At 45.8% G+C, this 1153433-nt stretch overlaps 1 protein-coding gene, 1 long non-coding RNA gene and 1 pseudogene across 2 annotated transcripts; all 3 read right to left on the bottom strand.

Annotated features, from left to right (window-relative positions):
- Positions 1–132463: 132463 nt before the first annotated feature.
- Positions 132464–133484, bottom strand: LOC138246142 (uncharacterized). Its single transcript, XR_011194229.1, has 2 exons — positions 133232–133484; positions 132464–132572 (listed from the first exon to the last, which is right to left on the bottom strand). It is a non-coding gene; the product is annotated as an uncharacterized lncRNA (long non-coding RNA).
- A 27238-nt stretch (positions 133485–160722) lies between these two features.
- Positions 160723–915089, bottom strand: GLP2R (glucagon like peptide 2 receptor). The gene is made up of 13 exons (XM_069200419.1): positions 914515–915089; positions 603382–603478; positions 524871–524975; positions 486085–486206; positions 471869–471975; positions 398746–398902; positions 329953–330112; positions 308504–308564; positions 290114–290183; positions 244562–244650; positions 215064–215202; positions 194062–194103; positions 160723–161218 (listed from the first exon to the last, which is right to left on the bottom strand). Exons 1-13 carry the CDS (start codon positions 914626–914628, stop codon positions 160889–160891), a joined length of 1593 nt encoding a protein of 530 aa, XP_069056520.1. The 5' UTR covers positions 914629–915089; the 3' UTR covers positions 160723–160888.
- Positions 316417–329019, bottom strand: LOC138245884 (cyclin-A1 pseudogene; annotated as a pseudogene).
- Positions 915090–1153433: the final 238344 nt, after the last annotated feature.

Below are 1153433 nucleotides of genomic sequence, written 5' to 3' on the forward strand. Positions count from 1 at the left end.
TGTAGAAATTAATCCATGTGGGCCCTTGAAATGGCGGCTGCCTGACCTGTGAAGTGTGACAATGGGATGTGAGGTCAATGCGCTGGCGTGGCACACCGTGGCGGTAGGCGGTCGAAGACCGCGGCGCAAAGCCCCATTGGTTAACATTGAACCCTATGGGTTTCACGAGCCAATGACGATGTGCGCCGGCGGTCACGGTACGCACCGCCACGGTACGCACCGCCGCGGGCGTGACCGCCATTTTCTATCTACTTAATCACTCGATACCTGATGTTCCACAGGACAGGACCTACACTGCAAGTGCTGCTGTGACCTCGGTCTGGAAGAGACAATGGCTGCTGCGACTGGGGAAAGGGCCCCTGCCTTCACTTCTGAAGAATTGGAGAAACTCGTGGATGGGGTCCTCCCCCAGTATGCGCTACTCTACGGTCCTCCAGACCAACAGGTAAGTACACTGGGACCATGCTTTGTGGCCAATGCCTGGGTTGAGTCGGGTGGATGAAAGATGGTGGGGAGGGGAGCGATTGAGGCATGCATCAGACGACAGATGAGAGCATGTGCCACATGGCAAGGGTGGGGATGGGGGGCCACTCACTTCGAGCATGCAGAAGGTGATGACAATTTTTCTCTCCCTGTACATGTCACATAGGTCAGCGCCCACCAGAAAATCGCGATTTGGCGTGCCATCGCCAAGGACGTCCGGACCCTGGGGGTCCATAACAGACGGGGCACCCACTGCCGGAAGAGGTGGGAGGACATCCGCCGCGGGAGCAGGAAGACGGCGGAGGCTCTGCTTGGGAGGGCCTCCCAACGTAGGAGGGGTGCCAGTCGTCAATTGACCCCCCTGATGTCCCGGATCCTGGCGGTGGCCTACCCCGATTTGGATGGGCGCGTGAGGACATCACAGCAGACACAAGGGGGTGAGTACACTCTCATTCTGGTGACTTTGCGCGCAGTGGAGGTGTCTGGGTGGGGGAGGAGGGCTGTGGGTCTCCCTAGGCCAGGGCGATTTCTGTAGGCTAGGCCCCTCTGTAAGGCATGGCCCTGTGCCCCCGCCCCCCACCTCTGTAGGGTGCCAAGTTCAGGTATCCATGGCCCTGTGTCATCTATGTGTGCAGTTGTCATCCATAGGCTTGTAGGCCATGTCCCACTGAATGAGTAGTGGACTCCAAGTGTGCGGCGTAGTGCAGGGGGCTTCAGTGTCTGTCTTGTCCGCCAACGGTAGCGGTAATCCATGCACTCAACATTTCTCTATTTTTCCCCACCATTAGCATCATCAGGCGGAGGAGAAGTGGCATCGGAGCACGAGGGAGCTGCATCTCACATGGCCATGGCGGGCCATGCAACTGACTCGGAATTCACCAGTGAGACGGAGGGCGAGGGGAGCTCCACAGCGGGGACTCGTGCTGATGTCAGTGGCAGCGACTCGTCCTCTGAAGGGAGCTCCCTTGTGGTGGCGGCAACATCTGTGCCCCCCGCAACTACAGGTACAGCCGCCACCCAGCGCACCAGCACCGCCCTCCCAGCAGCCCCTAAGCGTCTGCCCCGTGCCCGCTCACCCAGGAAGGTGGGCATCTCCTTCGCCCCAGGCACCTCAGGCCCTGCCCCTGTTACCCCTGCTGCCCTCAGTGAGGAGGCCATTGACCTCCTGAGGACCATCATTGTTGGGAAGTCTACCCTTTTGAATGCCATCCAGGGTGTAGAAAGGGAGGTGCACCAGAGTAATGCATACCTGGAGGGCATTCATTCGGGTCAGACTGCCCATCAGCGATCGTTCAGCGCTCTGGCCTCAGCACTGACGGCAGCAATTGTCCCTGTCTCTAGCCTCCCCCCTCCAACTTCCTCCACCCAGACCCAATCCCCAGTACCTCTGCCTATCCCAGACACACCATCAGACCAGCCTGCACACACCTCAACACCCAAGGGAAGCTCATCCAGACATAAGCACCACACATCACACAAGCATTCACACAAGCAACATCCACATGCAGACACACCGACAGCCACTGCCTCCACTGTGTCCCCCTCCTCCTCGTCTCCCTCCTCCCTCCCTGTGACATCTCCACTCACACTTGCATGCACAACATCTTCAGCCACTACGTCCATCACCAGCAAACCCACCCGAACACTCCGCACACGTGCAGTCACCACCCCCACTACCATTTACACGTCCCCTGTGTCCTCTCCCAGTGTGTCTGTGACCCCCTCTTCAAAACCACACAAACGCAAGCAGCCACCCACCCAACAGCCATCCACCTCACGACAGCCTCCAGCCCAAGCACCTGCACCCAAAGACACCAGACTTCACACTCCTACAACCACATCCTCTTCCTCCACTCCCATACCCACTACACCTACCCGTCCCTCTCTTTCCAAATTGCTTTTCTTTTCCAAACTTGACCTCTTTCCTACAACTCCCCCACCCCGTCCATCTCATAAGACTGCAATCAGCACCTCAGCCACCACCAAACCAGGACCTATCAGGACTGTTGTCCAAGGACTGTGGAGTCCCCCACCCTCAAGGGCAACTACTCCTGCTAGGAGCCAAGGCACGGCCAGCCCACCCCCGGAAAAGCACCCAAAAATTAGCAGTGCCCGGCGCGAGAGGCCACGGACACCAGGGACCAAAATCCCTACCCTGGCTCCGGCTGCAAGTGGGGTGCCACCTGGCACACCGCCAAAGGTGGCAAAGGGCCACAGACGACCAGAGAAGGGTGGGAAGGGCAGCACGCCCGACAAGTCCGGCAGCAGGCCAGCTGCCCAGGAGGGCCCCACCAGCCCCATCCCAGGTGTGCAGGAGGACACCCAGAGGCCCGGGACGGCAGCCCAGGAGGGCCCCGCAAGCCAACGGACAGATGGGCAGGAAGGCCCCGCCAGCCACATGTCAGGTGGTGAGTGACATCCATGCCTGGGCCGGAACCGCTGCACTGGACACTCATCTCAAGCACCGCTGAATTGGGCCCTTTCACTCAAGCACCGCTGAACAGGGCACCACCGTCTCAAGCACCGCTGAACAGGGCACCGCCGTCTCAAGCACCGCTGAACTGGGCCCTTTCACTCAAGCACCGCTGAACAGGGCACCGCCGTCTCAAGCACTGCTGAACTGGGCCCTTTCACTCAAGCACCGCTGAACAGGGCACCACCGTTTCAAGCACCGCTAAACAGGGCACCGCCGTCTCAAGCACCGCTGAACTGGGCCCTTTCACTCAAGCACCGCTGAACCGGGCACCGCCGTCTCAAGCACTGCTGAACAGGGCATCGCCGTCTCAAGCACCGCTGAACTGGGCCCTTTCACTCAAGCACCGCTGAACAGGGCACCGCCGTCTCAAGCACCGCTGAACTGGGCCCTTCCACTCAAGCACCGCTGAACAGGGCACCGCCGTCTCAAGCACCGCTGAACAGGGCACCGCCGTCTCAAGCACCGCTGAACTGGGCCCTTTCACTCAAGCACCGCTGAACTGGGCACCGCTGTCTCAAGCACCGCTGAACAGGGCACCGCCGTCTCAAGCACCACTGAACTGGGCCCTTTCACTCAAGCACCGCTGAACAGGGCACCGCCGTCTCAAGCACCGCTGAACAGGGCACCGCCGTCTCAAGCACCGCTGAACTGGGCCCTTTCACTCATGCACCGGTGAACAGGGCACCGCCGTCTCAAGCACTGCTGAACTGGGCCCTTTCACTCAAGCACCGCTGAACAGGGCACCGCCGTCTCAAGCACCGCTAAACAGGGCACCGCCGTCTCAAGCACCGCTGAACTGGGCCCTTTCACTCAAGCACTGCTGAACAGGGCACAGCCGTCTCAAGCACCGCTGAACTGGGCCCTTTCACTCAAGCACCGCTGAACTGGGCACCGCCGTCTCAAGCACCGCTGAACAGGGCACCGCCGTCTCAAGCACCGCTGAACAGGGCACCGCCGTCTCAAGCACCGCTGAACTGGGCCCTTTCACTCAAGCACCGCTGAACCGGGCACCGCCGTCTCTAGCACCGCTGAACAGGGCACCGCCGTCTCAAGCACCGCTGAACTGAGCCCTTTCACTCAAGCACCGCTGAACAGGGCACTGCCGTCTCAAGCACCGCTGAACTGGGCCCTTTCACTCAAGCACCGCTGAACTGGGCACCGCCGTCTCAAGCACCGCTGAACAGGGCACCGCCGTCTCAAGCACCGCTGAACTGGGCCCTTTCACTCAAGCACCGCTGAACAGGGCACCGCCGTCTCAAGCACCGCTAAACAGGGCACCGGCGTCTCAAGCAGCGCTGAACTGGGCCCTTTCACTCAAGCACCGCTGAACTGGGCACCGCCGTCTCAAGCACCGCTGAACAGGACACCGCCGTCTCAAGCACCGCTGAACAGGGCACCGCCGTCTCAAGCACCGCTGAACTGGGCCCTTTCACTCAAGCACCGCTGAACAGGGCACCGCCGTCTCAAGCACCGCTGAACTGGGCCCTTTCACTCAAGCACCGCTGAACAGGGCACCGCCGTCTCAAGCACCGCTGAACAGGGCACTGCCGTCTCAAGCACCGCTGAACAGGGCACCGCCGTCTCAAGCACCGCTGAACTGGGCCCTTTCACTCAAGCACCGCTGAACTGGGCACCGCCGTCTCAAGCACCGCTGAACAGGGCACCGCCGTCTCAAGCACCGCTGAACAGGGCACCGCTGTCTCAAGCACCGCTGAACAGGGCACCGCCGTCTCAAGCACCGCTGAACAGGGCACCGCCGTCTCAAGCACCGCTGAACTGGGCCCTTTCACTCAAGCACCGCTGAACAGGGCACCGCCGTCTCAAGCACCGCTGAACAGGGCACCGCCATCTCAAGCACCGCTGAACAGGGCACCGCCGTCTCAAGCACCGCTGAACTGGGCCCTTTCACTCAAGCACCGCTGAACTGGGCCCTTTCACTCAAGCCCCGCTGAACAGGGCACTGCTGTCTCAAGCACTGCTGAACTGGGCACCGCCGTCTCAAGCACCGCTGGCCCATTGGCAGAAGGGGCAGTGCCGCATCTGTGTCGGGCAGGGCTGCACGAAGCACTCTGGGCACCAGTCCCCCTCCAGAACCAGTGGACACTGTCATCCACTTGAGAGACTGTGGCTTTGCACTCCCCAGGATGGTACAGTGGGCAACCCACCCACTGTATGGACTTGAGAGACTGTGGCTTTGCACTCCCCAGGATGGCACAGTGGGCAACCCACCCACTGTAGAGACTTGAGAGACTGTGGCTTTGCACTCCCCAGGATGGTACAGTGGGCAACCCACCCACTGTATGGACTTGAGAGACTGTGGCTTTGCACTCCCCAGGATGGCACAGTGGGCAACCCACCCACTGTAGAGACTTGAGAGACTGTGGCTTTGCACTCCCCAGGATGGTACAGTGGGCAACCCACCCACTGTATGGACTTGAGAGACTGTGGCTTTGCACTCCCCAGGATGGTATAGTTGGCAAGCCACCCACTGTATGGACTTGAGAGACTGTGGCTTTGCACTCCCCAGGATGGTACAGTGGGCAACCCACCCACTGTCTGGACTTGAGAGACTGTGGCTTTGCACTCTCCAGGATGGGACAGTGGCCATGGAGGCCCCTCATGGATCTGGCGTTGTGTACTCATGTGGCTGAGGTGCCCCCCCTTCCCTTCCCCCTGAGGTGCCTTTGTTTTTTCTATCTGATGCCCCTGCAGTGTTCTCCCCGTTGGTGTCAGGTATCTTGTGTGGGCCTTGCCCATGTGATTTGGGCCCAGTGGTCCACGGATAATGACTGCTAAAATTATCGGACTTTTAATATTTATGTATATATTAGTTTTAAATGTGTGATATTTTTATAAGCCAATAATACAATATATTCGACTGTTTATGATCATTTCCTTTTGTCTTTGCATTCTTCCGGGGGGGTTTGGGGGTTGTAACAGTGATGTATTGCTATGCATTGATGTGTGTGTTGTAGTGGCTGAGGGTGGGGGTGGGTGTGTCGCGTATGTGTGTCCCCGTAATATTTTCTCCTCCCCCCTCCCCTGCGTCGTAGGTGCAGTACTCACCGTTGTCTTCTGTGCCGGCGTTCGTGCTCCTGGTAGAGGAGCAGGAATACAATAGCTGGTAGGATGTGTAGTTCGGGTTCCATGCTGTCCAGATTCCTCGTGGGGTGTATGGAGGTGAGCGTTTTCCATTTCAAATGTCTGTTTCCGCCGTGTTTTTATCGGCGGGGCTACCGCCCCGGAAAAGGTGGCGGATTGGTGGGTTGTGATAGGGTGGGCGGTACTTTGTCTCCTGCCTGTCTGTTGCCGGTGACCGCTGCGCTGTTTGTTTGTCCCGCCATGGCGGTCGGAGTGTTAAAGTGGCGGTCTCTGTTGGCGGTTTCCGCCAGGGTCAGAATTCCATTTTTTTTACCACCAGCCTGTTGGCGGCTTAGCCGCCGCTTTAACACCGACTGCCAGGTTTGGAATGACTCCCTAATAAAACTACTGGGCTAGCCCATGGACTCTCTTAGGGTTCAATGACTCCAAAATCCAACATATTTTTGACTTCTGCTTGTATGCTCTCCCTGCCATGGTCTGACCGTCTATAATTTTTGTTTTTGACAAGCAAGCTGTCACCAGTGTCCACATCATGGATACACCAATTAGTCTTCCCAGGGTTCAGGGAAAATAACTCATCATAATGATTGAGGACTTGCCTGCAATTAGCCCGCTGTTGTACTGAGAGGGTGTCTGAAAAGACCACTCCATCCACAGAACCATCTTGTGGGTTGCTGGAGAGGAGATCAGAGAGAGGCTCACTCTCTTCTTCTTCTTCTTCTTCTTGTCCCTCATCTGTAACTATGAGCATGGTCACATCAGTTCAGTCATAATGGGGTTTTAGGCAGTTGGCATGCATATTTCTTTTGGGATTTTTGCAACTGCCTAAGTCAATCAAGTAGGTAACTTCCCTTTCCTTTCAAACTATTTGTCCTGGAGAACGCTTGGAGCAACAGACTCCAACCCCCAAACTTTCTGCACTGGTTGGAACTTCACCATAGCAGCTTTTTGAGCTTTTTGGTTATACCAGAGATTGTGCAGCTCCTGGCTGGCCCGAAGATTTTGGCTGGCTTTTTCCATGCACTCTGCCATCCTAGAACATAGGCCAACTATATATATGTTTTGTTTTGGTTATTTGAGGGGTCTCTCTCTGCTTTCCCTTACAAGACTTAATGGTCCCCTGAAAGGATGCCCAAACAAAAGTTAAGAATGGAGAAAATCCTGCTCCCTTTTGTGACACTTCCCTGAAGGTAAAAAACAGACATGGAAGTAAGACATCCCATCTCCTCCTGCGTTTTTCAGGGAGGAAGTCCTCCTATCATGCCTTTTAGGCTCTTGTTGAACCATTCAACCAATCCATTTGTTTATGATTATGTTTATGAGTGGCATGGTGTTATGAACTTATAAGTCACACCACATTCCTTCCACATGTGTTTTAGGTATGGAGACATGAAGTTAGAACCTCTGTCTGATACTACCTCCTTAGGGATCATGAAAAGTGCGGTACCTCTTATGACAATCTGTAAACAATTTAGTTTCTGTAAATAACAGATACGTTTATAACTTTTTATAGATCAAACACTCAATTCCTTGTAATTCATCTACCAAATTCCATCATTAATTGTTGTGCATAGTATCATACATATATTTTTACATAAGTCAGGCCAAATTGTAACAATCAATTTATTATAGTTTGTCCATATTGTATATGTGATCAAGCCATGATTCAAATCAGCCAACACGTGTTTCGTCTCGGGACAATGTTTCCTTATATCCCCAACGACTTCTTTGGGGCTGAAAAGATTTTTGAATATATATTGATACATGAAACCAAAATGCTCCAACTTGAGATTGAAAAAAGCGTCATAAAAGGTCCCAAATAAAAAGATATTTACATAATCTAGTATAATCAAGAAAGACCACCTTATATTCCAAAAGGCTAGATGAGACAAGTGAAAAGAAGGCAAGAAATGTATGTCCACGAGGCATTCCTAACCCCAAAACAACTATGAAGTATCCCTAAAAAAAAAAAAAAAAAAAAAAAGGGGGGAATTTTTGCTGACGTCATGCATTACTCTTTCACCGTGATATAAAATACCCAATACACACCTCCGTGTAAAAAGTGAAAATCCCTTAGTGTCTAAATTTCACCTCTGTGTAGCATGCCATTCACTAAATGAATCCACTCGAATGGCCCAATTAACCAATACTACTGGTGCCTTGATTTAAACACAAAAGACAGATTTAGTTTCATCTGTCTTAAAAATACATGAGGTAACTTACCACTCGTCTTTATCAATATGATTCTATTACAAAAACGAGAATAAACAAATCCCAGTGAAATAACAACCTCTTATAATCCAATCCTTGGTAAAATAATAGCACAAAGAATATATAATGCCTACATTGAGTCCTCCAATCAAAAAAAGAAATCCATCACAGCTTAAACATGAAATGCTCCAGTGTTATTCTAAATGTAAAATATATAATAACCATTAGTTGTCATCCAAGGTACCAGTAGTTACTCAAAATGAACTGTCCTAACTTAGTCGCTCACCTGACTAGTGCACGTGAATAAATAAAATCAATAGTCAATGGCGCAGGACATCAGCGTGTCGAGTAAAAACAATGTATCAATTAAATCACCGAACAGATCTGCATAGAAAAAGATATACTGTACTTTTAACATTACTCTCAAGTCAACAACCTTCAAGTGTATAAAAGCGCAACATAAATTTACCTTGGAACCACCGATACGAGTTCAATGAGACTTAGGGATATTTTAATTATTAGTGCAGAAAGGAAAGTGAATAAGTTACAAGCTGAAATCAAGGAGCTTGAAAAAGAGATTGAAGACTTGAATTTAAAGGATGCAACGAATAGAAATTATAAAATTTTAGAGGAGGTCCTACTTAGATTCCAAGAAGACATTACACAGAGAAAGGCTCGTAAGCTCAAACGAGATGAAAAAGATTATATGACAGGAAGAGTTTTTACTTTTTCTAGTAAATATGACCATCTGATACATACTAATCCAATATCCAGTAAATCAAGTATGTCTAATGTTTCGGATACGACATCAAATAGCACTTCTTTGAGTGATAGTGAAACAGAAGGGGCAGCAGGTACGTTGACTCCTGGTCGGGATACTTTGCATGAGAATACTTTTTTACAAGAACTCATGAGAATGAGACGGGGCAAATTTATACAAAACAGAGGGACAAGAAAACAAGGAGAGGAAATAGAGGAACAGGGAGAAAGAACAAAAGAGATGGACGGAGTCCAGACGAGATCAAGGTACAAGAAAACTTAGACTGTGAAAAATCCTCTTCCATAGGAGTGATCAATCTCTCTAAAATGGATTTAAACTCAGGAGCTTTGAGCCTTTTAACCAAGGGACTCAATTTCTGTCCAAGTAACTTCGGTGATTCCTGTAGATCCAAAATAGATCTATTTAAATTTGTCCGGAAACTCAAACTTAAAAGGTTCTTTCAACTACATCCCATGGATAACCCCTTAGATGACACAACCACTGCTTCTTTAAGTACTCTTTCAATTGAGGATGTGCGTGATACTGCAGTTATTGTATCTATAGCTGAGAGAGATCAGGACCCAGATGTGTTCTCTAAAATCTTACATGAATTAGAAATTGACCCAAATAGGAGCATGTCAAATGGATTGAAAAACAAATCAGGCTGGACTCCAAGATCTTGGGTTCTGAACCCCTTTGATAAGTTTTTTGACTCGGTCTGTAATGATTTTGATAAACACTTGATAAAGAAGAAATTTAGATATACGAGTAAACAAAACCTGAATTTTGAAGAACTAACAGCACTTAAAATGCTTAAACAAAACAAGGACATCATTATTAGACAGGCTGATAAGGGTGGCAATGTGGTTCTCATGGACAAGATAGATTACGACAATGAGATCTTGTCACAATTAAATGACACTATGTACTATGAGAAGATCACTGGCAATCCCATTCCAAATCTAATATATACTATTAATAGAAAGCTATCTGTCTGGAGAGACCAGGGATTACTTAGCAAAGATGAATTTCTATACTTGAAGGTGGATCATCCTAGATACCCATGTCTGTATACTTTACCAAAGGTACACAAGAATCTACCCTTTCCTCCGGGTAGACCAATTGTATCAGGTATATCAGGCCCTACTGAGAGGCTTTCTGAATTTGTTGATGGTTTTTTGAAACCAATGGTGTGTAATCTTCCGTCTTTTATTAAGGACACTACACACATTTTGAGCATCTTAAATGATTTGGAATGGGATAGCAATATGCTATTGGTTACACTGGACGTACAGATCTGTTCGGTGATTTAATTGATACATTGTTTTTACTCGACACGCTGATGTCCTGCGCCATTGACTATTGATTTTATTTATTCACGTGCACTAGTCAGGTGAGCGACTAAGTTAGGACAGTTCATTTTTAGTAACTACTGGTACCTTGGATGACAACTAATGGTTATTATATATTTTACATTTAGAATAACACTGGAGCATTTCATGTTTAAGCTGTGATGGATTTCTTTTTTTGATTGGAGGACTCAATGTAGGTATTATATATTCTTTGTGCTATTATTTTACCAAGGATTGGATTATAAGAGGTTGTTATTTCACTGGGATTTGTTTATTCTCGTTTTTGTAATAGAATCATATTGATAAAGACGAGTGGTAAGTTACCTCATGTATTTTTAAGACAGATGAAACTAAATCTGTCTTTTGTGTTTAAATCAAGGCACCAGTAGTATTGGTTAATTGGGCCATTCGAGTGGATTCATTTAGTGAATGGCATGCTACACAGAGGTGAAATTTAGACACTAAGGGATTTTCACTTTTTACACGGAGGTGTGTATTGGGTATTTTATATCACGGTGAAAGAGTAATGCATGACGTCAGCAAAAATTCCCCCCCTTTTTTTTTTTTTAGGGATACTTCATAGTTGTTTTGGGGTTAGGAATGCCCCGTGGACATACATTTCTTGCCTTCTTTTCACTTGTCTCATCTATCCTTTTGGAATATAAGGTGGTCTTTCTTGATTATACTAGATTATGTAAATATCTTTTTATTTAGGACCTTTTATGACGCTTTTTTCAATCTCAAGTTGGAGCATTTTGGTTTCATGTATCAATATATATTCAAAAATCTTTTCAGCCCTGAAGAAGTCGTTGGGGATATAAGGAAACATTGTCCCGAGACGAAACACGTGTTGGCTGATTTGAATCATGGCTTGATCACATATACAATATGGACAAACTACAATAAATTGATTGTTACAATTTGGCCTGACTTATGTAAAAATATAACGATGTATGATACTATGCACAACAATTAATGATGGAATTTGGTAGATGAATTACAAGGAATTGAGTGTTTGATCTATTAAAAGTTATAAACGTATCTGTTATTTACAGAAACTAAATTGTTTACAGATTGTCATAAGAGGTACCGCACTTTTCATGATTAGTTTTATGGTTCCTTTGGAACCAATTTGAGGGTTGGGTGATTACCCTCGTGCAGGCATCCTCTTTTCTTGAGATCTGTGGTCCTTTTGTAACTTGAGCGCCTTGTTTTCCCTAGCTTTCTCACCCCATTATTAAGTTTACCTCCTTAGGGATACCTGCCCTGGTAAGGCTTTTTCTACTGCAGAATCAGTGATGGTCCTAAGGGTTATAGTCCCAGGGTAGCTAGTGGCATATCCACTACCACCAGAATGTATCTGTGCCCTGATTGTGTTTGAAGGTCAAGGGGGCCAACAATGTCAACCCCTCTCCTTTCAAAGGGAATCCCAACCACAGGTATTAGCATTAAGGGTACCTTTAAGTGTCCACCTGCCTTGCCAATGGTTTGGCAGGTAGTATAGGACTGACAAAAGTACTTCACTTTCTGGGGCATCCCAGGCCATTATCAATGGTTTATCAACCTACTCCAGGTTATTTTGGCCCAAATGCCCAGCTAGGGGAATGTCATGGGCTAGAGTGAGGAGAAACCCTCTGAACTGCTGATGTACTACCACCCTCCTGGATGCACCAGATTTGAGGTCTCTAGCCTCAGTGTACAATCTCCCAATAAACCCTGTAGGTACCACTGATACTACCTTTTTCTTTTTGGGCAGCTTGCCACCTCAGACCTTCAAGAGTGAGACAGGTTCTGTGCCCCAGGCCCAGATGCTCCCTAGGGGGTTTCCCTGGGCCCAGGAGCTCTGGGTGGTAAGGCCCAATCTCTTCAGTCTCATTTCCCTCTGAGAATGGCACGTCCTCTTCCTGGGAAGATGGGTTCTGATTTGTGATCTGTTGGGAATCTGGTTCCCCAGTCTTCCTGCCAATTCTCTTGGGAGGCTGGTCCACTATTTCAGGATCCAGCTCTCCTTTATCTCTCTGAAATTTACTCTGTGCCCTATCTTGACACGGGCCCATTCTGGGATCTGAAGCATGGCTACATTGGTCTTCAGTTCTGCTTCAGCCCAGGGGAAAGACTCCAGGTCATTTCCAATCAGGCAATCTACTTGGATGGATGAGGACACAAACACTTCTTTCTGCCCTACTAATCATCCCCAATCATAGGTTACCATAGCTATGATATGGAACTTTGTCTCATTGTGAGCGTTGGTAACAGGATAAGACTTTCCTACCAGGAACTGATTTGAGTGGACCAAGTGTTAAGTTACCATGGTAACACTAGCTCCTGTATCCCTCAAGGCTTCAACTTTCTCCCCATTAATCAAAAGGTGCTGCCTGTATTTTTGCATATTACTAGGCCAGGCAGCACAGGATATCTCTACCCCTCCTTCAGTGACTAATATTGCCTTTGTGGATTCACTGACATGGTCAGGCCACAACTGAGATCCCATCTGAAGATTAGCAACTGCATTTACTGCAGGTTGGCTAGAGGCATATTTTTTGTTTTTACAGCTAGGGTCCCAAGCCTTGTTGGGATCAAAGTCCTTTCCTTTGTACCCACCCTTAGACTGTGAGGAGTCCCTGGGCCCACCCTCCTGTGCAGATATTTGGGGTCCTTGATGAGTTTCTTCATTTTTGTTTTGGCTTTCATCTTTCCCTGGGGGAGACTTTTTGGCCTCTTTCGTTTTAAGTCTCTTTCACTAGTGGTAGTTTTGGTTACCATTGTTTTGACCCAGTCGTCTGCCTTCCTCCTCAACTCTTGAGGGTAAAGTGTACCTTGGTCTACCATCTATTGAGTTAGCCTCTCATTGTAACAAATACACTGCAGATGTTCCTTCACGAATAGTTTGCACAGCCCATCATAATCTTGTACTTTGTTAACAGCTAACCAACTACTTAGCACTTTTATTGAATAGTCCACAAACCCTACCCAAGTTTGGCTAAGGGTTTTTTGAGCCTCCTTGAACTTTATGCGGTACTCCTCAGTTGCAAATCCAAAGCCCTCAATCAGGGCAATTGTCAAGTCCTGGGTGCAGCAGGCAGGGTTTGGCGCCTTTTTTATTGATTCAGCAGGACTTCAGTTCTCGAGCCTTGGGTTTTCTTTGTTGCTGGTGTTCTTGTGTCCTTGGAATCAGAATCTTTGGTCTAAGGGTGCCCACTACCACTAAATACTGTGTTTAGTGGGTGTATATGGAAGTACCTAGTAGTGACCAATGGGGCATCTACCTTAGGGTGGCTACACCCATTAAGTGATCACTTCCTGTGGACAGAGGTCACTTCCCCACACCTGATTGGGAATTGTTCTTCCATGAAAGATGGAGAAAAATGAAATGGAGGGGTCACCTCGCATGCAACACCTTAGGGGTGGTGCAAGCGGGGGCTGATCACTACTCCTGACCTTTGTGTGCTTTCCCGCTGCAGCTCCCACCAAAAGGGGGGGTTTGCAATGTGGACAGCCATCTGCTGCTAGCAGCAGGCTTGGGGGTTGAGTTTCATGAGCGGTAAGCCCTTTAGCGCTTGCTAACAGGGCAGTGTACATTCCGGAGGAGGGAGGTGTTACACCACCACCCAGGAAAGGCTTCGTTCTGGGACCCAGAGAGCAGGATTTCTCACCCTAGGGTTCCAGAATCGTGTCTGGTGGTGGCAGGCTGGTTGTGACCGGCCAACAACCATGTCTGGGTAGTTAGTTTTCACAGGGACCACATCTAAGGTGATTCCTGGGTATATTTTGTAATAAGCCCCATACTGATACCAGTTTGGATTTACATTCTGAGTTGTTTGATACCAAACAACCTAGGGTTCAGAGTAGCCATCATGTAGCTGTGAAACTCATACTGACCAGTGTCCAGAACATGCATTTAAAATGGCTACTCTGTACACTTACTATGTTACAGGATTGGCAAGGACACAGTACGGGCATATTACTCATGTATCTATGCCCACACATACACTAAAGGTGTTGCCAATTGTGCCAATGCATCACAATAGTTTTGGAAAATAGATCTGGCCCAGAGAACCTAGCTAGCGGGGGCCCTGAGCACTAACAGCTTTGAGACCACATCAAATACCAGGCAAGAAATGGGGGGCGAACCATGAAAAAAGAGGCCTTTTCCCACAATGTGCGGTCACCAAGCTTACGTTTAGCTATGACGTACCAGCCTTTTGGGTCAGATGAGATCTTGAGGACAGTGAAAGGCAGGGATCTGCACAAGAGGATGGGCACCATTTCAGAGGCCCCAGTCAGACAGCTACTGTGCAACACTCGACCCACCCAGTCTCTTTGCCGCTTTTTGTACTCTCTGTGGAAGAGATGGGTTTCTGTAGGATAGCTATGTCCATGCGGTAGACTCCAGGTAGGACAACACTTTTTTATGTTTCATACAGCGAGTCAGTCCATTAACATTCCAGGATATGGTGTGCAGAAAGTTGGAAGAAGGGGGATCCGTGGAGGCAATTGAAGTGGCTGAGGATGGAGTGGTCACGTAGCGCGTGTACTGTGTAGGTCTGGCCAGGAGACAGCAGAAAGTCAGGAGAGGGGGTTAAAGGGCACTTAGGGGGCTAGGGGGCAGGAGAAAGAGTGGAGGGGAGCAAATGGGGGAACAAAGGGGAAGGGGAGAGGGAAGGAAAATGCAAGAAAAAAGCACTCTGGAGATCCCTCGGCCAGTGTAGAGGAGGATGTGTCTACTGTTACCAGGGTCTGGAGTGAGGGGGGAAGGAGTAGGAGGGGAGGAAGGGAGAGAAAACCATAAGAATAATGGCATTGTACTGAGAAGGTCCTCACTGGGGGCCGAAGACTGTGAACTGCTGGATTATCAGCTGGGCAAAGCCACATAGACAGTGAAGAAGATTTGGCCAGTCATCATGAGACAAACTAACACCAGAGCGGCGGGTACACCAGTTCAGAAAACAATGTTGAACAAAAACACTAACAATACCCTATAGGACAATAGGTCACAACATAACAAAGCGGCATGTATGAGCAAAACATTAGTCATTGTTACAGCCTGGGAATAAAACCTGCGGGTAGCTCTTATTAAGAATCAGCAATTGGTGAGACAATGAGGATCGCCAATGGGAATTGCCAGCGGGGAGGAAACCACCCAGTACTCCCTCCTTCATGGTCTAGCAAATGGTCACAGAGGCTTGGCCATACTGAGGGGCATAGAGCCACATCCCAATAATAAGGCAAACAGTAGTCCCTCCTAAAGAGGCACCATGGGTACTAGTGTGAGACACAGCAGTATCACTAGACAGATGTGTTCAAAGGAGGGACCAAAAGGAGTGGCTGTAACCAAGAAGTGCAAGGCAGGGAGACCCTTTGCATTTAAGAGATGTAGGGATACATTACTATAACCATGAGTACATCTCAGGAAGATGCCATGCGGAAAGAGCTCATGATAGATCATCAGGAGGTGAGACAGTGTGAAACAATAACAAACCTAAATAGCCCAATGGACCACCCAACATTGTCACAAATGCGTACACAGAGGTTTAGTCACATCTAGCACTGTTTTATTGTGCCACAAGCTAAGGCGGGGCGCACCCGTGAGGAAACAATAGCAGGACCGACAGTTTAGGCATAGTGGGAAATCGACAAAAACATTCAAAGGATATACTCATCCGCTCCTCCTGTGGGTGACAGGGGACACTATCTGTTGCCTGCTAAGCCACAGGACTGGAGTCAGGCTGCGGGATCAGTCTTAGCCCTCGGTAAACAGAGGTTTCAGTGATGATCGGAACTTCTAATGACTCTGGTCCTGGGTCAGGGCCGCCACATCTTGGGGAGCCATTTCTCTGCCGTCTTGGGATCTCAGTGGTCGATCTAGGACCCTGCCTCACTTGAAGGAGCTTTCTGAGTCCTGGTTGCCTTTGGAGGCAGGAGGAGATGGGGTATATTCACAGGACGTAGGCGGAGGACGGGTCCGGCAGTGTGTGATCCATTGCCTGGTCCGAGAGGCTATCCAGAAAGAGCCGGAGCGCACCTGGATTGAAGAAGTCCCTGGAACTGCTGTCCCTGGTTATCCACATCCTGGATGGCTCAAAAAGTCTGAACCTAATACCCAGCTTGCTCAATGGGGGCCGTAGGGCTAGGCACGCCCTTGGCGTGATATTAATCTAATGGAAAATGTCAACGACAATGCGTATATCGTGTCCTTTGTAAGCACACGGACCATGGGTGTGGGTTGCAGTCAGGATCTGCCATACCTGTTCATGCCGAAGGAAGCATGCTATTATAGGGCACGCCCAGTCCATCGAGCTTCTGCACATAGGATCCATTCTGTGTGCTGGTTGGAACTCCAAAGAGGGAGTAAGCTTGAGTGCCGTGAGGGTGGGTAGAATGTCCTGAAGAAAGTTTCTGACATCTGTTCCTCAGCCCATTCCAGAATGCCCAAAAAACATATGTTGTCCCTGACGCTTCTATACTCGAGGTCCGTGATTTTGTTCCTGAGGCGCAGAAGTTCCTGGTCTCTAACTGGGTGTGCATTGAGCTGATCCTCCACTGTTGTGAGGCGGCGTTTGACCCCAGTCACCCTGTCCTGAAAGCCTGCGATATCAGATTGAATTGACCTGGATTTCACAGCAAGGTCTGAGATCTTGGAGTCCATGCCTTTTAGCTGTTCGCTAAACTCAGTGATCTCCTGTAGGATCTGCTCCATCATGGTATCTTGGACCTGGCTTTCAGGAGGCTCTGCAGGGCCTGATCATGGTGGCGCCTGTGGTGTGGTCATGGCAAGTGTCTGTTAGATAGCCTCCGACAAGAGCAGTTGAAGGGTGTGTTTCCCAGAAGGCCTGCCAGTAGGCATTACCAGACCAGTGATATGAAAAAGTAGCAGCGTCAATGAGCTCAATGGAGGGCAGTGGAACGGGCAGTGAAGGAGATGTTAGCGCCTGCAGAAAGAGGGCCGTTGCCCTTTATAAGGCAGTCAAGTGAGTGGTGGCTGTCCGAGCTGCCCGGAGTTTCTAGCACTAGTGCACGGTCCAATGGATCTTAACAAACAGGGGCCTCAGGTCCTGGCCCAGTCCCCTACCCCAACCAAAATGGGAGTGAGGAAAGCAGAGTCATCAAGCAAGGTTCCCACCAACATTCAGTTTCAGGGGGGAGGAGCAGGGCATGGTCACTCACCAAAGTGGGGATCAAAGCTCAATGCAGGTCCCAGAAGTTCCTTTATCCTTGGCCAGTGTTCCCCCAATCCTTGACCCTTGTGGGGCATAGGGGAGGAAGGCAGATCCGGCCATTCTGGGCCCTCCCCGTGTGAAGGGGGGTGCGTGGAAGAAAGGAAGAGTGGCCCCACGTTCCAGGTCCCTGAAATCAGGGTGAGGATATCCAGAGGGAGGAGGGGCAGTCGATTGCCCCACCTCAGCTGCACAAATGGTGCAGTTGGGCCCAGCCAGGCTGGTAGTGATGAAGGGCGACTGCAGAGTCTGAGGTCCCGAGGCACCAAAGTCCGTGTATGTTGCCCCGTTGACAAAAGTCGTAGGATCACATAGCAGTGCTTCTTTCGGTTGGCTGGGTGTGTGGGGGAGGGGGGCATGTCAATTGATCCAAGTGCGTGGCAGCGGAGCTCCCTCTGGGCGGTGGGCCAGACCTCATGTGCAGCCTGGAGGGCCCTGATGGGGACAAGTCTGAGGGTCCATGAGAGAGAAGGGTCCCCAGAGTTCAGGAGTCCCCCTCGCTGCATGTTGCTGCAAGTGGGCAGGGGCATTACTTGGTGATGCCATCGTCCTCAGAAGTCCGTGCGGGGAGTCAGCAGTGAAAGGCAGCAGAGTCCACTGCTGCACTCGCCGAGGTAGGCTCCATGCGTGCGCAGGACGTTATGCACGTTTCACGAGGGATTTCACGTTAGAAGCCATTTTTATTTGTGAAGTGAACTGTGTGCTATATGAATAGCGTAAAAACCCATGCTTAGATGGTGTTTCCTCAATGTATACGAATCAGTAGCATGCTGTAGTACATCATTGTTTGTTTATAGAATGGCCTGAGTTCGCGGAATTTCTGCTGTTTCTCTACTGTTCTCCAATCCCGATATATTGAGTCATTATAGATGTTGAAAGAGAAGGTGCTCTTCAGTTGACCAGAGGGTATCAATTTTAGATAGTGGCGACACAATCCGTCCTTCCCAAGAGTTCCTTAATCAGTACTGGAGGTTGTGCAGAGGTCCCATCAGAGATTACTGCTAATATAAGAAATACAAATTGAATATTAGGAAGCAGTAATGTTTTATTTTGATTATTTGTCTAAAACCTTTTTTTCGGATTCGCAAATCCTTCGCAACCCTCCCATCAAGTTTTTCAGGATCTGTGGGAGGTTTGCAAATCTGGTGTGTATTTTAGCCGTAACTAAAAACAAATATAGATGCTTAAAAATTATTATTTGACTTCAGTGGTTTACTACAAAACCAATGAAACTTGAAAAATTAAGGAGAAAAAGGTTTCACAATCTCGTTTAAATAGATTTTCAGGATTCGAGACGATGTCACAATGACGTTGCGTCTCGAATCCCATTTAGCACAGAAACAAATGGATTTCACTGGTTGAAAGGCATTTCACCACTTGCACAGGAAGTTTCCATCCTCATTTCCCCTTCTTTGGGTGTGTTTGTGAGATTTTACACTTCTGCAACTAGAGCAGCAGTTTTGTTTTATTGTTGGTGTTTTCCTTTATTTTTTCCGTGAAAAGATGGCATCTACTGCTGAAAATGTTCATCCTGAAAATAACAGCTCTTCGTCTGAGGTAGAAATAACTCCGAAGGAGGAGAGTATTGTATGGATGTTTTTTAGAATTCCATCAGGGCAAAAGAAAGCTGTGACCCAAAAGGTACAATGCATGCTGTGTAAAACAATTCTATCAAGAGGTACTCTAAAGAAGTGCTCATGGGATACTTCAAGCATGTTGAAACACCTCAAAATCATTCACCCAAGTTACCTAGCTCGTGCGGAGAAAGACTGTGACCACATCACTGCAACAAAATCTGCAGCAGGTAAAGTGTACCTAGAACATCAACATCTGCTACAGCACCATCAGATATTCCTCCACTGCTCCACAGTTTGCAGTGCTAGGCCCGTTTTGCTTAAAGTGTAAGAAAGTTCTGAGCATGGAAGAGCAGGCGATCCCTCCCCTCACTGACATTTGTTATTAGCAAAAATGTAGATTTTTTTTTTTTTTTTTAAACTGTTATTGCCTAACTTTTGTGCGTTTTGATGTTTCATACCATGTTTTGCACTTTTTGTTTTAAAAAAAAAAAACATAAAAACAAAAAATACTAAAAACAAAAAAATGACGTTCTAAAAAATGTTTCTTGTTAGAACCACCCCTTCTGGTTGAAGCAAAAAAAATTTATATGTTATATGTATGTTTGTAAAAATCTGAATAGGTGTTTTTATCTGTATGTGTGTATTAGTGGGTACATGGGTGTGTAAGTGCCAGTGTGAGTAATTGTAGGAGTGCCTAGGTGAGTGCCCAAGTGTGTTAGTGTATGCATGAGTGTGTGCCTGGTTGTGTCAGTGTGTGCCTGGGTATGTGAGTGTATGCATCAGTGTGCGCCCGGGAGTGCCAATGTGTGCATGAGTGTGTTCCTGGGTATCTGAGTGTATGTATGTGTGTGTGCCTGGGTATGTCAGTGTACGTATCAGTGTGTGCCTGGGTATGTCAGTGGTATGCATAGGTGAATGCATGGATATGTCAGTGTATGCATTACTGTGTGCCTCGGCGTGTCAGTGTATGCATGGCTGTGTGTCTGGGTATGTGAGTGTATGCAGTGCTTAATTTGTAAATAGAAAAGTGCTGGTGCTCAGAGCTCTCCTCTGAAACACGCGGCTGCTGCAGTTAAATGTGTGAACACGGAATACTGAGGCAGCATAATCCTGAAGCCATCTCGGGCCTCTTTAATCCATTTAAAGCCACTCTCAGTGCTTCAGCTCACCCCTGCAGCTTTCTGCTTTCTCCCATTGTGACGCTTTTGGGTTTTTCTCTTCCTCCGTATTTCCCATGTGTGTCTTTTGCTCGCAGCAAATGCTTGAGGCAGAAGACTAAGCCCCGGCCCTCAAAAATAAGCGTCGGTGCTCAGCACCAGAAACAACAAGCACAAATTAAGCACTGAGTGTATGCATGAGTGTGTGTCTGGGTGTGTCGGTGTATGCAGGATTGTGTGTCTGGGTATGTCAGTGTATGCATGAGTCTGTTCCTGGATGTGCCAGTGTGTGCATGACTGTGTGCCTGGGTATGTCAGTATATGCCTGAGTGTGTCTCTGGGTGTATCAGTGCATCCATGAGTGTGTGCCTCAGTATGGAAATGTATGCATCAAGGTGTGCCTGGATGTGTCAGTGTATTCATGAGTATAAGCAGGGGTATGTCAGTGTATGCATCAGTGTGTACCTAGGTCTCTCAGTGTATGCTTCAGTCTGTGCCTGGGAGTATCAGTGTATGCACCAGTGTGTGTCTGGCTAGGTAAGTGTATGGATCAGTGTGTGCTCACATGTGTAAGGGTATGCGTAGGTGTATGCCTGGGTGTATCAGTGCATACATGAGTGTGTGCCTGGGTATGTAAGTGTATATGTCACTGTATGCCTGGGTGTGTCAGTGTATCCATATGTGCATGTCCAGGTAGGTAAGTGTATGCATGAGTGTGAGCACAGGTGTGTCAGTGTATGCATGAGTGTGTGCCTGGATATGTCCGTGTATGCATGTGTGTGTCTGGGTGTGTCAGTGTATGCATCAATGTGTACCTGGGTGTGTTAGTGTATGTATCAGTGTGTGCCTGAGTGTACAAGTGTATATGTCAGTGTATGCCTGAATGTGTCAGTATATGCATAGGTGTATGTTTTGGTATTTGTGTGTATGCATGAGTGTGTGCATGGGTGTGTCAGTGTATGCATGAGTGTGTGCCTGGGTTTGTCAGTGTATGTATTAGTGTGTGCCTAGTTGTGTCAGTGAATGCATCAGTGTGTACCTGAGTATGTCAGTGTATGCTTCAGTGTGTGCCTGGGTGTCTTTGTGTATGTGTCAGTGTGTGACTGGGTGTACCAGTGTATGCATTACTGTGTGCCTGGCTATGTTAGTGTATGGATCAGTGTGTGTCCGAGTGTGTAAGTGTACAGAACTCTGGTTTTCGTGTTAGAAGAAATAGAAACTAACCATACTATAGTAAACATACACCTACATGGGACTCGCCAAGTTCCCCAAAGTACCCAGCCATTCTTTTTTAAACATCAACGGAACTGAGCTAAAGATAAAGGTGAGCTTAGGCAATGTAGACATCTTAATTATATAGACTCTCCCTAGGATAGTGAGGGGTAGATGTCCCCAACTCCCCATTAGTTTACAGGACTCTATCATAACCTTTGTAAAATTGGCTTCTGCACTTTAATTTATGTCCTGAGTAATAATTACACTCAAGTACCTCACCTCAGTCTTTACTGGAGCTCCCTCCCTAGGCATATTCCAAGCCATGACTTTTGTTTTATCATTATTAACTTCATGCCCAGCCACCTTTCCAAACTCTGCTGTTAACTCTTCCAAGGCTGCCATCATACCCTTTAAGTCGGCCTTATAAACCATTAAGTCATCCGCGTAAAGGGAGACTTTCCTTAGCCACCTGAAGGGGTGTATCCTCTGCTCCCCTATGATTTTAAATGCTAGAGGTTCTACATATATATTAAACATAGGATTGCCTTTTCAAAGAGCCCAGCCTCACCAGTCATCCCCGTAAAAATGCCTTTAAGGCATCCCACACCATACCAAGAGGGGCTGAGCCTAAATTTAAATGAAAAAACTTCTATGTATCAGATCGCAGCTCTGCTACCACTTTCTCATCTAGAGTCCATCTACTTCAACCAATTTCTCCCATTAGCTGGATAAACAAACTGATCTCCCAATGATCTGACAAATGAGCTCCCATATGTAGCACTTCCTGCACAGTGGGGGTCATTACACCCCCAGCGGTCGGCGTTAATATGGAGAAAAGTACAGCCAACAGGCTGGCGGTACTTTTCTCCATATTATGACATTGGCAGTTTGGCTAAAGCCAAACCGCCAATGTACCACACTGACCGCCACAGCGGTAACGACCACCAGGCTGGAGACTTCACTATCCAGCCCGGTGGCCGTCACTTGCCAGCCTGCAGGATTACCATGGTTTTCGTGGCATCCTTACCGCCATGAATCCCTTCCCTGTCACTAATAGGGGTCTTCCCTGCCCCTCTCCCCCTCCCCATGTTCCCCCAACCATCTTTCCTCTCCAGCCCCCCTTCATACACACCCCTCCCTTCACACATGCACACACGCATACACACACCCATGCCAACATTCATCCACACATGCATACATCCATTCACACACACATCCACACACACTTACATACAGACACGCATTCACACAACTCAACATACACACACACACATCCATACATGCACACACACAACATGCAACACACACCCGCATACACGCACGCATAGACATACACACAACGCCTCCCTCCCCTGTCGGAGCACCCAACTTACCTGTAGTCATTGGGTCCTTCTGCAGGAGATGGGACGGGGAACTGCCGCCAGCAGAAGCATCCACAAGCAGAACACCGCCAGGCCGTATTATTCTCATAATACGGCGGCGGCGGTCTACTGGCGTGGCGCTGCTGCTGGCAGCAGAGCCACTTTACCGCCATGGCGGAAATCAAGCTGTAGTCATAATCCGGCGGATGGCTGGTAGCCACGGCAACGGTCTTTTGGCATCCGTCACCACAGCGGTAGGTGGTTTTTACCATTGGGGTCATAATGACCCCCTGTATCTTCTAATCTCCTATCAGAACATAATTTATCCTTGACTGATGCCTATATTTTTATTGCTGTGAGTGTACCAATGCAGTGACCCAATCCTTTCTCTCCATATATCATATAGCCCCAGCTCAGTCATTATAAATATCACTTCCAGCCACATTTTTTTTCCTGTACCCCGACCTACTACCTGAGGATCTATCTAATTCGTAATTCACCACAACATTAAAATCCCCCATCCAAATAATAGGGTTGGAAAACTGCAACAGATGTTGAAACAAATCTACCAATGGTCCACTATCTTTGTTATTAGGTCTGTAGTATCTTACTATGGTGAATATGCTTTCATGCATTACCAACTTCCCAATTACCCACCTCCCAGTCTTATCCACTACACTCTCCCGAAGGGTAGGGTGAGAATGTTTTTTAGGTAAGATAGCTACTCCCTTACTTCAAACATTCTTGCTAGTACACACAACTTGTCAAATCCACCTGCAAGGTTTGAATACCTCTATAAACTCTTCCTTAGTCAGGTGAGTTTCATGTAAAACCAACACATTTGCCTGGGAGTTTCTCAAATACTGCAATAGCTTCACCAGCCTATTTCTTACCCGTAAACCATTAATATTCCACAACAGGAACCTCAATAACTCTAACCTGTTTATCTGATGTGGATTTTATCTCCTGGGTGACCCCCTGAACCCACCTTTCTGATCCGGAACCCATCCTGTTTCCCACACCACAAGATCTCATCAATTTCTCATCCACTTCTGAGGACGTGCTTTTTTTTCCCACATGCTTCCCACACTGTGCCTACACACCTACCACCCTCTGACATCCCAAGCCACACCCTAGGAAAACCTTCCCTTCCTCCTTTCTCATGGCACCACCATCTTTTGGAGGTCCTCCATTGAGCACAATCTCATTTCAATCTTCTGCCTTCTATCCTTGTTAACCAAGATCAAAAATGATTATTGGTAGAGTTCAAACCAAACATCAAAACTCCCCCCTCCCAAAAAAAAATATGTCACATATCACTGTACCACATCATTGGGGAAGGGACAGGGGCAGGGGAAGGGCAGCAATAGGCCTCTTGACTGCCCCTTTCCAGATCCTTAACTAGATCATCCGCTCCTTTGTAGTACATGCATTTTGTTGTTTAACATGATTCTCAAAGTGGAGGGAAACTTCAACTGGGCTGTGACTCCCAATTTCTTTAATGAATCAATTCTCGTCCCCAACTCCCATTGCCTGTTAAGAGTTATGTTGGAAATGTCGATCTAATTTCAAAGGAGGCCCCTTCCACAGATAACACCTTCTGCTTCAGGGCAGCCAATAAGATACGCTCTTTAATAAAGTATGTGTGGAAATGAACAAAATCTTCCTCAGCTTATCTATTTTGGGGGGCTTCCTGAAGGGGTCACCATGTACCCTTTGAATGTCACAATTTCCTCCTCTGATTCCCTCACTTTGACCCCTGCTTTAATCAGGCGGACCACTTGGGCTTTCAAATCTCCACCCTGCATCCCCTCGAGAACCTTTATTGTTTGATTATTTTCCAATGATTACAATTTTGTTATGGTTCCCTCCTCAATGACTAGTCAACTTCCACTGCTATCTTCTGATTCCCTTCCCTTTTTCTCTAGCACAACTGTCCTACCTGCAAGACCATACATCTTTTTACCAAGGTCTTCACACAGGCCTCTTTTCTCTTTCTGATTTATATTAGAGATCTCAAACCCGTTCCTAAATTCCAGAGACACAGACCTTAGCATATCCTCAATAGACTGGCTAAGAGGGTCCCATCTAGAGGTTTGCCTCTGCCCTGTTTCTTTTTGTACTGGGGCCAATTGTGGTGTCACCCTCATAGAAACTGCAGCTGCAGGATCTAAGTGGGTAACACTGCCCCCACTTCCCACTCTACTCTCATCTATAATGTTCAACCGTTCTAGAGCCTGGTACTTATTGGGGCTGCACGCTATCTGATTTTTCTCAGGATCCATAGTGACCTTAGACAGATTCTGTGCCTTTTCAAATGCCCCAATGAGGTCTTTGTTGCCTTTTCATTTAAAATCTATGTTTTAGACAGAACCCTGGAGTATTTCCTCAATGAGGGGGGTGATCTCTTACTTAATGCCTCTAGTTGTTGGCTCCTATTGCCTTTTGTGGCTAGTATGTATAGCCTTAGTTCTGCTTATTGCTCCTTGTATTCTTCAACTGAGCTCACCTTTTACACATACCTGTGGATACCATCTCCTAAGGCAGTCTCTGAATATTTTTCTTTAGCAGAACCATATACTGTGTGCTTCTCTTTTGATCTTACTAATTTGCTTCCTGCCCAGTTTGCTCACCCCAGCCACCTCGCCACCCTTTTTCTTATTGACAGCTTCCCCCAAGCTTCTGACCCCTGCTTCCCTACTCCAGGCAGCTTGTATTTTCCCTGAGCCGAACCAATGCTGATTCACCCAACTTCTCTCCAGACCCAGGACCCACTGTGCTCCGTTTCCGACTTGCCTCCTACTCATCCACAGACCTCTGGTGGTTGCTGCCATATGTGCTGCCTCTGCCTCCTTTTCCCTGGAAGGGGATTCTTGTGACAGCGTCTCTTTCACATTGGAGGCCAAACACCAGTCAAGACCATGGCTCATACGGCTCCGACTCTCTGCTGAGCAGCAGCCCCTCCACCATGCCTGACACCACAAAGGGCCCCCCTGAAATGGGCATCAGCTCATAGAACACTAATCAAGGCAACAGTGGTAAGGGGCTCTCAGGGGAAAAAATCACCAATATAGCTGCTACACATTGTCTCTCACACACTCTCAAATAGAGTGTTCTTCACCATTGCACACAGCTCTGCGGGCATTCGCTCCTGCAGCCCACAGCTAACCGGCCACCATGTTCTCCTCTCCCTGATGATGTCTTTTTAAAAGAATCATCATAGAGCTGTGGGGAAAAAAGCAATCATAACGATTGTACGAAAAAACCCAGAATTGCACAGGATGTCACTGTAAATTAGCGACTCTATGCATTACACTCACTACAATTAATTAACTAATTGTTGTAGCCCTCCTTACTCAGCTAGTCTAAAGAAGCTTACACTATAGGTACATGCTTTTTTTATTAAAAGTGTTACAATACAATTAATTTCTAGAAAGGGCACTAGCATTTGGAGATCCTCAAAGTCATCCACTCCGGTAGGTCGTTTGATGTCATAAAAACTGTTAAACATAAACTATAAGTAGACTATTTCACTTTTCCAATTGCAATCCTTCGTGTAACTTGGCAGGTCATGTTGCAATATCTGTTTGATTGTGAAGTTATTCTCATTATATTTTGTCTATATGGCTTAAGTTTTTAAAAACAAAATGTAGGATCCAGAGGTAATAGTAACTCCTTTATAAAATATAGTAACCTTAGAAGTATTTCTTTCCCCACAAAATAGTGTTTTGTCCTGGTTTTTAGTTTATAATGACTGTCTCCAATTTACTGCCATCTTCTTTGTATCATTCTATCATTAACTACATTTCAATATTTCAAATCTCTTATATAAACGGCACCTCTGGTAGGCCATATGATGTCATAAATAGTTGTATTACCACTGCCACAAGTATATTATTACAGTTTATCAGTTGTAATCTTCCTTAGAACTTAGGTTCAAGAAACAGGTGATAGTAATTTGGTAGTTTAAAAGGTATTTTTGTCTTGAACTTGAGGTTGCTGTCATTACATTCTGTCTATCCAGAGTTTTTAAATAGGTGGTATTGTATCCAGATGTAATACTTACTCTTTCATGGAAAATAACAGTCATCGTGATGTATGTTTTTTCCAGAAATAGATATTTGTCCTGCTTTAAAACTTGTAATTTGTGTTTCCAATTTACTTTCATCTGCTGGATATTGCTTTAGTATTAAGATAAGGTATTTGCCACTTCTTTGCATATGCAAAGTTGATAGATGATCTGACTGACAATTTTCTGCACTCAGGGTTCCATGAGTAACCAAGTCCAGATAAGTTGTCAATAGGTACAATCTCTTCTTCTAAAATACCAAAGATTACCATTAGAAATTCTTGTGCCTCTTCTTGAGTGTTTGAGTAAAGTGTATACATCTACAAGATTTTTCTATCACTACACAGGCATTCTAACAAAGCAAATAGTGCAGAGCACAATCTACTTTATTTTCTCTGTTCATTCAATTGCATGAACAAACTGAGGTAAAGAGAACAATGCATTGAGAACCACATTGGCAGAGCAGGTGACGCCACAGGGGTTTGACAACTGGTAACCAACAATATCACCAGCATTGTCAATTTCTTTTTCTTAATTTAATTATTCTCTTTTTTACACTTCTCAACAACATCATCACAATTCTTCAAATGCTTTCTCTTCGGGCAGATGGTAGATTTTTCATAAACCGGATACTGTGCTTAATGAGGAACATAAACACTTCTCAATCAGTTGTACTCTTTGACGTTGCTTGAATCAGCATTTACTTTGCCATCATCAAAGTCTATAAAATACAAAACGGACAATGTTCTAACTCTTGTTAAAGCTACATATGACATATCTTCCTTAAAGACAGTAGTACTAATATTAATAAATGCTGCATCTACCCTTAAACCTTGAGATTTGTGAATAGTCACAGCATATGCTATAGAAACTGGGAACTGCTTCCTCTGAACATTCAAGTTTATTTATAAGCAAGAAACATACAACAGACCTTCCAACCTGTTTTACACCATCAACCTGATCAAATTTAATTGCTAGGTATTCAACCTCATTCATGTTAGGAAACAAAATGAAATCAATTACATACCCCATAGCACCATTAACTAATCCTTCATCATTTAAATTATGCTGTAAAATTATCTTAAATTTTTTGCAAACATGTAAACACTTTTCTAATCCTGCAGTTCTGAAAACAGATGTCTCCAATTAATCCAATTTTACTCATAGTTTTTCACCTAGGAGTAGTATTAGATCCTGCTGTTCCATTTTGTCCATTGCAGTAAGTTTCAAAATTTCTTCTTTCTCTAGGTTTAGTAATTGTTTGTTAAAAGAGGGCACTCTTGAAGCATAGGCGTTAAGCAGACAATGGACCTCTGTTTTTCAATGAAACTGAACTTTAGCTGTGCTGCTGTCTTATCTGTAGGAAATAGTTTCTTTATAAGTTGACTTTCTAAGCAAGTTTCCCCTCTTTTCAGAGAACTCCTACTCTAATATATATCAGAATATTTCTGTATTCTACATCAGATGCTCAATGTATATTCCTAAGTAGCTATTTGTATTGGAAACTTAGGCAAATGTTTACATTCCCAATGCTTCACAAGGATTTGTACGTTTAATTGTCCACAAGTGTTTTGAACACACACTGTCCTTTAACTGGCATAAGTTGTAGTAGATCGCCAAACATAATTAAGTGCTTTATTCCAAACAGCACATCGTAGTCTGTCTTTAACATCTGTTGCATTCTCAAATGTACAAAGCCAAGCATTAAGTTTGAGACCATACTCACCTCATCAATAATTAAAAGTTTCTGTTTTTTCAGTATGCTTGAGATTTCACGACAAGCTTTACTGGATAACATTTGGTACTCCAGTTTGTTGTCATATTCTACAGGTACTATAAGTAGTTGATGTAAAGTAATTCCTTTAATGTTTTGTGCAGCTAATCCAGTTTGTGTTGTTACTACACATGACAACCCTGGGTCTGTAGTCCCCCATAGGTAAGCAGTGAGAACCTCAATTCAAAAGATTTTCCAAATGCCAGCTTGACCACTGATGTATTATAGCATTGGCTTAAATGATAAACATTTACACTCAATCTTCTCATGGAAGAATCCATGCTCTATTTTCTCTTTTACCTCCATATATATTTCCTTACACTTATCGTCCAGTTGTCCAATTAACTGTTCAAAATCAAGACTTTCTTGTTTTGCTTGTTGCATTGCAGTCTCCACCTCATTTATGGCTATGGCAGCTTCATTTTCAACAGTTGATTATCCAAGAGGATCTGGACTTAGAGGTCCTGAACTTTGGCTGCTTTGTGAACTGTCTTTAGGTATCTCATCAGCAATTGCTTCATCCTGTTCAATCTTATAATTTAACATTTTCATGTGGTTGGAAAAGACTGAACACTGAATACTGTCTTTGAGAGTGTTGAAAGAATCTTCATAGCAATAAAGTGTCGAGTCAGTCTGATTCAGAGTACCAAGGCTTGAACAGCTGCAGAAGTGACAAATAGACAAACCCTCTTATATCAGGAGTTTGGCAACCAAGCTTTCTGTGGTTTATTAAACTCTCTTTTGTGTGTCGAACTGTTGTGTAGCCATTTTAGTTATAGCTCCCTACACGTCATATTTAGCATACTAGGCATGCCACTGTGCACTTTAACCTAGATATATTTTATTCGGCTTCATTTTATTGGTATAATAGCCACTTTTATAGTCTTGTTTTATTTCTATCTATCTAACTGTTTTTGCCTAGGCCAGCACTCTGTTCCCAAACAAGACATTCTTGCTCGCTCTGTGCTTTTTCCGAGGCCGCAGTAAGATAGGTTGCCAGTGAACGTGGTGTAAGTTTTGTCTCTGACATTCATAGAAAAACATATCCTTACGTAGGGACATTTTCTCAGAACATCAGCTGTTTTATTATAAAAACACCTTCCTGTCCCTTACACGTTAGAGGGAGATTCCAGCCAGGGAACCACAACTGTATGTTGATTGCTGAATGCTTCGCTACAGCTGCTTATGCAGACTTCAGGATTTTGCTAAGGTATGGGGGATGATGTCCTCCCAGGGGAACCTGAAGGGCAGAATTAGAGCTTAATACGCTGTGCTGTATTATAGCTTAGGTAGGAATTAGTCCATTGACTCTAGTGACTATATGGTAGGATTAGTTCTATGCTTTACTCTCCTTGTCACAATTTTAATCTTGTCTTGCTGTATCGTCCTGGTTATTGCAGTCCATGCTCTGCTACCTCAGATTATGCCTCTGTTTGTCATTGTGTATGTGAGACTAATGCAACTGTGAGAAACGGATGAGACCTGAGTGACCACGATTTCCCTGAGAAATCAACTATGTCATGCGCTTGGCTGCCCAATCATCCCTGCCCTTAGGTAGAGATGAGGCACTGCTAGTAAGCCGGAGCAAAACCCGGATTGGAGCAACAGTTGTCACCTGTAGTGGGTCAGACTCAGTCTCCCACAATGCAGGTAGTTCTGCCACTCAAAATTCAGTAGTCTCATTAGAATAATGAGATCCTACGTGACAGAACCAAATAACTGTCACAACCAACTACTGCATATTTCCCTTCATCTACATTTTCTGTTCCATCGTTTCTACATCTATAGTTTTTAAATACTTCAAAAAGACACACATTTTCAAGATGTGGACTCTATCTTGAACAGTAAGGGGCTTATTTTCAAGCTCCTAGCACCACTTTTAGTAGCGCTCCAGTGCTGCTGTGACCTTTTCCACATTTACAACGCAGCGCTCAGCCAGTTTTTGTGGCTTGATGCCACCTTGTAAATATGGGCCCATGATGCAGTTTTCTGCAGCAGAAGGATGTGCAATAGGTGTTGCTGTAGGAGTTTCCAAGCAACACCAATTTCTTTTGGCACTGCCCCAGATTTACGAGAAATTGTAAACCTGCGGCAGTGCCAAAAACTAATGCCACCCTTTGGGTGGTATTTGAGCAGCACAATGAGGAGAAATACTTTTATTTGTCCTTGTTTTGCTTTTTCTACGTGTGCTGCATTCTGCAGAGCTCACATTACAGTAACAAATTGCCATTATTGATTGTTTTTATAGGCAAGAATGGACACCTTCCTGCATATAAAAAATAATTCCCTGCAATGCATGCACTCTTGCGCCATAGTGCAAGGGTGCCTGTGTTGGCTCTAGGCAGCTAATTTTAATGCCAGCGCTAGGGGTGCACCATATTTTCATAAATACGGCACATCCCTGCGTTTCTGAAGTGACACATCTCAGCGCTGCCAATTTTGGCACTGCGCCACATTGCGCCACTTTCTTGTAAATGAGTCACAAAGTGTCAAACCTATTTGTTTTTACAATGTCTGTACTTTCTGGATCGAGCTCTGCTACATACTGAATTTCCAAGAAAGACTTCAACACTTTATTTCACATGCTTGCAAGGTCTAGACTTACCCAAACAATTTCCCTGGACTTCGAGTTCAAACTAGCTGAGCTCAGCTGATCGCAGCATTCATAGGAACCTATCTCCCTTTGTCAAAGCATTTTCAAATTGAATCTGTACAGTTGCTTTTAGACTTTTCAGCAGAAATCTTCTCCCATGTCTCCTTCATCTATGTCTTCTCAAATTTATTAATGTTAAAAGTCACATAACAGGCAACAGCGATGGAGTTGTCAGTGACAAATTGTATATCCTTATTCACATTCCATATTTTGAGAATCACAGGATTATAGTCATTAATATACTTAGAGTCTTCTGTTCTCCTGAGGCTGTATGTGTTTTTCAGTGATTTTTGTCTCAGTGTTTGTCTCACTGCAGATAAAAAGCTGTTCACTCTTCCTTCGAAAATCGAAAACAACACCTTGTGTAAAATGTTCCTTTACACCTGTATCTTCAATGCCAGTACATGCCACATCTATGTGATTGAAAGGACAGAACTTTTTCTTTTTCACCATTGTCTTTTGGGATGGCACGTCATATACTGTTCTATGAAAGAGAGTGCAGAGTAATCACTGTCTGCTCCAAATTTTGGTGCGTCTTTTATCTATAAGAGCATGTGAACATGAGGAACACTTCTTGCATGAAAGCCAAAAGAAATCTGTAACTTCCCCAAGAGGAGAATTTGTTTTGTTGCTGATGAAAAACAGCATGGCTTGAAACCTGTGGTTAAAATATTTACAAACATTTGTGGGATCCAAAGAGCAAATTTCTCCTGCTTTCCTTACATTGATGTCCTTGAGGTTTGTGCTTGCTTCTCTCAAAAAGTCAAGTAAGTCATCCCATGCGTGCTCTGCACAACTGAGTGTCATAAACCAAGTAGGTGCACCTATGTTTGGCAACATACACTTCAGTTTTCCAGGACAATGATACCAATACTCGTTGGTTCCACATTGACATGCCATTAAATAAATCAAATTAAATTTCAGCTTTTCATCCTTGCCCTGAACTTTGTCAACAAATGCTCATGCAGAGAGATTTTGTAGATTAACTCCTGTCTTCAATATGTGGTTTACAGCACATGCTATTTGAGACAAGTCGGTCTCAAATAATAGATGGAATATGTACACAGTGGCAAAATCTAGGGTCCTCTCAACATAATCTAGTTGACCTGTACTCAGCTGCTGGTATTTGTACGAGGTGGTCATCATACCGCCCACCTACTTGTGTTGGGAATAGTTGTGAAAAATAGAGAGCCTCTAATATTTTCTCCCACACACTCATTGCAGCTCCTTTAGCTTGTTTCATTTGATAACGATCAATAGCATCACCAACAATTTCTTTGGGATGGAGTGGATGGATGCTATGGTGTTCATATATATTTGATCTATTCACTTTTTCAGTCTGTTCACTTAATGGTAACATTTCATCCTCCATAGAAGTTACATCTCTAACAACATTGACATTTCTGTAATAAATAGCATTTTGTTTCAGGTATAATGTAGCTTTTTTTACTTAATCAACATCCATCAACTCTTGCCTGATTTTCTGTTTTTGGTAGGCACATCATTTACTAGAATGATCAGTGGTTCATCAATTCGCTCTCTTTACACCCACAGTTTCAATATTCCACTACACAGATCTAAAGGTAAGTAGACAACTCTTCCTTTAAGGCCTTTCTGTAGCTCTGTCTGTGGTAATTCCCCAGTCTTTGAGCCATAACAACTATTGCTTGAAAGGGTTTATAGATTGTATGAGAAATGATTCATAAGTATTTTATTGTTGAAGTTCTTCTGGAATTGATATCATTTCTAACTTGGTATGTGTTGCTCTAGCTGGCATTTTGTTCTCATCTAACATCATAACTATACGTACATACAATTTTCTGTATTGACAAATCAATGCGTACTTCAAATAAATATACAACAAATTCTTGTCACTAATCTCTGTTCAGTTTTTGAGAACAGAACAACATTACAAGTTTGTTTTTTGTAGTAAGTGTGTAGACAACAGATACAAACACAGTTTGGTTTCTATGAACAAACTGTGTTGAAATTTTCAATTTCTTGAGTAACGACTTCAGTATTAATACCTGCATACTGTTCTTCTACATCTGCACATACCAACTCCTCATTTTCCCTAGACTCCTCTTTAAACTGAGCATCTTCACAAGCTTTTTGTACCTCTGCCAGTGCACCATGCAATAGAGTTCTGTTTATCTCAACTAAACAGAATGCAGAAGTTTTCACAAAGTACAGTCTCCTAACGAAATTTTGCATTTTAGAATAATGAAAAGCCAACATTCTCAAACAATAAAAGATGCTTGCCCACACTTGTTTGGACAGACATGCAAGTAAATGCCCTTGTAAATTTGTAAATTTCCCTACTTTGCATGGATCTAGTCGTTACCAAATTGCAATTTGCAATGTTTCTGTTTCAGACATCTGCATGGAAATAAGTTTTCAATATATCAATTGATTCCTGGCGAACACTGCAAATACTACTACAAATGTATTTGTATGCAGGGGCCGGATTATGCCTTGTACCTCTTCAGCTAGGACTACCTCCAACCATCTCCTCTTTTGCACTGGGGGTACCATCTTTGACCTCATTACAATGACCAGTTCTTTCAACTGCATCCACTAATGTGTTATCTTGGAGGTAGCTTTCTTTATTAAAGAAAGGCTTAGTACCAGATGTATGCTTCCATTCTCCTCTGAAATTGTTACAAAACTTACTTACTTACTTTGATTGTTTCACAAGTCTTTTTTTTTGGCTTCTCTTCTTCATAGACAACACTGTTTTATCCAGTGTTCTCATTCTGTTCAGAATCAAAATAAACAGTTTTCTCCTCAGGGCAAATGCCTTCTTAACTACAGTCTGAATATGTTGTTTTAGTTTGACTGCTTCTCTTCTCCTTTTATACTGCCTCATATTTTATATCAAATTCTGTACTAATCTACTCCAAAACATTCTGAGTCATATTTTCTTGAGTTGCTTTTGTCTTCCTGTTAAACTATCTGCTTTCTTGTAAGACTTATAACTTTTAATGTAACTCACTCCATCTACTTTCTTAGCTGATTTGAAACCTTACTTTTTATTTGTATTGTTTTCCTCACTTTGCATTTTTCCACATTCTATTTTAAGAACCTTCTTAGTTTTCTTACCAGCAGATCATTTCTCTTTAACCAAATTCTCCACTCTATGTCCCTTTTGTCTGTCAGTGAAAAGGATATGGTATTCTTCCCTCTGTTTCTTTCTGCTTTTTTTTTACATCATAAGTGCCTGTATTTAAGTAGATGTGTAAAAAAAAAATCAATAGATTTACATTCTCATTATATACCATTAAATTAAATAATTTAAGCATTTACAGACCTACATGAAGCGGTATGTCAGTATATTACAGCCACTCTAAGGTCCTCATGATGACATTGGCGGTAAATCCCGCTTGCCGCCACGCTGACGGCCGTCAGCTTACCGCTGCGGTGGCAGATATCCGTTCACCATATTATGACACAGACACACCAATCCGACAGAATTCCGCCACATACACAAATCCGCCAGACCAAAGGTCAGTGCAAAAGTGGTGGTCCCAAAACCCATACCGTTACACCAACAAAACAACGCCCATCACATTATGACCCACGAATCACCACGTCGGGCATTCAATGGCAGTAAGCCATTGGCGGTACATACCGCCACGCCCAAAATGGACATCCAGATACAAAACAACACCGCATTGGCCAATACAAAAAACACACACCTGATACCCATACACACACCACACCACTATAAAACACACACCCCATTACCCACATCCCTTTACAAACAACAATTGCCGCCAGGACAATGAGAAGAACATAGAGACAACTAGACACACACACCACTTACACCCATACACCCCTCACACACGCCACATGACACACCCCACCACATCACCCAACACCCCCTCACCAACACACATCACACAACATCCATGGCACCACAAAGGCACCCCTGTTTCACTGAAGAGGAGTTAAGGGTCATGGTGGAGGAAATTGTCAGGGTAGAGCCACAGCTCTTTGGAGCACAGGTAGTGCAGATATCCATTGCAAGGAAGATGAAGATATGGAGGAGAACCATGGACAGGGTCAGCGCCGTGGGACATCACCCAAGAACAGGGGACAACATCAGGAAGAGGTGGAACGACCTCCGGGGAAGGTACGTTCCTTAGCAGCAAGGCACCAGCTCGCCAAACAGAGGACTGGTGGTGGACTGCCACGTCCTCCCCCACAGCTCACAGCATGGGGGGAGCAGGTACTGGCAATACTGCATCGTGAGGGACCCGCTGGAGTAGCCGGAGGACTGGACACTGGTAAGTCAATATTTACTAATCATCACCCCCCCATACCTGCATGCCATCACACCCCCTCATCCTCACTCCCATCACTCCACACCATCCCACACACTGCACCTACATGTATGACTAACCCTAATGCCAAGCCCTGCCTGCTATAGCAGTGCATTGTCACCCCTCCCAGCCCTGCATAGACACCCATCACAAAATCATGCACAGCATGGAGAACTAACAATCACACAAAACATCACCATACACAAGCAAAAGCTGGCAGGGTAACACCAATCATAGAGGGGAAGTTAGGGAAGTACAAATGGCATACACTTGAAGCATAATACATCATTTACATCCCCACAGGTACCCCAGCCAACGTCAGTGGAGAGGAGGTGCCACTACTGTCCAGTCCTCCAACAGAAGAAGCCCCTAGTAATGACAGTAACTCAGGATCTGGAGGACCTACCTGGCCCATCAGGGACTACTGGACAGTTGGTCACCCAAGCCCACTCACAGACTACCACAGAGCCTCCCCCATCAGGAACCAACACCAAGCACCCACCCAGCGTACCCACACCTCTATCCCCAGGACACGTCAATCAGCAGTGTGCCCACCTGCACAGGGACCCCAGGCCGGACCTTGCCCACAAGACAATCCAGGACCTGGGGTCAGTGGCACTAGGCACACAGTTCAGTGGACAGAGGCTCAGGCCAACAGGGACACTGGGAGGACTGCTGTGTGCCAGGAGGAGGATAGAACTAGGTAACTGACTCTCCAGGAGGCACTCTGCAAGATCCTGGGAGACTACCAACATTCCCAGGACACGATGGGCAAGATCCTTTACAACGTGCAGGAGAACAGGTGGCTGCAGGAGGGTCAAAATCAGGGAGTACTTGCAGGCCATTAACAACACCCTGATCTCCATAGCAGGGGTGCTGGCAGACATGGCCAACATCATGAGGGAGGCAGCAGCGCACCAGCGGGCCCCTACCACTAGCCAGTCAACTGAACAGCCCTCCACTTCCACTGCCGCTAGTGGCCAGGAGGCCCCGCCACAGGACCCACAGGCCACCAGCATCCCTCCCCCTGCAGAAGGTGAACCACCCCACAAACGTTCCCTGCGACCCAGACAGAAGCCAGAGACACTTGCCACGACCACCACCAGGAAATGAGACTCTCCTGTTTGTCCCCCTTGTGTCCCACTCAGTCACCTTGTCCACCTTGAACTGCCATTGCTCCCCTTTCTATGTCCCCCTTGGACACTGCACCTGTGCTATATATAGACTGGAACAATACCCTGGACTTTCCTCCATCATCACCCCAATTCCATTGCACTTTCCCATCAATAGCTAAGCATTACAATAAACACCCTTGGACAAACTTCAACTACCAGTTTGTCATGTATTGGAAATGTGTATTAATTGAAACATCTACATCCATTGCAAATGAACTGTACATACTGAGAGCATAGAATGAATTACCTGTTGCTGGCTGTTGTGATCACATCAGGGCATTGTTGTCATTTCACCAACACCTGTAAAATGACAATTCATAGCTGACAGTAAGTAGAGGAAACAAGTGGGTAATGCCAGCATGCCAATGCCACACAGAATACACCAATAGTCATAGACCTGTGAAGTTTCACTGTCTCACCTGTGTGTCATTGGAAGTACTGATGGATCGCTAATGTTCTATTTTCCACATTCTCATCCTCTGCCTCCTCATCCTCACTGTCCTCAGGGTCCACTGCTGCTACAGGGGCATTTCTAGTCTCCTCCTCCTGTGGAAAAGGTACATGGCATCTGATGGCCAGATTGTGCAATATGCAGCCTGCCACTACTATCTGGCAGACCTTCTCGGGTGAGTAGCACAGGGATCCACCTGTCAGATGGAAGTACCTGAACCTGGCCTTCAGGAGGCCGAAGGTTCTCTCAATTATCCTTCTGGTTCACCTGTGTGTCTCATAATAACGTCCTTCAGCCCTTGTCCTGGCATTCCTCAAAGGGGTCAGCAGCTACAAGAGGTTTGGGTAGCCAGAATCACCTGCAAATATTGAGGGTCAACATTTAGCTACACACTATCCTATTTGGCCATCAGCATAGGCATACACCAACATACACTGTGTGGGGACCAAGGCTCACCTATAAGCCACACCCTGTGCCTCTGTAGTTAGGCCATCACATTTGGGATACTGCTATTCCTTAGGACAAAGGCATCATGCCCCTACCCTGGATATTTAGCATTGACGTGGGAGATGCACTGGTCCACCAGGCACACCATCTGCACATTCATTGAGTGGAAACTCTTTCGATTCCTGTACATCTGTTCATTCTGCTGGGGGGGGGGCAAACGCAATATGTGCAATGTCAATCGCCCAAATAATATTGGGGATATGTCCCATTGCATAAAATCCAGCCTTCACAGTGACCAAATCTACCACCTGAGGGAAAGCAATGTAGCTGCACATGTGTTTCACCAGGGCGGACAAGACTCTTGCCAGCACAATTGAGCACATTGGCCATGACATTCCTGCTGCCAAGCCCTCTGTCACTTGGAGAGAACCTGCTGCCAGGAAATGGAGCACTGCACAAGAAGGGGGATCCCAGTGGGATGACAGATAGCTGATATCTGGTCAGGCTTCGAGTGAGCACACAGCTCTGTGATTGTGGCATGTCCAGTCTATAGGTGAGTATTATGTGCCTGCCCTCCAATGAAGCTAAGTCCACCAGGGGTCTGTACACAGGGGTATGTCTCCATCTCCTATTAATCCACAGCGGTAGGTATCTAAGGGACACAAGAGTGAGTAGGCTGTCACAATTTGAAAAACTATACCACAACAGCAGTCCACGTTGTGCAATCATGTTTTGGGACAGTGGAATTAAAAAGTATGTGCCAATTCATCCTGTGACACAGCAATCATCGATAGGCCTGTCCCCCCCCTGAAATGGCGACTGCCTGTCCTGTGTGTTGGGAAAGGTGGAAGTGAGGTACTTCTGCCAATGTTGTGGGCCGTGACAGTAGGTGGTCGTGAACCGCCATTCAATTCCTCATTGGATAACAGTGGGCCATATGGAGTACAGTGGCCAATGGGGATGTACGCCGGCGGTGCAGACCTAACCACTATTTCCTATCTCAATCCTCACTTGTTACCTGACCTTCCACAGGAGGAGACCTACACTGCATTTGCTGCTGTGACCTGTGTATGGAACCTACCATGGCCTGTGTGAGCGGGGAAAAGACCCCAGCCTTCACTTCTGAGGAGTTGGAGCGACTGGTGGATGGAGTTCTCCTGTATGTATTACCTCTGCAGGTCAGCGCCCATCAAAAGGAGGGATTATGGTGTGCCATCGCCAAGGAGGTGCACAGCCTGGGGTCTATGGCAGGATGAGCACCCACAGTCATAAACGGTGGGAGTATCTGAGATGGTGGGCACGAAGGACTGAGAGAGATCCAATGAGGAAGGGGTGCCCATCAGACCCTGACCCCCCCGATGGCCTGCATACTGGTGGTGGCCTACCCTGATCTGGATGGATGCTTGAGGGAATCACAGCAGCCACAAAGCCTCTGGCGATCACCATATCCACTGGGAGAATGATCTCCTTTACAGTGAGCCTAAGGATCCCGCCATTGGGGCAGCACGTGTGCTGGTGGTCCCCCAGTGTTACCGGGCCTTCCTACTGGGCCTGTTTCATGACATCCTCCTGGCAGGACATTTGGGCCAAGACAAGACATTTGCCATGCTTGTCTCCCACTTCCATTGGCCCAGAATGCAGGTAGACTCAGGTAGTTTTTGCAGGGCCTGTCCCACCTCCCAGGCTAGTGGGAAAAGGCTTAAGGCCCCCCCGATCCCACTCCCCGTCATTGGCCCCCCCTTTGAAAGGGTGGGCATCAACGTCATTGGTCCCTTGGACCCCAAAACTGCCTTGGGCAACAGGTTTATCCTGCTTTTGGTGGACCATGCCACCCACTATCCAGAGGCAATCCCTCTGAGAACAATGACCGCACTGGTGGTGACCAGAGCCCTGATGGGAATATTTACCCGTGTGGGGTTCCCAAAGGAGGTTGTGTCTGACAGAGGCACAAACTTCATGTTGGCGTACATGAAGTCCATGTGGGATGAGTGTGGGGCAACCTACCGGTTTACCACCCCTTACCATCCTCAATTCAATGGCCTTGTTGAGAGATTCAACAAGACCCTAAAAGGCATGATCACTGGCCTACTTGAAGACATAAGGCGTATGTGGGACGTCCTCTTGCCATGCCTTCTCTTTGCGTATAGGGAGGTGCCCCAGAAAGGGTGGGGTTCAGCCGCTTTGAGCTTCTCTATGGTCACCCTATCAGAAGACCACTCAGCATAGTGAAAGAGGGCTGGGAGAAAGCTCCCAGGACACGTCCCAAGGATGTGGTCAGTTACATGCTGGCCCTCCGCAACCAAACACAACGCTTCTGGAAACAGGCAAAAAGTTACCTTGAGGCCAGTCAAGAGGTGATGAAGGAGTAGTATGACCAGAAGGCCACCCTGGTTGATTTCTCACCCCGAGACAAAGTTTGGGTAATGGAGCCAGTAGAGCCTAGAGCTCTCCAGGACCGCTGGACTGGGCCATTTGAGATCGAGGAGCGGAAGGGGGAGGCAACTTACCTAGTGGACCTCAACACCCCTGGCACCCTCTAAGGGTTCTCCACCATTTTGAGAGGTCTGAGGTCAGTATGCTCCTTGTGACAGATGAGGGCATGGAACAGGAGAGTGAGCCTCTCCACGACCTCCTCTCTGCCAAAGAAAATGATGGGTCATTGAAGGGTGGCAATCTCTCTGACTCTAGACCAGAGAGGAGACTGCTAAAAGTTATTGGAGCAGTTCTCTTCCCTGTTTTCCCTTGCTCCTGGACTCACCCACTTGTGTGTCCACGATATTGACATAAAGAACACATGTAAAGAACACATTTTACAGGTTGTCAGATAAGGTGAATGCCAGCATCAAGGAGGAAGTCGCCAAGATGCTGGACCTTGGAGTTATTGAAAAGTCCTGCAGTCCCTGGCCAGCCCTGTGGTGCTGGTACCCTGCTGCACCGGGTGCCAAGCCAGAACTCAGGTTCTGTGTGGACTACCGGGGTCTCAACTCAGTCACACTGACTGATGCTCACCCCATCCTTTGAGCTAATGAGCTCGTAGACACACTAGCCTCTGCCAAATTCCTCAGTACTTTTGATCTGACATCAGGGTACTGGCAGATCGCCTTGACTGAGGGGGCTAAAGAGAGATCTGTATTTTCCACACCTGAGACCCATTACCAATTCCAGGTGATGCCCTTTGGGTTGAAAAATGCCCTGCTACCTTCCAACGGTTGGTTAACGGGGTCCTAGCTGGCAAGGATGCCTTCTGCGCAGCCTACCTAGACGACATAGCTGTATATAGTTCCAGCTGGGAAGAACACCTGCTCCACCTCAAGGAAGTGCTTCAGGCTCTGCAACAAGCAGGCCTGACCATCAAGGCCAGTATGTGCTAGATTGGGCATGGTTCTGTGGTGTACTTGGGACACCTAGTAGGTGGTGGCAAGGTGCAACCACTCCAGGCCAAGATTGAAACTATCAAGGCCTGGCAAGCACCTAGAACAGAAGTGAGAGCCTTCTTAGGCCTCACTGGATACTACTGTAGGTTTGTCAAGGGCTATGGATCCATTGTGACACCCTTGGCAGAACTTACTTCCAAAAAGCAACCTAGGTTGGTGAATTGGACAGAGGCTTGTCAGAAAGCCTTTAAATCCCTGAAGGAAGCCATGTGCACGGCCCCATGCTCAAGGCCCCTGCCTACTCCCAGGAATTCATTGTGCAGACAGACGCTTCAGAGTATGGCACAGGGGCTATTCTAGCACAGCTAAATGAGGAGGGCCTAGACCAACCAGTAGTCTTTATTAGCAGAAGACTATTACCACGGGAAAAGAGGTGGAGTGCTATTGAGAGAGAAGCATTTGCTGTGGTCTGGGCACTGAAGAAGCTGAGACCATACCTGTTTGGGACTCACTTCCAGGTTCAGACAGACCACAGGCCCCTCAGATGGCTCATGCGGATGAGGGGCGAGAATACTAAACACTTGAGGTGGTCCATTTCCCTACAGGGGATGGACTTTACTTGGAGCATCGCCTGGGGATTGACCACACCAACGCTGATGGTCTCTCCAGATAGTTCTGCCTTAGCGATGAGAGCTCCCAGGAGGTTGGGTAGCTGTCCCCACTTTCAGCAGGGGGGGGACACATGTTAGACCTGACAGCCTTATGGTGGTTACCCCTAACTTTTTGCCTGCCTCCCTCACCTTTTTCAATACTGTTTTTGCTCGTTTTAGGACTCTGCATACTTTACCACTGGTAACCACTGCTAAAGTGCATATGTTCTCTCCCTTTCAACATGATGACATTGGATCATACCCAATAGGATTATTTAATTTAGTTATAAATCCCTAGTAAAGTGCACTATGTGTGCCCAGGGCCTGTAGATTCAATGCTACTAGTGGGCCTGCAGCACTGATTGTGCCACCCACTTAAGTAGCTCCCTAACCATGTCGGAGGCCTGCCATTGCAAGGCCTGTGTGTGCAGTTTCACTGCCAATTCGACTTGGCATTTAAAAGTACTTGCCAAGCCCCAAACTCCCCTTTTTCTACATATAAGTCACCCCTAAGGTAGGCCCTAGGTAACCCATAGGGCAGGGTGCTATGTATGCAAAAGGCAGGAAATGTACTTGTGTAGTTTAATTGTCCAGGTAGTGTAAAACTCCTAAATTAGTTTTTACACTGCTGTGAGGCCTGCTCCTTTCATAGGCTAACATTGGGGCTACCCTCATATACTGTTTGAGTGGTAGCTGCTGATCTGATAGGAGTAGGAAGGTCACATTTAGTATGGCCTGAATGGTAATACAACATCCTGCTGACTGGTGAAGTTGGATTTAATATTACTATTTTAGAAATGCCACTTTTAGAAAGTGAGCATTTCTCTACACTTAAATCATTCTGTGCCTTACAATCCACGTCTGGCTGGGATCAGTTGACAGTTCCCTTTTGCATTCACACAGACAAACCCCAAACACAAGATGCTCAGCCTCACTTCAATACATCAGCATTTTGAATGGGTCTTCCTGGGCTGGGAGGGTGGCAGGCCTGACACTTATATGTCAAAGGACAGTAGCCTGCCCTCACACAATGGACTGCCACACCCCCTACTGGGACCCTGGCAGACAGGATTCAACTGAAAGGGAACCTTGTGCACTTCTAAGCAACTCTTTGAAGACTCACCCACTTCAAAGGCACATTTAGGTATTTAAAAAGGGCCTCTGCCCCTACCAACTCAGACACTTCCTGGAGAAGAGAACCTGAACCAGAACCTGCCAAGAAGAACTGCCTGGCTGCCCAAAGGACTCACCTGACTTCTTTCTGTGAAGGACTGCTGCCTTGCTGTTGCCCTGCTGCCTTGCTGCTCTCTGGCTGTGCTGAGAAGTGCTCTCCAAGGGCTTGGATAGAGCTTGCCTCCTGTTCCCTGAAGTCTCAGGACCATAAAGACTTGGGGGGTCATTACGAACCTGGCGGCCGGCGGTAAGTTGGCGGTAACACCGCCAACAGGCTGGCGGTGTTCCACCAGCTATTATGACCGTGGCGTAATTGCCACGGCCATACCGCCGGCCCCTCCACTATACCGCCAGGCTTCCGCCTGGCGGTCATAATCCCCACGGCAGCGGTGCAAAGCACTTGCCCTGCACTTGGCATGGGCAGTGCAGGGGCCCCCAGGCATAGCCCCGTCGCGCATTTCACTGCCCGAATTTCGGGCAGTGAAATGCACGACGGGTGCTACTGCACCTGCTGCACATCAGCATTGCCGCCAGCTCTATTACGAGCCGGCAGCAATGTTGATGTGACTTTTCCGCTGGGCCAACGGACGGTAACACTGTTATTCTCCGCTGGGCCAGCGGAAAAGTCATAATAGGGAGCCAGGAGTACCGCCGGCAATGGCGGTATTCTGGCTCCCACAGCCTCGACGGTCTTTTTAAAAGACCGCTGAGGTTGTAATGACCCCCTTGATCTCTTCAAGAAGAACTCCTTGTGCAGCAAAAATCGATGCACAGCCTGGCAGAAACGATGCACAGCCTGCATCACGGTGAAAAATTCACTGCACGCTGAACTGGAATGATGCAGCTCGACTTTGCAATGAGAAGATCGATGCAGCGCCAATGTAGCGACCGGAAATTCGCTTGCACTACCCACTGGATCAACGCACAGCCAAGCCAGAACAATGCACCCTGACTTCCAGTGAGGAATCGACGCAGCGCCTGACGTGCTTTCGAAATTTCCATGCAATGCCCACCAGACCGACGCAGCCCCTGTGACTTCGTCTTGTCAGCGCCAGAATTCCACACATCATCCCCAGAGCATCGGAAATCCCCGAAACCCAAAGAGGATCCGAGACTGAGTGCCGGAAATTGCTGTAAAGCCTTCCCTGAGTGAAAAATAAACGCTGCATCGGCGTGTGCGGCCCGAGAAATCGACGCACACCTCCTTGTTTTCCACACATCTCCTCCTCTGCGGTTCTTTAAAGAGATTTTGAACTCAAACCAGGTACTTTGTGCTTGCATGAGACATTTATTGCTTTTAAGAGACTAAAGACACTTTATATCATTTTTACAGTGATATCTCAACATATACCTATTGCATTTTAATCGTTTTGACCTGCATCTCATCAGATAAATATTATATATTTTTCTACACACTGTGTGGTGTGTTTTTATGGTGTTCTACTGTGCTATTGCATGATTTATTGCACAGATAATTTACACATTGCCTCCTAAGTTAAGCCTGACTGCTCAGTGTCAAGCTACCAGAGGGTGGGCACAGGATAATATGGATTGTGTGTGACTTACACTGACTAGAATGAGGGTCCTTGCTTGGACAGGGGGTAACCTGACTGCCAACCAAAGACTCCATTTCAAACACATGTTAATAAAACTGTTTATGCATTCCTCAGAGACCACATGGGTTTTATAAACCATAGTAATTTGCGCTTTGATATGGACGGTATCTGTAGAAATGATGGAGTTAATTTGAAAGAGAAATGCAACACGGTCTTCCTCCAGAACTTGAAACACTGCATCAAGTTTTATGTGTAGTTTTCACCTACACACCATAAACATAACAGTTATTTTCATAGCCAATCCTTTCACTAAAGACAGATTATTTTTCCAATTCCAATTTTTTGAATCTCACTAGGATCCGCAGATCCATCACGGATTCACAAAGCAAAAGCACTCATCCAATACACACCAGGAACACTATTGGATTGCTCAAAGAATATCTGAGTGGTTCATCACTCTAACAGTTGGTGTAAGTGAATATGTGGGTATGTGAGTGGGCATGTGAGTGTCTGAGTGTGTCTGTCGGGGATATCTGACTGTCTGTATTGGTCTGTGAGTTGGTGTCTGAATGTTCTACGAGTCTGCAAGCAGGTATGTCAGTGTCCAAGTGGATCTGCCAGTGGCTCTGTGAGTGGGTTTGTGAGTGGGTGTGAGAATGTCTCTATGGGGTCTGAGTGGGTGTGACAGTATCTGCCTGGGTGTGAGAGTGGGTGAGAGTGTGCCTGTGTGGGTGTCTGAGTGGATGTGAGAGTATCTATGTGAGTGTGTCAGTGGCTGTCTAAAAGTCTAAGTAGGTCTCTGAGTGTGTGTGAAAGAGTCTGCCTGGGTGTGAGAGTGGGTGAGAGATTGTCTGTGTGGGTGTCTGAGTGGATGTGAGACTATCTATGTGGGTGTGTCAGTCGTTGTCTAAAAGTCTGAGTGGGTCTCTCAGTGGGTGTGAGAGTGTCTGTGTCTGAATGGATGGGAAGAGTCTGTCTGGGTGCATGAGTAGGTGTGAGAGTGTCTCTTTTGGGGTGTGAGTGGGTGTGTGAGTGTCTCTGTGGGTGTTTCAGCGGTTGTGAGAGTGTCTGTCTGGGTCTGTGAGTCGTATGAGAGTGTCTATGTCACTAGGTGATTGGGTGTATCAGTGTCTGAGTGAGTCTGTGTGTGGGTGTGTGAGTGTTTGTGTGGGTCTGTGAGTGGGTGTGATATTGTCTGTCTGGGTCTCTAGCTGGGTGTGTAAGTGTCTGAGTAGGTCTATGAGTGGTTGTAAGAGTGTCTGTGTGGGTGTCTGAATGGTGTGAGAGTGTCTGTTTCTGTTCAAGAGTGGGTCTGTAAGTGTCTAAGTGGGTCCTTGAGTGGATGCCTGACTGTGTGTGTCTGTGAGTGGCTGTGGGAATGACTCTGTGGGTCTGTGACTGTATGTGTATGTGTCTGTGTGCCTCTGTGAGTGGATGTGAGAGTGTCTATGTAGGTCTTTGGGTGGGTGCAGGAGTGTCTGTGTGGAAATGTGAGTGGGTATGTGAGTGTCTGTGTTGGTCTGTGACTAGGTGTGAGAGTGTCTCTGTGGTGTCTGATTGGGGGTGAGAGTGTCTGTCTGGGTGTGTGAGTGGGTGTGAGTGTGCCTGTGTGGGTCTGTGAGTTGGTGTGAGACTGTCTATGTCAGTGTCTGAGTGGGTGTAAAAGTGTCTGTCTAGATGTTTTAGTGGGTGTGAGAGTGTCTCTATGAGTGTGGGAGTGGGTGTGAGAGTGTCTCTGTGGGTGTGTGAGTTGGTGTGAGAGTCTTTGTGTGGGTATGTGAATAGGTGTGAGAGTGTGTGGGTCTGTGAGTGGGTGTGCCAGCATCTGAGTGAGTCTGTGGGGGTCTGGGGGTGTCTCTGATTGGATCTGTGAGTGGGTGTGAACGTGTATGGGTGGGTGTCTGAGTGGCTGTGAGAGTGTCTATGTGGGTCTGTGAGTGGTTTTGTTAAGTTCTGAATGGGTTTGTGAGTGGGTGTGTGAGTGTTTGTGTGGATCTAGGACCGGGTGTGTGAGTGTTTGTGTGGGTTCTGTGAGTGGGTTTGTGAGTGTCTGTGTGGAATTATGAACGGGTTTGTGAGTGTCCAAATGGGTCTGTGAGTGCCACGGTGAGTGGGTGTAATTGTGTCTATGTGGGTGTTTCAGTGGGTATGAGAGTGTCTCTCTGAGAGTGTGAGGGGGTGTGGGAGTGTCTCTGTGGGTGTGTGAGTTGATGTGAAAGTCTCTGTGTGGATCTGTGAAAGGGTGTGAGAGTGTCTGTGTGGGTCTGTGAGTGGGTGTGTCAGTACTTTAGTGAGTCTGTGAGTGGGTGTGTAAGAGTCTGTATGGGTCTGTAAGTGGGTGTATAAGTGTCTGGGTGTGTCTGTGAGTTTGTGTAAGAGTGGGTGTCTGAGTGGGTGTGAGTGTCTGTGTTAGTGAGTGCATGTGTGAGTCTCTGAGTGGGTGTGAGAGTGTCTGTGTGGGTGTATGGGTGAGTGTGAGAGTGTCTAAGTGGGCCTGTAAGTGATTGTGTAAAGTGCTGAGTGGGTTTGTGAGTGGGTGAGGACCGGTGTGAGTGTGGGAGTGTGTATGTTTGTGTGGACCTGTGAATGTATCTGTCAGTGTCTGTGTGAGTAAGTATCCAGGTGGGTCTGTGAGTGTGTGTGAGTGTTGCTGTGGGTCTGTAAGTGGTTGTGAGAGTGTCTCTGAGGGTCTGTGAGTGGGTGTGAGAGTGTCTATGTGGGTTTGTGAGTGAATGTGTTTGTGTCCAAATGGGTCTGTGAGTGGGTGTATGAGTATCCAAGTTGGTCTGTGAGGGGCACTGTTAATGGGTCTGTGAGTGGATGTGAGAATGTCTGTGTGTGTGTGTGGGTGAGAGATAGTCTTTGTGGGTGTGTGAGTGAATGTCAGAGTATCTGTGTGGGTCTATGAAGGGGTGAGAGAGTGTCTATGTTGGTGTTTGAGTGAGTGTGAAATTGCCTCTGGATGTTTGAGTGGGTGTGAGAGTGTCTTTGTGAGTGTGTGAGTGGATTTAAGAGTGGCTGTGTGGGTCTGTGAGTGGTTGTGCAAGGTTCTGTGTGGGTCTGTGAGTGGGTGTGTGAGTGTTTGTGTGGGTCTGGGAGTGGGTGTGTGAGTGTTTGGGTCTGTGAATGGGTGTGTGTCTCTTCGTGGGTGGTTGTGTGAGTTTTTATGTGGGTTAGAGAGCGGGTGTATGAGTGTCCAAGTGGGTCTGTGAGTGTCACTGTGAGTGGGTCTGTGTGTGGCTATGAGAGAGTCTAGGTTGGTGTGTGAGTGGGTGTCAGAGTGTCTGTGTTTGAGTGGGTATGAAAGTGTCTGTCTGGGTGTATGTGTGGGTGTGGGAGGGCCTTCTTGGGGGTGTGAGATGGTGTGAGAGTGGCTGTGTGATCAGTGAATAGGTGTGAGGGTATCTGTGTGGGTCTGTGAGTGGGTGTGTAAGTGTATGAGTTTGTCTGTGAGTGAGCCTAAGTGTCTGTGTTAGTCTGTGAGTGGATGTGAGTCTCTAAGTGAGTCTGTGAGCAGATCTGACAGTGTCTGTGTGAATGTTTGAGTGGGTTTAAGAGTGTCTACGAGGGTCTGTAAATGGTTGTGTAAAGTTCTGGGTGGAACTGAGAGTTGGGTTGTGAGTGTCTATGTGGGTTAGTGTGTGTGTGTGTGTGTGTGTTCAAGTAGGTCTGTGAGTGTCACTCTGAGTGGGTGTGAAAGTCTATGTGTGAGTGGGTGTCAGAGTGTCTGTGCCAGAGTTTGGGTGTGAAAATGACTCTCTGGGTGTTTGAGGGTCTGTAAGAGTGTCCGTGTGGGTATGTGAGTGTGTGAGAGTGTCTGTGTGGGTCTGTCGTGGTAGTGTAGGTGGCTGAGTGTGTTTGTGAGTGGGTGTAAGTGTGCCTGTGTGGGTATCTGATTGGGTGTGAGAGTGTCTATGTAGGTGTCTGAGTGGGTGTGTGTGTCTGTATTATTCTGTTAGTGGGTGTGTGGGTGGGTGTTAAAGTGTCTGCGTCAGTATTTGAGTGAATGTCAGAGTGTCTATGTGGGTTTGTGAGTGGTTGTGTATAGTTCTGTGTGGTCTGTGAGTTGGTGTGTGTCTGTGTGGGTCTGGGAGTGTGTTTGTGTGTGAGTGGGTTTGTGAGTGTCTGTCTGGGTTGGTAAGTGGGCGTCTGAGTGTCCAAGTAGGTCTGTGTGTGGCACTATGGGTAGGTCTGTGAGTGGGTGTGAGAGTGTCTGTGGGTGTGTGAGTGGGTATCAGAGACTCTATGTAAGTGTTTGGGAGTGAAAGTGTCTCTGGGCATTTAAGGGGCTGTGAGAGCATCTGTGTGGGTCTGTGAGTGTGTGTGAGAGTTTCTGTGAGAGTCTGTGAGTGGGTGTAAGAGTGCCTCTGTGAATCTGTGAGTGGGTGTGAGAATGCCTCTGTGAGTTTGTGAGTGGGTTCGTTAGTGTCCAAGTGGGTCTGTGAGTGGGTGTGGGTGTGTGAATGTCCACATTGGTCTGTGAGTGTCACTGTCAATGGGGCTGTGAGTGGGTGTGGGGATGTCTGTGTGGGTTTGTGAGTGGATGTCAGGGTGTCTGTGTCAGTATTTGAGTGGGTGTGAAATTGTATCTCTGGGTGTTTGAGTGGGTGTGGGAGTGTCTCTCTGGATCTGTGAGTGGTTGTGAGAGTGTGTGTGTGGGTCTGTTAGTGGGAGTGGGAGTGCCTTTGTGGGTCTGTGAGCGGGTGAAAGAGTGCCTGTGTGGGTCTGTGAGTGGCTCTGAGGGTGTCTGGGTCAGTAAGTGAGTATGACAGTGTCTGTGTGGGTCTGTGAGTGGGATGTGAGAGTGTCAGTCAGGGTCTGTGAGTGGGTGTGAGAATATCTGTGGGTTTCTGTGAGTGGATGTGTGAGTGGGTCTGTGAGTGTATATATATTTTTTCAAATGCACGGCAAGATCCGTGAATCCATTGTGGGGCGCAGCGTCGTCCCCCATGTAACCGCAATAGATCAGTGGATCTCGCACATGGCAAAAAAAGGTAGAAGATAATTTTTTGTACATCATACATACTGTTGGTTCCTTTAACCCTCCCTGGTGCGGGTCACGACCAGTGGCCGACACCAGGAAGGGCATTAATAAATCCTCGGGTGCGTCGCACCCGAGGATTTTTTTTTTTTTTAAACTTCCCCTGGGAGACACGGAAGCTTCCGTGTCTCCCCCCGCCCCCGCGCTGACATTTCAAAGGTGTTTTCCCCTTTCTTACGAGGCCATCTGAAACTGTTTCCTGGCCCCCGATCGCAGCACAGCTGCGATCGGGGGCCAGGAAACACCACTAGACACCAGGGATTTCACTTTGGGGGGCGGCCCCCCCGGAAAACGGGCCGCTCCCCCCCCCCCGGCATAATAAAAAAAAAGGTAGGTGCCCCCTGGGGGGGGGGGGGGGGGGCGCGATTGCGCACCCCCCAGGGGATTTAAAATAAATAAATAAATAAATACAAATAAAATAAAATGAAATGACAGGGGGTCGCCCGTGGGCAGGGTGACCCCCTGTGGGGGCAATATTTTTTTTTAGATGTTGTAGGGTTTCCCTGGGGGCCATTTTGGCCCCCAAGGAAACCATACAACAACTAAAAAAAAATATATGTATATATAGATCTAAATATATCTATGTAGATAGATATATCTAGGTACATGGATATATCTATAGATATATCTATGTAGATAGATATATATATATATATATATATAGAGGTAGATCTATATCAAAGAGATTTATAAAGCGCGCTACTCACCTGTGAGGGTCTCAAGGCGCTGGGGGGTGGGGGGACGGGGGGAGGGAAAGGGGCTGGGAGGTTCACTGTTCGAAAAGCCAGGTTTTGAGGCCCTTCCTGAAAAGAAGTAGGTTTTGGGTCTTGCGAAGGTGGGTTGTGAGGGCGTTCCAGGTTTTGGGTGCAAGGTAGGAGAAGGATCTGCCCCCGGTGGTGGTGTGTTTGATGCGGGGGACAGAGGCGAGAGAGAGGTCAGCTGAGCGGACGTTTCGTGTGGGGGTGTGGAAGGTGACTCTCGTTGAGGTAGGCAGGGCCTGTGTTGTGGAATGATTTGTGTGCGAGGATGAGGATCTTGAAGGTGATCCTTTTGTCAATGGGGAGCCAGTGGAGGGATTTGAGGTGTGGAGAGATGTGTTTGTGTCGGCGGAGGTCGAGGATGAGTCGTGCTGCTGAGTTCTGGATGCGTGTAGTTTGCGCTTGAGTTTTAGAGTGGTGCCGGCGTAGAGGGCGTTTCCGTAATCAAGCCTGCTGCTGATGAGTGCGTGAGTGACAGTTTTTCTGGTCTCTGTGGGGATCCATTTGAATGTTTTTCAGTATACGGAGTTTGTTGAAGCATGAGGAGGTAAGAGCGTTGATTTGTTGGGTCATCGAGAGGGAGGAGTCTAGGATGATGCTGAGGTTGCGTGCGTGATTGGCGGGGGTGGGTGCAGGGCCTAGCGTGGTGGGCCACCATGGGGGGTCCCAGGTGTTTTTGTGTGGGCCAAAGAGGATTATTTCGGTTTTGCTTGAGTTGAGTTTCAGGTGGTTGGCTGTCATATATATATCACTTTTGTCAATATATGTGTGGTTTCCCTGGGGGGAAAAGGGTCCGACTTGTCTAGTGGCAGTTTTAGTGCCATAAAGAAGCGCAGAAGGTTTATATGCCTACTGCAAAGAGCACATCTGTATTTTATGTAAATAGCTGAGTACATTAATAAAGTCTATGGAGAGATGAAGGGCACTTTTGCTGGGTGGTAATGAGGGAATCCGAGGAGGAGGGAGTGGGAGCACCAATAATGATTGTTGGACTGGGCGCAGGAGGTGCTAAAGACTGTGACGAATGGTATGTGACAAGGTGTTTTTTGAGTGTCTTGAAAGTACGTGCTGATTGAGGGAAGAAGCGCAGGTAAGGTGGCCTCTACTGTTGCACGTATCTCACACACACCATCGATTTTGTGACTGTCAACGTAGGCTAGTGTTTTAGACCTACAGTTTAGCCAATAGCAGAGATGGCATCTTGATGGATGACTGCTGCCTGCACTCGGGTTATAGAGGACCGCTCTGACATAGGATCAGAGACTGAGACATCAGATACTGAGACAGCATCTGAGGGCGCAGACTCTGGGAGTGATTTTTCAGTCAGAGGAGTCCCATTCGAAAGCTCCTCTTCCAGTACATTATGAGGGAGGTGATGAGGACAGTCCTGCTGTCCCTTCGCAAGCTGTTCGTGCAACTGGGTAATAGTGGGTTAGGCCAACCCAGAGAGCAGGTGAATGCGGCGGCAAGCAGAGAGAGAGTGCTCTCTTGGGAGCTCCCCAATTTAGTTCAGCCCCAAATTCCACCACCCAAATCATATTGTGGAGACATCAAAATTGTCTATGGCAAAATAAACTGGTTTTGTAAGGCAGGCACCTGTGTTTTTGGTCCTGGATTCGGCGGCCATATAGAGAAACACACTAAACCCAAACATTTCTGGAAACTAGACATTCGGGGGAGTCCACAGAGGTGTGACTTGTGTGGATTCCCCAAAGTTTTCTTACCCAGAATACCCTGCAAAGCTGAAATGTTGAAAAAAACCTCAATTTTTCTCGCATTTCTGTCACACAAACTACAGGAATATGCTGGGATCCACAACATTCCTACCACCCAGTGACTCCTCACCTGTCCTGATAAAAACACTACCCCACTTGAGTGCCTACACCTAGTGCCTGTGTCAGGAATGGATCACCCCAGGGTCAACAGCTGCCTCACGTAAGGACCAACATTGACCGTTGTGTGATCTATTCCTGTCGCAGGCACCAGGCCTAACCACACAAGTGAGGTATCATATTTATCGGGAGACTTGGGGGAACGCTGGGTGGAAGGAAATTTGTGGCTCCTCTCAGATTCCAGAACTTTCTGTCACCGAAATGTGAGGAAAACGTGTTATTTTAGCCACATTTTGAGGTTTGCAAAGGATTCTGGGTAACAGAACCTGGTCCGAGCCCCACAAGTCACCTCATCTTGGATTCCCCTGGGTTTCTAGTTTTTAAAAATGTGCTGGTTTACTAGGTTTCCCCAGGTGCCGGCTGAGCTAGAGGCCAAAATCCACAGGTAGGCACTGTTTTCTATGAAAAAATGTGATGTGTCCACGTTGTGTTTTGGGGCATGTCCTGTCGCGGGCGCTAGGCCTACCCACACAAGTGAGGTATCATTTTTATCGGGAGACGTGGGGGAACGCTGGGTGGAAGGAAATTTGTGGCTCCTCTCAGATTCCAGAACTTTCCGTCACCGAAATGTGAGGAAAACTTGTTTTTTTAGCCACTTTTTGAGGTTTGCAAAGGATTCTGGGTAACAGAACCTGCTCAGAGCCCCGCAAGTCACCCCATCTTGGATTCCCCTAGGCCTCTAGTTTTCAGAAATGCACAGGTTTGGTAGGTTTCCCTAGGTGCCGGCTGAGCTAGAGGCCAAAATCTACAGGTAGGCACTTCTCAAAAAACACCTCTGTTTTCTTCCAAAAATTTGGATGTGTCCACGTTGCACTTTGGGGCGTTTCCTGTCGCAGGCGCTAGGCCTACCCACACAAGTGAGGTATCATTTTTATCGGGAGACTTGGGGGAACGCCGGGTGGAAGGAAATTTGTGGCTCCTCTCAGATTCCAGAACTTTCTGTCACCGAAATGTGAGGAAAACTTGTTTTTTTAGCCACTTTTTGAGGTTTGCAAAGGATTCTGGGTAACAGAACCTGGTCCGAGCACCGCAAGTCACCCCTCCTTGGATTCCCCTAGGTCTCTAGTTTTCAGAAATGCACAGGTTTGGTAGGTTTCCCTAGGTGCCGGCTGAGCTAGAGGCCAAAATCTACAGGTAGGCACTTCGCAAAAAACACCTCTGTTTTCTTCCAAAAATTTGGATGTGTCCACGTTGCGCTTTGGGGCGTTTTCTGTCGCGGGCGCTAGGCCTACCCACACAAGTGAGGTATCATTTTTATCAGGAGACTTGGGGGAACGCTGGGTGGAAGGAAATTTGATGCTCCTCTCAGATTCCAGAACTTTCTGTCACCGAAATGTTAGGAAAACTTGTTTTTTTAGCCACTTTTTGAGGTTTGCAAAGGATTCTGGGTAACAGAACCTGGTCTGAGCCCCGCAAGTCACCCCTCCTTGGATTCCCCTAGGTCTCTAGTTTTCAGAAATGCACAGTTTTGGTAGGTTTCCCTAGGTGCCGGCTGAGCTAGAGGCCAAAATCTACAGGTAGGCACTTCACAAAAAACACCTCTGTTTTCTTCCAAAAATTTGGATGTGTCCACGTTGCGCTTTGGGGCGTTTCCTGTCGCAGGCGCTAGGCCTACCCACACAAGTGAGGTATCATTTTTATCGGGAGACTTGGGGGAACGCCGGGTGGAAGGAAATTTGTGGCTCCTCTCAGATTCCAGAACTTTCTGTCACCGAAATGTGAGGAAAACTTGTTTTTTTATCCACTTTTTGAGGTTTGCAAAGGATTCTGGGTAACAGAACCTGGTCCGAGCCCCGCAAGTCACCCCTCCTTGGATTCCCCTAGGTCTCTAGTTTTCAGAAATGCACAGGTTTGGTAGGTTTCCCTATATGCCGGCTGAGCTAGAGGCCAAAATCTACAGGTAGGCACTTCTCAAAAAACACCTCTGTTTTCTTCCAAAAATTTGGATGTGTCCACGTTGCGCTTTGGGGCGTTTCCTGTCCCAGGTGCTAGGCCTACCCACACAAGTGAGGTATCATTTTTATCGGGAGACTTGGGGGAACGCTGCGTGGAAGGAAATTTGAGGCTCCTCTCAGATTCCAGAACTTTCTGTCACCGAAATGTTAGGAAAACTTGTTTTTTTAGCCACTTTTTGAAGTTTGCAAAGGATTTTGGGTAACAGAACCTGGTCCGAGCCCCGCAAGTCACCCCTCCTTGGATTCCCCTAGGTCTCTAGTTTTCAGAAATGCACAGGTTTGGTAGGTTTCCCTATGTGCCGGCTGAGCTAGAGGCCAAAATCTACAGGTAGGCACTTTTGAAAAAACAGCTGTGTTTTCTATAAAAAAAATAGGATGTGTCCATGTTGTGTTTTGGGGCATTTCCTGTTGCGGGCACTAGGCCTACCCACACAAGTGAGGTATCATTTTTATCGGGAGACTTGGGGGAACATAAATAGCAAAACAAGTGTTATTGCCCCTTATCTTTCTCTACATTTTTTCCTTCCAAATATAGGAGAGTGTGTAAAAAAGACGTCTATTTGGGAAATGCCCTGCAATTCACATGCTAGTATGGGCACCTCGGAATTCAGCGATGTGCAAATAACCACTGCTCCTCAAAACCTTATCTTGATCCCATTTTGGAAATGCAAAGGTTTTCTTGATACCTCTTTTTCACTCTTCATATTTCAGCAAATGAATTGCTGTATACCCAGTATAGAATGAAAACCAACTGCAGGGTGCAGCTCATTTATTGGCTCTGGGTACCTAGGGTTCTTGATGAACCTACAAGCCCTTTATATCCCCGCAACCAGAAGAGTCCAGCAGACAAAACGGTATATTGCTTTCAGAAATCTGACATCGCAGGAAAAAGTTACAGAGTAAAACATAAAGAAAAATGGCTGTTGTTTTCAGCTCAATTTCAATATTTTTTTTATTTCAGCTGTTATTTTCTGTAGGAAAACCTTGTAGGATCTACACAAATGACCCCTTGCTGAATTCATAATTTTGTCTAGTTTTCAGAAATGTTTAGCATTCCGGGATCCAGCATTGGTTTCACACCCATACCTGTCACTAACTGGAAGGAGGCTGAAAGCACCAAATATAGTAGAAATGGGGTATGTCCCAGTAAAATGCCAAATTTGTGTTGAAAAATTTGGTTTTCTGATTCAAGTCTGCCCGTTCCTGAAAGGTGGGAAGATAGTGATTTCAGCACCAGAAACCCTTTGTTGATGGCATTTTCAGGGAAAAAACCACAAGCCTTCTTCGGCAGCCCTTTTTTCCCATTTTTTTGGAAAAAACAAACTTTTCACTGTATTTTGGCTATTTTCTTGGTCTCCTCCAGGGGAAACCACCAACTCTGGGTACCATTAGAATCCCTAGGATGTTGGAAAAAAAGGACGCAAATTTGTCATGGTTAGCTTATGTGGACAAACAGTTATGAAGCCCTAAGCGCAAACTACCCCAAATAGCCAAAAAAGGGCTCAGCACTGGGGGGGAAAAGGCCCAGCAGCTAAGGGGTTAAAAAACAAACATGGGATAAGGGAACCTCTACCATGACACCTTCATATAAAATGCAGCCCACATTTTTGCCCCAGCGACTGTTTACCGATATAGAAAATGGCGACCGCACCTTGAGAGGAAAGTTGTGGCTTGCCAATCAGGGCCTTGCTGTGGTGCATGGATCTGTGACCTGTCCTAGATTAATCTGTGGAGGCTCCGCATCCCTAGACATACACATTTGTTGTCCCTTTAACAACTTTAAAAATACTGAACAGATTTAAACCAGATAACAAGGACCAAGAGCTAACTTTCTGCCAATTTGCTGTATTTCCATCCAGTGGTTCAGGCGTTAGTTGTGTTTAAAATCCATATGGAAAGTTTCATGGGGAAAAAGCATTTCGGTCCTCCCCACCTTTTTCTCAGTCCCGCTTGTTGAATCACCACAAAACTTTCAAGACAGCAGCTGAACTGTGGTACTAGTTTTGAACATTTTATGAGGGTTCGTCAAACGGCACCAAAATTATTGTCAAAACAAAAACACTTTTCCTGTGGAATAAAGTCCTAACTATACCTACGGGCGACTGCCAATAGCTAATATATATATATATATATATATATATATATATATATATATATATATATATATATATACACACCATACATACTTCACCAAGGTTCTTGGCAAAACAAAAAATATATATATATATATTACCTACTGATGGTCGCCAGTCGTTAATTACAGTTAGGATCTAGTTTCAATAGGAAAAGCATTTTTTTGGGGGGGGAATTTATGAAATAGGAATCTCGAAGTTCTTCATCAGGGGTTTCACCTTGGTATTGAGATGTTTAGTATGTAACAAAGGTGTGGCATACTGTAAAATGCAGATTGGCTCATTAATCATGAACTTCACGTTTGATGTTACATGTCTAAATTGATTGTATCATGTAAGATAGAATATGGTCCATCTTCCTGCATTGTCATAATATATTACAGTTGAGTATAACATTTTTCTTGCACCCTCTACAATTAGTAGATGCTCAAGTACTTTTCTAGGTTCACATAAGGCCTGAAATGTCCTTGCGCTACAATTGATTTTATACTGCGGTTCTAATTCGTATGTCTGGGGCTCTAATTCTAGTTTTTTTGCTGCTCATCCATATCGATAAGCCGATGTGTGGGAAATAAGTTCCACCCACAAAACTGCATTTGGTGCATCGCAAGTAGTATTGAAGTTAATCAGTATTATTTTCACTGAAATAAAGGCATATTGTAGCGATGGTCCCTACATTCTCGAATGCCCCTATGTAATCCTCACGTCCGTGACGAGACCATTGCTACATAGGGAAGATATGTAGCGATGGTCCCTACATTCTCGAATACCTCACGCTTGTGTTCTCTTCCCGGACGTGAGGATTAAATAGCGGCATTCGAGAATGGAAGGTGATTGGCTAGCTCTGCCCGTCTCCTTGATTATGCGAAGTTAACTATAAATATATATAGAAATTACAAAGTCTCTACACCGCATCTTTACAGATTTGGCGATGAACTTTGGACTCACCTGTGGTGATAGAGGAACTGAGAGGACACAGAACCTCTCGGGGTCAGGCGAGGATCTACGGGAGTATCTGGCTTCCGGCGAGGTAACAGAGGACTCTGACTGGTGGTGCCACCTGGTGGTGAGTCCGTCCGACTTCTTGGGAAGGGCCTCAGGACTCGTAAACTGTTTTCCCACAAACGCTGGTTGTCTGCGTTTCATAGACAACTAGTGGTGCTACATCGTTCTGATGTGCAGCGTGCTGCCATTTTGGACCGGTCTAAGAAGCACTGCCGGTTCAGGAAACACGTTGTTCTGACGTGTTAAAACGCAATTTTAAATTGGATCTCAGCGTTTTAAAAGAAGCTTCCTCTTTACATTGGAAACCTTACTGAAATGAATACAAAATATAGTGGATTTCAAAGCATTCTCTAGACTGGCACATGATGTTTTTTGGTTTGTGTTACAAACATGTATATGAATATAAAAAAAAGAAGAGTATATAACAAATAATAACAAAATAAACTGACAAGGAGACTGTGCAGGGATGACATGGCTTCGGGCAATCCATGAAATCTAACACCTCCCAAACCATTTATATCTGTTTCCGGCACACCTATTTTGAAATGAGAGGAGTGGTGTGAATACTTCAAAAATTATATTTCTGCAATTGACGACAAAGAAGAACTTTCTGCTGCTATTCTACTACATTGTTTAGGGCCTGGTGGTCTGAAGGTTTTCAAAAATATTAATTAGAAACCAAGACAAGAGGGTCAAGGAGACTTGTATATTAATGCGCTTGAGGATTTTGACAATTATACAGGCCCAGGGTCTGTGTAGCGGTGGATTGCTATAAATTCTTCCATCGGAAACAAGGAAAGGATGAACCTGTGGAGGATTATGTTTCTGCCTTAAAAAATTTAGCAATCAATTGCAGATTTGGTGTTCTGCATGACGAGCTTATACGAGATCAGATTGTTATGCAATCGTCTAACTCGAGTAGTCAAGACAATCTATGGGCCAAAGGAGAGAGCTCGTTGCAAGAAGTTATTGTTATTGTGAAAAGGGCAGAATTACGGGAAGGTGTGCCAAGGGGGTTTTAAACGAAAATAAGAGTGATGAGAATATTGTTGCAAGAGTGAAGGGGTAATAAGCCTCTAAGGACCATAAAAATAAATGGTTGGGAAAACCAGAAGCAGAACAGAAAAATTATAGACTGGACGAAAAAAGGAAATGTTACAGATGCGGCAGTTATGACCATTTGGCAAATGACAAGTTGTGCCCAGCTAAGAAGCAGAAGTATTTGAAATGCGGTGTTATAGGGCATTTTCAAAGAGTATGTCAGAAGAAAATGGGAAGCAGCAGCAAGGTGTTGGAGCTGGAAGACACCAACTCATCTAACGATGAGGATTTTAATATGTGTGTTTTATGTGTGGACACTGCTCATGAACACACAAATGGACATAGCATTTTGTACACAGGGGAAGAAGACAAGAAAAGGAAAAAGAGACCAAGTTGTGAAATACATTTGGGTGGGGTGACCTTATGTACTGTTGTAGATTCAGGGTCTCCTTATACCATTGTTAATAGGAATGTTGGGGAAATGAGTTTTAAACATATTGTGGGTGAGGAGTTATGTGTGCCAGACATAACAATTAAGACATTTGCTGGTGAAGTCTTTGAATTATTAGGTTTCAAGAAGTTTAAATTTCAATACAAAGAAAGAGAGAAAGTAGGAAAATTGTATGTGGCTGTAACGGGTCCTTCTGTTTTGGGTTGGATTGATCAAGGTAAATCAGGCATCGTCTTAGATCCTAACAACCCAGAACCAGTATTAACTGTGCAAACGGAATTGGATATTGGCAAGTGAGTTTTGCAAAAATTTCCAAGAGTATGTTCTGGATGAATTGGTAAGATGAAGGGCTTTATGCATCTCATTCATTTAAAAGACAATGCAGAGCCACAGGTGTACAAAGTAAAAAAACATTCCTATTCCCTTGAAAGAGAGTGTTAAAGTGCAATTGGATAAACTGCAGGAAGAAAAAATCATAGAACCCATAGAATCATCAGAGAGGGTTGCCCCATTGGTGGTAGTGAAAAAGTCTAATGGGAATTTACAACTATGTATAGACTTGAGGGGTCTCAATAAGAACATACTAGTAGACCAATTTCCTTTACCTCATATTAATGAAATGCTATCTCGCACAAGGGGTATGAAATGGTTTTCTTCCATTGATTTGAAAGCAGCCTATCATCAGGTACGATTGCATCCAAATAGTAGGAATTTGACTGTTTTTGTTACACCCTTTGGGTGTTATAGGTTCAGACGGGTGCCATTTGGTTTGGCGTCAGTGGCTGCAATGTTCCAAAGATTAATGAACTCAATTTTAGAAGGGAATGATGTTGGTGTTTCAAGATGATATTCTCATAAGGGGAAGATCGAAAGAAAATCATGATCAAACGCTATTACGGGTACTAAATGTTTTAAATGAGAAGGGTCTGAAGGCAGAATTCAGCAAGTGCACATTTGCATGTGACCATGTTAACAATTTGGGGCATGTAGTGTCTGCTGATGGTATCAAACCGAAGGAGGAGTTATTGTAAGCAATACGTACGACGCCCAGTCCTCAGAACGAGGATGAGGTTCATGCTTTTCTGGGGTTAGTAGAGTTCTACTCAAAATGTGTAAACAATTTCTAAAGTAAAACATATTGTTTGAGACAATTGTTCAAAGTAAGGAACAAGTTTGAGTGGACGAAAATGGGTCAGAATGCCTTTGATGTGTTAAAAAATGATATTTGCAATGCATCTCCATTACAAGGTTTTGATGGGAATATTAAGTGTATTATCACTACGGATGCCAGCTGTAAAGGTATTGGAGCAGTCCTGACACAGATAAACATGGAGGGCAATGAGGATACTGTTGCTTTCGCTTCACGTTCATTAACTTCGACCGAAGAGAAGTATTCAGTTATTGAGCGTGAAGCACTTGCATGTGTGTGGGCATTAGAACATTTCAGACAGTATGTGTGGGGCACTACAGTCACTTTGAGATGTGATCACAAGCTGTTAGTGAAGGTCCTAACGATAAAGGGGTTGCATAAAGCTTCTCCTAGGTTAGCAAGGATGTCAGTACGTCTGTTTGAATATAATTATATTGTGCAATATTTGCCTGGTGTTAAAAACATTGTTGCAGATTTTTTAAGTCGCATGCTTTTACCAACCAAAAATAGGGAAGAAGACATGAAGGAAGATGTGTGGGTGGTTATCGTGGAGGAAGGTGTGTGTCTTGGCATTACACTCAGTGAATGGAAAATAGCACAAGAGGATGATGAGGTGCTAAGAGATTTGAGTGTTTCAATTGCGATGGGATGGCCATTAAAAAAATTGGTTAAGGAAGCCTTGCTGTCTTTCTGGGAAGTGAGAAATGAGTTGTCCATGGAAGATGGTTTGATTCTTAGAGTGGGAAAGTGATACCTCCTGTTACGTTCAGAGAGAAAATTCTTGACATTTGCCATGAAGGCCATCTTGGCATAGGGAAAACAAAGAATAGAGTAAAGTTTTGGTGCTGGTGGCCTACCATAGATTAAGATTGTTAGAAACTGTCTTGCATGTGAGAACGCAGATAAAATGCAAGTAGCTTTGAGACTGCCTTTACATCCCATTTCTTGTTCCAATATGGCTTGGGAAAGAGTAGGTATTGATGTCATGGGGCCCATTGATGAGGATGAAAGGTTCCTGCTTGTGCTGGTGGATCATTGTTCCAAATTGCCGGAGGTAGGAATTGTACAAAAGCTTACATTTATGGATGACATATTTGTGAGAGAATGCCTTCCAAAATGTATTGTGTTGGACAATTGCTTGCAATTCTTGTCTTCAGCTTTCCAAGATTATGTAGGAAGCAATGGTGTTCAACATAAGACTACCTCGATATATCATCTCGTGGGTAATGGTGCTGTGGAAAGATTCAACCGAGTACTTAAAGGAATGATCCAATTGTCTAGTTGTAACCATTTAGTGTGGGAAACAGAATTATGGAAAACTTTATTGGCGTTTAGGGTTACCACATGTGTTAGTATTAATGCTAGCACGTTTGTACTCATGATGGGAAGGAAACCTATGTCAAAGGACAATGTAGGTTGGCTCAAAGTCTCTAAAAGAGTGAAGTGGAGTCCTGAAGAAGTGAAGAAGAATATTAAAAGGGCTCAGTTAAATACAATAGATATTTTGATGACGTCCACAAGAGTAAAGAAATCAAATTATGCATGGGAGATGTAGTGAGGGTTAAAGACAGTAAGTACACAGGTAAATGTCAAAGTAGATTTTCCTCTCCCCTGAGAGTAGAGGCAGTGTATAACAATTCTGTAAGACTAAGTGATGGCAAAATACGGCACATGGCTGCATTGTGATTGTGTAAGAGGTCAGGTGTCAACATAAGAAAAGAGAATAGTGTTCAGGATGGTCAGAATTGTAAAGAATGGCTGGAAAATAAAGATGAGAGGAGTGAGCAGGAATGTTTGAGTCAACATAAGATTATTCCTAGTGGTCCTAGTAATGCAGACAACATGCCGGTAACAATGTCTTCTTGTAATGCCACTGGTCCACAGGGAGTTCTTAGTAGGAACAAGAAGTGGAGTAGTTCCGGCAGGAGAATTTTTAGACCTAAAGGGTTGGAAGACTATTGCGCTTAAGAGAATTTATGTCTACAGTGTTCTCTTGTTTTAACTTTTTGAAGTGTTTTATTTTTATGTGTATTACATGTTTGTTATTTTCCTCTTATATTATAAAGAGGGAAGATATGTAGCGATGGTCCCTACATTCTCGAATGCCTCACGCTCGTGTTCTCTTCACGGACATGAGGATTACATAGCGGCATTCGAGAATGGAAAATGATTGGCGGTTAGCCCGTTGGCTAGCTCTGCGCGTCTCCTTGATTATGCAAAGTTAACAATAAATATATATAGAAATTACATAGGGGGTCATTACAACATTGGCGGTAAATGGCGCTTACCGCCGTGCAGAAGACCGCCAACACACCACCGCTGCTGCGGAATTCCGCCACGGTCATTATGACCCAAAGCCCGGAATCTGCCAAAATCTAGACACCCACACAAGTCCGTCACACCAAAGCTCAGTGATAAAGTGGCGATAACAAAACCGACATTGTCACGCCAACAGGAATACGCCCACACTATCACGACCCACGAATCCATGCGGCGGTCTTTCAACCACGGTAATCCATTGGCGGTACACACTGCTGCGCTCAAAATACACACACACTTACAAAACACTACCACATTGGACAATTCGAAAAACACACACCTGATACACATACACACACCACTCCCTCACACCCAATACAATATAAAACATACACGCACATCACCCACAATCCCTTACAACCACAATTGTGACAGAAGGCCAGAGAGAGACACCACCATCTCCAAACTAGCATCCACAGGCACTCAACACCATCACCCACATAACATCCACGCACCTCACACAACACACCTCTAAATATCACCCCACACATCACAACACACACCACCCCACACATCACCCACACCACCCCATGGCACCGCAAAGACACCCCAGGTTCTCTGAGGAGGAGCTCAGGGTCATGGTGGAGGAAATCATCCGGGTAGAGCCACAGCTATTCGGATCACAGATGCAGCACACCTCCATAGCTAGGAAGATGGAGCTATGGCGAAGAATCGTGGACAGGGTCAATGCAGTGGGACAGCACCCAAGAACTAGGGATGACATCAGGAAGAGGTGGAACGACCTACGGGGGAAAGTGCGTTCTATGGTCTCAAGACACCACATCACGGTACAGAGGACTGGCGGCGGACCACCACATCCTCCCCCACAAGTAACAACATGGGAGGAGCAGGTCTTGGCTATACTGCATCCCGAGGGCCTCACAGGAGTAGCTGGTGGAATGGACTCTGGTAAGACAAATCTTTACTACTTCATCCCCCACCCTAACTGCATGACATCACATACCCCCACCATCGCCCTCACCCCCATCACTCCAACTCCTCACACATGTCCCAATATCACAAACCACACATCCCAAACCCAAGCCCTGCATGCAACAGCAAAGCATGGACACCCATCACCAAAACATGGCCACTGCACATACCCATACACCCCCCTAAAACCATTATCACACAAGGTCCTACACAGGAATGCAAGCACTGGGGTACATGGTCATCCACCCATTGCACACCATGGCACACACAGATGCAATAATCATGCTTTTACACCCCTGCAGGACCCCTACCCAACATCACCAGACAGGAGGGTCCAGATATGTCCACTCCACCCACAGAAGAGGCCCACAGTGATGACAGCAGCTCTGTCCAACTGGATCTAGATGACCAGCCTGGCCCATCTGGGACTACGGGACAGTCGGTTCCCCTCACACTGGCACAAGCCACTATAGACCTTCCCCCCTCTGGAAACACCAGCACAGCACCCACCCAGCGGGCCCACACCTCTGTCCCCAGGACACGTCAAGCAGCAGTGTGTCCACCACTACAGGAAACCCAGGCTAACCCACCACCCCAACAACACCAGAGACCTGGTGGCATTAGCAGTGGGCACACAGTTCAGGAGACAGAGGCACAGGAACACAGGGGAACTGGGAGGGCTGCTGTGCGACAGGGGGAGGACAGGCCCAGGGAACTCACTCTCCATGAGGCCCTCTCCAACAACGTGGGAGCATACCACCACTCCCAGGAGATGATGGCAACAGTACTGGCCAAGTTTCAGGAGACCCAGCGGCTGCAGGGGGAACAGTATTTGGGCTTCAGGGAGGAACTCAAATCCATCAATTCCACCCTGGGCACCATTGTAGGGGTGCTGAAGGAACTCGTCAACACCAGAAGGGACACTGTGGCACTACAAGGGGCCCCTGACACTAGCCTGGACGGTGAACTGCCCACCACCTCTGCTGGCGCTAGTGGACAGGAGGCACCGCCACAGGACCACCACACCAGCACCCCACCACCTGCAGAGGGAGAACCACCCGCAAACGGTCCCTGAGATCCAGGTCAAAGACAGAGAACGATGCCGAGACCCCCGCCAAGAAATGAGACCACCCTGATTGTCATCCTTTTGTCCCACCTTGTCACCCTGTCCCTTATTAAACTGCCCCACCTCCACTTCCTATGCCCCTTTGGACAATGCACCTGTGAGACTAATAGACTGGACTCTGCCATGGAAATTCCTCCACCATCACCCCTCACCATTTTACAACCCCCTCCAATATTGAGCACTTAAATAAACACCCATAAAGCACAAACAATCAGGAGTCTGTCTGTGATTTCGAAATAGTGTATTAGCAATTAGAGTGGCAAAATGCTCATTCAAATGTAATGTCAACATACCTATGTCACACAGCTATAGTCCATGAGGACACAAAGCAGATGTCACATCTGTGAAATCGTAAGGGAAAGTGACAACTCAGTGACCAAACGCTGAGTGAAAATGACAGACAGTAGAGAGGTAGTACATTTAAATCAGATGTAGCAGGCCGTGTTGTCTTCTTACCTGTGTCTCACTGGAAGTATTGCAGGATCACTGTGTTCCTGTTGTCGATGTCCTCTTCTTCTGCTTCCTGGTCTTCACTGTCCACAGGCTCCGCAGCTGCCACAAGACCTCCATCTGGACCATCCTCCTGCAGAAAAGGCACCTGTCGTCGCAAAGCCAAGTTGTGAAGCATACAGCAGGCCACAATGATCTGGCATACCTTCTTTGGTGAGTAGAATAGGGAACCACCTGTCATATGGAGGCACCCGAACCTGGCCTTCAGGAGGCCGAAGGTCCGCTCTATAATCCTCCTGGTCCGCTCATGGGCCTCATTGTAGCGTTCCTCTGCCTTGGCCTGGGATTCCTCACTGGGGTCAGTAGCCATGACAGGTTGGGGTAAACAGAGTCACCTGCAAATGGCGAGGGACAACTGCTAGACACACACAAACTCATAGGGACATCCACAGACCCAGACAACTATTCTCACTGTATTGGGTCCATGTGCTCACCTAATAGCCACACCCGGTGCCTCTGGAGTTGCACCATCACATAAGGGATGCTGCTATTCCACAGGATGTAAACGTCATGCACTGAGCCAGGGAATTTGGCATTAACATGGGAGATGTACTGGTCTACCAAACACACCATCTGCACATTCATGGAATGGTAACTCTTCCGGTTTCTGTACACCTGTTCACTCCTGCGGGGGGTACCAAGGCCACATGTGTCCCATCAATGGCACCTATGATGTTGGGGATATGTCGGTGCCTATGGAGAACAGCGAGCAGAGAGTCAACTAACTCTGAGGTACGTAAACACAGCTTACTCAGAAATTATTAGCAATTCAAAATTCCCCTGTATGAGTGTTTAGGCAAGGCCTACATATGTGTGACACAGTCAAAAATAATGCCATGTGGGGCTATGAAATGGCGGCTGCCTGACCTGTAAAGTGGGACAAGGGGATATGAGGTAACCGCATTGGTTAACATTGGACCCTATGGGTAGCAGGAGCCAATGACGATGTACGCCGGCGGTGACGGTACGCACCGCCGCGGACGTGACCACCATTTTCTCTCTGTTTAATCACTTGAAACCTGATTTTCGACAGGAGAGGACCTACACTGCAAGTGCTGCTGTGACCTCAGTCTGGAAGAGACAATGGCTCATGTGTCTGGGGAAAGGGCCCCTGCCTTCAGCACGGAGGAGTTGGAGAAACTCGTAGATGGGGTCCTCCCCCAGTACACGTTAATCTATGGTCCTCCAGACAAACAGATAAGTACACTGTGAGCATGATGTATGGGCAATGCCTGTGTGAAGTAGGGTGGATGAAAGATAAGAGGGGTGAGAATGAGGCATGCATGAAAAGACAGTGAGTGCATGTGCATCATGGCAAGGGTAGGGATGCGGGCCAATGACTGTGATGGTGCGGGCGGTAATATCTTCTCCTTTTCCCCTGTACTATTGCTGTAGGTCAGCACCCACCAGAAGAAGGACATTTGGTGTGCCATTGCCAAGGAAGTCCGGACCCTGGTCTACCACATACGGAGCACCCACTGCCAGAAAAGATGGAAGGACATTCGCTGCTGGAGCAAGAAGACGGTGGAGGCCGAGCTGGGGATGGCCTCCCAACGTGGGAGGGGTGCTCGTCGCACCATGACCCCCCTGATGTTCAGGATCCTGGTGGTGGCGTACCCAGAGTTGGATGGGCGCTTGAGAGAACACCACAGCAGCAACAAGGGGGTGAGTACACTCTCATTCTGCTGATTCAGCGCGTATTGTAGGTGTCTGGGTGGGGGAGGTGGGCTGTGGGTCCCCCTAGGCCAGGGTGAGTTTAGTAGGCAAGGACCACTACTTAAGGTAGGCCCTGTGGCACCCCATCCCACCTGTGTACAGTGCCAACTACACCTAGTCAGGCTCCTGTGACATCCATGTGTGCATTAATCAGCCATAGCCTTGTAACCCATGTCCCTGGGATTGAATAGTGGACTCCAAGTGCGCGGCGTAGTGCAGGGGGCTTCTGTGTCTGTCGTGTCCGCCAACGGTAGAGGTATTGCATGCACTCAACATGTCTTTCTTCTGTCTCTCCTCCCTATTGTTGTGTGCATTAGTATCATCAGGCGGAGGAGCAGTGGCACCGGAGCAGGAGGGAGCTGCATCCCACATGGCCCTGAAGGGCACAACTACGGAGTCTGAATTCACCAGAGGGATGGAGGGCGAGGGGAGCTCCACGGCGGGGATAAGAGCTGACACCAGTGATACGGACTCCTCCTCTGATGGGAGCTCCCTTGCAGTGGTGGGCCCATCTGTGCCCCCCGCATCTACAGGTACAGCCGCCACCCCCCTACCAGCACCGCCCTCCCAGCAGCCACTCAGCTTTTGCCCCGTGCCCGCTCACCCAGGAGGGTGGGCATCACCTTCGCCCCAGGCACCTCAGGCCCTGCCCCAGTCACCCCTGCTGCCCTCAGTGAGGAGGCCATTGACCTCCTCAGGTCCCTCACTGTTGGGCAGTCTACCATTTTGAATGCCATCCAGGGTGTAGAGAGGCAGTCGCAACAAACCAATGCATACCTGGAGGGCATTCACTCTGGTCAGGAAGCCCTTCAGCGAACATTTCAGACTCTGGCCTCAGCACTGATGGCAGCCATTATCCCTGTCTCTAGCCTCCCCCCTCCAACTTCCTCCACCCAGACCCACACCCCTGTACCTCAGCCTATCCCAAGCACACCATCAGACCAGCATGCACACACCTCAACACACAAGGGAAGCTCAGGCAAACATAAGCACCACACATCACACAGGCACTCACGCAAGCATCACACACATGCAGACACACCAACATCCACTGCCTCCACTGTGTCCCCCTCTTCCTTGTCTCCCTCCTCCCTCCCTGTCTCGTCTCCACTCACACCTGCATGCACTACATCCTCAGGCACTACGTCCATCACAAGCACACCCACCACCACACCCCGCTCACGTGCTGTCACCACCCCACTACCATTCACACATCCCCTGTGTCCTCTCCCAGTGTGTCTGTGAGGCCACCTCCCAAGGTACACAAACGCAGCCACACACCCACCCAACAGCCATCCACCTCACGACAGCCTCCAGCCCATGCACCTTCACCCAAAGTCAGCAAATGTACACCTCCTACAATCACTACCTCTTCCTCCACTACCAAACCCTCTTCAGCTACCCGTCTCAGTGTTCTGAAGAAACTTTTCCTGGCCAACCTTGACCTCTTTCCCTCACCTCCCCCACCCCTTCAGTCTCCTAGGGCCCGACTCTCCAGGTCCCAACCTAGCACCTCAGCCACAACATCGGTGGGACCAGTGGTGCCAGTAGTCACCGGATTATGGAGTGCACCAGGCAGCAGGGCAGCCAGTGTGGCAAGGAGCCAGAGTACGGACAGTCCCCCACCTGTCAAGCATAAAAAGTTGGCCAGTGCCCGGCGGGAGAGGGGAAAGAAATCAGTCACCAAAGCCGCTCCCAGGGGTACAGTTGGGAGTGTAGAGACAGCTGCGCCACCATCCAAGCTGGGGAAGGGTCACATTAAAACCGGCAAGTCTGGGAAGATCAGCACGGCGGACAAGACCGCCAGCAGCAGCCCCGCTGCCCAAGACAAGACTGCCAGCAGCATCCCGCTGCCCAATGCCCAAGACAAGACCGCCAGCAGCAGCCCCGCCGCCCAGGACAAGACCATCAGCAGCCCCTCTGCCCAAAACAAGACCGCCAGCAGAAATCCCGCTGCCCAGGTCAAGACGGCCAGCAGCCCCGCTGCCCAAGACAAGACCTCCAGCAGCAGCCCCGCTGCCCAGGACAAGACCGCCAGCAGCCCGCTGCCCAAGACAAGACCACCAGCAGCAGCCCCTCTGCCTAGGACAAGACCGCCAGCACCACCACAGGACAGTGAGTGCCAATGACTACTATGCTACTGAGGCTGCCACAGGCAGGATGAAGCACTCTGGGCACCAAGCCCCATCCAAAACCAGTGGAGAGTTACATCCACTACCTCTGTCCTTGGCAGGATGAAGCACTCTGTGCACCAAGCCCCCTCCAGAACCAGTGGAGAGTTACATCCACTACCTCTGTCCTTGGCAGGATGAAGCACTCTGGGCACCAAGCCCCCTCCAGAACCAGTGGAGACTGTTATCCACTTGAGGGACTGTGGCTTTGCACTCCCCAGGATTGAACAGTGGGCAACCCACCCACTGTAATCGACTTGAGAGACTGTGGCTTTGCACTCCCCAGGATTGAACAGTGGGCAACCCACCCACTGTTATCGACTTGAGAGACTGTGGCTTTGCACTCCCCAGGATAAACCAGTGGGCAACCCACCCACTGGAGAGACTTGAGAGACTGTGGCTTTGCACTCCCCAGGATACATCAATGAGCATGGAGCCCCCTCGTGGAGCTGGCGTCGTGCACTCATCCGGCTGAGGTGCCCCCCCTTCCCTTTCCCCTGAGGTGCCTGTTTTATTTCTATCTGATGCCCCTGCAGTGTTCTCTCTGTCTTGTTCAGGTATTAAGTGTGGGCCTCGCCCATGCCTTTTGTGCCCAGTCTTCCACGGACTATGATGGTGGAATCCCTTGGACTTGTGTTCTTGGTATATATAATTGTTCATGGTGTAAATGTGTATATATGTAAATATTTTTGATTACTGTATTTTAATTACAATTATTCAACTCATTTCCTTTTGTCCCTGCATTCTTCCAGGGTGGGTTGCGGTGTGTAACTGTGATGTATCAATATGTATTTGTGTGTATGGTGTTGTGGGTGAGGGTGGGGTTGTTGCGTGTGTGTTTCACTCTCTTTTCCCTCCCCCCTCCCCTGTGTCGTAGGTGCAGTACTCACTGTGGTCTTCGCCGCCGGCGTTCATGCTCGTCGTAGAGGAGCAGGAAGATAAAGGCTGGGAGTATCTGAAGTTCCGGTTCCATGGCGTCCTGGTTCCTCGTGTGGTGTGTAGAGGTGAGCGTTTTCCCTTCGAGGTCCTGTTTCCGCCGTGTTTTTGTTTGCTGTGAATCCGCCCCGGAAAAGGTGGCGGATTTGTGGCTTGTAATTCTATGGACGGTACATTGTCTTCCGCCTGTCTGTTGGCGGTTACCCCCGCGTAGTTTGTACAGCCGTGGCGGTTGGGGTGTTAAAGTGGCTATTTATGTTGGCAGTTTCCACCACGGTCGTAATTCAATTTTTTTTACCGCCGGCCTGTTGGCGGTTTTACTCCCGCTTTAACACCGACCTACAGGGTTGTAATGACCACCAAAGTCTCTACGCCGCATCTTTACACCTATGGCTTTAGTGAAAGGTTCTCTCAATTCCACGTCATGAAATGCTGTCTCGTTGCAGCTCCAAAATTACTCTTTGTGAATGGTGGGAAATGGAATGCCCGGGAACTGGTAGGATAGAGATCCTGTGCCTATGTCAATTGACAGAAATAATTAATTAATTTATTTTTTTACCAAGAAGAAGTCAGTCTGTACTCGAATATGACTTGTGAACGTTAGAACAGTTTGTAAAGTCGGTTTCTTGGAAATGTTGTAACCGCCACATATCATAAAGCCTTAAGCCATCAAGTTCCATTAATAGAAAGTAAGGCTTCTGCAGAGCTCTGTTTTTGGGTATTGGCCTGCCCAAAGGGTGATCTAGGACCACAATAAACCTGTCCCCTCAGTTCAATCCCTATCAGTACCCTCTGCATAAAGCCAGAAATCCTACTGAAAGGTGATGAGAAGAACTTGTTTCTGTGATCATTAGGGCATCTTTGGAAAATATTGCCATGGCTTGAGTCTTTAGGTTTTCTCTTAATCCCACCATCTGCCTATGCCATCACCAAACCGACCCAAGTTTGAACTGCAAACCTCTTCTCGTTAGGTTTAATATGCCTCTTGCTTTAGAGGTGGCATGTGCATTGAATTGACTGGGTAACCGGTATTATTTTAGAAGTGGCCCATCTTTTCTGATGGGTGGGTTTCGAGTATTTCGAGTAACAGCGCAATAAAGGATTCTGGGCCTGATTCTGACCCCGGCGGTTCCTTACCGCCGGGGCCAGGGTCGGCGGGAGCACCGCCAACAGGCTGGCGGTGCCCCGCAGGGCATTCTGACCGCGGCGGTTTTGGCGCGGTCAGAAGTGGAAAACCGGCGGTCTCCCGCCGGTTTTCCGCTGCCCATTAGAATCCTCCATGGCGGCGCAGCTCGCTGCGCCGCCATGGGGATTCTGACAACCCATGCCGCCATCCTGTTCCTGGCGGTTCTCCCGCCAGGAACAGGATGGCGGTATGGGTTGTCGTGGGGCCCCTGGGGGCCCCTGCAGTGCCCATGCCAATCGCATGGGCACTGCAGGGGCCCCCGTAAGATGGCCCCACAAAGAATTTCACTGTCTGCATTGCAGACAGTGAAATTCGCGACGGGTGCCACTGCACCCGTCGCACCTTCCCACTCCGCCGGCTCAATTCTGAGCCGGCGTCCTCGTGGGAAGGGAGTTTTACACTGGGCTGGCGGGCGGCCTTTTGGCGGTCGCCCGCCAGCCCAGTGTAAAACTAAGAATAGCCGCAGCGGTCTTCCGACCGCGGTGCGGTATTCTGGAGGGAGGAAGTCTGGCGGGCGGCCTCCGCCGCCCGCCAGACTTAGAATGAGGCCCTCTGTGTCCTGTAGCTACTTACGAATTGTCTGTCTTTTTTGAGGGAGTTCAATCCCAGTACGTTCAGGGAGGCCACAAGAAGTTCAGCCACTATGAAAACGTACAGTCTGGTGGATTAAATAAATGTAAACCCCCAGCCATTCCCACACCCGTTTGGTCTTCAGGTTGGGTCTCTGCATTGAGCTGGATATACAGAAGCTGTCACCATAAAGAAATTTGCAAAGTTTGCCTCTTGCAATAAACTTCATCCTGACATGAACAAGGGTAGGAAGATACCCACGGTCGTAGCTTGGTCAGTAAGAGCGGGGGTGGTGAGCTTCAGATTTTCGAACAATCACCCCGCCATATAAAGTTAAAATATATTATACAAAAAGCAGGGTGCATGAGAGGGGCTGAAGGGGAAGTGGAAAGGGGGAGGAATGTGGATTGGTAAGGGTACTAAGCGAGTGAAAGGCAGCATTTTGTAAAATAACCAACACTTTTGAGGACTTTCAAAACCAAGAGGAGAGAATGTGAGCGTTTTCGTCTGTGTGTATGTAAAAATTGCTGGTGAAATCCGACAGACACCACCCCATTCCCTACTGAAAGCATCCGTACCCAACTATTCATCAGAAAATATATTTATTAGGGGGTGTAACACCCCAAACACCTCCCTAAAGCTACGCCCCTAAACATACTTACACATTATTATAAGCAATAGATAAATAACTTTTAAACAATATGCACCCAGTAACACAATCTGTGTGGAAGGACTGCCTTACCATCAGTCCTGGGTGGCCAGCCTCAGAAACAACATCTGTAAGTACAGAGAGAGATGGACAGCGGCCAAGCATTAGAGCCTAATTAGAGCCTAATAGCTTAAGGCATGCAAAGGGTTAGTACTGAGACTAACAACACGATCTCATATATTAGAGCAAGGGGGGTGCAGGAACCTCCAGTGAAAAAAGGAACATAAGAGAAATGGAAATTAGTAGACTCCAGCAAGGAGTGAGTTTAATCTGTCCTCTGCTGAAGGTTTGAGGAGCATGTCTGATGGTTCTTTCATAACTTCTTCCAAAATTGATTCCTGGTCCAACCATCCCCTAGAGTGTTGTTGTCTCTCCCATCACTGCTGGAGGTGCTTGACCCTCCTTCGTATAAGGTCATGTTGGGAATGAGAATCCATTGGGGTGGGCCGGAGCAGTGCAACTGTTGGGGCACGTAACGTCACATTTTGCAACAGATACTTCGGGTTTTCAGAGTATGGGTTGGGGGTGTTGTATATCAGTTGTTCTTGTGGCACATATTTCAAGTCTAATGTTTCAGTAACACTACCACTAATGTTATTTTCCAAGGTTTTTCATTTCCTTTTACCTCTTCAGTGGTACCTGCCAATAATCCACCCCCTCACGTACCCAACAAAGAGACATAGTAAGAAGACATAACCATGTGTTCCCTACAGAAGATGAGCTCCTCAGATTTAATCAGATTAGTGTTGTGGAATGTAAATGGCGTGATAGGGTGAAGAGAGGGGCAGTTCTGAAGCAGGCTAAAAGGATGGGGGCTGACATTCTACTAGGGCAAAAGACTCACCTTATAGGTAACAAGGTCCCAGGCTTGGCCAGAAGGAGGTACACACAGGTTTTCCATTCGGGTTTCACATGAGACTCAAGGGGCACTGTGAGCCTAATTAAAAAGAAAGTTCCCTTTCGGCACCACAAAACATGGGCAGATAAAAATGGGAAATACCTAGTGACCATGAGACTGCTCTACGAAGAAACTATCACATTGCCGAGTGTATATGCTGTGCGCCCCGGCACACTCCTTCATTGAATTAGGGACATAGCTGTGGGGGAAACTACCAGATGGACTCATGGTAATGGGGGAAGATTGGAACTGAGGTATTTCCCCAGAGGTGGATAGATGGCACACACAGGGATTATCTCCAATGTCAGGCCAGACTTCTCTAGCCTCCTTTTTTGCATGCAGGGCCTAGTGGATGCGTGGTGGACTCACCTCATACCTTCTATTCTGCGGCACATGGTTCACACTCTCATCTAGATTTGTTCTTGGCCTGAGGCAATCATTTACATCAGGTGAGGGACATCATAGTGCACCCCAGAGGCCTCTCAGACCATTCCCCAGTGGCACTGGATCTTCAGATGGGACGCCTATGCCCAGCGTTCCATTAGTGCCTATTGCCATGGCATCGTCAGAGCCCAAAGTATCGCAAATGTATGGAAGATTACATAGATGGACATTTTGCTCATAATATAGGCACAATGCCTATAGTAACCTCGGAATCACAAATAAAGGATTTTGTTTGGGCACTGCTGCTGTGGTCCCTATCCCCGCTGACATGTGAGTCACTGGACTCTAAGCTCAAAGGGCATGAACTCCTCACTGGAGTAGCTGACATAAATTCAGGGAAGGCCCCCGGGCCCAATGGTCTACCCCGACCAATCCAGTTTCATGCCCCACAGGGTGACTTGCCACAATATACGAAGAGCCTATAATGCATTGGCGAGTTCGATGGCCTGAGGGAGTCAGCAATGCTTCTTTTGGACAACATAGACCAGGCCTTTGATTCTGTGAGCTGGACATATCTGTTTATCCTCCTACAGTGCCTCAACTTCGGCCGACGTTTCCTCCCTTATCTCAGATTGTTATACATCGACCATATCGACCTGATGGTGTTGATAAGGGTGGCGGGGGCTAAGTGGGAAATCTCCTCCATACAGCAAGGAACGAGGCAGGGCCACCCCCTCCCCCTACAATTGACTATGGCTATTGAGGCACTGGCGGTCTAAGTGCGGATGGATGAACAAGTGCGGGGCTTCAAGTGGGGTGGTGGGAGGTTAGATAGGATTGCACTATACACCAATGATGTTTTGTTCTTTATCACAGCCACCGACAAGACGGACCACGGCTGCTGCAAATAACGCCCATATTTGGGGAAACCTCCGACTTCTACCTGAATCCCTCCAAGTCCACAGAATATAGGTCAAGGCCTGTATAGACTTGATTGGGCAATTGGTATACAGGTGACCACTGACTGGTTCAAATACTTTGGCATTTCCAAATCTACAGAGGTGACTCTTGCATGGAATATCAATATAGAACCCTTGTTCTGAAGTCTAAAAAATGACATAGAGATTTGGTCAGGGCTCCTACTGTCATTGACTGGACCAGCGGGGCTTTTTTAAGATGGTTTCATTTCCCAGATTCCTCTACCAACTGCAAAATTTCCCTTTTAATATTCTGCAACAACGGTTCCATTCGTTAAACTCTCTTCTAAGTGCCTTTTTATGGGAGAGGGTACTCCCCGCTTGACGCTCAGTAAATACTTCCGTCAATATACTGTGGGGGCATTGCAGAGGTGGATATTGAGTCATATTACCTAGAGGCCTACATTCAGATCAGACATGATTGGTGTTATACACAGGGGGTACGACACATGCACTTGACAAAATGGTGATTGGGGCACTTGCACTGCAAGTCCATTTATATGTGGGGGAGTGATGCTACACTTCCACCGGTGACAAGGGTGGTCCTGAGATTGTGGCGTTCGACCCTCATCCAGATGAAATGGTGGGGCAGACTGATGGACAGACACCACTGTGGTGTGGGGCTATGCTCCAAGAAGTAGCCGCATTACAGTGATTCAAGAAATGTGATCTTATACGGATCTCTATGTTGGGAGATGTCATGCACGGCACAGTTCTGACGTTCTATCAGGTATATCAGCTGGAGTTCCAGCTACACCGCAGCCAGTTTCACAAGTTTTTGTAGCTCCATCACACACTGACCCCTCACATAAGGGCATTGCTAGACCTCCCATAATTAAGGGCCAGATGTATGAAAAGTTTTTGCACTCGCAAACGGTGCGAATCGCAAAAATCGGCCGTTTGCGAGTGCAAAAACGTAGTCTGCGATGCATGAAAGGCATTCGCAGACCAAAAAAAGGAAATCACAAAATTTGCGATTTCTTGCGTTGAGACCTGGTTTTGCGAGTCGCATTTTGCGATTCGGTATTTCCAGTAGGAAATTGCGAGGAGCAAAATGCGAATCGCAAAATCCGAATCGCAAAGAGATGCATCAAAAAATCGCAATTAGCGATTTTTCGCAGAATGGCATTTTGCACATGCAAAATACCACTAAGTGAAAGCAGGTGGTAACCAGGTGCAACCTATATGAAGTGGCCCAGAATGCCTCAGACCCCCCACCACAATGGCTGCACTCTACGTCATGGCGAGGAGGATGAGGATCCTGGCAGGTTTGAGGAGAGGGAGGAGGAGACAGGAGCGCATTTCTAGAGTGCGCATTGCACTATTTGACCTGACAGAGGAGGACATATTTGAGAGGTATAGGGTGAACTCAGCCATGATTCATGATCTCATAGCTGAGCTACAACCCATACTGCAGCGCAGAACACTAAGGACACATAGCATACCCACCCATGTGCAAGTATCATGCACCCTCCACCTACTTACCTCAGGGAGCTATCAAGGGGTCATATCAGCGGCTGGGGGGGTCACACAGAGCACCCTCTCCTGAATTTGTCAATGCATTTATTAATGCCATGCTAAGCAAACTCTAACAGTACATCCGATTCCCCCACACCCCACAGGAAATACAGCAGCCAAAAATGGACTTTTATCAAATTTCACACTTCCCCCACGTCCTAGGTGCCATAGATGGCACACATGTGGCAATATGTCCACCATCAGTCACAGAGTACCGTAAACACCAACATTCCATGAATAAACAGGAGATATGCAATGCCACCTACATCATAACTGATCTCGTGGCCAGGTAGAATAGTGGCTACTTGTGCAATCTTGCACAATATAGCTACAACCAGGGGCATACCTATAGAAATCAGTGACACCGAATCAGTTGAGGATGATGATCCCATACCACCTCTACAGTCAGCAGACAGGACCAGTGCAGCAGAGGGACGGCAAAGGCCTGCTGACATCACACACAACCATTCCAGACGTGAGTATGTACAATCAAACTCTACTGACTACTGTAGCTATAGTGAGAAATAAAATGTATTCCTTTACGGCAGGTTATGAATTGTGATGTGTAAAATAAAAGGGGGATTTTCAAAACGAAAATGAACAAATGAACAGAGTCCCACACTATTACTCCATAGTGGGGACACCAGAGTCAATGAGGCAGAAGACACTTCCTCCTCCCTCGCACACCACTGGGGTACCCAGTTGCATCACTGGCACCCTGAATGTCAGGCTCTGTGGCAGTGTTGCGCCTGGCACTGCGCTGTCTGTGGTCTGGAGCTGGTAGGTGCACACTGCTGAGGCTTGAGGTATCCTCCGTGTCACCCAAGGCAACCTCACTCGGAGTGGCCGACCTCTGTCCCAATACCTGTTCGATCACAGTGGTGATCTGCACAAGGGCCTGGACCACATCCCTACTGGTGTGTGAAGCCTCAACCTGGGCCGCCACAGCACGACGGGCAATGAGGGCGGTGGAGTTGGCCATGCGATTGGATGACCGGCAGTATGTCGCAAACATGGTGCGGAATCGGTGCTCATGTCTGCGTCTACTCAGGCGTTCTTGTCGCAGCTCCTCGCACAGGTCACGCACAGCAGTTGTCAACTCACGAGTGTCCTGGGAGGCCTGTACCTGTCCCTCACGCAGCTGGTTGATGTTCTCATTGAGGGTGTCCAGTCTCCGATGCAGTCCGACCGTGTTCCGATTGTGGACTCTGAGGCTCCTGTCCAAACTTTAGATCCTTCTATTTTGCTGCCGTTGTTGCTGCAACGTTGCAGCCTCCAGTCCACCGAACAGGGATGTACCCTCAGCTGCCTCCTGCAATTGCTGTAGTGACACTGGGGCACGTGGACGACGCGCTACAGGACCCCTGTCCTCCGGTACCTGGCTGCGCATCCCGGATGCGGATGGTGTGCCGGAACTCTCCTGCTGCACATCGGAGTCACCACTGAGGTCCGGTAGTGGTAACGGCCTAGGCCTGCGGCGCACAGTAGGAAGATTGCTGGACCCACTGGTGTTGTTGTCTGAGGGCAGCTGCGTGTCCGTGTCCGCTACACCTGTCTCTGCTGTGGCTGCTGTGCCAGGCCCTCCTGCAACAACAATATGCAGCATGTCAGTTCTGTATGTTACATTATCTGTCCAGAAATGGCAATAATACTATACATACTGCTGTACATGGTGTAGTGTGTGTTGTGTTACCTTGGGTGTCCCTATGCTTGCTAACATTATCATGCCACTGTCTGTTCTAGTTTGTGGACCGCGACTCCCATAATGCATGTTTTGGCTGCTAATGAGATGTGGAGTGGACTACTTCACACACTACTTCACATTACATGCTAATTCCTAAGTGGCTTGTATGCATGCACATACAGTGTTCACACAATGGATTTGGCACTTACCTTGGCTGGTACTTGGTTGGGCCGAGGTGTCTATCTCAGTGACCCCTGTCACTGCTTCTGGTAGGAGGGTTGATTCCACCAGGTCCTCCAGTGGTGTGGCAGGTGGCTCCGTTGGTGGTCCACCTCCTGTGCTCCTGGCCTCTGCAAGTTGCCTTGTCACCCTCTCCTTTGCCCGGGACCGCAGGTCATACCAGCGCTTCTTGATTTCATCTATGGAGCGCTGGGCCACTCCAATGGTGCAAATCTTCGTTTGGATGTCCAGCCAAAGTCTCCTTTTCTCGCTCTCTGGCACCTGGAGGGAGGATTTGCCAAATAGGCGGTCATGGCTCCTCACCACCTCCTCTGTTAGGATCTCCAGCTCCTGCTCACTAAATTTGAGCTTGCGCTTCCTCTCCTGCTTCTCAGCTCCAGGATCTTGGGGCTCCATGGTGGCTCAGATGATGCTGCTCCTTCACAGTGCTCCTCACAGTGGCTGGGCTGCTCTCACTCTGGATGCTGGCTTGGGTGTGGCTTTTATACCTGCCTGGGATGACTCATTTCCTGCTGATGAGTCATCAATCACCTCCAGGTGTGCATTCTCGAACTTTCTCGCATTTTGCGATTTTTTTACAGAATCGCAAAAAATCGCATATTGCGAGAATGCAAATTGCGATTCGGAAAATGGGCCTTGCAAACCACAAATAGCGATTTTTAAGAAATCGCTAATTCCGAATTGCAATTTTGTTACATGGCCAATAGCGACTCGGAAATTGCGATTTCTTAAAATTTGCATTTTGCGATTCGCAGACCCCTGTTTTCATACATCTGGCCCCTAGAGAGTAAACTTATTATGAGGAATTTGGTCAATCATAAAATTGCCAAGATTTATCAGACCCTTATATCTAACCAGCTGGATGCATTTTGAGCCTTCTGAGCTCTGTGGGGGGCAATTCTGGGTTCTTCCAGAGAGGCAGCTATAGCAGCAAGTCTCAGGTTGATCCAATTCAACTACATTCACAGAGTGTATCTAACATGCTACAGGTTCTGGCATATGGGGTAATTGCCTCTCCTACATGCCTCTGATACAGTGCTAAGGAAGTCACCTTCATCCATGCAGTGTGGAGCTACCCAGAATTTAATGAATTTCTCGCTGGGGTGGTCACATGTCTGGGGGAGGTCCTGTTGTGGTAGATCCCAACTGAACCACGGGTGGCCCTCCTACACCTTAAGGAGACTCTGGGTAGGAATAAGTATTAACAAGCTCTACTTATTCTGGGTCTGATGCTCGCTAAACGCAAAATAGCTAATATGTTGAAGGCGATAGCCCATCCTTCATTATCGGTATGGAAAAAGGGAATGAACCACTGCATGGTCATGGAGACTGTAGTGCATACATTTAGAGGTTACCCCCCAAAACACCCCAAAATATGGAAGAGGTGGGTGTAATATAGAGGTATTGTCCTAGCACCAGTCCGCCAGATCCACCAACTCATGGACGAAGAAATGAAGACATCCCACGGCTGAAAAGAAACAATCCCACACTTAACTGAGGAACGTCATGGGTTACACTGTCGAGAAAGGGTTTTCTTCATTGCTTCTTTCTCTCGGACTGTACCAGTGAATTGGTGGTGGGAAGAGATTGGCAGGACAGTTGTTTTTAAGTATATTATATATTGGATGTATTTGCTTATTCAGAATATGGGTTACCTCGGTCATGTTCTAAATTTTACATATTCCTCGATAAAATATATTCCAAAAGAAAATAGAAAGTACCATAAAAACAGCAAATAGGCATGTTGTGAACGACAAGAATAAAACAAACATTTCTAACAGACAATGGCCCTCATTACAACCCTGGCGGTAAATCCCGCTGACCGCCGTGCTGACGGCTGCCAACATACCGTGCCCCGGGCAGAAATCCGCAACGGGTAATATGACCCACACCGTCCCTATACAGGCACCCAAACAAGTCTGCCAGACCAAAGGTCAGTGATAAACTGGTGATAGCAAAACCCACACCGTTACGCCAACAGGAATACACCCACAGTATCACGACTCACGAATCAACGCAGCGGTCATTCAACTGCGGTAATCCATTGGCGGTACGCATCGCTGCGCTCAAAATACACACACACTTACAAAACTACACCACATTGGACAATTCAAACTACACACAGCTAACACACATACACACACCACACCCACACACCCACACCACTATAAAACACACACCCACATTACCCACAACCCCTAACACTGAAAATGTTTGAAGAAGCAGAGAGAGAGAAAAACAAAGACCACACCAGCATCCAGAGCCACACAACACCTTCACTCATACACCATCCACGCACATCACACCACACACCCCAACACATCACCCCACACATCACATCAACCATCACCTCACACATCACTCACACCACATCATGGCACCCCTAAGACACCCCAGCTTTTCTGAGGAGCAGCTCAGGGACACGGTGGGGGAAATCATCCGGGTAGAGCCACAGCTATTTGGCTCACAGGTGCAGCAGACATCCATTGCAAGGAAGATGGAGCTATGGCAGAGAATTGTCGACATGATCAATGCAGTGGGACAGCATCCAAGAACAAAGGATGACATCAGGAAGAGGTGGAATGACCTACGGGGGAAGGTGAGTTCCGTGGTATCCAGACACCAGGTAGCCGTATGGAGGACTGGTGGTTGACCCCCACCTCCTCCCCCACAACTAACAACATGGGAAGAGCAAGTCTTGACAATAATGCATCCTGAGAGCCTCGCAGGAGTAGCAGGAGGACTGGACTCTGGTAAGTTAAATCTTTACTATTATATCCCCCACCCTACCTGCATGCCATCACATACTCCCATCCTCACCCTTACCCTCACTCCCATGACTCTACCATCTGCCGCACACCCCACCATCACGCCCCACCACTCCCACACCCAAGCCCTGCATGCAACACCAATGCATGGACACCCATCACAGACATGGGTGGACACCCATCACCAAAGCATGTCCAATAGAGAGACTCACCCAGGGCCCACAATCACCACTCGCACAAGGGCCAAGGTGATAGTGCAAGCACAGTAATTGAGGGAAACACACCCATTGCACAAGATGGCACACACAGATAAAACAACAATGCATGTACACCACAACAGGACCCCTACCCAACGTCACCGGACGGGAGGTGCAGCCATATCCAGTCCCCCCACAGAAGACCCACACAGTGACAACAGCATCTCTGCACGCCTGGATCAAGATGACCAGCCTGGCTCATCAGGTCAGTCGGTTTCCCTGCCACAGTCCCAAACCACCACAGAACCTCCCCCTTCAGGAAACACCACCACAGCACCCACCCAGCGGGCCCATGCCACTGTCCCCAGGACACGTCAATCAGCAGTGTGTCCACTACTACAGGGACCCCATGCAAGCCCACTAAGACAGGACGATAAGGGACCTGGGGTCAGTGGTAGTGGGCACACGTTTCAGGGGACGGAGGCACAGGACAACAGGGAAGCTGGAAGGACTGCTGTGCGACAGGGAGAGGACAGGCCCAGGGAATCGACCCTCCACGAGGCACTATGAAACATCATGGGAGCATACCACCATTCCCAGGAGACCAGGGGCACGGTACTGGCCAAGTTTCAGGAGACCCAGCAGCTGCAGGAGGGACAATACATGGGGATCAGGGAGGACCTCACCAACATCTACACCATCCTGGTTACCATAGCAGGGGTGCTGTCTGACATAGGCAAGACCATAAGGGAGACAGTGGCACAACAAAGGGCCCCTGACACTAGCCAAATCGAGGAACAGCCCTCCACCTCTGCCGGCGCTAGTGGACAGGAGGCCCGCCACCTACAGAAGGGGAACCACCCCGCAAACGGTCCCTGCAATCCAGGCAGAAGGCAGAGAACATTGCCAATACCCCTGCTAGGAAATAGGGCCCTCCAGATTGTCACCCTTCTGTCCCACTCTGTCACCCTGTCCACCTTGAACTGCCATAACTCCCTTTTCTATGCCCCATTGGACAATGCACCTGTGATATCAAGAGACTGGACTCTACTATAGACCTTCCTCCACCATCACCCCAGCTCCTTCCATATACCCCTATACACATTAGCCCCTAAATAAACACCCTTGAATCACAAACCAATCTGGAGTCAGTCTGACCTTTCACAAATGTATAATGACAACATTAGTAGAAAATAGCAATGTAAATGTTAGTTTGCTCATACCAATGTATGACAGTTGTTGGGCAGCAGTACATATAGCTGAAGGCAGATTGGGGTACCCAGATCTGAAAAATTGTAAGCCAAAGTGAAGAGTCAGTGTCCATAGACAGAGGTGAAGAGGCTGACTTATACAATGTCCTACAGTATTCAGAAATGTGAGGAGGAGTTACAGTCTCTTACCTGTGTGTCACTGGAAGTACTGCATGATGATGTTCGTTTGGTTGTCAATATCTTCTTCCTCTGCCTCCTCTTCCTCACTGTCTACAGGCTCCACCGCTGCCACAAGACCATCACCAGACTCATCCTCCTGCAGAGAAGGCACCTGGCGTCGCAATACCATGTTGTACAACATACATCATGCCACGATTATCTGGCATACCTCCTTCGGATGAGTAGTATAGGGAGCCACCTGTTAGATGGAGGCACCGGAATCTGGCCTTCAGGAGACCGAACGTCCTCTCAATATTACGCCTGGTTCGCCCATGTGCCTCATTGTAGCAGTCCTCTGCCCTTGTCCTGGCATTCCTCACTGGGGTCAGTAGCCATGAGAGGTTGGGGTAACCAGAGTCACCTGCAAATGTCGAGGGATAACTGTTAGACACACACTAACCCTTAGGGACTACCCCATACCCAGACACCTACTCCTACTGTGTGGGGACCTGGGCTCCCCTATTAGTCACACACGTGCCTCTGGAGTTGGCCCATCACATAAGGGATACTGCTATTCCTCAAAATGTAGGTGTCATGCACAGAGCCAGGATATTTGACATTCACATGAGAGATGTACTGGTCAGCCAAACACACCATCTGCACATTCATCGAATGGTAGCTTTTTCGATTTCTGTACACTTGTTCATTTCGGCGGGGGGACAAATGCCACATGTGTACCATCAATGGCACCAATGATGCTGGGGATATGTCCCAGGGCACAATAGTCAGTTTTCACTGTGGGCAAATCCTCCATCTGGAGAAACACGATGTAGCTGCGCATGTGTTTCAACAGGGCAGACAACACTCTGGTCAACACGTTAGAAAACATTGGCTGAGACATCTCAGATGCCATGGCCACTGTTGTTTGAAAGGAGCCACTTGCCAGGAAATGGAGCACTGACAGGACCTGCACTAGAGGGGGGATTCCTGTGGGACGGCGGATAGCTGACATCAGGTCTGGCTCCAATTGGGCACACAGGTCTTGGATTGTGGCACGATCAAGTCTGTAGGTGATAATGATGTGTCTGTCTTCCATTGTCGACAGGTCCACCAGCGGTCTGTACACCAGAGGATGATGCCATCTCCTCATCTGCCGCAGCGGATGTGCCCTATGGAGATGAAACAGTTGAGAAAGCCGGCAGGATTAGGCGCTACAATGTTGCTGGTAGTTGTCTTGCTACTTTGTTGTGGTTTTGCAGGCCTCCTGGAGCAGTCAGCAGTCGATCCTTGGTAGAAGGCAAAGAGGGAGATGCAGAGGAACTCTGGTGAACTCTTGCATTCGTTATCTGAAGAATTCCCCAAAGCAGAGACCCTAAATAGCCAGAAAAGGAGGTTTGGCTACCAAGGAAGGAGGATTGGCTACCAAGAGAGGTAAGAGCCTATCAGAAGGAGCCTCTGACGTCACCTGCTGGCACTGGCCATTTAGAGTAGTCCAGTGTGCCCCCAACACCTCTGTTTCCAAGATGGCAGAGGTCTGTGACACACTGGAGGAGCTCTGGCCACCTACCCTGGGAGGTACTGTTCAGGGGAGTGGTCACTCCCCTTTCCTTTGTCCAGTTTCGCGCCAGAGCAGGGCTGAACCGGTGTAGACTAGCTTATGCAGAGATGGGCACCATCTGTGCCCATCAAAGCATTTAAAGAGGCTGGGGGAGACTACTCCTCCCCAGCCCTTCACACCTATTTCCAAAGGGAGAGGGTGTAACACCCTCTCTCAGAGGAAATCCTTTGTTCTGCCTTCCTGGGCAAGGGCTGCCTGGACCCCAGGAGGGCAGAAACCTGTCTGAGGGGTTGGCAGCAGCAGCAGCTGCAGTGAAGACCCCGGAAAGGCAGTTTGGTAGTACCCGGGTTCTGTGCTAGAGACCCGGCGGATCATGGAATTGTCCCCCCAATGACAATTCCATGATCTTAGACATGTTACATGGCCATGTTCGGAGTTACCATTGTGACGCTATACATAGGTAGTGACCTATGTATAGTGCAAGCGTGTAATGGTGTCCCGCACTCACAAAGTCCGGGGAATTTGCCCTGAACAATGTGGGGGCACCCTGGCTAGTGCCGGGGTGCCCACACACTAAGTAACTTGGCACCCAACCTTCACTAGGTGAAGGTTAGACATATAGGTAACTTATAAGTTACTTATGTGCAGAGGTAAATGGCTGTGAAATAACGTGGACGTTATTTCAAGAAGGCTGCAGTGGCAGGCCTGTGTAAGAATTGTCAGAGCTCCCTGTGGGTGGCAAAAGAAATGCTGCAGCCCATAGGGATCTCCTGGAACCCCAATACCCTGGTACCTCAGTACCATATACAAGGGAATTATATGGGTGTACCAGTATGCCAATGTGAATTGGTAAATTTAGTCACTGGCCTGCAGTGACAAATATGGAAAGCAAAGAGAGCATAAACACTGAGGTTCTGGTTAGCAGAGCCTCAGTGATACAGTTAGGCACCACACAGGGAACACATACAGTGCACATACTATGAGCACTGGGGCCCTGCCTGGCAGGGTCCCAGTGACACAAGCACTAAAACAACATACATACAGTGAAATATCGGGGTAACATGCCAGGCAAGATGGTACTTTCCTACACAACCCCCCCCCCCAAACGGAGGACAATAAGACTAGCCATGACCTGATGAGTCTTCATTGTCTAAGTGGAAATATCTGGCGAGTCCATCTGCATTGGAGTGGATACTCCCAAGTCTATGTTGCACTGTTTAGTCCATTCCCTGTAGAGATTTGGACCACCTCAACAATTTAGGGTTTTCACCTTTCATTTGTTTTAGCCAAAGTAGAGGTTTGTGGTCTGTCTGAACAATAAAGTGAGTGCCAAACAGGTATGGCCTCAACTTTTTTAGTGCCCAGACCACAGCAAAGGCCTCCCTCGCTACAGCAGACCAACACTTTTCTCTAGGGGTCTACCTTCTGCCGATAAAAGCAACTGGTTGATCCTGGCCCTCAGAATTCAGTTGTGATAAGACTGCTCCTACCCCTAATTCAGATGCATCAGTTTGAACAATACATTTCTTGAAGTAACATGGGCTTTTTAGGACAGGTGCAGAGCACATGGCCTGTTTGAGCTCCTCAAAAGCTTTCTGGCAGCTAGCTGTCCAGAATACCTTTTTAGGCATTTTCCTACTTGTGAGATCATTAAGAGGGGCTGATATGGAGCCATAATTTTTAATGAATCTCCTGTAATACCATGTGAGGCCTAAAAAAGGCTCTCACCTGGGTCTGAGTTGTAGGGGGAACCCAATCCATGATTGTTTGGATTTTCCCCTGTAGTGGTTCAATCTGCTCTCCACCTACCAGGTGGCCCAGATAAACCACTTTTCCCTGCCCTATCTGGCACTTTGAGGCCTTGATAGTGAGGCCTGCCTTTTGCAGGGCCTCCACAACTTTCCAAAGGTGGACCAGGTACTCATCCCAGGGTGAGCTAAAGACAGCAAAATCATCAAGATATACTGCACTGAAAGCCTCCAACCCTTTCAGGACTGTTTTCACCAACCTCTGAAAAGTGGCAGGTGCATTTTTCAAACCAAAGGGCATCACTGTAAATTGGTAGTGCCCTACTATAGTTGAAAATGCAGTCTTTGGTTTAGCATCTTCTGCCAATTTGATCTGCCAATACCCTGCAGTCAGATCAAAAGTGCTAAAATACTTGGCAGAAGCCAGTGTATCAATGAGCTCATCTGCCCTGGGTATAGGGTGCGCATCAGTTTTTGTTACCTGATTGAGACCTCTGTAGTCTACACAAAACCTCATCTCCCTCTTTCCATCTTTGGTGTGAGGTTTTGGTACAAGCACCACTGGGCTAGCCCATGGTCTTTCAGAAGGTTCAGTCACTCCCAGATCTAACATTTTCTGCACCTCTTGTTTAATGCAGTCTCTGACATGGTCAGGCTGCCTATAAATTTTACTTTTGACAGGCAGCCTGTCTCCAGTATCAATTGTGTGTTCACACCAGGATGTTGTACCTGGCACAATTGAAAAGAGGTTTGAAAATTGGCCAAGGAGATTGATGCAGTTGTCTTTCTGTTCTGCAGTCAGACAATCTGCTAAAACTACTCCCTCCACTAAGGCATCTGCTTCAGTGGTGGTAAAGAGATCAGGGAGAGGGTCACTCTCTTCTTCCTGTCCCTCATCTGTTGCCATGAGCAGGGTGAGATCAGCCCTGACATAGTAGGGTTTCAGGTGGTTGACATGAATCACCCTAAGGGGACTCCTGGCAGTGCCCAGGTCTACCAAATAGGTAACCTCACCCTTTTTCTCAACAATTAGATGGGGTGCATTCCATATGTCTTGGAGTGCTCCTGGGGCCACAGGCTCCAATACCCACACCTTCTGTCCTGGTTGGTACTGGATCAGAACAGCCTTCTGGACATGCCATTGCTTTTGCAGTTCCTGGCTGTCCTGAAGGTTTTTACTGGCATTTTTCATGTACTCAGTCATTCTGGATCTTAGACCAAGTACATAATCCACTACGTCCTGTTTAGGAGCTTTTAAAGGTTGTTCCCAACTCTCCTTCACAAGAGTGAGTGGACCTCTTACAGGGTGCCCAAAGAGGAGTTCAAAAGGGCTGGAGCCCACTCCTTTCTGGGGTACCTCCCTGTAAGCAAAAAGGAGGCAAGGTAACAGGACATCCCATCTCCTCCTGAGTTTTTCAAGGAGTCCCATTATCATACCTTTGAGAGTTTTATTAAACCTCTTTACCAGTCCATTAGTCTGTGGATGGTAAGGAGTGGTGAACTTGTAGGTAACACCACACTCCTTCCACATTGCTTTCAAGTATGCAGACACGAAGTTGCAACCCCTGTCTGATACTACGGCTTTAGGAAAACGCACCCTGGAAAAGATTCCCAGGAGGGCCTTTGCCACTGTAGGAGCTGTAGTGGTCCTTAGAGGAATTGCTTCAGGATATCTTGTGGCATGGTGCACAACCACCAAGATAAACCTATTGCCTGAAGCAGTAGGAGGGTTAAGGGGGCCAACTATGTCAACCCCTACCCTTTCAAAGGGCACCCCAACCACTGGAAGTGGAATTATACGGGCCTTTGGAGTGCCACCAGTCTTGCCACTGTCTTGGCAGGTCACACAAGACTTGCAAAAATCTTTGGTGTCCTCTGACATCCTAGGCCAGTGAAACAAGGTGACAAGTTTTTCCCAAGTTTTATCTGGTCCAAATGCCCAGCCAAAGGAATGTCATGTGCAAGAGTGAGAAGAAACTCTCTGTACTGCAGGGGAATGACCAATCTCCTGGCAGCTCCAGGTTTTGGGTCCCTTGCCTCTGTGTACAAGAGGTTGTCTTCCCAGTATACTCTATGACTGTCAGTGACATCCCCATTTTGCTGCTTGACAGCTTGCTGTCTGAGACCCTCTAATGTGGGACAGGTTTGCTGTGCCACACTCAGCTCTTTCCTGGCAGCCCCCCCTCCACCCAAAAGCTCAGCAGTGTCTGCTGCCAGCTCATTTGGTGAAGGTTCTGCACAAGGAGGAAATTCCTCTTCTTCAGAAGGGGAATCATCTGTAGAGGGAGGGATAGTGGGTAGGGATTTACCCTTGCTATCCCTAGCTCTAGGGAGCACTTGGTCCATTGTTCTAGGATCCAAGTTACCCTGTCCTTTTTGCTTTTTGGCCTGAGCCCTGGTTAAAGCGAAAATATGCCCAGGAATGCCCAGCATTGATGCATGAGCCTTCAACTCCACTTCTGCCCAAGCTGACGTCTCTAAATCATTCCCTGGTAGACAGTCTACAGGTAAATCTGAGGTAACCACAACTTTCTTTGGACCAGTAACCCCCCCCCAGTTGAGATTCACAACAGCCATGAGGTGGCTAAGAGTGTTGTTATGAGCATCTGTCACTTGGTACTGCTGACCAAGTAGGTGTTGTTCAGGGTGGACCAGTTTTTCTATCACCACAGTTACACTGGCTCCTGTGTCCCTGTAGGCCTGAACCTCAACATCATTTATTAGGGGAAGTTGCTTGTACGTATCCATATTAAGGGGACAAGCAACCAAGGTGGCCAAATCAAGGGCACCTTCAGAGACTAAAACAGCCTCTGTGGTCTCCCTAACAAGACCAACCCCAAATACATTGCCAATAGTGATCCCAGCTACACCCTTGGATTGGCTATTAGTAGGTTACCCACCACCACTGCTATTACTAGGGGCACTAGAACTTGCAGCAGGGGTTGTGGTGGTGGGAGGTTTGGTGTTTTTCTTTGGACAACTGGAATCAGTTGCCCAATGGCTTTTGACTTTACACAAATAACACCAATGCTTTTTAGGTTGATTATTGGAAGAAGATTTGGACCCACCACCCCCAGAGGATTTTTGTGGGCCTGATGAAGACTCAGAATGTTTACTTTTGTCCCCACCCTTGTCAGAAGACTCACCATCCTTCTTCTTGACATCATTGTCACCCCCTGTATGAACTTTTCTGTTTACCCTTGTTTTGACCCACTTGTCTTCTTTCACAATTCTTGGGGAGAGGTCAGATCCGAGTCCACTAGGTATTGGTGCAACAAGTCAGACACACAGTTGTTAAGAATATGCTCTCTCAGAATAAGATTATACAGCCTTTCATAGTCAGATACCTTACTGCCATGTAACCACCCCTCCAAGGCCTTCACTGAACAGTCCACAAAATCTGTCCAGTCTTGAGAGGACTCTTTTCTGGTGTCTCTGAACTAAATCCTGTATTATTCACTGGTTAAGCCAAATCCATCCAAGAGTGCATCCTTCAATACTGTGTAGTTGTTAGCTTCACTTTCTCTAACAGTAAGGAGCCTATCCCTACCCTTTCCAGTGAAAGATAGCCACAAAATAGCAGCCCACTGCATTTGAGGGACCAACTGTACCATACAGGCCCTCTCAAGTGCAGCAAACCACTTGTTGATATCACCCCCCTCCTTGTGAGGGGGGACTATCTTGTGCAGATTCCTGGAATCATGCTCTCTAACAGGATTATTATCAGGCATACTGCTGCTGCCACCATGGGGTCCTAACCCCAACCTCTGTCTTTCCTTCTCAATGTCTAGGGATTTCCTATCTAGGGCCAGCTGTTGCTGTTTAAGCTTCAGTCTGGTCTCTTCAACCCTCAACTTTTTGAGTTCCCTTTCTAACAGGTTATCCTCAGGGTGGGTGGGTTGGGAATGCTTTGAAACAGATGACAAATTGGAAACTTCAGAGGGGGACCTGTCCCTAACTGTCTGGACCCTGGTAACCTGGCCTCTAAGAATAAAGGATGCCCTACTGTGATGGGAACCTCTATCAATACCAGCATTACTAGGTGCCCTGCTAGGGGGCAGACCCTTATCAGAACCCTCCCCAGCTTCCTCAAGGGGTTCCTCTGAATCAGACTGGGAAGCTTCTACTAACCTCTCATTTGATGGGCCAGACTGGTTCTGGTCATCCACCATAAGCATGTTTTGTAGGGTTCTTTCCTATAACTAAACCTCCATCTAAGCAGAGAGGTTTATTGATAGGGAGAAGAGAGAAAACGTTTTATAACTTTTGAAAGTACAGAGAAAAAAAAACTTTTTCTAACTTTTAGAAAACTTTTAGAAGTTTTAAGGAACGTTTCAGAACTTTGTAAAAAGTTTTAGGATAGAAAAGCAAACATTTTGGGTTATGTGTACATACACTAAACTGTTTGGTATATGATTCTCTTATGAAAAGTACAAAATGACAAAGTGGTAAAGCAGTTGCAAGTTCTTATCCCACCGCTGCACCACCAATGTAGGAGGCTGGCCTGGCTTTTAGTGGGTACCACGCAGAAATACCGCAAACAAGCCTTGCTAGCTGCAAGGGTTGCAGTAGAGGATTTTGGGTGCTGCTGAGGACCAGGAAGGACCAGGATTTCCCCACTTGGAGGAGGAGACAGAAGGGGCACTCAGCAACTCAGAGAGTGCTCACAGAAACAGGCAGCACCGGCAGAAGTACCCCAACAGGCACTTAGAAGATTAGTGAACCGGAGTCTACACGAAGTTACAAAAGAGGGTCCCACGATGTCGGAGGCCAACTCAGAGGGTTGTGCACTGGAGGAAAGAAGTGCTGGGGACCCAGGCTACGCTGTGGACAAAGGAAATCCTGGAAGAGTGCCCAGGAGCCGGAGCAGCTGCAAATCACGCAGTACACAGCTTTGCAGTCTAGTGTGGGGATGCAAGGACTTACCTCCACCAAACTTGGACTGAAGAGTCACTGGACTGTGGGAGTCACTTGGACAGAGTTGCTGTGTTCTAGGGACCACGCTCATCAGGATGAGAGGGGACCCAGAGGACCAGTGATGCAGTCTTTTGGTGCCTGCGTTAGCAGGGGGAAGATTCCGTCGACCCACGGGAGATTTCTTCTGAGCTTCTGGTGCAGGGTGAAGGCAGGCTACCCTCAGAGCATGCACCACCTGGAAACAGTCGAGAAAGCCAGCAGGATTAGGCACTACAATGATGCTGGTAGTCGTCTTGCTACTTTGTTGTGGTTTTGCAGGTGTCCTGGAGCAGTCAGCAGTCGATCCTTGGTAGAAAGCAAAGAGGGAGATGCAGAGGAACTCTGGTGAGCTCTTGCATTCATTATCTGAAGAAATCCCCAAAGCAGAGACCCTAAATAGCCAGAAAAGGAGGTTTGGCTACCAAGGAAGGAAGATTGGCTACCAAGAGAGGTAAGAGCCTATCAGAAGGAGCCTCTGACGTCACCTGCTGGCACTGGCCACTCAGAGTAGTCCAGTGTGCCCCCAACACCTCTGTTTCCAAGATGGCAGAGGTCTCGGACACACTGGAGGAGCTCTGGGCACCTCCCCTGGGAGGTACTGGTCAGGGGAGTGGTCACTCCCCTTTCCTTTGTCCAGTTTCGCGCCAGAGCAGGGCTGGGGGATCCCTGAACTGGTGTAGACTGGCTTATGCAGAGATGGGCACCATCTGTGCCCATCAAAGCATTTCCAGAGGCTGGGGGAGGCTAATCCTCCCCAGCCCTTCACACCTATTTCCAAAGGGAGAGGGTGTAACACCTTCTCTCAGAGGAAATCCTTTGTTCTGCCTTCCTGGGCCAGGGCTGCCTGGACCCCAGGAGGGCAGAAACCTGTCTGAGGGGTTGGCAGCAGCAGCAGCTGCAGTGGAGACCCCGGGAAGGCAGTTTGGTAGTACCCGGGTTCTGTGCTAGAGACCCGGGGGATCAATTCCATGATCTTAGACATGTTACATGGCCATGTTCGGAGTTAACATTGTGACGATATACATAGGTAGTGACCTATGTATAGTGCACGTGTGTAATGGTGTCCCCACACTCACAAAGTCCAGGGAATTTGCCCTGAACGATGTGGGGGCACCTTGGCTAGTGCCGGGGTGCCCACACACTAAGTAACTTGGCACCCAACCTTCACTAGGTGAAGGTTAGACATATAGGTGACTTATAAGTTACTTACGTGCAGTGGTAAATGGCTGTGAAATAACATGGACGTTATTTCACACAGGCTGCAGTGGCAGACCTGTGTAATAATTGTCAGAGCTCCCTATGGGTGGCAAAAGAAATGCTGCAGCCCATAGGGATCTCCTAGAACCCCAATACCCTGGATACCTCAGTACCATATACAAGAGAATTATATGGGTGTAGCAGTATGCCAATGTGAATTGGTAAATTTAGTCACTAGCCTGCAGTGACAAATTTGGAAAGCAGAGAGAGCATAAACACTGAGGTTCTGGTTAGCAGAGCCTCAGTGATACAGTTAGGCACCACACATGGAACACATACAGGGCACATACTATGAGCACTGGGGCCCTGCCTGGCGGGGTCCCAGTGACACAAGGACTAAAACAACATACATACAGTGAAATATGGGGGTAACATGCCAGGCAAGACAGTACTTTCCTACAGACTAGAGCTGTGTTACATCAGTATGTTGACAATACGTTCGACATTGCTATATTCCATAGTTATTGAAAATACACATTAGTGAAAGCACAGACTGACTCCAGCTTGTGATTCAAGGGTGTTTATTTCAGTGCAAAATAGTGGAGGGGGTTGTAAAATGGGCAGGGGTGATGGTGGAGGAATGTCCATGGCAGAGTCCAGTCTATTTGTTTCACAGGTGCATTTTCCAAAGGGGCATAGGAAGTGGGGATAGGGCAGTTGATGGATGGACAGGGTGACGAAGTGGGACAGAGGGATGACATTCAGGGGGGTCTCATTTCCTGGCAGGGGTCTTGGCATTGTTCTCTGTCTTTGTCCTGGATCTCAGGGACCGTTTGCGGGGTGGTTCTCCTTCTGCAGGGGGTGGGGTGCTGGTGTTGTGGTCCTGTGGCGGTGCCTCCTGTCCACTAGCGCCGACGGAGGTGGTGGGCTGTTCATCATCCAGGTTAGTGTCAGGAGCCCCTTGTTGTGCCACAGTGTCCGTCCTGGTGTTCACAAGGTCCTTCAGCACCCCTACAATGGTGACCAGTGTGGTGTTGATGGACCTAAGTTCCTCCCTGATCCCCAGATACTGTTCCTCCTACAGCCGCTGGGTCTCCCGAAACTTGGCTAGTACCGTTGCCATCGTCTCCTGGGAATGATGGTACGCTCCCATGATGTTGGAGAGGGCCTTGTGGAGTGTGGGTTCCCTGGGCCTGTCCTCCCCCTGTCGCACAGCAGTCCTCCCAGTTCCCCTGTTTTCCTGTGCCTCTGTCCCCTGAACCGTGTGCCCATTGCCACTGCCCTGATTTGCTTGGGTTGGTGGGTTTGCCTGGGTTCCCTGTAGTGGTGGACACACTGCTGCTTGACGTGTCCTGGGGACAGAAGGATGGGCCCGCTGGGTGGGTGCTGTGGTGGTGTTTCCTGAGGGGGGAGTCTCTGTGGTGGCTTGTGCCAGTGCGGCGGAACCGACTGTCCCGAGGTCCCATATGGGCCGGGCTGGTCATCTTGATACAGTTGGACAGAGCTGCTGTCATTACTGTGTGCCTCTTCTATGGGGGGAGTGGACATGTCTGGAACCTCCTGTCCTGTGACGTTGGGTAGGGGTCCTGCAGGGGTGTAAAGGCATGATTATTGCATCTGTGTGTGCCATCGTGTGCAATGGGTGGGTGACCCTGTACTCCAGTGCTTGCATTCTTGTGTAGCACCTTGTGTGATAATTGGTTTGCGGGTCTGTGTGGGTATCTGTAGTGGACATGCTTTGGTGATGGGTGTCCATGCTTTGGTGTTGCATGCAGGGCTTGGTGTTGGGATGTGTGGGTTGTGATCGTGAGACATTTGTGAGGTGTTGGAGTGATGGGGGTGAGGGTGGGGTATGTGACTGCTACTCCTGCAAGGCCCTCAGTATGCAATCTAGCCAAGACCTGCTCTTCCCATGTTGTTAGTTGTGGGGGAGGAGGTGGGGGTCCGCCGCCAGTCCTCTGAACTGCAATCTGGTGTCTTGAGTCCACGGAACGCACCTTCCCCCGTAGGTCGTTCCACCTCTTCCTGATGTCATCCCTAGTTCTTGGATGCTGTCCCACTGTGTTGAACCTGTGTACGATTCTGCACAATAGCTCCATCTTCCTAGCTATGGAGGTGTGCTGCACCTGTGATCCGAATAGCTGTGGCTCTACCCGGATGATTTCCTCCACCATGACCCTGAGCTCCTCCTCAGGAACCTGGGGTGTCTTTGCGGTGTCATGGTGAGGTGTGGTGTGGGTGATGTGTGAGGTGTTGTGGGTTGTGATGTGTGAGGGGATGTGTTTGTGTGTGTTGTCTGAGGTGCATGGATGTTGTGTGAGTGATGGTGTTGTGTGCCTGTGGATGCTAGTATTGTTGATGATGGTGTCTCTCTCTCTGGGCTTCTTTCTCAATTCTTGTCGTAGGGGTTTGTGGGTGATGTGGGTGTGTGTTTTATATTGTGTTGAGTGTGTGGGAGTGGTGTGTGTATGTGTATCAGGTGTGTGTATTTGGAATTGTCCAATGTGGTTGTGTTTTGTAAATGTGTGTGTATTTTGGATGCGGCGGTATGTACCACCAATGGAATACCGCAGTTGAAAGACCGCTGTGTGGATTTATGGGTCGTGATAATGTGGGTGTATTCCTGTTTGCGTGAAGGTTTCGGTTTTGTTATCGCCAGTTTATCACTGACCTTTGGTGCGGCGGACTAGTGTGGGTTTCTGGATTTTGGCGGATTCCGTGCTGTGGGTCGTAATAGCTGTAGCGGAATTCCGCCGCCACAGCGGTGTGTTGGCGGTCTTCTGCACATCGGTAAGTGTGATTTACCACCAATGTTGTAATGAAGGCCTGTGTGTAGAAAGTTTGTGGGAATATTGAGTTGTTAGGTGGAGGTGTGTGAACGAGGAAAAAGTTACAGGAGGAAGTTGGTGTGGGGTAGCATCTGCTGAGGGGGGCCTACCAACCTGGAATGGAAATGCTGTCTGTTTTACTGAAATTGATTGTTTGTTTGAATATAATAGCTAGTCCACCTCCTCTTTTGCCTATACGGTTTTGCGTGATAGTTTGAATGCCCAGAGGAACAGCTTCATATAACACTGGGGCCATGTCATCTTCCAACCATGATTCTGTTACGAATAGTAAGTCAGGTTGTGTGTCAGTGAGCGGGTTGTAGATGTGGTGCTTGTTTTTTTTGTGTGATTGAGTGTTTATGAGTAGACAGTTTATAAAATGTTTGTTTGTGGTGGTGTCATTTTGTTTTGGAGAAGGGTGAGCAGTATATTTTGAGCTTGTAGCAGGTGTGTTGTTAGTTGTGATAACTGTATGAGGGTCATTGTTTTTCTATACAGTGTTCCTCGTCCATGAGGCTTAGGAGGCATTTTGTTGGTCTTTGTGTGTCGGTGGTGGACTTGGGGGCTAAGAGTGTCATGGTGAGTGTAGTTTTGTTGTAGAGCAGCCTTATTGTTTAACAGACAAGGGGATGCTAAGTTGTTAAGAGTTGTGTGTTGTTTATTGTGTTTGCATCTGTTTAGTGTGGAAGGAGCATGGGTTGGGGTGGTGGAGGAGCATGCAGATCATAATGTAAGGCTCTAAACTGTGCAATGGGTAAGATGTGGAAGAATTAATGTTGCTGTGTTGGGGTGTTTGTGGTAGATGTTTGTGAAGAGTGAGAATGTAGGAGTAAAAATTGGTCAGGATTTGCATTATATGTGTAGTCATGAAGTTGGGAATGGGTGTGACAGAAATTATGAAACTTGTGTTTTTTTGATGTGCTGATGTGTGTGGTTTGTTTTGTTTTCGTGGAATAGTGAGAGGATATATTGATGTAGTGGTTTCCTGTGAAGGATTTGTATGTGAGTTAGTGCTGGTGAATAGTATTAGTATATTACAAGAGGTATTGATGTGATTTGGTGTTGCCAATTGTACTAATATGTTTCCAATTTTCAGGGAAAGAACACTGGCACTGGGGACATGGTTAGCAGGATCCCATTGCACTCCTGTCTAAGTTGCATCCAGAAAGTAGGTAAAAAGTAGGGGGTACTGCAACAGGGTGCCAGTATCCCACAGAACTTTGCCTGAGCCCACAGGCCTTGAGACTCAGCCAGGGACTCAGCCAATGTCTGGGAGAGGCTTCCTAGCCTTTCAGGTGAGGAAGAGAATGGGAACAGTTGCTGGACCTACTCTGCCTTACATCCTACTGTCCAGGTCATTTCCTCTGGGGAACTGACCCACAACAATAGCTATAGAACTCAATCTGAAATGTCTCACACTTGAAGCATCAGTTTCTGCACTTTTCCCTTCAGTCTTTGGGTCAGAGGTGTCCACCTCTGCTATCCCAATCTTAGCCAATGCAATCCCTACCTTACCCAAAGAAGTCACCCACAACTTGAGGAACGTCAGTGAAATGTGAAATGCGCGATGGGGCTGTGCCTGGGGGCCCCTGCACTGCCTATGCCAAGTGCATGGGCCCCCAGGGGCAACCCGAATCCCCCTTACTGCCTGCCTTTCCATGGCTTTGTTTACCACCATGGCCAGGCTGGTGGTTTGGGACTCATAATCCCCAGGACAGCGGTGCTTGCACCGCTGCCCTAGGGATAATGACCGCCAGGCGGAAGCCTAGGGGTATAGTGGAGGGGCCGGCGGTATGGCTGTGGCTATTGCGCCATGGTCATAATAGCTGGCGGAACACCCCCAGCCTGTTGGCGGTGTTACCGCCAGCTTACCGCCGGCCGCCAGGGTCGTAATGAGGCCCTATGTGTGGCGGGCATGGAACTACAGCTAGTCATTCTTATGAAGATGGTAAACACTTTGTAGCAGTCGATGAACCAGTTTGCTGACCAGTTTTAGGCATCCCCCAGGGACTTTCTACACTTCCCCTGTTTGTTATATATATTAATATTTAAGCATAGCTTAGGATAGGTTGTAGCATAGGGATAGGTTGATTTAATAATAGTAATTTTCAACATTGTATTAGTGATTTGTTGTTAGGTGCGGATTTGGATGGGTAGGTTGTCAAGTGAGTGGGGGTGTTGATGTTTAGGATATGTTTTATAAAAAACAAAGCAGTTTCCAAAAATGCAAAAAATGTATACTTGTTTAGGTTTCAGTGTTCAGGAAGTCTGTGTACAGGTGTAGTTTATGTTGGTATCATGTGAAAATGTGTATTAGCCCCTTCGCTGCCAGGCCTTTTCCCCCTCCTGTGCCGAGCCTTTGTTTGGCTATTTGGGGCAGTTCGCGCTTAGGCCCTCATAACTTTTTGTTCATATAAGCTACCCACGCCAAATTTGTGTCCTTTTTTTCCAACATCATAGGGATTCTATAGGTACCTAGACTTTGTGGTTTCCTCAGAAGGAGGCCAAGAAATTAGCCAAAATATAGTGAAAATTTTGTTTTTTTCAAAACAATGGGAAAAAGGGGCTGCAGAAGAAGGCTTGTGGTTTTTTCCCTGAAAATGGCATCAACCAAGAGTTTGCGGTGCTAAAATCACCGGCTTCCCAGCTTTCAGGAACAGGCAGACTTGAATCAGAAAACCCAATTGTTTAATACAATTTTGCCATTTTACTGGGACATACCCCATTTTTACGATTTTTTGTGCTTTCAGCCTCCTTCCAGTCAGTGACAGAAATGGGCATGAAACCAATGCTGGATCCCAGAAACCGAAACATGTCTGGAAAGTAGACAAAATGCTGAATTCAGCAACGGGTAATTTGTGTAGATCCTACGAGGGTTTCCTACAGAAAATGACAACTGGAAAAAAATAAAATGAAATTGAGGTGAAAAAATCTGCAATTTGTCTCTACGTTTTACTCTGTAACTCTTTCCTGCAATATCAGATTTTTTAAAGCAATATACCGTTACGTCTGCTGGACTCTTCTAGTTGCGGGGATATATAGGGCTTGTAGGTTCATCAAGAACTCTAGGTACCCAGAGCCATTAAATGACCTGCACCCTGCCTTGGGTTTTCATTCTATACCGGGTATACAGCAATTCATTTGCTGAAATATAAAGAGTAAAAAATAGCTATCAAGAAAACCTTTGTATTTCCAAAATGGGCATAAGATAAGGTGTTGAGGAGCAGTGGTTATTTGCACATCTCTGAATTCCGGGGTGCCCATACTAGCATGTGAATTACAGGGCATTTCTCAAATAGACGTCTTTTTTACATACTCTCTTATATTTGGAAGGACAAATGTAGAGAAAGACAAGGGGCAATAACACTTTTTTGCTATTCTATGTTCCCCCAAGTCTCCCGATAAAAATGATACCTCACTTGTGTGTGTAGGCCTAGCGCCCGCAACAGGAAATGGCCCAAAACACAACATGGACACATCCCATTTTTTGACAGAAAACAGAGGTGTTTTTTGCAAAGTGCCTACCTGTAGATTTTGGCCTCTAGCTCAGCCGGCACCTAGGGAAACCTACCAAACCTGTGCCTTTTTGGAAACTAGAGACCTAGGGGAATCCAAGATGGGGTGACTTGTGGGGCTCTGACAAGGTTCTGTTACCCAGAATCCTTTGCAAACCTCAAAATTTGGCTAAAAAAACACATTTTCCTCACATTTCAGTGACAGAAAGTTCTGGAATCTGAGAGGAGCCACAAATTTCCTTCCATCCAGCGTTCCCCCAAGTCTCCCGATAAAAATGGTACCTCACTTGTGTGGGTAGGCCTAGCGCCCACAAAAGGAAATGGCCCAAAACACAACGTGGACACATACCATTTTTTTTTATTACAGAAAACAGAGATGTTTTTTGCAAAGTGCCTACCTGTAGATTTTGGCCCCTAGCTCAGCCGGCACCTAGGGAAACCTACCAAACCTGTGCATTTTTGAAAACTAGAGACCTAGGGGAATCCAAGATGGGGTGACCTGTGGGGCTCTGACCAGGTTCTGTTACCCAGAATCCTTTGCAAACCTCAAAATGTGGCTAAAAAAACACTTTTTCCTCAAATTTCGGTGACAGAAAGTTCTGGAATCTGGGAGGAGCCACAAATTGTCTTCCACCCAGCGTTTCCCCAAGTCTCCCGATAAAAATGGTACCTCACTTGTGTTTGTAGGCCTAGCGCCCACGAAAGGAAATGGCCAAAACACAACGTGGACACATCCCAATTTTTTTACAGAAAACAGAGGTGTTTTTTGCAAAGTGCCTACCTGTAGATTTTGGCCCCTAGCTCAGCCAGCACCTAGGGAAACCTACCAAACCTGTGCATTTTTGAAAACTAGAGACCTAGTGGAATCCAAGATGGGGTGACTTGTGGGGCTCTACCAGGTTCTGTTGCTCAGAATCCTTTGCAAACCTCAAAATGTGGCTAAAAAAACACATTTTCCTCACATTTCGGTGACAGAAAGTTCTGGAATCTGAGAAGAGCCACAAATGTCCTTCCTCAAAGCGTTCCCCCATGTCTCCCGATAAAAATGGTTCCTCACTTGTGTGGTTAGGCCTAGCGCCCACGAAAGGAAATGGCCCAAAACACAACGTGGACACATCACATTTTTTCACAGAAAACAGAGGTGTTTTTTGCAAAGTGCCTACCTGTGGATTTTGGCCTCTAGCTCAGCCGGCCCCAGGGGGGGCAGAAATGGCCTAAAATAATTTTACCCCCCCCCCCCGGGGAGCGACCCTTGCCTACGGGGTCACTCCCCTTGCGTGACGGCGCAAAAAAAAGATCCCCAGTGCCTAGTGGTTTTTGCCCCCCTTGGGGGCAGATTCACCTAAAATCGGCCAATTTGCCCCCAAGGGGGGCAGAAATGGTCTAAATACAAATACAAATACAAAGTGACCCTTGCCGAAGGGGTCGCTCCCCATCTGTAAAAAAAATAAAAAATCCCCGGTGCCTTGTGGTTTCTGCCCCCCTTGGAGGCAGATCAGTCTAATTAAAATAGGCTGATCTGCCCCCCTGGGGGGCAGAAATGGCCTAAAATAAATTTGTCCCCCAGGGTAACGACCCTTGCCTAAGGGGTCGCTCCCCACACCTAAAACAAAAAACTAAAAAAAAAAAGAAATTATCCCTGGTGCCCAGAGGTTTCTGCCCCCAGTGGGGGGCAGAAAAGGCCTTAAAAAAAAATGCCCCTCCTGGGAGCGACCCTTGACCCAGTGGTCGCTCCCTTATGCCAACTTCCTTTTTTAAAAAGACATCCCTTGTGTCTAGTTTGCGTTTTGACAGCCGGATTGCTTTCAATCCGGCTGCCAAAACGCAGAGAGAGACTTCAAAGGGACGGAAATACATTTCCTTCCCTTTGAAGCCTCTCTCGGCCTCCCCCAGAAGAATTTCTCGTCCGATCGCATGGGGAGGCTCTGTGACAATCAGCGCGCACTCACGTGCTGACATCACAGGGGGGGTGGGATGGGTCGGGGTTGAAGGGGAAGGGCTTCCCCTTCCATCCCTGACTTGCGGGGGTGGCGGGGAACCCCAGAGAGGGAGCGCTAGCGCTCCCTCTGGGCTGTTGTCCCAGGACGCAATGGTTACGTCCTGGGCACAGCAGCACTGTGCCGGAGGACGTAACCATTACGTCTGCGGCACAGAAGGGGTTAAGGAGGTGGAGGGCTGATGCTTAACCTGTCTGTCGTGGTATATGTGTACAGTAATATAAGTTAAGGTTAAGTAGGTTAAAATTGATTTTTGCTAAGTTTGTGTAGGTTAGTCAGCATAGGTTAGTTTAGTCATAGTTTAGAAAGCATAAGTAAGGTAGTGTAGTTAATTTTAGATTTTATTTTGTCATAGAAAAATAAACAATATTTTCTACTTTCACAACTGCGACATGATTTTTTGCATAGCAGTTGTCATATATTGTTAGGTTGTGTTAAGCATGTGCTGTGGGATTTCCAGGCAATGCTTATATACATGTATAACTAGGTGAAACACCTAAGAAGAAGATCCTTTCAAGTTCGCAATGAGTCACTTAATACATCTTCAAACATGATTGTACAATGTAAGTGGCACTCTTGCTGTGAATGGATGCACAGTCCAAAACAGGTATTCCCATATTCTTGCACTGTGTGTATAAGTTATGATACATGTATTGTAGGGATGGTTATTTCAAATAATTGTCACTAATCAAGGAGATTTTGGATTATACAATGATGCTAGCCACTTACACACTCAGCCTTGCACCATTTTACTGTCACGTCAGTGTTGTTTGCTGGCTATTATCCATGGAGGTGGCCCCCACATGTGCTGAAACTTTATTCATCCTCACTATTGACCGATTGCTAATTGGTGCACTTCATGCTTGTGACCTTGAGTAACTACTTGCTAGCTTGGATGCACATAGGGTTCACATAAACTATTCCCCTTGACCTAAGTAGATTTGTCAATTGCTCTATGAAACACAATTCCCTTAAGATATTAGGTAGTGTCTTTAGGGTCAGCACATTCACCTTGGTCTACTTAGTTCAATCATCAACAGACATACACCATGTACGTTGAAGTGTATTGATTTACATCACAGTTGCAGTTATTTCAGCAACAACTCCAGCATTGTTTTAAAATTAAAGGATGTACAGCAGAGTGCATGGGGGATAAATGTCATGAGACGTGGAGGAGAGGAGTATTCTACTGTGGAGGAGAACCAATTTGTCATTAAAGAAGGGAGGCCACATTGACAGTCCACAATTTGATAAGAGGAGCAGGTGCGCAAACAAAAAGTAGGCAGTACCAGATGACAAAGGTGATGAAATGTTACTCAACACAGATCCAATGGAAATCTGGCCAAGGGCCACAGACAAAGGTTACTGGGATGTTCTCCACCTGAAAGTGGGGAAATCCACTTCTTCCTCCTCTGATGTGTGGTGTGTCTACCCTGAGGGTAGTAGTGTTTGTACAGGAGGCATCTGAGACACACACACATTAGGGGTGAAGATGCGGCTCCCTTGTCCCCAGCAGCATTTGCCTGTGCCAACAAGAAAGGCAGCACAGCACTGAGAAGGGCCTGCTGGCTTGTTAGCACAGCAACAACATCACAGTGGAAGGTATTCATTGTTGTAATATAGGAGTCCTGCTTTCACTTCATAGATAGAAGGATGGTGCATACAACCCCCAGCTAGGTGGAACCTCTCTAGTGTCACATTGGCAGAGCTGTTGTTGCCTCTGCCTCGTGACACCTGCAATGTCAGCAATTGACTGTTCCAATATCTGGAGTAGAGTGTGGGTGCATCTAATTGCATTAGAGGTGTTCTTTTTGGGACTGAGGCACATACAAACTCCCTCTAGGGTTCCCACAATAGTCTCCATCGACTACTGCACCTCATCTAACATCTGTCACTGGACTCACAATGCTTGGCTTTGAAATACAAACTGTGGGCTCTCAGACTCCAGATCTGGCCTGGGATTTGCTGACAGTGGCATAACAAAGGCCCCCACAGCTCCTGCAGTACAGGGGGGTTCCGAGCTCCAGGGGGCCCCCTCAGCACAGTAAACTGTACTGTGCACATGTGGCTGGTCCATGACTGGGTCCAGTGGTAAGGGGGCCCCCTTCCAGGTACATTGCAGGGGCTCCCCTCAAGTTTTATTATGCCACTGCTTGCTGGTAGGGTAGGTTAAGTTGTAGGTGGTTCCTCTGAAGACCCAATGACGTTGTCAGCCCCTCCCACTCCCAGAGAAGGTGAGCTAATGTAGTTTATGATTTGCTGACATGTGCCTTCATCCATGGAGAGCAGGATGTCATTGGCAGCAGGTTGGTCATCCTGGACAGGCAGCTGGCTAGGAGTTTTTTCTCCCTCAACAGACAAATTGATATATGTCAATGATGATCAATGCTAGATGTTGACAGTAGTTACCTGGCTGACAAATAGTGTTTATCCTCATTCACTTTCATCTCAATATTGATATATGGTACCTATGTGACTTGTATGTATTGAGGGGAGATGGCACATTGGCTGCTTTTCAGGTGGCAGTATCTGTACATTGTTCACATGCCACTGTGTGACAACGGTGTTTATTTGTGTCATTCCACACATTGCTACACAGTTACACAGCTTACTGGCCTGATCTTCCAATGTGGATATGTTGAGGTAAGTTACAGATCGACCTTGGTTATTGCCACTTCTTTTCATGATGTGTATGCCTAATGTGTGTTCATGTATTTACAGCAATACTGTGTACATTGCACCAACTTGTCCCACGCCACCAGTGTGGCAAGTATTCGCTGTGGCCACTACTCAGGCCACAGCTCCTGTGAAAGTAAACAGGGCTTGTTGATATATTCAATTTAATTTTACTGTTCGTCTTACATATGCTACATCATGTCATTCTGCCCCGTTGTGCTGTCTGGAATGCACATTGTGCATTCATTTGGCCAAGGATCATATTGGTCATGCATCCACACTACTCTACACAGCTAACAACCTGCTACACTGCAGGAATGTATAAGTGCATATACTTACCATGGGTGTGATAGCTGTGTAAACAGTGGCCAGTGTGTGAGATATACACAGTAAAACCGTAAAGATAGCTAGCATTGACTCACATTATTACATCATTGCCAGAGTTAGTTATCTGCTGAGTATCACACATTGTTAGACTGAAACCCACTCACTTGAATGTGCACACAACTACTCTGGCAACCCTCATTTAGGCACAATGACTTAACTCACTGTCACACAGAGATGGCACCCTGATCATACATTGACTCACATGTGATACCAAAGCCAACATTTACATTTACCACTCTCAATTACCTAAGATGTCTGTGTGTATCTGTGAGCTATGTATCTGGCTGGACCCACACATGCAAGTAGTCTTGATAATGCATGAAATGAACCTACCCTGGTTTGCCACACATCTTTACTCATACTTCTCTGCCTCAAACCATCACAGATTAATGCCTTGTTTGTCATCCTCCTGCTTTGACATATGGATCTTAGTATGAGTTTTCTTCTTTCATCTCCCTCCTGACACGTGCTACATATTTCCCCTGGTGCATATCACATGTAGGATGTAGTAAACATATGCCCTCTGCTATGTCATCCCTTCCCAGCTACAACAGATGTGTGACACTATCAAACACAGCAATGCATGTGTATAGCTCAGTCTGTCTGGCAGTACACATATCACTTCTCACCTCCTTATAATGCAATGGCCCCCATTCAAACACAGTGACAGTTCAATGTGCTCAGGCACACCTACATTAAACAGTGCTACCAGGGGTCAACCTGTCTTATACAGCATCTATTGTTTGGCAAAACACAAAGCTCACTATTTTATGCAGCATTTGCTTCTCCCAAACCCTGAGATATTTTACATACCAGGATTTAGGGTGTTGGTTACTCCTGTGTACTTACACCCCACACATCCATGCAGCTATGTGCAACTCTTATGTAGATGCAATAGCGGCACAAATGGCAGACTCATATCTATGAGGCCACTCGAAGGCTACCCCTAGCCTTTGATTGGCTTCATATATATGGAGTAAGGTAAGACAGTGAAAATGACTGCGTTGCCGCAGTCTGTGTCATGGGGGCATTCCATGGGTGTTGCAGTGTGTTTTCCAATTCAAACCCCCATGGCTTTTGACTCGTTCCCCAATTTACATGGACGGGTAAACCTGGAAATGCGTTAAAACCATATGCCTTCCCAGGGCAGGCATAACTTTATTTCTCCTCCTTTTTGTCTCTTTCCATGTGTGCTGCATTCTGCTGCATAGATGGGAAAAGGTGAATGCCCCCATGGATTGTTATTGTGTAGGAAGTTGTGCCTTCCTGCACACAAACAACCCTGCGTGAAATGCAGGCACCCTTTCAACATATTGCAAGTGTTCCTGCATTGATGCTAGGCAGCCATAAGGCACCATCACTGGGGTAGAGAACAGGAATTGACCACTTTTTTCAACCACAGTGCATTTCTGCAATTTCCCTGTGGCACAGGGCAGCACAGCTTCTTTTCCTCCTCTCTGTCTCTTCCTCCTCGCTCCCCCTCTGCAATCTTCTTCTGTGTTCTTCTGTTCTTCTCTTCTGTTCTTCTGTTCTTCCCTTCTGTTCTTCTGTGTTCTTCCGGTCTTCTGTGTTCTTCTTCTCTGTTCTTCTCGGTGCTTCTGTGTTCTTCTTCTCGGTTCTTCTGTGTTCTTCTGTGTTCTTCTCTGTTCTTCTCTGTTCTTCTGCTCTTCCGATCTTCTGTGCTTCTGTCTTCTGTTCTTCTGTTCTTCTGTCTTCTGCTCTTCCGGTCTTCTGTTCTTCTGTCTTCTGTTCTTCTGTCTTCTGTTCTCCTGTCTTCGGCTCTTCTACCTCCTCCGTCTTCTTCCCCCGAGCCTGCCCTCCTGCTCCTTCCTCATCCCCCTCCCTCACTCGCCTCCCCCTCTCTCTCCCCTAGCTAACCCGTTCGCTATCTACCTCCCTCACTCCTCCTATCTTCCTATCTCTCTAGCTCCCTATCTCACTATCTAACTCCCCCACTCTCCACCTCCTCCTACCTACCTATCTGTCTATCTATCTATTTCCCTATCTATCGACTTCTCTATCTATTTTCTCTATCTATTTCTCTATCTCTCCCCCCCTCCCGCCACCCCCTCTACTACCTATCTCCCTATCCTCTCACTCTACCTCTCTCCCTCACCCACCTCTACAACCCCCCCTCCCCTATCTTCACAACCCTACTCCTATCTCTCTCCCTAATCTCCAAACCTCCTAACACTCACCCTCCTCCACCCTAAACCCCCTCCCCCAGCTCCTCTCACTCTACCTGTCCCCCCCCTCCCTCGCGCTTTCCCGCCGCGACCTCCTGCACGCCCCCGCCCCCCAGCTCCCATTCGCCCCCAGCTGACCCCTCCCCCCCCTCCTACCTCTTATGGCGGCCGCTGCGCAACAGTGGTAGCGACCCTTGACCCAAGGGTAGGTCGCTCCCCCTGCCGCTGCAGCTCCTCCAAGTTCCCGAGTTCCTGTGTTCCTGAGACCCACCCAACTGTAAGTACCCCCCACCTCCCAGCCCCTCGCCCTGCCCCGCGCCACTCACCTTCTCTCCTGCTCCTGCTTCTTTTCCTCCTCTCTGTCTCTTCCTCCTCGCTCCCCCTCTGCAATCTTCTTCTGTGTTCTTCTGTTCTTCTCTTCTGTTCTTCTGTTCTTCCCTTCTGTTCTTCTGTGTTCTTCCGGTCTTCTGTGTTCTTCTTCTCTGTTCTTCTCGGTGCTTCTGTGTTCTTCTTCTCGGTTCTTCTGTGTTCTTCTGTGTTCTTCTCTGTTCTTCTCTGTTCTTCTGCTCTTCCGATCTTCTGTGCTTCTGTCTTCTGTTCTTCTGTTCTTCTGTTCTTCTGTTCTTCTGTTCTTCTGTCTTCTGCTCTTCCGGTCTTCTGTTCTTCTGTCTTCTGTTCTTCTGTCTTCTGTTCTCCTGTCTTCGGCTCTTCTACCTCCTCCGTCTTCTTCCCCCGAGCCTGCCCTCCTGCTCCTTCCTCATCCCCCTCCCTCACTCGCCTCCCCCTCTCTCTCCCCTAGCTAACCCGTTCGCTATCTACCTCCCTCACTCCTCCTATCTTCCTATCTCTCTAGCTCCCTATCTCACTATCTAACTCCCCCACTCTCCACCTCCTCCTACCTACCTATCTGTCTATCTATCTATTTCCCTATCTATCGACTTCTCTATCTATTTTCTCTATCTATTTCTCTATCTCTCCCCCCCTCCCGCCACCCCCTCTACTACCTATCTCCCTATCCTCTCACTCTACCTCTCTCCCTCACCCACCTCTACAACCCCCCCTCCCCTATCTTCACAACCCTACTCCTATCTCTCTCCCTAATCTCCAAACCTCCTAACACTCACCCTCCTCCACCCTAAACCCCCTCCCCCAGCTCCTCTCACTCTACCTGTCCCCCCCCTCCCTCGCGCTTTCCCGCCGCGACCTCCTGCACGCCCCCGCCCCCCAGCTCCCATTCGCCCCCAGCTGACCCCTCCCCCCCCTCCTACCTCTTATGGCGGCCGCTGCGCGACAGTGGTAGCGACCCTTGACCCAAGGGTAGGTCGCTCCCCCTGCCGCTGCAGCTCCTCCAAGTTCCCGAGTTCCTGTGTTCCTGAGACCCACCCAACTGTAAGTACCCCCCACCTCCCAGCCCCTCGCCCTGCCCCGCGCCACTCACCTTCTCTCCTGCTCCTGCTTCTTTTCCTCCTCTCTGTCTCTTCCTCCTCGCTCCCCCTCTGCAATCTTCTTCTGTGTTCTTCTGTTCTTCTCTTCTGTTCTTCCCTTCTGTTCTTCTGTGTTCTTCCGGTCTTCTGTGTTCTTCTTCTCTGTTCTCGGTGCTTCTGTGTTCTTCTTCTCGGTTCTTCTGTGTTCTTCTGTGTTCTTCTCTGTTCTTCTGCTCTTCCGATCTTCTGTGCTTCTGTCTTCTGTTCTTCTGTTCTTCTGTTCTTCTGTCTTCTGCTCTTCCGGTCTTCTGTTCTTCTGTCTTCTGTTCTTCTGTCTTCTGTTCTCCTGTCTTCGGCTCTTCTACCTCCTCCGTCTTCTTCCCCCGAGCCTGCCCTCCTGCTCCTTCCTCATTCCCCTCCCTCACTCGCCTCCCCCTCTCTCTCCCCTAGCTAACCCGTTCGCTATCTACCTCCCTCACTCCTCCTATCTTCCTATCTCTCTAGCTCCCTATCTCACTATCTAACTCCCCCACTCTCCACCTCCTCCTACCTACCTATCTGTCTATCTATCTATTTCCCTATCTATCGACTTCTCTATCTATTTTCTCTATCTATTTCTCTATCTCTCCCCCCCTCCCGCCACCCCCTCTACTACCTATCTCCCTATCCTCTCACTCTACCTCTCTCCCTCACCCACCTCTACAACCCCCCCTCCCCTATCTTCACAACCCTACTCCTATCTCTCTCCCTAATCTCCAAACCTCCTAACACTCACCCTCCTCCACCCTAAACCCCCTCCCCCAGCTCCTCTCACTCTACCTGTCCCCCCCCCTCCCTCGTGCTTTCCCGCCGCGACCTCCTGCACGTCCCCGCCCCCCAGCTCCCATTCGCCCCCAGCTGACCCCTCCCCCCCCTCCTACCTCTTATGGCGGCCGCTGCGCGACAGTGGTAGCGACCCTTGACCCAAGGGTAGGTCGCTCCCCCTGCCGCTGCAGCTCCTCCAAGTTCCCGAGTTCCTGTGTTCCTGAGACCCACCCAACTGTAAGTACCCCCCACCTCCCAGCCCCTCGCCCTGCCCCGCGCCACTCACCTTCTCTCATGCTCCTGCTTCTTTTCCTCCTCTCTGTCTCTTCCTCCTCGCTCCCCCTCTGCAATCTTCTTCTGTGTTCTTCTGTTCTTCTCTTCTGTTCTTCTGTTCTTCCCTTCTGTTCTTTTGTGTTCTTCCGGTCTTCTGTGTTCTTCTTCTCTGTTCTTCTCGGTGCTTCTGTGTTCTTCTTCTCGGTTCTTCTGTGTTCTTCTGTGTTCTTCTCTGTTCTTCTGCTCTTCCGATCTTCTGTGCTTCTGTCTTCTGTTCTTCTGTTCTTCTGTTCTTCTGTTCTTCTGTCTTCTGCTCTTCCAGTCTTCTGTTCTTCTGTCTTCTGTTCTTCTGTCTTCTGTTCTCCTGTCTTCGGCTCTTCTACCTCCTCCGTCTTCTTCCCCCGAGCCTGCCCTCCTGCTCCTTCCTCATCCCCCTCCCTCACTCGCCTCCCCCTCTCTCTCCCCTAGCTAACCCGTTCGCTATCTACCTCCCTCACTCCTCCTATCTTCCTATCTCTCTAGCTCCCTATCTCACTATTTAACTCCCCCACTCTCCACCTCCTCCTACCTACCTATCTGTCTATCTATCTATTTCCCTATCTATCGACTTCTCTATCTATTTTCTCTATCTATTTCTCTATCTCTCCCCCCCTCCCGCCACCCCCTCTACTACCTATCTCCCTATCCTCTCACTCTACCTCTCTCCCTCACCCACCTCTACAACCCCCCCTCCCCTATCTTCACAACCCTACTCCTATCTCTCTCCCTAATCTCCAAACCTCCTAACACTCACCCTCCTCCACCCTAAACCTCCTCCCCCAGCTCCTCTCACTCTACCTGTCCCCCCCCCTCCCTCGCGCTTTCCCGCCGCGACCTCCTGCACGCCCCCGCCCCCCAGCTCCCATTCGCCCCCAGCTGACCCCTCCCCCCCCCTCCTACCTCTTATGGCGGCCGCTGCGCGACTGTGCAGCGCGCGCGCGCAGCGGGCACGCCGCTGGCGCGCCAGAGGCGCGCCAGAGGCAAGCCCGTCTGCGCCCGTCCGCGCCTGGCCCGCGCCCAGCGCCACGACCCCTGGTCCCCAGCTCCCCCAAGCCCCGCTGATCCGCTACGACCCCACCACCCTCCACGCCCTCAACCCAGGGCGCTCCAAAACCTGCTTCCTAGCTCACCCCAAACGCACCCATGGACCCTTCGCCTGCAACTCCTGCAAACGCAACTTCCACCACGCAACTACCACGACCACAAGCCCACGCGCCATCAACCACCTCAAGTGCATCCTGATCAACGCTCGTTCCGTCCACAAGCACGCCGTTGAACTTTGGGACCTCCTGGACTCCACAGCCCCGGACGTCGCCTTCATCACGGAGACATGGATGAACGCCTCCTCTGCTCCAGACATCGCTACCCGCCATCCCCGAAGGCTACAAGATCTCCAGAAAAGACCGCACCAACCAAGTAGGAGGAGGTGTCGCCATCATCTTCAAAGACTTCATCAGCGTCACCACCTCCACCGAAGACCCCCCCCCTCGCCGCTGAACACCTGCATTTTCAGATTCGCACCGACCCAAGGACCACCCTCAGAGGATCCCTCGTCTACCGTCCTCCCGGACCTCGCGCCTCTTTCAGCGACGCCATCGCCGACTTCATCTCCCCGCACGCCCTCGCCTCACCGGACTACATCCTCCTAGGCGACCTCAACTTCCATCTGGAACAAAACAACGACCCCAACACCACCACCCTGCTCGACAACCTCGCCAACCTCGGCCTCAAACAACTGGTGAACACCGCCACCCACATCGCCGGACACACGCTCGACCCTATCTTCTCCGCCAGCAAACACGTCTTCTTCAGCCACACCTCTGCCCTACACTGGACCGACCACAGCTGCGTCCACTTCACATTCCGACGCGAGACCTCCCACCTCCGCACTCAACCCATCCCTCATCGACAGTGGAACAAGATCCCTGAAGAGCAACTCTTCTCCGCTCTCGCCGCCAACCAACCCACCCTCACCACCGACCCCAACGACGCAGCTCTCAACCTCACAAACTGGATCTCCAACTGCGCTGACAACCTTGCTCCCCTCAAACGCACGCATCGACAGACCAACACCAAAAACCCTCTCTGGTTCTCTGACACCCTCAAAGAATCAAAGAAAACTTGTCGTGCCCTTGAGAAGGCCTGGCGCAAGGACCACACCGCTGACAACATGACCGCCCTCAAGAACGCTACACGCGAACACCACCACCTGATCCGCACTGCCAAAAGGAACTTTTTCACCGACAGACTAGACAAAAACAGCCACAACAGCAGAGAACTCTTCAGCATCGTCAAAGAGTTCTCCAACCCCAGCGCCAGCGCCAACGCCGTCACGCCCTCACAGGATTTGTGCGAATCCCTCGCCACTTTCTTCCATCGCAAGATCAGCGACCTCCACGACAGCTTCGGACACCAGACCCAACCATACACCACTGAACCCGCTTCCCCGGACATCACCCTCAACAACTGGACCCACATCAACACGGAAGAAACCAAATCCATCATGAACTCTATCCACTCCGGCGCCCCTTCGGACCCCTGCCCGCACTTCATCTTTAACAAAGCCGACGACATCATCGCCCCGCACCTCCAGACCGTCATCAACTCTTCTTTTTCTTCTGCTACCTTCCCCGAATGCTGGAAGCACGCTGAAGTCAACGCCCTACTAAAGAAACCTACGGCTGACCCAAGCGACCTGAAAAACTTCCGCCCCATCTCTCTTCTACCTTTCCCAGCCAAGGTAATAGAAAAGACCGTCAACAAACAGCTGACCACCTTCCTGGAAGACAACAACCTGCTCGACCCTTCACAAACCGGATTCCGAACCAACCACAGCACGGAAACCGCCCTCATCTCAGTCACAGACGACATCAGAACCCTGATGGACAACGGTGAAACAGTCGCCCTCATTCTCCTCGACCTCTCGGCTGCCTTTGACACCGTCTGTCACCGCACCCTAATCACCCGCCTACGCTCCACCGGGATCCAAGGCCAGGCCCTGGACTGGATCGCCTCCTTCCTCGCTAACCGCTCCCAAAGAGTTTACCTCCCTCCGTTTCGCTCAGAACCCACCAAGATCATCTGCGGCGTACCTCAAGGCTCATCGCTCAGCCCGACACTCTTCAATGTCTACATGAGCCCCCTCGCCGACATCATACGCAAGCACGACATCATCATCACCTCCTACGCCGACGACACCCAACTTGTACTCTCCCTCACCAAGGACCCCGCCAGCGCCAAGACCAACCTACAAGAGGGTATGAAGGACGTCGCAGATTGGATGAGGCTCAGCCGCCTAAAGCTGAACTCTGAAAAAACGGAAGTCCTCATCCTCGGCAACACCCCGTCCGCCTGAGACGACTCCTGGTGGCCCACGGCCCTCGGCACCGCACCGACCCCCGCAGACCACGCCCGCAACCTCGGCTTCATCTTGGACCCTCTTCTCACCATGACCAAGCAAGTCAACGCCGTGTCCTCCGCCTGCTTCCTCACTCTCCGCATGCTCCGTAAGATCTTCCGCTGGATCCCCGCCGACACCAGAAAAACCGTGACCCACTCCCTCGTCACGAGCCGCCTGGACTATGGCAACACCCTCTACGCCGGGACCACAGCCAAACTCCAAAACCGCCTGCAACGCATCCAAAACGCCTCGGCCCGCCTCATCCTCGACGTACCCCGCAACAGCCACATCTCCGCACACCTGAGACACCTGCATTGGCTCCCAGTCAGCAAAAGGATCACCTTCCGTCTTCTCACCCACGCACACAAAGCCCTCCACAACAAGGGACCGGAATACCTCAACAGACGCCTCAGCTTCTACGTCCCCACCCGCCCCCTCCGCTCCGCTGGCCTCGCACTTGCTGCCGTCCCTCGCACCCGCCGCTCCACGGCGGGTGGGAGATCTTTCTCCTTCCTGGCGGCCAAGACCTGGAACTCCCTCCCCACCAGCCTCAGGACCACCCAGGACCACTCCGCTTTCCGGAGACTCCTAAAGACTTGGCTGTTCGAGCAGCGATAACCCCCCCTTTCCCCCCTAGCGCCTTGAGACCCGCACGGGTGAGTAGCGCGCTTTATAAATGTTAATGATTTGACTTGCTTTCTTGCCCTGGGCCACTATTGGTGTACTCATGCCCCTCTGAACGTGGCTCTGCACATGATCCTATGTTGGGATATTTCACATGGCGAATTGATCTTCTGAAACTCACATTCCATTCCATTGTTTTGAAGTCTGCATGGCCCCAGGAGAAACCCACTAGCCTCATGGTGCAAGGAGGCATGCATTATCCAAGTCAGGGTGGTCAGGATTCCAGTGTCCTGAAACTGGACTGGTGCAGCACATCCCACATGGACTGACTAACCCACATGACAGTTGTGGAGTGGGCTGTGCAACATGCAAGTGTATTTCTTAAGTTACATTTCAATGATGTGTGACTGGACATGTGGCCATTTCCATCCATTTCTCTTACACTCAGTGCAGTGCAACACAGAAACATAACAAGCTGTGCCGCTGGACCTGACATATTTGGTGATATTACCCCTTATTGCCACTTACCCTGTGTGTCTTGTTGGTCCTCATAGGCTGCACTGTCATGTCCTTCCACTCCTGCCACCAATTCAGCTGGGATGACTGCTCCTCCAAGGACGTTAGCTCTTCCTGAACCTCAGGTCCTCCTCCTCTGGTCTGCATGGCTGCCTTCAAGTTGTTGGCCAGTTTCTCCTTGGTACTGCGCTCGTAGTCATGCCAGTGCTTCTTGCAGTCTGCCATAGTCCTTTTGAATTTCCCTACTATAGGAAACTGACTCTCTATATAATGTACGAAAAAAGACGTGCACTGTGCAGAGAGTCTAAGCAACCCCACTTTGCATTCAGAGGTAAAAAGCAGATCACCTAATACTCAATCAATTAATCAATCAGATATTTGTAAAGTGTGAATTATCACCCAGAGGGTCTTAATGTGCTGTTGGGGGGAGACAAATCAGTCAAAGCACCAAATCTTGAGGTCCTTCCTCAACTGAGCCGTGAGGGTGACTGTCTGAGGAAGTGGTAGAGTGTTCCAGGTCTGCGTGATGAGGCAGGAGAAGGATTTTCCTCCAACTGTGTTCTTGTCGATCCTAGGGGTGGTGGCAAGGCCCAGTTGAGTAGAGCAGAGTTGCCTGGGGGTGCGTAGAAGTGGCGATGGTTGAGGAAGCCAGGTCCGATGTTGTGTAGGGCCTTGTAAGTGTATGTCAGGAGTTTGAAAGTGATGCGTTTGTTGATGGGAAGCCAGTGTAGGTCTCTCAGGTGGGATGTGGCTGTGGCGAGGATGTACAGGATGATTCTGGCCATGGCATTTGGTATTCTCTGGAGTCTTGCTTGGAGTTTCTTGTTAATGCCGGCATAGAGTGTGTTTCCGTAGTCAAGTTTACTGACAAATGCATGGGTGACTGTTCTCGAGTTGATGGGGACCCACTTGAAAATCCTCTGGAGCAGGAGTTCGGAAGCATGAGAATGAAACAGTGTTGACTTGGCAGGCCATAGAGAGTGAGGAGTCAAGAATGATACCGGGTTTCTGTGCATGGTCAGTAGGAGATGGGGCAGTTTTGAAGGCAATGGGCCACCAGGAGTTGTCCCAGGCTGTGGGAGTGGGGCCAAGGATGAGGATCTCCATCTTATCCGAATTGAGCCTGAGCCAGTTCTCTTTCATCCAATTGGTGACTGCCTTCATTCCATTGTGAAAGTTACTTTTGGCTATTGATGGCTCATCGGTGAGGGAGAGAATTAATTGTGTGTCATCAGCGAGTGAGACGATGCTGAGCCTGTGGTGTCTGATGATCTTGGCAAGTGGGGTCACGTAGACATTGAAGTGGGTGGGGCTCAGAGAAGACAGGCAGACAAAAATTGGCAGAGAGAAAAGACAGAATGGCCACCACTGGGCCACAAGCGATGAGGAGCAGGTGGGAGCCTGCAAATGAAGGAGGACCTCAAACTCAGATCCAGCAGGCTCAAAATCACACAGAGGGCAGCAGCATGTGGCTCTGCACAGGGGGAGTGACACAGATGTTGACCAAAGGTCAGTGAAGAGTCTGTTCCTGTAGTAGTGTGAGTGAACAGTTAGGCTTATTTTGGAGATATGCTAAACATTTGTGGTACTCACAGTATCAATAACGGAAGAATAACTAGAGACCAATTTACGAAAAATAGTTCTGATTTTTATAAAATCTTTAAGACCAAGATCATCAATGTATAGTTAGTACTTATTTTGATATGACTTTTCAAATTTTAGAAAATATATGCTTTTTGTGTGTAATTATGCCCCATAGGAATGAATCAGAACAGCTTTAAAATGCATGTAAAATTCGGCAATGTTCTCACAAGTGTCACCTTCTATTTTTAGGTTGAGGTCGTCGAGATGTTCTGTGGGCCAGCCGGAGAAGTTTGGGCATTTCCCAGTTCGAGCAGGAGCAGCGGCTCAAAAGTCTTGGAGCTGATGCACAATGGAGGAGGGGACCACTTGGAAACACACTGCACAGGAGGACTTAACTGTGATTCTGGTGGGTCCCCTTGGAGGGTAGAGGTCGCAATGGTCCAGAGACCGCTAGACCATAGCTGGTTTGGTGTTGCAGGGGCCATGGAGGCCAGGTGCAGTGCAGATAGGTCAGCCACGAGTTGTGCATCAGGGAGTCCTTGGAACCAGGAGCAGGCCAACTGGAGTGTAGATTGCAAGTCAGCAGGGCCACTCTGGGGGGTGGTTCTTGGGTGTCCTAGAGTTGCTTGACTGGTGCTTACTTCTGGACTTTTGAGAGTCTGGAGTGGACTTTCCTTCTTGGTGTTCGACATTGGAGGACAAGCCCCCAGGCAATGGTACATCTCAGGCCCTGAAAGTAGCAGTGCCACCAAACTTGGCACACTGGTAAGGTTTGTCCTTTGAGTCTGTTTTGTGGATTTTAGATGCGCTGCTGGGTCTGGTTCATTGGTCAGTGGCCAGTCAGTGAACTGGACTTCACTGGTTCTTTGCTTGCAGGTTGCAAGAGTGATACCTTCACTCTGAGGGAGGTTCTTGGTGATTTTCAGAATGTTAGAGGTGCTCAGGTTTTCAGGTGATACCTCAGTGGTGAGTGTCGAGTCCTAGGAGCAGCAGACAGGGTTTGACAACTATTTCTTTGTGCAGCAGGACTTCTGCTCTCGTGCCTCAGGTCTTCTTTGTTCCTGGTTTTCTTGTGTCAATTGAATATGATCTGCAGGTCTAGGGATGGTCACTAAATACTGCATTTAGTGGGATTATGGGAAGTACCTGGTAGTGGAAATTAGGCCACCTACACTAGGGTGGCTACGCATGTTAAGTGACCACTCTCTGTGGGAAGGGGTCACATCGCTAACCCTGATAGGCTATTTACTTGCCATCAAAGATGGAGGGAAATAAAATGGGGTTGTCACCTTGCCTCCCACACATGATGGGTGGTGCAGGCTGAGGTGGCCACTCCTCCTGTAAAACCATTGGGCGGCCATCTGCTGCTAGCAGCAGAGGTGAAGCCTTTGAAGCTGACCACTCGTGTGGGGTACCTGCCTAGGGAGGAGGTGTAACACCTCCACCCAGTAAAGGATTTTTGTTCTGGGTCCTGAGAGCAAAGGCTCTCACCCCAGGAGTCTGGTGGTGGCAGGCTGGCTAAGGCCAGTCAGCTATCATGCCAGGGCTGTTAGGTTTTGCAGGGGACACCTGCAAGGTGCCCTCTGGGTATATTTTAAAATACATCTGTGTGGGTTTATTAGTCTGAGTTGTTTAGTACTCAACAACCCTGTATTCAGAGATGCTATCATGTAACTGGGGATCTCATAATGACCAGTGTACAGCACATGTATTTGCTATGGCTTTCCTGTACACTTACTATGGCGGTCATTATGAACATGGAGGTTTGGCCCGCCATGCTGGCGTTGGCGGGTGAAACCGCCAGACGGCATGGCGGGCCAAACCGCCACACAATGAATCAGGTGAGGGCAACCATCGGCCTGGCGGCGGGTGGAAACATTATCTGACAGGGCAGCGGTGATGTTTCCTCAGCCTCCAGCCTTTCCATGGTGGGTTTCCCCTCCAGGGAAAGGCTGGTGGAAGGGGTGCACTCGGGCACCCCTCGGGGCCCCTGCACTACCCGTGCACTTAGCATGGGCAGTGCAGTGGCCCTGGTGCAGTTCCCCGTTGCGCAGGTCACTGACCGATTTTCGGGCAGTGATCTGCACGACGGGTGCAGCCGCACCCGCCACACAGAGGCATTGGCAGCGGCTCCATGTGGAGCCGCCGTCAGTGTCCCGGCCAGGCCTTCCTGTGGGCCGGCGGGCAGAAACAATGTTTCCCCCCGCCGGCCCACAGGAAGGTTCTTTATGCGGCCGGCGGTGATCCGGGGACGCTGGTGGTCAGTGTTTTGACCACCAGCATGAACACGGCGGTTGTTACCGCCGTGTTCATTATGAGGGCCTATGTCTTAAGGGTTCACAAAGACACAGTAGGGGCATATTAGCTCATGCACACATTTACCCTCACATGCATTAATTATAGTGCATCCTGCCTTAGGGCTGTAAGGCCTGCCAGAGGGATGACTTTCCTATACTGCATGCAGTGTTAGTGAACATGGCACTCTTGGTGAGTGTCATGTAATTTGCATCTTTCAAATACACCTTGTCAAGCACTTGCAATGGCAGTCTGCATGAGGCTGAGGTGGGGCCTCTCAGAGTGGCACAGTTGGTGCTGCAGCTCTGGGGGTGCCCTCTTCAGTAGCCAAACCCTAGGTACCAGCGGTACCATTTACTAGGGACTTACAAGGGTGGCTGAAGTGCCAAACATAGTACAGTTTTGAGGAAAGAGATCTGACCCTGTTTAGCAGGGGGTCAGGGCACTTACAGTTTGAAACAACATCATTTCCCAGGCAAAAAGTAGGGGGCTACCATGTCAAAAGAGGCCCTTTCTCACACCTGTACTGTTGATTGTATCCACTATGGACTTCCATATGGCTCTTTTTTTCCTAATGGCAATTTTGAAGTGACGAAGAGTTGATCTTTATGCTTTGCCACCTCTGTTATGAGTAGCTGATTCTCTTCCTCACTAACATTACTCTTCCTCCTACTCTTCCCCTGGGACTCTGCCTGAACATCCTGACTGGTGTGGGGGCTGTTGGGGTTGCTACCCTGGCTGCTCCTGCCTGCTCCCCATTTCCCTTTCAATGAATGAAGAAAACTGTTATTTTAAAATGTGTCACTTTTTAAAGGATTTCCTATGCTTTATGCACTCAGAAGTGACACAAGACTAATTTGCCTTGCTTTACATGCTGCAAAAGAGCCATGCATCACTTTTGCAGCACATGCATCAGTTTTCCAGTACGACATCCCTCCCACGGATGTGTCAGTTTTTTGATGCATCATGGTGTGCCGTGTTGTGAACATGACACATTCATGGCCTAGAAAACTGTCATATTGCAGCACAAGATTTTTTTGTGCATCGCTGCCACAGTGCAACGATACATCACTTCTTGTAAATATACCCTACAGTTTCTAAGCACTGCAATTGCAGATATTCTTTAAACATTCATATCTCAACTTCTACTTATTGGATTTTTGGTCTTGTTTTGTTCATTTAATTGAGATCTATGTTTCTAACCTGGTATGGAATGTTCTTTGTGTCATGTTGTCACTGTTTTACTGTTTTAAGTGTTGCCCAAGTACTTTACACTGACGTAGGACTGCTACCATGGGGGTAAAACTGCTGGTTTTGGGCGATGAGGAGGATATTGCTCTAATACCACAGACATCTCTGTATAAGGTGATTAGGATGTCTGTAGCATGTAATGATTACAGAGATACATGAGAGATCCATAAAATTAATGCGTAACCAACGTCGGTGGTGCCATGTCCTAGGGCTTCAACCATGGAGGTAAGACTGCTGGTTTTGAACGGCAGTACCTCCGTGTGAATGAGTCAGTTGCACACCGTCTTGCAGCTATTAGCCTTACCCTTTCAGCTAACTAGCAGCACCTCACCCAAACCTAGAAAGTAAATGTGATTTGTAGTAGCCTGACATATGACACTGGCTCCTCAGGGAAGTCACAATAGTACAGATCTCACCCCTTTGTGACACAGTCTCATACATGCAAGAGAGAGAGATAAACGCATGACAGGTTTCAATATATTTTATTGAAGGAACTGCATTCTATGTAAACAAAAGTGTTGTTAGACCTGAAAACCTTAGGGTGGTCTTCCCCCAACTTTTTACCTGCCTCCTTACATTTTTCTGATCTAATTTGTGCTGGTCTTAGGACTCTGCACACTTTACCACCACTGACCATTTCTAAAGTGCTTATGGTATCTAAACATGATAACATTGGCTCATACCCAATTGGCATATTAAATTTACCTGTAAGTCTCTAGTAAAGTGCACTGGATGTGCCCATGGCCTGAAAATTAAATGCTACTAGTGGGCCTGCAGCACCGATTGTGCCACCCACATAAGTAGACCCTTCACCATGTCTCAGGTCTGCCATTGCCAGACCGTTATGTGCAGTTTCACTGCCACTTCAACTTGGCATTTAAAATTACTTGCCAAACCCTAAATGTCCTTTTTCTCACATATGTCACCTCTAAGGTAGGCCCTAGGTAACCCCCTAGGGCAGGGTGCTATGTAAGTAAAAGCAGACATGTACCTTTATGTTTTACCTGTCCTGGTAGTGAAACCCAACCCAAAGTCATTTTTCATTAAGGTGAAGCCTGCTCCTCTTATAGGCCATCATTAGAAATTCCCTTATATGCTTTGAAGTGGTCATATCTGATCTGAGAGAAATCAACTTGTCATGTTTGGTATGGTTGGAATGGTAGCAAGAAATACTGTTAACTGGTCAAGTTGGATTCTACATTAATTATTTCAGAAATGCCACTTTTAGAAAATAGGCATTTCTCTGCACTTACTGCTATCTATGCCTTATAGTCTGTCTTCAATCCATGTCTGCTCTGTGCTGGTTGACACCTCCCCTTGTGCATTCCATCCAGACAGCCGTAAACACAGGACACTCTGCTGCATTCATCTGCATACTGATGGATCTTCCTGGGCAGGAATGGTGGAGGGGCTGTCACTTACACTTTAAAGGTCAGTGGCCTGCCATCACACAACAGACTGATAACTCCCCACAGAGCTCCTGGCAGACAGGGCTGGGTTGAAATAGGAACTTGTGCACTTCAAAACCACTTTTTGAAGTTAATCCACTTCAAAGGCATTTTTAGGTATATATACTGAGTCTGTGACTCCACCATATCAGACACTTCTGGACCTAAATCTGCACTCTGTCAGTGGGCCTGCCTAGCCTCCGAAAGGACTCATCTGGACTGATTTGCTGGAAGAACTGGCATGTTTGCTGCCCTGCTGCCGGCTAACCCCTGATTCTGCTAGAAGGTTTTTGCCTTCCTCACAAGTACTCTGTAAGGGCTCGAGCTTGCCTCCTGTTCTGAGTTCTCAGGGCTATCAAAAACGCCACCAGAGAGAGGAAAATCCAGTACATCAGAAAATTGCCACAACACCTGCAAAATTCACTGTATCACCTGTTAGATCAATGCAGCACCTTTTGCTTCTTCTCAACACATTCTGGGTTTTCCATGCATCGTCCCTGGGTTTGAAAATATCCCTGCATCACCGTGAGGAACTAAGGTGTCGTAGTTTGGACTCTTGCTCTGGGCAAGACTGCTGGTTAAAGGATGACAGTACTATTGCTTGTAGGTGACTACGTCCTTCCTACAACAAGTTGCAACTGTTGTCCCAACCTTACTGGATCACTAGCAGCACCTCACCAGAAACACAATAGTAAGAGGTGATTTGTGGCAGCCTTTACGCATGGACTCGAGAGTAAGACATCTCAGGGAATGTTGTGGTTAAACGTAGATTACCCCTTTCTCACAGATGTATCATGTCTCATAAAAATGTAGGAAATGACAAAGATGCAGTAAAGTTTCAATAGTTTTTATTCAACATAACTGCAATTTGCGATAAGTTGCATGGGCTGCAATGATTAGGATAATGAATAATGCAAGTAACAGAATTGTGAAGACCAGAGTCATTATTACAAAGACCTCCACCATCTTGCAATGCATAAAAAAGACACACGGGATGTAATATGCCCTAATACCCTAATGTGAAAGGCCTAACATCCTACCTAAAGGAGAGCTGGGTTTGTTAAACCTAATCTGCCAATACCATGTCCATGAAAGCATCCCCCAAACCTCGTTACCTTGGAATGAGGTATTGTTGGACCTGGCTCCTTTACAGGGTCGTTCCCCAGACTTTTTGCTTTTTGCCTCCCTATTTTTCTGACCTTTGTTGGCTGACATTTTGACTCTGAGCACTTTTTCACTGCTAACCAGTGCTAAAGTACATGTGCTCTCCCTTTCAAAATCGGTAAGTTTGGATTATACCTAACTGGCATATTTAATTTACCTATAAGTCTCTTTTAAAGTGGTATCCCTATACCCAGGGCCAGTAAATTAAATGCTACTAGTGGGCCTGCAGCGCTGCTTGCGCCACCCACTGAAGTAGGCTGTCAAACCTATCTAAGGCCTGCTAGCGCAGAGCCTGTGTGTGCAGTTTTCTGCCACAGGGACCTGGCATCTAAATGTACTTGCCAGCCCAGAACTCCCCTTTTACTACATGTAAGTCACCCCTAAGGTACGCCCTAGCTAGCCCTTTGGGCAGGGTGCAATGTATGTAGAAGGAAGGACATGTGCCATGCTGCGTGGCCTGTCCTGGTAGTGACAAAGAGCCTAACTTGGTGTCTCACTGCTGTGAGTGCTGCCTCCTCATAGGATTGCATTGGAAATGCCCTGCCTTATGTGTAAGGGGTATTGTCTGATTTATGAGGGGTAGCGTAGGCATGTTTGGTATGGTTGTGATAGTGGTGAGAAATGCTGCTTACTGGTGTAGGTGTATTTTTATTACTATCACAGAAATGCCACTTCTAGAAAGTGCGCATTTATCTGTGCTTATGACTTTGGTGTTTTGCAGCTTGCCTCCAATCCACGTCTGGGCAGACTGACAGTTGGGGCTTTGTGCATACTTCTCAGACAGCCTGGACACAGGGAGGTGGAGGTGTCACAGAGGTGCATCTACATATTGTAAAGCCTTCCTGGGCTGAGAGAAGGGAGAGGCGGGGCACACCTGCATTTGTAAAGACTGTGCCCTGGCCTCACACAATAGGGTCGTTTACCCCCCACTGATGTTTGGAGCCTCTGCTGAAAGGAGTGAGGGGGCACTCCCAGAACCAGTTGTAACTGGCTGGAACCTCCTCTCCCTCCCATTGTAAGACACATTGTAAACCCAGTATAAGTGCAGGGGAATTTTCCCCACAATTTGAACATTCTTGGAACTTGAAACTGGACACAGAACGCTGATGAATGGACTCACCAGGAAACCACCTTGGACTGCTGCTACAGTGATGACCTGTGACCTGCCTGGTCACCAGGAGGAACTGCCACCATCTGCACCCCTTGTGCTGGCCTGTAGCTGGGCCCACCAGCTCTGTGCTCCTTCTTACCTTGCTGTTCCTAGGGGCAGGGTGCTGTGGCCCCTGACCCCTGCAACACTCCCTTCAGCATAATTCTGAGCATTGAGAGAGTGCCCCTTTTGATGCCCAGGTGCACTTCCAAGCACCTTCTTGTCTGCAGGATTCACCGCCGCAGCCCGGGCTTATAAAATAGCCCTTGCGCTTTCAAAAGTGCTCCTTCGTTGCTGGGGAAATCACCGCCGTGACCCGGGCACCGCCTCTGTGCCGAGCGCGAGGATCGTGCTGTTTGTAGTGCCCCCGGGGCACTTTCCGAACAGAAGAAAGGAGCCAGCCCGCTCCTATTGTGTCCCCGGGTGACATGCGCTTTTTAGAGTCCCCCCGGGGCACACAGCCTCAACCATCTCTACTCTGCCTCCCTTGCGGACGAAGGAAGGCAGCAGAGTGTCTCGCACACCGGACCGGGTGCGGCCGCTGTCGGAAGCAGGTGAGGAGCCTCAACGGAGGCCCCTGCTCCCGATACCTCCTTTGGGGCAGCCGCACCGTGGACAAGGGCGGCTGCCCTCCCTTCTAAGCAGGACGCGGGGAGAAAAGGGAATTCCCTTTCCCCCCAGTCACTGCGATAGGGGCGCGATCACCCCTACTACCGGTATCTTTGGTGCATTGGGCCCCCCCTTTGGAGAGGACTATTAGAGGCCAGGGGGGGCCCACAAGGATCACGGGTCCCCAGAGGGGCCTGTTCTTTTCGTTGTAGAGGGGGTGCAGACCACTCCTCTCTCCCAAGAGACCTCAGAGGCCCCCGTTTTGCACAGAGGAGCGCCGGGGGCCCTGTTGTCCATCTTCTAGGCACAGGGAGTGCCTCTACCACAGAAATCAGGTACTTTCTAGGGAATCTGTTTTTCTACCACTACATATATGTGCTAATGTTCCTTTTATGGGCATGTCTAGCTGATATGTATTTAAATGACTAGTGAGATATTCTCTAATGTTCCTTTTATGGGTATTTAGGAATTGTTCATGACAAGTGCATATAATTCTTATGGTAATTCCTGACTACTGTTTATGTTGCAGAATCCTGAGTACTTACGTGTTCTAATGTGACAACTGCATATTCTTGCAGAGTATTAGTAACTTGTGTAACATTCTGACAACTGCTAAGGTAGCAGGGTATTACTTATGTGTAATGTTGGTCTAATTATGTTTTGTGCAATACAGATTATTTTTACAAAGCTCAGTGTTGTGTTTACTTTGTGGTGTACATTCTGCGTCACGTTTCTTGTGTGTGTTGTGCAAACGCTTTACACATTGCCTCTGGGATGGGCCTGACGGCTCGTGCCAAGCTACCAAGGGGGTGAGCAGGGGTTATCTTGGACGTCTAACTCCCTTGCCCTGACTAGAGTGGGTAGGTTCTGCCTGGCTGAGGTGCATACCCTAGACAACCAGAAACCCCATTTCTAACAGGTCTCTATCTCAGACTCCGTAGGGACACGAAGACTGGGTCAGCGTCAAGACGACTGCAGCATCGATATCAGCGATGGTGGCGATGCCCTCTGGTCGTAATCCCTCTGATTATCTGTCCAAAGTGCGATATATTTATACAGATCTTCAAGGACACCTGACGTAGGTGTGTTCCCAAACAATAGATAACAGACATGCTTGGGGCGGCAATTAATATAAACAACCCCTCGAAAGTATAGAGAGGGAAAATCCCTAAGTGTGAACACCTACTGTTTGTTTGTGTTTGGTGCTTGTTCTTGACGCCTTAGCACGTTGACACTGATATTGTAACTCATAACAAGTGGCCTAACTCTAAACAAGGCAGCCATTTTAGAAGAAAAAAGTAATTAAATGTGCTACGACAGAGCAAGCTAAGTAGGTTAAAAGTCACTAGGTGACGGGTGCACGAGTCTGCAAGCCAAATGCTAAGCTAACTCCTGTTATCCCATTAAAATGAAGTAGGATTCACTACAAAGGATGCACCCCCAGAAACCGATGCATCGCCTTGCAGCATGGAAAGAAACAACTCATCATCTTTGCTACATCAGAAAAATCAACACATCGCTTTACTTTTCAATGCATCACCTCCTCTGCGGCCCTCTTCGGCATTATTTTTGACTCATCCCAGGTACTGTGTGATAAAAGGATACAACCACTGATACTTAATGATTAAAAATCATCTAAACTTTTAAAAAGTGATATCTTGACTTGTGCATATTGGAATTTTGTTGTTTTGGTCTTGTTTTATTTAGATAACTATTATCTACTTTCCTAAACTGGGTAAGGTACTTTTTGTGGTGTTTTCACTGGGTTACTGTATTTGTTAATGCACAAATACTTTTACACATTGCCTTCTAAGTTAAGTCAGCCTGCTCTATGCCAAGCTACTAGATGGTGAGCACAGGATAATTTAGGTTGTGTTTTGATTTACCCTGACTAAGATTGTGATCCCTACTTGGACAAGGTGCATACCTTTGCCAACTAGAGACCCAATTTCTCATAAGCATGAGCTGTGATCGTTTGTAAAATGAAACATATTATGATTATTAATGTCACCAAGAGTGTGAAACAAACAAAAAGTCCCAGAGTCCTGTCACACTAGCAAATTTAAATTCCTACCAACACTTTTAGCTTCTGTATGAGAGCATAGCAGTGATAGCCATTCTCTGCCAGTACTAGTCTCTGAAAGGAAGACCCATGCCTAAAAAATAAGCAGGGAGTGCCTGTGATCTGATGGCAGTCCTCCCAAGTGGCTGTAGCAACACGTTCAAGCTTGGCAGAGCTGTGATGACAAGGTACAGCATAAGATGGATGGCTGAAATGGCCCCTCTAACCTAATGGTGCCAATGTGATGTTTTTATAATTAAATATTTTGTTCTCTAAGAACTGGTATGACGTGATAATGCGTCTTTTCTGTGTAGGGTAAACTTAGTTCTTTTGGATAGGGAATACTTGGTAGATAATCATAAACAGCTTTGAGCAGAGGACAAAATGAACTAATGACAATCCCTGCGTGAAAAGGCAACTAATAAAAATAATAAAACACCACTGCTAAAATGTAGCCATGCTAAAACAATAAAAAGTAATACATGAAAATGAGCTAGGTAAAAGGCCCGAAGCTAAAAATAAATGTGCCCAAGCAATGCGCTAAAATGGACCCATGACAACAAATTGCCTACTAAGTTAAGCGTGCCTGCTCTGTGCCAAGCTACCAGAGGTGAGCACAGGTTAATTTATGGTGTGTAACTGACTTACCCTGACTAGAATTGTGGGCCTTACTTGGACAAGGTGCATACCTATGCTTACTAGAGACCCAATATCCAGCTTTGGTGATTAGCGGTGAGGATAGGATTTATGTTTGTGCAGGGTATTTCAGTAATTTGGTGCATACTCCCTTCCACCCAGACAACCAATTTAAATTAATTGTCATTGATCCTCTTTGAATTTTTTTTCCACACTCTCTGATTGGCATTATTTATCTTTCTATGCTGCCTGATTGGCATTTTTGCTTTTTCTGAAACTCATGTCTCAGACTAGAAGTTTAGCATTTGCACCTGCAGGAAGCAGATTTCAAGCTAGCCAAAAATAAGGGGTACACTGTGGCGCAGCTCAGACATTTCTGGAAGGACTTTGGACTTCCTGTAGAGAGCTCCACCAGGAAGGTGGAGCTACAAAAGGCACTGAGAGCCTGGTTAGAAGCCCATGCAGTTTTGAATATGGACCCAGAGGAGGATGAGGAGGAGCAGCATGATGTAGAGGATGAGTTGGACAGTGTGTCAGAGGAGGGTCTTGGGCTGCTAAGTGTGGAGGAGAAGGAAACATCCTTTCAGGATTGGAGATTCCAACCTGGGCAGGTAGCAGTGTGTCATCCAGTGGCCTGTCCACAGAGGAGCTGAAGGACAGGAGGGAGGAAAGGAAATTAAGATTGGAGCTGGCTAACCTCTGATTGGAGAAAGACTTGGAGGAGAAAAGTTTGGCCATGGAGGAGATGGAAATAATGTTGGCTCAGAAGTTAAGCCTCAAAGAGCTGGACCCCAAGGCCAGAGCAGAGTCCAGCCAAGATGGTGGCAATGTTTCTTCAGTGCCCTCTGACAGGAGGGTCCACATAACCAAGGGCCTAGTGTCTGACTTTGTGGTGGGAGAGGATGTAGATAGATGAGATTGCTCTGCAGATGCACAAGTTCCCTGAGGAGGACTGGGGATCTAGTCTGTTGGGGCACATTTCTATTGGGGGAAAGGACACTATTGGCCCTGGAAGAAAGGGACAGGATGAGGTATCTCCCCTCCCCCCCATGAAGAAGGCAGTGATCAGGAAGTTTGGTTTGACCCCAGAAAAATACAGGTAGAACTTCAGAAGGTATCTCCACAGACCTGGGTGGATTGTGTGGATTTCTTTTGCAAAACACTGGATGGTTGGTTGAAGGTCGGTGAAGTAAAGGATTACCAGGGGCTGTGTAACTTGATTGCAAAAGAACACATGCTCAGTCTTTGTTTTCAGATCTGTGCCAACATCTTGTTGATAGTAAGCTCTCTGACCCAAGGGATTTTGCTAAGGAGACGTACCACTGGGTCAGCACCAGGGTCCAAAGGAATATGCCTGAGAGTGACACCACAAACGGTGGTTCAGGTTCCCTCCAGCAGAGTGAGGGGGAGGTTAAGGGAGACACAGACAAGTTCCAGAGTAAGGGGGGGAGGAAAGGGTTCCCTTTTGAGAAACAGGGAGGAGGTTCTGGTGAGCGGTGGCCCAGGGTGTCCCATTTCAAACCCTGTTGCTTCGATTTTTCACAGGTAGGACAAAAGCAGAGGGGCTCTGTCTGTCCTAATAAATTACCTACTAGAGGGAAATCTACAGGCATGGCCAATGTGGCCTTAGGCATAAGTGGCCACTAGGGGCAGGTCAGGGGGGAGAAAAGGGTTCCAATACCCCTCCTGAGAAACAGAGAGGAGGTTCTGGTGAGCGGTGGCCCAGGGTGCCCCATTTTAAACTCTCCTGCTTTGATTGTTCTCAACTAGGCCAAAAGCAGGGGGACTCTATCTGTCCTAAGAAAGTACCCACTGGAGGGAACTCTACAAGAATGGCCAATGCGGCTAAGGGGTAAGTAGTACCAGCGGCAGGTCATAAAACATGCCATGATCTCCCTCAGTTGGGAGGTGGACTCAGATGGTAAGGGTAGGAGTCATGATTTCCAGTAGGTGAAAGTGAATAGGGTCCCAGTCACTCTTCTGAGGGACACCGTGGCTAGCCAACAATGGCAGTGGAAAAGCTAGTTTCCGCAGAGAAGTACACTGGCCAGGTGTGTAGGGTGACACCAGCCTACCGGCAGGAATTCTTCAACACTATGGCCCTGGTATCCGTAGAGTAGGTTGGGCATGTGACCCAGAGGAGGGTCATAGTTAGTCCCCAGATGCCCATAGACTGCCTTCTGGAGAATGAGTTGCCCCTGGTGTCACGTTCAATTTTCTGAGGGTATCACTTCCAAGTAGAGGGTACAGGACCCACAGATGGATGAGCCAGGTGAGGGAGAGCCTGCCTCTATCTCCTGTTCAGCCTCAGGGTGCAGACCCTATGCTAGGTGGCCAGTTTCAGGATACCACCCCTGAACTGGTGGGAGGTACAGGGAGAAAATTATACAAGGCATCTGGGGCTACCGCTCCTCACTCTGAGAAAGCACAGAGGTCATAGACCCCAGGATGGCCTGATAACTGGTTGTTGACACATACAGTTGTCAGTGGCCTCTGGTGGCTGTTGTCCTTATGGACAAAGTTTCCCCTGGGTTGTGGACAGAAGTCAGACCAAAGGAGTGTAATGGGCCACATCACCTTGTAGACCTTGGTGATACTGTCTGCCTAATGAGATGCATCTGTGAGTAAAATAGGGTTAGGTGCTACACAGAGTTCAATCTACAGATAAGGAGAAGGGTTCCCCATGGGTCGGTGTTTTGCTTTCACTAATGACCGAGCTGACAAAAATCTCTGGAATGCACTTCTTAGTTTAAAGAAGACATTTATTATTACTTCACCACAAGGTTCCTGAGAAAGGAGATTAGAAGGTCGGAGGCACACGTTTAAAAATAGTAACAGCAATTAAAGGAAAATATATCAAAGTGATTCTCAACTGCAATGTACACAGCAAATATATGTGATTATATTATAGCATAATTGCAAAGCAAAGAATAAAGTCAAAATTCATCACTGTAGGGCCTGTCACTGCTCTTCATCTTTCTCATGCCAGCAAGTTGATGACCCGTGTTCAACTGCGAGAAAGAGTTTTCCAACCTCACGAGACAAGTGTCTGTTTCAGGCAGTTGATGTCCAATCCTGACTGAAGTCTGGGAAATTCCACTCGCTGCTGCCCAGGGACACCTTTTATAGGTTACATAACCATGGGAAAAAGCCTTCTGAAAGGCCCTTCCCTCTGAGATGGGAATCATTCAAAAATGCTGGCTTGTTTAGGTAAACCTTGACAGGAATGTGTTGAAAGCTGGACATCGTTTCGAGACACGCCCCTCAAGGTCAAACTGGTTTCTGCACTAAAGAAAAAGCCAAAATATGCGCTTCCTTATCATGCTATTGTGTTTGGTAAGAGAAAATACAAAAAACATAAGCTTAGTTTACCATATAGAAAAACACAGCTCATCTGCAATGTCTCAACTGCAATGTCTAACGCCACGATAAAGCCAATAGGCAGCTAAACTGAATACAAAATGTAATGTCTAATGCCACAATACCAATCTAATCCTGGCCCTTTTGAAGTGCATTCTTTTGAGCTACAACCTCCCCCGTTGATGGATCCCCACTGCTGTGCTGATCGGATCCACTGCATCTTTTCTTTACCACTATGCATGACACCTGAAGACAAATACTTCACATCGTTAACTGTGCAGCTTTGTATCGACGCATCACCATCATCCCTGATGCATCACTTTCACATCTCCGGCTGTGTGGCTTGATGAACACACATCACCTTCACCACAAAGGAGTTTGACGCCATTGCTCAAGGATCAATGACTGCACAGCTCAACTACGACGCATCGTCTGACTGGGCAGATTGGATCAGACGCATCAACTTCACATAGCACCCTCTGCTTCCTGCATCAGATCTACTACAATGGTGCAAACCTCCACACAAGGTATTGTTTCAGCAGGGCAAGGTTGGTCCCTTTAGCAGGTCTGTGCTCCATTTCAGTCAGTCTGCACTTTGGATTTTTCCCGGATCTATTTTTCTAACTTGGTGTATTTTTGTTATTTGTGTGGTGTTTTCACTGTTTTATGTGCTGCACAAATAGTTTACACATTGCCTCCTAGGCTAAGCCTGCTTGTTCTGTGCCAGGCTACCAGAGGGCAAGCACAAGTTCATTGATGGTGTGTAACTGACTTATCCTGACTAGGAGCGTGGTCCCTACTTGGACAGGTTGAATACCTCTGCCAACTAGAGACCCAATTTCTAACACAAAGCATAAAACAAAACTTCCAAAACCAGAGACTTTTAAAGTCTCTATAATGCTGATAACAGTCACACTGACTACCAAGGAAGAATCCCCAGGCCAAGTCCTGCAGAGAAGGATTTATAGTCTGGTATAGGATGACTATTTCCTATGCCTTTTTCTACAGCAGGCACTTACTACAGGCATGGAAAGTGATTTATTGATTAATCCCTGACTGGAAATAGCGTGGGTCATGGAATCTAAATAAGACATTCCCAGAGTAGAGTTCTCCCAGTATAGGACTTCTAAAGTGAGTAGAATATGTACTTAATATATGTAGGACAAATCCAACCAATCCTCCCCCTGCTACTTGGCTTTTGTGTACCTATATTTCTGACACTTTTGGACCACTGTTCAGTGAGCAACGGTTAACACTCTGCACATGTTATGGTAAAATCAAATACAAATATAATGGGAAGCATGTTTAATGCAAAAACAGCAAGCACCACAGCAAATATTCAAGAAGCAGTTGTCCTGTCAGCCAACCAGAATTTTCACCCACAAGGGCCAGTAGGAGAATGCAATGCTAAGATCAATGAAATGTGAAAGTTTTTTCCTGCATTTATCCTCAATAGAAGTCTATGGAGCATAATTGTGACAGAAATGTGTTATTTCAGTGAAATGTATCCAATGAGCAGGTGGCAGGATCTTCTTAAGAAGAACATGTGAGACATCCTTATATTCTGCTAGTTGTCAATATTTAGGGTGTGGCTCTCCTTCAACCCCTTCTCTGTCAGGTCTTTTCCCTTCCTGTGCTGAGCCTTTTTTTTCGCTATTTGGGGCATTTCACGCTTAGGCCTTCATAACTTTATGTCCACATAAGCTATCCAAGCCAAATGTGCATCTTTTTTTCCAACATCCTAGGGATTCTAAAGGAACCCAGAGTTTGTGGGTTCCCCTAGAGGTAAATGTGCTGAAGTCATCAGATCGCCAAGGGGCAGGGGTTCAGGGGTGGCAGGGGAAGTGCTTCCCCTGCCATCCCTGACCAGGGGGTGTGAGTGGGTGGCCCATGGGGGGAGCGCTAGTGCTTTCCCTGTGGGCCGGGTGCAGGACGAGCTGGTCTCGTCCTTGACACACGGCAACAGTGGTCGAGGGCGAGACCAGCTTATCCATGGCACCCATGGGGTTAATACATAATGTAGGAAGTGTGGAAGTGTACTACTTTGAATAAAATGTCTTCTACATCTACTAGAATCATGAAAGTTAGCATTCAGGCAGAAGGTAAAGGACACTTCAAGTTAGTACAAAATTATATTCACATTTTTAAGTAAGTATCTTTATTGTTTAGTTAATAAAAACAATAACAAATTACACACTGTAAGAAAAATACACAATCATGTAAAATAAATTGTTATTAAAAGTCCAGTCAATCAGGTATGTCTGAGATTATGATTACAGGACTGAAATACGGCATGTGGGTTTCTGACCAATTCTAGTTCTAGGCTTTAAAAGGACAGGATGTTAAATAGTTAAACATCCAACTCTTACAAATCTTCTACACCAGAGGAATGTTAAGATATTACATACTAAAAGCATCTGTTCATGCTAGACTATGAAGTTAATTTTGTTCACTTAATATTCTATACTAGACCAACATGAATTTGTGCAAATTTAAATATTTGTCCTGCTATGACAGTGGCAGAACACAGATTAAAAATACTTATATAATAATCTGGTCAAAACTACAGTGGACCTACTGTATTTAGCATGAAATAGCCAGCATAATTGCCTGTCTTAGTCTTGCTGTAATGTCAATGCAGCAGCATTACCAGAATGAAATGTGTAAAACAGAGATTGGCTGCTCAACTCTAAAGTAAATTTGCTTGAATTGCTTATTAACCACTATTCTGCCACGTATTCAGTCCTTACTGCTTCAGTTTCCACAATTTGAGCAGCACCCTAGGGTCACTAGTCAACTAGCTCTTCACTGCTGTGGGTGCTAGCTGATACAGGTTCAGTTTTGTGGTCACTGTACTTGCGTGCCACTGGAGGAATGTTATCAATTTGCAATTCAATGTAGTATCTTCTGGGTTGAGACTGAAAATAATTGCTGACCTACACAAACGTACCCATCTATCCAAGAACATTTCTTTCAATAAAGTGACCCTGGCTTGCTTTAACATGGGACAAATGCATATTAAATGTTATACGATCCTCTTTTCCAGAACCACATATCTGCAATTTACTGGGCCCTTATGCTTCCAATGTGGCAAGTCTGCTAGGGCTGGAATGTTGCCAAAGCTTAGCCCCATCAGTTTTCACATGATAAAAGGGGAGAGTGTCTGGGTTAAGTTTTGAGCAGGTTTCATCATATCATAATTATTGATGACCATCCATGCATAAGATTGTTTACTAAAAATATTTTTATCATATATGACCGAATGGAATTTAGCTGCTCTACTAATTGCTTTTTTGAAAGATGGTACAGGTAAGTTCTTTTACCAAAGTTCACGCGTATTTGTTTGTTATAATGCAGAAAAATGGTATTTATGATGACTGGAGGTAGGATCATTTACTAAAGCTGGCCTTAAGGCAGTGTTTAACAAGCTGTTCTGTGTTACTCTAATTTTATACCAAGCCTTTATTGATGTATACTTTCTTCCTAGTGATTGAGCAATAAGGCCAAATTCCAAACGAACTTGAGTCGGGGGGCGTTTTTGGGGAAGCCAAATACTACCTTATATATCTCAGTTTGCAGAGTATTCAAGAGCAGTGAATCCAGCTCAGGCAAGGCAACACTTAGAATATGCCACTGTCTGAAGACATCCTGCAGCTTTTATGGACAGTAATTGCTTGACAGAGGGCCCGTCCAGTCTTTTGCAGAGGAAGTAAAAAGCATGGATTAGTGCATGTGCCTTCTTGGTTGCATAACGGTTGTGCTCTAAGGAGTTTAACTTGTTATCCAGATAAAGCCCCAGGGATTCATAATAATTCATTTCCTCAAAGAGGTCAGCATCCAAGTAGAGCTTAAATGGCTGGACTAGACCTTTAAAGATGAAATTATTTTTGTTTTGGAGGTATGTATTTCTAGGTTGCTAACTTCAACATAGGTTTTTAACTCAGTGATTGCTCTCTGCATTCCTATTTTGGTGTGGCTCAGCAACACAACATCATCTGCATAGGCAAAGTGAGATAAAGTCAACAGCCCCAAACGTGGTAAGTGTGAGTTTACACTGTCCAGCCCGGTGAATGGGTCAGCCATAAACAGATTAAAGAGATGAGGAGCCATCATACACCCTTATTTTCAGCCCCTTTTCGGTAGGAATTTTCCTTGATAACCTAGAACTGTCACCTAGTTTGATCTGGATCAATGTATTAAAGTAGAGATCTTAGATGGTTTGCAGAAGAGTGGCAGGAATACTCATTTCTTTTAGCTTACGCCATAAGATCCCTCGATTGACTTGGTCAAATGCAGCTTTAAAGTTGACAAAACACAGATACAGTTTCTCTCTCTGACTCTTGCAATTGTCAGCCAGAATTGTAAGTGCAAGAGTATTGATGCACGTTCCAAAGCCACTTTCTAAATCCAGTTTGATTGATTGGCACCAATTTATTAGTATTCGACCACTGCGTTAGTTCTTGTAAAATCAATGAGGCATAATACTTGGTTTTGACATCTATTGGTTCAATAAGTCTATAGTTAATTGGAGATAATCAATCACCGCTGTAACAGGGTGGCGCAATGAGGACAAATAGCCAGTGGTCAGATGTGGTAGGAATTTTTATTAGGTATAGGAAATGTGCAGGAAGTTTTAGTTTTTCCTTGTGGTTGGTTAACAGTTCTTCTGAGAGTCTTCTCTTCGTCTTCTCTTCTAGGGCTCCCGGGAGGCGCATGCGGGAAAAAGAGCGAAATAGATAAAGGTAAGTGGATTGTCCTCTGCTTAACTCTATTTCTTCCCCTCCCCCCTTCTTTTCCTAATCCCGGTCCTGCCTTCTTTCTGTTCCTCCATTTCCTGTACTCACTGTCTCCTCTTTTCTCCTTTCTTCTCCTCTTTCTTTGCTTCTTTTTTTCTTTCTGGTTTTCCCATAGGTTTTCTCACTTATAAGGGTTTCCCCGTTTTTTTTTTTTTTTACTTCCCCACGTTTTTTTATTTTTCCATTTTCAACACAGAGTCATTCTAGTTGCCCTGTACCCTTTTCCTCTCTCTCTCTCGCCTATGTGACTGTTTTTTTCTTCTGCTTGTGGCTGTCTTTGCCCCTGGTTCGCGAGGAGATGTCTTCACTGTGACCCTGCGTCTCCCTTTTGCCTCACTGGAGCCTGTATATTACTGTTCATATACCCTCCTGGTCTGTTTCTGTCCCCTGATGTGGTCACCAGAATAGAAGAAAATACACAATTTTAACCTGAGTAAATAACCCTGAAACAACACAATACCAATCAAACAATACCTTCTCCTCCCCTTCCCTCACTACTCTGTCTTGTATTCCCTTCCTTTCCTCCCCCTCCCTCTTACTTATGAGAGCCACGCACCTGAAGAGGCCACGATTTTCCCCAAGCGTGGCCGGAGCTTGCGCTTGGTGCCTCCCGCGCCGCTGGTTCGAGTATTCCAGTCATTGGGAGTGTCACCTCTTGGGTCATCGGTCGTTAGCACACCACCACCTTCCTGGTCTTCTCCGTCTTCCTTCGTGGTATCCCAGTTCCGTCTTCGCCACTCGTCCGCTCTCCTCTCATCTGAGCCGTCTCCGTTAAGAAGCTGGGTGACGGCGCAAAACTGCTCACTCTGTTCCCTGTTCCCCGGATGTAAACGGGGATTGGCTGATGTACGCTGCACTTCCGGGTCAGAAGTGGCAGCAGAATCCAGTTCGTTGGAACATGGTGGGTCCGCTTGCAGCTGCAGCGGCCTGTCACAACCGCCTTTATAAATTGGATGTATTATTGATCCTCTCCAGCTCATTGGAACAGACCCTACTACTTGTTTGAATAAAGGCGACAGGAAACTTGCCCAATACCGAGGGCCCATTTTAAAAATGGCCGGTGAGATGCAATTTAGGCCTGGGACTCCATTAGACCGTCCTTTTATAATCTGTTCCACTTCTTTCAAAGAGTACGTTGCACTAAAGCAGGTTTCTTGTGAGCTACCACTCTGATGCAGTGTTACTGCTTCATTTTACCTGCTAAGTAGTTGAGTAGACAAATTAGGCTGCAATTGACTTGCCTTGTTTGCAAAGTTTTGATACTTTAAAGGCCTTAGGGCCCCGGGGGCAAGATCTTTAAAAAAAAGCACTATTCAAATTCATAACCCAGGATTCTTCTGAAACTTTTGAGCTATTTGATATTCTGGGGGGCGTACTAAAGCATTTACTGTTTCTCAAAACATGCTGATGTTTGCTTTCTTGGAGCTATAGATAAGCCTTAACCAAAGCAACTTATTCCTGAGCCTCCTCTTCTCCCAAACCTGTTTTTTATATTGCTTTCTAAGCTGCTTTATTGACTCCTATGTTATTACTTGGGCAGTTGCTTTCTTCGACCTAATAATTACCTTTTTGAGATCTTTCTTTAGCATTTTGCTTTTATTGACAGGGTTAGAGTACATCTGCCAGTTTGCTGGTGTGTTACACAAGGGGCCATTAGCTGCACGATCCCAAGAAAGGCATTCCAGTGATCCTTATGGTTGGATACTCATGTGCTTGTTTGTTCTAGCAAAATCTTAACCCAACTGGCCAGACCGGCTATTGTGTCACTGGACCACTGTGGTCTTTTTAAGTTGATTGATTTGGGAAGGCACTGTGTCGGCCGATGCTTGGGGTTGCTTTGACGGATTAAGAGTAATTTGCTGGAGTACATGGTCACTTAGGCCCATATTTATACTTTTTTGCGCCACATTTGCGCCACTTTTTGACGCAAAAACGGCGTAAACTTACAAAATACAATTGTTTTTTTCAAGTTTGCGCCGCTTTTGTGTAAAAAATTTTTCAGAAGCGGCGCTAAAAAAGTATAAATATGGGCCTTATCGTGGTGTAAGTCATCTCGAATTTGCATAACAAAGGCATTAGCGCAAGTGAAGGAGCAGTAAAGTCCAAATATGAACGTGCTTTTGGACCAAAGTAGGTGTAATTTGGAGGGACATCACCCTGTGACCTACCATTAATTATCCTAAACCCAAGGTGCTCCAGTGAAATGACTATTCACTCGCTTTGACATTACGGCGTTTACTTGCTGGGCAATACTATGTACTGTAGTTATTTTATCATCGTCTTCTATGTGATGGAATGGGTGGGCGTTCCATGTGGGTTTATGAATCTTTACTCTGTTAATGCAGTTATCAATTTAAGGTAGAGTTGCTGCTTCTCCTCTAGATTGGGACATGCATAAATGTTACATAGCACTACTCTAGTTATTTTATGAGATTACTAGTTGCTCAGTTTTATCACCTGGATACCAGGGTATGGAGATAAAAGTTGTTCAATCGCGATGTTCAGTGACATTGTTATCTAAACTGCAAGTCCACCCTGTGATCTGCCAAAACATTGCAGTTTTTCTGCCTTTAGATGGAAGTGTATGCATCCATCTGATGGTAGCCGCTCCCGCACCCATGTTTCTTGTAGTGCAATTATGTCATACAACTGCCACTTTTTTGGCATTGATCTGTCTTGAATTACCATTTTGGCACCAGCAATATTCCATGAAAGAATGCGGAGGAGGGCCTCTGGTATAAACTCCATGTCTTGGGGGATCGCAATCACCCTCTTTTTGGTGGGTTGAGCGATGGGGCCATCCATGCCCATTGATTTTGATACAAAATGGCAGATGATCCTGATTCTACTGGGTCTTCAATACTAATACTAATACTAATACTTGCAGCCTGTGAGATTGAGATGGCTGACGTTGAATTAGAAATAAATTTCGGTGATCGTATTAAAGGAGTGGGATAGTGCACTGCTGTTTGTTCTGAGATATTGATGCTCCCTGATTCAAAAAGATCTGCACTTGTTAAAATTGAGTCGGCTATAGCTTCTGATCGCCATTGTGTTAAGGTGTATTCCGGGCTATTTGCATATTCATCAAGACGAGTTTTAACTGAGACCAAATCTGCAGAGTTTACTTGCTTCATTGACAGGATTTTGGCCAGTAAGCACATTATGACCCTCATTACAACCCTGGCAGTCAAAGACCGCTAGGGCTGTTTTGGAGGTTGCACCGGCAACAGGCTGGCGGGGCAAACTCGTGGATTACGACCGTGGTGGAAGCGCCGTGGTCGCACCGCCGGGACCGGCGGTTTTCAGCCACGTTGGTCCCGGCGGTTGTAATCCGCCAGGGCAGCGCTGCTTGCAGCGCTGCCCAGGGGATTACGAGTCCCCTTCCCGCCAGCCTTTCCATGGCGGTAGGATCCGCCATGGAAAGGATGGCAGAAAGGGGAGTTGTGGGGCCCCCTGGCACAGCCCCACAGAGCTTTTCACTGTCTGCACAGCTCTCATGTTGCAGTCCACATCCCCACTGGGCCGGAGGGCGGAAACAGAGTGAGCGGGGATGTTATAATGGGCACTGCGGGAGTCGCCCGCCAATGTTGTAATGAGGGCCTATATTTCCTCTGTTCAAGCTGTCATAACTGCCCCTTGAGATGTATTCAGGCTCCTTTAGGATGCAAGCATTGGAGGGAGTTCTTATAGGCAAACGTTCCATTTGATTTGATTTGATTAAAATCTTTATCAGTGTTTGATATACAGGTGCCAAGGAACAATAGCTTGAAAACAATAGAAAAACATGGTTATATTTCCACTGCTCTTTGCAATAAATCATGTGGAGTAATTATGAAGTTTGAATTGACATTGTTGACAATTAGCTTCATTCACAGAAAAAGCATACAAAGAATGAACACAAAGTACAAAAGTGACATACGTAATGTGTGACAGAGCGGAACTTCATTGTACCCATATGAAAGGCTAAAATCATGGCAAGTGTACTGGCAAGCAGCCCCATAACAGTTCAGACAAAGCTGTGGTATTTTAAGGTTACATACAAAAAAGGTGTACACTGTTCCAAATGGAAAAATATAATCACTAGGGGAACATTAAAGTTCAGGAGCAAGAGCCCTCACACATCCGAGAGGATGTCATGCTTCATCATCGGGTAGCTCATCGTCAGACCGGCGCTGCAATGTCTGACGGGCTCCCCGTAAGGGGGCTCTTTGCCGGAGATCTTTTAGGTAGCAGCCGTGGTAGCGGACACTACAAGACCTGGTGTTGCGGTCAGGCGCTCATCCTGGCAGGAGAGTGAAAGCTAAAATTGGTTCCCAGTCTTAATAGGAGCGAGTCAATTTAATTAATCAATGGAATAAGACTGGGACCAAGATTAAAAACAGAAGGAAAGTGTAAAATGAAGAATAATGCTCAACCACTTTCTTCATGGTGCTGGAGCTTAAGGAGATTATCATCGGGCTCCCAGGACATGGTCAACATGTTTCGCGTACAGTGGTCTAACAAGATCCTATGACGGATTATGCGGAGAGGTTACTGGCATTGTTCTAAAACTCTGCATCTCCTCACTTCCCCTTTGCCTGGTTAACGTACCATCATTTGGTGGTTAGCGGACTAGTTGCTGTGCAGCTCTCTTACTCAGCACCTACTTAAACCTCAAGGAGCCCAGACACACAGCAGACCCTGGCTTCTGGCTTCCCACACCCAGTAAGTAACAACTGCATAAAATTATTTTTAACCTCTGATTTGCTCTTACCTTCATTTTGTGACTGTGTTGGGTGGATGGGACTGTCCTCTTCCTTGTTTTTTGTTCAGCACCCTATGGTCTGCCACAGCTTCTTTGGCTGGTTTTGCAGAGGGGTGCTGGCATTCTTCTAAAACTCAATGCCTCCTTACTTCCGCATTGCCTGATTAATGTACTGCCATTTTTGTGGCTAGCAGGCTGATTGCTGTTCAGCTCTTTCACTCAGCAATTACTGAAGGCACAAGGCAGCACGGACATTTAGCAGATGCACTCAGTGCACGTGCGACTGGCACAGCAAAGACACATAAATGTCTGTGCCCGTCCACACCTGGATGGCGTCAGGGGCCAGGGATGCTGCCAGTTTTGTGCTCACCCAAAGCTGTGTCATGGTAAGATGCTATTCCCATAACCAGCTTTTGAATCTCTGGCAGCGGGCCCCAAGGCAAGTTTCCAATTTACCTGATGTTTGTAACCACAATGTTAAGCACTGCCTGGGCTGTAATTGTCACTTTAATATGGATGAGGGGCCTGTGGTTCCTTCTCCTTTGCATAATGTCACTAGTCCTAAACTAGCACACCAGGAAAGATTCCAGGGTGCTCTGTTGAATATGTGTTCCCTAATTAAACACAAGATTGAAACTCGTGAGTTGATTTCAGCACTGGCCCTTGACTGCCTCTTTATTACAGAAACTTGGGCCAGAGAGGACTCTGGTCCTGACCTGGTCATTGCCATCTCTCCAGGTTATGCCATTTCTAGACTCAATCACAGGGCTGTGAGGGAGGTGGGTTGGCAGTCATAGCACAGGATAAATTGGGCTGTACTCTAGACCCTATAGATGCTACGGAGGCTGCCTTTTTTAGGCTTAGGGTCTTGGTTAGTGACACCTTTTCTGGCCTTCTTGTCTATAGGCCTCTGGGTTCAGGGGTCAGTTTTTTAGAGATCTGGGGCCAGAAGATTGAACCTTATATAGGTCAGAAACATATGAATATTTGGCCTGGTGATGGGCCATCAGGATATGCAAGGCACACCTCAGCTTCCTTTGTGTGACTGTCAATAGCGAATGCACAAACAGCCCAACTGTCATCCTGACCAAGTCATGTAATCAGCAGGCAGGCAGAGGCACAGAATAGTTAAGCAAGAAAATGGCCACTTTGTAAAAGTGGCATTTTCAAAACTCAAAGTTCAAAAACCAACTTCACCAAAAGATGTATTTTAGATTGTGAGTTCAGAGGCCCCAAACTCCATATCTCTTTCTGCTCCCAATCGGAAATTACACTTAAAAGTTATTTCAAGGCAATCCCCATGGTAACCTTTGTGAAGATAGGCCTTGCAATAGTGAAAACCGAGTTTAGCAGTATTTTACTGTCAGGGCATGTAAAATGCACCAGTACATGCAATACACTGCACTCTGCCCATGGGACTGCCTTGGGACTACTTTATGGGTGACTTTCATGTAGTAAATGGGAAGGTCTGGGCCTGGCAAGTGGGTGCAGTTTCTAGGTCACAATGGCAGTTTAAAACTGCACTCACAAACACTGCAATTACAGGGCTCCTCATGTGGGTGGCACAATAAGTGCTGCGGGCCCACTAGTAGCATTTGATATGCAGGCCCAGGCACACACCGTGAACTGTACAGTACTTACCAGTAGATCAAATATGCCAACCATGTTTAACCAATCACCTATACAAAGTAAACATGTAGCACGTGCACTTTAGCACTGGTCAACAGTGTCAAAGTGCCCAGAGTCCTAAAGCCAACAAAAACAGGTCAAACAAAATAGGAAGGGGAAGACAAAAAGTTTAGGGGATAGCCCTGCAAAAAGGGACAGGTCCAACAAGGTGCCAATATCTGAGTGACTTGAAACTTTAACAGATTCTTGGAAAGATAAGGACAGATGACATATGTGTCAAAGGTAGATATTTCGATGCTTGTGCAGAAATAGTTGAAGTTGTGTCTCTGCCTGTTCATGATAGAGTATGGCATTAGGTAGTTTGCAATATACCAACCATACACTAGCTTAGTATATGAGGACCGTAAAGACCACAGCAGTCAGTGTGCACACACATGCTTATTCAAATGGCAGGATATATAGACGCATTTTGCGAGTAACCAACTTTGTGATCTTTTACTGTCTCTGGCTCTGTGGGTACTGGTCAGGTTTGCAAGAGCCGTCAAACAGTCTTTTGTCCAATTAACTAGGGGTCAAAGGAGATACAACAGAAGAACTAGTAGGATTTAGTTTAGGATTAATTTTATGGAAAACCTCTGCTAATCTTTTTTGTGGGATCTATTTTTGGTTGGCACTCATTTGCAGCTTGAATATCTGAGGAGCTCTGGAATATTTCTGTTACCTGAGTACTGTAGGCCTGGCAGTGAGTCTGGTAATTGTTTCCTTGTTTCCATTTCGGAGAAGTAGTGTTTCAGAAATGCTAGGGAGCAAAGGTGAGAGACAGTCGGTATGGCGACATACAGAGCTAACAACCAAAAATGGCAAAATTAATTGAAGAATAGGGCAGGTGTACTAACATTGCACGCAATGCAGCACATGTAGGCAACTGATTGCATAGCAGTGAGTGAAATGAGGACATCAGAAATGCAGCATACTTACAAAGATATGGCACTTTCTGGTGGTGCACTGTGAGCTACATAGGGCCAACTGCCTGCATTACAGGCAGGATTGTTTTGTTCAGGGAAGGTCACCTTCCTGAACAAAAATAATCCTAAAGGCGTTTTTCCTTTTTCTGTGTGGGATGCAGAAGTATCACACAAAGAAAAAGGAAGTCACGAGGAGAGGGTCTGGGGGGAGCACCATTTTCTGCTTTCCCAGGCTTATAACTCTTTGTAAATCTGGGACTGCGCCAAAATCCATGGGTGGATGAATGGGAACACCCATACTCCACCCATGCACTGCCTCCCTGACTCAAGGCAACGTTACTTTGGATTTACTAAACCACTAAGGCCCGTATTTATACTTTTTTTGCGCCGCAGTTGCGTCGTTTTTTGACGCAAAAACGGCGCAAACTTGCAAAATACCATTGTATTTTGTAGGTTTGCGCCGTGTTGCGTCAAAAAGCGGCGCAAATGCGGCGCTAAAAAAAGTATAAATACGGGCCTAAGTGTCACGCAATGTGCCTTTGTGTGGCTTAGTAAGTCCAACTAAAGGACTTGTTTTTCCTTGCCCAAGGGCAACACAAGTCCATAATATTTACTTGAAATACTTGGGATGAACACTTGCAAGACAAATTGCAGGTATAAGTAAGACCCTACTGAAGTAATTCAGCAGTATTTAAAGACCAGCAAATTCCTCTTCTCTCTTGCTGTCCCATATAAAATAAATGTAGAGGTGTCAGATTCGAGCTGCCAAGGCCGTTATACTAACAATATGATGATTACATGCAGGCACAAAGTGGCATAGTAGGTGTACAAGGGCATCGGTTCAATCAAGGAATTTGGCTTGCATGTGTACTGGTCGGGTATTAAAATACAGCCAAGACTGGAGTTCAGAGGGCTCCAAAGCCCATGGCTGAGGTTCCACTGCACCTACTGCACTATTGATAGGTTCTCCCATGTTGCCACACCAGGCCATGGACACTGCTGGCTGATTTCCCATACTGTCCTTCACCGCAGTTTACCGTATGACTCCTCTCCTGTTCCCTGGGAAGGCTCCTCAGTTTCAGTAATTTCTATACTCTGATTTTCTCCTTTCAACCAGCTCCCAATACATTTCCATAAATGTTCGCAACCGCACATCTCGTGTAATTTAAATAACGTTTTTCTTACCTCACTTCATCAAACGCCTTTGCAAAGTTCAAGGACAGCAGGCCTTCAAGTGTGCGCTTTTCCATGCAGATGTGCTTCTCAAGTACACGTTGCTTCTAAAGTATAAGTATTCCCTGATTCTACGGTGTATCTACAATCTAGATTTTCTTGATTTCTTCGTGCTTTTTATGGTAATTGTTTTTTTTTTTTTTACAAGCACAGAGATCGTAGTTCTGGTATTGCCGCGTGCGCAGTAATTGAATTCGAACACTGACTGTCAGCAGAATTTGCACCAATGAAAACTGGTTATGCAAACAGTCCTTGCACTCATAGTTTGATAATGGTAATTTTTTAAAAATAATTTGCAAGTTATAATTTTCAGCGTTCATATGTGAGCACCACACGTTATGGATATTGGTAATTAACATGCTATTTTGCAGATCACTAGTCATGCACTCCTAATAAGAGGATTCCTGGTACGAAAGTGGTCTGCTGCAGGGGTGGCTCCTCCATTTGGGTGGAGGAGCATCACCCCCCCGCCAGCAGCGACACCTGCAAACCTTTACAGGGAAATGATAATAAACACTGTTTATTATGTTTCCTTATAAAAGGATGGGGCCACAGGGGTGACGAGGAGTGAGGGGAAGTGCACAGCACTCCCCCTCAGAGCCCATATGCGTTTGGCTGGCTGTCTCGGGCCGGCCAAACACACATGCACTCAGGGCTGTCTCCAGCTGGGCTGGAGAGAGCCTGCACAGGCTCACAGTCTGCCTGGGAGCACCCTGGCTGGGCACTTCCAGACAATGCTGTCGCTACTCTGAGCAGCGTTGGGTTGGCGCAGGGCAGGCTGGGAGCCTGTGCCTGCCTGGAGCGACGAAGGAGAGAGGAGTGGCGAAGAGTGAGGTAAGTGTCTTTTTATTATTATTTTTTTAATTTAATTTTTATTCCTTCTGGAGCCCCTGCCCCATATCTTCCCCCAACACGCTGCCCTGCTCCTTCCATGCTGCGTGAGCCGCGACTGGTCTGCTGCAATGCAACACCTAAACTGGCATGGGGTAACTGGAGGTTTAGCCGAGAGATGATATGGGAGAGATGTCTCCCGCCTATCATGCTAAAAATGTAAGCTGGAGTCTCAATAACCAAGTAACCACGGCCTAGATGGGACGGTTCGCGATCCCCAAAGTATTTCAGCAGTCTAAGTGTTAAAATCCGATCGAGGTAGGTGTACAGCGGCGAGCGGGCCCTTTTGTGGATATTAAGGCACTGAAGACGCTGCAGGGAGAGGTGTGCAGCTTGATGCACTTGGGGAGCGAGAGGCCATCCAGGCTGTGCTTCGACCTGGAGGCCTATCCCAGGGTCTAGAAAAAAAGTGTGAGGGCCCTGGGGCGTGCTTATGAGGCTGTAACCGATATATCACTATCTGGTGCTGGAGGGTCTGCTTCTGAGCCCTTGATGTCCTAACGCAGGCTGGGGGTATGATGGACACTGATGGGGAGAAAGCTGAAAGTAAGGATGATTTTTTTCAATTAACAGTGCATGATGATATTGGAGCTGATGGGTAGAGGGTGCAGACTATGGTGGTCGCATGCTTAAACAATTGACTCGGAAAAGGCCCTGAAATCTAACCTCCAGTGCTTATTTGACTGGGGCTGTTGGTGAAGAACAGTACCCTCCTGCAGTGCAGCCTAAGAATCTCTAATGGCTTGTCTGAACCCGTCCTAGCCACAGGGTCACTTCTCTTGTCTTTTTGGGTATTCAATGTTCTGAGCACCTCTTGAAGCAATTAGTACACCAAGGTTTGACACGGATACCTGTTTTTGGCATTAGGTGAACCCATCTCCAGGAGAGAGATGTTTTGTGACAACCAATTTCATAATAGTCCCCAAAGAGAGAGACACTACTAGCTAACAAGAGAGGAGAAGTTGAATAACATCAATGCGGCTAATGGCCCAGAATCGCACAAACATCAAGGATTTGGTATGAGCCCTCTGACAATGATTTACAAGTCTCTCTGAGGGTGTCTTCTCAGGTATAATGGGTCAAACACCAAATCAGCTCTGGGAGGGCATCATGAAAGCTGCGGCAACCAAAGCAGACATTCACTCCCTTATTTTAAACTAAATTGAGAGATAACTATTTTGAGACAAGTCTTTACCCAAAGGGTGTCTGAGTTAAACTACTTTCCTCAAAAAGGGTGTCTGAATTTACCTACTCGCTTCACAAAAGTGAATTCAGAGTGGTACAGCTGGAAGAAGCTTCAAAGGAGGCACCTCATTCTTTATAGAGATAACATGGAAATTAGAATCCAAGAGCAGAAAAAAACACCATCAGCTATTACTCAACAAAAGTGATGATGGGGAAAACAGATCCCGTTGTAATATCATACACATCTGGGGAATCACTGACACAGTGTCATATCAAGAACTAGAAACTTAGGTCTTTATCAAGAACTCTTTTTAACTTCCTGTCAGAGAAACCAGAGGACAATCACATGAATCTTGATTGGACACATTGAATACATACTGCGTTTCAAACAAGAAACAACCTCACCCTGGACACACTAACATGAATTTCTTCAAAGTAAAAAAAGATGTATTGACAGCTGATCGTTTGACATTCATATGTGCTTTCCTTTCAATATGTTTTAATGTGTTATTTTGACTTTGTTTGCTTTTACTTTAGCTTGATTGGAATTCTCATTTGTGTCCTGTCCTGCATTAGAACTTTGGAGCTGGTTGGTAAGCGAGGAGAGTTTCTCTGAACTCTACACTGAAGTGACAGCTCTGACCGTGGGTCTTAACCTTTGGACCACTTAATTTAAATACTCTTCAATTTGTTCTCCTCTGCTTCCCCTTAGGTTCCACAGAGCAGCAACAAAATTGGACCCTAGTGTATATAAAAGCTCCATTATCTCTCTTTTCCTAGTTAGCTTTGATGCTCGTGAAAAGTGAGTCACTCAGGATAGCGACAGAATATCTTCAAAACAAACGAAGTAAATCGATCCTATGTAAATGTGTGTTCCTATGTATGTTGATCTTCAGTTTGAATGGCAGATCGATCGCTATAACATTCATAGAGAAAGGGATAAATATCTTAATTTTAGAAATTAATGAAATAGGCCATTTTGGCGTCCTTGTTTAAATTAGCCTATATTGCTAATATAAACAAGGATGCCTCGGCAGAGCATCTAAGGACGCATTACCAAATGACCTAAGTGCTGTCAGCACGAAATGATGAACACAACGACGACTGGGCGGATCTTAGACAAGAAGAATATCTGCCAGTTACAATAGTCCCCTTGGCTCCTAGAACAGGCCATTCACCAGTGTCCACAAGGGTGAAACACACACTCATTAGATATTGAAATAAAGAAGAGCCGAGCCAAGTCTCCCCGGTACTAACAGGGTTTCACTTGCCCTCTTCTGGTTTTGGGCAAAAAAATCCTAACTCTTTGCAGTGTTGTGAGTTTGCAACAGATCATACCCGACTCCTGGCGTGGAAGCCTAATCCATCTAATTTTTAAAGGGCGGATTAGGAGCGATGTCTCAAATTACTATTTGATCGCATTGCTAGATGTGCAATCTAAGGGCCTCATTACAAAGACCGCCAGGGCTGTTTTGGCGATTGTACCGCCAACAGGCTGGGGGTACAACCTGCCGTATTACAACCGCGGCGCTACACCATGGTTGTCCCGGTGGTTTTAAGCGCTGCCCAGGGGATTACAACTCCCCTTTCTGCCAGCCTGTCCATGGCGTTAGAGACCGCCATGGAAAGGCTGGCGGGAAGGGGAGTCCCGGAGCCCCTGGGGGCCCCTCCACTGCCCATGCACTTGGCATGGGCAGTGCAGGGGCCCCCAGGCACATCCCCCCCTGCTTTTCACTGTCTGCACAGCAGACAGTGAAAAGCGCGACGGGTGCAGCTGCACCCGTCGCACGGCCTCAACACCCCCGGCTCCATTAGAAGCCGGCTCCAATGTTACGGCCAACATCCCCGCCGTCCCAGCGGGGATGTCGTAGTGCGGCTGGTGGAATGCGGCCACATAGGCGGACGCTCGGCGGTCCAACCTTGGCGGGTGGCCTCCCCCGCCCGCCAAGGTTGTAATGAGGGCCTAAGTACTTTCCTACTCTGGTACTTCAAGACCTGCCTGCCGGGACAGACAACCAAAAGCTCAGCTCCTGGAATCAAACCTGCTTCCGCGCACGGCAGGGAACCTTAATCAAATTAACTGCCCTAGAGATCTTCATGAACAAAGTACTTTGCAACAAGTCTACCCTACCTCGACTTTCTTTAATGCCCTGACAGGGTCTCATGCGGCCTTCTTTGGAGAAATGTTTAAACAGCTGGGATTCCGTTAACATTACTCAAGGCCATTCAAGGCCTTTCAGCCTTTACGTGCTAACACTTGAAGACCGGGGATGGCACGAAACTCTAGATTTATATGACAGTTGGGATGAAGCAGGGTTGTGTCCTTGTGGCCCTCCTGTTCAACATTTACATCTCGTGCCTCTCCAGAGATCTTCACCTAATAAACACACACCCACAAAAACTCGAGAGTTATGCTCTTACCCACGTTACCCACATTCTACATATCGATGATTTACTTTTAATGAACCAGATCACCGTAGGTCTACAACATCTTTTAGGTGAACTTTCAGTATTTATGTCATTTAACAAACTAGAAGTCACTCTCCAGAAAACCAAACTTGCCCTCTTCTTTAGGAAAAATGAACGATTGGTTCTTGTTTCATCAATGGCAAATGGGTTTCCTTGATCTACAATATAAATACTTCGTGCGCCTTAGGTCAGGAGACCATCCAACTCACTACGCACAACCCCTTGGGCAAAAATGTTGAGAGTGAATCGGGCTGACTGTGAGACTCCGGGAAAGAAAACATGACTCGCATACTTTGCATCTGTCTTACTCTGATGCCCGAAGGAAGAGAGCAGTTAAGAGGGATTTTTAACTAAAAAAAGTGATCATGCAGACCAGCTGTCATCATAGCACTGGACCCGGAGCATACGCAACTAAATATGCAATTTGTTAAATTGCTGGAAAGTTTCAGTGCAAAGGTAAAAACCATTTGGGAAAATTACATAAGCACATTGAAGACTGAATAACCGCTGTCACTTTAGCCCCCGCTACTCGGCTAGCAAGGAGGCTGTATCTACATGCGTGTCCGGCTCACAACCACTTGCTTGTGCGTCGGTCACTTTACTACAAACTAGCATTTTAGTTCCATTGGTCAGACAGCAAATTAATCATATTGATTTGTTTGGCAATTTTAGTATTATTAATTGTTTCTGAATGCTTGTTGGGGGAGAGTGTGCTTGATAGGCACGACCATACCAGTACTCACTAGCTGGCTGGCAAAGATATTCTCAGTCACTTTCATTTCTACAATCGCTTACTGCCAACAGTCCTTGCATTGTTGAAAATCAGTTTTACATTTTTATCGTCGGTTTTAAATAATGTGTGTAATGTTTTTATATTAGTTGAACCACAAGAATATGTAATGGTGCTAATTAACTATGACGTTTTTTAAATAAATTGGAATTTGAAACTGGAACTGGCCTCCTGATCTGAGCGTTAGGGAAATAAAAGGCTTCCCAACATCCTGCAACATCCCCTGGACTCAGCCGGGGTGAGTTCCTGATCCCTAAGTGGTGCCTATCAGGTCCTGGTACCTTGGTGTGTCTCAGTGAGCTGAAGTCAAGCTTTTGGGCTCTTTACGACCGTGAACTGATCCATTCGCACCGAGACCTTGCTGCTTGCACAGCGATTCAGAGCAAAGCTCTGTCAGCCTGACTAATTACAATATAGCATCAACTACTTCTAGGACCACTAATGTGAAGCTCCAGCAATGCCCGCCCGAGACACCTAGCATGGCACAGACTCTGAGGAGGTATACTGCAGCAGGCCTAACCTGGTGACAGTATCCAACCGGCACTCCGTTGTAATTGACCCAAAGTGTGGCTTTGACCCAGTCCAACGTGCCCATGTATCATGAGTTGGCCCTTTGCAGTTTTCTGGCACTATTTTCACCCTAATCTTCAAAGGTTCATAACTCCAGTTCTACTGATTGGATATTTGTTGTTTTGGTTTTGTTGTATTTATTTACCAAATTTTGCTCTATGTTTCTAAACAGGTGTGGGATTCTTTTGTGGTGTTTTTTTTTTTACTGTTAATGTTTGAAATTGTTGCACAAATACTTTACACATTGCCTCTAAGTTGAGTCTGACTATTCTGTGCCAAGTTACTAAAGGGTTGAGCATAAGTTAATTTAGGGTTGGTTTGTGGATGTTGCTTTTGGATGAACTGAAGTAGAAAAACCAGCAGGTAATATTCTAAGTTGAGCAAAAAAGTGAGTGAGGAACCTGCAAACGCCTGTTTCCTTACATTCACGCAAATCTTTAAAGATTCATGGCCCCGGTTCTACTAATTGGATGTTTGTTGTTGTGGTCTCGTTTCATTTATTATATACTGCTCTATTTTATTACATTTTGCTCTATTTCTCTAAACTGGTGTGGAATTGTGTGGTGTGTTTTCACTGTGTTACTTTTTAAAGTGTTGCACAAATACTTTATACATTGCCTCAAAGTTAAGCCTGACTAATCTATGACAAGCTACCAGAGGTTTGAGCACAGATTAATTTAAGGCTGGCTTTTGCCTCATCCTGACATGGATTGTGGTTGCTGCTTGACCAGGGCTCACACCCCAGTCAACTAACAACCCAATTTCTTACAGACACAATTAACTTTATGAATCTAGCGATCATAGAACTCAAATTGTGGAAGGGTGAGAGCTGAATATAAGGATACTTATCTTGATCTGTCTCTATCAAATAGTGTATGTGAAGGTCAGGCAGGTACTAAAGCTGCAACCCTTACTGCATTGTCTTTATAGACACATGGTACATGGTTAAAATGGTATAAATAGCATTTCTTGCTGGGGAGGTGGCCTTACTTTTTTATCTGTGTCTCTTATCCACTTCCTTCTCTTTTCATTCTCCCTACACTTTTATCTTTGCTTTATTTTCTTCTGTGGTCCCCCTCTTCTGCTTTTGTTTTTCTTGGTTTCACATGGAGGATATGGAGCTTGTCCCCATGTTTTAAGAGGATAATTCTTATGATTGTACTATGAGAACAAAAGTTTACTTTGCTAATCTTGTGGTTCAGTTGCTCTTTGTTGCAAAACTCAATGTTAATTTACATGCATCTCTTTAATTGACATTGTGATGGGAGATAAATAGACAAAGGAGCAACAGTGAGGTGGATTGCAGAACTGAGGGATTTCTTGGAGAACTTCTTTATAGGATGAGAGGAAACCGAGAAGTGACCCCACTACTTTACTTAAATACATAAGGTATGACCTCCACTGTCTTCCCTCTGATAACATTTCTATCGCTTAGTACCCAGGGATTAAATTCCCATTAAAAGGTAAAGCTCTTTTGATTCCACATGGAGGGAGTGGATGTTGTATTACTAAAGGAGACCCCCCTTATATGTTTGTTATTAAGGGACTTAGATCTCAGTATTTTACCCATTCCACTGCTGGCTGTAAATGTAGAGTGTGGCTATAATAATCCAAATGGATGTTCTACATAGCATTCATTCCACATATAGAGACAAATAGAGTAGACAAATAGAGTAGAGTGGTGTGTTGGAGAGAAAGGTTATATAGTCAAACATACTTGATTGTTTGGTATACTAAGGGAAGCTTCAACAATTTATTCTACAGATTGCTGCTTTTGCAAATGACGTCTGATCATTGGTGGTGAGTGCAGTGCAATACTGGACCCTACCATGGATAGGGCCATGGCTCAGTGGACTTGCCCACTGTCCCCCCCTTATTTGCTAACTATAGTGGCAGATTTGGGTAACAGAGAAGTTTGGTGTTCAAACCATGAGACTGAGAGGGGTTATTCTTTTATTCTAAAGTGCACAAGTCCCACTCTAACACCTGGTACTGTATTCTGAAGTAGGAAAATAGATTCCTTCGAAACCTTGCAAGTGGTGTCTGAGCATTTGACCCCCTCAGTGAATGTGGACACTCAGTGAAATAGCATAGAGGAACTGTTCCTGGGTAAAATACTATTGAAGCTCTAGAAAAGTTACTTATGTGAAAACAAGACCCAGGCTATGATTTGGTCGATATTTTAGGAAGTGGCTAAAGCAGTGATGAGAGGCAAACTCATCAAGCACACCACAACCTTGTTTAGGATGGCCATGATAAAAAAGGTTGGAGTTAGAAAGCAAAATAATTTTTCTGTAGGAAGAATGTAAATAGTGTTGAAGCATACATAGAGGGATTTGAGAAATCAGAGCGAATAACAGGTGTCTCTTTTGGTTAAGGGTGCAGCTCAAAAGTGGTTAAACATCAAACAGGTATTGTTGCACTTTTTCCCTTATGTAGGGTGATCCCCAATCTGATTGCCTCCTATTTTTTCTGCCCTGTTTTTGTTGGCTTTAGATCTCTGAGCACTTTACCACTGCTAACCAGTGCTAAAGTGCATATGCTCTCTGTGTAAATTGTATTGTTGATTGGATTATCTTCATTGACATATTTGATCTGGGCCTGTAAATCAAATGCTACTAGTGGGCCTGCAGCACTGGTTGCACCCCCACATTAGTAGCCCTGTAAACATGGCTCAGACCTGCCACTGCAGTGTCTGTGTGTGCAGTTTTAAACTGCCAATTCGACTTGACAAGTGTACCCACTTGCCAGGCCTAAACCTTCTCTTTTCTTACATGTAAGACACCCCTAAGTTAGGCCCTAGGTAGCCCCAAGGGCAGGGTGCAGTGTATGTTTAAGGTAGGACATATACTAATGTGTTTTATATGTCCTAACAGTGAAATACTGCCAAATTTGTTTTTCACTATTGCAAGGCCTATCCTTCTCATAGGTTAACATGGGGGCTGCCTTTAAATATAATTAAAGTGTAGATTCCCTTTGGGAGCAGATAGACATGTGGAGTTTGGGGTCTCAACGCTCATTTAAAAATACATCTTTTAGTAAAGTTGATTTTAAGATTGAGTGTTTGAAAATGCCACTTTTTGAAAGTGAGCATTTTCTTGCTTAAACCATTCTTTGACTCTGCCTGTTTGTGGATTTTCTGTCTAGGTCAGTTTGACAGTTAGGCTGTTTGCACCTCTCTCTAGACAGTGACACAAAGGGAGCTGGGGTGTAGCCTGCATATCCTGATGAGCCATCTGTGCTAGGAGGGAGGAGAGGAGTGGTCACTCACACCTGAAAGGGCTGTGCCTGCCCTTACACAATGCAGCCTCCAACCCCCTGGTGTGTGTATGGGGCCTGGCCTGGACAAGGCAGGATTTCACAAACAAGTAAGACTTTTCCTTTAAAGTAAGCCTACTTCAAAGGCCAAAATGGGTATAAGAAGAGGACAAAAAAACAGAGACTTTAGACACTTCTTGGGGTAGACACTCTTTCTAACAGACACTTCTGGACAAGAAACCTGCTGGGGAAGAATCCCTGAACCAAACCTGCAAAGAGGAGCGGCCTGGATGCCCAAAGGACTCACTGGGACTGCTTTTATGACAAGGACTGCTGCCTTGCTGTTGCCCTGCTGCCATGCTGCTCCCTGGCTGTGCTGAGAAGTGCTCTCCAAGGGCTTAGATAGAGCTTGCCTCCTGTGCCCTGAAATCTCAGGACCAAAAAGACTTCTCTCCTGCAACTGGACTCCTTGTGCGGTGAAAATTCAACGCACAGCCTGCTAAAAATGACGTACAGCCTGCCCCGCAGTGAGAACTTCACTGCACGCTGAACCGGAACGATGCAGCATGACTTAGGAAGGAGAAGATCAATGCAGCACCTGCGTTGAGACCAGAACTTCGACGCACGGCCCACCGGATCGACACACAGCTGACCCGGGACGACATAGCCTGACTTCCAGAGAGGAATCAATGCAGCACCTGCCGTGCAGGAGAAATTTCCACGCAACACCCACTGGATCGACACAGCGCTTGTGACTTCACTCCGCAAGCCCAGGACTCCACGCACAGTCCCTGGGGCACCAGAAACCCCTGCAGCCCGAAGAGTCACCAAGTCCGCGCACCGGAAACCAACGCAAAGCCTTCCACTGCATGGAAAATAACGACACAAATCAGTGTGCGAAGGGGCAAAACCGACGCACACCTCCCTGTTTTCCACGCATCGCCTCCTCTGCGGTCCCTTGCGGAGATTTTGAACGTGAACCAGGTACTTTTGTGCTTGCACAAGAGACCTTTATTGTTTTTAAGAGACATTTACTTGTTTTGCAAAGACTTTATATCACTTTTACAGTGATATCTCAACATCTACTTATTGTATTTTAATTGTTTTCACTTGCATCTTATCAGATAAATATTATATATTTTTCTAAACACTGTGTGGTGTATTTTTGTGGTGCTATATGGTGTTATTGTATGATTTATTGCACAAATACTTTACACATTGTCTTCTAAGTTAGGGCTGATTGCTCAGTGCCAAGCTACCAGAGGGTGGGTACAGGATAATTTGGATTGTGTGTGACTTAACCTGAGTAGAGTGAGGGTCCTTGATTGGACAGGGGGTAACCTGACTGCCAACCAAAGACCCCATTTCTAACACAGGGGAAAAAAATGTAAACTACCCCAACTACGCAACAAACTATCCTACCCCTAGACAAACCCCCCAAAATACAGTGACAGATACAGTACAAATACACTACAAAAGACTGATAAAAAGCCAAAAATACACAACATCTACAGGACACAGCACAAAAACACTCCAAAAACTCCAATCCACCAACAACAGCAGCTCCACACACCCTCACACACTCACAGACAATAAGATTGTGAAGTGAAAGTGAAAGTGAACTCACTGTACCATGTATGCAGGCAGTATGTCCTGTTTCATCACTTCCTGGACCTGTGTGTCATGTTTTCAGTTATGCGTCTTTTTTTTGTGGATACATGATGTTCATGCATTGATTTTGTTCCATTGTGCATGATAAGGCCTGTGGACTTGCTATAGACGCTCAGAGGCCAGGTGTCTTTTTTGCTGCATAGGAAAGTATGAAGTTTAGGTGTTTACATAAACTTTTTTGATGCATAATGGTCATGTGTCGATTTTGTCCCATTGTGTTTGAAAAGGCCTGTGGACTTGCGATTGCCGCTCAGGGGCCAGGCGGCATTTTCCTGGCATTGCGGAGTATGGAATTGAGATGTTTGTGTCAAAATAATTTGATACTTGATGGGAATGCGTGAACATTTAGGGGCAGACTTAAGGAAGCTGAAAAAAATGGCGCAAGGAAATCTCCTAGATTTCCTTGTGCCATTTTTTTGGTCACCCCAATGGGGGAACACCCCTTTTGCATACATTATGCATGGTGCAGATATAATGTGGAGCAGGGGTTTACAAAGTGGTGCAATGCATGCAAATGTACATGGTATATGTAGTGGAGAATGAGTAGACCAAGGAGATTAAGGTGATAATAATTGTACAGTGACTATGTGTAAAAGTTCTGTACGATTTGTAGTCTCCTGCAAACTCTTGCAGCAGCGTTTTGTAGTTTCCCCTCCAAATGTGTTGTAGCATTGTCATCTTCGTCCTCATTGGGGACATCTACCGGTTCATCCCAGGGAACATTTGTCTGTCTACATATATTGTGCAGGATTACACATACCAGTATGATCTTACATACCAGTGGTGGAACATACAACAGGCTTCCTCCTGCCATGGCCAGCACCTGAACCTTGACTTCGGAAGCCCAAACGTCCTCTCCACCACATTACTTGTTCTTCTGTGCCCTTCATTATATGCCTACTCTTCCACCATTGTGGCATTGCCAAATGGAGTCATGACTCATGGCTGTATGACGTAACCTTGGTTGGCTGCAAAGGAATGAGAGAAAATGTGTTTGTAAAGCTTGATAGTGGTTTGGTATATACCTTTGCAGTTGTTAGTTTTAGGTGGAGTGGTGACTCAGATGTGCTTCTGGTATAGTGTATGTTCCTGTTTTGTGATATGGTTTAATAGGTCTGTGTTGATGGACATGACAATCTTGGGTTGTGGTTCAGGGACCTCAGGATTGTAATGTTCTATCCAAACAGATGGTTCTGCCTTTGCAAATGTGTGTTGTGTTGTCCATAATTGTGCCAGTGTCCTATTATTGGTGGATCCTTTCACCTCCTTGCACCACAGTGGTGTCATATGTAGAGACACCATAATAGCCCTAAAAAGCCAAACTCTGGCCTCCATGTTACCATGTGGCACTACGCATGCAGTGCAACACATAGTGACCCTTTATGGCAGTTGATGGATGTGCCAGCCATAAAGTGTACTAGGGTGTGAATCACACATTTGTAGGATGATCATGTTGGTATAGTTGAATCTCAAAAATTCCTATACATGATTTATCACTGACATTTTCAACACATGCACAGTACAGGGATTGGGGGGGGGCAAACCATTATTTTACATGGGTCCCTATGCACGGTGCATGAAAGGTCAGGCATGTCCACTATACTCCTACAGAGTCCTACAAGGGCATCCATGATCTTTACAGTATTGCGCAAACTCTGTGCCATGCCAGACTATTTCTTGTTTATGGGACACACATGGTGGGGTTATGGGGTCCTAAGGAGTGCATTTGAGGCGGCAGTGGACTAGGTGCTGCACGACTTCTCGTCATTCTGCCCCACGGTCTTTCATGGCAGGTAGTGTTGAATTCATATGTGTGCATCACAATGCAGCAGACAGGTGAATGTGCACACTACATTTATGTCCGGTATGTGTAGGTGATATTTAGTTGGTTATGGCAACACTTGGGTGGCATTTGATATTGGTGCTTCCAGATGCTTGTACCCCATAACTGATGTGGGGCAGTGCCTATGTGTGACTTTCTTTCATTAACATGGCTTATGCCATTCAAATTGCCAAGCTAAACACTGTGAGGTGCAATGTGTGCGTGATCTGTATTTAGTTGTCAACCAGTGGACACTTGTAGTGGTTTGTGCCCAGCTTCTGTTTGCAAAGGGAACATTATTCCACCTGTCCTCATGTGATGTGTCAGTCAGGTTGTGGCTGCATTATGTACATGTGGATGTATACATGTGAGTGTGATGTGCAATGATTGCGGTGTAATGTGGCATGTGGCATATGTGTTGTTGCATGTACATCTATGTTCCCATTCCTATGTGTGTTTAGTGTGGTGTATGTCTTGTGTGCCTTACATGAAAGGTGTGTTGTCTGTGTACTGTTTGGTATGGTGGCCATCGTTCGGGAGCACTGAGGAGATTTAGGTGGAACCGCGGCGGGTGGCAATTCCACAACCCTGTTGGACCAAGCAATCCAGGTGATTCTCCTAAGATGCCCATCCTCATAATTCATGGAGGGTTCCTTAACCAAAATATTCTCTAATGGGGACTACTAAGTATTTAAGGATTAGGTAGGTGTTTTCGATCCTGAAGAATCACACTAGATACATTTTTTGACTACTAGCGAGAAACATGTTGACCAAGATATAGGAGTAGCACAGTGGTTCCTCTGTCTATGTGCTCTAACCTTTATATTAAGAGATTAAGGCCCTGATTCTAAGCTTGGCGGGCGGCGGTAGCCGCCCGCCAAGCGGGAACCGCCAGAAGACCGTACCGTGGTCAAAAGACGGCGGCGGTCATTCTGGGTTTCCCACTGGGCTGGCGGGCGACCGCCGAAAGTCCGCCCGCCAGCCCAGCGGGAAACACCCTTCCCACGAGGAAGCCGGCTCAGAATGGAGCCGGTGGAGTGGGAAGGTGCACCGGGTGCAGTTGCACCCGTCGCGAATTTCAGTGTCTGCAAAGCAGACACTGAAATTCTTTGTGGGGCCCTCTTACGGGGGCCCCTGCAGTGCCCATGCCATTGGCGAACCGCCAGGAACAGGATGGCGGTATGGGGTGTCAGAATCCCCATGGCGGCGCAGCAAGCTGCGCCGCCATGGCGGATTCCCATGGGCAGCGGAAAGTCGGCGGTACACCGCCGGCTTTCCGCTTCTGGCCGCGGCTGTACCGCCGCGGTCAGAATGCCCGGTGGAGCACCGCCAGCCTGTTGGCGGTGCTACCGCCAACCTCCGCCCTGGCGGTATTTACCGCCAGGGTCAGAATGACCCCCTAAGTGACTACCAAGAACTTTTCTTGATTATTTATGGGGAGTTTAGACATTGTTCCATTGCCTCCCCGATATATGTTTTTAATTATGTCAGAGGTCAAATACCTAATTAAAATATGTTGCACCTCTAGGCATTTTTAACAGTTTTTTCTTTCGTTATACCAATCCACTCATATTTTTTTTACCGGGTTGTCATTATCTGCAAAATATCTCCGGCAAAGAGCCCCCTTGTGGGGCAGTGCAGTGCCGGCCTGACGAGGAGCAGAGCCCTATGATGAAGCATGTCACCGAATGGTGAGTGAGGGCTCTTGCTTCAAAGATTTTGACTCTCAGGGACCTGTGATTTATGGTTACATTTTGTATATTGGAACTGTGTATATACTTTTTTGACTTATTACCTACGAGTAGGCCATTGCCATATTGGCCATCCTGGAACCACTCGTTGATGGTGAAATGCCGGAATATGTAGGCATCATGGTCGCTGTCAGGGTATTTGGCAAGGATGTTTGAGATGAGCCCACAGTGGTCTACAATGGCCTGCACATTTACGGAATGGGTGAGCTTGTGGCTCCTGTATAGGTGTTCAGTTGCTGCAGGTGGCACCAGTTGGACATGGGTGCAGTCCATTGCATCCAGCACATGCGGAAACCCAGCGATTTGATAGGAACCATGCCTGGTCTCCTGCTGCAGTTGCTGGGTGTTGAGGAAGCAGATATGGCGGGGTGTGAGGCGTATGATTGCATCCAGAACCTTTAGAAGGAAGACCGAGAAGAATGGCTGGGAGATACCAGACACTTGTGGGCCCGTTATTTGAAAGGATCCAGATGCCAGCACACCCAAAGCAATTTCAATATATTTTGCATGTGTGCCCATTAATATATTTCATTTATTCATAGGTAAATGTATCATAATTTACTATTAACTGCACAAGTTTATCCTACAATACTTTAACATAGGTCGCGAGAGCAGCAATTGCTCATAAATCATAATCTGTGTGTCAGTGTGAATTACAGTGTGTATTATAAGTGTTACAGAATTTAATAATTGCTCAACAGAATTCTTATGCTCATTCTTGCATTTTACATCGCTAATCATAAGTATTGGCCTTTTCATTATAGAAAGAAAAGGGTATTTTAGTCTGGTGCAATGGAATCTTTGGAGCGACACATATTTTTCCAAAGTTTTGAGTTATTTTCCTGCTACAGGCATCTTAGCTGAAGGCCATGGACTGGTGGAGCATGTGTTATCTGTGCTTTTCACAGCTTGTAACAGGATCACAGAACTGTGCTACTACCCTCTCAAACCAAAGTAAATGATTGAAAACAGGTTTATTGTTCACCAAAGGCATGTGTTTTAGAGGCCATCTGGAGAACTCATATAGGCGCTTTGGTAATAAGAAAGATTTATTTAGTGGCTAGACAGGAGTTCTTACAATAGACTGGTTTAATCAGTGACTTGATTTAATGAACACTATCTAAAAAGTTGACCTTCTTTTTTATATATTGTCTAATTCCCTTTTTTCCACAACTATTAAGTTTATCTTTGTAGCAAAATCTACTTGTGTAATCTGCACTTCATTAGGGCGTTAATTAACAATAAAACCTTTTAAAATATATGTGTGGATTTCTTTGTATGTTCATCCACGGGGAACGGAGATGCAGAAACTTACTATGAACTGACAAATTATCCTGTAGTCTCACAGGACTAAGGGCCAGATGTAGCAAAGGTTTTTACCCATTCTGTGTCTATGGGAAAAATTGTTCGTACATATGGCCCTAAGTGTTAGCCTAGACACTTGATCACCAAGTAGGTTGTGGGAGGTATATGGGTTAGATTTTGCCCGACTCTCTGCCTCAAAATGTACACTTGCCCTAAGCCTCTACTTTCCTGTGTCTTTCAGAGAGTTTTGGGTGTCTAAAACCTTGACCTACTCATGTTTTCAGTTTGCCAATTTTAGGTGAGTGTAATTTGCAGAGCATGACACCACCTCATATTCCTATCCCTATCTGTGCATTGCAGTACCTCAATTGCGACCTTCACTGTTTAATAAAGTGCAAAAAATTCAGTTAGCTCAATGATCTTTGTAACATTTATGAAATGTAATGTTTTGTGTTCCTGGTGTTCCTAGATAGGACATATTTTACTACTATGGAAATTGAAGGCTACTTTCTTAGGCTGAACGGAGGTACTATTTATATTCTCAATGTGGTATTGTTTTCAGTGTAAAGCATGGTACGGTGTGTTCATGAGATTTAGAGCAGAAGTCAACATTGCCATATGATGTGTATTCTATTTAACTATTGGTTGTGAGATCTTACTTTCTTTGTCACACCACAGCATTTGCACAGTTTCTTAGTCTAATAGTCTAAAAGCCAATATTACTATGTAGTGGGTATTCTATTTAACTATTGGTTATGAGATATTACTTTCTTTGTCACACCACAGCATTTGCACAGTTTCTTAGTCTAATAGTCTAAAAGCCAATATTACTATGTAGTGGGTATTCTATTTAACTATTGGTTATGAGATATTACTTTCTTTGTCAAATCACAGTGATTGCACAGTTTCTTAGTCTAAAAGCTTAGAGAGCAAACTCCATTATATTCTGTTTATCTCTCTGTACTTAGAACCGTTTCATATTCTTGGCTTTTCTCTTACCTTATTGAGCAGTCGATTGAATTCTCATATGTCTAATGCTGAACCGTAACATATTCTGGCTATTGAATAGATTAGGGCTTAGTTTCTGCTACCAATGATACGTATGTTTATTTGCATTTAGAAATATTTTGAATTGAATTGACTGACCATAAATGTTTGCCTTCTGTATAAATACAGGCGGAACCTCAAGCAATTGCATTGGCTCACACTAAATAAAAGGATTATATACAAGGCTCTAATAATCAATTTAGAACACTGCATCAAACAGATTCTCTTTTTGCAGAGAGGATTCAGGAAATATGTCCCTACTATGGCACTTTTTTCTTTTAATCAGGGTCTGGTACACATCCCCAAACGATGGAAGGAAAGATTAGGAGGACGGTCCTTCTCCTTGTTGCAGCCAAAAGATGGAACTCTCTGCCAAATGCTCCGAGAGGCCTAGAGTGTGAGAAGTCTTAAATTGGCATTAAAACAGATCTGATTAGGGAACTCTGAGAATAGGCTAAGCCACCAGTCTTCCTGTCTAGCTCTGAGACACTGCTTTGCAAGAAGCTGTGCTCTCTAGAAATCATTTTCATCATTTTCAGGGCTCTAGATTTTTAAGACTCATACGTAGCCCTGATGCACCAATCAGCTCTTTTGATATAAAAAGCAATGCCACTGGTGAACCTGCAAAAACATATCAAAGACTTCTGTAAAGCATGTCTGGACTTTCCACTATGGAAGCTTGCTGGTCATTCAGTCCACAGATGAGTGCATATGTGTGTGTGTGCTCAGCCCAGTGCCTCTTACCCCAGCCGAGCATCAGTGCATCCTACCTTTACATTTGGACAATGGCAGTTAGCCCTTGAATCCAGTTTAGCAGAGCATACTGTGACTCAGTTTGTAAGACTCATTCATAGCGGAGGTCCAAAAACTACGAGGAATGAAAGGTGTGGCCCCTTCTTAGTCTGAGTTGCAATAATATGTTTGTGACTATAAATGCAGTCTTAAATCACTGATTCTGAAACCTGAGTTGGGATGGTATCTGATTCACAAAGGAACGGCCTTACCTTTTTGTGAATCGTGTTGAGTGGCATTAGGAGGACAAATTACTGTTCTGGGGGACCACCACATGATCCCCTCAATGTATTACAAAACAGGAAATCTTTTTCTAAATCAATACCTTATCTCTTTAATATACAAAACCTTCTTTAAAAAAATGCCATATGGAAATCTAAATGGAAGAACAGAGGTCTACTGTCTCTTGCAGGCCACCATCTCATTCGCAGACAATTCCAGCTGGTAGAAAAATATGACCTGACTTATTATATTCATTGACCTGGACACTTTGTTACCCTCTCCGAATGGACAATTTGCAATATAACACCGTTGTACATAGAATGCATAGCACATTTCATTCCTGTTTCCAGGCCTTTCGTTTGTAATTTGCACCTCCTGGATTGCGAACATGAATTTGTAAATTGGGTTCCAAATCTATTGGCAAGTTTTCCTGCAATTATTGCAACAGTACTTAGTTTATGACAATCCACTCAACTCCAAAAACAGAGCAACACATTTCAGATCTATTAATTGAACTTGAAAACAAATGAAACGAGTCATGAAGATCAGTGAAGACTGGTCCTTATAGCTTTAAAGATATAGACTCTACCACCTATTTACTTGGGGTTCATATCGTCCCTGTAAAGCGCTTACATGAGCTGATGATCTGAATAAACTTTGAATGAAGGTGCAAAAACAACGATAAAAGCCACATGTGATATCATTCTGATAAAAAACAAAAAGCCCGGCTCTAACAATTATTGCTTCACAGTGAGTGCTGAAGACATAGAGGGGCATATTTAAAAGCCCGTAGCGCCACCTTGCGCCACATTTGCATTTTTTTTTTTTACGCTAATGTGGCCCAACAAAGCCAAAATATTCATGCCATATTTACAGTGTGCAATGCATGCATTGCGCCACTTTGTAACCCTTTGCGCTACATTATGCCTGCGCCCGACATAATGTATGCACAGAGGGTGTTCCCCGTTAAGGGGGCTGAAAAAATGGCAAAAGGAAATCTAACAGATTTCCTTGCATCATTTTTTATGGCACTTTTAACACCTGCTCAGAGTAGGCGTTAATCAGGGGCTTCCATTATTTATAATGGGCCCCTATGTACTTTGCAGGAGTAGCACTAATATTTTGGCACTACTCCTGCAGAGTACCTCACTAGCGTCAATAAAAATGACACTATTGCCCTCTTCCATGTGCCATGGTTCACCGTATCTTAGACATGGATCACACATGGTGGCGCTGCAGGGAGGCTAAGGGGCACAAGGAAAGTGGCGCTGCACTAGGTGCAGCGCCACTTACCTTAAATATGCCCCAGAATCCCTCAGTTGATGCGCTGGTGATTGTGTCAGAGTCAATGTGTGGAATCCCTCCTAGAAACTGAGAAAAGTGTATGTGACAGCTGTGTCTCACAAGGGTGTAAATCATTGGTCATTGGTCAGAATCTAACTGAGATTCATTGATGCATCTTCACTTGCAGTTCTGAAAATCTGGCAAGGATTGTTCCTTTACGACTTACGCTGGACACTACCACTATAGGAGGTCCTAACACATATTGGATAGGATTTGGGACTCCTGAAGAAAAGAAAAAATAATAAGTGGAAATAATCATATAATATTAGGGTGACAAGGAAATACAGGAGATACCAGAGCATAGTCACAACCATCTGTTTTTAGTTTGGGTTTTACATAATATTTTTAATACCGTTACAGTGCAGACATTACATTTTCTCTAAAAATAGTACATTTTGTGGGAGTCATTTTCAGCAAAAGAACACCTTAGGCTTTTATCACATATTTAGCATTAACATATTTATAATCAATCAATGTACAACAGAATGAGAAATTACTTTAAAATGTACTTAATTATAGTATTTATGTTTCGCTTTCCTCAAATACTTCCTCTGTCGTCTCCCCACAAGTTAAGCCCCCGTCGCTGCTTTCAGACAAACTTCTCCTGCTATAATACTGGCCAGGAACATTGTTTTGAGTATTGAAATCCGAAACCACATTCACGGTCACATGTATGAGCTGGACGCTCGAGGTGCGCTTTACTTTTAAATAAAAAATGCTGCTATCGAAATATTTCTTTTTCTCATCGGAGCATTTCTTCAAATGACTGATTTTCTTCCCAAGAAAGCAATCCGTATTTGGAAAATAGTTTGACAGTAAAAGTGTCCATTGCTTTCTGAGTTCAGCCTTCACCTGTCAGAAGGAGACAACATGTTATAGGATATCTAATATTTTGTGGTACACGGGCCGACAATAATTACAGTAATTCAATAGGAACCTATGATTGAGTCCCTATGTGAGAATCTCCATCCAAGATTACGGTAAAGTAATTTTTCCTAGTTGGACACGAACTGCAATTACATATCACTAAATATTTTCTTCTGTAAGAGTGTATTTCCTCAGAAAATATATATTGGCAAACCAAGTACTGGATAATACGTTTCACTGTAATACTTCTGCAGCAGTTATCAAAGAACGTTAAACTGTCAGGACATATTGACGGACGTTCATGCACCTACACCTTTTTATTATACTGCATATTTAATGCAATAGAATTACAAAAATTCACAACTTCATAATCGAATGCAATGTGTTCAAGTTCATTTCTCCATTTACAACCGTTTGACTACACACACCCAGCATGGATCCAGCCCAAAAGCCGCCAGAGCATCACAGCATACTCCTCTACGAGCTCATTTGAGCCTGCAGATTCACGAGCATTGTAGTTCTCCTTTTCGTACATAACCAAGCTTATATGAGGTCACAGCAGATATCGCATTTGTAACCTAAACCGCCTATTAGGCCATACTAGTGTTAGCAGTGTTGTCAGTGGGTGCCTCTCTGGTCCCCCGAAGAAGATAAGCCAGCAGAGAGGCTGAGATGTCTTTGGGTCTCTATCAGGGAGACATTAGCGCTCAATACGCCTCCACCTATTCATTGCAATACAACAAATCATGATTGTGGAACCAGCCCTTAGTTCTTGGAGGGGCCCCGTCTTCTGTAACAGTGTTTCTTGTTTTTGCCAGTATTAGCCCCACTAGTGCAACTAAACAGGTGGCCGTGCATCCAGTCAAGGTGGATGAATGCAGAAAAATAAAGTGATAATAGAAGTATTTTATTATCACTTACATTTTCTGCTAGCTAGGGCGGGGCCCGCATCCTTCGTGTCAGCAGGTAGAGGAGGAGTGATATGTGCACTTCTAAGTGCGCATGTTAGTTTGGCCGGCCGTCTGAGGCTGGCCAAACAGACATGCCCACTTAGAACTCTCCACCTGATTGTGCTGCACAGCCGTTTGGAGACCAAGCGCAGTCTCTTACTCCCTCCCTGAGTGGCATTTCAGCCCGCTCAGGCCTATCTAGATGCTTCTCTCATGCTGAGAAACAGCTTGAGAGAAGCATCGGGATTGGGTGGGGAGGGGGCGAAGAAGACAAGAAGAACCGAGTCGGTGGGAGCGGCGGAACACAGAGGCATCAAGTATGTTTTTTAAAATTATTACTATTGCCCCCACTCTGTGCGCTGCCCCCCACCTCCCCACCCCTTCCTGGCAGCAGCCGCTATCGGTTGGATGCTCTATTTTAAGTCTGCATGCTGCAATCAGCGATCTTCAGACACTGACATGTAGAGCTCCACAACTAGTGCATTTTCCTTCCACTCTGAGACCAAGCTAATATAGGGATTTTGGTTTTTAGTTTACCCTGTGGATGGATTTTATGTGACTAAATCTATATTTATTGTTGGGTGAAAGGCCCTTGCTTTGCGTACAACAGAGCATCCATTGTTCGTCGGTGAGGGGTAGCAGCCCATTTCAACAGTGCCACCGCAGGGAGGGAGTTTAGAGTGGGGTGTCCTTTTACAGTATGGTATATAAACTGCGAGCTCGCCATTTAGATGAAGGAGAGAAATTTTTTTTAGGTGGTGGAGCCGGGAATGTGTCATTTGTACGTTTCCCAGAATCAAAAAATTTCTGCATGTCCTAGTATCTTCTCAAGGGAGATACGTTTATCACTAGGCTACAAGTCGCCACGTTTCTTTTGATGCAGGTTTTCAAGTTATTTACATGCTTTCTGATTCTGGGGTTAGATTGAAGTGCTAAGTTGGAGCGTTATGTTTTAGGTTGGCTCTTTGCCACAGTCTGTTCTAAGTCCTTACTTGGAATTTTACAGGACCTATTTCATCCAACAGGCAGTGGGCAGAGTAACATATTACCATATCAACCCGATCTGTGCCTGTGTCGGCCAGTGGCCGACACACCCTCCCTGGTGTGGGCCAAGATCATTGGCTGACACCAGGGAGGGGTTTTAAAAATTCTCCGGTGCTTTGCACCAGAGGATTCGTTTTAATTAAAAAATCCGTGGGAAGACACGGAAGAGCATCCATGTCTTCCCCCACCCCCTCATCAGCCCATCTCTGACATCAACACGCCACAAGGCACGCTGACATCACAATTGATTTCCCCATCGGAACATTAAGCAGCAGGCAAGACCGCTTTCTACTCCAGTGGGAAAAATGGGCCTAAAAAGGCCTCCCCAGCTTTCAGGGAGGCCTTGTTTGAAAGGGGATATTCTCCTCTGTCAAAAAAGGCCTTCCTGTAAGGGTTTCCTAGCCATGGATCATAGCCCACTAGACACCAGGGATTACATTTGGGTTTTAAGCCCTAATGGAAATGGGCCACCTCCTCCGGGGACATTATTTAAAAAAAACTAAATATGCTGGTTTACCCCTGGGTGGTGAGATTGCCCCCCAGGTGAGAAAAGTGTAAAAAAAAATATATTGTTTTTTTTAAAAAGAAGGCCTGTGAGCAAGGGGCAATTCTTTATTATAGATGTGTGGTTTCGAAACCACACATCTAGAAAAAAAAAATTATATATATATATATATATATATATATATATATATATATATATATTTATACATATGTGTATATATATATATATATATATATATATATATATATATATATATATATATATATATATCTTCAAACAAAGATGGTCTAAAAGTTGCTGGGTGGTGCACTCCACTGCCGGTGCCAGTGACGGAGAGGGCGGAGAGGACTAATCTAGAAGAATACAAATCACCAAAAGTATTCACTGCACTCCATGATGTTTTGATAGTGCATATTTATTTATATCAAAATAACAAATAAATATGCACTATCGAAACTTCATGGAGTGCAGTGAATACTTTTGGTGATTTATATATATATATATAGAGAGAGAGAGAGAAAGAGAGAGAGAGAGAGACTCTCGAGAGAGGGATAGAAATCTCTCTGCGATTGGCCCCCAGGGAAACCACTCTCACATATAAAAGTGATCTCTTTACGTATACAAATGGAGAGACAGAGAGAGAGAGAGAGACACTCTCTCCCTATATATATCTGTAGCAATAAAAATTTTGAGATAACTCTTGTGATTACGTTCCTGCTAGAGAGAGATATCAGACCTTTGTCTAGTGGCAGTTTTGAAGCCAAAAATTAGAACAGAAGGGTTATATGCATGCTGCAAAGAACAGATCTGTATTTTATGTGAATAGCTGAGTGGATTAGTATAGCCAGCCATTACCTGTACTTTAAAACAAATGAAACGTATGTGTGAGGGGGGCTATGGAGAGATGAAGGGTAATTTTGCTGGGTGGTAGTGAGGGAATCCAAAAAGGAGGTCAATTCAAAGGGGATCAGCAAAAAGCTTGTCACACTTGGCGCCACCAGCGCTAAAGGCTGTGATGATGGGTATGTGCAAGATGAAGTAATAGCTGGTCTTTTTTGTTTTTTTTCAGTGTCGTCAGATAACCTGCTGATTGAGGGAAGAAGCAAAGGTAAGGTGACTGACATTTACTGCTGCACACCAAACACAAACACATCCACTAACAATTTTGGTAACTTACCTGACTTCTTCGTAGACTAATGTTTTAGTGGGGCAGTTTAGCCAGTAGCTGAGATGGTGTCTCATTGGATGACTGCTGTTGAAGCTGAACTCGGGTTATGGTGGACAGCTCTGAGGCAGGATGAGAGACTGAGACAGCAGATACTGAAACAGCATCTGAGGGAGAGGACAATGGAGCAGAGTCTGGGAGTGATTTGCCAGTTAAAAGAGTCCCAAACGACGACACTTCTTCCAGTGATCCTGAGGGAGATGATGAGGACAGTCATGCCATCCCCATCGCAGACACAGCCTGTGCAGTGGGACAGCAGCGGGTTAGCCCAAAGCAGAGAGCAGGTGTTTGCGGTGGCAAGCACAGACAGAGTGCTCTCTTGTCAGCTCTCCAATTTAGTTCAGCCCTAAATTCCATCTTTTACTGGTGACACTGGATGTAAAGTCGATGGGGCCAACTTTTTGTAAGTTGACTACATCCATCTCTTTCTGGATGTTGACTTCCTTCAGAAAATTGTGCAGCAAACAAATTTGTGTGCAGAACAATTTCTGTGGGAGCATGGATGCACTCTAGGGCCCCATTCTAGGGCATGCCAGTGGAATCCCACTTCTCTGGTGGAATTGAAGATATTTTTGGGCCTTACACTCAAAATGGGGCTAGTGCAGAAACCCACCTTGCAGTTCTATTGGACGACTCACACGGTTTGGGTAACCCCCATCTTTGCACCATATATGAGAAGAGATTGTTTTTTCCTATTGCAGCACATGCTACATTTCAATGACCATTCTACTGCATTGTCCCAGGGCCATCCAGACCATGACAGATTGTTCAAAATTTGGCCTGTAATGTTTGTCTGTCAGGTTTCCTGAGATCTATACTCCTGGAAAGAATATAGCCGTTGATGAGTCCTTGATCCAGTGCAAAGGGAGGCTGCTTTTAGGCAGTACATTGCAAGTGTATACAGGGAAGAACTCCACACTAAAGCCTGTAGGTTGCCCTCCCACATTAGGGGTGACAGGGAAGATTGTAAGGGATCTTGTCCAGCCACTCCTTTACAAAGATTATAATCTTTATGTGGACAATTTCTATACAGCAGTAGAGCTGTTCACTGAGCTCTACAAAGCTGACACTGTGAGGTGCAGTTCATTGTAACCGCAAAGGATTTCCACTGGTGCTTGTTTGCAAGAAGCTCCAGAAATCCCAGAGTACTGAGTTGCATTCCAACTAACTGCTTGCAGTCAAGTTCTCAGATATTCATGATGTATATGTGCTGACTACAATTCATGATGAGAGCACTTCCCCCATCATGGTTTGGGGTCAGATGACCGAAGTCCACAAGCCCACCTGTATACTTGATTACAAATAAGTACATGGGCAGAGTGGACAAGAACAACCAGGTTCTTCAAACATGCAATGTGTGTTGTAAAACTCACACTTGGTACAAGAAACTGTTTACCCACCTGGCCCAGGTGGCAACATACTCATGTTGTTCAATGTCAGACAACTACAGGAAGACTCATGTCTTTCCTTGACTTTCATTTGTCTGTGATTGAAAATATTACTGCTGCTACAGAAGCAGCAGCCTCCTCTTCATATATTCTGGAGGATGTGACAAGGCTGCAGGAGCGACACTTTGCTGATCGCATTTCTAAAAAACCCAAAAAGGATCGTCCATGTTGTTGCTGTAAAGTGTGCTTGAAGCATGGAAAGTGTCAGGAGAGTCATTATCACTGTCCGGAGTGCCCATCTCAGCCAGGCCTCTGTTCCCCTACTTGCTTTCCATTGTATAATACTAAAGCAAAGTTCTGGGAAATTGACAGAGGTGGAGCTGCTGTTGGTTAGTCGTTTCAGTGGCTGTGCATGGATACCGAACGTTCATGGGCCAATGCTTAATTAGGCAAGCAGCCACAGAATTTTAACTCATCCACTTCAGGAAATTATGGACTTTCTCATAGCCTGCTCAACTCCTTTATCTGCCCTCACAAAGTGGTAGGTGTTCTGTTCAATTAACGGGCATTATAGTCCCGACGCTGCACATACTAGTGGAGAGAACATATGTCACATTTTCACGGAGTACCCTGTGTGGCAAAAAGTTAAAAGCGTGACTGAATTTTAAAGTGCTTGTTAGGGAATTATGTATGCTACTCAAAGATTACCCTGATTGCCATTGAGAACCAGATTAAGTGCAATAAGTCAAACAAATGTCCTATTGTACATATTCACCAACATTTCTACTTGTTTGAAAGTGTGCAAACTCAATTTGTAACTTCAAGTTCAAAGTAAAGGTGTTGATGAATGAGTCTCACAGGATATTTATTTGGCTTTTTACTTTAGAGACCTTAGGTAGTATTCACCACCATGTCTGCCTTAATTTCAACTATAAATATGCTAGCTCAGTTTGAGGAATAGGCCTCACAAGGCATACTCGGACACCCCCAACTTGCAATCAGAAACTGGAGGGAGTTGGATTTAGCACAGTAGGTGTCCTGACAAAAGACATGTTTTCTTGAGCTTCAAGTAGCTAATATCAGAAGCCATTAGTATAGGTTCTCTTGGCAATTATGCAGGATTAGTCAGGACTCCAATGAAGAGAGAGACATAAATGGGTAAGAAGAGCTTACAATAGGTGTGCTTTCCCAGGGATCTTGCACAGGTAGAAGGCAGATTGTAAAGGTTGCATGCTACTGCTATTTAGCCAGTTGGCTGACCCAGCAACAGCAGCCCTGAGATGGTGTTAGTTGATTGTGATGTTGCAGCAATACTTTCACGCCACGCACAATGTGGATTTTACTATTAAATGCTCGATGATGTTGCACATGAGAGATGATGAACTGTACAGGACTTGCTGAACACAAGAGCAGATGATGATTTTGTTTCAGCTGTGGCTGTTTTGAACAGACATTTTGACCCTCAATTGAACCCATATTATGAGAGCTTCAATCTTCGACAAGCCCATTTCAAGTCTACGCAAGCTGGTGAATACATGTACCAGGATTGATAGACAAGACAAAATCAGTGCACAGCTAATTCAGGGGTGCCAGTCATCCAATCTCCAGAAACTAATCTTACAGAAGCCTGGCATCACACTCGACTACATCTTGATCCTGGCCAGGTCACATGAACTTGTTGCAGCCGGTCAAATGGAATCAGCCCTTGCCTACAGTTGAACTGCACCCACTCCCACCAGTGTCGTAAAGGTCAAAGAGGAGCAGGTGGAAGCCATCCAGCGAAGACCAGCATGAGCTTGAGAAACTGGTCCCACTAAACCATGCAAGAGGGTGTGTTAAATTGTGTGATGGCCCGGCACCCCCCAGATGATGCCCCATCCAATATATGTGATGTCTCAAGAGTGGTCATCTGAACCATTTTGCAGTAGTTTGTCGGAGGTCTGGTGCAGGGTCTGGCCCAAACACAAAAGGAAAGAGAAGCATGAACATTCTGCAATTGTCGCTCAGTGAACGAGAGGAGAGCAGAACAAGGTTGAGTGAAGCAATAGTCAACCAGCTGAAAGAAGAGGGAGTGTTCACAATCTCGTTCGCAGGATTGGACAGCCAGTGCCAGAGACCTCCTCCTATGTGCCAGGTGGATGTCGGAGGTGTGCAAATCACTGATGTTATCAACACCAGAGCATCTGTAAAGGTCATTGACAATTTTGCAAACTGAAACCTAAACCCAAGATCTGTCCAACAAAAGCCAAGATTTACACCTATGGAGGGATTGAGCCTTTTCCATTAAGAGGTGTCAGTGATGTGGAAGTAGCCCACGGGGACGTGAAGACATGAGCCAAGTTTCATGTGACAAAGGAGAGCACAGGAACTCTACTAGGATGTCACACTGCCAATGACGTAGGTTTTTTTTTTTTTTTTGCAAAGCACATTCATCAGTCCCATGCTGACAATATTTTGAGCAATTTCCCAAAACATTTTAAGGGGCTGGGGTGTTTGAAAGGAGTACAAGTCAAGCTCCACATTGATGACACCGTACCTCTATGCCACAGATGGGTGGCCTTCCATGTTTGCCAACTGGTAGAGAGTTGAAACAGCTGGAACAAGCGGGTGTCATAGAAAAGGTGACTGGACCCACCCCCTGGGTCTCACCACTGGTCATATCTCTGAAACCTAAGTAGCCTGGAGAAATAAGACTCAGCGTTGGCATGTGATAATCCAATAAGGCCATCTGCACACAGAGGCACGCCATCCACACCATAGATGAAAAGAATGGCTGATTTGAATGGAGCTAAATGGTTCTCAAAACTCAACTTGAACTCTGGTGAGTATCAGTTGACACTGGAAGAGTCCAGTGGATATGCAACAATGTTCTCTGCACACATGGGGTTGAGGCATTTTAAACATCTAAGCTTTGGAGTGTCGTCAGCGACTGAGGTTTTCCAGGAAGTCATACATGAAGCACTGTCAGGCCTGGTGGGGGCACCCAATGTGATTCATGACTTTCTGATATTTTCAAGCACTCTGGAAGAACATAATGCTAGACTCAGAGCTACTCTACAGCGACTGGTGTAATGTGACCTGACCTTTCATAGTCAAAAGTGTTTGATCTACACTAATGAGGAAGAAGAAGTGGAATTCTTCAGGTACAAGTTCTCTACTAATGGCTTGCAAGTGGACGCCATCTGGACAGAAGTCATAACTTGAAATCCTTCCAAAGTCCGCAATTTCTTGGGGATCACCAAATACTGCGAAAGATTAATTCCCATTTAAGCCATGCTTTCAGACCTGTTACTATCACACTGACCAAGAACAGTCTCCTCTGGGAATAGGACAGCAAGGCTGCACAGACGTTCAAGGACATAAAGATGGCACTTCTACATGATACCACAAGACGTACTTCAGTCCTACACCGGGGACAGAACCAATTATGGGCTCTGTAGGGTTAGGTGCTGGGTTGCTGCAGATGAAAAGTCAGGGCACGTGGGTCACCACTGCATACGCAAGTAGCACTCTCACTGTTGTGGAGATTTGATATGTCCAAATTGAAAAAGAAACATTGGCCATTTGTTGGGCCTGCAGGCATTTCCATCTTTATTTATGTGGGCAAAGATTTCAAGTCATGATCAATCACATGCCACTGGTACCATTGTTTACAGACACAGCTCGTAATGGTATGCCAAGGATTGAGAGATGGGCTGTTCAGCTCCAACAATATTCTCTTGAGGTGGTTTACAGACCAAGGATAAACAATCCGGCTGATTATTTGTTGTACTATCCCATGACGATGGATCCAAGAACAGACCAAGAGGATGATACTGGAACTGGGGGGTTTGTAAGGATGATAATGGAGGTGGCGTGTCCCAGAGCACTGTCTCTACAAGAAATTGTGTAAGAGACCAAGGTCAATGTCTGTATAAAACAAGTAACTGAGGCCTCATTCAGCGGGGGTGTCAGATTGTCATTCCTCATAGCTTGTGGAACGAAACAATCGAGTTGCCACACCAAGGGCATCAAGGGATTGCCAAAACAAAATCGGGTTTAAGGAGCAAGGTGTGGTTCCCAAGCATGGACCGTTTAGCTGGAGAGAGGGTGAAAAATTGTAAATCTTTCATTATCACAGGTGGTGAACCAGCTGTAGCCTCCATGATCACTGAAGCCTTGGTCATCTGTGAGCATGGACTTTGGCAGTTTTCTGCACAATAGACTCACGTTAGTCTTCAGTGATAGCTACACCAAATTCTTGGTGGTCGAGCTGGTAGGATCCACCACCTTTTAGTGCAGAATATTGGCCGTTGAGAAGATTTTTGCATTGTTAGGATTACTAGAAGAAATCAAAACAGAGGATGGCCCGCCCTTTTAGGGAGAAGGGTTTTGGGAATACCTACACCACCTGAACATACAACATTGTCAAATAACCCTTCAGTGGCCAGAGGTGAATGGGGAGGTGGAAAGATTTATGGGAACACTCAACACAGCCCTGAGAATAGGGGTAGAAAAAGGAGAAGACTTAGAGGTCTGCTTACAACAGTTCCTGAGAGCATATCGGCAAACCACTCATGGGACCATGGGGTGGGCTCCCTGTGAATGTTTGATGACAGGATCAGCAAGAGATCTACTACCCCCAGCCCTAACTGGAAGCTGGCTATCCTGGATGTCAGAGCTGAGCAAGAGATAAGGAGAACCAATAATGACAAGGCCATAACAGCAGAGCTTTGGAGCCAAGCCTACGAGTGGGCAAGTAGTGGTCATCAAAGATCGTCATCAGGGTGGAGGTTTTCCATAACTTTCAAGAAATGTGTATGGGAAGTAGTAAAGGTAAGAGGGACCATAATTACAGCTATGAGAGGAAGTGTGGAGATCTCAAGAAATGTGCCATGGTTCAGAAAGGTTCAGCATGGTAGACGGGGTGAAAAAGGAGAAGGTGACCCATTATACGACCAGACCAAGGCCACTGCTGAGCTGCCTCAGGAAGATGTTGTGCTTTGCGCATCGATAGGTCATCATGGTGAGGAGTAGCACCCATCATCAGTGGCACCGTGACCATTCGTACTAACTGACAGTCAATCCCCGTCCTAGTCAGAAACTAAGAAACTTTGGCCCTTATTACAACCCTGGCAGTCGGTGTTAAAGCGGCGTTAATGCCACCAACAGGCCGGCAGTAAAACAAATGGGATCACGACCACAGCGGAAACCGCCAACGCAGACAGCCACTTTGACACTCCGATTGCCACAGTCGTAGCAACAAACACCGCAGCGGTAACCGCCAACAGCCAGGCGGAAGACAATGTACCGCCGACCCCATCATAATCCACCATCTTTTCTGGGGCGGTACCAACGCCATCCAAAGCACGGTGGAAACTGTGTTTGGAAGGGAAACCACTCACCTCTCGACACTCAACGAATAACTAGGACACCATGGAGCCCGAGTTACAGGTCCTGCCCATGCTGGTCTACCTCCTCATCTACCAGGAATACCAAAGGTGGCGGTGATGGCCACGGTGAGTACTGCACCTAGTACGCAGGAGAGGGGGGAAGAGAGTGACACACACATGCAACACGCAACACCCCCACCCTCAACACCACAGACACAAACACATGCAGCAACATTACATTTACACCCCATAACCCCTTGGAAGAACACAAGGACAAAAGGAATAGAGTTAAATCATTGATATTTTAGAAATATGCATATATACGTAAAGATTATAAAAACAGTATCTACAAAAATATACAATATGTACGTAAGGCCATACATTGTCCTTTCCAAATGTCCGTGGGTCACTGGGCCAAAAATCATGGGCCAAACCCACACTTGACCCCTGCCTCAATACGGAGAGCACACTGCAGGGGCATCAGGTCGAAAACACACAGGCACTTCAGGGGGAGCACCTCACCCAGAAGATGGAATAATGCCACTGCTCCTCGAGGGGGCTCCATGCCCACAGCGATGTCCTGGGGAGTGCAAGGCCACTGTCTCTCAAGTGGGTGGTTTGCCCACTGCTTGGTCCTGGGGAGTGCAAAGCCACAGTCTCACAAGTGGGTGGTCTGCCCACTGCTTGGTCCTGGGGATTGCAAAGCCACAGTCTCTCAAGTGGGTGGTCTGCTGACTGCTTGGTCCTGGGGAGTGCAAAGCCACAGTCTCTCAAGTGGGTGGCTCCTTCCACTGGTTCTGGAGGAGGCTTGGTGCCCAGTCTGCTTCATCCTGCCAAGGATAGGGTCAGTGAATGCCTTTCTCCATTGGTTCTGGAGGGTGCTTGGTGTCCAGTCTGCTTCATCCTGCCAAGTATAAGGTGACTGGATGCCTTTCTTCACTGGTTCTGGAGTGGGCTTGGTGCCCAATCTGCTTCATCCTGCCAAGGATAGGGTGAGTGGACGCCTTTCTCCACTGGTTCTGGAGGGGGCCTTCTGCCGAGTGATTCAGCACTAGGGTTGTGGCAGTTCACATTCTCTCACCTGGGTGTCTGAGGCACGAGATTTGCATGGACCATGTTGCATGATAGTCCATGGAGGCAGGGCTACACTCCATCCTGGGGCGCCTAAGGCGTCAAACTGGTGGTAGTGCCAGTGCTGGTGGGGATGCTGCCAGTGGTGGTGGGAGGCTCCAGCCCGTCTCCTGAAGCCTCGGACGGCTGCCCACTGGGGCTGCTGGTGCTGGTAGTGGTCCTACTGTCAGCGGTGCAGGTGGAGGTGCTTGCGGCGGGGCTGCTGGCGGTGCTGGCTGTGGTGCAGGTTCCGGTGCTGCCAGTGGTGAAGGTAGGCCCCAGACCTTCTCCTGCAGCCTCAGACGGCTGCCCACTGAGGATGCTGCTTCTGACAGTAGTGGTGGCAGCGGCGGTGCAGGTGGCGGTGCTTGTGGTGGTGCCTGCGGCGGGGCTGCTGGCGGTGCTGCCCGTGGTGTAGGTGGCGGGCTGGCGGTCCTGCTGGTGGGCACCAGGCCTTCACCTGCAGCCTCCGATGGCTGCAGTGCCTTGCCTTGGGTTTTCTGCCCCTTCCTCACCTTGGCAGATGCTGTTGTGACCTTGGCTCTGGCAGCTGGAGTTTTGGAGGAGGCCATGTGGGGTGGGTCGTGCTCCTTGCCCTTGCTGCATGTTGTCCCCTTCTTCACCTTGGCAGGTGGCAGAATGATTTGGTCCTTTGCAGGGGTTGGTGGCACACTGGCTGGCCTGACGGGTGCCCCCTTTGAGCCTCTGGGAGTTGCAGGTACCACAGCAGAGGCCGACTTGGTGGCTGAGGTGCTTGTCTGGGTTCTGGACACCCTAGCCTGAGGGGAGGGACGGGTAGGGAACAGGTCAATGTTTGCCAGGAAAAGCTTTTTAGACACACTGGGCCAGGAAGAGGGAGAGGGTTTGGGAGTGGAGGAAGAGGGAGTGGTGGTAGGAGGTGTCTGTCTGCTGAGTTTGGGTGAAGGTGCATGTGCTGGATGCTGTTGTGAGGTGGATGGCTGTTGGGTGGGTGGGTGCTTGCATTTGTGGACTTTGGGAGGAGGGGTCACAGACACACTGGGAGAGGACACAGGGGACATGTGAATGGATGTGGGGTGGTGACTGACAATGAGGTGTGAGTAGTGATGGGCTTGCTGGTGATGGAGGTAGTGGATGAGGATGTAGTGCATGCAGGTGTGAGTGGAGACGATACTGGGAGGGAGGTGGACGAGGAGGAGGAGGGGGACACAGTGGAGGCAGTGGATGCTGGTGTCATTGCATGGTATGGTGCTTGTGTGAGTGCCTGTGGGATGATGTGTGGTGCTTGTGTTTGCCTGAACCACTTCTGTTTGTTGATTTGGGTGAATGCTGGTCTGAAGGTGTGCTTGGGATAGGCTGGGGTTGAGGGGATTGGGACTGGGTAGAGGAAGTTGGAGGGGGGAGGCTAGACACAGGAACAATGGCTGCCATCAGTGCGGAGGCCAGAGCCTGAAATGCTCTCTGTTGGGCCTCCACACCAAGGTGAATGTCTTCAAGGTATGCATTTGTTTGTTGCAAATGCCTCTCGACAACCTGGATGGCATTTAGAATGGTTGACTGCCCACCAGTGAGGGGTCTCAGGAGGTCAATAGCCTCTTCACTGAGGGCAGCAGGGCTGACTTGGGCAGCGCCTGAGGTGCCTGGGGCAAAGGAGATACCCACCCTCCTGGGTGAGCGGGCAAGGGAAACACGCTGAGGGGCTGCTGGGAGGGCGGTGCTGGTGGGGTGGTGGTGGCTGTTCCTGTTGTTGGGGTGGGCACAGAGATGTCCGCCTCCGCCAAGGGAGCTTCCATCGGAGGAGGAGTCGCTGTCTGTGGTCTCCCCTCCTATCCTCGTCGTGGTGCTCCCCTCACCCTCCATACCAGTAGTGTCGTCACCCTCGTTGGATGCTGCCTCCAGCCCATGTGGGATGCAGCTCCCTCCATCACCGGTGCCTCTGCTCCTCCGCCAGATGATGCTAATGCACATAAGGGCAGGGTAACAAAACAAAAAGAGAGGGGGGAGACAGAGAATACACTTGGTCAATGCCAGCACCAACACTACCTTTGGCGTACACAACTCACAGGGAGCAACCCTATGCACTAAGCCATGCCCAAACAGTTACTAAGATAGTCACCAGCACATGGGGTAGAATGCCTAACTTCATCAGCTGCACACCAGAAACCCAGAGGACCGCGCCCAGTAGTAGATACCCACTAACACTATTGGGGTAGGAGTGCTTCAGAGCCTGCCCAACAAGGGACCTACTCTGCCATCTTCACCCTGGCCTAGTGGCACCCATAGCCCACATCCCCCACCCAGGTACCTCTTAACGCGCGCAAAGTCAGGAGTCAGATTCTGTACTCACCCACTTGTGGCTGCTGTGATGACTTCAAGCGCCAATCCAACTCCGGATAGGCCACCATCAGGATGTGGAACATCATGGGGGTCATGGTGCTACGGGCACCCCTTCCTCGTTGGGAAGCCAGCCGCAGCTGGGCCTCGGCTGTCTTCTTTGCCCAGCGGTGCAGGTCCTCCCACCTCTTGCGGCAGTGGGTGCTCCGCCTGTCAAAGACCTCCAGGGTCCGAACCTCCTTGACGATGGCACGCCAAATACCCTTCTTCTGATGGGTGCTGACCAGTAGGGAAAAGACAGCAGAAAAGGGAATTAGTCAACTGTCCGGACTGTCAAACTCATGGCCCACCAGATCCCTCCCATCCCCTGATGCACATACATTGTCCACCTTGCATGCTGCACACTGGCCAGGACGCATGTGCCCTCCCCCCCTACATGTGGCTTACATACACAGCACTCCATACATTCATGGCCCACGCATCATGCTCACAGTGTACTCACCTGTTTGTCTGGAGGAGCGTAGAGTAATGTATACTGGGGTAGGACCCCATCCACCAGTTTCTCCAACTCCTCCACAGTGAAGGCAGGGACCCTTTCCCCAGACACATGAGCCAGATAGCAAGTGTGTGGATAGATAGAAAATGGCGGTGGTGTCCGCAGCGGTGCGTACCGTCACCGCCGGCGTACATCGCCATTGGCTCCTGGACCCATAGAGCCCAATGAGAACCAATGCGAAGTTGCGCGGCGGTCAACGACCGCCTACCGCGAAGGCGCACAATGCCAGCACAATTACCTCATTTCCACTTGTCCGTCATCCCAGGTCAGACATCCGCCATTTCAGAGGGGCACAGGGCATGGCACCTAACTTCGTCACAGCAGACATTGGCACTGCAAATGATTGTCTGGTTCACATTTTGTTTCTGTAAAGTAAACAAGTCATCATTAGTGCAATAGATGTGGGAATATGACCCTCTGCTCGCCATTCTCTTCCATAGGCTTCAACCGCTGAGGCTGAATATGAGATGGCAGCATCCTCCGGTGTACAGACACCTGGTGGACCTTGCGACAATGGAGGACAGACTTGATCGGGCCACCATCTATGAACTGTGTGCCCAATTGGAGCCAGACCTGATGTCAGCTATCTGCCAGCCCACAGGTATCCCCCCTCTAGTGCAGGTCCGGTCAGTGCTCCATTTCCTGGCATGTGGTTCCTTCCAAACAACAGTGGCCATTGCATCAGGGATGTCTCAGCCAATGTTCTCCAACGTGTTGACCAGAGTGTTGTCTGCCCTGCTGAAACACATGCGCAGCTACATCGTGTTCCCCCAGGTGGAGGATTTGGCCACAGTGAAAGCTGACTTTTATGCCCTGGGAATATCCCCAACATCATTGGTGCCAGTGATGGTAAATATGTGGCATTTGACCCCCCTGGAGAAATGAAAAAGGTTTCAGGAATAGAAAAAGCTATCACTCTATGAATGTGCAGATGGTGCGCTTGGAGGACCAGTACATCTCCCATGGAAATGCCAAATATCCTGGCTCTGTGCATGACGCCTTTATCTTGAGAAATAGCAGCATCCCATATGTGATGGACCAGCTCCAGAGGCACCGGGTGTGGCTAATAGGTGAGTCAAAGCTCCCCACACACAAGGAATAGGTGTCTGGGTATGGGTTTGTCCCTAAGGGTTAGTGTGTGTCTAACAGTTGTCCCTCGATATTTGCAGGTGACTCTGGTTACTCCAACCTCTCATGGCTACTGACACCAGTGAGGAATGCTAGGACAAGGGCAGAGGAATGTTACAATGAGGCAAATGGGCTTACAAGGAGGATTATTGAAAGGACCTTCGGCCTGCTGAAGGCTAGGTTCTGGTGCCTCTATCTGACAGTTGGATCCCTGTACTACTCACCCAAGAAGGTGTGCCAGATCATCGTTGCATTTTGCATGTTGAACAACCTGGCCTTGAGACGCCATGTGTCTTTTCTGCAGGAAGATGTGTCTGGAGATGGTCTTATGGCAGCGGTGGAGCCTGTGGACAGTGATAAAGAGGAGGCAGAGGAAGAAGATGTTGTCAACAGAATCAATATAATTCAGTACTTCCAGTAACACACAGGTAAGACACTGTAAGTTCGCTTTACATTTGTTATCTTTTGGACATTGTACAAGGCAGCCTCTTACCCTATGTCTATGGCCACAGACTTTACCCTTTGGCATCTCTATTTTCAGATCTCTGTGCCCCACTCTGGCTCCTGCTATGTGTACTGCTGCCCACCAAAGGGCATTCCAAAGTATATTTCAATGTACATTTGAGTTGCAATGCTTTGATAATGTTGTACTAATACATTTGTGAATCATTTGATAGACTCCAGATTAGTATTTGTTCCAAGGGTGTTTATTTAGGTGCTAATAAGTAGAGGGGGATGTGCAATGGCCTGGGGTGGTGGTGGAGGAAAGTCCATGGTAGAGTCCAGTCTCTTGGTATCACAGGTGCATTGTCCAATGGGGCATAAGAAGGGGGAGTAATGTCAGTTCAAGGTGGACAGTGTGACAGAGTGGGTCAGAAGGGTGACAATCAGGAGAGTCTTATTTCCTTATTTCCTGGTGGGGGTCCGGGCAATGTTCTTTGGCTTCTGCCTGGATTGCAAGGACCGTTTGCGGGATGGTTCTCCTTCTGCAGGGGGTGGGGTGCTGGAGGCCTGTTGGTCCTGTGGCGAGGCCTCCTGTCCACTAACGCCGGTGGAGGTGGAAGACTGTTTATCAGTTTGGCTAGTGTCAGGCGCCCGTTGTTGTGCCACTGCCTTCCTTTTCGTCTTGGCCATGTCATCTAGCACCCCTGCAATGGTGACCAGGATGGTGTAGATGTTTGTTAGGTCATCCCTGATCGCCAGGTACTGTCCCTCCTGCAGCGGCTGGGTCTCCTGCAACTTGGCCGGTATCTAGCCCATCGTGTCCTGGGAATGGTGGTATGCTCCCAGGATGTTGGAGAGTGCCTCGTGGAGAGTGGGTTCCCTGGGCCTGTCCTCCCTCTGTCGCACAGCAGTCCTCCCAGCTTTCCTGTTGTCCTGTGCCTCTGTCCCCTGAACCGTGTGCCCACTACCACGGACCCCAGGTCCCTGATCATCCTGTGTTTGTGGGGTTGCCTGGGGTCCCTGTAGTGGTGGACACACTGCTGATTGACGTGCCCTGGGGACAGTGGCTGGGTGTTTTGCTGGTTTTCCTGAGGGAGGAGGCTTTGTAGTGGGTTGGGACTGTGGCTGGCTACCTGACTGTCCAGAGGTCCCTGATAATCCAGGAGTGCAGAACTGCTGTCGTCACTGTGGGCCTCTTCAGGGGGGGACTGGATGTAGCTGGCACCTCCCCTCCGGTGATGTTGAGTATGGGTCATGTGGGGATGCAAATGCAGTCTTAATGTATCTGCGTGTGCCATCTTGTGCATGGGTGTTTTTCCCTGTATGGTTGTGATTTCCCTGTCAGCTTGGCCTTGTGTGAGTGGTGATTTTGTGGGCTGGGTGAGTCTCTCTACTGGATATGATGTGGTGATGGGTGTCCATGCAGGTCTGTGTTGGGGGTCCATGCTTTTGTGTTGTATGCTGGGCTTGGTATCAGGATGGGTGGATTGTGATAGTGGCGTATATGTGAGGTGTTGGAGTGATGGGTGTGAGGGTAGGGATAGGCGTTTGTGATGGCATGCAGGTAGGGTGGGGGAATAAAGTAGAACAGATTTGACTTAATCCGGACTCCTGGCTCTATCCGGATGATTTTCTCCACCATGACCCTTAGCTCCTCCTCAGAAAACCTAGGGTGTCTTTGGGGTGCCATGGATGTGGTGTGCGTGATATATGTGAGGATGTATGGGGTGATGTGTGGGGTGATGTGTTGGGTGATGTGTTGGGGTGTATGCTGTGATGTGCGTGGATGGTGTATGGGTGATGGTGTTCTGTGGCTCTGATTGAGTGGGTGCTCCTGGCTTGTGTCTCCCTGTGTTTTTTTTTTTGTTGAAAGGGTTGTGGGTAATGTGAGTGTGTGTTTTATAGCGGTGTGAGTGTGTGGGTGTGGTGTGTGTATGTGTGTCAGGTGTGTATAGTTTGAATTGTCCAATATGGTGGTGTTTTGTAAATATGTGTGTATTTTGAGTGAGGCGATATGTACCGCCAATGGTTTACCGCGATTGAAAGACCACTACAGTGATTCGTGGGTCGTGATACTGTGGGCGTATTCCTGTTGGCGTAACGGTGTGGGTTTGGCTGTCGCCAGTTTATCACTGACCTTTGGGCTTGCGATCTTGTGTGGGTGTCTGTATTGTGGTGGAATTCTCAGTGTGGGTCATTATACCTGCAGTGGAATGCCGCTGCAGGCTCGGTATGTTGGCGGCCATCAGCACGGCAGTAGGTGGCATTTACCACCACAGTTGTAATCAGGGACTTTGTCTGCTGAGCCCCAGATGTCTCCAACCATTCAACAAGGTCCCGGTTGGCTGCAGTATTCAGAGCATGCAGTTCATCTTGTATCATTGCTAGACCTTGAGTTGTGTGTGAAAGAAAGGCATGCTCATTCCTGTGCATCTGGGTGTTTAGTGCACCATCCATGAATAAGATTGTTGTCAACCATGATTTCAATCAATTGTTGTTCTGTGGGTTGGCCGCCACCACGCTGTGTTTGATCTGTGTTGAAGCAGATATGCTAATTAGAAATGATTAATTAATGTTTATGTGTTTTGACTAACAAAAAGTCCATAGAAAAATTAATCGTAGAGAAATTAATGTACACGTTTAAAAATGTGCCCACAGAGAATGACACCCACTTATACCAATTTGTACCAAAATGATAAAAAATGAGTGAAATAATGAAAATGTGTAATAATAATGTAGTAATGTACCATAATGAGACTATAATCTATGTTTTGCATTATATTGTAGAACTAACTTAGCTGAAGTTGTGGCCTAGTTTTTGCCTGGCCTCATGCAGAAGTTGAATTATTAGAGCATGCTGGAGGAAAGCGACCATGATAAACTAACCTTGAACCACCCAATGTTAAAGCCTGCGTAGCTAGAATTTGGCTGCAATGGACGGACAGGAGATGATGGAATCAAATTGCTACAATTATGTGTAGATTAGACGAGATGTACTTTCCCAGGACTCAAACAATAGAGACACTGACTGAAGAGGAAGATGCAACATTTTTGATAACTGATGAGCCGGATTATGAGGACATCGTACAGTGAACCAATCAATGAACTGAGAACGGCGAAATACTAGAATTCATAGATTTGTGGAATTTAATGTATTGGGTAGCGTCACATATGGTGATTAATTGACCAACTAAGAATTAGGGGGATGGACTGGAAAACTTTAATAAAAAGTCACGACAAGAGTCTAAAACTTCAAATATGAGGGGATAATTGATGACATCCGGAGAACCGATTCGAGATTCCGTCACTGGGCTTATGCGCTTGTGAGCTCGATGCATTGCTGATCGATTGATGACCTGAAGACGAAGACCGACTTTGTTGCTGATCCATTCTGTGGGTAAGTAGCTAGGACAATGTGACTGATTAATTTTTGTGCCTTTCTTTCTAGGTACCAGATGCGCTGTTTTATACTTTTCTTTAAGTTAGATGTTTTCCAAATTCATGTTCCTAAATTGTTTTCGCATGAAGTCTCACATGCTGATGCTAATCTTGGTTAGGGAGAGTTTTCTTTGGGTGAAGTTGACAGTAACAAATGATTGATGAACTAATTGCTGAACTTTACTATTAATGTCGATATATTCATCTTTGTTGGCTTATGCTGAAGTATTAGAGTATTTGTTTTCTCAGGTTCTGATTAGATTGTGTTATTGGTAGTCGCTAATAAACTAATTCTGAGCTGATTGAATAAAGTTGAGTTAACCTTATGCACTAGAATTTTAACTAATAGGGAAATAAAAATTGTTAAAACGTATATTGAGTTGTGGTTATTCATGAAGTATTAATATAATTGTCTAATGATTAATGATTCACTTAGTGGTTATTGATGTGTCATATTGAATATTGATAACATTTGTCACTACATGGCTAGGATACTCCATGCAATCCAAAAGGTTCATCGGCCTATACGCGTCCCCTTGTAAGTTTACTTACTAAGGACCAGGCGCACTAGCAGTTTTTGGTAGGAGCTTCATGGTTAGTTTCCTTGGAGAAGTAGTTGTGTGGTGATTAATGGTTATGGTGGTAGTTTGAGTTAGGGTTAGTTGTTCATTTTATGAGGTTTGAATTTTGTTTTTCATGATGGCAATTGTAGCAAAGATGATGTCCCTCTAAGCCCAGAAATGACCTTCCCAGATCCTGTATCCCGCTAGGAAAGGTGGGTATGTTCCCAGTGTACTTGTCATAGTGTGAAAGTGGTAGGTTACACTTGCAAAGGCTTAAGCAGACCGCAGTTGATCTTTAATGTATGAGAGCAAAAGTAGGGAGTTTGCGTACTCCCGTTGAGGTTTAGTAGGAGTGTGCGTACTCTGAAGTATGAGAGTAGGGGAGTCATCGAACTTCATATGTGTGTGGAACTTTGTGCTCAAAAATTGTTCACATGGTTGTTGGTGATGTACGGACCCTGCCTGGTCTAAGACTCCGGAGTATATTGACAAGTGTAGGAGACACTTGGTTATATGTTGTAATCTGTCTGGTTTAGTAGGTTGATGGGGCGTGGTCAACAAGTCGGTGTATGAATTAAGCGAGTAAGAGAAATTTTTCGACTGAGATGAGGCGAGTCCTATGTGCACAAGGACAGACCCATTGATCAGTTGAGAGTGAAATTAGCGGGTTGAATTTTGCTTGCAAATGTGGGAGACTGAGAAAGAGGAATAGCTGCATGAGCGAAAGGGCCATCAGTGAAAATCCGTAAGGTTTCTGTAGCGATTGTGCACCTTCCTGTAGTAAACCAGCAGGTTTGTTTTGGTTATTGGTTTTTGGTTAGTGCTCGCAATAATTTGCATTAGTTCTGTGTGAACTGGAGTTTAGGAGGACAAGCCGCAAGACTTTGTTAGCCGCAGTGTGTGAATGTGACGTCAGAAAGAGCTGCACTGAGATAGGTTGGTTAGTAAGAAGAGTCGCGAGCCGATTGGCAATTGGTTGGGTAAGCGGTGAAAGGAATCTTGGGAGTAAAAGTAATTTCCTTATTGAATAGAAATAAATATAACAGAGAAAATGAAGTTTTTCAAAGCGTTCAGAAGTGCTATGAAGGGTGATTCTTACATTAAGGCGACAGTTGGGGAGCCTACCCCACTGGAAAAGTCTCTGGCATTCATTGTAATGGAGGTGCGAGGTGTCGTGCCATGTCTTTGGTCAAAGCAGTGGTGCAAATTGACAGAGAAACAGGGAGCTTTAGCATTTCCGGAGCATGGAATGTTAATTTGAGAATTTTGAATCAGTTGCAAATGACACTATATGAGACAAAGCCACTTCCGAGACCAGCACAGTTTGAGGCTTTAGCAGTTGGGAGCTTGTAGCCAGGCAGCAGCAAGAGATGAAATTTCAAAGGAGAATAAGGAAGGTAGAGAAGTCCTTGGCAGAAGCAAGATGGGATTGGGATCAGTAGACGTGGAGAATGACAATGTTACAGGGTGTTAGGTTGATTCCTGCGATTGCAGAGGAAGATGAGTCAGAAGCAAAAGAGGATACTGTCAAGAGTGATAAGAGTTCAGAGGATAAAAAGAAGAAAAAGACTTATGTAGATGAAGAAGATTCAGATGTTGAGCATCTTATTACACAGATATTGAGGGATCGACCTCCACCATATGCGGCGCACGAGGAAGTCCAAGTACTAGTTCTGTACCCACTGCTCCAGCTCAAGTGACGGAACAGTGGGACCAGTGCAGGCAAATAAAGGGCAGGTAGAAGGGGTAGTGCAGAGTACTCCTAATGCAGTAACTACATCAGTGGTCCAAGCACAGATGCACCCACCATTGATACAGAGAATTTATCCAGACGTACCAATTCTTCAGACAACTTCGAACTTAGTGATGCCGGTGAAGCAAGAGTAGCCTTTCCACAAAATGCGGGTGTCAGAGCAGCACCAGATGCAATATTGTTGCCAATTACAGTTGGACTTGCGGTACCATTATTTGCACAAAAAGAAAACGATTGCAGGAGAACAGGGTGAAATGTCACAGAGCCTTGTGAGAAGGGGAGTGAGTGATCATGGGAAGGTGATATCATCTATGGGTCAGACTTTTGGTGGATCTAGACCGGTAATGGATCTTAGTCTACTTGTTGCACTTCCAGATGCGGTGAATGGCCTGAGTGTAAGTCAGAGCTTGAAGCTTTTGACACCACAAACTCCAGGTGCAGTGGTACAACAGGTGCCAATGCCGAATGCAAGCAACATTTCATTATAGGGATTGACAGCACAGCAACTGAATGAGTGGTTGGATAGTTTGAATACTCCTCGAAATACATCCAAGAGCAAAGAGCAGATTGATCGTGTAAGGCTAGCTACAGAAATAAGTGAACTAGTCGAGGGATGAATGGGAGTAAATAGGTTAGAATCCTATACAGAAGAAGAGCTGAGGTACTTTAGTCCGAGGATTACAAGAGAAGTGGGCAAGATATATCAGAAATTGGCAGACTTAGCAGACAAACATGACATAGAAATTGAAAGAACAAAGCACTTGAAGAGGAGTTACAGGTTAAGAGGTAAATTACTTTGAAAACATGAGGTCAGCAGGGATAAAATTGCATCTAAAAGAGTTACTGCAGAGTGCTCAGATTTGGGGAGCATTGGAGAAGTGGAAAGGCAGATGGGCAAAGAAGAAGGATAAACGGAAACGAGATTCCCAGGAAGGGTCTGAGGGTGTACAGAAAGAAAAAGATCCAGTAAAATGTTTACCGATGAGGGTAATTACAGGGGGGCAGTTTGTTCCTGTTCCATGGCACAGGAGTGATGTTCTGTCATTCACAAATGATTACCCAAAACTGAGAGAGAAACAGGGTGAGTGGTACCAGCAGATAGATAGATTTGTGAAGCTCTCTAAATGTCTGTGGGAAGACTTGAATAACTTGTTGGAAATAGTGGTTCCAGCTGACTTGTGGGTTGAGTGTAAGAGAGCAGTGGATTGGCAGACAAGTGAACCGGAGAGGGATAGAGTCACAGGTGCACCATCACCTGAAGTGATGAAACATTATTATACGGTGACTGAGTTCCTAAAGACGATAATTTCACCTACAAATATTGATTGGCAGAGGATTGACAGGACAGTGCAGAAGGCGAAAGAGTCAATACACACCTACTATGAGAGATTGCTGAAAGCGTTCAAGGAGTACTGAGGTAAAGAAGCAATTGAGGGCGAAAGAGTCAATACACACCTACTATGAGAGATTGGTGAAAGCGTTCAAGGAGTACTGAGGTAAAGAAGCAATTGAGCCGAAAGACGTTGCATTTTGTGTTCAGGTTCGTCGAAGAATTGAGACCTGAAGTAGGACAGATGAGTAAGAGTCATTTGATCTGTTGGCAAGCGAAGTCAATTGATGAGGTGTTGCAGTATGCAAAATACTGTAGTGATGAGACTGAGTTGAAGCACAAAAAGTTGAAGGAGAAAGTGAAGGTGATGCAAATTAAGGCAGCTCAAACAGGAGTGCAAGGAGCTTTAGTGCAACAGATACCGCAGCAGCATGGAACTGTCATGTTCCAACCTAGGGTGAGAGATAGAGGTCATAGAGTTAATATGAATTGTGGTCCGGATTTGAGTACTGTAGTGGTTCAGAATGATGTGCAAGGAATAAAAAAGAAGTTACTGTGTCATCTGTGCGTAAACGTGGGACACTGGAAACTGGAGTGTCCATTGATTGTGCAGGATGGTGTTGTTCAGCAAAGTGGTGATGTCAATACATTTCAAACTGTGAAAGTCCCTAGAACGAGAGGACTTAATCCAAACATTCAGAATCAAGTGCAGAAGTTTCAACTCATGTGTCAGGTGCAAGTGCCCTGTGCACAAGTGACACAGTTACAACCAATACAGCAGCAGGTTCCTGTGGTACCTAGACAGCAAATGCAGGTACCTCAAGCCCCAATGGAACAGCAACAGATGATGCTTACTCCACAGTTCACAGGTCAGAGGCAAGACAGAAGTAATGACACAGTGCACCAATTCCCTTTATATACTGAGAATGAAATAAATGATGAATGGATGAGTATTAGTTTGGATGAAGAGCCATGTATGCTTTCAGCATCCTTAGAGGTAGATCAGAGAGGACCTTTTGTGAAGGGAAAGGTGATGGGTCACAGAGTCTCATTTTTAGTGGAGACGGGAGCTACATGCTCTACAGTGAAAAGTGCAGAAATTCCGAATTTACCTCTTTCAGGCAGAACAGTCCAAGTTGTGGGAATAGCAAATAGACATTTAACTAATCCGATCACAGATCCAGTGCAAGTTGAGATTGGCAACTTTCAGGGACTGCATAAGTTTGTAGTTTGCAACTCAAGTCCAGTATCTCTATTGGGAACAGATTTGTTGTACAAAACCAAATGTTCCATTAGTTGTTAGACTGCAGGAATAGAGGTTCAAACTAATAGTGATGATGAGAAAGAAGAGACATCTGAAATGGGGAAAGAAAATGTTTACTAAGAGTACCCGTTGATTGAGTTTTTCCCGATGTTTACTGTGAAGGAATTGCATGCAGACTTGCGGGGAACAGTACAGGAGAACGTGTGGGACCTGACAGGTAAAGAAGTGGGCTTAATCAAGGGAGTGGAGCCAATTATGATTACTCGGAAGCCAAATGTAGTGATTTCGCAGCTTCCACAGTATAACATGGCACAAGATGTTCTGATGAAAGTGGCGCAGATAATTGGAGATTTTCTGAAACAAGGGGTTTTGAAAGAAGTGTTGAGCAGTCCATGTAATTCACCGATAATGAGCTTGAAGAAACGATGTGGGAAAGTGCGTATTGTGCAGGACTTGCGAAAAGTGAATGACATGGTGGTTAAGTGTTGTCCTGTAGTGCCGAACCCAGCAGTGATACTGTTTCAGATTCCATGCGATGCAGAGTGGTTCACAGTGGTTGATTTGTCACAAGCTTTCTTTTCTGTGCCTCTTCATTAGGATAGTCAGTTTCTTTTTAGTTTCAAATTCCTAGACAGAGTCTACAGCTAGTGCAGGCTTCCACAAGGGAACACGGAGTCACTGTCTATGTTCAATCAGATCTTGAAAAATAGCTAGGAGTCATTGGAACTACCATACCAATCGACTCTAGGGCAGTACGTTGATGATTTGCTAATTGCATCCAAGACAAGGGACGAGTGTAAGTAAGTCTTGATTGCCCTGTTGAATGGTTTGGACATAAAGGCGGTCATTCTGACCGCGGCGGGCGGCGGTCGCCGCCCGCCATGCGGTCACCGCCGAATGACCGCACTGCGGTCAAAAGACCGCGGCGGCCATTCTGGCTTTCCCGCTGGGCCGGCAGGCGACCGCCAAAAGGCCGCCCGCCGGCCCAGCGGGAAAGACCCTGCAACGAGGAAGCCGGCTCCAAATGGAGCCGGCGGAGTTGCAGGGGTGCGACGGGTGCAGTGGCACCCGTCGTGATTTTCAGTGTCTGCAAAGCAGACACTGAAAATCTTTATGGGGCCCTGTTAGGGGGCCCCTGCACTGCCCATGCCAGTGGCATGGGCAGTGCAGGTCCCCCCAGGGGCCCCACGACACCCGTTCCCGCCATCCTGTTCCTGGCGGTAAAAACCGCCAGGAACAGGATGGCGGGAAGGGGGTCGGAATCCCCATGGCGGCGCTGCAAGCAGCGCCGCCATGGCGGATTCCCTGGGCCAGGGGTAAACCGGCGGGAAACCGCTGGTTCCCCTTTTCTGACCGCGGCTTTACCGCCGCAGTCAGAATGGCCCTGGAAGCACCGCCAGCCTGTTGGCGGTGCTTCCGTGGTCCCCGGCCCTGGCGGTCCATGACCCCCAAAGTGTCACCTTTGAAATTGCAGTACTGTCAGAAGTCAGTAAAATACTTGTGACACCAGATTGAGAAAGAGTCAAGGAGAATCTCCAGAGGGAGGATTACAATGATATGGAAGAGAAGTCCTCTGACTTCACAGAGAGATGTCAGAATGTTTCTGGGAATGGTAAGTTATTGTCGTCAGTGGATTCCAAATTTTGCTGAGCTTGCCAAACCATTGCAGCAACTGACACATAAGGAGATTACTGACCCCATTACGCTAGATGAAGATCAGATGAAAGCGTTTATTGAGTTGAGAGAGAGTTTGTGCAGAGCTCCAGTGTTGGGAATGCCTGATTACACGAAGCCATTCACATTGTTTTGTCATGAACGTGATGCTTGTTTTTTGTCTGTCTTGACACAGGTACATGGCGGTGCTTATCGCCCAGTAGCCTATTTTTTTTAGCTACCTTGGACCCAGTCGCAGCAGCTTTACCAGATAGTCTGCATGCGGTTGCCGCAGTTGGTCAAAGCCTTTCTCAATGTGAGGGAGTAGGGATGGATACCCTTTGACGGTAATGGTACCTCACTCTGATGAGATTTTACTGACAGGGATGAAAACACAGTATTTGACTGGTGCAAGACTGACAAGGTATGAGACGAGCATACTAGGTGCTCCAAATGTAACAGTGAAAAGATGTACAGTGCTGAATCCAGCAACACTGCTTCCAAGTGATACTGTTGAAATTAAAAAAAGAGGAACACATCGAGCATGATTGTCTTGAGGTAACTGAGTTGTGTACAAAACCAAGGCCTGATATCAGAGATACCTGATTGGAAGAAAATGACCAAATTGTCTTTGTTGATGGCTCATGTCTCAGAGATGGTACAGGAACATTGAGAGGAGGATATGCTGTATGCAGAATAACAGGTACATCAGAAGCTTCTTGACTTTGAGGTGTATATTCTGCACAAGTTGCAGAATTGGTAGCTCTTACGAGAGCGTGCCATGTTTCTGCGAGACTGAGAGTTACAATCTATACTGACAGCCAATATGGATTTGGAATTCTTCATGATTTTGGCCAATTGTGGTTGCAAAGAGGGTTCCTGACCTCTACTGGTACACCAGTAAGAAATGGCGACAAGATAAAAGAGTTGTTGTATGCAATACAGTTACCTGAAGAAATTGCTGTGGTGAAATGCAGTGCGCATCAAAAGGCACAAGATTACATCTCACTGGGAAATGGATATGCGGATCAAATCGAATGGTTTTGCACATTGAACTGTATATTGTTCAAAGACAAGTGGGAATTCATGTCAGAAGAAGATAATACATCTACATTTTTTGCATTGATTGCGGTCGATACTCTAGAAGAGTTGAAAACATTGCAAAGTAATGTTGACAAGGAAGAAAAATGTCTTTGGGCCAAATTAAAATGTGTCCAACGTCCCAATGAGATTTGGGTTTCTGAGGAGGGTCAGATGGTCCTACCAAATAGTTTATTGTCCCAAATGGCCAGATATTATCATGGACAGGCACATATTGGGAGGGATGCCATGGTTAGATTGTTCAAGATCAACTGGTTTAACCCTAACTTCAGGCAGGCAGCAGAGGCAGTATGTCATCGCTGTATAATTTGTCAGCAAATAAATGTGGGAAAAGGGACAGTGGTGAAATTGAGCCACATTGGAAGAGCAGAAGGTCCATTCAGCAGAATGCAATTGGATTTCATTGAAATGCCTGAGGGTGGAGGTTTGAAGTACGTGTTAGTGATAGTGTGTGTCTTGAGTCACTGGATTAAAGCATACCCTACAAGAAGGAATGAGAGTCTCACAGTAGCAAAGTTGTTGCTTAGGAGTTGATACCACGTTTCGGGTTTCCGATCTCCTTAGAATCAGATGTAGGAACTCACTTCAATAACAAGGTGATTAAACTCTTATGTGCAGCACTAAACATTGAGTAAAAGTTGCATTGTAGCTATCGCCCTGAAGCATCAGGACTGATGGAACAGATGAATGGTACCTTGAAATCAAAAATTGCAAAGATGTGTGCAGCTACGAATCTGAAATGGCTGATACATTGCCTTTGGTGTTGATGCTGATGAGAAACACACCTGACAGGAAGACAGGGCTGTCGCCCCATGAGATCCTCATGGGCAGAGCAATGAGATTACCAGCAGTTCCAGCCAATGCACTTGTAAACATTACAGAGGATATGGTGTTGGACAACATGCATAAAGCATGTTCGCAAAACCTGTTTGGAGCCACGTTGGAGGGGTCCTTATCAGGTGGTGTTAACAACTACGACAGCTGTGAAATGTGGAGGACTCCCAAACTGGATACACATGAGCCATACAAAGAGAGTGGTATGTCCACCAGATCATGAAGAAGCGTTGTTGAGAGCACCAACAACAGGGAAACAGGTCACCACACCTAGGCCAGAAAAGGAGCCAGCAGAGCCTGAAGTTGAACTAGAGCTTGTGGAAGATGGTTCCATTACACCTGTAAGAGACGAGAGTGAAGAATTATTACAGGAGGATACAGCAGGAGAGCCTAGCTCGGCAAAGGTTCTTCCAGAATCAGACGGTGCTGAAAAGCAGACAGAGCAAGTGCCAGACCAAGAGGGGGAAAGAATTGAGACGGGTCAAAGTCAAAATGATCCGACTCCTCCTGAGCCTGTTGCAGGTCCATCAAGAGAAAACACCATAGAGAAAGAGAAGGAGAAGAGGCCAATCTTGAGAAGAATATTGACGGAAGGAACAAGAAAAGGAGATAATTGGCCTGAATCGCAGATAGGGAAGAAAAATGAATTGGTCATAAATGAAACAATAGAGGAAGAAGTGGATAGTATGAGAAAAGAAGAATTAAGTGAAGCAGAACTAAGTGGTTATCAAAAGTTGAAAAGAAAGAGAATAGCAAGTAGATGCTACGCAGGTCCTGGATGGGTGTATGCAACTACCAATGAATGGCAACACAAGTTATGTCTTTTTGTTTTGATAGAGAAGTTCTGAGTCAGTACTTCGATGTAACCTGAAGGTGATGGAGGAAGCTGAATTGTTGTGCTAATCTGAAAAACCTAAGAAAGAGACTGTTGAAAATAAAACTGAAAGAGACATAGATAACCTGATCTGACATTGAAAAAAAAACGGATGTGACAAGCTTCTAATCGATTTTAACAAAGGAAAAGGGTCCCTGGATGTGAAACTGAACTGTGAGAGAAGAATTTTTCTTTATTTTTGATTTTTACTGCACTTGATCAAAGAGTTACTTCTGCTTTCTGATTCTTTATAGATCATGGCTGAGCTAAATAATCAAGACAAAATTGCTAGGCGCTGTAAATACATGAGTGTTGGATTGTCAGTTATGTGTGGAATAATATTTATAGTGATGATTGTGGAAATGTCTGTTCATGATATGAAAAGAGCTACTATTACTTCTGATCCTAAAACTACTACACTAACAACTTTAGAGAGGTTTAAGTTTGATGAGAAATATTTGCATGATTATACTAATGTACAAGTAGAGCTTTCTTCTAATGTTTTCTATCGCTTGTTGAGTGAGTATGTTGAGACATTGGATGCGAAGAATTGTCTTGTGTGTACGCAAATTCCTTTGTCAGTAGAGGAAGGAGTTACGTACCATAGTTTACCCTTAACCTATGGAATAAGTTGTAGCTTGCTACTAACAAGGTTCTATTACCTGGAGTACATACAGTATTTTTATTCCAACCACGATGTTGTGTTCTCATTTGTTCCTATTATTAGATATCAGAGTAAAATAGCTAGAGAGCATGATATAGTCCTAGATAGAGGATTCTTTGAGCCTACACTAACATTTGGGAGAGCTTATGTGCATCGTAATAACCTAACGTGAGGCATGTGTTTTTGTTTTAGAGTAAGTGGACTTTTATGCTGAATGGTCAGGACGCTGCGATTCCTGGGATCTATTATATTTGTGGACTTAATGCTTATTACAGTCTTCCAAGAGGATGGTATGGGACATGTTATTTGGGGATAGTTTTCCCTGAAATTTATCAGATAGATGACTTAAAGAATTTTCCGAAATTGAATGAATTACATCATAAGCGACAGAGGAGGGAAACCTCTTCTGCAATTGTGGGAGATATATTTGGTACAGTGATTCCTTCAGTGGGAGTCATTCTGAATTCGATCAAGATACAAAAGTTGTCTACTATTGTGGATAACATGCTGACAAATTTTACAGGAGCAATACTCCTGATAGATACGGAATTAGCCGCGGATAGAGCTATGACGCTTCAAAATAGGCTTACTTTACACATTCTTTTAGCGAAAGATGTCAGAGTCTGTAAGATGATTAATGCCATGCATTGTTGCTCGTATATTCCAGACAGCAATAGGGAGATAAGAGACTTACTCACTAATCTGACTAACTCAAGTAAGGATTTAAAAGAATTGAAAGAGCCAGGTGTTTGGGAAAAGGTTGGAAAATGATTTGCTTCAGTAGGAAATTGGCTTAGTCAAATTTGGAATGGGGTATTATTAAAAATCAAACAGGGAATATTAATTGTGATTGCTTGCATATTAGAAATATGGGGTTCATGTAAATTATGTCAAAAGATACAACTGAAAAGATCTCAAAATAAGGAGGGAAGAACAAAATAGAGAAATAATTCATAGGGAAGATTTGAGGAGGAGACAAAATACAGCAGAAACAGAATTATGAAATGATGGTAAAGAAAGGTGTGATGACATATTTAGTCTTCAGATGAGGGACTGTTGAAGCAGATATGTTAATTAGAAATAAATAATTAATGAATGTTTATGTGTTTTGATTAACAAAAAGTCCATAGTGAAATTAATCGTAGAGAAATTAATGTACACGTTTAAAAATGTGCCCACGAAGAATGACTGCCACTTATACGAATTTGTAGTAAAATGATAAAAAATGCTTGAAATGATGAAAATGTGTAATAATAATGTAGCAATGTGCCTTAATGAGAAGTATAACCTATGTTTTGCATTATATTGTAGAGTTAACTTAGCCGAAGTTGTGGCCTAGTTTTTTGCCAGGCCCCATGCAGAAGCTGAATTATTAGAACATGCTGGAGGAAAGTGACCATGATAAACTAAATCTGAACCACCCAATGTTAAAGCCTGCTTAGCTAGTATTTTCTGCAATGTACCGACTGACAGAAGATGATGGAATCACATTGCTAAAATTATGTGTAGAGTAGACGAGATGTACTTTCCCAGGACTCAAACAATAGAGACACTGACTGAAGAGGAAGATGCAATATTTCTGATACCTGATGAGCCGGATGATGAGGACATTGACAAGTGAACCAATCACTGTGCTTATGCGCTTGTGAGCCCGATGCATTGCTGATCGATTGATGACCTGACGATGAAGACTGACTTTGTTGCTGATCCATTCCGTGGATAGGTAGCTATGACAATGTGACGGATTAACTTGTGTGCCTTTCTTTCTAGGTACCAGCTGTTTTCTTTAAGTTAGATGTTTTCCAAATTCATGTTCCTAAATTGTTTTTGCATGAATTCCCACATGCTGATGCTAATCTCGTTTAAGTAGGGCTTTCTTTGGGTGAAGTTGACATTGACAAATAATTGACAAACTGATTGCTGAACTTTGCTATTAATGTTGATATATTCATCTTTGTTGGCTTATGCTGAAGCATTAGAATATATGTTTATCAAGTTCTGATTAGATTGTGTTATTGGTGGTCACTAATATACTAATTCTGAGCTGATTGAATAAAGTTGACTTAACCTTATGCACTAGAATTGTAACTAATAGGGAAATAAAAATTATTAAAACATATATTGAGTTGTGGTTATTCATGAAGTGTTGATATAATTGTCTAGTGATTAATGATTCACGTAGTGGTTATTGATTGGTCATATTGAATATTGATAACATTGGTCACTACATGGCTAGGATACCCCATGTGATCCAAAAGGTTCATCGGCCTATACGCATCCCCTTGTAAGTCTACTTACTAGGGACCAGGCACGCTAGCATCTGTCATGTATGGAGTCGAACAACACATTAAGGTCACTCCCCACAGATGATGAGCAAAAAAACCTCAAACCAGATCTCACAAATGTTTAACCCATATCTGTAGACCAGTGTCACAGTTTCATTCTGCAGCACTCCTTGGATCAGAATATAGCACCCCTCACTATCCAAGATCACCTTCAGCGGTCAAAGTGCAAATCCTTTCCTAAAGATAATAACTACTCACTGGGCATAGGAGGAATAACATATTGTCAATTTTGTATCCAACCACTTGGCGTGCAATCTGATTTCAGTGTTATGGGTCTGGTGGGATCCTGCATAAGGCCAATGTTTGACTCATGTCTGTGGAGACCTGCCGAGCCTTCCATGAGTCGTTTAACCCCCAGATGTTCCAGGTCATTCGTCTAATTGTGCACATCCACTTATTGGATAATATTATGCTTGACATTATGTAGGAGTGCTGAAGCCATCACAGTTATTCAGAGGACACCATCATATCAAGGTAGTGTAGTAGTATTACATAGTAAAGTGAACATATGGTGTTATGTTAAATGTGAACTTTATTCATGTATAACAGGAGCGACTGTTCATCTCCTCTTCCAAAAGTAACTGTTTCCAATAGAACCTTTCTTCACTAAATATAAAGCAAACACAGTGCTAACAAACCAGGTTTTATGATCCATTACAGTATCTTGTTATGTAGGAACACTACTGTGGAGATAGTTTTTTTTTGTACAGCACACTACATTTTTACTCTCTCTCGCTCCCCGATTAAGTACAAATAAGGACAATGAGTTAACTGCTAGTGACATCATGTTTTTTGTTAAATTTCGATACAGGTATTTATTCTACAATAAAACAACTCACTGTTTGACATTTTTCTCCACAAAAACATAAAAGAGGATTCAAGAGCAAAGAGCGAGACTGGTTAATAAAGCACCGCAGCATATTTATTGCATGAGTTAATGATGAATTCACCGAACGATTGAGGCCATATCTTACCTCTTTATTAGCAAAGCAGTACAATGTGGCTACAACAGAGCCCTGAGAAGATAAAAAAGATATAAGGCCTATTAAAGGATACACTTACAGCATTTAATGAGTCTGTGTTATACAGGTAGTAATTCATAACTCCATACTCCTTGTTCCTAACTGTTGAAAACTGCAAGCCCCAAATTGATAAAACAAGTAATTTGTTATATAGTCTCTCCATTCTAAGAGTTGTTATGATTACTCAATTAAATATTATCCAATGTACCCAGCTCAGAAGAAAGGAAGAATGAGGGTTATTGCTGGGATTCACACATACAACCTGCATGCTTCAGTCATGACCATTCAGACCACTAAACTATGCTGCCCACTACTTCAGTTCTCAAAAAATATTGTGCTTGCACAGGTTCTCAGAGAACTGTCTTGAACCAGATCTGAAATATCTATTTTCATTGCAAGACATGGCCTACATGATGAACAAATATACTTAGGAGCTATGCTAGCGTTTCTCTGTAACAAGGTGCAAATATCAGTTTATGTAGTGTAATTGAATGAAGGTGAATGAAAGAGTGATGTTTGTGGTAGTTATTTGGTTGGTACTATTTGAGTTCGATTTTCTTAAACCTAAAAAAAATGATAATTTTAACGTTAATAATCTCGAGCTTCAATAAATAGAAACTCGTTCCTCCTTCAGGCAACCTGTGCGGCCTGAATACCGCTGGTCCCATTAAGAGTTCACAGCAGGGCCTTAACATTCACATCGGCTCCTAATGCAGCCGGTGCCAACGTGGCGGTGCGGCAGGTGCAGCAGCACCCATTGCGCATTCCACTGCCCGTAATTCGGGCAGTGGAAAGCTGAAGGGCTGTGCATCGGGGGCCCTGCACTGCCAATGCCAAGCGCATGGGTAGTGCAGTGGCCCCCAGGGACCCTCCTGATGCCCACATTCCGCCAGCATTTTCATGGTGGTGTAAACGGCCATGGAAAGGCTGGTGGAAAGGTGACTCGTAATCCACAGGGCAGCGCCGCTTGCAGCGTCGCCATGGCAGATTACAACCGACGGCAGCCTGGCGGTGTCGACGATCGGGTCATGGCACATCTGCCACGGTCATAATAGGGGGGCAGAAAACACTAGACACCAGGGATATATATATTTTTTTTTTTTACAGGAGGGGAGTGACCCCTTAGACAAGGGTCCCTCCCTTAGAGCCACATTTATTTTAGGCCATTTCTGTGCCCCTTGGGGGTAGATTGGCCTATTTTTATAATGCCAATCTACCCTTCGGCGGGGGCAGAAACCACTAGACACAAGGGATTTCTTTTTTTGTTTATTGACATGAGAGAAGCGACTCTTTACGCAAGGGTCGCTCCCCAGGGGGACAAAATATTTTTAGGCCTAGTTTAATAAGGCTGATCTGCCCCCATGGGGGGAAGAAAACACTAAACACCTGGGATAATTTTTTGTTTGTCTTTTTACAGTAGGGGAGCAACCCCTTAGGTTGTTCTGCCCACTGGTGGGCAGATGGGGCAATTACCCAGGATCCACTTCACAGAGGGGCAGAAAACCTACTAGATGCCAGGGAATTAAAAAAAAAGAAAATAGTGGGGTGGTGATTACCAACCAGCAGGGGCATGGTTATGCCCCCATCCCAACTGAAGTGGGTAACAGTCTTTCAGTTCTCCCCCCACACACTAAAAGATCTTATCCAAACAGCAAGCAAGAGGACATTTGATGTTTTGGGTTTTGGTTTTACATTTGGGCCATGAGAGCTTATCTAACTCTCAAAATCGTCCCACTTGGAATGGTGAGGGCTGCACTTTTCAGACTTTGGGATGCTGTCATGCAGAAAAATCTATGAGACCTAAACTCTGGGTGAGTTCAGGACGGTGTGCTTTATATTCACCCGCACAATTTTCCTACCCACAATGCCCTACAAACCTCCAACTTTGCTTGAAATAACACATTTTCTCCACATTTTTGTAATAGAAATTTCCGGAACCTGCCGGAATCCACAAAATTCCTACCACCCAGCATTGTCGCATCTATCCCGATATAAATTCTGCCCCAATTACATCATAAAAATGTTTTTTTTCAAACTCCCCTTTTGGACCCTGTTAGACGTTTCATCCTTGGGGTGGTCTCCCTTAACTTTTTGCCTCTGTTTCCCAGGTTGTTGATGTGTGCTGGACTCTGCTTTTACTGTTTGGGATACTCTGGGCACCTTACCACTGCTAACCAGTGCTAAAGTGCAAGTGCTCCTATACAAAATATGTATGTAATTGGTTCATCCATGATTGGCATATTTGATTTACTAGTAAGTCCCTAGTACAGGGCACTAGAGGTGCCCAGGGCCTGTAAATCAAATGCTACTAGTGGGCCTGTAGCACTGGTTGTGCCACCCACATTAGTAGCTCTGTAAACATGGCTCAAACCTGCCACTGCAGTGTCTGTGTGTGCAGTTTTAAACTGTAAATTTGGCTTGTCAAGTGTACCCACGTGCCAGGCCTAAAACCTCCCTTTTCTTACATGTAAGGCACAGCTAAGGTAGGCCCTAGGTAGCCCCAAGGGCAGGGTGCAGTGTATAGTTAAGGTAGGACATATAGAAATGTGTTTTATATGTCCTGACAGTGAAATATTGCTAAATTCATTTTTCAATGTTGCAATGCCTATCCCTCTCACAGGTAAACATGGGAGCTACCTTTAAATATGATTAAAGTGTAGATTCCCTTTGGGAGTGGATAGACATGTGGAGTTTGGGGTGTCTGAGCTCACAATTTAAAAATACATATTTTAGTAAAGTTGATTTTAAGATTCTGTGTTTGAAAATGCCACTTTTAGAAAGTGAGCATTTCCTTGCCAAAACCATTTCTGTGACTCTGCCTGTTTGTGGATTCCCTGTCTGGGTCAGTTTGACAGTTGGGCTGGTTGCACCTCTCACTAGACAGTGAAACAAAGGGAGCTGGGGTGCAGTCTGCATTTCCTGATGAGCCATCTGTGCTAGGAGGGGAGGAGTGGTCACTCACACCTGAAAGGGACGTGCCTGCCCTCAAACAATGAAGTCTCCAACCCTCTGGCCTGGGCAAGGTAGGATTTCACAAATAAGAGAGACTTTCATTTGAAGTAGGCCTTTTTCAAAGGACAAAATGGGTATAAAAAGGGCACCCAAAGCCACAGACTTTAGAACACTTCTGGAAACCAAGAGGAACCTCTGCTTGGAGAAGAGCTGAAGAGCTGAGGTAGAAGAGCTGCCCTGCCTGTGACTGTGCTTTGTGAAGCTATCCTGCAGTTGCTGCTTCTGCCTGTCCTAGAGGACAAAGACCGGACTTTTTGTTGCCTTCCTTCTAATGAAGAACTCTTCAAGGGCTTGATTGAGAGCTTGCCTCCTGTTGTTTGAAGTCTCAGGAACAGCAAAGACTTATCTCTGCCAACACCAGGAGCCTCTGCTGAGACTCCTACTCTGCCAAATGGTGCCCATCCAGTTCCTGGGACCCTAAAAGGAGAAGCTGGGAGCCCAAGAGTGAGAAATCCACGTGCCGACCGCTGTGCAGGGAAAAGATCAACGCAACTCCGATCTGCGGCTGAAAAATCACTGTGCCGCCGGCTTTGCGGCTGAAAATCGACAATCGCCTGCAATGCGAATGGAAGATCGATGCCCGTGGCTAGAGAAATGGCACGCAGCATCGCTGACAGAGGCTGGTGAGATAGCAACCTGTGCTGCATGGTTTATAGATCATCGTGAGGTAGGATTTCCGATGAAAGCGTCTCTGGGTGTGTAAAAATGACACAAGGCCTGCCCGGACCCGAGAGTGCGGTTCAAATTGACACATCACTCTCCTGCGGAGAGAAGGAACGATGCACACCGACTCGACTGAAGAAGAAACGGCGTACGGTCTCGCTCGTGAGTGATATTGACGCATCGCAAGCCCTTTTTGACGCTCACTCGCCCGTGCGGGGTTATTTGTGACACACACAGGTACAATTCCACGCTTACAGCGGTAGAGTAGTGTTTAAAATTACATGAAGACTCTTTTTGATTCTTAATTGATAACTTGACTTGTGTATTGTGGATTTTTGTCGTTTTGGTCTTGTTTTGTTTAGATAAATGTTTTCTATTTTTTCTAAACCTGTGTTATGTCATTTTGCAGTGTTTTATTTAGTTAGTGTGTGTGTTGGAACAAATACTTTACACCTAGCACTCTAAAGTTAAGCCTGTCTGCTCGTGTGAAGCTACCAAGGGGGTGAGCGGGGGTTAGCTATGGGTGATTCTCTTTTACCCTGACTAGAGTGAGGGTCCTTGCTTGGTAAGGGGGTACCTGACTGCCAACCAAAGACCCCATTTCTAACATTGGTGATCAGCTGTTGGGATTGGACTTGTATTTGTACTTGATATACAGTAATTAAGTGTACACCACTGTTTTGAGTGCAGACCACTACGTGCCCACATACTACTTGTCTTGTTATTCTTGCTTTTTCTCTTTTTCTTGGATTTTTCCCTACATCCATTTTTGTGGTAATCTTTGATTGACTTCTCATCTTCATTGGGAGCTTGTTTTTTGCCTTTTGGAACTTGTTTTGACTGTCCCATTAAGAGCTCATCCAAGAAGGAGGAGCTGCAAAAGGTGCTGAGGGCCTGGGTGACAGCCAAGAGCACTGCAGGACACACAGAGGATGAGGAGGATGAGGAGGAAGAAGAGCATTCCATAAACAATGGTAATGTGGGTTGGCCTGTTATACCCAGGGAGAGGGTCTCCAGGGCAGGTAGCAGTGTCTCATCTAAGGGTCTGACCCCTGAAGAATTGCAGGACAGACAGGTAGAGAGGGAGCACCAGAAGGAGTTGGACAAAATGAGGATGGCCACAGAGGAGAAAAAGTTGTTGTTGGCTCATGAGCTCAACTTAAGGGAGCTGGATCAGAGGAACCAGTCTAGTAGGGATGGTGACAGCCACATCACAGTGCAACCTGAGAGGAGGGTACACATTCCTAAAGATCTTGTGAAGGATTACAAGAGGGAGGATGACATATACTTGTGGTTCAAGGGGTATCAGTCTGCTCTCCACATGAACCTGGTCCATGAAACTCATTGGGGGGGCGGGTCTGTGGATGCACTTTGAGGTAGAGGGGAGGGATACTCTGACAGCCTTAGGGGATGCATAGAATCTCACGTACACTATCATAAAGGATGCCCTACTCACAAGATATGGTCTCACCTCTGAGACGTATAAGGGTAAGTTTAGGTTCTATAAGAAGAAGGAATCCCAAACATGGTTGGGATGTGTTGATTCTTTTTACAGGTTACTGGATGGTTGGGTGAAGGGCAGTAAGGTAACTACCTATGAGGGGCTTTACAATTTGATTGCTTGGGAGCACATGTACAGTTTATGTTTTCCAGAGGTGCGCCAGCACCTGATTGACAGCAAGCTGACTGATCCCAGGAAGCTTGCGCAGGTAGCAGAGCACCAGGGTCCATAAGAGGTATGGGGGAGACCATGCCAAGGGTGGGCAGGTTCCATCTCAGAAGAAAGGGGAGCTAAGGGTAAACAGGGGGAGTTCTTCAAAGGCCCCAAACTGATTCCCAGGGTAAGGATTCCCAGACCCCCAGTGAGAAGAAGCCATACTTCTCCAAAGGGATGCCAGTGGCAGGGGGATTCCCACGTAAGTGTTATGCATGTGACCAGGTGGGCCATGTGAGGATGGACCCCAAATGCCCCAAGAGTACACCAGCACCCACTGGCGAACAGCCCCATGGTTTGGCTAGTGTAGCGCTTGGGGAGGAGTTGGTTCCAAGTGGGTGGGAGCCAGATGAAATGACCCTTGTCTCACTAGGGGACAGTGAGATGGTCCAGAGAACCCTCGTGCCAGAGAACACTAAAAAGTACAGGCAGTGGGTGAATATCAATGGACAGAGGGTAGAGGCTCTGAGAAACACAGGAGCCAGTGTGACTGCAGTAAGGAGTCAGCTGGTGTCTGAAGAGCAAATTGATCCCCGGGTACTTCACCAAGTAGTTTCAGAGGACAACTCAGAGCACCTGTGCTGAGTGGCGCAGGTTCCCTTTGAATGGAGGGGGGTCTCAGGTTCCTTGAAGTTATTTGTGAGTCTAACCATGCCTGTAGAATGTTTGCTAGGCAATGACCTGGAGGATTCCATTTGGAAGGAGGTGGAACACAGGTCTCACTTGGAGATGATGAGTCTGCCTGAGTGGGTATGCATATCCACCCGGTCAATGGCAGCCTGACAGGGTGGGCAAGAGCCCCTGGAGCCTGAACGGTGGCCCAGGGGACCACCAAAAAGAGGAAGGGCACGGGGTGTGGGAAACTGGCCTCAGAAGTTCCCACGGTCCGGGAGGAGGCGGAGCCTAAGGGTAATGCCCCGGAACCTATAGAGGAACAGGTGGCTGAACTGGGGAAAGTCCCTGAGCTGTCGCAGTGGCAGCAGGAAGGGGAACCCACCAGGGAAGCATTCTGTGCAGCACAGAAGACATGCCTTACTCTGGAGGGTTTGCAACAGTAGGCTGCAGACCAGGTGGCTAGCAAGGAGCCAGGATCTCACCTGATCTACTGGGAGGATGACCTCCTGTATAGTGAGCCTAAGGTTCCTGAGCCTGGGTCAGCCCGTGTGCTGGTGGTACCCCAGTGCTTAAGTGCCTTCCTACTGGAGTTGGCTCATGATGTGCCTTTAGCTGGATGTTTGGGGCGGGACAAGACCTTTGAGAGGCTCGCCACCCACTTTCTCTGGCCCCTAATGCACAGGCACTCAGATGCCCATTGCAGGTCTTGCCAAACGTGTCAGGCAAGTGGCAAGAGTGGGGGGAAATGTAAGGCTCCCTTCCAACCTTTACCTGTTGTTAGTACTCCCTTTGAGAGGTTAGGTATTGACATTGTGGGTCATCTGGATCCCAAGACAGCCATGGGCAACAGGTTCATCCTGGCCTTGGTGGACCATGCCACCTGGTACCCAGAAGCCATTCCTCTGAGGTCAATCACTTCCCCTGTGGTGGGTAGTGCTCTGATGGGGGTTTCTACTCACCTGGGGTTCCCCAAGAAAGTGGTATTTGACAGGGATACCAACTTCATATCCACGTATATGAAGTCTCTGTGGAAGGAGTGTGTGGTGACCTTCAAGATCACCACCCTTTACCACCCCCAAAGTAATGTTCTGGTTGAGAGATTCAACCGCACCTTGAAAGGCATGAAGATGGGCCTGTCAGAGCCTTTGAGGCGGAAGTGGGACGTCCTCTTGCCATACCTTCTGTTCGCTTGCAGGGAGGTGCCTCAAAAGGGATATGGGTTTAGCCTCTTTGAGCTGATTCATGGCTACCCCTGTGAGGGGACCTTTAAGTCTGGTCAAGGAGGCTTTGGGAAAAGCTCCTAGTAAACCCCCCCAGGATGTATTCAGTTACATGCTGGCTTTGAGAAAACAGACTGCCCGCTTCAGGAGTCTCGCACAGGAGAACCTGGAAGCAAGCAAGGAGGACATGAAAAGCTGGTATGACCAGAATGCCTATCTGGTCGAGTTTCAACATGGACAAAAAATTGGGATAATGGCACCAGTGGAGCCTAGGGCACTCCAGGACAAGCAGACTGAACAATTTGAGGTGGTGGAGTGCAAGAGTGAAGTCACCTACCTGGTGGACTTGCAGTCTCCAAGGAACCCTTTAAGGTTCCTGCATGTTAACAGCCTCAAGCCATACTTTGAGTGGACTGAACTGTCTATGCTCTTTGCAACTGATGATGGGGTGGAGGAGGCTCTTCCTGACCTCCTGTCTGCAGGAGAGAAAGATGGGTCTGTGGAGGGAGTGATCCTCTCCCCCTCCCTGACTGAGGAGCAGCAGAGGGACTGTCGCCAGGCGCTGGGACAGTTCACCTCACTGTTTTCCCTGATCCCAGGTGTCACACACTTGTGCACACATGATGTGGACACCGGAGACATCCCACCCATTAAACAGAAAGTTTACAGGGTGACTGAGAGGGTCAGGGCTTGCATTAAGGATGAAGTATCCAAAATGTTAACCCTAGGGGTTTTTAAGCAGTCAAGCAGTCCTTGGGCCAGCCCAGTGGTATTGGTCCCAAAGGCTGCTGAACCTGGTGCCACTTCAGAACTCAGGTTCTGTGTGGATTACCGGGGACTCAATACAGTCAGCAAGGCTGACTCACACCCCATCCCCGAGCTGATGAGCTCATAGATCGGTTGGGAACTGCCAAATACCTCAGCACGTTTGACTTAACGTCTGGGTACTGTCAGATTGCCTTAATTGAGGGGGCAAAGGAGAGGTCAGCATTTTCTACCCCAGATGGACACTTTCAATTTAAAGTGATGCCGTTTGGGATGAAGAATGCCCGCCACCTTTCAGAAGTTGGTCAACCAGCTGTTGGCTGGGCTGGATGAGTTCAGTGCCGCCTACCTGGATGACACTGCTGTGTTTAGTTGCACATGGGAGGAACACCTGCAACACATCTGAGAGTGTTAGAGGCCCTGCAGAAGGCAGACCTCAGCATTAAGGCAAGCAAGTGCCAAATAGGGTAGGATTCAGTGGTGTACTTGGGACACCAGGTGGGGTTGGCCAGGTGGCACCCCTACAGCCAAAGATTGATACCATTCTGGCTTGGGAGCCTCCCAAGACCTAGACTGAAGTGAGAGCCCTCTTAGGTCTCACAGGATACTACAGGAGGTTTGTTAAGGGATATGGTACCATTGTTACCCCCTTGACTGAGTTGACTTCTAAGAAGCTACCCAAGAAGTTGATCTGGACAGAGGCTTGCCAGACCGCTTTTGATTCCCTGAAGGCTGCCATGTGCACAGCACCTGTGCTAAAGGCACCTGACTACTCAAAGGAGTTTGTTTTGCAAACAGATGCCTCAGAGCATGGGTATTGGAGCTATACTCTCACAGCTTAATGAAGAGGCCCTAGATCAACCTGTAGCCTTCATTAGCAGGAGGTTACCTCCCAGGGAACGTAGGTGGAGTGCCATAGAATGTGAAGCATTTGCTGTGGTCTGGGCGCTGAAGAAGCTAAGACCCTACTTGTTTGGGACTCACTTCCGAGTTCAGACCGACCACAGGCCCCTCAGATGGGTAATGCAGATGAGGGGTGAAAATCCAAAACTGTTGAGGTGGTCCATTTCCCTGCAGGGGATGGACTTTATGATGGAATACCGCCCTGGTACAAAACAGGCCAATGCTGATGGTCTGTCCATATTCTTCCGCCTTAGTGATGAGAACTCCCATGAGGTTGGGTAGTTGCTCCCCACTTTCAGCTGAGGGGGACACGTGTTAGACTTTCATCCTTGGCGTGGTCTCCCTTAACTTTTTGCCTCTGTTTCCCAGGTTGTTGATGTGTGCTGGACTCTGTTTTTGTTACTCTGGGCACTTTACCACTGCTACCCAGTGCTAAAGTGCAAGTGCTCCTATACAAAATGTGTATGTAATTGGTTCATCCATGATTGGCATATTTGATTTACTAGTAAGTTCCTAGTACAGTGCACTAGAGGTGCCCAGGGCCTGTAAATCAAATGCTTCTAGTGGGCCTGCAGCACTGGTTGTGGCACTCACATTAGTAGCTCTGTAAACATGGCTCAGACCTGCTACTGCAGTGTCTGTGTGTGCAGTTTTAAACTGTAAATTCGGCTAGGCAAGCACACCCACTTGCCAGGCCAAACCTTCCCTTTTCTTACATGTAAGGAACCCCTAAGGTATGCCATAGGTAGCCCCAGGGGCAGGGTGCAGTGTATGGTAAGGTAGGACATATAGGCCCTCATTACAACTTTGGTGGGCGGCACCCGCCGCCTGCCAAGTTGTATCCGCCGTGCGGCCGCCAATGAGGCAGCACTCCCATGGTGGCCATTAAGACATCCCCGCTGGGCCGGCGGGGATGTCGGCCGCAACACGGCACCCGGATCCAAATGGAGCCGGCGGTGTTGCGGCGGTGCGACGGTGCAGTTGCACCTGTCGAACTTTTCACTGTCTGCTATGCAGACAGTGAAAAGCTCCATGGGGCCGTGGCCAAAGGCATGGGCAGAGCAGGGGCCCCCAGGGGTCCCGCGACTTCCCTTTCCGCCAGCCTTTTCATAGCGGTTCCTACCGCCATGAAAAGGCTGCCGGGAGGGGGACTTATAATCCCCTGGGTAGCGCTGCAAGCAACGCTGCCCTGGGGGATTACAACCCCCGGGACCAATGTGGCGGGAAACCGTCGGTCCCGGTGGTGCGACTGCAGCGCTTCCACCGCTGTCGTAATCCCCGAGTTTGTACCACCAGCCTGTTGGCGGTACAATCTCCAGAACAGCCGTGGTGTAATGAGGCCCATAGTAATGTGTTTTATATGTCCTGACAGTGAAATACTGCTAAATTCGTTTTTCACTGTTGCAAGGCTTGTCCCTCTCATAGGTAAACATGGGAGCTACCTTTAAATATGATCAAAGCGTAGATTCCCTTTGGGAGCGGATAGAGTTTGAGCTCACAATTTAAAAATACATCTTTTAGTAAAGTTGATTTTAAGATTGTGTGTTTGAAAATGCCACTTTTAGAAAGTGAGCATTTCCTTGCTTAAACCATATCTGTGACTCTGCCTGTTTGTGGATTCCCTGTCTGGGTCAGTTTGACAGTTGGGCTGGTTGCACCTCTCACTAGACAGTGACACAAAGGGAGCTGGGGTGTAGTCTGCATTTCCTGATGAGCCATCTGTGCTAGGAGGGAGGGGAGGAGTGGTCACTCACACCTAAAAGGACTGTGTCTGCCCTCACACAATGCAGGCTCCAACCCCCTGATGTGTGTCTGGGGCGTGGCCTGGGCAAGGCAGGATTTCACAAACAAGAGAGACTTTCCTTTGAAGTAGGCCTACTTCAAAGTACAAAATGGGTATAAGAAGGGCACCCAAAGCCACAGACTTTCGAATACTTCTGGAAACCAAGAGAAACCTCTGCTTGGAGAAGAGCTGAAGAGCTGAGGAAGAAGAGCTTCCATGCCTGTGACTGTGCTTTGTGGAGCTATCCTGCAGTTGCTGCTTCTGCCTGTGCTAGGTGACAAAGCCTGGACTTTGTGTTGCCTTCCTTCTTGTGAAGAACCCTCCAAGGGCTTGATTTAGTGCTTGCCTCCTGTTGTTTGAACTCTCAGGGACAGCAAAGAGTTCTCTCTGCCAGCACCTGGAGCCTCTGCTGAGACTCCTACTCTGCCAAGTGGTACCCATCCAGTTCCTGGGACCCTGAAAGGAGAAGCTGGCAGCCCAAAAGTGAGAAATCCCTGCAATGACCGCCATGCGGGGAAAAGATCGATGCAACTCCGATCTGCGGCTGAAAAATCAGCACGCCACCAGCTTCGTTTTTGAAAATCATCACTCGCCTGCAACGAGACAGGAAGATTGACACCCGCGGCTGGAGAAACGATGTGCAGCATCTCTGACAGAGGCTGGTGAGATCGCAACCCTTGCTGCATGGTTTTCGGATCATGGTGCAGCAGGATTTCCGACGCTAGCATTGCTGGGTGGGAAAAAAAGACGCACAGCCTTCCCTGACACAAGAGTGCGGTTCCAATTGGCACATTGCTCTCCTGTGGAGTGAAGAAACAACGCACGCCAACTTGACTGAAGGAGAAACGATGCACGGTCTCCCTCGTGAGTGATAACGATGCATCGCAAGGCCTTTTTGACGCACACCGCCTGTGCGGGGTTATTTTTGACGCACACAGGTACATTTCCACGCTAACAGCGTTAGCGTTGTGTTTAAAATTACATGAGGACTCTTTTTGTTTTTTAATTGCTAACTTGACTTGTGTATTGTGGATTTTTGCCGTTTTGGTCTTGTTTTGTTTAGATAAATATTTTCTATTGTTCTAAACCTTTGTTGTGTCATTTTGTAGTGTTTTCATTGAGTTTCTCTGTGTGTTGGTACAAATACTTTACACCTAGCACTCTGAAGTTGAGCCTGCCTGCTTGTGCCAAGCTACCAAGGGGGTAAGGGAGGATAGCTGAGGTTGATTCTCTTTTACCCTGACTAGAGTGATGGTCCTTGCTTGGACAGGGGGTAACCTGACTCCCAACCAAAGACCCCATTTCTAACAGACTCGCTTTGGTTCCCCCTCAATTTCAACATGTTTTTGACTCTTTCCTGTCACAGGCACTTGGCCCACCTACACAAGTGAGGAATAATTTTGATCAGGAGACTGAAGGGAACAATGGGTGGTAGGAAATTGGTGCCCATGCGGTGATCCCACACAGAAATGTGGGAATTTTTTTATTTTTTGTTTAGCTAAATTTGAGGTTTGCTGAGGATTCTGGTTAGGGAAACACTGGGGGATCCACGCAAGTCACACATCCCTAGACTCCCACAAGTGTCTAGTTTTCAGAAATATCTGGGTTTGGTTGGTTTCCCTAGATGGCTGCTGAGAGCCCTGGGCCAAAAACACTGGTGCCCCCCCATTTAAAAATACGGTAGTATTGTATTTGATCATTTTGATGTGTTCACGTTGTGTTTTGGGGCATTTCCTGTCGCAGACACAAGGCCTACCCACGCAAGTGAGGTTCCATTTTGATCAGGAGATGTGGGGGAATGCTGGGGAGAATTAAATTTGTAGCTCCCCTCAGATTTCAGAACTTTCTATCAACGAATATGAGGAAAAAGTGTTTTCTTGCCAAATTTTGAGGTTTGCTACGGATTCTGGTTAACAGAACCTGGTGAAAGCGCCACAAGTTACCCATTCTGGGTTCCCCTAGGTGTCTAGTTTTCAGAAATGCACAGGTTTGGGAGTTTTTCTAGGTGCCAACTGACACTAGGCACTTTCCAAAAAACACGTCAGTTGTCAATGTAAAAACTTGATGTGCCCATGTTGAGTTTTGGGGCATTTCCTGTTGTGGGCACTAGGCCTACGAACACAAGTGAGGTACCATTTTTATTGGGAGACTTGAGGGAATGCTGGGTGGAAGGAAATGTGTGGCTTCTCCCAGATTCCAGAACTATTACTGAAATGTGAGGAAAACGTTTTTTTTATTGCCAAATTTTGATGTTTGCAAAGATTCTGGGTAACAGAACCTGGTGAGAGCCCCACAAGTCACTCCATTCCGAATTCTCCTATGTGTCTAGTTTTTAAAAATGTGTAGGTTTGCTAGTTTTTCCTAGGTGTTGGCTGAGCTAGAGGCCAAAATCCACAGATAGGCAATTTGCAAAAAACACATCCGTTTTCATAGGAAAAATGTGGTGTCCACGTTGTGTTTTGGGGCATTTCCTGTCGCGGGTATTCCGCCTACCCACACAAGTGAGGTACCATTTTTATCAGGAGAATTGGGGGAATGCTGGGTGGAAGGAAATTTATGGCTCCTCACATATTCCAGAACTTTCTATCATCGAAATATGAGGAAAAGTGAGTTTTTATTGCCAAATGTTGAGGTTTGCAAAGGATTATGGGTAACAGAACTCGGTGAGAGCCCCACAAGTCACCCCATGCTGGATTCCCCTATGTGTCTAGTTTTGAAAAACTGCACAGGTTTGGTAGGTTTCCCTATGTGCCGACTGAGCTAGAGGTCAAAATCCACAGTTAGGCACTTTCAGCACAAACTGCCCCAAATAGCGAAAAAAAAGGCTCGCCACAAGAGGGGAAGAGGCCTGGCCCCAAAATGGTTATATATCTAGGCAATAATGCCCAATACCTTTACTTTTTGCACACCTTTGCTCATGAAATATGAAATGTCATCTGATCACTCTTAAAAGAAATACACCAGATAGGAAAATTATGCAGACCCCATAGTCACATTTTTACAGTCACAGAATGGCAAAATGTGGTAAGGAGATTTTTTGGAAAAAGGGACAGCACTCTAGATATATTGACAGTCACCTTCATACACCAAGTCTAAGGCAGATCATCTCAACCTCGGTGAAGTGGGAAGTTCAAAGCAATAGTACTACTATATCAAAAGAGATAGAAATTTATTTTTAAAACAGTTTTCGTATGAAAGCTCACCTTACATTTGGAGCAGACATGATGGCTACACAAAATACAACGGTCTTTGTCAAAACAGTTACATATTCTCGAACATCAAGAGAGTAAGGGAATAGGGAAATGGAGGTTGTGACTCATCCTCCTAATTAACAGTGTCAGAATCAAGAGAGATAGTCAACTTCAAGTCATCTACGGTGGGCCCACTGTATGTAGACAAAATACCTTATTCTGAAAGGAGCTCTCATTCACTGATTGTTATCCAGTGACATGTTTCACCATCAAGTTCTTCCTGACCCTCTGAGGGTCGGGACATCCTGCAACATCTTTCCTTACAAGGGAGCACTTTTTAAGGAAAAAAGGGTGTGGGATTTATTTGAGGGATTCCTTAAAATTGCCTGACAGTGCCCAAATCATTATTTATTCACAGGTCCCTCTGACAAGGTTAAAAACTGGGGACAACGGACTAGATGGAGCTATTATGACTTGTTGGCCCGTAAGGGTGATCAACTAGTTTCAGCCACATACTCCAGTCCAGTGGCTTTCATCAGTATCAATATATCCTTATTAATATCCTTTTGGGAAAGGGTGGTTGTTTTTTTAATTCAATTATTCATACTATGCCACATACATACTGGGCAAACTACCCTCCACAGATCCCTACGGGGCACCAAGATCCACATTACAACTTTGGTAGACAGAAAAGCCCGTCCACCTAAGCCATGTGGTCAGAAAACCGCTGTGGGTGGCCTGACTGCGAGGGCTTTTATTAGTTTCCGACTTGGTTGGCGGGCGGAAACAAAGTTTCTGCTCGCCGTGTTGTGTAGCCATTTTAGTTATAGCTCCATGCAGGTTATTTTAACACACTAGGCCGCTGTGCACTTTAACCTAGATATATTTTATTCAGCTTTGTCTTATTATTGATACAATAACCATTTTTACGGTCTTTTTTTATTTTCCGTTTATCTAACAGTTTTTGCCTATGCCAGCACTCTGTTCTCAAACAAGGCATTCTTGATCACTCTGTGCTTCTTCGAAGGCTACAGGACGGTACATTGTGGGTGAACGAGGTGGAAGTTTAGTCTCCAACATTCGTAGAAAACGCACATCCTACGTAGGGACATTTTCTCAGATCATCAGCTGTGTTATTATAAAAACACTTCCTTGTCCCTCACATGTTAAAGGGAGATTCCAGCCAGGGAACCACGACTGTATGCTGATTGCTGAATGCTTTGCTAGTGATGCTAACGCAGACTGCAGGCCTTTGCTCAGGTATGGAGGTTGATGTCTTCCCAGGGGAACCTGAAGGGCAGAATTAGAGCTTAACATGCTGTGCTCTATCATAGCCTAGTTAGGAGCTAGTCCATTGATTATAGTGACAATATGATAGTGTTGTTTTTATGCTTCACTCTTCTTGTCACAATTTTAATACTGCCATGTTGTGTCGTCCTGGTTATTGCAGCTCATGCTTTGCTATCTAAGATGCAGTTATTTTATTAAACTCATTATTGAAACATATACTGCTTCTGTTTGTCATTTATATGTGAGACTGAATTGTAAATGAGAGAAACGGATGAGACCTGAGTGACCACGACTTCCCTGAGAAGCCAAGTATGTCATGCGCTCGGCTGCCCAGTCATCCCTATCCTTGGGTAGAGATGAGGCACTGCTAGTTAGCCGGAGCAAAGCTCGGATTGGAGCGACTGGTGTCACCGGCAGTGGGTTAGACTTAGGGGGTGATTCCAACTCTCCGCCGCCCGCCAGACGGGAACCGCCATTTGGCCGCCATGCGGCCAAAATACCGCTGCCCCCATTCCAACATTCCCACTGGGCCGGCGGGCGCTACCCATGTTAGCGCCCGCGAGCCCAGCGGGAATGAGGCCTGCAACACAGGAGCCGGCTCCGAATGGAGCCGGCGGTGTTGCGGCCGTGCGACGGGTGCAGTTGCACCCGTCGCGCTTTTCACTGTCTGCTAGGAAGACAGTGAAAAGCTGGCCGGGGCCCTGTTAGGGGACCCCTGCACTGCCCATGCCAGTGGCATGGGCAGTGCAGGGGCCCCCAGGGGCCCCAGGACACCCCTTACCGCCAGCATCTTCCTGGAGGTGAAAATCGCCAGAAACAGGCTGGCGGTACGGGGGTCAGAATCCCCAGGGCAGCGCTGCCCTGGCGAATTCACCCAGCCGGGGCAAAAACGGCAGAAAACCGCCGGCCCCGGCGAGGCGACCGCGGCTTTACCACCGCGGTCAGAATGGCATGGGAAGCACCGCCAGCCTGTTGCCGGTGCTTCCGTCATTCGTCTTGGACCGCCAGGGTCAGAATGCCCCCCTTAGTCTCCCACACAGCGGCCGATTCTGCCGCTCAAAATCCAGTAGTCTCATTAGAATAATGAGAGCCTACGCGACAGCCGGACCAGCAGAAAACAGCCCACAACATTGATGTCAGCTCATAATAGAGCAGGCAGCACTGTTGCGGTGCCTCGTTGGAGCAGCACCAATCGCACTTTTCAATGTCTGTCAAGTCTGGCTCTGCGGGTCTGGCGGTCCTAGGACCACCAGACTCGTAATGAGGGCCCAAGTTCCACTAACTAATTGCCATTTAATTTAAGTATTCATAGGGGTATATGTCTGTAGTATGCATTGAACCTTTCACATAATGCTTGTGTTTGCAGTGTTTTCACCTCATTTGTATCAACGTAGAATACACTAACACCTGCCCCACCTTCTGCTTTAACGCTGTGTCCTCATGGTAAACACTGTACTTTTCAGTTTTTTCCCTCTAATACAGGTCATACCAGAACTAGGTTTGGGACTGTACTTATGGTCGCCTGCTGTGATTAAATGTGTTTCTTATCCTCAGGTGGACCCTCTTCTAAGAAAGGTGATTGTGTTAGAGTACTGTGCATGTGAGCAGCATGGTATGAATGATTAAATATATAACCAGTCTCCCTTTCTGAAAAAGGCCTTAATAGGGACATACTGATCCTGATGAAGCCACTGGATTGGGGTACATGGCAGATTGCCCTGGTAACCATCCACTTTAAAGGTTTTGAACAACTATTTGCAGACCATTTCAATGCAGCCGGAGCAGCCTCTCAGAATCTAACTGGTCTCACACCCTTTGCATGAACCAGCCTTCTCCACTGGCGACCTCAAACCGGCAACAGTGACATCAAACAGCTCAGCAAGTGGGTCAGAGAAAGCTCCCATTCCTTGACACCCCACAAACAGAAGAACTAAAAGAGTACCTGGAAGCAGGCTAGCTGTTACACTGAGGAACTCCTTTCAACCAAACAACACTGAAAACAGCCAGAAAGAAAATGGAGAATGAACCACAAAGAAACTGACACTAACCAAATCAAGCAGAAGGCTCTAGCTGAGCACATAGATAACAGCTCTAATAGCTGTAAAGATTTTTTTTTAGAATCGTCAAAGACTTCAGCACACCAGCTTCCACCACAAACAGCTTCACCTCTCAACAAAACCTATGCGATAACAGAATATTTTAGCAAGAAAATCAAAACTATCTACAATAACTTTGACCCTCAACGCATCCCTTGCAACCTTGCCTCCAGCCTACTCACCTAAGAAAAACCCTGACAAGATGGGAGAACCATCAATTAACAGGCACTAAGACACACTTGCCCCACCACATCTACAACATGGGTGTCTCTCCAATCAGTGAAGTACTCATGCACATCCTGAATACCTCCATTAATAACACAACATTTTGTGAGGCCTGGAAACACACAGTGGACAACACAATTCTAAAGAAACCTTCAGTAGACTCTACCCAGCTGGCCACCTACCATTCATTCTCCCTACTCAGCCAAGATCATTCAGAAAGCCATTAACAAGCAACTCACTCACTACCTCAACACATTCCAATTCCTAGACACCATGCAATAAGGTTTCAGACTCAATTCCAACACCAAGACAGCTCTCATTGCAGCAACGTATGACATCAGCATGATCCTTGATGGAGGAGAAACAGAGGCACTCAATCTGTTTGACCTCTCAATGGCATTCAACACTGTCTTAGACCTCACCCTGATTGGAAGACCACATGAAGTAGGCATCTAAGGACCTGCCCTCAATTGGACCTTCTCCTTCCTCACAGGAAAAACACAAAATGTCACCATGCCACATGACACATCAGAAACCAAGAACTTCATCTGTGGAGTCCCCTCAAGAATTATCTCTCAGTCTGACCTTGTTCAACAACTACATACCCCACTGGCCTACCTCATCAGATCGTACAACATCAACATACATTCCTAGGAAGACAACACCCAATTGATACACTCCCTGAAGGACAAGACCCTAGAGGCAACAAAACTTCACCAGCTGCATGACCTAGGTAGCCACCTGGATGAGATTTGATTGTCTCAAGCTCACTCAGTCAAAACTGAAATGTTGATCTTCGAAAGGAAAACTTGTGCATTGAATTCAACCTCATGGCTGGCAGACATCAGCTCCTCACCAACCCCCACAACCTAAATCAGACACTTAGGAATCATCCTAGGCGGCAAGTTTAACATGACAGGCCAGGTAAATGCAGTGACCGCCACCTGCTACCACATTCTGAGGACACTGAACAAAATCATCAAGTGGTCACCAGAGAACAGAAGCAAAACAGTCACACAGGCCCTGATAACCAGCAGACTTGGCTGCGTCAATGGCCAGACCTTATTGTACATCTCCCCCAAGGCATTGAACTACCTCCCACATCACATCAAAGGCCTCCTCATCACTTCTTGAGTTCCACAAGTAGCGGAAGACTTGGCTTTTCGAATAATCTCACCCTAAAGACAGCTGCTTCCCAACCTGTGTAGGGCCTGGATACCCTCATGGGTGATTAGCACACTATACAAATAGACATAAAATACCTTAACATAACAACAACATGAGTGCTAACCACCTTGAGGACAGAAAAGACTGGGATATTTAGCTACACTCAAGAGGCAATGCCTGATGTGTATACAATAAGCCTTGCTTCATAAGTAAGCTTTTTTGTGTGGGTGGTTCAAAATCACAGAATGATGCAATCCCTGGGTGTGCTTTTTAGGCCCGATCTCCTTCTGGATGTTATTTCTGAAACACTCAAGGTGTAGTGGAAGTGAAAATAGCCACCATGAGAGTGAAAGACATGACAGTATTCTAATGTGGGCTGCCTATGAGTTCCCAGAAGCAAAAAAAACAAGGGCCAGATGTACAAAGAATTTTTCCAGTTGCAAACGGCCCGATTCACAGAGTCTCGGAATAATGTTTTTTCAAATGTATAAAATGCAAAAGGTGATTTGGTAACTTATTGCCAAATCACATTTTTCATTTATTTGTGATTCAGTATTTGGAAGGGCATGTTTAGAGTGTCCCTTCCAAACACCAAATCAATATGATATGTATTACTTTTTGAGACTGAATTCCAGTTGCAAAATAATAATACATAACCACCTGTTTAAAACTGGTGGTAAACCATTCGCAAAAGGGAAGGGGTCCCTTGAGGACCCCTTCTCCTTTGAAAATGTAAATCAAAATATTTTTAACAGCATGCAGCTAGGCCCACCGCCCACTGTCTACTCTTAAGTAATGAAACTTCTAGGTTTCATTTCTCTCTTTTTAACTGCATCCTGCTTTCCTTTAAGGAAAATGGCTGCATTAAAAAAAGCTTGCTTTATTAAAAAGCAATCACTGACACAGTAGTCTGCTGACCTGAGCAGGCCACCCTCTCTTTGATTGCTGTGGCTCCTAATGGGTCGCAAACTGTGACCTACATCATTAACATTCATGAGGTAGGTCAATTTGCAATCCACAAGGAATCCCTAAATGAAACTAAAAGAGTTTCATATACTAGGAATACCAATTTCCTCATTGCGATAGGGAGAGAATCGCAATGAGGGAATCGGTATTCCTAACGTTTGTACATTTGGCCACAAGTGTTTAAGGGACACAGTTGAGTTCTGTTTATTCTTTAAAAATATTCTAGGCAACTTTTCAAATTCCAGTATGGGTTGAAACACTTAGGGCCTCATTATGACCCTGGCGGGCGGCGGAGGCCGCCCGCCAGGATGCCGCCCTCCAAAATACCGCGCCGCGGTCAAAAGACCGCGGCGGGTATTACAAGTTTTCCCCTGGGCTGGCGGGCGGTTGCTGAAAAACCGCCCACCAGCCCAGGGGAAAACGACCTTCCCACGAGGATGCCAGCTCGTAATCGAGCCGGCGGAGTGGGAAGGTGCGACGGGTGCAGTGGCAACCGTCGCGTATTTCAGTGTCTGCAAGGCAGACACTGAAATACTTTGCGGGGCCCTCTTACGGGGGCCCCTGCCGTGCCCATGCCATTGGCATGGGCACGGCAGGGGCCCCCAGGGGCCCCGCGACCCCCCCTACCGCCATCCTGTGGCGGTAGGGGGGGTCAGAATCCTCATGGCTGCGGAGCGCGCTCCGCAGCCATGGAGGATTCACACGAGCAGCGGAAAGTCAGCGGGAGACCGCTGACTTTCCGCTTCTGACCGCGGCTGAACCGCCGCGGTCAGATTGCTCGTTGGAGCACCGCCAGCCTGTTGGCGGTGCTCCCGTGGTCGGTGGCCCTGGCGGCCACCGGCCGCCAGGGTCAGAATGACCCTCTTAGGGCCTGAATTGGACAAATGTGACTGATGTCCATCTGCCCTATTAGCATTGCCATATAAGGTGGACTGATAAAGGTCACGCTTGGGAGGAGTAACACTTACACCAAACTCTAAATTAGACCCTTATTTACTTGTTGTTTACTAGAAATAAATACTACTTTTGTAATCTCTATTCTTGCATATTAGCACTAAAATGCACATCATGTTAGAGTGTGGACTGAGGAAACATAGCACTACCTCCGACACATTCCACTTAAATGTTTAAAGGTATAGGCAGTGTTTTATAGGACATTTGTCTGACTAATGGAATGAATTGAGAGCTGTTGATTTTCACAAAGATTAATTCAGACTGGCTCGCCATGTGAAGAGTTTACCTTTTTTCTGTCGTTTAAAATAAATATTAGACGGTATAATTCACTGCTATGATCAAAACATACGAGGATGAGTTTAGTCACTTCAATACAAAAATAAACTATACCTGAAAAGAGCTGAGGGTTAATTGCACGAAGAGTCTGACATGCTTGGAGTGCCCATCAATCTGATCATCCGTGATGAACGTATACACAATTTCATGTATACCCAGCAATGGAATTAACACTAGTGTTGATCGAGCGAGCCTGGAGAAATGGATGAATACAATGCAATGTCACAGAACATATTTCGAAATATCAAGGCAAACCAACATAACACACAAAATAATGGAATTATGTACATTGCAAATAAGACAATTATAATTCAGTTTCGAAGTGAAACGGTGTAGCAGTTTTAAACATTTTATCATGGCAAGCCTCTGGAAAAAAAAAAAATTGAGAGCTGTAGCAATGCAGCATGCAGATGTCAGAAGCCATCAACTAGGAGGAGTGGCAAACCATGAATGGTAGATCAGTCATGCAGATTCTGGAGACCGATGATTCGGGTTTTGCGGGCAAACTGGAATGCAGGATAGACTGATCCAATTTGACATTCACTACGGAGAGTGTTCTAGTGACAAGACTAGCAATTCATTGGACCTGAAAATGGTTAAGATATAGGGTGGTATAATGTTTGAAAGGTTGCTGAGATTTCTAGAGTATAGCACACATGTTGGGAAGCAGTACGAGAGGTTCCTTAATGAAGGAAACTGAGGTAGTTGGCACGTCCTTAAAGTCAAGGATTGGACTTTTACTGAGGGTTCTTGCTTTATGGTATATTATGTTACTTACTTCACGCCCATGCACAGAACATCATAAAACCAAGAGCTGGTGGGGAAAGTAAACAAAATAGCATCAGACCCTATTTATTAAACAAATTTGGAAAAGTCTACAAGTTTCACATTGCAAATGAAAGTGCAGAGCTATTGGCATTGACAATCCTCGGTGATTTTGGCATATTTAAAGCCAAAAACATTCCAAGATGATCTCCTATGTGTGCACTTTCATGATCGCACACAGACGGATATCTTGGAACGATTAATTTCAAAGTATAAAAAAAAATCATTCAACATGGCCCTTCTGTATGAACATGCATGCACACTCACCAACAGCCACCTTGTAATGATTTTTGTTATACTTAGAAGAAAATCATTCCAAGATGACACGTTGCATGAACATGCATGTGCAAATGCAGGCAACCATCTTGGAATTTATTTTATAGCAAAACAACAATCAATCCAAGTTGGTGCAGATGGATGCATTTTTTGTATGCTCATGCACAATGGTACACAGCAGCAGTCCTCGGTAATGCCACTTTGGCAGCTCGAGGAGGAGCAGCGGCTTCAGTGGTGGTATGCATGAGAGCAGGATGGCTGGCTGACTACAGGTCGGAGAGAGCATTAGTGCCTGGGGCCCCGCTACAAGCTGCTTGCGACCTACACCTCCCCAAAGGAGCTACGTGCCATATCAGATACCATGTCGGTGGTGTGGGTCCGGACCCAGTTCCACTGTCTGGATGCCTTCATGGTGAAGAGGAGTCTGAGCAGCAACCTAGGAGATGGATGTCTCTGCCCCAGCCGGGCCTACGCGACACAGCCTCCCTGGCAGCAGGCACAACCCTTAAGCATGGAGGCCAGGAGGCCCGTAATAGGAGACATCAAAAGCCTGGGGATGGACTGAACTGTTTGGAAGACCCAACAATGCCGGGATCCCTCCTCCTGGTTTGCAGGTACCCAGGTGCTGTGCTCCCTGCTTACCCCATAGTCGTTTATATTTGGTGCTTCTGTGCCGTGACTCTCGGTCCTAACGACCAGAGGCCTGACTGGGACCTGCCGCCTCCCTTCTGCCGCAGTGAGGAGCGTGCTGGACGAGGGGGTTTAACAACTCAGGGATAACAGTTGACGAACCTGGGGAGTGGGTGGTGATGGCCCTGAGGCCCTAGACATCACAGGTGGAACCAAATGGTGGCCACTCTGGAGCAGAGGTCGGGGGGCCATATTCAGAAGTGACTTGCTCACAGAAACCTTGGGAGACACATAGCCTTCACCCTTGAGGACAGGTTGGAGTGGAGGATCTGGGGGATGATGACCTACATGCTGGTGATCCCTGTGGATGGGTGGTTCACCCTGAGGATTAGCAAAGAGGCCGCTTTTGTGAAGGACCCTACAGCATCTGCATCCCTGGGCATTACTCCCTGTCCTGCGGCATCCCTGGAGAAGGCAGGTGCTCACATAGGTGACTTCCCTACCATTGTCACAGAGGCACTGTCTTTTGCAGGGAAGGTGTGGTCGGATTGGGCCAATCTATGACGGGCCAGGAAGAGTCGCTGGTGCTCTAGACTCGGTGCAGGGGGCCATGGCTGCATTCTGGGGGAAGTAAGATCACAGCATGAAGGACATGCTTACCTAGTCTGCTGGGGCCCTTGCTGGGGACTGCCGGGCTTGATGGTGGAGAGAAGGAAGCCCCAGAACCCGCTCCTTCCAAGAGGTTCTCTTTACCTCCCTGAGAGAAGACCTCCAATCTGTCAAGAAAGAACTATCCTCTGACCTCCGAGAGGAGCCCCGTGATCCTCTTCTGGAGGATCAGGGTATCAGCTTAAAAGAGGTAATTGAACAGCTCCAACAGGAAATCGTCAGGCTCTGAGACCAACAGATTGACTCGCAGACACAAGAGGAGGACTTGGGAAAATGCTCAAAGCAAAATAACATTTGCATCAAGGGTGTTCCCACTGGTGTGTAAGGCAACAACATTGCGGCATATGCAAAAGATCTGTTGTGGATGCTCCACCTGAAGCAGACATCCATCTGGACAAAGCACACAGAGTGGGTCTGCCACGACCTGACTCGGCATCTCCTGCATATTTCTTGGTGTGCGTCCATGACTTGCAACTCAAAGAGCACATTCTTTGGTCTGCTAGAGATCCCCATCCGGTGCTCTTTCCAGGCCACAAGCTGATGTTGTATCAAGAATTGTCACCCTCCACACTTCAGAAACACCAGGGGTTCAGTCCAATTATGGCGATCCTCCAGGACAAAGGTATACCACACACATGGGGCCACCTCTTCTGAATCATCTTCCTCCTTGACCACAAGAACCATCAGCTTTGCTTCTTTACAGAAGCCTGCCCGCTTCTTGACATCCACAAATTCTCTGCATCAGTGTTGCAGGCTGATCCATGCAACAGGAGGACCCGCAGATGACAGCGATGACAGGGGGGGTTGGGTTTCTCCGGTAGATCTTCATCCTGATCTGGAGACCATGGCACAGGAGCAACGAGTGGTACTGGAGAATCTCAGGTAATGACACTGGTGCCGCGGACATATGAATGTCTGAACCTCCTCGGACGATTGCTCCAGTGAGGGCGGGGTGGTGGTGAAGGTAGCAGGGAATGTTTTGCTTGTGCCACCATACACACTTGATTCCTTCACTACCATGACCCCTTTGGATTTCTATTTGGCGTCTACTCATGGACTATGTTGTTCTTACAGTTTTATTATGTTTTGTTTGTCTGTTTGAATGGGGACTTGGAGTCCAAATGTAGGAATTCAATGACTCATCCAGAACATCCCCGACATGCATGACATACTCAAGATCCTTACTCTGATTCTGAAGGGTCTGAATCACCCCACTAAGAACAGGGCTATGCTCTCTTAATTTGAACGGTCTCAAGCTGACTTACCTTCTTCAAGAGACTCACTTAGTTTCCAGCGACTGACAAAGACTACGATCCCGAGCCTTCCCATTCCGATATTTTTCATCCACTCCAACTAAGAGTCAGTTGTTTTCCCACTCGGTATTGGTAGGCACATGTACCTTCACCTTAACAACTATTTCTGCCCCTAATGAAGTCCAGAAACGATTCATGTGCCATGCACTGGCAGAAGTCATGTCTACTCAGGACTGCATGGTGCTTGTGGGAGGGGACCTCAACCCGGTCTTTGACCATGTCCTGGACAGATCTACACAGCGACATGGGCAACCAGGAGCACTTTCTGAGAAGGCACACTTTGGTTGCGGAACCTGGGGCTGGGGGACCTCTGGTGCAGTTTATACCCAAATACTAGGGACTATACATTTTACTCTCACATGCACAAATCAGATGCCCATATAGATTATCTCTTAGGTACCAGGGACATTCAATCCCTGGTCGAGGCAGTGGAGATTGAACCCCGTTCCATTTCAGATCACACAGAGATCTCTCTCGCATTGAACCTCCCCTCTCTGCGCTGCCCTTCAGTCCATGGCAGCTGTGAGACACATTGCTACAGCGACCTGAGGTAGTCACCCAGAATGCCAAGGCACTGAACACTTTCCTGAAGTTCAACAATATCTCAGACGTCTCAGTCTCTAGTCTCTGGGATGTCTTAAAGGCTGCCATAAAAGGAGAACTGATACCCATTTTCCAAGCGGAAAACAAACTCTGTTGTGAAAAGCGGGGGCATCTGGGTCTAAGGGTAAGGGAACTCAAACACATTCATCAGCGTATGGGAGCACCGAGAGTCTGGCCCCAACTAGAGGCTGAGCTTAAGCAACTGGCAGGTCTCAATCTGGGCAGGGTAGAATATGCGGCCCTCAGACTTTGTCACTCTTTCTATGTGAGAGGTGAAAAGTGTGGGTGCCTTCTGGAGGATCAGCTGGGGGTACAACAGGGAAGGAGGGTGCAGTCTCTGGCAGCTGTGGATGACTCCGATCTCAGAGAAGACAGTTCTATTTCAGACGCCTTTTAGTATTTCTACTAAGGGCTCTACATGACAAGTCCTTGCCACAAGACCATCCTGACCTCTATCTCCGGGAGGTGTGGGCCCCGTGTCTCACACAAGAGGAGACAGATGCCTTAGATTGTCCGATTAGGATAGAGGAAGTAATTTCAGCAATTGGCCAGCACAGGACCCTGAAATCTCCAGGGCCAAATGGGTATTCTGCTTTAGTCTATAAAACCTTTTGTATACAGCTAGCTCCCATGCTAACCAGTCTCTTCAACACTATCCAGCGCCCGAGTTCAATGCCACCCTCCATGTTGGAGGCAGCCATAGTGGTCATCCAAAAACCCAGGAAAGATCTGAGGCAGTGCACCTCCCATCATCCCATATCTCACTTGAACGTGGATATAAGCTATTAATTAGCATTTTTGCTGTTCAGCTCCAGCCCCCTGCCAAGGTTTTGCCTCCCAGGCCAAGCAGTGTTTATCCCCAGCCACCAGTGCAGAGACAATACGAAGCACATTCTTCATTTAGTTGTTAAGTCCCATCGCTCCTGCCAGGAGTTAATGCTCCTGAAGTTGGATGGAAAGCATTGACCACCTCCAGTGGCCATACATAGAAGCCACTCTCCATCGTTTTGGCTTCAGCAAACGATTTAGCTCCTGGGTTCTTAGCAACTAAGGCTAGCTCCCTGCATCAGTCTGAGTAAATGGCCAAACCTCCACCTCATTCCCCATCCTCAGGGGCACAAGGCAGGGACGCCCCTCTCGCCCCTGCTCTTCACCCTCTACGTGGAGCCCATGGCCTAGTGTGTCTGGAACAATCCAGCTATCAAGGGGGTGTGTTTTGAGGGCGAGGAACACACCATTAGACTCTACACAGATGATGTATTAGTGACCTAAAAAGAGTGACTACCTCCCTGCCAGCATTCCTAAAGTAATTGGAGGCTTTTGAAATAGCTGCCAGGTTCAGTATTAATGTTTACAAGACCCAGGCATTGGACTTGTCACTGTCCCCATCCTCGAGGGATGTAATAACTCGGGAACACCCAATCCAATGGGCATCGCCTTCTCCTCCCAATCTAGGAGTTCAACTGACCACCACAGTGCAACGGCTCTTCTCAACTATAAAGCCCTGCGCATACAAATCGAGGCGGACTTACGTCACTGGCCCCCACAATGCCTCTCTTGCCTCGGTCAAATAACCTCCTGGAAGATGTCGGTACTGCCAAAAGTTCTGTTTCTCTTCCAGACTCTACTGCTGGAACCCCCCACAGGTCTCATCCACACTCACCAGTGAGAGATTAATCCCTTTGCCTGGGCTCGGACACGGTCTTGGATGTGCAAAGACCTGATGTACAGACCCCTGGGGGAGGGAGGTCTTGGTATGCCAAACCGTCAACAATACTACCAAGCGACGCAGCTCTGGTTCCTGGCTGAGGGGGAGTCTGAGAAGCCCTGGCTCTTCATGGACTGTGTGGTCATTAGGACACCTTTGTAGAAACTCCTCTTTTCATATAAGGCAGCTCGGCCACAGAGTCTCTACCTCTACCCATCACAAGATCGATGATGAATATCAGGAACCAGGTGAGTGAGAAAAGTGCATTCACCTTATTTCCCTCCACTCTCACGACCATTATTGGCCATATAGACTTCACCCGGGCCTTGATCATGCAGCATTCTAACGCTGGTGGAGAGCAGGGTGTGGTTCAGCTGGACATATGTTTGACGAGTCTGCCCCCCTGACCTCTGCACACATTTGTGCTGAATACGAGCTCCCTGAAGTGGAGAGGCTGAGATATTTCCAAATCAGACACTGGGTGAGCCAATCATCAGTTTGTCCGGGAGTACACTGCTCTCTCACCACATTTGAAAAATGGCTGATGATGAAAGCATGAGACAAACACCTGATCAGTGAATTATATGGCCTTCTATGCCAGCCTACTCTGCGAGTAAAATCGACGGGACAGCAGCAGTGGGAACTGGAACTTGGGTGAGAACTGACTCAACGAGAGTGGCGAGACACATTGCCCATAATGCAGCTAGTGTCAAAACTGCTACTAAAATAACTTCCTTATGGTACCTCACGTCAGCATATCTCCACAGAGGCAACTCCACACGCAGCACTGATTGTTGGCACAAATGCGGATCCTCTGGGATCCTCCCACACCTCTTGTGGGAGTTCCCAAAACTTACATATTACTGGTAAAAAATCCTAGATGACATAGGCACTCATTTAGAAATGCGGCTACCCCATTTCCCAAGATGCATTGTCCAGGGTATACGTGGTGTTCCTAACTTTCCCCTCAAATCATGCAGAGGCCAACAGATAGGGCTGGGTCCTGGGACAGCATTGCAGAACATTCCAACGCATTGGGGCTCCAGCGGGACCCCCACGCATCAGGGCTGGCTCCACCGTCGATGGCACATTTTGGGGATGGAGAAACTGACCTTGTCACTCACGGCACAGGGAAACTCATATGACCAGCTATGGTGTCCCTTTATCACACTACTCTCGGCTGTATTTTGTGAACTCACTTGTCATAGATATCTCTGGCTACTCAGACATACAGATCTGGCAGCACACACTCGGCCCGCGGAACCTTCGGTGACACAGGATGGCTGACTTGAGGTGAATTAGGCCATGTTTACATTTTGGCTTAAGCCGGTCCTGTGGGTAAGGAGGGAGGGGTTGAGGGAGTCCGTTTGTTTGTTTGGAGTTATTATTTCAAAATGTCTTTATGAAATGCCAGAAAGAGATGTGAACCATAAATAAAAAAACAAGGAGTAGGTAACAGTAAATGGAGCAAGGGAAGCAATGTACTCCTATGCAGTGCTGAAAGGCAAATAAAACAATAGTCCCTTCATGTTAGAAGTGGAATGATATTCATGCAATCAGAAACAATGTAAAGATGAGACTCATCAGATTAGCGATAAATAGGACATTAAGGAAGAAGTCCATTTTTCAACTACAGGACACTAAAACAGAAAAAAAAACATAAATTCATGAGCAAGGGGCTAACCAAAAGCTCACTTTATCTATAAATGTATAATTAGGATGTCATGTTTTCAGTGTGTATTTTTTCTGGATGTCAGTGTTGTTTTCTCAGTGTTTTCCAACTATTTTGAAAATAGTGCTTTTAAGGGTTTATTTAGCTGCCTAGGCCACTTTTTAAAAGCACATATTTAATTTCATGGAGAAGTAAGGCAGGGTATGTCGTGTTTTGTGATTGGTGGTGTGCCCAATGAATTTATGTTAGACTGTTTTAGATATCAAAAGTCTTTTTATTGCACTCTCACTTACACTCACATGTCATTACCCTCTCTCACATCTCATTACCTCTCACACTGTCAGGAATCTGTCTGGTTTACAGGGCTATAAATGGATTTAAAATGTAAGAGTGCTATATTCAAATGCTTTAATACATACATTCCTAAACACAGTTGGGCTTCCTTCACCTACTCGTTATTGAAATATTATAACACTGTATGGTTGGTCAACCTTGCCAATAGCATAGTGCTTTATGAAACCGTTGAAATTTTGAATTACATCAGATTCATTTTTAGCTCTGCATTCTAAGGCACTTAAGGCATCTGCAACTTGATGCTTTAGGCATGCTCGCTGCTGCTTTTCTTCAGTCTTTGCTTAACTGCATTAAGGCTACATTAAGGTGATGCTGATGTTTGGTGGACATTCATAGTTCCCAAGTGTCCCCATATGAATGTCTCACTTTATTTAAGCCCTGATCTTTTAACAGACATCAAATTGTTTTCTGGGAATTGACATTTTGCTAACAACATTGTAACATCGTCACAACACCCCAGCAGTAAGGTGCAGTTGGATAAAAAGCACAGAATGAGCTGAAGGTATCACACGCAACAATGGGGCACCTTGAGGCTATTAATTTTGTTGGTATATGAAAAGATTTGTGGAATGTTTTCACCACTATCCGATGTGCCTGGTGACAGCACTGTTTTCACTGGTACCTGTCACTGCGCTTCACGTTGAATGTTTAAAGGCTGGAGAGTTTGAGAATTCACCTGCTATCAGTACTGGCTTGTTGGAAAAGGGACTAATGTATCAAAGGGTGATAGCCCTTCTGTGTAAATGTGACAGTAGGGGTAGGCATAATTTTTGCAATGTGCTGTAGCAGATATAACAGCAAAACTAAGGTGAAATTATGCAGAAATACGCAAACATTACCTGGCATTTGCAGCTATTTTAATAGCGCAAAATGCACCCTTGTGCTCAAAATGCTCAAAGGTTGCATTTTGCACTACAAAAATATGGCTACATGTAAAAGAGGATGAACAGCAGCAGCGAGCAGCCAGCAGCCAGCAGCCAGCAGCAGCTCACACTCACTAAATTAATTGTTCCTGTGTTATCACTCCTGCAGTGGAACTTTTGTGCCAAATTACTCATAATCACCAAACAGACGAGATTGTGCAATTTTCAAATTTCTCATCATAAGACTGACACAAAATTATAATGATTACTCCAGCATATGTGGCATTTTGCCCAGGCCTGTGTGACAGTACATATCAGCAAATATTCTTATGAGCCTGCCATTTCACCAGTCAGTGAAAGAATGAAACACTGCAAAAAGATAAAATATAATTTTAGTATTTCCAGGTTTTTTACAATGTTTAAAAATTTAGATCAGACCTAAAGCACGCTCCTAAACTAGGCACATTACATCCAAACACACAAAACTGTAAGCAATACAAGACCAAATGGAAGAAGAAACAATATTTTAGTGACATCCCTAAATGACAAAACTCAAGGAGAATGATACTAGGCCAATCTTTCGTGCTTCTACTTTGTATAACAAAGTTTCATTCTGTTGGCTCCTTCATGAAGAAATAAAAATGACTCATTCGCTCTCAGTGTCTTTTCTTTTTCAATAGCTTTTGAGTTTGTGGCTGTGCAGGTATTTTCCAGTGTTTATATGTTTACAATGATGAGTACCATGTCCCTTTCAGTAGGGATGTATCAGTTATTATAGATTTTAACCTAAAACTAAGGTGGTTTTTAGTATATAATTATAATGCAGTGTTAGCATAGTTTTTTCTGGAAAGAGTGATATGCTACCACTTTGTTATACTTATTTATTTAGAGTAAAAACAGAGAGAAAGAGAGTCAAAAGCCACGAATTCAGATATAAAAGGGTCAAAATAACTGTAAGATCCAAGAACCAAGATAGTGAACAGGGAACCATCACTAGGATGTGATCAGGAACAGTATGATGACACAGGGAACCACAAGGACCGCAATGCATCAAGGAAGTGAAACAGAAACTAAGACTCGAATACGATGAGGAAATACAAATGATAAGTAGAGATGTGTGTATTTTTCTATATTGAAGTAAAGTCTGGTTTCCAAGGGTTCCTCATGAGGGACATCTAGGATGGTAGAGTTCTGACACAAAACCTGACATTATTCCATCTGACCATTGTAATTGGAATAAAAACTGTGGCCCAGATTTATGGTGGCCTTGAGTCATTCCAACGCCATTAGCGTTATTTTTTTAATGCTAATGTGGCATTGGAAGGGCAAAAACACTGCACCATATTTACAAACTGGCGCAATGCTTGCATTGTGCCACTTTGTAACCACTTGCACCACATTATGGCTGTGTGCAGGCATAATGTATGCAATGGGGGCATTCTGGCGCTAGGGGGGCTATAAAAATGGCACAAACAAATCTCTGAGATTCATTTGCGCCATTTTTATCGACAGTTTTCAAAGCCTGCTAACCGCAGGTGTCAAAAAGAGGCTCCCATTGGTTACACTGGCCTCTGGGTGCTTTGAAGCATTAGCTTCCTATTATTTTTACGCTAATCCTGCAAAGCACCGGACTAGCGTAAAACATTCTGACGCTAGTTTCCCCTGACTACCGCCATGGTGCGCCATATTTTAAATACGGTGCACACACATGGTGGTGTTAGGGGGGTGCTAAGGGGCACAAGAAATGTGGCGCTGCACTAGGTGTAGCACCACTTTTCATAAATCTGCCCCTCTGTGAGCAAAATGCTACAGTACAAGATGTGGGACGCCATGTCATTTAGTTCTTATCCATGTCAATGTAAACAGAGGGCCTGTCTACATACTGGAGCCTAGGCTCTGCTGTATCCTCTCCTCCACAAATTGTTCAGTGCACCGAAAGACTTTGCATAAGGGGATCAACATCATAATATGCATCTACATGTTGAAAGTGAATCCCAGAGAAGAGGAAACTCACTCAGCTGCAACAGAACAACGTTTTCAGACGGAAACAAGACAGCAAGCTCTCATGGAAATTATGTGCATGTACACTATGGGCAGCAGAAGTATCTACCCAAGATGGAAGGGGTACATTGCGAGCTGTGAAGTCTTTATGCTGCTGTTACACATGGGGTCCATGTTAATGTTGAAGGCCATTATTGATGTCTCATATGAGGAGGGGCAGGTGACATCCTACTGGGTGAATATTGCAAATAAAGCAGTTGTAGTTTCATTTCAGAAGTGAAACGATGCAGAAATGTTAACATGTTTATCACAGCAAACGTCTGGCAAAATAAATACCAGAGAGCTCTAGCAATGCAGCATGCTGATGTAAGAAGCCAATAACTGTGGATAAGCAGTAAACAATGAATGATGAATCAGTCATGCAGGTCCTGGTAAATGATGAGGTTTTGATTGCAGAAAAGACTGATCCAATTCAATGTTGATAACTGGCCAAACTCCCTTTCCTCTTATCTACTGCTTAACTGAGCTGAAGAGCATTGTCCCAGCCTTGCACGATGGTTTTCACTGATGCAGAAACAGAAGGGATGCCATCTAGCACATTATTATCTATCAGCCTTCAAACAGTAGCACTAGTACAGAGTATGCCCTCATTATTTACCCCTTCTTGGGTCTGGTTCTCCTTCTGTATGGCCTCAATGATGTTGACAGCTGCAAGAGGAGAAGCACAAAGGTAGGACAGCACACCGCAGTAGACCCTGCTCAGCAGCCCATTTTGGATAACCAGAAAACAGTGGAAATAAACACTGGCAAATTATGTGGCCATTTCATGAGATCTACAATAAGCAAAAAATGAAAACATTTGCGATAAGCCATGGGATGCACCCAAGATAGAAGGAAAATGCAAGTTGGCCAATGCAGAAGTGGCTCGCCCAAACAAGACAATGGCGGTCATTATGAACATGGCCGAAAAGACTGCTGACCGCCGTGTCGGCGGTGAACAGAATCCTGCTGGTGGCGGCGAATGGAAACCCGCTATATATTGATATAAAAACCCAACCCTGCCAAAAATTCCCAGACCACCACTCCCCGCCAGGAGCCTGTCGGCAGGAATCCCGGCCCACCCCACCCCACCACCGCCAAGCACACCCACATCCCGCCCTCCAAATAATGATGCACAAATCACCTCGGCGGACAGTGGAGGCCGGACGACCATTGGCGGCTGAGACGGCCACGGGCGGCAAGTGGGCACAACAGCAACAAGTGCACACATTGGCTAGGCCTAGCACCCACACACCTGACACACATCCAGAACACCATAAAATACCCCTATACACACCCCACAATCCCTTGCAACGAAACCAGGACCAGAAGACGGAGGGTACCAGAGCCAGACAGAGAACGCCAGCAGACAGGACAAGCATTTCGACTTACACAGGACCACCCATACCCCGTCCCCAGTCCCGACGCCATCCACCACCCTAACCATGCCCCCCCCAAAAATCCACGCTTCACCAAAAGGGAGCTAAGGACCATGGTGGACGAGATTCTGAAGGTGGAGCCACAAATATTCAGGTCAGAGGTGCAGCACACACCCATTGCGGGGAAATTGGAGCTGTGGCAGACCATTGTCAACAGGGTGAATGCAGTGGGACATAATCCACGCACCAGGGACGACATCCGCAAGAGATGGAATGACCTACGGGGGAAGGTCTGGGCCAAGGCATCCAGAAGACTGGGGGAGGACCACCACCAACACCACCTGACTACACCGACTGGGAGGAGAAGGTACTCGCCATACTGCACCCAGAGGGACTCACTGGAGGAATGGACTCGGGTAAGCCATCTACAATTACCCCATATACAACACATCTGCAATGCATGCACCACCCCAAGACCCCCACCCACCTAGAACCACACCCCACCCAGCCATTACCCACCACATCCACTACCCTGCATTACCCACAATTCACTACCAGGCCCACATCACTCCCGCTGTGCACAGCCACCCACACCTGCACATACCCACAATGTAATAACAACCCCCACCACAATGTAACCCCACCACTGCCACTAAATGCAATGTCCACCTCACAAAGGCACCCTGGAAGGCCACTGATAGTCACACCAGCACAAAATTGCACAGTTCTGTACACCTCAAACCCTCATGCTTATGTAACAGACATGTCTATGTCCCCCAACAGGCACCACCACCCATGCAACCATAATGGAGGGGACAAGGAGTGCCACAGCACTCCAGGGAGACAGGGGCACATCACAAGACCTTGGCGAAGGACGCCTGGACACTGATGAGCAGGCAGGCCCCTCACACAGCCCTGGATGCTCACATGCAGCAGCCCCACCCAGGAAACCACTGTCACCCCTAACATCCAGTCAAGACCAACAGGCCAGGGGAGGCGTACCCACACCAGTGGACCCAGGGGAGGGACAGGTGTAACACAGCTACAGAGGCCACAGTCTCCCACTCCCAACATGCAGGAAGGCGAGGGCCTCAGTACAAGTGGCACGCCAAGACCTGCACAGGGGACACAGGCACAGGGGGACAGGGCAAGTTCAAGTGCCCCAGTGGGTCAGGGGGTAGGGCACCGGATGGATGCAGCAGCCCAGGACGTCATTGCAGAGGTATTGGGGGCCTACCAACATACCCAGGACAGGTTAGCACAGATTGTATCCACCCTGGAGCAAAGTCAGAGGATGCAGCTGGAACAACACCAACAGGCCATGGAGCAGTGGAAAGAACACAATGCCACAATGGCCACCATTGCTGGAGCACTGCTGCAGTTGGTCAACAAACAGTCAGACACCCACACCGGATAAGAGGCCTCCACAACAGCCCTTGACAACCAGCAACAGACGAACCAAGCAGCAGAAACAGCACAGGAAATACCCTCCCAGGAAACACAAGGGCCAACCATGCCACCCCAAGAAGCTCCACAACAGGCACCCAAACGTAGTCTCAGGCCAAGATATGGCACTGGAAACCCAGCTAAGAACAAGCCCCACTCCAACAATTGACACTGCCACTACTGAAAAGCAACCATCCCACCCACTCACCAACTACACTTAGCTGAGGGCAAAATGAAGTACTATACTACAAATAGGACCCACCTATGACATCCAATAGGGCTGCCACCAAGTCGGTTTTGAGGACACCCAACCCTAACGACTTCCATCACTGTACATAGCACATTTCACTGTATTCGACCAATAAACAACATTTCTCACCTGTAACACTGTCCCCTGTCTTCAATGTTGAACAAAGTGGAGTATGGATGCAACTGGCAGGGAACAACTTTATTGTCAATTTGTGCTTGGTGGTGGTAATGTGTGTTTCAAATTAGGCAAGGAGGGAATGCATATCTTGTCTGTCAGTACCATGCTGAAGAGGTCCATGTCTCACCTATCATGACCAATCCCCCCTATATGACATGGCACACTTACAGTATCAGTACCTAACCACAATTACAGGCTTAAGTCCCAGACAGTGATTGGAAGTAGAGTTGTATCAGTTGGTTCCTGGAATTGACATCTTCCCCTTCCTCATCCTCACCATCACTGTCCTCACCTCTCTGAGGTAACTGATCAGGATCTATAGCCTCTCCACCTCCAGAAGGAGGATAGAATGTCTCACAGCCGTGTTGTGCAGCATGCAGCAGGACACCACTATTCTGTACACCTTATCAGGCCCATAGGCCTGGGGCCCCCCAGAGATATGTAGACACCGGAATCTAGCCTTCAGGAGACCTATAGTACGCTCTATCACCCTCCTAGTACGTCCATGGGCCTCATTGTATTTCCTCTCTGCATCCATCCTGGGATTCCTCACTGGTGTCAGGAGCCAATGCAAGTTTGGATAGCCAGAATCACCTGGAGAAATGGTCAATACAGAGTTATCATTGTAATGTCCCTTAGTCAGACAAGCTGGTTTTCTGCAATGTGTCAGTTAGTGACAGGTAAACTTACCTATGATCCACCCTCTGTCCTCTTGTAGTTGTTCCATCTTCTGCGGCACACTACTGTTCCTTAAAACAAATGTATCATGGACTGAACCTGGAAACATGGCATTCACATGGGAAATGTACTGGTCTGCAGTACATACCAATTGGATGTTAATGGAGTGAAAGTTCTTCCTGTTTCTGTACACCTGTTCCCTCACTCTTGGGGGGATGATAGCTATGTGGGTGCCATAAATGGCACCTATGACATGGGGAATGTTTGCAAAGGCATAGAAGTCAGACTTGATGGCAGGGAGGTCAGCACTTTGGGGGAATCGCACATAGGACTGCAGATGTTGTACAAATGCATTCAGAAACCTTGTCAGTACCTGGCTGAACATTGGCTGTGAGAAACCAGCACCCATGCCCACTGTCACTTGAAATGAGCCTGTGGCCAGGAAATGGAGTGCGGAGAGCACCTGTACCTCAGTTGGAATGGCATGCTGATTACAATTTCTGGGAGTTAGTGCAGGATCCAGTAATGCACATAGGTCCTGAATAGTTGCACGTGTGAGTCTGTAAGTGATAATGATATGACGCTCCACCATGGTCCCCATATCCACAAGTGGTCTGTACACCGATGGTGCCCTTCCTCGCCACAAGGGTTGGTACCTATGAGGGGTAAGAAAAAGGAGTGATGTGCACACATACATTGGCATATTTGCTAAATACATGCAGTGCATTGTTCATAGTAGTGTCAGTATAATAACTGCAACTTGACAGATGTACATGTACATCACTAGGAGGGAACAGAGTTAATCATGTGTGATAATATGCGCAATGGATAGAGGCCTCAGTGCTTCATATGGCTAGTAGGCCCAGCATTGTGAGTATTATGAATTTCAAGATGCGTAGGTGATGGCAAAATGTCTGCCCACTTTAGTTCTGCCCCTTCATTGTGGAAGTGACCTAATACCGCTAGCGGTTGACGTCACAGCGTACGGCAGTGTTGACTGCTGTTCGCACCCTCATTGGTTAACATGGATGCCAATGGGGAATCCTGGCGTATCATGATCGCCACCGGCGGTGATGGTGCATATGGCCGCGGAACGTACGCACGTTCATCATCGTTTGATCACTTGACTCCCTGATCATGTGCGGAGAGGTACTCCACTCTGTGTACTGCTGTGGCCTGCCTCTGACTATGGATGTTCCACGTGGTGCAGGGAAACGGGTCCCTGCCTTCACCCTGGAAGAACTGGAGAAACTAGTGGAAGGGGTCCTGCCCCTGTACGACAGACTCTATGGCTGGCCAGAGGTACAGGTGAGTCCGGGTTTGGGGGGCACTGTGTGAGTAATGGATGGAGTGGATTGCACAGTGTCAGCGCCCACCAGAAGAGGGCACATTGGCATGCCATCGCCAAGGAGGTATGGACCCTGGGGGGCTACAACCAGCAGAGCACCCACTGTCGAAAGAGGTGGGAGGACCTGCGACGCTGGGAGCGAAAGATCACTGAGGCCCAGCTGGGGAAGTCCTCCCAACGTGGAAGGGGTGCCCGTTGGGCACCGACCCCCCTCATGCGAAGGATCCTGGCGGTGGCGTACCCAGACCTGGATGGGCGCTTGAAGGCTGCACAGCAGTCACAAGGGGGTGAGTACGTAAGACCACACTTCAGCCTGGAAAGATGAGTGTGTGTGCGATAGGGCTCAAGGTGCTTAGAGCAGGGAATTTGACTGGTGTCCATCTACTGTCTGTTCCCCAAAGGGTGTAGGGGTGTCCCTGTCAGGTTTCACCTACCTCAGCTCCAATACTATTTCAGGGGATGGGTGTAGGTCAGTATACTGCTCAGTAGTCAGGGGGATGGCCATGGGCATAGTGCAAGGTGCTGCCTGTTGGGTATGTCTGCTGGGTAGGTGTATGTCTGGCCATTGTGTATCAGCATTCAGCTATTTACAAGTGTCTCTCCTGTTTTGTCTCTCCATTCGTGTTCTCTTGGGTTTGTTTGGTACAGCATCAACATCAGGCGAGGGAGCTGCGGCACCGGCAAGTGGGGAGGCAGCAGCCCACGGATCCTCCGAAGCAGAAACAACGGATGCCCAGGGGACCAGTAGGAGGGAGGGTGAGGGGACTTCCACGGGGTAGGCTACTACAACATGAGGTAGTGACTCTGAGACCTCCTCGAATGGGGTTCCTCCGGCGGTGGCAGACCATAGTGGACACACCACTACTGTGAGATCTTCCGCCACTGGCCATACCATCAGCGCCCTCCCTTCTGCTCCCCACTGAGTTGTCCGTGCCCGCCCACCCAGAAAGGTGGGCGTCTCCTTCGCCCCAGGCACCTCCTCCCCTGCCCCAGTCAGCCCTGCTGCCCTCACAGAGGAGGCTATTGACCTCCTGAGAACCATCTCGATAGGACAGACAAACATCGTCAATACCATCCAGGGTCTGGCATCTGAGGTGCAGCAGACCAATGCCTATCTGGATGGCATTCACGGTGCCGTGTCTGCCTTACAGAGATCTTTTCAGGCCCTGGCCTTCTCTTGGATGGCAGCCAGTTTCCCTGGCCATTCCGTCCCCCCTCCAGCCTCCCACTCCCTTCACCCGTCCAAAGCACACAATCAGACCCGCTTACAGGCACATCAACACACAAGAAGCACACTTCCAAACACAAGCACCACACCTCACAACACTAGCATTCACACAGCCAACAGACACCTGCACACACAACAACGTCCACTTCCCCCAGTGTGCCCACCTCTTCCGCCTCCCTTTCTGTCCCCTCTACATCCACACCCTCATGCACTGCACCTTCACTCACTGTTACTGCTCCTCTTGCTGCACTCACCACGATAGCAGACAGCCATACATTCACCCTATACACCACACCTGCACTCACCACCTCTACTGTAGTTGACACATGCAGCACACTCACTAGACTTGCAGACACCCACCCAACATACATCCACACTAGCTGTCTGTCTTCTCCCACTGTGTCCACCTCCCACCTCCCAAAACACACAAACGCACCGACACCCACCCATCAGACATCCACCACACCACAGCATACTGAGCAGTTACATGGCACCCACTACACGCACACCTACACCTGTCATGCTGCGGCGGACGCAAGCACGGGCCGCCGCGGCGCGGCATTTGGTAAACACCGCGGCCTGCATGCAAGCTGCAGGGGAAGCCGCGGCTTGCAGGCGGGCCGCGGGGGAAGCTGCGAGGCCAGCCAGGGGTCGCGGCACTCGCCGCGCCCCCTTCTTTCCTTTCTGCCACAAGAGCAGACGCGGCGGGAGATGAGACCCCGAGTTGGGTCTCGACCGTGCCACGCATAGCGCATTTAGTGCGCTTAACCTTCTGGCATGTAGGAAATCTTCTTCTTCACCACTTATCGGTCACAACAGGCAAAAGCCGGATACCTGCACATGGTGGTGTTTTAATGCATGCCTTTTCCCTTTCCCAGCATGCTGTTCACTTCCTCTCTTCACAGCATGCATTGTTTCTCTTAGTTTGGACGCATGTTCTTTATTCATTGTTATACTCTCTTCCCCAATCCAAGATGGTGGTGTTTCTACTTCCTGTTTCCTACTTCCTGTCTAGGGATATATAAGGGGAATTCAGCTTCTTGCTCATTGCGTTGCAACACTCCTTTGGTGGTAGTCACGCTCCGGCTGGTTTCCTTTGTGGATCCAGTTATCCTGACCTATCTTCGTCTCCAGTTTTCTTGTACTCTCGGATCTTCAGTTCTAACGTCCTGGTGTCCTCCTTCTGTTTCAGGGAGTTCCTGTTGGAGGTTTTTTACCCTTTTGGGGTTTTTCCTCTGGGACTCCTTCTGGAGGGCACGGACTGTAGTGGCTTGCTATTGTCAAACAGCACCGTGGCTACCGGAAGGGGTCGCCCCTACCTCGGCAAGAGCAGAACCTGCCGGAATCGGGGTCGTTCCCCAACCCTCATCAACCTCGACGGTAAGCCCAGTGAAAATCGTGACAGATTGCAACGCCCAAAAATCCAGTTGCAGTCCAGAACCATGGATAATCCAGTGGCAAATACGGAACCCACCATCCAGACCCTGCTCATGACTATACAACAACAGGCTCAAGAACTCCAACAGCTACGTACTGAAAAAACCGTCTATCGACAAGCCTTTGCATCCAGGACCACTGATGTCCCCTCAGTATCTGCCACTACACCTCGTTTCTCCGGGGATCCTAACAAGTTGAGAGAATTCCTGGATGCCTTGACGGTTTATTTTGCCTTTCACCCCGCACAATTTGTGCAAGACAAGACCAAGGTGGGGTATTTGATTAGCGCTTTATCGGGGCCAGCCTTGGCTTGGGCCACTCCTTTAGTGACAAGAAATTATCCCTGCCTGTCTAATTATTCCAACTTTGTCACTACCTTTAAACAGATGTTTGAGCACCCTGGACTTGAGTCTTCAGCAGAAGAAGCTCTCTGCGATATCCAACAAGGAAATCAAGATGTATTACAGTACATCACCCGTTTCAGACAATTAGCAGCAGAAACATCCTGGGTGGAACGTACCTTGGTGACCCTGTTCCGCAGGGGTCTCAGAGAGGACATTAAGGACGAACTGGTGCACTCTGCTAGAATAGAGAACCTTAAAGGATTGATGGATCAGATCCTGACAATAGAATATCGATTGAATGAGCGAAGAATGGAGAAAAAGAAGAGTCGTTTGCCATCACACTCAGTAACGTCTCGCACCTTCCCTCATCGTACCGAAGAAGTCCGTCCTGAACCTAAGGGGGTTACCGAGGAAGAGCCGATGCAAATTGATACGGCTCAAGGACCTTTATCAGCTAGTGAAAGAGAACACAGACGAAGGAAGGGACTTTGTCTGTATTGTGGTGCAGCTGGTCACCTAATTCGGACCTGCCCCGTTCGTCCAGCCAAGCCTTTGGGAAACGCCAACTCCCATACTCAGTGAGAAGGGTGAGGACGGGATATCGTGAAATACCTTCCATTTGCTCTTCCAGGGAAGAAGGAACTGCTTTTTTTCTTTTACCAGTTATCCTTCACTTAACTGATGGCCGGGAAGAAAGAACCCTAGGTTTATTGGATTGCGGAGCCAGTGGCATCTATTTAGATGAAGCATGGGCCAAGGAACGACAGATAGCACAAATACCTAAGGAAGTACCAGAACAAGTCCACACGGTGGATGGATCACTCTTGGCCTCAGGACCCGTACAGTATACCACCCCTACTTTCTGTCTACAGTTTGGGAAACACCAAGAAAATCTTTCGTTTGATTTGATTTCATCACCACACCACGTCATGATCCTGGGAATTCCATGGCTCACACGGCACAATCCTTACATCAACTGGGAAACAAAAACTATCTCTTTATCCTCTCACTTTTGCCAACAACACTGCTACCTAGCAGGGGATTATTGGTTCCCCAAAAGGTCTCTTAGCAGCACCCCCTAAGGTGGGATGCTCTATTAACGTCCTACAGGGAGTTCCCAGGCATTATCATGAATATGCTGATGTATTCCAGAAGCCAGAAAAACCTGAACTGCCACCCCATAGAGAATATGATTGCGCCATTCCTTTAGAACCAGATACAGTGGTTCCTTTTGGGCGAATGTACTCTCTAACAGAACCTGAGAAGCAGATTCTTAAGGAATACCTTGATGAGACCCTACAGAGCGGGTTGATTATTCCCTCCTCTTCACCTGCAGGGGCTCCTCTCTTCTTTGTGCCTAAGAAGACAAAAGATTTGCATCCCTGTATTGATTTCAGAGGATTAAACAAGATCACTATTAAGGATCGGCACCCGTTACCCCTCATTAAGGACATTCTAGAAGCAGTCAGAGGGGCAAAGAGATTAATCAAGCTGGATCTCAGAGGAGCCTACCATCTTTTGAGGATCAAAGACGGTGATGAGTGGGAGACCGCTTTTAGAACACCTTTTGGTCACTACGAATATCCAGTAATGCCATTCGGACTCACCAATGCCCCTTCCATTTTTCAAAGGTTCATGGATTCTATCTTTTCCGATCTTTTGCAACAAACAGTGGTGGTTTATCTCAACGACATTTTAATCTTTTCTGTCCACCCAGAGGAACACTCTAAGCATGTTAGCCAAGTTCTAGAGAGACTCCGACAACACCATTTATTCTGCAAACCCGAAAAGTGCGAGTTTGATCAGACAGAAGTAAAATACATGGGATATTGCATTAACCAAACTGGAGTCGCCATGGATTCAGACAAGGTGCAAGCTATATTGGATTGGCCATCTCCTTCTTCCATCAAGGAGACTCAGTGTTTTTTGGGATTAGCCAATTGCTATCGACAATTTATAGTAGACTTTGCCCAGAGAACCAGCTACATTACTCAAACCCTTAAAAAAGACCATCTAAAGAAGGGCTTTTGTTGGACACAAGACGCAGAATTAGCCTTTCAAGACTTAAAGAAAGCCTTTATTCAAGCCCCAATTTTACGACACCCAGACACCAGCAAACAATTCATTGTTATCACAGACGCATCCGAAAGAGCCATTGGGGCTGCCTTACTACAAAAACAAGACGATGATGATTTAGAGCACCCTGTATTCTACCTGTCACACATTTTATCCGATTCAGAACGGAACTATTCCGTACTCGAACGTGAATTACTCGCCTTAAAAACCGCATGCACAGAATGGAGACACTTTCTGATGGGCTCGAAAGAACCCTTTGAAGCCCGGACAGACCACAGAAATCTACAATGCTTAAGAAACTTTCAGTGTCAGAATAGCCGGCAGGCTCGATGGGCTTTCTTTTTCAGCCAATATGACTTTTATATCACATACATTCCTGGTTCTCAGAACATCCTGGCGGATGCCTTGTCCCAACGTTACCCTGAGTGCAGTGATTCTCCTGTACAGAACCTATTTGACAATAACAAGATCATTGGTTTAGTACAGACTTTTTTAGACCAAGTCAAGTCCGAATATGCCCGTCTAGAAGACACGGAGCTGAATAAGTTGCGTCCGCAACTTCACATAGATCAGGGGTATTATTATCATGATAAGGCCCTGTTCTTACCCACTAAACTAGTACAGACTGAAGCCTTACGTATGTGCCATGATTCCCCCATCGCAGGTCATCGAGGAATGAAAGCTACCGAAGAACTTCTGCTTCGCTCCTTCTGGTGGCCAACTCTCAAGACAGATACTGAAGATTATGTATCATCCTGTCCTATATGTGCTCAAGCCAAGACACCCCGTACTAAACCAGTAGGATTACTTCGCCCACTACCAGTTCCCCCAGGTCCATGGCACACTATCTCCACAGATTTCATGTGCTCTTACCCTCTTCAATGGGAAATCACGTAATTATGGTAACCGTGGACTCCTTCACTAGGATGGCTCACTTCACGGCCTTAAGAAAGTTACCAACGGCAAAAGAATTAGGTCAAATCTTTACACAAGAAATCTTTCAACTTCATGGATTACCTCAGGTCATTATATCGGATAGGGGTCCTCAATATATCTCCCGATTCTGGAAACAATTCTGTAAGACCTTGGGAATCGAAGTGGCCTTATCCTCAGGGTTCCATCCTCAAACTAACGGACAGACGGAACGACTCAATCAAGGCCTCAAACAATATTTACGTAGCTTCTGCAATGCGACGCAAAGTAATTGGGCTACCTATTTACCACTTGCAGAATTCTCATACAACAACTCAATACACAGTGCCTTGAAAGTCTCCCCTTTCTATGGCTCCTACGGTTTCCATCCTAAGGCCTTTCCAACTCCCCTGAAAGATACTTCCAATCTTCCTGCCATCTCCTCCTATGTTCGACAGCTACGAGGGGTGGTCCAATGTGTTATCCATTCCAACCTTGTGACCACTAAGTCACGCATGAAAAAGATGGCTGATAAGAGACGTTGTGAGGCTCCTCACTATCAGGTCCATGATAAAGTTTGGCTCTCCTCTAGATTCCTACCTCTCCGACTTACTCAGAACAAATTCAAACCCCGTTATTATGGTCCATTCCTGATTCTCAAAAAGATTAACCCAGTGTCTGTGCGTCTTCGCCTGCCCCAGACTTGGAAGATACACCCTGTGTTCCATGTTACTCAACTTAAACCTTACCTTCCTGATCCTTTTCACAGACAATTCTCCTGTCCTCCCCCTCGGTTGATTGATAATGTGCCCGAGTACGAGGTCCAGGAAATCTGTGACTCTCGGTTTTTCCATGGACGCCTCCAATACCTTATTCATTGGAAAGGCTACCCTATGAGTGAGTGTTCCTGGGAAGTTGCCCCTTCAGTTCATGCCCCTCTTTTGGTCCGTCGCTTTTTTCGTCTTTTCCCTCACAAACCTGGGGCCTCGGGGGGGCCTCGACGGCGGCCGCCGCGGACGCAAGCACGGGCCGGCGCAGCATTTGGTAAACACCGCGGCCTGCATGCAAGCCGCGGGGGAAGCCGCGGCTTGCAAGCGGGCCGCGGGGGAAGCCACGAATCCGGCCAGGGGTCACGGCACTCGCCGCGCCCCCTTCTTTCATTTCTGCCGCAAGAGCAGACGAGGCGGGAGATGAGACCCCGAGTTGGGTCTCGACCCTGCCGCGCATAGCACATTCAGTGCGCTTAACATTCTGGCATGTAGGAAATCTTCTTCTTCACCATTTACCGGTCACAACAGGCAAAAGCCAGATACCTGCACATGGTGGTGTTTTTATGCATGCCTTTTCCCTTTCCCAGCATGCTGTTCACTTCCTCTCTTCCCTGCATGCATTGTTTCTCTTTGTTTGGACGCATGTTCTTATTCATTGTTATACTCTCTTCCCCAATCCAAGATGGTGGTGTTTCTACTTCCTGTTTCCTACTTCCTGTCTAGGGGTATATAAGGGGAATTCAGCTTCTTGCTCATTGCGTTGCAACACTCCTTTGGTGGTAGTCACGCTCCGGCTGGTTTCCTTTGTGGATCCAGTTATTCCTGACCTATCTTCGTCTCCAGTTTTCTTGTACTCTCGGATCTTCAGTTCTAACGTCCTGGTGTCCTCCTTCTGTTTCAGGGAGTTCCTGTTGGAGGTTTTTTACCCTTTTGGGGTTTTTCCTCTGGGACTCCTTCTGGAGGGCACGGACTGTAGTGGCTTGCTATTGTCAAACAGCACCGTGGCTACCGGAAGGGGTCACCCCTACCTCGGCCAGAGCAGAACCTGCCGGAATCGGGGTCGTTCCCCAACCCTCATCAACCTCGACGGTAAGCCCAGTGAAAATCGTGACAACACCCCATACATCAACTCCCTCTGCCTCCACTCCCACCCCCTCATCCACAGCCACCCCAATTGCTCCCAAGAAACTTTTCCTCTCCTGTGCAGACCTGTTCCAACCCACTGGCCCACCCCGTCTTTTCCCGAAACGTGCCCACCTCCTTGCCCTTTCTGCTCCTTCCAGATCACAGCCCACCCCGGTCCAGCCTTCCCATTCCCGTGCCCCTTCTCCGGTGAAGAAGAAGGCTCGCTCAGAGCCTAAGGCATCCAGCTCCATCCGAGGCAAACAGCCCCCACCCCCTTCAAAGGAGAAGCCCACCCCCCATCCAACCTCCTCACGCAAGTCTAAGTCCCACACCCGTCGGAAATCCCCACCCCCACCCCTTGCCCCCTTTCCGTGAGGTGCCTGGATCCCCATATGGTGCCCAGTTCAGTGGAGTACCCAGCACTTGTGGGTCAGGTGTGGCCAGTTGTGGCCAAGGACAATTTGCTTTTTATGGACTCGCCATTGGCACTGTTTTGCTCAGTGAGCTACAAATTAAAGTTTCTGTGTGGTCTATGTTTGGGCTTCATGCAGTTCCACCCCGGTGTTTGTTTTTAATTTTTTATGGGTGTGGGGCTATTGTATGTACTATGGTCAAGTTGCATTGGCCTTCGGTCAGGCATGTCCCTCTTGGTGTGGGGTGTCTGACTTGTGCTGCTGGGAAGGGTTGGGGCGGCGTTATAGAGTGGGTGGAGTGGGTGGGTATGTAACTTTGCCCTTTCCTCCCTTGTGTCGTGGGTTGCGGTACTTACCGTCATCATCTTCGTCGGCGGTCTCATTGGTGTAGGTATATGGCAAGGAGCAAGGCTGGCATGATCAGCAGCTCTCTGTCCATGGCTGCTGCTGCACGTTTTGTGGAACTCCAGTGAGTCTTTCCTTCTATTTGTTTCTTTTCCGCCTGGCTTTGTGTGGCAGTGGTTCCTGCACCGGAACTGGCGGCGGAATGGTGGTTCATAATTTGATGGGCGGGTTGGGCCTTTATGACGGCCTGTGGGCGGACTCTGCCGTCGTCAGTGGGACTCCTTTCCTGGTGGTGGGTGGTGCACGGGATGCGTGTGTTCGGTTTGGTTTATTATTTGGCAGTTCGGCCCGCTCCTCTGTTGGCGGTTTCTACTGCCACCTCCGGCAGAGCGGAACGGACCGCCATGTTCATAATGAGGGCCAATGCCTGAAGAGGTCTGCCCAAAACCCCTCTTGGTGTTTTATATATTGTGTGATTGTGTTTGGTTTATGTATTTGTTGTGTGGATTTCTTGTGACATAAGGTGTGCTAGACAGCTAATGTTCCCTGTAATGAGACTTAACGTTGCACCTTCCTTAGGAGCTTCCTGAAATGGGCTAGGTTAGAATTGACTCGCAAATTATATGGCAGCGAATTTCAAAGCTTTTCAGTGGACACAGGAAAGGATTTAGTATTCATCACTTCACATCAATACTCCCCTCATCATGTATACATACCTTCAAGATATTGTGGTGGGTAATATTCAGGATATAATATTTATGTAGGGCAATAACTTAATCTTCGTATTCTAGGAGTAAAGCATCAGGGAAGAGCCTGTGGCTCTTGTGATGTGATCTGATGTGATATGCCTATTGACATAATTTGGGGCAAAAAAGTCAACTGCAAGCACACAGGGAGTGTGAGTGGCTGCTGACAGCTGCAGTTTGTGTTTTATTCCATTTAGTTCTATTTTGTAGTGCTGAATGCATCCTAGTGTCCATTATGGGCCTAAGGGTGCATCTTACATAAAGAAAATAGTGCTAATGCCAGGGTACATTCCTTTCATAATTCCACATAGTCTTGCATAATTTTGTGTTATTACGCTGCAACAAATTATGCAAGTTACACCCACCCATAACGGTGATGTGTTCTGTTATTTTGTTTTTGCTGTTGTTTTCATGTTACTGCAATGTGATTTCGTTTGGTTGTGCTGCCGTTTCTGTGTTGTGTTCTGTTTTTACTATTTTGTTGTGATTTGCCATCTTATGTTTTAGTTGTGGTGTAATGTTGCTTTGTGTATGTCAATTTGGTGTGTAGCTGTTTACTTTAGATATGTCACCAAACGCTGCTATATTTCCAGCCAAAAGCAGCACATGCCTTGAAAGTTCCTTTGACAAACAACCATTTACCACTTTTTAATAAGTTCAAATAGCGCTACTCAATTCATCAACAACTTAAGACACACGTTACAGCCCCTTCACCCTTTAACTATTTGTCTAAACACCCATGTGTCTAGGAAAAATCCAACTATCCTTTAACCCCTTGGGTGCTGAGGAAGAGGCGGTTATGTCCTCTGCTGTGGCGCTCAGGCTCCAGGGACTTAACCACCTAGTCCTGGATTCGGCCGCTCCCCCTGTGGGCCTCCCACCCCACTCCCATGGGCAGGGATGGAAGGGGAATTACTTCCTGCTCCACCCCGACCCCGTCCCCCAACCCCCAGTGACATCTGAGGTTATCAGAGGTCACCTCCCATTGCGCTGGGAGCATGCTTCAAGCGTAATCCGAGGAGAAACAGATTTGTTTCTCCTCAGTACGGGGGCAGGGGAGGTCTCTCTGAGCATTCCTGCAGCACGATCGCATAGTGATCATGCTGCAGGAATACCAATAGACACCAGGGATTTTTGTTTCTTTTGTCATTCACATATAAGGGGAGCGACCCTTTTGGCAAGGGTCGCTCCCCAGGTGGCAATTTTTTAATTAGGGCTTTTCTGTCCCCCCTGGGGGCAGATCAGCCTATATCAATTAGGCTGACCTGCCCTCAGGGGGAGCAGAAGCCACTAGAAACCAAGGATTATTTTTTTTAAATTGGCATAAGGGGAGCAACCCCTTTAGCAAGGGTTGCTCCGGTAGGGGGGGGGGGCATTTTTACTAAGGCCATTTATGCCCCCCGGGGGCAGATCTTCCTATATTAATTAGGCCGATCTGCCCCTAGGCAGGGCAGAAGCTACTAGGCACCAGGGATTTTGTTGTGGTTGTTTGTATTGATAAGGGGAGCAATCCCTTAGGCAAGGGTTGTTCCCCGGGGGCAATGTGTTCATTAGGCCTTTTCTGCCCCCCTGTGGGCAGATCCGTGTATATTAATTATGCCGATCTGCCCCCAGGGGGAGCAGAAACCACTAGGCACCAGGGATTTTTTTGTTTTCATTTTTTACAGATGGGGAGCGACTCCTTAGGCAAGGGTCACTCCCCTGGGAGGCAATTTTGTTTTAGGCCATTTCTTCCCCCCTTGGGGGCAGATAAGCCTATTTTTCTTAGGCCAAACCACTAGACACCAGGGATTTTCAGAAAGCCCACCGGAGACCAGGGAAGATTTTTTTTCAAAAAAGAGGGTGGGGGTATGGCCATACCTTCACCCCAAATAAATGGGGACAAAGTTGTTCTGCCCACCGGTGGGCAGATGGGGCAAATAAAAAAAAAATAGTGGGGCGGTGGCTACCAAACAGTATGGGTATGGTTATGACCCCACCCAAACTGAAGGGGGTAACAGTCTTTCAGCTCTCCCCGCACACTAAAACTTCTTATCCCAACGGCAAGCAAGAAGACATTTGATTATTTGGGATTTTGGTTTTGCATTTGGGCCACAATAGCTTGTCTAACTCTCAAAATCGTCCCACTTGGAATGGTGAGGGCTGCACTTTTTAGACTTTGCGGCACTGCCATTTCGAAAAATCCACAAGACCTATACACATCTGAAAACTAACCATCTGGGTGAGTCCAGGGTGGTGGGCTTCACATGTACCCTGCACCATTTTCTTACCCAGAATGTCCTGCAAACCTCCAACTTTGCTTCAAATGACATATTTCTCCCACATTTTTGTGATGGAACCTTCCAGAATATGCAGGAATCCACAACATTCTCACCACCCATCATTGTTGCATCAATACTGATAAAAATTCTGCCCCAATTTTAAGCCTAAAAATGTTTTTTTTTCAAACTGCCCTTTTGGACCTACTTTGGTTCCCCCTCATTTTCAACATGTTTTTGGCACTTCACTGTCACAGGCACTTGGCCCACCTACACAAGTGAGGTATCATTTTTACCGAGAGACTGAGGGGAACGTTGGGTGGTAGGAAATTGGTGCCGGTGCAATGATCCCACACAGAAATGTGGGAAAAATTTGATTTTTTTGCTAAATTTGAGGTTTGCTGGGGATTCTGGGTAAGAAAACACTGGGGGATCCACAAAAGTCACACCTCCCTGGACTCCCTTAGGTGTCTAGTTTTCAGAAATGTTTGAGGTAGGTTTCTCTAAATGGCTGCTGAGCCCAGGACCAAAAATGTAGGTGCCCCCACCTGCAAAAACAGGTAGTTTTGTATTTGATCATTTTGATGTGTCCACATAGTGCTTTGGGGCATTTCCTGTCGCGGCACTAGGCCTACCCAAACAAGTAAGGTATTTTTATCAGGAGCCCTGGGGAAATGCTGGGTAGATGTACGTTTGTGGCTCCCCTCAGATTCCAGAACTTTGAGGACCGAAATGTGAGGAAAAAGTGTTTTTGAGGTTTGGGAAGGATTCTAGGTAACAGGACCTGTTGAGAGCCCCACAAGTTACCCCATCCTGGGTTCCCCTCGGTGTCTAGTTGTCAAAAATGTCCAGATTTGCTAGGTTTTCCGAGGTGCCGGATGAGCTAGAGGCCAAATCCACAGCTAGGCACTTTACAAAAAACAGGTCAGTTTTCTTTGGGAAAATGTGATGTTCATGCTGTGTTTTAGGGCATTTCCTGTCACAGGCACAAGGCCTACCCACACAAGTGAGGTACTATTTTTATCAGTAAACTTGGGGGAATGCTGGGTGGAAGGAAATGTGTGGCTCCTCTCAGATTTCAGAACTTTCTATCACCAAAATGTGAGCAAAAAGACATTTTTTTGCCTAATTTTGAGGTTTACAAAGGATTCTGGGTAACAGAACCTGGTGAGAGCACCACAAGTCACCCCATCCTGGATTCTTCTAAGTGTCTGGTTTTAAAAAATGCACAGGTTTGGTATGTTTCCCTAGGTGCCGGCTGATTGTTTTATTCAGCTGTTATTTTCTGTATGAAAACCTTGTAGGATCTACACAAATGACCCCTTGCTGAATTCAGAATTTTGTCTACTTTTCAGAAATGTTTAGCTGCCCAGGATCCAGCATTGGTTTCACACCCATTTCTATCACTAACTGGAAGGAGGCTAAAAGCACAAAAATAGTAAAAATGGGGTACGTCCCAGTAAAATACCAAAATTGTGTTGCAAAATGTGGTATTCCCATTCAAGTCTGCCTGTTCCTGAAACTGGAGATACGGTGATTTTAGCACCATAAACCCTTTGTTGATGCCATTTTAAGGGAAAACCAGAAGCCTGAAATAGGAAGAAAGAGTTTATGAGCATTGGAAACACAAAACGGAGGACAATTGAAAGAGTGGAGGCTTTACATACCTGCATTTGTAATCATTAAATCTCATTTTCCTAGCTTTCAGTTTTGAAAGAAGTAGCCAAATAATCCTTATGAAAATGTAGAAATTCACCTAAAAAATATGAAATAAAACAATTGAAACAATAGATCATAAAAGGGTACCTCTCGAAATATTCCAAAATACATGACTTGATATTTGTTTTAAAATGTGTATTTTGTAAAATGTAATATTAACAGCAAGAATGTTTTGGTGCACACGACTTTCAAACAGTTGTATATTCGTTATAGCGAAAGAAATATGATACTGGAAATGTATACACGCTCTCATATGAAAATTAGTCGTGAACCCTATCAGACCCAAACATCTCCCCATTTCTCCATGAACACACAGAATCCCAGGCATGCTCTGCCTGCTTGGTGGTTATCAGTGGGTTGCTGCTTGAGATTTTGAAGCATTGGTGGTTAGAGAACCCACATCTTTACATGCAGCCCACACATCTCTTCTTTTGGCCTCAGTGACCTCCAACTGACTGCCCTTCCTAGCATGAACAAAGGTAGTAGTTTTGCTTCAGCTGAGATATCATCCGTTTGTTAAACAGCTTGCTCAGGCTTTACAAGCCTGGTTTCTGCATTCTCAGGAATTCCTAGACAGCCACCCTTCCATTGTAGGTGACACTTTTTTGCATTCTAGTTGATTTATAAAGCACATGGCTGCCCGAGAGCTTCCCATCTCAAACAACGTGAATAAGGACAAAGGATCTATGATACATTCAGTCCAGCTAGTCTCAAAATCTATTTAAAGAACAGCCATGATTTTAATTGCTTCCTAAAGCTATTCTCATTTTGGAGTTTACAAGTCCTAACTGGGAGGGCGTTGCAGAGTTTTGCAACAAGGTCTGAAAAAGACCTGCAGCCGGCCCTTGCTCTACTAGTTCTGGGAATTTTGGAATTGCGTTGCGTTGGCAGACCTTAGCACCCTGCTTGGGAAGAACAGCTGTATTACCAGGTTAAGCAGTTGTAAGCCTCTTTTGTGGTATATCCTTCGAGCTATGCAGAGGGCCTTATAAGTTTTATTCTCTGCTCTACTGGAAGCCAATGTAGTGAGGCCAAAGCGCCTATGGCAGATGGATGCCTGGGGACTTTTAGCAATAGGCGAGCAGCATGAATGTTGTTCTGTCTGCAATCTTTTTATCACATATTGTTCGGAATCCATGTAAAGGGAGTTTCTGTAATCCAGTCGTGAGAGGACAAGTGCCTGTACAACCATCATTCTTGTGGAGAATGGGAGGAGGTCTAGTATTTCCCTCGGCATCCTAATCATATTGAAACTGTTTGCTGCTACTTTCCTTGCTTATGTGTTTTAGAAGTGAGGGAACTGTTGAACTAGATGCCCAGATTTATTGTTGCGGGTTTGGGAGACTGAGATCTTTCTAATGATTCTGGCCAGTTGACTTGAGACCAAGCATCAATGTTGTTTCCCACCACCATATCTTCAGTTGTTTCAACGTTGTTTGAGGCAGCAGTGTGCTATCCCGTCGGCCACTTCTTTAAAGTACGTGGTTCTTTACCCTGCTTACCAGGAGTAAGAGACAATGCCAATTGTGTGTCATCTACATAGCTAATAATTGAGAGGCCAAAAGTGTGTACTATGTCAGCCAATGGGCAAATATTGAGATTGAGCAAAGTGGGGCTCAGGGAAGAGCCCTGAGGGACCCCCATTTCAGTGGAAAGACCTCAGAATAGCAGGCACTGTTGCATACCTAAAAACACCAAGAAAGAGAAGAGCCAGTCCAGTGCAATACCACTTATTTGTGTGCTTTCCAATCTCTGTCTGCCAATTGAGTGATCTACGGTGTCAAATACCACCCTTAGATCCAGTATTATAACTGCTGCTGAGTTATAGCCCCACAGTCCAAGATCCTTTTTAAATCTTCTGTAAAGCCTGTTTGCGATGGATGAAGGATTTAATCAATTCTGGATGGTGAGGGTGTGCAAAACTTTGAACCAAAAAAATATTTTAACTTGTACCCAAAGATTAATAGACTGTTATTATATAATTTATGTTAGAAACTGGGTTTAAGAAAAATATTTAATTATTATTTTTGTTTAGAGATGTTTTATAAGATTAACAGAGGGCACTTTTATGGAACACATGTTTATTACTGACGTTTACGATTGTTTTTATGGAAATGGCTGTCAAGGATAAATATCCTATTGCACATTCTTAAAGCAATTAGGTTGCTGAATTGGTGATTGTTAGAAAGTGCCTCTTTTTGTTTGGCCACTCTCATTTTTTGTTGACTTATGCTACTGGTTTTTTTGTCTTTATGTGCCTTGACACTGCTTAATAAGTTCCAGAGCATGTTCTAAGACTCCTAGAACATGTTGAAATTGATTACCTCCTAATTGGCACACATTACTCTCTAATAAGGCCATTGTATATGGTGGCCAATATATACCGATGGCAAGGAAAGTAAAATGTCACCTATGGACTACAGCAATACTGTGTCATCCACTAGTGTCACCAGGCAAACATGATTTCAGGCCTACCACTGTAGCCTGGCAGCTGTTATATGAAACCTGCATCCCAGCCTATCAAAATAAACCCTTTTTGACAGGGGAAAACATTCCTTTTAAATATTAATAAATAAACTCTATGCACACCATGTAGCCCACAAGGCAGGATGCATGGTATTTCAAGGCAGGACCAGTGGAAATTTAAAGGTATTATGTGGGTCATTATGACCCCGGCGGTGGGTGTAATAGTGGCAGTAATACCGCCAGCAGGCTGGCGGTATATACCGCCGCTATTATGACATTGGCAGTTTGGCCAAAGCCAAACCGCCAATTGAAACACACCGACCGCCACGGCAGTAATGACCACCGGGCTGGAGACTACAATCTCCAGCCCGGCGTCCGTCACTAGGTCGCCCATGGCATTATGACCCCACCCACCGCCATGGTTTATGTGGCTTCTGAACCTCCACGAAAACCATGGCGGTAGGCACTATCCATGCCAGGGAATTCCCTCCCTGGCACTGATAGAGGTCTCCCCCGCCCGCCTCCCACTCCCCAGATGCCTCCCGCACCCTCCCCCTCCCAACTCCCCCTACATACACACACCTACACGCACACACATACACACTCATACACACACGCATACCCACATTCACCCACGCATGCATACATTCATGCACACAAACAGCAACACTCACAAACATACATATTAGCACAAACGCCATCACACAACACAACATACACGTACACTCACACTCATTCATGCACACACACATTACACACGCCTCACACCCGCATGCACGCACACAAACACAGTCACACACACCCCCACACACACACAAAACACCCCCAGCCCCTCCCCTGTTGGAGAACCCGACTTACCTGCTGGCAGGGGGTCCTCCAGCTGGAGACGGGACGCGGGGTTGCTGCCAGCAGCAGCGTCCACCAGCAGAACACCGCTAGGCCATATCATGGCTCATGATACGTTCAGCGGCATTTTGCTGCCTTACCACTGTCCGCCGCCATCACCGTAGCCGGAATTCCTCACGCCTTCTGGTGGAATTCCGGTTATAGTCATATTTTGGTGGATTGTTGGTAGACACATCGACGGTATGTTGGCGGCCGTTGCAGTGACGGTAGGTGGCATTTGCCATTAATGTTATGATGAGGGCCTATGTCTTTACAGTGGCTAGGGTCCAAAAGCTATTTTGATTGCAGCAAGGCTGGTTGGCCCATAGAAAAACACTATACAGTTATATTGAATATTAATTCTGCTATCTTTGTATTGTACCCAGGTACAATTACGATTAAATCGCTATGTTTAATAGTTCATAAAACTCAACTCTATAGTATAGTTAGATTTCTAACAAACATTAAGATAACATGTTTAGGAATGTTACCTTTTCCCTGGCTGAAGGTCTCCTGCAGTAGCCCAGTGGGGACTGGACCCCAACAAGGTGTGAAACCTATTCCCAAAGCAGAGAACAAATGGATTGGGGAAGTGTTTATTTGCCTGGTAGGAGTACCAGTTAGTGTGGGACTTGGAAGTCAATTTACTTCAAAGGAGCCTTGTTGGACTTTTTTGCTTATGCAGGGTCATCCCCAATCTTTTTGCCTCCTGCCTCCTATTTTTTCTGACCTGTTGCTGATGGCTTTTGAACTCTGAGCACTTTACCACTGCTAACCAGTGCTAAAGTGCACATGCTCTCTGTGTAAATTGGATGTAATCGGTTTATCCATGATTGGCATTTTTGTTTTACTAGTAAGTCCCTACTAAGGTGCACTAGAGGTGCCAGGGCCTGTAAATCAAATGCTAAAAGTGGGCTTGCAGCACTGATTGTGCCACCCACATACATAGCTCTGTAATCATGTCTCAGACCTGCCATTGCAGTGTCTGTGTGTGCAGTTTTAACTGTAAATTCGACTTGGCAAGTGTACCCACTTGCCAGGCCTAAACCTTCCCTTTTCTTACATATCAGACACCCATAACGTAGGCCCTAGGTAGCCCCAAGGGCAGGGTGCAGTGTATGGTTAAGGTAGGACATATAGTAATGTGTTCTATATGTCCTGACAGTGAAATATTGCTAAATTTGTTTTTCACTGTTGGAAGGCCTGTCCCTCTCAAAGGTTAACATGGAGGCTACCTTTAAATCTGATTAAAGTGTAGATTCCCTTTGGGAGTGGATGGACATGTGGAGTTTGGGGTCTCTGAGCTCACAATTTAAAAATACATCTTTTAGTAAAGTTGATTTTAAGATTGTGTGTTTGAAAATGCCACTTTTAGAAAGTGGGCATTTTCTTGATTATACCATTTCTGTGACTCTGCCTGTTTGTGGATTCCCCGTCTGGGTCAGTTTGACAGTTGGGCTGGTTGCACCTCACACTAGACAGTGACACAAAGGATGCTGGGGTGTAGCCTGCATATCCTGATGAGCCATCTGTGCTAGGAGGGAGGGGAGGAGTGGTCACTCACACCTGAAAGGGCTGTGCCTGCCCTCACACAATGCAGTCTCCAATCCCCTGGTGAGTGTCTGGGGCCTGGCCTGGGCAAGGCAGGATTTCACATTCAGAAGAGATTTTACTTTGAAGTAGGCATACTTCAAAGGAGAAATTGGGTATAAGAAGGGCACCCAAAACCACAGAATTTAAAAACACTTCTGGAAACAAGAGGAACCTCTGCCTTGAGAAGAGCTGAAGAGCTGAGGAAAAAGAGCTGCCCTACCTGTGCTTTGTGGAGCTATCCTGCAGTTGCTGCTTCTGCCAGAGTAAGAGGGAAAAGACTGGACTTTGTGTGCCTTCCATTTTGAGAAGAAATCTCCAAGGGATTGATTTAGAGCTTGCCTCCTGTTGTTTGAAGTCTCAGGGACAGCAAAGACTTCTCTCTGCCAGCACCTGGAGTCTCTGGAGAAACTCCTACTCTGCCCTGCGGTGCCCATCCAGTTCCTGGGTCCCTGAAAGGAGAAGCTGACAGCCTAAAGAAAAGGAAATCCACGCACAGAGCGCTGTGCGGGGAAAAGATCAACTCGACTCCGATCTGCGGCTGAAGAAACGACGCGCCACCGGCTCCGCAGCTGAAAATCGACACTCGCCGGAAACGCGACCAAGGGATCGACACACGGAGCAGGGGAAACGATGCGCAGCATCACTGACGGAGGCTGCGAGATCGCAACCTGCGCTGCATGGTTTTCGGATCATCGTGCGGCTGGATTTCGACTCAAGTACCGCTGGGCGTGTAAAAACAATGCAATGCCTGCCCGGACCCGAGAGTGCTGACCGGATCGACGCATCACTCTCCTGCGGAAAGAAGAAATGACGTGCCCGACAGGACAAAAGGAGAAACGACGCAAGGTCCCGCTCGTGAGTGGAATCGACGCATCGCAAGCCCTTTTTGACGCCCACTCGCCTGTGCAGGGTTATTTTTGATGCACCCAAGGTACTTTTTCATGCAAACAGCGTTAGTGTGTGTTTAAAACTACTTAAAGACTCTTTCTGCATTTCTATTAATAACTTGACTTGTTTATTGTGGATTTTTGTTGTTGTGGTCTTGTTTTGTTTAGGTAAATATTTCCTATGTTTCTAAACTGGTGTTGTGTCATTTTGTAGTGTTTTCATGAAGTTACTGTGTGTGTTGGTACAAATACTTTACACCTAGCACTCTGGAGTTAAGCCTACTGCTCTGCCAAGCTACCAAGGGGGTAAGCAGGGGTTAGCTGAGGGTGATTCTCTTTTACCCTGATTAGAGTGAGGGTCCTTGCTTGAACAGGGGAAACCTGACCGTCAGCCAAAGACCCCATTTCTAGCAAGCCTTCTCTGTCACAAACACATGATAGTTGACACCTGGAAAGGTCTCAACCTTTGTCCTCCCAGACAGGCAAGCACCAAACCCAGTGGGGGTAAAGCTGAATCCAGAATTGGTTTGAAATGACCAAGGAGGGGGGCACTGTCCATTTCCCTAGCCACACCTCTGGTCAGGCACACAGTCTGTGCACATAGGGAGAATGCTTTTCCCATTTTAAAGTTTAGGAATGAGGGGCACTGTGGGATTGTTGCCTTAAAGGTGGAAGGGTTATCCCTGGGAATGTTTACCACATTGGTTAGGGAGGGGCCAGGTGTCACTGTTAACCATTAGCTAGTGCAGGCATAAATGTGGCATCTCCAAGCACCCTCTTTAAAACTCTTTCTGGACCTGTGGAAGAACAAAAGCGTCTGGACCTGCTATTTGTGACCTGAGAGGAGCTCTTAAGGACTGGACATGCTACTCCTTGTTCCCATGACAATGAAGTAGACCCCTAGGGCCAGTTGGCTGACCTCCTTTGTGGCCACAGGGCTATCAAATGCTTCAAGAGGCCTTTTTCTGAAGTTGCCAGATGACAAGTAACTGGACCTGACCTGTACCCTGCTGATGTAATTTGCTAGTGTCCGTCCCAAGCCCCCAGTGCTGTTTCTGAAGACCTAGGACCCTAAGGTGTTTATCTGAACTTCTCCTACCATTTATGACTTAGAAATGTTTGGACTTCTGGACCTCTGAATGACCGGGGCAAACCACCTCAGACTATCTGACCAAGGTACAACTTCACTTGGCTAAGAAATCAGGTGTCTCCTATTAGAAGCTTCTCTGCAGGATCAAATCCAGTTCCGAGATTCTCTCCGAGAAGGTATTCAGCTTTGTGAAGCTCAATGTCGGATTCGGAGCACCACAAAGGAGACTGAGTACGAACGTAAAAATCTTGTTCACTATTATTTTTTTTTCGTACCTAACAACATTATAGGAAAATAAGGGGGAAACGTGTGAACACCTCCAGGTAGGAAAAAGACTATATATGTAGAAGGCAATATCTCTGTACTCTAAGGAATGTTGCAGTTTATTTTCAAAGTTTCCAGCATTATACATTAAATAGTTAAATACATTTTAATAGAAATGGGCAAATAATCAGAAAAGATAACTTGTTAGGCCTTAAAGCTACAAAGATAATGCTTTGAATTGCCATAACTGTGTCAAGTACACTAGTCAGATTATTGATTGTGCATGTGCATAATTAATGTATGTCTTTCTAGAGTTTTGATAAATAGAATGTGTTGTATACCTTCTGAAAGCTAGTAAATAAATAATAAAGCCATTTATTCCTCTCCAATCCATGTACTATGTGTTTCACCCCATTTGATTTTCAACTACGGGAAAAATCTACACTGTCCAGTGTCCACAGAAATTAGACCACCTCAAACCTCCAGATTTTCAAATACAGGTTGTAATACTTGTTAACCTAGCATCTTCCAAACTGAGCTTTAGATCAAATAACTTCTAAGTTGCACGTTGTTGGAAATTTCTACTTGCTATTATCATTGTAACATGACCTGCTCCCTGTGCTTAGTTTGTTTCTATCTATCTGTCTATCTATCTATCTATCTATCTATCTATCTATCTATCTATCTATCTATCTATCTATCTATCTATCTATCTATCTATCTATCTATCTATCTATCTGTATTTACGTCCATCCGTGCGTCCGCCCACCCGTCTGTCTGTCTGTCTGTCTGTCTGTCTGTCTGTCTGTCTGTCTGTCTGTCTGTCTGTCTGTCTGTCTGTCTGTCTGTCTGTCTGTCTGTCTATCTATCTATCTATCTATCTATCTATCTATCTATCTAACTATCTAATCTATCTATCTATCTATCTATCTATCTATCTATCTATCTATCTATCTATCTATCTATCTATCTAGGTATGTCCTCTGAAACATGTTTATTCTGAAAATAACATGAGTATACTGTATTTTCCATGGCTTTGATCATCTGTATATAGTATGTGTGCATCATGTTGGAGAAACTCTTCTATATTAGCCTCCCCACTAATGTTAACTCACTTTACTTGAACTACAGTTTATCAGTCGCGGCTGGTGACTGGACAGAATGGCCGGACGGGGACGGGAGGAACAAAAAAATAAATGTATAGATGTATTAAAAAAAAGCTTACCTGAACCTTACTGTCACACCGCCGCTCTCTGTCGCTTTCCAGGCACAGGCTCCCAGCCTGCCCTGTGGCCAATCCTGATGCTGTTCAGAGCAGCATTATGATTGGCTGGAGCGCCCTGGCTGGGTGCTCCAAAGCAGTCTAGGAGCCTGGGCCTGCTCTCTCCTACCCAGCAACATAGTGGCGGGTTGTAGAGAGCCCGTGTGCGCATGTGTGTTTAGCCGGCACGAGACGGCCGGCCAAACATATATGCGCACTGAGGGGAGTGCTCTGTTCATTCCCCTCACTGCTCGTCACCCCCATGGCCCCGCCCCTTTAAAAATTAAAGGATAATAAATTGTATTTATTATCCTTTTATTTTTAAATGTTTGCAGCTCCTGCTGCTGGTGGAGCGCAATGATCCTCCACCCTAGCGGAGGAGCTGGCCCTGCAGTTTATTTTATACAACACTCATATTTGAACCTCTTCATTACTTGCAAATTACTCGGATGAAGCGTGACGTGAGAGGCTACCTCACTAAAATATCCATGTATCAGTATGATGAAGAAAGGGAAACTAATTCACTTAAAGCTGATTGGCTTCTTTTTCGTTTTGGTCAAATTTAGAAAAAATATGTTTCTGTTGTTTCCTTCCAATAACAACTTTTCTCTGTGACGTGAGTAGTAGTTCATCGCCTATGCAATAAAAGCTCATTATATTTGTCTTATCTTTTGAGTTCACTTTCCATGGTCACTGCAGTCAAATCACTTGAGTTTTTTTCTCAGTTCTAGTTTTTGAAGTCAATAACATCTTGCAAAACAGGTTCAGTCTCTCTTCTCTAAGCTCCATTAGTTGCAGAACCCGAAGAGCTGTTTCTCTCCCGTGAAATGCCTGAAGAGCCTGAGGTAAGCTGTGGACCTTTCATGTTTCTGTGTATATATGCTGCAAATGTTTGCAAACAATGCTTGCATACATTAAAAAAATTATTGCCAGCAACAGAACGCGTGCACACATAAGATAGTTTCAAGGTTACCCTTGACGTTATGGCAAACATTTTTATATTTGTGAGAATGGCTATTACAAAATGGAAAGTGGATGCTGCCCACAGGGAGCAATGAGTTCAATCTTTCATCTTCGTCACTTGTTGTCTCAAGATCTGTTTGAGAGGACCACAAAGCTTTCCAACAAAGCAAATTCAAGGAAGGTGTAAATGGTGAGTAACACATAGACAGTAGCAAACACACTGCTTTCTGGGAAGAGCACAATAACCTGCTCTGATAAGATGTTTGTGTTCTAATAAGATTAAATATATTTTAAAACGATGAAGGATGCACTAATGTTAATTGGATATGGGACACTGCTCCTCAACCAGAACTTGAAAAAAGGTGTACATAGGCCATTCTCCAGCTTATCAAACACCATCTTTGAGCTAGATTTTTAGTTGGTCCTGTCTACACAATGCTAACATCAACATCTTACCTACTGTGCTTCATTTGTCCCAGGGAATATCCTAAACCCTGTTTGACCCAACCACAGTGTCCATGGATACGATGGTGGTGTGCCTACTTCATCTTCAAGAGCGGCTCACCCTCCTCGTCTTGGGCCCACAGGTCTTGAGATACTCCCACTTTATGGGCAAATCTAAACTATGAGATAGAGTTAACTTTTCAAACATTGCAACTCATTTTCCCAAACCCAAGACACTTCCCATTTAACTTGGAGAGTTACTGTTGTCCCTTATTGTGACTGCCACTATTTTTCCCCTTATTGCAATCTGTTTCCGGTGTTCAACATTATTAGGATCGCAAACTGTAAGGTTGGGAACTGTTAACAAAGCAAACCTACTTGGCCAGGAGGATAGGGATTCTTCATTTTACAATTCTGTGTTTATAATCCGTGAGCACTCACTAATGTTGCATGTTTGTAAACTTTGTTTGGATCGTGGTAACTTCTTTAGTATCGTAATGCATTTTTGTTTTCAGGAGAGTTCTGTTTTTTGTGATCATCTGTTGATGATAAGCAAGTAAATGGACAGAGCTTATTCAGCTGGGGAGATTTAGGATGGAGTGAAGCTGCCACATAATACTGCTGAAAGACAATAAAGCACAACAGTGCTAGGACATAAGCCCACCATTTAAGTCAAAAAAACGTATAGCACTGGTACTATTATGGAGACATTTGCACCAGACTGAAGACAGGAATGACAACTGAGTGGCACTCGGCACATCTTCATAAGACACCATATTAGTTGTGGTAAATTAATCCATCCATTCATCAGTTGACAAACAAGAGAGTGCAGAATCATATTGATACCACGGACATAAAGAGGTTATGAATAGAGTACGCCCTTCAGTGACACAAAATAATAAACGAGATACCCAGCCAGTGGACATAAGTGTCCATTACAAGAGACCTTCAGAAAAGGAAATAACATCTAAGACTTGAGTCATTAACTGGTAGTTCAAAAGTACATGAACCGGTCAAACGGGACCACCCTTTCCAATTTATTGGACAGTATTTATCAGGATGCTATGGTACATGATTTCAAACATCTGTTGAAAGGGCACGTTGAAAAGGCAAAGGATGTGACAAAACTGCCTTTATTGTGCAGGGAATGATTGACATGGCATCTGAGCAGGTTAGGGACTACTACCTCGATTTTTAATAATGGTGGTAGCAAAGACGTAGACTCAAAAGTCTCAGAAGGGTCAAATGATAGATTTTAATAAAGGCTGAGGCAAATGTTTATTTTCGAGGAGCCGGGAACAGACTGACTGAAGATATTCAGCAACACATAGGCCAATCAAGTGTGCAAATGTTACAAAAATAAAACATATACAGTCTAATGGATTAGTAAAATCAGCTATCAGCTTCAAGAATTAATCAAAGTCAATCAGTGAACAGTAGCAGCTAAAAGAGGCCAAAATGATGCACAGCATAAAGGCTAAGAAGAATACAGAAGTCTTTAGATTTAGAACTTATAGTTAAATGCATTCAGACATTTAGGAGCATGATTTTTTAACAAAATAACCTGCATACTTCTTGCCAATGTGTCTCCTCTACTTGTTTACAGCATAAAGAATCTTATTAGAGAACTAAAGACTTGCAGCATTATTTTTTCCAGGTATATCCGCTCTTAAATGAGGCTTTGCAGATAGTTCGTGATTCAAGTGTCACATCTGCTCAGTTGCTTTGTTGGAGGTGGCCAGCTAAAAGCTATGCAAGGTGCTGCCTTTCAACTGTGGTGGTTACTCTTATGTTGGACTGGAGCAACCCTATCAAGAGGAATGTTAAACAAAACGGCATACGTATGAAGGGTGCAGGTTCTTCTCTGTCTCTGAGATGGGTTGTAAATAGCTGGCTACTAGGGGCCATTAAATCAATTTTGGCCCAGCTTCTGATCGCAGTTTTGCATCAAAATGTTTAGCGCTGGCTAGCATGATGCACGACGGTGCTAAAGACAGGTTAGAGTCAAAAAGATTTACGTTAACATTTGCACCTTGTAGAAAGGCAAAATGACATTAACGCTGTAAAAATGACTCTAAACTGTTATACTGCACTTAATATGGCGCAAAACATATATGCACCATTTTAAACTGCATTAGTGTCAACTTCAGACGCTAATGCAGAAAACATTGCAAAGGAGAGGCAAAATGGACCCAGCAAGCCAGGAGTGACCCCAGGGTGACCCCATTCAACCAGGAACCAGCCAGGAGGACACACACAAGCCCCATGTGAGGTAGAAGAAAAAGGGCAAGTGTTGTTTTAGTGCGGGCGAGCATGAAATCCTTTTGAGAGGTGACTGAGCACCAGCAACAACAATTCATCACCACCAAATTTCCAATTGGCATGAGAGAGGCAATATGGCAGCAGATAGTTGACAAGATTAACAGTGTGGCAGAGGTGAGGAGAACCGTAACTAAGTGCAAGAAACGCTGGCATGATTGTAAGTGAAGGACAAAGGAGAACATGACAAGGCACAGGAAGGCAGCACTGCAAATTGGAGGTGGAAGTACAGCACCACAAGAGGACCTGCACAAGATGGAGGAGATGGTTGCGGTGGTCATCCCAGAGGAACTGGTCACTGGAATCTCAGGACAGGACAGTGCAGACTACCAGGAACCACCACAAATGCAGGGTAAGTTGCATGGGGGAAATTAATGCAAAATTGTCAAGTGCAAGAAGGGGGAGGCATATAGGACACACACTCAATGCATGTGAAAGGAGCGCAAAGAGACACATTGCACATGAATCAAGTTGCACCATTCAAACGTAAGCAACGCATGTACATACACCTTGGTTGTGCCATGCACCACAGCACATACACAACCTGGACATATGTTAATCACCAGGGCTACATACCTACATGTACATATGCAGCACCTAGGATGAAAGGCATGTCTAATTACTGTGCCTTTGGTTGTATTATCACAATATCCCTTGCATATAGTCAAACAAACCCTACCAGCACGACAAGACATAGTAAACTAGGAAGTCAGTCAATATCATTCCTGGGGTCACGTCATGGTGGTGTCCCTTGCAGAAACACCTGGCAACTGCCTTGTCCCATTGCCAAAACACGTGTGCTGCATCTTACAGCACACAATTAAATGCAACCCTTCCCAACATTACCCAGACATGTGCCTAAAGCACCACTACCCCGCACGTACACAACACATCCTCATAAGGCAGCCACTACTCCATCATGTACCAAGGATGCCTCTCTGGGTGCAGGGAAAAGTAATCTGGGCAGCCGCTGGGGGAATTGCAGGCTGGTCCAATATCACAGGACACATGACCCTACCCAGTGTAACTAAAGTGGTGTAGTGTGGAGCCACACATTTTGACGCTGATTAGAACTGTGCCAGCAGAGAAAATATGTACTACAGATTGCAATCTGTAGGTCATAACACATACAGGCTGAGTCCACAACTACTCTGACACAACCATGTGAGACACATAGGAATGGGAAATAATCACGCAAGCACAACACACGGTGTATGTCTTTGAACATAATTGTGTACAATTTCACATTGAAGGGCGGGGAATGGTGCATGGGCAAATCTGGTGTTGGTAAGACTGTAGTGCAGTGCTCCCTTTGCGGTTGGCAGTATGAGTTACACACTGGGATGGTGGGTGGAAATCTGTCTGCTCATGGCAGCTCTGTGGGGCAGTTACCACTACATTGTTGATGGATCAAATAGAGTCAGCACCAACCTTGGGGTGCATTGACACGCTATTCTTAACCCTGCAAATCAGGCAATGGAACGCACAAAGGGCCTTGGAATGGGGCCCCCTGCACTGCCCATACAAGGTTCATGGGCTGCGCAGGGGCACCCAGGGGTACTCCACATCACATCACATCACCCCCAAACTTTGCATGGGGGTTTCACTGCTATGCAAAGGCTGATGGAAAAGTGGGAACATACCTAGAGGGTAGCACTGATCGTAGTGCTGGTTTGGTGTCACAACATAGGTGGCACTGCCAGTCTGTAAGCTGCTGGCAACTTGCCAGTGCCAGTCCATTGGCCCATGGGGCATTCCCCATGGACTATGAGTATAACGTAGTTTACTCTCTATTAACATAGCAAACATAGGAATGGAAATCTTAAATTCAAATATACAACATAGAATATATTTCAATTTAGATATTTATTATAGCTAATTAAACATTCAGTTCGCACATAATATAATCAACATAGAATCAACCCAAAAAAATATAATACAACCCCCTACCCTAAATGAAACATACATATATGAAAACATAAATAACATACCAGTAAATACGCAAAAATAAACAAATAACACAGAACCAACAAAATCACAAAAAAGTATACATACAAATTTACAACCGCCTCATACATGAGAGGATATTTAAACAGCACAATAAAGTTACTGCTTTGATGCTACAATTATGCGTTGTAGTTTGGATTGTATAAAGTTCAAAATAATAACAGCCAATTCTAGGTTATAATTTCCTGATTCAAATTCTCGTGTTACAGGCCTGATGGTAGCCAATCCTGGTCAGGGCTTCAAATTTGCCAATTTCAAACACTTCATGCCAATGTTCAAGACATGCCAATTTACAAGCCAACGCGCGTTTCGGTGAGTGAAGAAAAATATAAATACACCTTCATCAGGACTTTATGATTCAGTATAATTGGCATAAGTACATCTTGTAATCTGCCTATCAAAGAAACATCAGAATTATTCATTACAATTCTTTGCATAGGGGGAAGGCTCGAATCATGTCAGATTTGCAACCAGACCAACTCAAGTGACTTAATTAAGAAAAAACACAGATAAAGTGCCCAAGATCAAAATCTATAAAACCAATGCTTAATAAAGGTAAATAAATCTAAAGATCCAAGGAAAGCACCATTAGTGTCCAGCAAAATACTAGATAAAGTGCAGAAATAGAATCACCTATAGCATAAAAGTGTTGGATTACCACCGAGAGAATCTAGTCAAGAATAGTAAAAGACTTGTTTGGTTATATTAAAATAAGATAAAATACCTTAGATATGAAAGAACTTAGATATCCCTTACAGGCTGGATTAAACACTCTCCAACTTCAAATTTGTAGTCCAAAATGAAGGACTAACACATGGATATAGCTAAATGAAGCTATGCTTTCTCACTCTAAAAGCAAACATAATGAAATCATTAGCTTGCACAGGGCAGGAAAGTCCACAGGATAGAAAAGAAAAAATCTGCTCATATGTACAATCGCTAACTACAGACTTACCTACAAGTTCACATGGTTTAAAAAACGGAATCCACAGGGGAAACCCACAAGGATACCAAACTGGTGGGGAACAACTTGCTAACTGCAAGGGAACAGGGGGGAGTCATGAGCCAGATAGAAATGACACAATCCAGACGGTATAAAATAATTCAATCCACAAAGGTTCAGCAAAGCTAGCCTACCAGTATCAGCAGGATCCAGGACATATGACCAGCACGATGATCTCTCGAGGAGCAATAACCCGTACTTCCCCATGGACAACATGTGCCACTACCACCTGCGCTGTTGGGGTTGGTCATAATGATAAAGGCAGTCTGGTGGTCATAGGAATGCCAGACTTGAAATGAGGGTCCATGAATGCACCAGTATAACTACCTGCAAAATCACCATCAAACTAGCTCGGGCCCTGATCTAAGTTCAACTTTAGTCAACTGGCTATGTCCATTAATTTTTTGCCATCAGGCACTGTCATTTAGAAAATGATGTACACATCAACAAATGATACCCATGCTGGCCATCCCTGGGTCCACCCCTGTGCCTGTGTTGAATTAGCTGCACTGCCACAATGCTGCATCTTTTGCACCATAGTGCAAGGATGGCTAAATTGAGGGGGAGATTATAGTTGTGTAGGAAGGAGCACCTTCCAGCACAAATAGAAACTGAAATGGCAATCTGCGAGGTCCTTGTGTGCTGTGCAATATAGCACACATACACATATATCAACATGAGGAGCAATCAAAGGAAACAACAACATAGTGCCCTGGTATTCCCATCCGTGGAGTGGTGTAAGGTTTCGGTACTGCCCTGGTGTATGTGAAACATGTAAAACTGGGACAGGGGCATATTGCAATGTGTGTTGCTGTGGCTTGACGACTGCAACACCCATTGCAAGTCCCTACCATGCAAATGGATGCATAGGAAAGGTGCACAATAACAAGATGGTGTCAAGCCACCAAAAGGATATACATCACACCTAGTAAATATGACGCAGCCAACTGTGCTACCTGAGCTTCCCCTCATGTGACACTCAAGTGGGGCAAAGGGCTGATAGACTGCATGCATGATGTACAGGAACAATGTTTGGGCTGTAAGTTGTCACTGAGCCTCCAATAGCAAGTCAGTGATGTGACATGTTAACTGCCACAACATTGAAAGATTGATGTTACACCATCTCATTGCAGAGGATGAGGGCACTCCTGATGATCTGCCTGTTGTGGAGTTCCCCGATGACCTGGATGGCCAGCTGACAACCATCAGCCAAGAGACCCTCCAAGATGTCCTAATATCTCTCCAGACCCCACCTCCAGCTGCAAGGAGGCCTAATAATATATCAGCCATTCTGGATGCCTCACCCAACACCCCAATAGTACAACCTGCCAGCACCAATACAGCTGTGGACTTCAAGGACCCAGGGACAAAATTTGAGAGGACAGTGATAGGACTCCAGCGGGAGCTGGCCAAGCAGGTGCATGTGGGGATTGAGACAGTAGCAGCCAGCCTAGAGGGAATGCGCACGTGCCTCGTGATGGCCAATGAACATACAGCTGCCAAATGAGGCACACACTCCCCACTGTCTGGAGTCCAGCAGTGTCTGAGGGACATAGCTGCTGCCTTGAGAGAGAGGCCACAACAACTGCCCTCCCAAACTGGCAGCAGCATGATTGAGAACAAGCTGGACTCCATGCAGCAGGAAGTGGCCTCCCTCAGGGTAGACATGGCTGCCTACCACCGGGATGTTGCTGCTATTCTGAAAAATCAGCTGCTCCTCCTTGCTGCAGTGTTGCTATTGGACCTGGCCCTTTTACAGGGTCATTCCCCAGACTTTTTGCTTTTGCCTCCTTATTTTTCTGACCTTTGTTGGCTGACTTTTTGACTCTGAGCACTTTTTCACTGCTAACCAGTGCTAAAGTGCATGTGCTCTCGCTTACAAATTTGGTATGATTGGATTATAAATGATTGGCATATTTAATTTACCTATAAGTCCCTTGTAAAGTGGTATCCCTATACCCAGGGCCTGTAAATTAAATGCTACTAGTGGGCCTGCAGCGCTGCTTGCGCCATGCACTGAAGTAGCCTGTCAAACCTATCCAAGGCCTTCTAGAGCAGAGCCTGTGTGAGCAGTTTCCCTCCACAGGGACCTGGCATCTAAATTTACTTGCCAGGCCCAGAACTCCCCTTTTACTACCTGTAAGTCACCCCTAAGGTACGCCCTAGCTAGGCCTTTGGGCAGGGTGCTATGCATGTAGAAGGAAGGACATGTGCCATGTTGCGTGGCCTGTCCTGGTAGTGACAAACAGCCTAACTTGGTCTCTCACTGCTGTGAGTGCTGCCTCCTCATAGGATTGCATTGGAAATGCCCTGCCTTATGTGTAAGGGGTTTAGTCTGATTTATGAGGGGTAGCGTAGGCATGTTTGGTATGGGTGTGATATTGGTGAGAAATGCTGCTTACTGGTGTAGGTGTATTTTTTATTACTATCACAGAAATGCCACTTCTAGAAAGTGCACATTTATCTGTGCTTATAACTTGGGTATTTTGCAGCTGTCTCCAATCAACGTCTGGGCAGACTGACAGTTGGGGCTTTGTGCATACTTCTCAGACAGCCTGAACACAGGGAGGGTGGAGGTGACACAGAGGTGCATCTACATATTGTAAAGCCTTCATGGACTGAGAGAAGGGAGAGGCAGGGCACACCTGCATTTGTAAAGACAGCCCTGGCCTCACAAAATAGGGTCGTTAACCCCCCACTGATGTTTGGAGCCTGTGCTGAAAGGAGAGAGGGGGCACTCCCAGAACCAGTTGTAACTGGCTGGAACCTCCTCTCCCTACCATTGTAAAACACTGTAAGAACCTACTAAAGCGCTTTACTTTTGCCCAAGGACACCGCCGCAGCCCAGGTCACAAAATTTGATTTAGCGCTTGGGAAGCGCTGGATTTTCTCCCCCGGATCACCACCGCAGCAGGGTTCAGTAAATTGCTCGCAGAGCAGGGATCGCGCTTCTCTCAGTGCCCCCGGGGCACACCAACAAAGGCAGCGGAGCAAGCATGCTCCTCTCGGCGCCCCCGAGGCACCTCCCGCTCGTGGGAGCGCCCCTGGGGCACCAGCTGCCTCCAGCTTCTCACGGAGCCTCCCGGCGGCCCGGGAGCAGCTCCTTGTACTCGTGCACCGCATCGGGTGCGGGCGAGTGTTTCCTCGGACCCCCGGAGAGGTCCGAGTGCCTTCCAACGCTGAAGCAGGACTCGGGGAAGGCGCAGGGAGCGCCCCCTTCCCCGGTCGCTGCACTAGGAGCGGGACGCTCCTGGTTTTGGGCATCTTTGTTCTTCCAGCCAGAATCGGGAAGGGAGACCTCACCGGAGGTTCCTTCCCGCCTTTTACCCTACAATTGTTGCTGGGCCACGCCTGCCCCCCACCCCACGGACAGGGTGTGAGGAGGCCGAGGCAGGCCCCCACGAAGAACGCAGGCCCCCGGAGGGGCCCGTTCAGGAGGAGAGGGTGCCGACCGCCCCTCTTCCTTCCAAAACATCGCGTGTCCCCCGTTTTGCGCACCGGAGCGCCGGGGGCCCCCTACACTGGAAGTGCCTCTCTACTCGCAACCAGGTACTCTTTAGGGAATCTGGGCTCTAGGAGCCTAATACAGACTTGTGGATGTTTTCTATTTCCTACCTGGTTACTGTTTCTACATATATGTGCTTATGTTCCTTTTATGGGCATGTCTAGCTGATATGTAACTATATGACTTGTGATATATTCTCTAATGTTTCTTTTATTTAGGGATTGTTCATGACAAGTGCATATATCTTTTACTCTAATTCCTGACTACTGCTTATGTTGCAGAAACCTGAGAACTTACGTGTTCTAATGTGACAACTGCATATTCTTGCAGAGTATTGATAACTTGTGTAACAGTCTGACAACTGCTAAGGTAGCAGGGTATTACTTACGTTTAATGTTGGTCTAATTATGTTTTGTGCAATACAGATTATTTTTACATAGCTCAGTGTTGTGTTTACTTTGTGGTGTACATTTTGCGTCACGTGTGTTGTGTGTGTTTTGCAAACGCTTTACACATTGCCTCCAGGTTAAGCCTGACTGCTCGTGCCAAGCTACCAAGGGGGTGAGCAGGGGTTATCTTGGACGTGTAACTCGCTAGCCCTGACTAGAGTGGGTAAGTTCTGCCTGCCTGAGGTGCATACCCTAGGCAACCAGAAACCCCATTTCTAACAGTTGCCATATGTTGTTCCACAAATGGCAGTTGCCAGGAATTGGGATTCCACATCTTCAACCACTGAAGTGTGTGAGGCCCCCTCTACCTCCCCACAACCACCATCAAGGGCAGATGAGACACCACACACATCGGAGTATGAAGATGTGGAACAGATCAGCTTCACTCGTAAATAATCATAATCATATTAAAGATTTTGTAAAGCGCACTACTCACCCGTGAGGGTCTCAAGGCGCTGAGGAATGGAGGGGGGGAAGGAGGGGTGGGGGTGCTGCTACTGCTTGAACAGCCAGGTCTTGAGAAGTTTCCTGAAGGTAAGGAGGTCTTTGGTCTGGCGCAGGTGGGTGGGAAGAGTGTTCCACGTTTTGGCGGCGAGGTGCAAAAATAATCTACCGCCGGACGAGTGGACAGTTGCAAGGGCGAGGTTGGCGGTGCGGAGATGCCAGGTCGGGGTGTAGAAGGAGAGTCGTCTGTTGAGGTATTCTGGTCCGGTGTTGTGCAGTGCTTTGTGAGCGTGGGTGAGGAGTTTGAAGGTGATTCTCTTGTTGACTAGGAACCAGTGCAGGTTTTTCAGGTGGTCTGTGATGTGGCAGTGGCGGGAGATGTCCAGGATGAGGTGTGCGGAGGCGTTCTGGATGCGTTGCAGCCTCTTCTGGAGTTCGGCCGTGGTCCCTGCGTAGAGGGCATTGCTGTAGTCCAGCTTGCTGATAACGAAGGCTTGGATGACTGTTCTTCTGATTACAATGGGTATCCATTTGTAGATCTTTCGGAGCATGCAGAGGGTGTTGAAGCAGGAGGAGATGGCGTTGATTTGCTGGGTCATAGATAGTGAGGGGTCCAAGATGAATCCAAGGTTGCGTGAGTGGTCGGTGGGAGTCGGAGTGGTTCCAAGAGTGGCAGACCACTAGGAGTCATCCCATGCAGAGGGGGTGGAGCCGAAGTTGTGGACTTCAGTCTTGTCAGAACTGAGTTTGAGGCAGCTGTCCTTCAACCATTCAGTGATGGCCTTCATTCCTTCATGGAGGTGGGTCTTGGCGGAGTCCTTGGTGAGGGAGAGGATCAGCTGGGTGTCGTTGGTGTATGAGATGATGTTGAGGTTGTGGGATCGGGCGATGTTAGCGAGCGGGGCCAAGTAGACGTTAAAGAGGGTCGGGCTGAGGGACAAACCCTGAAGTATGCCGCAGATGATTTAGGTGGCCTCCGAACGGAATGGGGGCGAGGCGGACTCTCTGGGTTCTGCCGGTAAGAAAGGAGGTGACCCAGTCCAGGGCTCTGTCACGGATTCCAGCATTGCTGAGGCGTGAGGGTAGGGTGTGGTGGCAGACAGTGTTGAATAAGGCCGAGAGGTCAAGGAGGATGAGGGCCGCAGCTTCACTGCTGTCCAATATGGTTCTGATGTCGTCGGTGGCGACGATGAGAGCAGTTTCAGAGTTCCCATTAGCACCAGCCCATGCCACATGGGCAGTGTTCTCCTTTGTCCTGTGCTTGAGATCATGCCAGTGTTAGCACAGTTGGATATGTGCACTCTTCACCCACACACTGTTGACCTGTCTGCTATGGACTGTCATTGTCTCTCGCTTAACAATTGGCTATTGTTCCTCTGCACTTAACAACACTTCTCCCAAGCATGTCCCATAAAGTGTCCCTTAACCCTGGACTTGTGCTGTGTCACAAATGTGTGGATTTCACAAATGGGGTCACTGACCTGGAAATTGTAAATATCTCACTAAAACACTTCCACTTGTAAATAAACCCCTTCTACACAATCAGCATGTCTACGTGTATTGTAATCCATCAACTACGCTAAATGATTATGATGTGTATATCTATGTAATTGGTCACAGAATATCAGTACAAGAGTACAGGACTGTGGGAGCACAAAGCTACACACAACTTCCCTAACATGACAAATGTATATGCTGGTCTCATCACCTACAAGCAATTCACTGAGTATGTCACAAATGAAGAACACATGTATGCTTCCCTCACTATATACAGCAGGAATGGCTGTAAAGCAAGTCTAGGGCAATATTGTCAGCTGGGAGTACCAGTAGAACACAATGGTGTATACAGAGGTACCTAACTACATTAGTGATTGCCACTGGTTAGTTTTGCAGGATAGAGTTCCAATTTAGACTGTTGTGCCACGGTTTCCAACATTCCTACACAGGATCCCAACACAGCTGAAGTACCAGACCTACCTGTCCTATACAAAGTAAACATAGTCATCTTAAATTGGTGGGTACACTTGATGGCAGATGCATGGACTAGTAGAAGCGATGTTGCTGCCAACGTGACAGCTCAGTTGTCAATAGGTAACTCACATGTCATGAGAGGTATTCGGAGGCAGGACAGAATCCCTAGGCCAACCCCCAATTTGCCCTGTGCACTCATGGGAAGACCCTGAGATACAATCATATAACACAAAATGTATGGGAGAATGCAAACATGTTTATTAAAATTTCAAGTAACCTCAAAAAGAACTAAAACCTACCCTAGCCTCAACTAACCTATTTTAACTATACTTATCCAACAACTAAAGCTATCTACCCTATTCTAAACTTAACTTAGAAATTGAACACCACACTCTAAACATTGCCCCTCCCACCCCCCTTAAGCTACAAGACACATGCAAGATAACAAATATTAATACTACACATATACAAACTAATCCTAAACAAATATATATTTTGTTGGTATTTTTTTTATTTATATATATTTGTCATTATTACATTAATAAAACACAAGATACCTCAACATGACCCCCCCGCCCAACCACCCACAAATTAACACACAAGAAGAAAAAACCCACCCCAACTACATTTATTCTAACTAATCTATAAACCTAAAACACTAGCAACCAGGAAGAAAGGACATAGTACTTGGGCGCTCACAGTGAATCCACATATTAACAGATAAACATAGAAGGTAAGGCACGGTGCTCCTGGCAAGAGGATCTTCCCTTGTCCTCTAAAGTTTCCGAAGAAACTGAACAGAGATAAGTCAAAAGTCAGGGCACTCAGGAATCACAATCGTTTATGTTAGAGATGTTGAGAGTCCATATTGTAATAGTAAAGAATTTTGTTGTGAAATTGGAAATCATGAAAACAGGATCTTCAATTTATTCTTGAAAGATAAGTTGCATCACAGTGATAAGAAACGATCCTTAAGGTCAACACTTCTGTGACCATAACAGCCGATAAGTAGTCATGTAGCAACAAACGCCAAGAAACGATCCTTAAGGTCAACACATATGCCTGAACCCAGAAACCACTGCCAGGATGTGGCGGAACCTTACTGCCCTCTTTTGAAACTCATGCTTCTCCTCATTGGTCATGTTGGCAGCTATAATATGGAGATAAGCAACCATCAGTGTCAGCATTGTGTGGAGTCTATATAGATTACTAGTTTACACTGCTACATCTAATTACACATGCTCTAAAACTTGCATTCTAGATAAGACAAAGACCCTGATAAATGTAACGTCAATGTTGCATTTGCATCATATTTTTGATGCTAAAGTGACAAAAACCTACAAAAAGAACAAACATTTTGTAAGTTTGCACCACTTTTGCGTAAAAAAATGTATGCAAAGGCAGCACTAACTTTACATTGATCAGGCCCACATTTCCTCATCATCTGGGTCTATTTCCAACCATACATCACTAGTAACTTGAACATGTCATTGGGAGGATGGGATGCTGTTGGTAACCATAAGGGGTCGGAGCAGATAGGTACACATGCAAGCCTGATCAACATGACTGTCACCTACACTGTGAACATCACATCTGCCTACAAATTTGGTATTCCTCTCCCCCTGAACCTCTGGGGGGATGGCCATACTATCCATCATCTCAACAGTCCTGGTCATCCACGATGGCCTGACCACTCATACATGGAATCAAGGAGTGGACCATATGTCAGGAGGGCTGGCAACTAGGAAGCTGGTATCCATAGGTCAATCACATCTACATTCATGTACCCAGGTGTAGACACCAATCAATACGGGATCTGCCACTACTATTCCTTTCACACACAGTTCCATGCCAGCACACATTGGGCCTTGCCCTGCATGCAAGCCAAAGACATTCCACAAAAGTGAAACATACATGGAGTGCAAAAGACAGAGCGCAATGCTGGGGGACAATTGCCAGCCCAGTCCACCACCTTCATGCTAATACTGGGATGCACCAAATTAGGATCAATATGATGCACTCCTGTGTAGTTACCTGTGTCTGGGCACATATTGCTGACAAACGTCAATCCATGGGAGCCTTGCCCCATGGTGCATGGTTGGCTGCGATGAGGAGGAGTTTGATCATGTGCCACAAGGGACACCTTTGAACACATTACAGTAATCGAGAAAGAGGACATACAATAAATGTGTGCTGCCTCATGCACCAGCCATTGAAAGATCCCAATCGGAGGATACATGAGAGTATTCATCCTTATTGCACAATGCTAAGGCCCCCCCCTTTGGGGGGTGCGGAATTTGGCACTCTGGTGTGAGCAAATCTGTTAATCTGGGACTGCGTCTAAATGCAATGGGTATTGCTATGGTTGTTCCAAAGCAACACCCATTGCAGCTTATCACGCAGCCCCAGACATTGAAGTCTACTCACACCTAAGTCAAAGCAAATTTGGCTTAGCCCATGCCAGTGGTGGGGTTAGCAGGGTGCAAGGGGAGAAAAGTTGGCATGTCCCCTTGTTTGTTGCTCTTTCTATGCATGCTGCACTCTGCAACATGTTGAGTAAGAGCAAATCACATATGGAGATATTATTTTGTGCAGGAGGGAGTCCCTCCTGCACAACGACTAACCCCCCTCTCAACGCAGCCATCCATGCACCATGGCACACGGGTGGCTGTGTTGAGGCTTGGATGCAAATTTAGCAACAACACAAAGGGACAACACAAGGGTGCATTGTATACAATTAAATACGGCGCATCCCTGTGTTGTGAAAATGACGGAGTGTGCCACTACCAATTTTCTCACAACGCTGCACTCTGTTTTTCTTAGTTACATATGGCCCTACATTTGGCGTGTTCCCACCTTCTATACACTATGCTGGCCATTGCGCACCACAAGCTTCACAAGATGTGACCCTCTGGTGGTCCTTGGGGCTCTTTAAAATGGACCATGATATCACCATCCAGCCTACTACGATATCTGATCATTGGAAGGTTTATCACATCTGCCATTGAATTCAACACACATGACTTACTCACATCAAACCCTGGATTACTTCACAGGACACACATTATCACACTTACAGGATACATCTGAGTCTTCGAAACGCACCACTTCACCAATCATGTAGGGGGCAAGTCCACCTGTAAGACCTGAATGGTAAACCATGCTTAGTGTCAAATCATAGTCTCTGAGAGTGGGCAACACATTTCAGTGTGAACAAGTTAAGAGGAGTGAGCTAGTCATCCTAGTGGAAATCAGTACAACAGACACACCACTGTGATCACACAATGATACATACACTCAGGTGAGTTAGATCCACACATCTGAACACTAGCACTGGGCCAGAGACTCGTCTGGTGCTACACCCTGCAACGTTTATATGTGGCATTGTCATGCAGCTGTCTGTGGGCATGACACCTCCATTGCCAAATGGGACTGTTTGAGCATGTATTTTCCAGCTGAGGGCCATGTTATGGTTGTAGCAGTGGCAGGACCATTGTCACACCTATGGCATTTCTGCCTGCAACAGATGTAGGAAACAACTATCTCATCATCATAGCTCACAGACATGCTACTACCCAGGGACTGTGTGGGCATTGCAAGGTGCTGGGGATTTGCATTACACACCCTGCAATGTACAGAATTAAGGGCCATATGTACGAACACATTTTCTCATTGACACAGAATGGGAAAAACCCTTTGCTACATCTGGCCCTAAATGTGTGTGTCATCACAAGGCAGACACACTGAAGGGATTGCTATGGCTGTGGACTCATGTGCAGTTTATCTATTTGCACATTGTTAGAAATGGGGTTTTTGGTTGGCAGTCAGGTTGCCCTCTGTCCAAGCAAGAACCCTTACTCTAGTCAGGGTAAGTCACACACAATCCAAAATCAGCCTGTGCCCCCCCTCTGGTAGCTTGGCACGAGTAGTCAGGCTTAACTTAGAAGGCAATGTGTAAAGCATTTGTGCAATAAATCAAACAACACCATAGTATAACACCACAAAAATACACCACACAGTGTTTAGAAAAATATTTAATATTTATCTGGGTATTTTCAGGTCAAAACGATCAAAGTTGCAATATGAAGTTGTAAAGATACCACTGAAAAGTGATAAAAAGTGTCTTAAGTCTTTAGAAAGCAAACAAAGTCTCTTTCAAACACAAGGTACCTGGTTTCTGGTGGAAAATCTCCTCAGAAGGCCACAGGAGAAGAGATACGTGGAAAACTGGTGTGTGCGTCGATTTCTCCTCAGCACACATGGACTTGCGTCGTTATTATCCACGCGGGGAGTCGTGCGTCGTTTTCCGGCACGCGGACAGTCTCTTTCTGTGGATCGCGGGGAGTACCAGATGTCCCGGGTCTGTGCGTGGATTTTCCTGCTTGTTTTTCGGCTGCGTGTCGTTCTGTGGGGCTGCGCGTCGAAGTATCGATCTCACGGCAGGTGTCGCGTCGATTTCTCCTGGGGAGTTGGGCGGCGTTGTCCTTGCGAGGCCGTGCGTCAAAGTTTTGATCTCACGTCAGGCGTCACGTCGATTTCTCCTTGGAAGTCGGGCCGGCGTTGTCCTTGCGAGGCCGTGCGTCAAAGTTTTGATCTCACGGCAGGCGTCGCATCGATTTCTCCTAGGAAGTCGGGCGGCGTTGTCCTTGCGAGGCCGTGCGTCAAAGTTTCGGTCGTCCCGAAGGCGCTGCGTCGATCAGCGTCGGTGTGCGGCGTTTTTCTTGCCACGGAACAAGCTGTGCGTCGAAAATTTCGGCGCACGGAGCGTCCAAGTGGAAGAGAGAAGTCTTTTTGGTCCTGAGACTTCCGGGAACAGGAGGCAAGCTCTATCCAAGCCCTTGGAGAGCACTTTTACAGCCAGACAAGAGTTCAGCAAGGCAGCAGGCCAACAGCAAGGCAGCAGTCCTTTGTAGAAAAGCAGACAGGTGAGTACTTTGAGCAGCCAAGCAGTTCTTCTTGGCAGGATGTAGTTTCTGGTTCAGGTTTCTTCTCCAGCAACTGCACACACCGGCCTTGCAATGGCAGGCCTGAGACAGGGTTAAGGGGCTACTGAAGTGGGTGGCACAACCAGTGCTGCAGGCCCACTAGCAGCATTTAATCTACAGGCCCTAGGCACATATAGTGCACTCTACTAGGGACTTATAAGTAAATTAAATAGCCAATCATGGATAAACCAATCAATAGTACCATTTACACAGAGAGCATACGCACTTTAGCACTGGTTAGCAGTGGTAAAGTGCCCAGAGGTCAAAAGCCAACAACAACAGGTCAGAAAAAATAGGAGGAAGGAGGCAAAAAGTTTGGGGATGACCCTGTCAAAAAGCCAGGTCCAACACACATTGACTGCATTGTGACGTGTATGCATTGCAAATAGTGGTTGGCCTGCCACTGTTGCCATTGTACACTATTGTCAATCCAGTAAGGATGAAGTACATGGGCATAGACATAGCATTCAACACAGACACACTTGCTCTGTGGTCAGAGGAGGCGTCTGGAGTTGCAGTTTAGTGAGTGATGTGGCAGAGATGAAGCTGATGCAGTGCAACCTCATACTGTCAGTGAGGAGTTGTAGGCCACTGAACAGACTCTGCACATGTGTGTGGTATGGGGGTGGTAGAGGCTGTCTGTGACAGAACATGAACTGGAACATGGAACTGTCAGTATTCTCTTCCCAATTCATGTACAATCTCCCTAACATTGCCTTGCCTAGTGACACAAAGGGGCCAATAGGACAACAGTGGTGCAGCACCTAGGACTTGAGTGATGAAAAGTGAGCGCCACATTTGCGCCATTTTCCGACGCATAAGCAACGCTAAACTTCAATTCATGTGTTTGAGGTTAATTTTGTGTTGCCAATGCATCACACAATGATGCAAGGGTGGTGCTAGCCTCTCATGAATCCGGCCCCTAGTGCTGCCCCACATGATGTGTTCCCCTTAGCACACGCCTGACAACACCATGTGTGGGCTGTCTAAACAAAACGGCGCTACATGTTATAAGGGGGAGTTGTGTGGTAAATACATGACACTACCCCGGTGCTTTGCAAGACTTACAACTCAAGTACTCAAGCTTGTCCTGCAAGGCACCCAGATGCGCTTTGTAATAGAAATGCGGCTCAATTGAAAGTCTGCAATGATCAGGCGTTGATTTTTTCATGACTGATGTGGCAAAGTTGTCCCATGGAATCAAATGTGCCATATTCATTGCCCTCTAAGGTGGGTAAACCCCCTTTGCAAACATAATGGCTGGGGCAGAGGTCATGTGTATGAAATGTTGCCAAAGTTACGCTATGTATACATTGCACCACTTTGTTGATACAATCCTGGAAAAATGGTAGGGTGGCGGTACCTTGGCGTTTCATACATGACACTATGCCGGTGCACAGGTGTCCTATGGGCTCTGACTTGTATGACTTTGTAATGGTTGTGCAGGACTCATCAGACATCTGACCTGCATTGGTATCATTGTTGTACGTGTGAACTTCAGGCCTAAACTAGCACAGATACTCTTCATACCGGTTGCATACAACCTGTTCACAAGCAGTGCAATGAGCACTCCAACTTATCTGCTACTGTCATTCAAAAGCAGTGAACAGTCAATAGTATTCCAGTGGGAGACTTACCAGCAGTCCGCCAATCTTGATCCCCAGGTGATCTAGCAGATCCTACTCCCTGGCCACAAGATCTGCCCAACGATGCTTCAGCTGGTGGTCATTCTAGCCTGTTTGGTAAATATTTCTCAGATGGTGGAGCCGTCTGGCCGCTGTCTGGTAGCTGAGGATCACCCGGCCACCCATTTCCAGCATCATTGGCAGGTAGTGTGCAACCAGACAAACAAAACCCTACCAAGCTCCTCTGCAGACATTCTGGACATCCTCCCTTTGCCAGACATGTTGGCTGATGTTCAAAGTTGACCCCAATAAGTTATTATACAAAATAAACAGAACTGTAAACCCACTAATTTAGCCCAACTAGCCCAACTAACTAACAACCTTGGACAGACACCTCACATTACAAATACAAAACTGGGCAAAAACTACACAAAACCATAACTTCTAGGACAAAATTTACACAAAATTCAACAGGACACGGCACACGGAACACCACAAACTTCCATTCACATCCAACAATCAACCACCAGCTCCAATACTCAACCACACATAGGCCCTCATTACAACCCTGGAGATAAAGCGGCGGTAATACCGTCAAAAGGCCTGTGGTAAAAAAATTGAATTATGACCATGGCGGAAACCGCCAACACAGACAGTCACTTTAACACACGGACTGCCACGGCAGTAACCGCCAACAGCCAGACGGAAGACAAGGTTTCGCCCACTGTATTATGAGACACCAATCCACCACCTTTTCCGGGGCGGTACCAATGCCATCAAAAGCTGGGCGGAAGCAGTACACAGAAGGCAAAGGACTCACCTCTGGCGACTCAGGGAAGAAGCGCAACGCCATGGAGCCCGAACTGCAGGTGTTCCCCGTGCTGGTCTACCTCCTCCTACAACAGGAATACCAACGCCAGCGACGATGACCACGGTGAGTACTGCCGCCTAGCACACAGAAAGGGGGGAGGAAAAAGAGAGTGACACACACACGCAACACGCAACACCCCCACCCCCAACAACGTACACACAAGCCCACTCCTCAGGAATAATGCAAGGACAAAATGATTTGAAGAAAGTGAGTGTCATAATATAAAATACTAGAAATACGTCCACAAAAATCACAAGAGTATTTACAGATATACAAATGAAGGGACACTGCTCAGTCCATAACGTCTGTGGGCCACAGGGCCATATCACATAGGCCAAGGCCCCACTTGAGTCCTGCCTCAGTACGGAGAGAACACTGCTGGGGCATCAGGTCAAAAATACACAGGCACCTCAGGGGGAAGGGGAAGGGCTTTGTGCCCAGTGTGCTTCATCCAGTCAAGGAGGGGGTGAGTGGATGCTTTCTTACACTGGTTCTGGAGGGGGCTTTGTGCCCAGAGTGCTTCATCCTGGCAAAGAGGGGGTAAGTGGATGCCTTCTTACACTGGTCCTGGAGGGGGCTTTGTGCCCAGTGTGCTTCATCCTGGCAAGGAGGGGATAAGTGGATGCCTTCTTACACTGGTGCTGGAGGGGGCTTTGTGCCCAGTGTGCTTCATCCTGGCAAGGAGCGGGTGAGTGTATGCCTTCTTACACTGGTTCTGGAGGGGGCTTGTGCCCTGTGTGCTTCATCCTGGCAAGGAGGGTGTGAGTGGATTCCTCCTTACACTGGTTTTGGAGGGGGCCTTGTGCCCAGTGTGCTTTGTGCCCAGTGTGCTTCATTCTGGCAAGGAGGGGATGCGTGGATGCCTTCTTACACTGATTCTGGAGGGGGCTTTGTGCCCAGTGTGCTTCATCCTGGCAAGGAGGGGGTGAGTGAATGACTTCTTACACTGGTCCTGGAGGGGGCTTTGTGCCCAGTGTGCTTCGATCTGGCAAGGGGGGGGGATGAGTGGATGCCTTCTTACACTGGTTCTGGAGGGGGTCTTGTGCCCAGTGTGCTTCATCCTGGCAAGGAGAGGGTGAGTGGATGCCTTCTTCCACTGGTTCTGGAGGGGGCTTTGTGCCCAGTGTGCTTCATCCTGGCAAGGAGGGGATGAGTGGATGCCTTCTTACACTATTCCTGGAGGGAGCCTTGTGCCCTGTGATGCAGCACATGGGAGTGCAAGGTCACAGTCTCTCACCTGGGTGTCATATCCACTAGATTTGCTGTGGATAGGATGCAGGGCACTCCATGGAGGCAGGACTAAAGTCCATCCACCGGCAGCGACAGCTATACGGCGGGGGCAGTGCCGGTGCTGGTGTCAGTGCTGCCAGTGGTGGGGTGAGGCTCCAGCTCATCCCCTGCAGCCTCGGACAGCCCCCACTAGGGCTGCTGCTGCTTCCAGTGGTGCTGGTGGCGGTGCTGCTAGCGGTGCTGGTGGCGGTGCTGATGGCGGTGCTGCCAGTGGGGGGGGGGAGGCTCCAGCCCATCCCCTGCAGCCTCGGACAGCCCCCACTAGGGCTGCTGCTGCTTCCAGTGGTACTGGTGGCGGTGCTGCTAGCGGTGCTGGTGGCGGTGCTGATGGCGGTGCTACCAGTGGTGGGGGAGGCTCCAGCCCTTCCCCTGCAGCCTTGAACGGCTGCCCACTGGAGCTGTCGCTGCTGCCAGTGGTGCTGGTGGTGGTGCCGGTGGAGTTGCTGGTGGGGGTGCTGCTTGCAGTGCTGCCAGTGGTAGGGTGAGGGTCCGGCCCTTCCCCTGCAGCTTCAGACGGCTGCCCACTGGGGCTGCTGCCAGTGGTACTGGTGGCAGTGGCGGTGGTGGTGCTGGTGGTGGTACTGGCAGTGGTGGGGAGAGGCTCCAGCCCTTCCCCTGCAACCTTGGACGGCAGAAACGGCATGGATGGTGGTGGGGGCTCAGATCCTGTCACAGCACCAGGCCTCCCTTCCCTCCTGTCTGCCCTTGGCAGCTGGTGGTGCCTCCTTGCCCTTGGCAGCTGGTGGTTGTTCCTTGGCCTTGGCAGCTGATGGTCCCTTCTTGCCCTTGGCAGCTGGTGGTTGTTCCTTGGCCTTGGTGTCTGTCTGCTGTGTTTGGGTGCAGGTGCATGGGCTGGATGCTGTTGTGAGGTGGATGGCTGTTGGGTGTCTGAGTGCTTGCGTTTGTGTACTTTGGGTGGACAGACACAGTGGGAGAGGACACAGGGGACGTGTGCATGAATGTGGGGGTGGTGACTGCCAGTGAGGGGTGTGTAGTGATAGGTGTGCTGGAGGTAGTGGATGAGGATGTAGTGCATGCATGTGTGAGTGGAGACGCTACTTGGAGGGAGGTGGAAGACGAGGAGGAGGGGACACAGTGGAGGCAGTGGATGTTGGTGTGTCTGCTTCTAGATGGTGTTTGTGTGACTGCCTGTGGGATGATGTGTGGTGCTCGTGTTTGCCTGAGCCACTCCTGTGTGTTGTCTTGGGTGCATGCAGGTCTGATTGTGTGCTTGGGATAGGTTGGGGTTGAGGGGAATGTGACTGGGTAGAGGAAGTTGGAGGGGGAGGCTAGAGACAGGGACAATGGCTGCCATCAGAGAGGAGGCCAGAGCCTAGAATGATCTATGTTGGGCCGCCACGCCAGAGTGAATGCCCTCCAGGAATGCATTTGTATGTTTCAAATGCCCTGCTAGCCCATGGATGGCATTCACTATGGTTGACTACCCAACAGAGATGGATGTCAGGAGGTTAATAGCCCCCTCATTCAGGGCAGCAGGGCTAACTGGGGCAGGGCCTCTGGTGCCTGGGGCAAAGGAGATGCCCACCCTCCAGGGTGAGCGGGCACGGGAAACTTGCTGAGAGGCTGCTGGGAGGGCACTGCTGGTACGGGGGTGGTGTCGTGTCTGTACCTGTACTTGGGGTGGCCACAAAGGTGTCCGCCACCAGCAGGGAGCTTCCTTTGGAGGAGGTATCACTGGCAGAACTGTCTCCTCCTGTCTCCGCCATGGCGCTCCCCTCGCCCTCCGTCCCACTGGTGCCCTCACGGTCAGTGGATTCGGCCTCCAAGGCCATGTGGGATGCAGATCCCTTCGTCCCCGGAGCCTCAGCTCCTCCACCAGATGAGGCTAATGCACAGAAGGACAGCTTTACAAAACAAAAAGGGGGGGGGGAGAGACAGAGGATACACTTGGTCAAAGCCAGGAACAACACCACCATTGCGTACACAACACACAGGGGACAGCCCTACGCACTATGTGATGCACTACCACTCTCAATGCTAGTCACCAGGCCATGGACAGTAATACTTACTGCCAATCGCAAAATACCTGAGACCCACAGATCCCTGCCCAGTAGTAGATGCCCACTAGCATGTTTGGGGGTGGAGTGCATCATCCCCTGCCCAACATGGAACCTACCCTGCAATGTCTGGCCTGGCCTAGGGGCACCCACAGGCCCACATCCCTGACCCAGAGACCACCCCTCCAAGCGCAAGTAGTATATTGGGAAATGTTCTCACCCCCTTGTGGCTGCTGTGATGGCCTCAAGCACGCATCCAACTCTTGATAAGCCACCGCCAGTATGCGGAAGATCAGGGGGGTCAGGGTTCGGCGGGCACCCCTTCCTCTTTGGGAGGCCATCCCCAGCTGGGCCTCTGCCATCTTCCTTGCCCAGCATCTCAGGTCCTCCCACTGTTTCTGACCGTGGGTGCTCCACCTGCCGTTGACCCCCAGGGCCCGCATGTCCTTGGCGATGGCACGCCATATACCCTTTTTCTGACGAGCGCTGACCTGCAGAAAAATGAAAGTGGAAAAAGGGATCAGTCATACCGTTCGTCCCGTTACACCCATGGCCCACCACATCCCTCCCATCCCCTTACATACATACATTGCCCACCATATATGCTGCACGCTGCCCAGGACCCCTCCACCATCCCCCCTTACACGAAGACTTCACACACATCACACCATGCATTCATGCCCCATGCATTGTGCCTACAGTGTACTCACCTGTTGGTCTGGAGGCCCATATAGCAATCGGTGTTGGGGTAGGACCCCATCCACCAGTTTCTCCAACTCCGCAATGGTAAAGGCAGGGGCCCTTTCCCCAGTGACTCGAGCCATGGTTGCTTCCAGACACAGCAGCACTTGTAGAGTAGGTTCTCTCCTGTTGAAGGTTAGGTAGCAAGTGAGTGAACAGATATAAAATGGCGGTCACGTTGCGGAGGTGCGTACCATCAACGCCGGCGTACATCACCACTGGCCATTGTAGCCCATAGGGCCTAATGATATCGAATGAGGAGTTGCACGGCGGTACTCGGCAGCCTCCCTCAACAACGTGCAACGTCAGCAGCATTACCTCATTTCCACCTGTCCCTCCACACAGGACAGGCGGATACCATTTCAGGAGGGGCAGGCCATGACACCTAACTGCGTCACAGCCGACATAAGCACATTTTCGGAATAAACATAAAGATACTGTTTCTGTCACAACATGCAATGCATTGTACATTGATGAAATGTCCAGATGCTCATCATTTTGCCCCCTAGAGTACAACCGCTGAGGATGAATAGGAGATGGAGACATGCCCCGTGTACAGGTCCCTGGTGGACTTGGCAACAATGGAGGATAGGCACATTATCCTCATCTACAGACATGATAGGGCCACAATCCAAGAGCTGTGTGCCCAATTGGAGCCAGACCTGATCTCAGCTATCCATCAGCCCACTTGGATCCCCCCTCTTGTTCTAGTCCTATCTGTGCTCCATTTCTTGGCGAGTGGCTCCTTCCAAGTGACAGTGGCCATGGCAGCAGGAATGTCCCAGCCAATGTTCTCAAACATGCTGACCAGAGTGTTGTCTGCCTTGATGAAACACATGCGCAGCTACATTGTTTTCCCCCAGGTAGAGGATTTGACCACAGTGAAAGCTGACTTCTATGCAATGGGACATATCCCCAACATTGCTGGGGCAATTGATGGTACACATATTGCCTTTGTCCCCCTCCCCGGAGAAATGAACAAGTGTTCAGGAATCAAAAGAACTTTCACTCTATGAATGTGTAGATAGTGTGCCTGGCGGACCAGTACATCTCCCATGTGAATGCAAAGTATCCTGGGTCTGTGCATGATGCCTATATCCTGAGGAATAGCAGCATCCCATAAGTGATGGCTCAACTCCAGAGGCAGCGGGTGTGGCTAATAGGTGAGCCCATGGTTCCCATCCAGTGTTTGTTGGTATATGGGTGTGGGGTTGGCCCTAAGGGTGAGTGTCTGGCTAACAGGTATCCCTCGATATTTACAGGTGACTCTGGTTACTCCAATCTCTCATGGCTACTGACCCCAGTGAGGAATCCCACGACAAGGGCAGAGGAACGTCACAAGGTCGAACAAGACGAATTATAGAGTAAACCTTTGGCCTCCTGAAGGCCAGGTTTCGGTTCCTCCATCTAACAGGTGGATCCCTGTGCTACTCACCCAAGAAGGTGTGCCAGATCATCGTGGCATGTTGCATGTTGCACAACCTTGCCTTACGTCGCCAGGTGCCTTTTCTGCAGGTGGATGAGGCTGGAGATGGGCAGGTGGCAGCAGTGGAGTCTGTGGACAGTGATGAAGAGGAGGTAGAGGATGAGGGTGTGGACAACAGAACATCTATCATTTGACAGTACTTCCAGTGACACACAGGTAAAACACTGTAACTTCATCTTCCATTGCAGTTTTGTGTTGTAAATTTTCACTGGTAGGCTGCTATTCCCACTACTATGGCCACTTACTGTACCCTTTGACATGTCTATTCACAGATATCTGTTCCCTACTCTGGCTCCTGGTGTATTGACTGCAGCACAATATAGATCATACCTATGTATACATTACTGTACAGTCTACTTGCAATGTCTACAGATTGTTAAAGGAAAACATATTTAAATCATTTGACATGCTACATACTTGTATTTTTTAAAGTCGTGTTTATTTACTTGCTGAAAATATAATGGGGATGTGCAATGGGCAGGGGTGATGGTGAAGGAATGTTCAGGATAGAGTCCATTCTATGTGGATCACAGGTTCATTGTCCAAGGGGGCATAGGAAGTGGAGCAATGGCAGTTCAAGGTGGACAGGGTGACAGAGTGGGACACAAGGGTGACATTCAGGAGAGTCTTATTTCCTGGTGGGGGTCTTGGCAATGTTTTCTGGCTTCTGCCTGGATCGCAGGGACCGTTTGCGTGGTGGTTCTCCTTCTACAGGGGGAGGGGTGCTGGCGGCCTGTTGTTCCTGTGGTGGGGCCTCCTGTACACTTGCGTCAGCGGAGGTGGAGAGCTGTTCATCGGTGTAGCTAGTGTCAGGTGCCCTTTGGTGTGCCACTGCCTCCCTCATGGTGTTGGCCATGTCTGCCAGCACCCCTGCATTGGTGACCAGGGTGGTGTGAATGTCCCTCAGGTCCTTCCTAATCCCCAGGTATTGTCCCTCCTGCAGCCAGTGGGTCTCCTGCAACTTGTCCAGTATCTGGCCCATCATCTCCTGGGAATGGTGGTATGCTCCCAGGATGTTGGTGAGTGCCTTGTGGAGGGTCGGTTCCCTGGGCCTGTCCTCCCCCTGTCGCACACCAGTCCTCCCAACGTCTCTGTTGTCCTGTGCCTCTGTCCCCTGAACCGTGTGCCCACTGCCACTGACCCCAGATCCCTGATCGTCCTGTGTTTGTGGGGTTGCCTAGGATCCCTGTAGTGGTGAACACACTGCTGATTGATGTGTCCTGGGGACAGAGGGGTGGGACCACTGGGTGTGTGCTGTGCTGGTGTTTCCTGGGGGGGCCTCTGTGGTGGTATGGGACTGTGGCTGGGTAACCGAATGTCCAGAGGTCCCTGATGGGCCAGGTTGGTCATTCAGATCCAGGCGAGCAGAGCTACTGTCATCCCTGTGGGCCTCTTCGGGGGGGGGCTTGATGTTGCTGGCACCTCCTCTCTGGTGACGTTGGGTGTGGGACCTGTGGGGAGGTAAATGCAGTGTTATTGTTTCAGCGCGTGACATCTTGTGCATGTGTGTGTTGGCCTTTATGGTTGTGAATGCCCTGTGAGCTTTGCCTTGTGTGAGTAGTTATTTTGTGGGCTAGGTGACTCTCTTGAGTGTGCATGCTGTGGTGATGGGTGTCCATGCCGGGCTGTGAGTGGTGTCCATGCATTGGTATGGCATGCAGGGCTTAGCATTCGGATGGTGGGAGTGAGGGTAAGGGTCGGGGTATGTGATGGCATGCAGGTAGGGTGGGTGATAGTAATAGAGAGTTGACTTACCAGAGTCCAGTCCTCCTGCTACTCCTGCCAGGCCCTCAGGATGCATGATAGCCAAGACTTGCTCCTCTCATGTTGTTAGTTGTTGGGGAGGAGGTGGTGGTCCACCGCTAGTCCTCTGTACAGCTATCTGGTGTCTTGCAACCACAAAATGCACCTTCCCCCGTAGGTCGTTCCACCTCTTCCTGATGTCATCCCTCGTTCTGGTGTGCTGTCCCATGGCGTTGACCATGTCCACAATCCTCCGCCATAGCTCCATCTTCCTTGCAATGGATGTCTGATGCACCTGTGTTCTGGATAGCTGTGGCTCTACCTGGACGATTTCCTCCACCATGACCCTTAGCTCCTCCTCTCAGAACCTGGGCTGTCTTTGTGGTGCTATGGGTGTAGTGTGTGTGGTGTGTGTGAGGGTGTGTGAGGTGATGTGTTAGGGTGTGTGCTGTGAGGTGCGTGGATGGTGTATGGGTGATGGTTTTCTGTGGCTCTGGTTCTGTCGGTGTTCTTGGTGTCTCTCTCTCTCTCTCTCTCTCTCAGTTGTCAATTTCTTTGAGTCGTAAAGGGATGTGTGTGCTGTGGGTGTGTGTTTTATAGTGGTGTGGGTGTGTGGGTGTGTTGTTTGTATGAGTGTCAGGTGCGTGTAGTTTGAATTGTCCAATGTGGTGTTGTTTTGAATGTGTATGTGTATTTTGCGCGCAGCAGTATGTGCTGCCAATGGTTTACCGCAGTTGAATGTCCGTCACAGTGATTCATGGGTCATAATGCTGTGGGCGTAGTTCTGTTGGCGTAACGGTGTGGGTTTTGCTACCACCAGTTTATCAATGACCTTTGGGGAGGCGGACTTGTGTTCATGTCCGTATAGTGACGATTGGTATGTGTGGGTCATAATATGGGTAGCAGTATACCGCTGCGGTATGTTGGCGGCAGTCGGCATGGCGGTAAGTGGGACTTACCGCCAAGGTTATAATGAGGGCCATAGTCACAAAGGCACAGACTGTAAAGAGAAAGTGAAACTACAACCACTGTACCATGCTTGTAGACAGGATTTCCTATTACATCACTTCCTGGGCGTGTCCATCCCATTTTTCAGTTGTGCATGTTTTTATTTGATGCATTTGGCAGATGTGTGGTTTATTTTAGACGCATAATACGCATGCGTCGTTTACATTGACGCATGACTGTTATGCATCGATTTAACAGAAGGCTGCATTAAGAGGAATGTGAACGTAGAATTCACGCTAAGGGCTCATGTGTCATTTTCGTAACGTTTGTGGGTGTTTTTGACACATGTGCGTCATATTTTTTGCCTTATTTCCTGTTTGCATGGTTTTTTGCATTGTCCTTGGATGCACCCTGATTCACCATACACATGACATGGGCTGTGCTGCAATATGGCATATGGGGTATGGCCACATGTGGAAGTCCATGCAGCCATGAGGTAAGGGTGTGATTGGTTGGTTCCACCAATGTGTGTGTTACGGAGTAAACAGCATGCAATTATTTGCACGTCGTGCATATACATGCATGTGTGACAACAGTGTATCCACATATGTTTGGCATTCAAATTGGTCTGAATTGTGATTGTGTATTGTGTTTTGGTATGTGATGTTGTCATACAGAGCATACTATTTGAAGCTGCATACATAGATCAGGCATTGTTGATGATAGGCGAACTATTGCTACCTAGGAAATTTACCCCACCATCTGTCTCTGTATTTAGATTAGGAGTTTCTGGAGACGTGTACATCTTTAGTACATATTGTATATGACACACTCTGCCTACATTCCACCCAGAGTATGGTTTGATCACACAGTTTTTTATTTAACTCATTGCATTTACCAATGGTTGTTGTTTTATATTTTGGACCTGCAGCCCTAGCTGCATATGTTCTCATCCATACTAATGTGCATTCCACAGACGTGTCTGTGCAATGCGTGAGGTCATGTTTATCCTGTGTCAAGGTTGTGCCCCATGACAGTGGCAGGACAGATTACCATGGATAGACTGCGCAGGCTAATCTTCTTCCATTGGTAAACATCCCTGGGCAAATCATGATGACCACTGTTAGAAATATGGTCTTTGGTTGGCAGTCAGGTTACCCCTGTCCAAGCAAGGACCCTCACTCTAGTCAGGGAAAAGGAGAATCATTCTTAGTTAACCCCTGCTCACCCCCTTGGTAGCTTGGCACGAGTAGGCAGGCTTAACTTCAGAAGCAATGTGTAAAGTATTTGTACCAGCACACACCTTAACTCAGTGAAAACACTACAAAATGACACAACACAGGTTTAGAAAAATAGGCAATATTTATCCAAACAAAACAAGACCAAAACGACAAACATCCAACATACACTAGTCAAGTTATGAATTTAAAAAGCAAAAGAGCCTTAAATCCTTTATAACACAGTGATAACATTGTTAGCATACAAAATTACCTGGGTAGTTTAAAAAATAAAGCTGCACAGCTAAGCGTGCATCGGACAAGGCCAGCGATGTGTTGATTTCTCACTTGCAAGTGAGAACGTGCGTTGTTCCTCCTTCAGTCGGGTCGGCGTGCATCATTTAGATCTAGGCGGGCACCTTGGGTGCAGGGAGGCTTTACATTGATTTTCCGCACCCAGTGATGTTGCGTTGAAATCCGGTCGCACAGTGTCAAGAAACTGTGCAGCGTGGGGGCTTGCATCATTAACAGCAGCCTCTGCGGGTGTTGCGCATCATTTCTCCATCCACGTTGCATCGATCTACCAGATGCCATGCAGGTGGAGCATCAATGATAGCCACGAGGCTGGCGGCACGTTGTTTTTCAGCCCCAAAGCAGGTGGTGCGTCGAAAGTTCACCCACATGGCGTCTTTGCGTGGATTTCTGTCGTTTTCCACCAGCTGCACCTTTTAAGGGCCCAGAGACAGGTTAGGGCACCACTTGACAGGCAGGACTCACAGCAGAAAGCCCAAGTGCTGGCACAGAGAAGTCTATGATGTGCCTGAGACTTCAACAACAGAAGCAAGCACAGTTCAAGCCCTTGGATAGTCTTCACCAGTGGGAAGTCACACAAAAGTCAGTCTTTGTCCTCTCTCAGGCAGAAGCAGCTGCTGCAGGCCAACCCAACAAAACACAGTCACAGGAAAAGGGGCAATACTCCTCCTCCTGTTTCCAGCTATTCTCCTTGGCAGAGGTGTCTCTTGGTTTCAGAAATAATCTGATTTTCAGAGGTTGTGGGTACTCTTCTTATACCCCTTTCTGCCTTTGAAGTAGGCCTACTTCAAAGAGAAGTCTCTGTTGTTTTCAAGATCCTGACTTGCCCAGGTCAAGCCCCAAACATACACCAGGGGGTTGGAGACTGCATTGTGTGAGGGCAGGCACAGCCCTTTCAGATGTGAGTGACCACTCCTCCCCTCAGCCCAGATGGCCCATCAGGATGTGTAGGCTAGAACCCAGCTCCCTTTGTGTCACTGTCTAGAGGAGAGATGCAAACAGCTCAACTGTCAAACCAACCAAGACAGGGAATCCACAAACAAGCAGAGTCACAGAATGGTTTAAGCAAGAAAATGCCCTCTTTCTAAAAGTGACATTTTCAAACACACAATCCAAAAACCAACTTCACTAAAGATGTATTTTTAAATTGTGAGATCAGAGACCCCAAACTGTGCACGTCTATCTGCTCCCAAAGTTAATCTGTGCTTTAATAATACTTAAAGGCAGCCCCCATGTTAACCTATGGGAGAAATAGGCCTTGCAACAGTGAAAACTGAATTTGGCAGTACATGTAAAACACATAAGTACATGTCCCACCTTAAACATACACTGCACCCTGCCCATGGGGCTACCTTAGGGGTGCCTTACATGTATAAAAAGGGAAGGTTTAGGCCTGGCAAGTGGGTACACTTGCCAAGTTGAATTGGCAGTTTAAAACTGGACTCACAGACACTGCAGTGGCAGGTCTGAGACAGGTTCACAAGACTACTAATGAGGGTGGGCCTGCGAACCTCATTTGATTTACAGGCCCTGGGCACCTCTAGTGCTCTTTACAATTTATATAAGGAACACTTACACTTTAGCACTGGTCAGCAGTGGTAAAGCGTCCAGAGCACACAAAACAGTAAAAACAGAGTCCAGCGCAGAGAAACAACCTGGGAAGTAGAGGCAAAATGTTAGGGGAGACCATGCCTATGATGCCAAGTGTAACAACCATAGTTAGCAATGAAGTCCCCCTCGTCAAACATGTTCCATGTAGCCATTGCAACTCTCACACTGAGTTGTGACAGTGTTCAGTTCCAACATACCTTATTTTATTTTATTTTTTTACATCCCTTACCTTGCATACATCCTATTAGGACACATTGTAGCTGGGTGTGATGGGCTATTGATTAGTAAGTTAGCAATGTGAATGTACAAAATATGAAGTGGTCCATGGATTGTGTCCTTCAGTTGTCACTTACAAGTGATGAGGCTGTAAGTGATGTGTGTGAGGGTGGTAATACAGTCTAACACATCACATATAATGTTGATACATTACTTGTCAGTTTAGTATTTGTTACATGCTCCCTTAGGTTAGAGTCACATTCCTATGGTGTATTTCATGGAAATTGAATAGACCAAATCAGGATTGTTTTTAAATGTGAACTCTTTATTTACAAATTTAACATGGTGATTTCAGTCGTTCTTATGTATAAAAGGTGGCAACAATATGTTGTCTCCAGCATACACCAGCAGCTGTGTTGTGCTGTTTCCCCTCCATATTGTCAGCACCATCCTCCTTCTCAGGCAGGTCAGCAACCTGGTCGTACAATGGCAGGTTTATTCAAACACATATGTTGTGCAGGGTGGCACATGTGAGGATTATTTTACACACAATGGGTGAGGCATAAAGGAGGCTCCTTTCTGTCAGGTCCAGGCACCTGAATATGGATTTGAGGATGCCAAATGTCCTTTCCACCACATTGCATGTCAAAAGGTGTCCCTCATTGTAGACATGCTCTGCTGCTGTGTTCGGGTTTGCAAAGGGGGTCATTATCCATGGCTGTATGCCGTAACCCTGATCCGCTGCAAAGTTAAAAGATGTAAGTTGTTGTTAAAGCTTGCACCAGATTTAGTGTGTAGCATGGCAGTTGTTAGTTGGAGTTGGTTGTGACTCAGACGTGTTTGTGGTATGGTGTGAGTTCCTGACCTTGTGCTAAGTTTTACTATCACTGTATTGTTAGACGTGACAACCTTGGGTATTGGCTCAAGGACCTGGGACATATAATTTGGATTCCTAACTGATGCTCAGTATGCATGTACCATGTGTTGTGTACTGCATCTCTGTAGCAGTGTGCTATCACCAGAAAGGACATGACACATCCTTGCAACACAATGGGGTCAGATGTAGTGACAACATGGTAGCCCTACAAAGCCTGGACTTCCCAGCCATTTTGACAAGTGTCAGTACAGATGAAGTGCAATACTTAGGCCCTTTTCAATGAGTAAGTGACAATGCACAATACAGCACCAAAATTAGCAGGGCTGTGCTGCATCATTTTCACTATGCAGGAATGCACCATGTGTAATATATGAAAAAGCAACCATTTTTGCCCCCTGTGCCGGCACCAGATATGCAGCTGTGCACCAACACTGCCAACCTTGCACCAGGGTGCATGGCTGGTTGCCCTGTGGAGGCGGATACATCTGTGCAGGAAGGGACACCTTCCTAAACATATCCTATTTTCATGGGCAATTAGCTCTTTCTGTGTGTGCAGCAGTATGTAGCACGCATAGGTGGCACATTCATATGAGGTCAAATCACAGACTATTTCCTTATTGCAACCTGCAAACGCCACCCCTGGGATGCCACTACCTCAGGTTTTAGGTGACACCTACATCTGAGTCAGCGTAATCATGCTATGTATCTTGTAGTGACACACCTACGGAAACACACATTGCACGCTCCTTCCACGCAAACTGCCACGTGGGAGGTGGCCCTATTTCCAATGTGGCTTCAAGTCACAAAAGAGTGGTCATCCGCCAACTTGTACATACAGTGCAGGCCATGACAATGGCACTAGGGGCTCTTACATATATCCCTTAGTGATCTTGAGTGGCAGCTGGTGTTTGTGCCAGCAATCAGGTGTCCAAGGGCGTGTATTCCATTGTTTCAGGATGATCAACATTACTACCAGTGTTTCTCCTATCTTCCAATACATATATCAGCATTTATACTGTCAACACATGCAAAGTGCAGGCTATGGGATGGGGCTCAGCTACTTTACAAATGTGTCTCTTTCCTAAATTCTCCTACAGCGTCCCACTATATCATCCATGATCTGCACTGTCTAACAGTGACTCTGCCCCATGGTGGGCCATTTATTGTTTTCGGTACAGACATGATGGTGTTGTGGGTCAGTAAGTGGTGCATGTGAGGTGGCACTACAGTAGGTGTGGTGCCACTTCTCACAAATCTGGCACATGGTATGTGATGGCTGTTAATTTTGTATTCCTATGTGTGTGACCTAATGCATCAGGCAGATGTATATGCACACTACAAGTAAGTCAGGTATGTGTTGATGAGATGTAGTTGGTATTGGCACCAGTTGTCTGGCATTTGATGTATGTTCTGGCAGAGACTTGCAGGGCATGATTTAAGGGGTCTGTGCCTATGTGTGACTTTCGTTACATGACCATGGTGTATGCCATTGACATTGCTGTGCTATCGTTGTTTGGTGTAATGTGTGTTGGAAGTGTATTTAGTAGCCAACCTGTGGGCACTTGTAGTGGTTTGTGGACATCTTCTGTTAGCAAAGGGTACATATCTCCACCTGTCCTTCACATGGTGTGCCTGTCAAGTTGTGGGTGTGTTACGTACATGTGGATGTATGTGTTTGTGCAGTGCACTGATTGTGCTGTGCTGCAGCATGGTGCATACGTATTGTTACCCTGCACATATGTGTTACCCTGGCCATGTGTTTTTGGAATGCTTTATGTCTTGTGTGTCCTACAGGGTTGGTGTTTTGTGTATATATTTCTAGGTTTTTTGACTTACATAACTTAATTTCAATTTGTTTACATACCTTACTTGTGAGGGCCCCTTGCATACATCCTATTAGGACACAATGTAGTTTGGTGTGATGGGCTATTGATACCATATTGGCAATTCATTGTTTGTTGATCCTGCTGTGCCTGAATATGTAGGCATCATGGACGCTACCAGGGTACTTGGCTAAAATGTTAGTAAATAATCCATGGTGGTCCACTATGGCCTGCACATTTATAGAGTATGTATGTTTCCGATTCCTGTATAGGTGTTCTGTTGCTGCAGGTGGGACAAGTCGGACATGGGTGCAGTCCATTGCATCCAGCACATGCTGAAGGCCAGCAAATTGGTAAAAGCCCTACTTTACCTCCTGCTGCATTTGCTGGGTTTTGGGGAAGCAGATGATTGCGTCTAATACCTTTGGCAGGAAGACCGAGAAAGACAGCTGTAACACACCAGCAACCAGTGCACCCATTGTCTGGAATGAACCATTTGGCAGCATATGCAGGACAGCTATCAGCTTTGTGACAGGTGGTATGTTATGTGGTGTCTGCAGGCTGGCTGTGATCTGTGGCTCAATGTGGTGCAGCAGGCGTAGCAAGGCTTGCCAGGTGAGGTGTTATGTCCTAATGAGGTCTTGTTCCCTGAGGACACAAAGGGTTGTCCCGTTTCCGAATATCCTCTCCTGACTTCTGCGTTGCCTTTGTGGGTGCCCTAGTGGTGGTTGTGGTTGCTGCGGTAGTGGTGGTGGTTGCTGTGTGGTTGTTGTCCTCTGCGTCATCTCCCGAGCTGGAGCAGTAACACTTCCATCTTCTCCTGTGGGTTGCCAATGCTGCTTTTGTGTGTTTTCCTTAAGTAGTGGTGTGTTGGGCCTAATTTTAACACCTGGTCTGACCCAGGCGTTAAAATTTGGCGCAAATCTTGGTCAACATTATTTTTTGGGTCCGCCTCCCACCCATGCATCATTTTTGCACGGGTGGATAAATGTGGCGCTAGGGGCTTAGAGTCATTTTTTGGACAGAAACGCCTACCTTGCATCTCATTGACGCAAGGTGGTTTCACGCATTCAAAAAATTATGTTAACTCCTATATTTTGACGCTACACAGGTCTAGTGTCAAAGTATAAATATGGAGTTAAGTTTGCTGAATTAGTGTCAAACAAATTAGGCTAAACTGAGAGCAAACTGAGTATAAATATGGGCCTAAATTTGAAACATATTTTTATTTTAATTCCATCCTAATTGCTTAAAAGTTACAAAACTGTTAATAGTTTAAAAAGCAGTCAGAGTGCCAGAAATTGGAATTAACAAGTTTAGTCTAAATTGTTGCTGGTGTAAAAACATAGGTAAACGTTAATATAATCTGAACTGTAGTAATGGCAGAACAAATATTTTGAATTTATGTTCAGAAAAAAGGAGAAGATGATTCGTAACTGGTGGTAATGAAGCTCAACAGACTGCACTGCACCATGTAGCTGTTCAGCTATTGTCGTATTGCGGCCCACCATAACTCAAAGGCTTTTAATTCAGCCTGGTCTACTTGTTCCAGAAAATATTTAAGAGAACAATAGAGCTCAGTTCTTTCTGGATCTGGTCTCAGAGTTCTGTTATGTCATTCTTATAGCTTAAATTAAAAAGAGCCAGGAGACAGCTGGAGGATGCTATTTAATTTTTGATGAAGCATAAAGAGTTGATTTTTCAGATGCAAGATAACATTGCATTTCTTTTTTATCACTCAAGCAACACAGATTTCCTTCTCTCTCTTAACAGTAAAAACAATAAGCAAGCAATGCATAAGTAAAGCAAGTCAAAGGCTCTTTTCCAAAATGCATTGACTTTACAATTTTCCTATTTGATTGAAATCCATAATCACAATTTTCTAAACAATTGTGTGATAATTGGTTTACATTTTGAAACTTCATTCTTTAAATAATAATACTGAAAATGTAAAGATCAGAAAAACTGTCATATATCCTAGAATACATAAATGAGGTTCAAATTTAAACAATATTATAATACATTTTACTGCCCATTTGAAACGCAACACAGAAATTCAAATAGTATATAGGCAATGCATCTTTTTATAAAATGTTGTTTTTGTGCAAGATTGTAAACTGGATTGCATATGAATGCACGCATATCTAGAGAGGGAACTAATAATTCAACATTCTGCATGTACTTACAACTATTGATAACACCATTGGCCCCCTGATGATCCACCAGATTCCCATATTTCCATATGTACCCCAGCATCTAATAAATAAAATTAATAAAAAGAATACATTAAATAATTATGTGAATCACAGGAAAATAATTGCAGCTTCATGAGTTATTTTTCATAGCGACGGATTTTCATGCTTATCAACATTCTGGTAGACCCTAAAGCAATATTAATAGAGTTTTTTGTCAACGCAAGGAATACATTAATATCGTAGGATGGAGAAATATTTATATGTGGTCTGAAATACGACTCAACTTTCTTAATGTAGGTCTGTCTGATATCCCAAAAAGCTCCTAGTTACACCCATTAGTTCAATCTATGAATGGTGTTAGTCCAGTCAATATGATCATCACCTTCAAAGGATCCATCTTTCAGTGATATTTGACATGTTCTTTTCTATAGATACTTTCAGGGGAAAAACGAATTTGACAACAACTGTTTAGTATTAATTGTGTATTTTCTACATGGTATCAGGATGTAAATAGATGTAAAATAATTGACACATGTTGTTGTGCAATTAAATATTGAACAGAACAAGTTCATGTACGCTCAGCTGGACAAAAGTCAGATATTTGCTCCAGTCAGGTTTCTACTTTATTTATAGTAACTTTTTCCAAATTCTCTTTTTATGAATTCACAAAGAATTCCTGGAGTATATCCGTACATTTGCCAAAATTCCAAGAGTACTCAAATTTGTAACCATATATACATACAGAAAAGTAATGGTGACCTTGGTATGACTAACATTTATTGTTATTACCTGTCAGCACATCTGGTGTCCCTAAATGAATGGATCCCGGTAGGGGAAGGGGAATCCTGCTTACTGCTTGGAATTTTATTTACTGGGGTTGAGGGGCTTCTTAACTTGCTCTACATGGGTCATATACCCCTAACAGCATCATCCTGCACTCAGGTGGCAGTGCTCTGCAGGAGGGCAGAGCTACGCCTAATCCGGTCGGACTACCACGTAACAGATTTGACTCCCTTGTTGCTTCCACAGGTCTCGAGCCTTAAAGATTTTGGTCAATGGGACCGGATCACAATTACATACTTCTATGTTAGCTGAGGAGGAACCCTGATGTCCTTTCAGGAATTAAGGGATCAATAAGCCCTATCTCATACACAATTTTTTCGATTTCTCCAACTGCATCATTCCTTGAGAATTTACCTCCCAATGGACAACCAATCCTGGAACATAACCCGCTCTACTCAAAAATCTTTATTGGGCCCCTGGGTAAGGGAGCCATATCGGCGATCTATTTTTCATTGATTATCAATGGTTTTCTTTCCCTTTGACGGAAGTGGGAAGATTGGGTGGGTGAGCTGGATGATGATGACTGGAGGGAGGCATGTCTGCCCCCAAGGGAATTGGCTATATCATTGCAGCTGCGTATTGTAAGAGGCTGGCCTGGCTTGTAGTGGGTACCAATGGTACTTACACCTTGTGCCAGGTCCAGGTATCACTTATTAGTAGAGTGTAGTAGTGTCATAGCTGCTTAGATTGATAGAGGTAGCTACAGCAGAGAAGCCAAGGCTGAACTAGGAGTCATGCAAAGCTCATGCAATACCACTTATATCATATAGGTACTACAGCATAAGAAAGACAATACTCATTGTGACTAAAACTAAAGGTTCTTTATTTTAGTGACAATGTGGCAAAAATATCTCAGAGGATATACTCCCTTAGGAGGTAAGTAATATACACAAAATATACACAACTAACCAAATCAGGTAAGTAAAACAGTCAGAAAGTAGTGCAAACACTGTAGAATACAATAGGATGCAATAGGCCTAGACGCAACACAAACCATATACTAAGAAAGTGGAATGTGAACCACGAATGGACCCTTAGGCTAGTGTAGTGTGTCGAGGGTTGCTGGGAGTGTAAGAAAACACTAAGGGTGTAAAGGAGACCCCAACCCAAGACCCTGGAAAGTAGGAGTAAAGTACTACTATTTCCCCAGAAACACACTAAAGTCGTGATAAAGGATTTTGCAAGGACCACAACAGACTGCAAAGCACTGAAGATGGATTCCTGGACCTGAAGACCTGTAAAGGAATGAGACCAAGTCCAAAAGTCGCTAAAGTGTATAGGGGGGGCAGAAGCCCACTAAACCCCAGATGAAGGTGCAAAATAGCTGCCTCCAGTTGGAAGAAGCTGCAGGTTTTGCAACAATGAAAGGAGGTAGGGAGTTCTTCTTCATGCAGAAGATGTCCCACGAAGTGCTGGAGGATGCAGAGTTGTTTCTTTGGCAAAGTACTGCAAATAAGCCTTGCTAGCTGCAAGAGTTGCAGATGCAGAAAAAGGATGCTGCCTGGGTCCAGGAAGGGCCAGAATGTCGCCACTTGGAAAAGGAGACAGAGGGAGCCCTCAGCAACATAGAGAGCCCTTGGACAGGAATGAAGCACCTGCAGAAGTCCTTGAACATGGGTTCAAGATGTCTGAACATGGCAGTCATCTCAACACTGCAAAGAGAGGTCCCACGACACTAGAAATCAACTCAGGGAGCTGAGCATCTCAGGACAGAGTGCTAGGGACCTAGGCTCAGCTGTGCATGCAGGATTTCTTGGAAATGTGCACAGAAGCCCTTGCAGCTGCAGATCGCATGATGCACAGGATTACTGTCTGGGCAGGGGAGGCAAGGACTTACCTCCTCCAAATTTGGACAGTTGGACCACTGGAGAGTCAGGGTCACTTGGGCCCACCACCTGTGTTCCAGGGGCCACACTCATCAGGATGCGAGGGGACCTAGAATACCGGTGTTGCTGAAGTTTGGTGCCCGCTGGAGCAGGGGGAAGATTCTGTCGACCCACGGGAGATTTCTTCGTGGCTTCCTGTGCAGGGTGAAGGCAGACAGCCCCCAGAGCATGCACCACCAGGAAACAGTCTTCTGGCTACTTTGTTGCTGTTTTGCAGGCGTCCTGGAGCAGTCAGAGGTCGATCCTTGGCAGAAGTCGAAGAGAGAAGTGCAGAGGAACCCTGATGAATTCTTGCAAGTCATAACCTGAGGAAAAGCCCACTGGAGAGACCCTAAATAGCCCTCAGAGGAGGATTGGCCACCTATTCAGGTGTGCACCTATCAGGAGGGGTCTCTGACATCACCTGCTGGCACTGGCCACTCAGAGGCCTCCAGAGTGCCTCCACACCTCTGGAAACAAGATGGCAGAGGTCTGAGACACACTGGAGGAGCTCTGGGCACCACCCCTGGGGTGGTGATGGACAGGGGAGTGGTCACTGCCCTTTCCTTTGTCCAGTTTCGCACTAGTGCAAGGACTGGAGGTTCCCTAAACCGGTGTAGACTGGCTTATGCAAGGAAGGCACCATCTGTGCCCTTCAAAGCATTTCCAGAGGCTGGGAAAGTCTACCCCTCCCCAGCTTTTAACACCTATTTCCAAAGAGAGAGGGTGTAACACCCTGCTCTCAGAGGAAATGCTTTGTTCTGCCTTCCTGGGACTGGGCTGCCCAGACCGCAGGAGGGCAGAGCCCTGTCTGTGGGGGGGCAGCAGCTGTAGCTGCAGAGAAAAGCCAGAGAGCTGGTTTCGCAGTACTGGGGGGTCCATAGTGGAGCCCCCAGGATGCATGGAATTGGCTCCTCAATACCAGATTTGGAATGGGGAACAATTTGATGATCTTAGACATGTCACATGGCCATATTCGGAGTTACCATTGTGAAGCTACATATAGGTATTGACCTATATGTAGTGCACGCGTGTAATGGTGTCCTCGCACTCACATGGTCTGGGGAAAGGGACATGAACTATGTGGGGGCACCTTTGCTAGTGCAATGGTGCCCTCACACTTAGGAACTTTGCACCTAACCTTCAGTAAGTGAAGGTTAGACATATAGGTGACTTATAAGTTACTTAAGTGCAGTGAACATGGCTGTGAAATTACGTGTGCGTTATTTCACTCAGGCTGCAATGGCAGTCCTGTGTAAAGGTTTGTCTGAGCTCCCTATGGGTGGCAAAAGAAATGCTTCAGCCCATAGGGATCTCCTGGAACCCCAATACTCTGGGTACCTAGGTGCCATATACTAGGGAATTATAAGGGTGTTCCAGTATGCCAATTGAAATTGGTAAAAGTGGTCACTAGCCTATGGTGACAAATTTAAAGGCAGAGAGAGCATGAGCACTGAGATTGTGATTAGCAGAGCCTCAGTGACACAGTTAGGCACTAGACAGGCATACCCATTTAGGCCACAAACTATGAGCACTGGGGTCCTGGCTAGCAGGATCCCAGTGAGACAGGCAAAAACATACTGAGATACATGTAAAATTGGGGGTAACATGCCAAGAAAGATGGTACTTTCCTACCCAACCACCCCCCCAAACGAGGGACAATAAGGCATAAGGCTTACCTTACCCAGATGAGTCTTCATTATCTAAGTGGAAATATCTGGGGAGTCCTTCTGCGGTGGGTACTCCCATGTCTATGTTCCACTTTATAGTCCATTGCCTGTAGGGAGATGGACCACCTCAACAATTTAGGGTTTTCACCTTTCGTTTGTTTAAGCCATAATAGAGGTTTGTGGTCTGTTTGAACACACAGCAAAGGCCTCCCTCTCTACGGCAGACCAACCCTTTTCTCTAGGAGCAACCTCCTGCTGATAAAAGCAACAGATTGATCCTGGCCCTCTGTGTTTAGCTGTGATAGAACTGCCCCTACCCCTAATTCAGAAGCATCAGTTTTGGAGTAACAAGGGCTTCTCAGGACAGGTGCAGAGCACATGGCCTGTTTGAGCTCATCAAAAGCCTTTTGACAGCAAGCTGTCCATAATAAATTTTTAGGCATTTTCTTTGATGTGAGGTCATTAAGAGGGGCAGCTATAGTGCCATCATTCTTTATGAACCTCCTGTAGTACCCAGTGAGGCCTTTGAAGGCTCTCACTTGGGTTTGAGTTGTAGGGGGAGTCCATTCCTTAATGGTTTGGATCTTCCCCTGCAGTGGTGCAATATGTTCCCCACCTACCAAGTGGCCCAGATAAACAACTTTCTCCTGCCCTATCTGGCACTTTGAGGCCTTGATAGTGAGGCCTGCCTTTTGCAGGGCCTCCAAAACTTTCCACAGGTGGATCAGGTGATCATCCCAGGTGGAGCTAAAGACAGCAATAATGACTAGATATGCTGCACTAAAGGCTTCCAATCCTTGGAGGACTGTATTCACCAACCTCTGAAAAGTGGCAGGTGCATTTTTCAATCCAAAGGGCATAACTGTGAACTGATAATGCCCTCCAATGGTTGAAAATGCTGTTTTTGGTTTAGCATCTTCTGACAACTTAATCTGCCAATACCCTGCAGTTAAATCAAAAGTGCTTAGATACTTGGCAGAAGCCAGTGTATCAATTAGCTCATCTGCCCTGGGTACAGGGTGAGCATCAGTTTTTGTTACTTGATTGAGACCCCTATAGTCCACACAAAACTGCACTTCCTTTTTTCCATCTTCAATATGAGGTTTGGGGACTAGCACCACTGGGCTTGCCCAGTGGCTTTCAGAGGGTTCGATCACTCCCAGATCCAACATTTTCTGCACCTCTTGTTTGATACAGTCTCTGACATGGTCAGGCTGTCAATCAATTTTACCTTTGACAGGTAAACTGTCTCTAGTATCCATTGTGTGCTCACACCAGGTAGTTGTACCTGGAATTAGGGAGAAGAGGTCAGAGAACTGATCAAGGAGATTTATGCAGTTGTCCATCTGCTCAGCAGCAAGACAATCTGCCAGTACAACTCCTTCCACTAAGCCATCAGCTTCAGTGGTGGAGAAGAGGTCAGGGACAGGATCACTCTCTTCCTCCTGCCCCTCATCTGTGGCCATGAGCAGGGTAAGGTCAGCCCTGTCATAGTAAGGTTTGAGGCGATTGACATGAAGCACCCTAAGGGGGCTTCTGGCAGTGCCCAGGTCCACTAAATAGGTGACCTCACCTTTCTTCTCCACAGTGAGATGGGGTCCAGTCCATTTGTCCTGGAGTGTTCTTGGTGCCACAGGCTCCAATACCCACACCTTCTGTCCTGGTTTGTACTGAGTCAGGACAGCCTTCTGGTTAGGCCTTTGCTTTTGGAGCTCTTGGCTGGCCTGAAGATTTTTAGTGCCTTTTTCATGTACTCAGCCATCCGTGATCTGAGGCCAAGCAAATAGTCCACAATGTCTTGTTTGGGAGCTTTTAAAGGTTGTTCCCAACCCTCCTTCACAAGAGCAAGGGGACCTCTTACAGGGTGTCCAAAGAGGAGTTCAGAGGAGCTGTAGCCCACTACTTTCTGGGGTACCTCCCTAACAGCAAAAAGGAGGCATGGCGACAGGACATCCCATCTGCTCCTGAGTTTTTCAGGGAGTCCCACGATCATGCCTTTGAGAGCTTTGTTAAATCTATCAACCAATCCATTTGTCTGTGGATGATAAGGAGTGGTGAACTTGTAGGTAACACCACACTCCTTCTACATTGCCTTGAGGTATGCAGACATGAAGTTACCACCTCAACCTGATACCGCTTTGTTAGAAATGGGGTCTTTGGTTGGCATTCAGGTTACCCCCTGTCCAAGCAAGGACCCTCACTCTAGTCAGGGTAAGTCGCACACAATCCAAATTATCCTGTGCCCACTCTCTGGTAGCTTGGCACTGAGCAGTCAGGCTTAACTTAGAAGGCAATGTGTGAAGTATTTGTGCAATAAATCATACAACAACACAATATAGCACCACAAAAATACACCACACAGTGTTTAGAAAAATATTTAATATTTATCTGGATATTTGCAGGTCAAAAACGATAAAAGATGCAATAAGAAAATGTAAAGATATCACTGGAAAGTGATATAAAGTGTCTTAAGTCTTTTAAAAGCAAACAAAGGCCCTCATTCTGATTCTGGCGGGCGGCGGAGGCCGCCCGCCAGAATTCAGCCCTCCATAATACCGCTCCGTGGTCAAAAGACCGCGGAGGGTATTATGAGTTTTTCCCTGGGCTGGCGGGCGGTCTCCAAAAGACCGCCCGCCAGCCCAGGGAAAAACTCCCTTCCCATGAGGATGCCGGCTCGTAATCGAGCCGGCGGAGTGGGAAGGTGCGACGGGTGCTGTTGCACCCGTCGCGTATTTCACTGTCTGCAAGGCAGACAGTGAAATACATTTTGGGGCCCTCTTACGGGGGCCCCTGCAGTGCCCATGCTGTTGGCATGGGCACTGCAGGGGCCCCCAGGGGCCCCGCGACTCCCCCTCCCGCCATCCGGTTCCCGGCGGGAGAACCGCCAGGAACTGGATGGCGGGAGGGGGAGTCGGAATCCCCAAGCCGGCGCAGCAAGTTGCGCCGGCTTGGAGGATTCCTTGGGGTCAGCGGGAAACCGGCGGGAGACCGCCGGTTTCCCTTCTCTGACCGCGGCTAAGCCGCCGCGGTCAGAATGCCCCGCGGGGCACCGCCGGCCTGTCGGCGGTGCCTCCCCGTCCAGCGGCCCTGGCGGTTACAAACCACCAGGGTCGTAATGAGGGCCCAAGTCTCTTTCAAGCACAAAGTATCTGGTTTGCGTGAAAAATCTCTGCAAAGGGCTGCAGAGGAGGAGAAGCAGGGAAACAAAGGGTTGTGCGTCGATTTCTCGGGCCGCACACGGTCAATGCGTTGTTTAGTTTCCACCCAGGGACGGCTGGGCGTAGATTTCCGGTGCTTGGTCGTGGATCCTCTTCGGGTTGAGGGTTTTTCAGAAGCCCCGGGGTCTGTGCGGGGAATCCTGGGCTTGTGACAAGCTCTGCGTGGTTCCGGTGGCGGGGCGGGGAAATTTCTCCCTCACGGCAGGCGCTGCATCGATTTTCCCTCTGGAAGTCGGGCGGCGTCCTCCCAGGTCGGCTGGGCATCGATCTGGTGGGCCGAAGTTCCGGTCGCACTCGAGGTGCCACATCGATCTTTTCCTTGCGAAGTCAGGCAGCGTCATTCCGGTTCGGCGTGCGGTGAATTTTTCACCACGGGACAGACTGTGCGTTGTTTTTAGCCAGCTGTGCGTCACATTTTCACCACATAAGGAGTCCCGTTGCAAGAGAGAAGTCTTTTTGGTCCTGAGACTTCAAGGAACAGGAGGCAAGCTCTTTCCAAGCCCTTGGAGAGAACTTCTTCACCACAGCCAGGGAGCAGCAAGGCAGCAGGGCAACAGCAAGGCAGCAGTCCTTCTCAGAAAGCAGCCAGGTGAGTCCTTTGGGCAGCCAGGCAGTTTGTCTTGGCAGGATGCAGGCTTTGGTTACAAGTTTCTTCTCCAGGAAGTGTCTGAGGTGGTAGGGCAGAGGCCCTGATTTTATACCCAAATGTGCCTTTGAAGTGGGGGAGACTTCCAAGAGTGGCTTAGAAGTGCACCAGGTCCCCTTTCAGTTCAATCCTGTCTGCCAGGGTCCCAGTAGGGGGTGTGGCAGTCCTTTGTGTGAGAGCAGGCCCTCCACCCTCCCAGCCCAGGAAGACCCATTCAAAATGCAGATGTATGCAAGTGAGGCTGATAAAACTGTGTTTGGGGTGTGTCTGAGTGAATGCACAAGGAGCTGTCAACTAAACCCAGCCAGACGTGGATTGTAAGGCACAGAAAGATTTAAGTGCAGAGAAATGCTCACTTTCTAAAAGTGGCATTTCTAAAATAGTAATATTAAATCCAACTTCACCAGTCAGCAGGATTTTGTATTACCATTCTGGCCATACTAAATATGATCTTCCTACTCCTTTCAGATCAGCAGCTACCACTCCAACATTGTATGAGGGCAGCCCTAATGTTAGCCTATGAAAGGAGCAGGCCTCACAGTAGTGTAAAAACGAATTTAGGAGTTTTACACTACCAGGACATGTAAACTACACAGGTACATGTCCTGCCTTTTACCCACACAGCACCCTGCTCTAGAGGTTACCTAGGGCACACCTTAGGGGTGACCTATATGTAGAAAAAGGGGAGTTTTAGGCTTGGCAAGTACTTTTAAATGCCAAGTCGAATTGACAGTGAAACTACACACACAGGCCTTGCAATGGCAGGCCTGAGACAAGGTTAAGGGACTACTTAAGTGGGTGGCACAATCAGTGCTGCAGGCCCACTAGTAGCATTTAATCTAAAAAGCCCTGGGCACATATTGGGGGTCATTCTGACCTTGGCGGTCTTTTCGCAAGACCGCCGAGTTACCGCCGCGGTGAAGACCGCCGACCGCGGCGGTATGCCGCTGTGCGCATTCCGACCGCTGGGAGCGTTCCTCGGGAAAACCGCCAGCAGCCACACTGGCGGTCGGTGGGAAAGTGGAGACTGGTCAACCTCCACCGCCACGCCAGCAGAACACCGCCCACAGAATTACGACCCACATTTCTGTGTGGCGGTCTTCTGTTGGCGGTCTTCTGTTGGCGGTCACCTCCCCATGGCTCCTGTCGCCTCCCGGAGGACCAACGCACAAGGTAAGTTGATCGTCCGTGAGGGGAGGGGGTGGGGGGGTGTTGTGTGATGTGTGCGTGCATGGGGGTGTGCGTGTGAGTGTGTAGAGGGGGCGTGTGAGTGCGTGCATGCGGGCGGGGAGTGCTGCTGTGCCTATGGGCAATGTGTGTAGTTCGGCGGGTGCGCATGTCGGCATGTATGTGTGCGGGTTTGTGTCCCCGTTGTGTATGTGTGTGTGTAGGGGGTGTGTATATGTGCATGTTGGGGGTGTGTGCATGTCGGGGTGCGTGTATGTGCATGTCGGGGTGGGGGTGGGGAGGGGGTTCGTACCACCTCTGGGGGGTGGCAGGGGGGTGGAGGGGGTGGGGGGAGGACTCGGGGGGGCAGTGGGGGGTGGGGGAGACCCCTATCAGTGCCAGGGAAGGAATTCCCTGGCCCCGATAGTGCCTACCGCCATGGTTCGCATGGCGGTTCCCGACCGCCAGAAACCGCGGCGGTAAGCAGGGTCATGATACCGTTGGCGGTCTTGGGTCGACCGCCGGACCGGAGTGCGCAGACTCCAGCCCGTCGGTCATGACCGCCGTGGCTGTCGGAGTGGGGAAGTGGCGGTCGATCGCGGCGGTGACCGCCGCGGTCAGAATGCCATTTTTTTGACCGCCGGTCTGTTCGCGGTCCGACCGCCGCCTCTCCGCCGACCGCCAAGGTCAGAATGAGGGCCATAGTGCCTTCTACTGGGGACTTATAAGTAAATTAAATAGTCCAATTGGGTACGATCCAATGTTACCATGTTTAAAGGGAGACAGCATATGCACTTTAGCACTGGTTAGAAGTGGTAAAGTGTGCAGAGTCTAAAAACCAGCAAAAACAGTGTCAAAAAAGTGGAGGGAGGCAGGCAAAAAGTTAGGGATTAATCTGTTTCCTGAAGCTGTTGGAGGGTCAAGGGGGCCAAAATGTCAACCCCTGCCCTCTCAAAGGGCACCCCAACCACTGGAAGTGGAATTAAGGCGGCCTTAGGTGTGCCACCAGCCTTGCCACTGGCTTGGCAGGTCACACAGGAGCGACAGAACTCCTTGGTGTCCTCTGACATATGAGACCAGTGAAACAATGGAACACGTTTGTCCCATGTTTTACTTTGGACCAAATGTCCAGCCAAAGGAATGTTATGAGCCAAAGTCAGAAGAAACTCCCTATACTGCAAAGGGATGACCAGTCTGCTGGCAGCTCCAGGTTTAGGGTCCTTTGCCTCAGTATAGAGAAGGTTGTCTTCCCAATTGACTTTGTGGGTACCAGTGACATCCCTATTTTGCTGTTTGACAGCTTGCTGTCTTAAACCCTCTAGTGTGGGACAGGTCTGCTGTGCCACACTCAGCTCTTCCCTAGCAGGCCTCCCTGCACCCAAAAGCTCAGCTGTGTCAACTGCCAGCTCCTCTGGTGTAGGTTCTGCACAGGGAGAGGATTCCTCTTCCTCAAAAGGGGAATCTTCTGGAGAGGGAGGGATAGTGGGCAAGGATTTACCCTTTCCACCCCTAGCTTTTGGGAGCACTTGGTCCATTTTTCCAGGGTCCAAGTTTCCATGTCCTCTGTGCTTCTGGGCCTGAGCCCTTGTGAAAGCAAATATATGCCCTGGAATGCCTAGCTTTGCTAGTGCAAGGGTGCCCTCACACTTAGTAACTTTGCATCTAACCTTCAGTAAGGGAAGGTTAGACATATAGGTGACTTATAAGTTACTTAAGTGCAGTGAAAATGGCTGTGAAATTACGTGTGTGTTATTTCACTCAGGCTGCAATGGCAGTCCTTTGTAAAGGTTTGTCTGAGCTCCCTATGGGTGGCAAAAGAAATGCTGCACCCCATAGGGATCTCCTGGAACCCCAATGGGTACCTAGGTACCATATGCTAGGGAATTATAAGGGTGTTCCAGTATGCCAAATGAAATTGGTAAAAGTGGTCACTAGCCTATAGTGACAAATTTAAAGGCAGAGAGAGCATGAGCACTGAGGTTCTGATTAGCAGAGCCTCAGTGACAAAGTTAGGCACTACACAGGCATACACATTTAGGCCACAAACTATGAGCACTGAGGTTCTGGCTAAGACAGGCAAAAACATACTGACATGCTTGGCCTTCTGGAGGACCTGGGAGAACCACGTTCTGAGAGAATCATGCTTGGTTGGTGGCAAAGAGAGATGTTGCTTGCCAGTGGAGACAGCCTCATCCCCCTCACTGATATCATGGTGAAGAGAGGTTGACTGGTGCGCACATATGGAGATGCCAAAATACAAAGCACAGGGATGCCCCTAAAAAATTGTAAAATAAGAGGGAAATGGTGGGCATGTCAGGGGATACCGCCATGATGGAAATGGTGTTTGAGATAGCTACTTCAGAGCTGCTATGGAACTGATAATTGTGTCACAGTGGATGATGCCTGTATTGTTAAACATAATCAGATTTGGTTATCAAATGTATTCACCATCTGAGCACTGTGTCATCTGCACTATAATCACTTTATCACACATGAATTGGACCAGTATATTTTTTGTGTTGTACTTCATGTTTAAAATTGCTGTTGAGTAATAATAAAAACTTGGAATTAGGTTATGAATTGCTCAGAGGTAATCAGGAGATTTCTAATTTCAAATGAATCCCCCCACCCCCCGGGACAACTATTCACATAGTATATAAGCTGTTTTCGAGCAGACATCGACCTGCAAATGTTTTAAGAACACCCACAGAAGTGCTTTCACCATGGAACGTCCACAACCCAATGTGGTGAGAAGATATACTCCCACATAAATATGGAATCAAAGGGCCAGATGTATCAAAAAGCGATTTTGCGAATCGGAAATTGCGAGTCGGTGCCACTTGCAATTTCCGATTTGCAATACCGTATGCAGAATGGTGTCTCAGACTCCTTCTGCGAATCTCAAGGGGGTCGCAAAGACCCACCTCATTAACATTAATGAGGTGGTTCGCAATTTGCGTCCCCCTTGAGATTAGCTGCACTCACAGGGATGGTGGCCTGCTGGAGACAGCAGACCTCCATGTCTGTGACTGCTTTTTCAATAAAGCACTTTTTTTTTTTGTATTGCAGCCCGTTTTCCTTAAAGGAAAACGAGTTGCAATACAAAATAAAAATGAAACCATTTGGTTTCGTTTTTTCAGAGTAGGCAGTGCTCTGAAAAAACATTTATAGCGACATTCACGAAGGGGAAGGGGTCCCATGGGGACCCCTTCCCTTTTGCGAATGAGTTAGCACCCACTTCAAGTGGATGCTAACTGCGAATTGCTTTGCGACCGCTTTCGCGGTCACAAAGCAATTCTGCATCGCGGTGCGAGTCGCAAATAGGAAGGGAACACCCCTTCCTATTTGAGAGTCGCATTCCCATTTTGCGAGTCGGTACCGACTCGCAAAATGGGAATGTGCATCGCGATGGCCGTTTTGCATGGCGCAAACTGCAATTTTCGCAGTTTGCGCCATGCAAAACGGTTGCTACATCTGGCCCAAAATCCCAACTTTGTCAGCCAGAAAGGGGTGGGGTTGTTACCAGACCAAGTAAATAGCATTATGTTATAGCTTGAGTTCAGGTAGCTTCCAGTTCAAGAATGTTGTACATGTCATTACAGGAATGTTAATGTTGGTTCAATGCAGGAATTCCACATAGTCAGTTGATGTGGCTGACTGGTGGGGAAGGACTTTGGGCCAGATGTAGCAAACGTTTGCGACTCGCAAACGGGCCGATTCGCAATTTGCGACAGTGCAAAATCGGAAATGGGATGCAAAAAGCCCATTTCCGACTCGCAAAAAGCAATGGGACCCGTTTGCGAGTCGCATCCGTTGCGACCCCATTTTGCGACCCGCAAATTGCAAGTCGCAATTTGCGAGTCGCAAACCTCATGCAATTGCAACTCGCAAATTGCGACTAGTCGCAAAAAGCCCAGTTTGCATGTCCCATTTACCACTAACTCAGAGCAAGTGGTAACCATTACCAAAGTATAAAAGGGGACCCAGAAGGCATCTGGATTACTCAAAATGGCGGAGATATACCTGATAGCAGTGAGGAGGAGAGTCAAACGCAGCCCAGCAGAGGAGGAGGAGGGGCCACAGACAGGAGAAGATATATAGAACCAGGCAGACTCTTTTTCAACAAACTGAAGAGGAGATCTATGACAAATACCGCCTTAGCAGCGCAGTCATTCTAGAATTAATAGACTTACTGAAACCACAGCTAGAACACAAGACTCTGCGTGGCTGCGCCATCCCTACGCATGTGCAAGTGCTATGCGCACTGCACCTCTTGGCCTCAGGGAGCTATCAGGGGGTCATTGCCGTGGCAGGTGGGGTATCCCAAAGTGCAGTGTCAAGGTTCCTCAGGGCATTCCTAGATGCCTTAGTCACGCACATGTCTCACTTCATATACTTACCAAGGAATGAGGCAGAAATTAACAGCACCAAGCTGGACTTTTACCGCATTGCCCACTTTCCTCATGTCATAGGGTGTGTAGATGGGACACACATTCAAATATGCCCCCCTGCTAATCTGGAACACATTTTCCGCAACAGGAAGTGTACCCACTCACTCAACATACAGGTTGTTTGTGATGCCCATTATGTCATCACGGACATCGTAGCTAAGTTTCCTGGCAGTACCCATGACTCATACATTTTTAGGCATAGTGGGATACATCAACGCCTGGAACGTGGGGAATTTGGAGACGGTTACCTCCTAGGTAGAGCCACAGACACTTGCAGACATACACACAGGTCACTGTGCACGACAATCTGGACTTCCTAACCGTGTACTTTTGTGCCCAACAGGTGACAGTGCATATGCTCTCAGGCCTTGGATCATGACTCCGTTTTTAACACCCAGAACTGAATCAGAGAGGCAATACAACAGTGCGCATAAGAGGACCAGGAACCTGATCGAGCGCACCTTCGGACTGCTGAAGGCAAGATTCAGATGCCTCCACCGCAGTGGAGGCGCCCTCCAATACACCCCCATTACCGCTTTCAAAATTGTGGTCGCATGCGCCATCCTCCACAACATAGCCACCCGACGTGGGCTACCTCTCACCCCTGCAGACCCAGATCCTGATGATGAAGAGCAAGAACAACCACATCGCCATCATGGGGATAGGAGTCTAGCTAATCAAGGCAGACTGAGACGGGACCACATTGCAACGCAATATTTTGGACGGTACGTGTCAACTCCCACCATACTCACCTATTAACCATTTGTTAAGTGGAACAAAAATAACTGTTTTATTAATGTCATGAAGAAACTATATACAAGTTGAAATTGTCCATGGGCAGGAAAATGCCAACCAGTCATGTGGCACATTAACGCCATGTGCCACATTAATCTGTCCTGGCTGTTATCTATGATATCTATGATCTCCTGCCCCTCCTGCCAGCCTGGCTGGTCCCTGCTGCGTCCATGGTGCTGTGCCTACCACTCCTCAGCACCCTACTGTGAGTGGCAGAGACACTGCTCACTGTTGAGCCCTCCTCCCAGGTGTATTTGTTAACTTCCTGGCTGTGATGTCATCATCATGTGCCAGGAAGTGTTTCCAGGGTGTTCTGGTATGCTTTCTGGAGTGTTCTGCTGCATCTGCAAGCAATTTTGAAGGTATTCGCAATTTGCGACATCCACTCGCTAATTGCGAGTTCGTTTTTTGCACACTCGCAAACAGCGACCTCGCAAACTGCGGACTCGCACACAGCGTTGCGAGTCCGGCTGCGAGTTGCAAAATCGGATCGCTTTTTTTTCTGGCATTCCAATTTGCGACTCGCATCTTGCGAGTCGCATCAACTCGCAAAATGCGAGTCGCAATTTTTATTTTTGCTACATCTGGCCCTTTGTGAGGCCATTTTACTAGCAATAAACATATCTAAGAAGAAACATAAGTCTTGGTAAGTTTTTACTACAACATTTTGACGACCTTATTAGTTCAGCATGTAAAGCAACCTGTAGTCCAAGCAACGTGTGTTTTACTTGTTCAACATGCCCCACTGTATCACAACGCAGTTATGAATGTATTTCCACTTCCTGCTAATGTTAAAACTCCCTTGTGATAAGGTGACACTCTCCACATTTAATTGCTGTCTCAACGTAATGTTAATTACCATTTGAAATGGCAGCGCATGAGCCTGTCAATTCCCCGTTTGAAATGTGCATCGACATGAGATAAGACTTCAGCAAGCGCTTTGAAGTGTATCAGTGCATAGTGTGGTCTGCTCCACTGTGCAAGATGAGCACAGTCACAACACAGCTCAGCACGCCCACCACACCGAGACACTTCGGAATGCCTCAGAATGCAACAACGAATCAAGCGTTTATCCTCCGGTGGAGCACAGCATGGCATGTATTGTGACCCCAGTCAGAGACAACTGGCCAAGTGCTAGCGCTCTCATTCAGAGACAATAAAGACAGTCAGAGACAGCTAAGTGGTAGCACTATGCATACAAGGATATTCATGCCTCAAACTGTACAATTCAGCTCACAATCTGTCCTCTCATGCATTCTTCGTGCCTACCTCCCTCTGACTGCCCTTTCCTTGATTTATACGAGTTTTTTACACACAACCACAAAAAACATGGGAATCTGTGTGTGAATCTGTATGTATTGTGACTAAGAGAACTATCTATTAAATGTCACTTTGGAGGAAAATTAACATGCAACCAACTGATGGTATACTGCAAAAATCCAGCACTGAAAGATTCTGGTACTCCGGTCACAGACCACAAACCATAGGTTAAAGTGTTTTTGCTAAGTGGGCGGGAAAAGGATTGGCGAGACTGGCAAGGTTTGCATCTCATCTCCAAAAGTACTCATCTGCAGTGGAACACATTCAAGAATGGTGCAACATCCAAGCTGATTGCTTATCATGGCTACCAGTTGATTGGCAAATAGTGGACAAAGAAAATATAAAAAAAGGTGCAGTGGCAGGTTTTGAAGATGTGTTTGAGTACACTCAATGTGCATTTTCTAGTGAAGAGTGGCATCAAGGTTTGGTGGAGGATGGTAATCTGAAAGAAGTGGTATCATTGGTGAGAAATGGAGCAGCGGAGAAAGTTCAGTAAGTGTACAAATATGATCCATATGTAAAGGTTTTGAGTAAATTGTCAGTGGTGGGGAGCGATGTGTTCATGAGAGGTGAAAGAGTTATACCTTCAGTTGTTATGCATCTGAAATTGTTTCAGCTAACACACTAAGGGAATTTAGGACACCTTTTATTGAAAAGGAAGTTACATCGGACTTTTTGGTGGCCAGGAATGGACAGGGATGTTGAATGGTGAAACATTGTAATGATTGCAAAGAAAGTGGAGAAAGATTGAAAGTGGGTATTGAAGTGTGTGGAGGAGTGATCAAAGATTCGGGAATGGTGTGGTACAGTGTGTGCATGGATTTTATAGAATCGTTGAGAAACCTGTCAAGAGGGTTAAAGTTTGCCTTAGTTATGGTAGACGTTCATTCTAAATGTTGGTGGTGAAGTTTCTAAGGGAAAGCACCACCAGAACGACCATAATAACTATGCAAGAAATCTTCATGGAGGTAGGCTACCCCAGTAAGATTATAACTGACAGTGGCACACAATTGGCTCCTGAGGAAATTAGACATTTTTTATGAATGTGTTTCATCAAACATTCTTGCACCAGGCCAATTGCATTGCTGAGAGGGCTAACCAGTGTTGCAAAATGGAGAAAGGTGGAATTGGAGGAAGGTGGTGTGGTATGGGGATGCAGGTTTTGTGAATGTGAAAGGAGATGGGTGTAGCAGTTTCATGTTTTATGTTAATAGAGGATGGAGAGATCTTGCACAAGAATATCAGGAAACTGCATGTAGATTTGAGTGGGTGAGAGAATGTAAGAGGCGGAGATCAAGTAGAGCAAACAGAGACAGTGTCTAGAAGGGATACTCACACACCAAGAAAAACAGAGAGGTTCCACAAGGCTCCAGGGTATCTGAAAGATTTTGTTAGATAATTTTTCGGTTCTTGGTTCTATGGTTATGAATTGATCTGTGTTATTTTTGCATTGTTGTGTTTAGGTACTTTGCAAGTTAACTATCATTTGCCTTGTATTTTTGTCTGTAAGGGGGGAGATGTGTTCTAGCTTGACCTGGGGTAGCTTCCAGTTCAAAAATGTTATATGTGCCATTATGCAAATGTTAATTTTGGTTCCACGCAGGAATTCCACACAGTCAGTTGTTGTAGCTGACTAGTGGGGAAGAACTTTTGACATAGAGGGGCGCGAGGCAATTTGACTTGGAATAAACATAACTCAGAAGAAACAGATATCTTAGTGAGCTTTACTACAACACATTACCTCAGCATAAGGTATTTGAAGGGTACAGTAAAAATCCCTTTTCCAAGTTTTCCTCGGATGATATAAAATGTAGCCCAAAAATCAGTCACTGCGTCGTTCCATCAGCCAAAGAGCTTATATAGCTTTTTCCAAGCGCATATATTGTGACGCACACACCAAGTAAATATAACATGATTGAATAGGTAACTGACCAATTTTGCACTGGTGAGTGGCCATTGTTACACTAATGGAATGCTGCAATACGTAATTTTCAGTCAGTTAAAAAAACACTCCTGCACTATTCATCCAGTGCAAATTCAAGTCTTCACTGGTCTGTCGGTGTAAACGTGAGAACGAAACAACTCACTTATTAGTGCAGTGCATGTTGCCAGGTCCCTGCAGGGTTAACATCCTTAAATCTATCAATGCTTTTAATGATATGTCAAATCAAGAAACCCTGTTGGTAAATAATGGATAACAAACAATTGAGATTGTGATGCAAGTTAATTTTTCATTCTGTTGAATGATACCTGCACATATTATAATTATTAAATTTAATTAAGTACATCACTGAAAATGTTAAAACATTCTAAAATATATAAAAGCTCAAATACAATATCTAGGCCCATTCTCACTTTTATGATTATGATTATTATGTCTTGTAGTAAAAGATTGTATTTACTTACCCACTATTTTCCAGTTTAGCTTTTGCTAACACCCAAGGAAAGACAAACAGGACGGGAAACACTGTAGTAAAATAGAAATAGAAAGCCTTAAGCAAGAAAATATATGACTGGAATATACTGAAGGCGCCAATAGGTACCTTCATTCTAGTACAATAATACAGGGCAGCCTGCAATCCCCGTATTAACAAACAGACACTCACTGTAATGTTTTTATTACAGTCTAGTTTTTAAGAATTACTACTCACCGGTAGCATAAACATTACATAATTTCCCGACTGTAAATAACTAATGATTCATTTTTCATTTGTTACATTTCACCCAATCCGGGGCAGACAGCAAAGTTTCTGAGCTGCGTTGAGTGAAAGGGAGTCAGTAGAATGCGCCATATCAATTAAGATACTGCACTTTTCTGCTGTCTCCTAGTGCTGGTGCCCTGTATACACCCTAGATCAATGCAAGCACCCTTGCATCATTGTGCAAGGGTGTCTGCACTACAGGCAGGATTGTTTTTGTGCATAAAGGCTTAACCTTACATTGTTAGATCCTGTAGCTTCTCTTTCTATGTGTGCTTCAGAATGCAATCTCATAGAAAGAGGAAGTATTGAGCAGAAATCAAAATATTTCTCATTGTTACTTCTGCTTCAGGAAGGTGTAACTTCTTGATGCATTCCCATGTTTCCTAACTTTAGTAAATTTGTGCATGTGCCAAAATCGATGGGTAGGTGTATATGAACACCAATATTCCTTCCACAGAATGCCTCCCTGAAGCAAAGGAATGCAAGACTATGCGCTGCCTTGTGTTACTTTGTATTTACTAAACCACGCAAAGCCATGCTAATTCACTTTAAGTGTCTTAGTAAATGATAAGAAAGGACTTTGTACCGAGTGACTCAGTGACGCAACCCTGATGCAAAACCTTAGTAAATCTGCCCCAAGATCTTTTCTGCTCCTCTTTTTATATGTGTCTTTTTTTCATATGTCCACATTTATTCAACATGTTTTTGAATATACTAGTCCATATGAAACAGAAAGACACTTAGGATTTAAGTTTCATATTCCCAGGGTAATGAAGTGCTCGTGTGTTACAGGGACTAAAATACCATCTGCTGTACGTTCAAAGGATACTAATAATCACCTAGCAACAGTGCCTAAGTTGAGCAGGTGGTTGATTGCTGGGCCCATAGGCACTCATTTTTAGTGACCAGCATGTATGTTTGCATATGAAACTTTGACTCAGTCCAAGAGAAAGAAAAGCACACAAGGGGTAAAGGAGGAAGAGTACAACATAAAAATAGTGACAAAGGTAGACCACATGGATGAAAAAGAACCTGAAAGAGTAAGATAATGGTTCCAGGTGTGCCTGGTCGTGGATTTAAGACAAATGAGGTGGAACCATGGCCATGCAGACATTCAATAGTGCTGACCTCGGGCTTATGCAAAAACAACAAGATGATGGATGGAATGCTTAAATTAATCTCGGCCACTGACAATCACTTGGGGCCACATACTAATCTATTGTTTTTTTTCCCAAAATGCCACCTCAGTTCGGAGCCAGCCATTTGCAAATCAGTAGTGACCCTGCTCCTCGTGGGAAGAGTCTAGCCCAAACTGCCAGACCACGTCCTCCCTGAACCAGAACCCAAGTTACCTAGGAGCAGATTGGTATTGGAAAGGGGTCTGAGTGATTGCCAGTGGCTGAGATTAATTCAAGCATTCCATCCATCACGTTATTGTTTCTGTATTTGCTGCCCTAAGTAGGCCATGGATGGCCAGACTTTGGTGTCTGGCTCACTGTGCCACTTGACCAAGCTATACCTAGCTGAAGAGCCCTACCTAGGGCAAAACTAGTCATGGGTTGCTTTTGCTCCTGTTCAGGGAGGCCCTGGCTTAGCAGTCTGGGCTGGACTGTTCCCATGAGGAGCAGCATCAAGACTGATCTGCATATGGCTAGATCCAAATTGAGGAGGCATGTTGGGTAAAAAAAACAAAAAAACAATGGATTGGGATGTGGCCCGAGCGATTATCAATGGCTGAGATTAACTCAAGCATTCCAACCATCACCTTGTTATTTCTGGATTTGCCGACCTTGGACTTATGAGCAATACTTTGGGCCCCAACACTTAATATTTTACTAACTAGGCACTGCCTTAGAGTTCCATGTCCTTTTAAAGGGTCTCCATATTGACTTACAATATCACTACAGTGTACGGCAGAGGTTACTTTAATCCAGATATAAAGACATGGATTCGTTCTCTTGACCAGATACAACAGAAAGTGCAAAGCTCGCGTGGTGGTGGTGTCACTAGAATTCTGAGAATGAGTTTTTGAAACCTAATATACGGTTCACTGTTAAGGATTCTTCAACGAGATAGTGCGCATTTGCAGTGGTTTCACAACTAAGCATTCATGAGATTAGAGGGGTTCCCATCAATCGTGCTGGAAAAATCCCATCTGTGAAGGACAAGTACTGAAACCATTGTGGTTTATTATAAAGCACACACATCGTACAACTGTAATGTACAATAAACAATGCATGCTTTTAGTCATGTATAAAAGTGTGGTTTCTGCACTGTAGACTCGTGTGTTCGTTTGTGAAGTGCGATCATCATAAAAGCAACAAACTGAAATGTATATTTAGGTTTAGCATGATGCACAATAAAAACAATCTATTGATGCTGGTAATAATGCAGTGCATATGAAAAACTTACGGTTTCTTACGGTTTTCTTCACTGCAAATGCATAATACAGCTATTGGCAATCAGTTTTAATATCATTACAGATGCCATTTCAGGTTGGCATACACCATTCAGTTAACACCCATTCTGTTTCAGCTACCAAGTCTCTGCTGACACTACTCCCAGCAGTAAAGGCTCCCTTTTTTCCCTTATCAACTGTGTCATGGAGAAAAGACTATGCACATCCTTACCACCCACACTGTACCACAAAGAGGCAATATAATACAATATTTTTTTCAACGCCTGCTTGTGCCAAGGACAGCAATCTTTATGTTTAAAATCATCTCTAAGGCATAGTCATACTAAGAGTTATAAACAGAAAAATGTATTCACATTGTAGTGGTCTGATATATTATACCACTTCTAGTCAAGGTTCCAAACTTGACTAAGTTTGAGCTACTCAAAAAATATGATGTGTCACGTTAAAAAGATGTTTTTCTGATGTGCAACAATTACTTTCTGATCCATCCTTCCAGCAATGCAAGTCGGGGCTTACCCCACTACAAAACTGGGACTAGATGCTGAAAATCTCCCAAGAAGCACTGCCACTTATAATATGCAAAGGCAAATACCTACAGAGTGAACACAAGTGCTGAGAAGATTGCATGATGGCCATGGACACCATGTGATCAGAATTGGAAGCAACTACCACATGCACAAGAGAGATTAGGTGCCACAGTTTACAATCAATGATGCCAAGGGCCATTTCTTGGATAAGCAAGGTCTCAAAGTCCTGAGAGTGAAAACATGAAAACAATAGCAGTTGCACTCAGAAGAACAATCACTCAAATGTCATATAAGTGAACAGACCTCTAGGAATATCAGACGCCACACATGTCAACAGTGGGACACTACAAAGTGGGAAAATAAGAGGAAAATGAGCGGTGGAAGATGGCATTCCCCATAACTGGGATTAAAGTGGAGAAGTACTAAACGAAAAACAGCACTATTTTCAGTGTTACAATGTTTGGTTTTCACCCCTAATTGCAGAGAGTTGCCACGTTTGGACTATGATTCAGCACGGTTTGGATCCACAACCATTAAATTAATTGCCAGGCCACAATATGTATACTCGCTGAGATGCAGGATACCATCATCCAGCTATGTGTCCTGCAAATACCAGCCGCTGGCCTCCCCTCAACTCAACCTTCATTACTGAAGGCCCAGGCAAGCCACAATAGAACAGAAAAGGCATTCTCCACCAGGCATCGCATGAACAACAAACAATAGCAGCACTGTAGTAACTGGGAGAAGGAAAAAGAAGGAAGCAGCTTTGAGGTGACTAAGGAAGGGCATATTTCTGCCATGTGGAGTAAGCAGCCACTAATGTCTGAAAATGTCACTCACAGAAAGACACACTGAGCAGTAAAGCCTGACACTGTGAGCACACAAAAGGCATACCAGTGTATACTCACACCTCATGTGGGCCACAAGTAAGTACAGGATCAAGCACGCACAGGTGGTATCATCTCAACAGACAAAACCAGAATTGCTGCAGGATGATCTAGTTGAGACAAAACGGGTGTTTATATACAGTATATCATATATGGGTGCTAGACTTCAGGTTGAGGACTCACAGCGTTTGTGAGCCCTAGGATGCGGAAGGCTGGCGAGGTGGTAATGAACAGGATGAGGACTTGATAAGACACTTTACGTCTTTCAGCTTGTTTTCAAAATTATATCTAATCATTTCTTTTTTACTGGGAAATGATTTACGAAGGAAAGGGTCAAGAGTGGTGACTATTGATGGTAAAGGGACCAAGGAGTAAAATAGGATAAGATGAAGGTATACTTATACACATATACCTAAGTAGACTATACGTGGCTGTATGTACTTATTTATTTCCGTGCATTTATTTAAGAGGATTGAACAAGTAAGTAAGCATGCCGAAATGCTATTGCTTCAGAGCTCCCATATTCCAGGAAAGTCATTTATGTTTAAGGTTATTGCTTTGGGACTAGCACCCTCAGGATAGGAGGCTGTTTTTGCTGGGATGAAAGGTACAGTGGGCAAATGAGAAGGGCTATATTCCATAAAATAGATAGGTCAAATATTATTTAAGAATTTTGTGCCTCAAAAGCATGCAGCCATGTCCATTCCAATAGGTAGAAGTTAGTTTCTAATGGTTTTAAAAGGACTCTAATTACTTTTCCTCATTTTCGCTTCTGACAAATTTAGATGTCTATTGTGAGGGATTTTGTCATTAATACTTCAAAAAGAAATATACACAGAAAGTGGGTTTTGAATCAGTCCTCTTCAGACATTGCCTTTATTTGTTTTTTATGGTTTGATATTATTAGGATATGATGTTCAGCAATGTTATAGCATTTTGAGGATGCTTACATCAAGCAGTACTTTTTTAAGCTACACATAAAACATGACCTACATGTTGAACCCAATGTGTTGTCTTTGATGTACTTATAGACACAATGAGATTTTAATTGCTGATTTATGGATTTACTGTTTGCAGTTCAGATGCCTAAGCTTGTAAAAAAATATGCTTTAATGGCCCTTCAGCATTCATATATTGTTGGATTTACAGCTCTTTTGTGCCCCAAAAAAAGATATGCCAGTCACCCCCTGTCCAAGCAAGGACCCTCACACTAGTCAGGGTAAAAGAGAATCACCCTCAGCTAACCCCTGCTTACTCCCTTGGTAGCTTGGCACAAGCAGTAGGCTTAACTTCAGAGTGCTAGGTGTAAAGTATTTGTATCAACACACACAGTAACTTGATGAAAACACTACAAAATGACACAACACAGCTTTAGAAAAATAGAAAATATTTATCTAAACAAAACAAGACCAAAGCAACATAAATCCACAATACACAAGTCAAGTTATCAATTAAAAAGCAAAAAGAATCTTCATGTAATTTTAAACACAGCGCTAATGCGGTTAGAGTAAAAATGTACCTTGGGTGCATCAAAAATAAACCTGCACGGGTGAGTGTGCATCAAAAAGGGCCTGCGATGTGTCGAATTCACTCACAAGTGAGACCTTGCGTTGTTTCTCCTTTAGTCGAGTCAGCGTGTGTCGTTTCTTCTCTCCGCAGGAAAGCGATGCATCGATCCGGTCAGTACTCTCGGGTCTGGGCAGGCCTTGCATAATTTTTACACACCCAGTGGTGTTTGCGTCAGAAATCCAGCTGCACGATGATCCGACAACCACGCAGCGCGGGTTGCGATCTCACCAGCCTCCGTCAGCAATGTTGCTGGTCGTTTCTTCAGCTGCATGCGTTGATCTTCCAGTCGCGCTGCAGGCGAGCGTCGATTTTCAGGCGCGAAGCAGGCGTCGAGTTGATTTTTCAGCTGTGGATCAGAGTTGCGTCAATCTTTTCCCCGCACGGCGGTCTGTGCGTGGATTTCTCACTCTTGTCCTGCCAGCTTCTCCTTTCAGGGTCCTCAGAACTGGATGGGCACCACTTGGCAGAGTAGGAGTCTCAGCCGAGGCTCGAGGTGCTGGCAGAGAGAAGTCTTTGCTGTCCCTGAGACTTCAAATAACAGGAGGCGAGCTCTAAATCAAGCCCTTGGAGAGTTCTTCACAAGATGGAAGGAAAACAAAGTCCAGTATTTGTCCACTAGAACAGGCAGAAGCAACAACTGCAGGATAGCTTCACAAAGCACAGGCAGGGCAACTCTTCTTCCTCAGCTCTTCAGCTCTTTTCCAGGCAGAGGTTCCTCTTGGTTTCCAGAAGTGTTCTAAAGTCTGTGGTTTTGGGTGCCCTTCTTACACCCACTTTGCCCTTTGAAGTAGGCTTACTTCAAAGAAAAGTCTCTCTTATTTGTGAAATCCTGCCTTGCCCAGGCCAGGCCCCAGACACACACCAGGGGGTTGGAGACTGCATTGCGTGAGGGCAGGCACAGCCCTTTCAGGTGTACGTGACCACTCCTCCCCTCCCTCCTAGCACAGACGGCTCATCAGGAAATGCAGACTACACCCCAGCTCCCTTTGTGTCACTGTCTAGTGAGAGGTGCAACCAGCCCAACTGTCAAACTGACCCAGATAGGGAATCCACAAGCAGGCAGAGTCACAGAAATGGTTAAAGCAAGAAAAGGTCCACTTTCAAAAAGTGGCATTTTCAAACACACAGTCGTAAAATCAACTTTACTAAAAGATGTATTTTTAAATTGTGAGCTCAGAGACCCCAAACTCCACATGTCTATCTGCTCCCAAAAGGAATCCACACTTTAATCAGATTTAAAAGTAGCTCCCATGTTAACCCATGAGAGGGACAGGCCTTGCAACAGTGAAAAACGAATTTAGCAATATTTCACTGTCAGGACATATAAACCACATTACTATATGTCCTACATTACCCATACACTGCACCCTGCCCTTGGGGCTACCTAGGGCCTACCTTAGAGGTTTCCTACATGTGAGAAAAGGGATGGTTTAAGCCTGGCAAGTGGGTACACTTGCCAAGTCGAATTTACAGTTTAAAACTGCACACAGACACTGCAGTGGCATGTCTGAGACATGATTACAGAGCTACTAATGTGGGTTGAACAACCAGTGCTGCAGGCCCACTAGTAGCATTTGATTTACAGGCCCTGGGCACCTCTAGTGCACTTTACTAGGGTCTTACTAGTAAATTAAATATGCCAATCATGGATAAACCAATCAACCATACAATTTACAGAGAGCATATGCACTTTAGCACTGGTTAGCAGTGGTAAAGTGTTCTGAGTTCAAAAGCCAACAGCAACAGATCCGAAAAAATAGGAGGCAGGAGGCAAACAGATTGGGGATGACCCTGCATAAGCAAAAAAGTTCAACACCTGCATAAAGCCTTTATGCAAACCTGCAACAATTATACTGTCCCTTTTTCAAAAGAATAAGTATCAGATAAAAATGTTATTATGACTATAGCTAACCAACCCTATCATATCTATCCCACATCCATAGCTAACCACATTCTCCTACGATATTTTAACTATCATATCTACCTACATACCATATTACACTAACCATAACTAACCTACTATACACTTACCTATCATACCTAATCTTTCATACCTTATATTGCTACTGTACTGAACCTAAAATAACTAACCTGTAATTCTCCCTCATTGCTTGTTGAGGTAGAGTAGTGCTTCAAGGCATGCTTGGTCTAGATCGCTAGGGCAAGGAACTACCTCAATCAGTCAATACCCCATAAAGACAACCAGATGCTAAGGCTAATGTCCCTTATTCATGGTGTAGTTTGCTAGACAATACGCACCTGCCACCACCAATGATGGAATATACTTCAAAAATGATTCTGCATCTAGGAGACTTAGTTGATCTACAACCCTGGCAACATTTTCAGTTTTGCCAAAACTCCAGGCCCTCAAAAGTACTGAAGAGGGAACTGATTAATGGTTAGTGTAGTCAGATCAAAAGCTAGAACGTTGAGGAGCAAGTGCTTTGTTCTCCACAGTTGTCTGCTATGTAAACACATCCATCCATTCCAGAAGGATCAATCTCTTCATATTTCGAAGCTAGGAGAATAGCAGTGGTTCCTACTAGTTGCAGCTTTTCTCTAAAGATGGACAAAAAATATAAAGACGTCCAAGAATTTGACAGGCAGGTATATTTTTTCTCCTCGAAGTTTATAATCTTTGCCAAATTTAAATATCCAGTCAACTGAAATGGTGTGCATTCCTGCCTTGAAGTCTGGCTGCTTTTGCATGTTAATGCCTCATCTCTGCTTCAGGAAGGTATTGATGAGTATCTTAAAGGTACTCGTCAGAAATTATAAGATGTATAGGTAGTTGAGATTGTTCTTTTTGACATTCTGTTAATTCTGTCTTTCATCTGCCACTTGGGACTTGAAAGATGTGTCTACCATCATTGACGACCCTGTCTTGAGATCCAGAGTCAGATTTAAATCATGTTTCACATCATTCAGATCCAGAGGGGGTTTAATAGGTGCCACATGTTTAACAGGGTAGGGACATCTGTTCTTTGCATCAGGTGCCTCATTCAGATAGGTGGTTGTTGGACCTGGCTTTTTGACAGGGTCATCCCCAAACTTTTTGCCTCCTTCCTCCTATTTTTTCTGACCTGTTGTTTTTGGCATTTGAACTCTGGGCACTTTACCACTGCTAACAAGTGCTAAAGTGCATATGCTCTCTGTGTGAATTGCACTGTTGATTGCTTTATCCATGATTGGCTATTTAATTTACTTCTAAGACCCTAGTAGAGTGCACTATATGTGCCTAGGGCCTGTAGATTAAATGCTACTAGTGGGCCTGCAGCACTGGTTCTGCTACCCACTTAAGTAGCCACTTCACCTTGTCTCAGGCCTGCCATTGTAAGGCCTGTGTGTGCAGTTTCACTGCCACTTCGACTTGGCGTTTAAAAGTACTTGCCAAGCCTAGAACTCCCCTTTTTCTACATATAAGTCATCCCTAATGGTTGCCCTAGGTAACCCCTAGAGCAGGGTGCTGTGTGGGTAAAAGGCAGGACATGTACCTGTGTAGTTATATGTCCTGGTAGTGTAAAACTCCTAAATTAGTTTTTACACTACTGTGAGGCCTGCTCCCTTCATAGGCTAACATTGGGGCTGCCCTCATACACTGTTGAAGTGGCAGCTGCTGATCTGAAAGGAGCAGGAAGGTCATATTTAGTAGTGCTTGCCAAGTCTAAAGCTCCCCTTTTTCTACATATAAGCCACCCCTAATGTGTGCCCTGGGTAACCCCTAGAGCAGGGTGCTGTGTGGGTAAAAGGCAGGACATGTACCTGTGTAGTCTATATGTCCTGGTAGTGTAAAACTCCTAAACTCGTTTTTACACTACTGTGAGGCCTGCTCCCTTCACAGGCTACGATTGAGGCTGCGAGAAGTGGCAGCTGCTGATCTGAAAGGAGCAGGAAGGTTATATTTAGTATGGACAGAATGGTAATACAAAATCCTGCTGACTGGTGAAGTCGGATTTGATATTACTATTCTAGAAATGCCACTTTTAGAAAGTGAGCATTTCTCTGCACTTAAATCTTTCTGTGTCTAGCAATCTAGCTTGACGTGACACCTGCAGTGCGAATGGAACTTCGACGCACGGCCTCGCATGGACAACACCGCCTGACTTCCAGAGGGGAAATGGACGCGACACCTGCTGTGAGAAAGAAAATTCCACGCACAGCCTCCCGGAATGACGCACAGCTGGATAACACGCCGAAGAATCCACGCACAGACCCTGGGACATCTGGTAATCCCGCAATCCATAGAAGGAGACGGTCCGCGTGCCGTAAAATGATGCACGTCTTCCCCGAGTGAAAAATAAAGACGCAAGTCCGTGTGTGAAGGGGCGCAACCGACGCACACACCATTTTTCCTCCCGTAGAACGACGCACGTCTCCCCAAATGAAAAATAACGATGTAAGTCCGTGTGTGAAGGGGCTTAACCGACGCACACATCATTTTTCCACGCATCTCCTCTTCTGCGGCCCTCTGCGGAGATTTTCCACTCCAAACCAGGTACTTTGTGCGTGAAAGAGACTTTGTTTACTTTTTAAAGACTTAAGACACTTCATATCACCTTTACAAATTCATATTGCATCTTTGATCGTTTTGACCTGAAAATACCCAGATAAATAGTCTATATTTTTCTAAACACTGTGTGGTGTATTTTTGTGGTGCTATATTGTGTTATTGTATGATTTATTATACAAATGCTTTACACATTGCCTTGTAAGTTAAGCCTGACTGCTCAGTGCCAAGCCACCAGAGGGTGGGCACAGGATAATTTGGATTGTGTGTGACTTACCCTGACTAGAGTGAGGGTTCTTGCTTGGACAGAGGGTAACCTGACTGCCAGCCAAAGACCCCATTTCTAACATTGGTGAAGCCCTGTTTAGTGGTCAGGCATTTAGGAAGGTATTTTCCAGGAACAGGGACTGCATTTACAGACCCTGGTGGAAAGGCAATGTATGGTGCACCCTAGAAGAATGTGGGCCTGAGGTAATCATTCTGTGTCAGCCCCCCATAGTACCGCTCCCTGGTGAAGTTGCTGGGACAGTAGGGTAGGCTGAAGCATGTTCTCCGTCTTCATTATGGCAAAGAGTATCTGGGAGTTTTCATGGCCATATGAGGTGACCCTGAAGACCCACTGGAGGAAGTTGTCCGAAGCACTTTTAGGGTCAAGATTAGTTGTGGTTGGTGTGCAGGCAGGTCAACAGTGTTGGCCTGTCATTACCTACCAAGCCAATGTCCCATACCCACTTGCCATATCTACCTAGATACCATAGCTACTGTACCTAATATACCATCTTTTTCAAATATACCTATCATAGCAACCATACATACTGACATATCTACCATACTTACTGTTAGAAATGGGGTCTTTGGTTGACAGTCAGGTTACCCCCTGTCCAAGCAAGAACCCTCACTCTAGTCAGGGTAAGACACACATAATCCAAATTATCCTGGGCCCACCCTCTGGTAGCTTGGCACTGAGCAGTCAGGCTGAACTGCGAAGGCAATGTGTAAAGTATTTGTGCAATAAATCATGCAATAACACAGTATAACACCACAAAAATACACCACACAGTGTTTAGAAAAATATTGAAGATTTATCTAGATACATGCAGATCAAAACAATCAAGATTTGATAAGTACATGTTGAAATATCACTTCAGAGAATTATAAAAAGAGTCTTTAGTCTTTAAAAAGTAACAAGTGTCTCTTGCAAGCACAAGATAACTTGTTTGCGTTCAAATTCTCCACAAGGGACCGCAGAGGAGGAGATGCGTGGAATACGAGGTGTGCATTTGTTTCTCCGGGCGCGCACAGATGATGCGTCAATAATTTTCCATGCAGGGAAGGCTTTGTGTTGATTTCTGGTGTGCTGTCTTGGATCCTCTTCTGGGTTGCAGGGTATTCGTATGCCCCGGGGATGATGCAGAGAAATCCTTGGCATGCAGGACGAAGACACAGGAGCTGCGTCAATCCGGGGGGCAATGCAAGGAAAGTTCTGTCATACCCAGGCGCTGTGTCAATTCTTCTCACAGAAAGTCGGGCTGCGTTGTTCTGGCTCGGCTATGCGTCAATCCAGTGGGCTGTGCATCAAAGTTCCGGTCGCAACGCTGGCGCTGTGTCGAATTTCTCTCTGGTAGCCGGGCTGTGTCGTTCCAATTAGGTGTGTGGTGATTTTCTCACTGCGATGCAGGCTTTGCATTGTTTCTGGCAGTCTATTCATCATCGTTTCACCGCACAAAGAGTTTTTTGCAGGAGGAAGTCTTTTTGGCCCTGAGACTTCAAGGAACAGGAGGCAAGCTCTATCCAAGCCCTTGGAGAGCACTTCTCAGAAGAGCCAGAGGGCAGCAAGGCAGCAGGGCAACAACAGGGCAGCAGTCCTTTGCAGAAAAGCAGTCAGGTGAGTCCTTTGGGCAGCCAGGCAGTTCCTCTTGGCAGGTTGCAGGTTCTGGTCCAGAATTTCTTCACCAGTGGCATCTTGTCCAGAAGTGTCTGATTTGGTAGGATCAGAGGACCTGTTTAAATACCCAAATGTGCTTTTGAAGTGGGGGAGACTTCAGGGAGTGGCTTAGAAGTGAACATTGTCCCCTTTCAGTTCCATCCTGTTTGCCAGGGTCCCAGTAGGGGGGTTGGCACTCCATTGTGTGAGGGCAGGCCACTTTCCTTTCAAATGTAAGTTTCAGGTCTTTCACCCTCCCAGCCCTGGAAGACTTATTCAGTATGCAGATGTGTGCAGGTGTGACTGAGCATTCTGTGGTTGGGGTTGTCAGGGTGAAATGCACAAGAGAGCTGCCAACTAACCTAGCCAGATGTGGATTGTAAGGCACTTGCCATTTAAAAGTACTTGCCAAGCCTAAAACTCCCCTTTTTCTACATGTAAGACACCCCTAAGGTATGCCCTAGGTAACCCATAAGGCAGGGTGCTAAGTAGGCAAAAGGCAGGACATGTACCCATGTTGTTTACATGACCTGGTAGTGTAAAACTCCTAAATTCGTTTTTACACTGCTGTGAGGCCTGCTCCCTTCATAGGCTAACATTGGGGCTGCCCTCATACATTGTTTGAGTGGTAACTGCTGATCTGTAAGGAGTAGGAAGGTCATATTTAGTATGTCCAGAATGGTGATACAAAATCCTGCTGACTGATGAAGTTGGATTTAACATTACTTTTTAAGAAATGGCACTTTTAGAAATGCACTTACATCTGTGCCTTACAATCCATGTCTGGCTGGGTTTAGTTGACAGCTCCTTGTACATTCACTCAGGCACACCCCAAACACAGGATACTCAGCCTCACTTGCATACATCTGCATTTTGAATGGGTCTTCCTGGGCTGGGAGGGTGGAGGGCCTGCCCTCACACAAAGAACTGCCACACCCCCTACTGGGACCCTGGCAGATAGGATTGAACTGAAAGGGGACCTGGTGAACTTCTAAGCCACTCTTTGAAGTCTCCCCCACTTCAAAGGCACATTTGGGTAGATACCAACTCAGACACTTCCTGGAGAAGAAAACTGGAAACAGAACCTGCATCCTGCCAAGAAGAACTGCCTGGCTGCCCAAAGGACTCACCTGTCTGCTTTCTGTGAAGGACCGCTGCCTTGCTGTTGTCCTGCTGCCTTGTTGCTCTTTGGCTGTGGTGAAGAAGTGCTCTCCAAAGGCTTGGATAGAGCTTGCCTCCTGTTCCCTAAAGTCTCAGGAGCAAGGAGACTTCATCTCTTCAAGAAGGACCCCTTGTGCAGCGAAATTCGATGCACAGCCTGCCAGAAATGACGCACAGCCTGCACCATGGTGAAAATTTCATTGCACGCCGAACTGGAACGATGCAGCCCGACTTCGCAACGAGAAGATCGACACAGCGGCAGCGTAGCAACCAGAAATTCGATGCACGGCCCACCAAAAAGACGCACAGCCGAGCCAGAACGACACACCCTGACTTCCAGAGAGGAATCGACGCAGCTCCTGCCGTGTGGTAGAAAATTTGACGGAACACCTACTGGATCGACGCATCTCCTGTGACAGGAAATCCATGCACCATCCCCGGGGCATCTAAAAACCCTGAAACCCGAAGAGGATCCATGACCGAGCGCCGGAAATTGACACACAGCCACCCCTGCATGAAAACTAAATGACGCATTGCTGTGTGCAGCCAGAGAAATCAACGCACACCCCTTTGTTTCCACGCATCTCCTCCTCTGCAGTTCTTTGCGGAGATTTTTTACGCGAACCTGGTACTTTGTGCTTGAAAGAGACTTTGGTGGTCATTACAACATTGGCGGTATAAGGCGCTTACCGCCATGCAGAAGACCGCCAATACACCGCGGCGGCGGCGGGAGCCCGCCACAACTATTATGACACACATCACGGAATCCGCCGAAATTCAAACACCCACACAATACCGCCACACCAAAGGTCAGCGATAAACATGCGGAAACAAATCCTCCACCTCCACGCCAACAGAAACACGCCCATGCCATTACGACCCACGAATCCACGCGGCGGTCTTTCAACCGCGGTATTCCATTGGCGGTACACACCGCTGCGCTCAAAATACACACACAGCTCCAAAACACCGCCACATTGGACAATTCAAAATACACACACCTGATACACATACACACACCACACCCACACACCCAACACAATATAAAACACACACCCACATCACCCACAAACCCCTACTACCAAAAGTTCAGAGAGAAGGCCAGAGCGAGACAGCACAGAATAGAGAACCCCATCACACTGAGGCACACTACACCATCACCCACACAACATCCACGCACAAAACACCACATACCACTACACTCACCACACTCATCAGCACATACACCACCCCACACATCACACACACCACCGCATGTCACGCCAAAGACACCCCCGCTTCTCCGAGGAGGAGCTCAGGGTCATGGTGGAGGAAATCCTACGGGTAGAGCCACAGCTATTTGGCTCACAGGTACAGCCAGGAAGATGGAGCTATGGCAAAGAATAGTGGACAGGGTCAATGCTGTGGGACAGCACCCAAGAAATAGGGAGGACATCAGGAAGAGGTGGAACGACCTATGGGGGAAGGTGCGTTCCACGGTATCGAGGCACAACATTGCGGTACAGCGGACTGGCGGCGGACCCCCACCTCCTCCCCCACAACAAACAACATGGGAGGAGCAAGTCTTGTCCATCTTGCATCCTGAGGGCCTCGGAGGAGTCGTTGGAGAAAGGGACACTGGTAAGTCAAATCTTCACTATCATATCCCCCACCCTACCTGCATGCTATCACACACCCCCACCCTCACATCCTCCCCTATCACCCTAACTCCTCACTAATGTACCCATAACACCAACCACCCATCCCAACCCCAAGACCTGCATGACACAACTAAGCATGGATACCCATCACTAAAGCATGCCCACTGCACATACCCAGAACACCCCCCAACCATCAGCAAACAAGCCCCCACAAAGGAATGCCTGCACTGTGTCACCCTCCTCCTCTTCTCCCTCCTCCCTCCCAGTGCCGTCTACACACACACCTGCATTCACCACATCTACAGGCACTAGGACTCGCACCAGGACACCAAGCACAACAAGCCGCTCACCTGCACTCACCACCTCCACTGCTATTTACACGTCCCCTGTGTCCTCTCCCAGTGTGTCTGTGACGCCCCCTCCCAAAGTACACAAACGCCGGCAATCACTCACCCAACATCCATCCACCTCACAACAGCCTCCAGTACCTGCACCTGCACCCAAAACACCTAAAGTGACACCTCCTACAACCACCTCCTCTTCCTCCACTCCCAGACCCCCTCCAGCTACCCATCCCAGTGTCCGTCAGAAACTGTCCCTATGTCAAATTGACCTTTTTGCCCCCACCCCCCCTCCAATTCATCAGTCCCGTCGTAGCGCCTCAGCCAAAAAGCCTCCAGTACCAGTGGTGCGTGTTCCAGGTTTTTGGAGTGCACCGTCCACCAGGGCAGGCAGTAGGACCCGGAGCCAAGGCACTGGCAGCCCACCCCCTGTAAAGGCTCTGAAATTGGGGAGTGGACGACGGGACCATGTCAAGACTCCTGGTGGGACAACAAGTGAAATGGGATCCAAGGCGATTGGTGAGTCAGCTGTAACTCCAAAGAAGGTGGGGAAGGTCCAGAGGAAGTCTCCCCAGCCTGTTGTGAGTGTCACAGTAGAGAAGTGCGCCATCATTTCCGGCGGTCCAGACACAACCGCCAGCACCGTCATCACTGGTCCAGAGACCACCGCCAGAGTCACAGCCCAGGAGGGCCCAAGTATCGTCACTGGTCAGGAGACCACCGCCGGAGTCACAGCCCAGGAGGGACCAAGTATTGTCACTGGTCCAGAGACCACCGCCAGAGGCACAGCACAGGAGGGCCCAAGTATCGTTACTGGTCCAGAGACCACCGCCAGAGTCACAACCCAGGAGGGCCCAAGTATCGTCACTGGTCCAGAGACCACCGCCACCGCCAGAGTCACAGCCCAGGAGGGCCCAAGTATCGTCACTGGTCAGGAGACCACCACCGGAGTCACAGCCCAGGAGGGACCAGGATCCCACAGCCCCGCTGGCCAATGATGTAACGTCATACCACACACCAATGTCCAGTGTGGAGATCGTCATGCCACACACCAATGTCCAGTGTGGAGTTCGTCATGCCACACAGCAATGTTCAGTGTGGAGTTAGTCATGCCACACACCAATGTCAGTATCTGAACCGCCATGGCAAAGCACCGCTGAACAGTCCAGAACCGCCATGTCAAAGCACCGCTGAACAGTCCAGAACCGCCGTGTCAAAGCACCGCTGAACAGGGCAAAGACCGCCATGGCAAAGCACCGCTGTACAGTCCATAGACCGGCATGGCTAAGCACCGCTGAACATTCCAGAACCGCCATGTCAAAGCACCGCTGAACAGGGCAAAGTCCGCCATGGCAAAGCACCGCTGAACAGTCCATAGACCGGCATGGCTAAGCACCGCTGAACAGGGCAAGCACCGTGTAGGTATGAATAGGCCGCCACATCAGGCATCCGTCTCCCATGTGCAGCTGGGACAGTGACAGGACATGAACTTTCACGGGGAGACTCATCCAGTCTGGGCACCAGTCCCACCCAGTACCAGTAGAGAACTGCATCTACTTGCGAAATTGTGGCTTTGCACTCCCCAGGATGGTCTAGTGGGCAACCCACCCACTTGTGAGACTTGAGAGACTGTGGCTTTGCACTCCCCAGGATGGCACAGTGGGCAAGCCACCCACTGTAGTGACTTGAGAGACTGTGGCTTTGCACTCCCCAGGATGGCACAGTGGGCAAGCCACCCACTTGTGAGACTTGAGAGACTGTGGCTTTGCACTCCCCAGGATGGCACAGTGGGCAAGCCACCCACTGTAGAGACTTGAGAGACTGTGGCTTTGCACTCCCCAGGATACATCAATGGGCATGGAGCCCCGTCATGGATCTGGCTTTGCATTCATCCGGCTGAGGTGCCCCCCCTTCCCTTCCCCCTGAGGTGCCTGTAGTGTTTCTATCTGATGCCCCGGCAATGTTCTCTCGGATTTTGGTCAGGTATCTATTGTGGGCCTCGCCCATGCATTTTTCGACTGTTGGTGCACGGACATTGTTGTGTACATATCTGCACTACTTTGTGTATTGTATATATAATTATGAGTGATTTAGAGATATGTATAAGTATATTTTTGTATGACATGTATATTGGCACATTACAATGTTTGACCGCAATTCGCTTTGTCTTTGCATTCTTCCGGGGGGATTGTGGGTTGTTAATGTGATATTTTTGACTGCATTGGTGTGTATGTTGTCTAATGCGAGGGTGGGGGTGTTTGGTGGGTGTCCCCCTAACTTTTGCCTCCCCCGTGTCGTAGATGCAGTACTCACCGGTATCTTCTGCGCCTACGTCGCTGTTTGTCGTAAACGAGCAGAAAGACAAGGGCAGGTAGTATTTGGAGTTCCGGCTCCATGGAGTCGTCGTTCCTCGTGGGATGTGTTCAGGTGAGCGTTTTCCCATAGCAAAAGCTGTTTCCGCCGTGTTTTTATCCACAGTGAGTCCGCCCCGGAAAAGGTGGCGGATTGGTGTGTTGTGATACTGTGGGCGGTACATTGTCTCACGCCTGTCTGTTGGCGGTGACCGCTGCGCTGTTTGTCTGTACCGCCGTGGCGGGCGGTGTGTTAAAGTGGCTGTCTTTGTTGGCGGTTTCCGCCAGGGTCATAATTCCCTTTTTTTTCCGCCGGCCTGTTTGCGGTATTTCCGCAGCTTTAACACCGTCCGCCAGGGTTGTAATGACCCGCTTTGTTTGCTTTTAAAAAGACTTAAGACACTTTATATCACTGATATTCAATGATATCTCAGCATTTACTTATTGCATTTTAATTGTTTTGACCTGCATTTATCCAGTTAAATATTATGTATTTTTCTAAAGACTGTGTGGTGTATTTTTGTGGTGCTATATCGTATTATTGTATGATTTATTGCACAAATACTTTACACATTGGCTTCTAAGTTAAGCTTGACTGCTCAGTGCCAAGCTACCAGAGGGTAGGCACAGGATCATTTAGATTGTATGTGACTTACCCTGACTAGAGTGAGGGTCCCTGCTTGGACGGAGGTAACCTGACTGCCAACCAAAGACCCAATTTCTAACACCATACATATGTACCTACCACACCTATCATGCCATACCTATCACGCTATAACTAGGGTAACTACAGTAGACACATACCTATCTACCTACCATACCTATCTACCATACAAACCAACCTATCCACCGCCCATACTTAACCTGCTTTACCTACCACATATAACCTATCCTATGTAACCTGCTGTCTATACTTTACCTAACATATTTAACTACTGTGCTTCCTAAATCTATACCTTTAATCTAGTTACTTAGCATAACTACTTAATCATCACACCTACATGTCTATATCTCCTTACCATAGCTAACATACATATGTACATATCAGACATACAATATTTTATCTACCATAACATTCCTACGTTTACATTTACCTATCATACTTAACCTAACTATAGTTAGGTTATATCACCCCTTCCACACCCACCCACTATGCCTCTTGTCATACCTTCCCTATTTACTGTACATAACCTAACACACCAAACATGTAAAACCTACATCTGACTTACAATATCTTCTTACTTACCCCATCTGCCTACCAAATCTACCATACACACCTACCTGTCTGCCTTATCTATTGTACGCACCTTCCTTACTTTAACTATTTTATATTTCATAAGTAACCTACAAAATCTTATGTAGATACCATGCAGCCTACCATACAAACTATCTAAGCTACCTCTCATACCTAACCTACTAACCTACTTACCATCCTTAACAAACCTACCTACAATACCTACCATATGTATTTACTTACACTATTTCTAAGTACCATACAGAACAATCCATACCTACTTACATACATATCCAATATCTTACCTCATCTACTATACCTAACATCACTATTAGACATACCCACCATACGGACCATTCCTAATTGACCATAGCAAACGTCCTTTCTGTGGTGTCTGCATCTTATGACTGCCTAAGGCAGCAGTTTTGTCATGAGGATAAGGTATGCCTAAGGAACCTCTAGTAAACGGTGGTACTGAAGCCTGAATTGGAAAGCACTGTTTTCAGCTTTGCAGTTAATGTCATTGTTACTTTACAGCAAACATTAGCAAAACCAATAGGTCTGGTGCTGCCTGCTAACCTTTTGGCTTTGGCATTCTTTTTTCGTTTTGTCATGGTTTGTGCAAAATCTTAGCCATCTTGCTGAGCCATCATCATTCTAAAAAAGAATCATTGATTAAAGCCAAAATTGTTTCTTGGTTTCAAAACAGCCTGTTACCACAATAATCTTAGGAAACGACTTTTTGTGTGAATGTGCTCCTTGTTTACTCAAAGTAAAATCAGGAGGTGATTCAAGTTTGCTAATCCACTGCCCCATGATGCATGTGAATGACACAACTACGGAGTAATGGCTGAATTCTGGCTGAAAACCCCTAGAGATAACTATGTTATACACATATTTGCAGTATTGTAGTAAAGTCAAAAGTTCTTGACTAACACCATACCTCAATAAACTAATTGGTTTGGCATTGGCAGACAGCCTTTTGGTCTTGATAATGATAGATAGATAGATAGATAGATAGATAGATAGATAGATAGATAGATAGATAGATAGATAGATAGATAGATAGATAGATAGATAAAGAATAGGGAGACAGATAAGGTTACAAAGGTAGACAGACATAGACATATAGAGTTGCATAGCTAGAATCATAGATAGATAGATAGATAGATAGATAGATAGATAGATAGATAGATAGATAGATAGATAGATAGATAGATAGATAGATAGATAGATAGATAGATAGATAGATAGGCTGGACAATGAAGAGCACTCAAAGTACAGTAAAAAGCCATGCTGGCACTACATACAGACTACATTGGTTTCCAAATATAACAATGTGCAGAAGCACTCAAAGCACACTAGAAAGCCATACAAGCAGGAGATACAGTCTAAGGGCCTAATTAAGAGTTTGGCGGTCTTGTGGCTGCCAAACCCGCAATGGGGGTCAGACCGCCACACTCCTAGTGGTCCAACCGCCAGATTATGATCCTGGCAGTTAGACCACCACAAGACTGCCACCTCCGCCAAAGTCAGGGATCCCGACGGGTTGGCGGTGGTCAAAGTTCTGGTCAGCCATGGCTTACCTTTCCTCCGGCCTTTTCATGGCTGGGTCCAAGCCATGAAAAGGCTGGCAGAAAGGCAGTTCTGGGGGCCACATGGGGGGCCCCTGCACTGCCTATGAAAATGTTGTGAGCAGTGCTGGGACCCCCTTGTCAGCACCCTGAGAATGCACAGTTTGCTAAGCAGACAGTGCATATTCCAAGGGTGCTGCGTGTGATGGGGAGCCAAGACCAATGCCACTGCACTGTTTCCACTGGACTGACTGGCCAAAACATCATAATACAACGGTTTTTGCCAGTCATTCCAGTAGAAACATCGTAATACAACGATGGTGAAGCTGCTGGCTCGACCACCGCCGTATTGGAGTTGTGGTAGTTCAACCGCCCAACTCCTAATCAGACCCTAAGTTAATCTAGAAATATAACTTGCGTCCTCAATTAAAATACATGCTAGCATGACATATAGAAGTTCACTTAGAAATGCTTCATGAAGAGCGGTTTCAAATTGGCACAATTTGTTCTGCTGTGGAATCATAGTCATATGAACAAGGGCAACTACAAAAGGGATATAAAACACCCTAAGCAGGGGATAAGGACTGATAAAGGTGGAATGTCTTCTGTGATGATCATGGAAGACCTGGTATAAAGAGTCCTACTATCACATCAGACTCTAAGCACTAAGGCAACACCAAATTAAGTAAAAATAAAAACATAGGCACTGAAACGAAGTAGCTTATGTGGAGCTGTGCTAATTGTGAAAGAGCAAACTGCAGGAACTCAAAGTGAAGTTATCCAGTGGCTGAAGTGGGTTGGCCACTTGCCCCATACTGTATGCTGTAGTGGGTGGAGGAAAATGTGAATGACACACCAACAGACCAATAAGTGAAGACAGCTGGCTTGAAAAAACCCTTTCAATAAGTGTGTTAGAGTTATATAGTTTTAGAAATCAAAAGGTTTGGCTATGCCAGACCTAAATAGTAAGATCTATTGGCTTGCCCACTACTTGTTATCAAGGGAGTATATTTACTTACCCCATCCTATGACCAAATATTTTTGAAGCAGTCGCTCTTCTGATATTACAGTAGTGATTAATACGGTGTGAAGATAAATTCCTTCCACAAGTAACCAACAGTAATTGGCTCCAACAAAATAATGCATGAGTACTTGAGCAACTTTGCAGGTGGCTGAAACCTGTAACAAAATAGAAAACTGTATTAAAAACTGTTGCTTATTTTTAAACAAACAAGAGGAAATCCTAATTTGCTATAAACAAATCACGCTAATATTTAATAATGAGTGAGGGATTCAGTCAGTCAATGAGCGAGTGAGTAGGAGATGGGTTGATAAAATTGTAGGCAGTGCGTTGACTGACTATATTACTGAGTTGGTGCAAGAGTGAATAAGTGAGGTAGTGAATGAGTAAGTAATTGACTGAAAATGCGAGTGAGTCAGTCGGCCAACCAAACAGGCATTTAGAAAGCAAGGAGAAATGTGTGCCATGGCATCGGTAACAAAACTGCCTCTATGTGTTTTCTGCTTAATTTGTGCAAGCGATTGCAGGTTGAGATCACGGCACACGTTTTTAGGGACAAGGATTTTTTTTTCGCATCAGACTTTGAGCCAAAGCAAAACATCAGAAAAGAGAAAGGCAATGGTGAATAGAAATATAGGAAATCAGTGACCAAAGGAGAAATCATACTGCTCAAATATGATTAGGAGACAGGGGCCTAGATTTACTAAGGGTTGAGCAAGGGGCCACATGGGGCTGCACAGTTTTGCTCCAGGACCTTGTAAAATGGTAAATCAGCGCAGTTAATGATACATCAGTACAATGCTTTGTGTGCTTTGCAGCACAAGAGTACCCTTACAAAGTATTCTAAATAACCCCCAGCAAGAGTAAGGTGATTGAAAAAAACACATGCAGTGGAGTCAAAACTAAAGAGCAGTGCCAGAGGCATGCTTCCAAGAACAGTGTATGTTCCCCCTTCTCTATGTTTTTTAAACAAAGTAAGCACCAACATCTTCATGGCTGAGGAGTGGTGAGAGAAGGATGAGAAGTAATAGACATGTAGGGGTCCATTCACCAAATTCTCACAGTACAAAATGATATGCTTAGACTAACTAGTTTGCATGAGTGGTGTATAGTGCAGCGCACATGCAAAGTCGGAAAGGAAAGGAGAAATAAAATCATTTCTTCGTGATAGTGTCTATTTCAATGGAAAAGAAAGGAGAAATTCAAACATTTCTCATTGATGGCATCTTTTTCAAAAGGTCATTATTTTTTATGCTAAAACCTGTTCAGTAGTTTTAGTAAATATGTTTTTGCGTCAACAATCATGGGTGGTTGCATGGGAATGCTGATGAACCACCATTGGAATGCTCCCTTGGAGATAAGTACTGCAAAGTAGTGTTAGGCACTACTTTCGTAGCTTTAAATAAAAAAGAGATTTTACAGTGATTTGTCTCACTTCTGTGACGCAAGCACAGCACAAATTCTTAGTAAATATATCCCTCATCTTTAAAGCAAGAACATTTTGTTGATTACGTGCTAAACAAAGGAGTAGAACGGTCATTTCTCTGAAGACATGAAAGCAGTAAAGTGCTGCTTATTCACTGCTGTAAACCATTAAAACACAACATTTCACATACTCAGACTATTAAGCGGTGGTGGGTGCAAACAATCCATTTGTTTTTCTTATTTTCCAGTAAGCCGACTATCCCAGTTGAAGGATGCCGCTCCCATGAAAAGCTTTACATACACTATTAAATGAAGCTTGAATAAGAGCCATGGGTTTAAACACAAGGGTACTTAAGGTCTGTGTTCCTATATTTACCTTTTTATACAATGCCCTAGTAATAATATTGATTACAGAAATCAAACGGCTTGAATGCTAGAATAATATACAGAAGGGACCAGCTGTCTTGCACAGAGTATATTGCCAGCACAACATAATCTAGTGGCTCAATGTAGAATCATATGCTTTATCTACCCTTCTCTAAATTATGTGTGTTGATTCCAAAGCATAATGTATGCATAGGTTACCTGACCTACACTATGTTATGCCTTTTCCGTTCGTTGAAGAATAAAACATCCAGCGGCCGCCACATATGTCAAGGAGTGGTAGTGGAGTGGGGGGAGGGGACGACAGGCGAAACATTTAAAAAAGAAAAAAACACTTACCTCGCGCTGCTTGTCTATTGCCACTGTCTAATGCTGCCCTGCTCCTCTTGTGATGTCCCAGCATTCGCTGGGACACCAGCACAGGTTCCCAATAATCCTGGTGCTGCATACATGCTAAACGTAGCATGCAAGCAGCCTCAGGATGGGTCCGAACATCAATCACTGCCGCTCAGACACAAGCCTGGGGTCTGTGCTGTTTCTGTAGCTTGGCTGTGTACACAGACGGACTGGAGAAACCTAAGTTTGCATGTGTGTTTGGCTGGCCTGAGACGGCCGGCAAAGCACACATGCACACTTGGGGCCAGATGTAGGAAAAAATCAAATTGCGACTTGCAATTTGCGAGTCTGTGTGACTCGCAAATTGCAAGTCGCAATTTGACATGCAGAAAGGTGTCTCAGACACCTTCTGCAACTCGCAATGGGGTCGCAAAGACGCACCTCATAAATATTTATGAGGTGGGTCGCAGTTTGCGACCCCATTGCGAGTATAGGCACTCGCTAACATGGAGGCCTGCTGACGTCAGCAGGCCTCCATGTTAGCGACCTGCCTTTTAAATAAAGTTTTTTTTTTTTTTTTGAAGTGCAGCCCGTTTTCCTCACAGGAAAACGAGCTGCATTTAAAAAAATTCCAAAACCTTTAGTTTCGGAATTTTCAGGGCAGGGAGTGGTCCCTTGGACCACTCCCTGCCCTGAAAAAATAATATGGGGTCCATTCAACAAGGGGAAGGGGTCCCATGGGGACCCCTTCCCGTTTGCGAATGGGTTACCATCCACTTCAAGTGGATGGTAACTGTGACTCCATTTGCGACCGCATACGCGGTCGCAAATGGAATTGCATACCATTGCGAATCGCAAATAGGAAGGGAACACCCCTTCCTATTTGCGATTCGGAAATGCATTTTGCGAGTCGGTCCCGACTCGCAAAATGCATTTCTGCATAGGAATCACGCATTTGCGAGTCGCAAACGGCAAATTTTGCCGTTTGCGACTCGCAAAGTGCTTCCTACATCTGGCCCTTGGTGCGCTCTTTCCTCCTCCTCTGTCGCACCTCCTGTGTCCTAGCCATGCCCCTCCATGTACACTCTGCTGGCTGAGCCAGCAGATGAAAAATGACAAAAAATAAAACGATAACAAGCTATCATTTTATTTTTCATCTGCCGGCTCAGCCAGGGGGGTGACGGCCCTCCGCCCTTAAAAACATTACAAATTTACCTCCTTTTCTTATGCGCACAAGTATACACTGGAACAAATACATTAAACATCGTTGAATTACTATTGGCTAAATATTAAATGGATGTTTTAGAAAAGGTCACAGAGTCATGGGTGGAATACTTGACTTAAAATTAGCCACTGATCAACACGTTACAGTCCATCAGGTCTGGGGTTCCTTCTTTTTCCATCCAAGACCAAGTCTGATTTGTGCTCAGCTGATCTCTGTCTAGAGCGGCATAATGGGCACAGCAATTGTGGCCTTATATGTGGCCGGAGTAATCACCATAGTCTGAGATGGGATGAATATAATTGGAGGTCGATTGTGTTCCCATCAGCCAGTAGGCTGGATTTGTTTTTTGGGAATTGAGTGAAGGACAAAAGTGGGGAATTGAACCCGGACATAAACAAGTGTTGATTCAATAAGAAGAATGGTTAACCAACAGGCTTTTTTTAAATTAAATTTGTTAATAGATATGTGGGGGATTTACTGTTGGCTTTTGTGTTTCTAATCACGAGCACTTGATCTCTTGCACTTTTTCTGTCCTTCTTTTCTTTTGTGTTGATATGGTAGGGGGCTTTGTGAATATTGAGTAAGATTATAGAAGGAATTGTGTATATACAATAAAGGATGGATTCTTAATGTTTCATGTATCTATGCTGCATTATATATTTTTTTAAATTATTTTTTTATAAATCTTTTTTGGTAAATAATTTTTTGGATTAGATAAGAGATGGAGGTATTTGGTTCTGGATAATGGAGAAGGAGCAGGTCTAAATTGAAATGGCTAGTCTCTGTCTGAGTGGCATAGTGGGCAAAAAAACAAAGGGCTGAAACCTGACTCAAGTAAATACCACTGTTAGGAATGCATTACCATTCCAACCATAACTGTTTTAGTGTATGTGCTTATAAAATAATTATAAAATGTACATAATCCTGAATTTCCAGGTGCTTGGATTTTACAGGATGTCTAGGTTCTGTCTGAATCATCTCCTGGCCTCGCCCAGGAAACAATTTGCAAAAACTGAGCCTCCACATTTTAGTGTATGTTGTCAGCAATGCTTCTTTTAATTGAACATCTGTCAAATAAATACCTAAAGAGTAGTTGTTAATACACAGAAAATACACCCCCAAACTAAACATAGTGTAAACACATCAATCTCTTCCTGTGCTAGCTATGAACTGGTTTTGCATCCATTGCTCAGAGTTGAAAGGACCCCCTGCCCCCATTTTCCCTTTGACTCATTTTGGACACTAGAGCTACTGCATATATCCTTGTGCCTTCCTTACACTGTGAATTCCTACAGCAAGGAAGGTAAGGCAACCCACCAAGTCCAGGTTAAATTAGTGAAGTGGCTCAACCATCCAGGTTAAATTAGTGAAGTGGATCAACCAACTGTGGCAGGGTTGTCATCATTCAGAAAGGACAAAAGTGGATGCGGTAACAGGTCTTCTACTTCATTTTCAGAAATCTTGATTTTAAAACGTGGGTTATGGGATGAGTTGCATTATTATCGGAAAATTTCAACGAAGGTTGATCTTTTTTTCAAGCTTTTGCAAACACTCATCTTTCTGTTTCTCGAAGCTGTCCTATTCCATTTTCTTATCAGTATACCAATCCCAAAGTGCGTGGTTTGTTTCAAAGCCACATTTTTCTTGTACTATCACGTCTGGCTTCACATTCTTAAGGGTTTCCTCTCTTTTGGGAGGATAGATAAAAAAATAGAAAAAAAAATAGAAAAATAGATTAATCTGTCAGTCACGGTAAAGGAATTAAATCGTCCTTTGTGCTTACCAGTTTTATCTTTCTCTGGCTTTCTCAAGGGAAAAGGCCTCCTGTAGTTATCAGTTCTTGTATTATCATCCTGCTGGGCTGCCTAAGTGTTTTACTAGTAGATTACATATACATTGCTGCCAAACAGGGTTTCTACCAAGGGTAGGTGTATCTTGAACAGCTGCAGAAATCCATGAGTCTTATTGCTTTGTAAAATATCCTTTATGAAAAAGCTGTAAAAATTTTAGTTCAACAGACATCTATAAACCTTTTAAAATAGTATAATTCAAAGAAGGTACTGGGAGAAATGTGACTAAAGCCACCCTACTGATTATGTGACACTCACAGCCAAATCAGAAAGGAGAAAAAACCCAGAAATGAAGGCAAACATCACCTCTTCAACCATATCTTTCAATGGATGAAGAAAAGCTCCCATGAATAATAATAGCTGAAAAAGAATTCTAGTTTTATGTGGAATTGAGATTTGTCCGAGGCCTCCAGGCACCCTTAGCAACCTCGCCTATAGTAAGGAAACCACACATTTTCTTTAATCTCTTCTTTGCCCCCACAGCTGAATGCAGGGATGAAGGAGGTCAACATGCATCTGGACATTTTACCTTTTCTAAAATAGACCATCTTAAGGATCTCACAACGAGCTGATCATTGTTCTCCACGGATTCTTCAAAGGTTTCTACTGAAGACTACCTAAGGAATTCATTTACAAGCCCCAAAGGGTGCAAAATAATGCAAAAAGAGTGTGCCTGATCCTTCACAAAGGGAACAGCATCAGACTAATAAAGACATTATTTCCCTCGGGCCTGGTGGATGAACGTTTATAGTGAAGGTGCACTGGACTTTCCACAAAACACTTAAGAAGAAAGGCCCAAAATGCCTACTCTTTTTAACCCCCACTAATTATCGACCAGACATTTTCATTCATCAACTACTTAACTCACCACCCGATGATATTTCAAAAGGCTTAAACATAGATTAACATCCGAACCTGATAGCTTAACCAAACTAAATGTGTTTCAAAACAGCTGAAAACTGAATTTATCAATCTGAATCTGCATGCAATATACCCGAGTCTACCTCACATATCAGGCTCTATTCACCCTTGACACTGAACAAAGATAATTCCGTCTCATCAAGTTGTGGCAATAACATAAAGCAGAAATGCCACACTCTACACAAACCTTAAGTAGTTTCACATGCTAATTTGAATACTCGATAGTAACTTATAAGGGGTAAATGCTGCATTTTTAAATAGAAAATTATCCAGAGTTGCATTGTAAGAGACCCGACGATTCCACGTGAAACTCATTTTAAGAACGTGACTGTAATGTGGCTGATGGTGTAATTCATTGAAACATTAGATCAGGAAAGCTGAGATCACAGGTAATGAAAAACAAAAGGTACGTTCAAGACAATACCCGAGGAAAGACAGTAAGAGCATCCTGTCTGCGTTGTCCTGAGAAGAACCACTTTTACAATAGCTAAAGTGAATTTAAATTCCCAAATACAGCTGTGCCACTCTAGTACTATATTGACCTTATCCTTGGATGCCAGATCATCCAAGAAGGCAAATAAAACAGTTTTAGCTGCATGTTGCAAGTAGACAGATTAAACTTTTTCATTTTACGTTTATGGATTAGAGGATTAGAACAGTGTGTTTCCTTTTCAGCTGGCATACGTGTGCAAGGGGTGTGCAATGGGTGTTGCTGTGGGTGTGCCAGAGCAACACCCCTTGCATTTTGATGCTGCTTCAGATTTACGAGCTTTCGTAAATCTGAGGCAGTGCCAAAACCTAACGCCACCGCTGGGGTGGGGTTAGCATGGCACAACAAGGAGAAATTATTTTTTCTCTTTCTATGTGTGCTACATTCTGAAGGTGTTCCCTCCTGCACAAAAACAATCCCCCCCTCAACGCAGCCATCCTTGCACTATGGAATATTTGGCACAGTGGCACGCACTTTCAGTTAAATCTGGCTCTAAGACTTTCTGTGAATCGCAGGATAGCGCAAGTTTACACCGATTTTCCAGCTTGAGCAAGAAAGACAGGCGGTGTCAGGCATATCTCCCAAAGCCTACCTGAAGGTAATGGGTATTGGGTAATGATCAGTCCAGCCAGTTACAGCTGGAATACATTCATTTAAAGCCTACCTGAAGGTAATGGATATTGGGTAATGATCAATCCTGCCAGTTACAGCAGGAACACATTCATTTAAAGTGGGTTGCTGGAACACCTTTCCCTAAGACAAACACACACAAGACATCTTCACACTCATTTAAAAGGCTTTGGCCCGGATTTATGTGAGCCTAGTCCCATTCTAATGCCACATCAGTGTAATTTATTTACACTAATGTGTTGTTAGAAGGCCAAAGACGCTGGGCCATATCTACAAAGTGAGCATTGTGGCACTTTGTGACACCTTGCGCCACATTTTGCCACATTATGCCTGCATCAGGCATAATATATGGTAGGGGGGCGTTCTGTGACTAGGGGGGCACCATCGCTCACATGGTGGCGTGAAGGGGGCACTAACGGGTGCAAGAAAAGTGGCGCTGCACTAGACGCAGCGCCACTTTTCATAAATCTACCCCTTTATTTCTTGTTTAGTGCCCTACCCTAGTGCAGAGTAAATGAATAAATGTATTTGCGATAGGTATGAAAATTATGATGCATAGATTAAATGCAATACATGAAAATGTATATCAATTGGCAGTATATCAGGTGGCAATATTTAGGTGATAATAATCTGTAATGGAATCCCTTCTTCCTAAGCACCTAGATTTTTTTTTAAATTAGCACAAATAACCCATGAATAGGAGTTTCCTGAGTGGCCTGAAACACACACACCTGCTCATGATTCAATGTTCTTTCAGTCTGCAGCCTGCTAGGGAGGCAAGGCTAGCCTTCCTTACGTGGTCTTGTTGTTCTTTTAAGAAGTAGATAGCTTGCCAGCCCTCATGGCCAGCAAATGCCAATATATGACATTCACGCTTACTTTTTATACATTCTTCCTTCCTTTCTAAATGTTGACGTTTCACTCTTGTTAGAAGCTCTTGTTTGACTCTCACATGCTGTTACTAAAGCTTGTTATGAGAAAAATGAGGCTTGTGATTGGTGATGTAAGTTCTGAAAAGAAAAGTTAGGATTCCATTGTCTTCCTAAATAACATGATGCATAAACATGCTTGCACAACACAGTCTTTATCTTATAATATTCTTTGAATGTCAATTGCTCCGAAAGTGTGCATCAATCCAGGCTTCTTTTATTCCAGACACTCTTTCAAACAGTAGTAAACTCATATTTCATCATGCAGGAGATAACGTAGGGGCATATTTTTCAAATATTCACACTATGCAACGCAACAAGCTCCCTTGCTGCTCTGTGCTATGTAGTGCGTAATTTGTAAATTAAGAGGTGCTGGTGCTCAAAGAAAGCCCTTCTCTTAAACACGAGGCTGCTGTAATTTAATCTGCCAGCACTGAATACGGAGGCAGCGTAATTCTGAAGTCATCTGGGGCCTCTTCAATCCATTTACGGCCACCCCTGCCCCTTCAGCTCATCCTGCAACTTTCTACTTTCTCCCTTTATGACGCTTTTTAGCTTTTCCTTCTTCCGTCTTTCACAATTGTGTCTTTTGCTCGCAGCAAATGCTTGAGGCATAAGAATAAGCCCTGGCCCTCACAAATAAGTGCCGGTGCTCAGCACCGGAAACAACAAGCACAAATTAAGCACTGGTGCTATGCTGTGTAAAAGGGAGAGGGCAGGAATGTGCTGTATTTAACATTATATGGTACACTCCTGCTCTCTGCCTGCCCTGGCGCCAAACTACACTCTATTGCCAATACAGGCACCTTGTCACCTTGGTACAAGTGTAGTTGTGTTGTAGGCAGGATTGTTTCTGTGCAGGAAGGGGCACCTTCCTGCACAAAAACTATGAAAAATAGGCACATTTTTGCTCGTTTTCCCTCCCTGGGGAGAAGTAGGATTTTGATGCATTCCTAGAACTACCACTAATAGCAAACTAGGAATGAGCAAAAATCCATAGACAGATATGTGAGAACACCCTCCCTCCAAACATGGAATACCTCACTGCTGCAGAGTAGCGCAAAGCAGGTACATCTTTGTTATATAATACATCTTATGTTCATATTTACATTCCCACAATATGGCAGCTCCCTTTTCCAGATAAACAGAATAGTGCATTTCCACCTCAAAATTAGTTACAAAAGTGTGTAATTGCCTATAGTGCAATTTTAGCATGTAATATTGTCACAATTGTCAAAATCAGTTGCATGACATAAGTGCACCACAGTGTAAAACCCTTGAGAATTATTTTGCATAAAGCAAATATTCAACCGTGTAAAAACCTTCAAAATTCGTTATTAATCAGTAACATGCCATTTACCAATGTCAAAATGTCCTTGTGGATACCAGGTGATAAGGGCATTACCTTTATGTGCTTTCAAAATGCCCTACGTTATTGAAAAGCAGGCACTATATGTCTGTCGGTTATCCCCATTTGGGAAAAAGCCAATGCAGCTTAGTAAATGCCCGGTGTATATACATTCATACCCTAAGGTGGTATTCACATAAGCATATCTTATATCTTCTTTAGTCTTTGTTTATATAGATAACTGTATATGTATCACGAAAGGAGGGGCCACCGCTAAATATTTTCTCCTATGATTTATCACAGAACGGGGTCCTCTAACAAACCTGTAATCTTTCTGAGAGCCACTGAAAGAATTGTTTCTATCCATGCTTGATTCCTTGCTGTTAGACCTGACAGCCTTAGAGTGGTCTTCTCCCAAACTTTTTGCCTGCTTGCTTCATATTTTGCTGAATTCTTTTCGTTGGCGTTAGGACTCTGAGCTGTGTTGACCAGTGCTAAAGTGCATATGCTCTCTGCCCTCAACATGGTTTGAATGGTAAGTAGACATATTTAATCTACTCATAAGTCCTTAGTAAAGTGCACTACGTGTGCCCAGGGTCTGGAAATCAAATGCTACTAGTGGGACTGTAGCAGTGTTTGTGCCACCCAGTCAAGTAGATCTTAAACGTGTCTCAGGCCTGCCATTACAGAACCTGTGTGTACAGTTTATACTGCCATGTTGACTTCACATTTACAACATCTTGCCAAGCCTTAAATTCCCCTTTTATTACATATAAGTCACCCCTAAGGTAGGGCTTAGGCAGCCAATAGGGCAGGATGCTCTGTATTTAAAAGTTAAGGACATGTACTTCTAAGTTTTACATGTCCTGGTAGTGAAAAACTCCCAAATTTGGTTTTCACTACTGTGAGGCCTACCTCTCTCATAGGATAATATTTGGGATTCCTTAATACCTTTAATAAGCTGTAATTCCTAAATGAGAAGGGTTAGATATATCATGTTCAGTACCTATGAAATTGTAATAGTACATCCTCTTTACTGGTAAAGTTGGATTTATTGATACAATTTTGAAAATGTCACTTCTAGAAAGTTAGCATTTTCCTGCTCTGAGCTCTGTGTGCCTGTAACCTATCTCCAATACACTTGTAGCGCGGTTGACAGCTGGCATTTGTGCATTCCCTCTAGACAGCCACACACAAAGGGGGCTTAGATGTGACTGATGGGATATCCTGGGCATGGTGGGTGGGAGGAGCCGGATACAGCTTCGAACTTACACCTGCATAGGCTGTTTTCTGTCCCTATACAAAGGACTGCTTCACGCCCTGTAGTGAGTCTGGAGAAAGATCAGGAAGGGAGGACCTCTGCACACTTAAAAGCCCTTTGTTGAAGTCTCCCTCACTTCAAAGGCACCACTGGGTATGTGAAGTGAACTTCTAACCCTGCCAACTAAGTACATTACTGGACCTGTGAACAACTCTGCCAGGAGGAAGGACTGCTGTGCTGCTACAAGCACTGCCACTCTGGACTGCTGCTCTGGAAGAACTGCTTTTCTGCTGTGTGGTCCTGCTGTCTGATACCCTCTGCCCTGCTCAGGAAGGACTGGGCCCATCTCAATTAACCCCAGAGTGACTCTAAGGGCATGCTGACTTGGCCCCTGTTCGAAGTCTTAGGGACATCAATGAAAGACTTCTAATCAAACTACAACAGCACCTTGACTTTGCTTGCTGCAAGTCTCATCCTGCAAAGTGGTGCCAATACAGTCCTGGGCCCTCGGAGTGGGTTAAAGTGCTGCAACTACCAGAAACTGCACATCATCGCCGTTCTGAGGATTATAACCAGCGCATCTCCCTTGATGCCAAAGCATCAACTCTGCAGTGAGGATCACAGACACCACATCGCCAGCTGTATTGTGCATTGTCTCCAGCTTCTGATACATCTTGGACTGTGTGGCTCGGAGTTGACGCATTACCTACATCCAAAGGATCAACGCATCGCCTCCTTTGCTCCTCAAATCTCAGCCTTGATGTCGATGCATCCAAGAGCTAAGGTACTTTTCAGTGGGCCAAGGCTGGTCCTTGTATCCAACCCACGCTTCATTGTGGTGGACCTGAACTTTTGGATTTACTCCAGTCTAGTACAACCAGATAACCCCTGTTAGCGCTTCAAGATTTTAAGCACTACAATTTCATGTAATCTTTACATATTCACAACTCCAGTTATACTAATTGGATTTTTGTCATTTTGGTCTTGCTTTCCTCATAAAAATATAGGCTACTGTTCTGAACTGGTGTAGAGTCTTTTGAGGTGTTTTCACTGAGCTACTCATACTTTACACATATCTTCTTAAGTTAAGCTTGCCTGCCCAGTGCCAAACTACCAGAGGGTGAGCACAGGTTAATTTATGTTGAGCATCTGACTTACTCTGACTAGGATTGTGATTCCTGCTTGAACAGGATGCATACGTCTGCCAATCCGCAACTAAATTTCTAAAGCTTGCCTTCCAGGATTTGCTTCTAAGAAATGGTAGAGGTAGTCTGTTGGACCAGAACTTTTGTCTTCTGTTGCTGATCCCCTGTTTGAACTGCAGGGATATAATACACCCCAGATGCCTCTCTGCAACTGCCCAGCTGACCTGCCGTACCGGGACCTACCAGGACCTGCACTTTCCCTAGCATTGCTGTTCTCTTCTAGAGTAAGTTCCCAAATCCCAAGAAATGCCCCCCCAGGTCCTAGAACCTTGCCTGGCATCAGTCTGACCTCTTCCCAAGAAGAAAACATGAAATCCTGAAGTTAAGACTATTCACTGCAATGAACGTACCACTTTCATGTAGAGATGCTGACTTTTATGACCGCTGTTAGAAAAGGGGTCTTTGATTGTCAGTCAGGTTACCCCCTGTCCAAGCAAGGACTCTCACTCTAGTCAGAGTAAGTTACACACAATCCAAATTATCCTGTGTCCACCCTTTGGTAGCTTGGCACTGAGCAGTCAGGCTTAACTTAGAAGGCAATGTGTAAAGTTTTTGTGCAATGAATCATACAATAACACAATATAGCACCACAAAAATACACCACACAGTGTTTAGAAAAATATATAGGGGGTTATTCTAACTTTGGAGGAGGTGTTAATCCGTCCCAAAAGTGACGGAAAAGTGACGGATTTACCACCAGCCGTATTACGAGTCAATTATATCCTATGGAACTCGTAATACGGCTGGTGGTATATCCATCACTTTACCGTCACTTTTGGGACGGATTTACACTCCTCCAAAATTAGAATAACCCCAATAATATTTATCTGGATATTTGCAGGTCAAAACTATCAAAGATGCAATAAGTAAATGTAGAGATATCAATGAAAAGTGATATAAAGGGCCTCATTATGACCCTGGCGGGCGGCGGAGGCCGCCCGCCAGGATGCCGCCCTCCAAAATACCGCGCCGCGGTCAAAAGACCGCGGCGGGTATTACGAGTTTTCCCCTGGGCTGGCGGGCGGTTGCTGAAAAACCGCCCGCCAGCCCAGGGGAAAACGACCTTCCCACGAGGATGCCGGCTCGTAATCGAGCCGGCAGAGTGGGAAGGTGCGACGGGTGCAGTGGCACCCGTCGCGTATTTCAGTGTCTGCAAGGCAGACACTGAAATACTTTGCGGGGCCCTCTTACGGGGGCCCCTGCCGTGCCCATGCCATTGGCATGGGCACGGCAGGGGCCCCCAGGGGCCCCGCGACCCCCCCCTACCGCCATCCTGTTCATGGCGGCTTTCCCGCCATGAACAGGATGGCGGTAGGGGGGGTCAGAATCCTCATGGCTGCGGAGCGCGCTCCGCAGCCATGGAGGATTCAAACGAGCAGCGGAAAGTCAGCGGGAGACCGCTGACTTTCCGCTTCTGACCGCGGCTGAACCGCCGCGGTCAGAATGCTCGTTGGAGCACCGTCAGCCTGTTGGCGGTGCTCCCGTGGTCGGTGGCCCTGGCGGCCACCGGCCGCCAGGGTCAGAATGACCCTCAAAGTGTCTTAAGTCTTTTTAAAGTAAGCAAAGTCTCTTTTTAGCACAAAGTACCTGGTTCGCATGAAAAATCCCTGCAATGGGCCGCAGAGGAGGAGAAGCATGGAAACAAAGGAGGTGTGCATCGCTTTCTCGGGCCGCACACGGTGATGCGTTGTTTAGCTTCCACTCAGGGACGACTCTGCGTCGATTTCCGGCACTCGGTCGTGGATCCTCTTTAGGTTGCAGGGTTTTCCGACGCCCCGGGGTCTGTGCGTGGAATCCTCGGCTCGTGGGGCGAGGTCACAAGCGCTGCGTCGTTCCAGCTCGGTGTGCAGTGAAATTTTCACCGCGGGGCAGGCTGTGCATCATTTTTAGCAAGCTGTGCGTCGATGTTTCGCTGCACAAGTAGTCCAGTTGCAAGAGACAAGTCTTTTTGGTCCTGAGACTTCAGGGAACAGGAGGCAAGCTCTATCCAAGACCTTGGGTAGCACTTCTTCACCACAGCCAGGGAGCAGCAAGGCAGCAGGGCAACAGCAAGGCAGCAGTCCTTCACAGAAAGCAGTCAGGTGAGTCCTTGGCATGATGCAGGTTGTGGTTACAAGTTTCTTCTCCAGTAAGTGTCTCAGTTTGAAGGGGCAGAGGCCCTGTTTATATACCCAAATGTGCCTTTGAAGTGGGGGGGACTTCAAAGAGTGGCTTACAAGTGCACCAGGTCCCCTTTCAGTTCAATCCTGTCTGCCAGGGTCCCAGTAGGGTGTGTGGCAGTCCTTTGTGTGAGAGCAGGCCCTCCACCCTCCCAGCCCAGGAAGACCCGTTCAAAATGCAAATGTATGCAAGTGAGGCTGAGTATCCTGTGTTTGGGGTGTGTCTGAGTGAATACAAATGGAGCTGTCAACTAAACCCAGCCAGACGTGGATTGCTAGGCACAGAAAGATTTAAGTGCAGAGAAATGCTCACTTTCTAAAAGTGACATTTCTAAAATAGTAATATTAAATCCAACTTCACCAGTTAGCAGGATTTTATATCACCATTCTGGCCATTCTAAATATGACCTTCCTACTCCTTTCAGATCAGCAGCTACCACTCAAACTATATTTGAGGACAGCCCCAGTGTTAGCTCATGAAGGGAGCAGGCCTCACAGCAGTGTAGAAATGAATTTGGGAGTTTTACACCACCAGGACATGTAAACTACATAGGTACTGCCTTTTGCCTACACAGCACTCTGCCCTATGCGTTACCTAGGGCATACCTTAGGGGTGTCTTATATGTAGAAAAAGGGGAGTTTTAGGCTTGGCAAGTACTTTTAAATGCCAAGTCCAATCAGCAGTGAAACTGCACACACAGGCCTTGCAATGGCAGGCCTGAGACAAGGTTAAGGGGCTACTTAAGGGGGTGGCACAACCAGTGCTGCAGGCCCACTAGTAGCATTTAATCTACAGGCCCTGAGGACATATAGGGGGTCATTCTGACCCCGGCGGTAAAAGGCTCTTACCGCCGGTCAGAAGACCGCCATCATACCGCCGCGGCCGCGGTAAACCGCCACGGTCATTCTGACCCACAACTGCCAAATCACCAAAAACCCGACATCCACTGAAGGCCGCCTCATCAGCGGTCAGCGATAAACTGGAGATGACCAAACCTCCACCGTCACGCCAACACAAACACGCCTATGCCATTACGACCCACGAATCCACGCGGCAGTCTTTCAACCGCGGTATCCCATTGGCGGTACACACCGCCGCGGTCAAAATACACACACATTTACAAAACACTACCACATTGGACAATTGGAAATACACACACCTGATACACATACATACACCACTCCCACACACCCATCACTATATAAAACACACACCCACAACACCCACAAAGCCCCACAACTCGAAATTCAGAGACAAGGCGCAAAGCACAGAGAGAGAGCACAGGGAACGCAAAGCACAACACACACAGGAACCCATCATCATCACCCAGACCACATCTACGCACAAAACACCACACACCACCACACTCAGCACCACAAACACCACCCCACACCTCATCCACACCACCCCATGGCGCCCCAAAGACACCCCAGGTTCTCGGACCAAGAACTCAGGGTCATAGTGGAGGAAATAATGAGGGTAGAGGCCCAGCTCTTCGGCACACAGGTGCAGCACACCACAATAGCCAGGAAGGCGGAGCTATGGCAAAGGATCGTCGACAGGGTCAACGCTGTGGGACAGCATCCCAGAAATCGGGAAGACATCCGAAAGCGCTGGAACGACCTACGGGGGAAGGTGCGGTCGATGGTGTCAAGACACAACATCGCTGTGCAGAAGACTGGCGGCGGACCCCCACCCACTCCACCCGAATTCACAGCATGGGAGCAAGAGGTCTTGAACATCCTGCATCCTGAGGGCCTCGCTGGAGTAGGCGGAGGAATGGACTCTGGTAAGTCTAATCTCAACTACTTCACCCCCCCCACCCACCAGCATGCCAACCCACACCCCCACCCTCACCCCCAACCCCCCAGCACACATCCTCCCTGTTAATGTCTCACCAGCACAACCCACCCAATCCAACACCAACCCCTGAATGCCAACACAAACCATGGACACCCATCACCTAAGCATGACCACTGCACATACCCATCCCCCCCCCAAACCACCCTCACAACTCCTCCCACAAGGGACTGCCAGCACTGGGGGACAAGGGCGCCCACAAATCGCACGCCATGGCACACACAAAAGCAATAACCATACTCTTTTACCCCTGCAGGGCCCGAACGCCAACACACCGGCCAGGAGGGTCCAGATTTGTCCATCCCACCCCCAGAACAGGCCCCCAGTGATGACAGCAGCTCTGTCGACCTAGAACCTGATGACCAGCCTGGACCATCGGGGACCTCTGGACAGTCGGTTACCCTCAGTCAGCCACAGGCCACAGCAGACCCACCCCCCTCTGGAAACACCAGCACAGCACCCACCCAGCGGGCCCATGCTTCTGTCTCCAGGACAGGTCAAGCAGCGGTGTGTCTACCAGTACAGGGCACCCAGGGTAACCCACAACCCCAACAACAACAGGGACCTGGGGGCACTGATAGTGGGCACACCGTCCAGGGGACAGAGGCCCAGGAACAAAGGGGAACTGGGAGGGCTGCTGTGCGACAGAGGGAGGACAGGCCTAGGGAACCCACTGTCCAAGAGGCCCTCACCACCATCATGGGAGCGTACCACCACTTCCAAGAGACGATGGCGACGGTCCTGGCCAGGTTCCAGGAGATCCAGGCCATGCAGGAGGGCCAGTACATGGGGTTCCGGGAAGAACTGCACAGCATCAGTTCCACAATGGGTACAATCGTGGTGGCACTCAACCAGACTGTCACCACATTGCGGGACCATGTGGCCCCCCAAAGGGCCCCTGCACTAGCATGGAGGAAGAACAGCCCACCACCTCCGCCGGCGCTAGTGGTCAGGAGGCCCCGACACAACAGCAACGGCCCACCCGGACCCCACCCCCTGCAGAACAAGAACCACCCCGCAAGAAAGGCCTGAGATCGAGGAAGAAGACAGAGTAGGATGTCAAGACCCCCGCCATGCACGGAATCCCCCGGATGTCATCCCACTGTCCCACTTGTTCACCCTGTCCAACCTTGAACTGCCCCTGCTCCACCTTCCACAGGCATATGGACAATGGACCTGTAGGAACGACAGTCTGGACACTGCCATGGACATGCCTCCACCATCACCCATCACCCTTTTAGAACTATACACCTATTTGAAAACTACAATAAACACATTTTTTGCACAAAAACAAACTGGATTCTGCTATCTATTTATTTAAACCAAATGTATTCGAGATAACCAACAAAACTCTTCTATTAACATTGTGATGACAACATACCAGTGTCACATAGCGATAGTCCATGGGGAAAAAAAACAGAGGGCACTCCGTGGGGATCAGATCACTGAAATAGGAAGTGAAATACACAACTAAGTTACCATACATTGGGGTGAAAGGTCAGACAGTAGAGAGCCTCTACAGTTACAGATATAATACAATGCAGGAGTAGATTCTTACCTGTGTGTCACTGGAAATACTGCAGTATCACTCTGTCCCTGTTGTCTGTGTCGTCCTCTTCGTCTTCCTCCTCTTCACTCTCCGCAGGCTCCACAGCGGCCACAACACCACCATCTGGACCATCCTCCTGCAGGAAAGGCACCTTGCGTCGCAAAGCCAGGTTGTGAAGCATGCAGCAGGCCACGATGATATGACACACCTTCTTTGGTGAGTACATTAGGGATCCACCTGTCATATGCAGGTACCTAAACCTGGCCTTCAGGAGGCCGAAGGTACGCTCAATTACCCTCCTAGTACGCCCATGGGCCTCATTGTACCGTTCCTCTGCCCTGGTCCTGGGATTCCTCACTGGGGTCAATAGCCAAGGCAGGTTGGGGTAACCAGAGTCACCAATTAGCCACACACGGTGTCTCTGTAGCTGTTCCATCACATAAGGGATGCTGCTATTTCGCATGATGTACGCGTCATGCACTGACCCTGGGAACTTGGCATTTAAATGGGAGATGTACTGGTCAGCCAAACAGACCACCTGGACATTCATCGAATGATAATTTTTTCGGTTCCTGTACACCTGTTCATCGTCTTTTGGGGGAACCAAAGCCACATGGGTACCATCAATGGCACCAATGATATTGGGAATGTGTCCAAGGGCATAGAAATCACCCTTCACTGTAGGCAAGTCACCCACCTCAGGGAAAATGATGTAGCTCTGCATGTATTTCATCAGGGCAGACAACACTCTGGACAACACCTTTGAAAACATAGGCTAAGACATCCCAGATGAAATGGCCACTGTAGTTTGAAATGATCCACTGGCAAAAAAATGCAGTACTGACAGCACCTGCACTAGAGGCGGAATCCCTGTGGGTTGGCGGATGGGTGACATCAGGTCTGGCTCCAGCTGGGCACACAGTTCCTGTATAGTGGCACGGTTGAGTCTGTAGGTGAGTATGACGTGTCTTTCTTCCATTGTCGACAGGTCCACGAGCGGTCTGTACACGGGAGGATTCCTCCATCTCCTCGCCAGTCCCAGCGGACGGTGCCTAGGAAGGACAACATGGAGCACCGAGTCAAGCAACCCACAGGTAAGTGCCCACAGCATGCACAGTACACGAATCTCTCGGTATTGAATGGCTAGTATGAATGTCGGTGCAAGGCCTAGCCATGTGTGACGCAGTAGGAATTAAGCCATTTGGGCCCTGGAAATGGCGGCTGCCTGACCTGTGAAGTGTGACAATGTGAAGTGAGGTCATTGCGCAAGCGTGGCACACCGTGGCGGTAGGCGGTCGCAGTCCGCGGCGCAAAGCCGCATTGGACAACATTGAACCCTATGGGTTTCAGGAGCCAATGGCGGTGAGCGCCGGCGGTCGCGGTACGCACCGCCGCGGTACGCACCGCCGCGGCCGTAACCGCCATTTTCTCTATCCTTATTCACACGAGACTTGATCATCCACAGGAGAGGACCTATACTGCAAGTGCTGCTGTGACCTCGGTCTGGAAGTGACAATGGCTGCTGCGACTGGGGAAAGGGCCCCCGTCTTCAGTTCCGAGGAGTTGGAGAAGCTCGTGGACGGGGTCCTCCCCCAGTATGCGCTACTCTACGGGCCTCCAGACCAACAGGTGAGTACACGGGGGGCAATGCATAGTGCCCAATGCCTGGGTTGAGTGGGGAGGATGTACGATGGAGGCGAGGGCAGCGAATGACGAATGCATGGCACGACAGATGAGAGCATGTGCCACATGGCAAGGTTGGGGAGGGGGGGCCACTCACATCGAGCATGCAGAAAGGTGATGATGTTTCTCTTCCCCCCCTGTACATGTCACATAGGTCAGCGCCCATCAGAAGATCGACATTTGGCGTGCCATCGCCAAGGACGTCCGGGCCCTGGGGGTCCACAACAGAAGGGGCACCCACTGCTGCAAGAGGTGGGAGGACATCCGCCGTGGGAGCAGGAAGACCGCGGAGGCTCTGCTGGGGATGGCCTCCCAACCTAGGAGGGGTGCCAGTCGTACCTTGACCCCCCTGATGTCCCGGATCCTGGCGGTGGCCTACCCCGATTTAGATGGGCGCTTGAGGACATCACAGCAGACACAAGGGGGTGAGTACCAGCACATTCGGCTATTTAGCGCGCAGTGGAGGTGCCTGGGGGGGGAGGAGGGCTGTGGGTATCCCTAGGCCAGGGCGATTTCTGTAGGATATTCCCGTCCGTGAGGTATGGTCCTGTGCCCCCACCTCTGTAGGGTGCCTAGTAATGCGATTCATGGACCAGTGTATACTGTGTGGGCAGTTGTCGCCCATAGGCTTGTAGGACATGTCCCAGTGAATGAGTAGTGTACCCCAAGTGCGCAGCGTAGTGCAGGGGGCTTCTGTGTCTGTCCTCTCCGCCAACAGTGTCCCCAATGCATGCACTCAACTTGTCTTTATGTTTTCCACCACCCCCCCCCATTTTCTTTGTTTTGCTGTGAATGTGTGCATTAGCATCATCAGGCGGAGGAGAAGTGGCATCGGCGCAAGAGGGAGCTGCATCTCACATGGCCATGCAACTGACTCCGACATGACCAGTGAGACGGAGGGCGAGGGGGGCTCCACCACGGGGACCCGTGGAGACGTCAGCGACACCGACACGTCCTCGGAAGGGAGCTCCCTTGCGGTGGCGGCAACATCCGTGCCCACCGATCCTACAGGTACAGCCGCCACCCAGCGCACCAGCTCCGCCCTCCCAGCAGCCCCTGGGCCTTCGGCCCGTGCCCGCAAGGCCAGGAAGCCGGCCATCTCCTTCGCCCCAGGCACCTCAGGCCCTGCCCCAGTCACCCCTGCTGCCCTCAGTGAGGAGGTCATTGACCTCCTGAGGACCATCATTGTTGGGCAGTCTACCCTTTTGAATGCCATCCAGGGTGTGGAGAGGGAGGTGCATCAAAGCAATGCATACCTGGAGGACCTTCACTCGGGTCAGGCTGCCCATCAACGATCGTTCAACGCTCTGGCCTCAGCACTGACGGCAGCGATTGTCCCTGTCTCCAGCCTCCCTCTTCTGACTCCCTCCACCCAGTCCCACTCCCCTGTTCCTCTGCCTATCCCATCCACACCTACAGACCAGCCTGCACACACCTCAACACCCAAGGGCAGCTCATCCAAACATAAGCACCACAGAACACACAAGCATTCACCCAAGCAACATCCAGATGCAGACATGCCAACAGTCACTACCTCCTCTGTGTCCCCCACCTCCTCGTCTCCCTCCTCCCTCCCTGTGACGTCTCCACACACACCTGCAAGCACACCACCATCAGCCATTGCACCCATCACCAGCACACCCTCCAGTACAGTCCGCACACGTGCAGTCACCACCCCCACTGCCATGTACACGTCCCCTGTGTCCTCTCCCAGTGTGTCTGTCACCCCCGCTTCCCAACCACACAAACGCAGGCAGGCACCCAAACAACAGCCATCCACCTCACGTCAGCCTCCAGCCCAAGCACCTGCACCCAAAGACAGCACACTTGACTCTCCTACAACCACATCCTCTTCCTCCACTCCCATACCCTTCCCATGGCTCCAAAGAAAATTTTCCTCTCTAAACATGACCTCTTTTCCTCACCTGACCCACCCCCTCCATCCCGTAAGAGTTCCACAAACACCTCAGCCACCACCAGCCCAGCAACTCCCAAGAACGTCGTGCCTGGTTTTTGGAGTCCGCCCTTTGCTTGGGCAGGGACATCGTCCAGCAGCAAAGGCACAGCCAGCCCCCACCCTGGGAAGAGGAGCAAAAAACTCAAGGGCAGGCGCGACAGGCTTGATACGCCTGCCCCCAAGGAGGGTAGCCTTACACCGTCACCTGCCACATCGGGTAAGGGAGCCAAGGGCCACGGACAGTCTGCCAAGGAGGGCAAGGGCAGCAAGGAGCAAAAGGCAGGGAGCAGCCGACCTGGCCATGAGGGCCCCACCAGCCCCATTCCGGGGGTATCGGAGGAGATACAGGGCCCGAGGGCTCCATCACAGGAGGGCCCCGCAACGGAGAGGTCCGATGCAGACTGAGCGGCAAGTATTGGCCAGGTGTGGTTCACTGGAAACACAAGACAGGCACGCTGAACAGGGCACCGCCGTGAGAAGCACCGCTGAACAGGGCCCCGCCGTCTCAAGCACCGCTGAACAGGGCCCGGCCGTGAGAAGCACCGCTGAACTGGGCCCTTCCTGTCAAGCACCGCTGAACTGGGCCCTTCCTGTCAAGCACCGCTCCGCTGGGCCCTTCCTGTCAAGCACCGCTGAACAGGGCCCCGCCGTCTCAAGCACCGCTGAACAGGGCCCCGCCGTGAGAAGCACCGCTGAACTGGGCCCTTCCTGTCAAGCATCGCTGAACTGGGCCCTTCCTGTCAAGCACCGCTGAACAGGGCCCCGCCGTCTCAAGCACCGCTGAACAAGGCCCCGCCGTGAGAAGCACCGCTGAACTGGGCCCTTCCTGTCAAGCACCGCTGAACTGGGCCCTTCCTGTCAAGCACCGCTCCGCTGGGCCCTTCCTGTCAAGCATCGCTCCGCTGGGCCCTTCCTGTCAAGCACCGCTGAACTGGGCCCCGCCGTCTCAAGCACCGCTGAACAGGGCACCGCCGTGAGAAGCACCGCTGAACAGGACGCCGCCGTCTCAAGCACCGCTGAACAGGGCCCCGCCGTGAGAAGCACCGCTGAACTGGGCCCTTCCTGTCAAGCACCGCTGAACTGGGCCCTTCCTGTCAAGCACCGCTCCGCTGGGCCCTTCCTGTCAAGCACCGCTCCGCTGGGCCCTTCCTGTCAAGCACCGCTCCGCTGGGCCCTTCCTGTCAAGCACCGCTGAACTGGGCCCCGCCGTCTCAAGCACCACTGAACAGGGCACCGCCGTCTCAAGCACCGCTGAACTGGGCCCTTCCTGTCAAGCACCGCTCCGCTGGGCCCTTCCTGTCAAGCACCGCTGGCCCATTAGCAGTCCCGGTTCTGTGTCGGGCAGGCCTTCACGACGCACTCTGCCCACCATGCCTCCTCCATGACCAGTGGTCTCTGTCATCCACTTGAGAGACTGTGGCTTTGCACTCCCCAGGATGGCACATTGGCCAAGCCACCCACTGTAGAGACTTGAGAGACTGTGGCTTTGCACTCCCCAGGATGGCACAGTGGGCAAGCCACCCACTGTAGAGACTTGAGAGACTGTGGCTTTGCACTCCCCAGGATGGCACAGTGGGCATGGAGGCCCTTCGTGGATCTGGCGTCGTGGACTCATGTGGCTGAGGTGCCCCCCCTTTCCTTCCCCCTGAGGTGCCTGTTTTATCTTTTTGTGATGCCCCAGCAGTGTTCTCTCCAATGGACCCGTTCTCGTGTGTGGGCTTTGCCCATGTGTTGCTGCACATTGGCCCACGGACATTTGGACTTTGAAAGACTGGGCCGGACTATTGCTACTTGTATGTATATAGTTCTAGATGTGTATTTATTATTCATATATTGCTAAGATCGCTATACTTTATTGTTGCAATAATATAGTTCTACTTTTACATTCATTGCCTTTTGTCTTAGCTTTTTGGGGGGGGGGTTTGGGGGTGTCACTCTGACTTTTTATATGCATAGGTGTGTAGTTATTTCGGTCGGGTGAGGGTGGGTGTGTCGCGTATGTGTGTGCCCGTAACCTTTCCTCCTCCCCCCTCCCCTGTGTCGTAGGTGCAGTACTCACCGTTGTCGTCTGCGGCGAGGTTCGTGATCCTGGAAGAAGAGCAGGAAGGCAATGGCTGGGAGGATGTGAAGTTCGGGTTCCATGCTGTTCCGATTCCTCGTGGAGTGTGTCGAGGTAAGCGTTTTCCTTTTGAAATGTCTGTTTCCGCCGTGTTTTTATCGGCGGGGCTCCCGCCCCGGAAAAGGTGGCGGATTGGTGAGTCGTGATAGGGTGGGCGGTACATTGTCCGCCGCCTGCCTGTTGGCGGTGACCGCCGCGCTCTTTGTTTGTACCGCCGTGGCGGTCGGAGTGTTAATGCGGGGGCCTGTGTTGGCGGTTCCCGCCAGGGTCAGAATTCAATATTTTTGGCCATCAGCCTGTTGGCGGGTTGGCCGCCGCTTTAACACTGACCGCCAGGGTCAGAATGACCCCCATAGTGTACAGTACTAGGGACTTATAAGTAAATTAAATAGTCCAATTGGGTGTGATCCAATGTTACCATGTTTAAAGGGAGAGAGCAAATGCACTTTAGCACTGGTTAGCAGTGGTAAAGTGCGCAGAGTCTAAAAACCAGCAAAAACAGTGTCCAAAAAGTGGAGGGAGGCAGGCAAAAAAGTTAGGGGTTACCACCCTAAGGCTGTCAGGTCTAACAACCACCAACATGAAGCTCCAGTGAGACCTGAGCTTCATCATCAGTGATCACCAGTGATGACCTGCAAATCAAGAACTGCACTTCATGCTACAGCAATGACAGGCTGCAGTGACTGGCTTTGAAAAGCACCAGCAATGATTGTCAATGACACCAGACAGGTTCTTAACGCTGTTGCAATGACAGCACACACTACCTAGCCTGCGTTTCCCGCTACAGCGATGACCATCTGTGACATTCTCCCTGGTCCTCACAACCCAATGAATCCTTTACGTACTCCAAAACTCCTTTGTTTTTGCTGACTTTGATGCCGGCCTCCCTCTGTCAAGGGGAGGGACTGTGAGCATCGGGTTCATCATGTTACCCTCAAAAGCACATGTCTAGCTCCAGTTGCCCTGCCATACCTACTTAATTGAACAGATTTACAGACTTGTGAATAATGTGCAAGCAGAGAGAGGTTCCAACAAATATCATGAGGTTACCCATTCTGTTCACAGAGAATTGAGGGCATGGGTATGTCCTGATGGAAGCTCACAATGTGCACCACTGTCAACATGTGGCAAGTACATAATTGTGCATGCATATTTGTTATTCACTGAAATAAGCACTAGTTTATAGTTTAATATAGAATGTTGCCAGAGAGTGTTCCATTGTCTTTATTGATTTATGTTTGATCCTGATACCACATTCCATGGGAGTTAGACATTCTCCTGTGCATGTGGGGTGGGTGATCCAATAACTATCTTTACTTGAGACTATTCCAGTGTGGGTTCTCATCACTACAATTTGGCGACAATCCACTTAGATATTTGGAGCACTCACAGAGACGTTACCATGGACTCTGTTGATGGAGATTGAGACAGGGTAAACACTGGTGGCTGTGAGGAGAAAATCAGGCACTTCTTCTTCAAACCTGTAGCATGAGAATCTGTGCCTCTTAGCAAGGCACCCTGGACTACCCACATAATGACAGATGGCAATCTAAGTAATTTTTCTTACAAAAGAACGATTTTCATGATAGGTGTCCCAAAGTTACATCCAAAATCTAAAGTCACCCGTTGGATTAAGGGTGTGAGGAAGTGCTATAGTTTAATCCATTACGACATACTTAGCGCCACCCAACTGTCTTACTCAGACACTTTAGACTGCATACAATTGCAGTTTTATCATCCATCAATCTTGAATGCCGTATTGTCCTTGCAGGTTCATGTTTCTGTAAGTTCCCAGATACAATTTAAATCCAGCGTTTCTTCAAAGTTAAGTGCTGAACCCCTGCAAGTTCATTCCCCTCTTTCTCAGGTGGATTGACTTGATAACTAACTAGCAGTCACTATGTATAATACTTTTTGTTCAATTTCCACTGTTATTCAGGCTCCGGATAATTGCTCTCTTCCTGTGCTAATGTGTCCCCAGAAGGATCCTTTTGTCTCCATAGCCCTCACTCCATAGATGTGTATGTACAGCCCAATAGGAACCCTTCTATGTTTCCTGCATGAAGAATCTCTACATTCCATTCTGTCCATACAAGCTGCTTATCAAGCTATTCCAGCTAATGTTCTTAGTTTGGTTTCTTGGAATATAGCGGGTTAAGAGGTAAACAAGCTCAAGGGTACTTTTATTTTTGTAGAGACACTTGATGTGATCATGCTCTAAGGCTTTCAAATGTTTCATGTTCCAGCAAGCAAGTCAGGTAGTCCTTCTGAGAGATTGACTGTATAGGTAAGGATTTCCCTGGGGTAGTATGTCCACCAAGTACCTATTGATCCCCAGACTTGCTTTGCGTTGAGTATTCTTATGAGGGAAATGTGACATTATTTATTTATAATGTTTATAGTAGGGGTGTCCTTAAGACCTTTGATTCATCTAAGGAGGAAGGAATTGTGGCTGGGGACTTTATTGTTTGTTTCGAACCCTCTGCAGACCAGAACAAAATTTCTGGTGAAGATGACCAATTTTATGGTATTCCCTAAGCTGTTGGCCCTCACCTTATGACCTTCCCTAAAGTTGCTCTCCAACTGTTGGACACCTGTATGCAGTGCCAATTGAGAGCCTGTAATGTTAGAACTAAATCAGATGATGAGAGGCGCCCAACTTTTAACCAGAACTCCTACCAGAGCATTATTGACTATTTCCTTGTGGATTTGCAATCATGGGATTTAGGGCCAGATGTAGCAAAATCCGAATTTGCGACTCGCAAATTGCGAGTCTGAGCGACTTGCAATTTGCAAGTCGCAAATTTGGATGCAGGATGGTGTCCCTGACACCATCTGCGAATCGCAAGGGGGTCGCAAAGACCCACCTTATTAATTTTAATGAGGTGGGTCGCAATTTGCGACCCCCTTGCAAGTCTCAGCACTCACAGGGATGGTGGCCTGCTGGAGACAGCAGACCACCATGTCTGTGAATGCTTTTCAATGAAGCAGGTTTTTTTTTGTAATGCAGCCCGTTTTCCTTAAAGGAAAACGAGTTGCAATACAAACGAAAAAATTAAAACGTTTTTGTTTCATTTTTTCAGAGCAGGCAGTGGTCCATGGGACCCCTTCCCTTTTGCGAATGGGTTACCACCAGTGTGACACTGGTGGTAACTGCGAATTGCTTTGCGACCGCTTTCGCAGTCACAAAGCAATTCTGCATCGCGATGTGGATCGCAAATAGGAAGGTGAACACCCCTTCCTATTTGCGACTCGCATTCCCATTTTGCGAATCTGTAACCAGGTTACCGACTCACAAAATGGGAATGGGCAGTGGATGTGCTTTTTGCATGTCGCAAACAGCGAAATTCGCTGTTTGCGCCATGCAAAAAGTTTCCTACATCTGGCCCAAAGTCTCTAATGTAAAAGTTCTATCTAGAACAGAGAGTGACCATTTTTCACTACTTTTCACCCTCCATGATAGGACTGATAAAGGAAATAGGGCTCAAAGAATGCCATGTGGTGACCTATTAGTTAGTAACAACCGAAAGAAGGTAAAATGAAGAATGTAGTGAAAATTGAGGATGCACTTATACGTTTGCACCAGGGTCTGCCACTGAACCTATCTTTAATGTTGGAACTATTGATTACACCTGGTAAGATTATGGATGTTTACAACTAGTGGTTTGAAGAGATGAAATTGCAGTTCTTCACCAAACACCTTCCCAATAGGAGCCTAACCATGAGAGCAGATCCTATGTGGTACAACAGGGACTTTAGGGTAGCTAAGGAATAGCTTCTTAGTTCTCACAAGGGGAGGGTCCATCCAAGAGATTCAGGTCATTAGAAATTCCCATAAAATACCTACCAGGAATGCCAGATCTACCTGAGACACTGCCCTTTGGAGCAATATACTATCTGTTTTGCCTTCAAAGAATAAGACAGCTTTCTGGCACATTGTCACACATGGTGCCAAGACAACCAGAATGAATCCCGAGTCTCTCATCCAGCTGCAGGAATGGGTGAATCACTTTAAAACCTTATATAGTAATCCTTTACCATCCTCCCAACCTGAGACTATTGGCGACAAGGGTAATATTTTGACTAATGTACCCTGTCCATTACTACCCCAGCCAAAATCTAACAAAATGATGGCTTTTTTACTGTGGCAGAAATTAGTTTAGCTATTAGCCAGCAGAAGCAGGGAAAGGCCCCAGGAATTGAGCATATCCCATCAGACCTTTTTACCTCTGACCCAGCCTCTTGGGCACCTTATTTCAGCCTTCTTGCTAATGCCATTATGGCGGTGCAGACATACCTACATCATGGAAGGGAGCAGAGATTGTTCCTAAACCTAAGAAAGGATCAAAATCTGAACCAGCTAACTTTCAACCTATTAGTCTTATTGACTCCAGTCATGAAATATTCTGTAAACTTATACTTGATTGATTATTTTGTGGCTAGAAGAACCTGAGATTCTGACCCTATTTTAGGCTGGATTCTGCACAGCACAGTTGATCAAGTCCTTAGGTTTCAATTAATCAGGTGGAAAGAGGATGATTTAAACAGGAGTAGTCTTTATGTCACCTTTGTTGATCTCAAAGCAGTATTTGATATGGTGCTTAGAGGCAAACTAAAGGGTATACTGAGAGATCTAGGTGTTTCTGGCCCTCTTCTTGATATCAATATTCTTCTCCACTTTGACACCTCCACACAAGTCGGGTGCGTAGTGAATGGAGAATCCACTGAACCATTTGGTGGTTCACGAGGGTGAAAGGCAAAGTTGTGTACTTGCACCCCTGTTGTTTTGCTTTTTTTGAATGGCTGTATTGATTATTTGTTGGGCTGTGACAATGATTCACTCATACTCGGGGGAATCAAAATACCACCTTTGCTGTTAGCAGATGACATCTTGCTAGTTTCTAAAACTCCCAAAGGCCTTGAAACTCTCCTGAAAATGTTTAAGCTATTCTGCTCTAACCACAAACCCTGTGAACCCTGCAAAATCACACCACTAGTAGTCAATAAACTGAAGCAAACCTATAGGGAACATGAGGTGATCAAACTTCGTAAACAGACAGATTTGAGGTATAGGTCTGAATGTTTTTAAAACATTTAAGCCATTTTCATCCTTCAATAGTTATATGGATGATATTGACCTCCACTTGCAAAATCCCTTTATATAAAGTTCACGTCAGGTTTGCTTCTACTTGTTGCATTCACAGCAAAATTGAAGGTTGATTGCGAAGGCAGTAAAATGTGTTCCACCTGGAGGGCAAGTGTTGAAATAGATGCTCACTTATTGTTTGTCCCATGTATCAAAAACAACAGAAGTGTTGGATTGTTCCATTGTGTCGTCTTTTAGGCATTCATCAACATGGGTTAGTCCTAATAATTTGTAGGGCTGATACGTCCCCTGCAATTGTTGTCTCTACTGCTAAATACTTGTAGAGCATGTGACCAATACGTTGCAAAATTCACACCCTATTGTCTCTATAGGTATAAAACCAATTAAGTTGCATGTCCTTTCAAAATTGGCTTCTTTATAGTGAGTGGTGTGGTTTTATCTATTTTATTCTTGCTGTTGAAAATATGACCAGTAAATTATTTCTACTTTTATAAAAAATCTTTTAATGATGTGATGATTTTGTATTTTTATTGCAGATTCAATTGTGCTTTTATGGTCTGTGACTGAAATAAAGTATTGTCTTATGATGATGATGAGTATTATATATGTGGAAATTTATCATCACCACTTTTTAATAGCTCCAAACAACCCAGCATGAAATAGGAGAAATGGTTTAGACAAAGTAGGAAATATATGTTGGCCATCAATGGGGTTTCATTTGATTAAAATCATAAAAAATCATTGTTATTACACATAATTAGCATGAAAACAGAGGACTTTTTGAACTTTTCTCATCAATGCTACCACCTCAGTGTGTGAATGCTACAGATTATGAGAGATTTTGATTGTTTCACTGAGGCAATTGACAGGAATAAAAAGAGATTTGTTGAAGACCTCATACTGTTTTTCATTTGTTTTTAACTTTTTATTTTTTACCAAACATCAACTTCCCACTGAGTCTGTTGATTCATATGTGTCAACATAGAGAGTTCCTGTGGCTTATTGTTCAGTTGGTACCTATATCAGTACTCAGCTAATTATACATTATTCAAGTGAGAAAATTCAGGAACAACTTCTTAGATAATGCAATCCTACATTACAGGAGACTATTGATACAGCCAATAATATAGATTGTTCTATGAATTTGTTTAAAACTAATACTTTTGATAGTTTAACAGCTGAAGTTGCAGCATTGGCCAACAGAGATGGTTCAATAGATTCCAATGTGAAAGGAAAACTTACTAAGGTTAATGCATCAGTTAATATGAACCCATTTGGTAACTCTACAAAGGGGGTCATTCAGACCCCGGCGGTCATTGACCGCCGGGGCCGGGGTCGGCGGGAGCACCGCCAACAGGCTGGCGGTGCCCCGCAGGGCATTCTGACCGCAGCGGTTTGGCCGCGGTCAGAACAGGAAAACCGCCGGTCTCCCGCCGGTTTTCCGCTGCCCTGAGGAATCCCCCATGGCGGCGCAGCTTGCTGCGCCGCCATGGGGGATTCCGACCCCCTCACCGCCATCCTGTTCCTGGCGGTTCCGACCGCCAGGAACAGGATGGCTGTGAGGGGTGTCGTGGGGCCCCTGGGGGCCCCTGCAGTGCCCATGCCAATGGCATGGGCACTGCAGGGGCCCCCGTAAGCGGGCCCCACTTTGAATTTCAGTGTCTGCATAGCAGACACTGAAATTCGCGACGGGTGCTACTGCACCCGTCGCACCCTTCCCACTCCGCCGGCTCCATTCGGAGCCGGCTTCCTCGTGGGAAGGGGTTTCCCGCTGGGCTGGCGGGCGGCCTTCTGGCGGTCGCCCGCCAGCCCAGCGGGAAACACAGAATGGCCGCCGCGGTCTTTAGACCGCGGTGCGGTCATTCAGCGGCTCCCGCCACCCGCCGGGGTCTGAATGACCCCCAAAGTTAGCTTGTGATGATTGTGGCTCAAAAACACACTTTTCACCATTCAGGTTTTGTCAGGCTAAAGGGAAAGAATGTTTTAAGTGTTGGACGCTTAGACTCTTTGGTAGTTTGTACATGTCATCAATCAATAGAAGCATTTCACTGATTAAAGAACATAATGAAATGGAGAATAATTGTAGTGACAATGTAATGCTTTGTGCGGTGGAGAATGTTCAGATGTTTGAGGATATGGAAATTACTGAGAGTTCGATAAATATCTGTGTGCAGAAGGACGTTCAAAATGGTATTTTCTCATTGATAATGAACCTTATGTTCCTCCCACGTGTGAAATTTTAACTGATAACAATCATGTAAAAGGTATGTCAGACTCCGGTTCTCTATATAAAATTTTAGGTGATGATCATTTTTACAAAAATTGGAACAACAAAAAGATTGAACCTAATAACATGAAAGTATATGGTTTTGGTAAGGAAATCAATATGACTAGGTGTTTTGTAACAGATATTTCATTTCAAAATAGGTCTATTTTTAGAAAAGTATACAGAACAATTATGGTGGCACTAAGGAACATTTAGTGTTAGGCTTAAGCCTCATTCAAAGAAACCAGTGTATAATTCAGAGGCTGTAGAAATGGTGTAAGAGTTTGGTCATAGATGTGATCATTCAGAAATTTTATTGGAAAAAGATAAGGATTTGTTTCAAAAGAATTTAGTAAAGGTGGTGCGATTTTCACACAACATTCAACCTAAGAAAAATGCATCACCTATGAAACACAAAATAAGACATGTTCCACCAACTGTTAGGAGTGAATTATCTGCAATGTTGAGGAATATGTGTAAAAAAGGTGTGATTTAACTTTTGAATTTGGCTGAGGGGGTGTCTCTGATTGTTTTGTTTAAAACAAAAACATGTGATTGTTGAATGTGTATGGATTTGCATTCTGTCAATAAACAGTGTTTAGTAGGCTGCCATCCTCTTCCCTGGATCTAGTAGATATTGGGAAAGTTAGATGGTGCAAATTATTTTACAACCATTAAAATTAAAGCAACACACTATCAAACTGAATTGACAACTGAATCTTGTCACAGTACTACTTTATTAGCCCAAGTGATGCTTTTTAGGTTTACATGTATGCTGTTTGGACTGGCATCTACTGCATCTGTCTTTCAAAAACTCATGTTGTATTTATTTGTAGGTATGGATACAGTGGCTGCATTTCAGAGATGATATCATTGCATACATTGAGTCTTAGGATCATCATTACCAACTTTTTGATAGAATTTTGGCCCGCATTATAACCGTGGAGGTAAATGCCGCCTACCGCCATGCTGACGGCCGCCAACATACCGTGCCTGCAGCGGTATTCCGCCATGGGAATTATGACCCACACAGAGAATTCCGCCACAATACAGACACCCACACAAATCTGCCAGCCCAAAGGTCAGTGACAAACTGGCGATAGCAAAACTCACACCGTTACCGCAACAGGAATATGCCCACAGTATTACGACCCACGAATCACTGCGGCGCTCTTTCAACCATTGGCGGTACACACCCCGGGCTCAAAATACACACACACTAACAAAACACGACCACATTGGGCAATTCAAACTACACACACCTGACACACATACACGCACCACACCCACACCACTATAAAACACACAACCACATTACCCACAATCCTTTCAATGAAAATAAAGATTGCCAACACAGAGAGACACAAGCCAGGAGCACCTACTCAATCAGAGGCCCAGAACACCATCATCCATACACCATCCACGCACATAACAGCATATACCCCAACACATCACCCCACACATCCTCACACATATCACTCGCACCACATCCATGGCACCCCAGAGACACCCCAGATTTTCAGAGGAGGAGCTAAGGGTCATGGTGGACAAGATCATCCAGGAAGAGCCACAGCTATTCGGATCACATGTGCAGCAGACATCTATTGCAAGGAAGATGGAGCTATGGTGGAGAATCGTGGACATGGTCAAATCCGTGGGACAGCACTCCAGAACAAGGGATGACATCAGGAAGAGGTGGAACGACCTACAGGGGAAGGTGCGTTACATGGTTGCAAGACACCAGGTAGCCGTACAGAGGACTGGCGGTGACCCCCGCCTCCTCCCCCACAACTAACAACATGGGAGGAGCAAGTCTTGGCAATCATGCATCCTGAGGGCCTCGCAGGATTAGCAGGAGGACTGGACTCTGGTAAGTCACATCTTTTCTATTTTATCCCCCCCACCCTACCTGCATGTCATCTCAAACTCCTACTCTACCCTCACCCCCATCACTCCACCACCTCACATATACCCCACTATCACAATCCACCCATCCCAATACCAAGCCCTGCCTGCAACACCAATGCATGGACACCCATCACAAACCTGCATGGACACCCATCACCACAGCATGCCCAGTAGAGAGACTCACCCAGCCCACAAAATCACCACTCACACAAGGCCAAGCTGACAGGGAAATCACAATCATACAGGGAAACACACCCATGCACAACATGGCACACACAGATACGTTAACAATGCATTCTTATACCCACAGGACCCATACTTAATGTCACCGGAGAGGAGGTGCCAGCTACATCCAGTCCCTCCAAAGAAGAGGTCCACAGTGACAACAGCAGCTCTGCACGCCTGGATCATGATGACCAACCTGACCCATCAGGGACCTCCGGACAGTCAGGTCCCCTGCCACAGTCCCAACCCACCACAGATCCTCCCCCCTCAGGAAACATCAGCACAGCACCCACCCAGCGGGCCCATGCCACTGTCCCCAGGACACGTCAATCAACAGTGTGTCCACCACTACAGGGACCCCAGGGAACCCCACAAACACAGGACGATCAGGGACCTGGGGTCAGTGGCAGTGGGCACACGGTCCAGGAGACAGAGGCACAGGACAACAGAGAAGCTGGGAGAACTGCTGTGTGACAGGGGTAGGACAGGCCCAGGGAACCCACTCTCCACGAGGTACTCTCCAACACCCTGGGAGCAAACCACCATTCCCAGGAGACGATGGGCCAGACACTGGCCAAGTTGCAGGAGACCCAGTGGCTGCAGGAGGGACAGTAACTGGGGATCAGAGATGACCTAACAAAAATCTACACCATCCTGGTAACCATTGCAGGGGTGCTGGCTAACATGGGCATGAGGGAGGCAGTGGCACAACAACGGGCGCCTGACACTAGTCAAACCGAGGAACAGCCTTCCACCTCCGCCGGCGCTAGTGGACAGGAGGCCCGCCACAGGACCAACAGGCCACCAGCACCCCACCCCCTGCAAAAGGAGAACCACCACACAAATGGTCCCTGCGATCCAGGCAGAAGCCAGAGAACATTGCCAAGACCCCCGCCAGGAAATAAGACTCTCCTGATTGTCACCCTTCTGTCCCACACTGACACCCTGTCCACCTTGAACTGCCATTACTCCCCTTCCTATGCCCCATTGGACAATGCACCTGAGATACCAAGAGACTGGATTCTAACTGGACATTCCTCCACCATCACCCCAGCACATTGCACATCCCCCTCTACTTATGAGCACCTAAATAAACACCCTTGGAAGAAATACCAATCTGGAGTCTGTCAAATGATTCACAAATGTATTAGTACAACATTATCAAAGCATTGCAACTCAAATGTACAGTGAAATATACTTTAGGATGGCCTCTGGTGGGCAGCAGTACACATAGCAGGAGCCAGAATGGTGCACAGAGATCTGAAAATAGAGATGCCAAAGGGTACAGTCAGTGTCCATAGACATAGGGAAAGAGGCTGCCTTGTACAATGTTCAACAGATAACTGAAATGTAAAGTGAAGTTACAGTACATTACCTATGTGTCACTGGAAGTACTGCTGAATTAAATTGCTTCTGTTGTCAACATCTTCTTCCTCTGCCTCCTCGTCCTCACTGTCCACAGGCTCCACCGCTGCCACAAGACTTTCTCCAGGCACATTCTCCTGCAGAAAAGGCACCTGGCGTCTCAAGGCCAGGTTGTGCAACATGCAACATGCCACGATGATCTGGCACACCTTCTTGGCTGAGTAGTACAGGGATCCACCTGTCAGATGGAGGCACAGGAACCTGGCCTTCAGGAGGCCGAAGGTCCTTTCAATAATCCTCCTTGTATGCCCATGTGCCTCATTGTACCGTTCCTCTGTCCTTGTCCTGGCATTCCTCACTGGGGTCAGTAGCCATGAGAGGTTGGGGTAACCAGAGTCACCTGCAAATATCGAGGGACAACTGTTAGACACACACTAGGGACAACCCCATACCCAGACACCTACTCATAGTGTGTGGGGACATTTGGCTCACCTATTAGCCACACCCAGTGCCTCTCGAGTTGGCATTCACATGGGAGATGTAGTGGTCCGCCAAACACACCATGCACATTCATAGAGTGATAGCTTTTTCCATTCCTGAACACTTGTTCGTTTCTCTGGGGGGGGGGTGGGCAAATGCCACATGTGTACCATCAATGGCACAAATGATGTTGGGGATATGTCCCAGAGCATAAAAGTCATCCTTCACTGTGGCCAAATCCTCCACCTGGGGGAACACGATGTAGCTGCGCATGTGTTTCAGCACTCTGGTTTACACGTTAGAGAACATTGGCTGAGACATCCCTGAAGCCATGGCCACTGTTGTTTGGAAGGAACCACTTGCCAGGAAATGGAGCACTGACAGGACCTGCTCTAGAGGGGGGATACCTGTGGGATGGTGGATAGCTGACATCAGATCTGGCTCCAATTGGGCGCACAGTTCTTGGATTGTGGCCCTATCAAGTCTGTAGGTAAGGATAATGTGTCTGTCCTCCATTGTCGCAAGGTCCACCAGGGGTCTGTACACCGGAGGATGCCGCCATCTCATATTCTGCCTCAGCGGTTGAAGCCTATCGGAGAGAACAGTGAGCAGAGGGTCATATTCAGACATCTATTGCACTAATGAAGATTTGTTTACTTTACAGAAACAAAATGTGAATCCGACAATCAGTTGCCGTGCCAATGTCTGCTGTGACGCAGTTAGGTGCCATGCCCTGTGCCTCTCTGAAATGGCGGCTGCCTGACCTGTGAGGAGGGACAAGTGGAAATGAGGTAATTGCGCTGGTGTTGTGCGCTGTCGTGGTAGGCGGTCGATGACCGCCGTACAAAATCGCGTTGGTTATCATTGGGACCTAGGGGTTCCAGGAGCCAATGGCGATGTACGCCGGTGGTGACGGTACGCACCGCCGCGGACGTGACCACCATTTTCTATCTATTCACTCACTTGCTACCTGACCTTCAACAGGAGAGGACCTACACTGCAAGTGCTGCTGTGACCTGTGACCTGTGTCTGGAACCGACCATGGCTCATGTGTCTGGGGAAAGGGCCCCTGCCTTCACTGTGGAGGAGTTGGGGAAACTGGTGGATGGGGTCCTACCCCAGTACATGTTACTCTATGGTTCTCCAGACAAACAGGTGAGTACACTTTTAGCATGATGCGTGGGCCATGAATGTATGGGGTGCTGTGTATGTGAGCCACATGTGGGGGGGGGTGGGCAGAGGCGTCCTGGCCAGAGTGCAGCATGTAAGGTGGTTAATCTATGTGCATCAGGGGATGGGTGGGATCTGGTGGGCAATGAGTCTGACGGTCCGGATGGGTGACTAATTCCCTTTTCTGCTGTCTTTTCCCTGCAGTTCAGTGACTACCAGAAAAAGGGTATTTGGCGTGCCATCGCCAAGGAGGTGTGGACCCTGGGGGTGTTTGAAAGGCAGAGCACCCACTGCCGCAAGAGGTGGGAGGACCTGCACCGCTGGGCAAAGAAGACGGCGAAGGCCCAGCTGGGGCTGGCCTCCCAACAAGGAAGGGGTGCCTGTTGCACCCTGACCCCCCTGATGTTCTGCATCCTGGCAGTGGCCTATCTGGAGTTGGATGGGCACTTGAAGGCATCACAGCAGCCACAAGGGGGTGAGTACTAAATCTGAAACCTGACCTTGCACGTGTTAGGAGGTACCTGGGTGGGGGATGTGGGCTATGGGTGCCCCTAGGCCAGGGCGAAAATGGCAGGGTAGGTCCCTTGTTGGGCAGCCTCTGGAGCACTCCTACCCCAATAGTGTTAGTGGGCATCTACTACTGGGCAGGGTCCTGTAGGTTTCTGGTTTGAAGCTGATGGCATTAGGCATTGTACCCCATGGGCTGGTGACTGTCTTAGTAAGTGTTGTTGCTGGCATTGACCAAGTGTATCCTCTGTCTCCCCCCCATTTTTGTTTTGTCACCCTGTCCTTATGTGCATTAGCATCATCTGGCGGAGGAGCAGAGGCACCAGCGATGGAGGGAGCTGCATCCCACATGGGCCTGGAGGCCAAATCCACTGAGGTTGAGGGCACCAGTGGGACGGAGGGTGAGGGGAGCACCATGATGGGGACAGGAGGGGAGACCACAGACAGCGACTCCTCCTCTGATGGAAGCTCCCTTGCAGTGGTGGACACCTCTGTGCCCACCCCAACAACAGGTACAGCCGCCACCCCCCCACCAGCACCGCCCTCCTAGCAGCCCCTCAGCGTGTTTCCCGTGCCCGCTCACCCAGGAGGGTGGGCATCTCCTTCGCCCCAGGCACCTCAGGCCCTGCCCCAGTCAGCCCTGCTGCCCTCAGTGAGGAGGCTATTGACCTCCTGAGATCCCTCACTGTTGGGCAGTCAACCATACTGAATGCCATCCAGGGTGTCGAGAGGCATTTGCAACAAAAAAATGCATACCTGGAGGGCATTCACTCTGGCGTGGCGGCCCAAGAGAGAGCATTTCAGGCACTGGCCTCTGCATGGCAGCCCCTGTCCCTGTGTCTAGCCTGCCCCCTCCAACTTCCTCTACCGACACCAAATCCCCTCAACCCCAGCCTATCCCAAGCACACCTTTAGACCAGCATTCACCCAAATCAACACACAAAAGTGGCTCAGGCAAACATAAGCACCACACTTCATCTCACAGGCACTCACACAAGCACCATACCCATGCAGACACATCAACATCCACTGCTTCCACTGTGTCCCCCTCCTCCCCTTCATCCACCTCCCTCCCAGTAGTGTCTACATTCACACCTACATGCACTACATCTTCATCCAGTACCTCCATCACCAGCACGCCCATCACAACACACCCCTCACGAGCAGTCACCACCCCCACAACCATGCACACGTCCCCTGTGTCCTCTCCCAGTGTGTCTGTGACCCCTCCTCACAAAGTACACAAACGCAAGCACCCACCCACCCAACAGCCATCCACCTCACAACAGCAACCAGCCCATGCACCTTCACATAAACTCAGCAGACAGACACCTCCTACAACCACTCCCTCTTCCTCCACTCCCAAGCTCTCTCCCTCTTTCCACCCCAGTGTGTCTAAAAAACTTTTCCTGGCAATCATTGACCTGTTCCCTACCCCGTCCTTCCTCTCGGGCCAGAGTGTCCAGAACCCAGCCCAGCACCTCAGCCACCAAGTTGGCATCCGCTGTGGTACATGCAACTCCCAGAGGCTCAAAGGGGGCACCCTTCAGGCCAGGCAGTGTGCTACCAACCCGTGCAAAGGACCTAACCATTCCACCACCTGCCAAGGTGAAGAAGGGGATAGCATGCAGCAAGGGCAAGGGCAAGGAGCACGACCCACCCAGCAAGTCCTCCTCCAAAACTCCAGCTGCCAGAGCCAAGGTCATAACAGCATCTGCCAAGGTGAGGAAGGGGCAGAAAATCCCAAGCAAGGCACTTCAGGCATCGGAGGCTGCAGGTGAGGGCCTGGTGTCCACCAGCAGAGCCGCCAGCCCCGCCACCTGCACCGCGGGCAGCACAGCCAGCATCCCCGCCGCAAGCACCGCCGCAAGCATCGCTACCTGCACTGCTACCTGCACCACCGCTGCGACCACTACTGTCAGCAGCAGCATCCCCAGTGGCCAGCCGTCCAAGCCTGCAGGAGAAGGGCTGGTGCCTCCCACCACCACTGGCAGCACTGGCACCTGCACCACGGCCAGCACCACCAGCATCCCCGCTGCAAGCCCCGCCGCAAGCACCGACACCTTCACCGCTGACAGTAGGACCACTACCAGCAGCAGCATCCCCAGTGGGCGGTCGTCCGAGGCTGCAGGAGACGGGCTGGAGCCTCCCACCACCACTGGCAGCACCCCCACCAGCACCGGCACTACCACCAGTTTGCAGCCTTAGGAGCCGCAGGATGGAGTTTAGCACTGTCTCCATGAACTATCATGCAGCCTGGTACCTGCAAATCTCATGCCTCAAACACCCAGGTGAGGGAATGTGAACTGCCACACCCCAAGTGCTGCATCACTGGGCACAAAGCCCCCTCCAAAACCAGTGGAGATATGCATCCACTCACCCTTTCCTTGGCAGGATGAAGCAGACTGGGCACAAAGCCCTCTCCAGAAAAAGTTGAGATATGCATCCCCTCACCCTTTCCTTGGCAAGATGAAGCACACTGGGCACAAAGCCCCCTCCAGAACCAGTGGAGAAGCCATCCACTCCAGAGACTGTCTTTGCACTCCCTAGGAGCAAGCAGTGGGCAAGCCACCCACTTGAGAGACTGTGGCTTTGCACTCCCCAGGACATCGCTGTGGGCATGGAGCACGCTCCAGGAGCAGTGACGTTGTATCATCTTCCGGCTGCGGTGCCTCCCCTCCCCACCCTCCTGAGGTGCCTGTGTGTTTTTGACCTGATGCCCCTGCAGTGTTCTCTCTGTATTGAAGCAGGAGTCAAGTGTGTGTTCGGCCCATGATTTTTGGCCCAGTGGCCCACGGACATTTGGAAAGGGCAATGTACGGCCTTATGTACATATTGTATATTTTTGTAAATACTGTTTTTATATTCGTTACGTATATCTGCCTATTTCTAGTATATCACTGGACTCTATTCCCTTTGTCCTTGAGTTCTTCCAGGGGGTTACGGGGTGTGAATGTAATGTTGATACATGTGTTTGTGTGTGTAGTGTTGTGGGTGAGGGTGGAGGTGGGGTTGTTGCGTGTGTGTGTCACTCCCTTTTTCCTCCCCTCTCCCCTGTGTGCTAGGTGCAGTACTCACCATGGTCGTCGCCGCCGCCTTTGGTATTCCTGGTAAATGAGGAGGTAGACCAGCATGGGCAGGACCTGTAACTCGGGCTCCATGGCGTCCTGGTTCTTCGTTGAGTGTCGAGAGGTGAGTGGTTTCCCTTCAGAACACTGTTTCCGCCGTGCTTTTGAATGCGTTGTACAGCCCCGGAAAAGGTGGCGGATAGGCCTCTTATAATACAGTGTGCAGATCCTTGTCTTCAGCCTGGCTGTTAGAGGTTACCGGTCGGCGGTCATGGTTGGCAGTCGAAGTGTTAAAGTGGCTGTCTATGTTGGTGGTTTCCGTCGTGGTTGTGATTCCATTTTTGTTACCGCCGGCCTGTTGGCGGTATTACCGCTGCTTTAACACCGACCGCCAGGGTTGTAATGAGGGCCTATTTCTATTTTAAATGAAAAGGACATGCCAATTCACCTCAAGTGTAAATTGTTTGCCTATGGAGTATTTTGCTTATTTTAGCTCTACGCAGGGTATTTCTCCCCACAAAATGTGTTAAAGCCATTCAGGATATTTGAGAACCAACTTACAGAGATCAGGTTCGATCATCCTCTTGGGTTTATATTATTATTATTCCAGATTTGTAAGAAATGTTTCTGATATTGCTATGCCATTCAGATCATTACTTTAAAAATGTGCTGAATTTTAATGGACACTTGATTATACTAATGGATTTGAAATGTTGAAAAAGGAATTGTTGATTCCCGACCATTGTCTGCTTTTTCAAACAGTGCATTGAACATTGTTAGTGTTAGTGCAAATTTATAGAGTTTAAGTGCAGTGTTAAGTCAATTTCAATTTCAGTACTTTAATTAGGTCATTCACCATAAAAGTAACAAATCAATATTGCAGTACGGATACATTCAATTTTTACAATCATTAAAAAGCAGGTTATTAAAACTATAAGTTACAGACTCACATAGCAGAAACAAAGTTATGACAGTGTTGAAAACAATAAAACCATACAGTACAGGATTAAAAAGTAATATTTAGGAGGCCTGGAGCCAAGATAACAACTGAGTGGTGCTGGATTTGGGCTGTTGGACCGTAAAAAGAGAAAATGGTATGGCACATTGGCCAAATACTCTCTAGGTACCTAGCAATGAAGAAGACAATAACAGGGGACGTATCTGCTCTACATATTCTCAGGGTTACTCTGTACTGGCGAACACCTAGAAAATGACACAAGGGAACGATACAACGCTTATGCTGCTTATGGTATTTGGGACAGGAGAACAATAAATGACCATCCTATTTTACTAACCCCAAGGCTACCATTCCATTTAACTGTAAAAGTAGCAAGTGGGAGTGTGCTCAGCCTAAACTTTCAGTAAAGGGCTTTTGTAAAAGGAGGGTCAATCTCATCCAGAAAGGTCTTGAAGGAGGGAAGTGACTCAAACTCTAGAAAGTGTCCAGTCATGTGCCCCAAGCCTGACTGGTTGGGTAGTTTTTTACTCCTCATGCTTCCAATTGATAAACGTGAGCTTTTTTTGCTGCAGATAATCTAAACCCATTTTGATGTAACCAGTACTCTTACAGCCCAAGGAGTAAATGAACTTGTTTACAGATTCCAGCCACAGTAGCATCACCCCTCCCAATGCTACCATTCCATTTAACTGTAAAAGCAGCAAGTGGGAGTGTGCCCAGCCTAAACTTTAAGTAAAGGGCTTTTGTAAAAGGAGGGCCATTCTCATTCATAAAGGTCTTGAAGGAGGGAAGTGACTCAAACTCTAGAAAGTGTCCAGTCATTTGCCCCAAGCCTGACTGGTTGGATAGTTTTTTTCTCCTCATGCTTCCAATTGATAGACTTCAGCTTTTTTGCTGCAGATGATGTAAAAGCATTTAGATGTAACCATTACTCTTACAGCCCAAGGAGTAAAGGAGCTCTTTTACACATTCCAGCCACAGTAGCATCACCCCTCCCTGTTGCCTATCCAGGATGTCTCTTAGACACACCCTGTAGTGTGCCAACTCAGAAGTGGACCAGACTTGCAGTTGATATAAGATTGGTTTAAGATGTAATAAGGGTGCTATCGACTGAATACCAAAGTCTTCCCTAAAGACTAATGGGGAGCTTTGAGGAAGTTTAAGCACCACTCTCAAAAATGTATTTTCTGGTACTTCCAGTGTCTTTATGTTGCCTTAGCTCCAGCTAAGTCTTGGGCATTCCAAACTAACAAAAGGGAGGCAATTGGATGAAGGGATGTCTTGTTTGCATGTTTTAGGATAGTGGCCACCCTGTGGTTCAATATGAAAGTGCTTATCGTCACCTGGTTAACCCAGGTATTAATGCTAGATGAGCGGGTGCCAAGTTAGGCAAAGTTAAGCACTCTCTCCAACTTCTCCCCATCTAAGATTAGTACCCCTCTAAATCCTCTGTGAGGGTGGATGACGTGAACTTTGTTTTAGTTGCATTGCATACCAAGCCATGATGCAAACAAGATGGATTACACTTTTTCAGAAAAATCTCAAGGTCTTTAGGATTTTTAGATGCTAACAAGGTATCATCTGCGAACAACAAAGCTGGTACTTTGATGTCCCTGAGTACCGGGGAATCATTGTCGCAAATCATTAGGTAATCAATACAGCCATTGATAAACAACAGAAACAACGGGGGCAAGTATACATCCCTGCCTAGCTCCCTTGTCAACCCTAAAAGGATCAGTAGTTTCCCCATTTGTGCAAAAGTATCACAATGGAGCCAAGGAGAGGACAGTTTTAATTTGATTTTGTTGTGTATTAGTGTAGTAAACACTCCGGCAGATAAAGGTAGGAAGTACTTTATTCCAGTAATTTATTCCAGTACAACAGTAATAACTCCCAGCTTGTTCCTCACTCTCCAGTCTCAAGTATTCTCTCTCCAGCCTTCCTAATCCAACCTAGAATGCTCACCTCATCCACATTTCATTCTCTCCTTACAGATCAATTTCTACAATTAGGTTTTTTGTTTTCTTTTATTTTAAGAAAAGGAAGGTTGTGTGTAGTAATATAGTAAGTATATAATTGTGCATTCACATTCGTTCTTCACTAAAACAGTAATGGTGTATTATAGAATGCTGTTAGTGAGGGTTCCACTGTTTGCATTGGTTGATGCACATCTGTTTGACTGTGATTCCACAATCCATGTGAGTTAGGCTGCCTGTAGTTTGGGTTCTCCAAAAAACACCAACACTTGAGATCTGTTAGAAATGGGGTCTTTGGTTGACAGTCAGGTTACCCCCTGTTCAAGCAAGGACCCTCACTCTAGTCAGGGTAAAAGAGAATCACCCTCAGCTAACCCCTGCTTACCCCCTTGCTAGCTTGGCAGAGCAGTAGGCTTAACTTCAGAGTGCTAGGTGTAAAGTATTTGTACCAACACACACAGTCACTTAATGAAAACACTACAAAATGACACAACACCAGTTTAGAAAAATAGGAAATATTTATCTAAACAAAACAAGACCAAAACAACAAATATCCAACATACACAAGTCAAGTTATGAATTTTTAAAGATTAAACTCAAAAATAGCGCTTAGAAACAAAAATGCTTCGATGAGATGTTAACACGGCGTCGTGATGGAGTCGTTCCCAAGAAGCCGACACCAGCGGCGCCGGACACGGAGTCGTGTAGAACCCCAAGTACAGTACCTTTGGTGAAGAGTGAAAACAAGCCGATGTGCGAAGTCGGGGATCGCAGCGTCTGTGCGAAACGTTGAATCCGCGCACTTCGAGCGGCGTCGGTCACGACGCAGTGCGGCGACTTCCACGAAGTCGCGGACTTCAGCGGGGCTGCAGCGGCATCGGGCCTGCGAAGAGCGTCACGTTCCAGTGAAGGTTACGGCGTCGGGTGCAGGCGTCGTCACTGGATTCAGCAACGGCGTCGGTCCGGAGTCGTCCGAAGTCGATTTCCTTGGATTTCCACCAGCTTTCCTTTCAAGGGCCCAGGGACTGGATAGGGCACCACTTGTCAGAGCAGGAGTCTCTCCAGAGACTCCAGGTGCTGGCAGAGAGAAGTCTTTGCTGTCCCTGAGACTTCAAACTACAGGAGGCAAGCTCTAACTCAAGCCCTTGGAGATTTATTCACAAGATGGAAGGCACACAAAGTCCAGTCTTTGCCCTCTTACTCTGGCAGAAGCACACTGCAGGAAAGCTCCACAAAGCACAGTCACAGGCAGGGCAGCACTTCTTCCTCAGCTATCAGCTCTTCTCCAGGCAGAAGTTCCTCTTGGTTCCAGAAGTGTTTCTAAAGTCTGTAGATTTGGGTGCCCTTCTTATACCCATTTTAGTCTTTGAAGTCACCTTTCTTCAAAGGGGACTCACACCTACTTGTGAAATCCTGCCTTGCCCAGGCAAGGCCTCAGACACACACCAGGGGGTTGGAGTCTGCATTGTCAGAGGCAGGCACAATCCTTTCAGATGAGAGTGACCACTCCACCCCTCCCTCCTAGCAGAGATGGCTTATCAGGAAATGCAGGTTACACCCCAGCTCCCTTTGTGTCACTGTCTAGTGTGAGGTGAAAAACAACCCAACTGTCAAACTGACCCAGACAGGGAATCCACAAACAAGGCAGAGTCACAGAATGGTTTAAGCAAGGAAATGCTCACTTTCTAAAAGTGGCATTTTCAAACGCACAGTCTTAAAATCAACTTTACTAAAAGATGTATTTTTAAATTGTGAGTTCGGGGACCCCAAACTCCACATGTCCATCTACTCTCTAGGGGAATCTACACTTTAATCATATTTAAAGGTAGCCCCCATATTATCCTATGAGAGAGACAGGCCTTGCAACAGTGAAAAACGAAATTGGCAGTATTTCACTGTCAGGACATATAAACCACATTACTATATGTCCTACCTTATCCATACACTGCACCCTGCCCTTGGGGCTACCTAGGGCCTACCTTAGGGGTGCCTTACATGTAAGAAAAGAAAAGGTTTAGGCCTGGCAAGTGGGTACACTTGCCAAGTCGAATTTACAGTGTAAAAATACACTTACAGACACTGCAGTGGCGGGTCTGAGACATGATCACAAGGTAACTTGTGTGGGTGGCACAACCAGTGCTGCAGGCCCACTAGTAACATTTGATTTACAGGCCCTGGGCACCTCTAGTGCACTTTACTAGGGACTTAACAGTAAAACAAATATGCCAATCATGGAGAACCAGTTACATACACGTTTCAAACAGGAGCACTTGCACTTTAGCACTGGTTAGCAGTGGTAAAGTGCCCACAGTAATAAAAACAGCAAAATCAGAGTCCAGCACACATCAATAACCTGGGGAACAGAGGCAAAAAGTTAAGGGAGACCACGCCAAGGATGAAAAGTCTAACACGTGTACCCCCCAGCTAAAAGTGGGGAGCAACTACCCAACCTCATGGGAGTTCTCATCACTAAGGCGGAAGAACCTGGACAGACCATCAGCATTGGCGTGCTCTGTACCAGGACGGTGTTCCACTGTAAAGTCCATCCCCTGTAGGGAAATGGACCACCTCAACAGTTTTGGATTCTCACCCCTCATCTGCATTAACCATCTGAGGGGCCTGTGGTCGGTCTGAACTCGGAAGTGAGTCCCGAACAAGTAGGGTCTTAGCGTCTTCAGTGCCCAAACCACAGCAAACGCTTTGCGTTCCATGGCACTCCATCTACGTTCCCTGGGTAGTAACCTCCTGCTAATGAAGGCTACGGGTTGATCTAGGCCCTCTTCATTTAGCTGTGAGAGTACTGCTCCAATACCATGCTCTGAGGCGTCTGTTTGCACAACAAACTCCTTGGAGTAGTCAGGTGCCTTCAGCACAGGCGCTGTGCACATGGCAGCCTTCAGGGCATCAAAAGCATTCTGGCAAGCCTCTGTCTGGATCACTTTCTTGGGTTGCTTCTTAGAAGTCAACTCAGTTAAGGGGGTAACAATGGTACCATATCCCTTAACAAACCTCCTGTAATATCCTGTGAGACCTAAAAAGGCTCTCACTTCAGTCTGAGTCTTGGGAGGCTCCCAAGCCAGAATCGTGTCAATCTTAGGCTGTAGGGGTGCCACATGGCCACTCCCCACCTGGTGTCCTAAGTACACCACAGAACCCTGCCCTATTTGGCACTTGCTCGCCTTAATAGTGAGGCCTGCCTTCTGCAGGGCCTCTAACACTCTGCAGAGGTGGTGCAGGTGTTCCTCCCATGTGGAACTAAACACAGCAATGTCATCCAGGTAGGCTGCACTGAACTCATCCAGTCCTGCCAACACCTGGTTGACCAACCTCTGAAAGGTGGCAGGGGCATTCTTCATCCCAAAGGGCATCATGTTGAAGTGGAAGTGCCTAGCTGGCGTAGAGAAGGCTGACCTCTCCTTCGCCCCCTCAGTTAAGGCAATCTGCCAGTACCCAGATGTTAAATCAAACGTACTGAGGTACTGGGCAGCTCCTAACCGATCAATGAGCTCATCAGCTCGGGGGATGGGGTGTGCGTCAATCTTGCTGACCGCATTGAGACCCCGGTAGTCCACACAGAACCTAAGTTCCGGAGTGGCACCAGGAGCAGCAGCCTTTAGGACCAATACCACTGGGTTGGCCCAAGGACTGCTGGAGTGCTCAATAACCCCTAGGGTTAACATTTTGCAGACTTCTTCCTTAATGCAAGCCCTGACCCTGTCAGTCACCCTGTAAACCTTATGTTTAACAGGTGTACTGTCCCCAGTGTCCACATCATGTGTGCACAGGTGTATGACTCCTGGGATCAGGGGAAACAACGAGGCGAACTGTCCCAACACGTGGCGACAGTCCCTCTGCTGTTCCTCAGTCAGGGAGGGGGAGAGGATCACTCCCTCCACAGACCCATCTTTCTCTCCTGCAGACAGGAGGTCAGGAAGAGGCTCACTCTCTTCCTCCACCCCGTCATCTGTTGCTAGGAGATGGATAGCTCAGTTCGCTCAAAGTGTGGTTTGAGGCGGTTGAAATGTAGGACCCGCAAAGGGTTCCTGGGGGATTGCAAGTCTACCAGATAGGTGACCTCGCTCTTTCTTTCCACCACCTCAAAAGGCCCAGTCCACTTATCTTGGAGAGCCCTAGGCTCCACTGGTGCCATGACCTACACTTTTTGTCCAGGCTGAAACTCAACCAGAGTGGCATTCTTGTCGTACCACCGTTTCATATCCTCCTGGCTTGCTTCCAGGTTCTCCTGAGCGAGACTCCTGAAGCGGGCAGTCTGGTTTCTTAGTGCCAGCATGTAGCTAAATACATCCTGGGGTGGTTTACTAGGAGCTTTCTCCAAAGCCTCCTTCACCAGACTGAGCGGTCCCCTCACAGGGTGGCCATAGATGAGCTCAAAGGGGCTAAAGCCAAGTCCCTTTTGAGGCACCTCCCTGTAAGCGAACAGAAGGCATGGCAGGAGGTCGTCCCACTTACGCCTCAAGGGCTCTGACAGGACCTGAATCATGCCTTTCAAGGTGTGGTTGAATCTCTCAACCAGACCATTACTTTGGGGGTGGAGAGGTGTGGTGAACTTGTACGTTACCCCACACACCTTCCACAGAGACTTCACATAAGTGGATATGAAGTTTGTACCTCTATCAGATACCACTTCCTTAGGGAACCCCATGCGGGTAAAAACTCCCATCAAGGCACGTCCCACCACTGGGGTAGTGACCGTCCTTAGAGGAATGGCTTCTGGGTACCGTGTGGCATGGTCCACCAAGACCAGGATGAACCTGTTGCCCATGGCTGTCTTGGGATCCAGAGGCCCCACAATGTCAATTCCTACCCTTTCAAAGGGAGTACTGACTACAGGTAAAGGTTCGAGGGGAGCTTTGCATTTCCCCCCACTCTTGCCACTTGCCTCACAAGTCTGACAAGACCTACAATAAGCAGCTGACTGCTTGTGCATCAAGGGCCAGTAAAAGTGGGAGACCAGCCTCTTATAGGTCTTGTTCTGCCCTAGATATCCTACCAAAGGCACATCATGAGCCAAACCCATTAGGAAGGCCCTGAAGCACTGGGGTACCACCAGCATACGAGCTGACCCAGGCTCAGGAACCTTAGGCTCACTATGCAGGAGGCCATCCTCCCAATATATCAGGTGAGTACCTGGCACCTCGCCAGCCGCCTGGGCTGCAGCCTGCTGCCGCAGCCCCTCAAGAGTAGGGCACTCCTTCTGCGCTGTGCAGAATGCTTCCCTGGTGGGTCCCCCTTCCTGCTGCCACTGTGACAGCTCAGGGACCTCCCCCAGTTCAGCCACCTGTTCCCATGTAGGTTCCGGGGCATCACCTTCAGGCTCTACCTCCTCCCGGACCGTGGGAACTTCTGGGCTCGGTTTCCCGCAGCCCCTGCCCTTCCTCTTCTTGGCGGTCCCCTGGACCACTGTTTCAGGCTCCAGGGGCTCTTGACTACTCTGATTGGCTGCCATAGACTGGGTGGATACGCATACTCACCCAGGCAGACCCAACATCTCCAAGTGAGACCTGTGTTCCACCTCCTTCCAAGGGGAATCCTCCAGTTCGTTACCTAGCAAACAATCAACAGGCATGGTTGGACTCACAGCTACTTTCCAGGAACCTGAGACCCCCCACCATTCAAAGGGAACCTGCGCCACTCTGCAGAGGCGCTCAGAGTTGTCTACCGCAACTACTTGGTGAAGTACCCAGGGATCAATCTGCTCTTCAGACACCAGGTGACTCCTCACTGTAGTCACACTGGCTCCTGTGTCTCTCAGAGCCTTCACCCTCTGTCCATTGATGGTCACCCATTGCCTGTACTTCTTAGTGTTATCAGGCACTAGGTTTCTCTGGACCATCTTACTGTCCCCTAGTGAGACAAGGGTAATTTCTGCTGGTTCCCACCCACCTGAAACCAACTCCTCCCCAAGCGCTACACTGGCCAAACCCTGGGACTGTGCACCAGTGGGTGCCGGTGTACTTTTGGGGCATTTGGGGTCCCCCCACACATGACCCACCTGGTCACATGCATAGCATTTACGTGGGGGACCACCTGCCACTGGCTTCCCTTTGGACAACCATGGCTTCTTTTCACTGGGGGGTTGGGAATCCTTACCGTGGGAATCAGTTTGGGGCCCTTTAGAGAACTCCCCCTGTTTGCCCTTACCCCCCCCTTTCTTATGAGAGGGACCCTGCCCCCCCTTGGCGTGGTCTCCCCATACCTCTTTTGGACCCTGGTGCTCTCCCAGCGGTCCGCTTCCTGCGCAAGCTTCCTGGGGTCAGTCAGCTTGCTGTCAATGAGGTGCTGGCGCAGCTCTGGAAAACATAAACTGTACAAGTGCTCCCAAGCAATTAAATTGTAAAGCCCCTCATACGTGTTTACCTTACTGCCCTTCAACCAACCATCCAGTGACCTGCAAAAAGAATCAACACATTCCAACCATGTTTGGGATTCCTTTCTCTTGTAGGATCTAAACTTCTCCTTGTACTGCTCAGGGGTGAGACCATACCTGGTGAGTAAGGCCTCCTTCATGACAGGGTAGGTGAGATCCTGAGCATCCCCTAAGGCTGTCAGTGTGTCCCTCCCCTCTGCCTCAAAATGCTTCCACAGGGCTGCCTCCCAATGAGTTTCAGGGACCAGGTTCATGTGGAGAGCTGACTCATAACCCTTGAACCACAAGTAGATATCATCCTCCCTCTTATAATCCCTCACAAGGTCTTTTGGGATGTGTACCCTTCTCTCAGGCTGCACTGTAGGATTGCTACCACCATCTCTACTGGACTGACTCCTCTGATCTATCTCTTTTAAACTGAGCTCATGAGCCATTGCTAACTTCCTTTCCTCAATGGCCAGCCTTCTCTGTTCCATCTCTAGACTGAGCTTTTTCAGCTCCAATTGGTAGTCCCTCTCTGCCTGTCTGTCCTGTAACTCTTCAGGTGACAGACCCTTGGAGGACACACTGCTACTTGCCCTGGAGACTCTCTCCCTGGGAATAACAGGTCCCCCCACTATACAATTATGTACTGATTGCCCTCCCTCCTCATCCTCCTCCTTATCCTCAGTGTGCCCTCCAGTGCTTCTGGTTGTCACCCAGGCCCTCAGCGCCTTTGTCAGCTCATCCTTCTTGGAAAAGCTCTTAATGGGACAACCAAACTTTTTACAAAACTGCTTTAGCTGAGCCTTGTTATAACTATCCAATTGCTTCAGGTCAGTCAAAAACAGCTTCAACTGATGCATCTCCAAGTAGAGACATGATGAAAGGTAAAAAGAGTGCAAACAAGTTCCCAAATGAAGTTCCAGAAAAGTCAATCACAGGATCAGCGAAAAAAAGAAACTGAATGCAGAGCAAAAAGAGTACAAATAGAAAAAAACAAAAATCACAAGACTAGTAGTATGTGATCACATAGTGGTCTGAACTCAAACAGTAGTGTACACTTAATTACTGTATGTCAAGTACAAATACAAGTCCAAATCCCACCCGCTGATCACCAATGTTAGAAATGGGGTCTTTGGTTGACAGTCAGGTTACCCCCTGTTCAAGCAAGGACCCTCACTCTAGTCAGGGTAAAAGAGAATCACCCTCAGCTAACCCCTGCTTACCCCCCTGGTAGCTTGGCAGAGCAGTAGGCTTAACTTCAGAGTGCTAGGTGTAAAGTATTTGTACCAACACACACAGTAACTTAATGAAAACACTACAAAATGACACAACACCAGTTTAGAAACATAGGAAATATTTATCTAAACAAAACAAGACCAAAACGACAAAAATCCAACATACACAAGTCAAGTTATGAATTTGTAAAGATTAAACTAAAAAATAGCGCTTAGAAACAAAAATGCTTCGATGAGATGTTAACACGGCGTCGTGATGGAGTCGTTCCCAACAAACCGACACCAGCGGCGCCGGACACGGAGTCGTGAAGACCCCCAAGTACAGTACCTTTGGTGAAGAGTGAAAACAAGCCGATGCGCGAAGTCGGGGATCGCGGCGTCTGTGCGAAACGTTGAATCCGCGCACTTAGAGCGGCGTCGGTCACGACGCAGTACGGCGATTTCCACGGAGTCGCGGACTTCAGCTGGGCTGCAGCGGCGTCGGGCCTGCGAAGAGCGTCGCGTTCCAGCGAAGGTAACGGCGTCGGGTGCAGGCGGCGTCACCGGATTCAGCAACAGCGTCGGTCTGGAGTCGCCCGAAGTCGATTTCCTTGGATTTCCACCAGCTTTCCTTTCAAGGGCCCAGGGATTGGATAGGGCACCACTTGTCAGAGCAGGAGTCTCTCCAGAGACTCCAGGTGCTGGCAGAGAGAAGTCTTTGCTGTCCCTGTGACTTCAAACAACAGGAGGCAAGCTCTAACTCAAGCCCTTGGAGATTTCTTCACAAGATGGAAGGCACACAAAGTCCAGTCTTTGCCCTCTTAATCTGGCAGAAGCAGCACTGCAGGAAAGCTCCACAAAGCACAGTCACAGGCAGGGCAGCACTTCTTCCTCAGCTATCAGCTTTTCTCCAGGCAGAGGTTCCTCTTGGTTCCAGAAGTGTTTCTAAAGTCTGTAGATTTGGGTGCCCTTCTTATACCCATTTTAGTCTTTGAAGTCACCTTTCTTCAAAAGGGACTCACACCTACTTGTGAAATCCTGCCTTGGCAAGGCCTCAGACACACACCAGAGGGTTGGAGCCGGCATTGTCAGAGGCAGGCACAGTCCTTTCAGATGAGAGTGACCACTCCACCCCTCCCTCCTAGCAGAGATGGCTAATCAGGAAATGCAGGTTATACCCCAGCTCCCTTTGTGTCACTGTCTAGTGTGAGATGAAAAACAACCCAACTGTCAAACTGACCCAGACAGGGAATCCACAAACAAGGCAGAATCACAGAATGGTTTAAGCAAGGAAATGCTCACTTTCTAAAAGTGGCACTTTCAAACGCACAATCTTAAAATCAACTTTACTAAAAGATGTATTTTAAAATTGTGAGTTCAGGGACCCCAAACTCCACATGTCCATCTACTCTCTAGGAGAATCTACACTTTAATCATATTTAAAGGTAGCCCCCATATTATCATATGAGAGAGACAGGCCTTGCAACAGTGAAAAACGAAATTGGCAGTATTTCACTGTCAGGACATATAAACCACATTACTATATGTCCTACCTTATCCATACACTGCACCCTGCCCTTGGGGCTACCTAGGGCCTACCTTAGGGGTGCCTTACATGTAAGAAAAGGGAAGGTTTAGGCCTGGCAAGTGGGTACACTTGCCAAGTCGAATTTGCAGTGTAAAAATACACTTACAGACACTGCAGTGGCAGGTCTGAGACATGATTACAGGTTTACTTGTGTGGGTGGCACAACCAGTCCTGCAGGCCCACTAGTAACATTTGATTTACAGGCCCTGGGCACCTCTAGTGCACTTTACTAGGGACTTAACAGTAAAACAAATATGCCAATCACGGAGAACCAGTTACATACACGTTTCAAACAGGAGCACTTGCACTTTAGCACTGGTTAGCAGTGGTAAAGTGCCCAGAGTAATAAAAACAGCAAAATCAGAGTCCAGCACACATCAATAACCTGGGGAACAGAGGCAAAAATTTAAGGGAGACCACGCCAAAGATGAAAAGTCTAACACGATCATTCCAGTGTGGATTGTCATCACTATAAGCTTCTTCCAGCAGGCCACTTTCAGAACCTTTTCCTTTAAAGCACTTGAGAATTATTACGTTTTACAGACCATTTATCCCTGTCCAAGTGGGGGTGTCTTGAATGCCTTGCAATCACTTCCTCATGCTAACATGGCATTTGGAGCCTGGTTGCAGTGTCTGTACTTGATGGGACTGGCCTCCAAGAAAGTACATTCATAGCTAACTTAGTGATGCTGGGCTTACAGAAGCATTATGTGTATCCATTTACTACACAGGCTCCTACCTCTGAAGTAACTTTGAAGCACTTTTCATAGCAGATATCATAATTACCTTTCTTTAGTTCTATTTATCTTATCAACTGGCAAAGGAACTATGGTCTGATGACAAATTACAGCAAAAGGCCCACAATGCGCTGAGCTACCTTCCTGGCAACTAAATAAAGAACTGCAAAGAGGCAGGTAGATGTGAGCCCCATTCAAAAGGCTGGGTGGGTGAACACTGGTTGACAGTGGAACTCATAATGCAGACTGTTAATGAACAGAGGAACATGATAAGGTTGCACAGGATCACTCAATCTGTAGGGTGGAAAGGGGTTGGGAGGAATGCTGTGTGCATTTTTCTCACACTTGCCTGTCTGAATTTTATCAGTGGCACTCAAGGAGGGCTAGAGATTGTGTCAGAGCTGGAAAATATTGACTAAAAGAAATCCTCTATCAGTTCTACATTTTTCCTCTGAAACCAAGCTATTTTTGTGTTCGGAGGACTTCCAGGAAATTTGCCCTGCATGCTGTCAATTAATTGCTTTCAAATGCCCATAACCACCCAGGCACTTGTTAGAACGCAGCCTACTATGCCTCTGACATTCCAAAGAAGCAGCCCATCAAAGGTATGCTGTCATACAGCAAGGCTATTGCTTGTTCTTGTGAATGTTTTTATCACCTGGTCACTTCGATTGGATTTTACCATTTTCTATCTGTGATGGTTAACCTGCTGATAGAAATGGGGTTTCTTGTTGGCTAAGGTATGCACCTAAGCCAGGCAGCTCCCCACTCTAGTCAGGGTGAGGGAGTTACACACCCAAGGTAACCCCTGCTAATTCCCTTGCTGGCTTGGCACGAGCAGTCAGGCTTATCCCAGAGGCAATGTGTAAAGCGTTTGCACCACACATGTGATGCACTATCCCCACCACAAAGGAAACACAATGCCAAGTTATATGAAAATAAACTTGATTGTACACAAAATTATTAGACCAAACACAACATCAGTAATACCCTGCTACCCAAGCAGTTGTCAGAATGTTACACAATACTGTTACTCTGCAGAAACCAGCAGTAGTCACACATAACACGCAGGTTACTCATTATTCTGCAACTTAAGCAGTAGTTAGAAAAAATATTACTATAGGAATGCACTTGTAATAAAAGTATCATAAATGTCCATGGCAAGTCATAAACATAGATCAGCATAAATGCCCACAACAGGAACATTAGCAAGCATATGGCACGTCATAGAAAGAAAACAGATTAACATCATATTCTCAGAATGCCCTTGAAATATATGTGTCTTTTATGGGGATGGCACCTCGCTTGCCTCAAGGAAAACGGGGGTCCACGGCACTCCTCTGTGCCAAGACAGGGGCATTTTATGGCTGGGGGAGGGGGCGGCACGCATACCCTCTGATTTTATGCAAGGGCCCATCCTGGGACCACCCCCTGGGGCCACGACCGGTCCTCTGGGGGTGGTGGGGCAGAGCCAAAAACAGAACAAGGGGCCAAGCAGTGCGGGGCCTCTGATGAGTCCTCCTCTCCGCCTGCGACTTCCTAACAACATGCGGCCCTGGTCGGGTGGGGAGCCTCCGATGAGGCCTCCTCCCTGCCCTTCTGTGCAGTGACTCACCTGGGATCCTCGTTGGAGCGGGAGGCCTCTGATGAGGCATCCTCCCCGGCCATCCTTGAAGGGCTGACTCGCCCACACTCAACCTGGTGTGCAAGTCAGCCACAACCCACCCAGGCCGCAGCGATGAACCTCCAACAGTGGGGGCTGGTTGTTGCCCCGGTGGTGCTACTCAGAGCGTGTCGCTCCGAGGGCACAGTTAGGAGCATGCTTGCTCCAGGTTCCTTTTCTTCGTGCCCCGGGGGCACTTCCAAAGGTGCGCTTCTAATGCGCTCGTGAATTTCCGGACGCCCCGGTTGCTGCAGTGATTTTGGCACGTTGACAAGTGCTTACAAAGCTCAGGGGGCAGTAAATTAAAGTGCTGCTCAAGGCACTAGATAATTTAAGTATTGCGCCCACCAGGTGCTTTGCCCCTCAGAAAGAGAGCACGAGCAGCACACCTCACGTGCTGCAGCAGGCAGTTGCAAGGGTCAGGGGCCTCAGCACCCAGCCTGTGGTTCTAAAAATTCTGGACCCATGTAATTTACTTTGCCACAGCAGTACGATTTTAGTATCAAAAGACCGATAATGACTAGTACACTAAGCATGAGCATTTTCGCTCAATTCCAGCAGCGTTTTCGCCTCGAAATCGCCATTTTCGTCCTGCACTCGTGGCTCCCATTTTATACACGGCAGCCATTTTTAAAAGTTGCTCTCACATAGGCTTATAATACAGTCAGATTTGATTCCAAGGACACGTACACCTTGATTGACTTTTCTCTGACCTGGGCAACTGGAACCATTGCCTCAGGCCAAACCTGTTTGGTCAGTCCCTCTCCCAGTGGCCGAATCAGATAGCATCAAGGCACACCATGCCATAAAACCCTTATTATCGCTCACACACCCTGCCTAATTTTGCTCACACCTGCACCTGCTCTTTTCTTCTTCTTACTTTACGAGGGGGAGGTGCCCGTTTTTATTGGGGGTCCACACTTATCTGATGTAAAATACTAGGCCTTGCCGGGTAATTTATTATGGGTTGTATGACATGAAATATGAGGTTTCATCATGACACTGTTTTTTCCTTTGTAGTGAAAACATGTGAATGACCAACCAAAATGTCAAGAATGTTTGCCTGAAGCTTAAAAAACTGTATATAAGGAAACCTGACTTTGCATTTAAACACAGTCTCCTGAGAACATACAAACCGTGCTGTTGTACTTCTAGGACGCTTGTCACTTGGTTGCAGCCAATAAATTCGATCTTTGACTTCACCTAGAAGACTCTGAGTTTCTGTGGTCTGAATCAGGAAAGTACCCGAGGTCTTTGGGTGTACCCTGGCACCACTGGGTTACCGGATCAGTACCGGTTCTGAAAAACCCAGTACCTCAGTTGGCGCCCAACGTGGGGCGATACCAGCGGTACCGGTCCAAGCCTGAGGTCCGTGAGGAGCTTCGTGTGAAAATTCTGGAGGAAGGCCGCCACTTCATCGACCCCTGCATGTCGACGTGGTCCGAAAGTCTTATCTGCGAGGTTCCCCGCTTCCCGACGGTTACGAAGGACTGCTGCCCTGGCTATCGCCCTGATTTGGACCCTTGATGTTTTGTAGAGCGAAACGATAAGACGAGTCTTCTGGTGACGTCATCGATATTTTTAGTTAAGTATAAGTGGAGCGTCTCCCAGTCCTTAGTTGGACACTTGGTTTGGTCCTTAGTTGGACATTTGGTTTGGTATCCCTTCGGGATCACTTTGATTTGGAACTTGCAAGTACCAAAGCCGAAGGACTCGTGTATTCACGAGACTATGGTAAACGATAACTCTTTGAAGTTTGAAGCTAGACTAGTGAGCGAAGATGCCTGGTCTTAGCAGACTTGGAAATTTGTTTTGTCTTGGTTGTAAAAGGGACTCCCGGTTGGAGGACTCATGTCCGGTTCCTCCGATTGGAACTCCAACCTATGAACTATATGTGAAGCACGGAGTGGGCCCCATCACGTTTAATAAAGTATGGGTCCGCTATTCTTGGAAATAAATGTCTGTGAGGCTGTTTTTGCAGTTTTTTGGAACACTATTAAGAAAAGTTTTCTTTTCTCTTGTAAATATGACTTACAACTAGGATCTGCAAACGGTTCTGTAAGTAAATTGCGACGGCGCTATTTTTGAAAAATGGCTAAAGCGCGCTGTATTGTGTGTCCTGAGTGTTTTCTGTTTATATCTGAAATGAGCTCAATGTGTGTTTGTGGGTCTTCTTGATGTTTTCAGTTTGTTAAGTAAAATATTGGTTAATTAATATTAAGTAGAAACTTAGAAAAAATCCAGAAATGAACCATGTGATGTGCTAACATAGCTATATGTTGCTCTTTAATTTATAGAATGAGCAATTGTGCACATATACAAAACTGCCGTTAAATGCTTAATAAATTCGAAAACACATTCAATAGATATAAATAGGGCCCCAAAAAAAAACGAAATTATCTATTTTTGCAAAAAAATAAATAGATTTACAGCATTTTTCTTAGATGCATTGTATTAGATGTTCACAGGCAAACTTTTCAGCTGCAGTATATTTGATAGGAATGTTCAATTCAGCCAGCACTTTCCCAGTTAAACACGGGTGGAATTTTGCATAACCTTCCTTTTAAATGAAAGTGGCACAAAAATGTGACGCATTTCAAGTTAGGCTTATGCGCTTAGGCTTGTGAGTTAATGTATCCCAAATAATAGGCAAGGGATGCAGCTTGCTTTTATATGTGGAATTATCACAAAAAAAAGAATATTTTTTTTTTTTTTTTTAAATGAAAATTATTAATTATGGAAAAATTATTTAAAAAATAAGTGCCTTTCAAAATCGTTTTTTAATATTTATAAAGCTTAATACCTATACTATGACCTCCTAGCATTAAAATTTAATTTAAGTTATGTTGCACCGCTAAAATGACATTTGTATGTGCAATTTTCCCTTGGCGCAGGAGCAAACAAGCTAATTTCTATAAAGTATAAGTTAATATTTTCAATGGCTGACTCATGGATTGTGTAATAGACATTCTGGTAATGCATATTATGCAAGAAAATTGTAGGATATTGATTTTTAATGCCTAAAATATCAAAGTCGATTTTGGACAAAAGCACTGTTTAAACTGCATTTTCTTTCATTCAGAGTACTTTTTAAAGTGTCTCAGGCTTCAGTAAATGCATACATTTAGGTTGTATATTGTTATATTTGCAGGTTGCGCCTTCTTATGATTCAATGAGTCAATGTGCCAGTACAAAGGCTTGTTTTAATATCGAGGTTGAAGGTTCTAACTTCAGCTGGGCCTATTGAGACGTTCATTCATTCGAGGTTGATGAAATATGTACCATTGCATGGGATTGCAACAAGCATTTATTCTAACAACTGGTATGTGTGTTATTAAGGTTTGTGAATTATTCACAGTAAATGTAGTTTAATAATCTGGAAATAGAGATAAAAAATTTAGCGCCTAAAAAGGAATTTTTTTTTTTTTAAATAGAGTGAATTATTGCAGGTTAGAAGGAAAACAGGAAGGCCTACTGTCTTTGACAGATTCAGAGTGGCAGAAGCTAGGAGAGCTACAGAGGCTGGCTCAATTCAGGCTGCTGAGATGCTATCTTTAGTTTTCCCATAAACAATGGAGGAGGCTGTCATGTTGACACTTGTGACCTTTTAAATTAGGGCCTTGTCTCTGTGAAATGCAGAATGACCCTATGGGCCTCTAAAAGTGGGATTTCTGGTTTCTCCAGAAGAACATCAATACAATTAAAGAAATTAATTCCAAAGGGAAAATATAAAAAAAAGGGGTTTCTTCTAAAGTCTCAACATCATGTTAAATGCTCTGCAGAACTGATACATTTGTGTCTCCGCTCTAAAAAAATAAAATGATGCCTGCTAGTTGCTTTTATTTGACAGAAAACGAAGTGTTGCATTAAGTCTTAGACAGAAAATAAGATGCAGCCCTTTTCTAAAATTTTGAAGGCTACATGCCTTAATGAGAACGATTTACCAATTAAGACTTATTTTTCACAGTGGAAATTGTAGGTGCCAAATTATTATGGAGTGTCAGTGTAACAATTTTTACTTTTAGAAAGGTAAAACTAAGGTGGCTTGATGTTGCAAAGTAACTGACAAGAGGGTAACAGTTAAGTAATGGAAGATTATTTTCGTGTATTTGGTCCTATCATGAATTGTTCTTGCTGGTCCTGTATGTTAGAAGAGAAACAGTAAAGTTATATTTGACAGCAGATTTCCATTGCCTGGTGATCTACTGTCAAAAGGAGGGTAAGGATTTTAAACCTGACAAATTAAACAGGCCCAAATATTGGGTTTTGGGCTGCAGGTTTACAGTGCATAAAGTACATGACATGGTGTTGTGTGTCACCGCTTATTCACACATGCTATTTTTTGTCTATGCTTTTTGTGCTTGATACACAGCAAGTATATCTGATAGCTTGACGTTTTGTGCGTTTTTTTTTTTTTTATTTGTTTTTTTTTTGCATGTTTGTTGCTGCTTTTGATACTATTACAAGCTCCCCTGTGTTGTGAGGGGATGGTCATGACGATGCCCATCGCTACGCAACAGTTGGTTGAACTTGTTCTGGTTACTAAATTCCACAGATAATGATATTTCATGCTGTGAACATAAGAGACAACACTTCACCAGTGCATGTCTATTTGGCTATAATGGTATTGAAGGAAAATAAAAAGAGATATACAGGATCAAAGTGTGTCACCTGCAGTTAGTCACGTTACTGCCCCTTCCCTTAAAGGAACAGGCAGCCCTACATTTATGTAGCCTTGATTGGACCTAAGGATGAAATTATAGATCTGTGACTCAAGGTGGCCTAATTTCTATATTACATTAGTTAATGATGTTCTGTTTCCTAAGTAGCATATGGCTTTTGTTCCTTAAAAGAAAACCAGGTTTTCATTTTTTCCTGAAGAAGGAACTGAAACATTAGCTAGGAGTACCGTATATGGTGTAGTCACCAACGGTAGAGTTAAAATTTGTGTAACTTTGGCCTTTGTGTATCACCCGTACTCTCGGTGTTGTGTCACATGCCTGACTATCACCCAAATAATTTTTTTGTTCTTCCTGTAGATTTTTTTCTTTTGTTACTTCCCCTGACCAATGTCGCATCATGCTTAGTTATTGAGATTTTAGCTATGTCCTAGTCCCATTTCTCTTTTTCAAATTCCTTTCACCAGTCAGACCTTTTATTATTATTGATGTATTGTTCAGGTTCACATTTCCAGACTGCAGTGATGTACCAGGGACCCCCATGTTATGTATAATTCCCTTTGGTATGACCAGACTGGTTTTCAAGAATTTGCCTTAGGCCTGCTTCAATGTTTTCCAGCCTGACTGTCAGGATAGCGGTAGACTGGTTAACTGACTCAATATTATAGTAAGACAAGTTTTCCATCTCAATAGGAGTTATCTTATGTTTACCTTTTTCAACATGACGAATTTTCAATGTCTATTTTAATTTGGTTTTCGGTTCCCTTCGGTTCCCTTCTGTTCCTGCTACTTTTTTTTTTTTTTTTTGGTGGGATCAGATGTGTCCTAATCATGCAAATATCAGGACCCTCTAGTTCTTGTCTTTTTGTTTGCACATTTGACTATTAGACTGTGTATTGCATAGTGCACCTGATGCACAGTTTTTAAAGGAAGGTTTCTACATGTCCCTGATAATCGGTATAATGTGATTTCTCTATTGAGATGTTCTAAGATAAGGAGGAACACCTAGACTTAATCATTGAGGAAAATATGTGTTTACCCCATTAGACAATGCCACTGTGTGAGGAAATCCATTCAGATAGAATTCTCATGTAGCTATAGATGGCAGAGAATAATGGAGAGAACCCAATTAAAGATGCTAGAGACCCTGTTTTGCCCTTCTGCCTTTGTCTTTGTATTTTATGCCCATGGTGTATGGCTACTCCTTTGAAGATTGCAGACCACCTGCTTGCAGTCCCCTTGTTAAAAACCATGAACTGTTTTTGTACTAAATTGAAGGGAACTAACAACTGTGGCACATTTCCTACGTCACTAGATTCTGCGGGTATCAAGTCATAATAACCTGCAGGACATTGATTTAAGCCTAATTCCCATCAGTGACAGCTACAGATGAAAGACGGACGTTTTGGCCCTACAGTCTCAGCACCCAGAAAGTAGCAAAGCTGGACAGCGATCGCCAGCGCATGGTATCGTACTTGCTCCATCAGACGGCGTTGGACATCACAAAACCAAAGTTTCAGTGTAAAAGAGCTAAAGAGAAGGATTCCTGTTGTTGATGGCAGAGCTGTTTTGAGGTTTCATTTCTCTACCTGTCATGTGCTGGTAACCTCTGACAGTGTGCAATCCCTTGAGCCCCTTGGCCTGAGTTTTAGCCACACACCCCCTTTTCTTTGCTCCAACGGAAGAAGGGCAGTGCACCGGAGATTTCAAGTTTGGAAAAAGGCACTATATTGTGGTGCCCATGAAAGAGCAGCTTGAGCGTCCTCTGACATTAAACAATGAGTGTTGGAGTCTGAAAGTGCTGCTGAGCTTGAGCTATTTCCCAATTAATGCTGCTTGGGTCTGCACGAGATGATTTGTGCCCTTGATCAATGAAGAGCACATTGTTTGTAGTGTCTGCCACAGAGGAGAGACACTGGTGCATTGCTTTAAGACATTGAGACTTTCGAGTGAGCTGTGGGTGTTTGCCAGGAGGGCACTCCAACTAATCAGTACTTTTCTCCTGAATTGAGAGGCCCATGCGAAAGAAAACAACAAAAGAAAATTTGATGGACAATAGAAGCCTGCCAGAGAGGCTTTTTGAACGGACTCTGGGCATAGTTGGTTTCACAAGAGGTTTCCGTGTGATTGTATAGACTAGGTGTTAGGAGACTGATTGTTTTGCTGGCATTGTTTTAAAGTACTATTCTGTTTAGTAAAAGCAGAATAAAGTCAATTTTCTGTGGAAAGAGTACCCCCTTTTCACCTTAGAGCATTGATGAGAGTCACCACTGTTCCACCTGAACATACCAAAATTACTGAAATGCAGAGGAGCCCTAAAAATGTTACTAGATAATTTTAGGATTTGCTTTTTGGTTAGGGTTGTGAAAAATTATTATTTCATTTGTAATAGTGGTCACTACTTTCTCCCGTTGTCTATATGTTCTTAATAACGTGTTTTCTAGTGTCTTTTAAACATGACGTTGTCATTTATGGGTGGGATTGTTTTTCTCTACTCAATTGACTTCTGCACCCACTTCCCAACCTATGTCTTTTCCTACTATTGTTTCTTTGCACTCTTTTCACCCTTTTCCTGAACATGAGCAGGTTAGAAGATCAGAATTCGTAAGCAATTCTTTTGTACAGCTTCTGCATCAACACTAGTTAGTAGTGAACATCACTAACTGTTGGGTGTGTGATCTTATGCCACTTACTGCAGATAGAGGTATTCCTTACTTTGTCCTGCCATATGTGGCCTCTGTGTTACATCATGCATAAGGAAACCTGCACCAAGAGACGAGCTAAATACTAGGATGATGTTACAGCAACATCTCAACGACTTTAGAAACATAGACCTGGACTCAGATTAGCATGAGAATAGGTTTATTGCCTATGTAAGGGAAAAAGGAGGGTTTGTGGTTCTAAAAATTCTGGACCCATGTAATTTACTTTGCCACAGCAGTACGATTTTAGTATCAAAAGACCGATAATGACTAGTACACTAAGCATGAGCATTTTCGCTCAATTCCAGCAGCGTTTTCGTCTCGAAATCGCCATTTTCGTCCTGCACTCGTGGCTCCCATTTTATACACGGCAGCCATTTTTAAAAGTTGCCCTCACATAGGCTTATAATACAGTCAGATTTGATTCCAAGGACACGTACACCTTGATTGACTTTTCTCTGACCTGGGCAAGCTGGAACCATTGCCTCAGGCCAAACCTGTTTGGTCAGTCCCTCTCCCAGTGGCCGAATCAGATAGCATCAAGGCACACCATGCCATTAAACCCTTATTATCGCTCACACACCCTGCCTAATTTTGCTCACACCTGCACCTGCTCTTTTCTTCTTCTTACTTTACGAGGGGGAGGTGCCCGTTTTTATTGGGGGTCCACACTTATCTGATGTAAAATACTAGGCCTTGCCGGGTAATTTATTATGGGTTGGATAACATGAAATATGAGGTTCATCATGACACTGTTTTTTCCTTTGTAGTGAAAACATGTGAATGACCAACCAAAATGTCAAGAATGTTTGCCTGAAGCTTAAAAAACTGTATATAAGGAAACCTGACTTTGCATTTAAACACAGTCTCCTGAGAACATACAAACCGTGCTGTTGTACTTCTAGGACGCTTGTCACTTGGTTGCAGCCAATAAATTCGATCTTTGACTTCACCTAGAAGACTCTGAGTTTCTGTGGTCTGAATCAGGAAAGTACCCGAGGTCTTTGGGTGTACCCTGGCACCACTGGGTTACCGGATCAGTACCGGTTCTGAAAAGCCCAGTACCTCAAGCCTCAGGGAGGAAACAAAAGATGGAGCACAGGGAGGTAGGCACAGCAGCAGGCCAGCACAAAGGGGATGCAGACAATGGCAGTTCCTCCAAGTGACCTAGCAGGTCACAGGTCAGCACAGCAGTCCAAGGCGGTTCCTGGTGAGTCCCTCCAGCAGCATTCTGTTTCCAGTTACAAGCATGTGAAAGTCCAGAGTGTTTTCAAATTGTGGGGAAAAATCCCCTGTACTTATACTCAGTTTTTCAAAGGTTTAACAAAGAGGGGGAGAGGAGGTTCCAACCAGTTACAACTGGTTCCAGGAGTGTCCCCTCTCTCCTCCAGCACAGGCTCCAGACATCAGTTGGGGGTAAACAAACCCTTTGTGTGAGGCCAGGGCACAGCCTTTACAGATTTCCCCGCCTCCCCTTCTCTCAGCTCAGGAAGATCATTCAAACTGTAGATGCACCTCAGTGACACCTCCACCCTCCCTGTGTACAGGCTGTCTTAAAGGTACGCACAAAGCCCAACTGTCACTCTACCCAGATGTGGATTGCAGTCAAGCTGCAAAACACCAGTGGCATAAGCACAGAGAAATGCTCACTTTCAAGAAGTGGTATTTCTGTAAAGATAATGAAAAATCACCAGTAAGCAGCATTTTTTCACTATCATTACTAAACATGTCTACACTACCCCTCATAAATCAGACAATACCCCCTAGACATAAGGCAGGGAATTTCCAATGCAATCCCATAAGAAGAAACCCAAATAGGCTGTTTTCACTACCAGGACAGGCCACACAACCAGGCACATGTCCTGCCTTCTACATACATAGCACCCTGCCCATAGGGATAGCTAGGGCTTACCTTAGGGGTGTCTCACATGTAGTAACAGGGGTGCTCTGGGTCTGGCAAGTAAGTTTAGATGCCAGGTCCCTGTGGCAGTAAACTGCACATGCAGGCCCTGCGTTAGCAGGCCTGAGACAGGTTTGAAAGGCTACTTCTCTGGGTGTCGCAGCAGTGCAGCAGGCCCACTAGTAGCATTTACTTCACAGGCCCTGGGTATAGGGATACCACTGTACAAGGGGCTTAAGGTAAATTAAATGTGCCAATTAGGTATAAGCCAGTCATACCAACTTTTAGAACAGCAAGAGGTTAGAAAAATAGAAGGAAGGAGGCAAAATGTCTGGGGATGAATCCGCAAAAAGGCACAGCATGACCCGGGGTGGGGGGGAATGCACCATGTTTTAAGAGCAGCTATATACTTGCCCAGCCTCCATCAATTATTCTACAACACAAAGGAAGTGTTCATATGACATATTATTTAACTTATATGTGAGCTAAACCAATTTCTTTGCCCATAGTAGCACTACATCTTCTGAGAAGGGCTATGTTCTATGCACTGCAGTAAACTGCTTTTTAAATGATTGCTCTGGATGAAAGTGATTCCTCCTTCTCCTGACACATCTGAGCAAATCACAGCTACCCTCCTATACAAAGCATAAACTTATATGGTGAGGAACAAACGGAAGCTAGTAGCACCGGTGTTGCCATTGTTTTATATATTTCATGTTTTTTACAGAAACACCTGAACAAGACTGGAAAATACACAGAATGGTTTCCACAGTAGCAGTTTTGAAATAGTCCACTTATTCACTCCACTAAACAAATGAGAATAAAAACAGAGTCAATGCAAACAATAAAAAAGACGCAGCAATTAAGTACCATGTGTGTTGAATATCGAAAGAGAGACACAACAAAGGCAGCCAAATTGAAAAGACTGTGCACCTTGTAAGGAAGGAAGGGATAGAAAAACCGTAGCAATAGAAGCACATTTTTGTCTCTGACCACAATGTACAGAACGTTTCAGGAAAGCCCATTTCAAAGGACAGAGGGAGGCCATAGGTAACCCATTCATCGGGCCTTATTAATATCACTATGTGAGAGCACCCGTTTTTGAACTGCAGATGAAAAATCTCTCGGGGAATGCATGTGTTGGATTCATTTAGAAGGTGTAACTGATATGTTGCAGTAAGTAAAATATATTTCAATTGCTCTTGACAATACAACCATTACCGATAGTCAACACTTCTCCTTATAAAATATAAATACGATTAAGGGTGTTATTAAGAGTTAAGCAGAGTGGGACATCTGTCAAACGTGTGGTGGCACTGTCATCAACGCGCTCTTAATAAAGGGGATGAGACTTCCACCACTTTTTCAGATGTCTCTCATCCACCACTGTAAATAATCCCTCAAGTCTGCATATACATACATAACGCTGTAGTTTAAAATATATGTGTCGCCACAGTGAGCCCACTAAATAGAAATTAAAAGGCCAAAAACTGAACACAGCACACTTCTTTGAACATAGGAAATACTACACTTTCTCAGTCTTAGTAAACCTGGGGAGATGTTGGATACATGAACCATGTTCTCCAGGTTGCAATTGTAAAGTCAGCATCTTTCAGTCTCAGAACCTATTTCCAGTCCCAATGGTCGCTAGAAGATCTAACTGGTAAAATAAAAACTTCATAAAAATGATTTATAGTGGGGTTTAGTTCCAAGAAAGGGCAGTATTTGCCCAAATGACCGGTCAGTGTGTATACCTCAACTAATTTGCGAGTTCTGCTTGCACACATGTACGCTTGCTTTACAAACAAGTCGAGAATTTAAGATAAATATTATTGATTTTTCACAAAAGAGAGTGGTGAGGAAAATGGCCACTTCTGCCAAATATAAAGCAATAATTCAATCTACAAAGAAGAATTACATGAAAAACAGAAGATTAATTCTATTTCAAATAAGTGGACGTTTGAGAAATATGCAGCAAGGTACACCTAAAAAAATGAGAAGTAACATTTAGGTGCTTAATATTTTCTATATGCACTGGAGAAACTCCACACCCATTATGTTTTACAGCACCTAAAAAGTGTACACACTGATGACCGCTGATTTACAGACGTTTTCAAAACGCTGGAATAAACGTAAAAAATCCACTGGAGACAGATAAAAATTGAAAACGGGTGAGCCTAGACATGGTTTAACCAGTGCTTAATTTGTAAATAATAAGGTGCCGGTGCTCAAAGCTCTCCTCTTAAACAGGCGGCTGCTGCAATTAAAAGTGCGAGCACATAATACGGAGGCAGCGTAATCCTGAAGCCATCTCGGGACTCTTCAATCCATTTACAGACACTCCCCCTTCAACTCACTCCTGCAGCTTCCTGCTTTTCCCCTTTCTGACGCTTTTTCGTTTTTCTCTTCCTCCCTCTTTCCCACGTGTCTTTTGCTCGCAGTAAATGCTTGAGACAGAAAATTAAGCGCCGGCCCTCAGAAATAAGTGCCGGTGCTCTGCACAGGAAACAACAAGCACAAATTAAGCACTGGGTTTAACATGTTTCTTTTCTGGAACACGTACCTGCTCACAGGTTTTTTCATACTCCTAATCATACTCTTGTGATGTGGCGTAGACACATTTTTCACTGCTGTTGTTACTGTAGGAGATTCTGAAGAAAACTTAGCTATGACACATGTCTCCAATGTAGTTGATGACTGCACACTTAAACAAAGAATTTGGGCCTCACAATTGAACACCGCAACCGCAATTTCATCAGCATGTGCCCTACTTTTCTAAAGAGAGTCTAAAGGGCGGATTTACGGAAAGTGGCGCTGCACCAGGTGCAGTGCCACTTTCCCTGCGCCCCATAGAGCCCCCCTACTGCCACCATGTGTGTGCCATATTTTAAATACGACACACCATGGCGCAGGTTAAGGGGCAATAGCGTCATTCAATGTGACGCTATTGATGTAGTCTGCAGGAGTAGCGAAAATGTTAGCGCTACTCCTGCAGAGTTCATAGGGACTCATTCTAAAGAAAGGAAGCCCCCGTTTAACACCTGCTCTGAGCAGCCGTCAAAAGTGCTGTAAAAAATGGTGCAAGGAAATCTAATAGATTTCCTTGCACTTTTTTTCAGACCTCCATAATTGGTGAACGCCCCCTTTGCATACATTATGCCTGGCGCAGGCATAATTTAGCTCAGAGGGGACATGCATTGTGCCATTCTGTAAACACGGCGTGGGGATTTCGGCCTGGTTGGGCCACATGAACGTCAAAAATAATGACACCAATGTGGCACAAGGTGGCACTGGGGAATTATAAATATGCCCCTTAATGTGCTAGTATTTGAGGCTTCAGTCACTCCCAAACCTTTATAAAAGAATATGTAGATTGATGCTCACCAGTCATCCTAGATATAACAATGTTCACCTCCGAATTAAATGACTGCATGGGATCGTGCCATTTGGGTTCATAGCATCTCTGGTGTGGAGTTTTAGGGAACAGAAGAGATTTTGAATCATCGATGTTCAGTACATCAATTCCCTGTTTCCCCTAAATGTGTGCATCACTTCTGTCAAAGGTTTACTGAACTCCTGGAAATGGTTTAGAACATGGTTTAGAGCTGGGTGGGATTTGGAACTCTTCAGTCTTCTTGAGAAATTGATTGACAGAGCTTGTGGATTTTTCTGCGTTTAGTAATTGATAAAGAAATCACAGGATCTTACCAGCTAACATTAAATTAATAAATATAGCAATATTTTTGGCATTAGGCTACCATTGTCCCTAAACAAATATTCTTTTTCAATGTATGCAAATATTCAAGCCTTTGGATGTAATCATATTTCCAGGACATTTTCAAACAAAAACTTTTCAAATATCCTTCATAATATTGACGTGTTGAACAGTATGTCTTAAAAAGTTCAAAGACATTTGATTACAGGGAGTGCAGAATTATTAGGCAAGTTGTATTTTTGAGGATTAATTTTATTATTGAACAACAACCATGTTCTCAATGAACCCAAAAAACTAATTAATATCAAAGCTGAATATTTTTGGAAGTAGTTTTTAGTTTGTTTTTAGTTTTAGCTATGTTAGGGGGATATCTGTGTGTGCAAGTGACTATTACTGTGCATAATTATTAGGCAACTTAACAAAAAAAAATATATACCCATTTCAATTATTTATTATTACCAGTGAAACCAATATAACATCTCAACATTCACAAATATACATTTCTGACATTCAAAAACAAAACAAAAACAAATCAGTGACCAATATAGCCACCTTTCTTTGCAAGGACACTCAAAAGCCTGCCATCCATGGATTCTGTCAGTGTTTTGATCTGTTCACCATCAACATTGCGTGCAGCAGCAACCACAGCCTCCCAGACACTGTTCAGAGAGGTGTACTGTTTTCCCTCCTTTTAAATCTCACATTTGATGATGGACCACAGGTTCTCAATGGGGTTCAGATCAGGTGAACAAGGAGGCCATGTCATTAGATTTCCTTCTTTTATACCCTTTCTTGCCAGCTACGCTGTGGAGTACTTGGACGCGTGTGATGGAGCATTGTCCTGCATGAAAATCATGTTTTTCTTGAAGGATGCAGACTTCTTCCTGTACCACTGCTTGAAGAAGGTGTCTTCCAGGAACTGGCAGTAGGACTGGGAGTTGAGCTTGACTCCATCCTCAACCCGAAAAGGCCCCACAAGCTCATCTTTGATGATACCAGCCCAAACCAGTACTCCACCTCCACCTTGCTGGCGTCTGAGTCGGACTGGAGCTCTCTGCCCTTTACCAATCCAGCCACGGGCCCATCCATCTGGCCCATCAAGACTCACTCTCATTTCATCAGTCCATAAAACCTTATAAAAATCAGTCTTGAGATATTTCTTGGCCCAGTCTTGACGTTTCAGCTTGTGTGTCTTGTTCAGTGGTGGTCGTCTTTCAGCCTTTCTTACCTTGGCCATGTCTCTGAGTATTGCACACCTTGTGCTTTTGGGCACTCCAGTGATGTTGCAGCTCTGAAATATGGCCAAACTGGTGGCAAGTGGCATCGTGGCAGCTGCACGCTTGACTTTTCTCAGTTCATGGGCAGTTATTTTGCGCCTTGGTTTTTCCACACGCTTCTTGCGACCCTGTTGACTATTTTGAATGAAACGCTTGATTGTTCGATGATCACGCTTCAGAAGCTTTGCAATTTTAAGAGTGCTGCATCCCTCTGCAAGATATCTCACTATTTTTGACTTTTCTGAGCCTGTCAAGTCCTTCTTTTGACCCATTTTGCCAAAGGAAAGGAAGTTGCCTAATAATTATGCACACCTGATATAGGGTGTTGATGTCATTAGACCACACCCCTTCTCATTACAGAGATGCACATCACCTAATATGCTTAATTGGTAGTAGGCTTTCGAGCCTATACAGCTTGGAGTAAGACAACATGCATAAAGAGGATGATGTGGTCAAAATACTCATTTGCCTAATAATTCTGCACTCCCTGTAGAGGCAAAAGAAGCATGCTCAAACACAAACATTCTGAATGCTACTTTGGATATTTAATATGATTTCATGTTATGTTATTAAAAAATTACCTCTGCATTGAAGTATAAAATCCATCCCATTTCATCATTTGGTCGCTTCGAGTAAGCATTTTGAAATACAATATCTTTTGCAAGTATTGCTATTGCTCGCATAATAAATGAAGCAAACAGATTCATATGAATATAATTCCTGGTACAATGAAGTCTCCTGTTGAAAACATAATATATGAGATTCAGCGCGTATATGGTATAACTAAGGATTTATAGCACTACCCCCACATCAATCAGATTTAACATCAGCCCATGTTTGTTTGTTTTTGTGTTGAGAGGAAACATTCTTTACACATACTAATGATCATAAACATCCATTGAAAGACATCAATTTCAATGGAACTGAGGAGCATACTTCAATGTGATATTGTCCCACATACTAGAATCCTCATTCCCCATTCCATGATTCTCAGAAACGTTAATAATTAGTAAAAAACTATATGAAGAACAAGTTGAGATCACAATTCAAGTTTATGGAAACTTGTGTTTGTTCTGCACAATTTGTAGTTTCTAATTTATAGCAAGCATAGACATTTCCATTCAACCTGGGGAATATTTATACCACTTTCAAGGTACATCCTTGCCACATTGTCAACATGTGATCCTTCAAACTACCTATTTCTATGGAGCCTAGCGAAAATCTGTTTAGACACCTTTGTTCACTACTGTGTTTATTAATAGCAACTATGGAACAGTCCTCTAGAACATCCATCCTTCTATGTCTGTTTATTGCTCACCAGAAGAGGCCTCTTCACTGTCACTAATTCATCATGGGTATAACTATTGTTTGCTGTGCCTAAACAATTTTCAGTGTCTTTCATACTCTGTCCATCACGATGCTGCCCTTATTAACACAACTATTTCTGAACATAGGAGATTGATCAAGGTATTATTAGTATTTTCTTCCACCTAAAAACTGAGAAAAATAAGTGATTTTTTTATTAACACCTAGTCTGAATGGATATTTAATCTATCAATGTTTGTAATAAAGGTGTTGCATTCCTGAATGGAACTGTACATCAGAATGCCCTCTAGATACTAAGGACACAGGTCATGAACAAAATAGACATAAATAGCAGGGATATGCATGTTGCACCACGATACATGTACAAGCAAATGAGTGTTAGCTTCTTATTTCTCTAATCATCCTCATCTAATATTGACCCAAAATGAAACATAGACTGACAATTAAAACATGACACATATAGCTTACATTGGGCAATTGGGATCACGTAGAAGCATGTGTTTGTAAGGGAGACTTATATAGGGCTTAGCTAAACATTCAGGAAAAACTAGCACGTTATATTCACTATGACACCGGCTAACATTGGGATGCTTAGGAAAGCTAGCCAGCGGAATTAGTAATTCGAAGTTTGTTCATCAGGCATTTTAGTAATATCAAATATAGATGATTTTAACTACATATTGGTTTCATATTTGAATAAAATTCATCAATTCTTATGTATTGCAATGCACAATGTCATACATATGGAGATCTTGAAATTTTAGATACAACACATTGATAACACATGGCATAGAGTGCCCTTCCTTTAATTGATTTAACCCCAGTTGACCATGGAACTTTCAGCATTGAAAACACATGAATGGAAACATAGATATGGTTTGCAGAACACGTTTTTCATTTGAATAATCTTTATGTAATGATGTCTACAGTACCTTCTCGCAGTTCATCCATACTCTGTCTAAAACCACCTATGTCTCATGCATCCCTAATCAAGTCATTTTAACCCACTTTAGGACTTAATTCATTATTTCAGTTATTCTCAAACTCTTTATATCACCATAGTATTCTTAATGAACCAACTTTCCTAAGACCCTCTCCTCAAACTTTGTATGAAGCAAATCAGTTTGTTGCAAGTTGCTGTGCTTTTATTTTCTTTCTTTCTGATATTTGGGTCCCGATTTCGAGTGGTGACCTTTCCGCCAGAGTTAATAAGAGTTTCCCGCTAGGTCAGCGGAACTTAGGTTTACGCCTGCTGGCCTAGAGGGAAACAGGCTACAGCATTGTCTCCGGCTTGAAATCGTGTCAACAGCAATTCTGTAGCCTGCAGGGTGCACCAGTACCCTTGCAATGTTCACTGCCTGGACACAGTGAACATTGCGAGGGTGCTGGCAAATGGGACCCCTGCACTGCCTATGCCAGGGCAGTGCAGGGCCTCCCTGGAGCCACCTGCACCCATTCTCTGTGAGCATTTTTATGAAACTGCTGGCAGTGAAGGGGGTCATAAACCCCAGGGCAGCGCTGGGAATAGGACCGCCAACACCTCCAGTCTGACCACCATCCGTGAGTCTGGTGGTCTAGTGACTACCAGACTCGTAATGACCACATTTATTCAGAAGGTTTTAACAGTACCAGGAGTGCCTGACAGACACTTCAGTATGCTAAACAATAGAGAAAACTGAATTTGTTGAAAAGCATGAGACAATATAGCAAGGTTGAAAAGACTGAGACTAGTTTACTCCAATAAGATGTGATGTGGGGGACCTTTATTTGTTTGTTAACCTTTGGATCATGAGGCATAAGTCAAAAGAAAAACTGAATAATTCAATTTGCAACATTTTAGCAAAGGGTCTAAGGGCAGATGGCTGCATCATACCCACAGGTTCATGCAATTTAAATGTTCAGAACCTAGAACTCTCAGTAAACTGTCACAACATTTGCATTACTTCAACACAAGGAGCTTGAAAAACATGACTACATGCCAAACCGTTGTGTAGCTATAGTCTTCTTTTCATCCTTGCACCATGGGATTCTATATTGGAAGATATATAATATAGGCAAATGTGTTTGCATATTATCTAGCACATAGTTCAGGCTATGGCTGGAGTGTGTTGGAGCAAACCTACTTCTAAACTCATCCATGTCCAGTGATGTGTTTGCTTCTTTTTTTACACAATATTATTAAACACACAACAGCTCATTGATGGAGTTGCCATATAATGTTGGTGTAGAGACTGTGCCCTGTTTGGCGTGTAGTTGATATATATTTCTCATTTCAAACACAGAGTTGTTAAGGCAAGACACACATTTGGTATGGCCGCAGTGTTTCATCAGGCTGAGAATCACCAACCACAAGGTGAGGCTTGTTGAATTCAGTGGTAACAGTGGAACACAAGCAGAGTTGCATTTCAGCACATCAGCGATATCATAGAGTTGGGTCTCAAGACTGTCACTGCTAGGCACATCAGCTGAGGCATATGAAGTGCAGGAAGAGCAAAATGTAAGCACCTCAATGGTGTGTTTTCAGGTGTGTCATTGGACAATAATCCTAACACATATGCTGGTTGCACAGCGACATATTTGAGCAGGTTTCTGATTCCGCAGTAAGCTGCAAAGAGCAATAGGAGTGTACAAAGGGATCACCATTTTCAGTAAGTTTGCCTAGCAACTACCTCGCACAAGCTAGAAATTATATTCAATTCTTTATGTAGAGTTTTGATTGATGGAAGAGAAACATGTTGCCAAATTTACTGAGAGATAGGAATGCAAATGAATGTGATAAACAACAGAACTTTTTGTAGGAAGTTTTTAGGTGTCACCAGCTGACTTAGAAACATGGTGTCAGGCACACCCATCATCAGGTGATCTCAAAATGTGCGTAACCTTATCTCATCTCTCATGTGTACATGGTGACAAACAGATCTTGAAACAATTAACAAACAGAACACTTCAGAGATGATAAACATGGGGACATGGTTTGGCAGTCATCTTAGATGGCATCTAGAAACAAGCTCCACATCACACCTAGCTTTTGGAGATGCTGGCACTGCTATTTGGCTCTATGAGAGCTTTGTTTCAAGCCAAACAGAGAGGAGTATGCCAAAGTGAGCATGGCATCCTCAATTCACTTGCCAGTGCTTCCTGTACTATGCTCTGGATGATGGTGTTCACTCCTGAGGCAAGCGCAAATTGCAATGGATATTCAGTAATGCATTTACAGCGCTGAGAGTGTAGAGAATTCCTCTCAAGAGACCTATAACGAAGTCTTATTTTAATACACTGAATTCATTTTTCAGCTTCTGTGACTGTAATTTTCACATTTCGAGATGTTATTTCTGAATATTTAAGGTGAGTGTTACACAATTACCTCTGGGTTTCACCACTGAGTGTATATTTTGTTTATAATATTTTTCTGTGTTGCTGCTTAGGAGAACTGCATGGCTTGAATAAAGAAACCAAAAAATAAACCTCCTTCACTCTCATCTGTGCCTTTGTGCTTGATGTCAACCATGTTTTCAATAGCAGCTACTTCAATTCTTTGTGAATTATTCAAAGCCTCATACTGCTTCTGCAACCAAGAGGCTTAAACAGGACCATACCACACGTAGCAAATCATCTCTCACCCATTCCCATGGAAATCTTATATGAGGAAATAACAGCACTGCTTCCTTTTGTGGAGGAAACTAATAAGTGCATCCAGAGCCTAGATAAGCAATTGTCTCTCACTGAAATAAGGGTTCTGGGGTGGAACAGAGAGTCAGTGACATTCAAGATGAAATACTTAAAATTACTTTATTGGAGTAGGAGGTAGCCTCATTGAAGAGGCAGTCAGAAGATTTGGCAAATAGGAATAGCTGGAAAGCATGTGGATTTATGGCCTTCCAGAAGAGACAGAAGGCACAGTCACTGTTTCATTTTCAGCTTCCTTTTTGCCTCAACTTGGCATTTTACCGCCTTTGGCTGGGCACACAGACTTGGTCAGCATCTAAGTTTATCAGTTTCTTCCTTCAGACCCAGGGGGATTATTATCCTGTTTTTTAAATTTAGAAATTTTCTCAAGCTTTTGAATTTAGCAAAAGCTAAGAGACAATTTTTGTTGTTGGACAGGAAGACGTTTTTCATTCAAGATATCACCAGAACGAGGGGGGTGTGGACTTAAGAAATAGGAATTTCTGGATTTTTGTCCATCACTCCACCTTCTAGGGCTTGCTATGAATTGTTCCATCCTTGCATCTTCAAAGTAACTTATAAAGATAAAACTACTACTTATGATGATCTAATGGACCTTAGGAATTTTTCTGTGAAGTCCAGCTAATTAAATCATGGACACATCAGAACCGTCTCAACAGCCTTGATTGTCCTGTCTGATGCATCATAGATAGTTGAGTTTTCACTTTTTGTGTCAATATGTTGTTTTGCTCTTGTTTTCACAGGGGACAATGGCCCCCTTCTTTGTATCTTAGACCCATGCTTTGTTGTTACAGACTTTTCCTCATTTCCAACATGTTTGTTCACCATTCAACCGGTGTTGGCATGTTATGTTCCATAGTTGTGCCATCTTCATTCTGTGTTATCACCACCCCATCCCCTCTTTTTTCATCTCACTAAGGTATGTTCTCTTCATTCTTCAAATATTTGACAAGCACTGTCTCTTTTCTCTCTATCTTATTTCCCTCGTCCTGTACTTCTTTTCCGCTCCCTCTTTGTCCCCCCCCCCCGGTTTTCTACTGAACTTACGGAACGTAACATGCTTGTATTGCTTTGTTCTGTATTTTGTTGTTTTCTTTTTTATTTCTGAATACCAAATACATTTGACATCTTATTTGAATTACCATTCAGAGTTCTATCATGGAATGTTAAAGGTTTTAATAATCCTACAAAAAAGACAGAGAGTCCTTCCACATTTTAGTCACTTTAAACCTGATTTGGTTCTTTCACAAGAAACTCACTTAACTGAACTTCAAGCATTTAAACTCAAACACAGGTGGATTAGTAAAGTTCTTCTCTCCCCTGCACATAGTAAGAAAAATTGTGTTATTATGCTCTATAACAAAAAACTGGATTGTACTGTTATTTCTCTTTAAAATGATGACACAGGTAGAAGGATTTATTTTTCCATTCCCACATTTTAAATAATTCATTAGTATCTGACTTTCCTTATGGTGACCCCCATTCTTTATTGGCAGCTGACGCAGACAATATTCTTCACTGTGTTTCCAACCCTGATCTCTCAATGCCAGCCTTATTAAATGAATTCTCTTTTTTCATCAGTCGCTGGCTATAAAATTAACACTGAAAAAACTGAAATACTCCCCTTACACAAAGTTTGTACCAAGCGTTCATTTGAGTTTGATTTACCTGGAATTCTTCCAAAATCAAATTCTTGGGTGCTTGGTTTACTTCCTCTGTCAACGAGATATTTCATATTAATCTTAAGGAAGTTTTATTCAAATCGGAATCCCTCCATTCAAGATGGAACCCTCTCTTCTTACCTTGGTGGGGTTGCTTAGATTCTTTTAAATTGGTCTTACCCATTATACTTTGTACAGTTTCTATGATGCTGGTCGAAATTCCCCTCACCTATTTTAGGAGACTTGGCTCTCTTCTCTCTTCTTTGTGGCAGAAAAAGAGATCTATAATTTCTTTGAGTAAACTGAAAATCAAGTGGAGGGAGGGTTTCACATCCATCATTTTCATCAATAACACAGTGGCTTTTGTCTTTGTCAGGCTGTTCTTTGGTTGCAAAAAATGGCTTCATCTATTTCTCTATTTTGGCTGGATATTGAGAAAATGTTCCTTAATCCTTTCTCTTTTTGAGAGACTATTTATTTTTCCTCATGTCTCTCTAGCATAACTCCCACAGTCATTTACCATACCTGTTTAATTGTGTCATCATATCTCCTTTAATCATCCAACTATTCCATACACTTTTTTGATTTACCCTAATGGCATAACAAACTTCTTAAGTCTAGAAATAGGCAGCTTTACTGAAGGTCATGGAAAGAACATGGTATTATTTGATCGCTTTCAGGATAATGATCATGTCTCCTTCCTCAATTGCAATTGAAATTTTAATGCCCCACTTGATTTCAATGTCAGTTCTCCCTTTTATTAAACATACTGCAGAATGCTCTCCATTCTTCAAGCAATTCTCAGGGCTCATCTCTTCTTACTACTAGTCTACATCAGATTTAGCCTTCTCATCTTAAAGCCTCCTTATTTATAAATTGCTTTCTAAATTGCTTTTATCCTCATCTCTATTAAGGTGTGTTAGAAATGGGGTCTCTGGTTGGCAGACAGTTTGCACTCTGTCCAAGCAGGGACCCTCACTCTAGTCAGGGCAATGGAGATACACACTTTAGATAACCCCTGCTCATCCCCTTGGTAGTTTGGCACAAGCAATCATGCTTACCTCAAAGGCAATGTGTAAAGTATTTGTACCAAAACACACAGTAATACAGTGAATGTACTACAAAATGGACACCACACCAGTTTAGAAAAATAGGGAACAAGACCAAAAACAACAAAAATCCAACATGCACAAGTCAGGATATGAATTTTCGAATGAATAAGTGTTACTACATAGAAAACAATGGAAATGTTGATTTTACACAAAGTACCTGATTTTGGTGAAAATAAAAAGCTGCATGTGCAGGCGTGGGTCAGAAAAGTCAGCAATGTGTCTGTTCCCTACTCGCAGTTGAGCATCACAATACAAAATAAAATGATTTGATGGAGTGTTGAAACTTTTCAAACACTCACCCCCAGTCACAGATCTGTATTTAATCCATCGTTATTTTGCTCGCCATGTCACCCCAGTTTGGACCCAGCCCCATGCAAATCAGTCTTGACCCTGTTCCCCATTGGAACAGTCCAGCCTGAACTGCCAAGCCAGGTCCTCCCTGGACAGGAAACAAGCATCCTGGTACCAGTTTCAGGGTATCACCCTTCATCAGCCAGGCTAACTTGAATATAGTGGTGCAGCGAGCAAAGGACCCACATCTGGGCATACCCTAGCCACCTAGGGAGCACAAAGCAACATCACAAAACAAAATAAAATGATACACAGAGTGATGAAACTTTTCAAATACTCACCCCAGTCACAGATCTGGGTTGAATCCATTGGTATTTTGCTTGCCACATCACCCCAGTTTGGACCCAGCCATTTGCAAATCAGTCTTGACTCTGTTCCTCATGGGAATAGTCCAGCCCGGACTGCCAGGCAAGGCACTCCCTGGACAGGAAACAAGCATCCTGAGAGCAGTTTTCAGGGTAGCTTGAATCTAGTGGTGCAGCAAGCAAGGGACCCATGTCTGGGCATACCTTAGCCACTTAGGGCCACTTAGGGCGCACAAGCCAACATCACAAAACAAAATAATATGATGGACAGAGTGATGAAACTTTTCAAACACTCACCCCCAGTCACTGATCTGGGTTTAATCCATCATTATTTTGCTGCCACGTCACTCCAGTTTGGACCCAGCCACATTCAAATCAGTCTTGACCCTGTTCCCTATTAGAACAGTCCAGCCCAAACTGACAGGCCAGGTCCTCTGTTGACAGGAAACAAGTATGCTGGGACCGGTTTCAGAGTATCACCCTTCATCAGCCAGGCTAGCTTGAATCCAGTGGCGCAGTGAGCAAGGGACCTACGTCTGGGCATACCCTAGCCACTAAGGGCGCACAAGGCAGCCAACAAGGCAGGCCTGCCTTTAAAATGACACTGGGCACTTCAGCAGTGCACCTATGGGTGCACTACCTATGCTGGATCCCTAAACCTACATGCCCTACTATATACTAGGAACTTATAGGTAGGTTGACTTAGCCAATTATAATTAGCCTAATTTGCATACTGATTTTACACAGAGCACAGGCCCTGGGACTGGTTAGCAGTACCCAGGGCACCATCAGAGTCAGGAAAACACCAGCAAAAAGTGGAAAATGGGGGCAAAAGTTAGGGGGCCTCTGCAATTAGCCCTGTCCTCTCATACAAGAACACACCCCCCCAGCCCACACGCCCAGGAGACTCAGCCCAACCCTGGGAGAGTCTTCCTGGCTTGTCAGGCGAGGAAGACAGTGAAGAGAACAGGCTGTCCATTTGCAGGGCCTACTCTGCCTTACATCCTCCTGCCATGGTCACTCCCTCTGGGTAGTGAATCCATCCCAACAGTGAAAGGACACATCTCAAACTGAAACTTACCTCCTCTCTCTCTGCCAACTTGGGTAGTGAGGTGCCCACCTCTCCTAATCCTAACTTTGCTAGGGCAACACCTAGCTTACCCAAAGAGGTCCCCCAACACTTGAGCAACCCCACCATGACCAACAGGGTCAGGGGGCCTACTTTGCTTTTGGCCCTGGGGTCTGCCTCCCAGGCCACGTGCAGTGCTGCAGGAAAGCTAGCACCCAGCAGAGGCTACTGACAGCTGTCAGTAACCAGAACCACACCCTAAGCTCTCCACTGACAGGTGGCTGAGTTGCTTTAGGGGCAACTGTGGGGTCCTGGCACCCCTCTTGCTGTCTAGAGTGGGGGGCTACCACCTCCTGTGGCAGACACCCTTCTTCAACTCTCCCTTCTGTCAGTGCAGGGGCAACACCCAGCATCTGGACAGCTGCCTGACTACTCAGGACTTCCTTGGGGTCAGGTGAGGCCTCACCAGTGCCAACTCTGGCCTCCCCCCCTACTGGGGCAGAAGGCCTTTGGCTCCCTGGAACTCTCTTTAAGAGTGGTCCACCCTTCTTTTCTTCTTTCCTTTTCTTGGGGACCCCTGTCTCCTAACTGTAGGCACTGACTCCCCAGGACTTTGGGGTGGGGGGCGCCCTGGGCGACCACCCCATGTGGGACCAGACTCACCTCTGGGAGGTCATTGCCCAGGATACAATCTAGGGGAGATCAGCACTGACTACCACCCTAAACCAGCCAAAGATACCCTCCCTCTCTAGGGGCACTATGGCAACAGGTTTGGAGGTGACCTCCCCTGTGGCTATCCTGACTTTCCTGGTCTCTCCTAAGACATACATGTCTGGGGTCACTAACAGGTCACTCACTATAGTGTGACTGGCACAGGTGTCTCTCAGGCCAGTGGTAGGGATCCCATTCACCCAGTGCTGGGACGACTTCATCATCTGAGGAGTCCTCCTCCATGGCTACACTGGACAGCCCAGTGCTAACCACCTTCTTTGGACAGGCTGCATCTCCTCTGAAGTGACCTGTCTGCAAACTTCGTACTTGTATAGCGCACTACTCACCCGTTAGGGTCTCAAGGCGCTGTACGCATACCGCTGTGGAACCCCTCCTGGCTTTTCCCTGTGAGGTGCCCACTCCTGGGAAACTTCCAAGGTGAAGCCAGGCATCCCAGCGCTGTTGGGGCCGTTGTGGAGATTAAGCAAGCTATTGCCCAGAGTTACAGAGTGGGACCCATGAATTAGATTAGGCACCGATGTGAGAATTATCAGGTCTGAGGAAATTGAGCCCAAGACCCGTCGAGGCGGGAATTGAACCCTGGTCCCAGACCAGATTTCTGCATCAGGGTCTGCCGCTCTAACCATTGAGCCACACTTCTCTGCTGACAGTCACAGCAAGTCTTACTGTGCAAGAGTTTTTTTTAACCCTAGGTCTACCTGACTCTGCTTGTCAGAGTGGAAGTGGGATTTACTCTCCTCCTTCTTAGGGTTCTGGAGTACAGAGGGAGTCTCTGTGGTGGGCTTACCACCTCCCTCCTTAGGTTTTTGGCGACCTGAGCCCCCCTTCTTGGAGTCTCCCCCTGGGACTTGGCAACCACCCTGGTTCTCAACCACTCATCAGCTGCCTCCCCCAGCTCTCTAGGGTTGGTCAGCTTAGAGTCCACTAGATGCTGGCATAACTTTTCTTGGATACAGTTGGTCAAGATGTGCTCTCTCATGGTCAGATTGTATAACCCCTCATAAGTATTACTTTGTTACCATGAATCCAGCCCTCTAGTGCCTTAAGTGAGGTGTCTACAAAGTCAACCTAAGACTGGGTACTGACCTTCTGGGTGTCCCTGAACTTCATCCTATACTGCTCTGGGGTCAGACCAAACTTCTTGGTTAAGCACCTCTTCACACTAGGGTATGAATCTGCCTCCTCCCCACTTAAGGTCAGAAGCCTATCGCTCCCTGAGTTGGGGACCAACTCCCATACAAATGAACCCCAGTATTGAGGCATAACCCTTCTCATTTGGAGGGCCCTCTGAAAGGCCTCCAACCACTTGTCTATGTCATCCCCCTCTACAGAAGCAGGAACCATCCCCTTGGGTAATCTGGGGCAAAAAAAACAACCCATAGACACCTCAGCTTCTCTGTTGTTGCCACCATCTCTCTATTTAATTCTTGCCCACTTTTTCTTTTCTAGGGCCAGCTTCTCTGCATCCAAAGCTATAAATGCTAGCTGGGCCTCCAGCTCTCTTTCCCTGAGGGACAGGTTCTCTCCTTCTGAAGGGACCTCCTTCCCCCAACTAGCTTTGGGTATGACCCTAGTGACTGTGTGCAGTGAGGACCGGTCTTCCTCCTCCTCTCCTAGGCTCAGATGCCCTCCCTCCCCGAGTGGTTGGAGCTAGCATCCTCCCCTGCTTCTTCCTCCTCTGGAGCTTCCTCTGAGCCTACCTCTTGGGCCTCAGCCTATGCTGCCAGGGATTTAATCAGGACATGCTTTCAGAGGTCAGTGGTTGCAGGCAACCCCCTTGCAGTACACAGCCCCCTAAGCTGGACTACTGTCAGTGTGGGTAGGCTAGCCAGCTCAAGCTCCATGGTTCCCTAGTTTTGTGTCAACAGAAAACGTTTTGCAAAAATTGGAAACAAGAATTTAGAAAAATCACAACAATTCAATAATTGAAATTATTCCAAATTAAAAATTAAAAACAATTTTTGCACTAGGACAATTTAAAGGATATTTAATTTGTTTGACTTAAAACTGTAATGTGATAATGAACACAAATACAGGATCCCACCACTGCGCACCAAAAATGTTGGAAAATGGGCTATTGGTAAGGGCAGGTAGGTACCTACACTTAGCAATAGGCCAATAACCTCCACTTAGGTCCAGTTAGGTCTCAGTAAATTAAACCCAGCTCAGCCCTTGGTAGCTTGGCAACGAGCAACAAGGCTTAACTTAGGAGACAAAGCGTAAATCATTCAAATATCACAAAACAGTAATTAAATAAAACACAGGAAACAGTTTAAAAATCTAAAATCAATCTATAATAAATAGATTATATTTTTATCTTTAAAATGACACAAAAACAAATACAATCAGATAAGGGGAACCAGAGATATGAATTTTTAAAGAATTAATGCTTTCTAGCGCATAGAAGCAACTAGCGCTCAAAGGGTTAACAAAAAAAAAGTTCACACTTGAAAGGAACAAAGTCCAGAGTTCAGGCCACCCACGAGGTAACACCGTCACACTTACTTTCAGAAGTGTTTGATTCAGGAAAGTGGTCCACAGCACCAGCCAAGGGTTCAGAGGCTCTGGTGTGCCTCTTGGGGTCTGGGACTACAACACCCACAATGCACCTCTTCAACTTACGGAGTTGCTCCAAACGTCTCCAAACTTCTGGATCTTCTTCCAGAGGTCCTTTTTGTGTCCTTGAAGTGTCCACAACTTGATCCAAGGTTCCAGAAGCTCTGAGTTGTTCCTTGGGTGTTGGGACTACAATTCCCAGAATGCAGCTGGCCAGAATCCTCAAATGGCCACTGGATGCTGGTCAGCTGGGCTCTGCTTGCAGGACTTAATGCAGGGGACTCTGGGCAGCTCATTTGCACCTGTAGCAAACAGGGAGTCCCTTCTTGAAGCAGTAGAAGACAGGTAAAGTCCTTTTAGTGGTGAAGCCCAAGTGTGCAGCTGGTGCAGTCCTCCAGAGTGCAGTGTCCAGGTGCAGGTCAGGGGACCAGCAGGGCAGTCCTTCTTCTCCTGTAGTTCTTCTTTTTTGGAATCTGATAGAGATCTGAGGTGTGGGTGCAGGTCTGCCAGTTTTATCCCTGCTCCTGGGTGAAAAACAGGGGGGTCCTGGTTCTCCAATCAGGTGCAGGGTCCTTCCCCCTGCGATGACCACTTCCTGTGAAGTGTGGCAAAAATCAATCCCAGGGAGCAACATTCCTCAAAAATCCATCATCCCTGAAAGTCATTTTTAGAGGTTACATCTGGCTGAGCCCACCCATTGGTGTGGCTAAAAATCCGAAACACACCCCTCTCCTGCCCCCTCCTAATCTAATCAAGGGGGCACCTAATTGTCTGGGTTTTCAGGATGTGGGGGTGTTGCTGGGTTGCTCCAAATGTCCTTCTCTGCCTTTGAAGACCAGTTTGGCAGCCCTCCCCCTTCCTGCCTCACCATCTGCTGAGGGGAGATCTCCTCCCACTGGCACATCTCTTTGTGTGAAGCCAGGCCACTTCACACCTCATCAAGAGGTTGGCCAATCAGAGCACAGCAGCAAAAACACTGCAGGGCTGAAATTGGCAATTTTTCATGTAAAGTTTAAACTCTTTATCTGAACAAGTTATATTAAATCCAACAACTGGAAGTTGTGGGATTTATTATAACAATTAATTTGATACCAAATTCTTTGTATCTATTACTTAAGGGGACTTTTAAAAATTAAAATGAAGTCTCCCGATTCTAGTCTATGAAGGCCATTCACTACAATGAGGAAAAAACTAATTTGGCTGTTTTACCTCACCGGGGCTTATAAAACTATTTTTATAAGGTCCCTGCTTATAGTTACATGGCACTCAGCCCTAGGTGCACATAGGTCACACCTTAGGGGTGACTTTTATGTGAAAAAAGGTAGTTTAAGACTTTGGAACTACTTTTAATTCCAAAGTTGAATTTGCATTTAACTTTAATTTAAAAGCAGCCAGCAAGGCAGGCCTGCCTTTAAAATGACACTGGGCACTTCAGCAGTGCACCTATGGGTGCACTACCTATGCTGGGGTCCCTAAACCTACATGCCCTACCATATACTAGGGACTTATAGGTAGGTTGACTTAGCCAATTATAATTAGTCTAATTTGTATACTGATTTTACACAGAGCACAGGCCCTAGGCCTGGTTATGCAGTAGCCAGGGCACATTCAGAGTCAGGAAAACACCAGCAAAAAGTGAAAAATGGGGGCAAATGTTAGTGGGCCTCTGCAATCAGCCCTGTACTCTCACAGTATCATTTGTGTCAAGGTCTTTGAGGTGTGCCGAGTTGACATAGAACAATTGCGAAGGAGAAGCTGGTGGTGAACAGGATGATCAATACCTTTGTGGAATTCATTGGGTGGATGTATTCATGCTAAAAAGTGACCATAAGCTATTGTGAGAGACCTTTTCAGAAATATGGGTTGGATTCTGTTTCTGCTATAAGAAGGAAATGGGTGATTAGTTTTCAAGAGCAAACTTTTCACTTATATGTTCATTGAGGAAGAGCCTGATAAGATGGAGGTGCAGTGGGTTAGCGACATCAGTTCTTGGGATGTTATGAAGTTCCTAGAGAGTATTTTCTGGAGGGAGGAATTTTGGAAACAAATAACAGACAATTTAGTAAAATGCTGTTCCAAACAAATAGAATAAATTTGGCATCACACATAGGAAAAGCACTGTGTGTTATCCTGAAAATGGTATGAAAGAGAGGTTGTACCACACGTTGTAGGGATCTAATTGGTCAGATCAGGTGGTTTATATTGGAAAGGGTGTTAACATATAGAATGTAGCCCCATTAAATTATAGACTCTTTTTATATAGTTCAGGGAAAACACCTCAACACCAAACTATTTCTGTAATGGATGGATGTATATAATGGGTATGTTCTGTATCATTGGACGACAACTGGAGGAGAAGATAATTAGCTATGGAAAAAACAGAAAGAAACATGGTTTAAGCAGTGGCAGTTGGTGACTTACAAAACTGGTGGGACATAATACGCTAAAACACATACATAAAATACTTCAAAATAAACAACATTTAACAAATAAAAAATAAAAGATTTACTTACCTTAGCATGCAGCACGTCCTAGGTGTTATCCAGTCCTCCTCTGAGCATGAGGTCCCACAGCCAACTACCTTATCTAACTGAGATGCTGCTCTAATACTGTTACACAGCATGAGTGAAGAATCTGGAATGGCTGGAGCAGGCTGCCTCAGTGCTCTGTTCTCCAACCATGCTGTCTAAAACAGCTGGGTTGGAGAAGTTGGAATTGAGCATGGTGGACAGGCCGTAGCAAGATAGCCAGCCAAACCTACATGCACAATTCAAACTGAAGTGGCCATTCCTCATTGCTGCCAATCAGCAGCAATGATGCACTGAGCCCCGCCCTCAAACTCTGTTTGACACAGAGTAAAGAAATAAATTGGTAATAAAATAATTGTATTACCATTTTAGTTTTTTAGGTTTCTGCAGCAGTGTGGGATGGGCAATGCTCCTATGCTCTTATGGAGGAACAGCTTGTGGGTTTAATAAAGGTAGCAAGCAGAAAGTAGATGAATATTGCAGATTGGGTGGGAGTTAGGTGTGGGTTGTGGTGGTCAAGCTCTTCAAGACCATTGCAGACAGCCACATTGTTCATGAATGCATCAAGACACGGAAAAGGGAAGGATGTGGAATTTGGGGCATGCATCATTGGATAACGATAGGTGAAATGCTGAAGAAGATAATGTTGGAAGCACCATGCCAGGGATGGGTGATTCATATAATTTTTCAAGTGTGGAAATGGTGCTGGTTGGTGTAAGACTCCCACCTGTGTTATAGTGTTGTCATCTCTTGCTGGTGAGATTCCATTTTGAAATACTCAATGGGGTTTGAGTGTCTTATGGCAGACAACTACTTTCAAGACAGTGTCCAGGGGTATTGGCGTAGAACTGCTTGTGAACTCATCCATTTACAGCCTGGGGTTTGATTTGTATTTAAAATACAATATAGTATAGGGGGCGTGGCCAAGACACCTGCAAGATTTCCGCTCTCTATTGCAGCTCTGCGTTGTCACATAGACGTTTTCGCTTCGTTTGGTGGCATTTGAGCACTATGAACAGAAATAATTAGAGCCACAGAGATGGGAATATGAGGGCAACAGATATTTTATCGCTGGAATAATTTTGAAGTGTGTTTTGTAGTGTGTTTTGCCTTTTTTGGCCCCTCCTCAGCTTTGGTGGCCGCCATTTAGATTTTTTGATATTTATTTTCTTTAGAGGAAAAAAGAAGGGAAAAACAACTGCATACTTTTATTGTTGTTGGACACAGGTACTCTATGAAGCTCATTTTCTCTTCTTTAACATTGGATTACTCTTATCCAGCCACTTTCCTCTACATTTGGGATATGGTCAGCATCTACAGCCTCAGGAGCTATATGTGTCTATAATAATTTTGCCGGTCAAGAGATTTTCTGTATTGTGCGTTTTTCAGACTGCAGTGCTGCATTTAAGATAATTTTTATATTATCTATTAGTTTTGAGTTTTATTCTCTGCATATTTATTTATATGGAGCCTCCCTCCTCTTCTTCTCCAACGGTTGCAGTGGTTTCTGGAACCAAGTCCTTGTCACGGAAGGACTATAATAATACCTCTAAACGACAAAAGAAGGATCCTTCCTCTCTGACAAAATCTCCTTTGCCTCTGACCCTGGAAGACCTTATGGACGAAATAAAACACTTGAAGCCGTTTGTGATGGAAACTAATGCTACCCTTGAAAGGATTGAAGAAAAGTGGTCAAGTCTGGAATCCAGGGTCTCAGAGGCTGAGCAAAGGATTAGTAATGTGCAGGATGAGGTTACTAAGATTAATGCCATGTCTAAAGAAATTTCGATTCTGAAGCAGCAAACTGAGGACTTGGAAAATCTTAGGATTTATGGCATTCCTGAGGAGGCGGAAGGCAATGACATAATCTCTTTCCTGAAAACGAATATTCCAAAAATAATTGGGCTCAAGGATGGTACTGCTCTTAATATACAACGTGCACATCATGTGGGGCCCAGATCTTCCGGTGCCTCATCACCTGATCGACCGAGAGGCATTATTGTTCTTTTTTTGGAGTATACTGAGTTACTCATGGTTTTGGAAGCAGCCAGGCAAAGGAAACAGATGCTGTGGTCTGGTCATAGGATTTTCTTCTCACAGGATGTGGCACATGCTACAGCTGCTCGTCGCAAAGAGTTTCTTTCACTGCGTCCAGGGTTGAAATCCCCAAAAGCTCGTTATGGACTGGTGCATCCTTGCTTCTTTAAAGTAACATACAAAGATTGTACTTTTTCATTTGCCTGTCCTGCTGGTCTGAAAAAGTTTATTAGGCAAATCAAGGGTGAAGAAATGGAATGTGGCAAATCTTGATTATTCATTGTTGGTTCTTAAGAAGTTCTTTGCTGATATATTTTTTTCCTACGTTACTGATCACTTTTTTTTATTCATTTATTTTATTTATTATTTTTATTATTTTTACAGATACGTCACGCTTCATTTGTTTCCCTAAATCCGATATGTGTCCCTTTCCTGTGTCATGTTCCAGACCCATTGTATTCATTTGTTCTCAGTTGTCGGTAAGTGTTTTGTATAAGTCATTATTGTTCATATTTATGCCGTATTATATATTTCTTCTGATAATAATGTCTTTGTGGCCTTCTGTTTCCTCTCGTGTGTGGTTCCAGTTGTGGACCATCTTCACTTTTTTTGTGCTTTCCCACTCTCCCACTTTATTGTCATTGTATTGTTTTTACTTTGTCTTACAATTGATCAAGTCATTAGGCTCCCTGCCATCTTCTCTGTTTTTATCACCTTTTGCTCTCTTTTTCTTCGTTCTTTTCTCTTTTCTTCCTTCCTTCTTTCTTATTCGACTGAGATTTGGTTGCTCATTCTACATCCCATTTGGTATTATAAGATCCAGTGGTTTTTAATTTACTGTTATATCAATTATTTTATATTTATAATGTTGCTACAGGTATATCTTTTTGTTGTTCTGCAGAATGGTTAAAGTCATGCGAGTTGTTTCTTGAAATGTGAAAGGTTTATGCAATCCCATAAAGAGGCAGAGAGTCCTTTCACATTTTTCCAAGTTAAATTGCAAAGTTGCCATGTTACAAGAAACCCATACCTCTGATAAGGATATTAATTCTTTCAGGCGGCAGTGGGTGGGTCATATTTTTTGTTCGCCGGCGCTCCATAATAAAAATGGGGTTCTTATTTTATTTCATAAATCACTTTCCATACAGCTAGAGAGAGAGGAGAGACTGCGAGCGAACTTCTGTTTCCTTTTGTGTTTGTGTGTGATTTGTGCTTATGGCAACCATCGGCTCGCTTATGTAAAACTATTTTACTTTTCATTTTCAGTTTATGTGACAAGAAAACTCTGGTTAGGAGTTTACAACCCTAATAGCTTTAACTCAAGCAAACTCTGGAGCCATTACATGGCAAATGCTTGTTTGGATAAGGTGCAGATTCCCTGCAGTGACTCGGTCGTTTGGGTTACGGGCGAGGTGAGTGTGGGTGGTGGCTTCTCACTCCAATTTAAATTTATGTGCAATTAGTTATTCAAGGAATGTAAAATCTTTTTCTGGCCCTTTTTCAATTGAAGCTCGTGATATAAACCATTGAGGTGACCTGCATTGGGTAGCCTGCCCCAATTAGCCATTTCCCTGCAGCCTGAATAATCCACTTTTTGACTGACTTCGTCTAGTAGCCCTCGAAACTACGGTTCACAATAATTTATAAAATTAAGAAAACGGACGTTTATCTTGTATTTAAAATATGACTACACAGCAGAAACAAAATGCATATGGGTGATGTGATCCCACCACATATGAGATTACAATTCATGAACGAATTAATTAATTTGTGGTGAGGTAAATTCTCAGCATTCGTACGTGACTGAAAATTAATGCATCTGCTCTGGCTACCTCAGTGACAACGACAAAAGACGTAATCAACGTCTTTGTGCATCTCAGCAAAAGCATGGTCATGCTCTAAGTAGCAAATGCAGGCAAGCACACAGCATGGCTCTCCTAGCTGAATGCTTGCCGCTCACACATGCGGTGATCTAAAGGAGTTCAAATTCCGACGGGGCCTATTCAGTCCTTCGTCCTTCGAACGCAATGACCATTAACCGTGTTGTATGTTTTTGGCTTTTGTTCCCCTGCTACAGTTGCTCTTGTGAAGAGAACTGCCTTGCATGTCATCTCATGCAGAACTCCGACGACTATTAGGCGCTGCATAGATAATCTGTCAAAATGCATCAAATGGTTTAATTTTATTAATATTTATGTCAAAGCCCCTTGCACAAGACGAGCTATCAGCAATTGAACATGTATCTATTTCAAGTAAACCTTAAATGGAAGAGCTTTAGTCACATTTAACTGAGTCAGTCACATTTACTGTAGTTATTCACAATACCCAGGAAAATATGATGTTCTTTTAACAAACTGTTCGTCAAAGCGATTGCAGCAGAAACAAAATCTCATTGTACAAGATGGATACCTTTAAAGTATAACATTTTTAGCAACTGATGATATTTGCAAATAATAAAACGTGTATTGTATTGCAGCATTTATGTAGCTCTTTATACCCACATGTGTGGCTTCAAACTGCATTTTCGGACAAGTAGGATGATGTGCCACGGGGTAGTGCATGGTTGGCACTGCTGTATTTGCTATGTTCATATGTGGAAAGTGTTTTTTAGGGTCGAGCATGCGAGTGCATGCAAGACACTGTTGTGTTCAGTAAAAGTCTTGGAGAGTCAGATTAGCAGTCCCAGAAACTATCTCTTACCATCTTAACATAAAAAGTATTACACATTTCCTTATTTCAAGCCAATATAAAGTATTTATGCAGCAAATGATTGTATCCAATATAGATTGGAATATGACAATAGTGTGTACCTTTGTCTCTCATCTGCCTTCCAGTTACATTTGAGATTGTTCAGAAGGTCACAACCAGAGCCCTTATGGGAAGTACAGTCACATTTAGCTAGACCTAGACAGTTACATTAGTCTCTGGTGGCTGAGTTTATTGTTGTAAATTCATTATGTTCAAGGTACGAATGTTGCAATCCAGATCCCATTAGAGTGATGTGTGCTTTGACACTTCTCTGAACCCATTGCCAACAATTCACTGACAATCTGAAAGTGATCCGGGGGGAAAGGAAAATGAGACACAAAAGAGAAACCGAGACAAGCAGTCTTTTCACACCTTCCACTTGCACAGCTGAACTTCATAATCACCGAAGGAGTGTTGATAATGAAAGAATCAGCATTAGGGTGGTTCTCCCTCATACCTTTTTCCCTCGCCACCCTTTCTGCTGAAATTCATTTTTGTTGGCCTTAGGACTCTGGGCAGATTAACACCATAAGCCAGTGCTTATGCTGTCATTTAAGCATGGTAAAGTTGGCTTACACTTGACTGGCGGTTTTTATTTACTCATAAATCCCTTGTAGAGTGGTATACTATATACACAGGGCCTGTAAATTGAAAGCTCCAATAAGCTTACAGCACCTATTGTGCCACCCACTTAAATAGCCCCTTGAAACATGCCCCCAGCCTGCCAATGCATCCTCAATGCAGTGTGAAACTGCCTATTTGACTTGGCAATCTAACCTCCTAGCCAAGCCGTGAACTCCCCTTTTGTGGCATATCAGTCACCACTACGTTAGGCTCAGGGTATCCCAAACAACAGGTTACCTTGGTTAAAGTTAAAATTTTGGACATGTACTTTTAAGTTTTACATGCTCAAATTAGTTTTTTCCTACTTTGAGGTCTACCTATTCCATAGAACAACACTGAGTTATCATATTACATTTATTAATTGATAACTTTTGTTTAGGAGCAACTACACATTTCATGTTTGGTGTCTAGGGAACTGTAATTTAAAATCACCTTTAATGGTAAATTGGATTTTAAGTAACAGTTCTTAAAATTACATTTTCTTCTCATAACTATTTGGCGCCTGCAGGTTGTTTTCCAGGTCAAATGACTAGGTGCAGTTGGCAGTTGCCTTTGTGTGTTCCTTCATGACAGCTACACAGTAGAGGGACTAGGTGTTGGCATGATGGGTCATCCAAGGCAGAATAGGGTGGCAGGGTTGTCCTTAGCCCTACTTGCACTTCAAAGACTCTGCCTTAGCTCACACAGAAAGCCTATTTTGACTGAAGACAGTCTGGGACCAGGGCAGGGAGATATCCAATTCCAGGCATTTCAGAGGAATGTCCTGCTGTCTGTGTCCTGCTATGCACTTCAGAGGAATGCCACAATTAATCAAGAGGGCTTCCCTTCTGACTGAAGCCTGCCCTGTGCCTTCAGAGGACTACTCTGCTGCTGGAAACCTGATTTTCTGCTTGAACACAAGCCTTCCAAAGTGACTTCAAGGGCTAGTTGGCTGGCCTCCTGATTAGCCCCATGGACAAAAAAGGCTCCAATAATCTTGAATCTGCACTTGTATCCAGCCTGAGTGAGCTATTTCCCTCCAAGTGGTGTCTCTGCAGTCCTGAAACCTTGAAAGGTGGTGCTAAAGATACCCAGATGGCCAACATCTAAAAACGTGGGACTTGGGATTTTCTTTCCTAAATACTACTCTGAGAACTGAGAAGAGAGTGGGACTTATCTGTTCATTGATCTGCCTAAAGTGCAAAGCCAGTCGACCTCACTTCTCGGCAGCTCCCGCAACGTTCTTTTCCGCAGCAGCAAATGCCATCCAGGTGCTCTTTGCAGAAGGCACAGGGAGCCTTGTGGAGCCCCCATCAGCTACAGACTGTAGCTTCACCCTGCAGGAGTTTTTCAACTTTTAGAAAAGAGACTAAGGGCTTGATTTAGAACTTGGCAGACTGGTTACTCCATCACAACGGTGACGGATGTCCTGTCTGCTGAAATCTAAATCACATTATATCCAATTGGATTCAGATTTTGTCAGACGGGGTATCCGTCACCATTGTGATGAAGTAACCCATCCACTTAGTTCTAAATCAAGCCCTAAGTCCAAACATAAAAATATTCAGTGAGACTTAGTTCAGTGACGGCTCAACTATGACAACTCCTCTTCGGACACTGTTGTCTGCCTTTCTTCACTGAACTTTACCTTCCCAGACATTATTCTTAAAAAATTATTTTCAGCTAGATGGTAGGTGGTGACCGAACCTAATCCACTTTGTGGGTCAGACCCGCACTTCATCACGGTTGGCCATAACTTTTAATCTTTCATCTTTGCCCTGGTCTTTCATGTCTAGATGTTTGCTGCATTAATCTTTTCTGCATGGATTTTCACTTTAAAATTTAAAAATTAATAAGTCCAGTTCTACTGATTACATTGTTGTCAATTTGGTATCAAGTATTTTATTAAAACATATTCAATTTTTCTAAATTGGTGGGATTTTACTTTTGTGTTCTGTTTTACCACTTTATTACTGTTTAAATGTTGCATAAATACTTTACACATTTCCACTACATTTAGTCTGACTGCTTTTGTGCCAAGCTACCAGAAGGTTAAGCACAGGGTAATTTAGTGACTTTTTTGTGGTTCCATCTGGCAAGGATTGTGGGTGGTGCTTGAGTAGGGTTTCACTCCCCTCAACCAACAACCTAACACTTCACAGTCCTTTTTGTCTTTGCTCAAATGTTAGCATAAGATGTCCATCAGACACATGAGGCCTCTTTCCAGCTGACGCCCACACTCTGTCCAACCTGTCCTTTTCTGCTACTGAAGATGTGTAAATTTAAGAGTTTCAGAGTAACATGTGTTTGTGAAGAACCAGCACAAAGGAGATTCCACTCAGTTAATCTTGCTGCTTAATCTCCTTTGCTAGTGTTAGGTAACTTCAGTGTGCAAGCATTTTTTTCATTAATTTTCTTAAGCAAACTTTATGGGCATTGTTTTTCCATTTTACAAGAAAGAAATGCAGGCACTTATTTATTATTTTTTAATTGTTTTGGATACCAGTTGGGCACATACATGATAAGTGCAATAGCATATACACTTTGTGAAATAGCGTGTATAGTGCAGATGCAGAAGAGGCTACAGGGACACTGCTAGCTTGCAGTTTTCCTATTCTAGATGCCCTCAAAAGCTGCCTCTTAACAGGATGGTTGCAGCTTTAAGAAGAGGACTTGCTTCAAATTCTGCAGGGCCAAATGGAGTTAATGTGCAGGACTGTCTAAGCCAAGTAGAACTCAGGTGCTGCTAACTATACAGAGGAGGGAACATGAATGCAGGCTGGAAGCTTTGAAATGAGCTCATCTCCAGTGACAGGTATAGTGTCAACAACATTCATTCAGTTGTAATTAGCTAGCACTACTAGGCATAGTAGGCCACCTTTCCTAGGTTCATTGATTGAGCCTACTACTATTGTGCAACCTTGGTTATTTCATTTGCAGCCAGGATGCAACACTTCACATAGAAAAAGCAAACATAGCCTGATTGTCAGGGATTGTTGATGTCAAGGGCTTCTGACCTAGTGCACTAGAAATCTTTACTCCAGTCCTCTGAGGATGGAAAAAGGATTCAATAGATTGATATCTGTGAACAGGTGATCCAGGAGGTGATGCTTTGTAAACAGTTTCCAAAGGCAAATTAGAGCAGAATGATGGTCAGCTAGGGTTGATTTTTAACTGGAACATCTCACATGTTACTCAGTGTGCTAAACTGCAGAATTTCAAAATATATCTACTGGCCACGTTTCTTACCTCTTCCCATTCGTGTTGAATTAGCCCTCACTATTATCTTTGTCAATTTAGTAAAATCAAAAATATTTTTATGTTTGGTAAACATAGGCGGCATCTTCATAAACTCTCCACACAGTCATTCCTTGCCATTGCTTTTTTTTCAGGTCATCAGCACACCACGATTCCACTTGATGCAGAGAAAAGGATACATGGACTGTTCTCTTTTGAAGGCAGATCTATTGTCAAGAAGAAGAAATTCCTGGGGTTGCATCTAGGATTCAGACACTTTGACAAAAAAATATGGCTTACCTCGAAGTGGAGTAATGGATGGGAAGACCACAAAATACAACAAACCTGATTAGCTTGAGGAATTGTTGGACTCCCCGTGTTCCATGTGGATGGACATGATGGCAAGACAATATTACCAAAAACAGGACCAAAACCTATCTTTTACAGCATTATGTCCACCCTTCAAAAATGAGACACCATTACATAGAATTAAACTAACATGTCAGGACTGTTTTCATGGAAAACTGTATCAGGTTTAGAGGTTACTCGTGAAAGACAAATACTAGTTAGGCCAGGACCCCAAATTTAGGCCATTGGTACCACTTAGAGAGATGGGTTCTAACATGATTTTTTTGCAGGGTATAGATGCCCTGAGATGGAAAGTATGTGACTGCAGGTCATCACTCTATGCCTTTTGTCTGATTTCTTGGATGAGCAACCATGGCCATATTTTTGAAAAATAGCATACAAATTCATCAAAATATGAGGACAACAAATATAATTCCACCAGATTGGTTAAATGAAATATAATTTAAAAATAATTATGATTATTAATTGCAAAAATAACAATACAGTCCTGAAAAAAATAACAATACAACTTCATTGTATTCCTCTTATATTGATATAGATGATATCCATAATTTTCATTTACAATTTCAAATAATAATAGTTGTCACATCTTACATAGACAATGTATGTCATGAGTGAACATAAACACAATTTTATCATTCACATTCATCATCTTTTTCTGAATAGGTGTCATCATACTCTGCATCTCTTTAATTTTCACAAGCAGGAAGTCAGCACATGTCAGTGCACTTGAGGTAATTTAGACAGCGGACACATGTTGGCAGTTTGAGGTTCCTAATGCAGTTGCAAACTAGTAGATCTAACACAGCCTGAGGTGCTGGCTGTCCCTCCATCTCGTCCGCTACCAGTTGCTCTGCTCCCTCAAGTATTTCCAACTTCCACCCTCTCCCAATTGGACCAGGTGTCTGTGGATCATTCAGAAACATCTCTTCTCTAATAGTGGCTTCATAATTTGCATGTTTGGCATGTTTCTTCAGACAGTTCCTGCAAGATGAAAGTTGATGACTGTTTATCTCACCCTTCTTTGTGCAGAATAGGTGATATCTCATTCATGTGATGAACTGAAGATTTTGGTGCATACAGCGAGCACACAAATGGCTCCAATTTGTCCATCAGTTGTTCAGAGAGATCCCATTCATCTTTGACCTGCGAAAATGTATCCTGTGTATGTCTGTTGGCAGACAGGATTTTAAATGCACGTACTTTTCCTTCTCCTGCAAATGCGCTTACTGTGTCACATCCAGTAAACGTATGGAGACCTATAATAGCGCGACAAACATTTTCACCAAGAGTTGAAGCTATTTTCCCTATGTCAGGGACTCACATGCATATTTTAGTACCACATTTCAGAAACAATTTAGCCATGATACTGCCATGGAACGTCAAACACATAATAAACACATTGGTGTAATCTGAGCTTCTCATTACTGCCTCATAACCTTCATTAGCAGCATGTGCAGCATGCAGCAACAAATGACCATCTGCTTCTTTGGTGTTCTGTTGAGATCAGGCACTTTGTGGCTCCCTTCAGATGTGAATTTGTAGCATTTATCTTCACAGTCTGTTTTATTCTCAAGTTTTACAAAATACTCTGGGATAACGTTTTGCTGCTAAAACAGCTTTCTGTGTCTTTCACAACAGACCTTCTGGAGTTGCTAAAGCCCATTGTAAAGGTCCTAAGGGATGGGAGAGTATATCCTCAATTTAAAGGTTCCGATTCTGTGCTGTCACAATGAATTGACCAAATAGGGCTTTGTCTGCTTTCATGATGATTGTCCTTTCATTGTTATTCACTGTCTTCTTCTTGGACATGTTAGTGAAGGTTTTTAGTTTGTTCATTTTCATTGGGTCATGAAACTTCAGAATAGGTGGACTATTCTCAAAGTTGCTCAACTGTGAAGTCTGTATAGCACTGTTCACCTATTTCATGCATCCTCATCATGTCAGATACTATGGGCCTGATTTTAACCTTGGCGGACGGCGGAGGCCGTGCGCCAAGGTTCCGCCGCCAAATGACCGCACCGCGGTCACAAGACCGCGGCGGCCATTCTAACATTTCCTCTGGGCTGGCGGGAGCTCTCCAAAAGAGCGCCCGCCGGCCCAGAGGAAATGCCCCTGCAACGAGGACGCCGGCTCAGAATTGAGCCGGCGTAGTTGCAGGGGTGCGACGGGTGCAGTTTGCACCCGTCTCGTATTTCAGTGTCTGCATGGCAGACACTGAAATACTTTGAGGGGCCCTCTTACGGGGGCCCCGCGGCACCCCCTACCGCCATCCTGTTCCTGGCGGGAGACAAGCCAGGAACAGGATGGCAGTAGGGGGTGTCAGAATCCCCCGAGCAGCGGAAAGTCGGCGGGAGACCGCCGACTTTCCGCTTCTGACCGCGGCTGAACCGCCGCGGTCAGAATGCTCGTGGGAGCACCGCCAGCCTGTTGGCGGTGCTCCCGTGGTCGGTGGCCCTGGCGGCCACCGGCCGCCAGGGTCAGAATGACCCCCTATGTCTTGAGTTGCCTTATTTGCACAACAAATGGGGTTATCCAGCTTTGAACCAGATTAACAGCATCTTCATCTTTTTCAATTTGCTCTTTTGATCTGTTGTTATGAACCACTTCCCCATCTGACCCAAAAAGACGCTTCTGTGTTCAAACGTCAGTATCTTTTCACAGCACCTGCCTTGAGTTTTAACCTTGTTGTACCACCCGGAGTCTGTGTGTCTTTGTTGACTGTTACCTCTATTGCTTGATCGACTGGGATATGTTCAAATGGATTAACATCTTACAGTTGAACTGAAAAGCAGCCATTGATGAAGTTGTGGTGTATCTCTGTATGTTTCACTGCAAGTAATGCCAATTCAGCATAGTATATTGGAAGATATCTAGTGTAGTTCATCCTGTCATATGCAAAACACCATGGGATCATAGAGTGTATGTCAGTAAGATGTAAATGCCACTTTTCTTCTCGAGCATCATGCAGCAGAGCCAGCAGGGCATTTTCAACAAAATCCACATATGGTACTCAAAATGTAGAGAGATCTCCATTGTCATGATGAAGAAGTTCCAGGAATACATCCCAAAAGCTGTTTTACTTCGGCAAAGGAAGCATTCTGCAAGATGTTCTCTAATCTCTGTTGGCATTGGTCTTTCGCAAAGTCTTTAACATTCTCAATATAGGAGTAGGCTACCTGAATAACATCTTCATAATTGTTCTCCACCCAGGGAATAAATTCCAACCAAGCTAGTTGCAACATAGCTTCATGCACGCACTTGTATACTTAAACTGCACGATTGTACATACGACCTTCTAGGACTGATCATATTGATCCTTCTACTATAATGTCTGCTTCGATTCAAAGGTCGTGAAGGCCAGCATCTTGAAAGTGTTTTCCAAGAATGGACATGACATTGCAAATGGTGTGAAAGGTACCCATTCGAAGAATGATTGTGTCATACATTGCTTTATGCTTCCACATGATCTCAGTTGCTTTTGTGTAGAGAGCTTGATCCATGATAACTCCGATTTTCGCCAAATACAACTCTGACTTCTTCAAAATTTCAGACACAGTTGTCAACTCGGTTGCAGGGGCATTAATGGTGGGAAAGCTGCAAATGGAGTGCTGTTATACATGAACTAGGTCTCCAGTTCTGATTTTAAATTCTGTCCCACTTGGAATTACCTGTGCTAGACTCACTTCTTGTCTTGTAACAACCCATATTATATTCTTATTTTGTGCAAGCTTCAATTGGGCAACATGTCCGGGCATGACTTTGGTAATTGCCATCAATGGATGAGGCTCAACTCGTTCACCAGAAACATACATGAATTATTTAGTATTTGTGGCTATCAGTGCTTGGGAGAGGAGCTTTTAAAGGTTGTGTTCCACATAACTTAGACTGCGCAGCTATACCGTAGACTCGATAAGTTGTCCCCTTACAAATAAGAGTCTCTTCCAGCCTATCAATGTTATCCCATGCTAAGTTAGTGAAGACATAATGCTGAATGTTGAATGGAAGAACAATTTGCTTGTTTAAGACAGGAGCAAGTTGCTGTAAACACAAGGAGGTATCATTATCTTCCAGTTGTGGGTTCATTTTCTTCAAGTTGTGAGTATGGAATTCCATGATCAAGTCTATTTAGAGTGCGAATGATTTCAACGTTGTCTATCAGCGTCTTTATGGCGTATGGAAGAAACAATTGCTTGGGGGGGTTCTGCTGGCCATTTGTGATTCCCTATGTTATGTCCTGACTAAACGATTGCATAAGTAAGGTGACCCTTTTAGACGACTTTGTTTTTTCTGTATCTCCAGTCAGAAGCCCTAATAGGAACTGTTTTAGGTAATCAGGCACTGTAAATGATTCTTTATCAATGTGTGATGGATGATATGGCCATGGTGTTGATGTTAAGTTTGTTTTAACCATTGTTCTTATGTGGGATGATGTTTGATCAATGATCTTGTTCATGGCTGTTGTCTTAACCTTTGAAACTGGAAATTGTCTTTTCAAACTCTGCTTTTCTCTTTCAGCATCCTGTAGCATGAAACTATCAGATTGGCCCAATAATTTTCCTTGGTTGTCTGGGAATATGTGAAGGCTGTCACTGAAAGTGGAGTCCAATTTTCTTCTATTATGCTTCTTGGTTGATTCATCTATTCCCTTTATTCCTCTGTGTGCTATGAGGGTTTCAAGCCTTTTAGTGAGAGTCGCCACAGATATTACCTCTTTGTTAGGATTAATCACAGTTCCAATGTTTTGAAATATTTCATCATGTGCTTCATCTCTCATATTTTTGTAGTGGCCATCAGTTTGAATGCTAGATGCATGATCTTACTCCTTTGTTTTAACCCTTGTATAGTTACTTTGACAAGATGGATGATAAGGGGCTTTTGCAGCCACACTCTCAAAGCATTTTTTCAACTCTAAGCTCCATGGCCTTGATTCATTTCTCATGTGTTGATGTTCCCTTGTACCATTTTATCTTTCCACAAAAGATGCGTTCTTCAGCATATACGTTTGACTTTAATGATGTTCTTCTGTTTAAGTGTTTACCCATGCACTCACTCATTCCAGCATAACCAGCAGACATTTGCTTCAGCTTTTCACTTAATAGTCTGTAAATCTCTCTTCATGTTAAACAGGCTCCTGTACTTTCTCTGATAAAATACTTGGGAACCATGTTGCTTTTCACCTTTCCTGCAATGTCTAACAGTGGAATGTGATTCCTTATTTGAGCTGCCTCTAACAAAGTTTTCCATGATGAGCAGTCCTTCAGGCTTCTCAATGTAACTCCATGTAGACTTTTGAAAAAAAAGTAATTTCAAACTGGGGATCAGAGGGACACGATGTGCTTGTTTCAGTCTTCTTCATGATTCTGCACAGTCATTAACCACGAGCTCTGGAAAAAGATTTATTAAAAAATGCATACATTTTACTTCGAGTACTTAATATAATCATAATTACTGTTATAATTATTATCAATTTATGTAATCACATTTACTGTAATTGTAATTTTTAGTAATAAAATTTACAACAATAAAAATCATGAAGTAAATTTCAATTTAGATCAAAGTATCTTGGGCGTGAAGTGGTAACTCCCAAAAGGCAAAGACTTATGCTTGCTATCACATATTTTCCATCTCTTGCCCATAAATCATATTAGAAAGCATCCCACCAAGTGGCACCGATTACATGGTTGGCTGAAGGCCTAAGTCACATTCCTCCTTAAAAGGCTCCCACGGAGCAGGCAGAGACCAAGTGATAACTGTTGTAAACAACATTAGTGGTTTCTTTTACCGCCTGTGAGCAGTAGTTCACAAGTCATAAAATGTACCACTTGTATTAAATGAGTTGTACGATAGCTGTATAGGTGGAATGAGTGTTCAATTCTTTATTTGAATTTGACAAGCCAATGGGGTTTGGCTAGCCAGTTATTGCTTTCAGGGAGGAGCCTTGCATTGCTTAAGGGATCTTCAACCTCCACACCCCAGTAGGGCAATTCTGTTTCCCTACCCTATGTGAACCTCCCCCCCTTCCCACCTCTGTAAATGCTTTGCTCTATTCATATGTCTTACACAAATCTTTATTTAATTAGCTGTGAATTATTCTTCCTACACACATAGGGAGGCCTCACCTTTCCTTTTCTAACACCTATTACCTTTAAGATAATCATCTCCATACATATGAAAGCAGCTTCCTCCTATACATCCCCCACTATCATGCATACAGTTTGTTGATGGGCTTGTCTACACAATTACAGACTCTTAAAACTTTGACTACTAAATCTCCCAATGAAAAGAGTAAATTAAGCTGCACACAATTTTATAATACCTAAACTTTAAACATGCTGACATCACACAGATACAATAGACACATGTTTCAGTGGAAGAATCCCAAACCCTGAAGGGAGAATGGGTGGGTTGAGTTCAGTAACAGCCACACATACTCCAAATGCTCCACAAATGTAGATTTGCAATTCTAATCAGGAACTCTTTACATTATACAAATCTTGAAGTGTATAGTGACCTGGAAGGTAGATATGTGTTTGTGCAATTGAAGACTGCTGATATAATATTGCAGTTGGCCATTTGCACACCAAATTCCTGTAAACACATATTTGTTTCCCAACTGTCAAGGCTACTTGTTGAATTTGGTACTGCCCATCTGTAACTGTAACCTGGCTTTTCACCTTGTTCTAGGTAAAACAGGCCTAGCAGATGAATGCACAATAATGATACGGTAAGCCTATTGGTCATTAAGGAACATTATTAGCTCATAGTCATACGGCGACCAATATGCCAAACCAATAACAATTTCTTGTTTCTATAATCAGTACATTGAACAAGCTTGAGCTTAAACAATTTCTTGACACCAGGTTCATTGATTCCAAAAGATGAATTACAAACATTTCTAGACCACTCCTCCTACAACTGAATCATGACTTAGGTCATGTGTCACCTCCCCTGATCTTTGGCAAATGGAAACCTTTAGATAGAAACTACCATAGATGAGAAAAGGACTTAGGTTAAATATACAAGGTCAGAAATCAGTCTCCTGAATGCATTTGGTACTGAAAGCAGGTTAAGTGACGTGTAACCACCTCTTACTGAGGGGCTCTGTTGTTGCATTCAAACATTCAAAACTTGAAGACAACAAACAGTGCAATTCAATATCATCACAAACCAATAATCGGTGCAAGAGCACATCACAAGAAATCAACACACAACATTACCACCACAAAACACTTCCAGATAATAAATATGAGCAAAGAAACCTTGTTATATATTCCCGCATCCAGAACTCTGTGTTCTGTGGTGAAGGATATTTGACCAAGCACTTACTTGCTTACAACCAAGAACGTGAAATATCATCAGTTAAAAATGTTATATGTTCCTGCTCTAAGAGTTTTAGGCTCTAAGGACCAGATGTAGCATTTTCCGATTTTGTGAATAGGTAATTGCGAGTCGGTGCGACTCGCAATTTCCGATCCGCAAAATCGGATGCAGTACAGTGTCTCAGACACCGACTGCGAGTCGCTATGGGGTCGCAAAGACCCACCTCATTAATATTAATGAGGTGGGTCGCACTTTGCGACCCCATAGCGAGTCCCTGCACTCACAGGGATGGTGGCCTGCTGAAGTCAGCAGACTTCCATGTCTGTGACTGCTTTTTAAATAAAGCAGTTTTTTATTTTTATTTTGCAGCCCGTTTTCCTTAAAGGAAAACGAGTTGCAAAATAAAAAAAATAACGAAACTATTTGGTTTCGGTTTTCCAGAGTAGGCAGTGGTCCATTGGACCACTGCCTGCTCTGAAAAACCCTTTTTGGCAACATTCACAAGGGGGAAGGGGTCCCATTCGGACCCCTTCCCTTTTGCGAATGGGTTACCACCAGTGTGACACTGGTGGTAACTGCGAATTGCTTTGCGACCGCATTCGCGGTCACAAAGCAATTTAGCATAGCGATGCGAGTCACAAATAGGAAGGGGACACCCCTTCCTATTTGCGAGTCGCATTCACAATTTGTGAGTCGCTACGGACTCGCAAATTGTGAATGAGCATCGCAATCTGCATTTTTCATGGCGCAAACTGAGATTTTCGCAGTTTGCACCATGCAAAATGCATGCTACATCTGGCCCTAAGAGCTTCCCGTCAAGCATCTGAATGCTTGGATATTCAGGGCTGCAGTGTAGCATGTAAGGTCCATGAATAGACATAAAAAAGACTTACAACAATAAGTGCTGACAAACATTTTGTTTGGAAGTCAACATCTTGGACTAGTTTTGTCATAGTTTGTCATCCAATTACATCATTGGAACCCATACATCATTTTTAAAAGATTGGCAATCTTTTTCATATAAAAATTTCAGTGCGATAAACATGCTCAATCCTAACACATATTTTTGTGTGTTGCACCTCAGTGTTCGACTAAGTTGCATCCAAATTCAATACTTTCAATGTAGCAGACAATACTTCATTGGCATGCCTATATTGAATGTAACCCAAGTGAGCCGTTTTTAAATTAAATCAGTTATACAGTGTTCCACCCAAATAGGCTAGTGTTTCCAACTTCAATACTCTTTAAGATATATTGCACCCCCTCAATTCATATTGCGTACATATTCTGCCACACAGTTTCATTGCTAACATTACCCGTTTGTGATTATAAAGTGACGGTGCATGAATATACATAAACAACTAACTTACAGCAATACTTGCTGACAGTTTGTTTGCGAGTCACCATCTTGGACTGGTTTTGTCATAGTATGTGGTCCAATTACATCACTGGAAACTATATATCGTTCTAAAAGATTGACAATCAATATTATTCAGAAAAATTAGGTACACTGAAAATGCTCAACCCTGACACGTGTATGACAGACACCTCAATGTTCGACTAAGTTGCATCCAAATGCATTTCTTTAGAAGTAGCACACAATCCTTGATTAGTTCTTAAGGTTAATCAACTAAACATGTTTCCCTCCACGTGGGCTTACATTACCAAATATATTGTGCTTTAAGATATATTGCACTAACCCAGTCTAGATTGCATACATATTCTGCCCTATATCTGAATTATCAAAAGAGGTCAAAATCAAAACAACTTACCTCTTTCTACACCAAGTCCCACACACTCTGAGCTCCTGTGTAAAATATGTAGTCTTTCTCTTGAGACCACTTGTGGAGACCCTCCCATCCTACGTGAAAGACTTTGGGGATTTTTTGCGAATCATAAGAATAGAATACAACTGTTTAATGATGATCATTGATGTAAGCAGCCTGTAAACATGTATTCCCCATGAATTTGGTGTAAAAGCATGTCACCACTTTTTGAGAGCTCGCTCACTGTCTTGTATATGTATATATGTATATATATATATATATATATATACGTGTGTATATATGTATCTACATACATATATGCACACAGACACATTTTTAGTATTTGAAAAAAGAAGCTCAGAATGATGGTTTCAGTTCAGTCCTTCAGTAGCCGGTGACCATGGTCAGTGGCAAAATTTGGTCCAATATGTTTGCTGTTGCCCATCCTGGTTTGTGATTCTGAAAATCTGGTCATCCTACATTAGGTCGGACGGAGTTCGCAGAATTCCCGCAAAGTGACCAAAAAACTCCACCACCCTACATGGAGTTCCGCAAGCAGCAGAGTGCATTAGGTCATGCCATTTGCACTGATATTTTGCGCTTGGTGTATTTCCCATGTTGAAAAATCAGCACAAACGGCACCAAAGCACAAAGCAAGAGGGTGCTGCTTCCTTACTGCAACTCAGTTAGATTTTCTACTCGAGTGGCACCTTCCTCAATGCGAGCAGAATGTTTCTCAATGCGACCAGTAGTGACCACGCAAATTGAGAAATCTAGTTGAATTCGATTTTCCTTACTCGCCAACTTAACATTGACGAGAGCAAATGAGGAAAAGAAAACTCCGCTACACAGAGTTTTTGAGAGCTCCACGCTCTAAACGGAGCACAGAGTGGGAAAAACTCAGTTACTCCAATGACATCCTTAAGTTCACTTGGCAAATGCAATAGTATAATTTACAAGATGTACAAGCATCCTACCATCCATGAAAACCTACTACTGGGTTCTTTGTCAGTCCTCTTGTTAAATCCAGTTTTTCACAGTGGCTCTGTGTTGTTACCTTTAGGGAGACTAGTACGTTGCCACATCTTCCTTGATGGCATATACGTTTGCTTCCCTTGAAAGAACGGCATGCCTATTTCACCACATATTGGACAGGTGCAAGGCTGCACTCATAGTTTATTGTAAAGTCAGGCATGCATTCTGGGATTGCATAGAGAGTGCTGGAGTGACTCTTGTGTACTATAGCAAAAATACAACAGCAGATGATCATATATGCATGCACGAAGCACCACAGTACAAAGGGGCTGCTCGCTTCTAGGATGCGAATGGCGATGCTGACTCAGATCATGGCTTCTTCACTCAAAGGACTTGTGTCATCTTGAGCTAAGACTCTTAGCAGTGGGGCACATGGCAAAATATTCAGCATTGAGTGCTCTACAAGAGATATGACCACCTGACTGTTGGTATGCTAAAGGACTTTAGAAGGGGTGCTCTAATCACCGCTTGCTGGAAAATAACCACATCCATTTGCTAAGCCCTTCAAAATGCTTCAAACTGTGCTGCAGTAATTGATTAAGAGAAACCAATGGAAAAGCTTGAACCTAACTTAAGATATAATCATGTTAAGGATGGTAAATGCTGTACGAAAAAGAAGTGCATAAATGTGCACTTCTTGAAATTCCAGAATATATAGTACACCAGATGGGGACTGCAACCTTGAAACATCAAACATAAGTTTGAATTATTCTAGCACCAAGGCTGGGAGCTGCTTAGTTAAGACCCAGGCCCGCATCACAAAACATAGTTAACTGGCAGTCCACTAACGCAGTGCTTGGTGCAAAACACTTTTACCTCTGGCCTGCCACTCTCGGAACCACTCCGACTCCCACCAACCAAGCACGCAACCTTGGACTCATTTTGGACCCCTCACTATACATGACCCAGCAAGTCAATGCCATCTCCTCCTGCTTCAATACCCTCTGCATGCTCCGAAAGATCTACAAATGGATACCCACCGAAACCAGAAGCACAGTCACCCAAGCCCTTGTAAGCAGCAAGCTGGACTACGGCAATGCCTTCTATGCAGGAACCACAGATAAACTCCAGGAGAGGCTGCAACGCATCCAGAACGCCTCCGCATGCCTCATCCTGGACATCCCCTGCCACTGCCACATGACAGACCACCTAAAAAACCTGCACTGGCTCCCAATCAACAAGAGAATCACCTTCAAACTCCTCACCCACCCTCACAAAGCACTGCACAACAACGGACCAGAATACCTCAACAGACGACTCTCCTTGTACACCCCGACCCGGCATCTCTGCTTCGCCGACCTCACCCTCGCAACCATCCCAAGAGTCCGCAGAACTACAACTGGCGGTAGATCATTCTCACACCTCGCTGCCAAAACATTGAACACTCTTCCCACCCACCTGCACCAGACCAAAGACCTCCTTACCTTCAGGAAACTTCTCAAGACCTGGCTGTTCGAGCAGTAGCAGTGCCTCTCCCCTTCTCCCTCCCCCCCTCCTCAGCGCCTTGAGACCCTCATGGGTGAGTAGTGCGCTTTACAAATTCCTGATTGATTGATTGACTGTATTATGAAAGCAAGTTTCCAGAAGTAGAAATGTGTGACGTGTGTTGTTGCATGTGTTTGTGCTGTAGTGCTCCAATATTGCATTGTGATATTGTTATGTTGTAGTGTGGTTGTTGTGTTGCATTCTGTTTTACTGTTTCATTGTGTTGTGACTTGTTATATTTTCATTGTTTTTTTATGTTGCTTCGTGTATGTTACTGTGATTCTGTCTCGTACTATAGATGTGGCAACAAATGCTGTTACATTTCGAGCCAAAATCAGCATGGGAATTTAAAGTTCCTGTGACTATTTACCACTGTGGAGCTCCTTCTGCTCTTCAGTCAGTGAAAAAAATGTGGCACTAATCACGTTTTAAATTAGCAGTTGCATTGCTCTCTTTATGGGATATGGCCCACGGTCTCTGACATAGTTTTGGGCTGTCTGTCGTCATAAATAGGTAAAGAGCTGGAGTAGTGGTAGTTTAACACCTAAGACAGTGGTAAATGATTTATTCTCAAGGGACGTTTACATGCAAATGCTGATTTTGTATGGAAACGTAGCAACATTGTTTGACACATCTAAAACAAACAACAGAACATAACAGAAAAAATATGCACAAAGCAGCAAAACACAATTCTAATGTGCTATGGTTTTTGTGCTGCTGTGTGTTTTTCGCTGCATTACTGCAATATCATGTTGTTGTTGTTCTGATGATTTTGCATTCTATTTTTACTTTTATTGTGTTGTGCAATGTTACTTTTAATTTGTGTTTTGTTGCTTTGTACATATGTTTCTGCACAAACAAACAAAACACAATTAAAAAAGTAACATTGCACAACACAATCAAGATATAACGCAACATCATCAGAACACAACATGGCATTACTCAGAGTCACCACCCTGAAGTTGAACAATTGCCTGGCGCACCAGGACTTTCTGGGAGGCACACCTACCTCCCACCAGGTCAGAGTTTAACCTCTGAGCCTGGTTCCCCAACCCAGGGTCACCACCCTGAGGTTGGGCAATTGCCTGGCACGCCAGGACTTTCTGGGGGGCACACCTACCCCCCACCAGGTCAGAGTTTAACCTCTGAACCTGGTCATCCAACCCAGAGTCAACACCCTGAGGTTGGACAATTGCCTGGCACAGCAGGGCTTCTTGGGAGGCACACCTACCTCCCACCAGGTCAGAGTTTAACCTCTGAACCTGGGTATCCAACCCAGAGTCACCACCCTGAGGTTGAACAATTGCCTGGCACGCCAGGACTTTCTGGGGGGCACACCTACCCCCCACCAGGTCAGAGTTTAACCTCTGAACCCGGTTATCCAACCCAGAGTCAGCACTCTGAGGTTGAACAATTGCCTGGCACGCCAGGACTTTCTGGGGGGCACACCTACCCCCCACCAGGTCAGAGTTTAACCCCTGAACCTGGTTAGCCAACCTAGAGTCACCACCCTGAGGTTGAACCATTGCCTGGCAGGCCAGCCCTTTCAGGGAGGCACACCTACCTCCCACCAGGTCAGAGTTTAACCTCTGAGCCTGGTTCTCCAACCCAGGGTCACCACCCTGAGGTTGAACCATTGCCTGGTATACCAGGACTTTCTGGGGGGCACACCTACCCCCCACCAGGTCAGAGTTTGACCTCTGAACCTGACCATCCAACCCAGAGTCAACACCCTGAGGTTGGACAATCGCCTGGCACAGCAGGACTTCTTGGGAGGCACACCTACCTCCCACCCGGTCAGAGTTTGACCTCTTCACCGGGTAAGCCAACCCAGAGTCACCACCCTGAAGTTGAGCCATTGCCTGGCATTCCAGGACTTTCTGGGGGGCACATCTACCCCCCACCAGGTCAAAGTTTAACCTCTGAACCCGGTTATCCAACCCAGAGTCACCACCCTGAGGTTGAATCTTTGCCTGGCATGCCAGGACTTCCTGGGGGGCACTCTCACCCCCCACAAGGGACACGCCGTCCCCAAGGGCCACACAAGAGTCTGGTTGGCGCAGGTCTCCCGACCTCTGCCCATCCGGCAGAGTCTGGGTTTCCCCCAAACCAGAAACGGTCTCACCTGGGTCATTCCTGGGGGGCTCTGCTCTCAGAGCTGACCCCTGACTTTCAAGATCCTCCACTGGGGTATGCCACCCCCTCTCAACCCTATGTCTGGACTTCTGCACCCCCTCACTAGGAGTGGTACTGCCAGACACCAGAACTGTTGGGATGCTGTCTACAGTCATCCCCCCAAGTTCTTCTGACACTGCGGGGCTTCCCTCAAAAGGTGGCCCTACGGTACAGGTTAGGCTCTGAGACCTACCTGGGACACTACAATCCTCTCCCACCTCACTTGGTCGGGAACCACCTAGACCACTCCCTTCAGGAGCACCCCCAAATGCCTCTTCAGACTCTCTGGTACTCACCCAAAAGTCTGCCTCCACTGTAAGTTCCCTGGGGTCAGAGAACTCACACTCCACCTGGTGTTGGCGTAGCTCTGGAAAATAAGGGCCAGACATATGCTCTCCAGCAATTACATCACTCTGCCCTTCACATGTATTAACCACAGTACCCTTCACCCAACCACCCAGTAACTCAACCTTGGAAAAGCACTCTACTTCACCCTCCTGAGACTGGTGAGACAGTATCTGTCTGTCCCTGACACTCAACCCAAACTCTTCTGGGATGTCTCTACACTCTATATCCAGGACGTCCACCAGGGGGGAACCCTTTTCTCTGTCACTCTCTGCTAGAGTCAGTAAAGTGTCCCTCCCCCCAGTAGGAATATGACTCCCTGTGCCAGTTCCCCAATCCTTCTCAGGGACCCTGTGCATAACGGGAACTACCTCATACCCTTGAACTGCCTGGGGTGTGTCAACTCCCTTCTTCAAGTTGGGCACCACATCTCTGGGCTTGTGCCCTTCTTCAGCAGTACTAGATGCAAGATTTTTGCTGCCACCATCTGAACTGGACTCAGCCCTTCCGGCCTCCAGGTTCAGCTCTTTACAGCTCAGCTCTTGAGCTGCAATCTTTTCTTCTTCCAGGGCTAAAAGTCTTTTTGCCTCAACCTCTGCAAGATACTCCTCTAATTGTTGCTCCTGTCGCCTTTGACTTCGGAGCCATTCATCTATTTCTGGGTCACTGTCCAACTCTGAGTAGCCTTCCTCCTCATCTGAGTAGTCTTCCTCCTCATCTGAGGGGTACTTAGTCATTTGGTTTCTTGCTGCCTCTCTCTCTGCCCATCTTTCCTCCCCCCAGACTATGTAGTGATGGAGCATCTCCGCTTTAGTAGATCTCCTTGCTACAGGAAGGCCCCATTGTCTGCAACGCTTCCTTAGGTCAGCCTTAGTGAGGTGGTCAGTACGAACAAAGAATGAGTCGGTACACAATCCCATTTTGATAAGATCTTATCAGCAAAAAACAAAATCCAAAGTCCAAAATATCAATAGTATATCCAGGAGGACATCAGAGAACCAAGAGCCAGAAAAGATGAAAAATCAAGTTGACCTTCAACTGTGGGTAGGTAGTGAAATACTTAGCTACTGTATGTCACTGCACAAACACAAGTCCTATCCTCACCGCTGATCACCAATGTTAGAAATGGGGTTTTTGGTTGGCAGTTAGGTTGCCCTCTGTCCAAGCAAGAACCCTCACTCTAGTCAGGGTAAGTCACACACAATCCAAAATCAGCCTGTGCTCACCCTCCGGTAGCTTGGCACGAGCAGTCAGGCTTAACTTAGAAGGCAATGTGTAAAGCATTTGTGCAATAAATCATACAACACCATAGCATAACACTACAAAAATACACCACACAGTATTTAGAAAAATATATAATATTTATCTGGGTAATTGTAGGTCAAAACGATCAAAGTTGCAATACGAATTTGTAAAGATATCACTGAAAAGTGATATTAAGTGTCTTTGAGTCTTTAAAAAGCAATAAAGTGTCTTTCAAGCACAGAGTACCTGGTTTCTGGTGGGAAATCTCCTCAGAGGGCCACAGGAGAAGAGATGCGTGGAAAAAGGGGTGTGTGCGTCGAATTCTTCTCAGCACACACAGACTTGCGTCGTTCTTTTCCACGCGGAGAAGTCGGGTGTCGTTTTCCGGCGCGCAGACAGTCTCTTTTTGTGGATCGCGGGGATTACCAGATGTCCCGGGTCTGTGCGTGGATTCTCCTGCTTATTTTCCGGCTGCGCGTCGTTCTGCGGGGCTGCGCGTTGAAGTTTCGATCTCACGGTAGGCGTCGCGTCGATTTCTCCTTGGAAGTCGGGCGGCGTTGTCCTTGCGAGGCCGTGCGTCGAAATTTTGGTCTCACGGCAGGCGTCGCGTCGATTTCACCTTGGAAGTCGGGCGGCGTTGTCCTTGCGAGGCCGTGCGTCAAAGTTTCGCACTCACGGTAGGCGTCGCGTCGATTTCTCCTGGAAAGTCGGGCGGCTTTGTCCTTGCGAGGTTGTGCGTCGAAGTCTCGATCGTCCCGAGGGCGTCGCGTCGATCAGCGTCGGTGTGCGGCGTTTTTCTCGCCGCGAAACAAGCTGTGCGTCGAAATTTTCGGCGCACGGAGCGTCCAAGTGAAAGGAAGAAGTCTTTTTGGTCCTGAGACTTCAGGGAACAGGAGGCAAGCTCTATCCAAGCCCTTGGAGAGCACTTTCACAGCCAGACAAGAGTTCAGCAAGGCAGCAGGGCAACAGCAAGACAGCAGTCCTTTGTAGAAAGCAGACAGGTGAGTCCTTTGAGCCGCCAGGCAGTTCTTCTTGGCAGGATGTAGTTTCTGGTTCAGGTTTCTTCTCCAGCAAGTGTCTGATGAGGTAGGGCAGAGGCCCTGTTTTATACTAAGTTGTGCCTTTGAAGTGGGGGTGATTTCAAAGAGTCTCTAAGAAATGCAACAAGTTCCCTTTCAGCTCAATCCTGTCTGCCAGAGTCCCAGTAGGGGGTGTGGCAGTCCTTTGTGTGAGGGCAGGCCCTCCACCCTCCCAGCCCAGGAAGACCCATTCAAAATGCAGATGTATGCAAGTGAGGCTGAGTACCCTGTGTTTGGGGTGTGTCTGAGTGAATGCACAAGGAGCTGTCAACTAAACCTAGCCAGACGTGGATTGAAGGGCACAACAAGTTTTTAGTGCAAAGAAATGCTCACTTTCTAAAAGTGGCATTTCTAGAATAGTAATATTAAATCCGACTTCACCAGTCAGCAGGATTTTATATTACCATTCTGGCCATACTAAATATGACCTTCCTGCTCCTTTCAGATCAGTAGCTGCCACTTCAACAGTGTATGAGGGCAGCCCCAATGTTAGCCTATGAAGGGAGCAGGCCTCACAGTAGTGTAAAAACGAATTTAGGAGTTTTACACTACCAGGACATATAACTACACAGGTACATGTCCTGCCTTTTACCTACACAGCACCCTGCTCTAGGGGTTACCTAGGGCACACATTAGGGATGACTTATATGTAGAAAAAGGGGAGTTCTAGGCTTGGCAAGTACTTTTAAATGCCAAGTCGAAGTGGCAGTGAAACTGCACACACAGGCCTTGCAATGGCAGGCCTGAGACAAGGTTAAGGGGCTACTGAGGTGGGTGGCACAACCAGTGCTGCAGGCCCACTAGTAGCATTTAATCTTCATGCCCTAGGCACATGTAGTGCACTCTACTAGGGACTTACAGGTAAATTAAATAGTCAATCATGGATAAACCAATCAATAGAACAATTTACACAGAGAGCATATGCACTTTAGCACTGGTTAGCAGTGGTAAAGTGCTCAGAGGTCAAAAGCCAACAACAACAGGTCGGAAAAAATAGGAGGAAGGAGGCAAAAAGTTTGGGGATGTCCCTGTCAAAAAGCCAGGTCCAACAACCTCCATAATAACACAATTTATCAAGGGGAAGTATTCTGAGTAATGCACCATCCTCCCTGTTTTGAATTTATTTCGTATATAAAAAAAACTGTTTCACAGTACATTTGTGGATCTGTTATTTACTCTTGAAGGAATGTTCCAAAGCCATACTTCAGGGAGCCCCAGACTTAGAAGCAGAAATGTGTCTGCCGGTGCTGAAGGGTAGGAGGGCCCATTATCTAGAGGTGGATATCCCGGACGAGTGTTCATGTAGCTGACCTCCGAGCAAGCCCGTCAAAAGAATTTGTGATGCCCAAGGCTAAATAGACTGGCAAGGCCTCTGTCGTATCTCTTCAGTGGTCTCCCGATTTCATTCGCGTCTGCCGGTGCCAACCACAACCATAATGCACATAAGGAGGTAGAACAAATAGAAACTATCAACCATGATGTTAGCTTGTCTTTTTATATCTGTGCAGCCCAAAGACCATTTCCTTACTAAGTAACAGCTGCAGAAGAGCCACACATATGCCGTTCACTAAGGCAAACATGGATGAGACCCAGGCTGAACCATCAAGTTTGAAGTATTATCCATCGTTCCAAAGAATTTACAAACTCAGTGTAGAATTACATATAAACTGAAGAGTGGGCTTGGATAGAAGTCCGTTTTCAGAATAAAAAAATATGGAACACATTGTTATTTAGGTAGCATATAAATATTTATAGTTCTCTGATCTCAGTTTATCAGCTTTGAGTTCATGTGACTCACGCACTTGATCATTTGGAGACTGCTCTACACAGACAGACAGCAGTGAAAGTTATTGCTCATGCTTTAGAAGTGAGCAGGCTACATCTCTGAGTGGTTGTCAGCAATGCATACTCTACTAGGAGACGCAGCAGGATGTGCTGGAGGTCACTGGCAATGTCCTCTTAGATCTTCATGGATAAATCATGCTTCTGTTGCGCTTCAGTACATTAAGAGAAAAGAGATGAGATGTTTGTTTGTCTCTGATTAGTGTATTCGTTTCAGCAGCGATATCTGGGCCTGGTTCAAAGAAAGCATTTTATGTTAATCTTGTTTCCGGACCGGCGGGGCCTTCGGAATCTCCAGCTTCTGAAAGCTCCGCTGCCCCTTTCTGAAGGCCCTGCACCCTAACTGCATAAAAGCTCGAGGGCTGAGATTCTACCCTTTTGGAGCATGGGTGTATGAAAGTGCACCCCTCTGCACCGAAATTTCTAAACATGATTCTGTTAGCAAAATAGTTTAAACTCAACTTCATTCTGCAACATAATTTGCAATCGGTTTGAAAAGAAGGCATCAGGACAGACTGATAATCTCACAGTTCATCACCCACAAGTAGCCACATTTCAACTGCTGATTAACTGTGTTCCCATCTCTACAGTGTTGTAATGCAACATTACAAATTCAGTTTCACAGCTCGGAATGAATGAAACTGGTACATGCTCACTTCATAATCACGAATGAGTAATGTTTGTGTAATTTGACCCGTTAACAAGAGGTAGGATTCACGAAACGCGTTCGGTGGCAGTTCTTGCCATGATAAAGTATGAGACAAAAAGAATAGATGATGAACGGAATGCTGAACAATGGGCACACTCACCCCCAGTCGCAGACATCTGGGTTTAATCCATCCTTTAATGGAAAGATGTTTCCTCAACCCCTGAAATGATGGATTGCAATCCCGATTTACGTTCTATGCAGTACAAATAGGCCGCTTTTTATAATTGCGAGGGTAATGTGAATCATCACCGAGTTGTTGGGACTGGACGTTGGAACTCAAACTATGTCTAACAGTGTCCTTTGATGCTGTGCTTAAGAATTGTACCATTGCCTTTATAACCTTTCTGAAATGTAATTTAACACCTTTGCAGTGTACTTCTTATCACAATCAGGCAAGTTGGGGACTTTCTTTTGTTGCACTTACTTGTTGAAGTTCCTTGTAGGCTTTTTTAATCACATTACCACTTTCGCCATGCTGAACGCTCGGTTGGTTAAAAATGGTTTTTGTATTAATTGCTGAATACTTATGAGAAATAATGTGATTTGCACAGCATGTGATAGGAGACTGCTATGGAGTCTGTTTTCCGTATTATGGGGTGATTGGGAAACGGAGAGGTTTTTCTTTAATATCATTATGTGGATGGATGCAGTTTTTAAAGGGAGTGGTGCACAATTTGATTTGTATCAGGCCTTGGGGAAGATCTCTTGTAGATCAAAACGCATTGCCAATAAACTACTTTGAACTCGCATCTGGAGTGCGCGTTTCTGCTTCTGGAGGTCTTGACACTGATGTTGGATATAAATAGCGGGGCCTGGTGGTGGGCGTAGCTGGGATTTGCCGGGATCTGCTTCTGCGCAATATATATATATATATATATATATATATATAGTTGGGAACTGACCACTCTAAGGCTGTCGGGTCTAACATATATATATATATATATATATATATATATATATATATATATAGACCTGTGAAGTGATTCTCCTCACACGAGTAGACTTTGTTAAATTTAAAGATGTTCATTGAGGATAGGCAGCACGTCCATGTAAATAGGGCTCAGAGTACAACTGTCAGGAAAAGAGTGGAACCCACCTACATCACACAGCCCACTGATGTCACGGTGTACCATTCCCCTCTGATGACATCACTACATTTCTCCCTTCTTTAAAATAAGAAAAAATATATTCAGAACAACACCAAAACATACATCTAGAACTACATCCCTACCTATACATGAAACTCCTACAGCCTTAAGTGAACTGTACATATATCCTAACATATACCACCTCTCCCTTCTTTAAAATAAAGTATGAAGTACTTCAAATAACATTAAAGTGAGTTTTTTTTACAAAATAATGCAATTTATATACATAAGATTGATACAATGTCAGAGAAGAGTTCCAACAGTACTATTAAATAACCCTGAAAATTGCACTATGAAACAATGTAGTCTAGTAATTTCTTTGGTTTCAAATGAATTTTTGTACTTCTTCTATGACCTTCAGTGTTATCATTGTTGTCAATATTAATTTTTTGTGTTTTCTTAAAATACTGACCGTTGTTGGTGTTTTGAAAATTAGCACTGGGATCTAAAGCTACCCAAGATGAACTCCACCAATGTCTATCAGTCAGCTTCACAGCATATCTACGTAATTCAACAATTTGTTGAGATTCTTTAAATTTTGATAAACCTTTTCTCATTAACACAGATTTCTTTCCCTCACACAATCTCCCACTTTCAATTTGCCACCTTCCCTACAAAATTTGCCAATCTTCCTCAAACTCATATCATTAGAGTTATTTTCAGCCATTTGCCAAACTTCTTTTAAATTGCTTCCCTCATGAAATAACTCTACCATCCCAAATGGATGCAGTTCAGTGGAATCCTTCCCCTCATAAGTTCAAAAGGACTCCTGCTAGTGGCTACATGTGATGTAGTGCAATAAGACCACGCTAAGGGAGTCATTATGACTCCGGTGGTCAGAGCTAATATGGCGGTAGTACAGCCAACAGGCTGGCAGTACTTACCGCCACATTATGACATTGGCGGGTTGGCTGAAGCCAATCTGCCAATGTACCACTCCGACCACCATGGCGGTAGCAGCCTCCGGGGTGGAGATAACAATCTCCAGCCCGGCAGCCGCCATTGTGCTGCCGGCGGTATCATGACCCTGACTACAGCCATGGTTTCCGTGGCGTTCGTAAGGCCACGAAAACCATGGTGGTAGTACCTATCCTTGTCACTGATAGGAGGCCCCCTCCCACCCAAACCTCCCCAGACACTCTCCCACACCTCCTACATCCATGCTCCCCCTTACACACACACACGCATGCAGACACTCAGACATCCACACATACATGCACACATGCATACATGCATGCATTCATTCATTCACACACAGATCCACACACACATTCAAACTTACACACAGACACCCATACACATTTCCATTCATACATGCACTCACACATATGTATACACTCACTCAAACACATTCATACATGCACTCACACATATTCATACACGCACGCAAACAACACTAAACACACACTCGCATTCACGCACACACTCACACATACATGCACAGACACTCACACACAAACAACACCCGTTACCCCTGTCAGAAACCTGACTTACCTGAATCCAGGGGGTGTTCCGGCAGGCGACAGGACGGGGTGCTGCTACCACCAGCAGCACCCGCCAGCAGAACACTGCCAGGCCGTATTATTTATCATAATAAGGCTGGCGGTGGTCAACTGGTTGGCGCTGCTAGTGGTGGCAGTGCCACCTTACCACCATCCGCCAGTATGGCCACAGCCAGATTTCCAACCTTCTTGTGGCGGAAATCCTGCTGTGGTCAAAATTCGGCGAACGGATGGTAGCCTCAGCAACAGTCTTTTGGCGGCTGTCGCCGTGGCGGTAGGCGTTTTTTACCGCCATTGTCATAATGAGGGCCTACATTTTGATTGCTTGATCTACAGACATGTTGTTTCTTCTATACGGCTTGAATAAAATCAACTAATACTTTATTAAAACGTTCTAATTTTCCATTGCTTTGTGGATGGTACAATGGTGTCCAAATATGTTTGATACTACATTTATTCAAGAATTGAATCATCTCTGTAGAAATAAATTGTACCCCATTGTCAGTTAAAATTTCTTCTGGAAATCCCTCTTGGATGAAAATCCTTTTCAAACAATCAATTACACTTCTGGTGGTAGGCACTCTAATCGGCTCAACTTCAACCCATCTAGACAAATGATCTATTACTGGTAGCGACCCTTGACCCAAGGGTAGGTCGCTCCCCCTGCCGCTGCAGCTCCTCCAGCTCCTCCAGGTTCCTGAGTTCCTGAGACCCACCTCACAGTAAGTACCCCCCACCTCCCAACCCCTCGCCCTGCCCCGCGCTACTCACACTCTCTCCTGCTCCTGCTCCTGCTTCTTTTCTTCTTTTCTTCTTCTCTGTTCTTCCTCCTCGCTCCTCGCCTGTAATCTTCTTCTGTACTCTTCTTCTCCCCGTCTTCTCTCTTCTTCTGTGTGCTTCTCTGCCTCTCCTGTCGCCTCTCTTCTTCTTCATCTTCTTCTGAGGTCTTCTGCCTGTCTTCTGCCTTCTGTTCTTCGTATCTTCATCTGTGATCTTCTGCTCTTCTGTGAACCTCCGCTCTTCTGAGTTCTTCTGGACTCCTGTTCTTCAGTTCTCCTGTTCTTCTGTTCTTCTGTTCTTCCGGTCTTCTGTTCTTCTGTTCTTCTGCTCTTCCGGTCTTCTGTTCTTCTGTCTTCTGTTCTTCTGTCTTCTGTTCTTCTGTCTTCTATCTTCTGTCTTCGGCTCCTCTGCCCCCTCCGTCTTCTTCTCCCCACGCCTGCCCTCCTGCTCCTGCCTCATCCCCCTCCCTCACTCGCCTCCCCCTCTCTATCACCCCTATCTAACCCATTCGCTATCTACCTCCCTCTCTCCTCCTATCCACCTATCTCTCTATCTCTCTATCTCACTATCTAACTCCCTCACTCCCCACCTCCTCCTATCCACCTATCTCTCTATCTATCTATTTCTCTATCGATCGATTTCTCTATCTATCCATTTTCTCTTCTATTTCTCTATCTCTCCCCCCCTTCCCGCCACCCCCTCTATTACCTATTCTTCCTATCCTCTCACTCTACCTCTCACCCTCACCCACCTCTATAACCCCCCTCCCCTATCTTCAAAACCCAACTCCTATCTCTCTTCCTAATCTCCCAAACCTCCTAACACTCTCCCCCTCCACCCTTAAACCCCCCTCACCCAGCTCTTCTCACTCTACCTGTCTCCCCCTCCCTCGCGCTTTCCTGCCGCGACCTCCTGCTCGCCCCGCACCCCCAGCTCCCATTCGCCCCCAGCTGCCCCCTCCCCCCCCCCTCCTACCTCATATGGCGGCCGATGCGCGACTGCGGCAAACCCGTCTGCGCCCGTCCGCGCCCCGTCCGCGCCCGGCCCGCGCCCAGCGCCACGACCCCTGGTCCCCAGCTCTCCCAAACCCCGCTGATCCGCTACGACCCCACGACCCTCCTCGCCCTCAACCCAGGACGCTCCAACACCTGCTTCCAAGCTCACCCCAAACGCACCAATGGACCCTTCGCCTGCAACTCCTGCAAACGCATCTTCCACCACGCAACTACCACGACCACAAGCCCACCTGCCATCAACCACCTCAAGTGCATCCTGGTCAACGCTCGATCCGTCCACAAGCACGCCGTTGAACTCTGGGACCTCCTGGACTCCACAGCACCGGACGTCGCCTTCATCACGGAGACCTGGATGAACGCCTCCTCTGCTCCAGACATCGCCACCGCCATCCCCGAAGGCTACAAGATCTCCAGAAAAGACCGCACCAACCAAGTAGGAGGAGGTATCGCCATCGTCTTCAAAGACTCCATCAGCGTCACCACCTCCACCGAAGGCACCCCCCTCGCCGCTGAACACCTGCATTTTCAGATTCGCACCGACCCGAGGACCACCCTCAGAGGATCCCTCGACTACCGTCCTCCCGGACCGCGCGCCCCCTTCAGCGACGCCATCGCCGACTTCATCTCCCCGCACACCCTCGCCTCACCGGACTACATCCTCCTAGGCGACCTCAACTTCCATCTGGAACAAAACAACGACCCCAACACCGCCACCCTGCTCGACAACCTCGCCAACCTCGGCCTCAAACAACTGGTGAACACCGCCACCCACATCGCCGGACACACGCTTGACCCTATCTTCTCCACCAGCAAACAGGTCTTCTTCAGCCACACCTCCGCTCTACACTGGACCGACCACAGCTGTGTCCACTTCACATTCCGACGTGAGCCCCGCCACATCCACACTCAACCCATCCCTCGTCGACAGTGGAACAAGATCCCCGAAGAGCAACTCTTCTCAGCACTCGCCACCAACCAACCCACCCTCACCACCGACCCAACGACGCAGCCCTCAGCCTCACAAACTGGATCTCCAACTGCGCAGACAACCTTGCTCCCCTCAAACGCATGCATCGACAGACCAACACCAAAAAACCTCTCTGGTTCTCTGACACCCTCAAAGAATCAAAGAAAACTTGTCGCGCCCTCGAGAAGGCCTGGCGCAAGGACCACACCGCTGACAACATGACCGCCCTCAAGAACGCTACCCGCGAACACCACCGCCTGATCCGCGCTGCTAAAAAGACCTTTTTCACCGACAGACTGGACAAAAACAGGCACAACAGCAAAGAACTCTTCAGCATCGTCAAGGAGTTCTCCAACCCCAACGCCAACGCCAACGCCTTCACGCCCTCACAGGATTTGTGCGAATCCCTCGCCACTTTCTTCCATCACAAGATCAGCGACCTCCACAACAGCTTCGGACACCAGACCCAACATAACACCACCGAACCCGCACCCCCGGCCATTACCCTCAACAACTGGACCCACATCAACACTGAAGAAACCAAATCCATCATGAACTCTATCCACCCCTGCCCTCACTTCATCTTTAACAAAGCCGACGACATCATCGCCCCGCACCTCCAGACCGTCATCAACTCTTCTTTTTCTTCTGCTACCTTCCCCGAATGCTGGAAACACGCCGAAGTCAACGCCCTACTAAAGAAACCTACGGCTGACCCGAGCGACCTGAAAAACTTCCGCCCCATCTCTCTTCTTCCTTTCCCAGCCAAGGTAATAGAGAAGACCGTCAACAAACAGCTGACCACCTTCCTGGAAAACAACAACCTGCTCGACCCTTCACAAACCGGATTCCGAACCAACCACAGCACGGAAACCGCTCTCATCTCAGTCACTGGCGACATCAGAACCCTGATGGACAACGGTGAAACAGTCGCCCTCATTCTCCTCGACCTCTCGGCTGCCTTCGACACCGTCTGTCACCGCACCCTAATCACCCGCCTCCGCTCCACCGGGATCCAAGGCCAGGCCCTGGACTGGATCGCCTCCTTCCTCTCAAACCGTTCCCAAAGAGTTTACCTCCCTCCGTTTCGCTCACAACCCACCGAGATCATCTGCGGCGTACCTCAAGGCTCATCGCTCAGCCCGACACTCTTCAATGTCTACATGAGCCCCCTCGCCAACATCGTTCGCAAGCACGACATCATCATCACCTCGTACGCCGACGACACCCAACTTATACTCTCCCTCACCAAGGACCCCGCCAGCGCCAAGACCAACCTACAAGAGGGTATGAAGGACGTCGCAGATTGGATGAGGCTCAGCCGCCTAAAGCTGAACTCTGAAAAAACGGAAGTCCTCATCCTCGGCAACACCCCGTCCGCCTGGGACGACTACTGGTGGCCCACGGCCCTCGGCACCGCACCGACCCCCACAGACCATGCCCGCAACCTCGGCTTCATCTTGGACCATCTTCTCACCATGACCAAGCAAGTCAACGCCGTGTCCTCTGCCTGCTTCCTCACCCTCCGCATGCTCCGCAAGATCTTCCGCTGGATCCCCGCCGACACTAGAAAAACCGTGACCCACGCCCTCGTCACGAGCCGCCTGGACTACGGCAACACCCTCTACTCCGGGACCACAGCCAAACTCCAAAATCGCCTGCTACGCATTCAAAACGCATCGGCACGCCTCATCCTCGACGTACCCCGCCACAGCCACATCTCCGCACACCTGAGACACCTGCATTAGCTCCCAGTCAGCAAAAGGATCACCTTTCGACTTCTCACCCACGCACACAAAGCCCTCCACAACAAGGGACCGGAATACCTCAACCGACGCCTCAGCTTCTACGTCCCCACCCGCCTCCTCCGTTCCTCTGGTCTCGCACTTGCTGCCGTCCCTCGCATCCGTCGCTCCACGGCGGGTGGGAGATCTTTCTCCTTCCTGGCGGCCAAGACCTGGAACTCCCTCCCCACCAGCCTCAGGACCACCCAGGACCACTCCGCTTTCCGGAGACTCCTAAAAACCTGGCTATTCGAGCAGCAGTAACCCCCCCTTTCCCCTAGCGCCTTGAGACCCGCACGGGTGAGTAGCGCGCTTTATAAATGTTAATGATTTGATTTGATTTGATTTGATTTGATTACTACAAGAAAATACCTCATGTTAGGTGATAAGATTTGGCATGGTCCTCGAAAATCAAGACCTAACTTTTGCCATGCTCTAGTTGGTGAAGGAACAAATGATTCTATAGTACTCTCCATGACCGGCACTTTATCACTCTTATTACATCTTGTGTACAACTTAACAAACCTATCAATCTCTCTGTCCATTTGGGGCCACCAAAATCATTTCTTATTCTCCTTTTTGTAATAGTAGAACCCAAATGACCAGCATGAGCTGTAGAAATTATTCTTTGTCGAAAACACTCAGGAGGTACACGTTTGTTTCCTCATACTCATTTTTCTCGCTCAATGGACAGCTCATCCAACACCTTCCGAAACATTTGTAGTTCCCAAGATAATTCTTTCTCTTTATGCCAGCCTGATTTAACTAAAGCCATGAGGCCAACCGGATTTAACTAAAGCCATGACTTCACACAATGTGTTGTCTTTTTTTACAAAATCCACTCATTCTTACTCTTTTAGGCACGTGTCAAAGTCTTTAATACATGCCAAAAAACACTCTTCAATCACAGTTTCCCAATCTTGCTCTTCATTATCCTCAATTGGTAACCTGGACAAACAATCTGCCCTATAATTTTTACATCCAGGAGTGTGCTCAATTGTATATGTAAACTCCAAAAGTTTGGCAGAAAGTCTCGCAATACGAGCTGTCGAACGTTTCAGTTTTTTACCTGATAGAATGTCCACTAACGGACGGTGATCAGTTTTCAGAACAAATGGTCTGCCCCACAGATACTGTTTACATTTTTCTACACTCCACACGTATGCCAGAAGCTCCTTTTCTATAAGAGAGTACTTCTGCTCAACGTGGCGTGATGTTCTCAATGCATATCCTATTATACTTTCACACTCACTATTACATTGAGATAGCACAGCCCCTAAACCATACTCACATGCATCAACTGTCACAATGTTTTTTTCTTCTTCTACAAATGGTTGCAAGGCTGGAGCCTTGACAATTTCTTGTTTCATTTTCTCAAACATTTTTTCCACATTCATCAAACCACACAAATGTAGTCCCTCTTTTTAATAATAACCTGAAACATTCAGTGTTTTTGGCAAAGTCCTTCAAAGATTGTGAATAGAACTCACACATATCAAGGGAAGACAATAATTGTTCTCTAGTTTTTGGAGCAGGAGCTTCTAAAAGGCTATTTGCTGGGCTTGATTTGAGCGTGATTCCTTGTTCTGAAAAAGTGTGTCCTATATATTCTATTTCCCTGCATTTAAAAATACACTCGTCTTTTCATAATGTAACTCCTCTTTTCTCTAAAGCATCTAAGACATCACCCAAAATGTTATTGTGTTCCACTTCATTATTTGAGAATACCAGAATGTCATCTTGAAACATTATGACATGGGGGTAATCCTGAAACATGTCTGACATTAACCTTTGAAAAACGGCAGCTACCGCTGCCAGACCAAAAGGCAACCTACAAACTGAAAAGTTCCATCAGGAGTGACAAAGGCAGTTAAATGTCTAGAATCTATATCTAGTTCCACCTGATGGTAGACGGATTTTAAATCTAGTTTGGTAAACCAACTAGATGAACCAATTTTTGTTATCAAGTCTTCAATTCTTGGCAATGGGAAATTACCTACCCACATAGCTTCATTCAAACTTCTCAAATCAACACACATTCTTAGGTCACCTTTTTTATGGGCGAGCACAAAGTGCTCCGTCCATTCTGTAATCTCCCTTTGGGCTTGAAACCACGCCCATGCCACGTCAGTCACTTACATTGGTTCATGGGCTTGCCTTTTAAAATCCGCTTGCTTTCATTTGTGAAAGGCTTGCATACGTCATGCCTTTTCCGGTGTTTAATTGGGCACCTCCACAGCAACAGTAAAGTACCAGAAACATACGATGATCGACGTTTTCAGCCCGGTGTACGGACTACTTTATCTGTTGATTTTCAATGCAGCGCGATCGCGCTGCATTTTACATAGCACAATCGCACTGCGTTTTTTTTTGCTTCACAATACTAATAGCTCTAACTCGAACAAATGCGAGACCCATTGCATTGAAAATGCTTGTTCTTTATATGTGTCTAGATTTCAGTTCTGTAGTAAGTGTGGGTGGGTTATATAATTATCTTTACATTTCAGCAGCAATGTACAATGTGATAAGCACTCCCTATATTTTCTAAAATTGCAGCATTTCACCATCAAAACCAATAAAAGCTTGGGACTCCCAATATGTATATTAGGTTATGGTGTTCAGTCTGTTTCTATATACCTGAAATCACGACAGAGCAGCTGATTAGCTCTGACGCGATGGTACCAACCTCTTCTGAGCTTATGAAATGTGAGCACGGCCCTCAGACTATAAACAAAGCTTGTCAACGAAAGAGCAGAGCTGTAGTGAGGTCGATAAAAATTAGAATTGTTGTCAGCCATGAACAGACAGACCAGGAGCATTATTTTTACTTGATTTGTTTGTATGTTTATTTTATGATGTGCTGGCATCCGTCCTGTTTGTCTTGCTGCTTCTTCTTTGGAGAGAATGAGGAAACAAATGTTTATGCTGGGGTTCGCTTAACAGTTTCTAGGACTTGAGCCGAAAAGGAGCGGGAAGTTGTTTTGTAACTGCGTTTCAATAAACAGGCTAGAATAGAAGTAGCCAACACTGGTCTTTACGCATCAAGAATGAGGGGGAAGGGTTCCTTGCCCCATTGAAATACTTTCCTTTTGATGTCCGTCATTCTCATTTATGGAACGGATAGCCATTTTGTTGTGTGCACAGAGAGTCATGTGGGGCAGAAGCTATCAAAGAGACGTTTCAGAAAATGTACTTGGTAGGCAGCAGCATGACTTTTGGCCTGGTTCCTCAAAGTTGCTTGAAATTATGAGACGGAGGGATTTTGCACTGCAAGTTTTCACAGAAAATAAAACCAGGGGGAAAGGAGAGGAAGGGGAAAGAAGAAAATATCATGCCCTTAACAAAAGAAGTTAGTGTGGATACACTCTCGGCTCACCCCTCCACTTCTATGTGCTCTAATTTTTTTCATTTTGCGCTTCAGTGGCACTCCAACCTCCACAAATATTCAAATGATAAGGATCTCGTGTCACTAAAGGTATTTGTGAGCGTGCCACGGCAAGCATTCACAAAATGTAAGTTTTACATGCAATTCATAAAAGTTAAATGTAACTGGCACCATGCTGAAAAATCTCAAGGTTTACCTCGCACATTGCACTGTGAGTTTACACGAAGTACAAGAGAGTTGATGGTGATGTTAGCCAGCCCCAGGTGATGTTAGCCTGTCTGCAATCGGGCTCAGCTTGTCACCAGTGTTATGCCCATGACTTCTCGAGGAGTCACAGGACCTTGCTGTACAGATGATTTATTGGGTAGTGCAGTGCATATGTTTGCCACCAGTTCCTTTCCTGGCTTAGGTCCTTCTGCCTGTGCTTGTTTGGATATCCTGCATCAGCCGCTCATTTAATATAATAATGTTCTCATGTTTGTTGCACACACTATTTAGATAACTCATTTTCTACGCAAATTACAATGCTATCTGAGTTTCAAAGCATTAATGTAAACATGCATTAATATATCGTGAATAATAATACACTTCAGCAGTTATAGTCCTTACTGGAATTTTACAGTGAATTTTGCAAGTAGGTTTTGTGTAACTGTTTAGCTGGAACAGTAGGGCAGAGAGGACCTATGCTCTGTCTATGTACACACAGTGCAATAGATGCTGACTGCGATTATTTCAAAAACAATTAACTAAGTAGTGCCTGCGGACTGCTCCTTTTCATGAAAATTCTTTGATAGCTGTTAAGACTGGAATTGCTGGAATTAATTCCCTGGTTCATCATTGGCGCAGACGTTGGTCAGCATAGGGCAATCCCTGGTTGGTTTCAAGTGCTCTTGGCAGCCACACTGTGCCAAGGGAGCTCCTTCTGTCTTAGCAACGCATTGTAATGTGGAGCACCCTACCACGTACTAATGGTATCTGCCAACCCAGCCACCCTCGTACTCCAAACCAAAACACATGGGTAAAAGACATTGTCATTTACAACGCCAATAGCTCTAGCTTTTGCAAATGCGAGACCAATTGCATTGCAAATGCTTGTTTCCCTTGCTAGCACAATGGGAGACAACCACAAGGTTGCATCAACTTTTTCAACTATACCTTGTTCACACAAATCTTTCAAAAGATTGGATAACTCTGTTCTTGCACTCAAACGTGCATTTCGTAATTTGTGTTTAATAGGAACTGCTCCTTCTTTGACTTTTATAGTGTGAGTAAAATTTGCAATCTTTCCTAGCCCATCTCAAAATACTCTTTCAAAATTTTCCTCCCAAAATTCCTTAACATTAGAAATGTGCTTATTTAAAGTTACATCTTTTTCATCAATAAAGAGAGGTTTATCCCACCCCTGTTTAATCGTTAATTTAAATTCAGCTTGATGTAGCAACCCTTAAACATTGATTCCTCTTTTTGCCACATAGACCTTTCCTTGATTAGCATTGTCAAAAACCTCTAAGGAAGCATTGGAATAACCAATTAGATCAATCGTGCTTCCCTCAAAAGCCACTGTTGACACGTCTGGCAATTGAAGAGTTTTGCTGCTCCATAATCTGTTAAATTTGTCTTGTGACACAATTGTAATATGAGCTCCTGTGTCAACTAACAGTTTTATTCCTACTCCATCAATCAAAATTTCAATATCAGGATCCACTTCTTTACTTGTTTGTGGCTCTGTACATTTAACTACAAACACGTACTCTTTGTTTCCACATTGATCATCAGACCCATTGTCATTATTCTCATTCAACACACACTGAACACCACTCATTTTTGCTCCTCTACACACTCTGGAAAACATGTCTCACTTTTCCACAACCTCTACATTGCTGATTTACAGCTGGACAATTCTTTAAAGATGACACATGAAGTAGAGACCCACATCTGTAACAACTGATTTTTTCACTCATTTTGACTTGTGTGCAATGCTCACTGCCTCTATGACATAGCTTGTTTCTTGCTGTCAATGTTTTGAACACTTGTATGTACTTGTTTCCTACTATCGTTGTTTTGACTAGAAGCACTTTTGTTACTAACAACCCCTGAAATTTTTGCATCGGATAACTACACTTCTAACTGCTTTGCATACTCAAATGAACATTCAAGACTCTTTGCTATGTCAATGGCTTTGTCTAATGAAGGATCTTTGCATGTCAGCAACTTCTCTTGAATTTTCTTAGAATTACATCTGGCAACTAATTGATCTCCAATTAGTTGTGACGTAAAGTTCTCAAAGTCACATTTTGCCGCCAGTACTTTTAAAGCTGTTATAAACGTGTCTACGTTTTCAGTGGGATTTTGTGACCTAGTAAAAAAGTTATATCTATGTAGTACAATATTTTTTGCTCTAATGAAATATTTATCCAGTTGCATAACTGTCACTTCAAATTCATACAAATCTTCTCCATCTGCAGGCTCATATATAAGTAGATGATGCATAAGAAAGCAATCACCTTTCTGTCAGGAAAATATGGGCAGTAAGCTGTCTTTTCTCAGAGTGAGTGGCCCTCTTCTCCCTCTGTGGCATCATGATATTAAAGTTACCTAAACTATCCCCTAAATCCCCATTGGTCAATTAATCATGTGTTCACACTCTGTCCAATAAAACTATTATCTCAAATCTATGAATTCTAATATTTCTCAGTTCTCATATTGTTGATTGGTTCCTCTTGCGATGTCCTCATCATCCGGCTTGTCAGATAACAATATTGTTGCAGCTTCTACTTTAGTCAGTATCTTCATTGTACTTGTCCTGGGAAAGTCAGTCTCACACACATTACACATAAAATGTTACATTAGCAAGAACATCGTCTTTTAGTAGTTGGTTCACACGAAAAGCTTCCGTTATGAGCACATTTGAACAATACAACAGACATTTCACAGTTTAATTCCCTTGGTCAGCACTTTTATTAAACGCTAAGAAATAAAACTTTACAAGAAGCCTGGCAAAATAGGCCAAGACACACGCTAAGTTAAGGCCTACAATTGATAAAGCTAAAGCTTACTTCATAACCCCTAATATGAGATATTGCTGCATTAGTCTTACATATATTCAACATTTCATATTATTAAATCATCGATTAATACATTACGTTAACATCAGTGGCCATTCTTCGTGATCACATTTTCAAATGTGTGCATAATTTTTCTATATTAATATATTTTCTACATAAACTTATTATTCAACTTAAATAAACACTCAGTAATAATTTTTTATTAAGACACCTGCGCTAGCAGCAATGCTAGATCGCCACCACCTGGAGATAGACCACGGCCAGTGAATGCCCTCTTTCTCAATTATCAGGAGCGTGACTTGATTTTCCAACTGTTTCGCTGTAAAGGTCCTTGGCACTATGTGAATGTCACTATTATGGTTTCCTGACTTCACCACTGAAGTACAACAACATCACAATTCTTACAATGCCTTGAAATGGAAACTTGGGGAGGTCTCCTTAAAATACACCTTACTATTCCCAGCCAAACTGAAAGTTATCTCTGAGGGAACCGCTCACTTCTTCTCCTTGCCGGAAGACACCTGGATTTGGCTCCACGCCACAGGAATGGCAGGGACGGCAGACCAGGAACAGACCACAGGGGAATGGCTAATGCCTTGTTGTAAATGCCATAGGAAGACAGTGCACCGCCTGGACCGCGTACAGATGGCAAGGGCACAAGCGAATGTGGTGGTGGAGGAGGTGGTGCTCCTCGGTGCAAACTCGTTTGGGCTCCTTAATCATTGCCATTCTTTTGATGCCAGCTCAGTGGCTGGTAATTCAGAGGTGTCATTGAGCGTCATGAATCAAGGCCCGGAGATGACGCCAAGGCTAGCAGATGATCTACTGTAATGGTCTGACATCTTCTTCAGTGGTGCTGGCCACTTGACACACTGCTCTTGGCCTGTTGGGTGAAGGGCCCATCACAGTGGAAACCGGGGGCACTGCGCACACGGGCCCGGCACAGCTGTCATGATTACTGGCGGGTAGATGAGCGGAACTTGTGCTCCCTAGAGTGTGACAAGCCTGAAGTTAATGGCTGTGAAAAGTCAGCGTAAAATGACTGTTGATAATATTTGTATGGTAAGATTAGGCTGGACACTCTCTGTCTTCCCGGTGAGTGGGAAGATTTAGTTTACTATGTTTGCTTTCTTTATTCTTTTCTTATCTGTACACTGTATCTCTCTCAATGCGATGTGATATGTGGGAATGACAAGACACAATGAGGATAACACCTGGGGTCAGGATCCACTACCTGTGAGCAAACAGCTCATCTTCGCCGGCTATATTTAATGTTATCAGCAATTATACTACAGTTTATGTAACATTGAGGAGAACGGTTCTCTTTCTTTCTCTCTTACTTTTCTCTTTTTTCTATTGTTGTTATGTGTATCTTACTTGTCACTGGGGTGTATCTTACTTGTCAATGTGTATCTTACAGATAAGTTACCTGAAGTTCACTAAGCTCTTATATACAAAATCAATAAATATATAATAACAAAAAATATAATGTCCAGGTGACCTTTGTTTTTTCAAACAATTTCTATTGTTTTTTTTAAAACAACTGGGTCACCAGTAGGTAGTTATATTTAGGGCCATGTTAACGTAGAGAAAGCATTTTTTGACTCGCCTATATCTTTGGCGCAGTTTGACAAATCTCCACAAAATTGTCCCAAAAAAGAGTTGCAGTGATTCTTGTTACACACAGAAAGTTTTGGGGTGATCTGTCAAGCGGGAGCTGAGAAAAACGGGGGGTCAAAAAAGTTAATTTTCATAGTCAATTCCCATAGGACTTTTAGACAGGACTACAGCCCAAACCACTGGATGGAATTACACCAACTTTGGCAGAAAGCTAGCTTTCAGTACACAGTTTATGCTTTTGGTGTAAATCCATCCAGTAGTTTTTGAGAAATTAAAAGAAATCCCAATTTGTATATCTGTGATCACGAAGACTTCGCAGAAAATGATGAACTTGTGTAGGGAAATACACAGCTCTGATTGACTGCCAACTCTTCAAACTGGGGGCATGAGTTATAGTTACCTTAGGGCATGAGTTATAGTTACTTGAGGTAACTCTATAACTGGTGAATTTCTATGGTTTTGTATGTTCAAAATGTGAGCCTAACTATATCGTCCCTATAAACTCTGTTTTTGTAAATTAATTTCTATGTTTTTTTTTTTTATTCTATTTCCTAACTATAATATTCCCTGTTACCTTTGGTGTTTTCAGTGAACATATATATATATATATATATTATTCATTGAAAAAAACATATGTATGTTTATTTTCACCGAAAAAAAGCATCATTCACACCATCAGCTACGCGCCATCCATGCACACGCCAGCCAGCCAAGCACCAATCCACACACACCGCCAACCAAGAGCCAGTCCCTGCACACCTCTGCACACCATGACCAAGTGCTAGTCCACACACATGGCCAGCCAAGAGAAAGTCCACACACACTGCCAGCAAAATGCCAGTACACTAACAGCCAGTCAAACTCCAGTACACGGAAACCGTCACCTGAACTCCAGTTCACACACAGAAACTTTCCGTTATCTAGTGGTTTTCTGCCCCCCTTGGTGGCAGATGAGCCTAAAAGTATTGAAGATGTGCCCCCAAGGGGGCAGAAACAGCCAAGTTGTGTGCCCAAAAAACATGGGATTGATCCTTGCCTATGGGGCAGCTCTCTGACATATCTATAAACAAATCCCTGGTGCCTAGTGGGCTTTCTGCCTCCACAGGGGCGTGGTGGTGGATTGGGTATAATAACCACCATCTGCCCTGCCAGGGGGGACAGAAAGAACGTGCCCATTTTTTTGGGGGGTGGGGGCACCAGCACACCAAATCTAGGAAGCCTCCACCCCTAGAAAAAAAACAATTGTCTCTGCTACCTATTGGGCTTTCTGCCCCACCCCCCCATGGGGAAGATCGTGTCTAATGCCTACAGGAAGACTGTGCTCATTTTTGGGGGGAGTGGCATTGCCAAGGCCATTCTGGGCAGCCCCCAATCCAACTCTGGTGAAGAAAATACTCTGTGGTGCCTAGTGGGCTTTATGTCCTCCAGGTGGAATAGATAGGGGCTTTTTTCCCCATCAAAATACTGTCCTCACTTTTTTGGGGGGGCATACTCCCTGGTTCCTAGTGGACTTTCTGTCCCCACTCAGGGCAGATCGGGGCTATTGCCCCCAGAAAGACTTTGATCATTTTTTGGGGGGGTTGGGGCCATTGCCATGTCCATTCTGGGCAGCCTCCACCCCTACTCTGGTGAAATAAAAATACTCCCTGGTGCCTAGCGGGCTTTCTGCCCTCGGGAGGGACAGATCATGAACTATTGCTCCCATTTGGCTCCTGGGGGGCAGAAGGACTGTGCTCATTCTTTTTGATGGGGCATTGCCGGGCCCATTCTGGACAGCCTCCGCCCCTACTCTGACTAAATAACATACTTCCTGTGGGTTAGTTGGCTTTCTGCCCCCCCCGGGGACAGATCGAGGGCTATTCTCTTCTTCTTCCCTCCGGGGGGGCAGAAAGACTGTGTTCATTTTTTGGGAGGGGTGGGGGCATTGCCAATCCCATTATGGACAGTCCCCACCCCTACCCTGGCTAAAAAACAATCTCTCTGGGGCCTAATGGGCTTTCGGCCCCCTCTGGGGGCAGATCAGAGGCTAATGATTGATTTGGCTGAAAAACATTGCAGGAAGGAAAAGCCCTTGCCCAAGGGGCCTCTTGCCACTCCCTGGTGTCTAGTGGGTGGATCCCTGCTTGGGGATCATCCTCCTGTGGATCCACAAGGGAAGGTATAATTTGAAAGGGGGGATTTTCCCCTTTCTAATGATACCTCTCCCGTCTGTCTCACTGTTTGGAGGGCTGAGATAGCCCTCTGAGCACCGAGGCAGAGAAAGTGAAATAGCTGATTAGCTCATTTCACATTCGTTTTCACTGAAATGATATCAGTTCGCTATGCACTTGGCTCATCATTTCAGTGAAAACCAAAAACAGCCTCGAGAACTCCTGAGGCTATTTTTAGAAAAACTGAATGCCTCTGCCATAAACAGCAGAGGGATTTGGTGGTTGTGTGATGAGGATGGAACTGTTCATTCCTCAGCACACAAGCGCCGGTGCTGAGAATGGAACCGTTCCGACCTCAACACAGAAGGGGTTAATAGAAAGAGCACATTGAGCGTGTGAGTATGCCTTGTTTTTCAGGATAGTGTTATGATGTCAGAGGTAGCCAAAGCAGTAATTGTCTGCTGTGCACCTGTGAGATTGGCAGACACAGTTGCCTTATCTGAATCTCTTTCTTTTATGTTTGGGGGTTACATGGTCCATTTAAAGAGATAAAGTGCATTAACATATAGCCTTAATGTTTTTTATTTAATTTGTGTTGTTGTCGACATGGTTATTTGATGTGCATCTTGCTCTTGTTAAATCCTATCATCCTGATTGCATTGCTGTGACTAAAATGAATATTGTAGGCTTAGTAATGCTATTTTGGCTTGTGCTACATGTTGCATTTCTCTGGGTTGAGGGATTTTGACTGGTAATCTGTGAGTGAACTTTAGGGACCCTGGAAGAAATTGAGTTACTGGTTGAGGGGAGTGAAGTTCTTTTGAAGCAGCAACCACAATTTTCCTCAGTGTGAAGTCTCAAGCAATCCATAATTTACACTTAGGTTAGGCAGTCAGCCTTAACTCAGAGGCCTAAGGCCTTGTGCAAGGGTTGCACAAGTATTTGTGCAACACTTAAAATAATAACACAGTTAAAATTCACCATGTAAGAATCCCAAACCAGTTGAGAAAAGACCAACTTGACAAAGATCAAATCAGTAGGAACAGGGCTATTCAATGTTAAGATGCTGACAAGGGATGCAAGGTTCTGCACCGTGGATGCATCAGTTTCGATGCGGCAATAGACTGCAATGTGGATCTTTGCGGTGGTTTCAATCCATGCAAGAGCATGGTTGCGCCGCACAGCAAAGGAGATGCACCAGTTCTGTTGGATCCACAGAGGCTGGCAGAGCACCTTAGACCCACTTCTGAGGATCCAGGACTGAGATGGCACCACTTGGCAGAGTAGACTCACAAATGTCCATGAGGCTCCCTGAGGCTCAAGTCAGGAGGCCAGCCAACTAGCCCTTAGAGTCATATCGCAGTTCGAGAGTAAGAGATGCAAGTCCAGTCCTTCTCACACAGGAAAAAGGGCACTGCAAGGCAGCAGTCCAGTAAGGCAGTAGTCCAGCAGAGCAGAAGTCCAGCAGTCCAGCAGGGTGGTAGCCCTTCAATGGCACAGCACTCCTTCTTCCACAGGTCCAGAAGTGTACTGAAGAGTTGGTGCCTGGGGACTAATATTTATACCCAGTTGTTCATTTGGAGTAGGGGAGAAGCTTCTAGAGGTTTCCCTTTGATGTCCCCAGACATCCTGCTTTACCTGCCCTTGCTCCAGACTAAATACATGTGATATGCATCCTTTGTGGGGAGGCAAGACACACCCTAAGGAAGTGTAAATGGGGCTGTGCCCATCCAGGAACACCTAAGCTCCATATTGTGTGTGGCTGTCTGAGAGGAAGACACAAAACTAAACTCAGCTACACCCAGTCATATGACCCAGAGACAGGCTGTGGGCAGCAAATGTCTAAGGCAGGGAAATGACAATTTTCTAAAAGTGGCATTTTAAGAATTTGTAATTTGAAACTCCACGTCAACATGTTAGGATTTTTCATTACAATTATAAAGACGCCAAACATGAACTGAGAACCTGTTCCCATTTTGGAAACACTCTCATAAAATGTAATGAGGTAACTCCAATGTTATCCTGTGAGAGAGGTAGGCCTTGCCATAGTGAAAAACAAATGTAAGATTTTTTTCTCTACTAGAACATGTAAAACTTAAAAGTATTTGTCCTCCTTTTTAATACACTGCACTCTACCCTTTGGGCTGTCTAGGGTCTTCCATAGAAGTGGCCTATATGTATTTAAAAAGGAAGGCTTGTGCTTCGTGAAAAGGTTTATTTTGCCAGGTCGAAATGGCAGTTTACAACTGCACACAGAGGCTGCTGTGACAGGCCTGAGACATGTTTAAATGGTTACCTAAGTGGGTGGCACAATCATTGATGTAGTCCTACTAATAGCATATTATTTATATGCCCTGGGTACATGAAGAACCACTTTACTAGGGATTTGCAAGTAGTTAAATATGCCAAATGGGGATGAGCAATGTTACTATTTTCAAGGAGCGAGCACATGCAGTTTAGCACTGGTTATCAATGGTAAAGGATGCAGCATGTGACTCTGAATGGCTCTGCTGTTCGGGTTTATGTATTGCTTCCACACAGTAACACAAAGAGGGCTTAGGAATGGAAAGGATAGGACATCCTGACAGTATGACAGGAGAGGGACCTTACTCAGCCCCGATTCCACTTCCAAGGGCTTTGTCTCCTGCACACACAAAGGGAACTAACACCAGACCTTCCCTGTATTTCTCAACCCCAGATAGTTTGGAGACTTGACAGGAGAAGGGGAACAGGCAGTGCTCCCACACAAAGGCTGGTGCCAGGTATAAATATTGGACATTCAGTACCACTTTTTAGGACACTAGGGGAATAGGAGCTCACTGCCTCACATCACAGCACAGTTCGCCCCTTTGCATTGTGGGAAATGCTGCACAAAGTTTGTGCTTACTTGAATATTAGCTGTAGTTTTTCACCAGAGTTGGTGGACATCGGCCCTCATTGCAGACAGCGGTATTTTGGAGAAGATTACAGCCAACAGGCGGGCGGTACTCTTCCCCAAAATATGACATTGGCGGTTTGGCTCAAGCCAAACAACCAATGTACCACTCCGTCCGCCAGGGTAATAACAGCCGCTGGGCTGGAGACTTCAGTCTCCAGGCAGGCGGCCATCACTGTCCCACCTGCGGGATTATGACCCTGCCTACCACCATGGTTTTCGTGGCTGCCTTACCGCCACGAAAACCATGGCGGTAGGTACTATCAGTGACAGGTGATTCCTTCCCTGTCACTGATAAGGGTCTTCCCCGCTCCCCTCCCCCTCCCCTGAATTCTCTCCACCCTCACCCTCCCACTCCAGAGCCCGCACAACATACATGCACATTCACGCACCATCATACACATGCATATACACACTCATACCCACATTCACCCACACATGCATACATCCATTCAAACACACATCCACACACTGACATACAAACACGCACCCACGCATTCACACAACACAACATACACGCATTCCTCATGTCACACACCGGCATGCACGCACGCACACACAAACATACACCCAACCCCCCCACACACAACACCCCCACCACCTCCTCTCTCTGTGCACCCGACTTACCTGATTGCAGGGGGTCTGCCGGCAGCAGACGGGGCACTGCTGCCAGCAGCAGCGTCCGCCAGGCTGTATCATGTGTCATGATATGGCCTGCGACACTCTACTGGCGTGGTGCTGCTGCTGACAGCAGCACCACCTTTCCACCATCCATCCTTCTGGCAGAATTCCGGCTACAGTCGTAATATGGCGGACAGTAGGTAGCCGCCGAGATGGTGTTTGGGTGGCCGTCGCCGCAGTGGTAGGCGGTCAATACCGTCAATGTTATAATAATAAGACACATTTCTGGTTTTTATCATTCATCAGCAGAGATCAAAAAACAAATTTCATCAGCGGTTGTTGAGAATGCTACCACAGTCCTCTCAGGTCTCAGTACCCCCACTGGCACGCAGGTGCATCTCTAGAAACTCATCAGCTTGTTGGCTCAAGGCAGACTTTTTTTAAAGAAGGGGGGTGATAGCACACTGCCTCACATCAGAGCACAGTTCACCCCTAAATGCAAATTCTGATTCCCACTCCTCAACATCAACGTGAGAAAATTGATTATTAGTTGGGGTGGATGGTAGTTCACCACAAGCAATAATGACACTTTTCATGCTAGGTCCAGTAAATGTTTTCAGTAATTTAAACCAGAGTTCAACCCCTGGAATACAACACATTAAAATGTCATATATTGTACTATACAGGAACAGAGATTACTTTCATGAAAATAATTACACCAAAATGATAAAAATCCAATAAAGGGGAACTGGAGACATACATTTGTAACAGTGGGCAACTTATCGAGTCAGACCAGGAAAAAAAAGGTGAGCTTTGAAGCTGACCATGATGGAGCAGAGTTTGGATAAGTGGCCCAGGGTGCTCCCAGTCAAAGAGTTGCCTTCTTACTTAGAATTTCCCTGAGAAAGTAGCATCCCCAGTGGACCAAGGAAGCAGGCTGCATCCGAAGGCAGGTTTGTCGATGTGGGTCTGCCAAAAGAAAAAGTCTCATTGAAAGCAGTGATGAAGGCCAGAAGCTCAGAAGGGGAAAAGTCTAGAATTTGTATCCAGGAATCCATCAACATTGATTGGATGCTGCTTGACATTGGGTCCGGTAAAGATTTCTACCTTCAAAATTATACTTTTTTCTGGAAAACAGATTTCTTCAATGGGGAAGGCTGCAGGCTGTAGGAGAGAGGCTTCAAAGCTAGTGTATGCCAACGGCATCAAGCCTGTTGAATTGGAATTGCTGCTGTATGGAAGAGGATAGTGGGAGCAGCTGCAAAGCCAGGCCCATTGGGTTTTTAGGTTGGTCCTGGTCCCACAAGGGTTCTCCAGGAGAAATGTCCCAGGTTGTAGGTATAGGCAGGAGGTGTACACTCTGACATCAGCCCAACGGTACAGGATCTCAGGAACAGCACATGAGGTGAAGGACTCACTCCACAGAATCACCAAAATCTTCTTCAGGAGAACCTCCACTTTAAAGGTTATGGTTTGAATTAATATGACCATCTTGCATTTTCTCATCATAAAAAACCACCTGGGAATTTCTGGGACTATAAAAATCATAGAGTAGACACCTGTCTCCTGTTTGTGCCCTTCAGTCAGGTAGCACCTATGTGTCCATCCCAAGGGCTGCCTCTTGACTTGTTGTGTTGTAATATTTATTAAATCTGGTGAGGAGGATGGATTTCACTCTGATACACTTTGTGGACTACACCTAGCACACATGTGTTCTAAGTACAGTGGTCCAGTTGTAATGTGAACAGTTTATAAAACAGGAGAAAGCAGGCAATGTCAGACCATTTATTGCTCCCAATAGGGCGACCAGATTTAGCATTTTCAGTAATCCACACATTTCCTACAGAAAATTGAGATTTGCTTCATAAGGAATGACTGACAAGAGGGATGCAAAAGTAATCAATGTGCTCCATTTTTATATTTTCCCTATTGGTCAGTTAAAGGCACTTTGTTCCGTTGAAATAGTACTTACTATGGGTACAAACTAATCTATTCAGCCTGTGTTGGTGGAACCCTGGTGTTTGCATACTATCTTGGGCCTCCTGCATCTTGAAAATACACTTCATGTCACTTTGATGTCCTGAATGCCGGCAAAATTAATGTATGTAATCTTTGGAGTTCAGTAAAATATGCCCTGTACACCATGTACATGAATGATTGGGGCATTGCATTCCTGAAAAATGTGTGTCCATGCCTCAGGTACTTAAGTTATTATCCTCTGTGCCCATGGAAACAATACCCAAAACCCTGCAGACCACATACCGGAATAATTGGTGCCCTGTACAATGCAAAATTGAGTTTGTTCAACATGATTACGTAATGTCCATAACTGTTTCATTCATGGTCACCACTGCTTCATTTTACATCAGCAAATTGGCAATGATCAATCTCAAGAACTTTTCCACATTTTTCACTTCCCACATAAGCCACATCCCTTTCACTACTTGCCACACTTTCTCTGGACAGACATTCAGTTGTCATGGTTTTGTGTGTGTAAAATCTGAACTTAACTTTAATGTTCCTGTAACCTTTGGATTTTTAGTGAATTTCTAAGGTTTTTTTTAAATTCTGTTGCATAACTATAATGTCCCTGTTAACTCTGTTTTTTTCCAGTGAATTTCTTTTTTTTTAAAACATTAAGTAAGGTGCCCATTGCAATGCATGGTGGGGATGGACCCATGGCTGTGTGGCAGACTTTGTTCTGATATGTGTAATTGTGCCTCCTGCGAATGTGTTTGTGTATCTGGGAGTGTAGTTGTGTTGATTGTTATGGTTGTGTCTTGTGTGGGTGCAGTGTTAGTAGTGTGTGTCATGGACGTATGGCAGTGGGTGTGTTTGGTATGTATGGGTTGTGTTGTGCTGAAATGGCAATGGGTGACGTGTGTTGTGTCGTGTATTGTGCATGGGTACAACATATGGCTAAGGTATAGTGTATTTGTGTGACTTACCTGTAGTCTACAGCCACTGCCATTCTGTGTTGTCCATTTGGTCCAGCAATGGGCTCCCTCTGTCAGAAATCCGCTGGTATGACATCACCCCACAGTGTTTAGAAAAATATATAATATTTATTGGATAAATGCAGGTCAAAACAATTAAAATGCAATAAGTAAATGTTGAGATATCACTGAAAAGTGATATACAGTGTCTTAAGTCTTTTTTTAAAGCAAACAAAGTCTCTTTCAGGCACAAAGTACCTGGTTCCAGTGAAAAATCTCTGCAAAGAACCGCAGAGGAGGAGATGCGTGGAAACAAAGGGTTTTGCGTTGATTTCTCAGGCCGGACACGGCGATGGGTCATTTAGTTTTCACACAGGGACTGCTGTGCGCCAATTTCCGGTGCTCAGTCATGGATCCTCTTCGGGTTGCGGGGTTTTCATACGCCCCGGGGGACGATGCGTGGATTTCCGGCTAGGATGAAGTCACAGGAGCTGCATTGATCTGGGAGGCGTTGCAACACAGTTTCTACTGCACAGCAGGCGCGCGTTCATTCCTCTCTGGAGGTCGGGCTGCGTCGCTCTGGCTCAGCTGTGCGTCGATCAGGTGAGGCAGTGCGTCAGATTTCCAGTTGCTACGCTGGCGCTGCATCGATCTTCTCATTGTGAACACAGGCTTCATCATTCCGGTGAGGCGTGCAGTGAAATTTTCACTGCAGTGCAGGCTGTGCGTCGTTTCTGGCAGGCTGTGCATCGATTTTCACAGCACAAGTCGTTCTTCTTGCAGAGATGAAGTCTTTTTGGTCCTGAGACTTCAGGGAATAGGATGCAAGCTCTAGCCAAGCCCTTGGAGAGCACTTCTTCACCGCAGTCAGAGAGCAGCAAGGCAGCAGGGCAACAGCAAGGCAGCAGTCCTTTTCAGAAAGCAGACATGTGAGTTATTTGAGCAGCCAGGCAGGTCTTCTTGGCAGGATGCAGGTTCTGGTTCAGGTTCTCTTCTCCAGGAAGTGTCTGAGTTGGTAGGGGGAGAGACCCTGTTTAAATACCCAAAATGTGCCTTTGAAGTGGGGGAGACTTCAAAGAGTGGCTTAGAAGTGCACAAGGTCCACTTTCAGTTCAATCCTGTCTGCCAGGGTCCCAGTAGGGGGTGTAGCAGTCCTTGGTGTCAGGGCAGGCTACTGTCCTTTGACATGCAAGTATCAAGCCCTCCACCCTCCCAGCCCAAGAAGACCCATTCAAAATGCAGATGTATGCAAGTGACGCTGAGTATCATGTGTTTGGGGTGTGTCTGAGTGAATGCACAAGGGAGCTGTCAACTAAGCCCAGCCAGACGTGGATTGTAAGGCACAGAATGATTTAAGTGCAGAGAAATGCTCACTTTCTAAAAGTGGCATTTCTAAAACAGTAATATTAAATCCAACTTCACCAGTTGACAGGATTTTGTATTACCATTCTGGCCATACTAAATATGACCTTCCTACTCCTTTCAGATCAACAGCTACCACTCAAACAATGTATGAGGGCAGCCCCAATGTTAACCTATGAAGGGAGCAGGCCTCACAGCAGTGTAAAAACAAATTTAGGAGTTTTACACTACCAGGACATGTAAACTACATAGATACATGTCCTGCCTTTTGCCTACACAGCACCCTGCCCCAGTGGTTGCCCAGGGCACAACTTAGGGGTGACTTATATGTAAGAAAATGGGAGGTTTAGGCTTGGCAAGTACTTTTGACTGTCAAGTCGAATTGGCAGTGAAACTGCACACCCAGGCCTTGCAATGGAAGGCCTGAGACAAGGTCAAGGGGCTACTGAAGTGGGTGGCACATTCAGTGCTGGAGGCCCACCAGTAGCATTTAATCTACAGGCCCTGGGCACATATAGTGCACTTTACTAGGGACTTATAAGTAAATTAAATAACCCAATTGGGTATGATCCAATGTTACCATGTTTAAAGGGAGAGAGCATATGCACTTTAGCACTGGTTAGCAGTGGTAAAGTGTGCAGACTCTAAACACCAGCAAAAACAGTATGTAAAAAGTGGAGGGAGGCAGGCAAAAAGTTGGGGGTGACCACCCTAAGGCTGTCAGGTCTAACAGTTAGGTTCTGAATTTACTCGCACAAAGCCATAGAAATTCAGAAGTTATAGTTATGGTTGATTTAGGCAACTATAACGTGTGCCCTTAGGTAAATAACATGTGCCCTCGCCATGCACTCATGATTAATTGTTTTGCAAATGCTATGGTGATATTATCAATTATCTCATTTAAGATGTCATGACATCATCATATAATATGCGGAGTGATTAACAGAAATTCACCACTTATAGGTAACAGAACTAAAATCTGCAGCCAACCCCCCACATGCAGCCAAACCCAACCTCTGGGTCTGTAAGTGGGTGTTTGAGTGGCTGTAAGAGTGTGAGACTTGGTGTGTGTGTTTGTGTGGGTGTGTATGTGGGTCTGCGAGTGTATGAGTGGGTATATGAGTGCATGCGTGAGTTGCTGTAAAGGTCTGTGAGTGGATGTGTGAGTGGTTTTGTGGGTCTGTGAGTGAATGTGTGACTGGCTGTATGTGTGTGTGAGTAGGTGTGTGAGTGGAAGAGTGGGACTGTGAATGGGTGTGCAAGTGGCTGTGTGGTCTGTGAGCTGGTGTGTGAGTGGTTGTGTGGGTGCGGAAGTGGATGTGATAGTGGGTGTGTGAGTGGGTTTGTGGATCTCTGATTGGGTGTGGTAGTGGTTTTGTGGTCTGAGAGTGTGCCCTTATTTACAGACATTTGGCCTAGGGCAGCACCTCAAGACTTTTATCTGTGCTGCTCTATGCTAAATGTAAGGGCAGGAATGCATTTACAAGATACAGTGCATGCCTATCCTTTCAGCCAGTGCAGAATTTGCAGCTGAGTGCCAATGCAGGCACCCTTACACCATGGTGCAAAGGTGCCTGTGTTATTGGCATGATTTCTTTGTGCAGGAAGGTGCACCTTCCTGCATGAAAACAATCACAAGAGGCATTTCCCTCATTCTATGTGTGCTTCAGAATGCAGCACACGTGGGAAGAGGATAAAATGAGGAGAAATGTTTACATTTCTCCTCATTACGCCTGCTCTGGGGAGGCGTACATTTTTGGCGCTGCTCCAGATTTATGCTATGTTGTAAATCTGGGGCTGTGTAATTAACCATGGGTGTTGAGTGGGCAACACACATGGCATGCCTTCCAGTTACAGTGTGAGGCAAAGCAACAACTTGTGCGTCACTGCCTTACACCATATTCACAAGGTCATGTAGAGCCACACAGGGTGGCTTTGCATGGCCTTGTAGATATGGGTGTGTACTGTGCGTCACTTGAGAGTCAAAAAAAGTGGTGGTCGGGTGGCACAGGGGAGCTTGTAAATTAGTCCCTGGGTGTTTGAGTGCATGTGTCAATTGATGTATGAGTGGCTTTGTGGGTCTGCAAGTGGCTTTGTGATTGGTTTTGGGGGTCTGTGAGTGGGTTTGTTTTTGATTGTATGGGTGGGTGAGTGGGTGTATGAGTAGTTGTGTGGGTGTGTGAGTGGGTGTATGGCTCTGTGAGGTAGTGGTTTTGTGAGTCTGTGGGTGGGTGTGTAAATGAGAAAATGGGTGTGTGAGTGAGTGCACGAGTGGGTTTGAGAGTGGGTGCATGATTTTTTTAATTGAGGTCTGGACCCACAGCTCCATCGCAGACTCACATGGGGGGCCGCTCTGAGCACCATGGAGGATCCACAGATCCTTCTGTGACCCAAAAAATTGTTTTGGGGCAATTTCTGGCACACAAGGATCCCTCCATCAGTCTCTTCAGGTCAGGGGACCTCTACCCTAACTGCTTCGATCACCCCCCCCCCCCGGAACCGAGTTGGTAGTTGGTTACACAAAATGACAGCTGAAACTTTTCTCTCAGTTTGCAGCCAGACAATCACTGCATTGCTGATGGTGTGGGGATCTGTGGATTCACCATGGATCTGCATTTCCACATCTGTAGATCCCCATCTCTAGACATATATAAATTCTTTAATAACTCCTAAACTACTAAACTAGAAAAAGAGATCTTTTAGGACCAAGATCTAGCTTTCAGACAAATTTGGTGTAATTCTGTTCAGTAGTTTTGAAGTTATTAAAGAAGCCCCAGCCACCCTCTGGACATAATAATTTGCCAAGCAAGAAAAAACCTGTCTTCCGGCTCCTGCCTGCTGAGAGTGGACCTTTCATCTGATTTCTTACCCACTATCGAGTGGGTAGGACAACAGATAAACCAATTGGTCCTGCATGCAGGGAGCAACATTTCTTGCTGCTCCCTGCATGCACGAGAAATAAGACTGCAAGGAATTGAGGGTACCCCATGGTCTGTAACAGTCAACAGTTTGCACAAAACTGTGGACTTTTCTTAGATAAATCAGCAGGTGATGATTGAACCTGGCAAGGATGCTTATGCATCATTGTTCCATTGGAGCGCAGTCTCTGCTGTGGTCTCCTGGTGAGAGCAGAGTGCATTCTTCATCCTTTCAATTACCTTGAACATGCAAATGTGCAAAATGACCTCGAAGCTCTGCCCTTTTGGCCCTGCCCCAAACAGGTTAATGGTATGCATCAGTCCTTCCACGATATTCCAGCTTGATGGTCAGCTTAACAAAACGTCCTGTGAGCATTTGTGATGCAGAAGAATATGAGCACATCTCCACCAAACAAAGAAGCACTCACTTAATGTAATTAGCTCACCTGGTGACAGCAGAGTCCATTCTTCATCGTTCTACTTACTACAAGTATGCAAATGTGTAAAACGACCTCAAAGCTCCATCCATTTTCCAGCTTGATGAACAGCTTACCAAAAGGCCTTGTGAATGTTTCTGATGCGGAGTAATATGAGCACATCTCCACCAAACAATGAAGCACTCATAAAGTAATTAAGAGGAGGTACCTTTCTTTGGTGGAGATTCAACTCTTTGTATACTCCCTACATTATCTATATGAGCATTTATGTCAGCACAGATTTCATTAGGAAGACGCTTGGGAAACAGTCAAGGTCTCAAAATTACACCAGTCAAGGTCACTGAAGGCATCACCTTGTGGTCGTTTACATAGGGGTAGAGTAGAATGTGCTCTATACATTTACCCAAGGTAGCAGTAACTAATTAGCCTGTAAAAGTACTCCAGTTGGGTAGGCATTTTGTGCAAAACTTTGGATAAATAAGCAGGTGAGGATTTATTCTGCCACTGATGCTCATTTCAGAGAAATTAAACCTCAACAAAAAGCACTTACAAAGATAAACATAGCAGGTTCACCAGTTGAAGCTCCCTTTCTGTAAAGGACTAATCCTCCCAACCTATAGAACTTATTCAAGGCAAAGCAAGGGTGTTTTCTCTGCAATTCCATATTGAAAAAGGCCTGCATCCAACCCCGTTGGCTGTGCACGGCGCAGGGTTGGGTACCTATGGGAGGTTTCCGGGGGGGTCTGCATCACTGCTACTAAGCCCATGTATTACATCAATAATGACATTTTCTTTGACATTATTGATAATATCACCCCAACATTTGCAATAAAATTATTGATGAGAAAAGTGCACAGCGGGGGAGCAAGTTGCAGTTAACTTAATGCACGAGCTATAGTGTCTTGAGATAAGTATGGTTTTGTGCGTGTAAAATCTGAACCTAACTCTACTGTCCCTCTAACCTTTGTTTTTTTTGTGAATTTCTAAGGTATTTTTTATTTATTTTTCCTCCCTATAATGTCCCTGTACCTATAACCTTTATTTTTTCACTGAATGACAATAAATATAACTCTCTCTCTCTCTGTATATATATATATATACATATATATATATATATATATATTTCCAGCAAATAATAAGCAGGTCACCCTCCCTCTAATTAGCCTCTAATTAGCAAGCATCCAACTGGTTAGGAAAGAACTGTCTCTTACCATTCACAATAACTTACCTTCTGAACCTCTTCTTCTGCTTTACTAAATTACCCAAATTACACAAAATAGCGTTGGATTGCCCTAGTTTTTCTGTGTGTTTCCTGTAGGCGTGAGGTGGTTAAATGTGGTTAACATATTTCCATACAATTTTAACAGTTTGCCACCACAAAGCTGGGCGTGGCAATATTTCTGGGAAAGAAATCCCTGAGAGATGTGTGAAGTCGGAACACTCTCAGTAGTCTCATCTTATCTGCAGCCAAATTTATTTACCATCAGCCACCCTGTGATGAAGGTAAAATCGAAGCAATCGCATAAGATGAGTAGCTGCGTTGTAGATAAAACACAAGAAGTGTGACAAGAATCTTTCACTTCATGAGTAGAGAATGCAACTTGATGGACGACGATGTGCACCATTAAGATTATTAATGCATCTTTTGCTGGGAAAAAATAAACCATGTGTCGTAAAACAGTAAAATATTACATACATGCAGTCTTCTTGTATTCAGTGAGCGACATGCGGTAAAACATTTATTCTGACTGACCTGAAGACTGAGAGGATGAGGAGAGCCAGCAGCAACACTGCCAAAGAGATGGAATAGCCAACAGTGTAGAGTAATTGCAATGTGGAAAGTACTGAGTAGTCTTCGTCCTGAAATCAAACCCAAAGTAAAATAGCATAAAATAGGTGAATATTCAACTGAAAGCTAAAAGAATATAAAAAGAAAATGTGACTACCATTAAAGACAAGTATTCTACTTGAGTTAGGCCCTCATTGCAACATTCCCGTTAACTGCACGAGGAAATCCGTGGACTGTAATTTATTAGTAGATGCAGTAGTACGACATGAATACTCATTTAAGTACTTTTACAGGTCTTTGTGAATCACCTCTGAAAAGTTCAACTCCCTATTAGTAAAAGTGCACAGAGAGTACATTTCCCTTCTTTTTACTGATTGAATATGAATATTCCCTGAATATTCTCATTTTCTTTCTATTTTAGATTTTTGTGCGCTACCTGAAAGGAATATGAAAGTACAACAGTAGTATTACTTTACATATTCCAAAATCCCTTTATGAATAGGCCTGTGAACATATCGTACGCAGCCTACAACAGAAATGTGCCCAGGTTTTTAAACCGTGCATCTACTTTTACCTTTTTCTTTTGCCTTGATTTTTTTTCTTTTTCATTAAAAAATATTTTCCTGTATCTGCTTCTTTCTTATACCTTCCTACGATTATCACATGCATCTAAACCTTGACGGTGTATACCAATTGTAAAGATGACTACTGGAAATTAATTGAAATAATTAAAAATACTTGGAAATATCTAAAGAGTTGCTACTGTGTACGGTGATCCAGTGCTTTATTTTTAAATAATTAAGTGCCAGGGCCCTCGTCAGGAGACCACCACAGCTTGCGCCACATACTGTCTCTGTCAGCGCTGCAAATGTCACAACCTACACAACTTCTAACCTTCACACTGCTACAAGTGTGACATTTCATACTTTTCAAGCCCCCAAAACTATAAGAATGGTCTGGGTCGCAGGTATTAGCTGTTTACAATGTATATTGAATTAGTGAACAACTGTTCTGCTCATTTTTAAATTACAAAACAGCGCCACTATGTGGCAGCTGTCAAGTCCGTGGTTGGCAATTAAGTGTCGTGATGGACACCGGAAACCATCCCTGAATGTGTTTGATCATTCCTCCCGTACCGGCCTTTTGATGCCCACTAGTCTAAACTAAGCACAAAATTACAAGTGTGTAGTGAATGTAAATTACACACACGCACAAGGCTTTGTGAAGCGGATTTGATAGTGTTTAATGCAGAACCTAAACACATGGCAAAGGAAAGCACTTTTTCCTGTGTAGTTATATCTTGAAATCGTTTCTGCCCGTACCGGCCTTTTGATGCCCACTAGTCTAAACTAAGCACAAAATTACAAGTGAGTAGTGACTGTAAATTACACACACGCACAGGTATATCAGATGTTCATATCTGCGATTCATGCTTTGTGAGCCAGCCACATATTATAAATGGCTACATTGAAGATCTTCCCCGACATTTACGCCTGGACACAGCTTCGTGAAGTGGATTTGGTAGTTGATAGACCTGACAGCCTTAGGGTGGACACCCCTAACTTTTTTCCTGCCTCCCTCCACTTTTTGGACACTGTTTTTGCTGGCTTTTAGACTCTGCGCACTTTATCACTGCTAACCAGTGCTAAAGTGCATATGCTTTCTCCCTTTAAACATGTTAACCTTGGATAATACCTGATTGGACTATTTAATTTACTTATAAGTCCCTAGTAATGTGCACTATATGTGCCTAGGGCCTGTAGATTAAATGCTACTAGTGGGCCTGCAACACTGTTTGTGCCACCCACTTAAGTAGCCCCTTTACCTTTTCTCAGGCCTGCCATTGCAAGGCCTGTGTGTGCAGTTTCACTGTCACCTCGACTTGGCATTTAAAAGTACTTGCCAAGCCTAAACCTCCCCTTTCTCCACATATAAGTCACCTCTAATGTGTGCCCTAGGTAACACCTAGAGCAGGGTGCTGTGTGGGTGAAAGGCAGGACATGTACCTGTGTAGTTTACATGTCCTGGTAAGGTAAAACTCCTAAATTCGTTTTTACACTACTGTGAGGCCTGCTCCCTTCATAGGCTAACATTGGGGCTGCCCTCATACACTGTTGAAGTGGTAGCTACTGATCTGAAAGGAGTAGGAAGGTCATATTTAGTATGGCCAGAATGGTAATACCAAATCCTGACTGGTGAAGTTGGATTTAATATTGCTATTCTAGAAATGCCACTTTTAGAAAGTGAGCATTTCTTTGCACTTAAATCTGTCTGTGCCTTACAATCCACATTTGGCTGGGCTTAGTTGACAGCTCCTTGTGCATTCACTCAGACACACCCCAAAAACAGGGTACTCAGCCTCACTTGCATACATCTGCATTTTGAATGGGTCTTCCTGGGCTGGGAGGGTGGAGGGCCTGCTATCACACAAAGGACTGCCACACCCCCTACTGTGACCCTGGCAGACAGGATTGAACAGAAAGGGGACCTGGTGCACTTCTTAGCCACTCTTTGAAGTCTCCCGCACTTCAAAGGCACATTTGGGTATAAAACAGGGCCTCTGCCCTACCTCATCAGACACTTGCTAGAGAAGAAACCTGAACCAGAACCTGCATCCTGCCAAGAAGAACTGCCTGGCTGCCTAAAGGACTCACCTGACTGCTTTCTACAAAGGACTGCTGCTTTGCTTTGCTGTTGCCCTGCTGCCTTGCTGAACTCTTGCCTTGCTGCTGAAGTGCTCTTCAAGGGCTTGGATAGAGCTTGCCTCCTGTTCCCTGAAGTCTCAGGACCAAAAAGACTTCTCTTTTTCATTTGGACGCCTTGTGCGCCTAAAAATTTGACGCACAGCTTGCTCCGGGGTGAAACATTCACCGCACGTCGATCCGGAAGGACGCCGCTCGACGCAACGCCTGCGGTGCGACCGGAACTTCGACGTGCGGCCTCGCCTGGACAACGGCGCCTGACTTCAGAAAGGAAATCGTGGCGACGCCTGCCGTGAGGGAGAAGATTCCACGCACAGCCCACCGGAATGATGCGCAGCCAGAAAACAAGCATAGGATTCCACGCACAGACCCCGGGACATCTGGTAATCCCGCGAACCACAGAAGGAGACTGTCCGTGCGCCGGAAAACGACGCACGACTTCCCCGCGTGAAAAATAACGACGCAAGTCTGTGTGTGTAGAGGAGAAACCAACGCACACACCGTTTTTCCACGTATCTCTTCCTCTGGGGCCCTTTGCGGACCGTCCACTTTAAACCAGGTACTTTGTGCTTGAAAGAGACTTTGTTTGCTTTTTAAAGACTTAAGACACTTTGGGGGTTATTACAACTTTGGAGGAGGTGTTAATCCGTCCCAAAAGTGACGGTAAAGTGACGGATATACCACCAGCCGTATTACGAGTCCATTATATCCTATGGAACTCGTAATACGGCTGGTGGTATATCCGTCACTTTTGGGACGGATTAACACCTCCTCCAAAGTTGTAATAACCCCCTTTATATCACTTTTCAGTGATATCTTTACAAATTCATATTGCATCTTTGATCTTTTTTGACCTATAATTATCCAGATAAATATTTTATATTTTTCTAAACAATGGGTGGTGTATTTCTGTGGTGCTATATTGTGCTATTGTATGATTTATTGCACAAATACTTTACACGTTGCCTTCTAAGTTAAGCCTGACTGCTCGCGCCAAGCTACCAGAGGGTGGGCACAGGATATTTTGGATTGTGTGTGACTTACCCTGACTAGAGTGAGGGTTCTTGCTTGGACAGAGGGTAACCTGACTGCCAACCAAAAACCCAATTTCTAACAGTAGTGTTTAAATGCAGACCCTAAACACATGGCAAAGGAAAACACTTTTTCCTGTGTAGTTATATCTTGAAATCATTTCTGCGGCAACGATTGCAAGTTAGAAAATGCATTCGTGTTTTTTGTGATAAAAGTACTGTTTTATATGCCACTTGACCCTGGATGCAGGTTTCACGTTATTGGAATGCTAAACTGCAGGTCTAATATTTTCTCCTTCACGTTGCACTAAATTAAAAAAACAATAGCTTAACGTTACCTATTCAAGCCAATACATAATTTAAAATGCCTCTTGCATTCACCCTAAAGTTCGTATTCTCGCATGTATCCATTCATGTCTTCCTTGATTTAAAATCATTTAACAGTGTGAAACGGAACATATAGTTGAGTGTCCACTTAAAGGGTGTGGAAAGTACACATTTGGAACACACTGCCTGTTTCTCAAACCGACGTATGCCCCAAAATTGAAATTTGGGGGAAATGGTTCATCTTACAGGTTTAAAAGCACATTTTGTGTAAACTAAAATGACATTACACATCACTCTGGAGAATGTAAAGTAGTATTCTGTCACAGACCCTTACATGCTTTTGTGAATTGGCACCAAACCAACTAAAATGGGAATAACATTTGGACATTCAGGGAATATTCAAATACCATTATAAAAATGAGAAAGGAGGGTGCCCTCTTTGTGCTTTTATTAGTAAGGAGTTTAACATTCAGGAGTCAATTAATAAAGGCTGCATCTCGTGCTCATAAATTCGTTATTGATGTGGTCCCCAGAAATGATTTACTGAGACATAAAATGATACCATGTGATATAAATATGCGTTCATAGGGCCTAATTCACCAAAAGGGAGATACTTACTATTGTAATGTTACACCTATATTTTAGGAGCATTTACAGTTTTTTTGCAATTCAGAGAGGATGCCAGTATGGCTGTTGTAAATGCACAACTGTTTTAATTTTGTTTCTTAATTCCAAGCCTCTCATATGCGAAAGCATGTCCACATACATAAATACAAGTTTACTTTCACAAATTCTTGCAAGAGTCTATTTACTCTTTATTCCTTCTGCTACACCCCTAGTAGTTTTGTGAGTGTTCCCTCGATGTAGACACCTTGATTCAGCGTAGATCTGTAACTTTCTTCCAGGTTGGATGTGTGCCCTGTACACGTTTGAGAATAACCACGCTAGTTGTGGCTCACACTAATGTTGGGGCTCCACCATCCTTGATTCCTGACCCTTTTTATTACACCAATAGTAAACAACATAGTCACTGTTGGTGTATCTAAAAAAGAATCGACCCACAGGTTGAGCAGCAGGCAGGATTGGCTTCAAAATATTTTATATTGTGAGTTAAATGTATGGAAACTATAAAACACATTTAAAATATATATTTATTGTCTATAAATATGTTGATCTTTGTACATTATAAACAACTTCAATGCATTTAACCCCTTAGCTGCTGGGCTGTTTCCCCCACCCAGTGCTGAGCCCTCCTTTGGCTATTTAGGGTAGTTTGCCCTTAGGCCTTCATAACTTTTTGTCCACATAAGCTATCCACACCAAATTTGCGTCCTTTTTTCCAACATCCTAGGGATTCTAATGCTATGCATAGTTTGTGGTTTCCCCTGGAGGAGACCAAGAAATTAGCCAAAATACAGTGAAAATTTTGTTTTTTCCAAAAAAATGGGAAAAAAGGGCTGCCGAAGAAGGCTTGTGGTTTTTTCCCTGAAAACGGCATCAACAAAGGGTTTCTGGTGCTAAAATCACCATCTTCCCACCTTTCAGGAACGGGCAGACTTGAATCAGGAAACCGCATTTTTCAACACAAATTTGGCATTTTACTGGGACATACCCCTTTTTTTCTATTTTTGGTGCTTTCAGCCTCCTTCCAGTTAGTGACAGGAATGGGTGTGAAACCAATGCTGGATCCCAGAAAGCTAAACATTTCCGAAAACTAGACAACATTCTGAATTCAGCAAGGGGTCATTTGTATAGATCCTACAAGGCTTTCCTACAGAAAATAACAGCTGAAATAAAAAGAATATTGAAATTGAGCTGAAAACAACAGCCATTTTTCTTTATGTTTTACTCTGAAACTTTTTCCTGCAATGTCAGATTTTTTAAAGCAATATACCGTTATGTCTGCTGGACACTTCTGGTTGCGGGGATGTAAGGGGCTTATAGGTTCATCAAGAACCCTAGGTACCCAGAGCCAATAAATGAGCTGCACCTTGCAATGGGTTTTCATTCTACACTTGTTATACAGCAATTCATTTGCTGAAATATAAAGATTGAAAAATAGGTATCAAGAAAACCTTTGTATTTCTAAAATGGGCACAAGATAAAGTGTTGAGAAAAAGAGGTTATTTGCACATCTCTGAATTCCGGGGGGGCCATACGAGCATGTCAATTACAGGGCATTTCTCAAATAGACGTCTCTTTTACACACATTTGGAAGGAAAAAAAGTAGAGAAACACAAGGGACAATAACACTTGTTTTGCTATTCTGTGTTTCCCCAAGTCTCCCAATAAAAATGGTACCTCACTTTTGTGGTTAGGCTTAATGCTCGCGACAGTACACACAACATGGGCACATCACATTTTTACATTGAAATCTGACGTGTTTTTTGCAAAGTGCCTAGCTGTAGATTTTGGCCTCTAGCTCAGCCGGCACCTAGGGAAACCTACCAGACCTGTGCATTTTTTAAAACTAGACACCTAGGGAAATCTAAGATGGGGTGACTTGTGGGCCTCTCACCAGGTTCTGTTTCCCAGAATCCTTTGCAAACCTCAAAATGTGGCCCAAAAAACACTTTTTCCTAAAATTTCGGTGACAGAAAGTTCTGGAATCTGAGAGGACCACAAATTTACTTCCAGCCAGAGTTCCCCCTAGTCTCCCGATAAAAATAGTACCACACTTGCGTGGTTAGGCCTAGCACCCGCGGCAGGAAATGCCCCAAAACACAACGAGGACACATCACATTTTCCCAATGAAAACAGAGCTGTTTTTCGCAAAGTGCCTTGCGGTGGATTTTGGCCTGGAGCTCAGCCAACACCTAGGGAAACCTATCAAACCTGTGCATTTTTTTAAAACTAGACACCAAGGGGAATCCAAGTTGGGGTAACTTGTGGGGCTGTCACCAGGTTCTGTTACCCAGAATCCTTTGCAAACCTTAAAATATGGCCACAAAACACCATATCCTCTCATTTGGAGGACAGAAAGTTCTGGAATCTGAGGGAAGCTACAAATTTCCTTCCACCCAGCGTTCCCCCAAGTCTCCCGATAAAAATGCTACCTCACTATGTGGGTAGGCCGAGTGCCCGCAACAGGAAATGCCACAAAACACAACGTGGACACATCACATTTTCCCAATGAAAACAGAGCTGTTTTTTGCAAAGTGCCTTGCAGTGGATTTTGGCCTGTAGCTCAGCCGACACCTAGGGAAACCTATCAAACCTGTGCATTTTTTTAAACTAGACACCTAGGGGAATCCAAGTTGGGGTAACTTGTGGGGCTCTAACCAAGTTCTGTTACGCAGAATCCTTTGCAAACCTCAAAATTTGTCCAAAAACACTTTTTCCTCAGATTTCGGTGACAGAAAGTTCTGAAATCTGGGAAGAGACACAAATTACCTTCCACCCAGCGTTCCCCCAAGTCTCCCGATAAAAATGGTACCTCACTTGTGTGGGTAGGCCTAGTGCTTGTGAAATGAAATGCTTCAAAACACTATCTGGACACATCAAAATTATCAAATACAAAAGTACCTGTTTTTATGGGGGGGCACCAGCGTTTTTGGTCCGGGGCTCAGCAGCCATCTAGGGAAACCTACCAAACCCAGATATTTCTGAAAACTAGACACCTGAGGGAGTCCAGAGACGTGTGACTTGCGCGGATCCCTCAATGTTTTCTTACCCAGAATCCTCAGCAAAACTCAAATTTAGCTAAAAAAAATCAAATTTTTCCCACATTTCTGTGTGGTATCACCACACCCGGAAAAAGGTCCTACCACCTAACGTTCCCATCAGTCTCCCAGTAAAAATTATACCTCACTTGTGTGGGTGGGCCAAGTGCCTGTGACAGGGAAGAGCCAAAAACATGTCGAAATTGAGAGGGAACCAAAGCGGGTCCAAAAGGGCAGTTTGAAAAAAACATTTTTAGGCTGACAAGTGCAGCAGAATTTTTATTGGTATAGATGAGACAATGTTGGGTGGTAGGAATTTTGTGGATTCTTGCAGATTCCGGAAGGTTCCATCACAAAAATGTGGGAAAAATGTGAGATTTCCAGCATAGTTGGAGGTTTGCAGGGCATTGTGGGTAAGAAAATGGTGCAGGGTACATGTGAAGCACACCACCCTGGAATCAACCAGATGTTTAGTTTTCAGGTGTGTCTAGGTCTTGTGGGCTTTTCTACATGGCAGCCCTCACCATTCTAAGTGGGATGATTTTAAGAGTTAGCCAAGCTCTCATGGACCAAATGTAAATCCAAAACCCAAATAATCAAATGTCCTCTTGTTTGCCATGTGATAAGATGTTTTAGTGTGCGAGGGAGAGCTGAAAGACTGTTACCTCCTTCACTTGGAGTGGGAGCATAACCAGGCCCATACTGATTGGTATCCACCACCCCACAATTTTTTGTTTTTTTTAATTACCTGGCATCTAGTAGACTTTCTACCCCCCTGGGTGTGGATTGGGGGTAATAGCCAAATCTGCCCACTGGTGGGAAGAATAACTTTGGCCCTATTTATTTGGGGAGGGGGTATGGCCATACCCCCACCCTCTTATTTTGAAAAAAAAAATCTTCCCTGGTCTCTGGTGGGCTTTCTGTCCCCCATGGGGGAAGATGAGCCTTCCAAATATAGTCTGATCTTCCCCCAATGGGGGGGCAGATATGGACAACAGTAATGTCCCACATGGGGAGCGACCCTTGCCCAAGGAGCTGCCCCCAAACAAAACACACACATACACACACACCAATCACTGGTGTCTAGTGGTTTCTGCCACCCTTGGGGGCAGATTGGCCTAAACCAAATAGGCTGAATGACCTAAATACAATTTGACCACCAGGGGAGCGACCCTTGCCTAAGGGGAAGAGGTTGCTCCCCTAACATAAAAACACAAAGTAAATAAAAATATATATATATCCCTGGTGTCTAGAGGTTTCTACCCCCCCCTGGAGGCAGATCGGCCTATCTGCCTCCAGGGGAGGCAGAAAAGGCCTAAAAATATTTCGCTCCCCCCCCCCCCCGGGAGCGGCCATTGCCCAAGGGGCCACTCCCCCTATGCGTAAGTATAAATAAAAATTACAATTCCCTGGTGTCTAGTGGTTTCTGCCCCCCGCTCCGGGGGCAAAAATGGCCTAAAAATAATTTGGCGACCCTTGCCTAAGGGGTCGCTACCCACACATAAAAAAATAAAAAATAAAAATATCTCTGGTGTCTAGGTTTTTTTTGCCAGAAATGGCCTCAAAATATTTTGCCCCCCCCATCCCTGGGAAGCGGCCCTTGCCCAAGGGGCCGCTCCCTTTATGGGTAAGTATAAAAAAATAACAAATTCCCTGGTGTTTAGTGGTTTCTGCCCCCCCGGGGGCATATTGGCCTAATTATATTAGGCCCTGGGGGCAGAAATTACCTAAAAATAAATTGGCCCCCCGAGCAGCGACTCATGCGGAAGGGGTCGCTCACCACATATAAAAAGAAATAAACAAAAAAAAATTAGCCCTCGTGTCTAGGGGTTTTCTGCCCTCTTGGCCCCCTGGGGAGCAGCCCTTGCCCAAGGAGCCACTCCCCTTATGCGTAAGCACGATAAAAAAATTCTCTGGTGTCTAGTGGTTTAATTATATTAGGCTGCTCTGTCCCCAGGGAGGAACATGAGCATAAGGCCAGTAAGGGACATTCTCTGGGAGCCAAACTCAAATTTCTCCTGCTTGGAGTTTTATTACCCAAACCAGTGGCTTCACTGAGTCTCGTAGAGTGGCTATGTGACCTCTTTGGCCAAAGACTGAAGCCTTGCTCAGCAGAGGATTTTTTACTTCCATTTCAGATAGTAGGTTTTTAGGTTAAACTGGTGTTATGTAATGCTTACCTTCGAGTCTGGCGATGGTGGGGTTGTGTTTCCTCTGTGGTCTAGTTGCAGCAGCGATGGCAGGTCTTGTCCAGTCGTGTCCAGCCAGAAACTGAAGTGGAAACTGGAAAAGAGGTAGGTTTTTACCTCATTGCCTTTCCAATCTGCCAACTCAGGTGTGGAGGTAACACCATCATAGTTGCCTTGATCGGAAGTCACGTAGTGATTGACTTGGCAGGAACAGTGGCTGGAGTCCCCCCACCAGCCACTATTTCCAATGGAGCTGTCGATTTGTGGTGAGATTCGTGGTGGAGGCAGTGGGACTCGGGCGGTTTCTCGCCTCTGGTCCTGCCAACATCTAACTTGGGTGGGAAGACCGCCAAGACAGCAGTCAAGTTTTCTGATTGAAAACCTATGGCAGGACCATTACTGCTAAGATCTAAATCAGGCCCTAAGTCTTGGTCTGCAGTGGAAAGAGGTGGGTAGTCAGGTTGCTGAGGCTCATAAACAAATCTTTTCAGAGGGACTGAAACCTGGTGCATAGTATCTGAAATATTAATCTGTGCTCAATTTAAAGCCAGTGCAGTTGTCTTACTGTCTGGGTGATATAGAAATTCTTCTTAGGTTTACACAGATTCTCAACAAGTGTTTCTAAATTCTCCTGAGGTTCTGACTTTCTGAATACCTGATTACGCTGGTTAAACTCCAGTAGTGTAATTTCTTAGGCTGATGCTGACTCATGTACCTTTGAACGTTATCTAAAGTATGTGAAATGTATTTGCAAGTTATGAGATGCACCTTCATTTTATCTCTGAATCAAATGTTTATATGTCTTATCCTAGGTAGAAACACTCATTGGAGAGTTTATTCTCTAGGTATTTTACTTTTACACCACTTGTGAGGTTTGTGCTGTCTTTTGGCAGAATTCAACAAAAGATAAATATGTTAATCATTTTAGTGAAACAGTCATTATAGTTTAGGGAAATACACATACAGTAAGGGGAATCTTCGTTTTCCCCTTGCTACCAAGAGATCCGAACCATCAGTGGTCACATCATATAACATAAGGAATACAAGTGGTACCTTTAGAAACAGCCACAGTATGGGCCAGTCTGGTATCTTAAATTGTTCAAGAACTGGGCCAGAGCTACCTTGCCACCTTAGACAGAAGTAAATGGTTGCTTTTCATTGGAACTTTTTAGCCATGGGCTTCTCATTCGAACTTTAGTCATGGGTCAACTTTGTCCGGAAATGTAGCAACATTTGTTGGGGAACATAACTCAACAATATACAGAAAGCAACATAACAACACAAATAAAACAAAGCAGAGCACAACACAACAAAACAAAACAGTGAAAAAAGAACATAACCTCAGTACATCACAATATCACATTACATTGCAATAATGCAGCAACAAAAGCACAGCTGCACCAAAATAACAGAACACGTCACCACCACAACAAAATATCACATGTGAATAGGCCCAAACCTGTATGTTACACATTAGCACCTCCAGAAAAATGCTTTGATAAAACAGTCTTGAAAAGTAAAAGACGGATTCCTTATAGTAGCAGTATGTTAATTATGTGGAATGATTTTGAAGGCGTTTGAGGAGTTTTTTCACTACAAGCATTCCATTGGTTATGCTGCTTGTAGAGACAATCCTCACAAAATAAAGATAAATTAATCAAAAACTTCAAATAAGAATCAGAGATGAAATGCTTCTAAATCTCTCATAAACAGTGACCTGATTAATTGCAATATGTGCTCTAACTGTTTTGATTCCCGGGCCACTTGTACTGAGGACTAAGGGCCTCAGTACGAGTTTGGCAGTCATGAGACAGCCAAACTTGCAGTGGTGGTCAGACCACCCTGGCTTCGGAGGTCCGACTGCCAAATTACGACTGTGGCAGTCGGACCGCCAAGGGGCCCCTGTCCACGCCAAGAACATGGTTCCCAACGACATGACGTTGGTTGGGCTTGCAACCAGTCATGGCAGCACTAAACTAAGCACCGCCTGTCTGATTACAACCCCTCTTTCTGCCAGCCTTTTCATGGCGGTGAGTGCACCATGACAAGGCTGATGGAAAGGAAGTGCTGGGGGCCTCAGCTGGGCCCATGCACTGCCCACAACTATGTTGTGGGCAGTGCAGGGACCCCCTGCCCAGCACCTTCAAAATGTGCAATCATTCCGAGGATGCTGGAGTGTTAGGCTATTGGCCTCGGCACCCTTAAGGGAGCTGAGACCAATGTCCAAACACTTTTCTTGCTGGTCAGCCCAGCGGGAACACAAATTGCAATGTTCCCGCCGGTCAGTCCGACGGGAACATTGTAATACACTTGGGGGAACATCACTGCTACAGCAGTGCATCCTTTTCATGAGTTTGGAGGTCCCGTGGTGGGACCGCCAAACTCATAATGATGCCCTCAATGTTATATGGGCATGCAAAGCAACTCATCAAGGCAACTTGCTGCACTGTATTACATGAACGAAAGAGAGCCGAAATGCACCATATCTACTAAGCCATGACACATTTTTTGCTGTCTCCCTGCTCTGGCACCGATGCAGACACACTTGCGCCATGGTGCATGGGAGCCTGTGTTATGAGCAGGATTGTTTTTGTGAAGGAAGGGATGCCTTCCTTTACATAAATAATCTTTAAAGGCAGAATGCAGCATACATGTAAAGAGGAAGTAGCTAGGAGAAATAAATGCATTTCGCCTTGTTATGCCTTGGTCCTTGGGCTGGGAGGTGCACCATTTTGACGCATTCCCAGGACTAAACCTAAGTAAATCTGGGATTGTGTCAAAAACCATGGGTGGAGTCGTGGGAATGCCCATAATCCTCTCATGGAACACCTCCCTGCTGCAAGTTAATGCAAGGCAGCACTATGCTTTGGATTTGCTAAACCACACAGAACCACGCATGGTGGCTTTGAGTGGTTTAGCAAATCTCACTAAGACTTGCATTGCCTTGCGATGACTTGCATCACATAAGGGCAACGCAAGCCCTTAGTAAAATGGCCCACTGGTCTTTTGTGTATATATGACAGTATTATAAAACTGTAATGCTTTGTGTTTACTGCACTGCCTGAAAGACATTTGCTTTACATCCATGAAGTGCACTTAGGTATCCCGCCCTGAAAACAATGGGGCACGACTGACCAAAAAAACAATTCTTGTAAAATTTGCAGTACACAAAATAGTAGTCTTTGTTAGGGCAAAAAAATGAAAATTCAATGTACTTATTCAGTGCTTATTTGATCCGGTGGCACTCGTTTTTGGGCACATCAGATATTGCCCACTAGCAAGAGATATAAAAACAATCAATCGGGAAAGAAGGAAGGAGACAAAATGGAAAAACGTACATAAAAGCAGAAACAGGGATCGGCAAAAAGTGAGATTAAAGGGGAAGAGTGTATTGCAGGGATAAGTGAAGTAAATTCAAAGCTAAGCAGCCTTGGTGCATCCATTTTTAATAACTGCGTCAGAGCAGAGCTTTCGGCACCGGCATTGATACTTTTACAAATTCAATGCTGACTAAAGTGCGTTGTGAGTCCTCGTCTATTGTGATTTGCAAAGCTCATATCGGTGGCCCTGACGAATCCCCAAGGAAATGGGTCGGCAAAGGGGTGTTCTCGTTGTCCTTGTGACTCACAAATAATAGGATGGTTAGTGAGTGACCTTGTCAGCGGGGAACCATTCACACAGTGCAAGTTGTCGGAGAAGGACATCTTTCACTGTGCGGTTCAGAACTGCCATTATAGTAGGGCTGTGGAAAGTGATAACATGGCATGCTCAATGCCTGGTAAATACTGCAGTCGATGCCCCTTCCTCACTTACAGCACACAGCCAAAGAGAAGGCAGAGACAGTCGTCTGCAGACTCTCTCAGGCTTCCATCTCGGAATTTACAGCAGGTAGCAAGGATTAGCAGAGTGAGTCTGCTTTAGGAATATAGATAAGGCAAGAATTCTGGGAATCCTTGTGAATCATCTTTTTATTGTGCTGTATTGGCCCCTCAGTGCAGTGCAAAGCGGTTGCTGGTTCACAGCTCATAAGCTGCACTGACACAACACTAACCAGCCACGCTCAAAGAACTATACATAGCACTATTATAATAAACAATGCTTTAAGCTTTTCTTTGATCTATACATTAATATCAACATCTATCCGCGCTTGTTATTTATTGCGCAGTACCTGTACTAGTTAATACAAACAGTTAATAATAATGCATTTCCATTTCAAAGAGGGATTGCGATTATTAAAATATTAAGGGCAAGAAAAGCTGTCCTACTCACATTTTGATGAAAGAGATTATTCTCTGTGCATTCCGAGAGGTCACGCCAAATGTTTGTAGAGTTTTCCATAGTCTGCCAAACTCCCTGATCAGAGCAGAATCTGTATACATATCCCGTGCGTCCTAAAAGTAAACAGAGCTTAAGGCAAAAGGTAAATACACACTGTCGACTGTATACATTAGAGAACTTTGATATATGCATTACATTCCGCACCAAAGAACTGCAGACCAGAACCTGCAGGTGCGTTTTATCTCCTTACTGCACCTTCCAGTGGACCTTCTGCAAATGCCTTCGCCTGGATCGAGTTCCAGCATAATGTCATTGTGTGCATTTGCCTGAAAATCTGCATCTTCCTCCTAGTTACCCCTGCTCCTTACCTGATGCTTGTGACTCTCTCCTTCCTTGCCTACAGCACTCCCCTTCAGCCCACCCACTCCTCTCTGTTCTCCTCCCCGCTACCAGGACCTACTTGACAGTGACTGCAGCTTGGACCAGCCATTAAGCAGATGTCTAGTCCTCCATGGACTTCCCTGCAACCAGTCCTCTGACCTGGTCCTGGCTCCAGTGGATCAGGCAGCCACTTTGCCTCTTTCGTTCTCGCTTTCTCACACACATGTTTCTCTCTCTCTCTCTCTCTCTCTCGCTCTTGCTCTTTTCCTGTGACTTTTGTGCAATATCTTTCACACTTTGGCCTTTTCTCTCTCTCTCTGACATTTGTGTCATTTCTCTCGCTCTTTGTGCCTTTTCTCTTACTCTCTGTGTGAAATTTGCTCTTTTTGCGAGTTCTCGCTCTTTCTGCCATTTCTTTCTCTGAACATTGAGGGGCAAAATATCGAACGGCAAGTGCATATAGGGAAGTACAAATTTATCAAGCTTAACTCCACTTGTATGTACCTTGAAAATATATATATCTCTATGGTACATATATTGGGAGTTATGTAGAGAAAATCTATGATATTTTGTCATAGATAATGACATGCCTAGATCTTCGAATTCCTTGTGAGGGAGCATCCCCGTCCAGCCTAAATAGGGTAGGGCAATTAGAGGAAACCTTCATTCGATAGAGCTAATGGGGACTCCATCGACAGAAAGCTGACAGCCCCCCTGACCTAAGTAGGGCAGGCAGACTGTCGGTTTGGCAGACAGGGTATCCAGTTACATTTTCAATTGATAACCCTGTCGGCAAAGCTCTGAATTACCCCTTAGTCACTTTCTTTGGAAGATAAAATTGTCCAGTGTAACAGGGCTGGAAGCTGCAGCTGGGCGGGGCTCCATTAGGACTGATACCTTTAGTGCAATGTCCTGCTGAAACTATTTTCAGTAGGTCAAAAAGATCTGACTGTTTTTCTTGCCTGTCACAGGTGTGACCTTCCTGGGCAGCCTCAGCACCCTGACCCAGTCCTCCTGTTCCACTTTTCTTCAGTAGATGGAAATTATCTTTCTGGTCATTCCTGCAATCCCCAGTTCCTCAGGACAGGCCTTTAAGCACCAGGTCCCTGTCTATCTAGATCTCCTGCAGAGTCCAGGCCATTGACACCAGATGAGGACTCTCAAAGTGAGGAATCTTTCTGCTTTTCATATTCTTGAATGGGGCAAACATGAGGGCAATGACTTGACCTTTGAAGAATAGTTCCAGTCCCTGGGTGTAAGCAGGAGTCAGGAGTCCTTGAATCCTTTTGTTCCAGCAGCAGTCAGACTCAGGAGTCTTTATTGTTGCAGCAGGAACATCTTCTTCAGGTGGATATTCCCCAGTCTCGGAATGTTCTGAATAGGTGTTTGTTGAGGTACCAACTGTATCCTTTGCACAAGCCAGTAATGACAGAAACTCTGCCACCTAATCCTAACTTCTCACAGCCTCCCACCTCATTTTGCAGCACTTCCGCCTTGTTGTAATGGAAAATTACCCAAGAGCTACTGTTTCAAGATTACAGAATGCTTCTGCTCAACTTCTGCAGAATGCTTCTGCTCTAACTTACCTTTATTTCCTTAGCCCCCACCCATTTGTAGATGAATTCTTCTCCTCCTGACAATCAAGGATCCAATCAATCAAATATTTTTAATGCACGGTACTCACCCATAGGGTCTCAAGGCGCTGAGGGGTTAGATCCTCAATGTTCAGTCCAAGAACAAGTTCTTGAGGTCCTTCCTGAATTGGGGTAGTGATGGGGACTGTCTGAGGTGAAGAGGTAAGATGTTCCAACCTTTTGCTGCCAGGTAGGTGAAAGATTTTCCTCCAGCCAAGGACTTCTTTATGTTGGGTACGTTGGTGAGCGACTGCTGGGAGGAGTGGAGATGTCTGGAAGGGGAGTACCAGGTGATGCGGCTGTTGAGGTAGCTGGGTCCGATGTTGTGGAGGGCTCTGTAGGCATGTATGAGGAGTTTGAAGTTGATCCTCTTCTCGACGGTGAGCCAGTGGAGGTCTTTCAGGTGTTCTGTGATGTGTTCTCGGCTGGAAATGTTCAGAACGAGTCTGGTGGCAGTGTTCTGAATTTGTTGCAGCTTGCTCAGGTTGTTCTTGGAGGTTCCGGCATGGAGGGCATTGCTGTAGTCACGTCTGCCCATGATTAGGGCGTGTATCACGGTTTTTCGGTTGGTTGGTATCTGTTAGAAATGGGGTCTTTGGTTGACTGTAAGGTTACCCCCTGTTCAAGCAAGGACCCTCACTCTAGTCAGGGTAAAAGAGAATCACCCTCAGCTAACACCTGCTTACCCCCTTGGTAGCTTGGCAGAGCAGTAGGCTTAACTTCAGAGCGCTAGGTGTAAAGTATTTGTACCAACACACACAGTAACTTAATGAAAACACTACAAAATGACACAACACCAGTTTAGAAAAATAGGAAATATGTATCTAAACAAAACAAGACCAAAACAACAAAAATCCAACATACACAAGTCAAGTTATGAATTTTTAAAGATTAAACTCAAAAATAGCGCTTAGAAACAAAAATGCTTTGATGAGATGTTAACACGGCATCGTGACGGAGTTGTTCCCAACAAGTCGACACCAGCGGCGCCGGATACGGAGTCGTGTAGACCCCCAAGTACCGTACCTTTGGTGAAGAGTGAAAACAAGCCGATGCGCGAAGTCGGGGATCGCGGCGTCTGTGCGAAACGTTGTATCCGTGCACTTCGAGCGGCGTCTGTCATGACTTGGTGCGGCGACTTCCACGGAGTCGCGGACTTCAGCGGGGCTGCAGCGGCGTCGGGCCTGCGAAGAGCGTCGCGTTCCAGCGAAGGTCACGGCGTCGGGTGCAGGCGGCGTCACCGGATTCAGCAGCGGCGTTGGTCCAGAGTCGTCCGAAGTCAATTTCCTTGGATTTCCACCAGCTTTTCTTTCAAGGGCCCAGGGACTGGATAGGGCACCATTTGTCAGAGCAGGAGTCTCTCCAGAGACCCCAGGTGCTGGCAGAGAGAAGTCTTTGCTGTCCCTGAGACTTCAAACAACAGGAGGCAAGCTCTGACTCAAGCCCTTGGAGATTTCTTCACAAGATGGAAGGCACACAAAGTCCAGTCTTTGCCCTCTTACTCTGGCAGAAGCAGCATGGCAGGAAAGCTGCACAAAGCACAGTCACAGGCAGGGCAGCACTTCTTCCTCAGCTATCAGCTCTTCTCCAGGCAGAGGTTCCTCTTGGTTCCAGAAGTGTTTCTCAAGTCTATAGATTTGGGTGCCCTTCTTATACCCATTTTAGTCTTTGAAGTCACCTTTCTTCAAAGGGGACTCACACCTACTTGTGAAATCCTGCCTTGCCCAGGCAAGGCATCAGACACACAGCAGGGGCTTGGAGCCGGCATTGTCAGAGGCAGGCACAGTCCTTTCAGATGAGAGTGACCACTCCACCCCTCCCTCCTAGCGGAGATGGCTAATCAGGAAATGCAGGTTACACCCCAGCCCCCTTTGTGTCACTGTCTAGTGCTAGGTGAAAAACAACCCAACTGTAAAACTGACCCAGACAGGGAATCCACAAACAAGGCAGAGTCACAGAATGGTTTAAGCAAGAAAATGCTCACTTTCTAAAAGTGGCATTTTCAAACGCACAATCTTAAAATCAACTTTACTAAAAGATGTATTTTTTAATTGTGAGTTCAGGGACCCCAAACTCCACATGTCCATCTACTCTCTAGGGGAATCTACACTTTAATCATATTTAAAGGTAGCCCCCATATTATCCTATGAGAGAGGCAGGCCTTGCAACAGTGAAAAACGAAATTGACAGTATTTCACTGTCAGGGCATATAAACCACATTACTATATGTCCTACCTTATCCATACACTGCACCCTGCCCTTGGAGCTACCTTGGGCCTACCTTAGGGGTGCCTTACATGTAAGAAAAGGGAAGGTTTAGGCCTGGCAAGTGGGTACACTTGCCAAGTCGAATTTACAGTGTAAAAATACACTTACAGACACTGCAGCGGCAGGTCTGAGACATGATTACAGAGCTACTTATGTGGGTGGCACAACCAGTGCTGCAGACCCACTAGTAGCATTTGATTTACAGGCCCTGGCACCTCTAGTGCACCTTACTAGGGACTTACTAGTAAATCAAATAGGCCAATCATGGATAAACCAATTACATACAATTTACACGGAGAGCATATGCACTTTAGCACTGGTTAGCAGTGGGAAAGTGCTCAGAGTTCAAAAGCCAACAGCAACAGGTCAGAAAAAAATAGGAGGCAGGAGGCAAAAAGATTCAGGATGACCCTGCATAAGCAAAAGTCCAACACGGCCCCCTACCAGCCTAAAGCCAGGGGAGAACAATCAATACCTTGATGTACTTCCCTGATTGGGGCAATAGAACAAGGACCCAGGCCCACAACAGCAGGGGCATGTCCCAGTTCTACGCCTTCCTGACTCCAGTTGGATCCCTCTGTCCATACTCTCAGGGCCCACTAAGCTAACCATGGGGAACCCTTCTCCACATCTGCAGACACCATCTGTGCAGCGCCTAACTTTAGTTTGCTCACTGATGTATTGGAATGGGCAGATAGTACCACCAGGGCCAACACAGTGGTGTTGCCCACTCCACCCCTGGGGTGTGACTGTTGTTCCCCCACCTGGGGCAGCTCTGTCCACCAGGACAGCAAGCCACAGTGACCCCTGACAACTGTCAGGGATGAGAGCCTGGCCTCAGGCCTCTCCAACCACTGTGACTGTGGAGAGTGGGGGGCGGTAGCCCCAGGTGCCTGACACCCTTTGACCACTCTACCTTCCACCAGGTCAGAGAAGATAACCTGACCCTGGTCCTCCCCTCTGGGGCTCTGTACCCTCCCTCCAGGAGCGGCACCCCCAGAGTAAAAAAATGTCAGGGTGCTTGTAGAAGCAGTCCTGCACAATTCTTCCACCAGTGCAAGGATGTTAACCTGCAACTGATCCTCCAACCTGGGGTCTGTATCTTCAGGTTGGACGAGGACCAGGGGTGAGGCTTCCTTCCCCCTGCCCTCTCTTCTGGGGTCCTGAACCACCCAACTAGGAGTGCCCCCCCCAGAAGACAACATGGTAGGGGCACTGTTAGCAGTAGCCCCTTCCTCCAGGTCAGGGGGGACACCCTGAACCTGGCCTTCCAATCTAGGGTCTGTACCCTTAGATTGCTCTGGGGTCAGGGGTGAGTCTTTCTCTCCCCTTCCCCTACTCTCAGGGTTCTGCAACCACCCCTCAGGGAGAGTACCCCTTAAAATCACACCAGGGGGGGTGATTGGGCAAACTGCCTCCCCCTTCAGGTCAGGGTTTATCCCCTGCATCTGATCCTCCAGTCCAGGGTCTGTACCCACAGACTGGACCACTGCCTGGCAACCCAGGAATTCGTGGAGGGCATACCTACCCCCCACCAGGTCAGAGTTTGCCCTCTGAACCTGGTCATCCAACCCAGGGTCACCACTCTGCGGTTGAACCACTGCCTGGCGCACCAGGACTTCCTTGGGAGCACACTTACCCCCCCATCAGGGCAGAGTTTACCCCCTAAACCTGATCATTCAACCTAGAGTCACCACCCTGCGGTTGAACCATTGCCTGGCACACCAGGGCTTCCATGGGGGCACACTTACCCCTCTCAAGGGACACACTGTCCCGAAGGGCCACACAAGAGTCTGGCTGGCGCAGGTCTCCTGACCTCTGCCCATCTGACAGAGTCTGGATTCCCCCCAACCCAGAAATGGTCTCACCAAGGTCATTCATGGAGGGCTCTGCTCTCAGAGCTGACCCCTGACCCTCCAGGTTCTCCACTGGGGTCCGCAACCCTCTCTCAACCCTCTGTCTGGACTTCTGCAACCCCTCACTAGGAGTGGTACTGCCAGACACCAGAACTGGTGGGACGCTGGCTACAGCCACCCCCCCCAAGTTCTCCTGACACTGTGGGATCTCCCTCAACAGATGACCCTATGGTACAGGCTAGGCTCCCCTCCTGGTGTTCCCTCATGGAACCCTCTGGGACCTGGGACCGGATCTCGGGCACCTTGGACCTCAGCCCATCTCAATTCCCTCTCCTCAGAGAATGGACATGGGGTCCCTTACCCATCCCACTACACTGGGACCTACCTGGGACACTACATTCCTTCCCTACCTCACCTGGTTGGGAAATACCTAGACCACTCCTCTCAGGAGCCCCCCCAAATGCCTCTTCAGACTCTCTGGTGATCACCAAGAGGTCTGCCTCCATTGTAAGCTCCCTGGGGACAGAGAACTCACACTCCACCTGGTGTTGACGTTGCTCTGGAAAATAAGGACTAGACATATGCTCTCCAGCAATTACATCACTCAGCCCCTTACATGAATTAACCAAAGTACCCTTCACCCAACCATCCAGTGACTCTGCTTTGAAAAAGCACGCCACATCACCCTCCTGAGACTGGTGAGACAGTACCTGACTGTCCCTGACACTCAACCCACACTCTTCTGGGATGTCTTCACACTCCATAACCAGGACTTCGACCTGGGGGGAACCCCTCTCCCTGTCACTCTCACCTAGAGTCAGTAAAGTGTCCCTCCCACCAGTAGGAATATGACTCCCCATGCCAGTTTCCCAATCCACCTCAAGGACCCTGTGCATCACTGGAGCTACCTCATACTCCTGAACCTCCTGGTGTGTGTTAACTCCCTCCTTCAAGTAGGGCACCACATCTCTGGGCATGTGCACTTCTTCAGCAGCACTGGATAAAAAATTGTTGCTGCCACCATTCCAGCTGGACTCAGCCCTCATGACTTCCAGCTCTTTCAATTTAAGCTCGTAAGCATAAATCATCCTCCTTTCCTCAAGGACTTCTCTTCTCTCATCTCTTCCTTTCTCCAGATTGAGCTTCTGTAGCTCCAATTGGTATACCCTCTCTGCCTGTCTGTCCTGCAATTCTTCAGGCGTCAGACCTTTGGAGGATACACTGCTACCTGCCATAGAGACTCTTTCCCTGGGAATAACAGGTCCACCCACAATACCATTGTGTACTGAACACTCTTCCTCATCCTCCTCATCTCCCTCATCCTCTGTGTGCCCTTCAGTGCTCTTGGCTGTCACCCAGGCCCTCAGCGCCTTTTGCAGCTCCTCCTTCCTGGATGAGCTCTTAATGGGACAGTCAAAACTTTTACAGAACTGCTTCAACTGAGCTTTGGTATAACTCTCCAATTTCTCAAGGTCAAAGTCAGCTCCAACTGATGCATCTCCAAGTAGAGACATGATGAAAGGTAAAAAGAGTGCAAAGTTCCAAATGCAGAAACAAGTTCCCAAATGAAGTTCAAAGTCAATCAAGGATCAGCGAAAAAAAACAAAGTGGACGTAGGGAAAAATCCACAAAAAGAGAAAAAGCAAAAATCTCAAGACAAGCAGTATGTGGTCACGTAGTGGTCTGAACTCAAAACAGTAGTGTACACTTAATCACTGTATGTCAAGTACAAATACAAGTCCAAATCCCAACCGCTGATCTCCAATGTTAGAAATGGGGTCTTTGGTTGACAGTCTGGTTACCCCCTGTTCAAGCAAGGACCCTCACTCTAGTCAGGGAAAAAGAGAATCACCCTCAGCTAACCCCTGCTTACCCCCTTGGTAGCTAGGCAGAGCAGTAGGCTTAACTTCAGAGTGCTAGGTGTAAAGTATTTGTACCAACACACACAGTAACTTAATGAAAACACTACCAAATGACACAACACCGGTTTAGAAAAATAGGAAATATGTATCTAAACAAAACAAGACCAAAACGACAAAAATCCAACATACACAAGTAAAGTTATGAATTTTTAAAGATTCAACTCAAAAATAGCGCTTAGATACAAAAATGCTTAGATGAGAATTTAACACTGCGTCGTGACGGAGTCGTTCCTAACAAGCCGACACCAGCGGCGCCGGACACGGAGTCGTGTAGACCCCCAAGTACAGTACCTTTGGTAAAGAGTGAAAACAAGCCGATGCGCGAAGTCGGGGATCGCGGCGTCTTTGCGAAACATTGAATCCGTGCACTTCGAGAGGTGTCTGTCACGACGTGGTGCGGCGACTTCCACGGAGTCGTGGACTTCAGCGGGGCTGCAGCGGCGTCGGGCCTGCGAAGAGAGTCGCGTTCCAGCGAAGGTCACGGCGTCGGGTGCAGGCGGCGTCACCGGATTCAGCAGCGGCGTCGGTCCGGGTCGTCCGAAGTCGATTTCCTTGGATTTCCACCAGCTTTTCTTTCAAGGGCCCAGGGACTGGATAGGGTACCACTTGTCAGAGCAGGAGTCTCTCCAGAGACCCCAGGTGCTGGCAGAGAGAAGTCTTTGCTGTCCCTGAGACTTCAAACAACAGGAGGCAAGCTCTAACTCAAGTCCTTAGAGATTTCTTCAGAAGATGGAAGGCACACAAAGTCCAGTCTTTGCCCTCTTACTCTGGCAGAAGCAGCACTGCAGGAAAGCTCCACAAAGCACAGTCACAGGCAGGGCAGCACTTCTTCCTCAGCTATCAGCTCTTCTCCAGGCAGAGGTTCCTCTTGGTTCCAGAAGTGTTTCTCAAGTCTATAGATTTGGGTGCCCTTCTTATACCCATTTTAGTCTTTGAAGTCACCTTTCTTCAAAGGGGACTCACACCTACTTGTGAAATCCTGCCTTGCCCAGGCAAGGCATCAGACACAAAGCAGGGGCTTGGAGCCGGCATTGTCAGAGGCAGGCACAGTCCTTTCAGATGAGAGTGACCACTCCACCCCTCCCTCCTAGCAGAGATGGCTAATCAGGAAATGCAGGTTATACCCCAGCCCCCTTTGTGTCACTGTCTAGTGCGAGGTGAAAAACAACCCAACTGTAAAACTGACCCAGACAGGGAATCCACAAACAAGGCAGAGTCACAGAATGGTTTAAGCAAGAAAATGCTCACTTTCTAAAAGTGGCATTTTCAAACGCACAATCTTAAAATCAACTTTACTAAAATATGTATTTTTTAATTGTGAGTTCAGGGACCCCAAACTCCACATGTCCATCTACTCTCTAGGGGAATCTACACTTTAATCATATTTAAAGGTAGCCCTCATATTATCCTATGAGAGAGGCAGGCCTTGCAACAGTGAAAAACGAAATTGGCAGTATTTCACTGTCAGGACTTATAAACCACATTACTATATGTCCTACTTTATCCATACACTGCACCCTGCCCTTGGGGCTACCTAGGGCCTACCTTAGGGGTGCCTTACATGTAAGAAAAGGGAAGGTTTAGGCCTGGCAAGTGGGTACACTTGCCAAGTCGAATTTACAGTGTAAAAATACACTTACAGACACTGCAGAAGCAGGTCTGAGACATGATTACAGAGCTACTTATGTGGGTGGCACAACCAGTGCTGCAGGCCCACTAGTAGCATTTGATTTACAGGCCCTGGCACCTCTAGTGCACCTTACTAGGGACTTACTAGTAAATCACATAGGCCAACCATGGATACACCAATTACATACAATTTACACAGAGAGCATATGCACTTTAGCACTGGTTAGCAGTGGGAAAGTGCTCAGAGTTCAAAAGCCAACACCGACAGGTCAGAAAAAAATAGGAGGCAGGAGGCAAAAAGATTCAAGTTGACCCTGCATAAGCAAAAGTCCAACAGTATCCATCTGAAAAACTTCCATAGGAGTCAGAGGTTGTGGAAGCAGGTAGATGTGACGGAATTGACTTGTCTGATCATGGTGAGTCTTGAGTCGAGGATGACACTGAGGTATCGTGCGCGGTCTGTGGGGGTGGAGGGCATGCTGAGTGTTGAGGGCCACCAGGAGTTATCCCAAGCTGAGGAGAAAGGCCCCAGGATGAGGATCTCCGTCTTTTCAGAGTTCAGCTCAAGGCAGCTCTCCTTCATCCAGGTGATGACTGCTTTCATCCCATCCCGGAAATTGTTCTTGGCTGTTGAGGTGTTATCGGTCAGGGAGATGATCAGCTGGGTGTCATCAGCGAAGGAGACGATGTTCATACTGTAGTTACTGATGATAGGGACGAGCCGGTCATAGAGATATTGAACAGTGTAGGGCTCAACGATGATCCTTGGGGTGCTCCACAGAAGATGTCTGTAGGTTCTGACAGGCCTGGTGGTAGCCTGAGGTTCTGTGTTATGCCTGTCAGGATGGAGTGTATCCATTGAAGAGACTTGCCGCATATGCCTCCTGCGTGGAGTCTGGTGCATATGGTGCAGTGTGAGACTGTACTGAATTACCCAGATGGGTTCTCTCCCTATCACTGCCTGGAGCCTAGCTCTCTAGGAAGTTCCTGTGAATCAATATGAAAAGCCTTCCCTTGCATTGTCAAATCAAAGCAGGTAGTGCTAAGTCTGTCATTTATTTGGTGAGGTGTTCATGTCTACTCCTAGATAGCTAATTCCTGCTAAGTGGTCAGGTTGTAAAACTACCTTTTCCTTCGTTGACTCACATGAAAACCATTTTGTTGTGAGCCACATTTGTTAACTCTCCCGGCCTATTCCAGTCTTGGAGATGTTATGAGTGAAAGAACTTGTTGTAAGCCAGTTGTGTCTCAGGCAGCCTAAAGCACATTTATTATAATTACTTTCCCACTCAGCATCAATATTATTATAGCACAATTATAGCAGATTTTGAAAAATAAATAGTAAATATCTTTGAATTACTTTGTAGCCTTTCCACAGATGGAGATTTTTAATTAAATATTATAATCACACTAAGGCCTGTCTTATGTAAATTGTAGCTGAACCTTCACAGTAAAATACCTTTTAGGCCTTCAGACACTGTGAAACCACCTTTTAAAAATATATAGTGTGTCAAATGGGACAATTTAGGGATGGCTTAGTTAATATAACAATACATTTTTCTACATGGCAAAGGCACTCTTCCTTGTCATGTTTTACTGTAGTATCTTTCATCTGCTGCCCAGCCATAGCACAGTGGTGTTCCTGTTAGACATATTCACTTGTCATATATGTAGGCACTGCAAAAACATAGTTCTGCCCACTTTCCAGGACCATCTATAACGATCAATAGAGAAGTTATTTAGGCATAATAAGAAGTTCTAACTGCACATCATATGTTTAAGGGAGAAATACAGTTGCTTTACTACTGTTTAGGAGTGATAAAGTGCACAGACAGGAAAAATGCAGGGAAGCAACCAAAATAATATAATTCTTTACAAATATCAAAAAGGTTTATGAATCCAGAATACACCCAGTGAATCCCTCCATTACACCTAATGAGCTCACTATTGACATTTGTTATCATGTTTGCTCTGTTTGCCTCTTTTTTTATTTGCATTTAATTTCCCACAAACGATGGTTTGATTTCAAATTCAACATGAGCATCAAAGGTGAAGTTTGACTCGCTCACGAACACACGGAAATGTCGTAAGATAGTGTGCAAAAAACTAAAGAAGTGCTCTTCTCTACAGTTGAGAATAGTTAGTAGTAGACCAGAATAGTACATCTAGACTTCTTTATCAGAGCTTATCTTGACTACATGTTGTCAGTTCTCTGGACTTAATACATGTACATTGTGTTAGTGACCATGATATCTTGACATACAAACCCTTTCCTGCACCCTCTCTAATAAACAATGCATGGACACAAATATGATGCTCACAATGTGAAGTGTATCATTCCTTGACTTCATGGACGACTTGAACTATGCAAACGAAGGAACACTTTTCTCCAAGTGCCTGCATTTTATATCAGATGCACTCGAGAGGGCAATGAGGTCTTTGGAGAAGAGCTAAATTCATAGCAGCTAGGAGATGCCGCACAGTTAGATGTCAGTAATCCTTTCACTCCAGCACTGAGGGGTACAATATGAGAATGATCCTTTTAGTGGAGAAGAGCCCTTCAAAGGCAGGCTGGATTTGCAACTATTGAGATACCGCCGTAGAGCACTGGGAGGGTCAAGTTCCTCTTCTGAAAGGCAGCGGTGGCAGCTGCATAACTCAAGGGAAGGGGCCGGGAGGATAGGAGACGAGGTGAGCATAACAAAAAAACAAAAAAACACACTTACCCTGTTTCTGTCCCTGCTGCTGCCTCGCTCGTTGCTGCTCCTCTTGTGTTGTCCCAGCATTCACTGCTAGGACGTGCAATCCACACAAAAGCAGAGAAACATCATTTTTGCTCAGGGTTGTGCCGCACAGCAGAGGAGATGTGTAGGTTGTGCTGGATCCACAGAGGGTGGCATGGCACCTAGGTCTCACTTTCAAGAGTCCAGGACTGGGGTGACACAACTTGGGAGGGTAGATTCACAAATGGCGGAGTCCAGGTCCTGATGCAAGGTTGTTAGAAGCCTTTTATGTTCCTTAGGCTTCAGATCATGAGACCAGTCACTCTGGGCTTCAAAGTTGCAGGTCCAGTAATTTTCACCCAGGCAACAACATAGCAAGGTCAGCACAGTAAAGCAGGAGTCCAGTGGAGTGCTGTCGAGCAGAGTAGCAGTCCTTCAGCAGCACAGCAGCACAGCAGTCCTTATTCCTAGTAAAATCACCACAGGTCCAGAAGTGTACTGAAGTTGTGTTGCCTGAGGTCCATCATTTACACACTGGTGCACTGGTTCTGGAAGGTGGGAAAGGCTTCTGGACAGTGGCTTTGGAGTCCAAAGAATTCCCTGCCTCCTCTGCTCTGACTTCTAGCTGGCTGAAGTGACAATGCAGGGTTGTTAGGCTATTTGTGTGATAACTAGACATAGCCTATTCAGTTGTAAGTGAGGCTATATCCAGCTCATCACTCCCATCCTGCCAGTGATGGCCGATCCAGACACACCTAAGCTCCCACCTGGTGTGGCTGTGTGGGAGAAATACACAAATCCCAACTGCCCACTACGCTCAGCCATGAGACCAGAGGCAGGCTGTCGGTAACAATTTGCTAAGGCAAGAAAATGGCAACTTTCTAAAAGTGGTATTTTCCTAATTGCAATTTAGACTCCAACTTCATCATAATTTAGGTTTTTAAATTGTAACTTCAGAGACACCCAACTAAAACCAGTTATCCCTTCCCATTTGGAAATGCCACATAAAAAGAAGCAAGGCAACTCCAATGTTATCCTATGAAAGAGATAGTCATTGCAGTAGTGAAAATGAATGTAAGAGTTTTTCACCACCAGAATATGTAAAATTTAAAAGTACATGTCCTACTTTTTAAATACATTGCACCCTGCCCTCTGGGCTGTCTAGAGCTTTCCCTAGGGATCACTGATATGTTTTAAAAAGGAAGGTTTGGGCCTGGAAAAAGGTTTATTTTGCTAGGTCAAAATGGCAGTTTAAAACTGCACACAGAGACTCTGCAATTGCAGGCCTGCGGCATATTAAAAGAGCCACTTAAGTGGGCAGCACAATCAGTGCAGCAAGCCCACTATTAGCACTTAATTTGCAGGCCCTGGTTACATTCCCTACCCTTTTACTGGGGAGTTAGAGGTACATTAAATATGCAAATGAGTTAATTAATGTAATAATTTGAGCATTTTCCTGACAGAATTATTGCAGTCACTTTAATCAATTTGTATTGTTGGACTAACAGAAGAATTGCTTATTTTTTAGATGTGACTTGTGTTCTATACGTAGAGGAAGTAAATTGTATCTATTTGTTTAAGCTGTCGGGCGACTCGTAGAGTGAATCTGCATGTTTATGGAATTGTAATACATTATGGGGGTCATTCTGACCCTGGCGGTCGGTGATAAAGCGGCGGCCAACCCGCCAACAGGCCGGCGGTCAAAAAAATGCAATTCTGACCCTGGCGGGAACCGCCAACACAGCCCGCCGCATTAACACTCCGACCGCCACGGCGGAACAAACAAACAGCACGGCGGTCACCGCCAACAGCCAGGCGGCAGACAATGTACCGCCCACCCTATCACGACCCACCAATCCGCCACCTTTTCCGGGGCGGGAGCACCGCCGATAAAAACACGGCGGAAACAGACATTTCCAATGGAAAACGCTCACCGCGAGACGCTCCACGCGGAATCCGGACAGCATGGAACCCGAATTGAACATCATACCTGCTCTCGTCTACCTGCTCATCTACCACGAGTACGAACTCCGGCGCAGACGTCAACGGTGAGTACTGCACCTACGACACACGGGAGGGGGGAGGAAGAAAGGTTACGGGCATACACATATGCGACCCCCCCCACCCCCACAATATGTACACACCAATGCAGAGCAGGAAGTCACAGTGACACCACACAAACACCCTTTAAAAATACAATGACACAACCAAATTTGGAATAAATTTTCATGTTAAAAAAAAGCACCTGGAAATAATTGAGCAACCGTGAAAAATATTTACAAAAACCAAAAAGATATACACATCAGTGTATCACTGAAGTAACAAGTCCTGCACATCCTACGAATCTAACATGTCCGTGGGCCAAGGTTCTGCGAAACAAGGGCAAAGCCCACACACGAGACCTGAGTCCTTTGGAGAGAACACTGCAGGGGCATCCGATGTCAAAACTACAGGCACCTCAGGGGGAAGGGAAGGGGGGGCCACCACAGCCACATGAGTCCACGACGCCAGATCCACGAGGAGCCACCATGCCCACTGTACCATCCTGGGGAGTGAAAAGCCACAGTCTCTCAAGTCTCTGCAGTGGGTGGGTTGCCCACTGTACCATCCTGGGGAGTGCAAAGCCACAGTCTCTCAAGTCTCTACAGTGGGTGGGTTGCCCACTGGACCATCCTGGGGAGTGCAAAGCCACAGTCTCTCAATGTCTCTACAGTGGGTGGGTTGCCCACTGTACCATCCTGGGGAGTGCAAAGCCACAGTCTCTCAAGTCTCTGCAGTGGGTGGGTTGCCCACTGGACCATCCTGGGGAGTGCAAAGCCACAGTCTCTCAATGTCTCTACAGTGGGTGGGTTGCCCACTGTACCATCCTGGGGAGTGCAAAGCCACAGTCTCTCAAGTGGATTACAGAGTCCACTGGTCAAGGAGGAGGCATGGTGGGCACAGTGAACCATAAACAGTGCCTGAGACGGCGGGACCCAGCGCAGCGGTGCATGACATGGCGATGTCCAGCGGAGCGGTGCTTGACAGGAAGGGCCCAGCGGAGCGGTGCTTGAGACGGCGGGGCCCAGCGGAGCGGTGCTTGAGACGGCGGGGCCCAGCGGAGCGGTGCTTGACAGGAAGGGCCCAGCGGAGCGGTGCTTGAGACGGCGGGGCCCAGCGGAGCGGTGCTTGACAGGAAGGGCCCAGCGGAGCGGTGCTTGACAGGAAGGGCCCAGCGGAGCGGTGCTTGAGACGGCGGGGCCCAGCGGAGCGGTGCTTGACAGGAAGGGCCCAGCGGAGCGGTGCTTGAGACGGCGGGGCCCAGCGGAGCGGTGCTTGAGACGGCGGGGCCCAGCGGAGCGGTGCTTGAGACGGCGGGGCCCAGCGGAGCGGTGCTTGACAGGAAGGGCCCAGCGGAGCGGTGCTTGAGACGGCGGGGCCCTGTTCAGCGGTACCTGTCTCCACGGCGGGGACCTGTTCAGCGGTACCTGTCTTCACGGCGGGGCCCTCTTCACCGGTGCTCTTCTGCACGGCGGGGCCCTGTTCAGCGGTACCTGTCTTCACGGCGGGGCCCTGTTCAGCAGTACCTGTCTTCACGGCGGGGCCCTGTTCAGCGGTACCTGTCTCCACGGCGGGGCCCTCTTCAGCGGTACCTGTCTTCACGGCGGGGCCCTCTTCAGCGGTGCTCTTCTGCACGGCGGGGCCCTGTTCAGCGGTACCTGTCTTCACGGCGGGCCCTGTTCAGCGGTACCTGTCTTCACGGCGGGGCCCTCTTCAGCGGTACCTGTCTTCACGGCGGGCCCTGTTCAGCGGTACCTGTCTCCACGGCGGGGCCCTTTTCAGCGGTACCTGTCTTCACGGCGAGGCCCTCTTCAGCGGTGCTCTTCTGCACGGCGGGGCCCTGTTCAGCGGTACCTGTCTTCACGGTGGGGCCCTCTTCAGCGGTACCTGTCTTCACGGCGGGGCCCTCTTCAGCGGTACCTGTCTTCACGGCGGGGCCCTCTTCAGCGGTACCTGTCTTCACAGCGGGGCCCTGTTCAGCGGTACCTGTCTTCACGGCGGGGCCCTCTTCAGCGGTACCTGTCTTCACGGCGGGGCCCTCTTCAGCGGTGCTCTTCTGCACGGCGGGGCCCTCTTCAGCGGTACCTGTCTTCACGGCGGGGCCCTCTTCAGCGGTGCTCTTCTGCACGGCGGGGCCCTGTTCAGCGGTACCTGTCTTCACGGCGGGGCCCTCTTCAGCGGTGCCTGTCTTCACGGCGGGGCCCTCTTCAGCGGTACCTGTCTTCACGGCGGGGCCCTCTTCAGCGGTGCTCTTGCAGTATGTCAAGGGAGTCATACCGGGCCTGGACACCCTGCTCAGTCGCCCTCCGACCGTGCTGTGTCAGGCCCCTTCGGGGAGTGAGTCCTGGGCCCTTTGGTGTCGTCCCTTGCAGCCGGGATGGGGCTTGTGGGGCCCTCCTGCTCCGCGCTCCTGGTGGTTGTCCTCTCCGCCCTGCTGTCCTTCCGCTCCTTAGATGGGGCTCTCGGGCCCTTGCCTCCCCTGGCTGCTGTGGCCGGTGAAGTGGCCGGAGTCACCTCCTTGGGGGCAGCCGTCTCTGTCCGCTCACGGCGGCCCTTTAATTTCCTGGTCCTCTTGTCTGGGGGGGGGCTGGCTGTCCCCTTGCTGCTCACCGAAGTGTTACTGCCGCCAAAGGGTGGACTCCACATGCCATGCACCACTTGCACTGTAGTAGTTGGGCTGGTGGTGGCTGAGGTGCCCTTGGGACTTTTCCCAGTTGGAGGGGGTGGGTCGGGGGAGGGAAAGAGGTCAAAACTGGAGAGGTAATTTTTCTTGGGACCAAGGTAAGGGGTAGGAGTAGTGGTGAGAGAAGTGGAGGAAGAGGATGTGGTTGTATGAGAGCCAGGTGTGCTGTCCTTGGGTGCAGGTGACTGGGACGTAGGCTGTGGTGAGGTGGTTGGCTGTTGTTTGGGTGTCTGCCTGCGTTTATGTGTCTTGGAAGAGGGGGTGACAGACACAGTGGGAGAGGACACAGGGGACGTGTAAATGCCAGTGGGGGTGGTGACTGCAGGTGTGCGGACTGTAGTGGAGGGTTTGCTGGTGGTGGAAGAACTGGCTGATGTTGGGGTGCATGCAGGTGTGAGTGTAGATGTCACAGGGAGGGAGGAGGGAGACGAGGAGGACGGGGACACAGAGGTGGTAGTGACTGTTGATATGTCTGCATCTGTGTGTTGCTTGGGTGAATGCTTGTGTTTTCTGTGGTGCTTATGTTTGGATGAGCTGGCCTTGGGTGTTGAGGTGTGTGCAGGCTGGTCTGATGGTGTGGATGGGATAGGTTGAGGTACAGGAGACAGAGAAAGGGTGGAGGCAGATAGAAGAGGGAGACTGGAGACAGGGACAATGGCTGCCGTCAGTGCTGAGGCCAGAGCAGTGAACGCTCGTTGATGGGCAGCCTGACCCGAATGAAAGCCCTCCAGGTAGGCATTGCTCCGATGCACCTCCCTTTCCACCCCCTGGATGGCATTCAGAAGGGTAGTCTGCCCAACAATGAGCGTCCTCACCAGGTCAATGAGCTCCGCACTGAGGGCAGCAGGGGTAACAGAGGCAGGGGCTGAGGTGCCTGGGGCGAAGGAGACGCGCGCCTTCCTGGCCGAGCGGCCACGGAGCGAAGACTGAGGGGCTGCTGGCAGGGCGGTGCTGGTGCGCTGGGTGGCGGCTGTACCTGTTGTTGCGGGGGGCACAGATGGTGCCGCCCCCGCTAGGGAGCTCCCAAACGAGGACGTGTCCGTGTCGCTGGTGTCTCCACCGGCCCCCGTTGTGGTGCTCCCCTCGCCCTCCGGATCACTGGTGCCCTCGGTGTCTGTGTCAGTGCCCACCGGGGCCTGGTGACCTGCAGCTCCCTCCTGCTCCGACGCCAAATCTCCTCCGCCTGATGATGCTAAAACACAAGAAGACAAAGATTTAGGGTGGGGGGAGAAATTAAACAAAGTTGAGTGCATGCCTTAGCAATACCCTTTGCGGAGAGGACAGACACAGGTGCCTCGTGCACTAAGTCGCGAACTTGGGGTACACTACTCAGTACTTCTGACTAGGCAAACAGGTCTAGGGACAACACACGCGCACATGGGTGATGCTGGAGCATGGGTAGCTGCACTTGGCACCCTACAGAGGTGGGGGGCGGGGGCACAGGGCCATGCCTAAGGGAGCGGACTACACTACAGAGAGCGCCCGGGCCTAATGTCAACCACAGCCCTCCCCCCCCCCCCAGACGCCTCCAATGCGCATACAGATGGGAGAATGTACGGATACTCACCCCCTTGTGTCTGCTGTGCTGTCCTCAAGCGCCCATCCAAATTAGGGTAGGCCACCGCCAGGATCCGGGACATCAGGGGGGTCATGGTGCGACTGGCACCCCTCCTAGGTCGGGAGGCCATCCCCAGCAGTGTTTCTGCGGTCTTCCTCGTTCCGCGGCGGATGTCCTCCCACCTCTTGCGGCAGTGGGTGCCCCGTCTGTTGTGGACCCCCAAGTTCCGGACTTCCTCGGCGATGGCACACCAAATATCGATTTTCTGGTGGGCGCTCACCTGTTTGACATGTACAGGGTGGGAAAGAGAAACCGTCACATATCTGCATGTTTGGAGTACATGCCCCCCCCTCCCCAACCTTGTCATGGTTCCCATTCTCTCATCTGTCGTGCGTTGCACTCCCCATTCCCTCCACACCCCACCAACTTACATCCCCCCCCCTCCACACAGGCATAACCCATTCAATGTGCACTGAGTGTACTCACCTGTTGGTCTGGAGGACCGTAGAGTTGCGCATACTGGGGGAGGACCCCGTCCACGAGCTTCTCCAACTCTTCTGAACTGAAGGCGGGGGCCCTTTCACCAGTAGCAGCAGCCATTGTCACTTCCAGACCGAGTTCACAGCAGCACTTGCAGTATAGGTCCTCTCCTGTGGATGATCAGGTCTCGAATGATTGAGCTGATAGAAAATGGCGGTCACGCCCGCGGCAGTGCGTACCGCGGCGGTGCGTCCCGCGACCGTCGGCGCACATCGTCATTGGCTCCTGAAACCCATAGGCTTCAATGTTAACCAATGCGTCTTCGCACAGCGGTCTTCGACCGTCTACCGCCACGGTGTGCCCCGCCAGCGCAGTGACCTCACATCCCATTGTCCCACTTCACAGGTCAGGCATCGGCCATTTCAAGGGCCCACATGGCTTAATTTCTAATGCGTCACACAGGCCTAGGCCTTGCAATGGCACACATACAAACATATCAAACCATAAATTTACCTGTACTGTGCAAGCTGTGTTGTACGTACCTGTGAGTGGATTGACTCTGTACTCCATATTCTCCTTCCTAGGCACCGTCCGCTGGGACTAGCGATGAGAAGGAGGAATCCTCGCGTGTACCGGCCGCTGGTGGACCTGTTGACAATGGAAGAACGCCATATAATACTACGATACCGACTTGACCGTGCCTCCATCCATGAACTGTGTGCCCAGCTGGAGCCAGCCCTGATGTCCCCCATCCGCCAACCCACAGGAATTCCCCCTCTGGTGCAGGTTCTGTCAGTCCTCCATTTCTTTGCAACTGGCTCATTCCAGACAACAGTGGCCATGTCATCTGGGATGTCTCAGCCTATGTTTTCCAAGATCTTATCCAGAGTGTTGTCTGCCCTGATGAAACTCATGCGGAGCTACATCATTTTCCCAGAGGAGGGTGATTTGCCTACAGTGAAAGCTGATTTCTATGCCCTTGGACACATCCCCAACATCATTGGTGCAATTGATGGAACCCATGTGGCTTTAGTCCCCCCAAATGACGATGAACAGGTGTACAGGAACAGGAAGAATTACCATTCAATGAATATCCAGGTGGTCTGTTTGGCTGACCAGTACATCTCCCATGTAAATGCCAAGTTCCCAGGGTCAGTGCATGACGCGTATGTTATGCGAAATAGCAGCATTCCCTATGTGATGGACCAGCTACAGAGACAGCGTGTGTGGCTAATAGGTGACTCTGGTTACCCCAACCTGCCGTGGCTATTGACCCCAGTGAGGAATCCCAGGACCAGGGCAGAGGAACGGTACAATGAGGCCCATGGGCGTACTAGGAGGGTGATTGAGCGAACCTTTGGGCTCCTGAAGGCCAGATTTAGGTGCCTGCATATGACAGGTGGATCCCTAATGTACTCACCAAAGAAGGTGTGCCATATCATCGTGGCGTGCTGTATGCTCCACAACCTGGCTTTGCGACGCCAGGTGCCTTTCCTGCAGGAGGATGGTCCAGATGGTGGTGTTGTAGAAGCCGTGGAGCCTGTGGAGAGTGAAGAGGAGGAAGACTCTGAGGACGACACAGACAATAGGGACAGAGTGATACAACAGTATTTCCAGTAACACCCAGGTAAGAATCACCCACGCCATTTCACAATTGCTTATAGCCTCCTGCATCTGTACTTTCTGTAGTTCCCCACAGATGTTTTTCATTAATTTTTGCCTTTCCCTTCCCTTCTCAGTGCTGTCTGACTCAGTACCTGACTTCTGCTTGGTTCGCACATGAAATACAGCGTATTGACATTGGTATGTTGTCATGACTAATTGACAGAACAGAAATTGAACAGTAATATGTAATACATTTGTTAATAATACAGCACGACTCAAAACAGATTTGTGTGCAAAATGTGATTTATTTACAGTGCTAGATATCGGTACATGTGATTCTAAGGGTGATGGGTGGGGGTGGAGGAATATCCATGGCAGAGTCCAGTTCTCAGTCTCACAGGTGCATTGTTCTTTTGCCTGTGGAAGGATGGAGCATAGGCAGTTCATGGTTGGACAGGGTGGCAATGTGTGACAGTGGGAAGACTTGAGGGGGTATGTCCTGCTGGCGGGGGTCTTGACATCCTACTCTGTCTTTTTTTTTGGTCTCAGGCTCCTCTTACGGGGTGGTTGTTCTTCAGCAGGAGGTGGGGTTCTGGGGGGCTGTCGAGGTGTTGGGACCTCCTGTCCACTAGCGCCGGCGGAGGTGGTAGGCTGTTCCTGGTCCGGCCTAGTGACAGGGGCCCTGTGTGGTGCACCATGGTCCCGCAACGCGTCCTCTATCCTGTGGAGGGCCAGGACGATGGTCTCCATTGCGGTCCCGATGATTCTCAGCTCCTCCCTGAACCCCATGTAGCGTTCTTCCTGCTGTGCCTGGATCTCAGTGAACCTGGCCAGTACCGTCGCCATTGTTTCTTGGGAGTGGTGGTATGCCCCCATGATGGTGGTGAGGGCCTCTTGGAGAGTGGGTTCCCTGGGCCTCTCCTCCCCCCCCTGTCGCACAGCAGCCCTCCGAGCTGCCCGGTTTCCCCCGGCCTCTGTCCCCTGGACGGTGTGCCCGCTACCACTGCCCCCAGGTCCCTGTTGTTGTTGGGGTGTTGGGTTAGCCTGGGTGCCCTGTAGTGGCGGACACACCACTGATTGAGCTGTCCTAGAGACAGAGGCATGGGCCCGCTGGGTGGGAGCTGTGCTGGTGTTGGCAGAGGGGGTCAGGTCTGGTGTGGCCTGTGGCTGCCTGAGGGGAACCGACTGCCCAGAGGTCCCCGATGGTCCGGGCTGGTCATCAGGTTCACTGTCGACAGAGCTGCTATCCTCAGTGTGGGCCTGTTCCGGGGGTGGGATGGACACTTCTGGACCCTCCTGGCTGGTGTGTTGTCGTTCGGGTCCTGCATGGGGTAAGAGAGTTTGGTTATTGTTTCTGTGTGTGCAATAGCGTGCGTGTTATGGGTGCCCTTGTCCCCCAGTGCAGGCATTCCCTTGAGGGAGGTGTTGTGAGGGTAGTTGGGGGGGGGGTGGTAAATGCAGTGGTCATGCTTAGGTGATGGGTGCCCATGATTTGTGTTGGCATGCAGGAGTTGGTGTTGGGATGGGTGGGTTGTGCTGGTGAGACATTGTCAGGGAGGATGTGTGCTGGGGGGTTGGGGGTGAGGGTGGGGGTGTGGGTTGGCATGCTGGTGGGGTGGGGGGATATAGTAGTTGAGATTGGACTTACCAGAGTCCATTCCTCCGGCTACTCCTGCGAGGCCCTGAGGATGCAGGATGTTCAAGACGTCTTGCTCCCACGATGTGAATTCGGGAGGGGTGGGTGGGGGTCCGCCGCCAGTCTTCTGGACCGCGATGTTGTGCCTGGAGACCATCGATCGGACCTTCCCCCGTAGGTCGTTCCATCTTTTGTGTATGTCCTCCCTATTCCTGGGATGCTGTCCCACCGCGTTGACCCTGTCCACGATCCGCTGCCATAGCTCCGCCTTCCTAGCTATACTGGTGTGCTGCACCTGCGAGCCGAAGAGCTGGGGTTCCACTCTTAGGATTTCCTCCACCATGACCCGGAGTTCTTGGTCCGAAAAGCGTGGGTGCCTTTGGGGTGCCATGGGGTGGTGTGGGTGTGGTGTGGGGTGGTGTATGTGATGATAAGTATGTTGGTGAGTGGTGCTTTGTGCTACTATGTGGTGTGTGTGATGGTGTAGTGTGCCTCAGTGTGTCTTGCTTTGGATTGTCTTCTGTGTCTCTCTCTCCTTCTCTCAGTAATTCTGGTCGCAGGGGTTTGTGGGTGATGTGGGTGTGTGTTTTATAGTTGGTTGTTGTGTGGGAGTGGTGTGTGTATGTGTATCAGGTGTGTGTATTTCAAATTGTCCAATGTGGCTGTGTTTTGGTGATGTGTGTGTATTCTGACCGTGGCGGTGTGTACCGCCAATGGAATACCGCGTTTGAATGACCGCCGTGTGGATTCGTGGGTCGTAATGGCATGGGCGTATTTCTGTTGGCGTGACGGTGGAGGTTTGGTCATCTCCAGTTTATCGCTGCCCGCTGATGTGGCGGCCTGCAGTGGAGGACGGAATTTTGGAGGTTTGGCCATTGTGGGTCAGAATGACCGTGGCGGTTAACCGCGGCGGTGTTATGGCGGTCTTCTGACCGGCGGTAAGGGCCTTTTACCGCCGAGGTCAGAATGACCCCCTATGTATTTTATCTGACTTTACATATGCTGTTGAATGATGGGCTATTTTGTATGTTTTAATATTTAAAAGTGTTATGAGGGCTTACCAAAATAATAAATAACCCCTTTGTAGGAATTACAGCCCTCAAGGCAGGGTGCATTCTATTTAAAAGAAGGCCATGTCAAAATTTAAAGTTAACATATGTTTACACTCAGTAGCTATTTTCACTGTAAGAAGGCCCTACCTGGGCCATAGAAAATATGGGGAAGCAGAATTAGATAATTAAATATTAATTCTGCTATCTCTGGATTGAGGCCAACTAGAAATGTAATTAAGCCATTTAAAAAATATTTATGAAAAGAAAAAATTAATGGTAAAGTCGGATTTGTAATAAATGTTAAGGAAATGCAACTTTTAGAAAGTGACCTTTTCCCTGGTTGAAGCTGTTGGAGAGTAATCTGCAGTAGCTCTCCAACAATAACGCAGTAGGTGATTAGCCAAGTTGATGTGTGAAAATCTACTCCCCGAGTAGAGACAATGGCTTGGGTATGGGCAGGTGTTTTTACTTCCTTTGGCATGAAGAAAAGGTGGAGCACACCCAGGAACTTAATTGACTTCAAAGAGGCCTCTTCTGTAGAAGCACATGTTAGGTGACACCTGGAAATGTCACTGTTTTCTGCCCTCCCAGTCAGGCAGGCACCTCTCACCTTAATCATAAAAGAGTGAGAGGAATCACCACATAAGGCGGGGATTGACTATTTGATTTGCTTCACGACATTGATGATGCAATGCATGGGTCAGACAAAGGAAATCCTTCAGGCTAGCCAAGTACTGATCAAGAAGTGTTATAACTAGAAGAAAACTCTGAGTGTATGAAGGTCAGAAGGTCTTAGTGTTTCAGCCCACTTTTCCAGAGCTCTGGAAGATTAATGGTGTGGGCCCTACAAAGGAGTGCAGAAGGTATCTTGTGTGAAATATTTGGTAGACATAGGTTCACAACGGAACCTAGAAGGGACTTCCATATGAACCAGTTTATGTTTTATCTTCAGAAGGATTATACAGTGAACATCCTGGCCATGTCAGAAAAGGTTAAGGAAGACAGTGTCCCTCATCCTGCATTGTTGTACAGTCCAGGGAAGATGGAACTATGACAGGGTGAAATAGGGAGAGAGCACATGGTGGAATTTATTAGCTGGAGGTTGTTACCCAGAGAGCAAAACCAGATACCCATTGAAAAAGAGTGTTTTACTATAGTGCTCAGAACTAATACCTATATGCATTGTACCCTTACATGTACCCATCAATCCAGCTCACACACTCAGTCTGTGCACAGTGTTCAGCACTGAAACTTTTCTATCTTTAACCATGGTGTGTTATTTGAACACGCACACTGTCAACACAGACAGTGACTATGTGCACACTGTACAACTCTTTACCCTTCATGTGTTGTACTTCATACAAGCACACATACACCCAGGACATGTTTTATCCACACATGGACTGCACTGCACTACATCATTCATGTAATGCATTTCTCTCAGACACATACACCTGGTACTTGTACTAACCACACATGCACTGCATAGTACTGTTCCATCCTTGTGCGATACCCTTCTCAGGCCCACATATAGTCAACCCAGAGTCACTATTCCTGTGCTGCGCAGCACTCAACATCTACCTGATGTAGTCTAAGGGTGAGTTAAGCACACAGTAGCAGAACTTTTAACAAGGTGCATGAGTCTGAAGGCCTCACTCCAGTGACATAGGTAGAAAGGTCCTTTTCACTATTGCTGATCACTACACAATATGCTGCCACCACCATGTTTGTGCTGCTTAACTCTTGGTAAAGATGGTAGCCTTCCCCCACTATGAGGGTAGCCCTTTGGGCATCCCTCCTGATCCAACAAGACTGCAGTCAGGGGGACAGGCCTATGTCATGGCTCACACACACACGATCTGTGCTTGCCTATGCCAAAATAAATCAGCATTCAGAATCCAGTTAAATGTACAGTTGGGCACTCAGGGCATATTTTACATGGAGAGGACTGTTCTGTCCTAACAAGAGCTGTTCAGGGAAGGGACTACCGGAGGAACCTTGGCACTGCTGGACTGGGCAGTGTGATATTTGTGACATTCCCATCACATCTATCAAGGCAAAATGAGCTATATGTCTGAGTGCCAGGCCTGTGTGACTACAGCACAGATCAATTTTGCTGTTGGGTCAGGGCCAATCTGGAAAATCAAGTGACCCGAGAAGTGCCTCTGGAATGCTTTATGAAGAATTGAGGAGATTGGCTCAAAGCACTGCTTGTAGAAGATTGCGTTTGTCGTCCAACACACTGAAGAATCATCATCTCCGGGTGTATGGCATTTGCCCTCAAGAAGAAGCACCAAGTGCTCACCAGCTTGTTAGAGTAAAGCCCCATTATGCATCAAGTATCCACCAAAGTGTCAGAGTGAGCCAAGAACCCACTACAGTGTTGAAGCGAGCCATGACTCACAGCCAGTCTACCGGAAGAGGACTACACACAGAAGCCTGTGCTCCTGCTGCAAACCCCTGAGTGACACACTACATGGCTGGCTGCAATGCTAATCGCTGAAAGACTGGTGTGTGACACCTGGAAGATCCCTGCAACTGATGAGATCCCACCACCGTGGGAGGACCAAACATGGCCGGACTTTGCTCCTGTGAACTGGGTAGGAGACTGACCAGGTCTAGGACAGAGAAAGTAAGTGCTAAGAACAAACGGTTGGGGATGTGCACAACTTGCACCTATGAACCTTACTTTGAACTCTGAACTCTAAACGTGAGAGTGGTGCCCCCAGAGAAGGGGCGGACCCAAGAAAGGACAGAAAGATGGTTTACTGGATTAGTCAGCAGAGGCCCCTGAAGCACACAGACTCACACCTGTGAATTAAGTATTTGTGCATTACTGAGTATGTGATGGAATTCTACGTTGTTGTTCAATACAGTTCATATATTTTCTACAAAATGAGCCACTGGGCTACACAATGATTGTATTGCACTACTCTCGGTTTTGTGGTATTGATTTATAAGCCTTAATATCACCACGTTATCCTCCCTGAGAAGCCTGTGACTGCTTGCCAGCTATGACTGAAACCGAAGTGCGCAAAGGGTTGGCCCTGGCCAATCTTGTAAAGACATGGTAAGAATGGCCCCTTGTCAAACAAAAGGTCTCAACCCACGGGGTTGTGACCCAGTAGCCCTTGCCTGTATCTAGTCTCCTGAATGTAGTCTGACACATAGGAGAAAGGCCGCATCCTGTAATTAGAAAATAAGCCTCAACACACCCATTTATTAACTGCATGGGAGAGGTTACCTATAAAACATAATTTCTGTCCGCCAGGCTTTCTCTAGCTAAACTTCAAAATAAAGAGCAGTGCATACATAAATGTCAGTTGTTCTGGTTAAGGGGAACACAATTTCTTCAAACAACATTAGGCAATTTCCTATGGTACCACCTGAAAACACAACTTATGCAGCCATGGAATGACCAAGTGTCACTACAACATGGGCATTTGGCAATAACTGCTTTTCAGAACATAAGCAACGAAATGAAACAACAGCTACAATGAGCACTGGTGCTCTAGTCCGTATGGCAGTTTCACTCTATCACAGTATGCCGAGATGATGAGCACGCTTTCTCTTAAATTAATAAGACTCTGTTCAGCATTACCTGCCGCTGACAAGCACTCCCTGCTGCTTTTGCACACAGGCGCTGGATGACTGCCACAGTATGATCCGTGGAAATGAAACTGTAGAGAATGTGCAGTCAAATTAAAGCATGCAGTCACGGGTGAAATGGCTGCCTGCTGTGCAAGCGTAAGCTAAATAACACACCTCACTTTTCCGTACAAGTCAGCTGGTCGACCCCTATGCCGCCCAGGTAAAGCCAGCAGTCAGTGATTATGCCGACACGCAGCCACATTATTTTGGTCACCATATGATGCATAAAAAAATAAATAAGGAAATGAAAGAGCAAATTTTACACATTAGCCCCTGGAATTGAAATGCAGTACGATTTAGGTATATTTGGACGGGCACAGACACAATGGCATCGTTCACAGAAATGTAAAAAATTAGATCCATAAATTAAAAGCATTTCTCAGTGTCAGAAATCATAGATTAGCACAATATTCATTGCCAATAAAAATAACTATTTTGTGTGTGTGGATTTGGTGTACTTCCTATGAAAGGGCAGTGGCTGTTTTTGGGATCACTGCAGCAATATCGTGGCAAACAATATTATCGACAAAAACAGTGTGTCAAAAATATAATTTACCACAATATTGCAATCCTATACCTATTATGGTAAGTACACAGATATTGGAAAGAAATCATTGACAACAATCGTCAGAAAATAGAAAAAAATATAGATTTTTTAGAGTTTAGAGTTGTAAAGGTTAAAACATTGTAATATATTTGTGTATAATATATATTCTTCTAATATTTAATGCTATATGTAAATATACACTTATACAAATATTCAAACATATAGGGGGTCATTACAACATTGGCGGTAAAAGCTGCTTATTCAAACATATAGGGGGTCATTACAACATTGGCGGTAAAAGCTGCTTACCGCCGTGCAGAAGACCGCCAATACACTGCAGCGGCCGCGGAAATCCGCCACAGCTATTATGATCCACATCTCGGAATCCGCCGAAATTCAGACACCCACGCAAGTCCGCCACACCAAAGGTCAGTGATCACAGGTGCAGCACACCTCCATAGCTAGGAAGATGGAGCTATGGCGAAGAATAGTGGACAGGGTCAACGCAGTGGGACAGCACCCAAGAAATCGGGAGGACATCAGGAAGAGGTGGAACAATCTATGGGGAAGGTACGTTCTGTGGTCTCAAGACACTACATCGCGATACAGCGGACTGGCGGCGGACCCCCACCTCCTCCCCCACAACTAACAACATGGGAGGAGCAGGTCTTGACCATTATGCATCCTGAGGGCCTCGGAGGAGTCGGTGGAGGAATGGACTCTGGTAAGTCAAATCTTAATAATCATATCCCCCACCCTACCTGCATGCTATCACAGACCCTCACCCTCACCCCCTCCCCTATCACTCCAACTCCTCACTAATGTACTAATAACACAAACCACACATCCCAACACCAAGCCCTGCATGACACAACAAAGCATGGACACCCCTCACTAAAGCATGCCCACTGCACATACCCATAACACCCCCCCAACCATCATCACACAAGCCCCCACACAGAAATGCTAGCACTGGGGTACATGCTCACCCACCCATTGCACAACATGACACACACAGATGCAATAATCATGAATTTACACCCCTGCAGGACCACTACCCAACGCCACCAGACAGGAGGGTCCAGACATCTCTACCCCACCCACAGAAGAGGCCCACAGCGATGACAGCAGCTCTGGCCAACTGGATCCAGATGACCAGCCCGGACCATCATGGGCCTCGGGACAGTCGGTTCCCCTCGCACAGGCACAGCCCACCACAGACCTTCCACCCTCTGGTAACACCAGCACAGCACCCACCCAGCGGGCCCATACCTCCATCCCCAGGACACATCAATCAGCTGTGTGTCCACCACTACAGGGAACACAGGATAACCCACCACCCCAACAACAACAGGGACCTGGGGGCAGTGGTAGTGGGCACACGGTCCAGGGGACGGAGGCCCAGGGACATAGGGGAACTGGGAGGGCTGCTGTGCCACAGGGGGCGGACAGGCCAAGGGAACCCACTCTCCACGAGGCCCTCTCCTCCATCATGGGAGCATACCACCACTCCCAGGAGACGATGGCTACGGTCCTGGCCAAGTTTCAGGAGACCCAGCACATGCAGGAGGAACAGTATTTGGGGTTCAGGGAGGAACTCAGAACCATCAGCTCCTCCCTGGACACCATCGTAGGGGTGCTGAAGGACATACTGAACACCATGAGGGACACCATGGCACTTCAAGGGGCCCCTGACACTAGCATGGACGATGAACTGCCCACCACCTCTGCGGGCGCTATTGGACAGGACGCCCCGCCACAGGACAACCACACCAGCACCCCACCCCCTGCAGACGGAGAACCACCCCGCAAGCGGTCCCTGAGATCCAGGAACAGGACAGAGCATGATGGCAAGACCCCCACCAAGAAATGAGACCACCCTAATTGTCATCCCACTGTCCCACTTTGTAACCCTGTCCATATTGGAACTGCCCCAGCTCCACTTCCTATGCCCATATGGGCAGTGCACCTGTGAGACTAATAGACTGGACTGTGCCATGGACATTCCTCCACCATCACCCCTCACTGTTTTACCACCCCCTCCAATAATTAGCACTTCAATAAACACCCTTGAAGCACAAAACAATCTGGAGTCAGTCTGTGATTTTGAAAATGTGTATTAGCTATGACAGTGACAAAATCCGTTCTCAAATGTAATGTCAACATACCTATGTCACACATCACAAGTCCATGAAGAATGCAAGCAGATGACACACATTGGTAACCACACCTGTGAAACCATAATGGAAATGTACAACTCAGTTACCAAATACTGCTTGAAATTGACAGACGGGATAGAGGTAGAAGTGTGAAAGTACTTGTAGTAGGCAAGAATGTGTTCTCACCTGTGTGTCACTGTAAATATTGCTGGATGACTGAGTCCCTGTTGTCAATGTCTTCTTCCTCTGCTTCCTCCTCATCACTGTCCACAGGCTCCACAGCTGCCACAACACCGTCATCTGGACCATCCTCCTGCAGAAAAGGCACCTGGTGTGGCAAAGCAAGATTGTGAAGCATACAGCAGGCGATGATGATCTGGCACACCTTCCTTGGTGAGTAGAATAGGGAACCACCTGTCATATGGAGGCACCTGAACCTGGCCTTCAGGAGGCCGAAGGTGCGTTCGATCACCCTCCTAGTCTGCCCATGGGCCTCATTGTAGCGTTCCTCTGCCCTGGTCCTGGGATTCCTCACTGGGGTCAGTAGCCATGACAGGTTGGGGTAACCAGAGTCCCCTAATAGCCACACACGGTGCCTCTGGAGTTGACCCATCACATAAGGAATGCTGCTATTCCGCAGGATGTAGGTGTCAGGCACTGAGCCAGGGAACATAGCATTTACCTGGGAGATGTGCTGGTCTGCCAAACATACCATCTGTACATTCATCGAATGATAACTCTTCCGGTTCCTGTACACCTGTTCACTCCTTTGTGGGGGGGACCAAAGCCACATGGGTCCCATCAATGCCACCTATGATGTTGGGGATATGTCCAAGGGCATAGAAGTCACCTTTAACAGTAGCCAAATCCTCCACCTGAGGGAAAACGATGTAGGTCCTCATGTGTTTCAGCAGGGCAGACAACACTCTGGACAACACGTTGGAAAACATTGTCTGGGACATCCCTGATGCCATGGCCACTGTAGTTTGAAAAGACCCACTTGCAAGGAAATGGAGCACTGATAGCACCTGCACTTGAGGGGGGATCCCTGTGGGATGGCGGATAGCTGACATCAAGTCAGGCTCCAACTGGGTACACAGTTCCTGGATTGTGGCACGGTCAAACCTGTAGGTGATGATTAAATGTCGCTCCTCCATTGTCAACAGGTCCACCAGCGGTCGGTAAACCGGAGGATTCTGCCATCTCCTCAAATGTCCCAGCTGACGGTGCCTAGGAAGGACAACAGCGACCACAGAGACAAGCAACTCAGAGGTATGTACCCACAGTCTACACAGAACACGAAACATAATCCAAAAAGTTGTCTGTATGTGTGTTGAGTCCAGGCCTAGGTATGTGTGACGCAGTTGAAAATGAAGCCATGTGGGCCCCTGAAATGGCGGCTGCCTGACCTCTAAACTGGGACAATGGGATGTGAGGTAACAGCTCTGGCATTGTACACCGTCGCCGTAGGCGGTCGAAGACCACTGCACAATGCTGCATTGGTTAGCATTGGACCCTATAGGTCCCAGGAGCCAATGACGAAGTGCGCCGGCGGTGATGATATGCACCGCCGCGGACGTCACTGCCATTTTCTATCTGTTCAATCACTTGATACCTGATCTTCGACAGGAGAGGACCTACACTGCAAGTGCTGCTGTGACCTCGGTCTGGAAGAGACAATGGCTCGTGCGTCTGGGGAAAGGGCCCCTGCCTTCACTGCACATGAGTTGGAGAAGCTTGTGGACGGGGTCCTCCCCGAGTACACGCTACTCTACGGTCCTCCAGACCAACAGGTGAGTACACAGGGAGCAAGTTGTATGGGCTGTGCCTGGGTGGAGAGGGCTGGTTGTAAGAAGGAAGGGGGCAGAGTTCTGCGAGCATGAAGGACTGTAAATGCATGTGCCACATGGCAAGGGTAGGGATGTGGGCCACTCACTTTGATGGTGCAGTTGGTAATGACTTCTCTTCTTCCCCTGACATGTCATGTAGGTCAGCGCCCACCAGAAGAAGGCTATTTGGCGTGCCATCGCCAAGGACGTCCAGACCCTGGGGGTCCACAAGAGACAGAGCACCCAATGCCGTAAAAGATAGGAGGACATTCGCCGCTGGAGCAAGAAGATGGCGGAGGCTCAGCTGGGGATGACCTCGCAACATGGGAGGGGTGCCCGTTGCACCATGACCCCCCCTGATGTTCCGGATCCTGGCGGTGGCCTACCCTGAGTTGGATGGGCGCTTGAGGGCATCACAGCAGACACAAGGGGGTGAGTACACTCTCATTCAGCGGACTTTGCATGCAGTGAAGGTGTCTGGGTGTGGGAGGAGGGCTGTGGGTTTCCCTAGGCCAGGGTGAGTTCCGTAGGCTAGGCCGCTCCGTAATGCAGGCCATGTAGCACTCCGCACCCCCTCCGTACAGTGCAAGTACAGGTATACATGCCCCTGTGTCATCTATGTGTGCTGATGTCCACCATAGCCATGTAGGCCATATCCCAGGAACTGCATCAGTAGAGCCCAACAGCACGGCGTAGTGCAGGGTGCTGCTGTGTCTTTATTGTCCGCCAACGTTAGCGGTAAGCCATGCACTCAACCAGTCTTTCTTCTGTCGCCCCCCCCCCCCTTTTTGTGTTCTCCCTGTTCTTGTGTGCATCAGCATCATCAGGCGGAGGTACTGTGGCACCGGAGCACGAGGGAGCTGCATCCCACATGGCCATGGAGGGCCACACCACGAACTCTGAATACACCAGTGGGACGGAGGGCGAGGGGAGCTTCACGGCGGTCACAGGATCAGCAATCAGTGACACTGACTCGTCCTCCGATGGGAGCTCCCTTGTGGTGGCGGCAAAATCTGTGCCCCCCACTTCTACAGGTACAGCCGCCACCCCCCCTACCAGCACCACCCTCCCAGCAGCCCCTCAGCCTTTGCCCCGTGCCCGCTCACCCAGGAGGGTGGGCATCACCTTCGCCCCAGGCACCTCAGCCCCTGACCATGTCACCTCTGCTGCCCTCAGTGAGGAGGCCATTGACCTCCTCAGGTCACTCACTGTTGGGCAGTCTACCATTTTGAATGCCATCCAGGGTGTAGAAAGGAAGTTGCAACACACTAATGCATTCCTGGAGGGCATTCATTCTGGTCAGGCTGCCCATCATCGAACCCTGCAATCTTTGGCCTCAGCACTGATGGCAGCCATTGTCCCTGTCTCTAGCCTCCCCCCTCCAAATTCCTCCACCCAGACCCAATCCCCTGTACCCCAGCCTATCCCAAGCACACCATCAGACCAGCCTGCACACACGTCAACACACAAGGGAAGCACAGGCAAACATAAGCACCACACATCCCACAGGCACTCACACAAGCATCACACACATACAGACACAGCAACATCCACTGCCTCCACTGTGTCCCCCTCGTCGTCATCTCCCTCCTCCCGCCCAGTGTCGTCTACACTCTCACCTGCATGCAGTACCACTACAGCCACTAGGTCCCGCACCAGCACACCCACCACCACACCCCGCTCACCTGCACTCACCACCCCCACTACCATTTACATGTCCCCTGTGTCCTCTCCCAGCGTGTCTGTGACGCCCCCCGCCAAAAGTACACAAATGCGGGCACACACCCACCCGACATTCATCCACCTCACGACAGCCTCCAGCGCATACACATGCACCCAAATCAACAAAAGTTACACCTCCTACAACCATCTCCTCTTCCTCCACTCCCAGACCCCCTCCAGCTACCCGTCCCAGTGTTTGTAAGAAACTTTTCCTGAGCAACCTTGATCTCTTTCCCACCACCCCCCCTCCAATTCATAGGTCCCGTACTAGCACCTCAGCCAAAAAATCGCAGGTACCAGTGGTGCCTGTTAGAGGTATGTGGAGTGCACCGGGCACCAATGCAGCCAGTGTGACACGGAGCCACAGCACAGCCAGTCCCCCCCCTGTGAAGCACCAGAAGTTGGACAGTGCCCGACGGGAGAGGGGGAATACTCCAGCCGGTGAAGCCGCTCACAAGGTTCCCGGGGGGACTGTCCACTCAGCTGTGACTCCTCCCAAGGTGGGGAAGGGGCAGAAGAAAGCGCCAAAGTCTGGGAAGAGCAGCACGGCGGAGAAGTCCGCCATCATCCCCGCTGCCCAGGAGGCCACCGCCAGCCCCATCGTCACTGGCCAGGAGGCCACCGTCAGAGTCAGTGCCCAGGAAGGCAGCCCCATTGTCACTGGCCAGGAGGCCACTGCCAGAGTCAGTGCCCAGGAGGGCAGTCCCATCGTCACTGGCCAGGAGGCCACCGCCAGAGTCAGTGCCCAGTGGAGACATGCATCCACTACCTCAGTCCTTGGCAGGATGAAGCACTCTGGGCACCAGTCCCCTTCCAGAACCAGTGGAGACTGTTATCGACTGGAGAGACTGTGGCTTTGCACTCCCCAGGATTGAACAGTGGGCAACCCACCCACTGTAGAGACTTGAGAGACTGTGGCTTTGCACTCCCCAGGATGTAACAGTGGGCAACCCACCCACTGTATCGACTTGAGAGACTGTGGCTTTGCACTCAATAGGCAACCCACCCACTGTAGAGACTTGAGAGACTGTGGCTTTGCTCTCCCCAGGATGGTACAGTGGGCAACCCACCCACTGTACAGACTTGAGAGACTGTGGCTTTGCACTCCCCAGGATACATCAATGGGCATGGAGCCCCGTCGTGTATTGGGTGTGGTGCAGTCATCCAGCTGAGGTGCCCCCCTTCCCTTCCCCCTGAGGTGCCTATTGTATTTCTATCTGATGCCCCAGCAGTCTTTTCTCCGTTTTGCGCAGGTATCGTGTGTGGGCCTCAGCCATGCATTTTGGATCCAGTGGTCCACAGACATTGAATGGTGCATTACCTGCACTACTAATCGTGATGTATATTTTGTTGAATGTGAAATTATATCTGTTTATATTTGCTTACTGTATTTTGATATCTTACAATGGTTGCACTAATTTCCTTTTGTCTTTGCATTCTTCCGGGGGGTTTGAGGGTTGTTACTGTAATGTTTGGATATGCATTGGTGTGTGTGTTGTAGTGGGTGAGGGTTGGGGTGGGGGTGGGGGTGTTGCGTGTGTGTGTCTCTGACTTTTGCCTCCCCTATGTCGTAGGTGCAGTACTCACCGTTGTCTTCGGTGCCGGTGTTGATGATGATCGTACAGGAGCAGGAAGACTATCGCAGGGAGTATTTGGAGTTCCGGGTCCATGGTGTCCTCATTCCTCGTGGAGTGTGTAGAGGTGAGCGTTTTCCCTTTGAAATGGCTGTGGTGGATTGGTAGGTTGTGATACTGTGGGCTGTACTTTGTCTCCCGCTTGTCTGTTGGCGGTGACCACCACGATGTTTGTCTGTACCGCCGTGGCGGTCGGAGTGTTAAAGTGGCTGTCTTAGTGGGCGGTTTCCGCCACAGTCATAATTCCCTTTTTTTTTTTGCCGGCCTGTTTGCGGTCTTACCGCCGCTTTACCACCATCCGCCAGGGTTGTAATGACCCCCATAGGGCCTCATTTCAAGGCTGGTGGTCTTAAGACCGCCAGCCTCGCTGTGACGGTCAGCACCGCCACTGCTGTGGTGCTCCGATCACCACTTAAAGACCCTGGCCGTAAGAAAGCCAGGATTCCGTCATCTCTGCCCTGCCGGGATCAGTGATTCCAATGGGTTGAGGGTGCGTGGAGGTCATAATCCGCAAGGGTAGCACTGCATGCAGCACTGCCCTGCGGATTACGACCTTGTTCTCCGCCAGCATTTTCATGGCAGTTCCTCTGCCATGAATGGCTGGTGGAGAACAGGTGCAGGTGGTTACGGGGGGCTCCTGCACTGCCTTGCACTTGACATGGGCAGTGCAAGGGTACCCCTGCCCAGCACCCTTGCAATGTTCACTGGCTGCTGTGCTGGTGCACCCTGCAGGCAACAGAATTGCAGCCCACTCAGCCTAGCAGGAAACACCTAATAGGTCCATTGGGGTGGTCGCCGCTATGGCAGCGGCCATCCTGTTGGGAGTTTGCAGTCTGCCAAACTCAAAATGAGGCCCAAAATGTAAGAATTCTAAAAAAACATTCTTTACATTAACTTAAGCTTTTTATATGTTAAATGTAAATTTGTAAACATATACATATATTTATATATTCATACTAATAAATGTTAACATAATTGAAAGTAATATAGGGCCTGATTACAACTTTGGAGGAGGTGATAATCCGTCCAAAAAGTGATGGTAAAGTGACGGATATACCACCAGTTGTATTACGAGTCCATTATATCCTATGGAACTCGTAATATGGCTGGTGGTATATCCATCACATTTGGGACAGATTAACACCTCCTCCAAAGTTGTAATTAGGCCCATAATGTAAAATACAAATTTGTATGAAAATATATATGCAGGTACATATATATATATTTATATTATATATATGTATGTAACATACATACTCCATAAGATACATACAAAATTGAATAAGATAAAATATATTAATCAATGTAGACAATAAATAAAATAGTAATTACAGCAAAATCCCCAAAAAACTAGGAACATTAACATGAATTTTAAACAAAAAACAAATAATGTAAAAAATAAGATAATGAACACTCTAGCCTCTGCAACAGTAGGGAAAATGTTGGATTTTGGAGGGTTGAAATTTACTATTCCTGCTCCAAACAACACAACAGTAGGGAAAGAGTTGGACTTTGAAGGAGTAAAATGTACTATTACCACTCCAGTCTCTGAAGCAGTAGGGAAAATATTAGATTTTGGCGGGATGATTTTTACTATTCCCACTTCTAACAGCACAACAATAAGGATTGTTGAATGGAAAAGAGGGTAATTTTACTACTCCTACTGCAGTCTGAGCAAGAGTAGGAAAAGTACTTCACTTCAAACACATTATATATATAGAAAACCATAAATGTAGAAAAAGCATTACACTAATTAGAGTAAACTCAATAATGTATATATGTATATATATATATATATATATATATATATATAAAATGCAAAATATAAAGGACCATTAATAAATTTACATAATTGCTGTTCAATGAAATAAATACTTAACAGTTACTAAATAATTGTTATTAGATTATAAATTAATTACCTTCCCACCTTCACCTCTACAAACCTTGCAGCCTGCAACTGAGATATATCTAAAAAAAAATACATATTTGAAAATGTACATATTTAAAATCGATAAAATAATTAATTACCAATTTATAATGTATTGTTAATTCATTTTTACTTAATTAACTTCCCAACCTAGTCCCCCACAAACCCTAACGCCCAAAACTAAACTATAATTAAAATAAATGGATATTCCATAGTTTAAATATATGATTCAATTAAATAATTATTTTACAAATAACAATTAATAATTAATTAATAAATTAACTTCCCTCCTTTTCTCTACAAACCTAGCATCCTGCAACTGAAATAGCATTAAAAAAAATCTGCATTAGATATTTTACATGACTAAGAATTATTTAAATAAATAATTAGAAATCATTAATAAAATATTATTTAATGATAACTTAATTAACTTCCGACCCTAGATCCCTATAAACCTTTCAGCCCGTAACTCTAAATATAAGTGAAATAAATAAATATTTTATGTATTACATTAAAATCAATTAAATGATCAATAAATAATTGGTAATTAATTATTACTTGATTAAATTCCCATCCTATATAACTACAAGCCTAACAGCCTGCAAATAATGTAGAAAATAAATAAATCAGTATTACATAATTTACCTAATAAATATCATTCATATAATTAAACAAAATATACTAAATAATTCATAATTATTGACTAACTTTGGACCCTACATCCCTACAAAATCCAACAATCCACTTCAACACTATAAAATAATATAAAAAAAAGAAATAAAAAATGCAGTCACGTAAAATTACAAAGTATATATAAGCATTTACATAAGAAGTAGTAACACATAAAATAAATATATGAACTACAACACATTCATATGATTAACAAATTACATTTTAACTACTTAATTATTGAAAACAATATTAAAAACACTGATATAATTTAAAACAATATTACTCACCTCAAAAAATATTATTCCTGTCAGCAATATTCGTGCATCACAATTTTTGAAAATCACAATATTTATTTTCAGAATATCTGGCTCCTGATATTTTTAAATCAATATTTTGTCTAAACACTGTTTTGAATCTGATCCACTGCCCTTTTCAGTATGCTCTAAACCTCCGTATGTTAGCATGTTATACATATATAAGGTCCTTTGCTAACGCCAATTCATGATGCATGTCTAACATGCGTTGCTGTACGTAGAAACATACGAAAAATGTGGACCTGGTTTCGACCTGATTACAGAAACTAGGATGTGACAAAATGATGGTGGGGATGTGGGTAGGGATTGTTGATGGAACAGTACTTGACATATTTAGATTCCAATATGCATGTTGACAATTTTGAACACAGGGAGTTAGAGAGACATTGGCAGAATTATATAGTGCCTTGTTCAAGTGCAGAAGCAAGGTTTAGAAACTATCCCTCAATTGCCCACAACTACACTCTAGTCTGTAGTGCACCTTTACTCTCACACCACAACTCGTTAAACTGCTCAGGATCCTTCCTAGAAACAGATGTCACCTTTCCTTCGGATATATAAAAAAAACAATATATGAGAAATAACATCACCACAATTTACTTGACGTGCTACAAATATGCTGTGACTGGTGCAGTCATTCTGAAATACACAACTTCATATGAAATCTTTTGTCATGTGGTTTTAACGACTAACATGGGATTAGGTTGCAGTCACATGACATGGTGATCAGTATTATTTAAAGAAAATCTGTTTTTATGTAATATTAATGGTCACTAGGTAAATACAATCCCCTTGAAATTCATCCTGAGAGCTGCAATTAGGCTGCATTAAGATAAAAACTGCTAGTTACTTCACCTGTCTTTACCCACGGTAGGTACCAAGGGCAAGGCACTGATATGTTTCCAGGTGAAGATCTTGGCCAGCATGCATAGTTATCGAATGTTCCATTACAATATATTCCTAGAAAACAAAGTAAAAGTGTAAGTTACAATCAGATCAAATTTTTATGGGGAAGCACCTACTGCAACATCTTAAGCACATACAGCATTTGAATTGGTAACGTTGTAAAGCAGCTCTTCTATGGGAAGCTGTTCATGTAAAAATTGTAACAAATCCATGTAAGACACCCTCTGAAATGCATAGCGTGCTACAAAATGAATATGACACATACATGAATGAAAGTAAAAAGTGTCAAAATAAATGTGGTACCTGGCAGAATGAATCTGACCTGTACCACAACAAATACGAAACATGGTAGTGTGAATATGCTACTTGGTGATTAATTTGAAAAACACACTCTGAATTGAATAAGAGATTTACTGAAATATATCTCAGTTATACCAAAATGAAGACTGTCCTCATTATAAACAATTTAGCAATCACTGAAATGAATACATTATGCATCAAAAAGAATGGGACGTTTCCTGAATTGGCTGACATGTGCCAAGAGGAATATGATATACATTGAAATGAATATGACAGACTGAAATGAATATCAGTTACAGCAGTGAAAATATTACAGTCTGAAAATATTTTATTGTACACTGAAAATAATATTACATACCTTGAAATAAACATTACACATGTTGCAATGACTATGAATTGAGTTGAAATTAACATTACCAAGACTGGAATTAATATGAAATATACAGAAACAAATATGAGATGACTTAAAATGAATATGACTTGTGTTGAAATCAATGTAAGCCCCATTGAAATGGAATTGACATGCCTTAAAATGAATATGACCAACACTGAAATTCTCATGAACTTTGTCAAAATGAGTATGGCATAATTTGATACATATTGAAATGGATATGACATCAGTTAAAAGTGTTAATATGAGTATGACATTTGGTGAAAGAAATATAACCTTGATTGAAAAGAATATGAAATGTTAAAATGAATATGGAATGTAGTAATATGAATATGAGCATCCTTGAAATGAATTTGATATAAGTTTAAAATGAATATGAGTAAGGTTGAAATTAACATGATATTCATCAAAATGAATGTGCTATGCATTGAAACTCAAATGATATACATTGGAATTAATATTATATGTGTTGAAATGGATGTGACGTTTGTTAAAATTAGTGCAAGAAGTTTAATATGAATGCAACATCCATTGACTAGAATAAGACACATGCTGAGCTGAATGTGAAATGCGTTGAAATGAACGAGACCATTGAAATTAATTTAGCACATGTTAAAATGCATATAACAAATGCTAAAATTACAAAGATGCTTGCTAACATAAATATGGCAAGCTCTGAAATTAATATGATGCACATCAAAAATGAATATGACGCATTGAATAAATGATGTGTTGAAATGTATATGTCGCGCCGCGCGGTGCGGCGCGAGCCGAGAGCTCGACTTCGACCGGGCGTTCGGCTCGGGCCGCGCACCGCGTTATTAAGACGCGGCGCGCCCCCAGCCTCTCCTGCGCGTTTCGAGGCCCCAGATTTGCTTGGGGCCTCGTTCTTCCTTCTGCCTTTCACTGTCCCAGGGGTCTCTGAACCCTCTTACCTGTTTTTCTTCGTTTCTTTGTCCTTTCTTCTGTTTGCAGTCTGTTGTGTGCCTTTCTTTATGTCTTTTCCTCCTTCCCAGATTCCTGTGCTTTCCCAGCATTCCTTGTTCCCTATTCTCTATGGTTCCTCTACTATTCTGTTCTATATATTGTTTCCCTATCTAAGATGGTGTCCTTTTACTTCCTGTGGGTCACTTCCTGTTTGTTGGTATATAAGGGCTGTGTTTTTTCTCTTTCCTTGCGCTGCAACACTTTCTGCTCAGTTGGTGTCTTCGCTCCTGATTTCCTTGCCTTTTGGTTTTGGACTCAGCATTCTGTATTTTCTGATTTTTGCTCCTTTTTGGATTCCTGTTTGTTGTTCTTGTTTTTCTCCAGGACTTTTCCTGTTTGGAGGTTTTTCCCCTTGGAAGGGGTTTTTCCCTCTGGCGCTACTTTCTGAAGGGCACGGTCTGTTCTTGGTGTCTCCATTGCCTACAGCACCGTGGCTACCAGAAAGAGTCGCCCCTTTTTGGGCCAAAGCCGAACATTGAAGATTCACGCCACCAGATCTGCAAATTCCAGGCGCAGGCAGCACGTGAGTCGTGACAGATTGCAGCGCCTAACCATTCCGACGTCCTCAAACACCATGGATAATACAGTGGCGGCTGCTGCAGATCCGGAGCAATCTCTGTTAACCACGATTCAGCAACAAGCCCAGGAGTTGCAACAACTACGTAATGAAAATGCTGCGTTACGACAGGCTTTGGCCCTCCGCACCAGTGATGTTCCGACAATCTCCGCTTCTACCCCTTGTTTCTCTGGTGAACCAACCAAGCTTCGCGAGTTCTTGGATGCTTTAACGGTGTATTTCGCCTTCCGACCTACTCAATTCTCCCACGACAGGACCAAGGTGGGTTATCTTATCAGTGCCTTATCCGGCCCAGCCTTGGCCTGGGCAACCCCGATGGTGTTCTCCGACGACCCTGTATTGTCAGACTATTCCGCCTTTGTGAGTCGCTTCAAACAAATGTTTAGCCGTCCTGGATTGGAAGCCTCCGCTGAAGAAGCCTTGTGCGACATCCAACAAGGCTCCCAAGACGTCCTGCAATATATAACCCGTTTTCGTCAGCTGGCGGCAGAGACCACTTGGGTGGAACGTACTCTGGTCACATTATTTCGTAGAGGACTCAAAGAAGAAATAAAGGATGAACTAGTGCATTCTACCAGAGCGGAAGATCTTCGTGGCCTGATGGATCAAGCACTGTCCATCGAATATCGTCTTCAGGAACGGAGATCGGAAAAGAAAAGGAGTAGAGGGTTTACCCAACCAAGTAGCTCCCGTGCATACCTACAGCGTTCCGAGGAACCTCGCACTCCTGCTAGAGACATCGAAGGGGAACCCATGCAGGTGGATACTACCCGAGGTCCGCTCTCTGCTAGTGAACGAGAAGACAGACGCAAGAGAGGGTTGTGCCTGTATTGTGGTTCTGCTGGTCACATACTCCGTACCTGTCCAGTACGTCCGTCCAGACCTTCGGGAAACGCCACCTCCCGTCCTCTGTAAGAAGGGAGGGGACGGGATCTACAGCTATACCTTCCATCAGCTCCTTTAATGACAATACAACTGCCTTGTTCATCTTTCCTGTCCTGTTACAACTTCCTGACGGTCGTCAAGAAAAGACTATGGCATTACTAGACTGTGGTGCTAGTGGTATATACATGGACAAGACATGGGCTGCTGCTAACCTAGTTCCTACTCAAGCAAAAGAAGTACCCGAACAGGTACACACTGTGGATGGATCTTTGATATCCTCTGGTCCTGTAGACACCACTACCCTGATGTTAAGTCTACAGGTGGGAAACCATCAAGAACACATCTCCTTCGATCTTATTACGTCCCCTAACCATACCATCATTCTTGGAATTCCGTGGCTCATTAGACATAACCCATATATAAATTGGGTTACCCGGACAGTCTCTTTGTCTTCGCAATTTTGTCACGAGAACTGTTTTACTTCCGACAAGTATTGGTCTCCGAAAAGATCCTTAGCTACTGAAGGTGCCACTGGTATGTCCATTAATACGGTCCAAGGGGTCCCAGACCACTATTTGGAGTTTCAGGATATTTTCCAAAAACCGTCAAAACCTGTGCTACCTCCACATCGAGAATATGATTGTGCAATTCCATTAGAACCCGGCACAATTGTTCCTTTTGGGAGGATGTACTCCCTCACGGAACCCGAAAGGGAAGTTCTAAAGGAGTATCTGGACGAAAATATACAGAGTGGTCTTATTGTTCCATCGTCGTCTCCGGCTGGGGCCCCTCTCTTTTTTGTGCCCAAGAAGACTAAGGATCTTCGTCCGTGCCTGGATTTTCGAGGTCTGAATAAAATCACCATTAAAGATCGTTATCCTTTGCCTCTCATCAGGGACATACTGGAAGCAATCAGAGGGGCCCAACGTTTTACTAAATTGGATTTACGAGGAGCCTACCACCTTTTACGCATAAGAGAAGGCGACGAATGGAAGACAGCATTCAGGACCCCATTTGGCCATTTTGAATATAGGGTTATGCCGTTTGGTCTTACTAACGCCCCGGCAATCTTCCAGAGATTTATGGACTCAGTGTTTTCAGACCTACTTAATCAGACAGTCGTGATCTACCTAGATGACATTCTTATTTATTCTAGAAATCCTGAACTCCATACTTCCCATGTGAAACAAGTTCTTCAAAGACTTCGTGATCATCAACTATTTTGCAAACCAGAGAAATGTGAGTTCGACATAACAGAAGTCAAATATCTGGGCTATCATTTAAGTCCCACCGGCATAGCTATGGACCAAGAAAAGGTACAAGCTATCCTAGAGTGGCCTTCTCCTTCTACCATAAAAGAAACACAATGTTTCCTAGGTTTAGCAAATTTCTATCGACAATTCATTCTAGACTTTGCCAGTCAGACTAGCCACATAACTCACACCTTAAAGAAGGACAATTTAAAGAAGGGATTTGTCTGGACTGAGGCTGCTGAAGCAGCCTTTCAAAGCTTAAAGAGAGCCTTCACCCAAGCCCCCATCTTAAGACATCCAGATACCACCAAGCAATTTATAGTAGTAACTGATGCTTCTGAGAGAGCCATCGGAGCTGTCTTACTCCAACGACAAGAGGATGATGGCCTTGAACATCCTGTTTTCTATTTGTCTCATATCCTTTCCACAGCTGAACAACATTATTCCGTACTTGAAAGGGAATTATTGGCTCTGAAAACAGCCTGCCTTGAGTGGAGGCAGTTTCTGATGGGTTCCAAGGAACCATTTGAGGTGAGGACAGACCACCGTAATTTACAATGTTTAAGAAATTTTGTATGCCAGAATAGTCGTCAGGCCCGCTGGGCCTTTTTCTTCAGTCAGTACGATTTTTATATTACATATATTCCAGGATCCCAAAACATTCTGGCTGATGCTCTGTCTCGCCGATATCCAGAGTGTTCTCCTTCCTCATCCCAGTATCTTCTAGAACCCAGTAAGATCATTGGAGTGGCTCAGTCTTTCTTGGAAGAAGTACAACAAGAATACGCCAACCAATCGGACCATGACATAGAAGAACTAAGACCATTATTGTACAAGAAACAAGGATATTTTTATTACCAAGACCTGATATTCCTCCCTACAAACAAGGTGCAAAAGAAAGCATTACAAATGTGCCATGATTCCCCTGTAGCTGGTCACAGAGGCATCAAAGCCACACAAGAATTACTTTCACGATTTTTTTGGTGGCCTACCTGGAAACTGGATGTGGGAAGATACGTTCAGGCCTGTCCCATATGTGCCCAAGTCAAAATACCTCACACCAGACCGGCAGGATTACTACAACCTTTGCCTGTTCCATCGGCCCCATGGCATACTATCTCTACTGATTTTATGTGTTCGCTCCCACCATCAGCAGGAAACCGGGTTATCATGGTCACAGTGGATTCTTTCACAAAGATGGCTCATTTCACTGGCCTAAAAAAGCTGCCTACTTCCCAAGAACTAGGTCAAATATTCATAGATCATGTCTTCCGTCTCGATGGACTTCCACATACCATAATCTCTGATAGAGGACCTCAGTACATCTCCCGATTTTGGAAGCATTTTTGTAAAACACTGAATATGAATAGAGCCCTGTCTTCAGGGTTCCATCCTCAGACCAACGGACAGACTGAGCGTCTGAACCAAGGACTAGAGCAATATCTTCGATGCTTTTGCAATTCTACCCAAAGTAACTGGAGCACTTACCTCTCTTTAGCTGAATTTTCCTACAATAACTCAGTCCATAGTGCCTCCAAGGTCACTCCCTTTTTCTGTTCCTATGGTTTTCATCCTACCTCTTTCCCTACTTCTCCACAATCCAACTCTCCTCTACCTGCTATTAACTATTTCTCCAAACGCCTTCTCCAACTCCATAAACTAATTCGATCTAATTTGTTACATACCAAGAGGTATATGAAGAAGGCTGCAGACAAGAGACGTACAACCAATCCAAATTATCATCTGCAAGATAAAGTCTGGCTCTCCTCCAAATTCTTGCCCTCACGTCTCTCTCAAAACAAGTTCACACCTCGTTACTATGGGCCTTTCCGTATTCTCCAGTTGGTCAATCCTGTCACTGTCCGTCTTCACTTACCCCATACATGGAAGATCCATCCGGTTTTTCATGTTTCTCAGCTTAAACCTTATGTGCCTGATCCTTACTCACGTCAGTTTCCTTGTCCACCTCCTGTCCTTGTGAATGATGCTCCTGAATATGAAGTGCAGGAAATCTGTGACTCTCGTCTTTTTCATAAACGACTTCAGTATCTGATTCATTGGAAGGGTTATCCTCTCAGTGAATGTTCATGGGAAGATGCCTCTTCCGTTCACGCTCCTCTCCTGACTCAACGCTTTCACTGTTTATTCCCTCTTAAACCTGGGCCTTCGGGAGGGGGACCTACTGTCGCGCCGCGCGGTGCGGCGCGAGCCGAGAGCTCGACTTCGACCGGGCGTTCGGCTCGGGCCGCGCACCGCGTTATTAAGACGCGGCGCGCCCCCAGCCTCTCCTGCGCGTTTCGAGGCCCCAGATTTGCTTGGGGCCTCGTTCTTCCTTCTGCCTTTCACTGTCCCAGGGGTCTCTGAACCCTCTTACCTGTTTTTCTTCGTTTCTTTGTCCTTTCTTCTGTTTGCAGTCTGTTGTGTGCCTTTCTTTATGTCTTTTCCTCCTTCCCAGATTCCTGTGCTTTCCCAGCATTCCTTGTTCCCTATTCTCTATGGTTCCTCTACTATTCTGTTCTATATATTGTTTCCCTATCTAAGATGGTGTCCTTTTACTTCCTGTGGGTCACTTCCTGTTTGTTGGTATATAAGGGCTGTGTTTTTTCTCTTTCCTTGCGCTGCAACACTTTCTGCTCAGTTGGTGTCTTCGCTCCTGATTTCCTTGCCTTTTGGTTTTGGACTCAGCATTCTGTATTTTCTGATTTTTGCTCCTTTTTGGATTCCTGTTTGTTGTTCTTGTTTTTCTCCAGGACTTTTCCTGTTTGGAGGTTTTTCCCCTTGGAAGGGGTTTTTCCCTCTGGCGCTACTTTCTGAAGGGCACGGTCTGTTCTTGGTGTCTCCATTGCCTACAGCACCGTGGCTACCAGAAAGAGTCGCCCCTTTTTGGGCCAAAGCCGAACATTGAAGATTCACGCCACCAGATCTGCAAATTCCAGGCGCAGGCAGCACGTGAGTCGTGACAGTATATCACTCATGCTAAATGCATGTCAAATGTTAATGTGAATATGATATTCATTGAAATGAATATGACACATATTAAAATGAATATGAACTACTCTTAAATGAGTATGCAACTTGTTGAAACTAATATGGCTCACATCAAAATTAATATGACATTCAATAAAATGAATATGTGACTTTTGAAATTAACATGAAACTATGTGAGATAAGTGAGGCATGCATTGCAATGAATAAAGCACATACTGAGAATACACGTTTTTGTTAAATGAATATGACTCAGGTTTAAATGAAAATGGTATGCATTGGAGTTATGTTGATTTGCTTTAAAATTAATATTGGATATTGAAATTAATATTACATATTCTGAAAGTATCTGATATGGACTAAAATGGAATAATTAAAATTAACATAACAAATATTTAATAGAATATAAAAGAAGGAAACATCCTTTGCCACAAATCCCTTAGCATGCATAGGTTTACCATATGGGTAAATATTTTTACCTTTATCAGACAGTATGTTACTACTGCTTTACTAGGTAAATGTTTTTTTTAAAAAGCATACTTTTTTGAGGTGCAGGAAAAGGGAGGTAAGAGTGATTTTATGGTTTAAGAGTGGGTAGAAGTAAAGGGAGGTAAGGGCAGTTTTAGAATTTAGAGTACAGAACAGGTGTACAGTGTGGTCTGGCCCATCATACATTGAAGTGAGGTAGAGTGGAATACCATACAGTGAAGTGGTGCAGATATGAGTGGCATATTGAGGAATAGCATACCGTGGAGTAGTGTAGCGTGGAGGAGCATACAGTGGAGTGGCGTACAATAAAATAGTGTAAAATAGAGTGTCATACAGTTGAGTGGCAAACAGCAGAATAGCGTAGAGTGAAGTGGTGCACATTGGAGTGGCATAGAGTGGAAAAGCTTATAGCAGAGTAGAGTACAGTAGAACGGGGTAGAGTGAAATACCATACAGAGTAGTGGCGTACATTGGAATTGCTTACCATTTAATAGTGTAGAGTTGAGTGGCATACAGTGGGGTGGCTTAGAGTGGAATAGCGCATAGTGGAGTGGTGTACAATGGAATGGCATGCAGTGGAATGCCATACAGTGGAGTGGCATAGGGTGGAACAGCGTACACTGGAGTGGATTAAAGTGGAATAACATAAAGTGGAGTGGCGTATGGTGGAGAGGCGTACAGTGGCATAGAGTGGAGTGGCATATTGATGTAGTTGAAATATAGCAGGAATGTAGGTTATTGTATGAAGAGTAACGCAAAACAGCGAATTGCCCTGCCTTACATTTCTTCAGATTGACCAAACAATGCATGGCCAAGCATGGTGGCTTTGCTTTGCTTTGTGCATCTGATTTAAGTTATTGTGTCACCCATGTGAAACCACGTGTGATGCAAGAGTAATGCAATACAATACTACAGGTAGGCCTTAATTATTTATTGTGCCCTGGTATAGCACTGCAACTTCACTGTATAGCTTGGTACATGGTCATGACAAGGCAATATATGGTTGACTAATGGCTGTCTTTGTAAAATTAAAAGGCAGTCTGATTGTTTTTAATACAGTCTGGCTGTGTTTTAGTTAAGGGCCCTAGATATAGGTAACTAGTAGGTTTCATTGCTGTCCGCAACTTATGACCACTTTACTAAAGTGGCAGTAGGTAGGAAAGTTTTTCTATATATTTTGTAAAATATTTTTAAAACAAGTTTAGTGTGTACCATGCGAGTATCTAGCAACTTTTTGTTTTTACATTTTTTTGTTATTGTTTAAAATTTGTAAGTAGCACATGATTTCTAGGTGTTACCTCAGTACTGCATAGACATTTTAGGAAAACATAATTCGTCCAGTGTGACTGTTGAAGAGAGGATGGGTGAGCAGTGATTGATCAGGGCTGAAGAGTAAGAAATCAGGTGTCAAGGATGTGGACTGAGGGAAGAAGAGTGAGGAAAGTGAGTGAGTTACTGAAGAACTAGGAGAGAGGATTAATGGATGAGGATTGAGTCATGAGGATTGAGGGAAGGAGGAGGCCAGTGAGGGCTGAGATAAAAGATGAGAAGTGAGGGTTGAGGAGTGAGATTGGAAAAAGGAGAAATTAGAAGTGAAGGTTGAGAGTTAAAAATGAAAAATGAAGGATGGGGAGTTAGATATCAGGGCCTACCACTGGGGAATGATGGATAATAATGAAGAATGATGGTTGATTAAAAAAAAGTATGAGAAGCAAAGAAAGAGGGGTGAGGGCAACAGGCTACGGAATGAGGAAGGAAAACTGAGGCATGAGATGTAAGTGATCAGCATGTCCTAAAATGGACAGTGTGGAATACATTTTAAGGTATCATTTGTCCATTCCACTAATTTCTCAGAGGGGAATACATGATCAGTGAGGAAAGGAGAGCGAAGAAATTAAGTTTGACAAGTAAGTGATGAAGAGTGAGTGGAATAAGGGATGAGGGATGTGGAGGGGCAACTGTGGGATGGGGTGAGGCATGACAATTAAAACAAAGGTTAAGTAATGCAGACTGATGGATGTGAAGGGTTGAGAGGTGAAAGATGACATATGTATGAGGAATGGCGGATTGTTGATTGATAGCAAGAGATGAGGTTTGAGGACAGAGGAAGGAGGTGGGAAGGGTAAGGCAAAAAGTGTGAACCAGAAGGGCATTTAGGACCTCATTTATATTTTGGTGATCGGTTTGTCCTCCACCAGGGTGATGGAGTTCTTACTCTGTTGCACTGACGGAGGTGCTGGCTGCCAAATCTAAAAATGTCTACCAGTGGATTGACAGGAACTGCTCTTTCCTCTCTGCTAACATTTAAATTGGACCCTACGCATGATAGAAGTGTAGTAAAGAATTAGCAGTGAAGAGGAAGGGAAGGGCTGAGGAATGAGAAGTTAGGAGAGAGGTAGGTTGAGTAATGAATAAGGACTGATGAGTGAGTGTTAAAGAGTGAGAGGGGATACATGAGGAGTAAATGATGTGGAGAGATGAGGGATGATGGATAAGAAATAAAGTGAGAAATGAGTTAACCATGAAAGTAACAAGGAGGGGGAAGGATGAGGGATAAGTATTCAGGAGCGAGAGCTGGGGTCTAATGAGTGGGGTATAAAGAATGAGGTAGGAAGTATAAGGAGTAAAACAAGGAGGAAAGGATGAGTAGTGAGAAATTAAAAATGAGGAATCAATGCTGTAGAGTGCAGAACAAGAAGTGAGAGATTCAGAAAGAGGGTTCGGGCATGAGGTATGAATACTTTGTGGTGAGGAAGTATTTAATGGATGATAAATGAGGACATTAGGAGGGAGAGATGATGAGTAAGTAATTAGAGGTAAATGATAACATGTGAGGAATGAGAAGAGAGGGACAATGGCTAGTTAATAAGGCATAAAGAATAAGTGATGAAGCTTAAGGAACGAGAGGTGGGGAATGAGGAGTATAAAGGATGAAGACTAAAAGTTGATAAATGAGGAAATTAGGTTAAAGGGTAAAGAATATCAAATCAGAGATGCAGAATGAGACATCAAGCCTGGTTAGTTCCAAGATGGTGGACCATGCCACACTCTGAAATAGACAGCCTGAACTGGAGTGCTGGTGATGAGGTGTGGCAAATGCCAGGCCAGTTGACGCGGCCTGCATTGGCCTGGCTTCTGGACATGATTCCATGTGAAAAAGCTAGGTCACACCACTTTCTCACCTCTGCAGTGATGGCAGGCAGCAGCCATAAAGCAGGCACTGAAGAGGTTACAAAGGTGGGCCAATGGAGATGTGTGAGTGCCCTGGGGGGTGAAGAGCTCAAGCTTCCTGGTATTGGGGGACATGTTGGCATGGCGTTGCTCTCCTTGAAGGTATTGACCACTGGTGAGACAATTTTGAGGAGTTTCTGGATGTCTTGTGTCAGGACAGGGCCCCCCATATCTGGGCCTGTTGCTGATGATTACCAAGGAGGCCTATACTTCCCAGTGAAGTCAGAGTTACCCCTGTGCTATGTACAGATGCTATACAGCATATGTTGGTCCCACTGCAAATTATTTGCCTGCTGTGTCGCACTTCTGGAACTAACCTTGGGGTGAGCCCACTGGACCTCCAGTGCCTGGAGCAAAAGCGGAAATGGACCCCAATGTATTCATTGTGTAATATCCTGCCAGGTTTCCAGTCACTCGCCCAATCAACATGAGGGTGAGCCCGAGAGAGGAGGACCGCAGTGAGAAAGGTGAAATCTGCAACTTATATACTGTAGGACGTGCAGCCTTTACTCATACCTGAGGTTCCCCAGCAGCCACATTATCCTCCAATGTTCATACATTGTAACCCAACAATGAATGGAGTAGCCCCAGCTGTCTACACCCTTGTATGCATGATGGGAAAGGCTGACACTATGTAAGCTAATTTGCACTGTGACAAAAAGAAAACAGGCATATCTCACTCATTAGAACACACATTATTCTCTCAGGGAGCCACTGTCGAAACGGATGGCCTTGACATGAAGTTACACCTAGTGCATATCCAGTAAAGGCTGACGTCTATAGATAGCAAGATTGAAATGCCTTATTCCAGAGCAGGAAAGCTTACCACTGCTCTCAGCAAGGAAGAAAAATGGATTTCTACAGCTGAAAGTTGAATTTCCACTCTCAAGGACAACAGAACTGTATATCACAAACAAATAGTAAGCACCAGTAAAGTCCTAAATGTCATAAAAGTTAAGAACAAACACTTGGAGCCAGATAATTTTGCAACAAACTGTGGATCATACGTATGCGTAAGACAACAAACATAGGCAATATGGCATTTCAACTCTCTCTTTGAAGCTGGCAGCTTTTCACATTTTTTGCTGTGAAAGGGGCTCACCAATCTCTGGGCCCTAGAATCTCACCTTAAGCCTGAGTATCTCTAGAATGCTCAATTTTAGTGATCAGAATGCAGCTCTGCCTGAGGAAAGCAGACTTTGTCATCCTGATGCACAAGGACTCCAATCCCTCCATCTTTCTGGATTTCAAGCTAAGAGTCCAAAAGGACTGGCTTGAGTATTCGACAAGTGAAAACTCTGCCAAGCTGAAATACAGTTTGCAATGCTGTATCAGAGGTGACTTATGACCATGCATTGCAACAGGCCTTACCTTTTCCAGACTCATCAAAGCGCTGTGCCTTTTGTACAGAAACTCATCAAAAACTCAAAGGCTGCCTGTGTCTCTGCATGGGTCTCCTATCCCATTGAGGGCTAGAGTGACATAGTTTAAACAAGTTTCAAATACTTTCTCTACATGAAATATTGTAAAACCTCTGATTGAGGCAGCCACTTGACAATTGCACCTGATTTCCTCCAGTCTTGTTTGTCCAAGGACTACTGATAATAAGATGGAGGCTCCCCAGATAGAACCAAGGCTTGAGGGGTGGGGTAGTGCCACTCTAGGCCATGCTGAGTGCTTGCCATGACATATTTTTCCTGGGAATTTAGGAGACTGAAGCCCCTTCTGTTCTCTCCCCTCCCCCAAAGACACAATCAACTAGGTTGGAACTCAGATATGATCTTTTTCTGGACAGATGCAGGGATTCAGTAATAACAATGGCTATTGGTATTTCTTGAATATTTAACCCTTGGCAGGAAGGTAGAGAAGCCCTGATGAAAGCTGAATGACCCGTATAGGCAGAATGTTTTATCTGAAACATGCCAGCAATATAGGATGTTGAAGTCATTAGATTTTCATAAACATTCCACACCTTTGAATTTTAATCATGATATGGGTACCCTGTAATTAAAAGCAGATATATCCCCACAAAATCTTATATTGTCTCTCTATGTTGAAGATATCACGCTTCACCTAGCCAACCCAATAGAAAACATCAGCCCAGTCACCTGAGAGGCCACATAAAGTGAAGCACTATTGTGTAGTGCAATCAATTGGTTTAAATGCACAATTCTCCCATTAACACAGGCAATGCTGTCTCAGGATCAAATTTTCCTCTATTTGGAGTAGAAGCTTTGGTTGTGCGGATCAACCATGCTGATCATGGATAACTATAGGACAGCTGTAACACACATCAAAGTGCAGGTTCGCTGTTTGGTGCAACTCCTGATTTTGCTGTTAGGCAGAATTGCCTTTATTAAGATGGTCATCTTACCCAACCTACTTTACTATTTTTAACAATGTTCCTATACTAGTGAATCAACAGTTTTTTAAAACACTCAAATGTCCTCATTCATAAGCTTTTGATCCTCACACTTTCATTTCCCATCTCTCACTCCTCAAGCTTCATCTTTTATTCCATATGCCTTACTAACCAGCCCTTGTCCCTCTCTCCTAATTCCTCACTTGTCACCCATTACCCCAATCATGTACTTATTATCCCTCACTCCGACTGTCCTCATTAGTCATTCATTCATTACTTCCTCAGTACACAGTATTCACATTGCATGACAGATCCCTATTTTTTAATCTCTCACTTTTTATTTTGCTCTCCATAGTACCCAGTTCTCAATTAAAATTTCTCGCTACCTATACTTTACTGCTCATCTTACTCCTCATTCTTCTTACCCCATTCCTTATACCTGTCATAAGTCTTCATCTCTCGCTTCTGATTACTCATCCCTCACTTCATATCCTTTCCCCTCATATATTGCTTTCATGGTTAACTCATGTCTCAACTTAGTTCTTATCTATCAGCCCTCATCCCTCATCTCTCCACATGAATTACTCCTCATGTATACTCTCTCACTCCTTAGCACTCACCCATCAGTCCTAATCCAATACTCATCCTACCTCTCTCCTGACTTCTCATTCTGCAGCCCTTCCCTTCTGCTTCACTCCTCATTCTTTACTTCGCTTCTATCATGCTTAGGGTCTAAATTAAATGTTAGCGGAGAGGGAATGTGGTTCCTGTCAATTTTTGAAATGTCCACTGGAGTGGGCGACAGAGTAATTTACTTCATCTCCTCGGCAGAGGGCGGGCAGACCACCAATATATAAATGAGTTCCTAAACAACCTTCTTCTGGTTTAATAAAGTGGTAATATGTATCAAACAACAATTAAACCTACTAGTTACCTATATCTAGGACCCTTACCTAGAACACAGCTAAACTGTTTTAAAGACAATAAGGCTACCTTTTAATTTTGTAAAGATAGCCAGTAGCTATTAGTATGCTGCCTTGTCATAGCCAGGTTTCACGCTGGTATATCAGGGCACAATATATAAGTTAGGCCTACTTGAAGTATTGTATTACATACCCTTGCGACACACAAAGTGTTGCATGAGCAATGCAATACTTAAATCAGATGCACAAAGCAATGCAAGGCCACCATGCGTGGCCCTGCATTGATTGGAAAATCTGGAGAAATACAAGGCAGCTCAGTTCTCTGTTTTGCACTATGCTGCACACCATAATCTACATTCATGCTATATTTCAACTACATCCATGTGCCACTCTACTCTGTGCCACTGTACGCCAATCCACTATACACCACTTCACTTTATGACATTCCACTGATCACTGATGCCACTCAAGTGTACACTAATTCACCCAATGCCACTCCACTGCAAGCACTCAACTCCAAGCCATTCCATTGTACGCCACCCCACTATACGCTATTCAACTCTAAGTCACTCCACTCTATGCCACTCCATTCTACACTATTACGCTACACTAGACACATCTCCATTCTACGTCAGTACACTGTATGGTATTCCCCTATACCCCCCTCCACTGTACGCTGCTCCACTGTATGCTATTATACTCTATGTTACTTTACTGTACACCACTCCACTCTACGCTATTCCACTGTAAACCATTGCACTGTATGACATTCTGCTGTACCCTATGCCTCTGTCAGCCACTCCACTGTACTGCACTCCACTCCACTACTCCACTCTATGCTATTCCACTGTATGCCACTGCAATCCACGCCACTCCACTGTAAGGTTTTCCTATCTACCCCACTGCACTGTCTGCCAGGCCAGTCTAGGCCACTCCAGTGTACACCTGTGCTCTACTCTAAATTGTAAAATTACCCTTACCTTCCTTAACCTCTATCCATCCTCAAATCCTAAAATCATCCTCGCATCCCTTTACCACGAACAGCACTAAAAAAATTATGTTATTTAAAAAAATACATCCCTGCATAGTGAGGTACTGTGTGGCAAACCTATGCATGGTAAAGGATGTATGGTAAACAATACTTTCTGCTTTTATATTCGGTTAAATATTTGTTATGTTCTTTTTAATTCACTCATTTTAGTCCATATCGTATACTTTCAGAACATGTGATATTAATTTCAACATCTAATATTAATTTTAATGTAAATCAACATAACTTTAATGCATGGTGTTTTCATTTACACTTAAGTCATATTCTTGCCTTATTCATTCAAATGCATGCCACATTTATTCCACACTTTCATATTCCTTTTCAAAAAATGACCTTCATTTTAACAAATGTTATTAAGTTTGATGTGGGCCATCTTAATTTTATCAGGTTACATCCGCATTAAAAAGTGTTTTATATTCATTTTGGTATGTGGCATAATCCTTTCACAGAATGTCATATTCATTTCGCTGGATATCATATTCATATTAACAATTGAAATATTCTTTTTAGCATGGGTCATGTACATTTCAACACATTTATAATTATTTCAATACATGTCATATTCATTTCAATGTGTATCATATTCATTTCAGAGCATGCCATATTCATTTTAACAAGGCTCATTGTAATTTAAGCATTTGTCAAATGCATTTTAATATTTTTTTTAACAGGTCTAACATTAATTTCAAGGCATTTCACATTCAGCTTAGCATGTGACATATTATATTCAATGGATGTTGCACTCATATACAACTTCTAGTATTCATTTTAACAAAAATCAAATCCATTTCAATTCATGTTAGTAATTGTCATATTAATTGTAACATGTCATATTCTTTTCAATTGAGGTTATATTTGTTTCACCAAATGTAATACTCATATTAACACTTGTCAGATGAATTTTACCATACATCTTGTCCATATTAACCTATGTTATATCCATTTCAATATGTACCATATCAATTTCACTGCACGCTAATCTCATTTTGATGAATGTCATGTGAATTTCAGTGTTGGTTATATTAATTTTAAGCATGTCAAATTCATTTCAATGGGGATTACATTATTTTCAACACAAGTCATATTCCATTTAAATCATCTCATATTCGTTCTGTATTTCTCATATTCATTCCAATCTCTGTATTGATCATTTCAACTCAATTCGTAGTCATTGCAACATGTATAATGTTCATTTCAAGGTGTGTAATAATATTTTCAGTGTACAATATATTCTTTTCAGAATATAATGTATTCACTGCTGTAACTGATATTCATTTCAATTTACCATATTCATTTCACCTCGTGCCATATTCCAGTTGGCATATGCCAGTTATTTCAGGAAATGTCCCATTCTTTTTGATGCATATTTTATTCTTTTCAGTGTTTGCTATATTGTTTACAGTTAGGGCCATATTAATTTCAGTATGATTGATATATACTTCAGTATCTCTCTTATTCAATTTAGAAGGTGTGCTATTCCTATTAATAACCACGTAGCATATTCACTCTGCTATATTTGATATTTTTTCTGGTACAAGTCAAATTCATTCTGCCACGCATCATATTTATTTTGACACGTATTATATTAATTCTTATATGTGTCATTAATTTAGCAGCACGCCATGCATTTAAGGAGGTGTCCTATATGGGGATCTGTAATTTCGATGTGAAAGGCTTCCCATACTCTTCATGGCATGGAAAGGGCAACATTATAAAGAATCTATGAGAACAACATTTTACCAAATTGTGTTAATTCTGCTTAGAGACAGATTTGGCAGCCTAACATAGACCATGTATATAAGAAAAAATATGTGCAGAAAAGAACTGTGAGGCAACATTTTAGAGCCCTTGTAAGCATTTAATAGGTAAGAAGTTATTAAAATGTGCATTTATGAAAAAGTGAATTATTTTTTGTGATCCTTTCTATGAAGAACTTTTGGGTCAGCTCTCTGCAACCACTATGTTGATGGAGTGTCATTCACATATTGGATCAGCCCAGTTGAGAGAATACAAAAAGTGAGTCAATTTACCAGCCCTATTCAGCAATTGCTTTGTTGGCAGTGGCAGTTGACATATTGGGGTCTGCATGAGAAAGGATGGTGATGGCATCGGAGAGGGTCAACTGAACTAGACAAAGTTGGTGCTTCTTTCTTTGTGTTAAGAATTGTGTGGTACAGCACCCTGCAGGCACTGCTGCTGCAGTCAACGATTGACATCAATGGACAGAGGTCTGAAGCATTGCTCCCAGTGACACTTTAGTATTTGACATAGCAACAGACTAAGTGCAACACAAGGACTGGACAAGGATGTAGTGGCCATTTTAGAATGGCAATGATGTTCAGTGATAGCTCTCATATGTATAATCAGTTGCCTTAGGTGAGATGAAGAGCCTAGAGGGTCACTCTCAGAGTACTCCATGAACACATTGACTGCTGGCAGCCACCAAGAGCAGGCCCTACAGATATTATTTATGTTTGTAGTTTTATGTAATGCAAATTCGACCCAAAGGTATTTTACATGAGCACCAGTACACAAAGGCACAGTCACTTTTTAGGCACAAGAAGATTGGGATTTGCTCAGAATCACAGGATATTGAGTCAAGGCTCAGTCTCAAACTTGATTCCTCAGTTTTAAACTTGGAAGCTCTGGCCCTAAAACTACATCCTCCCCCAAGTCTTCTCCCAGACTTTCAACTGCTTGTTGTCACAAAGAATTGTCACAAGCTCATTCACCAACGTTGTCAGATGCTTTCATATCATGCTGTGGAGTTTTGGGCAGTGGCACTGCTGCCAATCCAAAGTGGTAGGGTTAAGGGATATATAATTAATCTATCAACTGCCTCGATGTCCCTCTCCTCCCGGCATGGGCCACAAGCACAGGCTCCACACCCAATCCAGAACCTGCTCTCATGCTATACCAAGTATGAGAGCAGAACCAGGATTGGCCTGAGTGGGCTGCTCTGATGCTCATTTGCCTTTTCTCCACCAGGCTGTGTAACATAGTTGGGTTTGAGAAATATAGGTGGGCATGCTGATTTGGCCATGCTAAGACAGCCGGCCAAATGGACATGCCCACTTAAATTGGCCACCACTCCTCCTCCCTGCCATGGCCAAGCCTGGCCTTAGATTCCATTGGCTCAGTCAGTCAAAAAAAAATGTTTTATTATCATTTTATTATTCACTGACTGACTCTGAGCAGGGGGGTTATGCTCCTCCGCTATTATGAAGTAGGTGCCCTTGGTTTTGAGGTGCACTGGACAGAAAATGTTTGACCTTATGCCACTAAGTGCTGTCAAACCCATGGGTTTCTAGCATAGTGCATGATCTTTCTTGTATGAAGTAACTAACTAACCAATTTAATTCGCCCTTTCTTTGCTCTTCTCCCCACTCCCTGCACCATCTGTGTCTTGCTCCTCCCAGTCTCCCCAGTGTATGTGGTGGAGAGAATGCAAATGTGACGGATATACCACCAGCCGTATTACGAGTTCCATAGGATATAATGGACTCGTAATACGGCTGGTGGTATATCCGTCACATTTGGGACGGATTAACACCTTCCTCCAAAGTTGTAATCAGGTCCCATGTCTCCTTTATTGCAGTCAGTTACCTAGTACCTTTTTTAAAGATGCAACATCGAATTTTGGTCAGATTTTAGAAATAGAGGGAGTGGTCAAAGAAACTCCCTTAGGAAGACTTTGGGAAGCAGCACCTTATTAGTCTTTGTCTAATGTTTTATGACATTAGGAGTCCATGGAAGGCTGCTAAGGTGAAAGTCATTGTGAGAGCAATAGCGAGAGGGAAGCTAATAACCTATCTGAAGGTGGTGGTTCTGTAGTGATGCCCAGAGTAGAGCTTGACGAATGACTACTCTGTGAGTGATAAAGTCTGTTTTGCTGCTGCAAATCTGATCTAGAGTAATATAGCCATCAGGCATGGGCAAATCAAGGAGGAGGCTAAGGTAGATATCAGCCAAGCTTTATTGAAGCAATGGCTCTTTAGCCTTTTGTCGGTGAAGAGATAACTGATGTAATATGAATGTCCTCTTGTAAAGTGAGCATGAGTAAGCTGGATGGTGTAAGAGTGTGTGGCTATGAATGTGTTTTATAACTGATGGGGATTTGTTTGAGAAAGTAGGTTCATAATTATCTTTATTGTTTACGGCAATAACCCATAACAAATTAGCATAGAAAAATAAAATTACAGATAAAAAGTTAAAAAAGAACTAAGAAGGGAAGGAAGAAAGGGAAAAAGTAAATGGAGAGATGTTTCACAGCCCTAGTTCATCCCATAGATTTTGTTTCTATTATGAATGCTACTCTAAGGGCAAGCTCGGAGCAATTAAAGTCAACAGTCATAACATCCTGGAATAATGAACAAGAATATACTTTGTCGGATGTAACTCACCTCCCACCCTACCTTGATACAGATATACAACATAGATTGTCATTGTCAGCAACAAATTGCAAATGCTTCAGTGCAATATACATGGGGGAAAAACATATGTAAATTTGAAAGTCTGTAGTCATGCAGGATTTCTGCTCTTGGTAGCTACATAGCCTAAATATGACTTTATATAGACACAAAAATTCTGTAACAAAGTGTAAGTGCATTGGAGCATGTTGACACAGAGAAAATCATAAATAATGGTAGTAGCTCCTTGTAAAAAATAGTTGTAAACTTTGTGCAAAACAGCATGAAATGCAATGTCATATCACAGCCCCCAATGTCACAGTCACATACATTGCTGGATGTTTGGTTGCTATTAAACTTTGACACATACACTGTAGTGGGGAAAATATCTAATCTGAATTTGAGGTATAGAATATGGTGTCCCTCAGGCAGAATGTTATCAAGAAACTCTCTGTACTGTGACACTGCTTTACAAGGAGATGTCTGGAAGCAGGGGTGCAACTAGACTCTGAGTTCGGGGGAACTAATGCCTTGATCAATGGCAGAAGCTGGGTCACAACGATCAGTTGAAGGTTCTTTTACTGTTGTTGTATGGTTCATAATCTGGACAGCACTATAATACATATTATTGAAGACGTATTTAGTGGTATTACATGGTAACCTTGAATTCCAACTTCCAAAATATTCATGCTTTTGATATTCTTGGCAAGTACCACAGCCTCTTGAAAACAACTCATATTTGGAAAGAAGTTTGTGCTAACAGCACTTGATGAAGCACAGAAACAGAGCAGAAAGTATGATTATCCATGATGCACCTATAGCACAGAAATTAGAATTATCCAGAGGTATCAGCTGCCATGGATGTCAGTATCTTTGCTATTGCTGCCTTTGAGCTTTCTCAAAGGTAGCTGCATGGATCACAAAAAAACATAGCTCTAAAGTCCTGCACTGATCAATCCATTTGAGGGCTGAGAGGCTCAAGGTGGGTTGAATGATCAACCATGTATTGTCAGGTATGGTCAAAGGGTATGTAATGTTTGGTAATAAATAATAAAGATTTATGAAAATAGTAACAGTGCAAGAAGAGGAAATTGTACTGCCCCTCTTGCAAACCTAACCTGCTTCCTCCTACCTCATAAAAACTATTGGATACCAGAAATCTTTAAAGCAAATGGCCTATGACTAGGAACCTAAAGCAGCCCTGGTAAACTTTGTCAGATCAGCCCCCCAAAATGGTGCATTCTACTACACATTTTTCATGATATTTTCAATTGTATTAGTTTTTAAACCATAATAAATTATGACCCTACAGCGTACCAGGATATGATAAGCTTTATTGGGGCTTTTCAATGATTCCCTCATCATCACTCTTTCACAGTGCCTCTCATCTCTTCATAGCCCCCCTCTGATATGTATTTAATTTGTTTTATAGCACCTCACAGCGTAGGGTGTCGGGCACTTTACATTACACACACATACAGAGACAATAAATCACACTTGTGTAAATCAATGTTTAGAAAATGTTACATAGGACAAAGGGTCTACAAGGTGTAGGATTCATACGTCATCCATACTGGTAGGCATGTTTTAAGAGTGCTTAGTCTGGAGAAGCACAAACCTAAGATTCTGAATGTAACACAGTAGGTAGGGGTAACTAATAACAATAACAGTTTATTTCTACCAAAACACACCATTTTTCGCAAAGTTAGGTTAATCAAAGATGGGGAAGAAACATAACTTTCTAACCTGTACCATGCAGTCTGCACACAGCTCTTTGATGGCAGTTCATAACTCACTGTGCTATATTATGACTGTAACTTATAAATTGCACTGTAACAAAAGGATCTGTGGATCTCTGTGACAAAAGCAGTATCGCACTGAGCTATTGTAGGAGGCTGGCCTGGCTTATAGTGGGCCTGATGGTACTTACACCTTGTGCCAGGTCCAGTTATCCCTTATTGGCAGATTAGTAGTGGTCTAGCCGCTTAGGCTGATAGAGGTAGCTATAGCAGAGCAGCTTAGGCTGAACTAGGAGGCATGCAAAGCTCCTACTATACCACTTATATCATATAGCACTATATCATAAGAATCACAATACTCAGAGTTACTAAAAATAAAGGTACTTTATTTTAGTGACAATGTGGCAAAAATATCTCAGAGGATATACTCCCTTAGGAGGTAAGTAAAATACACAAAATATATACACAAACCAAAATCAGGTAGGTAAACAGTTAGGAAAATAGTGCAAACACTGTAGAATACAATAGGATGCAATAGGCCTAGGGGCAACACAAACCATATACTAAGAAAGTAGAATGCGAACCACGTAGGAGCCCCTGGCCTAGTGTAGGGTGTAGAGGGTCGCTGGGAGTGTAAGAAAACACTAAGGGTGTCCAAAATACCCCACCCCAAGACCCTGAAACGTAGGAGTAAAGTGACCCTGCTTCCCCAAAAACACACTAAACTCGTGATAGGAGATTCTGCAAAGACCACAACAGACTGCAAAGCACTGAAGATGGATTCCTGGACCTGAGGAGCTGTAAAGGAAGGAGACCAAGTCCAAGAATCACAAAATTGTCGGGGGCAGGAGCCCACTAAACCCCAGCTGAAGGTGCAAAATGGCTGCCTCCGGATGGAAGAAGCTGAAGATACTGCAACAACAAAAGGGGTCAGGAACTTCTCCTTTGCACAGAAGATGTCCAACGGAATGCTGGAGGGTGCAGAGTTGTTTCTTTGGAGAAAGACCGCAAACAAGCCTTGCTAGCTGCAAAGGTCACAGATGAAGAAAATGTGCTGCCCGGGCCTAGGAGGGACCATGATGTCGCCACTTGGAAGAGAAGACAGATGGGGCCCTCAGCAATACAGAGAGCCCATGCAGAAGGCAGCACCTGCAGAAATATTTGAACACGGGTTCAAGAAAACTGAGCACAGCGGTCGTCTCAACACTACAAAGGAAGGTCACACAAAGCTGGTGGTCAACTCAATGAGTTGAGCAATGCAGGACGGACTGCTGGGGACATGGGTTAGGCTGTTCATGAAGGATGCCTGGCAAAAGTGCACAGAAGCCCTAGCAGTCGTGCACTGGATTACTGTCTGGAGAGGGGAGGCAAGGACTTACCTCCTCCAAATTTGGACAGTTGAACCACTGGACAGTCTGGGTCACGTGGGTCCATCACCTGTGTTCCAGGGGCCACACTCATCAGGATAAGAGGGGTCCCAGAGTACTGCTGACGCTGAAATTTGGTGCCTGCTGGAGCTTTCCTCTTGGCTTCCAGTGCAGGGTGAAGGCCCCCAGAGCATGTACCACCAGGAAACAGTCGAGAAAGCCATCAGGATTAGGTGCTACAATGTAGCTGGTAGTCTTCTTGCTACTTTGTTGCGATTTTGCAGGTGTCCTGGAGCAGTCAGCGGTCGATCCTTGGCAGAAGTCGAAGAAGGAGATGCAGAGGAACTCTGATAAATTCTTACAAGTCGTTATCTAAGGAAAGGCCCACTGGAGAGAACCTAAATAGCCCTCAGAGGAGGATTGGCCACCTAGTCAGGTAAGCACCTATCAGGTGGGGTCTCTGATGTCACCTGCTGGCACTGGCCACACAGAGGCCTCCACTGTGCCCTCACACCTCTGGATTCAAGATGGCAGAGGTCTGGGACACACTGGAGGAGCTCCTGGCACCACCCCTGGGGTGGTGATGGACAGGGGACTGGTCACTCCTCATTCCTTTGTCCTTTTTTGCACCAGAGCAGTGGCTAGGGGTTCCCTGAACCGGTGTAGATTGGTTTATGCGAGGAGGGCACCATCTGTGCCCTTCAAAGCATTTCCAGAGGCCTGGTAAGGCTACTCCTCTCAGGCCCTTAACACCTATTTCCAAAGGGGGAGGGTGTAACACCCTCTCTCAGAGGAAATCCTTTGCTCTGCCTTCTTGGGACCGGGCTGCCCAGACCTCGGAGGGCAGAATCCTGTCTGTGGGTTGGCAGCAGCGGTAGCTGCAGAAAAAGCCCCAGAGAGCTGGTTTGGCAGTACCCGGGGTCCATGCTGGAGACCCGGGGATGCATGAGATTGGCACCCCAATACCAGATTTGGCATGGGGGGACAATTCCATGATCTTAGACATGTTACATGGCCATATTCGGAGTTACCATTGTGAAGCTACATATAGGTAGTGACATATATGTAGTGCATGCATGTAATGGTGTCCCCGCACTCACAAAGTCCGGCAAAATTGCCCAGAACTATGTGGGAGCACCTTGGCTAGTGCCGGGGTGCCCTCATACTTAGTAACTTTGCATCTAACCTTCATTAAGTGCAGTATAAAATGGCTGTGAAATAACATGAACGTTATTTCACTCAGGCTGCAGTGGCAGTCCTGTGTAAGAATTGTTTGATTTCCTTATGGGTGGCAAAAGAAATGCTGCAGTCCATAGAGGTCTCCTGGAACCCCAATACCCTGGGTACCTAGGTACCATGTAATAGGGAATAATAAGGGTGTTCCAGTGTGCCAATTAGAATTGGTTAAAAAATGGTCACTAGCCTATAGTGACAATTTTAAAGGTAGAGAGAACATAAGCACTGAGGTTCTGATTAGCAGAGCCTCAGTGACACAGTTAATCACTACACAGGTATACCTACTCAGGCCTCAAACTATGAGGACTGGGGTCCTGGCTAGCGGGATCCCAGTGAGACAGGAAAAAACAAACTGACGTACATTTAAAAATGGGGGTAACATGCCAAGCAAGATGGTACTTTCCTACAGCTATGCACATAAAACAATGTTCTGTGATCTGCACCAGAATTATCTTGGCACTTCTATTGTTGCCTGAAAACTGTTGGGTATACAAAAAATTCTGCAGTGCTTATAAAATGGCTGCAGTGCTTATAAACCAGCCTCCCAGTAACAAAAGCGCCCTTCGCCCTTCTAGTCTCCCAGGGAAATGCCCGATACGGCCATTGCAGCCTTGCCTATGTCCTCCCAGGTCAGATCTTCCTCCAACACTTCTTCCTCACTTGGCACACAGTAAAATGTAACTATTAGTAGAAATCAAATGAGAGGTTGGACTTTAGATATTGTGGAGCAGCTGGACAATTCCCTGACTCAACTTAACACTATCTGAACTACATTTTGTATCTCTTTTAGATTTACAAAGCTCTGTCAGCATATGATTCTTCTTGCTGTCACCCCAACAACCCAACAACGTCCTTCACGTCATTCATCCTTCATGCCACTCATTGTTTCTAGTTTTCTGCACTGCATAGCTGTTAGTCAGATGCTAGAGGCAGGTTACTCAAAAAGGACTGCTGCCTGTCTGGTGAGAGACCAATGTCTTAAAGAATACCCAAGTTAAGACAGTCTAAGATTTTTTTTTTACTTTTGAAGCAGCTTCTCTCTCTTGCTCTTTCTCTCTCTGTCACACTGTCTCTCTCTTTCTCTTTCTCTGGGTATATTTATCGTGGTCTTACACTTTCTCTAGATTTTTGCTGTTTTCTTGGATCTCTCTTTCTCTGAACTTTTTCAGTCTCTCATTCTCTCTCTTTTTTCCTCTTTCATTCTCTCTCTGACCCACTCACCCATCTCTAAGTCCCTCCTCTGCTCGTCATCCTCAACCACTTAGCACTTTCTCCCCCTTTTTCTACCCTCCACTTATCCATTGATGTATTCTGTCTCAGTGACTCTCATCCTATCACTAGCTACATCACTTTACCTTCCTCTGCCACAGTCCCTTGTATTCATCTCTCCTCTTACTTTTCTCCACCCCTCTTCACTGCAATAATAATTTTACTTTCTTCACTAAATTCTCCCTCAGACCTCCATCACATTGGCCTAATGAGCCTACCTCTAAACATCCTTGGAGAAGGTTTTCCAGAAGTTGGGTCTAAAAGGTAGTAAAACAACCACAAAATGACTTGGTACATTACCCCACTCTATCTTCCAAGCATGACATTTTACTTCAAAAGCAGTCACGGCATTGCACCTCCCTAAAAACACACTAAGCAGGCACAGCCTTAGTATCATTTATACATGTGTTTCTCCCACACAACAAAAATACACACCTACCTCAGAGACAGAAGAGGTACAACAAGCAGAAAAAGAAGCCCAGGGGCCTCCTGACACCAATAGTGTATGAAGGATAGTGTAAGGGACCAGAGGGGATCATTCCTGCATTAAAGTCAGTATTTGAAGATAGGGTTCATGCAGATGTCTGCTTTGAGGTCCCCAGCAATATATGTAGAAGGGGAGAGTAGGGGTCAGCTCAGAATGTTGGGTCAGGGGACTCTTGCTAACACCTCTGTCATCTCCCAGAACTCCTCTGTCTTCCCTCATTGCTAACTTGCAAATTACCCAGCTCATTACATTTTCATTCTGGCTCCTAGGAGTCCATCAGTATCTAGGAGGTGTGGTGGCAAAACCCATCACATGAAAATAAAGGAAGATTGCCAAATGGTAGATAGTTGTGGTGATAAAGACAGTCAGAGTGTGAAGGTAACAAGGCTCAGACAAAGCCGAAAGGTAGGAGCTAAAACAACCGGCCCATGGCTGATGGAAAGTACTCCTCCACAATGAGCACACATTGCTCACTGTGTGTAAGGACTGGAACAGAGGCCAGAACATGTAAAAGGCCAGGATGTTATGATAGTCCCACATGCACCAGGAAGCCCAGGGCACATACTCCAGCAGAATCCAAGTAACCTTTGTTTTTTAGTTAACAAATGTATAATGTGTTCTACTTAGGGATTATTAGGGCACACATTCCAGTGCACAATCGTTTTGCCCATCATATCACCACAGACAGAAACGAGCAAATCAGCCTTGACCCTGCTCCAATAGGAATTGTCCAGCTGAGACTGGCAGGCCAGGGCACCTATGAACAAGAGCACAAGCAACCCTAAACCGGTTGTGGCCCATTTGGCCTGATCAGTCAGGTGATTGAGTCTTAAGGTCTAGTGGGCAAATGACCCAGGTCTGGACTCTTAGAACATGGTGCTGTAGAAAGCAATAAAAACAATGAGTGGAAAGCTAGAATTAATCCCTACCTCTGGTAACTGTTTGAGGCTGCATTCCAGTCCATCATCTTTTTGTGCACCATGCCATCTCTGACAGGAACTAGCCATATTCAAATCAGCTTTGATCCTGCTCCAATTTTTACATCAGTGCTCTATCCTTAACTGAGTGATATTCATTTTATCAGCCTCTGAAAGATAAATTCGGGGACACCCCTGCTTGAATTCAAAATCTCTTCAGGATGCGCATAGACGTCTGTAGACGGCACCGTAATGGCATATATAACTACCTACATATACCCAGCTGCATATAATGAGCAGTAAGTAGGTTTATAGATGGAAGGTTCTTTTTTTTTATTTGATGTCAAAATGCAATCTTTCATTTGTGCATTTTACTACAAATAGTGCTGGGCAGTATTGCTGGCTTCACAGTGCCAAAAAATAAACAAAACCCTACTAAGATGTATGCTATAATTCAATATGCGGGCATATTTTTATGCATCATTTCTTAGAAAGGCAAACTTCTTCTGGCATAGCACAGTCTTTTACCCACCATGTGATGGTTGTTTATTGTGGCTCACATGTTGAAGTGGAAGTGTTGCTGGATTTCCCTGCTATCTACTTGTTGGTGTGTATGGGTTGTGACAATGGCATTTTTGACCCCTGACAGTTTCCACCTACCTTCATTAAAAATGGTAGTTCGTTGCTTTTTGTTATGGCATTGAACCAATCATATTATATAATATAAGACAGGAAGGCAGCGGCGATTTTGGAAAGCGATAAAAACACCCAGTGGCTTGTCAGGGCTTCAACCGTCATTGTTAGGGACACTTTAGATGAGCTGAAGGTCAACGCAGCAGCCTCAGCCCAGCCAGCCCACGCTAGGGAACCTGCCACGAAGGTTGGTGGGGGCGGGGAGAGTGGTATTGACTTCGAGGGGGGGTTGAGCGGGGGCTGGGGGCTAAAGCCCTCTCAGCCCAATGAACGTTGCCCGCCTGTCTGTGAGGTTTCTAAGGTCGTGGTAATTGACTTGCGTTTAAGAAACCAATTAACTTCCTTGAATAGAGCCACAACATCGGAGCTAATTGTTGCAGGATTGTTTCATAGATGTTTCAATCCCAGATCTGATAATGTAATTTTAACATAGGGTGCTCATGGATTACTAGAGAGATTGGTTGGAGGCCCCAGATAATTCAGTTATAGATCTTAAATAAAGTTCACCATATCGATTTCTGTACACAAAAAACTGGTACATTCGTTTGGTAAAATGCAATGAGGTCACATCTGGTATGGGTCTGGCGCCTTTTTCCATGAGCAAAGGGGCAAGTAATGTTCCTGGACCTAGTTTCATCAATGCCCTTAAACGGTTGTTTTCTATTCAGTGTAGCTGCTTAGTTTTACGGTCGCCAAAGTTAGGCTCCATAAATTGTAGCGGCCACTGCTTTCTCTCTGTATATCTACAGTAAGGCACTTAGCGGCTGGCAGATGATTTTGTTTCTGAGACATAGTGCGGCATTCGATGTTCATTTCAAAATAACTGAGGCCTTAACAATGTGGCCACGCCAATTCATTTTATGAATAACACATACGCACAAGCAGTTGAAAGTCAGTACACACTTGATAATTTGGCTGCCAACCATGGAGAGCCTCTTTGGTGTTAGGGGCGACTGTTTCAGTGCTGTGATTCTGCTTTTCTTAGAATTGATTTAAAGATCTTTGTAGTCACAATATTTCTCACAATTGGCTAGCAACCTATGCATTGCATTTTGTGTACACGATAGGACCAATGTGTCATCAGCAAAAAGTAAGATGATTATCTTCTTATTTTTTTGTCAAGTGGATCTTTATTGATTTTTAATTTAACAATTGGAGAAGAGATAGATATTTCGCATGCAAAGTATCATCATACTGTGCCCTCAATGCCCATTGAATGGGCACTCTTCTGTGTCCTTGTTCCAGTCTTCTTGCCCACGCTCGGCAATGGTGGCCTACTTGCCCGGGAAGCGTCCGAGTTATCGTGTTACTCTAAATATTACAGACTCCGCTTGTGTATACTATCTGAAACAATTCACAAAGTCTCAAGGGCTCAACCTAAAGAAATAAGAACTTCGTGGAGATTAACTTCGTGGAGTAAATTGAGTGGTGGCCTGACATATTCCAGGCATTCACAGCCTGCTGGCCGTGATTCCCTCTGAGCCCCCTATGTCACATCACGGGTGTGTGGGCCACACAATTGAGGGGGTTTGTCCAGTTACCCATTGTGCGTGTTGGAAAAGGTGGGGTTTTCTTCTTAGTCCCCGAGGTGCAATATGAGGGGACAGGGGAGATACGAACCTGTTTATGTTGCTGCTATCCCATCTACAGCAGCCCCTTCTCAGCCCTCTGTTGGCCCTCCCCACTATCTCAATCATCTGTCCATCCCAGTTATGTTTAGTCACTGTGCCTCGGCTGCCAGCGTATCCATTTATCTGGTCAGGCCATTTTCGCCCCTCACATTCATTGTGCACCATTTGCTCATCTCTGATGGGCCCCATTGGGAGAGATCCTGTAACCCTGGGCGTAATGGGACACTTCCATGTTCACTGTCCGTCTTTTGGTCAAGGCATATGTGCTGTTTATGAATCTATGGCATGCTTTTTTTGGTGCGTGGCAGTACCCATAACATGTTACCAGGTCAACTGTTGGAGGCTTACCAATTATTTCACTGTTTCAGTCCAGAACCTCGCCACTTTTGGGCAAGTACACACCATGTGGTAAAAATCTGTCTCTGTGCGTGTGCATAGTGGGCACATGGGCATGGTCCCAGGAAACATACAGTTGAGCCATTAAGAGGTTAAGTAGGTGTGATGGAGATAATTGAATTGAGTATATTTATGGTAGGAGTAGTTCCTCGACACCTTTTTAATATGTACCAATGCGGCACCCACTGTCTGTCTGTCAGTCCCATCCAATAAGTGGTCCCACTTCGCCCTGAGCACTGGGTGGTCACTTGTGTGTGATCCCAAGAGTGCCTGGTATAGTAATGTGACAGCCCTCCTGTTGTCTCTGGGGCAGAAAAGTAAATGTACGGAGCAACTGATTGATGGTTCCTGGTGTTCTGGTCCCCACTTCGCTGTGATTACATTTGCCAGTGCATTATATGTCAGGAATTGACCCCTCCTATGTTATATTGATCCCCAATCCCAGTGGCGGCCGGTAGCTTTGGGAGGGAGGGGGGTGGCGGGGCACACACACACACAAACACACACACAGACTCATTCTTTCACAAACAGACACGCACGCACGCACGCTCATCCATTAACAACACTCATTCCATTCAAACATGCACGCACGCACCAAACATTCATTTTACAAGATCACACACATTCATTCTTTCACACACGCATGCACGCATGCACATCCATTAACAACAATCAAACATGCACGTTTGCACCAAACATTCATTGCAAAACATAACACACATACATACACACACACTTACCTTTAGTCTCCAGGTCCCAGGAGGGTTGGGACTGCTGCCTTCCCTCATTGGCTGACCTCAGGAAGGCAGCAGTCCCAGCCTCGTCACAGAGTAGGATGGGGTCAGTGAGACTGCTGACCCCACCCCACTCTGTGACAAAGTGTCACTGATTGACACTCACCCTGGGCGCTTCAGGGCTTAAACTGAAGCGCCCAGGGAGAATGTCAATTGGTGACGCTTTCCTCGTCACCCAGGGGAGGGCCTCGAGGCACCTTTGCTGGGCCGAGGAGGTCACGCCCATAGGAGCTGTGATCTCCTCAGCCCAGAAAGCTCAGCTCAGGCAGCCAGGAGTCTGCGCAAATCGCGCATGTCTGCTCCTGGCTGCCTGACGTGAGCATGAAGAGTGTCTGTCAGGCTGACCTTTGTTCAGCCTGACAGACACACTTCATGGGGTGGGGGGGCGTGGCCCCTCTGCCCTAAAGGACGGGCCGCCACTGCCCAATCCCTTGAAAGGTCAATAGCATATTGTGTGTGTTAGAAATGGGGTCTTTGGTTGACAGTCAGGTTACCCCCTGTTCAAGCAAGGACCCTCACTCTAGTCAGGGTAAAAGAGAATCACCCTCAGCTAACCCCTGCTTACCCCCTTGGTAGCTTGGCAGAGCAGTAGGCTTAACTTCAGAGTGCTAGGTGTAAAGTATTTGTACCAACGCACACAGTAACTTAATGAAAACACTACAAAATGACACGACACTGGTTTAGAAAAATAGGAAATATTTATCTAAACAAAACAAGACCAAAACGACAAAAATCCGACATATACAAGTCAAGTTATGAATTTTTAAAGATTAAACTCAAAAATAGCGCTTAGAAACAAAAATGCTTCGATGAGATGTTAACACGGCGTCGTGACGGAGTCGTTCCCAACAAGCTGACACCAGCAGCGCCAGACACGGAGTCGTGTAGACCCCCAAGTACAGTACCTTTGGTGAAGAGTGAAAACCAGCCGATGCGCGAAGTCGGGAATCGCGGCGTCTGTGCGAAACATTGAATCCGTGCACTTCGAGCGGCATCGGTCACGACATGGTGCGGCGATTTCCACGGAGTCGCGGACTTCAGCGGGGCTGCTGCGGCGTCGGGCCTGCGAAAAGCGTTGCGTTCCAGCAAAGGTCACGGCGTAGGGTGCAGGCAGCGTTACTGGATTCAGCAGTGGCGTTGGTCCGGAGTCGTCCGAAGTCGATTTCCTTGGATTTCCACCAGCTTTCCTTTCAAGGGCCCAGGGACTGGATACGGCACCACTTGTCAGAGCAGGAGTCTCTCCAGAGTCTCCAGGAGCTGGCAGAGAGAAGTCTTTGCTGTCCCTGAGACTTCAAACAACAGGAGGCAAGCTCTAACTCAAACCCTTGGAGATTTCTTCACAAGATGGAAGGCACACAAAGTCCAGTCTTTGCCCTCTTACTCTGGCAGAAGCAGCACTGCAGGAAAGCTCCACAAAGCACAGTCACAGGCAGGGCAGCACTTCTTCCTCAGCTATCAGCTCTTCTCCAGGCAGAGGTTCCTCTTGGTTCCAGAAGTGTTTCTAAAGTCTGTAGATTTGGGTGCCCTTCTTATACCCATTTTAGTCTTTGAAGTCACCTTTCTTCAAAGGGGACTCACACCTACTTGTGAAATCCTGCCTTGCCCAGGCAAGGCATCAGACACACAGCAGGGGGTTGGAGCCGGCATTGTCAGAGGCAGGCATAGTCCTTTCAGATGAGAGTGACCACTCCACTCCTCCCTCCTAGCAGAGATGGCTAATCAGGAAATGCAGGTTACACCCCAGCCCCCTTTGTGTCACTGTCTAGTGCGAGGTGAAAAACAACCCAACTGTCAAACTGACCCAGACAGGGAATCCACAAACAAGGCAGAGTCACAAAATGGTTTGAACAAGAAAATGCTCACTTTCTAAAAGTGGCATTTTCAAACGCACAATCTCAAAATCATCTTTACTAAAAGATGTTTTTTTAAATTGTGAGTTCAGGGACCCCAAACTCCACATGTCCATCTACTCTCTAGGGGAATCTACGCTTTAATCATATTTAAAGGTAGCCCCCCATATTATCCTATGAGAGACACAGTCCTTGCAACAGTGAAAAACGAATTTAACCATATTTCACTGTCAGGACATATAAACCACATTACTATATGTCCTACCTTAACCATACACTGCACCCTGCCCTTGGAGCTACCTAGAGCCTACCTTAGGGGTGCCTTACATGTAAGAAAAGGGAAGGTTTAGGCCTGGCAAGTGGGTACACTTGCCAAGTCGAATTTACAGAGTAAAAATACACACACAGACACTGCAGTGGCAGGTGTGAGACATGATTACAGGGTTACTTGTGTGGGTGGCACAACCAGTGCTGCAGGCCCACTAGTAACATTTGATTTACAGGCCCTGGGCATCTCTAGTGCACTTTACTAGGGACTTAACAGTAAAACAAATATGCCAATCATGGAGAACCAATTACGTACACATTTTAAACAGGAGCACTTGCACTTTAGCACTGGTTAGCAGTGGTAAAGTGCCCAGAGTAACAAAAACAATAAAATCAGAGTCCAGCACCCATCAACAACCTGGGGAACAGAGGCAAAAAGTTAAGGGAGACCACGCCAAGGATGAAAAGTCTAACACGTGTCCCCCCCAGCTAAAAGTGGGGAGCAACTACCCAACCTCATGGGAGTTCTCATCACTAAGGCGGAAGAACCTGGACAGACCATCAGCATTGGCGTGCTCTGTACCAGGACGATGTTCCACCGTAAAGTCCATCCCCTGTAGGGAAATGGACCACCTCAACAGTTTTGGATTCTCACCCCTCATCTGCATTAACCATCTGAGGGGCCTGTGGTCGGTCTGAACCCGGAAGTGAGCCCCAAACAAGTAGGGTCTTAGCTTCTTCAGTGCCCAGACCACAGCAAACGCTTCGCGTTCTATGGCACTCCACCTACGTTCCCTGGGTAGTAACCTCCTGCTAATGAAGGCTACGGGTTGATCTAGGCCCTCTTCATTAAGCTGTGAGAGTACTGCTCCAATACCATGCTCTGAGGCGTCTGTTTGCACAACAAACTCCTTGGAGTAGTCAGGTGCCTGCAGCACAGGTGCTGTGCACATGGCAGCCTTCAGGGCATCAAAAGCGTTCTGGCAAGCCTCTGTCCAGATCACTTTCTTGGGTTGCTTCTTAGAAGTCAACTCCGTTAAGGGGGTAACAATGGTACCATATCCCTTAACAAACCTCCTGTAATATCCGGTGAGACCTAAAAAGGCTCTCACTTCAGTCTGGGTCTTGGGAGGCTCCCAAGCCAGAATCGTGTCAATCTTAGGCTGTAGGGGTGCCACCTGGCCACTCCCCACCTGGTGTCCTAAGTACACCACAGAACCCTGCCCTATTTGGCACTTGCTCGCCTTAATAGTGAGGCCTGCCTTCTGCAGGGCCTCTAACACTCTCCAGAGGTGTTGCAGGTGTTCCTCCCATGTGGAACTAAACATAGCAATGTCATCCAGGTAGGCGGCACTGAATTCATCCAGTCCTGCCAACACCTGGTTGACCAACCTCTCAAAGGTGGCAGGGGCATTTTTCATCCCAAAGGGCATCACATTGAAGTGGAAGTGCCCATCTGGGGTAGAGAATGCTGACCTCTCCTTTGCCCCCTCAGTTAAGGCAATCTGCCAGTACCCAGATGTTAAATCAAATGTACTGAGGTACTTGGCAGCTCCTAACCGATCAATGAGCTCATCAGCTCGGGGGATGGGGTGTGCGTCAGTCTTGCTGACCGCATTGAGACCCCGGTAGTCCACACAGAACCTAAGTTCTGGAGTGGCACCAGGAGCAGCAGCCTTTGGGACCAAGACCACTGGGCTTGCCCAAGGACTGCTGGAGTGCTCAATAACCCCTAGGGTTAACATTTTGGAGACTTCCTCCTTAATGCAAGCCCTGACCCTGTCAGTCACCCTGTAAACCTTATGTTTAACAGGTGTACTGTCCCCAGTGTCCACATCATGTGTGCACAGGTGTGTGACTCCTGGGATCAGGGAAAACAGCGAGGCGAACTGTCCCAGCACGTGGCGACAGTCCCTCTGCTGTTCCTTAGTCAGGGAGGGGGAGAGGATCACTCCCTCCACAGACCCATCTTTCTCTCCTGCAGACAGGAGGTCAGGAAGAGGCTCACTCTCTTCCTCCACCCCGTCATCTGTCGCTAGGAGCATGGATAGCTCAGTTCGCTCAAAGTGTGGTTTGAGGCGGTTGACATGTAGGACCCTCAAAGGGTTTCTGGGGGATTGCAAGTCTACCAGATAGGTGACCTCGCTCTTTCTTTCCATCACCTCAAAAGGCCCAGTCCACTTAGCTTGGAGAGCCCTAGGCTCCACTGGTGCCATGACCCACACTTTTTGTCCAGGCTGAAACTCAACTAGAGTGGCATTCTGGTCATACCACCGTTTTATATCCTCCTGGCTTGCTTCCAGGTTCTCCTGAGCGAGACTCCTGAAGCGGGCAGTCTGGTTTCTTAGTGCCAGCATGTAGCTAAATACATCCTGGGGTGGTTTACTAGGAGCTTTCTCCAAAGCCTCCTTCACCAGACTGAGCGGTCCTCTCACAGGGTGGCCATAGATGAGCTCAAAGGGGCTAAAGCCAAGTCCCTTTTGAGGCACCTCCCTGTAAGCGAACAGAAGGCATGGCAAGAGAACGTCCCACTTACGCCTCAAGGGCTCTGACAGGCCCTGAATCATGCCTTTCAAGGTGCGGTTGAATCTCTCAACCAGACCATTACTTTGGGGGTGTTAAGGGGTGGTGAACTTGTAGGTTACCCCACACACCTTCCACATAGACTTCATATAAGTGGATATGATGTTTGTACCTCTATCAGATACCACCTCCTTGGGGAACCCCATGCGGGTAAAAACCCCCATCAAGGCACGTCCCACCACGGGGGCAGTGACCGTCCTTAGAGGAATGGCTTCTGGGTACCGTGTGGCATGGTCTACCAAGACCAGGATGAACCTGTTGCCCATGGCTGTCTTGGGATCCAGAGGCCCCACAATGTCAATTCCTACCCTTTCAAAGGGAGTGCTGACTACAGGTAAAGGTTGGAGGGGAGGTTTGCATTTCCCCCCACTCTTGCCACTTGCCTGACAAGTCTGACAAGACCTACAATAAGCAGCTGACTGCTTGTGCATCAAGGGCCAGTAAAAGTGGGAGACAAGGCCCTTATAGGTCTTGTCCTGCCCTAGATGTCCTGCCAAAGGCACATCATGAGCCAAACGCAGTAGGAATGCCCTGAAGCACTGGGGTACCACCAGCATACGAGCTGACCCAGGCTCAGGAACCTTAGGCTCACTGTACAGGAGGCCATCCTCCCAATCAATCTGGTGAGTACCTGGCGCCTCGCCAGCCGCCTGGGCTGCAGCTTGCTGCTGCAGCCCCTCAAGAGTAGGGCACTCCTTCTGCGCTGTGCAGAATGCTTCCCTGGTGGGTCCCCCTTCCTGCTGCCACTGCGACAGCTCAGGGATCTCCCCCAGTTCAGCCACCTGTTCCCCTGTAGGCTCCGGGGCATCACCCTCAGGCTCTGCCTCCTCCTGGACCGTGGGAACTTCTGGGGCTGGTTTCCCGTGCCCCCTGCCCTTCCTCTTCTTGGCGGTCCCCTGGGCCACTGTTTCAGGCTTCAGGGGCTCTTGACTACCCTGATTGGCTGCCATAGACCGGGTGGATACGCATACCCACCCAGGCAGACCCAACATCTCCAAGTGAGACCTGTGTTCCACCTCCTTCCAAGGGGAATCCTCCAGGTCATTACCTAGCAGACAATCAACAGGCATGGTTGGACTCGCAGCTACTTTCCAGGAACCTGAGACACCCCCCCCCCCATTCAAAGGGAACCTGCGCCACTCTGCAGAGGCGCTCAGAGTTGTCTACCGCAACTACTTGGTGAAGTACCCGGGGATACATCTGCTCTTCAGACACCAGGTGACTCCTCACTGTAGTCACACTGGCTCCTGTGTCTCTCAGAGCCTCCAGCCTCTGTCCATTGATGGTCACCCATTGCCTGTACCTCTTAGTGTTATCAGGCACTAGGTTCATTTCTGCTGGTTCCCACCCACCTGAAACCAACTCCTCCCCAAGCGCTACACTGGTCAAAACCTGGGAAGGGTGCACCAGTGGGTGCCGGTGCACCTTTGGGGCATTTGGGGTCCCCCCTCACAGGACCCACCTAGTCACATGCATAGCACTTACGTGGGGGACCACCTGCCACTGGCTTCCCTTTGGACAACCATGGCTTCTTTTCACTGGGGGGTTGGGAATCCTTACCCTGGGAATCAGTTTGGGGCCCTTTAGAGAACTCCCCCTGTTTGCCCTTACCCCCCCCCCCTTTCTTCTGAGAGGGACCCTGCCCACCCTTGGCGTGGTCTCCCCCATACCTCTTTTGGACCCTGGTGCTCTCCCAGCGGTCCGCTTCCTGTGCAAGCTTCCTGGGGTCAGTCAGCTTGCTGTCAATGAGGTGCTGGCGCAGCTCTGGAAAACATAAACTGTACAAGTGCTCCCAAGCAATTAAATTGTAAAGCCCCTCATACGTGTTTACCTTACTGCCCTTCACCCAACCATCCAGTGACCTGCAAAAAGAATCAACACATTCCAACCATGTTTGGGATTCCTTTCTCTTGTAGGATCTAAACTTCTCCTTGTACTGCTCAGAGGTGAGACCATACCTGGTGAGTAAGGCCTCCTTCATGGAGATCCTGAGCATCCCCTAATGCTGTCAGTGTGTCCCTCCCCTCTGCCTCAAAATGCTTCCACAGGGCTGCCCCCCAATGAGCTTCAGGGACCAGGTTCATGTGGAGAGCTGACTCATAACCCTTGAACCACAAGTATATATCATCCTCCCTCTTATAATCCCTCACAAGGTCTTTTGGGATGTGTACCTTTCTCTCAGGCTGCACTGTAGGATTGCTGCCACCATCCCTACTGGGCTGACTCCTCTGATCTATCTCTTTTAAACTGAGCTCATGAGCCATTGCTAACTTCCTTTCCTCAATGGCCAGCCTTCTCTTTTCCATCTCTAGACTGAGCTTTTTCAGCTCCAATTGGTACTCCCTCTCTGCCTGTCTGTCCTGTAACTCTCCAGGTGTCAGACCCTTGGAGGATACACTGCTACTTGCCCTAGAGACTCTTTCCCTGGGAATAACAGGTCCCCCCACTATACCATTCTGTACTGATTGCTCTCCCTCCTCATCCTCATCCTCCTCCTCATCCTCAGTGTGCCCTCCAGTGCTTCTGGTTGTCACCCAGGCCCTCAGCGCCTTTTTCAGCTCATCCTTCTTGGAAGAGCTCTTAATGGGACAACCAAATTTTTTACAAAACTGCTTTAGCTGAGCCTTGTTATAACTATCCAATTGCTTCAGGTCAAAAACAGATTCAACTGATGCATCTCCAAGTAGAGACATGATAAAAGGTTAAAAGAGTGCAAAGTTCCAAATGCAGAAAAGCAAGTTCTCAAATTAAGTTCCAGAAAAGTCAATCACCGGATCAGCGAAAAAAGAAACCGAATGCAGAGCAAAAACTGTCTAAATAGAAAAAAACAAAAATCACAAGACTAGTAGTATGTGGTCACGTAGTGGTCTGAACTCAAACAGTAGTGTACACTTAATTACTGAATGTCAAGCACAAATACAAGTCCAAATCCCAACCGCTGATCACCAATGTTAGAAATGGGGTCTTTGGTTGACAGTCAGGTTACCCCCTGTTCAAGCAAGGACCCTCACTCTAGTCAGGGTAAAAGAGAATCACCCTCAGCTAACCCCTGCTTATCCCCTTGGTAGCTTGGCAGAGCAGTAGGCTTAACTTCAGAGTGCTAGGTGTAAAGTATTTGTACCAACGCACACAGTAACTTAATGAAAACACTACAAAATGACACGACACCGGTTTAGAAAAATAGGAAATATTTATCTAAACAAAACAAGACCAAAACGACAAAAATCCGACATATACAAGTCAAGTTATGAATTTTTAAAGATTAAACTCAAAAATAGCGCTTAGAAACAAAAATGCTTCGATGAGATGTTAACACGGCGTCGTGACGGAGTCGTTCCCAACAAGCCGACACCAGCGGCGCCAGACACGGAGTCGTGTAGACCCCCAAGTACAGTACCTTTGGTGAAGAGTGAAAACCAACCGATGCGCGAAGTCGGGAATCGCGGCGTCTGTGCGAAACGTTGATTCCGTGCACTTCGAGCGGCATCGGTCACGACGTGGTGCGGCGATTTCCACAGAGTCGCGGACTTCAGCGGGGCTGCTGCGGCGTCGGGCCTACGAAAAGCGTCGCGTTCCAGCAAAGGTCACGGCGTAGGGTGCAGGCGGCGTTACTGGATTCAGCAGTGGCGTTGGTCCGGAGTCGTCCAAAGTCGATTTCCTTGGATTTACACCAGCTTTCCTTTCAAGGGCCCAGGGACTGGATAGGGCACCACTTGTCAGAGCAGGAGTCTCTCCAGAGTCTCCTGGTGCTGGCAGAGAGAAGTCTTTGCTGTCCCTGAGACTTCAAACAACAGGAGGCAAGCTCTAACTCAAACCCTTGGAGATTTCTTCACAAGATGGAAGGCACACAAAGTCCAGTCTTTGCCCTCTTACTCTGGCAGAAGCAGCACTGCAGGAAAGCTCCACAAAGCACAGTAACAGGCAGGGCAGCACTTCTTCCTCAGCTATCAGCTCTTCTCCAGGCAGAGGTTCCTCTTGGTTCCAGAAGTGTTTTTAAAGTCTGTAGATTTGGGTGCCCTTCTTATACCCATTTTAGTCTTTGAAGTCACCTTTCTTCAAAGGGGACTCACACCTACTTGTGAAATCCTGCCTTGCCCAGGCAAGGCATCAGACACACAGCAGGGGGTTGGAGCCGGCATTGTCAGAGGCAAGCATTGTCCTTTCAGATGAGAGTGACCACTCCACCCCTCCCTCCTAGCAGAGATGGCTAATCAGGAAATGCAGGTTACACCCCAGCCCCCTTTGTGTCACTGTCTAGTGCGAGGTGAAAAACAACCCAACTGTCAAACTGACCCAGACAGGGAATCCACAAACAAGGCAGAGTCACAAAATGGTTTAAGCAAGAAAATGCTCACTTTCTAAAAGTGGCATTTTCAAACGCACAATCTCAAAATCAACTTTACTAAAAGATGTATTTTTAAATTGTGAGTTCAGGGACCCCAAACTCCACATGTCCATCTACTCTCTAGGGGAATCTACGCTTTAATCATATTTAAAGGTAGCCCCCATATTATCCTATGAGAGACACAGTCCTTGCAACAGTGAAAAACAAATTTAACAATATTTCACTGTCAAGACATATAAACCACATTACTATATGTCCTACCTTAACCATACACTGCACCCTGCCCTTGGGGCTACCTAGGGCCTACCTTAGGGGTGCCTTACATGTAAGAAAAGGGAAGGTTTAGGCCTGGCAAGTGGGTACACTTGCCAAGACGAATTTACAGAGTAAAAATACACACACAGACACTGCAGTGGCAGGTGTGAGACATGATTACAGGGTTACTTGTGTGGATGGCACAACCAGTGCTGCAGGCCCACTAGTAACATTTGATTTACAGGCCCTGGGCAGCTCTAGTGCACTTTACTAGGGACTTTACAGTAAAACAAATATGCCAATCATGGAGAACCAATTACGTACACATTTTAAACAGGAGCACTTGCACTTTAGCACTGGTTAACAGTGGTAAAGTGCCCAGAGTAACAAAAACAATAAAATCAGAGTCCAGCACCCATCAACAACCTGGGGAACAGAGGCAAAAAGTTAAGGGAGACCACGCCAAGGATGAAAAGTCTAACACGTGTCCCCCCCAGCTAAAAGTGGGGAGCAACTACCCAACCTCATGGGAGTTCTCATCACTAAGGCGGAAGAACCTGGACAGACCATCAGCATTGGCGTGCTCTGTACCAGGACGATGTTCCACCGTAAAGTCCATCCCCTGTAGGGAAATGGACCACCTCAACAGTTTTGGATTCTCACCCCTCATCTGCATTAACCATCTGAGGGGCCTGTGGTTGGTCTGAACCCGGAAGTGAGCCCCAAACAAGTAGGGTCTTAGCTTCTTCAGTGCCCAGACCACAGCAAACGCTTCGCGTTCTATGGCACTCCACCTACGTTCCCTGGGTAGTAACCTCCTGCTAATGAAGGCTACGGGTTGATCTAGGCCCTCTTCATTAAGCTGTGAGAGTATGCTCCAATACCATGCTCTGAGGCGTCTGTTTGCACAACAAACTCCTTGGAGTAGTCAGGTGCCTGCAGCACAGGTGCTTTGCACATGGCAGCCTTCAGGGCATCAAAAGCGTTCTGGCAAGCCTCTGTCCAAGGCTCTCACTTCAGTCTGGGTCTTGGGAGGCTCCCAAGCCAGAATCGTGTCAATCTTAGGCTGTAGGGGTGCCACCTGGCCACTCCCCACCTGGTGTCCTAAGTACACCACAGAACCCTGCCCTATTTGGCACTTGCTCGCCTTAATAGTGAGGCCTGCCTTCTGCAGGGCCTCTAACACTCTCCAGAGGTGTTGCAGGTGTTCCTCCCATGTGGAACTAAACACAGCAATGTCATCCAGGTAGGCGGCACTGAACTCATCCAGTCCTGCCAACACCTGGTTGACCAACCTCTGAAAGGTGGCAGGGGCATTCTTCATCCCAAAGGGCATCACATTGAAGTGGAAGTGCCCATCCGGGGTAGAGAATGCTGACCTCTCCTTTGCCCCCTCAGTTAAGGCAATCTGCCAGTACCCAGATGTTAAATCAAATGTACTGAGGTACTTGGCAGCTCCTAACCGATCAATGAGCTTATCAGCTCGGGGGATGGGGTGTGCGTCAGTCTTGCTGACTGCATTGAGACCCCGGTAGTCCACACAGAACCTAAGTTCTGGAGTGGCACTAGGAGCAGCAGCCTTTGGGACCAAGACCACTGGGCTTGCCCAAGGACTGCTGGAGTGCTCAATAACCCCTAGGGTTAACATTTTGGAGACTTCCTCCTTAATGCAAGCCCTGACCCTGTCAGTCACCCTGTAAACCTTATGTTTAACAGGTGTACTGTCCCCAGTGTCCACATCATGTGTGCACAGGTGTGTGACTCCTGGGATCAGGGAAAACAGCGAGGCGAACTGTCCCAGCACGTGGCGACAGTCCCTCTGCTGTTCCTCAGTCAGGGAGGGGGAGAGGATCACTCCCTCCACAGACCCATCTTTCTCTCCTGCAGACAGGAGGTCAGGAAGAGGCTCACTCTCTTCCTCCACCCCGTCATCTGTCGCTAGGAGCATGGATGGCTCAGTTCGCTCAAAGTGTGGTTTGAGGCGGTTGACATGTAGGACCCTCAAAGGGTTTCTGGGGGATTGCAAGTCTACCAGATAGGTGACCTCGCTCTTTCTTTCCACCACCTCAAAAGGCCCAGTCCACTTATCTTGGAGAGCCCTAGGCTCCACTGGTGCCATGACCCACACTTTTTGTCCAGGCTGAAACTCAACCAGAGTGGCATTCTGGTCATACCACCGTTTCATATCCTCCTGGCTTGCTTCCAGGTTCTCCTGAGCGAGACTCCTGAAGCGGGCAGTCTGGTTTCTTAGTGCCAGCATGTAGCTAAATACATCCTGGGGTGGTTTACTAGGAACTTTCTCCAAAGCCTCCTTCACCAGACTGAGCGGTCCTCTCACAGGGTGGCCATAGATGAGCTCAAAGGGGCTAAAGCCAAGTCCCTTTTGAGGCACCTCCCTGTAAGCGAACAGAAGGCATGGCAAGAGAACGTCCCACTTACGCCTCAAGGGCTCTGACAGGCCCTGAATCATGCCTTTCAAGGTGCGGTTGAATCTCTCAACCAGACCATTACTTTGGGGGTGTTAAGGGGTGGTGAACTTGTAGGTTACCCCACACACCTTCCACATAGACTTCATATAAGTGGATATGATGTTTGTACCTCTATCAGATACCACCTCCTTGGGGAACCCCATGCGGGTAAAAACCCCCATCAAGGCACGTCCCACCACGGGGGCAGTGACCGTCCTTAGAGGAATGGCTTCTGGGTACCGTGTGGCATGGTCCACCAAGACCGGGATGAACCTGTTGCCCATGGCTGTCTTGGGATCCAGAGGCCCCACAATGTCAATTCCTACCCTTTCAAAGGGAGTGCTGACTACAGGTAAAGGTTGGAGGGGAGCTTTGCATTTCCCCCCACTCTTGCCACTTGCCTGACAAGTCTGACAAGACCTACAATAAGCAGCTGACTGCTTGTGCATCAAGGGCCAGTAAAAGTGGGAGACAAGCCTCTTATAGGTCTTGTCCTGCCCTAGATGTCCTGCCAAAGGCACATCATGAGCCAAACGCAGTAGGAAGGCCCTGAAGCACTGGGGTACCACCAGCATACGAGCTGACCCAGGCTCAGGAACCTTAGGCTCACTGTACAGGAGGCCATCCTCCCAATCAATCTGGTGAGTACCTGGCGCCTCGCCAGCCGCCTGGGCTGCAGCTTGCTGCTGCAGCCCCTCAAGAGTAGGGCACTCCTTCTGCGCTGTGCAGAATGCTTCCCTGGTGGGTCCCCCTTCCTGCTGCCACTGCGACAGCTCAGGGATCTCCCCCAGTTCAGCCACCTGTTCCCCTGTAGGCTCCGGGGCATCACCCTCAGACTCTGCCTCCTCCCGGACCGTGGGAACTTCTGGGGCTGGTTTCCCGTGCCCCCTGCCCTTCCTCTTCTTGGCGGTCCCCTGGGCCACTGTTTCAGGCTTCAGGGGCTCTTGACTACCCTGATTGGCTGCCATAGACCGGGTGGATACGCATACCCACCCAGGCAGACCCAACATCTCCAAGTGAGACCTGTGTTCCACCTCCTTCCAAGGGGAATCCTCCAGGTCATTACCTAGCAGACAATCAACAGGCATGGTTGGACTCACAGCTACTTTCCAGGAACCTGAGACCCCCCCCCCATTCAAAGGGAACCTGCGCCACTCTGCAGAGGCGCTCAGAGTTGTCTACCGCAACTACTTGGTGAAGTACCCGGGGATCCATCTGCTCTTCAGACACCAGGTGACTCCTCACTGTAGTCACACTGGCTCCTGTGTCTCTCAGAGCCTCCAGCCTCTGTCCATTGATGGTCACCCATTGCCTGTACCTCTTAGTGTTATCAGGCACTAGGTTCATTTCTGCTGGTTCCCACCCACCTGAAACCAACTCCTCCCCAAGCGCTACACTGGTCAAAACCTGGGACGGTGCACCAGTGGGTGCCGGTGTACCTTTGGGGCATTTGGGGTCCCCCCTCACATGACCCACCTGGTCACATGCATAGCACTTACGTGGGGGACCACCTGCCACTGGCTTCCCTTTGGACAACCATGGCTTCTTTTCACTGGGGGGTTGGGAATCCTTACCCTGGGAATCAGTTTGGGGCCCTTTAGAGAACTCCCCCTGTTTGCCCTTACCCCCCCCTTTCTTCTGAGAGGGACCCTGCCCACCCTTGGCGTGGTCTCCCCCATACCTCTTTTGGACCCTGGTGCTCTCCCAGCGGTCCGCTTCCTGTGCAAGCTTCCTGGGGTCAGTCAGCTTGCTGTCAATGAGGTGCTGGCGCAGCTCTGGAAAACATAAACTGTACAAGTGCTCCCAAGCAATTAAATTGTAAAGCCCCTCATACGTGTTTACCTTACTGCCCTTCACCCAACCATCCAGTGACCTGCAAAAAGAATCAACACATTCCAACCATGTTTGGGATTCCTTTCTCTTGTAGGATCTAAACTTCTTCTTGTACTGCTCAGGGGTGAGACCATACCTGGTGAGTAAGGCCTCCTTCATGGAGATCCTGAGCATCCCCTAATGCTGTCAGTGTGTCCCTCCCCTCTGCCTCAAAATGCTTCCACAGGGCTGCCCCCCAATGAGCTTCAGGGACCAGGTTCATGTGGAGAGCTGACTCATAACCCTTGAACCCCAAGTAGATATCATCCTCCCTCTTATAATCCCTCACAAGGTCTTTTGGGATGTGTACCCTTCTCTCAGGCTGCACTGTAGGATTGCTGCCACCATCCCTACTGGGCTGACTCCTCTGATCTATCTCTTTTAAACTGAGCTCATGAGCCATTGCTAACTTCCTTTCCTCAATGGCCAGCCTTCTCTTTTCCATCTCTAGACTGAGCTTTTTCAGCTCCAATTGGTACTCCCTCTCTGCCTGTCTGTCCTGTAACTCTCCAGGTGTCAGACCCTTGGAGGATACACTGCTACTTGCCCTAGAGACTCTTTCCCTGGGAATAACAGGTCCCCCCACTATACCATTTTGTACTGATTGCTCTCCCTCCTCATCCTCATCCTCCTCCTCATCCTCAGTGTGCCCTCCAGTGCTTCTGGTTGTCACCCAGGCCCTCAGCGCCTTTTTCAGCTCATCCTTCTTGGAAGAGCTCTTAATGGGACAACCAACATTTTTACAAAACTGCTTTAGCTGAGCCTTGTTATAACTATCCAATTGCTTCAGTTCAAAAACAGATTCAACTGATGCATCTCCAAGTAGAGACATGATAAAAGGTTAAAAGAGTGCAAAGTTCCAAATGCAGAAAAGCAAGTTCTCAAATTAAGTTCCAGAAAAGTCAATCACCGGATCAGCGAAAAAAGAAACTGAATGCAGAGCAAAAACTGTCTAAATAGAAAAAAACAAAAATCACAAGACTAGTAGTATGTGGTCACGTAGTGGTCTGAACTCAAACAGTAGTGTACACTTAATTACTGTATGTCAAGCACAAATACAAGTCCAAATCCCAACCGCTGATCACCAATGTTAGAAATGGGGTCTTTGGTTGACAGTCAGGTTACCCCCTGTTCAAGCAAGGACCCTCACTCTAGTCAGGGTAAAAGAGAATCACCCTCAGCTAACCCCTGCTTACCCCCTTGGTAGCTTGGCAGAGCAGTAGGCTTAACTTCAGAGTGCTAGGTGTAAAGTATTTGTACCAATGCACACAGTAACTTAATGAAAACACTACAAAATGACACGACACCGGTTTAGAAAAATAGGAAATATTTATCTAAACAAAACAAGACCAAAACGACAAAAATCCGACATATACAAGTCAAGTTATGAATTTTTAAAGATTAAACTCAAAAATAGCGCTTAGAAACAAAAATGCTTCGATGAGGTGTTAACACGGCGTCGTGACGGAGTCGTTCCCAACAAGCCGACACCAGCGGCGCCGGACACGGAGTCGTGTAGACCCCCAAGTACAGTACCTTTGGTGAAGAGTGAAAACCAACCGATGCGCGAAGTCGGGAATCGCGGCGTCTGTGCGAAACGTTGATTCCGTGCACTTCGAGCGGCATCGGTCACGACGTGGTGCGGCGATTTCCACAGAGTCGCGGACTTCAGCGGGGCTGCTGCGGCGTCGGGCCTACGAAAAGCGTCGCGTTCCAGCAAAGGTCACGGCGTAGGGTGCAGGCGGCGTTACTGGATTCAGCAGTGGCGTTGGTCCGGAGTCGTCCAAAGTCGATTTCCTTGGATTTACACCAGCTTTCCTTTCAAGGGCCCAGGGACTGGATACGGCACCACTTGTCAGAGCCGGAGTCTCTCCAGAGTCTCCAGGTGCTGGCAGAGAGAAGTCTTTGCTGTCCCTGAGACTTCAAACAACAGGAGGCAAGCTCTAACTCAAACCCTTGGAGATTTCTTCACAAGATGGAAGGCACACAAAGTCCAGTCTTTGCCCTCTTACTCTGGCAGAAGCAGCACTGCAGGAAAGCTCCACAAAGCACAGTCACAGGCAGGGCAGCACTTCTTCCTCAGCTACCAGCTCTTCTCCAGGCAGAGGTTCCTCTTGGTTCCAGAAGTGTTTAAAGTCTGTAGATTTGGGTGCCCTTCTTATACCCATTTTAGTCTTTGAAGTCACCTTTCTTCAAAGGGGACTCACACCTACTTGTGAAATCCTGCCTTGCCCAGGCAAGGCATCAGACACACAGCAGGGGGTTGGAGCCGGCATTGTCAGAGGCAGGCATAGTCCTTTCAGATGAGAGTGACCACTCCACCCCTCCCTCCTAGCAGAGATGGCTAATCAGGAAATGCAGGTTACACCCCAGCCCCCTTTGTGTCACTGTCTAGTGCGAGGTGAAAAACAACCCAACTGTCAAACTGACCCAGACAGGGAATCCACAAACAAGGCAGAGTCACAAAATGGTTTAAGCAAGAAAATGCTCACTTTCTAAAAGTGGCATTTTCAAACGCACAATCTCAAAATCAACTTTACTAAAAGATGTATTTTTAAATTGTGAGTTCAGGGACCCCAAACTCCACATGTCCATCTACTCTCTAGGGGAATCTACGCTTTAATCATATTTAAAGGTAGCCCCCATATTATCCTATGAGAGACACAGTCCTTGCAACAGTGAAAAACGAATTTAACAATATTTCACTGTCAGGACATATAAACCACATTACTATATGTCCTACCTTAACCATACACTGCACCCTGCCCTTGGGGCTACCTAGGGCCTACCTTAGGGGTGCCTTACATGTAAGAAAAGGGAAGGTTTAGGCCTGGCAAGTGGGTACACTTGCCAAGTCGAATTTACAGAGTAAAAATACACACACAGACACTGCAGTGGCAGGTGTGAGACATGATTACAGGGTTACTTGTGTGGGTGGCACAACCAGTGCTGCAGGCCCCCTAGTAACATTTGATTTACAGGCCCTGGGCACCTCTAGTGCACTTTACTAGGGACTTAACAGTAAAACAAATATGCCAATCATGGAGAACCAATTACGTACACATTTTAAACAGGAGCACTTGCAATTTAGCACTGGTTAGCAGTGGTAAAGTGCCCAGAGTAACAAAAACAATAAAATCAGAGTCCAGCACCCATCAACAACCTGGGGAACAGAGGCAAAAAGTTAAGGGAGACCACGCCAAGGATGAAAAGTCTAACAGTGTGCATACATTTCACCCAGATGTGTTACCCCCCTGCTTTTATCCACAGCTTAACAATGCCTAGGTCAGCAATTTTGAGAAAGATCAGGAGTGCTCATATCAGGAGTCTTGGGGAGTTGAGTAGGTTGGTCTTTGTGGGCTGTACATATTTGTGCCAGTAATGCCCAGTAGTTTGGCTGCTGCATAGTAAATATCATAGTGTGTGGAATGCCCAGCCTGCCCCTCTCCTGGGTATTATATTGTTTGCTCAATTCTACTTTTTTCCAACCTGTCATCCGTATCATGTCAATTACTACACTGTTGAGGTCAGTAAAAAAGCCCTTGAGTAGGATTACTGGGGGTGCTGAAAAGGGCTACAACAATCTGGGTAGTACCAGCATCTTGGCAATCTCCACCCTGTCCAATGGAGAAAGTTGCAAACACTTACAAAATGTCAAAGACTGTTGTGTGTTTGCCATTACTGAGCCCAGGTTTACCTGTATAAGATAGTCAGCATTGTGGTTTCTGCTAACCCTCAGGTATTGGAACATGTTAAAATACCATTCAGGGCCGACATTCGGTTAGGCCTCTCTCTGTTTCTGATAACCCACGAATTGGGAATAGACATTTGTTTGCCTAATTCAGTCTCAGTCAGAATGTTTGCCGAACTAGCTCAGCATTTCCATCACTTAGGGAAAACCTTTGTATTTCTTCCATGTATAATAGTGCATTATCCGTGTATAGCAATATGCTTCCCCTGGAGTCACCAATTGGCAAGCCCCATTCAAATCCCCTCTGTTGTAGGAGGCCCGCTAGAGGCTCCATAGTGAGGGCAAATATGATTGGCGACAGTGGCCAATCCTGTCTAGTACCTCTGCCTATGTTAAAGGTGTCAGAGATCTTTTGTCCCATTCTGACTCTTGCCCTTGGATTGTAGTATATTAGCCCTATCCATCTCAGAATTTCTTGTTCCAACCCCATTTGTCCCAACCCCATTCGCTCTAGGTCATTCATCAAGTAAGGCCACCCGAGGGTGTCAAAAGCTTTCTCGATGTCTATTGACAATGCAGTCTGCTAAGTAGCCATTTCTGGGGTTTCCCCAATAAAGTGGAAAAGGCACTTTAGGTTCAGAATTGTGTTGCGGTCTGGGATTAAGCTGTTTTGGTCCTGGTGTACCAGGTTTGCTAAGCATGGCAACAGTTTACTCAGAGCCCAGAGATCCTCACTTATATGATTGACACTAATGACTTTCACCTTTCATTTTCTCACCAGGTTGCACCTTCATGTAGTTTTTTTGGTTAAATCAATCATGAAAACATTTGTGGAGGTGTTCATAATTAATGGGGATTAGCACCAATACCATTTATAGCCAATCTGAATGTATCTTTATTTTGTTTGGTATATATTTTCATTTTTAGGGTCGAGCGCGCAAATCGCTCTGTCCCTGTTGTAATCTCTCTGTGGGATTTTAACCACGCCCACTGCATGCCCATCAGTTACGTTGGTTCATGGGCTTGCCTTTTAAAATTTGCATTATTTCATTAGTGAAAGGCATGCATACCTAATGTCTTTTATGGTGTTTAGCCCTCCTCGAGCGCACCGCCCAACTACTGAAAAGATGCAAGGCTCCATGTTTTCAGTATGGTTTCTGGACTACTTTTTCTCTTTATTTCACAGGCAGCATGATCTCGCTGGGCAGTAGTCACGCTCTTTGCATGACATCAACCCTGTTACATGGATAATTGCACTTTTGCCGTTTACATGATAATTGTACTTTTGCCGGTTACATGGATAATTGCACTATTGTCGATGCGTTTCACTGCGAGTGAACTTCTGTTTCCTTTTGTGTGTCTGCTTCGCGCTCATGGGGCCATCGGCTCGCTTATGTGAAACTGTTTTACTTTTCATTTTCAGTTTATGTGACAAGAAATGTCTGGTTAGGAGTTTAAAACGCTAATAGCTTTACCTTGAGCAAATGCGAGACCCATTGCATTGCAAATGCTTGTTCTATTAGCTTTGAAGAAGCCCTTGACTTGCATGCCCTTGTAGGGTGAAATACATGTTGGCAACTTTGAAGCCAATCTTTTAGCACAGACAAAGGCCTCATTACGACTTTGGTGATAATTATCGCCCACCGCGGTGGAGACTGCCGTTAAAAGACTGGCGTGGATGCAGGAAACTTACTGGCATAATACAACCCCCAACGGCAAAACCCTCTAGAAAAGAGCGAGGTATCCGACCCCGCCAGGTTGAACGACAGCGGGAAACAGGCTGCACAGAATCTGCCACCGCTATGGCAAAATTAAACTACCCTTCCAATTACGAATCAGAAATCAGCACAGCAGTCGTGCAACAGCGGTATGCCATTGGTGGTATGGACCGCTGCGGCCAAGTAATGGACTCACCAACAACACCCCACATTGGTCATTTTGAAAGCCCCACACCTGAGACACATAAATACACTTCACACGCTCACAGACACCACTATAAAACACACACCACAACACCCCAATCCCTAGCAATGCATACCTGCTGCCACACAACTCCCGGACAACTGGAAAGGGACACCACAAATTCAAGTCACTTAATTGCACACCTCACCCACCACATATAGCTCACAAACACACCACCACATATAGCTCACAAACACAAAACCAGGCATCCCACAACTGCACCTTCAAAGATCACCACACCTGTTACCAACTCACTCACACACTCCACTACCCCAAACAACACTACCACATCACAGCACACATCTCCCCACACAACCCACTAGGGCACCCCATAAGAGCCCCCATTTCACTGATAGGGAGGTACAAACCATGGTGGAGGAAATAATCAGGGTGGGGTACAGCTGTTCGGTGCACAGGTCCAGCAGACATTCATTGCCAGGAAGATGGAGCTATGGCAGAGGATCGTCAACAGGGTGAGTGCAGTGGGAAACCATCCACACACAGGGGACAACAGAGGTGGAACGATCTGCAGGGGAAGGTCCGGTCCATGGCATCACAACACCAGATTGCCATCCAGAGGACTGGAGGTGGTCCCCTACCACCTCCCCCCAAGTTGACTGAGTGGGAGGAGAAGGTCATGGCTATCCTGCATCCCGAGGGCCTCACTGGACTTACTGGAGGACTGGACTCTGGTAAGTCAATGACACACCCCTCCCACCACCTGCATCTGAAAGGCATGTTACTCCCTGCCCCTGTACCGAACCAAAGACACCCTATCCCATATCCATCCCACCCCATCAACCACCCACACCCATCCCCTGCATGCCCACGCAACCCACAAACACCTACTCAACCAATGTGCACACAACCAACAGTCCCTGCGTGTAATGCCTGAAACACAACCAGTCACACAATGCCTCACCCATCCCACTAATTCTATGCACTGCATCTATCCCTAAAGGGAGTCCTGCATGCAGATATATGGGGATGTAAGCACAAGAAACTGGTGGCAGATGCTGACAGGGATATGGCAATGACAGGACAGAGGACAGAAACAGAAGGAAACACATGACACTACTGATTTGTGCAAGCAATGCACATGTGCAATGTCCACCATTGACAACTAACTGACTGTCAATGCCATATCCCCTGAAGCTGTTGAACACTACTGCCACCCAGCTAGTGCACAGTCAAACACTCTGCAGGACACACAATGAATTTTTTTTTTTTTTTACTCCACAGGTACGACTGCTCATGGCAACTGCCAGGAGTTGCCAGTCCCACAGCAGAAGAAGGCCCCAGTGATGACGTTACCGCAGGATGTCTTGATCTGGACAACCACCCTGGCCCATTGGAAACCACTGGTCAGTCACCCTCCAGAAGCCCCACCCAGCCCACCAGACAGACCCTAACTACTCAGCCAGCACCAACAGCTGTTGCCCAATACCCCCAAACTAGTGTCCCTGGGTGAGCCACTCTGTATCCACTGTACAGGGACCAGAGTCACGACCCATCACCTGGCAAGATGATGAAGGTCCTTGTGCAAGTGGGAGTGGGCACACTGTGACAGGGTCACAGGCACAGGGGGCCTGGGCCAGTGGGAGGGCATCTGTGGGACAAGGAGAGAGACCAACTAGGATGGCCATGAGGCCATTTCCCAAAATTCTGACAGCATACCAGCACTCCCAGGACAGGATGGGCAAGATCCTGTCCACTTTGCTGGAGATTCAGAGACTGCAGAGTGAACACCATCAGGAGGCAATGGAGCAATACCAGGCCCACAATGCCACCATGACCTCCATCAAAGGGGTGCTGCAGGACATGACTTGAGCCCTGTGTGAGACCTCCACCTGCATGCAGGTCCTGTCCACAAGACACAAGACACCGCATCCCTCCACATCTTCTGCTGCTAGTGGACTTCTGGCCCTGCCAGGGGACCCACAGGACACCAGCGCCCCTTCCTCTGTTGCCCAAGAACCCCCTCGCAAACGTGGCTGGCCAACCAGACATACCTCAGACACTGTAGCCATGACCAAATCCACTGTCAGGAAGTGATGCCTTCCTGAACTGTCTCCCTTGTGTGCCACTGACACACCTTGTGACTATCTACTGTCCCAATGGCCCCAAGGACTCTGGACCTGTGCTACCAACAGCTGTGAACACCAAACTGACTATTTCATCCACCATCTGCCCACTCTCTTCTATTTCCCCATCCCTTATTTTGCCACTTAATAAACACTGTTCATTCACACACAATGTATTTGTGCTTTATTCACAATGCTTGCATGTGATTAATTACTTTCTCAATGTAAAATGTTGAAACAGTACCAGAAATTGGCTAGGACGAATGTCTGCAGGCATGTAACATTCCAAATCTGAGAAATGGTTTCCTGACACTTGCACAAGAAATGTCCTAATCTTCCTTGTACACGGCATGGCAAAGGGTATCCCACCATAAGAAGACCTGTGAGGAACAGATATGTAGCATGCATTTAGGTACAGTTTGTTCAGTGACACATGTACCTGCTTTGTGTCCAAACTTGGACATCATTGCCAGAGTACTCTCACTTCTCGACTGACCAATATTACCATTTGCCAGTTGATCTACACACCAGTTATGAACTCAAATATGCAGCTTTGCAGATCAGTAAAACTGTAGGGCCATCTACTTCAGCTGAGGTGACCTCCACCCATATTGTGAGGGACACTAGGTTGGTGTGCAAGAACTGAGGAGATGTGAGTCCATACATGTGAAGGCAGGAAACATACCAAGAAAACAAAATGCCTGTGTGTGAGCTACCTTTGGGAGTCATCAAACACATGAAGCAGTAAGGGGTATGTGACAGTACACACATTGCACCCCACACAAACACACACTGCTGTGTTCTCAGCACTAGTTGTACATTCTTACAACTGTACATAAATCTATGTGGGCAATGTTGTGGGAAACATTAGTCAAAATGTACCTTCAACTCATCGGAAGTATAGCTGAATGAGCTGAGTTCTGGAGTCCACATCATCCTCCCCTTCTTCATTGCTGTCCTCTGTCCCCTCAGCTGCCACCGGCGGATCAGGTCCTTCCTCCTCTTCCAGTAGCGGTACATGTTACCTTAGTGCCATGTGGTGCAGCATACAGCAGGCCATGATGATCTGGCACACCTTGTTTAGGGAGCAGCACAGGGATCCGCCAGTCAAATGCAAGGACCGAAATCTTGCCTTCAGTAGGCCGAAGGTCCTTTCTATGACTCTTCTTGTCCTGCCATGTGCCTCATTGTAGCGACTGTCACCCCCTGACCTGGGATACCTCACTGGTGTCAACAGCCAGGACAGGTTTGGATAGCCGAAATCACCTGGGAAGAGTGGGAATACATATAAAATGACACCATTGTGTAGAGGGTAAAGAGTAAGAAAGGCAGGTTGTTAGATACTGCACTCTCACATCTCACTCACCCCAGACTCTCTCTCTTTGTAGTCGTGCCATCAGGTGTGGGACACTGCTATTCCTCAAAATGTAAGAGTCATGCACAGATCCAGGGAATTTGGCAATCACTTGGGAGATGTACTGGTCTGCAAGACACACCACCTGTATATTAATTGAATGATAACTTTTCCTATTCCTGTACACTTGTTCATTTATCCTGGGAGGAATCAAGGGAATATGGGTGCCACTTGTGGCCCCAATCACATGTGGAATGTGTGAAATGTGTGGAATGGCATAGAAATCAGATTTCACAGTGGGACAGTCACCAGTTTGGGGAAATTTGATGTAGATGTGGAGATGTTTCAGCAAGGCAGTGAGGAGATCCCTTAAGATGTTACTGAACATTGGCTGAAAAGAGCCAGTGGCCAAAAAATGTAGCACAGATAGTACCTGCACAGTAGAGGGACTAGCATAGGGATTACGTAGAGCTGGCAGTAGATCTTGCTCCAATTGGGCACACACTTCACGTATGGTCATCCGGTTCAGATGGTAGCTCAGTATGATTTGCCATTCCTCCATGGTAGTCAGGTCACCTAGGGGCCGATACACTGGTGCATTCCTCAGTCTCTGCATGGGTCAGTACCTAGGGAGGATCAACACACATATCTCAACACACCAACATATCACGGATGATGTCACCGCACACACAACTGCACAAACGTACTCTTCATATACTGGAAGGGTTGTATACAGCTAACATAGTGACAAACAATGTGTGATCATGGTGCTATGCAACTTACAAATGCAGCTAACCGATGCCAAACATCACATATGTCATGTATTTCTGTGTATGACTGATGTGCCATAACATGTACAAGAAGACATGACAGCATGGAGGTCACATAGGGATTGTACTCCATAACATTTTACACTTCAATTGGTGGTCGCCTGTCCTACATGCTGGCGTAAGTCGTCATGGCATTTAGCGTCTCCCATGCAGGTCAGCCCTCATCAGAAGAAGGGGTTATGGTGAGCCTTCGCCAAGGAGGTCTATAGTCGGCGGAGCACCAACTGCAGGAAACGGTAGGAGGACCTGAGACGTTGAGCCTGGAAGACCGCGGAGGCCCAACTGGGGACGGCCTCCCAACGAGGAAGGGGTGCACGTCGGACTCTGGCCCCTCTAAGGGCCTGCATACTGGCAGTGGCCTACCTAGCCTTGGATGGGCGCTTGAAGGCATCACAGCAGCCACAAGGGGGTGAGTTCTCACACTGTCCTGCATGTCAACTGTATTAGGGAAATGGTAGGCAATGTGGGGAAAGGATGCTGTTACTGTGACTCACAGGAGTCAGGGTATGTAGGTGTTCAGCTTATTGACTGGGTTACGTTACCTTGTTGTGTAGAGGGCATGTGTACACAGGTAAGGTGGCAATTGGGTAGTACAGTCAGTCAGGTAGTGTTCCTGTAGTCTTGCTAAGTGATGTAGTGGCACTCAAAACATCTTAGCATTAAATGGATCCCTCAGTTGGAGTTGCAGGACATATACAATGAATCTTTCAATCTTCTGTCAGTGAAGTGTACTCCAAAGAGGCAGGTGTAATCCCTATCAGTGGTACATTCCTGTAGTGCAAAGGATGTGGTAAGGTGAGGTCTGAGACTGAAGTGTACTGCATGTGCGCCTACCAGCATCATAGTTGAGTTGCTCACAGTCTGAATCCCTTTCTTTGTCTCCCTCCTCCCTCTCTGTTTCTTGTGTCCTTGTGTGCATCAGCATCATGAGGCAAAGGAGCAGAGGCACCGGGGAGTGGGGATGCTGCAGCCCACTGGACCCAGGAGGTACAGTCCACCAATGCTGACAGAACCAGTTGGTTGGAGGGAGAGGGAAGCACTACGGGGGAGCCTACTACCACTGCAACATCAGACTGAGTCCTCCTCCAATGGCAGCTCCCCGGCGGTGGCGTACCCCTCTGGGACCACCCCAACGACATCTTTGTCCTCCACCCCCCTACCAGCACCGCCCTCCCAGTAGCTCCCCCACGAGTTACCTGTGCCCGCTCACCCAGGAGGGTGAGTGTCTCCTTCGCCACAGGCACCTCAGCCCCTCCCCCAGTCAGCCCTACTGCCCTCAATGGGGAGGCTTTTGACCTCCTGAGAACCATCTCTGTGGGACAGATAACCATCATGAATGCCATCCAGGAGCTGTCATCCCAGATGCAGCAAAACAATGCTTACCTGGAAGGCATTCACAGTGCCTTGTCTGACCGCAGAGATCGTTCCAGGCTCTGGCCTCCTTTTTGACGGCAGCCAGTTTCCCTGGTACCTCTGTCCCCCCTCCAACCTCCTGTGCACCATCCAGCACCCGTCTCCCCTCCACGCACATGCACATTCTCAACATACAGATGCAAACACAAGAACAGCCACGTCCTCCACTGTCTCCCCAACCCATCCTCCCTTACAGTGACCTCACAACAAACAACCACAAACACTGCATCCTCACTCCCAGATCCTGCCACGATTGACACAGTCACCACAACAGCAGTCACCCAGACATGCACCACAGACACTACACCCGCACTCACCACAACAACCATTACGAACACCTGCAGCACACACACCAGACATGCAGACACCACCACAACTTACATTCACAGGACTTATTTGTCCTCACCCATCCTTTTTCACCCACCTCCTCTCAAAACACATAAACACACCCACTCAGGCACCCCACATTCATCCACCGCACACAAGCAGACTGAGCACCCAGCTGCATCCACGTCCAGCACACCTATATGTCCTATTACCACTCCCTCTACCTCTACTTCCATGCCTGTTTCCACAGCCCCTTCCTGTGCTCCTAAACAACTTTTCCTTTCCTGTGTTCACCTGTTTGAACCTCCTGGCCCACCCCATCTTATCCCTACACGTTCCTGTGGCCTCCCTAAACACAGGACCTCTGCTTCAGAATCCTCCCTAGACCTTTCTTCCAGTTCCCATGTCCCTTCCTCCTCCAAAAAAACACCTGTCAAGAGGCCTGATCCCGCTCCCACCCACCGATCTAAACCTAGACCTCCTCCATCAAAAACTAAGGCCAAGCCCCCCACTCCCAAGCTGAAGCTGAAGGCCCCCTTCCAAGCCCAAGCCAGAGACCAAGCCCCCCTTCCTAATCTTATCCCCACCACCAACCCCTCCCCTTTTGCCCTGAAGTGCCTGCCCCATTGATGCCCCTGCCATGTGGAGACCATGGTCTTGTCAGGAGTCAGGTTGGGTTGGGGCCTTGTTGGAACTGTTTAGCTGCATGGTAATGGACCACAGAACTGCCCAATGGGCCCATTTGTAAATAGTTCCTGTTTCCCCTTTTATTTTGCACAATAATATTTCTGGCCAACCAGCACAGTTGGTGCACTTTGATCAAGTTGTCCTGCGTTTGACTATGGCTGCCTCATGTGCACAGGTTTGTGCATCGTTGTCCCCATCTATGCATGTGTACGGTGCTTGTGTGGGAACATCACTTCTATTTTTCACTTTTGTCCCTGGCTGTATTTGTGTGTGCAATGGTGTTTGCGTGGTGATGGGTTTGGACGTTGGTATGGATGGTATGTGTGTAGGCAATTGATCGTGATATGTGTTCAGTTATTGTGCATGATGAGGGTGGAGTGAGTGGTATGGGTGATGACGTCATGGTATGGTACCAGTGTATGAGTGGATGGCACTTGTGGTTGTGTGCCAAATGTGTTTCTGGTATGCCGTCTTCTGTCTGGTGTCTGTGTCGACTGTGTTTTTGTGCTCAGTTTGTGTGTAGCTGGATATGAGTGTTGAGATGTGTTTACAGTCGGTGTTGTTTGGTGCGTGAGTGTCATGTGTGTAGGACGTGGTGTGTGTTCTGGTTGTGCGTGTGTGTGTGTGTGTGTATGTGTGTGTGTGTACATGGGTTGCTGTGGGTGTGTTCGTATGTGGGAGTGGCAGTCAGTGTTGGGTGTGTGTGTGACGTGTGGGTGTATAATTGTCCCCTTCGCTCCCTTCCGTGGTAGGTGGAGTACTCACCATTGTCATCTGCACCTTCACTGCATGTCCTGGAGGTGGATTGCAAGTACCAGCATCGGGAAGATCTCCAGTTCATGCTCCATGCCATCGTGGCCTCCTCTGTGTCCCTACAGTGAGGGTTTCTGTATATACTGTTTCTTTCTGCCAGGCTTTGAGTGGGGTTGGCCCACCCTGGAAGTCATGGCAGTGTGGTGATCCCTAATACGGTGGTCGGTAATGTCCTTTCCGCTGCCCTTTAGATGGCATCCGCTGTCGTCAACGGTCGGCCCTCACTGGCGGGAGAGGCGGTGTACTGGCCTGTTCACCGCCACAGTCTTGATACGGCGGTCTGCAACACCAGCATGTTGGCGGTCGGATCGCCACCGCCGGCGTAGTGGGCCTGTTTGCGCCAGACTAGTAAGGAGGGCCAAAATGTCATTTGTGACGATACCTCAAGACCAATTTCTTAAATTGGAATAATATATGCTATAAGGCATCCTTCTTTCTACGAAAACAAAAAACAAAAATGTAAGTAATTTACTGTTGAAAAAATTCTGGTGGAAGGAATTTATTTATAATCGTGCTTTGGAGAAATTTCAAGTTTCATTGCAAGTGATTCATTTGAAAGGATCTTTATTATGAAGGTGTCTGTGAGGTGTGTCTGATATTCTGCGGGATTCCCCTTTGGTCTCTGGCCCTTCCCATGCATCTGTGGGATATGGGGCCAGATGTAGCAAAGGGTTTTACCCCATTCTGTGTCTATGGGAATATGTGTTCGGTCATATGGCCCATGGTCTCTGTCCGGGTAGTTAAATAGTTGTGCTACCATGGACCGCAGTGGGGCCCCTGGAGGAGAAGGCCTGTTTGTGACTCTGTGCATGTATTCCACAGAGAAGGAGGCAGAAAGCCTGCCTTCCAAAACTGTGGTCAAAAGCCAATTCTTTAGATACAGTTTCAAACTAGGCCCCCCTGGCCCTTCCTGAAGGCTCACAATGCGTACGTTGTTGGTGCCAGGAGTTGTCCTCCGGTTCTTCTGCTTTTTCCCGTAGTTAGGGCAACTGCACCTGCAGGGCCCCAAAATGCGCTTGGATTTCAGAGACTGTGGGCTGCATTGTGGCCAGTGTCAATTTTGTGATTTCACTCTATCATTCGATTTAGTCTAGTCTGCCCTCAATAGTCCAATGTTAATCACCAGAGCATAGTTTGCAGGCCTCAGAGATGTTTTTCTGTCCCTGGTCGCATGAAGAAGTTCCTCGAAACTCCCCAGCCGTCCCTGTGTTGTCTAGTGCACTGCAGTGTCTGCTGATCCATGCTGGGTGGTGTCCTCTGGGAAATGAGATACAGACCCCTGGGAGGTGCCCCAGCTGGGATTACATAGTTTTACCATAATATCAGTGGTAGGAGATGTGGGCAGAAGAGCTCTCTCTGTCACCTTGTGCCCTGAATGAGCGAGGGGGCCTCCCACCACAATATTTGCTCCCCAGCCTGTAGTGTCAGAGTCTCCTCCAGCTTCCCTTACTGGGGTTTCCTCCTACCTATCGCACACTTTCAGCAAAGGGGGAGGAGGGGCAGATCCACAGAGGCCACCAGGCTCAGCTACTCCCAGACAGAAGCAGATTCTCTGTCTCTTCCCTTGCCACCTCTCTTGGGGACTCTTATCTCATGAGCTCTCCTGCAGGTGCTAAGTCATGCTGGGCCGCGCTTGCTGCTTTAGCAGTCCGCGCAAGCAACCTTATGGGATCTTAGCTTTCTGGGCCTCAGGGCAAAGTCAGGCCAGGGACAACCCGCACTCAGATTGCTCAAGGAGGTGGGAACCCACCTCACATGCTCTCCCAAGGGCACCACCTTGTATCTCAGGCATTAGCCCCAGCCATACTTGAACCCGTGGACTCGGCTGCACCCGGGTTAGGGGCCCACCATTCACTGCACAGTCCTGCTGCCACTCTCAGAAGCACTGTTCAGCATGCAGTGGGTCCAGTGGAATAAAGGCAGGTCCTGCACCGCTTAGGGTTTTTTTTTTGGTGGGCAGCTGCTGCAGTGCTCATTACAGCACGACCGTCTCTGCTGCCATCTTGGCCACGTCCCCCCATGATTATCTTCTTGTTACATTTTTTAGGAACGTTAGGATTTCAGGAATATTCCTATCTCATTTAAAAATAGGCAGGATAAAAGTGGAGCCAAGATGCATTCATGTAGAGCACCTGAGGGAATAGAAGAGAAGTCAATGCATTCCCCAGGTTATCCAAACGCAATGCATGCTTAGTCTCTATATGTAGATTTTCAATTGCCTGAAGCAGCGTTTTCTCAATTCCCAGGTGCTTAACGGCTTGCCACAGTCATGTGCTATTGATTAGGTCAAAAGCAGATTTAAGCTCTATAAAGGACAGATATAATGGTGCCTTTAGTAATGTTAAATATATGACAAAAATGTGCATTCCGATTGACTGATCAATAGTAGTGATTCGTTTGTCATATCCAACTTGGACGTCGATATGAATGGATTTTGCTATCGACCCCTACCTGCAGCCTGTTTAATAAAATGGTGGCAAACACGGTTTCGAAATCATCTATGAGGGATATAGGCCTGTAGCTGTTTAGAGATAATTTGCTGCCTTTCTTGCGCAAAGGCTATTTTTACTGTGGATCACCAAGATTATGGAATAGAATTGGAGGACAGTACTGAATTAAAGTCTCCATATATGATCAGTACATATTTGTCACTTTCTCTGTCCACACTTTTGATTCTGCACGAAACATGTCTACAGGTACGAAATCAGACCCTTCTGCTTTGTTAGGCGTTTGGGCTAATACTGCTTTCTCTGTTTTGGGTTGAAGGAAACTTAGACTCACGTTAAGTGATATTTCCACGGACTTTGCACTTCTGTGATCCTTGCCAAGCATAGGTTCAACTCCGAGTCTTCCAACACTGTAAAATTCCGAAAATGCTCGATCTACACATTTGCGCTAACATGATGTTCTTACCTGTTTTATCTCCTACATCATTTGCTCTTGAAATGGTCGCCCAGAATCTTTTGCTTTTTCATTCCAGCTACTTTTCTCCGATCCTCCTAAAGGGCTTGTTGACATACACGCTCTTTTTCCCTGATTAGAGATTTATTCTTCCTTCTGAAGGACTTAAAATTATCTTCTGTAGCTGTTAATGTGTGGCAAGACATTTAGCAATAGTTTTACTTCTCTGCAAATTCTTGTACAACTAGTTATTATTTTTTTTCATTTGCAGATGTCTTGCCCCCGGCGCGTTGTTGACCAGAACGCAGAGTTCTTTCTTACTTCCTTGTAAGAGTCCGGAATGAAATTGGTCTCTTCAAAATCGAGGGTGCAGTAAGCTGTTATCTCAGATAAGCACAGTTTTATGCTACCTTTCATTAGGAATCTTTTGAGTTCCATTTTATTACACTTCTGCTGTTGGAAGGTGTGGATCATGAGATCTAGTCTTGAGTTTATTACGGATTCGAAGATTTGTGGATCATGGTCGCAAATCATGCACTTGTCAAACCTCCTGTCTGCAACAAGACCCCATAGTTCAATATTAAGAGGAACGTAATCGATCAGGCTTTATCTTCTACCAGGTTGGTGCTGCTCGGCATCGCATGGCTAATGAGAAAGTTTGAGTGGCATTTGGACAGCAAGTTCATGAACAGCTTCCCTTTTCTTCATTTGATCAAACTAATGTCATCTAGTAGATCTAGTGTAGGGATTTCGCAGCTTTCTTCTTCTTTGATAACAGGGTCTGACTAAGAGAGAAAGTAGGCCTGGGCGCCAAAATAAAAGGTAGTAGGCTAAAAAGTGGCCCATGTTTGGAAATTGGGGAGGTTTTGAATTGTAACAACACCCTGTGTAATGTTTGCAAGGTATGGGAGATTCGAGCTTATATTTCAGCTTGATGCAAGCACTATTCGGTTGAATAACAGGGAAAACAACAGCAAAACTGGTCCAGCAGACAATAAACAGCCAGTAAACCAGCCCAAACTCTGACCTGACAGACCAGACAATCAGGCACTACCTCCATAGTCCAACAGGCCTATCTGAGCCTGTTCGATAATATTATTTTCCCAAATTCTTGCAGGAGGAGAAACATTGAAAACACTGCATACTATCGGTACATATTTGACTTTTAATTTTGGACAGCATTTCGTCAAGATTTTCCAGGTAGTCAACGTATTTCGGTGACCTGCAGGGAGCAGAATAGACATTCACAATGTCTACTATTTGGTAAAAGTTTTTCTCAGTCTTATATGTAAAATATTTGCAGATGATTTAAGAACAGGTAATGTTCAACTTTGCAACCTAGCTGTACGAACACCCATTTCACTAGGCCTCCTTAGTGTTTGGTCACTTCTATTTTGAATTTAAGATAGTTTCCCGGAACAAATTAAGTGGCTTTACTTTCTGTCATCTTGTCTTCTGGAAGCAACAGATCTTATGTAGGTTCAAAAAAGTTAACCAGTTTGAATTTTTGTACTTGGATTGAAGGCCAGCAATATTCTCTGAAACGACAGACATTAATTCAGTTGAGAGTGACATTAACCATACAATTTGTATGTCCAGGAGACAGGGCGTATCGAGTGTTAAAAATACGGTTTCTGAACAAACTGCTTTTCAGTATTAGCAAACTAGCATCCAAAGGGAGGCGCCCTCCTGAACACCTAATCCGGTCGGGGAGGGGAACGGATTAGGTGTTCAGGAGGGCGCCTCACTTTGGAGTATGTGTGACTATAAGGGGACTCCCCCCTGCCGCAGACCAGGGGCAAATAGCCCATCAGGAATAGGACTGCCGTGGCTTAGCTTCCCACAGGTAGGCTCTCCTCTTTTTTCACTAGAGCACCTCCTAATGAGGCAGCCCTACAACACATCTTCCCTTCACACTTGCATACTTAGTACATATACTTAGGGATCCCAGGCCCTGATGAATGCCCCCAGACCTCCCTTGGCTCTCGGTAGTGGGCAGAAACATGTTGGCCATTAATCAACAAATAGGTGACCCTTCGAGCCATTATTCTCAGTAGGTGTCCTGTCACTTGTTTTTAGAAACACCAGCAGTCCTCACGAATAAAGGTGTACTATCACACAGGTGACTGACTAGGTGTTTTTATACTTTCCATAGCACAACTGGATCCCTTGTTTATCCAGATAATTCTAATCTCAGCACTCCCTCCGAGTTCTTTTAACAGTGAGGTTGAGTCCATCCAGGTGGTATTGTCCTACCTGGAAGGGGCTAGGTGGTCATATGATGAAGCAAGACACTATATAGTGTGGAAGACTACCTAGTCTGTAAAGGAAAATTCCTTTCCCCCTTCACAGCTACATTTGACACACTACCAAGTCTCAAAGTCTGAGATCTAAGGGCCAAGAGCAATTTCTTTGCCATCGGTCCCCAAATCACACCCCATACTTCTTGTGTATTTGGTTCTGAATGTGAGGAGACAGTATGGGGTACTGGTTCTTTTTCTGAGCCAAACTCTCCCACAATCTCCCTTTTGTGTTATGATACCCTGATCCTGACCTGCAAACCATTGCTGTCAGCCTGAGCTTTTGACTTCCGCACAGTCTAGCGTGCCCAGATCATAGCAAGGGGTGCTTTGTGTGTTAAAGACCTAAAATTTAAAACTGAATATCTCTGATTCTACTGGTTGAATATATGTTGGTTTTATTTGCACCTGTTTTAGGATTCACTTGCACTCTGCTTGTGAAATGTATTGCGTTTAATATAAATCTTAAAAGGGGCTTACATCCTGCCCTTACTTTCCTTTGGTTTGTGTGCTTGCCACTTACCTTTCCTCCATTTCTATTGGCTGTAGCATACTATTTCCTGTTGTCTGTGTTTCTCCTATTAGTGTTCCAAGGTTGAAGTACTCCTTTCAATCCTCTTTTGTCGACCTACTTTGTTAACTGTGATCGAGTGTATATTTGCTTCCCAACCTTTGTTTGTTCTTTTATTTTTTCAATTTAACTCAACCAAAGGTATTGGAGCACTTTAAATGAGCATCAGTTTAAAAGGGGCTGTTGGGCCTGCAGCTGAGACTGACCCCTGTTCCCCAGCTTCAAGGTAGGTGTACTGGCCCCTCCGCTAGATTTTATCTTCTTGCTAGTCCAGAAGAGCAGCATATAAAATGTCTGGCACTCCTTTGGAATGCACAATTAAAATGCATTTCCGTTCTGCATTTTGAAGCAGCACCGGCCATCTTTTTTTTGGTTTTGTATCACCACAATGCTACTGGATGTGCTATGTTAGAAATGGGGTGTTTGGTTGACAGTCAGGTTACCCCCTGTTCAAGCAAGGATCCTCACTCTAGTTAGGGTAAAAGAGAATCACCCTCAGCTAACCCCTGCTTACCCCCTTGGTAGATTGACAGAGCAGTAGGCTTAACTGCAGAGTGCTAGGTGTAAAGTATTTGTACCAACACACACAGTAACTTAATGAAAATACAAAATGACACAACACCAGTTTAGAACAATAGGAAATATTTATCTAAACAAAACAAGACCAAAACGACAAAGATCCGACATATACAAGTCAAGTAATGAATTTTTAAAGATTAAACTCAAAAATAGTGCTTAGAAACACAAAATGCTTCAATGAGGTTTTAACATGGCATCATGACGGAGTCGTTCCCAACAAGCCGAAACCAGCAGCGCTGGACACGGAGTCGCGTAGACCCCTAAGTACAGTACCTTTGGTGAAGAGTGAAAACAAGTCGATGCGTGAAGTCAGGGATTGCGGCGTCTGTGCGAAACATTGAATCTGCGCACTTCGGGCGGCGGCGGTCACGACGTGGTGCGACAACTTCCACGAAGTTGCGGACTTCAATGGGGCTGCAGCGGCGTCGGGCCTGCAAAGATCGTCGCGTTCCAGCAAAGATCACAGAGTCGGTTGCAGGCGGCTTCACCGGATTCAGCAGTGGCGTCGGTCAGAAGTCGTCCGAAGTCGATTTCCTTGGATTTCCACCAGCTTTCCTTTCAAGGGCCCAGGGACAGGATAGGGCACCACTTGTCAGAGCAAGAATCTCTCCAGAGACTCCAGGTGCTGGCAGAGAGAAGTCTTTGCTGTCCCTGAGACTTCAAACAACAGGAGGCAAGCTCCAAATCAAGCCCTTGGAGATTTCTTTACAAGATGGAAGGCACGCAAAGTCCAGTCTTTGCCCTCTTACTCTGGCAGAAGCAGCAACTGCAGGATAGCTCCACAAAGCAAAGTCATAGGCAGAGCAGCACTTCTCCTCAGCTCTTCAGCTCGTCTCCAGGCAGAGGTTCCTCTTGTTTCCAGAAGTGTTCTAGAGTCCGTGGTTTTGGGTGCCCTTCTTATACCCAATTTCTCCTTTGAAGTAGGCCTACGGCAAAGTAAAGTTTCTTTTGAATGTGAAGTCCTGCCTTGCCCAGGCCTGGCCCCAGACACTCACCAGGGGGTCGGAGACTGCATTGTGTGAGGACAGGCACAGCCCTTTCAGGTGTCAGTGACCACTCCTCCCCCCCCTCCTAGCACAGATGGCTCATCAGGAAATGCAGACTACACCCAGCTCCTTTTGTGTCACTGTCTAGTGTGAGGTGCAACCAGCCCAACTGTCAAACTGACCCAGACAGCGAATCCACAAACAGGCAGAGTCACAGAAATGGCATAAGCAAGAAAATGCACACTTTCTAAAAGTGGCATTTTCAAACACACAGGCCCTCATTACGACCCTGGCGGTTTGTAACCGCCAGGGCCGCTGGACGCGGAGGCACCGCCGACAGGCCGGCGGTGCCCCGCGGGGCATTCTGACCGCGGCGGCTTAGCCGCGGTCAGAGAAGGGAAACCGGCGGTCTCCCGCCGGTTTCCCGCTGCCCCCAAGGAATCCTCCAAGCCGGCGCAGCTTGCTGTGCCGGCTTGGGGATTCCGACTCCCCCTCCCGCCATCCAGTTCCTGGCGGTTCTCCCGCCGGGAACCGGATGGCGGGAGGGGGAGTCGCGGGGCCCCCGTAAGAGGGCCCCAAAATGTATTTCACTGTCTGCCTTGCAGACAGTGAAATACGCGACGGGTGCAACAGCACCCGTCGCACCTTCCCACTCCGCCGGCTCTATTACGAGCCGGCATCCTCGTGGGAAGGGAGTTTTTCCCTGGGCTGGCGGGCGGTCTTTTGGAGACCGCCCGCCAGCCCAGGGAAAAACTCATAATACCCTCCGCGGTCTTCTGACCGCGGAGCGGTATTACGGAGGGCGGAATTCTGGCGGGCGGCCTCCGCCGCCCGCCGGAATCATAATGAGGGCCACAATTTTAAATCAACTTTACTAAAATATGTATTTTTAAATTGTGAGCTCAGAGACCCCAAACTCCACATGTCCATCCGCTCCCAAAGGGAATCTATACTTTAATCAGATTTAAAGGTAGCCCCCATGTTAACCTATGAGAGGGATAGCCCTTGCAACAGTGAAAAACTAATTTAGCAATATTTCACTGACAGGACATATAAAGCACATTACTATATGTCCTACCTTAACCATACACTGCACCCTGCCCTTGGGGCTACCTAGGGCCTACCTTAGGGGTGGCTTACATGTAAGAAAAGAGAAGGTTTGGGTCTGGCAAGTGGGTACACTTGCCAAGTCGAATTTACAGTTAAAACTGCACATACAGACACTGCAGTGGCAGGTCTGAGACATGATTACAGAGCTACTTATATGGGTGGCACAACCAGTGCTTCAGGCCCACTAGTAGCATTTGATTTACAGGCCCTGGGCACCTCTAGTGCACTTTACTAGGGACTTACTAGTAAATCAAATATGCCAATCATGGATAAACCAATCACATACAATTTACACAGAGAGCAAATGCACTTTAGCACTGGTTAGCAGTGGTAAAGTGCTCAGAGTTCAAAAGCCAACAGCAACAGGTCAGAAGAAATAGGAGACCGGAGGCAAAAAGATTGGGGATGACCCTACATAAGCAAAAAAGTCCAACATATGCGTATGCCTTAATTGTTGTCAATGAATAGCTTTGAAATCCAAATCGCGTGTGCAAATGCACACTCAGCTCCCTAACGACGGCTGCCAAAGCACCATTGCATGAAGAATGGCCACCCTATATGTTTGGTCCCTTACAGCTGGTTTGTGGACTTTCTTTTAGTACCTCTTCATTTGTTTGAAGAGGCGACTAAGTACACATTTTCCAGTTCACTGCATTGCAGCTTGATGTGTTCAGTCACGTTGATTTGAACGCACTAGTTGATTGTGCTGAAAAAAATAAAAAATAAAACTTACGTTGAGTCACCGACTGCGGATGGGGAACTATCGTGTTAAAGTCTCATGGTTTAAAGCCTCGTTGTGAACTTAATTTTGTGGTACGGTGCGGAGCGCACCCAACTGGATGCTGAATGTTTTTAGCTGCTTCTTGTTTATAACAGTGTCGCTTTTATCATGTAGTTTAGCCAGGGCTTTAGGCAGATAATTATTACACGTAGTACATTAAACATGTTGCACTGGTGACATTTAACTTTGTGACTTTGTAAAACAAAGAGTTGGCTCACAATTTGAAAGGTTGATGGACCATATCTAATGTGTTCAACTGTTAAACAGGATCATGAAACTGATACTTACAGGATAGGCGAAATGAACAGACTGCGGGTGCAATGTGCTTCACTTGCTGACGGGCCACTGGAAATATGCGAGTTTGTGGCTGCGGCCTTTTCCGCATAATTATGGATTTGCCTGGTAATCCGTGGAGTGCTCTCATAATCTATAGACTTCACCAAAAATGACAGCATGCAATGGAAGGTATGTCCTTAACGATTAACTGGTCATTCTTCTCGTTTCTATCTTAGGGTGTCAGACAGGCAGTAATAAGGTGACACATTTGACCAGGTAGTGTTAACGTGTGAAAATTAAGAATGAGGTAATGCTAACATTAAACATGGAGGACCATTTAGAAAGCCCTGCCGCATATGTCAATTGGGCTTGCTTGCATGTTGGCATAACTAGGTATATTTTAAGACTGTTCTTTATGGAGGTGCAATAGTCTCATGGTGGATCATGAAATGATTGCTGTTGATGCTTACATATTCTTTAAACCAGCAAACCTCATCATTTCCTTGAACCGCCAGTTTGTGCAATATTTGCTTGCAATGAAGAATGCAGGATAGGTTGCAGCCCAGCTGGCAGTGCTAGGCTGTTGTAGTAAGCACTATCCGTGTAGTTATAATTTGATATATTGTATATACAGGCACTGTTCTTGATGTCCTGAGGAGGCCAGATTTATAAAGGCCGAAACGCATCAACTACAACAGTGGAGGAATTTTTGGAATTTTAAAAAAATTAGATGTTAAAAACGTTGGAACGTATTGGATATATTTTTACCAGCGATAGACTGTTGGCTGATGGACGATATGCCTTTTCACTATTTGCATTACCTCTATGTAATACTGCTTGCCACTGAATGGTTAAACATCTTATAGGCTAATATATAACGGTGCGTAAAGGAATTACTGGCTTATATGTTTTTTTGTGTTATGTATGGCACTTCACACAGATGCAAGAGTGTGACTTGTAGACACTAAGCATAATGTAATTTAACTGATTTAACTTGAATAAAGAAATAACCTTTCAGTGAATAATTTATGTTTCATCTGCAGTATTTGGTTGTGTATCTATCCCTGCTGGATATTTGTAGTTTAGCATAATACGGCATGGCATGGTCTGACCACTATGGTTCACCCCAGAGGATTCCATAGGTGGGTGAGAAAACTATAGTTTGCGGGGATTGCAATGCTCCATCTGGCCCCCTTCACTGCGGTTGGACCACTCCAATCTCGCACCAGCCCCAGGCTAGCAACAGCCGTAGGGTAACAAGAATTGGCTGAAAGCAGATTTGTTTGCTTGGCTTCTTGTGATTTTGAAGGTGTGATAAGATGGATGATGAGTATGAGCTGGGCAACGGGAAACAAGGGATTCACATGGTGGCTCACATTGACGTGAGGACTATGAGACTTGGCACTTGGGTCGTTTCAATTTCTAACAGAATCAGTATGAAGGATGAGGAATGTAGGCTTCTCCTGTCATCACAGTCCAAACAAAAGAAGTGTGAGAATAAAATTGGCACTCAAAGTGTGCCCCTCATACAGAGACTTTCAGTTTGGCTGATTTTGAAACCACCATAGGTAAAGAGAAAATATGTGGGTGGTAGTCACCCCTCAACAGATCATGGGCCTGGTTTACAAAGGTAAACTTACACTTTTGCATATGTTTATGTTTGCTTTGGAATTCACAATGAAAAGGAAGTATATGTATAGGAGGCTGGCCTGGTTTGTAGTGGGTACCTTGGGTACTTACACCTTATACCAGGTCCAGTTATCCCTTATTAGTGAAATGTAGTAGTGTTCCAGCAGCTTAGGCTGATAGAGGTAGCTATAGCAGAGCATCTTAGGCAGAACTAGAAGACATTGAAAGCTCCTGAAAGACCACTTATAGTTAGACAGTACTTATACACAAGTAAAGACAATACTCAGTGTTACCAAAAATAAAGGTATTTATTTGGGTGACACAGTACCAAAAATATCTTAGAGATAATACTCCTTCTGGAGGTACGTATTACACACAATATAGACACTAGACACCACAATTATACAAGTAAATAGTGATAGAACAATGCAAACAATAGGAAATGCTATAGATTGCAAATGGAAAAAATAGGTCCAGGGGCAAAACAAACCATATACTAAGAAAGTGGAATGCGAATCACAAATTCCCCCCTAGACAAGTGTAGTGTGTGCAGAATCAATGGGAGAGTAAGAATACAGTAAAGGTAAGTAAATTACCCCACCCCAGAGCCCAGAAAAGCAGGAGTGAAGTACTGCAAGTTTCCTTAGGAGACACTGCACCTCGTGATTGGGATTTTGCATCAACCAACCAAGTCTGCAAAGAACAACTCCTGGATTCCTGGACCTGAAGACCTGCAAAGGAATGGGACCATGTCCAGAAGTCAAAAGAAGTTCCAGGAAGGACAGGAGCCCCTGCCAACCCAGAACAGGGTGCAAAAGAAGAGTCCACAGTTAGTCGAAGACTGCAGAAATGCACCCTAGGAAGATGCCAGTGGGTTCCTGCATAATACAAAGGATGTCCCACGACGTGAAGATCGTTGTAGATGTGATTTTGTGTTGGAAGTCGCCAACACGCCTTGGCTATGGCAAAAGTGCATTTTGCATCAAAATGGTGCTGAATGGACCCAGGAAGGACCGGGGGCCTCAACTCTGTGTGAGGAGGAAAAGGGGGCTCTCTGCAGTTCAGAGATCCCCCAGGATGCCAGCCAGCACCCCCGGAGGTCCCAGGACACGGGGACAAAGGAGGTGCAAAACACAGTTGATGCAGCACAACAAAAGAAAGTCCCACACTGCCGGAGAACACCTCAGAAAGTTGAGCATCACAGGATGGAGTTCTGGGGACCTGGGCCAGGCTGTGCATGAAGGAATTTTGCAAATAGTGCACAGAGGCCTCAGGAGGTGAAGAAGACACAGTACACAGGGTACCGTTGCTCTCTGGGAAGGCCAGGTCTTGCCTCCTCCAAATTGCTTGAGCAGGACCTCAAGACAGTCTATGTTGATGATGTCTACCCGCTGTGCCCTTAGGAGCATGCTAATCGCTGTGAGATGAGTCCTAGGGCACCAGTCGTCATCTTGGAAGGTGCCTGCTGGAGCAGGGGAGTGACTCCGGGAGATTTATTTGGTCCTTCTGGTGCAGGATGAAGACAGGGAGTCCTGAGAGTATGCACACCGTGGAAACTGTTGCAGTTGCTGACTTGGAGCTGAGGTTGCTGAAGAAAAGTATCTCTGGTGGATACTTTGTTGCAATTACAGCGTTTCTTGGAGCAGGCTGCGGTTGATCCGAAGTCAGAGGATGCTGAAGTTGTTGCAGAGGATTCCTGAAGGAAACGTGCAGGCAACATCTGAAGAGAACCCACAGGAGAAACCCCAAATAGCCCTGAGAGGGGGATTAGCTACCTTATCTGTTATAGACCTATCAGGAGGGGTCTCTGACGTCACCTGCTGGCACTGGACACTCAGAGCCCTCCAGAGTGCCCCCACACCTTGAAAAGAAAGATGGCAGAAGTCTGAGACACACTGGTGGAGCTATGGGCACCACCCCTAGGGTGGTGATGGACAGGGGAGTGGTCCTGGCTAGCAGAATCCCAGTGACACAGTAAAAACACACTGACACACACTCACAAACAGGCCAAAAGTGAGGGTAACCATGCTAGAAAGAGGCTACTTTTTTACAATTTGACTGCAGAGGCCTCTGCATTGGGGGCGGAGAACTTCTTGTTGTATCTTTTTATGTGACTCTCCACAGTCATAAACTTATTACGAAATTGGAGTTTGTGAATGCCAGAACAAATGTAAACTTACACAAATGTGCATGTTTGCCTTTGTGAACCAGGCCCATGCTGCTTTCTGTACTCCCCGGGTAGATAGTGGAGCTCTGAGGCTAATCTGATGGTTGTTTGGATTCTTAAGTGCAAAGTGACTGCTAGAGTGAAAGAGGGCAGCAGCTGATTCCATCCAGGCAATTAGGAAGTGTGTGAAGGACAAATGGACTCAACTGCCACTAACTATAGATAGGTTTCTGCAACTTTCGAGACCTCAAAGATGATTTGAGGTAAGTGTGATCTATGTATTGTATTGCTTTGACACATGCCATTTTATTAGGTCTTTGTTGGAGACAGCTTAGTTTGTTAGATGTCTTTTAGTTGATCAACAGACAGTAGTACTTCAGTGGATAATTTCTTGACTCTTTTTTTTCCCCATAGTAAATATGCACTATTTTGATAGAGCTGCTCATGTCATTCTGAAGACAATTTTAAAAGATTAAATTGGTGTGAATTTGCATACACTTGAATTATCAAAGTATTTGTACAGTAGAATACTGCTGTGCTTCCCGTTGACATGAACAATCCTAAAATTTTTACTGAGTTAGTCAGGCTGGCGTTGCATTGTTTGAACATGAGTTGAGGGAGCTTATTTGTGCTACTCTTTCACAACTTATTCCATTATACAAAGGCACACATGCAATGTGCCCTGACCAGAGGTGGGTGGGAGGAACATGGAAGGTACCCACATAGATACAGGCAGATATCACTGCAGTGGCAAAGCACTTTCATTTATAAACAAAAAGCATTGGTATTGCCAATGAGTCTGGCTTTAATGGAATGTGGAACAGTAATGACAAGCATTACGAGTAAATAAGATGGGAATGGATACCTATATTTGTGGAAGCAAAGAACTGAAGACAATAATTGGTGTAGGGTTAAAGGTCAGGGGACAGTTGCAGTGTCAAGCCATATCTAAACCTCCAGGAAGGTAATGACTGCTCTCCTCCCACTTGTACTGCCACCAGAGAAAAATACCATAAATTACCAAGTTGTCAAAGACACTTTAATAGCATTACAATGTTTTGTTCTTCTGAAAGTTCAAACTCAGGCAGTTGATAAATAAACAAAATGATCACTGTTGTGGGGAAGGCAAGAAAATTTTTGGGGAAACACACAACGTCTGCCCAATTAAAACATGTACTCCTGGTTTCCACATGAGGGTGGAGCCAAAGCCCTCTCTAGTGATGCTCAAATATTTGTCTAGAGACAGCTGCACTGCTAAGCCAGACCATAGAGAAATACCTATTGGCTTTGCCCGTGCTTGTTTTCGTAAGTTTCATACAGTTTAGCACAACTAAACACGTTTGAAAGATAAATGGAGCACCAATATAAGATTTAAAAGAGTTTTTGAATTTGAAAGATGATTCAGCACACTTAATATAAGAAAAAACCTAGAAATTAACACTTAGACACAATGTTGTATTGCAGAAAATGCAGATACCGAAAAGCATACTATTTTCCTGTCCTATTGCAACTTTTAGGCCATCATTACTTGCTGGCACAAGTGGTACCCATAAGAAGGATATGACTTCAAATGACTCTGAGCATTTTGAATTTTGAATTCACTGAGAAATATTTGCTCACATGAAATACGGCGAAGTCGCAGGAACTGTCCATGCGGTAGATTGTCACGCAAAGCTCTAGGATGGTGGCTGTCATATAGTAATAGACTATTACGGTCAGTCGATTTCTGGTAAATTTGAGTTTCAAATTTTCCCTGGTTGATGGTAATCAATAAATCCAGAAATTAAATATGAGTTAAAGAGATGGTGGAAGTAAATTTCAAAAAAGGATCCAGCCCATTGATCCATTGAACAAAAGCGTCCATTTCTTGAATATGGCCTTGCCAGATCACAACGTCAGCCTAGTGGCACGCCTTGTCCCATGGAGCTTACTCCCTAAATTAGGAGAGGTAAGCACCGTCCAGTTTTTATTTGTGTATTTTTTACAGATTATCTAATATGATAACATTAATACATAGGTTGGTCTGTTACCACCATAGTTCCTTAATTGTGTTTTCTGTACTAGTTGGACTATTGTAATAATATTATGGCTGTGCTTTATTTTTAAGTCCACAGGCTTTTCTTTATCACATCTATTTGATGTGAAATTATGGTGAGTAAATCAACTCTTTATTTGTTTTTCAATAATTTCTCAATACTTGGCACACTGTCCATTGAGTTACTATAGTTCAGGAGAAGGTATTGTTGTCTTTTGGTCCTGAGGAAGCACCATATGATTCGATTGGACTAAAGTGAGGCGCAAAACATGTTGACCTGTCCTGGTGGAAGCAAGTTTGGAAGCAAGTTTCCTCCACCTCAATTTCAGTAGAGCTTGGGTACATTATTGCCTATTTACTCTACATTGTTTTTTAATCTTGTCCAGGATCCTGCTGCATTCAACAAACCAGGGTTTGGAGGCTCCTGAGGCAATTTTAACTGTTCTGTTTCTTTTCTCCTGTCTATTTCTTGGTCTTTGCCAGCAGGTTTGAATGTATTCCTATGTGCTTTCCATTGTGGCACATACCATCACTAAAGATCTCTGGCAAAGTGCCCGCTATAGGGGCCGTTAGATATTGCAGCGCCTTTCTGACGAGGAGCTACCCTATGATGAAGCATAACATCTAATATGATGTGTGAGGGTTTTAGCTCCTATATTTAGAAGTGCCTGACGATGTTTCTCCTACTTATAACTTTATTGGAACAGTGTATTTTTGTTTGATATAGAGATTGTGAGTGACACTGTACACTGGACCATTGACTTTCCCCGTCCCTCCATTGTTGAATAGTTTGAAAAATACCTGCACGCATCTTCACTCTTCATGTGGCTGGTTCCAGGAGTCATTGTGTGGGGTCACACATGGTAGTCTGGCATGCCACCATCTTGGGTGTAGTGAAAGGAGCTTTCGGGGAAGCAGTGTCATTCCCAGTAATTTTTACGGAAGCACTGGGAGGAAGGTCTTGGTAAAAAAGGATCAAAAACAGTGTCATTGGGCAAAAGCAGCGTTTACTTACTTGACTACGGAAGCCTCATATTTATAGTAAGTTATAACTGCAGCAGCATACTTAAAGTGTCTATTACTCTTTGCGTAGGACTGCCGCTGACTGTAAAGACATTGCATTCTCCGAATTTACTGTTCATTGATTTTTCCTCATCGTCAAATGCACTTTTATATCTCTATGTGTGCTGTACATTTGTTTTCTATTTTTCTTAAACCTTCAACATTTCAAGACGTGTACAAGAGTAGGTGGTGAAGTAAAGAAAGTGGACGAGTCCTGTTTCAGGTAAAAATAGGACACTGAACAATTTCTTCCTACTAAAATGAGCACACAAAGTGGAGGCATCTCTACACAGAGTTTCACAATCAGTGCCTTCACAGCTGTTTTGGACACCTGGGAGTGAACCATGCCAGAAATGGGTGGAGTGGAATGAGAACTTCTTAACTCAGTTGGCAGCAGTAGATGAGTCTTAACATAATATCATCTGAACAAAGAAAGGAGATATTGTTACATGTATTAGGTCCTCAAGGAATTAAGATTCTTTCACAAATAACCACGTCTGCTATTGTTGGTGATGGTAATCTTTTTAATGCTGCTGTTCTTGATCTTGACGTACTTCACACTTAGAGAGTGTATAGGTATTAGCAGGTGCCATTTTTTTTAAAGGAAAACAAGGAAAGGATAAATGTGTAGATGAATATATGGCTGAGTTAAAATATTAGTCTCAGAATGCAAATTTAGTTTATTACATGATGATCTCATCAGCGATCAATTGGTTATGTATGCTAGCAATCCTGCTATTCAGGAACGGTTGTGGGTTAATAGGGATGCTGCTTTAAATGATGTACTATCTATTGTGCAAAAAGCTGTTGTCTAGCAGGTGTGCTGCAGTTTTAAAGCAGGAGGTGAAAGAGTGTGAAACAGTGGAGACACTGCACAATAAAAACAGGAATTCTAGTAGCACCAAAAACTAAAGATCAAGCCAGGTATTACTGTTGTGACAGTAGAGAACATCTGGCTTTCAGCAAGAATTGTCCTGCAACAAAACAGAAGTGAAGTAACTGTTGTCTTGTTGGACATTTTGGAAAAGTGAATAGGAGAGGGAAAAAAGTATTAACTGCATGAGTGATATGGCAAATGGTGAAGATTTAAATACATCAGAGTGTGATGATGAGAATTGTAATGTGGTGAGTCTTTGTGGTAATTTGATCTTACATATTGAGAGAAAGTCTACAAAAAACAAACCAAAGTGTAGGGTGAAGATTATCCTTGAAATATTTTGCTGATTTAAGTTCACAGTACACCATTATTAATGAGGATATTTTGAGTGAAAAATGTATGGATACGGAAGGGGGACATTTGATAATAACTGGCATTAACCCAGAAGATTGCAGTGGAGAATGCATCAATATGGTAGGCTTACAGTGGTTCACTATTAAATTCAACAACAGATGTTTTTGAAGTAAACCATATGTGGCCAAGAAAGGACCTCCTGTTGTGGGTTGGCTTGATCAGAAAAACATGCATATTATACTTGATCCAAATATGAGGAATAAGTGTTTATAGTAGATGACGGCATGCACTTTGGTGAGGACATGCTCAGAATGTTTCCAAAAATGTTTAGCGCCAATTTCAAACACAGAACTCTTTTAAAGGAAGATGTGAAACATAAGTTACACAAAGTAATGAACATTCCTCTTATTCTTCAGTATGAAGATTCAAAGGAATTAGAGAAGCTGGTCTCTCTGGGAGGTGATTGAAACAATAGAGGCATCAGGTTGGGTTTCTCCATTGGTGATGGATAGTTAAAGCAATGGCAAACCTAGGTTATGTGTCAACATAATTGTAGACCAATTCCTTCTACCAAAGTTCAATGAGATGCTAACATGTCAGAAGGATGCTAAATGATTCTCCACAATTGATTTGTCATCAGCCTACCAACAGATTTCTCTAACACTTGATTCTAGAAGTCTTACAACATTTATCACTCCGGATGGAAGTTTCTAATCAAAGTATTTGCCATTTGGCTTAATCCTTAATGTTTCAATTGTTTGGCAGGGAGGTGGGGTTAAAAAGAATTCAGGATGACATTTTAGTCTTTAGACAAAACAGGAAAGAACATGATGACAGATTGGTGAAAGTGCTAAATATACTAGAAACAAAGCGTTTGACTGCTGAGTTTTCTCATTGCAAATGCGCTGCGGACAGTGTGACTTATTTGGATCATGTGCTGAGTGAGGATAGTATTAAATCCAAACTATCTTTAGTGAGAGATGTAGAGAAGACACCTTCTCCAACCAGTAAAACTGATGTACAGTATTTTCTGTGGTTAGTGAAATGTTGTGTAAAATATATCTTGGAGAAAACAGATCATATTAGGCAATTTTTGAAATGTGAAAATAAATTTGAGTGGTGTGACCAGTGTGAAGCCAGTTTCTGCAGTAGTAAAACTGCTATTGCTAAAGTACCAGCTTTGATACATTTTGATCTAAGGGCTGAGAGCATTATTACAACTGTTGCTAGTGATGAAGGTTTAGGGCAGCGCTAATTGATAAACAAGAGAAAGAAAAAAGTAATTGCACATGCTTCAAGGTCATTGTTACCTGCTGAAGAGAAATACACAGTCATTGAACATGAAACATTACCTTGTCTTGGGTGTTGGATGATTTTAGAGCATTTGTTTGGAGTAAACATTGCATTATTCATTGTGATCATACACCTCATGTTAAGAGTTTGATTTCAGAAGGCACTGTGAACGCATTTAACTAGTTGGCCATATTATCTATGTGCATGCAAGATAACTACAAATGTGTGTTTGTGTCTGGCAAAGACAGTATTGTGGCTGTTTTTTTGTCAAGGTTGCCACTTTGCATGGAAGAATGGGGCAATGATTGGTGGAATGGATAGCAGGTTGCATTAGTAAACAATAGTTTAAGGGGAGAAATCTATGGATCAAACCATTAGACCATTTTGGGATGTTAGGTCTGAGTTATTGGTAGACAGTGGTACAATTTTGAGAAGACAAATACCTTCACATACCTTAATGGACGTGGTTATTAGGTTAAGTCATGAGGGGCATTCAGGAATCACTGGAACTAAATTGATAGTGAAAAATTTGTTTTGATGGCCTAGTTTGGAGAGGGATGTGGAAAGGTTTGTGAGAGAATTTCCAAATTGTGCAAAGGCTGATCAATCATATGAAACTTTAGGACCTCCAATGAGTAATCGGACAATTCCTGAACATTCATGGGAAGCTAGTGCTATAGAGGTTGTGGGGACTATTTAGATATATAGTCTATTAATTGTTGATTTGTTTTCTCACTGGCCTATTCTAAAAGTTGCGAATAAAGCTGATACTGATTCCGTTTTGGAGTTTTTCTATCAGATATTTACCTTGGTGAGAATTCTAACTTCCGTTTTAAATGATAATAGAGTACAGTTTCTTTCAAATAAAGCAAGGCTTTACTTAGAACGTATTGGTGTGAATGATGAAGAAAAACCTTTTTATTTAATCCTAGTGGCAATGGTATAGCGGAAAAGTTTAACTGAGTAATCAAAGGAACCATACTGTTGGCCATTGCAAGCAATGAGGATTGGATCACTCAGCCTGGAAAAATGGAGTGAAATTATGGAGTCACAAATAATGAAGTAACATGGTTGCCTCCTTTTGCTATTATGAGAGGAAGAAAACCTGGGACTGCATTTACCCCAGGATGGTTGTTCCATTTAGAGGTCAAGCAATGGTATTTGGAAGATGTGCACCATAAGACTGAGGAAAACTGAATGAAAAGTAAATTGTATTTTGATTTTCAGAGAGGTAATAAACCTGTGAGAATTAAGGTAGGGGATTGACTTTGTGTCAAGAAACCTGGTTTTGTTGCTAAGGATGACAGTCAGTTTTATGAACGAGAGGAAGTGGTTGATGTTTTGTGCAATTCTGTGAAATTGAGAAATGGTAAGGTATGGAACGTTAGTTGGATTGCAATGTGTCCCAGTGAGGTGTGGAAACCGTTTTGTGATGTTGAGTTGCTGGAGGATTCTGGACAGGTGGGTGATCTTGTGGATCATGACAACCGAGCTGAGGGTTCAAGTACGGATTGAGTGGTTGTGAATGGTAGGAATGCATTAGATATTGTTAGTTCTGGCATCGCAAATGAGGATGGCATTGTGAATGAGGAGGGCATGTGTGTAGTGAATGAAGTGGAAGGTGTGCGGAATTAAGTAATAGTGAACTGGTTCTAGGAGAGGAATTTGGGAAAAGAGCTAATAAACAATTAAAGTGGTTAGAAGATTATAACCAAATCATAATGTGAATTAAAACGTTTTTAAGATAGTCCTTTGGTACATTATGTTCTGTATGTTTTGTTTTCAAGATATTTATTTTTCAGGCAATTATTAGCATGATAAGTAAGGTTTTGTTGCTTTGCATTTACTTTATTTGTATATTTTATTTTACTTTCACTTAAACGGTTTTTGGTGTGAGTAGTTGTTATAATAAGAAGGGTGTGTGTTGTGGGCCTATTAGTAAGGGTTCCATATATGGAACCAGGGGTGGGGTAGGGAGTGTTCTATAATGATTAGTTGAACACTGGTGTGAGGAAGAAGACGAGTGAGAGCCATGTGAGAAGGTGTTGTGGGTTGCAGTTGCAGCAATATTTCTTCAGGCCAGAGAATAAAGAGATATATTCTTATACATCCACAGTTTAATCATTGTAACATACTATCAATAGGATGTTATTCTCTATATCGACCTCAGAAAGGACAACTCGCAGTGTGAACTGATGGCATTTAACCAAGTGATCTGCAAGCAAGACACAGATGGAAGCTGCAAATCCATCAGTCATTTAGCAATTGCAGTTGGGCTCACATGTTTGAAAGTAAATATTTGGCAGCTGTGAACCTTAATATGTGTATCTGTTTATATGTACTTAACAATTTGGTAGGAAACTTACCACTTTTGACAGTAATGTCAGATTCTAACCTTCTCAGGCACTCTTTTTTATATTCAGACCAATTTTGTGTCATATCCTCTAAGAGAGATCCATTAACCTATTGAAATAAAACATAAAAAAGTAAGGAGTGTTATTGTCAAGAAATAGCTTTTACTTTACAGTGCCATATTTATTTGCATAACTGCAATATAAAGTTAAATGTTGTCCCATAAATATCCACCACACTATAGTTAAGACATTACTACTGTTAGAAATGGGGTCTTTGGTTGGCAGTCAGGTTAACCCCTGTCCAAGCAAGGACCCTCACTCTAGTCAGGCTAAAGAAAATAACAATCAGTTAACCACCGCTCACCCCCTTGGTAGCTTGGCACGAGCAGGCAGGCTTAATGTCAGAGACAATGTATTAAGTATTTGTAGAAAAACACACAGTAATACAGTGAACCACTGCAAAATGACACAACACAGGTTTAGAAAAATAGTAATTATTTTATATAAATAAACAAGACCAAATAAGAAAAATCCACAATATACAGTTAAAAATACAAATTTAGGACTTAAAAGCAAGAAAACAGTGCCTTGAGGCACAAATATTGCAAGTTGGTATTGTGCAGCATTGTGACAGAGTCATTTCCTACAATGCGATGCCAATGGCATGGTTTACAGAGTTGTTCGACCCCCACGTACAGTACCTTAAGAAACAAGTAGAAAACAGGCCGGTGCACAGAGTTGGGGAGAGTGGGTTTGCTAGAATCTGATGTAGCGTTCTCACGAGATGGCGATGACTCCACAGGACCACAAGCTCTGTAATGGCATAGGATCGTCACGGACATTGGAGTTATGACACTCCAGTGTCAGCAAAGTTGGGCGGGATCAGCAGCCGCAGCGACGTGAGGCATGCAGGGTCATCGGATTTCTACGAGGTCCACGGTCTCGGGGCAGGCGGCGTTGCGGTTCCGGGGTAGAGTCATCAGCTCACAGGGTTGACAGATTAGTCGCACTCAGCGAGGTCCAGGGCCTTGGGGCAAGCGGTGTTGTGGTCCCGGGCAGTGGCGTCCCGTGCAATGTCGCACAGCGTCGTCTGGCATTGTTACACTAATTTTTCTGCAGGAATTTACTTCCAGGGGTCCAGGAACTGGAATGACACCCTCTGGCAAGCTAGAGTCCACAGCAAGTAGACTCAGGTCTGGTTGGTGAAGCTTTTGCTGTCCCTGAGGCTTTAAAACAGGAGGCAAGCTCTACTCCAAGCTCTTGGAGTCACTTCGCAAGCAGGAATGCAACAGAGCCCAGTCTCTGTCCCCTTGCCGAGGCAGAAGCAGCAACTGCAGGATAGCCCAACACAGCACAGGCCAGGGCAACACATCTCCTTAGCTCCTCTCCAGCCAGAGGTTCCTCTTAAATCCTTGAAGTAATCTAAAGTCTTGGGTTTTGGTTCCAATACTTAACCCCTTTCTGCCTTTGAGGTTGGCAAACTTCAAAGTAAAATCTCAGATGTGAGTGGCCACTCCTCCCCTCTCTTCCAGCACAAATAGCTAATTAGGATATATGGGCTGCACCCCAGGCCCCTTTGTGTCACTGTCTAGAGAGAGGTGCAAACAGCCCAACTGTCAAGCTGCCCCAGACAGGGAATCCACAAACATGCAGAGTTACAGAATGGTTTTAGCAAGAAAATGCCTACTTTCTAATAGTGGCATGTGCAAACACGCAATCTAAAAACCAACTTCACTAAAAGATGTATTTTTAAATTGTAAGCTTAGAGACCCTAAACTCCATATTTCTATCTGCTCCCAAAGGGAATCTGCTATTTAATAGCATTTAAAGGCAACCCCCATGTAAACATATGAGAGAGTTAGGTCTTGCAACAATAAAAACCGAATTTGGCAGTATTTCACTGTTAGGACATGTAAAACACATAGGTACATGTCCCACCATTAACATACACTGCACTCTGCCCATGTGGCTACCTAGGGCCTACCTTAGGGGTGCCTTACATGTATATAAAGGGAAGGTTTAGGCCTGGCAAGTGGGTACACTCACGTCGAAATGACAGTGCAAGACTGCACACACAGACCCTGCAGTGGCTACTTATGTGGGTGGCACAATCAGTGCTGCAGGCCCACTAGTAGCATTTGATTTTCAGGCCCTGGGCACCTCTAGTGCACTGAACTAGTGACTTATAAGTAAATAAAATATATATTCCAATCATGGAAAGCCAATAACACATACATTTTACATAGGAACACTTGCAATGTAGCTCTGGATAGCAGTGGTAAAGTGCCCAGAGTACCAAAAACAGCAAAAACAGTGTCCAGCACACATCAACAACCTGGGAAACTGCGGCACAAAAGTTAGGGGGACCACGTAAAGGATGCCAAATTTAACAACTACCTTTAGCCAGGCTGACTGAAGTCAACAAGTTGGGTAGCGTGTCAAGAGTGTATGTGCATTAGGCTAAACTGCCAGGGAATTAGCCTAGAGTTTGTCAGCATTGGGTGTTCAGATGACTCTATGTCTTTGCGGAAATACTCGTCTGGCTTAGGCTTTAACAAACTATGGCATTCTCAGATTTGGTTTCTATTCAATTGAAATAATAACAATTCTGGATCTAATAACAATTGTTACTAAATAGTTCTTATTAAAAGGGTAGTCCAGGGTGGGAAATTGGTGTAACAGTGATAAAAAGCTAATAGACCTATCAGCTTTAGGCTCTTCCAAAGTTTTTGCCTCCTTAACTTCAATTTTGTTTTTGAAATTCTTTTTTGTTGTTCTTAGGCCTACTATTAGTGGACCATTTGTTCTGCCACTTAAGTAGCACCTTAAAACATGTCCGAGGCATTCAATTGCAGCCTGAATGCAGTTTTAAACTGATTTGGTACAACAACCTCCTGGCCAAGTCTTAAACTCCTCTTTTATTGAGTATAGGTGACCCCTAGGCAGAAGATAGCCCATGGGGCAGGGTGCATTGTGATTAAAAGGTTGGACTGGTACTTGTACTTTACAAGTTTTACACTTCCTAATAGTGAAAAATTCCTAAATGCATTTTTCATAACTGTGAGCCGATCTGTCCCATAAGATAACATTGGGTTGCCTTGTTACATTTAATAAGAGTTAACTTTTAATTTGGACCAGGTGGCCAGTTCATGTTTGGCATCTTTGCCATTTTAATGTAAAATCCTTTTTAATGATAAAGTCAGATTTTTAATTGCAATTTTGAAAATGCCACTGTCAACTCTTTTATGCCTACTGCTTGTTTTGGGTCAGATGACTGGGGACAAATTACAGACTTTGTTAATTCCTCCCAGACAGTCACACAATAAAGGGACTGGTTGTGCCTGAATGTACCTTCTGCTGGCAGGAGAGGGGACACAGGTCCACTTGTAAATAAAAATGCTGTCTATTGCCTTCACACAAAGAACTAATCACCTTCACATTGTCACTGCAGCCAGCTTCGAGCCAGGACCGGGGAGACAGGAAATTCCATGTCCTTCAAAGTAGAAACTTATTGAATCTTCTCCCATCTTCAAAGGCAGAAATGGGTATAAAATAAGGTCCTCTCACCCACTCTTCAGTTCACTATCTGGACCTTCAGAAGGACTCTCAGAGGACTACCTGTTGCTGTGACCTTCTGTGCATTCTGCAAGACTGCTTTACTGTACCTGGAAGGACTGCTCTGCTACCTGGACCCTTCCTTGAACCCTCAAGGGCCAGCACTGCTGTTTGTGCCCTGCATCTTAACCTGAACCTGGGCCTACCAGAGTTACTACAGGGGCTAGTTTGCTTGGTTCCTATTTAGGCCCACAGGGACACAAAAGGCTTCCATCATCTTGAACCCACACCTGGACCCAACCTGAGTAATTCCTGAACCGCCCACATGGAGTCCAACTCGTCCTTGATCCTTGGTTGTGGTGCTAACATTGTCCAGATAGTCAAAATCCAAAAGTGAGGAGAATTTTTTTACTAAAAACTGCTCTGAGAATCTGGAGGAAACTGGGCCCTTTCTGCTCATCGACCCAGGCTAGGTGCATTGCCGGTCGGCCTGACTTTGTGAATGTTCCTATTACATTCTTCTCCACAGTGGAAAATCCTGATCAGCAGCCAAAGGGATATAGAAGCAACTTCAACTGTCTTTAGTTACAGACTCCTCCCTCATCCCAATGGACATTTTCAACTTCCAATAAAGAGACTAAGTCCAAATGTGGAAATCTTCACCCTGACCTCGACCCAAGTCTCTCCGGCAACGATGTCTACAGCCTTGCCCTTCTGAACTTTACCTTTTCAGAACATTCTTTTTGAAAATGTCTTCTTATTCTGAAGGTTAGTGCTGACCCAGTCCAATCCAATTCTTTTATCCAACCTAAGCTCTTTCGAGGTCAATCCTAATTTTCAACTGGGACCCTATCTCATGCAACTATTAATTAATTTATTATAATGTATTTATTATGTTTCTAAAGCGATGTTGATTTTTTCTTGTGTTGTGTTTTCACTTTATTGTTGTTTGTTTTCCTCATGAATACTTTACACTGGCCCTAAGTTAAGCCTCACTACTTTTTGTGCCAAGCTACCCAGGGTTAAGAACGTGTTAATTTAGTGGCTTGTTTGTGGTTCCGCCTGCCTCAGCCAACCAGCAACTCAATTTCTCACAGGAGCCTCTTGGCCACCCTAATGCTGGAAGTGGTTGTTGATATCTAATATAGTCAGTGCTATACTGCCATTATAACACTGTCATTACAGTACAAGTACCACTCAGATTTTACTTTGACAAGTACTGGGGGCGGGTAGTGCTTTTACATTTCCATACTTTACCATGCAGGTAAATATTAAAAAAGAACACTTTTGTAATTACTACAACTTGTGCCCTAAAGTAAAAATACTTCGAGCCCCCACAATGCACCATGTTGTCAATATGATGCCATTTCAAATAATGCAGTGATGTTATCAAAAGTGTCATAGATCATGTTTTTATTGATGGTATATGTGAGATAATTAGCACTGCAAGACAAGGGTGCCAATTATAGTTCCTTTAGAGCATGAGCTATATTTATTAGAGAGAGGTATAACTGGTGAATTTCAGTCTTTTGTTGTTTAAAATGATCTGTATTAACTGACATTTTCACCTATTATAATGCTCCTTTAAGCTGTGTTTTTTTCAGTAAATGTCCAAGTTTGTTTTAGAAAGTGATTAGGTTATTATTACAATTCCTAACTATAACAACACATCAACCTTTGTTTTCAGTAAATTTCTATTCTACTTTTAATATAAAGTAAGATGTCCACGTACTGCATAGCAAACATGCCCCAAACCTCATGTCCACCCAACATGCATGGCGACTATATCATGGATCAATAACTAGGACGCCATTTTAAAAAAGCCAGATATAATGGCTTTGTTAATCGGTCAGTGTTAGACCTAGCAACCTTGTTATGGTTTCCCCTAACTTTTTTCCCTGTGACCTCCTGTTTTTCTGACTACATTTTTGCTGCTTTAGGATTCTGGGCATTTTATCACTGCTAACCAGTGCTAAAGTGCAGGTGCGCTGTACTCTAAGTATGGTACATTTGGCTTCTCCACAATTGGCATAATTAATTTACTTATACGTTTCTTGTAAAGTGCACTGCCTGGGCCCATGTCCTATAAATTAAAAGCTACTAGTGGGCCTGCAGCACCACCAACTACAGTAGCCCTTCAAACATGACTTGGAACTGCCACTGCAGAGCCTGTGTGTGCAGTTCAAAACTGCCATTTTGACCTGGCAAGTGCACCCACTTGCTAGGCCCAAACAGTCCTTTTTCTTACATATAAGTTACCTTTGAGTTAGGCCCTAATTAGTCCCAAGCGTAGGGTGCAGTGTATTTAAAAAGTTGGACATGTACTTTAAAGTTTAACGTGTCCTGGTAGTGAAAAACTGCTAAATTTGTATTTCACTACTGCAAGGCCTATCGCTCCCATAGGTTAACATTGGGGTTATCATGAAGCATTCTGTAGGTGTAACTTCCATTTGGGAGAAGATAGAGATTTTGAGTTTGGTGTCTCTGGACTCATAATTTAAAATCACAACTTAGGGCAAAGTTTTCTTACTTTAACCATTCTATGACTTTGCTTGTCTCTGAATACACCTCTGGGGTGGATGACAGCTGGGTTTTGTGCATTCCCTCTGGGCAGTCACACACAAAGGGAGCTGGGTTGTGACATTTCCATCCTGATGGCCCATCACCAGGCTACTGAGTCTTCCTGGTGTACATGGGAGGGAGGAGCTGACAGTTACACCTCAATAGGGCTGTGCCTCTCCTCAAACAAAGAGCTGCTTAACCTCCGTAGTGTGTCTGAAACAAGGGAAGGAAGGTCAGGGATCTTGTGCACTTTAAATGGCTCTCTTTGAAGTCTCTCCTACTTCAATGGTTCAAGTTGCTATAAGTACTGGACGCCAAGCCCCACCAAATCAGACTTCTACTGAAACCAAGGACATTCTGGTAAAAAGGACTGATGTGCTGCCACGAGGGGCTACCACTCTGCTTATTGCATTGTTGTGTTGGCCTACTGCTTGCCGTGTGCTGTGCTGTAAGAGGGGCTGTCACTTTGCTGCTTGCTTTACTGTGTTGGCCTGCTGCGTGCTGCTGCTTGCCTGGAGTGAGAAGGACTGGACCTGCTCTCTACATCCTTGAACACAAAATTCCCGAAGGGCTTATTGGATTATCCCATGTTCTTCTGCAGTCTCAGAGAAATCAAAGAGTGCCTGCAACTCTGCAGGTGCTGCTGGGCTCTGCCATCTGTGAGTTCTACCCTTTCCTGAGGAGCCCCACTCAAGTCCTACACCTCAGAACTGTGTTCTGCAGCTGTTTTCTACAAAAACTGCTGCATCAACCCAGCTGCATGTGAAAAATTGGTGAATCAGTCCTCTGACGCTGATGTAGAGACCGCTGCTCAATGACAGCAGATCCATTGCCCGCATGGCTTGATGATGATTCTCTGTGCTGCTCAATAACACCACATTGCATTCATCTCAATGCAGTTTGGCGCCAACGCGGGCCCTGACTTCGAGGATCGACAATGACACCGTGACCCGAATACATGGAAAATATCGACGCACTGCCTTCGCATTTGCTCCTCGACGTCGACACTTGATTCATCCAAGGTACTGTTTCAGTTAACACTGCATGGGTTCTGCAGCTGGCCTACTCTTCATCATGGTTGGCCTGAATTTGGATATCCACTAGCCCCTCATGACCTCATGTAACCTTTTGACCGCTATTGACTTCTAAGCGCTAATTTGAGTTTGATCTTTTTAAAAATTAGATCTTGAGTTCTACTGATTGGATTGTTATCCTTTTGATATTGTTTTATTTAAATAAATATTCTCTATTTTTCTAAACTGGTGTGGTGTCATTCACTGTGTTTCTGCATGTAAGTGTTGCACAAATACTTTACACATTGCTGTTTAAGTTAAGTCTGACTGCTCTGTGCCAAGCTACCAGACGGTGAGCACAGGTGAACTTATGGTGTGTATCAGTTGGACTGTGGTTCCTACATGGACAGGCTGCATACCTCTGCCAACTAGAGACCCAAATTCTATTAGTCAGAATAGCAAAATATGAAGAGCTGTGGGCCAGCACATCAGCATGCCTTAAGCAGACCTATTAGTTTGGTCAAAAATTAGACAATAACTATAATCAAATGTATATTTCATTCATTCAGACATGGAATGGTTATTAATAGTGATTGTTACTAAATATTTTCATTAAATTATTATTTAAAATGCCTTTGAGTACTTTTTTCAAATTGTTTTGGCTGCAAAGTGCCATCACAGAACCAAGCACCAGGGTCCTCTGCACTCCAGCTGAAGAGTTTACAAGTCCAGCTTGGAGTGCTTTAAAAAAAATATGTTAAGCTCTTTTGGGTTCATGGATTCAATAACCCAAGAGATTTACTGAGTAAGTTTTATTATTGTTGCTAGAGGGCTGCTTCGCTCCCCACAGACCTCCACAGTTTAAATAAATGCTTGGTTGAGCCCCTGCATCTTCTAGAGGCACCTCTAGCATCCAAACTATTATTAGAAAACACTCATAGGGTATAATGGGGGCTCCTTCCACTCAGCTGTGAATAATAAACGAGCAGGTCCTGCTGCTAATTTATTATTATTTAATTTATTTATTTTTGGGTTTCCTGGTCCCAGTTGGACACCCAAACTTTCTGTTTTCTACTTTGGGGACACGGGGAGCCCAACAGTCCCCATGGCTCCTGCTGGCTCGTCAGCCAGTAGTTTATTTTTTTAACTGTTATTACCATGGTGCCCATCTGGTGCATTCCCATCTTTTTATTGTAAATGGGGGGGAATGGGGTGAGCCCAAAGTGGCCTGTGCCCCTGCTGGCTCCCAAGCCACCACGCTTGCAGGAGCTGGCAATTTTGTATTAATTCTGCGTGCCCCATATCTCATTACTCATGACATGTTAGATGACATCATATGTCGACATCTCAAATTACATAATTGTTGGCATCACTGATCACATCACTGATGACATCTTCTGGGCTACTGCTTCTCTGTTAGAAACAGTGTAGTATTGAAGACAAGTATCATTCAGTATGGTAAGAATTATATTGTGGACATGTTAGCTACCATGAAGTTTAAGTGCAAGCAGTACTTCATTAATGCAATGTAGAGACTGAACAAAACTTGTGTGAGTTGCAGTTGTGTGTTCTACAAAGAACTGTTACCAAACGTATGTGAGAACAGCTAAAGCTATGCCTTACAAATCAGTGTTCACATTTGAATTTCTGTATGCATACTGATGGTACTGAGTTGTTATGTAGTGTTATAGACAGTTTCTATATTAAGTGGAGATTTATTAATATTAAGTGGAGATATTTGTTTCCAAAACTTCAGTGAAAATTCTGAGACGTTACATATTGTTTTTCAAATGTATAATCTGTGACGACTCAACTACAGTGAGTTGCAGTATGATTACATCCAAGTATTATGCTGCACACCATTGTGTTCATTTCAGGACTATGTTTAAGGTAGTTCTATATACAAAGAAGAGTTGTACATAGGGCTTGGCAACACAAGCCTTACAATTGACTAATGCATAGAAGGGAAGCAGTTTTTTTATGCCTGATTATTTACTAAATAGGCACATCTCATAAAGATATATAATACCAAACACTGTTTTAGAATGGTATTAAACGTTTATTAGGTTGCTTATCTCATTAATCTCTACAGAGAAACTATTTTTCCCACATATCTCAATACCAGTAAAAAAGAATATAATATTGACTAAATGTGGGTGTGTTCACAAATGTGCTTCATGAACCGCATGTTCTGCTTTTTGCAAAGGACACCCTCATTAGTACTACAAATATTATGGATATTTGGGTCTACATGTACGTTCCTTCCAGTATGAAAGCTTTTAGCAATCTTTCACATCTATTGGATGATGCCATTAGTGATTAAATTAGTGATGTTATCAATAATGTCATTTGAGATGTCATCCATGATGTCAATTAACATGTCATGAGTGATGTAAGTGAGGTAAACATTATATTTTATTTGATTATGACACCTAAATATAACATCACTTTAAGCATTTTTTTACTGAATTTCTAAGTTCTTTATAAACCTGAGCTAAAATCTTATTGGATTACTTAATTATAACATCTCTTTAACTTTAGTTTTTTTCAGTGAATATCTGAAGATTTTTTTAAAATGCAAGGATCTTTTCTTCATACCTACCATACAGTAACCTTATTTTTCAGCAAGTGTCTGTGTTTTTTTATCATATTCACCCCCTCCTTCAATGAGCATAGCTTTAGGCCATGTGTGGTTGGCCTCTGTGCCTGGATGTACGCCCTCACCCAAACCCGAATGGGCAGCTAACCCCATGCAGGGGGCCAACCCAACCAATGACTCCCAACTCAAATGTTTTTTTTATTTTTTATTTTTGTGGCACCCTAGTACTCCCACAGAACTATAGCTCAAATGTCACCCCTGCCTGGTCCACTTGTATGTTTTTCTTTTTAAACAAGTTTAGGACAGGGGGACCGACTTCCTGTGTTCTGTAATGGCAGCTGCAACATTTGTCTTCATGTTGGGGGCCAGCTAATCAAATAGCTCGGGCCAACAGAAGAGTACCAGTCCTGCAGACCGAAACTAACAACAGAAAGAAATGGCCTTCTTAGCCAAGAATGTCACTCTATTTTTTAATTCGTTATAGGACTCCTACATGGCCAACTGTTCAGCTATCTGTATAATTTAAGCACTAATTTCTGGAAAACAGCTGAACAGATTTACAATACAAACCTGACTAAATAGCAAACGTTTTGCCAAATTTTTGACAAATTTGGTGCAATTCCGTTGAGCTGTTTTTTTTGTGTTTTGCTTCCTTCTTAACAAAACTGTCACCCAACATATAAATAAACAGTGGAAACGTTTGAGGTGAGCAGACTCAGAGCGTCCATGGTGTTGTTGGGTGCACTTTATAAGAGCTGCTCTCCACCTAAACTTAGAAACTACCTGGAGTTCCTTGCTTCCTTTTTTGCATAATTTATGCATCACTCTGAAGCAGAAAGTGCATTGTTTAGAGTAGTACTGGGTGCATTCTTGTTGCTGAACACAGCTGTGCCTCTTTGAAGAGTTCATTACAAGAAGTGAAACATGTCAGGGGTTTCTTTTATTCATGCCAGGTTGACTTGGATGGTATTTTACCAGTCCCAAGCTGTAATACTGTGCCTGGAGTGGGAAAATGGTTTTGTCATTTTTCAGCTCAGCATGGATGACATTAGCTGATCCTATGCTTTGCTGTAAAAATGGCTAAAGACTTTGGCGATCATTATGAACATGGCGGGAAAGAACAGAATCCCGCCGTTGGCGGCGAATGGAAACCCACCATATAATGACTGAAAATCCCAACCCTGCCAAAAATTCCCAGATCACCACTCCCCGCCAGGACTCTGTTGGCGGGAATTCCGTCCCACCCCACCCCGCCACCGCCACGCACACCCACATACCGCCCTACAAATAATGATGCACAAATCACCTCGGCGGACAGTGGAGGCCAGACGACCATTGGCGGCTGCGACTGCCACGGGCGGCAAGTGGACACAACAGCAACAAGTGCACACATTGGATAGGCGTATCACCCACACACCTGACACACATCCAGAAACCCATAAAACAACCCCTGACACACCCCACAATCCCTTGCAACGAAACCAGGAGACAGAGAGCACCAGAGACAGACAGTGAACGCCAGTATACAGGAGACGCATATCGACTCACACAGGAGCACCCATGCCCCGTCCCCATCCACCACACTCACCATGCCCCCCCCAAAAAATCCACGCTTCACCGAAAGGGAGCTAAGGACCATGGTGGAGGAGATCCTGAAGGTGGAGCCTCAAATATTTGGGTCCGAAGTGCAGCACACACCCATCACCTGGAAATTAGAGCTGTGGCTGACCATTGTCAACAGGGTCACTGCAGTGGGACACCATTCACGCACCAGGGACGACATCCGGAAGAGATAGAATGACCTGCGGGGGAAGGTCAGAGCCATGGCATCTAGGCACCACATCACAGTGCAGAAGACTACACGACTGGGAGGAATGGACTCAGGTAAGTCATCTACAATTACCCCATATGCCACACATCTGCAATGCATGCACCACCCCACCCCACCCACACCCACCTGGACCTACACCCCACCCAGCCATTACCCACCACATCTACCACCCGGCATCTCCTACAACCCACTAACAGGCCCACATCACTTCCAGTGTTCACAGCCACCCATCCCTGCACGTACTCACAATGGAATAATACCCCCCGCCACAATGTAACCCCACTGTTGTCATGAAATGCAATGCCCACCTCACAAAGGCACCCTGAAAGGCCAATGAAAGTAACAGCAGCCCAAAATAACCCTGTTCTGTACACCTCAAACCTTCAGGCATATGTAACAGACATATCTATTTCCCCCAACAGGCACCACCACCCATGCAACCCTAATGGAAGGGACAAGGAGTGCCACAGCCCTCAAGGGAGACAGAGTCACATCACAAGACCTTGGCAAAGGATCCCTGGACACTGATGAGCAGGCAGGCCCCTCACACAGTCCTGGATTCTCACCATACAGCAGCCCCACACAGGAAACCACTGTCACCCCTAATACCCAGTCAAGACCAGCAGGCCAGGTGAGGCGTACCCAGTGTACCCAGGGCACAGACTGGGGAAACACAGCTACAGAGGCTGCAGTCTCCCACTCCCAACATGCAGGAAGGCGAGGGCCCCAGTACAAGTGGTATGTCAAGACCTGTGCAGGGGACACAGGCACAGGGGGCTAGGGCAAGTTCAAGTGTCCCAGTGGGTCGGGGGTAGGGCACCGGATGGATGCAGCAGCCCAGGACGTTATTGCAGAGGTACTGAGGGCCTATCAACATACACAAGACAGGTTGGCACAGATTGTGTCCACCCTGGAGCAAAGTCAGAGTATGCAGCTGGAACAACACCAACAGGCCATGGAGCAGTGGAAAGAGCACAATGCCACAATGGCCACCATTGCTGGAGCACTGCTGCAGTTGGTAAAAAAAAAGTCTGACACCCACACCGGACAAGAGGCCCCCACAACAGCCCAGGACAACCAGCAACAGATGACCCAAGCATCAGAAACAGCACAGGAAATACCCTCCCAGAAAACCCAAGGGCCAACCATGCCACCCCAAGAAGCTCCACAGCAGGCGCCCAAACGTAGTCTTAGGCCAAGATATGGTACTGGAAACCCAGCTAAGAACAAGCCCCCCTCCAACAATTGACACTGCTACTAATGCAAAGCAACCATCCCACCCATTCACCAACAACACTTAGCCGAGGGCAAATTGAAGTACTGTTCTACAAAATGGAACCATCTAAGACATCCAACAGGGCTGCCACCAAGCAGGTTTTGAGGACACCCAACCCTTACGACTCCCATCACTGTATTTAGCACAATTCACTCTATTCTACCAATAAAACACATTTCACACCTGTAACACTGTCCCCTGTCTTCAATGTTGAACAAAGTGGAGTATGGATGCAACTGTGAGAGAACAACTTTATTGTCAATTTGTGCTTGATGGTGGTACTGCGTGCTTAAAATTAGGCAAGGAGGGAATGCATATATTTTTAGTCAGTACCATGCAGAAGTGATCCATGTATCGCCTATCATGACCAATCCCCCCTATATGACAGAGCACACTGACAGTATTAGTCACTAACCCCAATGACAGGCTTACATCCCACACAGTTATTGGAAGTAGAGTTGTATCAGTTGGTTCCTGGAATGGACATCTTCCCCTTCCTCATCCTCACCATCACTCTCCTCACCTCTCTGAGGTAGCTGATCAGGACCTATAGCACCCTCCACCTCCAAAAGGGGGATAGAATGTCTCACTGCCACGTTGTGCAGCATGCAGCAGGCCACCACTATTTTTACACACATTATCAGGCCCATAGGCCAGGGAATCCCCAGAGATATGTAGACACAGAAATCTAGCCTTCAGGAGACTATAGTACGCTCTATGACCCTCCTAGTATGTCCATGGGCCTCATTGTATTTCCTCTCTGCATCCGTCCTGGGATTCCTCACTGGTGTCAGGAGCCAACACAAGTTTGGATAGCCAGAATCACTGACAAAATGGTTCAATACAGAGTCGCCATTGTAATGTCCCTTAGTCAGACAGGCTGGTTTTCTGCAATGTGTCAGTTAGTGACAGGCACTCTTACCTATGATCCACCCTCTGTCCTTTTGTAGTTGTTCCATCTTCTGTGGCACACTACTGTTCCTCAACACAAATGAATCATGGACTGAACCCGGAAACATGGCATTCACATGGGAAATGTACTGGTCTGCAATACACACCATTTGGATGTTCATGGAGTGAAAGTTTTTCCTGTTTCTGTACACCTGTTCACTCACTCCTGGGGGGATAATGGGTATGTGTGTGCCATCGATATCACCTATGACATGGGGAATGTTTGCAAAGGCACAGAAGTCAGACTTGATGGCAGGGAGGTCAGTACTTTGGGGAAATCGCACATAGGATTGAAGATGTTGTACAAATGCATACAGAAATCTTGGCAGTACCTGGCTGAACATTGGCTGTGAGAAACCAGCACACATGCCCACTGTCACTTGAAAAGAGCCTGTGGCCAGGAAAAGGAGTGCAGAGAGCACCTGCACCTCATTTGGAATGGCATGCTGATTATGATTTCCCAGAGTTAGTGCAGGATCCAGTAATGCACAAAGGTCCTGAATAGTTGCACGTGTGAGTCTGTAAGTGGTAATGATCTGACACTCCACCATGGTCCCCATATCCACAAGTGGTCTGTACACTGATGGTGCCCTTCCTCGCCACAAGGATTGGTACCTACAAGGGGTTAAACAAATGAGTGATGTGCACACATACATAGGCAAAATTTGCAAATTTTATGCACTGCATTGTTCATAGTGGTGTCTCTGCAATAACTGCTACCTGACAGATGTACATGTGCATCACTAGTAGGGAACAGAGTAATTCATGTGTGCTACTATACTGAATGGATAGAGGCCTAGGTGCTTCATGTGGCTAGTAGGCCCTGGATTGTGAGTAGTAGGAATTTCAAGATGCGTAGGTGATGGAAAAATGTCTGCCCACTGTAGATCTGCCCCTTCGTTCTGGAAGTGACCTCATACCGCTAGCGGTTGACGTCACAGTGTATGGTGGTGTTGACCGCTGTTCGCACCCTCATTGGCTAACATGGATGCCAATGGGGAATCCTGGCGTATCATGATCGCCGCTGGCGGTGACGGTGCATACCGCCGCAGAACGTTCGCGCGTTCGTCATCGTCTGATCACTTGACTCCCTGATCTCGTGTGTACTGCTTTGGCCTGCCTCTGGCTATGGATGTTCCACGTGGTGCAGCGGAAAGGGCCCCAGCCTTCACCCAGGAAGAACTGGAGAAGCTAGTGGAAGGGGTCCTGCCCCTGTACAGCAGACTCTACGGACAGCCAGAGGTACAGGTGAGTCTGTGGTTGTGGGGCACTGTGTGAGTAATGGATGGTGTGGATTGCACATATGTGTGCTCCTCTGAGCCTGGATGGGCCATGGTGCATGGAATCCTAAGTGCCACTGTCCTGTATGTCTGAGAGTACTGTCAGTCCTATGTTGGACAATTTGCCAGCTGTTCCTATCGTGCAAGTGCCTGACCTCTGTGTTCCATCTCTGTGCCACCTTTCTAGGTCAGCGCCCACCACAAGAGGGCACATTAGCATGCCATCGCCAAGGAGGTGCAGATCCTGGGGATCTACAACCAGCAGAGCACCCACTGTCGAAAGAGGTAGGAGGACCTGCGGCGCTGGGCACAAAAGATCACTGAGGCCCAGCTGGGGAAGTCCTTCCAATGTGAAAGGGGTGCCCGTCAGGCACTGACCCCCCTCATGCGACGGATCCTGGCGGTGGCGTACCCAGATCTGGATCGGCGCTTGAAGGCTGCACAGCAGTCACAAGGGGGTGAGTACTCACTGACCATACTTCAGTCTGGAAGGATGACTGTGTGTGCGATAGGGTCATGCTGCTTAGAGCAGGGAATTTCACTGGTGTCCATCTACTGTATGTTCCCCAAAGGGTGGAGGGGTGTCCCTGTCAGGTTTCACCTACCTCAGCTCCAAAAGTATTTCAGGGGATGGGTGTAGATCAGTATTCTGGTCAGTAGTCAGGGGCATGGCCATGGGCATAGTGCACGGTGCTGCCTGTTGGGTGTGTTTGCTGGGTGGGTGTATGTCTGGCCATTGTGTATCAGCATTCAGCTATTTACAAGTGTTTCTCCTGTTTTGTCTCCCCATCCCTGTTCTCTTGTGTTGGTTTGGTACGGCATCAACATCAGGCGATGGAGCTAAGGCATCGGCAAGTGGGGAAGCAGCGGCCCACAGATCCTCCGAGGCATAGACAACAGATGCCCAGGGGACCAGTGGGTGGGAGGGCGAGGGGACTTCCATGGGGGAGGCTACTACCGCAGGAGGTAGTGACTCTGAGACTTCCTCCGATGGGGGTCTTCCGGCGATGGTGGACCCTTGTGGACACACTACTACTGTGAGATCTTCCGCCACCACCCATACCATCACCGCCCTCCCTTCTGCTCCCCACCAAGTTGACCGTGCCCACCCACCCGGAAAGGTGGGCGTCTCCTTCACTCCAGACACCTCCTCCCCTGCCCCAGTCAGCCCTGCTACCCTCACAGAGGAGGCTATTGACCTCCTGAGAACAATCTCTGTAGGGCAGACAACCATTGTCAATGCCATCCACGGTCTGGCATCAGAGACTAGCTGTCTGTCTTCTCCCACTGTGTCCACCCCCCCACCTCCCAAGACACACAAACACACCAAGACACCCATCCATCAGATATCCACCACACCACAGCATAGTGAGCAGTCACCTGCACCCACTACATGCACACCTACACCCCATACATCCACTCCCTCTACTCCCACGCCCTGATCCACACCCACCCCAATTGCTCCCAAAAAACGTTTCCTCTCCAGTTCTGACCTCTTCCAACCCACTGGCCCACCTTGCCTTGTCCACAAACGTGCCCACCTCCTTGCCCTTTCTGCTCCTTCCACATCACAGCCCACCCCGGTCAAGCCTTCCCATTCCTGTGCCCCTTCCCCAGTGAAGAAGAAGGCCCAGTCAGAGCCTGGGCCATCCAGCTCTAGCCGAGCCAAACAGACCCCACCCCCTTCAAAGGAGAAGCCCACCCCCCTCCACCCTTCGCAAGAAAGTCAAAGTCCCACCCACATCGAAAATCCCCGACCCCACCCACCCCTGCCCCCCTTCGGTGAGGTGCCTGGATCCCCATATGGTGCCCCGTTCTGTGGAGTACCCAGCACTTGTGGGAGTCAGGTGTGGCCCGTTGTGGCCCAGGACAATCTACATTTTATGGACTGGCCATTGGCCCTGTTAGCACTGTTTGGCTCAGTGAGCTAATAATTAAAGTTTCTATGTGACCTGTGTTTGGGCTGGACGCAGTTATACCCTGGTGTTTGTTTTAATTTTTTATGGGTGTGGGGCTATTGTATGTACTATGGTCAAGTTGCAGTGGCCTTCGGTCAGGTACGCACCTCTTGGTGTGGGGTGTCTGACTTGTGCTGCTGGGAAGGGTTGGAGGGGGTTGCAGAGTGGGTGGAGTGAGTGGTCATGTAACTGTGCCCTTTCCTCCCTTGTGTCGTAGTTTGCGTTACTTATCGTCATCGTCTTCGTCGGCGGTCTCGGTCGTGTAGGTATATGGCAAGGAGCAGGGCTGGCACGATCAGCAGCTCTCTGTCCATGGCTGCCACTGCACGTTCTGTGGAACTCCGGTGAGTGTTTCCTTATATTTGGTTAATTTCCGCCTGGCTTTGTGTGGTTCATAATTTGATGGGCGGGTTGGGTCTATCCAACGGCCTGTGGGCAGACTCTGCCGTCGTCGGTGGGACTCCTTTCCTGGCGGTGGGTGGTTTGCGGGATGCGTGTTTTTCTCTCAGCTCAGAAACGTTTGGCTAGCCAGCGAGAAAAATCACAGAAAAATCACACAGCAGACCACCTCAAAGTGAGATTTCTCAGTGAGGGTGGCTGTGGCAGGTCACTACCGCTCGCATTGAGAAACCTGCTGCTCAAATTGTGGAAGCTGCTGCTCGAGTAGAAAAGCAAACTTAAGTGACAGAAAGAAGCAGCACCATCTTGCGATGCATGTCTTGTCACTCCCAGTGGCCGGGAGCATGAAATATGTTCCCACCCGCTAGGAGCAGACTTCAGATCTGTTTCCCTGCCTGCAGTAATGCCAGCAGGGAAACAAATCTGAATATTGCTCCCACCCCCAGGGAGAAGCATTTTTAGCTGTTCCCTACGGAAAGGAGCAATTCCAGCTTCTGCTGGATTCGGGGAGCTGGCTGGGGCTGTAGGGGCCTTGGGCTCCCATGCAACCCCATTGAGGACATGTGGGTGCCCTGGGTGAGCACTAAGGCACTTTACCTTGTTGGTCGGGCCCAGAGGGATAGGGTACCTGGGGCTGAAATTGGTCCAGGAATGGGGTCCACATGGCCCCCTCCCCCTTCAGTGATTGGCTACTCCCCGGGATGGGGTACCGGGACTGATATCATCCTTGGGAGGCAACCGTGTGGCCCCACTCTCCCTTTAGTAATGAGCTAGGACCCTGGAGATGGGGTCCCTGGGGCCAAATTCGTCCCAGAGAGGGGAGCTGTTTGCCTTCTCACCCTATTAACTTTGGCTGGCATCCCTGGGGCTAAAATCAGCCGAGGAGGGGGGCTATGTGGCCCGTTCCATATTTTAAGAAGGCCAGGCCCCGGGAGATGGAGTACATAGGGCCAAATTTGGCCCAGGTAGGGAGGCTGCATGCTCTCCTTCCCCAAATATACATATTGGTATGCCCTGGGCAATGTGGTCCCATGGGCCAATAAACAGCCTAGGGAGGGGGAAAGCGAGGTATAGTTTCTTGAGATAACTGCTAAATATCTATGGTTTTGTGTGTGTAAAATTGTAAAATCTGAACCTAAATATAACGTCCATGTAACCTTTGTTTTTTTGTGTGTGTGTGTTTGTATATATACACACATATACATATATATATATTTTTTCACTTAAAAAAACAAAGGTAATATGACGTTATAGTTAGGATCACATTTTTGTTGTACAAAGCCATAGAAATTCACCTGTTATAGTTATAGTTATCTCAAGTAACTATAACCCGCGCCCTAAGGTAACTATAACTTGTACCCCACTATGCCCAGCTTTTACTTCAATATTGTGACTGCTAATGTTTATTGATATTTTTATTGACATTATAAAATTTGTCATTAGTGCTGTAATATCTGGGGTTATTAGCAGTGCATGATGAGGGCGCGAGTTATAGTTAGTTACCTTAGGCCGTAAGTTATAGGTACTTGAAATACCTCCAACTATAACTGCTAAATTTCTATGGTTTTGTATGAGTAAATTCAGAACCTAACTATAACATCCCTGTAACCTCTGGTTTTTTTTTCAGTGAATTTCTATGTTTTTTATCATAAAGTAATTTTAATTATAATACGTTAATCCAATCAGTGGTGTGCATGGCCTTGCAATGCAGGGGTGGGATGCAGGGCCTGGCCTCCGGCCATGCACCACGCACAGCCTTGTGTGGCGGTGTATGGACTAGTCCTGCGGCCAGCACTCCAGTCAACTCCCTATAATCACCTACCCCTCATGCATAATTTTCTGAATGGGTCTATGAGTGTGTGCATGAGTACCTCAGTGAGACTGTCAGTGGGTGCATGAGTCTCTGAGTGGGTGTGTGAGTCTCTGAGTGGATGTGTGAGTGGCTGCATGACTCTTTGAGTAGATCTGTGAGTGGATGCATGACTGTCTGAGTGGATCTGTGAGTAGGTATATGATTGAGTGTGTTTGTGATTGGGTGCATGAGTGTCTGGGTGGGTTTGTGAATGGGTCTGTGAGGGTGCAAGTGGGTCTGTGAATACGTACGTGATTGAGTCGGTCTGTGATTGGGTGAATGCGTGTCTTAGTGGGTCTGTGAATGGTTGTATGAGGGTCTGAGTGGGCCTGTGAGTGGGTGTGTAAGTATCTGAGTGGGTCTTTGATTGGGTGTGTGAGGGTCTGAGTGGGTCTGTGAGTGGGTGTGTGAGTGCCTGAGTGGATCTGTGAGTGAGTACATGAGTCTCTGAGAGCATCTGTGAGATTTTCATAAGTGTCTGAGTGCATCTGTTAGTGGATGTGTTAGTATCTGTTTCAAGGTGATTTGTCAAGCCGGGGCTGAGAAAAAGGGGGGTTTCAAAACACTTTTTCCCCTTGCAAATTCCCCTAGGGATTTTGAACACAATTGCAGATGGAACTACTGGACAAAATTACTCTTCAGGCTTGATTTGGATCTCGCCGCAGGGGTTCTTCCTTTGCAACGGTGACAGGTATCCCATCTACCGAAATCTAAATACCATTGTTTTCTATGGTATTTAGATTTTGGCGGATGGGATATCCATCACTGTTTTGATGGAGTAACCCCTCCGCTGAGATCTAAATAAGGCCCCAAATTTGTAAGCAAGGTAGCTTTTGATCCAGAAAGCAAACGTTTTGTTAGTTGGTGTATATCTGTTCAGTCGTTTTTGAGAAATTAAAAGAAAACTAAATTTGTTTATCTAGAGGTGCAAACCCTTCATGAATCCTCATGATCTCATGCAAAGAGCTAATTGGCTGCCAACGCTTCAACCAGGAAGTGTTGGTAGCCATTTTGGGACTTAGACTCAGCGGAGTACCCTGACCCCCTAGCCTTTGTGCCGGGGACCCCATCAGGGCAGATAAGTGGCAGATTTGGGAATTCAGCAAAAATTCAAAGTAAGAAAACAAGTGTGGTCTCCTGCACTTGTTTATAAAATAGCCACCGTGTGGGCCAGGTGGGCATGTAAAAAAAGGAGGGGGTGTATGGGCCCCCCTTCTCAGGCACCACCACTCACCAGGGCTTCTTTAAAATCTTGGAGGGGGCTTTGAGCTCTTTTGAGCCCCAGGGACCACCACCTCCCCAGGGCTTTAATAATGAAATGGAGGCAGGCGGGCAGCCCTCGTCTTTGGGCTTTGAAATGCCCGGGGACCACCACATTAAAGGACCAAATTAGCACTTATTAAGAGGGGCCTCACGGACCCTCTGGGACCCGAGGACAACCACTTTCTTGAGACCGGCCGTGCCAATTAAACAAGGGGTTCTGCATAACACCCCTCACAGAGCTATTAATGTTCCTGTGGACTTCCACCCCCTCCAGCGTCGGCTCCTGCTATCTCCTGAGCTGCCCACCCTCAGGAGATAGCTGTTTACTTTCACTTGGTGGGAGTTATGACAGCTCCTGCCAAGCAATATCAAACACAAACTCTGTTCCCAGGAAACAGGAGCTGTAAAACTGCTTCCACTTGCTAGGAGCAGAGTTTTCATTTGCTTCCCTGCCCCCTGTGGGCAGGAAAGCTGATGAAAGAATGCTCCTGCAAAAAAGGGTGATGTCAGATGACTTCCCCACTACACTAGGTAAGTTAGTGAAAACTGACGTCTCACCTGTTGTGATCCCTGTCATAGACTGGAGGCAGGAAATGCAATGGCGGTGTTTTAACACCACTAAATGTTCTGCAGTTACAGTGCTGGCTCTGAATGAGGCAATCACTATTGCCTACTGATTGGTACCCAGTCTCATTACAGTTTTTTCACTCATTAATATTATTTAGTAGAGCCATATAAAATACTTTGCATCAGTTGTTATCTCAATGAGGGTAATGGTGGGGGTGAAGAAGAATGTTCCTCTTTCTTTCTTCACGTTTCCATGTATTCACAGATCATTCTGTTAAGAAACAAAACACAAGATGATTCCAAACCGTATCAGTTGGTAGTGATGAAGCAGAAAATGAAGGTTTTACATTTATTAACACGTAAACGTAGTGTGAAATAATCATGTGTGACTTTAACCGAACTAATAAAGATTGTACGGGGACAAAATGTGCCCTTAGAGTAGTTTGCCAACATTTATAAGCGTGCTTTATATAACGTGGTGTATTAGAATTGCACTAATCCGACATAATCATAAACGTCTGCTACGATTTGCTTGTTTGAAATGTTTTAGCTTAGCATAACTTTAGTGCAGGCTTCGGCCTAGTGGCCTGGTCTCACGGTTTAGATGCTCGTATTTTTCCACTGTGCTAATAAACGTATATTTTTGCTTGAAGCTGTACTTTTCCACTGAGATCGTTCACATGCTTATCTTAAGGTTTCGTGCCAGCCTGGCATATTTTCTCTTTACTCCAAGGTCGATCTGCAGGTGCGGACAATGGAAGCTCTGAAAGTGAGTTAATTGGCATAAAATGTTGCAACTTGCGTACCCATCTCCAAGGATAATGTACGCTTAAGTAAAAGCTTGAGAACTGTCGTTTTTGATTGGACAATTTGAAGCTAACCTATGAACCCTCCAATGGAAGACCCTACTGGATTTGAACTGTTGTCTATAAAAACCAGGTGCATGAGAAGAAGGTAGCCATTTGCGCTATTAAGCGCCATTACCAGCTCGATACTCGCCATTTTGCAGACTTCGTAGCTATTATGGCCCACTTTGCTGCGACGCCATTTTGAAAGAGACTTTGATGCTTTCTCTAATCGAGAGAAAGAGACCTTAATGATTCTTGCCCTAGAGACTTTAACTTTGATTTGATCCCTTGCATGAAGTAGTAGCTTTACCCTGCCGCCGTGAGGCAATTGCCCCGTCCACCCCTTGCCCCTTTGCCCCGTCCCATGCTGATCGAAACGGGACCCATGCAGATCGAGAAACGGTACCTGTGAGACGAAGACTTCCTTGATTGCTGATCGTAATTGGTAAATATGAAAGGAAATTGTAAAATTGCATTGTGTTTCCTTTAGGTAACCAACTGCTGATTTTGATAAGAGCCCTAGTTAGGAGTTTTTCTAAATTAATGTTGCTAAATTGTTTTTGCATGAAGTCCCACATGCCGATGCTAATTTGAGGTTAGACGAGGGTTCCATATGTCGCACGATGCAATTTGAGATCTTGTTATGCTGACTAAATGTATGCAATTAGTCCATTACAGATTATCGTACTAGTGATTTGCATTGCTATTATCGAATGCCTTGTGATTCAAATGCTACATAGATTGCACCTGTTTCGCCGCTATGGACAGCTATTAATGTTCATTTACGTTTACCATTTGGTGTTGAGACACATTTATATTGTGCTAGCTTTGTTAATATAGGGAAATAAAATTCACTAACTTTGAATAAACTGGTGTGGTTATTCCTGACTGAAAGGTCAGGGTTCGCCGAAATGTATTCTGGGTTAATTGTTAAGTGTTATGTTGAGCAGGGTATTGCTTATGTTCGTTATTGATTATTGATTTGATGGATTGATCGGTATAAGAGTACAGAGAGTTCCCACTTAGTCAAAAGATTCATCGGCCTAAAGAGCGTCCGAACACAGGTAAATTATTAATACGGACCGCTCTATCAGTACATGGTAGCAGAGGATGTTTGCGTCTTTTGGGACCCTGTACTCTTAAAGTACATGGTGTTGAATTAACGGTTACGCATTTTGAGACCCCACTCGAGAAGTTGAATTAGATTTTTCTTGGGTAAAACAGATTGACAGAATGATGATGGGCTAGGTCCACCGCGACTTTCCCGGGATCTCGGAGCTTGCGAATGGATAGAACGGAGGTGTGGAATCAGCGTTGGCGGTACTAGTGATGGTATGAGTAAAGTTAGGGTTTTGCGCTTGCACAGCTTATTGCCGCAGGGTGTGTGAAAAGGGTGCGAGGGATTTTTTTTCTTTTTTTAGAGGATAGCGGAGGTGCGACTCCGAGTGTAGAAGTAGTGAAGTCGTCGAACTTCATAGAGATAGCGGAGGTGCGGCTCCGAGTGTGGGAGTAGAGAAGTCGTCGAACTTCATGTGCGTGTGGCGCTTTGTGCATAAAAAGGTCCACGTGGTTGTTGTTGTTGAGACGGGCCCTGCGAGGTCAAGAGACTCCGGAGTATGTTGATCCATGTTGTGGTATGGGCGGTTTAATAGGTTGATCGGGCGTGGTCAACAAGTCGGTACGTGTGTTAGGGAGTGAAAGAAACTTCGACTTCGGGCTTTGACAAGATTCTAAGTGCACTAGAATAGATCATTGACAAGTTGAGAGTAGGTCTGCAGGTCAGATTTGCTTGCGAACGTGGGGACCGAGAAAGACGGAATAGCGGCCGAGGCTAGTGAAAGGTCCCTAAGGTCCTGAAGCAACTGTGTTACCCTTCCTGTAGTAAACCGACAGATCTGTTTTATATTTTTGGTAGCTCGCGATACATGCAAGAAGTTGTTACGGGAGGAGGTGAGTGAAGGAGGACTAGCCGCGAGGCTTTGTCAGCCGCAGTGTGTGTGAGTGTGACGTCACTAGGAGCCGCGCTGGGATAGGTTGGTTGCAGAGAAGGGTCACGCACGGATTGGACGCAGTCCGTGGGGCTCGATTGGAAGGGGAAAGGCAAGCGAAGAGTATTCCGGGAATTAAAGTCACCTATCGATTACAAATTTTGTGAAATAAAAAGACGAGAAAATGAAATTCTTTAAAGCATTTAGGAGTGCGATGAAGGGGGAGTCTTATATTAAAGCGAGCGTAGGAGAGGAGACGCCGCCCGAAGGTACACCAGCTTACATTGTAATGGAAGAGAAGGGGGTAGCTCCGTGCCTTTGGCTAAAGCAATGGCACAAGTTGACTGAGAAACATGGGAGCGTAGCGTTCCCGATACATGGGACATTCAATATAAGGATCCTAGAGAATTTGAGATTCACGATGTACGACATGAAGGTGCCTCCAAGGCCAGCCCAGTTTGAGGCTCTAGCGATTTGGGAACTAATGGCCAGACAGCAACAGCAGAAGAAGTTTGAGACCAGGATGAGAAAGGTAGAAAAGACACTAGCGGATGCTAGGTGGGATAATGCACAGAAGGTGTGGAGGTCAGATGTATTGCAGGGGATAAAATTGTTTCCCGCAATTACTAAGGAAGAAGAGGAGACAGGTAAGAAAGCTACCTGTAAGACAGACAGGAAGTGTTCCAAGGATAGAGAGGACGAGGAAAAATTGAGAAGAGAAGAGGAGTTGGAGGATGAGGAGTTAATAATGCAATTGCTGAACGACCGTCCACCACCTTATGCAGAGAATGGACAAGGTCCAAGTACCAGTTCTGCCCCTCCGGCACCGGTACAGAACAGTGAAACCCAGAGTTCAGGAGCGTCATCGGGATCTAAGGACCCGAGTTTATTGTTCACCCCGTGGATACCGCAGGTGAGGAGAATATATCCAGATGTGCCCATGCTGAAACCAGCAGAAAATTATCAGCCGCAGATGCCAGGGTACTACAGCAGTGACAACAGTGCAGGAATGATTATAGATCCGACCGTAAGGGGAGGACAGAATGGTCACAACCAGACATTGACACAAGCTGAATCAACTCAGTTTTTGATGCCTCAAAAGCAAATGCAGGGAGGAAACGCACATGCTCAGATGACGGGGAGTCAGATGGGCATGCCGGCAATGATGACCCATGGTGTGGGAATGAACATGCCTCAGAACATGGGAAATGGACAAAACCCAGATGCGATATCACTACCCATTACTGTAGGTCCACCGGTACCTCTGTATAGTCAGCCTAACATAGGTATGAGCGGTCAAGGATCAATACTGCAGAATGGGACAGAAAGGAGGTGCATAGAGAACACTCCAGGGATAACTCCGATAGCGGCTCAGCCAACTGGATCTGGGTCCTTGATGGAGTTTAGTCCCATATGTGCTCAGTCAACACTGGTGAGGTCGAGCCCCCCACTGATAATACCTCTAACATCGAACACTGAAAAGTTGCCGCAACCATCAATGGCAGTCGATGTGAACGCTACGCTGATGGGGGTGAATGCGCAACAGCTGACACAGTGGTTCAACAGTTTAAATTCCACACAAAGTTCAGCCAGTGGGAAAGGAGAAGACTATATGAATAGGGTCAGGTTGAACATGGAAGCACAAGAATTGGTGGAAGGGACTATGGGTGTGAATAGGTTAGAGTCCTACACGGAAGAAGAGCTGAGGTATCTATGTCCCAGGATTACGAAGGAAGTGAACAAGGTACATAAGAGCTTGCAGGAAGCAGCTGACAGAAACGGGGTTGACATAGACAAGATGAAACACTTGAGCAGAAGCTACAGGTTGGATTTTGGGACCACAGATTTTGAACACATGAGGTCAGCAGGCATGAAGGCACACCTTAGAGAATTGCTGCAGAGTGCCCAAGTGTGGAGGTGTCTAGACAAGTGGGAAAGCAGGTGGGTAAAGAGAAAGGAAAAGAGGAGGGACAGCGCTACAGAGCACAATGAGAAAAGACCACAGAGCAGTGATACAGTAACTATGTTACCAATGAGGGAGACAGCAGGGGGGAAGTTAATACATGTACCATGGCACAGAAGCGACATTCAGTCATTTACGGATGATTTTCCCAAACTGAGAGAGAAGCCGATTGAATGGTATCAACAGACTGATAAGTTTGTGAAGCTTGCAAAATGTCTCTGGGAAGACCTAAATACTCTCTTTGAGATTGTGGTTCCAGCAGATTTGTGGGAGGATTGCAAAAGAGCGGTAGGTTGGCCGACAAGTGAACCAGAGAGAGACAGGGAGACGGGTGCACCATCACCTATGGTGATGAGCTTGTACTATAAGGTGATTGAGCATTTGAAGACGAAGGTAGCCGCGAAAAATGTGGATTGGCAGAAGATCGATCGAACTGCCCAAGAGGCTAAAGAATCGATTCATAGTTACTATGAGAGGTTGTTAAAGGCGTTTAAGAATTACAGTGGCACGGAAACAATCGAGGCGAAGGACATGCTTCATTTTGTGTTCAGATTTGTGGAAGGGCTGAGGCCAGAGATAAGTCAGATGATAAAGTCGCATTTGATTTGTTGGCAATCGAAACCAATTGATGAGGTGTTGAATTATGCGAAATACTGTAGTGACGAAATTGAAGTGAAACAGAAAAAGCTGAAAGAGAAGGTGATGATGATGCAGCTTAAAGCAGCTCAGACAGGTTTGCAAGGCTTGCAAGGGATGCAAGGGTTCCAACAGCAGGTACCGCAACAGCAGCCGCAGTTACAGGGAAACATGGCGTTTCAGCCAGAGGCAGAGGCAGAGGAGGTTTTGTGAATAATGGTCCGGATTTGAACACTGTTGTGACGGGTGTGCAGGCAATGAAGAAGGTGATGCCATGTCACGTGTGCGGAATTGTCGGTCATTGGAAACGCGAGTGCCCGATGGTGGTGCAGGAAGGTGCAGGTGCAGGTGTAGGTGTTGGTCAGCAAAACAATGATGTCAATGCATTTCAGACAATGAGGGGACCGAAAATGAGAGGTCCAAACCCAAATTTTCAGACCGTAAATCAGTTGCAGGGATTGCAACCTATGCAGCCGCAGCAGATGCAGATGCCTCGTATGCAGATGATGCAAATGCAGCCAATGCAACAGCAGTTACCTATGGTACCTAATCAGCAAATGCAAATACCCTTGGCACCAATGAGTCAGCAGCAAGTGATGGTTCCTCCACAGGTCTCGGGTCAGGTGATGAGTACAAATGGCACCGTACAACAGTTCCCATTACACAGTGAGAGTGGAATAAACAATGTATGGGAGAGTGAAAGTTCAGAAGAAGAAGGAGATTGTGTGCTTGCAGCATCCTTGGAAGTTGATCAAAGGGGTCCGTACGTAGAGGGAAGAGTAATGGGTCATCGTGTCTCATTCTTGGTTGACACGGGAGCCACACGTTCAACTGTTAAGAGTAGTGAAGTACCAAATTTGCCACTCTCAGGGAGGACAGTTCAAGTGGTGGGAGTAGCAAACAGGCACCTGACGAACCCAATAACAGATCCGGTACCAGTCAGCATCGGTAACTATCAAGGGGTACATCAGTTTGTGGTATGTGACTCAAGCCCGATAGCACTGTTAGGGAGAGACCTATTGTGCAAATTGGGTTGTTCGATCATGTGTTCGAACGAAGGAATAACAATACAGACGAGCAGTGATGGGGAAGAAGAGGACAGTGTAGAGGGGGATGAGATGGAAACTGTGGATGAAGAGTATCCTCTGATTTGTCTCTTCCCGATGATAACTGAAGAAGATATTCCAGCTGAATTACGGGAGACAGTCGGAAAGGAAGTGTGGGACATCACAGGGAAAGAGGTGGGATTGATGAAAGGAGTGGAACCAGTGAAAGTGACTGTAAAGCCCAATGCAATCTTTCCCCAGACCCCACAATACCACATGGCACAAGACACCCTCATGAAAGTTGCTCAACTTATTGACGAATGTGTAAAACAGGGAGTACTGAAAGAGGTGTTAAGCAGTCCATGTAATTCACCAATAATGGGACTAATAAAGCCGAGTGGAAAGGTCCGAATTGTGCAGGACTTGAGGAAGATAAATGACATCATAGTCAAATGCTGCCCTGTCGTACCAAATCCAGCTGTGATAATGTTCCAGATCCCTTGCGATGCCGAATGGTTCTCAGTCATCGATTTGTCACAAGCATTCTTTTCTGTGCCTCTTCATGAGGACAGCCAATTCCTCTTTTGTTTCAAATTCCTAGACAGAGTGTACAGTTGGTGTCGAATTCCTCCAGGGTTTTCTGAGTCACCGTCAATATTCAATCAGATCCTAAAGAAAGACCTGGAAGCATTAGAATTGCCATTCGAGTCAACCCTAGTACAGTACATTGATGACTTACTGGTTGCATCAAAGACAGAAAGTGGCTGCACAGCCGATACCATTGCTCTGTTGAACCATTTAGGGAGGAATGGACATAAGGTATCTCCTTCCAAATTACAGTTCTGTCAGAAGAAAGTGAAATACTTGGGTCACCAAATAGAGAAAGGGTCACGGAGAATAATGAAGGAAAGAATCACAAGCGTACTTCAAATGAGTCCACCAAAGACAAGGAGGGAGGTGAGGAAGTTTTTGGGAATGGTGGGCTACTGTCGCCAGTGGATTCCCAACTTCTCGACTCTAGCAAAGCCTCTACTGAAACTGACCCAGAAGGATGCTTTGGATCAAATTGAGTTGAAAGGAGATGAGATGGATGCTTTGGTTGAATTGAAAGAATGCATGTGTAGGGCTCCAGCTTTAGGTATGCCTGATTACACAAAGCCTTTCACATTGTTTTGCCATGAACGTGATGCATGTTCTTTGTCTGTCTTGACCCAAGCCCATGGTGGCGTAAACAGACCAGTAGCGTATTTTTCAGCTACTTTGGATCCGGTCGCAGCAGCACTCCCAGGGTGTTTGCGCGCCGTAGCAGCAGTTGGTATCAGCCTCACTCAGAGCGAAGGAATAGTGATGGGACACCCAGTAACAGTCATGGTCCCTCACTCAGTCGAGATACTTTTAACCCGCTCCCGAACGCAGCACATGACTGGAGCAAGACTCACAAGGTATGAAACGATAATTCTGGGCTCACCGAATGTGCAGCTGAAAAGGTGCACTACGTTGAATCCAGCAACGTTGCTCCCTGGAGAAAATGCCGAATTTGAGAACGCTGAAGACGTCGAGCATGACTGCCTTCAGGTGACTGAATTTTGCACAAAACCTCGACCGGACATTAAGGATACTAAGCTTGATGAAAATGACCAAATTCTTTTTGTCGATGGTTCATGTCTAAGGGACGGGATGGGGATTTTGAAAGCAGGATATGCTGTATGTACTGTAACAGGGGTCTTGGAAGCGGGATGGCTTCAAGGAGTCTATTCTGCACAAGTAGCAGAACTTGTAGCCCTTACCAGAGCATGTCAACTGTCTGCATTGATGAAAGTCACCATTTACACTGATAGTCAATACGGGTTTGGGATTGTGCATGACTTTGGACAACTATGGTCACAGAGAGGTTTTCTGACTTCTTCAGGATCCCCAGTGAAGAACGGGGAGAGGATAAGGGAATTGTTACACGCCATTCAAGCGCCAGCCGAAGTTGCAGTGGTAAAGTGTAGTGCTCACACGAAAGGACAGGACTATGTTTCTCTGGGAAATGCATATGCGGATCAAGTCGCAAGATTTTGTGCCTTGAACTGTATATTACTCAGAGATGAATGGAATTCGATAAGTGAACCAGAACTCGAACCAGCTGAAGCATTTGCCTTGAAGGTCGTAGATACAATAGATGAATTAAAAGCATTACAAAATAATGTCAGGGAGGATGAAAGAGATTTCTGGATTAAGTCACAATGTATAAAGAGACAAGACGAGTTATGGGTTTCACATGAGGGAAAATTTGTTTTGCCAAATAGTCTCTTATCACAGCTTGCGCGGTTCTATCATGGGCAGGCTCACCTAGGGAGAGATGCCATGATAAGATTGTTCAAAACTGATTGGTTTAACCCCAGATTTCGTCAAGCTGCAGAAGCAGTTTGCCATCGATGTGTCACTTGCCAGCAGATGAACCCAGGAAAGGGAACAGTTGTGAACGCGAGCCACATTGGTAGGGCAAGCGGGCCTTTTAGTCGAATGCAGATGGACTTCATTGAGATGCCTGTGCATGGAGGTCTGAGATATGTGTTGGTGATTGTGTGCATTTTTAGTCACTGGATTGAGGCATACCCCACACGTAGAAATGACAGCCTTACAGTTGCGAAGCTATTGTTGAGAGAGTTAATACCACGTTTCGGATTCCCGATCTCTTTAGAATCAGATAGGGGAAGTCACTTCAATAACGAGGTGATAAAGTTACTTTGCGAAGCGCTGAACATTGAGCAAAAGCTGCACTGTAGCTATCGCCCTGAAGCCTCAGGACTGGTGGAGCAGATGAATGGTACACTGAAATCGAGAATGGCGAAAATATGTGCATCGACAAATTTGAAATGGCCTGACGCATTGCCCTTAGTGCTAATGTCAATGAGAAACACCCCTGATAGAAAGACTGGATTGTCTCCGCATGAAATTCTCATGGGCAGGGCTATGAGACTTCCTGCAGTTCCCGCAAACGCGCTTTTGAATATTACAGATGATATGGTGTTAGACTACTGCAAGGGTCTGGCTGACGTGGTTCACTCTTTCTCTCATCAGGTGGAAGCGACCACCTTGCCACCGATACAAGGTCCAGGACACGCACTGAAAGCAGGTGACTGGGTCGTGGTAAAGAAGCACGTGAGAAAGTCGTGTCTGGAACCCCGTTGGAAAGGCCCTTTCCAAGTGATCCTGACGACAACTACCGCTGTGAAGTGTGCGGGGGTTCCCAACTGGATCCACGCCAGTCACACAAAGAAAGTGTTGTGTCCCACAGAGGAGGAAGTTGAAGCGCTGAAACTGCCAGTGTCTGACAAAACAGTGCTGAGTGCTGAGACAGAGCAAAACCGAACTGAAAGCGAACAGGTAGAAACGGGAGAGAAAGAGATATTCTCTGAGGACGAAGAGACCAACTTGCTTGGGGGAGACCAAGGAGAAAGTTCAGACAGCGACGAAGCAGCTGAAGGTGACAGAGAACCTGAAGCAGCTGAGGGTAGCAAAGAGCCTGAAGCAGCTGAAGGTGACAAAGAACCTGAAGCAGCTGAAAGTGATAAAGAGCCTGACGAAAGTAACAGTGACGAAGGGCTCGAAAAATGTGAAAAAGCAGGAGAGCCTGATCAGAGGAGGGCTTTCCCAGAAGCAGACGATACAGAAAAAGAAAAAGAGAACGTGACTGATTCCCCAGAAGGAGGGGACAAGTGAGAACTGAACGAAAAGGTTCAAGATTCCTCAGGAAATATCACAGGTCCATCAAATGGACATGGTGCAAAGAGAAGACTAAGCATATCACCAATAAAACAAAGGACTGAAGAAAGTTTGAACGAGGGAGGAAGGCCAAAAGTGAAAGAGAAAAGAAAAGAAGTAATTGTCGGGGCGTCATCACCGAGTGAAGAAAAAGACTCGACAAAAGAGGAAAGTACCAGCGAGGCAGAATCGAAAAGGGAAGCCAAATTGAAAAGGAAAAGGATACCAAACAGGAGATATTCCGGTCCTGAATGGGCATATGCAGTCAATGACGATTGGACTGACGAGTTTGTATCTCTAAGCATCGAGAACGAAGAAGAAGAAGAGATACCAATAGAAAAGAAAAGTTTTATAGACTCTGTCGATTGAAAGAGTAATAAATGATATTGCTTGCTACAATCTAACGTGAAACAAACAACCAGCTGAGACATTGCTAAACCGGATGAGACTTGCTGAACAGATAAAGACTGAGTTATTGCCGAATTGAGACAAATGCTGCTAACCGATAAGTGACTGGCCTTTTGAAGAAGACGGTGTGAACATTGCGCTCGTTCAGCTTTGTAACTGAATTGCTAAATAGTTTTATTTTATAGGTGCTTCCAGCTCTCTGATTCTATATAGATCATGACGCAAAACAATAGAAAGAAATATTGTAAATATGTGTGTATAGGCTTGGTAATTACATGTGTACTAATAATAATGGCAATTGTGCTTGGAATGCATGGAAAGGGTGAGAATGAGAATATTGAGGCTTCTACTTTTGCTCCTGTTACTGTCACCGAACTAACCGCATTGAAAAGACTAGCATTGGATGAGAGGCTCTTGCATGATAGGAAGGAGCTTTCGTATAACGTTTTCTATCGCTTGCTAACAGAATATGTTGAGACTATGGATGCGAAGGATTGTTACGTGTGTACACAGATACCGACATCAGTAAAGGAAGGGGTGACTTATCACCACATGCCACTTACATACGGGATTACGTGTAGTATAGTAATGTCTAGGTTTTATGGTCAAACTAACATACAGTATTTTTACTCAAATTATGATGTTACCTTTGCATATGTTCCTATAATAGCGCAGCTAAGCCAGATTGCTAAGGATTGGGATGCTAAAATAATGAGGGAATTTTTCGAGCCAATGCAACCTTTTGAAACGGCTCACGCTCATAGGGAAAATCTTACCTGCTCACTCTCTGCAGTAGAAATAAGCTTTTTAGATCGCACAGATGATAGAAGGGCACAAATGAAGGCGAAATTAGAAAAAGAGCTACATAAGAGGACTTCAGTAGATAATTATGATTTTGCTGCAATAAAGACACAAGGGAAAATAGCTTTAGATGCTTGGCATGTAGGGAAATTTTGTATATATCGAGGTGAATCTTATTATGACAACATTTTTGTAGGAGCAAGTGAGTGTAAACATACGTTTATCTTTAAGGCCAAATGGACATTCATGATGGACGGACTTGACCCTGTCATTCCAGGTGTATATTACATTTGTGGGTATAATGCCTATTATCGTCTTCCAAAGGGATGGTGGGGGAGATGTTATTTGGGTATAGTGTTCCCAAAGGTTTATCAACTGGATGACCCATCGATGATTCAAAAGACATCTGGATCTCATCGTATCCAGAAAAGAGAGACCGCAGCTGCTGTGGTAGGAGATATATTTGGAGCCATGATTCCTTCATTAGGAGTTGTGTTGAATTCCATCAAAATAAGAAAGTTGTCTACTATAGTGGATAACATGTTGACAAAGTTTTCAGGTGCTATAATCCTGATAGATGCTGAACTTGCAGCGGAAAGAGCTATGACTCTTCAAAATAGGCTTGCTTTAGACATTCTTTTAGCAAAGGATGGTGGCGTTTGCAAAATGCTTGGTGCACGACACTGTTGTACATATATTCCTGACAATAGTGTGAAAATTAAAACTATGCTTGCTAATCTAACAAAAGAGAGTGCAGATTTGAAGGAACTGAAAGAACCAGGAGTGTGGGAGAAGGTTGGAAAAGGACTTGCTTGAGTGGGACATTGGATTGGGGGAATTTGGAATGAAATATTGCTAAAAATAATAGAGGGAATATTAATAGTTATAATTTGCATATTTGGAATTTGGGGAATAAAAAGGGGAATAATAATGATTATGGAAAGAATTAAGAGAAGAAAAGAAGAGAAAATTATGAAAAGAATGGCAGAGGAATACAAAGCGCAAACTAGGGGAATTAAAACGAAAAGAGAACTGACAGAATTTTAATGGAATAAAATTTGTGGGCATGATTTGGTGTGATGACAAGTAGTCATCAGAGGAGGGATTGATGAAGCAGAAAATGAAGGTTTTACATTTATTAACACGAAAACGTAGTGTGAAATAATCATGTGTGACTTTAACCGAACTAATAAAGATTGTACGGGGACAAAATGTGCCCTTAGAGTAGTTTGCCAACATTTATAAGCGTGCTTTATATAACGTGGTGTATTAGAATTGCACTAATCCGACATAATCATAAACGTGTGCTACGATTTGCTTGTTTGAAATGTTTTAGCTTAGCATAACTTTAGTGCAGGCTTCGGCCTAGTGGCCTGGTCTCACGGTTTAGATGCTCGTATTTTTCCACTGTGCTAATAAACGTGTATTTTTGCTTGAAGCTGTACTTTTCCACTGAGATCGTTCACATGCTTATCTTAAGGTTTCGTGCCAGCCTGGCATATTTTCTCTTTACTCCAAGGTCGATCTGCAGGTGCGGACAATGGAAGCTCTGAAAGTGAGTTAATTGGCATAAAATGTTGCAACTTGCGTACCCATCTCCAAGGATAATGTATGCTTAAGTAAAAGCTTGAGAACTGTCGTTTTTGATTGGACAATTTGAAGCTAACCTATGAACCCTCCAATGGAAGACCCTACTGGATTTGAACTGTTGTCTATAAAAACCAGGTGCACGAGAAGAAGGTAGCCATTTGCGCTATTAAGCGCCATTACCAGCTCGATACTCGCCATTTTGCAGACTTCGTAGCTATTATGGCCCACTTTGCTGCGACGCCATTTTGAAAGAGACTTTGATGCTTTCTCTAATCGAGAGAAAGAGACCTTAATGATTCTTGCCCTAGAGACTTTAACTTTGATTTGATCCCTTGCATGAAGTAGTAGCTTTACCCTGCCGCCGTGAGGCAATTGCCCCGTCCACCCCTTGCCCCTTTGCCCCGTCCCATGCTGATCGAAACGGGACCCATGCAGATCGAGAAACGGTACCTGTGAGACGAAGACTTCCTTGATTGCTGATCGTAATTGGTAAATATGAAAGGAAATTGTAAAATTGCATTGTGTTTCCTTTAGGTAACCAACTGCTGATTTTGATAAGAGCCCTAGTTAGGAGTTTTTCTAAATTAATGTTGCTAAATTGTTTTTGCATGAAGTCCCACATGCCGATGCTAATTTGAGGTTAGACGAGGGTTCCATATGTCGCACGATGCAATTTGAGATCTTGTTATGCTGACTAAATGTATGCAATTAGTCCATTACAGATTATCATACTAGTGATTTGCATTGCTATTATCGAATGCCTTGTGATTCAAATGCTACATAGATTGCACCTGTTTCGCCGCTATGGACAGCTATTAATGTTCATTTACGTTTACCATTTGGTGTTGAGACACATTTATATTGTGCTAGCTTTGTTAATATAGGGAAATAAAATTCACTAACTTTGAATGAACTGGTGTGGTTATTCCTGACTGAAAGGTCAGGGTTCGCCGAAATGTATTCTGGGTTAATTGTTAAGTGTTATGTTGAGCAGGGTATTGCTTATGTTCGTTATTGATTATTGATTTCATGGATTGATCGGTATAAGAGTACAGAGAGTTCCCACTTAGTCAAAAGATTCATCGGCCTAAAGAGCGTCCGAACACAGGTAAATTATTAATACGGACCGCTCTATCAGTAGTGCCAGCAAATGTCTCTTGCATCTTCAAAGAAAATCTTCTTTACAAATATGCCACAGACTGCATTACTTATTCAGTAGCCACAATGTCTGAACGAACTAATCGTATTCAAAATGGGTTTGTTTGTTAACCCGTTAAAAGATATATTGTGGACGTCAGGGACCTTTGTTGTTTCTGAGAATGATGTTGATAAAGTATCTTTTGAAGCATGATAGATGCTACTGTTACTATAAAGACCTACTCATTTTACAGCAAAGACAGCTACATTTGGCTTTCCTTCTTGTATATGCTTTGTAATGTTTTTTAATAAGCAAAGCAGATTTTCTTTCTCTTACTACTCCACTAATTGTTAATTTTTAACATATACAAGCTGAAGAAGCGATGTTTAGTATTTTGTCATTTCTATTTACAGAAGGCTGTGATGTAAACTGTTTCCATTCTGCAAAGGATTTATTGAGCTTACCTTATGTCCATGCCAGGTTTTTTTCCCTCCACCTCCTTTCCCGCTATTACACTCCTGCCAGTAAGTCTTCACTAGGCAAGCCTCGCCGGTGTGCAGCACATAAACACCCCTGTCCTGGGAAACTTATGAATCTATCCATGCATAATCAATACTGTTTGGTAGATGACAATAAAGAAAGTAGAAACGTGCTGTTTATTAAGCGCCATTTGTAAGCAGTGTCTTTCGGAAACACTCCAGCTGTTCCATATGAAAGCAAGGCGGCCTGTGCGCCAATTAATGATGTTGACTTTGCTTCTGTTAAGGCAAAATACATACATAGGAAACAGACTTAGGGCCTGATTTGGAGTTTGGCAGATGGGGTTACTCTGTCACAAACTTGGTGTAATGCACAGAGGATGAGCGACTTTGACATGTTTGTTTTATACATTGCACAATTTCAAAATAACTCTTTTAGTGTCCAGTGCTCCACACATTTGTCATCTGTTACTTCCTTCCTCATTGTGGTTCGCAAGTCCCCTTCAATTAGAGGGACATAAGTGAATGACCTTTCAGGGCCCTCTAATGTGTTCCCCGTCTTCTAAAAGTGAGAGATACATTTCCTGGCTGGTATAAAAGTCAATGTGAAAACTTAAGTCGCAGGGTGGTATAGAGGCTAAAAGGCTGCATTTTGGTGGCAATATCCACATAATCTCAATTAATATTAGCTTCGATTTATTGTGGGTGGAATTCACACTATCAGACATGGAATTCTGCAATTCCTGTGTTAAAAAGCAGTGTGTATTTTCTTTATAATACATGGGATTCTGTAATTCCTGTATATCATAATCGGCAACTCGTGACACACCGAGTCACCGATTACAAATAAAAGATGCCAGAAACTCGATTACTTTAAGTTTTTACAGTCAAATTCTGATTGTCACAGTGCCTGCTGCAGAATGTGTTGAGGGGCCCCGCATTCTCCCAAATCTAACAGAGATTTATAGGCCTTAGGCTGAATGGGGGCCCCCTGAAAATTGGAGCCTAATGAGGCCGCAGGGCCAATAGGAGCCAGCTTCACATTTCTGGAGCCTGTATTCTGTTGATTGCCAAGCAGCGAGAGGAGCCCAGAACATGGGACATGTATTGAACACATACAACTTGATACTTAACATGGTCTGAGCATCTCATGACGTAGCACGAGAAGCACAGTGCAATAATGGTCTATACATAAATGAAAGTACATAGAACAGAGCCACACGACGAAGAACAAGACTCAAGTCCACTCTAAATCGTTTGAAAGAAAAAAAAACACTACCTGCGTTGTAGAGCGTTTTCTTTTCACAGCACTGAAATTTAGGAATTAAGGGGCAAAAGTCAGCACTCTTTGGCATTTTACTACTTGGGTTAACTATCAAGATTTAATAGAACATGCCTCATGTACTGCTTTGAAATAACTGTTTACTGTTCAAAGTAAAATAGTAGGAACACTCACTATTATCAAAGGTTTGCTACATATCATTAAGAAAGGGCCTGACAGAAGTATCCTGGACGTGTCTCTTTCGGGATGAGCTGAGGTACAGGGTTCCTAGCACAGACAGTACTGCCCCTGAAATTAAATTGTTGAATAACACATAAATTGAATCAAGCAACTTAACTTAGCAGGGTAACCATGCACTTTAGAAATCTATTTCATTGATTGACTGACCTATTGTTGTCCGTTCTCTTCTATGGTAGATTTCATCGCTGGCCAGAGTGTTTCCTGTCTCTTTGCTAGTAAACATAATTGTTTTGGTTTATTATTTCACCTAACACACATCCTCCTGTGGTTATTGGGACTACAAATTCTACTGTTTACAGCGATCACCTCCATGATTCACAGGAGACAGGGAGACCTGAAAAACCTTGACAACTGAAGTATCATATGTTATTAGTAGGGGAGTTCCACTCCAAGAAATTCCACGGAGTTACAGAAAAACTCATGGTGATGCCATGGAATTCCTCTAATGGGTGAACAATATATAGCTTGTGCTGCAATTTGGCTCTGGTAGCATGATCAGAACTTAAAGTTAGCGCAAACGGCACCATGCGTTGTGCAAAAGCACGCTGCCATTCAAGCTGATTTTGTTGTGTTAGACCTGACAGCCTTAGGGTAGTCACCCCTAACTTTTTGCCTGCCTCCCTCCTCGTTGGATACTGTTTTTGCTGGTTTTTAGACTCTGCGCACTTTACCACTGCTAACCAGTGATAAAGTGTATATGCTCTCTCTCTGTAAACATGGTAACGTTGGATCATACCTGATTGAACTATTTAATCTACTTATAAGTCCCCAGTCATGTGCACTCCAGGTGCCTAGGGCATATAGATTAAATGCTACTAGTGGACCTGCAGCACGGATTGTGCCACCCACTTAAGTAGCCCCTTTTCCTTGTCTCAGGCCTACCATTGCTAGGCCTGTGTGTGCAGTTTCACTGCCACCTCGACTTGGCATTTAAAAGTACTTGCCAAGCCTAGAACTCCCCTTTTTCTGCATATAAGTCACCCTTAATGTGTGCCCTGGGTATCCCCTAGAGCAGGGTGCTGTGTAGGTAAAAGACAGGACATGTACCTGTGTAGTTATATGTCCTGGTAGTGTAAAACTCCTAAATTCGTTTTTGCACTACTGGGAGACCTGCTCCCTTCATAGGCTAACATTGGGGCTGCCCTCATACACTGTTGAAGTGGCAGCTGCTGATCTGAAAGGAGCAGGGAGGTCATATTTAGTATGGCCAGAATGGTAATACAAAGTCCTACTGACTGGTGAAGTCGGATTTAATATTACTATTCTAGAAATGCCACTTTTAGAAAGTGAGCATTTCTTTGCACTTAAATCCTTCTGTGCCTTACAATCCACGTCTGGCTAGGTTTAGTTGACAGCTCCTTGTGCATTCACTCAGACACACCCCAAACACAGGGTACTCAGCCTCACTTGCATACATCTGCATTTTGAATGGGTCTTCCTGGGCTGGGAGGGTGGAGGGCCTGCCCTCACACAAAGGACTGCCACACCCCCTACTGGGACCCTGGCAGACAGGATTGAACTGAAAGGGGACCTGGTGCACTTCTTAGCCACTCTTTGAAGTCTCCCCCACTTCAAAGGCACATTTGGGTATAAAACAGGGCCTCTGCCCTACCTCATCAGACACTTGCTGGAGAAGAAACCGGAACCAGAAACTACATCCTACCAAGAAGAACTGCCTGGCTGCTCAAAGGACTCACCTGTCTGCTTTCTACAAAGGACTGCTGTCTTGCTGTTGCCCTGCTGCCTTGCTGAACTCTTGTCTGGCTGTGAAAGTGCTCTCCAAGGGCTTGGATAGAGCTTGCCTCCTGTTCCTTGAAGTCTCAGGACCAAAAAGACTTCTTCCTTTCACTTGGACGCTCCGTGCGCCGAAAATTTCGACGCACAGCTTGTTTCGCGGCGAGAAAAACGCCGCACACCGACGCTGATCGACGCGACGCCCTCGGGACGATCGAGACTTCGACGCACACCCTCGCAAGGACAAAGCCGCTCGACTTTCCAGGAGAAATCGACGCGACGCCCACCGTGAGTGCGAAACTTTGACGCACGGCCTCGCAAGGACAACGCCGCCCGACTTCCAAGGAGAAATCGACGCGACGCCTGCCGTGAGACCAAACTTTCGACGCACGGCCTCGCAAGGACAATGCCGCCCGACTTCCAAGGAGAAATCGACGCGACGCCTACCGTGAGATCGAAACTTCGACGCGCAGCCCCGCAGAACGACGCACAGCCGGAAAACAAGCAGGAGAATCCCCGCACAGACCCGGGACATCTGGTAATCCCCGCGATCCACAAAAAGAGACTGTCTGCGCGCCGGAAAACGACGCCCGACTTCCCCGCGTGGAAAAGACCGACGCAAGTCTGTGTGTGCTGAGGAGAAATCGACGCACACACCCCTTTTTCCACGCATCTCTTCTCTTGTGGCCCTCTGAGGAGATTTTCCACCAGAAACCAGGTACTTTGTGCTTGAAAGACACTGTATTGCATTCTAAAGACTTAAGACACTTTATATCACTTCCCTGTGGTATTTCTACAATCTTCCATTGCAACTTTATTCTTTTTTGACCTACAATTATCCTGATAAATATTCTATATTTTTCTAAACACTGTGTGGTGTATTTTTGTGGTGCTATATGGTGGTATTGTATGATTTATTGCACAAATACTTTACACATTGCCTTCTAAGTTAAGCCTGACTGCTCGTGCCAAGCTACCAGAGGGTGGGCACAGGATAATCTTGGATAGTGTGTGACTTACCCTGACTAGAGTGAGGGCTTTTGCTTGGACAGGAGGTAACCTGACTGCCAACCAAAAACCCCATTTCTAACATTGGTGATCAGCGGTGAGGATAGGACTTGTATTTGTGCAGTGACATACAGTAGCTAAGTATTTCACTACATACCCACAGTTGAAGGTCAACTTGGTTTTTATCTCTTTTTGAAAATCCGTTTTTTTCCTGACAATTTTCAAAAACTAAATCCTCACTCAACATGTCTCTGACTGGGTCTCAGACAGGGGACTTTGACCTAGTCCAGTTGGATACATACACGGTCAAACAACTAAGAGGATTCTGCAGAGCATTAAGGGTACCCACCCAAGGGGCCTCCAGAAAGGAGGACTTTCAAGTGGCGCTGAGGGCCTGGGCAGAAGCCCATTTAGAGGATGATGAGGAAGAGGAGCCAGAAAATGGCCCCTCAGAAGGATTTTCACTATCCATGGATGGTGTTACCACTGCAATTGTGCACCCTTCCAGACCAGGGAGCAGTGTCTCCATGCAAAGCCTGACCGCAGAGGAAAGGAGAGAGGAAAGGGAGTTCCAATTGCAAATGGCAAAACTGAAAATTGAGGCACAACAGGAGGAGAGGAGGGCAGAAAGAGAAGCCAAACAAGCTGAGGCTGAAAGAGCAGCCAAACAGATTGAAGCTGAAAGAACAGCCAAACAGATTCAAGCAGAAACTGAAAGGGCAGCCAAACAAGCAGAAGCTGAAAGAGCAGCCAAACAAGTGGAAGCTGAAAGAGCGTTGGCTGAAAAGAAACTATTGTTGGCTCATGAACTGAGTCTCAAGGAGCTGGAGATCAAGGCAAGACAGTCTGAATCCAGCAATAATGGTGGCAGCATACAGACAGGACCTGCTGGAGAAAAGAAGGTTCGTATACCCAAAAATGTGGTGCCCAGTTTTGTGGTGGGAGATGACATAGATAAATGGTTAGCTGCTTATGAAGTTGCACTAAGGGCTCATGAGGTTCCTGAAGGGCAATGGGGGGTAGCTATGTGGGGTTATGTGCCGCCACTGGGGAGGGACACACTTCTCACATTGGATCCACCGGATCAAAACACATACCCACTCCAGAAAGCCACTTTACTTGCCAAGTTTGGGCTGACCCCTGAGGGATACCGTCAGAGGTTCAGGGACAGCACCAAACAAACCACACAAACATGGGTAGATTTCTTTGATTTCTCTAGTAAGGCACTGAATGGATGGGTGCGGGGCAACAAAGTAGCAGATTATAAAGGTTTATATGACTTGATCCTGAGAGAGCATATGCTTAATGTTACTTATACCGATTTGCGCCAGCACCTAGTGGATAGTAAGCTGACTGATCCCAGGAAGCTTGCTGAGGAGGCGGACCTCTGGGTTAGCACCAGAGTGTCCAAAAAGGTACCTGGGGGGGACTCCCACAAAGGTGGTCAGGGTTCCCAACAGAAGAAAGAGGGGGGAGATAAACTTACAGATAAGGAACTCTCTAAAGGCCCCCAAAAGAATTCCCAGGGAGGGGGTGGCAACCCTTCCTTTTCCAAATTTGGGAAGAAGCCAGGGACATTTGACAGGTCAGGAAAATCTAGCCCCAAATGCATGGAGTGTTACCAATATGGTCACTACAAAGGCGATCCACAGTGCCCCAAGAGGGCACCGTCCACTACCGGACAGACACCTGGGTTGACTAGTGTAGCACTCGGGGGGAGATGGACCCCACTAGCTTTGGGGAGCAGGTAGAGATTTCCCTAGTGTCCCTGGGAGAAGGAGAAATGATGTCCAAGGTCCACATGCCTAAAAATACTTCCAAGTACCGGCAGTGGGTCCTCATTGATGGGCAGAAGGTAGAGGCTCTGCGTGACACAGGAGCCAGTATGACTACTATCAAGAGTCAGCTGGTGTCCACAGAGCAGATAATCCCTAATACATTCCACCAGGTCATAGTCGCTGACAATCGCGAGAGTCACCTACCGGTGGCTCGGGTTCCCTTTGAGTGGGGGGGGGTCTCTGGTACTCTGAAAGTAGCTGTGAGTCCTGCCATGCCTGTTGACTGTCTGTTAGGCAATGATCTAGAGCATACTGCTTGGAAAGAAGTAGAGCTCAGATCTCACCTGGAGATGTTAGGGTTACCTGAGTGGGTCTGCATGACCACCCGGTCCATGGCTGACCGAGAGGGAAGTCAAGGGCATCTGGAGCCTGGAACGATGGCCCAGGGAGCTGCCAAGAGGAGGGACGAGGGGCGCGGGAAACCAGCCCCAGAAGTTCCCACAGTGGCTGACGGGGCTCCTGAGGAGGAGACTCCCGAGCCAACTGGGGAAGACATTGCCACCCTAGGTGACTTACCGGAGCTTGCTGGCTGGCAAGTTGAGGGTGGACCCACCAGGGAGGAATTCTGCAAGGCGCAGAAAGAGTGTCCCACTCTAGAAGGGTTGAGGAAACAAGCCTTAAACCAGGCAGCAGGTGACGCCTCTGGCAATCACCACCTATATTGGGAGAATGATCTCCCCTACAGTGAGCCTAGGGTTCCGGTCTTTGGGGCAGCACGTGTGCTGGTGGTCCCCCAATGTTACCGAGCCTTCCTACTGGGTCTGGCTCACGACATTCCCCTGGCAGGACATTTGGGACAAGACAAGACCTTCAACAGGCTTGTCACCCACTTTCACTGGCCCAAAATGAGGACACACTCAGACAAATTCTGCAGGGCTTGTCCTACCTGCCAGGCTAGTGGTAAAGCAGGAAAGAGGGTTAAAACCCCCCTGATTCCACTTCCTGTCGTTGGCACCCCCTTTGAAAGGGTGGGCGTCGACATTGTTGGCCCCTTGGACCCCAAAACTGCCTTAGGCAACAGGTTTATCCTGGTTTTGGTGGACCATGCCACCCGGTACCCAGAGGCAATCCCTCTGAGGACCGTAACTGCATCGGTGGTAGCCAGAACCCTGATGGGGATATTTACCCGTGTGGGATTCCCCAAGGAGATAGTGTCGGACAGAGGCACTAACTTCATGTCCGCGTACATGAAGCATCTGTGGGATGCGTGTGGTGTAACCTACAAGTTCACCACACCCTATCACCCCCAGTCTAATGGGCTTGTGGAGAGATTCAACAAGACCCTGAAAGGCATGATTGGTGGCCTCCCTGAGGCCATGAGGCGTAAATGGGACATCCTCTTACCATGCCTTCTCTTTGCTTACAGAGAGGTCCCCCAGAGGGGGGTAGGGTTCAGTCCCTTTGAGCTTCTCTATGGGTACCCCGTCAGGGGACCCTTAAGCATTGTCAAGGAGGGATTGGAGAACGCTCCAAAGACACCCCCTCAGGACGTGGTCAGCTACATGTTGGCACTCCGCAATCAGATGACCCGCTTCTGGAAAGAGGCCCAAAGTAACCTGGAGGCCAGTCAAGAGGTGATGAAACAATGGTATGACCAGAAGGCCACTCTGGTAGAGTTTCAACCTGGAGACAAAGTGTGGGTAATGGAGCCAGTAGAGCCCAGAGCTCTCCAGGACCGCTGGTCTGGCCCATTTGAAATAAAGGAGCGGAAAGGGGAGGCCACTTACCTAGTGGACCTCCAAACCCCTAGGAACCCCCTAAGGGTGCTCCACGTGAACCGACTAAAAGCTCATTTTGAGAGGTCGGAGATCAACATGCTTCTGGTCACAGATGAAGGAATGGAAGAGGAGAGTGAACCTCTCCCGGACCTCCTCTCTGCCCAAGAAGGTGATGGGTCCGTAAGCGGGGTCATTCTGTCTGACTCCCTGACTCTAAACCAGAAAGGAGACTGCTATGAGCTGTTGGAGCAGTTCTCCCCCCTCTTCTCCCTTACTCCGGGACTGACCCACCTCTGTGTTCATGATATTGACACCGGTGACAGTCTCCCTGTGAAGAACAAAATTTACAGGTTGTCAGATAAGGTGAAGGCCAGCATCAAGGAGGAGGTCTCCAAGATGTTGACGCTAGGGGTTATTGAGAAGTCCAGTAGTCCCTGGGCCAGCCCAGTGGTGTTGGTCCCCAAGGCTACTGCCCCAGGCGCGAAGCCAGAACTCCGGTTCTGCGTGGACTACCGGGGTCTCAACTCAGTCACACGGACTGATGCTCACCCCATCCCCCGAGCTGATGAGCTCGTGGACAGGCTAGGCGCTGCCAAGTTCCTGAGTACGTTTGATCTTACTTCAGGGTACTGGCAGATCGCCCTGACTGAGGGGGCTAAGGAAAGGTCCGCCTTTTCCACCCCTGACGGCCATTACCAGTTCCGGGTGATGCCGTTTGGATTGAAAAATGCCCCCGCTACCTTCCAACGGTTGGTTAACGGGGTCCTGGCTGGCAAGAATGCCTTCTGTGCAGCCTACCTGGATGACATAGCTGTCTACAGTTCCAGCTGGGAGGAACACCTGCTCCACCTCAAGGAGGTGCTTCAGGCCCTGCAACAGGCAGGCCTGACCATCAAGGCTAGTAAGTGCCAGATTGGGCAGGGTTCCGTGGTGTACTTGGGACACCTAGTAGGTGGTGGCAAGGTGCAGCCACTCCAGGCCAAGATAGAAACTATCAAGGCCTGGCAACCACCTCGAACCCAGACTGAGGTGAGAGCCTTTTTAGGCCTCACCGGATACTACCGCAGGTTTGTCAAGGGCTATGGTACCATTGTGTCCCCCTTGACAGAACTCACGTCCAAGAAGCAACCTAGGTTGGTGAATTGGACAGAGGCTTGTCAGAAAGCCTTTGACGCCCTAAAGGAAGCCATGTGCACGGCCCCCGTGCTCAAGGCCCCTGACTACTCCCAGGAATTTATCGTGCAGACAGACGCTTCAGAGCATGGCATAGGGGCAGTTCTAGCACAGCTAAATGAGGAGGGCCAAGATCAACCGGTAGTCTTTATTAGCAGAAGGCTATTACCACGGGAACAGAGGTGGAGTGCTATTGAAAGAGAAGCTTTTGCTGTGGTCTGGGCACTGAAGAAGCTGAGGCCCTATCTGTTTGGAACTCACTTCCTAGTTCAGACAGACCACAGGCCCCTCAGATGGCTCATGCAGATGAGGGGTGAGAATCCAAAACTTCTGAGGTGGTCCATTTCCCTACAGGGGATGGACTTTACGGTGGAACATCGCCCAGGGGTTGACCACGCCAATGCTGATGGTCTCTCCAGGTACTTCCGCCTTAGCGATGAGAGCTCCCAGGAGGTCGGGTAGCTCTCCCCACTTTCAGCTGGGGGGGACACATGTTAGACCTGACAGCCTTAGGGTAGTCACCCCTAACTTTTTGCCTGCCTCCCTCCTCGTTGGATACTGTTTTTGCTGGTTTTTAGACTCTGCGCACTTTACCACTGCTAACCAGTGATAAAGTGTATATGCTCTCTCTCTGTAAACATGGTAACGTTGGATCATACCTGATTGAACTATTTAATCTACTTATAAGTCCCCAGTCATGTGCACTCCAGGTGCCTAGGGCATATAGATTAAATGCTACTAGTGGACCTGCAGCACGGATTGTGCCACCCACTTAAGTAGCCCCTTTTCCTTGTCTCAGGCCCACCATTGCTAGGCCTGTGTGTGCAGTTTCACTGCCACCTCGACTTGGCATTTAAAAGTACTTGCCAAGCCTAGAACTCCCCTTTTTCTGCATATAAGTCACCCTTAATGTGTGCCCTGGGTATCCCCTAGAGCAGGGTGCTGTGTAGGTAAAAGACAGGACATGTACCTGTGTAGTTATATGTCCTGGTAGTGTAAAACTCCTAAATTCGTTTTTGCACTACTGGGAGACCTGCTCCCTTCATAGGCTAACATTGGGGCTGCCCTCATACACTGTTGAAGTGGCAGCTGCTGATCTGAAAGGAGCAGGGAGGTCATATTTAGTATGGCCAGAATGGTAATACAAAGTCCTACTGACTGGTGAAGTCGGATTTAATATTACTATTCTAGAAATGCCACTTTTAGAAAGTGAGCATTTCTTTGCACTTAAATCCTTCTGTGCCTTACAATCCACGTCTGGCTAGGTTTAGTTGACAGCTCCTTGTGCATTCACTCAGACACACCCCAAACACAGGGTACTCAGCCTCACTTGCATACATCTGCATTTTGAATGGGTCTTCCTGGGCTGGGAGGGTGGAGGGCCTGCCCTCACACAAAGGACTGCCACACCCCCTACTGGGACCCTGGCAGACAGGATTGAACTGAAAGGGGACCTGGTGCACTTCTTAGCCACTCTTTGAAGTCTCCCCCACTTCAAAGGCACATTTGGGTATAAAACAGGGCCTCTGCCCTACCTCATCAGACACTTGCTGGAGAAGAAACCGGAACCAGAAACTACATCCTGCCAAGAAGAACTGCCTGGCTGCTCAAAGGACTCACCTGTCTGCTTTCTACAAAGGACTGCTGTCTTGCTGTTGCCCTGCTGCCTTGCTGAACTCTTGTCTGGCTGTGAAAGTGCTCTCCAAGGGCTTGGATAGAGCTTGCCTCCTGTTCCTTGAAGTCTCAGGACCAAAAAGACTTCTTCCTTTCACTTGGACGCTCCGTGCGCCGAAAATTTCGACGCACAGCTTGTTTCGCGGCGAGAAAAACGCCGCACACCGACGCTGATCGACGCGACGCCCTCGGGACGATCGAGACTTCGACGCACACCCTCGCAAGGACAAAGCCGCTCGACTTTCCAGGAGAAATCGACGCGACGCCCACCGTGAGTGCGAAACTTTGACGCACGGCCTCGCAAGGACAACGCCGCCCGACTTCCAAGGAGAAATCGACGCGACGCCTGCCGTGAGACCAAACTTTCGACGCACGGCCTCGCAAGGACAACGCCGCCCGACTTCCAAGGAGAAATCGACGCGACGCCTACCGTGAGATCGAAACTTCGACGCGCAGCCCCGCAGAACGACGCACAGCCGGAAAACAAGCAGGAGAATCCCCGCACAGACCCGGGACATCTGGTAATCCCCGCGATCCACAAAAAGAGACTGTCTGCACGCCGGAAAACGACGCCCGACTTCCCCGCGTGGAAAAGACCGACGCAAGTCTGTGTGTGCTGAGGAGAAATCGACGCACACACCCCTTTTTCCACGCATCTCTTCTCTTGTGGCCCTCTGAGGAGATTTTCCACCAGAAACCAGGTACTTTGTGCTTGAAAGACACTGTATTGCATTCTAAAGACTTAAGACACTTTATATCACTTCCCTGTGGTATTTCTACAATCTTCCATTGCAACTTTATTCTTTTTTGACCTACAATTATCCTGATAAATATTCTATATTTTTCTAAACACTGTGTGGTGTATTTTTGTGGTGCTATATGGTAGTATTGTATGATTTATTGCACAAATACTTTACACATTGCCTTCTAAGTTAAGCCTGACTGCTCGTGCCAAGCTACCAGAGGGTGGGCACAGGATAATCTTGGATAGTGTGTGACTTACCCTGACTAGAGTGAGGGCTTTTGCTTGGACAGGAGGTAACCTGACTGCCAACCAAAAACCCCATTTCTAACATGTTGCCTCTCGAGTAGAAAATCTACTTGAGTGGCAGCAAATTTACTCAAATGGCAGTCCTCTGACTGGGACCACTTGTGAAAGTGAGAGACCGCCTCTGTTAGAAAATTGCACTAAAGGGACATCAAGTCTCACTTGCACTTGCCAGCCTGCTAGCAGAATGGAATATTTCACCCATCCCTAGTTATATACAGTCCTGAATATCGTTTAAAGAAAATGATGCCCAACTGGAATCATTAAACATGCACCAAATGAGGCAATAATTTCTGTACGTAATACTGAAAACTGTCAACTGTTAACTTTCTACCCAGAAACCCACAGGCTAGCATTGGTTTCCACACATTTTCCAGCATGTGTTTGCATGTGACCAAATAAGGGCGGTCTCGTGTCCTGGAGAATGACAAAATCCCTGTCAAGCACACATTTTTAAAGATAAGCAGTAGTCAAGCTTTGGTCCTGAACATTCCTAAAATTGGTCAACAGATCACAAAAAGCTTATGTGAGATGCTACCAAGGTTATGATTGTGCTCAGCAGAGCTAAACAATCTACATTATTGTTATGGTCTGGCCTTGTCTAAGCATTATACCCCTGATTGTGTTAATTACTATTGCTGTCCTTATTAATATTACAAATGCATTAAAGGGCAGAATTCAGCACTCTTTAGCATTTTACTACTTGGGTTAACTATCACGATTTAATAGGACATGCCTCATGTACTGCTTTGAAATAATAGCTGTTTACTGTTCAAGCAAAATAATAGGGACACTCACTAGCATCAAAGGTTTGCTATATATAATTAAGAAAGGGCCTGACAGAAGTATCCTGAACGTGTCTCTTCCGGGCTGAGCTGAGGTACAGGGTTCCTAGCACAGACAGTACTGCCCCTGAAATTAATTTGCTGAATAACACTTTTAAGTACAATCAAGCACCTTAGCGGGGTAACCATGCACTTTAGAAATCTGTTTCATTGGTTGATTGACCTATTGTTGTGCATTCTCTTGTGTTGTAGATCTAATCGCTGGCCAGAGTGTTTCTTGTCTCTTTGTTAGTATACATCATTGTTTTGGTTTATTATTTCACCCAAAGCACATCCTCTTGTGGTTATTGGGACTAAAATTTCTACAGATAACAGCGATCCCCTCCATGATTCACAAGGGACAGTGAGTGCATGAGCCTCACAAAGTAACTTTCAAACTTTGACATGGAGACATCAAAAACCTTCACAACTGAAGTATCATAAGTTATTAGTAGGGGAGTTTCACTCCAAGGAATTCTGCAGAGTTACAGGAAACCTCAGGGTGATGCCATGGAATTCCTCCAATGGGCGGAAAATATGTATCTCATGCAGAAATTTGACGCTGATAACACGAGCAGAATTTAAAGTTAAAGCAAACAGCACCATGGATTGCACAAAAGCATACTGCCATTCTAGCTGATTTTGTTCCCGCTACAGTAGAAAATCCAGTTGAGTGGCAGCAACTCTACTAGAACGGCAGTCAGAGAACACCTCTGTTAGAAAATTGCACCAAAGGGACATTAAATTTCACTTGCACTTGCCAGCCTGCATATTTGGGAGCCTTGTGGGAAAAAAATTGCCACGCAGCATTTAATGGAATTTAGCCAGAACTCTGTATGAAAGAGTAATGCAGAGTGGCCAAAATTCTGCCTTTTTCGAAAGCAAAATGGGATATTTCACCCATTCCTTGTTATATATAGTCCTGCATATCGTTTACAGAAAAAGTTGTCCAACTAGAGTCAATAAACATGCACCAAATGTGGCAACATTTTCTGTAACCAATACTGAGGACTTTCAACTTTTAACTTTCTACCTAGACACCCATGTGTTAGCATTAGTTTGCACACATTTTAACAGTATGTGCTTGAATCTGACCATTTAAGGCAGTCTGGTGTCTTGGTGCAAGGCGAAATCCCAGTCAAGCACACATTTTTAAAGATAGGCAGTAGTCAAGCTTTGGTCGTGAACATTCCTCAAATTGGACAACAGATCACAAAAAGCTTATGTGATGTGCTTCTGTTAACGCGTCCCTTTATGACTAATTTACTCACTTTGGGCCTCGTTTTAGGCCAATGAATCTTTTGACCCTGATTGAAGACACCTTAGGACGAGATAACTAACCAGCATGTCAATCAATATGTCAATAACATCATCAATATTTATCACCATAAGACAATTCAAATTATTCAAAGACAAAAATAAAACTCAGAAACCACCATGACCTTGCAGTCATGAATAACCACACCAGTTTAGTACTATTATATGAAGTTTATTCTCTATTGATTACAATTCTACTAGTAAGTTTATTAGTCTCAAAACCAAGAAACACATTAGCGTAGTCACAATATGGCAACTCTGATAAGATTTCATCAAGGCAAGAATCACAAATATTAGAATATAGCACGACATCAACATATGTTATCCTCGGCAGAAAATCATTATCACGTTATTCAACAAAGCATAGATTCAGTCATTTGTCTATTTGCGTCTGTTTAGTGAACCCCTCATCTATCCTCGAATTAGCATTGGCATGTTGGGCTTCATGCAAAAACAATTTAGCAACACCAATTTAGAAAACATCTAACTATGGTCTCTGTCAAAAGAAGCAGTTGGTACCTAGAAAGGAAAGCAAACAGACAGCCGGGTAAAGGGGCACTTCCCTCATAAGGAGGTATATGTAAATGGGCAATATAAGGGCAAGGATGGTTTGAAGAACCAAACAGCAAATTCTCTATGAAGAGTAACAAAGTGTATGGGTCATAGCAAAACGCGACAGCATCTCCCTCTCATCTATCTCCTAGTCTCCTATTCTGATTTACTTCCTTGTGTCAAGGGTTTTTATCCCTTTTCTGTTGTACAATCCCCTAAAATTTAATTGGTTGGGGTCAGTACCCCACTATCTCCCTCCAATAGAGTTTCAATGACTTCATTAAATTTGTAACCCCATAACAGTTCTCACGTAGTTTATTGGTCCTTATGACTGACGTCTTCAGCGGGTAGAATGTCCGGTATGATTTAATACTCTCGTGGTCCTCTTTGCACCTTTAGTCAGTGGTTCCAGTGTCTGTACCGGTTCAGGCGACCTTGTACCTGCGAGTAGCCTACACTGTTGCATTCAGCAAGAATGTTTCACTGAGCAAGTTGAAGTTCATGAGAACGGATCTACTACAGTTACATTCATCTTCTAGCTTTGGAAAAACACGAGTTCGTGTCCTTCAACAAGTCAGCACACTGCATGTTAGAAAAACACATTTAATATGAAACCAGGCAGCTAGGCCTCGACTCATGCTAACTAAGGCCTAATGATTTATTAGCAGAACTTTAACACATAACCTTTATTATTAGTGTAAAGTCATATTCTAACATAACATTTTCATCATTATTAATCAGTTTCATTAGTCATTGTATATATTGGCGGCCACTCCCCGTGGGCACATTTTAAGCACACGTTTAGCAAAATACATTAATACATTTTCTATGCGGCATTATTACGCATTAGTTCATAAACATTTCATATTAATTTCTAAGTGAATAAGCTGCACTCTCTCACTTCCAATGTTATGATTGTGCTGAGCAGAGCTCAAGAATGTACATTATTGTTGTGGGCCTGGCCTTGTTTAAGCATTCTTCCCCTGAATGTGTTAATTACAATTGCTATCTGTCCTGATATTACAAATTCATAACTGCCATACGTGCATTAAGTACCATAGTTTGGATATTTTGTGTCCTTGTATGAGATTGTTATACACAAGTAAACTCTACTAAAGTAAACAATGCAGGCAAGAATGCAAACCCTGACACCTGTAAATGTTTATATTGTGTTTAGGTTTATTGTATTTGTATCCTGTATCCATTAAAGCGTATTTGCCTAAAATGTAGTTGATATTCTATTATTGCTTTGATTGAATCAGGTTAGAGTTCTTCACAGTTGAGGTTAGAATTAGTCTCCCTGTGCCACAGTAGTTTAGGAACATGGGTGATATGTCTTGATTCGTACCAAATCACTAACTATGGGAATATTTTGTGAAATTTTTAATGTTGGAGCATAACGTGACACAGAAGACTTATAATGAATTACAAGTTTAACCACGGAGCCTCTGTCTGCATATGTGAGACAGAGAAAGTGCATATGTTTGTATATCTCTGTGTATATTTGTTGATGTTTGTTGCCGCAGAATTTGCCCCCGGTGTTTTCCTTTGTCATAGTTTAAATATGAAGAGACTGGCAAATCTTTTCACTTAGTATTCCAAATGCTAGTGTGGTAGATACTCAACTAGATATTTTAAACAACTCAAAAATAATATTACCCATTTATTATTATAATCAGCAGCCTCCCTCAGCAAAATAAGCTAATGAACTTTCTTTTGTAGTCTTGAATCCCCTGTAACCGCTTCACGGTCTAGGTATCCTCCCTCCTGCTTTACTCCTGATGCCCACTTATAGTGTCTGGGAAAAACAGCATCATCCCCCATCTAGTGCACAGGAGCAGGCCAGGGGCTTCCAAAATGAAACCCACAGGCCTCCATTATTCTGCTTCACTTATAAATACAATACAGATACTCTACTGGCTACGTGCCTAAACATAACCTTGGGATTTTAACTGTAGGTACTTTCATATCAGTGGTTGTGTTGCTGCACCACAGAAACAACCTGGAATGGGGTTAGGTAACAAAACAAGATACAATTCTAGAAGCACATTGGTGAGGCACTGCCAAATAACTTATTTCTAGTGAGTGATAAAAACCTCCATAAAGAATAGTGAGGAAAGATTTTTAAATGAAGCCTTTTCTTTTCTTTTTCTGTGCCAACTACTTTGTGTACCATACAGATCATGCACCAAGGGTGGGATACTCCAGGCTATATTTAAAAGAGCTGCCCTAGACTTGGCAAACAACTGGCTAGGGCTCCAAATGTTTGAATGATGCATACACTCTCACTCGTATGTTTAAGCTGTTTGTCCCAGATACAGAGCACTATGTATAATTGTGTTTCTTTATAGAGCTTAAATCCTCTGATTGCTTGTGTGGGAGTGGGAGGAAGCTCCCACTATACTGCTAAAATATTACATGAAAAAGTGTTCTGGACTTACTCTCGCTTGATTCTTCTATTTTTCTTCTTCAGAGTGACCCCTTTTTCCCTTACACCCTTGTTGTGCATTCTATTACTGAGTATAGTCTCCTCTCAATCTCATGCCTCTGTTCTATTGTTAGCTAATTTCCGCCAGCCTATTTCGACAGCCATTCACCTGAAACCACCTCTCCTACTAATGATAACACCTAACTAGTATTATACGAAACATGAAACATTGGTCTGGAGTTACTCCTGCTTGATTCTTCTTTTTCCTTCTTCAGAGTGATTTTCCTCTTACCTTCCATCCTTTGCATGCATTTAATTTCTGAGTATAGTCTCCTCTCAGTTTTATGCCTGTCTGCTGTGAACTCTGTAATTTTACAATTGTCTGACACCTCATTTTAAAGATCACTATCTCTCCTCTCACATTAACTAATATCCACCAGCCTAATTAAACAATCATTCACCTGAAACCACTTCTCCCCCACTAATGATCACACTTAACAGGTATTATACAATGTATCACAAATCTATCACAAAGTAACATCAATTATTATCAATACATACATAGGAACAACATCCGTGCTCACCATGGCAAGGAAACTGTATTCTTATGTGTTTATCAATGTGTTTATCAATTATTGTAAACACATTGCAAAGTTTTAACCCATTCTGTGATGAGGACGGAAAGTTTCCATCCTCAGACATGATGGGCCTGTGCTGAGGATGGAACTGTTACCTTCTCTGCACATGCACAGGAAATCCCTGTGCTGTAAATAGCAGAGGGATTTCCTTTTACTAAAAGCAGTCTTGGGAGCTGGGAAAGCGCTTTCCCACCTCCCAAGGTTATTTGGGGTTTTCAGTGAAATGATGATGAGCGTGCATGGCGCATGTTGGATTTTTTTGCCTATGCAGGGTCATCCCCAATCTTTTTGCCTCCTGCCTCCTATTTTTTCTGACCTGTTGCTGTTGGTTGTTTAACTCTGAGCATTTTACCACTGCTAACCAGTGCTAAAGTGCTAAAGGGCATATGCTATCTGTGTAAATTGTAATGTTGATTGGTTTATTCATGATTGGCATATTTGATTTACTAGTAAGTCCCTAGTAAAGTGCACTAGAGGTGCCAGGGCCTGTAAATCAAATGCTACTAGTGGGCCTGCAGCACTGGTTGTGCCACCCACATAAGTAGCTCTGTAATCATGTCTCAGACCTGCCATTGCAGTGTCTGTGTGTGCAGTTGTAACTGTAAATTCAACTTGGCAAGTGTACCCAGTTGCCAGGCCTAAACCTTCCCTTATCTTACATGTCAGACACCCCTAAGGTAGGCCCTAGGTAGCCCCAAGGGCAGGGTGCAGTGTATGGTTAAGGTAGGACATATAGTAATGTGTTTTATATGTCCTGACAGTGAAATATTGCTAAATTCGTTTTTCAATGTTGCAAGGCCCGTCCCTCTCATAGGTTAACATGGGGGCTACCTTTAAATCTGATTAAAGTGTAGATTCCCTTTGGGAGCAGATGGACATGTGGAGTTTGGGGTCTCTGAGCTCACAATTTAAAAATACATCTTTTAGTATAATTGATTTTAAGATTGTGTGTTTGAAAATGCCACTTTTAGAAAGTGGGCATTTTCTTGCTTATACCATTTCTGTGACTCTGCCTGTTTGTGGATTCCCTGTCTGGGTCAGTTTGACAGTTGGGCTGGTTGCACCTCACACTACACAGTGACACAAAGGGAGCTGGGGTGTAGTCTGCATTTCCTGATGAGCCATCTGTACTAGGAGGGAGCGGAGGAGTGGTCACTCACACCTTAAAGGGCTGTGCCTGCCCTTGCACAATGCAGTCTCCAATCCCCTGGTGAGAGTCTGGGGCCTGGCCTGGGCAAGGCAGGATTTCACAATGAAGAGGGACTTTGCTTTAAAGTAGGCCTACTTCAAAGGAGAAAATGGGTATAAGAAGGGCACCTAGAACCATAGACTTTAGAACACTTCTGGAAACCAAGAGGAACCTCTGCCTGGAGAAGAGCTGAAGAGCTGAGGAAGAAGGGCTGCCCTGCGTGTGACTGTGATTTGTGGAGCTATCCTGCAGTTTCTGCTTCTGCCAGAGTAAGGGAGCAAATACTGGACTTTGTGTGCCTTCCATCTTGTGAAGATCTCCAAGGGCTTGATTTAGAGCTTGCCTCCTGTTGTTTGAAGTCTCAGGGACAGCAAAGACTTCTCTCTGCCAGCACCTGGAGACTCTGGAGAGACTACTGCTCTGCCCTGTGGTGCTCATCCAGTTCCTGGGACCCTGAAAGGAGAAGCTGGCAGCCTAAGAGGAATAAATCCACGCACAGAACGCCGTGCGGGGAAAAAAATAGACACAACTCTGACCTGCGGCTAAAAAAAATAGATGAGCCGCCGGCTTCTCAGCTGAAAATCGACGCTCGCCTGCAACGTGACTGAAGAATTGACATATGGAGCTGGAGAAATGACGTGCAGAATCACTGACGGAGGCTTGTGAGATCGCAACCCGCGCTGCGTGGTTTTCGGATCATCGTGCGGCTGGATTTCCGACTCAAACACCGCTGGGCGTGTAAAAACAACACAAGGCCTGCCCGTGCCTGAGAGTGCTGACCGGATCGACGCATCGCTCTCCAGCAGAGAGAAGAAACAACGCGCCCTAGCCCGACGAAAGGAGAAACGACACAAGGTTTCACTCGTAATCGAAACTGATGCATTGCAAGCTGTTTTTGACGCACACTCGCCCATGCGGGGTTATTTATGACACACCCAAGGTACATTTTCATGCTAACACTGTTAGTGTTTGTTTTAAACTACATAAAGACTATTTTTGCTTTTTAATTGATAACTTGACTTGTGTATTGTGGATTTTTGTCGTTTTGGTCTTGTTTTGTTTAGATAAATATTTCCTATTTTTCTTAACCTTTGTTGTGTCATTTTGTAGTGTTTTCATTAAGTTACTGTGTGTGTTGATACAAATACTTTACACCTAGCACTCTGAAGTTAAGCCTACTGCTCGTGCTATGCTACCAAGGGGGAAGCAGGGGTTAGCTGAGGCTGATTCTCTTTTACCCTGACTAGAGTGAGAGTCCTTGTTTGGACAGGGGGCAACCTGACTGCCAACCAAAGACCCCACCTCTAACAACCCCTTGCTGAATTCAGAATATTGTTTACTTTCCAGAAATCTACAACTTTTCTGGATCACCCAAGGGTTTCACACTTGTTTCTACCACAACCTGAAAGTAGGTTGAGATCCCAAAAAATAGGGCAGATAGACTATGTCTTAGAAAAATGCTAAAACCGTGGCACAAAATTTGTTTTTGGGATTCAGCTTTGCATGTTCCGGAAAGCTGGGAAGATCGTGACGTTAGTACAGTAAACTGTTTGTGGCTGCCGATACTTATATCTGGAGCACCCTTTGTTTATTTTCTCACAAAAAACTGAAGATTTTGCTATATTTTGCCTGTTTTCTCAGTCCCCTCCGAGGAACTCAACAAACCCTTGGCACCTTTAGACTTTCCAGGATGTTGAAAACAAAGGACACAAATTTGGCGTGGATAGCTTATGTGCACAAAATGTTATGGAGGCCTATGTGCACACTACCCCAAATAGCCAAAACAGGGATCAGCAATGGGGGGAGGAGGCCTAGCGGTGAAAGGTTTAATGAAACAAGAGACCAAATACATGCATTAATTTTAAAAATTTTAAAATGTCTGTAGCTAAAGTATGTATGTCAGTGACTTGGATCAACTATTAAAGCCTACCATTCCCAGGGGCAGAGTAACTTTTAAATAAGCAAGCGTGAAACAGGAGAAATTGCCTATTATCACAAAGTGTTTTCTGGTGTAACGTCTAATGACACTCTGTGCTTGAAGCTTCCATTGCATGCTGGAAATTGAGGGACATATTTACTAAAACTTCACACCATGCAGGGCACCAAGCAAAGTTGCTCTGTTGCACTGAGTAAATGTGAGAGAGCTCAACAGCACCACATCTTCTAAGATATGATACCCTTTAGCTCCGTACTTGCTTGGGTGCACATGAGGCTGCTGATCACCAACACAGACACCTTTGGATCATGATGCAAGGGTGAGTTACAGGCAGGATTGTTTTTGTTTAGAAAGGAACACTTAACTGTACAAAAACAATCCTAAGTGACAATTTCCACTTTCTACATTTGAAGCAGAATGCATTGTGCAAAGAAAGAGGAAGCAACAAAGAGAAATAAGTACATAACTCCTAGTTACGCCGCTCAGTGTTAGGTGCCCCATTGTGGCACAAGTCCAGGTTTACTACCCTTACTATACCTCCGATTCCATGTGTGGATGCATGGTTAAATCCACACTCCACCCATGGAACGCGTACCTCAATGAAATGTGATGCCACACATTGCACGCAGGTGCCTTGCATTACTTTTCTTTACAAGGCTACACAAGGTTATCAAAATAGCCCCTTGCGTGGCTTTGTAAATTCCATTAAAGGAACTGCATTGCCTTGTTATGATTTGCGTGCCACAAGGAAAACGCAAGTCCTTAATTAATCTGGGCCTGAAACTTTGTATTACCTTCTCACATTTATACCTTTATGGGGTTATCTTGGATAATTTAACTAACATTGAAGGTCCAGTACAAAAAAATTTAATTAAAAAGGTCCAATAAATGTAGTGTATTCTTTTAATATATTATTAAAGCGAGTTTTGATGTGGATACAAGAGGAATTCTTTAGGTTAGTAGTTACAACTATGTGTTTGTTGATTGAATTTAATTGCTGGTTTGACTTTAAGAAGGTTTTCCCAGTACCCATCCTTTTGCTAAGTGAGGGAGAGTCACAATTTCTTTGCAGGATCAAAGAACAATTTGCTCTCTTTTAGAAAGGATCTGTGATTAAAAGAGTGCAGAACTCAGCTGCAGAATGGGTGTGGTAAGATCCATTTTACTAAGACATGGTGTGTGATGTGAAATTTGGGAAGCGGAAAGGGGCATTTTTATGAGAATTACTCATGTCACACTTTTATAAAATATAGGGGGATTCTAAGGCAGCAACAAGTACCTAGAAGCTCCTGAGAGGCAGGTCCTGGTAGTTGTGATACTCTGTCCTTTTAGGTGGTGAAGCAACTAAAGAGAGGTCAATTTAGCTCTTGAATTCCTGGGCTTATTTGAATCACTGATCCTTGAAAAATAAGAACTGGATATTAGTACCAAGCATGTTGCAATTAGGAAGCATGCTTGGAGACAATTCTCTCATTTGAAGGCAGAATGACACACTGCAAGAATAGTCTGTGGGCCTAATTTAGAGTATTTTAGCTCGGGCAGCGATGCAAGGTTTCTTTCTGCACTGCCCTGTGTGAGAAGAAAAGGGCAGGAATTTGCTGTATCTATGAGATATGGCGCATTCCTGTCCTCTTCTACTGCACTGGCGCACAATTGGCTACCATGTGCCAATGCAGGTATCTTTGAACCATGATGCAAGGGTGTCTGTGTTGTAGGAAGGATAGTTTTAGTGCAGGAAGGGACACCTTTCAGCACAAAACCAATCAACGGAGGCATTGTCCTCCTTCTATGTGTGCTTCATAATGCAGCACGCATAGAAAGAGGAAAGAATGGAAAGAAACAAAGTTAGTTCTCCTTGTAATGCCTCCGCTAGGGAGAGATAGGCTTTTGACGCAGGTTTATAAATCCTTGTAAATCTAAGAATGTGTCAAAATCCATGGGCGCTGAGTAAGAACACCCACCGCAACACCTCCATATCTACAAGGCGATGCAAAGCCACAAAAAGTGTAGCTATGGGTCAGCAGCCTGCGCCTCTGGTGCATCACAAAAAAGTGATGCACCTGCTACGCAAGCCACTTGTAAATAAGCCCCTACGTTTTTTGCCTGTTTCGTGGACATGTCGATGTGACTGACTATAGTTTCAAACATGTTTTCAAGACACTGCACTTTCTAAAGCCATACACTTACCTCAAAAATGCTTTGAGTTAGTGGATGTGCTGCAGTCAGTCTAGTTTACAGCCCATGTTAGGAATATAGCTGGGCGAGATCAGGAAATGGCTAGAATTATAGGGGGGTCTTTATGACCCTGGCGGAAGGCGGAGAAGCGGCGGTAAGACCGCCAACAGGCTGGCGGTCTTTTTTTTTTAGCATTATGACCATGGCGGTTACCGCCATGGTCATCCGCTGCTTCTCCGTTCCACCCGCCAGGCTCGAGACCTGGGTCTCCAGCCCGGTGGCCGTCACAATACCGTTGCCGGTATTTTGACCCGGCTTACCACTGTGGATTTCCAGCGGTAGGAACCGCCATGAAATCCATGGCGGTAAGCACTATCAGTTCCTTCCCAGGCACTGATAGGGGTCTCCCCCACCCTCACCCCGACTCCCTCCCCTACACCCCCCACCACCCCTGCCATCCCCCAAAGGTGGCAGGGCCCCCCTCCCCACCCCGACCCCCAACATCACAGAACTCACACACACACGACACGCACGCAGGCACCACTAACACACACACGCACACACACTGACATACATGCCTACATCCACACACTCAGTCAGACACGCACACCCATATACAGACATACATGCACACATCCATACAGACATACATACAGACATACACACACTCATTCCCAAATCACGCAACACCCCCGCAAGCATACACGCACTCACACACCCCCTCTACATACACAGAAGCACACCTCCATACACCGACACAACACACAACACCCCCCACCCCCCTTCCCTAACGGACGATCGACTTACCTGTTCCGTAGATCTTCCGGGAGGGGACGGGAGCCATGGGGGCTGCTCCGCCGACACCACACCGCCAACAGAACAACGCCGCGCCGAATAACAGGACGTGATTCGCTGGGCGGTGTTCTGTTGGCGTGGCGGTGGAGGTGGAGCAACCTCCACTTCCCTGCCACCCGCCAGTATGGCTGTTGGCGGCTGTCCGTCCGAAAAAGGACGGAGAGCAGCCAACAGTCATAATACGGCGGTCTTCCGCACGGAGGTCCCTCGTCGGTCTTGTAAAAAGACCGCCGAGGTTGTAATGACCACCATGGTGACTTGCAAACTGTCATGGATTGAGCAGTCAAGGAGACTAGCTGATTTCAGAACAAGGCAGTGCAATTGGGGTGCCTGCTCTATGCAGAGACAAATGCTTTCTAAAGAAGGGATTTAAATTAAACATGAGAATACCTGCAGGTTTGGAGGGAAGCAGGACAAAATCAGGTTGGAGCAGAAAGTAAACAAGGAACAAAAAGAGCATATAGGGGGTCATTCTGACCCTGGCGGTAAATACCGCCAGAGCCGGGGTCGGCGGTAGCACCGCCAACAGGCTGGCGGTGCTCCGCCGGGCATTCTGACCGCGGCGGTACAGCCGCGGCCAGAAGCGGAAAGCCGGCGGTGTACCGCCCACTTTCCGCTGCCCATGGGAATCCGCCATGGGGATTCTGGCACCCCATACCGCCATCCAGTTCCTGGCGGTTCACCCGGCAGGAACAGGATGGCGGTATGGGGTGTCGTGGGCCCCCGTAAGAGGGCCCCACAAAGAATTTCAGTGTCTGCTTTGCAGACACTGAAATTTGCGACGGGTGCAACTGCACCCGTCGCACCTTCCCACTCCGCCGGCTCCATTCTGAGCCGGCTTCCTCGTGGGAAGGGTGTTTCCCGCTGGGCTGGCGGGCGGCCTTTTGGCGGTCGCCCGCCAGCCCAGTGGGAAACCCAGAATGACCGCCGCGGTCTTTTGACCGCGGTACGGTCTTCTGGCGGTTCCCGCTTGGCGGGCGGCTCCCGCCGCCCGCCAAGCTTAGAATCAGGGCCATAGTAACTTATAAAGGTAACACAAGTACAAACAACATACAGGCCCAAGCTGGGAAACGACTGACAAACTATCATAAATTATAGTTTGCTCCTGGAAGTTATCTCTCTGTGAGGTGAAAACGATCTTACAAGAAGGAAAGGAGCAGATTAATTTCACAGAGTTCAGAGAGATACCCAGCAGCTCCTGTGGAGGAGGAGTGCTGGGTGGTTCTCAATTCCAAGTCACAACCCTTGAAATGTAACTTGCACCCTTGGAAGCAAATTACAGTCAGATGTAATATATACAGACAAGACAAAGGAGAACAGTAGCAGGTATACAGAAACAGGAGCTGGGCTCAGGGAAAATCTAGACTGGAATTAGGATTAGAAATAGGACTAGAACACACAAAACTGAATATACTGGAAATTAATTCAGTTGTGAGGCACTGCACACTGCACACAGAGGGCTGAAATAGCTAGAGGCTAAAGGGAGGAGCACAGGTGCAGGGAGAGAGCAAGGTGCAGGCAATCAACTAGGCGAAGGGATGGCATTACTAGGTCTTGGAAAGGGTAAGACCAGACAAACCAGTAGACACAAGACAGGACACAGGAAAGCCAAGAATTGAGTATGGTTTGGAGCCAAGAGAGTAAAATGGCCAGTATACAGATTTAAAGAGGTCAGACAGGCAGTGGGGTCCTGGAATCAAGGTAGGGAAGAGAATACCACTACCAGGCCAGTAGTGGACTGCAACAGGAATGGTATCCTGTAATACAAGTTGTAGAAATGTATATTATACTCAGGGATAAAAGCGGGACTCTAGAGGACTTTCACGATCGATGTCTAGTGACATAATGACAGAATCCTAACAGCTAGGGAAAGCAAGTACTGCTTCCTGTTTTGAACTGTAATGTGTGCAGCTCATGCACTTACACAGAATGTTTTCAAGGTAAGTAAGTGAGGTTTGAACAAACAGAACAATGCCTTTGCGGTGTGTGCAGCTTTTTTTAATGAAACAGTAATACTACAAACTGTGCGAAACAAATCCATGACAGCTTGCATTGTGGGGAAAAATCGAGGTTTATAATGGTTATTTGGCTAAACCTATTGTTAGAAATTGGGTTACTGGTTGACTGTGGTGTGGGCCCCGGCCAAGCAGCAACCTCAGTCATAGTCATAGTAATGCACGAGCAAACCCCATATTAATCTGTGCTCACCATCTTGTGGCTTGGCACAGAGCAGTCAGGCTTAACTTAGAGGCAATGTGTAAAGTAGTTGCACAACACTTTAAACAGTAGAACAGTGATGACACCACACAAAAGATCCCACACCAAGTGTTAGACCTGACAGCCTTCAGGTACTCTTTGATTACATATAGGTCACCCCTCAGGTAAATCCTAGGTTGTCAATATGGCTGGGTACTATGTAACATGTACTTTTATGTTTTACATGTCCTGGTTATGCAAAACTCCCAAAGTCATTTCTCACTACTGTGATGTCATCTTCTCTCATAGGCCAGGATTAGGAATTACTTAGTATACTTTTAAGATGTAATTCCTGATCATAAAAAAGTAGCTTCATGTTTCATATCAGTTGAATGGTAATGATAAATCCTATTTAGATGTAAAGTCAGATTTAACATTACTATTTTAGAAATGCCACTTAGGTAGCCCTTTGAACACATATCAGGCCTGTTATTGCAGAGCCTGTGTGTGCACTTTTAACCTTCATGCCATTCCAGTTTGGACTCAGCCATATGCAAATCAGTCTTGAACCTTCTCCCCATGGGAACAGTCCAGGCCAAAATCATTCCATTCACCACTTTGTTGTTTAGCATTTGCCCCCTAAGTGTGCCAGGAATGCCTAGACATGGGTCCCGGGATCACTGTGCCACTGGATTCAAGCTAGCCTGGATGCTGAAGGGTTCTTCCCCAACACCAGTCCCAGATTACTTGTTTCTGGTCCAGGGAGGACCTGGCCTGACAGTTCAGGCTGTACTGTTTCCATGGGAACCAGAGCCAAGACTAAATTGCATACAACACGGTCCAAACTGGGGTGGCATGGTGGGCAAAAAAAATGATGGATTGGGATGCAGCCCAAGTGATTGCCAGTGGCTGAGATTAATACAAGCATTCCATCCTTCAACTTGTCTTGCTTTCTGTTTAGGCACTATATTGCAGTCTATTCCTTAAAAAGTCATAACTTTGGTTCTACTGAATGGATTTTTGTTGTTTTGGTTGTTTTATTTATTACATTCAGCTCTATTTTAAAATTTAGAAATTGGGTCACTAGTTGGAAGAAGTATGCACTCTGTCCAAGTAGGGACCACAATTCAAGTCGGGGTAGGCCAGATACCCACTTTAAATGAACCTGTGGTCACCCTCTGGTGGCTTGGCACAGAGCAGGCAGGCTTAATTTAAGGGGCAATGCTTACAGTATGTGCGCAACACACGCACACAGTAACACAGTAACACAATTAGCAGAATCAGCGCTACAGGCCCAGTAGTAGCATTTCAATATACAGGCTCTGGGTATGTCGTATACTACTCTACAGGGGACTTGCAAGTATATTAATTATGCCAATCAAGTATAAGCCATTTACACCATGTTTTAAGGAGAGAACTCTGGTTAGCAGATGTAAAGTCTAAGGCCAACAAAAACAAACTCAACAAAAATAGGAGGAGGAAGGTAATAACCCTGTAAAGAGGGCCAGGTCTAACACCTGTTTTCACTTCATTTTTTATTTTTTATTTCAACCTTCGCTTTCAACTTACATTCTTTTCTACTCATCTGAATTTCAATTGCTTATTCCTCTACCCACTCCACACCATTGGGGAGTTTATTTCTGATTTTATCTCAGGTAACTATAACTCGTGCCCTACTGTAACTATATAGTCTGCCATCACTCTAGATTGTAAGCCTTCCACGTGAGACAGATTTTAAATTACATCTGTTGTTTATGGGTAGTATCCTCTGTGCTTATGTTTTTTAGATGACTAGTCTGTTATCATGTTTTTCCTTGGTTAGTAATTATTTGTTTTAGTTTTGTTTACTCATAAATTGAGAAGCCTATCTTGATTGGCTGTACCTATTGCGGTAAATGGGATTCACACAGGTAAGGTGAGTAAATAACCTTAAAATCAAAAGCCAAGATCGCAGACGGTCTGCCAGCCAAGGATCCCAACCGTTCAGTAACTGAACAGTAGGAGAATCCACGATTGACACTCCATCCAAGATTGTAGATTACAAACAGTGAGCATGTTGAAAGAAAGCAAACAGTGACCATATTGAAAGTAAGCACAGTAATCTGTGATCAAAAACTAATAGGTAACTTAGGAGGGGCGCAATGGTTCTCCACTGTTGATTTATGGTAAGCTTACCACTAAATTGCCCTAACACAAGAGTCACAAGAACTGGCTGTGTTTATTACTCCATTTGGTGTTTGCAAGTACCTCAGATCACCATGTTGCTTAGCTTCAGAAGCGGACGTTTTCTGAAAATTAATGGACAACTTATTTCAGGATATGGTGGGTGCACAAGCTTCCCAAGATAATATTCTAGTAATTGCTAAAACACATTGAGCAGCATAGTCACATTTTAAGAAAAGTGTTGTCAATCTTGTCACTGAGGGGAATGAGCATTAGACACGACAAGTGCAAATTTGCCACTGAGGAGTTGGAGTACCAGGGTCACACAGTGTCATTTGAGGGAGTTAAGCCCAAATCATGCCAAATCAGTGCCTTTACTGACTCCAAACCACCTAAACACAGAGAAGCCCTTCGCTTGTTCCATGGGCTGGCTGAATATTATGCATGGTTCGCAAAAGGATATCCACAAATTGCTGAATCAATGCAACGGTTTTGCTCAGGGAAGGACAAACATTTTTATGTATGAATGATTTAGATATTGCATTTGTTGTTGCAGATTTGAACTGTTAATGGATCACAAACCTTTAGTGCACATATTTAGTGGAAGAGGATTGTGCAATTTGTCTACCAGATTGGTAAGACTAGTATCAAAACTTAATGAATAAAATGTAGTAGTTAAACATTTGCCTAGTGGAAGAAATTTCAGTGCAGATTGTCTGTCTACAATGCCTTTAGAGGATGTTGAATATAATGAAAAATTGGATGACACTGAGGGGGTCATTCCGACGGGCCGCGAATGACGGAAGCACCGCCAACAGGCTGGCGGTGCTTCCCTGCCCATTCTGACCGCTGCGGTAAAGCCGCGGTCAGAAAACCGGGTCCGGCGGTTTCCCGCCGGATTTCCCCCGGCTGGGTGAATCCGCCATGGCGGCGCTGCTTGATTCTGACCCGCTTACCACCAGCCTGTTTCTGGCGGTTGTCACTGCCAGGAAGAGGCTGGCGGTAACGGGTGTCTAGGTGCCCCCTAACAGGGCCCCAGCAGGCTTTTCACTGTCTGCCGAGCAGACAGTGAAAAGCGCGACGGGTGCAACTGCACCCGTCGCACACCTGCAACACCGCCGGCTCCATTCGGAGCCGGCTTCAGTGTTGCAGGCCTCTTTCCCGCTGGTAGCGGCCCAGCGGGAAAGTTGGAAAGGCACCAGCGGTCTTTTGACCGCGGTGCGGCCAAATGGCGGTTCCCGCCGGGGTCAGAATGACCCCCTGAATCTGTTGTAGCTGTGGTGGATGCTGTGAACGAGTGTGGTACCATCATCACTAAGAAGAAATGGTTAGAAGTGTATAAGGAAGATGAAAATCCACAGAAAGTCATTACGTTTATTTAGGAAGGTTAGCCAGAAGACAGGTATTTGACAGGGGAATTCAAGTCTTTTGGTCAAGTCTCTGAAGAGTTGTCTTTTGTAAATGGGTTAATTTTAAGAGGCAAATTGTTTGTCCTACCCGTGAAATTGCCCAATAGATTCATTCATTCATCAGGGACACCTGGGGTTAACTAAAACCTGTAAAAGAATAAAGCAGCATTATTGGTGGCCATCATTAGATAGCTAGGTGAAATTCATAACTGAGATATACCCTGAGTATTTAACTATCCAACAAGTACTGGAAAACAATGAATACACAGTTACACCTCATATCTTTGCCAGATGAGGCCTGGGAAAAACAGGTTTGGATTTTTCAGGATCACTTTGGGACTTCCATATAAAATGAAGTATTTAATTCTATTAATGGACTAATATTGAAAGTGGATGTATTTTGCTTTTGTGGAATCTCCCAACATGAGGCTTTCAAGTGTTTTAACATAAACATTCCAATTACTGTCACCAGTCTAACCTTGCAGTGGTGAGATTGTGGGCAAGTTGTCAAAGTCTCGTTGTGCAGCTTGAATTAAACTGCCAAACAACAGGGCAAATTTACATACTGGGCTATACCCAGTTGTGTCAATAGCCTCTAAATGATTATCTAGTAACCTTAACCTCTGTGACTATTTAATTTGTGGTTTGCCAGGTTGAGATCGAAATGGAGGTGACTTTGTGATTTGTTAAACAATTTCCATGTTACTTCAGGTAAATTCAAGAGTCACAAATGTCAATAGGGAAATTCTAAAACAGAGAAATTCTGTTATCACTTGTTTAAACTTAAAATACCTGCTTTGCAGCAATGGCAACATCCAAATCTCTTTAAGTTAATAAAGAACTCCACATTCCTAAAATATCTTTTACTTATATTATTATTGTCTCTTTCTCCTGAATCTTCGTCTTTACTAGATGAAAAGCTGCATGTTCACTGAAATGAGAATGCCTCCCCAATTTAAAATGGATGCCAGAGTCGAGCTGTGTGTCAGCGTGAATGTGCAGACCCAATTTAAGACAGCCACCCAAGTCATTCTGTGCATTAGTGTGTGTACTAACGCATGTTTCCTCCGTTGTCACTGGTGCTCATGTAAAAAGCCATCCGAGTGAGGGTCAGGGGCTCAAGAAACGAGGAGCAAGGTGCTAGAGACGCTGCTTCAGAAGTGCTGGCAAAGGTGCTCAAGACCAGCCAGTGGTCAGGCCTGTAATCAGCCAAACAATATTTGACACAGGGTGGAAATTGTTAAAATGGCTCCAAAGGCCGTCCACTGCATCTGACACTTACCCTGAAGTCTTGCCTACTGCTGGAAAATGTCCATCACAGGACATAATACAGCAAATTAGGAACAGGATCATTGTATCAGTGGGCTGAGGAGAGCACAGATATCCCATCATTGTCACCAGATGTGGTAAACGGGACTCACACAGATTGGGTGAGTAATTAAAATGATTGAAACCACAAGCCCATGACACAGATTGTCTGTCAGCCAAGGATCCCAACTGCTCAATGACGGAACAGTAGAAGAATCCATGATTAAAACTCCATCCACAAATTTGGAATACAAACATGTCACTGCAGTGAACATCTTGAAAGTAAGTGAACAGTGAACATGTTGAAATTAGGCAAAGTAATGTGAAAGAATCAGTAAACACTATACACTACACTTATGAGCATTTGTTTTCCCTCCCTTTTTTCCTTAATTACCCTCTCATTTACAATACTTTGATATGGGCTCCTTTTCCCTATGCTGCCACTCTATGCGCATCCCAAGGGTACATCATATATTGTCCTCAAATTGCTCATTCTAGTTTTTTTTCTAGATGCATGCATTGTGCATTTATTATCTTGGTGCCATCATGTAATTCATTTTTGCTTTTTGCTCCTTGATGTATGTTTTACGCATCACAAGCTGCTTTTTCTATGCACGGTTCACTTTTTACTGCTTTCATTGTTCACTGGCTTTCCCTGGGCATTCATGTGTCCTACCTTGAGGCATACATCAAGCGGTCATTATTCTTGCACTACTACCTTACATGTTCTAGTGCTTCTCCAACCTGGATGGGTACTCCACACAGCATGCATCTATTTCCATCATGACTCCATGAGATATGTCCTATTTGTTGTGCCAGGTTCCCATACATGATCTCTTCATGCATTAGGGCAAGGTGCTGCAGATTGGATAATGGAATAATTCCCTTACAAGTACAGTTGCCTTGTACCCATTTGTGTTTTCCATTAAGGATTATCTGTGCTTGTCTTTTTTTTTTTGCCTTGGAATTGCAGACTTTCAGAGGTTTAACCATGACTGTTTAGCACTGGTTCCAGTTTTCCTTGTTCTATGAGGAAGCCTTTTAATGTAACTCTTTGTCAGTAGCCAGTTCCTTCCTTAATTTCTTCCCATGCACTTATTTTACATTCTCAATTCCTTTTTTTGATTTCTTTTTTGGGAACATTAAATGTGAAAGATGTATCCATCCAATCCTCTGTTTAAATTTGTAATACATTTTAATTTATCAGTGATGATGGATTAATGTTCTACATTTTCTTTCATGCAGCAATCTATATTTTTGGTGCACTTCTCATGCTTTCTCTAGATGCTTCTTTTGGATTTTTCAAAGGAATGATAAAAACGAAATAATATTGGCAAAAAAACCATTAATCAGTTAATGATACACAACCCAACACTCAACTCGTGATTTTAAGTCTTCCACTGATATCCAGAAATGTATTCTGGCTAGCTCTACTGGGTCTCTAGAGGCATATACCCAATGGTATTTGACTTTCTCGTGTTCCAACGGAGTGGGTATTCACACTCTAATGCTCCTGCTTCACCCGTTAATAGGAAAACTTCAGATGTATTTCAATTAATCTGAAATTTGGAATACCGCCACACCCGATTATGTCTCTGATGACGGTTGCCACATTTGTTACAGTGATTTGAATATACAGTACGATGTGGTCTGCATACAGTGATGTCAATATTGACCCTGACCTGATAGAAATCCCCCTACGTGAACCAGCAAGTGTGAGAGGTTCAATGGACAATGCAAACGGAAGTGGCAACAGGGGCATCCATGGCACGTGACTACATATTTGGAAAATGCAGAGGATTGCACTCCATTTATACTGACACATGCAGTGGAATTCGTTCATATTAAATTAATCATGCTCAGGTAGTACTTCCCAATCCAAGCATCTCAGGAACTCTTTCACATATTTCTATTCTAATGCAATCAATGCTTTCTCAGCATCTAGTAACAAGGCCTCTGCCAAAACCTTAGGATCTATTTTATATAGCAGAGCCATCAAAGTCTAGTGATTGCATGCTGTTGATCTCTTGAGGAGGAAGCGTGGCTGCTCTAGAAGGACCAGTCTCTGAATTAAAGGCTGTATCATGCAAAGATATTTTTTCAGGGATCTTCTTGGCAATGTTTAATTATGAGAGAGGCATATATGAGGCACATCTACTCAGGTCACAACCTGGCTTCAGCTAAATTGTAATCACTGCCTCAAGCATGGATGGTAACAATCTGCTCTTACTCATTGACTCACTTTATGTCAGAGAATTCTTTATAAAATTCCTCGGGAAGTGTTGGAAATGGCCCTTTTGCAAGTTTACCCCAAAAACTTTGCCTTCTTCCTCCTATTTTTCTGACCTTCACATTGTTGGCCTTAGAACTCTGATCACTTTACTACTGCTAACCAGTGCTAAAGTATGTGCACTCTCTCCCCTAAACGTGGTATAATTGGTTTACACCTGTTTGGCATATTTGATCTACTAGTAAGTCTCTTGTAAAGTGGTATACCACAAATCCAGGGCCTGTAAATTAAATGCTTCTAGTGGACCTGCAGCACTGACTGTGCCACCAACAGAAGTAGCCTTTGAAACCTGCCTCAGGCCTGTCATTGCAGTGCCTATGTATGCAGTTTGCTGCCACATTGACCAGGCATTTAACACTGCTTTCCAAACCTCAAGCTCTCCTTTTATTACACATAAGTGACCCCTAAGGTAGGGCTGAGGTAGCCCTGTGGGCAGAGTACTGTATAAGTAAAAGGTAGGACATGCACTTTTATGTTTTACATGTCCTGGAAGTGACAAACAGCCTATTTCGCTTTTCACTACTCTGGGTCCTGCTCCTATAATAGATTAGCATTGTGAATTCCCATATACACTTTTAAGTGGGAATTCCTGAACAGGAAAGAGTAGCTTTGTCATGTTTGTAGCGTTTAGGAGATAAATCCTCCCTACTAGCGAAGTTGAATTTCACATTACTGTTTTAGAAATGCCATTTTGGGTGACAGCTATTCTTTGTGCATTCTCTCTAGACAGCCACAGCACAGGAAGGGATGGGTGTGACAGGGGATACATCTGCCTTCATCTGCATACTGATAGTCCTCCTGGGCAGGGAGAGGTGGTTCACACTTAAATATGAATAGGTTATGCCCTGCCCTCACACAAAGGACTACGTTACCCCCTACTGGTCATCCGGAGACAGGGATGGCTTGAAAGGGATCTTTGTTCACTTCAGAGGGCTCCTTTGAAGTCACCCCCTATATCAAAGGCATGTTTGGGTTTAAGTACTTGGTCTCTGACCCCTAAAATTAGACACAGCATGGGACTTGTAACCAGATGCTTCAGGCTGCTCATCCGCACATTGTCACGAGGACTGCTGTGCTTCCAGGAGAAACCACCATTCATGGTTACTGCTTTGCTGTGTTTGCCTGCTACCTGTTGGTTGCCAGGCTACAGGACTAACTACCTCGTTGCAACTTTTCTAGAGTTGTCCTGCAGCCTGCTACCTGCTTTTGTGCTCCCAAAGTGTTCTCCAAGGACTTGTTCACTTGTTCTGACTAGAGTGGTAGGTTCTGCCTGCCTTGGGTGCATAACTTATCCAACCAGAAACCCCACTTCTAGCAAGTAGCCATCACTCCCTGGGGCCTTTTGGCAATCTCATATCCTCATCTGTTATTGGAGAATGTAATAATTCCTGAATTTCTCCTTCTATCCCGGCTAATGCCACCTAGCCCAAATATATATATTTTTTTCTTGGACGCCATATCGCAGTCTAGACTTGAATAACTGTTCATAATATTGTCTAAAGGCTGCTCAGGCATCCACTGTTTCCATCTTGACATCTTCGCCCAATATATCAGTCATTTGAGTGTCGTCTTTGTTGGCCCGTGCCCGGTCAAACCAGGTCTATCTCTTTTGCTAAAATCCATTGCTTTGCTTTGGGTTTTTTCACTTTTTTTAACTCCAGCTATTTTTTTTTTAAAGATATTTTTATTTTTTTAAATGTCTGGATCTACTATGTTTTCCGAAATACAGCTCTCCACTCCCCACCATCTCCCTGATTTCCTCTAGGGTTTTTAGTATTTTGGTTCCTACTCTAGTATTCCTAATGTAGTACCTTAACACTTTAGTATTCCTGCCCCTGTGGAAATGCAGATTCCCTGCATGGAAGGTTTAAATGGCTCCCATAAAGTTCTCACTTCAGCAACCGATCCCTCATTTTGCTGACCATATTCCAAAATGCCAACTCTTATCGCTGAATGAAATACCAAGTCTCCCAGATCACTACCCATCAATATGCACTTCCCAGCCCGTTGCTTTGTATCAGTTATTTATATGACTAACAACATCAAGGAGTGATCTGACAGAGTTCTCCATTATATTTGTACCCCTCCAATGAAACTCAAGAGTGTCACCAACTATAAATCAATACTGGACATGGGGTCATATACCAAGAAGTGGGATTTACAACTGTCCACTTGCCTACTAAGTTGTATATTTGTATAATCTTACGCAATGGTATACTCAATTGTGCCTACAGATCAGGAATGTGCTTGTGTGTCTGCAAACCATACTTGCAATGTTAAAGTCAATATTCTTTTTATTATTATGCCTACTTGTTAAACCCCCTTTTAGAGGGCCACAAGCAAGCAGGGTTTGCTGGTTCCAGTCATGAGGGCTGAGGCCTTTTATTCCAGATTTCCAAGGCCCGGCCTTCTATGTATCTTGAGCAGCTGGGCCATGTACCCCTCCATCACTTGACTCTCAGTAATAGAGTGAGTTGAATAGGCCAAGGCTTCTCAGGAGGAGATGGATATAGGGAGTGAACAGAGGCTCACATCTCAAAATACATACAGCAGCAATAAATGATTATTGAGCTGAATTCTTGTCCTTATAAAGTATTTTATTTTACTGCTATCAACACAAAGGGAAAATTGGCATTCACAAACAACTTCCACAGTCCCCTGAGGTCAGGGCTTTAGTGTTTCTTTAGGCAGGTTCCACAATTCCTCTCCCTCCTCACTCTAGTAGTAGTGTTTATTCCCCATTCACTATAGGTGACATTCAGTTGAACCCTCAATGGTCCACCCTGACTACCAAATAAGCCTCTGGTGCTGTCATTGCGAAGAAGGGAACCTGAGCTATGTCTCCATTTTGGGGAAATTCTCCTTTCTTAAATGTTGAGACAGGTCCAATTCCCCTTCCGTCCCTGCCCCTAAGCCCCACAGTTGTGAGGACCCTTTAGGACTCAGTTGGTCACCCCTGTTTTAGCTTAGTTTTACAGTCCATGTCTTCATTCACATTATATTAATGTTAGTAAGGCGGCTTTTTAGCATTGACATTTTACACATTTTATAAGTTTGCTTTTATTCTAAGAAAGCAAGGAACATGCTGCTCGTTAGCCTTTTCACAACATGTAATCAGTACTTTCTGTCCATGGCTATCGAATGTTGTACACTATATGCTAGCTTGAGTTGCCCATTCAGGAGACAGTTTCTATCACCTAGACACAGCATTGCATTGGAACTGTATTTCCAATGTAGTATGGTTTATTATATAAACAGTGCATTGACCCAAGGAGGTCAGAGGGCATTCCGGCCACTACTATCCTGGGACACTAACTTTGTGACATGCAGCTTGGCTGGCACTGATCTGCGGCTCCCTGAGAGAATTGCCATCTATACCACAGGCTGTTTTTTTATACTTATTCCCGATATGGAGCTGGGACTAATCTCTTAGACCGGACTAGGCAGAGGGTTACTACTGCTATGCTTTTAGAAGTAGATATAGGGTTAGGTAGGAGCAGCACATTTAGAACCATTTTGAACCACATACATTGTGGTTGGATGCCACACTTCCTAGAAAAATGTGCCCAATTACAACCATCAAATACCATTAAAAAACTGCAATCCTCACTAGGATTTTTCAGTTTTGGCAGAACATACATATCTGATTGTACACAATGCATAAAACCACTATATGATTTAGTTTGTCCAGGTTTTTCTAGTAAACATTGGACACCAGTACACACATAAACACTCAGATCATTACAGACTGACATGTTTGAAGCAAAAACACTTACAGACACGTGAAAAAACAAAACAAACTTGGTCGTCCGTATCATTCCGGGTAACATTGGCTTTACCTATGTCACATTTAACAAGGGTGACACAGTGCAGATTGCATATACATCACATTTATATTCCAATGCAGAAATGTTTTTTGCATCTACTGAGAAAATCCTGACTGCAGTTCAGATGGCTGTCATTAAGGAAAGACTGCTGGCTCAGAGAAAATGAAGCATTGTCATAATTCCAGCCACTGCCTTAGAGATACTGACAAAAGCTAGCATTCCTTACATCCTAGGTGGATACAATATGTCACTTCCTTGACTGCCAATGATGTAGACTATGTTTTTACCCAAAGTTGCAAACTCACAAGTTCACCCAATATGAACTAGAGTATCTCATGCCCACTAACAGTATGCCTCTTGATCAGTATATACATATATATATATTGTTTACATTTATGGTTCAGCACAACCTACTGTAGGTACAAAACATCCATACTACATAGCTTTCATAGCTGTTTAGGAAGTTGTGTGGGATGGAGAAATCTACCCTCAACAGACCTTTACACAGTCCCTTGGGAATTGCATTACAGAGAAAGCTGAACTGAAATCATTGATTTCAGCACTGGAACGTACGTATCCTGAATTGTCCAGTCTTTTAATTAAAACTTGCATTGCTTGTGACTTAATGGCTTCAGAGACTCAAAAGTAGACAGCATCAAGCATAAAATGCTCTGGGGAAAGGTGGCAGAGTTTAAAGACAAACTGTCATGAGCTCATGTAATATCTACATTGGGCCATTAACATTTTGGAATACAAGTTGTAGAGAATTCACTGGCTAATGAAGCAGCCATATATGCAGTTGTTACTGCAACTACAGCTGTGATTACTCATTCTCGTACAAGGGTGGATGAAGAAATACTGGCTGTCATGAATACCTCGGCTGGCAGCCCCCTTTACCCAAAGCATATCCAGCAAAATATTCCTACCACTAAAGTGCCCAAACTTTCCTTATGTAACAATTCCAGGGATTTGTGTTATCCCCAACCAAGACTGCAGACTAGAATTAATTCAAGCAGCACATGAGGGCGTTGCTTCTGCAGATGCTGGTGTGGAGGCTAAAATTCCATTACTAAAAAACGCTATTGGTGGCATGGTCTGTACAAACAGACAAAGAAATATGTCCTTAGTTGTGACAGTTGGCAGCAAATTAAAGCTTTTACTGTTAAGTGCACACAACAGACGCCCCTCTTAGTCTTCAACAAGCCTATGTAATGTGTGTACCTGAATCATTGTGGCCCTTTAAATTCAGATGGTTCATAGGAAATATATTCCACTTGCTGTAGACTCTTGCTTCAGATACCTGTGGATGTGGCCACAACCATCGGCTGACTCCGGCACTGTCATTAAAGATTTGCAAGTCTTCATCAGGACATATGCATTTGCTGCATTCCATTTGGACAAGGGACCTGATTTTGCCTCAAAAGCTTACAGGATCACCATCAGAACCCTGGGTGTAGAGGTGCCACATTCTTCTCTGTATCATGCTGAGGTAAAATCAATAGTGGAAAGTTAAAAGACTTAAAGCAATCTTTAACAGGTAGAGTATTAGATTCAGGTCTTGTTGGATCCATTAAATAATCTGCCTAGAAGATCTATGGGTAGTTGTACCTCATATGAAGCCCTGTTCAGCAATACAGTGCTTGTCTCAGATCTTGATGATCCTGGTGCAGTGGCGGCAGAAAGTCCTTATGACATAAATGAACGTCTCACTGTCTTGCAGGAATAACATTTGTGACAAGAACATTCGACTACACATGCTGCCACTTTGGGAACAAGGGATTTGCCAACATCTACAGGCTGAATTGCAAACATTGGGAATTTAGTTTGAGAAAATAATGTGGCGAAGAAAGAATTCAGCCCATCATACCATGCACTAGTGCTAGTTCTCGGAATTCAAGGTACCAGAACTGTGATTCTATCACCACTTGCAAGTTGTAAAGACAAACACTGTGTCTCTATTGATCAAGTAAAATTCCATCATGTGGCCTATCCTGAACAATAGACCTTGAGAATTCCTGAGTTGTTCCCTGTCCCCTCTCACTACCGTACAGGAAATACATCTTCAAGCATTAAACTACTCTGACATTGTTGCCATGAGGCTGGGGAGGTTGAAGAATGATCTGCTATTGATTCCATTTACTTCCATAAGTACCAGAAATGTACCAGATGTAAGTTTACAGTCCTCTATTACATCACAAAGCAATTGAGTTGTTTACAATGGACCACCATTGGAAGTGTCTTCCTGTTCTCTTTCACCTGTAGTGGCGCCTGTCTCCACACAGACTGCTTCTAGTTACTTTATTGATATTGACAACTTCTTTTCAAACTCAACAACACTATGGCTTCATGGTATATGTAAGCTTCTTCACAGGCTTAAATGCACTTATATGATCCGTCCATGGATTATACTCACCTTGCTTGCTTTCTTCTTGTGGATTGGATTTGTGATTTTTTTCTTTCTGCTAATACATTGGCATTATCTTTCTGAATACTCTGCTGTTGAACTGGCAGATGATGTATTAAACCCTCATTTGCCTTCCCACGAAATGTGAAAAGAATTGTCCCTTGTGAACATTTCTGCTGTTCCAGTTCCTGATGGGATTGTTTGGGATAAAGTTCCATATGATATATTCGTCCCTACAGAGCCTTTTCAAATTCTGTATGTTCTCAAAATGTCTTTGAATTATATGATTACACCTAGTGTTGTGTCTGAGGACTGGGATGTGAAAACAGGTGATTCAGTTATCTCTGAGCTTGAATATTATACTGTATTTGAAAGTGATGATATGTGTATGAACTCTGCCAATGTTTAGTGAAATGCTTATAAATTATTATGGACACTAGAGCTAGTACCCGGCGTACAATTGTTAATTACACACATTGGGAAGATTATCCAAACTCCACCAGCAGGGAGTTCCAAAACATATTTAGACAATTTCACATATTTTGTCTGGGCATGATAACACTGATACTATATCATATTATTTCAAATCACCAATAACAAAAGCAAGGAAATATTTGCTGGCTGCTTCTAAATAAATGTATCCAAATTATTTTGTTTCCCAACTAGCTATTAAGGGCTATGATTATTGGAAAGAAACAATTGATTTAAAAATTAGTTTGGGGAACAAAAGATTGGCAAGCACAGGGCATGGATGCCTTATGTAAAGCATGTCTCATCCCATTACAGATTTTTTCTGAATGGCACTGTTAGTGCGTCGGTCCTTAATAAGTAAACCTACAAGGGGACTCGTATAGGTCGATTAACCTTTTGACTTGTTTAAAATGTTCTTACCATAGCTCCAGAACAGCATCAATAATCAATACACAGTAATCAATAATCATTAGTCAAAATCAATAATCAATGGAGTCAGTAATTATCACACACAATGATCTTTCAGTCATGAATAACCACACCTTTAGTAAAAGTTTAGTAAGTTTATTTCCCTTATAATAACAATGCTAAAATCATGTACATTACTCTCAAAGTCAAATGAAACACATAAAAACAGTACTGGTTGACCAAAGCGACAAATGAAGCACAATATAATCAAGGCTTGAATCACAATGCATTCTAAAGCAATGGTGCAGATCAATAACAAAGTCAGCTGCAACAAAGTAATCACATACATAGAATTCATCAAGATAGCTTGTCAAACATTTGTACCTGCAATTTGTCAGTCGGCAATGTGAATAGCCTCAACGAACCCAGATTAGCATCAGCATGTGGGGCTTCATGGAAAAACAATTTAAAACAATTTTTAGAAAAACATCTAGCTAGAAAAACTACTGACAGCACAGTTGGTACCTAGAAAGGAAAGGCATACAAATGCAATTCAGTCACATTGTCATTTATACCTATCCACGGTATCGGTCAGCAGCAGAATCAGTCTTTGTCCTCAGGTCAACAATCGATTAGCAAAGCATCAGGCTCTCAGTCAGACAGATTGACCCCAAAGTCAGAATTTCGAGTCTCTTTTTCTCTAAATATCACATAAGTCTAATCTCAATAATGGTCTGCCTAAAATCTGAATAATTCTCCTCTGTCACGTTGTTATATGAAAGTCACCCAAACTATCCCCTAATTCCCTACTGGTCAATTAATTGTACGTTATTACTCTACCCAATAATATTTCTATATCAAATCTATGAATTCTAATATTTCTCTCTTCACACGTCATTGATTGGTTCGCTTTACGATGTCCTCATCTTCCAGCTCGTCAGGTATCGAATTTGTTGCATCTTCGTCTCCAGTCAGTGTCTTCATTGTTCGCGTCCTGGGAAAGTAATTCTCACACACATTACACACAGCTTGTTACATTTTTAAGGAAATTGTCTCCTGTTAGTTGGTTCTCATGGAAAGCTTCTGCTAAGCAGTTTTAACAAGACAATGAACATTTCACATTTAGTTCACTCTTTCAGCATTTTTATTAAACGCTAAGAAATACAGCTTCTGCATGAGGCCCGACAACTAGGCCAAGACACTCGCTAAGTTAAGGCCTACAATTAATAAGCTAGATAGTATTTCATAATCCTTAATATGACACATTACTACATTAGTCTAGTACATTTTCAATATTTCATAAGTGTTAACCATCAACTAGTACATTTCGTGAACACTGGTGGCCATTCTTCGAGGTCACATTTTCAAACGTGTGCATTATTTTTCTCTACATTATTCATTTTCTACAAAATTCAATTATTCAAAATACATAAACATTCATTAATAATTTCTAATTAAGACACCTGCTTCAGCAGCACTGTTCAACAGAAGTTTAGTTAATTGTACAGAAGATCATCTCAATGGTATGATCAGAACTGGTACATTTAATTCTACACTTTCAGGTCCCAATGGGTGATTATTGTGGCCAGAGAACACAATGGTTGTTACGTAGGTTTTATAAACCCTACACTGGGCTTAAAGCAAGCAAATCAGAACTTTGTTATGTCGAGGCACAACACGTAAGGTATTGTCACTACATACAGCATGGGCAAGTTATGCCAGAATTGGTTATACATTCCACATTGACAGCTGCAAAAGAACACCTCTCTCTCTTCTCTGAGGACATGGATTGGCAAGATTTCTTGCTAGGTTCTAGATCCCCACCCTCCAGAAGATTCTTGTATGTAATGGACAGGTAAACATAGAAGCATTCCCAAATGGAAGCTGCTCATTGTTTAAGGCAAATAGATCAGGCAAACTTAGAGAACACATTAGCCTTTGTCAATAATGGTATGAGTACGTTTTCCACTCGGATTTACACATTTATACATTAAACATCACTGTGTCATCTGCAATAGATGTCATCCAAAAAGACATGACATTTTCACAACATGGGCAGAGTCAGCTAAGGTCAATCATGCAGCTGAGTTGGACTTTACAGGTTCTGTAATTAAACTGCGTGCCTTGGAAGCTCAAAAGTGTTGTTCACCATTTAACTTAACACACAAACATACACAATGCCTAATAAATACAAAAGTTAGAAAAGTTGCCTTATAGAGTGACTGAAACACCGGCATCAGTGTAGTTAATGCATGGAGTAATTTTCCTGCCAATATCAACTTTTCAGTTCATGTTGTGTTTAAAACAGGTAGGTTTGAAGATTTAGGGGAGAGTTTTATTCATGAGGTGTGTGAACTGCCTTTCGATTACAAATGTATGAGTGGGGAAAAGGGAGTTTTTCTTAGCAGTAGTGATTGTAAAGGTTCTGCAAGTCACTCAGTGATTTGTAAACAGGTGGTATTGCACGCCGTATGTAATGTGTTGGTGGCTAATTTCAAAGCCAATTGGTGGTGGAACTACCACACGTCCAGGTTTGTCGTGAACACATGATACAGCTCTTTGGAGTATGTTTATTGGAGGAACAAACAACAACTGGCCTGTGTCCTTTTGACTGGTTAGGTTCTACTGCATACAACCTGTGTTCTGCTGTCTTTGGTGCCCTTCTAAGTGTGCACTGGATGTGTGTCTTGCACAGTGTTAGACTTTTCATCCTTGGCGTGGTATCCCTTAACTTTTTGCCTCTGTTCCCCAGGTTGTTGATGGGTGCTGGACTCTGATTTTATTGTTTTTGTTACTCTGGGCACTTTACCACTGCTAACCAGTGCTAAAGTGCAAGTGTTCCTGTTTAAAATGTGTACGTAATTGGTTCTCCATGATTGGCATATTTGTTTTACTGTTAAGTCCCTAGTAAAGTGCACTAGAGGTGCCCAGGGCCTGTAAATCAAATGTTACTAGTGGGCCTGCAGCACTGGTTGTGCCACCCACACAAGTAACCCTGTAATCATGTCTCACACCTGCCACTGCAGTGTCTGTGTGTGTATTGTTACTCTGTAAATTCGACTTGGCAAGTGTACCCACTTGCCAGGCCTATACCTTCCCTTTTCTTACATGTAAGGCACCCCTAAGGTAGGCCCTAGGTAGCCCCAAGGGCAGGGTGCAGTGTATGGTTAAGGTAGGACATATAGTAATGTGGTTTATATGTCCTAACAGTGAAATATTGTTAAATTCGTTTTTCACTGTTGCAAGGACTGTCTCTCTCATAGGATAATATGGGGGCTACCTTTAAATATGATTAAAGCATAGATTCCCCTAGAGAGTAGATGGACATGTGGAGTTTGGGGTCCCTGAACTCACAATTTAAAAATACATCTTTTAGTAAAGTTGATTTTGAGATTGTGCGTTTGAAAATGCCACTTTTAGAAAGCGAGTATTTTCTTGCTTAAACCATTTTGTGACTCTGCCTTGTTTGTGGATTCCCTGTCTGGGTCAGTTTGACAGTTGGGTTGTTTTTCACCTCGCACTAGACAGTGACACAAAGGGAGCTGGGGTGTAACCTGCATTTCCTGATTAGCCATCTCTGCTAGGAGGGAGGGGTGGAGTGGTCACTCTCATCTGAAAGGACTGTGCCTGCCTCTGACAATGCCGGCTCCAACCCCCTGCTGTGTGTCTGATGCCTTGCCTGGGCAAGGCAGGATTTCACAAGTAGGTGTGAGTCCCCTTTGAAGAAAGGTGACTTCAAAGACTAAAATGGGTATAAGAAGGGCACCCAAATCTACAGACTTTAGAAACACTTCTGGAACCAAGAGGAACCTCTTCCTGGAGAAGAGCTGATAGCTGAGGAAGAAGTGCTGCCCTGCCTGTGACTGTGCTTTGTGGAGCTTTCCTGCAGTGCTGCTTCTGCCAGAGTAAGAGGGCAAAGACTGGACTTTGTGTGCCTTCCATCTTGTGAAGAAATCTCCAAGGGCTTTAGTTAGAGCTTGCCTCCTGTTGTTTGAAGTCTCAGGGACAGCAAAGACTTCTCTCTGCCAGGACCTGGAGTCTCTGGAGAGACTCCTGCTCTGACAAGTGGTGCCCTATCCAGTCCCTGAGCCCTTGAAAGGAAAGCTGGTGGAAATTCAAGGAAATCGACTTCGGACGACTCCGGACCGACGCCGTTGCTGAATCCGGTAACGCCGCCTGCACCTGACGCCGTGACCTTCGCTGGAACGCGACACTTTTCGCAGGCCCGTCGCCACAGCCGCCCCGCTGAAGTCCGCGACTCCGTGGAAGTCGCCGCACCACGTCGTGACCGACGCTGCTTGAAGGGCACGGATTCAACGTTTCGCACAGACGCCGCGATTCCTGACTTCACGCCTCGGCTTGTTTTCACTCTTCACCAAAGATACTGTACTTGGGGGTCTACACGACTCCGTGTCCGGCGCCGCTGGTGTCGGCTTGTTGGGAACGACTCCGTCACGACGCCGTGTTAACATCTCATTGAAGCATTTTTGTTTCTAAGCGCTATTTTTGAGTTTAATCTTTAAAAATTCATAACTTGACTTGTGTATGTCGGATTTTTGTTGTTTTGGTCTTGTTTTGTTTAGATAAATATTTCCTATTTTGCTATACCGGTGTTGTGTCATTTTGTAGTGTTTTCATTAAGTTACTGTGTGTGTTGGTACAAATACTTTACACCTAGCACTCTGAGGTTAAGCCTACTGCTCTGCCAAGCTACCAAGGGGGTAAGCAGGGGTTAGCTGAGGGTGATTCTCTTTTACCCTGACTAGAGTGAGGGTCTTTGCTTGAACAGGGGGTAACCTGACTGTCAACCAAAGACCCCATTTCTAACATTGGTGATCAGCGGTTGGGATTTGGACTTGTATTTGTGCTTGACATACAGTAATTAAGTGTACACTACTGTTTGAGTTCAGACCACTACGTGACCACATACTACTAGTCTTGTGATTTTGGTTTTTTTTCTATTTGGACTGTTTTTGCTCTGCATTCAGTTTCTTTTTTCGCTCATCCGGTGATTGACTTTTCTGGAACTTCATTTGAGAACTTGCTTTTCTGCATTTGGAACTTTGCACTCTTTTAACCTTTTATCATGTCTCTACTTGGAGATGCATCAGTTGAAGCTGTTTTTGACCTGAAGCAATTGGATAGTTATAACAAGGCTCAGCTAAAGCAGTTTTGTAAAAATGTTGGTTCTCCCATTAAGAGCTCTTCCAAGAAGGATGAGCTGAAAAAGGCGCTGAGGGCCTGGGTGACAACCAGAAGCACTGGATGGCACACTGAGGATGAGGAGGAGGAGGGAGAGCAATCAGTACATAATGGTATAGTGGGGGGACCTGTTATTCCCAGGGAAAGAGTCTCTAGGGCAAGTAGCAGTGTATCCTCCAAGGGTCTGACACCTGGAGAGTTACAGGACAGACAGGCAGAGAGGGACTACCAATTGGAGCTGAAAAAGCTCAGTCTAGAGATGGAACAGAGAAGGCTGGCCATTGAGGAAAGGAAGTTAGCAATGGCTCATGAGCTCAGTTTAAAAGAGATAGATCATAGGAGTCAGCCCAGTAGGGATTGTGGCAGCAATCCTACAGTGCAGTCTGAGAGAAGGGTACACATCCCAAAAGACCTTGTGAGGGATTATAAAAGGGAGGATTATATCTACTTGTGGTTCAAGGGTTATGAGTCAGCTCTCCACATGAACCTGGTCCCTGAAGCTCATTGGGGGGCAGCCCTGTGGAAGCATTTTGAGGCAGAGGGGAGGGACACACTGACAGCCTTAGGGGATGCTCAGGATCTCACCTACCCTGTCATGAAGGAGGCCTTACTCACCAGGTATGGTCTCACCCCTGAGCAGTACAAGGAGAAGTTTAGATCCTACAAGAGAAAGGAATCCCAAACATGGTTGGAATGTGTTGATTCTTTTTACAGGTCACTGGATGGTTGGGTGAAGGGCAGTAAGGTAAACACGTATGAGGGGCTTTACAATTTAATTGCTTGGGAGCACTTGTACAGTTTATGTTTTCCAGAGCTGTGCCAGCACCTCATTGACAGCAAGCTGACTGACCCCAGGAAGCTTGCACAGGAAGCGGACCGCTGGGAGAGCAACAGGGTCCAAAAGAGGTATGGGGGAGACCACGCCAAGGGTGGACAGGGTCCCTCTCAGAAGAAAGGTGGGGGTAAGGGCTAACAGGGGGAGTTCTCTAAAGGGCCCCAAACTGATTCCCAGGGTAAGGATTCCCAACCCCCCAGTGAAAAGAAGCCATGGTTGTCCAAAGGGAAGCCAGTGGCAGGTGGTCCCCCACGTAAGTGCTATGCATGTGACCAGGTGGGTCATGTGAGGGGGGACCCCAAATGCCCCAAAAGTACACCGGCACCCACTGGTGCACCGTCCCAGGGTTTGGCCAGTGTAGCGCTTGGGGAGGAGTTGGTTTCAGGTGGGTGGGAACCAGCAGAAATTACCCTTGTCTCACTAGGGGACAGTGAGATGGTCCAGAGAATCCTAGTGCCTGATAACACTAAGAAGTACAGGCAATGGGTGACCATCAATGGACAGAGGGTGGAGGCTCTGAGAGACACAGGAGCCAGTGTGACTACAGTGAGGAGTCACCTGGTGTCTGAAGAGCAGATTGATCCCCGGGTACTTCACCAAGTAGTTGCAGTAGACAACTCTGAGCGCCTCTGCAGAGTGGCGCAGGTTCCCTTTGAATGGGGGGGGTCTCAGGTTCCTGGAAAGTAGCTGTGAGTCCAACCATGCCTGTTGATTGTTTCCTAGGTAACGACCTGGAGGATTCCCCTTGGAAGGAGGTGGAACACAGGTCTCACTTGGAGATGTTGGGTCTGCCTGGGTGGGTATGCGTATCCACCCGGTCTATGGCAGCCAATCAGGGTAGTCAAGAGCCCCTGAAGCCTGAAACAGAGGCCCAGTGGACCGCCAAGAAGAGGAAGGGCAGGGGGCACGGGAAACCAGCCCCAGAAGTTCCCACGGTCCGGGAAGAGGCAGAGCCTGAGGGTGATGCCCCGGAGCCTACAGGGGAACAGGTGGCTGAACTGGGGGAGATCCCTGAGCTGTCGCAGTGGCAGCAGGAAGGGGGACCCACCAGGGAAGCATTCTGCACAGCGCAGAAGGAGTGCCCTACTCTTGAGGGGCTGCGGCAGCAGGCTGCAGCCCAGGCGGCTGGCGAGGCGCCAGGTACTCACCTGATTTATTGGGAGGATGGCCTCCTGTACAGTGAGCCTAAGGTTCCTGAGCCTGGGTCAGCTCGTATGCTGGTGGTACCCCAGTGCTTCAGGGCCATCCTACTGGGTTTGGCTCATGATGTGCCTTTGGCAGGACATCTAGGGCAGGACAAGACCTATAAGAGGCTTGTCTCCCACTTTTACTGGCCCTTGATGCACAAGCAGTCAGCTGCTTATTGTAGGTCTTGTCAAACTTGTCAGGCAAGTGGCAAGAGTGGGGGGAAATGCAAAGCTCCCCTCCAACCTTTACCTGTAGTCAGCACTCCCTTTGAAAGGGTAGGAATTGACATTGTGGGGCCTCTGGATCCCAAGACAGCCATGGGCAACAGGTTCATCCTGGTCTTGGTGGACCATGCCACACGGTACCCAGAAGCCATTCCTCTAAGGACGGTCACTGCCCCGTGGTGGGACGTGCCTTGATGGGGGTTTTTACCCGCATGGGGTTCCCCAAGGAGGTGGTATCTGATAGAGGTACAAACTTCATATCCACTTATATGAAGTCTCTGTGGAAGGTGTGTGGGGTAACCTACAAGTTCACCACCCCTTACCACCCCCAAAGTAATGGTCTGGTTGAGAGATTCAACCGCACCTTGAAAGGCATGATTCAGGGCCTGTCAGAGCCCTTGAGGCGTAAGTGGGACGTTCTCTTGCCATGCCTTCTGTTCGCTTACAGGGAGGTGCCTCAAAAGGGACCTGGCTTTAGCCCCTTTGAGCTCATCTATGGCCACCCTGTGAGGGGACCGCTCAGTCTGGTGAAGGAGGCTTTGGAGAAAGCTCCTAGTAAACCACCCCAAGATGTATTTAGCTACATGCTGGCACTAAGAAACCAGACTGCCCGCTTCAGGAGTCTCGCTCAGGAGAACCTGGAAGCAAGCCAGGAGGATATGAAACGGTGGTACGACCAGAATGCCACTCTGGTTGAGTTTCAGCCTGGACAAAAAGTGTGGGTCATGGCACCAGTGGAGCCTAGGGCTCTCCAAGATAAGTGGACTGGGCCTTTTGAGGTGGTGGAAAGAAAGAGCGAGGTCACCTATCTGGTAGACTTGCAATCCCCCAGAAACCCTTTGAGGGTCCTACATGTCAACCGCCTCAAACCACACTTTGAGCGAACTGAGCTATCCATGCTCCTAGCGACAGATGACGGGGTGGAGGAAGAGTGTGAGCCTCTTCCTGACCTCCTGTCTGCAGGAGAGAAAGATGCGTCTGTGGAGGGAGTGATCCTCTCCCCCTCCCTGACTGAGGAACAGCAGAGGGACTGTCGCCACGTGCTGGGACAGTTCGCCTCGCTGTTTTCCCTGATCCCAGGAGTCACAAACCTGTGCACACATGATGTGGACACTGGGGACAGTACACCTGTTAAACATAAGGTTTACAGGGTGACTGACAGGGTCAGGGCTTGCATTAAGGAGGAAGTCTCCAAAATGTTAACCCTAGGGGTTATTGAGCACTCCAGCAGTCCTTGGGCCAGCCCAGTGGTCTTGGTCCCAAAGGCTGCTGCTCCTGGTGCCACTCCAGAACTTAGGTTCTGTGTGGACTACCGGGGTCTCAATGCGGTCAGCAAGACTGACGCACACCCCATCCCCCGAGCTGATGAGCTCATTGATCGGTTAGGAGCTGCCAAGTACGTCAGTACGTTTGATTTAACATCTGGGTACTGGCAGATTGCCTTAACTGAGGGGGCAAAGGAGAGGTCAGCATTCTCTACCCCAGATGGGCACTTCCACTTCAAAGTGATGCCCATTGGGATGAAGAATGCCCCTGCCACCTTTCAGAGGTTGGTCAACCAGGTGTTGGCAGGACTGGATGAGTTCAGTGCCGCCTACCTGGATGACATTGCTGTGTTTAGTTCCACATGGGAGGAACACCTGCAACACCTCTGGAGAGTGTTAGAGGCCCTGCAGAAGGCAGGCCTCACTATTAAGGCGAGCAAGTGCCAAATAGGGCAGGGTTCTGTGGTATACTTAGGACACCAGGTGGGGAGTGGCCAGGTGGCACCCCTACAGCCTAAGATTGACACGATTCTGGCTTGGGAGCCTCCCAAGACCCAGACTGAAGTGAGAGCCTTTTTAGGTCTCACAGGATATTACAGGAGGTTTGTTAAGGGATATGGTACCATTGTTACCCCCTTAACGGAGTTGACTTCTAAGAAGCAACCCAAGAAAGTGATCTGGACAGAGGCTTGCCAGAACGCTTTTGATGCCCTGAAGGCTGCCATGTGCACAGCACCTGTGCTGCAGGCACCTGACTACTCCAAGGAGTTTGTTGTGCAAACAGACGCCTCAGAGCATGGTATTGGAGCAGTACTCTCACAGCTTAATGAATAGGGCCTAGATCAACCCGTACCCTTCATTAGCAGGAGGTTACTACCCAGGGAACGTAGGTGGAGTGCCATAGAACGCGAAGCGTTTGCTGTGGTCTGGGCACTGAAGAAGCTAAGACCCTACTTGTTTGGGGCTCACTTCCGGGTTCAGACCGACCACAGGCCCCTCAGATGGTTAATGCAGATGAGGGGTGAGAATCCAAAACTGTTGAGGTGGTCCATTTCCCTACAGGGGATGGACTTTACGGTGGAACATCGTCCTGGTACAGAGCACGCCAATGCTGATGGTCTGTCCAGGTTCTTCCGCCTTAGTGATGAGAACTCCCATGAGGTTGGGTAGTTGCTCCCCACTTTTAGCTGGGGGGGACATGTGTTAGACTTTTCATCCTTGGCGTGGTCTCCCTTAACTTTTTGCCTCTGTTCCCCAGGTTGTTGATGGGTGCTAGACTCTGATTTTATTGTTTTTGTTACTCTGGGCACTTTACCACTGCTAACCAGTGCTAAAGTGCAAGTGCTCCTGTTTAAAATGTGTACGTAATTGGTTCTCCATGATTGGCATATTTGTTTTACTGTTAAGTCCCTAGTAAAGTGCACTAGAGGTGCCCAGGGCCTGTAAATCAAATGTTACTAGTGGGCCTGCAGCACTGGTTGTGTCACCCACACAAGTAACCCTGTAATCATGTCTCACACCTGCCACTGCAGTGTCTGTGTGTGTATTTTTACTCTGTAAATTCGACTTGGCAAGTGTACCCACTTGCCAGGCCTAAACCTTCCCTTTTCTTACATGTAAGGCACCCCTAAGGTAGGCCCTAGGCAGCCCCAAGGGCAGGGTGCAGTGTATGGTTAAGGTAGGACATATAGTAATGTGGTTTATATGTCCTGACAGTGAAATCTTGTTAAATTCGTTTTTCACTGTTGCAAGGACTGTCTCTCTCATAGGATAATATGGGGGCTACCTTTAAATATGATTAAAGCGTAGATTCCCCTAGAGAGTAGATGGACATGTGGAGTTTGGGGTCCCTGAACTCACAATTTAAAAATAGATCTTTTAGTAAAGTTGATTTTGAGATTGTGCGTTTGAAAATGCCACTTTTAGAAAGTGAGCATTTTCTTGCTTAAACCATTCTGTGACTCTGCCTTGTTTGTGGATTCCCTGTCTGGGTCAGTTTGACAGTTGGGTTGTTTTTCACCTCGCACTAGACAGTGACACAAACGGGGCTGGGGTGTAACCTGCATTTCCTGATTAGCCATCTCTGCTAGGAGGGAGGGGCGGAGTGGTCACTCTCATCTGAAAGGACTGTGCCTGCCTCTGACAATGCCGGCTCCAACCCCCTGCTATGTGTCTGATGCCTTGCCTGGGCAAGGCAGGATTTCACAATTAGGTGTGAGTCCCCTTTGAGGAAAGGTGACTTCAAAGACTAAAATGGGTATAAGAAGGGCACCCAAATCTACAGACTTTAGAAACACTTCTGGAACCAAGAGGAACCTCTGCCTCGAGAAGAGCTGATAGCTGAGGAAGAAGTGCTGCCCTGCCTGTGACTGTGCTTTGTGGAGCTTTCCTGCACTGCTGCTTCTGCCAGAGTAAGAGGGCAAAGACTGGACTTTGTGTGCCTTCCATCTTGTGAAGAAATCTCCAAGGGCTTGAGTTAGAGCTTGCCTCCTGTTGTTTGAAGTCTCAGGGACAGCAAAGACTTCTCTCTGCCAGCACCTGGAGTCTCTGGAGAGACTCCTGCTCTGACAAGTGGTGCCCTATCCAGTCCCTGGGCCCTTGAAAGGAAAGCTGGTGGAAATCCAAGGAAATGGACTTCGGACGACTCCGGACCGACGCCGCTGCTGAATCCGGTAACGCCCCCTGCACCTGACGCCGTGACTTTCGCTGGAACGCGACACTCTTCGCAGGCCCATCGCCGCAGCCGCCCCGCTGAAGTCCGCGACTCCGTGGAAGTCGCCGCACCACGTCGCGACCAACGCCGCTTGAAGGGCACGGATTCAACGATTCGCACAGACGCTGCGATTCCTGACTTCGCGCCTCGGCTTGTTTTCACTCTTCTCCAAAGGTACTGTACTTGGGGGTCTACACGACTCCGTGTCCGGCGCCGCTGGTGTCGGCTTGTTGGGAACGACTCTGTCACAACGCCGTGTTAACATCTCATTGAAGCATTTTTGTTTCTAAGCGCTATTTTTGAGTTTAATCTTTAAAAATTCATAACTTGACTTGTGTATGTCGGATTTTTGTTGTTTTGGTCTTGTTTTGTTTAGATAAATATTTCCTATTTTTCTAAACCGGTGTTGTGTCATTTTGTAGTGTTTTCATTAAGTTACTGTGTGTGTTGGTACAAATACTTTACACCTAGCACTCTGAGGTTAAGCCTACTGCTCTGCCAAGCTACCAAGGGGGTAAGCAGGGGTTAGCTGAGGGTGATTCTCTTTTACCCTGACTAGAGTGAGGGTCCTTGCTTGAACGGGGGTAACCTGACTGTCAACCAAAGACCCCATTTCTAACACACAGCAATAGGTATTATCTACCGACATGGATCTTGTATTGTTCCCTTTGAGGGTTCATTTCTGGAGGTGTACTATGAGACTATGGTTGCTCCAAGATGTCCTTTATGAGCCACCTTACTTGGATATGAGTGCCAGGGCTCCTATGATGTTTCTGTCTGGTTCTACAACTAAGGGCATTGTATAGGGTGCTACGTCCTCAGCTGAGGCTTCAGCTTCAGATCATGTTTATTCCTTTGATGACCATGTTGTCTGCGGATGTGGAATCCTTCTTGGACTTCCTTTCTATTGATGTGTTGGATGACATCATTGGTGTCTCCAATGATGTTTGAATTTAGCATTTGTTTTAAGCCAATGGCCCATTTTTAATTGGATCATTTTAATTGTTTGCTCTGATTGTTGGTGTGAACATTTTATGGCTTCTAATGTTTTAGGATCGGTTTTTAGCATGCTACTATAACTGGCAAGGGGAGGGTGTCATGTGGACCCTTTTACTTTTATTCTAGGAAATCAAGGAACATGCTGCTCCTTTAGTTAGCCTTTGCAAAACATATTATCAATACTTTCTGTCCATGGATATGGAGTGCTGTACACGACATTCTAGCTTGTGTTGCTCATTCAGGAGACAGCTAGACATGGCATTGCATCAGAAATGTATTTCAAATGGGGTCTGGTTTATTATAAAAATGGTGCACTGACACAAGGAAGGCACAGGGCATTATCGCTATGACTATCCTGGGATGCTTGTTGGTGACATGTAGCTCAGCAGGCGCTGATCTGCCAGCTCTTAAAGAGGATTGCCATCTACACCACAGGCTGGATCCTAACACTCATTCTAGGTGTGAGGATGGGGCTAATCCCTTAGATAGGGCCAGGCAGAATGTTACAACCACTATGCTCTCAGAAGTAGATAAAGGGTTAGACACAACTTCTAGCACATCTAGAACCACATACTTCATGGTCGGATTGTTCATCTTCATTACCATGATTGTAATGCTGGTTACCTTGCTTTGTTTTGTCTGCTTAATTATCACAGCTCACTCTTTATATGTTAGAATGCGATTGTTTCAATAAGCTGTAACTTCCCTGCCTCCTTTTTGTCTATCCTTGGATGTATGAGTAATAGTACAAAACAGGTAAGATCTGTTTCAATTGCTTCCCTGGGGAGTTGGAGTGTCAGAGGTTGCCATAATTACCTTTCACTTCAGTGGGTTTGGTGATTTGGGTGATGCACTGTGAGCTAGCCAGGAGTTAGTCCATGGGTTACTGACCATGTGGATAGACTCAGTCTCCCACTCCCCGTCATTCTGTTGTCCTAAACATGCAGTCTTATTACCAGAGTAGGAACCGCAGAATACTACCACAGTTTGAAACTGGCCCCCACCTACCATGACCCTGACCGGCTGTGACCCGAAGTCCAGAGGACAACCTCTTCTGACTCACAGCTGTCTCAGTCCCAAAAGCCTGCAGTCTTTCTTTTATCTCTTACTCACTATCCAGCATGCAAAGCCCCAGTTGCGCTCACCTGACTTTCTTGCTGTGTCAAGGTTCTGTTGTTGCCCCTGTGCAGCCACTTCACTATGTATGGGCAGAAAGGCCCGGATTGCCTGTGCAGCTGCACTGAGCTCCAAGCAATTGAATATCAAAGCTCTCTCAGGATGATTGTTATTCCCTGAAACCAGTCGACTTAAGGCAGATAGTTAAGCTTTGGCAGCCAGGATTTGATCAAGTGTCCAACAAGACTGCAACATCTGGCACACACCCACTTCTAGGTCACAGCTTGTTGCAGGTCGCAAATAGCGAAGCACAGCCCGCTGCTTCACCAAAGATGCCACCACACCCACCAGAGGTCTGAGTCTAATTTGGTTGATATCTATAGTTTCTGGGTGGGACTCAATCTGGCAGCTTTTTCTTTGGGGGTCAAGAGAGTTTGCCTAAAAAGCACCCATTTTCATTAACTGCTCTATTGCGCCCTCCACCAGATTCAATTTTATCACCTGTTAATTGTGGCAAGTAAATTCGCTTCATCTCCGGTCCCGGCCAACCTTCTTCTCTAGCAAAAGAGGAGCATGCGATGCACCCCCTGCAATAATTCTTCACTTTCCATTGTCCTGCCCTCTCGGCTCTCCTCCCTCCTCAGGCCTCTAATCAGAGCTTCCCACACGTTTAGCACCTGCACACAGCAGGTGGTAAATGTGTGTATTAAACATCTCAGAGTAGACATCTCAAATGGAATTCTGCGCAGTAATTCCATTTCAGCACAGTTATCGCTCGTGTTGTCACACAGCGCTGGTAATGTCATGTGCGCACTTAGTTCCCCACCAGTGCCGTGCAACTTGCAATCAAGGGAAAAGTGGCATATTTTGTTTTTTTAGGTTTTAGGGGTTAGTGACAAAGAAAACCTGCAGTTTAGTTATGGGGCAAGCACTTTCAGCAGCCTAATATTGAATCAAGCAAATCAAGCTCTCTAAAATTTCTTAGCTTAACTGAACCTTAATGTGACCTTCGAAATAGCTGAGGCCTGCATTTTCTGCTCATCAACTGTGTGCGTCTGTTTCCATGGGTTACAACAACATCCCAGCTGCAAACGCGCAGCTAAAATAAGCAGGGATTAGCCTACTCTGGCTTATTGTAGCTGCAGTTTTATGTTTAATGAAAATTCACTTGATGCTAAAGACATATATGCAAGAGCGCCTCACTTAACTGATAAACCACAATTCAGATTTAAAGTTGGCTACAGAGATAGAAGACATTTCTTTCAGGATCATCGATCTTGTGTGTGCTGTTAAACCCAGTAATAGAATGATAATGACCCACTCACTATCCACTGCACATTAAAACGTATTCTCAGTTTTGTTGATATATCTTTAAAGGGAACTCTTGTGTTCGTACCATTTTCCACAGAGAAGAATAAATGTGCGATTCTCCTGGACGGAATTCGGGTTTTAATAACGTTTTGCAAAAAATTATTTTTGAGTTCGAAAACTGTTACCTTTCTCCAGCTACTACTATTAAATATTTAATTTGGCTGAGCAGTGTATAAAAATGCAATTTATATGCTAATGACAATTCAATGGGACCTTCTATCAGGGGATATATTCAGAATATGTCACCAAAGTGCTAATTATATCATATGGAAGAGGGCCTCTGATGGGGTTCACACTTTCTATAGTGTAAAACGCTTGCAGTGGTCTCCTACCGCCATCTCCACTTCTGTCAGGTGCTTCAGCACTGTACTGCCCCACCCTGCAACTGTACTGGGGGAAAGTCGCATTTACACCGGTCTCTCCGTGCCTGCCTAGACCGTATCGTGCCTGCTCTAACTGCCTGACATATACAGGCGAGATCAGCAGAAAGCCAACATGTTGCATTATAAAATAGACTTCTGAATTTGCAAATGGATGGTCTCTAGCTATGTGCCTCCTGTACCATCAACCATCCGCGAGAGCCCACAACAATATTCTTAATTCTTCACCATGTTTTCTTCCTTCTGGTTGACCAATGTCCATCGCTGCATTTTATAGATTTTCAGGAGCATGATGCATTTAATTATTGTGGAAACATTGGTCGATCTTTGGTTTCATTGGAAACATAATGCACAAGTATAATACTCTTTAAAAATGTAGGCCCTATTCTCAAATCTTTTTGCACAAGTAAACCATATTTATAGGCTCATATGATCTGATATATGAGCCTAAAACCAGTTTTGCAGTTTAGATTCTGTTCTTATAAATGGATGTAAAGATGCCAAAATGTCTATGTAAGTAAATCTGCAAACAGGATTTAAAAAGGCATGGGCGCTGCAAATTGTTAATGTCCTGTAAGTTTGTGAACACACACAATGATGTGCTCCTGGGCGCTCAAAAACTAGTACCGAGTTTGCAGGGAGGGAGGAAGAAGAGAACATCACCAAAACTGATGGCAATTGTGAGATTTGTCAGTCTTTGGGTGCGCTTCCACCACAAATGTTTGCATCACTCCTCTAGTTTTTGCTAAATTGTTATTGTTTACCACTGCTATCCAGTGCATAAGTGCTTGTGCTCTCTCTTTTAATCATGGTGAAATTGGCTTACACCTAACTGGCACATTTAATTTACCTGTAAATTCCTAGTAAATTAGTACTACATATGCCCGGGCCTGTAAATTAAATGCTATTAGTGGGCCTGCTGCACTAATTTTGATACCCATCTAACTAACTCTTTACATGCATTAAGCCTGCCATTGCTGCATGTGAGTGCACTTTTAAAATGCCACATCGACATAGCCAAATCAATGTCACAGAGGATTTCATCAGCGATGGTTCCTCCGTGGGAGAGGAGGGGCACTGCCCTTCATGCTGCTGTGCAGAAAGCATAAAAAATAAAATAGCAATAAAATAATTTCATTGTCATTTTATTTTGGATGCTTTCTGCAGGCAAACAGGGTGTGAGGGCAGTGCAGAGCCAGTGCGGAGTGGCCACTTCAGATTGAAGTGTGCATGTAGGTTTGGCTGGATACGTTGACACGGCCAAATTGACATGCGAACTTCAAACCTTTCCAACCTGACTTCTTGGACAGCTAGGTTGGAGAGCAGGCACAGGCATACAGTGACATTCAGAGCGTGGAGCCAGCCCGCTCCAGCCATTCAAGGTGCTTTTGTCATGCTGCTTAACAGCATGAAACAAGCGTCTTGATTGGATGAGGGAGCTGGCTGTGGGCTTTGCGCTCGGAGGATGTACTGCAGAAGAACAGAGATGTGCTGCAGAACATCGAGTAAAGTAAGTGTTTTTTTATATTTGTTATATGTGCATGTTATGTGTGTGTGTTATGTGTGCAGTTTCTTGTGAGTTTTGCCACCCTCCAATTTCATTTGCTTCCAACTGCCACTATATGTTATCCGTGTAGAGTTTTGCGCCGCTCCAATTTAATTTGCTACCAACCGCCACTGAATTTAACACTAGTCTATTATGTCTTCAGACAATCTGGGGCAAGACAGGGAGGATGTAAATTCCAGGCATTTCTGTATAGGGAGGACTCTAGAAGTTATTCCAATTCAAAGTGGGCATCAGGTATAAATAGTTGACACTCAGACCAAAACACATCAGATTGCACTTGGACTTGTGGACTCTACAAAAGAAGGACTGCCCAGCTGTGATCAAATTGTAAAATGGATGGGATCCTGAACAATGTCAAATATTCACCTCCAGTAGTGCGATCTGGGCCTAAATCCATCTTTTTTTTGCTACACATGCCATTCCAGTTTGGACCACGCCATATGCAAATCAGTCTTGACCCTGTTCCCCATGGGAACAGCCCAGCCCAAACTGCCAGGCCAGGTCTTCCCTGGACTGGAAAGAAGCATCCTGGGACTGATTTCAGGGCATCACCCCCTCATCAGCTAGGCTAGCTTGACTCCAGTGGCATGGGAAGCACAGGACCCGCGTCTGAGCATACCCGTCCCACTTAGGACAACAATTGCAAAAGGAACACGTGATGGACACAATGCTGAACAATGTCAAACAATCACCCACCAGTACTTAGATCTGGGCCTAAATCCATAACGTTTTTGCTCGTGAAACTTACCATACCGAGAGATTTCTGAAAAGTAGACACTTGGGGAGTACAGGGGAATGTGGCATGTTTTGATCATCCAATGTTTTCTTACCCAGAATCCCCTGCAAACCACAAATATTACTAAAAAGTCACACTTTCCTAACATTTCTATGCAGAAAAGTTGTGGAATCACTGGCACAAATTTCCTACCACCCAGCTTTCCCTTCAGTCTCCTGTTGAAAATGATAACTCATTTGTATGAGAGGACAAGTCCCTGCGACAGGGAAGGGCCAAAAAATTGTAGAAATTAAAGGAGAAACACGTGGGGTATGATTTTTTAGCCCCCACCCCTCTATATTTGTTTTTATTCCCTGGTGCCAAGTTGGCTGTCTGTCCCTCCAAAGGGCTGATCAGGGGTGTTAGAAATGGGGTCTTTGGTTGACAGTCAGGTTACCCCCTGTTCAAGCAAGGACCCTCACTCTATTCAGGGTAAAAGAGAATCACCCTCAGCTAACCCCTGCTTACCCCCTTGGTAGCTTAGCAAAGCAGTAGGCTTAACTTCAGAGTGCTAGGTGTGAAGTATTTTTACCAACGCACACAGTAACTTAATGAAATCACGACAAAATGACACAACACCAGTTTAGAAAAATATGAAATATTTATTTAAACAAAACAAGACCACAACGACAAAAATCCGACATACACACGTCAAATTATCAATTTTTAAAGATTAAGCTAAAAAATAGCACTTAGAAACACAAAATGCTTCGATGAGGTGTTAACACGGCGTCGTGACGGAGTCGTTCCCAACAAGCCGACACCAGCGGCGCCGGACACGGGGTCGCGTAGACCCCCAAGTACAGTACCTTTGGTGAAGAGTGAAAACAAGTTGATGTGCGAAGTCGGGGATCGCGGCGTCTGTGTGAAACGTTGAATCCGCGCACTTCGAGCGGCGTTGGTCACGTCGTGGTGCGGTGACTTCCACGGATTCTCGAACTTCAGCAGGCTTCAGTAGCGTTGGGCCTGTGAAGATCGTCGCGTTCCAGCGGAGATCACTGCAGGTGGCGTCACCAGATTCAGCAGCGGCGTCGGACCGAAGTTGTCCGAAGTCGATTTCCTTGGATTTCCAACAGCTTTCCTTTCAAGGGCCCAGGGACTGGATAGGGCACCAATTGTCAGAACAGGATTCTCTCCAGAGACTCCAGGTGCCGGCAGAGAGGAGTCTTTGCTGTCCCTGAGACTTCAAACAACAGGAGGCAAGCTCTAAATCAAGCCCTTGGAGATTTCTTCACAAGATGGAAGGCACACAAAGTCCAGTCTTTGCCCTCTTATTCTGGCAGAAGCAGCAACTGCAGGATAGCTCCACAAGGCACAGTCACAGGCAGGGCAGCACTTCTCCTCAGCTCTTCAGCTCTTATCCAGGCAGAGGTTCCTCTTGTTTCCAGAAGTGTTCTAAAGTCTGTGGTTTTGGGTGCCCTTCTTATACCCAATTTCTCCTTTGAAGTAGGCCTACTTCAAAGTAAAGTCTCTTTTGAATGTGAAATCCTCCCTTGCCCAGGCCAGGCCCCAGACACTCACTAGGGGGTCGGAGACGGCATTGCAGAGGACAGGGACAGCCCTTTCAGTTGTAAGTGACCACTCCTCCCCTCCCGCCTAGCACAGATGGCTCATCAAGAAATGCAGACTACCCCCAACTCCTTTTGTGCCACTGTCTAGTGTGAGGTACAACCAGCCCAACTGTCAAACTGACCCAGACAGGGAATCCACAAACAGGCAGAGTTACAGAAATGGTATAAGCAAGAAAATGCTCACTTTCTAAAAGTGACATTTTCAAACACACAATCTTAAAATCAACTTTACTAAATTGTGTATTTTTAAATTGTGAGCTCAGAGACCCCAAACTCCACATGTCCATCCGCTCCCAACGGGAATCTACATTTTAATCAGATTTAAAGGTAGCCCCGATGTTAACCTATGAGAGGGACATGCCTTGCAACAGTGAAAAACGAATTTAGCAATATTTCACTGTCAGGACATTTAAAACACATTACTATATGTCCTACCTTAACCATACACTGCACCCTGCCCTTGGGGCTACCTAGGGCCTACATTAGGGGTGCCTTATAAGTAAGAAAAGGGAAGGTTTAGGCCTGGCAAGTGGGTACACTTGCCCAGTCGAATTTACAGTTAAAACTGCACACAGAGACACTCCAGTGGCAGGTCTGAGACATGATGACAGAGCTACTTCACTGGATGGCACAACCAGTGCTGCACGCCCACTAGTAGAATTTGATTTTCAGGCCCTGGCACCTCTAGTGCACTTTACTAGGGACTTTCTAGTAAATCAAATATGCCAATCATGGATAAACCAATTACATACAATTTAAACAGAGAGCATTTGCACTTTAGCACTGGTTAGCAGTGGTAAAGTGCTCAGAGTTCAAAAGCCAACAGCAACAGGTCAGAAAAAATAGGAGGCAGGAGGCATAAAGATTGGGGATGACCCTGCATAAGCAAGAAGTCCAACACAACCCCGGACCAGCCTAAAGCCAGGGGAGAACAATCAATACCTTGATGTACTTCCCTGATTGGGGCGATAGAACAAGGACCCAGACCCACAACAGTAGGGCCATGTTCCAGTTCTCTGCCTTCCTGACTCCAGTTGGATCACTCTGTCCATACTCTCAGGGCCAACTAAGTTAACCCATGGGGAACCCTTCTCCACATCTGCAGATACCATCTGTGCAGCACCTAACTTTACTTTGCTCACAGATGTATTGCAATGGGCAGATAGCACCACCAGGGCCAACACAGCGGTGTTGCCCACTCCACCCCAGGGGTGTGACTCTCGTCCCCTCCCAGGGGCAACTCTGTCCACCAGGACAGTGAGCCACAGTGGCCCCGGCCAACTGTCAGGGATGAGAGCCTGACCTCAGGCCTCTCCAACCACTGTGACAGCGGAGAGTGGAGGGCGGTAGCCCCAGGTGCCTGGCACCCTTTGACCATTCTCTCTTTCACCAGGTCAGGGATGACAACCTGACACTGGTTCTCCCCTCTGGGGCTCTGTACCCTCCCTGCCGGAGCGGCACCCCCAGAGTTCAAAATTGACAGGGTGCTTGTAGAAGCAGTCCTGCACAATTCTTCCACCAGTGCAGGGATGTTAACCTGCAACTGGTCCTCCAACCTGGGGTCTGTACTTTCAGGTTGGACTAGGGCCAGGGGTGAGGCTTCCCTCCCCCTGCCCTCCCTTCTGGGGTCCTGAACCCCCCCAACTAGGAGTGGCCCCCTCAGAAGACAGCATGGGATGGGCACTGTTAGCAGTAGCACCTTCCTCCAGGTCAGGGGGGGCACCCTGAACCTGATCCTCCAGTCCAGGGTCTGTACCCACAGACTGGACCACCGCCAGGCAACCCAGGATTTTCTGGGGGGCATACCTACCCCCCACCAGGTCAGAGTTTACCCTCTGAACCTGGTCATCCAACCCAGAGTCACCGCCCTGCGGTTGAACCATTACCTGGCACACCAGAACTTCCTGGGGGGCACACCTACCCCCCATCAGGTCAGAGTTTACCCCCTGAACCTGATCATTCAACCCACAGTCACCACCCTGCGGTTGAACTATTGCCTGGCACACCAGGTTTTCTAGGGGGGCACACTTACCGCCCCTTAAAGGACACACCATCCCCAAGGGCCACACAAGAGTCTGGCTGGCGCAGGTCTCCTGACCTCTGCCCATCTGACAGAGTCTGGAGACCCCCGAACCCAGAAATGGTCTCACCAAGGTCATTCCTGGGGGCTCTGCTCTTGGAGCTAACCCCTGACCCTCCAGGTTCTCCACTGGGGTCCACAACTCCCTCTCAACCCTCTGTCTGGACTTCTGCACCCCCTTACTAGGAGTGGTACTGCCAGACACCAGAACTGGTGGGACGCTGGCTACAGCCACTCCCCCAAATTTTCCCGACACTGTGGGGTATCCCTCAACAGATGGCCCTATGGTACAGGCTAGGCTTCCCTCCTGGAGTTCCCTCATGGAACCCTACAGGACCTGGGGCCAGATCTAAGGCACCTTGGACCTCAACCCACCCCCATTCCCTCTCCTCTGAGACTGGACATGGGGTCTCTCAACCATTCCCACTGCACTGGGACCTACCTGGGACACTACAATCAATCCTTCCCTACCTCACCTGGCTGGGAAACACCTAGAGCACCCCCAAATGCCTCTTCAGACTCTCTGGTACTCACCCAGAAGTCTGCCTCCATTGTAAGCTCCCTGGGGTCAGAGAACTCACACTCCACGTGGTGTTGCCGTAGCTCTGGAAAATAAGGACTAGACATATGCTCTCCAGCAATTACATCACTCAGCCCCTCGCATGAATTAACCAAAGTACCCTTCACCCAACCATCCAGTGACTCTGCTTTGAAAAAGCACCCCACATCACCCTCCTGTGACTGGTGAGACAGTACCTGACTGTCCCTGACACTCAACCCACACTCTTCTGGGATGTCTTCACACTCCATAACCAGGACTTCTACCTGGGGGGAATCCCTCTCCCTCCCACTCTCACCTAGAGTTAGTAGAGTGTCCCTCCCACCAGTAGGAATATGACTCCCCATGCCAGTTCCCCAATCCACCTCAGGGACCCTGCACATCACTGGAGCTACCTCATACCACTGAACCTCCTGGCGTGTGTTAACTCCGTCCTTCAAGTAGGGCACCACATCTCTGGGCATGTGCACTTCTTCAGCAGCACTGGATATGAAATTGTTGCTGCCACCATTCCAGCTGGACTCAGCCCTCCTGACTGCCAGCTCTTCCAGTTTTAGCTCATGAGCCAAAATCATCTTTTTTTATCTCTAAGTCCCTTTTCCACTCGTCAAGCTCTCTTTGCATCCTCACCTTTTCTGACTCCAACCGGCGAGCCATTTCTGCCTGTCTGTCCTGCACATCTTTAGGAGTCAGACCCTTAGAGGACCAACTGCTACCACTCCTGGAGACGCTCCCCCCAGATGTAACTGGTACCTCTACTACACCACTGTGTAGACTCTGCATGTCCCCATCCATGTCTTCTGTGTGCCCCCCCAGCTTCCTTGGCTGTCACCCAGGCCCTCAGGGCCTCTTGTAGCTCCCCCTTCCTGGCGGAGCTCTTAACGGGACAGGCAAGATCTTCTCAGAACTGTTTCAATTGAGCAACTGAGTTCTTCTTCAGTTTCCATAATTCAAACACAGCTCTAGCTGTTGCATCTCCAGATTGAGACATGATGGCAACAAGTGCAAAGTTCCAACGGCAGAAAACAAGTTCCCAATGAAATAAAAAAAATCAGTCAAGGGTTCAGCAAAATCATGGAAGAAGAACAGAAAGGAGTCCTTAAGAGAAAAATGAAAGATCACGAAACAAGTAGTATGTGGTCACGTAGTAGTCTGAGATCAAAACAGTAGTGTACACTTAATCATTGTATGTCAAGTACAAATACAAGTCCAAATCCCAACCGCTGATCACCAATGTTAGAAATGGGGTCTTTGGTTGACAGTCAGGTTACCCCCTGTTCAAGCAAGGACCCTCACTCTAGTCAGGGTAAAAGAGAATCACCCTCAGCTAACCCCTGTTTACCCCCTTGGCAGCTTGGCAGAGCAGTAGGCTTAACTTCAGAGTGCTAGGTGAAAGTATTGTTACCAACACACACAGTAACTTAATGAAATCACTACAAAATGACACAACACCAGTTTAGAAAAATAGGAAATATTTATCTAAACAAAACAAGACCAAAACTCCAAAAATCCGACATACATAAGTCAAGTTATGAATTTTTAAAGATTAAACTAAAAAATAGCGCTTAGAAACACAAAATGCTTCGATGAGGTGTTAACACAGCATCGTGAAGGAGTCGTTCCCAACAAGCCGACACCAGCAGCGCCGGGCATGGAGTCGCATAGACCCCCAAGTACAGTATCTTTGGTGAAGAGTGAAAACAAGTCAATGCGCGAAGTCAGGGATCGCGGCATCTTGCGAAACGTTGAATCCGCGCACTTCGAGCTGTGTCAGTCACGACGTGGTGCGGCGACTTCCACGGAGCTGCGGACTTCAGCGGGGCTGCAGCAGTGTCGGGCCTGCGAAGATCGTCGCGTTCCAGCAAAGTTCACGGCGTCGGATGCAGGCGGCGTCACCGGATTCAGCAGCGGCGTCGGTCCGAAGTTGTCCGAAGTCGATTTCCTTGGATTTCCACAAGCTTTCCTTTCAAGGGCCCAGTGAATGGATAGGGCACCACTTGTCAGAGCACAAGTCTCTCCAGAGACTCCAGGTGCTGGCAGAGAGAAGTCTTTACTGTCTCTGAGACTTTAACAACAGGAGGCAAGCTCTAAATCAAGCCCTTGGAGATTTCTTCACAAGATGGAAGGCACACAAAGTCCAGTCTTTGCCCTCTTACTCTGGCAGAAGCAGCAACTGCAGGATAGCTCCACAAAGCACAGTCACAGGCAGGGCAGCACTTCTCCTCAGCTCTTCAGCTCTTCTCCAGGCAGAGGTTCCTCTTGTTTCCAGAAGTGTTCTAAAGTCTGTGGTTTTGGGTGCCCTTCTTATACCCAATTTCTCCTTTGAAGTAGACCTACTTCAAAGTAAAGTCTCTTTTGAATGTGAGATCCTGTCGTGCCCAGGCCAGGCCCCAGACACTGACCAGGGGGTCGGAGACGGCATTCTGTGAGGACAGGCACAGCCCTTTTAGGTGTAAGTGACCACTCCTCTCCTCCCTCCTAGCACAGATGGCTCATCAGGAAATGCAGGCTACCCCCAGCTCCTTTTGTGTCACTGTCTAGTGTGATGTGCAACCAGCCCAACTGTCAAACTGACCCAGACAGGGAATCCACAAACAGGCAGAGTCACAGAAATACTATAAGCAAGAAAATGCTCACTTTCTAAAAGTGGCATTTTCAAACATACAATCTAAAAATCAACTGTACTAAAGGATGTCTTTTTAAATTGTAAGTTCAGAGACCCCAAACTCCACATGTCCATCCACTCCCAAAGGGAATCTACAATTTAATCAGATTTAAAGGTAGCCCCCCATGTTAATCTAGGAGAGGGACAGGCCGTGCAACAGTGAAAAACGAATTTAGCAATATTTCACTGTCAGGACACTTAGAACACATTACTATGGGGGTCATTCCGACCCCGGCGGTCATGGACCGCCGGGGCCGGGGATGTGGGAGCACCACCAACAGGCTGGCGGGGCCCCGCAGGGCATTCTGACCGCGGCGGTTTGGCCGCGGTCAGGCCAGGAAAACCGGCGGTCTCCCGCCGGTTTCCCGCCGCCATGGGGGATTCCGACCCCCTCACCGCCATCCTGTTCCTGGCGGTTCCGACCGCCAGGAACAGGATGGCGGTGAGGGGTGTCGTGGGGCCCCTGGGGGCCGCTGCAGTGCCCATGCCAATGGCATGGGCACTGCAGGGGCCCCCGTAAGAGGGCCCCACTTTGAATTCCAGTGTCTGCTCAGCAGACACTGGAATTCGCGACGGGTGCAACTGCACCCGTCGCACCTTCCCACTCCGCCGGCTCCATTCGGAGCCGGCTTCCTCGTGGGAAGGGGTTTCCCGCTGGGCTGGCGGGCAGCCTTCTGGCGGTCGCCTGCCAGCCCAGCGGGAAAGCCAGAATGGCCTCCACGGTCTTTCGACCGCGGAGCGGCCATATGGCGGTTCCCTCCAGGAGGGCGGCTCCCGCCGCCCGCCGGGGTCTGAATGACCCCCTATATGTCCTACCTTAACCATACACTGCACCCTGCCCTTGGGGCTACCTAGGGCCTACCTTAGGGGTGCTTTACATGTAAGAAAAGGGAGGGTTTAGGCCTGGCAAGTGGGTATACTTGCCGAGTCGAATTTACAGTTAAAACTGCACACACAGACACTGCAGTGGCAGGTCTGAGACATGATTACAGAGCTACTTATGTGGGTGGCACAACAAGTGCTGCAGGCCCACTAGTAGCATTTGATTTACAGGCCCTGGCACCTCTAGTGCACTTTACTAGGGACTTACTAGTAAATCAAATATGCCAATCGTGGATGAACCAATTACATACAATTTACACAGAGAGCATATGCACTTTAGCACTGGTTAGCAGTGGTAAAGTGCTCAGAGTTCAAAAGCCAACAGCAACAGGTCCGAAAAAATAGGAGGCAGGAGGCAAAAAGATTGGGGATGACCCTGCAGAAGCAAAAAAGTCCAACAAGGGGTACTTACTTATATATGTTCCCTAGGAGAACATCAATCCTGTGTTATTTGGGGTGGGGGAAAAAAGAAAGACTCCCTGACATCTAGTGGGCTTTCTCCCCTGGGGGGCAGATTGGGGTAATTACACAGAAAGACTTTTGGTACCCATTTATGGAGGGTGGGGGAATGGCTACACCCATGGTGGACAGCCCCAACACCTCTTTTATAAAAAAAAATCCTGGTGTCTAGTATGTTTTATGCCCCCTTGGTGGGGGCAGAGTTGAGGATAATAAACTACCACCCAGCATTCCCCTTGTTCTCCCAATAAAAATAATACCTCACTTGTGTGGGTGCGACAAGTACCTACGACAGGGAAGGGTAAAAAATGTGTAGAGATTGAGGTGGCATAAAAACCTATTTATAAGCACCCCTAATCTGCCCTCCAGGGGGCAGAAAGAATATGCCTATTTTTCAGGAGGTTAAGGGTATTGCCATACCCATTCTGGGCAGCCCCCAGCTATAGAAAATTCTAAAAAAAAAAAATCCCTGGTGTCTAGTGGGCTTTCTTCCCCCAGGGGGCAGATTGGGGGTAATAGCCTTCATCTGTCCCCCCGGGGGGACAGAAAACTGTGCCTACCTTTGGGGATGGGAGCAGTGTCTTTCCCATTCTGCGCTGTCCCCACCCTTCTTTTATAAAAATAAATCCCTGGGGCCCTTCATTGTGGATCCATTAAATGAATACAAAACAAGAAAGACATGGTGCATGCATTTATAGAAAGATTACATATGTTACCTTACGTTAGGTTTTTTTCATTTTTTGCTTTAAAATATATAATAAGAATGAACGAGTGAATAAAATGTATGTAGAAACTTGTGCTAATGTATATTAGTAAACTGAACTTATGGGTAAAAATATACTACACTTTGGCGGGGGATAAGAGTTTAGTGGTCTCAGGGCTGCCATTTTGGCAGCAGCAGTCGTACTGCTGACGGGCCGGTGGTCAGTCCACCAAATTACGACCATGGCGGTGTTCCCAACAGAACATGTCCAAACCACTGCCAATACTGTCTGTGCCGTCAGGCCGTCGAAGACGACGGTAGGCACCTTCAGACCAATAGGGACCATGTTTCCACCAGACACATTACGCGGCTGCAAACCACCAAGATTTCCAGCATGGTTGCACTGCCACCAAAACCCTGACAGAAACAAACTGTATAAAAGGAACACTTACCTTCAGGAACACATTCCTGCTCAGAGCCACCATGGACGCTGAACTGAAAGTCCTCTGTTTGCTCCTGCTCGCACTTAGGAACCAGCGATAGCAACAAAGACAACAACTGTAAGTACAAACACCTACCGGACACTGAAGGGAAAGGCATCAGTACCCATGCACACACAACATACACAGCTAGACCGGCTTGCAACAGTAATACACACACGTAACCACACACCCATTCAAAAACACACACACCTACATACACACAAGCACACACATACTACAAACACACACATCCGTACTACACACACCACAGCAACACACACGTGCCATACACAAACCAACACGCACACACACAGCACTGGCAGTGTCTAATACAATCATACACAACACCATTGAGTCACACAATGACATCAAAACCGGATCTATACATACGCTAGTTCAAGCAATCTCACTTCACACCTCCATATGACAACACATACTAACAACAACTCGTAACAAAAGCACACAACCAATCACATAATCACACTGCCGTATAACGAAGCAAATGTCACACTTCACCCACATCACACACAAAACATATGACATAGCCACCACCACACACATGGATGCACTCACAACGACCAAACAAGGGCACACAACACCACCATTATAGATGGCAACACAAACAATACAGAATTCATATACATACATGCACGTAACAAACACACAATACATAGTAATGACAGGGGGGCAAATGGCAGAGGAACATTCACACATACAGGCCAGCCTCAACAGCTAGCACAACCCTCACACACACGTCACACACCCAACCCAAAAGCCCACAAACACCAGACAGCAATGTAAAAAGAAAGGCAGGACAAGTATGTTACCATCAAATCCAACACCAGGTTGGCTCAGATGTATTAAAAAGTTATAAAAGCAATAAGAAAACAACTATGTACAATAATTAGGCCATTGGTCAGTCCAAAGTCCAAATTTCCAAAGGCACTTCACTGTGCCCCTACTTGACTCCTGACTGCCAAATGACCTCCACAGGGTAGGGGCATCAAGGGGGCAGGCAGCCACCTCAGGGATGAGGAGGGGAGTGAAAAGGGGGGTTTGGGCTTGGGAGGGGGGGTCCTTGGGCTTGGGTTTGGGAGGGGCGTCCCTGGACTTGGGCTTGGGAGGGGCAGACTTCTTGGTAGGGGGAGGGGCATGGGTACTACCAGGGGGCAGGGGAGGATTGGGGAAGGACACAAAGTACTTGGAGATATCACAGGGTGGGAGAGGGGTGGGGAACAGGTAAAACACCACAAGGAAATGCTTCTTAGACACACAGGTTGGTCACGGCAAAAGGTTTTGTGAATAGAGGGAGAGGAGTGGTTCTGGGGTGTGACTTGGTGCATGCCTTGAGTGCAAGTGCGTGCATGGAATGCATGTGGGTGTCTGTTGGGTGGGTGAGTGCGGGCATCTAGGTGTCTTGGGAGGAGGGAGGAGGAGGTGCTGGGAGATGCATCGATGGATGGATGACTGTCTGTTGGTGTGGTGTCTGCAGGTATGGTACATGTGCTGCATGTGGGGGTTTTGGTGGTTGTGGTGGCTGTGGTCGATGCATATCTGGTGTCTGTTGATTGCCCTGATATTAAAACAATCATTGCCTGCAGAAATTTCAAATGTATGCTACCAGCGAATGCCTCTGTTACCATACAGGAAGTTCATGGATTTCAAAAGAGTTAGAAGGTGGCAGGGACTGAACCCACTAAAATCAAAATATTGTATATGATAAGCAAGTGTTTACTTGAACTCTGGTCTAGATATGCATATTAATACAATGTATACTTGTCAAATCTTTTGTTCCAAGAAAAATATGCTACAGTAAAAAAAATATCTATAAAACAAATGGATTTATTGAAAACAGATCTGACAAATATTGGACTGCATTTGTATATTTTTGTCCATTTAACTTCAGTTGAGCATGCTTTTATTAGTTTACTGGTGTTACTTTTTAATGTTAAAAGGCACTTTTCTGATATGACGCTTGTGTTTTGATATTTTGCTACTCATCAATCTCTTCATACTTTACTTTTAGACCTCCTTTTAAGTATCCCAGCTCGTGAGCCTGACCTTTAGCACCTTTGTGCCTTTACCTAACTTTGATGAATCCCCGAAATGAAGAACATACATCTAACAAGAAATTGCAATTACCATGCTGGAATCCAAGATCCAGAATATCTGTGAATGTAAAAAACATCCTACAATTACCAAACCTTAGGAATTGTAAAAAATAAACAAAATAACATAAATAAACAAGGGGAGTTAAAAGGAAAGAAGAAGTGACTGTAGTCTGTTTTCCATGTATACTAAGGGCAGGCTGTGAAGGAGGTGCAGCACTGCCTGGATTAAAAGAATTGAGGAAAATATAAGATAAAAAGAGCAAAGGATAGGGTTAGGAAGTGAAGAGGTATGTGTACGACGGCACATGAATTCTAAAACAGTATGGAAGAAGGGAAGGGTCATTAGGCAAGCTAAAACAAGAATTAAAAGTGGAGGACAATGGAGAGGGAAGCTTGGACAGACATGGGCTTGTGGGCTTTGGTGTTAGAACCCTCCAAAAAAACTCATGAAAACGGAACTGTGTGAGGCTGAAGTAGCCAAAGACATTTCTTGGATGGGACCGATGAAAAAATACAATCCAATAAAAAAAATAGACAAAATCTGGCAAGGATGTTTACAGCCATATTTACATGAAATAACAAGCAGAAGTAAAGTAGGAAGCAGCAGGCTTGTTGGAAGTTAGATGTTAGGAATGGGGTCTCTGGTTGGCAGTTAGTTTGCACTCTTGCTCACCCTCCTGGTAGCTTGGCACAAGCAGTCAGGCTTATCTCAAATGCAATGTGTGAAGTATTTGTACCAATACACACAGTAATACAGTGAGAATACTACAAAATGTTCACCACCCTACTTTAGAAAAATAGCCAATATTTATCTAAATCAAACAAGAAAAAAATGAGAAAAATCCAACATGCACAAAGATAATAATTTTTAAACTGAAAAGAGTCTTATTCCATAGAATACAATGGATACCTTAAGGTTACACAAAGTACTTGGTTTGCGTAAAAAATAAAGCCGCACGGGCGAGCATGCGTCGGTAATGTCAGTGAAGCGTCGATTCCTAACTCGCAAGCGAGGCCGTGCGCCGTTTCTCATCCAGTCAAGTAGGCAATGCACAGTTTTTCTCTTCCACAACAGAGAGATTTGCAGACGGGCTCCTCAGATCCGGGCATGCCCACATTGCTTTTGATGACCAGTGACAATACGTCTGACATCTGGCTGCACTGTGATGAGGAACCGTGCTGCATGGGGGTTACGTCGATTTTAGCAGCTGCAAGCAGGAGTTGGGTTGTTTCTCCATCCATGATGTAGGTTATGAGTCAATTTCCCAGCCTCTTTGCAGGTTGTGCGTTGATTTCTCAGCCGTGATGCAGGTGGTGCGTCATTTTTACAGTTGCCTTGCAGGTGGTGTGTCAAATTTTCCCCCACACAGCTACTGTGTGTGGATTTCCACCTTTCCACCTTTCAAGGGACTGGAGTGAGCACCACTTGGCAGGATAGGAGTCTGAGCAGAGAGTCCAGGTGCTGACAGAGGAACTCTTTAATGGCCCTAAGACTTCAAAACAGGAGGCAAGCTCCGTCAAAGCCCTTGGAGACACTTCACAAGTAGGAATATACCACAGAGACTAGTCTTTGACCTCTTTCAGGTAGAAGCAGCAACTGCAGGCCAACCTAGCAAAACATAGTCACAGGCAAAGAGGCAGTACTCATCCTCCAGCTCTTCAGCTCTTCTCCTTGGCAGAGGGGCTTTGGGTCCACTACTTAAACCCCTTTCTGCCTTTGAAGTAGGGAAACTTCAAAGGGAAGTCTCTGTTGTTCACAAGATCTTGCCTGGGCCCAGACACACACCAGGTGGTTGGAGACCGCATTGTGTGAAGACAGACACACCCCTCTAGGTTGTAATTGTCAGCTCCTCCCTCCCCACTCCAGCTCAGGAGACTCATCAGGATATACAGGCTTCACCCAGCTCCCTTGGTATCACTGTATGGAGGGAATTAACAACAGCCCAAATGTCTATGGGACCCAGACATGGAATACAGAAGCAGGCAGAGGCACAGAATGGTTAAGAAAGAAAATGCCCACTTTCTAAAAGTGGCATTTTCAAACTGTCAATCGAAAATCAACTTGACCAAAAGGTGTATTTTTAAATTGTGAGTTCAGAGACCCCAAACTCCATATCTCTATCTTCTCCCAATGGGAAACTGCACGTAAAAGATATTTGAAGGCAGCCCCCATGTTAACCTATGAGGGAGATAGGCCGTGCAACAGTGAAAAACAAATTTGGCAGTATTTCACTGTCAGGACATGTAAAACACATCAGTACATGTCCCACCTCTAACATACACTGTACCTTGCCTAGGGGGCTACATAAGGCCTACCTTAGGGTTGACTTCCATGTAAAAGGTTTGGGCCTGGCAAGTGGGTACACTTACCAGGATAATTGTCAGTTTAAAGCTGCACACACAGACACTGCAGTGGCAGGTCTGAGCCAGGATTACAGGGCTACTCATGTGGGTGGCACATTCAGTGCAGCATGCCCTCTAGTAGCATTTGAGTTACAGGTGCTGGGCAAATCTAGTACACTTTACTAGGGACTTACTAGTAAATCAAATAGGTCAAGCAGGGATAAACCAATCACCAATATGATTTACACAGCAGCATATGCCCTAAAGCCAACAGAAACTGGGCAGAAAAAATAGGATGGAGGAGGCAAATGTTTGGGGATGACCCTGAAAAAAAGACCAAGTCCAACATAAGGGTATTCACCTATCTGATTTTGTCAACTTTGGGAATACAATTGATTGTGAAAAAAGTCAGTAATCAGGTTCAACAGAAAAGTGTTGTCAGTAATGACTTCTTCAAGTTTACTTTTCTGTGAAATCTATGAAATTGCATACATCCCTCCTTTCATTTCTCCTAATCAGGGAAATTGTTACCTTTATTCATTTTTATTCCTATTCCTTCATCATTATTTCTTGCTATCAATTGCCTGGATTTTTAATCCTTCTTCTGTCTCTCCTGAATTTAATAGTTATGATTTTTAATCATTCTTCAAGCCCCCTTTCCAAAGACAACCATGCCCTCATGCCAAAATGGTCTTGGACAGCAAGGGGTTTGGCCTCTGAATAAACTGATGATTCAAGTACGTGGTGGACAGGACTGTGACCACAGTTCCTCTGGTAAAGCAGTATCACTGCATAATATTTGGATAATTCATTATCCATCTAAAGGCTTATTCACTACTGATCAGATGCAGGCCAGGGCTTCTTGGGTGTGCTGCGCCAATTGACTGACGTTATACAAAATTAATAAATGAATGGCCTAATGACCTATTCATGGTTCAGGGTACCAGGGAGAATGGTAATTATTGGGAATTTTCATTTGGAAGTTGGGCTCTGAGTCATGACTTGTTGTGAGCTTCAAAGGACACCATGGGCTCCATTTACTAAGAAGTGGCGTGGTGTCAAATGTGGCTGTGCCACCCTGCATCAGTTCAGAAAGATGGGATGCACTGTATTGCGTCATCGGAACATCAGTAAAAGTGACGTTCTGGGGATGCAGTGCCATTGTAAATGAGAGCCTCAGTGTAAGTTATACGACCTAGCATGAACCTGACCAATAATTTGATTCATTTTGTCTCCTACGGAAGGATATTGTGCATCTAATATATGACAAGTTACCTAAATAAATATTAGAGGTCCATAACATGATGTTCAATAGCTTTTTGCATGAGATGTCCAACGAGACAGCAATGCACCGCAATATCACGAGGTACGACAATCAACTTTAGACATAGCACCAGTGCTTCATTTGTGCACTAATAAACTGTGGGTGTAACCAACGCTCGTTTTTTGGTTCATCAGACTTTGATCCAGAGCAATTGAAGGAAAAGTAGAAAAGGGAGGGATAAGGATTAGGGAAAAGATAGAAATAAAATCTAAAAAAGGACATATCAGTAAGTGAAAAAGTCTTGCAAAATTAAGAAAAAGAGGTCGGAGGTGTAGGGTGATGAAACAAAAAGGGATTAGGTGGAATCAAATCTAGACAGCTTCGGTATTCACAAATGCTAGAGGGCGACAGCAGCGGAAATGAGCTTCTAAGAACTGGATAAAAAAATAACACCTCAGATGTAATAAAAAAATTAAATAAGTTGACACCTTGCTAGAAGTATATTGAAACTTTATTTTGCTATTGCGCTTTTCGTCTGCTGCTCAGGCATGACCAACAAATTGTTTTTGTACTTCTTACAGTTAGGGAATGGTAAGCCAAGCTTAACTGACTGGAACGTAAACATCGCTATTTTGCAGACCCAGGTTGTTCAATTCTAGGAAAACCATACCCAAGAAGAAATTGCTGGGTATTCTGGATTGAACCTAAACTTTGTGTTCACTACCATTATTGCACTAATCTTCTGGATCAAATATTTTGTGCACCAACATAACCTTCCATTAAATCAAGCACACAGCTATTTATAGTTTGAACGTTTTCTGTAAGATGGTCCTGTTAAGATGCCACACAAATTTCCCGTTGACCTTTCTGAAGCTCATTGCTTGGAGCTTAGCTTAATGAAAATTGAATTGCACTCTGCATGGACTTGTAGGATAATGAGAGCATGTTGCAGACCACTGGTTGTTTTCTCATAAATAACCATGAGATCGAACCATTTTGCCAACCTGTAAAATGCATTTTGCACAAAAAGGCAAAATGTGATTTGATAACTGCCAAATCACATTTTGCTTTTGCAATTTGGTGTTAGGAAGGGGCTTGTTTAGGGTTCCCCTTCCTAAAAACCAAATAGCACTGGCATGTATGAATGTTTTGCAGCTGTGAATGTGGTTGCAAAACATTCACAGTTACCACCAACTTCAGGTTGGTAGTAACCATTTGTAAACGGGAAGGAGTCCCCAAGAACCCTTTCAGAATGGGGCATTACATTTTTTTTAGAGCAGACTGGTCCATTGGACCACTGCCTACTCTGAAACAATGAAAAGAAAACTTTTCATAAATTTTTTGTAATGCTTCCTGTTTTCCTTCAAGGGAAATGGGCTGCATCAGGGAAGGAATAACCCTGCTTTATTGAAAAAGCGGTCACAGACATGGTGGTGTTGTGTCCTCAGCAGGCCACCATCCCTGTGAGTGCGCCCATTACCAATGGAGTGGCAAATTGCAACCTACCTCATGAATATTGATAAGGCAGGTTTTGTGTTTAACAATTGTTTTGTCACTCGCAATTTGCGTTTCCCAAATAGATTGCCTATTGCGAGTTGCAAAACAAAAATTTGTACATCTGACCCAATATTGCTTAAATAAGGTTTACTCCAGAATGGGGAAAGGACCAAACTAGATTGGTATCAAAACTGCAAATATATATACATATAATATAATAGTAGCCAAAGTTTAAGTCTGTGTAGATTTGTTTATGGTGCTTGCATGTCATTTTGAGGTCTTCTGGTCTGCTGCTGAAGCATATCACATACCACTGTGTTGCATCAGCAATGTTTATAGCAAGTGCCAGAGTTACTGGTCTATCACATGGCAGTATTCAATATTACTTATTGTGTTGCTTCACATCCTTTTGCGTCTAGTATGCTTACTCCATTTGCTATTTAGTACTTCAACTATATATATACGTCATATGCATATTGGATGAGACAATTAAGGTAATTCCTCGGTGACTGTTGGCATATTCAGTCAGGGTTGTGTGGAAAAAAAATGATATGAAGGTGAAACATTTCAATCAAAAGTGTTACAAGTAATTTGAGTATCTATGTCTGACTTTAATGTCAAAACTCACGGTGGTTGTTCGTGACCAATTCGGCCATTTAAGTGTTGTGTTACTAGGCTATAAAACAAGTAGAGTCCTTCAATTATCATTCTTAGCTACTAATATCTCTGGGTCATGGATGTACCAAAAATGATTCCATTGAACAAAGAGCTAATTTTTAAGAGGGGTTTTTGCAATTTTTGTGCTACTAATAGATTGCCATATCATCTGTGGAGTACTTTCCAGTCAGCTCTTGGGTACTATCAAGGTATTCCTCAAATTAAGACCAAGAAGACTCACCAAGATATAAATCTATGATTGCTTATCTGGAATGTAATTAGCATTTAATAGGTCTGCTCCCAGCCTAACATTTTTGAGCATATTGCTTTGCTATTGGTTGTCAAATAACCAGGCCAATTATTAGCATTACGAGAAGACCAAGTTCCTTATATCATGGTGACAGAAAATGTAGACAGATATTCATGTACTACAGAATTTTCCAAATGACAATGCAGACCAGCTGTATTGCAGGAAGCAAACAGCCAGTTCTTCACTTGAAGAGGTTTAAACAGTAGTATTATGATTAAAGTGGGCTGTTGTATCTTAAGATTTAGGAGAGTCATCATTATCACCACACTACATAATCATTTTTTGATAGGGATGAAAGCCAAACATGTTTTGGAAATCAATTAAATTATAACTTCACAGATGGAGCAGAATACCAGGCAGCAGCTTCTTGTTCCCTTACATATGTACACAACTTCTGTCAATAACATAAACAAGTTAAGTTTTGCTATTACTTGTTGGACTAGTCATTACAGTTGAAGAAATAGTAGCAGTGAGATTATTCATTCCAGACCTTTTCAGCTAAATTCTTATCAATAAATAACATAATACCCCATCACTTTTAAGACATCTCTATGCAGTATAATGTAATCATGGAGGTTCACAGCAATCATAATGCTACAAGTGTTTTGTTAAACACGACCCAGTAAGTTAGTCAGTATTATGGATCATTACAGGTGGCCTGGTTCAATGTCTCATATTTCCACCACAAGTCAATTATAGTTCCATTATCTATTAGAATATTGCATCATATTCTATATATATATATATCCAGTTGCAAATTATTTTAGGTATCTTTATACTCCATATAATATAGTCCTCTTAGTTAGTAGTAATGCTTGATCGAGATCTAGGTGAATTTCAGGACCCTCTGAGAAAGAAGAAAAGGATACCTTCAGCACAGCATCCTGCACTTTCTCTAGCTCCCTACTACCTACATCTTTTACCTTCCTTATATAGAGAAGGCGTGAAAGATTTCAAGCATCCCCCTCCTATGTTATTAGCAATTTGTTAACTTATTTCTTACTCTGAAAGTGTCCCTGTCTTAGGGAGAATTCTGCCACTGTTGTTGCCGTTCTTTGACCCTCTCGAGCACTTAATTTCATTTGCAAAGTGGAATCTGGAAGGCAGATGTACTATTCACTGCTCTCAAAATACCACTCGCAATTTGTAACCTGTAGTTTTGCGACAAGTATAATTTCCCTCACCAAACTATGTACACATAGGGCAGTTCGGAAACCTCACATTCAGGGTGGGCCACAATCCAACCTACTGCATTAATATTCATGAGGTAGTTCACAAATTGCAACTCTGTTTGAAGGCCATCACAGGGAAGGTGGCCTGCTAGTGTCAGAAGACCACTGTATTTGTGAGTCCCTTTCAATTACGTTAAAAAAATTATGCAGACACCGTTCCTTAAAGGAAATGGGGCTGTGCTTGGAAAGAAAAAGTTACATTTTATGTTTGCTTGAGAGTTAGCAGTGGTCCCGTGGACAACTGCCTACTGTCAAACAATCTTTTTTTTAACATTCACAGAGGGGATGGACTCCCAAATGGACCCGTTATCTTTCGTTAATGGGTTACTACACAGGCTTGGGGTCAGTAATTTGTCAATGGCTAGCTACCACTTTTTTAATCTTAAATCAATTATAAATATAGATAGGAATCGCTGTTTGGAAGGGACACATCCAGCACTCCCCTTCCAAATAGCAATTCCTTATCCAATGTGTTATTCTTTATTGAGTCGGTATTCCTTGTTCATGTGTTTAGTACATTGCAAGAAACATTTTTGTGACCTCATTTACAGCCACAAAATGTATTTGTGCATCTGGTCCTAGATCATTTATTATTGAAATTGACAAACCTCACCACTTTCACAACTTTCCATAATAATGGAGCGGTCTAGGATGTCATCAAATACGTCATTTAAATCATGAGGTGTCACGGAGTTTGCCATTTGGACATCTGCTCTATTTTAAGTTGATATAAAGAAAAAAAATGATTTAGATATTTATTTTTTTTGTTAGTCAAAAACACTGTGCCACCTACAATGTCACTTGGTACAATAATGTCAATTACATTGTGTCTGTTTCTATTTTAATTGATTGACCTTTATGCAGCTGTAAAAAGGATGGTTTGTTGCAGCAATGCTACGGAATTGTTGTGATTTGCAGAAAGCACCCATCTCCCTTTTAACCTATAGTAAAGAAAATGCTATTTTTCATGTGCTTGTTTCTGTGGGACGTGAAGGTTGGGCAGCAAAATATGGGGGATGAAGAAACACCTAATCACAATTGCAGAGATTCACAATTCATTAGAACTAGATGAAAGCATTTTACTTTAGCCTTTTCAAGTGACTGTAGCCAGTCTGCGTTCTTCAGCGTTAACCGTGCTACTTTAGTCAGTACTGGCTGAACAACAGTTGTAGGGACCCAGTCATTTATAGTGCGGCTGGACTCACTCTTGTTGTCTTTCACTATTGTGTAATAGATTCACCATCAAAATCTACGCAGGCATTCACACAGTTCGGGCAATCTTTGACATGCTGGCCTACTTCCCATCTAGAAGAGGTAAAGTAGTTGTCCCTTCGCTTTCTGCTGTTGACCAGAAGACAGCAGTAGAACAACCTATTTGAATTTACAGCACTGACGGCTAAGCAGCAAAGAATACTAATCTCCCCTCCTCACAAGACTCTTTCATCTTCCAACAGGCAGCTAGCATGCAAACGGTGTTATTACTTTGGTAACAGAGGGGACAGAATGCCTGGCACAGAGATTCTTCTCCTCACAAGATTATGGCGGTCATTCCAACCGCGGCGGGCGGCGGTAGCCGCCCGCCATGCGGTTACCGCCGAATGACCGCACCGCGGTCAAAAGACCGCGGCGGCCATTCTGGCTTTCCCGCTGGGCCGGCGGGTGACCGCCAAAAGGCCGCCCGCCGGCCCAGCGGGAAAGACCCAGCAACGATGAAGCCGGCTCCGAATGGAGCCGGCGGAGTTGCTGGGGTGCGATGGGTGCAGTGGCACCCGTCGCGATTTTCAGTGTCTGCTTTGCAGACACTGAAAATCATTATGGGGCCCTGTGAGGGGGCCCCTGCACTGCCCATGCACTGCCACTGCACTGCCCATGCCAGTGCCAGTGGCATGGGCAGTGCAGGGGCCCCCAGGGGCCCCACGACACCCGTTCCCACCGTCCTGTTCCTGGCGGTTTTTACCGCCAGGAACAGGATGGCGGGAAGGGGGTCAGAATCCCCATGGCGGCGCTGCAAGCAGCGCCGCCATGGAGGATTCCTTGGCCCAGGGGTAAACCGGCGGGAAACCGCCGGTTGCCCTTTTCTGACCGCGGCGGTAGTCAGAATGGCCCAGGAAGCACCGCCTGCCTGTTGGCGGTGCTTCCGCGGTCCCCGGCCCTGGCGGTCATGGCCCCCCATGTAATGTTTCAGTGGGCAGCCAGGCATGTGGTGCACTTTGTCAATGTGCACTTTGTTTGATATCACTGTCAGGAGAATGCACAGAACACCTGGCAGAAATGCTCCTCACAAAAAATTAAACCATGTTTCAGACCAGAAGTGTGATGCTTGGTTCTACATAAAGCTATAGAATCATCACATTCATTGTATTTTCTATAGAGCCTCATTAGATGTGCATATTAAGATACAACATCTATTAAGATCTATTAAGATCTAAATTGTTAATTTTTGTTTAGGTATATCCATAGAATTGTAAGACATTTCATTCATGATGAGCTCCAACAGCTGTGTGATAATTTGATGCGTAATTGATGTGCCACTTTGGTATCTACATTTCTATCACAATTTATTTATGGGCAGACTTACTAAAAATTCATGCAATGAAGTGCAGCAAAGCAAGTTGCTTGTCTGTTTTGCGCTAATCGAGAGACAGTTGCTGGGCTGGAGAGATCCTGCACAGGCTCCCCAGTCTGCCTGGGAGCACCCAACCAGGGCACTCCCAACCAATCCTGACGCTGCTATAAGCAGCTTCAGGATTGGCGCAGGGCAGGCTGGGAGCCTGTGCCTGCAGCACCAACGAGATGGGAGGAGGTAGAGGAGTGGCACGGGAGCGAAGGCTAAGTGGTTTTTTTTTTGTATTTAATTTAATTCTCCCCCCGACTCCACCCCCCCTTGTGCGCGCCCAACCCTGCCCCTTTCAATTAGCGCCAGCCCCGACTGTGCATAATGAGAAAAAGTGTATACTAAAGCATGAATCTTTAAACATTTAGAAATATTTTGAGATAACTCATGCGATCTGCTCTTTTTTGTAAATGACTGAATATATAAGGAAAAAAGGTGGATGCTATAGCGTTCCACCATTTACGAGTCAAATTACTCTTTCTTTATGAAAGCTCCTGAAGGAGACAGAAAGCATCCACAAGTGATATAAAAGCTGCAGAAAATGCCTGAAATTATAGGCATTATAACAGTAATATCTGTGACGTTTTCCATGAATTATGCAAATACACAAGCATTTTATATCAAAAGACACAAACATGTCTGCTTCATTCAATCGTTTGCACTTAAAGGTCTGCAAAAAAAGCAGTGTGTCCAATAATAGAATTTATGTTTGGACTGATTAACTTAGAAAAGGTGACTGTTTTCTGTTAATTGTTGCCTAAACTATCGCTTTGAAGAAATGAAAAGGCTAATGGAGTCAATAGTTCGACAATTCAGAACCTTGACAAAATGGATAGCACCAGGATTCTGTGTTTGGTTTGGGTAAAGAATCATATGATTTCCATCAACTCTCTTGCTATGTCCCATTGCCAACTGAAGTATATCTTTTTAGTTTCAATTGCTTGCTCGTAATGGTGGTGCATATTTGTAAGCAATGGTTTCTATTATCAACATGTTGTTTTCTAAATTGTTTATGACACTGTATGCTTCTTGGCTAAGGTTTCAACACTGTTCAGTAGAGACAGCAAAGTGTCATGCTTCAATAGCACATTTAGAAAGAATGTGTGAAGGTGCAAAAGTGTTCTTAGGTTTAAATGACTCCAGATGTCTGAGTCCCTAATTGGCCATTCTGAAATGTTGTTTGCTGATAGAAAGCTCTTGGAGCCTGTTCGCAAAGATACATTTACATGAGTACATCTCTGCATGTGGAGCTCTCCACCTATACCCAAGCATGGAGATCCTCTTGGATGGAATTCACCATTTCCATTTAGAGATAACTGCCTAGCTTTAGACGTAGACGTATCTACTCCTCAGAGGCTGCTACAACTTAAATGTACTATTAGTAACTTTTCACATGTAGCTTTATCACTGGGGCAGACATCCCCTATAGAAAGTAATAGAAAACATTAATACATTTTGGAAAAAAAATTGAAAATAATTATAATTAAAAAAATAAAAACGTATATAAATTACCCTTCTCTAACTCACCTAGGATTATGTCATTAGTAAGGTAATATGCAATCACAAAAGCTGTATATCCTATTTAGTTATATATTAGTGTTTTACACTTTTAGTATATTAATTTATTGGAATGTTAATTTGACTTCTTACAATATCAGGTGTATTAAATTAAAATATAATTTTATGGTTGAAAAATGATTCTAAGATATAAATATAAATATACTTATTCCCTATTTTAACAACACTTCCCTGTTTCCCTCTTACATTTTCTTCCAAAACCTATAACTCCTTGTTTCACTTTCACATTGTCTGCCAACACCTCCACCTCTGTGTGTGGAGAGTTCAGCACCTGCCAACACAAATCGTAGAGAAAAGACAGAAAAGATGGAAGGTTTGTGAACCGCATTTTTGATTTTGCAGAGTAGCTATAACTTACTTACTCCAAAATGCATTTACTAGGAAGGGCCCTTCACATTCGCCCTATCCACACAAAAGAATTTGTGGAGGGAGCAGAGAAAGCTAGTCAAGCCCATATTTTAGTGGTCACTGACAGGGCTCTATGCCCAGGAGGCCTTAAAGGAATCAGGTTCCCCATATAATTTCTATTTGATCATTGCACTGCAGGTTCCAGCCTCTTAATTATTCAAGTCTTGCTTTGTGCTGAACATTTTTGGAACTTACTCTAACAAAACAATTGAAGGAAGGAGTTATCAAGCTTATTTTTAAAGAGTTGAATGCTGGACCTAATCCCAAAGCGAAGTTATCAAATGCCCTCTCTCTTATAGGTGAGAAGTATCCAACTTATTGGCTTTCTAACCATTTTGAGACAAATGTAATCCTGGACCTTCCTTAAATGGATTTCGATCTGGGTTTGAAAGCAGTGTCTCCTTTAGCAAATTACATGTTAAAGAAAATCCAGGTGGCCAGAATAAGGCAGTGCGATTTTTTGTTGGTCTACAGAGGTTTGACCATATTCAAAAAGTGTGCCTGTACCTTAACTAGCAGCCAGCCATAAAACAGGTTATGTTTAAAGTTTGGAGTGTGGTTTATTGGCCTTTTATAGTTCAGGGCTCTTGTATATTTCTAGAAAAAGTTTTCTCCACACTTGTTTGACATCTCCATTTGGAAGCACTCACAGTCCTGAAGTAATCTGCTAATCTCCTCTTCATTTCATATTCATAATCTTATTTCACCTGTTAGTTCTCTATTATCTCTTCTGTGCTGTCCCTTCTTTTGTACTAATGCCATAAGGGCCACAGGTAACGTTCTAGCCTAGAAATTATTCACTCCTTCTTCAGGTGGACCACAAATGTGAATCTCAAGTTATTTATGCCTTTAAGAACCCTGAGATGAAATACATCTCCTTTTCACTAACATATCTACAGTTTTCTTAAGTATGCCTCTGCTTTCATTTGTGTTGCAGGTTCTACAAGGTCTAGGAGCAGTGGTCTCTTAAACAAGTCCAACAATCTTCATGACTGGCTCCTCAGAAATGTAGTCTGAGGACCTAGCTCATGACTTCCAGTTGTAGCAGGTCCACTTCCCTCTAGTATCTGGAATTCAATCAAAAGGCAGCAGTCTCCTCTGGCTCAGGAACTTCCACACACACGGTAACCTGAGGAGGGAAGTTCTAGAGAGGAATATATGATTGACTGGAAGGATTGTGGTCATATTTAGCCCGGTGCAAGACTAGCAGCATCCATCCTGTAAAAACAAAGTGCTCAAAGAAGTTGTTTTTGCAGATCTAATGGTCTCTCAATTCTCTTCTCCTTCAGATCTAGGAAGATTTTTCTCTCAGAAGGTGTCAAGAAAGGCATTTAAAAGTGTAAACGAGTTGGTCATTGATGTTGAGATCCAGTGAGTTCTAATAAAATGCCTATGGTTCCCCTCCGGCCTTTACTGCAAAGGGATTTACTTCTTTTCCTGGGTATCTTTTGTGGCAAGAATATTCTTCCAGATTATCATGCATCAAATGTCCTTTATTAGCTGTGCAGGGCTCAGCATTGCCAACAAACACCACTCATATGACACATATATCAGCCCCTTGAACTTCACTGAATATCTCTCCTGAATCAACACTTAGCGCCGCTATCCGGAACAATCTGGTTTCACTGGATCTTCTGAGACTAACTTATGAATGAAGAAAGGTGCAGCAGAGTATATTGATTTATGGATGTTCACTAACCAGACATTAATTCCCTTCTGCTCTAGAAATTGTGGTGCCAGTGCTTTAAAGTAGCAGCTTGAGATCAGCATAATTAAACAGGAAGAGAATATAAATATGAATATTTCAGGTGAGCACATTAGATAATTTCCTTATACTGGTCATGCAGTTATCTAAATAACAGATGGAAGGTCAGTGCTTGTGTATATTCTCCTTTAAGGAGATATGTGCATGTTGAGTGAATCAACCCTAAAAATGAAGTAAAAAATTACATTTGACTAGTCAAGGATTTGCAAGAGGTTGACAATATATTTTTTATATCGGCGTGGATAGGTGCAATTCTTATTTCAGAGAGAATTAAGCAATCAGTGGAAGGGAATGCAACCTAACAGTTCCAGAATCAAATGAGGTAGAAGGGTCCCTGAATCAAGAAAGACGAAGTCTCAAGGGGGTCATGATGCTCGTATCCCCTCTGAGCAATGGTAAAAATAGTGTATTACACAGTTTGCATCTGCATACATTATTTATGCCATGACATTTTTTCATTTGCGTTTGTTTTTTACAAACAGTTTTTTTAACCAAATCAGGATGCAATAGATTAAATTAATGCAGGGGGTAAAAATCACATTGATTGCAATCTATCTATCTATCTATCTATCTATCTATCTATCTATCTATCTATCTATCTATCTATCTATCTCTCTAGCTATATGATACAACAATGGGAATCATGTAACATGATCATATCTTGCAATTGAGGGGTTCAAGTGACATCACAAACCACAAAACTGAAGGTTGATGAATTGTAAGAACCAAATGGACCCCAAGATGACACTATAGGACCATATAAGATGTTACTTATTATACACACTGTTTATGCTACATCCATTTTGGAATAGATGAAAACATAGTAAAAGAAACATTAAACTACTGGATGCAGTTTAAAGAAGAGGAAAATACTTAAATAACTAGATAAGAACATAGGACCTGGTTTACTGTTTTGTGGACTGAGTAAGGGCAATCAAGGTGGTGGCCGACTTTGTGTGTTCCACCCTGCGTTTTCTCTGCCTGTCTAATCCCAGGTGTGTGTGTGGGGATGGTGCATTTTTTTTTTACTGTCTCTCACCACCAGAAAATTCCTATCAGTGACAGGCAGTTAAGTAAAGTCATCCAAGTATCCACTCTAAATAGGGTGGGTGGTGAAGTGGTGTGAAAGAAACATTCAAATAAAGGTGCAACAATCCAAGATGAAGATATTAAGTTGATTTATTGATACATGAAGAAACTCCAGCCACAGCCCTAGAGAGTGTCAGGCAACTACCTTCACCATCTCTCATTCACATTCACCATTTTACAGCTCGGTTCCAATGGAATGTTTTTATGTCATGGCAACAGCACAGAACAATTGTAAACAGCAATGTGATAAGCCAAAATTAAAGAACAAATACACAAATTAATAAAGTATACAATTCCCCCTTTAACAACATAATCCCCATAAAAAGGCAGAAAAGATTTCTTTCATCACAACAATTCTATTAAAGTTCCAGATGCGATCATCATCCATTTTGGCAGCTCCACTGACTACTTTATTTACTTTATATGTTTTCTTGAATTGTGAAGTCCCTTTGATTCTGTCAGGCATTTTAATTGTTACAGTATCCCCCACTTTGATGGCTAAAGGTCTGACTACCTTGCAACAATCATATTACTCCTTACAATCACTCTGCTGATATATCTCTCTTGCAAGAGCAACTTTCTTCTCACTTTCTAGTCACATCTCTTCCATACAGTAGTCGCTCACCCAAGGAGGTTCCACAGTCGTGTATGGCTAATGTTTCTTAAACAGACCAAAGAGATTTGCACCAGTGGTAGAATGTGTTGTGAATCTCTACTCTTCTACACGGTGTTTCACAGCCTGAATCTGATCCCTACCATTATCTTTTGCAATCTGAATCATTTTCTTCAATGTTCTATTAAATCTCTCTACCATTCAATTTGCCTTGGGATGATATAAGGCACACCTTTTATGAGTGATGCCTCTATCACCCAAAAACGTTCCCATTTTCTAAGAGGTCAACTGCATCCCACTGTCAGTGACAATAGTGCTTGGATTTCCTTTTCTTCCAGATATGTCAGTTAAAATCTTGATAACTGCATTGGAATTGATTTCAGAAGTCAGTTCTACTTCAGGCTATCATGACAGTATGTTGATGACAACAAACAAGTGCTAAGGAGTACTACTTGCTTGTATCGGCCCTAGCATGTCCAAACCAATTTCCTCCCAAACATTCTTAGGGATTTCATGACAAATCACGGGAGAGGTATTTACATTCATGCTTTTGTCACTCACAACACATACAATTCTCATGATCACTGTGCCCATTCCTGGCCACCAATATGCACTTTTGAGTCTTTCTTTTGTTATACTTATCCCTTGATGTCCTTCATGTGCCAACTGAATGAGATGGTCCCTGATTCCTCGAGGTGGTACTAATCTGCTCTCCCTCATAAGAATTCCATTGATAACAGATAATTCATCAAAAACATTTCCATATCCTGAATACTTCTCCTCCTTTCTCTAATTGTGGCCTCCGGTCACGTCAAACTGAGACATAGATTTTACAACTTCACCACTCTCAGCCTCTCACATCCAATCACTCTCAGTTATACAACCTATGGTGACTTGACATACTTAGACCTCCTTATCTATCCACCAACTTTTATTGTATTTCTAGATATCAGATACAACTGCTAATCTTAACAAGCAGTCTGTGACTTTGTTATCCATTCCAGGCAAGTGAGAAACAGAACACTGAAAATCCTGCAATGCCACCAACCGTCTGCAAATTCTTGAAGAAATGCTGTCAAGTCCTTTTTTCAAACACCTCTAGCAGGGATTTGTGTTCAGGAATTACCAGAAAGTTTGTACCTCAGAAACACTGACACTTTCTTTTATCTCCCAATATACTGCAAGAGCTTCTTTCTCTATTTTAGAGTACTTTGCTTCAGATCCCCTTATTGCTTTAGGTGCAAAAGCTATGGTGAACTTATCCTTGCCATGATTGTGTTTGAGAACCACACTTAATCCTTTCTCACTCGCTTCAGTGAGTATAGTACATGGGAGACCCGGTAAAAAACTCTTGAGAAATTGAGCATTAGACATAAAGGCCCTCATTATGACATTGGCGGTAAATCCCACTTACCGCCACACTGACTGCTGCCAATATACCGCTGCCGCAGCGGATATCCGTTCACCATATTATGACACACACACACCAATCTGTCACTATTCAGCCACATGCTTAATTCCGCCACGCCAAAGGTCAATGATAAACTGGCGGTATCCAAACCCACACCGTTATGCCAATAGAACAATGCCCACCACATTATGACCAACGAGTCACCACAGCGGACACTCAACAGCAGTAAACCATTGGCAGTAAATACCGCTGTGCTCAAAACATACACACACAAACAAAACAGCACCACATTGGACAATTCAAACTACACACACCTGACACATATACATACACCACACCCACACAACCACACCACTTTAAAACACAAACACACATTACCCACACCCCTTTACCATTACAAACCATTGACACCAGAGAGAGACTGCAAGACCACAGACAAGATCAGAGCCGCACATCACCATCACCAATATACAACCCACACACCTCACAACACACACCCCAACACATGACCCTACACGCCCTCACACACACCACTCACACAATACCTATGGCACCACAACAACACCCCAGATTCTCTGAGGAGGAGCTAAGGGTCATGGCGGAGGAAATCATCAGGATAGAGCCACAGCTATTTGGAGCACAGGTGCAGCAGATATCCATTGCTAGGAAGATGGACCTATGGCGGAGAATTGTGGACAGGGTCAGCGCCGTGGGACAGCACCCCAGAACAAGGGATGACATCAAGAAGAGGTGGAACGACCTACAGTGTAAGGTGCGTTCCATTGCAGCAAGACACCAACTCACTCCACAGAGGACTGGCGGTGGACCCCATACCTCCTCCCCCACAACTAACAACATGGAAGGAGCAAGTCTTGGCAATCATGCATCCTGAGGGCCTGGCCGGAGTAGCAGTAGGACTGGACTCTGGTAAGTCAACTCTACACTATTATCACAGCCCTACCTGTATGCCATCACATACCCTCACCTCCACCCTCACCCTCACCCTCATTCACATCACTCCACCACCTCACACACACCCCACCATCACATCTCACTCATCCCAAAGCCAAGCCCTGCATGCCATACCAATGCATGGATACCACTCACAGACCTGCATGTACACCTATCAATAAAGCATGCACACTAGAGAGAATCAGCTATCCCACCACATACCAACTCACAGAAGTGAAAACTGCCAGGGCAGATACAACCAAAGAGGGCAAGCCACCCATGCACCATATGTCACACACAGAAACAATAACACATCATTTACATCCCCACAGGTATCCCAGCCAATGTCAGCGGAGAAGAGGTGCCAGACACTTCCAGTCCCCCCCACAGAAGAGGCCCACAGTGATGACAGCAACTCTGGTCGCCTGGATCTGGATGACCAACCTGGCCCATCAGGGACCTCTGGACAGTCGGCTACCCAGCCACAGTCATACACTACCACAGAGTCTCACCCCTCAGGAAACGCCACCACAGTACCCTCCCAGCGTACCCATGACTCTGTCCCCAGGACACGTCAATCAGAAGTGTGTACACCACTACAGGGACCCCAGGGCACACCTCGCACCTAAGAAAATCAGGGACCTGGGAACAGTGGCAGTGGACACACGGTTCAGGGGACAGAGGCACAGGACAACAGGGAAACTGGGAGGACTGCTGTGCTCCAGCAGGAGGACAGGCCCAGGGAACCGACTCTCCAGAAGGCACTCACTGAGATCCTGTGAGCATACCAACATTTCCTGGATACGCTGAACCAAATCCTGGGGAACGTGCAGGAGAACAAGCGGCTGTAGGAGGGACAGTACCAGGGGATCAGGGAGGACTTGCAGACCATCAACACCACCCTGCTCTCCATTGCAGGGATGCTGGCAGACATGGCCAACAGTATAAGGGAAGCAGTCTTACAACAGCAGGCCCCTGCCACTAGCCAGACTACTGAACTGCCCTCCACCTCTGCTGCCACTAGTGGACAGGAGGCCCCGCCACAGGACCAACAGGCCACCAGCACCCCTCCCCCTGTAGGAAGAGAACCACCCCGCAAATGTTCCCTGCAATCCAGGCAGAAGCCGGAGACTATTGCCAAGACCCCCGCCAGGAAGTAAGACTCTCCTGATTGTCACCCTTGTGTCCCACTCTGACACCCTGTCCACCTTGAACTGCCATTGCTCCCCTTCCTATGTCCCCTTGGACAATGCACCTGCATTACAAATAGACTGGAACAATACCCTGGACTTTCCTCCATCATCACCCCAGCCCATTGCACTACCCCCTTTTCTTCATAGCACTTCAATAAACACACTTTGAAAAAATACAAGAATGGAGTATGTCAAATGATTTTAGTATGTATTTGGTTAACAAGGTTCAAACATTGCAAATTAGCTGTACTGTAGTGTGCACATAGGATAGACCTGTAGTTGGCTGCAGTGAACACACCAGGAGCAATAGTGGGGCACCAACATCTGCAAAATGAGTGTCCAAAGGGTACAGTGAGTGGGCATAGAAGTGGGAAATCACAGCCTGCCAGTGACAATGTGAAACAAACAAATGAAAATGAAATGTGAAGTTATACTGTCTTACCTGTGTGTCATTGGAAGAATTGTAGAATCACTGCAGTTCTGTTGTCCTCATCCTCTACCTCCTCATACTCACTGTCTACAGGGTCCACTGCTGCCACACGGCCATCTCCAGCCTTCTCCTCCTGTAGAAAAGGCACATGACATCTCAAGGCAAGGTTATGCAATATGCAGCATGCCATGATTATCTGGCAGACCTTCTTGGGTCAGTAGCACAGGGATCCACCTGTTAGATGGAGGCACCGAAACCTGACCTTCAGGAGGCCAAAGGTACGTTCAATCATCCTTCTTGTTCACCAATGTGCCTCATTGTAACATTTCTCTGCCCTTGTCCTGGCATTCCTCAAAGGGGTCTGTAGCCATGATAGATGTGGGTAACCTGAGTCGCATGCAAATATTGAGGGACAACATTTAGCCACACACTATCCCATATGACCCACACCATACCCATACACCAATATCCACTGGGTGGGAACCAGAGCTCACCTATTAGCCACACCCTGTGCCTATGCAGCTGGGCCATCACATTTGGGATGCTGCTATTCCTCCGGATAAAGGCATCATGCACAGCACAGACCCAGGATACTTAGCATTGATGTGGAAGATGTACGGGTCCGCCAAGCACACCATCTGGACATTCATGGAGTGAAAACTCTTTTGAACCTGTTCATTTTGCTGTGGGAGAGAAAATGCACTATGTGTGCCATCAATTGCCCCAATGATGGTGGGGATATGTCCCATTGCATAGAAGTCAGCCTTCACTATGGACACATCCTCCACCTGGGGGAAAACAATGTAGCTGCACATGTGTCTAATCATGGCATCCAGTACTCTTGTCAGCACGTTTGAGAACATTGGCTGTGACATTCCAGCTGCCAAGCCCACTGTCACTTGGAAAGAAACAGTTGCCAAGAAATGGAGCACAGATAGGACTTGCACAAGAGGGGTCATCCCAGTGGGGTGATGGATAGGAGATATTAGGTCAAGCTCCGATTGGGCACACAGCTCTGTGATTGTGGCAGTGTCAAGTCTATAGGTGAAGATAATGTGCCTGTCCTCCATTGTTGCCAAGCTCACCAGTGGTCTGTACACGGGGGTATGTCTCCATCTCCTATTCATCTGCAGCAGTAGCAATCTATGGGCTAAAAGAGTGAGGAGCTGGTCAAAAACTATACATTGTAGCCACAACAGTACAATGCATGAAGTTAGTTCGAAACGTATAAGGGGCATCTGTCCTGTATGTACAATTGTGAACTGTGACGCAGTTATAATACAGGGCCTTCCACCCCCTGAAATGGGCAGCATGCCCTGTATGGAGGGACAGGTGGAAGTGATGTAATTCCACTGACATTGTGCGCCATTGCAGGAGGGGGTCGGGAACCACCATGTAATGCCTCATTGGATAATATTGGGCCCTATGGGGTACAGTGGCCAATGGTGATGTACACCGCGGACGTCACCGCCATTTTCTATTTGTTCACTCACTTGCTACCTGACCTTCAACAGGAGAGGACCTACACTGCATGTGCTGCTGTGACCTGTGTCTGGACCCTACAATGGCGCGTGTGACTGGGGAACGGGCCCCTGCCTTCACCTCAGCGGAGTTGGAGAGACTGGTGGATGGGTCCTACCCCAGTAATGACTGCTGTATGGGCCTCCAGACCAACAGGTGAGTACACTGTGAGCACAATGTATGGGGCGTGAATGCATGGGGTAGTGTATGTGAAGGGCTTGTGTTGTGGGGAGTTTGGTGGATGTCCCCTGGGTGACATGCTGCTTGTGTGCTGGGCCAGGTCTGCGCAAATGGGGATGGGAAGGGGTATAGTGGGCCATGAATGTAACAGGCAGGATGGTTTGACTGATACTTTTCCCTGTGTGTATTTCCTCTGCAGGCCAGCGCCCATCAAAAGAAGGGTTTATGGCGTGCCATCGCCAAGGATGTGTGGACCCTGGGGGTCTATGGCAGGTGGAGTACCCACTGTCGGAAACGGTGGGAAGACCTGAGATACTGACCAAGGAAGACAACGGAGGCCCAGCTGGGGATGGCCTCTCAACGAAGAAGGGGTGCCCATTGAACCCCGACCCCCCTGATGGCCCGCATACTGGTGGTGGCCTATCCAGAGCTGGATGGGCATTTGAGGGCATCACAGCAGGCACAAGGGGGTGAGTACAGTGCCCATCATTACTACTTATGCCTGGTGGAGTTGTATCTGGGTGGGGGATGTGTGTCTGAGGGTGCCCCTAGGCCAGGCCTGGCATTGCAGAGTAGGTCCCATGTTGGCCAGGGTTCTGATGTGAAAGTCCTCCTACCTAGCTTGTAGGCATCAACTACAGAGCAGGGCTGTGTGGGTCCCAGGTATGCTGCAGTTGGCGGTATGTGTCCCTCCCCATGCCCTGGTGACTAGCATTGTTACTGGTAGTGCATTGCATAGTGCGTAGGCATGCTCTCTGTGTGTGAGGGTGCATTGTTGGTGCAGCCATTGACCCAGTGTACCCTTGGTCTCTCCCCCCCTTTTTGTTCTGTCACCCTGTCCTTATGTGCATTAGCATCATCTGGTGGTGGAGCAGAGGCACGAGTGATGTAGGGAGCTTCATCCCACAGGACCCAGAAGGCAGAGTCCACCGACGATGAGGGCACCAGTGGGATGAAGGGCGAGCGGAGCACCACGGTGGAGAATGGACAGGACAGTTCAGACACAGATACCTCCTCCGATGGAAGCTCCCTGGTGGTGCAGGACACCTCTGTGACCACCCCAGCTACAGGTGCATCTGCCACCCCAGTACCAGCACAACCCTCCCAGCAGCCCCTCATTGAGTTGCCCGTGCCCGCTCACCCAGGAGGGTGGGCATCTCCTTCACCCCAGTCACCTCAGGCCCTGTCCCAGTTAGCCCTGCTGCCCTGAGTGAAGAGGCTATTGACCTCCTGAGATCCATCTCTGTTTGGCAGTCATCCACTGTAAATGCCATCCAGGGGCTGGCAGCCCAAATGCAACAGACCAATGCCTTTCTGTAGGGCATTCACACTGGCTTAGCGGCCCAACAAAGATCAATCCAGGCTCTGGTCTCCTATCTGATGGCAGCCCTTGTCCCTGCTTCCGCCCTCCCCCCTCCAACTTTCTCTACCCAATCCTGTTCCCTTCAACCCCAACCTATCCTAAGCACACAGGCAGACGCGCATGCACACAAGACAACACACAAGAGTCGCACTGGCAAACACAAGCACTACACATCATCCCACAGCCAGTCACACAAACACCATCCAGATGCAGACATACCAACATCAACTGCCACCACTGTGTCCCCGTCCTCCTCCTCCACCTCCCTCCCAGTTGCGTCTACACTCACACCTGCATGCACTACATCCACATCTACTACCGCCATCACCAGCACACCTATCAGAACACACACCTCACTGGCAGACACCTCCACAACAGCCATGCACACGTTCGCTGTGTCCTCCCCCGCTGTGTCTGTCCCCCCACCGAGGTACACAAACACAAGCACTCAGACATCCAACAGCCATCCACCTCACAACAGCATCCAGCTCATGCACCTGCAACCAAACACAGCAGAGAGACACCTCCACAACCACTCGTTCTCCCTCCACTCTCATACATTCTCCCTCTCCCGCCCCAATGCCCCTAAGCAGCTTTTCCTCTCCACCTTTGACCTCTTCCCTACTCTTCCCCCCGTTTGTCACAGCTGGCCATGGTGGCTAAAACGCAGGCAAGCACCTCAGCCACCCAGTCCATGGGCCCAGTAGTGTCCACACCCACTCGTCGTGGGAAAGGATCCAGGGCACCAGGCTGCCTCGCGGAAGGGCAAGTAGACATCCCCAGCTGCTGCCAGAAAGGGCAAAGAGGCATCCACAGCTTCTGCCAGGAAGGGCAAGGAGCCATCCACAGCTGCTACCAGAAAGGGCAAGGAGCCAGCCCCGCATGCTGCCAGGAAGGGCAAGGGGCCTGCACCAGCAGGCAGGAAGGACAAGGGGCCTGGTGCTGGGACACAGTTGGAGCCCCCAACATCAACCATGGTTGTGCAGCCATCTGAGGCTGCAGGGGATGGGCAGGAGCTTCCCCCCACAACCATCACCAGCAGAATCACCACCACCAGCAGTGGGCAGCTGTCCGAGGCTGCAGGGGATGGGCAGGAGCTTCCCCCCACAACCACCAGCAGCAGCACCACCACCAGCAGTGGGCAGCCGTCCGAGGCTGCAGGGGATGGGCAGGAGCCTCCTCCCACAATCACCAGCAGCAGCACCGCCACTGCTACCACTGAAGAGCCTTCACCACTGGCGGACATTCTGTAGACCTGCCTCCATGGTCTGTTGTGGGGCCTGCCCTCTGCAATTCCTGTGGGAATGAAACCCACTGGAGAGACTGAGACCTTGCACTCCCCAAGATCTGTATCACAGGGCACGATGCCTGTCCAGAAGCAGTGGGGAAGCCACCCACTCACCCCGTCCTCCCCAGTATAAAGATCACAGAGCATGATGCTCCCTCCAGAACCTGTGGGCAAGTCACCCACTCACCCATCTTCTCCAGGATGAAGATCACAGGGCACGATGCCCCCTCCAGAACCAGTAGGGAAGAGACTCACACACCCCATCCTCCCCAGGATGAAGATCACAGGGCACAATGCCCCCTCCAGAGAATGTGGGCAAGTCACCCACTACAGAGCCTGTGGCCTTGTACTCCCCAGGACCAAGCACAGGGCATGCTGTCCCTTCCAGAGTATGTGGGCAAGTCATCCACTTGAGAGACTGTGGCCTTGCACTCCCCAGGACAGAGCAATGGGCATGTTGCACCCTCCAGGACCAATGGTGTTGTTCCATCTGCCCTTTGAGGTGCCCTCCCCGTTCCCCATCCCCCTGAGGTGCCTGCCTATTTTCAAAATGATGCCCCTGCAGTGTTCTCTCCGTGTTGTGGCAGGAGACAAGTGGGGCCTTGAACTTTGTCATGTGGCCCTCTGGCCCACACACATTGAGGACTGGGCAGTGTCCCTTGAATTGTAGATATGTATATACTTTTAGATTGGATGTAAGTATTTTTACTGTATTTGTATTATACCACTCACTTTCATCTATTTGTGTTGTCCTTGTATTATTCCTGAGTGGTACAGGGTTTAAATGTTTCCTTCATGGATCTGATTGTGTGTATGGTGTTGTGGGTGGGGATTGTGTTGTGCGTGTGTATGTCACTATCGTTTTTCTCCCTCCCTCCCTTGTGTGCTAGGCGGCTGTACTCACGATTGTCGTCTTCGCCGACGTTGGTGTTCGTGGTGGAGCAGTACGTTAAGGATCATCGGAAATATTTGCAGCTCGGGCTCCATGGAGGCGTGATTCTTCCCTGTGTCTCCAATGGTGAGTCCTTTCCCTTCTGTGCAGTATTTCCGCTAGGCTTTTGGTGTCATTGGTACCGCCCTGGAAAAGGTGGTGGATTGGGCTGTCATAATATGGTGAGTGGAACATTGTCTTCTGCCTGGCTGTAGGTGGCTACTGGCATGGTGGCTGTTTTTTCCGCCCTGGCGGTCGGTGTGATAAAGTGGCTGTCTAACTGAGCTCTTTCCACCATGGTCATAATTTGTTGGTAGCTACCGCCAGCCTGTTGGCGGCATTACCACCACTTTTTTCACCGACCGCCAATGTTGTAATGAGGGCCAGAATTCTTTACATCTTCAAAATCTTCTTGGTATTCTTTTGACCACACAAATTGAAACCATTTCTTAAGAAAAGTTCTCATGCTAATGGTATGACTAGCAAAGTTTGGTACAAATCTGGAACAGAACTCTGCCTTTCCAAGAAAGTCTGCACTTCTTCTTTTTGGATTGTGAAGGAAGCTCAGAAATAGTAGTAACAGTCTATGTTTTGGGGCTTAATACCTTCAGAAGAGATAATTTGTCCCAAGTATGTTATTTGGGACTGTGCAAATTCACACTTGTTGATTTTAGGTGTAATACCTTTGCATGAAAACATCTTCCTTTACACTCTTGATATGATCATGAAGATTGTCATTAAAAATCAGTACATCATCTTGAAAATATTTCATACCCTTCATCCCTTTCAACAAACTAGACATGAGGGTCTGAAATACTGAAGCTGCCGAAGATAGTCCAAACAGCATTCTGTTGAAGGGATAGATGTCAAAGTGAGTAATAAATGCTGTTAAATCTTGGAATCTTCACATAAGCAGACATCAAATATAGATTGGTGAAATATTTAGCATTGTCTATCAACGTTACCATTTCTGAAAATGTTAGATAAAGGAAATTTGTCCTTAAAATCATCTTTGTTGAGATGACGAAGGTCAACACAGAGGCAAATCCTACATGAGACTTTGGAAGCTAATACAACTGGTGCTATCCTTGGAGAAGTTTCCACTGTCTCAATGATGTTCTCCTCCTTAAGTCTATTTAGCTCTGACTCAACTGTACTATGCAGGCTTAAAGGAAAGCTCTGCACTTTGCAGGCAAAAGGTGTTGGCCCATCTTTAATCTTGATATGATTGACATAACCTTTTACACACCGAATGTTCTCAGAAAAAAATTTGAGGAAATTCTTGCTTGAACTGATCAGCCATTGTTTGAACTTTATGCACTTGTACTTGAGGATGTTATTTAGGATCCAGATAAATCCCTAGTAGTTGTTGATGTAGCCAACTTAAAATGGAATCCCCCTTGACCAATAAATAAACTTTACCTGATGCTTGTTATCCTGGAATTCGAAATCAGCATCAAAATAACCAACTAGATCTATGTTTGTTTCTCAATAATATGATTTGAAATCAGGTGGAGTTAATTTGACTTTACTTTTAAAAAGATTATTAAAATCTTTGATATTAAAGACAACTTCACACCTGAGTCCATCATCATTAACACTTCAATTCTGTTAATTTCTACAATGTCTGAGGGATATGCACAATGCTTGTCTTTTATACCAATAACATCCCCATCTTTACATATCTTAAGAACTACATGTTCTTCAGTACATAGTTTGTGTTCCTTATTTTTGTTAAATGAGGACTTACAATATTTTGCAAAGTGCCCTTTCTTACCACACTGTTTACATACTTGTACATAGATATAATATGTACATTTTTTATAAGAAGATAGAAAGAAAGGTGGTGGAGACATATCCTGCATTGCGTATACCCTATGAGGAAAATATATGTTCACTAAACTGGGATGCCAATAAGAGAAAGAGAGGGAAAGGAAAATAAATAAAGTTCATAAAAAATTAATGAAAAATTGAGTGAAAGAAAAAGAGAGTAGTATAAAAAATTTGATGAAGTATAAGCAATAGGAAATTGCAAGGAAACTGAAGAAAAATGCAAATTAGGAATAGAGAAAAGAAAAGTGAATGTAAAGCACCAATACAAAAAATTGTGTCGAAGATCCTTCTAGAAGGAAATTTACATTAAGTTTTGTTATACTATTGTCAGTAAGAATAATAATGAAAAGTAAAAAAATGGGGCCTCATTACGACGTTGGCAGTCTTTTTGGAAGTCTACCATGGTGGCGGCCGCCAAAGGACAGCCATGTTTTCAGTAAACCGACCGCCGTATTAAGAGTCACACTCTGAAGACCGCCAGAGAGCAGCCACAAATCCGACATAGGAGGACAGGAAAGAGGCAGTTTTTCCACCAACACTGCTAGCCCAACCCAATTCCACCTACCAGATTATGAGCCACAAATCATCACAGCGGTTCTTTCATGGTGGTAAACCATTGGCACTGACAACCCCGTGCTCAGAACCCACTATTGTCAGAACACAACACCACATTGGACCGTTTGAATATCCCACACCCGACACACATACACACACCAAACACACCTCCTCACTGTACTATATACCACACCTCCACATAACCCACAGTCCTTTGCTACAAAATCGATTTTCACATACACCAAGAGCAGGCAAATACACTTATATAGCACCATTACACCAAAGGAACATACACACATCTCACTCAGCAGAGACCACACAACTGCACTACCAACACAAAACACACATAACGAGCACACACACACACCACGGTTCACAGACAACAAGTTGAGGGTCATGGTGGATGCAATTGTCAGGGTAGAGGCACAACTATCCGGTGCACATGTCCAGCAAACCTCGATAGCCAGGAAAATGAACTTTTGGCCTAGAACAGTCCATATGATCAACTCAGTAGGCAACCATCCACGCACCAGGGAGGACATCAGAAAGAGAAGGAATGACCTTAGGGGAAAAGTGCTTTCCATGGAATAAAGACACCTGATCACTGTGCACAAGGCTGGCGGTGGGCCCCCACCTTCTCCCCCACAGTTCACATCTTGGAGGAGAAGGTCTTGGACATGCTGCATCCCGAGGGCCTGACTGGAATACCTGGTGGACTGGACTCTGATAAGTACCCACAACTATCATGGCACACAATTGTCGTGTCCTGCATGCTTCCTCACCACCCAAATACGCCCCAATCCACTGAATGTCTCACTGCACCTCCCACCTATACACCTACTGCCCCTCTCCTGCATGCCACACCTCTACCCAGCCCAACTGATCACAGAGCCCTTGGCAAAAGGCACGGATAGAATTTTATAATACTAGCATTACGACACCCACAATGCACTAGCCCATCTACGTGAAAAACTGCAATGTGCACATCACATCAAATCTCTTGCATGTATGGCTATTGAACTAGCTATACCAACTTGATGGTATGACTGAGGACCACTGCATGGCAATGACAGCAATGCAATGGCACAACACAATGCCAAACAAGGCTAAACACAGCTACATCACTGTGACTAATCCAATTGGCCACTAATCAGGATCCACAACCTGTAAATTGGCCAACCATGGTATGGAATGTAAGACGGCATAGCCCATGCACATGCACAATGTGCACACACAGGGCAATTAACCATGTATACTCACATACCCATGTCCCAGTGGGACACCATACTGCAATGTCCAGCCATTTCCTCTCGCAACTAGCAAGCCTGAATAGTCACTATCTAACATGGCAGAAAGGTCATGTGAACTCTCAGACAGTACCAGTATACATCCACAGACCAAAGTTACTAAACCTGAATCACACCAACCTAAATGGAGTATGGTACACATGTCACAGACCAATATCTACCACCAATGGTATGCTGGCAGCATCTATCACTGTCATTGCTGGGGATCATGTCAAGCCACTGTATGCATGTCATGAAGAGATAACCAAACACACGTTCAATAATTAACTCTGTTTCTCACTCCATCCACAGTTACCCCAGCCAGTGCCACCATGGAGAAAATACAGAGACTGCCAGCCCTCCCCAGGAAGAAGGCCCCAGTGATGACAGCACGTCTGGATGCCTGGACACTGATGACCTACCTGTCCCATCTGGGACACCTGGAAGGTCTACGACTACCTGCCTCACTCTGCCCACATCAATCCCCCGCAACCCAGTGGTCTCTACATCAAAGCCAGCCCTTCATCCTCAAACCTGTGTCCCAATGACTGTTCAAACTATTGTGTGACCCACAGTACAGGGACGTGAGTTGACCCCGCACACCAAAGACAATAAAGGTCCTGGAAACACTGTGAGTGGCACACCATGCCAGGGCAAAGGCACATGGAGGCAGGTGGTGTAGGAGGGTTCTGTCGGCCAGAGGATGGGGCCCCCAGCGACTCTACTGACCAGGAAACCATCTCCCAAGTACTGGGAGCATACTAACAATCCCAGGACAGGATAGGCCAGATCATCACGCTGTTGGGGAAAACCAACTGCTGCAGAGGGAATACCACGAGGAGGTCATGCAGCAGCGGCACACCCACAATGCCACCATGGCCTCCATTACAGAGGTGCTGCGGGACATCAACACCACCCTGAGTGCTTCCTCCACCCACCACCAGGCCTTTCCGCTGGCAACCTAACATCTGAGCCATCCACATCAGTGGCAGCTAGTAGAATGGTGGCCCTGCCAGGGGAACCACAGCCCTCAGACACCACTCCCTGTAGACATCCAACCAGACATCCAGCTGGAGCAGATGCCAAGAACCAACCCACTGCCAGGAAGTGATCCTCACCTGATTTGTCTCCCTTGTGTGCCACTGATACACCCCGAAGACTGTTCAATGACATTACTCCAACTTCCAATTGGCACTTTGACACTGTACCTGTGCAGCCAACAGCTGTACCACCTACCATGACCTCACCCATCACCTGTTGGACAATGTATGCAACATAATTTTTTTTGCACAGTTTCATTATATGCACATTCAACACCACATTCAACACCATGGAATACAGCTACTGTATATGGTTCTTCCTTAAAACATCAACACATGTCATGTTAGCTAAATATGATCTGGATAGGTCCCACTACATCCAACAGCAGATGGAGACCTCCTCAGCAGGAGACACAGTACGACAGATATGTCCCAGGACAGATGTCAACGAGTCAAAAAACCAGGCCCACATAAGAGTGTAGTCAGTATTTCAACCTGCAAAAAAACCATGACAGAGAGTACCATCAGGATAGAAGGCATGGAGCCACACAAAGCACATCTGCAGCTCATAGATGTCGTGCCCAGTGTAGAATACCTCCTAAGCAGGGGCCCCCAGATATTACCTATACCAATCCAATAATACTTTATTTCAGCATCCAGTGCCGTAAAAGTCACATAACACCAAAATAAATATTGAATTAATAAAATATTGCAATAAAATAAATAAAAACACAACACAGAAGACAATACAGTGCAAGGTACAGTTCAAAATTACAGTTTAAGAGCTGGAAAGTGCAAGTGCAACTACGTGGAAAAATTAAAAACTAAGAAGTCTTGGCCAACTTCCTTCTAATGTGCCACATACCTCAGAGGAATTTTGCAACTGCAATAGCAATAGGAAGGCTAGGGTCTGATTTTAGAATTTTCATAGCTACAGCACGATCTCGAGTCCCCAACAATTTGCAGATTCGAACAAGCCATTTCCCACATGGGAAAATGTAGAAGGGACATGCAAAGAAAACATGGGCAATAGACTCGTGAAACAAATTACAACAGGGACAGTGCGAGTTAAAGGAAGCACTATTCTGTCTTCTGTTGCTAAAGGTTTTAAGAGGAAGGGAGGCAAATCTAAATTGAATGTAGAGCTTCCTGTCATTCGGATCTAGAATACCATTCAGGTAAGGCTCCAACAGCCAGGTACATTTTGAAATCCAAAAACTCACTAGTTAATCGCCCTACAATAAATGGGGGAGTCATGGACTAAGCTACTCCCTCCCAATAACAGGACTTCACTCTTTCTTTGATGGGTAGAGGCCCTGTGGACGGGTAGTTTCATGAATCTCCCAGCCCAATGGAGATCGAAGATGATTTAACTGAATTGATCCACTTTGTCTTTTTGGAGGTGTCCAGCAAAGAGACTTCCCTGAAAGCAGTGGCATAGGAGGACAGTTCAGGAGTAACCATGATTCTCCTCCAAAACAGCAGCAGTCTAAGACTAATTATAGCAGCTAATGGTTTGCGAGCTGTGTCCAAATGAGGAAGGAACGGAGTACTTGGGGGCAGGGAAGTAAGCTTTCTCAGGAACATATTTTCTATATGTGTAAGCTCCTTTACGTCCTCAAAGCCTCAGAGTTCCGCCCCATAAAGTGCTGCGCTAACCGGCTTCATGTTATAAATCTGGAGAGCTGTAGCTAATGGGCGACTACTAGATGTATGGTGCTCCCTTTGAAGTGCTCCCACCAAATGGCTGAATTTTAGTGATGTGGAATTAATATGGGTTTTCCAGAACATTGAATCCGATAGGTTAATTCCAAGATATTCGAAGGTGTAAACTCGTTCTAGATTCGACCCACCAGGGGGAAGGTTCCCCCTGTAGGATCTATGAGGGTTGATAACCATAAAGTTGATTTTGGAAGTATTTATTTCTAAACCTCTCTGAGAACAAAAGGCATTGAATCGATTCAGCAGAGGTTAGAGACCCATCAACGTTTTAGACAATATCAGGGTGTCGTCAGCAAACAGGAGTGTCACAACTATTTCCCTGCCTAGGACTGGTGCACCAGAGGGCTGTGAGGTAATGTGCTGGGCAACCTGGTTCAGGTATAAAGAAAAAGATTTGGACCTAGTACACAACCCTGCCGGATGCCCCTGGCTACCCTAATTTGATCAGTAAGGTCACCTTGCTTCCTCCAACGTCCCCTTGCAAAATTACCTTCATGAATTTCAACAATTATGGCCAAAAACTCAGAAGGCATTCCCATCTCGCTCAGGACGTCCCAGAGTTTAACTCTGGGGATGAGGTTGAAAGCAGATTTATGGTCTATGAAGGCTACATAAATACTCCCCCTTCCTATCACTACAACCTTCTAATACAAAAGCAAAAAAGGATGATCTATGGTGGTCGTTTTGGACCTAAAGCCAGCCTGAAATGGTGACAAGATGTTGTTATCGGTGATCCAGTCATGAATTTTAGATAGTAAATCATGACAGAATACCTTTTGGATTGTATCTATAAGGTTTATGGGCCTATAATTGCCGGGTAGAGAACTGTCATCCTTCTTTTAAATAGGTATTACCTCGACAACCCTCCAAGACTGTATAGGAATAGAAGCTCCCCTAGAAATTGCATTAGATAGAAGGAGAATGTACTCAGCCCACTTGTCAATGTTGAATAAAAAGATCACCAGGGGTACCATCAGGGCCAGCAGCTTTAAAATATACTATATTGTTAATTGCATTGCGTATATCTCCTAGGTTAAACAGACCATCCCAGTGGCTAGTATCCAACTGTAGAGAGAGTGAGGGGGCGGGGTGGTCGAAAGCTGTCTTTCAGCCTTATATAGGGAATTTAAATGTTGAAGCCAGTCCGAGGGCTGGATGATATTACCAGATGCAGGAAATTCCCTATGGTTGCTTTTGCTTACCACAAACCAGAAGAATTTGGAGTCCTTGCATTCACAAGCATCCTTCATTAGCCTTCATCTCGCCTCCTCACAGTCTTTTCTGGCCTCACTCTGCACCTGCTTGCACTGTTTCCGCAGAATCCTAACACAGGCAACATCTTTTTGCAAGATTGCACTAATTAAGTTTTCCCGGGCCAGCCGACAATCGCGATTAAACCAATCATCTCTCTCATAGGGTAAGGAACTACGAGTGGTATGAGGGAGCTGGCAAAGTAAGTAACTTTTCCAGTCTTTTGAAAAACCCATTGTAAATGTCTAGAAGGGAGGAGCAATTTCCCACTTCCTCATCCATCATAGATGTCAATGCTACACAATGTGTCAGATTTAGGCTGATGGTGCTAAGGATATCGTCTTGGAGGACGACCTTGCTCCATTCTAAATGGCGCCTGTTGTTTGAGGGCTGCACCACCCTAGTGTCTTGAGTGGGGGTTGGCGCAATATGTGCCCAACCCCATGGGACCCCTAGACTAAGACAGAGTGGGGTATGGTCACTGTCTATTTGGTTCTGGACTGCCATATCATCTACTAAATGCCAATGTCTAAGGTCCATCACAAAATAATTCATACAAGTCCTCCCCTGTGGACCAATAAACGTAAAGGCAGCATGCCTATCAGATTTTGTTCTTCCATTAACTGCACTCAGACCTAGGCCAAGAGTCAAGGCCTTTAACTGCAGAGCGGCCTGGTACTACTTCTTAATGGGGGACCTCAAGCCTGGGTATGTGCCATAGATTATCTTCTTCTGGGAAATCACCCATATTGTCCAAACCAAGGGGTTTGAACATAACATTAAAGTCCCTCACAACAATAAGGACATGATTGGAAGGTCTATCACACAACAAGCTCTGAAGAGACTGCAAAGTGGCGGAATAGTTGTGCCCCTAGATGTTAAATATGTCAATGACAGTGGCCCTGGGTCCCTTGAGACTGATACCAAGAATATCAGGGCTGTCCGTAGGCAGTCATTTCACTATGCACTGTGGTGTGGTTTTTACCCATATTGAGAGACCCCCCCAAAGGGCTGCCCATCTTACTAGGAATAGCGGGAAGATGGTAGGTTGCATAACCAGATTTATAACCAGATGGATCGACAAGCCAGGTTTTCTGGAAGATGCATATGTCATAAGAAGCCATGAAGGTATTTCAGTGAGGCGATGAGAGTTTGGATTCAAGATCTGCCACATTCCAGTAAACAATGTTTACTTTCCGACAAGTAGTCATGGCAATAAGCGGAGGAGAAGGATTTGCCAGGGAATCTAAGGAGCCTGCTGATAGTCTACAGACCTTCTTGCCTCTTGGGTAACCCAGATACACTGGTTGGCTAGTAATGCGGAAGCAGCTATTAGGACTTGCACAGCTATTAGGGCTATCATAAAGGGCCTGTACCTAGGCTTGTAAGGGTCAATCTAGCTTGGAACAGACAGAACCATTGTCAAGAACATCATGAGGGGGTGGCACACATGAAGCAAGGGGTAAATCAAATTTGATCTGTATAGTAGACCCATCCGAAGGATTAGTTCTTTGATCAAGGGCCACTAGATCGTCAGCTATTTTCCCGTTCTCTAAAAGATGCAATCAGACAGAGAGCTCAGGAATCTATGCCCGCTGGCCCTGAGAATGACTTTTCTAATTACTGAAAGTCATCCTCTATTGTGATGAATCTAGTGGGTGAATTTGTTAATCAAGGAGTCTTTCCCTTCCATCCGCCCAGGAGTTAGGTTTGGGTACAATAATCAAGAAACTTTTTTCGAGGAGATAAGGTGGTGGTTCTAGCAATGTGTGTTCTACAGGGGGGTCAACCATCCCCTGGCGTGGGAAGTAAGAAGCTGTGATCTTTGCTCCACGAACGGTTAGGAACAAATTCATTTAACACACCAGCGGATGCGCATCAACCATGGTACAAGCTCCGACAGATGTCCTGGGGATGGTATCCTCATGTAGCAAACCTGAGTAACCCCCAAGATGTTTTACAGGGGGGGGCATAATAGGAACAGTAGGTGCTGGAGCAGGAGTGTTAGTCGAGACTGGATTAACAACGCATTCCCTGCATATTCTCCGCCTCTCTACCATCAGACGTCCCACATTAACCACAAGATCACCAATCATATACTAGAGGTGCTATTTCTGACCTGAGTGTTTGGATGCAACCAAGAAGTCATTTATGGAAAAAGGTGTATGCCTGATTATTTAGTGGGCTGCCTACCCCAGCTTGTGTGGAAGAAGCTGAAGAATACTGAGTTGTAGATATATCTATAGGAATTATTAGTGGTGAAAAGTGATTAGTACAGGGGATGGGAGAGGGAGGAGGCACTGTCACTGTGTCTTGGATGGAGCCGGAACTGGAAAGTGGATCTAAAGAATTTTGGAATGCTATATTAATCTTTCTTCACATCCGTTCCCTAGCTTTACTAAACATGTGAAATATACTTTCCTGTTTGTTGGTCAGCAAATGAGATACTAGGCACTGTTTGGGCCCGGATTTTTAGAGTTTTCTTGTGCTTCTTTTCCCCCATCCTAAGCCACCTTCAGTTGCTTTTTTTTACCCAACAGTATAGAAGGGTGCTAGTCAGTTTGGAGTAGCCTAAGGTAGAAAGTAAACAAAGGGGATAGAAGAGAAGCGAACATATTCAACAGTGGCCCAAAAAAAACAGACTCAGGAGGGTGGCGCTGCCCAGTCTCAACCAGACGCGGACGGACACAGATGGGCCCGCCCTTGGCCCGGGCTTTGACCTGGTGTGTCCCGCACTACGCTAAGCTCCCTAGTGCTTTATATCACCCATTGGTGTGGCTAGTGGGAGCAGCTGTGGCAGAAAATGGCCTCCTGGGACCAAAGAGCAGTCTGAGATATGTAGTCCCAACTGGCTTTAGTGCGTACCGCACTGCGGTAAGCTCCCTAGTGCTTTATAGCGCTCGTTGGTGTGGTGAGTGTGAGCAGTTGTGGCTGAAAATGGCTACATCCTGGCATGAGAGAGCAGACTGGGATATGTAGTCCTCCTCCTGGCTTTAGCACGTCCCGCGCTGCAGTAAACTCCCTAGTGCTTTATAGTGCTCATTGGTATGGTGAGTAGGAGCAGCTGTGGCAGAAAGTGGCCGCCTCCTGGGGCCAAACAGCAGTCTGGGGTATGTATTCCCCCTCCTTGCTTTAGCTCGTCCTGCGCTAAAGTAAGCTCCCAAGCGCTTTGTAGCATTTGTTGATGTGGTGGTGTATTACCTATACATCACCAGTCACAGATTAATCTACACAAATCACTATAGCTGCCATCTGTAATGTACAACCCTCAATTCTGCAATATTTGGCCAATAGCTAATGACTATGAATGCCTCAAGCCATGGGTAGCACTGTCAGTGGGCGGAATGATATGAGAACAGGAGAATGCAGCAAACATAGCTCAATACTAGTCTGTACATTGGAGAGGTGAATGCAGGAAACTGAAGTGAGTAAACTTGTTACAGTTGAGACACATTTACTGTACACCCTACATTCAGTCAGCTCCCCCAATACACAGATAAGGATAGGACCACATTACACCCCCACTGATGAGTCAACTCAGGAGGACTATTGTCAGCAATTCATGTGGATATATAACACTTGCAAACCCACACTCAACATACCTGTATGTCACTGGAAGTAGTGATTGATAAGCTCAGTCCTAGAGTCAGCTGCACCTTCCTCCTCTGCCTCCTCATCACTTTCCATGTCAGCATTACCAGCCACTGGTCCAGCTGCCTCACCCTAATCAGCTAGCAATGGCATCTGATGTCTCAGGGCTAAATTGTAGAGCATGCAGCAGGCTACAATTATCTGGCATACCTTTTGGGGCGTGTAGAGGTGGGCACCTCCAGATAGATCCAGGCACCTGAATCTGGCCTTTAGAAGGCCCAATGTTCATTTGATTACATGCCTTGCCCTCTCGTGGGGCTCACTGAAACGGAGTTCCCCTTCCGTGGCAAGGTACCTCACTGGTGTCACCATCCAGGGAAGGTTAGGATAGCCAGAGCCACCTATGTTAAAAAATGTAGAACCAGTGAAATTACAGGTAAAGCGCCAGGGTAGAATGTGATGGCAGGTGCCATAACAGTGAAACACCTTAATATGCATACATACCAAGGAGCCAGTCCCTCCCTGTGTGAATTCATGCCATCATGTGTGGGACATTTCTGTTCCTCAAAATGTAGGAGTCATGCGCAGATCCTGGATACTTGGCTTTGAATTGTGAGATGTGCTGGTCTGCCAGACCCACCACCTGAACATTGATGGAGTGGTAGTTATTTCTGTTCCTTTACACCTGTTCATTGGCACTGGGAGGGACCAGGGCTATATGCATGCCATCAATGTCCCCTATCACATGAGGGTTGTGTCCCATATCATAAAAGTCTGCCTTCACATATGCTAAATCTGCACGTTGGGGGAACCTGATGTAGCTGTCCAGGTGTTTCAACAATGCACACAGTATATCCTTCAACACAAGATTGAACATGGGCTGAGACATCCCTGCTGTGAAGCCCACTATATGCTGAAAGAGGCTGTGACAAGAAAGTGTAGCACTGACAGGACTTGTACTGTGGGATAGGAATTGCGATTGGCTGGCTCCAACTGTGTACATAGATCCACTGAGCTGACCTGCACTGATCAAAAGAATAGTTATGGGATATACCAATATAGTGCTATCGCCTATGTGCCTCTGAGTATTTCAACATGCCCATCATCAGATATACTGACACATCACATCACTGTGTCATGCGTGTCACATTTCTTTGCACTACCATGTTGGCACAACATAGGCTTACTCCGCCATTTGGGCGAATATGTGTATGGCACACTTATTTTGGCACATCAATGGATTATATGTGCACAAAATGGCAGCCACCTGTCCTGCTGCAATGGACAGTTGGAAGTGACCTAAGTCCACTGGCATATGTCATCATGGCAGTAGGTGGTCACAACTGCTGTGCTACTTGTCAATGGTTAACATTGCTTCCTATGGCGGACTGGGGTTAATGGCAATGACCGCTGGCGGTCCTGTACATGGTGGCCGTGACTGTCATTTTCTGTAGCCCTGCTCACTTGACTCCTGGCTCTGTTGCTAGCCTGACCTCCACAACCTGAGCTGCTGTGTACTGCCTCTGTGAGCCATTGTGCCATGTCCTGTAGGAGATAGGGCCCCAGCCTTAATCACAGAAGAGCTGAGGACGTTTGCGGAGGAGGTCCTACCCCTGTATGAACAGCTATATGGGGCACCAGAGGAGCAGGTGAGTCCGATGCCATAGTCATGTGTGGTAGGGGTTGCGTGTGCTGGTGAATAGGGTAAGTGCACCGGTGAGGGAGTACATGCATGCAGAGGGCATGAAGTGAAGGTGTGTGAGCAAGGAGGATAGGTATGTGTGAGCACTTGACGAGCCAGATGTGTATAGGCCACTCCTGTTGGTATGGTGCCAGTGTACATAACTTTCTCCTCATGTCCAGCAGAAGAAAGGGATCTGACATGCCATCAGCAAGCAAGTGTGGACCCTGGGGGTCCACAGCCAGCAGAGCATCCATTGTTGCATGGGGTGGGAGGAATTGAGACGTTGGGCCCAGAAAACCACGGAGGCCCAGCAGGGGAAGTCCTCCCAATGAGGGAAGAGTGCCCATCGGACCCCTGACCCCCCCCGTTGGCCCGCATGTTGGCACTGGCCTACCATGAGGTGGATGGGCATTTGAGGGGGGCACAGCAGCCACAAGGGGTCAAGTACTGACTGTATCCTGGGACTTGGCTCAGGTTGTATGGGATTAGCTGCCTCACTGTAGCTTATGTGACAATGTAGTAAATGCAGCATATATGTAGACGGTGGGAATGGGTAGTAACCACCCAGTCTGAGTATAGGTTGTAGATGTGTTTAGATGGTTTGCTGTCAGTGGATGTACATCTCTCATATCAAGCCATCTCCATGTCTGCATTGTGGAGATGGTCTAATGACATTGGCACATGTGTGACTCCATCCTGTCCTTTCAATGGATGTGAGCTTGTGTATCACCCTTCCCATTGAGTATGACCTGCTCCATCCATCTGCATTTGGGCAGTTGTGGCTCTAAGATGTCAGTTCACTCCCATCTGTATAGCACATCTGTATAAGCAAGGATAGTTGAATAACTACAAAAACAGTTGCTGCACAAGGAAATCAGATGGAGAGTTCCAACAGTCCCGTAAAAGCACCTAAAAAAAATCAGAGTTCCTCGAGCAGATCTTGACTCCGAAGTAAACATAGTGTTGAAATGTGAAGGGAAGATTAATAATTAGGGCTATTTAAAAAAGTGCTACTCACACACTTCATTGCAGAAGCGTTGAAGTTTCATCTTGTCTGCATGGATAAGCCAATCTTTGCCATTGTGAAAGTCATATTCTAATAAAGGTGCCACAATCCATGATGAAGAGATCAAGTTGATTTATTGATTCAGAAACTCCAGCCACAGCCCTAGAAAGTCTCAGGCAACTGTCTTTGCTGTTTCTCATTCACATCCACCATTCTACAGCTCAGTTCCAAAGAGATGTTTTTATGTCATGGCAATATCCCAGAACAATGGTAAACAGCAATGGCATATGCCAAAATTAAAGAACAAGTACACAATACCACATATGGTTTACCTCAGGGCCTTGGGGCATCGGAGGAAGGTTCACACTGACGGAATACATTTTACTCCTTTGGTGGAAACCTGGTGGCCCTTTCTACTCAAAAATTGGCAGGCGACCAAGGGTTTGATAGATAGGACACACATTTGCAATGGTGACAGAGTACCCTGCCCACCAATCTCTAAATTAGACTGATACAGACTTAGGAACATATTTATCATTGTGTCATGTCACCCTCGTGCCACACAAGAGGGCATAAGGGGGCACGTTAACAAAGTCAGATTTATCAAACCACGAAAGGCCACCATAGGTGGCCCTGAGTGATTTTATGAATCTGAAGTAATGCAAGGCAGTGATTTGTGCTGCCTTTAGTTACTCTGCCCCTGGGAGGCATTCCATTAGTGAAGCATGGTTGTTCTCACACATTCACCCATGGATTAGTGGATTCCCAGATATACCAATATTGGTAACCCAGGGAAGACGCAACAAGAAGAAATATCTTTATTTCTCCTGATTGTTTCCTTTTTCTAAGTATGGTGCATTCTGCATCACACTTAGTAAGAAGATTCTGCCTCTGATGATTGTTTTTGTGTAGGAAGGTGCCATGAAATCCATGGCGGTAAGCACTATCAGTGCCAGGGAATTCCTTCCCTGGCACTGATAGGGGTCTCCGTCACCCCCCACCCCCACTCCGACTCCCTCCCCTACACCCCCACCACCCCTGCCACCCCCCAAAGGTGGCAGGGCCCCCTCCCCACCCCGACCCCCAACATCACATAACTCACACACACACGACACGCACGCAGGCACCACCAGCACACACACACACCGACATACATGCCTACATCCACACACTCAGTCAGACATGCGCACCCATATACAGACATACACGCACACATCCATACAGACATACACGCACTCATTCCCAAAACACGCAACACACCCGCAAGCATACATGCACTCACACACCCCCTCTACATACACAGACGCACACCCCCATGCACCCACACAACACACAACACCCCCCCACCCCCCTCCCCTAACGGACGATCGACTTACCTGTTCCGTCTATCCTCCGGGAGGGGATGGGAGCCATGGGGGCTGCTCCGCTGACACCACACCACCAACAGAACACCGCCGCGCAGAATCACAGGACGTGATTAGCTCGGCGGTGTTCTGTTGGCGTGGCGGTGGAGGTGGAGCAACGTGCCGCCCGCCAGTATGGCTGTTGGCGGCTCTCCATCGGAAAAAGGACGGAGAGCAGCCAACAGTCATAATACGCCGAGAGGCAAACCACCACTACTGGCGGTCTTCCGCACGGCGGTCCCTTGGCGGTCTTGTTAAAAGACCGCTGAGGTTGTAATGACCCCCAATATGTAAAGTCTTCATACAGCAAACAGTAATAAAGTTAAAAAAAACACAAGAAAAATCCCACACCAATTTAGAAAAATACAGTACATTTTAATAAATAAATGAAGATCAAAACAACAAAAAGTCAATTAGTAGAACCCAAGATAAGCAGTTTTAAAGATTTTGGAAAATATAGGGCCTGATTACAACTTTGGAGGAGGTGTTAATCCGTCCCAAATGTGACGGATATACCACCAGCCGTATAACGAGTTCCATAGGATATAATGGACTCGTAATACAGCTGGTGGTATATCCGTCACTTTACCGTCACTTTTGGGACGGATTAACACCTCCTCCATAGTTGTAATCAGGCCCATAGCGTTGAAAAGCAGAAATTGTCAACAGTGGCAACCTGGTGATGCCAGACTGGGACAAAGTCACAAATTCAGGCTGACTGTGATGGAGCCTGGACTGACTAAAAGGACCCACTTATGCTCACTGACCAAGAGTGCCTTAAATACTGGTTGCAGAGCATTGCAAGGTCCCAGGTCGAGGATGCATTACGCAGCAGAGGTGATGCACTGGATCTAAGGATCTATGAAGCTGCAAAGTCCTACGTCATCGACGTGTGCTTGCAATGCAAAACTCCAGCTTTGAAGATGCATTGCGCAGTTGAGGAAATGTGTCGGTTCTGAAGAGCTGAGAGGCTGGGATGTGAGAACATTCATCATCATCAAGGCTGCCATTGAGGAGAGATTGCAATGCAAGGACTTGCATCAGAGAAGCTCTGCACAACGGTGGTTCTAATGCGGGCTGGAAGGTCAATGTGGAGTCCTCGTACTATAAGTCCCTCCAGCAGAGATGATGTGTTGGTTCTGCACAGCAGAGGAGATACAGAGGTTCTGCTGGCTCCACAGATGGGCTGGGGACTGGGTGGTACCACGTAAACACAGTAGGAATCACAGATACTGGGGTCAAGGTTGTTGGAGCCTTCTGTCCCTAAGGTGCTATGCAGGATGCCAGCCACCTAGCCCTTGGAGACACTCTGGGGCCCTGGCTTCAATGTATCCAGCCCTTCTCACCCAGGCAAGATGACTGCAGATCAGCACAGCAGGGTAGCAGCCCTTCAGAGCAGCAGTCCAACAGAGTGGCAGATCTTTCAGCAGCACAGCAGTCTTTCTTGGCAGAGCATCCACCAGAGGTCCAGAAGTGTACTGAACAGTTGGTGCCTGAGATCCAATATTTATACTTGTGCCTTCCTTTGACATTGGACAAGCTTCTAGAGGGTTCCACTTGAAGTTTCCAGGTACCCTGCCTTCCCTGTCCTTGCTAAAGACGAACTACGGGGTATATGCAGCCCTCTGTATTGAGGCAGGATGCAGCCTATTTAGGTGTTAGTAAAGCAGTGTCAAGCTCACCCTTCCCATACTGCCAGTGAGCACTCTATTATCTGTGGCTATCTGGGAAGAATATACAAAAAACAACTGTCAGCCACACCCAGTCATGTGACCCAGGTACAGGCTGCAGGCACTAAATGACTAAGGCAGGAAAATGCCAACTTTTCTTGATGTCTCACTTAAAAATGCTCCTAGAGGAATTGTTTAGATAAAGTATGTGTACATATGATCCAGTCTTCAATATATGATCCAGTCTTCAATTAATGAATAAGGCAACTCTGTACTGTTAAAATCCAATATATTACTCATTAGGATTCAGGAAGTTCAAGAAAATGTGCCACAAATCCAACGAATGTCCATCTCACACACAACAACACTGTAAATAACCCCCCTAGATCACAAGATTGAATCCCTAAAGACGATCCAGGAAGGGGTTGTAACCCTCCTCATGACACAGTCCTGCACAATAATAGCCTGGTTTTCAGTCCCTGTTCAAGCAATATCATAGACTTTCAATCCAGCCTGTCAAAGAGAAGGTAATGTTGACGTTTCAACCTGTGGGGGCAGTCAGAAGTCCATCAGACCATCATCAGGACTCAGTGTTGTTAAATAATATCTGCACATAAGGAAAATTAATTATAAAACAGTATGTGCAATCTATCAAATCACACCATGTATACCGCCTGTTGAACCCTATAAACACAGGTGTGGATACTAGTATGAGCCACCACCTATATGACAAGAAAAGTTCAATAAAGACTTTAAAAACGTAGCAAACGCACACCATAAACTATATTGTGCCAGGCTCCAACCACAATATCTGTATTCTGCTACTTACAAAAGGTTGCACAAATAGACTCTGTAGCAACACACAAGGGACTTCAACCTACAATTCAAAGTAAACAAATCCACAAAGATTAAAATATTAAAATTGTAACAAAAAGCTGTCGAAAAACACTGCCTTCATTGCAGCGTACTCATACCTTTTAAATATGGGACCGCTTGTGTCTGTCTCCATCTGCATCCGCACAACACATGTGAGTCAGAATCATACATTGTCGGCCTTCCCTGTGAGTTTTAATAAGAAAGTGAAAGGTCATTTGACCATTCCAGTGACTATGGCGGCCATCTTAAACTAGTAAAAATGCCTAACTGATACCCAGAGTTTGGATACTGTTGTAATTATGGTAAGTATACTGTTGTGGACCTCAGTTAGTTAATAAATAAAAATCCATCTGGGCTATTAGCTCAGTCCATGTTAGTAAGATACACATGCTGTCTGCCTCCCTATTACAGAGCACTCAGGTAGTCACATGTCACAGGACCAATGCAATACCGGTGTTGGCCATCTTTAAATGTAATCATGGCCCATCATGCTCTCCGATACTAAATCTACTTTCACAACCCTGCTGTAGGTAGCCCCAGAGTCTAGCTTATCCACAGAACAGAAAGAAAAGATTGTCCCAATCAATTATTCTCAGGGCATTATTAGCCAGCAACCACAACAACCAATACAACTAAATGTCAGAAATGAAAGTACAGATAAAGGGTCTCAGAGCCCTCATACCAACCATAAGAAAGAAAAGGACACAATAGGAAACCCTGAAAGGGACCATACCCTCTGTAGTAGAACTGTGAGATATCAATTCAGTGTCCACAATTGCAGGCACAAAACCATGAAAGGCAGTTAAAATCCATAACCCTCTATGGGGAGTACACCACATTAAACTGTACCATTCAAGATAGTCTATCTACGGCGTTGCCAGTATTTGCCATTCCGTCTGTTCATTCAGACCCTTTTTAACTGTGTCTCTAAGCCAAATCCATCGGTTCTCTTTAATGGTCAATATGCAGTCCACATTTACACGTCTATTCGAGGGTTTCATAACATCAAGTACAGACCAGTGCATATCATTGGGGGCATGTTTCATAAGATTGTAATGATCAACTATAGGAGCATTCACAACATTACACCGTATTAGTAAATGATGTTAAATAATCAGTTTTTTGACCTCCTGAGTTATTTTACCAATGTAAAACAGAGAACATGGATATTAAGTACAATAAATAACATTTTTAGAACCACAATTAGAAAGTTTTTCAGCTGCCAAGTTCTCTCATTTAGACAACATGTTTTTACAATTTTAACTTGTACTTGCAGTGCATTTCCCACAAGGGTAATGGCCACTTTTTAGACGGTCTCTCAAGTTATTTTCCCTTTTGAAGGCAAATAATGGTTTCTCATGAGAAATATCGGGAGAATCTTTTTAATTCCAATTGACTCTTAACCAAATTTGTAACAGAAGTCATACAAGAGTGAACAGTTTTTCTCTTTGACCTGGAGTAAGGCATGTCAATCGTAATACCAGGCAAGTTTCAGGGATCTTTTAACAAGTCTATATGGATATCCTCTTTTATTCAATTTGGTAATTAGAGTCTTGGCTTCCAAAAAATACTCATCTTTCTTGGTGCAATTATGTTTAACCCTTAAGAATTGCCCAAACATTAAATTGTCCCTTAAGCTCCTGGGATGATGTCTTTTATATCTCAGAAGAGGATTTATAGCAGTGGTTTTAGAATATAGGCCTACAAACAGCTCACCCTTATCAACCAAATTTTTAAATCTAAAAAAATAATGGAATGGGTCTTATACTCCAGGGTATTTTTTAAGTTTGTATTTTGATTATTAATCCATTTGTGAAACTGTAGTAAGTCACTTATTGGACCATGCCAAATAAAGATGTCAACCATATTTCAGAGCCATTTTGTGATGTAACTGCCATAAGGATTGCCCTCTTTATATATCATATACACTTCAAAAGCGGACACTAATAGATTTGCAATATCAGGAGCAAAAATAGTTCCCATTGCTACTCCCTTTATTTGTGCAAAGAACTCATCACTGAATAGGAAATAATTGCATTTCAGTGCAATCTAAGCACAACTTGTGTTAAAATCAGTGGGGACCCTATGAGGACTTGGTCTAGAGTCAAGAATGGTGGTAAGTACCTGAAGGGCCTCACCTTGTGGAATATTGGTGTACAAGCTTCTATAACCATTGTAACCAAGATGTCAACCTCAGGACTAAAAGGAGCCCCTTCTAGTTGAGTGATCACAAACAGACTATCTCTTGTGTATGACTTGATTAGAGGTACAAACAGTTTGATGAAAAAATGAACATGGTCTGCAATTGGTTGTAAAACAGACTGGCAGCCAGCCACAATGGGTCTTCCTGGTGGCTTCTTTGTATCTTTGTGGATTTTGGGAAAAGCATAAAAGCCTGGTATGGCAAAATCATCCTTATTAAGGTACTCATATTCCATTTTGCTTAACCACCCACTATGCAGCTCCTTATTGGTCACTTCATGAATTTCACTTCTGATGGATGGCGTAGGATCTTTCTTTAATTTGTTGTAATGTGAAGGATTATGTAGTTGTCTTAAAATGTCCTGTCATTATCTGTTCTATCTCAAATAATGATGCTTCCTCCTTTATCAGCAGGTTTGATAACCATATTTTTAATGCTGGCTAGGGAGGATAAAGCTTCATTTGAGCTGTAGTAAAGGTGAACTGCACGTATTTATGTTCCTTGAATACTTTCTCTACCTTAAAGAGAACTGCATTCTCAACCGTTTCCTTTAGCATCAAGTTAGTCAGAGGAAAAATGTAGAGGCACATCGCAAGACACATGTGGACTTTTGGCAAACAAAATGTAAGTCTCAAGGTCCTAAAAAATTGATAAAACACTATTTGAGTTAAAAACGGGTCATTCCTATGATTCGGCACAAAGGATAGACCCGAACTTCAATTTCTTTAGAACATAACTCATGTGAAGACAAGTTAAAGACAGTTATACTAGTAGCCACACCAGTGTTTGTGGTGTTTTCTTGGGTTCAACAGGCAGTACACATTGTGTGATTTGATAGATTGCTCGTACTGTTTTATAATAAATTTTCCTTCTGTGTAGGTATTATTGAACAACACTGAGTCCTGATGCTGGTCTGAAGGACCTCTGACTGCTACCAAAGGCCGAAACGTCAACATTACCTTCTCTTTGAGGAGCTGAATTGAAAGTCCATGATATTGCTTGAGCTGGGACTGAAAACCAGGCAATTATTGTGACGGACTGTGTCATGAGGAAGATTATAACCCCTTCCTGGATCTTCTCGTGGGATTCAATCCTGTGATCTAGGGGGGTTATATACAGTGTTGTTGTTTATGAGATGGACATTCATTGGATTTGTTGTACTTTTTTAACTTCCTGAATCCTAGTGAGTAATATATTGGATTTTAACAGTACAGAGTTGTCTTGTTCATTATTTGAAGACTGGATCATATGTACACCTACTATAGCTAAACAATTCCTCTAGGAGCTTGTTCAAGTGAGACTTTGGTGGTCATTACAACCTCGGCGGTCTTTTAACAAGACCGCCGAGGGACCACCGGGCGGGAGACCGCCAGTAGTGGCGGTTTGCCGCTCGGCGTATTATGACTGTTGGCTGCTCTCCGTCCTTTTTTGGATGGAGAGCCACCAACAGCCATACTGGCGGGCGGCGGGGAAGTGGAGGTTGCTCAACCTCCACCGCCACGCAAACAGAACACCGTCCAGCGAATCACGTCCTGCCGTAACCGCCATGGTCATAATTCCAAAAAAAAGACCGCCGCTTCTCCGCCTTCCGCTGGGGTTATAATGACCCCCATTGTCTGTACCAAGTTTCTATGGGAATACTGGGTTGCCCCTAAGTTTGTTTAACCTTTTTAAAGTGGCATTTTAAAAATTGTAATTTAAAATCGAACTATACCTTGAGAGAGCATATCTCGTTACAATTCCAAAGACTCCAAACACGTACTAGGGACCTGCTTCCATTTAGAAACTATCCCTTATTTAATGTAATAAGGTAACTCAAATCTTATCCTATGGGAGGCATGCCTTGCAATAGTGAAAAACTAGTTTAAGAGTTCTTCACTAACAGGACATATAAAACTAAAAAATACATTTTTCATTTTTTAAATGCAAAGCAATCTGCCATCTGAGCTGTTGAGGGCCTACCCTAGCAGTGATATATATGTATTAAAAAGGAAGGATTAGGCCTGGCAAAACCTTTACTTTTGTTATATCGAAATGGCAGTCTAAATCTGAAAACACGGGCTGCAATGACAGGACTGGGACATGTTTAAAGAGCTACATAAGTGGGTGGCACAATTAGTGCTGCAGGCCTACACATAGCATTTAATTTATAGGCCCTAGGCACATGTAGTGCCACCTTACTAGGGACTTACAAGTACATAAAAAATGCTAGTTGGGTATAAACCAATTCTACCATGTTTTATGGAGAAAGTACAAACACTGGTTAGCAGTGGCACGATGTGCAGAGTCCTAAAGACAGCACAAAAAAGATAAACAAAATAAAAGCCTTGAAGGAAAAATGTTAGGGGGGAAACGATGTCAAGGATTCCGGATCCAACACATTCTGTAAATAGAATAAGGATAAAAGTGGTCAGTGCTAGTAGAATTATGATTTTTATCACAGAAATATGGATTTTCCAAACACAAATTAGCCACCTTATTTGCACTTTTTGATAAAAATAAAGAACTTCGACCTGCATGAATCTGTCTAATTCTGTGGATGGAGAAAATCAGTGTAGAAGAGGATCAGATAGAGTGTCCAGGTAGGTACAGGATTATTCTATTTTGCAAAACAATGTACCACATTAATAGAGTGTTTTGTAGCAAATTCAGAGACACTTGAATTGTATGTGTTTAGAAATGGGAAGCCAATGTAGGGTCATAGTATGCTATTAATGAGTTTACTGCAGGGAGGACCTGCAACAGCCTAGCTATAATGTTGTGTATCATTTGCTGATACTGACACATTTGCCTTTGCAGGGACCAATGCTTGTTTGCAGAGACCAGTGCTTGGGACTAATGCTTGTTAGAGAACAATGCTTGTTTGGGAACATGTGTTGCCTAAGCCTCCAGCATCCCGATGACTCAGACTGGGTGTGGCTCCCAATGACTCAGACTAGATGTGGCTGGATGCGGAAGGTATTTAAACCACATCCAGCTTGAGTGAATTGCTTGCTGTAAAGGTCATCGACTGCAGAGAAGGAATCTCTGCTCCTTCGCTTTTGATCTTCACGTTCTGTTCTGTCCAGCATTTAAAGGTTGCTTCTAGAAGAAGAAGAGACTGAGGGAATTAACCCTTAAAAAGGTGGTAATGCGTTGCACGCGATTTAAGAACATTTATTGCTAAAACGTGATACTTGCTAACTTGAAATTCGATAAGCGAATGTTCCAGGATGTGATGCGCCTAAAATGGCACATCTTTGGGTTTTAAGGTCATTGGGGTGTTTGCCACTTGTCATGCTATAACACATATTGTAGCTGCTTGCATTATACCACAGAAAGGAGTTTCCATTGAAACATTGTTATGAGAATGATATACTGTGAATACGTTTATTATCGCTGAGTTTAATGTGGTGTTACTATTGTTGTTAGGGATACGATGTACTGTGAATACGGTTATTATCGCTGAGTGCAAAGTGACATTTGCTTTACTTCAAATTGTTGCTGGTGATGCAGATCATTCTGTGTTTGGCCCCTAAATGAAGTTGAAGCTTATCTTTGCCATGCTCAAAATTATGCTGTGATGTAACAGTAATAAGCTGGCTGTTCATGAAGTTGAACACTATTGATTAACCCTATATTTTCATAGTAATACAACATGTGCCATAATCCTTGATGTTAACCCTATGTTTTCAGTGCGATTTAAACACTGAATTGCATTCCTCCCAAAATTATCACAGTACAATGATTAACCCATGAATATCTGGACAATCTTATACCCTGAGGGTTTGTTCTTAATATTGTTGCCTATGTAAATGTCTATGAGTTGAGTGAGTCAGCATCTTGGAAATCTCATCAAGGTGAAACATGCAGGATATCCACTGAATGTCGCGGCATATCTAGGTAGGCCTAATTGAGGTGATGAGGAACTAATCTGGGATCACAGTGGGAGCAGTTATAGACAGTATAAGAGGTCAAGGCTCTTATTTAATTAAAGGTAATCCACATTGTTTCCAAAAATTCCTAGAGAGAGGGAGAGCCATAAAAAGTAGGAAAGGGGACCCCAACAGTTTCATCTAGATTGCACATCATAGTTTAACAGTAGAGTATACATGGGTTGTGAGATATTATTTATTTGACTGATGTGTAATTTATCATAGGAAAGACTGGCTCTTCAAGAACCATCACTAGGCATCCAGATCCAGCCCTGCGATTCCAGTGTCTCTCTTCTTCTCTCATCCATCCCCTTTTCCCTGGGAAGTTGTGGTGCTGATCATGTGTACTGTATTTAAGTGGGAGGCAGGCCACGTTTAAGTGGAATTGAGAACAAGCAGCTTGGTCAGCATTGTGTCTCTGTGGAATGAACAGGTTAGTGCTTGACAACCATCCACTCCTCAGAACCGTAAAGCTAGGAAAACATAGTTTGTCATCGCTCTCCCTCCAACCTTCTGTGATATGGGCACTGCTTGAGAGAGAAGTAACAAAGGAGTTTGCCAGATCTGGGTGCATTTGAACTACCTTTGAACATAATCCCAACCCCAGTAAGGTATTGATCACCATCCATTCTCTCTCTCTGTGATCGCTGCATGACCAGGTGAAGGTAGGGTTAGGATGGAACAAAAGTCTTATGAGGATGAGGTGTGCATATAAAAACCATCATAATTAACTTTTTCACGCCCATCTCGGGAGGAGCTTTGGTGATATCATTTGAGAGCCCATTAGAAACTGTGAAAGATATGGGGGGTCATTATGACCTTGGCGGAAGGCGGAGAACCGACGGTAAGACCGCCAACAGGCTGGCGGTCTTACTTTGTGTAATTTTGACCATGGCGGTTACCGCCATGGTCATCCGCCGGTTCTCCGTTCCGCCCGCCAGGGTGGAGACGACTGCCGGGCTGGAGACCTGGGTCTCCAGCCCGGCGGCCGTCACTATACCGCCGCTGGTATTTTGACCCAGCTTAGCGCCGTGGATTTCCTGCGGTTTGAACTGCCATGAAATCCATGGCGGTAAGCACTATCAGTGCCAGGGAATTCCTACCCTGGCACTGATAGGGTCTCACCCACCCCCACCCCGACTCCCTCCCCTACCCCCGCAACACCCCTGCAACCCCCCAAAGGTGGCAGGGCCCCCCTCCCCACCCCATCCCCCAAAATCACAGCACTCATACGTACACGACACACACGCAGGCACCACCTACACACTTACACGCACACACGCTGACATACATGCCTACATCCACACACAGTCAGACACGCACACCCACATACAGACATACACGCACTCATTCCCAAAACACGCAACACCCCCGCAAGCATACACGCACTCACACACCCCCTCTACATACATAGACGCACACACCCATGTACCCACACAACACCCCCCGCCCCCTCCCCTAACGGACAATTGACTTACCTGTTCCGTCGATCCTCCGGGAGGGGACGGGAGCCATGGGGGCAGCTCCGCCGACACCACACCGCCACGGCGAATCACAGGACGTGATTTGCTGGGCGGTGTTCTGTTGGCGTGGGGGTGGAGGTGGAGCAACCTCCACTTCCCCGCCTCCCGCCACTATGGCTGTTGGCGGCTCTCCGTCCGTAAAAGGACGGAGAGCTGCCAACGGTCATAATAGGCTGAGCGGCAAACCGCCACCACTGGCGGTCTTCCGCACGGCGGTCCCTCAGCGGTCTTGCAAAAAGACTGCCGAGGTTGTAATGACCACCCTGGTGTTGGGCTAAATGAAATGTCCAGGATACCAAGGATGTTGGGGGAGGGTTCTCAGGATCTCAAGTATGAGGCTGAGATGTATGCACTAGAAAGTTCTATTTTTGGGCTGAAAAGGTTTGTGAGCAATGACTGCAGATAAGTAAAATGCATGCATTGAAAATGTGTGCATTATTGTTGAAACTCGGGCCTATGGACCTGATTACAACTTTGGAGGAGGTGTTAATCCGTCCCAAATGTGACGGATATACCACCAGACGTATTACGAGTTCCATAGGATATAATGGACTCGTAATACGGCTGGTGGTATATCCGTCACTTTACCGTCACTTTTGGGACGGATTAACACCTCCTCCAAAGTTGTAATCAGGTCCTATAAGTCATTCAGCAACATCAGCCTCTTTGTTCTTGAAAGCGGTAACTGATAATTTATGTTTTATGATTTGAAATCATGGTTTGAGGGCCAGGCCCTGGGCCATAGACGTCAATTCACTAATATATTATTATTCAATATTAGTGTAATTAAAAAACTGATTGAAAACAAGGGTGTGGAACCCCAAGCAACGTCCATAAGAACAAGCTGCCCCTGTGTTCCTGGCACTGGTTTTGCCACCTCTAAGGGCAGGGTCAAGAAGGCATTGGCAGGGGTCACAACGGGCAAGCTGGGGGTCACAGCTGCGTCCCTTAAATTATGTCCATGCTCCTGCCCCCTCAGAAATGGCTGCAGGATCACTGATTTCATGCCTCACTGTGTGTACATATGCAGGGGATTTCTACAGAACAAACAGGGGGACCCTACTGTCTCTGTATCCTGGATCATCAGCTTGATGAAAATAACAACTCCTTTGAAAATCTGATTAGTTACAACCTCTGACAGAAATAAACCCTGGAATACGGTACTTCGTCAAAATCTGCACCTTTCGATTTTACAATTACACACCATCAATTTATTTGTACATCCACCTATTTTCAATTTTTGTTAGGAATCTTTGACTATCAAGAAGCGTCTGGGCTACAGGTGCTCCTGTACCTTATCATGCATTCAGAATCAGAGGTAAGATGTACCAAGTAGATTAATTTGTAAAGGATAACAACAAGACTAAAAAGAAAACTGCGTATGCGTGTTTTTTTTTTTTTTTTCAAATATGCACTGAAAATAGAAAGCGTAAAAATGCATCAATTTCTCATTACCCATGTGCCTGTGGCTTAACAGGTATATCATTTAGAACATCCAGGAGAAAGAATTGTAATTAAAGACTAAAACAACTGCACTGTTTTAACATGTTCCAAATCCAAAATAAAATAAACACAATAATTCAACTACTAAAATGTTGATACAAACTGAATACTTCTAACATGTTTTTTCAGAATTGATTTCCTTGACCAAGATGAGTGTCTGCCAACTCTTGGCAACAATTTTTGTGAAGCTTTCTTTTTGTAATATGTATGCCAAACACATCTCCCGTAGTATTTACTGTATTTTTGCTGAACAAAAACCCTAACCAATTCCAACAATTACTATTTTAACAGACTAGAGGGCTTTACATAAGCATCTAAGGGGTTGACCTAGAGTTGGGGGAATGAAGTGTTCTCTGTGGTAATGGTGGAGAACATTTCCTCCACCATCCCAAGGGACCTCCACCCACCAAAGTTTGAGTTGCCCAATGGTCCCTGTGAGATATCCCTACAATGATAGACACCCGAGTCATGCTGATTCTTGTCAATGTAGAAAAAGTGTAAATGTAGGAAAAGTGTGATGGACAGTACCCTCAGTCATAACAGCCGACTGTCCAAGGGTTTGAAGGTTTTTACTGGTGAAAAATATAAAAATGGTCCCCATACACTAGGATATTTCTTCCAGGGTGTAGGTGGTCATTTATTTTTTTATTTTTTTAACTGTCCTGGTGGTGAATGACAGGAAAAAAAGGCATAATTTTGTCCACCCTATATACGGTGAATTGCCTCTACTTCAGTTGATGGAGCTAATAGAGTCCCTGTCAGTGAAATACTTTTCCTCATCTCTAACTGAGCCGGGCAGACGGAGAGTATATTGGGCAAGGTAGTCAGCTGCATTTTCCGGATATCTAAATCTGAGGCTTGGCAGTAATTCCTATTAGAGTCTTGCTCACGGCACTGGGCAACTGGAATAGGTCATGCAATATAGCACAGCATGAGTTTTGGTAATCAGGCATTTCTCTCATCTTCAATCATTCAAAAAGGCCACATATGCAACATGCAGGACAGATAACAGTGGCTAATTGCATCGCCGAACATTGTACTGAGCTAATTATTTGTAGCCCCTTTTATTACTCTCTTGTCTACATGTCTGATAGCAATTGCTCATGCCTAATGTCTTTCAGCTGCAGATGAAAACTGTTGTCCCCAACATTAAAGCAAAAGTACATATGCAGTGCACCAAAAATGACCAAACAGCATGCCCTTAATCTGAAAACCTGTAATGGGATTGTATTGTTGCTCGAAAGTGAAATTACCCTGAGAAATCAAAAGACGAGAGGCGTTTGGCAAAACAGGAACAGTTGGTTTAATCAAACACTATGGCCGGGAGAACAGTTACTGAAATAGGGTCTGAGGACATTTACAGAAACAGGGTCTGAGGACTGTCTCAAAGTCCAATTGATATGAGCAGTGTTTTATGCATTATGTCTGGGCATCATAAAACAATTTCAGTAGTTCTTTTTAGGTAAAGAATGTGGGCCATTGTCTTGGAGCCGTAAACAAGGTTCCTGATAACAAATGCAAGTGTGCCTCGATCTTGGTCACAATGAGGGACAGTGGGTAACATGTCCAGATGTCGGGCAGGAGGGGAGTGTGATCGCTGTGTGTTACTGTGTGTGCTGTGTTCTGATTGACTGAGTGTTCCTAACTTCATGTGGCATCTGACTTTATGGTGTTTTGGGAACACCCCTTGGACCATTGTGGTGTTGTTGTGCCTACCTGTGGAATTGATCTGAGTTTCCTGTTTGCACGTTTGTCTGCTGGCTATGAGCAACACCACTTGTGGCCTGTCAATCATTAACCACAGGCCAATGTCTCAGAGCCTTTCTGACCACGTATTTCTGAGTCGGGGTTGATGGAGAGTTCATGATGGGTGAATTTGATAATAGTGATGCATTTTCATTTTTAAATATGAATGTATACTTGTGCACATCAACATAGACATTTTCAATATCACTGTATTAGTGACATATGTGATGCATTTTGGAAGAATTTATTCTACATTGGAGATGCCACAAAATCCACGCTCTTTAAATGTCAAGTAAATGTCTCTGGACTTAGAAGGGAAGATAATTAAGGATCAATTATACAATGTGAAAACAAGACAAAAGTACAATAACTACAACTAAACACAAGTTCATTCTTTATACCTTATTTTATCATGGTCATGTGTAAATAGGTTTTGACTATCAACCTAAATGAAAACAGTAGAGAAGAAAACAACCAGATTAAATAATAACCATTCCAAATGGCCCATTTTAGTTAGTATGCCCAGTACACAACGTGAATAGATTTAAAAAAGAAATTCATTTGGTCACCACAAGACGCAAAAGTGTAAATACTTTGCTGAGTGACTTTAACAAATAAGATGAATTATTAATTGACTGATATAAAAAAGGCACTGTAATAGCTGCATTCCTGAAAATAGTAAGAAGAGTTCTGCTGGCAAATGCCACTGGCCATCTGGTGTGACTCTGGCGGACTCCAAGACTGATAGTTTTAGCCAAAGTAGCACAGTCAAGTATACATATTAGGAACTCATTTTTGTCCAAAATACATGAATTAGCTAAGATACCAGCTGCTGAAAGTCCTTTATCTGTCTAAGATGGGTAATATGACTAACATTGACTTTGGTAAGATGGGTAGATACAGCTCAAATGGCTAGAGACACTGCGGTTTATGATGTACGTTATACAGTAATTGAATTGTTTTTGCTGAGTACAGAATACATTTTAGAGCATGGAACTACTTTTGGCAGTAACACTGGTTTATTAAACCCTTACCCAATAGAGGACAAACGCACCTCCATATGCTTTTCCAGACATCGATGAGATTCAGTTTTTGATATGAGATAGTTATGTTAAACTTCTCACATATCCAGCACAACAGTGATCCTGTCTTCTTTGACAGTTAGACCTTCATGACCAGACAGCAAGGTAAACATCCTTATTAGAGAGGTGTGTTAGTTTTTGTTTCCCAGCATTTTTTCTAAGCCCATTTCAAATCTTTTCAAAGCCTTACCTTTGTCTTAAAATTATTTCTTTATTCATCATATCTCTCCTACCAGGGGCACCTTATCTATTTTAATATCTATTGCATCACAGTTATGTATGGCTCTCACTGAACATCAATAGCTTGAATACCATAGTGTTAATCTAGTTTTCCACCACTGTGAAGTAGCAATATTGGGCATAAACGTTGCTTCCCACAACAGTTGCTACATTTTACAGGACTCTCAGACAGCCAGTTAGTAGCGCTGGTTCTCTACTCAAATGATGAACAGAGAATTCAGCTTTGAGATGGGAGGGGAGATAGAGCGAGGGTATATTATATTTAAATGACTGCATTTACCATGATGCCTTGGGGCTATTTTCCGCTTGAATGCAAAGCAGTGTGCTCCCTTTTACTTTTTGGATGTCTAAATGACGGCTCCCGTGAGCCTCTTGCTGACGAGCACTGGAGATGCACCTGTGCGCCTACTGAGTGGTACAAAAACATGTGAAGACGTTTGGTGGCATTTAAAGTGACCCCTTCAGTTATATACGCTCCCTGCTGATGACGGCCGAAAGCCAAAAACACGTGTCCAGAGATACGGCACTCACTGCACCTACCTTAGGTGAATGACATTCTACAGCGATACAGCACTTGCTGCACCTACTTAGGGTGAATAATTTTTGGAAAAATTATCGCTATTTATATTTAAATGACTGTATTTCCCATGATGCCTTGGGACTATTTTCCACTTGAATGCAAAGCAGTGTGCTCCCTTTTTCTTTTTGGATGTCTAAATGACGGCTCCCGTGAGCCTCTTGCTGACGAGCACTGGCGATCCACCTGTGCGCCTACTGAGTGGTACAAAAACCTGTGAAGACGTTTGGTGGCATTTCAAGTGACCCCTTCAGTTATATACGCTCTCTGCTGATGACGGCCGAAAACCAGAAACACGTGTCCAGAGATACAGCACTCGCTGCACCTACCTTAGCTGAAAGACTTTCTACAGCGATACAGCACTTGCTGCACCTACTTAGGGTGAATAATTTTTGGAAAAATTCTCACTATTTATATTTAAATGACTGCATTTACCATGATGCCTTGGGGCTATTTTCCACTTGAATGCAAAGCAGTGTGCTCCCTTTTTCTTTTTGGATGTCTAAATGACGGCTCCTGTGAGCCTCTTGCTGACGAGCACTGGCGATGCACCTGTGCGCCTACTGAGTGGTACAAAAACATGTGAAGACGTTTGGTGGCATTTAAAGTGACCCCTTCAGTTATATACGCTCTCTGCTGATGACGGCCGAAAGCCAGAAACACGTGTCCAGAGATACAGCACTCACTGCACCTACCTTAGGTGAAAGACATTCTACAGCGATACAGCACTTGCTGCACCTACTTAGGGTGAATAATTTTTGGAAAAATTCTCGCTATTTATATTTAAATGACTGTATTTCCCATGATGCCTTGGGGCTATTTTCCGCTTGAATGCAAAGCAGTGTGCTCCCTTTTTCTTTTTGGATATCTAAATGACGGCTCCCGTGAGCCTCTTGCTGACGAGCACTGGCGATGCACCTGTGCGCCTACTGAGTGGTACAAAAGCCTGTGAAGACGTTTGGCGGCATTTCAAGTGACCCCTTCCGTTATATACGCTCTCTGCTGATGACAGCCTAAAGCCAGAAACACGTGTCCAGAGATACGGCACTCGCTTCACCTACCTTAGGTGAAAGACTTTCTACAGCGATACAGCACTTGCTGCACCTACATCGGGTGAATAAAATTTTGGAAAAATTCTCGCTATTTATATTTAAATGACTGCATTTACCATGATGCCTTGGGGCTATTTTCCGCTTGAATGCAAAGCAGTGTGGTCCCTATTTCTTTTTGGATGTCTAAATGATGGCTCCCGTGAGCCTCCTGCTGACGAGCACTGGCGATGCACCTGTGCCCCTACTGAGTGGTACAAAAACCTGTGAAGACATTTGGCGGCATTTCAAGTGACCCCTTCAGTTATATATGGTCTCTGCTAATGACGGCCGAAAGCCAGAAACACGTGTCCAGAGATACGGCACTCGCAGCACCTACCTTAGATGAAAGACTTTCTACAACGATACAGCACTTGCTGCACCTACTTAGGGTGAATAATTTTTTGAAAAATTCTCGCTATTTGTATTTTAATGACTGCATTTACCATGATGCCTTGGGGCTATTTTCCGCTTGAATGCAAAGCAGTGTGCTCCCTTTTTCTTTTTGGATGTCTAAATGACGGCTCCCGTGAGCCTCAGCTGACGAGCACTGGTGATGCACCTGTGCGCCTACTGAGTGGTACAAAAACCTGTGAAGAAGTTTGGCGGCATTTCAAGTGACCCCTTCAGTTATATACGCTCTCTGCTGATGACGACCGAAAGCCAGAAACACGTGTCCAGAGATACGGCACTCGCTGCACCTACCTTAGGTGAAAGACTTTCTACAGCGATACAACACTTGCTGCACCTACTTGGGGGGAATAATTTTTGGAAAAATTCTCGCTATTTATATTTAAATGACTGCATTTACCATGATGCCTTGGGGCTATTTTCCACTTGAATGCAAAGCAGTGTGCTCCCTTTTTCTTTTTGGATGTCTAAATGACGGCTCCCGTGAGCCTCTTGCTGACGAGCACTGGTGATGCACCTGTGCGCCTACTGAGTGGTACAAAAACCTGTGAAGACGTTTTGCGGTATTTCAAGTGACCCCTTCTGTTATATATGCTCTCTGCTCATGACGGCTGAAAGCCAGAAACACGTGTCCAGAGATACGGCACTCGCTGCACCTACCTTAGGTGAAAGACTTTCTACAGCGATACAGCACTTGCTGCACCTACTAAGGGTGAATAATTTTTGGAAAAATTCTCGTTATTTATATTTAAATGACTGCATTTACCATAATGCCTTGGGGCTATTTTCCGCTTGAATGCAAAGCAGTGTGCTCCCTTTTTCTTTTAGGATGTCTAAATGACGGCTCCCGTGAGCCTCCTGCTGACGAGCACTGGCGATGCACCTGTGCGCCTCCTGAGTGGTACAAAAACCTGTGAAGACGTTTGGCGGCATTTCAAGTGACCCCTTCAGTTATATACGGTCTCTGCTGATGATGCCCGAAAGCCAGAAACACGTGTCCAGAGATACGGGAGTCGCTGCACCTACCTTAGATGAAAGACTTTCTACAGCGATACAGCACTTGCTGCACCTACTTAGGGTGAATAATTTTTGGAAAAATTCTCGCTATTTATATTTTAATGACTGCATTTACCATGATGCCTTGGGGCTATTTTCCGCTTGAATGCAAAGCAGTGTGCTCCCTTTTTCTTTTTGGATGTCTAAATGACGGCTCCCGTGAGCCTCTTGCTGACGAGCACTGGCGATGCACCTGTGCGCCTACTGAGTGGTACAGAAACCTGTGAAGACATTTGGCGGTATTTCAAGTGACCCCTTCAGTTATATATGCTCTCTGCTGATGACGGCTGAAAGCCAGAAACACGTGTCCAGAGATACGGCACTCGCTGCACCTACCTTAGGTGAAAGACTTTCTACAGCGATACAGCACTTGCTGCACCTACTTAGGGTGAATAATTTTTGATAAAATTCTCGCTATTTATATTTTAATGACTGCATTTACCATGATGCCTTGGGGCTATTTTCCGCTTGAATGCAAAGCAGTGTGCTCCCTTTTTCTTTTTGGATGTCTAAATGACGGCTCCCGTGAGCCTCTTGCTGATGAGCACTGGCGATGCACCTGTGCGCCTTCTGAGTGGTACAAAAACCTGTGAAGACGTTTGGCAGCATTTCAAGGGACCCCTTCCGTTATATACGCTCTCTGCTGATGACAGCCTAAAGCCAGAAACACGTGTCCAGAGATACGGCACTCGCTGCACCTACCTTAGGTGAAAGACTTTCTAAAGCGATACAGCACTTGCTGCACCTACATCGGGTGAATAAAATTTTGGAAAAATTCTCGCTATTTATATTTAAATGACTGCATTTACCATGATGCCTTGGGGCTATTTTCCGCTTGAATGCAAAGCAGTGTGGTCCCTTTTTCTTTTTGGATGTCTAAATGATGGCTCCCGTGAGCCTCCTGCTGACGAGCACTGGCGATGCACCTGTGCCCCTACTGAGTGGTACAAAAACCTGTGAAGACATTTGGCGGCATTTCAAGTGACCCCTTCAGTTATATACGGTCTCTGCTAATGACGGCCGAAAGCCAGAAACACGTGTCCAGAGATACGGCACTCGCAGCACCTACCTTAGATGAAAGACTTTCTACAACGATACAGCACTTGCTGCACCTACTTAGGGTGAATAATTTTTTGAAAAATTCTCGCTATTTATATTTTAATGACTGCATTTACCATGATGCCTTGGGGCTATTTTCCGCTTGAATGCAAAGCAGTGTGCTCCCTTTTTCTTTTTGGATGTCTAAATGACGGCTCCCGTGAGCCTCAGCTGACGAGCACTGGTGATGCACCTGTGCGCCTACTGAGTGGTACAAAAACCTGTGAAGAAGTTTGGCGGCATTTCAAGTGACCCCTTCAGTTATATACGCTCTCTGCTGATGACGACCGAAAGCCAGAAACACGTGTCCAGAGATATGGCACTCGCTGCACCTACCTTAGGTGAAAGACTTTCTACAGCGATACAACACTTGCTGCACCTACTTGGGGGGAATAATTTTTGGAAAAATTCTCGCTATTTATATTTAAATGACTGCATTTACCATGATGCCTTGGGGCTATTTTCCACTTGAATGCAAAGCAGTGTGCTCCCTTTTTCTTTTTGGATGTCTAAATGACGGCTCCCGTGAGCCTCTTGCTGACGAGCACTGGTGATGCACCTGTGCGCCTACTGAGTGGTACAAAAACCTGTGAAGACGTTTTGCGGTATTTCAAGTGACCCCTTCTGTTATATATGCTCTCTGCTCATGACGGCTGAAAGCCAGAAACACGTGTCCAGAGATACGGCACTCGCTGCACCTACCTTAGGTGAAAGACTTTCTACAGCGATACAGCACTTGCTGCACCTACTAAGGGTGAATAATTTTTGGAAAAATTCTCGTTATTTATATTTAAATGACTGCATTTACCATGATGCCTTGGGGCTATTTTCCGCTTGAATGCAAAGCAGTGTGCTCCCTTTTTCTTTTTGGATGTCTAAATGACGGCTCCCGTGAGCCTCCTGCTGACGAGCACTGGCGATGCACCTGTGCGCCTCCTGAGTGGTACAAAAACCTGTGAAGACGTTTGGCGGCATTTCAAGTGACCCCTTCAGTTATATACGGTCTCTGCTGATGATGCCCGAAAGCCAGAAACACGTGTCCAGAGATACGGCACTCGCTGCACCTACCTTAGATGAAAGACTTTCTACAGCGATACAGCACTTGCTGCACCTACTTAGGGTGAATAATTTTTGGAAAAATTCTCGCTATTTATATTTTAATGACTGCATTTACCATGATGCCTTGGGGCTATTTTCCGCTTGAATGCAAAGCAGTGTGCTCCCTTTTTCTTTTTGGATGTCTAAGTGACGGCTCCCGTGAGCCTCTTGCTGACGAGCACTGGCGATGCACCTGTGCGCCTACTGAGTGGTACAGAAACCTGTGAAGACGTTTGGCGGTATTTCAAGTGACCCCTTCAGTTATATATGCTCTCTGCTGATGACGGCTGAAAGCCAGAAACACGTGTCCAGAGATACGGCACTCGCTGCACCTACCTTATGTGAAAGACTTTCTACAGCGATACAGCACAAATACTTTGCTGAGTGACTTTAACAAATAAGATGAATTATTAATTGACTGATATAAAAAAGGCACTGTAATAGCTGCATTCCTGAAAATAGTAAGAAGAGTTCTGCTGGCAAATGCCACTGGCCATCTGGTGTGACTCTGGCGGACTCCAAGACTGATAGTTTTAGCCAAAGTAGCACAGTCAAGTATACATATTAGGAACTCATTTTTGTCCAAAATACATGAATTAGCTAAGATACCAGCTGCTGAAAGTCCTTTATCCGTCTAAGATGGGTAATATGACTAACATTGACTTTGGTAAGATGGGTAGATACAGCTCAAATGGCTAGAGACACTGCGGTTTATGATGTACGTTATACAGTAATTGAATTGTTTTTGCTGAGTACAGAATACATTTTAGAGCATGGAACTACTTTTGGCAGTAACACTGGTTTATTAAACCCTTACCCAATAGAGGACAAACGCACCTCCATATGCTTTTCCAGACATCGATGAGATTCAGTTTTTGATATGAGATAGTTATGTTAAACTTCTCACATATCCAGCACAACAGTGATCCTGTCTTCTTTGACAGTTAGACCTTAATGACCAGACAGCAAGGTAAACATCCTTATTAGAGAGGTGTGTTAGTTTTTGTTTCCCAGCATTTTTTCTAAGCCCATTTCAAATCTTTTCCAAGCCTTACCTTTGTCTTAAAATTCTTTCTTTATTCATCATATCTCTCCTACCAGGGGCACCTTATCTATTTTAATATCTATTGCATCACAGTTATGTATGGCTCTCACTGAACATCAATAGCTTGAATACCATAGTGTTAATCTAGTTTTCCACCACTGTGAAGTAGCAATATTGGGCATAAACGTTGCTTCCCACAACAGTTGCTACATTTTACAGGACTCTCAGACAGCCAGTTAGTAGCGCTGGTTCTCTACTCAAATGATGAACAGAGAATTCAGCTTTGAGATGGGAGGGGAGATAGAGCGAGGGTATATTATATTTAAATAACTGCATTTACCATGATGCCTTGGGGCTATTTTCCGCTTGAATGCAAAGCAGTGTGCTCCCTTTTACTTTTTGGATGTCTAAATGACGGCTCCCGTGAGCCTCTTGCTGACGAGCACTGGAGATGCACCTGTGCGCCTACTGAGTGGTACAAAAACATGTGAAGACGTTTGGTGGCATTTAAAGTGACCCCTTCAGTTATATACGCTCCCTGCTGATGACGGCCGAAAGCCAAAAACACGTGTCCAGAGATACGGCACTCACTGCACCTACCTTAGGTGAATGACATTCTACAGCGATACAGCACTTGCTGCACCTACTTAGGGTGAATAATTTTTGGAAAAATTATCGCTATTTATATTTAAATGACTGTATTTCCCATGATGCCTTGGGACTATTTTCCACTTGAATGCAAAGCAGTGTGCTCCCTTTTTCTTTTTGGATGTCTAAATGACGGCTCCCGTGAGCCTCTTGCTGACGAGCACTGGCGATCCACCTGTGCGCCTACTGAGTGGTACAAAAACCTGTGAAGACGTTTGGTGGCATTTCAAGTGACCCCTTCATCTGCTGATGACGGCCGAAAACCAGAAACACGTGTCCAGAGATACAGCACTCGCTGCACCTACCTTAGCTGAAAGACTTTCTACAGCGATACAGCACTTGCTGCACCTACTTAGGGTGAATAATTTTTGGAAAAATTCTCACTATTTATATTTAAATGACTGCATTTACCATGATGCCTTGGGGCTATTTTCCACTTGAATGCAAAGCAGTGTGCTCCCTTTTTCTTTTTGGATGTCTAAATGACGGCTCCTGTGAGCCTCTTGCTGACGAGCACTGGCGATGCACCTGTGCGCCTACTGAGTGGTACAAAAACATGTGAAGACGTTTGGTGGCATTTAAAGTGACCCCTTCAGTTATATACGCTCTCTGCTGATGACGGCCGAAAGCCAGAAACACGTGTCCAGAGATACAGCACTCACTGCACCTACCTTAGGTGAAAGACATTCTACAGCGATACAGCACTTGCTGCACCTACTTAGGGTGAATAATTTTTGGAAAAATTCTCGCTATTTATATTTAAATGACTGTATTTCCCATGATGCCTTGGGGCTATTTTCCGCTTGAATGCAAAGCAGTGTGCTCCCTTTTTCTTTTTGGATATCTAAATGACGGCTCCCGTGAGCCTCTTGCTGACGAGCACTGGCGATGCACCTGTGCGCCTACTGAGTGGTACAAAAGCCTGTGAAGACGTTTGGCGGCATTTCAAGTGACCCCTTCCGTTATATACGCTCTCTGCTGATGACAGCCTAAAGCCAGAAACACGTGTCCAGAGATACGGCACTCGCTTCACCTACCTTAGGTGAAAGACTTTCTACAGCGATACAGCACTTGCTGCACCTACATCGGGTGAATAAAATTTTGGAAAAATTCTCGCTATTTATATTTAAATGACTGCATTTACCATGATGCCTTGGGGCTATTTTCCGCTTGAATGCAAAGCAGTGTGGTCCCTTTTTCTTTTTGGATGTCTAAATGATGGCTCCCGTGAGCCTCCTGCTGACGAGCACTGGCGATGCACCTGTGCCCCTACTGAGTGGTACAAAAACCTGTGAAGACATTTGGCGGCATTTCAAGTGACCCCTTCAGTTATATATGGTCTCTGCTAATGACGGCCGAAAGCCAGAAACACGTGTCCAGAGATACGGCACTCGCAGCACCTACCTTAGATGAAAGACTTTCTACAACGATACAGCACTTGCTGCACCTACTTAGGGTGAATAATTTTTTGAAAAATTCTCGCTATTTATATTTTAATGACTGCATTTACCATGATGCCTTGGGGCTATTTTCCGCTTGAATGCAAAGCAGTGTGCTCCCTTTTTCTTTTTGGATGTCTAAATGACGGCTCCCGTGAGCCTCAGCTGACGAGCACTGGTGATGCACCTGTGCGCCTACTGAGTGGTACAAAAACCTGTGAAGAAGTTTGGCGGCATTTCAAGTGACCCCTTCAGTTATATACGCTCTCTGCTGATGACGACCGAAAGCCAGAAACACGTGTCCAGAGATACAGCACTCGCTGCACCTACCTTAGGTGAAAGACTTTCTACAGCGATACAACACTTGCTGCACCTACTTGGGGGGAAACATTTTTGGAAAAATTCTCGCTATTTATATTTAAATGACTGCATTTACCATGATGCCTTGGGGCTATTTTCCACTTGAATGCAAAGCAGTGTGCTCCCTTTTTCTTTTTGGATGTCTAAATGACGGCTCCCGTGAGCCTCTTGCTGACGAGCACTGGTGATGCACCTGTGCGCCTACTGAGTGGTACAAAAACCTGTGAAGACGTTTTGCGGTATTTCAAGTGACCCCTTCTGTTATATATGCTCTCTGCTCATGACGGCTGAAAGCCAGAAACACGTGTCCAGAGATACGGCACTCGCTGCACCTACCTTAGGTGAAAGACTTTCTACAGCGATACAGCACTTGCTGCACCTACTAAGGGTGAATAATTTTTGGAAAAATTCTCGTTATTTATATTTAAATGACTGCATTTACCATAATGCCTTGGGGCTATTTTCCGCTTGAATGCAAAGCAGTGTGCTCCCTTTTTCTTTTAGGATGTCTAAATGACGGCTCCCGTGAGCCTCCTGCTGACGAGCACTGGCGATGCACCTGTGCGCCTCCTGAGTGGTACAAAAACCTGTGAAGACGTTTGGCGGCATTTCAAGTGACCCCTTCAGTTATATACGGTCTCTGCTGATGATGCCCGAAAGCCAGAAACACGTGTCCAGAGATACGGCACTCGCTGCACCTACCTTAGATGAAAGACTTTCTACAGCGATACAGCACTTGCTGCACCTACTTAGGGTGAATAATTTTTGGAAAAATTCTCGCTATTTATATTTTAATGACTGCATTTACCATGATGCCTTGGGGCTATTTTCCGCTTGAATGCAAAGCAGTGTGCTCCCTTTTTCTTTTTGGATGTCTAAATGACGGCTCCCGTGAGCCTCTTGCTGACGAGCACTGGCGATGCACCTGTGCGCCTACTGAGTGGTACAGAAACCTGTGAAGACATTTGGCGGTATTTCAAGTGACCCCTTCAGTTATATATGCTCTCTGCTGATGACGGCTGAAAGCCAGAAACACGTGTCCAGAGATACGGCACTCGCTGCACCTACCTTAGGTGAAAGACTTTCTACAGCGATACAGCACTTGCTGCACCTACTTAGGGTGAATAATTTTTGATAAAATTCTCGCTATTTATATTTTAATGACTGCATTTACCATGATGCCTTGGGGCTATTTTCCGCTTGAATGCAAAGCAGTGTGCTCCCTTTTTCTTTTTGGATGTCTAAATGACGGCTCCAGTGAGCCTCTTGCTGATGAGCACTGGCGATGCACCTGTGCGCCTTCTGAGTGGTACAAAAACCTGAGAAGACGTTTGGCGGCATTTCAAGGGACCCCTTCCGTTATATACGCTCTCTGCTGATGACAGCCTAAAGCCAGAAACACGTGTCCAGAGATACGGCACTCGCTGCACCTACCTTAGGTGAAAGACTTTCTACAGCGATACAGCACTTGCTGCACCTACATCGGGTGAATAACATTTTGGAAAAATTCTCGCTATTTATATTTAAATGACTGCATTTACCATGATGCCTTGGGGCTATTTTCCGCTTGAATGCAAAGCAGTGTGGTCCCTTTTTCTTTTTGGATGTCTAAATGATGGCTCCCGTGAGCCTCCTGCTGACGAGCACTGGCGATGCACCTGTGCCCCTATTGAGTGGTACAAAAACCTGTGAAGACATTTGGCGGCATTTCAAGTGACCCCTTCAGTTATATACGGTCTCTGCTAATGACGGCCGAAAGCCAGAAACACGTGTCCAGAGATACGGCACTCGCAGCACCTACCTTAGATGAAAGACTTTCTACAACGATACAGCACTTGCTGCACCTACTTAGGGTGAATAATTTTTTGAAAAATTCTCGCTATTTATATTTTAATGACTGCATTTACCATGATGCCTTGGGGCTATTTTCCGCTTGAATGCAAAGCAGTGTGCTCCCTTTTTCTTTTTGGATGTCTAAATGACGGCTCCAGTGAGCCTCTTGCTGATGAGCACTGGCGATGCACCTGTGCGCCTTCTGAGTGGTACAAAAACCTGAGAAGACGTTTGGCGGCATTTCAAGGGACCCCTTCCGTTATATACGCTCTCTGCTGATGACAGCCTAAAGCCAGAAACACGTGTCCAGAGATACGGCACTCGCTGCACCTACCTTAGGTGAAAGACTTTCTACAGCGATACAGCACTTGCTGCACCTACATCGGGTGAATAACATTTTGGAAAAATTCTCGCTATTTATATTTAAATGACTGCATTTACCATGATGCCTTGGGGCTATTTTCCGCTTGAATGCAAAGCAGTGTGGTCCCTTTTTCTTTTTGGATGTCTAAATGATGGCTCCCGTGAGCCTCCTGCTGACGAGCACTGGCGATGCACCTGTGCCCCTATTGAGTGGTACAAAAACCTGTGAAGACATTTGGCGGCATTTCAAGTGACCCCTTCAGTTATATACGGTCTCTGCTAATGACGGCCGAAAGCCAGAAACACGTGTCCAGAGATACGGCACTCGCAGCACCTACCTTAGATGAAAGACTTTCTACAACGATACAGCACTTGCTGCACCTACTTAGGGTGAATAATTTTTTGAAAAATTCTCGCTATTTATATTTTAATGACTGCATTTACCATGATGCCTTGGGGCTATTTTCCGCTTGAATGCAAAGCAGTGTGCTCCCTTTTTCTTTTTGGATGTCTAAATGACGGCTCCCGTGAGCCTCAGCTGACGAGCACTGGTGATGCACCTGTGCGCCTACTGAGTGGTACAAAAACCTGTGAAGAAGTTTGGCGGCATTTCAAGTGACCCCTTCAGTTATATACGCTCTCTGCTGATGACGACCGAAAGCCAGAAACACGTGTCCAGAGATATGGCACTCGCTGCACCTACCTTAGGTGAAAGACTTTCTACAGCGATACAACACTTGCTGCACCTACTTGGGGGGAATAATTTTTGGAAAAATTCTCGCTATTTATATTTAAATGACTGCATTTACCATGATGCCTTGGGGCTATTTTCCACTTGAATGCAAAGCAGTGTGCTCCCTTTTTCTTTTTGGATGTCTAAATGACGGCTCCCGTGAGCCTCTTGCTGACGAGCACTGGTGATGCACCTGTGCGCCTACTGAGTGGTACAAAAACCTGTGAAGACGTTTTGCGGTATTTCAAGTGACCCCTTCTGTTATATATGCTCTCTGCTCATGACGGCTGAAAGCCAGAAACACGTGTCCAGAGATACGGCACTCGCTGCACCTACCTTAGGTGAAAGACTTTCTACAGCGATACAGCACTTGCTGCACCTACTAAGGGTGAATAATTTTTGGAAAAATTCTCGTTATTTATATTTAAATGACTGCATTTACCATGATGCCTTGGGGCTATTTTCCGCTTGAATGCAAAGCAGTGTGCTCCCTTTTTCTTTTTGGATGTCTAAATGACGGCTCCCGTGAGCCTCCTGCTGACGAGCACTGGCGATGCACCTGTGCGCCTCCTGAGTGGTACAAAAACCTGTGAAGACGTTTGGCGGCATTTCAAGTGACCCCTTCAGTTATATACGGTCTCTGCTGATGATGCCCGAAAGCCAGAAACACGTGTCCAGAGATACGGCACTCGCTGCACCTACCTTAGATGAAAGACTTTCTACAGCGATACAGCACTTGCTGCACCTACTTAGGGTGAATAATTTTTGGAAAAATTCTCGCTATTTATATTTTAATGACTGCATTTACCATGATGCCTTGGGGCTATTTTCCGCTTGAATGCAAAGCAGTGTGCTCCCTTTTTCTTTTTGGATGTCTAAGTGACGGCTCCCGTGAGCCTCTTGCTGACGAGCACTGGCGATGCACTTGTGCGCCTACTGAGTGGTACAGAAACCTGTGAAGACGTTTGGCGGTATTTCAAGTGACCCCTTCAGTTATATATGCTCTCTGCTGATGACGGCTGAAAGCCAGAAACACGTGTCCAGAGATACGGCACTCGCTGCACCTACCTTATGTGAAAGACTTTCTACAGCGATACAGCACTTGCTGCACCTACTTAGGGTGAATAATTTTTGGAAAAATTCTCGCTATTTATATTTAAATGACTGCATTTACCATGATGCCTTGGGGCTATTTTCCGCTTGAATGCAAAGCAGTGTGCTCCCTTTTTCTTTTTGGATGTCTAAGTGACGGCTCCCGTGAGCCTCTTGCTGACGAGCACTGGCGATGCACCTGTGCGCCTACTGAGTGGTACAGAAACCTGTGAAGACGTTTGGCGGTATTTCAAGTGACCCCTTCAGTTATATATGCTCTCTGCTGATGACGGCTGAAAGCCAGAAACACGTGTCCAGAGATACGGCACTCGCTGCACCTACCTTATGTGAAAGACTTTCTACAGCGATACAGCACTTGCTGCACCTACTTAGGGTGAATAATTTTTGGAAAAATTCTCGCTATTTATATTTAAATGACTGCATTTACCATGATGCCTTGGGGCTATTTTCCGCTTGAATGCAAAGCAGTGTGCTCCCTTTTTCTTTTTGGATGTCTAAATGACGGCTCCCGTGAGCCTCCTGCTGACGAGCACTGGCGATGCACCTGTGCGCCTACTGAGTGGTTCAAAAACCTGTGAAGACGTTTGGCGGCATTTCAAGTGACCCCTTCAGTTATATACGGTCTCTGCTGATGACGGCCGAAAGCCAGAAACACGTGTCCAGAGATACGGCACTCGCTGCACCTACCTTAGATGAAAGACTTTCTACAGCAATACAGCACTTGCTGCACCTACTTAGGGTGAATAATTTTTGATAAAATTCTCGCTATTTATATTTTAATGACTGCATTTACCATGATGCCTTGGGGCTATTTTCCGCTTGAATGCAAAGCAGTGTGCTCCCTTTTTCTTTTTGGATGTCTAAATGACGGCTCCCGTGAGCCTCTTGCTGACGAGCACTGGCGATGCACCTGTGCGCCTACTGAGTGGTACAAAAACCTGTGAAGACGTTTGGCGGCATTTCAAGTGACCCCTTCAGTTATATACGCTCTCTGCTGATGACGACCGAAAGCCAGAAACACGTGTCCAGAGATACGGCACTCGCTGCACCCACCTTAGGTGAAAGACTTTCTACAGCGATACAACACTTTCTGCACCTACTTAGGGTGAATAATTTGTGGAAAAATTCTCGCTATTTATATTTAAATGACTGCATTTACCATGATGCCTTGGGGCTATTTTCCACTTGAATGCAAAGCAGTGTGCTCCCTTTTTCTTTTTGGATGTCTAAATGACGGCTCCCGTGAGCCTCTTGCTGACGAGCACTGGCGATGCACCTGTGCGCCTACTGAGTGGTGCAAAAACCTGTGAAGACGTTTGGAGGTATTTCAAGTGACCCCTTCAGTTATATATGCTCTCTGCTGATGACGGCCGAAAGCCAGAAACACGTGTCCAGAGATACGGCACTCGCTGCACCTACCTTAGGTGAAAGACTTTCTACAGCGATACAGCACTTGCTGCACCTACTTAGGGTGAATAATATTTGGAAAAAGTCTCGCTATTTATTTTTAAATGACTGCATTTACCATGTTGCCTTGGGGCTATTTTCCGCTTGAATGCAAAGCAGTGTGCTCCCTTTTTCTTTTTGGATGTCTAAATGACGGCTCCCATGAGCCTCTTGCTGACGAGCATTGGCGATGCACCTGTGTGCCTACTGAGTGGTAAAAAAACCTGTGAAGACGTTTGGCGGCATTTCAAGTGACCCCTTCAGTTATATACACGCTCTGCTGATGTCGGCCGAAAGCCAGAAACAAGTGTCCAGAGATACAGCACTCGCTGCACCTACCTTAGGTGAAAGACTTTCTACAGCGATACAGCACTTGCTGCACCTACTTAGGGTGAATAATTTTTGGAAAAATTCTCGCTATTTATATTTAAATGACTGCATTTACCATGATGCCTTGGGGGCTATTTTCCGCTTGAATGCAAAGCAGTGTGCTCCCTTTTTCTTTTTAGAGAATTCAGCTTTGAGGTGGGAGGGGAGATACAGAGAGGGTGACAGTGGATGACACAGAAAAAAAGAACAAAGATAATGGTTTGTATGCCTCTCCCATTACTCCTCTGCCCCTTCTTTACTCAGGTTGTCTATTTGATGTCAATGAATGGAAGTAAAGCCATCGTTGTGTCACCTCATAATATGTGCTTCATGGCATTTTAGCTTAGATCTTGCATTTAGCAAATGCAAGGTATGCCCTGCAAACAGATCTTATGCTCTGTGCACTAATGTGCATACAGTATTTCATTTCTGAATATAGCCAATTTGTCTAATGTTTATATTACCACTGTTTTAGTAAATTTTAACTTGCATTATTTTTGACAAAGCACAGATTTTTATCAGGTTAGGTGAGGTAGAAAGAATACAACAGATTAATAATTTCTTCGAGGGGAAGTCAGAATGATACTATCTGTGAAACATCACATTGTTAGACTCCATCTAAACATACCTTTTTCTCAGGCCTAAAAGATGTATACAGCAGTTGTCATTTAGGGGTTATCACTATAAGTGTCCTCAGTGTAATGGTGTAAAATATAAGCCTAAGCAATCTTATCAGTCCAGGTATCCACCTTGAATGTGTTTTTTAACCTCTGCTACTACATGAGGCTTTCTTAGTCGGCATCACATACATATGGTTGTTTTAATATGGCTGGCCGTTTCCCCTCAAGTTGAAAGCCCTGTCAACATGACATTTCCCAACAGTTATTGAATTGGGTAAATTATTAATAATCACTAAGCAGTTATCTGTCTGTCTTTGCTCAGTGTGGTCATTCTGAACACTTGTACTAAGAGGGGGGATTACACAATTTTAGTGACTGAGGACCTGATTTAGATATTGGCGAATGAGTTACTCCATTACAACGGTAACAGTTATCCTGTACGCTAAACCTGGATCCCATTATATCCTATGGTATTTAGATTTCAGCGGACGAGATATCTGTCACCGTTGGGATTGAGTAATTTGCCTGCCAATCTCTAAATCAGGCCCTTAGTTTACCCCTGCTTCACTTCATTTTGCTTATCATGGCTTTCTGTCAAAAGGCTTGTTGCCCACCAGTTAGCTAGGAGAACTAGAATCACAGCCAGGTCTGCCTTAAAAACATAACTTCTCTTAACCTTGAGGTTTTGAAAGGTTGCAATGACAGAGTTCAATTTTAAAAGGCATGTGAATTTTGGGTCCAAACTGGTGAATGTGAAATATGATTTTATTTGTTTTAATTAAAAGAAATAGTTTTAGATGCTTAAACATTTTTATGCATTATCCAGTCGCTGGTAAAGTATAAAATCAGTGTCTTAAGAGAAACCAATTGAAGTGAAGGTGCATTCCAGATAGGATACGTCATAGCATAATAAATTTGGTTATTTTTAGGAACTATACTACTCTATACTCATAAGATATTTATGGAATATGTTCTTTATTTTTCATTCATCAATTAGCCAGAAACACTTTAACCAAACTGTAATTCCCTTTACATAATTCACTGAAAGGTCAAAGATGGAGCTGTGAGAGGAAGTTTCTGGTATTTCAACAACATAAAGATTTTTTTTCAGGTAATTTCTACCAAATAAAATAATCAAAGAACTACAAAACCAAATAGGTATTCTCTTTGATTAATGTCAAACATCGTATCCCAAATTCAAAGGATCCTCATTAATAATTTTAGTCATAAGTATGTGATAAGTCCAGTCATGCAATCTCTGAACTCAGCAGAAGTGACAGATAAAGCTTGGAAAATAGACATGCAAAGCATTCATTATGTGGATGAATATACAAACATTGTTCAATGAAATTTCCTTATTGATTAAAGAAGTACAAAATGAGTCAAAAAAATCATCATTGACTCCTAATCTTTTCCAAAGTCACATTTCGATAGTAAAGAGATTTTAAGATATGTGGCATCTTTTTTTCAGAATTAGACAAGAGAAATTCACCCATAAACTCAAAGGTAGAGATGTAAGAGGAGGTTTTTAAGGATAAAGTTGTATCTGTGAAACCAAATGCAAATCCCAATATAGAAATTATAAACACTAAATTTAAATAATCTCAGAGAATTTCTGATGGAAAAATCACCTTACTTAGACAAGGAGGCAAACATCTCAGAATCAAGTTATAATAGATTACTAAACCAATTTGGATGTTACCTGTAACAAACACATGATAAAAAAAAAGTAAAATATTTAAAAAACTGGATGGTAGCTCAATCAACAAAAATTACAAGGGGGTTAAGGAGAATTCTAAGAGGTTGGCAGAAATATCAAGAACTTTCTCATACACAAAAAAAAAACATTGAAATAAAACTATAAAGAAAATTGTTCTGCACAATTCAGAACACTGGGAATTATCAAAGGAGATATGTGAACAATAATTATTACTTCTGATTTCACATCTGAATTCAGATTGTTTGACGAGATTGCTGGATCTAAGGAATCTCTCCTTCAAGATCAGACTTCACAAATTCATCTGGAAGCTCCAAAGATGGAGATGTAGAGTGAAGGTTCATAATGGATGAGTAAAGATATTATACAATTTAGCTTGAAATAAGGCTTTCTCTATGGTAAGCTATGATCATATGTTTCTAGCAGTAGGTTTTAAAGACTGACTGAGTTTAAAAGTAGTCTTTCAACTGCAATACACTTGGATACCCATGACGTATTTTGTAATATAGAAAATGTTAGACCTGACATCCTTAGCATGGTATCACCCAAACAATTTGACTTCCTCCCTTCTCTTTTTGTTGAATTTGTTTCAGTTGGATTTAAGGTTCTGTGCACTTTACCACTGCTAACCAGTGCTAAAGTGCTTGCACTCCTTCAAACATGGTACAATTGGACTACACCTAACCGGCACATTTAATATACTTGTAGGTCCCTAGTAAAGTGGTACTCCTGGTACCCAGGGCCTATACATTACATGCTACTAGTAGCCTGCAGCACTCCTTGTGCCAACCACTAAAGTAGCACTTTAAAACATGACTTCAGGCCTGCCACTGAAGGCTGCAGTGCAGTTTTAAAATGCCATTTCGGCTGGGCAATTTAAACATTTTGCCATGCCTAAACCTTCTTTTTTAATACTGATAAGTCACTTCTAACACAGATGCTAAAGGCTCATAGAGCAGGGTGCATTGCATTTAAAATGAGAACATGTAGTTTTAAATGCTCTGACAGTGAAAAACTCCTTAAGATGTTTTCCACTGTTGTACAACCTATCTCTCCCATTGACTAACAATGGGTAACCTTAATACATTTAATACACGTTTACTCTGGATTTGGAGCTAATAGAGATATGTGATTTGCACTCAAACTGATTGTAATTTAAAATTCTATTTAAAGGTAAACTCTGAGTTTAAGTTCCAATTCTTAAAATGCCACTTTTAGAAAGTTGTTGTTTTCTTGTGCCAACCATCTGTGCCTTCTGCCAGTGTATGGGTCATATGACTGTGAATGGTTCTGCTGTTGGGTCTTTTGTATTGCTTCCAGACAGTAATTCACAGGGGGCTTAGGTGTGGACAGGATGGACGGACTGACAGGTTGACTGGGGATGGGTTGCACCCAGCCCCGCTTACACTTCAAAGGCCTTTGCCTCATGCACAAAAAAGGAGCTTGACACCAGGCCTATTCTACTTTTCATTACCCCCAGACACTTCGAAGCCTTGACAGTGGAAGGGGGGAGCTTTCCAGACCCAGATGAGCGGCTAGGACAGAGATTTCTCCCACACAAAGGCTGTCATCAGGTATAAATATGGGACCTCCAGAGCTACTCCTCAGAACGCTCCTTGATCTGGGGAAGGAACAGAAGAAGGTCTGCCCTGCTGCCAGATGACTGCCCTGCTATTCGAAGGACTGTCTTGCTGTCTGAGAAGGAAGATTAGACCTGCCTACCTTCATCCCAGGCTAAACAGAGTGACTCCAAGGTTCAGCTGGCTGACCTCCTGTGTGAGCAACAGGAACACAACAAGCTCCTTCTTCCAACTGCCCAGGTGACCTGCTGCAAAAGGACCTGCCTAGATGTGCAACTGGGCCTGCCTGAGCCCTTCTGGCCTCTACTGTTCTGACTCCATAATCCCTAAGCGGTGCCCCCCAGGTCCTGGACCCTTGCCTGGCATCAGAGTTCACCCCTCCTAAAGCAGAGGTGATAAACCTGAAGTTTGGGCTCCTTGGGACTGTGAAAGGGCCTGTCGCCCAAAGACTCTGCCACCTATCGACTGCTAACCGAAATCTCTGGTGAGACCAGCTATGTTGCTTGACAGTGACTGAAAGTGACAACCGGCAACACGAGACCTGCACTTTTTGTCCCAACAACGACAGCCTGTGACATCTGCCAATACAAAGCTACAGCAACATTCACCCACAGCACCCGAACCAGCTCTTTGTGCTGCAGCAACAGTCATTTCGGACCCCCAACCTGCTCTTTGTGCTACATTGATGGCCTCCTCCAACACATATAGTTTTGTCAGACTTTGAAGGTAATTTTTCAGCTGGGCTAACCTGGTCCCCATATCCGGCTGGAACACATCCCTAATCTATGTATTCTACCATATTTAATTAGCTATGTACTGCAATTTGGCCTAATGTAAGACATTCCTGGTCAAAATACCATGCTGTATATTCCTAAATAAATAAATAAGTACATAAATAAATATATGTCTGTTTCAACATGAAACCAATGTGTTGAAGAATCATAGAGGCACAAATCAACTAATTTCTTCCTGCCATCTCCCATTTCCATAACACTTTCCCCAAAAAGAAATGTTCACAGAAAAATAAGGCTATATGCACAAAATGTGAATAAAGATTATTTTATGTAACAAGAAGCATGGGCTAAAAGAAAGCAAAATCATTTTAGATAAAGAATTCTTGCCAGGTCTATGAACAACTGAAATCTGGGTCAACCTTTTCACAAAAGTGTTCATTCAGTAAGTGCATATCTTACAAATGTATATGGAACTCACAATATAGTGGCTCAATAAAACGTAAATTAAAAACAATTTATTTGTAAAATGTTGGGCTGCAAAAAGAATGAGAAGAAAAACTTACTAGTACACAACTTTAACACTTGTTTTAAGCATGGATATGGTGGGATCATTTAGGTTGAGAACAATAGTAGTGATGAGAACAGAGAACACATCCTTAGAGAAAGTAAAGTATTTAGGATTTATTCCCTCAATACTGCCAACAAAGGATTGTAAACAGATTAAGGATCTCATCTCTGTCTCTATTAAGTTCTCATAAACTCAACTTCATATCATTATCTGTAAGGTAAAAACATGACTATATGCCAGATAGACAGCCCTTTGTAAGAAGATTAATTTAGATTGATGTAAGTTTGTGCACCTAAATAATACATTGTCTAAACTTTCAATATGACAAAAGCCATTGGCATATGCTATTAGCATAAAGCTTTATATTTTGCTTGCTCACAAGTATAATTTTCCTTTTGTAATCTTATATACCAGTGTCAATAGTTAAACAGTGGGTGATCATATTTTTTTATAGAGGTGTTCTGGTTACATAAATGAAACTGATTTATTATTTAGATGTTATGTGAGAATTTGGATAAAATCACATCTGAAATAACAAAATGGTGAGCAAGCAACTGGGAGTAAAGTTTTGAGTGCTAGCCTGAGCATGACTTTCTGAGAAGCAATTAAGGAATAGCCATGGACAGCAAAGAAAGACACTCTCATAGATATAAGCTCACTGTGGGGACAATGTGCGAACCACACAATGATAATTAGTGTGACTCATGAAACAGCTAAAGGGTGAAAGATTTTAGATATTGTATTCTATCCCTCCTGATAGAGATTTATCATGGTCCGTAAATTGGCTAAACACATGCACATGCCACTGCATACAGGTACACTTTAACTAATGTGTGGGTGAATGTTGAGTGATAAATATTTGGCAGAAATGTGAAGTTATAATAATCAAATTGAAGGCATTTTTACTGATGGTCATGACAAAGTCTTAATAGGTGTATTATCAAGATTTGTGAATTTTGGATGGGAGTTGCTGGCACCTTGGCTAATCTTGAGACCAAACCTAATGTTATATCTTGAGTGCACAGCTTGCAATATGAGTTTAACTAAAAGTACATACAAGTGATGCTTGAATAATAGTAACCAGTAGCTTGTTGATTCTGGTGATGGGACTCGTCAATATGACATAATGATCTGTATATGTTTTAGAAAATTTTAGATAGAGACATTTGTGTTATATTTTTAACCTTACTTTATACGTTCCAGCCTGCACAAAGTAAGATTGGTCGTGAAAACCCATTTTAACAACATTTATATTTATAATTTTTGCACTTGACCCTCTCTGTTGGGTGACCCCACAATTTTTAATTTCACTCCTTCTGGTTTCTGACTCCGTTTATGTGGGCTTTTAGGACTCTAGACACTTACTGAGCTGCATTTGGGGTATGTCCAGCAGATTTCCAGTACAATCCTGCTCCAGCCCACTTGAACCCAGGAGGCAGGGTTTTCACAGCCCATAAACTACTCGTGGCCTTCCAGCAGTGCGGGACATGTACAGAGCTGCATTTGAGGTCCGATTGGACTTCCAGGACCAGCCTGCTCCTGCCCACTGTACCCAGGAGACAGGGCTCTTGTGGCCCATAAACTCATTGTGGACGTGCAATGGTGTGGGACACTTACAAAGCAGCATTGGGGAATCCGTCTAGCAGACTATCAGAAACAGCCTGTGTAGGAGGCTGGCATGGCTTACAGTGGGTACTGATGGTACTTACACCTTGTGCCAGGTCCAGTTATCCCTCATTAGTAGATTAGAAGTGTTCTAGCAGCTTAGGCTGATAGAGGTAGCTATAGCAGAGCAGTTTAGGCTGAACTAGGAGACATGAAAACCTCCTACTATACCACCTATATCATATAGCACTATATCATAAGAAACACAATACTCAGAGTTACTAAAAATAAAGGTAATTTATTTTAGTAACAATATGCCAAAAGTATCTCAGAAGATATACTCCATTAGGAGGTAATTAAAATACACAAAATATACACACAAACCAAAATCAGGTAAGTAAACAGTTAGAAAACTAGTGCAAACACTGTAGAATACAATAAGATGCAATAGGACACAATAGGCCTAGGCGCAACACAAACCATATACTCCAAAAGTGGAATGCAAACCACAAATGGACCCTAGGCCTAGTGTAGTGTGTAGAGGGTTACTGGGAGTGTAAGAAAACCCTAAGGGTGTCCAAGATACCCCACCTCAAGACCCTGAAAAGTAGGAGTAAAGTTACCCTATTACCCCATAAAGACAGTAAAGTCGAGATAGGGGATTCTGCAAAGGCAACAACTGACTGCAAAGCACTGAAGACGAATTCCTGGACCTGAGGACCTGTAAAGGAAGGGGACCAAGTCCAAGAGTCAAGCAAGAGTCCGGGGGGGGACAGGAGCCCACTAAACCCCGGCTGAAGATGCAAAAGGGATGCCTCTGGGTGGAAGAAGCTGAATATTCTTCAACAACAGAAGGTGCCAGGAACTTCTCCTTTGGTCAGAAGATGTCCAACAGTATGCTGGAGGATGCAGAGTTGTTTCCACGCAGAAAGACCACAAACAAGTCTTGCTAGCTGCAAGAGTCGCAGTTGAAGATAATGGGTGCTATCCGGGCCCAGGTAGGACCAGGAGGTCGCCCCTTGGAGGAGGAGACAGAGGGTGCGCTCAGCAACAAAGAGAACCCATGCAGAAGCAGGCAGCACTGGCAGAAGCACCTGAATAGGCATTCAAGAAATCTGAGCACAGCAGTCATCTCAACACAACAAAAGGAGGGTCCCACGAATTTGGTGGTCAACTCAGCGTGTTGAGCAATGCAGGACAGAGTGCTGGGGACCTGGGCTGTGCTGTGCGCGAAGGATTCCTTGCAAAAGTGCACAGAAGCCCTAGCAGCTGCAGATCACGCAGTACACAGGATTACTGTCTGGCGTGGGGAGGCAAGGACTCACCTCCACCAAATTTAGACAGAAGGACCACTGGACTGTCGGGGTCACTTGGATCCAGCTCCTGCATTCCAGGGACCATGCTTGTCAAGATGAGAGGGGACCCAGAGGACCAGTGATGCAGAAGTTTGGTGCCTGCGTTAGCTGGGGGAAGATTCCGTCGACCCACTGGAGATTTCTTCTTGGCTTCCAGTGCAGGGTGAAGGCAGACAGCCCTCAGAGCATGCACCACCAGGAAACAGTTGAGAAAGCCGGCAGGATTAGGCGCTACAATGTTGCTGGAAGTCGTCTTGCTACTTTGTTGAGGTTCTGCAGGCATCCTGGAGCAGTCAGAGGTCGATCCTTGGCAGAAATCAAAGAGGGAGATACAGAGGAACTCTGGTGAGCTCTTGCATTCATTACCTTAAGAGAAACCCATAGGAGAGACCCTAAATAGCCCTTAGTGGAGGATTGGCCACCTAACCAGTAAGCACCAGGAGGGGTCTCTGACGTCACTCAGAGGCCTCCACTGTGCCCTCACACCTCTGCATTCAAGATGGCAGAGGTCTGGGACACACTGGAGGAGCTCTGAGCACCACCCCTGGGGTGGTGATGGACAGGGGAGTGGTCACTCCCCTTTCCTTTATCCAGTGGCGCACCAGAGCAGGGGCTGGGGGATCCCTGAACTGGTGTAGACTGGCTTCTGCAAGGAGGGCACCATCTGTGCCCTTCAAAGCATTTCCAGAGTCTGGGAGAGGCTACTCCTCCCCAGCCCATAACACCTATTTCCAAAGGGAGAGGCTGTAACACCCTCTCTTAGAGGAAATCCTTTGTTCTGCCTTCTTGGGACTGGGCTGCCCAGGCCCCAGGAGGTCAGAAACCTGTCTGAGGGTTGGCAGCAGCGGTAGCTGCAGAGAAAACCCCAGAGAGCTAGTTTGGCAGTACCTGGGGTCCATGCTGGAGCCCCGGGGATGCATGGGGTTGGCACCCCAATACCAGATTTGGCATGGGGGACAATTTCATGATCTTAGGCCATATTTGGAGTTACCATTGTGAAGCTACATATAGGTATTGACCTGTATGTAGTGCACACATGTGTTATTGTGTCTGCATTCATAAAGTCCAAAGAAATTGCCCTGAACAATGTGGGGGCACCTTGGCTAGGGCCAGGGTGCCCTCACACTTAGTAACTTTGCACCTAACCTTCACTAAGTGAGGGTTAGACATATAGGTGACTTATAAGTTACTTAAGTGCAGTGTAAAATGACTGTGAAATAACATGGATGTTATTTCACTCAGGCTGCAGTGACAGTCCTGTGTAAGAATTGTCTGAGCTCCCTGTGGGTGGCAAAAGAAATGCTGCAGCCCATAGGGATCTCCTGGAGCCCCAATACCTTGGGTACCTAGGTACCATATACTAGGGAATTATAGGGGTGTTACAGTGTGCCAGTTAGAATTGGTGAAAATGTTCACTAGCCTGCAGTGGCAATTTTAAAAGCAGAGAGAGCATAAACACTGAGGTTCTGGTTCGCAGAGCCTCAGTGATATAGTTAGGCACCACACAGGGAACACATATAGGCCACAAACTATGAGAACTGGGGTCCTGGCTAGCAGGATTCCAGTGACACAGGCAAAAACAAACTGACACACATGTAAAAAATGGGGGTAACATGCCAGGCAAGATGGTACTTTCCTACAGCCTGCTCCAGACCACTTGCACCACAAACTCATCACAGGCATCCTGTGGTGTGGGATGCACCCGGAATGCACCCAAGCGTGTGCCAGGGCCAAGCATGGGCCCATCTACATCCCGACCATGGCTGATTGATGCCTGCCCGAGCCCACTCTCTTGATTTGGTGGTTTCCTGAAATTAATACACTGATTCCTGAAGGTACTCTGGCATTTTTTAAACTTTTTGATTGAGGGGCTGTACTTATTTTATATTATGGGCAAGAGGAGAGTTAATCACCTGCTGGAGGGTCCAGCAATAAAGTCCAGTACTACCTATTTATTGACAGTCAAATCTGGAAACTAGCCCCATGGAGGGAAGGATTGGTGCAGCCAAATAATGATCATCTTTTTTGGCCTCAGACCCCTAAATTCCTGTAATTGCTGGGTGAAGTAGGGGACAGAAATCCTATGGTAATAAGGATATAGCAATAATCAAATCTGCGTACCCATGGAGCAATTGGCAAGATCTGCAGAAAGTTTAGTCTCAGGGGTGCCTTTCAGAGGTGACTCATTCAATGCCCAACCCCTCCACCTTAAAAGATAACAAAGGGATTGTGGCCCACTTAGAGGAGGGGGCAGGCACCTCCCCATCAGGAAACAAACAGGGGAGTGTAGAGGCAATGAAAATGGCCTTTCATTATTTGTCACCCAACTTACAACTTCCTGTTGGCTCAGAACAGCCTTCCTCCAGTCGTGATTAGTTCCAGAACTTTCAGAAGCCTGCAGTTCCTAAAAGCCCGGTTATTCCAGCTGTCCAAAATTTGTTGCAGAGGTAAGGAGGAATCCCAATAGGATTACTGTTCCCAGGTTTTTGGGAAGGCTGTATCCTTTGGCTTCAGGGGATTTGGAGCTCCCTCAAAACGTCTCTGTTGATCCCCTGCTGAATAATCTGGTGGGGCATTATGCTCTGTTGAGTGAAGATGTTGTTTCCGATCCAGTAGAAAAAAGGCAGAGGGGGCTCTGAAGTGGGCATATGCTGGTCTGAGTCTTGCTATGAGGTCCGAAATGTATTCTGTTTATACTTCCCAGTCCTTGGTGGAAGACTTCCAATCCCTGTCTTCAGCTGTTCTTGAGGGTGAGGATTGTTCTTAGCTCTTGGTGTCGATGGAGGTCCAGACAAAATTACTTTCGGATGTTGTCTTTGACAGCCTTATCACCACTGCTATGTTTTCATCAGAAGTGGTGGCAGCCAAGCAGTATTTACACCTGAGGGTTTGGAAGATTGATTTGTCTCAAAAGAATTGACTTTTTCGCATGCATTTTTCAAGGAAAAATCTATTTGGTGAAGAACACGAGGACGTTCTGCAGAAGTCCTTAAAAAAACAGAAACATACGCAACTTTTCAAATATATTCAGAGGTATTTTGACAAGAAGAAGGATGTGGGCAAATACAAGAACAAACTGGCCAATTGTTCTTTTAATAGATCAAGGTTGTAGCCTAGATCCCAAAATTCATGTGCCCCGTGCCATCCTCCAGGTCCTAAGGACAACCCTTCACAGCACTCCTGATTATGCTGGGGATCTGGTGGGAATTCATCTGTTTTTCTTCCTGGACTTTTGGATCCCCAGGTTCTGGGACCAGTGGGTTCTTCAGGTGATCAAAGTCAGTTATACCATTCCCTTATCTACAGGCCTTCAATTCCCTTATTTCATGTCTGCCCCTCCAAGAGGGCAGCTTTATTGGCAGTGTTTGGGCTTTGTTCCGGAACAGGGATGTTATTCCGGTTCCGCCCGACCAACAGGGCCAAGGTTGTTATTCTCATGTGTTCTTCAGGTAGAAACCATCGGGAGAGTACAGAATGATCATTGATTTGAAGTTGTTGAACAATTTAAAACCAACAGTCCATTTCAAGAAGTATTCCCTCCAGCAGATTATTCATCTTATCTCTCAGGGGAATTATCTTAACAAGATCGATCTTCAGGATGCTTACCACCATGTCCCCATTGCATCGGCTAGCCAACAATTTCCCAGGTCCTTCATAGGGAAAATGCACTGGGAATTTCGAGTACTTCCATTCAGAATCAAAATGACTCCCAATGTGTTCCCAAAACTCCTGGCTCCTGTGATGGCTTACTTTCACGACAGTGGGATAAGAATCTACACTTACCTGGATGATCTTCTGATTCAGTCCAGTTCTTGATCACTGTCCTGTATACAGAAGACGTTTGCAGTGGCCTGGTGGAGTTTGGGTTTCTGCTCAACCGAGACAGGTAGGTTATGGTTCCATCTCTGGATTTGGAATACTTAGGGGCTCACTTCCAGACAGGGATGGGGAAGGTCTTCCTGCCGTTGCCATGGAGATGACAGCTGTGACTCCATGTGGAGCTCCTCCTGCATCAGCCTTCGGACCCAGTGAGAGGCTGACTTCAAGTCCAGGGGTACATGGTAATTATGTTATGTTGGTTATTCCCTTCTGGTGTTATGAGCTGCATTATTGGTCCGTGTGGCATTGATTGCTTTCTGTTGTCTTGTTTTCCTTTTCCATGATTTCATCAATACCCGGATTTCCATCATGGTCAAGTGGTTCGACATATTCCTTACCATTGGTCACCCATGTCAGAAGACTTCTAGAGCATCATTCTGCTCTCTCTGGAGATCAGGTCTCAGCTGGGGTGGTGGATACATTCTCCTGCTTTGGACCAGGATACCTCCTTTGCCCTTTCAGATTACTTGGTTCTGACCACGGATGTCAGCAAACGGGGGTGGGGAGCTGTCCTGGGTAAGTTGACCACTCAGGTTCTTTGGTCCACCAGGGAGAGGGTGCATTCCTCGACCTAGAGGGAACTGAAGGCAGTGCTGGAAGCTTTGAAGTTTTTTCAGCCCCAGCTGAGGGGTTCGGCAGTGGTGGGCAGGATGGACAACTCCACAGCAAAAGCTTACATCAACCATCAGTTTGGTACAAGGAGTCGGTCCCTAAATCAGTTGGTTCTTCAGGAGAAGAACATCTCTTTTCTTTCAGGGCAGTCCACATACAGGGGTGTCTAAAGTTCAAGCAGATAGGTTGCGATATCTCATGCCCTGTTCCCAGGATTTTGTCCTTAATCCCCTAGTATTTCGTGCTCTGTGCAACAGGTGGGGAGTACATGTCATAGATCTGTTTGTGGATGGGTCAAAGTCTCAGCTTCCTGAGTTTTTTCTCGAACTAGGGAGAGTCGTTCCTTGGGGGTAGATGCCTTTTTCCAGCCCTGACTGCAGAATCTCCTCTATGCCTTCCCTCCTTTCCCCCTGTTTGGGAAGGTTCTTCTCAGGGTCCAGAGGGAGGGGTTGGATGTGATCCTGATTTTCCTTGATTGGCCAATTAGGATGCAGTTCCCACTTCTTTGCTCTCTGACAATCTCCTGGGAATGTCTCTCCGTCTGCCCCCCACTTCAATCATTTGTCCAACCTTCTCACTTCCATCCCTGAGTCGTCTTTGGCTGTCGACATGGAGGTTGAAAGGAGAGGCCTGTTGAAGAAGAGTCTCTCCTTGGCTGCTTCTGTGTCTCTACAGGTCTTGAGGCAGGAATCCTTCAGGAATAACTACAACAATTGTTGGGCCTCTTTTGATAAGTGGTGTCAGGCTAATGTTTTTTCTCCCTAGATTTCTCCCCTGAAACTATTTTCAATTTCCTTCAGGGGGTTTTGATAAGCATTTTTCAGTTTCTACTTTGAAACTGCGATGGTTGGCTATCAGGGCTTTCAGATCTCCCTGGGGGGAACTTGAACATCTTGATTCCTTGGTCCATCTACACTTTCGGGGATTCTCCCTCCTTTGGCCTAAGGCCAGGTAAATATTTCCCCTGTGGGATTTACCTTTTGTCTTTCTTTCCTTCAAGGTACCCCTTTAGATCCCTTGGAGGAGGCCTCAAACCAATTGTTGTCCTTGAAGGTTTTCTTCTTAGAGGAGATCACTTGGTGCCGGCGGTTGGAGGATTGTTTCCTCTTCAGTGCTACTATCCTTACCTGAAGCTGTTTGAGGACAGGGTTGTTTTGTCTCTAGGTCCTGATTTCCTTCCCCAGGTTAACGGCCCTATTCACTGAAATCAGGACATAGTTCTTTTGTCTTTTAAGGATGTCTCCTCGCATGCTTCTGTACATTCCATGAATGTGGTGAGGGATCTGGAGGTATATTTGCAGAAGTCCTCTGTTTCAGAAGTCAGATTCCCTGTTTGTTAATTTTGGTCATGCCAAAAAATGGGGTAAATCATCTAGATTCAGCCTACTGCGATGGATTAAATCTGTAATTTTCTTGTCTTACAAACAGTCTGGTTTTTAGTTTCCTGAGTCTGTTAAAGCTCATTCTACTCGGGGTATGGCTGGCTGCTGGGCTGAATGGGTAGGGATAGCTGTGGTGGATATTTCTTCTGCAGCATCCTGGGCCTCTCCGTCCATGTTTGTGCCCCACTATGGACTGAATATTGCCCTGCACCCTGAGTCTCAGTTTGCTTCTGGGGTTCTTTCTAAGGCTGCTTCTCAGATTCCTGGTTGAGATATTCTGACGAAGGGGACTCGTGCGTGGCTTTTCCTGCAGTCCTGTGTTTTGTTTTCAATAAACTGATTGCCACCTGGCTCTTTATTGGTCTGTTTGAATTGATAAAAAGGCCTATGCTGGGTATTTCCTCATATAGAAAGGACTGGGAGGAGGAAGAGGATGAGGATGGTAAGGTTAGGATTACTTACTGGTAATCCTCATTACTCCTATTCTCTCTTCCTCATTCCAGTAATTAGAACCCTCCCTCCCCCTGGTTGCCTGGCCTTCTTCTCTGGGCTTCTTGGAATTATGCTTGAGTATGGCTCAGGAAGTACTGAGGATTGGGGAGGGTTTATGAGAGGAGTTTGGAGGGAGACTGGAAATAGAAAAAAGACTTGTCAAGGTGTGGGATAAGGGGGTAGAAGAGGTAAAACCTCATTCAGTAAGCACTGGGATGAGGAAGAGAGAATCAGAGTAATGAATATTCCTGGTAAGTAATCTGAACATTCTGGATGGTTAAAAGACTTTTCTTTGGATGTTTTCCATTGGACTGGTACTTACAAAAAAGAAACACCCAGTGACTGTGTAACTGTAAATTTGAAATCAACAAGGCCATGCCATTTAGTTATTTTTATAGACCTTCTGACATGCAAATTATGAGAACTGAACTGAACATTTTTAATGTGGAAACACGAAATAACTTTAATGCCTTGGGGTGACTTTGGGGGTCATTACAACATTGGCGGTAAAAGCCGCTTACCACCGTGCAGAACACCGCCAACACACCGCCGCGGCCGCGGAATTCCGCCACAGCTATTATGACCCACATCTCGGAATCCGACAAAATTCAGACACCCACACAAGTCCGCCACACCAAAGGTCAGTGATAAACTGGTGAAAAAAAGACCTCCACCGTCACACCAACAGAAATACGCCCACAGTATCACGACACACGAATCCACGCAGCGGTCTTTCAACCGCGGTATTCCATTGGTGGTATACACCGCCGGGCTCAAAATACACACACATATACAAAACACAAACACATTGGACAATTTGAAATATACACACCTGATACACATACACACACCACTCCCACACACCCAATACAATATAAAACACACACCCACATCAACCACAAACCCCTACGACTACTATTACAGAGAGAAGGCCAGAGAGAGACAACACCATCCACAAACTAGCATCCACAGGCACACAACACCACACACCACTACATATCACCACACTTATCACCACACACACCACCCCACACATCACCTACACCACCCCATGGCACGGCAAAGACACCCCAGGTTCTCGGAGGAAGAGCTCAGGGTCATGGTGGAGGAAATCGTCCGGGTAGAGCCGCAGCTATTTGGATCACAGGTGCAGCACACCTCAATTGCAAGGAAGATGGAGCTATGGCGAAGAATAGTCGACAGGGTCAACGCAGTGGGACAACACCCAAGAAATCGTGAGGACATCAGGAAGAGGTGGAACAACCTACGGGGAATGTGCGTTCTGTGGTCTCAAGACACCACCAGGCGGTTCAGCGGACTGGCGACGGACCCCCACCTCCTCCCCCCACAACTAACAACATGGGAGGAGCAGGTCTTGGCGATTCTGCATCCTGAGGGCCTCGCAGGAGTCGGTGGAGGAATGAACTCTGGTTAGTCAAACCTTTAACTTCCATATCCCCCAACCTACCTGCATGCTATCACATACCCCCACCCTCGCCCCCACCCCTATCACTCCAACTCCTCACAAATGTACCAATATCACAAACCACCCATCCCAACACCAAGCCCTGCATGCAACACGAACGCATGGACACCCATCACTAAAGCATGCCCACTGCACATACCCATACACCCCCCTAAACCATCATCACACAAGCCCCCACACAGGAATGCCAGCACTGGGGTACACGGTCACCCACCCATTGCACACCATGACACACACAGATGCAATAATCATGCCTTTCCACCCCTGCAGGGCCACTACCCAACGTCACCAAACAGCAGGGTCCAGACATCTCCACTCCACCCACAGAAGAAGCCCACAGTGATGACAGCACCTCTGTCCACCTGGATCTAGATGACCAGCCCTGACCATCGTGGGCTTCGGGACAGTCGTTTCCTCTCACACAGGCACAGGCCACCACAGACCTTCCCCCCTCCGGAAACACCAGCACAGCACCCACCCAGCGGGCCCATACCTCCGTCCCCAGGACACGTCAATCAGCTGTGTGTCCACCACTACAGGGAACCCAGGATAACCCACCACCCCAACAACAACAGGGACCTGGGGGCAGTGGCAGTGGGCACACGGTCCAGGGGACGGAGGCCCAGGAACACAGGGGAACTGGGAGGGCTGCCGTGCGACAGGGGGCGGACAGGCCAAGGGAACCCACTCTCCACGAGGCCCTCTCCTCCATCATGGGAGAATACCACCACTCCAAGGAGACGATGGCAACGGTACTGGCCAAGTTTCAGGAGACCCAGCGCATGCCGGAGGAGCAGTATTTGGGGTTCAGGGAGGAACTCAGAACCATCAGCTCCGCCCTGGGCACCGTCGTCAGTCTGTGATTTTGAAAATGTGTATTACAAAAGACAGTGACAAAATCCGTTCTCAAATGTAATGACAACATACCTATGTCACACATCTCAAGTCCATGAGGAATCTAAGCAGATGACACATGTTGGTAACCACACCTGTGAAACCGTAAGGGAAATGTACAACTCAGTTACCATATACTGGGTGAAATCGACAGACAGGATAGAGGTAGAAGTGTGAAAGTACTTGTAGTAGGCAGGAATGTGTTCTCACCTGTGTGTTACTGGAAATATTGCTGGATAACTGAGTCCCTCTTGTCAATGTCTTCTTCCTCTGCTTCCTCCTCATCACTGTCCACAGGCTCCACAGCTGCCACAACACCGCCATCTGGACCATCCTCCTGCAGAAAAGGCACCTGTTGTCGCAAAGCCAAGTTGGGAAGCATACAGCAGGCCACGATGATCTGGCACACCTTCTTTGGTGAGTAGAATAGGGATCCACCTGTCATGTGGAGGCACCTGAACCTGGCCTTCAGGAGGCCGAAGGTCTTCTCGATCACCCTCCTAGTTCGCCCATGGGCCTCATTGTAGCGTTCCTCTGCCCTGGTCAAGGGATTCCTCACTGGGGTCAGTATCCATGACAGGTTGGGGTAACCAGAGTCACCTAATAGCCACACACGATGCCTCTGGAGTTGATCCATCACATAAGGGATGCTGCTATTCCGCATAATGTAGGCGTCATGCACTGAGCCAGGGAACATGGCATTCACATGGGAGATGTACTGGTCTGCCAAACATACCATCTGTACATTCATGGAATGATAACTCTTCAGGTTCCTGTACACCTGTTCACTCCTGTGGGGGGGTACCAAAGCCACATGGGTGCCATCAATGGCACCTATGATGTTGGGGATATGTCCAAGGGCATAGAAGTCACCTTTCACTGTAGGCAAATCCTCAACCTGAGGGAAAACAAGGTAGCTCCGCATGTGTTTCAGCAGGGCAGACAACACTCTGGACAATATGTTGGAAAACATAGGCTGGGACATCCCTCATGCCATGGCCACAGTTGTTAGAACATACCCACTTGCAAGGAAATGGAGCACTAATTAGCACATGCATTTGAGGGGGGATTCCTGTGGGATGGCAGATTGCTGACATCAGGTCAGGCTCCAACTGTGTACACAGTTCCTGGATTGTGGCACGGTCAAACCTGTAGGTGATAATCACATTTCTTTCCTCCATTGTCGACAGGTCCACCAGCGGTTGGTACACCGGAGGATTCTGCCATCTCCTCACATGTCCCAGCGGACGGTGCCTATGAAGGACAACAGCGAGCACAGAGTCAAACAACTCAGAGGTATGTACCCACAGTCTACACAGAACAGCATTCATACACAAAATGTGGCCTGTATGTGTGTTGAGACTAGGCCTAGGTATGTGTGACGCAGTTGGTAATTAGGCCATGTGGGCCCCTGAGATGGCGGGTGCCTGACCTGTAAAGTGGGACAATGGGATGTGAGGTAACTGCGCTGGCGTTGTACACCGTCGTGATAGGCGGTCGAAGACCGCGGTGCAATGCTGCATTGGATAACATTGGACCCTATGGGTCCCAGGAGCCAATGACGATGTACGCCGGCGGCGATGGTACGCACTGCTGCGGACATGACTGCCGCGGACGTGACTGCCATTTTCTATCTGTTGAATCACTCGATACCTGATCTTCGAGAGGAGAGGACCTACACTGAAAGTGCTGCTGTGACCTCAGTCTGGAAGAGAGAATGGCTTGTGTGTCTGGGGAAAGGGCCCATGCCTTCACATCTGAGGAGTTGGAGGAGCTCGTGGATGGGGTCCTCCCCCAGTACACGCTACTCTACGGTCCTCCAGACCAACAGATAAGTACACAGGGAGCATGTTGTATGGGCTATGCCTGTGTGGAGAGGGCTGGTTGTAAGAAGGAAGGGGGCAGAGTTCTGCATGCATGAAAGACGCTGGGTGCATGTGCCACATGGCAAGGGTAGGGATGGGGGCCACTCACTTTGATGGTGCAGTTGTTAATGACTTTTCTTCTTCCCCTGTTCATTTCATGTAGGTCAGCGCCCACCAGAAGAAGGTTATTTGGCGTGCCATTGCCAAAGACGTCCAGACCCTGGGGGTCCACCACAAACGGAGCACCCACTGCCGGAAAAGATGGAAGGACATTCGCCGCTGGAGCAAGAAGATGGCAGAGGCTCAGCTGGGGATGGCCTCCCAACGTGGGAGGGGTGCCCATCGAACCATGACCCCCCTGATGTTCAGGATCCTGGTGGTGGCCTACCCGGAGTTGGATGGGTGCTTGAGGGCATCACAGCAGACACAAGGGGGTGAGTACACTCTCATTCAGCTGACTTTGCGCGCAGTGGAGGGGTCTGGGTGGGGGAGGAGGGCTGTGGGTTTCCCTAGGCCAGGCTGATTTCCGTAGGCTAGGCCCCTTCATAAGGCATGGCCCTGTGGCCCCCCACCTCTGTAGAGTGCCAAGTACAGCTATTCATGCACCTGTGTCATCTATGTGTGCATATGTCGTCCATAGCCTTGTAGGCCATTTCCCAGGAATTGCACTGTAGAGCCCAACAGCGTGACGTAGTGCAGGGGGCTTCTGTGTCTCTCTTGTCCACCAACGGTAGCGGTAAGCCATGCACTCAACATGTCTTTCTTCTGTTCCCCCCCCTTTTTTGCTGTCTCCCTGTTCTTGTGTGCATTAGCATCATCAGGCGGAGGAGCAGTGTCACCGGAGCACGAGGGAGCTGCATCCCACATGGCCGTGAATACACCAGTGGGACGGAGGGCGAGGGGAGCACCACGGCAGGGACAGGAGCTGAAACCAGCGACACAGACTCGTCCTCCGATGGGAGCTCCCTTGTGGTGGGGCAACATCTGTGCCCCCCACTTCTACAGGTACAGCCGCCACCCCCCCTACCAGCACCGCCCTCCCAGCAGCCCCTCAGCCTTCGCCCCGTGCTCGCTCACCCAGGAGGGTGGGCATCTCCTTCGCCCCAGGCACCTCAGCCCCTGCCCCTGTTACCTCTGCTGCCTTCAGTGAGGAAGCCATTGACCTCCTCAGGTCCCTCACTGTTGGGCAGTCTACCATTTTGAATGCCATCCAGGGTGTAGAAAGGGAGTTGCAACAAACCAATGCATTCCTTCACCGATCCTTTCAAACTCTGGCCTCAGCACTGATGGCAGCCATTGTCCCTGTGTCTAGCCTCCCCCTCCAACTCCCTCTACCCAGACCCAATCCCCTGTACCTCAGCCTATCCCAAGCACACCATCAGACCAGCCTGCACACACCTCAACACACAAGGGAAGCTCAGGCAAACATAAGCACCACACATCCCACAGGCACTCACGCAAGCATCACACACATACAGACACACCAACATCCACTGCCTCCACTGTGTCCCCCTCCTCCTCATCTCCCTCCTCCCTCCCAGTCTTGTCTACACTCACACCTGCATGCACTACCTCTACAGCCACTACGTCCCGCACCAGCACACCCACCACCACACCCCGCTCACGTGCAGTCACCACCCCCACTACCATTCACACGTCCTCTGTGTCCTCTCCCAGTGTGTCTGTGACGTCCCCTCCAAAGATACACAAACGCAGGCACACACCCACCCAACATACATCCACCTCACAACAGCCTCCAGCGCATGCACCTGCACCCAAAGCCACAAAACTTACACCTGCTACCACCACCACCTCTTCCTCCACTCCCAAACCCCCTTCAGCTACCCATCCCAGTGTCTCCAAACAGCTTTTCATGTCCACCCTTAACCTATTTCCCACAGCTCTCCTTCCAACTCATAGGTCCAGAACTAGCACCTCAGCCACAAAATCTCTGGGACCAGTGGTGCCTGTTGTCACAGGTATGTAGAGTGCACCGGCCACCAGGACAGCCAGTGTGTCACAGAGCCACAGCACAGCCAGTCCCCCCCCCCCGTGAAGCACCAGAAGTTGGCCAGTGCCTAGCGGGAGAAGGGGAAGACTCCAGCCACCCAAACTGCTCCCAGGGGTCCCGGTGGGAGTGTGGACTCAGCTGTGACTCCTCCCAGGATGGGGAAGGGCCAGAAGAAACCCGGCAAGTCTGGGAGGAGCAGCACGGCGGAGAAGACCGCCATCATCCCCGCTGGCCAGGAGGGCCCCTCCAGCCCCATCGTCGCTGCCCAGGAGGCCACCACCAGCCCCATCGTCGCTGCCCAGGAGGCCACCGCCAGCCCCATCGTCGCTGCCCAGGAGGCCACCGCCAGCCCCATCGTCGCTGCCCAGGAAGACACCGCCGGCACAGCCCAGCTGCCCAGAAGCGTCCCGCCAGCCACAGCCCAGCTGCTCAGGAGGGCCCCGCCAGCCACAGCCCAGATGCCCAGGAGGGCCCCGCCAGCCACAGCCCAGCTGCCCAGGAGGGCCCCGCCAGCCACAGCCCAGCTGACCAATGAAGGACCGCCAGCCCCAGCCCAGCTGGGCAATGAAGGACCGCCAAGTGAAGCACCGCTGAACAGGGCAAGCACCGCTGAACAGGGCAAGGACCGCTGAACACGGCAAGGGCCGCCAACTCAAGCACCGCTGAACAGGGCAAGCACCGCCAAGTCAAGCACCGCTGAACAGGGCAAGCACCGCTGAACAGGGCAAGGACCACCAAGTCAAACACCCCTGAACAGGGCAAGCACCGCTGAACAGGGCAAGGACCACCAAGTCAAGCACCGCTGAACAGGGCAAGCACCGCTGAGCAGGGCAAGGACCGCCAAGTCAAGCACCACTGAACAGGGCAAGGACCGCAGAACAGGGCAAGGACCGTCAACTCAAGCACTGCTGAACAGGGCAAGCACCGCTGAACAGGGCAAGCACCACCATGTCAAGCACCGCTGAACAGGGCAAGCACCGCTGAACAGGGCAAGGACCGCTGAACAGGGCAAGGACTGCCAACTCAAGCACTGCTGAACAGGGCAAGCACCGTTGAACAGGGCAAGCACCGCCAAGTCAAGCACTGCTGAACAGGGCACGCACCGCTGAACAGGGCAAGGACCGCCAAGTCATGCACCGCTGAACAGGGCAAGCACTGCCAACTCAAGCACCGCTAGCCCATGAGCGGCAGGGGCACTGACGCAACAGGGACCGTCACGGGGTGAGTGATGCACTCTGGGCACCAGTCCCCCTCCAGAACCAGTGGAGACATGCATCCACTACGTCTGTCCTTGGCAGGATGAAGCACTCTGGGCACCAGTCCCCCTCCAGAACCAGTGGAAAAAGACATCCACTACGTCTGTCCTTGGCAGGATGAAGCACTCTGGGCACCAAGTCCCCTCTAGAACCAGTGGAGAAAGGCATCCACTTGAGAGACTGTGGCGTTGCACTCCCCAGGATGCAGCAGTGGGCAAACCACCCACTGTAGAGACATGAGAGACTGTGGCTTTGCACTCCCCAGGATGCAGCAGTGGGCAAACCGCCCACTGCAGAGACTTGAGAGACTGTGGCTTTGCACTCCCCAGGATGCAGCAGTGGGCAAACCACCCACTGTAGAGACTTGAGAGACTGTGGCTTTGCACTCCCCAGGATGCAGCAGTGGGCAAACCACCCACTGTAGAGACTTGAGAGACTGCGGCTTTGCACTCCCCAGGATACATCAATGGGCATGGAGGCAACTCGTGGATCTGGCGTTGTGCACTCATCTGGCTGAGGTGCCCCCCCTTCCCTTCCCCCTGAGGTGCCTGTTGTATTTCTATCTGATGCCCCTGCAGTGTTCTCTCTGTTTTGATCTGGTATCGTGTGTGGGCCTAGCCCATGCATTTTGGGCCCAGTGGTCCACGGACTACAAATGGTGCAATACCTGTTCTACTAATCTTGGTGTATATTTTGTTAATAGTGTATATATGTATATTTTTGCTTACTGATTTTTGATATATTACAATGGTTACACTCATTTCCTTTTGTCTTTGCATTCTTCCGGGGGGGTTAGGGGGTGTAACTGTAATGTATAGATATGCATTGGTGTGTGTGTTGTAGTGGGTGAGGGTGGTGGTGGGGGTGTTGCATGTGTGTGTCCCTGTTTTTTGCCTCCCCCCTCCCCTGTGTCGTAGGTGCAGTACTCACCATGGTCTTCGCCGCTGGCATTGGTGCTCCTGGTAGAGGAGCAGGAAGACTATCGCAGGGAGAATTTGGAGTTCTGGCTCTATGGTGTCCTCCTTCCTCGTGGAGTGTGTAGAGGTGAGCGTGTTCCCTTCTAAATTCCTGTTTCCGCTGTGTTTTTATCCACGGTGTATCCGCCCCGGAAAAGGTGGCGGATTGGCCTGTCATAATAGTGTGGGCGGTACATTGTCCTCCGCCTGTCTGTTGGCGGTGACCGCCGAGCTGTTTGTTTGTACCGCTGTGGTGGTAGGAGTGTTAAAGTGTCTGTCTTTGTTGGCGGTTTCCTCCACGGTCGTAATTCCAAATTTTTTACAGCCGGCCTGTTGGCGGTCTTACCGCCCCTTTAACACCGTCCGCCAGGGTTGTAATGACCACCTTTGTTATCAAAATGACCGCCCAGCCAGTCTTGAGTGTCCAGAGTGTCCAGAGGAGGATCTTATGCAGTCAGAAAATGAGACACTTTCATTAGGTAATCCTGCAATAAGGCTGGAAGGTAATGGGGACCCTCCCATGTCTAATCCCAGCTCCAGACAATCCCTTAAACTCCTGTTGTGGAATATTTCTGGTCTCTGCCGGAAATTAAAAAATTCAGACTAGCTTTCATTCATAAATAATTTGGGGCCTGTATGAGTTTTATTTTCAACAGTTTTACTGCACATGTGCTCTAGCAATTCTGTCTGGGTCAGGCAGAGCTAAAAGGGGTTTAGATATCTTGATTTCAGGCAAGTTAGCTCACCTCAGTGTGAAAGTGATAGATGTTACCCCTTATCATCAAATGCTGCTCCTAGAAAGCAAAATTTCATTTGATATTTTATTGGATAATTATTATAGAAACATTTTCATGTTGATGTTACAAAAACAACAAATGCACTGGAATCTAGCTTGTTAAAATTCCAAGATGGGCACACAAAGGAGGTTCTATTTCTCTGGTGAGAGACTTAGGGGCATATTTACAAGCTCCTAGTGCCACCGGAGTGTTGCTTTTTGTGATGCTTTGGTGGCACTGTGCCCTGCGCCATATTTACAAGGCAGCATTAAGTCACTTTTTGTGGCGTAATGCCGCCTTGTAAACATGGGCCCCCCAATGCAGTTTTCTGCAGTAGAGAGACGTGCAATGGGTGTTGCTGTGGACATACCTACGCAACACCCATTCCTTTTTGACACTGCCCCTGATTTACAGGGAAATGTAAATCTGAGGCAGCACCAAAGACCAATGACACCCCAGGGATGCCATTTCTCCTTGTTTTTGCTTTTTCTATGTGTGCTGCATTCTGAAATCATTTCTTATGGGCATTGGCCTAAAAAATTATAAAATGTCAACTGGGGTAAAGATTTTAAAAGTGGCAAATTTTATGTACCTGTGATTTCATTTTGATGCCCACTTAAATTGGAACTTTTTACTCAACTCTAGGGCAACACACTGCCAGAGAGCTAAGGAGTTGGGGCCAGATGCACGAGACTTTTGCGAGTCGCAAATGGGTTGCAGCGCTATTTGCGACCTCGCAAAAAGTGAAATGGTGTGTACCAATGCCATTTCGGAGTTCCAAATAGTGATGCGACCCATTACCGACTCGCAAAAATCGCAACCTGAATTTGTGACTCGCAATTACGAACTCGCAAATTGCAAGTCGCAAACCGAATGCACAAGGCAGTCACAAATTGTGACTAGTCGCAAAAAGCCCGTTTTACACACCCAGATTACCACTGATTCCGAACATGTGGTAACCAGAACCAAAGTATAAAAGGAGACCCAGAAGGCATCTGACTTTCTCAAAATGGCTGCACTGTACATGATTGCATAGAGGAGGAGAGTCCAGGCTGCCTTGCAAAGGAGGAGGAGGCAGAGACAGGAGAGGATATACCGAACCAGGCAGACACTATTTCAACAAACTGAGGATGAGATTTATGATAAATACAGACTGAGCAGCGCAGTTATCCTAGAGATCATTGAACTGCTGAAACCTCAGCTTGAATGCCAGACAATGTGTGGCTGCTCCATCCCCACACATGTGCAAGTGCTCTGCTCACTGCACCTCTTGGCCTCTGGTAGCTATCAGGGGTTGATTGCAGTGGCAGGTGGGGTATCCCAAAGTGCCCTCTCACGATTCTTCTGACGTTTCCCAGATGCCATACTCGCACACATGTCCAGATAGATATACCTTCCCAGGAATGAGGCGGAAATTAACAGCATCATGTTGGACTTCTACAGAATTGCCAACTTCCCCCATGTAATAGGGTGTGTGGATGGGACACATATACCAATTTTCCCACCACCAAATCTGGAATATGTGTTCCGCAATAGGAAATGTGCCCACTCACTAAACATCCAGGAGGTATGTGATGCCCATAATGTCATTACTGACATTGTGGATAAATATCCAGGGAGTACACATGATTCATACATATTCAGGCACAGTGGGATACACCAACGCCTAGAACGTGGGGAGTTTGGTGAAGGATATTTATTAGGTACTGTTGAGTACACTCTGATGCCTTAAATACATGTCACTGCATAACCCTGTGATGCCCTGCTAATTTTGCCTCTTTTGTCACACAGGTGACAGTGCACATGCCCTGAGACCATGGATACTCACCCCATACCTAACACCTGGCAATCAGAATGAGAGGCGATACAACATAGGACATCGGCGGACCAGAGGTGTCATTGAGAGGACGTTCGGCTTGTTGAAGTCACGTTTCCGATGCCTACACAAAAGTGGAGGGGCACTCCAGTATGCCCCAGAAACTGCATGCAAGATCATTGCAACTTGTGCCATCCTCCACCACATTGCCACCAGACGTGGGCTATATCTCACCCTCGACGACACAGATTCGGAGGATGAGGAACAAGAGCTACCACACCGACAGCCTGGGGATGGAAGCACCGCAATGGAGGGCAGACAGAGACAGAACCACATTGCAACCCACTGCTTTAGCAGGTACTTGGCAACCGTGACAACACTCACTAATGTAAGACACACATAGCCCAGTTGTGTAGTACAACAAATTATCCCTTTAATTTCAGGATTATAATGCAGAAAATACTGTCAACTCAACTGCACGAAGAAAGCAAAAAGTTATGTCTGACACATTAAGTTCAGGTGCCTCTGTCAAAACACAGATTGGTAGCTCACAGCCTCCTGCGACTACGGCCACCATGGCCCAATCCAGGGTGGTCCCCTGATCCTTGCCGGGCATTGCTACTCCACAGGATCCGTGCATCAGAGGCAGATTGTAAGGAAATGCCTCCTTGGCATGGTTACCCCCTGACTTTTTGCCTTTGCTGATGCCAAGTTATGATTTGAAAGTGTGCTGAGGCCTGCTAACCAGGCCCCAGCACCAGTGTTCTTTTCCTAACCTGTACTTTTGTTTCCACAATTGGCACACCCTGGCATCCAGGTAAGTCCCTTGTAACTGGTACCCCTGGTACCAAGGGCCCTTATGCCAGGGAAGGTCTCTAAGGGCTGCAGCATATCTTATGCCACCCTGGGGACACCTCACTCAGCATAGACACACTGCTTGCCAGCTTCTGTGGGCTGGTGGGGATAAAATGACTAAGTCGACATGGCACTCCCCTCAGGGTGCCATGCCAACCTCACACTGCCTATAGGTATAGATAAGTCACCCCTCTAGCAGCCCTTACAGCCCTAAGGCAGGGTGCACTATACCATAGGTGAGGGCATAGGTGCATGAGCACTATGCCCCTACAGTGTCTAAGCAAAACCTTAGACATTGTAAGTGCAGGGTAGCCATAAGAGTATATGGTCTTGGAGTCTGTCATGCACAAACTCCACAGCACCATAATGGCTGCACTGAAAACTGTGAAGTTTGGTATCAAACTTCTCAGCACAATAAATACACATTGATGCCAGTGTACATTTTATTGTAAAATACACCCCAGAGGGCATCTTAGAGATGCCCCCTGAAACCATATCCGACTACCAGTGTGGGCTGACTAGTTTTAGCAGCCTGCCACACACCAGACATGTTGCTGGCCACATGGGGAGAGTGCCTTTGTCACTCTGTGGCTAGTAACAAAGCCTGTACTGGGTGGAGGTGCTTCTCACCTCCCCCTGCAGGAACTGTAACACCTGGTGGTGAGCCTCAAAGGCTCACCCCCTTTGTTACAGCACCCCAGGGCACTCCAGCTAGTGGAGTTGCCCGCCCCCTCCGGCCACGGCCACACTTTTGGCGGTAAGGCCGGAGGAGATAATGAGAAAAACAAGGAGGAGTCACTGGCCAGTCAGGACAGCCCCTAAGGTGTCCTGAGCGGAGGTGACTCTGACTTTTAGAAACCCTCCATCTTGCAGATGGAGGATTCCCCCAATAGGATTAGGGATGTGCCCCCCCTCCCCTCAGGGAGGAGGCACAAAGAGGGTGTAGCCACCCTCAAGGCTAGTAGCCATTGGCTACTAACCCCCCAGACCTAAACACCCCCCTAAATCAAGTATTTAGGGGCTCGCAGAACCCAGTAAGATAGATTCCTGCAACCTAAGACGAAGAAGGACTGCTGAGCTGAAAAACCTGCAGAGAAGACGGAGACACCAACTGCTTTGGCCCCAGCTCTACCGGCCTGTCTCCCCACTTCAAAAGAACTGCTCCAGCGACGCGTTCCACAGGGTCCAGCGAGCCTCAGAGGACTACCCTGCATCTAAAAAGACCATGAACTCCCGAGGACAGCGGCTCTGCTCCAAGAAAGAAGCATCTTTGCAACAAAGAAGCAACTTTGAAAGAACACACGTTTTCCGCCGGAAGCGTGAGACTTTGCACTCTGCACCGATGCCCCCGGCTCGACTTGTGGAGAACAAACACTACAGGGAGGACTCCCCAGCAACTGCGAGCCCGTGAGTAGCCAGAGTTGACCCCCCTGAGCCCCCACAGCGACGCCTGCAGAGGGAATCCAGAGGCTCCCCCTGACCGCGACTGCCTGCTTCAAAGACCCAACGCCTGGTAAGGACACTGCACCCGCAGCCCCCAGGACCTGAAGGATCCGACCTCCAGTGCAGGAGCGACCCCCAGTTGGCCCTCTCCCTTGCTCAGGTGGTGGCTACCCCGAGGAGCCCCCCCTTGCCTGCCTGCATCACTGAAGAGACCCCTTGGTCTTCCGTTGGACTCCATTGCAAAGCTGACGCTTGTTTGCACACTGCACCCGGCCGCCCCCGTGCCGCTGAGGGTGTACTTTTTGTGCTGACTTGTGTCCCCCCCGGTGCCCTACAAAACCCCCCTGGTCTGCCCTACGAAGATGCGGGTACTTACCTGCTGGCAGACTGGAACCGGGGCACCCCCTTCTCCATTGAAGCCTATGCGTTTTGGGCACCACTTTGACCTCTGCATCTGACCGGCCCTGAGCTACTGGTGTGGTAACTTTGGGGTTGCCCTGAACCCCCAATGGTGGGCTACCTTGGACCCAACTTTGAACCCTGTAGGTGGTTTACTTACCTGCAAAACTAACAAACACTTACCTCCCCCAGGAACTGTTGAAAATTGCAGTGTCCAGTTTTAAAATAGCTTATTGCCATTTGTGTGAAAACTGTACATGCTATTTTGCTAATTCAAAGTTCCCAAAGTTCCTAAGTGAAATACCTTTCATTTAAAGTATTGTTTGTAAATCTTGAACCTGTGGTTCTTAAAATAAACTAAGAAAATATATTTTTCTATATAAAAACCTATTGGCCTGGAATTGTCTTTGAGTGTGTGTTCCTCATTTATTGCCTGTGTGTGTACAACAAATGCTTAACACTACCCTCTGATAAGCCTACTGCTCGACCACACTACCACAAAATAGAGCATTAGAATTAACTCTTTTTGCCACTATCTTACCTCTAAGGGGAACCCTTGGACTCTGTGCATGCTATTTCTTACTTTGAAATAGTACATACAGAGCCAACTTCCTACACAGATACACTGCTGATGCTGGAGATCTACTCGCTATCGTGAGGGGTATCGCCAATGCCCCTTGCTGCCTGGCTTGTTTCTTTCAGATCCACTGCATGGCTGATGCGCCCTAGTCCTCTTGCCACATCACCAGCAAAATGGCCAAGTTCCACCTGCAGTTTCACTGTGCGCCTTGACAGGCAGGTTGTTGTGGTTGCATGCACCCAATTGATACACTCAGTCGGTCCAAACGGGCAGCAGTGTTGCGCTCTTGGCGCCTTGCATGTGCCCTATCTGCCACCATTTCCCTGACCAAGTCATTTATGGAGCTTGTAAGGTTTGCCATGTTTGTGTTCATGGCAGTAAATTGGTTGTCCACATTAGCAAAACCCTGGGAGAGTGTCTGCTGCAGTCTCTTCTGGTTCCTGTTCATCACCCGCATATGTCTGTTTTTCAGCCGGTGACTTTGTAGTAAGGATGCCTCCAGTCCTAAAAATTGTTCGTTGGTGACATCCTCCTCACTCGCTGACTGCATTGGGCATTGCTGTCTCCGCACAGACCAAGCTGACCCATGTGGCCAACTCTCACTCATCAGTGGCCCCGGTGTCAGGTTGCCTGCCTCAAGACCCAGATCAGTCTCATCCATGTTCTCTGGTGCATGTTGGACGGGTGGTGTAGTCATGCACTCCCCAGCAGGTTCAGTGGCTGCCTCGTCTGCTGTGTGTGTGGCTGGTTCATCTCACTGCACAGTAGGGTTGTTGGTGGGTCCTTGTGGGAGACCTGTGGGACAAAGGGGATACACTGTCAGTGCCTCACATATGTTTGATGTCTCAGAATAAATATTTCTCAAAAGTTGGACTACTGTACTACATTGCCCATAATGCACTGTTCTATAGGTTGCAACATAGGCATGGAGCAAATCTGGAGGATGCATGCTTATGTGTACTGTGGTTGTGTGCATGGTACATTGAGTGGTGTAAATAAGTGAATTTTGGTACTTACTTTTGGATGTTCCTGGAGCAGAACTGTCAAGGTCTCCAATTCTGATTACTGCCTCCTGCTCCAGAGTGGTCGCCACCATGGTCTCCATGGCTGCAGGGGGTGGTACTATAGATGGTCCTCCTCCAGTGCCATGCATCTCCCTCATACGCTCGGCCACCCTTTCCTTGGTCCAGGACCGGAGGACGTACCACCTTTTGCGGACCTCATCTATTGTGCGATGGCTGACTCCAATGGCCTTTATCTTGGTAAGGATGTCCTGCCAGATTTTCTTCTTTTGGATGTCAGGGACAATCATTGCTGCCTTTCCAAACAAGACATCATGGTGCAGGTAGCACTCCTCTGTTAGGACCGCCATCTCCTTTTCAGAAAACTTCAGTTTCCTTTTCCTGCCAGCATTGGGTGTCTCATTGTCCTGAGATGCCATGGTTGTAGTAGCTCTTCTCAGCTTGGTGTGACTCTGCTGTTTGTGCTGGGTAGGCTCCTCCTTGTTCCATGGGGGTACTTCCTGAATCTGATGTCATCACTCAGAACCAGGAAGTGTGTTTTTAACTATTTTTTATGCACCTGCGTTCAATTTGCGACTCCGGACCACACCCTTGTGCAATTTGCGACCTCGCAAATTCCGAACTCGCAAATAGTGATTTCGCAAATTGTGAGGTCGCAAATTGCGGTGCGACTCCGCACCGAATTGCAATTTGGTATTGCGATTTTTTCATGCATCTCGTTTTGTGAGTCAGAAATAGCAATTCGCAAGTAGTCGCTATTTCCAACTCACAATTATTTTTCTTCCTACATCTGGCCCTTGGTTTTTAGCTTTGCATGTACATTAGGGCGCAAACCAGTTGAGGAGATTCTGAATATTCATAATATTAAGTGTGTTTCATTGGCAGTGTTTGGAGCAGGGGTTTAAAGCTATAAATGTGCTGACCAAATACTAACCATAGAAAATAAATTCCTTTTTATGTTGTTGGCTGTTCCTCAGACATAACCTTCATTTTTGTGTGGCATAAAGTGAGGGGGGGAGTTGATCTTCTATAGAAAAGGATAAAACTAGGGGACACATCGGCAAGCCCAAGGCACAGCGCAGCTCAGCAAGTGAACTTGCTGTGCTGCTCTGCGCCACAGGGAAAGGGCTGAAATGTACTGTATCTACACAATGGGCTGCTTATTGGTGACGCAGGCACCATAGCACAGTGTTGAAAGGATGCCCACGTCACAGACAGTATAGCTTCTGTGCAGAAAAGGACACCGTCCTGCACAAAAAGAATCCATGGAGGCCTCTTCCTTTTCCTGTGTATGCTACAGATTGCGACACACAAAGAAAGATAAAAAAACAAGGAGAAATAAAGTTACTCCTTGTTGCGCCTCCCTGGGGAAGGTGTAGTATTTTTACACATTCCCAGGTTTACAATGCCTTGTAAATCTGGGAATGCAACAAAACCCATACAACGCCCATGGAACTCCTCCCGGACACAGTGTAAGGCAACATAGCGACTTGCAGTGTGTTGCCTTACATCATATCTACAAGGCCCAGAAAAGCCACAAAAAGTGGCTTTGCTTGGCCTTGTAGATATGGGCCTGCACTATGCACTGCCAGTGCGTCACAAAAAGTGAGGCACAGGCGGTTCCCGTGGCTTACAAATAAGCCTCTAGGTCTTTTACTTTTTGGCTGAGTATTTTTGAAAATCATTAAGTAGATTTTACAAGGAAATTTTGTTTGACTGTCTTACCATAAAAAATGTACTGATGATTCCACAGATAAATTCCTTAAAATCAAGCTTTGCTGATTTAGGCCTCTCAGAGCTATTTCACAAACAAGAAAGCATAAACGTTCAGTTAAGGAGTCAGTTTAGAGAGGTATTTCTGCAAATATAAGTCAGAATTGCCCAGAGGCTTTTCAGAAGTTAAGGTCTAGTTTTCATTAAAGCTTAATTAAACAGACATAGGGGTGTGAGTTTTATCTTGTAGGTATTTTACATTTTTAGTATAGATTTTATCGTACCATATTCAGTTTTAAAAGCAAACTTTATTTATGTTTGTGATATTGCTATTTTGGCCCCGATTTTGCAACCTGCTGGAATTAGACAACACATGCTAGCTCTTCTCTCATAAGCTAAAGAACATGAAATATTGTATTATATCAGTTAACTATATTCACAGTCCTCTGGTTGCTAGAACAACGTGTAGGGCATTGTAGTATTGTTTTCTCTTTTTGAGTTTTTTAGGATATGGAGTATACAGGTATATTTTGTGAATTAACATTGTGTGTAAGGAAATGTAGTCATGATTTTAGGGACATGTAATGTATTTACTGCTTGTTGCTATTTTAGCTGAATAAGCTTTGATTGGATCGATTGATTGATTGACTGCTAACCAGTGCTAAAGTGCTTGTGTTCTCTCCAATGATTAAATTGGCCTATACCCAATTAGCACATTTAATTTACATTGAAGTCCCTAGTGAAGAGGTACTACAGGTACTTAGGGCCTATAAATTAAATACCACTAATGGGCTTGCCCTTTAAATACACGGAAGCAAACCTCACTCTTCTGCACAAACCACAGAAACCTGGTATACTTCCTAATCGGGTGACATGGTTATCAAAAAGGATGGTTCAGGCCTGACAAAAGGTTTATTTTTCCAGGTCAAAATAGATGATTCCAACTGAAATTGCACACACATGCTGCAAAGGCAGACCTGAGGCCTGTTTGAAAAAAGGCTACTTAAATGGGTGGGAGGAGTGCTGCAAGCCCACTAGTAATATAAAACACAAATGGCTGCGTGGGTCTCAGTTTTGATAACCCATGAATTACATGTCAAACCTGATCATTGACATTGTTCATAATTTATTACTCAATTAAAAAGTGTTAAATAGATCAAAAAGATTTCGCAGTCCTCAAGTGCAAATGGGAAATCAATAAAATATGATGCATATATACGACATGAGTGTCCACAATTTCAATATAAAGTCCAGTATTATTACTGATTGAATAAAAACGAATTATTCCATTTTGGACAATCCCCACTCCACTGTCACTATTTTGACCTAAGGAATAATTTGCATGGGTATCCACAGGTCAAAAAAGCCATCCTGACAAACCATCAGGAAACATGAAGCATAAAGATATCTATTAATCTTGTGGGCAAATTATGGTATTGAAATACCCCTTATAGAGATAAACTCGTAAGTCTCAGCTGTGTGTTTTGTATGCTTGTAGAGGGATCTCAATGAGCTCATCAAAGATATCTTCTGTAATGATTGAACATATAACCAATGAGAGTTACACCAATTCAATAATTCCTACAAGTGAGTAGCACTGCTAATGTACTCATGTACTCATGAGGTTCATATGGCAAAGCCAATTCAAATACATCTATCTCTAAACAACAAATACACTACGAGGGGCACACAGTCCACTAGTCCAGTTTGATCAAGAACCTGAGATACCCGATCCACAAATTAGTCATGGTAGCCATAACATACTAAATCTCTCTCTCCACTGGATCAGTCACGGTCACAAGTCCAAGATGAAATCCTTAAATTAATGAAACTGCATTTTTTGTAGTAAAAGAAGCCCTGCTGTGCTAACCTGTGTCACTTCTCAACGCTTGCAGTGCTAGGCTCCACCTTGAATGCCAGCCACTTTGGACTTGGTATCAGAGTGTACACATGCTAGCTTGTTCAGTTAATCAGAGTCAAACTCTGCATTCAAGATTGCTCCATACTTTTCTCCCAGTTGTAACCAAAAGACTAGACTAATAACCCTGGCTGCCATATTGGGTGGAACGTGTACATATAGAGTTTTATTATATATCAGCAAATTATAATTATAATTATCAGATAGAGACTAGACTGTCACCCTAGGGTAGGCCCTAAACAGCCCATAGGGTAAAGCCTACCTCTCTCTTGGGATAGCATTGGGTTACCATATTACATTTCATAAGTGATACCTTTTGTGTGGGAGCAGGTAGGAATGTCGAGTCAGCAGTCTAAAGAATTGTAATTTAAACCTTCTTTAATTGTACCTGGCCCGTGCTCCATCATGGTCAACCTAATTTTGTGATGTTCACACTGTCTCGCACAACCATATAACTGCAAGTGGCGATTTGTGTTTTTAGGAGCTGTACTTACCTTAAATCTTTGCAATTGATTATCTCAGGTTGATTGGATTTTTGTTGTTTTGGCGTCAAATGATTTATCACATTTTACTCTATTTCTTTACGTTGGTGTGGGATTTTTTCTTGTGTTTTATTTTCACTTGATTACTGTTTGAGTGCTGAATTAATACTTTACACATTGTCTCTAAGTTAACCCTGACTGCTTTTATGCCAAGCTACTATGTTAATTTAGTGGTTTTTTTTTGTTCACCATGACACGGATTGTGGCTTTTGCCTGAGAAGGGCTCACACACCTCTCAACCAACAACCCAATTTTTCACAATTATTAATATCAAAATATAAAATAATGGAGATTAAATATATAGAAGTAGAATAAAAAATCAAGAGCCTTTGCTAAAAATATCTCAGTTATATGAATTAGCTTCCGTTTTATCTAATCATATTGGAATGTGAACAAAAGCGTACCACTGTGAATCTTCATGTTTTTTTACATAAGACCTTTACAGTTTATGGTTTATAGCAGGTTATTTGTACAGCGTGCATTCAACAAAGCATTTTGGCACTTGGGTTTGGAACTGATATTACATTGCAAATGTTACTCTAGACTTCTCTGTGGAAATACTGTTTGGTATATAACAGATGATGTTATTTGGCCTAAAGGTTTTCCAAAAATGAGGACAACACGGCCAATTTGAACTGTAGACATGAGGCTATTACTGCATTGTATTCTAAACTGTTTGTTATTCTAGTCTGGACTGGGAACAAGGGTTTCATCTCAAATTTGACTGTAGTCTTCTGTTTTGTCTATTTCTGTCACATCACAACTGCTGCTCTTGCTAGCACTAAGAAAACACATCTGTTTAAATGATTTATATACTCCTAGAACATCAATAGCAAGATGGTAATTTCCAGACACTGGAAAACATGACAACAATTGGACGGTATATGATGAATGTCTCTCTCTACAACTTAGTTTCTGCAACTACCTTCTTGCACAAACCATTCAAATAGCTCAGAGAGATTTTCCAGGATGTGGGAATGGTATTCCATTTGTAACCTCAGAGTAATCCTTGAATGCAATATTTTGAATTATTGGAAGCATTTTCTTCAAGAGGTTTACATTTTCAATGTGTTGATTGTACAGAAGCTGCAGTGCTGAAATTTCTATATTTTAGCATGCATATAGTATTGATCAATGCACAAGGCTAAAGTACTGTAAGCTTAAACCTATTTACCTAGAAAAAAATGTAGTATACCCAATTGATGCCATTAACCCGAAAGGAGTAAGATATCTAATATACAAATATTCACAAACTTCAAAATGATCACAGTTTGTTCTATAACAAGTGAATACCAGATAGCCTCTGTAGAGCAACAACCAGGCTTGGTGTATGGATTGAAGACTACCTAGACTAGAAGGATACATTATGGTTGAGTTGCAAATAAAAGGGACCAGCAAAATATGACGCTGCCTACCAAAATACCTTGCATCTAACCTGCATATGATTAATTTTTCAGTAATACAAATGATATTAAAATACACTAATTGATGGCTTAGCATTTATAAAGCACACTACTCACCTGTTAGGGTCTAAAGGCGATGGTTTGGGGGGGTGGGTGCTGCTACTGCTCGAACAGCCAGGTCTTGAAGTGTCTCCTGAAGGTTAGCAAGACCTGTGTCTGTTGCAGGTGGATAGGAAGAGTGTTCCACATCTTGGCAGCGAGGTGGGAGAACAATCTGCCACTGGCAGTCGCTCTGTGGATGTGTGGAACAGGGGCGAGGGCAAGGTCAGTGGAGCGAAGCTGGCGGGTCGGGTGTAGAAGGAGAGTCGTCTGTTGAGGTATTCTGGTCCAACGTTGTGCAGTGCTTTGTGAGCGTGGGTGATGAGCTTGAACATGATTCTCTTGTTGACAGGGAGACAGTGCAGGTCTCTCAGGTGGGCTGTGATGTGGTTGTGGTGGGGGATGTCCAGGATGAGACGTTCTGTATGCATTGCAGTCTTTCCTGAAGCTTGGCCGGGGTTCCTGCCTAGAGGGGATTGCTGTAGTCCAGTCTGCTGTTTACAAGGGCTTGGGTGACCGTCCTTCTCGTTCCAGTGGGGATCCATTTGTAGATCTTCCAAAGCATGCGGAGGGTGTTGAAGCAGGAGGAAGAGACAGCATTTACTTGCTGGGTCATTGATAGCGATGAGTCCAGGATGAACTCCAGGCTACGTGTGTGGTCGGGAGGGGAGCAGGGAGATGGGAACGAAGTTCTTGAGGTCCTTTGGGTCCGCTTTGGGTTTCTTGAATCGGGCGTTGATCTCGGTGTGTTTCCAGCTCTCCGGGAAGGTGGCATTCTCGAAGGAGCTGTTGATGATCTTCCGGAGTTTGGGTGCAATGAGGGAGCTCGCTTTGTTGAAGATGTGGTGAGGGCAGGAGTCAGATGGTGAGCCGGAGTGGATGGTATTCATGATTTTGATGGTGTTGTTGACATGGATCCAGAAGAGCGGGAGGTTGGTGTGGCTGGGAGGCAGTGAGTCTGTGGTGCCGGTGGCTGACAGGGGGGTCTGGGTTTTAAAGTTGACATGGATGTCTTCAATCTTGTGGTAGAAGAAGGTTGCTAGGGAGTCGCAGAGGTCTTGCGATGGCGGAATGTCATTGGATCTGGGGTTGGAGAGTTCCTATATGATGTTGAAAAGCTCCTTATAGCTGCGTGCGCTGTTGTCAATGTGTTCTTTGAAGGAGATTCTTTTGGCAGTTCAGATGAGTTGGTGGTGTCTGCGTATGGCGTTCTTGAAGGCTGTGTGGTTGTCTGGTGTCTTCTTGGTGCCATCTCTTCTAGAGTCTTCAGCATGTTTGCTTGGATTCTTGGAGGTCGGCGGTAAAGCAGAAGGCCTTTCTGTGGTTGCATCTGTTTGAAGGTTTCTTGATCCGGCAAGAGTGTTGGCACAGTTGTTGATCCATTGCCTGAGGTTGTGGGCGTCTGTGTCAGTGTCTGTGGTATCGATTGGTGGGTTCCGGGAGAGGGTGGTGATCAGCTGGTCTTCGGTGACCTTGTTCCATCTGCGGTGGGGAATCCGCTGCGGGTGGTGGTCGGTCCAGTGGAGTTTGGTGGTGTGGCTGAAGAAGACATGTTTGCTGGCAGAGAAGATGCGGTAGAGCGTGTGTCCTGTGGAGTGGGTGGGTGTCATGACGAGCTGCTTGAGTCTGTGGTTGGCAAGGTTGTCCAGCAGGGTGGCGGAGTTCTCATTGGTGTTCTCGAGGTGGAAGTTCAGGTCTCCAATGAGGTTCATCCAGGTCTCGGTCAGGAAGGAGACGGGTGAACAATGGGGTGGCCTGGTGGCAGGTGGATGAGCAGCTGGCGTTGAACGAGTGGAGAGTGTAGCAGCATCGTGCGTCACGATTGTGGGGGGAGCGGGAACCAGGGGTTCCGGTGCCTGGCACAGTCTAGGCACAGAATGGCACTGACAGGCTTGCTTTAGGCATGCCTTCGGGCTGCCGGCATTGCATCAACTGCGTGCCCTGGCCGCCATTAAATAGGTATGGAGGGAGGAGAGAGCAGTTCGGAGGTGGGAGGGGGGTGGAAAATGGCAAAAAAAAGGGGGCGGGCTGCGGGGGCAGCAGCGGCGGGGAAGAGTGAGAGAGTAGAGAGCAAGAGTGAGAGAGAGAGAGCAGAGTGAGAGGAGAAAGAAACGGGGAGAGAGTGAAACACAGAGAGCAAAAGACAAAAGGAACATAAAGGGACAGAACACAGAAGAAAAAGCACAAAAAGAGTGAAACAGAGGCAAAAGAGGAAAAAAGGAGAAAAGAGGCAGAGGGCACCCAAGTAGAAGAGCAGTGCTCTCCAACTAGACACCAGGGATGAGGCGCAGGCAGAATCCTGCGGGTGGAAGAGGACCTCAAACTCCTGACAGAGGTCAGAGTTCAGAGGAACGAAGGGCTCAACTTGCTGGTGGAGCTACGGGAGGCAGAGCAGTTCACTGACTAGGTTGAACTCAATAAATATTGCAACAGCAAACATTTTATGGGAAGGAGAAAGGAATGTGTCTGTATTATTGCTGCATTGCATCTCCTATGATGTGTTCCTTTGGAGCGTATAGTTTTACAGTTGTAGTAAGAATGCAACTGTATTAGAATAATAACAAAATCTTATCAAATACTGTTACAATGTAGTTGACAGCTGTAACAGAAAGGAACAACCTCTATAATCAATTAGACCAATGAATTAGACCAAATTCATAGAATGCAGAAGTTTCATTGTTTACATATCTGAAGTTATAGGTTTTTTTCTTGTTAATTTGGTATAAAATGGTATGGGGAAACAATCTTATTATAATGTTATTTTTGAAAACAGGTTTGCAAAATATATTTTGGAAAACAATTTTATTGTATGCTACCTACAAGACTTCTTTAGATTCCATCCCACTTTTCAACTTGGAGTTTATATAATCTCTGTCTCTCACACACAAATGAAGCCTAGTTTTTTCTACAGTGCAATGGAGATTAATATTGGAAGAGCCTTTCAGTATGTCTATGTCACAGCAGTTAAAACACAATTAGGCAATAAAAACATATACAACAAAAGCAAAAATTATCTTTTGAAGCTGCTCTACCCTGTCTCCCCTACTGAGTACCCTGGCAAACTCCTATGAGCCCTATATGTACCGTACTGTTTTCAACAAAACCTCACAATGCGAAAGAGTTAGAACAACAACTAATAAAGCAAAATTGAGATTCTACCTCATGTCAGACCACTTTAGGAGTTTAGACATGTTTGTTGGAAATGACCATTGTTTGCTTGATGCATACCCAGATTTTTGCCTTGACTGTTTTTGCTGTAGTACAGCTCACTGTACTGCTGTTAACAATAGGTAAAGTGCCTGTACACACACTTTCAACATAAAGAAATTGGCATCCTCCTAACTGGCATATGTAACTCACCTATACGTCCCTAGTATATGGTACAAAAGTGTACCCAATGACTGTAACTGAAATGTCACAGGTGGGCTGCAGCACCAATTGTGCCACACACTTCTGTGCCAGTGTACACATCACTGCAGATCTATTGTTTATAGTCTGGGTGTGCAGTTTTAAAATGCATATTTGACCTGTCAAAAAAAAACCTCATGACAGGCCTAAACCTTTCTTTTAAACATGAATCAGTCAACGCTTCATAAGAATTAATATTCAGAAGGAGGGTATATTGTTTTTAAAAGAAGGGCACATGAAAGTCTAACCTTTAACATGTCCTTACAGTGAAAAGGACTGTTTTCATCACTGTAACAGTGTTGGCTGTTAGATTTGAAAGCATTGGGTTATAATATTACATGTAGTAATGCTATCTCCAGGTGGAAGACTACTAAAATGTAACTCTTGGGCTTTTTGAAATATGTATTAGAAGCTCAATTTACTTGTGAGGTAAAATGTATAATTAATAATTTGGAAAAGTTATTTTTCGATACCTTTTCCCTGTCGAAAGCATATGGCTCATTTATGCCATTTATTTATTGTGAAATTGCTCATGGAGCTGATGGAACGGCCTTGGGTATGGGAAAGTATTCAGTTCCTTTGGCAGGATGAACATATAAGATGTGCTCAGTTTCCGGATTAACTTCAAAGAGGCCTCAGGCAAATGTTACCTGGGTCCTTCTTTCTTCACACAGCCAGCCAGGCTCCAATCACAGTGACAAAAAAGCTGCCCCCAGAACTGGTTTAGCGTGACCACAGAGGAGCAATTGATCATTTGCTTCGCCACAGCTCTAGGGTGGCCACTCTAGTTCTGCATAAGGAGAGAAGGGTTTTGTCATTTTGAATTTAGGCAGAGGTAGGCACTTTGGGATTGTTTGTTCTAAGGCACACAAGAAGTGCTACCAAAGTGGGTAGCTTTGTCCCGAAGATGTTTTACCCTATCATTTAGGGAGGAGCCAGGAGTCACCCCCATGGACAGACTAATGCCAGGCATAAATGTGGCATTCACAGCATTCTCTTTAGACCAATTTCTTGACCTATGGAAGATCAGAAAAGGACTTGATCTGCTCTCAGTGACCTGAGTAGAGACTAGAATATAGGCCTGCTCTTCCTTATCTACACAGGACAAAGTAGTAGACTCTAAGTGTCATTGGGCTGATCTCCTGTTCAGGTTAAATTGGCACAACAAGCTACAAACGGCCTTTCCTCCAACTGCCCATCTGACCAGTTCCAATTGAACCTGTTATGAACCCTGATGCCGGACTCTGCTGAGTTTTGACCCCCAAAACCTGCCCCCTTGGCTGGTGTAAAAGTGTATTCCTCCTAAAATATATTGAAACCTAGGACTTAGAACTTGTTTGTGTCAATATCCTCTAGAGGACTGTCAAGCCTGTCTGACAGAGGTACCTTGCCTGCTGTGCTGAAGATTTCCCCCACTCAGAACTTTTCTGCAGCAGAAAACCAAATTCTGTGGAAAATCAAGGAGAAGGTTCTTGGCCTCCTAGAGCCCTGCTAGACAACAGTCTGCATTTTTGCCATTCTGGAAGGATCCAAGCTCCAAAAAGTAAAATCTTCAACGGGCGAAGGCACCAAATGTAGATGGCTAGCAAGGAACCTTTTCTGGGTGTTAAAATGTATCTCAGTCAGAGCTTTTCTTCCAAAAGTCAACAGCTTTACCAGGACTTAACCAGTGGTAATCTGATGATCTGGAGTCCTCGTCAGCCACAGCCTTCTGCCATGCCTGCTAGTGATTTGTGACTTCTATTTCTGAGTCTAAGTCCAGAGGTAAAACTTCTGACTGGGTTGACCTTATTTCTGTATCCAACCCGCGATTCAATGCAGTCTTGACCTTAACTTAGGCCTGGTACCAGTCTTCCAAGACAAGTTGATTTTGGTTAGTGCTTAATGCTTTTTGGTGTTATTTCGCACCCTAAATTTGAGAAATAACCTTAAACTTGAGAAATGTATATCTATGGTTTCCCCTGAATTTCTGTCACTTTTTGTCATTTTCTTGTCAGTTTTATGGTCTGGCCTGACTGTGCAGCTGTCTCAAGACAATTATGTGAGTACCACTGTAGAGGGGCTTTGGCTCAGCTCATCTATTGTGTGAGAGAACAGGGCTGATTGCAGAGGACCCCTAACATTTTGCTCCCATTTTCCACTTTTTGCTGGTGTTTTCCTGACTCTGATGGTGCCCTGGGTACTGCTAACCAGTCCCAGGGCCTGTGCTCTGTGGAAAATCAGTATGCAAATTAGGTATAATTGGCTCAGTCAACCTACCCATAAGTCCCTAGTATATGGTAGGGCATGTAGGTTTAGGGACCCCAGCATAGTGCACTGCTGAGGTGCCCAGTGTCATTTTAAAGGCAGGCCTGCCTTGCTGGCTGCTTTTAAATGAAAGTTATATGCAAATTCGACTTTGGAACTAAAAGTAGTTCCAAAGTCCTAAACTACCTTATTTTTACATATAAGTCACCTCTAAGGTGTGCCTTATGTGCCCCTAGGGATGGGTGCCATGTAGCTATAAGCAGTGACCTTATAAAACATAGTTTTATAAGCTCTGGTGAGGTAAAACAGCCAAATTTATTTTTCCCTCATTGTAGTGAATGGCCTCTATAGGCTAGAATGGGGAGACTTTATTTTAATTTTAATTTTAAAAGTCCCCTTAAGTAACAGATACCAGAAGTTTGGTATCAAACTAATTGTTATAATAAATCCCACAACTTCCAGTTGTTGGATTTAATATAACGTGTTCAGGTAAAGAGTTTTAAACTTTACCTGAACATTTACTGAATTCAGCCCTGCAGTGTTTTTGCTGTTGTGCTCTGATTGGCCAGCCTCTGGCAGCCTTGCCAGGCTGCCTTGATGAGGTGTGAAGTGGCCTGGCTTCACACAAAGAGATGTGCCTGTAGGAGGAGATCTCCCCTCAGCAGATGGTGAGGGCAGGAAGGGGGAGGGCTGCCAAACTGGTCTTCAAAGGCAGAGAAGGTCATTTGGAGCAACCCAGCAACACCCCACATCCTGCAAAGCCAGACAATTAGCTTGCTTAGATTAGGAGAGGGCAGGAGAGGGGTGTGTTTAGGATTTTTAGCCACACCAGTGGGTGGGCTCAGCCAGATGTAACCTCCAAAAATCACTTTCAGCCATGATGGATTTTTGAGGAATGTTGCTCCCTGTGATTGATTTTTGCCACACTTTCCAGGAAGTGGCCATCACAGGGGGTGGGACCCTGCACCTGATTTGAGAACCAGGACCCCCTGTTTTTCACCCAGGAGCAGGGATAAAACTGGCAGACCTGCACCCACACCTCAGTTCCCTAACACATCCAACAAGGAAGAACCAAAGGAGAAGAAGGACTGCCCTGCTGGACCCCTGTCCTGCACCTGGAACCTGCACTCAGAAGGACTGCACCAGCTGCACACTTGGGCTTCACCACAAGAAGGACTTTGCCTGGCTTCAACTGGTTGAAGGAGGGACTCTCTGTTTGCTACAGGTGAACATTTGCTAACCAGAGTCCCCTGCACCAACTCCTGAAGAAACCAACCAGCTGACCACTGTCCAGTGGCCAAAAATGAGTTGGCGCCAGGTGCATTCTGGGATGTAGTCCGCACCCCCAAGGATCATCTAAGAGCTTCTGGACCCTTGGGGTGAGCTGTGGACCCCAAAGGAACCTTAGAAGAACATCTGGGAGAAGCCCCAGAAGTTTGGGGAAGTTTGGAGTACTTTTGAAGAAAAACTCCATAGAGGGACCAACCCGCCGCAGCAACTCTAGCCGGCTTGCCTCAACCGCGACCTGGCCTGATTTACAGGTTCGTCCCGGTGAAGAAAATCTCCAAAAAAAGAGACTAAGTCCGAAGGTAAAAAGTTGACCGGGACCTCCCAGCCAGCATATCCGAGGAGGACTCCAAGGACGTAGGATCACGATCCAGCTTAACCCCGGTCGAAGGATTTTCACCTCGAAAAAACGACTAAGTCCGAAGGTAAAAATCTCTACTGAGGATTCCTGTGACGTGTATCCGGAGAAGATTTCCAAGAGGTCGGATTAGACTGGCAGGTTCATCCCACTGAAGTAAATCTTCAGAAAAACGACTAAGTGCGAAGGTAAACTTTTGACCGAGGCTTCCCGCGAACTGTAGCCGGGCAGGGCTCCATCGCGGTCGGCCTTAAACTTTGACTTTGCCCCGGTCGAGGTGCAACCAGATGACCCGATTGCCGCTTTTTGTTTCTAGGTGCTAAAAAAACATTAATTCTTTAAAAATTCATATCTCCGGTTCCCCTTATCCAATTTTATTCGTTTTTGTGTCATTTTAAAGATAAAAATATAATCTATTTTTATGAATTGGTTTTGGAATTTTGAACTGTTTCCTGTGTTTTATTTAATTACTGTTTTGTGATATTTGAATGCTTTACACTCTGGGGGTCATTCCAACCTCGGCGGTAAAAGTCGCTTAATGCCAGACAGAAGACCGCCATAACACCGCCGCGGTCGCGGTAATCCGCCACGGTCATTCTGACCCACAACAGGCAAACCGCCAAAATCCCGACATCCACAAAAGTCCGCCACACCAAAGGTCAGCGATAAACCGGCGATGACCAAACCTCCACCATCACGCCAACACTATCACGACACACGAATCCATGCGGCGGTCTTTCAACCGCGGTATTCCATTGGCGGTACACACGGCCGCGCTCAAAATACACATACCTGTACAAAACACTATCACATTGGACAATTCAAAATACACGCACCTGATACACATACACACACCACACCCACACACCCAATACAATATAAAACACACACCCACATCACCCACAAACCCTTACGACAACAGTTCACGAACGAAAGCCAGAGAGAGACACCACCATCAACAAACTAGCAGCAACAGGCACACAACACCATCACCCACACAATTCCCACGCACAAAACACCACACACCACCACATATCAACACACTAATCACCACACACACAACCCCACACATCACCCAGACCACCCCATGGCACCTCAAAGACACCCCAGGTTCTCAGATGATGAACTAAGGGTCATGGTGGAGGAAATTGTACGAGAAGAGCCCCAGCTGTTCGGGACAAAGGTGCAGCACACCACCATTGCCAGGAAGATGGAGCTATGGAGCAGAATAGTCGACAGGGTCAACGCTGTGGGACAGCACCCAAGAAATCGGGACGACATCAGGAAGAGGTGGAACGACCTACGGGGGAAGGTGCGTTCCATGGTATCCAGGCACAACATCGCGGTGCAGAAGACTGACGGCAGACCCCCACCTCCTCCCCCAGAATTTACAGCATGGGAGGAGCAAGTCTTGAATATCCTGCATCCTGAGGGCCTCGCAGGAGTAGCTGGAGGAATGGACTCTGGTAAGTCTCATCTTCACTACTTCATCCCCCCACCCCACCTGCATGCCAAATCATACCCCCACCCTCACCCCCACCCCCATCACACCTACTCCTAGCAAATGTCTCACCATCACAACCCACCCATCCCAAAACCTGGCCCTGCATCCGACCACAAAGCATGGACACCCATCACCAAAGCATGCCCACTGCACATACCAATCCCACCCCCCCAAAGCACCGTCACAACAGCCCCCACAAAGGAATGCCAGCCCTGGGGTACACGGCCACCCACCCATTGTACACTATGGCACACAAAGAAGCAATAATCATACGTTTGTACCCCTGCAGGACCCGAACGCCACGTCACCGCGCAGGAGGGTCCACAAATGTCCACTCCACCCCCAGAAGAGGCCCACAGTGAGGACAGCAGCTCTGTCGACCTGGATCTAGATGACCAGCCCGGTCCATCGGGGACCTCAGGACAGTCGGTTCCCCTCAGGCAGTCACAGGCCACAGCAGACCTTCCCCCCTCTGGGAACACCACCACAGCACCCACCCAGCGGGCCCATACCTCTGTCCCCAGGACACGTCAATCAGCGGTGTGTCCACCACTACAGGGAACCCTGGATAACCCAACACCCCAACAACAACAGGGACCTGGGGGCAGTGGTAGTGGGCACACGGTCCAGGGGACAGAGGCCCAGGGAAACAGGGGAACTGGGAGGGCTGCTGTGCGACAGGGGGGGGACAGGCCCAGGGAGCCCTCTCTCCACGAGGCCCTCTCCTTCATCATGGGAGCGTACCACCACTCCCAGGAGACGATGGCGACGGTCCTGGCCAGGTTTTAGGAGATCCAACTTCTGCAGGAGCAACAGTATATGGGGTTCAGGGAGGAACTAAGAAACATCAGTACCGCAATGGGTACCATCGTAGTGGCCCTGAATCAGGTAGTCACCACATTGCGGGACACTGTGGCACCACAAAGGGCCCCTGACACTAGCATGGACCAAGAACAGCCTACCACCTCCGCCGGCGCTAGTGGACAGGAGGCCCCAACACAAGACCAACAGGCCACCAGAACCCCACCCCCTGCAGAAGGAGAACCACCCCGCAAATGGACCCTGAGATCCAGGAAGAAGACAGAGTAAGATGTCAAGACCCCCACCAGCAAAGGATACCGCCCTGATAGTCATCCCACTGTCCCACATTGTCACCCTGTCCAACCTTAAATTGCCCCTGCTCCACTTCCCACAGGCATTTGGACAATGCACCTGTGATACTGATAGTCTGGACTCTGCCATGGACAATCCTCCACCATCACCCCTCACCGATTTCCAACCACCCATCCCATTTAGAGCACTTGAATAAACACACTTGTTGCACAAAACAATCTGGAGTCTGGCTGTGATTTTGAACAAATGTATTAGACATGACCGTGCAAAAATGTCCATTCACATTGTGATGCCAACAAACCGCTGTCACACAGCTGTAGTCCATGGGGAAACAAAGCAGATGTCACGCAGTGGGGCCCACATCTCTGAAAACGGAAGGGAAAGTCACAACACAGTTACCATACACTGGGGAAAAAAGTCAGACAGTAGAGAGATAGGAGTGTTGAAGTATATGTAAAATGACGGGTTGGACTCTTACCTGTGGGTCACTGAAAATACTGCTGTATTACTGTGTTCCTGTTCTCTATGTCGTCCTCTTCGGCTTCCTCCTCTTCACTCTCCACAGGCTCCACAGCTGCTACAACTCCACCATCTGGACCATCCTCCTGCAGAAAAGGCACCTGGCGTCGCAGTGCCAGGTTGTGAAGCATACAGCAGGCCACGATGATCTGGCACACCTTCTTTGGTGAGTACATTAGGGATCCACCTGTCATATGGAGGCACCGAAACCTGGCCTTCAGGAGGCCAAAGGTTAGCTCGATCACGCTCCTAGTTCTCCCATGGGCCTCATTGTACCGTTCCTCTGCCCTGGTCCTGGGATTCCTCACTGGGGTCAATAGCCAGGAAAGGTTGGGGTAACCAGAGTCCCCTAATAGCCACACCCAGTGCCTCTGGAGTTGACCTATCACATAAGGGATGCTGCTATTCCGCAGTATGTAGGCGTCATGCACTGAGCCAGGGAACTTGGCATTCACATGGGAGATGTACTGGTCTGCCAAACAGACCACCTGGATATTCATGGAATAATAACTCTTCCTGTTCCTGTACACCTGTTCACTCCTGCTGGGGGGGGACCAAAGCAACATGTGTCCCATCAATGGCACCAATTATGTTGGGGATATGTCCAAGGGCATAGAAATCACCCTTCACGGTAGGCAAATCCCCCACCTCAGGGAAAACTATGTAGCTCCGCATGTGTTTGAGCAGGGCTGACAACACTCTGGACAACACCTTGGAAAACATAGGCTGGGACATCCCTGATGATATGGCCACTGTTGTTTGAAATGACCCACTTGCTAGGAAATGGAGCACTGACAGCACCTGCACTAGGGGGGGGATCCCTGTGGGTTGGCGGATGGGTGACATCAGGTCGGCCTCCAACTGGGTACATAGTTCCCATATAGTGGCTCGGTCAAGCCTGTATGTCAGTATGACATGTCGTTCCTCCATTGTCGACAGGTCCACCAGCGGTCTGTACATGGGAAGATTCCTCCATCTCCTCGCATGTCCCAGCGGACGGTGCCTATGAAGGACAACATGGAGCACAGAGTCAATCAACCCACAGGTACGTTCCCACAGCTTGCACACAACACGATTCCCAATGCATTGAATGGCTTGTATGAGTGTTGATGCAAGGCCTAGGTATGTGTGACGCAGTAGAATTTAAGCCATGTGGGCCCTTGAAATGGTGGCTGCCTGACCTGTGAAGTGTGACAATGGGATGTGAGGTCAATGCGCTGGCATGGCACACCGTGGCGGTAGGCGGTCGAAGACCGCGGCGCAAAGCCGCATTGGTTAACATTGAACCCTATGGGTTTCAGGAGCCACTGAAGATGTGCGCCAGCGGTACGCACCGCCGCGGTACGCACCGCCGCGGCCGTGACTGCCATTTTCTATCTGCTTTATCACTCGATACCTTATCATCCACAGGAGAGGACCTATACTGCAAGTGCTGCTGTGACCTCGGTCTGGAAGAGACAATGGCTGCTGCGACTGGGGAAAGGGCCCCTGCCTTCGCTTCTGAAGAATTGGAGAAACTCGTGGATGGGGTCCTCCCCCAGTATGCGCTACTATACGGTCCTCCAGACCAACAGGTAAGTACACTGGGACCATGCTTTGTGGCCAATGCCTGTGTTGAGTGGGGTGAATGAAAGATGGTGGGGAGGGGAGCGAATGAGGCATGCATCAAACGACAGATGAGAGCATGTGCCACATGGCAAGGGTGGGGATGAGGGGCCACTCCCATCGAGCATGCAGAAGGTGATGATTTTTTTTCTCCCCTGTACATGTCACATAGGTCAGCGCCCATCAGAAAATCGACATTTGGCATGCCATCGCCAAGGACGTCCGGACCCTGGGGGTCCACAACAGACGGGGCACCCACTGCCGGAAGAGGTGGGAGGACATTCGCCGTGGGAGGGGTGCCAGTCGTACTTTGACCCCCCTGATGTCCCGGATCCTGGCGGTGGCCTACCCCGATTTGGATGGGCGCGTGAGGTCATCACAGCAGACACAAGGGGGTGAGTACAAGCACATTCTGCTGATTTTGCGTGCATTGGAGGTGTCTGGGTGGGGGAGGAGGGCTGTGGGTCTCCCTAGTCCAGGGCGATTTCTGTAGGCTAGGCCCCTCCGTTAGGCATGGCCCTGTGCCCCCGCCCCCCCCCTCTGTAGGTTGGCTAGTACAGCTATTCATGGCCCTGTGTCACCCATGTGTGGAGTTGTCGTCCATAGGGTTGTAGGCCATGTCCCACTGATTGAGTAGTGTACCCCAAGTGGGCGGCGTAGTGCAGGCGGCTTCTGTGTCTGTCCTCTCCGCCAACGGTGTCGCCAATGCATGCACTCAACATGTCTTTATTTTCTCCCCCCCCCCCTTTTTTGTGGTCTTCCTGTTCATGTGTGCATTAGCATCATAAGGCAGAGGAGAAGTGGCATTGGAGCACGAGGGAGCTGCATCTCACATGGCCATGGTGGCCATGCAACTGACTCGGAATTCACCAGTGAGACGGAGGGCGAGGGGAGCTCCACAGCGGGGACACGTGGTGACACCAGCGACACAGACTCGTCCTCGGAAGGGAGTTCCCTTGTGGTGGCGGCAACATCCGTGCCCCCCGAAACAACAGGTACAGCCGCCACCCAGCGCACCAGCCCCGCCCTCCCAGCAGCCCCTCAGCGTTCGCCCCGTGCCCGCTCACCCAGGAAGGTGGGCATCTCCTTCGCCCCAGGCACCTCAGGCCCTGCCCCAGTTACCCCTGCTGCCCTCAGTGAGGAGGTCATTGACCTCCTGAGGACGCTCATTGTTGGGCAGTCTACCCTTTTGAATGCCATCCAGGGTGTAGAAAGGGAGGTGCACCGGAGTAATGCATACCTGGAGGGCATTCATTCGGGTCAGGCTGCCCATCAGCGATCGTTCAACGCTCTGGCCTCAGCACTGACGGCAGCCATTGTCCCTGTCTCCTGCCTCCCTCCTCCAACTTCCTCCACCCAGTCCCACTCCCCTGTACCTCTGCCTATCCCAGACACACCTACAGACCAGCCTGCACACACCTCAACACCCAAGGGAAGCTCATCCAGACATAAGCACCACACATCACACAAGCATTCACCCAAGCAACATCCACATGCAGACATACCAACAGCCACTGCCTCCTCTGTGTCCCCCTCCTCCTCGTCTCCCTCCTCCCTCCCTGTGACGTCTCCACTCACACTTGCATGCACAACATCTTCAGCCGCTACGTCCATCACCAGCACACCCACCAGAACACTCCGCACACGTGCAGTCACCACCCCCACTACCATTTACACGTCCCCTGTGTCCTCTCCCAGTGTGTCTGTCACCCCCTCTTCCAAACCACACAAACGCAGGCAGCCACCCACCCAACAGCCATCCACCTCACGACAGCCTCCAGCACCAGCAACTGCACCCAAAGACACCAGACTTCGCTCTCCTACAACCACATCCTCTTCCTCCACTCCCATACCCACTACACCTACCCGTCCCTCTCTTTCTAAATTGCTTTTCCTTTCCAAACTTGACCTCTTTCCAACAACTCACCCACCCCGTCCATCTCATAAGACTCCAATCAGCACCTCAGCCACCACATAACCTGGACCTACAAAGACAATAGTCCAACGATTTTGGAGTTCCCCACCTTCAAGGCCAGCTAGTTCGGCTAGGAGCAAAGAGACGGCAAGCCCACCCCCTGAAAAAAAAGGCAAAGAAAGCGAGAGGCCAAAGACAGCAGGCTCAAAAATCACTACCCTGGCAACGTCAGGAAGTGGGGTGCCACCTGGCACACCGCCAAAGGGAGGAAAGGGCCACAGACGAGCAGGGAAGGGTGGCAAGGGCAGCACGCCCGACAAGTCCGGCAGCAGGCCAGCTGCCCAAGATGGCCCCACCAGCCCCATTCCAGGTGTGCAGGAGGACACCCACAGGCACGGTACAGCAGCACAGGAGGGCCCCGCAAGCGAAAAGACAGATGGGCACGAAGGGCCCGGCAGCCACATGTCAGGTGGCGAGTGAAATCCATGGCATGGCCGGAGCTGGTGACCTGGACACTCATGTCAAGCACCGCTGAACAGGGCCCTTCAAGTGAAGAACCACTGAACACCGCACCCTACTAACCCGTCTACACGAAGCCGGCATCCAAGACAAAGCCCTCAACTGGATCTCATCCTTTCTCTCCGGCCGAACCCAGAGGGTCCGACTCTCACCTTTCCGCTCCAAAGCCACCAACCTCATCTGCGGCGTCCCCCAAGGATCCTCACTAAGCCCAACGCTGTTCAACGTCTACATGGCCCCCCTCGCACAACTGGCCCGCCAGCACAACCTCAGCATCCTCTCCTACGCCGACGACACCCAGCTCGTCCTCTCCCTGACCGAAGATCCTCTCACCGCCAAAGCCAACCTTCACGAGGGACTGAAATCCATCGCCGAGTGGATGAGCAACAGCCGCCTGAAACTTAACTCCGACAAGACGGAAGTCCTCATCCTCAGGCGCACCCCCTCGGCCTGGAACGACTCGTGGTGGCCCACCGCCCTGGTCCTCGTCAGTAGCAGACTCGACTACGGCAACGCACTCTACACAGGCATCCCAACAAAAGACATCAAACGACTCCAACGCATCCAGAACGCATCCGCCTGCCTGATCCTCGACATACCCCGCCAATGTCACATCTCCCCTCACCTAAAGGACCTCCACTGGCTCCCCGTGGACAAGAGGATCACCTTTAGACTCCTCACCCATGCACACAAGGCTCTACACGACACCGGACCCACCTACCTGAACACCAGACTCAACTTCTACGTTCCCTCACGTCAACTACGCTCTGCCAACCTTGCCCTCGCCATCGTCCCCCAAATCCAGCGCAAGACCTCTGGCGGCAGATCCTTCTCCTACCTCGCGGCCAAGACCTGGAACTCACTCCCGACCTCACTACGCCAGACCCAGGACCTCCTCACCTTCAGGAGACTCCTCAAGACATGGCTCTTCGAACGATAGCAGCACCCCCCCCCCCCTTAGCGCCTCGAAACCCTAACGGGTACATAGCGTGCTTTATAAATTTATTGATTGATTGATTGAACAGGGCCCTTCAAGTGAAGAACCGCTGAACAGGGCCCTTCAAGTGAAGAACCGCTGAACAGGGCCCTTCAAGTCAAGAACCGCTGAACAGGGCCCTTCAGGTCAAGAACCGCTGAACATGGCCCTTCAAGTGAAGAACTGCTGAACAGGGCCCTGAAGTACTGGGTTTTTCAGAACCCAGTGGTGCCAGGGAACACACCCTAAGACTTCGAGTCCTTCCTGTTTCAGACTACAGAAACACAGAGTCTTCTTGGTGAAGTCAAAGATCTTGTTTATTGGCTGCAGGCAGTAACAGGTATCCTAGAAGTACAACACGGTGTATATTCTCAGGAGACTGCCCCTCTTGCAAAGCTAACCTTCTCTTTTATACAAAATATTATGCTTTAGGCAAACATTCCTTATTTTACAGTTGACCATTCACATATTTTCACTACAAAGAAATAGCAGGTTTATGATGACAAGCCCATATTCCAGTTTGTCCAGCCCTCAGTCAATTACCCGGCAAGGCTTAGTACTTTCATCAGATATCGACGGACCCCCAATATAAACGGGCACCTCCTCCTTGTAAAGCAAGCCATAAAGAACAAAACAGGGACAGGTGTGTGTAAGATTAGGCATGGTTTGTGTGTGATGAAAGGTTTATGATGTGTTGTGCCTTGATACTAATCTCATTCGGCCACTGGGAAAGAAACTGGCCGAACAGGTTTGGCTTCAGGCAGTGGAGTCAGCTTGCCCAGGTCACAGAGGAGTCAGCAAAGATGTACGTGTCCTTCAGACTCGTTTTCAGCATTAGACATTGGCCTATGTGAGGGCAATCATAAAATGGCTGTCGTTTAAATGGAACACGAGGGTTCAGGACGGAAACTCTGATATTCGGGTGATTTTGTTACCCGAATATGAAACAATGCTTGTGCATACTATTCTAATCATTCCCGGTCTGCTGATACCAAAATCGTTGTGATACGACGACGTTTATAACACGGGTCCAGAATTTTCAGTACCACAGCCCTTCAAGTCAAGAACCGCTGAACAGGGCCCTTCAAGTGAAGAACCGCTGAACAGGGCCCTTCAAGTCAAGAACCGCTGAACAGGGCCCTTCAAGTCAAGAACCGCTGAACAGGGCCCTTCAAGTCAAGCACCGCTGAACAGGGGCCTTCAAGTGAAGAACCGCTGAACAGGGCCCTTGAAGTCAAAAACCACTGAACAGGGCCCTTCAAGTCAAGAACCGCTGCACAGGGCCCTTCAAGTCAAGAACCGCTGAACAGGGCCCTTCAAGTCAAGAACCGCTGAACAGGGCACCGCCCTCTCAAGCACCGCTCCGCTGGGCACCGCCGTCTCAAGCACCGCTCCGCTGGGCCCTTCATCTCAAGCACCGCTCCGCTGAGCACTTCATCTCAAGCACCGCTCCGCTGGGCACCGCCGTCTCAAGCACCGATCCGCTGGGCCCTTCATCTCAAGCACCGTTCCGCTGGGCACCGCCGTCTCAAGCACCGCTCCGCTGGGCCCTTCATCTCAAGCACCGCTCTGCTGGGCACCGCCGTCTCAAGCACCGCTCCGCTGGGCCCTTCATCTCAAGCACCGCTCCGCTGGGCCCTTCATCTCAAGCACCGCTCCGCTGGGCACCGCCGTCTCAAGCACCGCTCCACTGGGCCCTTCATCTCAAGCACCGCTCCGTTGGGCACCGCCGTCTCAAGCACCGCTCCGCTCGGCCCTTCATCTCAAGCACCGCTCCGCTGGGCACCACCGTCTCAAGCACCGCTCCGCTGGGCACCGCCGTCTCAAGCACCGCTGGCCCATTGGCAGAAGGGGCAGGCCCGCATCTATGTCGGGCAGGGCTGCACGAAGCACTCTGGGCACCATCCCTCCTCCAGAACCAGTGGAGTCTGTAATCCACTTGTGAGACTGTGGCTTTGCACTCTCCAGGATTGTTCAGTGGGCAAACCACCCACTGTAGAGACTTGAGAGACTGTGGCTTTGCACTCCCCAGGATTGAACAGTGGGCAAACCACCCACTGTATGGACTTGAGAGACTGTGGCTTTGCACTCCCCAGGATTGAACAGTGGGCAATCCACCCACATGTGAGACTTGAGAGACTGTGGCTTTGCACTCCCCAGGATGGCACAGTGGGCAGGCCACCCACTGTAGAGACTTGAGAGACTGTGGCTTTGCACTCCCCAGGATTGCACAGTGGGCAGGCCACCCACTGTCTGGACTTGAGAGACTGTGGCTTTGCACTCGCCAGGATTGAACAGTGGCCATGGAGGCCCCTCGTGGATCTGGCATCATGGACTCATCTGGCTGAGGTTCACCCTCTTCCCTTCCCCCTGAGGTGCCTGTAGTTTTCCTATCTGATGCCCCTGCAGTGTTCTCTCCATTGGAGTCGGGTATCCTGTGTGGGCTTTGCCCATGTGTTTTGGCCCAGTGGCCCACGAACAATGGCTGTTACACAATTCGGACTGGACTTTTTATATATATATATATCTATAGTTATAGAAGTTTGATATATTTTTTTACTCAGCCGTACAATATAATTCCAAATTTCATCATCATTTCCTTTTGTATTTGCATTCTTACGGGGGGTTTGGGGTGTCACTCTGAGTTGTTGCTATGCATTGATGTGTGTGTAGTGGTGGGTGAGGGTGAGGGTGGGTGTGTCGCGTATGTGTGTGCCCGTAATCTTTTCTCCTCCCCCCTCCCCTGTGTCATAGGTGCAGTACTCACCGTTGTCTTCTGCGCCGGCGTTCGTGCTCCTGGTAGAGAAGCAGGAATACAATAGCTGGCAGTATTTGTAGTTCGGGTTCCATGCTGTCCAGATTCCTCGTGGAGTGTGTAGAGGTGAGCGTTTTCCATTTGAAATGTTTGTTTCCGCCGTGTTTTTATCGCCGGGGCTACCGCCCCGGAAAAGGTGGCGGATTGGTGGGTTTTGATAGTGTGGGCGGTACATTGTCTTTCGCATGTCTGTTGGCAGTGACCGCCGTGCTGTTTGTCTGTCCCGTCGTGGCGGTCGGAGTGTTAAAGTGGCGGTCTCTGTTGGCGGTTTCCGCCAGTGTCAGAATTCCATTTTTTTTACCGCCCGTCTGTTGGCGGGTTAGCCGCCGCTTTAACACCGACCGCCAGGGGTGGAATGACCCCCTCTGTCTCCTAAGTTAAGCCTTGTCGCTCGTTGCCAAGCTCCCAAGGGTTGAGTTGGGTTTAACCTGTTCTGTGCCTTGGATGAGGTGACCTCGTCCAGGGCTACAGTTCCCCTGTGCCTTGGACGAGGGGGGGGCAGAAACCTCTAGGCGCCAGGGCAAAAAAAAATTCTGTGTTTTTTTTTTTTGTTTGTTTGTTTTTTTAGAGATGGGTAGCGACCCATCAGGCAAGGGTCGCTGCCCTGGGGGGCAAATTGTATTTAGACCATTTCTGCCCCCCTTGGGGGCAGATTGGGCTATTTTAGGTCAATCTGCCCCCAAGGGGTCAGAAACCACTAGGCACCTGGGATTTGTTTTTTGGCGCCAATGTCACGCAGGGGGAGCGACCCCGTAGGCAAGGGTCGCTCCCGGGGGGGGGTGGGGGTTAGGGGGGCAAATTTATTTTAGGCCATTTCTGACCCCCCCTCGGGCCGGCTGAGCTAGAGGCCAAACTCAACAGGTAGGCACTTTGCAAAAAACACCTCTGTTTTCTGTGAAATAATATGTTGTGCCCACATTGTGTTTTGGGCCATTTCCTTTTGTGGGCGCTAGGCCTACCCACAGAAGTGAGGTACCATTTTTATCGAGAGACTTAGGGGAACGCTGGGTGGAAGGAAATTTGAGGCTCCTCTCAGATTCCAGAACTTTCTGTCACCGAAATGAGAGGAAAAAGTGTTTTTTTTGGCCAAATTTTGATGTTTGCAAAGGATTCTGGGTAACATAACCTGGTCAGAGCCCCGCAAGTCACCCCATCTTAGATTCCCATGCGTTTCTAGTTTTCAAAAATGCGCTGGTTTGCTAGGTTTCCCCAGGTGCCGGCTGAGCTATAGGCCAAAATCCACAGGTAGGCACTGTTTTCTATGAAAAAATTGGATGTGTCCACGTTGCACTTTGGGGCGTTTCCTGTCGCGGGCGCTATGCCTACCCACACAAGTGAGGTATCATTTTTATCGGGAGACTTGGGGGAACGCTGGGTGGAAGGAAATTTGTGACTCCTCTCATATTCCAGCACTTTCTGCCACAGAAATGTGAGGAACATGTGTTTTTTTGGCCAGATTTTGAGGTTTGCAAAGGATTCTGGGTAACAGAACCTGGTCCGAGCCCCACAAGTCACCCCATCTTGGATTCCCCTAGGTCTCTAGTTTTCAGAAATGCACAGGTTTGGTAGGTTTCCCTAGGTGCCGGCTGAGCTAGAGGCGAAAATCTACAGGTAGGCACTTTGCAAAAAACACCTATGTTTTCTTTAAAAAATTTGGATGTGTCCACGTTGCGCTTTGGGGCGTTTCCTGTCACGGGTGCTAGGCCTACCCACACAAGTGAGGTATCATTTTTATCGGGAGACTTGGGGGAACGCTGGGTGGAAGGAAATTTGTGGCTCCTCTCAGATTCCAGAACTTTCTGCCACAGAAATGTGAGGAACATGTGTTTTTATAGCCAGATTTTGAGGTTTGCAAAGGATTCTGGGTAACCGAAACTGGTCCGAGCCCCACAAGTCACCCCATCTTGGATTCACCTAGGTCTCTAGTTTTCAGAAATGCACAGGTTTGGTAGGTTCCCCTAAGAGCCGGCTGAGCTAGAGGCCAAAATCTATAGGTAGGCACTTTGCAAAAAACACCTCTGTTTTCTTTCAAAAATTTGGATGTGTCCACGTTGTGCTTTGGGGCGTTTCCTGTCGCGGGCTCTAGGCCTACCCACACAAGTGAGGTATCATTTTTATCGGGAGACTTGAGGGAACGCTGGGTGGAAGGAAATTTGTGGCCGCTCTCAGATTCCAGAACTTTCTGCCACAGAAATGTGAGGAACATGTGTTTTTTTAGCCAAATTTTGAGGTTTGCAAAGGATTCTGGGTAACAGAACCTGGTCCGAGCCCCACAAGTCATCCCATCTTGGATTCCCCTAGGTCTCTAGTTTTCAGAAATGCACAGGTTTGGTAGGTTTCCCTAGGTGCCGGCTGAGCTAGAGGCCAAAATCTACAGGTAGGCACTTTGCAAAAAACACCTCTGTTTTCTTTAAAAAATTTGGATGTGTCCACGTTGCGCTTTGGGGGGTTTCCTGTCGCGGGCGCTAAGCCTACCCACACAAGTGAGGTATCATTTTTATCGGGAGACTTGGGGGAACGCTGGGTGGAAGGAAATTTGTGGCTCCTCTCAGATTCCAGATCATTCTGCCACAGAAATGTGAGGAACATGTGTTTTTTTAGCCAAATTTTGAGGTTTGCAAAGGATTCTGGGTAACAGAACCTGGTCCGAGCCCCACAAGTCACCCCATCTTAGATTCCCCTATGTCTCTAGTTTTCAGAAATGCACAGGTTTAGTAGGTTTCCCTAGGTGCCGGCTGAGCTAGAGGCCAAAATCTACAGGTAGGCACTTTGCAAAAAACACCTCTGTTTTCTTTCAAAAATTTGGATGTGTCCACGTTGCATTTTGGGGCATTTCCTGTCGCGGGCGCTAGGCCTACCCACGCAAGTGAGGTATCATTTTTATCGGGAGACTTGGGGGAACGCTGGGTGAAAGGAAATTTGTGGCTCCTCTCAGATTCCAGAACTTTCTGCCACAGAAATGTGAGGAACATGTGTTTTTTTAGCCAGATTTTGAGGTATGCAAAGGATTCTGGGTAACAGAATCTGGTCCGAGCCCCACAAGTCACCCCATCTTGGATTCCCCTAGGTCTCTAGTTTTCAGAAATGCACAGGTTTCGTAGGTTTCCCTAGGTGCCGGCTGAGCTAGAGGCCAAAATCTACAGGTAGGCACTTTGCAAAAAACACCTGTGTTTTCTTTCAAAAATGTGGATGTGTCCACGTTGCGCTTTGGGGCGTTCCCTGACGCGGGCGCTAGGCCTACCCACACAAGTGAGGTATCATTTATATTGGGAGACTTGGGGGAACGCTGGGTGGAAGGAAATTTGTGGCTCCTCTTACATTCCAGAACTTTCTGCCACAGAAATGTGAGGAACATGTGTTTTTTTAGCCAAATATTAAGGTTTGCAAAGGATTCTGGGTAACTGAACGTGGTCCGAGCCCCACAAGTCACCCCATCTTGGATTCCCCTAGGTCTCTAGTTTTCTGAAATGCACAGGTTTAGTGGGTTTCCCTAGGTGCCGGCTGAGCTAGAGGCCAAAATCTACAGGTAGGCACTTTGCAAAAAACACCTCTGTTTTCTTTCAAAAATTTGGATGTGTCCACGTTGCGCTTTGGGGCGTTTCCTGTCGCGGGCGCTAGACCTACCCACACAAGTGAGGTATCATTTTTATCGGGAGACTTGGGGGAACGCTGGGTGGAAGGAAATTTGTGGCTCCTCAGATTCCAGAAATTTCTGCCACAGAAATTTGAGGAAAATGTGTTTTTTTAGCCAAATTTTGAGGTTTGCAAAGGATTCTGGGTAACAGAACCTGGTCCGAGCCCCACAAGTCACCCCATCTTGGATTCCCCTAGGTCTCTAGTTTTCAGAAATGCACAGGTTTGGTAGGTTTCCCTAGGTGCCGGCTGAGCTAGAGGCGAAAATCTACAGGTAGGCACTTTGCAAAAAACACCTCTGTTTTCTTTCAAAAATGTCGATGTGTCCACGTTGCGCTTTGGGGCGTTTCCTGTCACGGGTGCTAGGCCTACCCACACAAGTGAGGTATCATTTTAATCGGGAGACTTGGGGGAACGCTGGGTGGAAGGAAATTTGTGGCTCCTCTCAGATTCCAGACATTTCTGCCACAGAAATGTGAGGAACATATGTTTTTTTAGCCAAATTTTGAAGTTTGCAAAGGATTCTGGGTAACAGAACTTGGTCCGAGCCGCACAAGTCACCCCATCTTGGATTCCCCTAGGTCTCTAGTTTTCAGAAATGCACAGGTTTGGTAGTTTTCCCTAGGTGCCGGCTGAGCTATAGGCCAAAATCTACAGGTAGGCACTTTGCAAAAAACACCTCTGTTTTCTTTCAAAAATTTGGATGTGTCCACGTTGCGCTTTGGGGCGTCGCGGGCGCTAGGCCTACCCACACAAGTGAGGTATCATTTTTATCGGGAGACTTGGGGGAACGCTGGGTGGAAGGAAATTTGTGGCTCCTCTCAGATTCCAGAACTTTCTGCCACAGAAATGTGAGGAACATGTGTTTTTTTAGCCAAATTGTGAGGTTTGCAAAGGATTCTGGGTAACAGAACCTGGTCCGAGCCCCACAAGTCACCCCATCTTGGATTCCCCTAGGTCTCTAGTTTTCAGAAATGCACAGGTTTGGTAGGTTTCCCTAGGTGCCGGCTGAGCTAGAGGCCAAAATCTACAGGTAGGCACTTTGCAAAAGCACCTCTGTTTTCTTTCAAAAATTTGGATGTGTCCACGTTGCACTTTGGGGCGTTTCCTGTCGCGGGCACTAGGCCTACCCACACAAGTGAGGTATAATTTTTATCGGGAGACTTGGGGGAACGCTGGGTGGAAGGAAATTTGTGGCTCCTCTCAGATTCCAGAAATTTCTGCCACAGAAATTTGAGGAAAATGTGTTTTTTTAGCCAAATTTTGAGGTTTGCAAAGGATTCTGGGTAACAGAACCTGGTCCGAGCCCCACAAGTCACCCCATCTTGGATTCCCCTAGGTCTCTAGTTTTCAGAAATGCACAGGTTTGGTAGGTTTCCCTAGGTGCCGGCTGAGCTAGAGGCGAAAATCTACAGGTAGGCACTTTGCAAAAAACACCTCTGTTTTCTTTCAAAAATTTCGATGTGTCCACGTTGCGCTTTGGGGCGTTTCCTGTCACGGGTGCTAGGCCTACCCACACAAGTGAGGTATCATTTTAATCGGGAGACTTTGGGGAACGCTGGGTGGAAGGAAATTTGTGGCTCCTCTCAGTTTCCAGAAATTTCTGCCACAGAAATGTGAGGAACATATGTTTTTTTAGCCAAATTTTGAAGTTTGCAAAGGATTCTGGGTAACAGAACTTGGTCCGAGCCGCACAAGTCACCCCATCTTGGATTCCCCTAGGTCTCTAGTTTTCAGAAATGCACAGGTTTGGTAGTTTTCCCTAGGTGCCGGCTGAGCTATAGGCCAAAATCTACAGGTAGGCACTTTGCAAAAAACACCTCTGTTTTCTTTCAAAAATTTGGATGTGTCCACGTTGCGCTTTGGGGCGTCGCGGGCGCTAGGCCTACCCACACAAGTGAGGTATCATTTTTATCGGGAGACTTGAGGGAACGCTGGGTGGAAGGAAATTTGTGGCTCCTCTCAGATTCCAGAACTTTCTGCCACAGAAATGTGAGGAACATGTGTTTTTTTAGCCAAATTTTGAGGTTTGCAAAGGATTCTGGGTAACAGAACCTGGTCCGAGCCCCACAAGTCACCCCATCTTGGATTCCCCTAGGTCTCTAGTTTTCAGAAATGCACAGGTTTGGTAGGTTTCCCTAGGTGCCAGCTGAGCTATAGGCCAAAATCTACAGGTAGGCACTTTGCAAAAGCACCTCTGTTTTCTTTCAAAAATTTGGATGTGTCCACGTTGCACTTTGGGGCGTTTCCTGTCGCGGGCACTAGGCCTACCCACACAAGTGAGGTATCATTTTTATCGGGAGACTTGGGGGAACGCTGGGTGGAAGGACATTTGTGGCTCCTCTCAGATTCCAGAACTTTCTGCCACAAAAATGTGATGAACATGTGTTATTTTAGCCAAATTTTGAGGTTTGCAAAGGATTCTGGGTAACAGAACCTGGTCCGAGCCCCACAGGTCACCCCATCTTGGATTCCCCTATGTCTCTATTTTTCAGAAATGCACAGGTTTGGTAGGTTTCCCTAGGTGCCGGCTGAGCTAGAGGCGAAAATCTACAGGTAGGCACTTTGCAAAAAACACCTCTGTTTTCTTTCAAAAATTTGGATGTGTCCACGTTGCGCTTTGGGGCGTTTCCTGTCGCGGGTGCTAGGCCTACCCAACACAAGTGAGGTATCATTTTTATCGGGAGACTTGGGGGAACGCTGGGTGGAAGGAAATTTGTGGCTCCTCTCAGATTCCAGAACTTTCTGCCACAGAAATGTGAGGACCATGTGTTTTTTTAGCCAAATTTTGAGGTTTGCAAAGGATTCTGGGTAAAAGAAACCTGGTCCGAGCCCCACAAGTCACCCCATAATGGATTCCCCTAGGTCTCTAGTTTTCAGAAATGCACAGGTTTGGTAGGTTTCCCTAGGTGCCAGCTGAGCTAGAGGCCAAAATCTACAGGTAGGCACTTTGCAAAAAACACCTCTGTTTTCTTTCAAAAATGTGGATGTGTCCACGTTGCGCTTTGGGGCGTTTCCTGTCGCGGGCGCTAGGCCTACCCACACAAGTGAGGTATGATTTTTATCGGGAGACTTGGGGGAACGCTGGGTGGAAGGAAATTTGTGGCTCCTCTCAGATTCCAGAACTTTCTGCCACAGAAATTTGAGGAAAATGTGTTTTTTTAGCCAAATTATGAGGTTTGCAAAGGATTCTGGGTAACAGAACCTGGTCCGAGCCCCACAAGTCACCCCATTTTTGATTCCCCTACGTCTCTAGTTTTCAGAAATGCACAGGTTTGGTAGGTTTCCCTAGGTGCCGGCTGAGCTAGAGGCCAAAATCTACAGGTAGGCACTTTGCAAAAAACACCCGTTTTCTTTCAAAAAATTGGATATGTCCACGTTGCGTTTTGGAGCGTTTCCTGTCGCGGGCGCTAGGCCTACCCACACAAGTGAGGTATCATTTTTATCGGGAGACTTGGGGGAACATAGATTAGCAAAACAAGTGTTATTGCCCCTTGTCTTTCTCTACATTTTTTCCTTCCAAATATAGGAGAGTGTGTAAAAAAGACATCTATTTGAGAAATGCCCTGTAATTCACATGCTAGTATGGTCACCCCGGAATTCAGAGATGTGCAAATAACCACTGCTCACCAACACCTTATCTTGTGCCCTTTTTGGAAATACAAAGGTTTTCTTGATAGCAATTTTTTACTCTTTATATTTCAGCAAATGAATTGCTGTATACCCGGTATAGAATGAAAACGCACTGCAGGGTGCAGCTCATTTATTGGCTCTGGGTTCCTCGGGTTCTTGATGAACGTACAAGCCCTATATATCCCTGCAACCAGAGGAGTCCAGCAGATGTAACGGTATATTGCTTTCGATAATCTGACATTGCAGGGAAAAGTTACAGAGTAAAACATAGAGAAAAATCGATTTTTTTTCACCTCAATTTCAATATTTTTCTTTTTCAGTTGTTATTTTCTGTAGGAAACCCTTGTAGGATCTACACAAATGACCCCTTGCTAAATTCAGAATGTTGTCTCTTTTTCAGAACAGTTTAGGTTTCTGGGATCCAGCATTGGTTTCATTCCCATTTCTGTCACTGACTGGAAGGAGGCTGAAAGCACAAAAAATTGCAAAAATGGGGTATGTCCCCGTAAAATGCCAAAATTGTGTTGAAAAATTGGGTTTTCCGATTCAAGTCTGCCTGTTCCTGAAAGCTGGGAAGCTGCTGAGTTTAGCACCACAAACCCTTTGTTGATGCCATTTTCAGGGGGAAAACCACAAGCCTTCTTCTGCAGCCACTTTTTCCAATTTTTTTGAAAAAAATGAAATTTTCACTGTATTTTGGCTAATTTTTGGCCTCCTTCAGGGGAACCCACAAAGTCTGGGTACCTCTAGAATCCCTAGGATGTTGGAAAAAAAGGGTGCAAATTTGGCTTGGTTAGCTTATGTGGTCAAAAAGTTATGAGGGCCTAAGCGCGAACTGCCCCAAATAGGCAAAAAAAGGCCTGGCACAGGAGGGGAAAAGGCCTGGCAGAGAAGGGGTTAATTTACTGAGACCTAACTGGACTTAGGTGGAGGTTAGTGGCCTATTGCTAAAAGTAGGTACTTACCTGCCCTTACCAATAACCCGTTTTCCAACATTTTTGGTGGCAGCGGTGGGATCCTGTACTTGTGTTCAGTATCACATTTCATTTTTAAGTAAATCAAATTAAAAATCCTTTAAATTGTCCTAGTGCAAAAATTGTTTAATTTTTTTATTTGGATTCATTTCAATTATTGAACTTTTGTGATTTTTCTAAGGTCTTGTTTTCAATTTTTATAAAAGATTTTTGTTGACACAAAACTAGAGAACCATGGAGCTTGATCTGGCCAGCTACCCACACTGACAGTATTGGGAGCCAGGAGGACATACTTTGATCAAAAGTTGCAGACACCAAAACATTTTTGCCCTCCACCAGCTATGATCATTTTTTTTCTTATCTGACAGGCTGAGATCCAACTTTCTGGTGCAGAGTTGAAATTGTTATGCTAGAAATGTGTCTTAGATACTTAAATACTTTATTTTGCTTATTTTTCTCTAGTAGCAGCAAGCATGGGAGGAGGGCAGTCAATAACCTATATAGGGTTTTAGGTCTGGCTTGACAGTGCATCTAACATTTGACCTCTTAACCTACACCAATATTATTCTATAGTTCTTTGCTTCCACACAAATACATCTTCTATTTACTTGCAATGCTTCAGTTACCATGCAATATTCCATTGGAGCCTATTGGCATGTGTCAATGCTTGTATATATTAAATGTGCATGTTCTAAATTGGTTTGAGATTTTGGGATTTTGTGTGTGCTTTGACTTTATTACTTTTTTTGATACCTTATAAATACTTTACACTCTGTGCCATAGCTGCCAGGGGGCTGGGCTCAGGTTTATTTAATAAATGTAGTGGTTCATCTGACAATGGCTGTGGGTATTACGTGAAGTGGGTCCTCACCCTCCTCGATTAATATCCCAATGTCTTCAACATTCTACCAAAGTCAAGTCTAAAGTAGTTAAGTACTTGTTCCTGGCTCTTAAAATTTTGAAATGCATACGTAAGAAAAGAAACTGCTTCCGTGGGTGATTTCACCTCAGCTCATCCACGTGCCTCCTCTTACTTTGTATTAATTCACATTATATTTGCATTGCCCTCAGCCACACTGTAGGAGGCTGGCCTGGCTTGTAGTGGGTACCAGAGGGACTTACACCTTGTGCCTGGTCCAGGTATCCCTCGTTAGTGTAGAAGAGGTGTTTCTAGTAGCTTAGGCTGATAGGAGGTAGCTATAGCAGAGCAGCTTAGGCTGAACTAGAAGACATGCAAAGCTCATTCTATACCACTGGTGTCATATGCACAATATCATAAGAAAACACAATACACAGATATACTAAAAATAAAGGTACTTTATTTTTATGACAATATGCCAAAAGTATCTCAGTGAGTACCCTCAGTATGAGGATGACAAATACACAAGATATATGTACACAATACCAAAAATATGCAGTAATAGCAAAAAGAAGTAATGCAAGCAGTGTAAAGTTACAATAGATTGCAATAGGAGCACATAGGTATAGGGGCAACACAAACCATATACCCCTAAAAGTGGAATGCGAACCACGAATGGACCCCAAACCTAAGTGAGCTTGTAGAGGGTCGCTGGGACTGTAAGAAAACAGTGAGGGTTAGAAAAATAGCCCACCCCAAGACCCTGTAAGGTAGGTGTAAAGTGCACCTACAACCCCCACAGAGCACAGAAGTCGTGATAGGGGGATTCTGCAAGGAAAACCAACACCAGCAATGCAACAACAGTGGATTTCCGGACCTGAGTACCTGTAAGACAAAGGGACCAAGTCCAAGAGTCGCGACAGTGTCGAGAGTGGGCAGGAGCCCAGGAAATGCGAGCTGAGGGTGCAAGGAAGCTGCCACTGGATGGAAGAAGCTTGGTGTTTTACAAGAACGAAGAGAACTAGGAACTTCCCCTTTGGAGGATGGATGTCCCACGTAGTGAAGAAGCTTGCAGAGGTGTTCCCACGCAGAAAGGCTGCAAACAAGAACCAGAGTCCACCTGAAGTCAGAAAAGGGAGTCCCAAGATGCCGGAGGACAACTCAGAAGGTTGTGCACTGCAGGTTAGAGTGTCGGGGACCCAGGCTTGGCTGTGCACGAAGGAAATCCTGGAAGAGTGCACAGGAGCCGGAGCAGCTGCAAATCACGCATTACCCAGCAATGCAGTCTAGCGTGGGGAGGCAAGGACTTACCTCCACCAAACTTGGACTGAAGAGTCACTGGGCAGTGGAAGTCACTTGGACAGAGTTGCTGAGTTCCAGGGACCACGCTCTTCATGATGAGAGGGGACCCAGAGGACCGGTGATGCAGTCTTTTGTTGCCTGCGGTTGCAGGGGGAAGATTCCGTTGACCCACGGGAGATTTCTTCAGAGCTCCTGGTGCAAGAAGGAGGCAGGCTACCCCCAGAGCATGCACCACCAGGAAACAGTCGAGAAAGCCGGCAGGATGAAGCGATACAAGGTTGCAGTAGTCATCTTTGCTACTTTGTTGCGGTTTTGCAGGCGTCCTGAGCAGCCAGCGGTCGATCCTTTGGCAGAAGGTGAAGAGGGAGATGCAGAGGAACTCTGGTGAGCTCTTGCATTCGGTATCTGAAGGATTCCCCAAAGCAGAGACCCTAAATAGCCAGAAAAGGAGGTTTGGCTACCTATGAAGGAGGATAGGCTAGTAAGAAAGGTAAGAGCCTATCAGAAGGAGTCTCTGACGTCACCTGATGGCACTGGCCACTCAGAGCAGTCCAGTATGCCAGCAACACCTCTGTTTCCTAGATGGCAGAGATCTGGGGCACACTGGAGGAGCTCCGGGCACCTCCCCTGTGAGGTGCAGGTCAGGGGAGTGGTCATTCTCCTTTCCTTTGTCCAGTTTCGTGCCAGAGCATGGCTGGGGATCCCTAAACCGGTGTAGACTGGCTTATGTAGAGATGGGCAGCATCTGTGCCCATCAAAGCATTTCCAAAGGCTGGGGGAGGCTACTCCTCCCCAGCCATCACACCTATTTCCAAAGGGAGAAGGTGTCACACCCTCTCTCAGAAGAAATCCTTTGTTCTGCCTTCCTGGGCCAGGGCTGCCAGGACCCCAGGAGGGCAGAAACCTGTCTGAGGGGTTGGCAGCAGCAGCAGCGGAGACCCCGGAAAGGCAGTTTGGCAGTACCCGGGTCCTGTGCTAGAGAGCCGGGGGATCATGGAATTGTCTCCCCAATGCCATGATCTTAGACATGTTACATGGCCATGTTCGGAGTTACCATTGTGACGCTATACATAGGTAGTGACCTATGTGTAGTGCACGCGTGTAATGGTGTCCCCGCACTCACAAAGTCAGGGGAATTTGCCCTGAACAATGTGGGGGCACCTTGGCTAGTGCCAGGGTGCCCACACACTAAGTAAGTTAGCACCCAACCTTTACCAGGTAAAGTTTAGACATATAGGTGACTTATAAGTTACTTAAGTGCAGTGGTAAATGGCTGTGAAATAACGTGGACGTTATTTCACTCAGGCTGCACTGGCAGGCCTGTGTAAGAATAGTCAGATCTCCCTATGGGTGGCAAAAGAAATGCTGCAGCCCATAGGGATCTCCTGGAACCTCTATACCGCAGTACCATATACTAGGGAATTATACGGGTGTTCCAGTATGCTAATGTGAATTGGTGAAATTAGTCACCAGCCTGTTAGTGACAATTTGGAAAGCAGAGAGAGCATAACCACTGAGGTTCTGGTTAGCAGAGCCTCAGTGAGACAGTTAGGCATCACACAGGGAACACATACAGGACACATACGTATGAGCACTGGGGCCCTGCCTGGCAGGGTCCCAGTGACACATAGACTAAAACAACATATATACAGTGAAATATGGGGGTAACATGCCAGGCAAGATGGTATTTTCCTACACCCACTACATTGGGACATTGGTGTACCAACAGCAATGGCCTTTAAAACCAAATAAATTATATCCTTTACATCTCGATTGCATAGAAATCACTAGTATGAAATCCTACGTAAGGTTCGGGAAGAGGATATTAAAAGGCGTAATTTGCTTTGTACATATGTGAATGTGAACATACATGATCACTTGTGGGTAAATGAAAACTGAAGTCCAAACTTTTCTCATCCTGGAAGTGATTCAAAAGTTACCGGCACCGAGCACTGGAAGGAAACCGAATCACCACCAGATTTTCTGGGCTGTAGGAGAAGGACATTCTCCACAGCAACAAAAACCTCTTAGTTTGAAGTATAAACATGCTAATCGGAAATGCCAGAACTAAACAAGAATCAAATAGGTAAATGCATATGTTTCCCAGGGAGCTTCTGGATGTTTCAGGGCATAGGCACAAGCCAAGTGACTCCATGCAATGAGTGACATCACCTGCTGGCGGTGGCTGTCCATCTAAATCATCACATTACGATCTAAGAAGTGTATTTTTACACCTGGCTTTGAACTTATGAGCTCAAAAATCCGCACACGCAGAATGCCGTTGTCTGATGACTGTCAATAGCTCTAGTGTGTGCAGGATATCACCCGCTGTGCACTGTTTGTTCGGCCTTGTATAGGTCATTAGTCTTGCTGCAGCCTGTCCTGTTCACCATGGGACGTATGGTCTCGTGCTGCGGTACTACAATATGTGTATCCAATTTTTCGTATTAATCTTTCCCGAACAGTACTGAGTTGTATTGCTAAATAGATCAGTATTTACGGTTACTGACCTCTTTCAAGTAAGAACATGTATCGCTGATTGTGAAACCACATACATTCAACAAGTCATTTTGTACTTCTTCTCCATCTTCCACCAGTGATAATATTTTTTGAACAATTCATCTGTATTACAGCTGTCTGTAAAATTGCATGTGGTTGTTTTTAAATCTGGCACGTTCCTGACGCCTTTGGGTCACATCCTGTTTTGGGGTTGTGGCATGACAACATGGCTTCACGAAAGTAATGGGGTTAGTTAATCTAACAAAACAGCCCAGAGAAGCCACTGAAGACGTGCTTTCCTGCATATGGTAGTCCAGCACTTACTAAGAGTTGGACTAAGATCAATCAATTTGTTTTCCTAGGCTGCCTTCAGATGATGACAAATGCAAGGCACAAATTTCTTTCTTAGCTCCAACTTGCCTATAGCGTTATATTATTTTTCAAACGACAGTTTTCCACGGTACAGCTTTCCTGAGCTAATAACTTACAGGTGAAATAGGGGAAAACATGGCATTACAATTTTGTCCTTCATTACAACCTACAGAACCTACATGGTAACCACCCGGTATTGTATGTTCCTGGTGCAGTATTACTACCCATATTCTTGGGGCACTGAGAATGAGGCCCTTATTCTTTACGTTTTAAGGTTTGCTCCTGATCCTGTGAACTACAGCAGAAAAACTTGACCTCATTACCGGCAAATTTTAATGCATCTAAATTTAGTACTGTTAGAAATGGGGTCTCAGGTTGGCAGTCAGGTTACCCCCTGTCCAAGCAAGGACCCTCACTCTAGTCAGTGTAAAGGAGAATCGCACTCAGATAACCCCCGGCTCACCCCCTTGGTAGCTGGGCACCAGCAGCTAGGCTTAACTTCCGAGATAATGTGTTAAGTATTTGTACAAACACACACAGTAACACTACGAAATGACACAACACAGGTTTAGAAAAAATAGTTAATATTTTATCTAAATAAGACCAAAGTACGATAAAAATACACCATATACAGTTACAAATATAAATTTAGCACTTAAAAGCACAAAAATAGTGTCTAGAGTCACAAATGCTGCAAGTTGGTATTAAGCGGCGTCATGACGGAGTCGTTTTCTACAATGGGATGCCAATAACGCCATTTATGGAGTTGTTTAACCCCCAGGTACAGTACCTTAGCAAATAAGTCGAAAATAGGCCAGTGCACGGAGTTGAGGAGTGAGGCATTGCTGGATCCTATGCGGCATTGGTTCCAGTGCTACGGGGCAGAAGGGCAGAGGCGTCACCCAGCAGCGTCTGGTCCCTACTGCAAAGCGGTGGCAGGGAAGCGGAGTCTGTTGCGAAGTCGGTCCCTTGGTTCCAGCAGGCATGATGTCCGTCGAAGTCTCGATGCAGCGGGGCAAACTCACAGGGTCGCAATGACGTCACAGGGGCGCAGGTGCTGTGATGGCATTGGATGTTACAGAAGTCGGACTTACGACACTCCGAAGTCAGGAAAGTCCAGTGGGATCAGCGGCTGCAGCAATGCGAAGCCAACAGGGTCATTGGGGTCATTGCAGTTCTGCGAGGTCCACGGCCTCGAGCAGGTGGCATCACGGTTCCAGGCAGCAGCATCCTTCACAAAGTCGCACAGCATCGTCCAGCATCATTAGACAGGTTATTCTCCAGAAATTCACTTCCAGGGGTCCAGGAACTTGAAGGCACTCTGTGGCTAGGTAGAGTCCACAGCAGTCAAACTCATAACTGGGTGGTGAAGCCTTTGCTCTCCCTGAGGCTCCAAAACAGGAGGCACACTCTACTCCAAGCCCTTGGAGATTCCTCTCAAGCAGGAATGAAAAACAAAGTCCAGTGTCTGTCCCCTTGCACAGGCAGAAGCAGCAACTGCAGGATAGCCCAATGCCACACAGTCACAGGCCAGGGCAGCACTTCTCCACAGCTCTTCAGCTCTTCTCGGGACAGAGGTTCCTCTTGAATCCTTGAAGTAATCTAAAGTCTGGGGTTTTAGGTCCAATATTTACACCCCTTTCTGCCTTTGAAGTTGGCAAATTCCAAAGCAAAAGTCTCAAGTGTTTGTAAGATCCTTCCTTTTCCATGCCAGGCCCCAGCCATACACCAGGGGGTTGGAGAATGCATTGTGTGAGGGCAGGCACAGCCTTTTCAGTTGTGAGTGACTACTCGTCCCTCCCCTCCTCATCAGGATATGCTGGCTACACCCCAGTTCCCTTTTTTGTCACTGTCTAGAGGAGAGGTGCAAACAGTCCAACTCTCAAATTGACCCAGACAGAGAATCCACAAACAGGCAGAGTCACAGAAGGGGATAAGCAAGAAAATGCCTACTTTCTAAAAGTATCACAATCCAAAAACCAGCTGCACTGAAAGATGTATTTTTAAATTGTGAGTTCAGAGACCCCTAACTCCACATTTCTATCTGCTCCCAAAGGGAATCCACATTTTAATTAGATTTAAAGGTAGCCCCCATGTTAACCTATGAGAGGGACAGGCCTTGCAACAATGAAAAACAAATTTAGCAATGTTTCACTGTCAGGATATATAAAACACATTACTATATGTCCTACCTTAACCATACACTGCACCATGCCCTTGGGGCTACCTAGGACCTCCCTTAGGGGTGTCTGACATGTAAGAAAAAGGAAGGTTTAGGCTTGACAAGTGGGTACACTTGCCAAGTCGAATTTACATTTGAAACTGCACACACAGACACTGCAATGGCAGGTCTGAGACATGATTACAGAGCTGCTTATGTGGGTGGGACAACCAGTGCTGCAGGCCCACTAGTAGCATTTGATTTACAGGCCCTGGCACCTCTAGTGCACTTTACTAGGGACTTACTAGTAAATCAAATATGCCAATCATGGATAAGCCAATTACATACATATTTTATAAAGGAACACTTGCACTTTAGCACTGGTTAGCAGTGGTAAAGTGCCCAGAGTAACAAAAACAGTAAAATCAGAGTCCAGCACACATCAACAACATGGGGAACAGAAGCAAAAAGTCAAGGGAGACCACGCCAAGGATGAAAAGTCTAACACGTGTCCCCCCCAGCTAAAAGTGGGGAGCAACTACCCAACCTCATGGGAGTTCTCATCACTAAGGCGGAAGAACCTCAACAGAACATCAGCATTGGCGTGCTTTGTACCAGGTCAGTGTTCCACCGTAAAGTCCATCCCCTGTAGGGAAATGGACGACCTCAACAGTTTTGGATTCTCACCCCTCATCTGCATTAATCATCTGAGGGGCCTGTGGTCAGTCTGAACTCGGAAGTGAGTCCCAAACAAGTAGGGTTTTAGCTTCTTCAGTGCCCAGACCACAGCAAACGCTTCACGTTCTATGGCACTCCACCTACGTTCCCTGGGTAGTAACCTCCTGCTAATGAAGGCTACGGGTTGATCTAGGCCCTCTTCATTAAGCTGTGAGAGTACTGCTCCAATACCATGCTCTGAGGCATCTGTTTGCACAACAAACTCCTTGGAGTAGTCAGGTGCCTTCAGCACAGGTGCTGTGCACATGGCAGCCTTCAAGGCATCAAAAGCGCTCTGGCAAGCCTCTGTCTAGATCACTTTCACAGGTTGCTTCTTAGAAGTCAACTCAGTTAAGGGGGTAACAATGGTACCATATCCCTTAACAAACCTTGTGTAGTATCCGGTGAGACCTAAAAAGGCTCTCACTTCAGTCTGGGTCTTGGGAGGTTCCCAAGCCAGAATGGTATCCACCTTAGGTTGTAGGGGTGCCACCTGGCTACTCCCCACCAGGTGTCCTAAGTACACCACTGAACCCTGCCCTATTTGGCACTTGCTCGCCTTAATAGTGAGGCCTGCCTTCTTCAGGGCCTCTAACACTCTCCAGAGGTGATGCAGGTGTTCTTCCCATGTGGAACTAAACACAGCAGTGTTATCCAGGTAGGCAGCACTGAGCTCATCCAGTCCTGCCAACGCCTGGTTGACCAACCTCTGAAAGGTGGCAGGGGCATTCTTCATCCCAAATGGCATCACTTTAAATTGAAAGTGGCCATCTGGTGTATATAATGCTGACCTCTCCTTGGCCCCCTCAGTTAAGGCAATCTGCCAGTACCCAGATGTTAAATCAAACATACTGAGGTACTTGGCAGCGCCTAACAGGTCAATGAGCTCATCAGCTCGGGGATGGGGTGTGCGTCAGTCTTGCTGACCGCATTGAGTCCCTGGTAGTGAGTCTGACATGTAAGAAAAGGGAAGGTTTAGGCTTGGTGAGTGGGTACACTTGCCAAGTCGAACTTACAGTTAAAGTTGCACACACAGACACTGCAATGGCAGGTCTGAACATGATTACAGAGCTACCTATGTGGGTGGCACAACCAGTGCCAGCCAGTGCTGCAGGCCCACTAGTAGCATTTTATTTACAGGCCCTGGCACCTCTAGTGCACTTTACTAGGTATTTACTAGTAAATCAAATATGCCAATCATGGATAAGCCGATTACATACTTATTTTGTAAAGGAGCACTTGCACTTTAGCACTGGTTAGCAGTGGTAAAGTGCCCAGTGCAACAAAAACAGTAAAATCAGAGTCCAGCACACATCAACAACATGGGGAACAGAGGCATAAAGTTAAGGGAGACCACGCCAAGAATGAAAAGTCTAACACATATGCACTTCTGCTGTGAGCCGCTTTTGTATTTAACACATTTTACCCCGTAGTGTTCCCGTAGTGCTGAAGATAATTGGCAAAGTGACACAGTGAGTGGACTAGCCAGACCTCAACCATGTGACTTGCAGGGTGTGTGCAGGTATCAGCAGCAAGTAGTTTGCATGCCTAGATGTCTAAAAAAATAACAAGCAGTGGCAAAATCAATAAGTCTCGGCAATGGGCGAATTCTGAGCTTTTGATGATGTCAAAGTGAATGTTTTTAGCCGTATGTTTGTGAGGTTTTGGATGTGTCATCTGTGCTTGGGTTAAATGTGTGTGTTATTGCGTTTGAGGGGGTGCCTGTAGCTGTGTGTTATGTGTGCATGTTTGTGTATATTTACACACACACACACGTTGTTCTGTGATATAGCATTGATAATGTGTGATTGGGAGTCACTGGACTGCCTGTGTATGAGTGTTTGGTGTGTGTTTACACATGCTCTTGTGATGCGCCTGTGAGTATGTATTTTATTCTGTAGATGGTGAACTAAATGCGCAAGCCCAGAAAGGAAAAGTACTACAAGGAGTTTATCAATACAGCGGGTAGCGTACGGTCCCCATTTGTCCGCAGCTCTGCACAGCATAATTCACATGCATTATTTAGCAAATCAGAGACCACACACGCAGATGACATTTCTGAACTCTTTGGTTTTTGTGCACATGTGATCATGTAGAGAAACTTTATAAAAATACCCAGTACTGAGATTTGATCTGTCAACAAAAAAAATATGCGCAATGGTGGTGTTAAGCCTAAGTACTTAAGTACTCTACTTTTACGTATCCACAAGAGCAGTTTTCATTTTCACAGAATTTGCTAATTTCCTGCAAGAATATTTAAGTGCTGAGAATGTCTTCTGGAAAGTATGTTTCTCCTCTGGGGCCTGTGGACCTTGTGTTTGCCACACACCAGTTAAGCAGTCCTGAGAGCAAACCCTTGGTTTTCAAGCAGTGCGCAGGAGGATGGCAAAGCCTTCTTGGTAGTAGCACCTGTCCTGCGGTCAGAAGGTCAAGCCACAAGGCTGCGCATGCAACAGACACCACCCCTTCCTTCCTTCCTGTCAGTGCAGTCAAATGACGAGGGTCTCATTTACAAGGCCATTGCATGACTGTTGCCTCCATTTGTTGATGTAGCGGTGGTGCTATCAGTGCTCCACACTGCTCCAGATTTACAAACGGACAAATTTGGCCCAATGCATCAGTTTGTAAATCCCTGCGTCACATTATACCTGCGCCAGGTATAATGTATGCTGGGTAGGCTTTCCCATGGGAAAAGGCATGCAGAAATAATGAAGTGAAATTTACGTTTCACTGCATCACTCTGCGACTTCAGTGTGTCAAAATTTTACCACCCGCTCAGAGCAGGCGTAAAATTTTACCACCTACTCAGAAGCAGGACTTTTCTCTATGTCGGCCTCCTCCTATTGCTGAAATAGAGTAATTTTTTTATGCTAGTCTAGTAATACATTAGTTTAGGGCCAACAGGTGCGTCACAATTTCTGATGCATCTGCAAAAATGTGCACCGAGGAGCTTTGTATAGTAACTACAGCACATCCATGGCGTTTTAAGGAGATCATAGGGAATCGCAAGAAATCGTACGCATCGAGCCGATTCATCATATTCATCATATTCTTTTAAAGGAGGCCCAGAATGCGTACTTGTTGAGAACTCTCCTTGTAGGGAGGGAGAACACACAAGCTGGAAGCCTAAGATCTAACAATTGACTGGTATAAACCTTGCTCCTGATGATGCGGCTTGGTAAGGCTCTCCAGACTCTGGAATCATTTCTCGAAATTACACAGCCCTAATTTCCTATTTTATGAAAAGCAGGGCGATTACGTTTTCACAGCATGGGTGCCACCGGTAGGACATTTTTTCCACCAATGTTATTTAGCGCTGGCTGTGGCCGTGTTGGCAAAATATCAGCATTTCGCAATTCAGAGGCACTGATTAGATCAATTCAGCAATAATCCACTGAGCTTGTGAACTGCACTTTCTAGCGGGATGCCCTAAGGACATTCAGGTGGGCTTCAGGTTGTATTAGCAATGAACTCTCTTCGTGGATGCAGTGTTCTTGATTCTGTACCAGCTTTTAAAGTTAATGAATCATGCCTCCCTCTTAAACACATATGTGATCTTGGCCTACAGCTCTAGTCAAGTGTTCACAAATTACAAGTTCATTTTGAGGTGGCTTGGTGACATGAATCACAATTGTTGATGGGGAACAGTGCTGTTGTTCTGTCTTTGATGACTATTTCTCAGCCAAGAGCACTTAAAACTTGGGAAAAATATGTCCTCATTGTGTACAAAAACTTATTTTTATTGATTTACATGTGTACTTCGGAAGAAATGTGTGAGCGTTTTAGAAAATGTGAATTTTAAAACCCATCATATACTACTTGCCTAGTGATTTCGTTATTGGCAAATGGTCCATGTGCGACGCCTTCAGCTAACACTGGCTTTGAAGTCAACTTCACTTTGCATGCCAATGTGGTATAAATGTCTCAGCATGCAAAGTGCTATTGGGTAGAGGGGCAATTAACATGCATTTTTCACAGTGTATAGTGGAAAGCGGCTTGCACTTTTCCTCAAGCAGTGGGGCTGTAGGGATTCGATTGTTTCAATGTGTATTTTTAATCACTGAATAGAATAACATTAGATATCAACCCATTCTATGAGTAATATGGGTCACAAACCCTAAAGCACCAGGGAGGAGGTGGTACAATTTGTCACATGTCTGCAACTGTAAACGAGAGCTCTGGGTTTTTCTCCCTGCTTCCTTGTGGCTAGTCATTTCACCCACCAGTGCCTCCGTTTATTTATCCACGCAAGTTTGGAGCTCTTAGAAATAGGCTCTAATGTGTAAACGTTGGCCATTTTCACTGATGTGGAAAGAAGTGCTAATTTACCAGGCTGTTTGAGTATTGCAAGTAAGCGCCTGATTTGAATGTTCGGGCAATAGTTTTATTTTACTTGGCTTCATATAATGACTGTGGTTCAACGCCCTGAATGCCTGTGTGACTCTACTTCAAGGCGCTGAGTACTCATGGCCCTAAGTTGAAAGTTTAAGACCTTCACTAAAGAGGCACATTTGATACATGCAGTGTTTTCATAGCCCCAGCTTGGCTGTGTGCAAAAGCGTATTAGCACATGACTCTGGGCATTACCTCAAAAAAGACACATGAATTGGCTTTTTTTCTGAGATGTTCCAGTGCCAGCCACTGGGGAGGAACCACAGAAAAATCATTAAACCTTCCCTTTAGTTGAAGGAACACCCAAATATTATCAAGGCATAGAAACAGAGAGACCCTTCCTTCAACCTGACGGCTCTGCCTGTACCATAAAAACACAGAACAGGAACAGTCCCTGCAGTCTTGACGGTCGTGGTGGAGGGGGGGATGACTTCGGAAAGTTCCCAGTTCTGGAGGGGCTGCGAGGTCTTGTGGCAGATGGGAGGGCGGCCTCTGCGCTGCTCCTCTGCCCTGCTGCTTTTGATCCTCCTCTCACTCCCACCCTGGAGTAGATCCAGGAATTCAGCATACGTGTGAAGTGGACTTCGGGCTGCTGCTGATGCATTGACTTAGTTGTCCAACTTGTTTTGAAGGGGGAGGGGCAAGGAGGACCAGAAAAGCAAACACACTCTTTAAAGTTCATGAAATTTCACCTTGCGTGGGTCGAGAGCCTTCAAAATGCTTAGTTTGCAGGGTGTCCAGTTTTGACATTTTTATTTTGCGGCAATTAAAACAAGAGAAAGAGAGAGAGGACGAGCTGGCCCTGGAAAAGCCCCCCATTGCTGTTGGTTTCATGTTTGCAGAGGGAGCTAGGGGAGGAGGAACTTGCCGGAGGAGCTCTGAAACACACACCCACAGTGTAAGAGGAACAGGCAAATGTTAAAAACGTACTCCACTGAAGAAGAATTAAACAGGACAAAGCGTAATGAATCAGTAGTTGGTTCTGCTCTCAAAGAGAACAAGCATTTTCAATGCAATGGGTCTCGCATTTGCTCGAGGTAGAGTTATTAGCGTTGTAAGCTCCTAACCGGACTTTTTTTGCTACACATATTAAAAGAAAAAAGACGCAGCGCGATCGCTCTATGTAAAATGCCGCGCGATCATGCTGAAATTGAAAACGGAAAAAACGAGCGCAATCGCACTGCATGGAAAATAAACAGATAAAGTAGTCCGGAAACCATGCTGAAAACATCAAGCCTGGTATGTTTTCAGTAGTTTACCGGTGCTGTGTAGATGGGCTAAACACTGGAAAAGGCATGACGGATGCATGCATTTCACAAATGAAAGCAAGCAGATTTTAAAAGGCAAGCCCATGAGCCAATGAAAGTGACTGACGTGACATGAGCGAGGTTGAAAGCCCAAAGAGAGATTTCTACAGGGGACGGAGCACTTTGCGCTCGCCCCTAAAAAGGCAGCATAAAAGAAGCAGAACTGGCCACTAGCAAGTAAGTAGTTTAAAAGAACACTGCAGCCAACAAATGAAATAGCATTGAACTCACAGTATAAGTATACTTAAAAGTACACAAGAGCTCAAACGCTTACGCTCAACCTAAAAATGGACAGCATTCCAAAGCTGTGCGTAAAATGTTTTCATCTCAAGTGCAGAGAAATAGAAAAGCATCAACGCATTTCAAACCTTGTTCACGATGCTGGCAGCCATCTTTTTCACACATATAAACCAATTCATCCTAAGTCATTTGTGTTAGCGATTGCATATTTGTCTCAGCATATTAACAAATCAGTTATGGCTCAGAGAAGACATACAGCGATATTACTATATTATTAAAAACTCAAATCAATTCTGCCCAAGTGGGCTAATGTCTAAAGTCATCATGCAGTTGCCAAATTTAAGTATAGCTGTTTTAATAATATTTTTTGTTGTTTAAAGATACTGCCTGGGTGGGTGAAAACAAGGTAATTCATTTGGTGGCTTCAGACTTTAGCCCAGTTGGGATATTACATAATCCTCCTCTTCAGGAACTATTAAAGAATCATTTACACTGGGAGTAAGGCTGTGAAGGGTTTGTAAATTTCCAGGGAAGTGAGCATCTATTTGGGTGAAAGGCAGGATCTACTTCAATTTATCAAACTGCTCGTTTAGTTAGCCATCAAAACGGCACCGTTGTAAAGCATGGTGTCTCATGACCTCATATGTTTTGTCTTTCATGCCTACCAGGAGCGCCCTCACATTATACATTTGCTTATTTTCCCTGGCAATATGCTAATATTTGCAATCCATATCCTTGTTTGAATGCTTCTCATATTTAGAGAAAGGGATTGTAACTGTAAAGTGAATAATATGTAAGTAAATCCTGGTTGTATTCTAGAAAAGTCCCTCATAACATAAAGGTGAGGTTTGAAGTCGAGCCATATAGGTTTTGTTTGAGATATGACACGTGTGGTTGCTGGCAGTCGGAAATTGGCCCGAAACTTGCATTTAGCAATCATTGTGTATACAGGTTGGGTGCATGAGGTTAAATGTGCAACTTTGTAGTCACCGAGTTCCTGTACTGCAGCACTATATGTGGCCGTAGAATTAGACTTCTTAAATTTCTTTACTAAACTTCTTTTTATCACAATCTTGCATCCAGGATTGCCATCCATCGAATTATGTTTTTCTTATTTGTTTAGGGGCTGTTGTGCTAAAGATGGATTTACTAAAATAGTTCAAATTTGCTTTTATATTCAAGTCACGCACTTCATTGGAATTAACGTTTTTTATAGCCTTTTTTAGCTTCTGCATGTTTTCCTTAGCACTGGCAACAGACCTCAAGAGACCTCAAAAGTATTTTACAGCCGTATGTCACATTTTTACATATGCTAATGAGTCAGCCTTGCCTTGGAAAGTGAAAAAAGCAAAGGTCCTCAAGGATTATAGGACACCGAATGCTGAACACTGCGAACACAGCTATTATTCTTAAGGTTGCAAATCATAGGCAAGGTTGTGAAATACTTAATGATTTGATTACACCTGAAATCCACAAACCACCCCCACCCCCACGATGGCTGCATCAGTGTACACTATGATATCATGAGTGCATCCTACCAAGTATTTTATGTAATGATGTAAGGAAGTGTTTCAGGGTGGCAGGTTTGTTGCACTTGAACAGCTAGATGGCTACTGAATATATAAATGGCGAGTGAGGGCTGCTTTAAGTGGCTGACGTCAGTGAGTGCAGGAAGGAACACGTCAGTCCCAGTAATATATTGCACTGAGTCTGGCGGGACTTACATTTTTGCTGTTCGTGTATGCGCTGCAGTTTAGTAGCTGCGCCATCTGCCAATTTGTTCCTCGCGCAGTACTCACTTAATTGCAAATGTGCACGCATACTTTTGAAAACATTAGGAAAGACACCACTGTATACTTGATTCAATTACATTTATTGCTGGTTTTACAGAATATGCCTCTTACTGCAGATGTTCTTGAGCGTTTAGCACTTCACGTTGCATTAACATCAAAGAGATATTCTGTAAACCGTTTTTGTTCAGATTTCAGAGCAATATCCTGTGTGTACATGCACTGTTGATACACTATCAAACGAGTGGTGGGATGTTAGCCAATGGCTATGATAGATGTAAACAGTGTCTCTTTTTATCAGTTTTCTTGCCTTTCTATTTGAGTTCCAAAAAACGACATCATATGCTAATTTAGGAAGCAAAAAGAGCAGCATTCATTCATATAAATCATGCTTTTTGCATATTCAAGAATTCTACGATTTTTTAAAAATCTTTGGAATTTGCTTGACCCTGTGGTTCCACTGCTGATCAACCAGTGTTCATCAAATATTCTACTTAGTTAGTTAATTCAAATACCGATTCAAAGCTCACTCTCATTAATTATGAATAGCAGATTGTGAAAACATGTCAATATCGCCTGACTAGACATATAGACCTAGGTTTAGTGTCCTATTTCACCTAACTGTTACGAAGGTAATTGCCGGTCTTTTGTCTTCCTCTACTCAGAGGTGACATGTAGATATGGTCCTTGCATGGCATTCCGTGGACCCCAGAGACATTTCTTGACGTTTGCGGCACCCATTGGTAGGGTTACATGAAGTTCACAAACGGAGTTTGGAACTGACAAAATGGTGATGTGGGTAATACGCATTTGTGCAATTCTAATATAATCTTCGCTATTGGCCTAATTTTCTCAAATTTTGTGGATAAGAGATTACTAAATGGCCTGTGCTTTCCTATGGGGATACTCCTTTACAGATTGCACTCCGACCTCAGGATAATTTTAGCTTATTATAACGCCCACAATTGTAATGTGTGTGCTTTCCCTGGACTCAGATCCACATCTGGTTGTTGATTGTGTGCTCTTGACTTCTGAGTCCACTGCTTCAGCACCATCCACTTCCATGCTGTGCCCCATGCACTGTCCCCTTTGAAATACTCCACCTGCCCCTCTGACCCTCCTGCTCCTCATCCTCAGGCCTCCACCACTTCTTCATTTCACCTCCCCAGGATGACGTAACCAGAAGAGGCGTAAGGGAGCTCTATTCCCTGCTACATGATGTCCCACCATGGGACATAATGCTTCACTCTTGATGTGCACAACCCTAGATTGTGCTCTGCATGTGCTGGGAACAAGATACATTTCCATTAACCGTAGGGATTCATAGACCTAACTCAAGGAAACAGAGAATCAGTAAATGTTCTTTAGATGCTTCTATTGGAATGTGGAATCATTTTTTGGGGGTAATATAGCGCTGGTCACTAAAAGGCTTCTATAGAGGTGCAATGTTTTTATATATATATATATATATATATATTTATATATATATATATATTTATATATATCAAATGTTCAATAATTGTATTTAAAAACCTATCTGAATTGAGGTGATGATTAGGTGACTTATATGGTAATGATTAATGAAATACTCATCCAGCGGTAAAATATTTTAGGTCCAAAACAAAGAAGTTGACTTGTAACTTAAATTAGTTACAGCTTTACAACAAAATAAGATTTAAATGAGAAACATACTTTGGGCTCAATTTGCAAAGAGAAACCTATACACATAGATCTTCCCATACTTGGATTTATGCATATGATGGGACGGTAGATCTCTGCCTGGGTGGTATTTACCAACACCAGGTTGGAAATATCGACCCACTAGTAGGATCTACATGTCTCCAACCTTTTACAAAAAGAATAGAGACTCTTAGCAGTGAATTTATGACCATGTAGTTACTACTAGTAACTTTATGACACAGTTTCAAATCTATGTTTTTAGGCACAGATCTTCACCTCTACTATGAAACAATTAGAATGGATAAGCACACGTAAGCATCATCCACCTGACCTAAATAACACACACCTCACAAACAATTAACTTGCAAGCACTTTATTACAGCCCACACCCTAGCCTCTGTCCTCTTCATCTTGGACTATATTACGTTGCTTGACGATACTGAGCCTGAGACATGCTACACCTTGCTGGATGCAACTAACCATTCTTAAGAGGATGGGGAACGTCAGAGGGAAAGAGACAGGCCTTGTAGTTACCTGTTGAAAATTACATAGAACTGCATGCTCAGCTTCCATACACCTTCTGAGGAGTGGAGATAGTCACCATGTGGATGAGTTAGCAGACTCTGTTGGTGCACTGGGAATGCAGGTATGCACTCTGGGTGACATCAAAAGTGTCATGATAAGAGAAGGCAGGTGAAAGAGAAGTTTTCCAGGATTAAGGTGGCAAAGAGTCTTCTTGGAGGTGAATCTGGATCCTGTCTCCATCTAAGCCTTCTCAATCCCAAAGTCAGCTCACTCACTCTGCTACAGCCCCCACCCCTCTTCATAGGACCCAATTATGAGTCAGCCAGAGGGTAATTACCACATTGATTTGTGCTACGCCTGATCCAAAAGCATACCAATTTTTCTGGATGATAAGTCTAGCAGGAAAAATCACATGAGGATTTGGTTCCAGCAGTAGCCAAATCTCATTTCCCGTTTTTTATTTGACAGGCAGGAGCACAGAAAAATAAACTTTTGTTCCCTTTTTCTTCTTTCCTCTAGTCCATCCTTCTATATGATTTTATGACCTCAAGTCCCATGTGGTAAATCCCCACTCCATGGGGTGTTACTCATAATTGCAATGTGCTGGTGCCAATTTACTTCAGATTTACCCCTCTGCTGTGAGACTTGAAATCAGGGCTTTAGTGTACCTTTAATATTCATTTTCATTGCACTACATGATTATTTTATACAGCCCCCATATCAAGTGCATCAGTAACAACCACTGGAGTAGAGGTAACCTGCACTGTGGCAGGACAGACTCAAGCCCCAATTCTAAACATATGCCTACCAACAACCTAGATTTTCATAAGTGATATCAATGTCAGTAACACAATACAGAGACTTGTATATTTTTGTCATATCACAAAACTATCAATAATATCTCTAAAATATGTGTTGAGGCAAAAAGTATGAAGAGCATACTTATATTTTTAATGTATTATTTTCCCATACCTATCATGTATTTCAAGGTTTTGTGCTGTCTGCCCAGCCACCAACTGCTACTAACTCATCTTCTGCTCCAACAAGTGTGCCAACGTGAGCTCTGGCTACAGAGAACAGCAAGATGGCAAAGCCTGCCTGGCAAGTCTTTATCCAGATCAATATAAAAATGTACACCTGTATTTTTCACTTCTCACATTTCACAAGACAACACTTTTTCCCTCATTGGTTACAATTATCTGGCATCTCCCCAACAGAGAATCTTAGAATATGCATATAGTTTTCTACCTTCTTCTGTTAACAACTTACCCTCCTATAAAAGGGAAACGAACATAGACACACTCAAACTAAAGATATTCTTTGGGGTGATGGACTGATTTTGATGACTCTTGCTTTAGTATCACTTTAAACTAACATTTCACATGATTGGGGTAATGATACCTTGCAGTATAACCTTAAAAAGAAACCTGCCAATTTACTTGAAGGTACACACGTGTGGTTTGAGAAGAAGAAAGTCATCTTCCATAATGGTACTTTAATTTTTGAGGGCACTGACTATCAGTAGATACTCAGAATAGCTGTAGGCTCCAGATGTGACCCCTCTTATGCCAAACATTTATGGAATGTTTTGAGGGGTGCATGTCTGGGGCCCACTAGCTTCCTCATGGATTGACAAAATCTGTTATTGTGGGAACTGTATTGAGGATATCCTCATGATACGGACAGGTACGCTTGCAGAGCTAAGTGAGTCTTCAACTACGTGAACATCAATGAGAAAGAGATTGAATTTACTCTTAATTTCCACACTGATAGAATCTCACTTTTAGATGCAGAGTTTTACTGTAAGTAGGTCAATATGGGATGCAAAATGTATCATAAAGAGACATTCTGGTAATTCTGTTCACACTCAAAAACACAGATTCTCTTTGGAGAAATGAAATAGACCAAAAAAACTACAGTGAATAATGTGAATTTTTCAGAAACATTACCCACATGAAAACCAAATGAGATTTAAAATCAGAGGTTATGAAAAACAGGTGATCAAACGTTGATAGGATTTGTACACTAATTCTTAAGAATCATAAGAGTGCAAGTCAAAGGGAGGCCCTCGACTGACAACATCACATGGTGCTGGCTTACAAAAACTTATCAGAAGTTTAACAGACATTGGTAAATGTTAGCAGGAAATCAGGTGACATCATAATTGATAACCTAACACCTTGGTATTACATTTCCTAGAGGTATCATGATCAGAAACATATTGATTCCTACTTACCCTAGGAGAGATACCAACAGGAATCAGCTCCTATCACAGAAGAGTTCTTACTTCACATGTAGTAACTGCTCAATGTGCTCTTTCACGCTGGGTAAAAGACAGTCTTTCAAATCTAACACTAAGGCCAATTTAGAGATTAAAATGTATATCACATGTTCAACCAAATATGCCATTTATGCACTGGTTTGTAAATGTGGTAAGATTGTTAGTTGGAGCATGAGTACATCAGCGAAAGAACATTTTGCTGACCTTATCAGGGAATCTAAACAATGTGATACACTTTACCCTTTTGATGTAGGTTATAGAGCATATAAGACAGATGTCCAGGGCATTGATGTCAAGTGTCATGGAATTCTGCATATACTTAGAAGCCCAAGCATTGGTGACAGGGAACTTAGGCCCTCAATATGAATTTGGAGGTCCGTCCTGCAAAAACACCTGTGATGGTGGTCGAACCGCTGCAATCTTGGTGGTCCGACTGCCAGATTACGATCCTGGAGGTCGAACCACCAGGAGACCACCACCTCCACCAGGATCACGGATTCCAACGGATTGAAGGTGGTCAAAGTCATGGTCAGCTATGGCAGTGCTGAATTCGGCATCACTGTTATGAGCATGACTTTCATTTCCACCAGCCTTTTCATGTTGGGATCCCCACAATGAAAAGGCTGGCATAAAGGCAGAGTTGGGGGCCCCTACACTGCTCATGACCATGTCATGGGCAGTGCAGGGTCCCCCCCTGTCAGCGCCTTTGGAATGTGCACTGTCTGCAATGGCAGAGAGTGCACATTTCAAGGGTGCTGTGTGCGACAGCGTTGGCCTCGGCTCCCTGATACAGCAGCACTGTTTCCACCAAACTGACCAGAGGAAATATTGTAATACGATGTTTCCACCAGTCAGCTAGGTAGAAACATTGCAATACGGCGTGAGTGAGGCCGCTGGCTTAACACTGCCTCACCACTGCCGTATTGGAGTTGTGGTGGTTCAACTGCCTAGCTTGTAATGACACTATTAGTTTACACAGAAACTATGTTTTAAAAATATTTAAATTTTGAAGGCACTTTTGAAGGCAGTAGAAAGAGGAGAACAATAGTATCAATACTCCTCTGGGACTGCATTATTTTCTTCTGATGGACTAAGAATGACCAATTTATTCGGAAATTATGAATCAGTGTTTCTATAGCGATTAGAGTTGAATACTAAATACAGTAACCAGCATTCAGAGTGACATAACACATAACAGTGTGTGATTCAGACTTTTACACACCAACACTTAGGTGACACTTTATTCTGATCAGTTTGTATATTTTTTATACCTAGACAATACTTTGATGTCTTTGCATCTGGTACTTAATTTTTACCATGTTTGTATATATATATTAATAAAGATGGGAATGACATTTCTTCAAATCAGCCTCTCCATTGTTTTTTATGGCCTTATGGATTTTGAAGTGTGTACAAGATGGCGCCCACACAGTATGTCCCATATGTGATCCATGATACATCATTGAAACATCTGGGACTACCATTTTAGGCCCACATATTTTATTATTGTATACAAACTAACTGAAAAACCTTTTAGATCAACTTTAACAAGAATGCATTTGTTTTCCTACTAGTCATGAGCCTCCCTCTTTTCCAACTGTTTCTTTCTAGTAATTAGGAAGTACATGCAAGGGGGCAACTACATGAAATGCCACAACCATGAGCATTTTTACTCTTTGGATACTTCTTAGATTGTAATATGAGCATTCTAATATTTATTACCTTTGACATTGAGACTTGCTTATTCTATAAAAAATAATATATAATTAATTATCAAATTCTGACATGATTTTATTTTTCAGAGATTAAGAGATATACCCATGATTGTGCCCATATGGATCACCACCGTTATAAGTAAATTACTTTATGGGCACACCGTGTATTAAACTCTGAAATGGATTGACATTGAGTCACACCCACTACAAATTGGATAGCTATTTGAGCATCATCATCTATGACTTTTACAAGATGATGATGAAACTTTATACTTATGTAAGCCAAATTTAAGATTTGTGCCTTTTTGCTTTTTGCACAAAATGGCACAGGGAGGAAAAGCTACCAGCAAGAGCTATCTGCTACCACATGTACTACAGGGATACTATTCAGTGCAAGTGAGGATTATTTTAAACTTCCTCACAACTGCTTTAACTCCTAACAGAGCCCAGTCCGCTTTATGCTAGTACTGACCAATAATAATCCAACAATTTTGGGAAAAGGATAAGGGGTTACAGCCAGAGCTGCCAACTTTGGAACTGTTTAACCAGGTTTAAGTCACAGCATTGGCTCAATATCCTGTGAATCTGGCCAAATCACTTAAACTTCCCTCCCCATGCCTACAAAATTAATGTGACGTTTCGTAATGTAACGCCTGCTGAAATGAAGTGCTCCACTTCCTTTGGCTCATGTTTGCGATATAGAAAAACTGCAAAAAAAGGAATTGTATATCTCTCTCTCTCTCTCTCTATATATATATATATATATATATATATATATACACACACACACACACACACACATGGATATTATGTACAACATAGGCACTCCTTTTAATGTATTTGCCACCTCTTATCTTTGTGGACTCAATAGAGGATCTGAATTCAAGGTACTGACCTGTTCCCTGTTCACTTGACTGATTCTAAAAACACAAAAGCTTGTGTGAGTGAATTACTGGAGATACTAATTTGACACTCTTCTCACATTCAGTATAAGAATCAGGAGTTATTTAAAATCCATTGTTGTCTCATACAATAAGTGAGAATGCTAGGTATGAAGAGATCTGAGTCATCTGATAGTATTGATGCCAATGCCACTGATGCCCTCCCTGCTTTGCCCCTCCCACCTGCCTCAGCTCTCGACACTCGATCACCTAGCTCCCACTCCCATACTTTGTCCGTTCCAACTTTCCACCTCTTGACGAGGTGGGGGGTGAGATTCTACACATCCCACAGGATAATAGGTGCAGTTTTCAGAAGCTTTACAGATTTTACAGAGAATCCTAGAATCTATTTTATTGCTATTAGAAAAAAACAATAATAAATCTGAATAATTCTCTTCATATGATATCCTTTATATACGGATCTCTTAGCATCAACCGTGCTCCCTTGAGCACTTTTCAAACCCCAACAAACTCCTAAAAGTAAAAACGAATGCCTTTTATTAAATGGGTTCTCGACCATTACCTGTTACTCCTACTTTTATCACTACTAAAAGTATGGAAGCTCACACTGGGAATTAGTTCCATGAATAATTTTGAAAGAAATTGATCTACTACACAGGAGCAGGTTTTACATTTTTCTCATCTAACACCCTTTTATGGGAGTAGAGTCAAGTAGTTCTATTTCAAATGATATATATCTATACTATGTATTCACTAGTATTAACCATATATATATATATATATATATATATATATATATATATATACTGGAAGATGCAGGATCACAAGAAAACAACAGCCAGCCAGGGCAAAAATCTGGATCCCAAAGGATACAATGAGCCACAAGAAAATGTAATATCCAAGAAAGAAGTGACTCAAACAGATGATCTCACTAAAGAACAAAAATATATTTCTACAACGTTTCAGCTTCCACCTTCCTCAGGTAGTACAAGATTGTTTGCTCAGTGGCTGCACAGCTGACACTGGTGGATTTTCAAAAAGCATCTTGAGTGAAGATTCCAATTGGAATGTGGAATCAATGCAGTCCTGAGAACACTTCAGATATGCATAAATCAAGTGGTATTGTCAGTGATGTTCAGTCCATCTGGATGCAGTGATTTTAAACGGTACATCCAGAAATTTTCTTTGAAGTCCAGTAGTTCTTCCTTTAAAACATGTTCCACAGGGAAAATCTTCAAATCTGATAGTAAATGGTCCACAAGGTTAAAATGGTTGGCTACAGGCTGGTCAAGTTTCTTGTTAATTGTTGCCGATTTGTGGTTCCTGAATCGTGTACGGAGGTCATTTACAGTTTGACCTACATATTGTTTTTTACAGCTTTGACGTTGGCACTGAATCACATAAATAATGCATGTAGAGCGACATGTAAGATGCTGTCTTATTCCATAGGTCCTTTTTGTAACAGAGCTAGTTACTGATGATGTTTGTAAAATGTATTCACATGTGATGCACCTTTTGGAATCACAGCAATGAACTCCTGCATTTGTTACAGCTTGCTTAAGTTCAGCTCTCACAATAAGTGATCGTAAATTGGGAGCTCTGCGGTAAGCAATGACTGGCGGTTTTGGAAAAAGCTTTTGCAATTTTTCACAAGTAGATAGTAAGGGAAAAGTTGTTTGTATTATATTTCTGTATTTGGGAGCTGATGGATGATAGTCAACCACAAAAGGGATTCTGTCACTTTTGTTTCTTCTGTTGTTATTCCAAATAAGTGCTTCGCTGGGTAACTGCAAAGACTTGTCAATGTGTTGCAGAATGATATTCAGAGGATAGCCTTGCTTTTTAAATAATCTAACAAGCTCCTGTAAATGGCCTTTACAAGTGTCTTCATTGCTGCAGATGTGTCTTATTCTGAGTGCTTGGCTGTAGATGATGCTAAGTTTAGTGTGGCGTGGGTGACATGAAGTCCAGTTTAGATACAAATGAGCATCTGTAGGCTTGTGGTACAGATCAGTTATAATTTTTTGTTCATGAATGGTGAGTAACACATCCAGAAAAGGGAGATGACTCTTCTGTGTAGTGTTGCTGCCAGTGAATTTGATGGTAGGATGGATACTGTTGATAAAAGTTGTAAATTGCTCAAGTGTTCTGCTTCCTGCATTCCATATTATAAACATGTCATCAATGTATCTTAGCCATACCAGTGGTTTGATGTTAGAACTCGCAAGTATATAGTCCTCCAGTTTTCCCATGAAGATATTTGCATAGGAAGGAGCCATCCGAGTGCCCATTGATGTCCCTTGTATCTGCAAATAGTGTTTACCATTGAAAAGTTACCCAGTTACCCAGGGAAGCACTTATTTGGAATAACAACAGAAGAAACAAAAGTGACAGAATCCCTTTTGTGGTTGACTATCATCCATCAGCTCCCAACTACAGAAATATAATACAAACAACTTTTCCCTTACTATCTACTTGTGAAAAATTGCAAAAGCTTTTTCCAAAACCCCCAGTCATTGCTTACCGCAGAGCTCCCAATTTACGATCACTTATTGTGAGAGCTGAACTTAAGCAGCTGTAACAAATGCAGGAGTTCATTGCTGTGATTCCAAAAGGTGCATCACATGTGAATACCTTTTACAAACATCATCAGTAACTAGCTCTGTCACAAAAAGGACCTATGGAATAAGACAGCATCTTACATGTCGCTCTACATGCATTATTTATGTGATTCAGTGCCAACGTCAAAGCTGTAAAAAACAATATGTAGGTGAAACTGTGAATGACCTCCGTACACGATTCAGGAACCACAAATCGGCAATAATTAACAAGAAACTTGACCAGCCTGTAGCTAACCATTTTAACCTTGTGGACTATTTACTATCAGATTTGAAGATTTTCCCTGTGGAACATGTTTTAAAGGAAGAACTACTGGACATCAGAGAAAATTTCTGGATGTACCGTTTAAAATCACTGCATCCAGATGGACTGAACATCACTGACAATACCACTTGATTTATGCATATCTGAAGTGTTCTCAGGACTGCATTGATTCCACATTCCATTTGGAATCTTCACTCAAGATGCTTTTTGAAAATCCACCAGTGTCAGCTGTGCAGCCACTGAGCAAACAATCTTGTACTACCTGAAGAAGGCGGAAGCTGAAACGTTGTAGAAAAATATTTTTGTTCTTTAGTGAGATCATCTGTTTGAGTCACTTCTTTCTTGGATATATATATATATATATAAATATGTATATATATAGTTAATACTAGTGAATATATATATATATATATATATATATATATATATATATATATATATATAGTTAATACTAGTGAATACATAGGACAGGAATCCTTCAATAATGATGAGTCTTCTTGGGCCTGGCTTTTTGGACAGCTAGATGCTAATAATAAACAAGCATTTGTAATGCAACGGGTCTCGCGTTTGCTCGCGTTAGAGCTATTAGCATTGTAAACTCCTAAATGGACTTTTCTTGGCACATAAACTAATAATGAAAAGTAAACCAGTTTCACATATGCGAGCTGATGGGCACCATGAGCATTAAGGAGACACAGAAAAGGAAATAGAAGTTTGCTCGCAGTGAAACTTATCGACAAAAGTGCAATTATCCATTTTACCGGCAAAAGTGCAATTATCCATGTAACCAGCAAAAGTGCAATTATCCATGCAACAGGGTCGATGTCATGCAAAGAGTTTGACTACTGCCCAGCGAAATTGCGCTGCGCAGGAAATGAAAAGATAAAGTAGTCTAGAAACCAGCTGAAAACACAGAGCCTCATATGTTTTCATTAGTTTACCAGTGCTCTTGAGGCGGGCTAAACACCGGAAAAAGGCATGGCGTGTGCATGCCTTTCACAAATGGAATCAATCGATTTTTAAAAGACAAGCCCATGAACTAATGAAAGTGACGGTGTGATACGGGCGTAGTTAGAAGCCCACAGAGAGACTACAACATGGTCCAGAGCCCCTCCGCGTGCTATACCCTATAAAGGGTTTCTAAGTTGCCTTTTTAGCAAGAACTTTCAGCTTCTATCCTGGAATTTAGAGATCATAAAAAGTGAAAAAAAGTAATTTTCTTACCAGTTTAAAAGCATCTATCATTTGTCTACAATAGACCTAGTCCTCTAAATACATTAGATCTTGATAAATACTATGTAATCAATAAATTTGCATTGTTCTCTAGTAAAAGCCATACAAAGGGAAGCTTAGCTTTATTACTATCAATAATGTACAGATGGAACTTTGTGTCTCTAGTAGTGCTGAGTAAATATATACAACGCACGAAAAAAACTGCTGGGTCAAAACCTTTATAACAAAAAATCACTTCTCCTATGTAGTCTTTATGCACCATCAGGTAAGGAAAATGATGTGATATTGGTCAGTTCTTTCGATTTTATTGAAAGGACAATCAAAAATTACTCCAGTTTTCAGATTGTAATCGTGGGAGACTTTAATGTTAAAATATCTAATAATCTCTTCCAAATAAAGAGATAGATAATGCCTGGAACATTTAGCACTTTACGACAGAGGGACTTTAAGGTGCCTTTCCTGATGTAGGGGAGGAGGGGGCAACACCACCTGATACCGCTTCAAAGCGTGACACGCTTCCAACTCCACCAACAGCGGGCCCATCTGCGCCTGTCAGAGCCCGGAAAAGGCTGGGCCACCCACTTATGTCTGTAATCCAGCTGCAAGAATGGTAAAGCAAAAATACACATGTAACATAAGTGTGGTTGAGTCAAAGGTTGCTCATAAGTGCCCGTCCATTATGAATTTCTTACTTCAGTGGTTGGGGCCTATTGGACTTTTTGGCTTACGCAGGGTCATCCCCAGTCTTTTTGCCTCCTTCCTCCTGGTTTTTCTGACCTCTAGCTGTTGGCTCTAGGACTCTGAGCACTTTAGCACTGCTGACCAGTGCTAAAGTGCAGGTGCTCTCCCATCTAAAGTTGGTATGATTGGCTTATACCTAATTGGCATATTTAATTTACCTATAAGTCCCTTGTACAGTGGTATCTCTATACCCAGGGCCTGTAAATTAAATACTACTAGTGGCCTGCAGCGCTGCTTGTGCCACCCACTGAAGTAGACTTTCAAACCTGTCTCAGGCCTGCTAGCGCAGGGCCTGTGTGCGCAGTTTTTTGCCACAGGGACCTGGCATCTAAATTTACTTGCCAGGCCCAGAACTCCCCTTTTACTACATGTAAGTCACCCCTAAGGTACGCCGTAGCTAGCCCTATGGGCAGGGTGCCATGTATGTAGAAAGGCAGGACATGTGCCATATTGCATGGCCTGTCCTAGTAGTGACAAACAGCCTAACTTGGTGTCTCACTGCTGTGAGTGCTGCCTTCTCATTGGAGTGCATTAGAAATGCCCTGCCTTATGTGTAAAGGGTATTGTCTGATATATGAGGGGTAGCGTAGGCGTGTTTGGTATGGTTGTGATGGTGATAATAAATACTGCTTACTGGTGTGGGTGTATTTTTTATTACTATCACAGAACACTTCTAGAAAGTGCACATTTATCTGTGCTTATGACTCTGGTGTTTTGCAGCTTGACTCCAATCCACGTCTGAGCAGAGTGACAGTTGGGGCTTTGTGCATACTTTTCAGACAGCCTGTACACAGGGAGGGTGGAGGTGTCACAGAGGTGCGTCTGCATACTGAATAGTCTTCCTGGGCTGAGAGACGGGAGAGGCGGGGCACACCTGCATTTGTAAAGACTGTGCCCTGGCCTCACACAATAGGGCCGTTAACCCCCCACTGATGTTTGGAGCCTGTAATGAAAGGAGAGAGGGGGCACTCCCAGAACCAGTTGTAACTGGCTGGAACCTCCTCTCCCCACCATTGTAAAACACTGTAAGAACATAAGTACAGGGGATTTGTCCCCACAATTTGGAGACACTTGGAATCATCTTGGAACTGGACACCAAAGGCTAAAAGAACTCACCAGGAACTGCCATGGACTGCTGCTGCTGTGCTGACCTGTGACCTGCCTGGTCACTGTGAAGGACTTGCCACTTGCTGCCTTTCCCTTGTGATGGCCTGTAGCTGGGCCCTCCACCTGAGGACCTTGTCTTAAGATTCGGCTCCCCAGGGGCAGGGTGCTGTGGCCCCTGACCCCTGCATCCATTTCTTCATGAGGGGTGCTTCTCCGTGGTTGAGGCTGCCATAGCACTGATTGCAGCGCGCTTATGGAGCCTTGGGAGCTCGTAGGCTCCTTGCTGTATTGTGCCCCTTTAAATAAGATCACCGCAGCGGCCCGGGAAGCTGGAAGAACACTCGCGCACTGCATCGGGTGCAGGCGAGTGTCTGCTCGGGCCCCAGGAGGGGTCCGATCTTCTTGTGGCTTCACGGCAGGACCAGGGGAAGGCGCGGGGAGTGCCCCCTTCCCCCTGGCCTCTGCGTTAGAAGCAGGACGCTCCTTTTCTGCTGTTAGGTAAAACGGGCATTATTGTGGTCCCCCCCTTGGTGGAAGTGCCTGTGGAGGCCCGGGGGGGCCCCCAGAGATCGCAAGCTCCCGGGAGGGGCCTGTCATTAAACCGGAGGGGGTGCATGGTGCCCCCCTCCTGCCCTAAGTTGTTTTTGCTGGCTTGTGTTGAGGCCCTGGGGGCCCCCATTAATCACGGTCCACTGAGGGGCCTGTCTATAAAAGAGAGGAGGTGCATGTCGCCCTCCTCTGACCCCAGAGTATAAGGGAGGCCCCCGTTTTGCATATAGGAGCGCCGTGGGCCCCATTGTTCGCCTTCTAGGCACTGGAGGTGCCTTCATCCAACCAGGTACTGTTTAAAGGACCAATATAGTTGCAATCCAAAGTTCTTTCTACAGACTTTTGTTTGATTCATATATTACCTACCTGCGTTTGATGTTTTTACATATGTGTATGCAAATGTTCCTTTTATGGACATGCTTGCTAATATGTTTTTCTAACTTGCCATATGTTTTCTAATGTTCCTACTATGGGCATTTTATGATATTCTCATGACGAGTGCTGTGATGTAATACGTGTTTTCCTGACTACTGCTTATGTTGCAGAATACTGAGTAACCTGTGTGTTATGTGTGACTACTGCTAGTTTGCAGAGTAACTAATGTGTAACGTTCTGACAACTGCTAAGGAAGCAGGATAGTACTGATATGTAATGTTTGGTCTGATAATTGCCTTGTGTACAATACAGTATATTTTCATATAATCTGGTGTTGTGTTTCCTTTGTGGTGGGGATATTGCGTCACGTGTGTGTTGTGCAAACGCTTTACACATTGCCTCCGGGTTAAGCCTGACTGCTCGTGCCAAGCTACCAAGGGGGGAGCAGGGGTTATCTTGGACGTGTAACTCCCTTGCCCTGAGTAGAGTGGGTAAGTTCTGCCTGGCTGAGGTGCATACCCTAGCCAACCAGAAACCCCATTTCTAACATTGGTTGTCAGCGGTGAGGATAGGACTTGCGCTTGCACAATACCATTGTGACTCATTATTTCACTACAAGGATTGCGTTTAGACCATCACATGTTTGGCTTATCTTAATTTTCTCTCTTTGGTCATTTTTCCTGTCTTCAGTTCTCATGCTTGGGTATTGTGGTTGTCACATTTGAGTTATTTGTACCTTTTCAAGATGGGGCTTACCTTTGATTTAGAGGACCTGCCGTTTTACACGCAGGAGGAATTAGAGGGGTTCTGTAGAGAGAGAGGGCTGCCTGTAGAAGGGGACCTCAGGAGATCTCTGAATTTCTTTGAAAGGTTTGTGACATATACCTAGGGAGGGAGTGTGCTTAGGGGGTACCCAGAGGATCCTGAGTGTAGCGAGGGTTCCCAATGGGAGGGCTCCCAGACCTCATCCCTAGAGAGTGGTAGAGAGACTGATCAGGAGGGTGACAATGACCGGTTGGGGACGCCAGTTGATAGGGAAGGCCCCAGTGATAGGGAGTCCCTTGCTGGGTCCAGTGTAAGAAGCAGGGCTACCTCTCATTCCTTGACGCCTGATGAGCTAAGAGATAGGCGGGATGAGACGGACCTGAAGTTTCAGTTAGCGCGCTTAGCTGTTGAGGAGAGAAGGGCTGAGGTAGAGAAGGCCTTAGTACAGGAGAGAATGGCAGAGGCAGAGAGGGCCTTTGCCAGAGAAAGACTCGCTCTAGAGTGCAGTCTGAAGGTTCTGGACTCACCAGCGCTGCAGGTGGAGTCCAATGGTGGCAGCAATGTACAGTGCTGTAGCAAAGATGTTCCTCACATAACCATAGATCTGGTACCTAGGTTCCAAGAGGGGGGTGACATACGTCAGTGGTTAAAGGAATATGAGAGGGCTCTGGTAGAGCGCAGGATCCCTGAGAAGGATTGGGGAACTGGCCTAGGAAGCTTTATTCCTGAGTAGGGGAGGGATGCCCTACTGACTCTAGAAGAGAGTGACAGGGAGGGGTACTCCACTATGAAGAACGCACTGATTGAGAAGTATGGTTTAGGGCCCTAAATGTGGAGATCCAAAGTGTTGAAGAAACACTGGGCATAGGGGTGGATACTTACACATTGAGTCTGGTTCAGCTGCCGAAAAGGAATACATGAACATCAAAGAGAAAGAGATTTATTTACTCTTAATTTCCACACTGATAGAATCTCACTTTAAGATGTAGAACTTTACTGTGGGCAGGCGTATATAGGATTCAGAATGTATCATAATGAGGTATTTTGGTATTTCTGTTCACACTCAAGGACACTGACTAATGTGATTCCCTTTGGAGAAATGATATGGCTGCCGAAAAGGAATAGATCTGAGGTGGGGAAGGCATAAGATAAAGGAGATGCCCTCTAACAAGCAGAAGCTGCAAAAGGGATGACTACTATTTGGGAACCTGTGATAGCGAAGGTTCAACCACCTGCTAGAATGTCAGCAATTGGTTGGGTCCCACCAACCAAGAGAAAAAGAAGAAGGACATAGGGACAAAACCTAAAACTGGCATGGTGAAATCTGCCAAAAACATAGATTCTAATTCTGTTTTGTCTTCTGTGCCCCCCCCCTGACTTTACCTGCGGGAATATTGAGCTCTCCCCTTCTCTTGCAATAATTTATTATTGGAGCCTTTGTTCGAAAACCTGCTGAATGAAGTTCTGAATGTAAACCAAAATGTTATGGAGACTGTTCAAGTAAAATTAGTGACCTTAGAAGCTACTGTTAGCAAGTTGAATTCTTCAGTATGTGGGAATTCGGGTAGCACAAGTGAACACCAGTCTAAAGCTCCTTAAGAAGTCAATTGTATATACAATGTGCATGGTATGAACCACCCAAATTCCTAACAGAATACGTATAGACCCGACAGGCACTCTATAAGCACTGAGATGCCAGGGAATAATCAAGAAACTGTCTATTACAATAAAGTCAACACGTAGGAGTAGGATGGCAGAAAATAACATGGAAGGAGAAGGAATTCAAAGTCCTTTTCTTCTTATATGGTCGACCCATCTCCTGCCCCATTAGATCGGAATAGTGTCTTTGGTTGCCCCGTCTTACCCTGGTTAGTAGGAGGGAAAACAACTGCAGACTACAACTCCCCCACAAATCCTCTCCTTTGGTGGCAATTCTGGTAGATGTTCATGCCATTGAAGCCGGGCGTAATTGAAACCACTCCTGAGCTTATTCGTAAGGTCACACTTTTGTGCAACAGTCAACTGGGCAAGAGCAAGATCATGACTGATCACATTATAATGGTCAAAAGAGTGGTTTGGGTGGGCTATAGGGAGAAAAGTTGGAAGAGGGATTGTATTTTCATCAATTTTAACTAGCCTGACTTATAAGGAATCATAATACACAAGGCAGGCTATTCTAGTTACTTCCCCATGGGGATAAAATTGGTACTATTGGGCTTTTTCTATTGTCCAGGGGGCACTTTCTGGGCTGAGAGCCCAGCAGCAAGTGTGGTATCTACACGAGGCCCAGAGACCAGTTTTTCCTCTCAGGGAAAGGATAATCTAGAAAATGTGGGTGTTGGTCCCACAGGGAATGTCCCACTTACATGTAGCTCGGGCTTGAGGGTGGTGAGCTGGAACATAGCAGGATTGAATAATAAAAGAGCAGATGAGAGGTGGCTCAATTCATTGAGGGAACAGCACATAGTAGGCATACAAGTAACCTGGGACACGTATAACTCTTTCTTATATGGATGGGTATTCCTCCTTTTTCTTCCCAGCCAACACTCCATGGCAGAGCCATAGGGGGACTAGTGACTACTGAGTATCTTTAAAACTCCCATGCAAATCTATACAGCTAGACATGGGCTCTAGCAATTTGCTGGCGACACAGCTAAACTTTATGTAAGCACCCTTCCTCATGGTGGTTAATTGCTACAACTCTTTTACCCATGCAGAGCATGGGAAACATCAGCTGGCCTTGAAGTGCTTTTTAGAATTGTATGTGGAAAATCATGTTCACCAATATAAGTTGCTTTTTTAGGAGATTTTAACAATCATCCATATTATTTTATGTGTCATTATAAAAAGGATTCATCTACAGAATGTTTTAATCAAAGTCACTTTGAGCACATAAGGCAACAACTTCTACTTACTAATATTATGGCTGAATTCTACCTGGTACAGGAGATAAGGGGACACCCCCAATTTTACAGGTAGGTATTCCTGCTCGATTATTGATTATATGTTTGTTTCAGCCCCATTAGTGCGGTCTGTCTTACATTTTGAGGTAAAATGAAACCAATTTATCTACCACCATCCCTTCGTTTGACCATAGATTGGAGAATAAGGGAGGGAGGCAAACTACCAACAGGTCCAAGGCGTCCTGACATCTCTCCGAGCCTCAATCATGCAGATTGAAGTGGAATAAGGTCCCCTTGAAATCCTTTTTAATCTTCAAGGTGTCTGGGGGCAAGATATCAGCCTGTGTTTAGATGGTGCAACACAAGCCGATGCCCTGATGAGCCCATTTAGCAGGATTTATAACTATGTTTCAAATAGTCGAATGAGGGGGAGTAGTAAATGGAAACATGGAGGGGAAAGATTGTTTGATTATAATTGTTCAAAATGTTGAATGAGGAGGAGTATTAAATTCAAACATGGAGAGGAAAGATGGTTTGATTATAATTGTTCCTAAGCTCATCAAAGCCTGTTCTTAGCCCGAAAGGCCATACCTAGGAATCAGGTGTTGATAGCATCCTCTAGGGAGAGTTATAAGTGAGCCCTAGTAGTTAGAAAAAATTAAATTAAAAAAGACGCCGGGACCAACTACTTCAGACTGATGTCCTGAAAAACAGTGCTAGATTTTGGGAAATTGTGAACCAGACTTTTTTTAATGGTGCGTCTAACTGTTTTGTAAAATGTACAATTATTTAAGATATGTGGGTTATGCATTTTAAGGAGATCTATGGGAGTAGAACAACAGATGTGATAAAAAGCCAGAGTGAAGACTTAGCAGGGTATTTCAAGTTGATGTTCTCTGAGGAGGAAGGTATAGAGGCTTGTCTAATGGCAAGGCATTGGGCCCTGATGGGGTACCAGCAGGTTTATACAAGACAGACCCCAGGTATTGGGCTAAAATCTTAACTAATGTCTTAAATGCTACCTACACCACTGGTATACCCTCGTCCTGGTCTAGATCTATTATCCCAGTCTTCAAGAAAGGCACCTGAGATGACCCATGATCCTATAGACTGATCTCTCTTACTGATTCAGTAGTGAAGGTAATGGGGAAAGTGATTCTCTTGAGGCTAACCCCTTGATTGAACCAAAATAATCTTTAGGTTCAGGCCTGGGAAAAGCATGTTAAATCAGTGCCTGAACCTGCAGTTAGTCATTGGGAAATACACTTTAGCCTAAAGGGGTAGTTTATACCTAGCCTTTATGGACTTAACATCAGCCTTTCAAAGGGTCTATAGGGTGAAGTTATGGTTAATCCTTATCAATTATGGGTATAGATTGCATGATTGTGTACTCTTTGCATGATCTACATACAGATTTATCTACAGTTGTGAGATTTGATTAGGCAGGAAATATTTCCTCGCCCTTTAGTGCACACAGGGTGGTCAGACAAGGTTGCATCTTAGTCCGACTTTGATTTACACATCACATTAATAACCTAAGTGAAGTTTGTAAAGATATTCCATGAGCAGGGTTACAGGCAATACCAACACTTTTATATGCAGAATATGCAGTGTTGCTACCAAGAAACAGTTGTGGGGCTTCAGCTACTTTCTAAAACCTTTGTCAGTTTCAGGAACACTCTGGATCTGAACACTAAGGGGGTCATTCCGACCCCGGCGGGCGGCGGGCACCGCCCGCTGGGCGGAGACCACCAGAAGACCGCACCCCGGTCAAATGATCGCGGCGGTCATTCTGACTTTCCCGCTGGGCTGGCGGGCGACCGCCAAAAGGCCGCCCGCCGGCCCAGCGGGAAAGACCCAGCAACGATGAAGCCGGCTCCGAATGGAGCCGGCGGAGTTGCTGGGGTGCGACGGGTGCGGTGGCACCCGTCGCGATTTTCAGTGTCTGCCAAGCAGACACTGAAAATCTTGCTGGGGCCCTGTTAGGGGGCCCCTGCACTGCCCATGCCAATGGCATGGGCAGTGCAGGGGCCCCACGACACCCGTTCCCGCCAGCCTCTTCCTGGCGGTGTAAACCGCCAGGAACAGGCTGGCGGGAAGGGGGTCGGAATCCCCATGGCGGCGCTGCTTGCAGCGTCACCATGGAGGATTCCTTTGGCCAGGGGAAAACCGGCGGGAAACCGCCGGTTTCCCTTTTCTGACTGCGGCTTTACCGCCGCGGTCAGAATTGGCCAGGAAGCAACGCCAGCCTGTTGGCGGTGCTTCAGTGGTCGTTGGCCGCCAGGGTCAGAATGACCCCCTAACTATGCCCCGTTTGACATTATGGTGATAGGACACAAAAGTAAAGTCTGTGGGAAGTGTGTTATTGAGGGAACTGAAATCACCAGAATGGATACCTTCTCCTATCTAGGGGTCTATATGATGAAAGAAGTAGCTGGGTTCTGCTCAAAAAGGAAAAAAGGAATGTAATGGACAGATTTGTAGCATCTGTTTTCGATTTTGCCAGCCGACTGGGTGCTTATCAATCTAAATGTATCTCACTGACGAGCAACATTTGGGGATATAAGGATGCCAGGGACTTGCAGACTGTACTGAACAAATGTATGAGACATCTTCTCTCAGTCCCACAAACTACCATTTCCTATATATTCCACAAAGACCAGGTGTCGGGTATAACTTGGACCTCTTAGCATTATCCCCCCTATTAAGAAGGATTGGGATCTGGATAAATGCTGAATTAGAATTAAATTAGACAATCATTATGGATTGTATGTCTTTGGAAAAGGATAACTCTATACTGTGGCTAAATTATATTAAATGTGCAGTTGATAAGTTGGGATGGTCAGAAGAAATTAGAAAGTCGGATTTAAGTTGATAAAAAAAAAAAAAAAACTCTGTTGCTCAAGCCAAGCAAGAAGTATGTGAGCTTAGCAAATCCTCAGTATGCACCCACATCTTATTAAAGATGTGCCCAGCAACAGAGCCTTATTTAATGTATTGTGGTTACAAATCCCTATCATCACTTTCTAATACCGAGATTTAGGTTAAACCTAGTGCATTGGTTGCTGGCAGATACCCAGGGGAGGAACAAAGGGGGTCATTACAACATTGGCGGTATAAGGCGCCTACCGCCGTACAGAAGACCGCCAATACACCGCCGCGGCCGCGGTAGACCGCCACAGCTATTATGACACACATCACGGAATCCGCCGAAATTCAGACACCCACATAATACCGCCACACCAAAGGTCAGCGATAAACATGCGGAAACAAATCCTCCACCTCCACGCCAACAGAAACACGCCCATGCTATTACGACCCACGAATCCACGCAGCGGTCTTTCAACCGCGGTATTCCATTGGCGGTACACACCGCCGCACTCAAAATACACACACTTCTACAAAACACCGCCACATTGGACAATTCCAAATACACACACCTGATACACATACACACCACTCCCAAACATCCAATACAATATAAAACACACACCCACATCACCCACAAACCCCTACAACCAGAATTTCTGAGAGAAGGCCAGAGAGTCAGCAGAGAATAGACAATCCCATCACACAGAGGCACACAACACCATCACCCACGCAACATCCAAGCACAAAACACCACATACCACCACACTCACCACACTCATCAACACATACACCACCCCACACATCACACACACCACCCCATGGCACGCCAAAGACACCCCCGCTTCTCCGAGGAGGAGCTCAGGGTCATGGTGGAGGAAATCATCCGGGTAGACCCACGGCTATTTGGCTCACAGGTACAGCACACATCCATAGCCAGGAAGATGTAGCTATGGCAAAGAATAGTGGACAGGGTCAACGCAGTGGGACAGCACCCAAGAAATAGGGAGGACATCAGGAAGAGGTGGAACGACCTACGGGGGAAGGTGCGTTCAACGGTATCCAGGCACCACATCGCGGTACAGCGGACTGGCGGCGGACCCCCACCTCCTCCCCCTCAAATAACAACATGGGAGGAGCAAGTCTTGACCATCTTGCATCCTGAGGGCCTCGGAGGAGTCGTTGGAGGAACAGACACTAGTAAGTCTAATCTTAACCATCATAACCCCCACCCTACCTGCATGCTATCACACACCCCCACCATCACACCCTCCCCTATCACCCCAAATCCTCACCAATCTACCCATGACACCAACCACCCATCCCAACCCCAAGACCTGCATGACATAACTAAGCATGGACACCCATCACCAAAGCATGCCCACTGCACAGACCCAGAACACCCCACAACCATCAGCACACAAGCCCCCACAAAGGAATGCCTGAACTGGGGTTCACGCACACCCAACCATTGCACACCATGAAACACACACATGCAATAATCATGTACTTATACCCCCGCAGGAACCAGAAGGAACCTCACCACACCAGAGGGTCCAGACAACACCACTCCACCCCCAGAAGAGGCCCACAGTGACAAACACAGCTCTGCCCTACTGGATCTTAATGACCAGCCCGGACCATTGTGGGCCTCAGGACAGTCGGTTCCCCTTGCCCAGCCACAGCCCAATACCGAGCTTACACCCTCTGGTAGCCACAGCGATGAAATGCCCACCACCTCCGCCGGCGCTAGTGGACAGGACGCCCCGCCACAGGACCAACACACCAGCACCCCATCCCCTGCAAACGGACAACCACCACGCAAGTGGGCCCTGAGATCCAGGAACAGGACAGAAATATGGCAAGACCTCTGCCAGGAAATAAGACCACCCTGATTGTCCCCCCACTGTCCCACTTTGTTACCCTGTCCATACTTAAACTGCCCCAGCTCCACTTCCTATGCCCAGATGTGCAATGTACCTGTGAGACTAATAGACTGGACTCTGCCATGGACATTCCTCCACCATCACCCATCACCATTTTACAACCCTCCTTCATTTTTTAGCACTTAAATAAACACCCTTGAAACACACAAAAAAATGTAGTTGGTCTATGATTTGTAAATCTGTATCATCAATTACAGTTTCATAATGGGTTACCCATTGGAAGGCTAACATACCTATGTCACACATCACAAGCCCTTCAAGGATGCAAACAGTTGACACGTAGGTTACCACATTTGTGAAACTGAAATGGAAGGGGACAACTCAGTTAACAAATAGTGAGTGAAATGTCGGTACAGGATAGAGGTAGATGTGTGAAAGTTAATGTAATGTTAAAAATGAAAATGTTCTCACCTGTGTGTCACTGGAAATATTGCTGTATGACTGACTCCCTGTTGTCGTTTTCGTCTTCCTCAGCTTCATCCTCATCACTGTCCACAGGCTCCACAGCTACCACAACACCGTCATCTGGATCATCCTCCTGCAGAAAAGGCACCTGACGTCGCAATGCCAAATTATGGAGCATGGAGCAGTTGATGATGATGTTGCACACCTTCTTCGGTGAGTAGAATAGGGATCCACCTGTCATATGGAGGCACCAGAACCTGGCCTTCAGGAGGCCGAAGGTGCGCTCGATCACCCTCCTAGTCCGCCCATTGGCCTCATTGTACCGTTCCTCTGCCCTGGTCCTGGGATTTCTCACTGGGGTCAGTAGCCATGACAGGTTGGGGTAACCAGAGTCCCCCAATTGCCATACACGGTGCCTCTGGAGTTGACCCATCATATCAGGGATGCTGATATTCCGCAGGATGTAGGCGTCATGCACAGAGCGAGGGAACATAGCATTTACCTGCGAGATGTACTGGTCTGCCAAACAGACCATCTGGACATTCATCGAATGATAACTCTTCCTGTTCCTGTACACCTGTTCACTCCTGCGGGGGGACCAGAGCTACATGGGTCCCATCAATGGCACCTATGATGTTGGGGATATGTCCAAGGGCATAGAAGTCACCTTTCACTGTAGGCAAATCCTCCACCTCAGGGAAAATGATGTATCTCCTTACGTGTTTCAACAGGGCAGATAACACTCTGGACAAGACGTTGGAAAACATAGGCTGGGACGTCCCTGATGCCATGGCCACTGTTGTCTGAAAAGACCCACTTGCAAGGAAATGGAGTACTGACAGCACCTGCACGTCAGAGGGGATTCCAGTCGGATGGCGGATTGGTGACATCAGGTCTGGCTCCAACTGGGTACATAGTACCTGGATTGTGGCACGGTCAAACCTGTAGGTCAAGATTAAGGGGGTCATTCCGACCCCGGCGGTCAAGGACCGCCGGGGTCGGCGGGAGCACCGCCAACAGGCTGGCGGTGCCCCGCAGGGCATTCTGACCGCGGCGGTTTGGCCGCGGTCAGAACAGGAAAACCGGCGGTCTCCCGCCGGTTTTCCGCTGCCCTCAGGAATCCTCCATGGCGGCGCAGCTTGCTGCGCCGCCATGGGGATTCCGACACCCCATACCGCCATCCTGTTCCTGGCGGTTCGCCCGTCAGGAACAGGATGGCGGTATGGGGTGTCGTGGGGCCCCGTAAGAGGGCCCCACAAAGAATTTCAGTGTCTGCTGAGCAGACACTGAAATTCGCGACGGGTGCAACTGCACCCGTCGCACCTTCCCACTCCGCCGGCTCCATTCGGAGCCGGCTTCCTCGTGGGAAGGGGTTTCCCGCTGGGCTGGCGGGCGGCCTCCTGGCAGTCGCCCGCCAGCCCAGCGGGAAACACAGAATCACTGCGGCGGTCTTCAGACCGCGGAGCGGTGTTCTGTCGGGGGAACTCTGGCGGGCGGACTCCGCCGCCCGCCAGAGTTAGAATGACCCCCTAAATGTCTCTCTTCCATTGTCAACAGGTCCACCAGCGGTCGGTACACCGGAGGATTCCGCCATCTTCTCATATGTCCCAGCTGACAGTGCCTACGAAGGACAACAGCGAAGAAACAGTCACTATTCCTCCAGGTATGCACCCACAGTCACACACAAGACTACACCAGACAATAAACCCTTCCTGTATGTGTGTTGAGTGTAGGCCTCAGTATGTGTGACGCAGTTGAAAATGAATCCATGTGGGCCCCTGAAATGGCGGCTGTCTGACCTCTAAACTGGGACAATGGGATTATGGGGTAACAGCGCTGGCGTTGCACACCGTCGCGGTAGGCGGTCGTAGAGCGCGGCGCAATGCTGCATTGGTTAACATTGGACCCTATGGGTCCCAGGAGCCAATGAACAGGTGTGCCGGCGGTGGTGATGCGCCCCGCCGCGGACATCACCGCCGCGGACGTCACCGCCATTTTCTATCAGTTCAATCACTAGATACCTGACCTTCGACAGGAGAGGACCTACACTGCTAGTGCTGCTGTGACCTCGGTCTGGAAGCGACGATGGCTGCTGCGTCTGGGGAAAGGGCCCCTACCTTCACTGCACAGGAGTTGGAGAAACTTGTGGATGGGGTCCTCCCCCAGTACATGCTACTCTACGGTCCTCCAGACCAACCGGTTAGTACACAGGGAGCACGTTGTAGGGGCTAGGCCTGGGTGGACAGGGCTGGGTGGAAGAGGGAAGTGGGCAGAAGTCATAACACAGTAAAGCATGGGAATAAATGGCCCACATGGTCAGAGTATGGAGGGGGCCACACACATAGATGGTGCAATTGGTAATGACTGTTCCTCTTCCCTTGTGCATGTCATGTAGGTCAGCGCCCACCAGAAGAGGGACATTTGGCGTGCCATCGCCAAGGAGGTCCGGACCCTGGGGGCCCACCAGAGACGGGGCACCCACTGCCGGAAGAGATGGGAGGACATTCGCCGCTGCAGCAAGAAGACGGCGGAGGCTCAGCTGGGGATGGCCTCCCAACGTGGGAGGGGTGCCCGTCGTACCATGACCCCCCTGATGTTCCGGATCCTGGCGGTGGCCTACCCGGAGTTGGATGGGCGCTTAAGGACATCACAGCAGACACAAGGGGGTGAGTACAACCTCATTCTGCGGACTTTGCGGGCAGTGGTGGTCACTGTGTCTGGGTGTCTGGGTGGGGGAGGTGGGCTGTGGGTGTCCCTAGGCCAGGGCGAGTTAAGTACGCAAGGCCCCTCCGTAATGTAGGCCATGTGGCACTCTACCCCACCTCAGAAAAGTAGCAAGTTGAGGTATAGTTGCCCCTGTGGCATCCATGTGCGCAGATTTCCACCATTGCCATGTAGGCCATATCCATGAAATTGCATGTGCAGAGGGCAGGAGCACGGCGTTGTGCATGGGGCTGCTGCTTCTGTCTTGTCCGCCAACGGTAGCGGTATGCCATGCACTGAAACTCGGGAGTACAGTGGCACCGGAGCACGAGGGAGCTGCATCCCACATGGCCATGGAGGGCCACACCACAGACTCTGAATGCACCAGTGGGACGGAGGGCGAGGGGAGCTTCACGCCGGCCACGGATCACCAACCAGCGACATGGACTCGTCCGCCGATGTGAGCTCCCCTGTGGTGGCGGCACCATCTGTGCACCCCACTTCTACAGGTACAGCCGCCAGCCCCCCTACCAGCACCGCCCTCCCAGCAGCCCCTCAGCGTTCGCCCCGTGCCCGCTCACTCAGGAGGGTGGGCATCACCTTCGCCCCAGGCACCTCAGGCCCTGCCCCAGTCACCCCTGCTGCCCTCAGTGAGGAGGCCATTGACCTCCTCAGGTCACTCACTGTTGGGCAGTCTTCCATTGTGAATGCCATCCAGGGTGTAGAAAGGGAGTTGCAACACGGTAATGCATTCCTGGAGGGCATTCATTCTGGTCAGGCTGCCCTTCAGTGAACCCTGCAATCTCTGGCCTCAGCACTGATGGCAGCAATTGTCCCTGTGTCCAGCCTCCCCCTCCAACTTCCTCCACCCAGACCCAATCCCCTGTACCCCAGCCCATCCCAAGCACACCTACAGACCAGCATGCACACAAGTCAACACACACAAGTAGCTCAAGCAAACATAGGCACCACACACACCACAGGCACTCACACAAGCATCACACCCATACAGACACAGCAACATCCACTGTCTCCACTGTGTCCCCCTCCTCCTCTTCTCCCTCCTCCCTCCCAGTCTCGTCTACACACACACCTGCATGCACCACATCTACAGGCACTAGGACTCGCACCAGGACACCCAGCACCACACGCCGCTCACCTGCACTCACCACCTCCACTGCCATTTACACGTCCCCTGTGTCCTCTCCCAGTGTGTCTGTGACGCCCCCTCCCAAAGAACCCAAACGCCGGCAATCACTCACCCAACATCCATCCACCTCACAACAGCCTCCAGTACCTGCACCTGCACCCAAAACAGCTAAAGTGACACCTCCTACAACCACCTCCTCTTCCTCCACTCCCAGACCCCCTCCAGCTACCCATCCCAGTGTCCGTCAGAAACTCTCCCTATGTCAAATTGACCTTTTTGCCCCCACCCCCCCTCCAATTCATCAGTCCCGTCGTAGCGCCTCAGCCAAAAAGCCTCCAGTACCAGTGGTGCATGTTCCAGGTTTTTGGAGTGCACCATCCGCCAGGGCAGGCAGTAGGACCTGGAGCCAAGGCACTGGCAGCCCACCCCCTGTAAAGGCTCCGAAATTGGAGAGTGGACGACGGGACCCATGTCAAGTGTCCTGGTGGGTCAACAAGTGAAATGGGATCGAAGGCGATTGGTGAGTCAGCTGTAACTCCAAAAAAGGTTGGGAAGGTACAGAGGAAGTCTGCCCAGCCTGTTGTGAGTGTCACGGCGGAGAAGTGCGCCATCATTTCCGGCGGTCCAGACACAACCGCCAGCACCGTCGTCACTGGTCCAGAGCCCACCGCCAGAGTCACAGCCCAGGAGGGCCCAAGTATCGTCACTGGTCCGGAGACCACAGCCAGAGTCACAGACCACTGGTCCGGAGACCACTGCCCGAGTTACAGCCCAGGAGGGCCCAAGTATGGCCACTGGTCAGGAGACCACCGCCGGAGTCACAGCCCAGGAGGGCCCAAGTATCGTCACTGGTCAGGAGACCACCGCCGGAGTCACAACCCAGGAGGGCCCAAGTATCGTCGCTCGTCAGGAGACCACCGCCGGAGTCACAGCCCAGGAGGGCCCAAATATGGTCACTGGTCAGGAGACCACCGCCGGAGTCACAGCCCAGGAGGGCCCAAGTATGGTCACTGGTCAGGAGACCACCGCCGGAGTCACAGCCCAGGAGGGCCCAAGTATTGTCACTGGTCAGGAGACCACCGCCGGAGTCACAGCCCAGGCGGGGCCAGGATGCCACAGCCCCGCTGGGCAATGATGGAACGTCATGCCACACACCAATGTCCAGTGTGGAAATCGTCATGCCACACACCAATGTCCAGTATGGAAATCGTCATGCCACACACCAATGTCCAGTATGGAGATCGTCATGCCACACACCAATATCCAGTGTGGAAATCGTCATGCCACACACCAATGTCCAGTATGGAAATCGTCATGCCACACACCAATGTCCAGTGTGGAAATCGTCATGCCACACACCAATGTCCAGTTTGGAAATCGTCATGCCACACACCAATGTCCGTATCAGAACCACCATGTCAGAGCACCGCTGAACAGTCCTGAACCACCATGTCAAAGCACCGCTGAACAGGGCAAAGACCGCCATGTCAAAGCACCGCTGAACAGGGCAAAGGCCGCCATGGCAAAGCACCGCTGAACAGGGCAAAGACCGCCATGGCAAAGCACCGATGAACAGTCCTGAACCACCATGGCAAAGCACTGCTGAACAGGGCAAAGACCGCCATGGCAAAGCACCGCTGAACAGGGCAAAGACCGCCATGGCAAAGCACCGCTGAACAGGGCAAAGACCCCCATGGCAAAGCACCGCTGAACAGGGCAATGCACCGGGTAGGAATGAATGGCACGCCACATCGGCATCCTTATCCCATGTGCAGCTGGGACAGTGACAGGACACTACCTTTCACGGGGAGACTCATCCAGTCTGGGCACCAGTCACCCCCCAGTACCAGTAGGGACCTGCATCAACTTGAGAGACTGTGGCTTTGCACTCCCCAGGATGGTACAGTGGGCAAAACACCCACTGTAGAGAGTTGAGAGACTGTGGCTTTGCACTCCCCAGGATGGTACAGTGGGCAACCCACCCACTGTAGAGACTTGAGAGACTGTGGCTTTGCACTCCCCAAGATACATCAATGGGCATGGAGCCCCGTCGTGGATCTGGCTTTGCATTCATGTGGCTGAGGTGCCCCCCCTTCCCTTCCCCAAGGTGCCTGTAGTGTTTCTATCTGATGCCCCGGCAGTGTTCTCTCCGATTTTGGTCAGGTATCTTTTGTGGGCCTCGCCCATGCATTTTTGAACGGTTTGTGCACGGACATTGTTGTGTACATATCTGCACTACTTCTTGTATTGTATATATAATTATGAGTGATTTAGAGATATATATCTGTATATTTTTGTATGACATGTATATTGGCACATTACAATGTTTGACCGAAATTCGCATTGTCTTTGCATTCTTCCGGGGGGATTGTGGGTTGTTAATGTGATATTTTTGACAGCATTGGTGCGTATGTTGTATAATGCGAGGGTGGGGGTGTTTGGTGGGTGTCCCCCTAACTTTTGCCTCCCCCCTCCCCGTGTTGTAGATACAGTACTCACCGGTATCTTCTGCGCCTACGTCGCTGTTGGTCGTGAAGGAGCAGAAAGACAAGGGCAGGTAGTATTTGGAGTTCCGGGTCCATGGAGTCGTCGTTCCTTGTGGGATGTGTAGAAGGTGAGCGTTTTCCCATAGCTAAAGCTGTTTCCGCCGTGTTTTTATCCACGGTGAATCCGCCCCGGAAAAGGTGGCGGATTGGCGGGTTGTAATGGTGTGGGCAGTACATTGTCTTCCGCCTGTCTGTTGCCGGTGAACGCCGCGCTGCTTGTCTGTACCGCCGTGGCGGGCGGTGTGTTAAAGTGGCTGTCTTTGTTGGCGGTTTCCGCCAGGGTCATAATTCCCTTTTTTTGTCCGTTGGACTGTTTGCAGTATTACTGCAACTTTTACACCGTCCGCCAGGGTTGTAATGACCACCAAAGTCTGTAATATGGGTCCTTGTAATTGTGACTGCTTTTCAGAGCAAGACGTGATGCATTTTATCATGTTTTGTGACCAATATAGCGAGTTAGGACAATAATATATTTTACAATTACTAAGATGAAAGCAATTTGCACAAGCAAGATCGGTGTTTGTATATTTGCAGCTGATGCCTAATATTCAAGTTAGTTTCTTTAACGGGGGCAGAAAATATCAGAAAGAGGCAAGTGGCATAATTCTTGGGAATGGAGGTAAATGAACCCCTGCTGCTGTGATTCTGAAATTTTTTTAAAGAGATTATTGTCTTATATTATGATGATGTGAAATGTTTTCATGAAATCAACTTTTTCTTTTAAATTAAAGTGTCTGTAACTTTTATGGTTTGATTTAATCGAATAACATTTATTTGACTGACTGATTGGCCTGGGACATACCAGAATCTTAACAATTGCTCAGTTGATACTAGAAATAGACAACTACTGGAATTCTTAAAAATAATCAGAGGAGTAGTACTCAGTGGAAGAATTGCACCTGATATTCTGTGAGGAACCACCAGAACTGGCAGAACAGAAATCTTCAACAATTGGCTATATAAACTTGAGTTGTGATCTATTTGGGCAAACATCTGAATTAAACATGGCTGATCAAAACTATAGTGACCATACAATCTTCAATGTTTGTTTCTATCCAGTTTCTGCTTCAGTATACCTTGGAATGGTCTTTGGAGTTTGGTAGCAGCCAGGTTGACATATCCCCCAAGCAGGGTCAACTTTTTGAAACTCTAGACATCTAAACCTGTTTATTGGAAACATTTATGGAGGCCTGGTGATGGGCAATGACAAGAAATGTAATATACTAATAGAGTTTGAGAAATCAATAGGATCATAGAGGAGTCTTGAAAAACCACAAAAAGAAATAGCCTGTGGTAAAAAAAAGATGTTGTAGATATAAAGTTATCCAAAGAGCTCAATACACTAACAAAAGGAAACTGTTTCTTTATCATTACAAATTGTGGTATAAAGCAATTCAGGTTTTAAGAAAAGAAAGAAAAAACACTGTCTTTCTTGTAAAAGGAGAAATAATCTATTTAAATTGTATTAACCTTCATCAAGCTGCAACTACCAGTAATTTTAGAAAATACTAGAGGTCAATGGCTTTTAATTGTGGGACTAAAAAGAATATTTTAATTACTTCTATTTTTCACCTATACATGGTCCTGACTATATTACTGAGTCATATGCTGCAAATGACCAAAAACATGTCTAATATTTTGAATGTATTTGATCAATAACTCAGGATTCAAAGTATGTTTCCCCACCATCAATCAGTCAGATTGCTGACTACATAAAAAATGCCAGGTCGACTGTGGCCATGGGTCCATATCAAAGCCCAGCTCTAGCTTTGAAAGCCAATCCAGAACTGAGGGGAAGAGTTCTAGCCTCATTATGCAAGGGCTAATAGCTTACCTCATGTGGCTAAGGGACCACAAAAAGCCCTAGTAACATAAGAGTACTTATTAGTTTCACACAAGAATGATCCCTTTACAATATATTTGTAATTTTCACTAAAAACGTAGATTGCACACTGCAACATCTATATTGATGGTTGCCTGGACAGTTGTGACTAAATTTAAAACAGGCAGTTCCGAGATCATGTTTTTCTCTAGATAGTGGCCACTGTAGTGGTAAAAAAAGGAAAGCATCTTTTATCAACAAAATATCCAGTGGTAAGAAGTGAGATTTTTTGTCCCTGTCCCTTGGTCATAATATTAGAAGGTTGATACTGCTATTACAGTTGGGTAACCTGCTTATTACTTTCTGGGCTGATCAAGTAAGTGACCTTCTTGAATGTCAACTCTGTAATAATGGTAAACAGGACTTAAATTGTGTTGTTTTCTTCTGCCCAGCACTAGGTGCGCCTGGAAAGCAGGTTTTAATACCATTATAACTCAGATTTAATTTAATCAGTGTGGAGGAATTCTTTCATTCTATGTTTTTTTATTTCAAATAAATATGTGTGTTTTAACTTATTGAAATGTTTAAAGAGTTATCTGACGATATTTTAAATAGGAAATGTTGTAACTTTAGTAGTTGTACTCTATAACATGTTTTGTTGATCTCTAATGAGGTCTAAATCAATGTTGAATAAAATTGAAGTTGAGAATTCATGTCTATGTCCTCACATTACAATGGTTTGTTTTCTTTGGGAAGGTAGCTGATATTTATAATTTACATAACAGTCTAGATTTCCATTTCAGGTTACATGCATATTCAAACTGCATGCATTTCTCCACTAAGGGTACTCTTTTTGTGCATCACGTTAAAGTTGATTTCACTTGGTATCCACAATCCATTTTAAACCTTATGGAAATTTTAGATATTACCGCAATGAATGTATTCAAACTGGACTGAAGTTTGACATTTATGTCTTCTAATGTTAAAGAATTGGTGCCAGTGCTGATGGCATATATTGTGCTCTATATAGATTGACCTGTGCCTTTTACTTGTCGAACACAACATGGGTTGGTAAATAGTTTATGGATTTTAGGTACTAATTCGAAACTAGTAGTACCTGCTATGATATGTGTGTGAGTGCATGTGTGTGCAGATATCTGTCCCTAATAAAGTCACCAAGTCCCTACCCGCATTGACAAAACATGCTTTCACTGGGCTGGAGTACTTATGAAACGGCTAAGGTCTGTTATAAAAAGAAGACTATTATTGGACATTTTAGGCTTGAACCTTATTTCAGTACTATTATGATATTACATTTTGGTGTACAAGCATTCGTATATTTAATATTATGAAACAATGCAGCCCTGACTGTAAGCTATTCTCTAACCATGCTTGGTACCCATGACATACCTAACTTGTACTGAATCCTGTGATTTAAACTTTTTTTATAGTGTGTTCAGGTGTGCATCTCAAAACCTCTGGTAACCCAATTTTCCTCTAGCAGTCATATATTGTTACTTCTACCCAGGAAAACCTCTATAAAACAAGCTCCTAAGGAACTCCTATAAACTGCACTTGCCAAGGACATGCTTCAAAGCCATGGATGCGCATCCATTTCTATATAGTACTCTCTTGACTCCACCTATCTGCCCAGTTTACATCTCTGCTTCAACCTCCAAAGCAATTAGAACTATAGTCTTTTCTCAATTTTCTGAGACCCATGTGAGTTTTTAGGATATGACTCAATGCTTGATGGTCAATGGTGTTGAAAGCTGCACAGAGGTCAAACAGGCTCAGTAGTCAAGGTTTTTTGTATAGTTAACAAGGAGGGTACCATAAACTACTTGGAGTGTGGTTGTTTAAAATTATAGCATGGTTTGAACACTGATTAACAGCCTTGGAGTAGTTTATTCTTGCTGATTTGCTTCTTTACCTGGGTGGTGACTGCCTTCTCAATTAATTTTTCACTGACTTGGGTCTGGGTTATAAGACAAGAATTGGCAAGGTTAGCTGGGGTAAGTGTGGGTTTTTTCAGAAGGCAAATATCTATCTAGTCTTATGGCTTTCTGGGGATGACTCCTCAGTAAGCGATCCATCATTGAAAATGTGAACAAGAGGGAAAAAGGCTTTTCGTTGCAGAGACTTCTTGATGGCGGAGGGAAGCATGTCACCTTTAAATGAGGTGGCTTTGAGTAAGATTAAAATATTGGTGAGGTCTGTGTGGGAGATAGTGTTAAAGAATGACCAGTTAGTGGTATGGAGACTCGGTACATGATAGTGTGGATGTCCTAAAAGATATTGCAGATATTCCTCATTTTCCTACTCTCTACAATGCTTCTCCCACATTTTCACCTAAAACAAAAGCCTTGGCATACAGTCTAGTCCACACATGTGAAAGAAAACTTTGCACAAAGGAAATAGGTTAGGAGGTGGTAGAGATCTCCAGTAGGCCTGGGTAGAATTTCAATTATGCCAGAGTAATCTGAGTAATTCCAGTAATTCTATGTTACTCTTTAATGCAGAATTAACATTAATAATGTGATCACACATGCATGCATAGTTAAGAGAAAGTTGGGGAGAAATGTGCTACCAAAATAGCACCTGGAGCGAGCACCCTGTCCTTGTTATTTGTGTTCTTTTGCATTTAGTACTATTTAGCAGGACAAAATGTATAGCAGATAGCACTAAATGCATAATTACCTTGCAGAATTTTGGGGTAATTCTGCATTATTACGGTACACAGAAGCATGCGAGGTATACTCACCCCTAATTTCCAGACAAAGGTTTGTGAAGAGCACCATGCTGGAGTATGTTACATTATGTAATAAAAGTGATTTGTGTATAGAGACTATTGTGCCTGTTTTTGTAGGTTGATTTTACATGAGAAATTCATCAAAATCTTTTTAAACAATTGGAGAATGATTGTGAGACCAAGGGGAGAAGATAATTAGTAAGGGGCATGGGCAATGACTGAATAAAACAGTTCTGAAACCAGATCATATTGCAATAATACACAATACAGCAGTGCTTAATTTGATAAAAAAAATAAGTAAGGGGCAAAGCCCTCATCAGGAGGCCAATGCAGCATGCACTAGCCAGTGCGACTGCCAACATTGCCAATGTCATAACAACACAACTGCTGACTATCACACTACCCCACGTGTGACAATTCTGACTACTCTTGTCCTCAAAGCCATAAGAATGGCTTGGGCAGCATGCATTAGTCATTTTTAATGTATGTTAAATTAACAAACAGCTGTTATTGTGCTTATCTCTAAATTAGACAGACAGTACCACCAGGTGGCAGACTGTCATAAGTGTTGGTGTTGACAATTAAGTTCCTGTGCTGAGCACCTGAAACTGCTGACTCAAATTCTGCACTGCAGTACAGACTAACATTCTTCTAAGTCAGTATTTCATTCAGGAGGCAAAATATGCTGGCTTTGAGGGTACTGTAGAGTGAGAATACAATAGTCCGTATTTAGCAGGACATGAAACATCATCAATAAAGTCCAGTAATCAAAAGGATAAATGAGCAAGACATGAAACAGCAGCCAAGACTATTCAGTAATCAAAAGGATAAACATTGTCAAATAGGAACGCAATTTCAAAGCTGACAACATTAAGCATATCAGAAAGGATGATTTTAATATAAATGAGAAATGCATGCAAGGATTAAAAAACTATAATAAACAATTACTATGGCACAAAAAGACCCCTAAAAATGCTTTGCAAGCCGCAAATCCATTAAAACACTATGGGCCTCATTATGACCCTGGCGGGCGGCGGAGGCCGCCCGCCAGGATCCCGCCCTCCAAATTACCGCGCCACGGCCAAAAGACCGCGGCGGGTATTACGAGTTTTCCCCTGGGCTGGCGGGCGGTTCCAGTTAAGGGGAAAACGACCTTCCCACGAGGATGCCGGCTCGTAATCGAGCCGGCGGAGTGGGAAGGTGCGACGGGTGCTACTGCACCCGTCGCGTATTTCACTGTCTGCAAGGCAGACAGTGAAATACATTTTGGGGCCCTCTTACGGGGGCCCCTGCCGTGCCCATGCCATTGGCATGGGCACGGCAGGGGCCCCCAGGGGCCCCGCGACCCCCCCCTACCGCCATCCTGTTCATGGCGGCTTTCCCGCCATGAACTGGATGGCGGTAGGGGGGGTCAGAATCCTCATGGCTGCGGAGCGCGCTCCGCAGCCATGGAGGATTCCAATGAGCAGCGGAAAGTCAGCGGGAGACCGCTGACTTTCCGCTTCTGACCGCGGCTGAACCGCCGCGGTCAGAATGCTCATTGGAGCACCGCCAGCCTGTCGGCGGTGCTCCCGTGGTCGGTGGCCCTGGCGGCCACCGGCCGCCAGGGTCAGAATGACCCTCTATATATGGTCATTGGGACATCAACCAGACCACATCCAATAAGAAAATAACTGAAATGGTCAACAAAATAGACAGTTTTCAGATTCACATACATGAGCACTGTTACTTAGGCCAATGGTACTAAAACAACGCCTACGTCAACACCATTAACTACCTTCTGTGGGCATGTTCTAATTTTAAAAAGCATCTGCAAATGGGGCCAGCAGTGAGTCACATCCAACACATTTCTGAGAGATGTAAGCAAAGAAAACATTAATTTGACACAACATAAATTGAAATACAATCAGCAGGCATACAGAAATTAAATATGATTAATAAGACTTCCCCCCCCACCACAATTTACCTTCCATCGATCCTCATCACCCGGTCCCTGGAATAGCTAACAAGATTCCAAGGTCCATGTGTGATGTGCTGCTCTAGTTCAATTTTTTTTCTTTTGAACTCTGGGACTTAAAGTTCTGTTTTAAAATTGAATAAATAAAACTACAAGTCCCAGAATTCAATGGAAAACCTAGACTGGAGCAGCATATGTCACATGGACCTTGGAAACTTGGCAGGTCTGCCCTGGGCACCGGGTCACAGGTCAAACAAACATATACCATGTGTGCATTATTAGGATTCTCTTGTATCCTCAGAATATTACTGTATGATACCAACTGCATTTTTTATTTGTTTTTTAAATGAATAAATAAATACAATAGCACTCAATTATCAGCGAAGAGAACCAGGGTCCAGAAGGGCATTTAGCACTGATACTAACACAACAAACAACATGAGAACACTGTCTAAGACTGGCAACAATGGATCAGGCCATTGTTGCCGGTCTTTGACAGCATTTGCGCTTCCTCATGCACCTTAGAAGTTACCAATTGTATTCTACTCTGGCATTGTCCTTAAAAGTCGAGCTCCTATTGCCGGTCTGAGATAGTGTTTACACTTACCCAGTACATTGGATGTTATTTTTGGATTCTCACTTTGGCATTGCCCTTATTCGTGGTATCCACGTAGCTAATTCCTTCTAGTCCAGTTATGTGTTGCCAGGCATGCATTGTATTGTCCTGATGATGATCCTTACATTTATGTGGAGCAAAATGTTGTCGACTAGAACACGGTATATATGGAATTGAATATTGGGTGCAGCAGTGTTGTGTTCTAAAAGGAAATGTTGATTATATTTTCAAGGTTTTTTTCACTTTTCATTTGCCTAAATATGTTATGTACCTGTACAAAAGCGCCCCTGTAAGGGTATTACCCTTACATTCAATCTTACTTATAAATATAAAAGTTGATCTAACGCTCCCGGTGTATCAGTTAGAACTTACCCTTTGCTTAAGGACCCCTCTTCCTCAAAGCAGATTATTACCCTTGGTCCCGAATCATCCTTGGGTTTACCTTGTTTTTAAAGCACTTTTATAAAGTTGGCATTTTCTTGTCTTAGCCATTTAGTGCATGTAGCCTGTCTCTGGGCCACACGACTTGATGTAGTTGACAGTTGGGCTTTGTGCATTTCTCCTATAGAGTTACACACAGTAGGGAGCTTGTGTGTGTCCGGATGGGCCATTACCGGCAGGATTTGAGTGCTGCCACTCTAGTCCTGGACCCTTGGAAGTGGGCTTAAGGTACCCTTCCAGCCTCTCTGATTCAGTGTAACTAAAGCATCCCCTTTGATCTGCTGTCTGGCTCAGACCAGAGCAGAACCATTGTATTGCCACTGCTGTGAAGATTGAACCAGCTGCAAAGACTCACATCACAGCTCAGTCCATTGGAACTGCCACTGTACAACACACCCTCGACATAGGCCCTTGCATCCTTCTTTGACAAGAACATCCAAGCAGACGTCAAACTCCACACCCCAGGCTTGCAGCTCCTCCAAAACAACGCATCCCCTCAACTGTGTGACTGTCCTCAGGACCACACATTGTATTGCAAGCCCTCTTTGATAGGATCCTCGATGATGCCACAGGACCTTGCATTGCAGCCTTGCTCCATCATGATATTGATGAATCACTTCAGCTACACCACGCATCTTCAAAAAGGATCCTTGCCACACTCTGCAAAGCAGGATTTAAGGTACTTTGCTCAGCAGGCCTAACTGGGCCCCTAGTAAAAGGCCCACGCTCTGTCATGATTGGTATGATATTGAGACTTCCGGTCTGGACTGACCATATATCCAAAATTAGCTCTTTGTCTTTTTTGGTGCTATTTTCACAAAAACATTTCAAATTGCATATCTCTGGTTCTACTGATTAGAATTTTGTCATTTTGGTCTTGTTTTATTTATTAAAGAGATTTTAATTTGTCTAATTTGGTGTGGGTTCCATTTCTTGTGGTGTTATCACTTTATTACTGTTTGAAGTGTTGCACAAATACTTCATACATTCCCTCTAAGTTATTACTGACTGCTCCGTATCAAACTACCAGAGGGATGAGGACAGGGTAATTTAGGGTTGGCTTTTTCCTCACCCTGACAAGGATTGTGGTTGTTGCTCGTGCAGGGTTCACACATGAGTCAGCCAACAACCCAATAGCTTACAATATGCACTTGCACTGCTGTTGCTTCACGCAAGTCTATGCAAGGCAATGCCAGTGCTGAAGTGAAATTTACAAAGCCACTCAAATTGAGATTTGTGTGACTTTGCATCACTTTTCATCCGCAGAGAAATGCACAGCAGCTGCCTACTCAACCTTGCATTATGTTGCATCAGTTAGGCATTACATGGGGTGAGCATGGGTGTTCCCACCCAGTCTTCTGGAGAATTATTTTTATTTCTCCTTGGTACTTCCTCTTTGCATGTGTCCTTTATTTTGCAGGACAAATACAAAGGGCTATACGCCTTTAAGGATTGTTTTTGTGAAGGGCGGTGTCCTGTCCAGCACAAAAGAAATCCTGATCACAGGGCAGGCACGCTTACATCATGGCACAAGGGTGCCTCTGTTAGCACTTGGCATCCACAAAAGCACCTACACAACGAGAGAGCTGACCAGCACCATAACTTTGTAAACATGGTGATCTTCAGCTCTCTCCCTTTCATGCAACACAGCCCAGCAACTTGCCTTGCTGTTTTGCATTGAGTGAGCACAAATCTGACCCCCCAGTGTATGAAATCTGTATCAGGTGATGAAAAAGTGGGACATGTATTATGTACAGTTCCTGTAATCATATTTAACCTTTTTGTTGTTGGATAGGTTGTATCAAAATAATTGAGTTTATTGAACACTGGACAACTTTGGAGGATATTGAATCACTATATTTAATTCTTTGTCAACATCTCTCTGCCAAGCACTCCCTCACATGCGTGTCTCACTCTAGTCATAGCGTCCATTGATATTGACAGTGTGGTCTTGTATATCTGATATTAGTTTTTGCCCCCTTAATTTTGTCAGCAGTTTGTGCAGGACATCATGTGCGGGTGGATCAGTTTATTCATCCCTCCAAGAGGCTGATAGCACCTGCATGAGTGCTGCATGGATACTGTCCACAGACATGAAATTTTCTCCTACAGATTTTTGTTTTCAAATTTGGTACTCTACTTAGTTCAATGGAATCAAAGCAGGACTGCAACATACAGAATGCTTATGGTCATCACACAAATGTTCAGAACTGTGAGCTTAGTGACCTGGAATCCAGTGGTCACCCCATGGCAATCATAGATTTGTTAGTGTACTGAACCACTACATTTACCTGTTGAACTACAACCATGTGTATGAGCTCATCAGATTTCTAATCCATGTACACTAGAATATTTCAATGGACACTACTCATTTGTTGACAAGAAACATATGGACCATCTACAGCATCTACAGTATTATAGAACTGAACTATAAGACTATGCCTACAATGAACAATATACAAGCCAAAAGTTTCTCAAACACATATTAGCACTGTGAAAGTTATAATGTAAAATGGTTTGTAACCTAAGATTCACGTTGGTTGTTAATAATGCATTAAAATCACATTATTTTAGACATTTAAGTCCAAGTGTAATATGAAACCTCACAAGTAATATAACACATCAGTGCATCAGTGTTTGTCTCCTGCATTTACTATATACAGCTGTAAATGAGATTTCAATATTGTGTACAAAGCATACTGTTGGAGGGGGTCAATGAAACCCTGCAAACAACTACTGGCAATGTCAAAAGATTTGGCTGTTTTAATCAAGATTTTTCTTCATGGATTGGAGAATTTGTGTGCATGATTATGTAAATGGCTATGAGAAAGTGGATTATTAGTTAGTGGAATTGTAGTCCACTACAAGTAGTAATATCACTATACATATTGGGTCCAGAATAGGTTTCAGTAAAGTAAACTTGAGCACAAACCCTTGTAACTATGACAAAGTAGACAGGCACAACTTAAGAACATGTGTAAACCATTGAAAGGTACCAAAACAGTTAAAAAGTCTAGAGAGCAACACCATAAAAATCCCACTACAATTTATTACAATGTAGAATACTTTAATAAACAAAATGTAGCCAAAACAATAAAAAACAATAAGGGGATCTAGAAAGATGAATTCTAAAAGTATGAATTAGATTTCAGTACCAAAAAGTGCAAAGTGCCATTTGCAGGCAACTGGTAATGCTAGATGGGGGCAAATGTAAGGATAGAGGCAGACGGTGATTGAGTTCAGGTTGAATATGAGACTCAGGTAAGTCCTGGTCAAAGAGTTACCTTCTCAATTTTTTTTGAGAAAGGGTGATCATCGGCAAGTCACCGGCAAGGCAATCTGCATGCTGGATTTGAGTTGGGGTTCGACAAGGACGGGATGTTAAAGAGTGGGTTCCCAATGCGGTTGTTGACAAAGGCAAGAAATATCCAAGTGGGTGAAATCTGGCATCCGTGCCCAGGAATGTCCAGACATTGGTCTACTTAGTCTTTGTAAAGCCCTCTACTTTCAGACTTTGAAACTTTTCCCGGAAATCAGATCTTCTTCAGCAGGGCTAACAAGCAAGTTAGGTTGCCAATTTGATGTTGACAGCTTTGGCATGATGGCTGACCTTGTCTCCTGCTGGCTCTCCAGAAGAAAAGTTGGAAAAATGTTTCTACATCACATCTTTTGTAGTTTGGGCAGGATGACTGCACCCTAACACCAGCCAATGGTTCCAAGAACTCAATAACAGCATGTTGGGCTCAGGACTCACCCCAACAGAAGCCACAAACGGAGTGTAGTGTATGTCAGCTGGAATCTTCAAGAAAGTGGTATTATTGCAGCTGTTGTGTCCCTTTAGCTTAACAGCAATTGACCTATAGAGTCCCCTTTTTGGTCCTGGGTATAAGTGGGAGCAGGTCCAGCCCTTCGGGTTCTGCTCACAGGTCACAACATCTAATGCAGTCCTTATCTTGTTTCCCACAGCTCCAGCAGTTTCTGAAGAGGGTGTCCAGGGGTGCTGTATTTATTTCTGGCACTAGTATGTGGGTGGGGTTGCATCTTGGTCCCTCCCTGAGCAAAGTAGTAAAGGTTCCTAAGGTGCCCCTGCTCACTTTCACAGCAGTTCCTGATTTCCTACTGTAATAAAATCACACAGTGCCTCTCTCTACCTAAAGTCAAAATGTCAGAAATGCTCCTCCCTTCTTCAGAGCTCTTGTGCCCAACCCTAGAGGTGTGACTTGTGACTAGGAAATATGACACTGTTCCCCTGTGGTGATTCAGAACAGGTTCTTGGGGCAGCTCCTTTTCCAGTGTAAATAGTGCCTGGCTGACTAGAAGGGCAGTAGAGGATGGAGGCATAAGTATGTATGGCAGTGGCAGGGTAGGCATCCTTTGAATTTAATTAAGCTGCTCAGCACTGCCCAGATGGCCATCCTGTCAGAGGAAGGTTAACTCCACCTCATTTGTCTCACCTCTAGGAGCCACTTTACACAATCAAGGAGCCATTCAGTTATTGAGTGACACTGAACACTGCCAGAAAGACACATTTGGCTTAGGCAGGTAATTCAAAATCTGACTTGACCATTTGCTTGGATTTAAATGTACCATTAAAATGAGTCCTTGAATCATCTTTACAGTTTCTCCCAAACTGAAGTTAAGTATTAGAAGGTGCTATGTTGTAACCCAGTGCGTTCCTATGGGAGAGTCTGTTCTGCCAAGACAACTTTGGTTTTTTTTTCACTGCCAGGAGATGTGAAACCTAAAATACACTTGTCCTACTTATTAAATACCATAAACTGTGTCTATCGGCCTTCAGTGCCTACCTAGGGGTGACATAAACCTGGTGAAGGTTTATATTTGAAAGGTTGAAAGCTGAAAGGTTGAATTGACAGTTTTAAAATGTCATTTCCGGTTTGCAGGTGCAGGCCAGGAGACATGACTGATGTTGTCAATTTAGTGGCAACACAGTATGTGCTGCAGAGGCCTTAGGTACACTTTTGTATCATATACTGGGGACCTATAAGTAAAGTAAACATGCCAATCAGGAGTGCAGCGAATTTCAACGTGCTCTATGGGTCAAAACATATGCAGTGGGGCCAAGTTAGCTGTGCCCCAGTGTGCAAGGTCAAAAACACAGCAGCATCATTCCAGAAATAATGGAGGTGATTATGCCAAAAGAGTCATTTTCCTACAAAAGAGAATGAATGTGAGAACAGGTCAATGGATGGGTGATTGAGTGAGTGCATGAAGAAGGGGTTACAGGTCAATGGTGAGAGATGAAGAAGCAGCAGAACTATTAGTGCAATAGAATAAAACATACAGGAACAGCAAACTGGAGGTCCACCAGAATCAGGTGCATGTGAAGCATTACAATGATAGGGTGAGCTGCAGTAGAATGAGCGGGGTAACAAATGATATGCAGCATAGTGTGATCTGTTGGTGCAACAGAATAAAGAGTGAAACAGATTGTGGGAAACAAGTACTTTCCACCAAGTTTCAACATGGTTAACATTCCTTTAAAAGCAGAAAAAGAGATGGTGTGCAACAGGTTAAGCAGGATATTTGGTTGTGTTCTTCACATCAAAGTGAAGATGAATTCAAACATTTAAGGCACAAAAATATGTGGTACTAAATGGTGATATGGGCACAAGGAGGATAACTGCAGTGAAAGCAAATTCAAAACTCTTGAGCAGCGAGATTGGAGTTGGTGAATGTGGAAGTATTTCATTTCTAAATAAAAAATGTGGGCTGGTCCCCCAAGATTTTCTTAGGAGCTGGTGAGTGGGAATGTCACAGAGATTATCAATTTAGTTCTTGATCAAAGCATTGTAGGAGTCTGACAGCATCATTTAATTTAATTTAATAATACATATTTGCTAATAAAGTGCTTCCTAAACTTTTTGAACCATGACCCATAAACATTTGTGTCCCACCTACCTTTAATGAACATGAGGCAGCTGGGATTTTTCAATGTATTTTTTTAAAATCGTTTTTTTCATGTATTATTGAACATCAATATTCCTATCACACAATCTGATTATTTATATATAGTAGGACTTTCACAACCCACCAAAAATTGACTCACTAGCCACTACTGTGCCATTGGCTATTGTAAATATATAAAATAACGGAGGGTACTATTACAACTACAATGTTCACGACCTTTCCACATCATAACACACAATGCTGTTGTGTTCTATAGATTCACCTACAACAGTAAAACTGGTTTCTGCCAATTATTATTTTGACCCTTGGCCTCATTGTCTGCAATAGTTCTTTCTCAAATACCTTGCATGAACTTTCACAAGATTTTCATGAACATTGGAGAGTTGCAGATCCAGTCCTTCTCACCAAGGTAAGGAGGCCAAGATGCAGCAGGTCAGCACAGCCAGGCAGTAGTTCATCCAGAGCAGCTGTCCAGCAGAGTGGCAGTCCTTGTAGCAGCACAGCAGTCCTTCTTCCTGGACGGGTTTCCACAGGCCCAGACATGTACTGTAGTGGTAGAGTCTGAGGTCCAGTTCTTATACCCAGTGGTGCCTTTGAAGTGGGGAGACTTCAAAGAAGTCTTTGAAGTGCACAGAAGTCATCCCTTCCTGCCCTGGCTCCTGACGCACTACAGCGGGCTTATGCAGCCCTTTGTGTGATATAGCTTATTCAGGTGTAAGTGTGAGACTTTGGTCGCTCCTCCCTCCATCGTGTCAGGATGACCCATCAGGACCCATCAAGTCACACCTAAGCCCATTGTGTGTGGCTGTCTAGAGGAAATACACAAAGCCCAGATGTCACCCAACCCAGAAAAGTGATCAGAGACAGGCTACAGGCACACAAGGCTAAGAGCAGGAAAATTGAAACTTTCTAAAAATGGCATTCTCAAAGTTATAACAATAATTCCGACGTTACATAGGATTCGTATTGCAATGATATTGGTACTAAACATGACAGATCTCCCTCCCCTCAATTGGGAACCACAGCTTATTAAATGTAAAAAGGAATCCCGAATGTAGTGAAATATGAATTTGGGAGTTTTTCACTATAACCAGGACATGTAAGAAAGGCACATGTCCTACCTTTTAATTACATAGCACCCTGCCCTATGGGATACTGAAGGCCTACCCTAGGGGTGGCCTATATGTAATAAAAGGGGAGTTTAAGGCTTGGCAAAGGGTTTTAAATGCCAGGTCGACATGGCAGTGTGACACTGCATTCAGGCTGAGATGGCAGGCCTGGGACTTGTTTTGGAATTCTACAAAAGTGGGAGGCACAATAGGTGCTGAAGGCCCACGGGTAGCATTTAATTTACAGGCCCTGGGTATATGGTATACTACTTTACAAGATACTTACAAGTAAATTAAATGTGCTAATTATATATATACACCAATCAAACCATGTTTAGGGGGTGAGCACAAGCACTTTAGCACTGGTTAGAAGCAGAAAGAGCACAGAGTCCTAAGGCAACAAAAACAACTTGAGCAAAATTGGAGGCAAGCACGCAAAACGTCTGGGGGAAGACCACCCTAAAGCTGACAGGTCAAACAATGAACGTATGTGTATTTCTGTGTTCATGCTGTGAATGGGTGTGTGTGTTTGTATGTGCTTGTGAGTGGGTGTGTGTGCGATTGTGAACAGATGTATGAGTGAGTGTGTATGTAGATGGGTGAGTGTGAGTATATATGGGTGTGCATGACCCATCCACTCTCTGTTTGAATTATCAGCCGCCTCTAATAGTGTCTATAAAAGACATATGAAGTAAATTAAAGTAGGTATAATTCAATTTAAAGAGTTTTTAAAAAGTCGATATATGTAATGGCCTCCAAATATATCTCTTAGAATTTACCCTCTTCAGTGAAGGTAAATGCCCTACCACAACAATCAGAACCAACATACCCATGATGAGAATCCTTATGTCTTGTGTCCCAGTGTTTGTCTTTCAGTACTTGAGAAATATTGTAAGGTGTATCATCAGGGACAGCATTGTGGCCTGGGAATGTAATACTTATTCAGTAGAAAAGTGAAAATGATGGCAAAACAGTTAAAACTGTATCTCCAAATTAGAATCAAGTTCTAACTTGGATGTTGGCTTCAGTCTCTAAGCATTTGTAGGAGAGTAGATGTTTAATCGGTTTGAGGTACTGGAGATTTCCAAATTTGTAAGTTTGTGGCCCGAGTGAGACAGTGGAGCCAAGAGCAAAACATACTGACGTCAAAACGGATGGAAAGAAAGCTTTCACTTTTTATTTGTCAATAAGTGAGTGCTTAATCTGGTTTTCATGTATGAGAGTCAAGGCCTGACTGCAATTCCAGCCCAACTCTACATAGATATTATTTTCTGGCCAGTAAAATTGCTCAGATATTCCCACATCATTGAAATATGGTTGCAGTAAAATAGGCCAATCTTTATCCATGAATGCCAATTCACAAAAATGTTAGGGGCAACGGAAGTGAGATCAAGGCCCTTTGATCCATGATAACATCACAAGAATTGACGTTACACAATGTTAAGTAAGTTTTGTCTCAAATCATTTCACAGAAAGCAACATCTCTAAAATAAAATAAGTGCACCATAGGTTCATTATTGATAATATAACAGAACAATTGCTAAACCAGTCATTTAAGCTTTGTCACTGTACATATACTTATAAGTCTACTATCACTTTTCCTAGATGCAGCCATCACATATCTAGCTGCAGCCATTACATTCAAGCCATTCTATACCCAAAGCAAAATCTCAATTTCTAGTCACAGCCCTATATACAGTGCCTAAGAACAAATTCAACAGGAAAATTACCATAAAAGAAACCATATTTCTGACAAGGGTGAGGCCTGTTGCTGCAGTAGCTAGACACAGCCTTCAAAAGCTCACAATATTGGCCCCAACTCCAAGCATTTCATCCTGTTTTAGTGGTAATCCTCCCTATCCTGCTAGAGAGTAGGAAGTCATTTCCTCCCTTTTCTGCTCTTACAGCTACTCTACATTTCCACCATTTTGGAAGTGATTATGTTCATTACTCTCAGTAGTCTAACAAATAGCTAGACAGACATTCTAAGCTTTTTACAGTGCATGGTTTAGAATATATTATTCTGCACCACTATGCCAAGAGTCTGGAGTCGTTCTCCAAATCCATAGAAAACTGAACAAACAGTTTCTGTAATGACCTTAACAAGGTGCCTGATTTATATATTGGCGGTCAGGTTCTCCATCACAACAGTGAAAGATATTCCTGCTGTCATAATCTTACTTCCATTAAATTCTTTTAGATTTACATTTTAGAGGATGGGATATCTGTCCCCGTTGCAATGGAGTAACCCTCTGTCAATGTCTATATCAGGCCCTTTGTCTTAGACATTAACTTCACCCAGCGGTGATCCAATGCCAGCAGTGAACAGCTTGTATAGATTCCCTCTACCCAGCTCTATCCACCTTTAGATACTATGCCAAAGAAATATCTCCAAATAAACACACCCTGGCTATCATTACAAGTGACCAGTTAAATTGTAATATATTCACAACACTTGGCTGCACATGAATCACAATTATAAGGGTACAATGTCTATTCGCCTGGTTATTACCAGGTGCCATAAATATCATTCCATTTGTTGCATTCAGCAGGTCAAACCTGTCAGAATTTAACAAGAGGAAAAGGCATGGTTTTCAAAAGGACATATGGATTTTTGTTTGGTAAGCACCGTAATCCACATGTTACCACCAAAAAGTTGGAATGTGCGAAAATTATAGCATCCAATAAAATTCGAATACATTGGTATCCCAGTCTCAGTGGGCTTTGCACAACTCATCGCAGAAGTGTAGGATGCCTAAGCAAATATAAAGAACACAAAGTTTACTCTTTCCTTACATTTAGTATCTTTGGATGGCAGACCTAGCTCAATGGATGGCAGAGAATGCAGTACATGGACACAGTATCTGGGCACCACTGATGGGCGCTGCAAACAGAGGTTGCATGCAATGAATTAATTGGAGCTTTGATATACAAGATATACAACATGGGTTCACATAATTTAAAACAGCATACACATCACGTACTCATAGACTGACTCCAGGAAACATTGAAGGGGAAATTCACAGCAAACTTTAACATGAGGTTGATGCAAAATTAAAGAACACAAGTGAGAACACTTTTGATGTTCCAAAAGTACTGGAGAATATTATTAGAATGCTTCGGACACATTTAAAAAAGGCACTGAAAATGGATATTTCCACTTAAATACATATATACTGCATTGCAGAAACACTGAAAAAAATATAATGGTACCCCCAATACTAATATGGAAGTCATTTGAAAGAAACCAAGGGGCAGATTTAAGAGCCCCTAGCACACCCTTGCGCAACATTAGCTTCATTTTTTTGATGTTAATGCAGCCCAACGAGGCCAAAATCACCACACCAAATTTACAAAGTGGCAAAATGCATGCATTGCGCCACTTTGTAACTCTTTGAGCTACATTATGCCTGCGCCAGGCATAATGTATGTGAAGGGGGAGTTCCTTTGTTAAGGGGGCCAAACAAATGCATAAAGAAATCTAAGAGATTGCTTTGCGTCATTTTTTTCAGCACTTTTAACGCCTGCTTAAAGGGACAAACACCATTATTTACAATGGGCCACAATGGGTTTTTCAGGATTAGTGTCAAAATGTTTCACTCTAATTCTACAAAGCTCCGAACTAGCGTCAAAAAGATTGATGCCAGTTCCCTAATTACTGCCATGGTGCACTGTATCTTGGATACAGCGCACACATGGTGGTGTTACAGGGGCGCTAAGGGGAACAAGAAAGTGGCGCTGCACTGGATGTAGTGCCACTTTTCTTAAATCTGGCCCCAAGCTTCTTTAAAAAGACTCAAGATAGGTTGTAATGACAGTACATTTTGTAACAGGTGTACAATTTATCTGGTGCTGCTGGGTGAAATAAGAAAGTGGAGATTAGTGCCACAACTACTAATTCAAAATTAACATTTCACAGACAAACTCGGTCAGCACAAGAAGCAGGTGACAAGCAGCCAGAGAATGAGCCCCAGGGGTGTATGACAATGGTTGCGTGACATACCTTCCTTTGTCCTGAGCATTAATATTAAAATGCACCATTTCTTCACAATAAATACCTTGATTCAGTCAATGTTTTATACTTTTGTTTGCACTCACTGTGTTCACTTTCAAAAAGTTCATAAAAAGACAAAAGTATCAAGGTGTTCATAGCAGCTCACACTCACGCCTTTGCAGGGTTTTCCTTCTGCTGCATGTCCTGGGGACATAAGAGGAAGGGAAATGATCACCTCCCTTTTCTCCCCTAGACATTTGGTAGCCAATAGAAAGCTGCTGAAGGGATAGGGGTCCGGTAAGGGGCTGAAAGAAATCACCTTTAAGGTGTCCAGGTAAGGGGCTGAGGGAGGGGGGAGAAGAGATAACTACACAATATAAACTTGAGAGCTGTGTTTGCTTTTTGCTCTTTGTGCATCCCAAGGACCACTGACAATGGTCACAAGACTAGTGCCAGGGGTTGCAAAGGGCAAGGCACAGTCACAGACAATTGGCATCCAAGTCTTGATCGGGCAAAGTGACATTCTATTGGGGGATACTGCCCTGCCCGTCGTGTGATCGGGCCCTGAGTGTGATCATAACTTCAATGATGAGTTCCTTCAATAGTCTGTGTATGACCTATAATAGCAACAATTGCAGAGCACGGACTCAGGCCTCCTACAATGTCATTGATGACATCTCCTGTGTACTCAGACGTCTTCACTGGTTCTTGATGAGACAATTTAGGGTTTTTGCCTTGCACATGCAGTAATGTATGACTTACCTGTAAGCAGTCAGTGGTGAAGAAGACACTTATACAGGACCAGTCATTTAGAAGAGAGAAACAATTATTTAAGGACAAATCTCAGATGAACACGTACCTGATATTTTTTAGACTGTACTCTACCATACCAACTTTTATTCTAGCCAATGTACTACCTTAATTAAGTTTGGAGATTTTCCATCACTACAAAAGTTTGAAAATGTGGCCTCTGTCATCCTCATTCAATACTGCAAAGTCCACTTTGACCATTACCTGCGACCAGCTTAGGTTCTCTGATATGAGCACCAATGATATCTCTATTTCAGAATGTACTTATTTTGCACAGGACCCAAAAAAGTGTATCTGCTCCCCTTGCTCACTGACCTAACATGTCTTAAGTTCACAAACCTGCCCTTTGAAACTATTCCTAATAACAAAAAAATCAGAGCACCTTAACTTCTTCCTGAAAATAAATTAGATCAATACTGTAGGAAGTTACTACCATTTGTAATGTGTACTTCCAGATTATTGTCCTATTTTTTTTACTGTCTTGGGAACTCTGTGCACTTTACCCCTGCTAACCAACAGTAAAGGTTCTATGAGTCTGCTTTTTAACATGGTTGTATTGGCATAAACGTAATTGGCATAGGTAACTTACGGATAAGTCCCTAGTATATGGTACAAGATATATCCAAGGTATGTAATTTAAATGCCACTAGAGGAGTGCAGAACCTATTGTGGCACCCACTACAGTGGAAATGCAAAATCGGCTTCAGGCCTACCATTGTGTTTTAAAACTGCAATACAAGCTGTCACACTAACCCCTTTTGACAGGTGTGGCAGGTCCAAACATTGCTTTTATATAATAATAAGTTACCCCTAGGTAGGCCTTATAGCCGATAATGCAGAGTGCACCCTATTTAAAAGTGCAACATGTAGCGATGTTAAGCTAAACATGTCCTTAAGTGACTTGCACCCAAAAACTATTTTCACCATAAGAAGGTGTTCCATAGTGCAACAGTGGGATGCACTAGTATAGGTAATATTGCTATATTTGGCTTAAGAAACAACTCAACATATTATTGGTGGACCTTAAGGTCTCAAGGCCTGAAATAATGAAAATGCCAAAGAAATTCTCTGTAAGTTGCTGGTTATGCTACATTCCATAATGACCAATTGTGAGTGTGCTTTTGTTCAGGACAACTCTCTTAACGGCCTGTCCAGCCGTGAAGGCTGCACCACTGCATAATGGAGCAGTTCTATGTGTGACTATTGGACCTGGCCTTTTTACAGGGTCATCCCCAAACTTTTTGCCTCCTTCCTCCTATTTTTTCTGACCTGTTGTTGTTGGCTTTTGAACTCTGGGCACTTTACCACTGCTAACTAGTGATAAAGTGCCTATGCTCTCTGTGTAAATTGTACTTGTTAGAAATGGGGTTTTTGGTTGGCAGTCAGGTTGCCCTCTGTCCAAGCAAGAACCCTCACTCTAGTCAGGGTAAGTCACACACAATCCAAAATCAGCCTGTGCTCACCCTCCGGTAGCTTGGCACGAGCAGTCAGGCTTAACTTAGAAGGCAATGTGTAAAGCATTTGTGCAATAAATTATACAACACCATAGCATAACACCACAAAAATACACCACACAGTGTTTAGAAAAATATATAATATTTATCTGGGTATCTTCAGGTCAAAACGATCAAAGTTGCAATACGAATTTGTAAAGATATCACTGTCTCTTACTGTGGGTTGCGGGGAGTACCAGATGTCCCGGGTCTGTGCGTGGATTTTCCTGCTTGTTTTCCGGCTGCGCGTCGTTCTGCGGGGCTGCGCGTCGAAATTTCGATCTCACGGCAGGCGTTGCGTCGATTTCTCCCGGGAAGTCGGGCGGCGTTGTCCTTGCGAGGCCGTGCGTCAAAGTTTCGATCTCACGGCAGGCGTCGCGTCGATTTCTCCTGCGGAGTCTGGCGCCGTTGTCCTTGCGAGGCCGTGCATCAAAGTTTTGATCTCACGGCAGGCGTTGCGTCGATTTCTCCCGGGAAGTCAGGTGGCGTTGTCCTTGCGAGGCTGTGCGTCAAAGTTTCGGTCGTCCCGAAGACGTCGCGTCGATCAGCGTCGGTGTGCGGCATTTTTCTTGCCGCGGAACAAGCTGTGCGCCGAAAAGTTCGGCGCACGGAGCGTCCAAGAGGAAGAGAGAAGTCTTTTTGGTCCTGAGACTTCAGAGAACAGGAGGCAAGCTCTATCCAAGCCCTTGGAGAGCACTTTTACAGCCAGACAAGAGTTCAACAAGGCAGCAGGCCAACAGCAAGGCAGCAGTCCTTTGTAGAAAAGCAGACAGGTGAGTCCTTTGAGCAGCCAGGCAGTTCTTCTTGGCAGGATGTAGTTTCTGGTTCAGGTTTCTTCTCCAGCAAGTGTCTGATGAGGTAGGGCAGAGGCCGTGTTTTATACTAAGTTGTGCCTTGAAAGAGTGTCTAAGAAATGCACCAAGCCCCCTTTCAGTTCAATCCTGTCTGCCAGAGTCCCAGTAGGGGGTGTGGCAGTCCTTTGTGTGAGGGTAGACCCTCCACCCTCCCAGCCCAGGACGACCCATTCAAAATGCAGATGTATGCAAGTGAGGCTGAGTACCCTGTGTTTGGGGTGTGTCTGAGTGAATGCACAAGGAGCTGTCAACTAAGCCTAGCCAGACATGGATTGAAGGGCACAACAAGATTTTAGTGCAAGGAAATGCTCACTTTCTAAAAGTGGCATTTCTAGAATAGTAATATTAAATCCGACTTCACCAGTCAGCAGGACTTTATATTACCATTCTGGCCATACTAAATATGACCTTCCTGCTCCTTTCAGATCAGCAGCTGCCACTTCAACAGTGTATGAGGGCAGCCCCAATGTTAGCCTATGAAGGGAGCAGGCCTCACAGTAGTGTAAAAACGAATTTAGGAGCTATTTGATTTACTTGTAAGACCCTAGTAGAGTGCACTATATATGCCTAGGGCCTGTAGATTAAATGCTACTAGTGGGCCTGCAGCACTGGTTCTGCCACCCACTTAAGTAGCCCCTTAACCTTGCCTCAGGCCTGCCATTGCAAGGCCTGTGTGTGCAGTTTCACTGCCACTTCGACTTGGCATTTAAAAGTACTTGCCAAGCCTGAAACTCCCCTTTTTCTACATATAAGTCACCCCTAATGTGTGCCCTAGGTAACCCCTAGAGCAGGGTGCTGTGTGGGTAAAAGGCAGGACATGTACCTGTGTAGTTTATATGTCCTGGTAGTGTAAAACTCCTAAATTCGTTTTTACACTATTGTGGGGCCTGCTCCCTTCATAGGCTAACATTGGGGCTGCCCTCATACCTTGTTGAAGTGGTAGCTGCTGATCTGAAAGGAGTAGGAAGACCATATTTAGTATGGTCAGAATAGTAATACAAAATCCTGCTGACTGGTGAAGTTGGATTTAATATTATAATTTGAGAAATGCCACTTTTAGAAAGTAAGCATTTCTCTGCCCTTAAATCTTTCTGTGCTTTACAATCCACGCCTGGCTAGGTTTAGTTGACAGCTCCTTGGGCATTCACTCAGACACACCCCAAACACAGGGTACTCAGCCTCACTTGCATACATCTGCATTTTGAATGGGTCTTCCTGGGCTGGGAGGGTGGAGGGCCTGCCCTCACACAAAGGACCACCTCAGACACTTGCTGGAGAAGAAACCTGAAACAGAACCTGCATCCTGCCAAGAAGAGCTGCCTGGCTGCCAAAGGACTCACCTGACTGCTTTCTACAAAGGACTGCTGCCTTGCTGTTTGTCTGCTGCCTTGCTGAACTCTTGTCTTGCTGCAGAATTGCTCTCTAAGGGCTTGGATAGAGCTTGCCCCCTGTTCCCTGAAGTCTCAGGACCAAAAAGACTTATCTTTTTCAACTGGACTCCTTGTGCGCCGAAAAATTTGACGCACAGCTTGCTCCGCGGTGAAAAATTCACTGCACGATGATCCGGAAAGACGCCGCTCGACCCCGCAAGGAAAAGATTGACGCAACGCCTGAGGTGTGACCGGAACTTCGACGCACGGTCCGCCTGGACAACGCCGCCCGACTTCCAGAGAGGAAATCGACGCAACGCCTGCCGTGAGGGAGAAAATTCCACGCACAGCCCACCAGAATGAAGCGCAGCCAGATAACAAGCTTAGGATTCCACGCACAGACCCCGGGACATCTGGTAATCCTGTGACCCACAGAAGGAGACTTCCTGCGCGCCGACAAATTACGCACATCTTCCCCGTGTGAAAAATAATGACGCAAGTCCATGTGTGAAGGGGCGAAACCGACACACACACCATTTATCCTGGAAAACGACGCACGCCTTCCCCGCGTGAAAAATAACGATGCAAGTCCGTGCATGAAGGGCGGAAACCGACGCACACACCATTTTTCCATGCATCTTCTCCTCTGCAGCCCTCTGCTGAGATTTTCCACTCCAAACCAGGTACTTTGTGCTTGAAAGAGACTTTGTTTGCTTTTTAAAAGACGTAAGACACTTTATATCACTTTCCAGTGATATCTCTACAATTTCATATTACATCTTTTATCGTTTTGACCTGAAAATACCCAGATAAATATTATATATTTTTCTAAACACTGTGTGGTGTATTTATGTGGTGCTATATTGTGTTAGTGTATGATTTACTGCACAAATACTTTACACATTGCCTTCGAAGTTAAGCCTGACTGCTCAGTGGCAAGCTACCAGAGGGTGGGCACAGGATAATTTGGATTGTGTGTGACTTACCCTGACTAGAGTGAGGGTCCTTGCTTGGACAGGAGGTAACCTGACTGCCAACCAAAGACCCCATTTCTAACAGTGACTGTACGGACGGTCACTTTCAGAGCAGCACGTTGGAACATTGGCAGCAAAAACGATTTTCTTACTTTTAATTTGCCCACTGGGGTAATGAACTGTGTTTTATTATTTTGTTTGGCTTCAGCAACCCACCTGGGATATAATTTTAAAATGTGCAGGACTACCTTTACCAGGATGCACTTTGCAGCTCACATGAGGTCCACTGGGACAAAATTGGTATTCAACTGATATCAGGTGCCTGCAATTAAATCTGCTGAGCAGCCAGGCAGTTGGCCTTTGAAAAAGGAAGGAAATGTTTGTTCTCTGCTGATGAAGGGATTAACCCAGAAACAGGTGCCCAGAGATGTTTGAAAATACAAGGCTTGAAATAATGAAAATGCCAAAGAAATTCTCTGTAAGTTACTGACTTTGCTCAAATCTATAATGACCAGTTGTGAGTGCGCTTTTGTTCAGGACAACTCTCTTATATATTTATATATATACATATCATATGCTTGTGGTCACCACTAGGTCATTATAGTTAGGACCTAGTTTCTCTAGAAAGAGTGTTTATTGTTTTGCTAATAACTTTGGCGGAGTTTGATGAATCTTCACAAAATCTTTTTTTTAAATATGATGCTCACTTCAGCTGCTGTCTGAAAAGCTTTGGGGTGATCCGTCAAGCGGGGCTGAGAAAAAGAAGAGGTCCCAAAACATATTTTTCGTATTCATGTTTCCATAGGGAAATTGAACACTGATAGCACCCAAACCACTTGACGGAATTACACCAAATTTGGCAGAAATTAAGCTCTTATATGGTGTAAATCCATTCAGGAGTTTTTGAGAAATGAAAGGCAGTCCAAATTTGTATATATAGGGACCAGAAGGATTTGCAACTCCTCCCAATCTCATGCTGAGATCGGAATGGCTGCCAACACTTCAACAAGGAAGTGTTGGCAGCCATGATGGCACTCGGCTCCAGCTGAGTCCCTCAAAAAAAGAATAAAAAAACAGAAGGGGACAAGGTACAGACACCCTAACCCCTTAGGTCTGGTGCTGGGGTCCCAAAGGTATCCACCCAAGGCTAAAAAGCATTTTTTTTTAAATGTTGCTGTGAATTGTGGCTGATCCACAAATCCGGGGAAAATTATTTCAAAAAATGAAGCGCGGGCTCCTGAGCTTTGTAATCCTGACGCCCCCGGGTGGGCCAAGTCCTGGGGGTGTTGCTCATATAACCCCCCCTCCCAAGCCCTGGAGACCACCACCTCCCCAGGGCTTGAATCTAATTATATGCGAGGGGCCGTGCAACCCCCTGAAGCCCCGGGGACCGCCACCCCCAGGGTTTGAATATATTTATATGCAGGGCACCATGCGGCCCCTCAGCAGCCCAAGGGACCACCACCTCCGCGGAGCTGTTGACAAATTGTGTGTGGGGGGTGCGCATCCCTCCCGCAGCCCCAGAGACCACCACCTCCTAGGGGCAAACACTAAAAAATAGAAAAGGGTCCATTTCAGGCGTTTGCCCTAAGGTAACTAAAACTCATGACCTCACCATGCACTTCTAACTACCCCAAAATTTATGACACTCATAACATCTTTGATAACATCATTGATAATATCAATGTAATATGTGCAGTAACATTTTTGAAGAACAAACTATGTATGGCAAGGGCGCGAGTTATATTTACCTTACGGCACAAGTTTTAGTTACTTGAGATAACTCTAACTATAACTGGTGAATTTCTATGGTTTTGTACATTTAAAATGTGAGCCTAACTGTAACGTCCCTGTTACCTTTATTTTTTTAAGTGAATTTCTATGTTTTTTTAAAATGTATTTCCTAACTATAATATCTCCGTAACCTTTGCTTTTTATATATATATGTATTGGTGTAGCACAAACTCGACCCAAAGGTCCAAACTGACCAGCAGCCAGCTGAGATGTATGCCTACTAGAACAAATATTCAGATCCAAAACATAGACTCGTCAACCAAATTCATTGGCCTACATATGTATTAGCTAAACGAGGACAGCCATGGCATGCAAGCACTGGCAGCCCTGATCATTATTAAACTATGGTTGAAAGACCTGGAGGAATGAGTCCCCTCTGAAAATGACATACTCAAGGCTTTTCAAAAGCAAAATACGGGGTAACATTAATCACCACATGGTACACTATACGAATAGCATGTGCGATTCCCTAAACCCACCCCTGCTCCCAGTATAACAGAGCCCCAGGACAGGGAAAGTCCCTAACTAGAAGAAAATGACCATACACAAGAGAGGAATATTTAAGCACGAGCATGAAATAAACACCATACCCCTGTGCAAGGCACAAAAGAAATACATAAGGTGCCCAAACATCATTATAACGATAGAGGCACTATAACACTCATATATCCCCATTTCCCTATACTATGATCTGCGTACAGGTAATTATAATCCTAAAATGTAACTTTAAGTGCCTGTAGCAAGTGAACTGAGCAGAGAGCCACCAGTGTAGTTTCAAAGCAGTGGAGATACGGACCACGCTAAAGAGTGAGTTATTGGTGATTTTCAATGCTACTAGTATTTCTTTAACCAACGATTGTGAGGGATCTCAAACTGGAAGTAGCCTCCCCTGAATACTAGACGTAATTAGCTGTTTAAGTCAATGTTTGAAAAAATCATATGAGTTATTATCAAAGCAAACTTCTAGTTTTTAGATTTTCAGAAACACGTTAGGGCAATAGAACTGGTTCGCAAAGTAATCTACATGGAAGCACTATTGATTTAAGTTTACCCACCAGCTACAGATCAAGGTGTGATTGAGTTAATGTTCATTTCAAGGTATCATTACGTGGAAACAGAAAGCACTCTTAATGTAAGCTTTTGATGATGTTCTGTTTGTTGGGTCCTTGTCTTATTGCCCTTCTGACTAGTTTATAACACCTCAGAATTCACACTCTACTGAGAGCTGAGTCTGCAAGTTACTAACAGATACTTTTGTTCGCCTGTGTTTCCGATAATGCTTTTGTGGAACTACCACTATACTAGGAAATCGTGTGAAAATGAGCACAATATTGCGGACTCTGCAATGTGCAAGGTGAGGGAGTTTGTCCACCACAAATATAGGATTTGATCAATAATTTCCATGTTCTGTTTGACTGCATTTATTTAGAATGCCTGTGCTATGTGCAAAGGATATATATGCATGCAGACAGCTGCTCTACATTCTTCCCCTAATTTATTAAATAGTATGTTTGTGAACTCAGTGATCCAGGACTCCTCTGACAGGTGCTCCTATTAAAATATTGAATTTCCAAACTGTAAACTGCGCCTATCTTGATTTACATTCTTTCTGTACTTCTGTTCCAAAAAGTTGATTTAGTGATCTACAAGAGTAAAATATGTTCTGTTCTCCAAGTCCGCCTCTGAACTATGGCAATGTGTAATCCATCAGTAACCTCCAGAATGTAAAGGTTCCTAACATGTTTAATAAAAACATATTGCACTATTTTAAGCAAGATTATGTGCGCCAAGTGCATATTGCTTTCAAAGATAGTGCACAATGGAGCACTGAAAGAGTTAGGAAAGATACATACATCAGGCCGAATGCAGCAGATTAATTGTATGTTTCTAGATGCTAAATTCATGCCGGTGCGTTATAAGTTTTCCCACAAGTGGAAGGCCAATAGGAGGAGATGCGTACGTTTGTGCTTATGTCCACAATTTCTAGTTGAGGCCATACACTCTGTGGGAAAATCACAAGTGTAGAATTAGGATAATTGTGAAATGTTACCGATTTCTTCTGCCTTTTTTTTATTCAGATATAAACTATTTCTGCATGTACAGATTTACTTTACTAACATAGCTTCGAAAATGAAGACTCACAGATTCTGCCCCACTGACTCATTTGGACCTCTACAATATTAGCCTCCAAAATATTCCAACATTCAGATGGTATAAAGTGTATCTCCACCAGGGGCACAAGGCGTACAATTCTGACGTCAGATTGTTGTATTGAAATTTGTTTTCATTTGGTAAGTAGTAGTGCCAGGCCTACATTCTGGAAAACAGCCCACTACAATGCCTTAGCTTGAACGCATTAAATTTGTTCATTTCTGACTTTTATTATGTATTAGGGCACACAGGATGATCTGAATAAAACAGCAATCTTTCGTGGGATTTTTTGAAGATTTTCCCTTAGTGCTAAGGGGGTAGCCCTCTGCTATCTCATTTATCGTGTCTTTGCAAAAATGAATGTTTATAAGAAAATGCACGTTGAACTGCTATTTACTTTGTTCTTGAAATGATATTGAATTGAAGGTGTTTACATATTCATAAAATGTGTGCCGTAGTACTCAAACCAACCATTATACATGTTTGTAATCCATATTAAAAATGACCTGGACTGGTCCTTCATCAGGGGACGTTTACTTTAATACAAAACATTCTGGGAAAGAACGAGGCAAGATTTTACCAATAAGAAGATGAAATATATGTGTCTCATAAAGAGAAATACAAACGATTAGTGCCCATTTAGTAAAATTTAGACGAAAGATACGATTCCTGCCACCTAAACGACTCCAGCTTTGCTCTACCCCTTAGCACTAAGAGGATAGCTTCAAAATGTTCTATTCGGAGTATCCAATGTCAGAGGATACACCTGTGAGGCCCACATTAAAATATTGGAACATATCACAAATTGGATACCGTGGTACAAACCATTGATGTACAACCTCTGAAAGTATCATTTAAGTATTAGCTTCTGTAGGATGCAGTACAAGTGCCAGGTTGTTCACATATAATGTGGAATTTCCTGTACATTTAAAATTATAATCTACCTATGTCTTAAAACTGACAAAGTCCAATGTTCAGAAAATGACCTGCACTGAGCGCTCTCACAAAAGCTCTCTGGCTAACACCTACCACCTCACCCAACAGCGCTGTGCAATCATGTTGGATTTTGAACACACTGCATAAGTGGAACAGCATGATTGCCTTATATACATTGTGTACTTGTCTGCAATTTTATGACATTCGATACTTTGCCAGCACAGTCTGGCCTTTCTAGTTCTGTTGATTTGCTCAGCTCCCTGAAGCCTCCAGAGTCCCTGGATTGTAAGCCCTACTTGTGAGGGATAGCTGTTGTTTTATTCTTTATATTGTTTTTTTTTAAGTCCCCTCAAAGATACTACTTACTACTAGTAACAAGTGAACACGAACTGATGTAAATCAGAAAGAGAACGTGCATCTAAATAAGTTCGGCACGTTTATGAGGGGCACATTAGTTCCGTTTAAGATTTTGTAGTCTAAACTTGCACTGGCAAATGGTGCGTTTGAGTAGGGGAAATAAGGACCTACTGCTTGTTCAAAATGCGATTATTTGTGTGTTCTGCTTCACTGTTTAGCTAAGATGGAATTGTAAGATAATTTCAATAAAGCACGTCACATTAAAGAGAACCAGCAAAAGCAGCGCCAGATGTCATGGAAATACTAGGGACAAGTAACAAAAACAGTAAAATATGTTACCTGTTTTAATAGAAGCATCATCAAAGGTAAGACCGGTCCTGCTGCCGTCCTGTTGTGCCCACGCTTGCCGGTATGGGGACTGCCTTCAGATGCCATCCCGGTGCCCACTGCCATAGACTTGTTTATAAAAAAAATACTATGAGTCTTTTTAAACTGTGCAGTGAATGTTCAGATTGTGCCCTACAGAATAATGAAAGATGGCACATTTACAAGCTCAAGGATCATTGTTTCGGCATTGAAGAGCTGACTTCACGATCCCGGGAACTTTTTCCTCTCATTCTATTTAGTTGAGATTGTTTTGAAGACCTTGCAAAGATGTGTTCGCGAGCCCCGAAGAGTTTGACGCACTGCAGGGTTCGAAAGGGAGTCTGTAAGTTCTCACAGTGTGGCGGGGGTTGCAGTTAGGGCGTCTTCGTGCACTTCCTTCGTTAGCAGACAGTGAGACATTCCCCTACAAGTCATACGCACATACATATCGTACAGCTGTTTACGCCGCTGAAAAATGAAAGATAGGGTTCGCTCGATTAGACTTTTTTTTTAGCCTGGGTACGTTTTAAAATGAAACACTACAGTGAGGACCTACCATAACCACAGGCGTTCACGACGTTCTCTTATTGGGATAAACACGCCAAGGGTGCGCGCAAATGGAAGCCACTACGTAACATGGGGCTTCATCAAATGAGTCCATGTAGCCCAACTGAGCAGCTGTACAACAATTGGGGTTTGGTGAAAAGATATCGTCAGACTCTGATCAAATACGTTGCACTTATACATTTCAGTTTCTCATGCTTCTGGAACTTGCATTCCCGTCATTTTTTCAGAAAGATAACAATTCAGACCATTCCTAAGGTTTCAAAAATGTCTACTTTTCTTCTCTTGTATTCGCTCGTTTTTTTCAGGTAGACTCAGGTCCATGATTGCAAGGTGCAACTCTCCCAACTTCAGTTCCTGCAAAGCCCTAATGCATTTTACCATGCCAGTATCTTCCGCAGCTGCACATGTCATAGGTTCTATACTTGTAGAGGGGTGCATCTATACTCGGGTTCCTTGGGAAACAGTTTCTTCATGTGTTGTATAAGAGCCTCCGTAGTCACAATTTGCAAACCCTTTTATGGAACTGAGTTTCCTAGTATCTACTTCTGAATCAGTGGTACACAACTGTTTGCTGATTAATACTTCTGCTATGTAAGTATTATTGTATTGCTCCTTGTTCTAGGACTCCTAGTCACCTGTCCCAAAGAGGTGACCTTGGTCTCATTTCACAGGCCCATTGTATGCTGATGTTGACTGTTGGGATGGAAAAGTCCGCTGCATCGCAATGGACGTGTAGTCCTGCCCCGAGTGCCCAAAGTGCTCCTGATCCACGCTCACAAGGCTCTCCATGACAATTGACCTGCCTACCTCAATGAGGGTCTCAACTTCCACGTCCCAACACGCCAGCTCCGCTCTGCCAACCTCACCACCGTTCCCCGCGTCCACCGTACCACAGCTGGTGGCAGATCCTTCTCCCACCTCGCCACCAAGACCTGGAACTCCCTCCCCGTCAACTTACGTCTGACCAAGGACTTTCTGACCTTCAGGAAGCATCTCAAGACCTGGCGCCTTGAGACCCTACCGGGTGAGTAGCGCGCTTAACAAATAATTGATTGATTGATTGACATATACTGTTGTCTGAATTCCTACTTGTGATTTTTGTTGTCATTGGCAAACACAGGTAATGGGTGTGCTCCTTGACATAGCCGTTTCTCACCAATTGCGGTCTTCTTGGACTGGGAGGGGTGCCCAAAATGCTACCCTCATGGTGGTGGAAGGATACTGCCTTTTCTAGTTGTTAGTATCTCCCAACAATGTCTCCTGGGAAAGGACTAAGCATCAGGAGTGACCCCACTATTAGGCCACTACAAATGACCTAATACTGTTCAGTTTGTGCTCAAATGGAGAATACCTAAGAATGTCAACATGGTACAATACAATGTCTACTTAAACATCTTTGTAACTGGAGGTCTACTAATATGATATATGCATTTGGTGGCCATATGGACTCCTTTTTATTGGGCAAACCACCCATATGATCAAGACCTGTATCATCCAACATAAACGTATTCATTGTGGCACTGAAAATGCTCCCTTTGATTCATATTTTTAACACAGAACCATTGTGAAAAAGAGTTTTTATGGCAAGCCACAAGACAATCCTGACACCCAATACGGGATGGTGACCTGTTGCAATTACTGACACGCTGTGAGTGTCACTGAATTTCTAAATGCGACATGGTCAACAATGGTATGAACACATTGGATGAGGGGAACAGCATGATTGCCTCATATTAATTGTGTACTCCTGTGCAATTTAAGGATAATAGATACTTTGCCAGCGCAGGTTCGCCTGTCTAGTTCTGTTGATAAGCTCAGCCCACGAAGCCTTGAGACCCCCTAGATTGTAAGCTTTATTTTTATAGAATAGCTTTTGTTTATTCTTCATATTGGTTTCTTTTAATTTCCCCTTAGTTATGTTATGATTTATTTATTTAGGTGTAAAATTTTATTTAGGTGTAAAATGCTGTAAAAGGCTGGATTGATTAATTTTAATATTTCCTTTGGGGCTCAATCCTCTCTGTTCCTTTTGGCCGTTTCAACCTATCCTGTGCTGTTCTTGCATTTTATCTTCAGTTTTCCCAATTGTGGCAGTGATAGGTTACCACAATTTGCTCCTGCTCCCGACTGATACTTTCTGCACATTTAGACGTACAGTTAAATTTTTTTAACAAACCTTTTTCTGGGGACTGTAGATCATATGTTACTCTCAGCACATGTTGGTACCACAGATCTCCAATACAATTCAGTTATCGTTCTAGTTTTTTGTGATGCACTGTGTGCCACACACCATGTTAACTGCAAAGTTTTAAAGTTTAGATCAGGATTCTGGTATGTTTATGGCACAAATCATTTGTGCCCTGCTCCAGGGTGCTGCAAATTTTTGTTAGAGGATTCTTCTCTACAGGTATGGGCTATCTTAATTTAATTATTGCTGTGCAGTGGTCCGTGTGTATTGAGATCTCTCTGATTTGAGAGTGTTCCTATCTTTTTCCTAGCTCTTGTGCGACACAAGCACAGTGGCTGCAGCATACCATGTAGTGATCGGGAGGAGAGAAACATACCTTTTTATCCTCTGTCACTGGAGTGAGGCCTACCACATCATTCACCTCTTTAAAGTTCCACTGCTGTACTCTTAACACACCCTTGGTCTACATCAGTTAGATGTAAAGAGCTGTGCAGCGTAGGAGTAGTGACTGAGCTGGTTGTATGTGTGCCTGGGAAGGGTACAATACAAGGATAGAGCAATGATGTGCAGTACATGCATGGTGAGTGTATATATTGGGTGTATATATACCTGCGAGGGATACATTACAGGAGAGATGAAGTGCTGTGCAGTGCGTGCTCAGTGGAACCATGTGCCACGTGTATGTATACTTGTAAAAAATACAATACATGAAGGGTAAAGTCTTGTGCAGCACACCCAGTGACTGTGGGTGCTTGCAGTGTGTGTGTTTGCAAATAGCACCCCATGGCTGTTAGACTTTTCATCCTTGCCGTGGTCTCCCTTAACTTTTTGCCTCTGTTCCCCAGGTTGTTGATGTGTGCTGGACTCTGACTTTGCTGTTTTTGCTACTCTGGGCACTTTACCACTGCTAACCAGTGCTAATGTGAAAGTGCTCCTTTACAAAATGTGTATGTAATTGGCTTATCCATGATTGGCATATTTGATTCACTAGTAAGTCCCTAGTAAAGTCCACTAGAAGTGCCAGCGCCTGTGAATCAAATGCTACTAGTGGGCCTGCCGCACTGGTTGTGCCACCCACATGAGTAGCTCTGTAACCATGTCTCAGACCTGCCACTGCAGTGTCTGTGTGTGCAGTTTTTAACTGTAAATTCGACTTGGCAAGTGTTCCCACTTGCCAGGCCTACACCTTCCCTTTTCTTACATGTCAGACACCCTTTAGGTAGGCCCTAGGTAGCCCCAAGGGCAGGGTGCAGTGTATGGTTAAGTTAGGACATTTAGGGGGTCATTCTGACCCCGGCGGTCTAAGACCGCTGGGGCCAGGGTCGGCGGGAGCACCGCCGACAGGCCGGCGGTGCCCCGCAGGGCATTCTGACCGCGGCGGTTCGGCCGCGGTCAGAAGAGGCAAACCGGCGGTCTCCCGACGGTTTACCGCTGCCCTTAGAATCCCCCATGGCGGAGCAGCTTGCTGCGCCGCCATGGGGGATTCTGACACCCCCTACCGCCATCCTGTTCCTGGCGGTTCGCCCGCCAGGAACAGGATGGCGGTAGGGGGTGCCGCGGGGCCCCCGTAAGAGGGCCCCGAAAAGTATTTCAGTGTCTGCTAAGCAGACACTGAAATACGCGATGGGTGCAACTGCACCCGTCGCACCCCTGCAACTACGCCGGCTCAATTCTGAGCCGGCGTCCTCGTTGCAGGGGCATTTCCTCTGGGCCGGCGGGCGCTCTTTTGGAGAGCGCCCGCCGGCCCAGAGGAAATGTCTGAATGGCCGCCGCGGTCTTTTGACCGCGGTGCGTCATTCAGCGGCGGTACCCTGGCGGACGGCCTCCGCCGTCCGCCAGGGTCAGAATGAGGCCCTTAGTAATGTGTTTTGTATGTCCTGACAGTGAAATATTGCTAAATTCGTTTTCACTGTTGCAAGGCCTGTCCCTCTCATAGGTTAACATGGGGGCTACCTTTAAATCTGATTAAAGTGTAGATTCCCTTTGGGAGCAGATGGACATGTGGAGTTTGGGGTCTCTGAGCTCACAATTTAAAAATACATCTTTTAGTAAAGTTGATTTTAAGATTGTGTGTTTGAAAAGGCCACTTTTAGAAAGTGATCATTTTCTTGCTTATACAATTTCTGTGGCTCTGCCTGTTTGTGGATTCCCTGTCTGGGTCAGTTTGACAGCTGGGCTGGTTGCACCTCACACTAGACAGTGACACAAAGGGAGCTGGGGGTGTAGCCTGCATATCCTGATGAGTCATCTGTGCTAGGAGGGAGGGGAGGCGTGGTCACTTACACCTGAAAGGGCTGTGCCTGTCCTCACACAATGCAGTCTCCAAGCCCCTGGTGAGTGTCTGGGACCTGGCCTGGGCAAGGCAGGAATTCACATTCAAGCGATACTTTGCTTTGAAGAAGGCCTACTTCAAAGGAGAAATTTGGTATAAGAAGGGCACCCAAAACCACAGACTTTAGATCACTTCTGGACATCAAGAGGAACCTCTGCCTGGAGAAGAGCTGAAGAGCTAAGGAGAAGTGCTGCCCTGCCTGTGACTGTGCTTTGTGGAGCTATCTTGCAGTTGCTGCTTCTGCCTGTGCAAGGGGACAAAGACTGGACTTTGTGGTATATTCCTGCTTGAAAAGGACTCTCCAAGAGCTTCGACTGAGCTTGCCCCCTGTTCTGAAGTCTCAGGGCCATCAAAGACTTCCCTTACCAGCACCTAGCCTCTCTGCTGAAACTCCTGCCCTGACAAGTGGTGCCCTATCCAGTCCCTGGGCCCTTGAAAAGAAAAGCTGGTGAAAATTCAAGGAAATCGACTTCGGACGACACCGGACTGATGCCGCTGCTGAATCCGGTGGTGACGCCACCTGCAACCGACTCCGTGATCTTCGCTGGAACTGGCATGGGCAGTGCAGGGGCCCCCTAACAGGGCCCCAGCAGGATTTTCACTGTCTGCTTTGCAGACAGTGAAAATCGCGACGGGTGCAACTGCACCCGTCGCACCCCTGCAACACCGCCGGCTCCATTCGGAGCCGGCTTCAATGTTGCAGGGCCTTTCCCGCTGGGCCGGCGGGCGCCCTTTTGGGGAAAGTCGAAATGGCCCCTTCGGTCTTTTGACCGCGGAGCGGTCTTTCGACGGGGGAAGTTTGGAGGGCAGCAACCGCCGCCCGCCAAACTCGGAATGACCCCCTAAATCTTTAAAAATTCTTAACTTGACTTGTGTATGGTGGATGTTTGTCGTTTTGGTCTTGTTTTGTTTAGATACATATTTCCTGTTGTTCCAAACCTGTGTTGTGTCATTTTGCAGTGTTTTCATTAAGTTACTGTGTGTGTTGGTGCAAATACTTTACACCTAGTACTCTGAAGTTAAGCCTACTGCTCTGCCAAGCTACCAAGGAGGTAAGCAGGGGTTAGCTGAGGGTGATTCTCTTTTACCCTGACTAGAGTGAGGGTCCTTGCTTGAACAGGGGGTAACCTGACTGACAACCAAAGACCCCATTTCTAAAATTTGTGATCAGCAGTTGGGGTTTGGACTTGTATTTGTATTTGACATACAGTAATTAAGTGTACACTACTGTTTTGAGTGCAGACCACTACGTGACCACATACTACTTGTTTGGTGATCTTTGATTTTTTTCTCTTTTGCTTGGATTTTCCCTGCATCCATTTTTGTGGTAATCTTTGATTGACTTCTGAACTTCTTTTGGGAACTTTTCTGCTTTTTGGAACTTTGCACTTTTGTTGACTTTTCAGCATGTCTCAATCTGGAGATGCATCAGTTGGAGCTGCTTCTGACCTGGAAAAATTGGATAGCTATACCAAGGCTCAGCTAAAGCAGTTCTGTAAAAGTTTTGACTGCCCCATTAAGAGCTCATCCAAGAAGCAGGCGCTGCAAAAGGCACTGAGGTCCTGGGCGACAGCCAAGGGCACTGAAGGGCACACAGAGGATGAGGAGGATGAGGAGGAGGAAGAGCAGTCCAAACACAATGGTACTGTGGGTGGGCCTGTTATTTGCAGGGAGAGGGTCTCCAGGGCAGGTAGCAGTGTCTCATCTAGAGGTCTGACCCCTGAGGAATTTCAGGACAGACAGGCATAGAGGGAGCACCAGAGGGAGTTGGAGAAAATGAGGATGGCAATTGAAGAGAAACAATTGTTGTTGGCTCATGAGCTTAGCTTGAGGGAGCTGGATCAGAGGAGCAAGTCTAGTAGGGATGGTGGCAGCCACATCACAGTGCAGCCTGAAAGGAGGGTGCACATTCCTAAAGATCTTGTGAAGGATTATAAAAGGGAGGACAACATATATTTGTGGTTTAAGTGGTAGGAGTGTGCGCTCCATATGAATCTGGTCCCTGAAGCTCATTGGATGGTGGGTCTGTGAAAGCACTTTGAGGTGGAGGGTAGGGATACACCGACAGCCTTAGGGGATGCTCAGAATCTCACCTACTCTAGCATGAAGGATGCCTTGCTTACAAGGTATGGTCTTATCCCTGAGCAGTACAAGGATAAGTTTAGATCCTACAAGAGGAAGGAATCCCAAACATGGTTGGAATGTGTTGATTCTTATTGCAGGTCAATGGATGGTTGGGTGAAGGGCAGTAAGGTAACTACGTATGAAGGGCTTTACAATCTGATTACTTGGGAGCACTTGTACAGTTTATGTTTTCCAAAGCTGCGCCAGCACCTGATTGAAGCAAGCTGACTGACCCCAGAAAGCTTGCGCAGGAAGCGGACCGCTGGGAAAGCACCAGTGTCCAAAAGAGGTATGGGGGAGACCAAGCCAAGGGTGGGCAGGGTCCCTCTCAGAAGAAAGGGGGGGGGGTAAGGATAAACAGGGGGAGTTCTCTAAAGGGCCCAGGGTAAGGATTCCCAACGCCCCAGTGAGAAGAAGCCATGGTTCTCCAAAAGGAAGCCAGTGGCAGGTGGTCCCCTACGTAAGTGCTGTGCATGTGACCAGGTGGGTCATGTGAGGAGGGACACCAAATGCCCCAAAAGTACACCGGCATCCACTGGTGCGCCATCCCTGGGTTTGGCCAATGTGGCGCTTGGGGAGGAGTTGGTTTCAGGTGGGCGAGAACCAGCTGAGATGACCCTTATCTCACTAGGGGACAGTGAGATGGCCCAGAGAACTCTAGTGCCTGAAAACACTAAGAAGTACAGGCAGTGGGTGAGCATTAATGGACAGAGGGTGGTGGCTCTGAGAGACACAGGAGCCAGCATGACTACAGTGAGGAGTCAGCTGGTGTCTGAAGGGCAGATTGATCCCTGGGTACTTCACCAAGGAGTTGCAGTGGACAACTCAGAGTGCCTCTGCAGAGTGGCACAGGATTCCTTTGAATGGGGGGTGTCTCAGGTTCCTTGAAGGTAGCTGTGAGTCCAATCATGCCTGTTGATTGTTTGCTAGGCAATGACCTGGAGGGTCCCCTTTGGAAGGAGGTGGAACACAGGTCTCACTTGGAGATGTTGGGCTGCCTGGATGGCAGCCCGTCAGGGTAATCAAGAGCCCCTGGAGCCTGAAACAGTGGCCCAGGGGACCGCCAAGAAGAGGAAGGGCAGGGGGTACGGTAAACCAGCCCCAGGAAGTTGCCATGGTTCGGGAGGAGGCAGAGCCTGAGGGTGATGCCCTAGAGCCTACAGTGTAACAGGTAGCTGAACTGGGGTAGGTCCCTGAGCTGTCGCAGTGGCAGCAGGAAGGGGGGCCCACCAGGGAAGCATTATGTGCCGCATAGAAGACATGCCTTATCTGGAGGGTTTGCGGCAGCAGGCTGCAGACCAGGGGGCTGGCAAGGAGCCAGGATCACACCTGATCTATTGGGAGGATGACCTCCTGTATAGCGAGCCTAAGGTTCCTGAGCCTGGGTCAGCCCGTGTGCTGGTGGTACCCCAGTGCTTCAGGGCCTTCTTACTGGGGTTGGCTCTTGATGTGCCTTTAGCTGGACATTTGGGGCAGGACAAGACCTTTGAGAGGCTTGTCACACATTTTTACTGGCCCCTTATGCGCAGGCACTCAGATGCACATTGCAGGTCTTGTCAGACTTGTCTGGCAAGTGGCAAGAGTGGGAGGAAATGTAAGGCTGCCCTTCAGCCTTTGCCTGTTGTCATTACTACCTTTGAGAGGGTAGGCATTAACATTGTGGGGCCTCTGCATCCCAAGACAGCCATGGGCAACAGGTTTATCCGGTTCTTGGTGGACCATGCCACCCGGTACCCAGAAGCCATTCCTTTGAGATCAATCACTTCCCCTGCAGTGGGTCGTGCTTTGATGGTTTTTTTTACCCGCATGGGGTTTCCCAAGAAAGTGGTATCTGATAGTGATGCCAACTTCATATCCATGTATATGAAGTCTCTGTGTAAGGAGTGTGGGGTAACCTACAAGTTCACCACCACTTACCACCCCCAAAGTAATGGTCTGGTTGAGAGATTCAACTGCACTCAAAAAGCATGATCAAAGACCTGTCAAAGCCCTTGGAAGTGGGATGTCCTCTTGCCATGCCTTTTGTTCACCTACAGGGAGGTGCCTCAAAAGGGACTTGGGTTTAGTCCCTTTGAGCTGATTTATGGTCACCCTGTGAGGGGACCTTTGAGTCTGATTAAGGAAGCTTTGGAGGATGCTCCTAGTAAACCCACCCAGGATGTATTCAGTTACATGCTGGTTTTAAGAAACCAGACTGCCCACTTCAGGAGTCTCGCTCAGGAGAACCTGAAAGCAAGCCAGGAGGACATGAAACGCTGGTATGACCAGAATGCCACTCTGGTCGAGTTTTAACCAGGACAGAAAGTGTGGGTGATGACACCAGTGGAGCCTAGGGTGCTCCAGGATAAGTGGACTGGGCCATTTGGGGTGGTGGAGCGCAAGAGTGAAGTCACCTACCTGGTGGACTTGTGGTCTCCAAGGAACCCTTTAAGGGTCCTGCATGTCAACCGCCTCAAACCTCACTTTAAGCGGACTGAACTGTCCATGCTCCATGCGACAGATGATGGGGTAGAGGAGGAGAGTGAGCCTCTTCCTGACCTTCTGTCTGCAGGAGAAAAAGATGGGTCAGTGGAGGGATTGATCCTCTCCCCCTCCCTGACTCAGGAGCAGAAAGGTGACTGTCGCCACGTGTTGGGACAGTTTTCCTCACTGATTTTCCTGATCCCAGGAGTCACACACTTGTGCCCACATGATGTTGACACTGGGGACAGTACACCCATTAAACAGAAGGTTTACAGGGTGACTGACAGGGTCAGGGCATGCATTAAGGGTGAGGTATCCAAAATGCTTGTCCTAGGGGTTATTGAGCACTCCAGCAGTCCTTGGGCCAGCCCAGTGGTATTGGTCCCAAAGGCTGCTGCACCTGGTGCCACTCCAGAACTCAGGTTCTGTGTGGACTACCGGGGACTCAATGCGATCAGCAAGACGGACGCACACCTCATCCCCCTTTAGTATTGTGGAATATAAATTAACATCAATTGCTGATGATTGCAGTGTTGACCTACCAATTTGTTCTGCAGTTTCTGTTGTAACCAAGCCCAGATCTTTGCATCATTAGAATTTCCAACTTTATTGTGTATGCTATTAACATACCTGCTGTGTAAAGGAATCACTGTACATATCACAACCACGCTTTTCTTACAGCTATAGAGGCTGAATTCTGTGCCTTTCCTGCAACAGTGTTTTCTCCCTTCTTGTACCAGACCCTCACAAGTATTTCTTACTCAGAAAATTTGGGTTATCTGAGCACTGGCCTTTTACTAATGGAAGTTACAATGTATATTCCTTTCCCTGATCCATTTCACCACCAAGTGTTCCTTCAACATAATTCCACTCGCATACAGGTTGTCTCTTCTTAGTTCTTGTGACTTGGAACTCTATTCCATTTCTTTATCCCCAGCTTACCTCTACTTTGCGATCATCTCAGAGAAAACCTGCTCATGGCCCTACTTCACATTCCTCTATGCATAGTTTTTTTATTCATCTGCCCATAGAGCTCCATATAAGAGAGGGAGGCAAGAAAATAAGTGGTGCCACATAGAGATGCAGTGGTCAGGCTACTTACAGTGTAGCAAAGAAGAACAGGAGCAGGCTTTGTCACCTGTTTAACTCCCAACAGTCTTTTTCACAATCACTATCCTCATCTGCACTCTGACTGTAGTTTATCTGCTAGCATGCTATTGCATTCTGGTTCATGAAACTCTGTACCAGTGTGGCTGGAGTTCTCAACTCGGTGCTGCCATCTTAGCTCTAATATTTATTGGTCATAATGTAATAAGTATGGAAGGTTGGTTGTTAGGCTACTTGGCACTCGGCCCAAAAGGTATGCTCACTTGAGAAGTCACTCAATAGTATGGGTGTGTGAACTTTGCATATCTTGCTTTTGTGCAACTATGTGAGACTTCTGCTAAATTATGCATAATTATGCAAAATTATTTGATATAAAAATCCTTAATATAGCGCTATATTTTACAGTAAAATTAATCCTCACAATATTTTTTGATGCAAGACAGCATTTCACAATAAAAAATAGTATACAATTCAAAAGCACTGCTAACAACATCCATTGACTGTAGGAAATGCCTCTTTTTGCAAAATCTCCTCCATTTTTTGTAGACTGATTCTGCTGCCTAAAAACATGTTGACCTGATAAACTCCTAATTGACGTAGTTAACTTAACTTACTGATATGTCCCTAGGAGGTTGTACAAAGTGCCTCTCTGGCCTATAAATTAAGTGTCACTATTCGACTGCAGTGCCTATTGTGTCACCAGTAGAGTGACAATAAAGCTTGTTGATGGTGGGCCAAAGATTCAGATTACTCCAACCTGACCTTTTCCACAGCTATAAATTAATTTCAGAGGGACATCTCAGAAAGGGTGTCCAGGCTTGTGGTGCTCTCTTCAAATACAGCCTCCAGCTTAGCCTCGCTGAAGGAATCTGAGCTGCAAAAAAAAGTAACTAAGGGTCAAATGTCTGAAGGGTTTTTGCAATCGCTAACAGCCCTATTCATTGAAACTGTCAGTTTGTGATTGCAAAAGGCCTTTTGGTATGAACAAACCACAAACTATGATTCACAAAAAGTTACCAAATCGCAATTTGGGTTTGTGACCCAATACCATTTCAGTATTTGAAATGGTTGAATGTAAGGTGTCCCTTCCAATTACTGAACCTGTATTGCATGTATTAAACATTTCGCGCCAAAATCAGGTTGCAAAACACTACAAACATGTAGTGGTAAGCCATTCACATAAAGGCAGGGGTCCCTAAAGGACCCCTTTCCCTCTATTGTAGGAGGCTGGCCTGGTTTGTAGTGGTACCAAGGAGTACTTACACTCTGCACCAGGTCCAGTTATCCCTTATTAGTGTAGAAGAGGTGTCTAGCAGCTTAGGCTGATAGAAAAGGGTAGCTTAGCAGAGCAGCTTAGGCTGAACTAGGAGACGTGTGAAGTTCCTACTACACCACTGATGTCATATGCACAATATCATAAGAAAACACAATACACAGATATACTAAAAATAAAGGTACTTTATTTTTATGACAATATGCCAAAAGTATCTCAGTGAGTACCCTCAGTATGAGGATAGCAAATATACACAAGATATATGTAAACAATACCAAAAATATGCAGTAATAGCAATAGAAAGCAATGCAAGCAATGTACAGTCACAATAGATTGCAATGAGAGCACATAGGTATAGGGGCAACACAAACCATATACTCCAAAAGTGGAATGCGAATCACGAATGGACCCCAAACCTATGTGACCTTGTAGAGGGTCGTTGGGACTGTAAGAAAACAGTGAGGGTTAGAAAAATAGCCCACCCCAAGACCCTGAAAAGTGGGTGCAAAGTGCACCTAAGTTCCCCAGAGAGCACAGAGGTCGTGATAGGGGAATTCTGCAAGGAAGACCAACACCAGCAATGCAACAACGATGGATTTCCAGACGAGAGTACCTGTGGAACAAGGGGACCAAGTCCAAAAGTCACGATCAAGTCGGGAGTGGGCAGATGCCCAGGAAATACCAGCTGTGGGTGCAAAGAAGCTGCCACTGGATGGTAGAAGCTGTGGATTCTGTAAGAATGAAGAGGACTAGGAACTTCCCCTTTGGAGGATGGATGTCCCACGTCGTGAAGAAGCTTGCAGAGGTGTTTCCATGCAGAAAGACAGCAAACAAGCCTTGCTAGCTGCAAGGGTCGTGGTTAGGGTTTTTGGATGCTGCTGTGGCCCAGGAGGGACCAGGATGTCGCCAACTGTGTGAGGAGACAGAGGGGGCACCCAGCAAGACAAAGAGCCCACTCAGAAGCAAGCAGAACCCGCAGAAGTGCTGGAACAGGCACTACAAAGAAGAGTGAACCAGAACTCACCCAAAGTCACAAAGGAAGGTCCCACAATGCCGGAGGACAACTAAGGAGGTCGTGCACTGCAGGTTAGAGTGTCGGGGACCCAGACTGGGCTGTGCACAAAGGAAATCCTGGAAGAGTGCACAGGAGCCGGAGCAGCTGCAAATCACGTGGTACCCAGCAATGCAGTCTAGCGTGGTGAGGCAAGGACTTACCTCCACCAAACTTGGACTGAAGAGTCACTGAACTGTGGGAGTCACTTGGACAGAGTTGCTGAGTTCCAGGGTCCACGCTCGTTGTGCTGAGAGGGGACCCAGAGGACCGGTGATGCAGTCTTTTGGTGCCTGCGGTTGCAGGGGGAAGATTCCGTCGACCCACGGGAGATTTCTTAAGAGCTTCTAGTGCAGAGAGGAGGCAGACTACCCCCACAGCATGCACCACCAGGAAAACAGTTGAGAAGGCAGCTGGATCAGCGTTACAAGGTCGCAGTAGTCGTCTTTGCTACTTTGTTGCAGTTTTGCAGGTGTCCAGAGCAGTCAGCGGTCGATTCCTTGGCAGAAGGTGAAGAGAGAGATGCAGAGGAACTCTGATGAGCTCTTGCATTCGGTATCTGAAGAATTCCCCAAAGCAGAGACCCTAAATAGCAGGAAAAGGAGGTTTGGCTACTCAGGAAGGAGGATAGGCTAGCAACACAGGTAAGAGCCTATCAGAAGGAGTCTCTGACATCACCTGCTGGCACTGGCCACTCAGAGCAGTCCAGTGTGCCAGCAGCACCTCTGTTTCCAAGATGGCAGAGGTCTGGAGCACACTGGAGGAGCTCTGGGCACCTCCCAGGGGAGGTGCAGGTCAGGGGAGTGGTCACTCCCCTTTCCTTTGTCCAGTTTCGCTCCAGAGCAGGGCTGGGGGATCCCTGAACCGGTGTAGACTGGCTTATGCAGAGATGGGCACCATCTGTGCCCATCAAAGCATTTCCAGAGGCTGGGGGAGGCTACTCCTCCCCAGCCCTGACACCTTTTTCTAAAGGGAGAGGGTGTAACACCATCTCTCTGAGGAAGTCCTTTGTTCTGCCTTCCTGGGCCAAGCCTGGCTGGACCCCAGGAGGGCAGAAACCTGTCTGAGGGGTTGGCAGCAGCAGCAGCTGCAGTAAAACCCCGGAAAAGGTAGTTTGGCAGTACCCGTGTCTGTGCTAGAGACTCGGGGGATCATGGAATTGTCTCCCCAATGCCAGAATGGCATTGGGGAGACAATTCCATGATCTTAGACATGTTAAATGGCCATGTTCGGAGTTACCATTGTGACGCTATACATATGTAGTGACATATGTATAGTGCACGCGTGTAATGGTGTCCCCGCACTCACAAAGTCCGGGAAATTTGCCCTGAACAATATGGGGGCACCTTGGCTAGTGCCAGGGTGCCCACACACTAAGTAACTTAGCACCCAACCTTTGCCAGGTAAAGGTTAGACATATAGGTGACTTATAAGTTACTTAAGTGCAGTGGTAAATGGCTGTGAAATAACGTGGACGTTATTTCACTCAGGCTGCAGTGGTAGGCCTGTGTAAGAATTGTCAGAGCTCCCTATGGGTGGCAAAAGAAATGCTGCAGCCCATAGGGATCTCCTGGAACCCCAATACCCTGGGTACCTCAGTACCATATACTAGGGAATTATAAGGGTGTTCCGGTATACCAATGTAAATTGGTGAAATTGGTCACTAGCCTGTTAGTGACAATTTGTAAAGAGAAAGCATAACCACTGAGGTTCTGGTTAGCAGAGCCTCAGTGAGACAGTTAGGCATCAACCAGGAAACACATACATATAGGTTACAAACTTATGAGCACCGGGGTCCTGGCTAGCAGGGTCCCAGTGACACATAACAAACATACTGAAAACATAGGGTTTTCACTATGAGCACTGGGCCCTGGCTAGCAGGATCCCAGTGAGACAGTGAAAACACCCTGACATACACTCACAAACAGGCCAAAAGTAGGGGTAACAAGGCTAGAAAGAGGCTACTTTCTCACATCTATGAATTATGAAAAAAATGATCAAGACTAGGCAGTGGGCTCATGGACCACTGCTTATTCTTAAAATAATGTTAGCTATGTTTGTATTCTTTTTTTAATGCATTCCGATTTCCTTTAAGGAAAAAAGATTGCTTCTTTTAAAAGCAAAATCACACATGATGGTCTGCTGATCTAAGCTAGCCACCATTCCTGTGATGACTGCGATTCCTTAGGGGTCGCAGATTTGGACCTACCTCATTAATGAGGTAGGTCGATGTGTGACCCACTAGGAATTGGTATTTAGTGATCCGGTCTATTAATACATAACTTGGTTTGCAAAATACCTCATTAGTTGCAAAAATGCTGGTTTCAAGGTAGATCTGTACATTTGTACATATGGCCCTAAGTTCGAACGAAGAAACCTTCACCAGGTCAAAAGTATTTGGTCAGTGAGGAACCTTCCTTGGGTGCACATTTTGCATTTCTCCCCCAGAGAGCTTTCCTGTCAAAATACAACTGCTTCACCATCACCTCCTAAGTTGCCTGTCTGGCCTCGTGCAGTCCTTCTTGGTCATAGCCTGCAGCCTTGCCCCGCTGAGTATTTCTGACTTTAATTTCAGAGGCTAAGTTGAAGGTAATACTTATAACAAGGATGAACTGGTTACTGTATCCAACCTGTTCTACATTGTGGTAGATCTTAAACAGTGCCTAGGTGATATTACTTCAGTTGGTTCTTAATACTTAATGGATCTATTTTTATTTAAAATGTAATATTTATTGTTTCTCTTGATGGATGTTTTTCAATTTGGTATCATTTTGTTGATTAGATGATCCTCTATATTTATACACTGAAGTGAGATTTTTATTGTTCAATCTTTTTGACTTTTTAACTTGCGTGTTAGCTCTGAATGCTTTGCACATTTGTTAGGGCGTTCTGACCTTAGTAACTATGGGATAGTGTTAAAATCATGGGTGGAATGCCCAGGCTTCACCCATGGATTGTCTTCTCGTTCAGAGCAATTCAAACAAGCAATTTGTGCTGCCTAATTAAATAACTGCCTCTGGATTTACTAAACCACATGGAGCCACTCAAGGTGGTTTAGTAAATTCCACTTGAGGGATTCCAGTTACCAAATACTTATCGGAGGCCTGGTACATCCATCGCAAGTTCATTGCACCTAAAGGCTCCTGAGTCATTTCTATACTAGTCTTTAGAAGGATTTTAGTCTTCTCTTTTTATCCTTTTTGTATTGTTTTTAGTAGGAAATTTCCATTACGAATTTGTTGCCTTCTTTATGACTACCAAGACTGCACAAGTTTATATAGCCTTCCCATACAGTTTTTCTGTTGTTTTTTTGATTATTGGTACTCTGATAATGTTTCCTTTTAGTCCAATTAGACTATTTTCTGTCTTTTTTGTCTTCTGGTTGTGCTCACTGGTCCTCCAGACAAAAAGTTCTATATTTCAGTTTTTAGCTCTGTCCCCTTTTTTACTACATCTATTTATGTTTTATTTTATTGTATTTATATATATGATGAAATGCTTTGTCCTGTTGTTCTTATTGTTACAATGTTTTGACGTCTATTGGTTTTATATTGTTACTATGTTTTTATCACATTCTTTTTTCAAGTATGACTGTTATTATTATCTTAAATGGACTAGACTTCTAGACTGAATGAATTTAACAAAAACACTTGAGGGATTGCAATACCTTGCATCACCGTGTGTAACCCAATGTCAGCACAAGCCCTTAGTACATCTGTTTCTTACAGTCTGTGGTTTGCTTCTTGACTGCCTAAGGAAAAGGGGACTCCTCCCAGTAGCCATAGGTGCCACCCGGTACTCAATAGTATATGTGAAAGGCACCAAGTGTCCCTTTAGAGGGTTCCATTTAGGAGGAGAAGTCACAAGGGAAAACACCTCCTTAACAATCTTGTAACTCTTGATTTGAGAAGAAACAAAATGCAGAAGCAGATAGCCATCAGGTTATCAAGGTAGAGAAAATAGCCAAATGAGTGCATTCAATGGATGATTTAAAGGTAATAGTGGCTACAGGAAGCAAATATAAGGGACTAAAAAAGTAGCAGGTGATGAACAGAATGATAAAGAGAAAATACATATAAATGCATCTATCACTTGCTAATACATTCAATAGATGAGCTGAAAACACAGAAAAACATTGTACTTCAATGGGGAAGCTCACACAGTAATCTCTAGATGGGCCGCCATGTAGGAAAGGGCATTCCATATAGCACACCCCTTTCGTCCACAGGTGGCATCAGTTTGGCACATGAAGAAGACCAACTTTTACATCTTGTGTCTGCTGCCAAAATTAGCAATCACAGTGCAGCTCTTCTCACCCAGTACTCCTTAGAAATCTCTGCACCCTTCTGAGTCAACTGTAAAAATGCTGGTGCAGTCTACAAAGTAAGGATGCTCGCCTATGCGCTAAGAGTCTCCTATGTGTTGTCTGGTGAGCACCATCTTTCCCTACCAATTTGCCACCTAGGCAAACTCCTGGCACTGATGTGACAATTATATATTCAAATTTATGAGATTAATACATTTTAATAATGATGATTAGCCACAGAATGTTTGTGAGCTCACTGGGATCCCTAGCGGTTGCAACCAAACACAAATGTATGATAAGGGGAATTGGTGAATACTGTAGTTATAAAAACCTGGGACTTAATTTAAATAAGACTGGTATGGGTCTTGGTAGAGGACTTTACAGTCCTCATCAAATAGTATATAGCGTTAAAACCCGAGTCTCTAGTTGGCAGAGGTTTGCACCCTGTCAAAGTAGGGACCACAATCCTAATCAGGGTAAGTCAGATACACACACTAAATTATTTCGTGCTTACCCTCTGGTAGCTTGGCACAGAGCTGTCAGGCTTCACTTAAGAGGCAATGTGTAAAATATTTGTGCAACACTTAATTATAGTATCACAGTGAAAGACACCACAAAAAGACTCCACACCAGGTTAAACAAATAGAGACAATGTATCTGAGTAAAACAAGACTAAAATGACAAAAATCCAATCAGTAAAAGTTGAGATATTAATTTTTAAAGATTAAATGTGAAAACAGTTCTTAGCAGTCTACAGCAGTCAAAAGGTTACTTCCAGGACTACGGCAATGGAGGGTAGGACAGGTCCACTGAGAGTAGCCAGGGTCCACTGAACAGTACTTTTGTTGGAGCAATGCTTTAATATTTCTGCCACACTCTGGGTGTCACGGTTTCGGGCGGATCTGATCAGGACTTTGGTTGGGACACCCCTTGAGGTCACCGAATATCCTAAAGCGGTAGTACACTGGGGCAGAGGAGCAGCTAAAGGCATACACGGAAAGGACAGCTATGGATAGGCACAGGAAACAGGAAAGTAAAAGCAGAGCAACCCTTGTGTGAACAAACAGGAAACGGATTACCAGTGGACAAACACGCTGGGGTTGTACACAGAGTAAGGCGCAGAACCTCCCACAGTGACAGGGAATCTCAATGCCTCTGTGCAGTTTGCTCTTACAGATAGTCACCCTGCCAGCCCCATAGAAAGGAGGCAGCAGAAGTGATTCTGTCTCTGGACCCTAGAGCACAAACAAGGATAGTACTTACATACACAGGACACGCTCTTGTGGGTCCAGCTGGAAACACAGTGGCGATTCCTGAGAAAACAGCAATAGCACACTGTCACTGTTAGGCACGGTATACAACGTATAACACTGGACAAGGATGGGGGCTGGAATTGCCTCCTGGAAACCAGGAGCCAACCCCAGTACACAGGAGGACACGTATACACTGGTGAAGACTGATAGAACACTTACCAGACACAAAGAACCAAGAAGAAACAGAAACAGAAGGGAACAAACAAAGAGGCAGAGGCAAGAACTAGGAACAGGCTCAGGCTGAAGCAAAGGCGGGTCTAGGACTTGAAAACAGGGCGCAAACTTCTGTCTGGGACAGACAGAGACAGGACAGGGAAACTGAGAACAGGCTCTGGCTGGAACAGGCAAGGACAGGACTGGAATACAGGGAGTAGGAAATGAGCAGTAAACAGGACTGGGAAACAGAGAGAAGGTTCAGGCTGAAACAAGGCAGGAGCAGGGCAGAGAAACAGGGAGCAGGTTTTGGAAGAAACAAACAGGTACAAGGCTAAGAAGTAGGGAGCAGACTCTGGCTGGAACAATCAGGAGCAGGGCAGAGAAACAGGAAACAGGATCAGGCTGGAACAGAACAGGAACAAAACTGGAACACCATCCGACAAGGGGTCTGTAACACAAAGGAATTGAAGTCCGATGCACGACAGGGAGCTTGAGGAAATGGCTGCTTATAAGCAGTTCCAAGCTGGGCTGCACAGGAGAGGTTTCAGGTGTGTGTAGTTTCGGACACTTGCAAGTCCTGGAGGAGAGGATCCAGTGAAAAGGAGCAACTGGACTTCTCCCATTGAAAACAATGGGAAACGGAATCCGGGTTTTCCTGACTACCAAGCTATGCATTATGGGATTTGCAGTCCCAAGAAGCAAATGTAGTCCTACACAAGTGTACCATGGAGAAAAGAGAAACAAACAGGAGTCAGCAAGGGACTCTAGATAGGTGTTCAAGGTGATTCCCAGACTTCTGACAGTCCCCTTACAGCGCCCCCTGGAAATGGGACGACTGAGTCGTAACAGTATACCCCCTCCCACCAGTCTGCTCAAGAAGAGAAGGCGATCCTTTGGCTGAAAAAAGTTGAAGAGGAACAGCCACAGCAAGAAAATCCAACACCAACCTTGGTGGATAAGTTTACAGTCCTGCCATAGGTGAAACTTCCAATGAGCAAAGCATGTATTAATACCCATATGGGCTCTGATGTCTTTCCTCTTTATTGTTCGATTGATACGGGAGGAGTGCATGGAGTTGGTTTCTGGTGAAGTGGATTCAGGAGCAAGGAGATCTAGTATTGCATCATGGGCGGTATTCTTTAGGACATTAGTTTCCTGTTCAGTACTCTCTTCTTTGGAGGAGATAATTGGCGTATTAGTAACTGTCAGGTCTGTAACTCCTTCTGACAAGCAGGATATGTCTGTTTCTGCAGCAGTATTTGCTTTGATTGTGGTCTGAGGCTTGCAAAGCATAGAGACTTGGGAGACATGGGTAACTGGTGTTCTCAAGGTAAACATGAAAAAGTCAGAATTTTCTTTCGTCTTGGATGACTTCGGAGTATCAAATTCAGGAGCAACAGGAGTTTTCATGTCTTTAGAAACTGGATTAACATCTGAAAATGTAGAAGTTCCACAAGCTAATTCTTTAGGGTGATCTTCAGACAAGACTGGGATTTCTTCATTGCAAGTGCTCTGTGGTGTGTTTGTGGTATCATAAATGGTTTCTTTGCAAAGCGTTTCTACTACAGGTAGTTGATCTTCAGCTCTGTTAACACTGAAAGGTTGTTCTTTGAATTGAAATAGAACTGGAGTCTCTTCAGAAATCGCCTCTACATTGTTATCTAAAGCTTCAGCTTTAGCCTTTGAATTGATGATGGTTTCTTGCAATAAAACACTAAGAACAGTACTTATCATCAGATCTTCGAATACAAGATTCAAATTCAAGTCTTTAGTTTTAGTGGGACATATTATATCTTTCAGTACTTGAGCTTCGGTTTCAGATTGCTGGGTTTCAGGAGTCTTTAATTTCAGGGACACAGCAGGTGACGTTGGTGTGGCTGATTTTACATCGAGATCAGATACCGGTAGCTCAGAGATCTGTTCTTCACTAATTGTGGAGCTGAAAACAGGATACACATTGGCAGGGATCAGCAGGTCAGGATCAGTGGTTGAGGCTGCAACTGTGTCCAGTTCTAGGAGAAGGCGCTCATTTCTTATGACAGGCTGTTTAGTTTCAGATTGCTGGCTTTCTTCCTTTTCTGAAATCTCCACGGTTTGCTTTGACACAGAAGAGATTTTTAAACTTTCTGAGAAGTCCATTACAATCTTAGTAACTGCGGGTATTTTTTCACAGTCAGAAAGATCCATGAATTCACTTGAAACAGGAACTGTCTCTTCATTATCTGAAAATTCTATGATATTGTTTGAAAGAGCAGGCGTATCCCCACAATCTGAAAATTCTGGTGTGTGCGCCATTTGAACAGCACTATCTGCAGGTTTGTTCACGGCAAGGCAGGAACCACTGTCATCACTAGATTCAGATTCTTCAACACTGTTGCACAACTTGCCATTAATCTCCAATAAAGTCATATCTTGGTTTCTTAAGGTGCAGCTATTGGAGTCTGCATCAGAACTCTCTTCTTTCTTTGGCTTTATTTGTTCTGATAGAGGGGCTGAGACACTTCCCTCTGAAGACTCTGATCCATCCTTTGAATCAAGAGGTGTCAAATCTCTCAGAGATTCAATCAACTGTACAGGAATTTTCACTGGAGAACTACAGGCTGAGAGAGAGTCTGAAGAAGAGGCTGATATATTTATAACGGGAGCTGTCTTTTGACTGTTATTAATAGAAGGGACAATCTGCTCTATAGAAGTCTTTGGAGAGGCACACAAAGTAGCATACTGTTCTTTAAGCCAAAGCTGGTGATCATTTTCTTTTTTCAAGTTTTCAAATTGCCTTGCAGTAGTTTCCATCAGCTGCTCTGTTACTTTTTCTACCTTACAGATAAACAGAATGTCTGGTTCTGGCAACAGTGAAATATGCATTGATGAAAAGAGCCCACGGGCAAGATTTCTAGTGTATGTTATAACATATTCATCATAGAAGTCCAATATCTGCCTTTTAATCTGCCAAAACTGCTCTTTTAGTGTGTGTATGTCCATATTGTTATCAAACCCACTCAGAATAGAAAAGGGTTTAGCAGAGCTTTTAGGGATTGAGACTGGTGTATTATCATCCAGTTTGGAAAGAGCACAAGCCTTTTGAGTGGAACTAAGGAATCCCACAGTCTTTACTGATCCATTTGATACAGGTTCTATCCTGCTGACTTGAAAGCACTGAGGGACTGGTAGATCTTTACACGAGTCAGCACAACACTTTGAATTCTGAGAAACTGGCCTAGATGGGCTGAAGCACTCAACAGAAAACAAGGGAATCCCTAGTGTGGCTTCTTGAACAGTGTCAGGGTTCTTTGTTTTTGACAGAGTCCTGGAAGTGAATTTGGGATGCACTAGCATGAGGCAAGGAATTAACCAGTTTTTCTTCAGAGAAAATGTCTTGTGCAGAAGTAGCAAAAGCACTTTCACTGTTAGGAACATTCTCCTCTTTTTGAGGTAATAGAACCTCCAAAATCTCATTATTACTTTGTAATTCTTCTACAGACAGGGATTGGGGGTCATAATCACAGATATTATAATAGTTGAACATTGATGGGTCAGCAAGCCACGCAATGTAGTACTGCATTTGCAATCTTTGATTTTCTTTAACAAGTCTATCCTTTAAACTAAGGCCTTTTTTAGAGGTCTTCAGAAAATGTCTAGGTTTAGAAAGGGGTGTCTTAACCGGACAGGAAAACATTTTAGGTTTGTGTGTGCCTTTACTGCCAGGGGAGCTTGAAATGTTTGGGTCGTGCATTCTGTCACGGTTTCGGGCGGATCTGATCAGGACTTTGGTTGGGACACCCCTTGAGGTCACCGAATATCCTAAAGCGGTAGTACACTGGGGCAGAGGAGCAGCTAAAGGCATACACGGAAAGGACAGCTATGGATAGGCACAGGAAACAGGAAAGTAAAAGCAGAGCAACCCTTGTGTGAACAAACAGGAAACGGATTACCAGTGGACAAACACGCTGGGGTTGTACACAGAGTAAGGCGCAGAACCTCCCACAGTGACAGGGAATCTCAATGCCTCTGTGCAGTTTGCTCTTACAGATAGTCACCCTGCCAGCCCCATAGAAAGGAGGCAGCAGAAGTGATTCTGTCTCTGGACCCTAGAGCACAAACAAGGATAGTACTTACATACACAGGACACGCTCTTGTGGGTCCAGCTGGAAACACAGTGGCGATTCCTGAGAAAACAGCAATAGCACACTGTCACTGTTAGGCACGGTATACAACGTATAACACTGGACAAGGATGGGGGCTGGAATTGCCTCCTGGAAACCAGGAGCCAACCCCAGTACACAGGAGGACACGTATACACTGGTGAAGACTGATAGAACACTTACCAGACACAAAGAACCAAGAAGAAACAGAAACAGAAGGGAACAAACAAAGAGGCAGAGGCAAGAACTAGGAACAGGCTCAGGCTGAAGCAAATCGGGTCTAGGACTTGAAAACAGGGCGCAAACTTCTGTCTGGGACAGACAGAGACAGGACAGGGAAACTGAGAACAGGCTCTGGCTGGAACAGGCAAGGACAGGACTGGAATACAGGGAGTAGGAAATGAGCAGTAAACAGGACTGGGAAACAGAGAGAAGGTTCAGGCTGAAACAAGGCAGGAGCAGGGCAGAGAAACAGGGAGCAGGTTTTGGAAGAAACAAACAGGTACAAGGCTAAGAAGTAGGGAGCAGACTCTGGCTGGAACAATCAGGAGCAGGGCAGAGAAACAGGAAACAGGATCAGGCTGGAACAGAACAGGAACAAAACTGGAACACCATCCGACAAGGGGTCTGTAACACAAAGGAATTGAAGTCCGATGCACGACAGGGAGCTTGAGGAAATGGCTGCTTATAAGCAGTTCCAAGCTGGGCTGCACAGGAGAGGTTTCAGGTGTGTGTAGTTTCGGACACTTGCAAGTCCTGGAGGAGAGGATCCAGTGAAAAGGAGCAACTGGACTTCTCCCATTGAAAACAATGGGAAACGGAATCCGGGTTTTCCTGACTACCAAGCTATGCATTATGGGATTTGCAGTCCCAAGAAGCAAATGTAGTCCTACACAAGTGTACCATCGAGAAAAGAGAAACAAACAGGAGTCAGCAAGGGACTCTAGATAGGTGTTCAAGGTGATTCCCAGACTTCTGACAGTCCCCTTACAGCGCCCCCTGGAAATGGGACGACTGAGTCGTAACACTGGGCTCTGTGTCACTTTGTGAAGTTTCTACCTGCAGGACCCACTTCTGAGGCCCAGGACTGGAGGGGGCACCTCAGGAATGGGTAGGGCTCACAGATTGCAGAGTCCATCAGCACAAGGAGGGTTGCAAGGAGTCTTTAAAGTCCCTGACACTGCAGAAGAACAAGAGACAAACCAACAAGCCTTTGGAGACTCTTGGGTTCAAGGATGTTGAGAGCAAGTCCAGTACCTCTCATTGCAGGACAGAAGCAGCAGGCAGCAGGCCAACACAGCAGAGCGAACAGCGAAGTGGAAATCCATCCTCAGCACAGCACATAGCAGCAGTAGGCTAACACAACAATGAATTTGCAGAGTGGAAGTCCCATCCTGGCAGCACAGCAGTCCTTCTTCCTGGAAGAGCGTCCTTGGTTCCAATAGAGAGCTGATTGGGTGGGGTTTTGGGGTCCAGTATTTATACTTTAGTGCCTGGTCCTGGAAGGTAGGAGCAGCTTCCAGAGGCAGGCCTTTGAAATGCACAGATACCCTGCCTCCCCTGTCCTGGCTCCAAGTTGGTTGGAGTGACAATACAGGGTTGTTAAGACCTATTGTGGGTGAACAGAACACGTATAATTGGGTATCAGTGAGGCAGTTCTAAGCTTTGCCTCACCCCCCACCAAGCCAGTTAATGGCCATTAAGGCCCATTAAAGTCTGTCAAGTCACAACTAATCTCCCATTGTGTGTGGCTATCTAGAGGGAATGCACAGAGCCCAGCTGTCACTCATCCCAGACGTGTATTCAGAGGCAAGCAGAGACACAGAAAGGTTAAAGTAAGAAATTGCTAACTTTCTAAAAGTCTTTTTGTGATGGTAAAGTCACCTTAAGTGGGAAGGGTATGCCCAGACGTGGGTCCCGTGCTCACAGTGTCACTGTAATCAAGCTAACCTGGCTGATAAAGAGTGATACCCTGATGATGGGTCCCTGGATACTTGTTTCAGGTCCAGGGAGGACCTAGCCTAGCAGTTTGGGCTGGACAGTGTCAAGAAAGATTTTCATATGGCTGGGTCCAAACCAGGGTGGCATGGTGAGCAAAATAACAATGGAATAAACCCAGATCTGAGACTCAGGATGAGTGTTTGTAAAGTATCATCACTCCATCCATGATCCTTTTGTGTTGCTAAAGTCACCCTAAGTAGAAAGGGTATGCCCAGACGTGGGTCCCGTTTTCACTGTGCCACTGGATTCAAGCAAGCCTGGCTGATGAAGGGTGATGCCCTGAAATTGGTCCCAGGATGCTTGTTTCCAGTCCTGGGAGGACCTAGTCTGTGATCTCGGGCTGGACTGTTTCCATGGGGAACAGGGTCAAGACTGATTTTCATATGGCTGGGTCCAAACTGGGGTATAATGGTGAGCAGAAGAATGATGGATTAAACCCAGATCTATGACTGGGGAAACTGTGGATGAATGTTTGAAAAGTTTCAGCATTCCGTCCATTATCCTTTTGTGCTACTTTCTAAAAGTGGCATTTTCAGAATCACAATTTAAAATCTGACCATAAGTTATGATTTTAAATTGTGAGTCCAGAGACACCAAACCCCACATTTCTATCTTTTCCCAATTTGAAGTTACACTTAAAATATGTTTTAAGGGAATCCTAGTGTTATACTATGGAAAGATAGGTCTTTCAATAGTGAAAAAATAATTTAGCAGTTTTACACTAACTGGACCTGTTAAACTTAAAAGTACATGTCCAATCTTTTAAATACACTGCGCCCTGCCCTCGGGGCTAACTAGGGTCTACCTTAGGGGTGACTTCCATGAAATAAAATGCAAGGTTTGGGCCTGGCAAGTAGGTACACTTGTCAGGTCAAAATTGCAGTTTAAAACTGCACACACAGGCTCTGCAGTGGCAGGCCTGAGACATGCTAAAAGTGCTACTGTAGCGGGTAGCACAATCAGCACTGCAGGCCCACCAATAGCATTTCATTTACATGCCCTGGCACTGATAGTGCACTTTACTAGGGACATACAAGTAAATATGCCAATTGTGGATAAGCCAATGTTGCCATGTTTTAAGCAGAGAACATATGCACTTTAGCACTGGTTAGCAATAGTACAGTGCCCAGAGTCCTAGAACCAACAAAAACAAATTCATCAAACATGGGGGGGGGGGGAAAAAGTTTGGGGAGGTCCTTGAAAAAAAAGAGTCATTTCCAACAGCACTGATCACTGGTATATTTTGCAAACATAGTAGTAAATTTATATGGTATCCTGCAAAACTAAAATAAAAAAAAAGAGCTTGGCAAAATGAGTTCCGTTTAGAAGAGGTTGAAAACTGTTTGCCAACGATTAAGCAGGTAAGAGAACAATATCAGCACATATTCAAGCAATATTTAAGTTAGACATTAGTCACGCATAACACCTCTCCAGAAAATGGCCCATAGCCTGCACTGAATAATCCCACGAGGATAGGCATTCAGTGTGCCATCATTGGGAAGTATGAACACAGCAGGGTGTAATCATATTTGGAATCAGAAAATCTTAAAACACAGAAAGAGAATACTTGTAATTGCAGGCACTAATGATTCAAAAAGGTTGAAAAAGCAACATTTCTTTCTTATCAAACCCTATAAGTTTCTCCTAATTTTGGGGGGAATTATTGTTGCATCGTCATTAGCAAACTATTTCTTCATTATTCTTAAAATTAAAATATGAGTTTGAATACATTTTTTGTTTCACTATAATGTATCTACATTCATCCAAAAAGAGAGCAGCAGTGTTCAACTGCATAGCTGCCATAAGAACAAATATAATTATTCTTCAGGAAACTGTTGCAGCAATAACAGAGGTTACTGCAGAATGGTCAATGTCAATCTGTTGCCAAATTTGGTGCAACTTACATGTTTGTGATTAAAGAAGTATATGATGAAAAGAGGACAAGGTCCAAGGTAAAGATTCTTGGCATGAACTGACTCAAGATCGCCTAGGCCCACATGATATTGTACTGAAGAATTTCCTCAATTTCCTTGACGCATATTATGGGAAAGACCTTAAAATGACGTTAGAACTACTAACAGATGGACCAGAAGACAAAAAAGGAACTAACTTTAAAGGTCATGAGGGCATAGTAGGGAATTTCTTTTGGCAGAAGCAACACAAAGGTGTCAGAGAATTTGCTTTCTACTCAACTTCCCACTGCTATTTTTCACGTTATTTTTTACAAGTCACCCCATGAGTAAACAAGTTTAGTCAGAAATAAATGTCTGTTTCCTGTTTGAACACACTAGTATGTAAATATTGTGGCAGTGGTCTCCTTGGTAGCAAGCTGGAGATTATCTAAAATCCGTATACATTACATTAATTTTACAGAATATTTACACATTTGTGACTACAGCAACTAAATGAAGGCTCAGCAGCTATCAAGATACTATGAGATACACTTAAACTGCTGTTATAAAGTAGGCATCTAAATTCACAACTCGTATAAACAAGCATTTGTAAAGCAGTAGGTCTCGCATTTGCTTGAGTTAGAGCTATTGGCATTGGAAATTCATAGCTGGACTTTTCTTGCCACATAAGTTGGTCAACCCTACCTCACAATGTTGTCTTTTCCTGCCATATCATTCTAGTGGCTTTGGACATAACTAAAACACTTCCATTTACTTTCTTCCTCTATCTACAGCAAAAACTGAAAATGTTGCTATTTAGCATCCTAATTTAAATCTGGCTTGCTAATTCAAATAAAATACCACTTTCAGAGTTGCTGGCTGGCTAACACAATTCCCCCCAAAAAGACACAAGACAGCCACAGACGTTATATAAACTAGATGGGTCATCCAGTCATCGTGTAATGAGTACGTTAAGTTGGCCTGAATTATGTTCATAATTGTAATAAGGGGAGATTATTAAAACATATACAATTATCATATAAACCTTTATCAGAAATACACTGTTGGCATTGGACTGTAATGCTCAAAACAGCCCCTAGAGGACTCCACAACAAAAATATCAGTTGTAAGAAATATGGTCATGTAACTATATTGTTAGCCCCTAGAGGGCATAACCCCATGAAAAAAACAGGAGAAAGAAATGCAGTGTAAACATATACTTAGCCCCTAGAGGGCATTTTAGGCTTAGCAGGCCTACTGCAATGATATTACAAACAAGGCCTTAAAGACCAAGTTTCTCCCAGCTGTAAAACAAAAGTTCTAGCCATGAGAAAGCTTAATAGAAACTGAGGCCCTCATTACAAGTGTGGCGGTCTCAAGCCCGCCACACTCGTGGTGACAGTCTTACTGCCGCGGTCCTGGCAGTAAAGACTGCTGCATTACAAGTTCAGCGGTTTGGCCGAAGACAAATTGCCACAACGCCGCCAGTCCCACCAGTGCAGTCGGACCAGCATGGCTGGTGGTAAGCTCCTCCGGGCCGGTGGCATGCCTAAGACTGCCAGCCGTATTAGGAAGCAGCAAACCGCCAGGCTCTTCACTGCAGTTGCCCCACCATGAAAACCCTGGTGGTCACGCACCAGGTGACAAGAATCCCCATTCCTGTCACTGGCACTCACATCCCCACACGTCCACACACTTGCAGACACACACTCCCAAACTTGCAGACACAGACCCCCACCTGACCGCATACATCCAGACACCCCCCAACAGGAAGCATACATCCTGACATCTCCACTCGCTTCCACACAAACAGACATGCACCCCCACCCAACCAAACACAAACAGACATGCAACCCCAGTCGCTCGCACACGGACACGCACCCCCGTTTGTTCGCATGCATACACACACCCCTCCACATTCATACACACCCCCACCCTATGCATATATTCACACACACACCCTCACCCATGCTCTGCATACATTCACACACACACACCACCACGTACTCATACAGTCACACACACACTCGCACACCCATTCCAACACACACACACATGCTCGCACACACCACACACATGCACCTACCACACACACACCCTCCGCTTCCAATCGGTCCACATACCTGTCTGGGCCTCACAGCAGCCCACCTTGAGGTGGTCATCCGAGAGGGGGTCGCTGTCGGCGGTTCCACCGCCAATGCTGCACAGCCGTGCAGGGACATCTGTGCCACATTACTGCTCGTAATATGGCAGGCGGAGTACTTTCCGTGTGGTGGTACTGGTGGTGGACCCACCTTTAACCTGCTGTTGGTCAGGCCGACGGTGTTGGATTTCTGCCTGTTTATTGATGGAAATCCGTTGGTGCCTTGTAAGACGACGGTCTTCCGACTGCCAACACTGGTGGTCTTTTGGTGCCCGCTTCAATGGCAGTCTTTGCAAAAGACCGCCAAAGTCGGAATGAGGGCCTGAATGGTGGAAGGAGATATAATTTTGGGGTCCCCACTAACCTAGTGTGGGGACACAGGGATGATGTAGAAAGAAAGAGTGTTTTGAAGGTGATCCCATTGTCCTAGGACCACCACAAGCTGAGTTATGAGCAAAAATGTTTTTTAAAAGTATTGCCCCGCAAAACGTTATGGAGTGAGTTTTCATGCCAAGAATATTAGAGTATGTTGACTGAAATGCTCAGAACAGCCCCTAGAGGACACCACAATAAAAATAGCATTTGAAAGAAACATGGCCATGTAACAATATAGGTAGCCCCTAGAAGGACTAACCACACAAAAAGAAAATAGCAGAAAGTAATGCACTGTAACCATATATTTATCCCCTAGATGGCATATGAATTACACATTTTCAGGGCTGGCCGACCTACTGCAACAATATTACAAACAAGGCCCTTAAAACAGTAATAATTAAAACAAAAGTTTCAGACATGAGACTGGTAGGAGGGGTTATCATTTTGGTGTCCCCACTAACCTAGTGTGGAGAACCAGAGATGACCTAGGCAGAAAGAGTGTGTCATGCTGAATGATTTAGTTGTGGTTCAATTGTCCTAGGACAACCACAGGCTGGGTTATGAGCAAAATTGTTTTGTAAAAGTAATGCCCTGCAAAGCATTATGGCGTAATTTTCCAGAGTTCAGTGAATATTGTAGTATTGGCTCTCCCGCTGTGCCGGGAGAGACCCTTGTGCTTTGAGGATTTCTGTTTTACCTAAAACACTTACCAATTTCGCGTGTTTTAAGAGAGAGACACAAAAATTACTCTGGTTCTGTAACTGTGAACAATGTGACCAGCGCTCCAATACCATCAATCGAGTTCACACTGTTGTGCCTGTTCACACTGTGAGCGCCTTGGCCGTCATGCAGTATGAAGGGGAGAGACAAGAAAAAATAGTTCACCCACGCTGAAGTATATCGGCAATCATGCAATAATCCATGCAACAGGGGCATTCTGCAAGTCAGAACAAAAACGGCCTCAAGTCGGGACAAGCGTAAGGCATTAACTAATATCATCAAGTGATTTTTGAAAGGCAAGCCCAGGACTGAATGAAAGAGGTGGGTGTGAGATGACCGTGTTTAAAAGCCCACAATACTTACAAGAAGTCAAAGCACTTGCACGCTGAACCTGAAAAGGATGCAGGTCTTTGAATATACGGTAACTGCAAGAAGTGAAGGAACCAGAAACTAAATTTATAACTGAAATAGAACCTGGAAACACTGATCCATAATTTGAAGACAAGATTAGCTTTGGAAGCAGAAGAAAAAGAGTTATTTGTACAACAGATCTAGTAGGGTCATGTAAAGTTTAAAGCAGTAAAAGCACAAGTGAAATGTAGTGATTGTGAGCACAAGGATCATTCACAAAATGGCAGTTGTGAACACCTATAATCTTATTTTTTTAGTTAAAAAAGTATACATTGTCAAGTATGTATAATATGTTCACATCATAATTTTGATACTTGTGTGATTTTACATGATTTACTACATCCCTGATGATTGGATGTGCGTTGACACTATAAAAGATGAAAATACATGAAAATTAAAAGGTTACTTTTCAAAACCTGTCCATGAGTCAAGCACGTGATCAATTTACAATGAAGAAACTCCACAAATGTGGACTATTTTACTGCAAACATTTATCTAATGAGTGCAACCTTAATATAAAAGACAATGAATAAGGACACAAGATAGGAAAAAGCTTAGCATCATTAATCAAACAACATGAGCAAGGAAACAAATCCCGACAGATTGGAATACATGAAACATTCACTCCAGGGCTGGATTAACCATTAAACAAAATAAGCATGTGCTTAGGGCATCAAGGGACGGGGCACAACAGAAAATTTCCATTGCAGGATTTACCATAGACCATATGGTGCAAATCTGCAAATGGTGCAGTTGAACCAGGTTCCACAAAAAGGGCTCCAACAAGAAATGACAAAAATAAATACATCTATATACAATATTAAAAATAAGAATAATAAAATAGTAATACTAGAGGTTAATGATATACATTAAGCCCGAAAACACAACAAAATTAGAATCTGGTAACTGCTACATGGTGTTAACTTAAAATACGTGCAGATCTGCATGGAGTATTAGCTGACCAATTGTGCACTTCACAAGATGAATGTGAAAGATATGAAGCAGCTACAAAGGAAATGCTACCAGACGTTGATTACAAGGCAGCTCAAACTTGCAAATTTTTCAGAAAGAAGTTACCCAGTGACAGAGATGCTTCACAAGAAGTATATCTGAATGCCGGAGATAAATTTTGTATCACCACCTTTTACTAACAAACTTGAAACTGAGATGAGAAGAAGAGGGGAGATATAAAAAGAAATATCAGAGAGATTTTCTTTTCTGAGTGATGGGCCACATAATTTTATTTCATCATTAACTGACATTGAAAGGTATTCTCACCGTTGTCAAAACCGGATTGATTCTTACCCAGAGGACTTGAATACTAATTTATCAGCTGAGCTTCAGCAGTTTCACTCATATGTTGAATCATAAGTTCAGTGCAGCAAAAAAATGTAAAAACAGTATTCAGTCATGCTAAACTTTATAAAATAATTGTAGAAGACAATACTGAGTGTACCTTTCCAAATACAGACGGTTGCTTTTGTATATTTTTAGCATTATTGGTCACAAATTGCACAGCTGAGCATTCATGTTCTCAGTTGAAGTATATTAAAAATCCCAACGGAACAACTATGCAACAAGGCAGGCTGCATGCCTTATATCTGATAAGAATAGAAGCAAATGTGTTATGTGAGATTTGTTTTTAGGATTTGGTCAAAGACTTTGAAATTAGAAAAAGTAGGAGAACACTTTTTAAATATGAATAAAGCAGAAGTCTACAAAAATAAATATTATTTTTCATCTTACTGTAAGTTTTGTTTCATTTTGAAAAATAAAAGTTTAGTTTGTGGTTAATTATTGTTTATATATTGAATGAAATATATATGAGGGTACCAACATCTTTTAAGTGCTTAAGGCCTCTAAAGGTCTTATTCTGGCCCTGCTAAAACCATATGGTGTTACTTTCAAATATATCATGAAGAATTCTATACTGATAGCAATCCATTTGAGGCTTCAGGGTCTAAAGTTTATCTGATGCAACAAGATCTCTGTATAACTGATAAAGAAGGTAAATGAAAGTGAAATTGGAGTTAAAGTGAATTATCGTACAGGAAATCAAAAACAACATTATGGCCCTCATTACAAACCTGGCGGTCATTGATAGAGTGGCGGTAATACTGCCAACCGGCTGGGGGTAATTACTCCCAAATTATGACCATGGTGGTGAGAACCCATATAGATTTACTTTACCACACCGATTGTCAGGGTGGAAACAACAGGCACCACGGCAGTAGACAGGCGGAAGTCAAATTTCCACACACCATATTATGACAACACAATCCCCCTAATTATCAGGGCTGTACCAACAACATCAAAAGCCTGGCAGAAACAGACCTCAGAAGGAAAAGGACTCACCTTTGGAGACACAGGGAAGAACCACGTCACCATTGAGCTCGAGCTGCAAATCTTTCCAATGATCTATTATGTCCTGCTCCACCACGAACACCAAGGACGGCGAAGATGACCAGGGTGAGTACAGCTGCCTAGCACACAGGGGAGCGGGGGAAGAAAAAGAGAGTGACACACACGCAACACACACCCCCTCACCCCCAACACCATACACACAATCAGATGCAGTAATAAAACATATTTACCCCGTACCCCTGAGGAATAATGCAAGGACAACAGGACTGTGAGAAAGTGAGTGTAATAATATAAATACAGTAGAAATAAGAAAATGCAATGCAACATATGTACAGTTTAAGGGACACTGCCCAATCCTAATTGTGTGTGGGCCACAGGGCCACAGGCCAAAGTCCAAGACCCCACCTGTCACCTCCAGCAGCACGGAGAGGACACTGTAGGGGCATCAGTTGGAAAATAGGCAGGGACCTCAGGGGTACGGGGAACCGAGGGGCACCGGTTCTGCATGGGGCAACATGCCCTGTGCCCTGTCCTGGGGAGTGCAAGGCCACAGTCTCTCAAGTGGGTGACTTGCCCACAGGCTCTGGAGGGGGCAACATGCCCTGTGATTGGTCCTGGGGAGTGCAAGGCCACAGTCTCTCAAGTGGGTGATTTGCCCACTGGCTTTGGAGGGGGCAATGTGCCTTGTGCTCTGTCCTGGGGAGTGCAAGGTCACAGTCTCTCAAGTGGGTGACCTACCCACTGGTTCTGGAGGGGGCATCGTGCCCTGTGCTCTTGATCCTCGGGAGGCTGGGGTAGGTGGGTGTCTTACCCACTGGTTCTGGAGGGGGCATCGTGCCCTGTGCTGCCTTGTGCTCTTGATCCTGGGAGGCTGGAGTTGGTGGGTGACTTACTCACCGGTTCTGGAGGGGACATTGTGCCCTGTGCTCTTGATCCTGGGGAGTGCAAGGTCACAGTCTCTCAGGTGGGTGTCATACCCACTGGACTTGCAGTGAGCAGGCCGCACAGCAGTCCATGGACAAAGGACTACACACCGTCTGCCGGCAGTGATGGCTGCTCAGTGGTGGTAGTGGTGCTGATGGTGGTGGTGGGGGGAAGCTCCAGCCCATCCCCTGCAGCCTCAGATGGCTGCCCACTGGTGGTGCTGCTGCTGGTGGTAGTGGGGGGAAGCTCCAGCCCATCCTCTGCAGCCTCGGACGGCTGCCCACTGGTGGTGGTGCTGGTGGTGGTGGGGGGAGGCTCCATCCCATCCCCTGCAGCCTCGGACGGCTGCCCACTGGTGGTGGTGGTGCAGGTGGTGGGGGGAGGCTCCAGCCCATCCCATGCAGCCTCGGAGGGCTGCCCTCTGGTGGTGGTGGTGATTGTGGTGGTGTGGGGAAGCTCCAGCCCATCCCCTACAGCCTTGGATGGCTTCCCACTAGTGGTGGTGGTGGTGCTGCTACTGCTGGTGGTGCAGGGAGGCACCAGCCCATTCCCTGCAGCCTTGGATGGCTGCACAACCATGTTTGTTGATGGTGTCTCCGTCTGAGTCCCTAGACCAAGCCTCTTGTTCTTCCTGCCTGATGGTGCTGGCTCCTTACCCTTCCTGGCAGCAGCAGGTGCTGGCTCCTTGCCCTTCCTGGCAGCAGCGGGTGCTGGCTCCTTGCCCTTCCTGGCAGCAGCTGGGGCTGGCTCCTTGCCCTTCCTGGCAGCAGCTTGAGTGTCTTCTGGCCCGCAGCTGGGGCAGGCACCCTTTCCTTGTGGCTGCCTGGTGCAGATTCCTTCACCCTCTGGACATGTGCCCTGGATCCTTTCCCACCACAAGTGGGTGTGGAGACTACTGGGCCTGTGGACTGGGTGGCTGAGGTGCTTGCCTGGGTTTTTGACGCCCTGGCCAGATGTGAAGGACGGGAAGAGGTCAGTGGTGGAGAGGAAAAGCTGCTTAGGGACAATGGGATGGGAAGAGGGAGAAGGTCTGGGAATGGAGGAGGAGGGAGTGGTTGTAAGAGGTGTCTGTCTGCTGTGTTTGGGTGCAGGTGCATGGGCTGGATGCTGTTGTGAGGTGGATGGCTGTTGGGTGTCTGACTGCTTGCATTTATGAACCTTGGGAGAGGACACAGGGGACGTGTGCATGGCTGTTGTGGTGAGGTGTGTGTTCTGCTAGGTGTGGTGGTGATGCTGATAGTGGATGAGGATGTAGTGCATGCAGGTGTGAGTTTAGACGGAACTGGGAGGGAGGTGGAGGAGGAGGAGAATGGGGACAGTGGAAACTGTGGATGTTGGTATGTCTGCATCTGGATGGTGTTTGTGTGAGTGCCTGTGGGATGATGTGTGATGCTTGTGTTTGCCTGTGCTACTCTTGTGTGTTGTCTTGTGTGCATGCTTGTCTGCCTGTGTGCTTGGGATAGGTTGGGGTTGAGGGGAATGGGATTGGGTAGAGGATGTTGGAGGGGGGAGGGTGGAAACAGGGACAATGGCTGCCATCAGAGAGGAGGCCAGAGCCTGGATTGATCTCTGTTGGGTCGCCAAGCCAGTGTGAATGCCCTCCAGGAATGCATTAGTTTGTTGCATTGTGCTGCCAGCCTCTGGATGGCATTCACAATGGTTGACTGCCCTACAGAGATGAATCCCAGGAGGTCAATAGCCTCCTCACTCAGGGCAGCAGGGCTAACTGGGGCATGGCCTCAGGTAGGTCTTCCGGGACAGCGCACGCCGGGTAGGTCTTCAGCTTCTGGACCACACAGCAAATAGTCATGCGAGTCCAAAGGTCTGCTTGATCCCAAGGAACTCGTTCCCTAGGAGGGGAGGGTTTGCTTATTTAGGCCTTTCACAGTGTAGTGTTTATGTAAGTAGTTTCTATTCTTTAACAACCTATTGGAGGCATGTAGCACAGCAGAAGAATTGTTGCGATTGCTGGTCCTGATGAAGCGCTGTACGATCCGTAGGGACCCCAAGGGAGCAAAACATGCTGACCGTATATATGACCACATACATAAGCTAAAGGGAAGAGTGTCCCTATTAGCTTTCCTCTTTCCTTTTTCTGAGAGTGGGGGAAACATATTTCTTGCCCACTCCTGATTTGTTTTTAATATTGACCAAGGCCCTCCATTTCAATTAAACCTACTGTTAAGAGGTCCTTGAGCCAATTTTATTCTGTTCTTTTTCTCTTCTGCTTTTCACTTTCTTTAAGAGTAGGTTTGAATATTTTCCGAACCCTTGTTTTGCCACACACTGTTACTGAAGATCTCCGGCAAAGTGCCACCTAAGGGGGCCCGTCAGACATTGCAGTGCCGGTCTGGCGTGGAGCGGGCCCTATGATGAAGCATGACATCCAATGGATGTGTGAGGGCCTGTACTTCTGAGTATTAGAAATGTCAGAGTTGAACCTGTGCCTTCACATCTGGTGTGAAGGAACAGTGTACTCTTTTTGATGTGTAGGGCCTGAGGTGCCTGTGGCGAAGGACATGCCCACCCTCCTGGGTGAGCGGGCACGGGCAACTCACTGAGGGGCTGCTGGGAGGGTGGTGCTGGTACAGGGGTTGGCGGCTGTAGCTTGGGTGGTCATAGAGGTGTTCGCCATCCCTAGGGACCTTCCATCGGAGGGGGTATCTGTATCCAAACTGTCCCCTCCAGTCTCCACCATGGTGCTGCCCTTGCCCTCGGTCTGCCCTCCGTCCCACTTGTGCCCTCACCGGCGGTGGACTCTGGCTCCTGGGTCCTGTGGGATGCAGCTCCCTCCGTCGCCGGTGCCTCTGCTCTTCTGCGCCTAATGATGCTAATGCACAGAAGGGCAGGGTGACAAAACAAAATGGGGGGGGAAGAGACAATGGATATGCTTGGTCAATGGCTGCACCAACACCACCGTTGGCGTCCACACCACCCTCACACACAGGGAGCAGCCTATGCACTATGCATTGTACTACCAGTGATATTGCTGGCTAGCAACGCATGGGGAGGGGCACACACCGCCAAATGCAGCACACCTGGGACCCAAACAGCCCTGACCAGTATTCGATGCCTACGAGCTAGGTAGTAGGACTATCCCTTCAGGACCCTTGCCACCATTGCTACTCTGCAATGTCAGGCCTGGCCTAGGGGCACCCACTGACCCACGTCCCCCACCCGGATATGACTCTACCACGCGTAAGTTGTAATGATGGGATCTGTACTCACCCCCTTGTGGCTGCTGTGATGCCTTCAAGCGCTCATCCAGCTCTGGATAGGCCACTGCCAGTATGCAGGCCATCAGGGGGGTCAGGGTTCGATGGGCACCCCTTCATCGTTGGGAGGCCATCCCCAGCTGGGCCTCCAGCGTCTTCTGTGCCCAGCATCTCAGGTCCTCGCACCATTTCCGACAGTGGGTGCTCCTCCTGCCATAGACCCCCAGGGTCCACACGTCCTTGGTGATTGCACGCCATATACCCTTCTTTTGATGGGTGCTGACCTGGAAAGGAAATACACATAGTAAATAGTCAGAGAGTCCTGCCTGTTACACATATGGCCTACCATACCCCTTCACAACACCATTTACACACACATGCCCCAGCACACATGCTGTACGCCGCCCAGGGGACATCGACCCACCCCCCCTGCACGAGGCCTTCACACACACCACCCCATGCATTCATGCCACGTGCATCGTGCCCACAGTGTACTCACCTGTTAGTCTGGAGGCCCATACAGCAGTCCATACTGGGGTAGGACCACTCACTCCAACTCCACCGAGGTGAAGGCAGGGGCCCTTTCCCCAGTCACATTGGTCATGGTAGGTTCCAGACACAGGTCACATCCGCATATGCAGTGTAGGTCCTATCCTGTTTAAGGTCAGGTAGCAAGTGAGTGATCAGATAGAAAATGGCGGTCATGTCCACGGCGGTGCATACAGTCACCGCCGGCATACATCACCATTGGCCACTGTACCCCATAGGGCCCAATGTTAACCAATGAGGAGTTGCACAGCAGTTCCTGACCGCCTCCCGCAACGGCGTCCAATGTCAGCAGAATTACCTCACTTTCACCTGTCCCTCCACACAGGTCAGGCGGACGCAATTTCGGGAGGGGGGTAGGCCCTGGATAAAAACTGCATCACAGTTAAAATTATACATACAGGGTAATCCCACGTAACCATTAAAATTTAACATCATGCATTGTACTGTTGTGGCTCCAATGTTCAGTTTCTGACCCGCTCCTCACTCTTTTGGCCCATAGATTGCAACCGCTGTGGATGAATAGGAAATGGCGACATACCCCGTGTACAGAACCCTGGTGGACTTGGCAGCAATGGAGGACAGGCATATTATCCTCACCTATAGACTTGACAGGGCCACAATGACAGAGCTGTGTGCCCAACTGGAGCCTGACCTGATATCTGCTATCCGTCACCCCACTGGGATCCCCCCTCTTGTGCAAGTCCTATCAGTGCTCCATTTCTTCCAAGTGACAGTGGGCTTGGCAGCAGAAATGTCACAGCCAATATTCTCAATAGTGCTGACCAAAGTGTTGTCTACCCTGATTAATCACATGTGCAGCTACATTGTTTTCCCCCAAGTGGAGGATTTGGCCACAGTGAAGGCTGACTTCTATGCAATGAGACATCCCCAACATAATTGGGGCGATTGATGGGACTCATATTGTATTTGTCCCCCCCCGTCGATTTGAACAGGTGTTCAGAGATCGGAAGAGCTTCTACTCCATGAATGTCCAGATGGTGTGCTTGGCAGACCAGTACATCTCCCATATCAATGTTAAGTATCCAGGGTCGGTACATGAAGCCTTTATCCTGAGGAAAAGCAGCATCCCAAATGTGATGGCCCAACTACAGAGGCACCGGGTGTGGCTAATAGGTGAGCCCTGGTTCCCATCCAGTATATGTTGGTGTATGGGTATGGTGTGGGCCATTTAGAATAGTGTGTGGCTAAATGTCGTCCCTCAATATTTGCAGGTGACTCAGGTTACCCCAACCTGTCATGGCTACGGACCCCTGTGAGGAATGCCAGGACAAGGGCAGAAGAACATTACAATGAGGCACATGGGCGAGCAAGAAGGATAATCGAACGAACCTTTGGCCTCCTGAAGGCCAGGTTCAGGTGCCTCCATCTAACTAGTGGATCCCTGTACTACTCACCCAAGAAGGTCTGCCAGATAATCGTGGCATGCAGCATGTTGCACAGCCTTGCCTTGAGATGCCATGTTCCTTTTCTGCAGGAGGAGGAGGCTGAAGATGGCTGTGTGGCAGCAGTGGAACCTGTGGACAGTGAGAATGTGGATGAAGAGGATGAGGACAACAGAACAGCAGTGATCAGACAATACTTCCAATGACACATAGGTAAGACAGTGTTACTTCACATTTAATTTTCATTATTTTGATTGTCTTTGGCACTGGCATTCTGATATTTCCCACTGTACCCTTTGGACTTCATTATGCAGATGTTGGTGACCCGCTATCGCTCCTGGTGTGATCACTGCAGGAAACTACAGGTTTTTCCAATGTGAACATTACTGTACAGTTGAATAGCAATGTTTGCACCTGGTTAAACGTATACATACTTGAAAAATGTGACATACTCCATACTTGTATTTTTTCAAATGATGTTTACTAAAGTGTTAAGAAGAAGAGGGGCAAGTGCATTGTGAGGGGGTGATGACGGAGGAAAGTCCAAGGGATTGTTCCAGTCTGTTTGTAGCACAGGTGCATTGTCCAAGGAGACATAGGAAGGGGAGCAATGGCAGTTCAAGGTGGGCAGGGTGACAGGGTAGGACACAAGGGTGACAATCAGGAGAGTCTCATTTCTTGGCGGGGTCTTGGCAATAGTCTCTGGCTTCTGTCTGGATCGCAGGGAACATTTGATGGTGGTTCACCTTCTGCCGGGGGAGGGGTTCTGGTGGCCTGTTGGTCCTGTGGCGGGCCTCCTGTTCACTAGCGGCAGCAGAGGTGGTAGGAAGTTCAGGTGTCTGGCTAGTGGCAGGGGCCCGGTGGTGTGAGACTGCCTCCCTCATAATGTTTTCCATGTCTGCCAGCACACCTGCAATGGAGACCAGGGTGGTGTTGATGGCCTGCAAGTTCTCCCTGATCCCCTGGTACTGTCCTTCCTGGATCCGCCTGTTCTCCTGTACGTTGTCCAGGATCTGGCCCAGCATATCCTGGGAATGTTGGTTTGCTCCCAGGATCCCTGCAAGTGCCTCCTAAAGAGTCGGTTCCCTGGGCCTGTCCTCCCCCTGGTGCACAGCACTCCTCCCAGTTTCCCTGTTGTCCTGTGCCTCTGTCCCATTAACTGTGTGCCCACTGCCACTGACCCCAGGTCCTTGATTGTCTTGGGTATGATGTGTGCCCTGGGGTCCCTGTAGTGGTGGACACACTGCTGATTGATGTGTCCTGGAGACAGAGATATGGGTACGCTGGGTGGGTGCTGTGGTGGTGTTTTCTGAGGGGGGAGGCTCTGTGGTTGTCTGTGACTGGGCCTGGGTAACCAACTGTCCAGAGGTCCCTGATGGGCCAGGTTGGTCATCCAGATCCAGGCGACCAGAGTTGCTATCATCACTGTGGGCCTCTTCAGTTAGGGGAATGGATATAACTGGCATCTCTTCTACGCTGGCATTGGCTGGGGTACCTGTGGGGATGTAAATGATTTGTTATTATTTCTGCATGTGACATATTGTGCATCGGTGGGTTGCCCTATTTGTTTGTATTTGCCCTGGCAGCTTTAACTTGTGTAGGTTGGTAGGTGGGGGGGGGGCTAGCTGATTCTCTCTGGTGTGCATGCTTTGGTGATAGGTGTCCATGCAGGGCTGTGAGTGATGTCCATGCATTGGTGGTGCATGCAGGGCTTGTCATTGGGATGGGTGATATGTGATGGTGGGGTGTGTGGGAGGTGGTGGAATGATGGGATTGAGGGTGAGGGTGGGGGTATGTGATGGCATGCAGGTGGGGGGGGATAACAGTAATAGGGAGGTGACTTGCAAGTGTCTTGAAACCCCCGCCACAGGGGTCTTTTAAGGACCATTATCATAGCAGACTGGCGGTCTGACCACCAAACTTGTAAACAGACCTATACTACCTAAAGTCCCCAAACACATCACAAGATAACTGTCACCTATACCCACCTTCAAATGCCTAATTACACAAACTAAAAAAGTAACAAGCAGTACACATCCTGCACATAAAAGATAACAATATATTGAAATATCTGAAGACTTAAAAATCATACATGATGATGAATCTTTCCTGTTACATGACAACCTAAACAATGATAAATGAGCCCTAATATTCTCTACAGCAGATACCTTACTAAAACTAGGCCATTGTCAAATCTGGATGATGGATGGGGGCCTTCAAAACGTGCCACAAGCCATTAACTCAGATATACACCATGAATATCATAAATGAAATAACCCTTTTATAAATGCGCAAAACAGACAACCCACTAACTACCCACAAAAACTAAACCAAAAATACAAAGCCATGATTCAAACCATTGCAAACGTTTTCCTATGCACAGCCATACAAGGCTGTTAGTACCATGTCAACCAAAACAAATCATCAGCACTCTGCACTAAGTGGCTCATTAGAGTTTGTCGGTCAAACAAGCCAACCACCAAACTCACAGGGATGAGGCGGCTTTCAACCCAACTGCCTCAACCCCTGTCGTAATATGATGTTCCCACCTGGCTCACCTGTGGGATCATCGTATTACAACGTTCCTACTGGTCAGCCCAGTTAAACGTATACATACTTGAAAAATGTGACATACTCCATACTTGTATTTTTTCAAATGATGTTTACTAAAGTGTTAAGAAGAAGAGGGGCAAGTGCATTGTGAGGGGGTGATGACGGAGGAAAGTCCAAGGGATTGTTCCAGTCTGTTTGTAGCACAGGTGCATTGTCCAAGGAGACATAGGAAGGGGAGCAATGGCAGTTCAAGGTGGGCAGGGTGACAGGGTAGGACACAAGGGTGACAATCAGGAGAGTCTCATTTCTTGGCGGGGTCTTGGCAATAGTCTCTGGCTTCTGTCTGGATCGCAGGGAACATTTGATGGTGGTTCACCTTCTGCCGGGGGAGGGGTTCTGGTGGCCTGTTGGTCCTGTGGCGGGCCTCCTGTTCACTAGCGGCAGCAGAGGTGGTAGGAAGTTCAGGTGTCTGGCTAGTGGCAGGGGCCCGGTGGTGTGAGACTGCCTCCCTCATAATGTTTTCCATGTCTGCCCGCACACCTGCAATGGAGACCAGGGTGGTGTTGATGGCCTGCAAGTTCTCCCTGATCCCCTGGTACTGTCCTTCCTGGATCCGCCTGTTCTCCTGTACGTTGTCCAGGATCTGGCCCAGCATATCCTGGGAATGTTGGTTTGCTCCCAGGATCCCTGCAAGTGCCTCCTAAAGAGTCGGTTCCCTGGGCCTGTCCTCCCCCTGGTGCACAGCACTCCTCCCAGTTTCCCTGTTGTCCTGTGCCTCTGTCCCATTAACTGTGTGCCCACTGCCACTGACCCCAGGTCCTTGATTGTCTTGGGTATGATGTGTGCCCTGGGGTCCCTGTAGTGGTGGACACACTGCTGATTGATGTGTCCTGGAGACAGAGATATGGGTACGCTGGGTGGGTGCTGTGGTGGTGTTTTCTGAGGGGGGAGGCTCTGTGGTTGTCTGTGACTGGGCCTGGGTAACCAACTGTCCAGAGGTCCCTGATGGGCCAGGTTGGTCATCCAGATCCAGGCGACCAGAGTTGCTATCATCACTGTGGGCCTCTTCAGTTAGGGGAATGGATATAACTGGCATCTCTTCTACACTGGCATTGGCTGGGGTACCTGTGGGGATGTAAATGATTTGTTATTATTTCTGCATGTGACATATTGTGCATCGGTGGGTTGCCCTATTTGTTTGTATTTGCCCTGGCAGCTTTAACTTGTGTAGGTTGGTAGGTGGGGGGGGGGCTAGCTGATTCTCTCTGGTGTGCATGCTTTGGTGATAGGTGTCCATGCAGGGCTGTGAGTGATGTCCATGCATTGGTGGTGCATGCAGGGCTTGTCATTGGGATGGGTGATATGTGATGGTGGGGTGTGTGGGAGGTGGTGGAATGATGGGATTGAGGGTGAGGGTGGGGGTATGTGATGGCATGCAGGTGGGGGGGGATAACAGTAATAGGGAGGTGACTTGCAAGTGTCTTGAAACCCCCGCCACAGGGGTCTTTTAAGGACCATTATCATAGCAGACTGGCGGTCTGACCACCAAACTTGTAAACAGACCTATACTACCTAAAGTCCCCAAACACATCACAAGATAACTGTCACCTATACCCACCTTCAAATGCCTAATTACACAAACTAAAAAAGTAACAAGCAGTACACATCCTGCACATAAAAGATAACAATATATTGAAATATCTGAAGACTTAAAAATCATACATGATGATGAATCTTTCCTGTTACATGACAACCTAAACAATGATAAATGAGCCCTAATATTCTCTACAGCAGATACCTTACTAAAACTAGGCCATTGTCAAATCTGGATGATGGATGGGGGCCTTCAAAACGTGCCACAAGCCATTAACTCAGATATACACCATGAATATCATAAATGAAATAACCCTTTTATAAATGCGCAAAACAGACAACCCACTAACTACCCACAAAAACTAAACCAAAAATACAAAGCCATGATTCAAACCATTGCAAACGTTTTCCTATGCACAGCCATACAAGGCTGTTAGTACCATGTCAACCAAAACAAATCATCAGCACTCTGCACTAAGTGGCTCATTAGAGTTTGTCGGTCAAACAAGCCAACCACCAAACTCACAGGGATGAGGCGGCTTTCAACCCAACTGCCTCAACCCCTGTCGTAATATGATGTTCCCACCTGGCTCACCTGTGGGATCATCGTATTACAATGTTCCTACTGGTCAGCCCAGCAGGAACAGTGCTACAGTATTCCCCTCAACTCCCTTAAGGGAGCCGAGACCAATACCATAGCACTGTTCACTTAAGGCAGCCGAGTCCAATACTGTAGCACAACTGCACCCTTGGAAGGCACACTGTCTGCAAAGCAGACTGTGTGCATTCCACTTTACAGACAGTGCGCATTACAAAGGTGCTGGGCAGGGATGCCCTGCACTGCCTATGCTTCTGTGGCCCCTGCACTGTGCTTCTGCAAGCCTTTTCATGGCAGGGTCCCATCATGAAAAGGCTGGTGGAAACTGAACTCAAGATCAGCGCGGCAGCACTGAACTCCGCGCCGCCGTCGCTGACCATGAGTTCGACTGCCGTCAGGTACCATGTTCCTGGCGGGCATGGCGGTCTGACTGCTAGGGTCATAATGTGGTGTTCGGACTACATAGCGTGCGGCGGTCCGACCATCAGATTAAGTTTGGCGGCCTTTGAATCACCAGACTCGTAATGAGGCCCTAAGTGTGGCATATAGTACAAACGGTCAATTTGCCTCTGAAATAAAAATAATACAAAAAAAACAATAGCACTAGCCTATGGGCCTGATTATGAGTTTAGCGGTCAGAAACTCTGACAGCTAGCCCCATGTTGAGGAGACCGGCATCGAGGCGGCGGTCTCCCCACTGGCCCTATTACAACTTTCCCACTGGGCTGACGGGTGAGAACCAGGGTACAATGTAGCATTGTTTATGGCTCAAAATTGAGCCGCCGGCAATGTTGCTGCACGTAGGGTGCACCAGCACTTTGCAGACAGTGAACATTGCGAAGGTGCTCAAGACCAAGTGAAGGTGCTGGTGCACCCTGTGGCGGCAGCATTGTCTTACGAGCTGGAGACAATGCTGCTGCCTGTTTCCCGCTAGGCTGATGGGCGGAAAACGAGGTTACTGCCTGTCAGCCTAGCAGGATACATCTAATAGGTCTGGCAGGGTAGTCGCCACTACGGCAGGAGCCACCCTGTTGGGAGTTTGGCGGACGGGCTATCCCCGTCTTATGTCAGCAAGGAACAACTCCATACTAAGCAAAGAAATGCACGACAAAGATTGAAGCTGTGAGCCAACAACATGTTGGTTAAAATATTTTAACCTTAAATATATTTTTTTAACTCAAAGGACATCGGCCAGTCCACAATTAAAATGCAGTCTGCACACAGTGCACATACGTGTACCCCCAACTTGACTCTTGACTGCCACTTAACCCCCACAGGTAGGGGTATCAAGGGGGCAGGCAGGTACCACAGGAATTGGGGGGGGGGTGGGGGTTGGCTTAGAACTGGGAGGAGGACCTTTGGGATTGGGCTTGGGAAGGGGGTTGTAGGTCTAGGTTTTGGGGAGGGTTGGATACTCTTGGGAGGGGTGGACTTCTTGGCAGGGGAGGGACATGGGTACCTGCAGGAGTGGCAGGGGAGGTCTTGGAGGTAGAAGGGCTGGACTTGGGGAGGGACACAGCACATTTAAGTATATCACGGTGTGGGAGAGGAGTAGGGAAAAGGGCAAACTCCGAAAGGAAAGCTTTCTTATTCACACAGGGATGGTCATAGCAAAAGGTTTGGGTGTGGAGGGAGAGAGAGTTATTGTAATAGGTGTTGGTGTGGATGTCTTGGGAGCATGTTTGTGCGACATATGCTTGTGGGTGTTGGGTGTCTGTTGGGTGGGGGAGTGTGGGCGTTTAAGTGTCTTGGGAGGAGAGGGGTTAGAGGTGCTGGGAGATGTCATGGTCGGTGGGTGACTGTTGGGGTGGTGACTACAGGTATGGTGGATGTACTGCATGTAGACATGTCTGTGGTTGTGGTATCTGCAGATGTGGTGACTGGGGTGGATGTCTGAGGGCCTGCTGTTGTGCTGACTGTGGGTAAGATAGATGTAGTAGCTAGATATGTGAATGATGCTCTGGTGTCTGCAGGTGTGTCTGGTATAATGTCTGTGATGCTGAGGGTGGTGGGGTATCAGGGCAGGTTGTGACTGTTGCTGCGTCTGCAGGTGGATGTTGCTTGTGTGCATGCCAGTGGTGTGTCTTATGGTGCTTGTGTTTGTCTGAGATACCCTTGGACATTGAGGTGGATGCATGCTTATCTGTCTGTGTGCTTTGGCTGGGCCAGGGAAGAGGGGTTTGGGATTGGGAAGAGGAAGGTGTAGGGGGAACGGAAGACCAAAGGTGACTGACTGCCATGAGTTAGAGGCCAGAGCCTGAAAGGATCTCTGTAGGCCAGCCAGTGCACTGTGAAAGCCCTCCAGGAACGCATTACTCTGTTGGACTTGAGTTGCCAGCCCTGGATGGCATTCATGATGGTCCACCGACCCACATAGATCGACCTCAGGAGGTAAATAGCCTCCTCACTGAGGGCACCAGGGCTGACAGGGGCAGAGGTGCCTGTGGCAAAGGAGACACCCAGCCTCTTGGATGAGCGGGCACGGACAACTGGGTGGGGAGCTACAAGGAGTGTGTGGTAGAAAGGAGGGGGGTCCTTGCACTGCCCATGCCATAGGCACTGCCCATGCCCCTGTGGCCCACTACACTTGTTGTCCGCCAGCCTTTTCATGAGAGTTGAACCACCATGAAAAGGCTTGCGGAGGACATTGTTTTGGAGGTGAAGTCAGTGCCACCCTGACTGATTACAACCAGGACTGCCGTCATCCTGTCAGTGTCGAAGACCCTGGCGGAGACAGCTGTCTTTTGGCAGTCCATCTGCCAGGGTCATAATGTGGCAGTCGGTCCCATCACCACAGTCACAGCGGTTCAACCGCCACCACGAGTTTGGCAGTCTTGTGACTGACAGACTTGTGAGAGGTCCATTTGTCTATTTTTTTCCCCCTATATTCACTTGTTTTGTTGAGTTAGTCACTGTCACCAATTTAATTCCCAGTCATGTCTTGGGCCAAAATCCCACAATTTGAGAGTTATGGTGGATACAATCATTAGAGTAGAGCCACAATTGTTTGGAGCTAAAATCCAGAATACTCCTCAAAGTAGGAAAACAGAAATGCTGGACAGGATAGTTGACAAAGTGAATGCTGTAGGCACCACCCTCCGCACAAAGGACGACATTAGGAAAAGGTGGAATGCCCTCAAGAGCAAGGTCCATTCCCTGGTTTCCAGGTAGCAGCTGGAGGCCAAGAAGACTGTAAGTGGCCCTCCCAATGCCCCATTAAGACTCCTTCCCTGGGAGGAGAAGGTCTTGGCCATCCTGCATCCTGAGTGCTTGACTGGAATACCTGGGGGACTGGAGTCTGGTAAGTTACAACACAAAAACGGTCACAATGACTCAATGTCATTCATGCTCACAGCTCAGCTTTTGCCACTGTCTTGATCATGTACCTCATCAGCATTCACTACCTGGCATTTAACACTGTCAATCTCTGTAATTGGATCTAACATCACAGCTATGAAGACCCATCACATGCCATATGTTCACACGGTGCCTGGAAATCTCACAATCAAATAACATATTGCAGGTTTCATAGTATGTCCCAAAATGTGAATGTATGGTCAAGCCTAAATGAAGTCTGCATCCAGATATATAATACCAAACATTTTTCAAGTGTTGGGAAGTGGAGAGTGTGACCTGACTATAACTCCCAAAAGACCCTGTTTTTGTACCTCCAACTACAAACCGAGTGGTCACTTGTCAAAATGCCCTGGTTTGTGAACTCTCAGTTGAAGTGTTCTCACCTGTGGGGATACCATTAGTATAGTGTGTGTAGTAGAGGGAGTGACCTGACTGCAACTCCCAGGAAGCACAGTTTCAGAAACTCCAAGCACCAGCCCAATAGTCACTTGCTCAAATACCCATGTTAAAGAACTCTCAATTGAAGTATACTCACCTGGGATGATAGCTTTTCTATAGAGTGTGTAGTAGAGGGAGTGACCTGACTGCAGCTCCCAGGAGGCACTGTTTCAGTAAATCCAAACACAAGCCCAGTAGTCATTTGTTCAAATACCACTGTTTGTGAACTCCCAATTGAAGTTTACTCACCTGAGAGTGATTGAGCTACAGATCATGCTCAAATCAGCATGTTTGTCTACCTAGCTCCTTCTTGACTTGCTAACGCTAGATTAAATATTGAGAACAGGAATGACACCCTACCCAGTGTGTACAACAAGTATTCCTACGGCCTCACAATGCATCACTAGATTGGTATTGGCAGCAGACACTTTGACACAGCACTGTGCACATGATTACTCCAGTCACATATTCAATCAAGCCCTGGGTTTCCCTACATCCCACTCAACTAGGCCTCCAAACGGTCACAGCCATATCTTGCCTCTCTGCTGTGTTGACTGCAATGGTGGTAAAATGTCATTTTCAGGCCATCTTCCAAAGTGCAACTGATGTACACATATCATCAGCTGCTTTAGTCAAATTGGGTTGACATTCTTTACACATGTCATGTCAAATCACCCAATACCATGGTTATTTGGCACAATTGGATTATCTACAGCTTAACTTTGTCCAAGGACTCTGCTTACTGTAACTCAAAATCGTTGGGGGTAGATTTCACAATTCAACCAATAAGAATATAAGTTTTTCATCAAAAGGTGGGTCTACCGCTGGTACATGGAGGCCACAGAACAGACTACCACTACCCACCCGGATGAAGCCCTTAGTGACAACAACACTCCTTGACTTGCGGACATGGAGAGCAGTTCTGGGCCATCTAGCCAACCTGGTCAGATGGCAACGGTAAGTCTCACTGTGCCCACAACGTCATCTCCCAGCCTTGTTCTTTCAACATAACAAGAAATCATTCACTCTCCAATCCGTGTACCTAACACAGTGTCCGCCATATTGTACCCCACAGTCCTGGATCCTGAGTTGCAGCACATCACTTCAGATAATGAGGGTCCACGAACAAGTTGGAGAGGGCACACTGTGGCAAGGGTACAGGTCCGTGGGGGTAGGGTGCATGAGAGGGATGCTGCGCGCCAGTGGGGTGAGGCCAGTGGGGCTGCTCTTTGCCAGGACACCATCAGCCATGTCTTGGGGTCTATCAGGAGTCCCAAGGTGTGATTGCCAGGTGTTGATAGAACTTTAGGAAATTAAGCAGCTACAGAGGGATATGCATAGGGACAAGCATTAACAGATGGAGGCCCACAATTACTATATGGCCTCCCTAACAGGGTTGTTGAGGGACATATACACAACCCTGAGCAGGGCTTTTCAAAACCAATATACCCCTTCCTTTGGCTCATCAACAGCAGGCCCATCAACATCCGTGGCAGCCACAGGAGGAAGGCCCTACCAGAGGAACAACCAGCCACAGACACTCCTGCCTCTGTAGCACGGGCAAGTAGGGACGTCCAACAAAGAATCCAGGAGGTGTGGATGGAAAGACAATATATTCCAATATTTAGATTTCAAAGTTCTCTGGAGATCTGCCGAAGGACGCGTCGGAACTCCAAACTCTGCCCGCTTTCAATAACTCGATCTTCTATATTTACTGTGGCATTCATGCCTGAAGAATTCTGTACTTTATACGATGTGCCTTGAGAAAGCCCTGGCGTTCTCGCAGTGTGGGGCGAAACACGTGTTGGCTGCAACTTCGCCGAACGTTGAAACTTAATTTCTGGAACATACCATTTCTTCCCAGACTGAAACATCATTGAATTGATCTCTTTGGAATACACCACTTTTCCTCTAATCAAAACGTGCCAATTGAGAGGCTGAAACTCTGTTGAACTTTGAAATCTAAATATTGGAATATATTACCTCTCCTCAAATAAAAGTGTGCTGAATTGGACTTAAGTGACTTAATTTATATATAATTTCTTTCTCAACTATAAGATTTTTTAATTGTGGGATCTTACCAATCAGTTAATATTGTCCTTTTCAAAGGAGGACTGGGGCCCAGGCCTTCCGGTTTCAAGTTCCCACAGCCCAGATAAATCGGCATTGTATACAGGAAGTCACCTGTCTGGACCCTTCCTTTCTCTGGATGCAACAAGTGGATGGAAAGACACATACCACTGCCTGCAATAATAGTTTTCCTTTATGTCCTCCTTTGTGTGTTACACATTCATTTTGTGGACTGATCCTAAACCACCTTCCATTTCAAAATGGAGGACTATTCTGGACTTTGGACTTTCGATGGTATGGCATCTACTCCAATGATTTCATTCACCATGACTGACCCCTTCACATATTTTTTTTTTTGTCAGACCATGTGAACCATACAGGATTACATCCACCCCACGCAAACACAAACACATACATATAAGTGTCTGGTCAAATGAAACAAATTATTACACTGTTCAGCTCATAGGCTGCTAATGTGTCTGAACTATGCGAAATCATAAATGATTGACTCATACTTAGTAAATGAAAATATTCACAAGTACAGACCTCCAGACCATGGAAGGAAGGGATTTGTCAGACATTGTGCTGTAGAATAGAATAGGCAAACATTGAAGTGGTTGGTGTCACCAGCTTGAGACTTATCACGTGCCACACCAAAGTAAACCAATATCACATTACCCAAGATTCAGACAGATGGCAGTACCACAGTTCCGTGATCATTGGGCCCTTAAAATCGAATGCTCATGCATCTGGTGGCATGACACAAACATAAGTCCGTGTTTTGGCACAGGCACTGTGTTTTCCAATGATGAAACACATCTACAGGTATATACAGGTCATTCAAAAATAGTTTTTAGGCAATGTGATTAGAAACTGGCTTGGTTGTGAGTTAAGACTACATATTATATGACCACTTGATGACACACATGATGCATCCAATGGACACTTCTGAACTTCCATCCAAACACTGTGCAAGCTGTCTTGGCACAAGTCTCATCCACTTAGACTATGTGACTTACATTACCTGGCACAATCCGTGTCCACTTCGTATGTCAGAACATCATCACAAAGCTGGCAATGTCACAACTCTGAAATGCCCAGATAGAGATGCTATGGTAAAGGTACCTGTACAAACAACAAAACAAGAAGTGTGGGCTTAAAACCATACATATGACACAAGTCACATAGCAAGCATCTGGAAAACAAAGTACATTGCAATAATTCTGACACAAACAAAGCAACATCATCATAGTGGGGATGTGTCAAAAGCTATCTTATCAATCAGTCTTTTGCTGATTTTTGCAGAATATCAGCTCACTACTTGTTTTTAAAACAGTCACCTCCACACTTTCTCACAGCTACAGTTCATTATACAGTCACAGTCATGACATCAAATGACATACACTCATGAGAAGGAGTTGTGGATGAGACCTTCTCACAAGTCAGCTCCTTTCTCTTTACCACTGTCATCGTCAGTTGGCATTTCTGGATTCCCACCCAGTGGCACTGCAGGCTCCCCCTCCTCTGGGATGTACAGGATATTCCTCAGCATGCAGTATGCCACAGTGATCTGACACTCTTTCCTGGGTGAGTAGAGGGGGGCTCCACTATTCCTCTCCAGGTAGCAAAATCTGGCCTGCCAGAGCCCAAAAGCCTGCTCCACTCCACTGCCCGCCATGTTCTTCCATGGGTCTCATTGAAGCAGACTTCCCCTTTCGCAGTTGGATTCCTCAGCGGCATCAATAACCAAGTATAGTTTTTAATATGCTGAGTCTCCTTTTAAGGAATGGGACATAAGTGCAACAATGAATCACTAACTTCATGAGTGTAGCACCTGACATTTGTCTCCCACAATCAGTACAGACGCGACTTACCAACCAGCCAGGCCTGATCTGGTTGCAGTTGTGACATCAGCTGGAGTATGGTGCTGTTCTGCATTATAAAGGAATCATGGGCTGATCTGGGGAAACAGGCAGACACATTTGAGATGTAGAGATCAGCCAAATAGACAATTTGCACATTGATGGAATAGAGGTTTTTTCTGTTGCAATAGTCTTGTTCAGTGGCCTGTGGTGGCACTAAGCCAACATGTGTGCCACCAATGGCTCCCACCCCATGTCGGATGAGGGCAAAACCATAAACATCAGCCTTCACATTGGCTAAATCCCTACAATGTGGGAAACTGACATAGCTGTCAATGTGTTTTAACATTGCTGATAGGAAATCTTTCAACACCAGACTGAAAATAGGTTGGGACATACCTCCAAATAGGGCCACTGTATGTTGGAAGGACCCTGTGGCCAGGAAGTGCAATACTGACATGGCTTGTACAATGGATGGTATACAGTATGGATTACTGTTACCTGGCATCAGATTTGGCTCCAATAAATGGCATAAATCCACTATTGTTTGCCTATTCAAAACAGTAGAGCTGGATAACGTGGTGTTCCTCCATGGTCTTAAAGCCTGGCAATAGTCAGTAAACCAGAGGTTATTGAATCTTCCCTCTCCCAGGGTACCTATGTGTGAAATTACATGATTTGGAACATTAGTCACTTTGTCCTCAACAACATACATGATGTATGCCAACAATATCATGTGACAAAGCATTTCTGGCTGGATATTCATGCCAACCAGTACACATCACAGCTAGCAACTACACAGTGGTCAAATTATGACCCCCATAGTTGTGAAGACATGTGTCCACAACATGGACTCAGGTGACACCCAACTATCTGCTACACAATTTCACCTCAAAATGTGACAGTATTTTCAGGCCACCAAAAATACAGTCAGCGGTGGTGGCCTGTGCACCACCTTCATATGCCATCTGTGCCCTGCCACACACTACACTGTTGGTTGTGTAGATGGACCTACTCAACAAGACAGACTGAGGATGCTTGTGATGATATTAAACTTATTTGTTTTTGTGACACATTTAACAGGGCCACACAGAGTCTTTGAAGCCGCCAAAATGGCGGATGCCTGACTGACTCCACTGGACATCAGGAATCACCTGCGGCCAATGGCAGAGGTTGTCCATGCGGTAGGCGGTTTCCACTGCGGTGGACACAGCCATAGGCTAACGTTGTTGCTTGTGGCAGTCATGGCCCAATGGCTGTGTCGGCAGTGATGACAGGGTAAATTGCATAGGTGTATGCCACGTTGTGCATAATCAGTCACTCTACTCCTGACACAGCTGCCAGCAATACCTCCATCACTTCAGCTGCTGTGTGCTGCCTCTGGGAGTAACCATAGCGTGTCCAGCAGTTGAAAGGGCCCCTGTCTTCTCTTCAGATGAGCTGTAGAGGCTTTTGAGTGAGGTCCTGCCTCTGTATGGTCCTTTTTATGACTCACCAGAGGAGCAGGTAAGTACCTCATAGACTCAATTGACTCTGTTCAACACTACTCATTCCCTCCTCATAGGCTACAATGTGCCTGTGTGTTCCAGTTAGAGTCTTGTGTGCCTGGTGTAACAGTCTGCGTGGCATCAATTAGATGTACATGGTGCAGGTATTGGAGACCAGTACTATATGATGTGTTCATTCACATTGAATTGTGTGATTTTTTGGGGGTCCTAGATCCTCCTTGTGTTGGATGCACATAACTAGGCAGGGAGACTTTACTGCCATCCAATGACATTTCTTTGTTTAGGATGGCTTTAAATGTTAGACGATATGTATGTGCATAACAGCATGAGCTCTTATTAGTCATTTGTTTTGTGCCACAGATCTTTCAACCAATATCTGTCCTTGCCAATCTCTTGTCTGTGAGGCATATCATGACTGACTGTGCTCTTCAGGTTGCCACACAAACCACAAGCTAATTTGCTGGTGGCCACATGATTTACTGTCATGCATGTAAGTGATGGAAATGTGAGTGTTGTGTGGTTTCTGTGTGCTCAACCTGCTGAGGCCAGGGCCTGTCAAAAACATCTCTCAGTATGGCACATAGTCCAGGATAAGGGAGAGTCACTGTAGCTATGCAACTGTGGCAATGTGCCCACTCCCTGTGGACCTGCAGATCATGTCAGGTGGTCAATATGAGGCTCTAGTGGCAACATTTGCCCTCAATACCTTAGCCCATTGACTAGATTAGGAATGGGTGCTGAGGTAAATCCCAGAACTAGTCCATATGTGCATTTTGAATCATTGCCAATGTGTGTCTTTGACTCAAGACAGGTCCAGTAATCTCACAGCTCTGTTGTCACCTTCACAGAAGTCATATTTGTCCTGTACAGGCTTATTGCACCAATGACAGTCCCACAGTGCAAACAGTGTGTAGATTCCTGGGAGGCCATGACATGTGACTCAGTAGCTTGGTTACATAGCAGACATTGTACAAGACATACCTTTGTATGTTGGATGCCATCTCTTTAGGTGAGACACATGTTCAAAGGAGTGTTCTGTGGTACAAGTACATACCAAAGAACTCAACTCCTGAAGTGGCATGTGTCTGCATTTGTTATTCCACATGTCCACACATGCACAGGGAAGACACTTTCCGCTGCCCACCATGCCAGCCTTTTCATTGTCACTCAAATGTAAGGGTAAAGTCTGTACTATGGTATTTGCCTGTAGGTACTGTATGCTTTGAGCTAATCTTGTAGATTATCAATGTGTTTGTCTAGTGAGGCCTAAGGAGTTTACCCTTCAGAAGCCGCATTGGTGTGTAGCATTTCAGTGTGGCTCACATGACAGTACATGTTGTGGAGCATGGGCTACCTCATGTCAGTAAGCTTGCTTAGTCATCATAGGCCATGAGCAGAGTAGTGGGTTAGTCTGCAGATGTCTCCAAAAGTGTGTACTAATGTCCCTGTACTTATTGGCATGTGTGCTTTATACTTGTGGTATGTTGACAAACTGCCCATTTTGTGCATGGTGTTCCTGACATTTGTGTGACACAACCATTTGGCCAAAACTTGTGTTTGTAATTGTGAGAAAACAGGGCTAAGTGCAGAGCTCCCCTGACTTTTTGCCCCCATTTTTCACTTTTTGCTGGTGTTTTCCTGGCTCTGATGATGCCCTGGGTACTGCTAACCAGTCCTAGGGCCAGTGCTCTGTATAAAATAAGTATGCAAAACAGGCTAATTATAATTGGCTAAGTTAACCTACCTATAAGTCCCTAGTATATGGTAGGGCATGTAGGTTTAGAGACCCCAGCATTGGTGATGCACCCATAGGTGTACTGCTGAGTTGCCCAGTGTCATTTTAAAGGCAGGGCTGCTTTGCTGGCTGCTTTGCTGGCTGCTTTTAAATTAAAGTTAAGTGCAAATTCAACTTTGGAATTAAAAGTAGTTCTAAAGTCTTAAACTACCTTAGTTTTACCTAAGTCACCCCTAAGCTGTGCCCTATGCACCCCTAGGGCTGGGTGCCATGTACCTATAAGCAGGAACCTTATAAAAATAGTTTTATAAGCACTAGTGAGGTAAAACAGCCACATTTGTTTTTCCCTCATTGTAGTGAATGGCCTCCATAGGCTAGAATGGGGAGATTTCATTTTAATGTATAAAGTCCCCTTAAGTGACAGGTACCTAAAGTTTGGTATCAAATTAACTGTTATAATAAAACCCACAATTTACAATTGTTGGATTCAATATAACTTGTTCAGGTAAAGAGTTTTAAACTTTACCTAAAAATTTACCAACTTCAGCCCTGTAGTGCTATGCTCTGATTGGCCAGCCTCTGGCAGCCTGGCCATGCTGCCTTGATGAGGTGTGAAATAGCCTGGGCCCAACACAATGGAATGTGACTGAGGGAGGAGTACTTCAGATGGAAAAGCAGGAAGGGGAGGGATGTCAAACTGGTCTTCAAAGGCAGGGAAGGACATTTGGAGTAGCCCAGCACCTCCTTCACATCCTGCAAGCCCAGACAATTAGGTCCCTCTCTGATTAGATTAGGAGAGGGAAGGCGAAGGATGAGTTTAAATTTTTTAGCCACACCAGTGTATGGGCTCAGCCAGATGAAACCTCCAAAAATCTGTTTCAGCCAGGGTTCAGCCTAGGATTGATTTTTACCACACTTCCCAGGAAGTGGTCATCACAGGGGGCGCAACCCTGCATCTGATTGGAGAACCAGGATCCCCCTGGTTTTCATCCAGGAGCAAGGATAGAACTGGCAGACCTGCACCCACACCTCTGTTCCCTACCAGATCCCAACAAGGAAGAATGTCAGAAGAAGAAGGACTGCCCTGCTGGACCCCTGACCTGCACCTGGACACTGCAAGAGGTGGGAGGACCTGAGATGCTGGGCTTGGAAGATCACATAGGTTCAGTCGGAGCTGTCCTCTCAACGTGGACAGGGTGCACGTCAGAGCATGACCCCCCTAATGGTCTGCATTCTGGCAGTGGCGTACCTGGACTTTGATGGGTTTTTGAGGGGAGCACAGCAGGCACAAAGAGGGTGAGTACAGGGCATATTCCTGCCTCTCACATAGCTGAGTTGATGTGTTATGTTCTGACAGCTCCCCCAGACGACTGGGGATGGGCCATTTGTGACTGAGTAGCTGTTGGTATAGATATGTGATTTGGTGCATACTGATGTGCCTTGCCTATTAACCCAGAGACCTAGGACACAACTGTGTGCAATCCACAAAAAAGTGGTCTCCAGGGACAATAAATGACTGTGTACATTGATCAATCAAATAATGTTTGTTGTCATAGTAGATCTAAATTCTACACAACAGACCACTACTTCTCAGTGTTACAGCCCAAAGAAAAAGAAGTCATGGATCACTGTCCTCAGCCATATGTCTGCTCAAGTGAGTAAATTGGCATCTGCCCCCAGAGGTCACTTGTCTTCAGTGTGTGGAGAGTGCCTGTGCCTCACTACTGTCTGCCATGTGAAGGTGGCAATCATACACATAACATAGTATAGATTGTTCTCTGGGTGCGGCTACAGATCAAAGCTTTCCTTTTGTAAGAGGGGAATGTCCATTGCCATGATTCATGTGCATTCACTGTTGCCAGCCTTCCTTGTGCCAATATGTTAGCATGTGTACCTTTCTCCTTTGACAAAATGTGTACACTGCTGTTTCATGCATGGACTACCTGTGTTTATGGGATGATTTCTGCATTCCATCACATATATGTGCATCCCAACCTGTGTTTGGAATTGGACATATGCAATGGGGCTACATTTCATGTGGTGCCACAGGCAGTAGTGTGTCACCATTGGTTGGTGGCTCACACATACCCTAACCTATCATTGGTAGGACTACAGTTTTTATACACAGTGTGCATTTCCATGCCATTGATGTGGCATAATGTAGCAAAGTGCACTGCACATGTGAAATGGGTAAGGTTCATTACCTGACTGATATAGATCGTAGAGTGACTTGCAGTTATGTTGGAATCATGTGGCTGGGTACAACCATTCATCCACAGTCATCTGGCTTTGCAGGACCAAAATGGGGACAGTCATGTAGTTCCCATTTGGCAATATGTTGAGGGCCCTCTACAAGTACTTGCATATCTCTGGGCCTCTTCAACATAGAATGGACTAATGGCTTCTACTGATGGAATCAGAGTATGTCATTGAAAGGGGTGCCATATACAGTAGTGGTGATTTCCCTGGGGCTAGCAGATTCATTTTGTTGTGGATTTTAGAACATATCGTCCTGACAATTCTCCCATTTTGTCTACAGTGTACATTTCCATGCCACATGTGCAGTATATGTGAACAATATTAGTATTACCACCATGACTCCAGAAGGACAATTTACACATGGTGAAATGTACATTCTTGATCTGCTTCCAGTGTGACATGAGTATTCCCATGTCACTTTCTTCAGGATACTGTACTGCTGTCAGAAACATGGCAGGATTTTGGATGCATCATTTCTTATTGTTGTGTTATTGTGTATGTGTAATGATGTCTGCATGACATTGTGTGGGATCTCTGGGAATGAACTTGGCATTAGCCTACTCATTGTATGACAACAAGTAACTGAGGTACCTACAGTCATGACACCACCTATATGGATGGACCCAGTGGCCCAGATGGTGAAGGGAGTGCCATGGAGGACGCAGGATAAACCTCATCATCATTGGAATCAACCTCCAGTGGCCACTCTCCTGAGGACCTGCTCATGTACCATCCTTGTCCGCCACCCCCAGTTCTATCACTTTCCTCCCTATTGCTCCCCATCCAGTTGGCCATGCCAGCTTACCCAATAGGGTGGGCTTCTCCTTTGCCCTGGGCCCTCAGCCCTAGCCCCTGTTACTCCTGCTGCCCTGAGTGAGGAGGTTATTGACCTCCTGAGGAGTATCTCTGTGGGACAGACTCCTATTGTGAATGCCATCTAGGGGCTGGCAAGCCAACTTCAGCAGACACATGCTTGCCTGGAAGGCATTCATAGTGACATGTATGACCTACAGAGGTCTTTTCAGTCTCTGGCCTCCTCACTGAAAGCAGCCATGCACCATCCACAATCCTCGCCCTTTACCTCTACCTTCCCCATCCAATTCCCTATTCCCCTACCTGTCACAAGCACACGCACACAGCCACACGTACCCACCTCAACACACACAAGCAGCACACATCGACACAAATACCACAAGACCCAGCAGCATGCAGGCATTCAACATTTCCCACAGATACCACATCAGCCACCATTTCAACAAACACCCCCACCACCAGCGACCCACACACCGTATCCAACATACCCACAAATACCACCACAACATCCAGTGACACATTGACCACACCAACCTATACACTCAGACAACAGCTTATAACCCACGGACCCACACACCCCAGACACCATACCCCCAGACACCAGCACAATACCCACAGCCACAATATCAACCATACCCACAGCTACCACCCTAACACAGAGACACACATCCACCATACCCACAGACACCTCCTCAGCACACACAGACATATCCACTACATCCACAATACTCACAGACACCACCCCAACAAACACACACACACACACATCTGCTAATCTCATATCACCCAGCACCTACCTGAGGGAGTCCTAGGTGGTGTGTCTGGCATGGATTCCACAAAGAAGTGTTTTCTTTTTTTATCCACAATGCCCTGCAAACTCAAACCCTTGCCTAAAATCATGCATCTTTTCATGTATTGCTGTGACATAAACTTTCCCGAATCTGTAGGGATCCCTAAAGCTCCAACCACCTAGTGAATGCACACTAGCCCCAGTAAAAACACTACCTCACTTGTTTGGTTGGGCTTAGTGCCTGCAGGGCGACGGGAGCCCACTTGTGAATCTACTAAGAACACAGGTGAAGAATGTCCCCATATTTCACTTTTACCCATCTGTCATGTTATGTTATGTATGACGTCCAGGTTCTCAGAGAGCCCTGTCAGCCTGACCTGAAAGGCCTATATGCCATAGAAACAGTGGGTAATGAGTTTTTTTAATCAACTGTTACCATGTCATAGGAGTGACTTCCCAGATTTAGCATCTGGTGTAAACGTTGGAGGCTTCCTGTGGAAGCCATGCAGAGCAAAGTGCACTGTATGCTAAAGCACTTGTAATGAGGTGGACGGGATATCATTCATGTTTGTGATGGAGTACCCATCCACAAGACTCTAAACAGGGCCCTTTAATTCCTAAAACCAAAGCAGCAGTGCTGAAGAAAAGAATCGCAACAACTGGTGCAGACAAACATTGCCTGGGATCTACAGAAAACGTGTTGACAAAGTGAGAGAGCTTTGTTTATAATAAACCTTAATGCGTATGACACATAGTTTAAACGAGAGTGTGATGCATTCCACAGCACGGTTATAGTGTGTACAGACAGGGTATTGCACAAGCACGTCTGAATAATATTTACTTGAAAGATTGGGATGTGCGAAGGAACTTGTTTAAACAAAAAGGGTGGTGTGCTAAGCCATGAACCTGGGAATGCATAAACCGTTAAAGTAGAAATAGAATGTAATAAACCCATTATTATTTTCATGAAATGACTGGGAGCTCTAATTGTCATTTATTTGCAAATGCAATCTCCTTTTTAAACCGTCTCACCAAAGCTCACCCACTTCAGGGGATACAAATTGTCCCATATTAGTCATTCACATGATAACCTTAGAACAATGGAATACACTTTAGAAAAAATAAGGCTTAAATTTGGCTACACTCGAATACCAGTTGTACAAATCTGATCTTAATGCCCCCTAATTAAACTCTTGCAAAATTCTAACGCGTAGTGAGCTCTACACTTTGTGATTATACTTTGGCATAAATTCCAAAAAAGTCCCCAAATGTCCTAACATTGGCTTCTAAAGCGCGTATGGTGCGTTCCATTGCCATCAAATCTTCGCAACTCGCATGGTGCCAAAGGGAGCCCCTGCCCCACTAATCGATGAATACCAATTTCAAATTTTGCTGCCATGATTCATACAACGCTGAATTTATTTGTGAGAGAATGCATGAACTGCAAACAGCACAACTCACAAAGAAAAAGAACCAATAACTGCTCGCTGTTTTAAATTTGTGCTGTCAGCAGTTCACAGAGAAATTATGTGGCATATTTATTATTTTTATTGTACGCAGCACAGCAGCCAAAGTTGTTGCGCAGCGTTGTGAAAATGGGGAGAAACCTGTGCAGAGCGATTTTTATTTAAAAAAAAGTCCTGTTGCTGCTGTCACACTCTGTACAAGTGCATGATAAAGGCTGCCTAGCATCACACACATATACATCATGGCACAGAGAGGTGTGTACCTGTAGGCCTGTGTTGCAAATGGGTTCCTCCCATTTAGTACAACAGGATTTTTTTGCTTTTTGATCAGTCAGTTTTTTTGGAACTTTACTGCCAGTGAGTATTAGATCTGGCATCCTTGGTGTGGTATTCCCCCAAACTATTTGCCTTCACACCCTTACTTGCTGAACTTGTTTTTGTTGGTGTTAGGATTCTGTACACTTTACCCCTGCTAACCAATGCTAAAGTGCTTGTGCTGTCAACTTCAAACATGGTAAATTTGTCCTACAGCTAATTAGCATATTTAATTAATTTCTAAGTCCAAAGTAAATGGTACTACCTGTACCCATGGCCTGTAAATTAAATGTTACTAGTGGACAGCAGCCCTCATTCTACCACACACTAAAGTACTCCAACAAAATATGTCTGAGGTGTGCTACTGACACCTGTAGGTCAGTTTTAAACTGCCATTTTAGCCACAGAAAGAGACCTTTTTCAAGACCTCAACCTTCCTTTTTAGTACTTACTAGTCACCCCTAGGGTAGGCCCTAAAAGCTCATATGGCAGGATGCATGGTATTAAAAAAGTAGGACATGTGGGTTTAGGTTTTGCATCACCTTGCAGTGAAAAACTCTTAAAGGTGTTTTCAATGATGCAAGGTTTACCTCTCCTGTAGACTAATACTGGGTTACCTTACTATATTCAATGATTGCTAATTTCAGATTCCAAATGGATAGAGATATGCTGTTTAAACTCAAATGAATCATAATTTAAAATACTATTTAATGGTGAAGTGGGATTTTAAGTTACAATTTTGAAAATGCCACTTTTAGAAAGTAGACATTTTCTTGCCCAAACCAACTGTGATGTTCTGCCAGTATCCTGGGGCAAATTACTGTCAAAGCCTCTGCTGTTGAGATTTGTGAATAGCTTCCAGACAGTGAGTTAAAGGAAATCTAGGTGTGAGATGAGAGTGACTTATTGACAGGATGCCTGGGAAGGAGATGTACCCTGCTCTGATTCCGATTCAAAGAGCTCTGCCTGCAGCACTCACAATCACTGAGTGGAATCCCATCACTAAGCACTAATGTAAAATATTGGAGAGTTACTTGAGGGGAGTGGGAACCCACCGTCAGTATAAATCATAATCCTTATCAAGGTGAACCACAAAAGTCACACAATAAACCTGTACTTAATCCTCTGGTAGCTTGGCACAAAGCAAATATTCTTAACTTAGAGGAAATGTGTAAAGTATGTCAAACAGTAACAAGGTGAAAACACAACACAAAAAATATCCCAAATCCGCCTGAAAGATATAGTACATTTCAGGAAATAAAATGACCCTAAAACAACAAAAATCTAATGCGTAAAAACAAAGATAGGAATTTTTAGATTTTGAATTAAAAATAGCACCAAAATGCACAAATTACTAATTGAGCTACACCGGGTCAGAGTCATAACTTAAGGCAACTGCAACGGAGAATGGGTTGAATACAGGGACCAGGTTCATCCCAGTAGAAAGTTTAAGTAGTGACATAAAAAATGTTATGAAGAAAAAATGGTCATCAACATATTGTCAGCAGGGCACTCTGCAAGCTGGATCCAGAGCAGGGCTCAAAGATGGTTGGAAAGAGGGAGAAGTCTGACTTCTGTGCCCAGATAGGCCTCAATGTTGATGGGCTGCTGCTTAGCGTTGGTCCAAATGAAGCCCTCTGTGTTCAGACTTGGAAAGGTATTTGGAAGTTAGATCCCCTTCAGCAGGGCAAACTATCAAGTTGAAGTTGACCACTGAGTTCATGTTGATGGCTGTGAATTATGCAGTCATTGACGGTTCTCCATGCAACAGTTGGCTAAAAACCTCTAAGTCCCACTTCTTGCAGTTTGGGGACAGAACACTGTAACACCAGCCCAGGGCCATGTTCCTTGGGGCACCCCTTTGGGGTCTGGACTCATTCCAACAAAGGTCAGCAGCAGGGTCCAGTTGGTGGTACTGGTCAACTGGGCAGTTGCAGTGGAAGGCTTCTGGAAGATTATTGTGTCCCTTTAGCTCAGTAACATGGTCAGCCAACTGACCCTTGGAGTCACTTTTAGGCTCTTGGCTTCAAAGTAAGCAGGTCCATTCTTCCTTCAGATTTTGCAGACAGAAGGGAAGTCCTTCTTCTGAGTATTCACAGGTCTCGAAATGCCCTGAGAAGAAGTCTTTCTGGTCCAATTTTGTGCCCAGTTCCAGCCTCTGTGTGAAGGGGAAGCCTTTGCCCACCCCTAAACCAGTTCTGGTCAGTTTCTCTACCACTAATTGGTTTGGTGCCTTCTTGACTAGGGAGACACAGAGGAGGGAGGCCTAGGTATTGGTGTCATCTGTCAGTGACAAGGTAGGCATCCTTTAAAGTCAGGAAGGGACTGTGTCCCAAGGCCATCCTGTTAAGGGTGGAATTCCACTCCTCACTCCCAGGGCCATTTGTCCTTTGTTCGGGAGCAATACATTATCACCACAGGAGTGCTATCACGGATCAGGTAAAAGCTGGACAATGTCAGGAAAGTTTTTTGGTTTTCGGCAAGAAAATGACAGATTTCTAAAACTGTCATTTCAAAAATACTAATATAGTATGACATGACCATTAAAATTGAGTTTAATTTATTTACCATTAAAATGAGTCTAGGAATAATTTTCCTAGCTACCCCCAAACTGAATTTAGCATGTTTTAAAGGTTATAGCGTAACCAATGTAGACTTATGGGAGATTCAGCCTTGTCACAGGGAAAACAGGTTTTTCAGGTTTTTCACTGCAGGGATAGCTAAAACATTAAATATAGATTACATTTGGATGTCCTATTTTTAAATACAGTACATCCTGCCTATGGGCATTTAGGGCATAACATAGGGGTTGGCTTGTACATATTAAGAAAGGAACGCTTAGGCCTGGCAAAAGGCTTAATTTGCTAGGTTGAAATGGGAGTTTAGAACTGCACACCCAGGCTACTTTTGGCAGGCCTGAAGATATGTTTTAGAGTCCTACGCAAGTGTGTGCTGCAGCCCACTAGTAGCATTTAACTTACAGGCCCTGTGTATATGTAGTGACGTATACTAAGAACCTAAGCATACATTAAAAGTGCCAATTGGGTGTATGGCATTTTTACCATGCTTAGGAAAAAGAGCACATGCCCTTTACCACTGGATAGCAAAAGTATAATGTGCAAAGTTAAACAGCCAACAAAAATGGGTGCAACAAAAGAAAGCAAAAATCTAGGATGACCCTGCTGGAAGAGCAACATTCCAACTATGTCACACAGATTTGATTGTGCATTCTCAACAATTACCTGGTTGCTGTGCTTGATCCTCTCTCTCAAGGGTCGCCTTCAAACTTTTTGTCTTCACCCCTTCTGTTTTTTTAACTCATTTCTGATGGCTTGCACAAAATCAGCTTACACCCAAATGGCACATGTAATTTACTTATGACTCCCTAGTAAGGCGGTGCTACATGCATCCATGGCCTATAAATTAAATGCTACTAGTGGGTCTGCAGCACACTTCGTCTCATGTCTCAGGTCTGCCTTTGTGTCCTGTTAGCAGTTTTAAACTGCCAATTCGACTTGGCAAAATAAGCCTTTTGCCAAGCTTAAAACGCCATTTCCATTATATATAAGTGACTCCTGGGGTAGACCCAAGTTGCCAATTCGACTTGGGAACATAAACCCTTTTCTCTGGCTTAAGCCTTTCTTTTTAATAAATGCATAAGTCACCTGTAAGGTAGGCCCTTAAGGCCCATACGTAGGGTGCAGTGTCTTTACAAAGTTGGACATGGACTTTTTATGTGACCTGGTTGTCAAAAACTCCCAAATTCGTTTTTCACTATTGCACAGTCTACCTCTCTTATTGGATGACATTGAGTTACCTTCTTACATAATTAGTGATAATGTTCGATTGGGACTATGTAAGAAAGTCACGTTTGTTGTCTGGGGCACTGTACATTAAAATTCTCTTTAATGGTAAAGTTGGATTTTGAGTCAATATTCTGAAAATGTTGCATTTAGAAAGTTGGAATTTTCTTGTCCTAACCATTTGGTGCTCGCAGCCTATGCTTGGGTCACACGACTAGGGGTAGTTGGCAGTTGGTCTTTGTTTATTCCTCCTACACAGCATTAGAATAAAGGGTGTGGATGTGGCAGGATAGGTAATCCTGACTTAAATGGGGGGATTGGAGCTGTCATCTACTGCACTTGCAATTTAAAAGTCCTGGAATAGCTCATAAAAAATCTTTCACACTAGCCGTCTGTGCCCCCAGACAGATTGGGACCAGGGCAGGGAGGTAAGAAATTCTAAACACCTTTGTGAGCAGAAACTCCAGAAATTTCACCCACTTCAAAGGGGACTCAGATAGCAAAATGGGACTATCATACTCACTCTTCAGTATGCTCTGGACCTGTAGATACTACAGAAGGAAACCCTGCTGCCCCGCTGCTTGAAGCCTGCCCTGCTTACTGAGAAGGAAGACTGGACCTGTGCCCTTCATTCCAAGCTCAAATGACTGCAAGGGTCAGCTGACTGGCCTTCTGTTCGGAGCTACAGGGACACAACAAGCTCCAGGGGCTCCTCTGCAACTGCCCAACTGACCTGCTGTAACTAGACCTGCCTGGACTTACACTTGGGTCTACCTGAGCCCAGCTGGCCTATGCTGGAAGGAGTTCCTGATGCCCAAGAAGTACCTCCCAGGCAAACCTCCTGCAATGACCATCTGTGAAGCCTGACAGAATCTTCACAATACAGCAACGATAGTCCATGACTTTCAGCCTGTTCTTTGTGCTAAGGCAATGGCCATCCACAATGTTCCCCTTGCTCCTTGCGGCTTTCTTGACCTCAAAGGGAACACTTCAAACTATACTTGTAAAGTAACTTTTACATCAGGACCAGCCCAGTCCCTCTATGTGGTCTATGCTCATTCGCAGTTGGCCTGAACTTGTGACTTTTACCCAGTCACGTACAGCCCGATGACTTTGAGTTGCACTTCCCCGCAGCCATAAAAAATTCGCTTTCTCTGTCATATTTCATTGATGAAGCAATTGATTCCCTCACTTACAACACACATTGGAATCATGATGAGTGACATTGACCCAACATCCACTATATTAAAGAATAAGCCATCTGCAGATCCAAATATCCTGGCTAAGTACATATTAATCTCTAATCTTGTCTGCACCAACAAAATCACAGAAGGATAATTGCAGGAAAACATTACAAATATGTGAAAGGGAATCAAGTTCTATAGGATAAAATGCCAATCTGCTGTGACTCAAAAGGCAATAATAGGCCAGCTCTCCCCTGCTGCTGCATTTCTCTCTCCTGTTTGCTACCTCATTCCCACTACCTTCTCCTCCTCTCACCTGTTTTTTGAAGTGCTTTAATCTGCTTTCTGCCTCATTTTTACTGCTTTCTTCCTCCTTCCCCTGTGTTTATCTGAGTGCTTTCTCCTGCTTTCTGCCTCACTTTCACTGCTTTCTTGCTCCTTTCCATCCATTTTTCTGAGTGATTTCTCTTGCTTTCTGCCTCATTTTCAATGCTTTCTCTATTGCTCACCCTGTTTTTCTGAGTGCTTTCTCCTGCTTTTTGCCTCCTTTCTTTCTCTGTTCATTCCTTTTCTTTCCATTTCCGCTCCCACCTGCCGTGTATTTTCCCGCCTCCCACCTAGCCCTGCCCACCACCTCCCAGTGCCCCTCCCGCCTCCCAGGACCTGCTTAATAGAAGCTGCTGTGACTCAAGGGGCAACAATAGGCCAGCTTGTCCCTGCTGCTGCATCGCTCTCTCCTGTTTGCTGCCTCATACCCACTACCTTCTCCTCCTTTCCCCCTGTTTTTCTAAGTGCTTTCTCCTGTTTTCTGCCTCCTTTTAACTGCTTTCTGCCTTCTTGCCCTCCATTTTTCTGAATGCATTTTCCTGCTTTTCCCTCATCTTTCTGAGTGTTTTCTTCTGCTTTCTGCCTCATTTTCACTGCTTTCTCCATCCTTTCCCTCAGTTTTTCTGAGTGCTTTCTCCTGCTTTCTATCTCCTTTTCACTGCTTTCTGCCTGCTTTCCCTCAATTTTCGTGAGTGCTCCCTCCTACTTTCTGCCTAATTTTCACAGCTTTTTCCCTCCTTCCTTCCTATTTTTCGGAGTGCTTTTTCCTGGCTTCTGTCGCGTTTTTACTGCTTTCTCCCTATTTTCCAGCTGTTTTTTTTAGTGCTTTCTGCCTCATTTTTACTCCTTTCTCTCTCTTTTATCCGCCTTTTCTCCTGCTTTTTGCCTCCTTTCTTTCTCTGTTCATTTCTTTTTTTCCCCATTTCCGCTCCCGCCTGACACCTGTTTTCCTGCCTCCTGCCTAGCTATGCCCACTGCCTCCCAACACCCCTTCCTCTTTCCAGGACCTACTTAATGGATGCCACGGTGCAACCGCACCAAGGGCGTTCCAAAGGTGAGTCCATCTTCACTCGTTGGTACCTGGACCGTGCCCAGTGCCACGAAAACTGGCTCTTCCACCCCATGAAGATACACCGCCACTGGCCTCCGAGCCCTGTATCCCGACGCACCAACAACCACTTCTACTGGTCATCCCCACATACCGCCAGAGGACCATTCTCCTGCCAACACTGCTGCCTCACCTTCATCACTGAAGAAACCAAGACACTGACCAAGGCCACCATGACACAACTCCAGTGCATCCTACTCAACCCACATTCACTTCTTAAACATGCCGCTGAGGTTTGGACATGATCGCCTCCCTCACCTCAGATGTCATCTTCCTCACAGAAACTTGGCTCAAGTCTACCTCTGCACCAGACATTTCTATTGCCATCCCTGAAGGTTAAAAGATAACACACTGGGACCGAACCAACAAGCACGGAGGCGGAATCGCCATCATCTACAGGGACACCATCTACTGCACGACATCCCTTGCTGGTCCAACACTGGTAATGGAACACCTCATCTTCGAGCGCCACACAGATGGAAAAAGCACCATCAGAGGTACCGTTACGTACAGACCACAAGGACCATACCCAGCTTTTGCAGTGCGATCCCGGAAGTCATCATCCGGCAAACAATCGACTCCGAGCACTACATATTCCTAGGGGACCTCAACTTGCAGTGATGCCAACTCCACTGACCTCCTGAAAAGCATCGGCCTGAAACAGCTTGTCACCGACCCTATCTGCATCGCAGAACACATGCTCAACCTCATCTTCACCTCCAGCGACAGATTCAGGTACATCCACACCACACACTCACCTGGCCCATCCACCACAGCGTACACTTCACCATCTCTGAGCTCACCTACCCTGGCATTGTGACCCCCAGATCCACAAGACGAAACAGGAAAAAAGACCTGCGGAATCGCACTCTCTGCTCCCACCTCCCACTCACTACACACAACTCTGAACAAGCAGCAAAGATTTTCTTCCATTGGATCGCAGAATGTGCCAATGCCATCGCCCTCACCAAGATAGCCAAGGTCAAAGAACAAAGCAAAAGAGCAAGCTGGTTCACAGAGGAACTGTACTCCTCCAAATGCAACTGCGGACAACTTGAAATTCATCAGCAAAATAGTAGTAGACCACGTCACCTTTAGGACTGCCCTCAACCATTACCACCGCCTCCTGAAAGAAACCAAGAAGAACATGCTAGCAGACTGCATCAAAGTAAGCACAAGCAAAAGCAACAAACTCTCACCATTGTGAAGGAATTCACCAACCCCACAGCCACTGAGAACGACATCACTCCCTCCCAGGAACTGTGCAACAACCTTGCAGCCTTCTTCCATGACAAGATATAGGGGTTCATTTTGACCTCGGCGGTCTTTATGAAAGACCGCCGAGGGACTGCCGTGCGGAAGACCGCCAGTGGTGGCGGTTTGCCGCTCAGCCTATTATGACCGTTGGCAGATCTCCGTCCTTTTACGGACGGAGAGCCGCCAACAGCCATACTGGCGGGAGGCGGGGAAGTGGAGGTTGCTCCACCTCCACCGCCACGCCAACAGAACACAGCCCAGCGAATCACGTCCTGTGATTCGCCGTGGCGGTGTTCTGTTGGCGGTGTAGTGTCGGCGGACTGCCCCCATGGCTCCCGTCCCCTCCCGGAGGATTGTCGGACCAGGTAAGTCGATCGACCGTGAGGGGAGGTGGTGGGGGGTGCTGTGTGTTGAGTGGGTGCATGGGGGTGTGCGTGTGTGTATGTAGAGGGGGTGTGTGAGTGCGTGTATGCTTGCGGGGGTGTTGTGTGTATGGGAATGAGTGCATGTATGTCTGTGGGTATGTCTGTATGGATGTGTGCGTGTACGCTTGAATGTGGGTGTGCGTGTCTGATTGTGTGTGTGGATGTAAGCATGTATGTCAGCGTGTGTGAGTGTGTAGGTGGTACCTGCGTGCGTGTCGTGTGGGTATGGGTGATGTGAGGGTAGGGTGGGGAGGGGGGCCCTGCCACCTTTGGGGGGTGGCAGGGGTGGTGGGGGGGTAGGGGAGGGAGTCAGGGTAGGGGTGTGGCATGGGGGAGACCCCTATCAGTGCCAGGGAAGGAATTCCTTGGCACTGATAGTGCTTACCGCCATGGATTTCATGGCGGTTCAAACCGCTGGAAATCCACGGCGGTAAGCCGGGTCCAAATACCGCCGGCGGTCTAGTGACGGCTGTCGGGCTGGAGACCCAGGTCTCCAGCCTAGCGGGCGGAACAGAGAACCGGCGGATGACCATGGCGGTAACGGCCATGGTCATAATTCCACAAACTAAGACCGCCAGCCTGTTGGCGGTCTTACCGCCGGTTCTCTGCCTTCCGCCAGGGTCATAATGGCCCCCATTGACTATCTTCTAAAACAGACAGCATCAACCAGCTCACATGCACAAACACGAAGCCCTGTACACTTTCTCACCTGCTAAGAACTCCTCACCATGCAAGACACTGTCTCTATCATAAACTTCGTACACTTGGGAGTACTCACGGACCCTTGCCCCCACCATGTCTTCAACCTCATATACAAGATAATCGTCAATGAGCTCAGGAAGTTCCTGAATACCTCCATCACCGCGGCCTCCTTTCCGGAGGTCTGGAAACACGCTCAAGTGAAGCTCTTACTGAAAAAAACATCCGCCGACCCAACTGATTTGAAGAACTACCGGCCCATCTTTCTGCTCCCCTATACAGCAAAGGTCCTCGAGAAACAAATCAACCAGCATCACCCTACACCTAGAAGACCACAACCTCCTGGACCCCTCCCAATCTGGATTTTGAGCTACTCACACCCCTGATTGTAGCCACAATGACTTCAGATCCCTCTTAGACCATGGAGAAACAGCAGCTCTCATCCTTCTGGACCTGTTCGACACGTTTGACACCGTGTCCTAATCAACAGACTCCACCACATTGGGATTCAAGGAAACACCCTCAAATGGATTGCCTCATACCTCACTGGAAGAACCCAAAGGATGAGTCCCCCACCTTTCTCCTCAGAGGCCAAGAAGATCATCTGTGGAGCCCCCAAGGATCATCCCTCAATCTGATCCTCTTGAACACCTACATGACCCCCCTGGCCATCACCATCAGATCATACAGAGTCAAAATCATCTCCTACGTCAACGACACACAGCTCATCCTCTCACTGTCCGAAGATCCTTCCACCACAAAAGATAACCTCCACAGATGCATGATGAACGTAATAGACTGGATGAAGGACAACTGTCTCAAACTCAACACCAAAAAATTGGAAGTCCTTATCTTAGGTAACAACACCTCCATATGTATACGGAGTGATACATAGTGGGCCACCGAGGTTGGCAATAAACCATGCTTGCAACCTCTGCAACATCCTGGATAGAAAGCTATCCATGAAGAAACAAGACAACAGCCTTTGCATGCTCTGCAAGATCTTCAGATGGCTCCCAGCAGACACCAGAAGGACCGTCATGCAGGCCCTCATCACCAGAAGACTGGATTATGGAAACTTGCTGTATGTAGGAATCACAGCACACCCCCTGAAGAGATTCCAGACAACACTGAACTCAGCTGCAAGACTCATACTCGACCTCCCCAGTAGGACCCACATCACACACCACCTCAAAAAACTATACTGGCTCCCGATTCAGAAGAGATCCAAGTTCAAGAGCTGACCCACGCCCAACAAGCCCTGCACAATGAAGGACCAGCATACTTCTACAAATGCTTGACCTTCCACCATCTGACAAGACACCTTTGATCAGTTTCTCTCTCCCTCACAGACACTCCACGGATCCTTTGAGCCAACAGCAGAGGACGCTCCTTTTCACTTCTGGCAGCCAAGGCTTGAAAAAACCTCCCCCTGCACCTCAGGATCGCACCATCATTCCAGCAATTCAGTAGAGAACTAAAGACCAGGATGTTCGAATGATCTTTCCTCCACACAGCAGCATACAGCTCCTGTGCCTCGAGACCCTCATAGGAAATTTTTCACACTCTATAAATGTTTGATTGATTGATTGTATAGCCATTATGGACAGCTGTGAAGCCATTATGGAAAACTATGAAAAGCTCCAACTCTCCTTTGATGACGACCTCTCAGATTAATAGGACTAAGTGAACCGCTGAATACCTCATGTAAGACACAGAAAATTGAAGAAAGTGTCATGAATTTCCATTGAGTCAATTCAATCTTTCCTCTCTAACTGCAGATCATAGGTACAACTCACAAGTCTATTGGTAGGGGAACAGAGTAAGGTTCACTGGCTTCCTACTGTCTCTGACATAATGCTCACCCAAACCTCCTTTTTTAAATTAAGGAACCCACATTTCCTTTTTAATTCCAGGCTTTTGCACAGAACCCAAATCCAGGCAGCGTGCAAGGGCTTCCAAATGCTATCTTTCTTACTTAGCTTATAGCATGCTTGGAATACTGTCACAAAATATACACCAGCTGCCAAAGAAACCTATAGAGGAGTTAAAAAGAATAAGAAAACAAGTGACTAGAATGTGACTAGAGTCTTATCCTCTGAAAGCACTATCAGTTAAGGTCAGTCCTAAAACACTCCACTGGCTCTCAGTGGACTCAATTAGTTTTGTAATTGTGCACCAAGTCTACTTGGCCTGAGGACTAGGATATCTAACCCTTTCAACTCTTCTTTAGTTAATTGAACTTCAAGTGACATAAAGACATGTTCCTGGGACAAGGACAATATAGGGTTTAATTGGCCCCAAAGGTGTCAAATGACGTCATTTATCACTTGTGCTCTTGGGTCCCCATGCTATATTTAAACCAAATTGGAAACTAAGCACACAGTTCTAGCACTAGACTTTCAGGCTAGTGAGGGCAGAACAGTCTAGGGCTCCAGAGGTAACATGGTGTGGATTGGAAAGTCAGAACTCAGTAAAGCACATCATTACATTTAATAAACCACTGTCAAGTCAGTGATCTTACTTTAAAAGAAGAAGAGTATATTAATTGTCACGCAGAAAAAACTATAGGGAAATTATGAGTGTGTTGGTCTTAAGACCACCACACTCACGGTGGCGGTCAGGACCATGGTGGACAGGACCACCGGTGATGCGACAGTCCGATCGCCACATAACAGCTCTGGCAGTGAGACCCTCAGGGAACTGCCAGCTCTGCCAGGTTCATGGATCCCCGCGCCCTGGTGGTGGCGAAGATTGCAATCTGCTAGGGCAGCTCTGCAAGCAACGCTGCCCTGTGGGTTACAACCATATTCTCCGCCAGCCTTTTCATAATGGTAACACTGCTATTGAAAAGCTGGTGGAGAACAGTTGCAGGAGGCCACAGGGTGACCCTTGAACTGCCCATGCACTTGCATGAGCAGTACAGGGCCCACCCTGCCCAGCACCATCAGAATGTTCACTGTCTGCTTTGCAACACTGGAAGGGTGCTGATGCAACCTGCTTGCTGCAGCATTGCCCCTGCTCGATTACGAGCCGGAGACAATGCTGTAGACTGTTTTCCGCTAGGCCAGCAGGTGGAAACTCAGGTTTCTGCCCACAGACCTAGCAGGAAACTCGTAATGACTCCAGGCAGGGAGGTCGCCACGTAGGCAGCGTCCACCTTGTTGGGAGTTTGGCAGTTAGGCTTTCCCATCAGCTAAACTCAAAATGAGGCCCTGTGTGCGAAATTACATATATTTGCTAAATATACAATTATCAAAATATTCTACTCAATAGAAAACGAGCTCTTGGTAGGGATAATAACTTAGCACCATTTCTGAAGGGAGCCTCAAAGAATACCAGGATTTAAATTGCTTACCGTAAGAATTCATCAGGTGGGACTGACTCTCTAACCTTAGTATTTTGCTGTCACTTATTGGTTCCACTACAACACAAATAAGTCATACAATATGACACAGGATAAAAACAAAGTACATACAAGAATACAAGCTTGCAACTTGTACAACGTTTACCTACATAAGAGTGTGAAGTGGCTAGCTTGCAAGTGATCTATATTATACATAAAAAATGATGGGTGCGATTGGCAAACTATAAGTTCCAACTATATGAATTAGAAGTAGTTCAACATGGCAATCAATTATCAATACAGTAATATTGATTAGGAATGAGGTCTAAGATGTATGTAAATTATTTTCAGTTTTTTTCAGTGTAATCATGAGAAAACAATATGCAACAAAAGAGGAGTTGCGATATTGAGACCCAATATGAATTTATCTAATGACACTAAAAAATAAATAAATCTGCGTACGTTTTTAATAGTTTAAAATGACTTCCAAGTTTGTGCAATTGATTTAAGTGTATTTTTTATATTGGTGGCAGCCCACACATAGAAATAGGTGAAGGAACAAGGTTTAGGCAAACATTGAGAAAGGCATGAGCCTTAATGTGTTTTGTCTCACCATGTGAAAATTAAAATTATCAAATATCCCTAGCGTGCCCATTATAGGTAGGTGAGATGTTCAGTAAACATGTAATGTTTAAACTAAAAAAACACAAACATTCATCATTTACAGCTATAGTTATCTCAACTAACAATAATTCATGGCCTAAGGTAGCTATACCCCAGACTCCCACCAGTCATAGTTTTCTCATCAATAATTTCATTGCAAATGTTACAGTGATATTATCAACGATGTCATAGAAGATGTCATGAGTGTTGTAATTAATGGGGCAGTTAGCAATGCATGGTGAGAACACAAGTTATAGAGTAACTGTATTTTAACCTTTGTTTTTTTCAGTGAATTTCTAGTTTTTTTTTTTAACATTAAGAAATATTTTATTAACATACGTAAATCCCACCCTCATGCATGGCTGTGGGTTGGCCAACTCCTCTCAGTCAGTCAACTCCATGCTGCGAGGTTGGCTGCAGGGCATGACCTGAGGCCATGTCCTGTGGCGAACCTCCCCACAGACAGCCAACTCCATGCTCCGCATACTCTTCAGCAGGCATTGCTTCCACCCAGAGGGAACAGCTATTCATGCTGCTTCCTCCGGGTGGGAGCAATATGGGCACTGTGCACATGGAAACATAACACAAGTCTGATCCCAGCCAGGGAGAGCATTTTTTATTCTCCGGATAGGAGCAGACTTAGGGCCTGATTTAGAATTCGCCGGATGGGTTACTCTGTCACAAAAGTGACGGATATCCTGTCTGCTGAAATCGAAATCCCATTATATTGTATAGGATTAAGATGCGGCAGACGGGATATCCGTCACCGATGTGACAGAGTAACCCATCCACTAAGTTCTAAATCAGGCCCTTAGTGTGTGCTCCTCTTTGACAGGAGGCTTAAAAATGCAACCACCAAAAGAGAGCAAAGCCATGTTTTCCTGCCCACACAGTGGGCAGAGAAACTACTGCATTGAGGGGTGGGCTCCCCGCAAAATAGTAAGTGAGCCTAACTCAGGGGATTGGGTCGTGGGCTCTATAAAGGCTCAAGGAGTAGGGCTGTGTGACCCCCCTCCCTTTTTTGAAAATATTTGCCCTGGGGAACAGGGTCCCTGTGGTGTCTAGAAGCTCTTAAATATACTCAGCCCAAGGGGAAGGGGTCCCTGGGGATCTGAATAGGCTGGGGAGGGGAGTCCTACTGTTGCCCACTTCCCCATATATATGTAGTAAAATAAACTGCCATCACAGCAAAACTTGTTTGAAAAGTTTTAAAATGTTGGCCCCAAGGATGTCCCTCCATGCCCCCCTTGCAGCCTAGGGGGGCATGGTATCCATACCCTGCCACTTATATCCTTTTCTTTAAAGTTCAGGACAGGGGACTAAGGCCCTGATTATGAGTTTGGCGAATGGGAACACCTGTTTGACAAACTTCCAACACGGTGTCCGCCACTGTAGTGGCGACCTCCCCGCTGGACCCATTATGATTTTCTCTCTTGGCTGACAGGCACCTGCACAGCGGACAGTGCAGATTACAAGGGTGCTGGGAAGGGGGAACCCTGTATTGCCCATTCCCCTGTGCCCCCCTGCACCTGTTCTCCGCCAGCCTTTTCATGGTGGTGAAACGGCCATGAAAAGGCTGTCAGAGAAGCAGTTTGTAATCAGCAGGGCAGCGCTGCCTGCAGTGCCTTCCTGGCTGATTGCAATCTGCACCTGCCATCAGCCCATCAGGATTACCGATCCCAGAGTAGATGATGGTACCCTGGCGGTCAGACTGCCAGGGTCATAATGTGGCAGTCAGAGCGCCAAAGCAGCGGTGGTCTAGACTGCCACCGCAAGTCGGGAAGTCTAATGACCACTAGACTCGTCATTAGGCTCTAAGGGGGTGATTATGACCTTGGCGGACGGCGGAGGCCGTCCGCCAAGGTACCGCCGCCAAATGACCGCACCGCGGTCAAAAGACTGCGGCGGCCATTCAGACATTTCCTCTGGGCCGGCGGGCGCTCTCCAAAAGAGCGCCCGCCGGCCCAGAGGAAATGCCCCTGCAACGAGGACGCCGGCTCAGAATTGAGCCGGCGTAGTTGCAGGGGTGCGACGGGTGCAGTTTGCACCCGTCGCGTATTTCAGTGTCTGCATTGCAGACACTGAAATACAAAGTGGGGCCCTCTTACGGGGGCCCCTGCAGTGCCCATGCCATTGGCATGGGCACTGCAGGGGCCCCCAGGGGCCCCACGGCACCCCCTACCGCCATCCTGTTCCTGGCGGGAGACCCGCCAGGAACAGGATGGCGGTAGGGGGTGTCAGAATCCCCGCGCTCCGCCACCATGGAGGATTCCCCCGAGCAGCGGGAAGTCGGCGGGAGACCGCCGACTTTCCGCTTCTGACCACGGCTGAAGCGCCGCGGTCAGAATGCTCGTGGGAGCACCGCCAGCCTGTTGGCGGTGCTCCCGTGGTCGGTGGCGGGTCAGAATGACCCCCTAAGTCCGGAAGACCTGTAAAGGCTGTCTGCAACACTTTTCCATTCTTGCTGGCAGCTAATCAAAGCACTGGACCATGGGGAAACATCAGCCCTCATCCTTCTGGACCTGTCCGTTATAGGTAACTACAGCTCACGCCCCCCACAATGCATAGTTTTTGTTCTGAATAATTTAGCAACAAATGTATCAGTGATATTATCAATGATGTTATAAAAGATGTCATGAATGCTGTAATATTTGGGAAAATTGGCATTGCATAGCGAGGCTACGAGTTATAGTTACTTGAAATAACTATAACTGGTAAATTTCTAAGGCTTTGTACAAGTAAATTCAGAGTCTATTTCCTAACTGTAACGTCCCTGTAACCTTTGATTTTTTCAGTGAATTTCTATGGTATTTTTAACATAAAGTAATTATCATTACTATACTTTAATCCAACCACTGCCATGTACAGTCTTTTGCCGTGCCTGGCAGGTTTTCCCCACAGGGCTTGGCGTGTGACCGGGTCCTCTGTCCAATCCTATAACCATCCAACCTTGCGCCTTGCACAGCCTTCGGCCATGCACAGTGAGGTTGGCTGAAGGGCCTGGACTGAGAAAGAGAGGAAGTCTGAGATTGAGAGAGAGAGAGCGATTTAGGCTTTGATGAACAATATACTTAGAATGAGATACTTCCGGACAAATTGAAAAGAAAAATGTTTTTGTCAATTAAAAAGAGTGAGATCACCTTTCAGTACGTAACGTAAATATTTATTATTGAAAAGAAACTTAAGCAGGAAATGACCACAGACTCACCTAGACTAAAACCCTTAACCTTCCGTGAGCATGTCTGACACCCTACCCACTAGGCCAGATGTGACTCCTTAGTGTGCAGTGTCCAGAATTAGCTATGACATTCAAAAAACACATATTTTGAGGGTGAAAAACTTCAATGTTCCATCACTAGGAATGTTTTACTGTAAAAATACAGAAAAATAAACATACACACTGCCAAGCGAAACTAGGATTTGAAGCTTCAGCTTACTGAGTGGCAGCACGAGACCTAGCCCATTAGGCAAGAAGTGACTCTGTTCTGCTCTGCATCCAAACGTAACTATAACATTCGTACCAAGCATCTTGCTAGTCTGACTCTTTGAAGTCATTGTATGGAGTGACCAATGCAATGACAGTCTCTTTCTCTCTCTCTCACTCTCTCTTCCATCCCATTACGATTATGGGATGGAAGAGAAGTAGTGAGTGACAGGACCGCGGGGAGCCTAAAGGACCCCCCTGGTCCTAGTCAGCTCCCCACATCCTGCAGGAGGCAGCATTGCTCCCACAAACAGGGGGATGCTTTAAATAGCAGCTGTTGATCTTTGAGGGGGTCCTCACAACCCCCTTCAACAATTCAATCAGCCCTGAGGAGGTGGTGGTCCCTGGGGCTGTGGAAGGCCAGGCAGCCCCCCTCATTTCTTTTGTTCTTGGCCCTGAGGAGGTGATGACCCCGGGGCCACAGGGGCCCACACTGCCACCCCACATTCATAATATCAGTGTCCTGGGGAGGATGAAACCTGCATTATGTTAGATCACAGCCCCTCGCACTCATAATTTCAATGCCCCTTGGAGAATGTCCCCAAATTACATTAGATTAAAGCCCAGGGAGGTGGCGGTCCCCAGGGCTGCCGTGGGGTGGGGGACATGCAGCCCCTGGATTATATTAGATTAAAACCCTGTGTATGTGGCAGTCCCGGGGGCTGTGGGGAGCCACGCAGCCCCCCATTCATTATAAATTAGCCCCAGGGAGATGGCAGTCCCTGGGTCATCAAGCTGGCTTAGGAGGGGGGCTCGTGAACACCCCCTCCTTCTTTTTTCAAATGCCCCCAGGACCTAGCCCACCCGGGGGTCCCATGCTTGCTTCTTTTTTGAACTTCTACCGTAAATTTGAGGATCCACTACAAATTCACAGCAATACATTTTTCAAACAAATGTTTTTCGCCCGGGGGTGGGGGGCCCTCTGGGATTCCAGCACCAGAGCTAAGGAGGTAGGGGACCCTATCCTAGCCCTTTTCTTTTTTCTTATCTTTTGTTGTGGGTGTCAGCTAAGGCTGAGTCCCAGGATGTCTGCCAACACTTCGGGGTTGAAGTGTTGATAGTCAATCAAAGCTCTGCATTTCTCTGCACAAGCTTGTTATTATTTGAAAACCCTTTGTGCCTCTAGACTTCTACATTTAGTTTTCTTTTAATATTTCAAAAACTACTGAATAGATTTACACCAAATAACAAAAAGCACTCTTGCTGGACCAAGAGCTACCTGTTTGCCAAATTTGGAGTAACTCCGTCCAGTGGTTCAGGCTGTGATTGTGTCTAAAATTCCTATGGGAATTATAATGGAAATTGCATGTTTTTTACCCCGCCCCCCCTTTTCTCAGCCCTTGATTTACAGATCACCCCAAAACTATCCATTTACAACAAGCTTCATAGGGGTCCTTTTTTTGGAAACTTTTGTGGAGATTCGTCAAATAGCGCCAAAGATATAGGCAAGTCAATAAATGCTTTTTTCAATACAAACTTGGTCCAATCTATAATAACCAGTAAACACTGCCAACCGGGCCAACCTGGACACATTCCACGTTGTGTCCTTTTTCCATTGCAATCAAATGCAAACCAACAACTAGACTGCTAACCTCAATAAATCAACATCATTCCACCTGCACCATGACAGTTGATGTTTTTCTAATTTACAATCGATGTATACTTTTTGCACATCCTCTGCATAATCATACAGCAATTCTAGCTTCATGTGTTTACTTATTTTTCTTCTCCTTGTTTTTTTTCTTTTTTTCTGTTTTCCTTTTTTTCTATATAAACACAATTCTCCATTGTAAGCTGCAGACAGTTTTCATATTTGAATGGCCAACACCGTATCCTTTTCAGGGCTGCATGTAAAGTTGTAGTACAAGTAAAATCCAGCAATAGTCAAGTTTAATTATCTAATAAGAGCAGACTGAATGGTCATAATAGAAAAAATAGGAGTTGTTGTGCCTGCGACCTGACCCTTCACATTCATCAATAAGAATTCCATTGTAAATTATCCTATTTTTAAGTGCTATGTATTTTGTTGCAAGAAGATCATAGTGCAGAAAAAGTTTTGTGCAAAAGTAGCAGAGAATTCAATCATAATATAAGTCTGAGGATCCTTTGTGCAAAAATGCGAATTTTCAGAGCGTCATAGTGCAGTAAAAAATGCATTTCAAAATCAATGGTTAGCAGACCATTAGTTAACAATTCCCATACTAAAGTGCATTTCCAATGGTTTTCAAAGCAAGGACATTTGACAAGATGGCTACATTACTACCAAATGTGCAATGCACCTGGGGCTTATTTTTAACCAGTTTCAAAGGAAATTTGGCTAGGCAGATATTTCTAGTCATTCCTATGCTACATGTGGATTGGATGGTGATAGGGAGCTTGCAATATATGCACATATTTCCATTCATGGTCTTTCATTTCATTCAAAGTCATTATATAATTCAGAATGGTCACGCTAGGTCTAGCCATTATAAAAGAAAAAGGGGCTCATTACAAGTTTGGCGGTCCCAACTTGGGTCCGCCAAACTTGTGGGGAGGATGTCACTGCCATGGCCTACCTATTACAAGGTTCCCACCGGCCTGACCTGGCTGACTGGCGAAAACCTTGAAAAAGAGCATTCACACCAGTCAGACCAGCGGGGACAGTGCTACGAGATAGCACTCCGCTCCCTTAAAGGAGCCAAGTGCTATCTCATGGTACAGAGGGGGCCGACCACCACCCTTGGAGTGCGCACTGACTGCAAAGTAGACAGTGCACATTCTGAGGGTGCTGGTCAGGGATGGGCCTGCACTTGTTCTCCACCACCTTTTCATGGTGGGGAAATCCGCCCACCTAACTCGTAAGGTAGCAGTGGGACCACCACAGTCACAATGGTCTGACCACCACTGCGAGGCTGGCAGTCCTAGGACCACCAGCCTCGTAATGAGGCTGAAAGTTCCAATGTTCATCTTTATGTAAGATCCAACAACCCTTAAATTTGTTGCCACCTTTTGCACCTTTGATGCTACTTTCTGCTGCAAAGAACCACTCATCTTACAATTGTACATGTGCATGGAGTTCACCATCAAAGTTATGGTCCCATGGTCTTCCAGAGCCCAATAGAATTATAATTTTCATTTGCATTTTGGTAACTCCAACTCACAATCTCTATATGTGGATGCATCTTAATGTGTTTAATTCCATAGTACTTAAGACTGGTTGGGTTTCTGTCATGCACCTCCCAGAAATGTTTCTCTACCAAATAATTCCTGTCCTTGTTCTTGATGGCTCTTAGATGTGGTAGGATACACACTCTTACTTTCTTAATGGTACTCCCAACGTATTTCATTTGACAGCCATATTCAACTACATATACCACAAATTCATTGTTGCATGTAATCCTTTAATTGCTCTCCTGGGTTCTCCCATCAAATGCCTCACATTGCTTTTTATTGACTCCATGAAGACATGCTTTGCACCCACTGCACTTCCAGAATCCAATATTTTTATTAGCAGGCCAGTCTCCTTTTTCTTCTGTAATGAATATGCTCCTAGTGAGCATATCATCCAATGAATTGGCATTTCAATATGTGATCTGTGCATATTGATCCAATTTTCTTCTCACATGTTCCTCATGCTAGATGATGTGCCAGTTTGATTCCAAAATAGACCTTATATGGTGGTGTTCCATATTGTATTCTGGGATTTGTTATGGTCCATCTCCCCTGTTGTTTATGTATACTGAGACTTGCTTGGCTCCTTACTGTGCCTCATGAAGGATCTTTTTCGGATACGTTCTTTTAATAAATCCGTTGACCATCATATCTGCTTCTCTCTTGAATTCATCATCAGAAGAGCAGATTATGCGTGCTCCCAAAAATTGACTATAGGGGATATTCCACATCAGTGTCCTGGGGGATCCACTATTTGCATGTAAAATCGAGTTAAATGTAGTTTCTTTTCAGTAAATGCAAGAGTTCAATTTCTCATCAACAATAACTAGGAATACATCAAGAAATTATTTGTTTGGGCAGTCAATTGAATATCGAATCTCTTGTAGTTCAACCTGTTATAATTCTTAGTAATAACTCTTCCCCATCCCAGAATAATTCACCAATGAAGTGCACCTGTAATGCAATTTTTCCTACAAAGATGATGTGTTCTTCTGACCATGCTACCTCTTTTTCCCACCATGCCATAAGTTGACATATGTGGACAAAAAGAGGTCCCTATGTCACTTCCCTGTTTCTGCAGATATATCTTGTTGTCAAAGAGGAACACACTGTGCGTGAGAAAGTATTGAAGCATAGTCATACTCATTTGGGTATAATATACAAAACAGAGTGGGTGAGCTCTCAGGAAGCATGCACATGCATCAATTCCATACTCATGTTTTCTGGATGTATAGAGGGTTGTCACAACCATCGTCACCATTATATATGTCATCCTCCAGGGAATGTTGTTGATTTTGCACAAAAAGTCATTGGTATCCTTTATGTATGAAGCAAGCTGGTGACATAAACACATAGGAAAAGATCATGTTATCTTCAGGTGTGTTCCAAGAGGCATCCAGTCATATTAATAATAGGGAAACCAGGAGGATACTATTGTCTTTATGGAACTTTGGTATAAAATGTATGAAAGGACCTCTTGGGTGATCCACTTTGATAGACACATATTCCTCATATTAAAGGAGCACCGAGTCATACTGTGGTATTTTTGTTGATGTTCCATGGTTGAAATGATTTTTAGATTTTCATAAAGATCCATCATATTCAGTTGTCTGAACACTTCCATTGCATATTTGTCTTTGTCCATGATAATGATGCTACCACCCTTATCAGAGGGTTTGATAACGATTAATTTATTGTCCGTGAGTTTGTTCAATTTATACCAATCTTTGAGTGACAAATTGCCCTTGCACTGATGTCTAGATTTCTTCCTTAATCTATTGATGTGATCCACAACTAGTTCATAGAAGACATTGATCATATTACCACTTGATAACTGAGGATAAAGTTTACTTCATGGTTTCAAACCACTTTCAATATGGAAGTCAGTTGAAATCCAGTTCTTTCCAGTGTTCAATATCCACACCATTTTCTTTGGATAGGATAGGGGCCATTCTCTAATTTTTTATTGCTAGCTGATTCAATAGAAGTAGTTCAGGAATAACTCCAATCTCAAATGCTGACTTCCATGTTATAGGTTCTACTTCATTCCATGACAAACTTTGAGTTTCCATTGCATAATATTTAAACAGTTTTAGTTTCCTTGTAAACTTGTAGGTTTCTATTCTAAGATTTACAACGTCAGCAATAGAGGTCGGACAAAAACTCAATCCATACTTTAGGATCTTTTCTTGAGCAGATATTTTAAAAAACTCACACTTGACATATTGATAACTTGTGGATTCATATTTGATTTTGTTTTATCACTGCAATCCCCGCCTATGTGTTGGTGGTTCTTCCTCTTGCCCCTCGTCATCCTACACCACCATGTCCTCATCTTTTTCCTTTTCTCTTTCCTCATTGTGGCATTGCCATTCATAGCAATCTCATCTTCCCATAAAACCCCATCTTCTCCTTTGGGCCCTCATCTGCAGAGAAGCCTATCTCCTTAGGTCTTAGGAGTTTACACTTCTTTGCAAAGGCATAAATCATTCCATACTGGTTCTCTGGTCTATCTCTTGAATTTTTGAGCATTCTTCATCCTTGTTTCCTCTTTGTTCTTGGTGATTCTCTCCTTCATTTTCCTCAATAAGGTTTTCATTTTTTCCTATTCCATTATTCCTTCTATCTCCTTTAGCAGTTCCATATTTTTAGCAGTTTGTATTTCCATTTTCTGTTTGATTAGGGTGCCCATTAATTTGATAGAACAATCCTCGATATGTGTTCTCCATTCGTCAAAGAGATCCGGGTCCATTTTGCCTTAAGTGGGCATTACTAATAATCTCAAACCACACAGTATTGTACCACATCTAACATATTTTGTTAATTAGGTCATCTCCCGTCATTTGTTGGACTCAGAAATTCTGGCTTTTTCAAGTTCTCTGATTATTTCAGCTGGAGTTCATATATCCATGCCAGAATTTCGTTGTTTCAGTATTACTGTTATCAAACACATCTTTTGCTGTCCGTTCACATTGAACACATCTTTCAGCCATCTTAAAAATCCACTCATCTATACAAAATTCAAATTGACACAATTCCAGAATTTCAACATCTATCTTGACTCCAGATCGGTGTTACTTTGTATGTATCATATTATTGGCAAGTTTACATCACCCCAAAGTCTATTTTCACAATACACCTTGCTTGTTTTTAATGTCAATGTTTTTTTCTTTGGTGTTGGTAGCTAAAACACTTATAGTCTTGTGCCTCTTCACTCTGATGCCATCAGTGATGTCTATTGAGATGTCATCAGTGATGTCACTGACCATGTCATTAGTGATGTAATTCTTCAATCTGAGCAGAGAATAAGGGGGGGGTCAAAAAAATGTGTTTCCCATGTTAATTTCCATAGGGATTTTGAATACGACTACAGCCAGAACTGCTTGACACCAAATTTGGCAGAAAGGTAGCTCTTGGCCTAGAAAGCACCCTTATTGTTATTTGATGTAAATCTGTTCAGTAGTTTGTGAGATATTAAAGGGAAAAAATATATATATCTGGACTGTTGGGGTTCAGATATGCTCTGATTGACCAGTTTAAGGGACACTAGTCAATCCTGATTGGACAATCTGAACAATAGGGTTTGGCAGTCATTACAAGACTCAGGAGCTTGTCCCTGTGTCCTCAAAATTAATTAAAAATAATCTGTAATTGGACCGCATGAGCATGCCCAGACACCAATGCGCAAACATGGAGGCCCCTAACGGATGCTTCCTTTATTGTCTGGCCAAAACATTGACAACATGCTGTGGCAGCACTTGCAGGACTCTGAGGCATGGTCCCCATTGAAATGCATTTTAGAGAATAGCAGGCTTTGAGGGTCACAAAAAGGAGAATGCATGAGAGGGTGATTACAGATTTTAATTACATTGTAAATCATTCGATGATGGTACCATACTAATTCTAGGACTAGTCCTAAGTTCTAAGGTGATTTCATCCTGTGAAAAAGCCTTGTGTTGGGATTTCATGAATTATGTTTGAGAGAAAACAGTTTTGTCATGATTTTCCTACAGCGATTATGGAAGGTACTTCAGAAGCTAAAATGAGATCATATTTTCTGTAAATTCACACTATCTTTCTCAGCCAAATGAGAATGAAGTTTGACATTCTCAGTAAAAACATGTACTTCCAGCAAGAGCAGCATGTCAGTTCAGTCCCTTCTGTTCTACTGCAGCCTCCCAGAGTATTTTAAAGAACAACTATATAGCACTAACAGTCTTAACTATGATAAAAGTGTGGCACATGTGAAGCTATCTTGATTAAATCAAAGTGCTGAAACTTAAAACATTTAGTTTATAAATAAACAAACTGAGGGGGTTCATTTTGTTATAGAAATTATGGTTAGTGCTGTGAAAAGGAAAAGTAGGACACATTTTAACTGACTTCTCTAATATGTTCCTATTCTATTTCATTAATCATTCTAACATACAGACTGAAACATTCACTTTCAACACCAGCAGCAGAGAGCCAATTAACTCACTTGTAACCAGAAATTTTACTACAGTGTTCTAATGAGTAACTACAGTGCTAATATTTTGAATTCATGCCAAATGTGTGGCACATCTGAACAACATCTTGATGGAACTGAAAGCATTTTCTACTGAGGATACTGCAGTAAATGAGAAGATTATGGAGCTTCTTCACCAATGAGTCTTCCAAGTTGGCAACCAGAGAAAAAAGAGCCCAAATATAGCCCAAATATCACCCAAATGTAGCCCAAGTACAGCTCAATGAACAAAGTGTGCAAAACACTTCATTGTTCTGTTTTGGTGCAGTTTTATATAGTGCAAACTTGACCCAAAGGTATTTGTGTGTATCAGTTACATTACACAAGGGCACATTCATGTTGGTTTTAGGCATGCGGAGATTAAGGACCACATGTACGAACTTCAGGTTTTGCGACTCGCAATTTGCGAGTCGCAAAACCTGATGTACAACAGTGTCAATGACACTGTTTGCGATTCCCAACGGGATCGCAAATGACCTATCTCATGAATATTCACTTTATCAAGGCTTGTCTTCCTGTACTCTCTATGAGCTTTTCAGGCTTAGGTTAGCCAATTGAATACAACGTCACTGCAAAACTGTACTTTTCTATATTTTCTCTGCCATTCACGAAGGCTAAGGGGTCCCATTGGGACCCCTTCCCGTTTACGAATGGGTTAGCACTAGCTTGAAACTGGTGCTAACTACGATTGTTTTGCGACCGCATTGCGACACGCAGTTAGGAATTCCTAATTGCGACTCTCAAACACTTTTTGTGATTTGGTAAATAGATTACCGAATCTCAAAAATGGGGCTGTACATCCCAAATAGCATTTTCCATGTCGCAAACGGCCTGATTCGCCATTTGCGACATGGAAAATGCTTTGTACATCTGGCCCTAAGTGATATTCCCAGAATCACAAGATTTCGAACTGATGCGAAAACTTGAACCTGGTTCCCCAGTTGCAAATTCTATGTCAGGACCGGAGGCAAGGATTATGCATACTCTTCTCCGCTTTAATGTCACAGCAGTTTGAAAGAACATACGTAAGCACATAAACAAAAAATGTTAACACTACATGACCCATGAGTCCAAGAGGGTCTTCATAGTAACCACAATCCAATCAGATAGCCATCCATTGTATGTCTTCATGAAATGTCCTTTCCTCCTCCTTCTTCTTCACTGCTCGAGAGCCAGTTGTCACAGCATTTCTTTCCTTCTCGTTTCTGTGGAAATAATTACTGATTGTTCTGTCTTTCAAAGTGTTTCTACTCGCCGCTTGCAGAGTTAATTGTTAAGAATTACCTGTGAGATATTCCTAACTTTCAGCTCCGCAGGCTTCAACCCTCTCACCTGGTGTTCTCCCCTCCATATTAGATATGGACTTCAATAGGGACCATAAATATTTCTCCTCACAGGAGAATAATGACCATCGGCCCCACCACCTGCCTGAAAACGTAGATAGGGCATTATCCCAAGCCATGTCCAGAGCTTTGACCCCTCTTCAAGAGAAGGTTCACAGACTGGCCAAAAACATTCCAGGGATGTTCTCTGACCCCTCTTCCCTAGGTGCAGGGGCTATTGCGAAGCAGGCAGGGGGCAAGAGGGCCAAAAAGCATGACCCAGGGCACCTCAAGGGTTTCAACAGACTATATGAAACCTTCCAGAAGATAGCATGCACTCTTACAAAGGGTCCCTATCAGGAGGCAGACAAACCCAGAGAAATTGGGTATCCGCTCGCCCAAAATTTGGACACCATGGGGTCCGACAGAGGGGATGGTGGGATGGTGGGATGGACATATCCTCAGATGAGGAGGGTAACTCAGGCAGATCCTGGAACCAAGCTCTTCAGCCTCTGACTCTCAGGTGTTTGAACTGGAGGGGATCTATCACCCAAGATCATCCGAGTGGAGTCCAGACACTAAGGTGCCAGACTATGTGGGGAGTAAGATTCGCCAACCCTTAGAAAAAGAGGTCCGGTGTGGTTAAGAGCAGAAAGAATGCCCTAGACCTAATTTAGCTGAGAAGGTGGCAGCCAGATATCAACTCAAAAATGTGCACCTTTTTGGAAAGTATATGTCGGACCCAAAAAAAGGCATAGACCGGTCCTGAGTGCATGCCAGGACAAACTGCTGGACGTCCTTTGTTCCATCACAAAGATTATAGAAATGGCTGATCAGACTAAACAATCAGGGAAGCCAATGTCTACGGACATAGTGGCTGGCTGGGCCTAGAGGGCGATTTGTTTTCCGAGCAGTGGGTCTGGAAGAGGAAAATACTTCCAGAGAGGTAGAGGCTCCAGCTCATTCCTGAAAGGACAATCGGGTAAGCAATACCCTTTTTTCTCCTCACAAAAAACTGTGGGGGAGGTTAAGGTTGTTTGCACACAATTGGGAAAAGATCACAGCGGACCCCTGGGTACTGCAGACAGTCAAGGGTTTCCACATAGAATTTTATCAGACCCCCCATCCAGAGACAACTTCCCCGCCCCTTTGTTTTTTCACATGAGGAGTCCCTGTTAATAGACTCATAGATAAGTTAACTGCTAATTAAAGGGGCAATTTGCAAAACAAAGCAGAATTGGAGACAGAAAGCGTCATTGACCCTAATAACTCCCATCTGGAGGTCTCAAGCTTGGTTTCCCATACTGATGGAACTTTCTTGGGATCTCCCGATCACACTGCCCTTGTTCCCATTGATCTTCAGGGATCTGCAGGGAAATTTCCATCCTCTGGTCAGTCAGGGTCATCTAACACTCATGACATGGAGGATTTAAGGAGATGATGGAAAGACAAGCGTCTTTCACGGGAAGCTGCAGACTTTATCCATCAGACATGGGCCCAGGGCACATCTAAGAGGTATTACTTGGCCTGGAGATGGTGGCATCGTTGGTTCCTGGAGAGACAACTGGATTCCATGTGGACAGAAATTATCCACACCATGAATTCTCTGGCAGAAATGGCACACATAGCCCTGGCGTACAGCAAAATCAATTCCTTTAGGTAAGCTATTTTAGCAGGCCACAACCCCATTGACAACACACCAGTGAGTGAACATCCAGGAGAACAAAAACGAATACCAGGTCTGTATCTTATCCGTTGTGGACAATCCTAAGTTATGTGTGGTGCGATGCAACAAGGCATATGGAGAATTGACGGGTGAGCATAGACCAGCAGGTGAGAGACAATTGTTAATTGCAATTAAGAAGACTTTTAAAGCAGTATCTTTACTCTCCATTGCAAGGAGGGTATGGTGAATAATGGTGGAAGCAGGTATTTGATGTGAAGAGGTTTGGTGTTCACTCCATTAGAGGAGCTATGTCATCCAAAGCCATTCCGGTAGGTGGAATACTTGAGGACAGGATTGGTCATCAGTATCGACCTTCAAGAAATTCTATTTCAAACCTGTCCATGATGCTGCAACCTTAGTGGTGAATAAACTTTGAACATGCATAACCCTCATCTCTGGTCCTGACATAGAATGAAAGATTTCCTAGATAACAATAAGAAAAGTTTCAATTCTATTAAGGACACAGAGGCGAGGATTATTACTCTCAGGAGTTGGGCTCCACCTCCTCCTTCCCTGGAGCTACATTAGAGTAAGTTTATATCTAGATTAAGTTTATTTTGAGTATGTAAGGAAATCGCAGATGATGATAAATGACACAGGAAACGTAAGGTTCACAACAGCTATATGAAGGATGTCTAGTTGCCATTGAATGCATACTTATCTGTGATTGTTACATTGATAGGATCAGATTCATCTAATATATGATTGTAACTGATCACAGAGTTCAAGGAAGTAGATATAGAACCTAAGATGTGTGTCCTATATTCCAGATAATGATCAGTAATGGACATACAGTGGACACCAGTGCTTAACTTCCTCTAGCGAAGAAGAAGGAAAAGGAAGGGACATCACATGAAGATGCACAGTGGATGGCTATCTGATTTGACAGTGGTTACTATGGAGACCCTCTTGGACTCATGGGTTATGTAGTGTTAATGCTTTTTGTTTATGTGCATTTGTATGTTCTTTCAAACTGCTGTGGCATTAAAGGGAGAAGAGTATGCATAATCCTCGCCTCTGAATCCTTTATAGAATTGAAACTTTCCTTCTCCTTCGCTAGGAAATGTTTCCTTCTGCAGCTCTGGTTGTAACTCCATTCTCTCCCATAGGTGTAATCAAATAATCAACTAGATAAAAAACACATCAAGATAGCAAATAATTTAAAAGAGCTTTGTTGCTATTTGAGAACTCAGAAAATATGTCTTCATTTTAGTTTTGTAGAGCACTAACCATAATTTCTATTGGAATAAGACCCTCTCATTTTCATAATTTCTAAAGGAAATGCTTTAGGTATTAATGTTTTGATTACATCAATATTACATCAGGTGTGCCATACTTTTGTAATAAATATAGGGGCATATTGATACTTGCTTTGCGTCATTTATTTTGACGCTAAAATGGTGCAAAGTTAGCTTCCTATTTATATTTTGAAGCCAGAACCATCTAGTTGCAAAATATTGGAGTTTGCGCCATCTTTTGGATGTGTGAACCCACCTTGCATCAATGAGAAGGTAGAAGTTCCCATCCCAAAAATTACGCTAAGCCTTCAGCGCCATATTTATCCCCTCATGAAAAAATGACGCACGGTTGGGAGGCAGCCCCAAACAATAATGCTAAAGTTTCTTAATGCCATTATGTAACACCTAGGTCAGACCAGGCTTTAAGGTACCTGTGGACCCATTTCCATGGCTAAACACCATGGAATGGGCCCACAGGTGCCCCCCCAGGCCCCTGGAACACCTCCACCTGCACCAGAGCTACACCATAGGATGGGGGACCCCGTCCTGGATAATTATAAGTATTACAATTTTTGGTGCCATTGGGGACCCCTTACATGGGCCCCCTGCATGGCACTGGTCCCCTGGGCATGGCCACTGGGGTGGTGGGCATGACTCCTGTCTTTACTAAGACAGCAGTAATTTTTGAGTGCTATTGTGTCAAGATGTCATGCTAGGCTGGTTAACACCACATATATTGGCGGTAACCAGCATAGTGTCAAATCTGGCGCTCTATCGCCCTAATCTCTTACCGTCACCCCCCCAGCTAGCATCTTTTCTTTTGACGCTAGCCAATCCTTAGCGCCGGCTTGCGCCATTCCATAAATATGGCACCCGGCTGGCGCTCAGGAAGGATAAACTTTTTGACGTAAAACTGTGTTTGCGATGTTTTGTGTCAAAAAGTATAAATATGGGCCATAGAATGTTAGCAATCTAGTTGTTCATTAGAATACTGTGGAGGGCAGTGGTCAGGGGCACTGACTCAGATAATTGAGGGCAGGGAGGGGGTTGCAGAGGCAACAGGTTGACCATGCTGGGCCGGTGGAAGGGGCAGAGAAAGCATAATGGACAATGAAGGGCAGGCGAAAGGTGGGCAGGGCAACAAACTAACCATGCAGGACAAGCGAGAGAGGCTGTGGCAATATAACAGACCATTGGTGGCAGAAGGAAGAGGCAGTGGCAGTACAACCATACATGCTAACAGACCTGATTCAGACAGGAGACTTTCAATATCTTTAAGCCCAAAAGGGCTCTTTTAAAATCTGTCTCCTGCCTAAAATCTCCTCTTTGTCAATCTAAGACAATGGGGAAAATTAATTTTCCCAGTTTTTTTAAAAGTCTCCCTCTTACAAAGTTCAGAATTTTGGCAAATATAGTAGGTTGGATCACTGAGGGCAAGAAGAATGGGGTAGGGGCATGGTCTCAGACACCAGAGGGAAGGAGGGGGTTGAACAGGGGCTCCAAACTGACCTTACAGGGCAGGTGTTGTAGCAGAACAATACACCACACAGGGCAAGAAGGATAGTACGTAGCACAATGCACCATGGAAAGTGATAGAGGGGACAGGACCATGCACGTGGACAACAGAGATCAAAGAGGAAAGAGGCAAAGGCAGTAAGCTGACCATCCTGGACAGACAAGAGGGACAGTTGTAGAATAATTGACCATAAAGGGCAGGAGGGAGGGAACAGGGTCAAAAACAACGGACCAGAGAAGGCAGGTAGGAGGGGGTAGGGGCCTGCACATGAAAAAATGGAGGGCAGGGGACAAGGAGGCAGGGCAGGAAGGGCTAGCTGACCATAGAGAGCAAGTGGAATGGGCACCAGAAGCACAACACACCATGGAGGACAGCAGTGAGACTATAACAGCATACTAATATGCAACAGCGGGAAGGAGGGGGGCAGGGACAACACATTGACCACACAGGGCAGACGGGAGGGGCTGTGGCAGCAGAGAGAGGCATGCATGGCAAACGGGAGGGTTAGTGACAGCACAGCAGCTATGGTGGGCACAAGGGAGGGAGGGAGCAGGGACATGCACAAAGAACAGTGGAGGACAGAAGGGAAGAGTAGGGGTTAGGGGCTAGGCACAGACAAGAAAGGACAAGGGAAGGGGCTTCATCACAGACAATACAGGGGAAGCAGAAGCAGAAGGAGCAGCTGCAGCACAACAGTGCATGGAGGGCAGAAGGGAGTGGCATCAAAGTGGGCCATAGGGGACACAAGGGAGGGGATAGGGACATGGAATTCTGACAGGCAGGGTTGAGGTGGCAGGGACATGCATTACCCATATGACCATGATAGGCAGATGGAAGGGGCAGTAGTAGCTCAATAGAACACGCAGTGTAGATAGGACGAGCAGTGGCAGGTCATTGGAACATGGTGGGCAAAAAGCAGGTAGCAGGGGCATGCACACAGACACCGGATGATGGGGAAGGTAGGTAGCAGCAACAAGCTAAGCACTGAGGCTAATCAGGAGGGCAATGTTGGGGCCCAGAACTGGGCAGTGGAGGGCAAGAGGAGTAGGCAGGGCCATCAAGCTAAACTGAGTGCAGTGGTAGCACATTTACCCATGCAGGACAGGATGAAGGGGGCTGGTGCATAGACTCAGACAACAGAGGGTAGGGAGGAGGCAGAAAGCTGACAGCTCAGGACAGGCGGGAAAGGCAGTTGCAGACCACACATATATGTCTATATCCATGTATATACATGTATATTTGTATATATATATATATATATTTATATACACACACACACACATATATATACACACACTGTAGGATGTTGGATCTGTATACTATCTCAAAGTGAGATATAGTGTGCACAGATTCCAAGGGTTCCACTTAGAGGTTGATAGTGTCAAAATTAGATAATACTAATGCTCTATTTTGTGGTAGAGTGGTCAAGCAGTAGGCATATCAGAGTGTAGTGTTAAGCATTTGTTGTACACCCACAGTCAATAAATGAGGAACACACACTCAAAGACTTAACTCCAGGCCAATAGTTCTTATATAGAAAAATATATTTTCTTAATTTAGTTTAGAACCACAAGATTCAAGATTTGAGGTAAATACACAAAATGCAAGGTACTTCACACAGGTAAGTATAGAACTTTGATTTAAAACAGTAGTACACACAGTTTTAGTTAAAATGGCATTAAGCTATTTTAAAAGTGGAAACAATGCAAAAATCAACAGTTCCTGCGGGACGTAAGTTTGGTTAGATTTCTCAGGTAAGTTAAGCACTTACAAGTTCAGTCTCCTGGGCATAGGCAGCCCACCATTTGGGGTTCAAGGCAACCCCAAAGTCACTGCACCAGCAACACATGGCCAGTCAGGTGCAGAGGTCAAAGGATGGCCCAAAACACATAGGTGCCTATGGAGAACAGGGGTGCTCTGGTTCCGGTCTGCTGGCAAGTAAGTACCTGCGTCCTCAGGGAGCAGACAAGGGGGTTTTGTAGAGCACTGGGGGGTATACACAAACAGGCACACAAAATACACCCTCAGCGGTACAGGGGCGGCCGGGTGCAGTGTGCAAAGTAGGCGTCAGGTTTGCTATTGAAAGCAATGGAGGGAGCCGGGGGTCACTTAGGCGAAGCAGACAGGGCACAGGGGGGCTTCTTGGGCCAGCCACCGACTGGGCTAGGAAGAGGGTCGTCTGTTGGTCACTCTTGCACTGAAGGTGGTTGCTCTCGGTCCTGGGAGCTGCAGGTGCAGTGCTTGGTCCAGGCATCGGGTTTCTTGTTACCCGGCAGTCGCGGTCAGGGGGAGCCTCTGGATCCTCTCTGCAGGCATCACTGTGGGGGAGTAGGGGGGGTGGACTCAGGTTACTCACGTCATTGTAGTCGCCTGGGACTCCTCTCTGTGGTGTTGGTTCTCTGGAGCTCGAGCCGGTGGCGTCGGGTGCAGAGTGAGAAGTCTCACGCTTCCGGCGGGAAGAGAGAGCTCTTTGGATGTTGCTAAAAAGTTGCAAATTTATTGCTGTTTTTGAACAGTGCCACTGTTCTCGGGAGCTTCTTGGTCCTTTGGTTTCTGGGCAGTCCTCTGAGTCCTCAGAGTTCACTGGTCCCTGTTGGATGCGTCGCTGTGCAGGTTCTTTGAGTCTGGAGACAGGCCGGTAGGGCTGGGGCCAAGTCACTTGTTGTCTCCGTCGTCTCTGTGGGGCTTTCAGGTCAGCAGTCCTTCTTCTTTCTTCAGGTTGCAGGAATCTGATTTCCTGGGTTCAGGGTCACCCCTAAATATTAAATTTAGTGGTGTGTTTAGGTCAGGGGGCAGTAGCCAATGGCTACTGTCCTGGAGGGTGGCTACACCCTCTTTGTGCCTCCTCCCTGAGGAGAGGGGGGCACATCCCTATTCCTATTGGCGAATCCTCCAATCTATATATATATCTATATATATCTCTCTCTCTCTATATATATGTCTATATATATATATGTACATATATATATATATATAGACATATACATATAGTAATGTCTGTGGTAACTAGCAGTGCATAGTAATCCAGCTGACAATGCTTAAAAAGTGCTTTTTTGCTCTCAGGAAGTCAGGTGTCCCCTAGCTAAGGGGTCAGGGTGTCCCTACCCTGGCCCCTTTTTCTTTTTTAATCTTCTTTTCTAGGACACGACCAAGTCCCAACATGACTGCCAATACTTTTATTGTTAAGGTGTTGGCAGCCAGTCAGATCTCAGCACAAGATCGGGATGGTTTGCAGAGCCTTTGCATCCCTGTACATACAAATTCGTTTTTTCTTTAATTTCTCAAAACACTACTGAAAGGATATACACCAAATAACAAAAAGGGCATTTTCTGGACCAAAGGCTACCTTTCTGCCAAATTTGGTGTAATTCCATCAAATGGTTCGGGCACTATTCCTGTTTAAAATCCCAATGGGAAAAAAGCATTTTGGGACACCCCTTTTTCTCGGCCCGCTTGATGGATCATTCCGAAACTTTCAGACAGCAGCTGAAGTGAGCATCTTATTTGTTTGGAAAATCTTGTCAAGATTCATCAAACGGCACCAAAGTTATTAGCAAAACAAAAAATTATTTTTCTATAGAACTTATATCCTAACTGCTACTACCTAGTAGTGACTGCTGTTAGGTAACATTTACATATATATATATCCTAGCGATGGTCACCAGTAGGTAGTTATAGTTAGGACCTAGTTTCTATAGAAAAAGTATTTTTTTTGCTTGCCTATATCTTTGGCATCAGTTGATGAATCTTCACAAAATCTTCCCCAGAAATTTGACACTCGTGTCTGCTACTATCTGGAAAGTTTTGAGGTGATCCATCAAGATGGGGATAAGAAAAAGGGAGGGTCGAAAAAATGTGTTTTCTCCATGTCAGTTTCCTTAGGGATTTTGAACAGGAATAGAGGCTCAATCACTTGATGGATTTACACCAAATTTTGCAGAAAGCTAGTTCTTGGTCCAGAAAGAGACCTTTTATGATTTAGTATAAATCTGCTCATTAGTTTTTGAATGTTTAAAGAAAAAACAAATTTGTATCTATAGGGACGGTAAAGGCTACGCAAACTCTCCCGACCTCGTGCTGAGATCTGAGTGGCTGGAAGTGCCGGCAGTCATCTTGGGACTCTGCTTTAGCCAAGTGCAGAAAAAAAGGTAAAACATAACAAAAGGGGCAAGGATAGGGAGACCCTGCCCCCGTAGCTCTCTGAATTACTTGTGCCCTAAGGTAACTATAACTCGTGTCCTCCCCATGCACTGCTAATTACAGCACAAATTACAGCACTCATGACATCTTTGATAACATCATTGATAATGTCACTGTAACATTTGCAGTAAAATTATTGATCAGATAACTGTGCATGGTGGGGGCACGACTTATAGTTAGCATAGGGCACAGGTTATAGTTACTTGAGATAACTGTAACTATAACTGGTGAATTTCTATACTTTGGTGCGTTTAAAATGTGAGTCTAACTAGAACGTCCCTGTAACCTTTGTTTTTTAGGTGAACATATTCATACATATATATAAAATATGTTATGGAACGTAGTTATGCAGATCTCCTCATCACTATCTATCCATATTATACATTCACAGACCAAGATGCAGGTGGACCTTACTAGCGATGAGGAGCTCTGGGTCCACATGGGAGAGTGAGAATTGTCTGAGTTATCAGGAATTTGGGACCCCTGCTTACAGTATTTTCTGTCTCACTCTTTTTAGTCTCTTTTTCTGTAGTCTCTCTTTTTAGTATTTTGAACATTTTTAACATGGAATTATACCATCTGGATATGGTTTGTAGATTACACATATGTAGTGTGGTAGTGTAGCCTAGCTAGAATGCAGTGTATTGAATAACAGTAATTCACAGGATTTAAATATTAGATTATCTGAAAGGACCATATTGGAAGGTATTAATGGCCAATCAAAGGAGCCAGGAGGGTTCCTACATTGTTCCAAGTACTAAATTGAGAAAGTGTGAGTGGATTGTGATGCTGAGTGGCTGTGCACATTCTCTTTATTTAAAGAGGAACCAGTATGGAAATAATTGTCTTTTCATAATTATGTGATGATGGCATGCTTGGATGAATGGCTATTCAATGGATGCTAGCAGCACACACCTGATGTATATTGGCCAATTGTGAACCTCTGCAAACCATACTGTGAACCTCTGCAAACCACATTGTAAAACACACTCCATTTTAGACCATGATCCTTTGCCATTTCACTGCAGAACACCATTCTGATACCCAGTCTGCCACTAAGGACTCCATTTTCTTCCTGTTTATTTCTCCTTCTGTTTATCTTACTTTCATTTTCTTGATTTTTCATCAATTTGTGGGGCACTAGAAGTTTTTTTACTTACTCACTATGGCAGGGAGGAGTAATCCACATTTTATAGAGGGAAAATTGTTGGTCATGGTAGTTTAAATTATTGGAGTAGAGTCACAATGGTTTGAAGTCCAAGTACAAAATACAACAATATCTCAGAAAAGGCAAATGGGAATCAGAATAGTTGACAGAGTGAATGCTGTAGCAAACAATCTGCGCACATAGGAGGGAATTAGGAAGAGGAGGAAAGACCTATGGGAAGAAGTGAGTTCCCTGGCCTCCAAGCATCACCTGGATGCCTAGAGGATTAGTGGTGGTTCTCCCAGCCCCCCCATACAACGGGTTCCTTATGAAGAGGAGGTCTTCAAAATCCCATATCCTGAAGGCTTGATAGGAATACCTGGTTGAGTGAAGACTGATAAGTTGAACTTAGCAATGTCTCACTAATCACAAATGCAGTTTTTGCCCTTAGGGTAACTGTTCAGAATGTTTTAAGAGCCTTATTAAAACATATACATCTAAACTTATTTCATCAAAATGTCTTGTTTATCCAAATTACTAGCATCATGATTGTATCACTCATTTTAACAATGTGCAATATGTATTGTCAGAATGTATGCAGTTCTCCATGGATCATCCCTTGCATTTGCATAGTTGCTTTATTTATTTTGATGTATGTTGTTGTATGTAAAAAAACAAGTTCAAAACTCCGTCTATTTGCACATAGTGTTCTTTTCACCTTTTTCCATCATTCACATATTTGTGAACATATTGTAAATCAGTGTTCATTTTCACTGTATGTAAATAGGTATGTTTAGTTCACATTTTAACAAGTATTGCCAATGATGATTTCAAATGACTACAACTACCATGATGCCCTGTTTTTTTCTCTGGAAAACAATAGTGAAATGTAATGTTGCTCAAACTCTCTGTTCTTCCATACAAGCACATATGTCAAAGCGGTATGCATTTGTCAATCGCCCTTTCATTCTGTGTATGAAATTGTAATTTGTTGTGTTGATCTAGTATGTTGCCACCTTCTTTTTACTCCATTGAACTGATGCAATTGCTTACATAATTCATAGGCTATTTTTGCAAAGGTTTCCAATTATGTTCTGTGACATGCTGAATATAAGTATTATTGATGCACAATTTACTTTGCAGTGTTCATATAATGACGAATGCCATTAATTTTAATCAGCTGTACTATAGTCTTTTTGTAGCCTGCCAGGTCTTGGAATGGTTTAGTTCTCAATTCACCTCTCTACTGTGTTGTGTTGAATGTCTGGTGCATGTAATGTATACTTTCTAAATAACATTTTTCATTTCAGGACCTCTCTTCAACATTTTTACAGAAGTTTGCTTCTGTGTAAATTAACCTGCATTTGTAAATTTAAACCAAAATCACAGAAAGGTCTAATCATTCCATTAATCATAATTTTTACTTTTAGGCTGATTCATTTGTAGCTGAAGACACATTTGAGGTACAATCCAGACTTTTAATCTCATTTTGTTTGTAATTCATATTAGCTCCAACACCCAGAGCAAGTGGACCACATCTGCAACTGAAGACACCTCTACTCCAGACCAGGATCAAGCCTTCAATGAGGACACCAAATTTTGCAAGTCAGGATGATGTGGAGTTGCCAGGTCCATCTTGTCTGTCTGGGCAGATAACTCCAGTGAGTCTCACTCTGCCCACACCTGCAGTTCCCACCACAGCTGCAACAACACCTCAGCCTCAGTATACCTCTACTGCCTATGTCCAGCCGAATACTACAACCATCTTGTGCCCTTATCCCTCGCTGCTATTGAGTAAACACACTACTACCTCCAGTTCTACTAGGCCCCAGTGGGATTGGGCACACTGGCTCAAGGTCAGATGGTAGTGGTGGTAGGAATCATGGAAGGGAATCTGTGGGCAGGCACAGTGAGGCACCTGGGTACACTGTCACCCAGAACACTATTGACCGAGTCTTGGGAGCACTAGAGCAGACTGAAGACATGATGGGTCAGGTCCTTACAGAGCCGCAGGACATGAAGCAGGTGCAGAGGGAGCACAATGTAGAGATGCAAAATCACAACGCAAATCTGTACTCCCTGATTGGGATAATGTTTGACATTTACCATCATATGTGCAGGCTTTTCCTGTTCCGTCTAACCCTATCTTTGGACCTTCACTATCAGGACAAAATACACCTGCCTCAGCCACAGACAGGGAGACCCTGCCAGGAAACTGCTCCACCCACCCCGGTTCCTGCAACTGTTGACCCATCCCTCCCCCCCACAGAAGGCAGCCTTTATCCAGACCACCAGAAGAGAATGGCAAGACCTTCACCACCATCTCCAAGAGATGCTGAACATAATTAGCTCCAGTGTGTCTATCATTTACTCTGTGGACTATTTCATGGACACAGTTACCATTTTTTAGGACAGTTTTTGTACATTAGACTTCGAACAATTTTAGCTCAATAAAATTAGTTTCATTAACCATGATGGACTATATTTCTTTTTTCTTTTTCCTACGGTTTTATATTTCAAACCATTTTAGTTAACTTGTGTTATCAAAATAAATGAACATAACACAAAGTCAAAGACTGGTGTTGTAGTTATTGTAGTATTTCCTTTTTTATCTCTTCCCTCCACCATCATTTTAAAAACCTACTAATCAGTAAGATTCACACAAAAAATAAGATATAACAATTAGGTTATGTGTTTCCCATTTAAAAAAAGGTTAAAAAAAATAAACCAGAAATCTCAATGTATTGGTGTCATACTGTTGGGCCTGCAAACCTGGATATGTTCCTGTAAAAAACTTCTGAGTTAATCATTTGTCTTTGCAGGGACCAATGCTGTTTACAAAGACCAATGTTTGTTTGCAGAGACTATTGCTTGTCGGAACTAATGCTTGTTAGAGGCCAGTGCTTGTTTAGGAACTGTCAACACCAGAGCAGTACGCGCTCTATTGGCGACAAAAATGCAAAAAACCAGCACTCTCAAAACAACGTAATTTCTGCATTGTGCTGATATGTTGTGGTTTAACCTTTTGCACTGCAGCGTTCAATCCTGAAAACGTATTTTTAATATGCTTACAAATACTGTTCCTTTGCAATGTATTGCTGCAGGTTTTCAGAGTGTGTTAGGGTGTGGCTCCTTTCCATGGCCTTCCAGAGACTTTCCCTGCAACATGCCTGGGCGTGGTTCTGGGCTGGGCCAAGACTCTATAAAAGAGAGCCAGCACAACTCCCAGTGCTCACTATTCAGAGGTCCCGGTGCAGAGCAGAACCTTCTTCCTGAGCTCCTGTCCCAGCGGCCTATTTGGATCTTCCAGTCTTCTGCCCGTCATCCTTCATTGGTGATAATTGTTCCAGGTGGTAAGACGGTGGTTGGACTGTCCCGACAACGTTATTGAGAATTTTCATATTCTTGGTTTAATTCTTAAATGAGTAACAGATTATTTGTGCGCTACCATTTCTTGACATTTATATGGTAGTTTACAAATAGGCAACATGCGTGATTTGTTTCATAAAGGTTTGACTTTGTTATTCATTGCGTGCCACCATTTCTTGACATTGGCATGGTGGCTTAAGAATCGGCAAGACTAGCGATTCATTTTATGGTGTTTAAACATTGTTGTCCATTGCGCGCTACTATTTCTTGACATTTACATGATGTTTTACGAATTGGCAAGACGCGCAACTGGTTTCATGAGGATTAAACTTTGTTGTTCATTGCGCGCTACTATTTCTTGACATTTACATTGTGGCTTAAGAATAGTCAAAAGAAGCGCAATTTGTTTCATTGTACTTCGATCTTGTTATTTATTGTGAGCTGTTATTTCTTGACATTTACATCGTGTTTTACGAATCGGCAAGACGCGCAATTCAATTAATGATGATTTGACTTTGATATTCATTGCGTGCTACCATTTCTTGGTATTTTACATGGTGACACTCGAATCAGCAAGACGCACGATTCTCTCCTCAAGTTTAATTCATGTTGTTTATTGTATGCCACTATTCTAAGATATTTATTATGTAATATTTGAGTTGACAAGTTATGTGATTTGTTTCCTGAATCCATATCGTGTTATTCATGGTGCACAATCCTTTTATGGTGTTTACTATATATATATATATATATATATATATATATATATATATCTGCAATATGCGCAATTTGTGTTGAAACATTTTAAAAGTACACAGAAGGCCAGAGTTTCTAGATGCAATATTGTATGGTCCTAGCTTACATTCTCTAAACAGGATTTATATGACTGGTTTAAAATTTAGTCAGAATGTTTTTTCTGATTCTCATGTAAAGGAAAGTACTTGAATAAGAAAGTTTTAATTTAATTCATCTTGATTCCCCTACAGGTATCTGGCCATCTTTAAACTTAGCCATTTTAAATTTAACTCTTAGATTGTTCATGTTTTCAGAGTGACTAGGCTTAGAATCATAGTCTAGTATTGATTTCAGGAGATATAATTTTCATATTGTGTGTTCTAACCTTTTTCTTACTACAGGTCTCCTTCCCAGCTGTTCCCTTTCCTAATCCCCTCTTCCCCACTTGAACTCTCTCAGTCTCTGTGATTTATCTATCAGAGTCTTGGAGCTGTTCAGTGGTGGACGTGTTGGGAACGTGCACAGACCCCGAGGATCTGGTGACTCTGATAGAATAGTGAGCCCACAAATTATTATCCTCCTGGCTTGTGTATGTTCTCAGAATGGCCACTCTAGACGAGTTAGTCAAGGCTAACACCCAGCTCCAAGCAGAGGTGGTATCATCCAAAGAATTGACAACTAGCTTAGCAGAGAGAGTGAGTCAGTTGCAAGATAAGGTAGAGAAGAAGGAACTTAGGGGGTCATTCTGACCCCGGCGGTCCTTGACCGCCGGGGCCGGGGTCGGCGGGAGCACCGCCAACAGGCTGGCGGTGCTCCTGAGGGCATTCTGACCGCGGCGGTATGGCCGCGGTCAGAACCGGAAAACCGGCGGTGTCCTGCCGGTTTTCTGCTGCCCTGAGGAATCCCCTATGGCGGCGCAGCTTGCTGCGCCGCCATGGGGGATTCCGACCCCCTCACCGCCATCCTGTTCCTGGCGGTTTCGACCGCCAGGAACAGGATGGCGGTGAGGGGTGTCGTGGGGCCCCTGGGGGCCCCTGCAGTGCCCATGCCAATGGCATGGGCACTGCCAGGGCCCCCGTAAGAGGGCCCCACTTTGAATTTCAGTGTCTGCTCAGCAGACACTGAAATTCGCGACGGGTGCTACTGCACCCGTCGCACACCTTCCACTCCGCCGGCTCCATTCGGAGCCGGCTTCATCGTGGAAGGGTGTTTCCCACTGGGCTGGCGGGCGGCCTTTTGGCGGTCGCCCGCCAGCCCAGTGGGAAACCCAGAATGACCGCTGCGGTCTTTTGACCGCGGTACGGTCTTCTGGCGGTCCCAGCCAGGCCGGCGGCTACCGCCGCCGGCCGGGATCAAAATGACCCCCAAAGTCCCACAGGTGTGTCTTGTCCATGTACTTCTTCTCAGGCTTCTTGAAGTAATCCGATTTCTCCAAATGTTCCTTCTGCAATTCCTTTAGCTCACCCAGAAAGTTTATCAGGTGACCCTTTGAAAGCGCAATCTTTCCTGGTTCAAGTGGAACTACACTTCACCTGCAGACCAAACACTTTCCCCGATGCCCAGTCCAAAGTAGCTTTCTTGTTATCATATCTGTCTGGGGATACAGCTACTTGGGCAATTCCTCTTGTGCGTAAAAATAGTCCCTTGTTGTACAACTGGAGAAATTTTGTTCGTGAATTTGAGAGAGTTTTTGATCGTAGAACTGTAACACAGTCAGCAGATCGTGAATTATTAGATTTACGCCAAGGGAATCAAGACCTAGTGTCGTAATTAGCCAACTTTAACCGGCTGGTTGCCGAGACATCCTGGCCTGAAGAAAAACAAGCGGTCTTGTTTTACAAGGGACTCAAAGAGGAACTAAAAGATATCTTAGCGCAAATTGACCCACATCCTACAGAGTGTCAAGAATTAATAAATCTTGTCTTGAGACTTGATCATCGTTTAGCAGAATGTAAAGGAACGCGCAAAAAGATTGAAAAATATTCATGGCGCGTTCATGATAACAGAGACTCAAGAACTCCGAAAGAAAGAACGCCGGAACCGATGGAAATTGGAACCATCAGAAGACCTTTGACCAAAGATGAAAAGGACCTACGCAGAAAAAATTGACAATGTCTTTATTTTGGGCGAAAGGGTCATTTTGCCAAAGATTGTCCAATCAAACCAAAGAACAAGCAAGGTCCAGTTTAGAAGTTCGCAGCCAATGCACCAGTCGAGTTGGAAAACTAAAACACCCAAGATGCAGAGAAGGGTTGCTCTTGGGTGTCACCGTGGACCCTTCACAATCTAGACATCATAAACTGGAAATAAGAGTTCAGGTCAAGAAAAAGATCTATTTAAAAAAAACTCTAGTCGATTCTGGGGCTACTGGGAACTTTGTTGATGTCCAATTGGTTCGTGCATGGGGGATCACATGTATTGAAAAGAAGACCCCAGAAATCTTCCAGGCAGTCGATGGAAAACTCTTGACTGGAAGTCCAGTAACTCTTCAGACTATCCCCTTGTCGATGATTTGTGAAGATAAGAATCAAAGAAAGAAACATAAAGAGAAAATCATCCTTGACGTGATCCATGCTAAGCAATATGGGATTATCCTCGGCTTCCCATGGTTAACTCATCACAATCCGGAGATCTGCACTATGTAACGAACAATGTCTCCAAAAGATTCAAGTACCAAAAGTTTGCAACTCTTACATAGCTACTGCCGCGGAGAAAGAAATTCAGCTGCCCAAACAGTATTCATCTTACAAAGATGTATTTGATGAGAAAGGAGCAGAGACTCTACCTCCTCATAGATCTTATGACTGTCAAATTGATCTAGCCCCAGGTGCGATACTTCCCAACTGTCGTGTATATGCCCTGTCAGAACATGAAAATCAACCTTTACGAAAATACCTAGATCAATTTTTGGAGAATGGCTTCATTCGCTCCTCTAAGTCTCATGCAGCTTCGCCTTTGTTTTTTGTTCTAAAAGCTAATGGAGAACTTCAAACTTGCATCGACTATAGGGGTTTGAACAAAGTCACCATCAAGAATAAATATCCTTTACCCCTAATTCCGGTCTTATTGGATCAAGTAAAGAGAGCAAAAATCTACACGATTTTTGACCTTCGAGGTGCTTATCATTTGGTCAGAATGAGAGAGGGTGACGAATGGAAAACAGCGTTCAAGACAAGATATGGCCTTTTTGAATACACCCTCATGCCTTTTGGTCTGTGTAATGCTCCAGCAGCATTTCAATTTTTCTTGAATGGCATTCTTAGAGAGTACCTCGACATATATGCCATAGTCTACATCGATGACATTTTGATCTACTCAGACAATGAAAACGAACATGTCCAACATGTCAAGAAAATTCTTGCAGCTTTTCGAAAACACCATGTATATTGCAAACTAACCAAGTGTGAGTTTCATGTTACCACAGTTGAGTTTTTAGGGGTTATTCTTACCCCTCAAGCTATGGTGATGTCAGAAAAGAAAGTAAAAGCTGTATCTGATTGGCCCACCCCAAAGACTGTTTGTGATGTACCATGTTTCCTGGGGTTTGCACATTTTTACCGGAGGTTCATAAATCATTTCTCCCAGACAGTGGCTTCAATCACTAAGCTACTAAGAAAGAAAGAAAAGTTTGTATGGTCCCAGAAGCTGATCAAGCCTTCTCGACTTTGAAGAAAGCTTTCTCCACTGCCCCAGTCTTGACTCATCCTGGTGCGAATCAACCTTTCATAGTAGAAGCTGATGCTTCAGATGTAGCAATAGGAGCCGTTTTATCACAACTAAATAAAGACACTGGTCAACTTCATCCTGTAGCTTATATGTCTCAGAAGTTGATCGAAGCCGAACAGAACTATGTCATTGCTGAAAAAGAGGTTCTGGGGATTTGTGACGCCTTTAAAGAATGGAGACATCATTTGTTGGGTGCCAAATACACTGTCACAGTATATACTGATCATCGTAATCTTCAATTTATGAGTTCTGCCAGACTTTTGACCCCTCGGCAATTACGCTGGATGTTTTTTTTTTGCCGAATTTTATTTTGTAGTAACCTTCCGGCCAGGTAAAGATAATCGCAAGGCTGACGCCTTGTCCCATCAAGAGTCTACCACGTTACCTGCATTTCAAGCCTCCAGAGCTATCATTGCTCCTGACAAGGTTCTATGTATCATAAAAACTGAAGATTTCTTTGAAGAAATTCGCAGATCTTTCACTGTTGAAAAATGGCAAACATGGGCCCAAGCAGATCCCAAAAGTTCAATCAAGCAGGGTTTACCCTTTCATGACGCTCGTTTGTCCATACCCACTACCAAACTTCGCAAGATAGTGTTTCATTGGTTGCATGTTATACCTACGGCAGGTCACCCAGGTACTCCTAAAACTCTTGAACCGATCCAACGCTATTTTTGGTGGCCTACCCTAACAAAAGATGTAAAAGCAATGGTAAACAACTTTGAAGTTTGTGCTCACATTAAAACAAGCCATTCAAAACCAAAAGGGTTGTTATATCCACTTCCAACCCCAAGTCATCCATGGGAGCACATTTCTTTAGACTTTATTACCAGTCTGCCAGTGGTTCAACAGCATTCAGTAATTCTGGTGGTAGTAGATAGTCTCACGAAATATGGACATTTCATCGCCTGTAAAAAATTGCCCACTTCTAGTGAATTGGCAAATATTTTACTGAACAGAGTGGCTTGTTATCATGGACTGCCAAAGGTTATCCTCTCCGATCTGGGGGTCACAATTTTCCTCCAATTTCTGGAAGACATGGTGTAAAACACTCCAAGTGACATCTACGCTATCTACTAGTCACCATCCTCAAACAGATGGTCAAACGGAGAAACTAAATCCGACTTTGAAACAATACCTACGTGCCTACGCTGAAAAGGCACTTCATTCTTGGACATCTATGCTCTGGTTAGCTCAGTTAGCTTACAATAACTCATTCCACACTTCTATTGGCGTTATACCCTTTTTTGGTTTATTTGGCTATCATCCTGACACCTTGCCCATCACAATTCCTCAAGAAAGTTCTCTTACTCCAGCTGTGTCAGAAACCATTCAGCATTTACATCAAACCCAGAAACTGATTCAACAGCATTTAGAAAAAGCCAAACAAAAATATAAAAGGCATTATGACAAGAAACATTGTGAGGGACCGCAATATCAACCAGGTGAAAAAGTGTGGCTTTCCACAAAACATACAGATTTCAAGAAGAAGCACATGTTTAACCCCAAATTCATAGGTCCTTATACTATCCTTCAGCAAATCAATCCGGTGACCTATAAACTACAATTGCCCAGATCCATACGGATTCATCCAGTGTTCCACACTTCCCTCTTGAAAAAGGCAGTCCAAAAGGTCCACCCTCATCCAGCTCCTGTTCTAGTACAAGGGGAAGAAGAATACGAAGTCAAGAAAGTATTGGATTCTAAACTGAGAGGGCGCAATCTATGGTACTTAATCTAATGGAAAGGTTATGGTCCTGAAAGTAACTCATGGGTTTCCGCATCTGATGTTCATGCTCCAGTACTTGTGAGACGCTTTCATCGTCTTAATCCAAGCAAACCAGGCCCTATGGCGCATCTGGGAGAGGGGAGTACTGTCAACACCAGAGCAGTACGCGCTCTATTGGGGACAAAAATGCAAAAACCCAGCACTCTCAAAACAACTTAATTTATGCATTGTGCTGTTCTGTTGTGGTTTAACCTTTTGCATAGCAGAGTTCAATCCTGAAAACGTATTTTTAATATGCTTACAAATACTGTTCCTTTGCAATGTATTGCTGCAGGTTTTCAGAGTGTGTTAGGGTGTGGCCCCTTTCCAGGGCCTTCCAGAGACTTTCCCTGCAACATGCCTGTGCGTGGTTCTGGGCTGGGCCAAGACTCTATAAAAGAGAGCCAGCCCAACTCCCAGTGCTCACTATTCAGAGGTCCAGGTGCAGAGCAGCAGCTTCTTCCTGAGCTCCTGTCCCGGCAGCCTATTTGGATCTTCCAGTCTTCTGCCCTTCATCCTTCATTGGTGATCATTGTTCCAGGCGGTAAGAGGGTGGTTGGACTGTCCCGTCACCGTTATTGAGAATTTTCATATTCTTGGTTTAATTCTTAAATGTGCAACAGATTACTTGCGTGCTACCATTTCTTGACATTTATATGGTAGTTTACAAATAGGCAAGACGCACGATTTGTTTCATAAAGGTTTGACTTTGTTATTCATTGTGTGCTACCATTTCTTGACATTGGCATGGTGGCTTAAGAATCGGCAAGACGCGCGATTCATGTTATGGTGTTTAAACATTGTTGTCCATTGCGCGCTACTATTTCTTGACATTTGCATGATGTTTTACGACTTGGCAAGACGCGCAACTCTTTTCATGAGGATTTAACTTTGTTGTTCATTGCTCCTTACCATTTCTTGACATTTACTTGGTGGCTTAAGAATCAGCAAAAGAAGAGCGATTTGTATCATTGTACTTTGATCTTGTTATTTATTGTGAGCTGTTATTTCTTGACATGTACATCGTGTTTTACAAATCGTCAAGACGCGCGATATCGATTAATGATTATTTGACTTTGATATTCATTGCGTGCTACCATTTCTTGGTATTTTACATGGTTACACTCGAATCGACAAGACGCACGATTCTCTCCTCGAGTTTATTTCATGTTGTATTTCATGTTGTATGCCACTATTCTAAGATATTTATTATGTAATATTCGAGTTGACAAGTTATGTGATTTGTTTCCTGAATCCATATTGTGTTATTCATGGTGCACAATCCTTTTATGGTGTATACTATATATATATGTATATCTGCAATATGCGCAATTTGTGTTGAAACATTTTAAAAGTACACAGAAGGCCAGAGTTTCTAGATGCAATATTGCATGGTCCTAGGATACATTCTCAAAACAGGATTTATATGACTGGTTTAAAAATTAGTCAGAATGTTTTTTCTGATTCTCATGTAAAGGAAAGTACTTGAATAAGAAAGTTTTCATTTAATTCATCGTGATTCCCCTACAGGTATCCGGCCATCTTGAAACTTAGTCATCTTAAACTTAACTCTCAGATTGTTCATGTTTTCAGAGTCATTTAATTCATCTAGGAGTCGAGTGTGTCAAAATCTAGTGAAATCTCATCAAGGTAAAACTTGCACGATATCCACTGAATGTCAAGGAACATCTAGGTAGGCTTAATTGAGGTGGTGAGGGACTAATCTGGGATCATCACAGTATGAGTAGTTATAGACAGTAAAGGAGGTTCAAGTCTCTTATTTAATTATAGTTAATCCACATAATTTCTAAAAATTCCTAGAGAGAGGGAGAGCCATCAAAAGTGGTAAAGGAAACCCCAACAGGTACATCTAGCTTGCACATCATAGTTTAACAGTAGAGAATACTTGGGTTATGAGATACGTGTTATTTGACTGATGTGCAATTTATCATAGGAAAGACCGGCTCTTCAAGAACCATCACTAGGAGTCTGGATCCAGCCTTGCGATTCCAACATCTCTCTCCTTGTCTCATCCATCCCCTTTCCCCCTTTTGGGACGTGTGGTGCAAATCATGTGTACTTAAGTGGGAGGCACGCAATGTTTAGGTGGAATTGGGAACAAGCAGCTTGATCAACATTGTGTCTCCATCAGACGAACAGATTAGTGCTTGACACATACATTTGTAAGTAACAATTCTTTGTAAATTTTTTGATCATTTTTACAACCCATACATTACCCAACTCATCTGTGCCATTTAGAATTTGATGCTCCAAGACATTGATACCATGAAGAAATGGGAAATAATCCAAATAAACATATTAAATAGGTGTACTATTATTGATTCATGTCATCAGCTGAAGCCAGACATTGTACCTTACAATAGGAATGCCACATAAATTACACCAATAGTAAAAATCATGGCAGTACTACATTGTGTGGCCACAGGATCATTTCAGTACACTGTGACAGTATCTGGAGGCATGTCACAACCACCTTTCAGTGGTGTGTCATAAAAAGTTATTTCTACTATGATGAAACACATCAGCACCTTCATGTGTTCTTCCATGGGCCTCATTGAAGTGGACTACCCCTGGCATTGTTGGATTCCTCAGCGGTACTAAAACCCATGGTCGGTTAGAATAAGTTGAGTTTCATATGTGAAAGTAAAAAAGATGTTGATCAATACATTCTCCTCCTGCTAAGCACTCCTAAACTATAAAAGAAATGATCATATTGTCATATTGAACTTACCAATAAGCCATGCCCTCTCAGATCCAAGTTGTGACATTTGCATGGGTATGCTGCTGTTCAGTAGTACAAAGAAATCATGTGTTGCCCTTCGGAAACGGGCACACATTCTTGAGATGTACAAATCTGGTAAGCAGACAACTTGCACATTGATTGAATGGAAGTTCTTCTAATTGTGCCAGGCCTGTTCCCTGGTGTGTGAGAGCACCAAGGTAATATGTGTGCTATCAATTTCACCAAACTGCATGTGGTATGCCACCCAAAGCATAAAAATCGCCCTTCATATTTGCGAAATCCTCATGTTGAGGAAACTGGATAAAGCTGTTGATGTGCCTCATCATTGTAGAAAGGACTTCTCATAGCACACCACTGAACGATGGTTGTGACATGCCTCTAGATACTGACAAAGTGTATTGGGAGGATCCTGAGGCCACAAAATGGGGTACTGCCATGTGTTTCACTATTGGTGTGGTTGCTATGGGATTACTATTGTGAGGCAGAAGATCTGGCTCCAGCTGATTACATAAATCCAGGATTGTTTGCTTATTTCTTCTGATTTTTTTTATAATCTCCCTTTCTTCCTTGGTGACAAGGTCTGGAAAAGGTCTAAACAATTGAGGTGTAGTGATTCCTATTTAGTTTTATTGGGAATCAGAAGTTTGCTTAGCCTTCTGGCTTGCAGACATGTGCCCCATCACTTAGTGACTTTAAACTTGCTTGCTCTGTTTTAGCACATTTATGTAATTATTTCTTCCAAGAGGGCTGCTATGTTTATAGTTATGGAGATGTTTTGATTTCACGTTATCATTGCCACTCTGTGAAAGTGTCACTATCAGCGTCAAAGACAAGTGATATACATAGGTATTCACATCATGTCCATTTCCAACTTACATGTGACAGGAACATAATGTAACTTTGGAGGGAATTGTTTAGATAATTGCCCCCCCCAGCATACCTTCTTATCTATTGTTTGGGAACATACCTGTGTCAGGGGTCCTACAAGATCTGTATAAATACATCTCACGCAGACAAGGTTATCAGAGGGATTCCTACCAGATACCATCAACGCTATCTATGCTACACGTCGCCTTCATGCAGACCCAGCCTTCATGTCCCCACAGAGTCTGATCTAGAGACCTCATTCCAAGGTAATAAGGGTTGGGGGTACTGGCAGTTTGAGGCCCATATTTATACTCTGTTTGCGCCGGATTTGTGTCATTTATTGACGCAAATCGAGTGCAAATTTAACTCCATATTTATATTTTGACACTAGACCGGTCTAGCGTAAAAAATGTGGAGTTAACATAATTTTAAGGATGCGTGAAACCGCCTTGCGTCAATGAGGTGCAAGGTAGGCCGCGTTCCTGTCCAAAGAATGACTCAAACACCCTATCGCCATATTTATCCACCTGGGCAAAAATGACGTATGGGTGGGAGGCGGACCCGAAAAATGACCCTAAACCTGATTTGCATCAATATTTAACGCCTGGGTCAGGGCAGGCATTAAAATGAGGCAAACACACCACTACTTAAGGAAAACACACACAAGCAACATTACAGACCAACAGGACAACATGGACGTGCTACTGATGCAGCTTGCAAGACAATGCCGAGCACAGGACCAACGGCAGCAGCCACAACCACCCCAACGTGGCCCACAAAGGCAACACAAAAGGCAGGAGAGACTTTTCAGAAACAGGACAACCTTCCATGGCCTCAGGGAACAGGACATCATCCAGAGGTATCAACTCAACTGGCAAGCTATACAGCAGCAGCTGCGCCATATTGAGCCACAACTAACAGCTAACCTGCAGACACCACACAACAGACCACTGGTGACCAAGCTGCTAGCTGTCCTGCATATGTTGGCAAGTGGCTCCTTACAGACAACAGATGCCCTGGTTGCTGGGGAATCACAGCCCTCGTTCTAGGCCTTCCTTCCAAGGTGTTAGTTGCCAAAATCTCCCTCATACCCCACCACATCAGCTTCCCCAACACCCAGCAGAAGCAGCAGGAAATAAAACAGGGCTTCTATCAAATCCATGGTTTCCCACATTTGCTTGGTGCAATTGACTGCACCTATGTCTGGATCGTCTGACCTGCAGCAACAGAGCATCTATTCAGGAACAGAAAGCACATGTATTCTATCAATGTGCAGGCCATAGTTGACCACCAGGGATTGTTCATAAACATCTTGGCCAAGTATCCAGGGAGTGTCCATGATTCAATCATATTCCACCACAACAGGATCAATCAGCACTTCCAGGTTGGACAATATGGCAATGGCCTTCTTGTCAGTAAGTCAATATACCTAGCAATATACACACAGCACAACAACCCTGTAGGACACACAACACATACATCACTACATTGACACGTGGGCAGGCTGACTCTGAGGTGTGACACTGGTAGTTATGTTGTACACCCTGACACAATGGTATACACACCTCTGGACAAATGACGGCTGCCACAAACATTACCTGCCACTCTAGACCAACAGGGGACCAATGTCAAAGCCCACAGTGACAATGACATGGCCTGCACTGGAAGCATAACTTGGAAGATGAACCATTTGTAATTACATTAGGTCACAGTCAATTGGCCATCCTACCAAACAGTATGTAGCGTGGAAGGGGTGTGCAATGTGTGTTGCAGCAGGTCTAACACCCTGAGACACATAGCATGATAATGCTGACTAAAATGTAGGTGACGTGGAAATACTGAGGCAGTCCCAACATCATACATCACTCCTGGGGTGCCGTTTCCAGGTTGCAATAAGGAAGTGGACTGTGCTATGAACACATATTGGTGTGGCACTAATGCAAACTGCACACTGCTGCACACACTGAAAGAGCCAATTGTCCATCAAAATAGCATATGTACAGGGAGATGGCCCTTCCTGCACTGATACATCCACCTCCACAAGGCAGTTAGCCAGGTTCCCTGGAGCAAGTTTGGTAATGTAGGTGCACGGTTGCACATGAGCTACTGGCAAAGGCTTGCCTAGAAACAAGTCACACATGGGACAATTGCGCATTGTCCATACTGAACAGTTCGTGCTGCCAACTTATGGAGATGTGTTGTACATTGTCACCTAGCCAAATCAAAGGGCCTAAGGGTCGCATTTCATCTGCAATGACATATGTCTAAATGGATGGGATGTCCAGGCCATGTAGTGCAACCATGTTACCACCACATCTGAATCCATTGTGTGTGTAGATGTATCATGTCCCCTCCAGTGAAAGCACACTAAATCATGTTGGACACTACACAAAGAATGGTACATACATACTGACCAACAGTTCAGAAAACAAATCATAGATCCCAGGTCAATGAGCCAAACACAAGTTGTCATGTCAAACAACCCAAGGCAGATAAAACCTCACAGAAGCCCAGGATCTCACACAAGGTCACAAACACATATGTGCCACAGACGACACAAAATGTAAACTGCCGTGCTACATGACATTCCTGTTGCAAGCACTAACAAAATACTCACTCCTATTATCTTTTTCAGCGGATCAGGGTTACGGGATCCAGCTATGGATCATGACCCCATTCCCCAACCCATACACAGCAGCAGAGCGTGCCTATAATGAGGCACATCAGAGGGTACGCACCATTGTGGAAAGCACCTTTGGCATCCTGAAGTCCAGATTCAGGTGCCTGGACATCATAGGAGGCAGCCTCCTATATGCCCCACACATTGTGTGTAAAATTATGCTGACCTGTGCTATCTTGCACAACATTTGTATGAGGAGGAACATCCCATTATATAAGCCAGACCAAGAACTGCGTGAGGAGGACTAGGATGGTGGCGGGGAAAACGAGGGGGAACAGCAAAACACAGCTGCAGGAATGCGCCACAGACAGCAAATTGTACACAACTTTTTCACTTAATAGTCATTCTACACACCTTGTTAAGATATGTAAATAAAAACCTTACTTGATCACACAATCCTGCTCTGGTTTCTTCATTCTTTATCACATGTTCTATAGGAATGTAAATATTACCTAAGGGAGCATGTTACTAAGACAAATCTGACTATTTCTGAAGCAACATCACATGTGATGCATATGATAGTACAGCAAACATCACACACATATAAAAAAATACTCATCTCTTGAATGCAACATATGAAGGACAAAATCAATGGCCCAAAGCATATGACTCACATCCACGTTGCCAACATGGTCTACTGTAGCACATGATACACAACTATGCCATCTCCAATCATAAGGTAAATAAGCCTCCCATACATGAGTCAGTGGATGTGAAATATCAGTGGAAACAGGAATGTATGAACAGACCCCTGACATTAGTAAGTGTGACACTTGCAATCCCTGCAAGGAGCTTGCATGACAAGGGGCAGCATCATTTGTGAAAAGGGATAGCATGAGTGTCCCAGGTATGACAAGCAATGTTCACAACACATGCCCTGCGCAGTCCATCCCTGGAAATCAGTGCTGCCACTGCCATGTGTTACGTCTCTGCCCTCCCATCTCTAGGGGGCGCTGTAAATGGACTATCTGTACCCTGGGAATCATCATTAACACTCACCCAGAGTCCCTTTCTGACTCCGGTTTGCTTCCCTTTTCCATATGGTATGCTATAGAAGAACTACATTAGCTTCCATGGACTTCAGGTCCCATAATGCACTTCCTGGTAGTTGGTAGGACCTGTAATCTTCTGTCCGTTGCTTCCTATGGGAAAAGTCCGGTTGTCCCTTTATAATGGATTCTCTCCTCTAGGACTTGTGAGAGACTGAAGCTGAACACACAACTGTGACCTCTCTTGTGCAGCCAAGCCATGTGACTCTGCCCTGGCCTTACTGCTGCCTGGAACTGCTTTTAAGCTGCCATTCCCTGAAGCTCCTCGTTGTGCATTGGAGTACGATTCCTTTGTGTTCCAGACCCTTTGTTGGATTGTGTTACAGTCCTGATTCAGCCTGAACCTGCTCTCTCTTTTCCCAGTCCTGTTCCTGCTTGTTCTAGTCAGGGCCTGCTCCCTGTTTCACAACCTTGATCCTGTTTGTTTCAGCCAGAGCCTGCCTTCTGTTTCCTAGGCCTGTCCCTGCTGGTTCCAGCTCTCTGTTTCCCAGTCCTGTTCCTGCCCTTACGCTAGCCTGAGTCTGTTCCCTCTTCCTGGCTTTGCCTCCTAGTTTGTTCCTTCTGTTTCCTCCTAGGTTATTGTGTCTGGTAAGTGCACTATCAGTCCTCACCTGTGTAGAAGTGCTTTCTTTTCCTTTGCACTTGAGTTGGCCCCTGGTTTCCAGAAGGCAAATCTAGCCCCCTTCCTTTGTCTAGTGTTGCATGTAGTCTTTAGTGCCTAATAGTGACAGTGTGCTATGGCTGTTTTCCAGGAATTGCCACTGTGTCTCCAGCTAGACCCACAACGGCTAGTTTTGTGTATGTAAGTACAATCCTTGTTTGTGCCCTAAGGGTCCAGAGACAGAATAACTTCTGCTGCCTAATCTGCACAGAGACATTGAAGTTCCCTGTTGCTGTGGGAAGTTCTGAGTCCTACCCTGTGTACAACCTTAGTGATAACCCCAGCGTATTTGTCCATTACTGATCCATTCCATATTTGTTCACACTAAGGTTGCTCTGCCTTCACTAGCTGTCCTTTCCCCTCATATACCTTTAGCTGCTCTTTGGTACACTACCTCCTTGCAAGATACTCTGTGAACTCAAGGGGTGCCCCTAACAGAGTCCTGGCAAGACCCGCCCTAAACCGTGACACCATGGAGCCCAATCCTGACACAGGGTACCCATGCCCACACACTTGAACTGGACACTTCTGTGAAATGCACATCTGAAAATATGTTAACACATGCAGCCAGGGCAGCAGGTCAACCACAGCAACACAAGTAACATAAGCAATTGTAATGAGTCAAACTGACATGTACCAAACATTTTATGGTGGAATTAAGGCACAGTGTCTCAAACACAGTACGTACCAAACATGTACACATGTCAGACATTTGTGTAGTCCACACACAAGTCACCATGAAGTCGTAACCAACAATTAATGACATATGAGGGAGAACATATCCTACATAGCACTCATCAGTCATCCTCAATGACACCTTAGTTTTGTTTGTCGTGTGAAATGTAATGTCCCCTAAGTCAAACAACTACACACATCACATGAGTCAACACATGTTACAAACACATACCATGACTGTTGTACATCACTGATTGCCATCAGATGTAGATACACATTTGGAACACATTCATACATTAGCATGATGTCCAAAGTATTGCATGCCACTCCTTCAGAAACACATACATCGTTGTTACAGGTCATTCACACCCAAAGCACAAAGTTACATGCTCTACCACATGTGGGAAAACACTATATTACACACTGCAGACCATACCATCCTATCTTCATGTTGATACAGGGTGCATCCACATTAAATATTAGAAAATCACACAATCACAGATAGAGTCAAAAGTTTTGACGCAAATGCGTCGAAAATTCCCGCAAACGCAAACTAACCATACATGGGCCCTTAGCAAGAATTCCACCTGCGCACCACATGCATGTGGATATCCATTGAAATCAAAGTATACAGGTAACGTTTGGTATTTTGCCACACATTTAGGTGATGCGTCGAAAATATTCATGCAAACATCGTATAAATAAAAAAAATACTCCCATTACGGAAAAAAAGGGCCGCAAGGGGACAGGAAGTGATGTAATAGGAAAATCTGCTAAACAGGCACGTACAGTGGGTGTATTTTCACTTTCACTTTACAGTATGTGCTATTTCTTGACTGTGTGGCTGTGTCTCGGTGTTGCTGGTGTCTCAATTGCGTTTATTGTATCTTGTGGTGTCTCTCTTCTGTCTATTGTGAAATCTGTTTGTTTCTTCCACCTGTGGATATGATTTTGAGTAGTTTAGTGTCTTTCATATTGTATTTGTACTGTCTGTCTGTGGGTTAGATTAGTTGGGTTAGTTGGGGTTCGTAGGTTTGGGCTGTAAGTTTCCTTTATTTTCATTTATTTTCCTCTTTTTTTCAACATTTTCTGTTTGAATTTGTTGTTCAGGGACATGTCAGGAAGGGCGAGGCTGACACGCATGGGGGTGGAGGAGCTTGGGGGCTTTGTGTGGCTGGTGTGCTACTTCCTACCCTTGATGCTGGAGATGGGTAGGCGGGTGATACAAGGGTATCACACAAAGGCGAGGTGGCTGTGGTGGGGTAAAGTGCTCTACCACCTCAAGAGGGTGTACCATACAAGCAGGAATGAGCACCAGCTAAAGCATCACTGGGCTGACCTTGTGGACAGAGAGCAGGATTTGCTGGACCACCTGGTGTGGTGATCGGTGGTGCTGTTGGTGAGTATCACATTGACAAATGAGGAGAGTAGAATGCTCCTGAGTGACAGTAACAGATGTGATGAGGTGCTGAATGCAATGTTTGTGCCCAGGTTGAATGCAAGCAGAACAAAGTCTTAATCTCACAGTACTGAGATGGAGTCCACAAGTCTATACATGTTAACAATGCAGGCCTGAGGTTTGTTGAGTCATATACGACTATCACTTAGGGCCACATGTACGAAGCTGTTTTTTACTGTTACAAGCGGCCTAGTTTTCTGAATGTGTGCGTTTACGTCAAGAAAAAATGTTTATTCCAATGCACATACCCAATTTTGGGATTCTGCAATCACATTGCTGAATCACAAAATAGGGTTTGCTAGTGGTATTTAGGAAAGGGCATTCCCTTCCTATTTGCGAGTCGCAGTCCGATGTATGATTGTTTGGTGACCGTGAATGCCGTCACAAAACAATTGCAGTTACCACAAGTTTCAAGCTGGTGCTAACCCATTCGCAAAAAGGAACCCTTCCACTTTGTGAATGCATGCAAAAACATTGTTTCAGAGCAGACATTGGTCCCATGTACCACTGTCTGCTTTAAAAAATAAAAATAAAAGTTATAATATTTGTTTTTGACATGCTTTCTGTTTACCCTTATTGAAATAAGGCTGCATTTCAAAAAATAAAATACCGTTTTATTTGAAAGCAGTCACAGACATGGTGATCTGCTGAGCCCAGCAGGCCACCATCCCTGTGAGTGTCACCATTCTCAAGGGGTTTGCAAAATGAGACCTACCTCATGAATATTCATGAGGTAGGTCACTTGCTACCCCATTTGTGAATTGCAAACAGTGTCATTGACAGTGTTGTATATCAGAATATCCTCCTCGCAAATTGCGAGTTGCTAAGTCTCGCAATGTGCGACTCCCAAAACCTGATCTTCATACATGGGGCCCTTAGTCACACATTTCTTGTGCTATGGCAACACCTGTGCCCATGCATTCTCTCAATGATGATCAGGTAAGACACTGTCAGCATACCACATTTCACTGTATCTGGACAGCAAAGTGGACAATCCATGTTTAGCGCTACATTGTCATTATTGCACACACATGATCCCTGCCATTATGTTGGCAAAGGGGGCATATCCGGTTTAGGGGACACTGCCAATTGGGCATTTGTTACCTATATACAACTGTGCCACATCTGTCATGGACCACTGAACGCATGATAATTGCAGACTGAAAATTGAGCCACAAGTCCATCACACAGTAAGTCAGTGTCCCTTGATGCACAAGCCACAATACCTGAGTCACTTGTATTGCAGTGCACCAGGGAAGTGCCATTGAAATTTTAACCCAAATACAAATCATGCCATGGAGTACCATATGAAATGGATCAGCCACATATAGTTGTAGTACGGTTTAGCACCACATACTTGTTAGGCCCAGTGCATGTGTGCAGATGGGTGGCTATCACTCACTGGAGTGTCAGTGTCAATGTGAGTTTGCAGTGGTATGTCATTTGTACTGTCTACATGCAGGATTACCAGCTCACTCATGTAAAATGTTACACACTCTTATATGTTGTCCACATGTATGTACAGTTATCTGACATTGAGCATATATTTCCTTTCCATGTCTTACAGGTGGACCTGCCATCGGGGAAGTGGCAAGATTTAATGACCCAGACGTATCCAGTAAGTGTTATGTCTGTCCCGTGTAGAGAGTGCGGCTGTTGTGTAAGTGACTCTTGTGTGTTGCACTCATTGCAAGATATGATGAGCTGGCACGTGATCTGATATATTACTAGGCTCGATGGTGGCATAGTGTTCCGTGTAAGGGTTACCCATTCACAAGCAGAGAGTCATATCTTGGGAGTCTTGTGCTGCGCAATAGGCAGCAGCGTGTGAACTAAGGTGATTAGTAGCCACATGTAGGCCCACATGTGACTTGGACGTACACCAGTGTCAGTATATTGGCACTGGGTCATACCCTCATTCTCACAACACAGTGATGCATCAGTTTTCCCACACAAAATTGTGCATCCCTGTATTGTAAAGTACATGTAGGACTGTATGGGTAACTGTTCCCCAGCATCTAGCCCCATAAGTTGTACTCCATTTACGTGACACTTGTGTAGTATGTAATAGGTGTGCATGCAGGTCAAGGCCAGACGTGTGCTGGCATCAATGTGGGTGTTTTGGGAATTGTATTGGCAGATCAGGTGTTGATGGTTGTCCACAACTGGACACATGAAGGCCGATGTGAATGACCTATGGATTACCTTATTCCTAATTGGCAGCCCTCCTCACATGTGTTCCACTCACTATCTCCATGCATAAGTGGACATGCCTTTGTGGTTGCCCTCGACAGTTATGGTGATGTATTGCATGCCCATCACCCCTGAGGCACAGGGGTAGGGGAACAACATATATGTAGGTAGATGTGATAGTCCCACTGTAGATGACAGTCATCTCATTCAAGCATGCATGTGTCCCAAACAACACTGACCCCTTATGGTTATCAGCTGCATACCATCCTGCCAAATACATCTACCAGTCACTGGTCTTGTGTGCTTTGAAGTTGACTCAGATGGTAAAGATTAGTGGGCCTGGCTCATGTGAAGTAGTTGCTGCCTTTGCATTGTGACATGTTGCACTAAATCAATGCACAGATCACTTTATTTGGTCCAACTATTGTTGTGCTTTGCTGTGGTGTAAATTACATGATGGGTAGGCAGCATTGCCATTATATTCATCGGGGACATTGTATTATCTGGACTGTGATTCAGACTGCATGTGCAAATTGAGGCATAGTATTAGATTATCATCTGTATATGCATCACACAATGATGACACTGATGGTTGCCTGCCTCACTTTTACAGCTGCAAATATGGATGTTGCAGAAATCAGGGCGTACCAAAAGCGGACAGTGCGATATCGCCACATCTTGGATGTTGAGTCTGGGTACCACAAGATGGCCCAACACTATCAAAGAGAGTGTACCACGGGGGAATGGCGGGCTTTCAGCCAAGGGGGACCTGCATTGGCCACAAAGAGTGTAGCCAGCATCTTACCTACATCGGGAACCACAGCCGCCACCTTCACACCTGCTGCACCATCAACCCTTAACACCACAGCCCACCATGCCTGTTGCAATGGACATGTCGGCAATAGGGGAGCTCCAGAGGGACATGAAAAAGGTCCTCAAAAAGCTGGACAGCATACAGAAGGATGTTGACAGGAACACAAAGAAACTGAAGGCTAGTTTTGTGTATGTAAGTACAATCCTTGTTTGTGCCCTAAGGGTCCAGAGACAGAATCACTTCTGCTGCCTAACCTGCACAGAGGCATTGAAGTTCCCTGTTGCTGTGGAAAGTTCTGAGCCTTACCCTGTGTACAACCTTAGTGATAACCCCAGCGTATTTGTCCATTACTGATCCATTCCATATTTGTTCACACTAAGGTTGCTCTGCCTTCACTTTCCTGGCTTCTCTGCCTTACCACAGCTGTCCTTTCCCCTCATATACCTTTATCTACTCTTTGGTACACTACCTCCTTGTGAGATACTCTGTGAACTCAAGGGGTGCCCCTAACAGAGTCCTGACTAGACCCGCCCGAAACTGTGACACCATGGAGCCCAATCCTGACACAGGGTACCCATGCCCATACACTTGAACTGGACACTTCTGTGGAATGCACATCTGAAAATATGTTAACACATGTAGCCAGAGCAGCAGCTCAACCACAGCAACACAAGTAACATAAGCAATTGTAATGAGTCAAACTGACATGTACCAAACATTTTATGGTAGAATTAAGGCACAGTGTCTCAAACACAGTACGTACCAAACATGTACACATGTCAGACATTTGTGTAGTCCACTCACAAGTCACCATGAAGTCGTAACCAACAATTAATGACGTATGAGGTAGAACATATCCTACATAGCACTCATCAGTCATCCTCAATGACACCTTAGTTTTGTTTGTCGTTTGAAATGTAATGTCCCCTAAGTCAAACAATTACACACATCACGTGAGTCAACTCATGTTACAAACAGATACCATGACTGTTGTAGATCACTGAATGACATCAGATGTAGATACACATTTGGCACACATTCATACATTAGCATGACGTCCAAAGTATTGCATGCCCTTCCTTCAGAAACACACACATCGTTGTTACAGATCATTCACACCCAAAACACAAAGTTACATGCTCTACCACATGTGGTCAAAGACTACATTACACACTGGAGGCCATACTATCCTATTTTCATGTTGATACAGGGTGCATCACAAAGAAACTGAAGGGCATCAAAAAGGCACTGAGGAAGGCCAACCTCTGAACTCTTGCCTCCCCTCATCCCTAGTTCAGTCCCCTCCCTCCTCAGTCCTCATCCTGTTCTGTAGTGGGTTTAAGGGGTTGAGTGATAAGTTAGAGTAGGGTAGTTGTTTAGATAGAATAAGTTGGTTGGGGGTGTTTTTTCATATTATTACATGTTAGTTTGTGGGTGGGTGGGAGGGGGTTAATGATGGGGCTTATGTGTATATATAAAAAAAATGTTTAGTATTAGTTAGTATATGTTTAGGTTAGTATATGTTGTCCTGCATATGTCTCATTTTATAAGGTAGGTGGGGGGCAAATGTTTAGAGTGTGTTGTTGAATGTGGTAAGTAAGCTTAGCATAGAGTAGTTAGGGCCAGTTGTGGGTAATGTGGAGTTAGGATAGATTAGGTTAGTATAGGTGTGTTACATAGTTTTAAGTTCAGTTCCATACATAGTTAATAAAAATGTAGGTACTCCCTTACTGCATGTGTCAAATGCTTGGGGCTTAGGGTCTTTGCATGAGTGTACCGTGCCGATTGTCTGTTGGCCTGTGAATTCCGTCCTGCATCCACATCCGTCTCTTGACATGTTAATTCCCACTTCCAACTAAGTTGTCACATTGGCAGCCACAACAAATCTAAATCTCAAAGCATCTGCCATCCATTGTACCCACCACTCAACGTGACTATGGTAACCATGTATTGGACAGTTAGGTGTGCTTTTTAAGCTATAATCGTTTGGATCCTGTGTCGTAATGTTGGGCACTGTGAGACGTCTGCCTGCAGCCTGAAGTTCATATCAACATTGCTAAACTGAGTAGTGCCAATTTCAGATGAGGTAAAGTATAAATATTTCACACCAATGTGTTTTACTTGTACCCCCAGCTGACGTTATTGGCCGAGCACTCTTACAGAGCCATTCCTGCTGTATGTCGTGGGTGAGGCATGTATGTTTTAAAGCAAATGTCACATACACAGTGACTTGCTTGTAGGGGATGTGGCCAGAAACGTTCATTATGTAGACACCTTGTGCGTAGATATCTGCCCACATTAGTTCTGCACTCTGGTATTGACACTCTGTGACCATAGACATGTTACACACATCACAAATCTCCAGCAAAGTAGATGTGTCACATTACACAGAGACAAAGTGGTAGTGTAGGTGCTGTTTATTTTAAAGTGCTTTAGTGCAATATTTACATAGTCCAGGTCTATGACCCCATTAGTGTAAACCATTCTATTGTGACGCAACACAAGTGCAAGGTTGAGGGACATGTCATTGTTCAGTGCAGGGGAACATGAATTGACAATGGAGTAGTGAGAGGCAATTGCAGTCCATAGTGGAAAAGTTAACAGTGTGTCAGTGAAGAGTGCATGTCACCAACTGTAGCAACACTGGTATGTTGTCAAGCACAGGACAAAGGGAAATCACTGCCCATGTGGCATGGGCTGGTGCTACCGGGTACTCCCACGGGTGAAGATGATCTGTTCCACATCTTTATCCTCTGATGTGTGTGTGGTCTCCTCTGCCCTTGATGGTGGTGGTGGTGGGTATGAGGGGGCCACGCATACTTCAGTGGTTGGAGAAGTGGACACCAAATTCCCGGCAGCTGCCATCTGTGGAACTACATATGGCATCACTGCAGAAGGAGGAGCTGCTGATTATTGAGTATGGCAGCAACCTCCCTGTGGAAGGCAGCCATGTCTGCCCTGAGGGAGGCCAGTTCCCAGTGCATGGAGTCCTGCTTGTTGTCATGCATGCAGCAGCAAGATTGGGAGGGCAGGTGTTGTGGCAACTCCCTCACGGCAGTGGTTAGGTCCCCCACACACTGTTGGACTCCATGCAGTTGGGATTGTGTGACTTGTTAGGCTGCTGTCTGTTCAGCGGATGTTATCATGCACATGCGCATCTCCTCAAGGCTGGCTGCCATAGTTTGCATCCCCACCCGCACCTCCTTGGCCAGCTCCCGCTGTACTCCCACTACTGTCTTCTCAAAGGTGGTCCCTGTGTCATCGGAGTCCTCAGCTGTGTTTGAGCTGGTAGGTCGTACTATAACGGTGGTGAGTGGGTCCTCTGGGATGGCTGCTACATGTATGCTCCTCCTGGTGACTGGAGGTGGTGTCTGGAGGGTTCCCAGGACATCTTGGAGGGTTTCCTGGCTGATGGTTGTCAGCTGGTCATCCAGGTCATCAGGGTAGTCCAGGACAGGCAGATCCACAGGAGAGCCATCTTCCTCTGCAATGATATATAGTACAATTAGTCTGTCTGTGTTGTGCCAGTTGTAATGTGACATCACTGACTTCCTATTCATGGTACATTGTCATGTTGGTTCCCATGCATTGTTCCTGTCATTATTGTTTGCAGTCTCTCAGCCCTATGCCCCACCTGCATGTCACATTTGGACAATTGTCTGCATCACATCTTCTAGGTGTGGGTTCTGTCTAAATTGTGGCTTGCCAGCTTCTTGTCCTCATCAACCTTCCCTCTGCTTCCATTAGCATGGTAAGGCCTTGCAATGATTGTTGGTGTGCTGATGCCACAGCACCACACATAACAATATATCCCTATCCCACTCTATCGTTTTTCACATACACCTATGCGATGCTGAGAACTAGCACCACACCATGCATGGCATGTCCATGAGACAATGCACGTGTTACCATTAATAGTTTCTCATGTTGATGTTAGCGTATGTGTGCTACATTGCATTGCACTGATGGACCTGGCAGAGTTCCGTTTCCTCTTGTAACTGTGCAGGTGTGTTTGCCTTTCTAAACACATATGACCTCCCCCTCAATGCAGTTGTCTTTGCACTATGATACCTGAGATGTTGCATGATGGGATTGCAGCTATTGTGACACAGACATAGAGGTAAACCCAGGGATGGCCAGCATGGGTATGAGATTACTGCTGTGTACATCATTATGAATGTGACAGTGTCTGATGGTTATTGAGTCTATGGACATGACCAGTTGACAGGAGTTGCATTTGGATAGGGATTGATGGGGATTGACCACGTAGTCATACTGAACCCTCATTTTGAGTGTATTTGTTCGATGGGCACCTAACTGCCATTTCCTAATTGACCAGCGCAAACAGCACAGGTAGTTGTGGCAAATGTTGTCAATGAGGAATGCCGCTTGAGCCAATGGCCTGAGACTGGGCATTTTACTCTAGTTTACATTCTGACAATGCCAGCTGTCCTGTGAAACCAGGCCAGTTTTATGTTCTACCCTGCCCTCCTGGTCTGCTTCAGCATTTTCACCAGCCTTGGCATAGCAATGTATCCCCATGTAAAGGTTGTAGGTGTTGTGCTGTGCCCCTGGATGCCCCTGCACAGCCCATGCACCTGGCATTGGAGGTGCAGGGAGACCCATGCCCTGCCTCTTTGCCCTTTCCACTTCCTGATTAGCAGGGCTGACATGCATTGTATAGTAGGTATGTGCCTCCCCCTTCTTGCACTTGACATTTTGGCATTTTGGTCCCCCATGCAACTTACCCTGCATATGTGTTGTTTCCTGGTAGTCTGCGCTGTCCTGCAATACCAGTGATGATTTTCTCCGGGATGATGGCTGCAACCATCTCCTCCATCTCGACCAGGTCCTCTTGTGGTGCTGGACTCCCACCTCAAGTCTGCAGTGCTGCCTTCCTGTTCCTTGCCATTTTTAACTTTGTCCTCCGCTTGCAGTCATGCTAGCATTTCTTGCACTCAGTGACCGTTCTCCTGACCTCTGCCACACTTTTAATCTTGTCCACAATCTGTTGCCAAATTGCCTTTCTCCTTCCAATTGGCAATTTAGAGTTGATGAAGAGTTGATGCTGGTGCTCCGTCACCTCTCTCACCAGTATTTCATGCTCCTCTGCACTGAAGCAACACTTCCTCTTCTTCTTGTCTCTCCCCTAGGTCTTGTCTGTGTCCTCCTGGCTGGTTCCTCATTGTCTGGGGTCTCCATGGGGTCTCTCCTGGCTATGTGGATCCATCTTGCCTCTTCTTTGCTCTGTTTGCTCCATTTGCGTCGCTTTTTGACGCTAATGCAGGCAAAAATGGCATCTATCCGTTTTGTGACATATTTACATGTCGTAAACTGGATTCGAGTCATTTTTCCTGCGTTAACATAATTTTGCCTTACGACAAGGCACAATGGTTAGCGTCAGGAAAAATGACTCTTATGTCTTCTTAGTGTAGTTTTGCGTCAAAAAGTATAAAAATGGCCCTTAGTTTACTACACCTAGTTCTCTTTATTTTAGAGATTAGGTTCTCCATCCGTCCACCAATGGGGAAGTCGCTGCGGTGCTAGCAACCTCCCCACCAGCCCCATGACAACTTTTCCACTGGGCTGACCGGCAGAAAACAAGGTTTCCGACGGTCAGCCCAGTGGGAAAGTGAAGCAGCATTGTTGTAGTCAGACCGCCATGAAAAGGCTGGCAGAGAACAAGGTTGTAATCAGCAGAGTGGTGCTAAGTTCAGCACCACCATGACTGAAACTGCTGTCAGACTGTTGGGATCACTGATCCTGGTGGGGACGGCGGTAATGGGACGGCCATATTATGGTGGTCGGACTGCCACAGCCGCGACAGTCCGACCGCCAACGTGAGGCTGGAGGTCTTCAGACCACCAGCCTCGTAATAAGGCCTGATGTGTTTTGTGTATTGATTTGTGTTATAGGATGCCATTAGATTACTTATTACAACCAAAGCCCTGGTTGAGCAGACATACTGCTGACTAATAACAAAAAGGTACCTGGCTTTTGTCTATGTTATAAAAGACAGCTGTACCACACAGGCCCTAAATGAGGAGTCTGTAAGGTGTGATGCTCCATCACAAATGTGAGTAGATAATGTTGGCTGTATTACAGGTGACATGGCATACAATGCACTTATGATACAGTGTATGTTTCTAACTTCACATTGGTGAGTTGTTATTATGACCACACACTATTGAGCACCTGATAAAAAATGTCTAGGAACATGAGTACAATGGCAATATTTCTCATCAAAGACATTCATAAAAATGTTTTCTCTGCAAGATTCAAGTCAGTTCATGTTGACAATGGCAGATTGGCATGATGCCTTACTCCTTCACAAGTGTGCATGTAGGCCAGTCTGTTTCAACAAACATGAAGTCAGTAGGCAAATATTTTTGATTGAAACAGAAAGGAATGTGTACACATTGGTGATAGAGGACCTGGCGAACCTCCGCCCCAGGCTGCTTACAAGGCTTCCAATGGGCTGACCAGCTGGAGCCTCTGACAGAGATTTCGGCCGGTCAGCCCAGTGGAAACCCTGCAGCAGCATTGGCCTTGGCTTCTTATGGAGCCAAGGCCAATGTCGTCGCATAGAGTGTGCTCCCAGCACCCTCAGAATACCCACTGTCTGCCATAGAAGACAGTGTGCATTCCAAGTTTGCTGGCACAATCCCCCTACAGCCCCCAGCACTGGATTTCTGCCAGCCTTTTCGTGGTGGAGTCCACACCGTGAAATGGCTGGCGAAAACTGGACTCCTGATTAGCACAGTGGTGCTGAACTCAGTGCGGCCGTGTGGCTCATCATGACTCCGACCGCCGCCCATGATGGCGGTGGTACCATGGTGGTCTGGCTATCAGGGCGTAATGTGATGGTCGGTCTACTTGGAGTGTGGCAGTCCGACCGTCACCGCGAGGCTGGCGGTCTCAAGACCGCGAGCGTCATATTGAGGCCCAGAGTACCCTGTACCGTAAACCATTTTATAATGTCCTTTGTTATGTCCAGATGGCAAATCAATGATGGAGTAAAAAGGTTATACTTCAAGCACTTTTGGAGATGGAAGGATCCATCACATATATGCTGGAAAACTCAATATCAGGTCCAAATCATGACTCATATTTGAAATAAGGAAATGCATCAAGGTGTAATCTGTAGCATATTGTGAATTTCATGTAAATGCAATAAAACTATTGTATATGTCATTTCAGCATCCTCAGGAGCAGGCGGAGGAGACATTGTCATGTAGGGTGGGAAGTAGCTGGCCACTGTGGTTCAGGTGCTGTGACTACTGAAACTGAGGAACTCAGTGGCATGAAGGGTGAGGGGACTGAATGGAGGCCGCCAGCTCAACATCATCATCTTAGGAGGACTCCACAACTGACCAGTCCCGTGTGGTGGAGGATCCTACAGAAACTGTTCCACCTATATTCTTGTCTGCCACCCAGAGAACTATCTCCACCCTTCCTCTTGCTCCCCTCTGTTGGCCAAACCTGCCCCACTAAAAGGGGTGGCATCCTCTTCACTGCAGACACCTCATCCCTGTTCGTGTCCCACCGGCTGCACTGAGTGAGGAGGCTATTGACCTGTTATGGGACATCTCTGTAGGCCAGACTGTACTCCTGAATGTCACCCAGGGGCTTAGGTGCCATATACAACAAATGGTAGCATACCTGGAAGGCATTCACAGTGCTATGTCTGGCCTACAAAAGTCATTTCAAGGTCTAGCCTCCTCACTGATAGCCTCCCAGCCATTCCAAACTTGTGCCCCAACTTCCACCCATTCCCATCCCAATTCCCTATTCCCAGCCCTGTCCCAAGCACCCTCACTCCTTTGCACACACCCACTCCAACACACACAAGCAGCACACCTACACATAAACACAAACACACCAAAAAACAAAGGCGCAAACACAAACAATATACAGACACCACATTTGTCACATTCACACCCACACTCACCACAACCAGCAAACCCACAGAAACCTTCCCACGACCACACCCACATGCACTACCACCACCACTACACCCAGACCCCCCACTACCATATCCACATGCACAACCAGCACACCCACAGATACCACCACACTTATATGCACACACTTTCAGTACACCCACAGACACCATACCCACTACCACATCATTATGCACAACCACCATTAGCACACCAACAGACACCACACCTACCACCACACCCACATGTACCACCATATTCACAAACACGACAACCACACCCAGCACCTCAACAGCACACCGATCCACAAACACACACACATACATTTGAAACAACACCCATAAAACACAAACACTCACACTCACCTGAATAACATACACCTAGGAAGAAACATACACCAAATGTAAACAACATACACCAGACCCACAGGCAACCTCAACAGACTCACGCACATCACCCACTGACACTCCTATACCTCCCAATCCCAACTCCCTTCCGACCATCCTACTCTTTTTCCCCATGAAGATGTTTATTTGCCCTTGACATTACCCCTTCCAAATCCGAAATCACCCCTCCCAAATGCAAGGCCACCCCTTCCAAACCCCAAGCCACCCCTCCCATATCCAATACCCTAAGGTAAAACTACCCCTCCCAAACCAGAAACCAGCCATCTCAGACCCCACCCTCCCATGAATATCATTGAGGTGCCTTCTCTGTGTACACTAGGTGCCCCTTCCTGAGGAGGTTGCGATTGACAATTGCTTAGGAGGCAAGTTAAGTACTACAGCAATGTTTTCAGACTAAAATGTGAAGTACCTATTGTTATTTACCCTTATGTCAGAAAAACAAAAATTTTTAAAGTTTACTTTTTATGTGCATACTCTAGTAAAAATAGTATGTGATGGAAATTTGTATTTAGGTGCAGTCATTCATCATGATAATGGACACTTGCAGCAACAAGTAGATGTTTGGAAAGTACTATGTGTGTGATTATTTCACCTTGATTACTGTTTAGAAGGAACACATATACATTACCCCTTAACAAATAATGAGACTATAGAATCTGGATAACATACAGGACTTGCACTAGACAAAGGGAAATGTTACTTGGATGAATATGTAGAATGATTCAAAATTGGGTCTGGCATTTATTTGACAGGTAATTAATAAGGTAATAAGGTTACACCTTGTCTAGTGCAATTTCTATATCATGTTACTTTGTACTTATCACAATTATATGTAATACATATTTGTTTTTAAGTTGACAATTTTCTAAAAGTATTTAACACACCTGACTTTTTGATTTTTTCGATTGATTCCCTTTTTGTGTAGGCATTGGGCATGACAATATTTGCATATGACGGGTGGGTCTGTGCTTGTAAAAAATGAAACATGCAGTCAAGAAGCGATTGAAAGGCTGGTGTAAGTCAGGGGTGTGCTTGGCCTCTGTAGAAAGTTTGTGAAGGACGGCAGTTGGTGAAAGGAAGTGTGCAGGCACTGCAAGGGAGACTTTCGCCCGATTTCCGGAGTGTTAAGCAGGATCTGGCCGCTTAGTTAATAATCAGGCCAGGGTGCAACCGCAGTGTACCGCACTTGGAGCTCTGCGGAATTTCACCGCGCTGATAACCAACTATGTGGAATTCTGCAGAGTAGAACTCCCTGAGTTCTGCCCAGGCCTGCTATGCAGACCATGAAGATTAATTACTGGCACTGCTAGCATGTTATACTCCATTAGCACCCAAGGACAGGGGTCTGGCATACCTATGTAGAAGTATATCAATTGCAACATTCGGTTGGCTAGATAATATAAGGTAATGTGGAAAAGGCATAGCCCTCCCAATTCTTTGTGAGTATAAGGTGTTTCCAGTTAGCCTGCAGTTCCTCTGAAAGAAACCTCTAATGACTGACTCGATGTTTCGCAGGTGCAATCGCTGCATCAATAGAAGTAACACTATAGAAGTAGTTGTGCATAGCTGCCCAGTTTTAAGATGGCTCATGTCTGACATTTCATGGTTTCAGTGAATTGATGAGTGACATTTCCAGACCATATGTGTGGCACTTAGAAAGACACTTTCTTGCACGTAAAACCAAGCAATCAATTCTATGGGAATGAATAAATATCAGAAATTACAACCTTTTGGGAAACAAAAATCTCTGAAAAGGTCTTAAAACTGCTGCAAAACACTTGAAATGGAAGGTCAATAACTTACTTCACAGTGCTTTCATTCAGAAGCAGGACATGATAGCACTGTAAATTAAATTTTACACTGGGCTTCATTTCCCTTGAGGTAACTTAGATTCAGTTCCTTTTCTCTCTGGCACACACAGAGGTGAGGGTTATTTTATTAACCAATGAGGTTTCTAGTAGTGCAGTGAGAAAACAGTTCACCATCTCTTTCGGTAATGGATATGTGCTGACATGATAACAAGTTCTGTTTTTTGGTGTCATTCACATGTTGGGATTTGAATGTCCGTACCATTTGATATTCGAATAGAAAACTACAAGTTCCAGCATGCTAAGTGTTTGAGTTTAAAAATTCAGGACTTTTGTGTTACAAATCACATGCAGCGTGCTATAAGGGGCAGCGGGGAATCACCCCATTCCAGTCCTTGGTGCCATATGACACACAGAGTCACTCTTTCCTACAAATTGAAACTCATGAGTAACTTATTGAGTTCTTAACACCACAGATGATAAGCTTCACGGCAACTGGACTCGCCACACTACACTCACTAGGCTAGCTAGAAGTGCTATAATTATAGCAACTGCTCATCCCCACAACAATTATTATATTAGAAACTCTGGAGTAGGGTTGTACTGGCCAGCATCTGCTTACCATTAGCCAAATACTGCAGCAATGGTGCTCAGTCTGCACACATCACACTGCTCTTCCTGCCCCCCCCCAATAGGAAGAAGCTCAGTGAGATCAGGGTTGGCCTGGATACTTTTGGACTATAGCTTTGCTGCAGCCCTTCACACAGCTTCTTCTACATGGTCTGTCCTGATTTGATAACACCTCACAAAAAAGCAACGTGTATGTCGAATGTGTGTGTCAAGAATAAAGGATCTGTACCACACAATAACCAATGGTCATTAGTTCCTGTGAACCACCAAGGTATGGATCAAAATGGAGGGGTGGCATAGGTACAGAATGGGATGGGAAAAAGACCACAGAATGATATACAACTGGCCACTTACCACTGTTGTGCTCAGCCACAGCCAGGTAGTCTGCTAAATTTTGCCTTGCTACTGGTATTGTACTGCTAGAAGATGGCAGACAGAGGCAGGCTCGCTCTGAGGGGCTCATTTAGGGCTGCTGCACAGGGGAAGTGATCGATGATGAGCATCCTGGTGGAACACTGGTGGCATAGTACTCTTCTCCACTGGTGCTGTAACTGCGGCATGTAATACTAGTGTGCTGTGGTGTGCTGGCAGAGGCTTTCCCTGGACTCAGTATGTTGCATGATGCTGCAAGTCAGTTGACCTCCAGCAGAACACCTGTCAGGCTTTCATCTACCTTGGTGAAGAAAGTACCCATCTACAAGTGGTGTCAGAGTGCATGACGATGACCCCGCCACTTGGCCCCCGAACACATGTGCATATCTGGCATGCGGGGTAAGGCTTTCTGGGTGCTGATGCACGGGGCTCCAATGGAGGTCAGGAGACTTAAAAACATTTGTGCCTGCCAGCAAATGTGACTTCCTCCATGATCGCTGCTTGGTCTGTGAATCAAAGGTGCTGTTTCCACTGTGGTTGTAGTGGCTCAGGGTCCAGCCACAAAAAGGAAGCTGCTGGCCACTGCCTCAGGCCTGACCCCACCAGAGTGATCACAGATTGCGGGTCAAGCGCCTTTTTTCGAAAATAACTACACATGCAAGGCGACGATCCCCAGATCCATGTGAACACACTCACTGCTGGGCCATTGTTTACTTAAGCAGCGTATAGACAAAGAACCACATGCTGCACAGAACCCCGGGCATTAGCTCAGCTATTTCAGTCATATTTGTGGCAGCTACCTGTGGCTTCTAAACTGTAATTTTAATTGAAAATCATTCCCTGTGTGGCCCAGTAGAGATCACTGATTGTTAAAATTAAAACAATATAGTCAGTATAACGCACTCACTGCCAGTGCACTCACAGCACTATAGTAGAGTGCACCCGGGATGTCCCTGGGAGCCATAAGATGAGTGACTAATGCATTTTAGTGTAGTGAGGCAAATACCAGCACTAAAATGCATTACTCTAACCCCTAATTTGTGGTACTTGGGAGGACTGGTTGTGGCCATTTCTTGTGTTTTATTCAGCAGCGGAAGAATGTTGGCATCAATCAAATTCTATAGGCAACTAGAAAAGCTAGTAGGCAACCAATGTGCTAATCAGGACCAGAGGGACTCCATAGCCCAGACTGCTTTGTGGCTCCAGGAGGCAGCCATCTTGTGCATCACCTGCTCCCACTTGCCAGATCCAACGAGCGCTATAAAGCGCAAGGGGGCATACCGCAGCACGTAACGCGCTAACCAGGACAAGAGGGACTCCATATACCAGACTGCTTTGTGGCCCCAGGAGGCAGCGATCTTGTGCATCACCTGCTCCCCCTTGCCAGATCCAAATAGCGCTATAAAGCACGAGGGGACATACCGCAGCACGGGACGCACTAACCAGGACCAGAGGGACTCTATATCCCAGATTGCTTGTGGCCCCAGGAGGCGGCCATCTTGTGCATCACCTGCTCCCACTTGCCAGATCCAACGAGTGCTATAAAGTGCAAGGGGGCATACCGCAGCGCAGGATGCGCTAACCTGGACCAGAGGGACTCCATTTCCCAGATTGCTTGTGGCCCCAGGAGACGGCCATCAAGTGCATCACCTGCTCCCATTAGCCGGATCCAACGAGTGCTATAAAGCACAGGTGGGCATTCCACAGCATGGGACGTGCTAACCAGGACCAGAGGGACTCCATATCCCAGATTGCTTTGTGGCCCCAGGAAGCGGCCATCTTGTGCATCACCTGCTCCCACTTGCCAGATCCAATGAGCGCTATAAAGCGCGAGGGGGCATACCGCAGCAGAGGACGTGCTAACCAGAGTGACTCCATATCCCAGACTGCTTTGTGGCCCCAGGAGGCAGCCATCTTGTGCATCACTTGCTCCCACTTGCCAGATTCAACGAGCGCTATAAAGCGCGATGGGGCGTACCGCAGCACGGGAGGCGCTAACCAGGACCAGGGGTACTCCATATCCCAGACTGCTTTGTGGCCCCAGGAGGCGGCCATCTTGTGCATCACCTGCTCCCGCTTGACAGATCCAACGAGCGCTATAAAGCGCGAGGGGGCACACCACAGCACCTGATGCGCTAACCAGGACCAGAGGGACTCCATATCCCAGACTGCTTTGTGGCCCCAGGAGGAAGCTATCTTGTGCATCAACTGCTCCTGTAGTGAATACTAGTTCATTTTAATGGGATAACAGGAGTTAGCTTAGCCTCTGGCTTGCAGACTCGTACCCTCGTCACCTAGTGACTTTTAACCTACTTACCTTGCTCTGTCTTAGCCCATTTAATTATTTAATTCTTCTAAGATGGCTGCCTTGAATAGTTAAGCCACCTGTTATGATTTACATTTTCAGTGTCACCGCACTAAGGCGTAAAGATCAGGTGACAAAGACAAACAAACAGTAGGTGTTCACACTTAGGGATTTTCCCTCTCTATACTTTCGAGGGATTGTTTAGATTAATTGCCGTCCCAAGCATGTCTGTTATCTATTGTTTGGGAACACACCTACGTCAGGGGTCCTTGTAGATCTGTATAAATACATCGTACTTTAGACAGATAATCAGAGGGAGTCCGACCAGAGGGCATTGCCACCATCGCTGATATCGATGCTGCACGTCGTCCTTACTCTGACCCAGTCTTCGTGTCCCTGCAGAGTCTGAGATAGAGACCTCATTAAACGGTAACGAGGGTTGGAGGCTGCTCTGATGGACATGGCATTGGCAGATTAGGTTTAGCAAACCCAGCTCTCCTTTAGGTAGGAGGTTAGGCCTCTCACATTAGGGTATTAGGGCATATTACATCTCGTATGTCTTGCTTATGCATTGCAAGGTGGTGGGGGTCTTTGTAATAATGACTAACGTCTTCACAATTCTGTTTCTTGCATTATTCATTATCCTAATCATTGTAGCCCATTCAACTTATCGCAAATTGCAGTTATGTTAAATAAAAACTATTGAAACTTTACTACATCTTTGTCATTGCCTTTGTTTGAACGAGACATGATATATCTGTGAGAAAGGGGTAATCTCTGTTTAACCACGACATTCCCTGAGATGTCTTATTCTCGAGTCCATGCGTAAAGGCTGCCACAAATCACCTTTTACTATTGTGTTTCTGGTGAGGTGCTGCTAGTGAGCCGGTAAGGTTGGGACAACAATTGCGATTTGTTGTAGGATAGGCATAGTCGCCTATAGACAAACTTACTGTCATCCTTTAACCAGCAGTCTTGCCCAGAGCAAGAGTCCAAACTACGACACTCCCACTTGCCAGATCCAACGATAGCTATAAAGCCCATGCCAAGGACGGGCCCGTCTGCGCCTGTCTGCGTCCAACTGAGACCGGGCAGGGCCACATCCCTCAGTCTGGCTCTCTTTTTCTGCAACCCTGAATTGTTTTGTCCCCCTCTGGCCCTCCCCAACACCATCCCATGCCCCTTGTCCTGTCCCAATATATTTCCATAGATATGGGCAAATGAAAAGCAACTGAGGGTGGGGCTATGGTTGGGGGGGGGAAGCATAAGAAAAATTCCAAAAAGACAGGCTGCAATTAAATACTTGACCGCATTGATGACCTCCTAGTTGACTGCGGGGGAATATTAGTTCTACCATCTGGTGCTGACCAACCATTGAGTCCCAAACCGTGCCCCACAACCCAACCATCGACCAGCAAGCAGGAAAACAATCTAACATGTTTAACAAAGCCAGGGTAAGGATGAGGAGCAAGTTCAGCACAGTGCCCCATAACCCCGTAGACCCAGGTCCTAGCCCCGGCTCCCCTCATGACTCAGCAATGGTGCCTCCTCCCTCACCCATCTTCTGTACCAATTGCTTTCTTCCTTTATTACGTCCCTCAGACCCACCTACAATTCAGGATCTCGTAGCTCCACCTGCCCAGGCTAGGACAGGCGGGTTCCCTAATAACCAGCCATCCCACCCCCCAAATGACGACTTGGTATGTTGCATACAAACACTCAGGGCAGAAATAGCAACCATTAAGGGTACGATAGGCGACCTTGCGGTTACAGTGTGGCATCTTATCAAAGAGAGAGGGAGAATAGCTAGTGAAAGTGCCGCCACCCCAGTTCCGACCAACATCGCCGCTCTGGCACCATCTGTTTCCACCATGCTCCATCATACAAAACACCATGGAGGTCAACCAGGTCTACCACTTGAGGACTCCTTTTCTAGGACCTCAGTCGGAGACCATACATTGAGTCCCCGTATACCAGTAGGTATGCAAATTGAATCTCCCTTCACCAACCCTTAGAACAAAAGTTTCAATTTCACATCTCTCACACTACGGGTGGGTTGACACCTTGGCAGTACACATGTTTCCACAACCACCACTCTTCCTCCTCGGAAAGTCTTTATGACCAACGTGCCCAGATCTAACTCTCGGGGGGAGGGAAGGGGAAGACTCTTTGATTAACAAAGTCACCCACTGGATTTGACACAGTAGAGGATGTCTCTCAGTAATTAGGAAAGATATTCTTAGGGCCAGAAGGGAGAGGTCTCTGAGCATTCTGTTTCACTACATTAAGCTTCTCCCAGACAATGGGCAGCTAGCATATGACTTAGTAGCCCTAGACCAAAGAACTAACCCCACGAACGGGTCAACTATACAGTTCAAACTTGAGTCACCCACCCCATTTTGTGTGCCACCCTCCCAAGTGGCTTAGATGATGCCACAGTCTGTTCCAAGATAGATTGACCAACAGGGCCTGAGGCGCAGGCTTCCTATGATAGACCTGATAGCAGCACAAGCTATGACAATTGCCTCCGCACCATCAGCCACCCAGCAGACATCTCCGATCAGAGAATTAGGATGGCCCTCACCGCTTCTCTCAATATCGTTGCACTAGCCACCCTAGATCTCCAGGCAAACCCTCTCCTATCACCCAACCCCATGACCACCAGTTGGAAAGTAAAGATTGTCTCCTGGAATGTGGGAGGTATCAAATCCAAACTCCTGTTGCCTCATTGGAACACCTTTATCGACCACCACAACATATGTATCTTTCAGGAGCCCTGGCTAATCGAACCTGCCCACAAACCTGGCTATGCAACCTATCACATACCTGCTGTTCCCAGGAGGGTGGTCTGTGAAACGGGGGCCTCCGAATATGGGTGAAAAACGCACTGCAGTGCGTTATGCAACTGATACCCATCAATAGCCGTGATATTTTTGGTATCAGTCTCAAGGGAACAGGCTCCACTATCAATGACATTTTCAAAATCTATGTCAGGGGGACAAGAGGGCTCAACCCCTCTGTCACCTTGCAGTCTCTAGAGACCCAATTAGTTAAAAGACCCTCCAAACATGCCCTCAATACCACCTTCGAACCATTCGGTCACTACCACATGGGCAATTTCAGGGAAGAAGATAATATATGGCACATACCTAGGCTGAAGCTTCCCCCATCAAGAAGTGACACTTGGCTGCCCTGCAACTAAATGCCCTGACCCTCAGCCATGGCATGAGGGCTGTAAATGTAAGAACCAAATATGACAAGCATGCCGCCCACAGGTTCACTGGCACAGAGGGGATGAGCTGCATCAATTTTATACTGATGGACCTTAGATACTGCCACTTGGTAGGTGACACAATGGTCGGGACCCAATTGGACAGTGACCACAATCCACTCTGCCTTACTTTAGAGCCACCGTGGGGTAGGGCACCCGTTGCAACAACCACTACCAAAGTTGCCAAGGTGGTTCAGGCAGAGAACAGCGGACGGCGACTTAGATGGAGCAAGGTGATCCTGTGAGATGACATTCTCTCTTCCATCTATTTAGACCTGACAGATTGTGTAGCATTGATATCCATGATGAAAGAAGAAGACGTGGGAAACAGTTCCTCTCTAATCGAAGTACACATCGAGTTTTTCAAAAGATTGGAACAGCTACTATCTTTGCCAGTTGCCCACAACAATGGCAGTGCTCCTCACCGTGAGGGTGATAATTGGTACAATCAAGACTGCCGGACGGAACGAACAAATTGAATCAGTGCAATCAAACAAAAGGTTGTCGCCCAAGTTAGGACTCTGTGGAATCTGTGCAAGCAGACACAGAACAAGACCAGGAAGGACTGGGATGAGGAAAGATGAAGACTCCTGAAGGTTGCATGTGAACGCAGGGATTCCAGATCCTTTTGGCTTACGGTAAGCAAAAGAAACCAAAAGAGAGCCCCTGCAATTGGCAACAATATCCTGCCCTCAGACTGGTTCCAACACTTCAACTCTTTCTATAATGTTGAAAGCCAAGTCGCAACCATCTCTGTCCTTCCACTTCCACCACAGCCGAATACCACCCACGGGGACGGTTTGTTCAACTTGGGAGATATCCGAGATGCAATTAACAATATAGTTCGAGCCACTAGCCCCAATGGCATTCCTGGTGACCTTTTTCTTCGCAACACCGATAAGTTGGCTGAGTACATCCTTCTCTTATCCAATGCAATTGTTAGGGGAGCCCCCATTCCTGAGTCCTGCAGGGGTGTCGAGATAATACCCATTTACAAGAAAGGCGATAGGTCCCTACCCACCAACTTTGGGCCCATAAGCCTCATCGATACAGCACAAGAGGTATTTTGTTGTGCCCTACTATCGAAAATCCAAGATTGGATTTCTGAGAATGACATCCTATCACCATTCCAGGCTGGCTTCAGGTCTAAAACAAGCACCATAGATCAGGTGTTTAGTTTTCTGCTTTTCTATTGGAAGGTTGTAGTGATAGGGAAGGGGAGTCTCTACGTAGCCTTCATAGACCTTAAATGTGCATTCGATCTGGTCTCTAGAGGTAAACTTTGGAAGGTCCTCAACAAGATGGGTATGCCCCCAGGGCTCCTGAGCACAACAATTCGACTACATGAGGCCAACTATGCAAAAATAGGCTGGGGGAACTAGGGCGATCTCACCGATCTGATCAAAGTAGTCGGGCGTTCGGCAGGGCTGTGTACTAGCTCCAACTCTCTTCTCCCTCTATTTCAATCAGGTCATCCAGCACCTCACCTTGCAGCCCTCTGATGCAGGGTGGGCTGATAGTATCCAAAACGCTGATGGGCATCCATTCCTCGCTGAATCGATTTGACGATTTCTGCTTCAAGAGAGGCTTAGAAATAAACACCTCTAAAAGCATGTTCATGGTCATTAACCCTCACAGGTCATATAGGGGAAACCTTTCCCTAGACAGGTCTAAATTAGAACATGTTAACACCTTTGAATGCCTGGGAATTAAACTATCTGACTCAATGTCTTGGAAAGCTCATATCAGCTCTGCATCACTAAAATGTAGCCATCTAGTGGACGTCCTTCTATGGGAGCACCATGCATCAACTACATGACCAATAGCTGCTGCTCTCCAGATTTAGAATATGAAATCTGTTAGCCCAGCACTTTTTGGGCCAAACTCTGAGGCTTTGAGGTTGCAAAGGGGCTTACGCATACTGAAAATATGTTATGAGAAAGCTCATCTCCCAGCCCCGAGCACCCCGTTTCTTCCTTTGCACTTGGATCTGGCCCGCAAACCACTAGCTGCCATAGCCAGTCTCAGACCGCTGTTATTTTAGAGGAGAATCATGGCAACTCCTGAACTTTCCTCCTATGCCACCGCGTTTAGGGAAGTTTGTTTCTTGGACACCTCCAATAAGATCCGGCGGATCCATTCAGTTAAGACAGCATTGATTGCCATTGGGAAGAGAGACTCATGGAACTCTTCATACACAGGGCCACCACCGACCAAAGAAAGAGTAAAGTCCTGCTAGTGAGAGTGGGTAACACAGTCTATATCTCGCTCGCTGTCATTAGGGTGACTAATTTTCCAGTTTCTGGACTTCAAGTCTACCTGGTTGCTAGAACCTTACCTGGACAGCACTCTTGATCCAACCGATAGGAAGCTCGATATGCAATTAAGATTCGGTTCCCTCCCTCTCAAAAGCTTTAACAGCAGATGGCAGAATAAGGCCCCTAGTAACAAGTTATGCCCCTGCTGCAACCTGCATCAGGAGTTAACTGTCCACGTCCTGTTTGCATGCCCATTCTACGCTCCCCTACAAAGGAAATGGCTCATGCCAACCTGCAAACATCTCGGGACCCGTGATCACGCTGCAGCCATGAGAATTTTAAAATCAGACTCCAGTATGCCCAATGCCATTGCAGTTGCCAAATTTCTCAGAGGAATGTGGTCCATCAGAAGGAAATTGACTAAGACTGCCTAACCCTATGTCTCAACACATGTTCATTTCTGCACCATGACTGTGTACTGGAACTGTGTTTTGCCACACTCCTCTTTTATTGTACTGTATTTTGTGCATTATCATGTTTTATTTATTGTTAGCCAAGTTTAATTTTATGAATTTTAAGTTATTATTTATTGTGGTGTAATGTGACATTTATGGCACTGGAACCTGAAATAAAGTTTATGATGATGCTAGTAGGCAACTAGTAAAGCAAATATCCAGATACCAAAGTCTTTGATGAACCCACTTCTTAACTTTAATAAGTTTTCAAAACATTAATTTTAATGTTTTTTTTGGGGATTTGCTGATCCTTCTCAAACCTTCCCGTTCTGGGCTCCACAGGGGATCCATGGAACAGGTGTGATTTTTGACAACACTTAAAATCATAATTGGAGACTATAAAAATGATATTTGAGGTAAGTGGCTTAGTAAAATTACATACAAACATATTCCAATAAGTAATTCCAGCTTAGAGGGTTGTTTTAATATATATTTACGGATTCACGGTCACATGATGGATCTGTGAATCCCAGGTGACAGAGAAACAAATGGACTTCATTGGTTAAACACCTGTGAACCTTTTGTACAGCACATTTCTTCCCATTGTTTCCTTCTTTGGCTGTGTCTGCTAAAAAACATATCTTCCAAATACAGTTGGACTCTTTTGTTTTGGGCTTGGTGTTTTTTTTCAATATAGAGAAAATGGCATCTGGGCACAATACAGAGCAGGAGAGGTTAGCAAAGACAGCCTTCTTCAGAAAATGAACCACCCAAGAAGAGGTAATCCATTGCCTGGAAATTCTTTTCTGGGGTGAAAAAGGTAATTGCAACAGTGGTGAGATGCAATCTCTGTGATAAGGAGCAGTCAAGTGGGAGTACCCGCACCTACTCCCATGGAATGAGCAATATACTCAAACACCTAAAGATAATTTACCTTCACCACCTTGCAAAAATGGAAATTGAACTGGATGTGCAGCACGCCTCAACATCTGCTGTGGCCCAGGCAGCAGAGGGGGACACAGTGCCAGCTGCAGTTGCAGCTAATCTCCTAAATGTCATCCCTAAACTTCAGAAGATTGGGATATTTTGCACAGTGTGCAAGAAAATCATTACTTTTGGGGAACTGTCCATCCCTGCTTTACTAAAAGTTGTGAAAAAACAAGTTGTTATTTTATTTATTATTTTTTTTACAAAAAAATAATTGCACAAGGTATGTGTGTTTGGTTTCTGGACTCATTTTTAATAGTTCCACTTAAGGGGAAAACAAGTTCCAAAAGGGCAAAACAAATATTAAGTTCCAAAAGCAAAAGCAAAACAAAAAAATGGTTTCTGTTTCTGATTTAAAGATTGAAAACCTATATGTTATTTTTGTTTGAAAATGTCTAAATACCTGTTGCTATATGTCCACATACATGCCACCTGGCAATGCACTGCATCTGACCTCCCATATTACAGTTTTCATGATATGGTCAGTGACATCACTGGTGATATCAATGATTACATCATCCAGTGAGTGTGAGTCTGTCGTGAAAGTGTTTCACACTGAGAAATATATACTGAGCTACTGCATAACTTACATTCATATTTTTTATGCAGTACTAATGAGTTTTAGTATTTTTCACATACATAATCTGAAGTATAATCCTACTTTTAAACTGTAACCAAAATAATATTTGCATTCCTTTTTTAAAGGTAAGTATATGTCCCACAGTTTGTCTTCCCCTATATTAACCTCATAAACATGTTATGTTACATGAAAAATGAATGCTATGACGAACGTCCTTCAGTGCCACTCTGCAGACCTGTTGTGAATAAAGAAATGCATGTCTAAGGACGTGTCTGAAAGGCCCCATTAAACTGATGGAATATGCCTAAGGGTACATTGATAAGCATACACAGAGAGGAACTTTACATCATCTCTGCCATGCATAAATCATTTAATCTATATCATAAACTGCGCTGCATGATAGGTCATATACCTCAACATTGACATGTCCTAAATCATCTCTGCCATATATCACTCAAGTCCTTGTCAATTGCTAGTCACATTTCTGTCACCTTTTGTTGTTGAGGCCATCCTCCATGTCACTTTTTGGGGTCATAAAGTTTTGTTAGTCTTTTGTTGGTTCTTTCTCTGATTGTGAGGCCACTCACCTGAAAACCAGGCTGTCTACAGGGGCGATGTCTGTTCTCCAGACCTCCTGAGGCACCTCTCAGTGCTGCTGATTGCACCAGGAGCCCCGGCAGGTATTCCAAAAGGGAAGGGGATTTGGAAAAAGAGAGAAAGAAACACTGCACTCCTTTTCACTAGGTCCAGCCGGGTGCAGTTCTTCGGGATATGGAGGACTGTCAGTGGAGCCCTTGGAAGTTGCCTTGCTGTGATGTATTACCGTATTGGTGAAGCTATGTGCTATTAAGAGACTGTTTCACAACATTCAATAACGCATGTACTGGTCTCATTAAACAGCATTCAAAAAGGCATGCACTGATCTCATTAAATTCATCTCATTTGATCATCACAGCACATTCACCTGGTAATATCAGCAACTTGGCCCTCTCTTTCTTCTCACAGATTATTATATACAAAAGGTGATGAAATCTGTATGTCTCTAAACAAATTAGGAAGTTCTGCAAGTCTCTTTCATGGATCTGCACTTTCACATTAGTTTTTCTATGGTAAAATGACAACATAAAAAGATTTGCAATACCAAAATCAAGAAAACTCACATAAAGAGAATTCCTAGCACTGAATTGCATAATCACTATTGTCATAAAATGAATTGCAACACCAAAAGCAAGTAAACGCACACATAAAGTAATCCCAGCACTGAATTGCGTATTCACTATTAGTAAAAAAAATAAACAAGTGGAAGATAGTGAAGTTCCATCACAGTTCTCAGTTACAAAATGAAAGTTGTCAAGCCCCCTGCACTAAATCTGTTATTCAACCCTCATCAAGGCCCCCACTCATAAATCATGTCTGTGTCCTTAGAAGATAACTTTCAAAGTCTCAAGAAGGCTAGAGTGCAATCAGTCTCTGTTTTCAGCTTTCTCCAAAAAACAAAGCAACAATAATACAATTCTACACAGATTCCAGAAAGCATGCTCCACTTACCTGACAGAAGTGTGTTCTTTCCAGAAGATCTCTGCAGAGGCTCTTTGCTGCCAGCCAGGGGTCAGCGGGTTGGGCCTGGAGGTAATTCCAGAGTGCAGAGGGCTTTCAATGCCAGACAGGAAGAAAGCCAAGCAGAGTCTTGTGCACAGCAAGGGTATTTAGATTCAGCATGACTCATGTTTTTGAAAACACCAGCTCCCTGGAGACCTTAGGGGTGTGGTGGTTGCCTGGCAACCAATAAACCAGTGACCTTGACACTTTTAGAAGCAGGAGGACTTGACACAGTCACATGTGTTCAACAAGCATTGGTGAAAACAACTCTATAGTGCAACAAGCATTGGCGAAAACACCTATATATTGCAACAAGTATAGGTAACATCATACATTGGCAATATCTATCCTGAAATGCAGACAGTACAATGACATTGCAAGCAACCCTGTGGTGCTACACGCACATGATTAAAACAATGCCACTGAGGGTGTTGACCAATTAGGCAGAGTTGTTGGGTCCTGACATTACTGCTGTTAGGCTCAACTCACTACCTTGTCTATCCATTTTGTGCCCTGCCAACTGGCAGGTCTGGGGTGCGAGTGTCGTGCCCTGCTTACTCCACCGTCAGCTTACTTACCCTGCCGTGGGGTATCCTAAGATAAGTGGCGTTCCTCTGGCACACTGCCCTCTGGTGTGCCTCCTTTACCAATCACCATACCCCTTTTACTGCTACTAGCTTACCCTCTTAGCCCTGTGACAATGCTGGTGTTCTGATGGGGGAGGGTGGGTCTTGAATTTCCTGTGCACTGCCCCAGCCCCACAAATGTATCTTCTGTGGGACAGCTCAGTCCTTTCCACCCCCCATGCCCAAGCTGGGGGTGCAATGGTGTCCCCCCATAGGGGGATTTAAAACCTTAATTGCAATTAATGGGCCCTTATTGGCCTGGTGTCTTTGCACCAACTGTTGGCGCACTTTTCTTCCTCCAGAGGGGGGAGCGGGATGCTCCTTCCCTTGTTGTGGAGCTCTAAGGCAGCTAACAACGGTCATTTCTGAGTCCCCAGTGGCTGTTATTACACCAGCCTGTGAAACCCCCTTCGAGGGCAGCCTCTGCTATAACCCCACCTTGGCCCACTCCAATTCGTGCAATCCAACATATACATTCATCAATAAACTTACAACTGCAGTGTATTTGCATTTTGCTGTGAAAATACATGGCCACAGTTTTATGACATGCATGGATTCCTACGTTACACCATTGACCTCGTAAATCAAAGTAGTTGGACATCAATTACAATGAAAGGGCCATTAAACATTATTAGTTTCATAACTCATTCCGAGTGCCATCCATCGCTCTTGACATGATCATAAATTATAATTCGGGGTCTGACCATAAATGACTGCTGCTAGGCATTGATAAGTTCATACATCATCTCTGTCATGTATAAATCATTTCGACAAGATCATAAACTTTGTTGCATGACAGGTCATAAACATCAACGTTGACATGTCCTAAATCATCTCTGCCACATATCACTCGAGTTCTTGTCATTTGCTTGTCATATTTCTGACACCTTTCATTGTCGAGGCCATCCTCTATGCCACATTTTGGGATCATAAAGTTTTGCTGTTCTTTTGGTGGTTCTTTCGCTGATCGTGAGGGGGTAGCCTCTTACTGCTGTTAGGCTCAACTCGCTACCTTGTCTGTCCATTTTGAGCCCTGTGGGTCTGGGCTGCGAGTGCATGCTCCACTTACACCCTGTTGGCCTACTTACCCTGCCATAAGGCATCCCAAGCTAAGTGGCCTTCCTCCGGCACACGCCCTCCTGTGTTCCTCCTTTACCAACCAATGTATCCCTTTTACCGCCATGCCACCTGTGGGACTCACGTACCCTGGCTGCTCCCCCCTTTCATCCTCTGCTCCCTCTTCCTCCTCTCAGTGCAGCCCTAGGCTACCTGTCTGGTTCTCCACGGCGCAGCTCAGTGTCCCCGCCGTCAGGCCTACTAAGGATTACTGTTATGGTAATGCCTTCCTTTCTGACAGTATACCAGCCCTATAAGTTTTTATGCAGGTCATTTCTTTTCCTTGCCCAGGTGTACCAATAATATAATGGTTGGACCACCCCAGTTATGCTTTGGGAGCTGAGTGAAGGGCTTGGCACTCCAGGCCTTTGTTAATATTGCATTACAGGAGACATGGGTGATGTCTGTTGTATTGCCCACTGTTTCTCCTTGTTATTCCCTTGTTTCTCAAAACGCCCTCTTCCATGACAGGTAGGGGGTGTTTCTCCCTGCGGTTGAGATAATCTTCAATGACCAGGTCACTCCGGTTTGAACATTTAGTCATTTTGGGAGTATTTCATATAGCAGGGTATATTGCTACTCCTATTTTAATATGTAGTGACTTTAATGTAATTCTTAGTATCAAGACTTAGCTTGGATGTATAGGACCCTACCAGGGGGCAGCTTCAGCGATGGTGGTGCCTCCCACCACCCAAATGACCCATTTTATTTTTATTTGATTCTACTGCTCGTAACCCAGTAGTGTGTCCGAGCCCTATGCGTCACATGTGTATTGTCTAGAGACAATGGATCATATATCTATATATCCCTGTATAGGAAATGTCGCATAAGATAAAGGACTCCCATGTGTAGTACCCATTTTTCTTCCATACGCTGTTGTAATTAATGAGTGCCCAGTGATACACTAGCTTGGGATATAAAGTTACACCTTGGATGGAGATGGCTGTACCCAAAGGGTTGTATGTATACCCTACCACCCTTTCTTAGCAACCTTTTTATCATTATAGACTGGAGGAGTACTAGAGTTCCTACCTATACTTTGCAGTGTGCATGCAGCCCTATCATGATGCCTAGATTACCTTACTCTGGGTATCCCTAAAAAATGACTGGTTGATCCATGTTGAGTTATCAGCAGTTACTCACCAGTTAACAGGGAAAGTAATTGAGTGCTGCATTAGCAATTCTAGCCGTGGCTGAGGGAGGGTAAACTATGTTGTGCTCCCTTGGTTATCCTCCCCACACACACTGAATGCGCTTTGCTCCATCCTTGCAGGTATGCAAGGGCATGCTTGGATCCTCTTCTGTCTCACTGTGAGTCGTTTACTCTCGCAGATGCCATATATGAAAGAGAAAACAGGGGGGCAGTCAGATACCTGCTTACGGCAAGCGATGCAGCACACTGTCACTAAAACAAAAAACATCTGCTCAACTAATGCCCATAGCATATCGTGCAGATAAGTGCAAGTGTTTTATTTCCATTAACTTCTCCGGGGTGGCCTGTGGACATATGCATGCAAGTGTTCCGCTGCAGAGAATGGTATAGCTGAAAGTATACCCTGCAAACCTGTGAATTACCTTGTAATATTAACTTGAACATCTTCACCCACTAGTTTACAGTGTTTGTATTTAATGCCCCTAGCTATAGTTGGAGATGCCCATTATCTACCCGCATTACCAGGGGAAATCTCCTAGTACTATCAGGACTGCTGTTACCTGACATTGTAAGCATAAAACCACATATTCTACCATAGAGCCTCTGTCGGAATGCTCATCTGCCCCTTAACTGTACAGTTCGTGGGTGTCTCAGCCGCATATCCCTCTAACTCTTACACAGCATCCTAACTACCAACACAACAGTACTATTAATACGCACTCAACATATATAAGGGAGTCATCGGCAATATCCCAGTTAATGGCCCATCCCTAACGAGCTGGTGGCTGAATTGACATACCAATCAAGCTAATGTGATAATGTGGCCTGGAGCTGTCCCATGTCTACTACATTGCTCAAATATGCCTGTGTGCTTATAACATGAAAAACTTAGGGCCCCCACTATAACTGTATGATGTACGTACGCACTGCACCAGATGACCATTGGCACCAAGTGATCGATGATGGCCCTTCATGAAGATGTCAGCCTGTCGATCGTGCTGCTTGGACCCATTTTCATGATGTCTGTTTGCCAGTATCTCAGAGCAGCCCTTATTAATAAATGACGTTCCCACAGGGTCTCTGTAAAGCACATCCTAATATGATTGTTTCCTCGTTGTCACCCTATAGCAATCCTTTTTAAAACACTTTCAAATGATGCCCAAAATGTAATGACTCTTTGAGGAAACAATTCCAAAATCCAGTTCCAGATTCTTGTTGCATGAATAGTATATTTGTCCCTTCACCTTGCTTTCCATCTAAAGTGCTTGATGCCGCTGAAGTGTACTGTGACACAGCTTTTGGAATGATGTTGGCAGCCCCCAGCTCAGTTTGTTAGAATATTGCAATAGTGGAGGCAGCCACCTTACCAATGTTGTAACTAACATAATGTTAATTTTGACAAAATGCAATAATAATCATGCTGCTTCCTTTGTAAATCCATATCCGGGTCACCTTTAGTATGTTTTACCCTGTTAAAAAATTCCCTTGACCTTGTTATTTTTTTAACTAGTTGTAGTTTCAATTGTTTTATTTTGTCTACAGAGGTTTTTTATGGCGTGAACTCGACCTGAGGGTATTAGAGCACTTTATATGAGACCCAGTTATCTTAACACAAGGACACGTTCCTTTTGATAGGCATGGGAGAACAACTGATTAGCCAATGATCAAAGTGGGTTTTGCCGATGCTGAGTCTTGAACCCTGTTCCACAGCTTCAAAGGCAGCAGCTCTGTCTGTTAGCCGCCTCATACGTGTTTCCCGTTATCTATGTTTGTCTGCCTTTCGATTGCAATTAACTTACCCTTCTTTTTATTGTTGATTTTCTCCCTCCTATTATAAACATTTGGTTAAGTGTCCTCAGTAACCCCTTCGCTGCCAGGCCTTTTCCCCCTCCTGTGCCGAGCATTTTTTGGGCTATATGGGGCAGTTCGTGCTTAGGCCCTCATAACTTTTTGTTCACATAAGCTACCCACGCCAAATTTGCGTCCTTTTTTTCCAACATCCTAGGGATTCTAGAGGTACCCAGACGTTGTGGGTTCCCCAGAAGGAGGCCAAGAAATTAGCCAAAATACAGTGAATTTTTTATTTATTTTTTTAAATGGGAAAAAGGGGCTGCAGAAGAAGGCTTGTGTTTTTATCCCTGAAAATGGCATCAACAAAGGGTTTGCGGTGCTAAAATCACCAGCCTCCCAGCTTTCAGGAACAGGTAGACTTGAATCAGAAAACCCAATTTTTCAACACAATTTTGGCATTTTACTGGGACATACCCCCTTTTTTTACGATTTTTAGAGCTTTCAGCCTCCTTCCAGTCAGTGACAGAAATGGGCATGTAACCAATGCTGTATCCCAGAAACCACAACATTTCTGAAAAGTAGACAAAATTCTGAATTCAGCAAGGGGTAATTTGTGTAGATCCTACAAGGGTTTCCTACAGAAAATAACAACTGAAAAAAAAAAAATGGAAACTGAGGTGAAAAAATCTGCAATTTTTCTCTACGTTTTATTCTGTAACTTTTTCCTGCAATGTCCGATTTTTTAAAGCAATATACCGTTACGTCTGCTGGACTCTTCTGGTTGCGGGGATATATAGGGCTTGTAGGTTCATCAAGAACTCTAGGTGCCCAGAGCCAATAAATGACCTGCACCCTGCAGTGGGTTTTCATTCTATACTGGGTATACAGCAATTAATTTGCTGAAATATAAAGAGTAAAAAATAGCTATCAAGAAAACCTTTGTATTTCCAAAATGGGCACAACATAAGGTGTTGAGTAGCAGTGTTATTTGCACATCTCTGAATTCCGGGATGCCCATACTAGCATGTCAATTACAGGGCATTTCTCAAATAGACGTCTTTTTTACACACACTCTTATATTTGGAAGGAAAAAATGTAGAGAAAGACAAGGGGCAATAACACTTGTTTTGCTATTCTATGTTCCCCCAAGTCTCACGATAAAAATGATACCTCACTTGTGTGGGTAGGCCTAGCGCCCGCGACAGGAAATGCCCCAAAACACAACATGGACACATACCATTTTTTGACAGAAAACAGAGGTGTTTTTTGCAAAGTGCCTACCTGTAGATTTTGGCCCCTAGCTCAGCCGGCACCTAGGGAAACCTACCACACCTGTACATTTTTGAAAACTAGAGACCTACGGGAATGCAAGATGGGGTGACTTGTGGGTCTCTGACCAGGTTCTGTTACCCAGAATCCTTTGCAAACCTCAGAATTTGGCTAAAAAAAACATATTTTCCTCACATTTCGGTGACAGAAAGTTCTGGAATCTGAGAGGAGCCACAAATTTCCTTCCACCCAGCGTTCCCCCAAGTCTCCCGATAAAAATGGTACCTCACTTGTGTGGGTAGGCCTAGCGCCCACGAAAGGAAATGGCCCAAAACACAACGTGGACACATCCCATTTTTTTACAGAAAACAGAGGTGTTTTTTGCCAAGTGCCTACCTGTAGATTTTGGCCCCTAGCTCAGCCGGCACCTAGGGAAACCTACCAAACCTGTGCATTTTTGAAAACTCAAGACCTAGGGGAATCCAAGATGGGGTGACTTGTGGGGCTCTGACCAGGTCATGTTACCCAGAATCCTTTGCAAACCTCAAAATTTAGCTAAAAAAAAAAAATTTCCTCACATTTTGGTGACAGAAAGTTTTGGAATCTGAGAGGAGCCACAAATTTCCTACTACCCAGCGTTCCCCCAAGTCTCCTGATAAAAATGATACCTCATTTGTGTGGGTAGGCCTAGCGCCCGCGACAGGAAATGCCCCAAAACTCTACGTGGACACATCACATTTTTTTATAGAAAACAGAGGTGTTCTTTGCCAAGTGCCTACCTGTAGATTTTGGCCCCTAGCTCAGCCGGCACCTAGGGAAACCTACCAAACCTGTGCATTTTTGAAAACTCAAGACGTAGGGAAATCCAAGATGGGGTGACTTGTGGGGCTCTGACCAGGTCATGTTACCCAGAATCCTTTGCAAACCTCAAAACTTGGCTAAAAAAACAAATTTTCCTCACATTTTGGTGACAGAAAGTTCTGGAATCTGAGAGGAGCCACAAATTTGCTTCCATCTAGCGTTCCCCCAAGTCTCCTGATAAAAATGGTACCTCACTTGTGTGGGTAGGCCTAGCGCCCACGAAAGGAAATGGCCCAAAACACAACGTGGACACATCCCATTTTTTTTACAGAAAACAGAGGTGTTTTTTGCCAAGTGCCTGCCTGTAGATTTTGGCCCCTAGCTCAGCCGGCACCTAGCGAAACCTACCAAATCTGTGAATTTTTTAAAACTAGAGACCTAGGGGAATCCAAGATGGGGTGACTTGTGGGGCTCTGACCAAGTTCTGTTACCCAGAATCCTTTGCAAAACTCAACATTTGGCTAAAAAAACAAATTTTCCTCACATTTCGGTGACAGAAAGTTCTGGAATCTGAGAGGAGCCACAAATTTCCTTCCACCTAGCGTTCCCCAACGTCTCCTGATAAAAATGGTACCTCACTTGTGTGGGTAGGCCTAGCGCCCATGAAAGGAAATGGCCCAAAACACAAAGTGGACACATCCCATTGTTTTACAGAAAACAGAGGTGTTTTTTGCCACGTGCCTACCTGTAGATTTTGGCCCCTAGCTCAGCCGGCACCTAGGGAAACCTACCAAACCTGTGCATTTTTGAAAACTAGAGACCTAGGGGAATCCAAGATGGGGTGACTTGTGGGGCTCTGACCAGGTTCTGTTACCCAGAATCCTTTGCAAACCTCAAAATTTGGCTAAAAAAATAAATTTTCCTCACATTTCGGTGACACAAAGTTCTGGAATCTGAGAGGAGCCACAAATGTCCTTCCACCCAGCGTTCCCCCAAGTCTCCCGATAAAAATGATACCTCACTTGTGTGAGTAGACCTAGCGCCCACAACAGGAAATGCCCCAAAATGCAACGTGGACACATCACATTTTTTGAAAGAAAACAGAGGTGTTTTTTGCAAAGTGTCTACCTGTAGATTTTGGCCTCTAGCTCAGCCGGCACCTAGGGAAACCTACCAAACCAGTGCATTTTTGAAAACTAGAGACCTAGAGGAATCCGAGATGGGGTGACTTGTGGGGCTCTGACCTCCTTTGCAAACCTCAAAATTTGGCTAAAAAAATCACATTTCAGTGACAGAAAGTTCTGGAATCTGAGAGGAGCCACAAATTTCCTTCTACCTAGCGTTCCCCCAGGTCTCCTGATAAAAATGGTACCTCACTTGTGTGGGTAGGCCTAGAGCCCACAAAAGGAAATGGCCCAAAACACAACGTGGACACATCCCATTTTTTTACAGAAAACAGAGGTGTTTTTTGCCAAGTGCCTACCTGTAGATTTTGGCCCCTAGGTCAGCCGGAACCTAGGGAAACCTACCAAACCTGTGCATTTTTGAAAACTAGAGACCTAGGGGAATCCAAGATGGGGTGACTTGTGGGGCTCTGACCAGGTTCTGTTACCCAGAATCCTTTGCAAACCTCAAAATTTGGCTAAAAAATACATTTGCCTCACATTATGGTGACAGAAAGTTCTGGAATCTGAAAGGAGCCACAAATTTCCTTCCACCCAGCGTTACCCCAAGTCTCCTGATAAAAATGATACCTCACTTGTGTGGGTAGGCCTAGCGCCCACGACAGGAAATGCCCCAAAATGCAACGTGGACACATCACATTTTTTTAAAGAAAACAGAGGTGTTTTTTGCAAAGTGCCTACCTGTAGATTTTGGCCTCTTGCTCATCCGGCACCTAGGGAAACCTACCAAACCTGTGCATTTTTTAAAACTAGAGACCTAGGGGAATCCAAGATGGCATGACTTGTGGGGCTCTGACCAGGTTCTGTTACCCAGAATCCTTTGCAAACCTCAAGATTTGGCTAAAAAAACAAATTTTCCTCACATTTCGGTGACAGAAAGTTTTGGAATCTGAGAGGAGCCACAAATTTCCTACCACCCAGCGTTCCCACAAGTCTCCCGATAAAAATGATACCTCACTTGTGTGGGTAGGCCTAGCGCCCGCGACAGGATATGCCCCAAAACGCAATGTGGACACATCACATTTTTTTACAGAAAACAGAGGTGTTTTTTGCCAAGTGCCTGCCTATAGATTTTGGCCCCTAGGTCAGCCGGCACCTAGGGAAACCTACCAAACCTGTGCATTTTTGAAAACTCAAGACCTAGGGGAATCCAAGATGGGGTGACTTGTGGGGCTCTGACCAGGTCATGTTACCCAGAATCCTTTGCAAACCTCAAAACTTGGCTAAAAAAACAAATTTTCCTCACATTTTGGTGACAGAAAGTTCTGGAATCTGAGAGGAGCCACAAATTTGCTTCCATCTAGCGTTCCCCCAAGTCTCCTGATAAAAATGGTACCTCACTTGTGTGGGTAGGCCTAGCGCCCACGAAAGGAAATGGCCCAAAACACAACGTGGACACATCCCATTTTTTTACAGAAAACAGAGGTGTTTTTTGCCAAGTGCCTGCCTGTAGATTTTGGCCCCTAGCTCAGCCGGCACCTAGCGAAACCTACCAAATCTGTGAATTTTTTAAAACTAGAGACCTAGGGGAATCCAAGATGGGGTGACTTGTGGGGCTCTGACCAAGTTCTGTTACCCAGAATCCTTTGCAAAACTCAACATTTGGCTAAAAAAACAAATTTTCCTCAAATTCGGTGACAGAAAGTTCTGGAATCTGAGAGGAGCCACAAATTTCCTTCCACCTAGCGTTCCCCCAGGTCTCCTGATAAAAATGGTACCTCACTTGTGTGGGTAGGCCTAGCGCCCATGAAAGGAAATGGCCCAAAACACAAAGTGGACACATCCCATTGTTTTACAGAAAACAGAGGTGTTTTTTGCCAAGTGCCTACCTGTAGATTTTGGCCCCTAGCTCAGCCGGCACCTAGGGAAACCTACCAAACCTGTGCATTTTTGAAAACTAGAGACCTAGGGGAATCTAAGATGGGGTGACTTGTGGGTCTCTGACCAGGTTCTGTTTCCCAGAATCCTTTGCAAACCTCAGAATTTGGCTAAAAAAAACACATTTTCCTCACATTTCAGTGACAGAAAGTTCTGGAATCTGAGAGGAGCCACAAATTTCCTTCCACCCAGCGTTCCCCCAAGTCTCCCGATAAAAATGGTACCTCACTTGTGCGGGTAGGCCTAGCGCCCACGAAAGGAAATGGCCCAAAACACAACGTGGACACATCCCATTTTTTTACAGAAAACAGAGGTGTTTTTTGCCAAGTGCCTACCTGTAGATTTTGGCCCCTAGCTCAGCCGGCACCTAGGAAACCTACCAAACCTGTGCATTTTTGAAAACTCAAGACCTAGGGGAATCCAAGATGGGGTGACTTGTGGGGCTCTGACCAGGTCATGTTACCCAGAATCCTTTGCAAACCTCAAAATTTAGCTAAAAAAAAAAATTTCCTCACATTTTGGTGACAGAAAGTTTTGGAATCTGAGAGGAGCCACAAATTTCCTACTACCCAGCGTTCCCCCAAGTCTCCTGATAAAAATGATACCTCACTTGTGTGGGTAGGCCTAGCGCCCGCGACAGGAAATGCCCCAAAACTCTACGTGGACACATCACATTTTTTTATAGAAAACAGAGGTGTTTTTTGCCAAGTGCCTACCTGTAGATTTTGGCCCCTAGCTCAGCCGGCACCTAGGGAAACCTACCAAACCTGTGCATTTTTGAAAACTCAATACCTAGGGGAATCCAAGATGGGGTGACTTGTGGGGCTCTGACCAGGTCATGTTACCCAGAATCCTTTGCAAACCTCAAAACTTGGCTAAAAAAACAAATTTTCCTCACATTTCGGTGACAGAAAGTTCTGGAATCTGAGAGGAGCCACAAATTTGCTTCCATCTAGCGTTCCCCCAAGTCTCCTGATAAAAATGGTACCTCACTTGTGTGGGTAGGCCTAGCGCCCACGAAAGGAAATGGCCCAAAACACAACGTGGACACATCCCATTTTTTTTACAGAAAACAGAGGTGTTTTTTGCCAAGTGCCTGCCTGTAGATTTTGGCCCCTAGCTCAGCCGGCACCTAGCGAAACCTACCAAATCTGTGAATTTTTTAAAACTAGAGACCTAGGGGAATCCAAGATGGGGTGACTTGTGGGGCTCTGACCAAGTTCTGTTACCCAGAATCCTTTGCAAAACTCAACATTTGGCTAAAAAAACAAATTTTCCTCACATTTCGGTGACAGAAAGTTCTGGAATCTGAGAGGAGCCACAAATTTCCTTCCACCTAGCGTTCCCCCAGGTCTCCTGATAAAAATGGTACCTCACTTGTGTGGGTAGGCCTAGCGCCCATGAAAGGAAATGGCCCAAAACACAAAGTGGACACATCCCATTGTTTTACAGAAAACAGAGGTGTTTTTTGCCAAGTGCCTACCTGTAGATTTTGGCCCCTAGCTCAGCCGGCACCTAGGGAAACCTACCAAACCTGTGCATTTTTGAAAACTAGAGACCTAGGGGAATCCAAGATGGGGTGACTTGTGGGGCTCTGACCAGGTTCAGTTACCCAGAATCCTTTGCAAACCTAAAAATTTGGCAAAAAAAATAAATTTTCCTCACATTTCGGTGACACAAAGTTCTGGAATCTGAGAGGAGCCACAAATGTCCTTCCACCCAGCGTTCCCCCAAGTCTCCCGATAAAAATGATACCTCACTTGTGTGAGTAGACCTAGCGCCCACAACAGGAAATGCCCCAAAATGCAACGTGGACACATCACATTTTTTGAAAGAAAACAGAGGTGTTTTTTGCAAAGTGTCTACCTGTAGATTTTGGCCTCTAGCTCAGCCGGCACCTAGGGAAACCTACCAAACCAGTGCATTTTTGAAAACTAGAGACCTAGAGGAATCCGAGATGGGGTGACTTGTGGGGCTCTGACCTCCTTTGCAAACCTCAAAATTTGGCTAAAAAAAAAAAAAAAAAATCACATTTCAGTGACAGAAAGTTCTGGAATCTGAGAGGAGCCACAAATTTCCTTCCACCTAGCGTTCCCCCAGGTCTCCTGATAAAAATGGTACCTCACTTGTGTGGGTAGGCCTAGCGCCCACAAAAGGAAATGGCCCAAAACACAACGTGGACACATCCCATTTTTTTACAGAAAACAGAGGTGTTTTTTGCCAAGTGCCTACCTGTAGATTTTGGCCCCTAGCTCAGCCGGAACCTAGGGAAACGTACCAAACCTGTGCATTTTTGAAAACTAGAGACCTAGGGGAATCCAAGATGGGGTGACTTGTGGGGCTCTGACCAGGTTCTGTTACCCAGAATCCTTTGCAAACCTCAAAATTTGGCTAAAAAATACATTTGCCTCACATTATGGTGACAGAAAGTTCTGGAATCTGAAAGGAGCCACAAATTTCCTTCCACCCAGCGTTACCCCAAGTCTCCTGATAAAAATGATACCTCACTTGTGTGGGTAGGCCTAGCGCCCACGACAGGAAATGCCCCAAAATGCAACGTGGACACATCACATTTTTTTAAAGAAAACAGAGGTGTTTTTTGCAAAGTGCCTACCTGTAGATTTTGGCCTCTAGCTCATCCGGCACCTAGGGAAACCTACCAAACCTGTGCATTTTTTAAAACTAGAGACCTAGGGGAATCCAAGATGGCATGACTTGTGGGGCTCTGACCAGGTTCTGTTACCCAGAATCCTTTGCAAACCTCAAAATTTGGCTAAAAAAACAAATTTTCCTCACTTTTCGGTGACAGAAAGTTTTGGAATCTGAGAGGAGCCACAAATTTCCTACCACCCAGCGTTCCCCCAAGTCTCCCGATAAAAATGATACCTCACTTGTGTGGGTAGGCCTAGCGCCCGCGACAGGATATGCCCCAAAACGCAATGTGGACACATCACATTTTTTTACAGAAAACAGAGGTGTTTTTTGCCGAGTGCCTGCCTATAGATTTTGGCCCCTAGGTCAGCCGGCACCTAGGGAAACCTACCAAACCTGTGCATTTTTGAAAACTCAAGACCTAGGGGAATCCAAGATGGGGTGACTTGTGGGGCTCTGACCAGGTCATGTTACCCAGAATCCTTTGCAAACCTCAAAACTTGGCTAAAAAAACAAATTTTCCTCACATTTTGGTGACAGAAAGTTCTGGAATCTGAGAGGAGCCACAAATTTGCTTCCATCTAGCGTTCCCCCAAGTCTCCTGATAAAAATGGTACCTCACTTGTGTGGGTAGGCCTAGCACCCACGAAAGGAAATGGCCCAAAACACAACGTGGACACATCCCATTTTTTTACAGAAAACAGAGGTGTTTTTTGCCAAGTGCCTGCCTGTAGATTTTGGCCCCTAGCTCAGCCGGCACCTAGCGAAACCTACCAAATCTGTGAATTTTTTAAAACTAGAGACCTAGGGGAATCCAAGATGGGGTGACTTGTGGGGCTCTGACCAAGTTCTGTTACCCAGAATCCTTTGCAAAACTCAACATTTGGCTAAAAAAACAAATTTTCCTCAAATTCGGTGACAGAAAGTTCTGGAATCTGAGAGGAGCCACAAATTTCCTTCCACCTAGCGTTCCCCCAGGTCTCCTGATAAAAATGGTACCTCACTTGTGTGGGTAGGCCTAGCGCCCATGAAAGGAAATGGCCCAAAACACAAAGTGGACACATCTCATTGTTTTACAGAAAACAGAGGTGTTTTTTGCCAAGTGCCTACCTGTAGATTTTGGCCCCTAGCTCAGCCGGCACCTAGGGAAACCTACCAAACCTGTGCATTTTTGAAAACTAGAGACCTAGGGGAATCCAAGATGGGGTGACTTGTGGGGCTCTGACCAGGTTCTGTTACCCAGAATCCTTTGCAAACCTCAAAATTTGGCTAAAAAAATAAATTTTCCTCACATTTCGGTGACACAAAGTTCTGGAATCTGAGAGGAGCCACAAATGTCCTTCCACCCAGCGTTCCCCCAAGTCTCCCGATAAAAATGATACCTCACTTGTGGGAGTAGACCTAGCGCCCACAACAGGAAATGCCCCAAAATGCAACGTGGACACATCACATTTTTTTAAAGAAAACAGAGGTGTTTTTTGCAAAGTGTCTACCTGTAGATTTTGGCCTCTAGCTCAGCCGGCACCTAGGGAAACCTACCAAACCTGTGCATTTTTGAAAACTAGAGACCTAGAGGAATCCGAGATGGGGTGACTTGTGGGGCTCTGACCTCCTTTGCAAACCTCAAAATTTGGCTAAAAAAAAAAAAAAAAAATCACATTTCAGTGACAGAAAGTTCTGGAATCTGAGAGGAGCCACAAATTTCCTTCCACCTAGCGTTCCCCCAGGTCTCCTGATAAAAATGGTACCTCACTTGTGTGGGTAGGCCTAGCGCCCACGAAAGGAAATGGCCCAAAACACAACGTGGACACATCCCATTTTTTTACAGAAAACAGAGGTGTTTTTTGCCAAGTGCCTACCTGTAGATTTTGGCCCCTAGCTCAGCCGGCACCTAGGGAAACCTACCAAACCTGTGAATTTTTTTAAACTAGAGACCTAGGGGAATCCAAGATGGGGTGACTTGTGGGGCTCTGACCAGGTTCTGTTACCCAGAATCCTTTGCAAACCTCAACATTTGGCTAAAAAAACAAATTTTCCTCACATTTCAGTGACAAAAAGTTCTAGAATCTGAGAGGAGCCACAAATTTCCTTCCACCCAGCGTTCCCTCAAGTCTCCCGATAAAAATGATACCTCACTTGTGTGGGTAGGCCTAGCGCCCGCGACAGGATATGCCCCAAAACGCAATGTGGACACATCACATTTTTTTACAGAAAACAGAGGTGTTTTTTGCCAAGTGCCTGCCTATAGATTTTGGCCCCTAGGTCAGCCGGCACCTAGGGAAACCTACCAAACCTGTGCATTTTTGAAAACTAGAGACCTAGGGGAATCCAAGATGGGGTGACTTGTGGGGCTCTGACCAGGTTCTGTTACCCAGAACATTTGGCAAACCTCAAAATTTGGCTAAAAAAACGAATTTTCCTCACATTTCGATGACAGAAATTTCTGGAATCTGAGAGGAGCCACAAATTTCCTTCCACCTAGCGTTTCCCCTGGTCTCCTGATAAAAATGGTACCTCACTTGTGTGGGTAGGCCTAGCGCCCACGAAAGGAAATGGCCCAAAACACAACGTGGACACATCCCATTTTTTTTTACAGAAAACAGAGGTGTTTTTTGCCAAGTGCCTACCTGTAGATTTTGGCCCCTAGCTCAGCCGGCACCTAGGGAAACCTACCAAACCTGTGCATTTTTTAAAACTAGAGACCTAGGGGAATCCAAGATAGGGTGACTTGTGGGGCTCTGACCAGGTTCTGTTACCCAGAATCCTTTGCAAACCTCAAAATTTGGCTAAAAAAATACATTTTCCTCACATTATTTGTGACAAAAAGTTCTAGAATCTGAGAGGAGCCACAAATTTCCTTCCACCCAGCGTTCCCTCAAGTCTCCCGATAAAAATGATACCTCACTTGTGTGGGCAGGCCTAGCGCCAGCAACAGGAAATGCCCCAAAATGCAACGTGGACACATCACATTTTTTTTAAAGAAAACAGAGGTGTTTTTTGCAAAGTGCCTATCTGTAGATTTTGGCCTCTAGCTCAGCCGGCACCTAGGGAAACCTACCAAACCTGTGCATTTTTTAAAACTAGAGACCTAGGGGAATCCAAGATGGGGTGAATTGTGGGTCTCTGACTAGGTTCTGTTACCCAGAATCCTTTGCAAACCTCAACATTTGGCTAAAGAAACTCATTTTCCTCACATTTCGGTGACAGAAAGTTCTGGAATCTGAGAGGAGGCACAAATTTCCTTCCACCCAGCGTTCCTCAAATCTCCCGATAAAAATGATACCTCACTTATGTGGGTAGGCCTAGCGCCCACGAAAGGAAATGGCCCAAAACACAACGTGGACACATCCCATTTTTTTACAGAAAACAGAGGTGTTTTTTGCCAAGTGCCTACCTGTAGATTTTGGCCCATAGCTCAGCCGGCACCTAGGGAAACCTACCAAACCTGTACATTTCTGAAAACTAGAGACCTAGAGGAATCCAAGATGGGGTGACTTGTGGGGCTCTGACCAGGTTCTGTTACCCAGAATCCTTTGCAAACCTCAAAATTTGAATAAAAAAACACATTTTCCTCACATTTCGGTGACAGAAAGTTCTGGAATCTGGGAGGAGCCACAAATTTCCTTCCACCTAGCGTTCCCCCAAGTCTCCTGACAAAAATGGTACCTCACTTGTGTGGGTAGGCCTAGCGCCCACGAAAGGAAATGGCCCAAAAACCAACGTGGACACAGCCCATTTTTTTACTGAAAACATAGGTGTTTTTTGCCAAGTGCCTACCTGTAAATTTTGGCCCCTAGCTCAGCCGGCATCTAGGGAAACCTACCAAACCTGTGCATTTTTGAAAACTCAAGACCTAGGGGAATCCAAGATGGGGTGACTTGTGGGGCTCTGACCAGGTCATGTTACCCAGAATCCTTTGCAAACCTCAAAACTTGGCTAAAAAAACAAATTTTCCTCACATTTTGGTGACAGAAAGTTCTGGAATCTGAGAGGAGCCACAAATTTGCTTCCATCTAGCGTTCCCCCAAGTCTCCTGATAAAAATGGTACCTCACTTGTGTGGGTAGGCCTAGCGCCCACGAAAGGAAATGGCCCAAAACACAACGTGGACACATCCCATTTTTTTTACAGAAAACAGAGGTGTTTTTTGCCAAGTGCCTGCCTGTAGATTTTGGCCCCTAGCTCAGCCGGCACCTAGCGAAACCTACCAAATCTGTGAATTTTTTAAAACTAGAGACCTAGGGGAATCCAAGATGGGGTGACTTGTGGGGCTCTGACCAAGTTCTGTTACCCAGAATCCTTTGCAAAACTCAACATTTGGCTAAAAAAACAAATTTTCCTCACATTTCGGTGACAGAAAGTTCTGGAATCTGAGAGGAGCCACAAATTTCGTTCCACCTAGCGTTCCCCCAGGTCTCCTGATAAAAATGGTACCTCACTTGTGTGGGTAGGCCTAGCGCCCATGAAAGGAAATGGCCCAAAACACAAAGTGGACACATCCCATTGTTTTACAGAAAACAGAGGTGTTTTTTGCCAAGTGCCTACCTGTAGATTTTGGCCCCTAGCTCAGCCGGCACCTAGGGAAACCTACCAAACCTGTGCATTTTTTAAAACTAGAGATCTAGGGGAATCCAAGATGGCATGACTTGTGGGGCTCTGACCAGGTTCTGTTACCCAGAATCCTTTGCAAACCTCAAAATTTGGCTAAAAAAATAAATTTTCCTCACATTTCGGTGACACAAAGTTCTGGAATCTGAGAGGAGCCACAAATTTCCTACCACCCAGCGTTCCCACAAGTCTCCCGATAAAAATGATACCTCACTTGTGTGGGTAGGCCTAGCGCCCGCGACAGGATATGCCCCAAAACGCAATGTGGACACATCACATTTTTTTACAGAAAACAGAGGTGTTTTTTGCCAAGTGCCTGCCTATAGATTTTGGCCCCTAGGTCAGCCGGCACCTAGGGAAACCTACCAAACCTGTGCATTTTTGAAAACTCAAGACCTAGGGGAATCCAAGATGGGGTGACTTGTGGGGCTCTGACCAGGTCATGTTACCCAGAATCCTTTGCAAACCTCAAAACTTGGCTAAAAAAACAAATTTTCCTCACATTTTGGTGACAGAAAGTTCTGGAATCTGAGAGGAGCCACAAATTTGCTTCCATCTAGCGTTCCCCCAAGTCTCCTGATAAAAATGGTACCTCACTTGTGTGGGTAGGCCTAGCGCCCACGAAAGGAAATGGCCCAAAACACAACGTGGACACATCCCATTTTTTTACAGAAAACAGAGGTGTTTTTTGCCAAGTGCCTGCCTGTAGATTTTGGCCCCTAGCTCAGCCGGCACCTAGCGAAACCTACCAAATCTGTGAATTTTTTAAAACTAGAGACCTAGGGGAATCCAAGATGGGGTGACTTGTGGGGCTCTGACCAAGTTCTGTTACCCAGAATCCTTTGCAAAACTCAACATTTGGCTAAAAAAACAAATTTTCCTCAAATTCGGTGACAGAAAGTTCTGGAATCTGAGAGGAGCCACAAATTTCCTTCCACCTAGCGTTCCCCCAGGTCTCCTGATAAAAATGGTACCTCACTTGTGTGGGTAGGCCTAGCGCCCATGAAAGGAAATGGCCCAAAACACAAAGTGGACACATCCCATTGTTTTACAGAAAACAGAGGTGTTTTTTGCCAAGTGCCTACCTGTAGATTTTGGCCCCTAGCTCAGCCGGCACCTAGGGAAACCTACCAAACCTGTGCATTTTTGAAAACTAGAGACCTAGGGGAATCTAAGATGGGGTGACTTGTGGGTCTCTGACCAGGTTCTGTTTCCCAGAATCCTTTGCAAACCTCAGAATTTGGCTAAAAAAAACACATTTTCCTCACATTTCAGTGACAGAAAGTTCTGGAATCTGAGAGGAGCCACAAATTTCCTTCCACCCAGCGTTCCCCCAAGTCTCCCGATAAAAATGGTACCTCACTTGTGCGGGTAGGCCTAGCGCCCACGAAAGGAAATGGCCCAAAACACAACGTGGACACATCCCATTTTTTTACAGAAAACAGAGGTGTTTTTTGCCAAGTGCCTACCTGTAGATTTTGGCCCCTAGCTCAGCCGGCACCTAGGAAACCTACCAAACCTGTGCATTTTTGAAAACTCAAGACCTAGGGGAATCCAAGATGGGGTGACTTGTGGGGCTCTGACCAGGTCATGTTACCCAGAATCCTTTGCAAACCTCAAAATTTAGCTAAAAAAAAAAATTTCCTCACATTTTGGTGACAGAAAGTTTTGGAATCTGAGAGGAGCCACAAATTTCCTACTACCCAGCGTTCCCCCAAGTCTCCTGATAAAAATGATACCTCACTTGTGTGGGTAGGCCTAGCGCCCGCGACAGGAAATGCCCCAAAACTCTACGTGGACACATCACATTTTTTTATAGAAAACAGAGGTGTTTTTTGCCAAGTGCCTACCTGTAGATTTTGGCCCCTAGCTCAGCCGGCACCTAGGGAAACCTACCAAACCTGTGCATTTTTGAAAACTCAATACCTAGGGGAATCCAAGATGGGGTGACTTGTGGGGCTCTGACCAGGTCATGTTACCCAGAATCCTTTGCAAACCTCAAAACTTGGCTAAAAAAACAAATTTTCCTCACATTTCGGTGACAGAAAGTTCTGGAATCTGAGAGGAGCCACAAATTTGCTTCCATCTAGCGTTCCCCCAAGTCTCCTGATAAAAATGGTACCTCACTTGTGTGGGTAGGCCTAGCGCCCACGAAAGGAAATGGCCCAAAACACAACGTGGACACATCCCATTTTTTTTACAGAAAACAGAGGTGTTTTTTGCCAAGTGCCTGCCTGTAGATTTTGGCCCCTAGCTCAGCCGGCACCTAGCGAAACCTACCAAATCTGTGAATTTTTTAAAACTAGAGACCTAGGGGAATCCAAGATGGGGTGACTTGTGGGGCTCTGACCAAGTTCTGTTACCCAGAATCCTTTGCAAAACTCAACATTTGGCTAAAAAAACAAATTTTCCTCACATTTCGGTGACAGAAAGTTCTGGAATCTGAGAGGAGCCACAAATTTCCTTCCACCTAGCGTTCCCCCAGGTCTCCTGATAAAAATGGTACCTCACTTGTGTGGGTAGGCCTAGCGCCCATGAAAGGAAATGGCCCAAAACACAAAGTGGACACATCCCATTGTTTTACAGAAAACAGAGGTGTTTTTTGCCAAGTGCCTACCTGTAGATTTTGGCCCCTAGCTCAGCCGGCACCTAGGGAAACCTACCAAACCTGTGCATTTTTGAAAACTAGAGACCTAGGGGAATCCAAGATGGGGTGACTTGTGGGGCTCTGACCAGGTTCAGTTACCCAGAATCCTTTGCAAACCTAAAAATTTGGCAAAAAAAATAAATTTTCCTCACATTTCGGTGACACAAAGTTCTGGAATCTGAGAGGAGCCACAAATGTCCTTCCACCCAGCGTTCCCCCAAGTCTCCCGATAAAAATGATACCTCACTTGTGTGAGTAGACCTAGCGCCCACAACAGGAAATGCCCCAAAATGCAACGTGGACACATCACATTTTTTGAAAGAAAACAGAGGTGTTTTTTGCAAAGTGTCTACCTGTAGATTTTGGCCTCTAGCTCAGCCGGCACCTAGGGAAACCTACCAAACCAGTGCATTTTTGAAAACTAGAGACCTAGAGGAATCCGAGATGGGGTGACTTGTGGGGCTCTGACCTCCTTTGCAAACCTCAAAATTTGGCTAAAAAAAAAAAAAAAAAATCACATTTCAGTGACAGAAAGTTCTGGAATCTGAGAGGAGCCACAAATTTCCTTCCACCTAGCGTTCCCCCAGGTCTCCTGATAAAAATGGTACCTCACTTGTGTGGGTAGGCCTAGCGCCCACAAAAGGAAATGGCCCAAAACACAACGTGGACACATCCCATTTTTTTACAGAAAACAGAGGTGTTTTTTGCCAAGTGCCTACCTGTAGATTTTGGCCCCTAGCTCAGCCGGAACCTAGGGAAACGTACCAAACCTGTGCATTTTTGAAAACTAGAGACCTAGGGGAATCCAAGATGGGGTGACTTGTGGGGCTCTGACCAGGTTCTGTTACCCAGAATCCTTTGCAAACCTCAAAATTTGGCTAAAAAATACATTTGCCTCACATTATGGTGACAGAAAGTTCTGGAATCTGAAAGGAGCCACAAATTTCCTTCCACCCAGCGTTACCCCAAGTCTCCTGATAAAAATGATACCTCACTTGTGTGGGTAGGCCTAGCGCCCACGACAGGAAATGCCCCAAAATGCAACGTGGACACATCACATTTTTTTAAAGAAAACAGAGGTGTTTTTTGCAAAGTGCCTACCTGTAGATTTTGGCCTCTAGCTCATCCGGCACCTAGGGAAACCTACCAAACCTGTGCATTTTTTAAAACTAGAGACCTAGGGGAATCCAAGATGGCATGACTTGTGGGGCTCTGACCAGGTTCTGTTACCCAGAATCCTTTGCAAACCTCAAAATTTGGCTAAAAAAACAAATTTTCCTCACTTTTCGGTGACAGAAAGTTTTGGAATCTGAGAGGAGCCACAAATTTCCTACCACCCAGCGTTCCCCCAAGTCTCCCGATAAAAATGATACCTCACTTGTGTGGGTAGGCCTAGCGCCCGCGACAGGATATGCCCCAAAACGCAATGTGGACACATCACATTTTTTTACAGAAAACAGAGGTGTTTTTTGCCGAGTGCCTGCCTATAGATTTTGGCCCCTAGGTCAGCCGGCACCTAGGGAAACCTACCAAACCTGTGCATTTTTGAAAACTCAAGACCTAGGGGAATCCAAGATGGGGTGACTTGTGGGGCTCTGACCAGGTCATGTTACCCAGAATCCTTTGCAAACCTCAAAACTTGGCTAAAAAAACAAATTTTCCTCACATTTTGGTGACAGAAAGTTCTGGAATCTGAGAGGAGCCACAAATTTGCTTCCATCTAGCGTTCCCCCAAGTCTCCTGATAAAAATGGTACCTCACTTGTGTGGGTAGGCCTAGCACCCACGAAAGGAAATGGCCCAAAACACAACGTGGACACATCCCATTTTTTTACAGAAAACAGAGGTGTTTTTTGCCAAGTGCCTGCCTGTAGATTTTGGCCCCTAGCTCAGCCGGCACCTAGCGAAACCTACCAAATCTGTGAATTTTTTAAAACTAGAGACCTAGGGGAATCCAAGATGGGGTGACTTGTGGGGCTCTGACCAAGTTCTGTTACCCAGAATCCTTTGCAAAACTCAACATTTGGCTAAAAAAACAAATTTTCCTCAAATTCGGTGACAGAAAGTTCTGGAATCTGAGAGGAGCCACAAATTTCCTTCCACCTAGCGTTCCCCCAGGTCTCCTGATAAAAATGGTACCTCACTTGTGTGGGTAGGCCTAGCGCCCATGAAAGGAAATGGCCCAAAACACAAAGTGGACACATCTCATTGTTTTACAGAAAACAGAGGTGTTTTTTGCCAAGTGCCTACCTGTAGATTTTGGCCCCTAGCTCAGCCGGCACCTAGGGAAACCTACCAAACCTGTGCATTTTTGAAAACTAGAGACCTAGGGGAATCCAAGATGGGGTGACTTGTGGGGCTCTGACCAGGTTCTGTTACCCAGAATCCTTTGCAAACCTCAAAATTTGGCTAAAAAAATAAATTTTCCTCACATTTCGGTGACACAAAGTTCTGGAATCTGAGAGGAGCCACAAATGTCCTTCCACCCAGCGTTCCCCCAAGTCTCCCGATAAAAATGATACCTCACTTGTGGGAGTAGACCTAGCGCCCACAACAGGAAATGCCCCAAAATGCAACGTGGACACATCACATTTTTTTAAAGAAAACAGAGGTGTTTTTTGCAAAGTGTCTACCTGTAGATTTTGGCCTCTAGCTCAGCCGGCACCTAGGGAAACCTACCAAACCTGTGCATTTTTGAAAACTAGAGACCTAGAGGAATCCGAGATGGGGTGACTTGTGGGGCTCTGACCTCCTTTGCAAACCTCAAAATTTGGCTAAAAAAAAAAAAAAAAAATCACATTTCAGTGACAGAAAGTTCTGGAATCTGAGAGGAGCCACAAATTTCCTTCCACCTAGCGTTCCCCCAGGTCTCCTGATAAAAATGGTACCTCACTTGTGTGGGTAGGCCTAGCGCCCACGAAAGGAAATGGCCCAAAACACAACGTGGACACATCCCATTTTTTTACAGAAAACAGAGGTGTTTTTTGCCAAGTGCCTACCTGTAGATTTTGGCCCCTAGCTCAGCCGGCACCTAGGGAAACCTACCAAACCTGTGAATTTTTTTAAACTAGAGACCTAGGGGAATCCAAGATGGGGTGACTTGTGGGGCTCTGACCAGGTTCTGTTACCCAGAATCCTTTGCAAACCTCAACATTTGGCTAAAAAAACAAATTTTCCTCACATTTCAGTGACAAAAAGTTCTAGAATCTGAGAGGAGCCACAAATTTCCTTCCACCCAGCGTTCCCTCAAGTCTCCCGATAAAAATGATACCTCACTTGTGTGGGTAGGCCTAGCGCCCGCGACAGGATATGCCCCAAAACGCAATGTGGACACATCACATTTTTTTACAGAAAACAGAGGTGTTTTTTGCCAAGTGCCTGCCTATAGATTTTGGCCCCTAGGTCAGCCGGCACCTAGGGAAACCTACCAAACCTGTGCATTTTTGAAAACTAGAGACCTAGGGGAATCCAAGATGGGGTGACTTGTGGGGCTCTGACCAGGTTCTGTTACCCAGAACATTTGGCAAACCTCAAAATTTGGCTAAAAAAACGAATTTTCCTCACATTTCGATGACAGAAATTTCTGGAATCTGAGAGGAGCCACAAATTTCCTTCCACCTAGCGTTTCCCCTGGTCTCCTGATAAAAATGGTACCTCACTTGTGTGGGTAGGCCTAGCGCCCACGAAAGGAAATGGCCCAAAACACAACGTGGACACATCCCATTTTTTTTTACAGAAAACAGAGGTGTTTTTTGCCAAGTGCCTACCTGTAGATTTTGGCCCCTAGCTCAGCCGGCACCTAGGGAAACCTACCAAACCTGTGCATTTTTTAAAACTAGAGACCTAGGGGAATCCAAGATAGGGTGACTTGTGGGGCTCTGACCAGGTTCTGTTACCCAGAATCCTTTGCAAACCTCAAAATTTGGCTAAAAAAATACATTTTCCTCACATTATTTGTGACAAAAAGTTCTAGAATCTGAGAGGAGCCACAAATTTCCTTCCACCCAGCGTTCCCTCAAGTCTCCCGATAAAAATGATACCTCACTTGTGTGGGCAGGCCTAGCGCCAGCAACAGGAAATGCCCCAAAATGCAACGTGGACACATCACATTTTTTTTAAAGAAAACAGAGGTGTTTTTTGCAAAGTGCCTATCTGTAGATTTTGGCCTCTAGCTCAGCCGGCACCTAGGGAAACCTACCAAACCTGTGCATTTTTTAAAACTAGAGACCTAGGGGAATCCAAGATGGGGTGAATTGTGGGTCTCTGACTAGGTTCTGTTACCCAGAATCCTTTGCAAACCTCAACATTTGGCTAAAGAAACTCATTTTCCTCACATTTCGGTGACAGAAAGTTCTGGAATCTGAGAGGAGGCACAAATTTCCTTCCACCCAGCGTTCCTCAAATCTCCCGATAAAAATGATACCTCACTTATGTGGGTAGGCCTAGCGCCCACGAAAGGAAATGGCCCAAAACACAACGTGGACACATCCCATTTTTTTACAGAAAACAGAGGTGTTTTTTGCCAAGTGCCTACCTGTAGATTTTGGCCCATAGCTCAGCCGGCACCTAGGGAAACCTACCAAACCTGTACATTTCTGAAAACTAGAGACCTAGAGGAATCCAAGATGGGGTGACTTGTGGGGCTCTGACCAGGTTCTGTTACCCAGAATCCTTTGCAAACCTCAAAATTTGAATAAAAAAACACATTTTCCTCACATTTCGGTGACAGAAAGTTCTGGAATCTGGGAGGAGCCACAAATTTCCTTCCACCTAGCGTTCCCCCAAGTCTCCTGACAAAAATGGTACCTCACTTGTGTGGGTAGGCCTAGCGCCCACGAAAGGAAATGGCCCAAAAACCAACGTGGACACAGCCCATTTTTTTACTGAAAACATAGGTGTTTTTTGCCAAGTGCCTACCTGTAAATTTTGGCCCCTAGCTCAGCCGGCATCTAGGGAAACCTACCAAACCTGTGCATTTTTGAAAACTCAAGACCTAGGGGAATCCAAGATGGGGTGACTTGTGGGGCTCTGACCAGGTCATGTTACCCAGAATCCTTTGCAAACCTCAAAACTTGGCTAAAAAAACAAATTTTCCTCACATTTTGGTGACAGAAAGTTCTGGAATCTGAGAGGAGCCACAAATTTGCTTCCATCTAGCGTTCCCCCAAGTCTCCTGATAAAAATGGTACCTCACTTGTGTGGGTAGGCCTAGCGCCCACGAAAGGAAATGGCCCAAAACACAACGTGGACACATCCCATTTTTTTTACAGAAAACAGAGGTGTTTTTTGCCAAGTGCCTGCCTGTAGATTTTGGCCCCTAGCTCAGCCGGCACCTAGCGAAACCTACCAAATCTGTGAATTTTTTAAAACTAGAGACCTAGGGGAATCCAAGATGGGGTGACTTGTGGGGCTCTGACCAAGTTCTGTTACCCAGAATCCTTTGCAAAACTCAACATTTGGCTAAAAAAACAAATTTTCCTCACATTTCGGTGACAGAAAGTTCTGGAATCTGAGAGGAGCCACAAATTTCGTTCCACCTAGCGTTCCCCCAGGTCTCCTGATAAAAATGGTACCTCACTTGTGTGGGTAGGCCTAGCGCCCATGAAAGGAAATGGCCCAAAACACAAAGTGGACACATCCCATTGTTTTACAGAAAACAGAGGTGTTTTTTGCCAAGTGCCTACCTGTAGATTTTGGCCCCTAGCTCAGCCGGCACCTAGGGAAACCTACCAAACCTGTGCATTTTTTAAAACTAGAGATCTAGGGGAATCCAAGATGGCATGACTTGTGGGGCTCTGACCAGGTTCTGTTACCCAGAATCCTTTGCAAACCTCAAAATTTGGCTAAAAAAATAAATTTTCCTCACATTTCGGTGACACAAAGTTCTGGAATCTGAGAGGAGCCACAAATGTCCTTCCACCCAGCGTTCCCCCAAATCTCCCGATAAAAATGATACCTCACTTGTGTGAGTAGACCTAGCGCCCACAACAGGAAATGCCCCAAAATGCAACGTGGACACATCACATTTTTTGAAAGAAAACAGAGGTGTTTTTTGCAAAGTGTCTACCTGTAGATTTTGGCCTCTAGCTCAGCCGGCACCTAGGGAAACCTACCAAACCAGTGCATTTTTGAAAACTAGAGACCTAGAGGAATCCGAGATGGGGTGACTTGTGGGGCTCTGACCTCCTTTGCAAACCTCAAAATTTGGCTAAAAAAAAAACAAAAAAATCACATTTCAGTGACAGAAAGTTCTGGAATCTGAGAGGAGTCACAAATTTCCTTCCACCTAGCGTTCCCCCAGGTCTCCTGATAAAAATGGTACCTCACTTGTGTGGGTAGGCCTAGCGCCCACGAAAGGAAATGGCCCAAAACACAACGTGGACACATCCCATTTTTTTACAGAAAACAGAGGTGTTTTTTGCCAAGTGCCTACCTGTTGATTTTGGCCCCTAGCTCAGCCGGCACCTAGGGAAACCTACCAAACCTGTGAATTTTTTTAAACTAGAGACCTAGGGGAATCCAAGATGGGGTGACTTGTGGGGCTCTGACCAGGTTCTGTTACCCAGAATCCTTTGCAAACCTCAAAATTTGGCTAAAAAATACATTTGCCTCACATTATGGTGACAGAAAGTTCTGGAATCTGAAAGGAGCCACAAATTTCCTTCCACCCAGCGTTACCCCAAGTCTCCTGATAAAAATGATACCTCACTTGTGTGGGTAGGCCTAGCGCCCACGACAGGAAATGCCCCAAAATGCAACGTGGACACATCACATTTTTTTAAAGAAAACAGAGGTGTTTTTTGCAAAGTGCCTACCTGTAGATTTTGGCCTCTAGCTCATCCGGCACCTAGGGAAACCTACCAAACCTGTGCATTTTTTAAAACTAGAGACCTAGGGGAATCCAAGATGGCATGACTTGTGGGGCTCTGACCAGGTTCTGTTACCCAGAATCCTTTGCAAACCTCAAAATTTGGCTAAAAAAACAAATTTTCCTCACATTTCGGTGACAGAAAGTTTTGGAATCTGAGAGGAGCCACAAATTTCCTACCACCCAGCGTTCCCCCAAGTCTCCCGATAAAAATGATACCTCACTTGTGTGGGTAGGCCTAGCGCCCGCGACAGGATATGCCCCAAAACGCAATGTGGACACATCACATTTTTTTACAGAAAACAGAGGTGTTTTTTGCCAAGTGCCTGCCTATAGATTTTGGCCCCTAGGTCAGCCGGCACCTAGGGAAACCTACCAAACCTGTGCATTTTTGAAAACTCAAGACCTAGGGGAATCCAAGATGGGGTGACTTGTGGGGCTCTGACCAGGTCATGTTACCCAGAATCCTTTGCAAACCTCAAAACTTGGCTAAAAAAACAAATTTTCCTCACATTTTGGTGACAGAAAGTTCTGGAATCTGAGAGGAGCCACAAATTTGCTTCCATCTAGCGTTCCCCCAAGTCTCCTGATAAAAATGGTACCTCACTTGTGTGGGTAGGCCTAGCGCCCACGAAAGGAAATGGCCCAAAACACAACGTGGACACATCCCATTTTTTTACAGAAAACAGAGGTGTTTTTTGCCAAGTGCCTGCCTGTAGATTTTGGCCCCTAGCTCAGCCGGCACCTAGCGAAACCTACCAAATCTGTGAATTTTTTAAAACTAGAGACCTAGGGGAATCCAAGATGGGGTGACTTGTGGGGCTCTGACCAAGTTCTGTTACCCAGAATCCTTTGCAAAACTCAACATTTGGCTAAAAAAACAAATTTTCCTCAAATTCGGTGACAGAAAGTTCTGGAATCTGAGAGGAGCCACAAATTTCCTTCCACCTAGCGTTCCCCCAGGTCTCCTGATAAAAATGGTACCTCACTTGTGTGGGTAGGCCTAGCGCCCATGAAAGGAAATGGCCCAAAACACAAAGTGGACACATCCCATTGTTTTACAGAAAACAGAGGTGTTTTTTGCCAAGTGCCTACCTGTAGATTTTGGCCCCTAGCTCAGCCGGCACCTAGGGAAACCTACCAAACCTGTGCATTTTTGAAAACTAGAGACCTAGGGGAATCCAAGATGGGGTGACTTGTGCGGCTCTGACCAGGTTCTGTTACCCAGAATCCTTTGCAAACCTCAAAATTTGGCTAAAAAAATAAATTTTCCTCACATTTCGGTGACACAAAGTTCTGGAATCTGAGAGGAGCCACAAATGTCCTTCCACCCAGCGTTCCCCCAAGTCTCCCGATAAAAATGATACCTCACTTGTGGGAGTAGACCTAGCGCCCACAACAGGAAATGCCCCAAAATGCAACGTGGACACATCACATTTTTTGAAAGAAAACAGAGGTGTTTTTTGCAAAGTGTCTACCTGTAGATTTTGGCCTCTAGCTCAGCCGGCACCTAGGGAAACCTACCAAACCAGTGCATTTTTGAAAACTAGAGACCTAGAGGAATCCGAGATGGGGTGACTTGTGGGGCTCTGACCTCCTTTGCAAACCTCAAAATTTGGCTAAAAAAAAAAAAAAAAAATCACATTTCAGTGACAGAAAGTTCTGGAATCTGAGAGGAGCCACAAATTTCCTTCCACCTAGCGTTCCCCCAGGTCTCCTGATAAAAATGGTACCTCACTTGTGTGGGTAGGCCTAGCGCCCACGAAAGGAAATGGCCCAAAACACAACTTGGACACATCCCATTTTTTTACAGAAAACAGAGGTGTTTTTTGCCAAGTGCCTACCTGTAGATTTTGGCCCCTAGCTCAGCTGGCACCTAGGGAAACCTACCAAACCTGTGAATTTTTTTAAACTAGAGACCTAGGGGAATCCAAGATGGGGTGACTTGTGGGGCTCTGACCAGGTTCTGTTACCCATAATCCTTTGCAAACCTCAACATTTGGCTAAAAAAACAAATTTTCCTCACATTTCAGTGACAGAAAGTGCTGGAATCTGAGAGGAGCCACAAATTTCCTTCCACCTAGCGTTCCCCAAGGTCTCCTGATAAAAATGGTACCTCACTTGTGTGGGTAGGCCTAGCGCCCACGAAAGGAAATGGCCCAAAACACAACGTGGACACATCCCATTTTTTTACAGAAAACAAAAGTGTTTTTTGCCAAGTGCCTACCTGTAGATTTTGTCCCCTAGCTCAGCCGGAACCTAGGGAAACCTACCAAACCTGTGCATTTTTGAAAACTAGAGACCTAGGGGAATAAAAGATGGGGTGACTTGTGGGGCTCTGACCAGGTTCTGTTACCCAGAATCCTTTGCAAACCTCAAAATTTGGCTAAAAAATACATTTGCCTCACATTATGGTGACAGAAAGTTCTGGAATCTGAAAGGAGCCACAAATTTCCTTCCACCCAGCGTTCCCCCAAGTCTCCTGATAAAAATGATATCTCACTTGTGTGGGTAGGCCTAGCGCCCGCGACAGGAAATGCCCCAAAATGCAACGTGGACACATCACATTTTTTTAAAGAAAACAGAGGTGTTTTTTGCAAAGTGCCTACCTGTAGATTTTGGCCTCTAGCTCATCCGGCACCTAGGGAAACCTACCAAACCTGTGCATTTTTTAAAACTAGAGACCTAGGGGAATCGAAGATGGCATGACTTGTGGGGCTCTGACCAGGTTCTGTTACCCAGAATCCTTTGCAAACCTCAAAATTTGGCTAAAAAACACATTTTCCTCACATTTCGGTGACAGAAAGTTTTGGAATCTGAGAGGAGCCACAAATTTCCTACCACCCAGCGTTCCCCCAAGTCTCCCGATAAAAATGATACCTCACTTGTGTGGGTAGGCCTAGCGCCCGCGACAGAATATGCCCCAAAACGCAATGTGGACACATCACATTTTTTTACAGAAAACAGAGGAGTTTTTTTCCAAGTGCCTGCCTATAGATTTTGGCCCCTAGCTCAGCCGGCACCTAGGGAAACCTACCAAACCTGTGCATTTTTGAAAACTAGAGACCTAGGGGAATCCAAGATGGGGTGACTTGTGGGGCTCTGACCAGGTTCTGTTACCCAGAACATTTGGCAAACCTCAAAATTTGGCTAAAAAAACGAATTTTCCTCACATTTCGATGACAGAAATTTCTGGAATCTGAGAGGAGCCACAAATTTCCTTCCACCTAGCGTTTCCCCTGGTCTCCTGATAAAAATGGTACCTCACTTGTGTGGGTAGGCCTAGCGCCCACGAAAGGAAATGGCCCAAAACACAACGTGGACACATCCCATTTTTTTACAGAAAACAGAGGTGTTTTTTGCCAAGTGCCTACCTGTAGATTTTGGCCCCTAGCTCAGCCGGAACCTAGGGAAACCTACCAAACCTGTGCATTTTTTAAAACTAGAGACCTAGGGGAATCCAAGATGGGGTGACTTGTGGGGCTCTGACCAGGTTCTGTTACCCAGAATCCTTTGCAAACCTCAAAATTTGGCTAAAAAATACATTTGCCTCACATTATGGTGACAGAAAGTTCTGGAATCTGAAAGGAGCCACAAATTTCCTTCCACCCAGCGTTACCCCAAGTCTCCTGATAAAAATGATACCTCACTTGTGTGGGTAGGCCTAGCGCCCACGACAGGAAATGCCCCAAAATGCAACGTGGACACATCACATTTTTTTAAAGAAAACAGAGGTGTTTTTTGCAAAGTGCCTACCTGTAGATTTTGGCCTCTAGCTCATCCGGCACCTAGGGAAACCTACCAAACCTGTGCATTTTTTAAAACTAGAGACCTAGTGGAATCCAAGATGGCATGACTTGTGGGGCTCTGACCAGGTTCTGTTACCCAGAATCCTTTGCAAACCTCAAAATTTGGCTAAAAAAACAAATTTTCCTCACATTTCGGTGACAGAAAGTTTTGGAATCTGAGAGGAGCCACAAATTTGCTTCCATCTAGCGTTCCCCCAAGTCTCCTGATAAAAATGGTACCTCACTTGTGTGGGTAGGCCTAGCGCCCACGAAAGGAAATGGCCCAAAACACAACGTGGACACATCCCATTTTTTTTACAGAAAACAGAGGTGTTTTTTGCCAAGTGCCTGCCTATAGATTTTGGCCCCTAGGTCAGCCGGCACCTAGGGAAACCTACCAAACCTGTGCATTTTTGAAAACTCAAGACCTAGGGGAATCTAAGATGGGGTGACTTGTGGGGCTCTGACCAGGTCATGTTACCCAGAATCCTTTGCAAACCTCAAAACTTGGCTAAAAAAACAAATTTTCCTCACATTTTGGTGACAGAAAGTTCTGGAATCTGAGAGGAGCCACAAATTTGCTTCCATCTAGCGTTCCCCCAAGTCTCCTGATAAAAATGGTACCTCACTTGTGTGGGTAGGCCTAGCGCCCACGAAAGGAAATGGCCCAAAACACAACGTGGACACATCCCATTTTTTTACAGAAAACAGAGGTGTTTTTTGCCAAGTGCCTGCCTGTAGATTTTGGCCCCTAGCTCAGCCGGCACCTAGCGAAACCTACCAAATCTGTGAATTTTTTAAAACTAGAGACCTTGGGGAATCCAAGATGGGGTGACTTGTGGGGCTCTGACCAAGTTCTGTTACCCAGAATCCTTTGCAAAACTCAACATTTGGCTAAAAAAACAAATTTTCCTCAAATTCGGTGACAGAAAGTTCTGGAATCTGAGAGGAGCCACAAATTTCCTTCCACCTAGCGTTCCCCCAGGTCTCCTGATAAAAATGGTACCTCACTTGTGTGGGTAGGCCTAGCGCCCATGAAAGGAAATGGCCCAAAACACAAAATGGACACATCCCATTGTTTTACAGAAAACAGAGGTGTTTTTTGCCAAGTGCCTACCTGTAGATTTTGGCCCCTAGCTCAGCCGGCACCTAGGGAAACCTACCAAACCTGTGCATTTTTGAAAACTAGAGACCTAGGGGAATCCAAGATGGGGTGACTTGTGCGGCTCTGACCAGGTTCTGTTACCCAGAATCCTTTGCAAACCTCAAAATTTGGCTAAAAAAATAAATTTTCCTCACATTTCGGTGACACAAAGTTCTGGAATCTGAGAGGAGCCACAAATGTCCTTCCACCCAGCGTTCCCCCAAGTCTCCCGATAAAAATGATACCTCACTTGTGGGAGTAGACCTAGCGCCCACAACAGGAAATGCCCCAAAATGCAACGTGGACACATCACATTTTTTGAAAGAAAACAGAGGTGTTTTTTGCAAAGTGTCTACCTGTAGATTTTGGCCTCTAGCTCAGCCGGCACCTAGGGAAACCTACCAAACCAGTGCATTTTTGAAAACTAGAGACCTAGAGGAATCCGAGATGGGGTGACTTGTGGGGCTCTGACCTCCTTTGCAAACCTCAAAATTTGGCTAAAAAAACAAATTTTCCTCACATTTTGGTGACAGAAAGTTCTGGAATCTGAGAGGAGCCACAAATTTCCTTCCACCTAGCGTTCCCCCAGGTCTCCTGATAAAAATGGTACCTCACTTGTGTGGGTAGGCCTAGCGCCCACGAAAGGAAATGGCCCAAAACACAACTTGGACACATCCCATTTTTTTACAGAAAACAGAGGTGTTTTTTGCCAAGTGCCTACCTGTAGATTTTGGCCCCTAGCTCAGCCGGCACCTAGGGAAACCTACCAAACCTGTGAATTTTTTTAAACTAGAGACCTAGGGGAATCCAAGATGGGGTGACTTGTGGGGCTCTGACCAGGTTCTGTTACCCAGAATCCTTTGCAAACCTCAACATTTGGCTAAAAAAACAAATTTTCCTCACATTTCAGTGACAGAAAGTTCTGGAATCTGAGAGGAGCCACAAATTTCCTTCCACCTAGCGTTCCCCAAGGTCTCCTGATAAAAATGGTACCTCACTTGTGTGGGTAGGCCTAGCGCCCACGAAAGGAAATGCCCCAAAATGCAACGTGGACACATCCCATTTTTTTACAGAAAACAAAAGTGTTTTTTGCCAAGTGCCTACCTGTAGATTTTGGCCCCTAGCTCAGCCGGAACCTAGGGAAACCTACCAAACCTGTGCATTTTTGAAAACTAGAGACCTAGGGGAATAAAAGATGGGGTGACTTGTGGGGCTCTGACCAGGTTCTGTTACCCAGAATCCTTTGCAAACCTCAAAATTTGGCTAAAAAATACATTTGCCTCACATTATGGTGACAGAAAGTTCTGGAATCTGAAAGGAGCCACAAATTTCCTTCCACCCAGCGTTCCCCCAAGTCTCCTGATAAAAATGATATCTCACTTGTGTGGGTAGGCCTAGCGCCCGCGACAGGAAATGCCCCAAAATGCAACGTGGACACATCACATTTTTTGAAAGAAAACAGAGGTGTTTTTTGCAAAGTGCCTACCTGTAGATTTTGGCCTCTACCTCATCCGGCACCTAGGGAAACCTACCAAACCTGTGCATTTTTTTAAACTAGAGACCTAGGGGAATCGAAGATGGCATGACTTGTGGGGCTCTGACCAGGTTCTGTTACCCAGAATCCTTTGCAAACCTCAAAATTTGGCTAAAAAACACATTTTCCTCACATTTCGGTGACAGAAAGTTTTGGAATCTGAGAGGAGCCACAAATTTCCTACCACCCAGCGTTCCCCTAAGACTCCCGATAAAAATGATACCTCACTTGTGTGGGTAGGCCTAGCGCCTGCGACAGGAAATGCCCCAAAACGCACAGTGGACACATCACATTTTTTTACAGAAAACAGACGTGTTTTTTGCCAAGTGCCTACCTGTAGATTTTGGCCCCTAGCTCAGCCGGCACCTAGGGAAACCTACCACACCTGTGCATTTTTTAAAACGAGAGACCATGGGGAATCCAAGATGGGGTGACTTGTGGGGCTCTGACCAGGTTATGTTACCCAGAATCCTTTGCAAACCTCAAAATTTGACTAAAAAAACAAATTTTCCTCACATTATGGTGACAGAAAGTACTGGAATCTGAGAGGAGCCACAAATTTCCTTCCACCTAGCGTTCCCCAAAGTCTCCTGATAAAAATGGTACCTCACTTGTGTGGGTAGGCCTAGCGCCCACGAAAGGAAATGGCCCAAAACACAACGTGGACATATCCCATTTTTTTACAGAAAACAGAGGTGTTTTTTGCCAAGTGCCTACCTGTAAATTTTGGCCCCTAGCTCAGCCGGCACCTAGGGAAACCTACCAAACCTGTGCATTTTTGAAAACTAGAGACCTAGGGGAATCCAAGATGGGGTGAATTGTGGGTCTCTGACTAGGTTCTGTTACCCAGAATCCTTTGCAAACCTCAACATTTGGCTAAAGAAACTCATTTTCCTCACATTTCGGTGACAGAAAGTTCTGGAATCTGAGAGGAGGCACACATTTCCTTCCACCCAGCGTTCCTCAAATCTCCCGATAAAAATGATACCTCACTTGTGTGGGTAGGCCTAGCGCCCACGAAAGGAAATGGCCCAAAACACAACGTGGACACATCCCATTTTTTTACAGAAAACAGAGGTGTTTTTTGCCAAGTGCCTACCTGTAGATTTTGGCCCATAGCTCAGCCGGCACCTAGGGAAACCTACCAAACCTGTACATTTCTGAAAACTAGAGACCTAGAGGAATCCAAGATGGGGTGACTTGTGGGGCTCTGACCAGGTTCTGTTACCCAGAATCCTTTGCAAACCTCAAAATTTGGATAAAAAAACACATTTTCCTCACATTTCGGTGACAGAAAGTTCTGGAATCTGGGGGGAGCCACAAATTTCCTTCCACCTAGCGTTCCCCCAAGTCTCCTGACAAAAATGGTACCTCACTTGTGTGGGTAGGCCTAGTGCCCACGAAAGGAAATGGCCCAAAAACCAACGTGGACACAGCCCATTTTTTTACTGAAAACATAGGTGTTTTTTGCCAAGTGCCTACCTGTAAATTTTGGCCCCTAGCTCAGCGGGCACCTAGGGAAACCTACCAAATCTGTTCATTTTTTAAAACTAGAGACCTAGGGTAATCCAAGATGGCATGACTTGTGGGGCTCTGACCAGGTTCTGTCACCCAGAATCCTTTGCAAACCTCAAAATTTGGCTAAAAAAACACATTTTCCTCACATTTCGGTGACAGAACGTTTTGGAATCTGAGAGGAGCCACAAATTTCCTACCACCCAGCGTTCCCCCAAGTCTCCCGATAAAAATGATACCTCACTTGTGTGGGTAGGCCTAGCGCCCGCGACAGGAGTTGCCCCAAAACGCAACGTGGACACATCACATTTTTTTACAGAAAACAGAGGTGTTTTTTGCCAAGTGCCTACCTATAGATTTTGGCCCCTAGCTCAGCCGGCACCTAGGGAAACCTACCAAACCTGTGCATTTTTGAAAACTAGAGACCTAGGGGAATCCAAGATGGGGTGACTTGTGGGGCTCTGCCCAGGTTCTGTTACCCAGAATATTTGGCAAACCTCAAAATTTGGCTAAAAAAACGAATTTTCCTCACATTTCGATGACAGAAAGTTCTGGAATCTGAGAGGAGCCACAAATTTCCTTCCACCTAGCGTTTCCCCAGGTCTCCTGATAAAAATGGTACCTCACTTGTGTGGGTAGGCCTAGCGCCCACGAAAGGAAATGGCCCAAAACACAACGTGGACACATCCCATTTTTTTTTTACAGAAAACAGAGGTGTTTTTTGCCAAGTGCCTACCTGTAGATTTTGGCCCCTAGCTCAGACAGCACCTAGGGAAACCTACCAAACCTGTGCATTTTTTAAAACTAGAGACCTAGGGTAATCCAAGATAGGGTGACTTGTGGGGCTCTGACCAGGTTCTGTTACCCAGAATCCTTTGCAAACCTTAAAATTTGGCTAAAAAAATACATTTTCCTCACATTATTTGTGACAAAAAGTTCTAGAATCTGAGAGGAGCCACAAATTTCCTTCCACCCAGCGTTCCCTCAAGTCTCCCGATAAAAATGATACCTCACTTGTGTGGGTAGGCCTAGCGCCCACGAACGGAAATGGCCCAAAACACAACGTGGACACATCCCATTTTTTTACAGAAAACAGAGGTGTTTTTTGCCAAGTGCCTACCTCTAGATTTTGGCCCCTAGCTCAGTCGGCACCTAGGGAAACCTACCAAACCTGTGAATTTTTTTAAACTAGAGACCTAGGGGAATCCAATATAGGGTGACTTGTGGGGCTCTGACCAGGTTCTGTTACCCAGAATCCTTTGCAAACCTCAAAATTTGGCTAAAAAAATACATTTTCCTCACATTATTTGTGACAAAAAGTTCTAGAATCTGAGAGGAGCCACAAATTTCCTTCCACCTAGCGTTTCCCCAGGTCTCCTGATAAAAATGGTACCTCACTTGTGTGGGTAGGCCTAGTGCGCACGAAAGGAAATGGCCCAAAACACAACGTGGACACATCCCATTTTTTTTACAGAAAACAGACGTGTTTTTTGCCAAGGGCCTACCTGTAGATTTTGGCCCCTAGCTCAGCCGGCACCTAGGGAAACCTACGAAACCTGTGCATTTTTGAAAACTAGAGACCTAGGGGAATCCAAGATAGGGTGACTTGTGGGGCTCTGACCAGGTTCTGTTACCCAGAATCCTTTGCAAACCTCAAAATTTGGCTAAAAAAATACATTTTCCTCACATTATTTGTGACAAAAAGTTGTAGAATCTGAGAGGAGCCACAAATTTCCTTCCACCCAGCGTTTCCCCAGGTCTCCTGATAAAAATGGTACCTCACTTGTGTGGGTAGGCCTAGTGCGCACGAAAGGAAATGGCCCAAAACACAACGTGGACACATCCCATTTTTTTTACAGAAAACAGAGGTGTTTTTTGCCAAGTGCCTACCTGTAGATTTTGGCCCCTAGCTCAGCCGGCACCTAGGGAAACCTACCAAACCTGTGAATTGTTTTAAACTAGAGACCTAGGGGAATCCAAGATGGGGTGACTTGTGGGGCTCTGACCAGGTTCTGTTAACCAGAATCCTTTGCAAACCTCAACATTTGGCTAAAAAAACAAATTTTCCTCACTTTTCAGTGACAGAAAGTTCTGGAATCTGAGAGGAGCCACAAATTTCCTTCCACCTAGCGTTCCCCCAGGTCTCCTGATAAAAATGGTACCTCACTTGTGTGGGTAGGCCTAGCGCCCACGAAAGGAAATGGCCCAAAACACAACGTGGACACATCCCATTTTTTTACAGAAAACAAAAGTGTTTTTTGCCAAGTGCCTACCTTAGATTTTGGCCCCTAGCTCAGCCGGAACCTAGGGAAACCTACCAAACCTGTGCATTTTTGAAAACTAGAGACCTAGGGGAATAAAAGATGGGGTGACTTGTGGGGCTCTGACCAGGTTCTGTTACCCAGAATCCTTTGCAAACCTCAAAATTTGGCTAAAAAATACATTTGCCTCACATTATGGTGACAGAAAGTTCTGGAATCTGAAAGGAGCCACAAATTTCCTTCCACCCAGCGTTCCCCCAAGTCTCCTGATAAAAATGATACCTCACTTGTGTGGGTAGGCCTAGCGCCCGTGACAGGAAATGCCCCAAAATGCAACGTGGACACATCACATTTTTTTAAAGAAAACAGAGGTGTTTTTTGCAAAGTGCCTACCTGTAGATTTTGGCCTCTAGCTCATCCGGCACCTAGGGAAACCTACCAAACCTGTGCATTTTTTAAAACTAGAGACCTAGGGGAATCCAAGATGGCATGACTTGTGGGGCTCTGACCAGGTTCTGTTACCCAGAATCCTTTGCAAACCTCAAAATTTGGCTAAAAAACACATTTTCCTCACATTTCGGTGACAGAAAGTTTTGGAATCTGAGAGGAGCCACAAATTTCCTACCACCCAGCGTTCCCCCAAGTCTCCCGATAAAAATGATACCTCACTTGTGTGGGTAGGCCTAGCGCCCGCGACAGGATATGCCCCAAAACGCAATGTGGACACATCAGATTTTTTTACAGAAAACAGAGGTGTTTTTTGCCAAGTGCCTGCCTATAGATTTTGGCCCCTAGGTCAGCCGGCACCTAGGGAAACCTACCAAACCTTTGCATTTTTGAAAACTAGAGACCTAGGGGAATCCAAGATGGGGTGACTTGTGGGGCTCTGACCAGGTTCTGTTACCCAGAATATTTGGCAAACCTCAAAATTTGGCTAAAAAAACGAATTTTCCTCACATTTCGATGACAGAAATTTCTGGAATCTGAGAGGAGCCACAAATTTCCTTCCACCTAGCGTTTCCCCAGGTCTCCTGATAAAAATGGTACCTCACTTGTGTGGGTAGGCCTAGCGCCCACGAAAGGAAATGGCCCAAAACACAACGTGGACACATCCCATTTTTTTTTACAGAAAACAGAGGTGTTTTTTGCCAAGTGCCTACCTGTAGATTTTGGCCCCTAGCTCAGCCGGCACCTAGGGAAACCTACGAAACCTGTGCATTTTTGAAAACTAGAGACCTAGGGGAATCCAAGATAGGGTGACTTGTGGGGCTCTGACCAGGTTCTGTTACCCAGAATCCTTTGCAAACCTCAAAATTTGGCTAAAAAAATAAATTTTCCTCACATTATTTGTGACAAAAAGTTCTAGAATCTGAGAGGAGTCACAAATTTCCTTCCACCCAGCGTTCCCTCAAGTCTCCCGATAAAAATGATACCTCACTTGTGTGGGTAGGCCTAGCGCCCACGAACGGAAATGGCCCAAAACACAACGTGGACACATCCCATTTTTTTACAGAAAACAGAGGTGTTTTTTGCCAAGTGCCTACCTGTAGATTTTGGCCCCTAGCTCAGCCGGCACCTAGGGAAACCTACCAAACCTGTGAATTTTTTTAAACTAGAGACCTAGGGGAATCCAAGATGGGGTGACTTGTGGGGCTCTGACCAGGTTCTGTTACCCAGAATCCTTTGCAAACCTCAACATTTGGCTAAAAAAACAAATTTTCCTCACATTTCAGTGACAGAAAGTTCTGGAATCTGAGAGGAGCCACAAATTTCCTTCCACCTAGCGTTCCCCCAGGTCTCCTGATAAAAATGGTACCTCACTTGTGTGGGTAGGCCTAGCGCCCACGAAAGGAAATGGCCCAAAACACAACGTGGACACATCCCATTTTTTTACAGAAAACAAAAGTGTTTTTTGCCAAGTGCCTACCTGTAGATTTTGGCCCCTAGCTCAGCCGGAACCTAGGGAAACCTACCAAACCTATGCATTTTTGAAAACTAGAGACCTAGGGGAATAAAAGATGGGGTGACTTGTGGGGCTCTGACCAGGTTCTGTTACCCAGAATCCTTTGCAAACCTCAAAATTTGGCTAAAAAATACATTTGCCTCACATTATGGTGACAGAAAGTTCTGGAATCTGAAAGGAGCCACAAATTTCATCCACCCAGCGTTCCCCCAAGTCTCCTGATAAAAATGATACCTCACTTGTGTGGGTAGGCCTAGCGCCCGCGACAGGAAATGCCCCAAAATGCAACGTGGACACATCACATTTTTTGAAAGAAAACAGAGGTGTTTTTTGCAAAGTGCCTACCTGTAGATTTTGGCCTCTAGCTCATCCGGCACCTAGGGAAACCTACCAAACCTGTGCATTTTTTAAAACTAGAGACCTTGGGGAATCCAAGATGGCATTACTTGTGGGGCTCTGACCAGGTTCTGTTACCCAGAATCCTTTGCAAACCTCAAAATTTGGCTAAAAAAACGAATTTTCCTCACATTTCGATGACAGAAATTTCTGGAATCTGAGAGGAGCCACAAATTTCCTTCCACCTAGCGTTTCCCCAGGTCTCCTGATAAAAATGGTACCTCACTTGTGTGGGTAGGCCTAGCGCCCACGAAAGGAAATGGCCCAAAACACAACGTGGACACATCCCATTTTTTTTTACAGAAAACAGAGGTGTTTTTTGCCAAGTGCCTACCTGTAGATTTTGGCCCCTAGCTCAGCCGGCACCTAGGGAAACCTACCAAACCTGTGCATTTTTTAAAACTAGAGACCTAGGGGAATCCAAGATAGGGTGACTTGTGGGGCTCTGACCAGGTTCTGTTACCCAGAATCCTTTGCAAACCTCAAAATTTGGCTAAAAAAATACATTTTCCTCACATTATTTGTGACAAAAAGTTCTAGAATCTGAGAGGAGCCACAAATTTCCTTCCACCCAGCGTTCCCTCAAGTCTCCCGATAAAAATGATACCTCACTTGTGTGGGCAGGCCTAGCGCCAGCGACAGGAAATGCCCCAAAATGCAACGTGGACACATCACATTTTTTTTAAAGAAAACAGAGGTGTTTTTTGCAAAGTGCCTATCTGTAGATTTTGGCCTCTAGCTCAGCCGGCACCTAGGGAAACCTACCAAACCTGTATATTTTTAAAAACTAGAGACCTATAGGAATCCAAGATGGGGTGACTTGTGGGGCTCTGACCAGGTTCTGTTACCCAGAATCCTTTGCAAACCTCAAAATTTGGCTAAAAAAAAAACATTTTCCTCACATTTCGGTGACAGAAAGTTTTGGAATCTGAGAGGAGCCACAAATTTCCTACCACCCAGCGTTCCCCTAAGACTCCCGATAAAAATGATACCTCACTTGTGTGGGTAGGCCTAGCGCCCGCGACAGGAAATGCCCCAAAACGCACAGTGGACACATCACATTTTTTTACAGAAAACAGACGTGTTTTTTGCCAAGTGCCAACCTGTAGATTTTGGCCCCTAGCTCAGCCGGCACCTAGGGAAACCTACCACACCTGTGCATTTTTTAAAAAGAGAGACCATGGGGAATCCAAGATGGGGTGACTTGTGGGGCTCTGACCAGGTTCTGTTACCCAGAATCCTTTGCAAACCTCAAAATTTGACTAAAAAAACAAATTTTCCTCACATTTTGGTGACAGAAAGTACTGGAATCTGAAAGGAGCCACAAATTTCCTTCCACCTAGCGTTCCCCAAAGTCTCCTGATAAAAATGGTACCTCACTTGTGTGGGTAGGCCTAGCGCCCACGAAAGGAAATGGCCCAAAACACAACGTGGACACATCCCATTTTTTTTACAGAAAACAGAGGTGTTTTTTGCCAAGTGCCTACCTGTAAATTTTGGCCCCTAGCTCAGCCGGCACCTAGGGAAACCTACCAAACCTGTGCATTTTTGAAAACTAGAGACCTAGGGGAATCCAAGATGGGGTGAATTGTGGGTCTCTGACTAGGTTCTGTTACCCAGAATCCTTTGCAAACCTCAACATTTGGCTAAAGAAACTCATTTTCCTCACATTTCGGTGACAGAAAGTTCTGGAATCTGAGAGGAGGCACAAATTTCCTTCCACCCAGCGTTCCTCAAATCTCCCGATAAAAATGATACCTCACTTGTGTGGGTAGGCCTAGCGCCCACGAAAGGAAATGGCCCAAAACACAACGTGGACACATCCCATTTTTTTACAGAAAACAGAGGTGTTTTTTGCCAAGTGCCTACCTGTAGATTTTGGCCCATAGCTCAGCCGGCACCTAGGGAAACCTACCAAACCTGTACATTTCTGAAAACTAGAGACCTAGAGGAATCCAAGATGGGGTGACTTGTGGGGCTCTGACCAGGTTCTGTTACCCAGAATCCTTTGCAAACCTCAAAATTTGGATAAAAAAACACATTTTCCTCACATTTCGGTGACAGAAAGTTCTGGAATCTGGGAGGAGCCTCAAATTTCCTTCCACCTAGCGTTCCCCCAAGTCACCTGACAAAAATGGTACCTCACTTGTGTGGGTAGGCCTAGCGCCCACGAAAGGAAATGGCCCAAAAACCAACGTGGACACAGCCCATTTTTTTACTGATAACAGAGGTGTTTTTTGCCAAGTGCCTACCTGTAAATTTTGGCCCCTAGCTCAGCCGGCACCTAGGGAAACCTACCAAATCTGTTCATTTTTTAAAACTAGAGACCTAGGGTAATCCAAGATGGCATGACTTGTGGGGCTCTAACCAGGTTCTGTCACCCAGAATCCTTTGCAAACCTCAAAATTTGGCTAAAAAAACAAATTTTCCTCACATTTCGGTGACAGAACGTTTTGGAATCTGAGAGGAGCCACAAATTTCCTACCACCCAGCGTTCCCCCAAGTCTCCTGATAAAAATGGTACCTCACTTGTGTGGGTAGGCCTAGCGCCCACGAAAGGAAATGGCCCAAAACACAACGTGGACACATCCCATTTTTTTTACAGAAAACAGAGGTGTTTTTTGCCAAGTGCCTACCTGTAAATTTTGGCCCCTAGCTCAGCCGGCACCTAGGGAAACCTACCAAACCTGTGCATTTTTGAAAACTAGAGACCTAGGGGAATCCAAGATGGGGTGAATTGTGGGTCTCTGACTAGGTTCTGTTACCCAGAATCCTTTGCAAACCTCAACATTTGGCTAAAGAAACTCAGGCCCATATTTATACTTTTTGACGCTAAACTGCGCTAACGCAGTTTAGCGTCAAAAAATTTTGCGCCGTCTAACGACATTCTGAAGCGCCATAACCTAGGGGAATCCAAGATGGCATGACATGTGGGGCTCTGACCAGGTTCTGTTACCCAGAATCCTTTGCAAACCTCAAAATTTGGCTAAAAAACACATTTTCCTCACATTTCGGTGACAGAAAGTTTTGGAATCTGAGAGGAGCCACAAATTTCCTACCACCCAGCGTTCCCCCAAGTCTCCCGATAAAAATGATACCTCACTTGGGTGGGTAGGCCTAGCGCCCGCGACAGGATATGCCCGAAAACGCAATGTGGACACATCACATTTTTTTACAGAAAACAGAGGTGTTTTTTGCCAAGTGCCTGCCTATAGATTTTGGCCCCTAGGTCAGCCGGCACCTAGGGAAACCTACCAAACCTGTGCATTTTTGAAAACTAGAGACCTAGGGGAATCCAAGATGGGGTGACTTGTGCGGCTCTGACCAGGTTCTGTTACCCAGAATATTTGGCAAACCTCAAAATTTGGCTCAAAAAATGAATTTTCCTCACATTTCGATGACAGAAATTTCTGGAATCTGAGAGGAGCCACAAATTTCCTTCCACCTAGCGTTTCCCCAGGTCTCCTGATAAAAATGGTACCTCACTTGTGTGGGTAGGCCTAGCGCCCGCGACAGGAGTTGCCCCAAAACGCAACGTGGACACATCAAATTTTTTTACAGAAAACAGGGCTGTTTTTTGCCAAGTGCCTACCTATAGATTTTGGCCCCTAGCTCAGCCGGCACCTAGGGAAACCTACCAAACCTGTGCATTTTTGAAAACTAGAGACCTAGTGGAATCCAAGATGGGGTGACTTGTGGGGCTCTGACCAGGTTCTGTTACCCAGAATATTTTGCAAACCTCAAAATTTAGCAAAAAAAACGAAATTTCCTCACATTTCGATGACAGAAAGTTCTGGAATCTGAGAGGAGCCACAAATTTCCTTCCACCTAGCGTTTCCCCAGGTCTCCTGATAAAAATGGTACCTCACTTGTGTGGGTAGGCCTAGTGCGCACAAAAGGAAATGGCCCAAAACACAACGTGGACACATCCCATTTTTTTTACAGAAAACAGACGTGTTTTTTGCCAAGTGCCTACCTGTAGATTTTGGCCCCTAGCTCAGCTGGCACCTAGGGAAACCTACCAAACTGTGCATTTCTGAAAACTAGAGACCTAGGGGAATCCAAGATGGGGTGACTTGTGGGGCTCTGACCAGGTTCTGTTACCCAGAATCCTTTGCAAACCTCAAAATTTGGATAAAAAAACACATTTTCCTCACATTTCGGTGACAGAAAGTTCTGGAATCTGGGAGGAGCCACAAATTTCCTTCCACCTAGCGTTCCCCCAAGTCACCTGACAAAAATGGTACCTCACTTGTGTGGGTAGGCCTAGCGCCCACGAAAGGAAATGGCCCAAAAACCAACGTGGACACAGCCCATTTTTTTACTGAAAACAGAGGTGTTTTTTGCCAAGTGTCTACCTGTAAATTTTGGCCCCTAGCTCAGCCGACACCTAGGGAAACCTACCAAATCTGTTCATTTTTTAAAACTAGAGACCTAGGGTAATCCAAGATGGCATGACTTGTGGGGCTCTAACCAGGTTCTGTCACCCAGAATCCTTTGCAAACCTCAAAATTTGGCTAAAAAAACACATTTTCCTCACATTTCGGTGACAGAACGTTTTGGAATCTGAGAGGAGCCACAAATTTCCTACCACCCAGCGTTCCCCCAAGTCTCCCGATAAAAATGATACCTCACTTGTGTGGGTAGGCCTAGCGCCCGCGACAGGAGTTGCCCCAAAACGCAACGTGGACACATCAAATTTTTTTACAGAAAACAGGGCTGTTTTTTGCCAAGTGCCTACCTATAGATTTTGGCCCCTAGCTCAGCCGGCACCTAGGGAAACCTACCAAACCTGTGCATTTTTGAAAACTAGAGACCTAGTGGAATCCAAGATGGGGTGACTTGTGGGGCTCTGACCAGGTTCTGTTACCCAGAATATTTTGCAAACCTCAAAATTTGGCAAAAAAAACGAATTTTCCTCACATTTCGATGACAGAAAGTTCTGGAATCTGAGAGGAGCCACAAATTTCCTTCCACCTAGCGTTTCCCCAGGTCTCCTGATAAAAATGGTACCTCACTTGTGTGGGTAGGCCTAGTGCGCACAAAAGGAAATGGCCCAAAACACATCGTGGACACATCCCATTTTTTTTACAGAAAACAGACGTGTTTTTTGCCAAGTGCCTACCTGTAGATTTTGGCCCCTAGCTCAGCTGGCACCTAGGGAAACCTACCAAACCTGTGCATTTTTTAAAAATTGAGACCTAGGGGAATCCAAGATGGGGTGACTTGTGGGGCTCTGACCAGGTTCTGTTACCCAGAATCCTTTGCAAACCTCAAAATGTGGCTAAAAAAACACATTTTCCTCACATTTCGGTGACAGAAAGTTCTGGAATCTGGGAGGAGCCACAAATTTCCTTCCACCTAGCGTTCCCCCAAGTCTCCTGATAAAAATGGTACCTCACTTGTGTGGGTAGGCCTAGCGCCCACGAAAGGAAATGGCCCAAAACACAACGTGGACACATCCCATTTTTTTACTGAAAACAGAGGTGTTTTTTGCAAAGTGCCTACCTGTAGATTTTGGCCTCTAGCTCATCCGGCACCTAGGGAAACCTACCAAATCTGTACATTTTTTAAAACTAGAGACCTAGGGGAATCCAAGATGGGGTGACTTGAGGGGCTCTGACCAGGTTCTGTTACCCAGAATATTTTGCAAACCTCAAAATTTGGCAAAAAAAACGAATTTTCCTCACATTTCGATGACAGAAAGTTCTGGAATCTGAGAGGAGCCACAAATTTCCTTCAACCTAGCGTTTCCCCAGGTCTCCTGATAAAAATGGTACCTCACTTGTGTGGGTAGGCCTAGCGCGCACGAAAGGAAATGGCCCAAAACTCAACGTGGACACATCCCATTTTTTTTACAGAAAACAGAGGTGTTTTTTGCCAAGTGCCTACCTGTAAATTTTGGCCCCTAGCTCAGCCGGCACCTAGGGAAACCTACCAAACCTGTGCATTTTTGAAAACTAGAGACCTAGGGGAATCCAAGATGGGGTGACTTGTGGGTCTCTGACCAGTTTCTGTTACCCAGAATCCTTTGCAAACCTCAAAATTTGGCTAAAAAAACAAATTTTCCTCACATTTCGGTGACAGAACGTTTTGGAATCTGAGAGGAGCCACAAATTTCCTACCACCCAGCGTTCCCCCAAGTCTCCTGATAAAAATGGTACCTCACTTGTGTGGGTAGGCCTAGCGCCCACGAAAGGAAATGGCCCAAAACACAACGTGGACACATCCCATTTTTTTTACAGAAAACAGAGGTGTTTTTTGCCAAGTGCCTACCTGTAAATTTTGGCCCCTAGCTCAGCCGGCACCTAGGGAAACCTACCAAACCTGTGCATTTTTGAAAACTAGAGACCTAGGGGAATCCAAGATGGGGTGAATTGTGCGTCTCTGACTAGGTTCTGTTACCCAGAATCCTTTGCAAACCTCAACATTTGGCTAAAGAAACTCAGGCCCATATTTATACTTTTTGACGCTAAACTGCGCTAACGCAGTTTAGCGTCAAAAAATTTTGCGCCGTCTAACGACATTCTGAAGCGCCATAACCTAGGGGAATCCAAGATGGCATGACATGTGGGGCTCTGACCAGGTTCTGTTACCCAGAATCCTTTGCAAACCTCAAAATTTGGCTAAAAAACACATTTTCCTCACATTTCGGTGACAGAAAGTTTTGGAATCTGAGAGGAGCCACAAATTTCCTACCACCCAGCGTTCCCCCAAGTCTCCCGATAAAAATGATACCTCACTTGGGTGGGTAGGCCTAGCGCCCGCGACAGGATATGCCCGAAAACGCAATGTGGACACATCACATTTTTTTACAGAAAACAGAGGTGTTTTTTGCCAAGTGCCTGCCTATAGATTTTGGCCCCTAGGTCAGCCGGCACCTAGGGAAACCTACCAAACCTGTGCATTTTTGAAAACTAGAGACCTAGGGGAATCCAAGATGGGGTGACTTGTGCGGCTCTGACCAGGTTCTGTTACCCAGAATATTTGGCAAACCTCAAAATTTGGCTCAAAAAATGAATTTTCCTCACATTTCGATGACAGAAATTTCTGGAATCTGAGAGGAGCCACAAATTTCCTTCCACCTAGCGTTTCCCCAGGTCTCCTGATAAAAATGGTACCTCACTTGTGTGGGTAGGCCTAGCGCCCGCGACAGGAGTTGCCCCAAAACGCAACGTGGACACATCAAATTTTTTTACAGAAAACAGGGCTGTTTTTTGCCAAGTGCCTACCTATAGATTTTGGCCCCTAGCTCAGCCGGCACCTAGGGAAACCTACCAAACCTGTGCATTTTTGAAAACTAGAGACCTAGTGGAATCCAAGATGGGGTGACTTGTGGGGCTCTGACCAGGTTCTGTTACCCAGAATATTTTGCAAACCTCAAAATTTAGCAAAAAAAACGAAATTTCCTCACATTTCGATGACAGAAAGTTCTGGAATCTGAGAGGAGCCACAAATTTCCTTCCACCTAGCGTTTCCCCAGGTCTCCTGATAAAAATGGTACCTCACTTGTGTGGGTAGGCCTAGTGCGCACAAAAGGAAATGGCCCAAAACACAACGTGGACACATCCCATTTTTTTTACAGAAAACAGACGTGTTTTTTGCCAAGTGCCTACCTGTAGATTTTGGCCCCTAGCTCAGCTGGCACCTAGGGAAACCTACCAAACTGTGCATTTCTGAAAACTAGAGACCTAGGGGAATCCAAGATGGGGTGACTTGTGGGGCTCTGACCAGGTTCTGTTACCCAGAATCCTTTGCAAACCTCAAAATTTGGATAAAAAAACACATTTTCCTCACATTTCGGTGACAGAAAGTTCTGGAATCTGGGAGGAGCCACAAATTTCCTTCCACCTAGCGTTCCCCCAAGTCACCTGACAAAAATGGTACCTCACTTGTGTGGGTAGGCCTAGCGCCCACGAAAGGAAATGGCCCAAAAACCAACGTGGACACAGCCCATTTTTTTACTGAAAACAGAGGTGTTTTTTGCCAAGTGTCTACCTGTAAATTTTGGCCCCTAGCTCAGCCGACACCTAGGGAAACCTACCAAATCTGTTCATTTTTTAAAACTAGAGACCTAGGGTAATCCAAGATGGCATGACTTGTGGGGCTCTAACCAGGTTCTGTCACCCAGAATCCTTTGCAAACCTCAAAATTTGGCTAAAAAAACACATTTTCCTCACATTTCGGTGACAGAACGTTTTGGAATCTGAGAGGAGCCACAAATTTCCTACCACCCAGCGTTCCCCCAAGTCTCCCGATAAAAATGATACCTCACTTGTGTGGGTAGGCCTAGCGCCCGCGACAGGAGTTGCCCCAAAACGCAACGTGGACACATCAAATTTTTTTACAGAAAACAGGGCTGTTTTTTGCCAAGTGCCTACCTATAGATTTTGGCCCCTAGCTCAGCCGGCACCTAGGGAAACCTACCAAACCTGTGCATTTTTGAAAACTAGAGACCTAGTGGAATCCAAGATGGGGTGACTTGTGGGGCTCTGACCAGGTTCTGTTACCCAGAATATTTTGCAAACCTCAAAATTTGGCAAAAAAAACGAATTTTCCTCACATTTCGATGACAGAAAGTTCTGGAATCTGAGAGGAGCCACAAATTTCCTTCCACCTAGCGTTTCCCCAGGTCTCCTGATAAAAATGGTACCTCACTTGTGTGGGTAGGCCTAGTGCGCACAAAAGGAAATGGCCCAAAACACATCGTGGACACATCCCATTTTTTTTACAGAAAACAGACGTGTTTTTTGCCAAGTGCCTACCTGTAGATTTTGGCCCCTAGCTCAGCTGGCACCTAGGGAAACCTACCAAACCTGTGCATTTTTTAAAAATTGAGACCTAGGGGAATCCAAGATGGGGTGACTTGTGGGGCTCTGACCAGGTTCTGTTACCCAGAATCCTTTGCAAACCTCAAAATGTGGCTAAAAAAACACATTTTCCTCACATTTCGGTGACAGAAAGTTCTGGAATCTGGGAGGAGCCACAAATTTCCTTCCACCTAGCGTTCCCCCAAGTCTCCTGATAAAAATGGTACCTCACTTGTGTGGGTAGGCCTAGCGCCCACGAAAGGAAATGGCCCAAAACACAACGTGGACACATCCCATTTTTTTACTGAAAACAGAGGTGTTTTTTGCAAAGTGCCTACCTGTAGATTTTGGCCTCTAGCTCATCCGGCACCTAGGGAAACCTACCAAATCTGTACATTTTTTAAAACTAGAGACCTAGGGGAATCCAAGATGGGGTGACTTGAGGGGCTCTGACCAGGTTCTGTTACCCAGAATATTTTGCAAACCTCAAAATTTGGCAAAAAAAACGAATTTTCCTCACATTTCGATGACAGAAAGTTCTGGAATCTGAGAGGAGCCACAAATTTCCTTCAACCTAGCGTTTCCCCAGGTCTCCTGATAAAAATGGTACCTCACTTGTGTGGGTAGGCCTAGCGCGCACGAAAGGAAATGGCCCAAAACTCAACGTGGACACATCCCATTTTTTTTACAGAAAACAGAGGTGTTTTTTGCCAAGTGCCTACCTGTAAATTTTGGCCCCTAGCTCAGCCGGCACCTAGGGAAACCTACCAAACCTGTGCATTTTTGAAAACTAGAGACCTAGGGGAATCCAAGATGGGGTGACTTGTGGGTCTCTGACCAGTTTCTGTTACCCAGAATCCTTTGCAAACCTCAAAATTTGGCTGAAAAAACACATTTTCATCACATTTCGGTGACAGAAAGTTCTGGAATCTGAGAGGAGCCACAAATTTCCTTCCACCCAGCGTTCCCCCAAATCTCCCGATAAAAATGATACCTCACTTGTGTGGGTAGGCCTAGCGCCCGCGACATGAAATGCCCCAAAATGCAATGTGGACACATCACATTTTTTTAAAGAAAACAGAGGTGTTTTTTGCAAAGTACCTACAAGTAGATTTTGGCCTCTAGCTCATCGGGCACCTAGGGAAACCTACCAAATCTGTGCATTTTTTCAAACTAGAGACCTAGGTGAATCCAAGATGGCATGACTTGTGGGGCTCTGACCAGGTTCTGTTACCCAGAATCCTTTACAAACCTCAAAATTTGGCTAAAAAAACACATTTTCCTCACATTTCGGTGACAGAACGTTTTGGAATCTGAGAGGAGCCACAAATTTCCTACCACCCAGCGTTCCCCCAAGTCTCCCGATAAAAATGATACCTCACTTGTGTGGGTAGGCCTAGCGCCCACGAAAGGAAATGGCCCAAAAACCAACGTGGACACAGCCCATTTTTTTACTGAAAACAGAGGTGTTTTTTGCCAAGTGCCTACCTGTAAATTTTGGCCCCTAGCTCAGCCGATACCTAGGGAAACCTACCAAATCTGTTCATTTTTTAAAACTAGAGACCTAGGGTAATCCAAGATGGCATGACTTGTGGGGCTCTAACCAGGTTCTGTCACCCAGAATCCTTTGCAAACCTCAAAATTTGGCTAAAAAAACACATTTTCCTCACATTTCGGTGACAGAACGTTTTGGAATCTGAGAGGAGCCACAAATTTCCTACCACCCAGCGTTCCCCCAAGTCTCCCGATAAAAATGATACCTCACTTGTGTGGGTAGGCCTAGCGCCCGCAACAGGAGTTGCCCCAAAACGCAACGTGGACACATCAAATTTTTTTACAGAAAACAGGGCTGTTTTTTGCCAAGTGCCTACCTATAGATTTTGGCCCCTAGCTCAGCCGGCACCTAGGGAAACCTACCAAACCTGTGCATTTTTGAAAACTAGAGACCTAGTGGAATCCAAGATGGGGTGACTTGTGGGGCTCTGACCAGGTTCTGTTACCCAGAATATTTTGCAAACCTCAAAATTTGGCAAAAAAAACGAATTTTCCTCACATTTCGATGACAGAAAGTTCTGGAATCTGAGAGGAGCCACAAATTTCCTTCCACCTAGCGTTTCCCCAGGTCTCCTGATAAAAATGGTACCTCACTTGTGTGGGTAGGCCTAGTGCGCACAAAAGGAAATGGCCCAAAACACAACGTGGACACATCCCATTTTTTTTACAGAAAACAGACGTGTTTTTTGCCAAGTGCCTACTTGTAGATTTTGGCCCCTAGCTCAGCTGGCACCTAGGGAAACCTACCAAACCTGTGCATTTCTGAAAACTAGAGACCTAGGGGAATCCAAGATGGGGTGACTTGTGGGGCTCTGACCAGGTTCTGTTACCCAGAATCCTTTGCAAACCTCAAAATGTGGCTAAAAAAACACATTTTCCTCACATTTCGGTGACAGAAAGTTCTGGAATCTGGGAGGAGCCACAAATTTCCTTCCACCTAGCGTTCCCCCAAGTCTCCTGATAAAAATGGTACCTCACTTGTGTGGGTAGGCCTAGCGCCCACGAAAGGAAATGGCCCAAAACACAACGTGGACACATCCCATTTTTTTACTGAAAACAGAGGTGTTTTTTGCAAAGTGCCTACCTGTAGATTTTGGCCCCTAGCTCAGCTGGCACCTAGGGAAACCTACCAAACCTGTGCATTTCTGAAAACTAGAGACCTAGGGGAATCCAAGATGGGGTGACTTGTGGGGCTCTGACCAGGTTCTGTTACCCAGAATCCTTTGCAAACCTCAACATTTGGCTAAAGAAACTCATTTTCCTCACATTTCGGTGACAGAAAGTTCTGGAATCTGAGAGGAGGCACAAATTTCCTTCCACCCAGCGTTCCTCAAATCTCCCAATAAAAATGATACCTCACTTGTGTGGGTAGGCCTAGCGCCCACGAAAGGAAATGGCCCAAAACACAACGTGGACACATCCCATTTTTTTACAGAAAACAGAGGTGTTTTTTGCCAAGTGCCTACCTGTAGATTTTGGCCCATAGCTCAGCCGGCACCTAGGGAAACCTACCAAACCTGTACATTTCTGAAAACTAGAGACCTAGAGGAATCCAAGATGGGGTGACTTGTGGGGCTCTGACCAGGTTCTGTTACCCAGAATCCTTTGCAAACCTCAAAATTTGGATAAAAAAACACATTTTCCTCACATTTCGGTGACAGAAAGTTCTGGAATCTGGGAGGAGCCACAAATTTCCTTCCACCTAGCGTTCCCCCAAGTCACCTGACAAAAATGGTACCTCACTTGTGTGGATAGGCCTAGCGCCCACGAAAGGAAATGGCCCAAAAACCAACGTGGACACAGCCCATTTTTTTACTGAAAACAGAGGTGTTTTTTGCCAAGTGCCTACCTGTAAATTTTGGCCCCTAGCTCAGCCGACACCTAGGGAAACCTACCAAATCTGTTCATTTTTTAAAACTAGAGACCTAGGGTAATCCAAGATGGCATGACTTGTGGGGCTCTAACCAGGTTCTGTCACCCAGAATCCTTTGCAAACCTCAAAATTTGGCTAAAAAAACACATTTTCCTCACATTTCGGTGACAGAACGTTTTGGAATCTGAGAGGAGCCACAAATTTCCTACCACCCAGCGTTCCCCCAAGTCTCCCGATAAAAATGATACCTCACTTGTGTGGGTAGGCCTAGCGCCCGCGACAGGAGTTGCCCCAAAACGCAACGTGGACACATCAAATTTTTTTACAGAAAACAGGGCTGTTTTTTGCCAAGTGCCTACCTATAGATTTTGGCCCCTAGCTCAGCCGGCACCTAGGGAAACCTACCAAACCTGTGCATTTTTGAAAACTAGAGACCTAGTGGAATCCAAGATGGGGTGACTTGTGGGGCTCTGACCAGGTTCTGTTACCCAGAATATTTTGCAAACCTCAAAATTTAGCAAAAAAAACGAAATTTCCTCACATTTCGATGACAGAAAGTTCTGGAATCTGAGAGGAGCCACAAATTTCCTTCCACCTAGCGTTTCCCCAGGTCTCCTGATAAAAATGGTACCTCACTTGTGTGGGTAGGCCTAGTGCGCACAAAAGGAAATGGCCCAAAACACAACGTGGACACATCCCATTTTTTTTACAGAAAACAGACGTGTTTTTTGCCAAGTGCCTACCTGTAGATTTTGGCCCCTAGCTCAGCTGGCACCTAGGGAAACCTACCAAACCTGTGCATTTCTGAAAACTAGAGACCTAGGGGAATCCAAGATGGAGTGACTTGTGGGGCTCTGACCAGGTTCTGTTACCCAGAATCCTTTGCAAACCTCAAAATTTGGATAAAAAAACACATTTTCCTCACATTTCGGTGACAGAAAGTTCTGGAATCTGGGAGGAGCCACAAATTTCCTTCCACCTACCGTTCCCCCAAGTCACCTGACAAAAATGGTACCTCACTTGTGTGGGTAGGCCTAGCGCCCACGAAAGGAAATGGCCCAAAAACCAACGTGGACACAGCCCATTTTTTTACTGAAAACAGAGGTGTTTTTTGCCAAGTGCCTACCTGTAAATTTTGGCCCCTAGCTCAGCCGACACCTAGGGAAACCTACCAAATCTGTTCATTTTTTAAAACTAGAGACCTAGGGTAATCCAAGATGGCATGACTTGTGGGGCTCTAACCAGGTTCTGTCACCCAGAATCCTTTGCAAACCTCAAAATTTGGCTAAAAAAACACATTTTCCTCACATTTCGGTGACAGAACGTTTTGGAATCTGAGAGGAGCCACAAATTTCCTACCACCCAGCGTTCCCCCAAGTCTCCCGATAAAAATGATACCTCACTTGTGTGGGTAGGCCTAGCGCCCGCGACAGGAGTTGCCCCAAAACGCAACGTGGACACATCACATTTTTTTACAGAAAACAGGGCTGTTTTTTGCCAAGTGCCTACCTATAGATTTTGGCCCCTAGCTCAGCCGGCACCTAGGGAAACCTACCAAACCTGTGCATTTTTGAAAACTAGAGACCTAGTGGAATCCAAGATGGGGTGACTTGTGGGGCTCTGACCAGGTTCTGTTACCCAGAATATTTTGCAAACCTCAAAATTTGGCAAAAAAAACGAATTTTCCTCACATTTCGATGACAGAAAGTTCTGGAATCTGAGAGGAGCCACAAATTTCCTTCCACCTAGCGTTTCCCCAGGTCTCCTGATAAAAATGGTACCTCACTTGTGTGGGTAGGCCTAGTGCGCACAAAAGGAAATGGCCCAAAACACAACGTGGACACATCCCATTTTTTTTACAGAAAACAGACGTGTTTTTTGCCAAGTGCCTACCTGTAGATTTTGGCCCCTAGCTCAGCTGGCACCTAGGGAAACCTACCAAACCTGTGCATTTTTTAAAAATTGAGACCTAGGGGAATCCAAGATGGGGTGACTTGTGGGGCTCTGACCAGGTTCTGTTACCCAGAATCCTTTGCAAACCTGAAAATGTGGCTAAAAAAACACATTTTCCTCACATTTCGGTGACAGAAAGTTCTGGAATCTGGGAGGAGCCACAAATTTCCTTCCACCTAGCGTTCCCCCAAGTCTCCTGATAAAAATGGTACCTCACTTGTGTGGGTAGGCCTAGCGCCCACGAAAGGAAATGGCCCAAAACACAACGTGGACACATCCCATTTTTTTACTGAAAACAGAGGTGTTTTTTGCAAAGTGCCTACCTGTAGATTTTGGCCTCTAGCTCATCCGGCACCTAGGGAAACCTACCAAATCTGTACATTTTTTAAAACTAGAGACCTGGGGGAATCCAAGATGGGGTGACTTGAGGGGCTCTGACCAGGTTCTGTTACCCAGAATATTTTGCAAACCTCAAAATTTGGCAAAAAAAACGAATTTTCCTCACATTTCGATGACAGAAAGTTCTGGAATCTGAGAGGAGCCACTTATTTCCTTCAACCTAGCGTTTCCCCAGGTCTCCTGATAAAAATGGTACCTCACTTGTGTGGGTAGGCCTAGCACGCACGAAAGGAAATGGCCCAAAACTCAACGTGGACACATCCCATTTTTTTTACAGAAAACAGAGGTGTTTTTTGCCAAGTGCCTACCTGTAAATTTTGGCCCCTAGCTCAGCCGGCACCTAGGGAAACCTACCAAACCTGTGCATTTTTGAAAACTAGAGACCTAGGGGAATCCAAGATGGGGTGACTTGTGGGTCTCTGACCAGTTTCTGTTACCCAGAATCCTTTGCAAACCTCAAAATTTGGCTGAAAAAACACATTTTCCTCACATTTCGGTGACAGAAAGTTCTGGAATCTGAGAGGAGCCACAAATTTCCTTCCACCCAGCGTTCCCCCAAATCTCCCGATAAAAATGATACCTCACTTGTGTGGGTAGGCCTAGCGCCCGCGACATGAAATGCCCCAAAATGCAATGTGGACACATCACATTTTTTTAAAGAAAATAGAGGTGTTTTTTGCAAAGTACCTACAAGTAGATTTTGGCCTCTAGCTCATCGGGCACCTAGGGAAACCTACCAAATCTGTGCATTTTTTCCAACTAGAGACATAGGTGAATCCAAGATGGCATGACTTGTGGGGCTCTGACCAGGTTCTGTTACCCAGAATCCTTTACAAACCTCAAAATTTGGCTACAAAAACACATTTTCCTCACATTTCGGTGACAGAACGTTTTGGAATCTGAGAGGAGCCACAAATTTCCTACCACCCAGCGTTCCCCCAAGTCTCCCGATAAAAATGATACCTCACTTGTGTGGGTAGGCCTAGCGCCCACGAAAGGAAATGGCCCAAAAACCAACGTGGACACAGCCCATTTTTTTACTGAAAACAGAGGTGTTTTTTGCCAAGTGCCTACCTGTAAATTTTGGCCCCTAGCTCAGCCGACACCTAGGGAAACCTACCAAATCTGTTCATTTTTTAAAACTAGAGACCTAGGGTAATCCAAGATGGCATGACTTGTGGGGCTCTAACCAGGTTCTGTCACCCAGAATCCTTTGCAAACCTCAAAATTTGGCTAAAAAAACACATTTTCCTCACATTTCGGTGACAGAACGTTTTGGAATCTGAGAGGAGCCACAAATTTCCTACCTCCCAGCGTTCCCCCAAGTCTCCCGATAAAAATGATACCTCACTTGTGTGGGTAGGCCTAGCGCCCGCGACAGGAGTTGCCCCAAAACGCAACGTGGACACATCAAATTTTTTTACAGAAAACAGGGCTGTTTTTTGCCAAGTGCCTACCTATAGATATTGGCCCCTAGCTCAGCCGGCACCTAGGGAAACCTACCAAACCTGTGCATTTTTGAAAACTAGAGACCTAGTGGAATCCAAGATGGGGTGACTTGTGGGGCTCTGACCAGGTTCTGTTACCCAGAATATTTTGCAAACCTCAAAATTTGGCAAAAAAAGCGAATTTTCCTCACATTTCGATGACAGAAAGTTCTGGAATCTGAGAGGAGCCACAAATTTCCTTCCACCTAGCGTTTCCCCAGGTCTCCTGATAAAAATGGTACCTCACTTGTGTGGGTAGGCCTAGTGCGCACAAAAGGAAATGGCCCAAAACACAACGTGGACACATCCCATTTTTTTTACAGAAAACAGACGTGTTTTTTGCCAAGTGCCTACTTGTAGATTTTGGCCCCTAGCTCAGCTGGCACCTAGGGAAACCTACCAAACCTGTGCATTTCTGAAAACTAGAGACCTAGGGGAATCCAAGATGGGGTGACTTGTGGGGCTCTGACCAGGTTCTGTTACCCAGAATCCTTTGCAAACCTCAAAATGTGGCTAAAAAAACACATTTTCCTCACATTTCGGTGACAGAAAGTTCTGGAATCTGGGAGGAGCCACAAATTTCCTTCCACCTAGCGTTCCCCCAAGTCTCCTGATAAAAATGGTACCTCACTTGTGTGGGTAGGCCTAGCGCCCACGAAAGGAAATGGCCCAAAACACAACGTGGACACATCCCATTTTTTTACTGAAAACAGAGGTGTTTTTTGCAAAGTGCCTACCTGTAGATTTTGGCCTCTAGCTCATCCGGCACCTAGGGAAACCTACCAAATCTGTACATTTTTTAAAACTAGAGACCTAGGGGAATCCAAGATGGGGTGACTTGAGGGGCTCTGACCAGGTTCTGTTACCCAGAATATTTTGCAAACCTCAAAATTTGGCAAAAAAAAACGAATTTTCCTCACATTTCGATGACAGAAAGTTCTGGAATCTGAGAGGAGCCACAAATTTCCTTCAACCTAGCGTTTCCCCAGGTCTCCTGATAAAAATGGTACCTCACTTGTGTGGGTAAGCCTAGCGCGCACGAAAGGAAATGGCCCAAAACTCAACGTGGACACATCCCATTTTTTTTACAGAAAACAGAGGTCTTTTTTGCCAAGTGCCTACCTGTAAATTTTGGCCCCTAGCTCAGCCGGCACCTAGGGAAACCTACCAAACCTGTGCATTTTTGAAAACTAGAGACCTAGGGGAATCCAAGATGGGGTGACTTGTGGGTCTCTGACCAGTTTCTGTTACCCAGAATCCTTTGCAAACCTCAAAATTTGGCTGAAAAAACACATTTTCCTCACATTTCGGTGACAGAAAGTTCTGGAATCTGAGAGGAGCCACAAATTTCCTTCCACCCAGCGTTCCCCCAAATCTCCCGATAAAAATGATACCTCACTTGTGTGGGTAGGCCTAGCGCCCGCGACATGAAATGCCCCAAAATGCAATGTGGACACATCACATTTTTTTAAAGAAAACAGAGGTGTTTTTTGCAAAGTACCTACAAGTAGATTTTGGCCTCTAGCTCATCGGGCACCTAGGGAAACCTACCAAATCTGTGCATTTTTTCAAACTAGAGACCTAGGTGAATCCAAGATGGCATGACTTGTGGGGCTCTGACCAGGTTCTGTTACCCAGAATCCTTTACAAACCTCAAAATTTGGCTAAAAAAACACATTTTCCTCACATTTCGGTGACAGAACGTTTTGGAATCTGAGAGGAGCCACAAATTTCCTACCACCCAGCGTTCCCCCAAGTCTCCCGATAAAAATGATACCTCACTTGTGTGGGTAGGCCTAGCGCCCGCGACAGGAAATGCTCCAAAACGCAACATGTACACATCACATTTTTTTACTGAAAACAGAGGTGTTTTTTGCCAAGTGCCTACCTATAGATTTTGGCCCCTAGCTCAGCCGGCACCTAGGGAAACCTACCAAACCTGTGCATGTTTGAAAACTAGAGACCTAGGGGAATCCAAGATGGGGTGACTTGTGGGGCTCTGACCAAGTTCTGTTACCCAGAATATTTTGTAAACCTCAAAATTTGGCTAAAAAAACAAATTTTCCTCACATTTAGATGACAGAAAGTTCTGGAATCTGAGAGGAGCCACAAATTTCCTTCCACCTAGGGTTTCCCCAGGTCGCCTGATAAAAATAGTACCTCACTTGTGTGGGTAGGCCTAGCGCCCACGAAAGGAAATGGCCCAAAACACAACGTGGACACATCCCATTTTTTTTAACGAAAACAGAGGTGTTTTTTGCCAAGTGCCTACCTGTAGATTTTGGCCCCTAGGTCAGCCGGCACCTAGGGAAACCTACCAACTCTGTACATTTTTTAAAACTAGAGACCTAGGGGAATCCAAGATGGGGTGACTTGTGGGGCTCTGACCAGGTTCTGTTACCCAGAATCCTTTGCAAACCTCAAAATGTGGCTAAAAAAATACATTTTCCTCACATTATGGTGACAAAAAGTTCTAGAATCTGAGAGGAGCCACAAATTTCCTTCCACCCAGCGTTCCCTCAAGTCTCCCGATAAAAATGATACCTCACTTGTGTGGGCAGGCCTAGCGCCAGCGACAGGAAATGCCCCAAAATGCAACGTGGACAAATCACATTTTTTTAAAGAAAACAGAGGTGTTTTTTGCAAAGTGCCTATCTGTAGATTTTGGCCTCTAGCTCAGCCGGCACCTAGGGAAACCTACCAAACCTGTGCATTGTTAAAAACTAGAGACCTAGAGGAATCCAAGATGGGGTGACTTGTGGGGCTCTGACCAGGTTCTGTTACCCAGAATCCTTTGCAAACCTCATAATTTGGCCAAAAAAAAACATTTTCCTCACATTTCGGTGACAGAAAGTTCTGGAATCTGAGAGGAGCCACAAATTTCCTACCACCCAGCGTTCCCCTAAGACTCCCGATAAAAATGATACCTCACTTGTGTGGGTAGGCCTAGCGCCCGCGACAGGAAATGCCCCAAAACGCACCGTGGACACATCACATTTTTTTACAGAAAACAGAGGTGTTTTTTGCCAAGTGCCTACCTGTAGATTTTGGCCCCTAGCTCAGCCGGCACCTAGGGAAACCTACCAAACCTGTGCATTTTTGAAAACTAGAGACCATGGGGAATCCAAGATGGGGTGACTTGTGGGGCTCTGACCAGGTTCTGTTACCCAGAATCCTTTGCAAACCTCAAAATGTGACTAAAAAAACAAATTTTCCTCACATTTTGGTGACAGAAAGTTCTGGAATCTGAGAGGAGCCACAAATTTCCTTCCACCTAGCGTTCCCCCAAGTCTCCTGATAAAAATGGTACCTCACTTGTGTGGGTAGGCCTAGGGCCAACGAAAGGAAATGGCCCAAAACACAACGTGGACACATCCCATTTTTTTTACGGAAAACAGAGGTGTTTTTTGCCAAGTGCCTACCTGTACATTTTGGCCCCTAGCTCAGCCGGCACCTAGGGAAACCTACAAAACCTGTGCATTTTTTAAAACTAAAGACCTAGGGGAATCCAAGATGGGGTGACTTGTGGGTCTCTGACCAGGTTCTGTTACCCAGAATCCTTTGCAAACCTCAAAATTTGGCTAAAAAAACACATTTTCCTCACATTTCGGTGACAGAAAGTTCTGGAATCTGAGAGGAGCCACAAATTTCCTTCCACCCAGCGTTCCCCCAAATCTCCCGATAAAAATGATACCTCACTTGTGTGGGTAGGCCTAGCGCCCACGAAAGGAAATGGCCCAAAACACAACGTGGACACATCCCATTTTTTTACAGAAAACAGAGGTGTTTTTTGCCAAGTGCCTACCTGTAGATTTTGGCCCCTAGCTCAGCCGGCACCTAGGGAAACCTACCAAACCTGTGCATTTCTGAAAACTAGAGACCTAGGGGAATCCAAGATGGGGTGACTTGTGGGGCTCTGACCAGGTTCTGTTACCCAGAATATTTTGCAAACCTCAAAATTTGGCTAAAAAAATGAATTTTCCTCACATTTCGATGACAGAAAGTTCTGGAATCTGAGAGGAGCCACAAATTTCCTTCCACCTAGCGTTTCCCCAGGTCGCCTGATAAAAATGGTACCTCACTTGTGTGGGTAGGCCTAGCGCCCACGAAAGAAAATGTCCCAAAACACAACGTGGACACATCCCATTTTTTTACTGAAAACAGAGGTGTTTTTTGCCAAGTGCCTACCTGTAAATTTTGGCCCCTAGCTCAGCCGGCACCTAGGGAAACCTACCAAACCTGTGCATTTTTGAAAACTAGAGACCTAGGGGAATCTAAGATGGGGTGACTTGTGGGTCTCTGACCAGGTTCTGTTACCCAGAATCCTTTGCAAACCTCAACATTTGGCTAAAAAAACACATTTTCCTCACATTTCGGTGACAGAAAGTTCTGGAATCTGAGAGGAGCCACAAATTTCCTTCCACCCAGCGTTCCCCTAAGTCTCCCGATAACAATGGTACCCCACTTGTGCGGGTAGGCCTAGGGGCCACAAAAGGACATGGCCCAAAACACAACATGGACACATCACATTTTTTCACAGAAAACAGTGCTACCTGTGGATTTTGGCCTCTAGCTCAGCTGGCACAGGGGGAAACCTAGCAAACCAGCACATTTCTGAAAACTAGACACCTAGGTGAATCCAAGATGGGGTGACTTGTGGGGCTCTGACCAGGTTCTGTTACCCAGAATCCTTTGCAAACCTCAAAATTTGGCCCAAAAAACACTTTTTCCTCTCATTTCGGTGACAGAAAGTTCTGGAATCTGAGGGGAGCCACAAATGTCCGTCCACCCAGCGTTCCCCCAAGTCTCCCAATAAAAATGGTACCTCAATTGTGTGGGTGGGCCTAGCGCCCACGAAAGGAAATGGCCCAAAACACAATGTGGACACATCCCATTTTTTTACTGAAAACAGAGGTGTTTTTTGCAAAGTGCCTACCTGTAGATTTTGGCCTCTAGCTCATCCGGCACCTAGGGAAACCTACCAAATCTGTACATTTTTTAAAACTAGAGACCTAGGGGAATCTAAGATGGGGTGACTTGAGGGGCTCTGACCAGGTTCTGTTACCCAGAATATTTTGCAAACCTCAAAATTTGGCAAAAAAAACGAATTTTCCTCACATTTCGATGACAGAAAGTTCTGGAATCTGAGAGGAGCCACAAATTTCCTTCAACCTAGCGTTTCCCCAGGTCTCCTGATAAAAATGGTACCTCACTTGTGTGGGTAGGCCTAGCGCGCACGAAAGGAAATGGCCCAAAACTCAACGTGGACACATCCCATTTTTTTTACAGAAAACAGAGGTGTTTTTTGCCAAGTGCCTACCTGTAAATTTTGGCCCCTAGCTCAGCCGGCACCTAGGGAAACCTACCAAACCTGTGCATTTTTGAAAACTAGAGACCTAGGGGAATCCAAGATCTGGTGACTTGTGGGTCTCTGACCAGTTTCTGTTACCCAGAATCCTTTGCAAACCTCAAAATTTGGCTGAAAAAACACATTTTCCTCACATTTCGGTGACAGAAAGTTCTGGAATCTGAGAGGAGCCACAAATTTCCTTCCACCCAGCGTTCCCCCAAATCTCCCGATAAAAATGATACCTCACTTGTGTGGGTAGGCCTAGCGCCCGCGACATGAAATGCCCCAAAATGCAATGTGGACACATCACATTTTTTTAAAGAAAACAGAGGTGTTTTTTGCAAAGTACCTACAAGTAGATTTTGGCCTCTAGCTCATCGGGCACCTAGGGAAACCTACCAAATCTGTGCATTTTTTCAAACTAGAGACCTAGGTGAATCCAAGATGGCATGACTTGTGGGGCTCTGACCAGGTTCTGTTACCCAGAATCCTTTACAAACCCCAAAATTTGGCTAAAAAAACACATTTTCCTCACATTTCGGTGACAGAACGTTTTGGAATCTGAGAGGAGCCACAAATTTCCTACCACCCAGCGTTCCCCCAAGTCTCCCGATAAAAATGATACCTCACTTGTGTGGGTAGGCCTAGCGCCCGCGACAGGAAATGCCCCAAAACGCAACATGTACACATCACATTTTTTTAATGAAAACAGAGGTGTTTTTTGCCAAGTGCCTACCTATAGATTTTGGCCCCTAGCTCAGCCGGCACCTAGGGAAACCTACCAAACCTGTGCATGTTTGAAAACTAGAGACCTAGGGGAATCCAAGATGGGGTGACTTGTGGGGCTCTGACCAAGTTCTGTTACCCAGAATATTTTGTAAACCTCAAAATTTGGCTAAAAAAACAAATTTTCCTCACATTTCGATGACAGAAAGTTCTGGAATCTGAGAGGAGCCACAAATTTCCTTCCACCTAGCGTTTCCCCAGGTCGCCTGATAAAAATAGTACCTCACTTGTGTGGCTAGGCCTAGCGCCCACGAAAGGAAATGGCCCAAAACACAACGTGGACACATCCCATTTTTTTTAACGAAAACAGAGGTGTTTTTTGCCAAGTGCCTACCTGTAGATTTTGGCCCCTAGGTCAGCCGGCACCTAGGGAAACCTACCAACTCTGTACATTTTTTAAAACTAGAGACCTAGGGGAATCCAAGATGGGGTGACTTGTGGGGCTCTGACCAGGTTCTGTTACCCAGAATCCTTTGCAAACCTCAAAATGTGGCTAAAAAAATACATTTTCCTCACATTATGGTGACAAAAAGTTCTAGAATCTGAGAGGAGCCACAAATTTCCTTCCACCCAGCGTTCCCTCAAGTCTCCCGATAAAAATGATACCTCACTTGTGTGGGCAGGCCTAGCGCCAGCGACAGGAAATGCCCCAAAATGCAACGTGGACAAATCACATTTTTTTAAAGAAAACAGAGGTGTTTTTTGCAAAGTGCCTATCTGTAGATTTTGGCCTCTAGCTCAGCCGGCACCTAGGGAAACCTACCAAACCTGTGCATTGTTAAAAACTAGAGACCTAGAGGAATCCAAGATGGGGTGACTTGTGGGGCTCTGACCAGGTTCTGTTACCCAGAATCCTTTGCAAACCTCATAATTTGGCCAAAAAAAAAACATTTTCCTCACATTTCGGTGACAGAAAGTTCTGGAATCTGAGAGGAGCCACAAATTTCCTACCACCCAGCGTTCCCCTAAGACTCCCGATAAAAATGATACCTCACTTGTGTGGGTAGGCCTAGCGCCCGCGACAGGAAATGCCCCAAAACGCACCGTGGACACATCACATTTTTTTACAGAAAACAGAGGTGTTTTTTGCCAAGTGCCTACCTGTAGATTTTGGCCCCTAGCTCAGCCGGCACCTAGGGAAACCTACCAAACCTGTGCATTTTTGAAAACTAGAGACCATGGGGAATCCAAGATGGGGTGACTTGTGGGGCTCTGACCAGGTTCTGTTACCCAGAATCCTTTGCAAACCTCAAAATGTGACTAAAAAAACAAATTTTCCTCACATTTTGGTGACAGAAAGTTCTGGAATCTGAGAGGAGCCACAAATTTCCTTCCACCTAGCGTTCCCCCAAGTCTCCTGATAAAAATGGTACCTCACTTGTGTGGGTAGGCCTAGGGCCAACGAAAGGAAATGGCCCAAAACACAACGTGGACACATCCCATTTTTTTTACAGAAAACAGAGGTGTTTTTTGCCAAATGCCTACCTGTACATTTTGGCCCCTAGCTCAGCCGGCACCTAGGGAAACCTACAAAACCTGTGCATTTTTTAAAACTAAAGACCTAGGGGAATCCAAGATGGGGTGACTTGTGGGTCTCTGACCAGGTTCTGTTACCCAGAATCCTTTGCAAACCTCAAAATTTGGCTAAAAAAACACATTTTCCTCACATTTCGGTGACAGAAAGTTCTGGAATCTGAGAGGAGCCACAAATTTCCTTCCACCCAGCGTTCCCCCAAATCTCCCGATAAAAATGATACCTCACTTGTGTGGGTAGGCCTAGCGCCCACGAAAGGAAATGGCCCAAAACACAACGTGGACACATCCCATTTTTTTACAGAAAACAGAGGTGTTTTTTGCCAAGTGCCTACCTGTAGATTTTGGCCCCTAGCTCAGCCGGCACCTAGGGAAACCTACCAAACCTGTGCATTTCTGAAAACTAGAGACCTAGGGGAATCCAAGATGGGGTGACTTGTGGGGCTCTGACCAGGTTCTGTTACCCAGAATATTTTGCAAACCTCAAAATTTGGCTAAAAAAATGAATTTTCCTCACATTTCGATGACAGAAAGTTCTGGAATCTGAGAGGAGCCACAAATTTCCTTCCACCTAGCGTTTCCCCAGGTCGCCTGATAAAAATGGTACCTCACTTGTGTGGGTAGGCCTAGCGCCCACGAAAGAAAATGTCCCAAAACACAACGTGGACACATCCCATTTTTTTACTGAAAACAGAGGTGTTTTTTGCCAAGTGCCTACCTGTAAATTTTGGCCCCTAGCTCAGCCGGCACCTAGGGAAACCTACCAAACCTGTGCATTTTTGAAAACTAGAGACCTAGGGGAATCTAAGATGGGGTGACTTGTGGGTCTCTGACCAGGTTCTGTTACCCAGAATCCTTTGCAAACCTCAACATTTGGCTAAAAAAACACATTTTACTCACATTTCGGTGACAGAAAGTTCTGGAATCTGAGAGGAGCCACAAATTTCCTTCCACCCAGCGTTCCCCTAAGTCTCCCGATAACAATGGTACCCCACTTGTGCGGGTAGGCCTAGGGGCCACAAAAGGACATGGCCCAAAACACAACATGGACACATCACATTTTTTCACAGAAAACAGTGCTACCTGTGGATTTTGGCCTCTAGCTCAGCTGGCACAGGGGGAAACCTAGCAAACCAGCACATTTCTGAAAACTAGACACCTAGGTGAATCCAAGATGGGGTGACTTGTGGGGCTCTGACCAGGTTCTGTTACCCAGAATCCTTTGCAAACCTCAAAATTTGGCCCAAAAAACACTTTTTCCTCTCATTTCGGTGACAGAAAGTTCTGGAATCTGACGGGAGCCACAAATGTCCGTCCACCCAGCGTTCCCCCAAGTCTCCCAATAAAAATGGTACCTCAATTGTGTGGGTGGGCCTAGCGCCCACGAAAGGAAATGGCCCAAAACACAACGTGGACACATCCCATTTTTTTACTGAAAACAGAGGTGTTTTTTGCAAAGTGCCTACCTGTAGATTTTGGCCTCTAGCTCATCCGGCACCTAGGGAAACCTACCAAATCTGTACATTTTTTAAAACTAGAGACCTAGGGGAATCTAAGATGGGGTGACTTGAGGGGCTCTGACCAGGTTCTGTTACCCAGAATATTTTGCAAACCTCAAAATTTGGCTAAAAAAATACATTTTCCTCACATTATGGTGACAAAAAGTTCTAGAATCTGAGAGGAGCCACAAATTTCCTTCCACCCAGCGTTCCCTCAAGTCTCCCGATAAAAATGATACCTCACTTGTGTGGGCAGGCCTAGCGCCAGCGACAGGAAATGCCCCAAAATGCAACGTGGACAAATCACATTTTTTTAAAGAAAACAGAGGTGTTTTTTGCAAAGTGCCTATCTGTAGATTTTGGCCTCTAGCTCAGCCGGCACCTAGGGAAACCTACCAAACCTGTGCATTGTTAAAAACTAGAGACCTAGAGGAATCCAAGATGGGGTGACTTGTGGGGCTCTGACCAGGTTCTGTTACCCAGAATCCTTTGCAAACCTCATAATTTGGCCAAAAAAAAAACATTTTCCTCACATTTCGGTGACAGAAAGTTCTGGAATCTGAGAGGAGCCACAAATTTCCTACCACCCAGCGTTCCCCTAAGACTCCCGATAAAAATGGTACCTCACTTGTGTGGGTAGGCCTAGCGCGCACGAAAGGAAATGGCCCAAAACTCAACGTGGACACATCCCATTTTTTTTACAGAAAACAGAGGTGTTTTTTGCCAAGTGCCTACCTGTAAATTTTGGCCCCTAGCTCAGCCGGCACCTAGGGAAACCTACCAAACCTGTGCATTTTTGAAAACTAGAGACCTAGGGGAATCCAAGATCTGGTGACTTGTGGGTCTCTGACCAGTTTCTGTTACCCAGAATCCTTTGCAAACCTCAAAATTTGGCTGAAAAAACACATTTTCCTCACATTTCGGTGACAGAAAGTTCTGGAATCTGAGAGGAGCCACAAATTTCCTTCCACCCAGCGTTCCCCCAAATCTCCCGATAAAAATGATACCTCACTTGTGTGGGTAGGCCTAGCGCCCGCGACATGAAATGCCCCAAAATGCAATGTGGACACATCACATTTTTTTAAAGAAAACAGAGGTGTTTTTTGCAAAGTACCTACAAGTAGATTTTGGCCTCTAGCTCATCGGGCACCTAGGGAAACCTACCAAATCTGTGCATTTTTTCAAACTAGAGACCTAGGTGAATCCAAGATGGCATGACTTGTGGGGCTCTGACCAGGTTCTGTTACCCAGAATCCTTTACAAACCCCAAAATTTGGCTAAAAAAACACATTTTCCTCACATTTCGGTGACAGAACGTTTTGGAATCTGAGAGGAGCCACAAATTTCCTACCACCCAGCGTTCCCCCAAGTCTCCCGATAAAAATGATACCTCACTTGTGTGGGTAGGCCTAGCGCCCGCGACAGGAAATGCCCCAAAACGCAACATGTACACATCACATTTTTTTAATGAAAACAGAGGTGTTTTTTGCCAAGTGCCTACCTATAGATTTTGGCCCCTAGCTCAGCCGGCACCTAGGGAAACCTACCAAACCTGTGCATGTTTGAAAACTAGAGACCTAGGGGAATCCAAGATGGGGTGACTTGTGGGGCTCTGACCAAGTTCTGTTACCCAGAATATTTTGTAAACCTCAAAATTTGGCTAAAAAAACAAATTTTCCTCACATTTCGATGACAGAAAGTTCTGGAATCTGAGAGGAGCCACAAATTTCCTTCCACCTAGCGTTTCCCCAGGTCGCCTGATAAAAATAGTACCTCACTTGTGTGGCTAGGCCTAGCGCCCACGAAAGGAAATGGCCCAAAACACAACGTGGACACATCCCATTTTTTTTAACGAAAACAGAGGTGTTTTTTGCCAAGTGCCTACCTGTAGATTTTGGCCCCTAGGTCAGCCGGCACCTAGGGAAACCTACCAACTCTGTACATTTTTTAAAACTAGAGACCTAGGGGAATCCAAGATGGGGTGACTTGTGGGGCTCTGACCAGGTTCTGTTACCCAGAATCCTTTGCAAACCTCAAAATGTGGCTAAAAAAATACATTTTCCTCACATTATGGTGACAAAAAGTTCTAGAATCTGAGAGGAGCCACAAATTTCCTTCCACCCAGCGTTCCCTCAAGTCTCCCGATAAAAATGATACCTCACTTGTGTGGGCAGGCCTAGCGCCAGCGACAGGAAATGCCCCAAAATGCAACGTGGACACATCACATTTTTTTAAAGAAAACAGAGGTGTTTTTTGCAAAGTGCCTATCTGTAGATTTTGGCCTCTAGCTCAGCCGGCACCTAGGGAAACCTACCAAACCTGTGCATTGTTAAAAACTAGAGACCTAGAGGAATCCAAGATGGGGTGACTTGTGGGGCTCTGACCAGGTTCTGTTACCCAGAATCCTTTGCAAACCTCATAATTTGGCAAAAAAAAAAACATTTTCCTCACATTTCGGTGACAGAAAGTTCTGGAATCTGAGAGAAGCCACAAATTTCCTACCACCCAGCGTTCCCCTAAGACTCCCGATAAAAATGATACCTCACTTGTGTGGGTAGGCCTAGCGCCCGCGACAGGAAATGCCCCAAAACTCACCGTGGACACATCACATTTTTTTACAGAAAACAGAGGTGTTTTTTGCCAAGTGCCTACCTGTAGATTTTGGCCCCTAGCTCAGCCGGCACCTAGGGAAACCTACCAAACCTGTGCATTTTTGAAAACTAGAGACCATGGGGAATCCAAGATGGGGTGACTTGTGGGGCTCTGACCAGGTTCTGTTACCCAGAATCCTTTGCAAACCTCAAAATGTGACTAAAAAAACAAATTTTCCTCACATTTTGGTGACAGAAAGTTCTGGAATCTGAGAGGAGCCACAAATTTCCTTCCACCTAGCGTTCCCCCAAGTCTCCTGATAAAAATGGTACCTCACTTGTGTGGGTAGGCCTAGGGCCAACGAAAGGAAATGGCCCAAAACACAACGTGGACACATCCCATTTTTTTTACGGAAAACAGAGGTGTTTTTTGCCAAGTGCCTACCTGTACATTTTGGCCCCTAGCTCAGCCGGCACCTAGGGAAACCTACAAAACCTGTGCATTTTTTTAAAACTAGAGACCTAGGGGAATCCAAGATGGGGTGACTTGTGGGTCTCTGACCAGGTTCTGTTACCCAGAATCCTTTGCAAACCTCAAAATTTGGCTAAAAAAACACATTTTCCTCACATTTCGGTGACAGAAAGTTCTGGAATCTGAGAGGAGCCACAAATTTCCTTCCACCCAGCGTTCCCCCAAATCTCCCGATAAAAATGATACCTCACTTGTGTGGGTAGGCCTAGCGCCCACGAAAGGAAATGGCCCAAAACACAACGTGGACACATCCCATTTTTTTACAGAAAACAGAGGTGTTTTTTGCCAAGTGCCTACCTGTAGATTTTGGCCCCTAGCTCAGCCGGCACCTAGGGAAACCTACCAAACCTGTGCATTTCTGAAAACTAGAGACCTAGGGGAATCCAAGATGGGGTGACTTGTGGGGCTCTGACCAGGTTCTGTTACCCAGAATATTTTGCAAACCTTAAAATTTGGCTAAAAAAACGAATTTTCCTCACATTTCGATGACAGAAAGTTCTGGAATCTGAGAGGAGCCACAAATTTCCTTCCACCTAGCGTTTCCCCAGGTCGCCTGATAAAAATGGTACCTCACTTGTGTGGGTAGGCCTAGCGCCCACAAAAGAAAATGTCCCAAAACACAACGTGGACACATCCCATTTTTTTACTGAAAACAGAGGTGTTTTTTGCCAAGTGCCTACCTGTAAATTTTGGCCCCTAGCTCAGCCGGCACCTAGGGAAACCTACCAAACCTGTGCATTTTTGAAAACTAGAGACCTAGGGGAATCTAAGATGGGGTGACTTGTGGGTCTCTGACCAGGTTCTGTTACCCAGAATCCTTTGCAAACCTCAACATTTGGCTAAAAAAACACATTTTCCTCACATTTCGGTGACAGAAAGTTCTGGAATCTGAGAGGAGCCACAAATTTCCTTCCACCCAGCGTTCCCCTAAGTCTCCCGATAACAATGGTACCCCACTTGTGCGGGTAGGCCTAGGGGCCACAAAAGGACATGGCCCAAAACACAACATGGACACATCACATTTTTTCACAGAAAACAGTGCTACCTGTGGATTTTGGCCTCTAGCTCAGCCGGCACAGGGGGAAACCTAGCAAACCAGCACATTTCTGAAAACTAGACACCTAGGTGAATCAAAGATGGGGTGACTTGTGGGGCTCTGACCAGGTTCTGTTACCCAGAATCCTTTGCAAACCTCAAAATTTGGCCCAAAAAACACTTTTTCCTCTCATTTCGGTGACAGAAAGTTCTGGAATCTGAGGGGAGCCACAAATGTCCGTCCACCCAGCGTTCCCCCAAGTCTCCCAATAAAAATGGTACCTCAATTGTGTGGGTGGGCCTAGCGCCCACGAAATGAAAGGGCACAAAACACAACGTGGACACATCACATTTTTTCACAGAAAACAGAGGTGTTTTTTGCAAAATGCCTACCTGTGGATTTTGGCCTCTAGCTCAGCTGGCCCCAGGGGGGGCAGAAATGGCCTAAAATAAATTTGCCCCCTCATCCCCCCCGGGGAGCGACCCTTACCTACGGGGTTGGTCCCCTTGCTTGACGGCGCAAAAAAAAAGATCCCTGGTGCCTAGTGGTTTCTGCCCCCCTTGGGGGCAGATTGACCTAAAATCTGCCAATCTGCCCCCAAAGTGGGCAGAAATGGCCTAAATACAATTTGCCCCTCCAGGGGAGCGACCCTTGCATAAGGGGTCGCTCCCCATGTCTAAAAAAAGAAAATAAAAAAATTGCCCTGGCGCCTAGAGGTTTCTGCTCCCCCGGGGGCAGATCGGCCTAATAACCATAGGCCGATCTGCCCCCAGGGGGCAGAAATGGCCTAAATATAATTTTCCCCCTAGGGGAGCGATCCTTGCCTAAGGGGTCGCTCCCCACCTAATAATAGGCCGATCTGCCCCCAGGGGGGGCAGAAAAGGCCTTAAAAAAAATGCCCCCCCCTGGGAGCGACCCTTGCCCAAGGGGTCGCTCCCTTATGCCAGTTTCATTTTTCAAAAAGACATCCCTGGTGTCTAGTGGGCATTTTGACAGCCGGATTGCTTTACAATCCAGCTGCCAAAACACAGAGAGTGATTTCCCTTCCCTTTGAAGCCTCTCTGCCTCCTCCACGTGATCGGAAGAGAAATGCTTTGCATTTCTCTTCTAATCATCGCGCTGGAAGCTGAGCTTCCAGCACAAAGGAGGAGGCATTGTGACAATCAGCGCGCGCTCGCGCGCTGACGTCACAGGGGAGGGGTGGGGGGGTCGCGGGTGGAAGGGGAAGGGCTTCCCCTTTCACCCCTGACTTGGGGGGGTGGGGGAGAACCCCACAGAGGGAGCGCTAGCGCTCCCTCTGGGCTGGGTGCCCAGGACGTAATGGTTACATCTTGGGCACAGCAGCACTGTGCCGCAGGACGTAACCATTACGTCCTCGGCACAGAACCGGTTAAGTGATGTTTCAGAGGTGTTAGGCTTTTACCTTGAACTGGCATTATCCCTGTATTGTAACAAAACACACCCCACTGACAAAAGGCAGGGAACCGAAACCGTGTAACACAAACTTTCAGCCGGCACTGGCACCTGATTATTGGTACATAAATCTTTCTGCAGCATATACCATGGAAAGTGGCAACATAATCTCAATGTGTGTAAATGACCGATACAGAACAGATGCCACCTTCAAGGGCTAAAACGCTCCTACCTTGCGCAGATAACCCACAGAGACAAGAACGACCTTGTGAGAAACTCAGAAGTTAGTGGCACTAAGTTTACCATTTTTTGAAGGATGGAAGAGAAAGTTTGTGTTACCATCTTTCGAACTTGTGACAGTAAATGTCAGCAACAAGGCTACATTCTCTGAGCCATCATGCTGCTATATCAAATAATTGTCAAAATATTGGGCCCTTGAGAAAGAAATCTAACTTACTTAGTGTTCCCCTTATCAGTCCAAATCATCTCCCTTTGGACTAAAGTTAGTTCCAATATTTGTCAAAATATCAGGCAGTAGGAGAAAGGGATGTCAAAGCCTGGATATCTGGGAACTAATGGTTACCACATTAAGCTATTGAGCGATTCCAACACTTGTGAAAGAATAAAAAAAATTCTAGCTTACGCATCAAGAAGTTTCAATTCTATTAAGGACACAGAGGCGAGGATTATGCTATCTCTTTCTTTACTGTCTTAAAATAGCAGCCAATGAAATACAAATAAACAGAAAAACTATACATCCTATGATGCCTCACATAATGTCACATGGCCCAATCACCAAGCATGACCTCTGTCCATAAGACTCTTGACCCTCGACGTCACTTCCTTTTTCTTTGATCAAATCAGAAACAGTTCAAATTGAAAAAAAAACTTCTTACATCAGACTAGAAATTCAGGAGTCAGGAACATCCACTCCCACCGGATAACAAGAACTTGAAGAATCCAACTCGAAGGGAAACACAGCCCCTGAAGTTGCTTATGCACAAAACTTTTCATGAAGTTGTAAGAATTCAGGAGTTCTTCTGATCAGAACCTATAAATAATAAAACAGGTAGGTAATATCCAAAATAAATTGAATACATTTCAATAAAATTGATATCCATATAAATGACATAAAATTGGGAGGGTAGAAATAACAATAATTCATCACCTTCAACAGTTAATTATTTACTCAATAACAATTGTTCTTAAGGGTGGGATAATCCTCGCCTCCGTGTCCTTAATAGAATTGAAAATTCTTGACGCGTAAGCTAGAACATTTTTTATTCTATGTCAGGACCGGAGTCTCCGATTGTGCTAGTTTAGAGCTGCTCCATTACTACAGATGCTGCATCCAACACAGGTTTGTGATAAAACTTACGAAATGTATTTTCTCAAGACCAAACCGCAGCCTTCTATGGGGGTCATTAGAACTCTGGTGGTCAAAGACCACCAGGGCTGTTTTGACGGAAGCACCGCCAACAGGCTGGCGGTGCTTCCCATGGTATTACGACCGTGGCGGAAGCACCGTGGTCACAGCGCCGGGACCGGCGGTTTAGCGCCACATTGGTCCCGGCGGTTTTAATCCACCAGGGCAGCGTCCAGGGGATTAGGAGTCCCCCTACCGCCAGCCTTTCCCTGGCGGCTTGAACCGCCAGGAAAAGGCTGGCGGTATGGGGAGTCGCGGGGCCCATGGGGGCCCCTGCACTGCCCAATCCACTGGCATGGGCAGTGCAGGGGCCCCCTGACACGGGCCTGTGCAGCTTTTCACTGCCTGCTATGCAGACAGTGAAAACCGCAACAGGTGCAACTGCACCCGTCGCACAGCCGCAACACCGCCGACTCCATTTGGAGCCGGCTCCTGTGTTGCGGCCGAGATCCCCACTGGGCCGGTGGGCGGAAAGCAGGTTTCCGCCGGCCCAGCAGGGATCTCAAAATGACCGCGGCGGGAGTTCAGCCGCCCGGCGGTCAGCCGCCCGCCAAGGTCGTAATGAGGGCCATAATGTCTTCCAAGCGGGAACCTAGAGCATATGATTTAGAGGACATAGCTCCTCTAGCAGAATGAGTTCCAAAAAGATTGGTATCTATACCCGCTTCATTCATTGACCATCTCATCCATCTAGCTATAGTAGCTGAAGTAACTGGTTTAAAAGGCATTGTAAAGAAATTAACAATTGATCTTTAACATCATGTCTAAACTCTTCTGTAACAGCTTCATACTCCGTTAAACATTGAACTACACATAACAGAATTGACCGGATACACTGGATTTGATACTGACCTGTAATTCATTTTAGTCCTTCTTGTCACTGTAACGGTAACTCCATCTGGGGAATATACTCTACCAGCTAAGTCTAGCGCTCTGACATCTGTCACTCTCTTAAAAGAGATGAGACATAAAAGCATGGTCAATTTAGCCGAAAGCTGTTTGCGAGACAAATACCTATTGGCAGGCCAAGAATCTAAGAATTTTAAAATAACATTTTACATCCCATAGCACTGAATATTTTGCTTGAGGAGGTTTAGAGAGACGTATACCTCTAAGCAATTTACAAATTAAAGGATGTTCTCCTACTGGTTTACCTTCAAAATGTATATGCCCTGCTGAAATGGCTGAACTAAAATTATTGATCGTCCGATATGCTAAACCTGAACTTGCTAATTCCACTAGGAAGTTAATGATCAACTCAATATGTGCTTCCACCGGATTGGCACCTCTTCCATCACACCAACTATTCCATCTGCGCCAGGCTGATTCATATCTTTTATGGGTACTACCGGCTCAGGACTGTTTAATGTAATCCGCAGCTTGTTGCGAAATACCTGGGGTACTCCATCGTGACCTGAAATCAACCAAGCTAATAGAGTCAACTTCCCTGACGAGATCATTGGATGTTGAAGGCCCTCCGGATTCAGAAGAAGATTCCGACGAGGAGGGATGAGAAGAGGAGAGACACAAGCTAAATGCATAGCTATAGGGAACCAAGGTTGTGCTCTCCATAAGGGTGTCACCAGAACAATCTCTGTCTTCTGTCTCCGAACCTGAGACAACACCCTGGCAATCATCAGAAATGGTGGAAAGGCATAACCCCGAAACTGAGACCAGTCCTGCAGAAATGCATCCGTCTTCAATGCACAAGGATCTGGGTGCCAACTGTAAACTTTTTGAAATCTGAAAGTTGAGGCGAGAGGCAAACAGGTCTACCTCGCAACTGCCCCATTCCTTGATTATCTGAGAGAAAATCATTGGATCCAGTTTCCAGTCGCTGGTATCTGTCAGGTATCTGGAATTCCAGTCCGCTATAATGTTCTGGTCTCCCTGTAGATATTCCGCTATAACCAATAGGCGCTGTGTCAGACAATAATGCCAAAAATCCTTGGCAATCTCTGCCAAAATTCTGGATTTCGTCCTCCCAAGTTTGTTGACATACCTCACTGCTGAGACATTGTCCATCCGTAAAAGTATGCAACAATCTGTCCTCTGAGGGGAAAGACTCTTTATGCCAAAGGAACCCGCAAGAAGTTCCAGGCAATTGATATGCAAGGTTTGTTCCCATTCCGACCATCTGCCTCCTGTCACCAGGGAGTTGCAATGGGCTCCCCACCCCCAACGACTGGCATCGGATTCGATCACCACCTCTGGGGGGACCTGAAAATCGCTCTGCCGTTCCAGGCTTCCATATGATGAAGCCACCATTGAATTTCCGATCTTACTTCGATAGTCAATGGAATCTGTTCCGAATAACTCAGATCCTGTTGAAGATGTCTGATTTTGAGTCTCTGTAAAGCTTGGTAGTGTAACGGGGCTGGGAAGATCGCCTGAATAGACGAGGCTAACAATCCCACTACCCTGGTTATGTTCCTCAGAGAAATGGTCGGGCTGATCAAAACCGACCTCAATTCCCTCTTGATATTGCAAATTTTTTGAGAGGGAAGAATAAGCTGACATAGGAGTGAGTCTATCTGAAAATCCAGGAAGTCTATCACCTGAGTCGGTTTCAATAATGACTTCTGCACATTGATAAGGAAACCTAAATCTTGCAGAAGACCGATGGTCCAGTTCAAATGAGACAGGAGGACTTGGGGGGACTGAGCCATCAGTAGAATATTGTCCAGATAAATTATCAGTCGGACTCCCTTGGCTCTTGGCCATTTCATCACAGGCTTCAGTAACTTTGTGAAGCACCAGGGGGCTGATGACAGACCGAGAGGGAGAGAAAGAAACTCTAGACACTGGCCTTTCCACTGAAATTGAAGAAATCTCCTGTGAGGAGGAAAAATTTGAATCAACAGATAAGCATCTTTTAGGTCCAGGCGGACCTTCCAATATCCTCCTAATAGAATATCTCTCAACATGTGGATGCCCTCCATCTTGAAATGTCTGTACAGAATCCAAGGATTGAAATCCATTAAGTTCAAGACAAGGCGGTGTCCTCCTCCTTTTTTGTCTACCACAAAAATAGGACTGAGAAAACCATAAGGGTGAGGGGAGGAAAACTGTACGGCACCTTTGTATAATAAAGCCTGCGCCTCTTTGTCTATAAAAACTTCATTTTCTAGGGAAAAACACATCTGGAGCAGTGGTTTGTGCTGTATGGGAGTACTGAGAAATTCTAGATGAAAACTCATGACTGTTTGAAGGATCCAAGGATCTCCAGTGATCCTTCTCCAATTTCCTAGAAACAAAGCCACTCTGCCCCCAAGTGTGACCTGAGAAAAGTGAATAATGCTCACCTGTGAAACTTGTGTCTTAAATAGCTCCTTGTTGTCCTCTGCGAGAACCTCTGCGGAAGCGAGGACGTCCTCCTCTGGAACGAGTGGGATAGAAGGTGGAATCTTATTCACCATACCAACCTCCCCTTCCTCTGGGGTAATAGTTCTGGGGACTATTGAATGTTCCTCGGCCGAACATGCGTCCTCCGTAACGACCGGCCCTGACAAAAAGGCCTTGTCTAAAAACTTTTTCGAGAGACATCTGGGCTTTGTCAAGTGAGGAAAAGGTGGAACAGAACCTTAATAAAGGAGGACCCAAAAAGAAGTCCCTCGGCAGAAGGACCTGCTTCCGACGTTGCTAAATCTGACAGTTTAGGATCGATGTGCATCAGAATAGATTTTCTACGCTCGGAAGAAATAGCGCAATTAGAGTTTCCTAGTTGATGAATGGCTCGTTGAGCCCAACCAATAAGGACATCAGTGTCTACAGGAGAACCTGACTCTTTAGCCAGGTAAGCCATCTCGAGAATCTTAGTCAGAGGACCGGACAGGTCCAAAAGTTTGTCCTGGCAATTACGCCAGGATCTATCTAAGCCTTTTTTAGGGTCCTTTGCAAACTTTCTCATAAACGTAACCATAGTGGGGTCTATATCTGGGGTATCAGAAACTTTACCCTCAAGATCTGGTCTGGGACACTCCGCTCTCAATCGAGATCGTACCTCTTTATCGAAGCTTTTCCTAAGGTTAGACTGAACATATTGGGCCACTTCAGGAGGAGGAACCCAATTGGAAGCTCTTGGGTGCATAATTTCTGTGGGGTCAAAGTCCAAAACCTGACAAGGAGGAACCGCCTTTTTTGATTTCTTACTGGGAATCGCGGTATCTGAGTCATCCGAATCCTCGGAGGATGTATCTTGATCAGAGGAAGAAGGGTAAAAGGAGACATCCTTTTTAGAACTATAATTATGCTCCCCACTATGCTTCTTGCGAAGTTTCTTGAAGGCATCAGCGTGAATTCCACTAACATCAGCACGAGTCTCCTCCAACTTTTTTGCCTTAGCTTTTGCCTTTTTTCCCTCGGGTTGAGGTTGTTGTCCTTGCACCCGAGCGTGCGTGATCAAAAAGTTGACCTGAAAAAGGTCCCAAGGCTCTCACTAGGGCATCATTCACTGATTGCTGAACCCTAGTATCAAGGGCTTCCACTAAATTAACCTCCAGCTGATAACCCAGCTCTTCTGTGTAATTTTCTGACTCTTGTTCATCTCACTGAGCCATGATATCATTTGTCACTGGATAGTATAAGTAGAAAAAATGTATTGGATAATATAGATATACAGAGTATTTTTTAAAGTATTTTTTAATATCTTTTTTTTTTTTCTTTTAAACGTCAGGGGGGAGTGCAAAAACCCCTAATCAGGCAAACAGTAAAGCCCAACTAAAGTGTGGAGGGAGCTGCCTGAAACACTCTAGGCAGAAGCCTTGTATTTATTTTTCAACCCTCGCTATTTTGGATATAGTGGGGCGTCCAGGAGCACAATCGGTGAAAGGGATCAAACACACACGCGCTGCAATCCGAACGAGCCGATCACTCATAAGAGAAAGTTGAGGATCGGCTCATTACAAGATGTACTCGTGCGCGCGCGTGTTTAATAGAAAAGGAAAAGAGACTGCGTGGCGCACACACAGCTCCGCTCCGGCTCCCACTCCACCAAAAAACGGGCATAAAATCAGACAAAAAGGTCCGGTAAACAGTCAGCGCGAGACGCGCTTCAAACACAATAAAAGCGTGCTAAATCGTGATGCTTAAACTTAAACATAACACTACCAACAGTTTAAATACAATATAATATCACACAAGATCAAGAGAAGAAATATGGGTTACTTATCTGCTGCGAAGCAGCAAAGAAAGAGGAAGTGACGTCAAGGGTCAAGAGTCTTATGGACAGAGGTCATGCTTGGTGATTGGGCCATGTGACATTATGTGAGGCATCATGGGATGTATAGTTTTTCTGTTTATTTGTATTTGATTGGCTGCTATTTTAAGACAGTAAAGAAAGAGATAGCATAATCAGAGCCTCCGGTCGTGACATAGAATTCAACTTACTTTATGCTTCCCATATCAGTCCCCCTCATCTCCCAACTGTAATTCCGAAGGTCTGTTTGAAAAGGGGGCTTGCAAGGAGGGCATTTCGTGATCAGACACAGAGTCGATGCGCCTCCTGCCTATAGCGAGTCCCAGGTGCTGCATGAGGACGACCTCACGCACAATCACGGACTGCTCTCCTCCCCGAGCCTGCCAGATCCCACCCTCGCTCCCAGGCCCAGCACCACTCAGCACATACCAACCAACACCCGAAAGGCATTGTGTCCGAAGCCACCAAATGGTCCAGCAGGTTGGGAGCCTTCCACCCAGACCCACTGTGCCCAGCCCAGGAAGCACACCCGCCTCAGCTCCAACAACGGGTGCCTCAGCGCTGCACTATGTGTGTGCTCAAAGTGCTAACTCTTGGCCTTGGTGTGCCACACTTGCCACCAGATTCCAGCGCAAATCAACGAAGTTGGTGAGCCATGCCTCGGTCAGCAGTGTTGAATAGGGGGTGAGCCTGCTCACAGTCCGCACCTCCCCAGTAGTTATTTACCTTTAGGAATCTGGTTGGGGCAATGTACAGAGTCATGCTGCAGTGGTCTTGGGATCCATCAGATAGCAGGTAGGCAGGTTAGGCACGGCAGCACAATCACCAATCACTCCGCCAGAAGCTTCTATCCGAGGTCTATGACATGGCCAACCAGCTACATCTTGAATTTCCTGTGCGCTGACCCACAAATGCACCTTCTGCAGGGCAGCAGAGTCCTTTCAACCCCCTAAGTGCCCCAGCTGAGGGTGCGGTGGTGTCCCCCATAGGAGGATTTAAAACCTTAATTTACCTAACTGGGCCCTTATTGGCCTGGTTTCGTCGCGCCCAACTTTGTAGTGCTTTTCTTCCTTCTGAGAGGGGAGCAAGATGCCCCGTCCCTTGCTATTTTGCCACTAAGGCGGCCAAAACCAGTCATTTCTGGGTCCTGGGTGGCTGTTACTGCTCCGGCCCCTGATGCCCCCTTCGGGGACGGCCCCTGCCATCCCGCAACCAGAACCCTGCAGTTAGGTTAACAAGCGGTGCACTTTTAAAATTCACATTTAGTTTACTCAGGGAAAAATATCACCAACTGGCTTCGAGTGATTTCCGGTTGCGGGTTGGCTGCTTCGACAGGGACAGGTTAGTACAGATGTGTCCATGGTTAATTTATAGGTCTGAAATTGAATACCGCAGCAAACAGAAAATATCGAAGGCAATATCAAATAGTGTAAAAAAGCAACACAACATTCCTTTTTTGAAACCATATTTCACCGCCAATAAAGAAACTTTATAATCTACTTACAGATTGTTTAAGGATATATATACATTAACATTTTTAATGGAAAACTCAACTTTGACATAAAGGACATAAAAACAAGGCCAGTTTGGGCAATCACATATTCAGAATTTTAAAAGGATCCAGTGGCGGCTGGCAGCTTTAGGAGGTAGGGGGGCGGGCGGGAAGCACACACACACACCCTCTCATTCTTTCACACACAGACATGCACCCACATCCATTAACACTCATACCATTCAAACATGCACGCACGCACCAAACATTAGTTTTAAAACATCGCACACTCATTCTTTCACACACGAATGCACGCACATCCATTAACACTCATAACATTCAAATATGCACGCACGCACCAAACATTCATTTTAAAAAATCACACACACTCATCTTTCACACACACACGCATGCATGCACGCACATTCATTAACAACACTCATAACATTCAAACATGCACGCACGAACCAAACCTTAATTTTAAAACATCACACATACACACACACACACACACACACACCTTCAGCCTCGAGGTCCCAGGAGGGTTGGGACTGCTGCCTTCCCTCCAGCCAATGAGGGAAGGCAGCAGTCCCAGCCTCGTCACGGAATGGGATGGGGTCAGTGAGACTGCTGACCCCACCCCAGTCTGTGACGAAGTGTCACTGACTGACTCTCGCCCTGGGCGCTTCAGGGCTTAAACCTGAAGCGCCCCGGTCGAAGTCAATGGGTGACGCTTTCCTCATCACCCAGGAGAGGGCCTCGAGGCACCTTGCTGAGCCGAGGAGGTCACACCCATAGGAGCTGTGACCTCATCAGCCCAGCAAAGTTCAGCTCAGGCAGCCAGGAGTCTGCGCAAATCGTGCATGTCTCACTCCTGGCTGTCTGAGCTGAAAAAGTGGAGAAGTGTGGCACAATGGTTAGAGCGGCAGACCCTGATGCAGAGATCTGGCCCGGGATTAGGGTTCAATTCCCGCCTCGGCGGGTCTTTGGCTCACTTCCCTTGGACCAGCTAATTCTCGCCTTGGTGCCTAATCTAATTAATGGGTCCCACTCTGTAACTCTGGGCAATAGCTTGGTTAATCTCCACAACGGCCCTCACAGCGCTTGGATGTCTGGCTTCACCCTGGGGCTGTCCAGGAGTGGGTGCCTCACAGGGAAAAGCCAGGAGGGGTTCCACAGCGGTATGCGTACAGCGCCTTGAGACCCTAACGGGTGAGTAGTGCGCTATACAAGTGCGAAGTTTACATGTTTACAAAATGAAGAGTGTCTGTCAGGCTGACCTTTGTTCAGCCAGACAGACACTCTCCATGAGGGGCAAAAGGTGGGGTTGTGTGGCCCCTCCGCCCTAAAGGACGGGCCGCGCCTGCAAGGATCCATGAATCCATGGGTTTCACAGCACATAAACAAAAACAGATGAGACTAAACATGTGCAATATGTTTACAGAACAGCAACAGATATCTACAGCGGGCTGTGGCTCAGAGCACGTCCCCAGGGAACATCTCTGTAGTGGTTAAAGCTACTACAGACAAAGGGAATGAAGTGAAAGGAATGCAAAGAATGCAGCACTCTTAGTCTCAGTAATGAATTTATTAAGGCACTTCCCAGGTTTCCCAAAGATAATAATGTGAGCACTTAATGTGGATGCAGCAACACACGTGCAAATTTTAAAATAATCTCAGCAGTGAAAAAATAATAATCGTAGAAAATGAAACACATCAACAAGGAATATATATATATATATATATATATATATATATATATATATATATATATATACATATATGCAGGGACTACCTAATCATGCATACACACAGCAAAGCTAGATATAAGAATTAAAAATGCATCACCATGGGGCTTGAATCCAACATCATCCTTTGTCTGACAACTTCAAGTTGTGGTACCCGTGACAACTGACACAAAAGAGAACAACCCCAATAGGGATTTACTCTGAGCAATGCATCCACACCCAGAGATAAGCTCCTTCACCCTCAGTGTCAAGCTTCCTCACCTTATATAATTGAAATAAACTTAAGAGGAAGGTTCTAGAAACCCCCTTCCCTTTGAGTAAGTTGTGAAATTCAAGCCAGCAGTACCAGGTCAGGGTTGAAAAAACACGGTAGAGACTGACCAGATTTCATAGTGGACTTTCAAGACCAAGCTGTATCCTGATCTACCATAAACATTCTCAGCCTGGTACATCCTTATCTGTATTGCCTCCTCGTGTTATGATCCCTTCCCTGGTGAGAAAAAGCAAAAACACATTAACAAGCCGTGCACGGAAAAATACCTGCGCCACCAATGTGACGGCATGTGAAGCTAAGCTAAGCACAAAATGAAGTAATTGGTCAAGATGGAGCCTGGGTTAAAAACAGATAGCATTACAGCACCTCCTTGTTTCATCAGCTTCTTGACTTGGATAGCTTGTTCTGGAACCAGATCTTAACCTGCGAAGAGAGAGAAACTGTTAGACTTGTAAGCCTTAGGGTGATCTTCCCTCAAACATTTTGCCTAGTTGCCTCCTCTTGTCTGGATTTTTCCTCTGTTGGCCTTAAAACTGTACTCTTTACCACTGCCAACCAGTGCTAAAGAGCATGTGCTCACTCCCCTAAACATGTATTGTTTGGCATATACCTGATTGGCATACTTAATTCACATGTAGTTCCTTTTAGATTGGTGTACCATATACCCATCCCTGTAAATTAAATGCTACCAGTGGGCCTGCAGCACTTATTGTGCCACCCACTTAAGTAACACTTTAAAACATGTCCCAAGCCTGCCATTGCAGTCTAAGGCAGCATCCCACTGCCATGTCGACTTGGCATTTAAAACTTCTTGCCAAGCCTTAAACTCCCCTTTTATTACATATAAGGTAGGTCCTAGGTAGCTTATAAAGCAGGGTGCTGTGTAATCAAAAGGTAGGACATGTACTTTTTAGTTGTACATGTCCTAGTAGTGAAAAACCCCTACATTTGTTTTCTCAGTACTGAGATGCCTATCCCTCCTATAGGGCAACTTTGGGAATTCTTTATTAAACTTAATAGGTTGTAATTCCTAAACCAGAGGTGGTAGAAATGTCATGTTTGGTACCTATTAAACACTTTTAATGCTAAAGTTGGATTTATTATTGCAAGTTGAAAATGACACTTTTAAAAAGTTGGCATTTTCCTGCCCTTAGCCCTCTGGGCTTGTAACCTGCCTTAGGTCATATGACTGAGTGTAAATGAGAGTTGGGTGTGAATGCACCCCAGACAGTCACACAATAGGGGGGTTAGCAGAGCCTGAATGGGCTGTTAACTGATCTGATGGAGGGGTGGAGCTAAGCACAACCACACTTGCAACTGAATAGCCTGGACTCTGCTGCCACCTTAACAGCCCTGTATCGTCAGTGCAACCAGCTAGGAGCCAGTGAAGGCAGGAAATTCCTGGAACTTCAGAGAACCCTTCTGGAAATGTTTACGAACGTTTAGGAGCAGGGCATCAGGGTATGAAAAGAGGGCTCGCAGACCTGCTCCTCAGTTCACTACTGCACCTGTGGAAGGACTCTCAGAGGACTGCCTGCTGTTGTGACCTGTTGTGCCAGATAGCTGCTGTGCCTTGAAGGACTGCTTTTCTGTCTGGAGCCTGTGTGGGACCTTCAGAGATTAGCCCTGAGCAGAGCACTGTATCACCACCTACACCCAGGACTCCAGAAGTGACGCCAAAGGCTAGTTCAGTTGGTCTCCTGTTTTGATCCACTGGGACATAACAGGCTCTCACCATCTTAAACCTGCACCTGGACCCAACCTCAATGAGTATTGCACCCCCAAGAAGTCTCCCTTCACTCCTGGAATCTTGGTTGTGGTGCTAAAGGTGCCCAGTTGGCCATTTTCTTAAACTAAGGACTTGCTGTTTTGGACCATAAACTTTAAAAATTCAGAACTTTGGTTCCACTAATATGATTTTCATGGTTTTGGTGTAAAATCATGTATTAGCATTTTTGTCTATTTTTCTAAATTTGTTTGGGATTTTTATTGTGTTGTGTTTTCACTGTGTTGCTGTTTGTGTACTGCATAAATACTTAACGCCTTGCTTCTGGGTTTACCCAGACTGCTTTTTTTCCCTAGCTCCCTAGGGTTAAGAACAGGTTAATTTAGTGACTTTGCTGTTCACCCTTCAAGGAATTGTGGCGGTTCACACACTAGTCCACCAACAACCCAGTTTCTCACAGAAACATTTACTATGTGTGAGCTGGGGCACATCAAATTCTGGTTACTCTGTGTTTTAATAAAAGAATGTGATGTGGCCTGACAATTCCGTGGCCTACCATGGTAATTAATTAGAGCGATAAAAACTACCAAAGGACGTTTAAATAAAGCCCATATACTATAACTAACTGAACAAGTAAAACACACAATTACAAACCGTCTCTTTCACAGATATCATTGCCTAACAAAATTAGTTGAACAATGTTCTATTAAGAATAATGAATATTTCAATGTAATACAACCTGCATTAAAGGGCACTCGTTCCTATCACGCATGGGCCATATGTATCTTAAGCCAATTATAACATAATTTGTTGTATTGGAAATTCGGGGGCGTGGCCAACTGCCAAAGGTGGTGGTTGCATCCATTAGAGCTTCCTCCAGGTTCCTGTGAACCATTCATCATCTGGCGATCTCCACAGGCAGCCACAACACTCCCTCAATTGTGGAGAACCGCTCATCCCAGTTTTGTCCACACTGGGAGGCTGTCGGTGCATCAAGATTAGTGCTGACCATGTGGAGGCCAGCCTGTCGCACCCCTGAGCTGGCTCAGGAAGCCTGCTTTCCCTCCACCCACTGGCTCCCACCAGTGGAGCCTGTTGTGGGCCCTAGGGTGCTGCTTTGCAGAGGCTGCCCTCTCTGCTGTTCTCCTGAGTCCCCTAACCCAAATTCACACCACGGGGGCATCTGGACACTGGGGTGTGGCCAGGAGGAGCACCATGACCCCACCAAAGATGCTGCGGACCCTATTGAGTTAGAGTGGATGAGACCGGCCATCGCAGCAGTGAGAATGGGCCCCCACCTGCCTGTTCCCTGCATTGGCCTCGCCTGCATGCACACCTGGGGGGACCTCCAGATGGATTGGAATAGCTGCCGTAGATGGTGCGGCCCCAGAGGGACAAGCAGTTCCAGCTGCTGCGTGGTAGTGGGTAAGTCTTGGGGGTTTCTGTTGGATTGAAAGCAGCAGGGGGGATTTACCCTGATCTGTAGCAACCCCTCACCTGCTGAAGGTGTGGAAATGTCTCCTGTTTGGACCTACATGGACAAATCCTGGGCCCTTGGTACTGTGGGGACAAGTGACCCCCTCAGCATCAACACGTTCAGAGCACTGTTACAGGGGACTCGCCATGAGTTGCTGGAGGTCTCATCGGACTAGCTGAGCACCCTGATAACAGCTAAGCACTGGCCTTGTTGCAGCCTGTTTTCTCACAAGTAGCTGTGGATATGCCTTCGCCGAACTGCCAGTAATCTGATAATGCAGATGGGCTCAACCACCACAAAGGTGGCTCTGATGTCACTCCTTCACTTCTTCATGGGTCCTCATCCACCTCGGCACATTATTGTGATTGGCATTTCTAAATGACCCTGCACAGATACCCACACTTCACCCATGATTTCCCACATTCAGTAAGCAATACTCAATCTAACTGAGCCTCCTTTTGTGCAGTGACCCACATGCCTATTACATTTGGTTTCCTGGTCCACTCTGCCCCCATGCAGGGCCTATCAGTAGGACTCAAATCACGTTGACCTGCTCCTGACTGGTGATTTTGTCTGCTTCGTGATCCATAACAGATCTGCAGGCAACAGGAGGCCATCAGTCTTGTTTCCCCCAAGTCCTGCCTGTCAATACTTTAAAACAATCTCAGAGCATGTGCAGTGACTTATAACTTACTCACTACATCATTACCCTTGCACACCACCTAGATGCATATCATCGTTGTTAGAAATTGAGTCTCTAGTTCGCAGAGGTATACACCCTCGTCCACATAGGGCCCACAATCCTAGTCAGCGTAGGTCACAACACAATCCAAATTATCCTGTGCTCACCCTCTGGTTTCTTGGCATAGAGCATGCAGGCTTAACTTAGAAGGCATGTGTAAAGTACTTGTGCAATAACACATACAGTAACACAGTGAAAACACTCAACTCCAGTTTAGGGAAATGTATAATATTTATCTGAATAAAATAGGACCAAAATGACAAAAGTGCAATATGCACAAGTCGAGATATCACTTTATAAAGGTTTAAATGAGTCTCAGTCCTCAAGAATCAGTGGTTGTACCCTTTTAACACACAGTACCTGGGATGCGTCAAAAATAAAGACACACAGGGGGCCACAGAGGAGGAGATCCATTGAAAAATAAGGCGATGCATTGGATTTTTGTAGCGGCAGAGAGGATGCATTGTTTCTTACCACACTGCCAGGTGATATGCCGATTTCCAGGAGTGCTGCCTTGGTTCCTCACTGCGACACAGGGATATTTTGATGCCCAGGGATGATGTGTTCAAAAATCCTTGACACGCTGGTGAGAAGGAGCAGGTGCTGCGTCAATCAGGCAGACGAGGCTGCAATGTTTTAGCCACAAGGTAGGTGCTGTGTTGATTTCTGCAGGTCTTGTGCTTCTTTTTGTTGAAGTCTTTCTGGCCCTGAGACTTCTGGACAGGAGGCAAGTTCAATCCAAGCCCCTGGAGAGTACTTGTGGGGAAGGCACAGTCCTTCCAGCAGAGTCAGGGGCCAGCAGGAAGCAGGGCAACAAACAGAGCAGGAGTCCTTCCAGCAAAGCAGTCCAGATGAGTCCTTTGGCCAGCCACGCAGTCCCTCTGACAGTCCCTCTGACAGAGTCCAGTTGAAGGTCCAGAAGTGTCTGACTTGGTGGGGTCAGAGACCAAGTATATATACCCAAAAGTGCCTTTCAAGTGGGGGAAATGTCAAAGAGTGGTTTGAAGTGCACATGTTCCCCTTTTAACTCAGCCCTGTCTGCAAGGAGTCCTGGTGGGAATTATCAATCCTTTGTGTGAGGCAGGCCACTGGCCTTTGATGTGTAAGAGAGCCCCTCCACGCTCCCTGCCCAGGGAGACCCATTCAGTATGCATATGAGTGCAGATGTGACTCAGGGGGTCATTCTGACCCTGGCGGCCGGTGACCGCCAGGGTCACCGACCACGGGAGCACCGCCAACAGGCTGGCAGTGCTCCCGAGGGCATTCTGACCGCAGCGGTTCAGCCACGGTCAGAAAGGGTAAACCGGCGGTCTCCCGCTGGTTTACCACTGCCCTACAGAATCCTCCATGGCTGCGGAGCGCGCTCCGCAGCCATGGGGATTCTGACACCCCCTACCGCCATCCTGTTCCTGGCGGGTCTCCCGCCAGGAACAGGATGGCGGTAGGGGGTGTCGCGGGGCCCCCGTAAGAGGGCCCCGCAAAGTATTTCAGTGTCTGCAAAGCAGACACTGAAATACGCGACGGGTGCAACTGCACCCGTCGCACCCCTGCAACTACGCCGGCTCAATTCTGAGCCGGCGTCCTCGTTGCAGGGGCATTTCCTCTGGGCCGGCGGGCGCTCTTTTGGAGAGCGCCCGCCGGCCCAGAGGAAATGTCTGAATGGCCGCTGCGGTCTTCTGACCGCGGTGCGGTCATTTGGCGGCGGTACCTTGGCGGACGGCCTCCGCCGTCCGCCAAGGTCATAATCAGGGCCTCAGTGTCCTGTGTTTATGGCTGTCTGGGTAGAATAAACAAAAGGAGCTGTCAACCAGCACAGACCAGACGTCGATTGGAGACAAGCTGTAATGCTCAGGTGGCAGTAAGTGCAGAGAAATGCCCTCTTTCTAAAAGTGGCACTTCTAAAATAGTAATATTAAATCCAACTTCACCATTGTGTAGAATTCTCTATTACCATTCTGGCCATACTAAGCATAACATGGCTACTCCTTTCAGGTCATAATCTACCACTGAAATATATTTAAGGGCTGTTCTAATGCTGGCCTGTGAGAGGAGCAAGCCTCACAGTTGTGAGAAATTAATTTAGGAGTTTTTCACTACCAGGACATGTAAAACACATAAGTACATGTCCTGCCTTTTACCTACATAGCACCCTGCCCCGTGGGTTACCTAGGGCCTAACTTATGGGTGACTTATCTATAGAAAAAAGGGGGGTTTAAGGCTTGGCAAGTAGTTTTAAATGCCAAGTCGAAGTGGCAGTGAAACTGCACACACATGCCTTGCAATGGCAGGCCTTAGACATGGTTAAGGGGCTAATTATGTGGGTGGCAAAATCAATGCTGAAGGCCCACTAGTAGCATTAAATTTACAGGCCCTGGGCACATATAGTGCACTTTACTAGGGACTTACAGGTAAATGAAATATGCCAATTGGATAGGAGCCAATGTTATATATATATATATACACATATACAAATAATTAGTTTTTAGTGCAACATACAGCTGCAGACCAATTCAGGGCTAATACGGTATTAAGGATAACTGCACTTGACTTGTTTCTGCACATCAACCTCTTTTGATCCGTGAGTAAGGCTGTTTTTCTGAATCAAGATGGGTGTAGATATCCTTAATAAATTATTGATTCCTAGATTAGTCTGTGGCTGTTCTTTGCAGTGGGAAATATTTCTTTGGATATTGGGGGCTTCCTGAGCCCGCCGTGGAATGCTACCATAAGAGGACAGAGGGTATCGACTGATTGTAAATGGTAGCTTTTTAAAAGTAAAATGTTTTTACCATTTATTTCAAAATCTGATTTCACCATTGAATTGGGCTTTCAATAAATATTGCTAAGAGTTCATAAATGGTGTTTCCATGCATTTCCTAGCCAATGATAGTATTATTACATTGAAATCGACATCTCAGTATTTGTCTGTGGAAAGCCAGACTTGCTGCAGTAAAAATAACTTGAAGGTACTTGTCACTGTAAGGGCATGTTTAACATTAAATTCCAACATCTCTGTTATTCACCTGGCCTTATGGGCTGTAATGCTTACATAGGGGAGACATTAGTATTTAAGCGGATAGTTTAAACTTGACAAAAGAGTTTATTTTGACAGATTGAATAACAGTATTTAAACTTCTCTAGTCAGGCTACAATAGTAGGTTTGAATCCTTTTGCATTTCCACTGTATTGGGTAGCAAAATAGGTGCTGCAGTTTACTACCTGTATTAACTTACAGGTCCTGGATGCATCTTATGCCAGTCTATCACTGAATCGTACAGCTATTCCATGTCAACATTTCTGTCATCAACTTGCGGAATTCTTTTAAAATAAAGTAGAGGAAATTAATGGTAAATTGTTATCAGTCAGTTATGGCCTTGCGTTTAACCAGTACAGCTCCCATTAAAGACAGCTTTTGCAAGTTTCCCCCTCTTATCGAGGAAAGAGTAGGTGAACTCATAGTCCAAACAAAATCAGGTGCTCCATCTCAGCCCTTCCCCCCCAAAATTGCCCAAGCGATAGAACGGGGTTACTTCTCCCTGACTATGCATCTAAACACCATCATTGACTTCTGACTTTTTCCTATGAAGTGGAAAAAGGCCTCCATTCTCCCACTATTGAAGAAACCTTCATTAGATCCAAAAGAGGTGAAGAACTAACATCCCATATCTCAGCTACTGTCCTAGGCAAAAGTTATTGAAAATTTTAAAGCGTACAAATATTGCACTTTCTAAATTTTTAGAGGAGAATGAAATCTTAGAATCGGGGCAATTTGGGTTCAGACCAAATCATAGCACTGATACTCCTCAGGGTGTAGCTACAGAGGAGCTGATAACTACCCTAGGCAACGGTATCGAAGGTAATGATGATCCTGTTGAATCTATCAGCAGCCTTCAACACCGTAAAGCATGCATTCATGTTGAAACGCTTGGTAGAAATTGGTGGTTGAGAGTCAGCTCTTAAGTTTTTCAGCTCTTTCTTCTCTGATAGAGAACAGTAATTAACTTTAAAAATGTCCAAAACAATACCAGCACAAGGGAACAATTACTACTGACAAATACTTGAAAGTTGAAGAAAGGCAATGTCTAAACTAGCTCACAGAAGCAAATGCACAAATGGTAGGCAAACACATGATGACAAACAAAGGAAAATATTTAGATACATGGACATGGATTCCTGGAGCCATCTCAACGTAGCCACCAACAGTCATGTGTAGACAAAAAAAAGCTAACTGCATCTAGCACATGAGCAGTGTGAATGTGAAAAAATCAGTTAAAATTCATCAAAGGCTTATAGTAGACTAGACCCCGAAAATAAAATCACACTACATTATGAAGATAAGTATGGACAAAATTCACACAAAATGGAATTTGCAAATTTGACCAGGCCCCATGGCCAACCCCGACTGCGAATGGCTTTCAAAACTGTGCAGTGGATTTGGCCATTCTCAGCATTTTGGGCCATTTGCAAGGACCTACTGATGTGTGCAGTGGAAGCTGCCCACCCACAACGGATGGAGGAATGCGGTCAAACCTCACTGCACTTACAGTTGCACATGGAAACCAAAAAATACACAAAGAAATTAGCAAGTTTTCACTGAGAATACTTACTCACTCAACAGCCATTCAGAACATAAGTCACACACCAAATGCAATGATTATTATCACATTCTATATATGGCAGATGGAATAGTAAAACTCAGAATTAATTTTTCATATAAGATTACACATAACATTACACTAATTACCATGAAAAAGACAACTATGACTGTAGTATGAATTTTTGGATTGTGTATGTTTTGTTAGTTAAAAATGTGTTTTTAGATTTTGTTGCTTATTATTTTACATATTGAGATGACCTCAGAAATACTAGCTCCTTGATGGATTTGTGCTGATGGTTGTTAAAAGAACGGTGTTTTTGTGGAGAGTGTTTTTGTTTTGTATCTTTAGATGTTTAAACTGTTTTTATTTAACGGTTGTGACAATCGTCCACTTTCATTTTTTTGTTTTTTTAGTAGTGGACCTTGCAGAAATGTCAGTCTAGTTATACCCTAGTCAGTACCTGTTAAACTTGAAGCACCATAAGCTTGATTCAAAAAGATAACTTACACTTTTGAGTAAGTTTACAATTTGGAGTAAGTTTACTTCTTTTAGTATTTAGAAATTTCAGTGTAAATGTACTAGAAAAGTGTAAATTACATGTCTATACCCCCAGAGTAATGCAATTGATTTACTCTTGTATGGTTGGGAGATGTGCCTCCCTTAATCTTTCTCTTGTCCTCGTTTTATCCCTCGTAGTCCTCCCTAACCTATCTTCATTAGAGACGAAAACAACTATGCCAACGGCCGCATCTATACCTTTGCTCACCGTTTTGATCAGGTCAACAAAGACCGAACTAACAATGGTAGTAACACCAACCTCTCAGATGTGTCCATTCCTAGCAGTAGTATATCAGATACCTCTAATGCCTCTGGGACAAGTTTGGACCCTTTAACTGAAGAGTCCAATACAAATTTGTCTACATTAAATACTCCCAAACCTTCTCCTTTTTTAGAGGAATTGGGACGTTACAGGATAGGTATATGCCAGAATTACAACAGAAACCAGAATGCAAACACAACCGCAGGGGGGGGGAGAAACATGGTGGGAGGCACAAGAGAGGGAGTGACCACACGCTCTACTGCCAAGACCAAGTCAACTTGAATGCTTACCACATCCTGAACCATCCCACACAGTACAGGTCATGAACTTGTCCAAACTAATCCTGACTATTGAAGACGTAAAAGTATTGGAAAAAGGTTTGGGTTTTTGTCCCGTATCTAAACCTGACTTTTCTGAGATTAAGATAGACCTGTTTAAGTACGTACGCCGTCTTAAACTAAAAAAATTATTTCTCAACAAAACCACTCAGGACAAAACACACTAGCAACCCCCAAGCATCTGTAACAGATCTAAAATGACATACGAGACATACAAACCATCATGTCCCTAGATCCTATCACACCTGCAGGTGTGAGCATGGAGGACTTACTCTTCCACCGAGACATTCGACCAAATTTAGATCTTGATAGTGGCTTTAAACCTAAGTCTACTTTTGTACCAACGCTACCTTCTGACAACAACATAGATGTCTTCTATAAGGCTGTCAGCATGGACCTATTTGAATTAGAGGACAAATTTAGACTTCACAACCATAGATCCAAATATAATCTTAGGCACACTGAATTCTTGGCATTACGACGCCTGTCGTCATGTGCTGAAATTGTCATCAAAGAGGCGGATAAAGGGGGCAATATAGTGGTCATGGACAGAATGGACTATTTGTCCGAAATTGATAGACAACTTAGTGAATGAAAGCCTACAAACACTTACCTGAAAATCCCCTCAATAAAACTGTAAGGTTAATTCAAGATAAACTGACACATTGGAGAAACCTATGTCTCATTACAGAACAGGAATACAGATTTATGTTCAACAACACACCGCGGGCCCCGTGCATTTACATCTTGCCGAAAGTCCACAAACCTGGACCCTTCCCTGCGGGTCGGCCCATCATCTCTGGCATAGGTTCCCCCACAGAGCAGATCTCGGAATACATTGATTCTTTCTTACAACCAATAGTACACAACTTACCATCTTACATTCAGGATTCCAGGGACCTACTCTGTCAGCTAGAGGACTTAGTTTGGACAGATGAGTGTGTTTTTGTGACACTGGACGTTAGCTCTCTCTACACATCTATCCCCCTAGAAAAAGGTCTACACATGCTCTCTTTGGCTCTTGCTGATCGAGACGCAACTCTGTTTGAACATACCCAAATGCTTTTGGACCTCACCCAGCTGGTACTTGAAAACAACGTCTTTTTACACAATGGACAATGGTACCAGCAATGTCAAGGGGTGGCCATGGGTGCTAAATTCTCGCCCTCTTTTGCGAACTTATATATGGGACAATTCGAAAAACAACATCTCTGGACTTACTGTCCCGCTTACATTACTTCACATATTCTCTTCTGGGGAAGGTGCATTGATGACATTTTGGCCATTTGGACAGGAGATACTGAAAATCTTATACTACTCCTCGACCACCTTAACACCAATGATTTCAATCTACACTTTACCCATAAGAGCGACAAACTTCAGATTGAATTCCTGAACCTGTCACTTTATGTTACCGGGAATAAAATAGCATCCCGACCATACTGGAAACCCACAGCTTGTAATTCGATTCTTCATGCACACAGTGCCCACCCTAAATCCCAAATTCAAGCCATACCCTATGGGGAAATGGTACGCTTACGACGTAATTGCAGTGATGACACTATCTTTATACAAGAATTAGGGGACCTCAAACAACGGTTCCTTGCCAGGGGCTACTCTAAAGACTTGATATCTAAGGCTAGCAAACGGATTACTATCAGACAACGGCAACAACTGCTTATCAGAGGCCAGAATAAGAAGACTAACACGGCTAAGAGGAAGGCTATCCCTTTTATCACCAAGTTCAGCCCTGCCAGTATGTCAATCTATCGGATCTTGAAAAAACACTGGCATCTGCTACTTTTGGATGACAAGTTAACCTCCGTAATCCATAAGACTCCATCAATTGTACACAGTCGGGGGAAAACTCTGAGAAATCTTTTATGTCCTAGCTTTCTGGCTCCACCTACTAAAACAGCCCAAATCACTTGGCTCCCCAATGCACCAGCGGGTTTTTACAAATGTGGTTGCTGCATCTCGTGTACAATGGCCCTTAACAAAACCACAACTTTCTCCTACAACACTGGGGTCACTTACCATATTAGACAAATTTATCAACTGCAACACTACGTAAACACACGGTGTACTGCATAATCTGTGTCTGTGGTTTAATATACGTTGGCAGTACAATCTGCCCTTTGAAGGAGCGTATACAAGAGCACATTAGGGCCATCAGAAATCAGAATCAGTTGTATCCTCTTGCCACACATTTCAATCACAGACATGGAGAGGGTGACATTTGTAACATCAGATTTCTTGGTATTGCACATGTCGCTACTGCACCTAGGTTTGGCAATAGGACACTGGATTTACGAAAATGTGAAGCGAGATGGATACTGAAACTTAGGGCGGTAGAGATGGGCCTCAATGTGGACAGGGAGTTATGTGTTTTTCTTAACTGAAACATTAATTACCACTTATGTTTGTTTCCATATGTACTATTGTTTCTCTCCCCCCCCTTTTTTGGCCAAACTCTCTTTATCTCAATTTGACCTGATTACTTGCAAAATATTGCTGTTGGTACATGTTGTTATGATACCATATGTTACTCCAACGATGAATCTTTGTTTAATGCTAACATTCCAATTAATGTGTATTATACATTACCTTGTACATGTGTTATTGTATATATATAATCTTTTTTACATATTTCCCAATCTGTTCGCTTGGCTGTTCTTTTTCTCTCTTTACTATCTTTCTCCGTCTTTCCTCATTTTTCCAAGAATTCGGTGAACTTTAGGACCAGTGGCCTTATTGGGTCCCAGTCCTCTTTTATTCTATCTCATTTCACATTTTTACAACTTATATGACTTCATTTGCGTGGTTAAGTATTCAATACCTACGCGCCACATCTGAGTTTTCTCGTTTTACTTAGCATCCACAAACAACATGGCTTTCATTTCTTACTGATGCTTTACATACTCCTTCGTTTGTTTCGCTAACGTAGTCCTCTTTTCATCGCGCTGCTGGTTTCAAGTCACATGCTATACTACACGAGACTTAAACACACTTCCAACGCTCGATCTCGTTACAGAGATCAAAATGCCGGCACACGGGCGGACGGCAGCATATTTGACTTATGGTGAGTCAGAACCCCGAATCATTCTAACCTCGACGGCACGCTTGTGGGCACTTCGTTGTTTTTCTGTGCGCTCGATCTAGGCACAGAGACTAAAACGCCGGCACACGGGCAGACGGCAGCATTTGACCTACGGGGAATCGGAACCCCGATTGATTTCCATTTCTACAGCACTTTTGTGGGCACTTTGTTGTTTTTTGTGTCTTAGCCATTGTGCTGACACTGCGACTTTTTTCAATTTGAAATAAAAAATTTTTTTTTTACATGATTTCTATATTTGGATTGCATTAACGCCCTTTTTACAATCTTTTGTGTCGAAACCTGATAAAGTACTAAAATACTCTTTAAATTACGATCGCTTATACTGGGCTACTTTAATCGTCATTCTAACACACCCTGGACAATACCTAGGATTCATAAGACTTAATGGTGCCCACTTTCTTAGTACTCCCGCTTTGGCACTAGGCGTAATGTTAGAGCCACGTGCCCGATGCTTTATTAACTTTTTACCTTCACGTCTGCTCCATCTAGCATACTTGGATTTTCGTTTTTACTCGCGTTATGTATGTTTTTCTATATACCCATAGAAACTTACATTTGGACCTACCAGGGTCCCTCTTCTTAGATGGACAACCTCGCACGGTTTTTTGGAATCTCCACTATACGTTGATGATGATTATTTAGAGGTATTTCCCATTAACCTTCTGGTTAATTTCGCATTCTTATAATACATATGGAGAACAACTGTGCTTAGTATAACATTACTCACCTAGAAATATATATTTTTACTCTCCCCCTCTTGCTTCCTTTTTTCTTCCCCTCTGTTTAGACTACCAAGTATTATTTGGACTTTCTAAGGTTCTGAGACGCATTGGACCTATTTGCTTGAAAACCTTTTCGTTATTCTTCGGGTAGGTTTAGAGTCCTGTAATTGTTGTATTTTTTCTTTTTCTTCACACTCGTTTGGATTGTGGGCTCTCATTACTGTAGTAAAAAACTTTTTGGCTACCTCATCTGGGCATTTCTCTCTTATACACTCTCCACTTCGACTTAATTGGGTCATTTTGCTGTCTTCTTTCTTTTCCTCTTTCTTTTGGATTCTTCTTGACGTGGGTGCCTATGGTACACTTTTCTAGACATGCTCTGGTTTACTCCTAGCCATGTCCCCTACGGTTCAAGGTTTTGCTCTCTCTAAGTTTCTCTGATATTGTCACCTTTCACGTATCAATTTTTGTATATAATTTCACTACCTTGTCACAATATAATCGTGTTTTGTACTGATTTGCTACATTTACATCAGGCATATATGTATATGTTTATTCACAGCCTTGAAAAAGTCACTGGTGTGACGAAACACGTGTTGGCTGTCCTGGAAAGACGCTTTCTGTCTTACTGAACGCTACTTTGCTTTGAATAAATGAACTTTTCCCTGAAGACAAGACTTGAATACCGATATGTTTGATTGTTTCATTCAACCTACTACATAACAACAAAATGTCTCAATCCCGTTTGTGTTTGACCATTGTATATTGTGTGCTGTGATCTCTTTTGTATGCTATTATTTGTGTATTAACCCTACACATTATTGTTGCCCAAGGGTAGTAGGGCATCTGATCACTTGCACCACATCCTGTTTCCTAGACTCACAATTCTTATGTACATTTGCCTTGAGTACGGCCAACTCTCACCCTTACTACCCATTATAGCTATTACTTTGGCCTTTTTTGGCACTCTGTGGTGGGCTGCACCTTGGGTTACATTTACTCATTTACTAGAACTTTCATACTTTTCACACGTATGGACATGGCTTCCTTTGAGGACAATCGTGACACTTTAGCTGCTGAATTATTCGCAAGAACACCTTCCTTCTCCTCCATTTCCACCACTATAAACAGAAAGGAGGGTTTAAGACAAAAATTCATCAAACTAGAAAGGCTTAAAAAACAGGAGCTAGCGAGATGGTGGGATGCTACCACACTAAAGCGATATATAGAACTGAACCAGGTACCTAGGGGACTGCGAGTCATCATTTTTCCTTCATTTGATGACCTTGACCCTGACCTTTTGGGGGAATGGGAACATCTTATTTCCTCCACATCTTTTGGCATGATGAACATTCTCATCAAGCACGCAGATAGAAAGAGGGAAAAATTACTTTTGGAAATTTCCTCCTTAGAGGATCAGATTAAGACCTTGAACCTCCCAGAGGCTACGGCTAAGAACTACAACATTCTGAGAGATATACTCAGTGACTATCAACTTTATATTAAGGACAAAAAAATTAAGAAAATCATTAGAGACAAAAACGACTATGCCAACGGCCGCATCTATACCTTTGCTCACCGTTTTGATCAGGTCAACAAAGACCGAACTAACAAAGATAGTAACACCAACCTCTCAGATGTGTCCATTCCCAGCAGTAGTATATCAGATACCTCTAATGCCTCTGGGACAAGTTTGGACCCTTTAACTGAAGAGTCCAATACAAATTTGTCTACATTAAATACTCCCAAACCTTCTCCTTTTTTAGAGGAATTGGGATGTTACAGGATAGGTATACGCCAGAATTACAACAGAAACCAGAATGCAAACCCACCCGCGGGGGGGGAAGAAACATGGTGGGAGGCACAAGAGAGGGAGTGACCACACGCTCTACTGCCAAGACCAAGTCAACTTGAATTGCTTACCACATCCTGAACCGTCCCACACAGTACAGGTCATCAACTTGTCCAAACTAATCCTGACTATTGAAGAAGTAAAAGTATTGGAAAAAGGTTTGGGTTTTTGTCCCGTATCTAAACCTGACTTTTCTGAGATTAAGATAGACCTGTTTAAGTACGTATGCCATCTTAAACTAAAAAAATTATTTCTCAACAAAACCACTCAGGACAAAACACACCAGCAACCCCCAAGCATCTGTAACAGATCCATAAATGACATACAAGACATACATACCATCATGTCCCTAGATCCTATCACACCTGCGGGTGTGAGCATGGAGGACTTACTCTTCCACCTAGACATTCGACCAAATTTAGATCTTGATAGTGGCTTTAAACCTAAGTCTACTTTTGTACCAACGCTACCTTCTGACAACAACATTGATGTCTTCTATAAGGCTGTCAGCATGGACCTATTTGAATTAGAGGACAAATTTAGACTTCAAACCATAGATCCAAATATAATCTTAGGCACACTGAATTCTTGGCATTACGACGCCTGTCGTCATGTGCTGCAATTGTCTTCAAAGAGGCAGGTAAAGGGGGCAATATAGTGGTCATGGACAGAATGGACTATTTGTCCGAAATTGATAGACAACTTAGTGACATGAAAGCCTACAAACACTTACCTGAAAATCCCCTCAATAAAACTGTAAGGTTAATTCAAGATAAACTGACACATTGGAGAAACCTATGTCTCATTACAGAACAGGAATACAGATTTCTGTTCAACAACACACCGCGGGCCCCGTGCATTTACATCTTGCCGAAAGTCCACAAACCTGGACCCTTCCCTGCGGTCGGCCCATCATCTCTGGCATAGGTTCCCCCACAGAGCAGATCTCGGAATACATTGATTCTTTCTTACAACCAATAGTACACAACTTACCATCTTACATTCAGGATTCCAGGGACCTACTCTGTCAGCTAGAGGACTTAGTTTAGACAGATGAGTGTGTTTTTGTGACACTGGAAGTTAGCTCTCTCTACACATCTATCCCCCTAGAAAAAGGTCTACATATGCTCTCTTTGGCTCTTGCTGATCGAGACGCAACTCTGTTTGAACATACCCAAATGCTTTTGGACCTCACCCGGCTGGTACTTGAAAACAACGACTTTTTACACAATGGACAATGGTACCAGCAATGTCAAGGGGTGGCAATGGGTGCTAAATTCTCGCCCTCTTTTGCGAACTTATATATGGGACAATTCGAAAAACAACATCTCTGGACTTACTGTCCCGCTTACATTACTTCACATATTCTCTTCTGGGGAAGGTACATTGATGACATTTTGGCCATTTGGACAGGAGATACTGAAAATCTTATACTACTCCTCGACCACCTTAACACCAATGATTTCAATCTACACTTTACCCATAAGAGCGACAAACTTCAGATTGAATTCCTGGACCTGTCACTTTATGTTACCGGGAATAAAATAGCATCCCGACTATACAGGAAACCCACAGCTTGTTATTCGATTCTTCATGCACACAGTGCCCACCCTAAATCCCAAATTCAAGCCATACCCTATGGGGAAATGGTATGCTTACGACGTAATTGCAGTGATGACACTATCTTTATACAAGAATTAGAGGACCTCAAACAACGGTTCCTTGCCAGGGGCTACTCTAAAGACTTGATATCTAGGGCTAGCAAACGGATTACTATCAGACAACGGCAACAACTGCTTATCAGAGGCCAGAATAAGAAGACTAACACGGCTAAGAGGAAGGCTATCCCTTTTATCACCAAGTTCAGCCCTGCCAGTATGTCAATCTATCGGATCTTGAAAAAACACTGGCATCTGCTACTTTTGGATGACAAGTTAACCTCCGTAATCCATAAGACTCCATCAATTGTACACAGTCGGGGGAAAACTCTGAGAAATCTTTTATGTCCTAGCTTTCTGGCTCCACCTACTAAAACAGCCCATATCACTTGGCTCCCCAATGCACCAGTGGGTTTTTACAAATGTGGTTGCTGCATCTCGTGTACAATGGCCCTTAACAAAACCACGACTTTCTCCTACAACACTGGGGTCACTTACCATATTAGACAATTTATCAACTGCAACACTAAACACACGGTGTACTGCATAATCTGTGTCTGTGGTTTAATATACGTGGGCAGTACAATCCGCCCTTTGAAGGAGCGTATACAAGAGCACATTAGGGCAATCAGAAATCAGAATCAGTTGTATCCTCTTGCCACACATTTCAATCACAGACATGGAGAGGGTGACATTCGTAACATCAGATTTCTTGGTATTGCACGTGTCGCTACTGCACCTAGGTTTGGCAATAGGACACTGGATTTACGAAAATGTGAAGCAAGATGGATACTGAAACTTAGGGCGGTAGAGATGGGCCTCAATGTGGACAGGGAGTTA

This window comes from Pleurodeles waltl, chromosome 7 (assembly GCF_031143425.1).
Source record: "Pleurodeles waltl isolate 20211129_DDA chromosome 7, aPleWal1.hap1.20221129, whole genome shotgun sequence".
In the NCBI taxonomy this organism is placed as follows: Eukaryota; Metazoa; Chordata; class Amphibia; order Caudata; family Salamandridae; genus Pleurodeles; species Pleurodeles waltl.

Bases quoted from the DNA above. Each gene is read 5' to 3' on its own strand.
- GLP2R (XM_069200419.1), bottom strand. From the start codon at position 914,628: ATGGCAGTGGGCACCGGGATGGCATCTGAAGGCAGTCCCCATACCGGC. The intron at 603,479-914,514 runs GTAACATATTTT...TTATTTCAATAG, and splicing joins TGATGCTTCTATTAAAACAG to GTTAATGGATCTCTCTTAGA. The intron at 471,976-486,084 runs GTGAGTAGGACA...GTTTGATTTCAG, and splicing joins ATAATCTCTTTCATCAAAAT to GACGAAGACTACTCAGTACT.